Raw genomic sequence first — 1,100,267 nt, forward strand, 5'->3', positions numbered from 1 at the left:
GGCTATAACTGCGGGGCACTTGCTCTGCTCAGTTGTAATTGCTCAAGAAATAAACACACCTTATAAATGAGTGGACACATCATTTTGGGCATGGAGCGTATGTCACTTTCCATACCAAATTAAGTGTCAAAATCTTAGTCCCACTAATGTCAATGGGTCCAGCTCTGCATGTGCGAAGAAATGCTGTTGTATTTCAATGCATATATGAGCACTTCCATTTTATAACACACTTATTTGTGTAATTTGGCACAGGTTTTTTTGTTTATTGAAATAAGCACACACACAAATTCTGCGCTCAGTTACACCTGGACAACCCTGGGCATATGTAGTCAGTGGAGTTATCTGGGAGAAAATAGGGGCAGAATTTAACCTATATTCCAATATGCCTCTAATCACTGGTTTAGAAACTCAATCACATTCTATATATAATACCTCCTTTATTAGCTATGGTCCTCTTAATGTCCCATTAATGTCTATGGTGAAGTTCCCATTGACTTCAGTGGTGCAGGTTTGGATGTTGATTCTGCAGTGAACTCCATGCAAGGGGACCTTTGCACAGAGCCCTGCCTACATAAAGCTCTTTCCAGGATCAGGGCTGAAAGCTCCTTCAGACTCAGGATGTCTTACTTTGTGGGCCTGATGCTTCCTGGACACATACAGGACACGTACAACATCAAGCCCTTTGTTTGTAATACATCAAGCAAACTGATGGCACTAAGCAAAGGATTAATACATTACAGAAAACTCTACACATGCGCATGGAACAATTACTGTGGATTTCATAAACTGGAGATTCCTAACATGTGTGCATATGAAATCCCAGCTATTCTGTTGTACTACTCTTGCGTAAACTCTGTTCATCAAACACAGAGCGGGTAGTGGCTGGGAAGCATAATAATTTCTCAGTTGAAAACAAGTTGCATAATCTTGTGTGTGTACACAATGGTGTTAGGGAGCTACAGACAGATTATAAATGGAAAACAGTATGTTAAAAGCTAGCAAATACTGGATGCAAACAAAGCGATAGGCTGGCAAATAGTAAACACAGAGAACATGTTAATACCTGACATCTGACTTGGTAAGTAGACTGCATTGTCCTTCTGGCCCCAAACTTTCACATATTTCACTTGTATGGATTTAAGCTTATGTACATCATTTTTCATCACCTGGGTGTGCACAATGTCAGCTACATAGTACAGTCCCTGTTACCTGTAATATTTAGGCTCAGTGATCATGAAAGTTACTGTCTTGAATGCTATGACCATATGTTTAGCAGTGTTACAGCTGTAGATTCTAAGATATTACAAAGAAGTCTCCCATTTATCTAACATGTTTGCAGTATTGCTATAGCCATGTAGGATATGAGAGAGACAAGAGCATTGAGGTAGTGTCCTTTATTGGACCAAGTTCTGTTGGTGAAAGAGATAAGCTTTTGGGCTCCACAGAGCTCTTTTTCAGGTCGGAGTTTCTAGCTCTGAAGAAGAGCTCTGTGGAGCTTGAAGGTATCTCTAGCAACCCTTTGTACTAGCTTAACATAGTTAGTCACAATAAGCCAAATTCATCCTTTATGTAGCTCCAATGAAGCCAATGCAGTTACATCAAGGATGAATTTGGCCTATTGTAGTATTTATTTGCTGTCTAATCACAGTGCTTACAAACATTTTACTTATGGGTCAAAGACTTAGTTAGGATTAACAATTCCACCACACATCAGTATTGTATGCTAAAATATATAGTCATTTCTTTGTAGCATATATGGACCTGCTTCAAGATCTACTACTGTACTTTTGAGAATTAATGCATAAAGGGGAATGAAAATCTGCCACAATTTTACATCTGAACCTGCAGAATTTCTGCCTGGGTGAAAATAGCTTTTTATTTGCCTCTATTTTTATATTTTAGATATCATTCTAAGACACAAAATGGATCATTCAGAAATATTTATTACCTTATTACTGGGAGACCCAAAAATTCTACAAGCCGCACCCTGGCAATCCCACACTTTTTAGCAAGTGCCAACATAAATGCTATTCTTTCCTTGATTTTAAAAGGACAGTAGAAAGTATCTTACTTCTCCATGTAAAACTAAATAGAATGCCAGAATTTGCATACTGGAATAGCTTTTCAAATGAATGGAATGACAGGATGTGAGAAGCACATCCAGCCATCCTGGATATGTGCAGTCACTGGATGTTTCAGGTACAGCAACTAATGTAGCAACGTTGGCTGTAATTAGGTTTCAAAGTGAACATTCCGTTAACATGAATGGGAGGTGGTCAGAGTTCTCTAATTTCAGGTTTCAAAGTGAAGACTGAAAAAGACATCAAGGTACTGGCTTGCATTGCCATGGCTGTCCTTGGCATTGGAAGGACAAGACATTTTGGGTCTAATTCTGAAATCACTTACCCACACAAACATAAATAAAGAGGTAGTGGAGGTATACGAGTGTAAGATCAGACCAGGGCTTTTCTTAAATCAAAACCAGACCTGAAAACCCTTGACTTCGGGGGAGTTTGAATCTGAGCTGAATGTGGACAGCTCAGCTGGTACCCTATGATCTATAATAATGGGCCACATTAAAAACCGAGATCCAAGTGGGAGAGGACTGTGTGGAAGGCTGGAGTGATCACTTTAGATACTGGAGAGCACAGCAAAGGTTATGGAAAACCCGGTATTTTTTAATAATTCATTCTGTTCTAAGCAGTGTTCCCACTATTTTTTTCCATCCATGTGCACCAACCAAAAACCTAATATAAAATATATTTTTAAAAAGTTACCATAGGATAATTTCTCCAACTAGGACAGGTTAGGCATTTTAGAACTCACTACTCAAAGAATTAAATCTAAGCATGAGAGAAATAAAAATCATGAAATGCATAGACCAGTCAAAAAACTAAAATAACACACTTTGAAAGAAGTATCAAGAACAATAAAAAAGTATGTGTGAAAGACAGAGTGTGTGTGTGTGTGTGTGAGAGAGAGAGAGGGAGCGAGAGACGTGCATTGCCTCTTTAAGTAGATTGGGCACGTTCAGACACAGCAGCAGCTGGCCGCAAGCTCCGCCCTGTGGAGATGGGGTACAAGGATGGGGGGAAGGGGTCATTTGGACATCAGCACTTCCTGATCCCCCTCCCCTCTCAAGCAGGAGGCTCCCGGGAGCAGCATGGGAGTGCCTGAAGTGTACAGCACTTGATTGATAGCCTGCTGGGGGGCTGCCCAGCTGTGCAGCTTAGAGAGAATTTAGACTGTAAGCAAGGATTACGTGGAGGAAATGTACGTGAAAACTGATACTGGTCCTGTCCTTTCCTAAAGCAATATTGTACAGTTATAATGGGCCTGAGTCACCTCACATCTACTGAGCTATAACAGAAGAGCAACTTCATTAAAGTCACTAGAGTTACAGCTGTGTAAAAACTGGTTAAGGAAAAGGAGAATAAGTCTCCTTGTAGCTTCTTCAAGTGCCCGCTGACTTACTGCATGGCCAGTCATAGAAATGGAGAGGAGTCGTCTTTTCTTTCCTCTCCTCATGTGACACAGCTTGATCCTCCAAGGACTCTATGGCCTAGAACAGAGGTGGGCAAACTATGGCCCATAGGACCATCCCGCCCAGGGAGGCTAGCCCCGGGCTGTCCCCCCTCCAGCACTGTGGGCTGCGCAGCTGCCAGGCCTGGTACTCTGAGCGGCATGGTAAGGGGGCGGAGGGGTTGGATAAGGGGTAGGAGGTCCTGGGTGGCAGTCAGGGGCTAGGGAGCAATTGGATGGGGGCGGAGGGGACAGGAAGGGGTTGGATAGAAGTGGGAGTCCCAGGGGGCCTGTCAGGGGGCGGGTGTGGATAGGGGTTGGGGCAATCAAGGGACAAGGAGCAGAGGGGGCTTGATAGGGGGTAGGGTTCTGGGAGGGGGTGGTCAGGGAACAAGAAGCAGGGGGGTTGGATGGGTGGAGAGTTCTGAGAGGGGCTGGGAGGGGGCAGGAGCCAGGCTGTTCGCGGAGACGCAGCCTTCCCTACCCAGCCCTCCATACAGTTTCGGAACCCCGATGTGGCCCTCAGGCCAAAAAGTTTGCCCACCCCTTGCCTAGAACAACTCTGTGAGTCTTGCCTGTAACCTCTGAACCCTCTGTACATCATTCCTCTAACTTCCAACTAGAAAAATGCTAGAGGATTAAGAAGTGCAACTGTGATATCATTTTCCTATGAATGAGAGATGCATAAAAGGCTCATAAGGGTCTTTTCTTCCAACTGTCTGCATGGGAATTAGTGGTGTATCCAGTGTCTTTCTTTAATATTTATTCCATAACATGGTTCATTCAAAAATAGCAACTATAACCCTAAACCTGCAGTCTGAACTCTGTGACAGTTGAAAGCCATGGACCACTTGTTACAAATGTTTCTGATTCTGCTTTTTTTGTGGGTTAAAAGCAACAGTGGAATAAAGATATGTGTATTCACACAAGCAGACTCATACAGAGACATGATATGATGGAGCAAGGCAGTATAAAGGTTTTATCGCCTGGTTGTTCACAAATGGCAAAGACATAAGTTATGCAGTTCACCATAAGGAATATGCCACATTTTATAGAAAACTTAGATATGAAACATTTTAATTGGACCTATTTTTTCCACCTATAAAGCCAGGCTGCCTTAATTCCCATGTAGAGGCCCCTGAGTGAAGGAAATTTTAAAACCTACAAAACTGATCCAAAAGAGCTTTTCTATATGTCAGGGTGTCATGGATTTAAGGTCGGATATCTTACAACCACCAGTGTTAAAAGCACTAGTGTACATAGCAATTTCAAGCCTGAAATCTTTGCTCACCAATAAGATAAAGCTTGTCTGTCTAGCCCTGATGATTTGTAAAATAGTAACCTTAAGCCTCTGACTTGAAGCAGATTGAATATAGTAAACATGAATCTTTTAAATCAGTGGTTTAGCACAGTGGCTCTCAACCTTTCCAGACTACTGTACCCCTTTCACACATCTGATTTGTCTTACATACCCCCCAAGTTACACCTCACTTAAAAACTCCTTGCTTACACAATCAGACATAAAACTACAAGTGTGTCACAGCACACTATTACTGAAAAATTGCTTACTTTTTCCATATACTTATAAAATAAATCAATTGGAATATAAATATTGTACTTGCATTTCAGTGCATAGTATACAGAACTGTATAAACAAGTCACTGTTTGTATGAAATTTTAGTTTGTTCTCACTTCATTAGTGCTTTTTATGTAGCCTATAGGTAAATATCTATGAGTTGATGTACCCCCAGAGGTACTCATACCGCTGGTTGAGAACCACTGATACAGCAGATCTGTGTTTGGGGGACAGGGTGGTTTTTGAGCTGCTAAGAAGTTTGGGATGATGGAAGTAAGTCTCATTGTGATGGATTGGTGGGCATATGATTTCATACATGAGCTGATGGATGACTTTCCTTGTTTCTTATCTACCGCAATCTATTTCTGTGCCCTTAAATAAAGGCACAAATTTAGGGCAAAAAAATCCTGCTCCTACTGAAATCAATGGGGTTTTTTTGCCATGGACATCAATACAAGCAGTACCTTAACTAATGTTTGTTTTTTATAGTAAAAGGGCCTACGTAGTAGCACTCAACCAGAGCTGGCTGATGCCCTGTATTTAGGGTTTGACACAAGTTTCAAACTAGCTACAAGGCTGTGAATAATTTGTCAACTCATGCTTAATAATCCGTGTCTGTTCCATTTATACTGCACTCACCATAGGGTTATCTGAGAACCTGAATAGCCACATGCACCCTAGAAAATAATAAACCATTTTATTTTATTGACACTACCTGGTCTTCTTTCTCCCATCTCCAGAAAACAAATCAGTTTCACTTTTTTTTTTTTAAAAAGCATCATAGCAAAGCAACCTTTTCTGATCTAGCTCCCACTGAAGTCACTAGATCTTCCACTGAGAGCAGCTCAGGCCTATTGATGATGTAGACTTCAGGCTGATCATTTAATGTGGTAGGTAATTTTGACGGAGCAGGAGAATTTGGGGTGATTCTGTTTTATCTAGGAAAGGCAGTATTAAAAGCAAAACATTAGATATGGGCGATCGTCTTTGAAACTAACTTCAAAACACTCCCAGAACAAACATTCTTTGAGTGGTCCTACTCAGATATTGAGCATACTTTATAATAATGGTAATAAAATGGTGCTTGCGGCAGTTTCAGCTATACCTATATTACATATACGCTATATATGGATGTATTCACCCTATAGAGCCCGTGTGTGTGGGGGGGGGTATTTACATATAACACACACACATATTATGTATACATTAATATTAACTTTTCTAAATTTTAATTCCTTCCCTTCCGGTAGCTGAACTGCTGGTAACTAACAAAAATCTACGTCATATTCTGTGTATGAAGGATATAATTTATTTGTAAACTCAGGATGTTCTTGTTTTATAGAGTTGCTTGTATTTTATAATTTATTTACACATCATGGTTGGAAATGCTTATCTAAGTGCTATGCATTGAAGTGTATATTTGCTGAATCCATTTCATTCTGTCTGTGGCTATGTTCTTTCTCATAGTGACAGTGTTATAAACCTGGGTTGTAAGTGGACAAGCCGATAGAAACTGAAACTATACTGGGGCCTAAGAACAGAAATATCCATAATAAGATGGACCAGTAGCAGATATATATTTTATCAGCTAAATTTTATTAGAATGGAAAGATGAAACAGACAGCATGAGGATAAGTTAAGAATCCAGAAAGTCACAGCCATTTGCAAGCTGATCATATATGAATACATTGAGCCATTTGCCATTAAAAATGTAAAGTTTACTGTTTTGCTGGCTAAAAATCTCTTGCCTTTTGTGGTATATGAGGTGTGAAACATATTGTCAAAGTATAGTGGCATTAAATGTTTACTTTTATCTTATTGGTACTTGTACTTCCCAGACCAGGAAATCTTGCTTGGAATGAAAGGCTTCATTATGGAGTGGGGGGGAATGTTTGTTTTTTAACTCACAAGATGCTGTGATGTTGTGGTTAGAGAGAGAGTGAAAACACGTTTCTCAACTCGTTCTACCAACTAGATGCTCTCTAAGAAACCCATCCTTCAAGGCTGGTGTTGGAGGAACTGAAAGAACAGAAAAATAACTACCTAGTACAGCACCATGAATAGCAGCAGAAGGAAAGTACAAACATGGGGCCTAACCCCACGACCATTGCTCACATTAGTCCCCTCCAAGTCAGTTGGATCACGCACAGAGGTAAGACTCCTCACGAAATTAGGGGGCTATGGAATCAGGATCCACAAGGAGCAAAGGAGAACCTACATGAAAAAAACAGCTTCATGGCTATGCTCCTCCTCCTCTTTCTGTGTTGGTCATGTCAGTTTCCCTTAGGCCAAAGAGCAGATGCCTACTGTACTGTATAAATGCAAGTGTGGGTTTAGCGGTCAAGAGCCCTACTCCTCTGAGCGATGGAGGTGCCAGGCGCAGCTGAATGTGCAGTGCTGACAATTAAACACTCTAAAATTGCCTTTGATAACTCAATACCTTTCCCTCAATGTCCTTCAGGGAATGTCTCACACACCCAGCAGGAATGTGCTTTAGTTTTCTGGAGCAGGTTTTGAAGCAGAGTCACTGGGTATTGTCTAATGAATGCACCCCATGTTGTGTGGTCCTGCACTTAGAAAATGGGAAGGGAAAGAGCCTGAGACCTCTTGGAGACATGTATACACTGCTGCTGTGAACTGTTTAAATAGTCTATACTTAAGGCAGAACATTTTTTCATTTATACTTTAAATTATTTTGCTAACGTTTTCCTCTTTAAAATCCTCCTCTTTCCTAAGGGCCTGATCAGTTTTATGTGCTATACAGTAACTCCTCACTTAAAGTCGTCCCAGTTAACGTTGTTACGTTGCTGATCAATTAGGGAACATGCTCGTTTAAAGTTGTGCAGTGCTCCCTTATAACGTTGTTTGGCAGCCGCCTGCTTTGTCCACGGCTTGCAGGAAGAGCAGCCCATTGGAGCGAGCTGCTGGGGGCTTGGAACCAAGGTGTGCCGGCAGCCCCCCTATCAGCTCCCTGCTCCCCTAAGTTCCCTGTGCGGCAGCCGCCAAACAGGCTACCAATTGCCAGCAGTTCAGCTGTCCCTCCCCCCACTGCCTTGGAGCTGCTTCCAGGAGACTCCCACTTGCTGTGCAGGGGAGGGGGAAGAAGAGGACTAATGTCAGGGTATCCCCCTCCCACCTACTTACCCCTTCTCCATATAGGGCAGGGTGGGGACACGACAGGGCTCAGGACTGAGAGAGCTTGCTGGCTGCAGCTGCTGTCTTAACTTCCTGATCTTTTTAAAGGCAATGTACTTAGAATGTGGTGTCAACATACTTAAAGGGGCAATGCGCATCTCTCTCTCTCCCACACACATAGGGTGTGTGTCTGCCATGCTGTCTCCCCTCCCTCCATTCGTGCTGCCTTGGAGAGTGTGAGGCTACATTAACAACAATGCGTTAACCCATGAAGGCTCAGCCAAATGCTAGTTCATCATTTAGCAGTAAGGCATTTCCTGGGAAATATCCCACCCTTTTCTACGCTCTAACTTCACCACTTCAACCAAGCTTCACAATCATCATTGCTGTGTACAATATTAAATTGTTTATACTGTGTGTGTGTGTGTGTGTGTGTGTGTATATGGCTATGCTCCTCCTCCTCTTTCTGTGTTGGTCATGTCAGTTTCCCTTAGGCCAAAGATACACACATACACACGTTTTTTGTCTGGTGAAAAAAATGTTCCTGGAACCTAACCCCTGCCATTTACATTAATTCTTATGGGGAAATTGGATTCACTTAACATCATTTCGCTTTATCGTGGCATTTTTCAGGAACATAACTATGATGTTAAGCGAGGAGTTAATGTACCATTGCATACAGGTTGGAGAGGCGGTGGGGGCTAGTTTACAGAATAACATTCAATTGTGAGGGACTGCAGTCACGTACCAGGACCACATATTCAAAGTGACAAGCCAGGGGTGGCCATGTAGAGGTTAGATTTCAAAGATGCATGAGATGGTTTGGCAGTTAGAGAGGAGAAAATGTTTCTACTCCCACTTGTACTTTTCAGCGGACACAACCCACAGCTCTGACTCTCCAACACTACCACTGCCCTGGGCCAGTGGATTTGAATGTTGATGCTTCTCCACTGTTATTGCAAATTATGATGAAGAGCCATTTATTTGTTCTTTTGGCTGTTCAAAATAGTTCTGATTTTCTCTAAAAGGCTTTACTGCATTTTTTAAAAGGAACATGAGGTAATTTATCTTCATTATTGCTACCACACATCAGCATTGGTAGCAAAAGGCCTGAGGTGCCTAAAACAGAGGCAGAGGTGTTATCACACGTATCTTCGGCTGAGCTCTGGGAACAGAGTTGCTTGCCTAGCTAGACATTTTGGCTAAAAACAGGCCCCACATTTAGGAGAATTAGTTAACCATTTTCCCGTTCTAAGTCACCATAAGGCTAGGCTAACGCTTAAGGGCTGGATCAAGGCTGTGTGACAGTGGGTGGGAGAAGGGAGGGTACCTGTTCCCAGAGGCAGAGCCAGGCTGGGTGAATGCACTCACCTCTGAGCTATAAGGCAGAAGGGGTCGCACCACAACCTCTTTCTTTTTTTTGGTGTGAAAGAGGGCTGATGTGGTTTAGGTGCCTAACTCTAGGGGAAGGTTCATGGCTGTGAATCCCAAGTGGAGAGAGGCACCCTCTGTTAGGCCCCAACTCCGTTTGAGAAGTAGGGTTTAAGTGGCATGTCCCATTGGCTAGCTCAGGTGATGATCATATTGATGGAGGGGCTGCCAGATAGAATTTCAGTGACTGGTGTTGCGACACCATTCAAATTTGGCCCAACCACCTCTCTGTCCAGATGGAGAGGTGGCTGGGCACCATGGTACACGGGGTGTCAGTTCCTGTAAGGCAGAGAACAGGAGTCCACCGATAACTCGACTGTTGGCAGCACCAGAGAAAAGGGAGACCTGGGGTCCGGAGAGGAATGAGCAACCAGAATGGGGTCCCTACCGGCAGGGGTCAGGAACCAGAATTTGCCCTGCCAAGAAAAATCTCACTTGATGCCACTGCCTCACTCATCTATGGAGAGAGGGAGCATGGCGCTCCCCGCCTACAGGAATAGGGGCAGGGTCTTCTCGCAGATAGTTCTTGAGGTAAAGAAGAACTGGGGAGGTGGGAGTGCATTGGAGGTGAGGAAGGAGCTGGAGTCTACATAGAGCGGATGAGAAACAGAAGTTGTTACCTCAGCTCTCATGGCACACCATAGAACCCGAGAGCTGAGCACATACCACTGTAGAGTTCTAAAATGTTAAAGTCCTCCCAAACAGCTGGCAGCATCAGAAAGCTTGGAGTCACAGAAGGAGGAGACAATCCACTCTACATGAAAATTAATTTCTTTACAAAAAGATAGGACAGTGTTTTGGTGCTGTTATTTCACAGTGTGAAATGATTTCATTTACCAGGAGCCATTTCATGTTAGTGCCCATGAGAAGGGTAAGTCTGACAGCCCTGGAGGATGACATCTACCATCTAGCCACGGAGCACTATAGCTTTGGTTGAAGCAGGGCACATTTCTGTCCCGCTGAAGGGCGTCTTTCATGACCTCTAAGAGAAAGGGGAGAGTTCCTGTCCATTCAGTCCTCAGCTATTCCAGCAATGAGCCCTTACCTGGGAACTACCCACAGGACAGCAAACCCGATTCATAGAAAAATGGGTTGGCAAGGAGGCTTCACAGTATTTCTCTCTCTCCCTCACTGGAAGGTAATTTTATGGGTTTAGAAACCTCATATCCAGTCATATGGCAGATTTCATGCCAGCCAACTGGCAAAAGAACACAGAACAACTGGCAAATTGATCTCTACTGTTTCTGTTTAGAAGCTGAAAACAATGGCGACAACTGGCAGCAGCAAATCCTATTTTGCTGGCATTCAGAAATAGTTACAATTAATATTGAAAGTGGCACAAACTGATTTACAGGGAAGGTTGTCACAGAAGCAAACTATACTTAAAATAAAAACCTAGCCCAGCAAGAAGGCACCCTGCTCAGGGTCCAGTTATAGTTAAAAAATTGGAACTATAAAAATATTTATTTCCACAGTAAAAAAAAAAAAAAAAAATGTCCCAGGGACCTTTTACTCCTCTCCGTGAAATTTCCTAGAGCTCCTTAACCTCTGAGGACAGGACAAGAAGCAATGGGCTTAAATTGAAGCAAGGGAGGTTTAGGTTGGACATTAGGAAAAACTTCCTGTCAGGTAGTTAAGTACTAGAATAAATTTCCCAGGGGAGGCCATGGAATCTCCAACACTGGAGATTTTTAAGAGCAGGTTAAACAAACACCTGTCAGGGATGGTCTAGATGGGGGTAGGCAAACTACGGACCGCAGGCCGCAGCCGTTTTAATCCGGCCCTCAAGCTCCCACTGGGGAGCAGGGTCAGAGCTGCTCCCCACAGCTCCCAGAAGTAGTGGCATGGCCCCCCTCTGGCTCCTACGCGTAAGGGCAGGCAGAGAGCTCTGCTCTGCACACTGCCCCTGCCCCAAGTGCTAGCCCCACAGCTCCCATTGCTCAGGAAACACAGCTAATGGGAGGTGCAGGGGCGATGCCTGCGGACAGGGCAGTGTGCAGAGCTGCCTGGCCACGCCTCTGCGTAGGAGCCAGAGAAGGGACATGCTGCTGCTTCCGGGAGCCACTTGAGGTAAGTGCTGCCCAGAGCCTGCACCCGAGCCTCTCCCTGCACCCTAACCCCCTGCCCCAGCCCTGATCACCCTCCTGAACCCTAAATGCCTCGTTTCTGGCTCCACCCTGGCACCCACACCCCCAACCAGAACCCTCACCTCCCTCCTCCTGCATCCCAACCTCAATTTTGTGAGCATTCATGGCCTGACATACAATTTCTATTCCCAGATGTGGCCATTGGGCCAAAAAGTTTGCCCACCCCAGTCTAGATAATATTTAGTCCTGCCATGAGTCCAGAGGACTGGACTAGATGACCTCTTGAGGTCCCTTCCAGTCCTACGATTCTATGATAGGTGAATCTCCTGTGGGCTGTAATACTTTTGTTGGGTTTAGTGTCCAGGTGCTGGTGGCCTCTGATATACAGGAGATCAGATTAGCTGAGTGGGTGGTCCTTCTGGCCTTAAACTCTATGACCCCTGGAGATGGTTTGACTCCTTATTCTTTTCTAAAATCATAAGGCAGGGGACCCTGCACATGTCCTGGATCGATTATGCCAATTGGCCACAGCAGCAACAACAATCAGAGAGTCATGAAAATAAGAGCTAGAAAATACCTGTTAGTGGATCTGAAAGCCCCATGAGCTCGTAGCTCATTCATAGTAGCTGCATCAACTGGAGTCTGAAGGATTCAGGCACAAAGGCCGGCAGTGGCTCAGCTCCTCCTGGTTTGCCTGGAACGAGAATCTGGTTTTATGGAACCAGAATTGCTCTGCCCTCTCCAGACACCCTTAGTTACACCACCCCCCAGGCTTTGAGACAGGACGCTTGAGGTGCCTTCTCAATGTGTTTTGGGGACATTAGTAGCCCTGCCCTCATTTTCCTTTGGGTGGCACCAGAGAGGGGTTTGGGTGCAATCACAGGGTTTTCAGAGGAGTCAGGAAATGGCCTGTCCCCCCACAGGCAGCAGGAGAGAGAGGAAGTGCTCCACCTTTACTGCCATCAGCTATTCAACTTCCAGCATGCACCGCACTGCAAAGTGCGCGCAGCAGCCAGCGGAAAGGCACGGTCTCCTCCCCTCTTCTTCTGTCTGAGCAGGTTGCAGCAATTAAACCATTTTCTCTCTCACACATCCCAAAAGAAACAGGGGATTGTGGGCCAACAACTCTACCCGTTAGGCCCTTCAAGAAGAAAGATGGTAAAAGGAGCCACCTGGTGAGTCTCAAAGACCCCAGGAAGGGGGCACCAGATGCTACTAAGGAGAGGGACATGGAGGGGCATTCGACAAACACAAGAAGAAATCAATGGTAAGTGGGATGGGTGGAAGCTCTGCTGGTTGTAGCTGGGGTAAGAAGGCATCCACTTAGTTCCACTCAATATCCAAGTATGTGGGATGACATTTTTAGGTTTGGCTGGAATTTAAACCTACTCAGATTTCACGTGATTGCACAGTCTTGGCTAAATGTTTTAAACAAGCCACCTGTTTGGCCATCTATCGCATCCCATACTGATGCACAACACTTGCACTGTCATGACAGGGAGGCACGTCTCATTAGTCTTTCTCATTTTTTTTTCCATGGCGAAGCAGCAGGAAACCAACTGTGAAATAAAACGTCCCCAGTCCAACAGCAAAGGTCAAAACTAGAGGGAAATATTTTCTTTTCCAACAGGAAAGTTTGTGTAAAATTGACCCTTGGTCAAAGCAGTTTAGATTTCTTGGTAAGGTACCCCCATAAATCCTGGCGGCCGTTATGCTGCTTTATCTTGCTAGGCTTGTAAACCTTTGATCTTTAAATTACCACGATGACCCTAGAAATTCTTGCTCTTGAAGGATTGAGTAAACATCTTTAGGGCCTAGGGATTTTTAAGCCATGTACTGATTTGGATTATCACTGACCACTAAGGAATCAAAAGAGTTTCAGACGGTAAAGCTATAAAACACAGCACTTATCAAATCACACAACAGGCCAAATCCTAAAGACTTTCCTCATTTTTACTCAGTCCTTTCTCAGGCAAAAGTCCTGCTTGAAGTCAATAAGGAGCTGCACCATTCATTTTTTGTTGGTCCACTGCATTGAGCATATTCAGTTACAGATACAAGAAAATCTATACCAGTGGTTTTCAACCAGGAGTATGTGTACCTCTGGGGGTATGCACAGGTTTTCCAGGGGGTATATCAACTCATCTAGATATTTCCCTAGTTTTACAACAGGCTACATAAAAAGCACTAGTGAAGTCAGTATAAACTAAAATTGCATACAGACAATAAGTTGTTTATACTGCTCTATATACTATACACTGAAATGTAAGGACAGTATTTATACTCCAATTGATTTATTTTATAAGTATATGGTAAAAATGAGAAAGTAAGCAATTTTTCAGTAATAGTGTACTGTGACACTTTTGTAATCTCATGTCTGATTTTGTAAGCAAGTAGTTTTTAAGTGAGGTGAAACTTGGGTGTACGCAAGACAAATCAGACTCCTGAAAAAGGTACAGTTGTCTGGAAAGGTTGAGAGCCACTGAAAGACAGTGACAATGTACAATAGTAGTAAGAGAGTCAAGCAATAAAGTATCTGTTGGCCTACCTGGGGCTGGGATAGCACCAGAGGTAGACATACCGGAAGGAACAGATGTCAGTTCCTTTCCAAAGAAAGACTACACTACTAAGCCCAGAATGTTGAGCTAGGGAAAAGGGTCGTCTTGATCCAAAGTCGATTTATGAGTTTAAGATTTTATTCTACCTAATTGCAGGTTAAAATTTCATTCTCTGACACTTGCCAAGAAGGGAGCAGCAAACTAAACAATTTTATGCCTCCACAGAAGCGATTATTTTCAGCACATATTTTAAGAGCTGAATTTTGTTTTTATAGCCATCATTCTGTCCTTCGCCTCCCCTCACACACACACAAATGAACATCTCATATTTTTATAAGGGCAGAAGCACCGACAGTTTCCAGTGTGAAGGCCCTTGATTGGAGTTTGTTTAACTTTCGGAAACAACATCTTCTGGCAAAGCTGAAGAGTGCATTAAGCAAAGCTGTCATTCTTAGGTGTGGAACACTACAAATGGGAAGGAACCTGCCATTCATAGAACATTCAATACAGGATGAAATTCAATGCTTTGGGCAGCTTTTTTGTTTACTATGAAAGGTACAATATACTACAGTGTTGGATTCAGCATATTGTTTTCCCCACAGGTCAATGGGAGGTGTTAACTGAATCCGTCACGTTAAGTAGACTGAACAAAATTTCCCATTCCTTTGGCTGTCTCTGCACTGGCTTGTCAGCTAGCTAACTGAGTTTAAACAGTCCAGGTAAACTGCTTTCTAGCAGGGTTTGGCCACTCATTGTGGGTGAAACCAGACCAGGTTAGAGCTATGTTAAAAAGTCATGCCTGAGGCTCTGGGCCACATTCAAAAATGAGTCTGTCTAGAGCACAACTTCCAAACAGATGTCTTTTCTGCTCCCCAGCCCTGCAAACAAAGCCCAGGATCTGAAAGTCAAACGGAGTTCTTTCTGGCTCACACAACAGACAAAGCTCCTCCATTTATTAAGCATTTTCTATTGACTGATCAGCATATCCCGCAGAGAGGGTATGTTGGCCTTTTGATGAGGTTTCTCACCAGAGAACAAAAAACTTGGAGGTATCAACTGTGGCAAAGCATGAGGCTCAAACCCCAAAGAAAACAGCCTACATGACCTGAATGCTTCACCATGACACTACATAGATTGCATGGAAATTGTCAAGACTGTGATGAGATTAACTTGGACAATGTCCATCCAACGTTAGGCATTTTTATTAACCAACCTTATTGCCACCCATAAAGCAAAGCTCTATCCCTCACTGATTATTAACAGCCCAGCCTAACTCAGTCAGATCCTAAAACCAGGCAGCGTTTCCCACAATCTTCCACTGGGGACTTTAAGGAATGTTTTCTGACCCTCTTAATCTCCATGTTGAGCTGCCACTCTACACAGTGGGTCAAAAAAATTTACAAATTCAGATCATGCCTATGTTTTTCCAAAAATTCAATGAGAATCCCCACAGAAACACTTGGTAAGAGGCAAAAATAATGCTTTGCATCTTCTCTTTACATTGATTTTTATTATTATTAATTATTATTATTTATTGCTGCCTTTGGCCACTGATTATTCAGAAATGAACAATCCTGATTTGCAACACAGAGAACAAAGAATTACTTGCAGTCTAGTATATGTTCCGTTAGCGTTCAAGGGAAGATTACTACCTAGTAATGGCATTTCGATCATAGTTATAGGATTTAGACTGGTGAGAAGACTCCAATGCCACATGGGGATTTGCTTCCAATGGCAGGAAGCCAAAGATAAAAACAGTGCCTCTCCCAGTAGCTCAGAATCTCTCCTTTTCCAAGAGCCTGAAGCAATTTTGAGTAGGAAATTGAATGGGAGTAGGAGGTCAGATGGGCAAAGGGGAGAAACTAGATTAATAGAGAGGCATATAAAGAAAAGCATGACCAGTAAATGATTGCTCCTTTTAATATACAGACCCTCTGCATCAGTGCAATTTCTGATCCCAAAGCGCCATCCTCTTCTAAGTTTTGTGCCATTACTAGGAATATCAGGGCTGATTCTCCACTGCATAGCACCTCATGCAGTCATTTAGGGCTAGATTCACAAGGGGAATTCAAAGGAAGTTAGGAGCCTAAATCATTTTGAGAAACTGGGAGTCAGAGTTTCTCCATCAGCTTCAAAGAGCTTTGGATCTGGCTCATATTCTTGTACAAAATGGCTGTAAAACCCTGCCAGTGGAGTGAGGGACGGGACGGGGTGGGAGGGATTCTGATTTAGCAGCATTATATATGCACTTTGCTCAAATGGCTGCAAGGCAAAGAAGAATCTGGCCCATTGTCTCCTCTTGCTTCTATTCACCCCAGGAAGTGCAGCCTGTCTGCCATCCAACACAACACCAAAAAGGCCTATGAAAGCAGCAGTGCTGGGAAGGCTTTAAAGTGTTCATTAAATATAAACCAGCAAGGAGGTATGGCAGTAGAAGACAAAGGGCAGGGAAAAGAAAGTGGGGAAGGAGAGCCCTTGCTAATTTCCTCCTCCCATTCCCTCTCCATTACCATCTCCCAGCTCAGACTGCCACACTCTGAAAGTCAAGTGGAATTGTGAAGAGGAACCACCTGCAATTTAAAGTGCAGCTTTCCCTTGAGAGGTATGTGAAAATGCCACCGTTATACTCGCTGTCTATGGGAATTGGGAGTCAGAGCCACTGGAAAAAAGCAGATTCTGCTACATTTTTACCACATTGAAGACCCAACAGTGCTTAAAAGAGATTGAAACAGGAAAGCAAGCGCTCATTGCACTAGCCAAGGAGGAGGGGGAGAGCACGGCCTACCCAAGCCAAGGAGAGGCGGGGAAGCAGCCCCTCTTCTTTTAGCAGAGGAAGTGAACTATGCTTCCCCCTTTGCCAGCCCTTTCTTTAACCTCTGGAAGAAACACAGCATTGGGAGAGTGAACCGGGTTCTTTTCTGAATCACGCCTCATCGGAGCTCAACAGCACTTCAGGCAGGTTGTTGGAGCCCTTTTGTTCTTCCCCATCAGAATCTGATTAACAGGGACAGGGAGTTTCTGTGACTTCTGAGAAAGTGTTTGTGTATGTGTATGTTTATACAGATATACTTAAAAGAAGGTTAATTGGTCTCCTGGGAGCTATAAAGAACTTGTTAGGTTCCTCTATGTGAGCAGTGACTGTATGGGGCAAAATTACTAAGCCTAAATTATTCTCTCTCTTTGGGAGCGGAATCTCTAAGGTCCTTATTAAAAACTACAAACATTCTGAAGAATGCCAGCATTAAAATTTGACCATGTTGCTCAGAAACCGGGCTAAGTTGTTGTACTCAGCCCCTGAAACACCAACGGGCATCACCTAGGCTTGACTTAATTGCATAACACAAGCTGTTACAAGGATAAATAGGAATCATTGTGTTGGATACCTACAGCTGGAAATATGATACACCAGATTCTTATCTTAAACATTGGTGTAGCTTTTATACTGAAGGAGAGAAAAATTTGCAGTGTAGTGGAAGTGGCCATTTCACAAAAGGCCCAGTTCAAATACACTATTCAAGACGATTAACTCTGTAAAATCATACAAGAAAAAAACAAGATGCTTCCTTCTTGGGCACTGTGGTGTATTGAAAACTGTAAAAATTACAAGCTCTCACAGTATGGGGTTTCCCAGACCTGTTTGCAGGCTGTAGGGAGGGCTCTGTAGGGAAGCATGTGATCTTCTTTCTCAGTCAGTCTGCAAAGGGCCAACCTAGAACAGGATGGGGTGTGCTGCACCTCTCTGCCATAGGCAGCAGTCTGCTTTGTCTCTCTGCTTTTGGCTCTTGTGTGCTAAGGTTCTGGATTGTAAGAAATAAAGTGGGGTTGTTATGTTACAACCTTTCTGAAAGAGTATTTTGTTTATCTAATGTCTCTGCTTGAATGCGGCGAACGTAATAGGCAGGACTATCTATTTGGAAGGACAAAGAAACCTGAGCCATAACAAATGGATTTCAAACTTGATTAACCTGGGTTTGGCCTGAAATGATGTGGTGCCCAAGTGCAAGTTCGAGACTTGATACTAACAAAAGGCCTTTCTGCTAGGAAAGGAGTTCCTCTGGCTTAACCCACAACCCGTCAGTGGGGCATGGGGCCTGCCGAGTGGTGCTTTTTGCGGTGACAAGCTTAGTACCATTTTGTTTGACCAATATTCTTTTCTTAACTTCCTGTGTATTTGCTCTCACAAGACAGTCTGAACTGCAGGTATAGCCTATTAAACCAAGGTATTCCTTATTCAGGCACCTTAGCGAAGGAACCTGAATGTCAGAGGAGGATGAGTCAAGCGTGAGGCTTCAGCATCCCATCAAAGGCAAAGGAGTTGCAATTCTGCCTCCCCAATGAGACACAAAAGCAGAATGGCTTGGTCTAGTGTGGGCTCAGAGTGAGCCAAACGACCCGAGCACCACTGGGCTTGGTTACAACCTGAGTGTTGGGCGTTTAGTTGTTATCTGTGGGGTTTGTTGAAATGACATCCATAGAGAATGAAGCCCTCTCTCCACAGCACAGGCACGGCATGGGCCAGGGCAGCTCAGCAATCTTTACAGTGCGCCATTAGTGTGTCTCAACTCTGATCCACAGGAACCAGAATTTAGTGGTGCAGACAATTATAAAAAAAATAATCACATAATGCTTCTAATTAGAGCTGCAAAAAAAAACTATGAGGTGATCTCACTCATCCCACAGCCAGTGAATGTGTGTTGACTAGGATATAGCTTAGGCCCCTTATATAATTACAGCTTTCAATTCATTTTGTAATCAGATTCTGTACATGGTTTACATCCATATGCAACATTTGGTACTTGGTAAATTACCATGGCAGCCAGCCACGGTTTTGCCCTTCCCAGAAGCCTTGTGCCTTCCTATGACCAGTTTCTAATAGTTATTTTGGTCAGTGACAGATCTTCCTAATCATGCTTGTGTAACTAATTCAGATGGTCTTATATTCCCAGAGTGCATTGGCCAGCATGTTGCTGATGCCAGTCCAGATGCTCTGGGCCTTTTTGTGGTCCAATGAACAAGGCACTGGACTGGTAGTTCAGAGAGCTGGGTTCGAATCACAGTATGATACTGCGTGATCAGTTAAGTCAGTTCATCTCTTTGTGCCTCATTTTCATGATCTCTCAAGTCAGTAATGATACTCTCCTTTGTAAAGCACTCTGAGGTCTAAGATCTCTACCTTACTGTCGTGAAAATTCCTGAACTCTTGATGGTGGATTTTGTGGAGTAGTAATGGGGAGTGAATTTCACATTTCTAATTGAAGGTTTTCACTAGAAATCTGCTGTCTAAGCATTACGCTCACCCAGCCACAAAACACAAACATTCCATCTTTTATGTGTGTCCAGTCAAAGCACCCTGAATATCAAATTGTGACTACTGAGTTTTCAAGGCGATACACATTGCAGTCTGTGTCCTGCCCATAGGATGCCAAATGTTAGCACAAAACATGCAAATGCAAACAATTAAAATATTTGTGGAAATTGTCATCTCTTCAGAGATGTTTTTCGTTGGAAAAACTGGCTACATTCAATAGGTACATTAATTTCTTGCAAATAGTTCTCTGAGCTCTCATGATCAATACGTTTTTAGATTACATATAGGTTCTAAACATATCTATAACCACATCTTGTTCCTTTATTTTTTCCTTCTTTGGCAATGAAGGGAAGAATTCCCAAGAATCAGCAATGACTAGAACTACTTCTGGGCCCAGTTGTGCATGCATTTGGGGCCATTCACAATCTAACCCGAAGTGATTTGCCCAAGGTCATATAAAATCTGTGGCTGAGATGGGAACAGAACCCAGAACTCCACATTCTATGCCTTAACCAGAAGGCCACCTCTTCCTTCCCATGTACAGAGGGAGAATTATTTCTGAATCCAGCATAAATCCTCTTATTGCGCACAACTTCCATAAAAACTGGACTGTGCTCATTAAGAACGTTCCACTGATGAGAAACTCATCCAAATAAATTGTAGAGGGAAATACCCTTTGTATTTTGTGAATGGCTTTAAAACTAAGCAATGTATAAAAGCATTAACATGTTTAAATGAAGTTGGCTTTTTTAAAAACATCCATCATAGAATAGAAAAGCTGCCTGAAGTAAACCTGGGCAGAACACTGGGAAAGGTTTTGCTAGCAAAAAACAATTCACAATCATTAAATACTATACAAATGCCCAAGTTGCAGACAACGCCAGGCATCACTTTTAAATTCCAGTAATATCCAGAGTTATGGTGCTCCATTTGGGTCTCTCAAGCTATGTATAGAACCTAAGGTCCTATTTTTTAAAATAAGAATAACACTGCTCCATGAGCAGAGCTGACTCAACTGAGGACCTGGATCAAATGCACTGCACTGGACTTTAAAAAGCAACACATTTTAAAGCATAAATCTTCTGACCGTTAGAAATTTCCCTCAATTGCAGTCGATCACTTTGGCAAAGCAGTAACACACCCATATTTTCTTCTTATGTGCTGGTGCTATGTAACCTTCCAAAAAGTCACTTCCAGTGACTTTGTACTCCCTTAACTGCTCTCTAATATCACTGCTCAAGCCAAGTCAAAATTTAACCCTACGTTTAATTTTAAACCTTAAAGTGACTAGAAATATTTTCATGGTTTTTGAAAAGATTTTGAAGTACATTAGGTATTAAAGTAAGGAAGAAGGCTCTCCACACTTCCAATCTGCTTCCTTCATGAAGCCCTCTATCCCCCAATAGCTTTGGCTTGGAAAATTTACCTAGCTGGAAAATTGCCACATTTACTCTGAAGTCAAAGAAAGTGGTTTCTACAGAGATGTGTGATTATTACAGCTGCTCAGGCTGGAGTACACCAAAGGCCTAAGGTACCAGCTGTACCGCGACTCAGAGGCAAGCACTGTTGGTGCTTCAGCAGCTAGGCCCCATAGGCACTAGCCCTGCTGGGTCCCAGTAACCAGACACATGGCTGTGGAAAAGGGTCTTTTACTAGGCCTGGCAGGAAAGTAATGGGTTGCAAACAGCCTAGATTCTGTGGCTTCAACGGTTAGAGTTCAAAGTGTGCAGTAGTGGTTCTTGTTTGGGCCCCTGAGGCTGTTCAACTGAGTAAGGGCTCTTCAAGCCTAATCCCTGGAGCGCCTTCTGCAGTCCAGTCTCTAGTCAGTCAAGGAGTTTCCAGGCCACGCTTAGCTAGTGTCTCTCATTGGGATCCCTCTGCGCTGGCTCCCTGCCCCAGAAGCCCCAACACAAACCTGCACCTAGGTGGGACATCTGACAGTCACAGCCTGTGCCATGCATGACTCTGCGGATACCTCTCTGATTCCAGCTTCCTGCAGTTCCTGGGGAGCCATGCAGCTGCTCCTTCCCAAGACTGCCCAGTCACTTCCTGGGTCAGGGATGGTCCTTCCTCCTACCTAGCCTGGGGAAAGGGAAATACAGTGGGGAGGGGGCTGATGGGCGTTGTAGTCCCCTGCTTAGCAGGGTCACTGCAGATTGAAGGAAATGCAAACTGTTTTTCTGTTACAGATGATTTTAAAAGTTATCTTGATTTGAAATTTCAGTTGTTGGCCAGCAACTTTTTGTCTCCTTTTAGCTCACTTAAGTTACTGCACCTTCTAATTTTCCAAGCTCTCTGAAAACTCATATGCCAGAAAATATGAGTGAAGAAAATAGGTTGGCATTGAAACTGCGAAAGAAAAACAGCAATAACATGCCTTGTCTTGCTTTGTTGGTAACTCTAGCGCTGTGCATGTGAGCTTCAAAGTGAAATTGCTCAGCAACTGACTATAAAACATATAAAACTGGGCTATTTTCATTGTCCAACCTGAGAGACATGTAAGCATTATACAAACAACAAGGAATGAAAAGCACTGACTACATTCCTGCACTAAGGAAGTGTGGCTGGAACAATGCACGGAGCATAGACTCTATATGAATACTGATGCAGCAGTCATCCTGATCCTAGGGCCTGATTCAAAACCTATTAAAGTCAATGGGCATCTTCCCATTGCTTTCAGTGGGCTCTAGTTTAGGCTCACATGTGCTGGAGCATATACCTTCATGCCTGCTCCACAGTAAGCATAATACTTTTTTAGCCTATTCCTTAACCATTTTACTGGGAAAGATTCAGCCTAATGCGGTCTCTCCCCAGTCCATGCCACTCCACAATATCAAACGTGCCCACATGCCTGGCTGTGGTCCCAGGGTGCATCGGAGTGACTTGGAACACAGATGGGGAGTGTTGGTGCATATGCAGAATGCACGAGTGTGAATGCATCACAGCTGGAATGCACTCACCCAGCACATACTATACAAGACATAGCAGGCTCACCCCTAAGATTGTCACAAGCCTTTCAGTTTTACACGTATAAAGTGTTCACAACACAGATAAGGCTCATTTTTATATAACACCATGTGCTTTTTAACATGGCAGTGTCCCTTTACAACCATGAAATAGGTCTTGAACTCTGGGTACATCTGGACTTTTCTGATTGGCTGTCAGTGATGCCATTGCTCTCTCACTAATCCCCGTAAATGCCTGGGTCTGACCTTTTCCCCATATAATTTCCTGTTCATCATAGTAATAAAACCCCACGAAGCTATGAATTTCTGTGGGGATTATTGCACTTCTTGGGAGGCTGAAGCAACTTGGCCTGTGGCCTCGTGTCCTGCTATGCACTCCAGAAATGCTCTACATTTTGAATATTACTGCTGGGCAAGTGGATGCTTCATACTCTGGAACAAATTCAAACGTCTTGACAGGAGAACTTTCCCAATGTTGGCAGTCATGTGCCATGCCTATAAATTATGCCCAGAGTGTTCATGTTCACTTTAAATGTGCTCTCAGCTCATAGTAATTAATGGTGCCAGGTTACTGGTGTGAAAAAACTGACTTTACAATGACTATAGATTAATTAAATGACAGTCACATCTACAGTAGCCACAATAAATTATTAGTGAGGAATGACACACCTTAAGTGATGTTTTCAAAGCCTTGACATTATTTTGGTTTAAATGCTTCTCGTAAATATTTGGCTTTGTTAACATTTGTTTCTGTGTTAAAAATTAAAATCAGCAGCACTGGCAATAACAGTTGACTTGCTGACGAGCTTGGGGAAAATGGAATGCGTGCTCTCCAAGAAATGCTCTTCTCCCCCCAGGTGAGCACTATGTGAAATGATCTTTTAATTCAGCACCATCCTTATGTCCTAAATGACTCTCTGCACACTGACGTGCAACCATACCAGCAGATAATTTTGGGTGGGTGGAGGGAAGGAGTGTAGTTGCTGCTTAAAGAAATGTGAAATAAGTGTATTGAAGTATGCTTACAATTAATGATTCATCAGTAAAGCAAAATGTACAGGGCCAGACGCTCTGGTCCCTTTGTCCTGCCTGAGTTTTGCAAAGGCGACAGAATCTTGTTGCACCTGCCAGGCTGCGAATTCTCAGCTGGTATAAAGCTGGTAGAGTTGCCAACCCCCAGCCTAGGAGGTGTTGCAGGGAAGGAAATGAAATGATGTATCAAGGCAGGGCATAATACATCTCCACTCTGCCAGTTTACAGCTGGCATATGCTCCTTTAGGGACCTTAGCCAGCTCTCGTAAGTTAGAGTAGCCCCCGTCTGTTCTAATTTACATCTGAGCAAGGACAGCTTGAGAATCAGCCTGAGAAACTGTTTTGCATGCTGAGCAGATCTTTGAACAGGACAGATTTGACCCATAACGTTAGATAGAACAGACTTACAGAAAAGACCTAAGGTAACATTTTCTAAAGTACCTTAATGACTTGGGCTCCTAAGTTCCATTTTCAAAAGTGGCATGGGCATTTAGAAGCCTAAATGTCACTGAAAAACAATGGAATGTGGACTAAGTGCCTAAATCACTTGAAAATGGGACTTAGGTGCTTTTGAAAATGTTTACCCTTGCTCTGAAAGAAAAAAGAAGAGAGCTACTATGTACAAATTGGATGTATTTAATTACCTTGATGTTAAATTTCTCAGTTTATTCTAGAAGTTAAAAACATTATTAACAGTTAATGCAAGAGGTCCTCAAGTAGCTAATATATCTAACAGAAACACGAGCTGAAACCTATTAGCCTCTGCATCAAAAAGTTCAAATTCAGGCTTAGTGTAAGCAGGTGCCACTCCACTGAAAGCCAGGAAGCTGTATCTGTTCTTAACCCCAGCCATGGACAAGAACATACAATTAGTGGAAGAAAAACGGAGATAGTGAGTGAAGTTTCTCCATAATGGAACCGCATTGACCTCACACAAGGTCTGAATTGGATGTTATGGTCTAAGGCAGTACAGCCCAACCTTTAAAAAAGTCATCATAGAATGACTCTGTAAAGAGCCACCTGTGATAAAGTTCCTCCTCTGCCTTGGTGGGTCCTGCGTTTATTGGCGGATTTGCTCACCTCAGAGGTTCACAGCAGCCCTCAGTTTGGCCACTTTCATGACTCAAATCTGCCGATCACTCAGTTAGCCTCATCACTGGCCAGCATGGGGAAAGGAAGAAGAACAATCCCTGCAGTCTTTGCTGATCCACCTAGTTGACCAGGGAACAAGCCAGAGACCTTCCCCTCCGGTAGAACCCGCAGTCCAGGTCGGTCAACTCCTCCAGTATCAGGTAGGGAGTGGGAGGGATGGGGGAAAACCTGGGCCCACCCTCTACTCCAGGTTCCAGCCCAGGGCCCTGTGGATTGCAGCTGTTTACAGTGGCTCCTGTAACAGCTGCGTGACAACTGCAACTCCCAGGAATACTTCCCCATGGCCTCCTCCCAACACCTTCTTTATTCTCACCACAGGACCTTCCTCCTGATGTCCGATAATGCTTGTACTTCTCAGTCTTCCAGTCATACACCTTCTCGCTCTCAGCTTCTTGCGCCTCTTGCTCCCAGCTCCTCACATGCACACCACAAACTGAAGTGAGCTCCTTTTTAAACCCAGGTGCCCTGATTAGCTTCCCTGTCTTAATTGATTCTAGCAGCTTCTTGATTGGCTGCAGGTGTTCTAATCAGCCTGTCTGCCTTACTTGTTTCCAGAAAGTTCCTGATTGTTCTGGAACCTTCCCTGTTATCTTACCCAGGGAAAAGGGACCTACTTAATCTGGGGCTAATATATCTGCCTTCTATCACTCTCCTATAGCCATCTGGCCTGACCCTGTCACACACCATACCAAAACATTGTGATGACCCGACAAAGTGTCTGATATTCAGAATCTGGGACCCTGTGTGAGATTGCAGGGCTCGTCTGTTGGATCAATCTGATGTCTGGTGCTGGAACCCTGCATAGAGAGTCAGAGAGATTTTTGCAAAGTCACTCTCAGCTCAGATCAGGTGTGTCCAATTAATTCCAATCTAGGAATGAGGGGTTGCAGTTACTTTATAAGGCACAGAGAAGAGCATCTCCTCAGCTCTTTTCCACCTCCCTCTCTTTTACATGGAAAGATTTTCCTTTGCTTGGTTCTCTACTTGCAGGGAGTGGTCTCTTCTGTTTTCCTGACTCCCCTGATCCCAGCCACTACTGGCTGTTGAAAGGGGAAGGGCCTTTCTCCCCCTCACCTGCCTCCCTACTGGCTGCTGCTCAGAGTGGGATTACATTGGTCCTTTCCTTCTTTCCCTTCCCACATTGAAAATGCATGGCTCCTGCACTATCAGTGAGTTTGATCGGTGCTCCTCATTTTCCCTGGCCATATATAAATCGGCCTGGCAGCAAATTGATAATCCACAGTCTTCTTGCTCTGCCTTCATTTGTAACTGACCATGTATCACAGCCACAGATCTTGAAGGAGTTTCATGCACAGCCCTTAAAAGCTGTGTATGTGGACCTAGAGCAGAAGGCAAAAGGATCACTGATCTGGAGAGGTCTCTGAGGTCATTTTTAAAGCAGTTGGAACTGAAGAACCCCACAATCATAATGATGTCCCTTAAAGAAAAAAGAGATGGGGGCAAAATTCAGACCAGAATTTCAAACATTTTTAAATGTAGCCATGTTCTGATCCAATGCTTCGGTTTAGTCCATTATAAAGACAGGAGACATTTGTAAAATATAGATATTGTTATATTATCGGGAAGTGCTATACATGTGCTGGGCCCCGTTCAAGACACAAACTAAAGAGAGGTACTGCCTTGAAGAGCTTACAATCTAGAGGGTAAACTCACTTAGCTCATCAGGAGTCTTTCCATTGACTTCCATGGGCTTTGAATCAGGCCTTCAGAGACAGGATATGCTGGGAAATCAGAGAAGGGATTTAATTTATGTTTTTTATAATCTATTGATTATGTATCTGGGGCCAGATCCTCAGCTGGTGTAAACTTGCATAGTCAATTAGCCATTGACTTAAATGGTGCTACATGGATTTACAACAGATGAGGATCTGTAACTACATATTTACTCTTTTATTATGCATTCACAAATCGTGGGCATGGCAGAAAAAAAACAGGCTTAAGGAGGGATTTGAATAAGCCGGAGGACGGTGGTGATTTGTCAAGCTCGGATTCAGAGGTCATTCTACACATAAAGAGCAGCCTGGAAAGAAGAACTCAGTTTAGAGTGTGAGAAGGAAACCAATAGAATGGTGAGACAAGTACTGGCTGGGTCTGACTTTAGATTTCAAACTCTTCCTATGTCCAGAGACATTTGAACCTGGGCTTTTGGTTCAAGTCCATTTATTAAAACATAAACACAGAGAGGGACCATTTAAACACCTCATAAACAGCCAAAGAAGATGCTGATTTGTGCACAGCAGCATTCTGTATACAGGTATGTTTTTTATTACCAACGTGTAACTTGAACATCAATTGCTAAGACTTATTTGCTTCCCAGAGAGTAGACTCTCTCTCAAAATGGCCTGTATTCCTCCACATTTGAATTCAGTGAGGAAAATTACACCGTAGAACAGCAAAGCTAATAAGCATTGAACATTTTAGCAAAGGAAATAGAGCCTGATTCAAAGCCTACCAAACTCAATGGGAGTCATTCCAATGAATTCAGAGGGCTTTGGCTCAGGTCATAGAATGTCAATACAAAAAAGATTTGCTTTCCTTCTCCCCTGAATGTTAGTTTTCCAGCCTGAGATCATCCTCACTGTGCTCACATGCCAGCTTCACACTGTTCCTTAAGTCTCATCAGGTCTTGTACCAGGCTGTGATCTGCTCCATGTGTTACTTTCATAATGTTATAAGCCTTGAGAAGAGAGAGGAAAAGGGATAGGTTAGTTCACCATTTCTTACCTTCAAGTTCACATATGCAGCTTTACTTTAGGGCAGTAATTCTCAACCTGAGACATGCAGAGGTCTTCCAGGGGGTACATCAACTCATCTAGATATTGGCCTAGTTTTATGACAAGCTAGATAAAAAGCACTAGTGAAGTCAGTGCAAACTGAACTTTTATACAGACAATGACTTGTTTATACCACTCTATAAACTATACACTGAAATGCAAGTACAATATTTATATTCCAATTGATTTATTTATAATTATATTGTAAAAATGAGAAAGTACGCAATTTTTCAGTAATAGCAAGCTGTGACACTTTTTTATTTTTATGTCTGATTTTGTAAGCAAATAGTTTTCAAGTGAGGTGAAACTTGGGGGCACGCAAGACAAATCAGACTCCTGAAAGTGGTACAGTCGTCTGGAAAGGTTGGGAGTCACTGTTCTAGGGAACACAATCTACATGTGGACTTGCCTAAGCCACCTACTCTGCTGCTCCCTTTCTATTGTGCTGGTGATTCCCTGCCTTAGAAATTCCTGAAATGCCCCCATCTTAAGTCACACCAAGGCCATTACATCTCATAAGACATTTCCCGATTCATTCATACTGCTTCTGATAGATTCCTGCTTTGGTTCTCAAGTCTGAGAGACCACATTTCAATCATTCTGCTGTCGGGGAAGAATCTGTTCTTAAACAGTGTTCTGAAACCCACAGTATTCTTGCCAACAAGTTATAAAAGTATGGGCTGGATGAATGGATTATAAGGTGGCTAGAAAGCTGGCTAGATTGTCGGGATCAACGGGTAGTGATCAGTGGCTCCATGCCTAGTTGGCAGCCGGTATCAAGTGGAGTGCCCCAAGGGTCAGTCCTGGGGCCAGTTTTGTTCAATATCTTCATTAATGATCTGGAGGATGGCGTGGATTGCACCCTCAGCAAGTTTGCAGATGACACTAAACTGGGAGGAGAGGTAGATACGCTGGGATAGGATACAGAGGGACCTAGACAAATTAGAGGATAGGGACAAAAGAAATCTGATAAGGTTCAACAAGGACAAGTGCAGAGTCCTGCACTTAGGATGGAAGAATCCCATGCACCGCTACAGACTAGGGACCACATGGCTGGGCAGCAGTTCAGCAGAAAAGGACCTAGGGGGTTACAGTGGACAAGAAGCTGGATATAAGTCAACAGTGTGCTCTTGTTGCCAAGAAGGCCAATGGCATTTTGGGATGTATAAGTAGGGGCTTTGCCAGCAGATCGAGGGATGTGATCATTCCCCTCTATTTGACATTGATGAAGCTTCATCTGAAGTATTGTGTCCATTTTTGGGCCCCACACTACAAGAAGGATGTGGAAAAATTGGAAAACGTCCAGCGGAGGCAACAAAAATGATTAGGGGACTGGAACATGTGACTTATGAGGAGAGACTGAGGGAACTGGGATTATTTAGTCTGCGGAAAAGAAGAATGAGGGGGGATTTGATAGCTGCTTTCAACTACCTGAAAGGGGGTTCCAAAGAGGATGGATCTAGACTGTTCTCAGTGGTAGCAGATAACAGAACAAGGAGTAATGGTCTCAAGTTGCAGTGGGGGAGGTTTAGGTTGGATATTAGGAAAAACTTTTTCACTAGGAGGGTGGTGAAGCACTGGAATGTGTTACCTAGAGAGGTGGTAGAATCTCTTTCCTTAGAGATTTTTAAGGTCAGGCTTGACAAAGCCCTGGCTGGTATGATTTAGTTGGGGATTGGTCCTGCTTTGAGCGGGGGTTGGACTAGATGACCTCCTGAGGTCCCTTCCAACCCTGATATTCTATGATTCTATTAACCTTATTTGGAATTGAAATAATATACATAATCTGGTGGGATGAAACAGCTCCTCTTTGTATAACATACCGGAGCAGTCATTGGGAACAAGCACAATGGTCTCTAGAGTGGGGTGGTTAGGGTACCCACCTGGAAAGAGCGAAACCTAGGTTCCAATCCCTGCTCCAGCGTGGAGATTCAAACCTATATCTCCCATTCCCCTGGTGAGTTCCTAACCATGGGACTAAACCATGGCCATTTTATGAATTTAGCCCTTTAAAAATGCCCAGAAACAAAACATTTTGGGTCAAACGACCTGTTTCATTTAATCCAAAATGGACGTTTTCAATTTGCAATTTTTTGTTCGGCGTTTTGGTTCAACCCAAACCACCTTTCTTCCCCCTTGATTTGAAACTGCCAGCGAACTAACAAAATCAGTGATTTGCCCAGCTCTAGTCACCACTAATGAACATAACACTTCTCTTCCCTCCCAGACACCTCACCGTTATGATGGCAAATATTGCATCTGGTCTCTCTCATTTTCTCTTTCCAAGGTGAACATCACCTTATTGCAGAGAGCCCCAATTAAACCCTGCATTAAGGGACCTATCCTGGTTCCATTAAAATCAATGGCAAATTTATCAATGACATCTTAAACCCTAATCCTGGAGCCACTGGAGGGCTTAAATGGTGCTGAGGGCCTTATGCAGGCCTGCTATCCTGGGGTGATTTTCATGCAGTGTAAAACACTTTCTATCAAGCTGAAGCTCAGAAAGGCAAATGCAGTTCCTGCTTTCAGAACACTAGCCTGTTTTCTTAAGCTTTCCAGACTTCCCACAGTAAGTAACAGAAGTGAGGCTGGATCTTGTGGTCTCCCTCTTGGTTTAAGGAATAAATCTAATTATGAAGAACTACAGTAATCATACCGCTGCAACACAGGGCATGGTGTCATCAGCCACAGTTTCTCCCTCAAGAATATAAAAACCCATTAGATGATTGGTATGAATGTGCCTCTGTGAATGCAAATGAAAGCACAGCACATTCATTTGTGTCTGATTTTCACTGGGATTGGACGAGTCGCTGAACATCGAAGATGCATGTATCCGTATGCAAATGTATTGACACATCACTCCATCATGATGAAAGAGGAAAGCAAACTGCATTGCACTGATGTGGTACAATGTGAAGGCCAGTGTACTGGATAAATTATTTTTGTTTCGCCTGTGTCTCTTGATTAAAACAAATGCTTGTTACACAGGATAAAGGAAGAACAAATGCCTTTAGATTCAGCCTCATTTTACAATAATCACAGCTACTGTTACTAACACAGAATGAAAGCAGGGTCTAAAACAAAAATCTATTTATATAAAGGGGGATTTCTCAGGTGTTGCATGGCAACTGGGGTGAGCGGGTTTACCCCGCTTTCTCTTCCACTTACCAAAGGGTAATAATGGTGCTGGGTTATGCTAGGAAAGGACACAGCTCAGCATCTGGATAATGTATCACCATAGTGTGTATAAAAATTTTCTTATTTGCATGTTTATAAACATCATGCCACTACCTCAGCTACTGGGGCTATAGTGAAGAAATTGATCCCGCTCATTTATAGTGATGGACACACTACAGTGGAGGGTTAGTGCTGTAAGAGGGGACTCATGAGCAAAACATCCAGGCAGCGGGGACTCTGCATTGAATAGAATGACATGGATAGGATGCTGGGGGCAGGACCAGATACACATTGAGGGTCTGCTCACAGAGCTGCACTTCCTCAGGAAGAGATCCATCGTTCACAGGGAAGCAAACCACGTAGTGCCATCTGTTAGTGGGATGCCATGTGCTCTGTCCTCCAGGGTAAGTGAGCTGGGTGAGACCCTAGCCCTTCTTCTAGGCCTTTTAAGGGGTGATAACTGCCCCAACAGGTCCCAGAATCAAGTAGTTCCTGTGCTCGGGTAAATGCAGAGACTGAACTTTACCCAGCCATTCACTGCCCCAACCTGCCTTGTGCAGCCAGTTAAAGGCATCTGGGCCTCATCTGGCCTCAAGTGTCACAAAACCATGGAATGATGGGGCAGTGGCCATTATCCAAGCCCCAAGGATAGAGTAAAAGCCAAGAAGGAATGGTGCTGCAGCCTTATGGAACAGCCATGGGATGGAAGGTGAATTCCAGTCCCCTGCTCCACTTGTTCCCCAAACAAGTCCAGCTGTGTACAGGCTTTGAATGGTGAGGAATTACCTTCCTGAACTGTGATAGGTGATTATTATTTAAATCAGTTTTTAATGCTTTGGTCAACGAGTGCCCTAGAAGTCAATCATACTTCTCTCCTTGACAGAGGTTTCCCATGTGCTCTACGCACACACTTCTGCCGTTGCCCTAATATCACAGTGCTGCTCCTTCAGGTTTCTTTTCTCCTGATAGCTCACTACTGCACTTCCATTATTGCCAGTTTATTAGAACCATTCCTGGCTCCTCAAGGTCAATCTGCAGCTCAGCTACAGCTATTTGCTGGCAAAGGTTTCACTGAACTATAATCTTACTCTCCCTTGTTCATTTTTTTCAAACTTTTTAGTAAGGCAGAGTTATAATAAAACATTAATATACTACATCATACATCACCCATTCAGGATCAGGTTAATATTCAAAGAACCTGGCTAAAGATTCTGGCTTGCCAGCTGGGCAGCCCTCCTCTTCTGAGTATGCTAAACAGTGTGACCAGATTTCTAAATACTTATCCTCCTTTTGGCAGTTCTCTTGTGCACATACTTTGTGTGAAAGCTTTTCCACCACAAGGACAGTCTATATTTTACTATACCAAAGTTCCATAGCGAGGTCACATTTTTTCAAATCACAAGCAATACAGAGTCTAACTATTAACAATAAAAAAAGAAATTAATTTGCCTTTGTTAAAATGAGCCAGTTTCAGATTGTATTCCAGAAGTACAGTATTGCCTCTCTGTAATGTGGCCATTTCCTACTGGAGGATCTAATGTATTCTTACAACCAGAAATTCGCTATGGTGGAGAGGGCCATTACAAGGTCCTTTGCATTGTTTAACCCCCAATTTGAGCTGCGGAGACAAGAGATGAATGGTGCAGGCAGGGGTAGGTAGTGGCCTGACATAGGCTGACATGGAATGCAGATAGGGGCAGCCAAGGGGAAGGGGCATGAAATTTGTGTATTCGGGGGTCTTAATACACTGCACACATAATGCAGAGGGGGTTGTCGACCCACAAGCTGAAGTAGTGGCCGTGGAAATCAGATTACATGGGATTTACATGAGTGATGTGAATCTCACTCAGATCCCAATTCCTTCTACCTATCCCAAATCCTTCTCCTTAACACTAACACTGAAATCAGTCTGGCTAATGTTCTAGGAAGGATGATATTCAGTGTTGGAATGCATTAAACAGAGGACTAGAGTATAACAGTTCCTGAACACAGGGAGGGACTCTAACATATCTAATTGCAAAGGGCCAAAGCCCCAGGATAATTCTATGACTTTATGTGAGTTACACCAAGGATGGATTTAGCATAAGAAGCCACATTCTACTCTGATTTACAAGGGAGCACAAGGCAGACCGTTAGTACCCTTCACAGGCTACCTGCGTTACCAGTCTCCCCACCTTCACACAGGTGTATGAGGGGAGGGCGGGCCAAATGAGGAATGGGTGGACCCTCAGCTTTGGCTTCCTCAATACATCAACCAGTGCAGCTGAGCTGGCACAGACAGGGAAGTAATTAGCTAAGGTGAAGATCAGTAGCAGATTGATGAAAGAAAGAGGGGAGCAAGGCTGGAGATTGTGATTCTGTGATTCCCTGTTCCCTCCCTGGTCAGTTCCTGGAGAAACACTGCTATGTGCCACCTCTTACTGAAGGTTTCAGAGTAGCAGCCATGTTAGTCTGTATTCGCAAAAAGAACAGGAGTACTTGTGGCACCTTAGAGACTAACAAATTTATTTGAGCATAAGCTTTCGTGGGCTACACGAATTTGTTAGTCTCTAAAGTGCCACAAGTACTCCTGTTCCCCTTACTGAAGGCAGATCTTAAAGTGGCAAGCTGATCCCAAACTGGCAATGTAGTTTAAAACAACCAAACACCCTTTTAGTCATCTGAATCATACATTCAGCCAGTTCTATGGGGATTCTCCTGATGACCATTTCTATCTAGTTTCTTACTATAACATAAGAGAATCAGAAAAACTAATACCGGGCAAGATGCATGTACACCCACTAGAATGTTATAGTAACATCTATGAAAGCTGAACTCCGACTGAGGACTCATTCCATCTCCTGAGCAGTGAACTGCGCATGCTCGCAAGCTATAAATGTCAGAGGGGAAATGGCAACACATATTAGCTGGCACCAGACAGCCATATGGCTCACTGCTGAATAATGAAAAGGATCCAGAATTGATTACTTTCTCATCAGCTTTTTTAATAACCACAATTGGACACAATTTAAATTAAACCTATCAAGTGAGGATTTAACTTACTAAGACTTGCTAGGAGAGACATCACATTAAATACTAATTTATTATTAAAAAATGGAAGTTCTCAACTATTCAACATACATTCATAATCAGTTGTTAAACCTCAATCAATCTGTAAACAATTTTGTAAGGAATATAAAATAGTAAGTTACACATGTAGTATATGGATGTTAAGTAATGGGAATACAAATACACAGACAATGTCTGCATTGAAGGAGACAGCTCTTAAGTTCCTCAATTGTATCATTGCTAAACAAACATAAAAGATAAATGGAAAAGAAATAAAATAATATCAATCTATACTTTGGGTCAGAGCATGCTCTCAGTTATTCTCATGGAACTGAGAATAAAATCAAGCCCATTTACAAGGACCATCCCAGGAAAGGGAGGAGAAAGAGGCAAAATGATCTTAGTGCATCTGCATCTTGAAATTCAGGGTGTACGGAATCCAACCACATCAGGTTAACAAGAATGGGACAAACTCTGCTCTCCATTACATCAGTGCAGCTCCATTGTCCACAGGGGCCATCAGCAGGTGATCATTAATACACTAAGCCTGATGTTGCTTGTATTGCTGTCAGTGTCTGCAATCTTCACCTGTACCTTCACCTGTTGTTTAGTGCTTGTCTCTCACTCTATGTCTTACAAGTGGGGAACTGAGGCGTGGAGGCAAAGTGACTTGCCCAAGACCACATAGGAAGTCTGTGGCAGAGCAAGAAACAGACCCCCTCGGAAAAGAAGAAGGGTTCAGTGGGTAGGGCACTGGCCTGGGACTTTGGAGACCTGGTTTCAATTCTTTGTTCTACCACAGCCTTCAAGTGTGATGTTGGGCAACTGACTTCACCTATGTGTGCCTCATTTCCCTTCCTGAAAAAATGGATAAAAATGCTTCCCTATCTCACTGGGGTGTTGTGAAGATAAACATATTAAAGGTTGTGAGGTGCTCAGATACTAGGATGATGGGGCCATAGAAGTACCATAGATTCAAAGAAGCCATATCTCTTGAGTCAGAGGGTAACCACAAGGCCATCCTCGCTCCCCAGCCCACCTCATTCTGTGTAGCTTGTTTTCCTTTGTTTCAGTAACAATCATCTGACACTATGACATTTTCTATTGCTCCTTTCTATTGAGCTAAGAAGCTTTTAGGAATCATTTATCATTTAAGAGTACAACGAGTACTGGAGGGAAAGGAGTCTGACCTCAATGTAAATGATTATACAGCACAGAAGGTGATGATTTGGGGGTAGACAGGTATGAGGATCACTTCTTTTAATTTGCTAACTTACACACTTGAGGAAAATATAATGCCCAGATACCTGCATGGGACTCCCATTCACTTCAATGGGAGCTCTGCATATGCATCCAAAAGCCATGACTCTGGCTGTGTATGCTAGGGATGTGGAAATGGTGAATAGGCTTTGTTTCTTTGTGAGAATGAATGTCCTTGCCCCTGGTCTGATGGAGCCATAACCTTATTGATATATGGCTTAAGCTGATGAAAAGACTTGACATTTCCAAGAATTCCACAGAGCCGTGGGGTGCAAATGTTCTCTAGGCTCAAGTCTCCTCCCACTTACACAATGTATCTCCACTGACTTCAGCAGAGTTATTCCAGATTTACACTAATGTAAGTGAGAGAAGACTCAGGCCCCCTGTGTACAGCATCAGCTATTTCTGTTTGCTCGGCTACACGGTAGCAGCTTCTGGGTAGCGCCAAGTCTCACATGAACGCGAGTCCCACAAAGAACATGATGGGAGTGAGTGTAAAATGAAACTTCTGCTTCAGCCTGCCTTGTGGCAAAGCATACCAATTAGGTGCTGTGTAGCGCTTGTGTTTTGTGATACAATGTGAACAGAAAGCCTTGTCTGGTGTCAGTGCTGAGCCCCGTTCTAGCCTAGCAGCAAAAAGACAAGAGGATGGAGCAGATGGCTTTCTGAGGCAATGAGCAGAATTAAAAAGGAGAGGGTGTCAGACATCGGAGATGGGGAGAGAGACTGGGATAGGACCTCACTGTGTGTAGCTGCTTCAGGCCTGACTCTGAAATGGGCAACATCAATATTACAAAGTAGTAGCCAGGAGGCATTGGGGCAGCAAGTCTTATTGGGGGCTTGGGATGGGAGATGACTTATAACCTAATGTCCCAAAAGCTGCTGTGGAGCAGAGATACAAACCACCTGTGTGTGTGTTTTCTTCAATATTTTTAAATGGTAATAATGGTGATATAATAGCAGGGCAGAGCAGAGCCTGGGGTGGAAGGAAGTGAATATAAACTCAGTTCAGGCACAACAGGGACAACTTAAACCTGGAATATAACTAGATAGGAAGCATCTGCCAAAACAGATCCTAGTGAGAGAAAGAATTGGAATGATAAAAAATAGCAGGGATTAACAGAAGCTGCTCACTGATTTGAAGCGGGGATTATAAGAAAACACAAGTGTTAAAACAAATTGAGCTCCTCTCTCAACTCACAGAGCCCAGAACCTGTGGAAATGTGGGGAGGGGCTTCTGTTTGGGAGCAGGGAGGGTGGGGAATGCAACACAACCATTGCTGTCCTCCTTCCACAGTTCCCATTGGAATTACACCCACTTTTCCTCCCCCGTAGGAGAAGGAGAGCATCTGGCCATTTAACATTACCAGTTTCTCCTTCTTTTTTACCCTTCACACCCACTCCAACAAGGAACAACTCAGAGCATAGTCAGAAATAAGAAGAAGGGGGAAGAACTGCATAAGGCACTGAAATATTTTTACCCTTCTCCGATTTAATAGCTGTTTTCCATTCAAAGTTAGGGGGTGATTAATGGCACCTTTGTGCTACTGACTAGTAATTAAAAATGACTGATATTAAAGGAAGCCTGCACTTGAAACACTAAGCAACAATGACCCATCACCATGCTCCACAGTTATTGCCTGGGGAGTTGGCACCGAGAGAAAGACTGGGGAATGGTATTCAGAAGAGTAAGGTGCAATCAGAGATGGAAGGGGAGGAATATATGGAGGATTCATGGAGAATATGGCAGGGGAGGAACACAGTAGTCAACACTGACCTGCTTCAAGGTCTCCAGTGCTTGAGGAAACATGTCTTGAGTATGCTGCAATTTGCCCACTCTCATCAACTGGACAGCCCTCAAGGGATGAAAGCTGGAATAATACAGTCTGTGGAGAAGAGGGGGAAAATATAATGTCACTCTGTTAGCTCTCACCTTCACAGTCTCTGCCTCCGTGAAGAGCTATTAGGGTGGGGCTGCAAAATCATTGTGAATTTTAATAACGTACTCAGAGAAAATTAGCTGCACTACTGAGAAGCATGAAATGCTGAGGGGAATTAACAAATTATTATTCTCTGTCTCTCTGGAATGCCTTTTACATTATCCTGTTAGAAAGTGACAGGGGATGGGATTATCTCATACACTACTGTTGGATAGTACAATCACATTTACTGTACGGGGTGTTCAAAAAAAGAGAGAGAGAGAGACTTTCAGTCTCAATAAAACAAAGCAATTTCATTTTCAAAGGGAAGTTTCAACTATGGAGCCCAACCCTGGATTCCTCATTCAGGGCAAGCCCACAGGAGGAGAAATGCATGGGAACCTTATGACAAAAACAGTGTGTGTGCTGATTTTGAGAGCTGCCTGTGGAGTTCCCTCTCATAAAACATTTGGGAGAGAATATGTTCCAGGAAGCTGGGCATTGTCTGGACAAGGCATCAAGAGCAGGTAGGATGTATTTGCTCTCTCACAAATGCTCTCAATGATCTCAGTTTTACACAAGGCCAACTCTCCATTTCACTCTTGACTTACATTAGTTTAGACAGATGAAAGCAGAATCACGATTCATGCCCTCTTGTGTTTAGAACAGGGAATACATGTAATGCTATGGTATCACTAATTACATTAAGTATACTGTGTAAATGTCAGTATTGTATGGCAACCATTCTGCATTTCCAAAATTGCAGAGCATATCTTTATTAATCATGCACATTGAAGATTAAGGACCAAACCATATGATTCAGCAAGGATAAGCATTACATCTGATCAATATAAATAATCCATTTTCTCCATTACACCAATAATGAACTCTTAAAGGTTCTTTCTAAGTATAATCACTGGAAGAATCACTGACTATAAAATCCCTGGAAAGAGACATATCCTCTTTTACAATTCAATAGGAACATTTTCAAAATGGTGGACTAGATTCTCCTTTCACTTACCCTGTCCTTACCTATGGAATTCCACTAACTTCAGCAGATTTATTTCTGATTTACACGATTGTAGGTGAGAGGAGAATTAAGCCCATTTTCTGGGGAAATTAAAAATAAATAACCTGATAAATTAAATGATTTGAACAAGTCGGATGTGCAGGAAATGCACAGAAAATCCATATGAAAGGGGGATAAATTACCTCCCCCTTTCACTCTATGCTGAAAATGCAACCCTGAGTAAATATAGGTATCTATTTCAATAGCAATGAAGTAGAAGGATCCCTCATTACAAATACCAAATGAAGTATGGAAATATAAACATCATGTAAAGTGTTTTCACAAAGGAAGTTTCTGTTGATTCCAAAAAAGCTGCCGTGAAGATATACAAAGATACATAGGTAACGTATTTCTGACACATGCACAATATGGATGAGACCCAGCAACAACAGCCTCTTCACCCAGAAAGCCCCCCCACACAGCAAAAGCCAACTCATCCTTAAAATGGCCAAAAAAATTATCCCATGCCTTCAAAATCTCCATCCTTTGTAACTACAAAGCATTGTGGGGATGTGTTAGATTGCAAGATGATTTGTTTGGCCTTTTCTCTGACCAAAAGGAATTGAGAACCACCAGACCAGAGTGAAGAAAAAAAATAAGTAGCAGTGTCAGTAGCTAGTGAATATGCACTCAAAGTTTTCAAGAATCCATGGCTCCGAACAGACAATTGCTTTGAACACTTGAAAATAACCAGTGAGTTTATTTTTAGTTTTCAGTTTTGGTTGTTACATCTATTGGCACAGGGACATCCATCCCCAGTTACACTGGCGGAAAAATGTAATAGAAGCTGAGTAGGCCAGATTCCAGTGTGATTACAGAGGAGTAATAGTAACTTCAATAACGACGACTTAGGGGTAGACATGGTTAGCTGGCAATCATTTACAATACCTCAGTAAAACCTTCTAATATCCATATAAATGGTACATATCTGATTGTATGCCTCTATCCCCACCACCTGTATGTCAGTATGACTGCTACACTGGAGGACGGGGTAAAATGGGGCCCAGCTGGGGCCACCTCTCCCTGCAGCACCCCATAGATCCAGAATTGTGTAGGGAAGACCACCACCCACAGGATCACTAGGACCTGATGGTGCCTCCCCCTTCCCCACCATGTGGCCTCAGGGGAAAACTGCAGAGAGGAACCAGCCAGAGCTGCTGCAGAAGCAGCCATAGCGGGGACCTCCTGACATTCCGAGAACTTTCTACAGTTTTGACTGCACTTCCTGTGCCCTATGCTGATTGCCTCTTTGCTCCAAACCTCTCCCTCCCCTGCCCTCAGTCTTATCTTAGCTTCACTCCACGCCTGCTCCTTCTATCCTCTTTCCCCCCTGTCCAGTCTCCTTCACCCCCCTTCCTTCCCTTTTCTTTCCATTTATCTGATCCCCTCCTATCTAAACCTACCTAAAACAAATCATGGCACTAACATGACATTTGCTACCATCACATGGTTCACTTTGCTAGTGTATTCTACTCCTCTGCTCATCCTGTATCCATCTGTAAACTCTCCAGGGCAGGGACTGTCTGCTTCTCTGTGTTTGTACAGTGCCCTATTCTTGGTTGGTCTTTAGGCACGACTGTAATAAACATTAATATAATATAATAATAATAATAGGCTTCTGAGGCCCTGATCCTGCCATGTCTAGCATGCATGCAGGCTGCTGAGCTTGTGCAGAGCCCCTCTGCCTTCAGCGGGGCTGTGTGTGGGCATAGCTGTTTGCTCATGCGCTACTGGGGCTCTAGCTTGTAAGCTTCTCAAGGCCAGAGCTGTCTCTTTCTTTGTGTCTGTGGAATGTCATGAACGGTGGGGCCCCAATCTTGAATAATAACAACTGATGTCAGTGGAGCTAGACCAGATTTCCTAAGGTTTATCTGAGATAGAATCTGTCCCTGTATCTAAATGGATATTTGTGTCCAGTTCTTAAGATAACTGGAATCCATGAAGATTTAGGATTATGGTGTATGCGATATTAGACGAAGCAGAAGGCAATTAAATAATATGTCAGGCACACAACCAAGAACACTTCCAGCCATAAACTAACACAAGTGGAAAGTTAAGAGGAGGTGGTAGAGGAAGCAAGCGTGAAACTGAGAGCCCTGAGTACATAAATATTTACAAAACTGTTTTACTATGCTGATTTATGTGCTGATCTTATGCATGTGTTTAGTTACATTTTGCAAGCCTTAGTGCTGATATTTGAAATAGCTATTTAATCATCATTTTCTGGAATAAATCTGTTGAACTATTGGAACATCTTTTGTGTAGGCACATCCATTGGGCAAGCTTACAAGAGGAATCTGTACAACATGCAGCTCTTCTGGGAGAAATGTGAAGAGGCAAAATACTGTTGGCTTCTTCCAGGCATCCTCATGCCTGTGTACTATCAAAAAACTGGCGCATGGAAAGAACTAAGATGATGTCTCAGGTATTTGTGAACCAATATATTATCCCCAGCAGTTGCTCTGATCAAAATAAGTGGTTAAAATTAAGACTCAGGTACGGATTCACCAGCCAGGGAATTTACATCTAAAGATCATCACTAAGAGGCTAAAGACAATTACACAGAAACACATACTTTAAAAAGCACTAAGGCTCAAAGAATCTTAGAGCCTCAATCTAGGAAGGATTTTCATGGATTTACCTGGGCCTAAGGTATAATAAGAGCAGAGAAACTTACTGAGAACTGAAATAAAGGCCCCGAGTTCCATCGAGTCCACCTTTCTGGCCAAAGTCTGACAGTGTAAAGGAAGGTTAACCCCATACTACAACTAACAGGTAAGGCAACACTGTAAATGAAGAGGTTTGGGGCACTGAGAGGATGTAAGGATCCATGGGACTAGAACCCTGGTCAGTGGAGCCTGATGGCTGGCATTGCCACGTTGTCACTGGGAAGGCGGGCAGAGTCATATCCAGGGAACACTGTGGAGATTGGGCACTGCTGGAAGTACTACCTCAGTAGTCCTCAACCTATTTACCATTGTGGGCCGCATATGCAGCTCTCTATGTGTTATGTGGGCCTCATCCACATGTTAGGATATAGATATTCAGGCCTGTCTGTAAAGGCCTATACTCTAAGAATTTAGGTGTATTCTTATCACTTAGCTAATTATAGAGGTATAAAAGAAAGAATCAAAATCCCGGTCTGCCGGTGTAAAGGCTTTCTCTTATTGTGACAGTCTGAGGCCCTGTTCTTAGGCTAAGGGCTTTGGCTAAGCAACAGAGGCAGCCATAAGCTGGGAAGCGACCGGTCACCTCCTCACATTCCAAACTAGTCACATTGAAATCAGGTGCTATTGGGCTGGTAGGAATACAATCCTGTCCTGATAGTGCCTATCGCCTCCAGAGAAAGGGAAGTGCCTAGAAAATGTAAAAGGAAACTTAGTTTGATAGCATCCTGTCTGGCAAGAACTCACTTATCTATAGCTGGGATGTGAAATCCTCATTTCTGTGTTCTATCATTGTAGTCCCCATTGTTTGTCTGTATAATCTCTGTCTGGTTCTGTGATTGTTTCTGTCTGCTGTATAATTAATTTTGCTGTGTGTAAACTAATTAAGGTGGTGGGATATAATTGGTTAAATAATCATGTTACAATATGTTAGGATTGGTTAGTTAAATTTCAGTAAAATGATTGGTTAAGGTATAGCTAAGCAGATCTCAAGTTTTACTATATAGTCTGCAGTCAGTCAGGAAGTAGGCAGGGAATGGGAACAGGGAATGGGGGTGGGGAAATTGAAATCATGTTTTGCTATGGGGGGGAATGGGAACAGGGACACAGGTAAGGCTCTGTGGTGTCAGAGCTGGGAAGGGGGACATTAAGGAAGGAAACTGGAATTATGCTTGCTGAAAGTTCACCCCAATAAACATCAAATTGTTTGCACCTTTGGACTTTGGGTCTTGTTGCTCTTTGTTCATGCGAGAAGGACCAGGGAAGTAAGCGGGTGAAGGAATAAGCCCCCTAACACCACACACTATATATACTACCTGTATGGCCCTGAGGATGTCACATGGGCCGCAGCTGTGTGCTGATTGGGCCACAAGTGACCGCTGGTTGAGAACCACTGAGTGATAGTACCCTGCAGCCCTCTGATTGATCAAGTGCACTATTTATCCCTGGATGGTGCCCCAAGAAGTGGTCTGGGCAACTATACAGACTTCTGGCCTGCTGCAACTCCAGATATCACCTTGCTTTCTGATCTTCAATCCTATCCTGACTCTTGCTTTCAGATTCCAGCCCGGTACTACCTCTGATCTCTGGTCTCTAAACCCGGCCTGACTGTGACCCTGACTCTTCCTTATTCCATCTGGCTCGAGCAATTCCTCAACTCCTGCTCATGGATTACCATCTTGTGGCCATCCTTGACATATGGACACCAGCCCAACTGGGAGTTTTAGGCCAAACTGCCTATGTCCCAGTCCCTTACAGAGGAAGACTTTTCAGTTCTGTAGACTATCAAGTTATGGGACTGCATTTACAGCTGGTGAAAGCTTTCAATGGAACTATGCCAATTTACACCTGCTAAATATATGGCCCGTATTCTAAAAAATGAGATTTAATTATCTTTGCTTCAATAGCTACAAACTACTTTGAAATAATCAACTCCTTTTCCAGTTCAGCCATGATTTTTGCCTGGATGATCTCCTGCAACAGTAGCTGACTATATGCTTTGTGGAGAAATATTTCCTTTGCTTTGTTCCAAATATATCTGCTGTTCATTTCTTTGAAGGACTCTTGGTGTCCTCATATTACAGGACACCATAAAATAAAAAAGCAAGGACTGATTTGTTTTAGCTATGCACTTCATTTTTTTTAATACTGTACCACAATCAAATCCACTCAATTCCTACCCTTTCCTGGCTAAATAATCAGAGATTTTGCATTCTCTTGCGAGTTTAGCTAGCACTTGGTATTAAAAAAGAGAGCATCTATACCCACCATCATTTCTGATGCTTTACAATTTAAAACAGATACATAGATTTGCACTATTTCTGTAATTCAGTTTGTGGTATAGCATACCTGCACCTCTGTCTTCAGTCTGATCTGATTTAAAACTCAGAGGATTTATAAACCCTGAAATGAGGGTTTATAATGGAAATGTTAAAAGACCTTTTAATTTGGTGACACTAAGGGGTGGTGCTACGCATGGTTTTAATTTGTTCTCTAACGTCTCTTGGTGTAAGTTAAATAAATACAACAGCATAGAAGACATGAAGTAATTTTAGGATCTCTAGCAACAGAGAGAGAATTAAGAATGAGCTACCAGGCTACAGGAAATATGATGAGCAGAATGCAGAGGTGTCAGCATCAGCCTTCTGAAGGAAATGTATTATCTAAAGCTGGTGGAATTCATTGTAAATAAATTATCCAACAAGTTTGACCTAATTTTCTGTTTTGACTCTATCTTGATTTCTTTGACTATGCTCATTATTCATGATTTCAACAAAATAGTTCACCAAATTTCAACCTGTCAGTTATTTGTAAACTGTTCTCAGCAATTTGCTCTTTGTTATACAATGTGTGACTGGTCACCTACGTCACCTATTTTTTCTGCTCCTTGATTGAATGGCTAAAATTTTTTAAACAAGAGAATTATGGGAAACATATTTTCAGCATAAATTTAAGGAGAAATAATGATCTGTGCTAAAATACATGAAATGTGTGGTATCTATTATCATGTCCACAAATAAATCAGTGGTTGTGTGAATACTCAAACAACAAATTCTATGACCTCAACAATAAAAGTAGTATGAACTATATTCAGTCATAGATTTGAAGGCCAGAAGGGACCATGATCATGCAGTCCTCCTACACAACACAGGCCATAGAATTTCACCTGGTAATTCCTGCATCAAGACCGGTAACTTGAAGTTGAAGTAGAACATACGTGGAAATTCTCTATTCAGAAGAAATAGTCTGACATCACTTTTTTATATAATTCAGCCAACCAGTTCTAGAGCTTTTAACATAATTTAACCAGCCCCATGCGAGAGCATTGCCCAGCAACTAGTGTAAAAATGGCACTGGCATTTAGTGTAGAGACAGTCTCTCCACCAGTCTGTTGACTGGAGAGCTCAGCAAGTGACATATTCAAAGTTGAAAGAAAATATGAAGGGAAACATTTTTGAAACAGGACTAAAGCATTTTGCTTTGTACTTTAAATGGTAAGGGCAGAATATAATCCTCAAGGTTCCCCTATGGAAGCCCTTAAAAGCAGTACCGACTAACATGCTATTGTGTCTGTGTGGGCTCAGGATTATCTCCTTTTTTAAAGTCTTATTCTTTCTAGCTTTTTTTTATTTCATTTTGTTCCTAACAACCTCACATTTATTACTATGGATCAGATAAGATTAAACTCCTTCAGGACGTGACATTACCCTAACCCCGTATGTGGCAGGCCTGTCATTTTGGAATAGCAGACTGAATCCTTCACCTGGGGGAGAGCTGATATACTCCAGCTGCCCTGAAATGTTTATTGTCCGTTTTATTCCCCTATCACAGTGTCTTGCTGAAACAATCAGAACAGCAGTGAACAATTTAATGCAGGCCTCACCCTTTTTTTAATCTTTCCCAAACTTGACCTCTGTAGATTAGGAGTGTGAAATTGGCTCCTTGGCACAAGGAGTCAGGATTTTCTAGTGCTAATTGCTAGTGTAATGCCTGAGAGACATGCCTAACAGCTCCACCAGCACTCAGAAGGAATGAAAGGGAAAATATCGTAAGATTTTTGCCCTTTAAAATCTCTCACATAATGAAGCAGTGAATGGTGACTTGCTGCTATATTACTGTAACACCTAGATTCAGGCCCCCCTATTCTAAGCACTATACAAGTACAGAATGAGAGAGTCCCCTGCCCTGAAGAAATGGGAAACTGAGGCACAAAGAAATTAAGTGATTTGTCTCAGGTCACAATAGGAAATCTCTGGCAGAGCCAAGACTTGAACCTAGATCTCCTGACTGAGCCCTGAGCCAGTGTTTCAACCACAAGACCATCCTTTCTGCATGCTGAAGGCCTGAGTCTCATTTAGCCAAAGGCTGTTGTACACAATTCTGGCAGTGCACAAGGGCCTTAACGGGATTGTAAACGTAATTTATGCCTTTTTTACACTGCTATAGTGATGTAAAGCAGCCTTAGTGGAAATGAAAATCAGGCCCAGAGCATTCAGTTTAAAAACCTCTTGTGCCAAATCCTGAACTTCTTTTTGTTCCTTCAATGGGACTTTTGCCTGAGTTGCCTGAGTAGGAAGTTCAGGATTTGGCACTACCAAATTATGGATCAAAATTCCCTTTCATCATATACAGATCTAGCAATGTCCCATTACACCTTGTTTCAGTAATTTAACTAACACGACCACATAATCAAATGCACATCCAAATCAACTGAAGTCACAAGAAACATTAGATACCTATTGAATAATAATTTCCTCGGTCCTTTGGTCTTTTTGCTGTGTTCCACATGCTGATAATTTGTATCAGGTTAATCAAATGGATAGCATCTCAGGTGTTGGCTCTGCTAAAATGTGAATTATAACTTAACTAAATGGCAAATCAGACACAAGTAACATCTACTGCAATTTTTAATTTCATTCGCCATCCATCTCACTCATCAATTTAAAATCCTAACACTACAGCTGAGCTGCCCTGCCCCCAAGCTGTCAGTCTAAAGTGTCCACTTTGAAAGCTCTGCCTTTTCCTGGCATCAAGCTATTGATTTCAGATATCAAGGAAAGAAGATGCTGATTCAGAGCTGGCAGTGGGGCACAGTTTTCCAGAGATGGTCATGCATGTCCTGCTTGATCCCTGAGGAGTTCCTACAGCACCCCCATATTCAAATTCCTGCCTTGTGGCTACCATCTTTCTGGCTGAGATGGACAGGGTGGGCCAGGTCAGTGTCTCTCACTTATTTTGAACAGTGCCAGGCATTCATTTCTTTCAGTTGATGAGCACATTGCTTCAGTCCCCTAATAGCCAAAAAAAGCAAGAGACTAGGATGGCAAAGAGAATGCATCTCCCACAGGGCAGGGCATTACCACAGGGCCACTAATTCAGCAATGTAGCAACCTATTTCATAATATGTGTACCAAAGAGGGGGGAAAAGGGTCAAAAGGAAAGTGAAGGAAGATTAATGGGAGAAAACGGCAGGGAGGAGGGCAGTAGGTAAAAGGATCAAGAAAAAGAATGGTAACGCTAGAGTAAAAGATAATAAAGGAGAGAAGGGGGAGAGGGAGCTAAATTACAAGAGGACAATGTACACTGGAGACAGTGTAATTTTGTGACAGTGACCTTGGCATTCATTATCTTCTCTGACAGTAGATCAATGAACAGACACCCATCTTCCATTCTAAGTATGTTACATCCCCTTGGAGTGCAATTAAAAGGCTGACCATAGGCACAAGTCATGCAAGCTTGGGGCCCTGCATTTTGTGAGCGGACCATTTTGTCGCTCTGACTTGGCAACTCCCAGTGTGGCTTGATCTTTTCTTCACAGCAACAGTATCAAGAGTGCCTGGAAATAACTGAATGTCGCGGCTTGATCCCTTACACCCTTAGATCCAGGAGTGGAAAGGGAATTTCGTCTACTCAATTTCTTCTGTCCTCTACTGCAGCTTGGAGTCCCATCAATTACAATGCCAGCCCAGCACACGCATAACTGCCACTAGTGTTAACAGAAGCTTCAGGCACATATTGAGGGGAGACCATATCCCTGGCTCTCAGAACAACCTGCAGCCAGGGCTCCACTCCATGGATCACCTGGTAGAACAGTACTCTCATCTTCAGCCCACAACCTTCAATGTCCTCTCTCCATATGCCATCATCTCAGGTCACCTCAAAGTACAGATTTCCTGCAACACAGAAAATTAGTGGGGTGGAAAGTAGAGCACTGATGATCCTGGTTAACTGTAGTGCAGAGAGATTCAGAATTCCTGTACCAGGGCCCACGTGGCAGTGAAGAAAGTATTTTTCCCCTTCATGATTATATCAAGTATAAGTGTCGTGGAAGAGCGACAGCTGCCCTGTCCTTGCTTTCGCTCTTAAGAGACAGGACCAGTTATTTTGTGCTGTGGGGAATTTTCTATTTACGTCACGGACAAGCCAGTTCAGAAATAGGCAGGCTGGGATGTGGTGACTGGTAAGTGTCAAGAAGGAATAAATGCAACATCTTGTCTGGCTGGATTTCATTCAGTTCCCACTGCTGGAGGCTATGGCATTATTATTTAAGATTATTTCAATATATAGAGCATGGATGGTATGCTACCAATAAGCATTTCTCTGAAGACTAAGGCCTGGCCCAAAGAATGTACGGAATGAGGTTAAGATTGTAGCAGTCTTGGTAGAGTTGCTACTCTCCGTTCTAGGTAGGTGAATGGGACTTTGACTACACCTCTTCACTGCACTATCCGCATAGCTGAGCTGGCACAGAGGAGGAAGTAATCCTTGACTGGTATAAGGCTAGGCAAGATTATTTCCTCCTGGAAAGGGTGAGGAACCAAGGAATGAATTATGACTCTGAATCATAGTTCAGTCCTTGATCTACTCCTGGGGCAACACAGCTACATGCTGTCCCTTTCTCAGGGTACATTGGAGTCTTACAATCTAGCCCTAGATAAACAATGTACAAACAAAGGATGGGGAATGAGCTCAACGACTACAGTGGCTGATAGTAAATTTGAGCACCAATATTGTTGGCTCCATAATTTTTGTTTTTTATTCTACATATTGTAAATGCTGTTATACTTCCCTTGTAGAAAAATCCTATACAAGCGTAAAAGAAAATAATCTTTCCACAGATTTTTTTCAACCCACACGATCAATTTTCAGGATGATTCAAAAATCCTATAGAACAGATCTCATTTTCTATTACTTTCTATAGGTTTTTAGGGAAACTTGTATAGAAGCCTATTCAAATTCTATGAAATCCTGTTGTTTTCACTGTGACACTGTATGGAATCTGGGGGACACTTGAGGATATTATGAATAGCAATACTGTAAAATTGCAATGAGTTGTGCCAGATATGCCATATAAGGCATCTGCAAAAATGTTATAATTTGCCAGATATGATAATCTGGTCTATATGTTTGTATCACCTTCATATTATGGATTATAGATATGTATGTATTTATTTCAAAATTTGTGCTATGCTTCTGAGTGATACCCTCAGAGAGTTTGGCATCAACACTGCCTAGCCTGCTTGATGGCCCATTAAGTACTCCTGAGGGCATTCTGTGCCAAAAAAATTAAAAATTCTGTGCACAATATTTTAAAATTCTGCAAATTTTATTTGTCAAAAAAAATGTCAAGGCTCCAGCATGGCATTGGGGAGCACAGGCCACTGGCTGCACAGAGGTGGAAGATAACTGTGCAGCTCCCCACTGGGACACAGACTCAGCGGTGAGGCTGTACCCAACCCTGACACAGTGCAAAGACCCGGCCTGCCTCAGAAACAGCTCAGGGTCCTGCCCCTCTGTGAGGGCAGGTAAGCTCAGCAGGCAGGATCCAAGTATGGAGGGGCTTAATGTGGGAGGATCCAGGGCAATCTGGGTGTGGGCAGCTCAGTGGGGGATCCGGGTATGGAGGAGATCTGGATGCACAGGAGTTTGTGGGGGGTTCTGGGTGCAACAGAAATGGGACTCTGCGGGGGGGTCTAGGAGAAGGTGGTTGAGGCTCAGCAGGCAGGGGTCTGGGTGTGGGAGGGAAAGAGCTCGGCAAGGGGGTCTGAGTGTCGCCGGTTCAGTGGGGGATCTAGATGCTGGGGGAGTGGGGTTCAGTGAGGTGGGGATCCAAGTGCAGCTGGTTGGGGCTTGGTGGGGTGGGAATCCAGGTGTGGGTGGCTCATTGGGGTGGTCCAGGTGCAGGGGAAGTAGGGCTCATCGGGGGAAGGGTTGTGAGTGCAGGGGGGGGGTGAGGCTCAGTGGGAGAGTCTGGGTATGAGGGGGTCTGGATGCACGAGGGTTGGGTGGATGGGGGAGCAGCTCCTTGTACAGGAATCCCTCCCCCTGCAGCTGAGGACCGATGGGTGCAGGAAGGTGGGGGGGGGCTGCATGACCATTTGTGTGGCTTCCCTTTGCTTCCCCATCAAAAAGTCATTTTTCTGCGGGGAAGCAAAGAAATCTGTGGGGGAAATAAATTCTGCACATATACAGTGGCACAGAATTCCTGCAGGAGTAGTTAAGGACCATCAGCTATACAAGTGATCCATTGAGAGAAGGCAAAGGATATACCTTATGACTCAGCAAGGCATGCAGGGACATGCCTATGGACAGAACTCTAAGGCTTCCAAGCCATGTGCTGGGCAGCTTGTGTTTGGGACAAAGGAAGCACAAGCCTCATGGCAAAAGACTAAAAAAGGCAGCTGCATCTTTTCCATTTTATCTTCATTCCTGCTTCTTACCTCTGGAGTAACTTCATTTCTACAAACAAAGCTCTGAACAAAGGACTGAGTGACCTATCCAAGTTGTGGATGTGTTCCAGAGGAACTTTCAAGCCAGCAAACTCACAAACTGCTAGGAACCTCATGGACTTTGAATCTTTGTATGTATGTATGTGTATGTATGCTTTGTATGTATGCTTTACATTTAATATCTCTCTTCTTGTTCTTTTTTCTTTATAATAAATCTTTAGTTTTAGATACTAAAGGATTGGCTGGCAGCATGGTATTTTGGGTAAGATCCAAACCTATACTGAACTGGTAATGTGGCTGACCTTTTGGGGTTAGAAGAACATTTTGTATATGTGAGCAGAGTTTTTTAAATAACTTCTCACTGTACTGGACCTAGGTGCTGACTGGGACCCCAAGGGCTGGAATGCAATAAAGGAGGCTGTGTGATTTCTTTTTTTGCTTCTTGATAACCAGAGTGAGGGATCAGAAGCAGTTTGTGACTGGTTGGGAAGTTTAACTTCAGTGTTACCCACCAGTCTTGGGAGTATCTGCTCTCCCTTTTGCAGCCTGCCCTCACCTTGGCATTTCCAGTGACTGTTACCCTAGGCATACCGGGTCACATTCACTGCCATTAAATTCAATAGGACTTTTCCATATAGTTTGTCTTAAAGTTCAGATATTTGGTTATTCAGCAGTGGTCTTGGTTATTCAGCAGTGGTTCTAGAGGCCTTTTCAGAAGAAATGCATTTTACAGGAGAAACAGGAGGTGTGCAGAGTGCACAGAGGTAGCTCTAGACATATGGAGTCATGTGGAAACAGGATGTGGAGACAGGGAGAAGGATGCAATAGAGACAAGGAGTGAGACGTATTGATTGGACAGGGCCCACAGTGGGTTGGAAATTAATTTGGTTTTCAGGATGCTCTGAGGCCATATTCTCGGCTGATATAAATTGGCATTGTACAGCAGCTGGAGCTCTGGCTCCTAATATTGCATAAAATCATATGGAAATGACATTGATGGTATACCTGTATCTTGAGTTTAGAAAGCACATTTTATAAATTATTAAATTAAAAACAACAGCATCAGCACTCACTTTCACTGGTCGCTATTCTCAATACAACTGTGAAAAGAACTGTCTCCTGAATGTGTGCAATAGACCAGCTGGATTAAAGATCTCTAGCGAATGGTCAGCAACAGTGACAAACTTTGAGTTCAACAATTCCCATACAACAGGGGTAATATTTCATGCTAACCTAACACGGCCAATACGTCTAATTTGTGTCATCATGTTAGAAGACCTAGGAAACCCTGACAACTGCAGTCAGGAACAAGGCCAGCTCTAGGATTTTTGCCGCCTCAAGCAAAAAAATTTTTGGCTGCCCCCATTTTTTTTCGTGCTGCCCCCCTGGCCCCCAGCTCCACCCCAACTCAGCCCCTTCCCAACCCCTTCCCCAAATCTCTGGCCCCGCCTCCTCCCCTGGGCGTGCCGCATTCCCCCCCCATTGCTTCCTGCGGCTCCCCCCCGCGCACCCCCCCGTCCTAGCTCACCTCCACTCCGCTTGCTCCCCTGAACATGTCACCGCTCCATGTCTCCCCCCTCCCCTCAGGCGAGGGAGCGGCAGTGTGTTCAGGGGAGCAGGCAGAGTGGAGGTGAGTGCGGGGGAGCGCAGGAGGTAACAGGGGGGGTAGAGGAACCGCTCCCCGCCCCAGCTCACCTCCGCTCCACCACTGCTGCCTCCCCTGAGCGCGCTGCCGCTCAGCTTCTCTTCCCTCCCTTCCAAGCTTGCCGCGGTGATGACACAAATTAGATATATTCGCCGTCTAATTGACATATTGACCAGACTAAAAAGAGGAGAGGAGTGTGGGGGTTGGACAAAGATTGGATGGGGGAATTGGTGGGTGTCTACAGTGGGAGAGCTGAACCCTGTAGAGGAAGGGGGTGCTAGAGAATGAACTGGGGGTTGGATGGGAACAGCAGAGGGAAATGGAACAGGAGGGCAACTTTGTGTAGAAAGGGAACATGGAAAGAGAGAGGGAGAAGAGGGGGTAAGTTCCCAAAATCTGAAACCAGGTTTGTGTTCAGTTTTGGGGAAGGGCGAAGGGGCCCTAACAGAAGCAGCCAGCCCTTTTTATCGGCACATTCTTATTTAGTCCAAATCAGTTTGCCCACCTTGTTTCAAATTGTCTGCTAAGCTCAGAACTGCTGTGTTGAAGCCTTCTGTGCTGTCATTTGATATCAGAGCAGCTAAGCCTGTTTTTTTCTATTTTATTAAACAATCATAGTCCTTGCAATGGGGTTTTTATATCCAAATAGACTATGAAACGAGTTCAGTGTGTAACCTGCATATTAAACACAGCCCTGAATTGGATTATTTTTACTGACAGTCCAGCATTTTTACTGACACCAAAAAATAACTCTTAAGCCCTGTCCAATGATCACACTCCCCACCTCAATAAACGGAAGATGTAACACACCACTCTCCTGAATAAAAACAAACAAACAAACAAAACCACATGGGCCTGAATGCTCAAATGCGCTGAGCTCACTCTCAAGGCAGCTGAGAGAGGTAGGGCAGGCAACTGTAAGCTTCCCTGATCCTGGGACAGGCCAAAGGAATGCTCTAAATCATGCTGACAGCATCAGTCCTATGTGTTGGCTGAGCATCAGCTGGAGGGTTCTGTCCTCCAGCCTCCTTCCCTCTCAAGCCAACCTGTTCTCATTGTGTAGTGGCGAGCAGATAGAGCTGGCTACATTTGCTTTATACTACCCATGGATTCCACCTATGTCATTATTAATAATAATTATTTGTGACAGGTTTCAGAGTAGCAGCCGTGTTAGTCTGTAGCCACAACAAGAAAAGGAGTACTTGTGGCACCTTAGAGACTAAGATGTTCAAATAAATATTTTGGTCTCTCAGGTGCCACAAGTACTCCTTTTCTTTTATTTGTGACATGTTTCCATACACTTCATTGCCTACGTGCATGAACAGGAATGTCAAGGTCTAACTTCAGTCACCCACATTTGGGTATTTTGGTCTTAATCGCTCCATGCCTCAGTTTTCCCATCTTTAAAATGAGGATATTTATCTACCCTACATGGCTGATATGAGACTTAATTAATTAAAGTTTGTACAGAGCTTTGAGTGCTTCTGGTTGAAGATGCTGTAGCAGTTCAAAATAGCAGCAGCAGTAGTAATCAGAAATTATACATTTTTTGTAAATTATGCAATTGTAATGCAATGGCTGAACCAAGACCATCTGTCTTATTTGGAGAACTTTAACTTGCATGCAGTCATTTAGCTGGATAGAAAAATTCCTCCATTGCCCACATGGAATTTCTCTGCTAAACTGTTTGAAAGAGTCTTAGGGAATTAAGAAAGCTGGGGAAAGAAGAGGGGCAGGGGAAATCACACTTCGCACAGGAAGAAAGGGGACCTGTCAAGCACAGTAATAGTCTTCAGTAATCCCTCTTGGGTTCTAAAGTGCTGTCTGAAATACTTATTAATGCAAAGGATAGATTTATCCAGATAACTCCATTGTGTTGCCACATGGCAAATAGGAGCTGTGCAGTAAGTAGTTCAAGAGACTGACGCACTCTTATGCTGTCTGTCTGTAATCAGGAGTCATATGTTCAGCTCCTAACTCCTAAGTATTTTTAGAGCAAGGGGCTGTCAGCTGGTACGCTGTACACCTTGGTTAATGAGTGCTTCCACCTCTTGGGAGGACAAGGTGGTGGGGGGGAGACTCTTAAAAGGACATTTGTTCAGTGGGAATTACATCCATGAAATGAAGATTTCAGTTCTTCCAGGGTAAAGCAGTTTTCAAGATTTCATGCTTGGCATGGTAATTCATATGAATAGCCAGCTACAGTCTGTGAGCTACCGTCCCTAATGGCTGAAACTATCAGATCGCAAAATACCTTGGGCAATATCCTCAGCTGACGTAAGTTGGCATAGCTCCATTGACTTCAATATTCAGTGTATTGACTTAAATGAGGCTATGTCATTTTATAGCTGAGGGTTTGCCTTGTTGCATACAAGTTACACCACAGGCAATGTTAATAGGAAGATCGCATAACAACAGTGTAAATTTCCAATACAATTTAAAAAACATTTTACAATATTTTGGGTTCAAAGATTAATCTTCCACTTTTTTGAATGAGTGCTGCTTTCCTTGCAGCATGCATCTTTCTACAGCAAGTACATTGCTAAACATAATTTCATTTGCATGCTATGCATTCCAGATGGGTTCACAGCTGGCTTTCAAACACCCCAAATTTCAGAATGGGGTCAGATCCCGGTTATGATTCAGGATCACTGTCTAACATCTGAGCTATTTAGAAAGAGAATACTGCTGTTCTAATGTATATCAAAATGTTCTATCAAACATCTGATGATGTCTGGTTGTTAGTGTCCCTGCCCAAGATGTAAATGTAAATGCACAACTTGTTTAAAGAAGTGTGAAACAGGAAGATGAAGAACACAACCCAAGTGTTCCACACAGAATTCCCACTGAAGCCAGCTGAGCTTTGTGTGAGCATCAGTTACAGAACTGGGCCCTTAGAGGGCTGAATCTAACTAATGATATATTTGCATAGGCAAGATAAGGGATAAATAATTCATTTGTATAAGCTACTGTGCTATGAATCTGGGGACCTACTGAATTTGTCTATTTGGTAAGATAGAAATGGAGGATTTGCAGAATAGCCACTCCAAACATCTTTAAAAGTGTGGGGTACAGCATGTGAGGATATAGTTCTTCAGGACTTGGATGGCCTTCCTTCTGTCTAATGGTTGCTATTGTAGCTCTCAGGATAGACATATATTGCAATGACAAGGCGTTTCATTTTAAGGGCCACCCGCTGGTTCACTTTTGGTTGTTGGAACTGTAGGGCCTGGGATGGAGAAGAGAAACTGCAGGTGCTCAGCACCTCTCAGAATCAGACTCATAGCTGAATTCTGGAAGTAGACATGCAATGAGCTATAGTATGACCATATCTAGCATGGGCCACATGCTACTCTGCTCAGGAAAAAACAATGGGAGGCTGTAAACCCCAGAGGAAATCCTATGAAACCACATATTGGACCTGATCCAGCACCCACTGAATTCAATGCAAGTCTTACCAATTACTTCATTGCACATTGGATAGGCCCAACAACTTCCAGCCTGGCTTCTCTGTCCTGGAGTCAGTGGGATGGACAGCTTTGAAAGTCAGAAGCCTGCAAACTCTACTGTTTCCTAAGGTTTGTGGTGAGAGCTGGGAATAGTCATGTGGATCCCAGGCCACACCTGCGGAGGGCTGTGCCTCTTCCTTGACACTGGCAGCCCACTTCTCATAGCAGCCTTACTGCTATTGGTTAATGCCCTCTTACTATACACTCCTTTGAATGAGGCCAAAAGGCATGAAGAGGGAGTTACTGACTAACTGAACTGAATTCATGTTAGAACTCTGCTGTTCCTAAGGGGAGCACAACTACAGAGATCAGCTGCTCCCTAGCTCTGCCCAATCACAGCCTCGGTTTTGGGCTCCCAAAGCCACGCCGCCTTTGCCAGGACTGCTAGAGCTTCCAGGGTGTCTGTGGACAGGACAGACCAATGCAGTGATGCTACTGATTTCTTCTTTCTGCAGCCTTGGGGATTTTTCTGCATCACGCAGAGGTGGTAATGTGAGTTTCCTGTTCCAGTTATAGGAAACACAGCCTGTCCTCACTTAAACATTGTTTTAGTCTGTTAAATTTCCATTTTCCAAAGCTGAAAACAGTTTTATAAATTGAGATTTGAAAAAGGCATGATCAGATTCTGTGCTTCAGAAGCCGAGAGTAAGACACAATGTCTCCTCTAACTTGAAGGCACTCGAATAGAGGAGTTGTCACATTCTCTATAAAAATATACAGCTTGAGGCTACCACATTTTCTCTATTAGAGGGTTGTAGGTAGACAATTCCTGCTCATTCCCACTCTCTCCCCTTGTGAGGCTACCCATTTTATTTTGATCCATGTCTTCCTTCTCTCAGTTCTGCCCAAGGGACCTCTTTGGGTTTATCCTTCTTAGTCTTGCTAGCTGTGCTGCTCCCAAACCACTGGTTCAATCCTCTTTTGAAGTCTAAGGACTGAGTGGAGAGCTGAGCACTGATCAGAAGAGCACTCCCATACATAAGGTAGATCAGGGTGTTCTCTTCCATATTCTGCCTTGCTATTGCACTCAAGAAAGAACAGAAGGTGTGGGAACAAGGTGGATCTCTGCAATGCTAGTGGCAGAAAAATATGGAATGGAAAGCATGGGAAGACTTCTTCATTGGTGGCCCAGTGTACCATAAAAAATTACGATAGATGGTACTCTTCTGCTCTGGCCTTAGTGCACCCTGTATTTAGTTATAGTTCAATAAACTGGTCCATCGTGGGGGTGGTGGTCATATTCTCCAACAGAAAAAAATATAGTTCTGGTTAAGATCCTAACCATTTACCCAGCCCTGTTTTGCAGTTACTGTTATATTAAATGCAATTCTCCTCCTTTTTCATCTCCCCACCAAAAAACCAAAGAATAACAGAATCTAGTCAATTTAACTGTGCTTTCAATTTTTAATTTCCTACTTGTTATTTTTAAAGAAAACAATTAAACGAAAAATAAAAGAAACTAAGAACGATTCAGTTTGTGGAGCTTGCAAGCTGTGTTTGCTTCTCCAATGGAGTTTGGTAGTTCCTTGAACCAACCAATGCATGAGTAAGGTCCACACCTGCAAAGTTTTGAACATCTCCTAGGACATACATTTAACTCTCTCAATGAGAATTGAAGGCATTCAATGTCTTCCAGGAAGCAATCAGCACTTTGTAGGTTACAGCCCATAGCGAGATGCAGATGAATGCCCAAAGAAGCTATCTTTACATTTGTTCCTATAAGTTCTGCACTGACTCACACACATGCATATCCAGGACATTTACATCCCAGTTCAGGCGGACTGCACAGGATGTAATTAAGCTTGGAATCTGGACGAGGGAACTTTTCTATGGTGCATTCATATGGTACAGTTTTCAAAGGAACATACTTTTGGTAAATCAAAACCAATTATTTTCAAATCAAGAGAAGAGCACCTGTTCCTCAGTAAGGACTCTGTTCATGCCAAGTTCCACATACGACTCACTGTTGCTGTTGTTCTGTCTTTAGAAAGTGTTAAAGCTTTTTTTTTAAATGCTGAAGTATAATTTACACTCTTCCATAACTCAAAAATAGATAAAGTGTGTTTGTCCAAACTTAACCCCCCTCTCCCACCCGAAACCTTTAAGGATGAAAAACCATAGAAACTTTCATTCTAAAAGATGAATTCTTTGAAGACTTATAAGGGTTTGAAAACAGGCATTTGAATCTCATCTCATGCACACTAGCGTAAATAAGCAGTAACCCCCTGAAGCAAATGAAGTTACGCAGGTATAAAACTGGTGCATCTGAGAACTGAATCAGGTGCAGGGGCTTAATAACAAAATATGTTTTACAACCTTAATTGTAGTGGCTACCAACAGAGACTGCTATAATAATAGCATTGCATAATGATAGCATTTTTCCTGCTAAAAATTGTTAGCTAATTTTGCTATACATATGTATTGAACTAAATAAGAGGGCTTGATTCTAATCTCACAACAGTGTAAAATTGGTAGTAACTACGGAGATCAGAATAAGGCCCACTTCTCAATGGATACTTAATTAGTTGCAATAAAACAGAAGGGCTGAATAGTTTGTTTATACAAATAATCATTTTTACATGTTGCGATAAAGCATAAATTATGTTAGCTGTGCCAGTAAATTTTGCAAAGTATATTTTTCTTGCAACTGCTCGTTTGAGGCATGATATAGTAGGCTGTTTAAATGTCATGGCATTAATTTCTCGGTGACATTTGTTTATGAATACAGGTGACCCAAAAGGGAAATGTTTCCACCTCTGAACATGGAAGTGCGCTGACAGCATACGCACTATTCTACAGCATAGGTATTCCCACTATGGCACAAACAGTTGGGTGGGCCAAAAAGGAACATAAGCAGACATGCAGACTGCATTAGCATTTACAACTAAGAACCCACGACAGATGAAATATGACAGTACTAGAAAATTTCCCCCATCCTTTCATTTATGATATAATTTATTTTAAATCAGTTCCAAAAGTGGACAAATATTCACATTAGGAAAACCACCACTATCACCACATCTGGCACTAAACTGACACCAATATTGTTACTCTCAATAGAGAGGCCAAAAATTGAAAGGCCTTAAAGGTGAAACTGCTCTCTCACCCCTAGACATGGTCCTTCCCCGTCACTCTGAATATAGCTCACGGCTGAGGCCCACTGGGCCTGTCTACACAGAGGTCATTAGTCTCCAGGGCAAGTCAAGGAAGCACTTTTCATGACTACTAAATTCACAAAATAAAAGTACATAATGTTTATGTCATGTAAATACAGTTACTCTGGTTAAACTAAGCACAAGAACTATCTCCTTTCTACCCTGCAGCTCCAGTCTGCATGTGCAACAATGCATGAAATCACATGATGTGGTGCAACTCGTCACACTGTAGTAATGGGTCATGACAGCAGCAATAACATACAAGCTATACACTTTCTGTTATAAAGAACACTTTAAGGATATCAATTTAGCTATAGTTTGGGACCTTGGCACCTTTCCTATTATGATTGTATTACAGTAGCACCCCGTTGAGATTGAGGCTCCATTGTGCTGGGTGCTATATAATCATTCAAATTTAATTTTCTAAACATTATCCTTTTTCCTTATTACTATTACTCAAATACCTGGGAAGAGAGTTGCTCCTTTAATTTTTTCCCCTACATTAATTAGCCTTAACAAATACCCATTATTTACATTTAATAACCTACCTTGTATTCACTTAACAATGAAAAGCCTGGCAGAGGCATTCCAGCTATTTTCTTTTCTTTTCCAGAAATATGAGTTTGATCAGAATAAAATAAAAATCCTCAGCTATAAGTTATGGTTCTGATACCTATGTGACACCTAGCTTTTGTTTATCTGCATTCTTCAATCAGGCCACTGTTGTGGTCTATTGTCAGCTGACTGCTGGAATACACTGATCGCTTTCTGTCCTGCTGTCAAGTTATTCTCCCCTTATGCTTGTACTTTTCTTTTTGGCATCCTTTTTTCCCCTGCTTCCAACACCACATCCTCTCTAAACTCCCCACCATACAATCTGCTACACTCTCCTGCTCCCTGGTCTCTAATTTCATAACTCCCTTGCCCCCCTCACTACTCAACTTCTACTCCAAGTCTGAGGTTTGGCAAAGAGAAACTACCAAGATTTCCAGTCTCTGAAGTGATCAGAGATCTTGTCTATTTAGTCATGAGTCTCACACATGGAGCACAGCAGCAAAGCAGGGAAAATGTGCTGGTACACTCTGCTGAACCACTTCAACCCCTACTTCCCAAATGTCAACACTTTTGTAGTCTGACAGGTCCTAAACAGTGTCTTTTAGTTAAAAGATTTGAATGGCCATATTACACATGAGCAGATTATGTATATCAGATTGCTGTACAGTATCTGGAAAATATTCAACCATCTGATTCATATGGTGTAAGCTAATCAGGATGTCCTTACCACCAGATAATCAATTCATAACTTTGATATTAATTACCACACTGTATGAATGTTACTATATCACATACCACTTCAGAGTATAAACATTTTTTAGAATTTTAAACTCCATGCCTTCCTGATTTACTGTTCTAAACAGATTTTACTGCTTTGGCTGTAATCCGCCATTTTTGCAGAAGAAGGAGAGGCTATCTAGTTTGCAGATATGCCAGGCTATTCAGACTGAAATACAGCACATGGTCATGGAAAATGGATATTCAAGCCAGAGGGCTTGATTTATAACTTTTCATTGTACAAGTGGCTATTCCACTATGCACTCAGATTTAGCACACAGCTCATCTGCTGCATATTACTAATCTAGACCCAGTCTGAACATATGATCTAAATGTGAAAAAATGTCATTGTTTCAGGTTTTTAACATTTAAAATGTCTGGTCATGCACTGACTTTTAGGAGGAGTTATCATCAGTTATGAAATGTGGATAAACACCTACTATTCTTCTAATGTAATAAATGCCCAAAATTTAGTTTGGATTAGATACTGTGAATAAACAGAATAATCTCTGCAAAATCATTCATCCAAAACATGGATGGTACCCCTTAAAAATAACAAGAGTACTGTATCTTGGAACACAGATCCAAAATGTGTTTGAAATCTAAAATCCCATACTATTTCTGCAGGATGCTGTATACTGCATTTCTGTCATTTCATTATTTTTGACAGAAAAATACATTTTATTATTCAATATTCAACTATGAACTCTTGTATTACATATAAAAATAATGCCCGCTGTCTGGTTGCTTAAACTATGACATTTGAATAGCTGACATTCAGGTGTTTAAGTGTGACCAAGCCCACTATTACAACCAATTTTGTGAAAGGAACCTCTATCCACTAGGAACTAGCTCAAAACCACTAGCCCATTCTTTGAAATCAATGAAAAGCTTTTAGAGAGAATGTGCATTTGATTACTACCAACTTGGGCTAGATTTGAACAGGCGATCTAGAAGTGAAAGGTTCATATCCCATTGCCAATTTCCAGAACCATTCAATTACCAGATTGTGAAGAAAGCCTGCTTAGCCCTTTAGGGCAAAGGAGAGAATGTTATGCATCTCACAACCACCACTACCCAGCTGACTTAGGAGAGCAGAGGGACTTTGAAAAGTTTCCTTTGCATTTTTCCTTAAAGGCAAGGAAGGCTGCTACTTTTAGGGTGCCTTCAGGATGGAAAATGACAAGTTAACATGGAAAACAATTATTGGGTCTCCAGAAAGTTCTACCACAGACATGGGGCTCTCTACCTGAGGGTAAATTGCAATATGCTCAAATTAGATGTAAGAATAAGTTTTGCATGATTAGGTTGGTAAACTGGTGGTTTTCTATTTTTAACCAAAATAAATGCTACACTAAGTATGAATTATTAAGTATTAATTAAAAATGGCAGATTGTGCTTAATGTGCTAGCAAATACAGAGCTACCAGAAAACATATCATCAGTTGCTATAGTAATTTTATGTCTTAGTCAGTGCCTTAAAAATCAAGGACCAAGGTGAATTTAGTCCATTACAGAATTTGTGTTTTCCCATTACCTATCAGGGTTAACGGATTTTCTGTCCAGTCCTCTTGTAGATATTGTATAGATTGCATAATGACTACAGAGCATGGGACAGTTCAAAATATATGATTTGAATTGTTATTGAATATTGACCTTTTCCAACACACATTTCATTTGTTTGGTATCTAATTTACATCACAGTACCAATATTTCCTTTATGCTTATGCATGGCAGACAAATGACAGCATCACCATTAGGAAACTTGAAAGCAGATCCAAGCAATACAAGATATTTAAAGCAAATACAATAGTTAATTATTTCAAGTCAGCAATCTGGATGAAATTCACCCCTGTGCGGAGGGACAGCAAAAGTCCTATATATCAATTGGTCCCACTTAAACCCTATTTTAAGGACTTAGATAGAACTTAAGAGGTGAATAAATCTTGAGCTGCATGTCTTTATGTGGGTGAATTTTATCTCCTGAGAATATACCTATCAATATGGCATTGAATTTTAAGGTATTTATTAGCAAATCAAAGTCCGAGTTCTCAGGCATTAGCACCCAAGATGCACTTGTTGACTCTTTCCCACCCAAGAAAACAGGGAGTTACATGCACAAAGTGAGCAATTACAGTCAAATTCAGCTACATTCTTGGAATCTTAACATTTAACCTGCCCTGAAGGAAGACAGTGTCCTTTTTCAATTTATCTTTTTCCTCTTTCCCTTTTAAGATTTCAGTTTCATTCAGTGGAATTCACCCTCCAGGTCAGGAAATCCACAGCAGGACAAGTGCTGGTTCAAGGCTCTGGGATGTTGTATGTGTGCACAATTACCTGTTTTGCTCACACAAATGCAAGCCTTTAAATGCATGACTGAAGCAGCAGTGACTGAAATTCTAGTCCCTAGTATATAAAAGTGAGCAAGCATTTGAGATTAGTAACCATAGAGATCTCAACCCCTGCATATATCTAATCTAGCTCGTCATTTCCAGGGATGACTGATTCAAGGATCTGGTTTGGATAAAATAAGAACAGAACCAACATCCCTGAACCTTCACCTATTCCTTGAATTGAATGGGAAATAAACTTTTTCTTTGAGAGTCAAAAAAAATGATAAGCTTTTTCCATTTAAAAAAAATCATCCTTTGGGGTTCTTTGTTTTTCCTAGTTTTGGTCAGAAGAGGCAGCAGAAGTGTGAGAAAAGCATATCCATCCTAAACTGTGAAATACAGGAAATTGGACAGAAAACCTTCTCCTCACAATTTCCAGGAGTTTGGATAAGCTTAACCTTCAAAATGAGCATGAGTGTATGCATCACTGGGACTCGACCCTGCAAAGTGCTAACAAGCACTTTCCGTGGAAGTTGAGGGCACCAATCATCTTGAAGAAGGTGGTCAGGGACCACAGGATAAGTCCTACAATGTTTAGCTAAAATACAAACTTGAAATATGGGGCTTGCATTCAAGGCCCTGAACAATTCATAGCATGTCTCCTATTGTGTTCTCCCCAACCAGACTCCTCCTGATCCACCAAGGATACCAGTCTTGATGCCTCATTAATTTATTTCACCCAATCTTATCTCTGTGCAGTCTTCTGTGATGCCTCCCATGACCTCCTTATCCCAGTCTGCCAATTTATGGCTGTTTCCTCATTCAAATCCCTTCCTAAAATCTCACTTCTTCCACAAAGCGAGATTATAATAATTACAACAGGAAAAAACCCTCTACATTACTCCCACTTCTGTATTTCCCAGTAAGACTATCTTCTGTGCCTCTATCCTTCAGGCTGTAAGCTCCTAAGTCACGTGCACTCTTTCTACTGCTGTGTATTGTGTAGTGCCAGGAAAACACTTAAGCACAAATTCTATCCCTGTTCAGGAAAGCACTTAAACAGGTGTTTAATTTCAAGCAAGCGTTTAGGTCCTATCAACTTCAGTGGGACTTAAGTACCCACCTAAGCGCTTTCCCAAGTCTAGACTCATTGTTGGTGCTAAACAAATAATGAATCATACATTCTGCTTTAAGTTACACATGTGCAGCCTCACTGACTTTTACTGGGCTAAACACATGTCAGAAAGCAGAACTTGGCCCAGTATTAATAATTCAAGAACATCTTGTGGACTCAATTTTCAGCTAGGTTGGGTCATAGCCACCTGATGGTGGGTATAATTTACACCATACTTTGATCCTCCAAAATGAAGTGTGGGCACAAATCTGATTAGTAGGGCTTTTAATTAAATTATCTGTGCCACTCTCAAGTAGATACAGGCAGAAGTCATCATAGTCCACAACAGAACTGCCACCCCAATTCTGTGGAGACAAATTGCACCTACAAAAGAGAGGCCACCTAGTTGAAAACATGCCTCTGTATGTGTTAAATTTTCAAACATTTTCAATTATTGCATTTAATAAAAGCTGTAGCAGTAAATGTCTATAGATTAAGAGCACAATTGTCAAAGGCCCATAGCTTCTAAGTTCTTTGAAAAAGAGACACAATCTACACCATGAAAAATTTAATTGCACTTTAATTACCAGTTAGCGGAATAGCATGAGATATGTATGCCTTCAGTTTTTAATAGCTTCTGCCACTTCCAGCAAATTGTAGAGAGAAATAATGATGCTTTGAGTATTCTTTCCTTCTGCTCCTTCCAAAATTAAAAAGACTTTAGAATCAAAATGAAGATTCAAATTCTTCTGGATCATTTGTAATCCAGGAGGACCACTAGCAATAATGAATATGAACACACAAATGCAGCTGCAGTGCTCATGTTAGCAGCCATCTAATGCAAAAACTTGCCTCTTTGGTCGAGTTCTGCAACATTAAACTGATGAAAAGCTCTTGGCTGGACTGTTTATTTTAACACACTCAAGACTACTGCTTTGTTTTCTAATGTCCTGGCTTTAACTCTTAAAAAAATCACTCCGCATATTATAATAGTTTGCATACTGTCTGCATTTGGGACACTTTAACCATTCAGGAAGAGCACAAAGTATTGTAAATACAGGCAAATCCTAAAGTATTTAGATAAAAATATATCCATGTTCCTATGGCTTTTATAAAAAAGTCTTTTAACAATTCAGACATGTAAGTTTGGCGAGAGCGCTGATCCAACGCGGTTTTTACACCACACTCATCACATCATAGTACCTGTGTAGCAGCATACAAAACTGTAATGATCCTCTGAGCAGTCTACAAATAGAACTGAATTTCCTCTCCCTCTTTCCAGAAGAAAGATGAATTTTCAGGAACTTCATTTCACTGGCCTTATCCGTCACTGCTTTTTCTTTAATCCCTCCCATCTGAGAGCACATTAACTCTTTGTTCTTTACATGTATTTCTCATATGGGAACGTTAAGGCAAAGAGGTAGTCCTTGCGTTTTGGCTTGCGGTCTGGTGGAGGGGCGTTTCATAGCTGTGGGCCAGCTGACTGTCTTCATAGTAAGAACATCATTCAACGGATCACTTCACTTCATGCAGTACAAGACAACTGAGGAGAGAGTGAAGTGTGTGTGTGTGTGGGGGGGGATGTTTGCCTACTCTTACCTTTAGGAAGGAAAGAGTAATAAAGAAGAAACATGGAGGAAAAGGATGTTTGAGAGGTTTTGCCTCATTGCCAGAAAAAAAGGGTCTGTTTTTATCATGGAACAACTAATGCTTGTTAGCTATGCCACTTCAGCCTCCTCCCCCCACCTTTTTTTCAGTGAAGATATAGCTTCAGAGTAGGTTTGGCTTTATTAGAAATCAATATACAAAGGTGCAATATCCAACCTATTTTAACAGACACATACATAACAGAGCTTTCCTTGGCCCTAGCCCAAATAAAGAAATATTCTTAGCCCTCACTAATACTCCCACGCAGACTCTAAATAAAGTTCCTGAACAGGCACAAAATAAGAGCCTTTAACTCACAGCATCTTTCAGCCAGTACACTTTCTCTAGGGTCAGTGCCACAGTTCTTCCGTAGTCTCTTGACTGGTTCCTAGGCACTGGATCCTCCTACTCACGTCTTTTCCCAGAAAGGAGGAAGGGAGAGAAGTTGTTTCTCCCTCTGGGAACACACAGCATAGCACTCCTTCCTGTACTCTGTGAGCCACCGGTTTTTGAGACCTTCCTACCTGGCAGGTTAAGCAGGCTCTGGCATGCTGTTAATCCCTTCCTGGACAGACAATGTGGGGTATGTACACTGAGTCACAAAAAGGAAGTGAGAATAAGGCTATGGCTACACTACGAGATTTTTAGTGACACATCTGTGCTGCTGCAGCTGTGTTGCTAAAAGCCGCACAGTGTAGCTGCTGTTTGTCAGCAGGAGAGGGCTCCCTCCTTCCACCCCCCACGAGTTGCATCGGCTTTGTCGGCAGGAGAGCGCTCCTGCCGACAAAGCGCTGTTCACACCGGGGCTTTTCATCGGTAAAACTTTTGTTGTTCGGGGTTATGTGTTTTTTTTAACACTCCTGAACGACAAACATTTTGCCAACAAAGTGCCAGTGTAGACAAACCCTAAAACATACAGGAAGAAGAGAGGAGATAGGAGAGGTACATACCATACAAATGCTGTTAGCAGAGTTCTCTCTTAACTTAGGGAGACTCATCAGAGAGTGAAGTTGTTTTGACTATTTTCTTCTGGACTCAGCTACATGAGCTGTCCCGGCCAGGAGTGCTATTAAAACTCACTACTTCACTGATGAGCTGTATGAGATACAGCATTTGGGTAGGAGGCTGCAGCATCATTTGTGGGTGTCTCTCCTGGAATCTGATCAGATACGATGAGTCTATGTGCGCATATTTATGTAGGGCGGCGAGGGTCAAGATTGCTTCTCAAAACTATTTTTTCACAAAGGCAAAAACCCATCCAACATAGTTGGTTTGAGCTAAGCACAGTCTGGCTAATGTAAATTATTTGGAGACTGAGAGAATGAGACTTGCTTGCTGTGGTAAGCTCTCTTCTCTTCTTTGGTATGACGATATAAATCAGATCGGGAGAGGGTTGGCCCCAGTGCTGTAAAAGCGCCAGAGAGGGACATTAGCTGAAGTAAAATGTTCCATTTTGTTACCATAAATTTAGGAATCAATACTATATTTAGAGAGCATCACTGAGCCAGAATCATACATTTTCATCCGAAATCATTGAGCACACTAGTGATTTTGAAAGACGCACTTTTACTTGTCTCATTGTGTCATGCCACACTACTATGTGCGGCCTCTCCAATGCCCTCTTGAGATGAAAAGTAAGAATGAAAGGCAACTAAAAGAAGGACTAACATTTAAAAAGCACACACTAATTTGTGGATCAGATATCTTCTATCAATGCACTAGTTATCCAACTTGAAAGTTCAGCAGACGTTGGATATTCCCTGGAAGCAAGTAATTTTGAAGATGCATTTCACATACAAATGTGTATAAAGCCCACATATGTATGCTGTAATTATCATCACACAGACAGACTGCAAAATAAAAAATCTGTTATGCTTATACTGTCTGTTTTCCCTGACAGGTTTAAAATGTTGACAATCTTTAGTTTATTAATAGCACAATATTATTATTTTCTTTAAAAATGAAGCACTGAGAAGCCATGACTCTCTAGTGTTTTGAAATCCATCTGATTGGTGGTTACAAGGAGGTTAATACTAGTATTGTCTATTTTATGATTCTACTCCTCAACTTACGTGGCTTTTTTATATACAATATAAATATGCTCCTGGTACTCACTAGCGAATAACAAAATTAGAACATCTATAGACTGAGGAATGCTGTTACAGAGGATGGAAACAATAGCCTATGGAGCTCAAATATTTGAGTATTTACATCAGAGAATAATACAAATATTTTTCCTGATCTAGCATTATTTCCAGCTTTCTGGATGACTAATCAAAGAAGCATTGGTATTAAATCAGTTAGAACAGTTGAAACCTAGCACAATGTGTCAGTTGTAGATGAATTTAACCTTGCAGTATTCAAGGAATGGAAACGATACCCTGGGGCATATAAGAGAAGAAAATGGATAGTAATTATCTAAAAGGAGATAACCAGCATGGATTTAGAAGGGCAAGCGCCTGCCTAACTAATCTACTTGACCTTTATCATAAGGCTAAAGACAAGGTTGATAATGGCTCTGCATATAAAATAGTTTATTTGTATATACAGGAAATAGAAGGAAGGGAGAGAGATCTGAAAGTGGAAACATATCTGGTTTAAAAAAACCTCTGAAAACTCATACTCACAAGGGACACTATGAAAGGCTATGTCATCCGATGTAATATAGATGTGTAGGGAGAACAGGTGCAATAAAATCACTGTATTATAAAAACACTTCAGAGTTGCCTCAGAGTGAGGTGAGTGCAAAGTAATGCAAGCAGCAGTCAGCGGGCGTGGTTTTAGTGAGAACAGAAAGTCTAAGAAAGTTTGCCTAAGGTAGGAAAAGTTTTTATACCCATAGGGGATCCAACATGCTCTAACATACTAATCAGCCATGGAATGGCAAATGCCTGTTATGATAACCAAAGAGATAATGCAAGGCAGCAGATAACATTAATGCATGGATAGTAGGAGTACAAAAAAGGGTGTTGAGGGTAAAATGTCGTGTGCAACTCACCATCAAGGAAAAAAGGATAATGGAATCATTTTAGCTAGAGACAGAAAACCTCCATTACCGATCCATCGTCCTGCCAGAGCCTGATCATTCCTTACAGCATTTATTCTAGTCTTCTTTTTTTGCTATCCCTTTCAGAACCCCCTTTCTGCAGTGGAACTGCAGCTGTTTTCCTAGGTCAGGACAACCTGCAGTCACAGAGGATGGGGGACATCTTGGCCCACAGTGAAGCATTACTCCTCTCACAGAGTCTGACCCATACCCACTGAAGTCAATGGGAGTCTTTCCATTGACTAGAATGTTTTCTTGGCTCAGGCCCCTAGTGAAGTTTCACTTAACCATAATTGAGTTCCACCATATTAGGAGCATTCATCACCAGATGGGGATCATGTTGCATTGCTCTTCCCATTTCTGCTTTGCCTGAGTAGAGGAGGAGGCGGGGGAGGAGATAAGAAGTTACTACCCCCAGGGGAGGTGGGGTAAAGAATATGCTCTGGCCTGGGCTACAGCAAGAGCAATTTCTCAAAGGAGGATTAAGGATGGCAGTAGTAACCTATCCTCAGAAATGAAGAGAGGAGAAGAGTCATTCGGGTCTTCTTTCACTCCTGCCCCAAGGAGGCTGGCTGAAGGGGAAGGGCTCCCATGAAATAAGGCAGCCACTGGTGACAATTAGTTTTTGGGTTAGATTGTCAAGTCATTAGTCAGAGCAATAGCTCATTATAACACCTTGGAAAATTACCCTACCTCAACTCTGCCACCAAATTTAGCTCACCTGGCACCCTGATCACATCCTTACCCAGCTGAATGGGAAGAAAAGTGGAGGAAACAGGTTAGATAGCCATCAAGTGAGCTGAAGCTGGGAGGAACCGGAACCTGGGAGAAGAGGGAAGGGCATGAGCTGTTCCAGAGTTGCTCTGTATCGAGCCACCATGACAGAAAACGGAGACTGCCATGGGAGAAGCTGGCACACACTGCCTGGGAGAAGTGCTGGTATTTCATATGGCATGATTTGAGAGATCTTCTCTGTGGGCTTGTTTGCACATACCTAGTTCTTCCCTGAAGAGTCACTGTCACATAATAATATCTATAGCCAGCAATCATCCACAGATTTGCAGTTCTCCTGCTGCACCCTCAGGGGCAGGTCGGCTACTGAAATATACCAGCATCCAGCTCTTTGATCAGAGCAGACAAAAGGAAGAGATGGTGTGACATGCACACATGCAACCCGTGAACCAAAACCACCACCGCTAGCTCAGTGTTAGATTTAGCAGCCTTGAGAGAGGGTCCCTTTATAGCAGTCATCTTGCTCACAATGGAATTATGAATGGTTGAACTTTGACTCTAATCACCGTTGTTAGCAACGGGTCCAGCACAAACACGTCACATCACAATCCTTCCCATTTTTGTTTCAGAATTAATTGTACATATTGTGTGTTTTAAGGTTGCTAAGGGAAGCCAAGAATCATTCTGAAAGTACTGAAATACAGAGGTATCTACGGTAGGCACTCTGAAAGAGGTAAAGTGAAACTTATATTCATATGCAAATACATGTCTTTTTCAATAACATTCATCCATAAGTGTAAATGCTCTGTATTTATAAAAGAAAAAACAACCTCTTAAAATTGTTATGTGTTTGATCATCCAAACAGGATCAGGAAACACATAAATACTACATATTCCTGGTCAGGAAATACATACATAATAAGTCATTTTTCTCCCTAACTTAGAGGAGTGGCAGAACGTACAACTTTCTGTTCTTTATTTTCAAATAAAGCTGTTTAAACATTTTGTATTTTAAATGAATTCACCTTGACCCTGATTGTTCTCCTTTTGTGTTCTCCCACCATGATAACTCAAGTTTTACTGACAATATGTTTGCAGTAAGCAAATTTCAAGGTCACATGGACTCTATTTTAAGGCCCAGATCCTGCAGTTAAATCCATGAGCGAGAACCTCCACACGCCGCTCACATGCAAGGCTGGGCCTGAGCTGATGCAGCCAATTGCAGAATTAGAGTCAAAAATTTTAAATGCAAGCATTTGCACAGGAAGTGCTCTGGTGTTTATCCAGTGTGGGAGCAGAAACAATATCATGCAACTCACCCGAGCAATAAACTAAGCAACATAGTTTGGACTTCAAACATTCATGATGAATTCGTGGAGCAATACATTGTGAAAGATATAAACTCCATTAATAAATTAAGATGAGCAAACTGCAATCTGTTCATGGATATTCTGAGAGCAAAGAAGAGATAACTTTGGCTAATAAATTATTTGTTATTATTTGCTCAGCTCCAGCAAACTGTAAGAGAACTTCTGCCCCGCTCCTACTAATACTCATGCACATGAGCAACTTAATGCGCCTGAGTCATCCCGTTCAAAGGAGTTTTGCTAGATTAATAGCATTGTTAGCTGCTGTGATCTCATTCCTAGTAGTACTGTTGGAAAACTAGGGAATTTGGAAACTACATTTGGAAACTACAGAATTCAAGATGATGATGATGCCCATTGATGTGCAAGAAAGTTGACGAAGCAAGTGGTATTAGTGGGCCTTAAAAAATGTTTGGCCTGATTTTCTTCTCATGTTGATGTAAATGAGGAATAATTTAGTTCAAGCTTTCCCTCATTCCCCTTTACATTTCTCACATTGCTTCCTCTCTCTTTTTGGAGGATCTCCCAAAAAACATCCATCCACTGTCTCTTGTCTTTTACTTAGATTGTAAGCTCTTGGGGGCACGGATCATCTTTTTGTTCTCTGTTTGTTGGGTACTGGTCCATGATGACTGGGGCTACTACATGCTTCCATAATCCAAATAATAAGTATTAATAATGTCATTGAAGTTATACTGGTGTGAAACCAGCATATGTGAGAGGGGAATCGCATTCCTTGTGTGCAGAAATTCTGCTTATAGGCTGGATTTGTTCAGCTCATCTCTAAAGTTTAGACAGGGAATCTTGGTGATTTTTTACCATTGAGCCAACAAGATAGCTTGTTGAATAAGAAACTACTCTAACCCTCCTGTGCACAGCACCTTACAATGGAGTTACTTATCACAACTACCATGAGGGATTGTTGGGGAGACAAGGTGGGTGAGGTAATATCTTTTATTGGACCAACTTATGTTGTGACAAGTTTTGGAGCCACACAGAGCCCCTTCAGGTCTGGGAAAGATACTCAGAGCATCACAGCTAAACGCAAGGTGGAACAGATTGTTTAGCATAAGTAGTCAGCACATATTGTAAGGGGCCATTCAAGGTAGAGATGGCCCATTAACACTTTTGTAGTCATTGATAAAAAGAGGGGATTAGTGGGTCACAGATTGTTGTAATAAGTCTTAAATTAAATTAACTTCACCATACTAATTTCCCCCTACTGTTACTCACACCTTCTTGTCAACTGTTTGAAATGGGCCATCCGGATTACATTGGCCCCATTACCACTACAAAAGTGATTTTTCCTCCCTTTGTATTCTACTGTTGAGAATAGCCACTTCAACTTTAATTGAATTGTCTCGTTAGCACTGACCCCCCACTTGGTAAGGCAACTCCCATCTTTTCATGTACTGTGTATATATACCTGCCTACTGTATTTTCCCCTCCATGCAAGTGGTGAAGTGGGTTTTAGCCCATGAAAGCTAATGCCCAAATAAATTTGTTCATCTCTAAGGTGCCACAAGTACTCCTCGTTGTTTTTTCTTAAATTCAGTGTCTTTCTTCATTCCATTGTTGTATGTCACCAAGTATTAAGGGGCCATTAAAAAAAAACAGGTTAAGACTGAGCACTGGTATCTTAGGCCCTGAGGTTTTGTAGTTTTGAAAGCCCTAGAGTCTTTAAATGTACAGTACACATATGGTACATATCTGTGGCCAACTTTTGCATATGCTTGTGTGTTTTTGGATGGTGCTTCAGGGAACCCTGTGGCTTACAAAAGGCAACATTTTAAATGTAAAGAAGGAAAACAGATCTCTTGAGAGTTTGTTGCTTCCTGGCTGGCTTTTCAAGTGGGAAAAAGGAAAGACAAAGTTCTGCTGAGTATGTTTCTTTAATAACACTTTTCTGCAATAATGTATTTTTTTATTAGACAAATAATGCCAGATGCAGCCTGCAGGAAGAGGATGCATCTCCAAAAGAAATCTCTTAACCAAAATCACTGCTGACCTATATATATATCAGTATAAGTGACAGGTCAGCTGTAAATTGGTCAGAAGATAGGCATAACTGGTTGCAAATGGCAAAGTAAGGTAACTTTTGCCAACTTGGTGATGTGCAAGTTGATGTGCAAAATTAGAACGATTTGCATGTTAATGGAGGGACAAAGGAGGAAGCAATCAACATCAAGATAAGATAAAGCAGCTCTCCCTCCTTAAAACTATGCTGCACCATCTCCAACATCCCTGAGGCCAAATGCAACTCTGCTGTAAGCAGGCACATATCTGATATTCACCTGTTATGCCAAAGGCTGAACTGCATTCCCACAGAACATCTAAGGGCACATCTTCACTGGCAACATTAAAGCGCTGCCAGGGCAGTAGTTTAGCATGGCTTGTATAGTTGTGGTATAGCGCTCCCAGCGCTCTAAAAAACCCACCCCCATGAGGGAAGTAGCTACCAGTGCTGGTCCACTGTCTACACTGCCATGTTACAGTGCTGAAACTTGCAGCACTCAGGGGGGTGTTTTTTCACACCCCTGAGCGAGAAAGTTGCAGCACTGTAAAATGCAGTGCTGCAAAGCCCTAAAAGGTGTAAGTTACACTCATTCTGCATATCCACAGAAAACTGCTTTCTGACTGACCAACAAGCTAGCAGCCTCTCACCCTCTACCATGAATATCAGGAGTAACTTCTCTGAAGCCAGTGAAAGTCCATCAGTGTAAAACTGCTATGAGAAGAGGATCAGTCACCACGGTGTAAGTTAATTACACCACCATGTTATCACTGAATTCTGCATAAAGTCTTTTGGTGGTTTTTAGCACTACCTGTTAATTTGTGCGTCTGATATAGACAGAGCGCTGAGACAGAGTTTCTCAGAGAAAAAGGTTTGTGATGAGTTTTATGCAAGTTCAGGAATATCAGCTTGCTAAGTGACAGGTTTCAGAGTAGCAGCTGTGTTAGTCTGTATTCGCAAAAAGAAAAGGAGTACTTGTGGCACCTTAGAGACTAACAAATTTATTTGAGCATAAGCTTTCATGAGCTACAGTTTACCGAAGTGAGCTATAGCTTGCTAAGGACTGCTGTTTGGAAAAGGATCATAACTTCTGATAACCTCCTGTAATGCATAGTGTGCCTTTGACGCAGAGAAGAATAATATGTTTGGACAGCTTAAAGATAATTAATTAATTATAAGTTCTCTTTTCATTTCCATGATCTCTCAGCTTAGTATCTTTCTCCTTGCTACGGCTAGCCTAGAGAGATAATGAGGAAAAAAGATTTGATGGTGCTTTTTTTGCATTGTCCAGAATCCCTTTGCTTGTTCCAACTGCAAAGTACATTCTGATGCTGCCTAAGGAAATCTTAACTTTACATTTTGTATCATTGTTTCATATGGGTTACACAATATAAAACTTTGTAATCTTCAGCAGGCTATAAAAACAGATGTCTTCATCCATAATGAGTAAGATTCAATTTTAAAGTGTGGCTATGCTAATATTAAAGAGCAGATCATGCTTCATGGACCACATGGAGAACTGGAAATATCTGTCAATACATTAAAAACAGGCTGCTGTAGAAACCAAAGGTGATGGGCTTGATGCTCATGTCACTCACAGCAATGGAGTTTTACCTGTGTAAAATCAGTGTAAGGGAAGAAAATCAAGCCCTGTATTCTATAAAACTGTCCTTAGCGATAAAGAACAAATGGATAAAGTACACCAGACACTTCAATATGACTTATCAGTAACAAGTGAAATCCTGGCCCTACTGAACTCAATAGAAGTTTGCCTTTAACTACAATAGGGTCAGGATCTCACCTGATGTTTTTCAAAGTTTTCACTTAGATACTAAGTGGAAGAACTTGCTTAAACTGGCAATATAATATGATTTAGTCCAGCCTTGGTATCGCAAAGGGTCTCTGAAGACAGGCATACTATGTACAGCAATATTTTCACACAAAGGGATCAGATAAAGATGAAGCTGCTGCTTTATCTCCAAATTTCCCATGTTTTAAAAATCAGGCCCTCGTGACCACTTTTATTACATGGATTTTAATAAGAAGCAATTGGGTAGGATAAAAACCAGCAAGGAAAGCAAAATATCTCCACAGACACTGTGTAAATTCCATAAATCCAGTGCAATACAAACCAAACCATTACCTATCTTCCATTGAGAAGTGCAATAACTGTGAATAATCATATCAATAAAAGTATAGAAGATGACCTTCGATGGCATTGTTTCTAAGAGGAATATGCACGGTTCTGAGAATAAGTGAGAATTTGGATTTGGGACCTATCATACTCAGAACTGGGATTAACCTTCTCTGGCTGCTTGTGCTTGCTCTCCTTCTCTACTCCCACCTCTTCCCTGTACAGTGGGGAGTGGACGGAAAGGGGGTTTCTTCTCCCCCTACAGAGGCGACAATAAGGTGAGCAGTGGAACTATATAATAAAAACAAATCTTTAACTGAAATGTCAATAATTCATTTGAAGCTATTGCCATAGCAAGCGCATACTATCTCTGTACGCCTTAAACATGTTATTCTGTTTGCCTGATTTAGGTAGTAAGATTATTAGACATGATGCAGAATTCCAGGGCAAGAATTGTTTGAGCCACAGTGTTTTGTATTTAACAGCCCTACAATCTAAACTACACTTACGGCATATGTGTGTAGCCAATTTTCGCATATGCTTGAAGAAGACCAACCTTTATAGTATCTTTTAACAATTACAGTCGTCCCAAGACATTATCCACAAACACACTAAAACATATGCAAAAGTTGGCTCAGTACAACTACATCATGTAGTGTACATAAAATGAATTGACTTAAGGGTTTTCAGAAAAATCAATATATCATGCTTTCCACAATACACACATTTTAAACAAATACAATTATATATGCTGACATGCTATTCCATGCTATGACAATATGCAGTATTTCTTACACAAGCCCCTTGCAAATCTTTTGAAATCAACTATATGCTGTACTAGATGGAACGCAAGACATACTAAAAATCCACATCCTCTCGGTCTCCAAAATGGAACATTTTGACCTTTGTTGTCAGGTTACAAAACCAGTCTTCTCTGAATTTAATTTTTTTCTTCCATTAAATTACTGAACTAATTCAATTCAGTTTTAAAAAAAAGTAGAGATGTAGTTGCACCTTCAGTTAACAGCTTGAGCCGCTAGGACCCTGCAAGTGATGAAGTTGTCATCGGAGCTCTGTTGTCACAGAGGTCTGCCTGAGTGCATCACATTGTTTACTGTGCATCACAAATTTGTAAATGGTGGAACCCAGATCATCTGCATTCAGGATGAAATGCCCAGGTCTCTCCTTTTCAGATACACCCCTTTGGAGAAGCCCTATCGATTCAACACATAATTAGATCCACTTTCTATAGAATTCTATAATATTGTTAGAAAAAAAAACCCTGTAGAATGGTCAGCCTTAAATTTAATTGGTGTGTTGAGTGATTTCTACAGAACTCCACCACATTGCTACGGAACCCTATTTGTTTAGGCTAGGATTTTAAAAGGAGCTTAATGGAGTTAGGTGCCCAATTCCCTTTGAAACTCTACTGAGATCCGGGCACCAAATTCCATTTGGTTGCTTTGAAAAATCACATCCTGCAGTAACATTTTATTATTTAGGACATTTCCATAAAGGTATTGTACTTTTCCCACAACTTTTAATTTCAGGACCAAGATGGATGCCTTTTAAAATACCCTCTCCCAATAAAGTCTTGTATATTATAAATGCTTTTTTCCCAAAAGCAGAGCTTCTGATACTTTACTGAGGATCCCAAAATCTCTGTCCTTGTTTATATAGGTTAAAACAAAGAGGCATCTAATGAAGCTGATACAGGCTATGCACTTTGATGAATCAGTCTATTTTACAGGTTCCATCTGCTCTTAAATGCTTCCCAGCGAACAAACAATGTGTCACTATATTGCATATTTCCATTGCACTATCCCAAACACACTTAAGCTGCTGACAGATTAATGCTTAGTTCACTTGTGGCATACATTCTTGGGTTCTTACACAAGTTCTTATAAGGAAATGGAACTCAATAAGCACTTAATCACAAGTTGGGATAATGTTATTGTACTGAATACAATGCTCTAACTTTGTTTCAGATACAGACTAAGGTATCTCTATATAAGCCATTGCTGTCACCAGTGCCGACAAGGACCCTGGAAATCGAATAGCTTTTGTAAACCTTGGGTAAACAAAGCCAAGTGAAAATTTGCCAAAGGGTAGCTACTGAAGCCAGGAATGTCAAGGTGAGGAAAGTTCAGAAGTCACCACATGAACTGTCTGCTCTGTATACTGAAATGCAGTTTGTTTGGCAGCATCTACTTTGTTCTAAACAACCCAATATAACTGGACCTCAATTGAGTGTGTACTAATGCAATGATTGGGTGAATTATTGGGAGATAGATAAAGCCATTGCCCTGATGGGGATCACTTATTGAGTGGAAAGGCAACAACAACAGAAGCCTGCTGCATGTGGATATTGTGTGCAGCGTGAATACTTGAATTCATGCCCATTGAGACATGCTGTTCCACTGCAAATTTTTCAACTAGATCCTCATCTGATGTAAAACGGCATTGCTCCATTGAAATCAATTTGCACCACCTGAGAAGCTGGCCTTTTGTATTAATTTGAAGTATTTATTTAACTAAAGCACACTAAAGCTTATGAAATATTATTTTAGAAAAAAGTGAACTTGAGCAAGCAATAAATCATTTTCTGTGACATTTTCCTCTTATTTCACATCACTTTTAATGTGATGAAAATCTAGGAAAGTTATTAACCAATTTTTTTTGTCCTTTGGCATATTTTTTTTGCCACCATAATCAGCTGTCTTTCATGTGTGAAATGAACTACATTTATATGCCACTGTTCCTCTATATACTCCGCTTCACTTGCCATACAAATCTCCTTCTAAAAAGTGAAGCAAATTCTAGCCCTAAAGAATCTGAACAGACACATCAGAAACAGTGCACTCTGCTCCAAAACCAGCCCTGATTACATACTGAGCATCAATGGTGAAGTCCTGACCCCACTGAAATCAATGAGAATTTTGTCACTTGTCAATTGTTACAACTCCACTTCAGTGCACCAGGATTTCACCACAAAAAGACACTGACTTCAGTGGAGTTGCAACCATTGATTCTAACAGCGAAGCGGGGATATTACAAACTAACTGGTGTTAGAAAATACCTTTTTCCCACTCAGTTAATACAGACCGTACACTTCATTTTAATACTGCCAAAAATTAGGGCATTCAATCCATCCAGAGATGCATGGAACAAACTGATATTGGGTGGTGATAAATATTAGGGTCAAATTGTGTTTTGGCCTCTTCAAAGGTATGCGAGAGACCAAAGGATGCAATGAGTGGTACCTTCTGCACCAGCTCATAGAGCCAAGTGGGTGCAGTGTGAAGCATACACTGCTCAAGAAGATGCAACAGCTGCCGTCTCCTTTCCTTCTCAAAGTGCCAGGAGACAAAACTTCACCATGAAACTGGAGCTGGCTGTTGGGCTCTGCATTGTGCCCAGTGTGGGGCAGGGATTTCAAGGCACTACTGAGTCCATAATATTTTGAAAATCTCCATTTGTCTAGGAAACAACATACTTCCATTTAGTTCATAGTCTTGTCTATGCCTTACTCCACAGGGAAAGAAAAGCTGGTCTCTCTCTGTCAACACAGAAAGCAGCCTTGCACAACTTGCTAGCTAATGCGCACCTCTTGATAAATTCCAGCATTGGTAGTGCTCACCTGTGCTGCAAACATGCCAACAAGACAATACACAGATCAACATAGTGCAGACAGTCAGCAATAGATAAAGGTAAGGGGAAGTATGTAGGATGTTATCTCACTTCAAGTACATCACGTGCTTTTCATCGGAAAATTCTGACATGCTAAATGAGGAGAAGTAACTTTACTCAACATGGCTTTACATTTTGTAATCCTTTGAAACATGCAAGGCCTACTAAACAACTACTATACAATGGTAAGACAAGTGATCTAAGATAACTTATCTGTAACTATTCCTGAAAGCTAGCAACTACATGTCATACATTCCCGTGGTCACAAGCATCACAACCTTTTATAAAGTCTCCTGGGAAACTGCACCATATTTCATAGGTACAAGGCATATGTTATGGGCCGTCTTGTATGCTTCAATGTACAGTTGTTCCACAGTGATTGAGTAGGATCTGGCGTGATTTAGAGCAAAATCTTACAAAAACATATCGTGCCATTAACTGAAAGGGAATGATCTAAAAAAATTTGTGGTAAATGTTGCAAATTCTCTTGGTAACTATAAAATTAATCTCCTAAATGGTTTTCCTTTTCATGAATGTGTGTGTTGAGCCTTTTCATAGATACTAAGGTCAAAAGGGACCATTCTGATCATCTAGTCCGACCTCCTGCACAGCGCAGGCCACAGAATCTTATCCACCCTCTCCTACGAAAAACCTCACATATGTCTGAGCTATTGAAGTCCTCAAATCATGGTTTAAAGACTTCAAGGAGCAGAGAAGCCTCCCTCAAGTCACCCATGCCCCATGCTACATTTTGTTTCATAGTGGTCTAAGATATAATTCCACTTTTCAAAGTCTGCCAAGCATGCTTCTGCACTAAGAGATTTTCTTTTTTTCTTTTTTAATTTGGTTGAGAACAGATTGAAAGGAAAGAACTGTCTATCATGCTCCTACTTGTTGGCTGTCAATGTCACCAGTTACCTAGAGACTTCTGAAATGCTGACCAGCCCTATACGTATATTAAGTTTTCAGAGTGCATCGTTCTTGATAAAGTACTGTAATTAATATGGAAATGTATTCATGATGGGATTGTAATGAGCGTTCTTTGATCCTACAACTTTATATTCACTTTTGGCAGCTTGTTGACCATATCTTCCAAGAGTGCATTAAACAGCTGGAGAAAGATGATTTTCCTCTTAGGCAAGTGTTGCAGTTGTGACAGTAGTTTGTTTTCTTTCTTTTTTTTTTTTCGCCGCATCAAAGTGGGGAGGGGGGAAGGGAAGATGAAAGAATTTTTCTCTAGACCAGGAGTCTTTTTCTCTCCCCTCCTTTTCTGATATTTCATTTTGCTCGTCGTTCCTGCAGCTCCATGACCCCCCACCTCCTTCCAATTCTGTCTCTCTTCCCGGCAACTTTACCTGCACTCCACTTAGCATCACTGGAGAAATTCTACTCCCCCACCCCACACAAATTTGTTCTTTCCTGCCTCAACTTTGTACTTTCTCTTGCTAAGCTACTACAACTTCCCCCTCTCTTCAACTTCCACTCCTCCACTACCAGAAAGTCTTCATTACTTCTGACTACCTTCTTGGAACTACTGCCAGCTCCCCATTCTTCATCTCCTCTATCCAAGATTTTGTCAACTTCTTCAAAGGAAAACTAGACACTGTCTGACCACAATTGTCCTCCCACTAACTCTCTGCCTACTGCACTTTCTCCCACCTTAATACCTGTCTGTGGTAACTGCTTACTCCATAGTTTGACTTCTCCTTTGTCTCTCTCTCTCTTCAACCCTCCAGAAATGGTGCTGCTAAATTCACCTTATTTTCTATAGCCTTGACAGTGTCCCCTCCACCTCTCCTTCTATCTCTTCAGTGGCTTCTTTCACACAAAGTTCAAAGTTCTCCTCATTTTGAAAGTAATTCACAAGTGCACCATTGCCTTAATCTCCTACATTCCTCCTGCTCCCTGTACACCATTTCATCATCCTGACTGCTCCCTTCCTCCTACCTCTGAATCCTGTCTTTAGATCACCTTGTATCCCAACCCTTGTGCTTAGAAAGAACACTGCCTGCCATGAACTCTCTCATTCTCCTCAGCAAAACTCCTACAAACCCATCTATTCCGCAAAACCATTCCCGCTGTAGGTTCAATAGCCACTCCGTATATGTTCTGCAGTGTATATTACATCTGCTCATGTCTTTCTAGATTGATTTATCAGACCAGAGAATCTGTTGGCTATCTATTGTGCACAATTATAGTACTTTATCATCATTTACATTTTGGGCATTTTGTCTCTTTTTATGGGTGTCTGCATACAAGTAGGTTGATGCAAAGAGCTCCAATCAGTACCATTTGATTAACATTTCCAGTAAAACAGATGACGGCTCTAATTACAATACAGAGACCTCCAACTCATCCTTCTTAACTGTAACAAAAGAAAACACTGCAGCTCTTAAAAGGAAGAAGGTAGATTGGGATTACGATCCCTATTCTGAAGAAGTCCTAAACGGCCTACCTGAAAGAGGTCCTACAATGCAATCAAAGGAAAGCACCTAAAGACATTTCAAAACTCTAAATGACATACAGCCCAAATTCTTCCCATAATTAGAGCCTGAAATCCTATGCAAGCATTACACTGGAGGTGGAGAAAAGTGTACACCTGTGGTTGTGCCACAGAAAGATGAGTCTCTGCAAGCCTCTGTGATCTAGTTAAGAAAAAGTTCCATTCAAAAAATGAGTTATTTAGAACTGGACTACAAATTACTATCCACCAATAACAGAGTCAGGATTCAAATAGCTCTTGATACATGTCTCACCTGAAATTGGGGAAGAATAGGAAGAGTCTAATGTCTAAAGTGCTAGACAGAGACATACAGAAAGTAAACAATAAACCAGAAAACCTGTTTCCTAGGAGGACATGTGGTTATCATTGATCAGGACATAGAGAGTTAGGCCAGTAGTTCCCAAACTTGTTCTGCTGCTTGTGCAGGGAAAGCCCCTGACTGGCTAGGCTGGGCTGGTTTATTTACCTGCCACGTCCACAGGTTTGGCCCATCGCGGCTCCCAGTGGCTGCAGTTCGCTGCTCCAGGCCAATGGGAGCTGCTGGAAGCAGGAGCCAGTACGTCCCTCGGCCCGCACCACTTCCAGCAGCTCCCATTGGCCTGGAGCAGCGAACCATGGCCAGTGGGAGCCGCGATCGGCTGAACCTGCAGACACGGCAGGTAAATAAACCGGCCCGGCCTGCCAGGGGCTTTCCCTACACAAGCGGCGGAACAAGTTTGGGAACCACTGAGTTTGACAGCGACTATCAACTTACTTCATATAAGCCACTAAAGAGGCATCAGACTGGTAACTTTTGGTCACCCGTAACCTGGGGTGAGTTTGTTCTGGTGCCTTACATCCTGAAAGCTCTGCATCATTCTACCAGTTCTCAGCCATTCAGGCCCTCTCTTTTCTTACCTTTCAGCCTCACCTACCCTGCTTTATTGTGTTTATGGCAACTGCTCAAATGCTCTAATCAGGATCAGTACCCAGGGCGCTGCACATTCACGTAGGTAGATGCAGCCCCTGCCTGAAAAAGTTGTCCCTATTCCTTTGATACAGCCATGTAACTTAATTGCTCTTTTATCTTTTATCAATCCAACAAAATCATTCCTGAGTCTCAGTTCAAGTTCCAGTCATGACTTCATTCACAAATACCCTTTATGGAGGGTCTATTTTTTCACATTTATTAACTCCAGCCCCAAAGTGATCAGTTACATCACAAAGGAATTTACCATATGCATGTCTCAATGATTGTGTTTTCTGAATTTTTCAATGGAATGAAAGCATACCCTCCATGCATGCCTTTTCTCACATACTGTTATTATTTTAGGCAGTTTTTCATTCATTTTTGTTATAGTTATCAGTTTCTCTTCTTCCAATGAGCATTTGGCTCTAACTATCAGATATACACATATGCTGCCATGTTGTACATAAATAAGAGAGGAAAGCTGCATATCATTCTCCCTTTCTTTGTCTCTTACAGTCTTTGTTTTTTACTTTCATAATTATTTGTTCTAATCTAGGGTGAACAGAGAGGTATGTTACATATTTACTCCAGAGGTAATAAGATCAAGACAATACCACTGAACTTTGTTCACTGAACTATCAATATGTTCACATATTCTCCAGTCAATCACAACTCTCTTTGGAACCTCCCACATTCACGAGATGCCCATTGGCTTATAGACTTAAACCCTTAAGCACCAGCATCCCCTAGTGGTGCTATGTATCACAACAGTTTGCTTCATTGTAGTATTCTTGGAGGATTGATTTTTAGTAGAAAGTACAGGCAGGGCACCTCTTAATGCCATGTTACACTGGGGAATCTTTGCCTCTCAGCTACAAATGTTGTACAGTACATCAATAGAAACACAGTTTTATTTTAACAGTCTTTATCCACCACATCTATCAAACACTTATTACAAAAGACACACACATCAAAGTGCAGGGCTTATTTGTAAGACACATTAAAAGAAGAGAAAAATCAATCAAATAAAAAAAATGACATTTTTATCATAGAGCCTTCTTGAAGGCTTTAAAAGAAAAAATAAACTGAGTGACTATTTCTAGAACAGTATGTTCCACAGCTACTCACTTCTACTCAGCTTTTTACATCAAGATGGTTTGTGGAGAAGAAACTGTAGTAATCACAAATTTATTCATTGTCTGCTGATTTAGTTGAGATATTTAAAGACCAGGATCTGGCAAACTTGCTAGATAAGAATTCTAAATGAGAAGTATCTGCTCTATATTTCATTAATACTTCATGAAAATTCAACAATCTGTTCAGAAAATATTTGGAGTCCAGCTGTGCTCTGCTCTATGCTCTCTTGTTTATGAGTCTCTTGTTCGTGTGCATAGACTCCGTGCCAGTTTAATGCAATATTCTCCAGTCCAACTTTGAAGTAACAACTCTCTTTAGACAGACTTGAAATCAAATTGAAATCTTCGCTCCTCATTCCCCACAAAGACTGAATCACTGGCCTTGGACAAAAGGTATTTCCTCTCCTCCATCCTGAGACTGTACAGCCTTTAGTCTGCAATAACCCCTAATGCTGCTGCATAGGGGACAATGGATTGTTGACCAAGATAGCAGCAGGTCCATCTGCAGGGAATGGGACCTTGAAGTTAAGCACATGATTAAGTGCTGACTGTTACGAATAGGGATGAACATAAGTATGGGCATAAGTGCTTTGCTGAATCAGGGCCTCTGCAATAGAACCTCACCAATTCCATTGCAGCTGCAGCCCTCTCCAGACTAAGAGGGGGAAACAAGATTTTACTCTGAGTATCTTGCACCTTAAGTTCAATATGTCCGTGTCGTGACCAAATTACCCCATTTAGCTATAGCCAATGTCGTGTAGCAGATTTTTATACCAGGTCCTTATTGGCACTGCTTATATTAGATGCATACTTCCAGTATTTGTCTGGAGTTAACTACTGGATGCTTGAGGTAGACAGAACTGAGCATATGTGATTTGATTGTAGTTATGGGCCAAATCCTGAGGTGCTTTCTCAGATTTAATTTAGTACGAGTTTGCCTGAGTAAGTACCTCAGCTCAGGCCCTTTATGAGTAGGAGTGAAAACTGAGAGTGAATGTGTTAAGTGAGACATGACAAACCTGACTAGCACTTCTTGTTGATATTCTGTTATTTTTGTGGTTAGGGCTCATGAGGATTTTTGTAAGGAAGTTTATTTTAGCAAGCTGTTGAGTGCTGACCGTGATATGGGGTGGTTTTCATTTAAGTAAATATCTGTTAACTTTTGTTAAGGTTCTTGGACAGACAAATTGTTACTCTGGAATTTACAAGAAAAGCTGTGTAAAACTGTTTGATTTAGACTATTCAGTGAAAGTATATGTTGTAGGTTTCAACAAATTATGGACAATTATGGTTTAGAGCAAACGAATCAGTAGCTTTTCATTTTGACAGCTGTCAGCTCTCCTCTCTCTTTTCAAAGATCTAGAAATATTCAGCAGCACCCAGACACTATTTTTTATAAAATATTACAATTCCTTACAACTTGAAGGTAGCTCTTGACTATATAAGTTTGATAAATCGTTTTTTATGCAAGTTAGCCAACTGTCTGTGCCAGTAACATAAACTGGATCATTCTGAAAATTAAGTAACTATTGTAGTGAAAATATATATTAAAAACAGCATCGAGCATGCAGCAGCGAATATTAATCCTGCTGGTTAAATAATGGGGGCCACACAATAAACATATTACTTAAAATTAAAATTGTTTTTGACCAATTCTTTAGAGCCTTTCACCATTGTAGCAATCATTGCCCATATATACGGACTACTTGAGTGTTTCAGTGATCCCTGTGGAGAACGGTATGAATATTTTTTCCAGAGCTGAAAAAGGAAAATAAATAGCTGTAATGGAACTGCAGGAGCAGCCAAGCAGTAGATTGATTCAACAGGAGAAAGTCAATGTATCCCAGAAGATTTCCTAGGATTTTCTCTCCTACTGCATTGGGCGCAATTTGTTGCAACGATAAAATGAGGATTTTTTCTCAGGTGTGTTAAAGCTTGTCATGATGGCTGAAAGTAAAAAGAAATAAAGTAAAACTGAAAATGTCTCTCTTCAGAAAATGCTTTTGGATCTAGAAAGACTAAGGGCAACTTCCTTGAGGTACAAAAGAGATCAAATTTCTTATGCACGTAACATTTCACAAAAGACACTTTAGCTGAATGTACAGGGTGGGAAAAAAACAACCCTACTGTATTAAGTGGTTTGAACATTAGAGCATATCCCAGACATCAAACTAGGGAAGATTTATGAAAAGACCCAATTAAATTGCAGTCTGTCGTACTGTAATCTTTATGCTGTGAAATACATGGAGAAACCCACTTAGTATGGCTGGCCTGACAGTCATTGTTAATAGGTTCAGGGGGAAAAGACAAGGGAGGATTTTTTAAGTGAACATTCAAATGGGCATTGTATTCAGTTGGGGTGAAATTCGCCCCTGCGCAGAGAGCTGATGCAATGTCTATGCCTTACTGAAGTTCCACTTAAGCCCTATTTTGAAAGGTGAAGTGGGACTTGTGTGGTCATGTGGTTTGTGCTGGCCTATTGAACAGGAATGATTTTCACCCTTCAGGAGTTTGGGTGTTTCAAAGCACTCACGCCCTCTCGTTATAACAAGTCATAGCCATTACAGATGTATGGTTTCTGCCACTCTTGCCACCCACAACTTATGCAAACCTTTTGCTTCTTATAATATGGTGGAAGCACTTCTAACAATATGGAGCTGTGATGCACCTCAAGTCCTTGTCTAAGGCTTTGTCTACACTGGAACTTCATCAGCAAAACTTTTGTCATTCAGGGTGTTAGCCCCCCTCTCCCTCAAATGACAAAAGTTTTGCCGACAAAAAGCATGGGTGTGAACAGCGCTTTGTCGGCAGGAGCGCTCTCCTGCCCGCAAAGCTGCTGCCACTCATGGGAGGTGGAAGTTTTTTGTCGGCAGGAGAGTCTCTCTTGCTGACAAACAGCAACTGCACTGTGCGCCTTTGAGCACCACAGCTGCACAGGCACAGCTGTGTAGCTAAACAGCGAATAGTGTAGACAAAGCCTCAGCTATTCAGAGGTAGTATGCTACAGGTTCCCAAGCAAAATGCCGAACACTGTCAGCAGCCTACCAAAATCAAAGATGTGCTGGGTGTGAGATGTTCATGTTCACAGCAGTATGCATTGTTTTGCATTTCCATGCCCCCGACATTTCAGTGAAGTCGCGGAGCCTCATTGTGTGCTGCAATATCACATGAAGAGGCAGGAATAAGAGAAGAAATAGATACTGTAATGAAAAACTGCATTTTCAGTTTACACAGCTGTAACGCATTATGCCACGCACAGGGCCAGCACAGACGGTGTCGTGTCTACACAGGCACTTCACTTACTTGTGAACACTTAACACATTCAGAATCAAAAGACCTGGCATCAGCAGGGAAGCCACAGACCAATGCCAGCCATGCTACCCTCATCTCTCCTCCACCGGATTGCCAAGAGCTGTTTCACAGTGCTGGGACCCAATGAATCCCAAAACCTACCCACAGAAAGCAGGATCATCCATACCACCTTCTGTTGGCTTATGAGTGTATGTCTGCACTACAGCTGGGAGTGAGCCTCCCAGACTGGGTAGACAGACAGTGTAGTGTCTACACTAGTGGGGGTGGAGCTAGTGCACAAAAAACAGCTGGGTGGATATTGCAGCTGCAGCAGAGACTCAGGCCAGCCTCCTGAACTCAGACCCAGAGGGTCGGATGGGCATGACAACCAGAGCTGCTGCCAGAGTCGCAAGGTACCCATAAGCTACAGGGCTAATGCCCTCAGAATCTCCCCCCTGCATTTAGCACAAGAACCAGCACTGGCAACCAGGGAGGCACGTTCCTTCACCACCTCAGCCTCTTGATGTTAATGAAATAAACAACAATAAATAAATGATTAGGGGTTTGGAATGGGTCCCATATGAAAAGAGATTAAAGAGGCTAGGACTTTTCAGCTTGGAAAAGAGGAGACTAAGGAGGGATTTGATAGAGGTACATAAAACCATGAGTAGTGTGGAGAAAGTGAATAAGGAAAAGTTATTTACTTGTTCCCATAATATAAGAACTAGGGACCACCAAATGAAATTAATGGGTAGAAGGTTTAAAACAAATAAAAGGAAGTTCTTCTTCCACTCAGCACACAGTCAACCTGTGGAACTCCTTGCCTGAAGAGGTTGTGAAGGCTAGGACTATAACAGGGTTTAAAAGAGAACTGGATAAATTCATGGAGGTTAAGTCCATTAATGGCTATTAACCAGGATGGGTAAGGAATGGTGTCCCTAGCCTCTGTTGGTCAGAGGGTTGAGATGGATGGCAGGAGAGAAATCACTAGATCATTACCTGTTAGGTTCACTCCCTCTGGGGCACCTGGCATTGGCCACTATCAGTAGACTGGATACTGGGCTGGATGGACCTTTGGTCTGACCCAGTATGGCCATTCTTAGGTTCTTAAACATTGGGCTATTCATTACTATTTTCTTCACACTTCATACTAATTATTTACATTAATTCTATCACAGTCTGTGAACTCTACACACTGTACCTGACTGCCCCACATACACACTCCCACCCTCAATTTCAAACACAGGAGCTCCCACAGTGATAGTCTCTACCAACAAATGATTTTTTTGTGATGGAATGATGGGTGTGATGTGCTTATAAAAAGATCAGATGTTGACAAAGGCTACTGTGGATAATCAGAGCTGCTATTTTGGTTTCCATTAATATTTCACATCCTGCTCTATTGACTATCCAAGCAGAATGGATATTTTATTTCATATGCTAATCCAGAAATCACACTGGAAAATTGCGATTGAAGGTGTGCACCAAAGCACTTTCAGGAATAACAGTGATAAGCCTTAACTGAATGTTCTCCAGGGGGAAAAAATTCTAACTTTAATAAACAGACCATCCCTGTAGGACACTTGAATAAACCACAGTCATCACAGCTCTTACCTGTATGGTTTTAGAGTCCTTTTGCCGTAAAGCAAGGCTTCCCCCCAACGTCTGAGATTAATACAGGCATCCATGGCGCAGTCAAGCATTTTCAGCAGATAGATGTTTGTGTCTGGAAGATGATCTGCATTGTTATTTAGAAGAGCCTGGCACATTGCCAGAACCTGCTCCCACTCTATTATTAACCTTAGTTAAGGATTCATCTTCTTCAAACAAAAAATACAAGTTTCAATGTGGTTAGCAAGGAATAAGAGCCATGGGGCATAAGATAAAAGAGATCCCATTATTCCAGGCTCTGTTTCAACTCTTGAAAACATACTTAAAAAAACATAAGTGGTACCTCAGGTAACTAAATTTTGTTTACAGTTAACAAACCATCTTCTAACGAAGGCTGCATTTTGAGTGGTAAGGAGTAAAGGAAAGGTGACAAGATGAGAGGATATATTATTATTATTATTATTTTAATATATAACTGAAGCAAAACCCAGCTACCATTACTCTTTGGCTATTTGAAACATTATTTTCTTAAACACCTTTCCTAGTTGCAGTGATTTCTTCAGTGTTCTTGTGAAATTAAAACTGAGCCTGCAGATACCTAATTTTCGTTTTATTTGAAACAGTTCTGGAGAGCAAGGTTTTGTCAGTGATCTAATTGGCTGTGTCAGAGAAGCAGCAGTGCAGGTTTCATGGATAACAGAGAAAACATTGCAGTTCCACTGTCTGATTGTTGCTTAGGTTTAAGAATCTTGGTGAGAAAGAATATTTTAATCTCCAATACAAGCAGGTTCTTTTGTATGTTGGGGAGGGAAGAAAAGTGAATTGGGGTTCACATTCAAATGAATGAGGCATTCACTATTGCAAACCACTCTGATCTTCATCATGTATTAAAGTTACTTAATCTATTCTCCTTTCACTTACACTGGTGTAAATCACAAATAGCTCCTTGAGAGTTAATGGACTTACACTAGCATAAAGCCCATGTAAAAGCAAAAAGAGAATCAGACCTAGTTTTCAGCTTTCTCATCTGTAAAATGGATACTATGGCCTTGATCCAGTAAAGCACTTAGGCATATTCTTAGCTTTAGCATGTTAGCAATCCCACTGAGGTCATATATACTAATATATGACCTGGCAAACAAAATAATAATACTGTGCACTTATATAGCACTTTCCATCCAAGAATCTCAAAGTGCTTCACAATTTATTTAACCTCATGTAGCCTTTGATTAATTCAGAGGGCAAATTGCACATGTCACTAATGACAGGTTCTTTACTCAGGTGGAGACATAAAGCTTTTATAATAAGTGAGGTTGATGATTAACATAAATATAGACTTGAAGACTTAATTTAAAACCCAAATAAGCCAAATATTAATGCAGTTCCAGAAAAAGATACATACAACATAAAGAGCTGTAGTGTTATCATATTCACAAACTCCTAGAGACCACTGAAAACAAATACAGAAGAAAGTAGTCAGTGGAGTACATTATGAGGGGAGGTGAAAGTCCAGCTTGCATCTTCTTGTCAACCCACATGTGCTCAACTAGGGTCAAGCAACCACCATTTTTATACACCTTTTCCCTTACACCCATGCATAGCTGGGACAATGTTTGATCAAGACTCAAGCCTTGTCCATGTGTGGGATTCCAGGGAACCATAATTAGGGTTCGAGCTGCTTACACAAAATACTTTAGTCAATACGCTTCCCAGTGATCTTGATACATCAGTGCACCTAGCTCCCTGATTATATATACTTATAATCCCCCAGATCTACTATTTTAAACTTCTTTTTGTTCTTCTGTTGGTTTACTTATTTATCAAAAGCTATATATTTCTAAATCTTATGAATGTCAAGCATTCATGCTAACCTTCAGGCCTACAGGCCTCAAACCTATTGCATAAAGCCTACTTTAAATATTAATATGTATACATTTTATGTTTCCCTACTGTCATAACAGCTTTAATGGCTTCCATTTTTACTATTTAAAGCATTTTAGCATTGCTTAGCATATAATGTATAGTTTAATCTTGCAAAACAAACTCCCCTAAAATCAGGTAACGGGTCATAGGTCCACACTCATGCTAATCCTGAAAAGTAGCACAGCCCCCAATCCAGCAAAGCACTCAAGCACGCCATGAGTACTCCCAGGGTGAGGGCATGAGTTTTACCTGACCATGGGAACACTCATGTACTTAAATTTAACAACATGCCTAAGTGCTTTGCTGAATCAGGATCGATAATACTCACCTATAAAGCACGATTACTCTGATGTTAAATTAATTGTTTGTTATGTGTTTTGAGACCCTTAGATGGAAAGCATTTTATTAGGGAAGAAATTTATCATTATTTTATTTGCCAACAATGATGTGATTTATGAATACTGATTTCTCACACACAATTCAGGAACTATATTGAAATGTTAATTAAAAAGAGTAACTATAAAACAGGTCTAGCAAACAGTACTTTGACAAGAATTCTTACACTATGCCTGTTGAGAAAAGATTAGCATAATATTAATAATGATGTTAATTTAATATAGAATTATAGAATCCTTTATAAAAACTCTTTTTAAAGGCCATATACAGTCATTTCAGAAAAGTACCGTAGGCCTTGTCTATACTGCCACTTTACAGCGCAGCAACTTTCTCGCTCAGGGGGGTGAAAAAACACCCCCCCGAGAGCTGCAAGTTTCAGTGCTATAACGTGGCAGTGTAGACAGTGCACCAGCACTGGGAGCTACTCCCCTCGTGGAGGTGGGTTTTTCACAGCGCTGGGAGAGCTCTCTCCCAGCACTGGTGCCAAGAGTACACAGCCACGTTAAAGTGCTGCTGTGGGACCGCTTTAATGTTGCTAGTGAAGACATACCCTGAATCTTTCTCTCTCGGGCATACATCACTGTATTCTTTATGGCTGATTAAGGATGATGAACAGGAGAAAGCAAGATTATTTTCACTTGATAAAATGTTTGTAGTAAGCAAAAAGCATTGACACTCCAGAGAGTTCAACATCTTAGCTGATGTTCAGCATCACTCAAGATGTTTTCATGTCTCAGGATATTGTTTCATACATTCTGTAGCATCTAATATGAAAAGTGTAATATTCCAAACCTCTTGAGGCCAAATTCTGGCTGGTAAGGTACATAATCACAAGCTAGAGAACCTGCAGTCAGCAGTTCGAGTGCTATGGAGAAATTAGCTGTTCCAGTTGTAACTTAGGCTCGAGTCACAGCCATTGTGCCGTGATCTGGGATAGAGAAGAATTCCTTTTCCCCATTGACACAGTAATCGCCCTGTGCTTAGCTTTCACTGCTCTGTTTGGGTGCTTAATCATGAATAAGGGACATTTGTTGTTTAAGGCTCTCTCTGTGCAGATTTGGAAGGTGCTAACTTTTCCAAACTTTTCCCTAAATTCTAAAACCTCTCTTGTTTGTTTGAAAAGAAAGTGTAACATTTGCAGAAATTGATGGGTAAATGCCCCACTCTGCAGGGAAAGTTTCCTACTAACTACTGGTGAATGGACAAAGGTATCTGTCAAGCCTTGTCTTCCGATATTGCAGAAGACAAAATTTTACACTGCTGCAACGGGGACTTGATGAGAGGAGAGATGAAACATTTCAGGTGGCACATCCCCAAGAGAAAAATCACAAAAATCAACAGCTGTAATTGATTTTCTAAGATGGTCCTTTCAGAGTAGCAGCCGTGTTAGTCTGTATCCGCAAAAAGAAAATGAGTACTTGTGGCACCGTAGAGATTAATAAATTTATTTGAGCATAAACTTTTGTGAGCTACAGCTCACTTCATCAGCTGCATTCCTGACACCTTTTGCTACGGCAATTTCAGTTACATTTTTAAATACCAACATGTCAGCTCAAATGAATACTTTTGGTTAATGATCCCAGCAAAAGGTCAGAACTGATAGCCTAAATTTTCAAAATGGCCCACAATTTTATTTTGCATATACAATTTTGCTCTTACAATTAAATTGAGGCACATTTAATTTCACCTGCAATTGCACCCGTTTAGACATGTATACCCTGGCTGCACTTTTAAAGCATTTATATAGTTTTAATTACACAAGCAACTAGATGTACCAACAATTTAGGATCCACATTAAATTGTATGTCTAAAATTATGCCTGCACTATCAAAGGTCTGATTCAATTCTGGCTAAAAATCAGGGCCAAAGACACATTCACATTATTCTATGCTTGAATTCACTAATGGCATCTGAATAGTGAACTATGGAAAAATCAGAAACAGCTTTTACAATGACTATGCGGTCTTTGATTTCCCTCAAGCCAAAGGAAGACTAAGAACCCACTCTAATTTACACTGAGTCATACCTTATTAGATAAGTAATCTCACTGAAATCAAGGTGATATGTGAGCAAACGTGCCAGAACTGTGCCCAGTGTTAGATCAAAAACTTAGTGGCCGTTCTTTGTGCTAATAAATTGGTTCCTCCGATTAGAAGAAAATCCTATGTTTTGGCAAATGGAGGTCAGCTTCTCTGGAAAATAATGGTACAAAACTGATCTGCTCTTTTCCAGCCTAGGACATCTCTAAACAAACAACTTTTTTTGCAAGGCCAAAATGGAGCTCTCAGAGATTCTGACTTATGTAGCTCTAGAGCTGTACCAAGATGCCAGAAAACAACAAGTCATCCTGCCACAGTTCATGAGCCAAATTCATGGCCGGTGTAACTCCATTGAAATAAATGGAGTAAGTGCAAGAAGGAATACAGACCAATATGTCTATCGTTAACTACAAAAATCTTTGTTTCTCCTACGCAATGTTTCTTGGTCATTTTGATTGTCTTTAAACACTTACAAGGCTGCCATTATGCCTTAGCATGATTTATTAGTACAAGGCAGTCTCATTAAGTTTTGGCTTAACAATTGTTTTGAGTATTATAATTACTCATGGATTATATTAGGGTAGTGCCTAGAGGCTCTGCTTAGGATCAAGGCCATGTAAGTGCTGTACAGAGAGGTAGACAGTCCCTGCCATGACAAGATTATAGGCTAAGAACCCTAAAATGACATAATCATTGGTACAATTAAAATATTATTTGGTTTACAATTCAAATGAATGCAGAGTACATTTAAAAAAATAGAAAAAAGGGAAGATTAAATAAAAAATGTTTTCTATCCCAAACGGGGTGCAAAAACTTACAAGGTGGGCACTATGGATTGTTAGTAAAAGCAAGGAAGAAAACAATTTGCCATTGACTGTCACTGAAAGGATACCTTCTTGTGACCTTGGGTCTCCCACTTTAGTTACAGCATCTTTGATTTCTTTCCAGGCTTTTTCTTCACCTGCCAGCATGTCAACATCCTGTTTTGACAGAAACAAAAGCAAGAAACAAAAGCGCTTGATAAGAAAAACAGAGTTGACTCTGAATATGTAAGAACATGCCATAATGATGAACAAAGGGTTATAAAAGATTACACTGGCACAAAGAGTGTTAGGCCCGTGTATCAAAACATTTTCCCCCAAATAATATCTGGAATGAATAATGGAATTCACTGTTGGACTGTGTTTGTGTCTCCTCTATATTTGGTTTCCATGAATTTTCTAATGAATGAGATTACTCACTGGAATGTTCAAGGATAATGAAAATGTTAAGGAATATTAGAACATATCAAGGAAGGTGAATTTTGAATTCATAAACAGTGAGTTTTCGGACCAGAAAGCTGATTCTAAGAATTATGATCATCTGAGCAGGGAATAGAAGCAATAGCACATTTCGTGTTCCTTATAAAAACAAACCAAACAGTTCAGATATCAGCTACTCACAAAGAACTTCTCACTAAGAATCTACAGACACACAAAACTATGTGTAGAAATGACTCGGCTAATAATTTTGAATGACTTTAATAAAACTATAAGCTGAGCACAGATAGTTTGCAAGCAGAAAGAGCCTAGCTTCACTCAATATTCAAATTATAAGCACAAGTCCAGGGAATTAGTTTGCTGCTCAGAAAAGGTTAGTTTTTTGGGGGTTGGAGGGGGGAGGGAAGTAAATCACAGTTATCCCCGTTCCTGCCAGTAAACCGTATCAACAGTCACATTTTCACATCACTCTTTCATAATGCAGTGTATGGAGGCAGAATGCTTAATGGTGACAGTAAGGGACTGGACATGAGGAGACAACTCTGCCAGTGACTTACTGTGTAACTTTAGGCAAGTCACTTAGAGCCAGATTTTTAAAAGATATTTAGGTGTCTCGAACACAGTTAGTGGCATTTCCAAAAGTGCTTTTAACCCAATTGTGCTTCAATTTCTCCAGCTGTAAAATGGGGAGAATAATACCCACTTTTGCAAAAGGCTTTGGTACCTTCAGATGAAAGCTGTGACAGAAGTATAAATTGTACTTATTTTCAAATAATCTCAAAAACAGCCCTCTGGGGAAAATGATTACATGAAAGAAATTGGGTATAAGGAGCTAGCCAAGTACTTCTGAGCCAATACACACGCCATGGGTACTACAAGAACACTGCTGTTGAGAAGTTTAAAATACATGTCTCTCTTGTACTACACAAATAGAGAGAAATCAGAAAAGAAAATTAATGATTGTGAATTCAAAATAACAGAAAATATTTGCAGGGCACCTGTGCTCACTTTCATGTTTAATTTTGCAGTTATGTCTTTCACTCTGTCCAACAAAACAGTTGGACTCTTGCACTGCCCAAGAGATGGTTAAATCAGAATTGGTCTCAGCTGTCTTACAATTCTGTAACATTCTGCATCAGAAAGGTATGACAAGGGCAGCATTACCTTATTGCAATTTGCAAATGCAAAAACCAGTTCTCTGATTAACAAAAGCTCACCTGGAAATAATTTTGTACATGGCTAAATCTGCCACCAGAAAGGAAAAGGGTCAAAGTTGGGATAGAAGAGCTCAGGTTGCTGTAGCCATGTTAGCACAGCTAATAGTACAGACCTAACCGTGTTAAGTTTTGTCCCAGACTTACACTGAATGACTCAAATTCAACCTTGATATAACGCCACTGATTTTTATGGCATTCCATTGCTTACCACAAGGCTGAACTTGGTCTGACAAACTGTCCTGAATATTGAGCCTGATGGTGCTCACTGAATGCCTTTGAAAATCCAAAGTTGGTCCACTGATTTTCACTGCTATAAATGAAAATAAAATTTGTCCCATAAAATTAAATAATACATGACTGCAAAATTAAGGTGGGGGTTGGGGATTACATGAACAAAAAGGAGGAAATTCCCACAGCCACTGTAACTCAGCCACTTGCCCAAACACAGTAGTCACCTTGCTATATATATATATATATATATATATATATATATATATATATATATATATATATATATATATATATATGCATTGTGTTAAAATCCAGGCTGATACACCTACAACCAAGTGCTCAGAGACCACTGGAATAACAAGCACTGGGCCAGATTTAGAGGTGAGAGTAAAATGGTGTACAGTAAATTACAGGTTTCATAGTAGCAGCTGTGTTAGTCTGTATTCGCAAAAAGAAAAGGAGTACTTGTGGCACCAATAAATTTGTTAGTCTCTAAGGTGCCACAAGTACTCCTTTTCTTTTTAGTAAATTACAGGTCACTCCACAGATATAAGGCAGCGTCAGGGGGGTTAATTTACATGTTGTGGGACTGATGGAGGGTATAAGTTTAAAGCATATGTCAAGGTAGGATTTTAACTTGCACCTTCTTAGACCTATTGGGAGTTGCTTTTCTTGCCGCATGCCTCTCTTCCAGCATCTCTTGACGCAAGCTGCAGGGACATGGAATCAGATTTTCTCTAGCCCTTACACAGCAGCATGGGGCACAAGGATACAAAGAGTCTTCCCACCCTGTATGACCCCAGCAAGACAATCACTGGCACTGTGTTTGGTGGAGCACAAATCTGCACCCTGTGCACACATCACACTAGAGGCGGCTGGAGGCATGGCCTTGACCACCCTCCCCAGGAGCCTGTGGTGTGGAGGGAGCTCTTACCATGATAAAGACTTCAAGATTTACTTCCCTACTTCAGTGGGAGATTTGCCTTTGTTCTCAGGATTAGGCTGTTGGGGGACTTGCTTGTGTAAAAATTTAGCCCATTAAACATCCTTGATTCTTGAAAGAGGGTTCTTCCTATATTTTTGTTGCTAGTTCCAAACTTCAGACAGGACAGATTTTTTTCTGTCCTTTTCTGTAGGACTTTGCCCAGGGGATGCTGGCTATCCCTTCAATAAAGTCAGTCAATCGGAAGCAGCAAAATGACTGAGTGGTCACTTTGAAAATACTTCTGGCTTACAGGCTAATAAGCTTTTCCCAGTAAGTTGTTTCTGTCACTGACTTGGACTCTGCTCTGAAAATCTTGGCCATGTGATATGACTAAGACAGCTAAAAATACAAAGCAACCTTGGAGTAGGAATTATGAAAATAATTGAAATGATTAATAGTTATGCCAAACTGTTTAATTTCATCCAAGAGCATGGCAGTAACAAGATCTAAATGTCCATGAAATAATCCATTCAAAGTGACTCTTCAGAGCATGTTCCCAGCCAAACCTCCAGATGTGCAGTTGCCAGTAGTAAAGAGGAACATGTCTTTTCATCTGTTGAAATGGAGAACCCATCCTGTAGCAAAGTGAGCAGCCTTTGAACAACAATGAAAGTTTAGTGACACCAGTCTAATTATTTCCCCCACTGGCAATACTGGAGTTCAACACAAGGGTTTAGTCTTCAAAATAACAAACTGATTTGATTATTCGGATCCAGTGTTGTTCTGAAAATATAATTAACTGCATCACAGGGATACACAACAAACTTCCAGCGGATGAGGCAGGCACATTGACAGATTCATGTTTCACATGTGGAGGTGTGCTGATGAGGGAAGTGCAAGTGGATACGTTGAGTGGAAAGGTTCCGAGAGAAGGAGCGCACTGAGCAATCGCCCTTGCTGTTGCAGTACGTGCTGTTCCTACAGAATGCTTGTTGCCAGATGCCAGCAGGAGAATAGGGTAACACAGACCTGGCAACACTGCCAGTATGATTGGCCACATTCGCTTGAAATCATGAAGTGCCACGGGGCATGCTACTTGAGCCCCCGATCCAATATTCAAGGGAACCCAAGATCTGTGTTGTAGCTTACCCCGAATAGCTATCTTGAGAAAGCAGATGCAGGCACCTTCCTCACTTCCCCATGCATAGGGGATGCCCTCAAATTTAGCCCTTAGTTTGTCTCCTGGATGGTGACTAAGATCTTATGGTAAAACCTCTGTCCTGCTGAAGGCACAGGAAAGCTCTGCATTTTCCCCCTCCTTCATCCCTCCTTGTGGACAACTTTGGCAGCAGTGTATAGCTTTCTAACTGAAGGGTGCCTGAGGATTCATGGTCTCCACCCAGAATATCTCTGGTACTTTGCATGGACTGCCTGCCCTTTCAATAGCTTTCCAGTTCAAAATATGTTCTTTCCCAGAGCCTAACTTGCTTTTGTAGTAAAACAAGCCCAACCTAAATCCTTCCTAAATTGTCTTGAGCAGTGGTAAACCCTGATACCCCAAAAGAGAGGATACTGTGCAATTTCAGACACTTTTCCCCCAACTCACTTTAGGTAATTAAAACTCAAAGATTCTTGTGCATAACTACAATAGGGCAGGATTTTACCCTTCAAATTAATTTGGGAGTTCACACTGTTTACAGTGAGTAGTGCACAGAGGAATGTGTAATACTATTATAAGCAGAATTTTCTTTTGGTAAAACTCTGGGTTTTTTTCCTTCTGTAGCTGAGGCAGATGTACAGTTCCATAAAGGATTTGAGAACTCAGGACTAGCAAATCCCTTATGCGTTTGCTTGAACATTACGAGTCCTACAGATTGTAAATCAGGACAGCATTGTTCATTGTTTTTCCATTAGAATACCCTGCTTGTAAATCCAGTTATCTTCCCGAGCAACTGTGAAGCTTGAGGTTGTAAGTGTGTAGATATTCATCATCAATTTAAATGTAAGGAACTTGTAAGTGGGTGTGCCCAGCTGTGTTCACTGAAAATGCTCATGAAAATAGTCTGATGCACAACAGGCATTATTAGAAGTCAACATTTGTGTCATAAGCCATCATAGTCTCTCCCCAGTGCAGGGTTTTTTAGCCACAATTGTTGAAGTGGAGTTGTGACCACCGATAACAAGAACAAGGGGACAACACTGAAGAAATAGGGGGGAAACATTTGATGATGATGATTTCTTTGTATTGTGGTCATACCTAGAACCATGGTGTTATGCACTATGCAAACATATAACAAAAAGTTAGTATTAGGTATTGATAGACACCATTCACCATAGGTACAGGACATGCTCCAATTTTTTCCACAGGTTACACGAGTCAACATCTGTTCTGTCATTTCTGCTACTTCTTGGTGCCTTAATAATTCCTGAAAGGGGTTTCTCTCAACTAAAGAGCAGTGTTGTCTCTGGGTACAGGATACATATTGTCTTCTATGCTCTGATTTTCTCTTCCTCCCCTGTTGTCTTTGACCTCCCTCTCTTGTCTTCTTTCTCTCATCTTACTCCCCATCTCCTTCTTTTCACTCTCCTTTGCCGCTCACTTTCTCTTTCTCACCCTTTGTCAAAGTGCTCCCTGGCCCGTTCACTCCAAGCACTATCATTGTTATACGTGATGTGTAATGCTGTTAGCACACCTACTGACTAAATCAAGTACTGTTTCTACTAAAATCACTTAAAATCACTTTCTACTAAAATCATTTAAAATGTTGGGTGTTAAAACACAGCCCATATGGCCTGCTATGAGAAACACCAGTCACCTCTCCCCTGACCAAAGCAGCCTGATGTCAGTCAGTCAGGAACACTCAAACCCCTTGTCACATTCACAAACACACCAGTCTCTCACCACCATTCTGCCTATCCACCCAACACACCTGTCAAAATCTTCTCTCCCCAAGAATGAGCTTGCTGAGGTTTCTCCTTCCCCCTGCTCAGGCTACAGGACAAGAATGGGACTTGGATTTTCTGTCCCACAATGGGTGCCAGAAAGAAGTTCTTTTTTCCCCCTGTCCCCAGATCAATGTGGAGAAGTGGGGCCAGGAATCTTTGCCACTGGAGACAGTCACCAAGATACTGTCCCCTCTCACCTCCCTCACCTGTCCACAAAGGAGGAAAGTGGGTCCAGAATTATCCATCCAACAATTAATTATTTTATTTCCTTTTCCTTTATCCCCTGCCACAAGATCATGGGTGGAGGCAGGGGCTTCTTTGACAGCTGCAGGGTGCCACTGAGAGATTCATCCTACTTCTCCTATGCCTCTCATTTCCAAGCCACAGATTTGGATGGGTGGGGACTCCTGCTTCCACACCCCACTACATGGTGTGTTCCTTTTGCACAATACCCAGCCCTGTACTGACAACAGCTAGTAAAGGTGCTAGTGATTCCCCCACGAGATAGTGTGCCAGACTGCCCCAAGTGGAGCAGAAAACAAGGGTGACCACTGGTCTGAAATGAACCTGAAAGGTATTTTCTATTCAAAATACAAGGAGGAAATATGGAGTCTCAAATACAACTGTTGTCTTTATAATGGGATACGTCTATATGCTGTAGGTCAGACAGAAGTTATGGGCTTAGTGCAGGAATTACTGAGTTTCATTCTTTGGTCAGTATTATGCAGAAAGTCAGATTCGATGATATCAGTCCCTTCTGGACTTGGAATCCAGGAATGTATAATGCTGATGACCATAAGGCAGTTTTGATTAAGTGAGGCCTGTGAGATATCCTCCTTGAAATATGATCATTTATTTTTCTCATGTAACCATTAAAAAAAAACCTCTCTAAAAGGAAAGTTTTTTCAGAGTGCTACATTTTAATTCTTTAAAATCAGGATACTCCTAAATCTGAATGTTACACACAAAGGACCAAGTACTGCTGTGGATGTGCTCAGCGCCTACTGACTTCAACAGCATCTGACCATCTAAAATAAGGATATTTCCCAAAGTGTTCAAATCTCTGGAAGCCTGCTGAGTCAAAATCAAAAGACTTTTTGATTTTCAGTTGAAAAGTTACCTTGGGAGATCAGACCCATTTCAATGAGGATAGGATGTTATTCTAAAACAGGCTTGTTTCATATTGCTCCCTTAAAGCATAAAACCATTCCATTTTCTGAGTACAAGATACCTGGAGGCCTCAGGAAATGAAAATGTATTTCTGATTAACTCATTAGCAGCAACTCATTGTTCTATCTAGAATTCTAAGTAAAATATATGAAGGGAGGATATTGTATCATGTGATGCAGAGCTTTTATCAAGTTGGTGGGAGAATGCAACACGGAAGTTGCTATATTATAAAGAACTAACCTTCATTCATGGAATGAGTGCTTCAGGACAAACAGAATATGGCTATACACCTGATAAATGAGCACTCATAGCATTCTCTGAACATGTAATATAGGTGTATGTGGTCACAGACATGACAAGAGAAAAGGCACATTGAAGTGTTTTACTGCAATAATTTGAAGGCATGGCTTGGTCCTCATGAAGGGTCTTTAGTCTTCTTAGTATCCAGGAGGGCACCACTGGAGTTTTATGGAGCAGCAGTAGCTTCATAGTTAAGGTAGAATCCACAATGGGGGTGGGATGGGGTGGTAGTTAGTGATGGAAGTGTACATGGCAGAGGGCAGGTAACTGAACCCATTAAATGTTTCTGACATTTCTTAATCTTCTATGTAATATTTGGGGTTTTAGAAGGTGTTGAATTTTGTAAAGAAAGTGTAATATTGTATCTGGTTAGCTGGACTCCACATTGCAACCCAGTTTGACCTTATATTTGAATCTTAGCCTAAATAAATCCAAACACTGATCATCCACAGAGCATCTTTCATTACAAAACCACATGGTTCTCACAGAAGCCTTAAGATTTCACTTTTATGAATTTACTTCAACAACAATTAAGTATATACTGAACGTGCACTGGACATAGCCCTGTGCTTATGACAGCCTCATGTTCTACAATTCATTTATGACACCCCTCCCCCAAGATGTCAAAAACCTCTAGTTCCTCAACAGTGCAAAATAACTTGAATCTCCACAACTACCCAACCCTATTGTCCATCCCATGCAGTACAGGTTAGGGGAACTCCACATGTCTTTCCTTGTATGGGACCTGATAAAACCTACAGTTGTAGCCCTCTTAGAAGATGAGACCTTGAGTCTTCTGACACTAAGATTTAAGAGAGTAGATGTGATCTATCATATGATAATTGCAAAGGATTTTTATCTGTAGAAAACAAAATATTTTGCTTCATGTAAAAAAACCACAAGAATGTAAAACTAGAGACAAAAACTCAGAAATTAAGATTGTCTTTTCTCAAGATAAAAGAGATAGGTGGACAGATGCAGAGCAAGCAATATTCCATGTCTCTGACAGTTAATCAGTACATCTGATCACTGTTAGAAAGGCTAAATTAATTTTCCCAATTACAGCTACTAAGACATGGCATTCATACAACACTTCACATTTTCAGAGTGCTGACACTAGTAAGTGTATGGAAGCACAGGTTAATGTTCTATATTGTGGGGCTATAAAAATATTTAACAGTGTCTGATGAAACATTTGGAATTGTATTCTGTTTACTTAGAAGCCTAAAAGGACGCAGTAATAACATTTCTGGGAGAAAAATTATTCAAAATTAGATTTGTATTTACAGAAAATATAGATCAACAAGCAAATTTTCACAGGCCAATTTAATTCAACAGAATGCAATGGGAGCAGGTTAACTGTGCTTCAGTAACACTATAATATTGCAGAGTTCAGAAAACATCATGTTAGCACTGCACACAATTGATGATTATAGTGATTTTATGTTCAAACCTGTTGTTAAATCAATCTCTAGGGCAAAGAGGTATAAATCTTTTTACAGAAAGCAAATACAAATGAGCTCCAAAAATTCTTTTCAATTGGCCCTAAACCGCAAAGTACAGTTGACTTTTGTTAATAGCATAAACACTCAGAGATCAAGTATTAATATTAAAACCTTTCTTCTTTATGTGTGCACCGTGTAATTAAACACTAAAACAATAGTATTGTGGAAAGGCAGCCCCCGCAACCAAACAACAGCATTTAAGGGTATTATGTTACCTGGCGAAGAAAGAAAGATAATAGCTAAAGACATCTGTCAGCATTAAATCAATATATAGTGCTGACACATGTAAACTTCACAATAGCACCCTAAGCAGATCTGGAGACTCTTCAAATGAAAGATTTCAACTTAACACATTCTGCTGTAATTCCACCATGTCCACATGATCACAGAGTTTTTATCCCAGTCATAGCCCTGGACTTGTTTCACAGCATTTCATGCAGTAGTTCAGTCATACAGAACCCATGTCAGTAGGAGTGGATCATGCCCAGTACCTCTCAGGATCAGGCCCCATAGGTCCAGTCCTGTTCCTATTGAAGTCAACATAAAATTTGTTTTAGACTCCACGAGGAGTAATTTTAGGCCTTAAGCCTGTGGCAGTATTTCCATTGTAAACTCCTTATTTCCAGGAGCTTAGATACTGTAAAATTCCAGTCCAAACTGTACATCAATATAATGTTTACAAACTGAAATAAAAATAGCACTGAACCTATCTGAAGTGTAATAAATAGAGGTTAATTACTTATCAACTAATAAAATGAAAAATAAACGTCTCTACATCTTAGCAAAGGAGAAGTGGGGTTTTATGCCAGACCCACCCAAAAAGACTTTGTGGCTTTGGGCGTTCTAGCACAGCTTCCAACATCAGCCCAACAGTCCTATGGCTATTTGGCCAACCTGACATGATGCTGTTCAGACAAGTCACTCTAGCATGGGGGTTGCCTAGCAACTGTGTGCTAGGTATCAAGGGCTGTCTCAGATATTAAATGCCAGTTTTTCCTTATCAACCAAAGTAGGGATTATGGGACAACTATTTCCTTGCATTTAAGGCAGTGTTGTTACTGTGATATTCTAGGCACCTAAAAGTTAGGTGATGCTATGCTTAGCATCGCAACACCTAGTGCCCTTGTGGATCTGAGTTGAGGCCCCAAGTCGTGAAAGTACTTAAGTATTCACTTAACATTAAGCACATGAATAATCCCATCAGTATTCAGCAATGTGGTTACATTTAAGGACATGCGTAAATTTCATTGAAGTCAACAGTATGGAAGTACTTGATTAAGTACTCTGCTGAACAGGGGTGTGTTTATTCATGTGCTTATAATTAAGCATATGCTTAAGTGCTTTGAAGAGTTGGGGACCTAAGTACATTGCTGGGGTGGGTAGTTACTGAAAATATGCTGGCCTCAAGAGCTGAACCCCATCTATTTTAAACAACAATAATATCATAATGTGGTATGTGTGTGTTTCTCTGTCCTAAAAGCAGCATGATACAGTGGTTGCTATGGTATCTGTAGTATTTTTATATGTAGGTGTTAAGTACAAGGTAAACAGAAAAAACATTACACTGGTGCATATTATTTTCTGAATATATTGTGTTCACCAAATACAGCGGCTTTTGGCTTTACAAAGCACATATGACACAGTCCCATAATTTGTTAATCTATTCTGTATTCAAAAATATTTGACAAATCTCACAAGTGAAGAAATGTCTGTTTCTGACGTGTTCACAAAGTCTCCTACGTTGGTATTTGGCATTCATGATTTGAAACTGATCACCCAAGTCACCAGTGCGTTGAATACACATATTCAATGTCAAACATATGTATTTGCCTGAATTATGCAGACTAGTTTCAAAGTTTTGGAAATTCATGAACACAAAAGGGTTTCAATCCAGTTGGATCAAACCAAAGCCCTTGTATGTACAAAGTATATGCAGCTTTTCCCCCCAGTAGTTGATCTGCTTCAGTGAGAACTTTGATACTTCACAGACTGAAAATTGTTTGGATGTAAACAAATAACAGGTCTAAGGTCTATGGTGTCTCAAATAGAGGAAGCACAGTGAATTACAATTAATTACAATGAAGCACTTTTGCTTCGGAGAATCATTACATATTATCCTCAGCAATTAATACCAACTACAGTTGGTAGGTGTTCTAATGTTTAAATGAAGCTGCCAGAAACAGTCTGTAAGCAAATGAGTACTTGAAACATCCTGTTTCCTGTACTTTCCAGTATACTATTATTCTGTCTCAATATTGATGACATTTTAGTCATTATTATGTAAAAGAGGAAAATGGCTGCGTCCTGGAGCATGAAGAAGACATTCTCTAAAAATGTCATAATGCCATGGAAACCACAATAATGACCTTGAATATTTCTCAGCGCCTGTATTTAATGTTTCAATAGCTGCAGTGCCGCTGGCTCCTGTTGACTGTCATTATTACAACATACTGTGTGGCTTAGCAATCAATGGAGATAGGGCAGAGTGATGCAAAGCGGCAGGGGAGACACAGCTCAAATTTTAAAACTTGAGTATTTAAAGTTAGACACCTCAATTCATGTTTAAGCACCTAAGTATGTGGCCTGCTTTTCAGAGAGGCTGAGTACCCATAGCTACAGTAGGACTTCCTTAAGAGGTCCCTCTGAAAATGAAGCCAAATTCAGCCTTAGTGTATGCAGGAGCATATCCAGTGAAGTCACTGGAGTTGCCCCACCAGGGCAGAATTTGGCCCATAGGCTGTTTCTGTTCTAAAGCATGAAAAGCAGTTTGTGCCCGGGGCTGTTAAAACCCTACTGGATTCTAGGGATGGATTTACTTGGAGTTTGGTTTCAGGGGTTGGGAGAAAACCATCCCTCGAAGATTAGGGATTGAAGCTCCTGCTACTGCCCCTCTATGCCCTTCCATCATAAAAAAGTCACAGCACTCACGGGGAATTCCCCTAATGCAGGGGCAGCTCAGAGCTGGTATACAGAGCCCTATGCCTCCCACCCTGCAGCCTCGAGCATAGGGCCATGCTGGGAGTAGTAGGGTGAATAGTTGGAGTGCAGGCAATTCTAGGCTGCAGTATCTTTTCAGTTTTAACTTATACCAGGGGCCACACTGGCTCATAGAGCAGCCCAGAATTTGGGAAGGGAAAAGGTAGCTTAACGCTACCTTCACGCCCCTCTCCCCAGCCTCTAGGCTACACCTTCTATGCTCTTCCTCCTTAGAAAACCTGACCTTAGACTTTGATATGCTTGAACCTGTCAGGTCCTGCAATGGTGCGTGCAGCACACACACCCCTAATGTGGAATGGACATGAGCAAGCACTTGAAGAAGAACAGGCAGTTGTCTGTACAACTGGCTTCATCCTGACACCCACTGCTGGTCCAGTGTTTACCTGTTTCTGCCTTCTGATCCTGACCTTCCAGTATTCTGGCTTGACCTGACTCTTGATAACTGTCTCCTGGCTCCTGCCCTCCACTCCCTCAGTTCGCTCGGCCCCTGTCCCCGAGCCCAAGCAGAGAGCAGGCTGCCACTGCCTCCCAGCCAGGCTCTCAGACAGAAGAGGCTCTGTCCCGCTCCCCGCCAGCTGCCAGGAAGAGCGGCCAAACATGCCAGGGGGAGGTGCAGGAAGAGAATGACACAGGTCCCCAACCCCGCAGGTAATGTGGGGTGGGGAGAAAGCAGCAGCCCCAGGCTTGGCGCAGGACAGGGGGTGTTCACTGAGCAGAGAAAACACATGGGTGATCTTGTTTCCTCCCCTTTAGATCATGCCCCCCCCCAGCATGGGGAGGCATGAGTTATCTATGATCCTTACTTTTGGTCCCTGCCCTCCAGTTCAGCTCTTGATTCTGTTCTCCTGGCATTACAACCCGGCCTGATTGCTGGTAATTGGCACCTGGACCCTTGGCCCATGCCCAACTCTAGCCCCTAAGCCAAGACACCCATACTCTGGCCCTGACACAACCACACACCTGAACCCTCTTTATTTCCCCACTCAACTGCAATTTAAATAAGACCCAGGGCAGGGAGGACAGGGTAAACAAGGGAAGCCAGCTGGAAAGAGAGAAGGTCAATGGCATTCCAAAGGGGTGAACAAACTTTGGACATAATGTTTGCCAAACTTTATGTCCAAAAGGCTGAGGTCTGCGAAGGCATCAAACCTATCATCTAAGGCTCAGTTTGAGAGTGTGTTCATTTTGATGTGAAAGATCTCTATTTGTGACAAGGATGCAAGCACTTTTCAGTGATGACTGTTGGAGGGTCATGTTTTGAGTGTTTTATTCAGATTTAATCAACCAAATTCATATCTGGTACATGAACTAATTACCAATGTTCATAGTCAAGACTACCATCTTGTAGGTAAAACCATGAGGTAAAATACACTTGAATATGAAATGATACATTGTCAGCTAGAATACAACATAGTGTGACAGGATTGGACCAGATGGCTATAGGAGAGTAATAGAAGGCAGATATATTATCCCCGGACTCAGTAGGTCCCTTTTCCCTGGGTAAGGTAACAGGGAAGGTTCCAGAACAATCAGGAACCTTCTGGAGACCACTAAGACAGGCTGATTAGAACACCTGCAGCCAATCAAAGAAGCTGCTAGAATCAATTAAGGCAGGCTAATCAGGCCACCTGGGTTTTAAAAAGGAGCTCACTTCAGTTTGTTGTGTGCATGTGAGGAGCTGGGAGCAAGAGGCACTAGGAGCTGAGAGTGAGAATGCAGACTGTTGGAGGACTGGGGTGTACAAGCATTATTACACACCAGGAGGAAGGTCCTATGGTGAGGATAAATAAGATGTTGGGAGGAGGCCATGGGGAAGTAGCCCAGGGAGTTGCAGCTGTTGCACAGCTGTTCCAGGAGGCACTCTAGACAGCTGCATTCCACAGGGCCATGGGCTGGAACCCGGAGTAAAGGGCGGGCCGGGTTCCCCCCAAATCCTCCCAACTCCTGGTCAGACTCAGGAGGAGTCGACTTGGACTGTGGGTTCAGAAAAACAGCCAAGCTGAGGGCTGCTATGAAGCTCCAAGGAGAGCAAATCCACCAGTAAGCGCAAGACCCACCAAGGTAGAGCAGGAACTTTGTCACAATAGGTACCGTATGGTTCACAATGGCCAATCATGAAATGTTTTCCATTTCTTTCACTTTAGCCTGCTAGTTTATTGCCAAAGTGATTAAGAAATTCTGTTAAAGCAAGAAATGAAGAAAAGAAGAAATGAAGAAAAGAAGCCACTCATAGACATTGGAGCAGAATATTTTGTTGTGATATCATTTAAATTGTGTTTCCAATTAATGACCTAAAACTGAGCAATGCACTAACAATGCATTTCTCTGTATTCTGATGACCTTTAAGTAACTGACAGCTATCTTAAACAGTCTTATGCGTCTATCAAAACATTTACGTCCCTCTGAATACCACCGTAACTCTACCTTTGTTTTGTTTTTTCTTTAGATCAGAGCTTATCATTTCACTTTGCACTCTGTACATGGCTCCCCATCTTAATGAATTAAATACAATATAATGTTCCAGTTCAGCAGCTCAGCCTATTAGTATTTTTTCTCTCTATGCTTTTAGTGATTATGTATTCCAGCTATCACACTATTAGGCAGTAGATGGAATCACATCAACAGTTTGCACAGCTCAGAGGAGTTCCTCACTTGTCCTGGAATGCCATCTCCTTGTGTAATATTTTTCATCAGAAAAACTAGAAGAATGAAAGCTTAGTTCCTTGATATGGACACAGAGGGCTGGGAAACTTGCATACTGCCCCTCACTTCTTAGCTATGGTTAAAACAAAGCACCACTCCTGATGTCTTTCGAAGCAACATGAGGTAGCAACAAATTTTTCTTAATAATTTTGTATCATAAATCTTGGGCAGGGTGTTGTGAGACCCCTGCTATGTTACTATTAACACACCCCAAACTCAAATCAATGCAGACACTGTTCTCAGTGAAAACAATAGCTTCGTAACCCAATCCATTGAGCAATCTTGTGGAAAATAAAAGAGATCCAGCAATGGGTCAGCAAATTGCACATTCCACCCATGTAACTCACATGGCTGGAGTTAATTTAGCCTCTGCGTGCCTGCTGTTCTTTAAAAAACAAAAAATTCCCACTTATGGCTAAAAATAAATCTTGTAAGTGAATAATTTATAGCTATCGCTTTAGTTATTGCTTTGTTTTGATATTAATTAAGTTATTGGCAAGAAACGGATATCCCACAATGCTACCGTAACAATATTAAAGAGTCAGCATTTCATTCCAAAGCTGTCTGCCTGCAGCTTTAAAACCTCTGAAGTTATAGTCTCGCTATTCAAATGACATCACTCTTGCTTAGTAAGAACTTGGAGGATATTAGTTAAGGAATGGAACTGACTTGGACAATAAATCCTTAATTTGTGGAACTTCTGATAAAATCCATGAACTTTCTGTACCCCAGTTTCCAGATGGCAATGGGACTTGCTTCTCCATGGGCACGGGGCATCACAAGTTGGTATACTGTTGCTGCAGCTTTGGGGTCACCTTTACACAGATCTCAAAGAAGTTTGCCTTCCCCATCCTGAAATTCTCTCACCACTGCTGATCATTCCAGGTCTGTAAAACAATCCTCTCCCACCAATCCACTGTTTTCGCAGGCCCATAAATGACACTGAACACTGTTTCAGAGTAGCAGCCGTGTTAGTCTGTATTCGCAAAAAGAAAAGGAGTACCGGTGGCACCTTAGAGACTAACAAATTTATTAGAGCATAAGCTTTCGTGAGCTACAGCTCACTTCATCGGATGCATTTGGTGGAAAAAACCACCATTTCCACCAAATGCATCCGATGAAGTGAGCTGTAGCTCACGAAAGCTTATGCTCTAATAAATTTGTTAGTCTCTAAGGTGCCACCGGTACTCCTTTTCTTTTTACTGAACACTGTGTAACTGATAAAGGAACTTGCTAGAAATCTCCCGTCTCATGAGCACTGTGCACTGAGATGGGAGATTTCTAGCAAGTAGTGTCTGTTGGTCCACACACTGTTGTTCTCCCCAGGCTCCAAACAGAGGGTATAAATGGAAATGTGGACTGATGACTCTCCAATTTCTCTTCTTACCCCAAATCCAGCCATGATCTGTAGCAGAGGGGATAGAGGACAGGTAGCAAAATACAGATAGGGTCCACATAGCTCAAAGAGCTGTAGCTCACGAAAGCTTATGCTCAAATAAATGTATTAGTCTCTAAGGTGCCACAAGTACTCCTTTTCTTTTTGCAGTACAGGTAAGTAACTTCATTTCTTTTTCGAGTGCTGGTCCCTATGTGTATTCCACATGTGGGAGATTGGTAAGCAGTAGTCAATCAAGGGGAGGGTATGAGGATGAGTGTGTAGATGTCTGTAATACTGCCGTTCCCACAGTTGCATCTGCAGAAGAGATCTGGACTAATGCATAATGTTTTGTAGTTACCCTACATATTTTCAGTAGAGATGCCACAGAAGTAGCCTGTGCTCTTATCCCATCTGGGGAGGAAAAAGCACCAGTTGGTAACAAAGAATGATGCAGCCAAAGATCCACAAGAGTTTCTGAGCAGAAAATGCTTGTCCTTTTGACAGCTCTGCTAAAGTGACAACAGTCTAGGTATTTTCCTAATTGGTTTTGTTCTCTGCAAATAGAACACCAAAGCCTGTCCAACACTGAGAGAGTGAAGTTTTCTGTCCTCATCAGAAGTATGAGATTTTGGAAAGAATACCAGTGAGTGAATAGGTTGGTTCATGTGAAACTCAGAAATTATTTTAATGATTAATTTTGGATAAAAGTGAAGGGAGACCCCCTTTCGTTATGAAATGTGGTATATGGTGGATCTGCCAGTTTGCTTACCCTTTTGGCTGATGTGATGGCGACTAAGCAAGCAACTTTCATGAAGAGATAGGTGTGACATTCTATACCTTGGGGGAGCGCCCCGTAACATCCATATTCCTCATCTATATATAATTGTGATTTTGCATATAAAGCATGCCATGTGAGGTATCAGGGAAAAGATTATGATCAGCTGAAAGCCACTGTTCTACCTAAATATGTACATCTTTCGTGCATACGAAGTTATGTGATTGTGTTTTATGGTTGTCATGCTATAAGTTGGGGAATCAGTCAGATATTAGCTCCGCAGAGACAACAGCAAGGAAAGTAACCAATGCCAGGGCAGGGTGTCAAACACCACATAAAGAGCCACTGTCCAGCAAGGGAGTTAAAATTCAGTGACTCACCTGCATTAGGCCACACCAGGGGAACTGCTCAACCTTGCCTGGAGACTCAGCAATGCCCACCAGACATGCCTGGACTTGTGTTCTCCAAGCACATGGGTCTGAGGGTATAAAACAGAACACAGGGGGCCTTTGCTCCTGCCACTACCTATGCTGCAAGCAACAAGGACACTCACAAAGGAATGAAGACTCCAGCAGAGGAGACTGGTCCAGGTTTAAGGGATAAAACCTGTATTTTAAGGACTTCAGTATCCAATGGGGTGGGAAAAACTGCTTAACCTAGATGTTGCCTAGTCTAATAGGTTGAGAGCTTAGACTGCGTGCTATTTTATTTTATTTTGGTAACTAACTGACTTTTTGCCTATCACTTATAATCACTTAAAATCTATTTTTGTAGTCAATAAATTTGTTTTACTGTTTATCTTTACCAGTGAGTTTGTATGAAGTGTGTGGCAAAACTGCTCAGGTTTGCAAAGGCTGGTGTGTATCCACTTTCCATTGATGAAGTGGTGAACCAATTAATAAATTGGCACTGCCCATCTTGAGCAGTGCAAGACGGTATATTCCTGAGGTACAGTGCTGGGAACTGGGGGGATTTGGCTGGTGCCTTTCTCTGTGTGATTCACGAGTGGCTATGGGAGCATTCATGCAATCTAGCTGGGTGTGGGGCTCCACATGCTGTTGGGCTAAGTGGTAACAGGGCCTGGAGGGGTTTACTGCTTGTCACTAGCAAAGCATTGTGAGAGACAGCCCAGGCTGGAGAGTTAAGAGGGACACAACAGTCCCACGGTCCCAGGATACACCCCAGGGACCCCTTCACAGTAGGACATGAAGCTGGCGGTCAGTGATTCAGAGGAAGGTCTGGGAAGTATTGAAAGAACAAGATTACGGTCGCACTGTGGTGCTGGTTTCTCCACTGATAGAAAGTTCTAATGAACCTCTTCAGGAATCTGGTTATTGTTGGGTGAGTAAAAATAGTATAGCCCTCAACTGCAGATGAAAGGCTCTGATTGCAGCAAGAAGCACCTGTAACAAGCTAACGGAAAGGCCCAACGTCTTGAGAGTGAGTAGGTAGTCTAAAGTAATAGGAGTTCCTGCAGATTCTGGGGATAATTGTTTCTGCTGTGTCCAGGTAGAGAAATATTTCCAGATAACCACATAGCATATTCTTGTGGAAATCTTTCTGCTTTGATTGCGAACAGACTGAACAGCCACTGAACATAAATGCACTAGATCTGACATCCATCTAAATACCAAGCCACGAGATGAAGAGGGCCTGGGTTGCGGTGTCTTGTCACATCAGTTTCTTGAGTCTGTAGATGCAGAAAGGAATGGAAGTGAATAGGAGGATGGGCTGATATCCTCAGAAGATCAGAAAACAAAAATTGCCTGGGCCAGCTGGGCATGATGAGAATGATTCAAGCTTTGTTACAGCAATTCTTTTGTGGTATCAGTGGGGCTGGAAGAAAGGCATACCTTAGGTGGTCTTGTCCAAGGTAGAAGAAGGGCATCACCCTTACTGGTGCAGAGTTGCTCTGGAGCAGTATAGGGGAAATTTCTTATCTGTTTGGTAGGTGAGTGGGTCCCAGAATGGCATTCCCCACTGGGTGAAGATCTCGTTCAGAATGGAATTGTGCATCTCCCACTGATGGTCTGTGGAGAAGTGCCTGCTGACACTGTCTGCCAGGGAATTCTGCACACTTGGTAGATATGCTGCCGAGAAAGTTATGTGGCTTCTGATGCACCAATTCCATAAGTTGATTGCTTCTATACAGAAGAGGAAGGGATTTTGCTCCCCTCACCCTGTTTGTTTATGTAGTCATCAGGTTGCCTGACACTATCTGGGCCTGACAGGATCAAAGGAGTGGAAGGAATGCATTGCTTAGATATACCATTCTTAGCTCTGGCGTTCCTCAGATGTTCTTGTTAACTGCTGGAAATGTCTCACCTTGCTTGTCACCATGAAAGGTTCCACCCCCCGCCGGTGATGGCTCAACTGAAGTGATCACACTCCTTACAGTGTGTATGATAAAACCCATTGTTTCATGTTCTCTGTGTGTGTATATAAATCTCCCCACTGTATTTTCCACCGAATGCATCCGATGAAGTGAGCTGTAGCTGACAAAAGCTTATGCTCAAATAAATTTGTTAGTCTCTAAGATGCCACAAGTACTCCTTTTCTTTTAGCTCTGGTAGGTTGATGTGCATCCTGGCCTCTCGAGGACTGGCTAACTAAGCTATACTAACTGTGCTAAATACTAAAAACTATCAACACTAAAAACTATTTACAATACATTTAAAGGTTAAGTTGAAGAAGCACAGAGAGAGCTGACACTTTTTGCCAGATACAGGTAACTAGTGTTATTTGGCTTTGGTATTTAGTATTTAACCCTTAAGGTACCTCAATGCTTTATAAAGTTCAATATCTTTTTAAAAACCAAAGCCGTGTCAGCAGCAGGGCACTCAAACCCAGGAGAATGAGAAGAGATACTGGATTTGTTTTTTGGTAACAAAATAGCAGATAAGAGCTGTAGTAAAAGAATAAGAAATGTAAAAAGAAAATAGTGCCCCTCTGGAGCAACAGCAGGGGTAAGGGGCACAAAATAAAAAAAGCAACATTAGGAACACTGAGCCATAAGGTTTTGAGTAATCAAACTGTCACTTTGATAAGCATACATGAAAACTCTGTGAGCACAAAAGAAACAGTTACACCTTATTTTAAAATTTATATGGCTAATGTTATAGAAGTTAAATTATGAAAAGAATGTGCATTTTCCCCCAGGACATGTGCAGTAAAAGGGGTAAAAAAAAATGCAAACAAAACATGCTACTGTACTTAATTAAAATCCTATTAGGGCTCCTAAAAAGAGCCATCATAGGTTGTGTTTTCTTTTTCAAATTGCTGTGTGTTTTGGAAGCAGTAGTTGAAAGTGGAAAGAAATTAAAACTTTGGTGAAAGTTGATTGTCTCTGAGCTGCTGATGGCTTTGGATCCAAAAGCAAGTAAGAAAGCATCTGTGTTGATGCAAATTACCTAACTAATAGAGGAAGGAGAGAACTACCCATAAATGGCAGCGCAAAGGAGCCAGAGATAAAGAACATACCTAGTCAGCAAACAAACTACCTGAAACCAAAAGACTCAAATTATGACCCTCCAGAGGAAGGTGGAAAAAGAAGTCAAACCTAAAAATAAGAGAGAGACAGGTTAATCCGAAGTAGAAAAAAATATTTTGTGTGTATATGCACAGTGCTAAAATCTATAAACAAATACAAAAGGGGTCTGGTTATATGCATGACACCCCTAACTTTTAATTCACCCAAATCCCAAGAATATAATTAAATTAAAAAGCCTATGCAAAGATTTCAAGAGGATATTGAACACACTGGCCTCAAAAACAAATTGTCTACATAAAAAGCATGGTATAACAAGATATTTTCCGAGAAAGCTACACCCTAAATTCGCCGCAACCATGTGCACACACAATGCAAACTGAAAACAGAACAGGCGTACTGTGGGCACACACAAATGATTTGCATACTGCAAGTTACCTGACATACATAAAAAGGCTGTGGATTAAATCCCGCAGGTAGATACACCCTAAGAAAGGTAAGAGGATAGATGTCCTCTATGCTGTGTTACACTCCCTCTAGACAGGTTTCAGAGTAGCAGCCGTGTTAGTCTGTATTCGCAAAAAGAAAAGGAGTACCCGTGGCACCTTAGAGACTAACAAATTTATTAGAGCATAAGCTTTCGTGAGCTACAGCTCACTTCATCGGATGCATCGGATCCGATGAAGTGAGCTGTAGCTCACGAAAGCTTATGCTCTAATAAATTTGTTAGTCTCTAAGGTGCCACGGGTACTCCCTCTAGAGTACACCACAGTCATGGAATATAATCACAATGTGCACTTTTATAGTAGTTTTCATCCAAAGCAAATTCCAAACAATAATTAATGCTCTCAGCACCCTTGAGTGATAGGCGTTGTTATACCTATTTTACAGAAGAGCAAATTGAATCACAGAGTGTATTTTATTTGTTCACACACAGCAAGGCAGTGACAGTCGGGTAAACAGACCCCAACCATAGGATCCCTTATGCTATTACTTATGGTATGTGCCACTCATTGAATGAGGGATAACATTTTTAGAACTATCATAGCGCCTGATCCATAGCCCAATGGGACTATAGTTCACATAATTCACCTTCCTCCCTCCCTAGCTCTCTAGATAGTTCTCTGTTCCATCTAGATTAAGAACATATTCCATTTCACCATGAAGAGTTGTTGCAATGAAAATGATCTACCTGGACCTAGACTGTATTGTTTTGCCTTGACAAACATAACCAAGAGATTGGATTGTTCATGGACTTAGTAACTGGTTAGAGTCTTGAGCTTTAGGTTGCTGGTTCACATCTGGCCCATTAATAAAAGATGTTACCAGCTGATGGCTTTTACTGTACTTGACCTATGCAAAATGAATCAGTAGTCTTACTTCAGATCCTAGTGAACAGATGTCTGCATTCCAAAAACACTCCTCAAATTTGTAATTATTGGAAAAGAGACTCCATCCAAAGATTCCCAACACATTTACAAACAGTAATTAACCTCACAATACCTGTGGCAAGGACAGTAACTATTAATATCCGAATTAAGGTATTTAGGTGCCTAAATGTCTTGCCCAAGATCACAAAAGAAGTGTGTGGCAGGGATGGGAATAGAACCTATGTCTTCTGGTACCCAGTGCTATAACCATAAGACCACCCTACTGTTTTGTTCATGGCATATACAGAGAGAAGTTATACAAAAACATAAAATATACTTTCTAGAAGGCTGCAATATAACACTACTTTATTTCTTACTATCCAGAACCCTAACATACAAGAACCAAAAACAGAGACAAAGCAGGCAGAGAGGTACAACTCAAAGCCACCTTGCTCAAGGCTGGCCCTTTTACAGGTTGACTACTGAAGACCCAGAATGCATGCTTCCCTGCAGAGCCTCCTAGACTATAAGCAGGACCACGAAACCTCTTATATTTAGTGATAGTGTTTTTTCCCATAACAGATTTGATCAGTGGCTCAAACTTGCATGACCACTACTATGTGCTGTACCCCTTTTATGGAAAACAGACATCTTGAGTCTCAGCACTGCTGCAAATCCAGCACCTTTCACAAGTATTAGAAAGTCATTTCTGATGTTAAGAGAAGAAACAGACATTATGAAATGTGTGTTTTCATATAAATGCTGCAGTGTTTCATAAGAGAAAAACAAACAATAGTACACTGTATGGAAAAGGTGTGAGAAACAACTATTTCCTAATGCAAACGTTGATTTGCAATTTAAAAAAAAATCTGTAAACCTCCAAGTTTTGTTAATAGTAATGTTCTCAATATTAGTACTCAGTATTGTAATTATTACTTATAATTAACCCTAATTGTGCTGTAAAACTCTGCACATTTCTTTACTAGAAGCTATAACTTAGGTAAGGAGGGATTTTTCAATAGTGTCTAAGAGACTTATGAGCACAAGTTGCATTGAATATCAGCAGAATTTGCACTCTTGAATCACACAAGTGTTTTTGAAAAATCCCACTTGTAGAGTATAAAGCAAGTTGACAGGAACTAGGACTGAGGAAAAGTGAATAATAAATTGGCGTGAAAGTGATTTTATATGGTAAATAGAGAGTTTCTTGGAATTTTATGGAGAGCGGAATGAAATGTCATCACTGATGCTTGAATTAATTAGTAGTGAGTTTGTGGCCAGAAAGATCTGATATTTGTAATTAGCTTGATTGCTCTTGCACTGTTACTTCACTAACCTAGTGAGCTTTTTTTTTGTCACAATGAAATATGGAAGAGCCAGGAAGTTAGCCAAGAATATAAGCCTTATATCCATATTTCTTGTTAAAGATTATATTAAATGAAACCCTTCAGATCACATGAGTATACTATATTAAACTGTCCTCTTGTGAACACATATATACACTCTCTAGGTAAAGCTGAATTAAAAAAAAGTTTGCATCACTAGAGGAAAAAAGAAACCATGCTTTGCCAGTTACTTGATTAAAAAAAAAAAGACATTTTGCCTTCATATTTTCATTACTCTCAACAAAAATGGAAAGTGATTTTTTTTCTCAGGTAAAACCTAGGGGACAGATATGGAAAATACTTTTTTTTTAAAAGTGAATTTTCAACCAGACCATATGTGAGATAAGTTGTGTTTTGTGATGGGATTATATTTTGATCATTTTTATCATTGAAAACTGGTCAGTAAGGAAATTTCATATATAACCACATTCTGTTGGTTAATTCCTCTGGAGTTTACAATTTGTTTCCCTGTGAAGCCTAAATACTCCTAATTTAAATACAGTCACTATTTGTAACAATGGCTTCAAGAAGAACTGCCCAAAGAGTCCTGACTGGATCAATGGTTTAAACACAAATGCTAGTTTCTAGTCTTGGACTGGAGCAAAAAAGCACGTTGGCACTACATAAACTTTGCTTTCTCCTCAGACGAGAGGGAGACTCAGAGGGAGACTCTGGAAGGAAGTGTGCAGGACCCGCAACAGCTAGGAGTCTACAAGAAACTCAACTGAAGGTGGTAATATTTCTTGAAGGAAAAAGTCTTGTTGGGACAGCAGCTAAAGTTTTGCAAGTGAAGATGGCAGAAACAATGCAAACTGGTCTTTATAAGTAGAGACTTTACTATCTTCAGAAAGATGCGGGGGGAATAGAGGGAGGTTTTATTGTTTACTACAACTACAGCAAGAAAAGCAAAGAAATTCCACAGTCATAGCTCTTTGTTTGGTTTGACCTACCAGAACCACTCTCAGTATCACTTCAAGAATTGGTCACAATGAAATGCTTCAAAAGCAGGGCTATCAGCTTCTCTCTCCCAGGCAAGAAATGCATCAATTCTGCAGTGTCCCTATCTACAGCCACTCCTTGGAGAAGGAGATCCTGAACCCTAGTGACCAGCTTAGCTCCATGAAGACTAGTTGACAAGCAATGTTTCTCAATGAGATTAAAATGGAATATTAATTAAGATTAATGTCATTGGTTTAGTATCTCTTTTCCTGCCCCTCCTAGGAAAATACAGCGCACCTAAACATCCATTCTACTGCAGACTACCAGAGAATTAAACCCATGTTATTAGCGAAGATTCCCCTCACACGGTTTTTGGCACTTTGTGTACTGTATTTATTAGTAACATATGTATTACTATAGATTGTAAACTGCTGGTTACATGGATAAAAGCAAATATACACTGCAAAACTTCTTCAAATAGTCCTTTTGATGGATCATAGCTACCATATTTTACAGTCAGCTGAAAAATCATACTTTAGAATTTCCTCCTCTTAATGCTCAATCTCACCAGAAGTGAGTATTATTAATTATTTTGTATTATTGTAGCATCTAGGAGCCCTAGTCATGGACCAGCACCCCCTTGTACTACGTGCTGTACAAACACAGAACAAAAAGGCAGTCTCTACCCAAAGCCATGTGCCAGCTTGCTGTGGGCTCAAAAAAAGTACATTTTAATTGATAAGAAATTAATTAAATATGGACTTCTGTGCTCAGTAATGTTCATTGAACCATAGCTGAGTTACAGTTTGGTCAACCATTATTTGACAATTACTATCTGACAATTTATTTACTAAATAAATTCCTCCCCTTTAATTCCTCATGCTTGCCTTGCCTTGATCTGCCAGTTTGGCATCACCCTTCTAAGTCTTCCTAACAAGTATTCTCTGAAGAATATTAAGTACCTTTCCCTCAGCTAGAGACTTACACACCTCTCAAACAATCCAAGACTCGTCTGACCCAGGACCAGATATTCACAAAGTCGGCTTTGAAACTAGGCATCTCAATTGATATGGTACTGCACTATCATTCCGCAAAGATGTGGTCTTAAAGTATTGCTTTTAGAAAAGAACTGCTTCTTTATCATAATTACAGGAGCCTCAAACTAAATTTGTTTCAGAGTAGCAGAGGTGTTAGTCTGTATTCGCAAAAAGAAAAGGAGTACTGGTGGCACCTTAGAGACTAACAAATTTATTTGAGCATAAGCTTTCATGAGCTACAGCTCACTTCATCGGATGCATGCAGTGGAAAATACAGTGGGGAGATTTATATACACAGAGAACATGAAACAATGGGTGTTACTATACACACTGTAATAAGAGTGATCACTTAAGGTGAGCTATTACAAGCAGGAGAGTGGGGGGGGGGGGGACGGGAAGAAGGGAGCCTTCTGTAGTGATAATCAAGGTGGGCCATTTCCAGCAGTTGACATGAATGTCTGAGGAACAGTGGAGGAGGTGGAAATAAACATGGGGAAATAGTTTTACTTTTTGTAATGACCCATCCATTCCCAGTCTCTATTCGAGCCTAAATTAATTGTATCCAGTTTGCAAATTAATTCCAATTCAGCAGTCTCTCGTTGGAGTCTGTTTTTGAAGTTTTTTTGTTGGAGAATTGCAACTTTTAGGTCTGTAATTGAGTGACCAAAGAGATTGAAGTGTTCTCCGACTGGTTTTTGAATGTTATAATTCTTGACGTCGGATTTGTGTCCATTTATTCTTTTACGTAGAGACTGTCCAGTTTGGCCAATGTACATGGCAGAGGGGCATTGCTGGCACATGATGGCATATATCACATTGGTAGATGTGCAGGTGAACGAGCCTCTGATAGTGTGGCTGATGTGATTAGGCCCTATGATGGTGTCCCCTGAATAGATGTGTAGACACAGTTGGCAGCAGGCTTTGTTGCAAGGATAGGTTCCTGGGTTTGTGGTTCTGTTATGTGGTTGCTGGTGAGTATTTGCTTCAGGTTGGGGGGCTGTCTGTAAGCAAGGACTGGCCTGTCTCCCAAGATCTGTGAGGGTGATGGGTCGTCCTTCAAGATAGGTTGTAGATCCTTGATGATGCGTTGGAGAGGTTTTAGTTGGGGGCTGAAGGCGATGGCTAGTGGCGTTCTGTTATTTTCTTTATTGGGCCTGTCCTGTAGTAGGTGACTTCTGGGTACTCTTCTGGCTCTGTCAATCTGTTTCTTCACTTCAGCAGGTGGGTATTGTAGTTGTAAGAATGCATGATAGAGATCTTGTAGGTGTTTGTCTCTGTCTGAGGGGTTGGAGCAAATGCGGTTATATCGTAGAGCTTGGCTGTAGACAATGGATCATGTGGTGTGGTCTGGATGAAAGCTGGAGGCGTGTAGGTAGGAATAGTGGTCAGTAGGTTTCCGATATAGGGTGGTGTTTATGTGACCATCGCTTATTAGCACCATAGTGTCCAGGAAGTGAATCTCTTGTGTGGACTGGTCCAGGCTGAGGTTGATGGTGGGATGGAAATTGTTGAAATCATGGTGGAATTCCTCAAGGGCTTCTTTTCCATGGGTCCAGATGATGAAGATGTCATCAATGTAGCGCAAGTAGAGTAGGGGCATTAGGGGACAAGAGCTGTGGAAGCGTTGTTTTAAGTCAGCCATAAAAATGTTGGCATATTGTGGGGCCATGCGGGTACCCATAGCAGTGCTGCTGATTTGAAAGTATACATAGTCCACAAATGTGAAATAGTTATGGGTGAGGACAAAGTCACAAAGTTCAGCCACCAGGTTTGCCGTGACATTATCGGGGATACTATTCCTGATGGCCTGTAGTCCATCTTTGTGTGGAATATTGGTGTAGAGGGCTTCTACATCCATAGTGGCTAGGATGGTGTTTTCAGGACTGTAGTTTCCTCAGGAAGTCAGTGGTGTGTCGAAGATAGCTCGGAGTGCTGGTAGCATAGGGCCTGAGGAGGGAGTCTACACAGCCAGACAATCCTGCTGTCAGGGTGCCAATGCCTGAGATGATGGGGCGTCCAGGATTTCCAGGTTTATGGATCTTGGGTAGCAGATAGAATACCCCTGGTCGGTGTTCTAGGGGTGTGTCTGTGCGGATTTGTTCTTGTGCTTTTTCAGGGAGTTTCTTGAGCAGATGGTGTAGTTTCTTTTGATAACCCTCAGTGGGAACAGAGGGTAATGGCTTGTAAAAAGTGGTGTTGGAGAGCTGCCTAGCAGCCTCTTGTTCATATTCCGACCTATTCATGATGACGACAGCACCTCCTTTGTCAGCCTTTTTGATTATTATGTCAGAGTTGTTTCTGAGGCTGTGGATGGCATTGTGTTCTGCACGGCTGAGGTTATGGGGCAAGTGATGCTGCTTTTCCACAATTTCAGCCCATGCATGTCGGCGGAAGCACTCTATGTAGAAGTCCAGTCTGTTGTTTTGACCTTCAGGAGGAGTCCCCCCAGAATCCTTCTTTTTGTAGTGTTGGTAGGAAGGTCTCTGTGGCTTAGTATGTTGTTCGGAGGTGTGTTGGAAATATTCCTTGAGTCGGAGACGTTGAAAATAGGATTCTAGGTCACCACAGAACTGTATCATGTTCGTGGGGGTGGAGGGGCAGAAGGAGAGGCCCCGAGATAGGATGGATTCTTCTGCTGGGCTAAGGGTATAGTTGGATAGATTAGCAATATTGCTGCGTGGGTTAAGGGAACCACTGTTGTGGCCCCTTGTGGCATGTAGTAGTTTAGACGGTTTAGTGTCCTTTTTCTTTTGTAGAGAAGCAAAGTGTGTGTTGTAAATGGCTTGTCTAGTTTTTGTAAAGTCCAGCCACTTGAGTTACAAACTAGATTTGCAACTCAAGTGCTCTGAGATTGTACTGGTGCATTCTGTAGATTAGTAAGTGGTTCCAACCTCCAAAGAATTCCCTTATCCACCAAATTCATGACGTCAGTAGATTTAAACAGCTAAAAATATCTTTGTTTTCTCTCAGCTCCACTTTTAGAATATCCTTCTACTTACAGAACTGCAGAATCTTGAGTATGGCAACTAAATTCTGTTTCAACTTGGACTCCATCTCAGCTGTGTTATTTTTATTTATCTTCAATAATTTTCAGTTAGGCTAACTAAAATTCATGCTATCTCAGATTACTCACAAATTTGCTGGCAAGAAATGCTTTCCTATAATCCACACTGTCTCTAAGTCTGTGTTTGTAAACATTATTATTGCTATTATTTATACTGCAGTAGTTCCAAAACCCCAGTCAGAGCTGGGCTTCTAGTGTTTTAGACACTGTACAGACTCAGTGTAAAAGAAAGTCCTGAAGGGCTCACAGTTTAAAAGGAGAGAAGCCAGACAAAGTGTAAAGGGCAAAGGATACAACATGTTAGTAAGTGTTCAAGGTGGCAAGTATCCGGTGCATGTATTGTTGGTGCTGTGGTTTTGAGTTTTAAATATAAATTATCTCTAAGTGTTCATCTGCGTAGCCATTAATTTGTTTCTTAAACCAATAATTTGCATTGTCATTCAGTCACACAATACAGTGTACACACCAACGGTGACTGGAGAGTTGAAGACATTTACTGAAAAGCATATCTGTTACTTATGGCAGGAAAGATGACATTATATGCACGGACATTTAGGCCTATCTGCATTACAATCTGTGTTCTGGCTAACCCAGGCTGGGTGCAGGATGTAAATGTCAACAGACCATCTTTTGACTGTAGTAAAGGCAGGGATTTACTATAGGTGTGCTACATTAATATTCTTGTAAAGAGAGCATAATATATTGTCAACTGAAATCACAAATCGGTGTCACTTTGACTTTATAAATATATAGACTATAGGTTTGATAGTTCAAAAATTATTTAGACAGTAAGTCCCAAAGAAACATAGAACTACTCTAGACTTGAAATAATGTCTCAGAATTGATATATAGCATGACCATGACGACACTGGTTATTTATATCCATCTAGGTAAAATTGTTTTATTTTGTAAATTGCAAGGATAAATTCAATTAACTGAATTTATTCATTTCTAAAAAGTAACTTATTTATACTATATATAGCCTATATCCACTAGTATTACATAAGATCGTAATTCAGAGAAAATTAACTATTCTCTTACGTCACAGTACTATACTCAAACCAGAATAATACTGAGCGTGCAGCAAAACATACACATGAACAAAAGAGAACAAGTAGATCTGAAGTCCATCAGAGGGGAGCAGAATAGAACACCGCTGGTCGTATCAGATGAAGAGGCATTTACAGGGGAAAGGGAATTAATTTTGACTGGTCAACGCTGTCTGACTCTGAGTAGCAGTATCCAAATAAAGTCAGAGAAAGATGAACTTAAGGGAAGCAAAACTGCTTGCAAAGTCCTGACCCTAATGGTGGCATAAGCTTAAGCAAAGTAATTAATTCAGGAATGCTTAAAAAAATTACAAATAGTGGACTAGACTACAGCCTTGCAGATTTCCTCCACTGAAGCATGATCTCGACTCTTTCATCCCATTAAGAAAAAATGTCATGGCTCTCTTAACTTCTAGGGAGCTGAACTTTCTCTCAAGGGATTTAGAGGAATTTGGACATGAATGGGGAGCACACTATTACGGGAAAAACACGTGAGTTGCTCTTGGCAAGAAAAGCTGGGGAACCACCTTAACTTTGTGAAAGAACAGGACTGAAATAAGATACTGCACAATTCTCCAGTTCTCATGGCAGAAATTATAGCTAGAAGAAGCAGAGCTTTAAGGCTTACTGGTGTCAGAGAAATGTGAGAAAGTGGTCCATAAGGGGGTTGGTGTCAGGCATTATAAACCAAATATGAAGTTCAAAGAAGAGGAACATTCCTGATAGGTTGACAGATATTGGAAAAGTTGAGACACAGAGGGATGGCCCCTTTATGGAGCACAGTAATAGGTGGTCCTGAGAATGGATGTTTTGTCCTGGAAAGTGCTCAGTGTAACTCTCTGTGAAAAGCCTTCTTAGAAGCAGCAAGACCATGAGAAAGGGAACAAAATGAAGGCCATATGCCTCTCAACAAACTATGACATTTTTATGGACTTGGTTTATGGATTTTAACAGCATATTAATAACCTTTCCAGAGGTGCCTTCACCGAGCAAGATTAAGTTCTCATGTCAAAGCATCAAATCTAGGAACTGGAGGTTCAGATGGCGTATTTGAGTTTGTGTTAGGCTCAGAATCCAGAAAAGCTTCAATGCTTATTTGGAGGAGATATGTGAATCAAAATATCCTGGAGAACAGTGTCCAGAAGATTGTTTACTAGATCTAGTGTTGTCTTTCAAACAACACCTTCTGGTTTTCTCACTGCACCCTGTTCTCTACATGTTTGTTTTGGACTCTTGGTTCCCAGGGTGGGAGCCTGTCTTTATCTCTGTGTATTGTTCAGTGGAGAATGCATGGTTAATACTATACAAATAATAAATAAAAACAAATATAAATAATAATTAGTGCTGACTGCAGTGTCATGGGAACTGGACATTCAGAAAGGAACCAGGCTGCCAGGTGGGAGCTTACCTCTCACCTCCAAAGCCTGAAACACTGATAGAACCAGGCTCCATTCCCCTGGAAGAAAAGAGTTTCTGCTTAAAGCATCTGTCAGAAGATTTACATTTTTTTTCTAGATGGCTAGCTCTGAAAGTAATGAGATTCTGTTCCTCCCAGATGAGTTAATAGGGTTGGACTCCCAGGAGACAACTACCCTCCAACTCCTATTTTGGCAGTACAGATACCCTATGACTATGAAACTGTCATACCAAATTGAAACTGGTTTGTGTCACTGAATGTGAACAGATTTTGGCAGACTGCTCTGAAGTCCAGTCTATTTATATGAACTGGAGTACATTTTCTGTGCCCTCTGGCAACCGAAGTGAGCCTCCAGGATAGTCCAACAGACCCATGCCCATTGTGACCAAAGCCCATGGAGACAATAGTCTTGAAATAACCAGGAGAGGTAGGCTTTTGTGATGAGAGGGATCAAAATCCATTTGTCAAGGTCTGACACAGTCTGCGGGCCCAGGCTTTGATCAGGAAAAACTGTAAATTCCAAAGATGGATCAAGCCCAAAGAAACTTCACACCAGAGGACTCTGAAAGGCTGAAGAGATTAAGCTTTGGTTGAACCAACATCTGAGACTAGAAATTAGAAATGTTTGCCTTTGCTTTCAGTGTCATTTCTGGCATTAAAAATACTCTGTCCGTGACTGCTTTGAAATGCATCCCAAGAGGATAAGATCCCCTCAAAGGACCAGAGCACTGTTGGATTGGTTGTCAAGTTCCAGGAACAGATTCAGGGTTCATGTCACCACCACATGGCTCTGCAGAAGGGTAACTGTTTATCAGCTAGTCATCTAGATAAGGAACCAGTGATATGTTTCAGTAACTTGTGATTACTTCAGTTAACATCTGGAGGCTAATGTCAGACTGAAGGGGTGGGTGGAATATTGAAATGTTGATCCCAAGGACAAAATTTGGGATATTGTATTTCAAATTCTGGGGTGATCTTTAGCTGATCTCAAGTGGCATCTTGAGATCAGTTAAATAAATGGCTCTCTTTTTCCCCTTGCAAAATTAGTAGTTTCAGCAGACCTCTCTCCTTCCCAGACTTGTAAAAGGAAGAAGAGAAACAAACAGTTATCTGTTATATCTTCTGGAACTGGATAGTTTTGACTAGTCTTGTGTCTTTGACCATATCACTAGCAGCAATGCTCATAGAATCTTGCGAAGAGCCACAGATCTTCCTCCTTTGGGTCCCAGTTTGTTTCATGCTCCTGTCCCCCGCCCCCAACATATTTTGGGATGATTTTGAGATTTCATCTTTAATATTGCGCCTGGAGAACATAGAATCATAGAATCATAGAATATCAGGGTTGGAAGGGACCCCAGAAGGTCATCTAGTCCAACCCCCTGCTCAAAGCAGGACCAAGTCCCAGTTAAATCATCCCAGCCAGGGCTTTGTCAAGCCTGACCTTAAAAACCTCTAAGGAAGGAGATTCTACCACCTCCCTAGGTAACGCATTCCAGTGTTTCACCACCCTCTTAGTGAAAAAGTTTTTCCTAATATCCAATCTAAACCTCCCCCATTGCAACTTGAGACCATTACTCCTCGTTCTGTCATCTGCTACCATTGAGAACAGTCTAGAGCCATCCTCTTTGAAACCCCCTTTCAGGTAGTTGAAAGCAGCTATCAAATCCCCCCTCATTCTTCTCTTCTGCAGACTAAACAATCCCAGCTCCCTCAGCCTCTCCTCATAAGTCATGTGCTCTAGACCCCTAATCATTTTTGTTGCCCTTCGTTGTACTCTTTCCAATTTATCCACATCCTTCCTGTAGTGTGGGGCCCAAAACTGGACACAGTACTCCAGATGAGGCCTCACCAGTGTCGAATAGAGGGGAACGATCACGTCCCTCGATCTGCTCGCTATGCCCCTACTTATACAACCCAAAATGCCATTGGCCTTCTTGGCAACAAGGGCACACTGCTGACTCATATCCAGCTTCTCGTCCACTGTCACCCCTAGGTCCTTTTCCGCAGAACTGCTGCCGAGCCATTCGGTCCCTAGTCTGTAGCGGTGCATTGGATTCTTCCATCCTAAGTGCAGGACCCTGCATTTATCCTTATTGAACCTCATTAGATTTCTTTTGGCCCAATCCTCCAATTTGTCTAGGTCCTTCTGTATCCTATCCCTCCCCTCCAGCGTATCTACCACTCCTCCCAGTTTAGTATCATCCGCAAATTTGCTGAGAGTGCAATCCACACCATCCTCCAGATCATTTATGAAGATATTGAACAAAACGGGCCCCAGGACCGACCCCTGGGGCACTCCACTTGACACCGGCTGCCAACTAGACATGGAGCCATTGATCACTACCCGTTGAGCCCGACAATCTAGCCAGCTTTCTACCCACCTTATAGTGCATTCATCCAGCCCATACTTCCTTAACTTGCTGACAAGAATGCTGTGGGAGACCGTGTCAAAAGCTTTGCTAAAGTCAAGAAACAATACATCCACTGCTTTCCCTTCATCCACAGAACCAGTAATCTCATCATAAAAGGCGATTAGATTAGTCAGGCATGACCTTCCCTTGGTGAATCCATGCTGACTGTTCCTGATCACTTTCCTCTCCTCTAAGTGCTTCAGGATTGATTCTTTGAGGACCTGCTCCATGATTTTTCCAGGGACTGAGGTGAGGCTGACCGGCCTGTAGTTCCCAGGATCCTCCTTCTTCCCTTTTTTAAAGATGGGCACTACATTAGCCTTTTTCCAGTCATCCGGGACTTCCCCCGTTCGCCACGAGTTTTCAAAGATAATGGCCAAGGGCTCTGCAATCACAGCCGCCAATGTTAAGTACAAACATATATAAATGCAAAATAAATAAGTAAACCTGAAAATATCGATCAGGATAGAAAGTCTCCTGGAAAGTCTGGACACTGACTTTTGGAAAGCAGCAGGAACAAAGTTAGCAATTCAAAAAGAAACCTCACAATACTTTATATCAGTGGTGGGTAACCTGTGGCCCGCATGCAGCCTACATCTCCCATTGGCCGGGAACAGCGAACCGTGGCCCCCTGTAGCTGTGGGCGGCTGTACCTGTGGATGGTTGACGTAAACAAACTGTCTCACGGCCTGCCAGTAGATTACCCTGATGGACCGCATGTGGCCTGCAGGCTGCAGGTTGCCCACCACTGCATTATACTGTATCATTTGGGTTTATCTGGAATATATGCTTCTTGAGGGAGGGATGGTATCTTTCCCTATATTTTGTAGAGTACCAGCAATCTAGTGTTGCTACTGCAAAGCCTTTGCATGATAATCCACCAGTGATGAACATTCAACAACAGGTTTCAGAGTAGCAGCTGTGTTAGTCTGCATTCGCAAAAAGAAAAGGAGTACTTGTGGCACCTTAGAGACTAACAAATTTATTTGAGCATAAGCTTTTGTGAGCTATAGCTCACTTCATCGGATGCATTTGGTGGAAAATACAGTGGGGAGAATTATATACACACACAGAGAACATGGGTTTTATCATACACACTATAAGGAGAGCGATCACTTACGATGAGCCATCACCAGCAGCAGAGGGAGGGGAAAGGAGGAAAACCTTACATGGTGACAAGCAAGGTAGGCCATTTCCAGCAGTTAACAAGAACATCTGAGGAACAGTGGGGTGGGTGGAAGAAATAACATGGGGAAATAGTTTTACTTTGTGTAATGACTCATCCATTCCCAGTCTGAACGAATGGACACAAATCAGACGTCAAGAATTATAACATTCAAAAACCAGTCGGAGAACACTTCAGTCTCCCCGGTCACTCGATTACAGACCTGAGAGTGGCTATCCTTCAACAAAAAAACTTCAAAAACAGACTCCAATGAGAGACTGCTGAATTGGAATTAATTTGCAAACTGGATACAATTAACTTAGGCTTGAATAGAGACTGGGAATGGATGAGTCATTACACAAAGTAAAACTGTTTCCCCATGTTATTTCTCCCCACCCCACTGTTCCTCAGATGTTCTTGTTAACTGCTGGAAATGTCCTACCTTGCTTGTCACCATGAAAGGTTTTTCTGTCCCCCCCCCCCCCCCCGCTGCTGGTGATGGCTCATCTTAAGTGATCGCTCTCCTTACAGTGTGTATGATAAAACCCATTGTTTCATGTTCTCTGTGTGTGTATATAAATCTCCACACTGTATTTTCCACCAAATGCATCCGATGAAGTGAGCTGTAGCTCACGAAAGCTTGTGCTCAAATAAATTTGTTAGTCTCTAAGGTGCCACAAGTACTCCTATTCAACAACAGCAATTATATAATAGGTGGAATATGCCTTTGTGGGTTTTAAATAATAGATGAAATCCTGGCTCCACTGAAGTCAATGTCAAAACTCCCATGGGCCCTGATTCCACACAATGTGTCTATAGTAACAGAGAGAAAATGTATGGAAATACAATCCCAGTTAAACATTTGCAAGGGATATTCTAGCTCAGATGCAGATGGATTGGCCACTGTGCAGGAGACCCAATTTTAAGAATACCTTAGTGAAAGAGTACTAAAGGAAAACAATAAAATGAGTAAACAAATAAAACACTTATGCCATTACATTATAATTAGCTCTGGCAACTTTCAAATGTTGGCCAAATGGAAAAATGACTGGGGATTCAAATTCAAGTTCATTGCTTCTGACCTTGACAGCACCTACTACTAAATAAAGAATTTCAAAAAACAAACTAGGCTAAAACATTAAATCTTGGCTCCCAATTAGAAGGACAACTCATAGCAAAGAGATTCAGTAAACACAAATCTCTCTGAAATCCTTGGCTGAAAATGTAGAACATTAACAATACCTTGGATTATGACAGTGGAAAAAAACAGTCCCTCATTTAAAATGTTTGTCATCACTGTAATCCCATCTTTAATTATAACTGATCTTAGGGACTTTTGTGTGCTGGAATGGTAAAACACTGCCAAGACTTTAGCTTCTAGGAAGGAACAGTTTCCAAATCATACTGAAGGTTGATCTTAAAATGTCTGCAACAGATAATAATGTATAAACCTGTCAGAGGTACAATGAATTGAAGACATTACAGTAGTAATAACTTAACTACTGACAGTCAGCAAGCACCCTGTGAGCAAGTTTTCTGAAGGTTTTCTTATTACATTTACTAACCTGCCCTTCAGTGTAGGTCAAAATTGATTATTTTTATTAGTTAGAGTTGTGACTCATGCCATTAAATTTGGTGGTAACCCAATTTTCTAAAGAAGAATCTAAATTTTACTTCTGTTGATCTTACAATGAGACTATGTTAATTTTCCATTTTCAAACATCCAATGACTAGGTAGTGAGCTAGGCTAACAGTCATTACCAAATGTGATAGGACAGTGTTGTGTGGTCTTTACATGTATATGTATTGATAGTTAGACAACTATTAATGCATACTGATGTGCAGCAGCCCCAGCTTGGATCAAGGCAGCATTACAGTTGGTGCTGTATAAATATATATGAAGAGACAGACTCTGACATGAATATCTTACAGTCTAAGACCTAGATAATGGAAGCCCTTTGTAGGGGAACTACAGAGCTCACCAACCATGGTTGGGGGAGTGTTAAGGAGGATTATGCCATTAGAAAACTGGAAGCCTCCTCTTCTATGCTGTATGAAGTTCCCTTATCTAGTCATGAAGAGTCATGAGACATTGGACAATGACACTGGTGGAATATTTCTGTTCTATGCAATTTTGGGGAAAATGCCCCTTTGATGGAAAATAAACAAATATTCTTTGGTTTCCTGATTGATATATATATTAAAACAGCAGCTGTGTGAAGTTGTTCAGAGGCCTGAACCTTAGAAATAGACCTGGCAGAGATGGATAGTTGAGCAAATCAATGGTGCACTTTAATCACATGATTCTGTGGAGTCACAATTAATCATATAGCCCTTCAATTTATCACATGGATACCACTACCTCATACATACGTGTATGTATATTATGGACCAAATGCTGTCCTTACTTGCACCCTTATGACCCAACTGAATTCAGTGGAGTTCCCCAGATACAATGGAGGGGCAGGATCTGGCTCTGTGTGTATATAAATCTAGTAGACACAGTGGTTAGATTCTGAGGTCTATTATACCAGTGTATATCTGGAGTAATTCTGTTGTAGTCTACTGACTACAGGCTGATCCACTTAATTAATTTCAGATGGCTGTCCCTGAGAGAAAATATGTTTGTTTCAATTTTTATTAGAACTCTAAGATACCACACTACAATAGGCACTACATAAAATGCATAATTAAGTCATACAAATAATAAATAATAATAGTTGCAGAGTTTCCAAGGTACTGCTTCAAGATAGACTGGAATGGGGAAGAAGATCCGACCCCATATAGATAGGACAAAGAATAGAAGAACTAATAAATAATAATGCCTTACAATGGAGCGGGTGCCATTAAAAAACCCAACATTTACAACCCAGGGACCTCAGAAACTGCAATCTTCCCAGATGTAGAACAGGAGAAAACACAGTAAGTCAAACATTTTGGAGCAGCATGCATATGCTGAGTTTGTAAGGGAATCATTATCTTATATGTATATAGTTTGTTTTCTCCTGCAGATGTCAAAGTGCTTTATATAAGTGATTAAGAATCACCATCTCCATTTTAGTAGTGAGGAAACTGAGGCAAAACGAGGTTAAGGACAACATTTGCAGAATTCTGGACGCCCAATTAAAGACACCTTGGGTCTGACTTTCAGAAGTACTGAGCACACAAAGCTCCTATCAACTTCAGCTGGAATGATGACTCCTCAGCAATTATGAAAATCGGGCCCAGGGTGTCAAGGAGAAACTGAGTCCACATTTGAACTAAGTAAATTGTACAGGGTCACCTAGCAAGTCAATAGTGGAGTTGCAAACAGAATCCAGGTCACCTGGCTACCAGTACTCTGCCCAATCCACTGGTCTACTAAACCAACTAGAAATACAGCGTCTTTTAACATACAAAAGAAGAAACATGATTTTCACCCATAAAGGACCACCTTTTGCCAAGTGTTGAGTACTCTCAATACACAAACTTCAACTTGAACCTCCCGAAAGGTTCTGAGCACCTCTTAGCATTAGCTTCTCTGAAAGTAAAGTATCATAAAAAGGTATCAGGTAAAATCCTGGCCCCATTGAAAAGAATGGTAAAACTCCCATTGAGTTCAGTGGGGATTTCACCCATGGTTTTACAGCAAGTTATTGAGTGCCTCCTGTGAGTGTATCCTCCACACCCACTGACTCAAATGCAAGCAGCGAGTGCTCAGCACCTAGCAGGAGTGCTCAGCGCCTTGCAAGATTGGATCCTTAAAGTGCTAATGAGCTAAAAATTCTATATAAAGGAGATGCTAAAGCTTTTTCAGGGTGATAATTACAATGGAAGAAACATTTAAGGACTTATCTCGAGACATAATAAAGCATTCCTCAGCTACTTGGGATTTGCATTTTTATTCATAATGAAATTTTACAAGCTAAAATGCAATAATACTATCTTTGACTATGCCACTGTATTTACAGGGAAATCCTTCTGTTCGCCAGCAATATGGTAATTTACTGTTGATATTTGTTGTCAACATACAGTACTGTAAACTGCTTGTCATCCTTGCAGTCCCAGAGGCACAGCTGTAGCATATTTTCTTGCTGGAGATTTGGCCTTGGTGAAGACTTTTGGGAAAACCCCCACAAAAGCTGGTGGATAACAGGGGCATTCTAGAGGTGACACTCTTGAGCTTCACAGGGAGAACGCACACTGCACTACTGATTGCAGCACTTTTCAGCATACATATCCAACCATTCCAGAATTTGAAAATGATTGCCTCTAGAATAAAGAGGCCTGACACTTCCTGTTCCTTGTTGGCAATTGGAGCGTTAGCATATCTCCTGGCTTACCAACAGCAAGTAATACAAGAGTAACATGGAGGACGGAGGCTTCCAAGTTTGCTACACAGACAAATATATTTATAAAATCTTTCTCTCACAAAGCATGTGTTCCTTCATGGTTATATTTAATAATCTTCAGAGATGTTACTAGTACCGTCTGTAATGTATCTTGCAGTTTTGACCTGTTAGTCATCCTGAATCCACAACTCATGATGGTGAGTTATGACTAAAGAATAACTACTGTGTTCAAGAAAACTATTTTCACCAGAAACTTTAGATAATGCTTACATGAGTGACACACCAAAAAGCAATGGAGCAACTGAATAATGCAATCATTCTCTGAATTCATATATAATTAGAAAACAGAGGTGATAGAAAATTGGTTACCACTTGATTTTCTAAGAATCAGAAAATATATGTATCTAACTATAATGTATCCCAAAGGAGGAGAAGATGGCTAAAAGAACACAATAATACTATTGTCATTGTAAGGAAGAGTTTGAATCTAACATGTAGTTCATGGATAAAAATGATGGGGAGCTGAAATCCAGGTTCTATTGAGTGGCAGTAATATAAAAGTGAAATCACAATTACTAAGTCAGCACAATTTACCAACAGTGTTCAAAAGAGATACAGATATTAACCATGGGACTACAGCAGGACACATCGAAAGGTGTTAGACCTGATCCCAATAGGAAGGTGTCTTCCTAATAGACAATGAATGGCATGCCCTCAATTCCCACAGAAGTCAATGGGAATTGAGACCACCCAGAAGTTGGCATCAGGCTCTTAGCATCTCTCAGGGCTGGGCCTTTGGTCTTTACATTGTAATAATACAGAAACATTGGGGGATTTCAGAATGCTGCCAGAACAAGCCTTCCAAAATATTTTGCAATAACATTTCCCCTGGGAAATTTGCCATTACACAAAATTAATTTTCTCCTACAAGTCTCACTCTAAAAAAGATTAAGGGAAAGAGAGAGACTTTATCACTGTCTGAAGGGCATTTAGAGCACTTTATTATTCTCATCAAGGTGTGTACACGCAACTCCTCTTAAGATTTAGTGGGTGTGATACATGGGCACTTGTGGTACAGCATATTCCACAGATCTTACTTCTTAACTCACTCACCATTTTTCAACATGCTGAGCACTCCTCACTATCGCTACTGTGCTACTTCACAGCCTCCTATTTGATTTTTAGGTAGAATTTGGATGCTCAACTTTCTTAAATGTGGCTGTACCCATACTGAGATGAATGTGTTGGATGCAGCGCACCCAAACAATCCTCAGATGCTATGGGACTCAAGAAAACAGTTAAAAAAGCAGGCAGAAATCCAGCTGCTTCCCTTTATTCTCCTGTTTACAATATCAGTCCAACATTACAGCTATACATTGACATCACTTCACATGCCAAACTCCCACTGATGTCAAAGAGTTCTCCCATGAACAGAAAGCAGTTTATGGCCCTTAGTGTGCAAATAATTCTGCTATGATCCCTTTTCTTTGAAATGCTGGCTGCAGTGCCATAGGATTTATTAGACTTTTCAAGGACTTGGCTTGCTTTTAGGGGCATTGTACTCACCACATCCCTACCCTCCCTCACACCGAGTATCCAGAGGCAGTACATAATTGAAATGGAAATTCTGAATTTCTCTCTCTGTTCTTTGGAGTAGAAATTACATCTTGGATCACACATTATATCATCTCGTTCCTTAGAATCATGTTTGCAACACTTTACGTCATGCACCTCTGTGGTCTGTTGGCAAGGCACAGCTACATTAAGAGAGGGATCCAGAGCTGACATTATCAATTTAAAAAAAAAATTCTATATTTAGTTTGAGGAACAAATACACACTGCTACAGAGACAGACTAATTTCGTATATTCCACAGGATTTCACAACATGTTTGAAAAGTAGCTAACCCAGTTTGTGTTCACACTGTACAGCTATTAAACCATGCTTGAACCAAACTACAGGGGCTTGTTTGTGCCCTGCTAGGGAGCAGTCTTGAACACAGTTCTAATGCTGTTATAGCTTAGTGACCCAATGCTCCACAAACAACTTCCGATCTTCTTAATGGAACTTCCATGCAGAGTGCAGAGGAGTGGAGCCAGCTGGGAATAGAGTTTCACAACACTGGAGCAAATTCTGCTTCCAGTGGGTGCAACAGGTGATCAGTAAATCTCAAGATTTTACTGTTGTATATATTTTTCAAAATTGGTTTAGTTTTAGAGCTAGTGTGGATGGACATAGTTTTCCCTAAAATAATACAACTGTTTTCAGTTAAAAGCAATGATTTTCCTTTTGAAATAATGGCTCAAAGTCACATTAACCCTTAAGTTCAGAAGTCCCTGAAACTCATACTGGTCTGACCTACAATATTTAGGACTGAAACCAAATTCTGGTTCAATAGGCATTACACATTTTAGCAAGTAAGGCTGCTCATCAGGTAGATTATTTGGCCTGCTTTTCTTTCATTTACACTTGTCTTTCACAGGAACATCAACAGCACTGAGGGCAAAGGCCATTTGGTTCTGGATTCTGGCAGTACAAGTAACAAAAGATAAGTCCCTACAAATCGAGAAGGCAATTGATCACAGGCCTTGGGAAATTATATTTCAGTGGCCAGAGATTTTACTCAACTTACCTTTTCTTGTGTCTGGCACAGAAGACAGTTGCATTCAAAACAATACTGACGTTTCAGATGTTTCTGACGCTCACTGCTGGGCATCAGTGATTCAATATAGCTGATAGTGAGCTATGTGCAACAAACAGAAAAAACAGAACTCTTATACTTAAACATCAATTCAGTATACAAGTAGAGCTGGTTGAAAAAAATTACCAAAATATCTTCCAGTCACAAAATCTGATTTCATATAAATGGATACATCCCACTGAGAAAATCTAAATACTATTTTCATGTTAACACTGCTATTTCAAAACATTTTTAGAATGTTTAATTTTGAGAAAACTTTTAATTCTTCAACTTTTTGTCCTGATTTTGAGATGAAAGCAAATGTTGAAGTATCCAAATTTCCTATGGGATGGAAATTCCATTTTCTGACTAACTCGGACTCCAGCACCATCCAAGTGTCTAAAAATACTTTGACTTAAGGATACCACTTTTATTTGAGAATATACATTCTATTCTATATGTGTCAACCAGGTCAGTTTTATTTCAATCCTATCTCACTATTTTAAGTATGTCTATAATACCAATCATTGGAATATTTAAGTGCTGTTTTGTTGTGACTGAAAAAACATAAGACCCTCCTATCTAAACTTGCTAAAAATATTCCCAAGTACTTGCAAGAAGATACACAACAACCATGATTGAAACTAAATAATAATACCTGTATTTCTAGCCCTTTAAAAACCCTAATGCCATTCAGGTAAATTACAATGAATAACAGCGAATTCCTTGTTAAAAAAACAACAACAAAAAAACAAAAAAAAACATTCCACACCAGCCAGAAGAAATTTTAAAGGGCCAGAATCATAGCATTTATGTAATGCTTTATATCAGGGGTGGCCAACCTGAGCCTGAGAAGGAGCCAGAATTTACCAATGAACATTGCCAAAGAGCCACAGTAATATGTTAGCAGCCCCCCATCAGCTCCCTCCCCTTCCACCCCTGGCTCCCATGGGCAGCTCCGCTGATCAACGCTTCCCCCTCCCTCCCCGCACCTTCCAATCAGCTGTTTCGTGGAGTGCAGGAGGCTCTGGGGGGAGGGGGAGGAGCAAGGGTATGGCAGGCTCAGGGGAGGGGGTGGCAGTGGGAAGGGGTGGAGTGGGGACAGGGCCTGTGGCAGAGCCAGGGGTTGAGCACACTGGAAAGTTGGCACCTGTAGCTCCATCCCCGGAGTTGGTGCCTATACAAGGAGCCGCATATTAACTTCTGAAGAGCCACAAGTGGCTCCGGAGCCACAGGTTGGCCACCCCGCTTTATATGTTTAGAGCACTGCACAGGCATTAACTATTAAGAAGGAGATTTTGTAGCAAAATAGCAGTGCAGTTCAGATCAGCCCTCAGCTGCTTAGTCACACGTGCTCTGTATTACAGGATACCCAATGACCACTGAAGTACTCCAAAAAGGACAAAACTAGACATCAGGTCACATTGCTACATCTTGAACCTAGACACTTCAGCTAACAGGGAGACGTTTTTGCATGGCTTAGAGTTAAATCATGAGACTGCACTCAAACAGAAATGACAGGGAAACCTTACCAATTTTCACTAATGACTGGGAAACCCAATTGTCAGTTACTGAGTTTTGCAAGTTAGTGGGTAGTATGAGTAAACAAACAATTAACAAGCAAGCATAATGCCTCTTCTTTGTTCATTTGTTATTACAAATATAATTTCATATTTATTACACATATTAACATAGAATAACTATGTTAAAGAACATTGTTAAAGTTGCAAAGTCAAGCACCCTAAATTTCCACAGGTGTGGGGGGCAGGAGTGGGGCGGTGGATATTATGTGGTCATGTAATTAAAGAGTGTATCATAATGCATACACATAAAGGGATCAAATTAAGGATGCCCAAGCAACTTTTATTCTGGCATTTCCAAACTTCTGAGTGCCTGACTGCAATCTTAACAGGGTGGAAATATGATGCACCAGGTGTAGACCTGGCACCAGGTATTAGCCCCTTAGAGCAAAGGGGAAACCAGGAAGCAGATTATGACTCTCAGCTCAGATCAGATCAAGTATACCTCACAAGAATGTTTCTCCATACTGATCTACCCATAAGCCTCAGTCCTACCTGGGAAAAGGTGTGAATGTGTATCACCTCCATTAAATAAAGACCCAGAAGCTCAAATCTGAATCACCTTCCCCTAAATCTTGGTGGGAGTTGGATTTGAATCACTGGATCTGATCCCCTTCCTATGATTTTAGGTTTAGGTTATATCCAAAACCAGAAGAGACCTAATCTGGCTAAAACATGGTCCAAGATAGCAGAAATCTTGTGGGAACAACCATTCATGTGTTTTTCCTCCATCCAGGGCCAAAATATTGAGAGAAAAGGTCATAAGCTTTCAACACTGCTGAATCTAAGCATTAGAGGTGGTTGAGTCTCAAACCTGAATCACAAACCACAGCCTAAATCTAACAGAGAGTGAACCAATCCTCACTTTGCCCATTTCCAGTCTCCAGACCTGTTCAATCCTTGTTTCCTTTCTGTTTGTGCTCCTGACAAGAGTACCAAGTATGATGCAGGAAACTTTATAAGAGGAACTAAACTGAAAGCAATTTCTTCTAGGCTACTACTGCTATCAGCTGATAACAGTCACTAACAACCTGCTCTGAATTTGAACTTATGATCAAGAAGTGAAAGGCAACACATGATTAATAATCCCTACGATGTGGAACTTTACAACCCCTTGATTTTTTGTGCAGTTAAAGGGTCTGACCCAGCTCCCATTGAAATCAATGGGCATGTTTCCATTCATTTCAGTGGGAGCTGCATTGAGCCCTAAGTGAACAGAATATTTTGTTGTTGCCAGATTGAACTGGAAAATGTAAATCTAATGTTCAAAAACATGACCCCCCTCCCAGTGACTAAGTGTATACTAATCATTTAATCAGTTATACATAGAAGCCCTTTATTAAAGTCTGTCTCTTACACTTGTTTTAATTTTGGATCTGTTCATTAGATGCAAGGCTCATTTAACTTGTACATAATTATGAAATTTTTACACTCATCAAATATTCCTTTAATAGTATTTTGTGTGTAGGATGTACAGTATTAATTATACCATTAATTCAGTTGACCAAAGCTTTACTGCATCCAACTGCATCCAATGATCCCTTTGAGGATCTGGGCTCCAGGTCCCATAATTTAATTTTGTTTAAAAACTGCACTGTAACAAATAACTGTTAATGGGTGTTAATACTATAAAGACATGTTTTAAATAACAGATATTCTGGTTGAAAATCTGTCATCATGTACATACCATGGATCAGTTATAAGAATTTCTAAAGTGTACTTAGCATAGACAAGCAACCAACCACCCGAATTGGTTGTGTACCAGAATTGGTCTTTAGCAGTAGGTCAGACAAAATTACAATGGAAACCCTGCAGCTACTTTAAAGTGGTTACTTAAGACAGGGGCACATTGGACGCCATCTTCAGAGAGGTTTCTCTGAGTGTTTGAAAAATGTTCCTGAATATATATGAATTTAATAGTCCAGTTTATCCCTGAAGGAGCCACTTTAATCTCCAAGGAAATGATTTCTATTTTCTAATCTCTTTTCCCCACACCCCATATTTAGCCAGTATTTTCATTCTTTCAAAAATGAAATGAAAAAGGAAGAAAAAAAACTTTACATAATGCTTACGGCCTGTCCTAAGGTAACAAAAACTAGGAAAATCAATGCTAAGACTGACATTATTGGAGCAGGAGGAGGAGGAAGGTCTTATAACTGGGTATGAGTGACTGGAAGCAAATTTGAGAGACTCCTGTATCCTAAGTTATCATTAGAGACACACAGACTGCAATTTCCACAGCTGACTTCCATCATTTCCTTCTTCCTCTTATTAGATTCAATTATGCTCTGAAATCCGGTACAAATTAGGGTCAAGAGAGCAGTAGGAGATCCTCTCTCTCCTGCTTCAGCAGAGGGAGATCTGAAGTTGCTCCCAGCCCTCGTTTGTTTTCTCTTCACCTCTGCTTCTTCCACTCTGCTGCTCTGTTCTGCATATGCCAGATCCTACTCTCAGAGGTGCTCATCTCCAGCATTTCAAACATCAGGATTTCAGTCAGTTTCACTGTGCTGCTAGTTACACCCCAGGTGAAGCTGTGTGCAGCAACAGCTCAGCCCAATACAAAGAAAGGAGATGAGGAAAACAATAGGGGAGAAAGGCCATAAAGGGAGGGTAAAAGAGTTCTACTAGGACCAAGATTCACGAGGGAATGAAATACAAACTCAAAGTTCCAAATCTGGAGGAGGTTCTTCCACATGGCTCCATTTCCTCCAAAGGGATTTTTTCTCTAAACATCTTCAATACATTGGATGGGTACATAAGAGAGTAGAACTCAGGGCACAGGCCAGACACTGTTTTTTAATGTCATATCCAAAAGGACCTCACATATTGTATGCAACCCAATTGATCATCCTCATCAGAAAGGTTGTCAACGATCCCTCGAGGAGGAGGATGATCTCTTTCACGGGTTTTATTTTTCATGGGTCCTTTTGTGACTGAGGATTCTGATCCTTTAGCCACAGGACTGTTGGCAGACATTGCAGGTGGTGTTGGAAGACAGGGTTGGGCCATGATTGCTGTATGACAATTGTCTTTCCTTTCTTTTCTGGCATTTTTCTGCAACCAGGGCAAGACGATTTTCCTCAAAAGTGGACGTTCCCTCTCTGACAAGTTTTCGCCAGTTATCCCTATCCTGGGCCGCTGTCTCCCAGTGTGCGGTGTTGATGCCCCATCTCTTGATCTTTATCTTGAAGGTGCCTTTAAAGTGTTTCTTTTGGCCTCCTCGTTTCCTTTCTCCTTTGATGAGTTGGGCGTACAGCAGTTTTTTTGGTAAGTGTACATCAGGCATGCGCACACAGTGCCTGCTACATCTCAGCTGATGCTGGATAATCAGGGCCTCAACACTGAAGATTTCAGAGTAGCAGCCGTGTTAGTCTGTATTCGCAAAAAGAAAAGGAGTACTTGTGGCACCTTAGAGACTAACATTTATTTGAGCATAAGCTTTCGTGAGCTACAGCTCACTTCATCGGATGCATTTGGTGGAAAATACAGAGGGGAGATTTATATACACACACAGAGAACATGAAACAATGGGTTTTATCATACACACAGTAAGGAGAGTGATCACTTAAGATGACAGGTTTCAGAGTAGCAGCCGTGCATCCGATGAAGTGAGCTGTAGCTCACAAAAGCTTATGTTCTAATAAATTTGTTAGTCTCTAAGGTGCCACAAGTACTCCTTTTCTTTTTTCACTTAAGATGAGCAACTGAAGATGTTGGCCTCTGTGAGGACACTGACATTGAACTGACCCTGCTGGGATTCAAACCTATGTTTCCAAGGAGCCTAGGAATTCCATATCTGCCACTTAAAACTCTAAGGACTTGACTACACAAATATTTAGTTTGCAGCAAGCTGGGGGTGTGAATCTATGGCACAACTGTTCATATACACCCTGCTGAAACACATTAACTGTTTATCAATGCACTTTGATCTAGTCCTCTTTGAATGGGGACCAGAACAAAGTGCATTAATGAACAGTTAATTAATGTCAGCAGGGTGCACATGGACAGTTGGTGCACGGCAGAATAACACAGGGTAGATTCACACTCTAGCTTGCCACCAACTAAATATCTGTGTTGATAAGCCCGAAGTGTGAGGATTCTGGAATAAATGTTCTTGTAGAAATTGCTTTTTCAATTGCAAAATTCTATATTTGGTACTGATTTTTAATGTGTGTGTAAATATTTATCGTTCTATTCGTATTCTCTATATGAAGTGAGCTGTAGCTCACAAAAGCTTATGCTCAAATAAATTTGTTAGTCTCTAAGGTGCCACAAGTACTCCTTTTCTTTTTGCTCTATATTTCTGTTACTAGGGCCAGGTCTACACTACAGCGTTGCTCCTGCTGATGTAAGTCCCCACCCACTATCTGCCCCCTGACTGCCCCCCTCAGAACTCCCCACCCATCCTACCCCGCCTCTCCTTGTCCCCTGACCACCCCCTCCCGGAACCCCCACCCCAACCAACTCCACCCCCTATCTAACTCCCCCCGCTCCCTGTCCCGATTGCCCCCCCCAGAACCTCCGCCCCATCCAATCGTCCCCTGCTCCCTGTTACCTGACTGCCCCCCGGGACTCCCTGCCCCTTATCCAACCCTCCAGCCCCAGCCCACTTACCATGCTGCTCAGAGCAGCATGTCTGGCCACTGCGCTGCCCAGCCAGAGCCAGACACACTGTCGCGCTGCCCCGAATGAGCGTGCAGCCCTGCTGCGGGGGATGGGGGACAGCGGGAGAGGGGCCGGGGGCTAGCCTCCTGGGCCAGGAGCTCAGGGGCCGGGCAGGACGGTCCCGCGGGCCATAGTTTGCCCACCTCTGACTTAGGGCAATGCAGTGTCTGTGTAGACACTGCATTACTTACATCACCTGTCAGCATCACACCGAGCTCTGAGCTCAGTTGCCTGGTGCTGAGCCTGGGCTGTCCCAACAGTTGGAAGTTCCATGCTGAACTGAGAGCCCAGGCTCTCAGCCCCCCCACACTGCTCCCCTTAAGTTGGTGCAAGTGCTCCTGGTGAGGATGTCAACACCAGCAGAAGGAGGGTAGTGTGGACATGAAATATTGCACTAATTACTGCGGCAGCAGTATGTCAGCTTAACATAGATTGTCTTAATTGTGTAGTGCAGACAAGGCCTAGGTGTACCAGTTATGTCAGTATAGAAAGAGGAGCTGCCCCTCTGAGCACTTCATGGAGTATGCACTGGCAGGAACCTGGGAGAGCAGAGGATGTTTGTGCACTGATTCCATGGAATTTCACAAGTGTAAAACTGACATAACTGAGATCAGAGCCCACTGTGGAATGTTTGGTTTCCTAAACAAAACATAACAACCAAATAATTCTCCATGTTGCTAACTCTTGCAATTTTATTATTAGCCTTGTGAAATATAATTTTTCCCTAATGCCCCAGCGCTTAGAAACAGGTGATTATATGAGAATCTCAGCTTCTAATCTAAAAAACAGTAAGATTTTAGCATATGTGGTTGTGGAGAAAAACTTGTAAATGTGAATCCTTAATGGCACAAACCCCAGAAGGCAAAGAAAAAGATCCCCATATTTATTATAATTTTTAAATCTGATGATTTTAAACTAATCTCTTGAGCTGGGGTAGTTCTTGGGGTAATCTATATTAAATTCTTCATAAACAAGACCCATTTATTACCAGGATATTTTGTACGTGATGTTAAGAGTGATTACATTTTCATCAAATTCAAAGTCACCTCAGACTCAGAAGTTTCTCTTTACGGGGATTTGTGTAAACATTTTTTTCTGTTTTAACCTGCCCAGTTTCACAGCTCCTGAGATTCACCTTGGTTTTGAGGTTTGAAAGAACCCCAAAGCTCAAAGCAAAATGAAATCAAAACTAGTGTCACATGATTTCACATCAAAAACATGCAAACCAACAAATTCCCAATGGATGAGAGAATAAAACCATCAAACAGCTCCAGTTTGCTCAAAACTGGCAGGGAAAAAGAAAGCTGCACCATTTTTAGATGGACCATATATGTTTATCACTGACCTGATCAATATCATCCAATTTAAATGATAAGTGCTTTAGAACCTAATCTAGGCCTGATTCTGATCTCAGTTATACCTGCTCCACTAGAGCTCCAGTGGGCCTTCCACTTTATATTATACTGAGATGAGCACAACAGCAGTTTCTAAAACCAGTGACCAGTGACTTAACCTCTGTGGATATGTTTACACAGCTGCAGAGAGTGAGTCTTGCAGCCTGGACTGACTGACTCACCACTAGCAGGGCCCGGGCTAGCATACTGAAAATAGCTGTATACACATTGTTTTGACATTTGGGCTTGGGCTGGCACTTGGGCTCTGAAGCTCACCCCTGTCGATAGGCTGCAGAGTTCTATCTTCAGATTGAGCTGGAAGGTCCACATTCCTATTTTTAGCATCCTAGCGTGAGTCCCACTAGCACAAGTCTGTCAACCCAGGCTGCAAGACTCACTCCCCGCAGGTGTGTTGACATACCCTATGTCTCCATTTCCTCACTGGTAAAATGGGGATCATAAATCACTGATGTCTGTAAATTGCTTTGAGATCCTCAGTTGGAAGGTGCTATAGAAGTGCAACATTATTTTTATTTCTCACTGGTCTAATGAAAATATAAAATTCTAGAGCTTCGTATTGCCCTGGCAAGGTCCGGAATTCCCATCGAGTTTGTTCCTATATGGATAACTACACAAGAGTGCTCTTTTTATAGCCTGGCTTTGAGTCACTACTGTGATTCTTTTTTCCCCAATAAGTGTAATTGATTACTCAGACTTTTATTTGCCATTACCTAAGGTGCCACATTCTGCCTGTAAATGGTTTTCTAATCCTTAAAATTCTTTGAACTTTCTTGTTGCTACATGACTTGAAACAACACCTTATATATGATCCCAAATCCATTTTGGAAGCACTATTTTTATACTGATACAGGGCCAGATTCTGCCCTGACTTGCACGTTGTACTGCCCCATTGGATCAGATTCTGAGCTCACTTGTACCAGAGAGAACGTTGAAAGAGGCAGAGATATAATAGGAAAACCAACTGACATGAGGATATAAAATAATGCAGAGCCCCCTACTTTTTCTTACACCGTCCTAATAGATTATTTTTCTTTTCCTTTTTCCCTCTCCAGGTGTAAATGATATTCATTTGGTATACTCATACCAAATATCACTTTATCATTTATATGCATTTTTCCACTAACATACATGAATGCATAATTAACTGACATGTAACTCAAGCCACTATTTTTGGGTTAAATGAGGGGGCACCTGTTTTACCACAAACACTCAATGTTAGTTGCTTTTTCTCTATCCCACAACATCTGCCCTCTTCAGGCCAGATTTTTAAAAGAACTCAGCTCCCATTTAGGCATCAAAACAACCACAGAACGTAAGAATGCCATCCTGGGTCAGACCGATGGCCCATCTAGCCCAGTATCCTGTCTTCCAATAGTGGCCAATGTCAGATGCGTCAAAGGGAATGAACAAAACAGGATATTTATCGAGTGATCCATCCCCTGTTGTCCAGTCCCAGCATCTGGCGGTAAGAGGCTTAGGGGTGGGGTTGCATATCTGACCATCTTGGCTAATAGCCATTGTTGGATCTATCCTGCATATATGTATCCAATTATTTTTTGAACCAAGTTATAGTTTGGCCTTGACAATATCCCGGGCAACAAGTTCCACAGGTTGACTATGCGTTGTGTGAAGAAATGCTTCCTTTTGTTTCAGACCTCACAACAATTAATTTCATTGGGTGACCCATAGTTCTAGTGTTATGTGACAAGTTCGATAATGCTACCTTATTCCCTTTCTCCTCAACACTCATGATTTCATAGACCTCTGTCATATCCCCCCTTAGTCGTCTCTTTTCCATGCTGAACAGTCCCAATCTTTTTATTCTCTCCTCATATGGCAGCTGTTCCATACCCCTAATCATTTGTGTTACTCTTCTCTGTACCTTTTCCATTTCTAAAGTATCTTTTTTGAGACGGGGTGACCAGAATTGCAGGCAGTATTCAAGCTGTGGGTATACCATGGATTTATATATTGGCATTATGATATTTGGGATTATATTTTCCAATGGGCATTACTTTGCAATTATCAACATGGAATTTCATCTGCCATTTTGTTGCCCAGTCACCCAGTTTTGTGAGATTTCATTGTAACTTTTCGCATTCTGCTTTGAACTTAACTATTTTGAGCAATTTTATATTATCTGAAACTTTGACACCTTACTGTTTACCCATTTTTCCAGATCATTTATGAATATGTTGAACAGCACTGGTCCTAGTAAAGACCCCTGGGGAACACTACTATTTACCTCTCTCCATTCTGAAAAAACCTGTTTCCTATCTTTTAACCAGTTCCTGATCCATGAGAGGACTTTCCCTCTTATTCCATGACTGCTTAGTTTGCTTTAGAGCCTTTAGTGAGGGACCTTGTTAAAGGTTTTCTGAAAGTCCAAGTATACTATATCTACTGGATCAGCCTCTAATTGCCAGGATTGCCTCTGGATCAAGAAACTGAAAATAGCTTAACATATTGAGCTGATTTATTTGAAAATCTGGCCTTTATTTCAACGCCTAAATGGGAGCTGAGAATTTTTGAATATTTGCTCCCACATGTGTAAGTTGCATTCATTTTTAAGCTCCTGCGGCTGCCAAAGTCACTGCAAATTACATCTGTTTTCTGAGCAGCTTACAACCAGCGACTAATAAACACCATACTTAGCTCACCACTGATTTTCAGCCAGAGGCTTCCATGAGTGATGCATTCACTTCCAAATTTAGACTTGGTGTGTCATAGCTTCTTAGGTCAAACTCATAGTAAAGTTAGTGCACTGGTCTTACAAATCAGGAAATCAGGAATTCTATTCATGTTCTTGTATTAGGCCCATCATTGTGCTATACTGAGTAATGTTCATGTTTGGTGAAATTCAACTGGAAAAAAATCCAAGGATGGAGAAAAATGAAGTAGCTTCAGAGTTTAGGATCTGTTCTTACATACTATGGAGACCTCGTTAAAGTTTATTCCACTCTTTTTTGTAATAAATAACTCACTTCAGTAAATTGGTAAGAGGTAAGAAGGGCATGTAGTTAAAAAAAAAAAAAAAGGAAGAAAAATAAGTGTATACATTTCTGGCCTAAATAAGAATTTTAGGCAAAGTGAAGTTTGCAGTTGATAACTGCAGAAAAACACATTGAATCCTGAGAGATTGTTCCTGGCAAAAAAAAGTATGTACTGCAAAGATGTTTTCCTTGATTTTCCTAAAGAATCTTATTATTATGGCTATGAAGGATTTTCACCCTTTACTTATCTCCATTGCATTGTTGTTTGGAGGTAGATGATTTAAAAAAAACAAAAATAATATTAAGACAATAGAACATCAGATATTGCAAAGTTGTAAATGTGGAATCTATATGCCCTTCAGATCCTCCAAAGACTGAGACACATAAGTGCATTGGATTGAAGCTAGGCCCTAGTTCTACAAAGACTTACACTGATGAGTATTGTGATCTTAGAGGGGCTACTCGTGTACGTAAAGTTATGCACATGCATCGGTCTTTGCAGGATAATGGCCCTACTCAGCAAATTCAACACCAAGTCGGTGTGATATTTGTTTACCTGGAAATATTTCAGCCATCACAACTGATTTTAAAAGTTATACAAATGGCAACTAAAAAACAAGTTGAGAATTCCTCACATCAGAACACATAAATCACTTTGAAAGGGATTTCTCCAAGTCATTTTTAATGAAACTGACAAGCAAACAAACCCTGTCTTGCTACTTTCACTGCCAACTAAAGGTTTACTGCTACAATGTGGTGGCAGCCTGACAAACTCTTATTGTTGTGATGACTTAGTGAGCATTGCAATCGTCCCAGAAATATCATGCGTTTCCATCAGGGTAAAGGCGTTCAAATACAAAATTAAGTGCCTAAAGGAGGAATGGAGGAACAAGAATTTATCAAGGCTGCCTGTGATTTATGAGATGTAATGATTATGGGGCCCAGCCAGTGTGAAGAGATGATTCTATTTATCGTCTTCTCCCTGATAGCTATGTGATAGAAACTAGCATCAATATATCATCAAAATATTAAACTGGTGGCCCTGCAGTCTGGCATTTATTTAGGGAGATGTCATTGCTGCAGGTGTCAGTGATGGAAGGGAGGATAAGTTAATTACCTCTTCACCAATCTGGATCTCCCGGACTGACCGAAGTAGAAGCTGGCGTCCCTCAAAAACGATCACACAGTTTGGGTCGCAGCTGTGGTTAAGGAGAGACATGCTGGGGTGGGAGTGGGGAGAGAGAGAAACAGAGAACATTAGAAAGAAGGATCCTCCACTGCCAGTACCTCCTGAATTATTTAACATGAGCTGACTGAGTTATATCTAATGCACCAGGCAATCAGTTTATCAAAGAAGGAAAATCCCTGATAATCAAGTGTGGTTGGTTAGGTGAAGAAAATGAAGGTTTAGAAGATTTATATTCATTAATAATAGGAGCCCCACCTTGATCATTCTCCTTGACCTGCACATTTACTCATTCCTCCTTCTCACTGTTCTGCATGGAAAGAGCGGGGGGAAGAAGGGGGCTGCTGCCTCCCTGTGAGGGCTCTGTGTGAGGGGAAAGGGGTGGGCCAGGGCAGAGTATATAGGCTGGAGACAAGGGAATGTGATTCATTCCCATTGGTCCCCCATCATACAGAATTCAGAGTAGAAATGAAATACGTCCTAGAACTGTATATTTCTGTAGGTGGTACTGAAGGCATCAGGGATCCAACATCTCCCTTCGGATACTCTGGCCTCCAGAGGATCCATAGGATTTGTGGGGCAGCACTGCAGCCTGCTCCATGGTATGTGGGAATGGGAAGTAGTACACACATGCACAAACACATATGCCCTCCCATAGAACAATTTGGGAGGAAACTCTGAGGGGAGCCTCACTGAAATGTTCTCTCCTTAGTCCCCTCTATCAGAGGAGATGGTTTACAGTAATTTGTTTCTCTATATGTTTCGCATTTCCATGTGACGATGTCTTAACACTGAGTATGACCCTACTAGGCAGCCCTCAATTGCATAGCACCCAGGGCAGAAGCTTGCCCTGTCATGGTGATGAACTCTTCATAAAAGAATTCCAGTATCATCAGGGTGGAATCGGATTTTGGCTCACATCTGTTGTCCCCGTATTAACAAGTACATTTAACCCAGCACCTTTGTGTAACAAAATGTGGCTCTCTGTCCCCTTCTTAGTCTGCAGAAGAGAAGAATGAGGGGGGATTTGATAGCTGCTTTCAACTACCTGAAAGGGGGTTTCAAAGAGGATGGCTCTAGACTGTTCTCAATGGTAGCAGATGACAGAACGAGGAGTAATGGTCTCAAGTTGCAATGGGGGAGGTTTAGATTGGATATTAGGAAAAACTTTTTCACTAAGAGGGTGGTGAAACACTGGAATGCGTTACCTAGGGAGGTGGTAGAATCTCCTTCCTTAGAGGTTTTTAAGGTCAGGCTTGACAAAGCCCTGGCTGGGATGATTTAACTGGGACTTGGTCCTGCTTTGAGCAGGGGGTTGGACTAGATGACCTTCTGGGGTCCCTTCCAACCCTGATATTCTATGATTCTATGATTCTATGATTCTAGTAGTTAGACTGTGTACAGAGGTTTATGCTACTGCCTTTGAAGTAATGGGTCTGGTCTGTTTGCTCAAGCAATATATGCTCATGATTTTAGATCCAGGAAGGCTGTAGTTCAATCTCTGTAGAAAATTCTACTAGGATGGTTCTTATACTGAGTACCTCTTGGATAACTTGCTTTTTGATTGCTAACAGGGGATATCTACCACTTAGCCACCAACCACCACTCTGCCAATGTCCACCTTTGACTATTAGTCTTCAGGCAGACATTACCCAGGGTCCACGGAAGCATGGATACTGAGAGAAGGTATGGGACCAGAGGAAATGGGATGTGATCTCTCCTGGAAAAAAGCTGACGCACTGAGTGCCAGATCCTGCATAGTCACTAGTTATTAAAAACACCTCTTTTCCCATTGTCTTAATATTCTGGAGGACAGAGGGAGTGCATAAAATACATTCAGGAGATCTCCAATCCCGCTAACAAAGAAGGAGACACCAGGAGGGAGGAGCAGCTGTGTGATGTGGAACCCTTCAGAGACAGCCCCTCCAAAGCTATATGTGAAAAGGAGCAAGGAGAGATTGGCCACCTTGCAGGGCTCCTTTCTTTATTTATTATACTCAGCTGATTCAGTGTTGGTGGGAGTGACCTTTCTGTCACCCAAAATGGAAGCTGTTCTGGTAGACCAAGTGGAAGGCTTTGCCAAGGGCTGCACTGAACCATTTCTGGCCCCAGTCCTGCACTGAACCATTTAGAAGCCCCTATGAATCTTGAGGAGGTCAAAGAAACCTATCTATGCCCTGGGCAAGGGAGATTTCATCTGACCATCAGCCCCTGTGCACTAAGGAGATAGCTGGCAACAGGAGGACAGAACACCAGCATCTGAGATTTGTACCTTATCCATTTCTAACGTATCTTTTCTGAGATGGGGTGATCAGAACCACATGCAGTATCAAGGTGTTGGCATACCAAAGTGTCATTATAATATTTTTTTTTATTATTCTTAATTTTCATATCTAAAATCCTATATTCTCTTTCAATGTGACAAAAAGGAAAGTGATGGGCTGCAAAAACCCTATTCTTTCAAGGAACTATTTAACCAAGCTTCTTGGTACTTTCTTAAGAAGCCCGAGTCTCATGTTTTAGTGGCAGTATTTATCCTTACCGGGAAGAGATTAGGGTCTCCATGAGAACAAGAATTCAGGTATAAAGAACTGTCCTATCTAAATTATGTTAAAACTCTGCAATTAGAAGTTTAAAAATATTTTTAAACTCAATAATATTTTTCATGTTCTTGTAATTTATTTACATTTCCTAATTTCTTATTTAGCTATGGTACCTGCTACTTCAGTGACCCCTCTAGCTAGCTAGAAATAAAAAACAATAAAATAAAAAATAAAAAGCCACACACAGAGTTTTTGAATGAAAAACAGTGAATGAAACAGTGTCCACAGTACCTGGGATACAGGCCAACACCAACATCCTGCATTTCTCCATTACTGATGGTGAAACAGTTACAGGTCACCTGTAAAAACAAGGGGAAAAATCCAGGATTACCAGTGTCATTTAGAAATGTCATACCTAAGTGAAAGAAACTTTCAAAATAAAATGCAAGGGCATTTTGGTAATTAGATTGCAGATATTCAAGCTCAACACTGATACTCTTTCATTTTAGAGCAATCACATCTGGGACACACTCTCCTGTAAAACTATAGTCAATTAAGAGCAGAAATATTAGTATCCTGCAAAAATGTGAGGTTAAACACATGCAGAGGCCCTATTTTCCTGTCCAGGGGGCTGGGGCGGGTAGGAAATACATGAAGCCTGCAAAGCACAGCATATAGACAATATAGTGGGGAACAGTGGCTGTTGTGGCTATACAGAGTAGCTGTTTCAGACCAGATTTGTGCCAAACTGCCACAGTATAGTTTATGAAAAACAGTGGAGCCTCAAGAATGAACCAGAGCTTTGAGGTAAATAGCTTCACTGACTGGGGAAATACGGCTTGTGCCTGTGTAAACACAAAGAGTGAGTACCTGAAGGGTGATCTCTTGCATGGCATTTATTTTCATGAGTGGGGAAAGGAGGGATAACTCAAATGGGGAAGCTACAAGACTTCTTATATTAATTATTCTCACAGGAAAAGAGCAATATCTTCTTCCATTTTTTATTGCATACCCAACTGTATAGTGTGTTTTTCTCTTATACAGTTTTCAGGGCTGAAATGGATTTAGAACTGAGATAAGAAAAGTAATAATTGCTTGCAACTAGAGAAGGGCCCAAGCTAAAACCCTGGATCTGAATTTTGGTGGTGTTCAAAATCCAAACCTGGATCCAAATTTTGCAAATGGCCACTGTTATTATAATGTATTGACCCAAAAACTAGAATGCAAAAACATGCTGCATTTTGAAGTATTCCAAACCAGGATCTGAATTCTGTGTTAGAGTCCATCTGACTTTATTTGGAATAGAGGAGGAGAAATACTTTTTAATTTTTGATTACATGTGGGGCATGTCATGTCATCAGTTACATACTAATAAATAGGGCCCTACCAAATTCACAGCCATGAAAAACATGTCATGGACCGTGAAATCTGGTCTCCTCCCATGAAATCTGGTCTGTTGCGTGCTTTTACCCTATATTATACATATTTCACAGGGGAGACCAGCGTTTCTCAAGCTGGGGGTCCTGACCCAAAAGGGAGTTGCAAGGTTATGTTAGGGCAGTCACGGTATTGCCACCCTTAGTTCTGCACTGCCTTCAGAGGTAGGCAGCCACAGAGAGGTAGCTGTTGGTCGGGCGCTTCGCTCTGAAGGCAGCGCCCCACCAGCAGCAGTAGAGAAGTAAGGGGTACCCTAATAATACCATACCCTGCCACCTTTACTTCTGTGCTGCTGCTGGAGGTGGTTCTGCCTTCAGAGCTGGGATCCCAGCCAGCAGCTGCCGCTCTCCAGCTGCAGTGCAGAAGTAAGGATAGCAGTACTGCAACCCCGGCCCACACAATTACCTTGAGACCCGCCCCCGCCCCCCCCCCCCAACTCCTTTTGGGGTCAGGACCCCATCAATTACAACACCATGAAATTTTAGATTTAAATAGCTGAAATCATGAAATTTATAATTTTAAAAATCCTGTGACTATGAAATTGACCAAAATGGACCGTGAATTTGGTCAGTTTTCTTTGCAAACATTTCTGTTTAATGGAACATGACTGGTTATAACAGACTATAAGGATATGTCTACACACCAAAGAAAAACTCGCAGCTAGCCCCTGCCAGCAGATCGGTGCTCACAGGGCTCAGGCTGCAGGGCTCTCTCATTGATGTGTAGACTGCTGGGCTTAGACTGATGCCCAGGCTTTAGGACCATGAGGGGGTGGGAGGGTCCCAGAACTTGGGCTGCAGCCCCAGCCCAGAAGTCTCAATAGCTATGAAACACCCCTACAGCCCAAGCTGGGGGTTTTTTTTGTTGCTGTGTAGACATACCCTAACATAAACAAGAAAAATGTCAATCTTTTATTTTTAAGTTTGATTTTCCATTGGCTTCATGAATTCTCTGCAGAGTGGTGAAAAGAGTTAGTGAGGAGATTTGGCAGGCATGAGTTTTGAAAAATCACTGAGTTTTTTCATACAATATAATCACCCTGTAATTCATACCTAGTTTAAAGAAATACACTGAAACATATCATATTATATTTTACCTATGGAACTCACAAATTAATATTTGCCAGTGTGTTAACCATAAAGAGAAAAATAAAATTCTCCTTCAGAATCTTCTAATAAAATCTGATTTAAATGAACAAATATGCAGTAAGGAATACATTTTAATGGTTTGATTAGTCTGTTATTTATGTAACCCATTCAAACATTCCTGATCACTTACAAAAACCATACATCTTAATTTCTTCTCTCCTACTGATATTAGACATAGAATACCAGACAACACTTCTGAATTAAGATTAGTCCTTGTTAAGTAGCAATTATATATCTTACAAAAATATTGTCTTGACTTCGGTATATAGTGAAAAAATAGATTGCCAGGTTTCTTCTCTGTACTGGATTATGCAATAAAATAAATCATTCATAGTAGATCTAAATTCATCCCATCTCTTCAGAAAATCTGCTATGGTATCTCACTCATTATTACCATAAAGTATTTACATTAACTATGTTGTCTCCTGAACAGTACAGATTTTGTGGAGAACTTTTACTGTTTCCCAATAAGTCTAGTCATTTTTGTAGTCTCGGGTGAAAAATGTTTACAGAAAAAATAACAAATTTTACTTTCCCCTCTTTTTGTAAACATGCACAAGTTGTGGATTTTTATTACAAAATGTATTTTACAGAGGTGAAAAGAAGATATGCTCCTAGACTCAACCATTGTGAACTTTGGGAAATTTAAGTCCTGACAAGAAACTTGGTAACTCCAAGACGATTGAAACACACTTTTTTCAGGGCAGTTAGTTATAAGAAGTAGTTACAAGAAGGAAGTTTAGCTATACTGTTCACTGAGAGGAAATACACCATATATACTCATTCATAAGCCAAATATTTTTGGTAAAAAAGTGACGCATCAGAGAGCGGGGGTTGGCTTATAAACAGGTCTACACCAAAATTTGATGATTTTAAACAGTATGAAATAATTGAATTGAATATCTAATACATTGTCTTTTTGTTTACCTGGAGCGCCTGCAGGCATGGAGCCCCTCAGTTCCCTGTGTCCTCAGTTCGCCGTTCCCAGCCAATGGGAGCTGCGGGAAGTGGCGCACCACTTCCTGCAGCTCCCATTGGCTGAGAACGGCGAACCATGGCCACAGGGAGCTGAGGGGCTCCATGCCTGCAGACGCTCCAGGTGAACAAAACGTCCTGACCCGCCAGCGGCTTACCTTGATGGGCCGGAAGCCAAAGTTTGCAACCCCTGAAATATAGGGTCGGCTTATGAAAGGGTCATACAGTTTTTACTATTTCTACCTATCCATCTTGGGGGGTCGGCTTATAAACCAACGGGCTAATGAACGAGTATATATGGTAACTCGTCAGAAGAAAGGAACACCCAGAGGATGACCAAGGTAAATTCTGAGTTCTAGGAGAGCTCTACCCTTTCGACACCTTAAGCGCAACAGTAGGATCCAGTTGCCTTTGAGTCCCTGTCCACCTCTGTTCCATGATGAGATGTCTCTACTCCAGAGATAACTAAACCATTTAAGGCTTAATCAGAACCTAGAACTGCACCTAGCAGCAAAGTGACAGTCTTTGAAGAGCCCAGAGCACAGGTATAATATGCTCTTGTTATATACCCTACCTTAAAAGCATAAGGGCCATATTCTCTTCTGGCTGAAGCTTCTGGGTGCCTGTGGTGAAGTGTACAAGTTCCGCCCTGGCCAACACAGGATTAATGAGCAGGTGGCCCTGCCCTGCCACACCAGTGAGAGAAATCTGATTTGGAGGGAGGAGTTTAAAAGAGAAAAGCACACCACAGTTGGCAGCAGAGCTAAAGGTGCTGTAAGAAATGAAAGGATATAGACAGAAATTTCCTTGAGTGAACAGGAATTCAAAAGCCTAGTACAGAACAATTTTAAAAAGAAATGACAAAAAATTTGGATCAACAAAAAAAGAGGAAGATGGTTTTTTGAATTGTGTCCTAGAGTTGAGGATAATGACATATGTCAGGCTCCAGAAAGGAAAAATGAAGTGTTTTTGTTTCTAGTACTTACAGAGTATGAGCCTGCGCTGTTTCTCACAGCTCCCATTGGCCGGGAATGGTGAGCCGTGGCCACTGGGAGCTGCAGATGGCCATGCAACTGTAAACAAACTGTCTGGCAGCCCGCCAGCGGATTACCCTGATGGGCTGTGTGTGGCCCGTGGGCCGTAGGTTGCCCACCATTGATGTAGACCATCTAGTCAAGTCTGCTTCTCCATTAAACAGAAAAAAAGAAAAGTTGGTGGCAGATGGGAGAGAGGGCTGGCTAAAGGCAAGTGCCCCTCACCTAACTGTTCCCTGATGGCCCCTCCCTCAAGAAAGATAGGACCCCGTCCTCATACATCTTTTGAGACTATTTCTCCATATCAGTCCGTGAGCTTAGTTGTGGCCGCAACTCAACAAAAGCCTCTCTGAAGGCAGAGGGATGAACCAGGTCCCTGGGAAAATTCATTTGTTTTTCTTTTGTATTTGTTAGGAACCCTGGAAAGGGCAAGGTTAGCTAGCTGTTCAGGGCTGAGGCTCTTACGACTGGATTGGTGTGTTGGAACATGCAGTGTTACAGGGTGGCTTGCCTCTTAAGGGCTGGAAGGCTGGAGCTAGTCAGTCCTGATTACAGAATAAGGCACACCTGGGTTGAATCAGGTAATTCCCTGTAAAGGGCAGCAGATGCCTCCAGGGAAGGGGGATGTTCAGGGAAATAAAATATTCCTAGGCATAAGAAGGCTCAAGAAGAGATTCCTGGGACTGAAACTCCAGGCAGGGAGGCGCTGGGAGTGGCCTGCTACAACAGGAAAGGTTCCAGGCAAGAAGTCCTGGGAGAAGGGTGATCAGAGACTGCTAGGAGCAAGCAGGCTCCCGCAGAGAGTCCTGGGACATGGGACTGAGACAATAAGCAGGAAAGGCCTAGGAGTGACCTGACAAGAGGGTAAAAATGGATTTTGATTTGGGACTTTGAGTTTTACTTTTGAGTTTGTTTTATCTGAATCAACTCAGACCCCAAGAAGGGATGTTGTGGATGGACAAAAGGGATGTGCGGAGTTTGTTTAAGCCCTTTGAGGGAGAAATTGTTAGCAGGGCACTGCAGGGACACTTCTTGCCACAAGTGGGTGCATGGGAGGCAGCTGACTCAGCTATGCCCGGACATCACCGACCAGAGGCTCAAGTGAGTGCCCTGAGGAAGGAACCCAGTGACAGTGGCCTTCAAGAGTTGCCCAATGTAGGGTAAGTTATAATTCTATCCTTTCCATCTCAGGTACTGATCTGGTCCCCATTACAATACGAGTGCCTCACCATCTTTGATGTATTTACCCTCACAAACCCCTGTCAGGTAGTGAAATACTATCCAAATGCTAATTATCCCCATTTTACAGATGAGGAATTGAGGTCAGAGAGTAAATTACTTGCCCCAGCTTACATAGGAAATCTGTGATAGAGCGGAGAATTGAACTCAGGTGTGCTGAGTCCTAGGCTAACACCTCGACTATTCGACCATCCTTCCTCTCTCTTTAAAAGGAGGAGCAGAAAGCATAGACAAGTATGGAGAGATGCATGTATGAGGTAGGCTACAGGTACAATTGTGATGATAAAAAGTTAACCTTTGCCAAGACATACCACTGTTATTTCCAGGTCTCAGTTCAGGGGGAAAAAACCTGTGGTAATCTCACATGTGTGGTAACTGTTGGCAAATTCTCATTTAAGGATGATGAAGCATGTATTTTAATCTACAGTCTGCTGCTATTAATAGGTATCAAACAGGCAACCCAAATGACCCTCTTATGGTTGGTTGGTTGTTTTTGTCTTTTAGCCTGGTTACAAAGATTTTAAAAGTCTATGGACATTTACATTAAAAACATTTAATATTAAACAAAACTTTAAGGGGATCCACAATGCAAGTTACCTACCATTCAAATTGGACTACATCCTCTAATATATTGTGTATTAGTTCCTAACCTCAGTGGGTCTGATTCATCCCTGATTTAACTCTATCAACACCAGTGGAGTTAAAGAGGGAATGAAATTGGTCCAATTTTTTTCCCCTAAGAACCGCTTATTGGAACCCTTTACAAAATAATAAATTGGTTATATCCAGGCCAGAGATGGTTAAATCCAGACCACAGTTCTAGAACCTAGTTTCATTCACTCTGATAAAAGAAGGAAAATTGATGAAGGTCTGGCTCTGCCTTCTAGTATTGCTGGATAAACTTAGCCATATCAGGAACTAGCAAGAACACTAATGCAAGAAATATTTGTCAAGTTCCTTTTCCTTATGAGGGTAGAGTAGAGCCGATGCGTGCAAGGTAAGTAGCAAACACGAGGTAAACAACACATTAAAACTAATAGTAATGCTGAGGCCTGCTTTTCAGAGGCATTCAACCCACAATGCTCAATGAAATTAACTGGAGCTTTGCACATCAACTCCTAAATATTTCCAGCCAGCAACTTTGGTATTTTTTCCACAACTCAGTACTTCTTGGGCTATCTCAAACTTTGGGCTGGTCAAGCAACAGTTTAAACAAAAGTCATTGCTGGAATTCCACAACATTGGACATGTTTAGTCTCAAAGCAATACATATCCAGTTAGTTGGTGTGATGTACAGCTACAGCTTTCTTTCCTACTGGTGCTGCCAGTATTTTTATCCTTTCATAATCCAGTTATGTCATTCTTGGACAATCTGATTTGATGATTACATAGCAAGACAATCAATGGAGCCTCTCAGTGCCAAAAACATCACTCCCTTTCACTGAACAAAAATCCAAACAACTTCTTCTCACTCTGATATATTGGAACCAGTTGTGTATTTGAGGGTAGTGCAGAGCCTTCCCCCCATTTATAAATCTGGGAGGAATTTTGCGTAAGGGGGCTTTAGGATGGTGCAGCATGCTCCTTTGGGGTTGCCTGGTTAACTCAACGAGCTGGTGCGAAGGGGTGCCATGGCCCAACCTCTTGAACACTGTTTGGGGTAGTTTGTGCCCCCCAGAAGCACTAGGAGAAAGCAGCCCCTGTGCTCCCCTGATGGTATTGATTACAAATGGCCCTTTTGTGGAATTAAAGGGGATGAAGGCTCCTTGCACCCTTCCCTTCTTACTTCCATGAACTCATGGAAAAACAAAGTACAATCAGCCCCTGGTGACTTACTGTTAAATGTGCCTCCTTCCCTGATGCAGGATGAATTCTAACATCCAATTACACTGTCCCTTATTTGTTTTCATATTTGTGTAGAAACTAGGGATGTAAATATTGTTTAAAAAGTTAACCATTTAAACTATTAAAATTATATCATTTAACGAGTTAGCCAATTAAAGGGAGAGGGGGCTGGGGCAGGGGCTGGGGCCGCTCCGGCCGGCCAGCCTGGGGCTGGGGTCAGCTGGCTGGCGCTGCTCCGGCCGGCCCGGGGATGGGGGTTAACGGTTAGGGTGGGTTAATGGTAAGACTAATGCTTACCCTTTAACCATTTAATATTCTATGCCCCTAATAGAAATGTAATTTTTAATTCTCCATTGCACCAGTATTTTGGTTTATTAATGTTTCAGACCACTAATATGCTAATAATAATATCACTAATATTAGTTCATAATACAATATTATGAAGACTGGACTGTCTCATAGCCATATTCTGTGTTATCAGTTAAGGAAAACCACTAGAAAGATAACTATAAGCTATAATTCCCCATAGGGATAGAGGCCACAGAGTGAAGAAAATGTATTGACTTACTACACAACCAGCCTCACACGCTAAGGCCTTCTACTTGGTATGATGCCAAATCATGGAACAACAATAAAAATACAAAATAGCTTCATGCCGGAGAGCCTCTACAGGCACAAATAGGGCTGTGGAATGTGGAAATGTGGGAAAACTCTGGGAAAATCCAAACTACTTTGTGCAATACACTGTTAACCAAACAAACCCTATTACAGAATATGCACTGTAAGTTATTGCTGCACTGGGCAACGGTTATCCACTATTGGCAGAAATCTGCCTTTAGGGATACGATTATATAATTCCCAACCGCCTGACGTGTATGCCACCCAGACATGCATACATCCAGGCTCATCAGCTGCAGCGGCACAGGAGCCAGCAAACAGAGCTGTAAACGGGAGTTTGAGTGGGCATTCTGTTGGAGGAGAAGGTATTTGTACTTGGTTTTGTATTTGTAGTATTTGTGTGTGTAGGGACTTTGTGCTGGGAGAGAAGCTGAGCCCTGATTGGGGGCGGGGCTTCTCTGACTAGGGGTCCTATAAAGGTAGACAGCCCATCAGGCAGCGTCACAAGAGCCATCAAACAGAGCTGTAAACAGGGGAGTTTGAGTGGAAGTTTGAAAGGGGAGTTCGTATTGTGGTGCTTGTTTGGAGTTTGGTTTTGCTGTGGGGGGTGGTCTTTTGGTGTGGCTTGTGTTTCCCAGATTAACAGGATTTAGATGGGAAGGCTATGACAGATACAGAGGCAGCAGTGGGAGTGACTCATGTAGTGGAAGACACAATGGAGGATGACTGGATGTGGAAGCTGTGGTATGTACATGATCCTGGAGGGGGGACCTGGTAAGAGTTTTTTTCTGCATGAAATGCCGTCTGATAGAGCTGATGGAGGAAAAGATCCGAGGTTTGGAGATGGAGGTGGAAAGTCTGGTTGAGTTTAGGAAGGGGTTTGAGCAGATTATGGAGCAAAGACATGAGGTATCTGAAGGGAAAAGCTCAGTCTTGCTGATGGAAGCAGGGCTGGGGAATTCTGAGGGGAGACTGGGTGAGGAAAGTGGTCAGTGAAAGCATGTGACTAAAAGAACCAGGCAGAGGAAAAGACGGAGTAGTGAAGGAGAAATAGAGCTTAAGAACAGGTTTGCAGAGTTGGAAAACGAAGAAGGGGCTCAGCAGGTAGTCGCTGAAGGTGGAAGGGCAAGGAAGAAGAGAAAAGTGGCTAGTCCTATAGGAAAAGGGGAAGAGTCAATGGAGACTACACCAAATATGAGCCCCAGGAGGATACAGGATGGGTTGAAGAGGATTATAAGGGAGAATAGGAATGGAAAAAACTTGCAGCCAGAGGGAACAGGGGACAGACTGGAGAATAGCACCGTCACCAGAAAAGGCAGGTCTATGTGATCGGGGACTCTTTATTGAGAAGAATAGACAGGCCTGTAACCAGAGCTGATCCAGAGAATAGAAGGGTGTGCTGTCTTCCAGGTGCTAAGATATGGGATGTATATGCGAGGTTGAAAAGGATCTTAAAGGGAGCAGGAAAGAATCCCCTAATTATCCTTCATGTGGGAAGAAATGATACGGCTAGATTCTCGCTGGAAAATATTAAGGGAGACTATGCTAGGCTGGGGAAGACGCTTAAGGAAATCGAGGTCAGGTGATCTTTAGTGGGATTCTGCCTGTTCCTAGAGAAGGGCAACCAAGGTGTGACAAGATTATGACTATCAACAGATGGCTTGGGCAGTGGTGCTATAAGGAGGGCTTTGGGATGTATGCCATGTAGGCCACTGCAAGGCATTCATGGACAGAGGACAGTTCTCTCGGGATGGACTTCATCTGAGTAGGGAAGGAAATAGACTTCTAGGACGGAGGCTGGCACAACTGATAAAGAGAGCTTTAAACTAGGAATTTTGGGGAGATGGTTGGGAGATGTCCAGGTAATCTCCATGCCGGATTTTAGCATTGAGAGGGAAGAAAACGAAGTGGGTAGGAGAATGTATACAAGAAAGAAGGGCAGTGTGGATACCAGTCTAATAGGTTATACTGGCTGTAGAATGACCGTGCCTAATAGGGTACAAAATGTGAGCGAGGCCAAACAGAAAAAATTAAGATGTTTGTACACCAATGTGAGGAACCTAGGTAACAAATGGAGGAACTAGAGCTACTGGTGCAGAAAGTGAAACCAGATATTATAGGGACAACAGAAACATGGTGGAATAGTAGTCATGACTGGACTACAGGTATTGAAGGATATGTGCTGTTTAAGAAAGACAGAAAAAAAGGTAAAGGTGGTGGAGTAGCATTGTATATCAATGATGAGGTAGACTGTAAAGAAATAAGAAGTGATGCAATGGATAAGACAAAAAGAAAAGGAGTACTTGTGGCACCTTAGAGACTAACAAATTTATTAGAGCATAAGCTTTCGTGAGCTACAGCTCACTTCATCGGATGCATTTGGTGGAAAAAACAGAGGAGAGATTTATATACACACACTCACAGAGAATATGAAACAATGGGTTTATCATACACACTGTAAGGAGAGTGATCACTTAAGATAAGCCATCACCAACAGCAGGGGGGGAAAGGAGGAAAACCTTTCATGGTGACAAGCAGGACAGCAGGATTGTCTGGCTATGTAGACTCCCTCCTCAGGCCCTTCGTTACCAGCACTCCCAGCTATCTTCGAGACACCACCGATTTCCTGAGGAAACTACAGTCCATTGGTGATCTTCCTAAAAACACCATCCTAGCCACTATGGATGTAGAAGCCCTCTACACCAACATTCCACACAAAGATGGGCTACAAGCCGTCAGGAACAGTATCCCCGATACTGTCACGGCTAACCTGGTGGCAGAACTTTGTGACTTTGTCCTGACCCATAACTATTTCACATTTGGTGACAACGTATACCTTCAAATCAGCGGCACTGCGATGGGTACCCGCATGGCCCCACAGTATGCCAACATTTTTATGGCTGACTTAGAACAACGCTTCCTCAGCTCTCGTCCCCTAATGCCCCTACTCTACTTGCGCTACATTGATGACATCTTCATCATCTGGACCCATGGAAAAGAAGCTCTTGAGGAATTCCACCATGATTTCAACAATTTCCATCCCACCATCAACCTCAGCCTGGACCAGTCCACACAAGAGATCCACTTCCTGGACACTACGGTGCTAATAAGCGATGGTCACATAAACACCACCCTATATCGGAAACCTACTGACCGCTATTCCTACCTACATGCCTCTAGCTTTCATCCAGATCATACCACTCGATCCATTGTCTACAGCCAAGCGCTACGATATAACCGCATTTGCTCCAACCCCTCAGACAGAGACAAACACCTACAAGATCTCTATCATGCATTCCTACAACTACAATACCCACCTGCTGAAGTGAAGAAACAGATTGACAGAGCCAGAAGAGTACCCAGAAGTCACCTACTACAGGACAGGCCCAACAAAGAAAACAACAGAACGCCACTAGCCATCACCTTCAGCCCCCAACTAAAACCTCTCCAACGCATCATCAAGGATCTACAACCTATCCTGAAGGATGAGCCATCGCTCTCTCAGATCTTGGGAGACAGACCAGTCCTTGCTTACAGACAGCCCCCCAATCTGAAGCAAATACTCACCAGCAACCACACACCACCCAACAGAATCACTAACCCAGGAACCTATCCTTGCAACAAAGCCCGTTGCCAACTCTGTCCACATATCTATTCAGGGGATACCATCATAGGGCCTAATCACATCAGCCACACTATCAGAGGCTCGTTCACCTGCGCATCTACCAATGTGATATATGCCATCATGTGCCAGCAATGCCCCTCTGCCATGTACATTGGCCAAACTGGACAGTCTCTACGTAAAAGAATGAGTGGACACAAATCAGACGTCAAGAATTATAACGTTCAAAAACCAGTTGGAGAACACTTCAATCTCTCTGGTCACTCGATCACAGACCTAAGAGTGGCTATCCTTCAACAAAAAAGCTTCAAAAACAGACTCCAACGAGAGACTGCTGAATTGGAATTAATTTGCAAACTGGATACAATTAACTTAGGCTTGAATAGAGACTGGGAATGGATGAGTCATTACACAAAGTAAAACTATTTCCCCAGGGTATTTCTCCCTCCCACCCCACCCCCCACTGTTCCTCTGATATTCTTGTTAACTGCTGGAATTAGCCTACCTGCTTGTCACCATGAAAGGTTTTCCTCCTTCCCCCCCCTGCTGTTGGTGATGGCTTATCTTAAGTGATCACTCTCCTTACAGTGTGTATGATAAACCCATTGTTTCATGTTCTCTGTGTGTGTGTATATAAATCTCTCCTCTGTTTTTTCCACCAAATGCATCCGATGAAGTGAGCTGTAGCTCACGAAAGCTTATGCTCTAATAAATTTGTTAGTCTTTAAGGTGCCACAAGTACTCCTTTTCTTTTTGCGAATACAGACTAACACGGCTGCTACTCTGAAACAATGGATAAGACAGAGTCTGTCGGGGCAAAAATTACATTGGGGAAGAAAACTAGTAGAGCCTCCCCTAGGATAGTGCTTGGGGTGTGCTATAGACTGCCGGGATCTAATTTGGATATGGATAGAGCCCTTTTTAATGTTTTTAATAAAGTAAATACTAATGGAAACTTCGTGATCATGGGAGACTTTAACTTACCAGATATAGACTGGAGGACCAGTGCCAGTAATAATAATAGGGCTCAGATTTCCTAGATGCGATAGCTGATGGATTTCTTCATCAAGTAGTTGTTGAACCGACTAGAGGGGATGCCATTTTAGATTTGGTTTTGGTGAGTAGTGAGGACCTCATAGAAGAAATGGTTGTAAGGGATAATCTGGTTCAAGTGAACATGAGCTAATTCAGTTCAAACTGAATGGAAGGATTAACAAAAATAAATCTGCAAGTAGGGTTTTTGATTTCAAAAGGGCTGACTTTCAAAAATTAAGGAAATTAATTAGGGAAGTGGATTGGACTGAAGAATTTATGGATCTAAAGGTAGAGGAGGCCTGGGATTACTTTAAATCAAAGCTGCAGAAGCTATCGGAAGCCTGCATTCCCAAGAAAGGGGAAAAAATTCATAGGCAGGCGTTGTAGACCAAGCTGGATGAGCAAGCATCTCAGAGAGGTAATTAAGAAAAAGCAGAAAGCATACAGGGCGTGGAAGGTGGGAGGGATCACCAAGGAAAGCTACCTTATTGAAGTCAGAACATGTAGGGATAAAGTGAGACAGGCTAAAAGTCAAGTAGAGTTGGACCTTGAAAAAGGAATTAAAACCAATAGTAAAAGGTTCTATAGCCATAAAAATAAGAAGAAAACAAAGAAGGAGGAAGTGGGACCGCTAAACACTGAGAATGGAGTGGAGGTTAAGGATAATCTAGGCATGGCCGAATATCTAAACAAATACTTTGCCTCAGTCTTTAATAAGGCTAAAGAGGATCTTAGAGATAATGGTAGCATGACAAATGGGAATGAGGATATGAGGTAGATATTACCATATCGGAGGTAGAAGCGAAACTCAAACAGCTTAATGGGACTAAATCGGGGGGCCCAGATAATCTTCATCCAAGACTATTAAAGGAATTGGCACCCAAAATTGCAAGCCCTTTAGCAAGAATTTTTAATGAATCTGTAAACTCAGGAGTTGTACCGTATGACTGGAGAATTGATAATATAGTTCCTATTTTTAAGAAAGGGGAAAAAAAGTGATCCAGGTAACTACAGGCCTGTTTGACATCTGTAGCGTGCAAGGTCTTGGAAAAATTTTGAAGGTGAAAACAGTTAAGGACATTGAAGTCAATGGTAAATGGGACAAAATATAACCTGGTTTTACAAAACATAGATCGTGCCAAACCAACCCGATCTCCTTCTTTAAGAAAGTAACAGATTTTTTTAGACAAAGGAAATGCACTGGATCTAATTTATCTCGATTTCAGTAAGGCGTTTGATACTGTGCCACATGGGGAATTATTAGTTAAATTGGAAAAGATGGGGATCAATATGAATATTGAAAGGTGGATAAAGAATTGGTGAAAGGGGAGACTACAACGGGTCCTACTGAAAGGTGAACTTTCAGGCTGGAGGGAGGTTACCAGTGGAGTTCCTCAGGGATCAGTTTGGGACCAATCTTATTTAATCTTTTTATTACTGACCTTGGCACAAAAAGTGGGAATGTGCTAATAAAGTTTGCAGATGATACAAAGCTGGGAAGAAATGGCCAATTTAGAGAAGGACCGGGATATCATACAGGAGGGTCTGGATGACCTTGTAAACTGGAGTAATAGTAATAGGATGTAATTTAATAGTGAGAAGTGTAAGGTTATGCATTTAGGGATTAATAATAATAATTTTAGTTATAAGCTGGGGACTCATCAATTAGAAGTAACAGAGGAGGAGAAGGACCTTGGAGTATTGGTTGATCATAGGATGACTATGAGCCGCCAATGTGATATGGCCATGAAAAAAGCTAATGCGGTCCTGGGATGCATCAGGAGAGATATTTCCAGTAGGGATAAGGAGGTTTTAGTACAAGGCACTGGTTATACAAGGCACTGGTGAGACCTCACCTGGAATACTGTGTGCAGTTCTGGTCTCCCATGTTTAAAAAGGATGAATTCAAACTGGAACAGGTACAGAGAAGGGCTACTAGGATGATCTGAGGAATGGAAAACTTGTCTTATGAAAGAAGACTCAAGGAGCTTGGCTTGTTTAGTCTAACTAAAAGAAGGTTGAGGGGAGATATGATTGCTCTCTATACATATATCAGAGAGGTAAATACCAGAGAGGGAGAGGAATTATTTAAGCTCAGTACCAATGTGGACACAAGAACAAATGGATATAAACTGGCCACCAGGAAGTTTAGATTTGAAATTAGATGAAGGTTTCTACCCATCAGAGGAGTAAAGTTTTGGAATAGCCTTCCAAGGGAAGCAGTGGGGACAAAAGATCTATCTGGCTTTAAGATTAAACTCGATAAGTTTATGGAGGAGATGGTATGATGGGATAACGTGCTTTTGGTAATTAATTGATCTTTAAATATTCAGGGTAAATAGGCCTAATGGCCTGTGATGGGATATTAGATGGGTGGGATCTGAGTTACCCAGGAAAGAATTTTCTGTAGTATCTGGCTGGTGAATCTTGCCCATATGCTCAGGGTTTAGCTGATCGCCATGTTTGGGGTCGGGAAGGAATTTTCCTCCAGGGCAGATTGGAAGAGGCCCTGGAGGTTTTTCGCCTTCCTCTGTAGCATGGGGCACGGGTCACTTGCTGGAGGATTCTCTGATCCTTGAAGTCTTTACACCACGATTTGAGGACTTCAATAGCTCAGACATAGGTGAAAGGTTTTTCGGAGGAATGGGTGGGTGAGATTCTGTGGCCTGTGTTGTGCAGGAGGTCAGACTAGATGATCAGAATGGTCCCTTCTGATCTTAGTATCTATGTAAGGCAATGGAATAGTGCTACCCCAATTTACGCTACCTGAGGATCTGGCCCACTATTTTTACATCGCTCTGTATGTGGTGGAGTATAGCTCTTCCCCAACAAGTTTTCTGATTTTGCATCTCTTCAATGCGTGTTTTTTGTTATGCCCATGGCTGATTGTTCCAATAACAACTCTCAGAGAGGTGCTATTATTTAAATTGCACTGCTCATTTTTGCAGTAACATTTTCAGGCTCTTTGCTTTATACATACTGTGACAGGGTGTACTCACCCCCACACTGGACAGGAAGGGGTTAACCCCTCCTTGGTAGCTGAGGAAGCCACGCCCCCATGGCCCTACTGGGCATGTTCCAGGTGCAGTGGCTGTATAAAGGCAGGCTGCCCAGTTCAGTTGGGGCTGACCACTGGAAGCCCAAAGCACTGAGGCCCCAACCAATGCCCAGGCACCCACTGATACCCAGGAGGGGTCAGAGACGCTGGGAATAGCCCCATCCAAGCAATTCAAAGATGCCCCAGCTACTGCTACCAGAATCACAGTAGGAAGTAGCCCGGGAGGACTAGCCATAGTCCCAGACATAGGCAGCATGTTGTGGTTGGATCCCCACTGACCTCAGTGGCGGAACCCTCTGACTCTACTAGGGTCCTGGGCTGGGACCCGATGCAGCAGGGAGGGCCCGGGTCTCCCTACCCTAGGCCGCCACCTTCCCCCAGGGGGTGGCATACTATCCTGTGAATCAGGGATGCCTCATTGACTCTGGCCACTAGGCCTGCAGCTCAGGGACTCCTCATTGACTCTGGCCACCAGGCCTGGGTACGCAGCAAACCAGGGAACCACTGCTGACTGTGGCCACTAGGCCTTGAGACACTGTGAATCAGAGATCCCCTATAGACTCAGGCCACTAGGCCTTGACCCCACGAACCAGAGATTTGCCACTGACTCTGACCAGTAGGCCTTAATGCCCTGTCATGTAGGACAATCTTATCAGTATAAGTTCATCAGGCAACCTACCCTGAAGAAACAGGCGCTAGAGGGACAGGGACCCCCACCCCGTCACACACACATTTATTGAAAAGGGAAATGCATGGACCTTCGTTAAAACGTTACTACACCTAAGCTAGATTGCCACCTCCTGATGAAAAATCGGTGTGAAGGGGTCAGATGGAAGCTAGGTGTGTCTCCTTATGAAGTTAGTGTTCTTAAAGTTTTATTTTATCAAGTGTCTACCTAATCATTCCATTTGGGGGTGGGTGGCAGAGGGTTACCTGCCAGTGTAAGAAGGTGGACCCAGGGGTTAGGAAACCAAACATTCAAGGAGTCCACTAGAGGCCCAGGCTGTCCCCAAGACGGTGCTCAGCTGACAGGGCTTCCTCCACTAGCTGTTGCTCCTGGAATCCCTCCCTAAAAAGGGGTGTTTTTTATAGTGCTGAGGGATCCCCTGGAAAAAACAGCCTGACATTTTTGAGAGGGTTCATTACTGGTATCCAGGGGGTGTTTGCACCTAGCACATCCACTTCCCCACAAACAGAGAACGAGTGCATGTTCAGTGGAGAGAGCTCTCACTTGCCATATGGACAGGAAGGGGAAGCAACACAGAAAAGAAGGCCCTCTATGTGTGTATCCAAGAGGGATAATCCAGCCTCCTGTACTTCCATTTAACAGAGACTGGTCCCCAATGTGGCTCAAATCTTGAAAACCCAGTTTAGACAAAACTCTCAGAAGTTACTGGGAAAATTCACTGAGTAAGGACTTTAGGATCTAGCCATCTAGTTGTTCAGCTGAGAAAGCAAAAGAAGCAGAGTTGAGCAGAATGAAGAGGGTATACCTTTAGCTTTGGCCATATCCATTCACAGTCATGTCCAATGGAAACAGTGAAAAGGACCCTGTCTACAGAATTTTGAAAGAAGAGGAAAGGGAAAAGATGGGCCGATCAGATACAGTACAGGAATTTATTGGAGATAATCAAGAAGTAAAAGTGGAGATGTGCAATAACTTTGAGTTAAACATAATATATTTTTATAGTCAAAAGAAATAACAGAATTCTTACTCATCTGCCTAACCTTTTAGATTAATATCAGCTCATAAAGTTAAAAATGGATATTGCAAATAATAAATAATAATAAAGAACTTCCACCACCCACATAACTACATTATTAGATCTTTCCCCCTCTAGGAAAGAAAGCATACTTCATTTGTGACGGGCTTCTACCGGATGTCTTGGAAACATCACTGAAAGAAGGCAGAGTTAGACAAACACTCGGTTAAGCTCACAATTCAAATGTTTGTGGGTAGCCGACCAAAGTTCAGAGACCTGTACATAATCACTATCTACAGGAAACAGTCTAGTTAAAGAAAGAATTTCTCTCCCCATTTTCCCCACCCTTACCCTTGCAGAAAGAAATGTCCTTAAATGCAACATTTTGGAGTTGAACAGAATTACCCCTGCTTTATAAGAAAAATTAAACTCAATACCTCACCTCCATGAATAGAGACTGCCAACTGTCAGAAATCTGATTTTAGCAACTGGTAAATAAGATCTTTTTAAATAAAAGACATAACCTTAAAAAAATATGATCTATTTTCTTGTTAGTTCTTCCAGTTAAGACTCCATAAGTACTAAGTACCCTTGTCCATTAAGACATCTAGGGCTTGATTTTCCTCTTCCTTACACAGGTATTAATTAGCAGTAACTTCATTGAAGTCACATGAGTTACAATGGCATAACACAGGTGTTAAGTGAGGAGACAGTAAGCTGATCATCAACAAAAGTACGGATAATATTTTTTCAAAATTCTGAAAGTGGAATGCTTCAGCTCCCTGTATTTACCTCTGTGTCTGTTTCAGACACAACAAAACTTTGCTTTTAAGTACCCCCACATTCAGGATGTTGGAAGTCTGGACCTGAATACTGCATCTCAAGTTCATGTCTAAGTGCTAGCAATAAAAAACAAAATAAAACAACAACAAACCAACAATGTAAGTGGTATGAATGTCATTGGCTACAGTTTAGTAACCTGACAATCAACTTGGAATTTGGGCCAAGATTTTAAAAAGCGACACGTGATTCTTATTGTTTCAATTTTTTGGTGCCCAACTTGAGAGACCCTAAAAAGGTCCGATTTGCAGAGGGTGAGTACTCAGCACTTTCTGAAAATTAGACCCTTTTAAGATGTTTGAAGTTGAACACCCACAAACTAAGGCATTCAAAATCCCTAGTCCAATATTGCTAATTTATGGTTTTATCATGAGTCTCATTATTTTAAGGGTTCTCACTATACTCTGATTTTCTGCCTCAAAACTTACAAAGTTCTGCCTCTATCCACAATGGTCCTAATCTCCTTTTACTGTCAGTAGGACTGAATCCACAAGCTGCCATCAACAAGATGGCTGCCATATCCCTTTAACTTCTGCAAAGGAAAGTCAGGGTGTCCCAGAAAAGATGGCCACCATGTCTATTTGTTTCCAACTGGGCTGAAGTCTGACTGCTCTCAGGGAAAATGGTAGCTCCTTAGTCACTACATGAAGGCCAGGCAAGAATGTGGAGGGGCCAAAATGAGACTGTGGGAGACGGAAGGTGTGGGGCTGTGTTAGGAAATAGGATGGGAAACTATGAAAAATATGGGGAAGGTGAGGAGCAGGAGGCAGACTGAGGGGGATAAAAGAGGTTGTGTAATCACACACAAATTGGGGGCTGATGGCTTCCTTCTAAAGGTGAAAAAATCAGACAGGTGAATACCAACATGATTGATTATTTTTAATAACATCTTGTGATGCTTAAACCAATCATATCTTTTTTTGCCGATCTGATTCATGATTTTTGGATAGCAGGGGTTGACAATACTGCTGTTTGCTTTTGAAAAACTTGGCTTTGGCCACAGTTATGTAGAGATCATATTTACTTTAAACAGACGAGATGTCTGTGCCTGCTTTTCAAAATTAAAATGCCTTTTGATTCACTGCATTCCTCTTTCTCCCTGCCCACCAGTTTTCATTGATGTACAGAATACTTCATTTCACTGTCAGCAAATCTTTATCTACCATTCTCAACGCCCTTGACTTAAGGCCTTATTTCATCCTGAATAAATCTGATCTTTGCAAATACCCTAGGCAAGCAATCCAGCTAGACTAATAGCATCAGGGAATAAGAAAACACAAATGCTGCCTTAAGCAGCCTACATTTTTGTCTTTGTCAACAGGTAAGAGTCAATGAGGACAAGAAAGTACATACTACTGTTTGGTCACAACAGTAAAGATGTTGGCTCTAGCTCGAGGGAAGAAGACCATGCTCCTAGCAGGAGGAAGGAGTGTCAGCACCTGGAACAGAGCAGTGCTGCAAGCAGGGACTGGGGTAGCTAGAGAGACCTAGAGGTGAGGTCCTGAGGTAAGGGCAGAAGAGGGTGCTGGAGCCACATGGGAAGCTGCCCCAGGGACAATTGACTGCAATTGCCACTGAGGGAGCGGCAGGACAGAGATTGCAGGTCCCCAGGAACGGGGGGAATACAGAGTGTTGCACAGCTGGAGGGCAGTGTCAATGAAGAGGACTCCGCAGTCCTGGGAATGGGCCGCAAGGCACCATCGAAAGAGGGCACCCTGGTGAGTAGAGCCAAATCCCATCACAGCCAGCACGACACACCAGGGTGGTAAGTCCCCCACCCCATCATAGTGTCCTTAAGCAGCCATGATCTCAAATACAGATCATCTGAACTAAACTATTGGACCTGACTCTGAGCTCTAGAGATTCAGTTATACCACTGAGTAATTGAACCTGAGGTCCCCATTTCACTGCATAGGCTGCAGCTGTACTCTATTTTCTTAAACTTTCCATTTACTTTTTTAACATTATACAGTCACCACGGTAGCAGAGCATCAAGGTGGTTTATGGAGTTATTAGCACTTGTTTTAACATTTGAATCAATTATTTGATTGACATATGATTTTTTTAAAGCAATAATTCTGCCCTCTTTTTAAACAGAAATTAATTGTTCAAGTCTCTCTCCCTGAATTTCATTGTCCATCCTCCAGTAGAAAACTCCCGTTTTTAAACATATGGTTACACAGAAAACTATAAGGTCAAGAGCGGTAGGGCATGAAAACTATAAACTGAGTTAAATGCAGATGAACAAATAAAAATACGAAGAGTAAAACTACAGAGGAGAACTTATTTTAAAAACATATTCAAATAGGCACATTATTTTTTAATGGGCTTTTGATTTACAGGTTGTTTTGGGTAAGGGTTTGGTAGGAGAGGGTTTGGCTAATACAGCAAAACCCATAAACAAGTCAAACATTGTAAAATTTCCACATAATATTTTCCACAAGTGGTGCGATATGTGGATCACCCTAAAACACTCCCGTGAAAAACAAACAGAATTTGTTCTAAAACTAGTTATCAACATAACTTCTTAATATTATAATTGGAGGTAAGGAGCAATTCTCTACAAACTGCAAGTCACTCATAAACTGCTGTTAAAACAGAATGAAAGTCAATGGAAGTTTTGCCTCAGTAAGGACTGCCGAACTGGACCTAATCCTGTGAAGTATTGAGCAAATCACTATTGACTTCAGGGTGTGCTCAGTATCTATCAAAATATGGGTCCTACTAGATAAGGTCTGCTTTATAGAGCATGGGCTGTTGTGAAAAGTAAACCACTGAGGGAAAATAATTAACCTTACAATGAACTCTGCCTGAATGGAGGGATGTATTTACACCAAGCTCACTGCAGGATCAGGGCCTGCCCAAATCAGGAGAACATACTCTTAACTGTAGGACGCAAAGTATCAGTCAGTTGCATGAATGAATTCCTGAATAAATACCAACCCTTTTCTTCTGTTTTATAAAGATTATATTAAAAACGCCACAAGCTTTTTTTTTGTCACACCACCAAGTCGTCCTTCTCTCAGCATCCTATTACCTATAGAAGAATTTACTACCTCTCAGAGTTGGCTATTTCTAAAAGGTAGTATTTTGATGTCATTTACCACAAAAGCTTTTAAGATTCTAAGCAAATGCCAATGTTCCACAGGATCACTCAGTTGTACCAAAACTACTTTTCAGTCTACACAATCCATTAAAACCATATAAAAACCCACCTAAGACATTAATAAAAAGATACCATCCCTGTTCTAACAGAGCTATAATTTTTGTTTTTATATGAGGTGATGCATATTTAATTCCAGTTATTACAGAAAACTCCACCAGGGTGGCCTACAGATCATTCAAAGTTAAAAAGCAACGTCTGTGCTCATCTGAAAAGCAGATTCTGTCTCCAAACTCTCCACAACCTAGGAGGTCCGAAATCTGAGTAACTTGGAAATAAACCTTTCCTCCATGCTCTTGTAACAGTTTGAGACATAAGGCCCTGGTTCTGCAGACACTTACACATCTGTTTATCTTTAAACATGAGTAATCCCATTGATTTGAACGGAGGGCGCAAGGACATGGTCCTGCCTTTTCCCCGTCTACTTTGAGGGACTGTGCACCCCACAAGGGAGTGGGAAAGGAGAAGTTAATGCACTCTACTGAATTCTGACAGGTTTCAGAGTAGCAGCTGTGTTAGTCTGTATTCGCAAAAAGAAAAGGAGTACTTGTGGCACCTTAGAGACTAACTAATTTATTTGAGCATAAGCTTTTGTGAGCTACAGCTCACTTCATCAGATGCATTCTGTGGAAAATACAGTGGGGAGATTTTATATACACAGAGAACATGAAACAATGGGTGTTACCATACACACTGTAAGGAGTGTGATCACTTAAGCTGAGCTATTACCAGCAGGAGAGAAAAAAAACCTTTTGTAGTGATAATCAAGGTGGGCCATTTGCAGCAGTTGACAAGAACGTCTGAGGAACGGGGGAGCGGGGGGAATAAACATGGGGAAATAGTTTTACTTTGTGTAATGACCCATCCACTCCCAGTCTCTATTCAAGCCTAAGTTAATTGTATCCAGTTTGCAAATTAATTCCAATTCAGCAGTCTCTCGTTGGAGTCTGTTTTTGAAGCTTTTTGTTAAAGTATTGCCACTTTTAGGTCTGTAATTGAGTGACCAGAGAAATTGAAGTGTTTGCCGACTGGGTTTTTGAATGTTATAATTCTTGACATCTGATTTGTGTCCATTTATTCTTTTACGTAGAGACGGTCCAGTTTGACCAATGTACATGGCAGAGGGGCATTGCTGGCACATGATGGCATATATCACATTGGTAGATGTGCAGGTGAACGAGCCTCTGATAGTATGGCTGATGTGATTAGGCCCTATGATGGTGTCCCCTGAATAGATATGTGGACAGAGTTGGCAACAGGCTTTGTTGCAAGGATAGGTTCCTAGGTTAGTGGTTCTGTTGTGTGGTTGCTGGTGAGTATTTGCTTCAGGTTGGGGGGCTATCTGTAAGCAAGGACTGGCCTGTCTCCCAAGATCTGTGAGAGTGATGGCTCGTCCTTCAGGATAGGTTGTAGATCCTTGATAATGCGTTGGAGAGATTTTAGTTGGGGGCCAGAAGAGTACCCAGAAGTCACCTACTACAGGACAGGCCCAACAAAGAAAATAACAGAACGCCACTAGCCATCACCTTCAGCCCCCAACTAAAACCTCTCCAATGCATCATCAGGGATCTACAACCTATCCTGAAGGGGGCAAGAAATGTGTCCAAAAAGGCTCTTGTGCCCTCCTCTCCACTACAGAGGGATCATGGGTCATGCAAAAGCTGTCTCTTGCAAGGACTTCTATACTACAGAAGCTCCTGATATCTCTGCATGAGATGGAGCATGGGTGCAGTAGCCACATACGGCTGCCTGGGCATATCCTGCATTCTCAGAAGACAGTCACTGAGAGGCACATGGCAATACACAATAGCTTAAATGCAACAGTCTTTCACCTTTGGCCACTTGTGTTCAATAGAGGAATTGCATGTGGTGGGCATGTCATACCATCTACAGGACGATTTGTTCGTAACACAAGACCTCCATGCAATTTGATAGGACTGAGCAGCTCTGACACAAGAGAATCAAGCAGTGAGGTCTATTGCAAATTAGGAGTGAGATGCATTAGCAGAGTCATGTGGAGAAATTGAAGCAGGCATGACTTTGTTAAAACAGTGAGTTTATGAACTCTCACTATAAAAGCTGATATTAAACAAACCCTATTTATGCAAATCAGGTCAGGAGACATACAAAGAGATATATGCAAACTAAAACTCAAGGGTATTTATGCAGGATGAATTCTGTGAGATGGAATGTGTTTTGTATTGTCCTGTATCTTCATGCATTTTGGCAAAAAAAGAGCAACAAAAACCCATGAAAAACCTTGTTGTTTATCAATATGGCCTTTAGCAGAAATGTTAGTGAAGAAGCCACACATCCTGAAATCCAAGTAGCCATAGTAACTGTCTATATAGTAATTGAACATTACTATTTATCAGTTTCAAAATTATTCACAAATGAAACTAACTGCTGCAGATTTGAATGAATAAACATCTGAGTCTGCTCATTTCCTTGATATGTATGAATAAAAATGTTTATCCTAATTAGAGCTGAGCAAATAATTTGCACCAAAGAATTTACCTTACAAATTCCACTTATTTTTCTGTCTGTGAAATGTCTGCAAACTGATTATAAATTCTTCAAATTTTCTCAACGCCGTTTTTGTGTTATTTTTTACTCTTTGATTATGAACTTGTTGTCTATTCAGATTCAATATTCAGTGTTTGAAATCTGAGTGGTATACGGCCCTTATCCTTCAAACATACTTAGCTTAAGGCATGAAGGTCTGATTTTTATTTATTATTTATTTGTATTGTAGTAATGCCTTGGACCAGCACCCCATTGTGCAAGGCATTATACAAACACAGAACACACACACAAAAAGCTACAGTTATGAATTGAAACCAGTGGAATTATTCATATACTGAAAGATAAGCATGGGGTTTTTTGTACATCTGGGGGCTTCGTTAGTAGTGATTGGCCATGATTGTTATCATATTGGGATTTTGGGGCCAGTTGTTTTTAGTTTTTGTTACTTCTTTGGATGAGCTTAGATCTTGTACTGAATGTATTTAATCAGGAGAAAGGTTTGAAGAAGACATTGGGGCTTTGACTCTGTCAGGAAGAAGTATCAGTTTAAGTAGAGATACTGCAGGAATATAGAATTTTAGGAACTAATAATCCTTTCCCCTTTGGGCCCATGCAGGCATTACTTGAGGGAGAATTCCAGGAAACATGATTTCAACTAAGTTCTGTGGGATTTTTTTTTATTTAGTCTCCCATTATACTCTCAATAAGTCAAATAATCATGTGATTTTAAAAAATAACAAAAATTTGGGTTCTTTTTAATTTGCCATCAGGTTTATGAACTGTTAGCTTTTCTCTGCAACCATGAGGGCTGGAAACCTACTCTTTTTTAAATAAAAGCTGAGACCCTCACATATTACCTGAACTCCTGGAGCTGGAGCTTTATGAAAAACACTAAATACCAAGAGACTTGTGATAAAAATCACAAGAGTTGGGAACACTACCAGTACTCCCACTGTAGTCAATAGGCATATTCATGTGCTTAAAAGTTAGGCATATCCTTAAATTCCTTGATGAATCAGATCATGTGTGTTTTTGTGTTGATGGCAAAGTGTTGCTAAGCAAACATCTATTATAACATTTAAGACATAATCATAACAAAAAATTAAGCTGTGCCAGACTGACAGCATAGATTAAACTGAACCTTTCAAAATCTCTTTCCTCTCTATACATTCACATTAGAAATATTTCAGGGGAATAAATGCTGGAAAGAAGCTTTAATTTAAGATTATTTCGTAAACCGCTGAACTGAAAACAGCTGTCACAAGCAAACCACTTTAAGTACAAATGCTTAAGGTATCTGAACAAAATATATTTGCAGATCTGAAAGGCTAACACGCCCCCCCGCCCCCCGCAGTGATTTTTAAAAAAAAAAACCCATCATCACAAAGTGGTTTTCCAGAATGATACTTTTCTGTTAATATTGAAAGCATATGCAACTTCTGGCTCCAATATAAGTTGCTTATGACTGAATTTAGAAAAAGAAAGGATTCTTTTGTTTGGAAAGCGATCACACAACTACTTATTGCATATGACAAGAATTATCCCTATGCATTTTCACCGGGTAAGTAATATGAGCTGATTTCTATGGACAGATTGATAATACACAAACTCGGATTCTACTCCCAATGAAATCTGTGTTTTGCCACTGACTTCAGTGGTAGCAAGATTGGGCCTATGGTGTGGTTTACTTCTGTAGTTGTTTTTACACCATGCCCCAAGCGTTGGTTCTTATTCAAACCCACATGCATATCATTTTCCCTCACACATTCTCTCATGTTCAAGAGACTTGTGCTGAAGTTCATCAAGAGGTTATGGCCTAATTCTGATTTCATACCTCTTTTCGCTATTTTACTTCACTTCATACCTTGAAAAAATGCCTACAAGTATGAGGATTTAGTTCAAATGATGTGATTAGTTTGTGCAATTCACCTGTTACCACGGTACTGTACATAATATTTTGCTTATAAGGCCAACCCACTCTGGCTCGTTCAGTAAACACACAAGGCCTCGTTCTCTGCTTAGTCATGTTGGGATGAATGCTCAAAAGGACCATTTAAATCAATGGAAAGTGGGCGCCTAAGGAGAAGTTAGGAACCTAACTCCTTTTGGAGATTCAGCCCCCGGTGCTGACATGGTGCTCACTCGGTATGTGGTCCCATTGAAACTAACAGGACTCCTTGCTCAGTAATGTATTTCTCAGTGCAAGTAAGAGATAAAATCAGGCCCACAGAAAATAATAAATTGTTATAGCACCAGGACACTACTTTTCACTGTTGTGGACAGTCTTTAGTGAGTCTTTAGAGACCCCAATAGGAGTACAAACCACCCACGTCAGGGCATACACAATCCTAGGAGCATTGGCTTCAAAGCCTCAGTCTGACCATCCATATTAGCTTTAGAACACAGTTAGCAACAACTTTGTTGGGACCATGAGCTGAAGCAGCTGGAAAGAGTTTTCACTAGCAGGCTGGGAGCTTAACTTTGTAAAAAAAACACACACACACTGTAAGTTAAATTTATAATGCCTTATTTGGACGGTAGGGGATGCATATCCACACATCACACCCTGACGTAACTTGTTTGGATAGTAGTGTCACGTGGAGCTGTTAGGAGACAGAGGCCGTGACATGGCCAAGTCATAGCAGAACATGCTCTGAGGAGAGAAAAAAAAGAACAAAAAAACATCTTACCAGTGCTCAAGGATAGGAGCGTGCCTCACTAAGAAGGAAGTGCACTAGTACTGTGATGCTAATACAGATAGCTAGTATCATGATGATTGTGACTATAGATGCAAGCAAAGCTATATTGTAAATAAATATTAGTCACAATGTTGCTGAAGAGAATGTATATCATTTTATTGGACATATTTTAGAAATGAAAATGATGAGTTGAAGGAGGAGGACAAGAGTTGGTTAGAGTTATTTGTTTTGTTTGAGCTGCTTAAATTCTTTCCCCAGACTTTTTCTATCCTCTCTTTTGCTTCCCATCCCTTCCATTAGGAATGCACTGGAGTGTCTTCTTTACCTCCCTTCATCTAGCTACTTTCCCTTCTCTTCCAGAGCTGCATTTTCCTCTTGGATTCTCTTCTCCCTTCCACAGCTGCTGCAAGCTATACTCCCCGTCAACTCGCCTCATTCAGATATTACCAAGCAGCCCTGAAGTTGTAATTCACTTGTTTAATTTCAACAAAGTTTATTTCATCCGTGACTGACGTTAATTTAACAACACAGGGCCAAATTCTATTCTCAGTGTAAATCCACACTTCAGTGGCGTTTCAGTCTAGATTCACAGCAGTATAACTGAGAGCAGATTCCTGAGATAATGCATGCAAAGTATGCCCCGTTCTACATCTGACAGCAAATGGAGGCTTGTGATGTTGGATCAGTTCCTCAGTTGATGTAAATCAGCATAGTTCTATAGACTTCAAATGGAGCTATGCGAGTTTACACTAGCTGAGGATCTGGCCAGTAGTGCTCAGGGACTAACACAGACATGAAGTTTTTCTTTCTTTCTGTTAAAAGAAAAGGAGTACTTGTGGCACCTTAGAGACTAACAAATTTATTAGAGCATAAGCTTTCGTGAGCTACAGCTCACTTCATCGGATGCATCCGATGAAGTGAGCTGTAGCTCACGAAAGCTTATGCTCTAATAAATTTGTTAGTCTCTAAGGTGCCACAAGTACTCCTTTTCTTTTGCGAATACAGACTAACACGGCTGCTACTCTGAAACCTTTCTTTCTGTTGTTAGATATCTTATTGAGGCCGTTAGCATTTGTGAAATTACTTCTGTCTGAGACTCACTTTAGTCTTCCTCTCCACAGGTAACTCTGTTAAATGAGTATAAATTAAGCTTTAGGAAAAAAAGAAAACAAGGATAAAAAGTAATTGGCAAGGACAGTTAATCCATTATAGCACCTTTTAAAAAAAAAAAAGCACAGTCGTTCATTTGCCAAAATACTGTTATTCATCTGAGAAACAGAGAACATTTAAATAAAAAACCAAAGTGGCTCTAACCCTACATGCCCTTCAGAGTAATACTGCTGAGCTGATCAAAGAGAAAATACAGAAGATATATTTAGTGGCCCATGACCTGATGTCCAAGTGGCTTTTAAAATCAGTTGCTTTTTTCTTGAAATATAAGAACAATTTTTTCTTGCACTCATCTCAGACTTACTCTGCAGATGTATTAATAAATAAAACATCTGACTCTCTCTCACTGGTATGATGTCTCCACTCTCCGATACTTATATATCTCTTGGTTTTAAAGATTCCTCGTAAATACCTGATGAATTATGCCATTTCTACAATCATTTTAAATATTCAAATTAATATTCATTGTTGCTTTCTAAAATTATACTAGACACAGTCTCTATTTAGGTTCTTAAACTGTCTCGTTATCTAGCTAGGCCTTATATTGGCACCATCATTGCAGAATCTGAGTGCCTCCCAAAGCTCCGAGCACAAATGTAGATTTTGCAGGGGCAAATTGTCCAAGAAGGTTTTTGAACAACTAAAGGTCGTATTCTTTAAGTCATGCAGTCTGATCCATGTGGGGCAGACCCCTGTGACCATGTTGTACTTCACTGACTTCAGAGAGAACTCCACTTGGCTATAGGGCTCTACTCCGAGACTTAAATTGCAAAATTAGGTTTTAAATGAGCACTCTGTGTGGTATTATGCCCCTTCTATTTGAAATAGGGGGGGAGGGGGGAAGAGAGCCATTTAAGCCAAAAATGAGTTTATGAGGCAATTCCCGAGCAAGCTCTGAATCACGGTTGCTGAAGGAGTACCACGACCTTGAGTCAGTAGGCAGCTGACAGTTTACAGACAGAGGGATGAAAATGCAACTACTGCTGTTTAGTACAGGTTGGAATATTTCCCTAAAAGCCGTATCTACACTGGGGAGATTGGGAAGCAGCAGCAGTGGATGGAAGCATCATTTGCCTACAACAGACAAAAGAATAATGCCTCAAGGGCCACTGAAAGAAGCACCCTTACCAGTGGCCCTTGCTCCACCTTTAGAAAGCAGTAAACATGCTCCCCTCCAAGCCATTGATTGGGGCTAAAAGGACATGGCCATCAGCATTCCCCCAATCCCACCCTGGCACATTCCATGGGGGGCTTTGAACACTGCTTGATGAAACTAGTGCCCCTCCCCCTCACTTTCAGGGCCTGCTGGAGGGTCTGCCTCTCATGGCGCAGCTGAGGGCAGTAGGTGAGGGAAGCACCCTGTTCCGGCCTAATGCACTAACTCTGGAAACCCATAATTTGGCCTTCTGTTGTTTCCCATACATTATTTTACCTGTACTAAGTACCAAATACTAAAAGATACCAGCATCGGTAAGTTAACATAATTGGAATATAAAATAAACATATGATTGGACACCTGACTCTAGTCAGCCAGAAAAGTTCACAGGCACATACCAAATCACCAGCTAAACTGTGATTTGTCACTGCAGCTGGCAGCATAGAGAGTGCAGAGCACAATGGCCCTATGGCTCCTTGAGAGTTTGGGACAAAGCAACTCTTGCAATACACTTTTACAGGGTGCAGCATGTGCTGCACCTGTGTTGGCTTAGTTACACAGACTAGATGGCCATGGCCTTGCATTTGCCCACCCATCCTCAACCCAGGAGTAGTGCCAACAGCAGTCATTTGAACTCCAGTATGAATCCACATATGAGCTAGCCTCCAAGAATCACAGATTCACGTGTGACCTTCCACTGCAACTCATTTGAGTCATCTGAGTTAACTTGACCCTCTAAATGGTTTGTAAGGCAAGTTCAGACTTCATCATGGAAAAAAGCAATTGGGAATTTCTAAGGAAAGGTCTTAAACCTACACAACATTACTTAAATGAATAGATTATGGAGGTTGGTAATGATCTCCCAGGATATTAGTTATTAGTTAACATTTTAATAATGCAAATCAGAAATGGCTCTGGGCTATATTCAGACTGTCACAGAGGATTAGTCTAATGGAACTGATCACACAATATATACGTGGGATATAGATGGTGTGGTACATCAGTAAGACCACACCACATACCTCCTTCCTAAAATAAGCTTTGTAGCCTAAGAAAATAAAATATTAACAAGTGGCAAATACAAAAGGAGAAGAGAAGTAAAGGCACAGCATGATTTAAATGAGTTGGAGTTAATATGGTTGCCACCTGTATTAGCAATCAATAACGATCATTGTGAGACTAGCTTCCAGCACTAATGATGTTCTCATCAGGATGAAAGAAAGGGACATTTTTGTGGTTAAGAAACAGCAAAGGTATTAGGAGACCCACATTCAAATTCTGACTCTCCCACATACTTCCTATGTGTCTTTGGGTATGTCATTTAACCTCTCTCTTACCCACTGAATTCAATGGGTTTCAGCTCAGGCCCTCTGTTTCCCTACTTGGCAAATGAGGATAATAGCTTTTTTACAGGGGTGTTGTGTGACAGTAAAAAACTCAGACCCTTAGTGCACACTGGAACACAAAAGTCAAATAATAACCATATTGCTAGGCCCTACCAAATTCATGGCCATGAAATCAGACTTTCCCTGTGAAATCTAGCTATTGGAAAAGAAGGGAGGGGCAGGGTTGGGAGTGCCTCAGCCCACGGATCCTACCATGCACCAGGCTCCAGCTGCTAGTCCCATCCAGGTTGAGGAGGTATGGGACTTACTCTTCCCCTGCACAACTGCTCTCAGGGGGAGATCAGACCCATCTCTGGATTCTTACCCAGGCTGCAGGAAGCTCTGGGTTTGGGCAGCAACCCCAGAGCTTCCTGCAGTCTCAGGAGATAGCTGGAGGTTGGCCTGATCTTCACCCCGAGAACATCCAGGAACAGCAAGCCCTGTCCCCTCTCCAACTCAGGCAGTAACAAGCAGCAAGGAGCTCCTGAACTGGGGCACTACCAGCAACACAGGGAGATCAGACCCGCCTCCAGCAACCTCCTGTAGCTGAAGGAAGCTCCAGCGCTGCTGCCTTCACAGCCCAGCTCTGAAGGCAGCGCAGAAGTGAGGGTGGCAATCCTGCAACACCCTTCCCTCCCCCCCCATGACCACCAGTGTTACAACACCATGAAATTTCAGCGGTAAATATCTGGAAAGGTGAAATTGACTAATTTTCAAGTCCTATGGTCATGAAATTGACCAAAATGGACCGTGAATTTGGTAGGACCCTTCGTATTATCATTCACACGTACATTAGGAAATAAAGAGCTAATATCTCATTCACATGAAGAGAAAGTAAAAAATGCTAAATGATTAAGCTATGTTCTTTTAGCAAAGAATGAGCAGCAGTTTAAATGAACCCAGTCTCATGATATTTGTCAGATTTGTAACCTCATCCCACTCATGCCATAGTTATGTACAATGTGGTAATACCTTGTTGGCATACAGAGTTACTTTTAACCTATGAGCTATAAAATTCTGTTTCCTGCAGTAAATAAACCCTGAGTCAGGCTAAAGTGAATCCTTTTTGAATGTGAAAACTGTTCATCAAACAGAAAACAAAGTGAGCTAAACATCAGTCTTTGCAGATGTCTGTGAACTGCTAATCAGCATTCCCTCTCAGGTGGACTTTCACAGGAGGGAGACTCTCGTTATCCTATCTCCTATGTTTGATAAACAGATACCAATTTCTCACACAATATAAAGATTTACTGTTATGTAAAAAAGTGCTGCCACTGTTTCTTAAACAAAATGTGGACATCTTGCACTTCCTCCTCTGCATGACTTTTCCTAACAGCTATACCCTTTGTGATCCTACTTAACCAAATGTCATCTCCAATGAGACAGGAAAAGAGAATAGCAGTGTTTACTGAATGTAAGTTTACAAGGGAGCAGCAGGTTTACATGGTAACACTTTAAATGACAGATAAAATGACTATAGTGGCCCCTGTTTACTCCTATTGTAAACAAAGTATTCATCGGTGAAATATTGTTTTAATTTAATTATAGTTCTATATGGAAAAAACTCTACACATAAACTTCACAGGATTTAAAAGATTCCCAGTTTTAAGATGAATTACTATGGTAAGGTAAAGACTCATAAACTTCTAAATGCAAGGCCTGGTTTTGCTCTCAATTGTATCAGTGTAAATCAGAAGTAACTCCATCAACATCATCGAATTGCACAGGTATAAGAGGGGTGTAAATGAGCTCAGATTCAGGCACACAGGGTTTGAATTTTTTTGAGTGACTACAAGCCAGTAAGAAGTGTTGGACTCTGGATTCTAAATAACTAAACAACATTGGCACATAACGTGGGCTTTCTCAGACTGCCGTGACAATTTGCCACAAACATGACCCAGAAGAGCCAGCTCTATTGTAGAGAGAGTAGCTCGGTTTCCATGGCCCATTCAGTTCTTGGTCTCTCTGATGAAACAGGCACAATGCCTCCGGAGCATTCAGGAGGAGTAGAGCATGCACTACCACAGACAAATGAAATGCTGAGCTTCCTCATGGCTCTGATCGCATCCTACCTTTAGTGCGGGGGCCATAATCCCCCAGACTTAAGGTACCGAGGGTGCAAGGACCAACATTATGCCTAGTCCCCACATGGTCTGAAAGTTGAGCAAGGCTCTGCCCATCTTTGCTCACCAATACAGGACCAGGCACAGTTGAACTACTCTGAGGTTTGGGAAAATGAGATAAAGGCAAATGACACTTTTTTCTTCATTTTTTGTTTCAAATATTGCAAAATAGTGAATATATTTTGGTGCAACAAAGGCCTGATCCAAAGCTCACTGAACTCAATAGAAAAACTCCCACTGATTTCAAAGAGCTTTGGACCAGGCCCCAAATAAGTCTGAGATTTGATGATTGGCAGAGGACTGAGAAAAAAACAAAAGCTGTATATATTTTTATTTATTTGATAACATGGTATCTGCTAGGATTTCCTCCCTGAGAGGCTAATGTTCTTCCCCCAAGGATTTTTCCTGTTATCTTCTATTCTACTTCAATGTACCCCAGTATTTTAATACAAAGGACCCTTGTAAAATATAGGGATGGTGGATGGTCATTTATAAAAATGTTTGTTCCATTTCTAATCAGAATTCCCACCACTCATGCTCTAAGGAACATTTTATTATTTTAAAAAAACACCCACACATAAAATCTGAAGAGAGTCCAACACTTGCTAGGTTAAAATCATTTTTAGCACAATTTTTATGGTAGTTTCAAAATTCAAGTATCTTCTGATTATGTAAAAGTAAATTCAATTACTTGCATACTCATCATCACTGCCATGCTTATTCTAATGGACTGTCCATGCAAATGCATTGAACTTCAGGAAAGAGCAAAACTGAAAAGGACTAGAAGCTGCGGCATGTACATGATCCTGGAGGGGGTACCTGAAAAGCATTTCATCTGCATGAAGTGCCGCCTGATAGAGCTGATGGAAGAAAAGATCAGAGGATTGGAGATGCAGGTGGAAAGGCTAGTCGAGTTTAGAAAAGGATTCGAGCAGATGATGGAGCAAAGACATGAGGAAGCTGAAGAGAAAAATTCAGACTTACGGATGGAAGCAGGATCAAAGAACTCTGAGGGGATACTGCTGGGTGAGAAAAGTGGACTGTGGAAGCAAGTGATTAAGAGAACCAGGCAGAGGAAAAGATGGGCTAATGAAGGAGAAACAGAGCTCAGGAACAGGTTTGGGGAGGTGGAAAATGAAGAAGGGGCACAGCAGGTGGTCACTGAAGGTGAGAGGACAAGGAAGAAGAGGAGCAGCTAGTCCTATAGGAAGAGAGCAAGAGTCAATGGAGATAACAACACCAAATATGAGCCCCAGGAGGATACGGGATGGGTTGTGAGGATTGCAAGGTACAATAGGAATTGAGAGGACTTGCAGTCAGAGGGAAGAGGGAATAGACTGGAGAATCACACCATTGCCAGGAAAAGGCAGGTCTACAGGATTGGGTACTCCTTACTGAGAAGAATAGACAGGCCTGAACAAGAGCTGATCCAGAGAACAGAAGGGTGTGCTGGCTACCGGGTGCTAAGATACAAGATGTGGAACTGAGGCTGAAGAGGATGCTAATGGGAGTGGGAAAGAATCCACTGATTGTCCTTCATGTGGGAACAAATGATATGGCTAGATTCCTGCTGGAATGTATCCAGGGAGACTATGCCAGGCTGGGGAAGACGCTTAAGGAAATCGAGGTCAGGTGAACTTCAGTGGGATTCTGCCTGTTCCTAGAGAAAGGCAACAAAGGTGTGACAAGATAATGATGCTCAACAGATGGCTCAGGCACTGGTGCTATAAGGAGGACTTTGGGATGTATGGCCACTGGGAAACATTCAGGGACAGAGGACTGTTCTCTCGGGATGGACTTCACCTGAGTAAGGAGGGAAATAGTCTTCTAGAATGGACTGATTACGAAAGCTTTAAACTAGGAATCTGGGGGAGATGGTTGGGAGATGTCCAGGTAATTTCCATGCCGGATTTTAACATTGAGAGGGAAGAAAACGAAGTAAGAAAGGATACAGCCCTGGGTAGGAGAATGGACATAAGGAGGAAGGGTAGTGTGGATACCAGTCTAATACTGGTGATACTGGCGGTAGAAAGTCTGTGCCTAATCGGGTAAAGAATTTGAGTGAGGCCAAACAGCAAAAATTAAGATGTTTGTACACTAATGCGAGGAGCCTAGGTAACAAAATGGAGGAACTAGAGCTACTGGTGCAGGAAGTGAAACCAGATATTATAGAGATAACAGAACATGGTAGAATAGTAGTCATGACTGGACTACAGGTATTGAAGGGTATGTGCTGTTTAGGAAAGACCAAAATAAAGGCAAAGGTGGTGGAGCAGCATTGTATATCAGTGATGAGGTAGACTGTAAAGAAATAAGAAGTGATGGATTGAATAAGACAGAGTCTGTCTGGGCAAAAATCACATTGGGGAAGAAATCCACTAGAGCCCCCTCTGGGATAGGTTTCAGAGTAGCAGCCGTGTTAGTCTGTATTCGCAAAAGAAAAGGAGTACTTGTGGCACCTTAGAGACTAACAAATTTATTTGAGCATAAGCTTTCGTGAGCTACAGCTCACTTCATCGGATGCATTTAAATGTTATCTCTTAATAACTGATATACTTGCCTCCTTCAGAGCAAGTATATTAACACAGATTACACAAACACCCAATCCACCTATATTTTAAATTTAAGTATTTCATTTATTCTCATGCCAGAATTTAAAAATCTTTTATGAATAAAAAGTAAAAAAAACAGGTGCAAACCCACACCCACATCAAATCAATACAATTCCCATGCCTGTACCTTGGTGTCTGTCATCCCTAAATGTGGGATTCTACAATGAATCCAACTACAGAGAAAAAGATCTGTCTTGGTGTAAGCAGATATAACTTAATGGATGTCGATGGTGCGGTTCTGTTTACACTATTGAATTTGATGGAGATTTTTAGTGTAACCATGTCAGAAATAACATTTCTGTTCTTCCTGGGAGTTTGATATTTTCTTCACACATGACCATAATAAATATATAGGAGGAAAACTCTACCACTGTTGTGACAAATTCTGTGTTAAGTACCCTGTTACTGTGATTTGAAAATCTGTTGTTCCAATATCAAAATTTTCCCTATAGTCTTGTTCACTTTAAACAGTTTTTTATCTTATAAATGTACAAGAAAGGTTGTTTTCTGTTTGATGGAAACTGTGCAAACCTTTTATATTACTGACTTGTACTATACAGTGTGATATGGATAATTAAATGACTAACACATTCTTTGTATAGTTTGTGATATAACTTTTTAGAACTAACTTGCAAAAGACCTAGTGAGGTACTGGATGCTTAAAAAGAAAAAGCATTTCACATCTTTCTTCCCTTCCATCTAATCACTTATATCAGGCAGAATGGATCAAATTCGTCAATGGAGTTACAATAGGGTTGGGGTTGGTCCAATATATCAAACTGAGGGTTACATCAAGTAAAAAAATGACAATTACTTAATTCTATGTCACCTGCATGTCATTAAATATTATCTATCCTATCCTAAGCTTTCTTATACAGCTTATTAGATACAATTGTTCATTCTCACTGTTGTGACTGCATCACCCCCTCTTTAAAGTCTTTACTGGCTCCACCTCTTTCTGCGGCAAGGTCAAATTCTCCATCTTCACTTTCGAGAACCTATGCAATTCTACTTTGTTTATTTTTCTACTTTTATTTTTCTCCCTTTGGTCCTCCCAAACCTACCTCCTAGCATTTCCCTTTATCTCCCTCTCCCACGCCACTTCCTACCACATAGAACTGCCTCATGCTTCTCTCTCATGGACTGTGTGACCTACATTTCTTTCTTCAAATTCCTCCCTAACATATCCTTCTTTCACAAAACTTTCCAATGGTGATCTTTTATTTAGCATTTTTGCATCCCTTTCCATTTGAACTATATTGTACTACACTGTATGCATCTAAGTTAGGTTGCAAGCTACTAGAACCAGGAACAGTGTCTATAATGTGTCTGTAATATTTTACATATTTATGACACTTTCAAATAAATAATAATAATAAATAATAAGTTGATACAATAAGACAGATAAGTTTTAATTAAATAAAAGAGGGGCCTGGACTCAAAGCTCTGAGGATGGAACCAGAGAGCAGCAATGCTAACAGCATTCCACACAGTGATTTGGGCTTAGCCCTGCAGACACAGCATGTGCTAAATGCAGAAGTTCCAAACATTTTCAGGCAACTAGATCTATGGCCCTACCAAATTTACGGCCATGAAAAATGCGTCATAGAACGTGAAATCTGATCTCCCCCCTGACCTTTGTGTGCTTTTACCCTATACTATACAGATTTCATGGGGGAGACTAGCTTTTCTCAAATTGGGGGTCCTGACCCAAAAGGGAGTTTCAGGGGGGTCACAAGCTTATTTTAGGGTGCGAGGGGTTTCACAATATTGCCACCCTTCTGCACTGCCTGCAGAGCTGATGGCTGGAGAGCAGCGGCTGTTGGCCGGGTGCCCAGCTTTGAAGGTGGCACACGGCCAACAGAAGGGCAGAAGTAAGGGTGGTAATACTATACCATGCCACCCTTACTTTTGCGCTGCTGCCTTCAGAGCTGGGTGGCCAGAGGGTGGCAGCTGCTGACTGAGGGCCCAGCTCTGCAGGAAGCAGCACAGAAGTAAGAGTGGAAATACCATACCACGCCATCCTTACTTCTGCTCTGCTGTTGACAGCGGCTCTGCCTTCAGAGCTGGGCTCCTGGCCAGCAACCACCGCTTTCCAGCTGCCCAGCTCTGAAGGCAGCACCACCGCCAGCAGCAGCACAGAAGTAAAGGTAGCAGTACTGCAAGCCACCCTACAATAACCTTGTGATCCCTTCACAATTCCTTTTTGGGTCAGGACCCCTACAATTACACCACAGTGAATTTTCAGATTTGAACAGTTGAAATCATGACATTTAATTTTTTTAAAATCCCATGACAGTGAAATTGACCAAAATGGACTGTGAATTTGGTAGGGCCCTAACTATATCTATTTAGTAACCAATGCCTCTGCTGTACAAGCCAGCACCCATCACCTCTCATTCAGGTGTCATACTCTTACTTGCAATGAGGCTTGGACTGCTCCAAAGCATTTGCATAGTGAGACTAACAAACATTTGGAGCAACTAAGCCATGAAGGTACAGATTAGAGCCCCAGTTTCACATGTCTAAAGCATAAGTACAGAAACATATTCAAGTGATTGGGGATCACAGTGCTGATCTGTGGCAGAAATCATATAGTCACATCGAGAACAGAAGGTTAAGAGGCAACTTGATCACAGTCTATTACTACCTAAACAAGGAGAAAATATTTGATACTAAAGGGTTCTTCAGTCTAGCAAGCAAAGATGTAACAAGATCCAATGGCTATAAATTCAAGTAATCAAAGTTCAACTTCTAACTATTAACCATTGGAACAGATTACTGAGGGATGTGGCAAATTCTCCATCACTTGGACAAGTTACATTAAGCGTGGATATTTTCTAAAACTACAATAACTTGTGGTTCAACTACAAGTTATTGTGCCCAATGCAGGAATCATTGGGTGAAATTCTGTGGCCTGTGTTATGTAACAGGTCAGCTCAGATTATTACAATGGTCCAGTCTGACTTAAAAATCTATGAATCTGAAAAACAAAATCTCAAACTACTTTTTCCTGCTTTGGCAATTGCCTCTAAAATAAATGTATTAATTGCAGTTAAACTTTCTATCCTTAGCATATAGGTTCCTAACCATTACGTCATAGCAATATCAGTGTGAGAGAACTCTGTGTTTTAAACCGAGAAGCAAATTTTCTGGTTGAGAGGTGTGCTGTCAATTAAACTCACCTTGTGTATTGATTACCAAAACTCCTTTATTTCCTTATTCTCGCTTCATACACTTTGTCTGGAGTGATCACCATTAAAAGTCAACATTTGCCACAAAAACCACACCATTATCTGACAAACAACAGTATTTCCCTGTATTAGTATGATCAATAAATATAGTACCTCACATACCATTGTATGGTAACTGCAGGCAAAAGTTGACATTTAAATGGTGATTGTACATCTTCTCACATTTAATGTGTGGTTTATAGAAAATGGGCCAAATTTTGCCATTAGAATGCATACACAGTTATTACTCAGATGTATCTTAGGATGGAATTTCATCCAATGTATTCAAACACATTCCCATATTTTATGCAAACACAAAATCAATTACCTCTTAGCTGTTACATTCTTTGAAATGTATACATCTTACACATCTGCTTCCCATAGCTACCTTCTCCCTTCCTACAGTCTTAGAGTTGTTTTTCTTTCAAAAAGAATTTTTGGCATTCTGAGGCATGTAACTTATTTTTGTCATCCGCTAACTAGTGGGTATATAAGAACTTTGAGACTTTCTTAGGATCTGTGCTTAGTCTTGATACATTTTTTATTAAATAATAAATGCTTCTATCATTTGTACATCTTTTGTCCCAAGATATTTTAAAGATCACTGTACATCAGATACTCTAATATGTCTTTTGTCCAGTGCTAAAATTTGTTCCATGACAATTTATATAATGTTGAGCAGATTCATTTGTCTCAAAGAATTTAAAAATTCCATCTTTACAGCCCTGAGTTCTAGCCAAGTGGCCACAATAATCTCCGCTGTAAAACATTCACCTCTTCCCTTGTGCACAATCCTTCAATCATACTGCTATTTGCAGACTTTGATTAGATTATATAATACTTCTCCTTTTCCTTCTTTCACATTCTGCCATCTATTCACCAGGCAAGTCTTGACAAGATTACTTTCATTTACGCTGATATGAACTTGAAGTTCTTTTCACCTATTTCTTGCTATCATTTTCTTCCTTAGAAGTACATGTGGATCTGGAGTTCAAGGGCACGATCCAAAGTCCACTGATCTCAAGAGACTTTGAATGAGGGCCCTAAAATTGTATGACTATTAGAGAATGTACTGTAGAGAAAGATAGGCCCAAAGCAACACACTGAATTTTGAACACCCTGAAATTCTGGGTAGTTTTGTATCAGAAACAGGTTTGCTAATTCCCCTGGTCCTAAACTGCAAGTGTTCCTTTTGACAGAAGTTCCTTGGCCTTTCCTGAGAAGAGTGTGAGAATGATGACAAGTTAATCCAATATATCTCATGAGAAATAATATTAATAGTCAATATGGGCAAGGCTTGATTTAAGGTGTGGTCTTGGAAAAGTTGTTAGTGGTTCTGGAACTGATCGAGAGGAAGGATCTAGCAAAAAGCAGGAGTGTTTTTAAAACAAAAACAAATCTTACTCAGCCTTTGGAAAACCCAAACCAGGGATAATTCAGCGTTTGATCCCATTTTGTCCAAACTCCCAACATTCAAACTGAGGGAGAGGGTGGGGGGAAAGATTCAGTAAATGATTCTGGTTTCAGACGATCTCTATCAGGACCTAGGTCAGTGCAGAACTCAAGAGACATTTCTTCAGCAAATGGAGTGAAAGAGCCAAAACAGCTATTCCAACAGTCCACTGTGATGTTTGTATTGTGATGTGACATCCGCATGGCACAAAGGACCAGATTATGACATCAGCTGGTGTAAATCAGGACAGCTCCACTGAAGTCAATGAAGCTACACTGATTTACACCAGAGCTTTGTAATAAAATATTTTACATTTTCCTCCCAATCGTTATTTCTGTTGTGTCACTGGAAAAATAAGGATGCAAGCCCTAATGAGTGCTTCCATGTGTGGCTTAATGAACTCTCAGGGGAGCCAACTTAGTCAAAATTATGTCTTGTTTTGCTTGAACCTCTATACAGCTAATCCTTCTGGAGAGTGGTTGTTTCTATACATATAACAGCTCTGGGTGGCTGAATGGTTCTTTGTGTCACTTGGCTTTTGTTTTTTTTCTTCACATGGGAAATGTTTTAATGAGATACAATCTTCTCTTAGTGCAGATTCCTCAACCTTGACAATTGCCAGTTGCATGTCTTGAGCAATAATGGAATCTTATTCACCCTGGTTTTGTAATGTATCTTTTTTTGTCTGCAATAAATTTCCTACTATAAAGATTACAATCCTCAAAGTTATTGTTATCACTACTGACTTCATAAAAGAACATGACTAACTAGTAACTGTGATAGCCATAACATCTCAGTCTCTTAAAGGTGAACTGCAAAGCTGCTTCTTAAATTAGGGAGGATGATGGGAGGAAGGTGTTTAAGGTGCCAGTTTCAGTAACGTGAAGTATTGTGAGAAATGTGGGGATGTTCTTTAACAATGATTATTACTGGACCTGTCATTAGCAAGATGTTCCCATAAAATATTCTTGATTAAGTACTTCCCAATAGGGGATTGTCTGGAATGCTCTAGCAATAAGGAGGAGCCCTTTATAAAACTTGCTTAACAGCTTCCACTTAGGGGTTTTCAGAGACAATACCAGCAGCAGTAGCCTTAATGGCTCTAGCCTCTCTTAGGCAGCCTCCAAACTGATTTGAAGGAGAAGAGGTTAGGAGACTCCGGTACACTTGGTCAAGAATCCAGGAGTACAAAGGAAGGGGTATGTGATTGATATAAGGATGGGGGGGGGGAGTGTCAGAAAGAACCAGACTGATACCCACAGACACATAGGAAGATCTTTGACTTCTAAAAGAATGAGAGTTGGTTCCGTTCTGTTCCTGTAACTGGCGAGGAAAGCCAATCTAACTTAGCTGTAATGAAATTAGATTAGAGCACAATTTAAATCCCCCCAGGCACTCCATAGGAATTTCTCCAATGGAAGCTGATGTGCTTAATCAATGTATCCTCCAGCTTCTCTGGTTGTTCCACCAATTTTTGGGCTGTGCTGGCCCCTACAGAGCCTCTGGTGGGTGTTTTGTGACACTACAACCTCCACCCATGGACTTTCCACCGCTTACAGCCCTCCACCAAGATTCCTGCTTTGAAAGCCACCATACTGCATCTGAATCTGGCCCTGCATTCATTTTTATTGTGCTTTACAAATATAAATCATGATATCTAGAAAATTACTGAGAAAAAATGAATATGGTTTAAACATATATCCAGAGAAATTACACTGAGTGGTAAGTTAGTTCAACTCCAGCAGAAAAAATGAATTTCACATAAGATCAAGCAAATGATCCAAAACACTCCATCCAGGAACCAAGTAGCATGGATACTTGCATGGCTAATTTGCTGTTCTAACAGTAGGAAAGCATTGAAGTATATGGCCAGCCTTTCACAATGTATCTTCAACATAATCTGGCAGCACTATGGGCTAAATCTTGCAGTTCTAACTCTTTCAAAATTCCTATTTAAATTAACAGGGTAAGCAACTGAGTAAGTACTGAAGGGTTTGGCCTGCTACATATAGTGGGTGAAATCCTGGTTCCATTAGAGTCAATGGGAGCTTTGCCACTAACTTCAATGGAGTCAGGATTTCACCCAGTAGTTCTCTATGAATATGAAGCCCAAAAGTGTTACTTTAATTCTGCAAATGATTCCTGTCATGGAATAGCAGTGGTTCAATGTTTGACACAAGAAGACACCCACATACCAGTGACTTAAACTCTATGAGTAACCACTGACAAATATGGTCAGCATTATTTTTATCATCTTTGTGATTGAAAGAATGCCCATGTGGAGTTTATTGCATAGATTTGTTAACAGTAATTCACCAAACACACACACACACACAATTTGTTGTTTCTCCTATTGCTCATTGCCCGAGTTCTTCTTTTCATACCTAAATTTATTCCAGGGTTGTCAGAATCAAAAATATATCTCCAATCTCTTCTTTTTTTACTCCATCCATCACCAGGAGCCTCCTCTCACTTCTACCCTCCATTCAAAAGCCATTCCCTTTGGAGAATATCATCACCAATCTGTTTGTATCCGCTCAGGGAAAGTGCAAAAGAGCAACCTGAAGTACTCCTTTCCCAGGGAATGAGTGGGTTGCTTCCACAGGACACCCAATGCCTGTAGACCCAAGATCAAGGCACTGGGCCTGAAATCTACAAGTACAAGTACAAACAAAAATGGAGCTGGACTCTTTTTATGGAAACCTTAAACCAAATCACTATTGGAATAGGTACTGTAATACTTTTATTTCTTGTGCTACACAGAAACCTCTGATCGCCTCAGGAAAGTTCATCTTTTTTAGGAGATTTGGACTTAGGGTAGAAAGAGGGGATTTGGATATTCTGGTCCTTGTTGAACTGCATGACCAGCTTTATAGTGAAAATGAGCCCTGTTATCAGAGTCAATTTTGTCAGCAGAAAAGAACCATTGGCTCAGTGATGGCCACAAGAAAATCACCTCGATAGTTCTCCAGTACAAGGAAACTGACTCCAACGCTGCAATTAAAAACATATTTCTTAGGATGTCTTCTGGTTTTCAACTGAATTTCAACAGCCATTTACTCATTGCAAAAGAGGAAACAGATTAGCCCTTACATCATTCCTTCAGGTCTCTACCAACAATGAGCCAGACTGTCTGCTATCCCCAGAAAAAGACGAAACCAAAACACCACCACGTTTAAACATCTGTTTAATATCCAGTATATGTATGTGCTCCATTAGGGGGTAAACACGGCATTTTGCAATCATGGCTGTGGGTCAGTTTCAGACAAACCTAGTAAAAAGAGCAAAGCACAAGTTTCTACATAAACTTTGCTATACACAGTATAGGATCATCTGACTATTATTCTATTCTATTATATAAATAAAGCTAGCTAATGTTACAGATCCAATATCAACCCACAAAAGCTTCCTGGTGAAATACTGGACACCGTTGTGTGGTATCAGTCAAGAGCAATTAGAAAATTGCAATTAGAAATTCACCTCTGTGAAGAGAACGAATACAAAGTTAGCGCACCACTTGAGTCCCACTTAAGCCTTAAGAATAAGCCATAAATAGGACCTTCTGCACAGAGGCAGTTTACAGATATTCACTTGAAGGAGTGAGTGTATGAAGGATAAATATCCTTGTTTCTGTGGGTGCAAGGCATTTAGGGTTACATTCTACTCTCAGATACACACACACAGGGTAAAATTAATCAATTCAAAGGAACAGCACAAGTCCTATACCCCACTTAAGTCCCATTTTAGTCTTAATTCTAAGGGCTTAAATAAGACTTAAATGGTGTATAGACCTTGTGTGGACTCTCTACAGAAGCGAATGTCATCCATGCCGCTGAGCCCCTAACATTATAGAGCAAGTTCCTTCCTGGTCTGAAGCCAATGAAATTATACCAGTGATGAATATGGCCCTATATCTATTCCATGAATACTTTGAGCCAGATCCTCAGCTCATGTACACAGTGTAGTTCCACTGACTTCAGTGGAACTACACCAATTTAGACCAGTTAGGCATCTAACCTATTTTGTTTTTATCAACACAAAGTCTCTCTCACAGAACAGCGAAGGCCTCTTCTTAAGTCAACAGCTGAGACTGATGAATGCAAAAAGCCAGAAGAGGGCTGGTTATTTTTTCTGAGTGCTGCCTCATCCTTCTTGCCCACCTGGTTTTTAGGAAAGAAATCATCCTTAGTGGACTTACCCTTTAGGAAAAGAACAGCTTTCCTGCGCTGAGACCTTTTAATCAGGTTTCACTGCAGATGAAAAATTATTTTCATATACCCCTGAAAATTGAAAATGATGAATGATTCCAAACTACAGAGGCACTAGAAGTAGATATATAACACTCCATGTTTTACAATTTTACCCATTTCATTTACTGTTGGTGGACCCAAAGCAGTTTAGTGACTAACTAATGTCTAATCCATATGCTGAATAGTCAAATATACCATGTTAAGAAATAGTTATCTGTCTGTTGTATTTATAATGCCCCATCAATGTATTCTCTAGGCTGCAGGTCCCCATACAACCACTAATATTAGTACTTAGGTACAGTAACTAATAAGCTTATATAAAATCAATTTCTTGCTAAATAAAATTAGACATTACTCAGTACATCCAGGTGCCTATATTCAGGTGATATTCTGAATGTCAATATTTTTGGCATATTGCCAGTGCTGATTCAAATATCATACCTGGAAGATTCATCATCTTATAAAAGAAAACAGTATTGCTTCCAGGAATGAAACAAAATACCCCATGGTGTCTCAAGCGGGCAGCTGGAGGAAGATAATAAGTTGTTTTATCTCCTCTATATTAAAAAAATCCTACATTATTCTACAGTAATGGTCCAAAACACTTCATCTTAAAATAGTGATTCTGCAGACGTCTCTGCTATGGCACATGAAGAGCTTTGGCTCTTGACATGTGACTTAAAAGAAATGCAGTGTTTGGCATGTCATTACATCTACACTATGACTAAGGCTGCGAGTCTGTCACGGAGGACGTGGATTCCGTGACTTCTGCAGTGGCCGGTGAGGCTGGCCCAGCGGCCACCTAAGCAGCTCGGGCAGCCCCTGGGCCAGCCACACCAGCCGCTGCTGGGACAGTCTCAGGGTGCTGTGCCCCTGCCCCACCAGCACCAGCGGGGATCCCAGGCCATGCATTGCTGCCCACCCCCCAGAGCTTCCTGCCTCAGAGCACCCAAGGTTTAGTCCGGGGTATAGACTATAAGTCACGGACAGGTCACAGGCCATGAATTTTTGTTTACTACCTGTGACCTGTCCATGACTTTTACTAAAAATACCCGTGACTAAAACGTAGCCTTAAGTATGACATATCAGTGCTGACTGCAAGTTGGCAATTCAGTTTAATTTACTGGGATTTTTTTTAAAACTACTTCTCTTATAAATGTGCACATCTCCTTACTTTTCTTTTTTCCTTTGAATAAATATAATGCTTATGAATGATACCAGACTGACAGACGTGGAGAATGAAATCCACTCTTTATCAACAGACCATCTACGGCACACACAATGGATCTGGGGAAGGAACTGTGATCCAACCATTAGTGCAGCAGACTGGGAGTCGTCCAGTCTGGTTTCAACACCTGACTCCCAAGTGAGTTACTGCATTATCTCAAGCAAATCATTTGTGCCTTTGCTGCTCTGAGTAAGGCAGGCACTGCAAATTAATGCCAATAGAATCGTTATACTGCCTTTATGTACTCTCTATCTCCCTCTCCCTCTCATATATTATCTCCTATACACACACAATATTAATTTATAGTTAATGTTGTGGCAGCAATTGCTATAATCCACATGCAAATTACATAAATAGAACATTACAACAGAAAAAAATCTTAAGTACTTAACATTATGGCAAAGACCAGCTAAAGTAACATAAATAATCCATTACTCTTACAATTCATACATTCAGTCAACAATATTGTCACGTTAACATTCACCTTTCACAAATAACCTTCATTTTGACCTATAACACATATTTACAAACACTTTAAACGTACACATCGCAAACAGATGTACACACATCAGTGCTTAGCTGGCTCGGCTCGAAGTTGATTTCCTTCTAGTAACATACAACTTAAGGAGATTAATAGAGTCCAGTACCCTGGGCTACTTGCCCACATGGAGACCACTAGTTTATAGTTAAGTCAGTTAAATACTTATGTCTTAAAATTTAAAAAAAAACCCATAAATCCTTACAAGGTGGCTCTGCTGACAGTGAGCCAGTCAGGAATGATGAACAACACAAATAACTATTATTTCAAAAGCAGTTACCCAGTCTACTTTACTATGCAAATGTGTGTTTGGAGATTTATACCAGGGCAAATGTGTGTGTGTAGCAACTGTGAGGATCAGAGGGCTAAAAAATTGTGAGAGGTATGAGATCAGAATTTGCAGAGGAGTCAATTTTGGAGTTCCTGTCATTTCAAAACCATTAATTCTAGATTTTTGAAACTCTATACAAAATTCTCTCCCCCTTGAAATGACCTCATCAAAATTCAAAGTAGCCAAAGCTTCTTTTGCTATTGAAAATGAGAGGGGCATGGAAAGAGTAAAAATAATAATGGATCCCTCGTTGCAGCATGAACTACAGTCATACCAAGTACCTCCATAATAAATATAAAGGTTTCAGAGTAGCAGCCGTGTTAGTCTGTATTCGCAAAAAGAAAAGGAGTACTTGTGGCACCTTAAAGACTAACAAATTTATTAGAGCATAAGCTTTCGTGAGCTACAGCTCACTTCATCGGATGCATTTGGTGGAAAAAACAGAGAAGAGATTTATATACACACACACAGAGAACATGAAACAATGGGTTTATCATACACACTGTAAGGAGAGTGATCACTTAAGATAAGCCATCACCAGCAGCAGGGAGGGGAAAGGAGGAAAACCTTTCATGGTGACAAGCAAGGTAGGCTAATTCCAGCAGTTAACAAGAATATCAGAGGAACAGTGGGGGGTGGGGTGGGAGGGAGAAATACCATGGGGAAATAGTTATACTTTGTGTAATGACTCATCCATTCCCAGTCTCTATTCAAGCCTAAGTTAATTGTATCCAGTTTGCAAATTAATTCCAATTCAGCAGTCTCTCGTTGGAGTCTGTTTTTGAAGCTTTTTTGTTGAAGTATAGCCACTCTAAGATCTGTGATCGAGTGACCAGAGAGATTGAAGTGTTCTCCAACTGGTTTTTGAATGTTATAATTCTTGACGTCTGATTTGTGTCCATTCATTCTTTTACGTAGAGACTGTCCACTTTGGCCAATGTACATGGCAGAGGGGCATTGCTGGCACATGATGGCATATATCACATTGGTAGATGCACAGGTGAACGAGCCTCTGATAGTGTGGCTGATGTGATTAGGCCCTATGATGGTATCCCCTGAATAGATATGTGGACAGAGTTGGCAACGGGCTTTGTTGCAAGGATAGGTTCCTGGGTTAGTGGTTCTGTTGTGTGATGTGTGGTTGCTGGTGAGTATTTGCTTCAGATTGGGGGGCTGTCTGTAAGCAAGGACTGGTCTGTCTCCCAAGATCTGTGAGAGTGATGGCTCGTCCTTCAGGATAGGTTGTAGATCCTTGATGACGGCTAACCTGGTGGCTGAACTTTGTGACTTTGTCCTCACCCATAACTATTTCACATTTGGGGACAATGTATACCTTCAAATCAGCAGCACTGCGATGGGTACCCGCATGGCCCCACAGTATGCCAACATTTTTATGGCTGACTTAGAACAACGCTTCCTCAGCTCTCGTCCCCTAATGCCCCTACTCTACTTGCGCTACATTGATGACATCTTCATCATCTGGACCCATGGAAAAGAAGCTCTTGAGGAATTCCACCATGATTTCAACAATTTCCATCCCACCATCAACCTCAGCCTGGACCAGTCCACACAAGAGATCCACTTCCTGGACACTACGGTGCTAATAAGCGATGGTCACATAAACACCCTATATCGGAAACCTACTGACCGCTATTCCTACCTACATGCCTCTAGCTTTCATCCAGATCATACCACTCGATCCATTGTCTACAGCCAAGCGCTACGATATAACCGCATTTGCTCCAACCCCTCAGACAGAGACAAACACCTACAAGATCTCTATCATGCATTCCTACAACTACAATACCCACCTGCTGAAGTGAAGAAACAGATTGACAGAGCCAGAAGAGTACCCGGAAGTCACCTACTACAGGACAGGCCCAACAAAGAAAACAACAGAACGCCATTAGCCATCACCTTCAGCCCCCAATTAAAACCTCTCCAACGCATCACCAAGGATCTACAACCTATCCTGAAGGACGAGCCATCACTCTCACAGATCTTGGGAGACAGACCAGTCCTTGCTTACAGACAGCCCCCCAATCTGAAGCAAATACTCACCAGCAACCACACACCACACAACAGAACCACTAACCCAGGAACCTATCCTTGCAACAAAGCCCGTTGCCAACTCTGTCCACATATCTATTCAGGGGATACCATCATAGGGCCTAATCACATCAGCCACACTATCAGAGGCTCGTTCACCTGTGCATCTACCAATGTGATATATGCCATCATGTGCCAGCAATGCCCCACTGCCATGTACATTGGCCAAAGTGGACAGTCTCTACGTAAAAGAATGAATGGACACAAATCAGACGTCAAGAATTGTAACATTCAAAAACCAGTAGGAGAACACTTCAATCTCTCTGGTCACTCGATCACAGACCTAAGAGTGGCTATACTTCAACAAAAAAGCTTCAAAAACAGACTCCAACGAGAGACTGCTGAATTGGAATTAATTTGCAAACTGGATACAATTAACTTAGGCTTGAATAGAGACTGGGAATGGATGAGTCATTACACAAAGTAAAACTATTTCCCCATGGTATTTCTCCCTCCCACCCCACCCCCCACTGTTCCTCTGATATTCTTGTTAACTGCTGGAATTAGCCTACCTTGCTTGTCACCATGAAAGGTTTTCCTCCTTTCCCCCCTCTGCTGCTGGTGATGGCTTATCTTAAGTGATCACTCTCCTTACAGTGTGTATGATAAACCCATTGTTTCATGTTCTCTGTGTGTGTGTATATAAATCTCTCCTCTGTTTTTTCCACCAAATGCATCCGATGAAGTGAGCTGTAGCTCACGAAAGCTTATGCTCTAATAAATTTGTTAGTCTCTAAGGTGCCACAAGTACTCCTTTTCTTTTTAATAAATATAAAGATATTTTTATCAAGCTCATTCCAACTTGGCATATGGTACTCACCTGTATATAGAGAGGATATTCATGCATATCTTCAACAGAATAATGTAACAGTTACAATTTCATAGAGTTATTTTTTATGTCTCAGTAGAGGTTTGGCTGGTAAGATAAATGGAGGGAAAGGCACGAGGGAAAGTGGAGCTAAACTCATGGCACAACAGGTATCCTCATGCTACCACATGGCAGATCACACAAGCTGGGGAATGGCTAGGATTCCTGTTCCATGAGCAGGAAAAGACCAGAATCCTGACCAAGACTGTGACTCCTTCTATCTTCAAGAGATGATATAATATACCCTCTGACAGTGTTCATGCACCTCCATGGACAATAAGAGTGTACTGCAGGTACAGGATGGAGTTATGCACAAATGGGAACCTATTACTGTTTGTCTGCTCCCTCTTGCCATGCCACTCTTAACTATTCATTGTTCGTGGAGGATGTGAATGTAAACCCTGATGCCTCTGACCGAATTTGTCAGAATAAAAGAAGAACAAAGCATTTTTGCTGAGTGGATTAAGAGGCAGCAAATCCCTGTTTGCTGATGATCTTTTACTGGGTTATTCAGGCAGGCTTCTTTGAAAATGTAATAAAACTGGATATTTCAGTAAATAAAATCTCTCTTTTTCTTTTCAACAGGCATTGTTCTTCAGTATGGTTATTTGAATTGACATATGTGGTTTAGATCCAGGCCCCCTTTTATTAGAGCCTCCAAAGCTCTGGAGGAAGGCTGTGGCAATGTGGATAAAGGAGTTTCGGATTGGTCTGTCTCTAATTATTATAGTTCACAATGGTCGACAGGTTTTACAAATGCAAAAATAAAAAATAAAAACTACCTTACGGGCCTAATTGTGCATGACAGACACCCTCTAGCCCTCCATATAAGGACTGATGTGGAGATGGAGCTTGGAAACACACAGGGAAGCATGCCTACTGCCAACAAGTCTTTGAGTCTATGTTTTCCTATGAGTTATATTTATATATTTTTAAACCTTCACTCCTTTGATTTGCCTTATCGTCATGGAAGCTCTGCCTCCCACACTGCAGTAGCAGAATGGCAGCATTTATAGCCTGCAGTGGTGACACATAATATCCAGTTGGGGGCCTCTCCTGAATTCTATCCTGTCTTTTTTATTTATTTATTTATTTATTTTGAGGGGTCAGAATTCCTCCAGTTTCCTGCAAAGGAGCTAAGACTGCAGACCGAAAATCCTGATATGCATTTTAAAAATCTCTAAATGATATTGATTCACACGTGTCCTTGACTGTTGAAAGAAAGCTTCAGTGTTCTCTTCATCTGCAATTATGCAGATCACCTTCTGCTCTACCACAAATATTGATTTATATTCATATTTATATTCATCCTGGAAACTTCATGGCTTGCAGACATGAAAGAAAACCAATTCAGTAATGTTTCTGTTGGTTTTCTGCTATCCAGCACGTTTGTTTGGCAGAATAGGGCACACAATGAAGCCCTTAGGCAAGTCTGTAGGTACACAGATGAGAAATTTAAAAGCAGAAATGCTAGCAGTAATTGGGATATAGATTTTTTTAAAACTCTAATACTGAACTGAATACTGATTTCATTCTTCTGTCTCAGAAGACCATATTTGGCATTCAGAATAAGAGAACAGCTCCAGATATCACATTTCTACTAGGAATCCTCTAGGATTCAAGATTGTTATTCAGATGTTACAGAAGGATAAATTATATATTGTGCTTTTCACATGAAAACTCCCATGCTGAAGATTTCTCATTGGGTACCTATAGCATGTTGTTATTCATATGCACTGTGCAATTTCATTGTATGACAAATGGTACTGCAGGACTTCCTCACTAATGACAGGTTTCAGAGTAGCAGCCGTGTTAGTCTGTATTCGCAAAAAGAAAAGGAGTACTTGTGGCACCTTAGAGACTAACAAATTTATTTGAGCATAAGCTTTCGTGAGCTACAGCTCACTTCATTGGATGCATTGGTAGAAAAAACAGAGGGGAGATTGATATACACAAAAAGAAAACATGAAACAATGGGTTTATCATACACACTGTAAGGAGAGTGATCACTTAAGATAAGCCATCACCAGCAGCAGGGGGGGGGGGAAGGAGGAAAACCTTTCATGGTGACAAGCAAGGTAGGCTATTTCCAGCAGTTAACAAGAATATCTGAGGAACAGTGGGGGGTGGGGTGGGAGGTGGTGGGGGGGGGAGAAATAACATGGGGAAATAGTTTTACTTTGTGTAATGACTCATCCATTCCCAGTCTCTATTCAAGCCTAAATTAATTGTATCCAGTTTGCAAATTAATTCCAATTCAGCAGTCTCTCATTGGAGTCTGTTTTTGAAGCTTTTTTGTTGAAGGATAGCCACTCTTAGGTCTGTAATCGAGTGACCAGAGAGATTGAAGTGTTCTCCAACTGGTTTTTGAATGTTATAATTCTTGACGTCTGATTTGTGTTCATTCATTCTTTTACGTAGAGACTGTCCAGTTTGACCAATGTACATGGCAGAGGGGCATTGCTGGCACATGATGGCATATATCACATTGGTAGATGCGCAGGTGAACGAGCCTCTGATAGTGTGGCTGATGTGATTAGGCCCTATGATGGTGTCCCCTGAATAGATATGTGGACAGAGCTGGCAACGGGCTTTGTTGCAAGGATAGGTTCCTGGGTTGGTGGTTCTGTTGTGTGGTGTGTGGTTGCTGGTGAGTATTTGCTTCAGATTGGGGGGCTGTCTGTAAGCAAGGACTGGCCTGTCTCCCAAGATCTGTGAGAGTGATGGGTCGTCCTTCAGGATAGGTTGTAGATCCTTGATGATGCGTTGGAGAGGTTTTAGTTGGGGGCTGAAGGTGATGGTTAGTGGCGTTCTGTTATTTTCTTTGTTGGGCCGTCCTGTAGTAGGTGACTTCTGGGTACTCTTCTGGCTCTGTCAATCTGTTTCTTCACTTCAGCAGGTGGGTATTGTAGTTGTAGGAATGCATGATAGAGATCTTGTAGGTGTTTGTCTCTGTCTGAGGGGTTGGAGCAAATGTGGTTATATCGTAGAGCTTGGCTGTAGACAATGGATCGTGTGGTATGATCTGGATGAAAGCTAGAGGCATGTAGGTAGGAATAGCGGTCAGTAGGTTTCCAGTATAGGGTGGTGTTTATGTGACTATCGCTTATTAGCACCGTAGTGTCCAGGAAGTGGATCTCTTGTGTGGACTGGTCCAGGCTGAGGTTGATGGTGGGATGGAAATTGTTGAAATCCTGGTGGAATTCCTCAAGGGCTTCTTTTCCATGGGTCCAGATGATGAAGATGTCATCAATGTAGCGCAAGTAGAGATGGGGCATTAGGAGACGAGAGCTGAGGAAGCGTTGTTCTAAGTCAGCCATAAAAATGTTGACATACTGTGGGGCCATGGGGGTATCCTTCGCAGTGCCGCTGATTTGAAGGTATACATTGTCCCCAAATGTGAAATAGTTATGGGTGAGGACAAAGTCACAAAGTTCAGGCACCAGGGTAGCCGTGACGTTATCGGGGATACTGTTCCTGACGGCTTGTAGCCAATCTTTGTGTGGAATGTTGGTGTAGAGGGCTTCTACATCCATAGTGGCTAGGATGGTGTTTTTAGGAAGATCACCAATGGATTGTAGTTTCCTCAGGAAGTCAGTGGTGTCTCGAAGATAGCTGGGAGTGCTGGTAACGTAGGGCCTGAGGAGGGAGTCTACATAGCCAGACAATCCTGCTGTCAGGGTGCCAATGCCTGAGATAATGGGGCGTCCAGGATTTCCAGGTTTATGGATCTTGGGTAGCAGATAGAATACCCCAGGTCGGAGTTCTAGGGATGTGTCTGTGCGGATTTGTTCTTGTGCTTTTTCAGGGAGTTTCTTGAGCAAATGCTGTAGTTTCTTTTGGTAACTCTCAGTGGGATCAGAGGGTAATGGCTTGTAGAAAGTGGTGTTGGAGAGCTGCCTAGTAGCCTCTTGTTCATACTCCGACCTATTCATGATGACGACAGCACCTCCTTTGTCAGCCTTTTTGATTTTTATGTCAGAGTTGTTTCTGAGGCTGTGGATGGCATTGTGTTCTGCACGGCTGAGGTTATGGGGCAAGTGATGCTGCTTTTCTACAATTTCAGCTCGTGCACGTCGGCAGAAGCACTCTATGTAGAAGTCCAGGCTGCTGTTTCGACCTTCAGGAGGAGTCCCCCCAGAATCCTTCTTTTTGTAGTGTTGGTAGGAAGGTCTCTGTGGGTTAATATGTTGGTCAGAGGTGTGTTGGAAATATTCCTTGAGTCGGAGACGTTGAAAATAGGATTCTAGGTCACCACAGAACTGTATCATGTTCGTGGGGGTGGAGGGGCAAAAGGAGAGGCCCCGAGATAGGACACATTCTTCTGCTGGGCTAAGAGTATAGTTGGATAGATTAACAATATTGCTGGGTGGGTTACGGGAACCACTGTTGTGGCCCCTTGTGGCATGTAGTAGTTTAGATAGCTTAGTGTCCTTTTTCTTTTGTAGAGAAGCAAAGTGTGTGTTGTAAATGGCTTGCTAGTTTTTGTAAAGTCCAGCCACGAGGAAGTTTGTGTGGAAGGTTGGTTCTTTATGAGAGTATCCAGTTTTGGGAGCTCATTCTTAATCTTTCCCTGTTTGCTGTAGAGGATGTTGATCAGGTGGTTCCGCAGTTTCTTTGAGAGTGTGTGGCACAAGCTGTCAGCATAGTCTGTGTGGTATGTAGATTGTAATGGATTTTTTACCTTCAGTCCTTTCGGTATGATGTCCATCTGTTTGCATTTGGAGAGGAAGATGATGTCTGTCTGTATCTGTGCGAGTTTTTTCATGAAGTTGACAGATTTCCACTCTATACGGCTAAATTCAGTGCCTTACATAATGACAGGCTTCAGAGTAGCAGCCTTGTTAGTCTGTATTCGCAAAAAGAAAAGGAGTACTTGTGGCACCTTAGAGACTAACAAATTTATTAGAGCATAAGCTTTCGTGAGCTACAGCTCACTTCATCGGATTCATTTGGTGGAAAAAACAGAGGGGAGATTGATATACACACACAGAGAACATGAAACAATGGGTTTATCATACACACTGTAAGAAGAGAGACAGTCTCTACGTAAAAGAATGAATGGACACAAATCAGACGTCAAGAATTATAACATTCAAAAACCAGTTGGAGAACACTTCAATCTCTCTGGTCACTCGATTACAGACCTAAGAGTGGCTATCCTTCAACAAAAAAGCTTCAAAAACAGACTCCAATGAGAGACTGCTGAATTGGAATTAATTTGCAAACTGGATACAATTAACTTAGGCTTGAATAGAGACTGGGAATGGATGAGTCATTACACAAAGTAAAACTATTTCCCCATGGTATTTCTCCCCCCCCACCACCCCCCACGCCACCCCCCACTGTTCCTCAGATATTCTTGTTAACTGCTGGAAATAGCCTACCTTGCTTGTCACCATGAAAGGTTTTCCTCCTTTCCCCCACCTGCTGCTGGTGATGGCTTATCTTAAGTGATCACTCTCCTTACAGTGTGTATGATAAACCCATTGTTTCATGTTCTCTGTGTGTGTATATCAATCTCCCCTCTGTTTTTTCCACCAAATGCATCCGATGAAGTGAGCTGTAGCTCATGAAAGCTTATGCTCAAATAAATTTGTTAGTCTCTAAGGTGCCACAAGTACTCATTTTCTTTTTCCTCACTAATGTAACAATTTGCTTGAAATATTTCACCTCTTCAATTGGAATTTTTTTTTAAAAGTTAGTGTTTTTTAAAAGTTCTGTTTGAACAGAATCTCTGTACTCAATGAAAATTGGCAGTTCAATAGAATAACCTGATACACAACTGTGAAAGAAAAGTCCAGGTGCTTAACATATTGCACATGTGTTGTTGGAAGTGGTACACTAACATCTATTTGCATGAAAGCTGAAGAGCGGATGATGATATCTAATACTGTTTTGCAATTAGATTTGGTTCTCACACCAACTGTGTTGTGATGTGCCACCAACTTTGGCTGATTTGAGGTGCTGTTGGGAGTTCTTTCTGATGTAGTGGACTGTAGTTATAAAGTACCAGTAATAGGCAGGCCCAACCCCCTGCAGTCAATGGGGTTACTCCCACTTATGCTTGCAGTGACAACCTTGGCTCTTGACAACTAAATCAGCGTGCTTCTATATCACAATTACTACAACATTATAACAAAGGGAACCTCTCTATGTCCGCTTATATAAAACATACCATGATGCATGTATGTGCTGTGGCTTCTGAAATCTGCAGAGTTTTTTAGGAAATATGCCTCGTGAATATTAAATTTGGGGGGAGGGGGAGAGCATAGCTCAGTGGTTTGAGCATTGGCCTGGTAAACCCAGGGTTGTGAGTTCAATCCTTGAAGGGGCCATTTAGGAATCTGGGGCAAAAATTGGGGATTGGTCCTGCTTTTGAGCAGGGGGTTGGACTAGATGACCTCCTGAGGTCCCTTCCAACCCTGATATTCTATGATTCTATGATTTGGCTGCTAGTGCCTAAAAATGCATTAACAAATACATTTTAATCAGAGGTAACATAATTCCGCAAACCTTTACCCAAGTCCCTGTCCCCTTTGCAGAGAGGACTGTGTATGGGGGAAAGGGATTATGCAAAATCACTCTATACCATCTTGGAATTTGCCCTACATAGAGGAAGTGGCGAAGTAGAGTGGAGTGGTATACTGGAGTGGTGTAACGCAGGAGGAATGCAGGTCAGAATTGTGGTCTGAGTCTTTGCATAAAAAATAAATCCACCACCACCACAATATAATATGGTTTTATTTGCAATCTTTTTCTTAACCTCAAGAAGAAGTTTGTGCCCCTCTCCTGTTCATTCAATCAAAGACTTTTCACTCACTGCTGTTGGTCTGACAGAATAGTTTATGACTCATCTCCAGCTGTTTAATTGTTAAAACCTAGGAATTTCACTAGCCTCTCCAGCTAAGGAAAATGATGTCTTACCTAGTCTTTACCCCTGATCCATCTAACCATGATTATATCTTGCTGACAGATCTGACACTACCACTTGGACTCTAAAAACGTTAAACTAAGACAGTTGAAAGCAACTAGGCTCAGATATACAATATTTAATCTGCCTTCTTTATTATATACCAAAATAACCAATCACTCCAGCAAACTTTATAAATTAGTAAATTATCTTATACAAAATCCATTAAACCAACAGGTAATGCACTGCTCATGAATGTTGATCACCAAAGCCTCAGCCTTGCATCAAGACCTGCTAACATGGGACCCTGACCCCAGCAATGTCCTATTGACTTCTATGGGACTGCACCCTAGGGCACAGGGGCCTGCACTAACGGATCCCAGTGTAGGACCAGGGCACAAAGTACCAGAGTAGGATCTATTAAACACCACCCACTGTAGCTGCAGACCCACAAAATCTGCAGATATCTTGTGACACACCATTAGGGAGGTTGCTCACTGTTTCCTTTCTTTAGTTGGACATGCCTATCCAACTGCCATAGGAATAGTGGCATAAGTATAATGAGGACTCAAAGGAGTAATGTCTTGAGAAGGAATGAACAGGTCCAGTGAATCCCTCAATTTACTGCAAGGGATAGGCTCTTCCCTGACTGATTGATTTTAAGTGTTGTTAGAGCTACATCAGTCCCAGGATATTGGAGACAAGTTCGGTGAAGTAATTTCTTTTATTGGACCAATCTCTGTCGGTGAGAGAGACAAGTTTTCAAGCTTACACAAGCTCTTCTTCAGATCTGGGAAATGTACTGAGTGTGTCACAGCTAAATACAAGGTGGAACAGGTTGTTTAAATTAAGTATACGTGTTAATGCCTTAAGCTAAAAATCTGTTCCACCTTGTATTTAGCTGTGACACTCTGAGTACATTTCCCAGACCTGTGTAAGCTCAAAAGTTTGTCTATCTCACTGGCAGAAGTTGGTCCAATAAAAGATATTTCCTCACCCACCTTGTCTGACTGATTTTAACTCAGCAAGGAAGGAATTATAAGGAGGCATTGTGGTCTAAGGACATGTCCTTGAATGACATTCCCACTGGGGATACTCTTTCTGAGGGCCTGATTCCAATTCCCATTGACTGAGCATTCAGCTAGGCTGAATAAACCAAACCTTGGATGAATGTAGTGGATTTTTTGTTGGTGAAATGTCCAAAGTAAGTTGTTTTAAAGATACAGGGAAAAAAGATATTTCCATGAAACATGTTAGGGCCAAATTCTGCTTTCAGTTATAACAGGAGAAACCTAAAGGAATTAGTGTAGTTACTCCAAATGTAGACCCTATCTTCCAATCAACAGCATATGGGCAGAGTGCTACAATTGTGTGGAGTTCTACGCAGGGCTAGGAGTCCACCAAGGCACTATCAATTGCAATATCAGGACCCCACAGTGAAGATAACTGACAGCAGAATTTGGCCCTTGCTAACCAGAAATTATGAGAACAGAAAAGTTATAAAAATGATAGTACACATTAATGGTGCTTTAATGACATTTTAAAGTTAGCCTATATGAAGGGCCCTACCAAATTCACAGCCATGAAAAATGTGTCATGGACCGTGAAATCTGGTCTCTCTCCCCGTGATATCTGGTCTTTTCTGTGCTTTTACCCATTATTACACCAATTTCACGGGGGAGACCAGAACTTCTCAAATTGGGAAGAACTTCCAAAAAGGAGTTGCAGGGGGGTCACAAGCTTATTTTGGGAGGGGGTCACGATATTGCCACCCTTACTTCTGTGCTGCCTTCAGAGCTTGGCGGCCGGAGAGCGGCCGCTGTTTGCCAGGCGCCCAGATCTGAAGGCAGCGCCCTTGGCACTGGGTAGCAGTATCACACCCCCCCCCACACAATAACCTGGCGACCCCGCCACAACTCCTTTTTTGGGTCAGGACCCCTACAATTACAACACTGTGAAATTTCAGGTTTAACTAGCTGAAATCATGAAATTTACTATTTTTAAAATCGTATGACTGTGAAATTGACTGTGAATTTGGTAGGGCCCTATCTTTATGTAGCCAAAATCCTTTTACATTAATTTCCAACATCAGTGAACAAAGATGAATTTCAGTCAGGATAATTTACTGTAGGGCTAAATTTAATTTTCATGTTGTCACTTAAAAATAACATTAAAAAAGGAGCAAGAATGTAGAGTCTTTAAACTGTTCAAACTATTTTTTATTTGTGGTATAACCTTCCTTGTTGGAAAGGATTAATTTCTGAGGCGTTTCTGTGCTTGTTACAGTTTTAAGGATATGCAGGGGAAAAGGCAAATACACCTGTCCTGTTTCTCTTTTAGTAATACAGGAATGAACTGTTCTAAAATTTGAACATTTTATCTGTCTAGAAAAAGTGAATATAGGAAACACTGTTAGTATAACAGTAACTTTGATTCTCAAGACAAAGCTGGTACTGAGAAGGGTAAATGGCACACAATTCGTTCATTCTGATGCCAATCCTAGAGTGGTGGAAGTGCAAATTCTGATTTTAAAAAAATTGAACTTGCCACAAGGACGAATAATGCAAAATAAAGCCATTTTTGTAAGCTTTTTAAAATACTGGGCCAAATGCAGACTAAGCATTAGTACATCTCACTGATTTCAATGGATGGCAAGTGTACGTATGTAGAACTCATTTTTATAACAAGTAAGTTATCTGGATTGTTTAGTTTCTCTACAAAAACCTAGGAAGACTTAACTATAGTGCAGTTATTGAAACATCACAGACATTTAAATACAATAGGTTTAAGCTGTAGGTTAGCCTCCTTCCAGAAATACAGTACTGAAGCTATTACACAGATAGATTTCTAACACCAAAGAGTTAATGACAGAACAAGTGTGCAAAACATAGTGATACTGACCTAGCAGGCACAGATTTTAGTAAGAGACCTGTGAACCTGCGCATCACGGGGAAGGGAGAGGAAAACGTATATGTTACGACTGTGTCCACTACACAGAAGCATCATACTAAGAGAAATTACAAATTTTTACATTTTAGATTCCATTGTCTAAATCAAGGAAGGAAATAAGTTAAGGTCTATAAGTATGTGCCACAAGGAAAGTGATTGGTTTGTTTATAGACATTTTTTGCTGAATGAAAAATTCTGAAAATTCACTTTGGAAATATCAATATGTTTTCTTTTGACATTTTCAATTAAAAAAAAAGTTCCAGCATTCCCGAATTGAAGTATTTTGGATTGACACTGAACTGTGTCTGCCGGAGCTTCCATGGAGCCTTCTGAGAGTTGTTTTTCAAGTACTTATCACTCCCATTCTCTGTGAACTAGACTTCCTGACGGGACTACATCTCTCATGATGCACACAGTAGTTCAGCCAAAGGGGAGACTGTAAGGCATCATGAGAGATGTAGTCCAGGTAGGGAGTCTGGCATATAGTGAAGGACAGGGGCATGAGGCATTAGAACTACAGATCCCATGAGTCACTGTGACAGTTCTAGTCAATACATATGTCAAACTTACCTGAAATGAAATTAAATGGATTCAATTCAGTTTGACACACCAAAATGTTTCCATTTGGTTTGATTTGGCCCAAAATAGAATATTTTGTATCTATTTCCTGACAGAAAATAAAAAAAAATCAGTGAAAACAAAATTTTCTCAATGAAATGTCTGATTTTGTGGAAACCACATTATTTACTAAAAAAACATTGATAGAAATTTCCTGAACAGCTCTACTGACCTTTAGTGGGACTTAGGCTCCTGAAACACTAAGACACTTTTGAAAATTTTACCCAGTAGCTACTAGTAAGAACTTTTGGAGTTCAAAAGGTTTCTGCTTTATTTTGTATTTTAAAGTCTATAAGCCTGATCCTTCAAGCTGCTGAGCCTCACCCAAAGGTGGTAAGTATCTAATAACTCAGATTCTTTGCTGATGAAAAATGGTATCATTTTGAAGTCAATGAAGCTGTACAAATTTATACTAGTAAAAAATCTGGCCCCAGTAGAACAGGCCTTTACTTCAGAAGAATGGGAGCTGGCACCACAGTTTTAGTGATCCTTAATCTTGATAAATAGTGAACACATCCATTTATCTTATTTGTTCCTATGACAGAAATGTACTTATGAGAGTTCTACCTGAGATGTAAGAATTTCTTTCCCTGAAGTGCTACATGGCACAGCATAGTAATTTAAGCATTTATTTCTTTTCAACAATTCAGATAATTATATTTAAGAACTTAGAACAAGCTTACATAAAGTAGCTCTACTCCATTTATTATGTGATAGAGACTGTATTATTGGTGAGTAACTGGAGCCTGTCACTTTGGAAAATTTCATGAATAATATGTCATATATTATGCATGCATGTATAGTTCAGCAAAGTCAAATGTAACCAAACAATTAATAAAACAAACCAAGAATGCATAATTGAAATGCTAAATCTAAGGGCTCAAAACTGAGTTCTGACTAGGAGAGAATTATTCATTTCCTAGAAAAATACCCGTTTTAAAGTAATCAAAATGCAGTCACTCAACCAACCTACAGCCTTTTAAAAAATTAAGTATTGCTATTAGAAATTGATTATAGTTTTTAATAGCAATAAATCCCCCTAAAATTAATTATTACTTACCATAGCTACAGCATTAACCTTTAGAGGCAAACAAACAAATGCTAATGACTGATTTCAAAGGACATTATTGCTCAGTTAAATCATACCACATATAGTGTACTCATAACACAGGATCATTTTCATTTTAGCTTCATTTTAAGGTGAGGAGTCTGTGTTGTGATGAATCCCATTAATTCAAAACCAGCATTTAGGCATATTAGGAGAAGCACGTATGCTACTTCCATGTCTTTTTTCTAAATGCCAAAACTAAAGGTGTTTTTCCTTTAAATGCAAAGCAAATAAGCTCTCCAAAATTGCTTTAATTCCTTCCCTGCTTCCATAAAAGCCGGTGTCCTCTAGCAGCACATTAGATTTGCAATGTGCTCACCAGATTGGCTTTTCAATGTGACTCAAACATCAGGCCACCTGACAGACCATGGAAGGTGCCCGTTTGCAGAATGGACCCAGTTTGTCACTCAAGGCTTAAATTAGTCATCGAACATTGAAAAAAAATAAAGAAATAAATCTCCTTTATAATCTATCCACTGTATATATTAACATTATAGCTACCACTATAGTCTCAAAGTACTATTACAATGGAAATTTCAGCACATAATTTCAATATATAAGATATTGATTTCCAAAAGATTACCACTAGTCTTGTTAGTGCTTCAACTGAAAAAAAGTGGGTGGTGGGGGGCTGGATCCCAATTTCCGTGATCTCACCTCTTAATATTTGTAATGGTTTCTTCCTTTTTTAAAAACTAGTAGCACTGAGAAGTAAGAGTATTGCATTATTATCTCCCACCCCCAGCAATCTGTGCACTTAACATTACTCAGTAAGAGCACACTACACAATTTGCAAACAAAGGTGTGAATCTTTTCTTATCAAACCCCAAATCATGAGAAACTAATGTGGTTTCAGTTTCAGACTGGCCTAAGTGGTAAAGACAAGGTTTGGATCTGGATTTGAAACATCCTAAAATCTGGCAATATTTGGAGCTGGTTGGTTTGTTCGTTTGTTTGGGTCTTTTTGTTTGGTTTTCACAGTCATTAATTAAAGATAAGCAGCATGTAAAAAAATAGGATATCAATCTGGAATTCAAACACCTCCTATGTTTGAAGAAGTTTGGATTTGAGGTGTGGCCTGAGGTTTACCTCCAGGATAGTTAAAACCCAAATGTCATCCTAGGTTCATTCAAAGCCTTGCAAACGTTTGGAGTAATCCTGGGCCAACTTTTAACCCAACTCTTGCCATACCATGCAATCTTGGCCAGTCTAGAGCATGTGAGATGTACTGTATGGTTTCATTCAAAGCCATGTGAAAGCCATCTTGGCATGCTATTGACCCCAAATCAGGCAAAGCTGCATGGTGTTGGCTGTCTTCTGCTTTGGAATTTGTCTTGCTTTGAAGTTCAGCACAAACCTTGTACAGGGTGGGGAAGGACAAGTAAATCTACTCAATTAAAACAAACAAACGAATTGTGTAATCTCCTTGTTAATGAAAATCACTGGGAGTTTTGCAGCACTCTATTTGTGAAGTCAGATATCTTCTTTGTTTAATTTTGTCTTTCATTTCTGTGTATTTTTGAGATAAGTGCAAGCCATTCAGAGAACGGAATGGGGAAGTTTAGATCCGCATCTGAATTTTGTGGCTGGACTTATCTGTATAATGTACCAAATCAAAACCCCAGTTACCAAACAGCCCCAAACTTGATATAGATGAGAACTTATATTTTACTGTTACTTTCATGCGCCCTGGAATTGTGACCATCCCCCTCCTCACAGAATCTTGCCTGCAAATATGGATGAAGCCCAGTAGTGCAGAAATCCACCCCCACTCCTTTTTTTTCCTTGCCGCCATTGGTTGACATATGTTGCAGAGGACTGCCAACTAATTCCACAAAGTTGTAATCTGCGCTGTCACTTATAGCTATTAAATTAGGCAATGGAAGCAGAGTTGTATTTTTTTTTTAAAAAAATAATCCCACCTTCCTCTTCAGTTTTGTGTCTTGCTGCTGCTACTGCGGCTCTATAGTATTGTCCACACTAGAGCTGCACCCAAAGGAAAGCATGTAAAACTTATATGGTTAAGCTCCAATCCTATAAGGAGCTTCATGTGGATGGAGCTCTGCAGATGTGAACAAGGCTACTGATTTCTATGGGACTCCATGTGGGTGCAGGGGTCTGATGCCATGAAATTCCTTTCAGGATTGGAGATCTTAGTCTCTGGCAAGGATGCTCTTCTATTACATGCATGTACTTTGGCTATTACAATGGGGCTATGTCTCCTGATTGGGGCCTCAGCCTCAAATAAGTAATAATAAATAATAATAGTAATAATAATAACAACAACAGTAAAGAAAAATTAGTGAATTTTGCCTTCTAATACAGAGGAAATTATGCTGTTGTTCTTTGTGCTTATGCTACAATAGAATAGAAAGGCAGCTAAAAGTAATGGGAAAGTGTCACAGGTGAATATACAAATTCTTTGCACTTACTATGGCCAAAAGCCCGAGATGGCATCAAATGTCTGCTAGCTGAGTTCTACATGATTCAGAAGTAAAAAGTAGCAATTTGGGGAGCAGAAAAGCACCATGAGCTAAACCATATTCGACGAATAAACTCAGACCTTTCATTTTTCTTTCTTAAGCTTGAACTCTGAATGAAACTGAACTGCTAAGTTTTTGGACACACAGTACCTATATTTTTATGATAGAATCCCACACTCAACCCCACAGGAGGGAACTGAAACCAATGCCTAAGAGTGTAGTATTTTATGCCATTAATTCATAAAATGTATATGGAAGACAAGGCATTTCAGAAGGCTTACACTAATAAATTACATCAAATACTGTGCTTCGGTCAAGAGACACTGCAGCCATCATAAATTTTAAATGGTATATGCTTATGCAGATGTGTGGAGACTTGCCCTCTGTGTGTAAATTCCCATGGAAGAGGATAATGATAAACCTCAAAAGGTGCATGCATTTGACAAAGGAGGAAAAGTTTCATTAAAAAAATAAACCTTTCCCTCCCCAAATTATATATTTTTCATATGTTTGCTTGAATATGTATATTGATAGGAAGAGATCCTGCAGTCCTTGCTCAGACAAAATCCCACTGACATCAGTGGGAATTTTGCTTGTATAAAGAGTGAAGGATCAGCCTGATAATTAGATTCCAAGTGCCAAGTTGGCCCTCTGCTGAACAATGACATTTTTCCTTACACACTGCTATAGAATCACATGTGGATGTTTAAAAATTTATAATTCTAAGCACTATTTAAAATTGCCCAGTCAGCACCAACATATTGTTAACACTGAGGCTTGACTAATTCCCAAAGGAGAATGAGTAGGAAACGTTTCTCCTCCAAAACGTGAACACATTTATTCTTGTTACTTGTTCCTTTAAGCTATGGCTGTACTTATGCAATAGCTGTACTACTGTCTTAATTGTTAGACTTAAATCAGATTTAGATTTCCCGGGAAGTGACAAGACGAGACCGAGAGTAAATGATCTGCTTATTGGGATGCAAATACAACCAGATCCTTTTGCACATTTGTGCTTTTCTCATCTTGTTAAGGTTTCTAGAATAAATGTTGTGCCTGAATTAAGCAGTCTTTTAAGGTGTTGGAGTGACAGGATTGGAGAATGAAGTCTTTTGTTTATCCACAGAGCAGGTGCAAGCTTACCTCACACTGCTCCACTAAAGAGTCTCAGCTCTGATCAAGAGGAAATATTCAGGTTATCCTTTTCAGGACCTGCTGAGACTGCCAAAGAGGGGATGCCAATTAATGGCAAATGTGGTTATGGCTTTTGTGATTCACACAAATGTCCACTGGGAATGGACATACCACCTGGTTTGCTTTGGGAGAAGAAGCATGGTCTAGTTGTCAAAAGCATGATACTAGGCCTCTCTGTAGTTTATTCCTTCTCTGACCTTGCACAAGGCACTTATTGTATCTGGATTAAAAAACAGTGTCTCCTTGGTATGCCCTTCTTGTGCCTTTCTGTCTGTTTTTATCTAAGCAACTATAGCCTCTTTTTTTTCCAACTAAATCCAGATCTTGGATGAGTTTGTGTCATAAATGGAGAAATGAGAGTCTTGTTATACTTATTTCCAATTAACCCTTGACTATTTTATTTCTTTTGAGGACTACAGGTCTTCAGACACTGCCCCATGTGTGCTCAGAGCGTCCCACTAAGAAGCCCACGTACATCTTTTTGTCAAGTTTTTATAGTCCGACCTGAGCATTATCCTGACCAAAGGACACAGCTGGAGAAGTGTCTTAAAATCCTTCAATTCCTCTTCATTTGGGAGAGAAGAAAAGATGGAATCAAGTGGAAGAGAGATAGTCAAAATACTATGGACCATTGCACTTGAAAGCAATCTGACACTGGGATGAATCAAGGATGTAGGAAGGCTTGTGTTGGATAATATAGCTTGTGACGGATAATATAGCTTGTGGCATTTGTGCAGGGTTAAGATTCTGCCTTCCTGTATGTCAAACCATGCTTCCAAGTACATCAGTGGGTGGGTGAGATTCTGTGGCCTGTGCTGTGCAGGAGGTCGGACTAGATGATCAGAATGGTCCCTTCTGACCTTAGTATCTATGAATCTATGAATCAGCTTCTTCAATAGTGTCAACAAGCTCTTTTCTCCACTGACGTTCTAATCATGGTTTTCTAGGAATTTGCTATTGTAGTAATATGCTGTTTTTTGCCAGTGGGTATCCTCATTTGTTTCAGAGCTAGTATAGAGTACTCCTGTGATAACTGAGCTTACACATTTACCCCTAATTGTGAGTTCAACTGTAAAAAGTACATGCAAGTTCATGAGTGTCAAAATAACCTATAATAATAAATACTGATGGGAAAAGACACCGCCTGAGAAACTAGGAAGGCAACATTTACAGTCAACTTTAGGATTTGGTAGCCTCCAGTGAAGCTATTCTTGGGAGTCCTCAGTTCTTCAGCCTTTTCTTTCACCACAAAAATTACCTCAATCTTTCTGTGCCCCTCCCTTACAGCTCCTCTCAATCTCTACTCAACATTCTTCCTTCCTCAATAAGCAGTACCAGGTATTAAGTACCGGGCTGTGCCTTCAGAATCAATCTTCTATTATGAATTCCACTTTATTTTAAAATTGATGCTTTTTTGTTAGAAAAATTATGAAAGCGAAAAGCAGGCACGATGAACAGAACTCTCAATTTTTATGTCTTACAAACATTAACTATTCATCCTGGGGTTTTTTACATACCCATTGCCATGGTATGCAAGTATCATTCTTTCAAAGTTAAAAAATATACAAGGTGAATTTCATTACTAGTTTTCTCTCCATAGCACCAAACTAGGGAAGTAAGTTACACAATTATTATTAATTTTATCTTTGTGCCTGGTTTTGTTGGTTTCAAAAGTGTCAACAGGTTATGAGTTGCTGTGTGGGACAGAAGGTCGAAAAAGTGAGATTTGCATAGTACCTGAAGGTGGTTAGGTATGATAATTCTTAGTTCCAGCAGGAGCAAATTCCAAAGTGTGTCAGTCCTAGCATCTAAAAAGCCTGAATATTTTAGCTTGCCTAGGTATACTGTTTGTTGTTCTTGAGCAGTGGCAGGCAGTCAAGGTCCCACAGCGTGAGTCTGTTTCTGAAATATCGTAAATTCAGACCAACGACAGCCTTGCAAACAAAAAGAAAGACTTCACAGTTGATTTGATGTTCAGTTGGGTGCTATGGAGAGAGCAGAATTGAAGGCTGAAATGCATTTTGTGACCCCCCTTTGCTGAATTTTACTTTTCAATGCAGATGCCTTAAAAACAAGTGTATTTCACTGCATTAATCCAATCAGGAGGTAAGGAAGGTACATATGAGAAAGCCAAGCGATTATCGGAGAAGATTAGATGATATGCCCTGCCTAGTCATAGAGAGTGCATTTTTATAGTTAACATATGATTTAACACTTTTTACTGCAGATAAATGCATCCAAAATATTCTCCTGTAAGAAAGTACAATATTTTAATTCTTTAATAACCAAAATACTGACTGGGTACCTCAATAATCCTGAAAAATAAAGAATCTGAAATAAATAAATCTGCATATCCAATGACAAAACAATCCTGTATATATTTTAATGAATACCTTCCAAAGAGACTAAATTATCATTTCCATTAGATTTATGAATTGTGTGTACATCTGTGAGGAAAACATATCACAAATCTAGCTCCACATCTGTGCATCCAGAATGCTAAAAACCCCTCATGTTTGTTTACAGTCCTACTGCTCAACCCAGCCTACTATACATCTATCCAGGGAGCACAATGTATTCAGGAATTTGCACTAAAGATCTCTGGATCACAGCTCACATTTCCCAACTGTGGTAACACAACAGCCCCAAATGTATTTGATACCTGCAAGAAATCATCTCTCTGGGAGCTTGTAACATGCAGTTTCTTAAAGTGACCCAAAAACTGCTTCCTCAAAACAAATGTACTGTCCATTCACCAAAGATACCACAGCTTGCAGAGAAAAGGGATAAAACAACAAGTCCATACGCCTGGGTCTTTCATAAACCACCTCCTTTCCTTGCAAGTTCTGGGTAAGTTCTACTCAGCCCAGGCCTCTTTCTTCTGAGCTGGGAGAAACAGACGGAGCTGCTGCATTCTTTTAGCATCTCTCTGTCAGAGTCTCACCTCTAGCAGCTGCAGCCTGCTCCCCTGCTCCCTTTCTTCTTTAGACAAGGGTCTTTAATGCATTCGTGTCCCTCCAATCCTAGGCTCTGGCATTGGGACAATAAATCTGTTAGGCATTTCCCAATTTACACCACCTCATCTCGTTGTTCTCTTAGGATATGTCTACATTGTAATTAAAAACCTATGGCTGGTAGGCAAGGGGGTAAACTGAGGTACATATATCATATCTGTAAACAATTATACAGGTATTTCCTTTGTTCTTCACAATAAGTTTAGTACGTTCCATATTCATTTTAGAAATGGAAATCTATTCTCACTAGGACTGATAACACAACAGCCCTGTCTAGATCTCCCATTTCCTGTGAAGTTAAACATTTCATCAGCATAAGAATGATGAGAGAATGTTCAAAGCCAGCTAATGGTGACAGGACAAATTTGGCTTTGTGTCACACAGATATAAAGGTTTCAGAGTAGCAGCCGTGTTAGTCTGTATTCGCAAAAAGAAACGGAGAACTTGTGGCACCTTAGAGACTAACAAATTTATTAGAGCATAAGCTTTCGTGAGCTACAGCTCACTTCACGAAAGCTTATGCTCTAATAAATTTGTTAGTCTCTAAGGTGCCACAAGTTCTCCGTTTCTTTTTACAGATATAAAGCTGGAGTTAATTCCACTGATTTCAATGGAGAACTGAGTGTGGCCAACCTGGGGGTAGTCAATTATTTTTTGTCACGGTCCAAATTTCTTGATTAAGATATAGTTAAAGTCCAGACTCCAGAGAAAATAATTTAAAAAATAATAACAATAATGATAATAATAAGCAAACAAAAATATTTCAGGATCCATTCAAAAGCATCTGGTGGTCCGGATTCGGTCCACAGTCCGCCTGTTGATAACCCGTCATAGGCCATGGAATGAGGAGATGAGCAGCTGCGCACACTCCTAAGCACCTCACAATGGTAAAATAATATCTATCTGCATGCTACTGTATAATCACCCGGGACGGTATTTAGAGGATTTTTTATATTTATATAAATAGGAACTTTCATTAGGAAAGAAATTTCAGGAAAACGCAAGCATTTTGCAAAGTTTAATACAATTCAAAGTTTAATAAAATTCATGTTATAACCTGAAAATCATGACTGTTGACAAATTGTAGTGACTGTCTAAGATTTGAGACATAAAAATTAGCATTTCTAGTTCAGAACCTGTCATACCCTGTGACACTCTGTATCTCGGGGGAACACCCTGCACCCCAATGTTCACCCTTATAATATGATTGTGTGGTATCCAATGCACAATTTGTCATGTTGGGTATCTTCAGAAGACTCGTGATGCACTGAGCATTGTTGTTATAGTAATGTTATAGGTTGTAATTTCATGTATATAGTTATGAGGCTGAAAATGTGTCCTCGTAGCTTAAAACAAGCCCAGGCAAATCTTTCCAGGAACAGAGGGGCAGTTCACATCTCCTTAGGGCATGTATGGGACAAACCCAGCCCAGCCTCACAGGAACAAAGAACACTGGCCTAGGCAGCAACAAAGGATCTGCTGGACTCTTGAAAGAGTCACCCCCCTTCCCTTGGTCAGTCAGGAACTACGATGAGGTAATGCTCACCTGACCCTGAAGGAGGGAGCAAAGCTAAGAGGGAAAAAAGAACATGATAAAAGGGAGAAATGTTTGCCATGCTCTCTCTCTCTCTTCCACCTCCATCTACAGACATCACCACCAAGTGAATGAAGGGCTGATCAAAGGGGAGAGCCTGGCTGAAGGGCAACCAGCAGCTGTGGTGAGAAGCAGCTAAGGGCTTGTCTACACTTGTACTTTATAGCACTCTAACTTGCTGGCTCAGGGTGTGAAAAATCACCCCCCTGAGCGCAGCAAGTCTGAGCACTTTAAAGTGCTAGTGTGGACAGGCTCCAAGCACTGGGAGCTGTGCTCCCAGTGCTCGGAGCTAATCCCCTAGTGGAGGTGGATTACCAGGAACGCTGGGAGAGCTCTCTCCCAGCGCTCGCGCATGACCATACTTGCACTTTAAAGCACTGCCATGGGAACGTTCCGGCGGCAGCGCTTTGAAGTTTCCAATGCAGACATACCCTAAGTTTGTAAGGGCACTGAAAGTGTTAAGATCAGCTTAGAATGCGTTTTGCTTTTATTTCATTTGACCAAATCTGACTTGTTCTTTGACTTATAATCACTTAAAATCTATCAGGTTTATTCTACTTAAAGCAGTGCATTTGGTTTGAAGTGTGTCAGAGACTCACCTTGGGATAACAAGCCTGGTGCTTATCAATTTCTTTGTTAAATTGATGAATTCATATAAGCTTGCAGCATCCAGCGGACATAACTAGACATTGCAAGATGGCGTTTCCTAGGGTTGTGTCTGGGACTGGAGATATTGGCTAGTGTCATTCAGTTGCACAATCCAAGCAGTTTACATGCCAGAGGCTGTGCGTGAACAGCCCACGAGTGGGGGTTCTCACAGCAGAGCAGGGTAAGGCTGGGTCCCAGAGTCAAGGATTCGCGTGACCTAGCAGATCACCGGTCCAGATAACACCAGAGGGGAACATCACAATGCTTCTTACAGATAACTATATAAATGCCATGAAATAGGAACTGACATTACTAGGCCAACTAGGCTCAAAAGCCATGCATGGGCATTTGAAGGCATAGTTTGGCATTTTGAATCTCGTGATTCAAACACCAATAATTTTGAATGGCACAGTAATCTATTAGTAAGGTGCATGAATAATCAGATTAGTTTTGTGAGTGTATCCTAGGGCAGAAAATGTTTAAATGTGCACAGAAACACTAAATTGTAGTACAGGAGAGGAAGGGAAGAAACACCAGCCCTACCCATTATAAATTATTGATTCCATTTTTAGCTTGTTTTTTTGTTGTTTAGAAAGAAATTCTATTTGACTTTCATATAATGGACAATGAATAGATTACCATGAAGAGATAGGGTCAGAACTTTTTATTTCCTTTAGCATGCAGTTATTTGCATCAGAAGCTCTGAACTTCACAGTTGACTTCAGAATTCAAACAGAACCTCCATTTCCATAACCACCCACTGAACTCAACTTAAGTGACAGTACATCTTAAACACAGCGTTACATTATTTTACTTTCCCCTGGTTGATCTAAACATCTTTATATGAATCATATGTTTATGTCTGCTTTTTGCCTCTTTTAGTTTACAGATTACACAGAATCCACAAACATTACTGTCCATGTAACTAGTATGTCTTTCCAAAACCCTGATATTGTTTTACTCATTTACAAGACTGCCTTTGATATGGTGTGACCTTTGATTCTTTGAAGTCCTCAGGATGTGCTTTCCAAAGAGCAAATGCATTTTTTCAGCATAAGATTACAAAGTACTATAGGAGTCACAATGTTTAAAAGATGGAACTCCCATGTGCTGATTTTGAAATTTGTAGTTTGCATGGTTTTTTCAATGAAAAATACAATGTGGAAAAAGTCACCTCTGGCAAAAGGCCATTGGCCCATTCATGGGCTTACACTCTTGTTGATTTTGGCCTAATATTCTTCCACTTGGTTTTACCGTAAAGATCTATAATTTTCCCTAGAATACATGTCAGAATGAAGAAAAAAAACAATGGGCCAAAATATAACTCTATAATATCTTTATAATTCAGATGCAATAAAGCAAGGTCTGTCAATCTGTAAATCCAGATGTTTTCAGACATAAATTTGCTCCAGCTGAAATCTGGCAGATAATATTTTTAAAACATTTTTAGGTATATATATGAAAAAATAAAACATTCTCTTTGAACATTTCTTTTCACTTGCATAAATCATATATGACTTTGATTTATGAATTCACATGGGGAAGTAATTAATCTATAATGTAGTCTAATCGATTTTGGTGTTTAAAAAGCCTCACAACAAAAATAACAAGGATATTTACATATTTAAATCTGAAACATTACACAGAAGCTTGCCTGTTTTGAAGGCTCCTGCAGGGACCTTACAGAGAATGAATCCAAAACAATGATGGAAGTTAGGAAGATGCTCGCTGCTATTTTAAATCACTGAATTTTGTTAAATAAACTTTGTTTGCATGCAGCCATTCCTTCTGACAAGGAATAGTATTTTCAAATTCACCTAAATAATTTAGAAACCTACCTCTCATATGCAAAAGTGACTTAGATACTTAGGCACTTAAGTGCCATTGACTTTCAATGACATTTAGATTCTTATGTTCCTAAGAATGGGACTTAGCTGGACTTAGGATAACATTTTGAAAAGTGCCTGAGTGACTCAGAAGCCTATGTTCAACCCTGATCTATACAAATTATGAAGTTCTAAAATCAGTGTTTCCCAAACTTGGGACACCACTTGTTCAGGGAAAGCCTCTGGTGGGCTAGGCTGGGCTGGTTTGTTTACCTGCCATGTCCACAGGTTCGGCTGATTGCGGCTCCTATTGGCCGTGGTTTGCCACTCCAGGCCAGTTGGGGCTGAGGGAAGGGCGGCCAGAACGTCCCTTGGCCTGCTCTGCTTCCCACAGCCCCCATTGGCCTGGAGCGGCAAAACCGCGGCCAGTGGGAGCCGCAATCGGCCGAACCTGCGAATGCGGCAGGTAAACAAAGCAGCCCGGCCTGCCGGGGGCTTTCCCTGAACAGGCGGCTTCCTAAGTTTGAGAAACAATGTGAAAATTATAGCAATCCCTCAGATCCTAACCACTCCCATCCCCAACCTCCCATACCCTGTACCCTTCAGCTCCTATTGAAACCAGCTTGGCCTCTCCCTCTGTTCCTTACCCCCCTTTGAATTTGAATCCAGCTGCCTCCTCCTTCTCATGTATTCTCTCCTGGGTACTAGGTAATTGGCTGGAGAGTTCAGGAGATATTCTCCCAGCTCTCAGTTCTGATTCTTGGCAGCCTGGAGGAGCAATTGCAGAAAAAGTTCTCCCCAGCCCCTGCAGGGGAGCATAGTCACTCTGTGAGGATAGCATATGCAGTCTGGTGGGCATGTAGAAACTGTGGAAGGAAAGATCATGCTCAGTCCAGATGGATTTCAGAGTAGCAGCCATGTTAGTCTGTATTCACAGACTCTGAATCTTCAGAGGATAAAGCTGCCAACCCCAACACACCTCTGCTGAGTAAATAAGAACTGCGATTTTTCTGTGGCTTATAAACTGGCCAAATTTCACGGGGATGGGAAAAGACGCACCCTGACACTAGGGCAACCCTTGTGGCCACATTTCAAGTCCTATTCCAAAGCATGGAGCCACTAGAGTTTCTTGACAAAATGGCCCGAAGAATTTGCTAACACAAGCAAAACAATGCATCTTTTCCCTAATCTCATTCTAAGAAATGGCTGGACTGCTTTAAAAGAGGAGGAAAAAAAAAAAAGTCAGCCTCAGGCAGACACTCGGAATTAAAAATTTCAATGTTGTAAGTAAGGCCCTTCATTTTTGTTATTTACAGATTTTCTCTGAAAAATTTCAGTTTTGAAAAAGCCAATATTCAGGTTATACCAATTTTCACCCAAATTTTGACTTTCTTAGGATGTGGGAATTTTTCACAGGGGAAGTGGACAGGGCTGTGCTTAAGCACAGGGGTCTCCAGGGGTGGGGAGGCTACAGCCCATGAGTACTGCCACCATCCCCAACAGCCCCCCATCACTGAAAAGAAGCCCCTACTGATCCTGGCACCTCAGTGCAGCCTTAGCCGCTTCTGGGGGATGTGCTGAAGGGCTGGAGTCAGCAGGGGGCTCTGTCCAGCAGGGGAAGGGAACGGGGCTCTGTGCAGGGAGTATCGGCTGCCAGGACTAGGCTCCCTGCCTGTCACTCTTCCGCTAAGCAACTGCAGCAGCCACCAACCAGCAGTTACCCTCTTCTGTACAGGTGCACTGAGGAGGCCAGCAGGGACTCTGCAAGTGGAGAGCGGAAGGCTGCAACCCGTGAGGAAACGCCGTCTGGCAAAGGGGGAAGCAGACAGGACTCTTACTTGGAGAGTGAGATGGGCAGGGAGCCAGTTCCCAGCAACCGAGGCCATCCAACTATTGCATCATAAGTAACGCCTCTCGCTGTTGACCCCCACGAGTTACTGAGCATCCTTCCCCCAAATTTTTGAATACTTACCGATAAATTCCTAGGAAATCTTTTAAAAAATAAAAATAAAAAATGATGGGCCTTAATTATAAGCCATTGATAACCAGGTGTGGTTGGGCAACATTTATGATAGGTGACACAATACACATTATAGATTAACTTGGCAGCTACGCCATTTTACCGTGGCCATTGGTAAGATCTCATTGCCATGCCCTTCAACTACTGAAATGGAAGATGTACTAGACGTGTTGGAGCACTGCAGGCTTTGCAAGCTTGCCATTAGTAGGTGTCAAAATGTTAACCTACCAGTACAAATTACAAATACTTGCTCTCTTTCACACACAAACACACACATTACCATATCAATGATGAGACAAGAAAGAAAAAACAAATTATGTCCTCATTTTTCCCATCCTTGGCTAATGCCAAATAGAAACAGCTTAATCTACTATCACTGACAATTTGCCTTTAATAGTGCATTTCAAACTCAACAAAAAAAGGTAACTGTAATAAGAGAACCGCAGCCAATCAGGATGAGAGCTGAAGTTAGCTGCAGTAATTGGCAAAAGCATTGAGCTCCCATGACTGACCTTCAAAACAGCAATTTGCTAAGCATATGTGCTACCATAAAATAACAACAAACAAACATTTAAATGCTGCCACTGCTAAATTAACTCTGGGGCTACTCTATATTGCCTCACAGTACTGGTCAGAGCTTTCCACTACCAACCCAAACACAGGACGATGACCCAGATCTCACTTAATTGGTATAATTTCATCAACTTCAGTAGTGCTCTTGATTTACACCAGTATAACCCAAGTCACAATGTTCACTGAGGGGGAACAAGCCAGCCAGCCAATCCAGAAGCTTCCAGGATGCGGAAGTGATAGAGTTGCTGCCTTGAACATGTTGACATTAAAGGAGTGGGAAGATAGGCTCTTCGCCCAGAAGAACCCTAATGGGTAGAAGAAATCTTGGGGCTCGAGGCTAGGAGGAAGTTGAAACTCAGTGCTTTTATTGTGAATCAGGGAGTTTTCCCGGGGTTTCCATCAAACTAGCTTGGAGTTTTGGAATTCAAACAAACCTGAAACTCTGAGACATTGAAATTACAAGCAAATGGCAGCGAAGCAAGAGTGCCAGGTCTGATTCATTAAGCCATGAAAATTCAAACCATGCATTGATAAAAGTGTAATATTCTATACAGTTGCCTAACCCTTGCTAGTGAAGGAGATTTCTTGTATCTAACTTATGCCTTTTTGATTTGCTCCTAGTGGATACATATGAAACATGAACCAAGCCACTTTGCTTTCATTCTCTGAAATGAATAAGTTCCCAGCCAACTGCTAAGCTGCTAAGCTGCAGGCTGTAGGTGGTTGGTTTCTGTTACTGAGATCTTGTCTATCTCAACTTGCAATATGCCCAGAAACCACAGTGATAGACACCAGATCAATGGCAATAAAAGAAATAAACAGCCACCACCACCACCAGTTTTTTAGTTCCAAATACATGAACTTTCTAAAAACCTGATGACAGTAAGCACAAAAAGTCAAAATCCCAGATGACATGTTATAGAAAGACAAAATTCTGCCAAATGAATTGCAGATTTAAACAGCCTTGTTTTTTTTAAGTCTATCTGACTTTTAGGGCTGCTGAGTTTAAATAATACCTGAAACCAAAACACTTCCATTTAAATATTGTTGAAAAATATAGTACATATTAGTTTACTTCACAGTAAACAAGTTCCTCAAAGTGTAAAATGCTATTTGTTTAATATCTCTGACCAAGTTTAGGTAAGTGAATTTATATACAGTACCTTATTATGCACCTCACATCTGCCATGACTACCAGCTGCCACACTAGTGATTTGCCTCACTCTGGAATTAGGCTCCCCTTTGAGTTTTAGCCTATTTCTGTTAAATGTTTTGCAATGTGAGCAGCAAATTATGGTTGCTCTTGTGCAGAGGAGGTGGGAGTGGGAATGGGCCCCTCTTCTAGCAGTATGCCCATGCAGCAGGCAGAAAATGTAGCTTCTTGTGCTCCTTGAGTACAAAGGGGACCTGGTGGTACTGCATGTCCCAAAGGGTAAGTGGGTGAGGGCATGGCCGGGGCCCTATTCCCCTTGCGCTTCACTAGCCACTACGTGGAAACCAATGTCGTCAAGGGTACATATACTACACCTTTTTTATTGGTGTAGCAACTGCTGCTGCTGAGACCCACTCCCACCCCAGCAGTCTTGAAGGCAAAATATTTGCCTTCCACAGGCTTAAATACCTCCTTCTACCAGTGGTCAGGCATAACAGCTCCTTAGCCACTCTCCAGGGCTCTCTGGCTCAAAAAGAAACATCATTAGCTTTAAATAATCCAAACTGGTTCAGATAATCACATTTCAGTTGCTAGATACCTGCACAGCTGAATGATCAGTTATATCAGAAAGGGATTTCCATATGCAACTGTTTGCAGGATTACAAGAAGTAAAGACAGGTTTCAGAGTAGCAGCTGTGTTAGTCTGTATTCGCAAAAAGAAAAGGAGTACTTATGGCACCTTAGAGACTAACGAATTTATTTGAGCATAAGCTTTCGTGAGCTACAGCTCACTTCATCTGATGAAGTGAGCTGTAGCTCACAAAAGCTTATGCTCAAATAAATTCGTTAGTCTCTAAGGTGCCACAAGTACTCCTTTTCTTTTTAAGAAGTAAAGAAAGACCCTGATGATTTTACAGGAATCTCTCTCACTGGTTCTTTACAAAGAGCCCAACCACAAACACAGTCATCAAATGCTGAATTAGATATCTGTAATTAGGTTATAAACTACCGCACAAAAACGGTTGCATTATAAATATGCCACTGAAAAACTGTCAGTAAAAAATATTTCCCAAATTGTCCATTCGTATTGCTTTTTAAGCAGAGACAGTAGCTGCTGCTTTAAAAGGTGTCCTACAATTACCATACCAGACTCAACTAACAACTAAAACACAAGACTGCCATGTTCTGGGAGGTCTTATGCATAGAACAAAATTATCGTATCAGTTGACTACGCACATCAATGGGATGGCACATGATTAGACAACAGTGGGGAAACCTAATGATCCCCGGTGAGGATTCTGATAGTGCATGTCTCTCATTTTCTGCTCCATGATGTGTAGATGAAAAGTACAGCAGAATAAATGTAAGACTAATTACAATTCATTGCAGTGCAGATCCTAACATCATTTTCCTGATTACGTGGGAACCTAGGAAAGGGCTAGACCACAAATATCAGTTTGAGGAAAAGAAATATTCTTTTTTAAATGGCTCCCTTAAGATCATACTGACTTTTCCAATTTCTTAGCCCAATTTGATCTGGTATTTTTAAAGCAACATACCACAAACTGTCAGAAACATATAATAAAAAAAAAATCTGTTCCTTATTCTGGTCATGCAAATTCTTTTCTTTTTTCTGAATAAGAAGATTTTAAAATCCATTACAAACCACTTAGATGCATCCTACCAATTACAGCACAGGATACAACAACAGATTTCACTGTTACCTTGGGCTGCACCTTCAAGTACAAATTGGAAGAAAAAACTGTAAGGACACACACAGGAAGAAAGTATTTGTGGCATTTCAGTACAGCAGTAATGATACCAATGATGGGAAAGGTGCGATTAAAGTAGCTTTTTTGTTTGGCCTATTCATAGCAATAAATGCACTTTCTGATGACTGTATCTTGTCCTTGTTTGATTTCTTTGGTATATTTTAAGAACTCCATGTCTTTCTCTTTCAGGATTTATAAGGTACTTTTCTTGCTAGTCTGACAGTTCCAAGAACCACTACCTTACCATTTGTGACATTTCATAACATACAAACAGTGCTCTTCAGAACACATCAGTTTTAGAAAGACAGGAAGGGAAGCCCTTAGTATATGCAACTTGAAGCAAATTTAGTAATCATAGGAAAAGCTGGCAAACTTTTTTGAAATCCGTTACCTTTGTGAACACACACTATATGCTGAATATATTACATTTCAGTGAAGAACTACTGCATACACTCAGGTGATCAGGTATCTCCTGACCACTCCAGATATTTCATATCACACTCCAAAAGGAACCAAGGTTGCTTCCCTCTTCTGCTCTGCACAGTTGACTCTGTGAACTACATGCCACACTGTAAATAGGAATTGTCATACTGCATTAAACCAGTGGTCCACCTAGTGGACCAAGTGATTTATATACTGGCATTATAACATTTTCAATATTATTCAATCTCTCTTAATATAACTTTACTTTTTGCTTGCTTTTTGATGACAAATGTGCCTTCAGCAGGACACTTGCAGCATAACGAGAGGTCTCTTTAAAGTTAGCTCAACTTTCTCTCTCTGTATGAAACATTAACATCTCACCCTCCACTTCTCCAAAGCTTCATTATCTATCTAATCACCACCTCACTGGTAAGTTCTCTTTTTTCTTTATTCCTCTAAATAGATATGATTAGTCAATACCTCCTGCTCACTCCTTATTGGTAGCAGGCTATCGAGTTAGCCTGAAACATATTTCAAGCTGTCTAGCTTATGGCCAGATCTGAGGCAGCACTCTGGTAGTGCAAGCATCCCTAAAGCTGACTAAATGGCCTAAAGTACACTGGACTTAAAGGGAAAAGGGGGTGTGACTGGAGCATCCTTATGCCCTGCAAATTGTTGGCTGCTGGAATGGTCCCTTGTGTGCTATGGACAACTGATGTCCAGAAACATGGCTTAAAGCACTTTTCTTCCTTCCCACTCTTGTGATGAGTGCAGCTTAGCTACACAAGAGGATCTGGTCTTATATCTACCTCTGTCCATCTAGTATTAATATCATAATATCATTAATAACAGGATACCTGAACACTTAACGAGAATGAGCACTGTACGGAAAGAAATGCATTTTTCCAACCATCCCTGAAGACACTGATCAGGCGAGGTGGGGTCCATGACTCTTTTCTTTTTATTTTGGGGATGTTTAATCAAACTTTTGAGGTGCACAGAACAGAACGCTGCTTCCCCCCATGTTATTTTTAAGTACATTCAATTAAAAATAATTTCAAATGATTTTTGTTTCTCTTTGCCACTGGCTTGCACTGCCAAAACTATGTTTATAGACAACAGGGATCATTAAACAAAAGCCATTTATGGGGTAATTGAAGGCATTTCCAATACTAATATGTGAGTTAAAAATAGAAGACACTTCAGAGTGCTTAAACTGCAGACAAAAGCCTGTTTAATTTCAGAGGTGGCAGGGTTACTAATGCATCAACTACTTCAAAAACAGCAAAATAAACTGTTTTTTTACAAGACTGGCAGCTCTGTCCAACACTTATCAGAAATACATTAGGCATACCAAATATAAAAGTTCATGAGGACAGTTTGTTTAAAAGTTCCCTTAATTTCCATGAGTGAGGAGAGCAGAAAGGCATAACTTAGCATCAACCCTGGCTCAGCTTTGAAAATTACTGTTCAGTCATGAAACTCAAATGATCAACCCATCAGGCCAATTTTCCCTGTTTTATGCCATATTAATAGCACTGGAAAAATAAAATGTTGTTTAGATAGCTGAAGGGCTTTACTTTAGTAAAAAACCACAACATGAAACTAATTTGCTTAACATCATTGTTTAACGTGTAAACAACCAGAGATAAACAGGTACGAATATGCTCTAAGTGTAGGGCCTCACTTAGGGTGACCAGATGTCCCAATTTTATAGGGACAGTCCCGATTTTTGAGAGTTTTTCTTATATGGGCTCCTATTACCCCCCACCCCATCTTCCAATTTTTTCACATTTGCTGTCTGGTCACCCTAGCCTCACTACAAATATTTTTACAGCAGCATCATAACTAAACAACTGTTGACATGCTGCATCCAAACTAGAGCTGTTTTTTAAAATCTTTCTATATGTATCAGCAATCTCTAGGTACATATAAACTAGGGTTGCCAACTTTCTACTTGCACAAAACGGAACACCCTTGCCCTGCCCTCTGCCCCACCCCTCCCCCAAGGTCCCGCCCCTTCTCTGAGGCACCGCCCCCTGCTCACTCCATCCCCCCTCCCTCTGTCACTTGCTCTGCCCACCCTCACTCACTTGCTCATTTTCACTGGGCTGGGGCAGGCGGTTGGGGTGCGGGAGGGATGAGGGCTCAGGCTGGGGGTTCAGCCTCTGGGGTGGGGCCAGGGATGAGGGGTTTGGGGTGTAGGAGGGGGCTCCAGGTTGGGGGTGGAGCCCCCTCCTACACCCCCAAACACCATGATTATTGATTTTTTTGTGTGGACTCTATTTGAGAGGAGGATGAAAGTATTTTACGAAGCCCTATTAGTATTTAAGAGCAAATAAATGTCCTAAAGCATTCTTTTACCACATCCATGTTGACTGTATAATACCTGGGTCAGTTTCTCCACCTCTTATCAAATAAAAGAGATGGCACTGGAACAGAATGACTTTGTATGAATTAAAATACTCCATCTGAGGATCCTCCCAATTTGTAGGGATACTGAGCTTCCTCCCCTTCCCGTTTTACTTTCATGTTCTCCTATTGATACCCTAATGAACAACAACTTTTCTGAAAAATCCTAACTTCTTTACCCCGTGTGTCAAGATTTATAACGCTGCTTTTTAGGCGCCCAATCCTGAGAAGCACTGTGCTAAGGAGGCACTCAGCAACTCACAGGACCAGGCATGGAGATTTTAAATCGTATTCCAAACTTTCCAGCCAAGCTTCTGAATTCTGTGAAGGATCAGGCAATATTGTTCTGCAGGGCCCTCTAAGCATCTGACCATGGACCATAGCCCAGATATACTAAATAGAGGTGACAACGCTGCTAGTCATGAATGTAGCAGAGTAGATCATTTTCATTAACAAAACAATTATCTAAATTATTTGATTTAAATCAGCCCTTATTATTTTGTCTGAATTCAAAGCACATGTCCACAACAAACTTCTGGTGCAGGGCAAATGGGAAACAACTAAGATTTTAAAAAGTGGTTTACTATATGCATAATGTTTCTGTAAATGGTCAGCTAAGTGTGTCATGTGATAGGAAGGCAAAATGCTACATATTCCGTCACTGGAACAGCTGGTACTTAGCAGAGCTTGGAAACATTCACTAGCAGAAAACAGAAACTGTGATGGGTAAGTGGTATTTCTGAACATCTACTGGTAGGTTTTAGCTGGTTTTGCATGCACTGCCAGTCAATTTTTTATATTATAAATAAATCACATATGTGAAACACTGCATTAGGGCAGTCAAATTTAGTAAGTTTCAGGTGGGCTGATAAATGAAAAACAATCAAATTAATAAGCACTGTTTCTTCCATATGTTTGGTTAAACATAAGTTGGGAAAATTTAAAACTATTTAGTAGTGGCTGTGAAAGAATATATCTCACACAGCTTTTTGGATTGCTCATACAGTTGACATAAGGCCAAATTCTGCCTTCAGACATATTTGCCCAACTGCCATTGAAGTCAAGGGGTCCTACGCGGGCATATCTCTCAGAAGCCCAAACTGCCAAAGTTCAGAACCATATTTGGGTTTGAACTTCCGCAAAGTGTGGTGGTATTCAGATCTGGGGTTTGAGTCTTTTGCTAAGAGAGTGAAGGTTCCTTTCTACTTGGCAGTCTTCTGAAGATTTCTTCCCAGCATGAATCAGGATGGAAACACATTACCAAGGTAAATCCATGACTTTTGGACACTTTGGGTTGATACCACCATGCCTGTTTCTTCCTTCTAGTAGTGGGCTCGCAAGATATTGGTCCTGGAGACAGAAACAACTGAAGCTTGATAGATGGCCAGACAGTAATATGGTGTTCTCTATGTGGTTAGGAAAAACAGTTATACCAAAGCTAGAGTTAAAAATTGCAGAACTCCAGCCAGAATTGACTTCACCCAGAAATCATGCACATGGAGAGCTTGCAGTAGTAATTTGAATCCAAATGTTGTAGCAGACCAGAAAAAGCACACTCCAATGTTGCAAACAGGCAATCATGACATTTGACAGTTTTTGCTATCTGGCCATATGTGTCTGTTTCTAATAACACTGACAGTTAATGCAGGCTGGCAGCTTTCCCCAGTCTTTGACAGCCCTTCATGACATTTCTTTTAATCTAGAGATATGTGGATCTTGACATAGACTCTACAAAGGTGATCATGCAAAGGTGTTGCCATCTGTATTACCAGAAAAGTAATACCTGTAGCAGCGACACAACAATTGACTTTTTTCACATTTCTATCCATCTTTTTAGGCTAATAAGATTTATACATTTTGTTGCATGCTAGGTTTATTTTTAAGCCAGGTCCACTGTTGCTTATGACAAATCCTTCACGCAGATCTAATAGTTTGATATGGTGATATTTACCATGTTGAGTTTTTTCCTCTGTTTTTTTGGTTGCTGTCATCAGGCAGCCCCGGCTGGAGCACCCACCAGTGGCAGGCCATGGCAGAACAGGTGCACTCCCTCAGTTCCCCTCCTTCAGAGTCCGGAGAAACTCCATGCCAGGTTCTCTTGCCTCATTAATACCCCCCCCCTCGGGTTTATTACCAAAAACATACTGCAAAATAATCCACAACAAAAGACCAAAACATAGTCCATTTGTCACCCCACTGCATGTAGTTCTTAAAATCCCACACCATCTAGTCTGTCAACATAGCACGTGCCACATTCTGGCATCTTCTCCACCCCTGGGTTCTTTGTCAATCCTATCCTGTCCTTCTGCCAGGAAAGCCACCCAGCCTTTCCAATGGGAGTGCAGCCCCACTCTTCCCAGAGGGAACCCCCCCAGTCTCTCTGCTGGGCATTCATCCTTACCAGGAGAGCATCCATCTCTCCCTACTGGCCTTCATCCCTCCTCAGCTTCAGCTCTCTGGCTTCAAATCTGCAGGCAACTCCCTCTGCTGCTCTCTGGCCTTCTTCTCTCTCCAGCCCTCTGGCCCTGGCTTTCTGGTTTGGGGAGGTCATCAAGCACACCCTTCTGCTTCTCTCTTGCCTTCAGCTTTCCCCCAGGAACCACCTACAACTTTCTACAGGGATCTCCTGCAGTCTCCTGATCCCTGGCAGCTCTCACCTGCTGATCTCTTACTCCCAGGCAGCTCTCACCTGCCCTTTTCCTGACTGAGCCAGGCAGCTCTCCCCAGGCCTCTCCCCAGTCATATGGCCCAGTGATTTCCTTTAATTTTGATTTCCCAACTGGGGCTCAGCTGATGAGTCATAAATGCACTGGCCTCTCCCCTCTTAAAGGGCCAGTGTCATCCTGTGACAGTTACTTACGCTTATCTTTTTGAATAGAGAAGGGCATATAGTATGTCCAAAATTTGGGATTTTTTTAAAAACGAATTTTTCTCAACTAATAATTCAGATGGCAAGAAACATCAGACTGTGAAACATCTGACCATCAGATGTTTATGATTATGAAAGAAACATTTGACTAAATATAAATACTATGCTTAGACCATAAGATGTATTTGATGTCTTTTTAATTAAAATTACCCATTTTTGAACCTACTGCTAATGTTCTTGATGATATCATTTGTGTCTCCAATAATACAGAAGGCCAATATAAGAATGTAAAAGCAATTTCTAAATGAAGAACTTTACCATCATCACTTTTAGCAAAGTGGATGGCATCCCTGCCAGAACATACAACTACTAACACGTAGGAAATCTGTTTCTGACATGCGAGCCCTCTTTTTGTTGACAATGGTCAACTTACATCAACAATTGATATTGAACAGCTGGAGTTCGGCTGTGCTTCAAGAATGGATGTGTGACCCTAATTTTGTGGTCCTAGCCCATGGATCATAACATTTGTTCCCAGAGGCTCAGACCATCCATTCCTGCAGTAAAATCCATGGGAGGAAAGGAAAAGGAAGTCCCCAGGAAGATCCTGTCAGGGAGCGAGGTTTGCAACCCTGACAGAAAAAACATCAGGGCCTGTCCCTAATCCTAGGAAGATTCCCAGGATCTAGGAGATCTACAGGCAATCAGAATTATTCACATAGAGGCCCCACCAGTTCTGGCCCTTGGCTGATTCCCTGCCTGCCTGACATGACTCAAGTGGAAGTTCTCTGCTCTGCCAAGGACTCCTCTGAGCTGCAGCTGACCTCAATGCATGTGGTTGGGGAGAAAAAGGGAAGGGCTATTCCATAGAAAAAATAATATATAATATATGGGGTTATATTATCTTCTCCTTTGATTCTTGGTTAAGTTGGGAGGAGAGAGAACAATGTGTATCCCTTGTTTCACACATTACTCACTCCTCGCATATCTGATCTATCCGTTTTGCCAATATGGAACCTAACTAGTGTACAGGGTCTGGAAGGGAGTGGGGAATGGTGCTGCAGAGGCAGCTGAGCCCCCACTGTGAGGTTGCATTCCATATGTTTTATGGAAATATGTTTATAAGTGTGAATATGATGTAACTGGAATATGCTTCAAGCAAAAGGTCTCTTGTAAGGTATCATTACAAAGCTTATGATCTACTGAGTGTGTTCATCCTATTTGTTGGAATGTATTATTTCTATGTCTGGAGTTAGGAGAATAAGATATAAACTCATATTACTGATGTAAACATGTTAAGTGGAAGCCATTAACAGTGCTTCAGAATCAATGAACTGTGAATGGGTTTGTTTACCTGCAAGCCTTCCTATGTACGTGTCTTCCAGCTACTAGGTAAGAAAGAAGGTGGTCTTACAGTGACATGTGACCATGTCACCTGAACTGGAATCCATCTTACACCTGGTGCTTTTCCATTTAGAAGGAGGGGTGGGGATCCAGAGACACAAAAGATTCCCACCTTGTGCCAAAGTTCTAAAGGGGGTGGACCAGAACAAAGGGGGCTGCCAGTCATGAGAAATCCCCTAGTTACCATTTGAGCTGGAAATGTCAAGAACTGTACCAGGGGAACGGATTGGGCCCAGACTACGAAGGAGACTAGTCTGCGAAAGAAGCTTATTGAAACATCTCTGAGGGTGAGATTTACCTGTATTCAGTTTCTTAATGTATTACGCTTAGACTTGCATGTTTTGCTTTATTTTTCTTGGTAACTTACTTTGTTTTCTCTGTTATTACTTGAAACCACTTAAATTCTACTTTTTATACTCAATAAAATCACTTTTGTTTATTAATTAACCCAGAGTAAGTAATTAATACCCAGGGGAGCAAACAGCTATGCATATCTCTCTATTAGTGTTATAGAGGGAGGACAATTCATGAGTTTACCCTGTATAAGCTTTATACAAAATAAAACGGATTTATTTGGGGTTTGAATCCCCCTGGGAGCTGGGTGTCTGGGTGCTGAAGATAGGAGTACTTGCTGAGCTGTTTTCAGTTTAGTCTGCAGCTTTGGGGGCATGGTTCAGACCCCGGGGCTGTGTTGCAGCAGGCTAGCGTGTCTGGCTTAACAAGACAGGGTTCTGGAGTCACAAGCCATAAAGAAAACAGGCTCAGAGGTAGTTTCAGCACATCAGATGACAGTCCCAAGGGGGTCTCTGTGACCGAACCCGTCACACCCACCTTCCACACAGAAATGGGGAACACCATGCAGCCTTTGTGCATGGATTTTGGGAGTGATTGGGATGCAATCTCTAGGCCATAATTCTAGTCTCTCCACAAATTGAGTCTGACTTCAGTCTGACCAGAGCCTTTATCGGAGTTGGGAGTGATCTCCGGTAAGCTTATTAGCATGCATTTAGTTTCTTCTATTGATTTTTAATATGTTTTCCCTGTAATATTTTTAGCTTAAGAATAAATGTGCTTGCTTACAGAGGGCTGTGTGGTAACTTATAACAGCTGATAATTATAGCTGTTCATAGCCTTCGGAGAGAAAGTAAAGCTCAGATCCTGGCCTGTGTAGGCAATCTGGGTCATTGGGGATATCACAGTGTAGACAGGGAAATGGGCAATCTGGAAAAGCCCCAGTCAGGAGTGAAAGCGATACAGGTTTCTACCCAAGAGAGGTGATGACTGAGGAGCCTGGAGTGGGTGTCCTCAAGGGACCACAGAGGGGGAATACAGATGCAGTTGTCCCATATTGTGACAATGAGTAAAACTGATTAGCTATGTTTCAACTTATGATGAAAAGCTCCAGAAATGGGCTTGGGTAAATATAGTACTAGGCACTTGAAGACATTCTCATTGTTGATCCCTTAAAAAACAACCCTTTTCTAGCACTGGAGGCCAAGTTTAGGAGCCTTAAAGAAACTTGAGGAAAACTCAAATCCTACTCCTAGTCCACGGGTTGGCAACCTTTGAGAAGTGGCATGCTAAGTCTTCATTAGTTTAAGGTTTCGCGTGCCAGTAATAAATTTTACATTTACAGGGGCTCCCCAATGGAACTCCAGACTAATAGCGGACTGAGCAGTGCTGGCGGCCAGGACCCCAGCTGGCAGGGGCTGGCAGAAAGAACCCCAGACCAGCAGTGTGGGCGGCAGACAGAACCCCAGACTGGCAGCGGGCTGAGTGGCTCAGTGCGCTGCCAGTCTGCGGTTCCGTCCGCCGGCCCCTGCCAGCTACGGTCCTGGCCGCCGGCCCCGCTCAGCCCACTGCCAGCCCGGGGTTCCATCCATCCAGGCCAGCAGTGAGCTGAGCAGGACTGGCAGCTTGGACCCTGGCTGGCAGCAAAGTGCCACTAAAAATCAGCTCGCATGCCACCTTTGGCACGCATGCCGCAGGTTGCCGACCCTGTCCTAGTTTATTGCTGGGGAAATGGCATTGTGTCAAATAAAATAATGCATTCACAGAATAGATATGGAAGGAAAGACAAAGGAGGAATTATCATGGAATTCCATAACTATTTTGTTATGGAGCTGATAAAATACTGTAAGGGAAAGTTCTAAACAACGCTACTTGTCTGATAATAAAAACAGCTGGCTTTTGTTAATTGTTTAAATGACAAGTTTCACTAATCTGTATCTGATCCAGCATTTAAAGAGGTTAATGATTTTCCAATTCTGAGCCTTGATTCTGCCGAGTGTTTTGATGAGAGAGAAGAGGAGCTACTTCAAAGTATTTATTCATTGTCCATTCACTTTTTTGACAAAAGGGAGATTTAAAGGCGTATCTGGCTGCCTGTTTCTGCACAGCAGTACTCAACTACTTGTCAGCTTGGATTAAACAAGCCAAATAGTGCTGAGTCCCTTCTACTTTTCTTTCCTTTACAGGATTAAATTTGGAGAGTAGCCACAGCATCTCTCCACTGCATACATCCATATATGAAGAGCCATAGCATGAGAAAACTCTGTTTTTCATGTAATTTTGTGCTCCTTTCTGAACAGTGATGCTATAGCAGATCTTGAATGGTGCAAGTACAGTAGCTGTCTGAGAGGCAGAGCAAGATCCCGCAAAGCCTTATAGATAGTCTTTATTCATTATTCATTTAGCCATTAACTAAGGGGCGGGGGGAGAAGCAGAGTCACCCAGGAGGTGTAGGTTGTTATTTTGAATGGTAATAATGACTTCTGGGTGTCACAAGCTGACAAAGTGTGGCATGAGCTACAAAGCTGTGTTATAGAATAACTTTACTCACTTTCGTGCAAGTATCTTGAATTTGTAGGGAAAGAAGAAATTTCAAACATTCAAACAACTATCAAATACATATTAAAATAATGTTTTAAATTAGTATTGGCTTCTGTGAGCCTACTGCTGTTTGGCAACCATCTTGTAACATGATTTGTGACATTGACAATATGGGAGTACAATGTATTAGTACTTTATGTCTCCAGCCTGCTTTAATAACAGCTTGAGAATCCACAAAGTTATTGGAATGCTTAAAAATATCTATTTAATTTTTTAATATTTGTGTTGTTTAAAGCAGCATGGAAATAACCAAAGTCACAGAGGACCAAATCCTGAAGTCCTTACTCAGCATTACCAGTGATTCAAATTCTGAACCCCCAATGCTTATTTGCAGACACACTCACTGATAGACAGAAAACTCTCACTGAAGTCAGTAGAAGTTTTGCCCGAGTAAGAATTAGAACTGAATACACAGAGGACAAAATTAGTCATGAATATGCAATCAGATTTTTAGGTGAATTTGCTTTAGCTTTGTTCTCACCTCTCAAATGTTCATTTCCACAAATATTCCAGGAACCACACTCTCAAACAGGAATTTTCACAGAAACATTTTAAATTTTAAATGATTTTAAATGAATGTACCCTGTAGGCAAATGGTGAATTTATAATTCCAAGTATTTGCAAAAGAAACTTGAGTCTATGAGCTACTTGCATCCACAAGTAGAAATATGAACAGAAATATGTTACCTGCATGACCAATCAAATCAGCTTGAACATCAAGTTATAAAAAGAGCTGGACCCAAAAAAATGGAATTTCCATCCCGTGGGATATTCAGAAATTTAACATTTTGGTTTTGTCCTGAACGAGGACAAAAAGTCAAACTCTCAGAATTACCTCAATACAAAATATTCCAAAATATTTCATTTCAACCATATCAAAATGTTTTTTTTAATTTATTGTTTCAACTATCTTATAAAAGTTAAACCACTGAAACTTTTATTTTATAAATTATCATATAACACAAAAGTAAAAATGATTAAGTCAAAACATTTTAATCTTATTACAACAAAATGTTTTGATAATTTCCCACTGAAAATTTCTGTGACATTGAAATGTTCCGATGAAATGTTTTGATTTGGTCCATTTTTCAACATTTTTCATTTTTCTAGCGAACATTTTTTGACCAGCTCTAATTATGCATTTAAAATACTTGAAGCAGCACATGCTTTGCAGCCAATCCATGAGCTGAAGTATGTTCTCACAAAACATTATTCAAATAAGATCAAACCACGAGATTAGTAAAAACTTGGCTGTTGCAGATAACTTGCTAACAGAAAAACAGGGGCTAAGTATATTCAGTAAATTATTTATTACAATTTTATTCATGCAGCTCTGGTAAGGGCTGAGTAAAAACTGAAGATCAGGTCCTGTAAACATTTATGCATGTACTTAACTTTGTCTTTAAGCACGTGAGTAGTCTCATAGACTTCAAGCACTTACGTGTTTGCAGGATTGGAACCTGAGTAAGGTCTTTGGGTTTTGGCCCACTGACCTCAGTGAGAATGTTTTCTATCCAAACATATGAGCAAATCTCAAAAACCTTAAGATCTCTTAAACCAAAAACCTACCATAAAAAAGGTATTCTAAGAAAGAAAAAAAAGAATGAAAAGTGTGGTACAGCTCTACAGGTTTCAGGAAATCTGGGATCTATTCCCAACTTTACTATTGACCTGCTATGTGACCTTAGGCAAGTCTACACTTCTCTGTGCCTGTTTCCCCTCCCACGCTTTGTCTGTCTTGTCTATTCATATTGTGTCTTCACGGCAGGGACCATCTCTAAATATGTGTCTGTACAGTGTGTGACACAATGGGTCCCCATTCTGAGTTAGGGCTCTCCAGGTGTTACTGTAACATACATAATAATGAGAAGAAATGTAGAGAACAAGATCTAAAATGTCTGTTTGATGTCATGATTTCTCTCCTGACATCTCCAGCCCATTACCTCACTATCCAATATGCCATATTGTCTCTAAGATGAAAATAATTTTAATTCTTTAATCAATTTATTTTTTCTATTTCTTCATAATGGCCATTTTACATTAATGTCATTCTTAGAGAAAACGAATGTTAACAACTCTAAATATCTGTTTGATGGATTACCTAATATAATCTCCTGAACTATTCAAAGAAATTAATGATGTTGGTTGAAATATTGTACAATAAATAAAACCAAAGTCATGAGCTCTGCTTTCTTCTGTCTGTTTATTTTAAAATACCTCTATCAACATCAGTGACTTTCTTTGAAGGCTTCCATATGCTTTGGTAAACCTGTTTATATAATTATTCTCCCCCATGACCAATCACTTTTCTTGGGATAATATTTTAAACAAGAATGTGTCTTTTTCTTTTTAAACAAGAAACATTCACCTTGAAGTAAAGGAACTGAGATCCAGCTCTCTTGTCTCCTTTCTTGTTCTCCTGGTTTTTAATCAAAATACATTAAGTCGACATTTTAAAAGGCCATTAAATCACATGAAATACTTAAGAACTGAGAAACTAGAGAGAGTTTAAAGTAGATGGCGAGGCCTTGACATTGACATCCTATTCACTTTACATGAGATGTGCCACTGAAATCAATGGGCCACCTCATGTGAAGAAGGTGAACAGGATTTGGGCCATTAACCCCTAATAGCCATGAAAAAGTCTTGATCCTGCAAGGGTCTGAGTGCTCTGGACCTAATTCAGCAAAGCATCTAAGCACATGTTTAAAGGCATTACTGGATCTGGACCACAGTGCTCAACAACTTGAATGACTGAGTCCTGGCTACTGAATTACCAAAACTTTTATTTTGAAATATGAAAAAAGAAGTTTCCCTCTTTTTATTACAAAGATATAGACATAACAATGTAGCTAACAGGCTGCTGGCCTGGTAACGTAGCCTTGCTGTAAACTTGAGATGAGCAAAATGTGGAATTTCAGTCTTGCAGGAAATTCCAACATTTCAGCATTTTGTTTTCATCCCATATAGAGGCAAAATGTTGAAATGTTGGAACTATTCACAGAATGGCAATTCCAAAGACATTTTATTCAAAAATGTTGAAATGTTTTGTTTAGATATTTTAGATCGACAACGTATTTAGATATCCCAAAATCAAAAAGGTTTGGTTTGCTTCGTTTCAAGTCATTTTCTCATAGTGGTGCATTGCCTTCTGGGAGTTGTAGTTCAAAAGCCTGATCTCTCCATTCTCCCCTATAAGCCAGGTTCACTATTCAGAATACATCTCTCCCAGTGCACCTAGTGTCATCTGACTCCCTTGATGCAACACACATCTTGGTCAGAGGAAAGCCATGTTGCACTATGGAGGATGTAGTCTTCTAGGAAATACAGTTCAAAGTAAATAATGGGGGCCCAAAATACAACTCCGATAAGTGAATGTGCCACAAGGGAAAGGCAGTTTAATGGGGGCGGGGGGAGGAGGGGGAGGCGCCTTAACTGATTTGAAACAAAATACTTGGGTCAGTTTAAACAATAACATATTCCAATTCAGGTTGAACCCACCTGAAATTAAATATTTCATTTCAGTTTTCCTGATGGAAAATGAAAAGTTCCCAACTGCATTTTCTCTCAGAAAGTCGTTCCAACAGAAAATTCCCAACCAGTTCTATTGAAAACAAACTAAGTGGGAAGTCACCTTTCTTCTCCCCTACTTACTTTGATTAAGTCTATTCTATTCAAAGTCTCATTGTGACAATTTAAATACTGCATTGTTAAACACAGGCAATTTTTTTAAAAATAAAGAAATTAAATGCACAGTGCTACCTTAAAGCAATATCTAGATTACAGTTAAAAACCACAGTGTGTGAAATGCTGGTCCCACTGAAGTCAATGAGAAATTCCCATTAACATCAGTGGGGCCACAATTTCAGTCAGAAATTGTAAAGGCTAGCTTCCAACAGCAATAGTAAAGCCCAAACCTGCAAACCCTTATTCATGTGAACATTCCCATTGGAGTCAATGGAATTGTTCACATGAAGAAAGAACAGGTGCATGAGTATAAATTTGCAAAATCCAGTCCTCAACTCAATTTCATTATGTATAACTTGTATTTTCCAGTCATATTTTGCAGGTTACATTTATTTGGATACGTAAAGGATATCCAATTATTCAGTAAGCCTATCCTCTGCTCTGGGCAGCCAGACAACAATTAAAATCACATCAATATCATAGTAGTAAACAATTAACTGTTCACCCTGCTATACAAAAAATCTGACTCTTACAGTGCTCCAGTAACAAATAAATTCCAGAGCAACCCCTTCTTAAATGATGAGAAGAAATACATAACCTCATACCACACTGCAGAAATACATTGTTTACTACATATTACCATTTATATGTTAAATTCTATACCATAGGAAGCATAAGCAATAGGAATGAGTCCACACTGCATTTTGTGGTTTTGTGATTCTAACTGCAACTTTGATGTTGCATTGCCTTAATTTTTTGTGCTTAATTTATGTTTAATATGTATTCAGCACCTTACGCCCTGCTTACTGGCTGCAGTGATTTCTTACAGCTCTGTTGTAATCCACAAAGACTTGCAAGGTCAATATTATCAGACATTGTGCAGCTGCTATCTGAAGCCTTTTGAAGGCGAGGTTTGTGTTAGTTTTCACAACATGAATGTGTCCTTCAATTGTCTGAGCCCTGTGAGAGTCTCTCCCATCATTAACTGCAATATAGATAATTATAAGTGATATGAATATCTCCTTTCAACAAGATAAAAATTCAACTCCCTATATCAGAAATGCAAAGGTCTCAGTGAAGCCTGGAGTTCCTTCCTCCCTCTCTCTTCCATCTTAAAAGCTTTATCTGAACATTTCCCCTTTAATTCTTATGTCTCTTTCACCTGGATTCATTAAATTGTCCTCTTTAATAATAGGGGATGAAGTTCACTGAGAGAGATATAGCCATAGTACAGCATAATTCAGCATTCTCTAGTTTCAGACTCCACTTTTATTTTTCCTTCCTTCCATGGGATAACTACTCCAAGATGCTGCTATTAGAGAAAGGCTCAGGCCACAAAGCCTTGTCTGGATATCAGCTTTCCGAAACTTCAGGTGTGATGAGATCCCAGTTTTTAGACTGATCCCTTACAGGGAGAGGAGTAAGTCATGAAGTTTGAATCTGATCCAGTGAAATTTTTCCAAAATGGAAGGGTGTTTGGATCCAGAATGCAGTGGGATTTGTTTAGTTCAAAGTTTGGCTACTGTTTTGCCAATAAAGATCAAGATAGTTGATGTGTGTGTGCACTAGTTGGATATAAACAAATTAATAAATAACCTTAGACCAAAAACTGAACCTGACCCTTATTTGAAGTTCGCTCAACTTATTTTCTATCTGTTGATTTTGATTTTTGTGCACTTTGCAGCTCCTGCTCTTAGCTCGGACTGGGAAAGGAAAATCTGAAATACCATGAAATTATTCCCCAAGTATTTCCATCCTGAATTCCAGAACAAAGAGATCTTCAAGACATCTTCAGATAAGCATCCAAACTTCTTGCGGTTTGCCAGCTGCATACTTGTGTCTGAAATTCACACAATGAGAGAGCACTTGGATGTACACTCCAAAATCTCATTGCAGTTTAGTGAGCCAGGAGATTTAAAAACAAAACAAACAGTTTAATGGAAAAAAAAAGATTTATAAAGTAAACTAAAAGTGAACAGATACAGAAGTTTCCTGCTCTGCAGGTGACAGAATTGCACCTCACTATATTTATTAAACATTTACAATGGCCCATGTACTACTGGATATTATGAGAAATTAATATAACTGGCTAGTAGAGTCTTGTAATTTTCCAGGTGTCTAGAAAACTAGGCCAGATAATTTAAGTGAGATAACTGATTCTATTGTAGTTGTGCAATAGACTGGGAGAGGCATGTACTGGGTGGCACTGAGCTGTGCCATTTGCTCTTGGGTCTTGGGCCAGGCATATGGGGAAGGGGTTCAGGAGACTGGCAGGGCATAGAGGAGTGGAAGGTGAAGTAGACATAGCAAACTGCGGTGCATGGAAAGGGACAGGAAAAGACAGAGGTTCTCCTGCATGTTAATTTTCAAATACTTAAAATATGCAGATATAACATTACAAGAACGTGAAGTTTTCAATGTGGATAAAAGATCCACTTCTCCCCATCCACTACCCATTAATCCCCATATCTCACCCTGCTACAGCTTCTCCTCCATCCTACCATCTTGGGACCCAGGGACACTTTGGTGCCAACTGGCACAGGGCACTGAGGGTGGATAGGGTTTTACAGGGATCCCCTGCGTGGCGGGCTATATAATAGTTCACCAAAGGATGGCATGTGAGATCTGAGAGTCAATAGCCCACTAGTCATCATAATCCTTGTGAAATTTATATACAGATAATATTTAAGGAGTTGTGTGTCTACAGTAAAATTACATTCTTAAGATCTTGGAGCTAGAAAAGGTCACTAGAAGGTGACATACCTCAGACAACTCTCTTTCAGGCAGGAGATAACTAACACCTTTCGCCCCCTCTCTGGCCATTGGGTATCATGTTTTGTATGCCTCACACTGTATGCCTATTTGCATACTTAGCCAGTTGTGAAATGAGAGCTTGTGAAATCTACAAGAAAGGAAATCTACAGGATGAAACAAACAGCAGTAGGGGGCCTGTTTATGAATAAAGATATGGGATTGTTCCGGTATATCATGGAGTGCAAGAAAATCCTGGAATCCTCACCTAGGTGACAAACAGAGTGTGTTTCTCTCATGAAAGGAAGATTACAGCCAAGCCTGGCTGTAAAGCACTGCAAGGATTTTGGTTGTGCATTACTTTACAAGACAAGAAAGTATCTTGTTATTTAAGCCCAGGCTCTAGAACAGAGGTGGGCAAACTACGGCCAGCGGGACCCTAATACCCGGCCCCTGAGCTCCTGGCCCGGGAGACTAGCCCCTGGCCTCTCACCCACTGTCGCTCTCCCCCACAGCCTTCACTCACTGCGCCTGAGGCTCAATGCTCTGGGCAGCGGGGCTGCGAACTCCTGGGGCAGTGCAGCTGCAGAGCCCAGCCTGACCCAGTTGTCTGTGCTGCGCAGCATGTGGCTGGCTCCAACCAGACCGTGCGGCTGCCTGTCCTGGTGCAGCCATGCTGCCAGCCAACGGTGCTCCAGGCAGCGCGGTAAGGATAGAGGGTACGGGAGTTCGGGGGATGATCAGGGGTTGGGGTGATCAAAGGGCAGGGAACAGGGGGGTTGAATGGGGGCAGGGGTCCCGGGGGAGCAGTCAGGAAGGAGGGAGGGTTGGATGGGGCAGCAGGGGGCAGTCAGGGGCAGGGGTTCTGGGGGCAGTCAGGGGACAGGGAGAAGGGGTGGTTGCAGGGGGCAGGAGTCCCCGGGGGGGGCAGTCAGGAAGGAGAGGGGTTGAATGGGGCAGCGGGGGGCAGTTAGGTGTGGGAGGTCCAGGGGTGGTCAGGGAGAAGAGGTGGTTGGATGGTGTAGGGGCCCCAGGGGGCAGTCAGGAATGAGAGGAGGGGTTGGATGGGATGGTGGGGGTTCCGGTGGCGGTCAAGTGACAGAGAGTGGTGGGGGTGGATGGGGCAGGGGTCCTGGGGGGCCGTCAGGAAACAGGGGGGGTTGGATGGGGCAGGAGTCCTGGGGGGGCTGTCAGGGGGCGAGAAGCAGGGGGAGTTAGATAGGGAGTGGGGGCACAGCCTCCCCTAACCGGCCCGCCGTACAATTTCGGAAACCCGATGCAGCCCTCAGGCCAAAAAGTTTGGCTGCCCCTACTCCAGAATGCATGCTATGATTTTATTTTATAGGTAACCATTTGTTTCCAATACTTCTGCTTGGTACTATTTGAATCCCTATGTCTTGTTAAATCAACTTATACTTGATTTCACTATGAACGTATCTAAGTGCTGTGAGTTAAGCAGAGCAGTGATCTGAGGTGGCACTGGTTCGCTGTGGTGTACTATTTCTTTGGAAGCAGCAAATCTGTGAATACTGCAAATGTCAGTAGACCAGGGGCTGGATACTCAAAGGAGATGCTCGGAGGGCTTGTGGGCTGGGTTTGCCAATCACTAACCTGTCGAGTGACAGTGGGGCCTGTAAGGACCAGAGGGGAGCATTTGTGTTGTCCGTAGCCATTGGAATTGGGGAGCTAACCCAAGCTCAGAAGGTTTCTTCACACTAAAGGCAGGTGGTTGCAAGATGGGGAAGCGTCACACATCCCCACCCAAAGACTTCATAAAGTCTGCAGAAAGGGAGCTGTACTTTGATCTGTCTCATATAATGTCAGAGCAGAGTTTCCCTCTGGCGCATCTACAGCAAGCCAACTTAAAGTCTTGGGACTCATTTTAAGACCTGGGAAATTTGCTGACAAAATGCTTTTTTAGAAAAGAGTTCTGGTTGAAAGTTTGTTTCAGTGGAGGCCAGCAAGACCCAAAACTAATATTATACAAAGTCTATAATGTCCTAAAAACAAAAATGAACATCAGAAATCTTTGGAAATGAACAATGAAGGGATTCATCCTGTTCCCCATTGCCATACAAGTCAATCTCAACCCACCCATCGTACAGTGCCTACACAACCCCCAGAAAATCTATGGAATATATAATGCCAGCACAGCACAGCATTCAACATGTGTAATTTGGAATGGAGTGGAATGAAGACCCTGTATAAGAGCAGAACAGCATCCTTCCCTTGGAACATTTTTAAAAATACCTTCCTGCTCTTTCTAGTCAATTATAGTGGCAAAAATAGGGTTCTTCACAAATACCCACAAGAACCCAGGACTAAGTTATCTCTGGCGGGGATAGGTTAGCAGTACCCGAGGAAGAGAAACAACTCTACTGGAGGCAGGGAAACCAACCCAACCCTCTTAAATTTGGGGATTGAAATTTAAAAAGGGGCTCCTAGTAACCGTATCCACTACTTCGCTGTCACTGTAGCTTTTAAGCTGACAGTTACAGGGGTGGGGTATGGAGCTGCAGTTCCTTCAACAGCAGAGTAAGCACATGCAGGAGCAAATGACTACTACACTCTTTACAGAGATGCCTCCTGCTGTCTGACCCCAGGTGGCCCTCTAGTGTGGAAAAGAGTGGGGCAGTTGTCATGCTCCAATCATGCCCTGCCACTAGCGATATTATGACTATCTTCACCTTGAGCACAGGGAGCACAAGCATCTGTGCAGGGGAGGGATGGTTCTGTTGTCTCCTAGACTCATGCACACCTTCCATAAGCAGCTACAACCAGCCTGAATTGTTTATGGTGTTGTGATTCCTCATGAGACGGTGAGTTGGTCTGAATAGGGTGACCAGATGTCCTGATATTAGGGGTTTTGTCTTCTATAGGACCCTACTACCCCCCCCCCCACACACACACACCCATCCTGATTTTTCACCCTTCTTATCTGGTCACCCTAGGTATGAAATAACCAGCATGAGCAATCATTAGTGAATGTACAACATAATTCATACTGTTACTGGAAAACCTAACAGTCTGTAATGAGAATTAAGGAAAATAATCAAGCATGAAAGTAATGTGCTAGGGTGTCTTTATGAACATAACTAAAGGTTAGCAAGGCAGCAGAAGATCATTATAGCCCCTCTGCATGGACAAAAGAACTAACCATTTTTTAACCATAACATCTGTCTAGTAACCTACGGTATTTCATTACTGTAGTATCTGAGTACATCATGATCTTTTCAATGTATTTATCCTCACAACTTCTCTGTGGACAAGGAAGTCTTACTCTACCCATTTTAGAGATGGAAAACTGAAGTATAAAGGGGAAGAAATGAGAAGAGGGTTACAGCAGAAATTTTCCAGGAAATTTCGATTAATACAATGCAACAAGAAACTCAGTGAACTGACTGACCCAAGTCAAGATCCAGCCTCCAGAGTGTCTCCCATAATTATTTCCTGGAAGAGCATACCAGAGGCTCACCAAATACATGGAAGTAGGCCCAAATCCTCACTCTCAGTTAAATTAATCCCTGCACGAAGATCTAACACAAGGCCTATGCACCACTTTAATCCCACCAAGTGGAATAGAATCCTCCAAAGTCCACATCGCACTAGCAGAGCCCTTCTATGGCTATTAACTATACAGGTAGGCTGTGGTATTTTCACAGCCCCTGCAGGTCTTCCATGATGTGCCACTCCATGTGCATAACTATACCACTTCTATGCCCATTGACATTGTATACATCCACATGTGGCATGGGGAGGCAGCAACGGGACTCTATGTTTCTTGGGAGGAGAGGCCATTTTTGCACATCACCAAAGAATGTAAAAAGAATGAGTGCTTTTTTTTTTTTTTTTTTTAAGGAGTTGAGTATCTTCAGTACAAACATAAATCAACTAAACCAGCTTTCTGAGTGTCACATGAAGAGAGGAACTTCGTGACCTAGAAAATACACAAAATCTAATATCCTTTGTTTGCTCAGTATGGTATGGGCTGTAACAATGCACACAAATAGCTGACAAGAAAACGTACTGCACATAAACAGCTCTTTTCAGAACCCGCAACAGGCCAAAGCAGCAACATTCCTGACTCTGTGCATTTTTGTTTTACGCCATTAAACAGCCTTTCTTCATGCACTGATGTCAACAGTCAGTCCAAGTTTAGTCTTAAGTGGGATCAGAAACAGGCCTAAATTTGCAATGCAATAGTCAGCCTCTGTTCTATTATGTTCTAAATGAAAACATTTGTTTTTCTTGAAAGTTAAAAAAAACCCTGCACCACTCCTGGCAAATGGATGCAATTTGTTACAATAATTACATTGTAGCCAAGACTGACTAACAGTCTGATTTTTCAGTCAAATCTCAAATTCTGCTCTTGGATGTGTGTGGGGCTCCCAATGGAACAGCTCAGTTGGTTCTGAAGGTGGAATTTCGCCTTTAATGCAAGTCAGAGGATATAGCACTGACAAGTGACGGATCAGTTTCAAGTTTTTCTTTTAATTAATTTCTCTCTAAGGATCCGGGTTTTTTTGGGGTCTATAAAAAATGCAGGTTATTTGATGTTTCAGTAAAGGTGGCAAAATAAATCAATTGTATTATTAATTTTGCATCAGACCAATGATTGATCCATGTAGAGTTAGTGTTGAATTATTTATTTAAAACTTTATTGGAAATGGCAAACTGTCACTAATTCCAGTTATTTTTTGTAGCCTGTTTATCTACTCCTTGAGGGATTGGAAGTTACATTTAGGATTTCAAACCTCGAGCTTCACTTAGGTTGGAAAATATTTGAAAGAAAATAGAGAAAAACAACTTGTGGACTACATTTATCTGTGGAATTGGCAGTAAAGAAGTGCTCAGACATTTCGCTAATTCTACAATTCAAATCTATGTCATTCAATTCTTGTGGATAAAAGAATACACTATTTACAGTAACTACATTTTAATTAAAAAGAAAAGGAGTACTTGTGGCACCTTAGAGACTAACAAATTTATTTGAGCATAAGCTTTCGTGAGCTACAGCTCACTTGCTTATGCTCAAATAAATTTGTTAGTTTCTAAGGTGCCACAAGTACTCCTTTTCTTTTTGCGAATACAGACTAACACGGCTGCTACTCTGAAACCTACATTTTAATTGGTTTTCAACAGAGCTGAACACCTATGATCTTGGCCAGATTTTCAAAAGAGCTCAGCATGTTGGGTGATGAGCCCTTTTGAAAAACTGTCCATAAGTGTCACAATGGTAACTGCTGAGGGATGAGCATTTGTGGAAATATGGCCCTTGTTTAGGCACCTAAATGGGAGCTGAGTGCTTTGGAAAATCCAGTCCTATCTGTGGGTGCTGAGAACTTGAAAATTTGGCTCTTAGACAAAGCTTTTAAAAAGAATTCAGGCATCGCTCCACTCACCACTGCAACATCTAACTGATTTAGGTGCTTTAAGTCTTACTTTCAAAAGGGATTTAAGAGCCAAAATCCCATTGTCAGTCAAATCCCATAGACAATCCTAAATCCCTAATCGCCTTTTGAAAACAAGATTTAGAGTTTATCTACAAGATGGGGTTATGCACTCTACAGGGGTGTGATTTCTAAAGCACACTAACATGTTATGCATTAATTGGTCTCTGTAGACCCTGCCAGTGCGCGCTTTAACACAGTGCTAGTGTGCTTTAGCGTAGTGTTGGTTCTACATTAAAGTGCACTAAGGAACCATTAGTGCGCATCAGCAGGGTCTACAGAGACCAATTAACATACAGCACATTAGTGCGCATTAGAAATCACACCCTTGTAGCGCACTGCTGCTCCGCGTAGACAAACTCTTACACTCATGAATCAGTGAGGTGTTGCAATGGTAAAAATGTAGGCCTTCACGCCTAATGCTCACTTCAATGGGAGTGGAAAGCACATACCACCTAACAGGCTTCCTTATTTTGTATATCCCACTATGCTCTGTTGTAGCTCAATAAAACAAATGATCACACTTTGTTAAAACTTTTTATAATACCAAAGTTACAATGAAACACAAGCACACTGTATCACACATTACTTATTCAGAATCAGGTTTGTATTAAAAGGACTGGCTAAAGATTCCGACTTGCTGACAGGGGAATCCCTCCTCCTCTGAGTATGTTAAAAAGGGTGAGCAAATTTCTAAATATCGATTCTCTTTTAGGCGTTTCTCTTGTATACATTGTGACACAGAGACTTCTTGGCAAAGGACCCCTTGTTGTTTATAAATAGCTCTTAACCAAGACTTGATAAACTCACGACACCAAACACATGTATTACAGGATATTTATCCATACAGAATAACAGGTATGGTATCTACAGAAAGCTCACAACTTGTCAAGACTCATAATCATTGTGAGATGTATGGATGGATAATATTTAAGGAATAATGTATTTATATTAAAGGTATGCTTTATGGATCTGGAGTAGAAGTTAGTCACCACGGTATAATGTGTAAAAAGAAAAGGAGTACTTGTGGCACCTTAGAGACTAACAAATTTATTTGAGCATAAGCTTTCGTGAGCTACAGCTCACTTCATCGGATGCATTGGGTGGAAAATACAGAGGGGAGATTTATATACACACACAGAGAACATGAAACAATGGGTTTTATCATACACACTGTAAGGAGAGTGATCACTTAAGATGAGCCATCACCAGCAGCAGGGGGAGAGGGAGGAAAACCTTTCATGGTGACAAGCAAGGTAGGCTATTTCCAGCAGTTAACAAGAACATCTGAGGAACAGTGGGGGGTGGGGTGGGGGAGAGAAATAACATGGGGAAATAGTTTTACTTTGTGTAATGACTCATCCATTCCCAGTCTCTATTCAAGCCTAAGTTAATTGTATCCAGTTTGCAAATTAATTCCAATTCCGCAGTCTCTCGTTGGAGTCTGTTTTTGAAGTTTTTTTGTTGAAGAATAGCCACCCTCAGGTCTGTAATAGAGTGACCAGAGAGATTGAAGTGTTCTCCAATTGGTTTTTGAATGTTATAATTCTTGACGTCTGATTTGTGTCCATTTATTCTTTTACGTAGAGACTGTCCAGTTTGACCAATGTACATGGCAGAGGGGCATTGCTGGCACATGATGGCAGATATCACATTGGTAGATGTGCAGGTGAACGAGCCTCTGATAATGTGGCTGATGTGCTTAGGCCCTATGATGGTGTCCCCTGAATAGATATGTGGGCAGAGTTGGCAACGGGCTTTGTTGCAAGGATAGGTTCCTGGGTTAGTGGTTCTGTTGTGTGGTTGCTGGTGAGTATTTGCTTCAGATTGGGGGGCTGTCTGTAAGCAAGGACTGGCCTGTCTCCCAAGATCTGTGAGAGTGATGGGTCGTCCTTCAGGATGGGTTGTAGATCCTTGATGATGCGTTGGAGAGGTTTTAGTTGGGGGCTGAAGGTGATGGTTGCATTGTTGATGCCAACTTAAGTGTCCTGAATTTGGTCATTGTAAAGAAAGGTGAGGCGGTAGAAAATAAACTCTACAATAAGGCTGGGGTTTGCCCTGCCTATGCAAAGAAACAAACAACTGTTTTCAGTATAACAGAGCATAAGGAAAGGCACTCTGTATTCATTCACTGGGGAAAACCCCAGGTAGAGAGAGTGTGCTTTCATGAATATTAGGATCCTGGGTCTTGTGAAACCATCCAACTCTGCAACGGATGGAACTTTGATGATAAATCTGCATTATTAGATAGGAAAGGGAACTATTGATAAGCAGAGACCCGGGTCGGTATTTTATGAGTTTGTTTTGGCCTGTAAATACTTGTTTCCAACATGCTCTCTCTCGTTTCTAGTTAAAGCCATATCCTTTCCTACATAAACCTCCTTTTGTTTTATCATAAGTGCTCACAAGTTCTGTGTGGTTTAAGGTAAAACTGGTAAGCTAGGATACACTGCAACTTCAGGTGCAGAGAATCTGGAATTTCTGTGAGTAGCCAGTGTTAGGTGCTGGATATCACAGGGGAACGATTCAAAGGAATTGGGGTGCACCTACTGCTAACCTGCAAGGAGAAGGAAGGGCTGGCATAGCCTAGAGGAGAGTATTTTGAGTGGCTGAAGGGCTGGCAGTGTCAGGATGCTGACACCCAGCTACCACATGAAAGAGTTCCTCTCACTAGAGGCAGGGAGTAACAAGGTGACTAACAGTCTCAAGTACCCCAAGAAATCTCACAGAAGTATTTGGTGTGAAAGCTTTTCTGTTATAAGGACAGTTCATATTTTATTATACCACAATTCCATAGGAGGAGGCGTCACATTTTTCCAGTAATGTGCAATGCAAAATCTAGCTGTTAACAATGAAAAACAAATGAATTTGTCATTCTGTTTAAAGTGCAGAGCCTTGATTGGAGAGTTAAGTAAGCAGGTCAGAGGATCTCCAGGAAGCCAGCATTTTCCCTGAATAATTTCTTCCCAAAACTGACTAATTCCTGGTTTGACGGGGCAAGGCCAGATGGCTATAGAAAAGTAGTCTTATTGGGATCCAGGAAGTGGGCGGGCGAAGCCCGTCCACTGCTAAAGGATCCCCACAGCCTAAAAGGGGGATCCACAAGACCTAGACACCCAAAAAATTCCAGGGGACAACTAATGAAATAACAGGGAGAGGAGTGCGGTCAAAGGGTCAAACGAAGGGAACTGGACGGGGACACCGAGCAGAGAAAGGAGTGGAAATAGGGCGTGGCAAGCCAAGCAAGCAGCTGAGTCCAGAGGCAGGAGCTGAGGCAGATGGTATACAGCCAGTCGGGGTGGTGGAGGGGGCAGCGCTGGTGATAGTAGTGGTAGGGGTTGGGGGGGACACACAGATGGATCAGGGGGCAGCTCCACACCACACCCCCTGTGTCCCTGGAAACACAGTCAAGACCCCCACCACAAGAGCACAGTTCAAAAGTTACTCAGTCTTAGGGCCCCCTCCACGGTGGTCTGCAAAGTCTCTAGGTGCTCCCCCACTGGTAGAAGTCCTCTTCTTCTCCTCCTCCTTGGGCTTCAGCAGCTTCAGGCAGCAGACTCCGCAGCAGCAACAGCAGCTCCAGGAACTCCAACCGGTGGTCCAGGCAGGCAGAAAGGACCCCTCTCAGGTGGTGGTGATGGTGGTGGTGTCCACAACAGCAGTGGCTGGGGTCCCTTACTCCTCCTCTCTGGGCAGTGGGCTAGCAGCCCCCCCCCCGGGGCTGCAATTGGAGCAGTAGCAGCACCCGAGAGTGGGGGGTCCAGCAACCAGGTAGCAGAGAACAGGGGCGGGATGGTGTCTGGCCCAGCCAGGGGAGCAGCTGGAGCAGCAGGGAGAGCTTAGGGCCCAGCAGCAGGAGTAGCAGCTTCCCACCTCCCTCCAAGCTAGAAGGCTATGGGAGAGCAGTCTTATTGGGATCCGGGAAGTAGGCGGGCAAAGCCCGTCCACCGCAAAAGGATCCCCCCAGCCTAAAAGGGGGATCCACAGGACCTAGATACCCAAAAGATTCCGGGGGACAACTAATGAAATAACAGGAACAGGAGTGAGGTCAAAGGGTCAAACGAAGGGAACCGGATGGGGACACCGAGCAGAGAACCCCGGATAGCGCCCACTGCTCCTCAAAGGCGTCAAGGGAGTCAGAGGACGCCGCCCAGAGGAACTCTGCCTGGATACGTGAACGGACCAAGGATCGGAAATAGGCCCCACAGTCACAGGAGACTCCATCGGCCAACCTCCTCACTCTGGTTTTATAGATAGCCATTTTAGCTAGGGCCAGAAGGAGGTTGACCAGGAGATCCCGTGACTTTGTGGGGCCATGGATAGGGAGTGCATAAATGAGAAGGTGAGGGGAGAAGTGCAACCAAAAAGGTAATAAAATATTGGTGAGGAGCCGGAATAGGGGCTGCAGCCTGGCACACCAAGTTTACATGTGCCAGAGTATCCCTCACGCCGCAAAAGGGGCAGGTGTCTTGGATTGAAGTGTAAGGTGCCAAGTACACGCCTGTGCTCACGGCTCTGTGAAGGAGCCGCCAACTGACATCCCTGGTGGGCCTTGGAACTAAGGTGGAATATAGGCTGGCCCACCGGGGCTCCTCACCCTCCAAAGGTGGCAGGAGGTCCTGCCATTTTGTATCGGGGCGGGACATGAGGGTGAGGGCGTGAAGGGTATGGAGCACAAGCGTGTATAGATGTTTTCTTGGCGTGGTTTGAAAGCAGACAGGCTGCATCTCGTTCAGCCGGCTTCCAGTGAATGGGTGAAGGGGTCGGTTGGGTCCACGGGGCAGGGGTCCAATTAAAAGGTCCGGCGGGCCTGGGGTAGTGGGTGGGCGGGGCGTGCCCTCGTGCAGGACCCGGTCGAGATGAACCCGAGCAGCGGGCGGCAAAGCGGCCTTCACCTCCTGAAGTATGCGCCAGGGAGTACAAGGTCTGGAAAGCCCCATGCGCTGAGCGAGCGTCAGGGGATCCAGGCAGTCTCCCCGGTCATAGTCCAGGAGGTCTCCGACTCTTGTGACCTCTGCCAGGACCAACCTCTGGCGCACCGAGCGGGACTCCGCCACCTGCACATGGAGTTGGGGGTTGTGTAGCAGGGGCTCCGCGAGGAGATCTGCCCCCGCGGTGGCCGCCACGGACCTGGTCATTGAAAAGAGTTTCCAGGTCCAGAGGAGGTCCTGGTAGAAGACCGGCAGCCCGGAGAGGTCTCGCGGAAGACCTCTCGGATGGAGATAAAGGAGCTGCCGGTCGTATCGGAGCCCTCGGAAGCGGCGCAGGAAGGCATGCGCCAGTATGCTCCACGCCGGACTACCTGCACCATAAAGGAGCCTCTGCAGGCGGAAGACATGGACCTGAGTAAGCAGACATTTTAGGCCCTGTCCTCCCTCCTCAAGAGGGAGATGGAGAACCCCTGCAGGGACCCAGTGCAGTCCTGACCAAAAGAACTCCAGAATCGATGTCCGGAGGTTGGTTAGGAAAGCCGGGGCCGGGACCAGGGTGTTGAGCCGGTACCAGAGCATGGACAGGACTAGTTGATTAAGCACCAGCGCTCTCCCTCGGACGGAGAGGCACCGGAGTAGTCCTGTCCATTTCTGGAGCCGCTCTATCACCCCGCCCTCTAAATTCTGCCAGTTCTCCGGCGGAGAGAGATGTGTGGCAGAAAGGTAAACGCCGAGATAGAGCAGGGGACCCGTACTCCACCAGATGTCCTGAAGCACGGGTGGGAGGGAGCTCACCTGCCGCCAGTCCCCTACCACCAAGCCAGAGCTCTTCACCCAGTTGACCCGTGCGGAGGAGGCTGCCGAATAGATGGCCTGGCAAGCCTCCACCCGCACCAAGTCGCCCGGTTCCTGGACCACGAGGAGCACGTCATTAGCGTACGCCGACAGGACCAGCCGCAGCTCCGGCTCCTGCAGCACCAACCTTGTCAACCTCCTTCGGAGGAGACAGAGGAAGGGCTCGATCGCCAGAGTATAAAGCTGGCCTGAGAGGGGACACCCCTGCCTTACTCCTCGCCTGAAGCTGACCGGTTCGATCAGGGTCCAGTTGAGCCTGACCAAACACTCTGTGGAGGCGTACAGCACCCGGAGAAAACTCACAAACCTGGGTCCAAAGCCAAACGCTTGCAGAATGCTCAGGAGATACCCGTGATCCACCCTGTCGAATGCCTTCTCCTGATCTAAGGACAGGAGGGCGAACGACAGACCATCCCTACACCCAAGTTCCAATAGGTCCCGGACCAGAAATAGGTTGTCGAAGATGCTGCGGCCCGGGACGGTGTAGGTCTGGTCTGGGTGAACCACGTCCACCAGCACGGACCCTAGCCGCAGCGAGATGGCTTTTGCCACGACTTTGTAGTCCGTGCTGAGGAGCGAGACGAGACGCCAATTTCTTAAATCGCGGAGATCCCTCTTCTTTGGCAATAAGGCGAGCACGGCTCGCCTGCACGAAAGAGGGAGGACCCCGCATTGCAAAGAATCGGCCCAGACGGTGACTAGGTCTGGGCCGAGGACGTCCCAGAACACGCGGTAGAACTCCACCGTCAACCCGTCTATGCCCGGAGATTTATTGGTGGGCATGCGACGGAGGGATTCCGAGAACTCGGCCAGAGTAAGAGGCAGCTCTAGCCAGTCTCGGTCGCCCGTGCTGACCATCGGGAGCTCCTCCCAGAGCACTCTGCAAGCGTTAGAATCGGTCGGATCCGGGGAGAAAAGGCTTACGTAGAAGGCTCTTGCCCTCCCACACATCTCCACCGGATCCGTGAGGGGGGTGCCATCTTCTGCCAGTAGGCAGATGACATGTGTTTTAGCCCCCCCTCTTTTTCTCCAGGGCAGGGGAAAGGTAGAAGAAGCGGGAGCCGCAATCCATCTCCCGAAGGAGATGGATGCGGGATCAAACAAAGGCACCCCGGGCCCGATGGTCCTCGAGGGTCCAGAGCTCCTCCCGCTTCTCCCGGCACGCTCCGCAGAGGGGTGGATCCTCGGGGCTGGCGGCCAGACGCCTCTCCAGCTCTAAGACCTCCCGTTCCAACTGCTCTATCGCTGCATCCCTCCGTCGGCTGGCGCCCCGGGTGGAGTCACGGCAGAAGAGCCGGGCGCGCACCTTCCCTACGTCCCACCACCGCCGTGCCGAGGGAAAGGCACGCCGCTGCCCTCGCCAGGCCAGCCAGAACTCCCGGAAGGACGCCACGAAGCCCGCATCCTCCAGCAAGCTGTTGTTAAAATGCCAATAGGCCGGCCCCAGCCTCTCCGCGCAGAGGGAGGCTGTCACGGTGGCTATGTGATGGTCAGAAAATGGGGCTGGCCGGATGCCGGAGGAGTGGGCTCGTGAAAGATGAAAGCGTGATAAATAAATGCGGTCCAACCGGGAGTGGCGCGACCGATGGGCCTCCACCCGGACAAAGGTGAACGTGGAAGCGTCATCCGGGTGGTGGTTGCGCCAGACGTCCACCAGGGAGTGGTGTTCGACTATCTCCTGGAGGACGGCGACGGCGGCTGGGCTCTGCTCGGTCCCCGAGCGGTCCCGTTCCTCAAGGGTGATGTTAAAGTCCCCTCCCAGGACCAGGCACTCCTGAGGATCCAAGGTGCCGAGGAAGGCGGATGCCTGCTGATAGAATTGCAGCCGCTCCGGGCTCGCTGCTGGGGCATAGATGTTGATGAGGTTGACTAAGAGCCCCTCCATGCGGACCCGGAGGTGCAGCAGGCGACCCGGCACAGCCTCAGCGACCCCCAGCACCTCGGGCCGTAGGTCGGGGGAGAACAGGGTCGCTACTCCAGCCGTATGAACTGTGAGGTGGCTAAAGTAGACCCTGTCCCCCCAATCCAGCCACCAGCTGTTCTCGGCGGTAGGATCCGTATGGGTCTCCTGCAGGAAAACCACAGAGTACCTCCCCTCTCGAAGGAAGGAGAGCACCTGGGACCTGCGGAGACCCATCCTACAGCCACGGGTGTTCAATGTTGCGATGGTAAAGGGTGCCATAAGGAGGGCTGGGGGGGATCCTCGCCGGCAGGGATGCTCGTGGCTCCCGGCGGGCCGCGCAGCAGTCCGTGACCCACCCCGTAGGTGAGTAAGGAGTCACGGAAGTGGCGGACCCGCTGGTAGGCTGCGGCGCCCTGCCTCCCGGTCCTTTTCCCCTCCCCCATGAGGGCCCTTGCGGCCCGGAGGATTTGATTAAAGTCCCCCCATCGCTGGAGGGCAAGCTGGACTTTGTTGCGGGAGCCACGGACGTCTTCTAGGAACTCCCGCAACTCCTCTCGCAGCGCATGGGGGGCTGGGGTTATGGTCTGGTTACTCCCCGACGGGGCCCTTGGTACAGCCCCCTGGCCCAGCGAGATGGGCAGACAGGGTGCGGACCCCCGACGGGGCTCTTGATGGGTTGACCTGAATGCTGGGGCGATAGGGGGCGGCGGAGGGAGGATAGCAGCCCCTGGTGGGTCGGGATGGGCAAACACAAAGGCCACTCCCTGGGAGTCATCTGTTGGAAAGGGGAAGGAGACAGTCCCAGGGGTGGCAATAATATCTCGGGAGGTGGGCAGGATAAGGGCAGGGGCAGGGGTAGAGGTGAGAGTCTGGGTCGGGAGAGGGCTCTCACTGATGCCGGGCGCAAGCTCTCTGGTGGATTTGGCAGCCACGACATCAGGAGGTGGACTTTCTTCTGTAGGGTCCTCTCCCGGAAAGGAGGTCGAATGCTCCTCACCAGTGAGGGGTGCCCCTGGTGGCTCAGGTTCCAGCCGCGTGGCACTGGCCGTCACCTCAACTGGCTCGGCGGCTCTCAGTGGGATGCCCTCTGCAGCCGGGTTGATGGAGGAGTCCAGGGGCTCCTCGGAGGTGGGAGCAGAAGCAACGGTTAGGGGGAGGGAACATGGGGAAAGGGGGGCTGGAGTGAAGTCGCCCTGATCGAGGCCTGCTGGCATAGGATCGTCCTCCCCCTGGGTGACCGGGGGTCAGACCCAGGGCCTCGATCTCCTCATATATAGATAGGAAATTGTTTTCCGCTACCCCGGGATTCTCCCCGCCGGCACCTGACGCGACGGTTACTTCGGGGCACACTGGGGTTTCAGATGGTGCCTCGGGGGTCTTGGAGGGGAGGGACTCCCATGGAGGGGAGATACTGCCTCCCAGTGCTGCCACGTCTTCCCCAGCCGGCTCTAGTGGATGGAACACACCCATGGGTAGAGCGGAAGGCTCGGCATCAGTGCCCCCCTTCCTGGTCTTCCGGGGGGCCTCCGCGTCAGATGGGAGGAGCGGAGCTCGAGCCTTCCACTTGCCCCGCTTCCCCTGGACTAGGGCCCAGCCCTCCATGGCATCATCCAGGGGCTGGCTAGTAGGGGTTGTGTCAGGGGGCAGAGGCGATGGCTCAGGCACTCGAGGGGGTAACGGTGGGGCAGCACAAGGGAGGGAAGATTCCCCTTGGGGTGGTCCCTCTCCCATGCTTGGTGGTGTCCCTGCCGCACCCTCCTCCACAGGCCCCGCCAGATTGCAAGCAGCGGGGGCGGGGTTCTCCCGCTCGTTTGGGCATAGTGGGGGAGGTGCCCCTTGGGCCCGAGCGGGAGCAATGGTGGACTGGGAAGGAGGAGGGGCGGTTTCGGGCGCCGGGCAGCCAGGGGCGTTGGCGATGACGGGGCCGGTGTCCTGCCGGGGCTCGGGGATCCTGAATGCCCCTTCTTCCCAGGCCAGGGGGCAGTCCCTCCGGACGTGCCCCATCGCCCGGCAGAGGTAGCACTGGGCCTCCCCCGTGGAATAATGCACCCGGTAACGGGCCCCCTGGTAGGGGACTAGGAAGGACCCCTCCAGCGCCTCTCCGTCACGCGCCGCCGGTGGCAGTTGAAGCTGCACTTGCCGGCGGAACGAGAGGACGTGACGGAGGGCGGGGTCTTTGCAGCCCAACGGGAGAGGGCTGATGACAGAGATGGGCTTTCCCAAGGTAGAAAGGGCGGGTAACAGGGCGACATTGGGCAGAAAGGGAGGGACGGAGGTCAGGACCAGGCGGACGCCCTGGTCCTCTAGCGGCTCTAAGGGGACGAACACGCCCCCCACTGCCAGGCCCTTCTCTACCGCCTCCTGGGCGGTGGCCTCCGATGCTAAGAAGAAGACGACCTTGCCATACATTTTGGAGGCCGCCACAATTGCCGTGGGCCCCACCACCCTCGCCAATGCACGCACATAGGTCTCCACGTGGGGTGAGGCGGGCACCAGGAGGCAACGGACGCCATGCTTCCTGGTCATGGTGGAAAAGGGGCCCCGGCCGCTATAGATGGTAGCGGAGGCGGTGGGCTGGAGAAATGATGTAGCAGCAGGCGGGGGGGCTGCCGCCACCTGGGCGTATGCTCTGGGGGCCGGGGGAGGGACACCTGCAGAGCTGGTGGAAGGAACAGCGGGGAGGGTCGCCCCAGCTGGAGATGGGGCCGGGGCATTGGGGGCAGCCCCTGCCATGGAGGGCCTGGTCTTTTTAGTGGGGCCCTTCCCCTTCTTCTTCCCCTGGCCCTTCCCGCCAGCTGGGGGGACTCCCCCCAAATCTGAGGGGGTGATAGACGTGGCAGCAGTGGAGGTCACCCCGGTGCCCATCGCTGCTGGTGCCCCAGCGGGGCGATGGCAGATGGTTCGGCAGTGGAGGTAGAAGCTTGGGGGGGGTGATAGAGGGGCAGGTGGGGGAGGGGGAGCTCGGGCTACTGGAGAGGTCTCACCCGTCTCATCCCCCGCCATCATGAGCAAGGAGGAAAAGGGGGGACACGAAAAGGAGAAGGGGAGAGGGGAAGCAGGTCGACCACTTCTCCCCGCTAGGCTGCAGGCAGGGGAGGAGGGCGCCAAAAGGGGTGGGCTGGACGGGGGGCAATCAGGGGTTAGGGGTCAGTCACTGACACAAGGTGGAAATTCCGGCTCCTCTTGGTGCACTACGGGAGGGGGGGATACAACAACATTGAGGGTGCAGTGAAGAGGGTTGCAACTAAAATGGGGAATTGCACAAGTGCATGGGAGGGGGCATGGGCACACGGAGCGAGGGGCTAAGCGGTCTGGGGGTAGAACAGGGAAACCAAGGGGCTAGTTTCAGACGCTGGGGCGGGGCAAACAAACAAAGGCTGCAGAAGGAAATGGGCGGGGCAGGCAAACAAACTGAAGCTAGTAAGGGGGGCTGGAGCAAAAGAGGAGGCAAAGCAAGTGGCAAATGGGGCAGGTAGTAAAGGGCAAAGCTGGGAGGTAGGCACTCCGGGGGGGGCACATGTGCCCATGTGCACTTGCACAAGTCTTTTTTAGCTGGCTGCTGTTTCTGGCCCAAAGGGTGGAAATAGGGCATGGCAAGCCAAGCAAGCAGCTGAGTCCAGAGGCAGGAGCTGAGGCAGATGGTATACAGCCAGTGGGGGTGGTGGAGGGGGCAGTGGTGGTGGTAATAGTGGTGGGGCTTGGGGGGACACACAGATGGATTGGGGGGCAGCTCCACGCCACACCCCGTGTCCCTACAAACACAGTCAAAACCCCCACCACAAGAGCACAGTTTGAAAATTACTCAGTCTTAGGGCCCCCTCCACGGTGGTCTGCAAAGTCTCTAGGTGCTGCCCCACTGGCAGATGATCCTCTTCTTCTCCTCCTCGGGCTTCAGCAGCTCCAGCCAGCAGCCTCTGCATCAGCAGCAGCTCCAGGAACTCCAGGTGGTGGTCCAGGCAGGCAGAATGGACTCCTCTCAGGTGGTGGTGGTGGTATCCACAACAGCAGTGGCTGGGGTCCCTCACTCCTCCTCTCTGGGGAGTGGGCTAGCAGCCCCTTCCCCACCCCAGGGCTGCAGTTGGAGCAATAGCAGCACCCAAGAGTGGGGGGTCCAGCAGCCAAGTAGCAGAGAATGGGGGTTGTCTGGCCAGCCAGGGGAGCAGCTGGAGCAGCAGGGCCTAGCAGCAGGAGTAGCAGCTTCCCACCTCCCTCCAAGCTAGAAGGCTATGGGAGAGCAGTGGGAGGGAGAGAGATTCGCTCCAGGCTAAAGAAATCCCTGGTACCAGGATAAGTGAAATAGAAACTGCTCCAGGTCAATTAAGACACCTGGGCCATTTAAGAACTGTCCAGAAGGCAGGGAGAATGCTATGTTAATTGAGACACCTGAAGCCAATTAAGGGCTGGCTGAAACTAGTTAAAAGCCTCCCAGTCAGTCAGGTGGGGGTGGATGTCGGGAGCTGTGGGAAGAAGTTGCGCTGTTGGAGAGGCTGAGTAGTACACACCATATCAGGCACAAGGAAGGAGGCCCTGAGGTAAAGGTGAAGTGGATCTTGAGGAAGTGAGGGCTGCTGCGGGGGAAGTAGCCCAGGGAATTCTACATGTCATGGTTCTAAAAGGTCAGCTACCATAGCTGATACTGTTAGGGTCCCTGGGCTGGAGCCCGGAGTAGAGGGTGGGTCCAGGCCCCTCCCCCCACCTTTGCCCCCTGTTTAATCACTGAAACTGGGAGACAATAGAGACTGTGCAAGGAAGGATAACTTCTCCTCACGTCCCTCTCTGGCTTATGATGAAAATGGCTCAGTAGACTGTAACCCTTGTCTCTAGAGAAAGAAGGGTTATGTGGAGGGTCACAGTGAGCCTCTGAGGCTAGCGAAATCCACCAGGAAACGCGGGCTCCATGGAGGCAACGACAGAGCTTTGTCACAACTGGTGTCAGAAGTGGGATTTCATTCACAGTGCGGCGGAAGAAAGAGGCTTAAAAAAAAGTGCACCGGGTTTTGGATTTTTTTTTGTTTTGGTTTTTGTTTGTTTGCTTTATACCACAATGGAGGAGGTGGTAAGAGCTCTGGTACAAGCCACGGCAGCCCAGACGGAGGCCACCCAGGTTCAGGCAATGGCACAACAGGAGACTATGCAGCTACAGCAGGAAACCAATCAATTATTGATGAGCCAGGCGACCCAAGATCATGCCCTCTTGAGAGAGGTGGTGGACCAGCTGAAGATCCTCACCACCCAGGCCCAGACGCCCCGACGGGACGTGAACCCTGAAGGCCACTGGTTGTCTTCCAAAGATGACGTCAGGAGATGACGTTAAGGCATATCTCCTCTCATTCAGAAGGACTGCTCAGTGTGAGGCGTGGCCCCAGGAGCCCTGGGCCAGCATTCTCGCCCCTTTTTTGTGTGGAGAGGCCCAGAAGGCCTACTTTGACTTGCCTGCCACGGATGCCACTGACTATACCCATCTGAAGGCAGAGATCCTAGCACGATCAGGGGTAACGGCAGCGGTAAGGGCCCAGAGGTTCTATGAGTAGAAATACCAGGAGAACAAACCCCCGAGGTGCCAGCTATTCGAGCTCCTACACCTCGCACGGAAATGGTTACAGCCCGAGATGAGGCCGGAGGAGATTTTGGAGACCCTGGTCATAGACCATTACATGCAGAGACTGCCGCCAGATCTCCGCAAATGGGTAGGCCAGAACGATCCGTCCACGTACGACAAGATGATCACACTGGTAGAAAGACGGATGACAGCCAGGGAACTGACCCGACTACCCAAGGAAGGCCCCTTTCGAAGCAAGCACCCAACCCCAACCCTGGAAGGTTGGGCAGCCAAACCCCCGGGGAGTCCTAGGTGGAAGAAGGGGTGGGGGCCCAAAACCAGCGGGGACCCCAGAAGGAAGGGATTGGCCTGAGTGGGGGGAACCCCGGGACTAAACCTCCTAACCCCTGGGATAGGGGAGTGATTAAAAGCAATTATAGATGTTATGCATGTGGGGAGTGGGACACACAGCAGCACAGTGTCCCAGCACCAAGGAGCCCATGCAATGCAACTTGGGGGATTGGGAGGTCCATGCTCCCTTATCCACCTCACGGAGGTCGCATTAGCCCAACATAATTACACCAGCCCAGTGAGGATAAATGGAGCAGAGACTACAGTGCTAGTGGACTCTGGGAGTGCTATCACCCTCATATTGGGTAAGCTGGTAAAAAATAGTCAGCTGCTACAAGCCAAATGCATAGCAGTGACGTGCGTGCATGGGGCCGTAAGCCATTACCCCACCATCCCAGTAGAGATAGAGGTTCAGGGAAACCCCATTGAGGTGACCGTGGGCGTAGTTCCTAAACTCCCATATCCTGTAGTCATTGGGAGGGACTATCCAGGGTTTGATAATTTACTCCCCCCGGAGAGGCTGCAGGGAGGTGGGGACCCTGAGGACAGCGAGTCATCACCGGGGGAATGTCAACCCCCGATGTTCACTGAGATTTCTCAGGATCTGTTCTCAGCCCCCGAAAAAAAACCGGAAGACAAAAAAAGAGAGGAAGGCCGCGAAGGCCTTGGGAACCTGGATCCTGACCCAGGGCCAGAAGACCTCCCTGGTAAGCAGATGGATGCGAGCAGCCAACAGGAAAACTTCCACCACAGAAGGTGAGCCAGAAGCTGCCCCCAGCCATGATGGCGGCGAGCCATTGGAAGAAGCAGAAGCCGGCCCCTGGGAGCTTGGGCAAGTTAGTCCCGGGAGAGAGACTTTTGGGCGGGACCAGGCGGAGGACCCCAGATATGATAACGCCAGGAAAGAGGTGGCCGAGATCAATGGGATACCCATGGATGGGAAGGTCCGGGGTCCCAGACCTTACTTTATAGTGAAGAAAGATCTCCTGTACCGCGTGGTGCAAATGCAGGAGCAAGAGATACAACAACTTCTGGTGCCACGAAAACATCAGAAAGCCATATTGAGTCTCACCCACAGTCAGCTGTTTGGAGGATACCTAGGGGTAGAGAAAACCCAGGCACAGATCCTGCGGAGGTTCTTCCGGCCAGGAGTACATGAAGATGTCCGGCAATACTACAGCTCTTGTCCGGAGTGTCAGTTACATAGCCCTCGCCCGCACTTGCGGGCTCCTTTGATACCTCTTCCAATAATAGAGGTTCCTTTTGAACGGATAGCCATGGATCTGGTAGGGCCCCTAGAGAAGACAGTTCGGGGCCACCAATATGTGCTTGTTGTACTGGACTATGCAACCCGGTACCCGGAAGCTGTTCCCCTGCGCAACACAGTTTCCAAGACAATAGCTAAGAAGCTAGTACAGATCTTTACCCGGGTTGGGCTACCCAAGGAGATATTGACTGATCAAGGGACACCTTTCATGTCCAAGCTGATGAAACATCTCTGTTCATTGCTCCATGTAAAAGCCCTACGGACCTCTGTATGCCACCTGCAAACAGATGGCCTTGTGGAAAGGTTCAATAGGACCCTCAAGGCCATGATCAGGAAAGTGGTGAGCCAGGATGGGAAAGATTGGGATACCCTATTGCCTTACCTCATGTTCGCCATCTGGAAGGTTCTGCAAGCCTCCACGGGTTTCTCTCCATTTGAACTACTATATGGGCGCCACCCTTGGGGCATGTTGGATATAGCCAGAGAAGCCTGGGAAGAGGAGCCAAATCCCAGAAGGAACATAGTTAAGCATGTACTGCAGATGAGAGATCAGATAGCTCGAGTTAGGCCTATTGTACGGGAACACTTGGAGAGAGCACAGGAGATCCAATGAACCCATTATAATCACCAAGCGAAACTTCGACGGTTCCAACCAGGGGATCGGGTGATGAACTGGTGCCCACAGTAGAAAGTAAACTGTTGGCCCAGTGGCAGGGACCCTATGAAATAATCAAAGCCGTGGGAGAGGTGAACTATAAGGTGCAGCAGCCAGGCCACCGGAAATCAGAGCAAATTTACCACATCAATCTTCTAAAACCTTGGCACAATCGAGAGGCATGCTTAGTCATGCAGGAGACCCTTCCCCAGGAGGATAACTTACACGAGCAAGTGAGGATATCATCCGACTTGACGCCGATACAAAAGATTGAGGCAACCGACATGATAATCGCAACAGAGATGTGTTCTCTACAAAACCAGGGCGGACGACTGAGACCTATCACCATATCCGCACAATCCCCGGAGCCAAGGTAACATTGAGACCCTAACGAATCCCAGCAGCCAAAAGAGAGGAAATCAAGGCCAAAGTAAAGAAAATGTTAGAATTAGGGGTTATTGAAGAATCTTACAGTTAGTGGTCCAGTCCAATTGTTCTAGTGCCTAAACCTGACGGTACAATGAGATTCTCTAATGACTTTCGCCAACTGAATGAAATATCCCAGTTTGATGCATACCCCATACCATGCATAGACGAACTGGTTGACCGACTGGGTAGTGCCCGATTCTTGACTACACTGGATCTGACAAAAGGGTACTGGCAGATTCCTCTGACCAAAGAAGCTAAAGAAAAGACAGCATTCTCCACCCCAGATGGGCTATTCCAGTACACCGTCCTCCCTTTTGGGCTACATAGGGCCTCAGCCCACATTCCAGCACCTCATGGATAAGCTGCTGCGTTCCCGTACTAGTTATGCAGCTGTATACCTAGATGATGTCATCATCCATATGCCAGACTGGGGAACCCACTTGGAAAAAGTTGAGGCAGTACTGCGCACCTTAAGGCGGGCTGGCCTCATTGCTAATCCCGCTAAATGCACCATAGGGCTAGCAGAGGGCTAGGTACCTGGGATATATTGTGGGAAGGGGCATAGTGAAGCCCCAAACGAATAAGCTGGAGGCAATTCAAAACTGGCCCCGGCCGACCCAAAAAAAGCAGGTCCGTGCATTTCTAGGCGTGGTAGGCTACTACCAACAGTTTATTCCCCACTTCACCACTAGGGCAAGTCCCCTAACAGACCTGGTGAAGGCCCGAGGTCCAGACATGGTAAAGTGGACTGACACAGCAGAGGGGGCATTTACAGACCTTCAAACAGCCCTCTGTAATGACCCCATACTCATAGCCCCAGACTTTAACAGGGAATTTATTTTACAAACAGATGCTCTGAGGTGGGGTTGGGAGCAGTTCTGTGGCAAATGGTGGGAGAAAAGGAACACCCAATCCTCTACCTAAGCAGAAAGCTTCTCCCAAGAGAACAGAAATACGCAGTAGTCGAGAGAGAATATCTTGTTGTCAAACGGGCTATGGAGATACTGCGTTATTACCTCTTAGGCCGGCGACTTACTCTTGTGATGGACTATGCACTCCTCCAGTGGATGCAGCGGAATAAGGAAAAGAATGCAAGGGTCACCAGGTGGTTCTTATCCCTCCAACCATTCCAGTTCTGCATACGGCACAGGAGTGGATGCCACCATGGCAACGCTGACGGTCTGTCACGAGCATACTGCCTGGCGTCCCAAGTTGCCCAACTCTATGGTATTGAGCAGAGGAGTTGGATATGTGACGGGGCAAGGCCAGATGGCTATAGAAAAATAGTGGGAGATAGATATATTAGCTCCAGGCTAAACAAATCCCTGATACCAAGTTAAGTGAAATGGAAGCTGCTCCAGGTCAATTAAGACACCTGGGGCCAATTAAGAACTTTCCAGAAGGCAGGGAGAAAGCTATGTTGATTGGGACACCTGAAGTCAATCAGGGGCTGGCCGAAACTAGTTAAAAGCCTCCCAGTCAGTCAGGTGGGTGGGCATATCAGGAGCTGTGGGAAGAAGTTGCGCTGTTGGAGAGGCTGAGTAGTACACACCATATCAGGCACAAGGAAGGAGGCCCTGAGGTAAGGGTGAAGTGGAGCTTGAGGAAGTGAGGGCTGCTGTGGGGGAAGTAGCCCAGGGAATTGTACGTCATGGTTCTAAAAGGTCAGCTACCATAGCTGATACTATTAGGGTCCCTGGGCTGGAGCCCAGAGTAGAGGGTGGGTACGGGCTCCCCCCCCCACCTTTGCCCCTGATTAATCACTGAGACTGGGAGACAACAGAAACTGTGCAAGGAAGGATAACTTCTCTTTACCTCCCTCGCTGACTTATGATGAAAATGGCTCAGTAGACTGTGACCCTTGTCTCTAGAGAAAGAAGGGTTACGTGGAGGGTCACAGTGAGCCTCTGAGGCTAGCGAAATCCACCAGGAAACGTGGGACCCACAGAGGCAAGGACAGAGCTTTGTCACACTGAACACAACTATAACATGTCCAAGTATGTTCCGACCTCCGCTCCCTGCAACCCCTCTAACAGAGCATCTCCTTGCTAGCAAAAATATGATGGCTCTTAACTGGAGTCAAATGTAATCTACATAATAATTGTTAAAACTTTTCTTTCTGAGCTATACAAACTGAAGGTGTCTATCCCCCTTTCCCCACACAGAGACCGACTCACTTCAGATTAATTTCTTTGGCCATTCTCATCTTTTCATCTGGGTTGTTTTCTCATCAACTCTTCTTCAGTCAAAATTGTATACATCTTTGTGCTAGTCCGCCACTGGTTCAACTCCTCAAATGTGATCAAAGGTCTAGACAGAGCGGCCGCGTATCCAGATTTCACAGTAAAATGCTTGACAACAGGATAGACATGGCCATACATTTTTAAAGGACCTGGCATGATAAGGATTTAAACTGGCTGTAGATTCATGGATGTGATTCACCACTGCCTTGTTCTTTGTCTAGCTGTTCACATCTGTGCACAAGGGTGTACAGCAGTGTTACCATTCTGACTTGGAGCATTTCACCCCCATTTTGCATTAAGTTTGTCCAGGTGTAAGGGACTACACAGAGAGCAAAGCAGTGAAAAATCTGGATGGATGGTTCTAGGATACACAAAGTTATTTTTTAATCTTATATAATTGTCCCTGACTCTTGTGTGGGAAGCAGACTCCTTGCTCCATCCCTCTCCCATGGAACAATCTAGCCCAGGGGTGGACAAACTACGGCCTGCAGGCTGGATCCGGCTGGTCAGGGTTTTGGATCCAGCCCGCGGGATTGCCACCCCAGTGGCGCTGCAGGCCCAGTGCTGCTCCCAGAAGCGGCCAGCACCACAGGAGGATGGGGAACTGGGGGCAGGAAGGCAGAGGGCTCCATGTGCTGCCCTCGCCTGTAGGCACTGCCCCATGCAGCTCCCATTGGCTGGGAACAGGGAATCACGGCCCATGGGAGCTTTGGGGGAAGTACACGCAGGCAAGGGCAGCGCACGGCACCCTCTTCCTCTCCCTCCCCCAGGGGCCGCAGGGATGTGGTGCCGGCCACTTCTGGGAGTGGCGTGGGGCCAGGGCACGTTGGGAGCCTGTCTCAGCCCTGCTGCGTGCTGCTGCCACCCCAGAGCTGCTCCAGGTAAGAGGTGCCAGGCCAGAGCCTGCACCCCTCTTCACCTCAAGGCTTGCTCTGATCCCCCAATCCCCTGCCCTGAGCCCACAGCCCTCTTGCACCTCAACCCTCTGCTGCACCCCACACCCCTCCTGCACCCCAACCCCCTGCTCTGAGCCCCCTGCTGCACCCCAAGCCCCTGCCTTGAGCCCCTTGCTATACCCCGTACCCCTCCTGCACCCCAACCCCCTGCCCTGAGCCCACACCCCTCCTGCATCCCCACCCATCCTGTGCCCCACCCCCTGCCCTGAGCCCACACCCCTTCTGCACCCCAACCCCTTGCTCTGAGCCCTCTGCTGCACCCCGCACCCTTCTGCACCCAACCCCTGCCCTTAGCCCGCACCCCTCCTGCACCCCTACTTCCTGCCCTGAGCCCCCTGCCGCACTCCACACCCTCCTGCACCCCAACCCCCTGCCCTTATCCCCCTCCCACACCCCTCCTGCGCCCCAACCCCTTGCCCTTATCCCCCTCCCACACCCCTCCTGCACCCCAACCCCTTGCCCTGAGCCCCCTCTTGCACCCTGCACCCTCTCCCACATCCCGCACTCCCTCCTGTATCCCAACCCCCTGCCCAAGCCTTATATTCATGGCCCTGCATGCAATTTCCCCACCCAGATGTAGCCCTCGAGCCAGAAAGTTTGCCCGCTCCTGATCTAAGCACTATCTCAGCTGACAATGTTTGGTCATTTTTGTTAACCTAGATCATAGAGTTGGTTCTCTTATTAAGAAGCTGATGGGGTACAGATCCTTCACTTGTTTTTTCTCTTTTCCAAATAAATGCAATTATTCAGAAATGTGCATGAGAAACAGGATATTGCTGATATGATCATTCATCGCCAAGACAAGAACATAGTTTTTGTGCAAACCCAAGAAAAAATGGCTTTTTGTTTAGTAAATTGCTTGTGTATTTTTCTGTCCATGCTTTCTACACAAAATAGGTAGTTTCCATAACCTTGTCTATGTATTAAATCCCTGTTTATTCACTCATTTCCCAACTCTATATTTTGCTCTAAATTATTTACAATCATGACACTGTTCTATTTTTATACATTCACCACTTTGAATCCCATGTTTTGGTCAGCATGTTATTTCTTCTGAGAACAGGCACAAATGTGATTTGTGTGGCACAGAAGTAATGAAACTACAGAATCAGCAGCTTTGATCTATCCCTGCCAGTATGCCATATACACTAGGCATAATAAATACAAATGGAGAGCTCCAGTACATCTATAGTTCATGAACTGTTCAGGCAATGTAAGTTTTGAGCATAACCCTTACTGGGGTCTATGCTTAAGAGAAATGAAAAACATGAAGAGCACAAATAGATCTATATGCAAGACACCTAATACTGCCTATGGGATAAACATTCATAACAATCAAGAGTCCACTGGAATCCAAACAAATCAAATACATATTCTGGAACTATAATACATAGAAAATGTTTTGCAAACTAACAGCCCATCTTAATAAGGGCAGAGTATAATATCCTTAAGTTATACAAGCTATCAATACTATAGCATTATCTGCATATTCTCTGACTTCAATAGATGTAAAAAGAAAAGGAGTACTTGTGGCACCTTAGAGACTAACAAATTTGTTAGTCTCTAAGGTGCCACAAGTACTCCTTTTCTTTTTGCAAATACAGACTAACACGGCTGCTACTCTGAAACCTTCAATAGATGTGTTTATCTTGCTTTGCCCTCACCCACACATATTATTCTACATGCATCATGAACAGAACACTACATTACTGGATGTGTATATTGCTTTTTTTCAAGCAGCTCCCACCGATTTTTGTCTGTTGATGATTGATTTTTCACTAATGCACTGAAGCAGGTGGGGAAAAAAGAAAAGCTAGATTCCACCTCCACCAGGGTATATGCTGGTTTCTGCTGATATACTGTCCTCTTGGCAGAAAGTCCATTTTAGCAGCACAAAATGGCCAGAACCCACAAAATGGCTCTAGGAGATTGGCACAGCCCAAGAATTTGGTGAAGTTACCTAGTCAGGAGGGGTGGTGAGAAAGGGAACCCCAAAAGAAGGCAACATAATCACCTGCCATCATCCAAGCTTAATAGCTGTAGGACAGAAGGAGCCTCACTCACTCACAGAGAATTTGAACCCATCATGCCAGCTTTAGCGGACTGATTCTACTCTTGCTTACAGCAGTATAAATCAGGAGTAACCTAGGTTATCTTTACACTACCCACCACTTTTGGCGGCGTGTAGTGTACCTGTAGCTACACACTGCAGTGAAAAGCCTACTGCAACTGCACTGTGGGGTGCAGCTCCATGTGTCCTGCTGCTGAAGCCTTTCACTGAGGTGAGAAAAGGCTCTGGCTTTCCTCACTGCTGCCCACTGACAAAGCCTTTTTCTGCAGCTGGATTTTTTCCCTGTGGCAGGGAAATGCTCCAGCAGTGGAGAAAGATTCTGCCAGCCTTTCCCTGCTGCCTGGAAGCAGCCAGGGGCTGGTAGAACCTTCCCCCTGCTTGTCTTGCACTGTGGCAGTGAAAATTGCTGGAGCCTTTCTCTGCTGCCTCCCTCTGCTGTTAAAGCTTTTCCAGGAAAAGCCTCCAGTAGCAGGACACTGCACTGCTAAAAATAGCTGTGTAGATAGGGAGGCACAGCTTGGGCAAGTAGAGACCTGTATAGGGTGTTGTCATAAATACTCTTCATAACTCCTCAGAACTTCTGTTAAGTTAGTAAGTAATCTAGCTAGAAATGTGTTAGATTTCCTTTTGTTAAATGGCTGGTAAAATAGGTTGTGCTGGATGGAATGTATATTCCTGTTTTTGTGTCTTTTTGTAACTTAAGGTTTTGCCTAGAGGGATTCTCTATGTTTTGAATCTGATTACCCTGTAAGGTATTTACCAACCTGATTTTACACAGGTGATTTTTACTTTTTCTTTAATTAAAATTCTTCTTTTAAGAACCTGATTGCTTTTTCCTTGTTCTTAAGATCCAAGGGTTTGGGTATGTGTTCACCTATGCAAATTGGGGAGGATTTTTATCAAGCCTTCCCCAGGAAAGGGGGTGTAGGGCTTGGGGGGATATTTTGGGGGGGAAGACGTCTCCAAGTGGTCTCTTTCCCTGTTCTTTGTTTAACACGCTTGGTGGTGGCAGCATAGGGTTCAAGGACAAGGCAAAGTTTGTACCTTGGGGAAGTTTTTATCCTAAGCTGTTAAGAATAAGCTTAGGGGGTCTTTCATGCAGGTCCCCACATATGTACCCTAGAATTCAGAGTGGGGAAGAAACCTTGACATGGTGGCAGAGCAGTGGGATTATTCTGAGATCATTTTGAGATTTTTTTTTTTAGATCATTTTGAAGCAGAAGCTTTTAGGATTTTAAAAGGACATTTTTTTTCCTTTGGGCTGCTTGGGAGCAGGTTTTAAGCTGAAAGCAATTAGAGTTTTTCTGTCTCTGTCTGTGGGCCAGAGCAGCAGGCATAACAAAAGGGATCGTTCTTTTTGAGCTGGAGTTTTCTCTACCTAAAGGCAGGGTAGATAACCTCCTGCAGGGAAATTCACCAGTTTTTCACAGACCTGAAGAGGTTTTTTTTTTAGCTAAGAGCAGTTAGAGGATTTTTCTGGAGGCTGAGAATAGCTATCACAGAACATAGGTATCAGGTTACAGCACAACTAAATTTTACAAGCCAGGTTGTTTTTTTTTTAACTCTCGGGTGTAAAGTTAGTTAAAAACAGAGAGGCTAAGATGACAGAACCCAAGGCAGAAAAAGCCAAAGAGGCTGCCCACAGGAAAGAAATGGAGGCAAAGGAAAATGAAATGGAGGCTGCCCGCAGGAGTGCTATGGAGGTAAAGGAAAAAGAATGGAAGCATGCTGAGGAGGAAAAGGAAGTATAACGCATTTCTAGCTAGATTACTTACTAACTTAACAGAAGTTCTGAGGAGTTATGAAGAGCATTCCTGATCTGTTCCCGGCAAAAGCATCCCACAGACAGACAGACCCTTTGTTTTCCTCCCCGCTCCAGCTTTGAAAGTATCTTATCTCCTAATTGGTCATTTTGGTCAGGTGCCAGCGAGGTTATCTTAGCTTCTTAACCCTTTACAGGTGAAAGGGTTTTGCCTCTGGCCAGGAGGGATTTTATAGTTCTTTATACAGAAAGGTGGTTACCCTTCCCTTTATATTTATGACAGGTGTGTACTCAAGTAACACACCCACATCATACAGGCATGTCTTGCTCTCCTAAAATATGCCTCATCACAGTCTACACTGCTATTTATTCCAGTGCTAGGGGAACTACATGGGTATGTACATTAAATGCCACCCATTGAGGCATGCAATATAGACGCACCCTTACGTTGTTTCACAGATATAAGTGAGAGGAGAATTAGACCCAGTGACTATGACGCCAAAAATGCAACTGCAGAGTAACCTTTCTCAGATGCAAAATTCTAACCATTTTTGCACTTGCAATACACACAGTGCTAATTACAGCAGGATAAACACTGTTTACCCAATAACAAAAGCAAATATAAAACTCTTTTTTTGAAACTCTCCTATTTTAAAGTAATAAACTAACTCTCTAATGTCTCTGAGATACCATCTTTCAAGTCCTGTGGCACTTGTTCCTTCACCCATATTTTGTTAGAGTTTTGTTAACTGTTCAATCAGAATTTCACTTCTCACCTTTAGGACCTCTGCTTAAATTCTGTCATCCCTAGGAGCTTTCCCCTGTTTGAGGCCTTTGATGGCTATTTTAATTCCATTGGGTGTTATAGGCCCCTATTCTGTTTCTAACTTAGCATTGCCATTTCTCTCAAACCTGTGCATGACCATCAGCTCTGGACAGTTTAATATGGAATGGCTTGTTCTTCGCACGTTTTCAACATCTGTCCATGAGAGTCCCCAATGGCCATGACATGTGACAGTCTGGTTCTTCCTGAGAGGTCTTTCACTATTCTATAAAGCTGCTTAAAGTCTCCCCTCTGTGCTGCTTCTTCCATCTCAATAGCCTCTTCTGAACCCAGGCATTTCTATTTTGCATGACTGGTAAAATGAGCAGATCCCCAAGAATCTGCTGGGAAGTTTATAGAGAATCATGTGGACATAGCCCTAACCCCATGGAGAGAAATAGTTTTCATGCAAGTCTTTTGGTCCATCCATTCATAGTAGCACAACTCCAGCACCCACACCTGTGCTCTACCCTGATTCTCCAAGAGAGGTTACAGGCATAAAGGGAAATTACCAATGGCTTCAATTAGCAGTAACTATGGTGCAGATTTCCACTGGGAAATCCATCCTCTGCAGAGGAAAGAATGCTATGGCCACTCCCTGGAGCTGGATCTCCTCCCTGGTTCCTTCTCACCCTGCCCCTGGATCATACCCCAGATGTAAAGGGGCTTCTGCAGAGTCTGGAGGTAGAAGCTGGACCAGCTCCTTCACTTCTGCAGATTTGAAGGCTTTCTACATGGCCTAGTAGAAAGGAGTATGTACCTTAAAAAATGTCCCAAAGCACTCGCAGAGGAGTTACCATCAGCCAAACACTGATGCACATACCACCTACTCCACAAGCAATCTCATTAATTTAAACAGGACTTCTCACAAAGTATCTACTTTGATCAATCTATTCAGTTTATGCAAGCTGTTTAGTTTATCCAAAAGAAGATTAAGAGGTGACTCAATCATGGTCTACAGTACCTACATGGGGAAGAGATTTCTGATAGCAGATGGCTCTTTAATCAGGCAGAAAAAAGGCATAACACGATTCAATGGTTGGAAGCTGAAGCTATACAAATTCGGACTAAAAATAAGGTGCAAATTTTTTTTTATACAGTGAGGGTAATTCTCCATCATTAGATGGTTTTAAATCAAGACTGGATAACTTTTTAAAAGATGTGCTACAACTCAAACAGAAGTTATGGGTTTTGGCTCAGAAATTATGGGGTGAGGTTCTTTGCTTGTGTTATGCAGAAGATCAGATTAGAATATTAGATGATGATGATAATGGTCCCTTCAAGCCTTAAAAATAGATTAATTTAAAGTGCTCCTCAGTGTGAGTGTGTCAGCATCTGTACTGAAATGATTAAAACAGTACAATAAACTTGTAATCGCTAGCTTAAACATAAAAACTGAACTGAAGAAAAATCTCAAACTCTCTTCACTTTAAAAGATTGGTTCCAGGGTTTTCTAGCATCATTGCTATATGCATGATGTGGGATTTGTTTGGGGGGAGGGACACGGTGGGGTGGTTTGGTTTTCTTTTTTGGAGGGGGTTTTTGTTTTTTTGATGAGACTGACTCTAAATAATTGACATATGTATTTGTAATTAAATGCTTTCAACAATAAAGTGGCTAGCGTGGTGTGGGTGGGTGTGTACACATACACCATACTTCAGGAAAAATCCTGCCTATTGAAAAACACCAAAAGGTTAGAAGATTATTCAAGATGACAACTGGATAGCTGCAATCTTTCAGAACGATTCAAGCTTCTCGGAATTGAGGCAATGTCGTATCCAGGTTAGAAATACTTAATAATAAATAAATATGCAGAGATGACAATGTTCTTCCAAAAACCTTTCCAATATGAACGAAGGCATATAACTAGAACTGATTTAAATGGTTTACTAAATTAGGCACGTTGTTGTGATGATGAACATCTCAGAAAGGTTTGGAGACTGAAATTAATGGCCAGCTGGCCACATACTATAATGTTTCTTACTTTGCAGTTGTTTTCTTCATAGATGTGGCTCATTGATGGCACCGATGCCCATTCTATGCAAAAAGGCCACTCAGAGTTCGAAAATGTAGCTTTTTTTTTAAATTACAAGAAGATTCCAAAATATTTTTTCAAAAATTAGTTCAATTTTCATTTGCGTAGGTGACTTGCAAATCGTATCTAACTTCCCCCTTTTGATAGCTTTTATTTTTAGGCCTAGATTGTGGCTGACCCATATATGAGCATACAAGTGGGGGGGAATGACAGGAGCCATCAGCCGCCCCGAAGCCTTGCTCCTTTATGCAGGAGCCAGGAACAACTGCAGTTCCTGTTCTCTTGAATTAATATTTCTTTTAAGAAAGTTTGTGGATAGCAAGTCTCTCAAATGCTCCTGTGTTTGTGCAAAAGTTCCGCTAAAAGTGATTTGTGGAAGGCGTTTGTAATTTCAGCCAGGCAGTGAGGGCCTGGAAACAACACCATATACTAAGCTGACCAGTCACACAGCACCATTAGCAAATAACTAGCATAGCAAATAGCTTGAAAGAGTCCAGCTGGGGAGATGTTATTTGCATCTTATATTCATTGTATAGTTTCAAATGGTGAAAAAACTTCTAATACTCTGAAAAGAGTACACATAATAAAATCCAAATTCCTTCTCTGTCTGGATTTGGCTTAATTAACCAGGTAAATAATAACAATATGTAAATTCCAGCTCAACAATTCTCTCCAAGACTGGCTGTTCCTAAGGCTCTTCCTGCAAGACATCTTAGGCCTTATCTGCATGGGGAAGTTAGTGAACAGTAAGCTACGGTTTCATAGTAGCAGCTGTGTTAGTCTGTATTCGCAAAAAGAAAAGGAGTACTTGTGGCACCTTAGAGACTAACAAATTTATTAGAGCATAAGCTTTCGTGAGCTACAGCTCACTTCATCGGTAAGCTAGGGTGTCAATTTAAAGCACAATAGCTATTCCATATTAACTCCCCATGTGGACACTCTTACTGTGCCCGCAGGCAGTTTAACTCAATGAATTTTCAAAGAGCAGTAAGCTGTGCACACGGCACTTTTAGTGCTCAGTACAAATACCCACCCAGGGAGTTAGTATGAAGTGCTAGTGCACACTAACTTAGTCCCTGCATTCTGGTTCCCTCTGCCCAGAGAGCCACTTCAATCTCCCTATATGCAGGGAAGCATTAATGGGCTGCACTTGCCACAGTCAGCCAGTAGGACTCAGCCAGCCACTTCATGCAGGGCTCTAGCACCAGCTAACAAACTGGGTTACCAGAAGACACTGCCTGATGTAATCACAGTCTCTGAACAAACTCATGAAGCGAAGTGGAAAAAGTGGCCAAAATCATGAAGTAAATTAATCATTATCAATACTACACCTGGCTTTAGCGGCAACAGGCATATCTACAGGTGTATATGTAGAAAAGGGGCCCATCCTCATTTCAGTCAAGAAACTGAAACCTGCTCCCACAGGAAGAATCTGCTTTGAATCTTGCTGAGTTTGTTTTCTATGTTGGTGAAAGAAAATATGTTATTGATTTAGCATTGGCATTTGCATCTTGCACTGATAGACCCCCTTGGTTACACATATGCTTTAGTGGCTTAGAGAAAACTACATGCAGATGCTAGTCATGCTAAACATACTTATCAAAAGTATGAGCCCACTGCACTAAGGATCTGATCCAAAGCCCACTGAAGTCCATGTGGGAACTCCCAATGACTTCAACAGTTAATAGATCAAGTCCTCAGAGCTAGAATTAAGGGTCTGATCATTCCACCTGGTTCAATGTACAGAGGAGACTCCTCCCTATGTGGTTCACCCCCTTCCTTTGCAGAATGCAGGACTGCCATCTTCATCTCACTGCCCCACTGTTATCAGACCCTGCACAGGGCTTTAAATAGGGGTGAGATTCCATAGCTGGGGAGGAAACTTGTTGAGGATCTAAGCAATAGGTGCTATACGCATCATACTCGTCACCCTCCACACCAACCAGTGGTGAATCCTCTCAAAAGTTAACATTGACTCAGGCTTAGAGCTGTATTGCCTAATTTTATTTATTCCAATTTATATTGCAATAACATAAGAGCTGCCTCCCAAACTCTGGGTGCCACTGACAAACATTTTAAATGACATACCATAAAATAAACAGACTCCATTCATAACAGCAACCTGGAAGCATCATAGGAAAACAAAAACATTAATGCAACCCCCTAACAAAATCACCAGCTGAGTCTCCCCACTCTCGTCAAGGAAAACAGACGAGATGGACCCCTATGAACAGGGATGTACATAAAGGCTGCCATGTTACACAACCGTCCTATCAAAGGCATAAAAAACGTGTGACCCAAGACAAATCAAACACTGTCATAAAAGAAACTGCATTGAGATGTCTGCCCGATTTAGCCATAGTACACTAATACAGTACCTTAAGCTAACTGTGTGATTTTGTCACCTTTGAGACTGTCAGCTATCAGCTTTCATCCAGACCACACCACATGATCCATTGTCTACAGCCAAGCTATACAATACAACCACATTTGCTCCAATCCCTCAGACAGAGACAAACACCTACAAGATCTCTATCAAACATTCTTACAACTACAATACCCACCTGCTGAAGTTACAGAGCCAGAAGAGTACCCAGAAGTTACCTACTACAGGACAGGCCCAACAAAGAAAGTAACAGAACGCCACTAGCCGTCACCCTTCAGCCCCCAACTAAAACCTCTTCAGCGCATCATCAGGGATCTACAACCTATCCTGAGGGATGATCTCTCACTCTCACAGATCCTGGGAGACAGGCCAGTTCTTGCTTACAGACAGCCCCCCAACCTGAACTCAAATATTCACCAGCAACAACAAAAACACTAACCTAGGAACCTATTCATGCAACAAAGCCTGATGCCAACTCTGTCCACATATCTATTCAGGGGACACCATCATAGGACCTAATCACATCAGCCACACTATCAGAGGCTCGTTCACCTGCACATCTACCAATGTGCCAGCAATGCCTCTCTGCCATGTACATTGGCCAAACTGGACAGTCTCTATGTAAAAGAATAAATGGACACAAATCAGACATCAAGAATTATAACATTCAAAAACCAGTTGGAGAACACTTCAATCTCCCTTGTTACTTGATTACAGACCTAAAAGTCGCAATACTACAACAAAAAAACTTCAAAAACTCCAATGAGAAACTGCTGAACTGGAATTAGTTTTCAAACTGGACACCATTAAATTAGGCTTGAGTAAAGACTGGGAGTGGATGGGTCATTACACAAGTAAAACTATTTCCCCATGCTTATTTTTCCACCTACTGTTCCTCACACCTTCTTGTCAGCTGTTGGAAATGGGCCATCCTGATTATCACTACAAAAGGGTTTTTTTTCTCCTGCTGATAACAGCTCACCTTAACTGATCACTCTTGTTATAGTAGGTATGGCAGCACCCATTTTTTCATGTTTTCTGTGTATATATCTATCTTCCTACTGTATTTTCCACTGCATGCATCCGATGAAGTGGGTTTTAGCCCACGAAAGCTTATGCTGAAATAAATTTGTTAGTCTCTAAGGTGCCACAAGTACTTCTCATTCAGATTGTTAAATTTATGGATTTGATATAGTTCTAGCTGCAATTATTTCCAAAATAAAGCATTAATGAGACATATCCTGCAGTTTGCATTTGCTTAAATAGGATCTTTTGAACGCATTAGGATTTCACAATGGCTTCACCATTTGGTCCAGTATTTCTTGTTTTTAAACACCCCAAAGAAAAACAATGCATGCAATACTTACAAATTACGAGTCATATCCTGCCATCAACTTTTAAGCAGATTCCATCAACTATTTCAATTAGCATTTCTGCTTAAGATGAAACCAATAGCACAATACAGCCTCATTCCTTTGGAAGCCACAAAAATCTTTTTTGTTTTTTAATCTGAGGCTTCTAAGGAAGGACAGGCTGCCTCTCTCATCATCTTATTTATGATAATGAAAGTTGTATAGAACTGTTCATATATACATACAGTTCCCTGAAAGTCCTAAAGACGTGGAATAAACTCATAGAAAGTAATTAACAGTACAAATTAAGTTTTGTTATCACATTGAGAACCAAGTCATTATCAAAAGATGGTATTTAGCCGGCTAAGTGTCTGGCAAGGGCACAAAAAAACTCCAAGTTATAGACTCCAAGTACAAGGTTTTATTTACCACTGTCATCCAATTTTTATATGTTGTGTGCCTCTGGCCTTTCTACTGAAGATATCTAGAGTGGATTAGCTCTTAATGAGAGTGAGAGAGAGAGAGAGAGAACTAGGAATATATGAAGTGAGCTGTAGCTCACGAAAGATTTGCTCAAATAAATTTGTTAGTCTCTAAGGTGCCACAAGTACTCCTTTTCTTTTTATGAATATACTTGTAACTAAACAAATTTGTGAGCTAAATTCAAGCCTAATGTAAGCAGCATAATTCTCATTTCAATGCACATCATAACAACTACATTTTCCCCACCAGCCTTTATCAGCACATTAAGGTGATTACTACTCTATATCAGGCTATCTTTATTTTTGCTCCCTAAATCACACTGTCTACAACGCCTGCATTTTTCTTGAGCTTTCCAACAACGTTTCTATAGAAGTGTAACATAAAAAAATTCAGGCTGCTGGGAATGGTGCTACTGTACTACACAATAAGTATATATGCAATGGGGAGATCTAAAGGAGCCTGGGGAAGGGCAACTTTCCTGCAGGTTGCAGATCTTTGTGGCAACTGTTTTCCCACACAAAATTTGGCTTCCCCCATTTCCACTCCCCAAGATTCCTGCGTGCTTAGGTGCAAAGATTCCTTACATTGCTGCTCTTTGCAGCACACAAAGTGTGCAGAGCCATTAGCTGGGTTATCCACATCCTGCTCCTCGATCACAGTGCAGCAGAATCACTGCACTGGTTCCAAATACACTTCCATGAACTGGCCATATGAATTGGCCTTAAAAGAGTAACTGGGTCAGTGGGAGAGGTCTGGAGCCAATAACAGAAAGTGCTTTTCTTTGAATTTGTCAGTCATTCCCCACTAAAAAGTGTCTGGTCCAGATGTGTCTATCTACAGCTAGCTTTCTAAAGGGTTTATTTGAAAGAATTTGGCAATGGGGTGCAGTTGCTAAGTGGGAAAAGGAGATGGGTTTCCTGGCCTCTTGTCTTCCTAAAATTTCCCACATCCCTAAAATTAATCAGTCTCTCTCAGGATACCACTGCAGCCAACACCACTAAGAGACAGAGGGAGCAGTGCTATCTTCTGGGATTCAGAACCAAAGGAAATGGCTAAATACCCCAAGGGAATAAAATCCTCTGGTGGTACAGGAGGCAAAGAAACATTTTGTGCTTTCTCCTTTCTTTTTTGTGCTTAGAGATTTGTTCAGGACTAAGAGTGACGCAAGCTGTTCAGTTATTCCTTTTAAAAAATTATACAATTCTGTTGCTTTTGTTGGAAATGGAAAGCAACATGAGTTACACAGAATGTGCCAATGTGCTCAGAAATCTCTTTGAAATCAATCCTTTACTTCTCTGAAGAGGTATTTAGAAAACTATCAAATGTTTACCAATTGTTGGAGCAATGCTGATTAGTTATAATGTACACTATGGGGAAGATATTATGCACTTGTGTCTCTGTGTAGCTTTAAAAGATTTTAGAGGGACATCAACAACTTAAAAATCACTCTTCTGTCTGAAAATTTTATACATACCATTACTACACATAACACATAAGGTTATGTCTACACTACCACTTATGCCAATATAACTTATGTCACTCAGGGGTGTGAATAAGCCACTCCCCTGAGCAACATAAGGTACACCAACCTAAATACTGGTGTGGACCATGCTATGTTAGCAGGAGAGCTTCTTCTGCCATTGGGGCTGGATTAATTAAATTGACGGGAGAGTTCTCTACCGTCAGTTTAGAGTGGCTAGACTACAGAGTTTACAGCAATACAGCTGTGTGCTGCTGTAAGCTCTCTAGTGTAGCCATACCCTAGGATTACTGTAAGGGATAGAGATGAAAGAAGTAACAAGTGTTTTCCTCTATTTATATTTAATTTGTTTAATTTCTGCATTTAACAGCACTTCTTGCATAGTCAGTTTCATTGTTCTCCCTGCATAACTGCTCTTATATTTCTGTGAGTCTTTCACCCAGCAACAGGAGAGAGAAAAACTACTGGAAAGAAAGGGGGCAGGAGGGAACCCACAACTGGCAGGGGTATCTTTAATACTTCAAACTACTTTTAATTCTCTTCTATTTTTAAATTGACACCATGTTGTGTTGGTGGTGTCCCTTTAACAATCCTCTTCCTTCACATGTGTTGCATTTTGGGATTAAAATATTTGTGTCTACTCACTTCTTTGTGATAATGGTTTTCATATTATTCCATAAATAATCATCATTTTGCACATGAACTGTGAGTAATATTTTTCTCTGAATCCCAGCATTAGAGTTTAATTGTTCAAATAATTATTCTAGCATTTAACATTAGTATACTGTAAACCAACAGAATTTGTTTTCACTGGACTAGTATTCAGTTTGATATTTATTTTGGCACTAATGGTTATGGTAGGCCTCAGCCGAAATAAACTACTATACACGATCAATAAATGGACAACAAAATTCCTTCACAGCATCCATCCGCTTCTTACTATTGATCTAGTGATTTACATTCCACACATGTAAAGAGCAAAGCATCCTGTTTAAAAATGGAAATAGCAATTATCACACAATATAAATAATACAAGGATGCAATTACTGAGACTAAGCAAATCTTCATTTGTCCTGTAGGCTGGGTAAATCAAAATAGTATAATCGTGTCACTCATACCTAAGTAATATTCTAAGTCCCATTTCCACATCTTGAGAGTAAGAAAACCACATCCACATAGAACATGCATAGCAGTATCTTGAATACAACCACAAGGGTTTAAAATTATTCAGAGAATTATGGCATTATAATAATTTCTTCTTTCAGAAAGCTGATTAGAAAATCTTAATGGGAGGTCAACATTTCAACAACAAAAATTCTCTGCATAAGCTTAATGAGATCTTCAGAATGAAGAATCATCAATTACAGTTTTACGAAGACCAGCTAAAGTCCCTTTAATTGCTCTTTCCTATTCCAATTAACCCCTCGAGTACCATGCCAGTCCTCTTTCAGGCATGTCCATAAATGAGTCTGATCCACTTAACCAGTGTAACTGCATGATGTACAGCACATGCCATTAAGACCATACATGAGGCTCTGTAAAGGACATATTGTAAATAGGAATCTTCAGTGTATGTTTTAGAGTCAGATGAAATATCACACACAGAAGGTGCTCTATAGGTATTATATACATTTCTCTCAACTTTTGGCAAATGCTGTACAAAGTCATGCAATAACCGAAAGGTCCATTTTATTATTTAAATTCTTAGATTTCAAAGCCTTGTTACCAGTAGGAAAAGATCTATCCAGGAACTGGGCTTTTGAAAAAACTGACCTGAAATCCTCTTTGGTTGTTTGAATGCAGCTAAGTTCTGCAGTATCTTGTCACTAATCTGCTTGCTCTAGAGAAGACGTATTTGTTTCAAACTGCCTTTCATTGACCAGCCTTTATATACGATTTCTGAGAAAGCAGGCAACTAATACTATACTTGTGGGTGAAAAACTTGTTTTAAAAACAATCCAGGAGTTTAGCTCTAGTACACAGCTAGAAATGCTCAGATTGAGGAAGAGAAACCCAGCCCATTTACAGGGAAGTGTCGAGTATAAATGTTCTTTGTATTCTTTTCTCTAAGACAGTTGATCAAGCTACTATTCCAGAACAGTGATAGTCATTGTATTTTAACAGAAAACTGTCAAGCATAGGAATGGAATGTCAAGGAGGAGAAGTCAACAAAGGCCCATACTATAAAGATTCTTCCAGAAGGCAGCAGGGAAGAACTAGTTGAGGAAATGTAACCAGACCCAATACCCTTCATGTCAGGGGTTCTTCACACGCTTCTCCTACTTCTTTCCAGTATCCTTTGGTGATGTTTAGGAAGGAGGATCTCCACACACATACTTGCAACCTGTGACCCCTTGCACTTACCCACTTCTTATTCTAATTTCCTTGAGATCAGAATTCATTTTCTCTCTGAGGAAACCTCCCTAACAGTATCTATCATTCAATGCCAGTTACCTTCATTAAAGACAGATTTCATTGCCAAATTGCAGAAATAGAGAAAGCAAAAAGAACAGCTGCAACACACATTGGCTTAATCAAATACTATGAAAAGCTCAGCAGTCCGTAAAACTAAGTTACCAGACATGGTTTAAGGAAAATCTTTGGTATGAGTTGACCGAACAACAGCAACACTGCATGACTCCCAGCCTTGTGCATCACAGGTCCCTAGAAAAAATGTCTCTTTCTTCCTCCCTCTCCCCTCAGCTGTGCAAAGCCATTCTCAGAGTATTGGTGAGGTGGAAGAGAAAGAGTCCTGCAGCTCAGAGTGGCTCCTCCTCCTCTTCTTCCCCCCTCCTCTATTATGAGCAACAGGGACAGCGCCTCTGCTCTCTCCCCTCTCTTTGTGATACCAGGCTTGGGAAGATAGAGGAGATGACCATGCTGCAGCCCCCGACCACTTGAAGGTCTGGGGAGGGAGGTGAGAAACTCCATGGGGAGCGGGGTGAGGCTGGGTGGGAACCAGGGCCGGCTCCAGGCACCAGCTTTCCAAGCAGGTGCTTGGGGCAGCATTCAGAATGGGGCGGCAGTCCGTGTCCTGCAGCAGCAATTTGGCGGCAGCTCCATCGCTGTTCCGGGGGTGGTGGCAATTCGGTGGTGGCTCTGCCGCTGTTCCAGGGGTGGCGGCAATTCGACGGTGGCTGCTTAGGGCGGCAAAATTGGTAGAGTCGCCCCTGGTGGGAGCTATTCTGGTGGGGGGCTGATATGATGGTGGGAGTGGGGGTGGGATAGATATGGGGCTGGTCAGAACTGAGATGAGCTGGGAGGCAGTACTAATGCAGGACAGATTTGGGAGGACAGGACTGATTTGGAAGTTGGGGGAGAATACATCACTGGGCAGGGAATATGCATATGTGGGGGTGAGAGCTCCTGCAGCAGAGGATAAAATCACATAACCTAATAAATTTCGGAGAATGGGCAACACTTATTGTAACTTACATACTGGGGATGGGCATGGGGAGCTCAAAAATCAAAAGACCACAAAACACAATATACTCTTTTTTAATGGTGATTTTGTGGAGCCAATCTCATGATTTTCTATCTCTTCAGAGGATCTGACTCATGATTTTTGATCTCTTGAGGTTGGCAATTGTATCTTTTGTTCAAATAAGCAATTTTTGATCCACACCTCTGCCATTTAGCCTGGAAATGTTTTCTAAGCATAAATCCAAATCTAGCAATCTGTCAAAGCAGCAGTGATGAGAACTGATCAGTGAGAGGCCAGGGCTCCAGAGATCAGTGGCAGTCATTTAGAGCCAAGCATAGTACTGGACTATCCGAGTGTGGGGCTAAGATAAGTACCAACCCACATGTAAGGCCGGGGACAGTGCAGGGAGAAGCCTGGGCTTGTCTGCACTAGCTGGAGTGTAAATTCTAATGTGCACCAGTATGATGCACCTTAACTGGCTTGTGCACACTAAAATTTCCTTAGCATGCTTTAATGTAGTACTGTTTGAAACAAGACAACATTAACACGCACTCGAGAAACTGATTAATCAGGCATCCACGTCTTGGAACAGTTCTGCTTTCCAGGATATCATGGTTACTATGGTGGAGGCAAGAAACAATTTTTCCCTCTTGCACAGCCATTGCACAAGGCTTCAAAAACTCTCTATGTCACAATCAATCAGGCTCAGCCCAACTGCTGGAACTGGTATGTTAGCCATCTTCTCTCTATCTTCACTCAGGATGACAAGATATTTAGAGGGTAAGGTGTAACTGCAGACCTCTTTGATAGTCTGCACTTTTCAGGGGTGGGAGCAGAAGAACAGCAGGCATGGCAGCATGTTTTAAACATCTGAAAAAGTAAATGGAAAAAAGACTAAGAGAATATTTTTTGTTTGGGAAGAGAGGATGCTCTTGTGACTAAATCAGAGGACTGGGATTCAGGAGATCTGGTTTGGAGTCTCATTGTATTCTCAGACTTCTTGTCCTCCCCCCGGCCCCTAACTGCCGAACCATCAGAAGGCTCACTGCATTCCCCCAGAAAGACCAACTTTCTCCCCCACTGCCCCAGGTTGAGAACCTCTGTTCTAGAGTTGGAAGGGGTGACACACTGAAGTTTTGCCTAGGGCACTAGATTGTCTTGAGTGGCCTCTGGGAAGACATGACTCAATTCCTCTAAATGGAGATCCTCAGAGCTCTGTTGAAAGCCCAGGGAACACTACATGCCTGATCCTCCCAACAACAAAAAACAACAAAGCAGAAATGTGGCAGGTACCAGTGCAACAATTCAGTCATCTCCAAGCATGCACTAGCTACAGACTTTTTGGGCAAAGTAGGTATTTTAATAGAGTATCTGCCCGTTGGCATGTTCTCTGCAGCATTGACACCTTAGAAGCACAGCCTTGGCCCAGACTTGGCATTTATGGAAATGACACTAGAGCTAAGTAAATGCTTACTCACTCAAATGGTTCTGATAGTACCGCCTTCCAGAGGGTTTGCTTTGGCACACGGCTTTTCACTGTATCATCCGCTGGTAATGCCAGGAGTAAACAGAAAGCGCACCTGCAGACAACTGTAGATAGTACTAGCAGGCATTTTGTTACCCATAAAATGACTGCAGTAATTCCATGTACTGGATGCACCTTCTTCTTCAACACTACCTTTTATTTTTGCTCCACTGCCAACTCGTTTAAAAAACATCCACTAATCAGCTAATCAAACTTTTTTTGTTTTGTTTTGGCTGCTTCCTTATCAAAACTTTACAAAACTTTAATTTCAGCCTCATGAGCCCTGCAGCTGCAAATTAATTGAATAAAATTTACAAACATTATGCACTGATAAAGCACTTTAAAGGCTTTTCCCTATTCAGTTGACTTAGCTGCTTGGCATGACAGTTTTGCTTGACATGAGTTCAGAGCCTCTGGAAATCTTCCTAATCCCACTCTCCAGGCCTTGTGCCTATTCATGAAACCATGTTAACCTAAATCCAGAAAATTAATAAACCTCAAATGGGCTTAAGCACTTGGAAATATCCCCTGACACTGCTTCCACATTCATTATATGGCAGGCATCTTTTTGCACTGGAAAATTCTAGCTCAGAAAACCTAAATAGAAACAGAGAAAGTCCCCGAAGTTATTAACATTCAATAAAATATCTAATTTAAGATTATTGTGGGTTGAAGCATAAGTGAGAAATATGTTTATTGCAGTCAGCCAGTCTGCTTATGTTTTAGTGCAATATTCCAATGTCGGTTTTCAACTTAAATGTTTTCAGTACAAGTGTGGGATAGAATTTTTACGATTAAAAGAAGAGCAAAAAAGAAAATATTTTCCCTATAACCACAAATAAAATTCCTGATCCTGCACATTTCTGATAACTGTTCTAATTAGGCCAGCAGAGCAGCACTTTTTCCACTTCACTGCAGTACCTTGGCACTGATAGTGAACTAAACATGATCCTTTACCCTTCATGCTGAAACAGGAATGCAGTCCCAGCTATACCATTCGTTAATGATTCAACTGCATAATAAAGGGGATTTTTTATTTCTTTTATCTGTTTAGCTTTTTGAAAGCAATTGTCAAGCCCTTCCTTAGGGACTATTCCTACACTGAAGTGCAAGGGATTTACATGCGTCACTCCTGTTAATGGTACTGGAAGGAACACATTTAAATCTATGGAGTATCAATAGATGATTGGTCTTGCATGGATATGGGGGCACAAATTAATCTCTAATGTAAATCCATTTAAGTCAATTAAGTTATGCTAGGTGCAGTAACGTTGGAACAATTTGTACAGTGTGGTTGCTGAGAGCCATTGAAGAAAACTATAAATCCTGTATATGATGGAAATCACACCCCTGGTAGCCTTAGTTCCAGCACTCTGGCTAGGTGTAAATTTGGCCCAGTAAGTCTATCCCATCATCAACCTTCCTTCACACTGTCCCTGTATTCTGTGAAAAATTAAACTACACACTATACCAAATTAAAGTGACTGAAAACCACAGATAATATAATTCTTTTATATGAACAAAAAGATTTAGAAAAGTGTCAGGTGCTTAATGAAGGTAAGAGCAGCTGTTTGTGATAGTATCATACCACAGGAAAACTGCATAAAATTTTTGGGCAAGTAGTAAAAATGTAATTCAAACAAAGTCCATTACATAAATAAAATACTGGAATTTATTTAGCCAAAAGCAGATGGAGTCAATACAAAACGTTGGTAATGTTTTGGCAGATTAATCATTCTTCAAAACAATATTTGCATCAGCCCACTAAATCTACAGCTAGACCCCCCCACCCCAGAAGAAATTTTAAGTATATTTTTTAAATCATACCAGAAAGATGGAGGGCCAAAAATTAAATAAATGATATTAAAAGGCAGTGCATTCTTTTAGCCCATCACATATATAATTCAGTCATGGACAACATTCATATATTGTAAGCAATCAAAATCAAAACTGAAATAAACTTTCAGCTGTAAGAAGAAGGAATTTCAAAGGCACAAAAGGCAGGTAGGTGCCCTATTCCAATAGAAAGTCAATGGGAATTGGACATGTGACGGCCCTGTGAGCCTTTGAAAATGTCCCACAAAATCTTCTACATGAATCAACTGTACCCAAGGTAGCAACTTTTCAAATACCTAACAATGCATTTCAGGAAAAACGTCTGCATAACCTTTTGGCGTTTAATGCAGTAAGAGACAATCCTGATGGGACTCTGAATGTGGAACATGTATGTGTTGTTGGAACAATGAATAGCAAAGTCAGCACTTCCCTGCAGGGAGTATTATAGTAATTCGACTCAGCCATACCCCTGTTAAAATAAAGAAGGCAGGGCCAAGGAAAGAGAAAGTAACAATTTAAAGATAATTGAATATGGTCAAGGTACAAAATCCAGCATTATTTAATAAAGTCAATTTGCTGCATGAACGCAAATAGGCCCTGGATGATCTCTCCAGTTGCTGGAAGTCATCCCTTGGATTCCTGGCAAAACAATAACTAACAAGCCTAATATGCAATTCTTATGCATTTGATTATCTATTAAGATGGAGTCTATTAAAACTCCACCTTTGTCAACAGTTACCACTCTGGAAGCTGAGATACTACATTTATTTCCCATAGTAAATATAGGAGGAAGCTGTTGGACTCTGTTAAAAAATGCTGACTGTTTAGCGTGAACACTGTAATTGTATTTATATAAATATAGCCTTGATGGATCCTTGGCTTTTATATACAGCATCACTGAAACACAGTCACTTCATTGGTGCAGGGTAGGTTAGCCTCATTTGCAGTAGTTCTCATAAAATCTACCACCCTTTCTGTCTGAGGCACCATGCAGTGTCAAGACATGGAAAATAAAATTAATACTGTTTAAAAACACCTAGTGTAACATTTATAGTTTTGACATTTATACATTTAACATTTATAGTTTAGCTCAACCCCAAACTGTTCTAAAAATGGAATCATGCTGCACCCAAGTGTATCCCCCTGTGTATCTCACTCCTTCATTTGAAATTCTAATCCCCTGTCCACCACTTCAACAGCAACAAAGACCAGAAGAAAAGCTCTGTGTGGCCCGAAAGCTTGTCTCTTCTGCCAACTGACGTTGGCCAAATAAACAGTGTTACTCACACACCTTGGCTCTATAACATTTTCAAGCAGGTACGATTTGCTTCATTATCTCTTTATTATAAGTTATATGCTTCGACATGCTGAGAAAACTTTCAGAGCATAATTGCTGTGTTTCTAAAATATATGGGACTCATCTAGGTTCTCTAAGCAACAGTATTATCACCATGCATCTATAACAATGTACTGTTGCCCTTTTGCCAAGAGGTAGCAGATTTGGAGGATCTGTAATGGGCAAGTTTCCTTTTGGATATTTTCTCCTATTTTATTTTTATTCACAAAATGTACACAAGTCATGTGTACCTTGAAGAGAGATGGTGAAAATGGCAGCAAAGCCACACAGAGACTATTCCATTTGCCGAGACCCCTTAGGTGATCCCACTGTGCCCAGCGTTGTAGCCAGAAAACAGTTCTCTCTCTGGTCCTTGGTCCCTCCCCTCAGCACAGTGTCTGTGCCCCTGTATTTGTACCAAGTCACATGGCCCTCATCATCAATACTAAGCAAAAGCTAGCTCTAGTAAACCTAAGCATTAGCCTTTTGGGGTGGGGCGGGACAGGGCAGGTATTTTGCCTCCCATTCTCAAAAGTTCAGTTCTCTTGTTCAGAGCAAAGTATACACACCCCATTAAAGTATGACACAGGATATTTTCGGAAAACACTGCCTGAGAAAGTATGTTATGGGATAATCTTTCAGATTTACTGCTGTGACATCTCCAAGCTCAAGCATAAACGTGATTTAAGTGTTAGTCTAAATAAGTTAGGATGATAATCACTGAATGTTGCTGCAAGGAGAAACTGGGGGGGGGGGGGAGAGAACCATGTGTCTGGCTGGCAGCCAGGGCCAGGCACCTTGAGTCAAGAGCACATGCATAAATCTAGCTCCCGATACGTGATTAATGCTGGCTATTATATATATGTTAGAAATATGCATGTGAAGGCTCCTTCCACAGTCAAATCCACAAGTGGCAGGAGAAGAATGAGAACCATCCATTCAAAGAGTGAACCACCACACTGCTCATGTGCAGAGAAGGGCAGGAAAGAGGAGATTTGTCTAGTGATCTCTTGGAATGGATGATTTTGCTCTAACTTATCAGAGAAGGGGCCTGATCCAACACTGGAGCCTTTCCATTTATTTCAATGGTGCTAGACTGAGATATTTCCCAAATCAGTCACTACTTTCAGGCACATGCCAGTCCACAAGGGTACTTGGGAAACCTTTCAAGATGGCAGCTTGCACTAGAACTTGAAGGAATCCAACCTCTAAGACTAGCAAAGAAAATGTAAAACTCACATTATTTGGTCAGTCTACTTTCCTATTTGCCTGGAACAAAGACTGGAAAAACAAAAAGATGGGCATATGTATTTAAGACAACGTTTTAAACCCTGAGTGCTTTCAATTAGGCACCTGCTTCCATAGTTAAGCACCTAAATCAGTGGTTGGACTGTTGGACTTTGAGCGCCAACTCCCTGACTTCAGAGCTGTACCTCTGAAATCAAGTTGCTGATTTAGGTGCCTAATATGGATTTGAGTGCCTATCTTTAAGCACCCAAGGATAAAAAACAAAATTGGCCCTTATTCCTTGACGAACAATGCAATGTTCATTCCAGCTTCCACAACTGTTATTAATTACAATTTAGGCACAGATGAGAGTTGAAGAACTAGAATATAACCAAAGAATACTTTGTTCCTCCTTTGGAGGGGTGGGGCAGGAATCACTATTTTATAGTCAACAATTTTAAAGCAGTAGAGGGAATCTTCTGTCTTCTCCCTATCCACTTTGTGATAGTAATACCAGGAATAACTGCTAACACTTGGTTTAAAATAGGCTTAATTAAAAGAGGCAATGCTGTTATACAACTGTAAATGCTGCCTAAGGGAATACAAATTTAAGGATCATGGTCTGGTACTGTTGACAGATCATCACCTATTTAATTACAGAGGACTGAACAAATTATGAAAAGGCACGCAAATTTAATTAGGAAGGGTGTCTTTTTAATCAACTAACAGAAAGAGCCATACTCTTGTAAATTGGACTCTTACTCGTTGCTACCGGAAACACCAGAAGCTTAACTTGTTAAAAAAGTTACACTTTGTTGATATACTTGTTTTTCACAAAGTGGTGAAAAATGCCTGGGTAGGAACCCAAAATGACTTCAGTTACTGTTGCTGCTGATTGTTAAATCTCTCCTTCCCCCACAAAAATGGCAATTGCCGTTCTGCTTCATTACTCCTTAGAACCTGGGCCTAGAGTATAGAAGCCATGTCTCCCCAAGAACAGACAGAGCCAATGCAGTGCTAATCCAGTAAACTCTAGGATCCTTATCAAACGTCAAGGCAAGCTCCATTACCAAGAGTAAAAGCAGAACTGGAGACAAAGTGTGCCAGTAAGGAGCCCAAAACTAAATCTGAAGTAAAGCAGATGGTAAAATGTCATTTCCCACCCAGATCAACCATGAATTGTAACATCCATGATGTTACAGTTCTCTCTCTTGAGCCAGAGCAGTTTGTAACATAACTCAGGCCCTAATCCTCCAAAGGCTTATGCATGTGCTTAACTTTATATACTCATAGAAGTCCCACTGACTTCATTGCACAAGTCTTTGCAGGATCAGGGTGAAGAATGAGAACCCCTACTCTATTTTCTTGTGTGTCCCAAAACAAGACTTTTAACTAAGTCTCCAAAAGTGGAGGATGATTTTACCAATCAAATGTACCACTTACTGGGCCAATTTCATTCCCTGTATAACTCCAGTGAGGCAAAGAAATTACATCAAGGATTAATTTGATACATCAGCTGCAGCTTCAGTAATAAAACAGGAATACATAAAATTACTGGCAAAGCTAATTGCTTTGTGTACACAGTAAGCAAATTTAATGCATTTCTAAAGCTGTTTCAGTATGAAAATCTCTTTTAAAGTTATTCATGAATAGCACTGCTTCTTGATTAATGAGATGTAATTCTGTAAGATCAGCTATTTTTAAAACTACCAGAATAGGAACCTACTTTCTCGGCATTTTTTTGTTTCTCATCTAAATAAAATGATATTTTTTCACTGCTTTATAAATCATGAACTGGTTACCATTGTATTTTGTAAATTAAGTTGCAGGTAGAAGTGTATGAAATATTCAGCATGAAATTAAAGATAATTAATCTGTTTGGTTTTGAGTTCATGGGACTTCCATGAACATGTAGAGTATCAAACAAAATGCGAAGACTTTAGCAGCATCTGTTTCCATGTCAATACATTTCTCTTTGGCCAGACCCTGTGCACTTGAAAGCTACCCCACAATTACTATGAATTTCAAATGTACAGCTGTAATGCAACATTCATATCATCTTCCAGTAATGTCACCTGCATGTCAACACCTGGCAAATAATAACTTAGTCTTGATTTAGATTTGTGTATTTATATTATTTGAGCTTAAATAAGTAAACACACTGTTTTAATTTTATTAAGCTATATTTGAAAATAGTTTCTCTTTTGTCTAAAATAACAACATAAAATTGATCTGGAATTTTGCCATTTAACCCAATCTCCTTGCTTCCCCATCTGTTTAAACATAATATAGATTATTTGCAGACCTCTACATATATAATGATGATGTAAAAACCTGTGCAAATAGAATCATAGAATATCAGGGTTGGAAGGGACCTCAGGAGGTCATCTAGTCCAACCCCCTGCTCAAAGCAGGACCAATCCCCAACTAAATCATCCCAGCCAGGGATTTGTCAAGCCTGACCTTAAAAACCTTTCCAACATAGGTACTTTCCACTGGCATAACTGGTGCCGGATCCTGTGCAAATACTAGTGCATAACAACGGCATCAGGTACCTGTATTCTTACCTATGAACAATAATACCACATCAAAACTCTGCATATCTCCCCCTGTGTATTATAGATATATGCCTATAAAACACAGTTTTTAAAAAAGTTCTTTGCACTAGTCTATTTTCTGTTTGGCAGGCATCCACATCAGACAAAACAATTGCCACAATAGATACTAATCAGCACAATTTCTAGGACATTTACCATAAAGTGAACTATCTAGTCCCTTCCTTTCAGGTTTGAAGCACACTGGCAGGGCAAAGTGGAGAAACTTGCACAGCTGCTACCCTAGCCAATTGTACAATGCCTTACATGGAGAGGAAATACCTTTGTGACCTCTTACATCCCAGGCAATCATCTTACATCCCAAGGCAAGAGGTTAAGTATTCATATTGCTCTTTGTTTGATTAGTGAACATACAATTATCCAACCCTGTTTAAAATCCAGTATTTGAATCTGTGTTAATAAGTGGGCCGACAAATTTACCTTAATAGTGAGCTCAACTGTAAAAAGTATGTAAAAGTTCACAAAATGGGGGGAATCTTTTATCATTTTTACCCATTCTAAGCATACAGCCAAAAAAGTAATAAAAGCCAATTGGTTCTTAAACATCTTACAAACATAGCAGCAGTTTTAAGTTTTGTTTCAGCTACAAATAAAGTTGTATGTACAAATAAATTGTAAGTTTTTGTTATAAAAAAAGTGTAATAGTAATTTTTAAAATATTTAATCAAGTAAAATCTGTAAATTGAAATTTTGGAATAAAATATTTACAAACCTTAAAATATAATCAAGTAATTTTTTCTTTTCCTTTTTCTAAATGCTTAAACTAAAATAAAGTTTTTTGTTAGTAAAGTAGTTTTATAAATAAATGTCCAGTCTTCGGTGGATTTGGTCCATAAAAGAAAGGAATTATGTTATAATTATCTCAACAAATTTACTCTATGTATACGCTCTACTGTAAAATGTAGAAGCTCATAAAATGTCACAGTAACCTATAGTAACAAATGTTAACAAAAAAGTACAGAAAAGCAAAAAAAATTAATTAGTCTAAACAAAAAGCCCCACTAATAGAGTATAACTCAAAAATTGTTAATGCTTATTAGACAAAAAATATAAAGTAAGTATCAGTATACCAAAAATCAGTATACCAAAATTGGTGTATCAAAAACAAATCCGATTCTACCCATCACTCCCTTTTAAAGTGCTTAAAGAAAAAAGACTTGGGGGGGAAAAGACAGAAATGCAGACGAAAGCTCCTGGAGCAAGCTTCATCACCATGGTTGCCACCCACACCATTCCCTGGAAACGCAGGCCTTGGTCACCCTGATCCTAAAAAGCGTCCTGAACAGACCAAGCTAAAAAGAGAGGGATCTAGATAACATAATCACCTCTACCAGCTCCTGCTAAATCCAGACCACCACTTGAAATGAAATGGGAGCAGCAGTAGCAACAACAGCAGCTCTAGTTCATCTCAATGAACTGCTTCTCTTTACACAAAGGGAGCATATTTACTACCATCTAAAAGATTGTCAAACAAGGGGATTTTTTTCCTTCTAAAACTCTCTCCAGCTAAAGGGAGAAAGAACAAATAATGTTGTTAAAATAAAAGTCTATTTAATACTTTACACTTCAAATGCTGTAAGTGTTTTTCTTTCTTTCCTGTATCTTTAATAAAAAGCTAAAAAAAATTAATGGTAGGTTTACCAGAAGACTAAGCAAGTTAAGGTCTCTGTATACTAAACCCCAAACCTTGTTTAACACTGTTTGATGTTGACCAGTAACTAAGTTATATGAACACATTTAGCCCATTTATTTCATCTAAATTAATACAGCCCCTCTTGCAGTGAATTCCACAGGTTGACTAAATGGAAAAGTTTCCAATGGCTTCACTGGGAGCAAGAGCAGGCTCTTGGGCACTAGGAAAATACTCCACCATAACCGGCATGATGACGACTTTAAAAATCAAACAAAAGTTTTCTCTTTTTCTGCCTGGGAAGAGGAAATGAAAAGTCCTGGAAGTCCACTAGGTACCTCAGCATACAGATTTCATTTAACTGGGATCACTTTGCATACACAGAAATAGATGGCACAAGAAATCTTAAAATAGATATGGTATGATAGACACCAAAGTGTTGAAATGCATAAGTTGGAAGTTGTAGAACAAATAGAATCTTCTTTATATCCAGGAAGCTTAATCACTGCTGATGGTTCCATCAAGGATGAGGTCAAAAGGAGATTTGCCTTAGCCACAAGTGCTGTGCAGAAACTGACAGAATTGTGGACTGATAGAACATTATCTGTGGTACTAAAGTGAAAATGTATCAAATCACTGTACTAACAGTATTACTTTATTGTCTGGAAGGAGCTGTATTAAATGGAGAAGGCTGGAGGCAGCAGAGATGAGACTTCTTTAAAAGATGGCAGGTGTAAAGTGGAATGATTTAAGAAAAAATAAGAAGTGAGAAGGAGAGTTGGATGTACAAAAAGCAGCAAAATCATGATGGAAAGACCATCCAGGGGGATTCTGTACCCATAAATTCACAGATTCCAAGGCCAGGAGGGACCATTGTGATATTCTAGTCTGACCTCCTGTCTACACAGGACCTAGAACTTCCCCAAAATAATAATTAACAGCGTTCTATAGTGGCTCGAAGGTAGTCTTTTGGGGCCACGCTGGAAGAATGGCTAGTGTGTGACTAGGTATATCCAGGTTTCAGAGTAGCAGCCGTGTTAGTTTGTATTTGCAAAAAGAAAAGGAGTACTTGTGGCACGTTAAAGACTAACAAATTTATTTGAGCATAAGCTTTCGTGAGCTACAGCTCACTTCATCGGATGCATCTGATGAAGTGAGCTGTAGCTCACGAAAGCTTATACTCAAATAAATTTGTTAGTCTCTAAGGTACCACAAGTACTCCTTTTCTTTTTAGGTATATCCACTGACCAAACCTTTCTGTCCAGGTACAAAGAAGGTTTGCAGCAAGCGCATATGCTATTCCCGTATTCCACAGAATAGCAGCAGTTGAACTGATGCTCTGCATTTCACCTCTGCAGCAGGGCTGAATTGGGAGGGAAAATGTTTCATCTTCTCAACCTATGTGCAAGTCCACTGTGCATAGTTTGTTTACTTAGCTTTGTAATTGGGACTAGGATTTGGACAGAAATCTCCTAACACATGTTTTTGCTACTCTTGACAATATATATTTTTGGAACTGATTTTTTTTAAGGTTTTGATAACATTTATATCTTCCAACATCAATAACATTGAAGGAAAGCTGAGTTTCCTCATTATTACTCACCTCATTAATATTTTGAAAACAAAGAAAGCTGAATACCATGGCTAGCAGGTAATTAAGCTAAATGTATTTATCAATTCAGTATTCCTGCAGTAAGATTAGCACATACTGCTTTGGAATAGAAAATGCTTTTCTGAATGAGATGTAATATATATAACATTTTATTTATATTATGTTGACAATAGAGCCAGTTGAAAATTTTTCAGTGGAACAGTTTACCATCTGGAACTATACTTTCATCTAAATCAAAAAGATTTGTGGGAACATGCCAATTTTGATAAACTTTTCAACAAAAAAAGTTGAAATGAATCATTTCTCATTTTGTTTTAATAATGTTGAAATATTTTGTTTCAATAAAGTAAAAAGGTTTTGTTTTGGCTTTATTGCTTTGATTCATTTTGTTTTGACTTTATAGTATATTAAACATTATTTGTATTATATTATGTGCATATATATGTAATATTCTATATTGTCATATTTTGACATTATCAAAACAATGTGTTTACCTTACCAAAATGTTTTGATGCTTCCAAACCAAAATATTTCATCATTTCCATTCTGTGAAAAATTTTGACTTCTCATTCTGATTCACAATACAAACACATTTTGAAATGTTGGAATTTCCCTGTGACAGGGTCAGGCCAGATGGCTACAAAAGAGTGGTCGAAGGTAGATACATTAGTTCTAGGTTAAGCAGGTCCCTTTTCCCTGGGTAAAATAACAGGGACTATTCCAGAACACTCAGGAACTTTTTAGAACTAATTAAGGCAGGCAGGCTAATTAGGACACCTGTAGCCAATTGGGAAGCTGCTAGAATTAATTAAGGCTAATCAGGATTCCTGGTTTAAAAAGGCTCTCACTCCAGTTAGTGAGGTGCGCTCAAGGAGCTGAGAATCAGAGGGTGTGCTGCTGGAGGACTGAGGAATACAAATGCTATCTGGCATCAGTCCTGTAATGAGGATACAGAAAGTGTTGGGAGGAGCCCAGGTAGTTGTAGCTGTTACATAGGTGTTACACAAAACACTATAGACAGCTGTGATCCACAGGACCCTGGGCTGGAACCTGGAGTAGAGGGTGGGCCTGGCCCGGGTTCCCCCCATCCCCCTATTGAATACAGGAGGAGTTGACTTGGACTGTGGGTCCCACCAGAGGGGAAGGTCCTTGGCCTGTCCCCCGACGCACTAGATGGACCAGCAGAGACTGTGGGGATTGGTCTGCTTCCTTTTCCCCATGCTGGCCAGTGATGAAATTATCTGAGTGAACAGCAGATTTGAGCCACGAAAGTGGTCAAACCGAGGGCTACTGTGAGAATCTCTGAGGCAAGCAAAATCCGCCAATAAGCGCAGGACCCACCAAGGTAGAGGAGGAACTTTGTCACACCCAAAGGAAGGAAACTCCATTTTCCAACCTGCTCTAGTGAACAGTTAGTTGCATTACTGACAACCTGTTCAGGTCTCAGTACCTTCAACAGTAATTAATACCAAGCTCTTCTCACTTGAGGATCAACGCTTACAGTTCTGGCTGCCAACTTCAAAAGTGAACAGGTGCATGAGATAAAAGAAATATATTCTATAATGGATTTGATGGGATTATGATGGATTAATGAACAATTGTTGATTTGGTTGCATGATATTGAGAACTTATCAGAGTTGCCAGTAACCCCATAAGGGATATGAGCATAAACACTCATAATAAAAGTGGATCAACCAAAAGAGCCCTTGTTTCCAACCAAACTTTTTTTTTTTGATGCTGCAAATTTATGAAGTGAAATACCTCTAAAGAGCATTAACACTGTAGGGCTATATGAGAGAGCGTTAGGAGCCTAGAGTCAACCCAGCACTCTGATCATTAAGATACTAGCTAGTCTCCCAGGAGTGGACTTAAAATTGGGAGAGGCATGCTCAATGGCTTAATTAGGCAGAAGGCTGACGAGCTAATAAGAAACCAGTTGCATGGACAACTTCCAGTTCCAGTGCTTGGTTTAAATAGAAGCAGGGAAGCAAACAGGACACCCAGAATTCTGCCAATCAGATCCCAGGACCAGAGTCCTCTGTTGGAGTTGAGTTTCTAATTCTGGCACTTGTTAACAGGTCACTGGATGGCAGGTTGAACTCACTGGCTCCAAACAGCCCTGTGGATTGTGGTTCAAGATCCTGACAGGTATTTCTCTGGAGTTGTTTACCTGTCCCATGGTCTGCAGAATTACACAGTCCCCTCTCCCACCACTGATTTTAGTTCCTGGACAGAGCTCTGTTCCCCTTCCCAACGAACCTACAATCCCTGGCTAACAGAAATACAGATAACATTCAGAGAGTATACAATAGTCTCAAATATGCCTGTGCTCATCATATCTTTCACAATAATAGGCCAGGTCATATTTGTGAGAAAAGCAATTATGGCTGTCATCATCATTAAGATTTTAATATAAAACAAAATAAAATGGTTTTCTTGTTTTAAATTTTGGCTTTTGCAAGAGTCTCAATATATTTTATTTTTCCTCTATATTTTCAAGAGCTTAATATCATACTGCAATAATTGTGTATTAATGATTTAGTTCATAAGCAACTCTGAGTAGCACTGATTTTCCAAGCTACCATTCCTTAAAAATATTTTAGACAAATATTTAGACAAATAAGGACATCTAATATAAAAAATCTAATATTTTTTCAAGTACCCAATATCATTTTTTGCAGATAACTATCAATTATCTCTACAATACACACATTACAGACAGCAGATTAAAAGTATTAAAAATATATATTTTTAAATAGGTTAAAGCCATCAGAACTTGAAACTTGAAGTTGTGAAACTGGGAATCATCTCATTTGCTGGTAACTGATAAATTATTATGGATCAACACATCTGCTATGGATTTCCATGAGTAGTTGCTAACCATTAATCCTGTTCAGTGCTAATGGAAAATCCCTAAGTGCCATGTAATTTTCAACAAATGTATAGAGTCACTATTAACTTATTCTGTACGTCAGTTAAAATTGATGCATTAGCCAAAAATATATGTGACATCTTGGCCACATTGAAATCAAAACTTCCATTGACTTCAACAGGGCCACGGTTTCACCCTATTTTTTTTAATCCTAGCAAGGTTATATTTTGTAAGCAGTTTTTGTAGCAGCCTGAGAATTATATAACCAACTCTAAGATAGTACAATGAGATATTTCATAGGCTAATTCAGCAGAGCCAACCAACAAAACAATTAAACAGAAGGCAGAAAACTACATATTCTTGGAATTTTTACAATTAAAACAACGGCATGCAGTGCAATAACCAGTATCATTAAAGGGGAGGGTAGCAAATAAAATATCTGTGGTATGAAAAGGGGAGGTCTGTGTGGTCGTCATAAAAGAACTTGTTGAGTTGCTTTGCTCCCTAAATCATACTGATATTTGAAAATGTGTAAGGCAGGAGCCAAATAGATGCAATAAAATGAAATAACTGCATCAAATAAAATAAAGAAAAAACTGCAGTGAGTACTTGCTATAGCTCTCCTAAATGTAAAAATATTAAAATTTCTTGGGCAGCTAAGAAGGTATTTGAAACCATAAAATACTAGAGTACTTATAGGAGACTGATGTTGGACTTACAGTAATTAGTATTTGTAAAGCACTAAAAATATTCTCAGTATTATTATTATACTATTCCCAGTATCTGAGACAAATACAGCCAAGCATAGACGGAGAGAAGAGATTCTTAAATTAAGTTGAAAACAATTTAGTGATCTAAACACAGGTCTAATTATAACTCCAGTGTGAGGGGCAGGGTTATAAACAACACCTAAATATGGGTGTCTCAATTCTTTGTGAAAAGCAGCATCAGGACACTTTAAATCTAATTACATTTCTGTATAGGAAAGCACCATGTCTAATTTCTTGTCCATCTGCAATTGTTTTTGGCCATGTACATTGGCCAAACTGGACAATCTCTACGTAAAAGAATAAATGGACACAAATCAGATGTCAAGAATTATAACATTCAAAAACCAGTCAGAGAACACTTCAAACTCTCTGGTCACTCAATTACAGATCTAAAAGTGGCAATATTACAACAAAAAAACTTCAAAAACAGACTCCAATGAGAGACTGCTGAATTGGAATTAATTTGCAAACTGGACACCATTAAATTAGGCTTGAACAAAAACTGGGAGTGGATGTGTCATTACACAAAGTAAAACTATTTCCCCATGTTTATTTTTCCCCCTACTGTTCCTAACACATTCTTGTCAACTGCTGGAAATAGCCCACCTTGATTATCACTACAAAAGGTTTTTTTTCTTTCCTGCTGATAATAGCTCATCTTAAGTGATCACTCTCCTTACAGTATGTATGGTAATACCCATTGTTTCATGTTCCCTGTATATATAAAATCCCCCTACTGTATTTTCCACTCCATGCATCCGATGAAGTGAGCTGTAGCTCATGAAATCTTATGCTCAAATAAATTTGTCAGTCTCTAAGGTGCCACAAGTACTCCTTTTCTTTTTGTGGATACAGACTAACACGGCTGCTACTCTGAAACCTGTTTTTGCAAAGTGTTCTGGAAGTTTTTGTTGGAACAGTTACTGATGGATGACCTGCAGTGAGTGATATTACTATTATTAGTGCTTCTACTACAGACACTTTGGGCCAGATCTTCATGGCACTCAACAAAGATCAAGAGGGGAATGGGAGTTGCTGCGGTGCCAGGCTAATCTACAGGAGTAAGAGAGCAGCTCCAATGATTATACTGACCTGTGTGGTGTCTACTGAACCCAAATTAGATACTATGCAAGGAGGTAAGGTTCAAATGCTAAACTCCCCATATAAAGAAGAACCAGAACAATTCTACTGGAACTGCTGTCTCCACAGGGAAAAAAGAATATATGCCCTGTAATTATTATTGTAACACATAGTGGGTATTTTGCATCGTCTCCTCACATCCACATATTACACAATTCTCTTGAAAATCTATTTTCTGTTTCCCAGACAACAAAAATACAAGATTTAAAACTTCCTGAGATATAGGTAATGCCATCTCAGGAACAATGGAAAGCCAGTTTCCTAGACAGACAAAAGGTGTGCTTAGGGCTATGGAACAAAATAACACCAATAAACATCCTGCAGATTGATTTTTATCATTCACTTTCAGACACAAAGTTGTGACAAAGCTACCCACCATGTAATTTGAGCTTAACAAGATTAATACAAAAAAATCTGAATTTATCTCATCATTATCTTCATTATCTTACACTTACACTTCAATAAAACTTTCTGTACATTAATGCCAATGGCCAGAGACCCACAGGCTCGACAACCCAAACCTCAGCAGGCTGTTGAAAGGTAATCTTTTCTTCAGAGTACCCCATGCTGTACATATTTTGTTTTGCTCTTGAGCAGATAAAGATGGGGGAAATAAATTTGGTCTTTCCTAATTTGAAGCTCTGTATTACTACAATTCTTGTGAAAGGATGGGCAAGAAGAAAATACCTTCAAATCCCTGGGGCTGATAGACCAACTTCTGAAACAACAATAAAGTATCTAAAGCAAGTATCTCTTACGGACATTTAGTCTCAAGGTTAATAAAACCTGTCCTCAATAGCAAACCAAATGATTATCAATGACATTAGAAACAAACTGGCTTCTGCACTCAGCCATATTTTTAAAAGCTTTATTCGGGGGAAGTGAAGAGTGACAAGAAGTCATAACATTTCAGTATACTGTGAGATGCCTTTTTATAGTCTTTATAATCAGCTTTGTGCTGGCATGGGACAAAGCAGGTCATGTTGTACATCCACTTTCAGATATATGAATTCATAAATGTGGTCCTGCAATCCTTTGTCTGCCCCAGGTTCTCAAGGCTTGAACAATGCAATAACTGGATACAGGGTCAGCTCACACAATTGTGTGGTATTAGGAAGAATGTGAGATATCCCTCGTTGTTCCTTAAGCAAGGCTGCCATTGCCCAAAAGAGACGTTCTGAATGGGGAAAGCAGGAAGGAGAAGAGGATCTGGTAGAAGTAAAAAGAAAAGGATAAAGATGTGCTTGTTGTACAATTTCACTGTCTGTGAAGGCAGTGTCGCAGTCTGGAATTAGGTTAGTTTTAGAGGCTGGGGGCCTGATTCTCCTCATACTTACACTGGTGTCATTCAGGAATAATCCAATTGAAGTCAATGGAGTTAAACTGGTAGAAGGAAGAGGGGAGTCAGTTCCTGAATGTGGGAGGTCAGGAACCAATTCTCTTTTATTCGCCAGTTTACGGCTGTATCAAGGCTAGAGTTGGGGGGGTTGGTTCAATAGTATAAAAATATCACAAGCTTTGATGTGGCATTTCATCCCAAAACAACGACAATATCTTTAGAACAGAAGTCAATGTGAGATGTCCACTCTCATGAGCTGCATCAAAACTGGATCCAAAAAACAGGCCCCTTCTGCATTTGGATCTGACTCCCAAATAAAATTGTAGGATGGCAAAGAGGAAGTGGAGAGGCTGGCAGCTGTGGGGATTCCAGTCCAGCCTCTCTCCTTCCCCAAAACATGTAGGTGAAGAGATAGATTGATGGAGGTTGGATCTGAACCTCCCAGTTCTGCCAGCTTCCTTTCCCCACCCTACAGTTTTGTTTCAGGGTCAGATCTGAAATTCACAAGGGGATCTCTCCAATAAGAGAGTGTGTGTTTCTTTTTGGAGCATTCCAACCATTTCCAAATAATGAGTGACTAAGTAGAGGATGAATGACGATTAAATGGGAAGGAGGAATCATAGTTGGCCTCTGGCATTATTCAGCTCCAAATTCCCATTGGGAGCTGATCAATCAGGAGAGATCGAGGCTACATCTACACTACGAGCTAGGGGTGTGATTCCCCTGCCCATGTACACATACTTGCAGTAGCTCAATGAGAACTAGCATGAGCAGAAATAGTAGTCTAGCGGCAGTAGCATGGACAGTAGCAGTGGAACCATGGCTGAGCTGTGCCGAGTACAAACCCATGTGAAAACGTGGGATACATGCTTTACATGAGAGTAAACTCACACTTACTCTCATCGAGTTACCACAAGTAGGTGTTCAGGAGCCAGGGAGTCACACCTCTATGTTGTGTGTAGATATCCCCTGAGATACAGTTACAGGCAGTGGCAGTAGGAGATTTGATCCCAAACTACACAGTGGCAGGTTGTTTTCCAAGAATATTGAGAAAGAATTCTGTTGCCAGGCACAGCCTGGTGAACCAAATGTCTCCTTCTTGAAAGAGAGGAATATAGCAAGGCATACAGATTATCTGATGATTTTAGTGTGTATAAAGAAGGCAATGCATACAGTAGGCAATGTGAGCCTGCTTTACCTCCAGACACACTCAAGGAGTTCAAAATCTAGTTCTTTGGCGGTCCTCCCTTTCACATAATATACAGGGAGGAAAAGATCCTCTCTCCTTTCATGCGCACCTCTGCAGGAGAAACCACAATTAGCCTATACAGTGATGCCATATTTTTTCTAAACAGAATGGAACAAATTCTACTCTAGATGTACTGAAAGTAGAATATGGTCCATTTATTTCAATGAATGTTGGGCAAGCATATCCCAGGGCAGAATATGCTCCTTTGTGTTTAGAAATAATACTGACTGTACAGTACAAGCTAGATTTTGGCTTCAACGGGGTTGGATGAGTGTCAGGGCAGAATCTGGCCACAGGGAAGAAATTATATACATGTAGCTGCAGAAAGAATTTGGGCTGAATTTTAATGATCTCTTGCAATATTTGTTAACTCTTTTTGCTTAACAATTTGTTCCACCTTGTATTTAGCTGTGATACTTTGAGTACTTTTCCCAGACCTGAAGATGATGTCTGTGTAAACTTGAAAGCTTCTCTTTTTCACCAACAGAAGTTGGTCCAATAAAAGATATTATCTCACCCATCTTGTCTCTCTAATACAATTAACATGGTACACATTAAATGGATTAAAATAATCAGCTGAAGATGAGTTCCAAGCGTGACTCTGTGACCAAAAGAACTAATGCGCTCCTAGGATGCATAAACGGGAATCTTGAGTAGGTATAGATTATTTTACTGGTGTGACTGCTATTGGAATACTGGATCCGGTTCTGGTGCCCACAATCAAGAAGGATCTTGATAAATTGGAGAGGGTTCAGAGAAGAGCCAAGAAAATGATGAAAGGATTAGAAAACATGCCTTCTGGTGATAAACTCAAAGAGCTCAATCTATTTAGCTTAAAAAAGAGAAAGTTAAGCAGTGACTTGATGAAGATCTATAAGTATCTATGTGGGGAACAAATATTTACTAATGGTCTCTTTAATCTAGCAAAGAAAGGTATAATGTGATCTAATGACTGGAAGTTGAAGCTAAACAAATTCAGACTGAAAATAAGGTATACATTTTTAACAGTGAGAGTAACTAACCATTAGAACAACTTACTAAGGGTCGTGGTAGTTTCTCCATCACTGACAATTTTTAAATCAAGATTGGATATTTTTCTAAAAGACATGCTCTAGAATTTATTTTGGAGAAGTTCTATGGCCTGTGTTATACAGGACGTCAGACAAGATGATCACAATGGTTCCTTCTGGCCTTGGAATCTGTGAATCTATTTTCAAACTCCTAGCTGCACTCCTACGGATCAGTGTTGCCATTTCTCTGTGCTAGAAACAATAGCTGCAAATTAATGTTCATTGTTTTTCAAAGCATTCTTCAGCCTAAATAATTACATACATAGTATCATACTTTTCTATCAGGTAAATAATAAGGCCTGTTCTCTGGCTACTGATGTGGATCTAAGGTTTCTGATTATTTCAATGAGAGTTATGCTTTGATCCAAGTCATTCTGCACCCACCATTCCGTATTTATAAGATCGATGATTACCTGTTCTGTTCATTCCCTCTGAAGCACATGGCATTGGCCAGTGTTCACAGACAGGATGATGGGCTAAATGGACCACTGGTCTGACCCAATATGGCCATTCTTATAAATATTTCTTATTTGTTGATGGATGGTGTTAAAAAGACAACTGGTAGTCCTCAACGCAAACTACCTTTTTTCCCTTCCTTCTCTGTTAATGATTATTAGTTTCAGCTTTCTGTTAGCACAGTCAGTTACGGGAAATATTTCAAAATAGATTTCTTTATTTCTCTTTTAACAGACTGATACCTTATCAAGGACTATCTTCATCATAGGACTACATATTCTCACTGCAGACTCCTTCCCTACAACCTCACCCCCACAGAGGTCAGCTGGGATTCTGATCCTTGTTGTTACCAATGATACTAGACACAATGGAGGAGGCAGGTGGGGCCCTGACCCTGCGTTCCTTGCTCCACACTGGTTGGTGGAGTGCAGTCAGCATAGCAGTACATATCCATAAAGAAAACACTTCTGAGCATGCTCTTCCCATCACTGGAGAAGCATTTTGCCTGTCTGTGTATACCTCAGGTAGACTGACTTCGGGGACTGGCACTTCCCAACCCACCTCACAAGGCTGTACTAAAGACTGCAGATAGTATGAGCACTGAGATATAGTCTCTATCCATTGTCATGCAAGGGCTGGTCTTTTAGTGTTACTAGGGCTGTCTCTAGACTGTATTTGGTCTTAAGCATCTGATATGCAGGAAGGAGTCACATGTTGCTGGAGTTTGGTTGTCGTTATTTTCCATCATGGACCAAACCAGTAGGACCAGCTGCCAGCCTGCTCCCTGACTAACTTTGCTGCTAAGCAACCATTGAACCCAGCTGCACTACCTTAGAACTCTCAAAAGGCTGCAGCCCTGTTTATAAGCCTCCCCCAGAATAGTTCAGTGGCTGCTCAATGCATACCACGCCCGCAGCTGCACTTGCCCTTGTTCCAGCCCCAGCTCTAGCCTACTTCCAGCCCCGCAACTCTATGCTTGCTCCAGCCTGTTCCAGCCCCTGCTCCCATCTGGCTTCAGAGTGGCTCCAACCACAGCTCAGCCTCTGGCTTATGTTTCTGGTTGACGACTCTCCTTTATTAATCCTGGACTCCGCCCCTGTTTTATGACTGGTTTAACTCCACTCTGGCATTTGGCTTCTGCTCTCCTGGTACTGACCCTCGTCTAGTTTCCTGAGATCCACCCACCCTGAAGCCAGCTTTAACCAGCAGACCAAACTCTAGATTCACTACTAGGCCTGACTGCCAACACTTCTCTATGATTTTGCCTAGCTATAGGAAGTTGGAGATAGGAGAAGAGTTGGGAGAAGTCATCTGCATCAAGTGTTGGCTTTTTGAGTACCAGGCAGATAATTACCCCCTCCCCCTTTTTTTTTTTTTCTAGTGGATGTTCTTTCTTTTTTCTTCTTTTTTCTGGTAGTTGGGTTTTGTTGGCTTTCAGTAGCCAGGAGAGGCAGAGATTTGTTTTTAAGGTGATAGTTTGGGTTTCCACATCTCCACTGTGTGTGATGAAGCCAGACTCTACCAGGGTGATTACTGCTATATGGCCCAGCTTACAGTCTACCACCTCATGAAGTTCTCATAGTGGGCTGATACATTCTGCAAAAAATATTAAAGCTCTTCACAGCAGGCAGCATTTGAGTACAGTGTTTGGATTAGGCAGTTCTAGTTGATTAGCCAGTTCACAATGTGGCACAACTTTACCAAACATGAATTTGCAGTTGTGATGGTGGAAGGGAAGACATTGCTTTGCTTCCTTTAGCACAGTCTTAGAGGAAGTCTTATGCTGTTGCTGAAAATATTGGGAGCAAGCGGGTCTTCTTCCTATCTGCTTCATGTGTCATGATTCATTGCTGAAGCATAGACATCTTGTGCTTGAAGGTTTGAGGAGTGGAGTTGCGGGGGGGTGGGGAGGAGAGGAGAGGAGGTGACCTGGGGCCAAGATGTCCGTGATTGTGGACATCTGGCAATTATTCTGCTCTACCAACTCATCCACTCCTTGACCTTGTGGTTTGGTAGTTTACTTTTCTAAGCCATTCTGAGAGCGACACGGAGTCAAGAGTTTTCAAGGATGAACCAGGTTTTGTTGGCTCATTCTACTGGTGGAGTGGAGGGAAGGCCGTAATCTTCTCCTACAATAGTGTGGCTGTCAAAGGAGGAGAGTGTTACGTCAGAAATATCCAATACTACCTGAAGCTCTGGTAAACGTTTGTCCAGATAAGTTTACGGACTTGTACAAAATCTGTATTTTTCCATGCATGGCAAGAGATCCTTCATATTTTCTGTGTGGATGTTAAAGTCCTGGGGAATTCTAGCACCATGCTGGGCAGCAGATCCATTAGCTCAAAATCCTCATTTGTAAGTCTGTGACCCTCCATTTGTATTTATTTATTCATTTTCTGCACTCCTGATACACAACAATCATTTTTCAGTCACAAGTACCAGTTTGGAGTTTCTGACTTTTAAAAATGACAGTGTTCTTCAGAATAATGGATATAGTACCACAGCATCCATCACCTAGCACACAAGCTGGGTTCTCGATCTGCTTGGTCATTTAGATAATGGGTTGAAGTAATGAGAACTAAACAACAACAAAAAAGCACCATAATAAACACACTAGGTTAAAGCAGCTTTTCCTATTTTATTAGAGTATTTTTTCTAATTTAAATAATTTGCATATAAGAAGGGTTTAATAAATGCATGTCTAGCTTGGGACTACTGTGTAAAATAAACAATGGCAGAGCTCTCTCTCTTACACACACACACTCTAAAAAAAAATTTAAAAAAACCCAAACAAGCCATCCTTTGCCCCAGAACAAAATCTTCTCGCTTATTTGGATTTCACATTGTACTACTAAAATAGGCTCAATGCTGCAATTGTGTTTTACCAAGTAAAAAGTGCTTGAGTATGTAGGGCCCTATGCATTATGCAAGTGTTCTTGTTAGAAAAAACAATTAAGAGATTTCTAATAGTGTTCTTTAAAATAAAAGTGTTGTATAAACTAACTAGAAATTTTGTCTAAATGTAATCATTACATGGGGAAAAAGAATTCTTTGTCAATTTAAGGCTAATCCTGCAAACATCCATATACACAAGTATATCTTACTCATGCAAGGAAGGACTGCTCAGGTGAGCAAGCAGTTTACAAGAACATGCCCTTACTACCCTGCTGTGTGAGCTTCAGAAAGACCTCAACTCCCACTGACTTCAGCCCCTTGCAGTATCAGACTATGAGGTTGTAAGCCACTTGAGGCGGGAACCTTTCTTTCTGATCCACACCTGCGGCATGGTGCTGCAGAAATATATGAATGAAGACTACAAAGATTCGATAATACGTTCTCCTTCTGAAACATAAACCCAGAATACCAGGTTTCAGAGTAGCAGCTGTGTTAGTCTGCAAAAAGAAAAGTAGTATTTGTGGCACCTTAGAGACCAACGTATTTATTTGAGCATAAGCTTTCGTGAGCTACAGCTCACTTCATTGGATGCATGCATGCAGTGGAAAATACAGTGGGGAGATTTTATATACACAGAGAACATGAAACAATGGGTGTTAACATACACACTTTAACGAGAGTGATCAGTAAGGTGAGCTATTACCAGCAGGAGAGAAAAAAAACCTTTTGTAGTGATAATCAAGGTAGGCCATTTCCAGCAGTTGACAAGAACGTATGAGGAACAATGCGGGGGGGAATAAACATGGGGAAATAGTTTTACTTTACGTAATGACACATCCACTCCCAGTCTTTACTGGGAGTGGATGTGTCCAGTTTGCAAATTAATTCCAGTTCAGCAGTTTTGAAGTTTTTTTGTTGTAGTATTGCGACTTTTAGGTCTGTAATCGAGTAACCAGGGAGATTGAAGTGTTCTCCAACTAGTTTTGAATGTTATAATTCTTGACGTCTGATTTGTGTCCATTTATTCTTTTATGTAGAAACTGTCCGGTTTGGCCAATGTACATGGCAGAGGGGCACTGCTGGCACATGATGGCATATATCACATTGGTAGATGTGCAGGTGAACGAGCCTCTGATAGTGTGGCTGATGTGATTAGGCCCTATGATGGTGTCCCCTGAATAGATATGTGGACACAGTTTTTTATTTATTGTTTATTGTTTATTATTTATTATTATTTAGTTGTTTATTCCCCCCACACATTGTTCCTCATACGTTCTTGTCAACTGCTGGAAATGGCCTACCTTGATTATCACTACAAAAGGGTTTTTTTTTTCTCTCCTGCTGGTAATAGCTCACCTTACCTGATCACTCTCGTTAAAGTGTGTATGGTAACACCCATTGTTTCATGTTCTCTGTGTATATAAAATCTCCCCACTGTATTTTCCACGGCATACATGCATCCGATGAAGTGAGCTGTAGCTCACGAAAGCTTATGCTCAAATAAATTTTAGTCTCTAAGGTGCCACAAGTACTCCTTTTCTTTTTTCAGAATGCCAGGTTTATCAAATAAAACAAATGCAGTAAACTAATCATTTCAAGGTTTTATTTATGTAATTTGTGATAATTTTCTAAACAATTGCATGAGAATTGTATCTTTAAGAATCATACCCTGCATTAACAACGCAACAGATAGTACAGTACCAGCCAATTAACAATTGGCTAACAAGGCAAGGGCATACAAAGCCTATTCACACCATAGCAACAGTATAATATTGCATAGCAAATATTCAAAACCCATCATCCCAATGTCCCTTAATATGGCTGAGATTGTGTGATAACAACAGGGGCAATTCTAGATTCACAGGTGGATAAACAAAAAAAAACTGGAGACTAAATCTGGAAATAATTTCAGCATATTTTAAAAAGCATCCAATTTTATGTTTGTGTGTGTGTTATATACTTTTCAGAGATATACAAAGTGGCCAGCAAAATACCATCCAAACACATATAACATTTATTTGCTGCAAACCAAGTATTTATGTTAAAAGGAACCACAAGGAGATATGGCTAATATAAACCTAGAAGCAGCATGGGTCTATATTAGCCAATGAATACATGACAAAGGACATATTTTTAGTAGTGAGTGAAAAAATAGAAAAGTGTTAAAGTTTTAAATTTACCTATATAGATCCATACCATCTCTGCATGAGAAACTGTTAAAGTTCTAAACTTCTGCTTCACTACCATATAGTCCTTTCTTATCTTTAAGAGAGTAGGAGTATAATCTGAATTAAAATATTCTTAGTATCTTGATAGATAATGGAGGTTTTGGTTCTAATAGCCTCATTGAGGATTTTCAAGGATTTTTTAAAACAGAAGTAGCAAAGACAACTTTTATCAGCAGATTTTTATATGATGACCATCACTCAGATATGAAGCTGATTGACTTTGAGAATAATTTAACCTTGTGAAGTTCTATAGTACTATTACTACAGTACTACATTGCCTGTTTCTACACTCTTTATTCACAGTGGTTTCCATCAGTTTGAGTTTGTGAATTTTGGTTTTAATTTCAACTGCATTCTTCACATAAGTAGAACATTTGGGGACATATTTCCAGCTATGATTGCAACTGGGATAGCTGTAAATCTCCACATTTTCAAATGCTTCTTTGGGTATGAATATTGGGTAACTTTGTTCTTAAATACCTGTTTGTCGCAATTGCCTGATTTGCGAGGCACAGTACTGTTGCTGAAATGTTGACCTTGCTGTTCTTGTTTAATTGAGGGTGGCCTCCTAGCCACTGTACAAAGTTCTCCACTTCCTAAAATAACCAGATGAATTAACAAGTACCTTGAGTTGAAGAATCAAACATGCTAAGCACAACTAGGTGAAATAATGGTTTCAAAGAATTTAGACATATAACTCTCATTAGTGTCAATGGAAGTTTCATCCATAAATCTCTAACAAGAAGGGAATACATATTTCAGTAATCAAAAGATAGACAAGTGAGACATTAAACTGCAAAGTACAGTGTAATTTCAATAAGTGAGAACACTTTTCCATCAGTTTGCATATAAATACTACAGTCATTAAACAATTTTATTATAAATGTTCGTCTTTTAGTCACTTAAATATCACCTTGCCACTATTAACTGTTAAAGACTCATCCAACTCACACTGAGTTCACTGGACATAGATCCAGTGATCCACTGATAAAATCAAAATAGATATTTCATTTTGTAAACTAATCATGCCAAAAGTTGTCTTTTTTATGTCAAACACTCTTTCTGATTTGAACATTTCTGGATATTTTCTCAAATTGGATACTGTAAAATAATTTACTAAAAAATTTAAATTATTCAAAGCAAATTATGTAAATAACTAAAAACTAAGACTACCACAGTACTTAAAGTATTTTTAGGATGTACTCTTTGTTCTTGGTGTTTTTAGATACAGAAGGGGAATAACTGTGAGAAATGATCATTCTCTGATACAAAAGTTCCAAGAAGAGTTGTGAGGGTTTTGTGATTTTGTTTTGTGTTAATGGGATATAAAACCATTTATAAAAGTTCAGAGTCAATCCAGTCCCTACGATAATAATTAGAGTTTCTGCAAAGAGCATTCAAGAAATCAACATTGATTCTCTGGGATTAAAAGCTCTGAGAACATTAAAGTCAGGTGACGAAGTGAACAAAGGAAGAATAAAATCGAGGAGAAACAGTTTCATACCTTTTAGTACTGTAAAAGACTCTGCCTTGAAAACATTAATCTTCATTGCAGTGATCCTGTTTGTTAGCTTTGCTTTTAAAATGGCTGATTGACAGTAGTTGACTCTGTGTGAGCATCACAGTAGGTCAAAAGCTGAAGCCCTGGCCAAATTAGGTGTGTGGCATGAATTATACAATTCCAAAATGCTAAGAGAGATGTACATGATATTTTGTAGGACTGAAATGGTTTTCTGTAGCTCTACTGTCATGAGACTAATGAATATTTAGTACTAGTATCAACAGTGACCCAATCAGGGAAAAGGGAACTAAATATTTCAGGGCTAAATGGTCCTAGCTCAACATAGGAGGTGCCATCAGCAGCAGTGGGGTGCAGAAGAAGATCCCCATGGGGACAAAGTGCGTAGCTTAGCAAGACATAAGGGATTGCTCAGTGAAGCACAATTCCTCCATGGTCCAAGTGGGAGTATGGCAGGGACAGAACCAGCAACTGGCCTCCTTGTGCCCTGCACTTGCATGAGCAAATCACAATCTGGCCCTTAAATTGGAAAGGTCAGATTTCTGAAGATGAAGATCCAGAAAAGCATATCAAACTGTGTGGTGGCATGTGGATGTGATAGAAGGGTGGGGGGAAGTCACAAATTAAATAGATGTTTCGTTAGGTCACTATCCTTTCTTTTCACAGCTGAATGTCTAGCTAAAGGATTTTTTAAGACTGTTTCCACAGTAAAGAAAGATTTTCCTAGAGATGGAGCATCTCCATGGTCACATTTTAGATTAATCACTTTAATTTCTTCCTCCAGTCATGTTCTCAAAGACTTTTCTATTTCCCTTCACCTTCAGGCTATATCTATCCCTGGAGGCGGGAGAGTGATTCCCAGCTTGAGTAGATATTATCATGCTAACTCTCCTTGAGCTAGTGTGCTAAATGTAGTAGGGTAGCCATGGTAGCATGGGCAGTGTAGGTGCAGGAGTCACACAGTGTAGAGGATTGAGGCCTGAGAAGAACCAGGTTTCTAAAAGTCTTACATAACAATCATGCTGACTTCAAAATAATGGATACCTGTAAAATGGGATGCAATTTAGGAATGTAGAGGTGACTACACATTACAGTGGCTGCACTTACAATGTTTTCAAGATGAGGTGGGTGAGATAATATCTTTTGTTGGTCCAACTTCTGTTGATGGGAGAGACCAGCTTTTGAGTTTACACAGAGCTCTTCTTCAGGTCTGGGAAACTAACTCAAAGTCCAGTTTGAAAGACTCTACTGATTTGACAACTATTCCCCTTTACTTAAAATGGAGAGCACCGTTGGAAATGGAAATCTTTCTCGAACCAGAACCAACTCTCTCTCTCTCAAACCAGAATAAACGTTATAGGATTGTAGATTATTTCCACTTTTTTGTGTGTGGTAAATTTACTATCTTAAGGATCATTTAGGCCCAGAACAGGGGCGGCGCTAGCCTCTTTCCAGGGGGAGGGAGGAAGAGAGGAGCCTGTGTTGGGCCTTAGCTCCTGCTCACCATGAACCCCCACCCCAAGACCTTGCCCTTCTTCTCCTGTCCCCGCCCAAGGCCCCGTCCCCTGATCAAGTCAGAAGCCAGAGCCAGGCAGTGCACGGCACCAGCTGCTCTCAGGTAATAAGAGTCACCCACATGCGGGGATCAGGCTCCACAGCTGGCAGATCCCTTGCAGCGTTCAGGGAACAGTGACCATAGGGGGTGGGGCCCAGGATCCTGGGCCAGCGCAGGTCAGTCCGGGCCATTGTGGGGAACCCCCAACCCTCCACCTGCCCTGAGCAGCACAACCCGGTGGGTGGGGAAAATGGACTGGGGACTGCTCTCGGACACCCTGGCCTTTCCTGCTGCCTGGGCTTACTCCTGTACTGCTGCTGGAGCTAAGTGCCCAGCCAGCAGCTGCCGCTCTCTTTGCTCAGCCTTCAGAGCTGGGAGGCCAGCGAATGGCAGCTGCTATCGAGGTGGGAGGGGGCTAAGGCAAACTTTGGAGTGGCTATAGACTCTGCAAGCTCCCCCAGCACTGCCCCGGCCCAGATTCTTGCCATTAAACATGCAAACACCTAATGTGTGCACACAAATGTGTGCAGCCCTGTGCATATGCAGATCATTTGCACACCTATATTTTCCACCGAATGCAGCCGATGAAGTGTGCTGTAGCTCACAAAAGCTTATGCTCAAATAAATTTGTTAGTCTCTAAGGTGCCACAAGTACTCCTTTTCTTTTTACACCTATATTATGGAATTGAACACATAAGCTAGCAATGCACAAATGTTTGTCTACAATTACACATACGTATCTTTGAATACTTGTTCCTTAATGTCCCTTTAGTATGCAAATACTTTCAGACAAGACTATAACTGAAGTTAAAATAAAACTTGTCATAACTCCCCAACTGTAATAACCTCAATTTGTTCCTTTTAGCCCTAAAGCTATACAGAAGCTGTTTTTCTGTTGTAGTCATGACTGAAACTGATATGGTGCACAACAATCTCTGGCATCAGCAGTCAGAATTTAAGCTTTATGATTGATTTTTCTTTTGTGCTGGACTCGGTGAAACTGAAGAATAAATCTGAGCCATCCTTGCTAGAATAAGGTTCTATTTTGCTAATTTAAAAATGTAACAATGCTCCAAGCACAATGATGGGGGAGGGAAGGTTGCCTTCATTATTTTTTTTATTCCAAGAGCAGCTGAGAATTTATAACTTTCAATAAAAAAACTGCTGAGGTTTTATATTTGCACATTAATAGCATGTTTCAGTATAAAATAGGATTCTTAATTCTCTTCATAAAGCAGTAAATCATATTTAAGATAAAAAAATAAACCCTAGATCAGCTATCTATAGTTTTTCTCCCTAAAATTCTATTTTTCTTACTTTAATTGTTACAGCCCCATGATGACAACCTATAATAGCAAAGACTAATTACAGAAAATTTACTTAAACTTTAATACAACATTAAAATAATAGGATCAGGCTACACAAGACATGTTCCCCATTCATTCCTTCACTCATTCATTCCAAGCACTGCCAGGATAGTTGAAGGGCCCTATCCTCAGGACAGTGGGACTGCTTGTGTGAGTAAGAATAATTCGTGAGTAAAGGATGCAAGACCGGCTGCAAATTCCTTTCAGCAACCATAAAAAGACCTTTCATTTAATACTTATTTCATCGAAAGTCTCTGCTATCTTTTAATCCCTTTCCTTCCTCTCCAAACCTCAAAGATATTTTAAGCCTCTTCTGGAACCTGGGTATTTTTGTCTTTTAATTAGGGAATAGTCACACTTCAAAAGATTGAGTTTTGAAGCACTGCTAAACTCTGAAAACAAATCAAAATAGAAATGCATTTCTTGGGCTTGAAATTAAGGAAAGGTCAGTAATAGTCTTCTATTAAAACTGTGAACGGATGGGAATAAGAAACTGTAGTGCAGTGCATGCAGTCCTCAAGGCCAGACATTTGGCTAAATTCTGGCTTTATTTACACCTCGGGCAGGATTTTGGGACTCCACATGGAGTAAGTCAGGCCAGAATTTGGCCACTGGATTTATCTCACTGCCTAATGGATCAGTAGATATTAGTAACAAACTCAGTATCTTCATACGATCATCTTGTTGACTCCCCTTCTTTCTCTCTTTTCTGCAGGTAGGATTTGGTTCTAGGTTGATAGAATAGTGCAGACGTTATAGCCCCAACTGAACGTAGCAGGAGCACAGAAAAGATCACCAATTAATGACAACTGGTGTGGTGTTGGCGTTTTTTATTCTAATTAGACTCCTCTTCAATAGCAATTTAACGGAGACCAGCAATCTATTTTGCACAAGCCAGTGAACAACTAAGACAGCAATAACTTTTGGATGCTACCAGCCTGTGCTGTGTTTGAACCAGTGACTTACAGGTGTCTTGGTAAAGCTGTAATCTAAATAACAACACTGACATCTAGCCGCTCATATAGCCAAATAAATGAATACAAACCCTATCACGTTTAATTTCCAGTGTCCCACATTTGTGGTTCCAAAAGCAGGCAGCTCAGTAAACAAAGACTCCTTTGCTATGGAGGAGGAATGTAGCTTTTTTCCTGTTCTGATTTTGCAATTTCTAACCATCCTCCTTTTCTCCTTGCAGACACTTCAGCACAACATGAAACTGCTGGTCAGAAAGGCAACTGTTACAGCTTCCCTGGTGAGCTAACATTAGTGGTGCATCAAGCCTCCACCAGAATACTGCTGAAGGTGCAATTTGTATGCCTCTCCGCCCCTCTTTGAAGATTGAGTATATTACACTGCCACTGCAATCCACTCAGCCTCCTCCCCCTCCAATTCAGAGTCTTGGATCAGCATCTGTTCTCAAAACAAGAAGGTTTCAGAAATGGCAGCAATACTAAGTTACTAGACTAGCAGCATCATTTCAATTCAATTCAGATTATTGATGCAACAAGCCAATGACATTAAGCATTGTGTGTTTAGCTTCTAAACCTCTTTTAGAGACAATGACAGTTTGATTGACCCATTATTATTGAACTAGTTTTTAATGAAATGCTACTACTGTACCGTTATGTCTATAACATATGCAGCTGCAAGTGATTATATCCTGGAAGAACCTAATAACAGACTTACCATAATGTACCTTAACAAGGTAACTATTAATTTATTCCTCCTAATTCTCAAAGTAGAGATGGTGTAATGTACTCTCCATCTCAGAAAGTGTTTCAATAATTTTCTTATTTTTTTTTCTTTCCCTCCTCCCCCTGCCTTTCTCTGGCTCCACTAATGGTAAGAGCACATCATAACTTAGTTAGCTGACACTGATTTGTAATCTACACACTTCTTCTTAATTGGCATTTTTTCACAGCACCAACACTAATCGTCTGTTTTGCATAACTAACAGCTTTTGAAAAAGAGAGACCTTTAGAAAAAGCTGTAGCTTTTTAAGAGAGTCCGGGGGCGGGGGGGCGGAACACACACACTGTGCTCTTGCTTCACTGGCAGCCAAGTTGATAACTGCCCTCAGATCCATAGGGAATGCTTAATATTCTAGGCATTAGAATTAAACAGGAATGCTGGGCTGCCTCACTTTGTGTAAAAAGCAAAATCCCAGGAACTTTCTTTACACTTTTGATGCCATCCATTCATGCTTGGTCAAGTCCTAAGGAGGAGGATGTTGGTGGACTGAGCAATATGAATTCCTAATTCCCAGAAGATCACATCACAGGGGCTTATATTTTTACTACTTTGTCAAAATACCCATTACAAAAATTTTAATTTTTACAACTGTCTCTTTAAGAAATAAGAAGGATGAGCCCGGATAGGGCCAAATTTCCAAAGATAGGAGAGCTGGTCGGGAAATTTTCCACCACCACGTATTTCTGTAGGAATATGCTGATTCATCAAAAGCAACCTGTTTTGCAGAAATTTAGTCATTTAGACAAAAAAATCATTTGGAAAGAAAACTGCTTCGAAATCCTTAGCACAGAGAGCAATTAGGGTGCTTCCTGGGTAAGACCATTGTTGATGGCTTTCTCCAGCGTTCTAACCAAGAAATACTGATCAAAAACAGAATTTCACCAGCTGCTTCTATCTGCTGAGGAAAGCTCATGCATGGTGATGGAAACTTTCAAATCGATCAAACTTAACACAAACCCATTTAACCTTTCACTAATTTTAATACACTTGCATAAGACCTCAAGGCACATTACACATTATTACTACTGAGCAATGAAGATGTACTATAAAATGGAACTGAAAGTATCCATTCACTTAGCTGACATTTCTGAATACTAACCACTTGGTTTATAGCATTGCTCAGTTAAAGTTCCTATCTGAAACCAAAGTGGCTCTTTGCCCAGGCTCTGAAAGCCTAGGAGATGATAGTGGCCGGGGTAGAAGTAGGGAACTATTAGGAGTGCAGTCACTAGGACATTAAAATTATTAATATACATACCAAAGGAAGAGAGGAGCAAAAATGTGGTCCTTGAGAACATAAAATTAATATCTAAATCATAACAATACAGCCTTAATGCATGAACTTCATTATAAACATTTAATCTAAAATTCTAGCTCTAACAAAATAATTAATTGGGACCATCATAACACACTTCATCTCAGGCTTGGGCTCTTCCTGTATTTTCTTCTCATTTGTCAACTTCCAGTTGGCTTGTTATATTCTAGGAGTAGATTTTCAAAGGCACAAATGGCAGTGGGACGCCTGATCCCCTGAAAGTCAATGGGAGTCAGGTGTCTGTCATTTATGCTTTGAAACAAAAATCTCTTCCATAAATCTTAAAAATATATGTATGTATTAACCACATATAATGTCCTATCCATAATTTGGATAGAAAAAAAGAACTGAGACATTGGCACCTGTCTTACATATGTGTCAACCTTGATGTATATATGTAGGGAGCAGCATTCAGACATGGGAAAAGAGACTATTCTAAAGCTCATTCGGTATTTCATCCCTGATGTGTGCAAGAGGGAGGCAATATTTCATCAGCATTTTCTTGACTTGATTGTGTTTCCAATTCAAAGATGAGTTTAAGTTGGTGAAACAGAAACCTTTCACCATTCCCCTCAGCCAATAGATTATACTATTTAGGCTTCTTTAGATTCTGTAGACCAAATTCAAAGGTGATTTACAAAAGACGAGTGTAAGTTGTGCATCAGAAATTGGTTGTGAGTCTAAGTCTATATAACAAACTGCTACATGGTCATAAAAATGATGCAAGCTACACCAATTTAGAGTCACACTAGAATTTGGCCCATGCTCTTTCCAAGTAATTTGGATATTCATCACAGCTGGTCAAAATTATTCCACTGAAATTGTTTTTAATGAAAAATGATTTTCCACTACATAGAAAGTTTCATAAGAAAAAAATCATTATTGTTGAAAATTTTCAGGTTTTCCATTTCCATGGAAACCCCACAATGTGATTTTTTTTTTAAAAAAAGGTTTAAACTAAAACTTCTTTTGCTGAAAACCAAAAATTACTGTACAAAAATTTAAAAAATTCAATAAAACCTTTTAAAGAAATAATTTTAAAAATATCCCAAACAGTCCTATTAGATATCCCTACTTGTTTAGGAATGAGGTCTTTTCATGTGCTCCTCACTGTGTCAGTACTGCCAACCCCACGCATTCAAAAATAATGAATCATGTGTTCCAAAATCCTGAGATTGGCTTAAAAATGATGAGGTTTTAAAAATAAAACATTATGGGGGAGGTTGCCCTCTGGACATTTTTTAATACCACAGGCTCATTCCCATCATACTAGTGACATCTATTTGGGATGCTTTTACCATATATTTTTTTAAAATGGGGAATGTAAACTAATGAGTTGGAAAATAGGTTGCAAAATGCCAGACCTACGTATTCCAATATTACTAGTAAAAAAAAAAATCGCAATTATTTCAGGCAATCTTAAAATTATTTTCAAGTCAAGTTTCAGGTCTACAGAGCTCTGCTTTTAACTGCTGAAGCATAATAATGACAACTGGCTCGGCAGACGGTTGTGTGTCATTTGCAGAATTATATGCACCATGTTGTCTGGTTAATTTGCACATGAAGGTATTGCTGGTTGGCACAGGACAATCTGTTCAGGAACAATTACTTCCTATTTTGCTACTTATGTTGGTGGTAGCTGCACCCAAGGTACTTAAAATATCAGGTATTTGGTTCCATCTAAAGTCATATGTCAGGATGCTCAGGTTAAAACTAGATCTGCACAGAAGATTTCTATTGCAGATACATTTGCCTTTGCAAAGGCCAGAGATGTTTTTGGGGAAAATTAATAGGGTGAAATCAGCCATTTCCTCCCCCCAGAACATAACTCTCAGGTAAAATGCTACATCTTCAGGAACGATGAGTGTAATGATGCTTCATTGTTTGAGAAACCCACATGACCCCAGAGAATTTCTGTCAGAAGCCCACAAGACAGGCTAGTGGAGCAGTCTTTATTTAAGCTCTAATGAAAGAGGTGGAAAAGAGGAGCTGAAAAAACACCAAGACAAAAGATGCATTTATTAGAGGTTGAGATGAATCTGAATCAAAATGTGCTCACAGTTATATTTTCTTTTAGAACTGGGAAAAATGCCAGCAAGAATATCATGATTCCACCTTCCACTGCCAATATAATTCCTATTCTTATCAGACAAAGCTAAAAAAAATTGCCCAGTTATTTCATTAGGAGAAGCAGCTAATTTACAGGCACAGTAATTGTTCCCCCACAAAAGCGTATAATGAGCTTTAAACTCACAAAATTAGGGTCTGTTCTTCTAGTGATTATGCTTAATTTACAAAGGAATTACTGCCCCCCCATTAAATTTACCTTTATAACAGCTACATTGACAAAATAAACTTCATCAACTCTGAAGATGTCCTTACAGTCTGCCAGGTCAATAATACTCATTTTAAAAAGTATATACATATACACGTCTGCATGAATATGTTTTATTAGATAAGATTATAACAGTTCCAGAGTAGGTATTATGGGTTAGCAAATCAATAATGCCAATCTAAAAATTCAATCTCATATGTAATTGCTTATTTAGATACTCTTGTGATATGGTCTATAGAAAAACCTTAAGATAGGCACATTTTTAAATAGTCAGTCACTATCACAAAATGATAAACCATTAAACTGATATTTGCAGATTTGTGTGCCTAAAGACTGGGCATTTACTTAAATGAAAATTGGGCTACTTTTCTCGGAACGTAAGAATTAATGGAAATGGGAATTGCAAGTGCCCACCTCCTCTAAAAATGACGTTGTTTATTTAGGTGTCTAAATACAGAACTAGGTGCCTTTATTGAAGTCATCCTGTGCCTTCAGTTCCACTAAAGTAATGGGAAATGGTGGCCATTTTGAATAGGGGAAAAATTGTAACACTGATGCCAACAATTTATCATGAGAAACTAATAAAACTCACCAAATATTGCAAGACTCATGATAAAAATCTTAAGAGTTGTCAAGTTCGAGGTAATGGATGCTGGGTACATATATTTGAAATTTCTCTTTAGTTCAGGAGTTCTCAGAGTCATGGCAAATTTGCCTATTTTATTCTAGTGTTGGGACTTGGTCCTAGTGATTGTTTCAATATATAAGAGAATGGCAGTAGCTAGATTTTAAGGCCAAAAGGGACTTCTGTGATGATCACCCTAAACCTAGGAGCTGGACATGCTGGCTGCTTCCTGGGAGCCGCATGGCGTGGAGGCTAGCAGGGAGCCTGCCAGGTCCGCTACGCAGAGCTGCCAACCGGACAGTCAACAGCCCGGTCAGCACTGGGATCCCTTATCGACCATGTGTTCCGGTCGAAAACTGGACCCCTTGTCACCCTACTGTGATCATTCAGCCTGACTCCAAACAATTATAGATATAAAACACAGTTAAAAAGTTACATGTGTTAGAAATGCCAAAAAGTAGAGGAAAGTGATGCAGTGAAGTGCACCAAGCCTGGGAGTCTACTGTAGTTATATGTTTCAGAGTAGCAGCCGTGTTAGTCTGTATTCGCAAAAAGAAAAGGAGTACTTGTGTCTCTAAGGTGCCACAAGTACTCCTTTTCTGTAGTTATATGTTTGGAATTGGAGCAGCAGTTCCTCCGGTCAAAAAACAGATTAAGCAGCATTTTTAATACATCATTGCCATCTACTGGACACCGAAGAGAACACAGTTCAAAAACCTGGAGCTTAAAAAATAAGGATAAGCTGAACAGCCATCTGGTGTTCAGACCTACTGGAAAGAGTGGTTGTGCTTCCCCTCCATCCCTTCTAACTGCCGCTGCCACTCTCACATTCTCGGACAGCCCTCTAAAAATCTGAAGAAAGCTCTGTAAAATACACTTTCAGGCGGAGCCCAGCAGAAGTGTGTAAGAGCTGCCTAGAGCCGTTTTCCACGTTATTCCAGAGTCATCAGCTGTCTAAATCTGAACCTGAACAGCCGAGTGGTGAAACAAAGGCTGATGCATGGCTGGGAAACCATGTGAATCTTCAAGCAGCAAGAAGCTGGGTGAACCCTTTGGATTGTATTCCTGACTAAAAGCTATGTGAGATTCCTCGAACTGTTTTATCACCCTTCCTCCATCTTGGAGTCAGGGTGCATTCCAGACACAAAAATAGAACCCCTAGAAGACAGAGGAACTTTGCCAAATGAAGGAAGTTGACAATGACAGTGGTGTGATCTGATGTTAAAAAATCCTACTTAGAAATAACTACCTAATTTCCAACTAGGGTGCCAATATATACTGTTCATTTAGGCCCCAATCCTACAAAATTTACACATGTGAGCAACTTTATGCATAAGATTAGCCCCACTAATTCAAGAGGGCTATCACCAGTGTGAAGAAACTCCACATCTGAGTGTTTGCAGGATCAGGGCCAACATTTATTGAGCAGACATGAATCATTAAAAATAAACTAGCTAGTAAGCAGTGAACACAAAATGGGCTTACTAATACACAAACAATGATATTCAAGAAAATATAGATGCTTCACACGCAGCAGCATTTGGACACTGTAAATTATTTAACTTGTTCAATACACAAGGTTGGCTAATGCGTGAACCTTGCATGACTGCAAGAAACCTTTGCTAGCAATCCCCCTATAGCCACCCCAAGGAAGAAGGGAAAGAGGTGGGGCTGTAGTTCTCCTCCCCCACCATACGAAGCCAGCAGAGCATTGCGTACTGCAACCTCCTAAAGAATGCAACAGCGGGTATGCTACCTCTGCATGCTGAAGAGCTCCAAGAGTCATTGCGACATGACATAGGGGCATGACCCAGTCCTTGCTGCTTCTTACCCTACAGCGTGGACTAGTGGATAGAACACTGGAGTGGCACTGGGTTATGTTCCTGGCTCTGTTACTGGTCTGCTGTGAATAACCTTGGGCAAGTCACTTCACTGCTCTCTGTTTCCCTATCTGTGAAATGGTGATAATGATACTGAGATCTACCGATGAAAAGTGCTATTAAGCTTATGGAAGGGATGATATGATGGGATAGCCTAATTTTGGCAATTAATTGATCTTCAACTATTAGCAATAGATATGCCCAATGGCTTGTGATGGGATGTTAGGTGGGGTGGGATCTGAGTTACTACAGAGAATTCTTTCCTTGGTGGCTGTCTGGTGAGTCTTGCCCACGTGCTCAGGGTTTAGCTGATCACCATATTTGGGGTCGGGAAGGCATTTTCCTCCAGGGCAGATTGGCAAAGGCCCTGGGGGGGGTTTCGCCTTCCTTTGCGACGTGGGGCATGGATCACTTGCTAGAGGATTCTCTGCACCTCAAAGTCTTTGAACCACGATTTGAGGACTTCAATAGCTCACACATAGTTAGAGATTTGTTACAGGAGAGGGTGGGGGAGATTCTGCGCCCTGCGTTGTGCAGGAGGTCAGACTAGACGATCATAATGGTCCCTTCTGACCTTAAAGTCTATGATTCTATGATCCTATGTATTATTGTTATTAAGCTACAGAACCCTCACTACCAATTTGAATGACAATGTCCCAGAACTAGGTGTTTTAAACACATCTTTAATATGTTTCTTTGGGAATACAGTCCTGCTCTGAACTATGAATGCCATTCTTAAGTATGTTCATCTCTGGTAATTTTATTAATGTTTTTCCTGTCAATTTTCTTCTCTCATTTACTAATGGCCTCTTTAGTACTGCCATTCAGAGTTAGCACTAGTAGTCCTAGCCACATCATGACACTCTCCCGCAGAGTTCAATACTGGCTTTTTTCCAGAAATAACATGCCAAATCGATAACACAATGTTACTCAAATATCCTCCATTCTTGTATGGAAAGGTCCTCAAGCGCTGGATAATGTCTGGAGCGGAATGACTAAAATACGCACAGTAGACTTACTTCACGTTCAAAAGTACAGAAAACTCTAAGACACTGAGCTACAATTAAACAACAGCAGTGAGCTACACAGGCTTTCCTGGGGATTCATGCCCATCTGGGAGGAGATGATGGTACAAGGCTTACTCACCATTGGCCCTAACCAGTGCTCTAATCAGGTCATTTTGGCTTTAGGGCTTGAATCCCTGGGTCTACACAAGAGACTCTGAAGAAAGAAATGTATGTACCTCTTGCATTGGAGCATTACTAGGATACTGATTAATGACTGCAGGAACATCATTAACCAATTAGATTGGGGAAAAATCCTATCACAAGTTTATAGACTTCCCAGTAGTGATTGTTCTTGGTTTATAAATCTGGGCATGAACACTCCCACTGTGTAATCCCCAGCAATGACTATCCCCCCGCTGCAGCAAGATGCAAACATGTAACAGCATAGTACTCTCTATCAGTACAGAGTAGTAGTGTACGTATGTGACTCTACAGCTCCAGACACATGGTCAGTCACTGTGTTCTGGATTGTGCCGACAGCCTGTTTTGACTCTGTCAAGCAATAGGTCACCAAAAGCCATACGGTCACAGCAAGGCTCTGCCATATTTTGAGGACATTCAGGCTTAAGAAATGCCAGTTTCTCAGTATGAACCCCATGGCAATATGCCTGGAGGATCACTGCAGGAATGTAATTTGCATTTTGTTGCAGCCACATGAAATACAATTTTAAAAGTAAAAAGTTTAACTTACAATTTAAATAAAATGTTCAGTTTCCTCTGCAATATATAAAGTCAGTTTCAGTTTAAAAATACCTTATGGTATCATTGCTAGAATATGCATACAGGATTAAGGACCTGTCAGCATGATCACTGCAAACTATGTTCTGGAGTACATATATTCAAGGACGTTTACATGAGGGAGTTGAAAGCTTTCAGCATCGATCCTGCAAGCTGGGAAGATGCAGCCAGCAACTGGCTACACTGGAGGGCTGTGCTGCACCAGGGAGTGAAAGAGGGTTGAGAGTGAAAGAAGTGCAGCAGGCCTTAAGAGCTAGTAGTGCCCTGGCTTCATCTTCTGGCCCAGGGCCTTAGGCCTGCACTATTTGTGGCAAGAATTGTCACTCAAGAATTGGACTTTTTAGCCACTTGCGACGCTTCAGCGTGACACACTGAGCTGCTTTGGCACTTACACCACAGTCTTTGAGACAGACAGTTGCCATAACATAGGTCATATATGTTGGTTGCAGGTTGTAACTTTTATGTAACAAGCATTTTCAACTTGGAAGCCATGTTTAAGTGGTTATTTTTCAAAGACTTAGGAAGAATAGATAGCTCAGGGAAAGCATCATGGGAAATAGTAATTCACCCATAGGTTGCTGATTAGAATCCAGCCCAGTTTGGCAGTGATTGATAGGTATCGTTATCATCCAGTTGCTGTTCTATATGCAATATTCTTGGTAGTCTCCACACTGTCCCAAGCAGACAAGTATCCAACATTGCACAAACCACCATCACAGTTGGCACTAATTACTTTTCAGAGTAGCAGCCATGTTAGTCTGTATTTGCAAAAAGAAAAGGAGTACTTGTGGCACCTTAGAGACTAACAAATTTATTAGAGCATAAGCTTTCGTGAGCTACAGCTCACTTCATCGTATGCATTTGGTGGAAAAAACAGAGGAGAGATTTATATACACACACACAGAGAACATGAAACAATGAGTTTATCATACACACTGTAAGGAGAGTGATCACTTAAGATAAGCCATCACCAGCAGCGGGGGGGGGGGGGGGGGGGGAGGGGGGGAGGGGGAAAGGAGGAAAACCTTTCATGGTGACAAGCAAGGTAGGCTAATTCCAGCAGTTAACAAGAATATCAGAGGAACAGTGGGGGGTGGGGTGGGAGGGAGAAATACCATGGGGAAATAGTTTTACTTTGTGTAATGACTCATCCATTCCCAGTCTCTATTCAAGCCTAAGTTAATTGTATCCAGTTTGCAAATTAATTCCAATTCAGCAGTCTCTCCTTGGAGTCTGTTTTTGAACCCCCCACTGTTCCTCTGATATTCTTGTTAACTGCTGGAATTAGCCTACCTTGCTTGTCACCATGAAAGGTTTTCCTCCTTTTCCCCCCCCCTGCTGCTGGTGATGGCTTATCTTAAGTGATCACTCTCCTTACAGTGTGTATGATAAACCCATTGTTTCATGTTCTCTGTGTGTGTGTATATAAATCTCTCCTCTGTTTTTTCCACCAAATGCATCCGATGAAGTGAGCTGTAGCTCACGAAAGCTTATGCTCTAATAAATTTGTTAGTCTCTAAGGTGCCACAAGTACTCCTTTTCTTATTGGAAACTTTGTTGCCAGTGTCTTCAGATAGATCAAGAAATGAAAGTCACAGAGACCAAAACATCCTCTTACTCCTAGCTGTGGCCCTTCCAGGTCAGGGTTCTTGAAGCATATTGTTATAGCAATGGGGGACAGAGCCTGCATTGGCGTTGCCCATGGTGCACCTGCTCTCCGGATAAACGGGGTATTTTTCTATAGGCCTGTCTACGTGCCTTTCACCAGCACCAAGTTCATCCTCTTCCCTCTCTCCCTCAAAAATATGGAGATTTTGTTTGTTGAGTAATATAAAAATGGAGGAAAAATTGCTGTTCTCTATTTGGGATGAGATTTAGTATTCATACAACTCAAACAATTTAAATGTTGGCAGGCCACCAGATCATAAGGAAAAATTCAAAACAATGCTTGACATGATTTCTAAAAGCCAAAAGCTTGTCAAATTTCCACAGCTTTATACTTTCAAAAGGCTTTGATCACTTCCCTGAAGTTCTCACCAAAAAATAAATAAAACAAAATAATCTTCTGGTCTGAGACTTAGGAATTGAAATTTTCAGAACAAAAGTGTTTAGTGCCTGATCAAGAAAGCTGAGTGAAACTGAGAGCTTAAAATGGAAGAATGGTTGGAACCTGAACTGTAGGGTCAAAACTGGCTGCATAATATGACACCTTGGAAACCATCTATATAATACTGTAGCACTGAAAAAATTGATAAGGTATATATGTGTTTCATATACATACAGTATGCCAATAGTGAATTTGGCCCTTAGAGACACTATCCAAATGTCAACTGTCAAGAGAAAATGCTCTTGTGGGGGGGAGGGATTATAATTGAAATCAAGTTAATTTCACAGCTCTACTGTCAGAGTGGCTTTGTACAGATTTGGGGAAAATACTGTATAATTTTCTACTCATGTCTGTGAAATATAATTAATTCATTTAAACTACAGTAGTTGGCAATGGAATTGAGGCCATATTTATTAAAGATGAACTTCATTTTTAAAAAACCCATTAAATGTATTTCTGTAGGCTGAAAGACCTAAACAACAAAGAGAAGAGGGGGCAGTATTCCGTTTTTATTTATTTCAGCTTGCCTGAAGTAGCAAAGGGTAGATTTTGTTCTCCTATGACACTCCGGAATGCAGAATTCTTTGACATCACTGTTACTACCAGAAGGCCTCTGGAGCATGGAGCCCACCCACAGGTGTGGAAATAAGTAGCAGTTCAAAGGAAGGAGCTGAGAACACACTGTCTAAAGACCTTACCTCTTTCAATGCAGCTACAGCCATAAAACAGCAGCACTTGCTCTCCTAGAGCTGGCAACAGGGGGCGCCATCCACCATAAGAATTCTGTTTCAGTTCTCATTCTCCCAGCCCCTCCCTCAAACTACACCCACCTTCAACCCTGCTAGTGGGAACGGGGAAGCCAATTACATGATTATGAAACTCATTGCAAAAAACCATGCTATATAACAGACAAAAAGCAGTGTACCTCAGCACCTACGGGTTGGACTCCACAATCCAGCAGTGCTCAATATTTTCTCTAGCACAGTCATGAGCTATAGCTTTCTAATGAGAGCTTACGATATAAAGTTTCCTACTTAAGATTTTTTATTCACAGCATTATTCAAGGGGAGGGGGCGGGAGGAACAATCCTGTAAATAACAGCAGGTAAAAAAATCCCTTTGACTACTGTTAGGCAATCCAATATCCACAAAACATGACTGCCATTTAAGAATACATAAGAACATACAGTTTGCCTAGGGCAGTGGCTCTCAGCCTTTCCAGATGACTGTACCCCTTTCAGGAGTGTGATTTGTCTTGTGTACCCCAAGTTTCACTTCACTTAAAAACTGCTCACTTACAAAATCAGACATAAAAATACAAGCGTCACAGCACACTATTACTGAAAAATTGTTTACTTTCTGTTTTTTACCATATAATTATAAAACAATTGGAATATAAATATTGTTCTTAGATTTCATTGTATAGTATATAGGGCAGTATAAACAAGTCATTGGCTGTATGAAATTTTAGTTTGTACTGACTTCACAAGGGCTTTTTATGAAGCCTGTTATAAAACTAGGCAAATATCGAGATGAATTGATGTACCCCCTGGAAGACCTCTGTGTACCCCCAGGGGTATGTGTACCCGTGGTTGAAAACCACTGGCTTAGGGTACTTCTAAGAGAAGAGAATCACAGCAATATAACTGAGAAAACTATTTTTAAAAAAATCAGAATTCCTTCTTCAGCACAAGAAACTTCAATTACCTTCAGCAGCAAAAGGGGTTATTAGGTCCGGAATGTGACTGAAACGTATTAAAATAATGAGGGAGACAAAGATGAGCAGCTTTTTTATTATTATTTTAATAAGTTCATAATCTAGCTGCTTTACTGAGATGAGGCCTGAATGGGGATGCACTGATCCAGTGTAATGATTTTTATGGAAGCATCCTGCTTTGGGTTTTGCTTCTATATCAGAGTGAATCCTAGTGAATCCTAGCGAGCAGATAGGAGTTCAAAATTAAGGCCTGAATTTTGATTGCCCATGTAAGGGAGAAAATACACAGCTACTGGAAGGGAAAAAATATATAATTATTTCCACTGAAATTCAATATTTAATGCAACCAATTACGATGAAAACAATATTGACAGTGCACTTGGGAAAATGTAAAGCCATATTCCTGATAATGTTGCTTTTATGCTGTTTTGAGAATGAAGAGTACTGGAGCAGCAGGACCTATTATTTATTATTGTTGTCATTATTTATTATTTGCATTACCATAGTTCCTAGGAGCCTACTCGTGGACCAGGGCCCCACTGTGCTAAGCGCTTCGCAAACATGGAACAAAAAGAAGGTCCCAAATTAAGATCTCATACTGATCAAAGATAAAATAACTAAGGTATATAGAGCATGAAGTTGTACCATTAAAGCAAAGATGTTCACAGCTTTTCATTGATTCCAGTAAAGCCAAGTTACCCTCTGGCAAGATGGTGACATCCCATACTGTCAAGAGATTAGTAAGCACTGTGCGGAGCAGAGGTGGACGAACGCAATTTACCATCTCTGCTAAGGGCATCCTAGTGCCAAAATCCAGAATAATGGGAAACAATGGCCACTTTGAGGAGACCAGCTTAACTCATGAATAAGGCTAAGTTTTTATCATGGATATTTTTTAGTAAAAGTCATGGACCGGTTATGAGCCATAAACAAAAATTCACAGAAGCCCGTGACCTGACCCTGACTTTCACTAAAAATATCCCTGACGAAATGGGGAGGCGGTTCAGCACCCACTGCTGCTGAGGCTCCGGGGTCCCCCACCACTGCGGTAAGTGGGAGTTCTTGGGTCCCCAGTGGCTGAGCAGCTGAGAGAGCCCTGCCATGGACAGCAGCAGGGAGCTCTGGGGGGGTCCCCACCACATGTGGCAAGTGGAAGCTTCACGGTCCCCCGCCCGTGGGGACTCAGCTGCTGTGAGGTCCCCCCCTCCACAGCTGGGAGCTGCAGGGGCATTCCCCACCATGGCTGTACAGCTGAAGAGGGTCCCCCTGCCACCTGTTGCAGCTGGGCAGCTGTGGGGTCCCCCCTACCAGGGTAGGGTCTGGGAGCTGTGGGGGGGGGGGGCTGGCTGGGGAGCTCCAACCCCAAGCAGAAAATGTCACAGAGGACAATGGAAGTCACAGATTCCGTGACTTCCCTGACCTCTGTGACATAATCGTAGCCTTATTTATGAATGTAAAAAAATTGCTTGAGCATCTCTTTCATTACAAATTAAGCATTGGATTGCATTAGCTGCCAAGGATTTACTGTAATTTGAGCTACTGCGTCCCCATTGCATTACTAGTTTGAGCATTAGCATCACTTGAGCAGTCGAGTTTCAACTTGTCACAATATAGCTGCCCTGCCCAGGGGGTCCCCTGGGTAAACACCCGCCTCATATGTTGCTAACACTTTTGTATGTATTGGAAAGAATTTGGGGAAGGGTTAAAGGTATGAATTTGGAACAAAAGGTTTGTTTACAGGCGGCGAAAGGCCGGAGGGGGAGGAAAGGAGAAAAGAACGGGTTAACTTGATGTTCCAGCTAAAAAAGAAGATAAGGAGCTGACTCCAGACCAAGGCCATTGCACACACTCTGCTACCTGCCAAGAAAGAAGGGGGGGAGTCCACCTCCCCCTCGACCAGCTGTGAGAAAGGAGAGTTGCTGAACAAAATTGCAAGGGCCACGAAAAAGAGTCAAACAACAAGGTCAACTAGGGAAAAATAATGACAGGTTTCAGAGTAGCAGCCCTGTTAGTCTGTATTCGCAAAAAGAAAAGGAGTACTTGTGGCACCTTAGAGACTAACAAATTTATTAGAGCATAAGCTTTCGTGAGCTACAGCTCACTTCATCGGATGCATTTGGTGGAAAAAACAGAGGAGAGATTTATATACACACACACAGAGAACATGAAACAATGGGTTTATCATACACACTGTAAGGAGAGTGATCACTTAAGATAAGCCATCACCAGCAGCGGGGGGGGGGGGGAGGAGGAAAACCTTTCATGGTGACAAGCAAGGTAGGCTAATTCCAGCAGTTAACAAGAATATCAGAGGAACAGTGGGGGGTGGGGTGGGAGGGAGAAATACCATGGGGAAATAGTTTTACTTTGTGTAATGACTCATCCATTCCCAGTCTCTATTCAAGCCTAAGTTAATTGTATCCAGTTTGCAAATTAATTCCAATTCAGCAGTCTCTCGTTGGAGTCTGTTTTTGAAGCTTTTTTGTTGAAGTATAGCCACTCTTAGGTCTGTGATCGAGTGACCAGAGAGATTGAAGTGTTCTCCAACTGGTTTTTGAATGTTATAATTCTTGACGTCTGATTTGTGTCCATTCATTCTTTTACGTAGAGACTGTCCAGTTTGGCCAATGTACATGGCAGAGGGGCATTGCTGGCACATGATGGCATATATCACATTGGTAGATGTGCAGGTGAACGAGCCTCTGATAGTGTGGCTGATGTGATTAGGCCCTATGATGGTATCCCCTGAATAGATATGTGGACAGAGTTGGCAACGGGCTTTGTTGCAAGGATAGGTTCCTGGGTTAGTGGTTCTGTTGTGTGGTGTGTGGTTGCTGGTGAGTATTTGCTTCAGATTGGGGGGCTGTCTGTAAGCAAGGACTGGCCTGTCTCCCAAGATCTGTGAGAGTGATGGGTCGTCCTTCAGGATAGGTTGTAGATCCTTGATGATGCGTTGGAGAGGTTTTAGTTGGGGGCTGAAGGTGATGGCTAATGGCGTTCTGTTGTTTTCTTTGTTGGGCCTGTCCTGTAGTAGGTGACTTCTGGGTACTCTTCTGGCTCTGTCAATCTGTTTCTTCACTTCAGCAGGTGGGTATTGTAGTTGTAGGAATGCATGATAGAGATCTTGTAGGTGTTTGTCTCTGTCTGAGGGGTTGGAGCAAATGCGGTTATATCGTAGCGCTTGGCTGTAGACAATGGATCGAGTGGTATGATCTGGATGAAAGCTAGAGGCATGTAGGTAGGAATAGCGGTCTGTAGGTTTCCGATATAGGGTGGTGTTTATGTGACCATCGCACTACGCACTACGCATTAGCACTACGGTGCTAATAAGCGATGGTCACATAAACACCACCCTATATCGGAAACCTACAGACCGCTATTCCTACCTACATGCCTCTAGCTTTCATCCAGATCATACCTCTCGACTCTTGTATTCTTGAATGTGTGGGAAAATAGCTTCAGTGTGAAGTTCCTCTGCCAACTTCTGTGCACTCTTCAGAACGTTTTGAAATCCCTCATCTGACCGGTAAGACTGTAGGTATGACTTTTCTTTCTCCAGTTGTTTCATTGCTCCAGATATATCAAGGTCCACACCTTGGAGTCTCTTCCTTATAACATTTATTTCAAACAGTATGGCATGCCAGAACACTAAGCCACACAGAAATTTGAAGTTATGTATGTTTCTGGTGATTCCATTTCCCTCTGCCACTGCTCTCCCATGAACAGTTCCTGTCATAGCATTATCCTCTATAATGGCAACTATGGCATCATCTATCTTCCCAATTTGGTGTTTGATAGGCTTTATCGCTTCCACTCGACTTTCCCATCGTGAGGCACTCATTGGTTTTAGTGTCAGAGAGGATATTCCCAGATGTTGCTTCAAAATTTGCCATCAATGAGTTGATGCAGAGAAAAATGCTTTGAATTACATTAAAAAATTCAGCAGCCTCACTTGAAGCTGATGCTGTATCACTGACCACCAAGTTCAATGAATGAGAACTGCATGGGACAAAAAAAGCTCAAGGGTTTAACTCTCGGATCCATGTCTGCACTCCTCTGTTCTTTCCTCTCATGTTGGCACCATTATCATAGCTGACATGAGAGGTCAGGCCTATCGCAATTCCTGTATCTTCCAGCTTTTTAAGAAGCACATTTGTCATACTAGTTCCTGTAGTATCATCAATGTCAATAAATCTACAAAATGCTCTCTGACAGTCACCATTACACGGACATTTTCACTAGGTTCTGTTGTTGTTACAAAACGCACCATTGAAGTCATTTGTTCTGTATGGCTGATGTCAAGTTGCAGTCCAGAATAACATAATAATCTTGCTGACTTCAGATCTGCCACAATCTTCTGTTTGACTTTTGTTGCCAGGAACTGTATGATCTCATTTTGAATTGTTTTTCCAAGGTAGTGGTGTATGTACATTACTTGGGTGATGACTCTTCTTAGATGATCCTGGAATACAGCATCAAACTCAGCCATCTGCTCCACAATTTTAAGCACGTTTTCACTGTTTGGCACATACAGCTGATTTAAAGTGCCACACAGTGCTAGATTTTGGGTAGCAAGCATTCTCACAATGGCAATGAGCCTTTTCAGAACATTTTGCCAGTAACGAGACTCTGATGCAATCTTCTCTTGATGCTGATCATCTATGGTGGTCTTTAACCTTAGTCTCATCTCAAGCTCTTTCCACTTATGGAAGGCTCTCTAGTGATTTGCTGCCTTCTCATGGCATGCCAGATTTCTAGCCTGATTTTTCCAGTTCTTTGTTCCTGTGGAACCCAGTGTGCCTGGAACATTAGACTGGAAGAGTTTGCAACAAAAACAGCATTCTAGGTTTTTGAGTACATAAGCCATGGCCTCTCCACTTTGTCACCGTTGGGGATTTCATGCCAGTAATGTGTTAGATGGAAACTTCTATTTTCATTGTCTTTGGGGAACATGAAGTTTTTCCCTCGCTGTGGTCCATGCAATACAAGGAAGTCCCTCAGGCTACTGGTCAAGTGGGTCCACAGTCCTGAATCATCTGGACTTAAGGAACTAAACTCAGCAGCAGCTGTTTCTTGTGCCTCCACCACACCCTTCTCTGATCTACACTTTTCTTCAGGAATGTGCATGGTTACATCCATTTGAGATGGAGATATGGATTCTGCAGTAGCTGCCAGCTCACCTGCACTCTGACTAACTGGAAGATCAGGCATCTCCTCACCACTCACATCCTCACTGGGGCCGGAAGGCTCACCGGGAACATTTGTGTCTATGCATCTCAGGAGAGCGCCTTCCTGCTTAGATGAAAAACTTCCTTTGCTTTCTTTCTTTTGCTGAATGCTGCCTTCTTTCACTCATGACTGCTGTTCTGTGCCTATAGTGGCTCTCAACACTCAGTTGAAGGGGACAAATAAGCAGGCTAGTAGAAGGGCCTGAGAGAGGGAAGAGATCAGCATCTTAAGGGTCTAACTGGTTCCTATTACTTCAGTTGACTGCCTGTTCTCCTCAAGTGGGTTCAGGGAAGCAGCAGGAAACAGGAAGCTCCCTGAGAAGCTGATGTTAATCAGTCCAGGCTCCTGGGGGTGCTAGAGAGGTACATCAGAGGCTCCTCCTCCTCTCTGTCCCTGCAGCTCCTGCTGCTTTCTGTTATTCCCTCTCACCTTTTCTCCTGCCTGCCTGTTATCTCTCTTGTGCCCTCCTTCCTCCAGCACAGCACTCCACCATCTCTGTGCATCTAGAGCAGAGAGAATACATATGCACCAGCAGCAGACACAATTTTCTATACTCTGGGTCCTACTGGCACCCCCTTCTGCTGCCCCCCCCGTCTGGCACCTGAGGCGGCCGCCTAAGTTTACCTCATGGTAAGACCAGCCCTGCCTCTATACAGTAACTTGCTTTGAATGAAGGAAAGCATCAGCTTAGCTGGGGAAGAGCCCAGTCCTTACGGGTGTCTCATCATACCAGCATGAGTTGTACCACATCACCCTCTCCTAACAACACTCCTGAAAAGATCCACAAAAGGCCCTTTAATATGTAGTAAGGCAGTAGCTCTCACCCTGATCTACAGCAAGACTCAATGTTATAACTGAAAAACATTCAGGACACTCTCCCAGCCATCTAGACATAAAAAAAGAAGACTATTCACAATCCCCAAGTTGAGAATGCATGCTAAAAGCAGAGCACAATTTCTCATTTGTTCTCTCTCTTCCTGCTAATCTTTAAGTCCCACTGCAAAACCTAAATCGCTCTGATACACACACACAAATTATGAAAATCTTTGGGAAGAAACCCATAGCTGATCCAAGAGTCAAAACCAGGTGAAAATATGCAGAAGCAGACCACAAAAGATCACAAAGCACAGGCAGTGCTAGAGACGAACACCTCTGGAAGAGATCACATTGCTACCACCTACCCATCAAAACAACAACAACAAAACATCACAAACTACTTAAATTACTGGTCTGGCACATAAATTTGAGAGACTAGAACCAGAAATAGAGGAGATTATAAACTTACAGATGTTGTCCAAGCTACGGAAAAGATGGAAGAAAGGACCACCATGACTTGAGAAGACTGAGTTGTCTAATCAGCTGAGCAGGAAACATAAAAATCCAAAGAAAAATGCTCAAGGAGAAAACAGTGGACCTGAGAAAATAATAAAATAAAATGCAGTGAATTTTTTTAGGCATTCAAACATGCAAAATAGCATCCCTATAAAGCACTGAAAGGGCCCACGATGATGCTGGGACCACAAGAAACAACAGATTATGTGCAGTAATTAGAAAATTCCAAATCTCTGGGGAACAGCAAAAAGTGTTGCATGTCTCTGGAGAGACTAGGGGTTGGGTGGTGGGGAAAAAGCTGATAATGGATGTTTCATTATCAAGATTGCTTGGCCAATATTCAAAAAAGACATGCAGAATCCACACAGGTGAGACAAGCGCTACATATTGGACATCAGTTTTATTTTAGGATAGTCTACTATTATACAGGGTCTTCTATCAAGTCAGAGCACAGCAGGAGCAGAGGAGATTCTGAGAAATTCCCCACAGACTACAAGCAGCAATACTTCTAAATGTTAGAGAGGCACAGGAGTGAAAGTAAGTTAGAGGACTTACCAGTATGCTGGAGTCCTGAGCAGGGGGCGAGGCCTCAACTGGAAGAGGCATAGCTTTAACCGGAAGACGCAGGGCCTTAAATCCCCAGGTAGTGGCAGCTGGGAGCCTGGGGCCGTTTAAATCACCCCCGAGCTACCAGCTGCAGAGGCCCTTGAAATCACTGAGGAGCCCTGGGGGCTCCCGACTGCCACCGCTACCCTGGGGCTCTGGCAGAGCTTTAAAGGGCCCGGGGAGCTGCTGTGGTAGCGGCTGCCAGAGCCCCAAGCTCTTTAAATCCACACCTGAGCCCTGGGGTAGCGGCGGCGGGGATTTAAAAGGCCGGGGTGGTAGTAGGGGCTGGAGTTCCAGAGCCCTTTAAATCCCCGCAAGAGCCCCGTCACCACTACCCCAGGGCTTCGGCAGCAGCGCTCAGGTGGAGATTCAAAGGGCCGAGGCGGTAGCAGTGGCTGGAGCTCTGGGGCCCTTTAAATCCCCGCCGCAGCCCCGCCGCCACTAGCCCAGGGCTTTAAATTGACGTCTGGGAAAGTCGGTCCCGGTACGGCGCACCGGCTCTTACCAGTACACCGTACCAGGGCGTAGTGTCTTACTTTCACCTCTGGAGAGACACCAGGAGATTACACATACCTGTCTGGCATCCTCATGTGCTATAGTTACAAGTAACCTCTAACATTACTATCGGTAAAGGAAACGGGAGGGGGGGGAAATCTCATTTGTTGACTTTGTGAATAGCCAATTTCAGTGTTTCCTATAGCTGGGTGAAAATTTTTTGCTACATAGTTAATTCACCAAAAATGTGTTTTGGGTTAAATTCAGAAAATAGTTTTGGCCTACTCAAAAATGAAAACAACAATTTCACAAACATCAAAATGGTCTGGCTTGACATTTTCAAAATGTAATGTTTTGACTTTTTGTTTCAAAACAATGTTTTGTTTTGAAATGTAGTTAATTTGTTTTTTTTAAAAAAGATTTAAAAAACACCCAAAACCTGACAAAACAAAAACCTAAAACAATAAAACTGTTTCAGGTTAAATTAAACATTTACTTCCATCTGAAACATACATTTTTTTTCTTTTTATGTTTCAGTGAGAAAAATCAAAACATTTCCATTTTGGTTGGAAACAGATTTTTTTTTTTTTTTTGGTTCAGCCACCAAACTGAAAAAAATTGATTTTTCATCAGCTCTACTATTTTATGTCTCCTTGGCTCAATCCTTTTATTTGTGTGGGTCTTTCAGAAAGAACTAGGGGGGAACACTTTGAAAAGTAAGAAATGTGATTTTACAACAATTTAGAGACAGGTGCAACATCTGAAACCACTTTTTTAATGGCTAGATAGATGATGCCCTTTTAAAGACTTAAAATAGCAGATTAATTTAATTTTATGTAATACACAGGATATACTTACCAGCAATGGACTGACAAAAAGGAGGAAAACAGCTACTTACCTACAAAGAAAGCAAAAGGTTAAACGCATGCTGCATTTCATAAAATACAGGAGTGAATGTAGTTTATGGCATTTGATTACACAGATCTATTTTTAAATCACATGCAGCATGAAAAATAACACATAGATTCATAGATACTAAGGTCAGAAGGGACCACTCTGATCATCTAGTCCGACCTCCTGCACAGCGCAGGCCACAGAATGTCACCCACCACTCCTATGAAAAACCTCACCCATGTCTGAGCTATTGAAGTCCTCAAATCATGGTTCAAAACTTCAAGGAGCAGAGAAGCCTCCCTCCAGTCAACCATGCCCCATGCTACAGAGGAAGGCAAAAAAACCTCCAGGGCCTCTCCAATCTGCCCTGGAGGAAAACTCCCTCCCGACCCCAAACATGGCAATCAGCCAAACCCTGAGCACATGGGCAAGATTCACCAGCCAGATACCCAGGAAAGAGTTTTCTATAGTAAATCAGATCCCATCCATCTAATATCCCATCTCAGGGGATTTGGCCTATTTACCCTGAATATTTAAAGATCAATTACTTACCAAAATCCCATTATCCCATCATACCATCTCCTCCATAAACTTATCGAGTAGAATCTTAAAACCAGATAGATCTTTTGCCCCCACTGCTTCCCTTGGAAGGTTATTCCAAAACTTCACTCCTCTGATGGTTAAAAACCTTCGTCTGATTTCAAGTCTAAACTTCCTGGTGGCCAGTTTATACCCATTTGTTCTTGTGTCCACATTGGTGCTGAGCTTAAATAATTCCTCTCCCTCTCCTATATTTATCCCTCTGATATATTTATAGAGAGCAATCATATCTCCCCTCAACCTTCTTTTAGTTAGGCTAAACAAGCCAAGCTCCTTAAGTCTCCTTTCATAAGACAAGTTTTCCATTCCTCGGATCATCCTAGTAGCCCTTCTCTGTACCTGCTCCAGTTTGAATTCATCCTTTTTAAACATGGGAGACCAGAACTGCACACAGTATTCCAGGTGAGGTCTCACCAGTGCCTTGTATAACGGTACTAAAACCTCCTTATCCCTACTGGAAATGCCTCTCCTGATGCATCCCAAAACCGCATTAGCTTTTTTCACAGCCATATCACATTGGCAGCTCATAGTCATCCTATGATCAACCAATACTCCAAGGTCCTTCTCCTCTTCCGTTACTTCTAATTGATGCATCCCCAACTTATAACTAAAATTCTTGTTATTAATCCCTAAATGCATAACCTTACACTTCTCACTATTAAATTTCATCCTATTACTATTACTCCAGTTTACAAGGTCATCCAGATCCTCCTGTATAATATCCCGATCCTTCTACGAATTGGCAATACCTCCCAGCTTTGTATCATCTGCAAACTTTATTAGCACACTCCCACTTTTTGTGCCAAGGTCAGTAACAAAAAGATTAAATAAGATTGGTCCCAAAACCGATCCCTGAGGAACTCCACTGGTAACCTCCCTCCAACCTGACAGTTCGCCTTTCAGTAGGACCCGTTGCAGTCTCCCCTTTAACCAATTCCTTATCCACCTTTTGATGTTCATATTGATCCCCATCTTCTCCAATTTAACTAATAATTCCCCATGTGGCACGGTATCAAATGCCTTACTGAATCTAGGTAAATTAGATCCACTGCATTTCCTTTATCTAAAAAATCTGTTACTTTTTCAAAAAAGGAGATTAGGTTGGTTTGGCACGATCTACCTTTTGTAAAACCATGTTGTATTTTGTCCCATTTACCATTGACTTCAATGTCCTTAACTAATTTCTCCTTCAAAATTTTTTCCAGGACCTTGCATACTACAGATGTCAAACTAACTGGCCTGTAGTTACCTGGATCACTTTTTTTTCCTTTCTTAAACATAGGAACTATATTAGCAATTCTCCAATCATTCGGTACTATTCCTGAGTTTACAGATTCATTAAAAATTCTCGCTAATGGGCTTGCAATTTCAGGTGCCAATTCCTTTAATATTCTTGGATGAAGATTATCTGGGCCCCCCGATTTAGTCCCATTAAGCTGTTTCAGTTTCGCTTCTACCTCTGATATGGTAATATCTACCTCTATATCCTCCTTCCCATTTGTCATGCTACCATTATCCCCAAGATCCTCTTTAGCCTTATTAAAGACTGAGGCAAAGTATTTGTTTAGATATTGGGCCATGCCTAGATTATCTTTAACCTCCGCTCCATCCTCAGTGTTAAGCGGCCCCACTTCTTCCTTCTTAGTTTTCTTCTTATTTATATGGCTATAGAACCTTTTACTATTGGTTTTAATTCCCTTTGCAAGGTCCAACTCTACTCGACTTTTAGCCTCTCTGACTTTATCCCTACATCTTCTGACCTCAATTAGGTAGCTGATCCCTCCCATCTTCCACTTCCTGTATGCTTTCTGCTTCTTCATAATCACCTCTCTAAGATGCTTGCTCATCCAGCTTGGTCTACAACTCCTTCCTATGAATTTTTTCCCCTTTCTTGGGATACAGGCTTCCGATAGCTTCTGCAGTTTTGATTTAAAGTAATCCCAGGCCTCAACTACCTTTAGATCCATAAGTTCTTCAGTCCAATCCACTTCCCTAACTAATTGCCTTAATTTTTGAAAGTCAGCCCTTTTGAAATCAAAAACCCTAGTTGCAGATTTATTTTTGTTAATCCTTCCATTTAGTTTGAACTGAATTAGCTCATGATCACTTGAGCCAAGATTGTCCCCTACAACCATTTCTTCTATGAGGTCCTCGCTACTCACCAAAATTAAATCTAAAATGGCATCCCCTCTAGTCGGTTCAGCAACTACTTGATGAAGGAATCCATCAGCTATCGCATCTAGGAAAATCTGAGCCCTATTATTATTACTAGCACTGGTCCTCCAGTCTATATCTGGGAAGTTAAAGTCTCCCATGATCACGCAGTTTCCATTAGTATTTACTTTATTAAAGACATTAAAAAGGGCTCTATCCATATCCAAATTAGATCCCGGAGGTCTATAGCACACCCCAAGCACTATCGTAGGAGAGGCTTTACTAGTTTTCTTCCCCAACGTAATTTTTGCCCAGACAGACTCTGTCTTATCCATTGCATCGCTTCTTATTTCTTTACATTCTAACTCATCGTTGATATACAATGCTACTCCACCCCCTTTACCTTTGTTTCTGTCTTTCCTAAACAGCACATACCCTTCAATACCTGTAGTCCAGTCATGACTACTATTCCACCATGTTTCTGTTATCCCTATAATATCTGGTTTCACTTCCTGCACCAGTAGCTCTAGTTCCTCCATTTTGTTACCTAGACTCCTCGCATTGGTGTACAAACATCTTAATTTTTGCTGTTTGGCCTCGCTCACATTTTGTACCCTATTAGGCACAGTCATTCTACAGCCAGTATAACTTATTAGACTAGTATCCACACCGCCCTCGCTCCTTATATACATTCTCCTACCCATGGCTGTATCCTTTCTTACTTCATCTTCTTCCCTCTCAATGCTAAAATCTGGCGTGGAGATTTTCTGGACATCTCCCATCCATCTCCCCCCAGTTCCTAGTTTAAAGCTCTCTTTATCAGTTGTGCCAGCCTCGATCCTAGAAGTCTATTTCCTTCCCTACTCAGATGAAGTCCATCCCGAGAGAACTGACCTCTGTCCGTGAATGCCTCCCAGTGGCCATACATCCCAAAGCCCTCCTTATAGCACCACTGCCTAAGCCATCTGTTGACAGTCATAATCTTGTCACACCTTTGTTGCCCTTCTCTAGGAACAGGAAGGATCCCGCTAAAAATCACCTGAGCCTCAATTTCCTTAAGCGTCTTCCCCAGCCTAGCATAGTCTCCCTTGATACTTTCCAGCGAGAATCTGGCTGTATCATTTGTTCCCACATGAAGGATAATTAGGGGATTCTTTCCCGCTCCCTTGAGGATCCTTTTCAACCTCAGGTCTACATCCCGTATCTTAGCACCCGGAAGACAGCACACCCTTCTATTCTCAGGATCAGCTCTAGTTACAGGCCTGTCTATTCTTCTCAATAAAGAGTCCCCGATCACATAGACCTGCCTTTTCCTGGTGACAGTGCTATTCTCCAGTCTCTCCCCTGTTCCCTCTGGCTGCAAGTTCTTTCCATTCCTATTTTCCCTTACAATTCTCTTCAACCCATCCTGTATCCTCCTGGGGCTCATATTTGGTGTAGTCTCCCTTGACTCTTCCCCTTTTTCTATAGGGCTAGCCTCTCTTCTCTTCTTCCTTACCCTTCCACCTTCAGCGACTACCTGCTGAGCCCCTTCTTCATTTTCCAACTCTGCAAACCTGTTCCTAAGCTCTATTTCTCCTTCACTAGCCTGTCTTTTTCTCTGCCTGGTTCTTTGAGTCACATGTTTCCACTGACCACTTTCCTCATCCAGTCTCCCCTCAAAATTCCCCAGCCCTGCTTCCATCCGTGAGTCTGAGCTTTTCCCTTCAGATACCTCATGTCTTTGCTCCATCATCTGCTCAAACCCCTTCCTAAACTCAACCAGACTTTCCACCTGCATCTCCAAACCTCGGATCTTTTCCTCCATCAGCTCTATCAGACGGCATTTCATGCAGACAAAACTCTTACCGGTTCCCCCCTCCAGGATCATGTACATACCACAGCTTCCACATCCTGTCATCCTCAATGTGTCTTTCACTGCAGGAGTCACTCCCACAGCTTCCTCTGTATCTGTCATCTCCTTCCCACCTAAGTCCTGTTAATCTGGGAAACACAAGCCACACCAAAAAGACCACCCCCCCAGCAAAAGCAAACCCCAAACAAGCACCACAATCCAAACTCCCCTGTTTAGAGCTCTGTTTGCTAGCTCCTGTGCCGCTGCAGCTGTCTGTGCCACTGCACGACTGGCTGGCTACCTTTATAGGGCCCCTATTCAGAAGCCCCACCCCCTAGGCAGGGCTCAGCTGCTCTCTCAGCACAAAGCCCCACCCTCTAATCAGGCTCAGCTGCTCTCCCAGCACAAAACCCCTACACACACACACACAAATACAAATACTAAAAATACAAAACCAAGTACAACTACCTTCTCCTCCAACAGAACTCCCACTCAAACTCCCCTGTTTAGAGCTCTGTTTGCTAGCTCCTGTGCCGCTGCAGCTGTCTGTGCTCAGAATGGGATGCAAGGACGGAGCAACCCGGTACTTAACACAAAAAGAACATGATCAATTACAAGGCACTGGGTTGGGTACCATGATGGAATGTATAGAGCCTTCACTGTCCCATGGGAGACCCTGACTGACATGATTTATGTTGTCCCTAAAAGAAGGGCCCTCCAAACCAAACAGCAGGATGCAGAGTTTGGGATTAAACTCAATGATGGGTTCAAGACTGGGTTTCTCAACTCCCATCTAAAACATATCCTTGAGCTGAGGGTAACTGAGCAAACCTTATATTTCTTACCTGCACTCAAGGTAATGAAGCTGAATATTGGCACATGTAGAGCCTTAAAGAGCCTGCCCAGAAAGCCAGGACACCGAGTCCTGGAGACACAAGAAGAGCTACCCTGTTCAGACTGTGTGCTTTGGCATGTAAAGACTAATCAGCTACATGAAGCGGATGGCCAAAGAATTTTATTTTGGCTGTACCAAAAAAACTTGTAAATAAACCTTGAGACCCCAGAGAGGATTTCTTTGCTTAATTTTGCTTTCTTAGCCTGTGGCTCCGGCCGAGTCTGAGTCTAGCTTGGCAGACCCTGGTCCTGCCTCGGACAACTTTATTTTTCCTTGTGTAATAATAGAGGCATGGCTGTGTTCTGACTCTCACAAAATCCCCCACAAAAAGGCACAAAAGCTGGAACTTGGTAGTAGCGCCAAATAATTTAAATGATTTGCTCCTGTTGCTTTCTAATATATATATAAGAACATAAGAATGGCCATAGTGGGTCAGACCAAAGGTCCATCCAGCCCAGTATCCTGTCCAATGGCCAATGCCAGGTTCCCCAGAGGGAGTGAACCTAACAGGTAATGATCTAGTGATCTCTCTCCTACCATCCATCTCCATCCTCTGACAAACAGAGGCTAGGGACATCAATCCTTACCCATCCTGCCTAATAGCCATTAATGGACTTAACCTCCATGAATTTATTCAGTTCTCTTTTAAACCCTGTTATAGTCCTAGCCTTCACAACCTCCTCAGGCAAGGAGTTCCACAGGTTGACTGTGTGCTGAGTGAAGAACTTCCTTTTATTTGTTTTAAACCTGCTATCTATTAATTTCATTTGGTGACCCCCTAGTTCTTATAATATGGGAACAAGTAAATAACTCTTCCTTATTCACTTTCTCCACACCACTCATGATGTTATATACCTCTATCATATCCTCCCTTAGTTTCCTCTTTTCCAAGCTGAAAAGTCCTAGCCTCTTTAATCTCTCCTCATATGGGACCCATTCCAAACCCCTAATCACTTTAGTTGCCCTTTTCTGAACGTTTTCAATGCCAGTATATATTTTTTGAGATGAGGGGACCACAGCTGACACACTATGCAAGATGTGGGCGTATCATGGATTTATATAATTGGGGTTATTTTTTCCAATGTGCATTACTTTACATTTATCCACATTAAATTTCATTTGCCATTTTGTTGCCCAGTCACTTAGTTTTGTGAGATCTTTTTGAAGTTCTTCACAGTCTGCTTTGGTCTTAACTATCTTGAGCAGTTTAGTATCATCTGCAAACTTTGCCACCTTGCTGTTTACCCCTTTCTCCAGATCATTTAGGAATAGGTTGAATAGGATTGGTCCTAGGACTGACCCTTGGGGAACACCACTAGTTACCCTTCTCCATTCTGAAAATTTACCATTTATTCCTACCCTTTGTTCCCTGTCTTTTAACCAGTTCTCAATCCATGAAAGGATCTTCCCTCTTATCCCATGACAACTTAATTTACGTAAGAACCTTTGGTGAGGGACCTTGTCAAAGGCTTTCTGGAAATCTAAGTACACTATGTCCACTGGATCCCTCTTGTCCACATGTTTGCTGACCCCCTCAAAGAACTCTACTAGATTAGTAAGACATGATCTCCCTTTACAGAAACCATGTTGACTTTTGCGCAACAATTTATGTTCTTCTATGTGTCTGACAATTTTATTCTTTACTATTGTTTCAACTAAATTGCCTGGTACTGACGTTAGACTTACCAGTCTGTAATTGCCAGGATCACCTCTAGAGCCCTTCTTAAATATTGACGTTACATTAGCTATCTTCCAGTCCTTGGGTACAATAGCTGATTTAAAGGACAAGTTACAAACCATAGTTAATAGTTCCCCAATTTCACATTCGAGTTCTTTTAGAACTCTTGGGTGAATGCCATATGAAGAGAATTTTGGTAACAAAACTTTAACAAAAAAGAGGAACATTTCCTGACCTTGAGTCTATATTGGAAACTTCATCTTTCAGACAGTTCCCAGGGCCACCTCCACCAAAGCAGAAAACATCCAATGTCAAAGACTAGAGAACAAACTAAAATATGTAGCAACTTCACTGGGCAGATATATGAAAAAGGGAGGATTTTCACACCAAGAGACTTCACTTTTCATTGACAGGCTTCAAGAACAGCTTACTTTTAAGTGTCCAGAAACTGGGTCAAGCAGATTTTATCCTCAAAACACAAGGAGTATTGTAAGGAGGGAGCAGACCTCTGTGTATTTAGTACTAGCCTCTCTAATAAAGAAATTTTAGCTTTAGAGAGGTAGATACTAACTAATTACTTTACAGCACCCAAAAGTGTGCTCAAGGTTTCACAGTACAAACAAGACTTGATCCTTGCCTCAAGAGCTACAGACTGAGTTCAGACATGATGCAATGAAGGAGTACCAAAACAATAAGCAGGGGCCTGGGAGAGGAAGAACAAGAGTGACCAACACAATTATAGGGGACAGCACAGAAAAGCAAAAATATATATTTTCTCACTAAAAATGAATGCCTTTGTTGACTCATTTCTTCCAGGCACTGTAGTAGAAATGGCTCTCAAACAGAAATTTGAAAGAGCAGAGGCCTTAAAAAGCAGAACCCTGATCCTGCAAAGTCATATGCACATGCTTCCTGTTATGCACTGTGAGTGGCAGTCTCTGTCATCATGTAAAGTGAAGCACATGCCTAAGTCCTTGCAGGACTGGGGCCCAGTTCAGATCGTGTAGAAAAATAGCCCAGAGTCAGTTGTGGGAGAAGCAAACAATTCGGGGCATCAACGGTTCTCGGTGTTCTGTCTTTTAAATGCATCCCTATAAATAAAGCACAAGAATATTTTAGTCAAAACAAAGACAGTGTCTTGTCTTCCATATTATGGAAGGTAATTCTGAGAGCAGACAGCTGTGTATTTTTCTCTTTATACAACAAACATAATATGAAGAAACCACACAGACATGGTGGCATTCAATTAACCATGTTTACTGAATATATATGACACACAAGGACTTGCTACCTATACACACTGCAGGTGCAGTTGGATACTGGCAGTTGCTAAAATAGAGAACACACTGAGTGCCGCTAGAGAGGGATCCCAAACTATTTAAAGGGTACTACCCTATTGCTGCACACTATAGGACCATAATCTCTTTTCCCCACTTAGGAAAAAGTAAAAATCAGACGCCTAGAAATGTAGGGCTGGAAGGGACCTTGAGAAGTAATCAATTCCAGCCCCCTGCATTGAGGCAGGACCCAGTACACCAGAGGTGGGCAAACTACAGCCCACGAGACCGTCCTGCCTGGCCTTGGAGCTCCTGGCCAGGGAGGCTAAACCCCAGCCCCTCCACTGCTGTTCCCCCTCCCACGCAGCCTTAGCTCACTGTGCCGCCCATGCTCTGGCCCGCTGCTCCTGCCGGGCAGCGCAGTGGTGTGGCTTCGAGCCCCTGCCACTCTGAGCAGCCTGGTAAGGGGGCGGGGAGCGGGGGTGTTGGATAAAGGGCAGGGGGTCTGGAGGCCAGTCAGGGGACAGGGAGCAGGGGGCGATTGGATGGGGCAGAGGTTGGGGGGGAGAAATGGTCAGGGGATGGGGAACCGGGGGGGGGGGGGGTTGGATAGGGGTGGGAGTTCCGGGGGGCCTGTCAGGGGGCACAGGTGTGGATACAGGTTGGGGGGCAATCAGGGGACAGGGAGCAGAGGGTGTTGGAGAGGGGCTGGGGTCCCCAGGGGGCAGTTTGGGGCATGGGGTCCCAGGAGGGGGCAGTCAGGAGACAAGGAGCAGGAGGGTTTGGATGGCTCGGGGGTTCTCAGGGCGGCAGTCAGGGGGTGGGAAGTGGGAGGGGGATGATAGGGGGCAGGGGCCAGGCTATTTGGGGAGGCACAGCCTTCCCTACCCGGCCCTCCATACAGTTTCACACCCTGATGTGGTCCTCGGGCCAAAAAGTTTGCCCACCCCTGCAGTACACGTAGACCATCTTTGACAGGGGTTTGTCCAACCTGTTCTCCAAACAAAGAAAACATTGACAATCCTAATACAAAAATGTTAAAATTGCTTAGCCTTAAGAAAGCCTTAAGATGCAATAATGTTTCAGAAGCCAAGTTATAGTGATTGTTTTGTGAAAGATAACTAGCATGAGCCTGATAAAAGGGAGAATACTAAGTAGTAGAATATCGAATAGCTGAATAAACAACTGCAAAGATAGAGTACAAAATAATGTAAAAGGTATTTTTAAAAGATACTTGATTGTTTTCAGAAACACTGCAAAGCACCAAAGTTCATACTTCTCCTTTTTGGATAAACTAACCTTAGAACAAACTACACAGGAAAACCAACAATATCTTATTGAATTTAAATTACCTAAACTTCAGTGAAGCTCGAGAGGAAACACTGAATGAAAATATTACCATAAGGAGATTAAAACAGCAATACATTCTTTAAAAGCAGGAAAATCACTCAACCCTGTCGGCTTTACAACTGATTACTGCAAAACTTTCACTGATCAACTCAGCCTGACTCTTATTAGATAACATTTCACTACATCTTAAAATCAGAAATAATCTCCGATGTGTAGCCCAAATAAAACTTGGAAAGGCTCCATATCTGTGTTCTTCATAGAAGTCAATTTTGTTAGTTGTGGTGCAAAAGTAAGAGCTGAAAGTTTGGTCTAGGTTCTCTCTACATTTATGGCTATAAACCAAATTGGCTTTATTACATACACAAACCCTCTAGTGATGTAAGGAGATTATTTCATGTAATATATTATTCACATGATGACATACCATGCTGTAATTATCTCCATGGATGCCAAAAAAGGTTTTTGACTGCTGTTATGGCCTGGGAACTAAGCGGAACAATACTATTAAATCAATGGTGTGGGGATTTCAAAATATATGAGTATGGTTTGCTATCCTCCAACTGAAAGCATCCCTTTGTGGCTGTGGAGGCAGGATCAGGATTTCCCCTTCAGATTCTGGCGGTGCAAATGCACCATCCATGGAACACAGGCACCTCATGTGGGGCAACTACAAAACTGCACCTCAAGTGGTTCACTACAGCAACCTGATACCCCCAAGGAATTATTTAAATGACTCTTTTGACTCTTAAGTTATAAATCTCTTTCCAGCAAACTGAAATACAATACACAGAATGATGTACACAGAGCTGAGGAAAAGCATTTCCCAGTCCCAAGAAATAAGCAAAAGTTACACTTTTACTAGGTTCAGAAAAAACACAGGCTTTTCACCTGGTTTTGAGGAAGGCACTAACTTGCTGCACAGCCAACCATAGGAGCACCTGATGTATTCAGCTGAATGGAGTTGCCAGATGTAGGGCATTTACAGTTGCCAACTTTGTAATATTTAAAAACAGGACACTTCAACAGGAGTGCCAGAACTCCCTGCCCTGCCTCTTCCCCCTGAGGCTCTGTCTCCGCCCCACTCCTGCCTCCCAAAGCCCACCCCATTCATGCCTCTTCCCCTCTCGACCCCAGGTCAGGAGGGACTGGCCTGTGGAGCCGGGGCTGGGAGCTGCAGCTGCCCGACTCAGGTAGGAGGCAGCCCTGGTGAGTAGGGGCTGGTGTGGGTGATGGCCCAGCGCCTCCCTGCCTCCCCCGCACGCAATAACCAAACTTTTGGTGTCTGCTCAATAGATCTGACTGGACACTATCAGGTCCCCTTTTCAACCGGCATTTGCAGTCAGAATGCTAGAGCTCATTTGTCACCCACAAAAATCAGGATGTCTCCTTAAGATTTTAACAGACACTGAAAGCTGACATCTTCAGTTGTTAACCTCACAGAGGTTGGTTTCTGGCTTCCCACACACACGATTTAATGAAGTTAACACCATCACTGCCTAACAATATGAAAAGAAAAGGATGCACTTCGACCTGCACTGCATTGTCTATTTAAAGAGATGCTTTCTCTGTGTGAGCACATGACCCTGAAAATCTCATGCAAAATTCCCATTGACTTCAATGGTTGTACTGACTAAGGATCTGAAGATTTGGGCCTCTACTGAAAATCTCTGATTAAAAACTCCCCTTCTTTAAGCCCACGTGGGGCACTATAATCTGTAGTTTTAATGGAAGAATCTCTTAGGCAATAACTAGGAGCAGTATCTTTAAAAAAAGAAAAAAAAAGTTAAGGCTAAACAGTCCTATGGCCCTGTAGTATAAAGAAGCTCCAAGAAGATGTAGCTGGACAAATGAAGGAAGGGATCCCTGCACCTTGACCTCCATCTTTGAACTATCAGTTGCAATATCAGGACCTTAGATTGTAAACTCTTCCTGGCAGGAACATTGTCTTCATTCTTCCCTGTAAACCACTTAGCATTCTTTAAGCACTATGGCTCCCATTCGGGAAGGTAATCAAGCACAGGCCTAACTTTAAGTATGGTAGTAAACAGTGAATTCAGTGGGAATCCTCATTCAGAGCCTGATCCAAAGCCTACTGACATGAATAATCCACTTTTAATTGGGCATTGGATCAAGCTTCCATTGCCTTAAGGTCAGGTCTGTGATTAAGTATCCTATTTAACTGGGATCTATACAAACAAATAAGTAAGAATAATAAATATTAATGCTAACAGTACAGTAAACACAGTTAAGGTTTGTTTCCCACAACATTTAAAAACTCCTATTAACACTAGAAATATTTTTTTAACTTTCATACCCTAACGTCTGACTTCATCTGCACAGCTCTCTGTTTTCTTGCGATATTTACAGTACAATAGTAATTTTGATACTGTACTTCAATGATTGCCTCATCTGATCTGCTATATGAAATCTGGCATCCCTTCTCCCTATTCACAGGGTTCTCCTTCACAGAAAAACGCCATCAGTGTCAGGATGAAAGCACTTACATGAAAGCAGCAAAATCTCTGATCTCATTGTTTTCACCTGTTCTCAGTCTTCTTGCAACAGCTCCATGTTTGATTTTCCTGATTTCCTGTTCTCCAAACATCTAATAGCTTAATCAACATTAAAAGTTAGCATTGCCAAACAAATAAGAAACTGCTGGGATTACTCCTACAATTAAAGAAGGAAATATGTGTGATAGCTATGTGGCAAATACTCCCCCCTCCCTCCTTTTTCTTTTTTTTACTTCTAGGTCTACTACCCTGTTTTTAGAGTAGCAGCCGTGTTAGTCTGTATTCGCAAAAAGAAAACGAGTACTTGTGGCACCTTAGAGACTAACAAATTTATTTGAGCATAAGCTTTCGTGAGCTACAGCTCACTTCATTGGATGCATTCGGTGGAAAATACAGTGGGGTGATTTATATACACAGAGAACATGAAAAAATGGGTGTTACCATACACACTGTAAGGAGAGTGATCACTTAAGGTGAGCTATTACCAGCAGTAGAGCGGGGGGGAAAAACCTTTTGTAGTGATAATCAAGGTGGGCCGTTTCCAGCCATTGACAAGAACGTCTGAGGAACAGATGGGGGTGGGGGACGGAATAAACAAGGGGAAATAGTTTTACTTTGTGTAATGACTGAGAAACTGGAAGTGGATGGGTCATTACACAAAGTAAAACTATTTCCCCTTGTTTATCCCCCTCCCCCACTGTTCCTCAGCCTTCTTGTCAACTGCTGGAAATGGCCCACCTGATTGTCACTACAAAAGGGTTTTCCCCCCCTGCTCTCCTGCTGGTAATAGCTCACCTTAAGTGATCACTCTCCTTACAGTGTGTATGATAACACCCATTGTTTCATGTTCTCTATGTATATAAATCTCCCCACTGTATTTTCCACTGAATGCAACCGATGAAGTGAGCTATAGCTCACGAAAGCTTATGCTCAAATAAATTTGTTAGTTTCTAAGGTGCCACAAGTATTCCTTACTCCGTTTTTCATCATGTTCTTGGATAATTTAATAGAGTTTCTCCATAAACTTGTTCAGAGTCTGAGCTCTGGCTGCCTCTTCATTTTTCTGCATTTCAATTTTCTAATTATATCAGGTTGCTCAATATTTCGCAAGCTTTGTCTTGCTGATTGATAATGTGGGTTGGAGTAAGTCACTCATCCCAATGAGTAGTTTCAGCAATTCATGATTTAGTCTGGCTGGCAAAGACTCCGAGCGTGCACCTTTTCTAAAAAGTCAGATTTGCCAGTATTGTCTTTGGCACTGTAGCTCAATCAGCAGGCATCCCAACACTCCCAGAGGTGAAAAGTGCAAGAATATCGAGATTCACTGAACAGACAGGGGGGGAAATAGAGGGATAAATTCATCCAGTGTACAACTCCACTAAATTCCTCAGGTATACCAACAATGAATTTGGTCCAGATATTTTAACTGAAAATATCCAGAAGCAGGTCTATGCTACAAATTTACATCATCACAGCTGCACCAATTCAGCTACGCTGCTGTAGCATGACTGGTGAAGATGCTCTAAGCCAAAAGAAGAGAGCTCTCCCATCGGCTAACAACACCACCTTGTGAGAGGCAGAAGCTCTCCCACTGACACAGCACTGTGTACGTGGGGAGGTTAAGATCGGTATAACGACGTCATTCACGGGTGTGAATTTTTCACATCCCTGAGCGACGTACTCATACCGAAGCAAGCATGCTGTGTAGACACACTTTTGATACACTTTAGTCACAGGTTGTGGTTGGCCCCTCCCAATGCAAACTTAAGTCTATTTCTCAAATCTGTCAGACATCCTCTTTTGTGAACATTCAGATTCTGTTTCTCTTTTAGCAGCATATACCTCTTCTGTCAAACCATTATGCATGCCATCTCTTTTTTCCTACCCTCCTCTTTTGTTTTTTATATACTGGAAATGAAAATGTTCTTTTGCAACCTCTTCTTCCATCTATTCATTCTCCATTTTTCCCTTCCCTCTTCAAAAAAATATTTGAAACATCACTCTAATATTTCTTTTCTTCTTTTATGCTTGACGTTTCATATGACATTCACTACCTTTGAATTATTTCTTCTGCTATTTCCATGTTCTTCTACACTGGCATTTTCTTTGTTGCTCCTAGTACATTTATTGCTACCTGGCAAACACAGAATAACCTTTTGGCATACATGAATACGTTTACTCATCTTTTCATTTCACCCCGTCCTCTTCTCCATTGCCATATCCCATTCATTTTCACAAACTATATAACACAGTTTCAAAATTAACTACAGAAAACAGAGATGTCAACAACAACTGAGAGCTTCAAATCATGACTTATGAAATGCAAACACCAGAAGTGACTTTCAGACTAATCTCTCCACTCCTAGGGAAGCCTTATCTTTTGTTCCTGCCATATTTTTAATCACGGTTTTGCACAAAACTCAATTTCATTCAGTTTGCATTACAAGCGTGACTTCTAAACATAAATCTACAGCAGATTTACAAATGCAAACTCTATGTTCATGTTCATGAATACAATTTAAATAATTTTGGAAGGGAGTACAACACAGCACCATAAGACTAACAACCTTACAGTACTCCATTTGATATTCTAAGACAAATGGCTCAGCCTCAGATTGGTTCCTACAGACAATCTATCTGTCAAGGGCTCAATCCTGCAGAGAGAGTGAAACTGGAGACTCACTAGAAGCTACTTAGCTTGGTGTTGTGCTACTTACATTCCAGGAAGGTGAGCAGCGGAGCACTACTGTTCTGACTGTACTTTTGCTTGTAGCAGGTTTACAATTGTCCTGGACAATGGCATCACTACCATACTATGAAGCAGGGTTTAATTCAACTGCAATCCTGGTCCTGAGAGGCATCTACAAATCAGAGCTGCAAATGCTCAGCACCCTTTCCCCCCCCCACCCCACCCCGGATTAGATGGGAGGTGTGCCTCCCCTCTGCAACCTGCAGGATGGAAGCCTAAGACTCTTCTGCACAATTCCCCACATTTTAGCCTAATTGTGTGCCCTGGGAAGTGTGTTTTAGGAAAGACGCTGATTTACCTTGCATGCTCTGAGAAGCTGATAATGCCATATGAGAAAAGAGGGAGCTGTAAGTAAAGCAGTGCAGCCTTGTTATGGACTCAATAAACCCGCACAATGGCACAGGGAATGACCAGTTTTCTGGCTCTACACCAATAGGGGCTATTGTGCTGCAGGAGAAATTCACCACTGAGGGAGAATAGGTTTTATTTGTACAACCACCCTTCACTGGGGGTTCTGTCTGGGGAGGATCGCTTTAAGTAGTAATGGATGTCCATGGGAGGCAGTGGAGGCTGTTGGGAGAATGCACTGAATCAGTCGGTGCATCTCCCCAGGGTCATGCCTTTTCAGGACTGGGCTGGGATCCTGTGGGTATCTTGTACCACCACAATTCTCTCTAGGTAGACTTTCCACAACTGGGAAACCTGCTCTGTAAGTTCTGAGGTTTGATGTAACCCACAGCTGAATTGATCCCTGCATTACTTTACCTGACCTATTTCTAGTCCACTAATTTAAGATTCAATTGCTCCTGGGCCTTGTAACTTTTAGGAATGTATATATTATTTTAAGTTTGAATTTTTGAAACCTACTATTCTAAATCACTATGCCAAAGGAAACATCTGCCCAAGACACCGCAAGCAAAGGGCAAAACATGACACAGCCTTTGCCTTTTATGAATGAAACAATTGCAATATTGACAGTGTTTTAATGCTGTCTAAAACACTAGAGCACACAGGAACTTTAAAAATACATGTGCCCATTCATTTCTGGAACTCCAGGTTCTAGCCATCAATGGTGGAAAGTTCATTTAGAGGAAAGGGATTTGCACTGGCACAACTAAACTCATGCTCCACCAGAGGAGGCCGAGAAGAAGCTGCTGCAACCTAAAAAGTGAGCAGAACCAGCCTAATTGTGACATGGATTCTATAGAGCCCTGGCCAAAGTTAAAGCTGCCCTCTCCTTTGGTGGAAGCTCCAGGGGTGGGTGGTGGAGAACTGAGAGTGAATGACTACTGTTGCAGTCTTCACTGCAAGTGCACAGACTGCAATGGCCTGAGCCCATGGAGGTGAATGAGTCTCCACAATGCCTTATTATACTAAACTATTTTATGGAAATGAAGGCTTATGTTAATTAATTAGTTAATGTGTGTACAGGGCTTTGAACATGTAAAGTGCTAAGTATCAGCATGAGCATCAGTATATTGTATCAGCTTCAATGCATTCAAGAGGATGGTAGCAAAAAGATAATGCACATTAATCAGAAGTGATACTGCCCCCTATAATGTTCAGCATACTGGATCTTTGAATAAACTCTGAGCTCGAAAATCAGTCAGGAATGTACCTGACTCTCCAAAATATCAGCAGATGCCATGACATTTTATAGTTCCCACATGCCAAAACAAAACATGTGCCATTGTCACCACATTGGTGCGTTGAACATGGCAAACTGGCACATTTTGAAATGCTCTTCCTTATGGCATCCCCTGTCGGATACATCTGGTATTGTCTCCTACCATGGGGGACAAACCACCCAAGAAAAGGACTCTCCGGTTTGTAACTGAACAAATAGCCTCCCTATCACAGGCCCTACAGAGCGAGTGCCTTGTCTGAAGTCCCTAAATATTAGAGCTGGTCAAAAAAATTTAGTGCAACAGTTTGTCATTAAAAAATGCCGTTTCATTGAAAAACAAAACATTTTGTGGGAACGTGTCAATTTCAACAGAATTTTTCAACAAGTCAAAATGTCAAAATTTATTAATTTTAATATATTTTAACATATGATGTTTAATTTTAACTAAATATTTCAATACTAGCTAAACAAAACATTTCAATGGTCCTGAATCAATATATTTCAGAATTTTCATTTTGTGGGAAATTTTTGATTTTCAGCTTTTCATTCTGAACTGGAAGTTTTGGGCGGTTTTTAAAAGTCAGAATTTCCGGTACCTAAGCAACTTTCCCAGATATTCAAATCTAGGTATTGTTGAGAACAATGATCTTAACAGGCACACTGGTAGTTTGGTAGAGAATCAGGCTCTCGTCTAGCCAAGACCAAAACCACACAGGGCTCCACAGACCAGAGTCAACACCTTGAATTGCACCCAGAAGCCATATGTTACATATTTCTACAGCAGACAGTAATAGAGAAGCACTGGTCTCACCTTCTTTTTACAACTGTAGTCGCAGTTATCAAACTCCCTACAATATCTTACAAGGACTGATTTATTTTGCAACCTACAATCTAATGGCCTCTCTTTAAGGGTGAAATTTCACCTGTTCAGAGCTCTCTCCTGGAACTTTATTTATTAACTATTTACAAATATACAGACATCAATCACTCTTTCATGGAGCACTTCTCTAATCTTTGTATTGCGCATCCATGCAGGGATGCAATGGGGAGTAAAGTCCCTACACCTATCCTCCTGTGTAGCCATGTAGACTTGTATGAACCTTGGATCTGGAGTGCAGCAAAGAATTTGAAATACAGGTACTCCTTCCAGCAAGCAGAGCCAGAGGAGACCCCAGCTCAATCTGAGCGTGTGTTCGTGCACACACACTGTCTCTCTCTCTCTCTCTCTCCCTCTCCCTCTCTCTCACACACACACACACACACACACACACACACACACACACACACACACACACACACACGCGCGATGAGCTGGGGTGGGCAGTGAGTGGGAACAAGCTGTATCCTTTCAAATTACTTCCTCCCCCATCCTGCAGCAAGAGAAGAGGTGGGAAGGAATTGTAACCCTGATACAAAGTTTCTTCTTGTGGCTCCTCCTAGGGCAGCAGAACTATGTGCCATCCTTTACTCAGGGCTGGGCAAAAAGGCTCAATCTAATCTTAATTAATAGGAGAAACTTTACTCCAGTTTTTCATGATTTCTTTGATAAAACTGCTAAGCTGGAGCACTTTTACTTGTTGTAGGGCAACCATTTCAATTCCAAAGGCTTTACAAATTTCAAGTATAAGAACTACACTGCGAAGTGGAGAACAAAGCCTCCCCTTCTTTAAGGTTCCCCACCAAAAATCGACCTTTTGACAGCCTATTAGAAAAATGAAATCATTGCCAATATTAACATTGCACTTAGACCACAATATGAATTAATGAGCTTGCTTTCCACCTCCATCCCCACCAAATAAATGAGCCATGTTCCTAATAAAGTGTTTGAAAGGAAGGCTGAGAAATGTAATAAATAATAAATAATAAATAATAATAAATAATAATAATAATAAAAGGCTCTCTGAAATTAACTTCCTGGCAGTGCTTTTAAAAAAAGAAAATGTTATTACTTGGCCCTTTGCTTTTCCCCAAAGCAAATTTCAATCTGTTGAGGACAGCACTAATATAAAGCAGATAATTTACAAACCTTTTATTCTGCAATTTGCCTGGTTCAAATAAGCAACTAAAATAGCAATTGCCAGTTGAGTATTTTAAAAATTGCGGTTATAGAAGGCAAACAGCATAATGCAAAAAAGAAAGTCTGTGTTGAAACTATCAAATATTAGCCTTCCAGTAAAGAGCAAAATGCAAAAGATGCTAATTTACATAGACAACAGAAGGGAACATTAAGGATTGAAAACCCTAACGATAATTGCTGGAGTTTTATCAAACAAGTTTTCGAATCTCAGCTCTTTTGCATTTACTGTATTGAAGGAGACAAAGGGGGAAGAATGCCAGTGGGTTGTCTTAAACTACTCATTTTGCCAGCGTCATACATGGGTATAATGTTGGTTAAATGAAGCTAGTGGTTCATCAGTGCTGCTCCTTATCCAGGAGTCATTATCAAAATAGTCTTAACTTCTTTAAAAATGGGGAAAAAATAGAAAGCAAAAATCCTACCAAACTAACAGAAAGCAGCAGCAAGGCTGTTGTAATCTTTCCAGTTTTACCAAAGATGTGATATTTAATTTGGCTGTTTTTACACCTCACAGTCAAAGAATAATGGGTGAAATCCTGGCTCCATTAAAATCAATGGGAAGTTTGCTATTGATTTCAACAGCGTCCTGATTTCACCCTTTGGCCTGGTGTACACTACTTGGTTAGTCTGTGCTGAGCCACTGACTTGCCGCTTTTACGCTTTTTAAGAGCTGCAAGCCATCCTCAGTGGAGACCCCCAGCACTACCCCCAGTAGCGCCGTGGATACTTTTGAGGAGCCCGAGTCACAAGCACCTGCAGTGAACAGTGAGGAGTAGGAGATGGATGAAGAAGAGGAGGCAGCATATGGGAGACTGGTGATCGGGGACCCAGCTGTCAAGGTGGCCTGCTTACGGCTTCATGACCCATGGGAGCAAGGCATAGGCTAGGTCTCCCAGGATTAGTATTGGCATTTCAACATTCCCAATGGTAATTCACCAGTCGGGAAAGAAAGTCCCTGCTTGCAGCTTTCTGAACAGTCCTGTATCCTTAAAGATGCACCTGTCATGTACCCTTCTCTGACCAGCCCACTTTGCTGTTGAAGTGTTCCCGGTGATTCACCAGCGCTTGCATAACCAAAAATAGCCCTTTCTGTTGATGTACTCTGTGGCAAGGTGGGCTGGTGCCAAGCTAGGGATATGCGGGCCATTCTATTTCCCCACTGCAGCTGCTGCAAAGCCATCTACCATTTTTTGCACATTGCCCAGTCACAGTCCTGCGCAGCAGGAGGCAATTAATGGTCCTGAACATCTGTCTGACAATGGCCTCTCACTCCAAATTGATTCCCAACTGACTGGTAGCAATCTGGAATTGCAAATTTCCACAGTGCAATTGCCACTCGCTTCTCAACTGTCAGTGTAGCTCTCCTTTTGGTGTCCCTGTGCTGGAGGGCCGGGGCGAGTTCGGCACACAGATATAGCAATGTGACCTTGTGCATCTGAAAGTTCTGCAGCTACTACTCATCAACCTACACCTGCATTATGTTGTGATCCCATGAGTCAGTGCTTGTTTCTCGGGCCCAGAACTGGTGCTCCACCATATCCAGCTGCTCCGTGAATGCCACCAACAACCTTGAATTGTTTCTTTCTATGTCACAGTAATCTAGCCTCCAAGGAATCGTCATGCTCTTCGCAGCTTCTCTTGTGGCTCTGCAAATACTGCAGGATCAGGTGACCCATGATTGCAACACTCATGACAGCAGTGCAAAGCTGCGCAGGATACATGCTTCTGTCGGAGATGGCGGACAGCGAGGAGGGACATGCAAGTGTGTGTGGGTTTTGAAAAGAAGGTGCAAAATATTATAGGATGCAGATGAAATTATGGGATGGAGAGCACTGCATTACGGGAAGTTGACCCCATGCTCCCAGTCACCCCTGCATGACTTGTTTTGGCCCCATCAGGGATTGCAAAAATTTCCCCAAAAGACCCTGCACTGGATGGTGGGATACCTACCATGTGCACTGCTTTCTGCATTGATAGAAGCCCTCCTTGTGGGGGCATGCATCGCAGACACAAGAAGCCAAGTATGCATGCACACAAGCAATGTACTAACTGCGGCAGTTGTATGCCGACGTAATTTAGGTCGACATAACTTTGTAGTGTAGATATGGCTTAGATCTCTATACATTTTTGTGGAATCATTCAAAGAGTTGTGAGATAGATTGTGATATCTTTACTCACATTTACTCATGATTTATGAGGAGAGGCTGAGAGAATTGGGATTGTTTAGGCTGCAGAAGAGAAGAATGAGGGGGGGATTTGATAGCTGCTTTCAACTACCTAAAAGGGGGTTCCAAAGAGGATGGATCTAGACTGTGCTCAGTGGTAGCAGATGACAGAACGAGGAGTAATGGTCTCAAGTTGCAGTGGGGGAGGTTTAGGTTGGATATTAGGAAAAACTTTTTCACTAGGAGGGTGGTGAAGCACTGGAATGGGTTACCTAGGGAGGTGATGGAATCTCCTTCCTGAGAGGTTTTTAAGGTCAGGCTTGACAAAGCCCTTGCTGGGATGATTTAGTTGGTGATTGGTCCTGCTTTGAGCAGGGGTTTGGACTAGATGGCCTCCCTGAGGTCCCCTCCAAACCTGAGATTCTATGATTCTATGATTCAGCAGTACTTTAGGGCTTGACCCTGCAATGTGCTGAACACTCAGGCCCTAATCCAACAAAGCTCTTAACCATGTGTTTATCTTTAAGAATATGAGTAGTCTCATGGGACTACTCATGTGCTCAAAATTAAGCACAGAGCACTTTGCTGGATCAAGGCCAAAGGACAAGACCCATTGCAGAACCGAGACCTTACTCCCAGACAAGCAGTTCCTCTGACTACTTGGGACTATGTATGGAGTAAGATATAGATCTTTATAACAAAGGGTATCATGATCTATCCCTATATAATTAATATGGCTATGTCAAATGGTCAATTCCATCAGTGTGTTGGTATGTGTGTGTATTTCTATGTTCGATATTTTTTAAGTGTATGTTTTTATAAATCTTATCTACAGAAGATCTATACAGGAAACGAGCTCTTGACTTTGGACTACTTTAGTGATTCACAGATCAGCTTAATCATACTGTAGCCTACTTACTTTCTTAACACAGTATCATTTACAGAAATGTAATTCAGCTGGAGTCAGTGCTTCTACTATTCACCCGCTTAAGTATAATAATTTGCTTTGGTCTAAAATGTGCCACCCAAGTGGTCAGAGAGGAAGCAAATTTAGGAAGTTTAGAAAAGCTAAACACGGAGTCCAAGGTGCAAGGGTTGTTCTGAGCTGGGGATGTGGTTTGGCTTTTTATGTAGGAAAAGGCAAGCAACATAATTTGGATCCAGATAATTCTAGGGCATTTGGATGTGGGGTTTTCATTGAGGCCCACCTCTGAAAAAACACATTTAGTTTGGTTTGTTAAGTAATAAAGTGACATGGATTAAAAGGGCACCTCTTGCACATAGGTGGAGTGATCTTCTAGCTCAGGGCTGAGGCACTCTGATCCATGGAAGTTTGCATTGCACTTGCCCATTCCGCACCATTTCTGTGAACATTAATCTGTAAGACTGTCAGCCCAGCACTTTCCACAAGCAATTCACTATAAAAATAGGGCCTCTGAATGAAAGTGCCAGCTCACCCATCATGATAATGAAAGCAGTTGATGAATAAGCACGTTTGAACAAGATTAAACATAAAAACTGCAAAGCCAGGTGTGGATCATCCAGAATACATTCAGGTAACCAAGTGAGTAAACATCAAACAAAGGATTATCTTTTTTTGTAAGAAATTCATTACAGCAAGATATTGAACTGGGGACCTCTATGTCAAAAGGTAATAGGGGCATCTGTTGAGCAGTAAACCCATCTGCTTTTTCTGTCAGTAGTAGTCCTGCGTGAGACCTTTCACCAACAACAAGATGTAAAAAAGATAAGAAATTACTTTGAACATTGACTGCTATTCTCCTTAGGTCATGTCACAGCTCTGCAGCTACTGCCCATGAATTCACAAAAAGGGTGTTGAGCAGACGTTCAATACCCTTAGAGGGTAGATATTGTAAGTCTGATATATGATACAGAGAGGTTTCCTGACCTACCCGGAAAGCAGTGGCAAGCACTGCCTTGTCAATCAGTGTGACCTACATCCTCCTTGCCTCATTCCTTTCTGATTGATTGTTTCACCCACCAGTTGCATCCTGCCTTCAACTAGACCATAAGCTTTGCAAGGCAGAAACTCTCTCTCTTACTGTGTGTTTGTACAATGCCTAGTACAACTGGGCCCTAAAAATAATGACAGTGATAATCACTCATGGCTATAAAAAAAGAAGAGTCCTTGTGGCACCTTAGAGACTAACAAATTTATTTGGGCATAAGCTTTCATGGGCTAAAACCCACTGCATCAGATGCATGAAGTAAAAGATACAGGAGCAGGTATAAATACATGAAAGGATGTGGGTTGCTTTACCAAGTGTTAGGTCAGTCTTATGAGATAAATCAATAAACAGCAGGATACCAAGGGAGGAGAAATAACTTTTGAAGTGGTAAGAGAGTGGCCCATTACATACAGTTGACAAGAAGGTGTGAACAACAATAGGGAAAATTACTATTGGGGAAATTAAGTTTAGGTTTTGTAATGACCCAACCACTCCCAGTCTTTATTCAGGCCTAATCTGATGGTATCTAGTTTGCAAATTAATTCCAGTTCTGCAGCTTCACGTTGGAGTCTGTTTTTGAAGTTTTTTTGTTGAAGAATTGCCACTTTGAGGTCTGTTAGAGAGTGACCAGAGAGATTGAAGTGTTCTCCAACTGGTTTTTGAATGTTATGATTCAGATTTACGTCCATTTATTCTTTTGCGTAGAGACTGTCCGGTTTGGCCAATATACATGGCAGAGGTGCACTGCTGGCACATGATGGCATATATCACGTTGGTAGATGTGCAGATGAACGAGCTGCGGATGGTGTGGCTGATGTGGTTAGGTCCTATGATGGTGTCCCTTGAATAGATATGTGGACAGAGTTGGCACTGGGGTTTGTAGCAGGGTTTGGTCCTGGTGTTTGGGATGGTGTTTTTGTTGTGTGGTGTGTAGTTGCTGGTGAGTATTTGCTTTATATCACCCAGTTCAACAAGGCACTTAAAACACATGCATGAAATAGATAATATATACGCCTGTGAATATGTGGGGACAAATCTTCGGCTCGAGTAAATTGGTATAACTTTATTGATGTCAAAGGGGATATATCAAACTACTGAGGATCTAGTTCACTATGTATTGCACTAGCCATAAATCAATAAGGAAGGCAATATGCTAAATATGATTTTCTTTTTTTCCAAAATAAAAATGGGCTGAAGGTATTATATGTGGATGGTTCCAGTATAAGTTTAGGCTAGAATTCAAGCAGGAGAGCAGTTCAAGTTTGGCTTTGAAGTGAATAGCATCAAAATCTTGAAATCTCAACTCATGGGACTTTGGTCCCAAATGGGGAGATTTCTCTCTTTTTGAATGGGAGGAATCTTGAAACATCAGCTGCATCCAAACCAGAAAGCAGAACCTGTCCATTTTGGGCTATAATTTGGGTGAGGGTGGAGAGCTGTTTCATATCTGGGATCTGAATGCAGTTGAATAAAAGCAGTTCTGACCCAAGGTTCCTATTTTGACCCATCTCCAGTTCCTCATCCAAGACGGTTTTACAGCAGAACTGTTTTTTCAAATTACACAAGCATTAAATAATAATGAATAATTTCCAAACATTTTTATTTTCAAGATCAGATAACTCAAAAATGGATGAATGGATTTTTTTTCAAATATCACTTTAATTCTTTTTTCTAAATGAAGACCATACATGAGAAGTTTCAATCTACAGATTTTTTTTAAAGCTATACATGGCAGAAAATGGGAAATTTAAACTGAAGTGCCATCTAAACTTTCACCATGAAATCACTTCTATGAAGCTCTAAAGCAAAATAATCTGTCCCTTTTCCTCATATTCTTACTGTGAATATTATAATCACAACTTATACACAAAGCCCAGCAATGAAACGTGTATAACTGATGTTACTGAAACATCCTACATAATCAATTTCCATCCTGGTGTGTTCTCTCACAATCTTTTATGTATGTTTTCCACCACTCTGCATGTATCTGTAGAGCTGCCTCCAACAGAAATACTAAATGAAGAGATCACTGAAATCTATCTGGAGGCTTATGGAAACCTCCCACTCAGGGGAATATCACCAATCTGCAAGATACCATTAAGATTTTTGCATACGAATTTCTGATTCAGCTGAAAGTGGATTGTAACCACATGTTGCCAAACAATTCCCTTTGTCTAACAACTGGCGGAGACTAAATTAGAGCAAAACCCTGCCCTGTGCTGCAAAGATGCACTAAGACAGAAGACAGTATAGGAAACTTCTGCTTCATGCAGGCAGCAGGACAGGATCCTTCCATAATTATGCTAGGGAGTTCTATAAGAAGAAACTGGCTACTGTTGGCACCATCTGATGCACCTCATTTTCAAGGGGGAATTGTCTGCAAGCTAGGAAGCGACCAAGCTCCCAGATTGCTAAATGCAAGGATCAGCCATATGCACAAGCTGGAACAAGTATTTGAGGGTTTTTTTGTTTGGGGGATTTTTCTTTTTTGCTTATTTTTCCCCCCTACCATTACTCACACCTTCTTGTCAACTGTTGGAAATGGGCCATCCTGATTATCACTACAAAAGGTTTTTTTTCTCCTGCTGATAATAGCTCACCTTAACTGATCACTCTTGTCACTCTCATTATAGTGTGCATGGCAACACCCTTTTTTTCATTTTCTGTGTGTGTGTGTGTGTATATATATATATATCTTCCTACTGTATTTTCCACTGCATGCATCCGATGAAGTGGGTTTTAGCCCACGAAAGCTTATGCTCAAATAAATTTGTTAGTCTATAAGGTGCCACAAGGACTCCTCGTTCTTTCTGAAGGGTTGTTGAGGGATTGAAAAGGGGTTCTCACTCTGTAATCCTTTATCCCCAAATAGCTCCCCCAGAACTATCCTGTGCAGCAGTCAAACCACCACATGGGTCTTAAGCCAAGTGCAAGACAGACCCTACTCCTCTCCCTGCTTAATTTAAGTGGTTCCCTCTGATAAGGGGCAGGATTTTGCCTTTAAGCACTTCAATTATTCCATGTAATAGGATTATATTTTTCTCTGGATAGGTATACCTAAAACTCCTTTTATCATGAATGGGAGTTACACCACGTATGTATCAAGAGCAAGAGAGCTCAGTGGAAACTAACAAGGTGTGCATAATCCTGGGATGAATTAAGCAAGCCAACATGCATGGGCAATTGCATGGAAAACGGATTCTCAAGGGAAGAATCTCATCTTGAATGCTCCTACTTTTGCGGGAGGAAATAGATAGATTATCCCCCTACATCTTTTGCATCTGTGATGTAAAATGACACAGCTTTTCCTTGATGTGTACCTGATGAATACTGAGCTAAGCAGATCCATAAACTGTCACTGTAGGAAAAGAAAATCATCTTAACATGTAAAATAGCTCATTTAGCATTTTGATTCGGTCTGGGGGAAAGTTGGTTTTCTGCATCTGAGGAGGTATCATTCACAGCTTCTAGTGCCAGAATGGAATAAAAGAAGTCCATTACATCACCTTGAAACATTGTCCAGGACCTGGCAATTAACAGGAATTCTCAGATTTAGTAATCTTATTGCTTCCCTTTACTGTGTCATAAAAGTAATCCTATGTAGTTTGCTCTTTATTTAGAAAGGAAATAGCACCTATCCTAACTGAAGGGCAAATTCTTTTATTAACATTCTGAGGAAAGCACAAATAAAAGGCCAAATCCTGCTCCTACTGAGGTCAAAGATAAAATTCGATTTCAAGAGAAGGAAGCCCTCATTCTGGTTTGGGACCCAATCCTGCATTTCTGACTCCTTACAGACTTCCTGGGGAGTTGTGCCTGAGTAAGGAGGGCATGATCACAGGCTTTGTTAACAAGGGCTGAATTTTACATGGACATGAAATGCAGCTTCATTTAAATCCTCTGCTTTAATATTCACAGAGTTTGGAGCAAGTTGTAATATCTCAATTGATGTATCTGCAATACTGAAAACCTCTGCGACAGAAGGCAAGCATGTTAGGTCACTGACAGCCTTGGAAGTAACTACCTACATGTAGATTTGGCATTGATTTGTATCTCTTTGTTGGAAAGGAGACCTTAAGGGATATTAGAAAGGTAATGGTGAATTTGGGTGCAAGAAGAGGACAGCTGCTTGTTGTATGACCATACGTTTCAGTATTTCTGATATGTCTGTATCAGGACCATTCTACAGAAAAGCTCTTTGAGTTATCAAAATCATTTCAATATTTTTCTATGCACTTCCTAGTAATATTCTCTTTAATTTGTCCAAGTACAATATGTAAATTAAGATTAAAAAAAAACTAACCAGAAAATTAAATCCGCCATAGGAGAGAAAAAGGGAGAAAACAGCAATTCTTTCAAGGCTCAATTCTGAGCCGATATAAACCGATGCAGCTCCGCTGATTTAAATGGAGTGGCACCAGTTTACATTAGTAGAGAATTGTGCCCTAAAAGTGTTACTGTTTTCTCTATTCTTTATGCATGTGTTTGAATTTCACAGCTAGCAAGTTGTCTGTTTATTCACAGAATATGTACAGTGCTATCCAGAGCAATGAAAGCTTTCCTCACACTGCCATGCCAATCTGCCCCCCCCTTCACCTGGAAGGACTCCTGCCTGGGTGGGATGGAGGAGTTGTTCAGCCTTCACATCCATCCACTCAGTGCTTGGCCTTTTGGCTGAGATTACCCACAAGGGTATGGGAACACAAAACCCCCGTTCCCTAAGAAGTAAACAAATGTCCCTGTTTTTAATGTTGTGCGTGGTTTGGGAATATTGCAAAGTGCTGATAAGCTTTTCACAGGGTTTCATTTACACTGGGGTGGGCAAACTTTCTGGCCTGAGGGCCACATCAGAGTTCCAAAATTGTATGGAGGGCCAGGTAGGGAAGGCTATGCCTCCCCAAACAGCCTGGCCCCCACCTGCTATCTGCCCCCTCCCACTTTCTGCCCCCTAACTGCCCCCCCAACTGCCTCCCTCAGAACCCCCAACCTATCCAACCTCTCCTGCTCCTTGACCCCGACTGCCCCCTTCCAGGACCCCCCGCCTCTAACCACCCCCCCAGGACCCCACCCCTTATCCAACCCCCCACCTCCACTCCCTGTCTTCTAACTGCCCCGACCCCTATCCACACCGCCACCCCCTGACAGGCACCCCGGGACTCCAACGTCTATCCAACCGCCCCCTGCTCCTTGTCCCCTTACTGCCCCACGGAACCCTCTGCCCCTTATCCAGCCCCCACGCTTCCCGCCCCCTTACCATGCCACTCAGAGCACCAGGACTGGCAGCCACACTGCCGCGCTGCCCAGCAGGAGCTCGCAGCCCAGCTGCCCAGAGCGCTGGTGGCACGGCGAGATGAGGCTGCGGGGGGATGGGGGCAACAGCAGGGGAGGGGCCAGGGACTAGGCTCCCCGGCCGGGAGCTCAAGGGCCGGGCAGGAGAGTCCCACGGGCCGGATGTGGCCCGCGGGCTGTAGTTTGCCCACCTCTGATTTACACATTAAAAAATTCCAATTGAAAATAAGAGATGAAGAGGAAAAATCGAACAGCTTTTAGGAACGTTGTTACAACAGCCTAGCAAAAAGGGGAAATCAGCCAATCCCAGTGTGTGTGTCAGCAGCAATTAGCTCATCCATCTGTATGATAAATGCTAGTGTACTTACTTGTATAGTTCATGTGACAGCTTTTGTGCAATTTATATTGGGGGTTTTGTAGCTTTTCTCTGACTCCTAGGAGGCTACCATTACTAGATGATTACATTTTCCTGTTAGTTCAGGTAACGATACTGAGTTTCTGAATAAGCAGCATTATAATCACTGAAGGGCACAGGATGGAGCTACAAACAATGGGTTCCTCTATCACTAAGAAGGGACCGCCAACAGTTGCTGTCAGCAGGTTCTTATACTGTAAGCACTGGCACTCGTGTGGAGGGGGAAAAATGTCTCCTATACAGACTTTAAAGGAGAACTACAATGATTACATATACTTAGAGATGAGGCTCAGCCACAAAATTCCATTTCAACTTTTGACCTGGATTTCATACATCCTCAGATTCCAGGGATGTTTGGGTTTGATCAGTTAGAGACACAAACCATAATCCAAAATCTGGAGTGGGTTCAAGTCCAGAGTTTAAACCCGGCCAAAAATCAGATGTGTTTTGGATTTGGGAATCAATGATAGTCTAGTTACATTATTTTAGATCTAGATAAATAGTCACTGGAAATTATACTCCATTTATTAGGGCTGGTCTACACTGAAAAATTACATCGACATAGCTACGTTTCTCAGGGGTGTGAAAAATGCACACACCCCGAGAGACATAGTTAAGCTGACCTAACTTGCCATGTAGACAGCACTAGGTCAACAGAAGAATTCCTCCATCAACCTAGCTATTGCCACTCGGGGATGTGGGTTACCTAGGGTAATGGAAGAACCCCATCTCATTGCTGCGGTAAGCATCTACACTGAAGCGCTTCAGCAGTGCAGGTGTCTACAGTCTACTGAAATGTAGACGAAGCCCTAGATACATAATAATATGCTGCACTCATAACTTCCATCGCTTGCATACCAATTCATACTCAACAGCTAGGTAATTTAAACCATTGAAACTTAAGGCCAGTGTTCAATTTTGCATCCATGTTGTATACTAACCAATACTCAGAAACTCTGCACTTTGATTATTCCCCTGCAGAACCTGCCTATTCACCCACATCACTTCATGACTACATATACTTGCATATATTGTTGTACTGTAGACTTGATCCGTTGCTCTGTTGCTCTGTAAATAATCTTATGAAATACAAATAGACAGTATCTAAAAGAGAGAAGGAATTGGAGGAAACAAAACCATTCCCACTGTAAAAGATACATCAATAGAACACTAATATGACTTTTCCAAACAGTTTTTAGAACTTACTTTCATTAGGGAATGGTGTTGAAGTGCCCCTCAGCAAATGGAAGAAGACAATTAAGAGTGTGAGCCTCTCACGAATGAAAAGCAAGGAGTGTCTGAGATTTTTAGCAGTATTTATAAGCTCTATTTTTAAATACAGTTTAACTATAAACACCAAATGCTTTAACAACAGGATGTCACTTATAGCAATTTCGGGGGGAAAAAAATCAGATTTCCCATTCATTCCAATGGTGAGAGATATTCTCTGTGTCCTAAGATACGCTGTCACACTGTCAAGATATCAATTTTTTAGTCATTCTTCTTTATTTATATTTAAGACATGTTTTAACATTTTTGTTTTGCTGGTTTGCCTTTCTTCGCAATTAGCTGGAGTAATTAGAATATCTTTTATATTATGTGTGGAAGCTACATTGTAAAAGATTTTGTTCCCCTGCTATATTATTAATATTTATGCAAATAGCAGCCTGTCCTTTGTAAAGATCACTACAAGGATTATGAATATGCCTGCTAAAGAGAAGGGTGAGTTCACTAAAATATATGCCTTTGTAATTCTTGCATAGTTGTCAAGCCAACACTATAGCTCACTCAGGAAAAAAAAGTCCCTTCCTTTCCTCTGATTTAACCCAAGATGACATTCTGTCAGACAGAGACAGCTGGTAGCAAGATTGTCTGTCAATGTTTTGCAGATATTTTGAGTTGACAGCTATTTAGAACTATTCCCAATCTTGTCGTACAGCAACTCAAGTTGTGTACCTGTCTGGCATCCAGCCATCACGGCAAACTGTGAAAGATTCAAAAGGAGCAAGAGATTTTCACAAAGAGGCTGGATTTTGCTGTGAAGTATTTAAAAAATACAGAGTGAAATCCTCTCTGGGAGAAACATCCACTTGTGAATCTCTCCAAATGAGACCGGCTGGTGTGCAATCTTCTGCTGCTTACCCTTTCAATTCAAATGTTACCAATCTGATTGAGGGAGGGCTATGTAGTCCCATACTCTGAGTGATTTTTAATATATTTATTCTTTATCTGAAAATGAGGTGGTCACTAGTTAAGTGGCAAAATTTGAAAATGACACCTTTTTTTAGTATACTCAAAACTAAAGAAAACTGTGAAGAACTCCAGAGGGACCTAACAAAGTTCAGTATATAGGCAACACCATGGCAAATGAAATTGAGGGATGATAAATGCAAAGTAATGCGTGTTGGAGAGAATGATTTAAACTGATCTTACACATTGCTGCTAACTAGCTGACACCCTGTTAACATTCAGGGGAAAGATCCAGGCATTACACTGAACAGCTTGATAAAAACCTCAATGTGAAGTGATTGTGGAAAAAAATGTTAGGGTGTATAAAAAACAAGATAGAAAATGAGTACTCAGTGAGCTGTAGCTCACGAAAGCTTATGCTCTAATAAATTTGTTAGTCTCTAAGGTGCCACAAGTACTCCTTTTCTTTTTGCGAATACAGACTAACACGGCTGCTACTCTGAAAGATAGAAAATAACATTGAAAATATTTGCAGTGGTGTTGTAACTGTGTTGGTCCCAAGATATGAAAGAGACCAGGTGGGTGAGGTAATATCTTTTATTGGATCAACTTCTGTTGATGGAAAGAACAAGCTTCACAGATCTCTTCTTCAAGTCATTGAAAATATTAGGCTTTTATATTGCAGCATGCCCTCACCTGCAATACTGGACTAGATCCTCAATTGGTATAAATCCACAGCCAATTTACACCAGTTGAGGTCCTTGTCCAATATGTTCAGTTCTGGTTACTCCTTTTCAAAAAAGATATAGTAGAAGTCACAGGGGCTTTGTTTGCCTGAAACACCTGACCCCGTAGCAGATGTAGATAGTGATAAGAAAGTATGAAATCAGTTCTGCTGACTCATTGAGGCAAGGAATGCAGCAGTGGCTTTATAGTGAGAGAGGACCTGGGGTGAAATCCTAGCTCCACTGAAGTCAGTAGCAAAATTCCCACTGACTTTATTGACATCACCCATGAGTGTGGGCCAAGCAACCCTGAGGAAGATAAACTTATGAAAGAAACATTTCAGTTTTTACACAGCATATGATTAAATTTGTGGAGTTCATTGAAGAAGATTATTAGAGAGGCTAAGAGCATAAGACAATTTCAGAAGGATTAGGCATGGAAATGGATAAGGAAGACATCCCCATTTACTCTAGAAAGCACTAAAAAGTTTTGATACATAACTCAGCCACTAGCTGACAGACATTAAGAAGAAATTTCCTCCCTGGGCAGGGTTTTTCCTTAGTATTCTTTCCATAAGGTTTGTTGTACCTTCTTCAGAAGCACCTGGTACTAGCCACTGTCAGAGGCAGGATACAGTAGAAGACTAGTTGGACCACGGGTCTGATCTACCAATTCCTGTTTCCTCTGCACTGGTCTGTGCACCTGCAGCAGTGCTCAACTGGACAATGGAGTACACACTGAAAGAGACAGAGTTCTGAGAGAACCAAGAGGAACCCTGTCTCATTCTGGGCCTCACCCACGTCAAGTGAAGTCTATGACAGTCTTTCCACTGACTTCAAAGGACAATGAACTGGGGCCTCCGTGTGTACTGGCTTATGCAGTTGAAAAAGCATGTTTGCACAAAAATAAATTACACACACACACAGAGAAAGACTAAATTATTTTCTGCTGTGAGAGAAAGCATTTATCAGTATGAGAGTTTAGTATGACAGAGCCACAAATAATTTAAGCAGGTCATCCTAAATGAGTGCTTCAAAGCAGAGGCAGGAGTGAAGCAGCAGTGTCCCCCATAAAGCACACACAACCATTCCAGCAGTAACAGGAAGTAAAGAGTAAGAGAACTCTGTGGTTTTCCACCTCTATAATAATGATGAAGTGAAAAATTTAAGAGTGAACAAAACTAAAAATATGGCCCCTAATGCTTATTCACGTGTCAGGCAGCGTCCACTGAAGTTTAATTGGAACTCACAGAAAGTTATTTTTAAACAAGAAACTTGCAAGATGGTACAATTATTCCTGAGAGTTTCCACTACTTGCCAAGGTAATATATCTAAACCAATCACCACTATGGAGGGTTGTGTTCAGGTGCTGTTAATTAACTGTCCATATCTTCATTTACTTATTCTACCCACGCTGGCACCTGTCTGAAATTAAACTAACTTAAGAACTTCAATTTAATATATAAAATGAAATAAAAATATAGCAGTATTGCTGTCCCCAGTAGCCCAAGAACAGGGCAAAGACTCCAAATGCCTCTCTTATTAGAGTCGCTGGAGGGCAGACGTACTTTGAGTTGGGGCAGAGCCCCATATCTGGACCTAGCTGTTTGAACAGCACTATGTTAAAGCATGTTAGGGAACCTTTGGTGTGCACGAGCAGGGTCTACACAAACCAATTAATGTGCAACATGTTAGTTTGTTTTAGAAATCACAGCCCTGTTGGGAACCATGTAGACAAGCCCTATGTATATAAATCTTTGACTTGAGCAATCCTAAAACTGTTTCTGGCTGTATAAAAGTGAAAGGATTCATCCATGCTTCTGTATTACTATATAGTCTAAACTGAAAGAGCCCAGGCTTTAAAGTTTTCTGGCTGATCACAGCCAAGATAGACAATCACTGTTACAGAATGAGATAAAAAGGCACATGAAGAAAAATAGGAGCAGATTCTACAGTCCCAGGCTATTTGACATTCTCAGGCTTGGACTGATTTAAAAAAAAGAACCTTAAAGATAATGAAGCTCACAGAATTGTAAGGCTGGGGCTCAGTGAAGTATAACAATATGTTCATGTCTCCACAGCACTACTAAATAGTCACAGCAGAACAGAATCCCAGCAACCTTTGTGCCCAATTTAGATTTAAACCATTTTATGGTTTTACATTTATTTGTTATATAACCAGCCCATCTTCAGCAAATTCTCAGTTTGAAAATACACAGGAAAATTCGGACATTGAGCTACCACCAAGGTTATCAGGGGCATAGAGGGGACAGGAAACTTATGCTGGAGTCCACTGAAAGGGTGTGCCGCATGTACTCTGCCTGTTCCAGCTCAGCCAGCACTGCTGGTATGTAGGAGGATGGGAAATGCTTTTGGGCAATGACCTCTCCCTCAACCCAGGTCCCTCCATCCTCTTTTGATGCCAGATTATAAATTACTGTAAATCAGTTTAGCTAACTGAAGTCAATGGAGATGCACCAATTTCAGCGTGGCCAAAATGAAGCATTCAAAATTCATGAGTCAGCCCCTCCCACACCAAAAGAGGAGGGGGGGAAATATTGGCTTTAAAAATCATGAGATTTTTATACACACCATGTCTTTGGGGTTCTTTTTGTTTGTCCTCTGGTTTTCAAGCCTTTACGTTCACTTGATTCAAGTTTTCAGGTTTTCCCTGCAATCACAAAGGCTAGAAATTTACTCTAAAAAAAGAAAGCAAGCTGGGATTGCCATGTAATCATGTGACTGCAGGAAGCTGGGATTTAAGAAAAATACCAAGTATCGCAGCACTCCCAGTAAAACTCATCAGAGCTGGCAGCACTGCAATTTACACCATCTGGCCCTTGAAATAGCTAACTGTTGTTAGGACTGGAGCTGAGCAGTGCTCACACTCAAGAAATACGAGGAGGACTGTGTATACGGTTGATGCCTGCCAGGGGGGTATAATACTGCGGTGAGGGTCTCCTTATATTTGACCATTCCCCTTCCACATTTGGCACAACATAGTCTACTGTTTATTATGCAGACACCAAACAAGAGTTAGCAAGATGCAATGGGTCTATGTTGATTTTTTTAGCTGATATTTATATAAAATGCTCTCACTAGAGAATCAGATTAACTTTCTTTGTTCGCTATTTACTATTGTTCCACTTGTCTTAAAATAGAAACTCCAACACTCTGATTGACAATAGATTGCCGTGTGTGTGAGGGAACGAAAGAGACCTTGACCTTTACCAAGTGGTAAAGATATAGGGAAGTCATCACTATTTAAATGAAAACTGCACCTGTTTACTTCAGTCGAACAATGTGACACTTCGTAGGATAAAAAGTGGTTTTCACAAGGCAACAATCACCCCATTGGAGAAAGCTCAGGCAAGGCTCAAAATCCTATTTGAATGCCACTCAGCTTATGTCTACACTGCAATAAAACACCCACACCCAGTTGACTCAGGCTTAAGGGGATCAGGCTGTGGAACTATAAAATTGCAGTGTAGATGTCCAGGCTCAGGCTGGAGCCAGGGCTCCGGGACCCTGCACAGGGGGAGGATCTCAGAGACCAGCTCCAGCCCAAGCCCGAACATCTGCACTGCAATTTTACAGCCCTGAAGCCTGAGTCCTACCCCTCTGAGTGAGCTGACACAGGCCAGCCCTGGGTGTTTTATTGCAGCGTAGACATACCCTCAGGCCCTTAATGCAGGGCTTTAAATGTAGTTACACTCCAAAGAGTGGCTGTGAAAGTGGCACCTACTCAGATCCATTCCCTGTGCATATGCAATCAGATCTGCTGACTTAGGGACAAAACTATGTTTTTAATTCCATCACTACTGCAGAGACAACACAGTGCAGAGCATGAGCTCAACTCTATTGCTTCTCAGGTATGAGGAAAATTGTTAATGTTCTAGTTGCAGGGCCAAATTCTGCCTTCATTTACACCAGGTGCAATCCCTACTGCAACCTCCCCTCAGCTGGGGGATGGGGCAAAACAGAGGACAGGGCTACAAAGGCAGCCCAAAGTGAGTTTGACTGGCTTTAGACTGGTATATGGCCAGGGTGGCTGGGGAATGTGTTGATTCAGCCTCTGCAATACTCACCCCTCTCTCCTACAAGCACTATACCTGCCTGAAATCAAAAGACCTCTAAACGTAGTTACTGCTGGGGTAGGGCACCTCAGCCCAAGCTGTGCCTTAAAGATACAACTGAGCACTCCAAGTGCAGCAGCTCACTTTTAATCTGGATAGGTCACAATTTAAACACTCTGGTTAGGTACCGATATTTTGTACCAGATTTTTGGGTAAAGCATCTAATGACAATTTTAAAGGTTTCATTACATGATCTAGGAAACAAAGTTGAACAGTAGTTTCAAGTGTTTTTAAAGCTTCCCTGAACTTCCAAAAATTGTTACAAAATCTGAGGTGTTTCAAATATTAACTTGGTATAAAACCTAAAATAGAGAGAGCAATTTACTGGCATAAGTAATTGCTTGGAAGTGTAAAGCCTATTTTATGTAAGTCAATCAGATAATTAAAAATTGTTCTTATAAATATAGTGTAAATGAAAATTCATTAATTAGCTACACACTTTAAATAAGTTCTACAGTCTGTGTTAAAAAATAAATCGAGTTCAAACTATAGTCTCCATTAAATCCATTGTAAGAAATCTTCATTCTATAAAGAGTGACAATCTAATTCAACATGAGTTACCATTCATTCCATGATAGCATATTTGCCCCCTAGCAACGCACTCATTTAAGATGATGGCATTATGTCTAATTTGCCAAGACTATCCTTTTACAAATGGGGAGTTGGATGCTCGCAGTCTGCTCCTTGGTCTGCTCCCTGGGCAGCTCAACTGTTCACTGCCCATACATGGGGCAGATGATCATTTTACAATCATACCAATAATTGGTAATTGTTATCATGAGCAGAACAGCCAGGGGATAAAAACAGTGGAGATGAAAGGCATGTCTGCAGTGTAGACTACAGGAGTGCGAATTGCTGAGTGCGCCAAAGCATTGCAATCTAACTGCCATCTGTGGATGCTGCTGGTGCAAAATCCTGTGTGAAAAAGCACTATATTAATGCAAACTAGGTACCTTTTAGTTCGCACCAGCAGCATCCACACATGGCAGTTATATCACACAACACTTTGGTGTGCTCAGCAATTCACACTCCTGTAGTCTGCATTGTGGTGCAGTGCAGATGTAGCCTTAGAGAAACAGAGAAAGAAAATATGATGATCTTTTCTAAATAAATTAAGCTGATTTGGATTTGCAAAGAAAAAATTAAATAAATGTCACCACAAGCATAAAAGATGCAAGAATTAAAAATAAAGTATACTATGTGTTAAAAGTTGAACCCAGAACAAAACCCCAGATCCGATGTCCTCTGAACTCTGAGAAAGTTCAGATCCAGATCTGAATCTGAACTTTGTTGTTCAGATCCATCTCTTTTAGTCTGCCTTTGAAGAAATAGAAATAAGAAGTATCTGTTGGGTTTTTTACCCCCTTATCTACCAGGCACCTGCAAAGACTTAAAAGGGCACTTGTCAAACCATGAACAGCAGGACTCCAGTTTAACCTTCTTCTGAAAGTTGTGTTATCTCATTGAGAATGTGCTTATTATTCCAATCTAGTATTTTTCCTAACAAATCTTTCCAGGACTGATTCTTTTAAAAATGCAGCACTGGGCATATGGCTTGTGCATCCACAAAGCAATGCAAACATGCCATCATTAAGCATATATCAAATTGTTTATATTTAAGTACTATGATAAGTACCATTTTTGTTCTTTGATTATTCAGTTGTGAATCAATTACATAAAATACACTAATAACCACCAAATTCTGCCTTGATTTACATCTCATGTAATCAAGCACACTGAATGGAATGGTGGAAATTATGACCTGTAATTGGCCTCACTTATACAACTATAACATACAGCTTTTATAATTTGACAGTGTGTTTAAAGAAACAGTAGTTAAATAAAATTCATGTGTAATTTTAAAAAATTCTTACTGCACCTGTGTTACTAGGACAATCTAGGACAATCACTGAAACAATTTTAGCAATCCAGTTTACTACTTGTGATTCATGCTCTTTATCTTTTGCCTTTCACTCAATTTGGACAATACAACTAGACTGTTAATTTCATGTTCTGATTCTCATGCTAGTTTCAGTTCTGATCAGCTTTGCTTTTTGATTCCCTTCCACTGGCGCAATTGCTAGTTTTGGGGTTCATGGCACTATGGGACAATGTTTAAATAGAGAACCAAAAAAATCCTTTCATTGAATTTGCCTTTCTTTCATGAAAACATACTTATTCACAGTGGGTGAAACACACCCTTCTGCAAAGAGTCCACACAAGGAGTAAGAGGGATTTAAGTGGTGCATGGGGCTTCTGCAGGACCTCTGTACACCAGTGAATTGCACTTACCCTTACCACAGCCATGTCAAAGGACCATGTCAAAAAGCCAGAGTGGTAGAAAGGGGATCTAAAAGTCCTGGTTCAACCTGGGGGCAGCCTTACAGCTGTCTTCCAAAGACTTCTTCACAAGCTCTGGCATAGGTGTGGCCAGTGCTGCAGCATGTGGCACTGCAGAGATTTTGGGTAGCCCTGCAGCCCACATAGGAGCCTTAGGGTATGTCTACACTTACTGGTGATAGATCCTGTGGCGATCGATCCCCTGCGGGGGTTGATTTAGCAGGTCAGACCCGCTAAATCGACCACAGATTGCTCTCTCATCGACTCCGGTACTCAACCGGAATGAGAAACATAAAGTAAGTTGACAGGAGAGCATAGACACCGCAGTAAATCAAGCTAAGCTACATTAACTCCAGCTACGTTATTTACATAGCTGGAGTTGCGTAACTTAGGTTGACTTAACCCCGTAGTGTTGACATGCCCTTACACAGGTAAATTAGGTCTTGTCTTCACTAAAGGGAAAAGTCAATCTAAGCTACGCAACTTGAGTTATGTGAATAGCATAACTCAAATCAACATAGCTTAGATCTACTTACTGCAGGGTCCACACTATGCGACGTCCCCTACTCTTCTTGATCAGGTGGAGTACAGGAGTTGATGGATGAGTGATCGGTGGCCGATTTAGTGGGTCTTCCTAGACCCGCTAAATCAACCGCCGATGCATCAATCACCACAGTGTCAATCCTCCGGTAAGTGTAGATAAGCCCTTAGACAGGTTACCAGTGCTGTCTAAATTTCACCAGGGGCCTCTCCAGCGTTCAGAGAAGCCCAGGATTACAAGGGCATAAATATAGTTTAAAGCCATAAAGACCCCTCTGATAAAGGGTATAAAAGTAGTTTAAAGCCATTTCCCCCTTTGTTGTGAGTCTTGTGCTGTGCCTCTTTGAGGTGCAGCACAGAATCTCAACAAGGGTGTGTTCAAAACCCTTAAAAAAAATCTACATGTGGAGGTGGAATGGGGAGATTTAGGAGGACGAGTTTCCCTGACTTGCGGTGGGATTTGTCCTTCTAGCTCCCTCCCTAAAGTAACAGCAGCAGCAGTTTTAGCTGAGGTTCATGGGTGCAACTGCACCCACAGAAATCAAACCTGGGTTATCAAATTTGCAGTGGGTGCACCTGCACAGGCCCCCATGATGGAAGGGAGGCCAGAACAAACCTGGGTAGTGCTGCAACGCCGTACACCAAGTCATAACCCCCAAAGCAGACAGCTGGACCCAGCTCCATGCAACAGGAGTCGCTGCTGCAGGGTGAATGCAGTGCAGACTTGCTCTCCACCCCCTCAGAGGGCATCCCCTTTACACTGGGCTGAGATGAGGGTTGTGGTGCTGGGTCAAGGAGTGCTGCTGTGGATGGTCAGTGCCCCCTCAGTGGGTGAGGAGGAGGCAGTGATGTGCACCCACTGAACTGGGACCGTACATTCGCCCCTGGTTATAAGGATCTCTTTAAAGCTCCAAAAGTTAGGCACTCATAAGGCAACTGTCATGAGGGGAAGTTATTGCGACTTCACAGTATATCTTATTATGTATGGTTCCTATAAATACAATACTGCATCTGGATTAGGTCCATCTACTATACTCTCAGCTACAAGTTCATTTACAATTTCACTGCAACCTTAAATTAGCTCCAACTGATTGGAAAGTTTTATACTATTGCAGTATGGGATGGGATGGGAAGATGACCAGGAGGAGTAAAGTGACAGCAACAGAAAACTACAAATGACAAAAGAAAATTCCTGATGAACTTCTCTGACCCACTGCACACACAGGGTGATCTTTTCTTAGGTATCTACATGACCCCTACTATTGAAGTATCTGAGCACTCTCAGCACCACCATGTGACCTAGAGAAGTGCTATTATCCCCATTTTACAGATGGGGAACTGAAATGCGAGATATTCAGTGATGTGCCCAAAGTCACACAGGAAGTCTGGGCCCTGACCCCTGGAGCATCCTCCTCAAAATTATTGACTCCAAACTCTAAGGGGCAGATTTTTCTTCCAGATGTTTTCCTGTATTAATTTGAATCATCTCATTGCATCTATGGTAAAATTATACAAAAGGCAGGTGCACTTGTATAGCTATTACGTGCCTTTACACTAGGGCCCCTTACACTACTCTGGCATGCATATATCACCTATGAAAGACAGAGTGCTCCACACACTCAGAACATCCTTTTAACTGAAATATTTCTTATTTCTCAACTACCTTCTTCCAGATCCACAAACATGTAGACTGTGCTTGTGCCAAGTCTGGAGACACTCAGCGGGGCCTCAGGTCCAATCCCGCTTCCAACCCCTCTCAGAATGACCTACTCCATTTAGCCAGCCCTTATCCTGAAGTTACAAATTCCAACTGCTGACTTTGTCTGCTTTGTTGCTGTTCTGGCATGGCCAAGAGCTCTTTGCTTTGTGTCTTTTGAAGGTCTGTTGAGGAGATGAGCACAACCCAGCAGGAGATTTACACCAGCTATCCTTGATTTTCAGGGGGCAGTGAGAACTCACTGGACATTGTTGGAGCAAAAATACTTTCCAAGGCTCAGATTCCTCTCCTGAGTTGAATCCATTTTAAATCCCAATGGTTTTTGAAATATCCAAGCACAAAAAGAAAAAAAACTGGACTCCCCTGCACCTCTTTTTCAATATGAAAGACAGCATTTTCACACACACTGAGCTCGCTACATTCATCCACATTTAGTGCAGAGGGAGTTGGGGAGAAGACACACTTTTGGGCTGAAAGACAGAAAAATGTCTGCTTAAAAAGAAAAATTTTAGAAAATTATAAGCAATTTAGATGAGGTGTTTTGAATGGAATGACTCTGTCAGCCTTGATAGGGGCATCTCTGCCACACTGCTAGGATTTCAACACTTTCCGTACAATCAACCACGCATCCGAATACTGACCTCAGTGCAATTGTATACCCCAGATAGCTAGGCTGTGCAATGAAGAGATTCATTAGGCTAGAAGAAATCTTTCACCACAGGCTACTGGAACATCAGTGGAACAGTTGCATTGTCTCCCCTCCACAAGGGGGAAAATGACTACCATCCACAAAGGAAGAGGATCCACTGGCTTCTTTCCTAGCCCACCCTATCATAGCATGGCCCATAGTGGTGCAGACCCCTGACGGGCCTTTGGAAGCTTTTCTATTGTGCCCTGCACAGCTGCGTCCACAAAAGAGCAGGAGGCTGGAGGCAGCATTTGCCTCTGTTAGAATAACTGGATTTCCCAAAGAAAGTTCAACTGTCCCCCTGGTGTACAACACAGGGTATTTCTAATTATGAAGAAATATCCACTATTAATCTGATCTTAAGTTCCAGTGAGCTGCCAAGATTGTTTCTTCAGATACAGAAATAACCTTTATTATACTTTCTATAGCATAATAACTGCTTCCTCTTAATGCTGTTTATAGGTATATTGTTGCAGAGCTTCATGGTAACTTGGCCTTTTAGCTTTTTGGGGTGGGATGATGGGGAGTTGAACCTTCCCTCTCACCTCCCATCCTCCTCCCCACCCACCCACTTTCAATTCTCATTCCCTCACTTTCCCACAAGTTCCAGACCAGTCTCAAATGAAGCCCATCAAAACCCACTTCATTTCACCCATTTTCAGCTTGAAACCATAAACAGCCAAGCTCTAACTGAAAATTTCACAAACCTGACCTGTATCTGGGGTTTGTAAAGAAACTTAGACACCAGGTGAAGCCACTTTGGCACAGTTCTAATGCATAAACATAATATTTTCAATAGCCTAGTAGCTTTCTCAAACATTTTAAAAATAAAAAAATAAAAGACTTACTAGCAGAGGTGAAAGTAAGCCGGTACGTCCCGGTATGGCGTACCAGCAAGAGCCAGTGCACCATATAGGGGCAGATCAGCTTCCCTGGGCAGCAATTTAAAGGGCCTGGGACTCCCAGCAGCAGCTGGAGTCCTGGGCCCTTTAAATTGCTGCCAAAGCCCTGCTGCCAGAGCCCTGGGGAAGCAGTGGTGTTAGGGTAGCGATTTAAAGGGCCCAGGGCTCCAGTAGCCTCGACCACCTCGGGTCCTTTAAATCATCCCCGGAGCCTGCCGGAGCCCTGGGGTAGTGGCAGTGGGGCTCTGGAGGCTAATTAAAGGGCCTGGGGTGGTAACGGTGGCCAGAGCCTCGGGCCCTTTAACTAGCCACCAGAGCTCTGCCGCCACTGCCCCAGGGCTCCGACAGGCTCTGGGGACGATTTAAAGCACCCGGGGCGGTAGCAGCAACCAGAGCCCTGGACGCTTTAAATCGCCGCCCGAGCCCTGCTGCTGCAGCCCTGGAGGTCGCAGCAGCAATTTAAAGGGCCCGGGGCTCCTCTGCGGTAGCAGCGGCTGGGAGCCCCTAGCCCTTTAAATTGCTGCCGGAGCCCCCCGGCTGCCACTGCTACCCTGGGGCTCTGGCAGCGGGGCTCGGGTGGCGATTTAAAGGGCCCAGGGCACACACTGCCGCTACCCTCCGAAGCCCTTTAAATCGCCACCAAAGCTCTGCAGCTGGAGCCCTGGGGTAGCGGTAGCGGGGTTCCGGCGGTGATTTAAAAGGCCAGGGGCTCCCAGTTGCCGCTACTGCAGTGGAGCCCCAGGCCCTTTAAAGCTCTGCCAGAGCCCGGGGCAGCAGTGGCAGCCAGGAGCTCCCGGGGCTCAGATGGAAAACTTGTCTTATGAAAGGAGACTTAAGGAGCTTGGCTTGTTTAGCCTATCTAAAAGAAGGTTGAGGGGAGATATGATTGCTCTCTAAAAATATATCAGAGGGATAAATACCAGAAAGGGAGAGGAATTATTTAAGCTCAGCACCAATGTGGACACAAGAACAAATGGGTATAAACTGGCCACCAGGAAGTTTAGACTTGAAATTAGACGAAGGTTTCTAACCATCAGAGGAGTGAAGTTTTGGAATAGCCTTCCAAGGGAAGCAGTGGGGGCAAAAGATCTATATGGCTTTAAGATTCTACTGGATAAGTTTATGGAGGAGAAGGTATGATGGGATAATGTGATTTTGGTAATTAATTGATCTTTAAATATTCAGGGTAAATAGGCCTAATCCCCTGAGATGGGATATTAGATGGATGGGATCTGAGTTACCCAGGAAAGAATTTTCTGTAGTATCTGGCTGGTGAATCTTGCCCATATGCTCAGGGTTTAGCTGATCGCCATATTTGGGGTCGGGAAGGAATTTTCCTCCAGGGCAGATTGGAGAGGCCCGGAGGTTTTTCGCCTTCCTCTGTAGCATAGGGCATGGTTGACTTGAGGGAGGATTCTCTGCTCCTTGAAGTCTTTAAACCACGATTTGAGGACTTCAATAGCTCAGACATAGGTGAGGTTTTTCATAGGAGTGGGTGGGTGAGATTCTGTGGCCTGCGTTGTGCAGGAGGTCGGACTAGATGATCAGAATGGTCCCTTCCGACCTTAGTATCTATGAATCTATGGTTATTTAAAGGGTCTGGGGTTCCGCTGCGGTAGCAGCAGCTGGAGCCCCAGGCCCTTTAAATCAGCCCCGAACCCCGGGGCTCCCAGCCACCTCTGCAGCTGGTAGCTCCAGGGTGATTTAAAGGGCCCGGGGCTCCCAGCTGCTGCTACCACAGTCCCAGCCCTGGGCCCTTTAAATCTTGATTTAAAGGGTCTAGGGATGTAAAGGCCCCGCCTCTTCTGGTAGAAGCCACACCTCTTCCAGTTGAGGCCCCGCCCCTCCTAAGGACTCTGGAGTACCGGTAAGTCCTTTAAGTTACTTTCACCGCTGCTTACTAGCATAATTAATGCAAGAAATAAGGATCCATGTGAGATGTTTCCAACTGAAATATGCAACTGCAACTTCACACATTTTAACGATTGTTGTTTGGTGGGGGGGGGAGGGATCACAACTTAATCTGACTTTGTAAATTTAAATGGCTGGCTCACAGAAAAATAAGGGACATATTCCTACCCACAGCAGGAGCTCTTCAGTGGTAGAGGCTTATCTTTTTGGAGCAGCAAGGCAAAGGTTCCGATTCCTGCTCTGTGGGTGAGACATTTATCTAATATCTGTGTTTGTTGTCTGCAGCAAATTATATTGTTACACACCCCTCCCTAAAAATTTAGATAACATGTAATGGACCAAAGACACCAGTTGAGTAAACTGGCCTCTATCCCGCAATCCTTATGTAAGCACAGCACCCAATGACATCAGTGGGAATTGTACTTGCATAAGGATTGCAGGACTGGGCCTATTATTGACAGGTACTGCAGAATAAAAGCAAGGAAAGAATTTAATTAGGAAGGGCTGAGCTGCTTTGATACCACAGGATGCAGGTTAATGTGGCATTCAATAGCAAATACAATATTTCTGACATGGTAAAGAAGATTAATTGTGAACTGGGATTACTGTACAGGTCTAGTGCATGTAAGGATAAAATAAGAAAGAACAGTTCAGCAAACAATCTGCCAGAATAGATTACAGAGATGTATTGTGCATAGATTATCCTCGTCAAGGGCTCTGACAGCTGTAAGATCTCTTTGTAACAGAATATGCAGGTTAATAAATCCTCCTAAAACAGCTCATCGTTGTTGGCTGTATATCACATTAAAATAGCTCTCCCAAGGTAGGTTTGAAACATATTAGCTTTTATTTTTAAATATCACATTTGTATATTAGCTTTTATTTTTAAATATCACATTGGTATAGTAGCCTCTTTGCAAATGTATGGTTTATTCTCCTCTGAAACAATTGCAATTGTTTCCTAAGACTTGTTGAAGCCAGAAAATTAGCCATGCTTAGCAAACAGAGTGAAGAATATCTAGAAAAGCTCTCCCTTTTTGTTGCTCCTAGGGTTACAATGTGCTCTGAGAAGAGCTGCAACACTATAATAAACTAGCAAAAAGAAAAGGAGTACTTGTGGCACCTTAGAGACTAACAAATTTATTAGAGCATAAGCTTTCGTGAGCTACAGCTCACTTCATCGGATGCATTTGGTGGAAAAAACAGAGGAGAGATTTAGCAAACAGAGTGAAGAGTATCTAGAAAAGCTCTCCCTTTTTGTTGCTCCTAGGGTTACAATGTGCTCTGAGAAGAGCTGCAACACTATAATAAACTAGCAAAAAGAAAAGGAGTACTTGTGGCACCTTAGAGACTAACAAATTTATTAGAGCATAAGCTTTCGTGAGCTACAGCTCACTTCATCGGATGCATTTGGTGGAAAAAACAGAGGAGAGATTTAGAGCATAAGCTTTTGTGAGCTACAGCTCACTTCATCGGATGCATTTGGTGGAAAAAACAGAGGAGAGATTTAGAGCATAAGCTTTCGTGAGCTACAGCTCACTTCATCGGATGCATTTGGTGGAAAAAACAGAGGAGAGAAATCTCTCCTCTGTTTTTTCCACCAAATGCATCCGATGAAGTGAGCTGTAGCTCACGAAAGCTTATGCTCTAATAAATTTGTTAGTCTCTAAGGTGCCACAAGTACTCCTTTTCTTTTTGCGAATACAGACTAACACGGCTGCTACTCTGAAACCTATAATAAACTAGGTAATTTCAAAAATAAAGGAACACTCTCAGAGTGAACTGTACAACACGTATGCTGGCCTACTGTATCGCAACTTGGCCTGCAAAAGCAATCCCACACCTTTAAATTTGTGTATAAACCAAAGTTTGAAGTGGTGCATGCAATGTAACAACAGACATCTTGATCATCACTAGGGAAGAACTGAGTGCCTCAAAATCTAGAGCATGAGCCTCGGAAGTCTGCACTAAAGGAATAAGTCCCCTAGCTGGAAGCTGTAACGGACTATTATCTTCTGGGGATCAGGTACAAAAGGGGACAACACACACTGAACACAGCTTTCAGATATACTTGGTCATGAAAACCTAAAGCTCATTTTATAGTTGATCATCATCATAATTCTCTTAAACACAACTCACATCTTTCTCTAACTTCTCAGCAGAATGTCCAATCTAATGGTTAGTATATGATCCAGACAATGCAGTTCCAATCTGAATCTATGACCAGAACTTTTAAAATATAAAAATGTAGTTTATGATACATCGACACTGAAAATTTCCTGCCTTTTTATGCAGGCAATAGCAGCTGGATTGCCATTGTCCTCAGTTATGACACATTAAGATAATTAACAATCACACAAGTTACTATTTGTATTCAACTTTAGACACTTAGGAGCTCCATTCTTTTTTTAATTAGAAAGGGTGATTAGAATATGTTCTATAGTATACAGCAGTGTTCTTTTAAATATTCCAAAGTTGCATTCTCTAATCAACATTAGATATTTTGCATCTCTCGCCCCCGCCCCCCCCCCCATATACACTTTTTCCTAACACAAATTACACTAGGGTCCCACTGAAAACAAAACATTTTGTGATCTGACCTATTCAAGTTCACAAATCTTAAACAGCAAATTCCACACTTCAGTAAAAATTACCAAAGAAAAACTCTTTGTTGCATTTGATATCCCCTTGAGCACTGGGAATTCTAGTTTTTCTGTTTATGCAGATGTTTTTAGTCTGTTTTTCTATCCAAGAATGGCTGTACAGGGTAGCAATCAGCAGCCAGTTACCTATTTGGGACGTGTTGCCTTAAATGCAGTAACCAATGAATTACACAACTAGATCTGACATAAATAGAGTCTGAGAAGTAAGGAGCCATAAAGGAGATTTCATGGGCTCTAACTGCAGTCGAATACTACAAGAAGAACACATTCTGTTTTAGAATGTACATTGCATGGGTTCTATTTGTTCCCTGGTGATAAAGTGGTGACTTAAGCTGTGAAAATTACTATCATCCATCTCACCCCATGCATTCCCATGCTTGGGAAGAGGACATGAACGTGGGACTACGTGTTTTGCAAACAAAATGCTTCTGCTAAGTTGAAAAGAAAATGCTTTTATACGTTTCTCTAGGAATGATCAAACAGCATACTACTGAGTCCAGCCCATCCGAAATACAGTGATACTGTGGTACATCCAGGACACTGCATCTTTTGGCATAATGGGCCAAATTCAGACCAGCTGTACACAGGTACAATGTCTTTGAAGTCTACAGAGTTAGAACAGACCTGAATTTATTCCTGTAACTCAAAATGGCCTCATGTCTGACTTAGTAGGCACATCACATTCCCTTAGAGCTATTTTTAGTTGTACAGGGGTGTTCACTAGGCTCCCCTTCTCTCCTCCATTGAGTTACCTGTGTAACAGATAACCGGCTGCATGACGCACACTGAGCTATGCATCATATGATCATCACTGTGAGAGATTGGAGAAGCTCTATTGCATATGTTCAACAAAATACATTAAAGTCTTGACTTTAAACTAAGGAACATAGAACTGGTATACTGGATCAGACCAAAGGTCCACCTAAATCTAGCATTCTGCCTCACAATATCCAGTATCAGATGCTTCCTAACAAGGTGCAACAAACCCTGTAGTGGACAATTATGGAATATTCACCCATAAAGGAAATTTCTTCCTACCTCCACTCCCCTCAGTTACTTGCATAATGACAGGTTTCAGAGTAGCAGCTGTGTTAGTCTGTATCCTCAAAAAGACCAGGAGTACTTGTGGTCTTTTTCCCCTCAGGGGTTGGCATACACAATGAAGCATGAGTGTTTACATCTCATATTTTTAATTTTGTTTTTAGTCTTATCAAATATAACCAAGGATGTTCTCACTACTCATATAAATTCCCAATCCTTATTTGAATTTTGCTAAGCTCTTTGCCCTGATATCATGTGGCATTAAGTCCCACAGAACAATTATGTGCTATTTAAAAATGTTTTAAATCAGTGTTAAATTTGTTGCCTTTCAGTTTCATTGAATGCCATTTTGCTTTTGTATTAGGAGTTGCAAATTCTCCTTCTCTATACCTATGAATATTTTCTATTCCTTTATCATGTCCCCACTTATCTGTCTCCTCCCTTAACTAAACAGTGCATATATATTTCAATCTCACTTTCACACAAAAGTGTTTCCATGCCCCTAATCATTTTCACTGTCTCCAGACCTCTAAAGCCCTTCTCTTTCTGATTTGCCACAGAATGCTTATTATATAATCCCAATAGGTCAATTATTTAATGCTGCAGAATCAACTGCATAATTAATGTTACTTTTACAATGGGGAACTAAGACCAAATTTACAGCAGACGTAAGCAGGAACAAATCACTGACTTCTATGGAGCTGTGCCCATTTACGCCATCATCAAATCTTTCCCCTAGACTTTCTGTATTGTATTATTTCGGAAAAGCTTTTCAATTCCCATTTATATATGGAGATGCAACTTTTCAGTTAAAAAGGTTAATTCATAGGAAGAGTTTTATGAATCACATATGTAGAAATGTAGTTAGACCGAAAAATATTCAAAGTTAACCAAGAGGTCAAATGTGAGGTCCAAAATGTTACCTTCTTTAATGTAATTATGTTATAGGAAGGTCCAGTGACTCAAGGTATCATCAAGCTGAAATCAGTGCAGCTCCATCAGCTGGCTAACTAATTTTCCTCCCAGACTCCAAATTAAAATATCAACATGCTCAACCTAGACCCACTGACATGATGTTGGTAAAATGAAATAAAGAAATAAAAGAGCAGACATCAAGTAATGCTTGTTGTCTCACTCTAATGGCTAGTCTGTGTCACGTCTCTCTGGGGACCAAAGAGATGACAGCCTCCTTCCAGACACCCTATAAGGAGAAAAGGAAGCAGTACAACCAATATTGTTAGGTATCCAAAAGACAGATTACCAATTGTCAAAACAATAATAATATTGCTATTTACATTTCTATAGCACCTTTCATGAGAGTATCTCAGTGTGTTTTACAAATACTAATTAAGTTTCACAATACTTGTGCAAGTTAGTTTAGTATTATTATCTGCATTTTGCAAGTGAGGGAACTGAAAAGTTAAGTGATTTGCCCAACATTACACAGTGAATCAATAGAAAACCTGGGCATAGAACCTAGATCTCATCTCAGGCCCCAATTCACCAACATACTAATGCACATGTGTATCCTTAAGAACATTCACTTCAATAGGGTTACTCACATGTTTAAAATTAGGCATGTGCTTAAGTACCTCACTGAATCATGGCCTCAAAGCAATGCTTTAACCAGGGGTGCTGGAACAATTTGTACAGTGGGAGTGCTGAGAGCCACTGAACCACACTGTAAACCCTGTATATGTTGGAAACCACTTCAAGCCAGAGGGTGCGACAGCACCCCCAGCACGCCTACTTCCAGCACCTATGGCCTTAACCATAAGACCACAATTCCAGCACAGCTAGTAAGTCCAGTACTAGCCATTGTGAATTCGATAAAAACATTTTTAGTGGTGAAAAATAAACTCTTTAACAATGAATAAACTGCAAAATGAAGTAGTAAGAATGGAGGACTGGAAGATAAATTCCATTTGCTAGAACTCCCAGAGGAAGAAGAAAATAATGTTACTCTTAATAAGTGGCTGGAAAAAATAGGGACAGTGTACTGGATTTTGAAAGAGTGAGAGCATGTAAGTTTGCAGTCCAAAGCACCATCATGAATTAGGTTGCAGGCAGCTAAATTAACAAATTTTAAAAGTTTCAGAACCAAGACACATTACCACATCTAGAAAGTGAAACAGAATCAAAGTAGTAAAAGGGAAACGACTTAATGCATTTTCCTGATGTAAGCACAGAGACTCAAAGCAAAGGGATCCACATTAAAATGCAGCTGACGGATATATATGTGATCTAAAATCAACCTTTGGTATCCTGCCGAGTTGAAACCCATATACAGTACAACAGGCTATGTACACTAAAGACCTTTGCAAAATTCTTCTTATGGCGGGGAATACCATGATTTTCTCAGAACTTATGCCTGGATCCCAGAAATCCAGCATGAAGAGCAGCAGGAACAAGCTGCCCCACCCAGGTAAGAGAAGGGATGATTCAGTACAGACTATCCATTCAAGCTTTTTACAGCACGTTTATCACCACTGTATCTGACAAGACAGAACAGATACATTTCAATTAAAAAGAAACTGAGCTTTTGACTCAGAGTATGCTGTTTTTAAAAGAGCTCGTTAAAAGTTTTTACAACTGAAAACTGGGGGGTGTGAATGGGATGTTAACCCTTACTGTGCCCATTAGAGCTTTTGTTTATAAAGTATGTACCATACAACCTTGATTATACCAAGATTTTTTGCCTGCCTGCTCTTTGGGGCAGAGATTGCAGCTTCCTTTGTGTTTGGAAAACACTTAGCACATGTTGAGCATCACCATAATCTAAGTCATTAATAGCAAAATTTATCTCAGAGGACACCAGAAGTCTTCAGATATGTTTAAATAACAGAAGGCTCCAACAAGCATTGACGTCTATGCTTAATGTCATCAGACTTGATTCAGATTTCAAAGCCTGCTGGCAGGCTCCCCTGATTATGGTCATACAGAGGATGTTCCAATAGTCTGGGACAGTGCCTGGTGTAAAGGAAAGGGAATTCCAAGAGGAAGACACCAACTGGAAGAGAACATCTCCCAGATGCTTTGCACCTAAACATCACAGGATCAAAGCTCTGCTCCTGCGGTGCTTCTAAGCATCACAAGGGTGAAGCATCAAAGATACTCCTCTAGCCCACTGTGGTTCTCCTCCTTGATCTTATCTGAAGCACATCTCCAGCTAAAGTTGAGGGGCACATGACAAGGGTTATCCCTGTTGAGATAATATGGGATTTCAAAGGAGTGAGATTTGGATAATTGAGACTGCACTGTATAAGACATTTGCAGTCCTAGATTCAAGGCGAAGCTGTGAGAGAGCATGTCCCTATGTAGGGAGGAAAAAAGTGCTTATGTGAATGGAGGAGGAGGAGGGGAAGCCATTCACTGGCTGACAGTATATTTCATACAGAAAGATCTGAAAATATAAAGTTTTCTGAAGTTGGAACATGGACTTTGTTGAGAATTGTTAAGTTAAATAACCACATGAGAGAGAAGAATGGCACAAGGATTGCTACAAGTCACTAGGCATGGCTGATGTGTGCTTTAAATTAATATACTGGAATATTAACAGGTTAAACAAACTTAGGCAAAGACATCAGGAAAAGCAATTAGAGTTGTAACATGATTACACACCTTTGAAATGAAAGGTATTACTGGGAAGATTGACGTTAATATTAAAAAGAAAAGGAGTACTTGTGGCACCTTAGAGACTAACAAATTTATTAGAGCATAAGCTTTCGTGAGCTACAGCTCACTTCATCGGATGCATTTACATGCATCCGATGAAGTGAGCTGTAGCTCACGAAAGCTTATGCTCTAATAAATTTGTTAGTCTCTAAGGTGCCACAAGTACTCCTTTTCTTTTTGCGAATACAGACTAACACGGCTGCTACTCTGAAACCTGTTAATATTAAATTTAGTGAACTGTTAACTTGGTTTAATAAAGAAGAAAAAAGGTATTAGACATGTGGATGGAACCAGAAGGCTCACTAGAAAAGAACAACTAGATAAGAAATAGTTCTACATCAGAGGACTGCATGTGAGTACAAAATAAGATAATGTGCAAGTTTTATTACATCCCAAGCAGATCTCCAGCACTGAGACTAGTGACCAATAAAAAATGCTACACATTGTGAAAATGAAGATTCAATGGAACATAGCACACATCTGATGGATTTGTCCAATATTTCACCCTTTCTAGGCAACAAAGCAATCCGAATTAAAGTTTCTGGGGGACCAGCAGTGAGATTGCAAAACTGCCAAAAGCCACACTGATAAGACCAAAAGATAGAACAAAGTTGGAGGAGGAGGGACATTTCTTCCTCTTCACTCCCAGTGGTCGCACACCTGCTTCTGGACCAAAATCAGAAATACTCTTAAAATATATTATAAGAATCAGGATTTATGTGTAGACAAAGGCCTGAACCAAAAGCCCATGTCCAAAATCCTCAAATTTTAGGCACCTGGAATATAAATCTGGATTCAGATCTGAATTTTGTTAATGGCTCTAATCTTCATAATGGGCTTTGAACAGACTGGCAGTGCCTGAAACACTCCACCCACTCAGCAAGTGTGGTTCCTGCTGGGAAAGTGTTAACTGGGTTCTGCTGAGTCAAGTAAGTGAGTCATTCCTCCCAGATGAATAAAAGGTTATTTGAGTGGCTCTGTTAGGAGAGAGGATCCAGGGATGTGGGCGGAGAAGTCCTAAGGAAGGGACCCCAGGAACAGCCATGCTTTGAGAGTATTTTGGAGCTGATCTTTCTGTTATCTTCTTTTTGCTTTGTTCGTTAATAAAGTCAAACACCAGCAAGGGGATAAGCGTGGACTTTACATACCCTGTGGGCTGAATTAGGAGAGTAGGTTGGGGAAAAAAGGCTGCTTACAGGGCTGAAGCAAAACTCCAGATCCAAACATGGTGTGGAGTATTCAAAATCGGGATTGGCATTTTGCAACTTGGGCACATCTCTTGTTATGTATTTATGTCCCAAAGAAGAAGACATAAGCTCTGATCCTACAAACACTTATGCATATGTTTAACTTTCCTTATGTGAATAGTGTCATTGACTTCAAAGGCACTATTCCTCTGAGAAAAGGTAAATATGAGCGTAAGTATTTGCAAAATTGGGATCATAATCAGGATAAACCTAAGGGTTGGGGAGAAAGGATAACATTTTTCTACTAGGAAAATAACCACATTCAGCTGAAGGTGAAAGAAGGTATTGCTGCTGAACTACTGATGTTTAATAAAACCAGCTCATTTCTAGTTTCTTTTACCACCTGCAGAAGTGAAATTTTGGAAAATTAATGGGGGAGAAAAAAATAATTCGTAAAATATTTAAGCACTCATCTGATACATTGAGAAAGATGCAGAAGGACATACTGCCTCAAGTTTCCTAAACATTTTAATGTATATTTATGAACATTTTCAGATTATATTTTTAAAAGATACAGACTAGAATAAATTTACTATGTAGGTTTTACTTAATATACTTTTCCTGGAAAATGGCATCACCTTCCTATATATAAAAATCACTCTCCATGTGTATACTTTAGCAAACACTGATATTAAAAATGTTAACTTTTTACGATTTTATAAGCTATAAAGATTTTTCTCTCACTAAAAGCTGCAAACGTAAGCACAGTTTACTAAATGCATTCTCTCTCCTGGTAATAAGTATCACTATATTAGACTCACTCAGGAGCTATTTATATCAGGTGCTTTTAAATAAAATAAAATAAAATAAAATATGACCCACTTTTCTCCTGAAACTACATAAACTCCCCAATATTTGCATTGGAAGTGGAATAAATTGAACATAAAACCATAAAATAGCAAAAATGGTGCGTTTGAAACAGCATGCAAGACATGTTCTATATAATAAAGAAATGAACAGAGAAGTATTATATCATTTTAACAGCAACCTAAATGTGTTAAATCTGCACAAGTGTGATATATACAGAATTCTGGAATCCTAAATTAGGCAAAGAATTTTTATCCAAAATAATGAATTTGAAATAATATAGGAACATAAAAAACTGGCAATCAAATAATATGTAGGAATCTGTATCTAGATAGCAAAAAGATATTATTAAATATGACTTTGAGAGGGGGAAACAAGCAGCAATTTCAAAGTTAAGAACCATATTCTGAGCCAAAATTCTATTCTCAATTATACTGATATAAATCTGGAGTAACTCCACTGACCACAATACGTCACTCAATACAGTTATTCCAGTTTTACTACACTGAAAGTACTTTGCTGGATCAGGGTTTTTAAGTACATGCCTAACTTTAAATACATCATAGTCCCATAAAAGTCAATGTGGGAGTAAGGTCTCCATAAGAATGTCAAGCTTTGGATGATAATTTGTGTTTGCCCTGCAGTCCCCAAACCTTGAACTGAAAACCCAGTGGACTATACAATGTTGTTATAGTCATGTCAGTCCCAGGATAGAAGAGGGACAAGGTGGGTGAGGTAATATCTTTTATTGGACCAACATCCGTTGATGAAAGAAAGAGACAAGCTTTCAAGCTAACACAGAACAATCTATTCCACCTTGTATTTAGCTGTGAGTACATTTTCCAGACCTGAAGAAGACCTCTGTGTAAGCTCAAAAGCTTGTCTCTCTCACAAACAGAAGTTGGTCTAATCAAAGATATTTCCTGAACCACCTTGTCTCTACCTGTTGGACTGTCATTCTGGACTACCAGGAACCATACACAATGGAAAGGCCAGTATCAACAGTAAGGGCCTGGGCTTGCTAGGGGCCACACACCTCGGCTCCCACTGAAATCCTAGAATTGAAGGTGCTGTGTACTTTTCAGCAGCAGACCCTCACTTAGACTGCCTGCATTGCATACTGTTATTGAGGTGCCTATTGGCGGAGTTGATACAGATATGCTGATTCATGCCCGCTCAGGATCTGGCCCTAAGATGTTTTGTTAGGAGAACTTCTAACATGGTATTATTCTACTAAATTGCCCTGTAGCCTAGCCCATTAAAAATTAATCGACTGAGTAATATGAGAGCTCATTACAACACTTTGCTTTTACCCTTTTTCTAGAAAGTGCCATTTTTGTAGTGTATGTTAATTAGCAAATAAGTCAGGACGTTTTGTTTTTCAAGTGTATGAGCACATTCTATTTGCCCTTTCACACCCATGAATGGACAAAACCACATCTTCTGTGCAGGCGTTGCCCATTCTTCAGAACTTCTATAGCCACCACTGGACTGCATAAGTGAGAAATTGGATAGGCCTTGGTCACAGTAGGTCAGTGCACTGCATGGCTTGCTTTAGCCATAACCACTGTGTAGAGGAGTCTCTCATACCTGCGCTGCAATAGACACCATTACTCAGCACCATCATATTTTTGTGGCGTGAAAACCCGTTTTACAGTCTTTTGCTCTGTAAAGCTGGGTTTGTCCCATAACGATTAGGCCACAAAACATTCCTTTCAAAAATGTAACACTTATGGCTTGCCCTTTCTTTTTATTTTTTGAATTAAGTTGCATGTTCTTTGAGAGCATGATTTTCTCTCTTTCCTTCTACCCACACTTGTTTTGCTCCTGGACCAATGCTATAGCAATAAGCAAGGTTTAAAACTTGAGAGAAAGAGAAGACAAACAGGCAGAGACAGATTGTCAGAAAGGTCTTGGACTGTTCTTTTTTAATAGCTTGTGGAAATCAGTGTTTGTAATGGAAATGCTGAGACAACTATAGCTACACTGTACAGACTGTGTTGCTATAAATGTAAGGGTAATTGCAGAGTTGCTGTATTTTGTAAGATGCCAAGAGAGAAGAAAAACAGAAAAAAGGAGCAACCGCAGCATATGTCCTTTTCTTTATTTATTAGATGTTGGCATTGTGATGCCCTTTGCTGTTTTAAAAAATAACGTGCACCATCATTCCCTGCTGTTTCTAAAGCATGATGATAGAAAGCAAAGCTCACAATTATGGTAAGCTACAAAACCTGTCAGTCAAGGTGTTGAGTTGATAATGCCAAACAAATCAGCAGGTTTACACCGGGGAAAAGAAACTATAACATAAGAAATAGGTTTTCTTTGCTCTTGTTTATAAAGGGAGTGGGAGACTCACTACAGGAGGTGTTTAGCATATTTACAGGATACCACAGGAGGTATATAGCATATTGACAAGCAACAATGGCAGTTTTATATGCAGAAGTTTAAACATTGTAAAATATATTCTTTCTTTGGCACTTCTGATTTCAAGCATCTGCATCTACACATGTCAAGATGAAATTTTCAGTCAAAAGCATTTCTGCCATGAAAATTCCATGCCTTATTAACACTTCGTGCTTACAGATGCTCTGGCATGAACTTTTTTTTACTAGGAATGTCATGTTAGGGATTTTCTGCACAAAAAAACATGCATTAAGTAATGCTTCAAAATAATGTGTATGGCCAGGGGATAAAATGGTTTTGAATTCTGTATTGTGCCGTCACTTACATGTGCATACGTACCTACAAACTCCAAATTCCCTCTAGGCACCTGTTAAACACTGTTGGAGTAATGGCATCCTGCGTTGCGGGAGCTATTGAAATCTTTGGCCCTTTCCTGGGGAAGACTAAAGAATCCATTTTTTCTGTTTCCCCTCCCTGAGGCCTGGGGAGGTTGGGAGGAACACGCTTGTGGAACAGGAATATTCTGGGCCAGTTGGGCAGCAAAGAGAGAGATGGGTCTGACTCAAAGGAAGGAGACTCTGAGGCATGCACTCATATTCACTCACACTCCCCGTGGGCCCAGAATAGGGAGATCCCAGAGGAACCTGGAGCCTGCAGGATTTAATGAGGTTGTTGTTGTTTATCCCTCTATTTCTCTCGTTCAGCTTCAGAGCCAGCGGTGCTGTAAGCAAGAGTTCTGACATCATCCAGCAATCATGCAGCAACCTTATAGACTAACAGATCTATTGGAGCATAAGCTTTCGTGGGTGAATACCCACTTCGTCAGATGGATGTAGTGGAAATTTCCAGAGGCAGGTATAAATATGCAAGCAAGAATCAGGCTAGGGATAACGAGGTTAGTTCAATCAGGGAGGATGAGGCCCTCTTCTACAGTTGAAGTGTGAACTACATGCATCTGACAAAGTGGATATTCACCCATGTAAACTTATGCTCCAATACATCTGTTAGTCTATAAGGTGCCACAGGACTCTTTGCTGCTTTTACAGATCCAGACTAACACGGCTACCCCTCTGATGCTTGACACTATGCAAGGCACTGCATTTAGCTGTATGGAGTGGAAATCCATCAACCTCATGAAGAAACTTGCACAAGTACAGACAGATATCATCTTCCTTTCCAAATGCAAACGGATGGACATCATACAAAACGGACTGAAGGTGAAAAATCCATTGCTATCTTCATACTGCACAGACCACAGTGAGAGATTATGCCATACACTATCAAAGAAACTGAGGAACCACATGATCAGCATCTTATACAGCAAACAGGAAAACATTAAAAAAAAAAAGCTCTCCAACCTGGAGGCGGTCTTCAATAACCAACCTTCCATACAAACGGGACTTTACTAAAATAAGACACTAGATCTACATACTTCACCTCTCTACAAAGGAAAAAGGACTGTAAGCTGTCTAAAATCCTATCTGCCACATGGGGCCACAACAGTGGTACTCCTAACTCACCCAGCAATATCGTCAATCTATCCAGCTACACACTCAGCCCGGCAGAAGAGTCTGTCCTATCTCGAGGACTCTTTTTTTGCCCCACCACCCCACAAACATGATACAGTTCTGCGGTGATCTGGAAGCCTACTTTCACCGTCTCTGACTCAAAGAATACTTTCAGGATAACACTGAACAGTGCACTGATACACAGATACCCTCCCACCAATAGCACAAGAAGAACTCCACATGGACTCCTCCTGAGGGTCGAAATGACAGTCTGGACCTATACATAGAGTGCTTCCGCCAACGTGAACAGGCAGAAATTGTGGAAAAACAACACTGCTTGCCTCATAACCTAGGTCATGCAGAACGCAATGCCATCCACAGCCTCAGAAACAACCCTGACATTATAATCAAAGAGGCTGATAAAGGAGGTGCTGTTGTCATCATGAACAGGTCTGACTACCAAAAGGAGGCTGCCAGACAACTCTCCAATACCAAATTCTACTGGCCACTTTCCTCACATCCCACTGAGGAATACTCTAAGAAACTGCACCACCTACTCAGGACACTCCCTACACTAACACAGGAACAAATCAACATACCCTTAGAGCCCCAACCGGGGCTATTCTATCTACTACCCAAGATCCACAAACCCGGAAATCCTGGATGTCCCATCATCTCGGGCACTGGCACTCTCACTGAAGGACTGTCCAGATATGTGGACTCTCCACTCAGACCCTACACCACCAGCACTCCCAGCTATCTCTGTGACACCACTGATTTCCTGAGAAAACTACAATGCATTGGTGATCTTCCAGAAAACACCATCCTAGCATGGATATACAGGCTCTCTGCACAAATATCCCACACACAGATGGAATACAAGCCGTCAGGAACAGTATCCCTGTTGCCACAGCACAACTGGTTGCTGAGCTCTGTGACTTTATCCTCATGCACAGTTATTTCAAATTTGGTGATAATATATACCTCCAGACAGTGGCACCGCTATGGGCACCTGCATGGCCCCACAATATGCCAACATTTTTATGGCTGACCTGGAACAACGCTTCCTTAGCTCTTGTCCACTCACACCCCTTCTCTACCTATGCTACATTGATGACATTTTCATCATCTGGAACCATGGGAAGGAAACCCTGGAAGAATTCCACCACAATTTCAACAGCTTCCACCCCACGCTCAACCTCAGCCTGGACCAATATACATGGGAGGTCCACTTCCTAGACACCACGGTGCAAATAAGTGACGGTCACATTAACACCACCCTATACCGAAAACCCTCCAACTGCTATGCCTGCCTTCATGCCTCCAGCTTCCATTCCAGACACACCATACGATCCATTGTCTACAGCTAAGCACTGAGATACAACCGCATTTGCTCCAACTCCTCAGAGACCAACATCTACAAGATCTTCACTTTACAAAACTACGATACCCGCATGAGGAAATAAGGAAACAGATCAACAGAGCCAGATATGTACCCAGAAGCCTCCTGCTGCGAGAGAAGCCCAAGAAAGAAACCAACAGAACTCTACTGGCTATCACATACAGTCCTCAGCTAAAACCTATCCAACGCATCATCAGTGATCTACAACCCATCCTGGACAACAATCCCTCACTTTCACAGGCCTTGGGAGGCAGGCCAATCCTCACCCACAGACAGCCTGCCAACCTGAAGCATATTCTCACCAGCAACGACACACTGCAGCATAGTAACTCTAACTCAGGAACCAATCCATGCAACAAACCTTGAAGCCAACTCTGCCCACATATCTACACCAGGTTTCAGAGTAGCAGCCGTGGTAGTCTGTATTCGCAAAAAGAAAAGGAGTACTTGTGGCACCTTAGAGACTAACAAATTTATTTGAGCAGAAGCTTTCATAAGCTACAGCTCACTTCATTGGATGCATTTGGTGGAAAAACAAATTTATTTGAGCATAAGCTTTCGTGAGCTACAGCTCACTTTATCGGATGCATTTGGTGGAAAAACTTATGCTCAAATAAATTTGTTAATCTCTAAGATGCCACAAGTACTCCATATCTACACCAGCGACATCATCATAGGACCTAACCAGATCAGCCACACCATCACCGGTTCATTCACCTGCATGTCCACTAATGTAATATATGCCATCATGTGCCAGCAATGCCTTTCCGCTATGTACATTGGCCAAACTGGACAGTCTCTATGTAAAAGGATAAATGGACACAAATCAGATATTAGGAATGGCAATATACAAAAACCTGTAGGAGAACACTTCAATGTCCCTGGACACACAATAGCAGCTTTAAAGGTAGCCATCCCGCAGCAAAAAAAGTCAGGACCAGACTTCAAAGAGAAACTGCTGAGCTTCAGTTCATTTGCAAATTTGACACCATCAGCTCAGGATTAAACAAAGACTGTAATAGTAATAGGATGAAATTTAATAGTGAGAAGTGTAAGGTTATGCATTTAGGGATTAATAACAAGAATTTTAGCTATAAGTTGGGGACGCATCAATTAGAAGTAACGGAAGAGGAGAAGGACCTGGGAGTATTGGTTGATCATAGGATGACTATGAGCTGCCAATGTGATATGGCTGTGAAAAAAGCTAATGCGGTTTTGGGATGCATCAGGAGAGGCATTTCCAGTAGGGATAAGGAGGTTTTAGTACCGTTATACAAGGCACTGGTGAGACCTCACCTAGAATAATGTGTGCAGTTCTGGTCTCCCATGTTTAAAAAGGATGAATTCAAGCTGGAGCAGGTACAGAGAAGGGCTACTAGGATTATCCGAGGAATGGAAAACTTGTCTTATGAAAGGAGACTTAAGGAGCTTGGCTTGTTTAGCCTAACCAAAAGAAGGCTGAGGGGAGATATGATTGCTCTCTATAAATATATCAGAGGGATAAATACCAGAGAGGAAGAGGAATTATTTAAGCTCAGTACCAATGTGGACACAAGAACAAATGGGTATAAACTGGCCACCAGGAAGTTTAGACTTGAAATCAGACGAAGGTTTTTAACCATCAGAGGAGTGAAGTTTTGGAATTGCCCCCACTGCTTCTCTTGGAAGGCTAAAGATCTATCTGGCTTTAAGATTCTACTCGATAAGTTTATGGAGGAGATGGTATGATGGGATAATGGGATTTTGGTAAGTAATTGATCTTTAAATATTCAGGGTAAATAGGCCAAATCCCCTGAGATGGGATATTAGATGGATGGGATCTGAGTTACTATAGAAAATTCTTTCCTGGGTATCTGGCTGGTGAATCTTGCCCATATGCTCAGGGTTTAGCTGATTGCCATATTTGGGGTCGGGAAGGAATTTTCCTCCAGGGCAGATTGGAGAGGCCCTGGAGGTTTTTCGCCTTCCTCTGTAGCATGGGGCATGGTTGACTTGAGGGAGGCTTCTCTGCTCCTTGAAGTCTTTGAACCATGATTTAAGGACTTCAATAGCTCAGACATGGGTGAGGTTTTTCATAGGAGTGGGTGGGTGAGATTCTGTGGCCTGCGCTGTGCAGGAGGTCGGACTAGATGATCAGAATGGTCCCTTCTGACCTTAGTATCTATGAATCTATGAATCTATGTGTTAGTCTGTATCCACAAAAAGAAAAGGAGTACTTGTGGCACCTTAGAGACTAACAAATTTGTTTGAGCATAAGCTTTCGTGAGCTAGAGCTCACTTCATCGAATGCATGCAGTAGAAAATACAGTGGGGAGATTTTATATACACAGAGAACATGAAACAATGGGTGTTACCATACACACTGTAATAAGAGTGATCAGGTAAGGTGAGCTATTATCAGCAGGAGAGGAAAAAAAATGCCTTTTGTAGTGATAATCAAGGTGGGCCATTTCCAGCAGTTGACAAGAACGTTTGAGGAACATTGGGGGGGGGGAGGTAAGCATGGGGAAATAGTTTTACTTTATGTAATGACACATCCACTCCCAGTCTTTATTCAAGCCTAATATAATGGTGTCCAGTTTGCAAATTAATTCCAATTCAGCAGTCTCTTGTTGGAGTCTGTTTTTGAAGTTTTTTTTTGTTGAAGAATTGCTATTTTTAGGACTGTAATTGAGTGACCAGAGAGACTGAAGTGTTCTCCGACTGGTTTTTGAGTGTTATACTTCTTGACATCTGATTTGTGTCCATTTATTCTTTTACGTAGAGACTGTCCGGTTTGGCCAATGTACATGGCAGAGGGGCATTCCTGGCACATGATGGCATATATCACATTGGTAGATGCGCAGGTGAACGAGCCTCTGATAGTGTGGCTGATGTGATTAGGCCCTATGATGGTGTCCCCTGAATAGATGTGTGGACACAGTTGGCAATGGGCTTTGTTGCAAGGATAGGTTCCTGGGTTAGTGTTTTTGTTGTGTGGTGTGTGGTTGCTGGTGAGTATTTGCTTCAGGTTGGGGGGCTGTCTGTAAGCAAGGACTGGCCTGTCTTGCAAGATCTGTGAGTGTGTTGGGTCATCCTTCAGGATAGGTTGTAGATCATAGAATCATAGAATCATAGAATATCAGGGTTGGAAGGGACCCCAGAAGGTCATCTAGTCCAACCCCCTGCTCAAAGCAGGACCAAGTCCCAGTTAAATCATCCTAGCCAGGGCTTTGTCAAGCCTGACCTTAAAAACCTCTAAGGAAGGAGATTCTACCACCTCCCTAGGTAACGCATTCCAGTGTTTCACCACCCTCTTAGTGAAAAAGTTTTTCCTAATATCCAATCTAAACCTCCCCCATTGCAACTTGAGACCATTACTCCTCGTTCTGTCATCTGCTACCATTGAGAACAGTCTAGAGCCATCCTCTTTGAAACCCCCTTTCAGGTAGTTGAAAGCAGCTATCAAATCCCCCCTCATTCTTCTCTTCTGCAGACTAAACAATCCCAGCTCCCTCAGCCTCTCCTCGTAAGTCATGTGCTCTAGACCCCTAATCATTTTTGTTGCCCTTCGCTGTACTCTTTCCAATTTATCCACATCCTTCTTGTAGTGTGGGGCCCAAAACTGGACACAGTACTCCAGATGAGGCCTCACCAGTGTCGAATAGAGGGGAACGATCACGTCCCTCGATCTGCTCGCTATGCCCCTACTTATACATCCCAAAATGCCATTGGCCTTCTTGGCAACAAGGGCACACTGCTGACTCATATCCAGCTTCTCGTCCACTGTCACCCCTAGGTCCTTTTCCGCAGAACTGCTGCCGAGCCATTCGGTCCCTAGTCTGTAGCGGTGCATTGGATTCTTCCATCCTAAGTGCAGGACCCTGCACTTATCCTTATTGAACCTCATTAGATTTCTTTTGGCCCAATCTTCCAATTTGTCTAGGTCCTTCTGTATCCTATCCCTCCCCTCCAGCGTATCTACCACTCCTCCCAGTTTAGTATCATCCGCAAATTTGCTGAGAGTGCAATCCACACCATCCTCCAGATCATTTATGAAGATATTGAACAAAACGGGCCCCAGGACCGACCCCTGGGGCACTCCACTTGACACCGGCTGCCAACTAGACATGGAGCCATTGATCACTACCCGTTGAGCCCGACAATCTAGCCAGCTTTGATCCTTGATGATGTGTTGGAGGGGCTTTAGTTGGGGGCTGAAGGTGATGGCAAGTGATGTTCTGTTATTTTCTTTGTTGGGCCTGTCCTGTAGTAGGTAACTTCTGGGTACTCTTCTGGCTCTGTCAATCTATTTCTTCACTTCAGCAGGTGGTTATTGTAGTTGTAAGAACGCTTGATAGAGATCTTGTAGGTGTTTGTCTCTGTCTGAGGGGTTGGAGCAAATGTGGTTGTATTGTAGAGCTTGGCTGTAGACAATGGATCATGTGGTGTGGTCTGGATGAAAGCTGGAGGCATGTAGGTTAGTATAGAGGTCAGTAGGTTTCCAGTATAGGGTGGTGTTTATGTGACCATCGCTTATTAGCACTGTAGTGTCCAGGAAGTGGATCCTGTCACACATTTTTACTCAAACATAGAGCCCCATTGGTTTTAGTGGGACAGGCTGCATAAGTCAGGATTACTTAGACAAACAAAATTTGCCAGACAAGGAAATCCTCTTCTGGGGGCTCTATTATGAAAAGTCCAAGTAGCTCTGATACATGGCTTGAACTAGGAGAAAGAAAGGCTACTTACCAGGAACTCTAGCACTTTGAGATGATTGCCTGTAGAGATCACATTTTTGGGGATGCATATGTATGCTTGCCATTGAGTTACAACCCTCTTAAAAACAGTGTCTGCTGGGGAAGCATATAATCTCCTTTGCAGATCTGAATGTTCAGAGCAAAGGATACATAAAAAAAAACACATCCTCAACCCCACCCTCATTTCAAGTATCACAGCAAAGCTTCTTTGAACACATGCCCTAGTGACTATGAGGGTCAATTAGTGTAATTGCCCCTTACAGGATTTTCAGCTGAGTTCCTTTCATACTTTCAGCATAATGAAGCTGCAAACCACCTCCTAGGAAGAACAGCTATGCTCATATTATATTCTCTATGTATTTCTTAATACTGGCTGCCTGTAAAGAGGCAGACTCACTGTCATTATTTAACTAACAGAATTGCATGCATGCTAGCTATATTTGAGACCTCCTAGTCCCAAAAGGTCTCTGTTCTCCAACAGCTCTTGTATTTTACAGGTTCCACCATCACTCCAAAGATTATATGATTCATAATGTCATAGATTTTATGGCCAGAAGGAGCCATTAGATTATCCAGTCCGACCTGCATAACACAGGTCCTAGAATGTCCTCAATTACTCCTGTATTGAGTACAATGATCATGTTTTAGCTGTGCTGGTCTGAAAGCGTGGCATATACAGTTCGAGGCTAATCTGATCCTCATCTCCCAAAAAAACTAAACACTTTTTTTCCAGATATATTTTCAAATTTTAATTATTTTGGCCCTTTGTATTAAAATGGCCCCTTCCTTCCTTTTTTTAAAAAAGATCATCATTTGGCTTGTACTTATTTTTATATTCATTATTTAGGATATATGTGATTTACTTTAAATTGTTAGTGAAATGTCTTATACAGCATTGTGATGTGGCAGTATTATTCAGCAGTTACAAAGACAACTCAAAGAGTGACTTTCAGAAGCAATTTTATTATCTGTTGGATAATTAGTATCACTAATGTTTTATCCATTGCAAATATAACTACCAACACCTCTGACAAAGCAATGCTGTCTTCTAGAATTAAGTTTAAATACATTTTAAATTAGTTTCAAAATCCTCTAAGAAACTGAACGTTTCATTTCACTAATAGTTTTACTGTGCTATAGGAACATTTCCAGAATCCTCTCCTTTTTACATCAGAAAGTGTGTACAAAGAAGAATATACTGTATAATAGCAGACATTATATGAATATTGAATGGGCTCACATAACACATGGATTATTTGCAGAGAAAAACTGTTCAATCATTATGCTGTGAATGTAGCTTACCTATTCTAGACACTTACACTTTTAGATATATTTCAAATAAGAAATCAAGTAACTACAGCAATAATCTTTTAAGACACTTTAATATCAAGTTCTATTTGATAAAACACACTAAAAATCATGGTAAACTTACAAAAATAGTCCTTAATTAGAAAGCTGTTGAGTCCGATCCTACATTTCCTCACTCATGTGAAAAATCCATTGAAGCCAATGGGACTTCTCACATGACTAAAAAGAAAAGGAGTACTTGTGACAGCTTAGAGACTAACAAATTTATTTGAGCATAAGCTTTCGTGAGCTACAGCTCACTTCACCAGATGTATTCAGTAGAAAATACAGTGGGGAGATTTATATACATAGAGAAAGCTTTCGTGAGCTACAGAGCCAGGAGTAAAGTCAGGGTCATGGTCACACCAAGGTCAAAGCCAGAGTCTGATACTGGGGTCAGGGCAAGGAAGCTGAAACCAAGCAGGGACTTGGTCTCAGAGATCTGTGAAGCAACAGGCCTAGCAACTAGTTGCTCAGACAAGGGATGGGACACAAACAGAAAGCTTTATGCCTAGTGGTGACCAATCAGCAATCTGCATTTAGTCATCTGACCCCACTGAGTCAGGCCCGCAGACCTGGGTTTGAGACCTGTAGTGCCTGACCGCTCTAGCCAACATCCTTCAACATAAAGAAGTTTGATCCAATATTAGTCAAACTATCATATGCCATGTAGTTCTAGTTTCAAAAGAAAATTCTAATTTGCTTACAATAGCACTCTGAAAATCCACATAACATGATAAGACCCTCTTCCAAATATAAGCTACAGGGAGCCAACTCCTACAGATCTTACTCAGAGCCTGATCATCCATGTTACTGCTTCAAACAGACGATAATCAGATTGGATTGATATGGACTGGTATGCCTGGTTATTGCCCCATTTTCTCCCCTCCTCACCTGATCGCAGTGGGGATCAGGGAAAGATTGGCTGCAGCTGGAGAGATGGATGCACTATATGGTAATGTCCTCTTGGAAACCCACATTTTACTCCACGTAACATAATGCTGAGCCTATTCTCCTCTGATAGGTGAAACTTTGTGAGGGACAGTTGGCCAGACAGAAAGTATTGGGTAGCATTGCCCTGGAAGGAGCTAAGCTGCCATGAGGAGAATGGGGAAACAGTGTTGAGGAACCAGCCTCTGGGTGTGTCCTGAGATCTGCAGGGGCAGTGAACAAGTGCAACAAATGGGATTTGCAGTATGCCCTCAGTAAAGGACTCTGAAACACGTTCTCCAGGATGGAGTTCCACAAAAGACCTTCACCAGAGTAAGTGCTGTCCACATCCTAGATGTGACTGAACATAAATAAAAGGCTCAGCGTAGGCAACTGTAAGCACCCACCTTCAGTTGAGGCACTCACTCAATTCTAAGGGCTTAAATTATGAAGGGTTTTATGTACTAAGACCTTGGATATAACAGATATACTAACTTCAGAAGAACTGGACTCTTAAATAGTAAACATTTACTTTAAATAAATAAAAACAACACCAACGAGTATTACAACAGAAGAGAAACAGGCTAACAAATTGTTACATTAGGCTGCCATTCAGCTGAAGTTACAAATACAATTTTTCATCTGCTTGCCAACTCTCTTAAAAATACCATCCACCTGCATCAATGGGTGGTGAAACTTGATGGGGTCAGAGGTGAAACGGGGACAGTCCTAGTGGCAAGGGAGGGAGACACTTGCCAAGGGACAACAGGTAGCTCCTCCCTTTGGAGTCCCTGGTACCCATTGGCTAGCTGGGGGACAGGGGTGCTGATTGGCCAGCATTCCCCAGCTCCCAATATTTAGCCCAGTGCAGTGGCCCTGTGCAGCCCCTTTTGGCTCTGTTCCAGCAGCCCAACCTACTCACCCAAACTAGGAATGGGAAGCCAGCCTGACAGATACTAGGGTGTAGCCAATTACCTGTTTGGGGGTCAGGAAGGAATATTTTTTTCTCCCATGGGCCAACTGGCAGAGGACCAGAGAGTTTTTTGCCTTTCTTACAGCACCTTCAAGCCACAGTGGATTGGGTAGGAAAGGTGCTTAGTACCTAACTGAGGTACTGGCATGGAGTTGTTTATTTGTCACAACTTGTGGTCAAGAGAATAAAATGAATGGTTCCCAGAAGTAAAAGACCAGAAATTTTGGTCTTTAGGCCTTGGGCACATGTGATGGGGAGAGACTTTCATACCTTCATGGGCGAGGTCAGACTTGTGGCCTTTACAGGCCAAGATCCCCACCTTGCTGCATCCTTTATCCCCCTCTTTGGAAGGGGGAGGATGCTAGGACTCAGAGAGAGCTGAGTCCTGGGGGGTAGGCTGAGGAGAGCCTAACCTGTGTTATGGGTTATACAGTAAGGAGCCCTGTAACCCTGGCACTAGTTACAGGTATATGATAAGAAGCTCTGTAACCCCACACTGGAACCAATTAAATTTGGTGCAACAGAGTATGGGTGATAAAAGGGTAGTGCCCCTCTCCTGTGTTAAAATTTAATAAAAGTTGCAGCCTGCCCTTTAATTACCTGCATGCGTCTGTCCTCATTTTGCCGCTGCATCCATATTAAACCATTTTACAGTTTGTTCGGGGGGCGGAGACTATTTCTTACCATAAGAATTTTCAGATTTCTATGCTGAGCAGAATGGGCACAGTTTTCTTTGAAAGAGTCATTCTTATACTGATTGAAAGAAAGTCAGCACACCATGAAAAAATACCACACAGTAAACACAAATGAAATTATTGATTTTTTTGTGATGAATGGCCAAATATCAGTAGCTATGCAGAACGAACTTGTGCTTCATACACCCAGAGACTTTTTCATATGTTTTACATTGGAGTTACATAGGTCTGTGGACTGTAATATGTGAAAAGGGGCCACTTTCATTTAAGTATATACTTGATTGGATAGAAGTCCAATAGGAAAAATAGGGTACTTATATAACAATAGTGTATGTGTTACCTATGTTTTGTTCCCTATGGGAATCTACTCAGGTGAGATACTTTCTCCTCTCCTCTAGGCCCACAATATTAAAAAGATTTACTAATTAGTAAGTGAAATTAATAGCATGCCTTTGGTAATTTTTTTTTCCACACAGAATGGAAATCTTTCATTCCCTAGAAAGGAAAATGTTAAATAGAAAACAAATGTATAAATGCTAGTCCCATCAGTGTAAGAAGTTAAAATAGTTGATATGCAAGGATAGTTGTCCTAACACCTATTATGCATTAGCAAATTAGCAAACATCCAGTTTTTGTCTAAGGATTTCATAACCCAAGCACTGCATTTGAAACTGAGGGTAGAAGAATTTTTTTTAATCAAAATCTATTTTTTGAAAATGTATGTAAAATAAACAGCAATGATTGGAGGAAATTTCCCTGGAGCAGGTTTAAAGAACTAGGGAAAATTCCTAGATCAAACCAGGATGATAAAAAAGATCACCATTAACTGCTACATTTAGCTAACTATAAACTCTATTCTGTTTATTTGGTTCACAGATTAGTAGATATGGAAAAAATACACAATGCACAAGTGGCTGCTTAATACAATAATTTAAACCACTCAACAATACATAGCATTATAGATGGGTGAGCTGGTTTGGATAAAACAAGAATACACAATAATCTTTGCCAAGTACTCCAAAAAGTTTGAAGTTAAAAAAAAATTCTTTTCACATTGTTTTGCACCTCCACATTGCTTGATCAGACAGAACAGAAAGCAGAAATGGCAAAATACAGAGACAGAGAATGTTCTCATGGTATTTCTGACTACACCAGAAATGTCAGAAATTTCATAAGGCAGCCTGTTCTCAGGAGATCAAGTTTTGCAAACTGAAGAGGTCTGCAGAATTCTCAGAAAGTTTGGGTATACATCTGCACTCAAAACAAAACAAACCTTCTGAAGTTTACCCATCAATTGTATACACAAGCATAAAGCTCAACAGTTGGTGCTATAAAAGAGAGAGGGGGTGTGGTGTGTATCATATAAACAAAGTTTATATTATATATATATATATATGTATATATACACACACATATACACACACACATGCACGCGCACAATCATTATTACTTCTGTATGTTTTGTCATCTACTTTTTCTAGAAAATAATATTTTTGTATGTGTCCTTGTTGTGATTTTTCCCTGTTTCTGTTCCTTTGCTCCCCCTCACACCTTTTAGATTTGGCTTTACACTGTTTTTATCAGTGTCTGTTTCTGATAATTAATTTCTCTATAATTATTTATGCTGGTTCAAATTTCCTTTGTTTCCTCCCGTTCTACAAACCCAAAACTTTATGCTTCTCTCCAAGACATTTCTTCCCTCCTCTCTTTCTGTCTCTCCCTTTACTTTCTTATTTTCCCCTTCAGTTTTTTTTCTCTTATTTGGTGGTACTTTGTGTCAATTCCCTCTGGTTTTCCTTTTTTTCCTCCCCTTACTGTCACCCTCTCCCTAATTCTCTGCTGCCTTATCTCAATCTTCTCCATTCCCAGTTATCCTTCTGTTTTATTTCCCTCTCCTCCTTCCTCCACATTCCATTCTCTTCCTTTCTCCTTTTCCCTTAATTCCATTTCCCTCCCTTCATTCCCCCTTTCCCCATGGTTCCCTTAGTTCTATTCCCTTCTACCGTCTCACTCCATTCTATTTTATATTCCACACAGCACATTCCTGCCATCCTTAATGAAGATAAACAAAAATATCCAACTCTTCCCTCTTAAAAACTTGCTTTTGTTAGCATGTACTCTGAAGCCCAGTTTACTGGTCGCAATTAACATTACGATCACAGCGCTGCCCTTTCTCATAAAACTTGTTCTTGGAAAACAGGTTGGATTAAGAATGATACTGCAGAGCATGGTATAGCAGTGATTATTACAGTAGTTACTGGACATAGGTATATTTAACATTGGCTGAGCTATTTCTCATTTTTAAAAGTAGCCTGTTTTCATTAGAAAATTGCAAGCTGTGTTACAAAACTTGAAGATCTAGATTAACTGCCAAATCAGAATTCCTGTTTAGCGTACAGGAAATTTTAAAGGAATAGAATGTACTCCCCATGCTTTCAACTATGGTTCACTGCTAATGAATGTATGCCTTAGTGTACTACCTTCTTCAGACTAGATTTCTCTTGAAAATTCTGCATTATGTAGCTAAATACAGGAGCAAAGTTGGGTATAATGAAGTTTACTGCATTATTATAATGCCCCTTCAACATAAGATGAAGGTTGGACTGCTTCACCTGAAGTCAGTGGGCAAGCATTGACTGCAACCTGCCCACATTGCACTTGGCTTGCAGAGCAACAAAAAGTTCTTTACATGTGCAGTTGTTAGCCCTACTGACCTCTTCTGAATGTGCAGCACAACACAAAGTCAAAAAAAAAATTACAAAGAACATGCTGATACTCCAGAGTTAATCAAACCATACGACTGTGTGTGTGTCCCAGCAAGCACTGACCTCAATAATACTATGACTTTAAGGTTATTCATTGATTTCTGGGAATCAAAAATGCAATGAAAACAAGGCATTGCTAGTCAATTAGATTTTATCACAGACTAGCAGTCTGTGGTAATGGGATGACATGCTGTTCTGCATAGCAATTGAAAACAAGCCTTTTAGAGCCAGGTATCTGTCCTCAAAGGCAAAACATGTCCCCTTTCCCAAGAACAGATGTAGCCTGCAACATGATTAATGCCTTTGCACATGGTACAGGACTGATATTAGCAGCTGTCAGCAATTTCAGATGATATGGGCAGTACCTGTCCACTTATCATACACACATGATGCTAATGTGCTCTCAGTTTTAGTCTATAAGCAGAAGGAGGGCTTGTTTTTTTTGTAGTTTTAAGAAAAACTATCATTGTCGGCTGAATGTAATGAAACTATTTGGAGCTTCTTTAAATAAAACGTCTACAGTTTACAGTATCTTAATTTAATTTTTAAGAGATGGGTTCACCCTTTGCATGATTTACTATTATTTGCCTACCAATGCATCTCATTACAATGAATATTCATACAACACTTCCAGTGGCTCTCACTGAATATCAAACCTACCCTAGTCATTAAAAGGCCCGTCACCATACCCCACCAGTGCTTCTGGCACTTTTAAATTATCAGGCCATAGTCTGTGGCTGTCAGCAAAAATAAATTACTGGTATCAATTATCAAAGGTCATAATTTTCATCAGTAAATTTGAATTTTATGGTATCATGTAGGGCAGTGCACACTTTCCTTTATAAAGTCATTAATAAGCTATTCTTGATCAATCTGAGTAAACTGAAAATCACATTAAAATAGTTTTATTTTTATCTCACTGATTCATGAAATCTCCACTGTCAGAAAATAGATATTCTTAATATACCAAAATGTATATTAGTTTAAAAGAGGGAGGGTGAAAAGGAAGCTAGCATGAACTAGTTTAATTATATTCCCTTTGTGTGAAAATCCCTGTGGCAAAAAGGCCAAGTAATCAAGCTGTGAAGGGGGTACTAAGTGGGGTGGAAATTCCGGTCCTGATCCAAAGGCCATTAAAGTCAATGCGAGCCTTTCCATTGACTTCACACAGGCCTGAGCATCAGACTCAAAGTCTATGCAGACCAGCAGCAGGGCCCACCTCCACTGCCGCTACACTAGCCCACAGATGGTTATAGCAGCTTCTGCCACTCTACACCCACTATACACAGAGTGTTAGGAGCACTGTAATAATAAACCTCATCCTCAGTCCACCGCACACCTCCCTTACCCACTCTCCTGTTAAAGTCCAGCACGGAGCAGGCAAGATTTAAGCAGCGCAAAAGACCTTGTGCCAGCCCTCTACACCACAGACGAATGTCACCCTTTCTGAATAGTGCTTATGAATACAATCCTACAGAAAGAGATTTGGACTGTCTCCGAGTATTTGTAGCATCTCTGTTATGCACACAAATCTATTCTGCACTCTACGGGTTAGGGTGCCAATAAACTGTCTTACTGAAGTATGACATCCTGAAGGACTCTGCTGAGCATGCTATCTATCAGCTTCAAATCTTCAGACAGTCCTGCCCTGTATTATTGTTTTTATTAACACTGTGAACCACATTTTACAACTGTAAATACTTGAATCAGATATGGTGCATATACTTCTCTTAGTGAGAGAAGCTGATCTATAAAAACAGGAGAAAAACAATAACCCTGTATAAAAGAGAATTCCTTTATCATGTTCTCAGCTGGACATTTTAATGCACCTTGTTCACACTGCTTTCTCCTTTTCAGTAACTGTCACAGATCCTCTGGAACGGTCCCTGGGAAGACCCCTTCAGTGGGCCAGACCACCTTAGGGTCTCACTCTCTCTAGGGTAAGCCATTTGACTTCACTGCCTCCTGGGACCGAATCTCTAAGCTTGCAGAACCCCTGATTCACACCCTGAGTTCCCTTCAGCAAGTTCACCTGAGATGGGGACCTGAGGGAGACTTGTATCCCCAAAGGGAGCAATGCACCCTCACCTTTAGCAGCTGCAGCAACTCTGAGCCAGCATCCTAAAAACAGTAGGATTGGAACACAGCGTAGAAAGCCCCTGATGAACACAGAGTAAAGAAAGTTACAGCGTAGTCCATTTTGGTAAGCTCAGAGCCAGAGCCAAGCAGTGACGTCCCCCCACAACTCCTAAATCCAGAAAGAGTATCTCCAGTATTTGTCTAGACAATTTGCCTAGGAAGCACAAGATCATCATCAGGGAATCTAGGTTTGTGTGCCATTGCACTGAAAATGCATTGGACCTTTGACTAATTCCAGATAGAAACCAAGATGTTGATCTCCTTTCCCCCTCCCTGCCCCACTTCCTTTCTTTCCTTTCCCTTCCCTCCATTCTCCCCTTAATTTTACAAAAGAAAAGAACAGAAAAGAACAGAAAAGAACAGAAAAGAAAAGAAAAGAAAAGAAAAGAAAAGAAAAGAAAAGAGCACTTGGAGCATAAAGTTGTTAACTGTGCCAGGTCCCCACCATCTCATGTGGAAAACCATATGTTAAGGAGCACAGGGCTTCTGAAAAGCCTTTACCTTCTTTAGACTGTGCACACTTAACTGTGCAGCAGAGGTGCTGGAACAATTTGCATGGTGGGAATGCCAGGGGGTGTAGCAGCACCCCAAGTACCACTAGTTCCAACATGTGCAGTGTAGGAGGAAAGCATTCCTCCCTCATTCACTGCACAGTAAGACCAGAATTCCCAGAAGTGCTCAGCACCCATCATCGAGAACCAGATTTCATAAGAGCTCAGCTCCCTTCTAGGTACCAAAATAGAGGCCAGATATTCACAAGTTGGTGCATGTTTGGAGCTGAGTTCTGAAAACCTGGCCCTGACTAGTGGGTGAGTGCAAAGACTCCCCATTCCCACAGAGCTCCTGATCTCCACAGTAAAAGACTATGAACCTGCTCTCTTGAAGAGTTCCTGAGCTTGCTTGTATATGAAGCTCCCTTGCACTGAATGAGGTAAGGTGCATTTTCTCTTGACAAGCATGTGTGTGTACTTTACAAGTTCTGGTAAAACATTAAGATATCATTACTGAAAAGCATTTGCATTGCTTAAAATCATCATGCATGCACCAGCTAGGATTTTGAAATCATGATAACTCAGCCAAATCAAACCCAATTTTTACCTGGCCAAAGGAGGGCAGCTTCTCTCTGCAAGATCCATTTCCATATCAACTTTCTACTTCTTAGTCCCCTCCATTTTGGAACAAAAGCTATTCAAGAAAAAGTTGCTAAAAAGAATACAGCATGTGGTTTTACTTCCTGTGTGGTCACTGTTCTCAAAACAGCTCAGGTGTTTAAAAAAAAAAAGAAATTAAAGTTGGTCCAAACTCATCCTCAGGTAAGGATCATGCCTGGAAGAGTTCAGTGTCAAAGCAGAACATTTCCTAAATGCATAAGCAATTGAAAATGGGGATTTAGAATGGAAATACTTAAACAACCTTAAGTACAGGTGTTGCTAATATAGGGGGATATTTAGGACCAGCCCTATAATGGACCTTTAGGTCACCCCTGCTATTGACCTATTTCCACATTGAACATTAACCATTAATCCCAATCAAATTAAACACCGCAGGTTTGCGGAGGTGCTGCAGACTCAAAAGTGGGCACATGATGAGTGCTTTGAATTTTCAGCTGAATATTTTGCACAGCCCTGGCGTGAATCCCTTTGCTTCCTGTTTCAGCCATTGTAACAGTAAACTAAGCAGATGGTATGGGAGCATTATGAGAAACATTACATTAGGCCAGCGACAGGTACGTAGTATCAGCTGTTCTGACCACTGGCCTTCATGGCATCTAGATAACTGTGGAGGAGCGATGCATGTTGTTGTTGTTTTTTTCTCATCTCTACAAAATAGTGGTGTTTGATTCAGGACAATGCCATATGTAACATGCTGTAATTAAACACATACAGACACGAGTGAATATATTCCAGGCTATGTAGGTCACCCAAATGGTGTGTTTAACATTTAAGGGTAACTATGCAATGCACTTTGGGGTGATTTAGCCTATCCCCACCCCATTAATTTTGATGGCAGTCACTTGCCTAAATCTGCACATTCTGCACTGACTATTCTCTCCTAAAAGGGAGCTGGACTAGATGACCTCCTGAGGTCCCTTCCAACCCTGATATTCTATGAAAAGTTCCATAAAAATAGTTATGTTAAAGGTACCTATCTATAAACATTAAGGAGCAGATTGTGGTCCCATCTTGTGTGGCCCCTCTCCATTTGTGGCCTGGTAGGCAAAAACTGCAGCCCCTGTGCTTGGGGGGAACATAGGGCTTTCTTCTGTGTTTCTCCCCCTAACAAGCAACTCACTGGAAAGAAGGCAGAGGAGAGGTAGGCAAAGCATTGGTCTCCCCCTCCCAGGTCAGATTTGCTAGCCAGATGCCCAGGATGAAGCATGCTGTGCCATTTAAAGGGATGTAGCAGATTGTTCTCCCCAACCAACCTGCACAAATGCAGTGTTGCCAACTCGGACAGCGAGTCTTGCAATATTTCGTGTTTTTCTTGAAATCCCAACTCAGCTTTCATCTACCTATGTAATCTATCTAGCTACAGTTTCTAGTCCTCATGGTTGCAGAGAAAAACCTGAAAGTGGGAAATAATTTTAAAGCCAGTTTCATGATTTTTGGGACCCCAGGTCATGATTCTGGAAGTTGGCAATACTACAAATGACGCACTCTCAATTCTGAGCCTGGGGTGGAGCTGCACTATCCCCACTGCAGGGATATAGCTGGATGCCAACTAGTTCTTAGATTTTATTAGCAAACCTTTACAGAGCTTTAATGTAACATATACAATTATTTGCAATGAGCACAAACTGTGTCACAAACCCTAAACTGCAGCAAATAAGTGTACTGTAATGCTCTCAGTAAATGCAGGAAGAAAAATTCTGCATAAGCCCACTCCCCTCGCTAGGCCATCCTTCCAGTAATCTTTAAGAAATCTGTAATCCAACAAAAAACCCTCATTCTAGCATTCTTGTTAATCCAGACATTCTCGTTCTGAGCCATTACGTCTCCATTAAGTTGGGCTTTACTTGAGTTTATTTTAAAAATTATTCAAGCAGCACATGTTCTTGTGTATTAAAACAATAAGAGGCTTATGGCAATGACCCTCTTTAATAATTATAGTGTTTCATATTTTTATTCTGCCTTTCATCTCACAGGATCCCAGAGAGTTTCACTAACTATGATCTCCTGAAAACACTCCTAAGCCCTAGCGCCATTGACCCCCAGGGTTTTGGTGGAACATACAACTCCATTAAAATGGAAACAGTGGGAGAGTAAATTTGGGCCAAGGAAACTGGAGTAAAATTCTGTTAATGAAATTGTTTGGGAACTAAAAATGTTTACACAGAGCACACACTACCTTAGTTTTTAAGTTCTCACTCAAGAGAGCCTTACACAGTAAGCATATCTCTTAACATATTCATCTTGAGGAGGAAGGGTTGCATATAGCCATTTCAAACCTGATGCTTGGATGGATGAGCTAACCCCTTCAACTACTGGGGAAAAGTTTCAGAAGTACCTAATTTATTTAGGGCTCCTCTACACTTAAAAGTTTTATGGCATAGCTATGTCTGTTAGGGGTATAATTTTTTTGCCAGCATAGGCCAAGTCTACACTATAAACGTATATTGGTATAATTACGTCGCTAAGTGGTGTGAAAAATCCTCACCCCAGAGTGATGCAGTTACACTCACCTAACTCCTGGTGTACACAGTGCTATGTGGACAGGAGGGCTTCTTCCATCAACAGCTACCGCCTATCACAGAGGTGGATTAACTACACCAATGGGAGCAGCTCTCCTGTCGGTGTAATAGTGTCTTCATTGAAATGCTACAGCGGCGCAGTTGCAGGGCTTCAGCGAGTTAAGTGTAGACCCACCCATAGTTACTCTACTAAAAGTCCTAATGTAAGTCCACTTTTAAGGAAAGATGCCTTATGCTGATGTAGCTTATTTCAGTTCCTGAAATCTAATCAGAGCACAAGGCAAACAACAAATTCTCCTGCTGATCACACAGCTCCCTCTCCCAAAGCTGCCTCTACACAAAACTAACAACAACAACACAGCATGTCTTCCAAGAAACTAAACTTGCTCCCATGTTTAATAAAATCTTGGAAGACTCTGTAACAGCACCACCTGGTTACGTGCCTCACCAATCTACTAGAATTCTTTGAGGTGGTCAACTAGCATGTGCACAAGGGGGATCCAGTGGACATAGTGTACTTAGATTTTCAGAAAGCCTTTGACAAGATCCCTCACCAAAGGCTCTTAAGCAAAGTAAGCTGTCATGGGATAAAAGGGAAGGTCCTCTCATGGGTGACTGGGTCTAACAAAACTGGATCTCACAAAACTGGGTGATGGGGTCTAAATTAGCTGTTACCACTCAAGAAAGAGTCATGGTGGATAGTTCTCTGAAAACATTCGTGCAGCAGCAGTCAAAAAAGCAAACAGAATGTTGGGAATCATTAAGAAAGGGATAGATAATAATATAGAAAATATCATATTGCCTCTCTATAAATCCATGGTTCTCCCACATCTTGAATACTGGGTGCAGATGTGGTCACCCCATTTCAAAAAAAGATATATTGGAATTGAAAAAGGTACAGAAAAGGGCAACAAAAATGGTTAGGGGTATGGAACGGCTTCCGTACGAGAAGAGATTAATGAGATTGGGAATTTTCATCTTGGAAAAGAGACGACTAAGGGGGGATATGATAGAGGTCTATAAAATCATGACTGGTGTGGATAAAGTAAATAAGAAAGTGTTATTTACTCTTTTTCATAACACAAGAACTAGGAGTCTCCAAATGAAATTAATAGACAGAAGGTTTAAAACAAACAAAAGGAAGTATTTCTTCACACAATGCACAATCAACCTGTGCAACTTTTTGCCAGAGGATGTTGTCAAGGTCAAGACTATAATAGGCTTCAAAAAAGAACTAGATAAATTCATGGAGGATAGGTCCATCAATGATTATTAGCGAAGACAGTCAGGGATAGTGTCCCCAGCCTCTGTTTGCCAGAAACTGGGAATGGGTGACAGGGAATGGATCACTTGATGATTACATTCTCTGTTCATTCCCTCTGGGGCACCTGGCATTGGCCACTGTCAGAAGACAGGATACTGGGCTAGATGGACCTTTGGTCTGACCCAGTATGGCCGTTCTTATGTTCTTCCTTAAGGCACACAAATAATAGTACTTCTCAGCATGTGTCCATTTTCTTTCAGACTTTTTATTACACATAAGGAATCACTGTTTTGTTTTGTGCTAAAGATAAAAGTTCCATCTCCCTCAAAATACCCCAGTCCTTCAGACTCTGCTCCTTTCAGTTGATGCAGAATGACAAAATCAGTCAGGGAAAATTATGGTTTTCTATTATTCTGTTCTATTCCAACTAGGACTAAAAGGGAGCACTCATCAATATAATGCCGGATTAGTCCTTCTACCAGTCATTCTACTGTCTTGCACATTTGAAATAGAAGAAAAGGAAAAATGCCACCATCATTCTTTGTATATTGAGTGAACCTCCCAGCCTTCGTCGACAAACTTGGGCTAGCAAGGTTCGCTCCAGTGCTCTAAAAATAGCTATGTAGACAGTGCTTTGAAATTGGGCTTTGGCCATGACTGCAGAGCGTAGTCTACACAGCTATTTTTAGAGTGCTAGTGCGAACACCACTAGCCCAAGACCATTGACCTGTATTTGGAGGCTCGCTTCCGCGAGCTGTATAGATGTACCCTTAGAAAGAGAAGAGACATCTGCACTGGGAACTTCCTCCTTTCTGGCTTTCCTGACCCCACCTTACTCCCCCTCAGGGTCTACATAAACAGACACTGGTGCATCATTCTCACCATGTGTGACAATGGGATACCGATCTTGACTGGGGCCTATAGGTTCTACCAAAATAAATAAAAAATATAATAAAGTCATAATCAGGATTTGGAACGGAACTTTCCCAAAGGCTGGAGTAATTCAGAACCATGGTTTGAGTTAAAGCCAATCTCTATCTATGATAGAAATAGAAAAATACATTAACCAAGTCATCACTGACACCCTCCCACCTCCCCCCTCAAAAAAGTATTATCTTTCTAGCTACTCCACATTTATTTTGGAAAAGAAACAGTTGTTCCAAAATGGAGATAAGAGAGCCAACAAATATTAAATTGCTGGTGCTTTATTGTGGGGGAATAAACTTTCTATTACCCTCTAGCACTGACAGCATGACATCATGTACCAAAGTCGACACAACAACTCAAGAGTAAGGATCTCTGCAGTAATTCATAGCTCTGAAGAAAACAAACCATGCATGAAAATAAAAATTGAAGATTCAGTCCTTCCACGATCCAAAGGAAGTTCCTCCAAGTAAGGATTGAGTAAAAACCGGGTACAGACTTCAGGATTTGGTCATGGAAGAACAAAGAAATGTAGCAGCTTTAACAGAGGATTAAATGATTTCATGCTCTGAATTAAGTAGATATAATACTCAAAAAAAATGCGCCAAAGTGGCAAAAGTGAGTTCTTTACAACTTGTAAAAAAAATTGAGTATTAAGAGAATAACCTATTTTTGAGGGAAGCAGAAGAGAGATTTTTGAGAGCAATACCAAAAAATTAGGGAAAATCAATACTCAATTCTATTTCTAGATTTTCATCTATTGTACTCCACAAAGGCAATTTAGATACTGACTGCATTGAAATCCCTACCTCAGAATTTTCTTAGACACGTAGATTTGTCATTGTCTCTGACAAACTATTAGTTATGTGGCAAATCAAGATCACTTTATATCTAGTGCATTACCAAAAAATGAAAAAAAAGTGGATATACTGAAGAAATAACTTTACCAGAAAAAATATATTTATGTATTTTAACATTTGAAACTCATGCACAACATGCAAGATGCTTAAAAGACAGTACTAGAAGCTAAAATAGCATAATCAATCATCAAATTATAGCTGGAGAAATGTGCACAAGAGAGTTCAGGTGCTTTCTAGAAACTTAAAGTAAAGGGCTTAGAAACTAGAAAGAAAGGTTGGCAACATGATTCAGAGTCTGAGACAACTTTATGTGCCCTCTGCCTGTTCCATATCACTGCATCCAATATTGCTTCTACAGCAGTGAATCTCGGTAGTTCATGGAATGTTAGTATTTTGGAAAAATTAGATGGTCAATGGGTCAGCTCTCTTATGAGTAGGACATGAGATACTGAGATGAGCTCCAACCACAAAATCTGGATCTAGATTTTGAACACTCCAAAGTGCAAGGGGGCTTGGATGTGGGAATTTGAGATGGCTCATTATAAACATAATGCAAAATTCAAATATGGATTTTGAAAGCAAACATGCATACATCAAAATTTGAGAGGTGTCTGGGGTTGGCACTTCAATTTGGCCCTGTCTCTATTTAGATATGATTCATTCATGTAGTCCAGTGCATGGATATCACTTCTCCTACTACTAAGATGTTCACAATTTACAGAGTCCTTAAATAAAGTCTCAGGCCCAATCCTACAGCCAGCTCCATATTGACACATTCCCACATCCATGTGGGGCCCCAAAGAAGTCAACGGAGTTCAATATGGACCCCAGTGTCATAGAGTTTATTGGAGAGCTGGGGTCATATCGGTGTGAAATGTTCAGCGGTTCCCTAGACAGTCTTTGAGGATTTCATTTTTTCTTAAAATGTTTTTAATCTTTATTTGCTCCCTTGTAGACTTTTCTTTACTTTTTTGGGCAGCACCAAGCAGGCTGTTGGTATTCAGCAAATAATTCATAAATAATCACAGACTGTTCAGCCGTCATTTTTGCCTTTGAGCTTGTTATAATCTTTGTGAATTTTTTTCAATTATTGTGCTGGAGTAATGTGTTTCTTTGCTCCTTTATTCTGCGTGTTTAGCAGGGTACAAATGAGGTCCCCACATCACTGAAGAATATGTTTTTAGATCTAATTAAAATTTCAGCACAGTGGAAGGAAAATGAGTGAAGATTACAGGACTCAGCAAAAACAGAAAAAAAGCCATATCCAACTGCAAGAAAAGAACAATGCAACGATTGGGCTGACATTAGAGAGACATGGTGCGATGAAACACATGGCTACATTGTCAAGAGGGTAGTATATAACCTGTACAAGAGGGATCAGAAGGGGAAGAAAAGAAGGTTTATTGCACTATGTATCAAGTATATCTGCATCTATGGTAAGGTTCAGAAGGATGAGAGCAGGAGTAAAAGCAAAACATCTATGGGGGGGGCGGGGGAGTCATAGTAGAGCTATCCTTTACACATCACTGAGTAGGGGTGAAAGAAGACACAGGAAACAGGGCCAGATTAACTCTCTCCTGTGGGCCAGGGGCTATTAGATTTTTCTGGGGCCCCTAGGGGTTTGGAGCGTGGGAGTGGGCTCAGGGCTGGGGCAGGGCTTGGGGTGCAGCTCCAGCTGGGGGTGTGTGCTCTGGGATAGGGCCAGAGATGGGACAGGGGGTTGGGGTGCAGCAGGAGATTCAGGGTGCAGGCTCTGGGTGGGAGTTTAGGTGCAGGAGGGGCCTCAGGGCTGGGACTGGAGAATGAGGTGCAGTTTGGGGTGTGGGGTCTGGGAGGGAGCTTGGGTGCAAGAGGGGGCTCCGGGCTGGGGTAAGGGATTGGAGTGCAGGAGGGAGTGTGGGGTGCAGGCTCCAGCCAGGAGGCGCTTACCTCAGGCAGCTCCTGGTCGGCGGCGCAGCAGGGCTAAGGCAGGATCCCTGCCTGTCCTGGCTCTGCGCTGCTAGTGCTCCACGAGGTGGCCCCTAGGCAGAGGGGCCAGGCCGCTCTGCACAGTGCACTCTGCCCAGGCCCACAGGTGCCGCCCCTGCAGCTCCCATTGGCCAATGGGAACTGCAAAGCCGGCGCTGGGTCAGCACAGAGATTCCCTGAACACCCTTGCATAGGGGCTGCAGGGGCACATCGGCGAGCCGGCGCTTGCGGCTCCAGCCCCAGGGTGGGAAGGGGGAGGCTCGGGGACCGGTATCTGGCCCACGGCGTAGAGACTTGCTGCAGGACAGATGAAAATAAACTGCAGGCCGCATCTGGCCCGTGGGGCCCCCCCTTTGCCCAAGGCCCCTTGGTCTGCAGCCCCTAAAGCCCCTGCATTAATCCAGCCCTGACAGGAGAGTAGATGCTCAACACAGCAGTGGGGGAAAGTGGAAGTGGCTCTAAAACCATATTTTCATTCTCTTGATCCTGGGACGATTAAAGGCTACAACAACTCCTGTGGTAACTTAAAGCAGCCTAAGAACAGCTCTAAGTTATGTTGAATGGAGCAACATAGGGATGACATCAATGGCTGAGAATTGGCCACAGCTGGGTGCTTCAGCCCTGCCTCCTTACTCTTGTAGAATCCCTCACTTCTACCTCCTCCACAACAAGAGGGAAATCTTCACTTGCCTTTTGAGGTAGTTTTAAGTCTGCTTTGTACCAAATAAGTGCAAAGGGAACTAACGCAGGGCCAAAGATCTGCCTCAGTGATTCTGGAGAATACATATCAAGAGTCCAAAGGACAAATCCCTGGCATAAATAGGTGCCCCTCTTATTTGAAATCCATGGGACTTGCAGCTGTCTATGCCTAGAATAAATGAGTGCCTAAGCAAAACCAAAAAATTACAGAAACTAGTAATAATTGCAATTTTAATTTTAGTTATTAAGATATGTACTGGAAAATGAATAAAGGAAAGCCGAGAGTATGACAGTTTCTTCTCTCAGAGACCAGAGAATTTAACTAGGAGAAAATTGTGATTTGAAATCTCAAAATGAATATAGGTAATTTTAGTGTAAACAATCACAAACTGGTAGGATATTCTGTATTAGGAATGGACCTAATGGATCCTACAGCCTGACATCAAATTATAAGATCCGATGATATCAGACAGTATATAATATTAGAGAGTAGTAAATTACTATAATCAAGGTACACTGGCACAATAGTGATTGTTCTAAGTGGGAAAATTCAGAAAATAATTAGATTACACAAAACTGCTTTGGAAGCCAAAGTTAAAAAAATTCATACAATAAGAAAACAGAAAAGCTGAAGTGCAAGTGTACAGTATGTAGTGCCCACTAAGGATTGTAAGGATAAAACTAGGGATGTACAGTGGAGAAATTAAGTACTATTAGATAATGGATTAAAATTGAATTTTTCCAAGTTCAATAAAGAAATCGGAGGCAAAAGGAATGCATCATAAAAAAAATATAACAACGTATTTTCAGATGTAGTGATCACCTTGCTTCATTGATCCCATGCCTAACAACGTACATTGGCAAGCTTTATTAATTCATAATACATAGCCTGCCATATCTCAATGTTTAAATATGAAAAGTCTTGAAAGCTCTTTACACAAGTGTAGCTTTATTTACACTAATTTGCTTTATTTTTGAAGTGAATTTAGGATCAATGAAAGTTGGTAGATTGACATCTGTAGAAAATGGAGCTCTCTAGTTATGTGTAGAACAGGTACAGCAGCATAGGGAGTGTCAGTGCCATGTTTCTTACCTCACCCCACTGATGTGTTCATACACATCAGAGCTAGGGATAAGAATACATTTACCATAATTCACTCTCCATGCCCATACAAACTTGGACCTCTGCCCTCAGTACCAAGAAAAAGTTGCCAGTTAATTCATCGTAATGCTGTGTGGTGGTGGTGGTGGTGGTTGTTTTTGTTTTCTGTTTGTGATGTAGAGACATCTGTGCACTAGAAACTGGACTGAGACAACCAATACATTTCACATATGCCACTGAACAGCTGTTAAATGGTGATGACTTTTGGGGACTGGGAGAATTGCAACTGTGGGTTTTCTAATATAACAGCTGATTCATAATAGAAATAAGACATTGAAAACAGTCATTTTCTGAGTGACTCTTGCACGTCTCTGGTGTTCAAAGTCATTTGTGCCTTTCAACCCACTTGAGCGTTAAACAATAATCACCTCAAAATTCATTGCTTGTCATGTCTAAATATTTTACCCTTAATCCACATGTGTAACTCTCAGTAATGTTAAGGGAAGTTATATGTTTGCATCAAGAGGAGAACATACATCTTGAGACCAAGTGCTGTACTGGTCCAAATCAATCATATCCTCCTCTCGCAGTAATTAAAACTCTATTGCCATTCATGCCTAACCACTGAAGTGTTATGTACATTTCCATTATATCACCAGGATTACATTAAGAAACACTGTTCTAAGTTGTTTTTTGAGGGCATCATTCATGTTGATTTCATAAGGTTTAAACAGTTGGGGCAGTGGAAACTTAGCACTGAAAGCCCCTTTTAAACACTAATATTACTCATTTTGAGCTTCACTACTGAAGCATGTCTATTTAAATTAAAAGATCATTTATATCCATAAAAATATACCATATTATTTTAATTGTACGGTAATTTCTTTGTCCTATCTTGAAGGAAGTTAATTGAAAAAAATGGAAGTGATTTGTAAAATATAAATGTAATATAAAACATCTCCATTACAGAATACATAAATTAATTACTACAATTGATTAGTACAAACATTTAAAGCCCTATTCTTGATATTGCTAGTGACTTTATGTGCTACCTAATTTCCATTATATTACGTAATATATATCCATTTAATGGACCTCTTATGAGGAATGAAGAACAAGGTCAGGAGTAATATAAGCAATAATAAATTACTGGGATCAATTAACAACATCTTTAGGATTTAAGTATATTAACCATCTGCACAGCCAATTCTATGAGTCTGATGAATGAATAATAATGATCTGTAGAGTGAATTAATAATCTGTTGTGTGTTGGACATTATTTGGATCTTAAGAAAATTACATTACCTGGAAGCAAAGATGTAGCTGTGCTGAAACCTCATTTCTCATTACCATATTTAGTTCCATTTAAAGTACACAGACATTCTACAAACTAACATAAGAGATTGAATCTATTGCCCTCAAGCTGCATGAATTTTAGGGATACTATCAGACTGGTTAGTAAAAGATATCAGGAAAGCCAACAAAATTTTTCTTTCAAAACACTCAGTTCCCAAATTTTAAACTAGAGGTGGTCCCCAATCAAAATACAAGATTACAACATCACAAAATACTGCGGGTATTCCAAATTCCATTCTGATCCAGTCTCAATCTGGTGTATAGCCCCAATCTTTACAATGGGCCAAACCAAAATCCCAGATCCAAACTCTCCATGACTGGAGTGTTGGAAACCTGGATCAAAAGTTTGCAACTTAAGCCTAGAGTTCAGTGTTTGTGGTTTATCTTTTGCTAAATATATTGTAAGAAGCCATTGTGATCAGATACAATAAGTAAAAAAAGGAAAGGAAACTCAAATTTAATACACAAGTTTTATACGATGTAGGAAGTGTGAGTGGGTGAGTACACAGACTTTTATTCCTAAAATTCCTGATGGTTGCCACATCAATGCAGCTCCATTTAGTGTAGAAAAATCACCATCTTGGCTCTAAAAGCAAAGCACTTTTCTTTGACCTTGCCTTCTCTAACAAATGCATAGCAACCTGTGTGTGTGTATATATATATATATATATATAAAGATAGATTTAAAAAATCAAAACAAAAAACACTCCATTGCACACATTTCTTCTTCTCGGGAGAAGATGAGAGAACACACACATGACAGGTGTTAGTCACATTGCTTAATGTGCTACCAGAAGTCATTCAGATACTACGGTGATGAGTGCAGTCTAAGAACGTGGACAGACTGGACTAAATTAGAATAGAAGGGGATATACGAAAGATGGATGGGAGCACAAAGGGTGTCATCCTACACCCTCCCTCCCCCCCCACCAGTTCCACATTATATGCATACATCCATTCACACACCTTAGTTTGACTAGCTATTGACCTGCTTGAGGACAGGGATTATTTTCATACTTCTATTACTTTGCCCCTATCCTTTTCTGAATGCCATGTCCCCTCACATGAGATGAGAAATCTGAGACGGCAGAAATCTGATTAAATTTACAGTGCATCATTCAAGATGGTGGAAACTTTTTGAAATCAGCTAATCTTGCAAGAATTTGTTGCTGTCAGTCTGAAATCTTGGGAGCACAGCTCACCAAATTTCAGCACCATCAAATGTGAACTTTTAACCCTCACCTAACCCTAATCCAGCCCCTAACACTGCTTTCTTGGTCCATCCCATATAAATTCGATTTAGTTTTTAATTTGAAACATTGTCAGAGTGCACAAAAATGTGCTGGGTGCCAAGTACAAGTGATGAAAAGAGGCTGGGGGTTTAAATAAATGCTTAACTTGCAGCTCTTCAAGGGTAAAACTCATCCCCATGCATGGCAATCCCCATGCAAGGTAGACAACATCTACATGGACACTTTAAGTCCTTCTTAAGCTTTGAGCTGGCCCTCTGCACACAAGAGATATTTCACTCTAAAGCAGTGATTCTTAACCTTTACTGCAGCCTGCATCCCTTTGGTTCTCAAAATGTGTTCTCACACCCCTTATCAAAAATCATTGATGTAGGTCAGTTCTTTAAACCTAGATACATTTTTTGTTTGTATAGTACAGTAATTGTTAAAAAATGTATAATGTTAATAAATACATAGGTTTGATGAAACAAAGTAGTTGTACTTACGTGCCTGTGCTTAATTTGTAAAAAGAAAAGCAGTACTTGTGGCACCTTAGAGATTAACAAATTTATTAGAGCATAAGCTTTCGTGAGCTACAGCTCACTTCATCGGATATGCATCCGATGAAGTGACTGTAGCTCACGAAAGCTTATGCTCTAATAAATTTGTTAGTCTCTAAGGTGCCACAAGTACTGCTTTTCTTTTTGCGAATACAGACTAACACGGCTGCTACTCTGAAACCTGCTTAATTTGTGTTTTTGATGATTTACCTTCTAAAAAAATCTGGCCTGTCTCGCACCTCCAGAAAGGGCATCTCGCACCCCTAAAGGGTGCATGCCCCCCAGGTTAAGAACCACTGCTCTAAAGGAACTGCCACAATATTATCTTCAATAATATTAAACAATTCCCAAGTTATAAGTAAAACTGTATGCTTGGGTTCCGTTCCCAGCTCTATCACTGATTTACTGTGCAGGTTTGGTGCAAGTCACCTAACTTCTCAGTAAGTCAGTTTCCTTTGCAGAAAAATGGGGGAAATTGTACTTGTCCTCTTTGCAAAGTGTTTTGAGATCTATGGCTGAAAAGAGGTATGTAACTAACTATGTATTAATGTTATTACTAATTGCTACATTTTCTCATTGGAATCCACTTTATATTATTCATCCTTAGGAAGAAGTAAGGGGAAGGTACTTTAGGATTTTAGTTCTTGAATTGGGTCTCATTGCAACTTCCTTCTGCTGCTGTAGCATATTTTGTTGACAGACTCCAATACTGTTGGCATTAAACAATCAGGAGCCCTATGTACATCTGCTATGAAAAGGTTGCCTAGCAACAGCAACCAAAGTGCATTTTGCCCTCACAATTCTTCTGTAGATTAAGAGAAATCTCTCCACAATATTCTAATACCTTATGTTTCAATAGCTGTATATATTTGAATTTTTAAAATTTTATTTATTTATTTTGTGACCCAAGACTATTTCACATCCAGAGAAGATCATTGTCTGTAGCACAAAAAGGTTCAGAGACTCATTTAATGTAGAAAAATTCTTTGACAGTTCATTGAGTTTATTTGCTATCCCCTGTTCTTCTGCCATTTCAGAATCTATTCCAGCTGCCCCATGGGAGCTGGAAGCCATTAGCCTGAATTATCATTCTGAATGCAAATTTCACAAGGTAACACAAAATTGTAGAGGTTTTCATATCCTGTAGTTATAGTGGTGCATCCTCCTTAGAAAGGTAACAAGTCCCTTATGTGCTTGGTTATTAATAGCAATGATTTTCAATATGCTTCCTCATTGACAATATATTGTAACAACTTGTTAAAAATATGAAAACCAGTATTTCTAGAGACAAAGGTATAGTACATAACATTTAGCACAGAATAGCTGCTGTACTTTAAGCATGTACATACTTAATATATTCACATGAATAGGTCCATATTTAGTCAACAAAATACATACACTTGTGCTTAACTTCAGGCACATGCTTATACCCCTATGACTCCATGGACAAACACATGCTTAAATGCTTTGCTGAGTAGGGACAGACTTAAGCACAAGTTTATGTACTTAAATATATCATGGCTAAGACTGGACCCTTGGTTAGAGAGATCTAAGTGCCCAGACTATAATTATAAATAAGTGAGGCAGCGGGAATGCTGGTCCTGCCTGTCTTTCTAAAACCCTACTCACTTTCCAGTCTCTCTCTCGCTCTCATATAGACTGCTATTTAGCCAAATGTGTACGTGCTCTTATCCCACCTCCCCCACACTAGCACGGTAATGCGGACCTCTCTCTATGTTAATGAACTTTCCTCTATGAAGTCCAATATCAAATATAGCCTTGATTAAAACAATCAATAGAGTTTTCAGCTCCATTGGTCTTTGTTCAATGGATGAGCAAATTAAAATGAGAATACCATTTTATCCCAGGTCAGGAACTTACACAAAAGCAGCAGTGCACTGGATGCAAGATATAATTTTATACACTCGGGTTATCACTACAGAAACATACCACGCAGTACATTCAACTCATCATCCTTGAGCTGTTTCTACACTACCACTTGTGCAGTTCCATTAGTGGTAGCAACAGGGGCATAGTTTGAGAAAATAAAGTGTGGCATTGGCATGGATTCTGGCAGCAAATATACCTTAGCGACAGTTAGCAAATCCAGATCATGTGAACCTGGGATAGTAAGATGCCTGTTTGTAGAAGCAGCATGAATACACTAAACAATTTTGGGGAAATCAACTTTAAAGTCACACCAGGATTCTTTAAGAGAGTTAAATATAATGCACCACTTATATTATATTTTTGATGTGGAAAAATTTCCACAGTAGTTTCCAGCAAAACAATATTTAGAAATATATTTTTGTACTACATCTTCGGTATGGTAAACCCAGGACAAACAGCTACAAAAGGGGGGTAGTAATTAGCCCCAGGGGATTAAAAGGCCCCTCCATATCCACTGAAGAGAGAGAACCATGGGGCAATAAGGTTCAGCTGGAAAAGGCGTTGCTAGGGAACCAATTAGGTTCAGCTGACTCCAACTACTTGGGACCTTTTTAAACCCTCCACTGGGGGGTAGGAGGGGAAGAGTGAGGGAGTGGGAGGAGCAGGGAAGCTGCCAGTAGGCTGTTGCAGCAAGACACCAGACCTTCCCAGTAGGGAGGCTGCACTCACTCCCCAGAAGGGAAGGAAAACAAGCACAAGGGACTGACTGAGGAGAGGAGTAGCAGGACCCTGTCCACCTATAAGGATTTGCCTTGCCTTAAACCTGAGTCTCCATGGCTAAAAAGGACTGAGCCTACTGAGGTGAACAAGGTATTTTGCCACATTGGGTTCAGTGTGGAATAAGGCAATTAGATGTGGTGTACTTAAAAGATGTGTTAAAATCTGTAGGTTGGCACTTTAAATGTCAGGGCTTATGGTAGTGGGCTTTGTAGGAAAATGTGCAAAGTGGCACAAACTGCAATCAGTTTGCAGGTATACAACCTAGAGTTAGGTGGGGCAAATTGCATCTTTCTGTCTTAGGGAGCAGCCTGCTTTGTCTCTCTCGCTCTTTCTCCATTGGTGGGTTCTTGTATGCTATTCTGAATTCTAAGAAATAAAGTAGTTTTATGTTGCAACCTTCCGACAATAGTATGTTAACTAAAATGTTTTTAGTTAACTCCAGAGTTTGTATCCCATGAAAACATAACACACAGATGCAAGGAGCAAAGCACATGCAATCCCTCTGGGACAACTCAGGCTGGGCTGCAGTTATGAGGGAAGAAGGGAATACATGTAAAACAGTTTAGGACAGGCCATTGTAGCCACTAGGACCTTGGGGGGACACTGTGGGAAAGATCTCATTACTTCTGCACTCCAGCAAGGCCTGGGTGAAGAGATCACGTTGATCAAAAGTGGGAGCTGCTAGATCAGAGGTCTTCTCATAGAGCAGAGCTGGGCAAACTATGGACATGGGCCACATCCAGCCAGCGAGACCGTCCTGCCTGGCCCCTGAGCTTCTGGCCCGGGAGGCTAGCCCCTGGCCCCTCCCCTGCTGTCCCACATCTCCCACAGCCACGCCACTGTGCGGGCAGTGTGGCTGTGAGCTCCTGCTGCTCTGAGCGGCATGGTAAGGGGGTGGTGGGGGCAGCAGCAGTGCGCGCGTGGGTGTAACAGGGTTGGGTAGGGGTCTCAGGGGCAGTCAGGGAGCAGTTGGGTGGGGTGGAGGGTCTGGGGCGGTCAGGGAACAGGGGGGTTTGGATAGGGGGTGGGATCCCAGGGGGAGCGTTTTGGGGCCGGGGTTCCCAGGAGGGGACAGTCAGGGGACAAGGAGCGGGGGGGTTGGATGGGTCAGGAGTTCTGAGGGGGACAGTCAGGGGGTGGGAAGTGGGAAGGTGCGAATAGGGGCAGGGGGTGGGAAGTGGGAAGGTGCGAATAGGGGCAGGGGCCAGGCTGTTTGGGGAGGCACAGCCTTCCCTGCCCAGCCCTCCATATAGTTTCGCACCTCGATGTGGCCCTCAGGCCAAAAAGTTTGCCCACCCCTGTCATAGAGGAAGCTACCAAAGCCATCTGAGCAGCTATATCAAAGCTCCCTGCTAAGAATGGGAGCTGACCTGCTGAGCTGCTATCCACTGGGGCTGGACAAGGAGGAGGAGGGAGTAGTAAAGAGGCAGGATGGAATCAAATAGTGGACAGAGCAGAACTGAGACAGAACTGCAGCTCCTTGCTGCTAAAAGCAGAAGACTGGGGTGATGGGATCCAGCATGTTCTTGAAGGGCCACTGTTTGGGTGCCAAAAAAATTTGCCTAAGGCTGCCTCTAGTGTTTGGAGTAGATATGGTTCAACCCAGTAATGCTGAGCATTCATGGAGAATGAGTCATTTGACTGAGAAAAACTGGCAGGAGAACACTGATGAGAAAGTCTTGGCTTAGCACTAGCATGTTGTGATTGACTAAACTATTACCAGAAACATCTTTAATTTTATGCAAACTTACTTCAGCAGAAGTAAAATTATATGTGCTGAAAAAGTATTTTGGGAAGGGTGCTTTACTTTCTGGCTAGTCCCACCAGATTTATGACTTCCCTATTAAGGCTAGATTGTGACTTGGAATATGCACCTGCATAAGGGTATAAAGCGGAATAAGAACAGGAGTAAGCAGGTGCTGTGCACCTGTTGCTTTGCCCCAGGGTCATGAGGGTGGGAAGCGGTGGGGAGTTGGCAGAGCCTTGGCTCCACCCGTCCAAGTAACTAGCCAGCACAGCTGACCTGCAGTGGTGGCATCATAATGGTTACTGGTACCGGCCATCAATAAAATATCCCCCACACACACAGAGCCAGAGGAAGTTGTGCCTCGGAGAGGTGGTGCTGGTGTGCCTGTGGGACAATGCTTCCTGGGGCTATTACTAGGCTGGTGCAGCTTGTGACTAAGGACCGTGCTAAAAGCACAATCTAGCCCTTCATTTTCAATGACAAACGTACCAAGGAATTAGATTCTGCCTAACGATTACTAATTTGTTTATGAAGCTGACAGGATGAATTTCAATCTACATTATGTGAGGTGTCATTTTGTTAGTTCAGGGGAAAGGCAAAGAAGTAGGAGCAATCCTCTATTTTATTTTTTTTTAAAGAAACAAAACCATTATAAGAATGAAATGAATGAAGGTTGTTCCTCATTGGTAATTTTGCTTCCCCATGTGCTTGACAGTATTTACAAACGAAGCATTTTCCTTCAAATATAAAAAACTTGAGCTACCTTGGATTTTAGTTGTTCATTCTCTCCATCCCCACCCCCCTCAAAAATCTGCCAACTAATTTTCCTACTGTAATTAAATATTTACAGATGGTACCGTGCAGTATTTTACTTATACTTTCTCACCTACAGCCCTGGAAGCATTTTTACATCTCCAAACTGTGTGCAATTAAAAAAACTGTCACTAGCAACATCAATAGCCTAAAAGTTTGGTTTTGGTGTGTGAGATGACTGAACGAGCATCTTTTAAAAGGAAGTGAAATAGAGAATGCTTTCTACGATATTTTGACAGCCAAGCACAATGGGGTCCTGGTTCATGACTCGGGCTCATAGGTACTGTAATATAAATAAATAACAGTAATAGAAAATGATAGGCCAAACGTATCACTGGTGTAACTCCATTGACGGCAATGAAGTTATGCCAGACAAATGTGGCCAATTACAGTATTCATGCTTTGAACTTAGACTTTGACTAGTAGGTTTAAGTTTTGCATTCCAAGACGGAAGCAAAATTCAAAGCTGTTTAATAGGTGCATAGTACTTCATTTTGTAAATTAAGTGTTTACATTTTTTAAATTAAGTGTTAAAACAAGATGTAGTTTTTTACCCAGGGCTGATTGAAGACAAACAGAACCTGTAGGGAAGTGAAATTTGAAGTCCAACTAGTCAGAGTCCTGTATTTTAGATATTCAAATTCAAGTCTCTTGTCTCTGTGAATACTAGGCCACCTTCTGAGATGTTGGACAGCCTTGGGACAAAAAGAAAAGCAGTACTTGTGGCACCTTAGAGTGCAAATGCATCCGATGAAGTGAGCTGTAGCTCACGAAAGCTTATGCTCTAATAAATTTGTTAGTCTCTAAGGTGCCACAAGTACTCCTTTTCTTTTTATGGTTCTTTGCTAATTTTAAAATGGAAATAGCAGCAATTTCCATTTCACAGAGGTGTTGCAAGAACAACTTTGAACAGGGAAAGCACTACTGTATATAGTGTTAAGTGATATTATTCAGTGGTTGAGACAATAAACAATGACCAAAGAGTGCATTAGGGGATGAATAGGAATCACCTAAGAGTTGTTACTCTTAATTTGCTTAATCTTTATGAATACATATTTCTAGGGAAAAGAGAGTGAAAGAGCAAGCAATCCTTTTTCCAAGAGCAAGCAATCCTATCACTGCGGAATCCCTCCACCTCAGACATCACTGTCTGTCATTCTCCATAGGCTCACTCCTCTTATTTTCTGTCAGTAAAGAACTTAAGTATGCGAATGGACCATTGCTTTCAGCTAGACTCCTCACTTGCTTAAAGTTACACATGCGCTTAACTGCCTTGCAAGATTGGGGCTAAGCATGGCAAAGGGCATTATGCAGGTGCATTACATTTGCATTAATTTCAATGCCATCAAATTGCATGTATGGATATAAAGTACATCTTTTGGGCCTCATATCTGATCTAGTGTAGCCCATTTTCAGTTAAACAAACAGTGAATTTGAAACAGATCTTCGTTGCAGAGCCCCATACTACCTTTGTTATTCTGTTCTCATAAATAAAGTAACAAATATATTCAACAAAAGAAATAAATTAGCATAAGAACAGCCATACTGGGTCAGACCAAAGGTCCATCTAGCACAGTATCCCATCTACCGACAGTGGCCAGTGCCAGGTGCCCCAGAGGGAATGAACAGAACAGGTAATCATCAAAAAGAAAAGGAGTACTTGTGGCACCTTAGACTAACAAATTTATTTGAGCATAAGCTTTCGTGAGCTACAGCTCACTTCATCAAGTGATCCATCCCCTGTCGCCCATTCCCAGCTTCTGGCAAACAGGGGCTAGAGACAGTATCCCTGCCCCTCCTGGCTCTTAGCCATTGATGGACCTATCCTGCATGAATTTATCTAGTTTTTTAAAATAAATTAGCAACATCAAGAGAATGGGATTCTGCAACAAGTTAATATATTTCTATATCATACTAAACCACTAAAAATTTTTTGCACAATTGAAATTGTACATATTCCCAAATGGTATATTAGATTCTAATTTCACACAATAAGTTTCTTCTTGAAATATGTTTTCTTCTCAAATACTTTGCATAAATTCATATTCACTGTTTCCTCTCCCTTCACACACATATACCACCAACTTTTTATGCACTATTATTTTCTCACTATTACGTGACTAGTTCTATCCAGAAGATACATTACTGATCTATTTCCATGTGATTTGTGTTTTCCTATTGATTCACTGTAGTACTTATATTAATTTCATTATGAACTTATTTATTTGTATCAATAAAATACTTTTCACACATCTCAAATACAAGCAAGTTTTCTTTACCCTTGCTAATTCCAACAAAATTCTGTTCTGGTTTATTTCCACACCACTGTTTCTTTTTTGCTCCTTTCTGAAGAATCATTAGTACCCATAAGATCCTCCTATGTTAATGCCCAGGTGGTCCAAATATTTAGTCTCTCAATATAAGTTTGCATCCCAGGTTGTTCAATAAGGTCACTTACCTGTCCAAACACACCAATGGGGGGGGGGGAGGAAGAGAGAGAAGAGCCTCCTACAGAAGGCCTGTGAAACACTTAAGTCCCAGGTAAGGTCTATTCTAAGAACTGCAGTTGGAATTAAGTGGCACATAGACCTTGTGCAGGCCCCCAGCATAGAGGTAAATTTCACTCAAAGAAAACACCAGAGTTTCATAGTCACTCTTACAGAGCCATGCTACCAGAAGGGAGGGCCACTGGGGGACCCTCAGAGCTGGTTCAGGAGCAGAGGTCCTCCACATGGATGGCCCTAGTCTGTCACTTGATCCACTGGATGTGAAGGAGGGGAATCCCATTCCCTTTGATAGGAGGAATCTCTGAGAAGGAGTTTCTATGAAGATCCTCTCCCAAAAAGTACCAGGCAGTAGCTTTTCAGGTGGAAGGGAATAAGCTGGCACTGAATTTTAAAATACTTACAAAACAGAGATCATTTGGTTCCTGACTTCAGTAACACTCAATTCTAAATATTTATCAGTAAACAATTTTATACCTAAATAAGCAATTTAGAACAGAACACATTATTTGGCTGCATTCCTCGTCAGCGGCATTGTTTAATCTGAGGGTTTATATTATCATCCCTTTGTTCTAAAATTATTGATCTTATTTGTGTAAGTGGAAGGAAAACTTTTGGATACTCTTCCGCAGTGGATATTACAACACTTATCTAATTAGTTCATCATCTCCCAATAGGTCTGAGCATTTCTTGTTTTAGTAAGTCCTGATATTCTTTGAACTTTTAGGTTTCAGAGTAGCAGCCGTGTTAGTCTGTATTCGCAAAAAGAAAAGGAGTACTGGTGGCACGTCTCTAAGGTGCCACCAGTACTCCTTTTCTTTTTTTGAATTTTTAGGGAGTTGAAAAATGCTAATGTTAAATTGAAAGTATGCACAAAGTTTATCTAAATTAAAAATGCAATGACGCAATTGCTAATGTAACATCTGTTAATGTCCGAGGAAAACATATTATAGTAATTTACACAGACAGTGAAAAGTAGGTAGCTTAGACCAACAGAATTTCAGAGAAGCATCAATCTTGTTCCCAATGGAAATGGGTAATGAAGTGAAAATAGCAGTACACTTTCAAAATAATTCTGCTAAGTGCATGGACACAAATGATACTCAGTTAAGGCTTCAAGTGATGTATATGTACTGCCTTTAACTATAAACACAGGAGTTGCTAATTCAAGACATCATTACAAGTTAACAACAAATCAAAATGAACAGATAAGTGTATTTAAAGCCTAAAAATATACATGATTCTGATGCCATAACTTGTCTAACTACTCATATGGTTTAGAACTCACATGGGAAAGAAACAAAACAAAAAAATTCACAGCAGAACAAAAGCAGGCATATTGTCCGTGGCAGTCCCTTGCACGCAATAGATATACAGCGGAGACTAAAGGGTCACCTATGTCTCGTATCACTCAAGAAGTTTTTTGGGGTGCAAGGTCTTAAAAAATAGTAATTGTTTCCTGGTGTCCCTGGAAGATCTGCATGGACAAAGGAAAGAAAAAAGAAGGTAAAACTGTTCAGCTTCTATAGACTTAATCACCATGCATTATTCTTTTAACATACTATATGTAGTCGAGAGCTAAATTGTCAACAAAACATTCTGATTCTTGCCTCCTAGAAACTCTAATGGCTTAAGGAGCTACATTTTTTTCTTTCTTACACTCTTATCAGAGCCCTTGTGACTTGTTTGTGGCATGCATTTTTTCTTCTCTTTCCATTTTCCATTATTTACTATTTTCAGCCTTTTTCTCCGATTACTTAGTACATCTATTTCCCTGCTGGCTTTTTCTGTCAATGGTGATTCTAAGCAGAAATAGCAGTAAGAAGCTGTTTGAAATCTAGGGACTTGGAACCGTTGGTGTGTATCTAGTAATAGCAAACAACGCTCTTTGGCAGCCAATGCTTACTGAAGAGCTGACAGCACCATTTAGTTACAGTTTGCAAATGTGCAAGTCAAATTGTCTACAAACGAAAATCATCCTTAGAAACAATCAAAAATATCGGTCAGAGGCAGAAAATGTGTCTTAGATCTGTTTGTAAAGCACAATGCTGGCATTTTGTAAATGGATTTTGAGAAGAAGAAAATACAGTGAAAACCCCACAAATCTATTTCCCTTTGATGCAATTATTTACATGTATGGATCAGCATGCAGAATTGTATCGTACCCCCTGCATTACACAGACCTAAATCATGCCCAGCTCTAACCTAAAGACAGTTGGGACAGATGCTGAATGTGAAACATTTGCATAGACATTGGCAGAGAACTCTTGTGAGGATCCATTTGACCCTGACAAACATGCATCCTGAGGGTATTTCAGCCAAAACACTTCCCAGATTGTTCTGCAATAGTCTCAGTGGGTAAAATTCACCCCTGGGCAAAAGATCAAAGCCCTATGGAACTACTTAATTCCCACCTAAGGCCTATACTGACTTAAGAGGTGCACAGGGGTGAATTTCAGCCAATATCACCAACGCACCGGAGAGACTGGGAGAATGTATTTAGAAGAGGGGTATGGATGGTATAAGCTAAACCAGGGGTTCTCAAACTGTGGGTTGAGACCCCAAAAGTGGGTCATGACACCATTATAATGGGGTCACCAGGGCTGGCTTAAGACTTGCTGTGGCCCAGTGCCGAAGCCCGAGCCTAGGGTGACCAGGTGTCTGGTTTTCGACTGGAACACCCAGTCGAAAAGGGACCCTGGAGGCTGCAGTCAGCAGTGCTGCGCAGCCAAGGCAGGCTAGTCTCTACCTTTCCTGGGGCATCGTGCTGTGCCCCGGAAGTGGCCAGCAGGTCCAGCTCCTAGGCGGGGGGCGAGGGAGGGTGTCACAGAGCTCTGAGTGCTGCTCCCACCCTGGGCACTGACTCCACACACTGGGAACTGATGGGGGTCGGTGCCTGTGGGAGAGACCAGCACATGCCACAAATCCTCTTCCCACCCCCCTGCCTAGGACCCGGACCTGTTGGCTGCTTCTGGGGCACAGCACGGTGTCCCAGGACAGGCAGGCAGCCTGCCTTAGCGCCCCCGCTGTGCCGCTGATCAGGAGCCGCCCAAAGTAAGCCCATGCCCCAACCCTGAGCCCCAACTCCCTGCCCCAACCCTGAGCCCTCTCCTTCACCCAAACCCCTCATCTCTGGGTAAGACCAAGGTAAGCCCGCACACCCAGCCCAGAGCCAGTACCCTCCGCTGCGCCTCAACCCTGATCACTAAGCCCCCCCCAAACCTGGAGTCTTCTCCTGCACCCCAGAGCCCTCACCCACCCTGCACCTCAACCCTCTGCCCCAAACCAGAGCCCCCTCCCCACACTCTGAATCCCTCATCACCAGCCCCACCCCCAAGCCAGCACCCCCAGCCCAGGGCCCTTATCCCTCCCACACCCCAACTCCCTGCCTCAACCCGCAGCCCCCTACCACATTCCGAATCCCTCGGCCCCACCCCCCAGCCTGGAACCCCCTCCTGTACCCCAAACCCCTCATTCCCAGTGCTTGCACTCCCAGCCGGAGCCCTCATCCCCTCCTGCAGCCAAACTTCCTGCCCCAAACTGAAGCCTCCTCCCACACCCTGTATCCCTCATTTCTGGCCCCACCCCAGATCCTGCGTCCCCATTTAGAGCCCTCACCCTCTCCCATACCCCAACCCCATCCTAGCCCAGTAAAAGTGAGTGAGGGTGAGGGACAGCGAGCCTCAAGGGAAGGGGAATGTAGTGAGCGGGGGGGGGCCTTGGGAAAAAGGCAGGGCTAGGGAGTTTAGTTTTGTGCCAATAGAAAGCTGGCAACCCTACTCAAGCCCCACCGCCCGGGGCCAAAGCCAAAGTCTGAGGGCTTCAGCCGTGGGTGGCAGAGCTCAGGTTACAGGCCCCCTGCCTGGCACGGAAGCCCTTGGACTTTAATTTTGGCCCCTGCCCAGGGTAGTGGGACTCAGGCTTTGGTCCTGGCTCCCGAACCCAGGGCGGCAGGGCTCGGACTTCACTGTCCCCCCACCCGCCACCCCCCGGGTCGTGTAGTAATTTTTGTTGTCAGAAGGGGCTCAGGGTGCAATGAAGTTTGAGAACCTCAGAGCTAAACTAAGTAGGTAGGTAGACAGGCTAGTTAGTACTGAAACAAAACTATTAATACAGTAACTGGGCTTTAGCAGATAAATTAAGATTAAAAAAAAAAGAAAGAAAACTGCATACATTGGGCCGTGACCTCCATCCCATATAAGCGCACCGAATTCAAGTACATGAAGAGCCTGAGGCAGGATGCTGCTTGTCAGACAAAGGACTTATTTATTTATTTATTTATTTATTTGGGCCTCTAGAAAAGTGACTTTAAAAAGCTGCGGGCATGCATGAAGACAGGCAGACAGTGATCATTCAAGTGCCAGACTTAACAAGGGAAGGATTTTTTTATTTTGATTTTTGAATCCACACTGGATGGAGTACAGTGAATGCAATATCAAGAAATGGAATGGCGTGGGAGTCCAAAGTCAGCATGCAAGCAGTAGGCAGCCAGCTATTACTTCAAATGCTTATATGCCAGAGTTTTATTTAATAAGAAAAAGGTTTTTCATTGTAGTATCTTCTTCAGTGAAACTATTAAATCAGTCAGTTATTTCTTGACCAGAAATTCAGCAGGTTTTTTCTGTTCTCTCATGTTCCTGTGGCTGGCCCTGAGTTACAAACTCAAACCCTCCCTCTACCATTCCCACCCCCCAACATTTGTATTTTTCCCCTGGTTCTTGCATTCCTCTTCTGATAGTTATTTTCTCCTCCTAGGCAACGTTGAATTGGATCAGTCTTTAACGCTCTGCCTTTTACTTATTCACAATTTGGATTTTCTTGGGATTTTTTCAGTCTTGAATTAGAAATTTCCAGAATCATCAATTTTAGGATCTGTGTGCATCCCTACTTAGTAGACTATACGTTATGTTCTCTCTCTTTCTTTTATGTTATCTTGCACCTTGTCAAATCGTGCATCATATTACATCACAGCCTGCTAATTTTGAATGGTTTAATGTTTTGGCTGAGATTTAAACAGATGGACAGTTTTTGTTTAGCTTGAGTATTTGCCAACAATTTGAATGGTGTAAAACTGATCCCAAATGAAGCCCACACACAGCCACAGAGAAAACTGAAAGCAGGAGGAAGTATTGTATTTAGATTAGATCCATTCTTGTAGACTTCAAAATTGGAAGGATGTCAAAATACATCCATAAGACATCTACGTCTTCAATCAACATGAGTATACACTACCACACAAAAGAATGCATAAAATCCTCCGTTCTAAATTACAAGGAGACAGGGAAGAAAGCCAGAGTGTAACTTAAAGGATAACTGGGTTTTTTTCTATTTCTTTTTAAATTGAACATAATGCTTGTGAAAGTTACTAGGTTGACAGCCTGCAGAGTGAAGTCCTGTAATTATCCATCAAAATAAATATAGCATTGGTACCCAATCTTGACACAGAGGAACCACCTCAAGGAACCACTCATGTCCATTCAATCCACTGCCACTCCGCTTTGATTGCCAATGAAGGCAATTGTAAGGCTGCCATGCAGTCCTACCTACAAAACATCATCATCTTTTTTAAATTCAGAACTGAGATTAATGGACAAGGAATTTAAAAAGGAATACGCACTGTAACAAGTTTCAGAGTAGCGTCTGAGGAACAGTGGGGGCGTGTTCTTGTCAACTGCTGGAAATGGCCCACCGTGATTATCACTACAAAAAGTCCCCTTCCTCCCACCGCGCTCTCCTGCTGGTAATAGCTCACCTTAAGTGATCACTCTCTTGTTACAGTGTGTATGCTAACACCCATTGTTTCATGTTCTCTATGTATATAAATCTCCCCACTGTATTTTCCACTGAATGCATCCGATGAAGTGAGCTGTAGCTCACGAAAGCTTATGCTCAAATAAATTTGTTAGTCTCTAAGGTGCCACAAGTACTCCTTTTCTTTTTGCGAATACAGACTAACACGGCTACAACTCTGAAACCTGTCATTCTTATGAGAATGAGCTCCATTATTGTCTGGCTTCAGATGAAATAGGGAATAGATTATGCACCTGATTTTAAATAAAATGAAGTTTATTTTTCTCCCAAATGGCAGAGAAGTCAGTCAAAAAAAAAAAAAAAAAAGAACCTCAGGCTCTTCTATTGGCCAGCAGAACTAAGTATTTCTTCTGTTTTTGACCACTGATTACAGAACAAATTAGAAACATTACAGTGTGAAACTATGAACTAGTTTTCTGATAAATTTCCCAAGAAAATGTTAATGCTATGTTTTCAGTGATTTTGCATCTCTCAAGGTTTATCCTTCTACAAGCTTTTGTAAAATGGCAATTTTCCTACTGAAAACATGCAAAATTCCATTTTTGGAAAACGCCTTTCCCCAGGAACATGGTCATTTTCTCTCAAAGATGGGCTGATTTTCATTAGAGAAGGAGCCCATTTTTAAGTGAAAAAAATAGTGAAACATGGCAATTTTTCAGTGAAAAAGCCCTATTTAAATACTTAAATTACTAGTACAGTACTTTCATCTTATGTTGTGAATATTTCCTTCCTTTATATTCAGAGTCTCATTTATGACATGTAATTTTTCTTTTAAGTATATGATTTTCATAAATTATAATAGCTCTTTGTGTTACATTAAGTATAAAATTACAACTCTACTATTCTGTTTTACCATTATCTGTATTTCTGAAACCATGCTCATCACCATAATATCTAAGTGCTTTCCAATAGCGTATTAAGCAACAAGACAAACATCTGTCTTTTGTTTGTTCCTTCGTCCTCTCCCAGGGGACAAATGTGTGCAGTGGAGTATTTGTTTAATAATAATATATAGCAACATGTTGCTATATGTTTATGTTAGAGAATACAAGATCAAAGAAAGGCGCTTTGTACTCTCTCTTCTGTTTCCCCACAACTGTAATTCTATTAAAGAATACTCAACAATCCCCAAAATGTCCAAAATGGGCTACTAAAAACTAATGGCAGAAAATATAATCACACGGAAAAGAATGCTCTGTGTGTGTGTATTTACCTTTAAATGCTTCCTCTGTCATTTGGATTAAATGGATGTGCCTGGAAGAAGAGATGCTGTATTTCACCGTTTATTACTATGCAAGTATAGTGAGGATAGTGGTCAGTTGTTCTCTACATTCACTGAAGGTAGGGCAGGAAGTAACCTACTTAGTCTGTAGTTGGGGGGATTTGGATTGGATGTTGGGAAAGACTTTCTAACTATAAGGATAGTTAAGTTCTGGAATAAGTTACCTGGGGTGGCTGTGGAATTTCTGTCATTGGAGGTTTTTGAGAACAGGTTGGACAGACACCTGTCAGGGATGGTCTAGGTTTCCTTGGTCCTGCCTAGCACAGCAGGCTGGACTTGATGACCTCACTAGATCCCTTCCAGCCTTATACTTCTGTGATTCAAAGTCAGGTGTACAGAATGTCTATTCAGTAATGTCCAGGAAACTACAAGAAATTTACTTCCAGCTCCTGAAGTCTTGCACATGAGGACATATGACCAAAGAGTGGAGATCTGTAAGGATACTTCCTTTCAAAGGAGATTTGTAAAGAACCAATTAAGGTCTATAAGTATAGAAGAAAGCAATGAAAAATTGAACAAATATTTTGGAATGTTTAAATGACCCATTTATGATTACCAAGTTCAGTCACAGCTATGTGCTGGAAGTGCTAATTTTTACTATTTACTTTCAATAAACTAATTAACATTGTAAGCTGCTGTAGCAGAGCTTACTTCAAAAAGTATTTCTGATTTTGGAGCACGGAGAAATTAAAAATACTCTTGGTATAGCTGCGGAGTTCCCTTATTTGGGAGATGAATAGAATTAATAAACCCTTTTAATTCCAAAAATGTTAAAAACTAGAAATGGTCTCCTAGACTGTGGTGATTTAGCTACATGCTGAAAAATATTTCTACAGTGGCTTTATTATTATTATTACTATTATTATTATTATTATTATGTCAGCTCCCAAAAGTGTACTAGGTGCTTCATAGAGCAAATAAAAATGCATCAGACTGATTCTCCTCTCACTCATAGACTATAAACTAGTTTCATATTGATGTAGCTCCATAGACTTTAATGGAGTTATTCCTGATTTACTGTGGAGTAAGCAAGAGGCGAGTCACTTCCCCAAAGAGCTTAAAGAACAAACAGGATAATAAACAATGAGGGTAACAACCGTAGGGATGGAATGGGGTGAAAAAAGGCAAATGTTACACCAATAAGCTACACACACACTTTGGGGGAAATCATACATATGACCACCAGCCACAAAACTTTAACCCCAAGGTTTATTGCTAGTTATTTTCTACTTACAATCTAATCCTGTTCCCATTAAAGCCAATGACAAAACTCCTATTCAGTTAAATGGGATCAGGATCAGATTTGCCTTGTGACTAGATGTCTGGTAATTGCTACCAGAGATTCTTCATGATTTCAGCACTTAAAAGTGAACTAAATTAGCACCCTGGTATAATTAGGATATATCTACGCTACAGCAGTGAGTCTTAGAGCCCACATCATCTGACTTGGGCTAGCAGTATGGGGCTAAAAATATCAGCATAGAGATTCTCGCTCAGGCTGGAGCCCAGATTCTAAAACCCAGGAAGGGGGGGTGGGAGTGTCTCAGACCCCGAGCTCCAGCCAGAGTATATCTATATCTATACTGTCATTTTAACCATGTAGCCTGAGCCTCATGAGCCTGAGTCAGTTTACCCAGGTTCTGAGACTCACTGCCATGTTTTATTTTGTTTTGTGCAGCGTTATACATACTCACAGTTTCCTAAAGCAGGAGAGGGATTTCAGGCATAAGGAGGTCTAAAGGAGAAGAAGGGAAGGGCTTACTCGATTTTGTTGTTCATTTGTTTGTTCTCTCCTCTCTCTGGTGACCTCCTGGATATTTCCTAAGCTATGAGGGATAAATGAGTGTCCATGACATTATGCATATAATTATTCACTAGAGCAGTCTTTCTTATATTATCCTACTGTATCCCTTGGACCACTTCCATTGTGTGAAAGACACTCACTGTACATATTAATGGCCAAAAAGGACTCTATTACGGAGAGATTCTAGTGACTACCTTCAGCTTGTTTGAATCTTGTTACAGGAAAAGTGACTATTCTGAAAGAGAGGAGCGATGTGGGATTCACCATCCCTCTATCCAGTCCTCCGAGCATGATCCGTGATTCACTTAAGGCAGCTCTTCTACTGAGGGTAGGGGACTATCAAGACCCAGGCCTCATCTACACTGAGGATTTGCCCCAATTTCAATCATGAGTGTCCAGCCACTGGCCTTGCCGTACCAGGGCACGCTCTAGTGTAGAGTAGGAAAGCCACTATTTATGCTAGTGGAGCTTTCTCCTGATTGAATCTAGAGTAAGATGCATGGGTTTGAAGAACGGTTTGCCTGTCCATACCGGTGGTTGTACTAAGGCAGCTACACCAAGGCTTGTAGTTGGGGCAAATCCATTATGTAGACAGGAATCTTAAACAGTCAACTCTGGTGGAGCTTTTCTAATCCCCCTAACTGATGTTCGGACAGCTGAAGATTTAGAGGACAAAATGAACACATCTTTATTTTCCTGTTTGATATGCCCATTAGCAGCCTCTATAAGCAACCTAATGGTAGAAATTAAAATACTAGCCTTATTAACTGCATTTTTTGGTAAGTCAGTTACTCTGCTTTTCAGAATGACCATTTCAAACAGCCAACCCAGTCACAGTTTCTATGCTTCTCAGGGTGGAAAAAATCTTTGGTTTGTTTTTTTAATTGTTACAAACCGTTGGCTCTCTTTGGTGAGGCTTAATCATTTACAGAGGTTACACTGTGTTAAATGGTGGTGGTGGTGTCTAATCACTTATAAGTGATTCACTTATAAGTATAAGTGGAGCGGCAGCGAACCAGCGGAGCAGCGGGGACAGCAGAGCAGCTCACAGCAGGAGTTTGCCTGGGACTGGTTAGTATCCGAGTGTGTGGGTTTGCTTGCTGAGGAAGTATCCGAGCGTGTGTTTGCTGGGAGGGAGCCTGAGTGAGTGTCTGATTGGCTACTAGCCTGCAGGGGGCGGGCATTAGGGTGTCTGTGTGTTTGCGTCAGGGAAGCCTGGCTGTTTAAAAATAGCCAGAGCCTCGCGAACCAGCTGAGCGGCAGCGGAGCAGCGGGGACAGCAGAGCAGCTCACAGCAGGAGTTTGCCTGGGACTGGTAAGTATCCGAGTGTGTGGGTTTGCTTGCTGAGGAAGTATCCGAGCGTGTGTTTGCTGGGAGGGAGCCTGAGTGAGTGTCTGATTGGCTACTAGCCTGCAGGGGGCGGGCATTAGGGTGTCTGTGTGTTTGCGTCAGGGAAGCCTGGCTGTTTAAAAATAGCCAGAGCCTCGCGAACCAGCTGAGCGGCAGCGGAGCAGCGGAGCAGCGGGGACAGCAGAGCAGCTCACAGCAGGAGTTTGCCTGGGAGTTCGCCTGGAGGGAGCCCAGTGAGGCTTACATCTTGCCAACGTCTCTGAGAAAGCTCCGTAGTAGGTAGGTGATATGGAAGGGGGGGATTCAGCTGTTGTGACCTGCACTGGATGTGCCATGTTTGTCTTTCTTCCACAGGACAGAAGCGACTTTGTCTGTACAAAGTGCAAGCTGGTCTCCATATTGGAAGAGAAGATTGAAGGTCTGGAGCAACAGGTAACGACCCTGCGTTGTATACGAGAGACTGAGGATTTTCTGGACCAAACTCAGGATAGCCTTCTAGGGGCACAAAGCTCTAAAGATGTAGAGCAGGTTGCACAGAGGAGCCAAGAGGCCAGTGAAGAAGCTTGGCAACATGTGACCTCCAGAAGAGGTAAGCGGAATGTCCGGGTTCCAGTAACACAGACACAGGTAACTAACCGCTTTCATGTTCTCTCCACAGGTACCAATGCGGAGAGTGGACCAGATGATACGTCTGGGGGGAGAAAGCGGAAGGAGACTCCGCTGGTTGGGAGGCATGAGATGCGATGTCCTGAGGTTGGGGGTTCCACGACCACCACTCCCAAGAGGAGAAGGCGGGTGGTGGTGGTCGGGGACTCTCTCCTCCGGGGGACTGAGTCATCTATCTGCCGCCCTGACCGGGAAAACCGAGAAGTCTGCTGCTTGCCAGGGGCTAAGATTCGTGATGTGACGGAGAGACTGCCGAGACTCATCAAGCCCTCGGATCGCTACCCCTTCCTGCTTCTCCACGTGGGCACCAATGATACTGCCAAGAATGACCTTGAGCGGATCACTGCGGACTACGTGGCTCTGGGAAGAAGGATAAAGGAGTTGGAGGCGCAAGTGGTGTTCTCGTCCATCCTCCCCGTGGAAGGAAAAGGCCTGGGTAGGGACCGTCGAATCGTGGAGGTCAACGAATGGCTACGCAGGTGGTGTCGGAGAGAAGGCTTTGGATTCTTTGACCATGGGATGGTGTTCCATGAAGGAGGAGTGCTGGGCAGAGACGGGCTCCATCTTACGAAGAGAGGGAAGAACATCTTTGCCAGCAGGCTGGCTAACCTAGTGAGGAGGGCTTTAAACTAGGTTCACCGGGGGAAGGAGACCAAAGCCCTGAGGTAAGTGGGAAAGCGGGATACCGGGAGGAAGCACAGGCAGGAATGTCTGTGAGGGGAGGGCTCCTGCCTCATACTGGGAATGAGGGGCGATCAACAGGTTATCTCAAGTGCTTATATACAAATGCACAAAGCCTTGGAAACAAGCAGGGAGAACTGGAGGTCCTGGTGATGTCAAGGAATTATGACGTGATTGGAATAACAGAGACTTGGTGGGATAACTCACATGACTGGAGTACAGTCATGGATGGTTATAAACTGTTCAGGAAGGACAGGCAGGGCAGAAAAGGTGGGGGAGTAGCACTGTATGTAAGGGAGCAGTATGACTGCTCAGAGCTCCGGTACGAAACTGTGGAAAAACCTGAGTGTCTCTGGATTAAGTTTAGAAGTGTGTGCAACAAGAGTGATGTCATGGTGGGAGTCTGCTATAGACCACCGGACCAGGGGGATGAGGTGGATGAGGCTTTCTTCCGGCAACTCACGGAAGCTACTAGATCGCATGCCCTGATTCTCATGGGTGACTTTAATTTTCCTGATATCTGCTGGGAGAGCAATACAGCGGTGCATAGACAATCCAGGAAGTTTTTGGAAAGCGTAGGGGACAATTTCCTGGTGCAAGTGCTAGGGGAGCCAACTAGGGGGAGCGCTTTTCTTGACCTGCTGCTCACAAACCGGGTAGAATTAGTGGGGGAAGCAAAAGTGGATGGGAATCTGGGAGGCAGTGACCATGAGTTGGTTGAGTTCATGATCCTGACGCAGGGAAGAAAGGTAAGCAGCAGGATACGGACCCTGGACTTCAGGAAAGCAGACTTTGACTCCCTCAGGGAACAGATGGCCAGGATCCCCTGGGGGACTAACATGAAAGGGAAGGGAGTCCAGGAGAGCTGGCTGTATTTCAAGGAATCCCTGTTGAGGTTACAGGGACAAACCATCCCGATGAGTCGAAAGAATAGTAAATATGGCAGGCGACCAGCTTGGCTTAATGGTGAAATCCTAGCAGATCTTAAACATAAAAAAGAAGCTTACAAGAAGTGGAAGGTTGGACATATGACCAGGGAAGAGTATAAAAATATTGCTCGGGCATGTAGGAAAGATATCAGGAGGGCCAAATCGCACCTGGAGCTGCAGCTAGCAAGAGATGTCAAGAGTAACAAGAAGGGTTTCTTCAGGTATGTTGGCAACAAGAAGAAAGCCAAGGAAAATGTGGGCCCCTTACTGAATGAGGGAGGCAAGCTAGTGACAGAGGATGTGGAAAAAGCTAATGTACTCAATGCTTTTTTTGCCTCTGTTTTCACTAACAAGGTCAGCTCCCAGACTGCTGTGCTGGGCAACACAAAATGGGGAAGAGATGGCCAGCCCTCTGTAGAGATAGAGGTGGTTAGGGACTATTTAGAAAAGCTGGACGTGCACAAGTCCATGGGGCCGGACGAATTGCATCCGAGAGTGCTGAGGGAATTGGCGGCTGTGATTGCAGAGCCCTTGGCCATTATCTTTGAAAACTCGTGGCGAACGGGGGAAGTCCCGGATGACTGGAAAAAGGCTAATGTAGTGCCCATCTTTAAAAAAGGGAAGAAGGAGGATCCTGGGAACTACAGGCCGGTCAGCCTCACCTCAGTCCCTGGAAAAATCATGGAGCAGGTCCTCAAAGAATCAATCCTGAAGCACTTAGAGGAGAGGAAAGTGATCAGGAACAGTCAGCATGGATTCACCAAGGGAAGGTCATGCCTGACTAATCTAATCGCCTTTTATGATGAGATTACTGGTTCTGTGGATGAAGGGAAAGCAGTGGATGTATTGTTTCTTGACTTTAGCAAAGCTTTTGACACGGTCTCCCACAGCATTCTTGTCAGCAAGTTAAGGAAGTATGGGCTGGATGAATGCACTATAAGGTGGGTAGAAAGCTGGCTAGATTGTCGGGCTCAACGGGTAGTGATCAATGGCTCCATGTCTAGTTGGCAGCCGGTGTCAAGTGGAGTGCCCCAGGGGTCGGTCCTGGGGCCCGTTTTGTTCAATATCTTCATAAATGATCTGGAGGATGGTGTGGATTGCACTCTCAGCAAATTTGCGGATGATACTAAACTGGGAGGAGTGGTAGATACGCTGGAGGGGAGGGATAGGATACAGAAGGACCTAGACAAATTGGAAGATTGGGCCAAAAGAAATCTAATGAGGTTCAATAAGGATAAATGCAGGGTCCTGCACTTAGGATGGAAGAATCCAATGCACCGCTACAGACTAGGGACCGAATGGCTCGGCAGCCGTTCTGCGGAAAAGGACCTAGGGGTGACAGTGGACGAGAAGCTGGATATGAGTCAGCAGTGTGCCCTTGTTGCCAAGAAGGCCAATGGCATTTTGGGTTGTATAAGTAGGGGCATAGCGAGCAGATCGAGGGACGTGATCGTTCCCCTCTATTCGACACTGGTGAGGCCTCATCTGGAGTACTGTGTCCAGTTTTGGGCCCCACACTACAGGAAGGATGTGGATAAATTGGAAAGAGTACAACGAAGGGCAACAAAAATGATTAGGGGTCTAGAGCACATGACTTATGAGGAGAGGCTGAGGGAGCTGGGATTGTTTAGTCTGCAGAAGAGAAGAATGAGGGGGGATTTGATAGCTGCTTTCAACTACCTGAAAGGGGGTTTCAAAGAGGATGGCTCTAGACTGTTCTCAATGGTAGCAGATGACAGAACGAGGAGTAATGGTCTCAAGTTGCAATGGGGGAGGTTTAGATTGGATATTAGGAAAAACTTTTTCACTAAGAGGGTGGTGAAACACTGGAATGCGTTACCTAGGGAGGTGGTAGAATCTCCTTCCTTAGAGGTTTTTAAGGTCAGGCTTGACAAAGCCCTGGCTGGGATGATTTAACTGGGACTTGGTCCTGCTTTGAGCAGGGGGTTGGACTAGATGACCTTCTGGGGTCCCTTCCAACCCTGATATTCTATGATTCTATGATTCTATGATAAGCACATGGGACTAGATTGTAACAACACAACCTATCCTTAGGAAGTAGCTGCTCTGCCGCAAGTGCAGACCAGAAACCTGCGACTCCGAGGGCCATGATTCAGTCCTTAGATCCCTCCTTGCTCCACGGGGAAAAACAAACTGTCTCAGCCTTTGCCAGGTGCAGGTTACTCCCCCACACACACACATACACACACTCCACTGTGTCAGCTCAGGGGAGGAGAGAAATTCCAGAACTCCACCCTCTCATGCATGCCCTGTCCATCTATGTGGGAAGAGGAGCAGCAGCCCCACAGAAGCCGCTTTGAGATGTGACCCACAATGCGGGTCACCAAAGCACTTGAAGTTGGAAACAACTTACACCTTCAATAGGGCAAAACTCAGTCAGCATCTCCAAGCTATGCCCTCTCCGTTTTCAACAATCATCAGCAAGCCATTTTTGCTAAGTGTCTAATGTCATGCAGAATGAACACCTAAATCTCTTCTCCAAACCACGGAATATTGGAGAGGTAGCTGGACAGCAGGGATGGTTTGGGGTAAATGGACACTCTCATGGTTTGGAAGCAGTAGTTCATTACCTTTTGTCAGCCTTATTGGTCATTATAGTCTTTACCCTCATAAATAACTTCCAATGTTTCAGAGCACGAAACCATCTGACTGCTAACGCATCCCCAGAGAGAGTTGATACCATGCAATGGGAAAGCAGTGGAAAACAGAAATATTCATGGGGAAAACAAATGAGAATCTCCTCCTCCCCATTTTGCTTAAACTGCCACACTCTGGTGCCCAACATAAAAGGAAAACGTAATCAGAATTCAAACATCTTTCACATTAGAGATTGTCAAAAAAACAGGGAGGAAATTGTAAAAATTTCAAAAACAGTTTTGTTTTTAAGTTTTTGAAAAGCAACAATATGGAAAATGACAGGTTTCAGAGTAGCAGCCGTGTTAGTCTGTATTCGCAAAAAGAAAAGGAGTACTTGTGGCACCTTAGAGACTAACAAATTTAAATTTAACTAAATTTGTTAGTCTCTAAGGTGCCACAAGTACTCCTTTTCAATATGGAAAATGTTCATGATGTTTCCCACCTTTTATTACACAAGGAGGAAAAACAGGAACTCCAAAAATGAAGACTGTTTCAAGTTTTTTCACATTTTTTTTTAAAAAGAACATTTTTCATTAACATTAGTTATTTTAAAAAAGCTATTTTTGACCAAAAAATTTCATTAGAGAAATGTTGGCCACCTTTACTCAGCATACACCTTAAAATCCAGCCCCCCATCACCATCTACACACTTGTCCATCTAGCTAGCTCACTAGCCATGGATGGCAATGCACCATCATAGTTGTATCTATGTGCCAGGTACAGCAGCTGTACTGTGGGTTTAAAAGTTTCTACCGGTTTGAGAGTTACCACCAGTTGGCCAGTATTCCCTGTTGTGTGAATAGGGAATCTCTCCAGAGCAACAAACTTTCAAAGTAGTGGACACATTTTAAATACCTCCACTGCACAAGAAAGAAAAGAGACTCTGAAATAGAGTGAAAAACACCGTGCCAGAAACTACAGAAAAAAATCTCAGGTAACTGCAATGCCACAGAGCCATGGAACCAGGATACCAGGACAAGAAATGCCAGTCAATCAGCATATAGTAGCTTTTACATCCTCTTCCAACCACTCAATATCACTTTTGCCATGTCCTTTAGCCCAGCTTGAGCGACTGCAGAATATATTTTGCTTCCATATGTTTATGTTTAGAAGAATTAGATTTGTATTGGTAAATGCTGACAAATGTCAATTTCACCATACATTCACAAACCAATGAAAAAAATATTTCTATTGATAATAATCTAAATTTGCCAGATAAGAGCAGTAAGAAAAATGCTGCTTGAGAATTGATCAGAGTTTGAGGCCATTTATTTTGCATATTTTGACATATGATGTTGACAATGTGTATTTTAATGGTTATAAAAGCTTTAACTTTTTGAATCTCAAATCTACTGTCACAAAATAATTGACACCCCCCTCTGGCTTGACCCCTGCCCCCCATAATTTAAATCAATAAAAATTGGAAGAAAAATTGTTAAAACCCATAATGTTGTGCAACTGTAAAAATGTAAGTCGATAAACATGTAAAAATGCTTAAAAGTCAACATCAATATTACCTGTCGAAATTATTAAAAAATAAAAACCTAATTCTATCAAGCCTACTTATGTTCTATGAACCAAATCCATGTTCCTTGAAGTCAGTGGCAAAATTCCCAATTATTTATAATAGGATCAGGATCTAACCCTATATTTTGAAAGGGAGATACCTATAGCATTCATTTCCAGTCTCTTTGGCCACAGAGGGTTACAAGTATAATGTTTCCCCATCTGGGTGTTCGTGTTGGGTTTCCTCGTAGGAATTTGGCGAGTCTTTCCTACATACCGTATATAGGATCTTCTGCCACATGAAGATTTAGAACTGATGGCATAACATAACATTTTATAAAGGAAATGAAATCCATCTCACCTTCCTCATTTGGGGCTCAAGAGAATTCTTATGTTTCTGGCACAAAGTTGGTTTTCTAAGTACTCCAGACGGGTTGTCTGGAACAAGCTTTTACATCAGTGCAGAGTGAGCTGTTATGCGGGTATCTCATGTTTTATCTTTATTGCTCAGAGTTTCCACTTGTGTATCTGGTTTTTCTCATCACTCCTCCCAGTTTAGTTAATTTAGAAGAGATGCCCTTGATTTTTGTCTCAAGGGAAAATAAAGGTGGTTGTTGTTTCTTTACAGGTCATGTTCTCCTGCAATGCATGAAACACAGGGTGTTGCTGCAAAACCAAAGGAAACATGCAGCTGGAAGAAACACAACTTCCTATTCTTACTTTTAGACACAGACTGTATTAAAAATCTTCACCTACACACTGTCTAATCAAAGGTATGGCTTTTAGGTTCATTGCATTTTAAATGAGAGCACATTTTCACAATAAAAAGCTAGCCTATAAGCAGCAGCTCTACTTTATAGATATTCCTAGTTGCCTGGCAAAAGTCCATTCCCACCTATAGCTTTTCAGCATCTCTCCCCCCTGCACTCTGAGAACAAGCCCTAGATCTAAATAAAATTATCTTCACGAGTGGCTAGTTAGCCCACTCACCCTACCTCTCCAGTTTAGGCCATTTCTGGAAATGGCCTAAACATGGCTCACTACCTATCTCTGGAGGTAGGAGTTAGTCTGGTTCACCCACCCTTTCTTTAACATACATAGACAGGTGGCAGTACTCCGTAACCTCTGTCTAGCTGTGTCCTGCTGTTCTCATCTAACCAAGGAGCCTCTGGGACCGCCCTACTCTATATCACTCAGAATTACCATTCACTTCAATAAAAATACAGAAGACAGGCTGTATCACTTAAAGTTTCTGTGATGCGGCCACCAGGGAAAGGAGCATTCCCCTCACCCAACAACTTGACACTGAAGCAGAGTGAGCCACCTTACTGTTGACCTGCAAACGATAGAGGTGGTGTGATACTGAGGTGCCGGTGGCAGTGGGTTACCTCACCTTTCCTGAATGTCAAAAGCTCAGGGTCTCTTGAAGGAATGGGCAAAAGGTTGGTTTGGTTCTTACAAGTAAGAAGTCACCCATCAGTAACAAAGATGACATTATCCTTTACTATTAGCCTTATCCTTAAATCATGCAGTTTTCTGTTTTCTTTCCACAAAGCCAAATTCATCACTGGTATAGCACGACTGAAACCTGTAAGGTTTTTTTAGGGAAAAAATAAGACCTGAAGTTTTTCCCCACTGATAGTATAGGAAGAAAAGGCCCACAACAGAATTACAGTATTGTTTCCTACTAGAACAGATTTTTTTTTAAAATGAGTATATTTGATATCTTTAAAATACAATCTACATAATGAAGTTACATCAAACCCTTTGATAAAATGAACTTTTGCACATCATCACCACTCAAACTTGTAAAATTGAAAACATTTCCATGCACTTTGGGTCAGATTCTGATCTGGTTCCAGTCCAGAGTAACAATATTGATGTTAATGGAACTACTCTGACTCTACACCTGCATCACCGAAATCAGAATCTGACATTTTGCCATTGACAAGGTACAAAATCCGATTCAGTTTCCTGAAAAGAAAAAACAAAACAAACAAGTTCAAAAACTTGAGTTTTTCTTTACTGGTAGTGAGGAAAGAACAGACTTCCTGCCTTTTTGGGCTGATGAAACTGGAAAGGTAGCCTCTACATGGCTGAACTGCCACTCTACTAGAACTGAGCACACTAGTATGGTTGCAATGGTAAAAACAATGAGAAATAATGAATGAGCTCATTATAAATACAAAAGGGTTTATTTTACAAGTTATTGCCCACAGGGTGCCATAAAGCAATACTTTATACGCTCTAATCCATTGCTAACAGTCAGTAGTCATCACGATATGTGCTTGTTAATCAATACTATGATGTCATTTTAATTTAGCTGTTAGCCATTCCTTCACCAACTGTCTTGTAATAGCTAATTCACTAGCATAGTCATTTTTGGCAAATGTTATAAAAACTGTAGCTGTTAAGTGACTTGCAAGGCAGCAATATGAGGGGATGGGGTGGTGCTCTGCCACTCCCTAGCATAGCCTAAGTAACTTTACACATTACATTCTAATAATGTATTGAAATGGGAAATCAAGCCTGTTTTAATGATGGAGCATAAAATGACTGGCAAATGTCCGGGTTCCAGTAACACAGACACAGGTAACTAACCGCTTTCATGTTCTCTCCACAGGTACCATTGCGGAGAGTGGACCAGATGATATGTCTGGGGGGAGAAAGCAGAAGGAGACTCCGCTGGTTGGGAGGCATGAGATGCGATGTCCTGAGGTTGGGGGTTCCACGACCACCACTCCCAAGAGGAGAAGGTGGGTGGTGGTGGTCAGGGACTCTCTCCTCCGGGGGACTGAGTCATCTATCTGCCGCCCTGACCGGGAAAACCGAGAAGTCTGCTGCTTGCCAGGGGCTAAGATTCATGACGTGACGGAGAGACTGCCGAGACTCATCAAGCCCTCGGATCGCTACCCCTTCCTGCTTCTCCACGTGGGCACCAATGATACTGCCAAGAATGACCTTGAGCGGATCACTGCGGACTACGTGGCTCTGGGAAGAAGGATAAAGGAGTTGGAGGCGCAAGTGGTGTTCTCGTCCATCCTCCCCGTGGAAGGAAAAGGCCTGGGTAGGGACCGTCTAATCGTGGAGGTCAACGAATGGCTACGCAGGTGGTGTCGGAGAGAAGGCTTTGGATTCTTTGACCATGGGATGGTGTTCCATGAAGGAGGAGTGCTGGGCAGAGACGGGCTCCATCTTACGAAGAGAGGGAAGAACATCTTTGCCAGCAGGCTGGCTAACCTAGTGAGGAGGGCTTTAAACTAGGTTCACCGGGGGAAGGAGACCAAAGCCCTGAGGTAAGTGGGAAAGCGGGATACCGGGAGGAAGCACAGGCAGGAATGTCTGTGAGGGGAGGGCTCCTGCCTCATACTGGGAATGAGGGGCGATCAACAGGTTATCTCAAGTGCTTATATACAAATGCACAAAGCCTTGGAAACAAGCAGGGAGAACTGGAGGTCCTGGTGATGTCAAGGAATTATGACGTGATTGGAATAACAGAGACTTGGTGGGATAACTCACATGACTGGAGTACAGTCATGGATGGTTATAAACTGTTCAGGAAGGACAGGCAGGGCAGAAAAGGTGGGGGAGTAGCACTGTATGTAAGGGAGCAGTATGACTGCTCAGAGCTCCGGTACGAAACTGTGGAAAAACCTGAGTGTCTCTGGATTAAGTTTAGAAGTGTGTGCAACAAGAGTGATGTCATGGTGGGAGTCTGCTATAGACCACCGGACCAGGGGGATGAGGTGGATGAGGCTTTCTTCCGGCAACTCACGGAAGCTACTAGATCGCATGCCCTGATTCTCATGGGTGACTTTAATTTTCCTGATATCTGCTGGGAGAGCAATACAGCGGTGCATAGACAATCCAGGAAGTTTTTGGAAAGCGTAGGGGACAATTTCCTGGTGCAAGTGCTAGGGGAGCCAACTAGGGGGAGCGCTTTTCTTGACCTGCTGCTCACAAACCGGGTAGAATTAGTGGGGGAAGCAAAAGTGGATGGGAATCTGGGAGGCAGTGACCATGAGTTGGTTGAGTTCAGGATCCTGACGCAGGGAAGAAAGGTAAGCAGCAGGATACGGACCCTGGACTTCAGGAAAGCAGACTTTGACTCCCTCAGGGAACAGATGGCCAGGATCCCCTGGGGGACTAACATGAAAGGGAAGGGAGTCCAGGAGAGCTGGCTGTATTTCAAGGAATCCCTGTTGAGGTTACAGGGACAAACCATCCCGATGAGTCGAAAGAATAGTAAATATGGCAGGCGACCAGCTTGGCTTAATGGTGAAATCCTAGCGGATCTTAAACATAAAAAAGAAGCTTACAAGAAGTGGAAGGTTGGACATATGACCAGGGAAGAGTATAAAAATATTGCTCGGGCATGTAGGAAAGATATCAGGAGGGCCAAATCGCACCTGGAGCTGCAGCTAGCAAGAGATGTCAAGAGTAACAAGAAGGGTTTCTTCAGGTATGTTGGCAACAAGAAGAAAGCCAAGGAAAGTGTGGGCCCCTTACTGAATGAGGGAGGCAAGCTAGTGACAGAGGATGTGGAAAAAGCTAATGTACTCAATGCTTTTTTTGCCTCTGTTTTCACTAACAAGGTCAGCTCCCAGACTGCTGTGCTGGGCATCACAAAATGGGGAAGAGATGGCCAGCCCTCTGTAGAGATAGAGGTGGTTAGGGACTATTTAGAAAAGCTGGACGTGCACAAGTCCATGGGGCCGGACGAATTGCATCCGAGAGTGCTGAAGGAATTGGCGGCTGTGATTGCAGAGCCCTTGGCCATTATCTTTGAAAACTCGTGGCGAACGGGGGAAGTCCCGGATGACTGGAAAAAGGCTAATGTAGTGCCCATCTTTAAAAAAGGGAAGAAGGAGGATCCTGGGAACTACAGGCCGGTCAGCCTCACCTCAGTCCCTGGAAAAATCATGGAGCAGGTCCTCAAAGAATCAATCCTGAAGCACTTAGAGGAGAGGAAAGTGATCAGGAACAGTCAGCATGGATTCACCAAGGGAAGGTCATGCCTGACTAATCTAATCGCCTTTTATGATGAGATTACTGGTTCTGTGGATGAAGGGAAAGCAGTGGATGTATTGTTTCTTGACTTTAGCAAAGCTTTTGACACGGTCTCCCACAGCATTCTTGTCAGCAAGTTAAGGAAGTATGGGCCGGATGAATGCACTATAAGGTGGGTAGAAAGCTGGCTAGATTGTCGGGCTCAACGGGTAGTGATCAATGGCTCCATGTCTAGTTGGCAGCCGGTGTCAAGTGGAGTGCCCCAGAGGTCGGTCCTGGGGCCCGTTTTGTTCAATATCTTCATAAATGATCTGGAGGATGGTGTGGATTGCACTCTCAGCAAATTTGCGGATGATACTAAACTGGGAGGAGTGGTAGATACGCTGGAGGGGAGGGATAGGATACAGAAGGACCTAGACAAATTGGAGGATTGGGCCAAAAGAAATCTAATGAGGTTCAATAAGGATAAGTGCAGGGTCCTGCACTTAGGATGGAAGAATCCAATGCACCGCTACAGACTAGGGACCGAATGGCTCGGCAGCAGTTCTGCGGAAAAGGACCTAGGGGTGACAGTGGACGAGAAGCTGGATATGAGTCAGCAGTGTGCCCTTGTTGCCAAGAAGGCCAATGGCATTTTGGGATGTATAAGTAGGGGCATAGCGAGCAGATCGAGGGACGTGATCGTTCCCCTCTATTCGACACTGGTGAGGCCTCATCTGGAGTACTGTGTCCAGTTTTGGGCCCCACACTACAAGAAGGATGTGGATAAATTGGAAAGAGTACAGCGAAGGGCAACAAAAATGATTAGGGGTCTAGAGCACATGACTTATGAGGAGAGGCTGAGGGAGCTGGGATTGTTTAGTCTGCAGAAGAGAAGAATGAGGGGGGATTTGATAGCTGCTTTCAACTACCTGAAAGGGGGTTTCAAAGAGGATGGCTCTAGACTGTTCTCAATGGTAGCAGATGACAGAACGAGGAGTAATGGTCTCAAGTTGCAATGGGGGAGGTTTAGATTGGATATTAGGAAAAACTTTTTCACTAAGAGGGTGGTGAAACACTGGAATGCGTTACCTAGGGAGGTGGTAGAATCTCCTTCCCTAGAGGTTTTTAAGGTCAGGCTTGACAAAGCCCTGGCTAGGATGATTTAACTGGGACTTGGTCCTGCTTTGAGCAGGGGGTTGGACTAGATGACCTTCTGGGGTCCCTTCCAACCCTGATATTCTATGATTCTATGATTCTATGACTGTCTTAGAAAATAAAGGCCCAAATACACTTTGGGCCTACAGTAGCAGTGAATTTGTCCTTTGAGACAAAAAATAGAGGGCATCTCTTCTAAATTATCCAAAACTGGAAGAGTGATGAGAAGAAACAGATATACGTTGGAAAGTTTGGACCATAAGGATAAAACAGATACTTACACACAGATCACTGTGCACTGATGTAAAAGGTCGAGAAAGGCAGCCTACTTGTAAATAACCGTCTGGAGTACTTAGAAAACCAACACTTACATCCTAAATCTCATTTCATCCCATTAGTCCTGGTGCAAATCCTGAAGACCTTATTAAAAGTTAGTGAAAGTGACTTTTGCCTGCCAAAGGCCTCCGTAAGGACTTCAAGATTTGATTTAACATTCATTCCCTGGCTACAAAAACTTTGTGTTGTGACAGGATGTAGAGGTTGTGATAAATGAAGGGTGGGGCGGTGAGAAGCTCCCTTTGATGGACACCCAGCCAGCAGTTAGCTGTAAAATCCCTCTTGGTAGCTGGTCTCTGCTTGTTTTACCTGTAAAGGGTTAACAAGCCCACAGGTAAAAGAAAAGGAGTGGGCACCTAACCAAAAGAGCCAATGGGAAGGTAGAACTTTTTTAAAATTGGGAAAGAAACTTTCCCTTTGTCTGTTGTTCTCTGGGCTGCAGGGACATGGAGCAGCAATGCTATACGCAGGAATGCTGTGTAAGGTTTGAACCAGGTATGAAAATGCATCTTCCATACGTAAAAGAAATTATTTAGATAGGGAATGTTTCTTATTTTGGCTTGTGGATCTCCTCTGTGCTAACCCCAGATGCTTTTGTTTGCTTGCAACCTTTAAGCTGAAGCCCCAAGAAAGCAATTTTGGGTGATTAATTTTTGGAATTGCTCTTTTAAAATCCAGCAAAAGCCTAAATTCCAGATTCTTTTTTCCTTTTTGTTTTTAATAAAATTTACCTTTTTTAAGAACAGGATTGGATTTTTGTGTCCCTAAGAGGTTTGTGCATATGTTGTTTAACTAGCTGGTGGTAGCTTTGTTTTCTTTCTCAGCTCTTCCCTGGGGGGTGGGGTTGAAAGGGTTTGACAGTATCCCATAGGGAGGAATTCCCAAATGCTCCTTCCTGGGTTAAGGGGGTTTTTGCATTTGGGTGGTTTACCAAGCCAAGGTCAGAGAAAAGCTGTGACCTTGGGAGTTTAATACAAGCCTGAAGTGGCAAGTATTAATTTTAGAATCCTTGCAGGCCCCCACCTTCTGCACACGAAGTAACAGAGTGGGGATTCAGCCTTGACAGAGGTCTTGCGCTGTTTGTCAGCAAGAGGGTTAAAACTTTAACAGATGTCTTCGGTAGCACAGCTCTGCCATTAGGAGAATGGGGCAGGGTGAAGTTGATTTCTCCATCAGAAATGAGAAGGGGAAAGATTTACCAGTCATTTGCTGTAAATGAGTTGGAGTGAAATGGGAACAGATTCATTCCAAGAAAAAGTGTATGGAAAAGCTTTGCCTGCAGAAATCTTCCTTGCATGTGCAGACTTAGGCAGCAAGAGACCTTATTCTTTTGTTCTTTATGAACTCTGGCTCCAGAAACAAGACATTTTCTCTGGCCTTGACAAAGGGAATCTCACCCTGCTCATATCCATTCCAAATGCTGCTGCAAAGATCATTCTTCTAACCTGTCAGTCTGACTACATTACCCTTCTCTTTGAATCCCTCCACTGGTTCCCCTTCTCTGACAGACAACACAGAAGGAGCTCGTCTTCACTGTCAAGACCCTTCACGACCTATCCCCACTCTACCTATCATCTTTCATTCATAATAGAAATATTGATTCCTGCCTTTGAATTGGCCCATGACACCAGCCTCCATCACCCATTTGTTAAATTTTCAAACAAGCACCGTCATGCTTTCTCCAATGCTGTCCCTCACACATAGGGTATGTCCACCTAGTAAAAACTGTGCATGGGCTAAGCCCACCCAAACTCACTTGTTACCCACACTAGCTGGATTCAATAGCCGTGAAGATGGTACAGTATGAGCTTCAGCACAGATAATACAAGCCTGGCGTGGACCCTGGGTACATACTTGGCTGGCTTGCTAGCCTGCTCTGAAGCCTGCGCTACTCTGTCTTCACTGCTACTGTTACCCCCGATAGCCTAGGAGGCTAACTCATGCACAGCTTTTACTGTGTAGATGTTATACTCCCAAACCCGTTTTAAAATTGGAGTTTTATTGAACGTAGTATCCAAAAACAAACACACTCAGTTTGCACCCGCCCGTTGCTGCTGAGTCCTTTCAGAGCACACCAAACTCTGCTGCTGCAGCCCAAGACATCCCTTTTGACCCACTCAGCAGACCCTCAATCCTTAATAGGACAGAGTTTAAGTAAAACTAACCCTCTCATTCCCTTATGAGTGTTATGCTGACAGCTCCATGTGAATATCCAAATGGCAACTTCATTCATAGAGTCATAGATACTAAGGTCAGAAGGGACCATTCTGATCATCTAGTCCGACCTCCTGCACAACGCAGGCCACGGAATCTCACCCACCCACTCCTACGAAAAACCTCACCTATGTCTGAGCTATTGAAGTCCTCAAATCATGGTTTAAAGACTTCAAGGAGCAGAGAAGCCTCCCTCAAGTGATCCATGCTACAGAGGAAGGCGAAAAACCTCCAGGGCCTCTCCAATCTGCCCTGGAGGAAAATTCCTTCCGACCCCAAATATGGCGATCAGCTAAACCCTGAGCATATGGGCAAGATTCACCAGCCAGATACTACAGAAAATTCTTTCCTGCGTAACTCAGATCCCATCCATCTAATATCCCATCTCAGGGGATTAGGCCTATTTACCCTGAATATTTAAAGATCAATTAATTACCAAAATCCCATTATCCCATCATACCATCTCCTCCATAAATTTATCCAGTAGAATCTTAAAGCCATATAGATCTTTTGCCCCCACTGCTTCCCTTGGAAGGCTATTCCAAAACTTCACTCCTCTGATGGTTAGAAACCTTCGTCTAATTTCAAGTCTAAACTTCCTGGTGGCCAGTTTATACCCATTTGTTCTTGTGTCTACATTGGTGCTGAGCTTAAATAATTCCTCTCCCTCTCTGGTATTTATCCCTCTGATATATTTATAGAGAGCAATCATATCTCCCCTCAACCTTCTTTTAAATAGGCTAAACAAGCCAAGCTCCTTAAGTCTCCTTTCATAAGACAAGTTTTCCATGCCTCGGATTATCCTAGTAGTCCTTCTCTGTACCTGCTCCAGTTTGAATTCATCCTTTTTAAACATGGGAGACCAGAACTGCACACAGTATTCTAGGTGAGGTCTCACCAGTGCCTTGTATAATGGTACTAAAACCTCCTTATCCCTACTGGAAATGCCTCTCCTGATGCATCCCAAAACCGCATTAGCTTTTTTCACAGCCATATCATATTGGCAGCTCATAGTCATCCTATGATCAACCAATACTCCAAGGTCCTTCTCCTCTTCCGTTACTTCTAATTAATGCATCCCCAACTTATAACTAAAATTCTTGTTGTTAATCCCTAAATGCATAACCTTACACTTCTCACTATTAAATTTCATCCTATTACTATTACTCCAGTTTACAAGGTCATCCAGATCCTCCTGTATAATATCCCGATCCTTCTCCGAATTGGCAATGCCTCCCAGCTTTGTATCATCTGCAAACTTTATTAGCACACTCCCACTTTTTGTGCCAAGGTCAGTAATAAAAAGATTAAATAAGATTGGTCCCAAAACCGATCCCTGAGGAACTCCACTGGTAACCTCCCTCCAGCCTGACAGTTCGCCTTTCAATAGGACCCACTGTAGTCTCCCCTTTAACCAATTCCTTATCCACCTTTTGATGTTCATATTGATCCCCATCTTCTCCAATTTAACTAATAATTCCCCATGTGGCACAGAATCAAATGCTTTACTGAAATCTAGGTAAATTAGATCCACTGCGTTTCCTTTATCTAAAAAATCTGTTACTTTTTCAAAAAAGGAGATTAGGTTGGTTTGGCACGATCTACCTTTTGTAAAACCAGGTTGTATTTTGTCCCATTTACCATTGACTTCAATGTCCTTAACTAATTTCTCCTTCAAAATTTTTTCCAGGACCTTGCATACTACAGATGTCAAACTAACTGGCCTGTAATTACCCGGATCACTTTTTTTTCCTTTCTTGAAAATAGGAACTATATTAGCAATTCTCCAATCATTTGGTACAACTCCTGAGTTTACAGATTCATTAAAAATTCTTGCTAATGGGCTTGCAATTTCAGGTGCCAATTCCTTTAATATTCTTGGATGAAGATTATCTGGGCCCCCCGATTTAGTCCCATTAAGCTGTTTGAGTTTCATTTCTACCTCAGATATGGTAATATCTACCTCCATATCCTCATTCCCATTTGTCATGCTATCATTATCCCTAAGATCCTCTTTAGCCTTATTAAAGGCTGAGGCAAAGTATTTGTTTAGATATTGGGCCATGCCTAGATTATCTTTAACCTCCACTCCATCCTCAGTGTTTAGTGGCCCCACTTCTTTCTTAGTTTTCTTCTTATTTATATGGCTATAGAACCTTTTACTATTGGTTTTAATTCCCTTTGCAAGGTCCAACTCGACTTTTAGCCTGTCTCACTTTATCCCTACATGTTCTGACCTCAATAATCAATAATAATCAATTTCCTTGCTGATCCCACCCATCTTCCACTCCCTGTATGCTTTCTGCTTCTTCTTAATCACTTCTGTAAGATGCTTGCTCATCCAGCTTGGTTTACAACTCCTGCCTATGAATTTTTTCCCCTTCTTGGGATACAGGCTTCCGATAGCTTCTGCAGCTTTGATTTAAAGTAATCCCAGGCCTCCTCTACCTTTAGATCCATAAATTCTTCAGTCCAATCCACTTCCCTAACTAATTTCCTTAATTTTTTGAAAGTCAGACCTTTTGAAATCAAAAACTCTAGTTGCAGATTTATTTTTGTTAATCCTTCCATTCAGTTTGAACTGAATTAGCTCATGATCACTTGAGCCAAGATTATCCCCTACAACTATTTCTTCTATGAGGTCCTCACTACTCACCAAAATTAAATCTAAAATGGCATCCCCTCTAGTCGGTTCAACAACTACTTGATGAAGGAATCCATCAGCTATCGCATCTAGGAAAATCTGAGCCCTATTATTATTACTAGCACTGGTCCTCCAGTGTATATCTGGGAAGTTAATGTCTCCCATGATCATACAGTTTCCATTAGTATTTACTTTATTAAAGACATTACAAAGAGCTCTATCCATATCCAAATTAGATCCCGGAGGTCTATAGCACACCCCAAGCACTATCGTAGGAGAGGCTCTACTAGTTATCTTCCCCAATGTAATTTTTGCCCAGACGGACTCTGTCTTATCCATTGCATCGCTTCTTATTTCTTTACATTCTACCTCATCATTGATATACAATGCTACTCCACCACTTTTACCTTTATTTCTGTCTTTCCTAAACAGCACATACCCTTCAATACCTGTAGTCCAGTCATGACTAGTATTCCACCATGTTTCTGTTGTCCCTATAATATCTGGTTTCACTTCTTGCACCAGTAGCTCTAGTTCCTTCATTTTGTTACCTAGGTTCCTCGCATTGGTGTACAAACATCTTAATTTTTGCTGTTTGGCCTCGCTCACATTTTGTACCCTATTAGGCACAGTCATTCTACAGCCAGTATTACCTATTAGACTAGTATCCACACTGCCCTCACTCCTTATATACATTCTCCTACCCACGGCTGTATCCTTTCTTACTTCATCTTCTTCCCTCTCAATGCTAAAATCTGGCGTGGAGTTTACCTGGACATCTCCCAACCATCTCCCGCAAATTCCTAGTTTAAAGCTCTCTATCACTTGTGCCAGCCTCCATCCTAGAAGTCTATTTCCTTCCCTTCTCAGATGAAATCCATCCCGAGAGAATTGCCCTCTGTCCATGAATGCCTCCCAGTGGCCATACATCCCAAAGCCCTCCTTATAGCACCACTGCCTAAGCCATCTGTTGACAGTCATAATCTTGTCACACCTTTGTTGACCTTCTCTAGGAATAGGCAGGATCCCACTAAAGATCACCTGAGCCTCAATTTCCTTAAGCGTCTTCCCCAGCCTAGCATAGTCTCCCTTAATACTTTCCAGCGAGAATCTAGCAGTATCATTTGTTCCCACATGAAGGATAACTAGGGGATTCTTTCCCGCTCCCTTTAGGATCCTTTTCAACCTCAGGTCTACATCCCGTATCTTAGCACCCAGAAGACAGCACACCCTTCTATTCTCTGGATCTGCTCTGGTTACAGGCCTGTCTATTCTTCTCAATAAAGAGTCCCCGATCACATAGACCTGCCTTTTCCTGGTGACAGTGCTATTCTCCAATCTCTCCCCTGTTCCCTCTGGCTGCAAGTTCTTTCCATTCCTATTTTCCCTTATAATCCTCTTCAACCCATCCTGTATCCCCCTGGGGCTCATATTTGGTGTAGTCTCCCTTGACTCTTCCCCTTTTCCAATAGGACTAGTCTCTCTTCTCTTCTTCCTTGCCCTTCCACCTTCAGCAGCTACCTGCTGAGCCCCTTCTTCGTTTTCCAACTCCGCAAACCTATTCCTAAGCTCTATTTCTCCTTCACTAGCCCGTCTTTTCCTCTGCCTGGTTCTTTTAGTCACATGCTTCCACTGACCACTTTCCTCACCCAGTCTCCCCTCAAAATTCCCCAGCCCTGCTTCCATCTGTAAGTCTGAGCTTTTCCCTTCAGATACCTCATGTCTTTGCTCCATCATCTGCTCATTTATCTTCCTTCAAATCCCTCCTTAAAACTCTGCTGGGTACCTTCAAAACATTCAACATATTTAAGCTGCTGGTGCACAGTTCACCACTTAGAACACCGACCAATACTGCCTTATTGTTTCCTTATACTCCCACCTTTTGTCTCGTGTCTTACATTATAAGCTCTTTGGGCCAGGGACTGTCTTTTTGTTCTGTGTGTGCACAGCACCTAGCACAATGGGGTCCTCGTCCATGACTAGATCTCCTAGGTGCTATGGCAACACAAACAACAAAAAGTAATAGAGGACTGATTTTGTATGTTACAGCTCATCAAAAAAGAAAGTCAATCGAAGATTTTCACTAGGAGGGCGGTGAAGCACTGGAATGCGTTACCTAGGGAGGTGGTGGAATCTCCATCCTTTGAGGTTTTTAAGATCAGGCTTGACAAAGCCCTGGCTGGGATGATTTAGTTGGGGATTGGTCCTGCTTTGAGCAGGGGATTGGACTAGATGACCTCCTGAGGTTTCCTCCAACTCTAATATTCTATGATTCTATACCTCTCCGATGTCCCAGATTTTGCGGTATGTTCTGCATTTTGGGTGAATCAGCTGAGTCAAGGCAGGCAATGTTCTGCAGACATAAAGGGACAGATTCTCCTGAAGAATCCCCTTTCGCTTAGGTGCCCTGGACTGTGAACCAAGCAGCCAGGGATTCTAAACTCACCTCTTCCATGCTGACTGCTGTTGATATTTCTGTGCACCTCTCAATCTTGCCTTGAGCATGGCCTCATATGCTTATACTAAGACGCAGGCAAGTATCATCCCCATTTTATAAATAAATGGACTGAAAGGTTATATAAGGTCACTTCTTGCAGAATTGGCCACAGAACCCAAATCTCATTCAGCCAAACTGACTCTCAGGCAAAATGTGCCAAATCTAGGTACCTATAACCAAGTTATCACATACCAGCCTTTTCCAGGGCAGGATTAGAACCCAAGAATCCTAATTCAACAGTTATATAACCCATTGACAAAGCAAATGCTCCATTCTCCACTAATGGCTGGTCCATCTGAAGGATAACACTTGCTTCTTCAGGTCAAATGGTAGAGGTCTGTGCTGGGGCACTGAAGTTCCAGAGCTCAATCATTGCTGCTCAGACTTTTTCTGTTTTCTCGGTTGTTGCTTTCTTAATAACAGGTTTATTGCTAGGGTTGGTTCTGCTTTCAGAAGGGGGTTGAACTACATGACCTCCTGAGGTCTCTTCCAACCCTAATCTTCTATGACTCTATGATTAACTCACACAATTAAAACAACATTCTTAAAAGCAGCTTTATAGTTATTAACCTTTACAGTCTGTCAACCATGGTGTGAGGTGCCACAAAACACAGGTGCTCCACATTTTGATTTGTCACATATTTTGGTTGCTTTCATCACACAGTGGCAGATCTGACAATTGAGAGAGATGCAGTCACATCCCACTGCCAAATGACAACGTGCTGGCCTTACCCTTAGGAAAATAAAGGTTCAGTACAACTGAAAATTACATATACTGTACTCTAATTAATAAATGAATTCTTATTTTATAAGGATTGTGTGCTATAGCTGCATATTATTCTTGAACATCAAAATAAAGCAAACACAGCCATCCAATCATGACTTTAAAGTAGTGGTGACATTCTGAGTTAAAGGCGTTGTCTACCCTAGAAATGATCTGGCAGTACTGGCAAGCCCTCTTAGTGTAGGCCCTGCTTATATTAGCAAAAGAATTTTTTTGATAGCATAGCTCATACAAGTTCCCTGACAAAATAAGGACATTTTGGCTGGTATAACTATATGTGCATCTACACTAGGAGTTTTGCTAGCCTAGTTATGTCAGTTAAGGATATGATCTTTATCATGCCTAACATACATAGCAATGGTGACAAAACTTTTTAAGTGTAGACCAGGCCAAAGTCTTAAGCGTCTGGAAAGCCAACTTTCAAATTCAATTCCTGTCACAATTTAAATCAGTTCACTGGTCAATTCTTTTAGAGAAGCCTTAAAACTTTTTATATAAAACACCTATTGTAAAAACATTGTTTTAAAGGCATTAGGTACATCTTTATCCTACTTTCTCCTTTTCTAGAATAAAAGCATGGAATGAATTTTAAAGGTGATTTGCAAAGGGGGGGGGTTATGTTTTTGCCCAATTTTACTTCTTCGCGGTGTATAAAAAAGGCCTGACCCTTTAAAAAAATAAATAAATAAAGACCTCAAGGGGGACATGTTTCTTCTAGTAGAAACACTGGACTTGATTGCTTGGGCACACTGGAGAGGGGGTTATGGGAAATGAAAGAGGATGATCTTGTGGCTAAGACACTGGAAGGAGACTCAGGAGTTCCCTGCTCTACTCCATAATTCCTATGAGACTCGGGCAAATCACTTAATCTCGCCACTCATTGCCTCTGTTTCCCATCTGTAAAATGGGGATAACAATACTTTCTTTTACTGCCCTTTGTAGACTGTAAGATCTTCAGGGCATGGCCTGTCTCTTACTATGTGTTTGTACAACACCTAGCATAAAGTTGGGTCTCTGGGCCCTACAGAAATACAAATAATAGAAGAAGATAATTGGACACAACTTTTCCTTGACTTCTGGTACCACAGAGACAGATTCAACAGCAAGTTGAATCACAGATATGAAGGCCAGAGAGGGCCATTATGATTATCTAGTCTGACTTCCTGCATAACATGAGCCATTGAATTTCACCCAGTAATTTCTGCATCAGGCCCATAACTTCTGGTTTTAGAACTTCTTTTTTGGCAGAAACAGGCAGGGCAAAGCCCTCTTGGGAGCAGATATTAATTACACCTTTGTGGGGCCAATGGGACTGCCTGGAGCTGTAGGAAGGTGTACTGCACAGAAACTGACCATACAGCCTGCAGTGTTGAAGGTGGCATATGATCACTTGCAGAGCTATGGAGAGTTGGCGCCAGAGGTGTGATACATGAGTGGCACAACATACATCTCTTGAACAATCCCCAACCCTCATGCTGACCCCAGAGAATTTGCAGACCACCCACAGCTTGCCTATGCTTATTCATAGACCTGGAACTTCTGCCTCTGTTGTGGGAGAATAGGAACAAATGTATATTCCCACAATTGGTTTATTCAGCCCGTAGTTTAGGAATGCTCTTGGGTTACTCACTGATATTAAGCTCTCCTTGCTCAGTAGCATCTGTGAGTAGTGCTTTCTGCCATCTCTGGTTGGCTAGGAGATTCCATTCCTGCCTGGCAGATGATAATCTAGTCTCAGTTACTCATGCCTGACTCACCTCTTGTCTGGAACCTGGGCATGAATCCATCAGTGCTAAAGAAACTCCTACAGAACACTGTTGTATATCCAATATGGGACACCACAAGCACTTAAAACCTGCCCTTCAATCTCTACACTGACTTGACATAGAAAATGCTCACCTGGAACCTTACATTCATAACTTTGCTAGACACTAAAAATCATGGTCTGAATAGGGACACTGGATTTATGGCTTATTACAACAGTCTATAACCCACTAATAACTCTCCCTCCCATTACGTTCAACCCCTTCCTCTTCCCTCTATGACTGGAGGAGTGTTAACAGGTCACTCCACTTGAATAGACCCTTGAAATGTGTGTTGAACTGTTACACCTTGTATTTAGCTGTGACACTCTGAACACATTTCCCAGACCTGAGTAAGAGCTCTGTGTAAGCTTGAAAGCTTGTCTCTCTCACCAAAAGAAGTTGGTCCAATAAAAGATATTACCCATCTTGTCTTTATAGAATATGGAGTCATATTCAAGGTCTCAGTCCTTATCTTAAGGGTGCTTCATGGCCTGGACCTAGGATATCTAAAAGATCCCCTAAAGCTCCAACATGAGGACCGTGGTCAACTACTCTGTTCCTCTGGCACAATGGTACTCTTTACGGTAAGGGTAAAGCTCATCTGTGTAGGAGACTGATCTTTCATGGGAACCACTCAGACTGTAGAATGAACTCCAACAGAAACTAAAAACCATCACAGACCTCACCACCTTCACTCCAAGTGTAAGGCAAACTTCTTCAACCTGCCTTTTCTAACACAAACAAAGAGCAGCAAGGATATACAAACTAAACCAGAAGTCCTACCAAAGCAAAACACTCACAACATGTACAATTCTCCCCAGGGGGAGAGGATGAGAGCACAAACCACACAACAGATGTTAGTTGTGTCATGTAATGCAGTACTGGAATTCATTCAGATCCTGTATTGATGAGAACAGTGTAAAAACCTACATAAAATAAAATATAGGAAGGGGCAATGTAATGAGGTTACCCTCCCCTATTACAGTGTTAGAAGGTGAGTATGTTTTGAGAGAGAGGTCTGGGGAAATGATAATGAAACTGAGGGCTTGTGAGGGCTACACTGTAACTCCACCACTTGGCTGGAACTACATTAATGAGAACTAGGAACCTTTTTGTTCACACCCACAATGTCCACATGGCGGAGTTACAGTGCAGCACCTTGGTGCACACCGCTATTCATACCCCATAGTTTCAACTGTGGGGCAGTGTAGACATAGCAAAAGTGTTCTTTTGGTGCTATCTGTTACCAGCTCTCAGGGAAGCAGGCACTGCTTTGTGTGGGCTCTGGTGGCATTAAAGTTTGTTTAAAACAAACAAAAAACTCCTAACAATGTGGCAACACTTCATTAATTCAAATACCCCTGGTGCTACAATATGTTTTTAACAGAACCATTAAGAAGTGCAAATACCAAAACTGAGTAACTGCATGGTTTTATTACTATATCCCTGGTATTTCACTTACCACATCCTTCCTATTGTTTGTTAGTCTCACTCATGGTCATGTCTAAAATTAGATTGTAAAGTCTTAGGGGCAGAGACTATAGCATGTGATTTTATTCACTCTCTCCAGCACCCTAATACACATATTTTGTATAATAATGTTATCCTTTAGCTGCATTTTAATATGCTAATGACTGATAATTTATTTCTGTAAAACAGGCAGGCAAATATCCCTATTTGAATTTTGAAGGAATTTATTTACATCTAAGGATACCAATCATAATATTCTAGTGATAACATTCTTTGCATTTTAAAACTGCATCAGTTAACTGGAGATGTGACTGTCTATCACACACTTGACAACTGAAGGTGTTTCATGAATGACTTTTTTTTAGTAGAACATATGAATTATTTCTGAGACAGATTATACTCCAAAAATATTCCACCGACTTTCCACTGGTTTTAATTATATTTAAAAAATCACTAAGTCTCCCTAAATTTTATTTTATGTCAAGGAGCGAAATGTGATGGGAATCATTTTAAAATAATTTATCCCGCTGGTTTATTTTTTCTCAGTGGTGTTGAGTGGATTTCATTCAGTTTAATATAATTCTACTATGGCAACAGTTGCATCACTTCAGATCACACTCTAGGATGAAAGACAGCATCCTTCCCCTATCCCAGCACTTTGATCTTCTTAGAGTTGCACTTAAAAGCCCCAGTTTTCAAGATTTTCATGCCTGTGAGATGACGCATATAAAAGATTTCTAGTTGATTGCAAAGATTTTTCCCATTTATAATTAATCTAGTGAAATCCTTTCCCTTTGAAAGCTCATTTGTGTTACACAGTGTACTCAGTGGGTAAGGGGTTAATGCATGAAATGGATCACTGGGCTGAAAATAAAAATCATGTTAAAAAAATGCTACGCCAGGAGAATTAGGCACAACATAATATTGTAACCTGTGAGAATTCTCAACAGTAAAATAAAGCCTTGTACTCCCAGCATTTTCATTAGTTTTCCAGTAGTTCTGGATGTGGTGTGAATTACAATGAGCTGGAAAGCAGTGGCTGCTCCCTTTAAAGAACATGTACTGTATAGAGAGAAGTCATGTCTTCAAATCACACTGTTCAGGTTACTGGTTTGTATATGCTGGTATGTATTTTAGCACCCAAAATTACATTTTCCCCACTACTGAATGTTGCATGTAAAACAATAAATGTTTAGCAGATTAAAAAATGAACCACCCTGTAATGTAAATTCTTGTTTAAAAAGCTAGAGAGTGGTTTAAATCTGCTAAAGCAGAATTATGTCATAAATCTTTGACTGAGAGAGTGCTCTTAAGTCCAGGCAGTAGGTACTGTGTACTCATTAGAACAGCTGAATAAAAGAAGATGACTAAAAGCCAGAACAGGAAGAAAATGCAGGTTGGTATAAGGTCGTAAAGTATTAGTGGTGTCCTGGACAGAAGTAGTTATTGATCAGCAGAAAAAATAAATAACAGGGTTACAAAAGATACCACAGTACAACATATGTCACAGTAAGGTAACATAGGACACCACATACAGGAGACCAACAAACGTACATGGACAGAACCACTATTCCCTCTGAATCCAGTATTTCTAAAGCTATTTTAGAGCTACGCATTCCATCCGCATTTCATAGAAGGGCTTGAGTCACTGAGTTCAGATACAGGTCTCAGCCCCAGCTTCCCCAAAGACTCATTTGGGGACTCTGGTTAAAGCCCATTATAGAAATAGACTGAACAAGCAAAGCTGAAATTCAGGTCTGTATCCAAATTTCACAGTTCAGGTCAGATCTGGTGTTTGGGTTAAGGACCTACTTTCTAATAAAAATATGAAATGTAAACAACAGTGGCAAGGAACCATACAATTCTTTGTGGGGTTCTGATCTCATAAAACATTTTCCCTTGCTGCTCGGTATTCACTGACATTCATTCCTACTTGACTGACAGATGATAACTGGCTGGAATAAGGACAGAAAGCAGCCCAAATGGGAAAACCTGAGCATACTGAGTCAAGTCCTTGGACCTCGTTTCCAAGAAGCTCAACTGGACTAGGCAGAGTCAGATACTCTGCTCTTAGGAGGAAATCAGCATGCATTCCCATAATTCTGCAGCTACGATTGCAGAGCAAAGTTATTACTATCTCAGAGCCATGATTTCATTCTATGACTTTGGATCCCAGAAAGTCCTTAGACCCACAGAGATTCTGTGGACTAACTGCCTGATTTCTTAAGGATCAATTAGGTTGTATCATGGACACCCTCCATTTTCTTTCAATTTAATGGCTTCTAATTTTATTAAATTCCATACAGACTACAGAAATCCCCTGTTCCTGAAAAGGTGAATGAGGTCTTGGCAACTGTTTATATTAGCATGGTTTTGACAGCAGATGACAACTTGTGTGGATAAAGAAAAACATTTTTAAAAGGTTGTTAAAAAATCCTGAAACACAGTAGGTTGGGGCAATCTGCATACCTGCGAGATAAACAGCAGCAGTAATTTTTTGGGTTTTTTTCCCCTTTTTGCTTGGTACACTAATGTGCAGAAATGATCCACAGCTTCCACATTCAGATCTGGACCTGAATTTCCCCAAAATGCAGGGGTATTTGGATATGGGGTTTTAGTGCACGCCCATTGATGATCATGCATTTGTAAATCTATGAACTAATTTTTATAAACATGGGTATTCTGTAATGTACTCCAACAATCAGATGTGTCTACATCAATCCTTAACTCCCATAAATGAATTTGACAAATCATATTAAAACCATTTTTCAATACATGGTGTCATGTGTTCCTATTATTATAACAGTTCTGTGAAGTCCTCAGAGTTCTGTGGACATAGAACTTCTCTCTCCTGTACACTATTCACAAACACTACATAAACTTAACAAAATTAAAAAAGAGGGGGAAAAATGTGCCCTGCACTACACAGAAACAAGGCTTACCCATGTAAATCACAGTGAGTGCCTTCCCACACATCTCTGAGCACAGCACTGAGTCAGATCGGAAAAAAGGAGGAAACTTTCCCTATGTGTTGACTCAGAACTGCCTACTGCAGGGTTCTTGCATCTTCCTCTGAAACAAATGATGCTGACCGCCACAGGCACAGCCTTTGTGATTTCCCAGGGGGTGCTTGACCCCCCTTTTGCCCCGCTCCCGCTACGTCCCCTTCCTACCCTCGCCCCATCCTGCCCCATCTCTTCCCACCCATTCCACTTCCTTCCCTCAATGCGCCCCGCCCCTGCTCCTCCCCCTCCTTCCCAGCACCTCCTGTACACCACTGTACAGCTGATCACCGGTGGGCAGGAGGCGCTGGGGGGAGGGGGAAGGAGCTAATCGGGGCGCGCTGGCAGGTGGAAGGCAGAGCTGCTGGTGGGTGCTGATCACCTACTTTTTTTTTTTCCAGGAGCTGAAGACAGTACCTTATTGTGATTCGAGAGCTCTCCTGAATTGACCCTACCAGACTCAAGAAAGTTAGGAATGTTTAAGGGAAGGTAGGCCCTGGCTGTAAACAAGTCCAAAGACGTTCCTATAAACAGTATCTTCTATACATGGGATAATTCGGATTTTTTTACATTCAGCTGGAGACCCAACTCCTAGAAAAGAGCAAGTGCCATATGGGTGGAAGATAGCATTACTTCATAGAAACACCCTTGAGTAGTCAGTTGTCAAGGTATGGAAAGACTAGGATTGTTCTTAGTCAGAGGTAAGCAGCCACTACTGCCGGGACCTTCTCATCCGGAGAAAAGGATGAAATAGGTGTTTGAGAGGTGGCTTTTTTATTTTCCCTGGCCTCCTGCTCCTCAGACATCTTCTCCTTTGGGGGGTGTCATAAATATAAAGGGAAAGGTAAACATCCTTAAATCCCTCCTGGCCAGAGGAAAAACCCTTTCACCTGCAAAGGATTAAGAAGCTAGGATAACTTCGCTGACACCTGACCAAAATGACCAATGAGGAGACAAGATACTTTCAAAGGGAGGGAGGGAGAGAGAAACAAAGGTTCTCTCTGTCTGTGTGATGCTTTTGCCGGGAACAGAAAAGGAATGGAGTCTTAGAACTTAGTAAGTGATCTAGCTAGATATGCATTAGATTCTGTTTTGTTTAAATGACTGATAGAATAAGCTGTGCTGAATGGAATGTAGATTCCTGTTTTTGTGTCTTTTTGTAACACGGTTTTGCGTAGAGGGATTCTCTATGTTTTGAATCTGATTACCCTGTAAGGTATTTACAGAGGTGATTCTTTTACTTTTTCTTCAATTAAAATTCTTCTTTTAAGAACCTGATTGCTTTTTCATTGTTCTTAAGATCCATGTGTTCACGGATGCAAATTGGTGAGGATTTTTATCAAGCCTTCCCCAGGAAAGGGGGTATAGGGTTTGGGAGGATTTTGGGGGGGGAAGACATTTCCAAGAGGGCTCTTTCCCTGTTATATATTTGTTAGACGCTTGGTGGTGGCAGCAATAAAGTCCAAGGGCAAAAGGTAAAATAGTTTGTACCTTGGGGAAGTTTTAACATAAGCTGGTAAAAATAAGGTTAGGGGGGTTTTCATGCAGGTCCCCACATCTGTACCCTAGAGTTCAGAGTGGGGAAAGAACCTTGACAGGGGGACTAGTTGGGAGGAGAGGACTTTGACTCTAGCCTTCTTATGGTACCAGTGATCTGGAAAATGGCTGCCGATAAGCAGTCCAGGGGTCCCAGTATGGTCACTGGTATGGAGGCCATATGGGAGCAGAGGTGGCATGCAGGGTTGGTTCCACCACCCTTGTTAATGAGCATGATCTTTCCTGTGACTGTTGAAGAATGGGTTCCATAAACAATACGTTGGAGAAATATGAACAGAAATAGAAGAGATTGACTGAAAGTCTCCTTCATCCTTCGCAATATCATCCAATGGAGGAGCTCCCACAGAAAAAGGTGGAGAATCCTGTGGTACCAGAGGACAGTGGTGGTCTGGATATCGGGGTCTCTGTACCGAGAGATGCTCAGTATCCATGAGGAGTGGGGACTCTGGTTCATCCGTTGCAGACAGGTCTTTTCTGTATCTGAATTCTTGAGGTAGAGAGTAGAGGATTAGTACCAACCTCACAATTGAAGACATGTTAGCCGAAGCTGACAGTACCATCGATGGGGCACATACCAATTCAGGTGCCAGTGATGTCTGGCATCATTGCTTGCTCAGTACAGAGGGTGCCAAATTGGTAGGTCCTGATGGTAGGGCTGAGCCTGATGGGACCAGTCCGGAATGCTTGCCCTCCTTGTCCCGCATAGAGGGTATCAAGGCCCTGTCAGAGCTGTCTCCTTCTTTTGAGCTCTGGGACTTTCTGACCCCACTGATCCCAAAGGAAGAGTCCTTTGATTCAATGGTACAGAGTGAAGAGGTCAAGGCTTCAGAGACTGTAGATATCATAGGCCAGGGGATCTGGGGTTTTTCAGAGCTGGCTCCTTAACATGAGAGTCCTGCTTCTCTTTTTTGGCAATCTTCCCTGAAGCCTCTAAAGTAAGGGACCTTGCGAAGAGGCTGAAGGGGCGCGGGAACTATCTGGACCAGATGTTCGGGGAGGAGGGGGTTTCACCTGACCTGACTCAGAAGCTGGTTGAAGGGAATGTTCCATCATTAACAGTGTAAGTTTAATCTTCCTGTTCTTCCTTATCCTGGACCGAGGGCCAGGCAGAAGTTGCATTTCTGGGAGATGTAGGACTCCCTCAAGCAACAGACACACTTAGAGTAGCTGTCACTAACAGATAAATCCTCTTGGCAGGAGAGGTAGCATTTAACCTGGCAAGTCAGGCCTGCCCTATCAGGAGAATAGGGCTCCATGAGGGGAGGGAGAAGAACCAAACAGTCCTCGCACTACTTATTTCTAATTAACTATAACTATCACTAACAACTGACTATACTAACTAATCCTAAACAAACTACTAAAGAAACACTGCTCAAAGAAGAACTTGAAGTTTTTCCATCTATTAGTACCAAGCAGAGCATTTCAGGACATGTTTTTCACAGACTCCTGACCTGCAACATGAAACTGTGAATCAGGGAACTTTAACACTTTCCTTCATTCTTCAATACTCTTTTTTTAAGAGCAGTGTAAATTAGTGGTGCTACAGTTTTTGCATATTATTTTCAAATTTTAACATTACCTCCACTCTCTTTCAGTTCTCCATTATCCTGTTCTCAGTAGAAGCATTTAGTAAGGAAAGGAGTGTAATACACATTTTTCTTCTGAGGCTTAAAGATGGACACTTGCTATTTAACAGTATGTGCTAATACTGGAAGACTCTGAAGCACACAGTTAACATGCATTAAGGCTTTTTTCACTAACAATGATTTGATATTTCTCTTGTGGATTTTTTTTTAAACACAAACAACAAGCTATTTGCAAAGTAATTAAAATGGAGTATTTACTGCAAAGAAAGGAATACTAAAACTAGACTAGTGTTATACTGTTACTTGCCTTTTTTTGTTTTATTTTGTTTTCTGTTTTTCCTGTTTGTTTAGTATTTTTTTTTAATGTTAGGACTTGATCCTATAAAGCTTTACATATAAGAATAGTCCTGCTCTAGTGAATATTTCTACCAGCTTCAGTGGGACGACTTGTGGGCTTGATTATGACCTGCTTAGCACAGTGATGCAGGGGCATAAAGGGGTACAAGAAGATGCCCCCATCTGACCTCATGTCAGCCACCTGCACTACAGGTCACAGCACAAAAGTAGAGCAGCTACTTCCCCACACTCTAGAGCAGATGGACAAGAGGGGATGGAACGTGGCTGGGGATGGAACGTGGCAGAGCAACACATGCTGTGTCAAGTATCTTTACCTCCAACTCAGAGTAGCAAAGGCATAGGTGCTGGAACTAGGGGTGCTGCCACACCCATTGGCTTAAAGTGGTTTCCATCATATACAGGGTTCACATTATGGTTAAATGGCCCCTCTATGCAAATTGTTCCAGCAGAACAGCAGAATTGTTCTGAGCAGAACAACTGTCACAATCTGCCTCCTGGTCTGCTCCAGGAGTAGTGGCTTACTCAGGACAGATCATTATGTCAGGATTTAGCCCTGTGTGAGTAAGGTCACTATTTACATAAGGGCTTAGCAGGACTGAACATTTGTGGTGCTCATGAACTGGTCCATAAGGCCATTACTCTCTCCTCCTTCAAAATCCTATAGGTATGTCAACCCTGCAATGTAAGCCCACAGTTCAAACTCGGGCTCAAGCCTAACCCCTCTTCCGTCTACACACAAATGGTGCTAACTCAGTGCTCGGATCAAGGGTCCCAGAACCCCATGGGGGTGGAGGTTCTGAACCTGAATCAAGCTGGGATCCAGAGTTCAAGACCTATTGTTTTGCCATGTAGATGCAGCACCACTGGATTCGTGCTCTGGGAGTCTACCGAAAGTATCCCATAATCTTACTGGTCAACTTTCTTTATCCTCTGGACAATCAAGTTTGGTGGACAGTCAAGTTTTCCCACACTGTACCATGAATAAAGGACTAGAGCAGCCACATTTTGGGAAGGTGCTAGGAAGTCTGGGATATAGGTGGTTGGACTCAAATCTGCATAATGGAGTATAGACGCTGGAGCCCCAGTGTTTAACAATTCCTAATCTCAGGTTACAAATAAGAGTAGATGCTCAAGCCTTGGGTTAACAAACCCGGAGTCTGCCGACTCGAGTTATACGAAGCTTGGGCTTACATTGCAGTGTAGACATACCCTTAGGAACACAGGGTCTCATAGCCTGGGCTCCAGCCCAAGCCCGAATGTCTACACTTCAATTTTATAGCTCCACACTGTGAGCCCAAGTCAGCTGACCCAGGCCCGCCGTGGTGGCTTTCCTGCGGTAAAGACATACTCTAAATGACATAGATAAATGTTCACTAGCCTGAGACCATCCTAATACCTCCCATCATTCATACAGCACCTTTCATCCCAAAGAATGATGTGTTCCACCCAGCACATTTTACATAGCTAATAATAAGATCTCTTCAGCCACCCTGGAGGGTAACATGGCAGCTGTTTAGCAGTGCACAGTAATACTAAACAACCATTTAGGACAGGAAGTAGAGCATTGCATATACACATCTGAAACCACAGGGGAAATTTACACAGACAGAATGTAATTATCAGATCTGGAGTTTGGCCAGCACTCCAATGATAGCATACGTCTCACTTTTAAAGCAATAGCACAGGATCTTTAGTGACTACCAATAGCAGGAGATGGACCTTGGTTTACATCTCATCTGAAAGATCAATCAGTTCAAAACCAAATTTGAGCCCAGAAATTATGACATGAAAACTAGGGATGGGTTCTTCTCTGACACTGTTGTTACTCCCAATTTAAGTGAAAGGAGAAGTAGACCTCTCATACATATACATATTGTGTCACAGCCTTTCAAAAGCTCACTCCTATCAGTTACAAAAAATAGAAAATGTATTAACTGCATAATATGTAAAATACTTTATTTTACATTATATTTCAATAAAACCCATTGCCTAGAACTTCACCTATTTTTACAAATGTTAGGAATTAAAAAATTACACATTACGGTAAGCTGTTAAGAGCACTTATTATGTTTTGCCAGGTGTTTGGTGTGATTGGAGTGCTACACATTTGCATAACTTTTGGATTACCTAGACATTGAGAAAGAAGCAAGCACAAAGAGAAGCCTGTGATTTATCAAGTGGTTTTTCAGGAAGGAAGAGTAATTTTCTTACACAAGCCATCTGTACAGTTTACCATGTAAATAATTCTTCTGTTCAAGAGTACAGATTCATATTTTATTTGTGGGTTTAACATATACAGCACATTCCCACTTCAATTCTGTTCCACCACCAGAGGCCTCATTAAGAAAGAGCCATCAATTAACACAACAGCTACACTAACAGGCAGACAAATGAAAACACATTTATACCTAGCACATGATCTTTTTTCCTCCTTTAATGTTTAACTAACATTAGTCAAAAAAAATAACAACCATAACAGATTTAAGGTCTTGCTACAATGGAAATCTAGTCACAACCAAACTCCTTAAAAAAATTATGAAAACTAAGTAAAAATGGTGACTTCTTAATAAACCTCTCAAGGATTTATTTATTTATTTGTACGGCCTCCATTACCACAATATCTAGGAACACAAAGAAAATGAATTTGCTCCCCATAGATATTCAAAGTCTTATCCTCTGACTTTACCAAAGAAATAAAATATGATTGTACTGCTTTTCTTAGCCCTGCTAACCCTACAGAGCCAAAAGAGCTAAGAGACAGAGAACTGGATTCTATTCCTTCTGGTGCATAATCAACAGAATTATTTACTAAGTTCCAAACACAGAACTGGGTGATGATCGAGCTGGAAAGAATCCAGCTGGACTTTCAGATCTCTGGCTGGGTTTGTATAAGACTGGCAGTCAGGGAAACCATCTTCTTATTGAACTTGACATGAAATAATGGACAACTGACAGTGAATTCTATGATGCCACTTTCACAGAGTCACTTCTTAGAGTAAAACCGTAACTTAAAACACTGTACTGTGAGTTTATAATAGATACACCTCTCTTCTGCAAAGTCAGCATCTGATTCAGTGCCATAAAATTCCATTTTGTCTTTCCCCTCTAATTAGGTTCTTGTAAGCATTAAATTTCCTTTTCATGACTTGTATTGCCATAGCTTGGTAACCTAGAGCAATACAGTTTAATACCGTCAGACATGAGTTCCTCAGATATGCAGAAGATGTAAAGCAATCCGAGAGATGATGAAGCCATGGAAGAAGACAGGAGAAGAGAAATCTTTCCAAGGAATTCTAATGCCTAGTTTATTAATTAATACACAAATAAAATGGTGAGGTCATAGACCTATCTCTAACATTTCTCTATGACAAGGAAATTCAGTGATATGCCATCCCACTTACTGTACATTGCCTGTTACTGACATTTATTTTTCATAAAAGATACTCATTAAAAACCACAGCTATTTCAGCAAGCAAGTAATGAATTGCTAAATAATTAGGTAGTTCAGGTTATACTTTAATAACTTAGGTGCTGACATGGTCTCGAGGAATGTGAAGGCCCTAAATCGCCTATGTCATATAAGAATTACATAGTAGCTTAGGTTTCAGAGTAGCAGCCGTGTTAGTCTGTATTTGCAAAAAGAAAAGGAGTATTTGTGGCACCTTAGAGACTAACAAATTTATTTGAGCATAAGCTTTCGTGAGCTACAGCTCATGCTCAAATAAATTTGTTAGTCTCTAAGGTGCCACAAGTACTCCTTTTCTTTTTATAGTAGCTTAGTGTTCTCATTTGTGTTTAAAGATCAATATCAATGACAGTCTGCCTTGAAGAAGCCTAACATACACAGATTTAATTCCTGAATACAAATTTACAAATAGAATGCACCTTTAGTAATTTTTACTAATTTTTAGGATTTTCAGGATCTTGCTCCTGTCAGTGATCAGGAACGACGAAGCTTGGCTAAAGGCAGTAAAAGACACTTTGCAAGTAGAAATCAGTCACATGTAGCAGCTAAATTCATACTAAATTCAACCCTTTTTAGCATAGGGGGAAAAATCCTCCTTGCCAGACTCATGTGAGCTGTACTTATAGAAGCAGCCCCATTTTACTAACACAGTTGTGGAAGCATCCCAGTTGGTGTGGCTCCTCCCCCTAGCCTCTTCTTTCAAATGGCCAATATGCCATACAGGCTGCTTACAGATGTAGAAACTGGTGGTCATATAGAGAAGATTAGCCTCCTGCAAGAATGCATTTCCTCTCTACCTGGCCCCATTGTGACTACTTTCATGGAAAACTCAGGACCCTACAGCTTGGTCTACACTAGGAATTTATGTCGGTATAAATACGCCACTCAGAAGTGTGGAAAATCAACACCCCGGAGTAACGCAGTTATACTGACCTAACCCTCGATGTAGACAGAGCTATGTTGACAGGAGGGCTTCTCCCGTCGAGATAGCTACCACCTCTTTGCAGGATGGAGTACCTGTCCTGGTGGGAGCAGCTCTCCCATCAGCATAGGGCACACGTAGCATCTTTATTAAGCATTACACCAGTGCATCTGCACCACTAAAAGCCTTACAGAAGTTTCTTTTTATACTATTTTGGTACTGCTGGGGATTTGCTATTAGCTTAACAGGAAAACACAAATATAAATACATTTTTGCTACCTAGGGAAAGGATATGGAATCCAACCTTAAAAATGGTTTCCCCTGACTGGCACCCAGGAAGCTGTTGATGTTACAACATAACATTCAGGAGACCTAACATTCTACCATCCTCAGAGGAATGTCTTTTTTGACAGAAACGCAGTATAATTGAATGGAATTTGCCTCTGCAGGCAGAAAATTCCCTGCAGGATAGACAGGATCTTAATGGGGCAGGAAATGCTATGTAAAATAGTCTTCCAACTGATGAATCTGATTGCTCAATTGGATGAAACACAGCACATGGTGAGAACTTTTGAAATACCATCTCTTCCATAGCAGTATTGTGGGAGGATGTTAATTAACAGGGCTAATAAACAGCAATTCTTCAATTATTTGATTACAATGGACATATTACTTGTAGTACATTAGTAAAGAATGGAAATTAGTTTAATCTGTAGCAGAAATAATATTGCTCCAGTGAAAATACTGAACTACTACAGTGAATAGATGCTTACTACTGCTGCACAAGAATGTCCCGATGGCCTGCAGAACTGAGTGATAAAGTCTTATTATTTGGAAATAATTATGAATTTTACTTGTCAAAATGAGTTACATATTACACTGCATCATTCCTTGATCATGCTGATCTCATGAGAACAAGCTCTGAATTCTAGGGACTTCCTGCTTCAAATTGGGCGAGAAATAATGTGAGAACATCCTTTCAGCACTTCACTTCTGGTCTTATATGGAACTAAAAGAAGGAGGGGTTTGAAAATGTGAAATAATGGGAGAGAGGGAGCATATACATTTTATTAACTCCCCAAACATTTGATGCAAGTTCAGTTCAAGTTTGGTGATGATGTAGGTTATTCTTAGTTTACATGAAATTGTCCACCCAAGCCTATCTAGGTATCTAGATACTTATATGGCCCTTTCCATCACAGTATTATCTGAGCACCTCAGAAATTAATAGATTTATCCTTTTAACACCCCTGAAGCAGGGAACTGAGGCTCAAAAAGATTAAGAGACTTGTACACGGACCAATCTGGGCATCTGTGGCAGAGAAGAATAGAAAAAAACCCAGGCACAGGTCAGAACTTGAACCCCTTAAAAGCCCCGCTCACTTTGTGACCATGTATGTCCTCCTTTCCATAGGCCACAGATGGAAAAGCATGTTGAGATCAATCTGGACCCTGGGAAGAAGCCAGGAAAGAGGTTCAGCAATCATCAGTTGAAGAGGTCCAAGAAAAAGCAAGGAAAATAAGGATTCAGGTGTGAGTGTTTGAGGGGAGAGTGAGGGGGGAGGAGTACAAACAGTGGGAAGGGTTGAGGAACAATCTGTGTCTGAAGGTTTAGGGGAGAACAAAACAGAGTTGTAGAGCGGATCTGGACTAGGGAACTAGGAAGCCAGCAGGAGAGGTTCTGGTATCAAGTCTGGAGGTTCAAGAGAGCAGCAGCAAATGAGATTAGGTCTCTCAATCCAATTCCACTCTTCCAGGAGCTGAACAGGAATTATATATTTCAGGAGCTGCCAAGACACTGAAAATTCCACATACCTCCTCCAATTCTGTGGTTGTATGAGTGTACTTTGAAAGTGGATGGTCATTGTAACTGATAAGTAGGACCTCAAAGTTAATATGCCATTAAGAAGAATGGAGAAAGTTCACAGATTTCTTGATGTTGTTATCATTACTATATTCAATCAAAGTGCAGAGCCAGCAAGTCTACACTACATAGGCATACATTGTCACCGCTATCTTTGAAACCAGAAGGGCATGAGATGTTGGTTTTTATAAATGAAAGATGAGATTCTGGACAACAAAGCAAAATTCATGCAAAAAGCTTAATTCTGAAGCTCTGTTTGTGTTTCTGAGAACACAGAGCTCCACTATTCCTATTTCAAGTTGTTCCCTAACTGGGATTCTCTTCAGTGTCAGCATGTCGCCTGATGCTGCCAAGCCACAAGGCTGCCTTGTTTCAGCTCTTTTTTATGCTCTGTAATATGCAACAGCAGCAGCAAAGAATTCCAGTAATTTGCCAAACCTGGCTTCGAAAACACCTCTCCTCCTATCTCGTTCAGAGCATTGGTCGTTTCACTGCCGAATGTGATTAAGACAGCCGGACTGAGGTAAAAAGCTAGCTAATCATATACAGTAGACTGTTTATGGGCTACACTCAATTTTCCCTCAATGCATATGCTCACATAATATGTAGAGAGTAGAAAGCACTGAATAAATTAGAAGACAAAGTAATTCTGTAAACAGCAACGTTACTGGCCCAAAGGTTACAGGAGATGGAAATTGATAAGGTACCTGATCTGAATACAAGTCGCTGCACTACTATTGTAGCAGTACTGGATTGCTTTGCACTATGCCCCAGTGGAACTGCAATGAAAAATGGGCTGTTCCACATAACAAATTGCCTTGTGCTCAGCTACAGCAGGTAATGGCACTTCAAGGTGCATTTGCAGCCTGGAGGGGGGAAAAAAATAAAAAGATGCCCAATCTATACGCCTCACAATTTTTTTTTCCATGTACTTCCTCCAAATTCCAAGTTAAAGTTTTAAAATAATTCAGACTAGTTTTCTCTTCAGCTTTCATTTTTGTTTAATTATTTATCACTTTGAAGAGTAACAAAATAGGTGAGAGAACAAACAGATGAAAGGCATTTCCACTGTTTAATATTCTGTTTCCTTCTACATTTTGCAGCAAATCTGTTTGACTGAGGCTCACCTTATCATCCTATGATCCATTTTATCGTCACAAAACACAAAACCTGTTAGCCAAACAGAACAGCTAAAGCAGACTTTCCTTCCAAAACATGAGCTAGATAATGCTATTTGTATGCTGCCCAGAGTAAGGGGTTTTGCATAGGCAAGCTGCACCCAGGGCAATACTGGGAAACTATGTGCATTGGAGAGATACAATACCTCATGGGCTCCCCTGTTAGGTTTGTGAGGTAAGGGGAAATAGTCTGCAAGATCCATTTATGGAGTAGCATGCTCCCCATCCATCAATGGCTGGGCTACTCTATTGGCCAGCTCAATGGGCTGGGTCAAAGCTCTGACTACTCCTCAGCCACTTGATCCCAGGGGAAGATGGGGTACATTTGGCCAGCAGCCCCAGTGCTTTCCCCAAATGCTCACAGACATGATCCAGACAGCCTTGACCTGGACAGTGTAAGTGACAGAGAGGAATCCTTACTCTCCCCTGTCTGCCCACAGAATGAGTAGGCACAATCTAGCCCAAAATTCTTAAACAAGCCACAATTAAGAAACTTCCTTCAACATGGGCAGCAACCCTCCCTGGTACGACCCACATTGGATAAATTCCACTACCTATGTCAAACTTGACCGGAACTATGTTAATATCAGCATAAATATTGTATCCTGGCCTGCAATCCACAATTAACTCTAACTATGGGCCAGATATTGTAACCCCTCCTGATATGCGTGGTCCCGTTGGAGTCATCGGGATTACCCAAATGGCTGGGTGATACTCATCATGAACATGGGTTCAGATTCAGGCCCTTGATCAGTGTCGTTCATTGTAAATAGCTTATTTCCTTCAGTAGTGTTTTTACCATGTAGGGGCCAAACTGTGGCCAGCCCCTGCAGGAGTGTGCAAGATGGGAAGGGGTGCAAGGAAAGAACCTTTCCTCCCCTTGCATCCCACCCCCCATCTCATCATGCAGAGGCTGGCCACAACTGTAGTTTTTCTGCCCCACCCACCCTCTCCCCAAAGGACGAGGGGGCGGCAAGGCCACGGCCCTTTACCTCCTTCCTCACCCACATATACACAGGTCAAAGGAACTGACCAGCTGCAAAGAGGTGTGCATGCTGAGGTCTCCCAAGAGTATGCACAGCAGCTATGCTTCTCAGGTGCTGCAGGAGACCCTATGCCTTCCTGCACTACACATTGCTACCCCGAGCTCTCCCTGGGTCAGTGTGGTGTACATCACCCCATCACCCTGGGATGTGCCTTAGAGGCACAATCTGCCTCTGTGTGATTAAACAACATTACTATAGCATCCCTTAGCTGCTTTTGCAAGCTAAATAAATGCAATCCCCTTAATGTTTGCTTTATAACCAAGTATTAATAATAAAAACAAAACAAATAACAAATATTATTTGTTGTGTCATTTGTATTATATCCTCTGTTAACTGCACTCTTTTATCAGCTCCGCTTTGAGCCTTTTTATCTCGATATCTCTTCAAAGAGTGGAGGATCAAACTAGAGCACGTTATTCCAGATGTGCTCTTACCAGTGCGTTGAAGAGAAGCAACATTACTCCCTTTGTCTTGGAAGAAAAACTACTGCACAGTCCTCTCAGAACTGAATGGTCTTTCCCCCCGCCCCCCCCAGCTGCATTGTGCTGAACATTCATGTTCAGTTTGTTATCCTCCATTACCACAATCCTTTTCCTTCAAAAATGTTTCCTAGATAAGATTTATCACTAACCAGTAAGTAATCATCCTTAGTTATATTAATTTTGCACTTCTTTACATTAAGTCTCATTGCATTAGCTGTGCTCATAACCAGTCTTTTTCTTATGGCTTCTGACAGTTTAAATTTCAATATTTATACTGAAATGTTTCACAGTACAAAGAAGCTTGTGAACTTATTGGCCTTTGGGCCAGCCATGTGACAGCATCTAAATTGCCATAGCATATAAAGTCATATGCTATACAACATATATTTGGTGAAAACATATTTGTGTGTTTTCCTTCCAAAAACAACATTTCCAGCCAATTTATTCAATAGAACAAAGATACCGGTCACTTGCACAAATGACAATTACAATCACAATCTACCCGAAAACTGTTGTAGCCCCTGTTTTAAAAGAAATAAAGAGATAAAACTAAGTAAAAATAGGTAGAGGTTTTTATGCAAGCCTATCTTAAATGTTATTGTTTTTTCTATTTATTATCAATCTATACAAAATTACATCATAAAGACTAATAAATCCTGAATTCTCCTCTTGTTACGTCTGATTACAGTTCATAATTAACGTCATAAAAAGTCTAGTTTTTTTATATACTTATTTATTTTTGCTGACTCCACTTAAATCTTATAACTAATACAAGTTTTTACAATATACAAAAAACTTTTTTACATCATGCCATATGGTTCCTTTCTGTGTGGAAACTCATGCTGAAAAAAAAGCTCCCAGTGTTACCATATGTTTGCATTCCATTTCTTTCATTAGCAAAATTTACAAGCGGAAAGCATTTGACCAGGTCAATAAGACAATTACAGAACAAAAGGAATACTTTTTACACAAAAAAATAGCCATGATAGTACCAGTCCTGAGTGACTAAACTGCAAGATGGCCCTCCTCTGATGTGCGGCATGCTCACACTTACTGCCAAATCACTAATTATGACTAAGAGACATGTATAGTTGAGCACACTGGTCTCTCACACACTTGCCAAATACAGTAAGGCACATTTGCTGATGACATTCCAATGCCCAAGACACTGCGCACTGCTTACTCCCAAAACCACAGCTACTTTCTACCTCCTCTACACAGCACCAGTATATCGATCAGAACAGAGTTGGCAGTCTGGGAACACAATGAGGAAACACTCAGGCTGCTGGGGGAAAACTGAATGGTCAGGTTAATCAGAATGATCAGGATTGCGTAACAAGGTTTAGGACCAGGCTCAAGCAGAGCCATGTATAGTACAAGGTACAGGGAGGAACAGAATCACATAAGAGGAAATAATGACAGGATCCGGGAGACACGAAAGCAATAGAAGAGCAGGAAGGAGCAGAACCACAGAAGGGAAAATTAAAGAGCCTTCAAGGGCTAGTATTGCATTTACATGTGAAGGGGAAAGTGGGAGGACATAGACAAGAGAATGGTTGTTGCTGGGGTGAAAAGTCAAGTCACAGAGATGCAGAGGGGAATGGGGGGGGGGGGGAAGGAAGAGGTCATTTCTTCATCCTCCTCCCCATACAGGACTGTGTGGCTAACATCTTTTGGTTACCACTGTGGCTAAGATGCCATGCCAATTAAAGATTTTACATCCCTAGTGAAAAATATGATAAGCTCCAATCACAGAAATGGTCAAGACCTTGGGTTTACAGTGTGTCTCATCCAAAACAGAACACCCCAACAGTGCAGCTTCCCTTACATTAGCTCATTAGGGACACAGAGGTAAGACTGCCAGATCAAGAAATCTGTTATAAACTCACATTACAGGGTTTCTCCTCATTAGGGAAGGGGCAGGGGATTAGAAAGCACAAGTTTGGATAAGTCTCAACAAATGTACAGTGAAGATAATACATCAAGACACCAACACACAAGAGGTGGTTGAGCTTCACTGTGAAGGGCCAAAATCCATTTGCTGTAAATGTAAGATCTTAACTACAGTTTCTGCTACGAATTTTTCATATAGGCCCGAATGAGGACTAGCTAACAGAGAACTATACATGGCTAAGAGAAAGCTGGGGTAAACAGATAACCTTGTGTATTTCAAGTCAGTGAGCAGAGTCAGCATAACTCTGAATGTAAATGGGCTTCCTTATCGCGAGTTATAGACACATGAAGCACTGAGAAAGGCCTCATGGTTACTCCCTAATGCAGGAAGGAGATAGTGGTACAATACCCCTCAGATCCCAGACAAAGTTCGGGGGGAAGCCTAATATGATTGACATGAGTTATGACACCCTCCCCTCACAGATGTATGCCAATCCTAGCCCACAGAAATGCAAGGGTAAATTTATAAATCATTGTTATTGTTAAGTACTAATTACTTTTTTGCTTTAGATCTCCAGGAATGTACCTGTTGGTCAACAGGGAGAGCTGCTACCTCATTCCCTTGGACCCCAAAATTAGGATTTAACCTATACACTTTAATAGACATAGTTTGGGGGTAATTACCTGTGTGTCAGCAATATGTTAATTTGAGCCATTATGTAATCTTTTAGACCACTGGCTTATTGTGCTTATCTTGTCTTGCTGCTAGAACCTATCCAGGGGCTTGGGAAAACCTGTCCCTGTCACTTCTCTCTGCCCAGCGAGTACCCTATATAATCTACTGTAATCAATTGTTTGGCAGGGTCTCTGAGCCTAATAAGCAAAGTGACACTCCACCAGCGCTATGCGTAATAAATTCCTGTGCTTGACTCTACATGGTGTGGATTACTGTTCCTTCGACCGTTTAACTGCCTTTGCATGGAAAAGGACATCACAGACTTTGGAGAACAGAGAAGTTGTCAGAGCCAAAGAATAGCTATGAACTGAAACAAAGCAGAACGTAAGAATTCCATTCCCTTAATCTTAGAAATATAGTTTCCTGACCCATAGCAGAGCATCCTCTCATAGCTATACTACAGTATGTGGAAATAGAAAAAATACATCTCTATTTTTTATCTGTTCTCTCCTCTTTTTCTTATACAACAGTACTTGATTTCAACACAACTATAAACTAATTTGTCTCTTGATTTAGGGGTTCCAGCAGCTGCCAGTCCCTTGGAATGAAGGATCATCTAGATTTGGGAAAAGAAAAGGGACTAGGTGGGATTAGCCAATTCTGATCAGTTAGAACGAACCCAAAAGGAGCTGCAATCTACTCTCATATTTTGCAGCTGTCAGACAGAGATCTGCAGTAATGTAAGACAAACTTTTTTTTAGTGGTGCCTATAATGGGCCTATATTCAGACCACAATATGAATGAAACCAAGATGGCAGAAATTTCATGAGGACAGCTTACCATCTTGCATGATTTCAGCCATTAGACAAACATTTCAAGAAATACAAAATTTGATGCCATCTGAACCCAGACTTTAGCTTGAATTCCACTTTGAATCTGAACTCATCTAAACCGAACCATGATTCAAACACAACTTCCTTGACCCCCGTCCAATTTTTATTTTACATTTTCTAGAATTAACCTCTAGTTTTTAAATGCCATAATTCTGCAAATTCCACACTTTCCATTTTCTCCCCATCTCCAAAGTTATTTAATTTATTCAAACACACCAAGAAATCCTGACCCTTCTGAAATCTCATTTTCATAGCTCAGTACTCCTCACTTCAACTGTTGCTTGACAAATCTCTGCTGTTACTGTAAATCTACTTAAGAAAAAACAATAGAACATGAAAGGTTGTTTGCAATTACTGTAAATTTGTAAAACACAATGCAAACAATCATTCATGCAAGATAAATAAGTGCACATAATGTATACACTTCATAAGATATATAATTCATGTTTATATATATTTCATTAGAGAAAATAATCTATTGAAATGTGCTAGCAGAATTAATGCCAACATACAAAAAATTCTCTAAATTATGTTCCATAGATTTTGAAGCCAATGAGGTTAAAAGTGCATACCTTTGAACTGCAACATAAAATACTTTAAGATGACAATGCATTCTTTGGGGAAGGGATTCTATGTGAAAGTAATGAAGGGAGGGGGGTTTTAAAAACTGGCATAAAAATTAGCTGTAGGACACCCTGCTACAATATTACTTTTAACATCTAACTATTGCTTACTACACCAAATGTGACCATTTCAGCATTACCTTGTTCTTTCCCATATATGGTCTCTTGCCATGTGTCTAGATTCTAAGCGCTGTGGGGCATGGACTATCTTTTTATTAGTGCAAGATACGGGCCTTGAACCCTGGTGGGAGCTTTTACGTACTACCTTCAATACAAACAACAATAAAGATTCCCTCTTCATTCTCTACTTACTCACTTTAAGCATATTTAAAAGAGAACAAATGTTCTGATTGTAACTATAACCTTTCTTCTGTTGAATACAAAAGGTCAGTAAAAAACTAAAAAGCATCTTGAAATTAGGATTTTCACAGTAACAACACATTTTGCTAAAAACAACCGAGTTTTCCAAACTCAGGTTTGACAATAAACATTGATTCAATTGTGGACATGCTGATCACGACTCTTTAATTAAGATTAACTTTCATTTTGCATTTAGAGCATGGATTCATGCTTTTTATTTTATATGAAAAATTCAATGTATAATCCCCAAATTTACATCACTTACTCTGAGTACAGAATGAATTTTCTGAGAATTCATAAGTAAATCCATTGATTCATTTAGAAGTTAAAATAAAATAAAAACAGGATCCTTTAAGAAATCCAGTATCTGTGTCTTCTTTGTCCTGAATGATCTTAAGAAAAGACTAACAGACACTTTGAACTTTCTGTATAGTTAAAATTAACTGAAAGCTTACACATAAATTATATTTGAATATATTAAATTGCAAATAAGCTAAGGTATTAACAATTGTTGTATTGAATTATTATTATATATACTACAGACAGGCAAAGGTCTACAGCTCCCGTAAATCTTAATGTCATTGAGATTACTGAGTTAACTCAGTCACCATCCTTTACAGCATGAGAGTTAGCAGTTTTTACTTGGTTCAAACATCATTGCTATTTAAAGATTCTGTGACAGCACCTGAAATGCTCCCATGGCCCCGCTGCCTCAATTCCACAGCCCATTGACATAGCACTGCAGGAGCACACGGGCAGCTTTTAAAGCATGGAGATATTTGGACCCAAGAATCAAGCTCTCCCTGCCTTCCCTTGACATAGCATCAGTCTCATTAGCACAGCCTTCTATACCACAAAGTCAATTTCAAATTAATGGCCAGATTCACCAATATATTGTGGCTGCTTTGCACTGTTCTGGCAAAGCAAGACAGCTGTCAACCCAACTTAACTGGCTGATCAGCTGTGACTGCTTTATGCTGCTTTGCTGCAATGGCGAATCTGCTGCCCTTAAAAATAAAACGTTTTAAAAACAGTTTAAGAGGATACTACATATCTTCAAATAATTCAAAATTTTGCATGGTAGTAATCTCCTTGGGTTTCTTGTATGAAATTTTAAATAATTTTTTTAAACTGGGGAAATTTCCAGACCAATCGCCATGTTAAGATGGAATTAGGTTGCGAGTAATTTAAAAATAAAAATAAATTATAGGGTTGTTGTAATTATCACAAAATCAAGCATTAAAAATACAGGCAACTGAGAGTTGCTCTTAAAAGAAACCCAAAGCATGTTAAGGTTAAGCAGATAAGGAACACAAATAAAATCTGACCTGTAGTAATGCAATGACAGGACAAATAATATGAAAAAAAAAATCTACTGTGTCTTTAAAAGCCACTTTATTCTAATCTGGGATCACAAACTCTGAAATGTGTGAATAATAATCTTCCATTACTGTATGCAGTGATGTAGCCATGTTAGTCCTAGCATATTAGAGAGACAAGCTGGTGAAAAAGAGCTCTGTGTAAGCTCAAAAGCTTGTCTCTCTCACCAATAAAAGATATTACCTCACCCACTTTGTCTCTTTAATCATAATCATATGTTTTTTGCATGGTATCTTTGCAGGGCTGAGTTAAGGTTGTTTGGCTTTCTCACCTTAACAGCTTTCGATTTCTTTAAAGTGTAACCTTAATTCTGAATTTCCTGGGTTTGTAATGCTTAGTTTTGGGATAATTATATTTTTTTTAATTCTTAAAATGCTGATACATACCTAAACCTGAAAGTAATTTCTTTTCTGGGATATACAGTGCATTTTCTTCATCCTGATCTCCCCCCACCACACATATACACACACAAAAACATTAAGATCATTTTGTTAAATGTAAAAAACATCTTCTAAGAAACAGGGAGAAGTTTTCACATTTCTTAGACTTGAACAAACATATCTGTAAAGTCTAGTTGAATGTGTTACATGGGTAATGTAGACATATTATTTACCACTGACATTTATCACAAACCATCAATTAACATTAATCTTGCTCAGCTGCTGTACCAGCAGATCAATCCTTAAATTTCAGTTCAACATTACTTCGCAACATATGGGCTCACAGCAGAAGTACCTAGGATAACATCTCTTTGTTATCAATATACTAAGAAACACAAAATTCTCACAAAAGGTGATAAATGTCCTTTGGCCATCTTTGAGAACAATCAGTTTTGCTCACTTCTGACTTGTACTGCCCATCCATAACCAAGAATGTCTGTTAACAGATATATCAAGGCTTTGTTAAAACATATGGCAGCTCATGAATGCACAATAACAGCAGCAGCATGACAACTAAACTTAGACAGCCATCCACCTGATAAAGATTTTAGAAAAGAGAGGACAAAACATATTTACAAAGGCAGCCTCACTTGAGTTTTACAGATTTTTTTATACCATCTATCTAGGATGTAAGAAATGCATTTCAGCTTGATGCTTTTAATAATAGCACACGTTCAATTAACTTTGATATTGGTCTTCCAGAGACAACAGTCTCAAAAACAACCTTGAAAGAATGCTCTGTTTTTCTAAAAATGGCGGACATGTCGCTACTTGCGAATGCAGCAATGACGTTTTCCATTAGAACCATAAAATACTCATCCAACCAAACCTCCAAGTAGTCAATTGAAAGATTTTACAGTGGAAACTTGTCACCCTCAATTTTTGTCCTAAACTCCTAACTCATGTTGGTGCATTTACAAAAACAGTCCCAATGAGAGTAAGCACTCAGCAACATGACTAACCTCTAGCCCGCAATGCAGCATTTAGTAAAGTTGCAGAAGCAAGGATTGGTTGGAGTGCACTGGGTTGGATGACTCACTGTGCTCTTCGCCTGATTTTCCTACAGGGAAGTGTTAGTGACATTCTTTTAAGTCACCTCCTCATTGCTTTTTAAAATCAGCCAGGAGGACCCCTATAATGTGAGGCAGCCCTCCATCTAGCAGTTAAGTACCCTGTCTTCACAGTCCTGTAAGCAAGAGACAGGAATCTAGTTGGATTTCTCGTATCGCACAGCAGAGAGCAACCACTAAATTATCACACTGGTGCATAACCAGAGGTTTGATTTTTTTCAAAGGCAGCCCTAGCATAGAAAAGGTGTCAGCAGCCACCAATGTTTCAACCACCTTACCAGGGTGGATGACAGGGTATTTAAAATGCCAGGGTATTTAAAATGCCATTTAAAGAGCCCCGGGCCTCTCACACACACTAGCACTCCCATCGTAGCCACTAGCAATGGAGATGACAAGCAATGGTGGAGATTTTTCTAGCATAAAAGCCTAGAATAGTAAAAGAAACCGAGGAGTAATAGTGGCACCTTAGAGAGTAACAAATTAAGTACTCCTCGGTTTTTTTGCTGATACAGACTAACACAGCTACCACTCTGAAATCTGTCACCATAGAATAGTCAAGGCTCTCATAGCACACCCTCTGTGGTTGTCCAGTTGGAGTACTCTGCTGTGCAATCTAAGAAACCTGTGCTTGATTCTCTCTCATATTTTCTGGGGCTTGCTCTGATGCAGCCAAAAGTCTCATGAGAACAGCTTATTTCACGTTTTGAGCCAAAATCTCACAAACTAAATCAAAGCCTTTATTCAGTTTCAAACCCAAACCTTAACCTGACTGAAATCTAAACCCAAATACCACCTGCTCAACCCATCTTCTATTCTTAATGAAGAGCAGAAATATAAAGTATTCATGCACAAGGAAATCTAGAAATAAATTTAACCCTGATATTTGTCTAGGAATAATTTTGTGTTCATTTATACACAAGTTCTACAAACACTGTACACAGCCAATATTCACTTTTCAGCTGTCAGAACAAGCCACATGCTCTTATAAATCATTTTGTTTACCACAAAGCTTCCAAGTTTTTATAGTGTGTTCATATTGTTAATAATAGGAAACTGTTTCCCCTCCTTTTTTTTTTATTTGTTTCTGTAACTGCTCATGTGTAAGATTAATCAATTACTACCACAGGGGAGAAAACAGCATCCAAGGAATGTTTACTTTTTTACCATCAACCATATTTGGTGGTTCTTTTAAGACCAGTTTGCATTTTATAGCATACTATGTACTGCACAGGGGTCTATTATGTAGTCTGAAGTCAAGTCACTGTACAGTATCTTAACAACGAGCTTTACAGCAACTAGCTTTGCACAAATAATACACTGTAGTTATGGGAAATCTATCACCACCTAGGGAATCTAAAAGTAAGTAATATTGATCATTACCCAAATCAGTGGTCAACTCTTGAAAGAACAACATCAATCAGGGAGGTTTATATCGACACTAAGGCAGACAGCTTCCACACCCAGGACAAACCTTAGAACCTGGAGGTCTTGCAGCACCGTGATTTTCTGTGAAATACTAAATTGGAGCTCCGCAGGACATTTTATGATATTCTTGAAATCACAGCTCCTCATAACGTTTATAACTGTGATTCTGAATATTTAGTGTATTTGTAGAGAGACTGCTAATAAATGGTAAAATCAAAAGTAACTTTTGAGAATAGATTTTGAGTGGTCATAAAAAGTACATGCCAGTTTCTTTATTATTATGCTCTACCACAAGCCATCTCCCTTTTAAACCAAGGGATTCTTCTGACTGCAGCGGGGGCAGCATCACACAGGTAGAAAGGTAATCTTTTCAGGGAAGTGGGTACCAGACCATTCAGGACTTAATTGGTCAACACAAACACTTTAAATCTCACTAAGAAATAACAGCCAACAAAGGCAGACTACAGACCATTTGTGCAATGTGCTCTTGGTGTGATGCACCACTTCAGAAGCAGGCAGACACATTCTGTTCTAGTTAAAGTTACTAAAGAGTCTTAAAAATAGAGCTGGTTGTAAATTTGGTGATCGAAGTTTTCTGTCAGAAAATACTGATTGTAGAAATTGAAAGCTTTTACAAGAACGTATTGATTTCTCCAATTCTCATTGAAAAGTGCTTTGTTTTGACTATATTGGTTCAATTTTTATATTTTATTATGCAAGTCAAAACAATGAATCTGGAACAAAGCATTTTGACTTTACCAAAACAATGTTTCAATAAGATTGTTTCAATATTTCCAAATTTTGTTTCATGGAAATTTCCAAGTTCTGACTTTTCACTCTAGTTCAAAACAAAAGGAAATTTTAAAATGTCAGAATTTCCCATGGAACGGAAATTTCAAGTTTTGACTGACTCTAAAGTGTAATCCCATGAAGAGTGTATTACAATAATCTAATCCTGAAGTGGCAAACACACAGATAACAAAAGCAAGGTCCACGTCTAAAAGAAAATGCTGTACACCTTTATTGCCATTATTTATAGGGGTTAAAAAACAATCAGCCTGACTACAGCTGCTACTTATTTGTCTAAAAGCAGCCCACGATTTTACTAAACTCCAAAGTTGCAAACCTAAGGGACAAAAGGCAGGTGTATCAACCAAAGCGCCAGATGTAAACTCTGCTATTTCTTAAAACTTTTACCTTCAACCTACCAACTTTATGGATAGGATGGGGGTATTGAGCACTAGCCAGCTGATCCTCATCCCTGCATTAGTCTCAACTAGACACCAGGAAAGAAGGCTCAGCTGCACCAGCTGGGAAAGATGTCATGACTATATAAAGCTGGGCATCATTAACACACTGAAAATACCATAGTCAATGTTGCCTCACTAACCCTAATAGCTTCAAGAGAGACAAAGAGAAACCTTGCAGAACATTGGAAGAGAGAGTTCTAAAGGGAAAAAAAGTAATTACCCTGTTTCATTTTTCACTAAACAATCAGTTTCTCTAAACAATCACTAAACAATGGGTTGCAACAGAACCACCACCACCAGCAGCATTAATAGGCACCCTTGTTGACACTCAGAGGGGCCACGGAATATATGACTGTGGAGAGTAAACTCTTTCACCACTAGGGCAGTGTTCAGAAGATCTTACTCCTACCTCTCCACATGCCAAAGTGCAAATTTGAGCTGCAATGTATGACAAATATCCACAATGAGACAGAGATAAAAATTATGAACGTAGGGAGCTTTAAAAGCATGAGGATTGACTCTTAGTGGAAATAACTCTTCCTGAAATTTCAATTTCATAATTCTGCATTTTTGAACTAAATAATTTAAGTGTGTTGTTGCAGCCATGTTGGTCCCAGGATATGAGAGGTAATTTTTTTTGATCACTTCTCTTGGTGAACGAGACAAGCTTTTGCACTACACAGAGCTCTGTGTAGCGCAAAAGCTTGTCTCGTTCACCAACAGAAGTTGGTCCAATAAAAGATATTAACTCGCCTACCTTGTAAGTAATTTAATACAATCATCATAAGGTGACACCAAATTGTTTGGAAGGCAGGCAGACTGGGACTAAAATGAGAAACACCCCTTAAATTGACGAACATTTGAGTAATATCCTGGCTGTTGTCTATGACGCATCTGTCATGTAAATAAACCAAAGACGTTACTTTCAAGTGCCAAAACAGCACCTTTCACAAGCATTACAAAACATGCCATGAGTGCAGGGGACTGCATTAGATGACCTTCTGAGCTTCCTTCTAGTCCTACGATTCTATGAGTCGAAAAGGAATGCTTAAAAACAAAGACGTACCCGTCTCAAACTTGCATGTATTATACAGAATTTAATATTATTATGCTCTTCGGGGGAATAGTATTTCAGGGCTTCAGAATCAAAGTACAAGTTACTATAGGATGAATTGAAATGGGAAAAATATTAGAATTGGTATAACAGGAACTTTTCTGGAGACAAGACACATACTGCAGAATTTTATATACCTGTGTGGTAACCTCCACTAACTGAATTTTAATGACAAACACTCAAGGATCATTCAAAATTCAATTAACCATGTAACAAGGAAACTGTATTAAAGCTCTACTGGATACCTGCCACTCTCCATCCAGTTCCACATCTCAGGCTCTCTTTCTGACCATTTGCAGTGGATGTCCAGATGACAAATCTAGCTCAATATGGACCAAACTGAGCTTCCCTCTCAATCCCTGTCAATAACACCATCATTCTCCTAGTTACTCAGCCCTGTAATCGGGGCATAATCTTCTTTGCCATCATTCTTGACCCACACATCCGGACTGCGCCCAAGTCTTGCCTCCACTTATGTGACATTTCAAAGATTTGGGCTTTTTTCCCATCCAGACTGCCAACACACTAGTTCCAAGATTCTCAACCTGATTCTCAGCACACAGCTGCAGCCCATGTGACATCCGCAGGGTCATACAGGTAGTATATATATTGTGTGGATGCATCCCACATAACAGAGAGAGCTGCATACGTACCCCACAATGATAAATAGGTTGAGAACCACTACTCTAGTTCAAGCCCTCATTACTTTTCCCCTTGACAACTGTAATTTCCTCCTCTCTAGCCATGATTTTAGCCACATTACCCTCCTCAAATCCATACAAAAAGCTGCTGCGAAGTCATCTTCTTGACTCATCTGCATAGCCACATTATCTGCCTCTTTGCAGCTTTTCCTCCTCCACTACATTAAACAAACTACCTGTCTTTGCCTTTAAGGCTCTTTATCATTTAGCCCACTCCTACATATCACATCTAGTTATCTAGTTGTTACTTGTTACTGACCCATGATGGCAGCTTTGATCACCACCTGCCCACTTTTCTACAAGTCCCTCTGTGCCTTCTGCCTACTGAGCAGCATGCATGGGGAATACTACCCATCCCCATCTATAAAGCTGCTACTTTAACCTCCTTTAAATCCTCATTAAAAGTTACCTTTGCTGTATTGCTTACAAGCCACACTGATCTGGCTTAGGTTAGGCAAGTATTCAGCTAAACTCTGTTTTATTTTTACCTCATCCTTCCAATCCACCAAGACACATCAGAGTGTTTTGTCTGTTGCATCCTGTCTGACACCTAGACTGTAATTTCCCTAGGCCCCTCTCTCTTGTTCCTGGTCTTTCCAGTGCCTACCACAACATGGCCCCTATCCTTGTGTGAGATTTCTAGGTGTTACCATAGCACAACAATTTTAACAACAACGAAGTGCACAAAAGGGATGGGGAGTTGAACCCTTATGTGCTTCGGTAAGATTTCATTTTTTTAAAGAATTACGTAGTTGAAAGCATTATTTTAAAAGGATACCTGCTAACGGAATTAATAATGGTCTAGTACCCTTAACATTATATGCTTGGTTTCCCCCACAACTAGGCTAAGAGGAATATCGCACAGAGCGTGTTCATCCCCCAACATAAGCAGCCTTCATAGGCTACAGTAAGTGCAATTTTTGCAAGAATTTTGTCATTCAAATCTTTATTCTTTTATTATTTCACACCCTTCAAAATACATACAAATTGTAAATGAAAATTTGTAAAAGCCAAATCTAATAGTAAAAAAATGGCACTTATTTGACTCCACCCTCAAAGATTGGCTTAATGCTCCCACATGATTCTTTGTGGTAGATAGGATGTCACCAGAATGGTGTATGATAGGAATCACGGAAAAGTGAGACAGACAGTTGCAGGCATTAAATGAACTGTATGTTTATAGCTGGTAATGAGCCAAATCCCTCTCTCTTAGCCTGATTAGTGGGGACAGCCAACAAATTCTGCTGAAGATGAAATAATTTTGTCAGCTATGTTTTCAGTGTGACCTGGAAATGAAGTTCATAGGTGATTTACAAATTCAGTTTAAAACAGCCACTCACGGAGAAGAGCCTGCCAATATGTGATAACTACCTTGAACTATCTAAAACACAGTTACAGATTAGAAATGAGACACGTTTATCACTTATAGCATTTCAAAACACTGGAACATTGCAATAGCAGCAGTATAAAAACAATTATATTTTAAATATTTAATACCATGGTGATTTTGGAAGCAAATTGATAATATTTTCATCTGCTATGTATTTTGGCATTACAGCTTTAATTTAAAAGTGATTCTAAAATCATTTTAAAATATATGGACTAGAGCAGAAGCTCTAATACAATACATTTTTGAAAATCATATTTCGCCAAGAATTCATCACTTGATGCTGATAAGGCCAATAAGGCTACTTATTGAAACAGTTTTTCTGTTTTCTCCCATCCAAGATATAATAATCTTCAAAGAAAAACATTTATTAAATCATACAAGGTCATCAATCTGCAAGTTTAACAAACCTGTACAAAATGATCTAGGAAGAGATGAAACAGATCAAGAAAAATGGAAAATGCTGGAGATAGCAAAAAATGCATTAGCAAGGCAGGACTTGACCTTAGGAAATGCAAACACAGGTCTCTCCATTCCATATAGTACACACTTTATTTTCCTGTAAACTGCAACAGAAGTTAAACCATGAAGCACCCTACTGAATGGTACCAAGAGCAGTATTATACTCCCACTGCCGTTACTTAAAATGAACAGTTCATGCAGTTCATCATTATCTGCACTCTACATAAAAAGTTAAAGGGACATTATGTAAAGACTTGTCGACAAATGTGTGACCAAGCAGGTGTGCTCTGGATCACAGATGTACACATACTCACAAAACTTTCTTCATAGTCTCTTCCTGTGTTGTTCTTGTATGTGGCAGAGATATGAAATTTACAGTAATCCTGTTCTGAGTGTGCTGCATATACCGGAAGAAAGAGAAGCAGGTAAAGAAGGCATAAAATCAGGTTTCAGAGTAGCAGCCGTGTTAGTCTGTATTCGCAAAAAGAAAAGGAGTACTTGTGGCACCTTAGAGACTAACAAATTTATTTGAGCATAAGCTTTCATGAGCTACATGCATCCGATGAAGTGAGCTGTAGCTCACGAAAGCTTATGCTCAAATAAATTTGTTAGTCTCTAAGGTGCCACAAGTACTCCTTTTCTTAAGGCATAAAATGTTTCCTCATACATCCCAGAAAACACTGAAAAACATCTCACTTACAATTTTCTGTATTTCTCTAACTTTATGTAAGTGTTTGTTTTGCTACATTTCCATGAAAACAGAATCTTAATTGTTGCTTTGCAGCACTTCTGTCCCAGAGACTCATTCTTCACCTAAAGTTGCAATCCTAGTTTGGGATATCACAATGAAGTGCTGCAGAGATTACGGAGATGTTATAAATAGAGGATTTTGACTTGAGGTGGCAAATTAGCATCAGGAACAGATGAACTCCTAAGCAACAAAGATCCTGTTTTCTAGCTAAATTGTCTTGGCCCAAAACACCCTGAGCCTGTTAGCCAATATTGTTTGATGAAAACCTCATCTCTTTTCCTGGTTCTTTAGGATTGAAGCGGTACAATAAAGGCTGTTACTTGGGAAGCGTTTGGGAACAAATTAAATACCCTGAACTAAATTAAAATAAAAAGCATCTCAGAAATGTGACATGTAAAATTACTGACTTTTTTTTAAAATGAGTTACAAACACAATGCCAAACTTTTAGTAGAAAGTCCCCTGAAAAACCCAACATTTTTGTCTTCTTGAAAAGTCACAACAGCTTCCCCGTTCCAAAAAAAAAAAAAAATTAGTTATGAGGATACATATATACTGGAAATATGATACTGAAATAAAAGAAGAATTGCTAAATGGTAAAAATAAAGGTGTTTTTTTACTTTAACAGATTATAATTATGTATAGTGAATGAGTTTGGATGAAGTAACTCTTGAGCCAAGGCCTTGGCCTAACTTTGCCTGGCAACTTTGCCTGCCTTGGCCTAATTTTGCCTGAGTGCTGTTTTGCCAATTTTTATAAGCTTTATGTAAGCTTGCATGAGAAATGCTCACTGCTGACAGGGCAATGATGATGTTTTGTTCATGGAATGTGTTGCTTTAGAAGATTTTGCAAAAAAAAAAGAAAAGTTAATTACTATAATAAATACACATATGTAATGCTAAAAGTCCCTTTACTGGGAAAACTATAAGCGACACTAATACTGTCTGAAAGTGAATAAATAAAGGCAAAAACTGATTAAAACAAATGACTTTGCAATTCATCAGGACTAATAATGCTAAAACATTATTTTCTCTAATTAAGCAGAGAATTCCATCATTTCTAGCAACCTACCAGGGTCAGTCCCAATCTACAAAGGTAATTCTGCCAGAGAATTGCAAATTATTATTATATATATACTTATTTGTTATCCTATATCCTCACCAATGTGGTGCTACTTTCCCTCTCTCCCAAGCATTACACATTTATTGTGTGGTGGCATCACTGGCTAGACAAGCATGTAGCTTTTTTTCCCTATTAAATTATTCCATTAATGGAAATAATGGATTGGTATAATGTATGTAACAAAATTTCTTTAAGTCAGATATGTTTTTGCTTTGTTTAATTTGATATTACATGTATATTGATAAAATATTGGAAAGCACAAGGTTATCCTAAGTACTGCCAGTAACTAACTACTGTCCTATTGATTTTCTTCTGAATATTTCCCATAACACAATTTATAATATTCCTCCATCTAACAGAAATTTGGTCTTTTTAAAAACATACTTGTGCCCAAAGAAACACCCTTTTTAAGCAGCGTCTGTAAATAATCAAAAATAGATTTGAAAAATATATTCTAGAAATAAACATTGCACTAATATTTAACAGTGTTCCTGGTAAAAGAAGAAATTAAAGCCTAGTAAAATGTATTTGATTTACAGAATTCACATTAGAGCTTTACTGTGCAATCCATCTCCTTATCATTTAGAGAAGCTCTCTCTTTACCTTCAAAGGGCAAGTCATAACTCAAAGATTTCCATAAAGGCTTTTACAAGTGTGTTGAGCAGAACAGGTACAGCATTTGTCAGCATTTCAGTTGAAGACCCTTTACTGAATGGATCTGAATTCGACCACTTATAATTCACTAGCTAAATCTCATGCTAAAGGACATAGGTCTGGGTAGTAGTAATTCTCTTATTAAATGAACATTTAATTTAAATCAGTTTGCCTATTTCCTTGAAAAGGGATGAAAAACAGAATGTTGACCATGTTCCTTTAAAACACACTTTCCTAATGACAACAATGACAGGTCTGAAGCCATGAGGATCCTGGGGGACTGGACTCCCTCTACCCATCCATGAGTTTCTCAGCATCACACAAGTTAGAGTCCTTACTACTTAATGTGATTTGATGTCTTAGCAGTGGAGGGGGCGAAAGGGGGGAGATTTTAGAGCAAGAAAGCTATTGAGAATTAGCTACTATGATCTATACTTACTTTATTTAAACTTTATTTAACCCTTTGCCATCAATCACTTCCAGTTAAAAACGTCTGTTGTTCCATAGTGCTTTGAAAAATGTGTGTTCTCAAGAGGCTCTCTTTTTGTATTAAAGCTGATCATGAGAAAAATCTGTCACAGTATTAATGAAAGAGAAGAAGCAAAACTAACATTTAAACTTCGGCCTCTGATAAGAGGCATGCTGACTATCTTTTCAGATAGAGAAAGCCAGCAAAAGAAACTTATACTCCTTAAGAGTGGATTCTGATCCTGCCTTTATGAAAACCTACGTTTTAGCAACTAAACCATTAACATTGTTTAAAAGTTAGTCAGAAATCCTGAAAAAAGGCCATATCATACAGTCAACTTTTAATCAGAACTCCCCATTGAAATAAATGGGGAGTTCTGGTTACAAACTAAGCCCTGGTGTACACTAGGCATTGAGGTTGAATTTAGCAGCATTCAATCGATGTAACCATGCACCCATCCACATGACAAAGCCCTTTTTTTCTACTTAAAGGGCTCTTAAAATCGATTTCCTTACTCCACCCCCGACAAGGGGATTAGTGCTGCAATCGGTTTTACTCGGTCAAATTTGGGATACTGTGGATGCAATTCGAAGGTATTGGCCTCCAGGAAGTATCCCAGAGTGCTCCATTGTGACCACTCTGGACAGCACTCTCAACTTAGATGAACTGACCAGGAACACAGGAAAAGGCCCGCCAACTTTTGAATTTCAATTTCCTGTTTGGCCAGTGTGGCAAGCTGCAGGTGACAATGCAGAGCTCATCAGCAGAGGTGACCATGATGGAGACCCAGAATCACAAAAGAGCTCCAGCACGGACCAAATGGGAGGTACAGGATCTGATCGCTGTATGAGGAGAGGAATCCGTGCTATCAGAACTACATTCCAGTTTTCGAAACGCCAGAACATTTGTCAAAATCTCCCAGGGCAAGAAGGACAGAGGCCATAACAGGGACCCAAAGCCTGAAACTTAAGGAGCTGAGGCAAGCCTACCAGAAAACCAGAGAGGCAAACGGCCGCTCCGGGTCAGAACCCCAAACATGCCGCTTCTATGATGATCTGCATGACATTTTAGGGGGTTCAGCCACCACTACCCCAGCCGTGTTGTTTGACTCCTTCAATGGAGATGGAGGCAACACGGAAGCAGGTTTTGGGGACGAGGAAGACGATGATGAGGAGGCTGTAGATAGCTCACAGCAAACAAGCGGAGAAACTGGTTTTCCTGACAACCAGGAACTGTTTCTCACCCTGGACCTAGAGCCAGTACCCCCCGAACCCACCCAAGGCTGCCTCCCGGACCCGCCAGGCGGAGAAGGGACCTCTGGTGAGCGTACCTTTTAAAATACTATACAAGGTTTAAAAGCCAGCATGTTTAATGATTAATTTGCCCTGGCATTCATGGCTCTCCTGGATGTACTCCCAAAGCCTTTGCAAAAGTTTTCTGGGGAGGGCAGCCTCATTCCATCCACCATGGTAGGACACTTTACCACTCCAGGACAGTAGCACGTATTCGGGAATCATTGTAGAACAAAGCATTGCAGTGTATGTTTGCTGGCGTTCAAACAACATCCATTCTTTATCTCTGTGTTATCCTCAGGAGAGTGATATCATTCATGGTCACCTGGTTGAAATAGGGTGCTTTTCTTAAGGGGACTTTCAGAAGTGCCTGTTCCTACTGGGCTGTTTGCCTATGGCTGAACAGAAATGTTCCCCGCTGTTAGCCACACGGTGGGGGGAGACAAAATGCGACCTTGTAACGAAAGCACATGTGCTATGTATGTAATGTTAACAGCAAATTTTACCGTGAAAGAGAGCGTACCCATTGTTCTATAAAAATGTGTCTTTTTAAATACCACTATCCCTTTTTTTTTTCTCCACCAGCTGCATGTGTTTCAAGGATCACAGGATCTCCTCCTTCCCAGAGGCTAGCGAAGATTAGAAGATGAAAAAAACACACTCGCGATGAAATGTTCTCTGAGCTCATGCTGTCCTCCCACACTGACAAAGCACAGACGAATGCGTGGAGGCAAACAATGTCAGAGTGCAGGAAAGCACAAAATGACCGGGAGGAGAGGTGGCGGGCTGAAGAGAGGGCTGAAGATGAAAGGTGGCAGCAGCGTGATGAGAGGAGGCAGGATGCAATGCTGAGGCTGCTGGAGGATCAAACTAATATGCTCTAGCGTATGGTTGAGCTGCAGGAAAGGCAGCAGGAGCACAGACCGCCACTACAGCCCCTGCGTAACCAACCGCCCTCCTCCCCAAGTTCCATAGCCTCCTCACCCAGACGCCCAAGAACGCTATGGGGGGGCCTCCGGCCACTCCACCCCAGGGGATTGTCCAAGTAACAGAAGGCTGGCATTCAATACGTTTTAAACTTTTAAAGTGCTGTGTGGCCTTGTCCTTCCCTCCTCCACCACTCCTCCTGGGTTACCTTGGTAATTATCCCCCTATTTGTGTGATGAATTAATAAAGAATGCATGAATGTGAAGCAACAATGACTTTATTGCCTCTGCAAGCGGTGATCGAAGGGAGGTGGGGAGGGTGGTTAGCTTACAGGGAAGTAGAGTGAACCAAGGGGGCACGTTTTCATCAAGGAGAAAAAGAGAACTTTCACACCGTAGCCTGGCCAGTCATGAAACTGGTTTTCAAAGCTTCTCTGATGCGCACCGCTCACTCCTGTGCTCTTCTAACTGCCTTGGTGTCTGGCTGTGCGTAACCAGCAGCCAGGCGATTTGTCTCAACCTCCCACCCCTCCATAAATGTCTCCCCGTTACTCTCACAGATATTGTGGAACGCACAGCAAGCAGTAATAACAATGGGAATATTGGTTTCGCTGAGGTCTAACCGCATCAGTAAACTGTGCCAGCGTGCTTTTAAACGTCCAAATGCACATTCTCCCACCATTCTGCACTTGTTCAGCCTGTAGTTGAACAGCTTCTGACTACTCTCCAGGCTGCCTATGTATGGCTTCATGAGCCATGGCATTAAGGGGTAGGCTGGGTCCCCAAGGATAACTATAGGCATTTCAACATCCCCAACGGTTATTTTCTGATCTGAGAAGAAAGTCCCTTCCTGCAGCTTTTGAAACAGACCAGAGTTCCTGAAGATGCGAGCGTCATGTACCTTTCCCGGCCATCCCACGTTGATGTTGGGGAAACGTCCCTTGTGATCCACCAGTGCTTGCAGTACTATTGAAAAGTACCCCTTGCGGTTTATGTACTCGCTGGCTTGGTGCTCCGGTGCCAAGATAGGGATATGGGTTCCATCTATGGCCCCACCACAGTTAGGGAATCCCATTGCAGCAAAGCTATCCACTATGACCTGCACATAGGGTCACTACCCTTGATATCAGCAGATCTTTGATTGCGTTGGCTACTTGCATCACAGCAGCACCCACAGTAGATTTGCCCACTCCAAATTGATTCCTGACTGACTAGAAGCTGTCTGGCATTGCAAGCTTCCACAGGGTTATTGCCACTCGCTTCTCAACTGTGAGGGCTGCTCTCATCTTGGTATTCTTGCACCTCAGGGCAGGGGAAAGCAAGTCACAAAGTTCCATGAAAGTGCCCTTATGCATGCGAAAGTTTCGCAGCCACTGGGAATCGTCCCAGACCTGCAACACTATGCGGTCCCACCAGTCTGTGCTTGTTTTCCGAGCCCAGAATCGGCGTTCCACCGCATGAACCTGCCCCATTATCATAGAATCATAGAATCATAGAATATCAGGGTTGGAAGGGACCCCAGAAGGTCATCTAGTCCAATCCCCTGCTCAAAGCAGGACCAAGTCCCAGTTAAATCATCCCAGCCAGGGCTTTGTCAAGCCTGACCTTAAAAACCTCTAAGGAAGGAGATTCTACCACCTCCCTAGGTAACGCATTCCAGTGTTTCACCACCCTCTTAGTGAAAAAGTTTTTCCTAATATCCAATCTAAACCTCCCCCATTGCAACTTGAGACCATTACTCCTCGTTCTGTCATCTGCTACCATTGAGAACAGTCTAGAGCCATCCTCTTTGAAACCCCCTTTCAGGTAGTTGAAAGCAGCTATCAAATCCCCCCTCATTCTTCTCTTCTGCAGACTAAACAATCCCAGCTCCCTCAGCCTCTCCTCATAAGTCATGTGCTCTAGACCCCTAATCATTTTTGTTGCCCTTCGCTGTACTCTTTCCAATTTATCCACATCCTTCTTGTAGTGTGGGGCCCAAAACTGGACACAGTACTCCAGATGAGGCCTCACCAGTGTCGAATAGAGGGGAACGATCACGTCCCTCGATCTGCTCGCTATGCCCCTACTTATACATCCCAAAAGCCATTGGCCTTCTTGGCAACAAGGGCACACTGCTGACTCATATCCAGCTTCTCGTCCACTGTCACCCCTAGGTCCTTTTCCGCAGAACTGCTGCCGAGCCATTCGGTCCCTAGTCTGTAGCGGTGCATTGGATTCTTCCATCCTAAGTGCAGGACCCTGCACTTATCCTTATTGAACCTCATTAGATTTCTTTTGGCCCAATCCTCCAATTTGTCTAGGTCCTTCTGTATCCTATCCCTCCCCTCCAGCGTATCTACCACTCCTCCCAGTTTAGTATCATCCGCAAATTTGCTGAGAGTGCAATCCACACCATCCTCCAGATCATTTATGAAGATATTGAACAAAACGGGCCCCAGGACCGACCCCTGGGGCACTCCACTTGACACCGGCTGCCAACTAGACATGGAGCCATTGATCACTACCCGTTGAGCCCGACAATCTAGCCAGCTTTCTACCCACCTTATAGTGCATTCATCCGGCCCATACTTCCTTAACTTGCTGACAAGAATGCTGTGGGAGACCGTGTCAAAAGCTTTGCTAAAGTCAAGAAACAATACATCCACTGCTTTCCCTTCATCCACAGAACCAGTAATCTCATCATAAAAGGCGATTAGATTAGTCAGGCATGACCTTCCCTTGGTGAATCCATGCTGACTGTTCCTGATCACTTTCCTCTCCTCTAAGTGCTTCAGGATTGATTCTTTGAGGACCTGCTCCATGATTTTTCCAGGGACTGAGGTGAGGCTGACCGGCCTGTAGTTCCCAGGATCCTCCTTCTTCCCTTTTTTAAAGATGGGCACTACATTAGCCTTTTTCCAGTCATCCGGGACTTGCCCCGTTCGCCACGAGTTTTCAAAGATAATGGCCAAGGGCTCTGCAATCACAGCCGCCAATTCCTTCAGCACTCTCGGATGCAATTCGTCCGGCCCCATGGACTTGTGCACGTCCAGCTTTTCTAAATAGTCCCTAACCACCTCTATCTCTACAGAGGGCTGGCCATCTCTTCCCCATTTTGTGTTGCCCAGCACAGCAGTCTGGGAGCTGACCTTGTTAGTGAAAACAGAGGCAAAAAAAGCATTGAGTACATTAGCTTTTTCCACATCCTCTGTCACTAGCTTGCCTCCCTCATTCAGTAAGGGGCCCACACTTTCCTTGGCTTTCTTCTTGTTGCCAACATACCTGAAGAAACCCTTCTTGTTACTCTTGACATCTCTTGCTAGCTGCAGCTCCAGGTGCGATTTGGCCCTCCTGATATCTTTCCTACATGCCCGAGCAATATTTTTATACTCTTCCCTGGTCATATGTCCAACCTTCCACTTCTTGTAAGCTTCTTTTTATGTTTAAGATCCGCTAGGATTTCACCATTAAGCCAAGCTGGTCGCCTGCCATATTTACTATTCTTTCGACTCATCGGGATGGTTTGTCCCTGTAACCTCAACAGGGATTCCTTGAAATACAGCCAGCTCTCCTGGACTCCCTTCCCTTTCATGTTAGTCCCCCAGGGGATCCTGGCCATCTGTTCCCTGAGGGAGTCAAAGTCTGCTTTCCTGAAGTCCAGGGTCCGTATCCTGCTGCTTACCTTTCTTCCCTGCGTCAGGATCCTGAACTCAACCAACTCATGGTCACTGCCTCCCAGATTCCCATCCACTTTTGCTTCCCCCACTAATTCTACCCGGTTTGTGAGCAGCAGGTCAAGAAAAGCGCTCCCCCTAGTTGGCTCCCCTAGCACTTGCACCAGGAAATTGTCCCCTACGCTTTCCAAAAACTTCCTGGATTGTCTATGCACCGCTGTATTGCTCTCCCAGCAGATATCAGGAAAATTAAAGTCACCCATGAGAATCAGGGCATGCGATCTAGTAGCTTCCGTGAGTTGCCGGAAGAAAGCCTCATCCACCTCATCCCCCTGGTCCGGTGGTCTATAGCAGACTCCCACCATGACATCACTCTTGTTGCACACACTTCTAAACTTAATCCAGAGACACTCAGGTTTTTCCACAGTTTCATACCGGAGCTCTGAGCAGTCATACTGCTCCCTTACATACAGTGCTACTCCCCCACCTTTTCTGCCCTGCCTGTCCTTCCTGAACAGTTTATAACCATCCATGACTGTACTCCAGTCATGTGAGTTATCCCACCAAGTCTCTGTTATTCCAATCACGTCATAATTCCTTGACATCACCAGGACCTCCAGTTCTCCCTGCTTGTTTCCAAGGCTTTGTGCATTTGTATATAAGCACTTGAGATAACCTGTTGATCGCCCCTCATTCCCAGTATGAGGCAGGAGCCCTCCCCTCACAGACATTCCTGCCTGTGCTTCCTCCTGGTATCCCGCTTTCCCACTTACCTCAGGGCTTTGGTCTCCTTCCCCCGGTGAACCTAGTTTAAAGCCCTCCTCACTAGGTTAGCCAGCCTGCTGGCAAAGATGTTCATGTTATCACCATGATGCCCACATTGGCAGGGCCCCTGCTTTGAGAGAAGTCTGTGTCCATGTACTCATCACTCTCGTCGCCGTGCTGATGTCGCCTACTCGCCCGGTTTTGCTTTGCCAGGTTCTGGTGCTGCATATACTGCTGAATAATGCGTGTGGTGTTTAATGTGCTCCTAATTGCTAAAGTGATCTGAGCAGGCTCCATGCTTTCCGTGGTATGGTGTCTGCACAGAAAAAAGGCACGGAACGATTGTCTGCTGTTGCCCTGACGGAGGGAGGGGCGACTGACGACGTGACTTACAGGGTTGGCTTACAGGGAATTAAAATCAACAAAGGGGGTGGCTTTGCGAGAAACTGAATGGCTGCCTCAAGGATAGAACTCAAACCTCAAGGAAAGAACTCAAAACTGGGTTTAGCAGGCCGTCGATTTCACAGAGGGAGGGAGGAGAAAATGAATACAAAACAAATCTGGTCTATTTCTTGTTTTGAGCCACTTCATCTATCTTTATACATCATGCTGGCAACAGACTGTGCAGTACGACCGCTAGCCATCACCACCTCCTGGGTGCTCGGCAGAAGACGGTGCAGTATGACTACTGGTCATAGTCTTCTGCTGGCTGCAAATTAAAAGACAGTGCACTGCTGGTAGGACTCAATCGCCATGAGACGAAACAAGGGAAATGACCTGCCTGAGTCACTCTCATGTTTGCCCAGGCGCCCAATTAAAAGAGCACCCAGGACTACATCGACGACGGTTACCAGTCATACTGCACTGTCTGCTGCCAAAAGGCAATAAACTGCTGCTGTGTAGCAATGCCGTACCATATCCATCAGTACCCAGGAGACATACAGTGACGGTTAGCTGAGCAGACTCCATGCTTGCCGTCGTATGGCGTCTGCACAGGTAACTCAAGAAAAAAGGTGCAAAATGATTGTCTGCCCTGGCTTTTATGGAGGGAGGGAGGGAGGGAACGGGGGCCTGATGATATGTACCCAGAACCACCCGCAACAATGTTTTAGCCCCATCAGGCACTGGGATTTCTACCCAGAATTCAAATGGGCGGTGGAGACTGTGAGAACTGTGGGATACCTACCCACAGTGCAAAGCTCCAGAAGTCGACTGTTGCCTCAGTACTGTGAACACCGACTACACGCACTTAGAGCATTTGTGTGAGGATACACACACACTCGACTGTATAAAAACACTTTCTACAAAACCAACTTCTATAAATTCGACCTAATTTCGTAGTGTAGACATACCCTAAGAGCTCAATGTGGCTCAAAAGGAAGCATAATACTTTGACTAAATGCAGTTAAGTGAAGACCCCTGTCCTCATTACAGCAGCCACAATTCATTTTTTTTAATTTGGGTATGTTAAACTTATGTGTGTCTGGGTCCTCAAGGAGACTGGCTCCATTGGTAGGGTTTCATAGGACATTAGTAGCATTCTTGCTAAGAATGGAATTGCTACTTTACTAAACTCAAGTCTTATACCTAAAATTGGCCGCACTACTTTGGGAAGTGTTTTGTCAATCAATACAGAAAACACACAGTTATGCCACCAACACCTTCCCCTCCTAATTTATTTATTTATTTCTACTGACTCCAAGCTCCTCATATGGCTTCATTTTTTAGACCATCAAGTTCACTAGAAAGCAATTTATTCTCAATGTATTAAGCATTTGTGCTGTGTCCTGAAGGTTTCCTACCAGGAAATAGTGAACTTTGCTAGAAATCTGCTTAACCTTCTATTCATTATCAGTTAAACTACTTTTATAGAATGCAGTGTCTAGACTCTGATTAAGAATATCTAGATTTCTAGTCAGCACATCTTTCATTTCTATGAATGCAGAATATGATATTAACACACTGCATGGGAACAAAGACTGTGAAAGTCATTATGAATAAATGTTCGTGATGTTATAATATTGCTTGACTTTTCCAGTTTGGACACAAATAAAGGATTTTCAGGAACAAATTAAGGGCCTGATCCAACAAACATACATAAGCAATTTTATTCACATGAACAGTCCTATTAATGTCAATGTGCTCACCTGACTAAAGTTGCTGATACGTATAAGTGCTTATAAGAATAAGTCCTAACATTTTCCTACTGAAAATGTTAATTTTATCTAACCGTTGCTGACCCTATTTTCCTGCTCCCCACTACAGAGAATGTCTACCCCACTAATGGCAAAACCTGATTAATCATTAGGCTACAGATTACTGATGAACTTTGGAGACTGTGCTTTTAATGAGCCTAGAGTACCAAATTATTTTATTGGAGACCTGAGATACCACTGGTTCTCTGACCAGTAGGAATGGTCCAGTTTCCACCATCAACTTCAGTGGGAGTTGGAATAGGCCTTTGGGCTGTGAAGCTGTATGAAGGGTATTGTGTGTGTCTGTGTAGGTAAGTAGAGTTATCTTTCCATTGCTTTTGTACAACATATTTTTCCTCAGAGAAGTGCAGGTTTTTGCACATTTCAGCTCTTCTGTAGACTCTGTTGTATAGAAAGACAAACATTTGGCTCCTGAGAATCCTCTGGCCTTCAAAGTCTCCAGCAAACCATTACTCAGACCACCTACCTTGTGACAATGTATTTCAGAACAAATAGTTCCCTACTATTGGCCTCTCATTCTGTGGGCCATTTTATACACTGGGGACATATTTTAAAACAACATTTCCATCCCCACTTACAGACACAGTGGTTCCTGCTCCATCACTACATGTTATTAGCCTTAAAATGTGTAATTATAATGTGATTGCTAGAGAATAGTCACTGATTATAGTAAATTACTTCCACTCTTTTTTAGTTTTACCACTTTTGTGATGTATTTTTCATATTAACCATCCTCCCCCATCTTACAGTTCAATGTCCCCACACCAGGTGTTTGGCAACCAGTGCCAAGTGCCATAGTGCCCATGTGCAGTAAGGAAAGAGGAACTGGAATAAACCATGGCTTGGAACACACTGAGCTATGCAACACCTGTGCAAGATGTTACGGTATAGACACAACAGACATATGTCTAGGGCCCTGGCTCCCAGAATTGTTTGATCAGGTCAAAATCAAAGCTTTAATTTTAAAACAAATTAGGTCTCTAACTCTCACAGTTATGAAGAAACCCCAGAAATGTGAACAGAGTGTGATGCAGTGACATTTGCCTGAGTCTGCAGACTGTCAAAAACTCTACAAGGTGTGAACTGCCCCATTCATCTTAACAGGCTGTTAAGAAACCATTTCTTGGGGTGAGCATCTTGCAGCCATCGCCCCATCCTGGGCACAAAAACACATAGGGCTCTCTTTTAGAGTAGGCTGGGGCAGAGAGCCCTGTCCTCAAGGGTGGACCCCTACCACCTGAAGTCAAAGTGGTAGGCCAGGTTCAGGAGAGGCCTCAGCCTGTGTAAAAGAGCAATATGTTGTCACAGAGCCAGCAGTTGCCTCTCAGGGAGCACCACTGTTGCTAAAACTCACACAAGGGCACAGGTGGGAGAAATGTTTTGGACAGATAGTTTCAGGTTGACCCAAACTGCATTTTTGGGGAATAAACTATCTGTGAATTTCACACTAATTTGCCAAATAGTATCAGCCCAACAAACAAAAGGTTCAGGCTAGATTTACAAGGGGTCACTGAGCTGCCATTCTGGTTGATGTGAAGCAGAGATTTGAAGTTGGGTCTCCCACCTCCGGACAGAGTGCCCAAACAACTAGACCATGGGATATTCTGGGGCAGGTTTCTCTCAGTTTCTCCTATTGAAGCTGTTCCAGTTTGTATAAATAATTAAGTATTCATTGGAGCAGGGACTTCAATTTGGGTCTCCCACTCCTAGGTAAATGCCTGAACCATTCAGCTGCAGAACCATTCTCACTCTTCCTCTCACCCAATGACTAGTCAAGTATTTTGTACCAAGCAGAACAGCTTCAACAAGAGAGACCGAGAGGCCTATCCCTGCATGCCCCATAGGGTATCCTCCTGGAAGAGGGGAGACACAAGCTCAAATCCCTGCTCCACATCAGGCAGAGGAGGAGAGTTGAACCCAGGTCTCTCACATCCTGGATAAGTGCCCTATCCTCTGGGCTAAAAGTTATAAATGCAGCACTGACACCACCACCACCTTCACTTCCTCCTCCACCTGTTTTGTCACTCTATCCCTTTAAAAATGCCCAGAAACAAAAAGCACTAGAAACAAATACTGGGAAGAACTGACAAGATACTATTGGCAGGAAAGAAATCATCTGTAAACTCCGTTCAGGGATTGGACTGGATAGAATTATCAATGAATTATAACTTCTTTCTGGACCTGTAGATCCATCACAGGAGAATTAGTCTTTACTCTGTGTATGTAGTAATATTCACTACACTATGACTAGCCACACTTCACACACATACTGCACTTCACTTTCCACTGTATAGACAGTTAGGAACTCTGAAATCTAGAATCTTAAAAAATATATATATAATATACTTTGCCATGAAATAAAAACATTTAATTTACATTCAGTTGTAAAGAAACTCACATGCAATTGTATCAAAGAATACTGTGCTCTAATCTGGAAATAGTTCCCTTTCGAATACTTGTTCCCAATATTTTATATGCCCTAAAATTGTCTCTCAGTTCATGGTCAACTTTGTAGAAAATTGGATAGGTCCTCAGCTATTTGCTGTATTCGTTAGTGTTTATACAATGGTAGATATGCAATGACTTGAGATACGAGTATAAATAAAAATGGAAAATATTTTGCCTGTTTGAAAATAAACGTTAGTCAAGACACATTTATGGAAAGAAATAAAAATAGGAAATTATGTGTAAATATGGTTTAGTATTATGTAATATAATTTAACTATATGCTTTTCTAATGCATCAAGTCAGATCAGCTTTAGTTACCTCATCTTAAAAATATAACGTAACAGAAATAGAAGAGGTCTAGAGAACGGCAGTGAATTTGATTTAGCAGCCTGTAAGGATGGGAGTGTCTTCCACAAGAAGAGAGATTAAAATGTACAGATGGGTCCAAGCTGCACTATTTGAACTTGGAGCCAGACAGGAATCTGAACCCTCCCAAAGCTTAGGGCTGTTTGGATCTGGGGTTTTGGTTTGGCCCGCTATAGAGATAATTGCCAGGCAACAAATTTGGAAACGGGTCCACCTCTGAACATTCCCAGCATTCTGGATGTCCAGATTCAGGTTTTGATTTGAGACCAAAACATCTTTATTAAAAAAAGAGACCTGATTCTGATCTCACTAATACCAATGTAAATCAGAATAAACACTATTAAAGCCAATAGTGGTCCTTCAGTATGCTAGCTTGGCTTTAGCTATACTAAAGAAGATCCAAAAGTGAGACAACTAAATTGAAGGGGGGGGGGAGAAAGAAAGAACAATAAGTAATATTTTTCACAGCATTAAATTTCCTTAAATACCTTCTTTCTATAGCTTGATAATTAAGATCAGTCATTAGCACCAACAAACATAAAGCAATTCAAGTTCAACAGCCTTTTCGAGCTCCCACTTTTTATTTTCTCTAATGCTCAATACCACTCAAGTGTTTGTCATTAGTGTAGGAATAGCCTCCTACATCCTCCTCTGACTGGTTAATTTTAAAGGCGAGTCTAGAGTTACTTGCAGATCTCACCACTGACCAAATAAAAGTGGTTAAACTTTTGAGACTATATGTTCAACAAGGGGGTAAATGGCACTGTGTAAATTGGTCTAAAAATGAAGGTGTGTAAACATAGGGTGACCAGATGTCCCGTTTTTAAAGAGGCAATCCCGTTTTTGGGGACTTTTTCTTATATAGGCGCCTATTACCCTCCACCCCCGTCTTGTTTTTTCAGAGTTGCTAGCTGGTCACACTATGTAAACATAATTGTTCAAGTAATGTAATTTGAACCAAACTGGTAATCAAGTGTACAAAAACTAAAAGGAGTACTTGTGGCACCTTAGAGACTAACAAATTTATTTGAGCATAAGCTTTCGTGAGCTACAGCTCACTTCATCGAATGCATCCGATGAAGTGAGCTGTAGCTCACGAAAGCTTATGCTCTAATAAATTTGTTAGTCTCTAAGGTGCCACAAGTACTCCTTTTCTTTTTGCGAATACAGACTAACACGGCTTTACTCTGAAACCTGTACAAAAACTGTAATGCTTACGATGAGACGAGGCACAGGGGTAAAGAAAAAGCAACTAAAAGGAAGATATGAGATAGGGTAGTAGGAACATGCTTTGTCTTATACCCTCTTATTAGTTTTCCTCCTTCATTCTCCTTCTGCCACCTCAGTGTGTACGTTACACTGATTTTGCATACCCACTCATTGTCAAAGGCCATATTCTGATCTCAGGCAAACCAGTGTCAATCAGAGAAACTCCAGTGAATCTAATGGAGTTACTTCACATTTACAAGTGAAACAGCATCTGATCTGAAATTGGTGCAAGCTACAACACTTATACCAGACTTTGTCACCCCAGAACTTGACCTAGAGACTTCCATCCACCTGTATCAGCTCCAGATTTTCTGATGGATGTCAAGTGACAGTTATCACAGAAATTATGCCTTGTTCTTATCTTGTATTTAGTATCGCTATTTAGCCAACAACAAACTATGACCGTTTTAATTCACAGTCATTTCATTTACAAAATCTGTACATCTCTTTTTACTATTTCACTGAAAGATAATATGTGTTAGCCACTATCTAGGACATTACAGTATGCCCTATAAAGGGAGGACCTGCACTCAAAAAACCTTGATGGAAATTGCAGTAGTAATTTTACCAGCTGTCTACCAAATTTTATTATATACATAGTTCATTTCTAGTCTCTAAAATACAAGCTTCACATTCATTCTAACTACTCAAGCGTATAAATACTACAACTGCAACTTCCACTGGTATTAAACTGACCCCTGCTGGCATGATTTCTAGTTTATGAAAATATCTGAATTTTTAAAAAGCTCTGAGAGGATGGTAACATTTTAATTAGCTATTATTGTAATGGCACCCAAAAGCGTGCTAAGTAGCTCCCAATACAACAATCCCTGCCCAAAGGAACTCTCAGCTAGTTTCAGATATGACTCAGAGGGGAGTAACCAAAGAGTATGGAAGAAAGACAAGGAAAATATCCACAAGATGATATGGCTACCCAGCAAGGCTACTGCCAGGAGTGATAGAACACATTGTTCAACTGTATGAGCTCTTCGGACCAAATCCAAACTTTATTTTTAAAAGAAGCCGGGCATGCATAGTCACAGGTTACATGAAGGGCTTGGCTACACTTGCGAGTTACAGCGCATTAAAGGAGCCCCGGGCGCACTAGCTCACTTCCTATCCACAATGGCAAGGCACATAGAGCGCTCTGACTCTGCGGCTGGTCTGCTCCGGGTACTCCACCTTGGCAAGTGGAATAACGTTTTGTGCACCCCCGCTGGAGCACCGCGGCACCAGTGTGGAAGCCCTGGTCTGTTAGTGCACTCTGATTGGCCTCCAGAAGTGTCCCACAAGGCCTGTTCTAGCCACTCTGGTCATCACTTTGAACTCTACTGCCCTGCCCTCAGGTGATCAACCATCAGACCTGCCCTTTAAATTCTCTGGGAATTTTGAAAATCTCCTTCCTGTTTGCTCAGCCAGGCGTGGAGTGCTCTCCTTCCAGGTGATCACGCCTCCACGCACCAGGCGATCCCCAGTATGAAGCAATGGTGAGGTGCTGGACCTCATCAGTGTTTGGGGGGAGGAAGCTTTCCAGTCCCAATTGCACTCCAGCCGTAGGAATTACGATACCTTCAGGCAGATACCAAAGGACATGATGGAAAGGGGCCATGACCGGGACGCACTGCAGGGCAGGATTAAAGTGAAGGAGCTGCAGAATGCCTACTACAAAGCTGACAAGGCAAACAGCCGTTCCGGTGCTGCCCCTGCAATCTGCCATTTCTACAAAGAGCTGGATGCTCTACCTGGGGCTGACCCCACCTCCACGCCGAGTACCACCATGGACACTTCAGAGCCCAGTTCGACAAGGCGGGAGGAGGAGGAGGAACAGCAAAGCGAGAGCGAGGGTGCTGAGGTGGAGGAAGACACCCCGGAATCCCGAGATGCATGCAGCCAGGAACTGTTCTCAAGACAGGAGGAAGGTAGCCAGTCGCGGTGGCCGGTGCTTGGGGAAGGACAAATACCAGAGGAGGTTCCCGGTAAGCGGCTTTTATTTTGGGAAGGAAGTTATTCGGTGTGGGCTCATGGGGTGAGGAGGGCTAGGGCTGCATGCATGCATAGATACAGAATAGGGCATTGATGTGCTCTCTCACGTCATGATAATCGGCCTCAGTGATCTCTTCAAAGGTCTCATCCAGAACTCGGCAATGCACTTGAGCAGGTTTCTTGGGAGAGCCACTGTGTTCCTTGTCCCAGTAAGGCTAACTTGTCCATGCCACTGTGCCTTGAGGGGTGGGGGGGACCATTGCTGCACAAAGACAAGCTGCATATGGGCATGGGCGGAATCCGCATTGCAGTAGAAGACCCTGCCTTGCTTCCCAGGTCATCCTCAGCAGCGAGATATCTTCCAGGATGAACTCCTGTGGAAAATGTGGGGACAGTGTTCAGTATAGGGGCTCCCTGCCACTCTTGGCTCTCCCCAAAGCACAGTACAGCTGTGAAACAGTCAGTCACGCTTGACCCTGTGCTTACTCACCATTTTGGGGCTCCCGTGGGTTATGTGTGCTTGCTTTGAGACGGGCAAATTATGTTATTGTGTAGGCTGTGCTTGCCCTTAAGTACAGGGGAATCATTGCTCTGTTGGGTGTGAATAATGCTGCTTCTTGTAAGTGTTGCATTTTGCCTTAACAGATGCAACCTTGAGATCTCAGCAGTCTGTGTTATCACTGGCCGAAAGACTCCAATGAATCAGAAAGAGGCCACATAGAAGCAATGAAGACATTGCATGAAGTAATGCAGCATTCAAGTAATGAACATTGAAAATGCAGGAATGGTGGGACAGTGAAAGAAGGATCTGCCAGCAGAATGAGGAGCGCTGGCACAAAAGCGCGGTGCTGCGGCAGTACAGCACGGATCGCCTGGTAAGCATAATGGAGTGCCAAGCGGACTCGATCCAGGCACTTGTAGCCATGCAGGTGGAACACTACCATGCCGACCCCCCCCCTGCAGCCCTTGTCCCAAAACTCTTTACTTTGTGACCCCATGTCACCTCCAACCCACTTTCCCCAACATCCGGGTTCTTACTGCCATCAGCTGCCTCCAACACCTGTAGTTTCACCACCCAGCCCTGAAAACTATGACCCTCACCCACTCCACTCAACCCCCATCACCATGTAGTATAGCCATCCTGAAGTGCCGCACTCATTGCACAGCATCCAGACAGGAAGGCTGAGTATGATAACAGGACGTACGCAAATCTGTGATTGTACCGTTCCCCACCCTGCCCCCTTTCCCTTTCTGTTTCCCAAGCAGTTGGGTTTCTTTTCAATAAATGAATTTTCTTTTCAATACATAGATTTTTTGGCTTTGAAAACATTCTTTATTATTGCATAAAGTAAAAGATACCCTAGCCCAAGAAAGAAACAGGCACTGCAAGTCAGCGTAGCAAACACAGATTCCTACTAACATTGGAACCACTGCGCTTCACTCCCATGCAGGGCACCAGACATTACTGTTGGCTTTCAGCCTCAAATTGCTTCCTCAAGGCATCCCTAATCCTTGCAGCCCCGGACTGGGCCCCTCTAACCTGTGCTCTCTGGCTGTTCAAATTCAGCCTCCAGGTGTTTAACCTCCGAGTTCCATGCCTGAGTGAATCGTTCAGCCTTCCCTTCACAAATGTTATATAGGGTACAGCATGCGGATATAACTATGGGGATGCTGTCATCGGCCAGGTCCAGCTTCTGATATAGAGAGCGCCAACGGCCCTTTAAAAGGCCAAAAGCACACTCCACAGGTCATTCTGCATTGGCTCAGCCTGTTGTAGAACTGCTCCTTAGTGCTGCCAAGGCTCCCTGTTCAGGGTTTCATGAGCCACAGCATTAAAGGGTAAGCGGGGTCTCCAAGGATCACAATGAGCATTTTGACTTCCCCTATGGTGATCTTCTGGTCTGGGAAAAAAGTCCCGGCTTGCAGCTTCCTGAACAGGCCAGTGTTCCGAAAGATGCGTGCGTCATTCACCTTTCTGAGCCAGCCTGCAATTAATGTCAATTAAACGCCCACGGTGATCCACAAGCACCTGGAGAACCATAGAGAAATACCCCTTCCGATTAACATACTCAGAGGCTAGGTGCGCTGGCGCCAGAATTGGAAATATGTGCCATCTATCGCCCCTCCACCGTTAGGGAAACCCATTTGTGCAAAGCCATCCACAATGACATGCACGTTACCCAGAGTCACGGTCTTTCTGAGCAGGATGTGATTAATGGCCCTGCAAACTTGCATCAACACGATTCCAATGGTTGACTTCCCTACTCCAAACTAGTTTGCAACCGATAGGTAGCTGTCTGGAGTTGCCAGCTTCCAGATTACAATAGCCACCCACTTCTCCACCATCAGGGCAGCCCTCAATCTCATGTCCTTGCATCACAGGGTGGGGCGAGCTCCTTACACAGTCCCATGAAAGTGGCTTTTCTCATCTGAAAGTTCTGCAGTCACTGCTTGTCATCCCAGACTTGTATGACGATGTGATTCCACCACTCAGTGCTTGTTTCCTGAGCCCAAAAGCAGCATTCCACGGTGGTGAGCATGTCCATGAATGTCACAAGCAAACTCGTGTCATATGCATTACTCGAGTCGATATCGTCGTCGGAGCCCTCACTGTCACTTTGGATCACAAGGAATAACTTGACTGCCAACCGTGACGTGATGGCAAGACTCGTCAGCATACTCCTCGGTAGTTCGGGATCCATTCCCGCAGACCAAAAGGGAAGACAGAGCGTGCAGTACAAAAAATGTTGAAAGATGGCACCAAATGTGAACGGAAGCACAGGGATTGCTGGGATGCGAACCGATGCATCACGGGGCTATTAGGATGACTCTGGCTTTGTGGGTCCTTATTTTCCATATTACTCTGTGTAGTTGTGGTATTTGTGGGAACACATAGAGAAGGGCTGTGTTCCAACTGGTCAGGAACGCATCCCCCATCAATCACGTCCCAAGTCCTGCTCTTGAGCAGAATTTCAGACACTTGGTGTTGTGGGAAGTCACGAATAGATCTATTTGTGGGTGGCCCCACTTTCAGAATATGTATTCCAGTATTGCATCGTTTAATTCCCATTAATGCTCATGGGGAAAGCGTCTGCTGAGTTTATCTGTTGTGATGTTCTGGCATCCAGGTAGGTAGGAAGCTGAGATATGGATATTGTGTTGGATGCACCATTTCCAGAGTCTCATAGCCTCGGTACATAGTGAATGTGATCGTAAAACATACAAGCAATGCATTGGTCATTACTCTTATGTTTTGGTTTCTTATGAACAGTAGGAAGTGGAGGTAGGCATTGCAGATGGCACAAAGTTCTAGGAGATTTATGTGTAGTCTATTTCGATTGTGGACCATAATCCCTGAACTGTGCAATGTTACATGTGTGCTCCCCACCTAAAGAGGGACGCATCCATTGTGATCATCTGTGATGGACAATCTTGTGTGAATGGGGTCCACCAGGTTAGTGAGTCCTTGATCTTGAGAGGCATTGTTAATCATATGTTTAACCTGTGTTTGTTTGGTCTGTAAACAGTTGCTAGCCATCATTGTAGGCAGTGCATGTGTGTGTTTAACCACAAATATTCATGCTGCCATGTGGCCTAACAGTTGTAGACATTCGTGGATTGTGACCTGTGGATTGTTCCGTACTGTGGATACGAGTGTCTATCATGTCAAACCTGTTTGGTTACAGATTTATAGCACCCAAAGACAATCTACAAAGAAAAACTAAAGGCAACAATACAATTCAGTTGAGAAGCCTTAAATGGACTCTGTCTAGTCAGACCTTATACTTTTATTTTGGCATATTGTCTGCAATGACTATCCTGCTTATGTTCAGCTCTTCTTGAATAGTCTCTGCTTTCATTTAATGCTTAGGCATGGGCAACATTATCTTTGCATTTCCTGGTTTTCAAAAAAACAGAGTTTTGATCAACTCAGTATTCCACAAAGGGACGACCTACCATCAAGCAACCTTAATTCTACATCAACTTAGCTTTTTTCCTTTGACTAATATTATTCACATGCAACCTTTATTTATCTGTTTTGATGAATATCTTAATACCACAAAATAAGCTTGTGTACCAGTAGGAATGCAAGAAATAAGAACCACCAATACTTGCTAGGCAAAAGAGTTGGCCTTTAAGGCTATATCTATACAGCATTTTGGAGCGAGCCTCTCAGCCTGGTCAACAGACTTAGACTAGTAGGGCCCATCCCCATCCCTAGGCTTCAGAGCCAAAGTTGCAAATTTAAAGCACTATCTATATAGACATTTCCAGAGCATTAGCATGAGCCCAAGTCTGTCGCTCACTCCCACGCACTCCAAAATGCAGTGCAGATATACCCTACGAATGGAGAGACCTTCATTCTAGGTTATAGATAGGGCCCTACCAAATTCGTGGCCATGAAAAACATGTAATGGACCATGAAATCTGGTCTTTTGTGTGCTTTTACCCTATACTATATAGATTTAATAGGGAAGACCAGCGTTTCTCAAATTAGGGGTTGTGACCTAAAAGGGAGTTGCCAGGGAGTTGCAAAATTATTTTAGGGGGGTTGCAGTATTGCCACGGTAGCCCTTACTTCTGCATTGCCTTCAGAGCTGGGCAGCCAGAGAGCGGTGGCTGTTGGCTGGGCACCCAGCTTTGGAGGCTATGCCCCACCAGCAGCAGCGCAGAAGGAAGGGTGGCAATACCATACCATGCACATACTTCTGCACTGCTGCTGGCAGCGGCTCTGCCTTCAGAACTGGCCTTGCTCTCCGGCTGCCCAACTATGAAGGCAGCACCGCTGAAAGCAGCAGTGCAGAACTAAGGGTGGCAGAACCGCAACATACACACCCACAATAACCTTGTGACACTCCACCCAACTCCTTTTTGGGTCAGGACCCCTATAATTACAGCATTGTGAAATTTCAGATTTAAATACCTGAAATAATGAAATTTACCTTTTTAAAAATCCTATGACCTTGAAACTGACCAAAATGGACTCTGAATTTGGTAGGGCCCTAGTTATAGAGCTGGTTGGACCCCACACTGGCATTGTCTCTATTTGTTTTCTGCTTACATAAAAGCATTTACACACACACACACACACACACACACACACACACACACACACACACACACACACACAGTAATAAATACAATAAAACTAGGGCTGTCGATTAATCGCAGTGAACTCACGCGATTAACTCAAAATTAATTGCAATTAATTGCGCTGTTAAACAATAGAATACCAATTGAAATTTATTAAATATTTTGGAAGTTTTTCTACATTTTCAAATATACTGATTTCTATTACAACACAAAGTACAGTGTACAGGGCTCACTTTAGATTATTGTTGATTACAAATATTTGCACTGTAAAAATGATAAAATAGTATTTTTCAATTCACCTTATACAAGCACTGTAATACAATCTCTTTATCATGAAAGTGTAACTTACAAACAGATTTTTTTTTACATAACTGCACTCAAAAACAAAACAATGTAAAACTTTAAAGCCTACAAGTCCACTCAGTCCTACTTCTCGTTCAGCCAATCGCTAAGAGAAACAAATCTGTTTACATTTAAGGGAGATACTGTTGCCTGCTTCTTATTTACAATATCACCTGAAATCAAGTTCGCATAGCACTTTTGTAGCCAGCGTTGCAAGGTATTTTCATGCCAGATATGTTAAACATTCATATGCCCCTTCATGCTTTGGCCACCATTGCAGAGGACATGCATCCATGCTGATGATGCTCGTTAAAAAAATAATGTGTTAATTAAATTCGTGACTAAACTCCTTGGGGAGAACTGTATGTCTCCTGTTCTGTTTTACCCACATTCTGCCATATATCTCATGCTATAGCAGTCTCAGATGATGACCCAGCACATATTCATTTTAAGATCACTTTCACAGCAGATTTGACAAAATGCAAAGAAGGTACCAGTGTGAGATGTCTAAAGATAGCTACAGCACTTGACCCAGGGTTTAAGAATCTGAAGAGGGATAAAGTGTGGAGCATGCTTTCAGAAGTCTTAAAAGAGCAACAATCCACTGCTGAAACTACAGAAGCCGAACCACCAAAAAAGAAAATCAACCTTCTGCTGGTGGCATCTGACTCAGATGACGAAAATGAACATGGATCAATCCACTCTCCTTTGGATCATTATCTAGCAGAACCCATCATCAGCATGGACGCATGTTATATGGAATAGATGGTTGAAGCATGAAGGAACATATGAATCTTTAGCGCATCTGGCACATAAATATCTTGCGATGCTGGCTACAACAGTGCCATGAGAACGCCTGTTCTCACTTTCAGGTGACATTCTAAACAAGAAGCAGGCAGCATTATCTCCTGCAAATTGTAACCAAACTTGTTTGTCTGAGCAATTGGCTGAAGTAGGACTGAGTAGATTTGTAGGTTCTAAAGTTTTACATTGTTTTATTTTTGAATGCAGTTATTTTTTGTACATAATTCTACATTTGTAAGTTCAACTTTCATGATAAAGAGATTGCACTCCATTACTTGTATGAGGTGAATTGAAAAATACCATTTCTTTTGTTTTTTACAGTGCAAATATTTGTAATCAAAAATATAAAGTGAGCACTTACACTTTGTATTCTGTGTTGTAATTTAAATCAATATATTTGAAAGCGTAGAAAACATCAAAAAATATTAAACAATAATAGAATACCATTTATTTAAACAGCCCAATTTTTTAATTGCTTGACAGCCCCAAATAAAACCTCAACCACAGAATTTTGAGGAGAAAAACTTGCTGACTGAAAGAGTGTCCTTTTGTTACTGAACAAGCTGTTCCACTCTGCCATCTTGCAATTTTTTTATGGTGTATCTATTCTTTTAATAAGCGCAAATATTTCTCAGGCCTGTTGGCTTTAAAAGTTGCAGGACGTTGCTCCAGCCATATATGCTTCCATATCAAAGGAAACAGCCTATTAAATTGTTGTGTCGTATATATTTACTTTGGAATGCACAATCTTTGACAATCATTTGTGTTAAGATACAGAGCCTGGTTTGCCTCTCAGTTACACTAGTGCAAATCAGGAATAACTCCATTGAGGACAATTCAGTTACATCTTGTGTAAGCTGGTATAAATTGGTGAAAAAAAAAAATCAAGCCCATAATCTGAAGATATGATGCTGACAGACTGTCTGAACAATGGAAATTTATATCTGATTTTAATGGCAAAACATATTTATACCCAGCAGTCCAATAATTGTTAACAGATTTTAAAATAACATGTGATGAGACTATTAACCACTCAGCAATAAAATTAAATACATTTAATCATTCATAAGAACTCAACATCACTGCATGAAAGCTTACTCTCCAGCACATGGGTACGTCCTTCAAAGCAAACTCCTCATGAAGTCATACAGTATACCTTTCCCAGAGCACGAACACACTTGAACCTGTCCAGGTAAAACAGCAATATCTAGTCTTCTCTGAGAATCATGTCAGTAGATGGGGGGACTTCACAACAAGTCATTCAAAGAATCGGTCAGTTATCCACAGGAAAAATAAGTATTAAACCACGTTCATCACTATATGCACAAATTAGTGCTACTTGCAGATTGAACACACTAATAAATATAGTTACCTGACAAATAAGGGAAATAATCCCCTTTGGCTCTTTTTTTGACCACTTGCAAAACAACGTTGCCACACAGATTCACAAGTCAAATTTGATGTCTTGTAAGTACGTTTAACAGATCATGTCCAGAGCAGTGAGATGCCATGCTAGAAGTTGCATTGAAAGCCTAATTTGTTGCTGGAATTTAGCCAGAAGCACTAGACCGCATGTTTGGAGACCATTAGGAGGCTAAGAGGCCCACTGCGTCTGGTTCTCTTTATGATATAGTTCTCACTGCTCATGTATATATGAACTTCGGCTCAATTTCAGATAAGGTAATTTCCTAAATGAAAATGAATAAATAATGATCCTTTAAAAATGTAGCAATTTTCTTTACACATGGTGAGAAAAGCAGAGGAATGCTGAGAAACTTGGAATGCTACCACAGTAAAAATATGTAACCATTTTGCTGACGGAGTTGATAAGAGCTGTACTAGCTTAGTCAACACAAATGTCCATATGTCTAGACCACTCAGTACAACCATAATTTGCTCAAACAGAAGAGTAATTTATCTTACTTCCAAACTGAACAGACATGGAAAACATTTTTGTTCAAATCCAGTTCACTTTTTTCACACAAGCAGCCCCACTAGGGTCAATGAGGCTACCCAAGTGAGTAAGGCAAGAACGATTTGGTCTTTTAAGGTTGTCAATGGACTCTATTATAAGAACAATTTTTAGCTTTCTTAGAACTCTAGCTTATAAAACTGACTTGGTGTGAAAATTGCCAGATATACTCTAAAGACTAAGGAGAAATTTTTCTAAAAACTTTGAAAAAATATTATATTAAAAAAAATCAAACTGAAGAAGTTACTCTGATTTGAAATTCTGCCTTATTTTTCCTGTCTCCCTCTAGTTCTACCCCTCAAGTCATTAAACCCAGTTAAATAGCCACAAATAGTCACAGTTAAATAGCCACTTTTTAGTCAGTATTTGATATTAGCAATTAAATCCACTTAGATTGGATACATCAGTCAAATGGTATATCCCTGATCCTTGATTGGAGGAGTATAATTCTTATGTTTTTCCTAGAATTACTAATACAAATTCAAAATTTGCTTTCTGAAAAGATTCTGCAACATCTGCTTAAAATGCCCTGGTTTTTTAGAGAAAAGAGAGAGAAAAGTTGTTCTCTTTTGCCACAGACGGCAGAACAAGAGGCAATGGGTTCAAACTACAACCTAGCATATTTAGATTAAATCTCAGGAAAAACTTCCGAACTGTAAAAACAGTAGCATTATGGAACAGACTGCCTACGGAGGTTATAGAAGCTTCTTCATTGGAGGTTTTCAAAAGGAGGCTGGACAACCATCTGTCTTAGATGGTTTAGACACAATAAATCCTGCATTTTGGCAGGGGGTTAGACTAGATGACCCTTGTGGTACCTTCTAACCCTATGATTCTATGAAATCTGTGCTTTGTATTGTAGGACAATGCAAGATAGGGAATACAAATCAGGATCACCTTTTCCAAAATATCAGGTTCTACCACTAGCCTACAGGATAATTATCATCTTCAAAACAGCCACTACCAAGAAATATGACAAGCTCTTGTGCACATCTGAGGACAATGGAGATACAAGCCCTGGCCAATACAGTACATTACAATAAATTTGAACTCCTCCTCACCTATCAGATCAAAATCATAGATTAAGGAAACTCTCACCTTTCCAAGACAGGCTATTAGGTTGAATGTAATTGGATGCTTTAAGTTTTCACCTGTTACTTAGGGTTATTTGAACCCAAAGCTATGGTAATTAATTTCTGTTTTCCATGTAGTGTTAGACAATAAATCAGTGGGGGACACAACATCTTATATGTACTTACATTTCAGTGTATAGTATATAGAGCAGTATAAACAAATCATTGTCTGTATGCAATTTTAGTTCGTACTGACTTTGCTAGTGCTTTTTATGTACCTGTTGTAAAACTAGGCAAGTATCTAGATGAACTGATGTACCTCCTGGAAGACCACTGCGTACCCCTGGTTGAGAACCACTGGTTTAGACAACCTGGGTTATGAGGAAAGGTTAAAAAACTGGACACGTGTAGTCTTGAGAAAAGAAGAATATAGGGGGACCTAGTAACAGTCTTTACTGTCCTCTTTGTAGCAGCCCTTAATGTATTTGATCAATTGTTCTCCATGCCCACCATAGGTTGGACAAGAAGTAATCAGCTTAATCTGCAGTAAGGGGGATGTAAGTTAGATATTAGAAAAACTTTCTATAAGGATAGTTAAATATTGGAACAGGTTACCAAAGGAGGTAGTGGAATCCCCATAACTGAAGGTCTTTAAGAACAGGTTAGACAAACATCTGCCAGGAGCGGTCTAGGTATATTTGGTCCTGCCTCAGCACAGGAGGATAGACAAAATGACCTCTTGAGGTCACTTCCAGCCCTACATTTCTATGATTCTATGATTAAAAATGTGTCAAACAAAGTGACGGCTATATTTCACATTCTTATACAACATGTTAAAAGCTCCATTCACTATTCAAAAATAGCCAAATAGGGTGAACCCCCCTCCATCTACATAAAGCCCAAGTATTCAGGCTCTACGCAGAAAATGGAGAGTTGAGAAGGTAAAATCCAGGGCCATAGCTAAAATCCATAACAGACCCCTACGTAAGCAAATAAATTCTTACAGAGGTATGAAGGGAAAGATCATCACTATGATTATCACAAGGAACTCTCCTATAATGGAGTTACACCAAAACTAACTTTTCATACATTGGTTAAAAATTGTAAGGCAGCACAAGAACTTGTGGAAAATGAATCATCAACTTTCAGGAGCAAATTACCTGTGTTCCAATATCTTTCTAGGTGATTAAATTGCCTCTTGCCTCTTGCTAAGAAGTATATAGTTTTGTCTGTAGACATACTATTCAATTTAAAGCTTGTAATAAGAACCATGTTTAACTCTTCATACTCAATGGAAAGTCTTTAAAGTCATAATCATTTTGTTTTAACAAGAAAAGTCTAATATAAAATCTGTCAGGTTGCCTCAGTAACAATCGATTTGAAAACGTGATGTTTATAGCCTTCTAATGTTATATTTCTGTCAAGGAAACCGACAAAATATAGCCAACTAATTCAATAAAGAAACTGACAGACATAAATGTAAGACACTGTCATTCTGAGAAAACTAACAGGTTTTAAATATACAGCAGCAGATGCTAGGATCATGGTACCAACTCTACTTATAAAATTAAAAGATTTTGACCTTGACACCAACAGTGGATGAAGCCACAAGACCTAGATAGTTAAATTCTCTGAGCAGCAAAGATAAATCATTAAACTATTGAGATTGAGGGAGGGACAGAGGGAAGTCTGAATTCACAAAGACAGAACAAAGACAGTGCTCAAAGGAAGCGCAGAGGTTTTAAACACGACTCCTACATAAAATTCAAAGCATAAAATTTATTTCTGCCATCCAGTATGTGCTTTCAGCTTTAAATCTTCCCCAGCTTTCAGGTACATTTTTAAAGATTCAGAAGGGCATTTCTAAATGCACTGAGGTATTTAAACTGCAAGTAAAGAGAGGGCAACTGAATTACATTTACAAAATATGCCATTCAAAAGCAAATTGAGCGAGTGAACAAACACAACTCTATGTATTTTCAAAAGGTCTACAAAGAAATCTGCTGGGTATTCTCACAGCTTCCACATGAATACAGCAAGGAGCTGCTCTCCAATTTATCCACACTGCAGCTGCTAAACTAAATCGTATTCCTCTCTGACCACTTCATCTTCCCTCTCTGCCACAGTGACTTTCTGCCCCTTTATAGATCATCTTCAAAGGTTTACATAAAGCTCTTCCTCTATATAGAATATCAGGGTTGGAAGGGACATCGGGAGATCATCTAGTCCAACCCCCTGCTCAAAGCAGGACCAATCCCCAATTTTTGCCCCAGATCCCTAAATGGCCCCCTCAAGGATTGAACTCACAACCCTGGATTTAGCAGGCCAATGCTCAAACTACTGAGCTATCCCTCCCCCCGCATATCTCAGCTCTCTCCTTTTTACTTCCCACTTCTTGCACCTTGTGCTCTGCATCTGTTTTTCCTTTCGCTCCATCGCCAATTTTGTGCTTTTTTCCCCCTACATCATCAGCTAAGATCTCAAACAGTCCCCACATTCTTTTGCACCAAGCAACTTCTCTTCCTTCAAAACACCTCCTCAATCCCACTCCATTTGGCTAGCACTCCATTACTTTTCTCCACTCCACTGCAATCTGCTCTTACTGTGCTGCCTGACCTTAAACAAAATGTTGGTAACTAGGATGAAATGAACTACAAATAGCACACCTCATGCAACCTGCTCATCCAGGATTGAATCGGGTTGCAACAGCTCAGCAAACAACTATATCCCCCTTCCGGCTGCATCTTTGTGCCCCAAGATTTAAGCTTTCATTTAAAAATAAAGGGGCCTTTCTTCATTGCTTTCCAGTCCCTTTATACCATTCTTGCACATAAAGACACACAGCCTCTGGGGAATGTCTTTAGTTGTTCGGGTTCCATGCTCAATCCCCTTGCAACCCCAGCACAGGGGTGTGCACGAAGCAGGAAAGGAGAAGAGAAAAAGAGTTAGAAAGGGTGTGGCTGGAGCACATTGTGCTCCAGCTGTTCTGGCATGATGGACACCCCACTGAGAAACGCTGCCACCAATACCAAATTCAACCTTGAGGCATGAGCTCCAATTCATGTTAAGGGATGGGCAGGCTCGCAGGCTGCCTTAAAATACGGAGAAAGCCACATTGGCTAAAAGCCATCTTTGCCTCTTGCTACGCTGTAGAAGGGCTGTACTAACTTACTCAACTGGTGATGGCTCCCAAGTGGAAGCCCACGAACAGGGTGTAGACAGAGTGCACAGAGTGTCAGTCATACTGTCCCCCATATCTGATGCACACCATATGAAAGAGGCTCTGGGGGGAGGGCAGAACTTCTGCACTTTTAAATCACTAGTGTTGTGATATGTAGAGGTGGTTGTTTTTCCCAAAAACTTTTATTTAGTCTTCCTAATAGTGATTCCTGCTTCCTGTTCATGAATTTTCCACTATGTGAATTGACTGCCATTTCCACTTATTCTCAACGGGGTTGAAGCCAAGAAAGACAAGTATCAAATCCCATTTTTTTTTCAAATGGTATGGAAACAAGGCTTCCCACAGTAAAAAATGGCTGCTGCTCTATGCATAAGGAGCTTGAGAGAACTTTGAGGAGACAAGAGGATGTGACAATCAGAAGGAAGCTAAAGAGGCACAGGGGGTTAGGAGGAGCAGGAGAAGAATTGGGGTGAAGGGCAGAAAGAAAGAGGGGATCAGGGTAGAAAGAGGGCTTGGAATGTGATGTGCAGGAGGGAACCTGAGGGGGTTTGTAGGAATGTGTGGAGTAAGAGTGGACACTAAGGGGAAAGGAGGAATAGGATGAGCAGAAGCGAGACTGAAGAGGTGCAGAGGACAGTGAAATAAAGACAACGACAGAGGGATAGAATGGCAGGTCCCTCAGACCAGAGATTAGGCAATGGTAAGTGAAGTCCCCCTCTGGGCAGCTACGGTCAAGGCCTGTATTTTTTCCATGTGTATTTAACATTGCTTTTTGAATGTGAAACAATCACACACACTTTGTGGGTAGGCAGAGTTTCTCTAAAAGCTCAAAAGCAAGAAAGCAAATTAAACCCCAAATACTGCGTGCAGATGTGGTCACCCTATCTCAAAAAAAGATATATTGGAATTGGAAAAGGTTCAAAAAAGGGCAACAAAAATGATAAGGGGTATGAAAGGCTGCCGTAGGAGGAGAGATTAATAAGACTAGGACTTTTCAGCTTGGAAAAGAGACGACTAAGGGGGGATATGATAAAGGTCTATAAAATCATGATTGATGTACAGAAAGTAAATACGCAGGTGTTATTTACTCCTCATAACACAAGAATTAAGGGGTCACCAAATGAAATTAATAGGCAGCAGGTTTAAAACAAACAAACGGAAGTATATCTTCACACAACGCACAGTCAACCTGTGGAACTCCTTGCCAGAGGATGTTGGGAAGGCCAAGACTATAACAGGATTCAAAAAAGAATTAGATAGGTTCATGGAGGATACTGGTTCATCAATAGCTATTATGCAGGATGGGCAGGGATGGTATCCCTAGCCTCTGTTTGCCAGAAGCTGGGATTGGGCAACAAGGAATGGATCATTTGATGATTACCTGTTCTGTTCATTCCCTCTAGGGCACCAGCCATTTGCTACTGTCGGAAAACAGGATAATGGACCTTTGGTCTGAACCAGTATGGCTGTTAAAAAAAACAAAAAAAACAAAAAACACAAAAAAAGGAATGGAGAGTACGCAGTCGGTGCTCGGGGCGGGGGCAGCGTACAGAGCCTCATGGCCCACCCACCTAGGAGCCAGATCTGCTGGCCACTTCCAGGGCGCAGCTTGGTGCCAGGACAGGTAGGGACTAGCCTGCCTTAGCCCTGCAGCACTGCCGACCGGACTTTTAATGGCCCGATTGGTGGTGCTGACAGGAGCCACCAGGGTCTCTTCTAGACCAGGCATTCCGGTCGAAAACTGGACACCTGGCAACCCTACTCTTCACCAGCTGGCTTAAGGAGGTCTCACCAAGTGGGAGAATATGAACAGGAGTAGTAGGAGTCACTGTGTTGTCTGAATATATGAGGCCACAATCTTTTTTCCAGTAGAGGGAGCAGCAGCACCACCAACTGTAGGGATTATAGAAGTGCCGACACTGATTAGGTGCATCTTTAGGCATCTTTTAAAACAGGGGTGGCAAATCAAGACCCGGGGGCTGCATCCGGCCCTTCAGACTTTTTAAGAGAGTCCTCAAGCTCTCGCCATGGAGTGGGGTCCAGGGCTTGCCCCGCTCCAGCAGGGGATTGGGATCGGGGGCTTGCCCCACTCCACATGTGCCATGGCTCTGTGCAGCTCCTGGAAACAGCAGCAGGGCCGGGAACCAAGGCCAATGGGAGTTGCAGGGGAAGGGCAGCACGCAGAGCCATCTGGCCGTGCCTCCAGATAGGAGCTGGAGGGGGGACATGCCGCTGTTTCTGATCCCCCTCCCACCCTCCGAATCCCTCAGTCCCAGCCTGGAGCACCCTCCTGTACCCCCAATCCCTCATCCCCAGCCCCACTCCACAGCCTACACCCCCAGCCAGAGCCCTTAGCCCATCCTGAACCCCGATCCCCAATTTTGTGAGCATTCATGGCCCGCCATACAATTTCCATACCCAGATGTGGCCCTTGGGCCAAAACATTTACCCACCCTGTTTTGAAATCTGGCCTTTTGTTCAAAAAAATATGACCAACCCTAGTTGGGAGCTCACAAACATCCCCCTACACAGCTGCCTGCACTGTCTGTATGTGAATGTGACTGGGGTCTATTAAGCCTTTTCTGTCCCCTGACACTCCACAGTTCAAAGAAAACCCACTCAGACTGGGCTACCAATAAGATCTAATCCTCCAGAGACCTAGAAGGGCCAGCAGGAGATACTGACCAACGCGGAGCCACCAGATGAGTTAAAAAGGCTTTCCTGCATCTTCTCAGGGACAGTGCAGGGTGAGACTGGGACAGAGGAGGAGCTCCTCAGTGCTAGCCCAGAACCCCTAGCCAGGCCAGGGCCTTGCCTTCAAGCACTAATGCTTGCTTTTGAGTTTTTATTGATTGTTTAAAGGTGCCAACAGCCAAATTCTGAGTTTCATTATCATTTGTTAACTATTCAGAGACTGATACCAAGTTAATGACACAGGTTTCTTGGCTCCAAGCAAGCAGCACAAGTTATGGATTAAGACAGGGAGTGCCTGCAGCACCATGCTTGGCCTCGCTGGGGGCACTACAGAGCAGCCCCAGTTGTGACAGTGCACACATACAACTTTTCTTAGCCCTGGTCTACACTAGGAGTTGAGGTCGAATTCAGCAGCATTAAATCGATTTAACCCTGCACCCATCCACACGACGAAGCCCTTTTTTCGACTTAAAGGGCTCTTAAAATCGATTTCTGTACTCGACCCCCGACAACAGGATTAGCACTGAAATTGGCCTTGCCGGGTCGAATTTGGGATAGTGTGGACGCAATTCGATGGTATTGTCCTACAGGAACTATCCCAGAGAGCTCCATTGTGACCACTCTGGACAGCACTCTCAACTCAGATGCACTGGCCAGATAGACAAGAAAAGGCTCGCGAACTTCTGAATCTCATTTCCTGTTTGGCCAGCATGGCAAGCTGCAGGTGAGTGCAGAGCTCATCAGCAGAGGTGACCATCATGAAGTCCCAGAATCGCAAAAGAGTTCCAGCATGGACCGAACAGGAGGTCCGGGATCTGATTGCTGTATGGGGAGAGGAATCCGTGCTATCAGAATTACGTTCCAGTTTTCGAAATGCCAAAACATTTGTCGAAATCTCCCAAGGCATGAAGGACAGAGGCCATAACAGGGACCCGAAGCAGTGCCGCATGAAACTTAAGGAGCTGAGGCAAACCAACCAGAAAACCAGAGAGGCGAACAGCCGCTCCGGGTCAGAGCCCCAAACATGCCACTTCTATGATGAGCTGCATGCCATTTTAGAGGGTTCAGCCACCACTACCCCAACCATGTGCTTTGACTCCATCAATGGAGAGGGTGGCAACACAAAAGCAGGTTTTGGGGATGAGGAAAATGAGGAGGAGGAGGTTGTAGATACCTCACAGCAAGCAAGTCGAGAAACCGGTTTTCCCGACAGCCAGGAACTGTTTCTCACCCTGGACCTGGAGCCAGTACCCCCTGAACCCACCCAAGACTGCCTCCCGGACCCACCAGGTGGAGAAGGGACCTCTGGTGAGTGTACCTTTTTAAATAGTATACGTAGTTTAAAAGCAAACATGTTTAATGATTAATTTGCCCTGGCATTCGCGGCCAGTACAGCTACTGGAAAAATCTGTTAACGTGTCTGGGGATGGAGCGGAAATCCTCCAGGGACATCTCAATAAAGCTCTCCTGGATGTACTCCCAAAGCCTTTGCAAAAGGTTTCTGGGGAGGGCAGCCTCATTTCATCCACCATGGTAGGACACTTTACCACTCCAGAACAGTAGCACATATTCGGAAATCATTGTAGAACAAAGCATTGCAGTGTATGTTTGCTGGCATTCAAACAACATCCGTTCTTTATCTCTCTGTGTTATCCTCAGGAGAGCGATATCATTCATGGTCACCTGGTTGAAATAGGGTGCTTTTCTTAAGGGGACATTCAAAGGTGCCCATTCCTGCTGGGCTTTTTGCCTGTGGCTGAACAGAAATGTTCCCTGCCGTTAGCCACAGGGAGGGGGAAGGAGCTAGCCAAGCGCTGGGGGGGAGGCAAAATGCGACCTTGTAACGAAAGCACATGTGCTATGTATGTAATGTTAACAGCAAGGTTTACCATGAAAGAGTGTACCCATTGTTCTATAAAATGTGTCTTTTTAAATACCACTGTCCCTTTTTTTTCCTCCACCAGCTGCATGTGTTTCAAGGATCACAGGATCTTCTCCTTCCCAGAGGCTAGCAAAGATCAGAAGGTGAAAAAAATGAACTCACAGTGAAATATTCTCTGAACTCATTCTGTCCTCCCACACTGACAGAGCACAGACAAATGCGTGGAGGCAGACAATGTGCAGCACAAAATGACCGGGAGGAGAGGTGGCGGGCTGAAGAGAGGGCTGAAGATGAAAGGTGGCAGCAGCGTGATGAGAGGAAGCAGGATTCAATGCTGAGGCTGCTGGAGGATCAAACCAATATGCTCCAGCGTATGGTTGAGCTGCAGAAAAGAAAGCAGGAGCACAGACCACCACTACAGCCCCTGTGTAACCAACCGCCCTCCTCCCCAACTTCCATAGCCTCCTCACCCAGACGCCAAGAACGCAGTGTGGGGGCCTCCGGCCACCCAGCCATTCCACCCCACATGATTTCCCAAGTAACAGAAGGCTGGCATTCAATAATTTTTAAAGTGCTGTGTGGCTTGTCCTTCCCTCCTCCACCACTCCACCCGGGTTACCTTGGCAGTTATCCCCCTATTTGTGTGACGAATTAATAAAGAATGCATGAACGTGAAGCAACAATGACTTTATTGCCTCTGCAAGCAGTGATCGAAGGGGAGAGGTCAGTTGTCTTACAGTGGAGTAGAGTGAATCAAGGGGGCGGGTTTTCATCAAGGAGAAACAAACAGAACGGTCACACCGTAGCCTGGCCAGTCATGAAACTGGTTTTCAAAGCTTCTCTGATGCACACCGCACACTCCTGTGCTCTTCTAACCACCCTGGTGTCTGGCTGCGCATAACCAGCGGCCAGGAGATTTGCCTCAACCTCCCACCCCGCCATAAATGTCTCCCCCTTACTCTAACAGATATTGTGGAGCACACAGCAAGCAGTAATAACAATGGGAATATTGGTTTCGCTGAGGTCTAAGCGAGTCAGTAAGTTGCGCCAGCGCACTTTTAAACGTCTAAATGCACATTCTACCACTATTCTGCACTTGCTCAGCCTGTAGTTGAACAGCTCCTGACTACTCTCCAGGCTGCCTGTGTATGGCTTCATGAGCCATGGCATTAAGGGGTAGGCTGGGTCCCCAAGGATAACTAGGCATTTCAACATCCCCAATGGTTATTTTCTGGTCTGGGAAGAAAGTCCCTTCCTGCAGCTTTTGAAACAGACCAGAGTTCCTGAAGATGCAAGCGTCATGTACCTTTCCCGGCCATCCCACGTTGATGGTGAAATATCCATTGTGATCCACCAGTGCTTGCAGCACTCTTGAAAAATACCCCTTGAGGTTTATGTACTCGCTGGCTTGGTGCTCCGGTGCCAAGATAAGGATTTGGTTTCCCTATGGCCCCACCACAGTTAGGGAATCCTACTGCAGCAAAGCCATCCACTATGACCTGCACGTTTTCCAGACTCACTACCCTTGATATCAGCAGATCTTTGATTGCGTTGGCTACTTGCATCACAGCAGCACCCACAGTAGATTTGCCCACTCCAAATTGATTCCTGACTGACCAGTAGCTGTCTGACGTTGCAAGCTTCCACAGGGCTATTGCCACTCGCTTCTCAACTGTGAGGGCTGCTCTCATCTTGGTATTCATGCGCTTCAGGGCAGGGGAAAGCAAGTCACAAAGTTCTATGAAAGGGCCCTTACGCATGCGAAAGTTGCACAGCCACTGGGAATCATCCCAGACCTGCAACACTATGCGGTCCCACCAGTCTGCGCTTGTTTCCCAGGCCCAGAATCGGCGTTCCATGGCATGAACCTGCCCCATTAGCACCATGATGCCCACATTGCCAGGGCCCGTGCTTTGAGAGAAGTCTGTGTCCATGTCCTCATCATCGCGCTGACGTCGCCTAGTCGCCCGGTTTCGCTTTGGCAGGTTCTGGTGCTGCATATACTGCTGCATAATGGTCCACCTAGCCCAGTATCCAGTCTTCTGACAGTGGTAGAGGTGCTGAACCAATGACATCAAAAAAGCCTGTGTCCTGACATCATCTCAGCAAGAAAGAGGTGCCGAACCAGTGTAAAGTAAGGAGTGCAGTTCCTCCTCTGACAAAGCCCTGTCCCTCTCCCTTTCCTGAGTTGGGAGCTGGTGAAATGAGGATTCGTCAATCAAGAAAATCTTCAATGTAAGACACTTTATTTAATATTCTCTGTTAAAGCCCTGTGGCAGTTACCTTATTTTATTAATTAGGATTAATATTTGTCCAGGACTTCGAAAATGTAGAGCAATATTAAGTGCTAAGCATTATCTCACTACTATTCTAGTTCTATTTTAGCTAGTGTTTGTGGATTTGCTTTTTAAAATGCCCAATGAAAGCACTGGCTGTGATGGAATATTATGTAACTAATTGACATAGTGATATAGTGTCATCATTTATGGTTTTCTCTTGACATTATAATATACAACATTTTTTACTATGGGAAATCCAAAAAGTCTATCAGAATCCAAGCCTGCCTGGGAAAAGTTTTATATTACTAACTTTTCATTATTAAAGGCAAGGTTTTGAAATGCCTATTTTGTTCTTGCCAACAGAGTGACATTTAATCTCTTTCTAATTCTTCCTCCATCAGATAAATTTATTGGCAAAAAAGATTTTTTTCATCTTTTAAATGTTAAAATTTCATTTACTTTTTGGCTTGTAAATAGTGCAGGTCCATTATAGCTAACTGTAACAGGTTACGAAATCTCTCTAGGATTAATTACACTTTTAATTAAATTAAAAGATTTCTCCTGATGTGACCTCCATCTCAGTCTCAAATGCATGTTATCTCCACTCAGACTTGTCTCATAGGACAGCAGTCTCCATATTACAGAACTAGACAGCTTTGCTTTGCTTTTGCCTGCCAAGAGACTCTTTGGAATTTAATTGCTAGTGTTATTTATGAATTATAACTGCAGAAACAGTTTGTGTGATTAATATTACACGATCTTTAATCTTTATTAGGGTGGTTATTATGGAAAAAATGGTAAAGAAATACTGTATGATTTTTAAATGAACAAATAAGGTTGGCTTTGTTCTTTCTTTTTTACCTAATAATATTGCATGTCCAGAGATGGCTCTTGTGTTTGAAGGCCAAAAAATGTAACAGAACTTTCCAAGAGGCTAAATGTTCATGGTAGCTAAGAACAAATTTATCTAGATAAAAATAACTGGCAGTTACGCCAGTGGTCATGAAAACAAGAAACAAACGACAGCAGCATTGTAATATTCAGCACTGCAAACAGAGCAAGTGGGGAAAAAAATTGTGCATTTATCTTCTACTCTGGTGGAGGCTGAATACAAAAAAATAAAGCTCCAAAACTAAATCTGACATGGTCTGATTAAAATGCAAAGCACACGGTAGAAAATGAAAACTGTGAACAACATAATGGGGTCCTTCCATGAAAGCATTTTTGCTATATAATTCTAGATAATGTCACTTTTTCCTCTTTCTTAGCAGTCATAGCAGCAGCATTGGTTTTTCTTATGAATCTGTCATGAAATACTAGGGAACAGAAATCGAAGAGTTGCATATTGATTAAATGAAAGATAGATTCCTGCCAAGAAGCTTGTTTTCAGACCCCAGCACTGCTTTTCAAGGGCTGGGGGAGAGGGATGAGTCAACTCCTTCATTTTCCTGAGCTTGGTCCACGTTCCTCTACTTCAGTTTTAGGCTAGTATACTCTGCCCGATTTATTTTAGGAGAATGAATAACAGATAAGTATATGAAGGTGAGCAATGGCATCTGAAATGCAGGCATCCACCTTCCACTAATGACAGAACACATTCCAGTATCGCTCCAAAGAAGTTACAGAACAGGCTCAATGATATAAATAATAATACTAGGACACTATTACTTTTCCATGGGGAAGTCCTGCTGGGAACATGGGGGGGGGGGGGATGATGCCTGTTCCCCTGCTCTAATCACTGTGTGCTCCTTCCCCCATGCAGACAATCCAGTTCATAGACTGCCTTCCACGGGGTCCAGCACCATGGAGGCAGCTAATGCCACTTTCCATACAAAAGAAGCAAAACCTGGATACTTAGGTCCTTTCCATATGCAGGTTAAGGTGTCATATGATATGGTCCCAAATTAAACCATCAGATAATTTGGAAGTATGACAAGTATGGGAGCTGAGGGATTATAAATTCATATATACTGATGCCTCTTGTGATAGAAATGTTTTCACTGAGGTGGCATGGATGTCTAGACAGTTTAGATTCATTTATTATAAATAAAGTCTCTTGGTAGATTTACTGGTCTGAATATCTCTTTAAAGTGAAAATGCCCTTGATGGGATTATTAGTGGAATGTCCATCTAGGAGAACAACTAATGTAAGAGAATCCCCGCTATTCTGAGAACTGCACGATGCAACAGCCTGAACAAAATGAGAGCACTTCAGATGAATGAGGAAGCATGTCCTGAGAAGATAGTGACTAGATTGAAAATTAGTTTAAAGGAGTGTCAATGGAATTGAAATTATCACAGAATAATAGTCTCTCACTGAAAATCAAAAAACAAGGCATTTGTGGAAAATTGATGAGATGAAGATGATCCATTTAATTCTTAAAAGCAAGAGACAATTAGAAACCTTCCAAATCTCACTCTTTTGGGGGGCCATTCCCTCATTTTGACAATTAATTTCAAGGTAGTTTTTAACGCGTCTCTCACTGGTGAGGAAAGATTTTGCAATGTGTTCAGTGAACCTAATTTTAAATCTTACTCATAACTTTTTACAGTTTTCCTCATTCAAACTGTCAAAGCTTGACAGCCCTGCACTGATCCTGTGACAGTGTTCCATTACACTAACTTTATTTCTGTTATACCAAATGATTGATGTTTTAATTTAATCTGATGAATACTCGTGCAATGGAGTGACAGTTGCTCTTTATACCACTAATTACTGACTCATTTATGACTGAATTAGGGCCATATCCCATCTATGTGTTTCTACTACTACTTTTACCATTGTAGCAAGTAGGCACCAGCTATACAAATGAGAATCACACTGATGCTGCCTCAAGACGCCAAAATTCTCCTTCTTTCCCTTAATTTCCCTGCTCTATTGTATGAGATCATTCCTTGCTGGTCATTTTCCGGGAGGAAGTTGCCCGTCATTCTGAAGTTCAGTTGCTGGGGAAAGGCCTGCACTTAGAGGTGACTCTTGCATTGTGCCCTAAAGGTATCAGGATTCCGGGTCATCCTGATCTTTCATAGTAGTGAGTTCTAAATCCTAGGGCACTTTGCTAAAAATACTCACCTCCCAAGGTGTTTGTGTTGAGGATCATCAGTCACTATGTGTATATTTACCCACCTGATTCAATGGGGCACAGAGACAAAAAGACAATCACAGGGAAGGGTGATTCCAGCTGTCTACAGGTTTTGAAGTTAAGGACCAGAGGATACCTAAGTGGATAGGGAACCAATGCAAAGTAGCAGTGTGGTGATGGGCTTACCGCCCAAAGCCACTGTATTCCTTGGTGGCCCCTACCAGTTTCCTGGCATCAACTACACCTAGTCTGGCTGTTAAAGTCTTTCAAAATCAAAATTATTTTAAACTCAAACCTTGGTAACAGAAGTTCTTCCTCTCACTCTCCCCTCTGGGTGAAGTGGCTTCCTACTCCTCTTCCAAGTTCTCCTTTATGGGCCATAGATCACCCCTTTCCCTTCCAAGGAGCTGAAGTTTTTCTGACAGAACAGTCTCTCCCTTTGGTCACACATGAGAACAGGAAGCCTTGTGTCCTGCTCTTCCCCAGGGATTTATTTTAATTGGTTGGGGGATTGATTGATTGATTGATTGATTGGAAAAGGGGGTAGGAGGTTCTTAACTGTAAGGTTCCTGACCCAGTTGTCTCTTCTCACTGACACTCAGCATTATCCCAGAACCACTTCCTCTCCCCCAATGTCTGTCCCTGCTGCCCCCAAGGCTTTTTCTACAGTTGGGGCTACTTGAAACATGGTAGCTTGGACCGGTTTCCTGCTCTCCCCACCACATTCCTCTTTCCTTAAGGGCCAGTATACCCTGTTACAACATCTCTGTTTTGTCCCACTCTAGTGGTAAGCCACAGCATGATGGACACGTGTCCGCTTCCATACAGTCCCTGGGGGTCAATCTTGGATTACAGTAGCATAGCCTGGAAGTGCCAATCATGAATCACTACAGCCAGGTCTTCAGCAAAGAGGGTGGGAGTGTGACTTTTTGGCTAGCAGAAGATGGAAGCCACCATTTTTAACCACAGGGGCTATCTGGGTGCCCAGGAATAGCAATGAAACCAGCAGTATACCAAGACTGCTCACTGTCTTGACAGAGGGCAGATGCCTTCAGGGGAAGGAGAAGATGCAACGCCTAACAGTTACTCAAAACACCTTGCCGTCCCAATTATCACCCCCTCAATCGTTTAAGGATTTAGTTTGACCTAATTGCTTATATACAGGCTTCCCACAGATGTTAGTATAGCGGGGAGAGCTATACAAACACACATTAAGGAAATTTAGGGCTGACTGTCATCAGCATATTGATGGCGCAAGTAAACTATGGAGGTCACACAGTTTCCCTCAGTTATTTTAAATTGATGTCTTATATATTCTCCCTCCACAGAAGAAAAAACAAACATGGGAGGAGAAAAACTGTATGAGGAACTCTACAGATGTTAAGTCACAGGGGCCAGCCAGATTCTCCTGAATGAAGGGCTTGAGAGGGGTGAGCACATCCTCTAAAGTCCACAGAACCTGAGAATCTGCAAGGAGATCCCGCGGACCCTGGGAGCCTCCTCATGGTTTCCTGGCCAATCCATGACTGTACAACCTCTCTCTCAGACTTGGCAGCACAGCTCTTGCATGACCATTTGGTCTAATACAGATTCAGTTTAGTATAACAATACAGACACATCACCGGTTTCAGAGTAGCAGCCGTGTTAGTCTGTATTCGCAAAAAGAAAAGGAGTACTTGTGGCACCTTAGAGACTAACAAATTTATTAGAGCATAAGCTTTCGTGAGCTACAGCTCACTTCATCGGATGCATTTGGTGGAAAAAACAGAGGAGAGATTTATATACACACACACAGAGAACATGAAACAATGGGTTTATCATACACACTGTAAGGAGAGTGATCACTTAAGATAAGCCATCACCAACAGCAGGGGGGGGAAGGAGGAAAACCTTTCATGGTGACAAGCAGGTAGGCTAATTCCAGCAGTTAACAAGAATATCAGAGGAACAGTGGGGGGTGGGGTGGGAGGGAGAAATACCATGGGGAAATAGTTTTACTTTGTGTAATGACTCATCCATTCCCAGTCTCTATTCAAGCCTAAGTTAATTGTATCCAGTTTGCAAATTAATTCCAATTCAGCAGTCTCTCGTTGGAGTCTGTTTTTGAAGCTTTTTTGTTGAAGTATAGCCACTCTTAGGTCTGTGATCGAGTGACCAGAGAGATTGAAGTGTTCTCCAACTGGTTTTTGAATGTTATAATTCTTGACGTCTGATTTGTGTCCATTCATTCTTTTACGTAGAGACTGTCCAGTTTGGCCAATGTACATGGCAGAGGGGCATTGCTGGCACATGATGGCATATATCACATTGGTAGATGCGCAGGTGAACGAGCCTCTGATAGTGTGGCTGATGTGATTAGGCCCTATGATGGTATCCCCTGAATAGATATGTGGACAGAGTTGGCAACGGGCTTTGTTGCAAGGATAGGTTCCTGGGTTAGTGGTTCTGTTGTGTGGTGTGTGGTTGCTGGTGAGTATTTGCTTCAGATTGGGGGGCTGTCTGTAAGCAAGGACTGGTCTGTCTCCCAAGATCTGAGAGAGCGATGGCTCGTCCTTCAGGATAGGTTGTAGATCCTTGATGATGCGTTGGAGGGGTTTTAGTTGGGGGCTGAAGGTGATGGCTAGTGGCGTTCTGTTGTTTTCTTTGTTGGGCCTGTCCTGTAGTAGGTGACTTCTGGGTACTCTTCTGGCTCTGTCAATCTGTTTCTTCACTTCAGCAGGTGGGTACTGTAGTTGTAGGAATGCATGATAGAGATCTTGTAGGTGTTTGTCTCTGTCTGAGGGGTTGGAGCAAATGCGGTTATATCGTAGCGCTTGGCTGTAGACAATGGATCGAGTGGTATGACACATCACCGTTATTCTAAGCTTACCATGATGCATTGTTAAAATATGAGAAAACTTAAGAACACATTTTTAAAATAAAAAGCATAAAACCCAATTGTCAAGAAGGAATTTCAGCACAAAATAGAACTGTTGTTTTATCGGCAATAAAAGAGGAAGCACCTTTTTCACTTTGTTGTAGTAGAGGCCATAGTAATTTAAATGTGATGCCATTATAAACAAAGGAGATCAAGCTATTGTCTAGATGAGCTACTTTTTAAAATAAACGAAGGAGTAACGAACAAACAAAAGAGAAGGCCAGAAGAGATAGAGAAATGGAAAAAAAATTAAAACATCTGTATTCTACTTAAAATGCATTGATATACCATAGCCTGCAACATAAACTTCAAGGATCTGATTTTTCTACACACTCTACTGGAAAATCTCTGAAAACTAAAAGTTTTTTAAAAGAATTGATAAAGAATTGTTAAAGCAATACATACATACTAATAACTACAGAGCTAAGTGGAACAAATGTCTACAGAGCAGTTCACGTACTTGTTCTCACATATGTGTAGAAATACAGTATGCCTGTTTCCAAAGCAAGCAAGTCCTATTTTTAGGGCTACTATTACTATAAAACAAAAAAAATTACGCAGTTCTGTCTCCTAACATATAAGAGGTTGAAAAAGCCAATTCTCAGTTTTAATGTACTCATAAAATTTCACCCAGAAGCAGCATTCAACCATAACAAAGCCAAATTACTGAAGCTCTCATTAAACTCAAGCTGGTGCAAAGTCACAATTGATATACGAGTCAGTCACTCTCAACATTGATTTGCAGAGGCCTCTGAATGTCTCTCAGCAGTACTGTACCTTAAAAAGCATTTTTCCCTTCACTGCCATTCATCACAACTCAAATTGTCAAGTTTTATTTACATCTCTTTGTTAGGTTAAAAATATTCAACGATACAATTCATTAAATTTTAGTTATCTATCCTATTTCCCCCCCCATATTAAACAGAAAGTAAATGAAGAGCAGAAAAATAGCTGATGTAGTTTCACTAATCCCTCACCACCATCATAACAAGACCTTAAAAAAAAATTGCAGATATTTTTCTGAGTCATGCCAGTTCATATCTACTCAAAGAGCCTGTTCTGATCTCAATATTGCAATACACAAGGGATTTCCACAGTTATGCAGCATATATTTTTAGCAGCACGATAGCAACACACACCCAAACTACAATGGCTTACATCATTTTTCAGGCAATAACCATTAGGTGGGCAATTCATGAGAATAAAAAAATGGCAAGCAGAAAAAAATCTACATCAATCAACTTTTAAATACTCAGTTTAGAGCACAGCTAATAAGGAAAACAAGCCATGTACACTAATCTGGTATAGGACTTCACTGGGGACTTTGAAGGGAATTGAATATTTAGGGACAATAAGAGGGAATACAAAACATAAGTGTAATGTTGCTACAGAGCTAGTCACCACGCTGGAAGATCATCCCCCCACCATCTTCCATAGGGAACTGGGTGGGTGGCAGGGTGATGCAAATGGCAGGAAGAAAGGATTGCTAGAGACCGGATGACTGGCAGGGCAGGCTAGGGAAGAATTGGATGCAAAATGGCAGGCAGCAGACAGGGATCTAGTGTGGCTGGCTGCTCCACAGAACAAGTGCAGGTGAGAGGGGTATGCAGGAGTCAACATCATTCCTCCAAAGACCTCAAAGAAAATAAGAACTCTGATGACAGACCCCAAAATTGATAAACTCTCCCAATTCTGAACTACTACACAGAAGATGCATTCCTTGTGACCCAATATGGACAGGATGGAGGATGAGATCAGTGCATATTTGACTAAATAGATCCAACAGACTTCCCCCCACCATCACCACATACACAGACACAGACGCTGCAGCAGCCACAAGTAACCCGTATGAAAGCTATATAATCCCACAGCTTCTATCCCCCCATAACAACTTATAGTATTCCAAATGTTCTCTTTTTCCTTCCAATATTAATATTTTTACGGGGGCAAAGGGGTGGAAGTATTCAATGCAAAGACCAACAGAGAAGACAACATACTTCTAATATCTATGAAATACTGTAATATGACAGATACTAGCAATAAAATATATACTCTATTTTCAAAAAAACATGAATTTGAGCATGAGAACACTTAAGAAAACTTTACATAGTAACATACAGCATCTTCTAGAAATGGTTGCCCTCTTGCGTAAACATGCAAGCACAACTATGTTACCAATAAAATCATTTATTTCAAAACTACAGCAAGTAAATTCAGACATACAATGAATCAGTTGGTAAAAACTCCTTATTGACAGAAATCACATCACTTGTATTCTGTCTAAAGTCAGTTGTAAAGAGGCATGGTCCTCATGGAAAGTAATGGAAATGCCTATTCAGCATGTTTACCAAACCTGTGTGTGCCCGCACTGGGTTTTTAATGGGTAATCAGGTTTAATGGGCCATGTCAAAAGGCCTGACGTGCAGCGGAGCAATTGTTGGAAGACAACTAAGGAAGGAAAAGATGGTGTTATTCTTTTCATTGGCACATACAGCATCTTGATAAGAGAAAAGAATCAACTTATGTCAATATGTGTTCTTGCCAAACTTCATAATCAAAGTTTATCGGAGGGGTCCTAAAACAACAAAAATCCTAGACAACTAGGTAAAACATATTGTCACGTCTCCAGTGTATTATTGTTTATAATCCTCCTCACAATGAACTTTGGAGACAAAGATTTTTTTTTTTCCTTTAGAGTCAGATATCCTTAAACTTTGGCATAATTATGTGACACTTCATGGGTAAAAGAGGATAGGGAGGGAAGACAGATTTCTACCTGCAGCCAATGCTGTACACCTATTGTGCAACAAAAAAACAAAACAAAGCTAAGACAGAAACTTGAAAGACTTTATCTGTATAACTATTGCTTCCTTACATTTTAGTTTGAACTAATCTTAATTTCATCACCAAACATAAATCTCTCTCTCTATTTGTAAAATATCTATGATTCAAAGTCTCTCCCACACAAGTGTTACATAGGACTGACCTTTTTCTCTCACAAACAAAAAGCTCAGTCATATCAGTCCCATCTTACACAGCCCCACTGGTCCCTCATTCATTCAGAGCCCAGTTCAAAATTCCACTCCTTATTTTTAAACCTTCCTTGGACTTTTTCCCCACACAAACACACAGATTCTCTGACTCCACTCCCCTTCCCATTGCACTGTTGAGTAAGTGTCAGTCGCCGCGCTCTTTTCACAAATGCAGCTTAAAATCTGGTTTGTATTAAAGCTGATATACATTTCGAAGACCTGATCCTCAACTCCTTAGTCATGCAGAATTCCACGTGCAATCATGGGAGTATTGCCTGAGAAAGGAGTTTCAAATCATGCCCTGAAGTTGCATTGTATTCCATGATGCTGTATTTTTGCTGAACAATTTCATTAACACATACCATGTCCATTTGTTAGGCTAAAGGGAACATTAATAATTTCAGTATCTTTAAACTTATTCAAATCCTTCCTAAAAATTAAACTTCCCACAAAACAAACATACAATCCAGACTCAAAATGTGCACATACCTAACATGATTTATCTTATACTAGAGTCATTATTCTATCTCATTTCTGACACATGCCTTTTTTTTTTTTAACCTCCATTTGCTTCAACGCAGGCCCTGAGTCTCCACTGACTTGCATCTTATATAGCCACCTGTGCAGAGTGGGTGTGAAACACTGCCATTTTGATTTAGTAACATTCTACTTCTGCTTTGCACAGGTGTTACTGACACTACAATATGTACGGCAGTGAAGAATGAGGCCCTCAGATTGTAAATTCTTTGGTGCATTGACCTGATTATTAGATTAAGGTCCTAACACACTTTGGGGAACTGTAAAAACAGTAATGAAAGCTAAAACACCAAAAATGTGAACAAAAGCCTCTTTCCACACAAGTGTTTTAATCTCTTTTAATTTCCTTTAAGTATTAATAAAAGGTTCATTAGGCAGTCTGACAGAGTCCCTTTTTTCATTTAATTAAATCTTGAGCCTCTGTATTTGTAGTAAAAAATAGTCATTGGATGAGGAGGATTCTTCGAGTAAAAAGTTTTGAGATTCAAAAAATCCTTTAGAGCTTTGTCTAACCCTTCTCTAAGTAAGTAACTCCCTGAACAGAAAGGCCAGAAGTTCTGTCTGGGTGGCTAAACAGTTTGAATGAGACCACAGGATTCTCCAAGCTATAGGGTGGAATCTAAGTTTTTTGAGAGAAGTAAAAGAGATAGTGTTTAATTTTATTAGCGGAGTATTTGTTTTAAGATATTTGAGAGGGAGTAGTTGGGTTGTGTTTGTTTTTGAGAAAACAGCATTTCTTAAAGCTTTTATGACAACATTGTGATAACAAAAGACAGAGGTGCTCCTAAGCCAAGGGTGGAGATTTCAAATTCTGTCCTATTGTTTTATATTTGTAGCATTTCTTTTAAAAGTATTAGAATTTCACAAGGGTTGGAAAGTTAGACATTCAACTGCCATTAAGTTTAATAAAGGTGAAATGAATCTGAACTGAAAACTAAAGTCAACAGCTTCCATCTCCCTTTTAAATTTTTCCACTGGAAAAGGGGAAAAGGTGAGAAAATGGCATAAGCATAAAGTCTAAGGGCAAAATTTTCAAAAATGACTAAATGACTTAAGATTCTAAATTTTATTTTCAAAAGTGACATTGGCATTTAGGGGCCTAAGTCTCATTGAAAGTCAATGGGACTTAGGCTCATAAATCTCTTTTTAAAAATTTACCCTATTGCTAAAATCTACCACTGTGCAAAGCAGATAGAGCATTGCCGAATGGGAACAAGAGCCATTCTCTCTCAGTGTTTTACTTTCCCCTCCCTTCTTCCAGTGAAAAAAGTTGAGACACAGTAAGGGGTGTGAGCGCACCAAAAACCAAGAACCTTAAAAAAAAATTCCAAAATGAAAATTGTTTAGAAATTATTGGGTCAAAACACTGAAAAATTTCTACTAAAATGATTTTCCCCCCACAAAAAGTTTTGTTCTGGTCAAAAAGTCATTTTTTGTTGGAAAAACTACCCAAAAAATGTTGACCAGCTTTTCTTGTAAGTACTGTTATAGTGGCCTCACCTCCTGGGAACAATGCAACCATCCCAAATTTAACACAGATAAAATCTGTATACCATACCACATATCTATATCTCTCATTGATAGACAGACAGACAGAGGTATATGATGCGTAAACACACACACACACACACACACACACACACACACACACACACACACACACACACACACCCCTGCCTGCCATTGTTTCTGCAATAGAGCACACGAGCAAAAAGATATCACCTAAGGTATCAAGACTTCTAAAGCTAGTCCTGCTTTTGACCGACACACGCTCATCATTTCCACATTTGATTTACCATGCCTCCCAACACTTTGGTGACCATTTCTTTTCTCTTTCAGAAAAAAATATGACTGTCATACTATGACTCAAAAGTTCACAATATAACAGAATCTCAGACTTAACACACCACACTGCCAGTAAACTACCACAGTGCTACCTCAAGCATCACACCAGATGCCTAATTTGTGTAGCATGAATGCAGCAACATGAAACAAATTTATCTGCTAGGATGCTTAACAGTCAGAATGCCCCAGATACAAAATTTATTAATAGAGAAATGTTATTAGCTCTATATGTATTCTGAATTTTTATTTTAAATCTACTGAATACAAAGTATATGCTAGCAGCATGCAGATTAAATGTTGGTGAGACATGTAATCAATCTTTCAGTGCTTTGGGATTTTACAGTCATCAGAGGAAATAAAGTGACCTCAAATAGGAAGTCACAACTGTGATGCCATTGCTAGACTTCAACAAACACTCACATGGAGGAAGCATACACTGTTTAATTAATCCCCGGTGATCAAAGTTGTTCTATCCCTATAACAAGTTAATTGAACACTGTCAATTCAGTTCTGATATAATTAAACATTAGATCTTTACCCAAAAATAATAAGCATTTGATAGTTGATTGGCATTTTTTGTAATATCTGCCTCCATTAAAACCTCTCGGGATTTCTCCATTATATTGGATGCATTAGAAGTCTAATAGGAAATTGTATTTTTCAACAGGCTTGCACTTCGTTTGTGATTTAGAAAGAAATCAGGTTTCAAGTGGAGAACATACTTTGATGTGTCTACTATATTCAAAGTCATTGATCATGTTTACTTGGAACACGATATCCGTACAGCATGTCCATAATTTACAACAGGCAAGAAATTTCTAAGAATAGTTATTTATGAACCACAGGAAATAAAGCCAATATAGACAGCTCAAAGTGGCACAGTTTGTTGATTTAGTTTGTTTGTTTGTGCACAGACAGTATACTAACAAAAACAAAAAGATTTGTCATTTATCTCCCAAGACCTGATTTCAATCACCTGTTTTTTCCCTATAAATCTATCTGCTCTGGTGTTATATATTCCAGAGTGCATTGCATACCCCCGGGTACCCAAAGTGTGGATTAATAACAACAATGACCCATCTAATACACACCCAAAAGTGTTAGCCACCAAAACATCTTCAGTAAAAGGTGTGAGGATGGTGGAAGTCACAGGGAATGGGTTGTCGGTAGGGATCACAGGGTGGTCAGGAAGATCCCAATGGACAGTCAAATGGAAATAGCAGCAGCAAGTGCAACTGAAGGGAGGACCGAAGGAACAGCCAGAGGGAAGAGGGATCTTCTCCGTCTCTTTCTATCTCTTTAGGGAGTAGAAGAGAGATGTGGAAGGACAGAGGGCAAGTGAAAGCAGAGAAAGGAATTTTTATAACCAATATTTTCAAACCTTTCAGTTAGGTACGAGTTTGGTTTGAGGGCTGGATGTGCAATGCTTTTAGCTGGTTCTTATTTCATCCAAAGTGGTTCCCTCATTCTGGGCACAAATTCTGTTCTGAATATAATAGCTTAGGATATTACTGTTATTTACTGAACACCAACAAATACAGATTTTTTAAAATGTCAATTTTGAATGGTCCTCAATAGAAGTTGGCTCACCAAGCCCTCGTCTACACTACGAGTTTAGGTTGAATTTAGCAGCATTAGATCGATTTAATCCTGCACTCATCCACACAACGAAGCCATTTTTGTTGACTTAAAGGGCTCTTAAAATCGATTTCTGTACTCCTCCCCGATGAGGGGATTAGCACTGAAATTGACACTGCCGGGTCGAATTTGGGGTAGTGTGGACGCAATTCGATGGTATTGGCCTCCGAGAGCTATCCCAGAGTGCTCCATCGTGACCGCTCTGGACAGCACTTTAAACTCAGATGGACAGGAAAAGCACCGGGAACTTTGAATTTCACTTCCTGTTTGGCCAGCATGGCGATCTCATCAGCAGAGGTGATCATGCACAGCTCATCAGTACAGGTGACCATGCAGTCCCAGAATCGCAAAAGAGCTCCAGCATGGTCCGAATGGGAGAAACTGGATCTGATCGCTGTATGGGGAGACGAATCCGTGCTATAAGAACTCCGTTCCAAAAGACAAAATGCCAAACTATTTGAAAAAGAATCTCTAAGGGCATGATGAACAGAGGCTATAACAGGGACCTGCAGCAGTGCTGCATGAAAATTAAGGAGCTCAGGCAAGCCTACCAAAAAACGGAAGAGGCAAACGGCCATTCCGGGTCAGACCCCCAGACATGCTGCTTCTATGATGAGCTGCATGCAATTCTAGGGGTGCCCCTACCACTACCCCACCCCTGGACGTGGACTTCTGCAAGGGGGGGGGTTGATGCAACAGGGATGATTTTTGGGGACAAGGAAGTTGAGGAGGTGGCGGAGGATGAAACTACTCTCCCCGACAGCCAGAAACTGTTTATCACCCTGAAGCCAATACCTTCCCAACCTAGGCTCCCAGACCTTGAAGCCAGAGAAGATACCTCTGGTGAATGTACCTTTGTAGATATAATACATGGTTTAAAAGCAAGTGTGTTTAATGATTAATTTGCCCTGAAGACTTGGGATTCATTCGCGGCCAGTTCAGCTACTGGAAAAGTCTGTTAACGTGTCTGGGGATGGAGCGGAAATCCTCCAAGACATCTCCATAAAGCTCTCCTGGAGGTACTCCCAAAGCCTTTGCAAAAGATATCTGGGGAGGGCAACCTTATTCCATCCTCCATGGTAGGACGCTTTACCACGCCAGGCCAGTAGCACGTAGTCTGAAATCATTGCTTAACAAAGCATGACAGCGTATGGTCCCGGTGTTTGCTGGCATTCAAGCAACATCCGTTCTTTATCTCTCTGTGTTATCCTCAGGAGAGTGATATCATTCATGGTCACCTGGTTGAAATCGGGGAATTTTATTAAGGGGACATTCAGAGGTGGCTGTTCCTGCTGGGCTGTTTGCCTGTGCCTGAAAAGAAATCATCCCTGCTGTTAGCCACGTGGTGGGAGAGGGATGAAGCGATCATCCCAGAGAATTGGGGGGGGGGGGTTAGTGCTGCACGTTAACCCGAAAACCGCAGCCCCTCCTTTTAAATGGCCAACCCAGCGGGTGCTTGGTATGGGAAATGAGGGCGCTGCTGTTTGAAACCATTCCCACATGTTATGAAGGTTGAAGAAGCCAAAAAACTGTGCCTTACCATGACTGCCTGCAAGCCCGAATTTTTTGCCCGGCCCTGCGTGTGTGATCTCTCATACCAAACTGGCAGGCCCTCAATATAAGAGGCAAAATACGACCTTGCACCGAAAGCACATGTGCTCTGTAATGTTAACAGCTTGGTTCACCGTGAAAGAGTCTACCGATTGTTCTCTAAAATGTGTCTTTTTAAATACTACTCTCCCTTTTTTTCCTCACACAGCTCACACGTTTCAATGCTACCTCTGTCATCTCCATCCCAAAGGCTAGAGCAGATAAGGCAGCGAAAAAAATGCACTCACAATTAAATGTTCTCTGAGCTCATGCAGTCCTCCCGCACTTAAAGAGCCCGGCAGAATGCGTGGAAGCAAACAATGGCAAAGTCCAGGAAAGCAGAAAATAAATGCGAGGACAGGAGGGATGAGCAAGAGGAGAGGTGGCGGCAGCATGATGAGAGGAGGCAGGATGCAATGCTGAGGCTACTGGAGGATCAAAGTGATATACTCCAGCATATGGTCAAGCTGCAGGAAAGGCAGCAGGAGCACAGACTGCCGCTGCAGCCCATGTAACCGCCCGCCCTCCTCCCCAAGTTCCATAGCCTCCTCACCCAGATGTCCAAGAACATGGGGGAGGGGAGGGTGCGCTCCGGGCACCCAACCACTCCACCCCAGGGGACTGCCCAAGCAAAAAAGGCTGGCATTCAGTAAGTTTTGAAGTGCAGTGTGGCCTTGTCCTTCCCTCCTCCTCTACCCCATCCAGTGCTTCCCTCCTCCCCCACCCCTCCTGGGTTACTTTGGCAGTTATTCCCCTATTTGTGTGATGAATTAATAAAGAATGTATGATTTTGAAACAACGACTTTATTGCCTCTGCAAGCGGTGATCGAAGAGGGGAGGTCGGTTGGCTTACATGAGAGTAGAGTGAAATAAGGAGGCAGGTTTTCACCAAGGAGAAACAAACAGAACTTTCACACCGTAGCTTGGCCAGTCATGAAACTGGTTTTCAAAGCTTCTCTGATGCGCACCGCACACTCCTGTGCTCTTCTAACCGCCTTGGTGTCTGGCTGCGTGTAATCAGCGGCCAGGTGATTTGCCTCAACCTCCCACCCTGCCATAATCGTCTCCCCCTTACTCTCACAGATATTGTGGAGCACACAGTAAGCAGTAATAACAATGGGAATATTGGTTTCGCTGAGTTCTAACCGAGTGAGTAAACTGCGCCAGCGCGTTTTTAAACGTCCAAATGCACATTCTACCACCATTCTGCACTTGCTCAGACTGTAGTTGAACTGCTCCTTACTACTGTCCAGGGTGCCTATGTATGGCTTCATGAGCCATGGCATTAAGGGGTTGGCTGGGTCCCCAAGGATAACTAGGCATTTCAACATCCCCAACGGTTATTTTCTGATCTGGGAAGAAAGTCCCTTCCTGCAGCTTTTGAAACAGACCAGAGTTCCTGAAGATGCGAGTGTCATGTACCTCTCCCGGCCATCCCATGTTGATGTCAGTGAAATATCCATTGTGATCCACCAGTGCTTGTAGCACCATTGAAAAGTACCCCTTTCAGTTTATGTACCAGCTGCCAAGGCAGTCTGGTCCCAAGATAGGGATATGCGTTCCATCACCCCACCACAGTTTGGGAATCCCATCGCAGCAAAGCCATCCACTATGACCTGCACATTTCCCAGAGTCACTACCCTTCCCAGCAGCTCAGTGATTGTGTTGGCTACTTGGATCACAGAAGCCCCCACAGTAGATTTGCCCATTCCAAATTGATTCCCGACTGACCAGTAGCTGTCTGGCATTGCAAGCTTCCACAGGGCTATTGCCACTCGTGAACTGTGAGGGATGCTCTCATCTTGGTATTCTTGCACTTCAGGGCAGGGAAAAGCAAGTCACAAAGTTCCAGGAAAGTGCCCTTACGCATGCGAAAGTTTCGCAGCCACTGGGAATCATCCCAGACCTGCAACACTATGCGGTCCCACCAGTCTGCACTTGTTTCCCGGCCCAGAATTGGTGTTCTACAGCATGAGCCTGCCCCATTGCCACCAGGATGTCCAAATTCCCAGAGCCCGTGCTGAGAGAAGTCTGTGTCCATGTCCTTATCACTGCACTGCCGTCGCCTCCTCGCCTGCTTTTGTAGGTTCTGGTTCTGCACATACTACAGGACAATGCGCGAGGTGTTTACAATGCTCCTAACTGCCGCGGTGATCTGAGTGGGCTCCACACTTGCCATGGTATGGCATCTGCAGGAGAGCAGAGTTGCAGCGGAAGCGGTGGATGACGATGGTTAGCAGGCCTACTTCACCATCTGCAGCCAGCAGCACCAGGACACAACAGCAGTGGTGTTGGTGAGCTGAGCTGAGCGGGCTGCATGCTTGTCATGGTATGGCATCTGTAGGAGAGCAGAGTTGCAGTGGAAGCAGTGGATGACCATGGTTTGCAGTCCTACTGCACCGTCTGCTGAAAGCAGTCTGGAGTCCACATGGAAAAAAGGTGTGAAATGATTGTCTGCTGTTGCTTTCACGGAGGGAAGTGCGACCGACAACATGTACCCAAAACCACCCGCGACAATGTTTTTGCCCCATCAGGCATTGGGAGCTTAACCCAGAATTCCAGTGGGTGGCAGAGACTGCAGGATAGCTATCCACAGTGCAATGCTCCGAAAGTCGACGCTAGCCTCGGTCCTGTGGACGCACTCCACCGACTTAATGCGCTTAGTGGGAAAACACACAATCAACTGTATAAAATTGCTTCTATAAAAATCGACTTCTATAAAGTTGATCTAATTTCGTAGTGTAGACATACCCCAAGAGCCCTCACTTCACCCCTTGTGAATCTTGTAAAGTGTGCAGTGAATGAGGCAAAAACTCTCTTAGGAGACATGCCTCATTCCTTGCACATCTTCTAAGTGTACAGGGACTGATGCAAGGGCTTTCCAAGGCTCTGCTCTTCCCCCTATCTGTGTATCTTGAAGAACAGAAGTGTTTGGCAGCTAAAGTGCTCTGGTAAGCGGTTTCTTCCTAAACAACTGGTAAAGCATATGGGACAGAGCATCCCACTGGTGTGTAGCTTATTTTCTTTCATTTTTAAAACTAAAAAATTCCACCCAAAGAACTAAGTTAGAGAAACATTAAGGATGCACGGTTAAGCACTCAAACATCAGGAAATACCAAGTTAAGATTGTTATGCAACTTTAATTCTGCCCGCTTGCACATATGCATTGCAACAGTCTTTAATTACATGACCACATACTGTTTCTCAGATATAATACATTATACCATTTTTCCTATATACATCCTTGTAAAATGCCCTTATAATCAATCACTATGCATCTTGTACATAAAATGACTTTCATGAATTCTGTTTGCCTGGTACTATATGTACTAGAGGTACAGGATGCTGCACTTACTCATGTAATGTTATTAAAAAGTATATTCAGCCAATAGTATGTCATATCTGAAACTGCTAAATATTATTGAATACTGCTAGTATTCATGCACAGGGTGGAGAGGGCAGAATTTTTGCTGCAAATGCTTAACTATGCTATACTTAGTGGAAGAGCTAGGGACAGTCTTTGAAAAGACTTTTGTTAGTATTGACTGGTATGATCTACAATCATCTGGAATCCCCCTCTACTACACTTACCCCTAGCGGTTTCAAAACAGGAATTGGGCTATTTTCCTTGTTTAGGAGAATGATGGAATATCTGAAGTATTGAAGGTATTAGAAACCTTTAAAAAAAGATTTAAAGAATTCACTTCTAAAGCAATCCCCGCTCTGGAAATTTACCATGTAGAAGATCTCTTACAGAATTTTGAACTTCATCTACTGCTTCAAGCTACATTTTTTGTTCTTCAGTAATTTGGAAGATTTTCAAATTCTCAATAAATACTATTTGTATTATAGAGTTCCTGAAGGTAAATATATTCTTTACAGAATTTAAAATGTGTCAGTTATTCCTTGGGTTTTTTAAACCAGTTATTGCATTCTGTTGTTATAATTGTGGGTTCTACATTTGGGGCATTAGTGGAATGGCATATTTTTAAAAACATACAGGTTTCATGTTCACATACCACTTTTTTCACAGGAACTCTGCTTAATTTAACATACAGCATGAATACACAAGGGGGCAAAATTAAGGATGTGAGGACAACCATAAATCTGGCATTTCCCAGCTATACGATGCTTGACTTTGCAATCTATATAGCATTCTTTCAACTTAGTTTTTTTGTATATAATTATATTTAGATTTGTAGAACAAATATTAACATGGGGGTGGATTCCTCTTATAAAGAAACAGTACCTACAAAATGTCATAGCGATTCCTAAAGCTAGCACACAAGCAACAAGGAATCCGACGTGAGGGGGAAAAGAATGCCTCAGTTCACTGACATTACCCAAAATAAATGTAAAGGGATTAAAGAACTCGCAGGAATTAAGAAAACGTCTGCAAGTAACAGCATGGAGACAGGCAGCCCTGTATGTTGCTAAACTGCAATTTTGGTACAAGTAAAAGCAACAGTCGAAGGTATATATCTTTTAGGAGGAAGGAAATACTTTTTGGACAAAATGTAACCTGAAACACATGGAGCTGAGACAGAGAGTGATGAAAAAGATTAATTTTCTCTTGTGGCTGGGTTCACAGTTGAGGAAATGTGGCTTTTAAGGAGAGAGATAAATCTACAGATGTGTTAAGACTTTACGTGTCCAAGAAGTAAAGTGACATGATCTATATTTAATTTAGATTGCTTAATGACATATCCCATTGTTGTTTCACAGAAAAAGGTTCATGCTGTGATGTTTCCAAATAAGCAGCAATAGCTGACCCTCCGGCTTTCTTCCCACTCACCACAAATTTAGTGGATGAAAAGGTAACAAAAGTAGAATGTACCTGGAATCAATCTTTTAAAAAAAGTTGTCTTGAACATCTTGTATACCCCTCTGTGAGGGGCCTGCAGAACATAAGACAAAAGATTAATGTTTTACTCAAGAACTTGAGTAAAAGAACAAATGGAGCCAATTCAGATCCATATAGAGGAAATATCTTAAAGGAAATGTTAAGTCAAGTATGTAATTGAGAATGCATTATTTTTGACATGTCTACAGTCCCTAGAAGAGGGTGAATAGATTTGCTCTTGAGGGACCCTGCTCCTTTCTTTGTGAGAAGTCCCGGAGGGTAACTGTGGGTAATTGTTCATCTTCCCTGAAGGACTCTTTCAGATAGCATACTGCCTGGTTGTGACACTCCTTCTGTTCAACAAGCATGGGAGACTAGTAGGAGGGTTTGAAAGGAGACACAGGCAGCTGTGTTTTCAGTATGTTGATGTCACCCAGCTCTTCACTTCCAACCCATCAGACTGCTATGCAGGAGGGCAGATGAGATGATAATTACAGTCCCTTCCGGCATTAAAATCTATGAATCAGACCTGGTTGGTTCATTAAAATTGGCGACTCAATATATGAATGTTATTGGAAGTTGGACAAGATCCATCTGGCTGCGGACTGATTCAGACATAACAGGCAATGCTAGTAAATTGAGGGAAGCAACCAGAACAGTTGGCGATGATTATATCAGCAGTGCTGGTTACCAGTAAATCCATGATTCGTTACACAACGTACCAGGCCATTACAAGTGTTGGCATCTCTCTCTGAAGCAGAGAAATCTAGATGCAAGGACAGACAGGCCCTGTGGGGAAAAATCCTCACAAAAGCCAACCTCAGGAGAAAGCTGAGGCTGAGGGTTTCAGTAGTCCTTGATATTTAGCCATTGGAACAGATTACCATGGGCTGTGGTAAATTCTCCATCACTTGGAGTGTTTAAATCAAGACTAATTGTTTGGTAAAAGTTTTATTACAGCTGAGGTGCTCTTACATGTTCAGCAAGCAACTATGGCCAAAGGTACCTTTTTCTGATCAGCACCTGGCGAGAAGAGTAAAACCTGTTTTATTATGGATATGATCCTCAGAAAAATGATCCATGCCTTTGTCACATCAGGACTAGACAACTGTAACATATTCCAATCACAGCTAAAATTACAGACCAGGTGGAATTTGAAGTTAAGCAGGCAGCAGTATCCTGAGCTATTAAGCATTGCTGCACACTGACAGCACAATAAACCTATCATCTGTATGACATTTCTAGCTGTGTACTACTTTCCAGATGGTGTTTAAAGTGTTCATTTTAACTTTTAAAACCTTAAATGGCTGAAGAGCTAGCTACCTAAGAGATGGCATCGCAGCTAGAAGTCTTCTGGTTTAAAGCTAGGGCACCACTGGAAGGGTGTTTTCCATCAGGAGTCCTTGATTCTGGAACACACTCCTTCCCTTGACCCAACAGAGGTCAGACACACTAACCTTCAGGCAAACTGTAAAATTAGGCCTTGATCCTGTCAACAACTGTGCCCACGCAGGGGTCTGCATGCAGAGTCAGCTGCAATTGTCTTTTGGCAATTGGGGCCTTAATCTTTTGTCTAGACTGGTCCAGATGGACCATTGGTCTCACCCAGTATGGCCGTTCTTATATTCTTATGTCTCAAGTTTTTGGATCTGGGGTGGGATGAAGGACAAAGTGGTCATATTGGGATTATTATGGTTTATTATTATTACGGGGAAATTATTAATTAATTACTACGGTAATGTGAAAGCCCTTCATTGTGTATTTTGTGGATTCTTTTTAGGGTATTTTTTTTAAAAGCACTTAGAGCTTTCCCTTGCTGGATCCTTAAAAGAATATTCTTAAAACATGTATATTACTAGTTGGGGATCCCTTTCTGGAAACCCAAGAAATGACTGTTTTAATTATCTGCATATTACATTTTCTGTTCCACCAAAATGACTCCACAAACATAGATTTATGATCATAGAGGAAACGCCCAGAAAATTTGACTATCAGAAAAAATATCAAAATATGATTTGCGTTATCTTGCATATACGACCAAAGCATAAATGTAGTCTCTCAGTCATCATCAAGAGATAGCGTTAAAGGGGTGGGAGATTAAAAGCAAAGGGGGGAGAATATGACACAGGCCAGAAAAAGTCTGAGATTATTAAGAAGCTGTGAGATAATATACTTATCCATGTTATCTTTCCTGTGCAGCCAAGATTTCCAAGTGCATTCCAAACAGGTATCAAATTAGTTTTGTATCACAATTATGGTACTAACCTTTCTTATGTCTGTGTTTTCCTGGCATAGTTTTTATCCTTACACAGCTTTTGATTAAAAAAAAAAAAACTATTTCAGTAGAACTGGGGAAAATAAGAACAGCCAAAGGTCCATCTAGCCCAGTTATCCTGTCTTCCGACAGAGGCCAATACCAGGTGCTTCACAGGGAATGAACATAACAGAAAGTGACTGAAACATTTTGGCAAATCCTCTGTTTGCTGGAGATGCATTTTGTTGGACCTTACTGCAAAGCTGTAAAGGATGTAAAAAATTTTTTTTTGTATAAATGTTATAAAATTGTTTTTTTTTGTTATGAATAGCAAATAACAGACAGCAGTATTCAATGACTAACAAACACAAATTATTCGGGGACGAGGCGGAGTAACCACATTGTGGAATGTCATTGTAGAAGCAGTGTCATGACAAAATGATCATTCATAATATATATGTTATTACAACTACAACTTATCCACATCGGAATCTATTTAAAACATACGCACCAAGAATAATCTGAATGATATTTCAAATGCACAAAAATGTGCAATTACTACATGATTCAAATTCTTGTAAAGTTTAAATACACCAAACCTGCTGTGAGACGCTATACATATGCTTAATTTATCATACGGTATATGTAACTAAAACCAAAAGAGGCCCCATCTTCCTGTAGGAGTTGCATCTAGGTGATTTGTTTCACCTTACCCCCAACACCATCATGGAAGCACCTTCACAGAGCTCCCCAGGGTTGAGACTCAGAGGACATGGAGAGAAGGCGTGGCTCCTCTTCATTCTCTCTCCACTCGACTGTTGCAGCTGTTCTACTTTATATAAATAAATGTTCATTGGAAGAGGAAGAGAGAGAGAGAGAGAGAGAGAGACTGACTCTACAGCCCAATGGCCAGGGCACTCACCTGGGATGCAGGAAACCAAAGTCCAAATCCCTGCTCCAAATCAGGCAGATAAGGTACTTGAATCTCAACTATTGGCTATCCTGAAGTTGGGGAGTGTATCTCTCTCTCTCTCTCTCTGAACATTTTCACTACAGGTACATCTACACTGTAAAAAAAGAACCTGCAGCAGCAAGTCGCAGAGCCCAGGTCAACTGACTCAGACTCACACTAAGGGGCTAAAAATATCAGTGTAGGCATTCCCACTGGGGCTGGAACCTGGACTCTGAGATCCAGAGACCCCCGCAAGCCTGAGTCAATTGACTCAGGCTCTGAAACTCACCGTAGCAGGTTGGCTGGGTTTTGTTGGCAGTGTAGACATACTTACTTTCTCCCTAAGTGGGAAAGTGTTGTGAAATCTTGGAAGTTTTCACAGGACTGGAAAACCATTTTGACTGACTTTGGGTATTCATTCTATTCTTGCCATGATACTCTGAGCTCTGATTCTTTGCCACAAACTCTTTAGTTATCCAAAACTAGCACCATACGTGCCCTCCTCTGCAGTCTGTAAGAGCCCTCAAAAGCAGTGTCATGCTCTGGATTATCCTCCCTTTCCTAGTGAGTGAGTCAGTAATCTGAGTTTACTATGGGTGCTGATAAAAGATCCATGGTATGTATCAGTCCATACTTTTATGCAGTCTATTCACAACCGGGAAGCTCATTTCTTTGCTTCAGAGGCAAAGTAAAAGGAAGCTGGCATGGTTTAATGGCATTTGGAATGTCTGATGAATGCCAGAATCCTAAAATAGTTATGCTGATAAGCAAGTGACTGTTATAGTCTGGTCTGTCTTGGAATCAGCAATCAGCCTAAGAAAACTCTTATGTGTTTCTCTAATAATGCATGTTCTGCTCAGAATTTAATAGCTCTTCCATGTGAGTTACTAGGCATTCATATATGGGCAGAAGAAGGGTCATATTTGCGGGCATAATAGGAATCTGAGAATATAGTCAAAGTTAGGGGATGGAAAGCAAGATGGGAGGTTTTCATCCCCTTGAATCTAGATTAGGCTGCTGAACTACACCAACAGAAACTGAATTTCTACTGAAATGGGGCTAAAGAACCTTGGGGGGGGGGAACAGTAATGCTCTGCATTCTTTGTAAAGAAGCCATTAAAGGAAACTTCAACTTTAAAAGTCACTAATATAGAGCTTCTGACCTTCATGTCCTTTTTATAAAGGAAAGTAACAATAGTGTTGTCAGACTGGTATAAAACCAGCTACATTGTAGCATGGAAGATATTCCAAGGCTACAAAAAGCAAGAACAGTCATAAGCCAAGTCATAACCTTTAAAACAGTCTTTTAAAGGTGTTGTTTTGGTGGGGAGGGAAATGTCCTCCTTCCTATTAGCTTTCAACAATGGAAAAACTGATGTATTATCATATTGCTATCTTATTTAAATACTAATTCATTCTTTTAATAAACCCGTTGGCTACCTATAAGTTTTCCATTAATGAAAAACAAGAACAAAGTGAACATGCCTAAGCTTTGAGAGATGAAAAGAGAAGCTGCAGAAGAATGATAGGGCTGTTCAGAAATATTAAGGACACACTTAGGAACAAGGCTGCACCCACGCAGGCTTCACTCCTCAGCTCCATCTCATCAGAGGAATGGAGCAATGAAAATTTAGGCCTTGATTTGGCAAGTATTTATGTTCACTCTTAACTTTGCACCCATGAGTTGTCCCATAGAAATGAGAGGACTACCTTCATGTGTAAATTTGGACGTGTGTGTTTGCAGAATCAGTACCTTAAATATTTGGGTCTCCATCCTACACTTGGATGTACATGAGTATAAGGGTTCTCCCTCATGGATCTGATTGCAGGACTAGGGCCTAGGTGTGTGTGTTCCTCTGTCTCAGACCAGCTAACAGGAGTATAGATTTAAAAATGTATTAAAAGCAACTTTTTTCCTTAAGAAAACCATAAAAATACAGCATTTTGTAGATTTAGTGCTCGTCTACAGTGGTCATACGTAAAAAATTACAAATTGCTTTAGACAACTAATTTACTGCAGCATCTGAAGTGTTTCCAGCTATAAGTATAGGCTAGTGTGAGGGAATATTATGGGTACCGAGGTGTACTTATCTATTTATCCAACAATATATTTACATTTACTAGAAACTGCTATAAAAAAAGAAAATCTCTTTAAAATAAAGCAAATACCAAGAGGGAACCACATTTTCAAGATTGCATTTGCAAAAATGTGCACTTTGATTTGTGCATGCTAGTTCCTTGATTACACAAACAGTAAGTGCTGATAATATTTTAACATGGGCTTATACATTTCTTGCTCTCAGCCAGCGTGCCAGGTGTGTACATGCTTACCTACAGGAACAGCAAATTGAGGAATGTATTAATTCATTTTCCCATTTAAATGGAACCAAAAATCTTTCTCCTCCATAACTAAAGAGTGAGCCATCATCACTTGGAAATAAAATCCAAACTTATATTAAGGAGCTGCAGTGTTGCTGGAAGTGTTTATACTTTGTTCCTAACAAATATAACGGGATAGAACCTCAGCTGAGTATATTAGCATAGCTCCACTCTAGTCAATGAAGATATGATCATATATACCAGCTGGAGTATATATAGTACATTATATTCCAACCAAAGTCCAGCTGGTGCAATATGACAAGAAAGCTGGGTGAAGATTCTGTAGAGCAGTGGTTCTCAACCAGAGGTACACATACCCCTAGGGGTACGCATACCCCTAGGGGTACGCATACCCCTAGGTGTACGCATACCCCTAGGGGTACGCAGAAGTCTTCCGGGGGTACATCAATTCATCTAGATATCTGACAAGTTTTACAACAGGCTACATAAAAAGCACTAGCAAAGTAAGTACAAACTAAAATTTCATACAGACAATGACACTTTTATACTGCTCTATATACTATACACCTAGATATAAGGACAATATTTATATTCCAATCTATTTATTTTATAATTATTAGGTAAAAATGAGAAACTAAGCAATTTTTCAGTTATAGTGTGCTGTGACACACTTGTATTTTATGTCTGATTTTGTAAGCAACTATTTTTTAAGTGAGGTGAAACTTTGGGGTATGCAAGACAAATCAGTCTCTGGAAAGAGGTACGGTCGTCTGGAAAGGTTGAGAACTACTGCTGTAGAGGGCTCCAATTTCCACACTCAGAATGTTTTTAAAATAGCCATCATTGTGTATAATACGACCCATTTCAAAGGATACAAATTTACTTTTCAGACCATTTATGAGGCACAGAAAGATGAAGTTCTCTAGTGCAGGGAAGATTTATCAGTAACCAGACAAATGGTGAATCCAAGAGAGGCAGAGAAAATGATCCCAAACTTCCCTTCCGTTTGGTGGAAAAAAATATACCATGTTGCTTCCAAGAACCCAGTTCCAGCACATGAACAAAATGCAGGTACAGTTGTTATATGCACAAGTGACCAGCTAGGCACCAAGATCCCAACAGAACAAGGAGAACTGCTGACCATTTTATTTGGGTGCCTAACTGGGATACAAGTGCTTTTGATAATCTGTTGTAATAGCCTGATTTTCATAGGTGCTGAACCCCCATAACTCCCTCTGGAACACAGATAACTGTAGAATTTAGAAACCTAGTTCACTTGCCTTTTATTCTCCTCTTACGAACACATACTATGTGACTATCAAGGCAGAGAAAAGCATTTGAGCCCAAGTATGTCGGAATTTATTTTTGCCACGTCTAAGATGAACAAACAAAACATTTTCTTACACAATAACCGTGGGGAAAAAGAAAAGAAATAGTTACATTTGTATAAACTATTAATACAATTACATATCACAATACTGATCCAGCTCAACTTAGTTTATATCATTTTAACAGACAGTTTCTGGAGTATTTAAATACTGGTTATATTATTTAGAACAACCCAAATTGAGCTGTCAGAAGTAGACACTGTCCTCTATAATAAAGGCAAATGAGCTTGAAAACTAATCTTTGGAATGGATTGTTTTCATTAAAAAAAGTCAGCTTGGTTATCATCATCCCTTTGAAGAAAGCCAAAAAGTCTGCCAACTTTTAACATTCACACATGGTAATCTGCTACATCCGGATATTCAAATTTAATCACATCCCTGTAATTATCCAATAGTCAGAACTAGCTTTGCTGACAACGCTCAATGTGCACTAAAATACCAATTACAATTATTTTGTATTGAGACTCTTATTCACTCTGTTTCTAGTGGTATCATGGGGAAATCTTAGGGGAATAATATCAGTGACAACCACCTCACGAACAGTTCAGGCCTAGCTGATTTTTGCATGATCTCCATTTCCCATTTTGCAACGTCTCAGATATGGAGCTCAGATCCACAAAGGGATTTAGGCATCTAAATCTGGTGGGTTATTCTGATGTGGAGCTCTCACAATCTCTTTTGCCGAAGTCATTCCACCTTGTATTAAATAATTAAATATCAACTGGACCATACAATGAGTGACATTGATTCTACCCAGTGGTTAGAACCCAGTGATAAGCACTCACCTGTGTGTTGGGAAACCCCTTTTCATATCCTTTCTCTTCAAGGGGTGAATTAAGCTCATATCTCCCCCATCCCAAGGGAGTGCTATAAGTACTGGGCTAAAGATGATAAAGGAGGCTTCCTCCTCCCCCACATCCTTGTGGATTCAGGTCATAGCACAGGAGTCTCAAACATACGGCCCGCGGGGTTATTTTCTGCACCCTGCCAGCTCCCCACGGCCCCCCAGCATTTACCTAGAGTGGCTCTGGCCTGGCGCATATCAGAGACAGGGCAGTCTCCTTCCCTGCCTGCATGCAATGCCCCTGCACTGCTCCGGGAAGCGGCCGAGACCTGGGGGGAGGAGGGGGTAGAGGGGTCTGTGTGTTGCCCTGGCCGCTCCTCCAGGTACCTCCCCCAAAGCTCCCATTGGCTGCGGCTTCCCATTCCTAGTCAATGGGTACCTGGAGGAGCAGCCAGGGCAACACACAGACCCCTGTGCCACCCCCTCTGCCAGGTTCTGGCTGCTTCCCGGAGCAGCGCGGGGGCACGGCAGGCAGGGAGCCTGCCCTGCCCCCAGTGCATGCTGGGCCGGACCCCTCCTGCAGCCGAACCCCCTGCCCTGAGCCCCCTGCTGCACCCCTCCTGCACCTCAACCCCTGCCCTGAGCCTCCGCTATATCCCATACCCCTCCTGCACCCTGACCCCCTGCCCTGAGCCGCTTGCTGCACCCTGACCCCCTGATGCACTCCTCCTGCACCCCAACCCCCTGCACACCTCCTGCACCCCTTGGGGGCAGGGAGGGGGCAGAGTTGGGGTGGGAATTTCAGGGAAGGGGCTGGATTAGATGGGGCGGGGCGAGGCCTCACGGAAGGGGTGGAGTGGGGGCGGTCAGTGGTGCGGTCCTTGCGCCAATGTATTAGTCCTCATGTGGCCCTCATGGTGATTTGAGTTTGAGACCCTTGCTATAGGGCATAATCCAGCTTCCACTGAAGTCAATAGAAAGATAATAGCACTGATATTAAAAAAGGAGAAGGAAGAGACCCATAAATTTTGTCCTTCCAGGTCCAAAGTTAAAAGGTCATTTACCCATTCATTAGGACATCATCGCCTTTTATCCTTGTTGACCTTCAGCTAAGTACTCAAGTTGTGCTGAGGGCTTGGCTAGTTAGTAGGAGGTAGTTTAAGACAGAAAAAATTGTACCTGCGGATACCCTTTTCATCATGTTTTCAGCTTGGAGTACCCAACTCATCTAGATATCTGCCAAGTTTTACAAGTTAAGCTACCACTAAAGATAAGTGTAATATTTCACTGGGGTTATTGCAGGCAAAAAAACAAGCATGGCTGGTATTATTTTAAATTAACATCAGAGACCAAAAAATATTAATAGGTCTTCCTGCTGTTGGGTCCTCTTTACATCACAGACCAGTTTACAGAGGACATGAAGGACTATAACATGACTGCAAAATCCATGAAGGCCTCTGCTGACAATTTAACCTCAAAAATTGTTCTTTCATAATTTATTCACTCCAAATCCTTTTCACAAGGCAATGGGTAAGCATTCCTGAATAAATCTTGTAGTAGAGAATGACTGAATGAAGAGAGATGAAAGTTGGGACTTCATAACTGAATATTTACTGTATATGTTTCAACCTGGCATAAATGCTTCTCGGCTTTTGTTTCGCTGCTTTCACAAACCTACCAGAAACAGTAATAGGAAAATATCTGAATTCACTTTTCCATGGAAAAGTTCAACAACTGTGCAAAGAACTGTAAAACTAAATCCTATTTACAAGGTGTCTTCCAGTTCACCTGACCATTGTACATGGATGCATGATTGATCCAAAAACAGTGAATTCGCTGAACTTCATGTTTCCTTGTAAGAGTCTTAGGACTTACTCTAAATATTCAGAAGTCAGAACTGCAAACCACTCTGAATACTAAATGCATCAGTGTCAATTTCAGAACAAATCTGGGCAATGTTCCAACATTAGAATGAAGCTGTAGATTAGTAACATCTCTTACTTTGCTATTCCTCTCTCAAAAAGCGCCCATCAGGGAAAGCATACCTGGTAAGAGGACACACAGCTGCAGAGATTTTAATGGTTAATCAAGGACAGATTTTACAAAAGTGCTAGAACTGCCTTTTAAATCTCACTGGAATTCCAAGCATGTCTTACCCTCCTACAAATAAAAATATCCAAACAACTAGAAAATCTGACATATGACAGAAACTGAAATACAATTTGTTATACAGTGAATCTTTTTGTACCCTACTTATAGATTCCCCAGGATTATAAGAAAGCACACGGTGATTGTCAAAAACCACAGGGAAACATCAAGAAAGCAACAAAGGTTTAAATTTTATTTAAATATAACTCTCACCCTAATTTCCAAAATATAGGACCAACCCAGCAAGGTGCTGAAAGCTCAACTCCTATGGAGAACTTTGCATACTCTCAGAATGAATTAAGGGCATCTAAAACTTCATAATAACATTAGGTCGAAGATCTTTAAGAATTCAGAGTTCAGAGATGAGAAGATGGGAGGGATTAGCAAGGAAAGCTACCTTATTGAGGTCAGAGCATGTAGGGATAAAGTGAGAAAGGCCAAAAGCCATGTAGAGTTGGACCTTGCAAAGGGAATTAAATCCAGTAGTAAAAGGTTCTATAGCGATATAAATAAGAAGAAAACAAAGAAAGAAGAAGTGGGACCGCTAAACACTGAGGATGGAGTGGAGGTTAAGGATAATCTAGGCATGGCCCAATATCTAAACAAATATTTTGCCTCAGTCTTTAATGAGGCTCATGAGGAGTTTAGGAATAATGGTAGGATGACAAATGGGAATGAGGATATGGAGGTAGATATTACCACATCCGAGGTAGAAGCTAAACTCGAACAACTTAATGGGACTAAATCGGGGGGCCCAGATAACCTTCATCCAAGAATATTAAAGGAACTGGAACATGAAACTGCAAGCCCATTAGCAAGAATTTTTAATGAATCTGTATGACTGGAGAATTGCTAACATACTTCCTATTTTTAAGAAAGGAAAAAAAAATGATCCTGTCAACTACAGGCCAGTTAGTTTGAGATCTGTAGTATGCAAGGTTTTGGAAACAATTTTGAAGGAGAAAGTAGTTAAGGACATTGAGGTCAATGGTAATTGGGACAAAATACAACATGGTTTTACAAAAGGTAGGTCGTGCCAAATCAACCTGATCTCCTTCTTTGAGAAGGTAACAGATTTTTTAGACAAAGGAAATGAAGTGGATCTAATTTACCTCGTTTTCAGAAAGGCATTTGATATGCTTCCACATTGGAAATTATTAGCTAACTTGGAAAACATGGGGATCAATATGAAAACTGAAAGGTGGATAAGGAACTGGTTAAAGGGGAGATTACAATGGGTCACACTGAAAGGTGAACTGTCAGACTGGAAGGAGGTTACTAGTGGAGTTCCTCAGGGATCGGTTTTGGGACCAATCTTTTTATTACTGGCCCTGGCACAAAAAAAGTGGGAATGTGCTAGTAAAGTTTGTGGATGACACTAAGCTGGGCGGTATTGCCAATACAGAGAAAGACTGGGCTATCATACAGGAAGATCTGGATGACCTTGTAAACTGGAGTAATAGTAATAGGATGAAATTTAACAGTGAAAAGTCCAAAGTCATGCATTTAGGGATTAATAACAAGAATTTCTGTTATAAACTGGGGACACAACTCTTGGAAGTAACAGGGGGAGGAGAAGCACCTCGGAGTATTGGTTGATCACAGGAGGACTATGAGCCGCCAATGTGATATGGCCGTGAAAAAAGCTAATGCGGTCCTGGGATGCATCAGGTGAGGTATTTCCAGTAGAGATAAGGAGATGTTAGTACCATTATGCAAGGCATGGGTGAGACCTCATCTGGAATATTGTGTGCAGTGCTGGTCTCCCATGTTTAAGAAGGATGAATTCAAACTGGAACAGGTACAGAGAAGGGCTACTAGGACGATCCAAGGAATGGAAAACCTGTCTTATGAAAGAAGACTGAGAATTGGCTTGTTTAGCCTAACCAAAAGAAGGCTGAGAGGAGATATGATTGCTCTCTATAAATATATCAGAGGGATAAATACCATGGAGGGAGAAGAATTATTTAAGCTCAGTACCAATGTGGACACAAGAACAAATGGATATAAACTGGCCATCAGGAAGTTTAGACTTGAAATTAGATGACGGTTTTTAACCATCAGAGGAGTGAAGTTCTAGAGTTCTGAAGCCTTCCAAGGGAAGCAGTGGGGGGAAAAAAGACACATCTGGCTTCAAGACTAAGCTTGATAAATTTATGGAAGGGATGGTATGATGGGATAGCCTAATTTTGGCAATTAACTGATCTTTAACTATTAGCAGTAGATATACCTATTGGCCTAGGATGGGATGTTAGATGGGGTGGGATCCAAGTTACTACAGAGAATTCTTCCCTCGGTGGCTGGCTGGTGAGTCTTGCTCACATGCTCAGGGTTTAGCTGATCGCCATCTTTGGGTCAGGAAGGAATTTTCCCCAGGGCAGATTGGCAGAGGCCCTGGGGGTTTTTCGCCTTCCTCTGCAACGTGGGGCACAGGTTCCTTGCTGGAGGATTCATTCTCTGCACCTTGAAGTCTTTAAACCACAATTTGAGGACTTCAATAGCTCAGACATGGGTTAGGAGTTTGTTACAAGAGTGGGTGGGTGAGATTCTGTGGCCTGCGTTGTGCAGGAGGTCAGACTAGATGATCATAATGGTCCCTTCTGACCTTAAAGTCTATGATTCTGTGATTTTTGTGTGCTGTTCTAAATACTCCAGAATTGGAAGCACAGCTACATATATCATGTGGAGTTTATAAAGATCCAGTTTAATTGAGTTACTAAATGTATCCTACACGATTCCCAGGACAGAGCTACAACCCCAAGCAATTCTGACTTAATTTACCTCTCTTTTGCACAAAGATACATTCCAGGATCCATTTGTTACGCAAAACAATAACTGAGAGATTATTATAATGTAAAATTATTGCAAAAAATTAATTAGTTACACCATAATAGTAATGCTAACTTTTTCATCCTAAACCTAGCCTATAGCAATACCAGATGAATAATGATATTTGTGTTAAATATGGTGTATGTTTCCTATTCCAGGTATTCTCTTGTGATGTTTGTACTAGTTAAAATATGATCTTTTCCAGAATGCACAGACCAGTCAAAAGTAAACACACTTTGTCTTTGTATCAATAACACTTGCAAACCTGTAAAACAGGTGGGAGCAGGCTGCCAGTCTATTAGCAATGTAAATCAGAATGGGGTTCAAGTGTTGGTTCCTCACTTGTCCTAACCTCAGAAACAGTGCACTTAGGTCTTGTCTCCTGCATTAAGTCAATGGCAAAACTTCAATAGCGCAGGAACCTGATCTTCACAAGTGTGGAGCACCTGCAAATGCCACTGCAGTCAATGGGAGCTAAGGGTGATCAATATTTCTTAAGATCCAGCTATTAGCCTCTGGGTAGGAGAAAGTACTTTAGCTGCATTTTAGGGGGACAGAACATTCAGCCAATCAGATCTCCAGCTGTATAAAGAAACCTTTGAAGATGTGGGTGAAAAAGGGAAATCACAGAGTTCACTCTGACCTCCCAAAACTCAGGGGAGCAAATTCTGACCTGACTTACATTCTGTGCAGTTGCACAGAGCGCAAGTCAGTGCAGGATCTGGCCCAGAATGTAGGGTAAACATAGCTATCTGGTTAATTTTATAACCAGCTACCTTTGATTTCTACAAACTTAAAGCATTTTGGATGTAAAAATAAATTTATTTTCTTTGTTTCCATTCAAGTTAAATGAGAGTAAAGGGACTGATGGCTGAAGAGGCAATTTTGTAATTTATGTGGTGGTTAGGGGTGGGGTAGAGGAGCAATAAAAGCTATTAAAGTAAGACTAATCACACTTTAAACGGGCAAAATGAACGTTTTAACCCTGAGGGACCCCATGCTGAAATCTTTTACTAGACTTTTTCAAACTCAGCTTTCTTTGAAACAATAAACCAAAAGCCACTGTGTACCCCAGTATTGTAAAGCCCACTATTTATCATTGCATGGATTTAATAAGCACCATTTGTTTACATGAGTTAGAACAGCCATCTGTCCTCTCTCAAAACTCTTCTGATAGCTCTGTGCAATTTTAATCCAAAAGAGCAGAGAGGAGACTATTCATTGAAACATACACACTGCTTCTGACTTGTTGACTGATGAAATTATATACAGAAGTACTGTAACTAGCCTAGCTGGGAAAATTTTATAGGTCAATAGTAGCACTGGGTGCAAATTCACTGGCTTCAATCAAGGGTCTGGAAAAAAGCAGCTCAAGCTGTCACAGTGCATTAATGTTTTACAAACAAAGCAAAAAGGGCAGACAAGTTAGGACCATGAGAAGATCCTCTGGCCAAATGTGTCACATCCTTTCAATCAAAAAAAATGAGCTACTTTAAATTTTGGACTTATCTGAAAACTAAGCCAATTGGTAAAACACGGTTTTCAGTACACCATGAAATGAAAGATTCAATGAAATACTGCCATTGCTGGTCACCTGCTAGAACTATTCTCTCTGCTGCTGCTGCTGGCTGCCACTATTCTCTCTCCTGCCACTCAGCTCTGCAGCTGCTACCATTGCTGCTGCTTGCCACTCATTGCCATGTCTGCAATGCCATGTTCTGAGGTTCCACCAGTTAGCCCAACCTCTTAATGATTTTGCTGGATAGTGGGGAACCCCTCAGCTGCTGCCTTTTCATTTCAACACTGTCCCCACACCAGGTCTAAGGATTAGCCACTAGACCTGCTCATCAGCTCTCGTAGTCATTGAACAGAACGACTTTAAAGACATTTTATTTAAATGTCTGTCTGGTGATGTTCTCTTCCTAATACAGCATGGCAAGAAAATCCTCCAAATATTAATGATTAACCTTTTGACCTCCCAACGACTTCAGAAATATCTGTTTCAATTACCTTTGGTAAATGAAATAACCAAACAGTCATTCATTTTCTGATATAGCTGTAAAACTAATCTGAAAATTTTTAAAATAAATCACTTTAAAATTGTATAGTCTGTACCTTTTAAAAATGAAACCTACATCTATCTCTGAGTTGTGAAGAATATATATTAAGGTGATAAAAACCAACAAGAATGCACTTTTATGTAGAAATCCAAGATTAAATAGAATCTTTCTGATTAGTGATTTAAATCAAATCCATCCTGATAAAAAGCATTCATCTTCATGTGAGCATCAATAAAAAACACAAAATAGGTGAAATAGGAAAAGTCATTTTTAAGCTAACCTGCTAGCCCTCTTGCTTTCCCAAAAACAAACACACACTGCTATTAACTCCATTTTACTGCCACGCAGATTCTGAAACCCCAAGCTCCAACAGAAAGCTATTCTGTTCACAGAAGCCTACCTACCTTATGATTTTTTATTGCTTCATTTTTTAATTGAAGTCAGCAGTGCAAGTAGGGTGCAACAGTCTGGTCCACTGTACCAGCAAGGTATTTATAGCAGGTACGGCGCACTGGAAAGAGGAGCAGCAGAATGTGGGGCCGCTGGGTGGCCCCACGGCAGCAGGTCCTCCATCCCCAGCCCTTCCACACAGGGTCTCCTCTGGCTCCCAGAAGCAGCCCTGCCCGAGGACAGGGCTGCGGGAGGGGGGCGCGGGGCTGGTGGCGGTACAACTGCCAGAGGAGCTACCAGCGTTCTGCTCCTTTCCCCGCTGCCCCTCCCAGCAGGGAAAGGAGCAGAACCTGCACCCTGCCCTTCCACAGAGCTGCGTCTCCTCTGGCTCCAAGCAGCAGTCCCGCCAGAGTACAGGGCTGGGGGCGGTACAGCCACTGCCAGAGAAGCTGTCAGCATTCTGCTCCTCTCCCTGCTGTGATTCCCAGGAGAGCCCTGAGCTGCAAGGCTCTCCCGGGAACCACAGTGGAGAAAGGAGAAGAATGCAGGGCCACTGGCTGGCCCCACGCCGGCAGTCCCTCTGGTGTGGCTGCTGTACCGCCCCCAGCTCTGCCCCCCTGTCCTCCGACGTGGCTGGCTGCTGTACAGACAGAAGAGACCCTGCGTGGAAGGGCTGGAGTGGAAAAGCCATGCTGGAGGAGCTGCAGGCATGGGTCCGACCAGCGGCCCCACATTCTGCTTCTTTCGCCGCTGCGGTTCCAAAGGCGCAGCGGGAGGAGGACAGAGCCCCCCATCCCCAGGTACAGGGGGTGGTCATGGGGAGGGGACAGAGGGAAAGTGGGGTCCTGGGCTGGGGGCAGGGCGGGGAGGAGTCACTCCCCAGTCTTCATCCCCCATAATGGTAAGAAATGGATTCCACTTGCACCACTGATTAAAGTTGAGGAAACAAGTTCCTCCACTGGATTACTAGCAGCAAATACTTTTTCACGTAGGAAGCCATGGCTGACTGATTCTGAAGCAGACAGTGCCTTGGCATGCCACCGATATTACCCATCAACAGTACGCTGCTGTCATGATGTTCTATTGTAGCATTTTACCAATTGCCTAGCATGAGAATAACTGCTAATCCTCCATGAAATCAACTGCTTTCCAAAGCCACCATGCCAAGATGCCACTCGACTTGCTGGTTTTCCTTCTACTGTGAGGTCTACATTTCTGGGGGGTTGCATTCTCCATACTCTGTGCAATAGCCTTCTGTATGCTGTCTATACAAGTGTCTGCTCAATTTGAAACACAGGATTCTTCTAGGCTTGTCTTTGCCACATCAGGCTTTAATTGTGAGACTCCAGAGCAAACATGGATACAATTAAAATCACATTTTATTTTGAGAGAGCGGTTAAGATTTGCTTCTATTATTTCCTGGTACAACATGCCATGGTTCCTAAGAATAGCTATTGTGGCTAAAAGGTTAAGAGTAATGGTATGGAAAATTCTGTCTCCCCTGCTGTAAATCATTGGGATAATATGTGGAAATAAATAATATGAAAAAGTCACATACAAGATTAAACAAACTATAGTTATATGAAAAGATATGGCTTCCATTCGGTAAAGTGCATGCAGCATACTCCTAAGGGAGTACTTACTATGGTTTTAGATTATTGATACCATATTTCTTCCAGGCCTAGTTAGCATTTTTTACTATTTTATCAACATCTATTTACATCTTTGTTTCTATGGCTGATGCATGGTGGCTTTGCCTCCCTTGGGGATCTCGATTTAAATAAAAAACTCAGCACATAATATAAGTAAATATTCCATGAATCACAGCAGCACTATGGAGCAATTCTTGAAAAATTAAGAAATTACATACTGTAATAGCTAATATGTAGGCTGTTACTCAAGCTACTCCTATACCAATTGTTTCTATGCCTGCTTAAGGCCACATTATCCATGGTAAAAGGGGTAGCATTGCCTTGTGATTAGAGCGCAGAGCTGGGAGTCAGGAGAATCGTGTTCCATTCCTGGCTCTGTCACTAACCTGCTGGGTGACGTCACCTCACATCTCTCTCTGAGACTTAAGTTTGCCTATCTGTCAAATGAGAGTAACAATATTTCTCTCCCCCCCGCCCTGGGGTTTTATTCATTAATCTATAAGGTGCGCCAAAATCCTCAAATGGAATGCACCACACAAGTATAAAACATTACCTTATCTTCAAAACCCGTATGTAAAAACAAAAGGCCCAGGAAATGCTTCAATTTCAATCTCAGACTTTTTACTTAATGCCTCTTGCCCAAGGGTGGTAGAGCTGGGGAGGGAGGATGCCAAGGGGGCAGGTGTATGGCTCTTCAGAGCCAGAGAAATGAATTCCTGCACACAATGTAGTCCAGCTTCCCCAGTCTCCTTTGCAGCATGACTCCCCTTAAAGCTGCCATTGGCTCTTCTTTCTGCACCTACTCAGTAACACCTCTCCCCAGTAAGGCATAAAATGCAAAATGGGATATATGCCAAAACAGCATCTGGACCATTGACTTATGTTTACTGTCATCCTGGGCTTTTTTCAAACCAATGGCTCAGGGTTGAATAGTCCACATTGTTATCCATCCAGCCCCTAGCTATTGCATCTAACAAATCTGACTGAACGTATTTGGCAACTATTCCGTGCAGAAGTGATTAAAAATGTTCAGAGTTTCTGTAAGTGTCTACAAAAAATAAGGTTCAAGTATTGAAGTCAGAAAATCTTTAGGCAATAGTATCTGATAGAATATTCAAGTACATCATGGATATTATACAGCAGAAATAACTATCTGTATTTCATTTCCTCTTGCTGCAGTTACCATCACTCATTTGTTTTTAGTTTTATTTATAGCTAATAGATTTGGCCTGCAATCCTCAGTGTCAAGACAGCACGTCTCAGAAGCAAAGGTAAATGTTAAAGAATTGATAATTCATAAAAACTCATCTCGTCTGTAAACAAACCTGAAGGTCAATGCTGGAAGTCAAATTCCAATTAGATTACAGACAAAGTCAATTAGGTAGCAACTGGGCAAGATATTTCAGAGGATCAAAAAGAAAGCTAATGAGTTTCGCGTTGGGTCTGGTCCTGACACTGCTGTCAGTATGGAACTCTCATTGACTTCACAAGCGCGCACACACACACACAAGGCATTATGTTCGCATTCTGACCAACCAAAATCAGATTTTTCCAGACAAGCCAACAGTGCATCTGTAGATGAAAGCTAACTACAAATCATTAAAAAATCTCACACACTGGACAGGAAGATGACACAAACTGGCTTTTTATTATTTGGGGTTTTTTCCTGCAAAATTGAGTGAAATGAATGGGTAGATATATGACATTGCTTTAAATTCCTAAAATCCTTCTGATGCTAGAAATGTAGGGATGGTAGAAGAGGTGTAGAAAGATGTACCTAAATGAGTTAATTTGGATGTAATTTTCTGTTGAATTTTTAGCCCAACTTAATGTTTTGTCAACTGTAATGATCTTTTCTAGTTGCATGCTATTATACTTGCATAGCATTATAAGAGCCAACTGTGAATGAGGCATTATTTTTAAAATACCTTAATATACAAATAAAAACGAATTAGCTGGCATCAGCCTAGTCCCTAACAGCCATTTTTCAACACCATAAATCCAATACATAATTCTGTACGAGTCTCAGTAGAGTGGCAGATTAGGCCTGAGTTACACTGACAGAGCTGTTTCATAAACATACAGCTGCTTATACCACTATCGTACCAGAACTATTCAGAGTTCTGTGACCACTTGAAATATGGGGAGGCTGAAGAGAGGTCTGTAGAGTTAGTGCTGGAAACTTCATAACAGCAGACAACATCCCACACGGCCACTTCCCTTTTAAAAACAAAACAAAAATAAAATTGTAACCTTACATTATTTCCCCATATCTCATATCCTATTAGTCCTCCTGACTTGGTTGGTGAAAATGGGTGTTCCTTCTCCACTGATATGATTACCGAATCTGGGAGCTTTTTCCTCAACAAAATGAAGAGAGTTGTATCTATGTTGGTGTTAAAAGGAACATCTTGAAGTGAAGATTTGTTTGCAATGACCCTTCGTCAGAACCAATGTCCACAATCTGGGGCAGGGAGGACTGAGAGGTAGCATGAAGATCAAACCCATTTTTTCCCACTCACTCTGCCCTTAAATAGACTATCACAATTTAAGACTCCCCATTCCTGTTCACTTCCCCTGCCATTAACAACCCCCTGTGAGGGTCAAGCGAAGCCACTGCCATCTCCCCTGGGTAGGCAAAAGTAGTACCAAAATTCCTTCAGATAAACAGGATCTGACCAGTGATTTTTTGGAAGTTGTTTGTCTTAATGAAAACAGACCTGTACAAATTTAAAAATCTTAAAATTAGCAATGACTCAATTTATATTGCAAAGAATTCCTTTCAAGAAGCCAAACAAAAAGAAGTCAAAGACTGAAGGTACTACTGAAGTGTATTTAAACTTTCAGACTTAAAGAAGGACAAAAAGGATCCTAAGGACAGCACATCAGGAGGGAGCAGTCCTTTACAATTCACAATATATTTTTTGCCTCCTTAATGTATAGGTTGAAGGATACACTTTAAGCAAGCATTGCTAAAGAAGACTACCTAGGCAGCCATTTTAGTTCTTTCCAAGATAAGAATCAACTACTCAGACTCTACCCAAGGAGTCAGAACATCTTTCAGTTAAAAGTGAATGCCCTTTGCATGAGGAACTCCATATAACAAAAACCTACATATTTTACTCTATTTCACCTCATGGTCCAGAAAAACCTCGAAAATTTAAAGTGGACAAAAACTTAGCTTGATACACTTCAAAGATGTCTATGAAGTTCTAATTTATATGGACTTTTCTCCTCTTTGCTGTTACTTTTTTTTTCCCCTTACATGGTTGCAAAAAGAACTTATAATGTCCCAGGTTTATTCTTATTATAAGTCTAGACTGAAATATAGGGGAAAATGTAAGGCAACGTTTGATAGGAGACTGGTTGTTAGTAAACTATTACCAGATAAAGAGGAATGCATAGCCCCAATGCTCCTGGATGTGTTTGTCTCCTAGTGAAATCAACAGAAGCAGAGCATCTGCTTCCAAGGGCAGAATTTGCCTATCAGTAAGAATTACAGGATTTAGCCCATTATGAGAATAGTTCTCTCTCCTCTCCACACAATCCCACATTTAGAATGAAAGCACCAAAAATAATGGGCCAAATTCTGCACTCATTTCAATTGATATAAATCCAGGGATTTCTGGAGTATAACAAAGAGCAGAATCTGGCCCCACATTTTGTAAATGTAAGGATTTGAGAATAGGGAGGGAACCATTAAAAAGGTCACAGTTTTGTTCAGTTTACTCCAATATTAGTTATTTCTATTTCCTCACCACCTAAAAACACTTTGAAATAAACTCTGGTACTTTAGATGAAAAGCGCACAATCTCAGAATACTTTGCAAACATTCAGAGCCAAATTCAGACCTGGTGTGAGTAGGTAACTTCCTGAAGCCCCAGGTCTGAATTTGCTCTAATATGGACTCTTCTGAGGGCCAGTTTTATTTGTGGTGTAATTCTTCAGTGGAGTTACACCAGGTTTGAATCTGGCCCATGTTTTACATATTTCGATAAATGATGTATGCAGTTGCTTTCACTACTACCAATACCTCAAAACTGTATACAATAAAGGCCTGACCCTCCAGCCCCACTCACTTCACAGAAATCCAACTGATTACTAAGTGGGATTATCCATGTTAGCCAGGAAGGGTTGAAGACTTAGATCCTAGGCTAGTTTCAGCTCAAGGTTATGGAGATACTGGTAAACCATAAAACTCGGTTTCAAGATTTATCTTGACATTCAAATTTCTCAATGGAATTAGAGCCGCATCATGTAATTAATTGTACACAAGTCTGTGGTTAATATTGAGCATTAGAAATTAAACAAAATCACTATCCAAGTGTATATCAGACAAGCTCTATTTTAAGTATCCTGGAGTTCGCACAGGGTGATCTAATAACCAAACTGCAAAACTGTGACACCTGCTCTGAGGATAGTGCCCATGAGAAGGGTTTGGCAGCTTCAGGAAGAAAGAAAACTGCATATACATGATAACAGCAAGTTTTTAAACATATCATTAAGCACATCTGCTATTTTCCAAAGCTAGCAGCTCAACTTTAGAACTGATCCCACAGAAACAGAGAGTAAAATTCTTCTTCCACTGAAGTCAGTGGCTTAACTTCCATTGACTTCAATGGGGCCAGGATTTCACACTTAGTGTAGGTGCTGTTTTTAAGTTGTCACGAGTATTTAACTGAGGATATGTCTACACAGCAATTAAACACTCCCGGCTGGCCTATGTCAACTGGAATTCATGTCAGCTGACTCAAGCTTGCAGGGCTGTAAAATTGTAGGGTCCCAGAGCTGGGGCCCCAACCTGAGCCCAAACATCTACACCACAATTTAACAGCCCCGCAAGCCCGAGTCAGCTTACTTGGACAAGCCAAGGGTGTTTAATTTAGTCAGACCTTGAGTTAGCAACAAATTTTTGCGCACGGCAAAGATCAGAAAAGGAGGAGGACTGTTTAAAGCTAGCTTCTCGAGAGTTTTTTTGACCTGCAGAAGCTGTCTGGAATTCAGTCATCTCACTGCAGGACTGTTTTTCTCTTTTCTTTTGCTGTCAGCTTATTTTCCTTCTTGAAGTTCTGGCATCAATCAGAATGAAAGCGACCTTTGACTGTATTCTTTTGTTGCATGCTGTTAAAGGATTGATTCCCCCCCAAAAAAAGAGTTTAAAAAAAAAAAAAAAAAAGAAGGGGAGTTCAATGTAAGAAGGAGCACTTAGTGAACTTTAAAGAAATGTTCAACCAGGTTGGGAAAACAATTTTAGGACCTGAGACTACATAGATGCAGTATTTCTTTATTCTGTGACCATGCATATAAGCCATGACAGCCAGTCTCTTTCAAGTCACTCTTGTAGAAAAGAGCCACATAATCTTCTCATCACAGGATCTACAGTGCTAAAGCCTTAAAATTTCACCTGAAAGAAAGGAGTATCCTCTCGTTAGATTCTAAGAAGAATTCAATGTTTTTCCACTGGCATTCAGCCTGTATGGCAGGAAATCTCCTGTAGCACAGGTAGAGTTTTGAGAACATTGGCTGCTTTCTCATATATAAGACAAAGATGGGTATATTAAATATTAAACATTTAAATTGAACTTGAAATGACAATATGTGCAGGTATATCACACGCTGTTAAAAACTGGGTACACTGTAAATTTATGTAAGGGAAATTAATTACAGTTAATTACACTACCTTCCAAAAAGATTGGTATATACAGTATTATAACTACACTTGAGATGTGATATTGTTTTTAATGCAATGTGTATGGTTGGTTTTAGCTAGTGAGTCCCCAGTCAGTACAATTAGTAATTCAGATTCTTTCTTTCTGTAATTGCAGTTTTTATAATAAATAATAGAAAGTAACAATAGCTGTGGTAGGTCTGTGCCATGCTTCTAGAACCATCACGTGTTCAATAATGAGTCAACATAAGCAGCACTACAGCTGATGGCATGGTCAGCCCATGCTCCTTATATTCCTCTTTCCCCTCACAATAAGACCCCATGAGTGGGGAAAGTTTCGACCTAGCACTGTCGTGCCAGCGACTAGATTATTCCAGAATGGTCTCTGGATTCAGTTCCTATTGGGGAGTTCTCTTTTTTTTCTTCTTCTTCCTCTTTTTTTTAAACTATACATATATTTTTTTCCATACTCCTTTACAGAACCCAGCTGGGGAACGGAACCTTAAAATAAAATTGGAGGAACAGCAGCAAAGGAACAAGGTAGCAGAAACAAATTCAAATGGACTGAGAGCCTCCTGATGTGCAGAGGAAAGACTGGAGAGGCAAGAGGTCCACAGCTCCAGCCACCAGCTGCCACTAGTGGCAGACATTGGGCAATTTGACAGTAAAAGCATGTTCATTGTCCCTACTGCAGTAATAACTACAACTTAAATAACAGAAGTAGCTTGGATACATTCAGCACAATGGTAACGAAATCATTCTTAAGACAGGGACATATTGCATTAAAAATATCTACATTTCTCATAGCATATCAAACTTGCTATGGTACACTTCAAGAACGATTGACTATTTCACGTCCTCTAATGAATATTGAGCTGGCAACCCCTGCCTTCGCTCTACCACTGATGCGAATCTCCATCACCCAACTGGGAAATTTTCAAACAAGCACTTTTGTGCTTTCTCCCACACTGCCTCAACTCTTGGAAGGAGATCCCTGTTAGCTTCCACACAGCCACCACATTGTCCACCTTCAAATTCCTCCTTAAAACTCTCCTCTGCTACTTTACCTATAAAAAAACTCAACAGTGATTAGGCAGCTGATGTGCTATGACTGTTGCTTGCCAAGTAATCATAAGCATCTCATTGTTACCTTGCAATTCCTCCTACCTACTGTTTGTTGTACCCTTGTGTTGTATCCATCTGTCTAACGGAATGTAAAGCTCTTCAGGGCAGGGACCACTTTTCTGTCATGGGTTTGTACAGCACCTGCTTCAATGGGGCCTCACTCACAATTGGGGCCTTTGGGTGCTACTGAAACAAATAATTTGCTCCTTCTCTAGGCATTGCCACAAATACAAATACAATAAATATATTAATAAATAATACATGTTTATCAAGCCACATAGTTGCAAGCCTTTAGTACCAGTTTTATAAATGTTAGTAAAGCTTTTTTCCAATCTATTTGTTTTCATATGACCTATAAGACACTGATATACAAGAACTAGAAGCAAACTCAAACAGCCTTCATTTTCAAAACCAGAATTTTAAAAATCCCAGAAAATATATTGCAAATTCACTCCAATTCTATGAAGTCTCAGTCCAGGCTGGAAGCAAGAAAAGAAATATTGTAGAAATTCTCATTTGGAACACAAGAACGTAAGAATGTAGGAACTGTCGTACTAGATCAGACCATTAATCCAATTAGGCCAGTATCCAACAGCGGCCAGCAACTGGCAGTTGAGAAGAAGATATAATAAAACCTATGGGGGAAAATTGATGAATAATCTGCCTACAGATAAAATCTCTTAGTTTATTCAGTTAAACCATGAAGCATGAGGGTTTATATTCTCTTCTGGAAAAAAAAACCCTGCTTCCTATTTAATGTACATCTGAACTTTTCCATCTTCCAGCTAATCCTTCTTTGAATCAGATTAGGCACTTTAAGTTTAAAAATATACATATACAGCTCTAAGTCACCCAGGAGTTTCTGCTAAGAAATCCATGCTCTGCACAGGGGTGCATGACAGCTGCAGTGGCTACTCCCCTCTATACACCCATACAAGGAATTCCATAGTGTTAGAAGGTAGGGAAGGACAGGCGGTGGAGAAGCAGTTCTGTCCTTAGATAGGAGCAGGGTCATTTCTGCCTTACTTGTATGATATATATACTTCTATATGCTCACCATTATATCTGCATTTTGCTTCTTTCTGTACCACACAGCAAAGAGGAAGAGGTGGCATAATATTTGCCAATTACTAGAAAATATATAGAAATTACAATTTTCTCCATAGTGGTTTGCTCATTCTCCAAACTATGAACATCAAGTGTCTACACAGTTTTGCCAAGCATGGAATAAATACATATATTAAAAAAGTCCTAAATAAACAGTTAAGAATCCTCCTAATATCTTACAAAGACTTAATTTATTTCAGCCACCTTATATTTTATAAAGAATTTGGTGGTCACTGTGATGGGGTGTATAGATCGCAACATGGCAGTAGACACTAAAGAGTTAATAATGAGAGCAATCTCTTCTCCAGCTGCAACTAAATGGCTGATTAGCAACAGCTGGAATAACAAGCTGCAACCCAGATGGAGCAGGGCAGCTACAGGAGAAGCTAGGAGCCATCACTGAAGAGCTCCACAGCATCAGACAGGGCTGCCTAGAGAGACCAATTTCCTGGCAGAAGCATCCAGGGGAAGATTACCATGCAGAAGATGCCTGCAAGAGATAGCAAGCAGCCCAGGGAGGCAGCAGGAAACGTAAGCAAACAGTCCTTGACTGCCCAACTCAGACATCCCGGGCTGGGACTCAGAGGAGAGGGCAGACTTGCATCCCCCTACCACTCTTCCCAGGGAAGGGAATAGAGATTGCTGAAGCTTCAGGGTGGTGGTCATAACAAGACTATTTAACTTGATTTTTGTTCCTGCTTCAATTTCCTTTGTCCTTCCCCTGACAAGGGAGGGAAAGGGACATATCGGGCCTGAGACTACCAACTGGAGGCCCATTACAGGACTCTTCAGCATTCATCTCTTACTACCCCAAAAGTGGAGGGAGGGATGGAGCCACAGAGAGAGGCTGAGCACCACAGGCCACATTTCAAAACTGACATAGATGGAAACCGAGGCAAATGCCCAGCCACGAGAGGATGCATTGAAGGGGAGAAGCCAGATGACAGTCCGAGAGCATTACCCAAGGGACAAAAAGTGGGAACTATGAAAGGTATGTGCGTCTTTTAAAGGCTGTATTTTCCAGCTACTTCATAGGAATCTCTCTCTCTTTTGTATTCTATCACTACTTATGTAAACCTAAAATTTTTTTTCAAAGAGTTACAATAATTATTTTTCATTTCTAGGCAATAGGTCCAATACTGCTCTGAAGGAAGTCCATGGGAAAAATAGAGACAGGCCCAGTATCATTACAAACCTCTATTTCATGGATTACTATTATGTACAAGGCCACAGCATGGCAACCTATGACTTAATTGATTCCACTACCCAAGGTTCATCTTCTAAGCCTCAGATTTATTTGCCGTGATACCAATTCTCTTCACAGGATTAATACATATGTATATTTCAAGTAACATTCACCTGGTAAAATTCATACCAGAATTGAGGGCTTGCACAAAACAACAAAAGCCTCTTAGAGGAACTTAAACACACTACATAGAGGTTTTGAGTGACTCATTGGGCTTTCTGTGAGCTTTCTTCACTGCCATAAATTGCACCCTTTGTAATAATCGTGGTTTGCCAGAGAAAGTTGCAATTGACATTAGTCACTAAATTCAGCAATCTGTAAAAATTCAATCTAGACAACATATTTGATAATGAGGCTCATATTCCCTTTCAATTTTTCTTCCATTTCAAAAACATCAACCCATCATGCAAACAGCCAAAAAGACCTATATACTGCAACTATTAAGAGACTCTCCCTTTTACAGGACTAAAAAAGTCTAAGGGTTATTTGGGTAACATAATAATATAAAAACAGTTAAACACAACATGTGTGTGTGAAGGTAACAAAGAGAGATCAGTCATGCTGGAGTATATGTGAATGTGCTAGAAACCAATCAGAAAAAAACCCCACCATCTAAAATTCTTAAGTAGAAATGTAAGTATTCTCCATATACAATACCTCTAAAGGAATTGTTTAGTGAAACTTCCTAGAACAAAGGCAACAAAATATGTACTGGAAAAGTCAATGGTATATAGCACATAATGTACTGAACATTTAGTAGATGTGGAAATGAAACTCTCAGTACTTCTACCAGATCATCTATGTCTACCGTCTCATTACAGATGGCCTCTGACACCTAAAATCACTATTTGAGGAATGTAATAGTGTTATGGAACACGTTAACACTTGTTATTAAAAGGACAAAACAGAAACATGAATGTATCTCCAACTATAGGATGTTATGTTTTGCAGAAATATTCTGAAGCATAAAGCAGAGTATGGTGTACTCTTTAACATCTTTTTCAAAAGACAAGACAGTTGGAAAATAAATGACTTATTAATCATCCCAAGTCATTTTTCAATCTTTGTCCCTTATTAAATTATACCAAAAATGTCGTGTTCATTTTAAAATTCCCTTTTCATGCAATTCCTTATTTTAATTTAAGTAGCAACCATATCAAAAGAAAAACTGCTGTTCAAGGGATGGGAATTTGCTTAAATAAATTACTGAAGTGGAATACACTTTTCTGGTCATTCTGACATTATGTCATATATCAATGCATTTTCTGATAGCTTTCGAGATGGATGTGTTGTACACCCAAAAAATAAATCAAGAAGAGAAGTAGATAATTTATAGCTGTCAGGAATCAGTTTAAACACTTACTTTTGCGAAGATCTGAAAAATGTCTATTGCAGGTAGCAGCTGAAAAGCATCGTGGATCTCCACTCTCAAATAAAGCTGCAATGTCTGTGCCAGGTGTCTGAGACCCTCTCTCATTTCTTCACTTAACTCTTCAATATCTTAGGGAGAAAATACAGCAAAGCATGAATAAAATCTTCTGCCAACATCTTTAAGAAGCCCAATGGCAGCAGTTCAATCTAGACACCTCCAATCCCAAATTTAATTTTGACAGAAGGTAATTATATACACCACTATTTTTGACAGCTACATATCACCACTAAGCAGAGTTTATCAAGTTGCTACTTTCAAATCACAAACATTATGGTGAATGAACGATCAAAAGCCAAAAGATAAAACAGATGTGTAAGCAGATACAATATGTTAAATACTAAATTAGTCAATTAAGTTTGTTACAATTAAAATGTGTTGCATATTATCCTACAATTTCATCCCCCTTACAACCGGATGCATTTTTATATCACATTCTTCATATGAAGTGTCAAAAATTGCTTTATGCTGACAAATGGAATAAACAGAGTACAAGGACTATGGTACACATAGAAAGGGAAAATACCACAAAGACTGAGTTAAAGAAAGCTGAAATTTAAAATCAGTACTAATGCAAGTAAATATTATTCTGATATTAAATAATAAAATCACAATTCCAAATGAGGACAATGGGAGCTGCACGTGCTCTGCATATCAGGCTAGGTGAATAGCCAAACAAACAAACAAAGAGCAAATCAATGTCAGAGCTGGGAAAAGAACCCAAAATCTCCTCTCAGTTCACTGGGCCACACTTCCCCCTGTCTCCTCCTTCCTTTGAGTCTAGTTACAATGAAGGGAACAAGGATTAATGAAAGAAAGGTAATGTGGATGAGTTTAAATGTCAATCATAGGGTAAAACTAAGAGGAAAGTTTCAAAGTGAGTTTATTATTATATGTTGCCGATTAAATTCATCACTGGCAGAACAAGCGAAACTTCACTGAAGTTGCACCCACCTGCACCAAGGGTCAACTTGGTTCTATTATTTTTAATGTTGAGCTGCACTAGGGAATAGAAATGACTTTCATAAGACGTGGTTGAATCAAAAACCACTGAAATCACAACCATAATTTGGCAGGCATTTACTGGAGAAAATTAGCAATATTAGACACCTGTAGAATAGATAGGGAGTTAGAGTAAAATAAATTAGTAGAGATTCCATCACCAAAAACATTAAATTAACCATCCAAAAAAGGTAGTGCTTTGGCATTCTACTCACTCAATTATACCTCCAAAAACAGACTCTTCCACTTCATATGATCATAGACATACAGTAGGTCCAACAAATTGCCGCTATCAGAGCACTGTCTCAACACATACACTTGTGCTAAATCCTTCTAAATGTGACCAGCTTTATCCATATGCTGTTGCCGCAATAGACCATTAGATTGTTTTTTCCTTCAAGGTTTATAAAAGATCATAATACTTTGCATTTATAAAAAACCATCAGTTCCAAATAGTCCAAACGCACATTATAGAATATTATTATTTATTATGAAGACGGACAGACTGGAATCACATCACCTCCCACCACTGAAAGGAAACCGACTCTGTGACAGAACACAGCAGTAATTTAACAGCCCAGTGCAGAGGGACACTACAGTTAGGACAGATGTGAACAAGAATATTGCATCAACTGAAACTTCAGGGAGTATTTAGAGAGGCTGAAGCAGAATGTAATTACTCAAATTGGAATTTATCCATGACACCAGCAATTCTTGCAAAAAAATTCCCATGAGATATTTAATGGCAAATTATCAGGATCTTGTTTTTCCCCAACTCATCATGAGACCAAAAGCAAAAATCAAAGTGAAATAGAACTTCTAAATACTTTAATTCTGTGTGCTTAGAAATATGCTCAATTGTGTCAGACCCTAGTCTTGGAAAGACAATGCTACATAAGGTTTGTGACAACTTTACTACTTTATGCACAGGGATTTAGATATGCAGGAGGCAGATACTACTGATACTAGCAGGAGGCAGACAGCAAAGTATTTGCAAACATGTTGTAAATATACTCCTTTCTGCATGCATTACAACGTTTAAAGAATAATATAGGATTTGAGTCTTGATAAATTTAAGCACAGTAGAGATATAGCCTGTAGAACCGTCACCAATTTTAGACCTTTAATTACTAATGCATAAAGAGTAATGCAGAAGTAGCAAATGCAGCAGAAGATCAAGGTGACATTCCAGACCATTAATCTCAGATTTAGCGTGTGCAACAGATTCTGGGTGATTATGAAATTGGCAGAGTAGATCTTGAAAAGAGGAGGGGGAGGAATATATTGCTCCTCCCAAAGGAGAATACATATATACAGAGAGAGAAGCAAATGGGTGAAGTGACATTGGGGGTATATAAACCACACTCATAGTAAATCAAAGAAAATAATTCTCATTCCAAAGAAGTAGTGCACAATAGTATTGAAAAGTAATGATCTGATGGACAGCAAATTAAGGTAACGGTACTACCTGTCCATTATACAGATCCCTTGCAACTCCTAGTGGCAAACAAAAATATTAACTTCTGTAAAAGTATTCACTTGCACTTGTGATGTAGATGTCTAGACTAGATGTCTCTGTGATGTACTGAAGATTCCTGAAAATGGAGTGGTCTTCGGTAACAAAGATGGAAGCCAGTTTGTGTTGTCAATGCCTGGATTTTCTTAAAAATGAGAATTTTATTGAAGTTTTCTGGCAGTGGTTCGCAGACTCTGTATCATTTTATTCACACTCAGCTTGATCCTTCAGCTACTTCAGCTCCTAATACTCCTGATTCCCACTGACTTTGATGAAGGCAAGGTAAGTTCAGGACTCTCAGCATCTCAAGAGATTTGTTCTCTATACCTTACCAGACTGTGCCGTCAGTTAATCTTCAAGAAATTAAGACCATAAAGTAAGTACCATAGCAGCAGCAGATACCCAATGCTTCAAAGGAAAGTCACTGCCCATTGTGCACCTGGCCAGATGTATAATACTATATTACAAAGGGAAATTTCTTACTGATTTCAGCAATGTCCTGAAGCATGGGGATTAATAGTTTTTAACTCTGTAATCTAACTAGAGTAATTGTAAATGTTGTTTTTATTCACCTAAGTGTCTAATCCCTTTTTGAATATTCCTAAGCCATTTCATTTAAGAATATCCAGCAGTGCATTCTACTAGCTGATAAAAGGAATCCATTTTATTTTTGAGTTATCACTTTTAAATTGGTTGCCTTACTAATGTTCCTTTGCCCTTGTATTATGCAAAAAGGTGAATACAATAGCAGGCACTACAACAGAAAAAGAAAAATAGCATAATAAGTAGTTGTGGCTTCAGGTTTTTTAATATTTCAGTGAAGCTACATATATGAAGTTACTTAAAACCCAGACCATGGTTCCTTGCCAAATTAGAACAGTTTTAGTTTTAAAAGGCAAGCAAAATGTTTACATTAATCTACACAATGTCCCTTTTACTATTAATTTTCTCTTGTGCTGCAATAAATTGAATTAAATATACTTTTTGCCATTTAAGTCAGACTGACAGAGACTCTGAGCTATCAAAGACTTGAAAGGATCAGTACTGTCTATTTTAGAAGCAGCCTAACTTTGAAAGACTAGAAGGCAGAACCATTCCACAAGTACCTGAAACTTATGGAAACACAATCTGATCTTTTTGTTCACAATGAATTTTCAGAAAAACATTCATTTAATAAGAGCCTCAAACAGTCGCATTTTTCTCTTATTAGAAGTTCCGTTGAATCTTTATGCACAAAGGCAATATTAACAAACTAAAATAGATAAAAAGGGTTTATGACCAAAAAGTGTTTCAGAGTAGCAGCCGCGTTAGTCTGTATTCGCAAAAAGAAAAGGAGTACTTGTGGCACCTTAGAGACTAACAAATTTATTAGAGCATAAGCTTTTGTGAGCTACAGCTCACTTCATCGGATGCATTTGGTGGAAAAAACAGAGGAGAGATTTATACACACACACACACACACACACACACACAACATGAAACAATGGGTTTTATCATACACAGTGTAAGAAGAGTGATCACTTAAGATGAGCTATTACCAGCAGGAAGGGGAGGGGGGGAAGGAGGAAAACCTTTTATGGTGATAATCAAGGTGGGCCATTTCCAGCAGTTAACAAGAACATCTGAGGAACAGTGTGGGGGTGGGGTGGGGATGAGAAATAACATGGGGAAATAGTTTTACTTTGTGTAATGACCCATCCACTCCCAGTCTCTATTCAAGCCTAAGTTCATTGTATCCAGTTTGCAAATTAATTCCAATTCAGCAGTCTTTCGTTGGAGTCTGTTTTTGAAGTTTTTTTGTTGACGGATAGCCACTCTCAGGTCTGTAATCGAGTGACCAGAGAGATTGAAGTGTTCTCTGACTGGTTTTTGAATGTTATAATTCTTGACATCTGATTTGTGTCCATTTATTCTTTTACATTGAGACTGTCCAGTTTGACCAATGTACATGGCAGAAAGGCATTGCTGGCACATGATGGCATATATCACATTGGTAGATGCGCAGGTGAACGAGCCTCTGATAGTGTGGCTGATGTGATTAGGCCCTATGATGGTGTCCCCGGAATAAATATGTGGACAGAGTTGGCAATGGGCTTTGTTGCAAGGTTAGGTTCCTGGGTTAGTGGTTCTGTTGTGTGGTGTGTGGTTGCTGGTGAGTATTTGCTTCAGGTTGGGGGGCTGTCTGTAAGCAAGGACTGGCCTGTCTCCCAAGATCTGTGAGAGTGATGGGTCGTCCTTCAGGATAGGCTGTAGATCCTTGATGATGCGTTGGAGAGGTTTTAGTTGGGAGCTGAAGGTGACGGCTAGTGGCGCCCTGTTATTTTCTTTGTTGGGCCTGTCCTGTAGTAGATGACTTCTGGGTACTCTTCTGGCTCTGTCAATCTGTTTCTTCACTTCAGCAGGTGGGTATTGTAGTTGTAAGAATGCATGATACAGATCTTGTAGGTGTTTGTCTCTGTCTGAGGGGTTGGAGCAAATGTGGTTATATCGTAGAGCTTGGCTGTAGACAATGGATCGTGTGGTGTGATCTGGATGAAAGCCAGGGGCAAGTAGGTAGGAATAGCAGTCAGTAGGTTTCCGATATAGGGAGGTGTTTATGTGACCATCGCTTATTAGCACCGTAGTGTCCAGGAAGTGGATCTCTTGTGTGGACTGGTCCAGGCTGAGGTTGATGGTGGGATGGAAATTGTTGAAATCATGGTGGAATTCCTCAAGGGCTTCTTTTCCATGGGTCCAAATGATGAATTCTACCATGATTTCAACAATTTCCATCCCAGCATCAACCTCAGCCTGGACCAGTCCACACAAGAGATCCACTTCCTGGACACTACGGTGCTAATAAGCGATGGTCACATAGATTCTCTCAGAAATTTCTACCTAATCTACCAGATATGATGTCATCTTAAAGAAACAAACCTAACAAAGAAGGTGCATACTCTAAATCAGGCAAAAGTCCAACTGAAGTCAATGAAATTTTGGTTGCGCAAAACGTGAAGAATTGGCCCCACACTAGCAGTAGAAAACTGTAATTTCCCACTGAAATTTCAGCAGTTCAAAGTGGGTCTTTCATTCCATTCTGCACTTTGATTTTTTTCATTTACAATTTATTCCACAGAACAGAATTTCAGAAGGGTGAGCCAGAAGGAAACAAACCAATCATACTAAACATTTACACCATGTGGATGGTGATTACTTACTTGACTGAAGATCAGAAAAAGAGTAGAGTTTCTCAGAAGAACATGCTGCTGATTGTCCAAGCTGAAGAGAAAAAACAAAAATAATGAATGCATGATAATGAGCATATATAGAGCACATTTTATCGCCAAAGCACTTTACAAACCTGAATTACTCATTACCATGAAGTAACAGTAACAGTAACAGCAGTGATATAAATCTCTTGTGTTGTTCATATCACATATTCTATAAACTACCATAAAAATACTAAATTTTTTTTGTAATGACACTTCCCCACTAATTTATTTTCTTGGCTTTGACAATTTATCTTTAGTAATTTACTTCAGCCCAGTGTCCCTTAATGGGGAACAATTTATAAGACTAAAAGGCTTCTTTCACTTCATGTGTCTGTAATTAATATGAAGGGAATGGTATGTGTTTATATATATATTCTCTTTAAAAGCACTGTCAAACATATATCCATAACAGTGTACAAAAGAATATAACAAATTATCTTTTAAGTCCTCTAACTATTCCAAATACATATATTTTGGTCTGGGAATAAAGGCATTAGGACTAGGGCCAGCAAAAAAGAAAAAATTCTTTGCTGATTTACAACCTCTTAGTCATAGGTAGTTGAAGTAAGCATAGCATTTAGTCCATGAAGATTAATATGAGAACCACCATTGTGGAAAGATTGCAAGCCCAGAACTTTCAGGTGAGTTCAAAAAAATCTAACAGAGCCTAAGCTAATAAGTCTGCAGAGCACAGTATCGTACACCCCAAAAGAAAATATCCATTAGCATTCAATCCTTATGCAAAACCTTTTATATTCACCTCTACTCAAAAGGGGCTTGATCCCGCTCCCATGAAAGTCCATTCTAAAACCCGCATCAACTTCAATGGTGTAGGATCAAGCCCAAAGGGATATTCTTCCCTTTCCATTTCTGAGGGAATGAATTTTGGGACTCAATTACATAGTCACTGCATAAGAGAAACTTCCACTGACTTCAACAGACGTTGCTCTTCTGCAACAGTTTCATGAGCAGGCCCCTGGAGCTTAATTACGTCCATTTTCATATTTCCTGATGTTTCCAGTGTTGCTGTGAATTAATCAACGATTTTGTAATGCAAAATGCATGTTCCATTTTGTTCATCCACCCAGCCATCTCTGCTTTTTTGTCTTTAATTACATTAAAAATTTAGAGTGCAAGACTGTTTCTGTGTAACTGTAGAATGGGATATGTTTAACAGAATGTCACTTACTAGTTTAAAAACAATCCTGCCAACAAGTCTCACTGAGTCAGGAGGAAAGTTAGGCTCAGTACTCTTAAGACACTTGCATTCTTGCTTGTGCTCCTGCCAGGCTTCTTTCTGTTACATTAAAAAAAACAAGATGATACACTTTATTTCAGACCAACACATACACTAATGATATAGATTACAGAGGGAGCTGGGGTGCATGGATCAGCGTTCATGTCATGCTCATCAGTACCTGGCCTGGGCCCGGGAAGCTAATGATCCAACCAGTGGACCAAATTCAGTGATGAATCCTGGTCATGTGCCACCTGAGACACGTTGCACACACACTATGACGACGATAGAGGGAACTGGTAGAGACCAGTATACTTTGGCTACTCAACACTTTCTAAGACTTTAAAACCATTTCTTCATTGTTTGCAGCAGGCTTTGATATTCAGCAGGAGGAGGGGGGGAGAAGAGAAGCCCTCAACATTGCTGTCAAGTTTTGCTATGCTCCATGTGAGACATTTTATGCTACTCAATTAAATAATTTGTGTGTAACCATAAACTTATGCATACAGTGAACACACCCTAGCAAAAAGGGGATATGAAGTTTACTTAAAGTGGCAGCCGTGGCAGGGGCAGATATTTGAGGGTACCCCAGAGGAAGGGCAGGGAGTCTGAATGGGAAGCAGGGGAGGGGCGGGGGAAACTGAGTGGGTGGTTACTGGAACTGTTGATACTGCTGGGAGTTATGGTATTGCTGGAAGGCAGGTAGATGCTGGGGTTACAGAGGGGCTGGTAATTCCTGGGAGATAGATAGGGTGCTGGGGCAAGTGGGTGTAAGTTTTGCTGGGGGTCAGGGAGCTCCTGGGAGAGCAGGTGCATGTTGGGGAGAGCTTGGTCGTGGTGGTGGTGGTAGTGGTGGTGGTGAGGTAACCTGGGGCTGATATGAGGTTCCAACACCTTGTGTTGTTGCCTCTTAGCTGCTTGTTCTTGCCCTCATCCAGCGCTGGCAGTAACAAGAGAAGCCGTGCCACAGTGACCTCCAGCAGCCAAAAGGCCCAACTGCTTGTAATCATTCCACAGTTCGGCCAGATGCATAACATCTCAGCTGAGACGCAAGAATGTGCGACAGGTGTGGCAAATGCATAGAGTCACATAAGATATGTTATACTTAGTAGCTCTGCCTTGGGCTAGACAACTGCCTTTTCTTTGTCTCATGACATTCAGTTCAGGTTTTGCTGAAATATAAACTGTGGGATGACATGTCGCCATTTCCTTTGCATCTCTTCTGTAGTCAGTCTTCCAAAATAACTGAACAGCAAATTTCTAAAGAGCTGGGCCCATGCCATTGCCAAAGTAGCAGTGCACACAGTATTATGGAACACCTGGGATTACAGCTATAGCATGGGACTTGGGAAGAGAGTCAGGCCAGACTCTCCATCCAAAAATGCCCCCAACAACCTATCTTCTCCTCAAGGAAAACAGCCTTCTTCTACTGCAAGTTGATGTAGTTAGTGGTGTAGCTCAAGTTATAAAGTGTGCTCCAGTACTGAAGGTTCAACCCCAAACGATGGGGGCAGACAGCTAAGATTAAAAAATCCTAGGACATTACAAGAAACGTTATTATGATTGCAAAGTCAAGCACTTGAAAGTTATGAAATGCCAGATTTAAAGTTGTCTGTGTAACTTTAATTCTGCCCCTTTGTCTGTATGCATTATGATACAGTCTTGAATTACGTGATCACATAGTATTTTTTTCCACAGAACTCCTGCCTCGTTCCGTGCACAGGATGGACACACAAGGGAGCAGAATTAAAATTGCACAGGAACCTTATATCCAACATTTCAAACTTTTGAGTGCATGACACTGCAGTGTAAATGACCTTCTTTTAACTTTGATTTTTTGTTAAACAATGTAACATATTATAAATGCAATCATTGTTACTTGAGCTTTAAGTGACTGGGAAAAGTGAAGTTATTTCATATTTTCTTTATATGATAAATAAATGGAGCCTGATTTTGGGATTTTTTCCCCCCAGTACAATTTCATTGAGTCAGTGGAGTTACTCCTGATTTATAGCAATGTGAAAGAAGAATCAGGCCCAGGACATTCAGTAATGTTAATGACCTATATATGCACATCAGTATTCACCAGTTATGTTAGGGCATTAAATAACTCTGCTTCAATTTAACTACTTAATTCTTCTCTTCAGTTATTATCTGGCTGATGAAATCTTTGCAAGGTGTCATTAGGACTCAGTTATAAATCTTTTTAAGATCACAATTTAAAAATCGGGGTTTCTCATTTGTTAATATGTGTTAATTTGCGAAAATTAAAAGCAGAAGGAATGATAAATCAGAAAATCAAGAACCTGAATGATTTATATTTGACCCTTTATAGGAACAAATCAATAAATTAGAAGCACTGGGATAGGAAATAATCAAAAGAAACCGAAAGTAAAGTTCCATTTCAGATCTTGAGATTACAAACATTTATATATGGAGTTACTTTACACATGCGCAGTCCTATTGAAATCAATGGGGCTACTCATGAGAGTAAAGTTGCTTGTAAGTATATGTAAGACTGGGTCCTTAATGAACAACTGATAAAAATAAGTCTAGTAGAAAGCTATTTACCGAATGGACAGATTTAACAGGATAGAGGAATACGGGTGGGGGAGGTGAGAGATATAGGGAGGGTGTACACGCACGCAGAACTGTGGCACTTCTTCCTTAAAATCACTGGGGAGCAGGAGCAGCAATACGTCTTTAAGCGTATCTCTCGTTATGCTGGAAGATTGGGCTATTTTTGTATTCCTTCAGTTTGCTTTTGTTACTTTAGTCAATCCAGATTTTTTTTAATGTTTCATATAAAGTCTGTGTGATGGAATTGGAGATTTTTAAGCCTGTATACATCTAATTTTGGCATTCAGAGCAAGGTCTGAAGCTACTGGGCTGCTTTACAGATGTCCATGTAAAAGTGAAAAGGAGAAAAAGAAACAGTTAACAAAAAGATACGATAACAGTTAAAACAAACATAAGACTCCACAAGGCGATTTAGTTTCTGACAGAAAGGCAGTAGGAGAAACAAAACAACCAACTGTGTAAAACAATTTCTGTCACCTATCAGCTATCAGTATCGGACTGCATGATGTCTGACATAGAAATAGCTCTTCTACAATCAGCAGTAAAATAGAAAATGATGGGTAGAAGAAGTAGGGATGCTATAATACTTGAACAGGGGCAGGTGCACACTGTCCTCTGGTGAGGTGATTTAATAGTTTTAAAATTCTAAAGCTGGAAGAATCCTCCTCCCTCAGATGATAGGAACAAAGACCCCGGCAGTGGGAATTTATCATAAAAGACTAGGAAACTCTTACAAGAGACCACCATCCCAGACAACTTCTGGCTGTAAGAGACATCCCAGAACACAAACACAATGGTCCTAAGTCTCAGCTGGTGTAAGGTGACTCACATCTGGCCTACTGAGTTCAGTACTACTCTACCTATATTAGACCTATATTAAGCAAACAATTTTGGTCAGTCCCTTAAGACAGATGTCACTGTATTTTTTGTTTGCAGAATTCCCATTGCTTGGCTACATGAATGGCCCCAGAAGGAAGGATAGAGTGTATCAAGAACTGGAAGTGGCAGTTCATGGGAATCTGTGAGCTGATGGGTTGAAAATAAATATCTGATTTTGCGTTCTGTGTGAGTAATCAGATGATTATAAACCAGTGGTTCCCAAACTTGTTCTGCAGCTTGTGCAGGGAAAGCCTCTGGCGGGCCAGGCCAGTTTGTTTACCTGCCGCGTCCGCAGGTTCGGCTGATCGTTCCCATTGCTTCTAGCAGATCCCATTGGCCTGGAGCAGCAAACCGCAGCCAGTGGGAGCCACGATCGGCCGAACCTGCGGACGCGGCAGCTAAACAAACTGACTCAGCCTGCCAGGGGCTTTGCCTGCACAAGCGGCGGAACAAGTTTGGGAACCACTGTTATAAACAATATAACACTATGAATAGCATCGGATGGATGATTTTTACTTTAAATAACAAGGTGTCAGTATCAGGTAGCAGTTATTTTACTGTGGAGTATCTTTCTTATGCCTACAAGTAATAAATTAGTCAATATTTTTTTCTTCCACATGGGAACCTTGTTCTTATATTTCTTTATTTGTAACTCTACAAGTGAACAAAATGACCCCAACTAGACATTATAATATAGTTAGTGTCACTAAGTATCTGACAAATACAAGTTAAGTATCTACTACTAAGTAGAATTACTTTTGTCCCGAAGAAACAAGGGTATGCTTGCAAGTGTCCAGACATCATTCTGTGTAATATAATTATATTGGCATTTTTATCTTGCTTCAGCTAAAATTGCTCTTTGCAGTCAGCCTTTATCTGTCAAAAAATTTACTAACATAAATCCTGCATAGGATTTTAGATATGCTAACGGTGACGTCAAAATGATTGATAGCTTACCCGACCAATAAAGCACTAATGAGATGAAATATGAAGCATCACATAGCATCATATGTCACAGTCTTCTAAACTTAGAGATATGTTTTCACACTAGAATGATGTTAAGATTGCATCTTTTCCTTATCATTGCAGTCAAACCAAAATTGATCACAGAGTGGTTGCATTTATTTATTTATTTTGCTGAGGGAATGCTGGAATGAGGACAACCATTCAGACTTCAGAGATTGGCAAGAAAAAGTTGCAACTGCATTAATATAACATGATCAAACAACATTAATAGCACCCTGCCACAAAAAGGAAAGAATGGCGGGGACTGCTGTCTCAACCATTCACTACCCCCACCAATGATGCAAGTTATATAACCAAGCAAAACCACCAAGATTTATATCATGAAACAGGACCTACTCATAGATCAATGTCCAGCACAGGGATTCTCAAACTTCATTGAATCGTGACCCCCTTCTGACAACAAAAATTATTACATGACCCTGGGGGGGCAAAGCCTGCTCAAGCCCCACTGCCCTAGGTGGGGGGGGGGTGCAAAGCCCCACTGCCCTGGGCAAGGTCGGGGGGTGCAAAGCCCAAGTCCAAGGTCTTCAGCCCCAGGCAAGGGGCCTGTAACTTGTGCCCTGCCACCCAGGGCTGAAGTCCTTGGGCTTGGGCTTTGTCCCTGGCCCCAGCAAGTTTAAGCTAGCCCTGGAAATTCCATTAAAATGGGGTCCCGACCCACTATGGGGTCCCAACCCACAATTTGAGACCCGCTGGTCTAGCAGTCCCCAGTGGCTGGGTTTGTATACTGCCTCAGGGAAGGAGGAAAAATCTCTGCCTCCTAATTTGGTGGTTGTGTGTAGGAAGAGTCACCTTAACTCTACATTTCCTGGCTTTCAGTCAGAGCACTTACATTCTCACATCCAAGATGGGGTACAAATAGCACAAAGCAAGGTTATGTGGCCAAAGTCTCAAATGTATCTTAACAGAGACTTTTTCCCCTGGTAAATTGCCTTAGATTTTTCAGTAGTAACATGGTATTGAAGAGCAAAGAAAGCCAAGGGGAGAGCACCCTATTCTCCTCATGACTCTTTTGCTCCAGCCAGCCCTCCACCGCCTCAGAAAGAAACATGCTGCCTCCCATATTCTCTAGCCCTGCTCAGTCCAAGCTCCTGCACTGGACTTCTCCCCCCTTTCACTCCTCTGCCTCACTATCAGCAGCTTGGGCTTTAGTCACAGGAGGGCCTTCTCCTAGTCCCAGCACACACAGCCCATATCCTCTGGCAACTATTAGACCCAGTCACCACCTGATGTCACCCAGCTGCGTCTGATCATTCCCAACATCCGCCTGCCAGGGCCCTCCACTGAACAGTGTTGGCTGCTCCCTTCTGGCCCTTAGAGAAGCAGGGTGCCCTGTAACACCTGGGCTATCACCTAGGCCACTTCTAAGCTTCTGCCTTCCTAAGCTCAGTGCTCCCATCCTCTAAACTGTTCCTACCGCCAAAGCTCTGTCCCCCCCGGCCCCCCAACCTCCTCAGAATCATAGGAGAGATCATATCATTCTCCCTCCAGACAGACATACATAGGAGCCTTGTGTCCCCCTCCCCCACAGTGACAAGCCTCCATGCGATAAGGTTACATTTTGATCTCTACCTCTGTAAAAGGGCTAGGGAATTCCATTAAAATAAAATAAAATAAAATAAAATAAAAGGTTAGGGCTAAGCTGGTCACAAGTTTTGCAACTGAAAAATTTTCAATCGGAAAATGCCGTTTTGTCGGAACTGAATCTTCCACTGGAAAAATGTCAATTTTGATGAAATTTCTTTAGATATTGTAGAAATGTTTTGTTTTGACATTTTGATTTTTTTTGTTTTGAAATGCATTTTGTATTATAAAAAAAAATTAAAAATTGAAATGGAAACAAAACGCTTTGAATGATCCAAAACAATTTTTTTAAATAATTTTTTTTTGTTTTGTAGCAAATTTTGAAATTTGACATTTCATTTCCATTCAGAATGAAAAAAAATCTAAATATTGTGGAATTTACCACAAACCACAAATTCTGGCTCTTGCACTGCTGCTCTTCTACAGGCTCCCAGTTGAGCCTTGCCAAATTAGCTCCCCAGAGCCTAACAATTCATAGTGTAGTTCCTAAATAAATAAATAAATCTAGAAATATTTCCTTTTCCACACTTAAATTTGGATTGCAATACTTGATAGCAGTTATGGGCATCCACTAAATTAAATATGTTGCTTCTGCTTTATTTTCTTTTGTCTTGAAGAGTCAACATTTTTTAGACATTTCCAACTTGAGAACAGCTCATTTTAGGTGATTGTATCTCAGGAACCCTTTATTGAAATGACTTCCAATTTTCCCCACAACAAAAAACTCAATTGGCCAATCAATTTTCGAGCTGATCTGATAATTTTTGTCAATTTTAGAGAGAGTGCATGAAACTCAGTTTTAAATTGAAACAGCTCTCACCTTATTTACTGCATTAGAACAGTCTGGAAACTGAGACTTCCTAAAGCACGCTGTTAAGTGCTAACTAATGTGGGATTAATTTTCTATCCATCTGTGGCAGGGCAGGGGTATAAACCCCTTGGATGCCCTGCTAAAGGGGTGGCTCCTCCCTTCCTTTCCGGCAGGGCAGCCGGGTGCAAGGACACAGACACTCAGCAAGGAGCTCGGATCCAGACCCTAACAAAGGCAGGCTCAGGGGAATCAGCTGATCCAACTGGAGCCAGCTGGGCTGGCCACTGGGAAGAGTTATAAGCCCAGGGAAAGGCTCACCATGGGAGAACACAGGGAGACTGCAGCTCTCTATCGGCTGCAGGAAGCCTCATGGGCCAGAAGAACGAGGGAAGGGTCAGTGTGGGGATCGGTGTTGGGGGAATTAGGGTTGCACTGAGCACTGTTAATTATGAGACACTGGTGAAACACCTGGAAGAGGCGTTGGAACCCTTTCTTTGACCAGCCTAAGCACAGAGATGAGAGGGTAGGAACGTGTGCGCACCCTGTGACACCATCAAAAATTAATCAAATCATGCTGCAACTAAGCATAAAATGTAAACCCAAACACGAGTCACATTTCTAAAGAGGTCTGTAATTCTCAACATAAAATAAAGTCCTTCTCTGCTATATAGGGGGATTTTTTTAAGTGTACAAACTGCAGTTGCTTCAGTGCCCAGTTGTTTATTTTGCTCAGCAATTAGTTCAATTAGAAGTGCACATTATTAATGAATCGTGAAATCCAGCAGAGGTAAAGTAAAACCTGCTGCCTTTGGTTTGGCTGATAGAAGCATTGCTTAAACAACTGTACTACTCTCTATTTTGTAGCCATTTTAAGTAGGATTATCACAGAACACAGTGCACTTCAGAACAGCCACAAAAAGGCTAACAAGACATTCCTGCCTGGTCTAATTGTGGGTCTGTTTATCTAGACCACCCACACCAAGCGGAATGAAGATCCATGACTGCATAAGTGTCTTAATAAACTGGCATTTGTGGGGACAGTTTTCCACTCTAGGTTGGCTAAAGGTAAAGTCTTCTTCCAGATTCCCATGATTGTCAAATAATGTTAAGTACTATATTAAATATTATACCTCAAGCCAAAATAAACTGAGCAATTTAAATGCACGTTACTCAATATGGATATGATCCGTCCTCACTGAAGTCAATGTTTATTTCGCCATGGACTTTAATGGCAGTACGGTCAAGTGAAATTCTTGTTTTTATATACTAGCTTCACAAGAAAAAAGTTCCAGTCTTTTACATTCTACCAATGATAGTTTTCATTTTTTCAGATATTTTCCCATTATCTTCCACAGTAAATATAACTGTGGTATTATTATTGATGCTAGAGTAAACACTTAGTATATGTTGCCCACGGATTTGCTGTATAATGAATCAAAGTGACATACCTACCACATATTCTAATCCCATCATAGAACTTTTTTATGAGTTGCAAAGGAAAGTGGTCAAGTTATAAAAATAGCTTATTCATAAAAACATATTAAATATTTGACCAAGAAAAGATGTTTTGAAGGTCACTGATGCCAGTTAAAAAAAGGAAGCTTTCAGACTTGTGAAATAACTATCTGCTAGGCAAATTTAAACAGAGTCCCTAAAAAACCTTTTTTCGGTAGGTTATATCTAACAATTCATACTTTTTTCTATTTTTTTTTTTAAAAAATCAACAAAAAGTTAAACACAATTTAAGTGTGATGTTCAAGAGTTCATAATTTGACTCATTTGGTGGTCCTTGTGATCTTTGGCACCCCCTCACTGGCTAGCTGCTTATTGATTTCTTACTATGCCCTTTGGCCACATCTCTGGTTGTACTTTCCCCAGTTGGGGTGTTAAAGAGTCCGATACTTCCAGAGGCCAGTGGCCCTAGATGAGGGGCACACAGTCCTTGGCCCCTTCAAGTATGGCTCACTTGTTCAAGGCCTTAATAAACGCTCCTTGCTGAGCTTGGTGGGAACCCAGACCCACCCACTATCCTGGGTTCTAGGCCAGGGACACTGTACAAAATGGTTGGTAACAAGCTCTCACAAACCGCTTATTTATTTCCTGGCCTACCTCCTATAGTGCCTGTCCTGCAAGCTGTTCCTCAGGGTTAACCTGTGGTCCTGTCCCCAATCGCCTGGGCAGCTTCTCACCAGCCCATTGCTGAAGTCTCCTGATCTCAGTGGCTTTTCAGTTTCTCTAGCAGCCACCCACCCTTTTGCTCTGCAATCCTTTTATCTCTGCAGCTTTTGTGAGCCCTAATCAGGCCCAGCTGAGCAGGCAGGCAGTCTCCCTATTAACCCTTTAGCAGCTGAGACAGCACAGGGTCTGTACACCCCAGACAGACCCATAATTCCAAAATAGCATGGGCTTTTTCTCTACCACCTTGCATCTTGTATAGTCTTTTACACTTGTGCAAACATTACCATTCTGATTTCAGGGAATTTTGTGCTGACTTTCAACACGAAAGTGTAAATGACAATACAAGGTGAAAGGCCATGGAGAATCAGGCCTTGGAAGTCTGTCACCTATCAAAAGAATGTAAGATCCTGAACACTTTAAACCATTCTCAAAGATCTAGGAAACACGCAATACCAATATATATTAGGCAATGTCCTTGAAACCCACTTTTTTCTTGGAGTTTATCTTGGAATTGGTATAACAAACAAAAAAAACCACCCTAACCTGTAAAAACACAGGAACAGCATGGTGTATTGAAAACCATGTTAAAACTGTAATCTATCACTTCCAATTCTCTGTGTTTTTCCTCGTCCTGCTTGCAGGCAGGGTGTTCTGTAGGGAAGTGGGTAGTCAGAGTCAATTGTTCTGCAAACAGCCTGCCAAAAGTAAGTTGGGCTGAGTTGCGCCTCTGTTTTAGGGAACAGCCTGCTTTCTCTCTCTGTTTTGGGGTTATTGCGTGTTATCCTTCTGTATTCTAACAAATAAAGTAGTGCTACTTTACAACCGGTAAGAGTATTTTATGTTATCTAATTTCTCTGTATGTTTGCCAGGAAACACAACAAGCACGTTTTTCTGAGCAGGTAAATCCTAACCATCAATTTCAAATTCATATTGTTTGTTAGTTTATTTTATTGACTGTAAAAGGAGGTGGGGGGTAAAACAAGGTAAGAAAGTTAGCCTTAGATCTAGATCTATAATTTAAAAAAAAAAAACAAAAAAAAACATAACACCCACACAACCCAACATGAAAGAAAGGGGCATTCAAATTCAGGAGCCTTAAAGTCAATGAGAGTTGTAAGTATTCAAAAGTCAGACCTCTTATTTAAATAACTAGCTTTGGGCATCCAGTTTTGAAAGTGTTAGCCTAAGTAAATGAGAGGAAGAGGCAAGGTGTGAGAAAGTTATATATCAACATCGTCTGTATTAGTTATATTAGTTAGGTAAATTAATAAGCATTAAGCAAAAGCTGCAATGAGAGGGTGATTTTTTTACTCATTGTTAATGACTTGTTGACTTACTGGATTCCATAGATATCCATTAATGGGTAATGGCAATACAACATAATGAAAACCCCACAGCTAAAGGGTTATTTTTTTTCTTTAGTAACTTGTCATTATTTTTAAAAATGATCATTACCTGACAACGTGTATCACAGTATCTGGCAATTTTGCACTGAGAGCATCTAAGCAGCCGTTCATTCCTGTAAGAAACATCCTGTATTAGTTATGTAGGAAAAATAAAAATATTTCCAAATATCTGAAGGGAAAAAGGAGCCACAAAAAGGACAAATTGTATTTATTTATTTTTACATACGAAGTCAAGGCAAGAACCTAAGGGCTAGAGATTCTGATTTCCTTACTCATATTAAACAGTATCTTACCCTGTGAATAGTTTATTTATTTACTAGAGTCAATGGGGCTGCTTGTGTGTTAACAGTAAGATTATCGGAGTCTAGACTAAAGAGGAGTCTCCCTACTCTCCTGTGAGATAATAAAACAGGAATCATTTGTTTTTCCTGCTTTGCTACCATATTGTCAAGGAATTAGATTTTGTGGTTAATGCAATAGAATCTCAGACTATGGTGCAGCACAGCTGGATGTTGTCATCTTTGGAGCCCAGCAACATGATAATATGTTGCAAGGCAGAATTCAGGACCCTATTACCTGTTCATTACCTGTCTTAAGCAAGATTCTTGCTGTTAATCTGCAGTTGTGACACTGAGTTATTTGCAATGTGAAGTTGACCTGGTAGTGGAAATGTATGCCTTAAAAAAAAAGATTGCTCATGATTGGTAAACAATGTGGCTAAAGCAAAAACTCCATCTGAAAAAGACTATTGGCGGCGCACAGGGAGAGATGAGAAGTTCGAACCAGAGATACATATGAACATTTTAATTATGATTCTACAAAGCACCTCCTGGATTGAGTGAGATTCCCTACTGCTGGTTTAATTTAAGTCATATAACAAGCTAAAAACTTGATTTGGGGAGAAAATATAATTTACTAACAAAAGTTTTGTAAATTCTTAGATGGTGAGGAAATATTTAGCATGAAATTATGCAGAAAATTAATCCAATTTTCATGTCATAAATCAAATTCTGCTCTCAGCTGCGCTGGCATTAGGATGTGCATGCAGTATCATTCTTGCCAATTTCTTAGCTGTCACAGCACCAGCAAAAAGCCCAGAGGTTTTAACTTTATATTTAAAAACAAAGTTAACCATATGCTTTCCCAGCATATATTGACACTGAGAATATGGTGTTTGCTCTTATAAACAGAAGACTCAAGAGAGAAGAGACTAAATTAAGGACATACTAGCTAGCCAGACTGTAGGATTGTCCTTCCTACATTGTGGAAATACTCCTACTAATAGACAGCTGGACACATTTCTTACACTAATAAACTACAGACTTATGCATAAAGACACATAGCCAATCTGACAGACGTTTAAGTTTGACAACCACTATACACAACATTAATTATTATATTAATACATTTTTGCATTCCTATAGCGCATTCCATTTGAAGAGCTGAAAATGGATTACAAACATCAGGAGTATGTCTACACTGCAAGTTAAGGGATGATCATAGCATTGGTGGGTATACCATACTAGCTTTAATCTGCCTGGCACAGGTAACAATGGCAGTGTAGAGGTGGTGGCACGGGCTTCAGCACAGGCTAGCATTCAGCGTACTCCAGACTCCCTTTAGGGCTTGTACTCTGGAAAGCTAACCTGTGCTGCAACCGGCACTGCCACACCTATAGTGCTATTGTTACCCAGCCTAGCTATATTAAAGCTAGCATTAGTATACCTACCCGTGCTGCAATCACCCCTTTGCTCGCAGTGCAGTCATACCCTAAATAACCTTTACAAGACACGTGAGGCAAATAACTGTCCCAATTTTACAGATGACAAAAAGAAGGCAGAGGGAAAGAGTAAAGTGATTTGCTCATGTTTATACCTTAAGAACCTGAGCCTGTAAGATTCCTATTGTCTTTACAGGGATTCCATGGGGGTATAAGGGTCTGCCATGTGGATCACTTTGCTGGCTCAGACTTTAAATCAATAGCATAGCTGTCAATAAAACTAGATGTGATATGCTGGACCCTCTGAACTCAAAGAATTTAGTCATTGACCTCAATCAGGTCAGAATTTTACAGTAGGTCTTCGGATATCCAATCTGGTACTTCTGATTTCCAGTCTGGTACTTTGACCACAGAACCATTCTTCTTTCCTTTATTTAAATCAATATACACTCAGTTACCTCCAACTTTTGCTCCCTGTGCTCACTCTAAATTCACAGCAAATGCCTTGAAGAGTCATATGTCCAAATAAAGTGAGATGGCACCACCCTGGTCACAAACCTTAACCAATAACTTCTTCTGAGCAATGAATTTGGTCCATTGATTCCATTAATTTAATTTATGACTAAGAATCTGTAGCTATCCAAAACAACATAATAAATACAGAATGCCAAATAAAATAGATCCCTCTTGAGCACAGACTAAGTCCTTTGTTCCACATGTGGATTTCTCACTGGTGTAAATTCTGCACAAAGTTATTGTATCAATGTGCACTAAAATGCACCAGTATTGGCATATTAAACTCATTGCTGATTTAACTTTGCCTTTTTTAGGATTCTTATAAGTGATGGGGGAGAAAATAGGGAATGTCAAACATACACTAAATATAAGAGGAATTAAAATATAGCCATGTACCGATGTGGAAATAAAGAAATACAAGATAAGTTATGTAATATACAGAAATATTTAGGGAGAATTCATTATGGTGAACTGTGGTATAAAAGTATGAATTTGGGTTTCCATTATTATTTAAATGTAGTGAAGCCAATGATTTCAATATACAGTATATAAAAGTACATATGATGATGTGAAGCTGCTTAAAAATTTTATCTACATCAGGTTAAATAACTGCATTGGTCACAAGTTGTGAGGCCATGAATGAATCAGATCGATCATTCCAAATGAGTGCAAATGTCTGGGGACAATCCAAAGCTAGAATCAAGTGCTGGAAATCTCGCCTTTTCAATTGTATAAAGTTCTCATTTCTAGGGTCCAGAAATATCAGAACTCTAACAAAGCTACTGGTGAAGAACTGAATATTTCTCATTCTGGATTTGGACCTCAAATTGCTATAATGTAGGAGGAAAGAATTAAACATTTTTCTGGTAGGTTTATTTAGTATGAAAATTAAAGGACAAAATTATTGCTCTTTGGAGCTGCTCAGATATCTGAATGTCTGAAATAGTCTAGGTGGAGACCATTAACGGACGTGCATATGCATGCCCAAAATTATCTCCATCTGGACTACTTCTGAGATATACATTTTGTAATACTGATCAACATGTTCTGTCAAGGATACAGGATAATCTTCAGGAAATCTACCCTTCTTTCTAAAAATGGGGCAAATCCTCCATATTTATTTTAATTATGTACATTAATGAGATCTTTTCTCCAGATCTTTCAAATCACAGGTAGCACACGCTACAAAAAGTTCTATTTCCTGGGTCATCAACATGTTATCGTGGAAGTTAGCCATACACAACAGATTCATCATGCTCAATGCTACCTCCTGAAAATGTGTATGGTAACATGGAATGATATAGAAAAGTTGAGATTTATGAACATTGTTTTCTATATCATCATATAAAATTCTTGAGATTGTCACTTTCTGGAGTATCCCCAAGTTGTTCTGCATAGCTGCATCATTACACAGTTTTGCAGGAACAGAAGCAGATCACAGGGCCTTTAGGTCTTCCTTATTTTGGATTATGGAAATGAAGAACTCTGTATACAACATGTTCTACATCAATGGGTAAGAGCATCTGTTGAACTTCTCTCTTTAGTCATTCAAATAATATGGTTTGACAGTGTGAGATCAGGCAATCATTTTGTAAACACTCAGGTTTAATTCTATCCACGCAAATTCTACCAGGAGCTACTTAACTAAAATCTCTGTGCATCATTTGAAAGTTAACCCCTAATTCAGCCAGGTGCAGAAGGACTGAGCAAAGGAAGTTTTTGTGCAGACCTTCTGTGCTAGGGTAAATTTCACTCGAACGGAATGATGATGAACTAGTATTTACATTCGGCAACATATCCATAGTTACAATAACTGAAGTGAAACAAGATCTTAAAGTACCAAAAAGTAATACTCAAATCCATTATCCACCGCAAATATGACCCTTCAAAGAGCCATGATTTATATGAATGCATCCCTTAGCAATTTAAGAACTTTCTAATACAGATCCATATTTTAGGTCTTGCATCTGTACGATTTAACTCACAGCACTGTATTGTGTGACCTTGACATACCGTTGCAATATCTTCTCTCAGTATTTTATTTTCTTCCTAAAAGATGCAAAGACTTGCTGAAATAACTGAAGTTAAGTACAGCAAATATTTTGTTCTACCATCTGAAAAACGCACATAACTTGGTCGTGACTGCAAGGTGCTAAGCTCCTTCAACTCCTACTGAAACCAATGGGAGATGACAGTGTTCAGCACCTGGCAGGATTGGGTCCTTTTTTACCAACATTTAACCATGAAGTGGTAACAAAGATACAGAACATTATTTCAAGTTTATTTCCAACATCTGACACTAGCAGCCAAAGTATTTGAAGAATTTGACTCCCTGCTGGCACTGTATAATAAATGAAGTATCCATTCATCATCTTCCTCCCCACTCTCATCCCCCAAATGATGAGCAGATTTAGGATGTTTGGTGCAGCTGCATGTACTGACAAAACTGCTGCATTTTGCTTCTCTCTCAACTCCCTCCCAAACCTCCATCTGTAGGATTTATGGCATCAAAGAATATTCTGACATGGAATTTTACAAAAGTAAACACTATGATTTAAAGTACTTAATCTGAAATTGAAGAATTCAGGAATAAGACTTCTTACAGGATTTATGTATTTTGAGGTATTTAAAAACACAAAGTGGTGACAATTTGCATAGCTTCTACCCATCAGTATCAACTCTATATTAACTTAATAGAAGCCATTAAATATTATAAAATTGTTATCAAATAAACTTTTATTAGTTTTGATATGAGCAGAAACAGCTACACTCACTGGGTCAAATACTGCTTCCCTTACACATATGACTAGTCTCACTGGTGTCAACTCATTTGTAATGTGTGTAGGATTTGGCTCAGTGTATTCAGAAATAATATTTTCTATCGTCACTCAAAGAGTTTCCTACTTTCTCAATCCAAAGAACAGAGAAAGGAAATGTAGTAATTTCACAAATATTACTGGAAGGGTTTGTATTTAAACAAACAAAATACATAGCCCCAGGTTTCTGGAAGTATTTGTTTTGATTTACTTTAAAAAAAATCCTCAAAGCACTGAAATGAAATATTCTAGACACATCCAAAAGATGGAAAAGAGAATTGCATTAGAATGTCCTTTCTCCAAGAGAATGGACTATTAATAAAAGTATTCAGTACAGTCAGGTCTTGATTGTGCTGTACAAATGCAGGAGAGTAGGGGGCAGTGCGGCCTACCGGAAGCACCTAGATGCAGTGTTTCCCAGTAAAGCAGCTCTTCAGAATATGCTGGAGCTGGCAGCACCTCCCCTTAGGGGCGGTAAAGCATGTGCTTATCTTCATGGCTAGTCAGCAAAAGTGGGGAATAGGCCCATTTCCGTGCTTGTTACAGATTTGGGGTGGGGGGGAGGGAGAAGAGATATTTGTGTCCTAGGAGCTGCAAGCAGGAAGGAGTCGTCGTGCTGAGAAGAACAAGAGGACTGCAACCGTTGCTGGTCTCTGCAAATTTTTCAGTACCTCTGATGAGCCTTTCCATCTCTAGTCCCCTTATCAGAATGATGAAGCCTAAATCAGGATTTTAAAATAGCCCGTACTTACAAAAATGAACAGTACACTAAGAGGGAACTGCCAGTCAGCACTGAAGTGTATACAGCTTGTGCAAAGAAACTTACCCCATGTTTGCCTGCACTGTCTGACTCCTGCCAGTGTCCCTCCCTCACTATCACAAGGTACAAAAATCACGCTAAAAAAAAAAAATCAAACAAACAATTTATTGAACAGCTGTGATTATAACATGGGCACGATGAAAAAAACAGTTACTAACCTTTCGTAACTGTTGTTCTTCGAGATGTGTTGCTCATGTCCACTGCATACTAAGTGTGTGCGCACCATGCACACTGTTGCCGGAGATCTTTGCCTTAGTGGTATCCATTGGGCTGGCTCTGGCGCCCTTTGGAACTGGGCACATATGTGCCAGTAAAAGGCATGTACACACCTAGCATAGAATGGACATGAGCAGGCACTAGAAGAAGGAGGATGACTTTCTTTAATAAATGCTCTGACAGTATGACTATCCAGTACACATGAAAGGGTCAGGACACAATTTTAAAACATTAAATAAAAGCAACTATACCATTCCATTTATAATGGATAATGCACCTGCACTTCTCAGTGACTGCACGAACTTGACTTTCAGTCTTGTACCTAACAAGATAGCTGAGACACCCAGGTGTGATGGTCGTAAGTCAAGTGCCAGCTCTGACCAAATCTGAGAACTGACAACCAGGCCCACTGTGTATTAGTATAAATCAAAGTGATTGTTAAACATATAAGAATGTTTAGACTTGAAATTAGACAAGGTTTCTAACCATCAGAGGAGTGAAGTTTTGGAATAGCCTTCCAAGGGAACCAGTGGGGGCAAAAGATCTATCTGGCTTTAGGATTAAACTCGATAAGTTTATGGAGGAGATGGTACGATGGGATAACACAATTTTGGTAATTAAATATTCATGGTAAATAGGCCTAATGGCCTGTAATGGGATGTTAGATGGGGTGGGATTGAGTTACCCAGGAAAGAATTTTCTGTAGTATCTGGCAGGGGAATCTTGCCCATGTGCTCAGGGTTTAGCTGATCACCATATTTGGGGTCGGGAAGGAATTTTCCTCCAGGGCAGATTGGAAGAGGCCCTGGAGGTTTTTTGCCTTCCTCTGTAGCATGGGTCACTTGCTGGAGGATTCTCTGCTCCTTGAAGTCTTTAAACCATGATTTGAAGACTTCAATAGCTCAGACATAGGTGAGAGGTTTTTCGCAGGAGTGGGTGGGTGAAATTCTGTGACCTGCGTTGTGCAGGAGGTCAGACTAGATGATCATAATGGTCCCTTCTGACCTTAGTATCTATGAATCTATGAATGTATTTCGTGTCTAAACTTCATGAAAACCAATGGAATGCTACATGAATTGTTTTCACTTATTTGAATTATGTTAGAATATAATAATGAACATTTACATTGTATATAACTCTGTAACTAAGTAACGCATCAAAAGAGAAAGAAGGCTTGTGTAATGCAAATGAAGAAATAAAGGAAGAAAGTACCAACTCTTGCACATTTGAAGGCAAGTGGTCATTGCGTTGATGTTCAAAGATTCTATATGCATTCCTCTCAATAGAATTGGCTACCAGTGTTGTCTGGTGTAAGATCTAGGATGCAAATTGACCTGGGTGAGTGACTAGTCTCTTGGGACTCAATGTAACCTGATGTTTTGTGATTTTTGGTGTAAGCGACCATTTGTCACATAGTCCAACTTGCCCGGGTGGCAAGACAGACTGGAGTGTCTAAGGGGACTGTTCGTTGCTCCATGATATGCTCCTGCGGGAATTCTGCATCACTGTGCGTGCACAGAATTTATGTCCCCCACAAATATCTTTCCTTCCCCACCAAAAAATGACTTCCCGATGGAGAAGCAAAGGGAAGCCACAAGCGCAGTCATGCAACCCTCCCCAGCAGTATGTGTTGGGTGCCCAGGGCAGCCGGCAGAGAGGTACCTCATGGTGGGGCAGGAGGTGGGACTGGGGAAGACCCAGTTGGTAGCTCCTACCCAATGGAGCTGGGCTGGGGAGGAGAGGACTTCCTCTTCCCCTGCATGGGATCCAGGGTTAGGTCAGACCCACTCCAGATTTCTCCCCCAGCTGCAGGAAGCTCTGCAAGCTCCCCGCCCCACCTGCACCCATTGCTCCTCATTTGAAGGGGAAGGGATCCCTGTACAGGGAGGTACTCCCCCATCTGCCCACCTCCCATGTATCCAGACCCCTCATACCTAGACCCCTCTGCCAAGCCTCACCCCGCCCTGATGAGCTCCACTCCCCTTGCACCTGGATCACCCCAACGAGCCACCCGCACGCGGATCCCCACCCCACCGAGCCCGAACCAGCTGCATCTGGATCCCAACCCACTGAGTCCCACTCCCCCAGCATCTGGACCAAGCACTGAGCCACCCAGACCCCCTCTGCCAAGCACCATTGCCCCCTACACCCAGACTTGCCCCATTGAGCCCCAACCACCTTCCCCTGGACGCCCCCACACAGTCCCATTACCATTGCACTCAGAACCCCCCCAACAAGCCCCTGTGCATCCAGATCCCCCCGCACCCAGATCCCCCACTAAGCCGCCCACACCCAGATTGCCCCACACAGTACCCACTCAACCCACACCTGGATCCCCCCACATTAATCCCCTCCACATTTGGATCCTGACTTGCTGAGCCTGCCTGCCCACACAGAGAGGCAGGGCCCTGGGGTGTTTCTGGGGCAAGTTGGGTCCTTGCGCTGTGTCAGGGCTGGGTGCAGCCTCACTGCTGAGTTCATGTCCTGGGGGAAAGAGGGAGAGGGGAGAGCTGCACAGTGATCTCCCACCTCTGCAGCCAGTGGCCTGTGCTCCACAATACCATACTGGAACCTCCACATTTATCTGACATATAAAATCTGCAAAATTTTGCACAATTGTAAAATATTGTGTGCAGAATTTTTAATTTTTTGGCGCAGAATGCCCTCAGGAGTAATTAGACTGTTGTACTTTGGGAGTTCATATTTGGTACTGGGTTGATGAAATCTAATTATAGAATATACTACCAATTTGGGGTGTATGCCCTGCTTTTGAAAGTCTACCCTCAGGTAGACACTCACAGTAGTGAGCCACTCCAGGCAGCATGACACCAGGTGTCAGATAAACACTACCCACAACACTGCGTGCAGTTATATCGAAAAATATTGGTGCTTTTCCTGTGATTCAACCTATTCACACTTTTCCCTTCCTATAAACCAAAGCTGCCCCATTTTTTTTTAAGTGTGATCTCATTTTAAAACCATGCAGGATCTTTTTACTTGCTGTTTTTCATTTCAGAATCTAGGCTTGCTCTTTCAACTGCATGACACATTGCACCAATTTTCCCAGCATTGTTTTAGTCGTTGCTGTAAATTGGTACTTCAGTCTGATACATGAACTGTGCAAAACCTACTTGGGTTTTGTTTTGTTTTTAATTTAAAGTCCTGATGCAATTGAGAACAAGCAACAATTGGTAAACTTCAGTCTTTCATAGTGTTACCAACCCATTTCTGTCCTTAAATAATAAAAAAACTTACAATAATAAATTATTAGCCAGACAAGGTGGGTGGGGTGATGTGTTTTATTGGACAAATTTCTGTTGGAAAGAGAAACAAGTATTCAAGCCACACAAAGCTTGTCTCTTATTGGACCAACTTCTGTTGGTGAGAAAGATGTTGCCTCACCCACCGTCTCTCTAATATCCTGGGACCGACACGCCTACAACTACACAGCATACTATAATAAATCATTAACATTTATGGTCCAGTATGTCCAAAGGCAGCCGAATACTTAGTTAAAATGCATTTTTTAAAATTCATCACACCACCAGAGCCAGTCCGAAGACAATACACATCCCCAAATATACAGTAAGGGGTAGATTATGACTTGATTCTGTACAGCAACATGGTAGCGAGTGGAAAGGATGCAGGAAATTTTCCACTTCCTCTGGAGCTCATGCACAGTGACAATTCCCAGTCTTTGCATTACCAGATGGGCTAATCCCCACAAGTAGGGTTCAGAGGGGAGGGGAAATGGTCGGACACTGGCCAAAGCAGGGAAAGAGGAGCACATGCTTCATTCTTTCAACAGATATAACAGGGTCCTTTCTTGTCTGCAGACATGAAAACACTCTGCCCACATTCCTCACTCTAGCTCACTTAGTATCTAACGCCCACCCAGATCAAATTCCTTTTCAGTACTGATGCATTCATGCTGAACCATCTCACCTCAAGATATTTTTAAGTCCTGAATAGTTCTTCTACCACCTATGACTCTGTTCTTTTTCCAACGTGCTTGAGTAAGCCAAAGGACCATGAAAAGGAGGTTCGACACAAATCAAGAAGAAAAACAGCTCCTTATAATTACCTTCCAAGACCAATCTGCCCTCTCCTAGGCTCAACATAACAGACAAAGACATACTGATGTTCTTGTGATAACAGATATCAGAGAAGTGAGACAGCTAATGGAACACTTACAAAAATGTTGCCTAACACATATTCAAGTTTACAAATTGTACACTGAAGCCCTAACTAAGAAAAATCAGCACTTATCATAGAACATCAGGGTTTGACGGGACCTCAGGAGGTCATCTAGTCCAACCCTCTGCTCAAAGCAGGACCAATCCCCAATTTTTGCCCCAGATCCCTAAATGGCCCCCTCGATGATTGAACTCACAACCCTGGGTTTAGCAGGCCAATGCTCAAAGCACTGAGCTATCCCTCCCCCCAATCCCTGATAAACCTCCCAAAATCTAGAGTAGCCACTCTGAATTAAAATTCTCTTTATTTACTATCACAGAGATGCTATGCCTTGTATCCCTCTACAGTCTCTTGTGACACGTTTCATAGTAGCAGCCGTGTTAGTCTGTATTCACAAAAAGAAAAGGAGTACTTGTGGCACCTTAGAGACTAACAAATTTATTAGAGCATAAGTTTTCGTGAGCTACAGCTCACTTCATCGGATGCATCCGATGAAGTGAGCTGTAGCTCACGAAAGCTTATGCTCTAATAAATTTCTCAGTCTCTTGTGAGTGCACCTTTCCTAGGGATAGGCCCTGAGTCTCCAGTTCATTTAAGAGGCAGTACAGTGAATTTACCACTCTTGGACTGAGTCTGCAGGCTTCAGTACCCGTTATTCACAGTGGTGCCTTTAGCAGAGCCAATTTGGCTTGGTTCCCTGCAAGCATCTTCTCTCTTGGGAACTTTGTAACCAGAAAATGTAGACAAATACACAGTTCAGCCTTTTCAAAACAAAAAAAAATATTTATTAGCGAACAGGAATACAACTGTTTGAGAAATGGGATTAAACTAACAGAAGAGTCATATACACATAAACCCTACCTAACCATTTAGGTTCTCCTTGCTTAGTTAAATAGCCCTGACCACACCAAGCTGGGTGGGAAGAGAGCCCACACACCCGCAAGCCCTACCTCTAATTTCCAATCAGCATCTCCCAGAGTAGTCCTTCTCCATGTGGGACTGGGGCTGACCTTTAATCGAATTGAAAGGCCTTTGTTCCAGAATTCCAAAGCCTTCCAGTACAAGTCTCTTTGTCTGTCCTTGGTCTGGCCAGAATTGGGTTATGCTTCTCTCTAGGGATCTTCCTCCTTCCCTGGGTGTTGCCAGTTAGACTGTGGTTACAGAAGAGGCTTCAAAGGAATTCACACATATATTATCTTTGGAAGATAGCCACTGGGCTTATCTAAAGTGATTGTCTGCATCTCCTGAATACTACTAAACAACAGATAGGATTTAACCTTTAGAGTCCAATTAGGCAGCAGTACAAAACTGAGTAAGCAAACTTGATTGTCTCAATTACTTCATATCAAATATGCTCATTTTACAAATAAAACAATATTTCCCACTCTTCTTCGTGTCTGCAAATTGCAAACTCAGCCTGGGCTCAGAAAGTCAATCAGCATTCTTTCCTTTTTACACATCAAGAATAATGAAAGTTCTACAGTCCAAATTAAGCCCTCATTTTCACCTGTGCATCCCTATGGTCTTCGGATTATACCCTGAATTATACCTATGCCCACCCCTTTGCCTTCAGTCGACTTGCACAAATGTAATTTATTGGGATTTGGTAAACAATTCTGCTGCTGATGCACAAGAAATAGAATTCAGTTCAATCATCTCTCTGCACATCTAACAGAGTTGGGAAGCCACTATGGATGTAGAAGCCCTCTACACCAACATTCCACACAAAGATGGACTACAAGCCATCAGGAACAGTATCCCCAATAATGTCACGGCTAACCTGGTGCCTGAACTTTGTGACTTTGTCCTCACCATAACTATTTCACATTTGGGGACAACGTATACCTTCAAATCAGCGGCACTGTGATGGGTACCCGCATGGCCCCACAGTATGCCAACATTTTTATGGCTGACTTAGAACAACACTTCCTCAGCTCTCGTCCCCTAATGCCCCTACTCTACTTGCGCTACATTGATGACATCTTCATCATCTGGACTCATGGAAAAGAAGCCCTTGAGGAATTCCACCAGGATTTCAACAATTTCCATCCCACCATCAACCTCAGCCTGGACCAGTCCACACAAGAGATCCACTTCCTGGACACTACGGTGCTAATAAGCGATGGTCACATAAACACCACCCTATATCGGAAACCTACTGACCGCAATTCCTACCCACATGCCTCTAGCTTTCATCCAGATCACACCATATGATCCATTGTCTACAGCCAGGCTCTACGATATAACCGCATTTACTCCAACCCCTCAGACAGAGACAAACACCTACAAGATCTCTATCAAGCGTTCTTACAACTACAATACCCACCTGCTGAAGTGAAGAAACAGACTGACAGAGCCAGAAGAGTACCCAGAAGTTACCTATTACAGGACAGGCCCAACAAAGAAAATAAAAGAACGCCATTAGCCATCACTTTCAGCCCCCAACTAAAACCTCTCCAACGCATCATCAAGGATCTACAACCTATCCTGAAGGACGACCCATCACTCTCACAGATCTTGGGAGACAGGCCAGTCCTTATTTACAGACAGCCCCCCAATCTGAAGCAAATACACACTAGCAACCACACACCACACAACAGAACCACTAACCCAGGAACCTATCCTTGCAACAAAGCCCGTTGCCAACTCTGTCCACATATCTATTCAGGGGACACCATCATAGGGTCTAAGCACATCAGCCACCCTATCAGAGGCTTGTTCACCTGCACATCTACCAATGTGATATATGCCATCATGTGCCAGCAATGCCCCTCTGCCATGTACACTGGCCAAACTGGACAGACTCTACGTAAAAGAATAAATGGACACAAATCAGATGTCAAGAATTATAACATTCAAAAACCAGTCGGAGAACACTTCAATCTCTTTGGTCACTCGATTACAGACCTAAAAGTGGCAATTCTTCAACAAAAAAACTTCAAAAACAGACTCCAACGAAAGACTGCTGAATTAGAATTAATTTGCAAACTGGATACAATTAACTTAGGCTTAAATAAAGACTGGGAGTTGATGGGTCATAACACAAAGTAAAACTATTTCCCCATGTTTATTCCTCCCCCCGCCCCTCAGACGTTCTTATCAACTGCTGGAAATGGCCCACCTTGATTATCACTACAAAAGGTTCTCCCAACCCCTCGCTCTCTTGCTGATAATAGCTCACCTTACCTGATCACTCTCGTTACAGTGTGTATGGTAACACCCATTGTTTCATGTTCTCTGTGTATATAAATCTCCCCACTGTATTTTCCAATGAATGCATCCAATGAAGTGAGCTGTAGCTCACGAAAGCTTATGCTCAAATAAATTTGTTAGTCTCTAAGATGCCACAAGTCCTCCTTTTCTTTTTGCAGATACAGACTAACATGGCTGCTACTCTGAAACCTGTCTTTATTTTTATGACTCATATCAGCATAAACATAAAATAAATCTATTGAATACACTCAGATTGTCTCGAGATTGATTAAATTCCCTTTATATATTATTTTTTTAATTTAGAGCTAGGTTGCCGGACTTTCGTTGGTTTGTGGGCTTCATTTGTTTGGTTTTTTGACATTATGGAAAAGCGACCTACTATTCTTACAGGGGAGTTTTCAACAAATTCTTTGCATGTTTTGAATGGTACAAGATTGTCAAATGCTTTCCTTATTCCCAAGGAACTCACTGAGAAATCACTTGGGCAGTAAAGGCACAAAGCCTTGCTTGCTCAGCCATGACCTCTCACATGCTAGGTATCACCTTTTGTGTCGAGGCAGTTAGTTAACTAGAGCTCTATAAAGGTTTATAGAGCAATGGAGAGGGCATACTGGATCCTGAATGCCAAAATGGGATGACTGACACACCATCAGCATTTGCTTTTAGAAAAGTCGTGGAAAATCTGGACAAGAATGGAATCCCTATCTGGACTGTCTAAGGCTGAGTACCAATTACTCTAGTTAGGGCTGTGTTTATACTTTCTATTGAGTGATTTAGGATGAGTAAATTGATGGTGGGTAACAGGGGAAAGTAGTTGCCAGGAATGCTTTACCTCACAGACCTGGAGCTAGACCCAAACCATTTGGAGCTCCATCAACAGTTCTCCAACATAAACTTAAAGAGAATCATATATAGTTGAAACAGAAGCCTCAGCATATTGTAACTGTGAAGTGACACCACATTTAGGACAAACACACACAAAGACAGTGATAAGAATGAAAACAGAAATAACATAATGTAGGCCATGTAAACAACCACATAACCTTGTTTTGTGTATTCTTCCTGCCCACTTCCCTAATGTCATGTGAGTCTCTCATTAATACACAGAAGAATGAGATCTAGAGCTCCACCAACAGAAATCATCATTGTAAATATCCCACACACCAAGAGACCAAGCTCCATAAATACAATGTGAAGCAATACAAGTAGTAAGCCCTTAAACAGACACCATGCTGAAGCTCTCACTATTTGCCTTCTCCCAGCCATGCCCACTAATGTGTCTGCATACTAAAGACAGACAATAGTGGACCAATTTAGAAGTAAAATCAAAATCAATTTAGAAGTACAGATCAGTCTGACAGATGAAATTGATTTGTCAGTGAAATAGCTACCTGGGAAAATTTCTTATGTATAAATAATGTAGCATCTTTCCCTTTCGGGGTGAGGTGTTTTATGATTAAATATTTCATCACAGTTGTTACACTAAGCCTGGCCAACTCATCTACTTATTAGAGTGATGGGGTTTTTTTTTTTGGTTTTTTTTTTTTTTTTTTTTTTTTTTTTTTGCAAAACACACATCAAAGGTGCTTTTTTTTTTTTTAAATTTCAGTTTAGATTTAGGGATGCCTGGGACAAATTGTGTTCTGACTAACACCAGCACCAATCTGGAACAACACTATTGCCTTCACTGGAGTTACTCTGCATTTACACTGACATGACTGAGAGCAGAATTTGGACCCTCTGTTCATAACATTTTGGGAAAGATAAGTAAATAATTAATAAAAATGCCCAATAAATTAAATAATGTGTTTAAATTACTATTATAAAAGGTTTATAAGATATAAAGGTCTGATTCTCTTTTACACTAAGGCTGCTTTACACTGGTCTGTAAAGAGACCCTAGAGTGGGTGTAAATGTAACTGGTAGTGTATAGGGACCTCAAAGTAGGCATAAATATTAAACCTGCTTTTAGGCCCATATACACTGCCAGATACCTTTAAAGGAGCCTTATTGTAAATTAATCTGGCCCTTAAACTTTCCATTTCCAGGGCTATAACATAGTATGTATAAAGACACTTGTTTGCAACTTCCTCCTGCCTTGGAAGGTCTCCAGATACAGAGGGAAGAGACCATGTCAATCTTGTGGTAAGTATCCCATTGCAGACAAGCTACTCATTGCATTCTATGGTGACATTTCCTTCCCTATTGCTCCTTCTCAATTCAGTAGCAACACCTCCCAGAGCATAAGGCAAGCAACCTTACAAGCATAACCTGTTCAATGCTCTCTTATTCCATTGGCTTCTATCAGAGTTGAGAGGGTTCAGCACCAATTGTAGAATTGTTCAACCCCCTAGTCAATGGCTAGGTGTTTCATACACAGGTGACCACTGGCGAGAAAGCGTACAGCATAAAAAGAGGAAATCATGCATAAGGATAATGGAGATAGCATGATTTAACTAAGACTAACCTATGCCCTTTCTTAGAGAAAGGCATGGAATCGGATAGTGAACTCCCAAGTTTTACCACCTATTCTATGGTACTTATTAGATACATATGAACATTTTTAAAATGTGGAAGGAGGCATTTATTTGTAGGCCATTAAATAGCTTCCATCACTAGAATATGTCCATATTGTTTATTGAAATGTTTATCTTATTTCTGTATTGTGTATATTGAAGTCGATGGGACTACTCACGTTAGTACAGGTTTGCAAGATCAGATTCTAAGATCCCAAACTAAACAGCAACAGACAAATCATAAATGACTTTCACATTTCTGAACTCTGACTCTGTTCTCTGGTGACATCCTATGGATAAAAATGTAACTTCATAGGTTTTCTTCAGTTTCACACAGATATTCTTCTTAGGTTCTCTTTGCCAAAGTTCCATTTAACAAAAAATGTAATAAACCAAATCCAAAATAAAAAACATCTGTAACTACCATTACTTTTGTAATTTTTTAACTACAACTTTCACATCTGATAACACAAGGGATTACTTGTTTTCACATGCCTTTCACCACCATGACCACCAAATAGTCAAGCCTATCTGTCAAGTAAGCTTTAACTACATCCTCTGTTGTTTCCATCTCACTAGTTTCCAATTCTACTTAGGTCTTTAAAAACAAATATGCCAAATTCTAAGGAGTGACTCTTAGTACTAAATCAGCAACATCTTAATAGTGTTTTCTTCCTTTAGGAAATAAAAGCCTGATTCAGTAAGGCTTGCAATGCGACTACTCCTTAGGCACATGCTTAGGTATCTTAGTGAATCAGGGCCCTATGTTATAAACTAGTTTATAATCATTACTGTTGCTATGGCTTCAAGTTTACCAGCTATCCATGTACAGAATTTGTTTTAACACATATTCCTAAGAAGGAAATTGTAACCATAGTAACATTCATATTATAAGATTATTTTATCCTTAATTTCTCCCATGCCCTACCTCTTGCTTTGGATTTTGTGTATAATGGAAGCTAACTGTAATAAGCTTTTGACTAATTTTGTTTAAAAATAAGTAGACTTGGCAGAATTCAATTTCTTTTAAATAATTTCTACAGATAATACTGATATTTTTAAGCTTTTTTTTAGATTTTTATGAATTAAATGTTTACAGTTATGGGAAATTATGAAGGACAGTCAGACAATTATTAAATAAGATTCAAAAAAGTAAAGCAAAACACAAACTATCAACATCACATGCCAAAATATGCAAAGTAAACATCCTTAAATCAACAAATCATTCCTGTTTTCTATTGTTCATTCACTATTCCATTTGTAACAAGCCTAATTCACGTCTAAATCGCTGGATTTTGACTCAGTTCTCTAGCAGCATTTTTTTTTTAACTTGGCCTAACTGTAAATGATAATCGATATGAAAGATTTTTTCATCAGTTTGTGGGCGTATGGGGAAGTCGACGTTTACTGACATTTGTCAATAAAATTCTAATCCTTCCAAGCTTAAATATAAGGTAAACGCTGTCTAAACCACCCAATAGTTCAGAACCTCATGTTCAACCCAATATAAAAAAATATATTTTTACATTTGAGGGAAATTATTCTCATTTGTCTTTTATTTATTTATTTGCTCTCTCTTACACAGTTTACTAAAATAATGTATTGCTTTCATATGGGAATCAGAAATAATGAAATTTGGAAATCTGACTTTTTATTTAATGGAGTAAAATTATCCTATGAAAAAAGTCACTGAATTCCAATACAGCATTTTTTCCTGTTTCCAACCATGATTTTCAGTCTCTCTTACAACAGTGTCAACACATAGTAGTTGAGTCTCTGAAAATAGATGGTTAAAAAGAAGAGGAGCTGCACAGTCACAATATCTGTCATAAGACAAAGGACTGTCATTTACTTTCCTGCTCGGTTTGTCCAATCGCATCACATGAGTGAACACATTTCCATTTCAAAAATTGTAACTGGTATTGAAGAGGCTTCAAAAGAGGCATAGATAGTGCAATGAGGTCTGAAGTAATATGAAAAATGACAAATTGATATGGATAGTTGGTGTTTTTTTAATGGATTTTGCATGATTATTCAGTTAAAATTGTATTTTATGTTCCAGAAAATACTACATTTACATCACTATAATTCTTCAGTTAAATCTCATTTTGTCTAAGGCCAAGATATGCAAGCCTTTAATCATCCTACTGTAGCTTCTGCAATGGGTCATGAGTGAAATAGGATTATTTGTTTCAGTTCAACAACCATGGAATGAGGCTTTCTAGAGCACAGCACAGGAAAATGAAAAATATGTTGTTATTCTCTATTAGCAAAGGATGAGGCTGAAGGTTTAGTGATGGGCAAGTATCGGGAGTGAGCTGGAGTTTTAGCTCACCTGTGTCAATGTTGATATGGTTGACAAATATCAGCAGACCTAGAAGTGAAATAAAAATGTTATACTCGACAACCATGCCATCCTTCACGGAATATATGAAATACCAACACTTCCTGGTTTGATGGAAATGGGTTCCTTTTAATTTCTAGAGTCAACCATGCCCAGTGCTGATGAGCCAAACTGGGGATGGAAGGAGAGGCTCACTGCCATTGAAAAAGCGTCACATTTATTACAACTTTGAAATAAGACCAATAAATTATCTATATAAAATGAACATACTTCTGTTTCTCTTTTTTCTCTGAATTGTTCATCCTATCTCAGAGATGACAAAAAAATGTCTTGCTATTTACAGCCACATTCTGCATATGTCACATGAAAATAGTTACATTCTAATTCTCCACCTTTTAAAAAAATCTTTTTTTCCCAAAAGTAGCACATGGCTGGAAGTCTGGAACTCCAAATGGTTCCTATCCCAGCTCTTCCATCTGCTCGCTCATAAGAGATCCTCGTGTGTACATTTGTATAGTGTTCGGAATCCATGGTGATGTACAGAACATAAGAAATTAGATAAATACTAGCTGTGTGGCCTTGGTCAAGCCAATTCACCTATTTACCTCTCCTCTCCTCTGCAAAAGGGAAATCATACTTGTTGGCCCTTTTTCAGTAGGGTACTAGGAGGATGAGAGCACATCACACCATCAAGAAGGAGGATCCTGGGAACTACAGGCCAGTCAGCCTCACCTCAGTCCCTGGAAAAATCATGGAGCAGGTCCTCAAGGAATCAATTCTGAAGCACTTAGAGGAGAGGAAAGTGATCAGGAACAGTCAGCATGGATTCAACAAGGGCAAGTCATGCCTGACTAATCTAATTGCCTTCTATGACGAGATAACTGGCTCTGTGGATGAGAGGAAAGCAGTGGACGTGTTGTTCCTTGACTTTAGCAAAGCTTTTGACACAGTCTCCCACAGTATTCTTGCCAGCAAGTTAAAAGTAGTATGGGCTGGATGAATGTCTATAAGGTGGATAGAAAGCTGGCTAGATTGTCGGGCTCAACGGGTAGGGACCAATAGCTCCATGTCTAGCTGGCAGCCGGTATCAAGTGGAGTGCCCCAAGGGTTGATCCTCGGGCCAGTTTGTTCAATATCTTCATTAATGATCTGGAGGATGGCGTGGATTGCACCGTCAGCAAGTTTGCAGATGACACTAAACTGGGAGGAGAGATAGATACGCTGGAGGGTAGGGATAAGATACAGAGGGACCTAGACAAATTAGAGGATTGGGCCAAAAGAAATCTGATGAGGTTCAACAAGGACAAGTGCAGAGTCCTGCACTTAGGACAGAAGAATCCCATGCACTGCTACAGACTAGGGACCGAATGGCTCGGCAGCAGTTCTGCAGAAAAGGACCTAGGGGTTACAGTGGACGAGAAGCTGGATATGAGTCAACTGTGTGCTCTTGTTGCTAAGAAGGCCAATGGCATTTTGTGGTGTATAAGTAGGGGCATTGCCAGCAGATCGAGGGATGTGATCGTTCCCCTCTATTCGACATTGGTGAGACCTGGAGTACTGTGTCCACTTTTGGGCCCCACACTACAAGAAGGATGTGAAAAAATTGGAAAACGTCCAGCAGAGGGCAACAAAAATGATTAAGGGCCTGGAACACATGACATCTGAGGAGAGGCTGAGGGACTGTTTAGTCTGCGGAAGAGAAGAATGAGGGGGGATTTGATAGCTGCTTTCAACTACCTGAAAGGGGGTTCCAAAGAGGATGGATCTAGACTGTTCTCAGTGGTAGCAGATGAAAGAAGGAGGAGTAATGGTCTCAAGTTGCAGTGGGGAAGGTTTAGGTTGGATATTAGGAAAAACTTTTTCACTAGGAGGATAGTGAAGCACTGGGATGCGTTACCTAGGGAGGTGGTGGAATTTCCTTCCTTAGAAGTTTTTAAGGTCAGGATTGACAAAGCCCTGGCTGGGATGATTTAGTTGGGGATTGGTCCTGCTTTGAGCAGGGGGTTGGACTAGATGACCTCCTGAGGTCCCTTCCAACCCTGATATTCTATGATTATTTTATACTCTGTATTGGTTGTCAATCCAATTCCATGACAGCTTCAAGGTTGTTATCCTTACCTGTAAATCTTTAAATGGCCTAGGATATGGCTACCTCTGAGACCACCCAACACCTCAATGGCAGCTTTCACTCAAGGCAGATGCTTTGGTTGGGATTCCCAGCTAGTGTGGCAGACTCAGATGTTGAGAACTTTTCATGAAAGACTATAGTACAACTTCTTGGATTTATATATAAATATCTAATTATAGAGTGAAGGTATAAGAGCCCCACTTTAGAAAGGAAGGATGGTCCAGTGGTTAGAGTCATAGACTAGAACTTAGAAGATCCAGGTTCATTTCCCTGCTCTGCTACAGACTTCCTGTGTCATTGGGCAAGTCACTTCATCTCTCTGATTCTCAGTTTCCATCTGTAAAATAGGGATAATAGCACTTCTCTATTTCACAGAGATGTTGTGAGGATACAATATATAAAAGATTGTGAGAAACTCAGCTACTTCAGTAATAGAAGCCAAATAAGTACTTAGAATAAAATAGAATTTTAGTCAAGAAGGGGATATTTATTAAGTGTTTGGCAGAACTGTGACATTAAAACTATGAGTAATATATACACATGTACCTCTCTTTATGAAAGGAGCTGGATTGATAGAGGGCTTCAATCTGCAGCATTGTTCATCAATAGAAGAGGTATCATAAACATAGCAGCTGTGCAAGCCTCCTCACACTAGTCTCCAATGTACCTGAAGCAAGACTTGGGGGTAAGGTGAAGACATCAGCTGTATAGTTGACAGGATAGTGAAACTGCAGTACCCATTCAGGTTTTCACTGTTTTGCAGACACCTTAATGCTAATTATATTGCTTGTTTTGTGATGGGGGTGGCTGTCCATTAATAATTGTACTGAAGCCATTGACTAATTTCATACAGGCCACTAAAGAGCCTGAAGGATCCATTTCAGGCACTATCAGCATGGGCAGGATGCAACAATCAATAACTCAATTGTGAAAGATTCCCTTCCTGTAGCTTGAGCCATCTGCGCTTCTAAATCAGGAAATTCTAGAGTGAATGTAGGAGAATCCGATTGTTTAAGTGTTCACAGCCCAGCTATCCAGAGAAGGAGGAGTTCTCCTTTTAAAAATATTCACTTGTAAAGAAAAAAACTGATTCAGCAAAGTTGAAAGTGCTGTGTTGTGGAAATCTTTCATGTTTTGCGGAGGATAAACCGTGTGAAACGCTTAAAAAAAAAAAAGTGAAGCCCAACTGCAAGGCTAAAAAGTGAAAGACAACTTTGCTCCTCTACAATAAACGTAAAGCTCATCTGTGCAGGAGATGGAGCCTTCTCAGGGGCCAGTCCGAGACTGTGGAATGTACTCCCCCCACCCCAGGAACTAAGGACCATCACAAAACCTCACCACCTCCACTACAAATACAAGGAGCATTTCTTTGACATTGCTGTCTCTACCATAAAAAAAACAGCCCCCCCTCCCTGTGTGTGTGTGCACGTGCGTGTATATACACACACACACACACACACACACACACAAGCAAAACAAGACACTCCAATGCACACACTTCTCCCCCAAAGGAGAGAATGAGAGAACAGACACGCAACAGATATTAGTCATCGCACTTACTGCACTCCTGGAAGGTGTTTACGTATTACAGTAAAGAGACTAAAATTAGTTACTAACTAAAATTTGTTAGTCTCTAAGGTGCCACAAGTACTCCTTTTCTTTTTGCGAATACAGACTAACACGGCTGCTACTCTGAAACCAGTAAAGAGAGTGGCACACAAACCTACACAGAATAGAATTCTGAATCAGAAAGTGACCTTCCAGAGGATCCCTATAGCTTTCAGTTATTTTAGTGTTACATTAAAGGGAAATTATACTCAAAAAATGATATTGAAAAATGATATCCTGAGGTTCACCATTTGTCTTGATGGCTTCCACTTTAAACTGAACATATCTAAAAGGTAAAAAAATGAGATTTTGCCTAACAGCCGGCCCTCTACACTCATCCTGTCAAGCTGTGTTCCTTCAGGCTCATGTATCATCACCATTAAAAAGGATTCAGCAGACCAAATTCTGCCCTTCATTACACCTGGGTGTGCTCATTCAGAAACAAATGAGGGGGCTGAATCAATGGGAGAGGAAGCCAGAAGGTTTTGAAAAGTATACACTCAATGCCCAAGGCCTGGAGTATAGAATTAGAATTCCAGCCCGTCTACACTCAAGCTGGGATGGCCCCTTCAAACTGGCATTCTCGTCACTGTGCTCTGGGGGCAGGATACTTCAACATCTGGCTCTTTGAAGAGAGGTGAAGTTCATCGCTAGAATATAACGTAGAATCAAACACGGATTTACTGCATCACAGTAAAACAGGATTTTGGTGGGAAAACTTCACACTTGAATTGAAAGGCCTGCAGCCATGCTGTTTTGTGTGGTGATCCCCTCAGAGTTCATAAACTAAGCAGAAGTTTGGGATGGGTCAGTGTTAGATGAGACACTGCCACGGAGTAACTTGGTGATCAAAGAACTGGTGTGGGCAATTCAGTAGATGCCACCCTTCTCTCAAACTTAACACCAAGACCGAATCTACAGCATGGTGTTAAGTGGCATTGTGTTGGGGGAGATAGTCTTTCACAGGAGATAGAAAACAGAGGCCTTGACCACTTATGGTCACCGAAAATTCACAATACTTACTGTAAAATTTCTAAGAGTCACTGCAAGTGTTACTGGACTAATTCCAGCTAGAACTTTCCTGCTCTTATTGGATACTACATTTTCCTTCACTTCCTGTCCTAAAGTACTGCATGGTATGGCTGTGCATTGTTAAAACAGCATCTGTGTTCCACCCCAGGGGTGGCTGCAGAGATTACTTAACCCACCTGACTGGGATGTTGCAAGGTTTATATTTGTAAAGGACTTTAAGATGAAAGTCAGAATTATCAAGTGCTAGGTATTAACCATTCTCGCAAAACTAATTAACTTTGAAAAATATATGTGAACATTTAAACTGAATTATAAACTAAGATGTAAGACAATAATTTATGTTGGCAATGCTCACGACAGAAAGGGAATTACAAACACATGTTCTGAGACTGCCTGAAAAACAAAAGGATTCTGAGATAAAAATCTTATGAACAATTAATAATACTGCCAAGGAAAATAAATGTGCCTTCATCTGATAAACTATATATACTAACAGATGACCCAAAACTCAAACGTATATTCTATGAAAATATCAAATGGATTCACTTAAGCTTGTTAGTGGCAAAGATTATTATTTTAGGAAATTGGAAGGAAATGTCAGGACAATTAATTTAGAACAAATGGATGACAATCTTAACTGATATTGTCACATATAAAAAAGTAACATATGGAAGAGAAAACAAGAACAGTTTGGAATCTATTTGTGAAATACATCCAAGGAGTCAAAACTTCCAAGATCTGAATCAGTGTTAAGGATAAATATAGATGTAACTAACTGATGTATAGTCACATTTAGCTGGCCAGAGGATATAGAGTCACTCAGGGCACTGACTTCTTCGTTTCCTAAAATCAAAAAGGGAGTATGACTATATTATGACGTTGACATAAAAAATTCTAACAGATCATATAGAATACTGCATTATTCAATTTGCAAAAATATTACCATATAAACACAAATAAATCTAATAGCAAACAGGCACAGTGGCCAGAATAAAGTATCCTAAGGTTATATAATGTTAAATGATCTTCATTTAAAGGACATAAGCTAAGAAGAGGCTGAACTACATGTCTATGCCTTGTTTGGTTGGATTCTGTTCATAAAGTACATGGTCTCTTTCACATTATTCATTCCATGTACATGAACTGTAAAACAGGTCACTTTTAAGTAAACCTTTTACAAGTGGACCAATTTTTACAATTTTACAATGTTTACAGTTACTACCTATGAATAACAAGAAATGTTTTCAGTCAGTTTCATCATAATTTATTGATCGTACACAAATACACTGTAAAAAATAAAATAAATAAAGGTTTGACTGGCCCAGGAAAATCAAAAAGGGATCATTAATTTAAATTACATACATTTAAAAACAATTAGCAGATTTTCTTGAAAATTCCCTGGAAATTACTTCAATGCTCAAAGAGTACATGATGTTAATTGGGGGGGGGAATTCACTAAATTATTCAACATAAGTACGTTTTAAAGTGCAAATGTCAATGCAACCTTATTGGTCAGCAAAATACACCAGTCTCATTAACTGGATGTTTCTGTAAAATGGGCCCAGATTATAAATTCTTTACTCACACTGTTGAGCAGTGACCGATACGAGTAGCCCCACTGACTAGTTCAATGGCTCAGGGTCAACAGTGAAAAAGTAATCAGTTTCAATATTAAAATTGCCATCTTTAGGTTTCAGGATCAACAACTCATTGAGAAGAATGGGGCAGATCATGCTTGTCAGAGCCATGGAGCCAGATTCTCACTTGGTGTAAATCAGCATAGCTGCACTGCTCTCAATGGAGCCAAAGCCAAACTACATCAGCTGAGTTCTGGTCCATTGTTTCAAGTGGTCTGGAGACCCAAGAATGCAATGGTGTATCAATTTATTTGCTGTTGATGTTTTCAGAGTTCTTTTCTACACAACCATGAAGGCTAGAATTTTTTTTAAATGAAAACTGAGCTCCTAGAGTATCCATTCAATAACAAATATATTCAACAATGATAACATTTGTCAGTGAAAACAGTCATTGATAACCAATGCATTATAGATAGAAAAGGGTATAACAAATAGCGTTAATATTGGATGTATTAATAAAATGATAAAAAAGCAATACAGATATCTTAAATATCGCAAAAATCTAGAAGGAAGTCAATTTTCAAATCTTAGAAATCAGGAATGTATTGGCTAAAAGAATAGAAAGAGGTTCAGACTTGCCAAAAAAATTTCCTAAAGTCCTCATTAAAACAGATTTACTTGAAAATTAATTCTGTACTTCAGTGTTGTAAGTTTGGAAAGGATACACTAAAGCGTTCATAACAAAGAAGTTTAATACCTGCTTTGGATGCAAAACTGAATACATCCTTAACAATGGAGCCACTATAGCACCTCTAAGGAAAAAAAACTAAAGTCAGTCTTCAATGGCTAGAGTGATTTAGCAACTCCATCTGAAAGAGGATCAAACATCTATGCATATGATACCCTTGTGAGTTCATGAGACAGATCACTCTATCCATCATACCAAAAGGAAAGGAAAGGTTATAGAGGTTAATAGAGACAGAGTATCTGTAATTGATTTCTGTAATTCATTCCACACTCAATATACTCCAATGATCATTGAGCTATTTGTAATGTTCTTATGAATCAATGCGTCCTTCATGTTCAAAATACAGTATAAAACTATGAAGCCATAAAGTCTACCTACACAAATCCTCATTAAGGTATATAAATAAGACCTGTATCGGTTTATATTAATAACTGAAATGCAGACACAAACTTAATTACAGCAGTTTGAATGGCCGTGATGAAATAGTTCAGATATAAGATGCAATCTCAATATCTACTTTTTAAGCCACCTGGAAAATAAAGACATTTTTCTCGGGTGATATCTGCAATCATGCAGAACAGGCAGGCTGCCCACTTCAAGTAAAAGACTTGCTCACACATTCAAATCTTTGATAAGTCAGTGCTGCCCTGCACCAAGCAAAGGAATCACTAAAACAAATAAGGTGCATGGAATCCTTCCTTGTTTTCCTTTGAATTCTGTATTATTTGGTAAACCTAGAAATCAGTATATATAAATAAAAGTAAGAGGAACTGAATTTTTCCAGTATTTCTGGTTATTGCTAAATTCAGTATGAAGTCCTAATTCCAGGAGGTTAGCAATTTAACCAGAAAATGATTAGTGACTAAGATTAAGTATATATGACAAGTACTTTGGTAAATTCTGTTAACACTTCAGAGTGTGTAGTTACACTGCAATACATGGATGTCTTAGTTCTTTTTATCCATTATATCTGTAAAAGTAATGTGATGACCAGTTCCTGGCCTTCATACTGAATTTAGCAATAACCAGAAATACTGGAAAAATTCAACTCCTCTTACTTTTATTTATATAGACAGATTTCTAGGTTTACCAAATAATACAGAATTCTGTGTGCTAAAGATAACATTTTAGTTGGCCAATATACACCAGGAAACCTGTAGGAAAAATTTCCACTCCATCCTAATCACCACACACAGAAACAAACTCTATGGAGAATCACCTCCATGACCGAAACCAGGGAAGAGTGCTCTAACAACCAGAAAACGTGGTCCAGCGATTGTTTTTGTATGCTCCCTGAGCGAAGAGTAGCAAATTCATACTCAACCCCCACCACCGTTCCCTGTGCAAGTTATTCCTGCTCCAACCTCAAAACCTATCATTCCACCTGATACATATACAGCCCTATTTAAACTGGTCCAAATCGTTCCACATATTTGCTGCTGGATCCTTTCCAAGCAAAGGGCCAAATTCTGGAACTGAACCTTTCGAACAAAAAAATGTAGGCGGAAGAGGGGACCCCCCACATTAACAATTCAAAGGCAGGGCATGTTCATGCCCATAACAGCCCCACACACAGCCCCTCCTTGTACTAGGGTGACCAGATGTCCCGGTTTTATAGGGACAGTCCCGATTTTTGGGTCTTTTTCTTTTGGCTCCTATTACCCCACATCTCCGTCCCAATTTTTCACATTTGCTGGTCGCCCTACCTTTACATTCCAATCCAGAGTAGGTACATATGTACTACTACCAATTGAGAAGACCTCAATTCACAAATATACAGTACTGAACTGGCCTCTTCAATTTACCTTGACAGAGTGAATAAGAATAGCATCAGCACATGTACAATTTTGGTAAATTTCCTTGCAAGAATTTCCAGTTTTCAAAATTAAGCAAGTCTTGTTAAGCCTTTCCAAAATTATGTTCTAAACATGCAGGGAAGAGAAACTATAATGTGGACTCATATTCCTTTACTGGAAGCAGCCATCAGTAAAATGTTGCAATATGTACTGCCCCCTCACATGTGTAGGCAGATATCTCAGGCTTTCAGAATTGGTCCACCTAGGTGGATGGACCAACTGCATAATTTTTCCAGTAAAACCCCTAGCATTAATCGTTATATCAAGAATACACACACTGTAAATCTATTAAAAAAAAAAGGAATCTCTCTAATGAAGTCTCCATACCAAATTTAATCTTCATTTATTGCAAAAAGTTTAAACATAAGTGTTGCCACTCTCTATTGTGAAGCTATTGTACATGTTGTTCAACAGCTGCTGTTCAGGTCAGCAGTTCAGCTCTTTATGTCAAGCGGGAAGTTTCACGATCTGAACCATGCTGCTATTCGATGGAAGGGAATAAATCTGAAAGCAGAAACATATGCCACAATAATTAGAGGTTTTTCAAGCAAGTTCACCAGCAATAGAGAAGCCTGTAACTGATTAACTTTGCTCTCATAAATGGCCTTCAAAGTTAGAGAAACCACAAGAGTTAAAGTATGGTTTTAATCTGAGAAATTATTATGTAAAAATGGCATCTTCCTACTCAACAAATCGGCTGGCTCTGAGCATTCAGTCATATCTGCCGTCAGTATCAAAAATAAGTTTTCATTGCTATTTTCTCTTGTTAGTCCTGCAAAGACAATACAATTGAGAGAGAAAGTTATATTGTATTCCTTTTTTTACATCATCATAAGAACTTATTACTGAATTCTGATCAGTTATAGGCCAGGTCTACACTACAAACTTAGATCAATATAGCTTTGTTGCTCAGGGGTGTGAAAAATCCACTGAGCGATGCAGTTATACCAACTTAACCCCCGATGCAGACAGCACCGTGTCAATGGGATGGCATAGCTACCACCTCTCGAGGAGGTGGATTAACTACACCGACGGGAAAAGGTCTCCCATCACCATAGCAGCGTCTTCACTAAAGTTGTACAGTGGTGTAACTGCACCACTTCAGCGTTTGAAGTGTAGACTTGCCCATAGGTGAATAAAAAATTTCTGTGAATAACTCCACAGAAAGCTGCCCAGGTGTCACTGAGTTTGGTCTTCAAAACTCTGTTAATGTGGTGATACACAAGATGGAAAGAACCCAGCAGGATTTCCAGTCTGTATTTACAGAGTGGGTGGGGGGATGGGGGTAGAAGTAGGGTGGGGGAAGAGGGGAATCATACTCATAAACTGAGCACATTTGATACAGAAATCTTTGAGTCATTTACATTAAACCCCACAAAACATCTTTATAGGGTCACAATGCAAAGGAGAACCGCACTTTAAATATTTATATAGCATCAAAACATTGTAAATTGCTTTAGTGAGATTTTAAAATGTACATAAAACAGATATTAACCCTGCCGCAAAGAGTTTGTAATCCCATTGAGACAAACATAGAAAATGAAGATAATAGACAAGGGAAGGAGTTGAGAAAGGAGAGACAAAGTTTAAAATAAAAAGATAAAGTGACTCCTTATATACTGAGCAAGCCTGCCAAGTATGAATAAATTTGCAATAAAGTCTAAGGCAGGGAAAGAGAAGGAGGAGATAACAGGACAAAAGGCCAACAGGAAAATGCAAGGTGAAAGCAGCAGGTTTTGAGGAGGGATTTGAAGGGGGAGTGAGGAGGTTTGGCGCACAGGAAGAGGGATTTTATAGGAAGTGGTAGGAGCAATGTGGAAAGAGGACACTGAATCAGTGTTACCAACTCTCACGCTTTTATTTTGATTTTTCTTAAAGCTCCTGGACTCATGAATATGGAAGAACCTCAACTTTCCTTTTTTAAAGTAGGACTGGGGGGTGGGGAAGGGTTATTAATGATTTTTGATGGCTTCAGACTGGAACTACTGTAGAAATGAGAGCAGGAGCAGACAAAAATGGACCAAGGTGAGAAGAGCAGACAGAGCGCAAGAGAACTACCTCAGCAGGGGTCAGCCAGAACTTTGCTGCAAGCCACCGCAGAATGAATTTGGCCTGAGGCCCTTCACCTGTCCTGTACCAACTGTCAGATTGGGCAGAGGTTAGAAGCAGTATATGCTGTACCAAGAGAGCAGCAGTAGTTCCACATTTGCACGTGGCCCACAGGGTCCTGGGAGGCATTCATTCTGTCTTCAACTTCTGTAGGCAAAAGGCCTTCAGCCATGGCTGTTTGTGCACCTCCACAAGCCCTCCCCAATACTAACTCAGTAAAGCTATCATCTGGCTCTAAGTGCACATGTGTACCCTTTAATTTTTTTTCTACACATACGCACCAGGCTTGAAAAGCCCAAACACCCACTTGCCACCTGAACTGCAATGTCCACTTGAAAGGATGGCGGAGCTGCTGCTGCTGCAATCCCTGCTCCCTGGGGAACTTCAGAGGGGGTTCCAGCTGAGTCAGCCAAAACACTTTTCATGGAGTTTCTGCTGGAGCACAATCCATGGCTGAAAAGCTAGTGTCTGCCCAAAACATGCCCACCCTACTGAGAGCATGGACATTGCTCCCTATCTGACTCTGAGATTCAGACATATTAAAAAATGAATTTATTGAACAGAAGGCAGCTAACATACCTATTTATCGCAAGACTTGGAAATCATTTTAAAATGAAGATAAACCTATGTTAATTATTTACTAACATAGCCATCAGGATTTGAAATTTAATAGGGGGCTAGTCCAAAAATTATATACAAACTCAGATTAGTCAATAGAAAAATAACCGTGTAAATGGGCTTTCTGAGCATTTTGTTTGAACTCATTTGTGCATTAGACTGAAATATACTCAAATAAAATTTGACATAGCAAACACTCAAGTTATGTTCATGTACGCACAGGAATCATGCTGGGATCAATACCTTCACTAACGTATATAAAATGACTGCCAGCCTGCCTGAATGTTGCACAGATGCTCCACTGTACATCTGCACTGATGATGTGGTCATTCTGAATAGCTCTCTTTCCCAATCTATTACAGAATACCTGCTTCTAGTTTCTGGACTTGGGAAATAAGCTACAAAACCAAGTGGCTTGATGTTAATTGCCTCGTGCAGTCTGTGATGAACAACATATCTGATACCATCTTGTCTTAAGAAAAACAGTCACGCATAAGCCATTTGGAGAATTGACTGTAGTATTTATGTAGATGATATACATGGCAGATTAATACATTTTGGAGCTTGCACTCAAGATGCAACAGTCCTGTGGCTTTTAACAGCAAATATGTTTTTGCTTCCAACATGGCTCAACTACACTGCCTCAGAGCACTAATAAGAACAATCAAATATTAGCTAATAGTCCTTTTTTATATTTATTATAATAAATGAATAGCAAAAGACTGCCTCAAACAGAAAACATCACATTCATATCACAGATTCTGATGTCTGCGTACATACAGGATCGTGGATAGTAACAAATTCATTTGTGGTGCAACTCCACTGCCCTTTCGAGAGCTACACTGGCAATGAATTGGCCCCCTAGCATCTGAGCATGCAAACATAGATAGTTACGGATGACCTGAATCCACTGGACAGGAAGTAAGACAATTTTGGTGTGACCAAAGACTCAATGCTGGTTGTAGATAAACACTATTTTCACATCTATTCCATTTACGGTCATGCATGCCATAGTAGACGCTACCAGCCAACATTGGTAAACACAGAATACCCACATCCTTGGGGGCCGAGCAAGAGGTTTTAGATATTCATATGCAGACAAACGTTGTAAGTTTCTGTAACACCTTTTTGTTTGGTCTTATATCATTACATTTATTAAGAATATATCATATGCTGCACCTTTATCTGGTTGTACCCTGGGAAGAGGGAAAGTTCCATATAAAAATCAATGAATAATATTTTAAAATATTTGAGGAAACTAAAAAGATATTTATAGCAATTTTCAGTACTGGCAAAGTAAATGGCTGTAATACAGTAAGATCTTTATTACATTCCAAGCTACGTTGCACGTATTTTGTTATTTGTAGTCTTACCACTAATTTCTCTATTATGCTTTTTTCCATTGTTCTGTCAAAATAGTTCTTCCAAAAAAAAATTACCTGACAATAAATACAGTATATTCTAGCATTCACGTTGCATGAGACTAGGGCATTCAATTATAACACCCCATATTCTTATGTTCTTGAGTTTCTGAAAAAAATTCCATCCAGCCTTTCAGTCCCATACAGTGAACTTTAGTGGGAAAGGTTTTTGCCATTTTTCAATTACTGGAGAGTGGAATGAAAAAAAATAAACTTTTTAACATTTTAAGACTGGCTTGCTCACTCGTACCTCAAAAGATGACTTGCAAAATGTGGGGTTTGTCCATGTAAGTCATTCTTTTTGAGAGAAAGAAAAGGAAATCATCAAAAGACATCCCATGGGATGGAAAAGTCACTTTAGGAGCATGGTCAGCTAGCACCTACTCAGCTTTTAGAAAATCCTAATACTGATAAGGCCTCTGAGTGCTACTTCAAATTATGCAAATCGAGGCCCATATCCTACTCTCAGTATCCCTGTTGAAGTAAATGAAAATATTTGTGTAATCTACACTAACACAGGTTTCAGAGTAGCAGCCGTGTTAGTCTGTATTCGCAAAAAGAAAAGGAGTACTTGTGGCACCTTAGAGACTAACAAATTTATTAGAGCATAAGCTTTCGTGAGCTACAGCTCACTTCATCGGATGCATTTGGTGGAAAAAACAGAGGAGAGATTTATATACACACACAGAGAACATGAAACTATGGGTTTATCATACACACTGTAAGGAGAGTGATCACTTAAGATAAGCCATCACCAGCAGCGGGGGGGGAAAAGGAGGAAAACATTTCATGGTGACAAGCAAGTTCTCCAACTGGTTTATGAATGTTATAATTCTTGACGTCTGATTTGTGTCCATTCATTCTTTTACGTAGAGACTGTCCAGTTTGGCCAATGTACATGGCAGAGGGGCATTGCTGGCACATGATGGCATATATCACATTGGTAGATGTGCAGGTGAACGAGCCTCTGATAGTGTGGCTGATGCGATTAGGCCCTATGATGGTATCCCCTGAATAGATATGTGGACAGAGTTGGCAACGGGCTTTGTTGCAAGGATAGGTTCCTGGGTTAGTGGTTCTGTTGTGTGGTGTGTGGTTGCTGGTGAGTATTTGCTTCAGATTGGGGGGCTGCCATCCACAGCCTCAGAAACAACTCTGACATCATGATCAAAAAGGCTGACAAAGGAGGTGCTGTCGTCATCATGAATAGATCGGAGTATGAACAAGAGGCTAGTAGGCAGCTCTCCAACACCACTTTCTACAAGCCATTACCCTCTGATCCCACTGAGAGTTACCAAAAGAAACTACAGCATTTGCTCAAGAAACTCCCTGAAAAAGCACAAGAACAAATCCGCACAGACACACCCCTAGAACCTCAACCTGGGGTATTCTATCTGCTACCCAAGATCCATAAACCTGGAAATCCTGGACGCCCCATCATCTCAGGCATTGGCACCCTGACAGCAGGATTGTCTGACTATGTAGACTCCCTCCTCAGGCCCTTCGTTACCAGCACTCCCAGCTATCTTCGAGACACCACTGACTTCCTGAGGAAACTACAGTCCATTGGTGATCTTCCTAAAAACACCATCCTAGCCACTATGGATGTAGAAGCCCTCTACACCAACATTCCACACAAAGATGGACTACAAGCCGTCAGGAACAGTATCTCCGATACTGTCACAGCTAACCTGGTGGCTGAACTTTGTGACTTTGTCCTCACCCATAACTATTTCACATTTGGTGACAATGTATACCTTCAAATCAGCGGCACTGCGATGGGTACCCGCATGGCCCCACAGTATGCCAACATTTTTATGGCTGACTTAGAACGCTTCCTCAGCTCTCGTCCCCTAATGCCCCTACTCTACTTGCGCTACATTGATGACATCTTCATCATCTGGACCCATGGAAAAGAAGCTCTTGAGGAATTCCACCAGGATTTCAACAATTTCCATCCCACCATCAATCTCAGCCTAGACCAGTCCACACAAGAGATCCACTTCCTGGACACTACGGTGCTAATAAGCGATGGTCACATAAACACCACCCTATATCGGAAACCTACTGACCGCTATTCCTACCTACATGCCTCTAGCTTTCATCCAGATCATACCACTCGATCCATTGTCTACAGCCAAGCTCTACGATATAACCGCATTTGCTCCAACCCCTCAGACAGAGACAAACACCTACAAGATCTCTATCATGCATTCCTACAAATACAATACCCACCTGCTGAAGTGAAGAAACAGATTGACAGAGCTAGAAGAGTACCCAGAAGTCACCTACTACAGGACAGGCCCAACAAAGAAAATAACAAAACGCCACTAGCCATCACCTTCAGCCCCCAACTAAAACCTCTCCAACGCATCATCAAGGATCTACAACCTATCCTGAAGGACGACCCATCACTCTCACAGATCTTGGGAGACAGGCCAGTCCTTGCTTACAGACAGCCCCCCATTCTGAAGCAAATACTCACCAGCAACCACACACCACACAACAGAACCACTAACCCAGGAACCTATCCTTGCAACAAAGCCCGTTGCCAACTCTGTCCACATATCTATTCAGGGGATACCATCATAGGGCCTAATCACATCAGCCACACTATCAGAGGCTCGTTCACCTGCGCATCTACCAATGTGATATATGCCATCATGTGCCAGCAATGCCCCTCTGCCATGTACATTGGCCAAACTGGACAGTCTCTACGTAAAAGAATGAATGGACACAAATCAGACGTCAAGAATTATAACATTCAAAAACCAGTTGGAGAACGCTTCAATCTCTCTGGTCACTCGATTACAGACCTAAGAGTGGCTATCCTTCAACAAAAAAGCTTCAAAAACAGACTCCAACGAGAGACTGCTGAATTGGAATTAATTTGCAAACTGGATACAATTAACTTAGGCTTGAATAGAGACTGGGAATGGATGAGTCATTAAACAAAGTAAAACTATTTCCCCATGGTATTTCTCCCCCCCACCTCACCCCCCACTGTTCCTCTGATATTCTTGTTAACTGCTGGAATTAGCCTACCTTGCTTGTCACCATGAAAGGTTTTCCTCCTTTCCCCCCCCCCCCGCTGCTGGTGATGGCTTATCTTAAGTGATCACTCTCCTTACAGTAAAAAGAAAAGGAGTACTTGTGGCACCTTAGAGACTAACAAATTTATTAGAGCATAAGCTTTCGTGAGCTACAGCTCACTTCATCAGATGCATTGAAGTGAGCTGTAGCTCACGAAAGCTTATGCTCTAATAAATTTGTTAGTCTCTAAGGTGCCACAAGTACTCCCTTTCTTTTTGCGAATACAGACTAACACGGCTGCTACTCTGAAACCTCTCCTTACAGTGTGTATGATAAACCCATTGTTTCATGTTCTCTGTGTGTGTATATAAATCTCTCCTCTGTTTTTTCCACCAAATGCATCCGATGAAGTGAGCTGTAGCTCACGAAAGCTTATGCTCTAATACATTTGTTAGTCTCTAAGGTGCCACAAGTACTCCTTTTCTTTCTACACTAACACAGTGTGACTTTGCCTCGCCTCCCCGCCATCCCCCCCATCACACAAAGGTTCACAAATCTGGGCAGACTGAGCTAACAGGAGTGGGGCACTCCATCTTCAGGATCAGCAGGATCTAAATGCATAAGCCTCTGAGGTCCCAGGTTCAATATGTACTGCTAATGACCATCCTTTGCTACCACCCCTGGATGGGTCATTTGAATCTCTAGATCTAAAAGCATAAGCTTCTTCTGCCTCTTATCTAAAAGACCTTGTTAGCATGATGGAAGTAGCAGATTCCTAAACCTCAGTAGGGTCCAGCCACTAGAGGGGAACTGAAAGCAACACTGTAAAAATCTAGGTTACACATACATGAGAGAAGCAAGAAGAATTACACCTTGCAATTAATTCTATCTTTTTGTTGCTGCTAAAGCCTTAGATAAACCAAAGAACAGGGAAACCCAACTCCCATTGTGTAATTTTGAAAAGGAGTTTGAAGCTCAACAGTCTGAGGACCCTCTTTAGGGCACAGAGTTCAGAATAGTTAATCTATTGATTAATCTGCTCCTATTTATGGCAAGTGTAAGTGGGAGAATTCAGCTGGCTGATCGCTGAAACTGGACATTTTTATTCTGCAGAAGTCAGGTTTCAGAATGTGCCTCTTTAGTGGCTTTATAATGGAGAAAGAATCCTACTGAGACAAGCCAGAGCAATATCAAATTGTAGCACAAGTGTACGCAAAAATACATCTAGTGTTTCATGGTTAAATGCAGTCATTTCACGGACATTCAACAACTGGTTCCTTTACATTTCTGCAGAGGTTTGAGCTTCATAAAGGTTGCTGATAAAAGTCACTATCTGCAGGTGATAAAGCACATTCCCCTGTCAGAAGCAGCTTTTGGGGGGAAAAGATGGCTGTCAAGATGATTATCTTTTACAGCAAGGGAGTGATCACAAGTAAATAAGTTTTATATTTTTAAAGAACCCCAGGTGCTATGTGAAAACCTTTCCTACTATTAAAAGAATGGGCAGTACAGTTCCAAAAAGTTACATTGTTTCCCAAATACAAAATCATGTGGATCTGGAAATATCTACAACCCCTTTTTAGTATTGCGTTGTTTTCTGAATATTTATGTATCTATTCCCGTTAGCATAGGGGTGGGCAAACTTTTTGGCCCGAGGACTACATCTGGATATGGAAATTGTATGGCAGGCCATGAATGCTCACAAAATTGGGGGTTGGGGTGCCGGAGGGGGTCTAAGGCTACAGCTGAGGGTGGGGGATCTGGGGTGGTGCTGGGAAATGAGGGGTAGGGGGTGCAGGAGGGTGCTCTAGGCTGGGACCGAGGGGTTCAGAGGGCAGGAGGGGGATCAGGGCTGGCGCGCGGAAGGGAGTCAGGGGTGCAGGCCAAGAGCACCTTACATATATAGCAGGGGCAAATTATAAAAGAGGGATAAAAGTGCAATAAAAAAGCCAATAAAAGATGGTTAGGTTTCTTTAAATATTTCAAAGTATGATCCAAAACACTGCTGAACCATGTTTTTCCCATCTCCTGTACTTGTCTAAACATGGTGAAATCAAGATGAACAGTATTCAAAACTCAAAACATTCAACAAGATAATACACATTATCATCATACCTATATATTTAGAGGAAATAGATTACACGTGAGTTAGATTATAGTTTTAAGCACACTATGTATTATATTCCTTTAATGCTAAAAGGATTGTTTATTATATTTCTGTTCCAGTTATAAATGTATTAGTCATCCATCTAAACAGTATCTCCACAAGTAGTTAATTGAGAACAGTTCCCCAAAAAATAAGCTAATAAACAACTTCATACTTTAAAATATTTCACAAGTGACATCAGTCAAAGTAGTGGATGTTGATTGTTCATGTGAATTATTTTGTTCCCTGTTTATTGAAAGTGTGTCAGTTAATAAGGAAATTTGTTATCAAAACTGACATGTATATATATTTGTTATTTATTGACAGAGATGTTATTTTCTCCTGCCCGTGGTAGTGAGCTCGGCAGAACTCCAGCAAACCAATTAGATTGAAAGATTTGAAATGCCTTTTCAGGAAATAAATACCTTCCCCTACATCGAAATAATTGATGATAGCATTAAGAATAAATTTAGTCACTGTTCACAAATATCTTACGCACCAAAGGAAAGAAGCATAGCTATTTTCATGATCAATACTGCAGTAGTTATGAATAATTATTTGTGAACTTAAAATCACCTTGGATATTACAGATGACTTGTAAGATTGTTTGCACCATCATATTTATCTACCAGGGCAAAGTGCATGGTGACTACTGTCAAATTAATCATCCAGTGAAAAAATCAATAAGCCAAAGGTGTTAGTTCTGTTATGCTCTGTTGGACATAGTCATATCTTTTATAACCGCCCCTTGGAGTTTATGGATCCTACATGACCTCTGTCCAAACTCAATCAACTTTGTCTCTGCAAATTTTATTAGAACTGGTCCCTGCATCACTGCCTACAGTCAGGAACAGAGAACTTGATTTGTATGTTAGTTTTATGTTTCAATCCAACTCAGAAAGAACCAGATTTTATTTTTAACCTTTTTGAAATTTTGTAAGCAATTGCATCCCATTCTTCTCTACACCCCGAACTATAAAAGTAAGAGTAAAACACAAAAGAGCTTCAGGGAACAAATGTAGCATTTTGTTTAAATATTAACAATTCAATAAAAATATTAACAATTCAATTTTCATTATTGATAGAAAGATCAGAAATCACTACAGTGTACTCCATTCATTAGAATCATTGATATAAAAATGAACCACACATAGTGATCCAAACCACTGGGACAAAACATTCCTACACTAACTAAAATACTCAGCTTGTAAGAATCTATCACTTATAAGAATCAAATCATCCAGGACGGATGTGATTCTTATAAAAGAAGTGCACTGTATTTCAACTGCAATTTTACTCTTTCAAACATGTTTTGCAGTTTATGCAAGACATATTTCTTTTATGAATTCCAAAATTGTCAGGATAAGCAAACTGTCAACTTTTCCTTTAAAAAAAGTCCTCTCTATTTATCAGTAACTTGAGAGCTCCTTTGGAGTCAATTCCTCCCCAGATCCTAAGAGTGCTAAGAGGCTGCCTTGAGATTTTATAATGGTGGTTGTATTTTCAAGTAAGTAAATGCATGTGCTGCTACATGCTCATAGTTTTGATGCCCTCTTCATTGTTACCAGCACAGCTCACCATTCTAAGTCTACTTGAAGCTACCTGAGAACATATGAAATTCCTCGGCAGAAGGGTGGTAATAGAGGACATCACTCAACAAGAGAGAATCAGATACAGGTAAGAAGTTATTTTAAAAAAACTGAGGCTCAAAGTTTATCTACCAGATGTAAATTTCTCTAACTTTGGATCTCTTCCAGAGGGCCTTACTCTTTAGAGCAGGGGTCGGCAACCTGCGGCACACATGCCAAAGACGGCATGCAAGCTGATTTTTAGTGGCACTCTGCTGCCAGCTGGGGTCCCGGCCGCCGGCCCCACTCATCCCGCTGCCAGCCTGGATGGACGGAACCCCGGGCCAGCACCAGGCTGAGAGGGGCCGGGGGCCCAACTCAGCCTGCTGCCAGTCTGGGTTCCATCAGGGGGTCCCTGTAAATGTAAAATTTATTACTGGCACGCGAAACCTTAAATCAATGAAGACTTGGCACGCCACTTCTCAAAGATTGAGGACCCCTGCTGTACAGAGATCATGGATGAGTGCTATCTATACAGGTAGAGAATGGCAAGACTGGTCGAGAACTGTGCGTGTAATGATGAACATTTTACAAAATTGTTCAGCCAAAACAACATTAACATTAACAGAGCACGAGCAGGAATGCTTTAAAAAAAAAATAAACAGATGAAGCTATGTAGCCAAATGTCATTCTTCGGTAACTGTGACATAAAGGATAAAAGCTGCAGGAACCACCTTGGCCCTCATAGAGTTGGACCACAAAAAAACCTGTCATCTTTTCCAGAAAGGTAAAGACCCAACAACAAAACCCCCTCTCATCTACACAGGCTAGATGTGGACATGAATGCACCCTTCACTTTAGTTCAGAATTCCGTAGACCACTACAATGACCAACATAAAAAGCACTTACACAATAAACTGACTGTGCTTTTGAGGTCAAGTGGTGTAATATGGGCTCTCCCTGAGATATATGTATAGTAACAATATTAGAACATATACAGCATTTTGTATGTTCAAAGTTTGATAACCTTAAAACTTAAGAAATATGTACTAGAAGTTCAAAGGACTATGACGAAATTGAGAGGCCACATTAGGAAAGGGAAAAAAACGAGGAATACTTGTGGCACCTTCGAGACTAAAAAGAAAAGGAGTACTTTTCACAAGTACTCCTTTTCTTTTTGCGAATACAGACTAACACGGCTGCCACTCTGAAACTTAGAGACTAACAAATTTATTTGGGCATAAGCTTTCGTGGGTTAAAACCCACTTCATTGGATGCATGCAGTGGAAAATACAGTAGGAAGATATATACATACACAGAGAACATGAAAAAAATGGGTGTTGCCATACCAACTGTAAAGAGGCCAATTAATTAAGATGGGCTATCATCAGCAGGAGGGGAAAAAACCTTTTGTACTGATAATCAGGATGGCCCATTTCAAAAAAACAGTTGACAAGAAGGTGTGAGTAACAGTATGGGAAAAAAATTAGCATGGGGAAATAGTTTTTACTTTGTGTAATGACCCATCCACTTCCTTTCTCTATTCAAGCCTAATTTAATGGTGTTCAGTTTGCAAATTAATTCCAATTCTGCAGTTTCTCACTGGAGTCTGTTTTTGAAGTTTTTTTGTTGGAGAATTGCAACTTTTAGATCTGTAATTAAGTGACCAGAGAGACTGAAGTGTTCTCCGACTGCTTTTTGAATGTTATAATTCTTGATGTCTGATTTGTGTCCATTTATTCTTTGGCATAGAAATTGTCCAGTTTGGCCAATGTACATAGCAAAGGGGCATTGTTGGCACATGATGGCCACATGATATCACATTGGTAGATGTGCAGGTGAACAAGCCCCTGATGGCGTGGCTAATGCGATTAGGTTCTATGATGGTGTCACTTGAATAAATATGTGGACAGAGTTGGCATCGGGCTTTGTTGCAAGGATAGGTTTTTGTTGTGGTGTGTGGTTGCTGGAGAGTATTTGCTTCAGGTTGGGGGGCTGACTGTCAGCGAGGACTGGCCTGTCACCCAAGATCTGTGAGAGTGAGGGTTCATCCTTCAGGATAGATCCTTGATGATGCGTTGGAGAGGTTTAAGTTGGGGGCTGAAGGTGACGGCTAGTGGCAGTCTGTTACTTTCTTTGTTGGGCCTGTCCTGTAGTAGGTGACTTCTGGGTATTCTTCTGGCTCTGTCAATCTGTTTTTTCACTTCAGCAGGTGGGTATTGTAGTTGTAAGAACGCTTGATAGAGATCTTGTAGGTGTTTATCTCTGTCTGAGGGACTGGAGCAAATGCAGTTGTATCTTAGAGCTTGGCTGTAGACAATGGATCATATGATGTGATCTGGATGAAAGCTGGAGACATGCAGATAAGTACAGCAATCAGTAAGTTTCCAGTATAGGGTAGTGTTTATGTAGCCATTGCTTATTAGCACTGTAGTGTCTAGGAAGTGGGTCTCTTGTGTGGACTGGTCCAGGCTGAGGTTGATGGTGGGATGGAAATTGTTGAAATCATGGTGGAATTCCTCAAGAGCTTCTTTTCCATGGGTCCAGATGATGAAGATGTCATCAATGTAGCATAAGTAGGGTAGGGGCATTAGGGGACGAGAGCTGAGGAAGCGTTGTTCTATGTCAGCCATAAAAATGTTGGCATACTGTGGGGCCAGGCAGATACCCGTAGTAGTGCCACTGACTTGAAGGTATACATTGTCCCCAAATGTGAAATAGTTGTGGGTGAGGACAAAGTCATACAGTTCAGCCACCAGGTTCGCCCTGATATTATCGGGGATACTGTTCCTGATGGCTTGTAGTCCATCTGTGTGGAATGTTGGTGTAGAGGGCTTCTACATCCATAGAGGCCAGGATGGTGTTTTCTGGAAGATCTCCAATGGATTGTAGTTTCCTCAGGAAGTCATAATATCTCGAAGATAGATAGGAGTGCTGGTAGCATAGGGCCTGAGGAAAGGAGTATAGGTTCATCCTATTGAATACTTAAAATAGAGTAAGAATAAGAAGTTGGAGGACAGGGCCTGCAGCTCTCAAAGAACACAACCCAGTAGGGTTAAATGTTAAATTTTAAATATATACTAGAAGCCACAGAATCAGAATCAGGTTTCACAGCTCAAGATACTTTAAGAAGACACATGAAAGAGACACTGGAGAAGAGAGAAAACTAGTGCAGGATTAAGAGGGGATTTTTCAAAAGCCCTGACATCAGGAATGATATAGTAGCAAAGTAAGTCTTAAGGGAGCAGACTTGCAAACATGGATCTAATATTAGGGAGCAAATTCTGATCACATTGACTTCAGCTTGATGCAGATTTACCCCTCGCAGAGGAAATAATTTTGTTCTGGAGCCCTAGAATAATCCTTGAATAACCTGAAATCCAAAAATTATCAGGTTGCGGGGGGGGAAATATTCATCTGTGTTGCCTTTAAGTGAGGTGGCCAATTGCAACTGGGAAAGATTTGTAGAAAACCACTGAGAGATTTAGATAGCCAGTGAACAGAAGAACGAGTTCTTACTATTTTATTGCTAATCCCACAATTTGAAGCACTTGTTTTTTATTTTTTGGCTGCAATCACTTAAGCAACTGTAAAAACAACGAGGAGTCCTTGTGGCACCTTAGAGACTAACAAATGTATTTGGGCACATGCTTTCGTGGGATACAACTTGATGAAGTGGGTTATATCCCTCGAAAGCTTATGCCCAAATAAAATTGTTAGTCTCTAAGGTGCCACAAAGACTCCTTGTTGTTTTTACTGACACAGACTAACACGACTACCCCTCTGAAACCATTAAGCAACTGTAACTATCTGAGAGACAGAGAAAGAGAGATTCCACTCCTATCAGATGGAGAAATGGGGAGGATCCCCAAGTAGGTATATTTTTGGTTTAAATTTTCAATCTGAAATGATCACACAACATTATTTTGGGGGAGAAAGGGATATAGCCCTACAAGTTTCAAATACCAGAAACCAGACAAAAAACCACTATGATTCATAGAATTTAAGGCCAAAAGTTTCCCTTAAAGCAGTGGCTCTCAACCTTCTCAGACTACTGTACCCCTTTCAGAAGTCTGATTTGTCTTGTGTACCCAAGTTTGACCTCACTTAAAAACTGCTTGCTTACAAAATCAGACATAAAAATACAAAAAAGTCTCACAGCACACTGAAAAATTGCTTACTTTCTCACTTTTATCATGTAGTTATAAAATAAACCAATTGGAATATAAATATTGTATTTACATTTCAGCATATAGTATAAAGAGTAGTATAAACAAGTTATTGTCTGATGAAATTTTAGTTTGTACTGACTTTGCTAATGCTTTTTATGTAGCCTGTTGTAAAACTAAGCAAATATCTAGATGAGTTAATGTACCCCAAGGGGTACGCATACCTCTGGTTGAGAGCCACTATCTTAGATCATCTAGTCTGACCTCCTATATATCAAAGACCATTAAAGTTCATCCAGTCATCCCTGAATTGAGCCCAATAACTTTGACTAAAACAAACTTTCAGAAAGGCATCCAGTCTTGATTTGAAAATGTCAAGAGAAGGAGAATCCATCACTGCACTTGGTAATTTGTTACCATGGTTAATCACTCTCACTGTTAAACATTTGTGCCTTATTTCTAATTTGACTTTTCCTGTCCTCAGCTTCCAGCTTTCTTGTTCTGCCTTCCTCTGCTAGATTAAAGAGTCATTCAGTACCTGGTATTTTATCCCTGTGAATGTATTTATACACTGCAATCAAGATACCTGTCAATCTCTTTTTGATAAACCAAACAGACTGAACTCTTTAAGTCTCTCACTTTAAGGCACTGTCTCCAGCTCCCCAATCATTTTTGTAGCTCTTTCCTGATATCAGGCTAAGCGGCCTAGAGAGTTACCAAGATCATCCAGCTTGCCCTTTTTTAATATTAGCACAACATTAGCACTTGCTGTGTAGACAAAACCAGAGAGTTAGTGTGTGGAAAGCCAGAGTGTGAATCTACAGCACATCAATTTGCTGCACACTAACTTACTGCATTGTAACAATGGCCACGTGGTAAAAGTCCTCAGGTGCAGCCTATCATATTGCAGGGTGTTAAAAACTTGGCATACCACATACTAACAAATCATGTAGACAAGACCTTCCAATCTTCTGGAATTTCCCTGACATTCCAAGATTTATTAAAAATTAACAACAGCAGGTCAGAGATCTCCTCAGCCAACTCTTGTAGGACTCTTGGGTGCAAGTTGTCTGGTACTGCAGATTTTTAAATGTTTATCCTTAGTAGATGTTATTTAACTTCCTCCTCCATAACTACTGTTTATTTACTTCACTGTTTGTTTTTAAAGCTCATTAATAATTTATCATTTATTATTATGATGATTATTATTATGGGTTGCCTCATGATTTTTGAACTCCTGGAGTGGGTTAAGTAGCGATAAATGCCTGGGAAAAGCTAAGTCTTTCTGAAGTAAACAGAACATTTACCAGATTAAGTTTACAACTTAAACCTCTCTTAGAACTAGAGGGAATGAGAGGAAGAGGTAAAAGAGACTCCTGAAACCATCTTCTGATGTTCCTGAATCTGTTTGACAAATTTGCTTTGGTTAGAGTCATCATGAGGCATCCAAATCCTGCACTCCCCTACGAAGGTGCATTAGCCAGGTCATATTCTGACCCAGAGAGATTAAACAACTTTCCCAAAGTCACAGAGTAAGTCAATGGCAGAGCTGGGAATTGAACACAGATCTCCTGAGAGTCCATTCAGTACCTAAGACTTCCTTCAAGAACCCTGATCTCAGAGGAAGGTCAAAAGATATTAACTGAACCAGGTTTGACTCAGAGTCTTATTAATTAAGATCTTGTGCTAAGTACAGAGATACTCTAACTATACTCAGCAAAGCTGTGGCGATGAAACTCTCTTGATTTATTCAAAGGTCAGATTAAGAGATGCAGAAAATGAATAAGACACAAACACATTGTGGCTGGAGACACTGTTCCAGTGATAAAACATCCCTTGCAACCTCCTTGCCTGGGACAGAAAAGCCATCAGAAATCTGTCACCACCTGGAAAGTAACTACTGGAATTTGTGTAGACAGAAAAAGCTAGCAAATGGATTAAAAGCTGGAGTAAATTTTATCCAGGGAACAGAAGCAGGACTAGGCCTTTTAAAGGCATTGAAAAAGTCAAATTACTTGTGTGTGCTTAATGTTAAAAGAGGGACTGTCAAGGTTGAGAAGCTGAAATTCTGACCTTCTCCCTCTCTAAACAAATTCTAAAAAGCACCCTAAAAAGGTATCCCTCTGAAACAAGGGCTTAAATAGGTCTTTAAACAGTAAGGTCTGATTTTCAGGCATGCTGAGCACCCACAGCTCCCACTGACTTCAGCTAAATTGTGGATGCTACGTGTTTCAACAAAATCAGATCTTTAATCATTTGGGATTAGCAAGCCAAACAAAACCTACTAGGACTGTTTCTGTGCTTGTATATGAATGATGCAAGTTCACCCCTCTCTCCATTCCTCCTCCCAACCCACTTTTCCTATCCACTGTCTACTCCACTAAAGCAGTATTTCTAGTTACCTTAGTTGTGTAATCCTAATACATTAATTAAGAGGCATTTATGTTCCAAATACAAGCCATTATAGAACATCACAGTGCCATTTTTAAAGCCTAAATTATTTTAAAGTCTAAATTAAATTGTGTGTTGAGGGTTTAAGTGGTACTGAGGGCATTATTCTGGCCCCTACACTGGGGGGTGAATTCCACTACATTCATGGTATTCCCATTGACTCAGAGTCCCAGTAACTGTAGCATTAGGCCCTAAACACAGAACACTTTACAACTGAACATCTCTACCTTGCTTTAAACATGTCTTATTCCTAAACAACAATATCCTTGATTGACACTGAGTATATGTAGTTAACTTTGGATGAGAGTACATTTTTAGAATCCTTGCTTTTGCCATTTACTAGAACTGGTTTCCCATACAAGAAAATATTATTCTTGAAATTCCAAATTTCCAACTGTGTCCTAAGGAAAAAAAGTGGTGTTATGAATTTTCTTTGTAAAATGCACTGTTACCAAGTCTCATGGCACATGTATAATATTTAATAAAATGCATATTTGATTACGTTTTTAACCAAAATAAAAATAGAACACATTCACTAAAAATAAAATAAACTCCAACCCAAGACCAAAAGGATGGGGCAGAAACAAGGCTACTCAAGTGTATGCTTGTTACCTTCAATATAATTTGTTAAAAGGATTCAAAAATAATCCAGAATACCTGTCAAGCCTGGAATTAGATCCATTCATTTTGAACATCTCATACAATGGTGGAAGCAGTTATGAGATGCCCAATGAAGAGCCCATTATAATTTTTAATTTATAATCATTCATTTAAAATACCCCAAAAAGTGATTATATGTTTAACTCTGATTATTTTAAAATGGCACTTTAATGAAAGAATTTTAGATAGTTGTCTCACATGGATTAGAAAGTTAATCATTCTGTTTGTTCTCTCAAAAAGAGTTTGTTTTATTTAAGGAAATTAAAATGGATATTGCATACAATTGAATTTATTACCCAGGAAATTACTGGTCTTTTCAAAACCTGAAATATGTGATCTGTAGCTTTTTTTTTTCCCTTAATGAATTCTACAAATGTACACTTGAAAGAAAATTTTAATTTGTGTTGACAGCTGGCTTTTCATTAGCAACTATGCAAAAAACTAGCCCTAAACATGAAAAAAATAGCTTTTTGATGTAGAATAATATTTTAAATGACAGCTCCAAGATAAATCAAATCAATCTATAGCTAGCAAAACTTAGAATTTTCTCTTGCAAGTTGCAAACTCTACTCATACTCAGAAAAAAAGCATAGTTAAAGGAATTCAGATCATCTCCAGACATCATTAATTCATGTAGTGGATGCAGTTTCTCAGCCCACCATGATTGGCATAGTAGACAGACAAAGCCATTATTTTTCAATGTCCATCCATAAGGAGCAGCAGCATTTTCACTCTCTCAGTAATGAAGCATAACTACTCAGATTGCAGAATCCTGTGTTTCAGCAAAGATCAGTCATGCATTTAGTAGCAAATGCCAGCAAAAAATTTAAATTTAACTCTCAGCTTTAAATTCAGAACATCTTTGCACTTCTTTGGCAGTTCTACCTCTATTTCAGCTTCACAATGAACACTATTTTTAATGCACAATCAATGTCATACAGCTCAGAATGGCCAGCGGAGCGGTTTATCATCACAGCTATTCCATCAACATTTCTGAACCATTTCAGGATCTTGCCTTTTCCCCCAGACCAATCGAATCAAACCTCTCAGCACTCCCATGTATGCTACTCTGATATTCAATCAGTCCTCTCATACCACCCTCTAATCCTTTTCTCTCCCACACATGCCCTAAGATCCTCTCACAGCATCCCTCTGTTACTCCACTACTTCCCAAATTCTATACATGCCTCTCAGAAGCCCTATCTCTGACAATTAGTTTTATTCCCACCTATTACTGTTCACTCTCAGCTCCCCATGTCTTTGCTCTTACAGAAAGTTCGGAATAGTCTGTGTACCATTAAGATATCAGTACAAATTTCAATAACTTAAAACAGTTACTGCACATGCTCAGTAACATGCTCAATAGAAAACTTCCAACATGACTATCCAGCCAATATTTGTAAGCTAACAGATTTTAAATTTTATTTTATAATCTGACAACTATTATATCATTTATGTGAAAAGACACCTGGGACACTTAGAACTTGTCTATACTACAGAGTTTTGTCGACAAAAGGCAGCTACTGTCGACAAAACAGTGAATGCTCTCACACTGCGATGAGACTTTTGGCAGCAAAACTACCTTGCTTTGGCAACAAAATAAAACCATCCCAAGAAGAGACATAAGGCTTTTGCGCAAAATTTTTGTCAACAAAGTGTCAGTGTAGACACCACACTTGATTTTATCGCTTTAATTGGCCTCCTGGAAGGTGTCCCACAATGCCCATCCTGACCACCCTGGTCGGCAGTTTGAACTCCACTGCCCTTCATCCAGGTAAACAACCAACCGCCCCTCCCCATTAAAAGCCCTGGAAAATTTTGAAATTCCATTTCCTGTTTGCAGCTGTTTATCACAGCAAACACTCTCCCACTCGAACCATTGCAGAACTGTTAGATCTGCTCAGTACATGGGAAGAGGAGGCTGTGCCATCCCAGCTGCACTTCAGCCATAGGAATTTTGATACCTCTGGGCAGATTTTTCAAGGCTTGTGCGAAAAGAAGTATGACTGGGACACAGTGCAGTGCAGAGCAAAGATAAAGGAGCTGAGGCAGGTGTACCACAAGGCGAGGGAGGCAAACTATCACTCCAGCACTGCACCCAAGACCGGTCGGTTCTATAAGGGGCTGGACGCTATCCTCAGCGGCGACCCCACCTCCACCGCCAAAAGCACCGTGGATACGTCAGCAGGCCTGGAGGTGGCAGAAAGAGGACCTAATCCGGAGGCCGAAGTAATTGATGAACAGGTGGAAATAGACAACAATGTGGAGCCCCCAGTGGGGTCACCAGTGGGGCAGGCAGCCAGGAACTGTTCATGCTGGGGGCATCTAGCCAGTCTCAGCAGTTGCTCTCCAGCAAGCAAGAAGCAGGAGACGAGATGCCTGGTAAGTGGCTGTGGTTTGTGTAGTGCAGAAGTGGGTTCAGGGTATAGAAATGTATGAGGTTCGCTGTGTTTCAGTGTGCTAGACATTCCCCTGTGCAGCTAATCAGTATTTCGAGTGTTGATGCACGCCAAATCTCATGGGAATCCTCTAGATAGACCTCTAGAAAACTTTCCTGGAGGTTACTTGGCAATCCTCTGCTGAAGGTTCCTTAGCAGAGCTGCTTTGTTCTTTCCCCCATTGTAGGAAACTTTCCCAAGCCATTCGGCCATCACTTGTGCAGGGACAAAAGCAGCACACCGGGAGCAGCATAGGTACCAGGGCAGAAGCCACAAGTGTGTAGCAGATGTACCCTTGCTTCCCTACTTACCCTCAGGAGTGAGATATCTGCTACAATGACCCCCGCCTGTGAAAAAGTGTGGGAGAATTTCAATTTTTTTCCCTAGTCGGCTGCACTGCAACCCTTGCAGAATGCTCTTTTCCCCATGTAGAGCGCCTCCCTTCCCCCAGCCAACACTCACCATGCTTTGGTTGTTCGCAGAGATGTGGGCTTGCTAAGGGTCAGTGAGAAAGTGATTGTTATGTCACCAGAGGCGTATTTCACCGAAATGTTTCAATGCTGCGCGTGAACTTAACAATCATGCTTCTGGACAAGATGTGTCCTTTAGGGACAGCCCACACACACCGGCAGAGCGTCTCCGCCATATAAGAAAACACCCAAGACGGAGCAAAGAAGACATGTTCCAGGAGGTATTGCACTTCTCCAGTGCAGAGAAAAGGGAATGCAAGGAGTGGAGGGAAGGCAAAAGGCAGGACAGAAAAGAAAATCAGGAGTTTGTTAAGGATGCTACTGTGTGGATGATTAAAGTCATGGAGGAGCAAACGCAGATGCTGAAGTCCTTAATAATGCTGCAGACTGAGCAGATGTGTACCAGCCCTCCACTGCAGCACATTCAGAACTCTTTTCCGTGCCCTCCCCCCAAAAAAAACTCCACCCACACATTCCTTTCTGCTTTTCGGTACTTCTCAGTTTCCCCTTCACTCCCCGGCCCTCAGACAACTTTCAAAATGAAAGTCGGACCTACACACAACTCTGAAAGTCTGCCCTTCCCTGGTACCTCCTTTCCCAGTAACCATCTTTGTGTGCGTGTGCGTGCGCGCACGCGCGGTTTCTTGTGCAATAAATGCCAAATTTTTGAACAATACCTCATCTTTATTTGTGTCCTAAAAAATTGAGATAGCAGGCTCTACCCAAGATATACACAGGCAGTTTAATCATTTGCTTACTGGAATGTAAGGCACCAAATTTCACGATTGCTTCCTTGGAAAACTACATATAATGTAACATTGCAGCACCAATCACAGAGATATAAATTACTGGGTCTCATTTTCAAAGTGTTGCCCCAAAGTCTCCCTGATTCAAATTGCCCCCCTCTGATAGCCCTGGTATCTGGCTGCTCAAAATCAGCAGCCAGGCAGTCTGCCTCAACACTCCACCCCTGAGCAAACCCCTAGCTTCACAAAGATTATGCAACGTACAACACGTGGCTATGACCATGGGAATATTATCCTCATTGAGGTCTAACCTGCCATAAAGGCATCACCAGCGTGCCTTTAATCTGCCAAAGGCACCTTCCAGGGTCATCCAGCACTTACGGAGCCTGTTGTTGAATCACTCTTTACTGCTGTCCAGGTTTTCTGCGTAAGGTTTCATGAGTCATGGCTGTAGGTGATGCTGACCCACCTGCAAGATCTGATAATGGAGGTCATTGATAAGGCAAGAAAAATATCGAGATTTAGTGTAATCAGCTATGACCATATCTTCAGCATGTTAGGAATCAGCAGCTATCGTCTGCCATGAGAGTGAGAACCAGAACTTAGAAACCAACACTTTACTACAGTGATCTGTTTCAGAGGATGATGTTGAGCAGTTGCTCACTTACTGTAAGGGTCACACAAGGTTGCTTTTTGTTGCTCTTCCTGTTTAAGGAGTATGAGAGTCTGACAGGGAAAATAAATCATTTAGAGCTTAAATGTCATCAGCATGCTGATGAAGCTCTGCTTTATATCATTTTATCAGACACTGGCCTGTAGAGTTTCTTTGCTTTCCTAACACCTGCTAAGGCAGGAACCTGGATCAGAACATGCTTGCTGATCTTCAGTCCAGATAACAGGAAAGTGATGCTTGTTGGCAGTGGAAAGCAAGTAGCAAAAAAGATGAAGATTCTGACAGTTTCATCAATTGGTGGAGTATGCACACCACTTGCCAAAGGTCTGTAATCTCTGCATGCTTTTAGACTACAGACTGCTGCTGAACTGTAAAGTAGCAACAATGGCTCATATCAGTTTTTCACCTGCATTTTGTACAGAATTATCAGCAAAGCAAGGCTGCACAAACTCGCTATAGTCATTTCATTCTTTCTTACCCCTTTGTTAGATTACTCCAAAGGTAGGCAAACTATGGCCTGCGGGACCATTCTGACCGGCCCCTGAGCTCCTGGCCCGGGAGGCTAGCCTCCGGTCCCTCCCCCGCTGTCCTCCCTCCCCCACAGCCTCAGCTCACTGCGCCATGGGCGTAATGCTCTGGGCATCAGGGCTGCGAGCTCCTTGGGCAGCAGAGCTGCAGAGCCTGGCCTGACGCAGTGCTCTGTGCTGAGCAGTGCATGGCTGGCTTCAGCCAGGTGGCACGGCTACCTGTCCTGGTGCAGCCACGCCGCCAGCCACCGGTGCTCCAGGCAACACAGTAAGGGGGCAGGGAAGGGGGGTTGGATAGAGGGCAGTTTGGGGGGTGGTCAGGGGCCAGGAGTATGGATAAGGGTCAGGGCGGTCAGAGGGCAGGGAACAGGGGGGACTGAATGGGGGCAGGAGTTCCGGGGGCTATCAGGGAGAAGGGGTGGTTGGATGGGGCACGGGTCCTGGGGGAGGCAGTCAGGAAGGAGAGGAAGGGTTGGATGGGGCGGTGGGGGGCAGTCAGGGAGCAGGGGGGGGTGGATGGGGCAAGGGTCTGGGATGGCCAGTCAGAAAGGGGGGGTTGGATGGGGCGGTGGGGGGCAGTGGTGGGAGGCAGTTATGGGTGAGGGGACTGGGGGTGGTCAGAGAGTAAAGGTAGTTGGATGGGGCAGGGGTCCCCGGAGGGGGACAGTCAAGAAGGAGGGGGGATTGAATGGAGCAGTGGAGGCAGTTAGGGGTGGGAGGGTTCGGGGTGGTCAGGGAACAGAGAGTGGGGGTGGTGGATGGGGCAGCGGACCCAGGAGTCCGTCAGGGGGGGGTCGGATAGGGGGCAGGGGCCGGGCCACACCTGGCTCTTTGAGGAGGCACAGCCTCCCCTAACCAGCCCTCCATACAATTTCTGAAAGCTGATGAGGCCCTCAGGCCAAAAAGTTTGCTCGCCCCTGGACTACGCCGATATATTTGTGTGTGTGTGTTACTCTTCAAGGCCAGCTGGAAGTTTTATCTACTGAAGAATACAGCAGCTTGACCACTTAGTGGAGCAAGTCAGTGTGGACACCTGCATTTCCCTCACCACACTGGTTTCCCATATGCTTCTGGATGCAATTTCAGATTAGGGGAAACTGGTTCAATGAGCAAAACAGGTGCAATGTGCTCATGCTGCTCCATTGAGCAGTCAGACCACCATATTAGTCTCTCTCTGTCACTCCCAGCCTCCCTTAACAATGCACCATGATAGATCATGCAAGTAATAATGCATGCCACAACTTGTTCTACTAGCAATGGGATTTGTGCTACAGCATGAGCCCTAGGAGCTACTCTGATTTGCTCAGTCAGATTTCAACCTGGGGTTGCACAGGACAGACAGCATGTGGCAGTGGGAGCTCTGACAGCTCCAAAAGGGTGAGATGTGAGCTCCCTACGAAAACCAGTCAGCTGTGTTGGCTGATGAAGGAGGAAGAGGACAGAAATCCCTCCTCCCCCCTTTAAAGGATACAAAAGTGGACATTAAAAGCAAAAAACGAGGAGTCCTAGTGGCACCTTAGAGACTAACAAATTTACTCGGGCATAAGCTTTTGTGGGCTAAAACCCACTTCATTTTAGCCCATGAAAGCTTAACCCAAATAAATTTGTTAGTCTCTAAGGTGCCACGAGTACTCCTCATTGTTTTTGTTCATACAGACTAACACGGCTTCCACTCTAAAGTGGACATTGGCACTAGTCTCACATAGTGTTATAGCTCTCCAGCCCTTTGAGTAAGGAGAGATGGAGAAACGTTTTTTAAGCCCTTGTGGATAAACCCCACATTGGAGAAGTAAGGGGGCAGGAAGAACTCTGGACCTGGGAAGCCCTGCCCCACCATGCCTGGCTGGGCATGCTACAGTTGGAGAAGGGACTTAAAAGGAAGTCTCTTCAGCACAGCAGGAGGGTTGGCAGAGAGAGGCCGATCTGTCCACACTGCTGCAGAGGAACTGTGCTGGAAAGCGTTCCCAGGAAGAGGTCTACTGAGCAGAGCCGGAACTCCCTACCCTGTTGAGACCCGTAGACCACATTGCCAGGGATAACTGCCAGCCATGATGTGCCCCGAGAGGGGTGCAGGAGAGAATGACAAGAAGAGACCCTGGGGAGGGCACTAGCCGGATTGTACATAGCAGACTCCTGCCTTACACTGTTCAAGAGGGCCCCTGGGTTAGAATCCAGTAGAGCAGGAGGGTCCGGGTTTCCCTACCCCCATACTGGGGGAGTTGCTGCCACAGACCAGGGCCGGCCTTTGGGGTGGATGGCCTGGGTGGTTGCCCAGGGCAGCCTGCCGAACAGGCTGGCATGTGCTGGCCTGGCCTGGCGCTCCACGTACGCACTGCGGCCAAGCGGCAGTGGCGTTAGTTCCTCTGCACCCGGCCCAGCCCCTTCCCCACCACCACGCTCCTCTCAGCCAGCAGGCCCACTGCTGCCTTCTCCCTGCCCCCCTCCCTCTTCCTCCTCCTCTCAGCCAATCAGGCACCAGCTGAGGGCTCCTGCAGTGACGGGGGCGGAGAGGCGCCCTCAGCCACTGCGGCTCCACTCCAGCCCCACCTCCACCCCCCAGAGGCTCGTACCACTTGGTGGAGCAAGAGGGGTGGGGAAGGGGGAAGCTTGGTGTGATGGTTCCCTTTTAGTAGGAGCAGCACATGCTGATGTTTTGGCCAGCTTTGGCTTTTGTTAGCTGTTTCTACCCACACACTCTCTCACACAACACACATACCAGGGCTCCCTGCATCCAGGCAACTTTCTCCACCTGGGCTGTGCTGTGAGGCATCAGCAGCTGCTGCTCTCGTGCCCTCCCATTACGCAGCCCAGGCAGGGAAAGTGACCTGGATGCAGGGAGCCCAGGTGTTGCTCCTCACTCTCCCTCTCACAGCCCCCTACAGGTGTGTGGGGCAGAGGAGCAGCAGTCCCAGGGAGAGCAAGCAGCAATGCCAGCTGCTTCATACATCCAGGTTAGTTTCCTCACATGGGTTCAGGAGGGGGATGCAGGGGTTAGGAGTGAAGGGGGTGCAGGGATAAGGGGCACAGGAGAGGGAGCAAGCCTTTGGGGCAAAGGGAGGATGGAGCCTGGGGAGCTCATGGGGGCCAGGAGCAATGGGAGGCACAACACCCGAGGGAGCCAGGGGCACCAAAATGCAAAAACAACTCTGGTGGCACCTTAAAGACTAACAGATTTATTTGGGCAGAAGCTTTTGTTGGTAAAAAAAACCCACTTCTTCAGATGCATGGAGTCATGCATGGAGTTTAAGGTGCCACCGGACTCCTCATTTTTTTGTGGATACAGACTAACACAGCTACCCCTCTGATACTTGGTAACAAAATGCAAGTATGCCCAGGGTGCCATTTTCCCTAAGGCTGGCCCTGCCACAGACTCTAACCACTGGGCAGGCATGCCCATCCCATTCACAGCCATCTCCACTAGCCTCCCTTAGTCTACCCACATAACTTCACCTGAAAGTCATCATACATATTGTATTTTAAAAACACAGGGTTGACTTTGCACATGCTCAACACCTAAAATTGCATTTGCATTATTTCACCCAAGTTTCAACCAGATTCTCTCACACACAATACTACCACCGCCTGTAAAATGTTCTCTCTTCTAATAATCCACCATTTAAAACAAATAAAAAAAGACCACTTGAACTTATTAGTTTCTTAATAGGATTAGTTTCTTGTTTGACAGAATGGCTAGAGAATATTTGATGTTCACAATGCCCTCTTATTTTGGTAGGCAAAATAGTTGAAGGAAAATAATACTACAGAATTAAAGACAGTCTTGAGATCCAAAATTAAAGTAAAAAAAACTCTGTCATTCTCTATAGTATAATAGTGATTTTTCCCATCTGGTATGCAAAAAGGATATGACCATCAACCATGAAGACAGAACATCTTTTAACTGGAAATGACAGTGAACTGACTTTGGCAGAAGTTAAGAGAGAATTCTTTTATAACAAGTTCAATTCCCTTAAAGTACATACACATACAAAAGATATCTGTCAACAGAAAGAAAAACAGCTGGCAAAGTCCTTTTTACTAAATAAATCTTTCTTCCTGCAAATATGTCACATTATCAGATTACTGTTATAGCATAGTGTGTGTGCTTTAAATTAATTCTGAACCATCAGAACCATTTCACAAAGCATTCTGTGATCTCACAAACAAGTGATCAGCTACAGATGTATGATGTAAAATGTATTCAGTTATTCACAGAAACTGCAATGGTATACACAGACATTTGCGCAGAACCTCCTAAAATGCAATACAGAAGACAAAAAATGGTGATACTGCCTAATGTTTGGGGTTTGGTTTTGCATTTTTATAATCCACCATTGTTACAATCTCTCCAGACACAGTCACATTTGTTTTTGCACAAAATTATCTATTACATACTTTAATGTTACCACACAGATTTTTGACATTTCATCAAAAGACCTGTCTACTTCCAAACAGGGCCTGCGCAGTCTGAGGTTGGTACAAAGGCAGTTCATGGATGCTCTTTCCAGTGCATGACTATCTCTGTGTTTTCTTCTCTTCATAGCCATTTGGTTCTTCATAAGCAATCTCTCCTCTGTCACTACAAAAATTAATTTTCCCCTGCTGATACTCACACCTTCTTGTCAGTTGTTTGAAATGGGCCACCTTGTTTGCATTGGCCTCATTAGCACTACAAAAGTAATTTCCACTCCTTCTTGTCAACTGTTGAGAATAGCCCACTTCCACCTTAATTCAATTGGCTGGTTAGCACTGACCCCCCCCACCCCACTTGGTAAACCAACTCTCATCTTTTCATATGCTGTGTACACATCTCCCTAGTGTATGTTCCACTCCATGCATCTGATGAAGTGGTTTTTGCCCACAAAAGTTTATGTCCAAATAAATTTGTTAGTCTCTAAGGTGCCACAAGGACTCCTCATTTTTTTTGCTGATACAGACTAACATGGCTACCACTCTGAAACTTGTCAGAATATAGCAAGTTTCTATGGGGCTAGGACTTTCAACACTTCCATTCACACTGCCATTGCACAATCTATCTGTGGAATCTAAAATAGACCATCCCCCCTTAACATAGATGTATTGTACAGCTAATTTTCCAGGATAAGATGAAAAAGAATTTAGCTGAAAAATATAATTTGACGACACCTTTGCCTTTCACTATAAATTATGTTTCCTGTTATACCAGAGAGATTGCCAAAATATTTATTGGTATTTGGTGGGAATGTGAAGATCAGGTCCAGCGAGTCTGAATGTGACCAAAAATGGTTTGTGTGAGCCCCATGATTTGCCTCCCTTTCAAACTTGCTTTTTGGTCTTTTCTGGGATTCTTCTCACTTTGTGTTATACTGGGCAGCTGGTGGGAACTAGCTGGGCTATAACAGAGTTGGAGATGGCTTGAAACAAGGTCTCAATCATGGAGGAAGCATCTGCTGTGTTGTCTGAAATCAGATCATACAAGATACTGTTTTGTTCGTGACTCATCTTGCAGTCACCAACATTGTCTTGAGGCAGCTGTCATCTCCTCCCATGGTGGTTGATGTTATGTGAGAGGGTGCCAATTAAGGGACTGACTTTAAATGCCTGGTTTTAGGACTATTTCTGTGATGTGGATGAATTCCAATGATACCTGGGATTTGGATAAGGATAAGGGATATTTAGGAACCTGGAAAGGGCTGGGATTCCATTTCTCCAACTTCCTTGGTCTGGCAATGTCATGTCCTTTCATCCATGGAATTTGTATGGTGGCCCTTGTGAGGGTAAAGCTGGCATAAACACATGCTAGAATGCTGGAATGGGCACATGTTTGGGCATGTGCTTAGTCACTCAACTGGGAAGATGAAGGGATGATAGCAGGATGGCTTGATTGTTTTCTAGCTCTTGCTTTTAGTTACCAGTGCTGTTCTCCAATGGTGTCATGGAGCACTGTGAAGAAGTTGGTGGTGTGAGCAGATGGACTTTGCACCAGGATTAGCTTCTGGATGATCTCAATATGTAACTGAATGCATTACAATAGCCTAATCTTGATGGCACAAAGCCGTAGCAAAGTCCAAGCCAGGAAAGGATCAGCTTCTCCTCATCAGCTACAGCTGGGGGGAGGAGAAGCAGTCTTGGTCAAAGCTGCTATCTGCAAATCCAGGAACTGTTACATGGAGCAAATCAGAATCTAAATTGTGAACCTGAACAACAAATTTCAGGTACACTCCTTCTAACCAAAAGAGGGGATACAACCTCTACCATCTCTTCTGGTTAGTTCCCCCAACTTGCTGTCCAGACTAAGCCTTAACCAGATAGTGTTCATTTAAGCATAAATCTCAGCCAGATTCAAACCAGGCCAAATCAGCTGCTCCAACCATCATCAGAAGAGACAGAGACACAGCTGTCTCATCAGCATATGGAAAGCAATGCAACCCACATCTCCGCATTAACCTTGTGATGAGGTGTTCACTCCATGCTAGCCTGGAAAGGGTTAATATGGCCCGGGAGGGGTTAAGTATCCAATAGGCCACACCTGAGGGAGAGTTAGACTTGGTGTATGTCTGTCTACACAGCAACTAGAGACCTGCAGCTGGCCCGTGGCTCAGGCTGCAGGGCTGTTTCATTGCAGTGTAGACTTCCAAGCTCAGGCGGAAGTCCAAACTCTAGGACTATGCAAGGTGAGAGGGCCCCAGACCTCTGGCTCCAGTCCAAGCTCAGAAGTCTGAAATGAAACAGGAAGTGAGAGCAGAAGGAAGCTGCAGTGTGGAAGCCTGTAATCACTCTTTGTGCTTTGACAGGGAAAGGAGGGAACCTAGGAGAAGAGTAGAAGCCCTAGGAACTTGGCCCTGAAGGAAGTGTTTAACCAGAAGAACGGTGGAGTAGAAGCCTGATAGCAGTGGAGCAGGAAAAGGCTCAGGGAAAAGGCAGCAAAATTTGGGTCGGTATAGATCTTGGCTGCTGATTCAATGGTTCCCGAGCTGGAACCCAGAGTAGTGGGCAGGCCCAGGTTCCCCCGCCAGGCACTGAGTAAATGGCACAGTCTGGGAAGAAGACCAGAAGACTGTCTGAGACAGATCATCCAGTGAGACTTTGTTTCCCCAGAAGGGAAAATCCACATAGAGAGCCAAGCCATGAAAAGGGAGCACCCTGAGAAAGGTCGCACACAAACGAGGGCTGGAAAGGGGCAGCAGGCTGGGCGGAGCTGTTCCCCAGATGCAGCCACAAGGAGGTGCCCCAGCGGTGAATATAGAACCCTGTGACAAACCCCCTAAGCATCTCAGATCTAAAAAAAGTTACTACACCAAGATAGAATCACTGCAAGGGAACAGATAAGCAGTCACCCAATGCTGTGCTCTGGGATCTCTCAGAAAGAAAGACACTCAAAAGGAACTTCCTGCTAGGAACCACCACGTTACCAAAACCTCAGACTCAATAGTAACAAAGGCAGGTGGCAGATCTAAAAGAGTCAGTAAGTAAGAACCTCATCTTTCATTAGGAGATCCCTGACCACAGGTGGGCTCAAGATCCCTCCACTGTTGCTACATCACTACTTTCTCAATTAAATTCCCCCAAAACACGAGTGATACAGATCAGAGGCTGACAAGATTTCAACATTCACAGATAGTTTATTGAGCAGAAGCCAGGTACTCCTTAAGACAGCCTGGGAATCTGCCTTCCCAAAGGGAGGTGTCAATTTTCTCCAGCAACGTACCTACTGATTCCCCATTTGCTTTAACAAACCAGGAAAGACACGGTTCCAAGTCAAAGTTTGCAGACTTAAGCTCCCTTATTAGCTCCAAAACACCTCAGGGAGCAAGACCAGCCAAAATTCAAGCAGATTCAAGCCATCTAGATCCAAGCAATTTTATCCACAAGTGGCATAAAAATTCCTCACAGTGAGAAGATTCTGTAGCCAAATGGACAGCACCTTAGATTTACTAGCCTATCCATCACCCAGAACTGTTCTGCTGTTTGAGGTCTTGCAGATGCTGTGGTGGAAATGAAGACACCTTTCTTCACCTCCTGCACAACCACTGAATAAGATTTAAAATGCTCTGTCACAATGTCCTCTATACATGCTTCCAGAGCTTTGAGAACACCCATGTTCTCTATGCCCTACTGGGATTAAAACATCTCCACCATGCCCTGTATTGTGAAGATCTATTGTTGGCCATGGGCAGCTTCATAGGACACTTTCAGAGCTCACCACCAGTGGGATGACATTGACCAAAGGAGTCTCTACAAAGAGATGCAAATCACACACCCCTGCAGAAGCTAAGCACCTTTTCTCAGCCACAGGCCCAGGAACAGATTCAAATCTCAGGAGATACACCTTTATAAAATGAGCGTCAGGATTAGAATCATGCCTCAAGTCTCTGCTGGCCGTCAAAGTGAGAGACTGAATGTGAGACCCGAGTCAGAGTGGGTGGGAGTGTGCAGGATTAACTATAGGGCCATGTGAGTACCTGGAATGCAATGATTTTTCATAATCAGAATTAGCAAATTGTTTGCAAGTGTTTTAATGTCAGACCAAATATTGATTTTTAAAATAATCTTCTAATCATTCCTGCTGCTTCTTGTGACCTAAGTGTGAAATGTGACTAGCAGAAATTCACCAAAAGCTTTTGGTATTTATAAGTATGAAAGCCTGATTCATATCTGAAAGACTGTCAAAAAGCTGCACATCAATCATTATTCATCACACTAAATGTTCAGAGGGACACTAATGACTTACAGTAAGTGTGCCTTTTTCAGCCATACCAGAAGTCTCATTGGCACCAGATGTCATCCATATGTCTGAGACACAGACATGCCACCAGAGCAGACCACAATAAGTGGACAAAAAATATTCCAGACCCTCCTTCCAGTGCCTTTTTATTGCATAGAAATAAATGATTTTTTAAAATGAAACTCATAATTTTACTAAGCATAAAAGGACAAAGATGGAGTCAGCCTTTCTAACAAAAGAAAATGGACTAACTTTGGCAAAATAATTGCCTAATAACTTTGTGATGCCAGAAAAACACTATAGACTCATATTGTCCCTTTTTTACTGAAAATAATGAAGCTATGCTAAATGACAGAGGCAGGATGCGCGAGGAAAGAGGAGAGGGCAAGGAAAAGCGAGGGACAGCCTGTTTAAGGAGTTAAACCAAACTAAACATTTGCAATGGCACAAAATAAAAAGCTTTAAAGTAATATATTCTACTTGTGCTGAATACATGTAATTCACAATAACCTTAACCAATACCTTAATGAGTGCGCTATAGTCTCATAACCACACACGCTAGAGGGCATTATTCCACTTAAAATGTGATTTTTATTTTTATTTTTTTAAATAGAAGTGAAGCAGTGAGTTGACGGCAAGCATTTGTTTTTGGGCACTTGGATTCAAATCCTGCTTAGGTCACAGATGAAACAACAACCTAACTCTACAAGGTACCGCACATCTCCTACATGACATTGATCAAGCCCAACTCCCATTTATTTCACTGGGAGTTGAAATGGCTCAGTACCTTACCAGCTCAGCCCCTACATCTGGTGGTCATCATCCTAGCACCAAATAAAAATGTGTTTTCAAAACACACAAAAATATGGTACAACTGGAAACTGCAGCTCAGTTGAGGTGCAGAGGAGATGCCAGTCAAGATAGAGCTTGTAGCGCACCAGCCAGCATTGTCTTGGAAAGTGTTTGTGCTTTGGTCACTGATATTCTGATCACATTAATTTTTAGTAGAGAAGATCTCACCCAGGCCAGTGATGAATTTATTTCTGATTCACTTTCAGGGGTGGTTGGATCTCATTCACTTATTTGCTTGACTTTTTATCTCTTCAAAATGTTTATGTCCTTTAAGTTATTATTTGAAATATATACATATATTTCTATAAATAGAAACAGAGTGCTGTCAAAGTCAGGGCTATTATGGGAGTTGACCAGAATTAAGCTGCAAAAAGCAAATTATTTAAATAAGGTATTTTACTTCCTATTTGAGAAACTGTACCCAAGACAATGGGTTAAAAATTAGCCCAAATCACAACTCCTCCACCTCAGGGCCTCAATCTTGCATCATGGGCTGTGCTACCATAATTGAGACAGCTTCTGCCTAAGCCACACCAGTGTCTAAAGATCTGCCTGATAACTGAAAGGCCAGTTTACTGTATATACACTAGCACACAAATAGTCATTTAACATATAATTTTAGCGTTTGCCTATATTTTCATGGGATTTCTGATGAGTAAGCCCAGTTAAAAAGGTACTGTGCAGTTCAAACCTACCACTGATCAATCCACATTGCCATATAATTTTATAAGTACTGATATTTCTAAAATTCTGTTTTATTAGTTCTACCAATAATATGTACTAAACTGACCCTCTTAACAATCCAATTAAGAAAAGCAAGCCAGTCAAACTAGTCCTCTGCGTCTCATCCACTTAAAGCCAAAATATCTGTTCTACCTTCCTCTCTCTCTTTCTGACCTACCTCCTTCCAATATATACCCCATTAGTACAGTGGTTCTCAGCCAGAGGTACACTACCCCTGCGGATATGCCGTCTTCCAGGGATATACCAACTCATCTAGATATTTGCCTAGTTTTACAACCGATTACATAAAAAGCACTAGCAAAGCCAGGACAAACTAAAATTTCATATAGACAGTGACTTGTTTATACTGCTCAACACGCTATACACTGAAATGTAAGTACAATATTTATATTTCAATTGATTTATTTTATAATTATATGGTAAAAATGAGAAAGTAAGCAATTTTTCAGAAATAGTGCGTTGTGGCACTTTTGTGTTTTTATGTCTGCTTTTGTAAGCAAGTAGTTTTTAAGTGAGATGAAACCTGGGGTACATAAGACAAATCAAACTCCCGAAAGAGGTACAGTAGTCTGGAAAGGTTGAGAACCACTTCATTAGTGAATACAATTGCTGATAAATTAGCTGCAATGCATCCTACTTCTAGAAACTCAAAAAAAGAAACAAGTTTCCAACTTCTATTTGATTAAATTCTACTGACTGGAAGCTTCATATCATTTTTTCCCAGATGGAAGTAAGTAATACCACAAATTATTGAAATTAAATTTAGTCACTTCATGCTGGATCATTAGAATAATATGAACTCTATATGAAAAATCTTCTTGTTAAACTGATTTGCCATTCATAGCTTTGAGAGCTAGTAGTTCCTAGCTTATTATATTGTGGGGGAGGGGTGGAGTAGAGAGAGAAATTTATGTTCACAATATGCCATTAATGTCCCGTCTGTTTGAAATCAGATATTGTTTTTGTCTGGCGTTGGCACAGCATCTTTCCAGTGAAATTTGGCATGCAATTAAATAACTTATTAAGAGTGTATCATTATGCTTTTTCCATCCCATTAACTTTCTTACTGTTAAGTATCAAAACACAGCCTGGGGGAAAAACTTGTAAAATAAAACTAGCTACAAACTACTGACAGAGAGGGAAAAAAATCCAGTATATTTCTGTTTCTATCAAATGTAAAAGATTTTGATTTTGGCTGGATAATCAGTGTGGCACTTTCACTCTGGAAACAGAAATAAGTTTTAATTACCTCTTTTAAAGAGACAACATCATCTTAAAAATTATACTAAAAGCATATTTCCTTGTCTATCGTAGAAATAATACCTTTGATTATTAAGGCATCATTTTTATCATTTCCGTTTAATTTTCCATTATGAAGTTAGTTTACTTTCTACATTTCCTTCAGCTTGGTCTACACCAACAAAAAACTCCATGAAAGTATTTCCAGATTAAAAATTAACATTTTGAAATGTTGGGAAATAGTCATACAACAAACAAAATTACACTTTTTAAAAAAATAAATGTGTATTACTATCACAAAGACAGCTTGTCACTCAACAGTGACACCAGTATATTTCATGGTGTGCAAGATTATTTTCCCAGTAATTTAGGATTCCAAATGAGTTTATCATGAAACACTGAACAAGTGTCATTAACATTCACTCCAAGCAAACAACTTTTTAATCTGGCATTTCTTTTCACTCCAAGCACTGTTCATCAAGCTGAATAGTCATTTCACTGGACTGATTGTTCCTAATAAACACAGCAATTTCTACTTAGTACAATAGGTCTTGAACAAATATTTTATAGTTATAAAAAATATATTTGGGTGACCCAAAAGAAGTTCTTAGGATGCTAGGCATCATACAAAAAACTGGAACAGTCCCAGTAGAACCAGGAAGTTTAGTCACTAGTTGACTTCATTTTTGTTTTTAGTCAGTTTCACTTTCAAGCTCTCATTGGGTTAAGCCCAATGCTGCAATGGCAATGTGCAGCTCTCAAACACTGCAAGGGAATAAAAAATTATTAAAATGTTTATGGCAGGGATACTCAGACTGAGGCTCCTGAACTGCAAGTGGCTCTTTAATGTGTCTTCTGTGGCTCTTTGCAAGCACATGATATTAAAACACTGAGTAACTTAATTATTAACCAAGCTAAGTTATCAATCAATCAAGATGATTTTACTTAACCAATTGTAGTTGATAAAATAATACTTAGTCATTTTGCAGTGAGAATTATATATATATATATAAATATATATATATATATATATATATAAATATATATAAATAAATAAATAAATAAATTTATTTTGTAACTGGGCTTCTTCTCCGCCTCGGTGGGTCCCGCACTTTCTTCTAGCGGTGGGTCAGGATAGTGTCTCGTCTCTCAGAATTTCCCCCCTCTGTTTATAATGGGTGGGGAAATTCTGTCTCCAAGAAGCCTTCCCGTTTCTGAGGCTGCTAGGCCCTCACTGCTTCACTGGGGCTTCTGGCCTCCTCGGTAGACATCCAGTGAGAGGAAAAGGGGATGGTGGGCCCGGTCTCGCCCTCTACTCTGGGCCCCAACCCAGGGACCCTGCAAGTAGCAGCCTCACGCTGCCAGTTCCCAGGAAAGCTGCTAGCTTCCCTAGGTTATTTCCCCAAACCCGTTGGCTTATTGTCCCCACTTTGCTTGGGCGGGGTTCCTCCCGACCATCCTGCTGGGGGTGGGAGAGCCCCTAGTCTCTGGTAGCTCTTCTGGGAGTGGCAGCACCACACCAAACACATGGCTCAGTCTCTCCTCTCTGGCAGGGTCCTTTTCTTCAGGTCTTTGGACCTGGAAGGGTCCTAAGCTCCTGTTTAAGGTAGGGTTTTGTTGCTGCTAGCAGGCTGGCTTACAGGACAACTGACACAGTTGCTGGTAAAAAGCACTTTATTTCCCTTCCCACAGCCATATATATACAGCACTTGTTTATTCCTTTTCTGTTGTTTATCACCCAATGTTCTCATCATTCTTATCTTTGGGTTCCATTATCTTGTGGTGGTAAAGACTCTCAGGTGCTGCTTATCTCATTAGTCCTTAGTTCAGCCAAAGTTTAGTCCTCAGTCCAGCCAAAAATCTTCTGGCCTTGTCCTTCAACTTGCCACCCGCAGCCCTGCCTCTTGTACTGTTATTTTCCATTACTTGGCACACATTTCTAAAACATCTGATACTCAGCATTTCCCACATCTCCCCCTTTTTGTTAAAAAGCAGCTTGAATCATCCGTGACATTCCCCAACGCATACATTGAACTATATATGGACCACACAAACAAATTATACCAATACAGATACCAATTAATAAAAGAGTGTGCTATAATGATGTTATTCATATTTTGTTCTAATTTTGCAAGTAACTCATGAACAGAGTGAGAATGATCTGACAAATTAACACAACGCATACCCTCAAAATCTTCACATCCGTGTCCATGTGCTAATAACAAAAATTCACAAAATTTTCAAAAAAACAAATGCTATCTACATCGATTAATAACTCAGTTAATATTTCAAAAATTAGATTAAACTGTTTAATACTCCAACACACTAATTTCTCTAAATTAAAAGCATTTTCCATAATAGCAACACCAGGGATGCTTAAGCAATAGAAAATCAATCGCAGCTCGATTATCTAAAATGGCATCTCTTAATTCCTGTTGTTCCATACTTAAAAGAGCAATTGCCTGTGATGTAGCATTAACCGCTTTAACAGCAAAACAAGCTAATGCATTCAAAGTTTGCACCGTATAATAAGTTGCAAAGCCAGGAATGCCTGCAACAGCATTCAGCAAAGCCAAATATTCTGAGTGACTATATAAGGTAACATCGGCGGAACACGTATTTTGCAGGGCCGTGCTTCGCCGATTTCGCTGCTGATTCTTTCCGGGCAACAAAAGGGTCATTCGGCTAAGACAGCACAAGGTATTATGACTTAGATTGGCAGGAATATAACTAAAGGTTCGTTCGCCGCAGGTAAAAAATCAACCAGACGGCAAAATAATATGTCCATAATTAAAAGAAACATTAACCGCATTAGTACAATTCAAAAGGGGGGCACTTACGGTTTGGCAGCCCATGGGTACTTTTGCGCGTGTGCAATTAACCACTCGCGCACACGTTACATTATCTGCCCCGGCTGGGTACGGGGTATGTAAAGATAGGGCCCCAAGGGGCAAGGAGTAATTGGCGGGGCCCCAATTTGCCATAGTCGAATACTGTGAAGATAAATTGGCATAAGCTGCAAGCATGGTGTGACTGCCAATTTCTTCGGGATGATGACATATGGGCACAAGACAAGTGCCCAGTAGTTCCCCGGCTGCCACAGAATCAGACAAACAAAAGTGTGTGACATTGGCTATCAATGCTAGACGTTCCCATAGGTTATATGTCATTCGCACGCGTAGGGGTACAAGGAGTCCCCCCCGTAACCCAAGCAATAACACTATAACAATATCGATAACCCACATCCTCATTCTGGAAATAAACAGGATATGGCCACAAGCACAACCTCCTCTGATGCTTCCCCTCCAAGCGCGGGACCTTGTTCTCCAGGCGCCGGGTTCAAGGGCGAGCGAGGTTGCTGTAGCCACGGCCGCACCCACTTAGCAGGTATCCACCGAGGACCCTCATCAAGGGAGACACAAGCATAACCCCGTCCCCAGGTTAGCAATTGTGCTGGCCCCTTCCATTGTTGAGAGGCATAATCAAACCATTTCACCTTAGGTTTCTTCTGCTCATGTTCTATCCCAATACTTCCTAGATGTCTTTGCATTGGAACATGATTGTTATCAGCACTACTAGGTTGCAACCAATTAAGGACATATACCGCTTTAGCTAATCGCCCAGCTGGTGTCTGAACTACTGCATCCTGTCCAGTTTGTGCCTGCTTATCCAACATTCCTTTCCAAGTACCATGAGATCGTTCAATAATGGCCTGGCCTGTCGAATTGCCTGGCACCCCTGTTTTGTGTGTTATCCCCCACATTTGTAAAAAGGTTGCGGTGCGCCTGGCCACATACCCAGCTCCACTGTCTGTTTTTATCAATCGGGGCACCCCTAATGCAGCAAAACATGCCTGCCAATGTTTTATCACATCCTTACTGCCCGTGGACACGTGGGGTGTAGCCCAGATAACTCCAGAGAAGGTGTCTACTGACACATGGATGTATTTCTGCTTTCCGAATTGGTTATATTGGGTGACATCTGACTGCCATAATGTTAAAGCCTCTAGACCTCGGGGATTAACCCCGGCGGGAAAGGTGGGTGTCAACCTATTACATTCTGAGCAAGAGGCTACAATACTTCGGGTCTGGGATATAGGTAGAGAGAATTGTCGCGCTAGGGCTTTCGCTGATTGATGGAAAAATCCATGAGACAGGCGAGCTTGCTCAAACCGATTGGGTACTACTACGGATCCCACCAGTGCATCCGCCTGATCGTTGCCCGTGCTTAAGTATCCAGGCAGGCCAGTATGGCTCCTTATATGGCCTACAAAGTATGGATACTTTCTTTCATTAAGTCGATGCAAGAGGCGCAAGAGTACCTGTTGCAATGCTGGATTATGAACCTTTCCCAGCATAGCTCTCTCCAACCTGTTTACTAACCCCACGGCATATTTAGAATCGCTCATCACGTTGAGCGATTCTTGGTTCCAGTGATCAAATGCCAAAAGTATAGCCAGGAGTTCTAATATCTGTACCGACCTCTCGCTAATAACCTTCTTATGGGCCCAAGTATGTCCATCCCACCAGACTACCCCTGCTCTCCCTGTTCGCCCCGCCGCATCGGTAAATACTGTTATTCCTGTCACTGGATTCTCCTGTCTCATAAGGTGTTTTTCCAACTGCAACGGGGAAGAAAACAGGCAGTGGGGAGGGTAATGACAACTCAATTGTCCCTGATAATTTGCTAGGGCAACAGCAAACACAGTGTCATACATCAACAGATGTGTAATCATCGTTTTTGAAAATGGCAACAAAATCTGATGCGGATCAATTCCTGTCATTACAGTTACTCTTTTCCGCGCTTGCACTATTAGCATGGCTATTGCTTCAATTCTGGAAGTTACCGTACGCACATTTTTACACGGTGGAAATATCCATTCCAAACCGACTAGGGGGTTTTTATCCCTTGTATCCCACTGAAATAATAGCGCTTCCAATACTGCATCTAGGCTAAAGACCGCTACCACAAAGGGTAAGCTTTCCCGATATCTCCCGGAATAACCCTCTCCCACCTTCTGTCCTATTCGTTGTAATGCTTGCTTCTGTAGTACCGACAGTTGTCGTTTATCTCCAGGGGCTCTCCCCCCTTCTAATAAAGGAAGAAGAGGAGTTATATCCTGATTTGTGATGCCACAAAGGGGGCGAAGCCATTGCAGTTCACCTAGCAGTTTCTGTGCATCATACAGTGTGCGCACATGAGGAGAGATTTTCAACTGCTGGGGGCATACGGTGCAATCAGTGATCCGAAGTCCCAAATACAAAAAAGTGGCTTTAGTCTGAACCTTTTCTGGGGCCACAAACAGACCAGCTTCTGCTAACGTGGAGGTGATCTGTGTTATAATCATGGGTTCAAAGGCTACGGGTGCCGCAAATAAAAGATCATCCATGTAATGATATATTTTCCATTGGGGATATTTCACTCGGATTGGGCGTATTGCCCATGCAACGAAGAGCTGGCAGATGGTAGGGGAATTTTTCATTCCTTGGGGCAAAACCTTCCACTGATACCGTACGGAAGGTGCTTCACGATTTACCATCGGAATAGAGAAAGCAAAGCGCTCTCTGTCTCTCGGGTGTAATGGAATAGTAAAATAACAATCCTTCAGGTCAATGATTAGTAATGGCCACCCCGATGGGAGCATGGACGGGGCAGGTAAACCAGGCTGTAAAGCACCCATGTCGCCCATAATAACATTAATGGCACGCAGATCTTGGAGCAAACGCCATTTTCCTGATTTCTTTAGGATAGTGAATACAGGTGTATTCCATGGACTAACTGAGGGTTCTAGATGGTCAAGATGTACTTGCTCCTCTACTAGTTTTGTTAATGAGGCAAGTTTTTCTGTTGGCAGCGGCCACTGAGCAACCCAAATCGGCTCATCGAATTTCCATTCCAATGCCAGGGTTGGCCGCTCCTCAGTGGCCGCTACTAGAAAGGGGGGGAGCTGATCACCACCCCCCATTGACTCAAGCAATCTCTCCCCAACAACCAAATAGTTGTATCGACAAGGTAAGAGCGGACTGACCCCCTTAACGTATTATCGATTACATCAGTAATGTCAATAAAAAATTCACTCAGCATGGGCTCACGCTGTCCGCCAATGCCCCGAAGAGGTGTGGTTACCGGTCTAAGTGGCCATGTCACCGGCCAACCCTGCAGGGGCAACACCGACACATCTGCCCCAGTATCGATAAGGACCTGATGCTCGAAAGAATCACCATCTGGGCCCTTAAATTGAATTAATCTAGTGGGACGATCTTGTCCCACTGACAAAACAAATGCTGTTGTTAGTGGTGTGGGGTCTACCTGACTGGACGACCCGAAGCCCCCAGTTCCTCTTATCTGGGGTGACTTCACAGGAACATTCGCACGAAAGGGTATTAATTGTGCAATTTTGGTTCCGGCCATTATTGTAATAGGCGGGCATATAGCTCGTACCATAATCCCAATGTTTCCTCTATAATCAGCATCAATTAGCCCTGGAAGCACAAAAAGCCCCTGTAAGGAGGCGGATGATCTACCTATTAACAATGCGCTTAATCCATGCCCCAACAGTCCAGATGCCACCAATGAAACGAGCGTTACCCTAACATTCTCTAGGGAGACGGCGGCGGCGGCCAAATCAACTCCGGCACTGCCGGAAGTTGCCCCGTGGAGGCCGTCCAAGCAGCCGGCGTATTGTTTGTCCTCACGCCCTGCCGGCTGGCGCTCCGCGAGGCGTTTCCCGACCCCGACAAAGGGGTCCCATCTTTTTTAAACCGGGAGTGACACTCAGTAGCTTTATGACCGAATTTTTCACATTGATTACATGTCCCGGGAAATGGGGAGGGAAGTGCATTGTTTTGTGGCTGACCTCTTTTCTTGGGGCAATCCCATTTTAAATGACCCATCTTTCCACACTGATAACACGCCCCCTCCCTTCCTCTACGCCAATTCGACTTGGAGGTATTCAAGGCTACCGCCAAGGCGCGTGCATGAATCTTTGCCTTATCCTCCTCCTCCACCAAAGGAGCACGAGTGCAGGCTTCAATTATATCGACTTGGGAGGCCGATTTTGGTAAAGTCACCAAAATCTTCTTACACGTGGGGTTAGCATTTTGAAGGGCTAAATCTACCCCCAATGCTGATCTGGCGTCTGGTGTCAAATTAGGGGCCCTATCCAATGCTGTCCTTAGGCGGTCCAAAAAGAGGGCAAAAGATTCGCCCACTCCCTGCGTGACTTTCAAATAGGGAGGTGACGGGGCGCCCAAATCAGGGAGCTCTTTGAATGCCTCCAATGCTAGAAGCTGAGACTGTTGTAATATTTGGGGTACCAATCGCGCCTGTAGCTGAGGCTCTTCAAATCGCCCCTGTCCCAACAACATGTCTATACTTGCTACATGGAGAGGGTCGTCCTGGGGTCTATCTAAATTAAGCACTGCCGCATGCTCAGCCTTCTTTCTCCATGAATCCTTCCATAATAATCTCTGTGTGGGTGTTAACAACATATCTGCAAATTGATGGGCGTCGAAGGGACACATCGCTTGCCCCGAGAATATTTGTTCTAATAACGCTTGTACATACGGATTTTTCAAGCCATACGCCACAATAGCTTTCTGAGCCTCCCTCATCAATTTCCAGTCTAACGGCACCCAAGATTTAACCCCCTCCCTTGATACCGATACCGGGAAAGTAGCCGGCATGGCATCCAAAAATTCCCCTTCAATTATAGCATCCTTTATCAATCCATGCCAGCGGCTTAATTGGGTCAGGAGATTCCGCTCCTCCCCCCCATCCCTCCAAATCACCCCCGTCCCCCGTTCTTCTTGCCCTCGTCCAATTGAAGAACACGTAGGTGGCGGAGGTTTCACTTTTGGTCGAACCGGTTGCGTAGCGGGGGCATCAATTTTGCGATATTCTTCCTCTGCTGTCGGTCGCAACTCTCCCTCGGGAGTGAGGTGCTCCGTACAACCATAATACCCACACAACCTACAAATATGGGGCAAACGTGAGGGGTCAGGTATGCCGTGCTCTTGAAGCTGTTGCAGCAAATGCGATCGTGACGATCCTTGCGGTCTGTTTTCCTTTCTATCCAGCTCATCCATCATCTGTTGAGCTGCAATACCTTCCTTATATAACCACCGAATTGTCTGGTCCTGCGTCAAGTTATCAAACTCTCCAGTTTTAGGCAGGTCAATAATCCGAACGTGTCGGGGAGGGGCTGATGGCACAACCGCGGGCGGCAATCCTGACCCCCCTTGTAACGGGTTCTCTGGATTGCCCGATGACAATTCCCCCAACACAGGCTGATCCACGGCCATCGGTTCGCCCCGATCTGACTCGTCATCCTTCAAGGGCAACGGTACCTCACTGGGGACCAACGGCGCCAAAGGAATCATAGGCGTTGTTTTACCAAAAAAGTCTTTCGCTCCTACCGTGAAGGTCCCTTTCGCTGATGATTCTAATGCCTCGCGTAAGGCAATACGCGCCCCTGCCTGAGCCGCTGCGGTGGTAACGGCTCGATGAATAGTCCGCCAGATAGGGCTCAAGGCAGCAGCTTCTTTATTTCCGACCCCCACAAAGTCCCACAGGTCTTCCCCCACTGTTTTCCACACCGAGGAGTCAAACACATTCTTTGCATTAACCAGGACACCCCGTCGCTTTCCCCACCGAAGCAATTTTTGAAGAGCTTCTGGGGAAAATTTTTCTCCCTGGTTATTAAGCAGATTGCTTAAGACCTTAAGCACGGCCTGCTCATCTGCTGATGCTGCCGCTCCCATTATGAGAGATATTCCCCGCCGCTCACCTTTCAGTGGGAGCTCCCCCCGCCTCAGTTGGGCGTCCCGGTTCCTCACCCGAACGGAGGACACCGGCAGCGGCGGTCCCTGCTATTTCTTCCTCTGTCCGTGGTATCAAATTCACAGAATTCTATCACGTCGGGGTCACCATTTGTTGCTGCTAACAGGCTGGCTTACAGGACAACTGACACAGTTGCTGGTAAAAAGCACTTTATTTCCCTTCCCACAGCCATATATATACAGCACTTGTTTATTCCTTTTCTGTTGTTTATCACCCAATGTTCTCATCATTCTTATCTTTGGGTTCCATTATCTTGTGGTGGTAAAGACTCTCAGGTGCTGCTTATCTCATTAGTCCTTAGTTCAGCCAAAGTTTAGTCCTCAGTCCAGCCAAAAATCTTCTGGCCTTGTCCTTCAACTTGCCACCTGCAGCCCCGCCTCTTGTACTGTTATTTTCCATTACTTGGCACACATTTCTAAAACATCTGATACTCAGCATTTCCCACAGGGTTTCTCCCCAATCTCTATACCTGAGGGGTTCTCCCCTGGTCCTTGTCAGCTTCCGCAACACTCAGCTCTCCAATAGCTCACCTCCACTCTCACAATGCCTATCACCCCCACTGACTGGCTGGGGAGAAGGCTTTTAACCCATTCTGGCAAGTTCTTAATTGGCTCCAGATGTCCTAATTAACCTGGATTAACCCCTGCTCAGTCACCAGGGGAAGAGGGACCTGCTTATCCTGAGGCTAACGTTCCTTCCTTCCTGCACTCTCCTGTAGCCATCTGGCCTGACCCTGTCAATATATATAATAAAAAAAACCAGACACACACAAATTATACACACACACACAAATTTCCCATCATATTATTTAAATATGCATATACAGCACTATAGTAAATGAAACAATGAATTCACACTACTGTGGCTCTTTTCAGTAATGTTGATTGCTAATTTGGCTCCTAAACCACTGATGTCTGGAGTGGCTTAGGGCTAGACTGTGCTAATAGCACAAAGCCCAGAGCTGCATCTTCCCAAGGACTGCTCCAGACCATACACTGCCATAGAGAATGATTTCATTCATTCATTCAACAGACCAGCTGTAAACCCCCCAATTTCCTCTTCAGTTACACTGTGGCAAGATTAAGATGTGTACATTCTTCCTCCTGAAGTTTGGGTTTTTGTTGGTATTGTTTTTTAAATAAATGAAAAAACACTGTTGAAGCAGGCAATGGAATTTGACTGCACAATTCTGAATCCTCACCCCTCTCAAAAAAATAGTTTAGAAACGTTGAGCACATTTACTACAGAATAGATACTAAACCACACATCATTTACAGTTACTGTGAATGTAAAGGAAGAGTACATATCCTTCTGTAGATTTGAGCCTTTGTCAGCCACATAAATTATGCAAAACACAGTAACATCCTTATGTAAAGTAGAAGGAAAAAATCTGAACACAAGTTATTGGAACAACATTACTGTATGTTATATTTTATATGAAGGTTTCTCCCATGAGCCTGAGATTAAAAGTGATTACTGTACCAAGATCACTGGCAAAACTCATCAAGCTGCAAATTGATTTGAGGGTCTGTTTCCAACATTAGATATTATTTCTCTCGTAGCACATAGTATTATTAGTTTCCATTCTGCTACAATAGAACTCACTTCACCAGTGGCACATTACTTTTGTTAAAAAAGCCCAGAGTAACTGTACAACAAATAGAGCCTTCAGTTATGCATTTTGGGGCATCTATCTATAAATAGGTTATAATACAAAAATATATGCATTTTGAAAAATATAGCACTAATTGTATCAGACTTAGGAATTAAAGGAGGCCAAAAAAACCTAGCTCTTAAAATTGACTTCAATAGGAGTTTTGTCTAAGTGGGGACTGTAGGATTGTATCTGCAACAGTTTAGCTTCCCCTCAGTAGGAGATCACAACTCCATCAACATTAACAATACACACGAATGTATCAAGGACACACTAGACCACTCAGGGCTCCAGCCTGTCAGGAGCCATGTGCCCTCGGTGCTCATTGACTTCAATGAGAGTTGAGGTGTTTATTACCTCACAGGATAAGGCCAAAATACATTCTGTGCTAAAAAAGTGCTATGATAAAAGCTGAAAGCACTTCTATAACAGTATCCACCTTGACTGCTACTAGGAAGAGGCAGAAAAATAAAGCGAACACTGTATTTTATTTGCAAAAAGAAAAGGAGTACTTGTGGCACCTTAGAGACTAACAAATTTATTAGAGCATAAGCTTTCGTGAGCTACAGCTCACTTCATCGGAGCTCACGAAAGCTTATGCTCTAATAAATTTGTTAGTCTCTAAGGTGCCACAAGTACTCCTTTTCTTTTTGCGAATACAGACTAACACGGCTGCTACTCTGAAACCTGTATTTTATTTGTTTTTCTTTGAGGTGGTGTGAGGGGGGAAATCACAAGTTCTATTACAGTGTATTACTAAATCTGCCACAGTTGGCAAGACATTTTCTCAAGGCAAAAATTCTAGGGAGCAATATGATGCATTCATTACAATTTGTAGCTAGGTTATTACCCATGATAAATTGATAACCATTCATTAACTTCTGAGTGCAACAGACAACTGGCAGGCTATTTCATGCCTCAGAGAATTTATAGCAAAAGGGAGAGAGGGAGATACAAAGTCACCTGTGCTGTGTATCTGAAAAATAAGATGGATTTTTAAAAATTCTGTCACCTTCAGGACATAAAATGGATCAGTGTTTAAATGGCCTTCCATATGAAGATTTAAGAATTCATGCCGAATCATTGTCGGTTGTGATTCAAGGGGGAAAAAACAGCACTTAGTCTTCAGTTAAAAACAAACATTTCTTACCCTTTGTTATGAAAGAATTTGAAATGAATTTTATAATTAACACCTAAATGAATATAGACAAGAGTGATCATTAAATTAATCGCCAGCAGCTACAAGAGTCATAAAATAACATATATAGATAGGTACAATTTGTCAGTCTCTAGAGAGGAGGGCATGATAGTTTCTTAGGTTGCCCAGGACTGAGTCACCTTGATAGCCTCCTCCCTCAGCAAGAGAGAGACATGCTTGTGCTTAACTGGATGTCCGTTCCCACTATTTTAGCTACATAAACGATCTCCTCACAGCTCTGCCAACCCTTACTGCATGTAACAATAGTATACCCCGGCCACCAAGCCCCACTGAAAGCGTACCCCGTAGTATCCAGCCCCTGTCATCAGACACTCAGAAATTACCAGGTGAGCTGTCCCCAAGGGAACAGTATACACACAGTTTGATTGGTAGAACTCAGGATCAGGTCCTTTATGACATCAATGCCCTGAGATATAGTGAAAATAATCATAAGTTTATTATCAAAGAAAGATTTAAGAAATACTGAGTAAGGATAATAGAAACAGAAATGGGTACATATAAAATAAGAAGTATAATATGCTTCTTAAAGTTAAATTTAGACTCTAGCTGGCTAAAATTCCTGTCTATAGTTTCTGATCTAAAGCACATCTCCCCACGTTACCAATCAACATGGCTGGGATCTACTGTTCCTGAATTAAAAAAGAACAGTCTTCTTTGCTCTCTCAATAATGGAAAACAAGACTGAGCTGACTAATAGAATCAGAAAAGCAGCTCAGAATTTCAGGCTATTACATGGAATAACAGCAAACTATTGACTATGGTGAAGATGCAAATCTGAGAGACTTGTGTGCTGTCATCCCCGCTTTATGGCTCAGAAACATAGGAGACTGAACAGCTTTCACATGAGATGCCAACATAAGATCCTGAAAATAAAGTGGTGCTGGAGCGTGCAGGACTGGCACACTTAGAAACTACTATCCAGAGGAGAAGGTTGCTATGGCTCGGTCACGACAGGAGAATGGGAGGACACCATATCCCCAAGAATATTTTGTACAGCGAGATTCAGGACAGCTCAAGAAGGTGGGGTCATCTTTTATGACAGTACAATGATGTGTGCAAAAGTTATATGAAGTCGCTCAACATCATTGTAGAAAGCTGGGTGGAGCGTGCAGAATCCCATCCAATTTGGAGGGAATATCTGGCACTGGATGCAGCTCACACAAGAAGCGGCTTTGATCCATAGGATAGAAGCAAAGCGAGAAAGAAGAAAGTAATGTGCTCGAATCTTGGACTTTAATTCAGACACCACATGGATCAGTGAAGTTTGTAACAAGCTGTGTCACTCTCAAATTGGGTTTGTCAGCTATAAGCGAATTCATCAGGCATCTGATTAGACCTCTTAAGTGTATATCATGATCCAGTTTGGATTGACGGTTGCCAATTATATGTTCCAAACCTCATTGTTTTGTCTCCAGAGTCAGGGGACTTCACATAGTTGTGGTGACTCCATATACAACATTGGCTTCCATTATGTTGGCTTCATCTACATATTAACCTAGGCTGACAGGTAAATATATATCCCTTTGTCTTGCAAAACCTGCTTGTCAACCCTGCCTGGGACACGGACTCTGAAATATATTTTCTGTACCTATACACAACTCCTTAAATATCATCCACATATACATCTCACAATGATTACAAGGATCAATATGACAGAAGCATTTAATAGACACCTCACACAACCCTTTTTGGATAAATACTATGAAAGCAGTGTGATAGGAATTGCTGTTACAGTGAACCCTTTTCCAGTTGGTACTGAGGGGTTCTTAGGGTCACAGAGGGTTAAAAAGAATAGGTGAAAATGAATAACTAATAATCCTACAGTACTGCTTTCTGAAAGGGCAACCTCCAAATTCCTCCTTATTCAATCATAACTCCCATGGGTAATCACTGAATGAACTGAATAAGGACACAGGACAGTCACACACAGTTTATTTTCTAAAGAACTGCAAAATTGGTAAATTTTGTCAATGTATTTTGACTGGTCCAAGACAGAATCATAGTCAGCATTCCTGGATAGAAGAAAATGACTTGTACTCACTAAAAGTCTTAGAGCAGCCTCTTTATAAAAACAAAACCAAATTCCACCATGCATTATGAACATGAAACCTTGATATTACTGTGAGTTGTATGTTCACAGCCAAGGACAGAATTTGGCCTTTAATTATTCAGTTCTTCCAGTTCCTCGGGAATGAGATAATAAACCTATTTCAAGGCTGAAGTCTGTAGTGTGCCACAGGGGACTGGCTCCTGTGAATGAAGTAGATCTGGAGCCCCTGGGCCAGGACAGTTGCTCCCATTTGGCCGATTGAGAGGGTGGGGCAGCACCCAGGGCTATAAAAGGTCAGGGAAAGAGACAAAGATCTGGTGAATCAGAGCTGCCTGAGTGGGAGTCAGGGACAGGTGGAAGGTCTCAGAAGGAAGCAGAAGGTGTTTCCCAGGGAAAGGTTGAAGGCCAGAAGAGCAGCAAGAGAGTTGGGCTGGCTGACTTCCTCTAGCCAGAGAGCCAGGGCCAGAGGGCTTGAGAGTGCTGAAGGCAAGAGGAGCAGCAGATGGAGCGCTGGTTGGCTCCAAACCAGATAAGAGCCAAGGGACAGAGAGGACAGGAGAGCAGCATAGGGACTTATCTGCTGGCGTCTTCAAACTGGAGAGCTGGACTTAGAGAAACCTTGAGAGGGCTGGGGGGGTGAGGAATGCTCCCCAGTGAAGATGACCTCCCAGTAGAGAGGCTATGGGGGTTTCTTCTGGGAAGAGCAAGGTTGCACTCCAGTGGGAAAAGACCGATAGAGAGGCTGGGGCTGTGCTAGAGAGCCAGGGGAATGATGAGAGATGCTGGGTCTATATTTGATGGTATTTGTCTGGACTATGGTTGTTGGACTTTGTATTGGACCTTGTTTTCTTACGGTTTTTGCATAGGGGACTTTTGTAATAACCTAACCCCAGAAGGGCTATCAGCACTAAGACAGACTGTTTGGACTATTTGGGGGCACTATGATAGGGGAAACTGAAGCAGATGCACTTGTCATGGTGCAGTCTGCTGACAGAGGTGGGGCTGTCCTGTGACAAGGTTATTCAGGGTCTCCGTTTTTCACTCCTCTCTATCTTAAGATTTTATGTAGCATTTATCTTCACAATATCTATGCAGTCTTCCATCAACTGCCAACACAGCCACCACCAAGATTCATAGATATTAATGTCAGCAGGAACCATTATGATCATCTAGTCTGAACTCCTGCACAACACAGGCCACAGAATCTCACCCACCCACTCCTGCAAAAAACCTCTCACCTATGTCTGAGCTATTGAAGTCCTCAAATTGTGGTTTAAAGACTTCAAGAAGCAGAGAATCCTCCAGCAAGTGACCCGTGCCCCATGCTACAGAGGAAGGCGAAAAACCTCCAGGGCCTCTCCAATCTGCCCTGGAGGAAAATTCCTTCCCAACCCCAAACATGGCGATCAGCTAAACCCTGAGCATATGGGCAAGATTCACCAGCCAGATACCCAGGAAAGAATTCTCTGTAGAAACTAAGATCCCACCCCATCTAACATCCCATCACAGGGCATTGGGCCTATTTACCATGAATATTTAAAGATCAATTAATTGCCAAAATCATGTTATCCCATCATACCATCTCCTCCATAAACTTATCGAGTTAAAGCCATATAGATCTTTTGCCCCCACTGCTTCCCTTGGGAGGCCATTCCAAAACTTCACTCCTCTGATGGTTAGAAACCTTCGTCTAATTTCAAGTCTAAGCTTCCCAATGACCACCTCTAGACACCTGAGCTCCCAGGGCCACACCACCTTTTGTCAGTGTGATTTCTATTTTGGATATATTTTTCAGAGCAATTTTAATAACCTCTGTCACGATTCCTTCCCCACTCTGAACTCTAGGGTACAGATGTGGGGACCTGCATGAAAACCCCCTAAGTTTATTTTTACCAGCTTAGGTTAAAACTTCCCCAAGGTACAAACTATTTTACCTTTTGCCCTTGGACTTTATTGCTGCCACCACCAAGCGTCTAACAAATATATAACTGGGAAAGAGCCCTCTTGGAAATGTCTTTCCCCCCCAAAATCCTCCCAAACCCTATACCCCCTTTCCTGGGGAAGGCTTGATAAAAATCTTCACCAATTTGCATAGGTGATCATAGACCCAAACCCTTGGATCTTAAGAACAATGAAAAAGCAATGAGGTTCTTAAAAGAAGAATTTTAATTGAAGAAAAAAAGTAAAAGAATCACCTATGTAAAATCAGGATGGTAAATACCTTACAGGGTAATCAGATTCAAAACATAGAGAATCCTTCTAGGCAAAACCTTAAGTTACAAAAAGACAAAAACAGGAATATACATTCCATTCAGCACAGCTTATTTTATCAGCCATTTAAACAAAAACAGAATCTAACACATATATAGCTAGACTACTTACTAAGTTCTAAGACTCCATTCCTTTTCTGTTCCTGACAAAAGCATCACACAGAGAGAACCTTTGTTTCTCCCCCCTAGCCCCCCTCTAGCTTTGAAAGTATCTTGTCTCCTCATTGGTCATTTTGGTCAGGTGCCAGAGAGATTATCCTAGCTTCTTAAACCTTTACAGGTGAAAGGGTTTTTCCTCTGGCCAGGAGGGATTTAAAGGTGTTTCCCCTTCCCTTTATATTTATGACAGCCTCTCTGCTTTGAACAATTGTCTAGATCACTTATCCATTCTGCTGGGCCTATTTGTGCACTAGGTTTTCCAGACTGATGTACTTTAGGATGTTATACAATAGCCTCCACCTTCTGCTCTGTATTCCTTTATGGCATCAGCTCAGGGTTTTTTCCTCCATATTTGTCCTAATTTTTTCTTAGCTAATGTTTCATTGGTTTTAAATAGGGTTACAAACTTTCTAAGCACAAAACCGAACATCCCTGCCCCACCCCTTCCCTGAGGCCCTGCCCCGCCCCTTCTCTGAGGCCCCGCCCCTGCTCGTTCCATCCCCCCTCCCTCCATCACTCACTCTCCCCCACCGTCACTCACTTTCACCAGGCTGGGGTAGGGGGCTGGGGTGCGGGAGGGAAGGGAGAGCTCCAGTTGGGGGTGCAGACTCTGAGGTGGGGCAGGGAAAGGGGATTTAGGGTGCAGAAGAGGGCTCCGTGCTTGGGCAGGGATGCAGAGGGGGTATGGGCTCTGGACTGAGGGTGAGGGCTCTGGGGGGGCCAGATATGAGGGGTTCAAGGTGCGGTACAGGGCTCTGGGCTGGGGCAGGGGGTTGGGGAAGTGAGGGCTCGGAGATGTGGGCTCCGGGAGGGAGTTTGGGTGTGGGAGGGGACTTTGGGCTGGGGCTCGGGGTGTGGGAAGAGGTTCGGGGTGCAGGGTCCCAGCAGCGCTTACCATGGCTCACACAAGTGGCCACCTAATCTCTGCAGCCTCTAGGCACATGGGCAGCAAGGAGGCTATGCATGCTGCCCTCGCACCTGCAGGCACCACCCCCGCAGCTCCCATTGGTCGTGGTTCCCGGCCAATGGGAACTGAGAAGTCAGCACTAGGGCTGGGGAAAGGATGTGGAGCCTCCCTGGCCCCCCATGTGCCTAGGGACCACAAGGACCTGGCGGCCACTTCCGGGACCTGTGCAGAGCTAGGGCAGACAGGGAGCCTGTCTTAGCCCTGGGCCCGTGCTGCGCTGCCGACTGGACTTTTAATGGCTCAGTCAGCAGAGCCACAGGGCCCCTTTTCGATTGGGCATTCCAGTTGAAAACTGGACACCTGGCAACCCTAGTTTTAAAGCCAGAACTTCTAAAGATCTCTCGGTGTTAAAAACAAATAATGAATTAATCTCACAACATGCTGGAGGATGCACTGCAAGCACTGCAACAGTCTTACTTAAACTCATACAAGAAGCCTTTGGCAGACTTAGGAGCTACACTACCACGGTAAGTTGACCTAAATTACACTACTTCAGTTAAATGAATAATGTAACTGAAGTCGACATAGCTTAGGTTGACTTATGCAGTGTCTACACTGTGCTGTGTCGATGGGACATGCTCTCCCACCGACTTCCCTTATTCTTCTCAGGGAGCTGGAGTAATGAATCGATTTGATGGCAGAGCGCTCTCCACTTAGTGGGTCCTGACCAGACCCACTAAATAGACACCACTGTATCGATCACAGCAGTGCCCATCAACTGGTAAGCATAGATATGGCCTTAGAAACTGAACTCCCAATCCTGTGCCCTAACCACATGTTTCTGGCAAGCTCATTAAAGCATATCCCATAAAGTGTGTCTTCAGTTATACGTATCAGCAAGTCACATCTGTTTAAGTATGAAAGACGAAAGCATCTCCACTCTCACCTGGACAGTTCTCCTATCTTAAGTTCTAGTATGCAAGACTAGCCCCAAAAACCTTGCGACTCTGCATTCAAAAGGGAGCTCCCTCATTCTGAGGAGAAAGTAGGAGGAATTTTCATGATGTCTGGAAGAGGGTCAGGATGTTTGCAGGGGGGTCTCAGTCTCAAGCCTGCCATGTGGCATTTACAGTTTCCTTTGGAGCATACTCTTTATAGAGAAATACAGGGGAAGTGAAAGATGAATGCTTGTTTAGATGCATCTTGAGTCAAATACCATAAAATGAAACTTTTGAGCTCTTAGTAGTCCTGTAGCTTTCTAATAAATGAACAATTACTGGTGGATCGACTTGGATATAAAAATGTTTCATAATTGGTTATTTAAAAAAAAAAGTTTCATTGTTCCAAGTCCCTACTTTGGGGTTTTCATTGCTGGAAATGAAATCAGCATATGCTGTATTTTAGTATTGTATAGTTAAACTTTTATTTGAAAATCTAAGAATGAAAAAACAGTTCCACCTGAACCCTTCATAAGGTCTTCAAAGCAAGAGGTTTTATATACATTATTCAACATATCAGCACTCTTTTGAATGTTTCATTAAAAATCTAATTGGGTTTGTTAGTTTCAGGTATTAGGATATGAAATAAGGAATTTTCCATAGAACATACTTAGCTTAATTCAACAAAAATAACTGCCAAAGTAGTAAAGACTTTTAAGGGAGATCACAAGCCACTATTATATGAGCAATATACAAACTGTTATGAGACTAATAAACAAAATGCTAAAATATATATTAGCCAGAAAGTGTCAAAATTAATTCTTTGCAATAAGAGGGGCTGTCAGCTAAGAGCCCCTATAACTGAGTTGCCATTACTGAAAGAGCATTTGTGCCAGGCATAGTATTGCTCCTCTTAGAGCTAATCAGTGTAATTCAGCCAAGGAAAGTAACATTCTTAGAGTAACAGATACTGTACTGTACTTACTTTTTGGCAATCAGACGTAAGTAATAGTTTTAGCAGAAAACCCACAACACATTAGTTGTTCTATGCTGGATAAACCTGAGCAATAAAATATACTTTATTGGTGTATTTGTTTTATGGCTGATGTCATGTATATTTTAACCAGTGCGCGTCTCATTCTCTCTTCCTGGCCAGGAAATTCAAATTAATTTATCATCTTGTGTTGAGTTTCATTCCATATTACAAGAAAAATAATTCCCATTGCTTTTCCATCTGTTGCACATCAATCTCAACCAACAAGACAGCTTTAGGATAAAGAGAAGGTAAAAATTTTCTAAAGTGACTGAGGAGCCTAAGTCCCATCTTCCAAAATGAAAGGCACTTAGGGCCCCAAGTCACATTCAAGTCAAGGGGATTTAGGCTTCTTAGTCACTTTTGAAAATTTTAGCCCATTCTCTCTCTCTAGACATCCTCACAGTTTCAGGTTTGGGGTCAACCCATCATGGAGATTGTGGCAAGCTGCACAGTGCAGATCCAAACTTAGGACTTGTCTACATGAACATTTAGTTTGCAGCAAGCTGGGATGTAAATCTACCCTGTACTAGCCTGCTGCACCCTTGTGATCTGTATGGTTGGAAACCCATTCCCAAAGACTAGTCATCAGTGGCTCACAGTCAAGCTGGAAAGGTATATCAAGTGGGGTCCTGCAGGGATCAATTCTGGGTCCGGTTTTATTCAATATCTTCATTAATGATTTAGATAATGGCATAAAGAACACACTTATAAAGTTTGCGGACAATACCAAACTGGGACAGGTTACAAGTGCTTTGGAGGACAGGATTAAAATTCAAAATGATCTGGACAAACTGGACAAATGGTCTGAAGTAAATAGGATGAAATTCAATAAGGAAAAATGCAAAGTATTCCACTTAGGAAGGAACAAATCAGCTGCACATATACAAAATAGGAAATAAGAAGGAATACTGCAGAAAGATCTGGGGGTCACAGTGGATATCACAAGCTAAACATGAATCAACAGTGTAACACCGCTGCGCAAAAAAAAAAAAAAAAGCAAAATATCATTCTGGGATGTATTAGCAGGAACTGATTAGGCTTCAAATGGAGTACTGTGTCCAGTTCCGGGCGCCACATTTCAGGAAAGATGTAGATGAATTGGAGAAAGTTCAGAGAAGAGCAACAAACATTATTCCAAGTCTAGAAAACATGGCCTATGGGGGAAGACTGAAAAGATTGGGTTTGTTTAGCCTGGAGAAGAGAAAACTAATGGGGGACAGAATAACTTTCAAGTACATAAAAGATTGTTACAAGGAGGAGGGACAAAAATTGTCCTCCTGAACTTCTTAGGATAGGCCAAGAAGCAATAGGCTTAAATTGCAGCAAGGGCGGTTTACACTGGACATTAGGGAAAACTTCCTAACCATCAGCGTAGTTATGCACTGGAATCAATTGCCTAGGGAGGCTGTGGAATCTCCATCATTGACAATTTAAGAGCAGGTTAGACAAACACCTGTCAGGGATGGTCTAGATCAGTGGTTCTCAAAGCTGGTCTGCCGGTTCTTCAGGGAAAGACCCTGGCGGGCCGGACCGGTTTGTTTACCTGCCGCGTCCGCAGGTTCGGCCGATCACAGCTCCCACTGGCCAATGAGGGCTGCGGGAAGGGAGACCAGCATGTCCCTTGGCCCACGCTGCTTCCCACAGCCCCCAGTGGCCTGGAGCGGTGAACCGCAGCCAGTGGGAGCCACAATTGGCCAAACCTGCAGACGCAGCAGGTAAACAAACTGGTCCGCCGCACCAGGGGCTTTCCCTGAACAAGCAGCGGACCAGCTTTGAGAACCACTGGTCTACATAATACTTAGCTCTGCCATGAGTGCAGGGGACTTGTCTAGATGACCTCCTGAGATCCCTTACAGTCCTATGATTCTATGGATGCTGCTGGTGCACACTAACAGCTAGCGTAGTCTGATCTACCTCATTTTGAAACGGGAGATCAAAGTGCACTAGGGAACTGTTAGTGTGCAGGAGGGAGTGGAGAGAAGCGAGCGGGAAGGGCCTCGGGGGAGGAGAGGAGTGAGCAGTGGGCAGACAGAAGGGCCTTGCGAGAGGGGACAAAGGGCAGCAAATGGGCAGGGGGGCCTCATGGGTGGGCGGCAGGACCTTGGGGTAAGAGGCCGTGTGGGAGTGGGGCTTTGGGGAGGAGCAGGGTAGAGCGCAGGCAGGGCCTATGGGGAGGAAGCTGAGCAGGAGTGAATCGGGAGGTGGGACTACAGTCTGGGCACCAGTGCCTCCCCACCACTTCCAGGGAGCTTCAGGTGCTCATGCCCAGCCTCCCTAAATGCAAGAGTCACGTGCCTATAGTTGCCACTCCATATTTACAGCTTTGTCTTCCCAGAGCATTCATAAGCGACAATTCAGACCACACAAAAAATCATGAGATTTAAGAATAATAATTTTTTTGCTCGTTTTTCCATTTTCCTTGCGGTTTCCGAGCCCTTAGGGTTCACTTGGATCACATTTTCAAGCTTTTGTCCACAGCCACAAGAACTAGAATCTTACTTTTATTTATCAATGAAAGCTAAGTTTCTCATTAAAATCACCTGACTCCAGGATCCAGGGCTTAAGAAAAAGCCATCACAACCATCACAAAGTTTTCAGTGAAATTGCAAGAGTTGGCAACATTGTATTTAGCTGTAGCTGAGAGCCTAAAAAAATTCAAGTAAGGGGAATTCTAATTCTGGGGAGCAGCCACAGTAACTTCGGTGTCTGGGGAAATATTTGTCAGCTAAGCTAAGAAATACTAAACAGTGTATGCGTTTCTAAAATGTCAGTGCATACAGAAAAACCAAAACATGACTGAAATTTTGAGGCCATGCTACATATACAGTATATAATTTATAAAGATGGAAAAAAACACATAACTCCATTCATTTTCTATTACTGGTTGGGTTAAAGATATGCCAACCTTACATGGAAGACTTTGGAAAACATAAAAAGAAAAGGAGTACTTGTGGCACCTTAGAGACTAACAAATTTATTTGAGCATAAGCTTTCGTGAACTGCAGCTCACTTCATTCCATTCAGTAGAAAATACAGTGGGGAGATTTATATACAAAGAGAACACGAAACAATGGATGTTACCATACACACTGTAATGAGAGTGATCACTTAAGATGAGCTATTACCAGCAGGAGAGTGGGGGGTGGAGGGGAGGGAGGATGAAGAAAACCTTTTGTAGTGATAATCAAGGTGGGCCATTTCCAACAGTTGAGAAGAACATCTGAGGAACATTGAGGGTTGGGGGCGGAATATCATGGGGAAATAGTTTTACTTTGTGTAATGACCCATCCACTCCCAGTCTCTATTCAAGCCTAAGTTCATTGTATCCAGTTTGCAAATTAATTCCAATTCAGCAGTCTCTCGTTGGAGTCTGTTTTTGACATTTTTGGTGGAAGAATAGCCACTCTTAGGTCTGTAATCGAGCGACCAGAGAGATTGAAGTGTTCTCCGACTGGTTTATGAATGTTATAATTCTTGACGTCTGATTTGTGTCCATTTATTCTTTTACGTAGAGACTGTCTACTTTGACCAATGTACGTGGCAGAGGGGCATTGCTGGCACATGATGGCATATATCACATTGGTAGATGCGCAGGTGAACGAGCCTCCGATAGTGTGGCTGATGTGATTAGGCCCTACGATGGCGTCTCCTGAATAGATATGTGGACACAGTTGGCAACGGGCTTTGTTGCAAGGATAGGTTCCTGGGTTAGTGGTTCTGTTGTGTGGTGTGTGGTTGCTGGTGAGTATTTGCTTCAGGTTGGGGGGCTGTCTGTAAGCAAGGACTGGCCTGTCTCCCAAGATCTGTGAGAGCGATGGGTCGTCCTTAAGGATAGGTTGTAGATCCTTGATGCGTTGGAGAGGTTTTAGTTGGGGGCTGAAGGTGATGGCTAGTGGCATTCTGTTATTTTCTTTGTTGGGCCTGTCCTGTAGTAGGTGACTTCTGGGTACTCTTCTGGCTCTGTCAATCTGTTTCTTCACTTCAGCAGGTGGGTATTGTAGTTGTAGGAATGCATGATAGAGATCTTGTAGGTGTTTGTCTCTGTCTGAGGAGTTGGAGCAAATGCGGTTGTATCATAGCGCTTGGCTGTAGACAATGGATCATGTGGTGTGATCCGGGGGAAAGCTGGAGGCATGTAGGTAGGAATAGCGGTCTGTAGGTTTCCGGTATAGGGTGGTGTTTATGTGACCATCGCTTATTAGCACCGTAGTGTCCAGGAAGTGGATCTCTTATGCGGACTGGTCCAAGCTGAGGTTGATGGTGGGATGGAAGTTGAAATCATGGTGGAATTCCTCAAGGGCTTCTTTTCCATGGGTCCAGATGATGAAGATGTCATCAATGTAGCGCAAGTAGAGTTGGGGCATTAGGGGACGAGAGCTGAGGAAGCGTTGTTCTAAGTCAGCCATAAAAATGTTGGCATACTGTGGGGCCAGGCAGGTACCCATCGCAGTGCCGCTGATTTGAAGGTATACATTGTCCCCAAATGTGAAATAGTTATGGGTGAGGACAAAGTCACCAAGTTCAGGCACCAGGTTAGCCGTGACATTATCGGGGATACTGTTCCTGACGGTTTGAGGTCCATCTGTGTGGAATGTTGGTGTAGAGGGCTTCTACATCCATAGTGGCCAGGATGGTGTTTTCAGGAAGATCACCGATGGATTGTACTTTCCTCAGGAAGTCAGTGGTGTCTCGAAGAAAGCTGGATGTGCTGGTAGCGTAGGGCCTGAGGAGGGAGTCTACATAGCCAGACAATCCTGCTGTCAAGGATCTACAACCTCTCCTAAAGGACCCATCACTCTCACAGATCTTGGGAGACAGGCCAGTCCTTGCTTACAGACAGCCCCCCAACCTGAAGCAAATACTCACCAGCAACCACACACCACACAACAGAACCACTAACCCAGGAACCTATCCTTGCAACAAAGCCCGTTGCCAACTGTGTCCACATATCTATTCAGGAGACGCCATCATAGGGCCTAATCACATCAGCCACACTATCAGAGGCTCGTTCACCTGCACATCTACCAATGTGATATATGCCATCATGTGCCAGCAATGCTCCTCTGCCATATACATTGGTCAAAGTGGACAGTCTCTATGTAAAAGAATAAATGGACACAAATCAGACATCAAGAATTATAACATTCAAAAACCAGTCGGAGAACACTTCAATCTCTCTGGTCGCTCGATTACAGACCTAAGAGTGGCTATTCTTCAACAAAAAAAAGTCAAAAACAGACTCCAACGAGAGACTGCTGAATTGGAATTAATTTGCAAACTGGATACAATGAACTTAGGCTTGAATAGAGACTGGGAGTGGATGGGTCATTACACAAAGTAAAACTATTTCCCCATGATATTCCGCCCCCAACCCCCATTGTTCCTCAGATGTTCTTGTCAACTGTTGGAAATGACCCACCTTGATCATCACTACAAAAGGTTTTCTTCATCCTCCCTCCCCTCCAGCCCCCACTCTCCTGCTGGTAATAGCTCATCTTAAGTGATCACTCTCGTTACAATGGTAACACCCATTGTTTCATGTTCTCTGTGTATATAAATCTCCCCACTGTATTTTCCACTGAATGTGATGAAGTGAGCTGTAGTTCACGAAAGCTTATGCTCAAATAAATTTGTTCATCTCTAAGATGCCACAAGTACTCCTTTTTGCGAATACAGACTAACACAGCTGCTACTCTGAAACCTTTGGAAAACATGTTATTTAAACTAATTTTTCTACCTGTCGTCCGCATATTCTTTCCTTATTTTTTATGCTACTAGAAAAATTTCAGGAATAAAAGACCGGGGTTCTGTGAAAAGCTCATGTGGAAGGAAAAAATCCAGTTACACGGTGTGAAAGAAATTTCGGTGTCACAGACATGAAATTATAACTTAGGGTGGGGAATAAGCAAGAAGAACAAACGCTTCAAAACAAAGACCCTGTATCATGAATATGTGTCATTTTAGTAAAAACATTTTAGAAAGTAAAAACAATGAGAAAAGAAAAAGTAATAGATAGGTATAAGATATAAGCGCCATTGTTCCCAAATGGAAATTTTAAAGTTCTTCATGCAGTTGTTCCTGACCATACAGAATATTGTTAAGTCTCTGTACTACAGAATAATAATCAAGAACTTACTATGTAAATTATAAAAAGTATCAAAGAAATTTATCTGATATAACGTATTAGATGACACTGGTTGGAGAAATATAGAGAGTTTTCTTATTTATGTTTCCAACAGTGATCATCTTGAAAATGTTGTCTTCTTGCTTAATATAAACAAAAGAATTTACAACACAGTTCAAATCCTATACCAAATGAGAAGCTATATATTAGTGGAACTGAATTTTTACTGTGCTTAAAAAAAAAAAAAAACTCCACAGATATTTACTTTATAGCTCTTTTAAAAAATACATGCAGTAAATGGGTCCTTCTAAAACAAAAAATTCTTTCACCCCTTGGCCTTCAGTCTTCGCACTACTTTATTACTTAGGGTGTGCGGGTTTTTTTCTTTTGGGGAGGTGAGAGTCCTGTTTTGATTTAAAACAGAATAGGACACCTACTTCTGGAAGTGGTTCAGCTTCTGGAGATCATTCCGACACTGATACCTTGCCTGTCCAATATGAATTTTATCTGCCATCTAAAATCTTGGGACTCAATCCTGCAATCTTAACCTTTCTCCAGGCTCTGAAGTGGCGTACCATTTATCAAGAATATCAGACTAGCAGTGTGAATTTTGGAGAGATTCGAAAATTCAGCTTCAAATAGAAATGCTGTTGAATTCTTAACTATGATGGTGATTAACCATCATCCCATAACAAACCATAGGCCACAGTGCCATTTGCCTAGCTGTGTTGATTGAGCCACACAGTTTTTCCATGCCTGGCTCTAGGCTTCCAGTTGTTCACACTCCATATTTACACAGTAAACTTAAGTTCTATGTGTATAATGTGTAACTTATGTATAGACACAAAAAGTATATACATAACACATGACCTCATAAATGAGGGGAAATTAATAATAAAAGTGAAACATGTTACATTTCCCATATCAGAAAGAATTTCTTGTCTCAGGCATAAAAATTACATGGTCAGTTCATCTCAACTGGTGCAGATCAAATGAGCCTCGAGCTGACCAAACCAGATTTCACCAGGACTTCTGTGTTCAAAACCCAGTGCTGTGGTACCAAACAATCACCATAGCTGTTGCAAATGGAAACAGTCAAGATTTTTAATGTGCTACTGAGAATAGGTGTACGCTTTGTACCTGGAGAGCAACATCGTGAGGATAACAGCATTATGAACTTTGCTTTTTGTCTGTAGACTAACTCCTTCTTGCTCTAGATTTGGTGATAGAGATGACTGTGTGTGGAGCTGGCTCTCTCTCTTTCATGATCATTTGTCACTTCATTGTTCAACACGCTGCTGAGATAAGTAAACTGTTTGACAGCTTGGAGTGTGGTACCTTCCAAGTTTATTGATAGGTCATGGTAAGGTTGTTGAGGAGCTGGCTGATATGCAAGCTCAGTTTTCTTTCGGCTGATGGTTAGGCCAAACTGACAAGCCACCACAGCAAAGCTGTTTGTAAGATTTTTTAGTGCTGCTTGAGAGTGCGCCATCAAGCACAATCATCAGCATAGAGCAGTTCCCGGATCAACATCTCTATCACCTTGGTGTTTGCACGCAGACGGGAAAGATTGAAGAGCTTACCAGTGTGGAAGGGTATAAAGATTTCATTTGAAAACCCACAAAAGGGTTTCCTCCAGCATTGCAGCAAAGAATAGACCAAAAAGGCTAAGAGAGAGCACACATCCTTGCTTCACCCCGTTCATGATTGGAAATGCGTCTCCTAGAGTGCCATCAATGCTCACTATTCCAGCCATTTGTTCATGGAATTGCTGAATGATGTTAATAAATTTGTCTGGACAGTCAAATACAGTGAGTAGATCTATATGTAAATATATACTCCATCATCCATCCAACCTTCTCTAACCCAAAAAATAAATAAATAATCCACCACATTTTCAAAAACTAATATGAAGAATGATTTATAGTCCACATAAATTATAACTCTATATAAAGCAAGACGGACACCAGATCCGAGATGTAGACAGAAGCTGAGAAATTCAGAGTTTTAAAAGGAAGGACAAGAAGTTGCTAAGATCATTTGGGTATATCTCATTTAATCAATTCCCTCTCATTGCCAAGACTTTGGGCATTCAGAGAATATCAGGGTTGGAAGGGACCTCAGAAGGTCATCTAGTCCAAACCCCAGCTAAAAGCAGGACCAATCCCCAATTTTTACCCCAGATCCCAAGAGGCCCCCTCAAGGATTGAACTCACAACCCTGGGTTTAGCAGGCCAATGCTCAAACCACTGAGCTATCCCCCACCTCAGTCCCTCCTGTTCTCTACCTCTGACAAACAACAATTTAGCTTTTTGAGGGTTACAATACTTTGATTTAATTCTGGTTGCTGGAGTCTGTGTAGAGATGGCTGGGTGGTTGTTAGTGGCCCGGGACATACAAGAGGCCAGACTGGATGATCTGGTGGTCCCTTCTGGTGTTGAACTCTCTGACATTAAAACTTGATGCACAGCACAATGAAGAGCAAGTAAAGTGATTCCAAGAAGTAGAGAGAGAAGGCCAAAATTATTTGTGAGAAAGATTATCAGAGCAGCAGTTCTTTTGGATGGACTAGAGAGGGTGAGCTTGGCGCCATAAAGACCTGGGTGCAAGGGTATTCCAGTAGTTGAAGCAGCAGGGGATTAAAGTGTGGACAACTGATCTGGGACAAAAGGAAAGGGGTATATTTCATAGTTACGGTATGGAGGAAAAATTTGGTCACAGCCTGGATGTGTGTGGAAAAGAAGGAGGAATTTAAGATTTAGATTTCATGGAGGAGGATGGTGCTATCTATCATAATAGAGATATGAAGTAGGGTTTGGGAAGAAACATTTTAGACTCATTTTTGGCAACGCTGAGCTTGAAAATGACAAAGTAGTTTGAGATGCTGGACAGACAGTAAGGGATATGAGAATGGAGGACAGGAGCTAGGTCCAGAGCAGAGAAAAAGGTTCGAAAATAGTCTGTATAACTCCCTGTGTCAAGCCCCAGAGGTAATTTTTTTCTGCAAGAGCTAGGTAGGCTCAAGAGCAAACCTGTAGAAAAACAAACAAGTTTTTGGTAGGATTTTTAAGGAGGGGGAAAAAGTTGTGCTACAGAAAACTGAGTCCTGATGGTTGCTCCATTTGGAAGACGAGAAGCTCAACCAGGGGCAGGGGGGAGGAAGAGAGAGAGAGGACACCCTAGTCCAGCCCAGGGTCAAAAGTCTGACATATTTCTAAATTATCGGGGAGAACACAAATCCTCTCTACTAAATGCTGGACATGCAGGGGCCTAGAAAATCCCTGCTCTTTTACATTCACAGAACTAATATCCTGCCCATCCATCTGGAATAGTCATTCTGTGCCAAATTAATTATGATTCTTCAAAGTCCATCTCAAGATCCTTCTCTTCCTTCTGACTTATTCCTCCTAACCCTCCATCTAAAACAACAAATCAAACCCTAGTCCCTAAGCCTACCAATTTCCACTACTATATCATTCTCCCTGAAACTTTCTTTCACTCTTCATTTCTCCCTAAGGCCTACGCTATCTACAGCCACTACCTGTGTAATATTGTAGCACAAATATTAGGTACATGTAACTAAGCTAATATGAAGGACTTTTTGGTTACAACTGATGGGAAATTCATATTTCATTTTCTGTATATCCTCAGCACCACTGCACAGAATATGCATCTTTCTCTCTCTCAAGGACCATACTTTACCAAAAAAACAACAAGGAGTCTGGTGGCACCTTAAAAACTAACAGATTTATTTGGGCTTAAGCTTTCGTGGGTAAAACACCCCACTTCTTCAGATCCATGCATCTGAAGAAGTGGTGTTTCAACCATGAAAGCTTATGACCAAATAAATCTGTTAGTCTTTAAGGTGCCACCAGACTCCTTGTTGTTTTTGTGGATACAGACTAACATGGCTACCCCCGATGCTTGACATACTTTACCAAGACCTTCTCAAAGTGGCCCCCTCCCACATTCACAAGAGTTGCCTCTTCAGCAAAGAGCTTTCTCACTTTGTCACACAGAGGATCTTTTCAGAGCACATGTGCACATTCATATTAGTATTTGAGCTAGACATTATTCCCCTGAACTTAAAAAGGGGTTGCAGTTAGAGGGAAATATGGTGCCTTTCCAACCATCTTCCCACCCAGTATCATTGTTTAGTTCTTTTTCTTCTTCAGGTCTTACACCGCTAGATCATGTCTTGTCCTGGTTAAATGCCGTTCCTATTTTCATCTTCTCTAACTTTATCCTTGAATGCTGGTAACAAGACTATGCATTTGGTTAGCTTACAAAGGTCCCAAATCCTGCATGTTCCTTCCTGTAGCCCCATGCTCAATAATAGCATTTCCTCAGTACAGACTACAGGATCGGATGTTCTGAAATATAAAGGCCACATTGATTACTTACTTTAAAAAATTATCTATCCTTTAGTTTCATCCAAACACCAACTATCAAACTAATAACAGAATAAACTCCGAGTTTGATGAGGGTACTAATTAAGATGATAAATATGAGAGCTAAATATTCTATGAATGGAGGATTATAGTTTTAGTCATTATAGGAATTATGCACTGGTAAACCGATTGTTCCATTTGGCTTTCATGCTACATTCATCAGGAAACCCCCGAGTTTAAAAAAAATTTTATCTCAAGTCTCTAAATAGAATGGTCTGTTAGCTGCAGAGAAGCACAATGCAAAGTATGATTACAGGCATTAAGCACAGCCTGTGAAATCAGATCAATTAGTAACAAAATTTGGTTTGTCTATATTTCCTAAAACTTCTTGAACAGAAAAAACTAAGTTAGAACAACACTCAGAGTCTAACTTAAAATCATCATAAGTAAGGAACATTCAGAGCACATCTTCTGGACCAAGAAATTATGTGAATATGAAACATTTCTTTTTATCTTATTGTAGAATATAAGAAAGTTTCTGTACAGTGTTCCACCTGGCATGAAGCTAGTGGTACTAAATCCATTGGGGATAGAAGACAACCTAAAATAGATAGAAACTGGACTGGAGTCATGTAGGGCTAAATCCTGTCTCCCTGCATGAAGCTTGGATAGCCAGGAATGACACAGGCTGGAGAAGAGAAGGAATTCTACTGCAAGCCTCGTATCAAGAGCAGAGCAGCTCTGCACCTTTGGCTGCAGCCTTGCTGCTACAGCAGTCCTACCTCTCTTGCAATCTCCACTCCAAAGGGGCAACAGCCTGGCTGAATCCATCTGCCTACCTAATCTTCTCTAAATTAATGTTTTTTACCTCCTATTACGTCTCCTTGTACTCTTCTTTTTTCAAAGCTACATAATCCTGGACTGTTTAATCTCGTATTTTGTCTTGCACAGCTTCTGTGTCTTCTTTGAGCCATCAAAAACAAGTGAGAAGTCAGTCCAGACCTTGATGCTCTTGCACTATTTCAAGTAAAAGAATCTCTTATCAAAAGATGGATCCCAACAAACGAGTCTTTCTGCTCAACATGGATTAATTTAGGTAGAAAGCTAGAAGCCATTCACTGAACATTGATATCCATAAAAAGAGATCTAACTGTCCTGGCAGATATTATTGTCACAATGAATATTGCTGAAACAGTACTTAAAACTTTGAAATCTTGCATTTGTAAATTAAAGTTGCTGCTTCAACTGGCTTTGAAACAACTCTTCTGAGTGAAAATACCAGGTAATTTCACAATTAAAACTCTCCTACCTTGACTGCTGCAACTTCTTCCTCTTGGGATACCCATATCCTCCTCCTCCAGTCCATGTAAAGTGTTTATCTTCCTCCCCTGTCATCCTCACCATGTCACCCACTCCTTGAATCCCTCCGTTATCTCCCACTTTTTCTCTTCATTCAATTCAGTTTTCTAGCCCTGCCCTTTAAGGCCCTTCACAATTCTGTCCCTTCCAATGACCTGCTCTTCTGTCTTACTGAGTCATCCTTCTGCTTTGCAGTGACGCCACAATCAACCTACTATTTGTGTGGTTTCTCCCATAAATGTCTCCACATTTTCTTTCAGGTTTCCCTGACACATGAAGTGCACTCTGTGAACTGGTTTGTAAAACCACTACTCTCTCCTCTCCTTTGAATCCCTCCTCAAGACTTACTCCAAAACAGTACATGGCTGGTAGAGCGCTAGGGGAGATTTAAGAGGTTTTTTTATTAGATAAATATCAACAATGATTAAGAACAATTGTAACATCCTGCTTTAAACTTGACTACAAACATTTCAGGTCAGGAATTACCTGTTCAATCGTACAGCACATAACGCAAAGGGGCCCAAGATTGATTAAAGCCTTTGGGTGTAATTGCAATACAAATAATAAATAATGACAAATTAGAATAATTTCCCATGTCAAAAGAGCAAACATCATTATCGCCCCATTTTAAAATGATTTATGAATTTTCTAATACAGTATAAAACTTCCAGTGACTGGTATAAAATAAATTTCTCCTGCTTTCTCAGGAGAAAACTAAAGCTAATTTTGTCCTTGCATATTACGTTGATTAAAATTTGGACAAATGCTAAGTACTTGCTTATCCCTCATAGCACTGATTTTAATTTTGCGTTTGCAAAATAATTTACTCATCAAGAAAAATGAAGACTGAAAATCATAGATTCCCAATCTTATTTTGGAGGTGGTATTTTTACTACATGCAGAGAATTATCTTTTGGTGCTGTGATCAGGTGGGAATTTACTGTAATATTTTTATGAATCCTATGTGTGCCTTAGTTTCCCCTCTATCTTGCATGACTAACCAGTGGAGAAAAAGAACTAAGTTGCCCTCAGGGCAGGCTAAGAGACTGGGGGCGGGGGGTGGGTGTGTCTCTCACCTAATTATTTGAGTCTGACTGGGTCATTAAAAAAAGGACTGGCCCCAGGATCTGGGAGCCACAAGTAGCTCCCTTGCAACTCCCCTTCTCAGGTGCACATAGCTTCCGACCTACCATATTTTGCTATCTGGTCACAATTTAATTATTTATTTGATGATAAACGATGCTATTAACCCAACCAGCCTGTACTCAATTCACGTTGTTGGATTTTTTTAGAATCCACAATGCAGTGTTCCTTTGACTAATTGTCTACAAATTCATAATAGCCACAAACTTACTTGTTATTTTTGTCCCTTTTATTTGATTTCCGAATACTGAATGTTCTCAAACATACATTTTAAACAATTTAAATTCAGTACATGTTTTAATTATTTTATAAATATAGTATATGCACATTGTTTATACAGCCATTATAATATATTCTAAAACTTTCATGATCCTTAAGTATCCTTCCCCTTTTGGGAGATAGATGGTATATAATTTGGAAACAAGTTAAGTTACCTTTTTTGTTACTATCATGTCTTAGGCCTAGATTCAGGGATGAAGATGCTTAAGTCCTATTGAAGTCATGTGCTTAAGGCTTTCTTAAATTGTGTCATTATTGAACAGTAAATCATGTCATAATATACTGTGTCAACAGAAAGATACTGTATAAATGGCATAGCTGTGTTCCATCTCTCTCTGTTGCTCCATCACAGATTTGCTCAGTTCACAAGTTAAAAGATGTATTTCCTCTCCCCTCCCTGCCCTCACTGCCAGCTCTGCAAGCTCGACTTAAGATCTGAAAATCAAATTGTGCTCCTGTATGCTCATGCACCAAGAGTAAGATGTCTGCAAGACATATTCAGCCCGATCTTATACCCATGCAACCCCACAGTATAAAGGAATGCAGTATCTGGCCCTGAATTTGGAACTTCACTTACCACCTTCATCGGGGAGGACTTTGACCAGTGCCTCCCCCAGCCTTGTGATCCATGTCACCTCACCACATTTACACAGAGTAGGGGCAGAGGTTTCACAACTGTGCTGAATCCCTGGGGAAGCCAGGGTCTCAATCCCAAATTATTGCTGTATTAGTGTGATTAGAGCCCTGTAACCCACACTGAAACCTGTTAAATCCTTGTTATGCAAGAGTGGGAGGTGGGTACTCATAGAAAATCAAGGTTGGAAGGGACCTCAGGAGGTCATCTACTCCAACCCCCTGCTCAAAGCAGGACCAATCCCCAATTTTTGCCCCAGATCCCTAAATGGCCCCCTCAAGGATTGAACTCACAACCTTGGGTTTAGCAGGCCAATGCTCAAACCACTGAGATATCCCTCCCCCAGGAGTCCATCACGTCCCTCCCTAGTGTATAATTAATAAAGTTGAAGCCTGCAATTTAAGCCCATCCCATGTTGTCCATCATTCATTCTCCTGCATGTTCTGATCAATTCAGTTGATATTGTTCAAGGCAAAATTAAAACCAGTCCTTCTCTCCTAGCTATGTTGCCCCTGCAGTGCCACCAGAGTAAAAAGCATGCTGATGTGACTCTGAATACACACTGGAAAAAAATCTGAGAACGAAGACAACAGTTTTACACACACTTTTTGCAGTAGAAACACACTTTTAGAAGTCCATGAAGTTTTAATCATTTGATGACTAAATAACACTAAAACCAGGGAGATTAATCCATGTGTGCAATGAAGTTTTGTGTATGCGTTATGCTATTTCCCCCATATATCTTGAGTCTGTACTCAGAATATATGAGGAATGGTGCTCATTCAAAAAAAATTACTGGATATATCTAGACTTGTCTACAGGATACTTTTGTCCATTCAACTTTATAACTACAAATTCCAATCAACGACAAAAGTAAATAAAAGGAAAGTTTAAAAAATGTTTACAACAGATAAAGGAAAACAACAATTAATAGGACAGAAAATGGTCAATTTATTTTCCTGTATACTTAAGAGGTCAGGGCATGCCAATGTTTTCTGATGTACGATCCTACCATTTAAGAAAACATTCCATAATTTCATATAACTCTGTCCAGAAGAATTAACTAAAGTAAATAACTGCCATATCAATCCAATGGTAAAGGTTACTTTGCTATGCTAATGAAATCATAAATACTCAAATCACAAAGTATGCTGAACCGAAATTGGCAAATTTTTTCATTGAAATAAAGAAAGGCAAACTAATGCATTGTGAGATTTTCTGGAGGCAGTGTGGTCTAGTGATCAGAGAAGGGGTCTAAAATTTTATATCGATTTTCTCTGTGGACTTGGGCAACTCACATATTGACATGCACATACAATCTAGAAATTTAAAAAAAAAAATCAAGCAAAGCAGAAGAGTCTGTACATTCTCTGCTCTTTTACAATGTCTCTATTCCCAATGGCAATACTGTGAATAAGATCTACTAGCACTTACTTATCTTTCCCCTTTCCTTGTCTCTTCATGTGCCCCATTCCCTCTTCAGCAGAAGAGGAGTGCCACCTTGAATGATCACTCTTGTGCACTGCTGTAATTTCTGCCATGCCAGCAATATCGAGGAATTTCATACACAAGAATTCATACACTTAAAAGACAAATCTGAATTATCTTCCCTCTTAAGCAAGAACAAAAACATGGAGTGGCATTAAGAAAGTGAGATTCCCACCATATCGGACCAAATTTAAATCCAGATCTAAAATGCTTAACCTTTACAAACTGGGATAACTGTCAAGATAACTGTCAACTGGTCTCACAGCTTGAACTGTGCATCTTTAAATTCAATGCTTTTCTATTGTAGCTGCATACTCATGACTTGTTAATAAATATGACATGCACATCCAGGTTTCCCTTTTTGTTTTCTCATTTCTCTCCCCAACCTTGAGGAACCATTTCCTTTCAGACGGTATCTATTTTGGTGTTTGAGACACAATCTACTCCATGCTGGGAGTTTCCATATCCAAGACTGCGACTAAGATTTTGAAAAATTCAGGTGCCCCCATTTTTGGATGTACTCTGAGACATTTTAAAAAGACCTGATTTTCAGAGGGTGGGTGCTCAGCACTTTCTGAAAATCAGGTAATGTATCTCAACCCAGGCACCCTAATTTCAAGCACCCATAATCAGTCACTCATGAAAATCTTGGCCTACATAATTAGACTCCTTCATAAACTATGGATCCTATTAAGTGTCCATTGAAGTTAATAGGAGTTTTGCCACAAGTGTGAATGGGAGCAGGACATACCCCTAAAAATGGTGGGTCAGATCCTCTCCCCTCAGTACTGCAGGTAAAGCAAGGGTTTGGTCACCCAATCCTGCAGATCACTTCTGCAACCCACACATATCTTGGTGGGATCAATGGAAGCACAAGGCCGCCGACATGAAGAGCTTGTTCCTTCACATCAGCTCATTCCTCAACTATCGGTCCCTGACACTGTAGCTCTATTGGAGCTATACACTGCCCTGGACACCACTCTCAAAGTGATAGTTGTTGTTTCCATAGCATGGAGAAGGTTGTACAGAAAAGTGAATATATATGTACATACAAAATTTAAAGGTTTCTGTTGATCCCTACTGGAGTAAGTTGGAGGATGATGCTTGTCATCCCAGCCTTACCCAGTCCCATCCCTGGACCACAGAAGGCCCTATGCAAGCTCAGAGACATGTACAATTGATCTTCTCCAACCCCAGCTTCCAAGCAGAAAGGGCAAGATCATGCATGTCAGTATAATTTCTTCCATCAGGACACCTCTTCCAGTAAAACGTGAACTGTCAGCCACAGCATTATTCTGCTTGATCAGAAATTTATATTTTAAGAAGACTTCACTGTACTCAATTCAGAATAGTACAGCTCATCAACAACAAAATGTGTTTCTTATGAGAAATATCAGTTACTTCACCTGCTAAGCCACCATACTAAATCAATTAAAGCACACAATATTGCCCAGGCTGACAGGAAAACCAGTTCACAATTACCAGTCAGAAGAAAGTCAGGAATAGCTCAAAAGTGATACTTCACTACAGAGAGAGAGAGGAAGTCAGTTTACCAGCATTTGTGGCCTGATCTGCATACCTTCAGTAAGCTCTTCAGGCTGGGATCATCTAGTACTCTGTGTTTGTACAGTGCCCAGCATAATGAGGTTATCTTGGTTGGACCCGTCCGACTGTAATAAACATGACTGAATGATAATACCACCCTGCCATTATACCTCAAGCCTGTCCTGGAAGGACTTGTCCAAGGTCACACAACAAGTCAGCAACAAAGCCAAGATTAGAATTTAACAGTTTGTGACTCCGACCCCTATGCTCATTCCTGTACACCATACTGCCTCTCAATATGGGATCTAGAAGTGAAAGGTTCTTTATTCCACAACCAACCCTCTGAACCCGCCAGTGCCTTCCACACAAATCAAAGGCCCAGTTCTACTAGATTTACACAAGTAGTAATATGGAAGTCAGCAGAACCATTTGCAGGACTAAGGGTTGCAGGATTAGGCCTCAAATTCTGATTTTTACATCTAACAATCCTGGATTTCTAATCAGTTTCTCAAAATGCTTCAACAATTTCAAAAGCAATGCCAAGTATTTTTTATTTATGTTCCTGTACTGCCACCTAATGTATCAAAGTTGCAAGAAGGCAAAGTAAGCTACTGAATTTGTCTATTTATAACCCTAGAGAAAAGCAATAGTTTATTTTATAAATGCAAAATGCCTTGCCTTACGCAAACACTATACTGGATATTTTGTTCTTGTTTATAAATATAACCCCAAATCCACAAAACACATTTCTATTCTATAGCCTACCTCAGTAGTTATGTCTGTTTTTAAACTATGTATACAATCTTTATTTCTACAACCTTGAAACAAAGAACTAAAACATTGTACTTATATATATATATATATATATACACACACACACACACACACACATATACATAATATATTATAACACTGTGAGTATGTAAGTATCGAAGTTACCCTAAAACTAAGTTAATAATATTTAGCAAGTCAAAAAAGGTCTGGAAGACAATTTTAATGAATAATCTCACTCGGAGTGGGGGAAGAAAATAGAATTACTAGGCAGGGCCTAATTTCTGCAAAATTTCTGAATTTTAGGGAAAAAAAGAACATTTGGTTTCATTATGGGGTCAGAGCAGTAATAACTCAATCATATAACAGCATTATGTCTCCACTACGCCTTCAATTGCTTTAACTGGATGAAAACTATAAGAAAACAAGAACATTTTTTAAAATAAACTAGTTGGCAAAATGAAAGGGTCTTTATTTATAAACTATATCTAATCCTACTTCATTCTTAAATTCATTCTCAAACCAAAAGATTTCCCAATTAAAGCAAGAACTAAATACTACCAATCCTGAATGTTCCAAAGCTTAGAGGTGCAGTAACCCATGATTGCCAACCCAAAGTGTTCAAAAATTTTGAGCAAGGTTTCAAAGATGATGAGATTAGCTAAAAATCATGAGATTTGCTAAATGAAATAAATAAAATAATAATACTAATGAACCCGGTCACATTTTCAATCTTTCCTCTGCAACCATGAAGGCTAGAAAATATTTTTTAAATGAAACCTGAGATTCTCAGGTAACCACATCAATATAAGAACTGGCACTATAAGAAAAACACCAAATATCGGAAGATTTGTGATAAAAGATCCTAACAGTGGACAACACTGAGTTATAAGGAAGGCAGTAGAGCTTAGCAGGTAGAGAACTGGTCTAGGGCTCCAGAGACATTCATTCTATTCCTGGCTCTGCCACTGGCCCCCTTGGTAACCTTGGCCAAGTCACTCCCCAGGCTCCATGTCTCAGTTTCTCCATCTGTAAAACCGAGGTAACAATACTTTCTTCTTTCTGACTACTAGAAGCTGGGACTGCACAACCAGATCACACAATAAATTGCCCTGTTCTGTTCATTCCCTCTGAAGCACATGGCACAAACTACAGCGAGAAGACAGGATACTGAGCTAGATGGACCATTGGTCACATGTTCTTATCACAATTCTTAAAGCCAAGACATCACACATGCTTTTTGTTTCCTAACCACAACCATTTCAGGAATTAAAATTGACAAAAAGATAATGATTGGTCTGGAAATAACAGATCAGATAGTTCCCCAGTTTATATGGCTAAGGCTGGAAAAATCATACAGCAATGGCCTTTTCTAGAAACATACAGGTTGCTTTTGGGTTTGCTAGTTTTTGTTGGAGGCGGGGGGAGGAAGAGAGAGAATAAAAGGGGCTATTTGTGTCAGACCTCAGCAAATAAAACTGGGGGTTCATCCTTGACTCAGGATAAATACATACAGGAGGCAGAAAATTCCACCAATTCACACTCATGAAATTTACACTGCACATTTCATCAAGCAGAAGGGGTGCCACCCTGTCAGGGCAATTGCCCTTTAAATCCACAAATCACACCCTAAGATGTGTGTGTGACATTGCACTCTATATGATTTTATGAAAATATGCTAATGAGTTTGAATATAATGTAACTGAAATATGCTTCATGCAAAAGGTCTCTTGTAAGGTATCATTACAAAGCTTATAGTCTACTGAGTGTGGTCATCCTATTTGTATAAATGTATCACTCTTGTATCTGAAACTAGAAATATGACATACAACTCTGAGGGCCTACTGTAATTATGCAAAGTGTGGGGCATTAATGGTGGTTTGGAATCTTGATGGCTCCCATTACCCAGGACAATTGACTGTAGATGGCTCTGTTTTACTTGCAAGTCTTCCTGTATACCTGTGTGCTGGCAAGTGAGTAATGAAGTCTTACAGTGACATGTGATCATGTCACCTGAACAGGAATCCATCTTTAACCTGGTGCTTTTCCACTGAGAAGGAGGAGTAGGAACCCAGAGGGACAAAGGATTCCCATCTTATGCAAAAGATATACAAGAGAGTGGAACAGAACAAAGAGAGGCAGCCATCATGAGGAATCCCCTAGCTACCACCTGAGCTGGAACAAGGGCTGTACCAGGGGAAAGGATTGTGCCCAGACTAGAAAGGTGTCCGGTCTATGAAAGAAACTTATTGAAACATCTCTAAGGGTGAGATTTTATCTGTATTCAGTTTTTATTACTGTACTAGACTTAGACTCACGTGTTTTGTTTTATTTTGCTTGGTAATTCACTTTGTTCTGTCTGTTACTACTTAGAATCACTTAAATCCTACTTTCTGTATTTAATAAAATCACTTTACTTATTAATTAACCCAGAGTATGTATTAACAGCTGTGCATCACTCTCTATCAGTGTTATAGAGGGCGAACAATTCATGAGTTTACCCTGTATAAGCTTTATACAGGGTAAGAAGGATTTATTTAGGGTTTGGACCCCACTGGGAGTTGGGCATCTGAGTGTTAAAGACAGGAACATTTTTGTAAGCTGCTTTCAGTAAAGCCCACAGCTGTTAGGGACGTGGTTCAGACCTGGGTCTGGGTTTGCAGCAGGCTAGCAGGTCTGGCTCAAACCAGGCAGGGCACTGAACTCCTAAGCTGACAGGGCAGGAAAGCAGGAGCAGAAGTAGTCTTGGCACATCAGGTGGCAGCTCCCGGGGTTTCTGTGATCCAACCCGTCACAGTGTGTACCTCAGATCTGCGGAGGCCAGTACCAACTGTGCAGAGGCCCTATGACTCAGCACTACTTCATGACCTCAACCATGGATTCCATAGTGGCACAGCCCCTTTGGGAGAAATGCTGCTGCTAGTGCCTACCCAGCTGACACCACCCTTACACCACCTCAGGAGAGAGTTCACTGTGCAGAAGGGCATAGAGCTTGTGTTCTTCCACTTCTCCTGTGCACATCCAGATCCCATCTACTAAATCTGGGCCTCCTCTCCTCACAGAATCAAAGGGGGCGATTTTTCCCATAGGATTTTCCAGCTTCTGCCCCATCGGATTTACAAGCTTCTGTGTAGTACGCTTCTCTCCACTGAATGTGACCTCCAATGCTATTACATTTGTTTATGGCCCACACAAAAAATGAGATATTGTTTCTGCTTGAGGTCTTTTATATGTATAAGATCTTTTACGGTTGTTGATCTAGGGTTTTTTCCCCTTCTGCCTTTATTCCACCAGATCAGGGATCAGAGTTATATGCCTTTGCAGAAGGCACATTTTCAGAAGTGAGCATTATTGTACTACAATCCATCCTCTTCACTCGTACCAATAACTGACATGTTTACCTTCATACATAAACATGTCTGCCTACATTGGGAAATTATGCCGTGTTAGTTAGAACATAAACATAAGAACAGCCATATTCTATCAGACCAATGGTCCATCTAGACCAGTATCCTGTCTTCAGACAGTGGCCAGTGCCAGATGCTTCAGTGGGAATGAACAGAACTGGGCAATTTAATCAAGCAATCCATCCCCTTTTGTCCAGTCTCACCGTCTGGCAGTCAGAGGTTTAGGGACACCCAGGGCATAGGGTTGCATCCCTGACCATTTTGGCTATAGCTATTGATGGACCCATCTTTCACTAACTTTTTTTTTTTTTAACCCAGTTATACTGTTGGCCTTCGCAACATCCCCGGCAACAAGTTTCACAGGTCAACTGTGTGTTGTGTGAAGAAGTACTTGCTTATGCTTGTTTTAAACATGCTTGTTTTAAACATTTATTCATTTCATTGGGTGACCCCTTGCAAAGACTGTTGCAACAAATTCATTTAGCTTCTTCTTCAACAGCCGTGTCTTCTCTGAGAGCTCCTTTAGCACCTTGATCATCTAATGACCCCACGGATTTGTTTGGCAGACTTCCTGCTTCTGATGTACGTAAAAAATATTTTGCTCTCATTTTTTGTGTCTTTAGCTAGTTGCTCTACAAATTCTTTTTTGGCCTGACTAACTATACTTTTACACTTGACTTGCCAGAGTTTATGTTGCTTTCTATTTTCCTCAGTAGGATTTGACTTCCAGTTTTTAAAAGGATGCCTTTTTGTCTCTGCCTCTAGTTTGAGCCTCTATTATGGTATTTTTAAAAAGTTTCCATGAAGCTTTCAGGCATTTCACTTGTGACCATTCCTTTTAATTAGCCTACTAATTTTTGTGTAGTTCCCCCTTTTTTAATTAAATACTACTGTGATGGGTTTCTTCAGTATTTTTTCCTCTGCAAGTATGTTAAACATAATTATATAATGATCACTATTACCAAGAGGTTCAGCTACATTCACCCCTTGGACCAGATTGAGTGTGCCACTTAGGACTAAATCAAGAATTGCCCCTCCCCTTTTGGGTTTCAGGACTAGCTCCTCCAAGCAGCAGTCATTAACGGTGTTTTATACTTTGAAATCTCAAGCAGTTTCTTGGCATCCGTAATTACAGGCTGTTGTGTGACATGTGCTTAAGGAAATCCAGTGAGAGACAAACAAACCACATTATCGTTTCTTGTTCTGCTTTGCAGAACAGTGTAAACAGGCACAGTCAGTGTAAAAAAGGCAGGTGGCAGAAAGATGGTATTGCTGTCACAAAGGACTTCCTATCAAGGTCAGTTCAAGCAAATCTCGGGCCGAACAACTGGGAGAACGTCTCTTGTCTATAAAGTCCAAGATTCACTGTGTGTGCGCAACCTCCTCCTCCCATCCCCAAACTCCTTGGGAACTTTTCTATTAAGAAGAATGTTGACCTGATCTTGGAGGGTTTATATTTTGAGTAACATAATTTCTCCTCTAAGTTTAACAACAAGCAGAACAAACAACTGGGTTATAATGCTTATTATAATTATGGGCCTGTTGTATAGTATGAGGCCTTGTGGGAATAGTTATGCTAAAGGCTGGGATTTAGCTGAAATCTTGTAGGTGTACTGAGATAACCCTAAGTCATAAATGGGCAGACCTGTGCACCCAAAGCAGAGCTCATCCCTGGACTGGGCCTGGATTTACAATCTTTTGATAGATTAATGGAAATTAAGGAAACATCCAGTCTATCCCAAAGTAGACTGATAACTGTTTCTCAAGCCATCAACTCCAGCTAGAAAATCCTCCACTTTGGAGCAGTTTATGAACCAGGCTTCTCACTTGCCATTGAATCCAGCAACACTAATCTTGTCCATTAGTCTCCCAGACTTAAACTGACAAGGAACAGATGGAAACATGAGAATAGCATTAAATTAATTCATAAAAATGAGGGGAAGGCTTACTCTTAAAATAATCAGTATAAATAAATTACCAGGTTGTTTGTTTGCTTTCCTAACTGATTACTATAATCAAATTGCAGAAAGTTGGAGGGAGTTTAAAGCATTATGAGTGTACCCGAGTGCATATGATCGACAAAAACCTCATTATTAAAAGAAAAAAGGAACTGACATGATGTGTATGTTAGAAACATATCATAACTGATTACTACTGTCATCATTCTTCTCAGTTCTCAACCTGTCAAGGTCCAAATTTGGGGCAGAAATTATGGCATATACTCAAAACAACAGGCGCCAACTTTTCCCGGCACCAGTGGATGCTCGACCCCCGCACCGCCCCGACTCCACCCTTGCCCCCGCCCCCTCCTGCTCTGCCCCCATTCCAACCCCTTCCCCAGAGTCCCTGCCCCAACTCCGCCCCCTCCCTGCTCCTATTGGACCCCTTCCCCAAATTCCCGCCCCGGCCCAGCCTCTTCCTCGAGCGCACAGCATTCCCCCTTCCCCCCCCTCCCTCCCAGTGCTTGCCACCATGAAACAGCTGTTTTGCAGTGGGAAGCACTGGGAGCTAGGGGGAGAAGAGGGGAAGGTGCACTCTGGGGAGGAGACAGAGCGGAGGCAAGATGGGGTGGGGAGCTGCCAGTGGGTGCAGAGCACCCACCAATTTTTCCCCATGGGTGCTCCAGCCCCGGAACACCCACGGAGTCGGCGCCTATGCTCAAAATCAGACACACAAAATATTGCATTAATGTATACAACTCTTTCTATAATCTCATTTTCATGACTCTACTTTTGATGTAAATAATTTCACAATAAAAGTGAGGGGACAAGTAATCTGTATGGATCGTAGATACTTTGAGGTTGAAATGAGGGACATTTGAAAGATATGGTTATAAATTGGCTTGGCAGTATTAAATTTTTGTTAGTAAATGTCAATAAACATTGATTTCAACATTAAAAAAAATAAATGTTGTTGTTAAGTACTGAACATCAGAAGCAGGAAGCCTGCTGAACAACCAGTGGGCCACTGGACAATGGAGTTGCTAAAGGAGCACTCAAGGATGATAAGGCCACTGCAGAGAAACTAAATGAATTCTTTGCATCGGTCTTCACTGCTGAGGATGTGAGGGAGATTCCCAAAGCTGAGCCATTCTTTTTAGGTGACAGATCTGAGGAACTGTCCCAGATTGAGGTATCATTAGAGGTGGTTTGGGAACAAATTGTTAAATTAAACAGCAATAAGTCACCAGGACCAGATGGTATTCACCCAAGAGTTCTGAAGGAACTCAAATGTGAAATTGCAGAACTACTAACTGTAGTCTGTAACCTATCATTTAAATCAGCTTCTGTACCAGATGACTGGAGGATAGCTAATGTGATGCCAATATTTAAAAAGGGCTCCAGAGGTGATCCTGGCAATTACAAGTCTGTAAGCTTGACTTTAGTACCAAGCAAAATGGTTGAAACTATAATAAAGAACAGTATTGTCGAACATATAGATGAACATAATTTGTTGAGGAAGATTCAACATGGTCTTAGTAAAGGGAAATCATGCCTCACCAATCTATTAGAATTCTTTGAGAGGGTCAACATGCATGTGGACCAAGAAGATCCAGTGGATTTAGGGTTCTTAAATTTTCAGAAAGCCTTTGACAAGGTCCCTCACCAAAGGCTCTTATGCAAAGTAAGCTGCCGTGGGATAAAAGGGAAGGTGTTCTCATGGATTGGTAACTGGTTAACAAAGGAAACAAAGGGTTGGTATAAATGGTCAGTTTTCAGAATGGAGAGGTAAATAGTGGTGTCCCCCAGCAGTCTGTTCTGGGACCAGTCCTATTCAAAATATCCATAAGTTATCTGGAAAAAGGAGTAAACAGTGAGGTGGCAAAATTAGCAGATGAAACAAAATTACTAAAGATAGTTAGAAACCGGGCAGACTGCGAAGAGCTACAAAAGGATCTCTCAAAACTGGGCAACTGGACAACAAAATGGCAGATGAAATGTAATGTCGATACATGCAAAGTAATGCACATTGGAAAGCATAATCCCAACGATACATATTAAGTAATTATTGTCAGACACTCCCTACTGTTCGCCCCCTCCCTAATTTCCCATATCTATGAACATTTAAATTGGTAAAAATCAGGGAGAACTGCTTAATTTTTTTTTTAAATCAGAGAGCGAGGTTTATTTTTATCTAAAAAAAAAAAAAAATCCAATTCTGCCAACCCTAGACATAAATCTCATCCTGCCTTTACCACAGCTCTTCCTCTCACCCTCTGTCACTGCCGCCCCGTCGTTGTGACTGGCCAATAGCACAACTCAGCACGGCAGTGCCCTTCCCTGCCCGCCCCGCCTGCTCTGCCGAGCCCGCCCGGCGCTAGATACAAACTCCTAATGGCCAAAAACCCGGGCTGCAGGCGCGCACCAGGCTCTGGGCTGCAGCCCGCCCTGCAGCCAGGGCGGCGCGGAGCGGGGTGCGAAGAGGCCGGGCGGGCGGGGCTCCCGTCCCGTCCCGTCCCACACACGAGGCCCGCGGCCGCCAGGGCTGCGCAGGGCGGGAGCCGGGCGTGGGGTCTGGGTCTGTAACGCGAGGGTCGCCCCGGGCTGGCCCTGCGCAGGGCAGGCTCCGCCGCACGCGGCTCCAGCAGGGGCAGGAGCGGGTGGGTGTGTTTGCGGGCAGCGGCAGCGGGCGGGGACGCGGGAAAGGCGGCTGGGGGCTGCCGGAGGACCGGGCCCGGCTCGGTACCTGCGCAGGCAGCGCTCGCACACGCCGCCCAGTCGGTGCTTGGTGACGGTGCAGGCGAAGGGTTCGGCCCGGTACAGCAGCTCGCCGGGCCGCGCCCGCTTCAGCGCGCGGAGGCCGCTGCCCCGGCCCGGGCTCGGGAACTTCTCCAGCCGCCCTGGCTCCATGTCCCGCGCCGCAACCGCCTTCGGCCGCCACGTGATCCGGCCCCAGTAGCTGCCGGAGCCATCTTTGGTAAGGGCAGAGACCCGCTTCCCCCCCCCCCCCCCCCCCCCGCCCGTGCCCTCACCTGCCTGGGGCCTAGCAAGGAGAAAAGCCCCGCCCTGCGGCAGGCTGCCGGTGGGGGCGCAGGGCGAGGAGAGCCCCAGCCCCAGCCCGCCACAGGGTCCGGGGACTTGCTGTGGTGCCTCGAACTGACGGGGAGGGCTGGACTCTTCCCTTCCCCAAGGATGCTGGGGAGGGTCTGGTCTCCGCGCCCTGCAGGCAGCTACCAGCGGCCTGGTATCCCTGCCCACCTCCCCCACTGCCCTGAGCGGAGATGTATTTGGGGATAGTCTCGCTATAGATTTATATTAAAAATAATATTAATTATCAGGACGTGGCCAACGACCATGTGATCACTTTGCTCATATGTTGTACTCCTTCCCCCTAGCCGGACTGTTGGCTTTTTAGAGTGTAAGATCAGGGCCAGGAGGTACCATTTGTGTTTGCACACTGGAAGTTGCTAACAGAAATGAACAAAAATAAACAATAATAAAATGGAACATTTACCTCTTGAGTGAATAAATGTAAGGGAGGAATGGGGCTTTGCAGTGCCGTTATCAAGAACCATGATACAGAAAAAAGTGAATAGAAACAACAGAAAATGCACGCACTGAATAAATAATATAACTGCAGAGTACCGGATATAATTTTTCCATGATTTTCCATGAAAAACATAAGTCATAGGAATAAAGCTTTGTTGTTTCATACTTCCCAGAATTCACAAGAAGAAGCACAGCTTTAAGGAACTAATCTCCACTTAAATTATGTAAAATTGTCAAGTGTGACAATATTCAGATTTTTTTTTTTTTTTTGTAGCTCATGATATTGTATTTGCATTCAATAATCAAACACTCCTATTTGGTATTTGATCACATACTTTTTTGGGTATTAATTATGGCTGTACTAAATAAATCATGAAATTGGTCAGGATGATAGGACTTTCATTAGCACTTTCTCTCAGGCTGAGAATGAGATGGAAACAAAATTACCTGTGAGGTCACCTAGCCCTTCTCTCTTGGCAGATGCAGGATTATGCTCTACAGTGTATATATTTAATAGTCTTTGTCTTTAAATGACTGAAGCAATGTGACTTAGCCATAGTTATAAATACTATTTCAAATATATATTTAGATAATTCAGACAAGATATTGTGTAGGACTCAATGAGAAATGGACTAAAGCAGGGGTCTCAAACTCAATTTACCTTAGGACCAGTGCCAGTCTTCAAATTCTCCCAAGCAGGCAAATAATGTCACTCATGCTGCCCAAAACTACATACACATACCTCCGCCTAAGGCTCTGGGAGGGAGTTTAGGTGCTGGGTGCAGGCTCTGGGAAGGAGTTTTGGGACAGGAGTGAGTGTGTGGGAACAGGAAGGGGGTGCAGGCTCTGGGCTGGGGATGGGAGGATGCAGCGCTTACCTGCAGCTCCAAGGTGGGGCAGGCCAAGTGGCCTCCACGCACTGCTATCCCAAGCACCACCCCCGCAGCATCCCATTGGCCATAGGGGTGCTTGGAGTGGGGGCAACACACAGAGGCACAGCCCCGCGCTGCCCCTGGGCTGTGGGGGCGGCCAGCAGCCACTGGAGCGAGCAGGCAGATGCTGCTCAGCTCCACTGCGCTGCCGGGGCCCCTGTGGGGGAACACCCGGGGGTGGCAAGTGGGGCTAAGGGAGAGACCTGGCCCCAAAACTGCTAGAGCCCCATGGGCCACAATGGGGAGGCTTGCAGGCTGCAGATGGTCTACAGGCTGGGAGTTTGAGACCCCTGGACTAAAGAATCATCCATTAGTCCACATCCAGCCATTGGTAGTTTTGAACAAAATAATTATCATCATTAAAACATAAAAGACTGGCTGTATTGGGTCAGACCAATAGTCCGTCCAGCCAACTATCCAGTCTTCTGATAGTGGCCAGTGCCAGATGCGTTGGAAGGAATGAACAGAATAGGGCAATTTGGAGTGATCTGTCCTAGTCATACCTTCTGGAAATCAGAGGTTTAGGGACACCCAGAGCATGGGATTGTGTCCCTAACCATCTTGGTTCATAGCCATAGATGCACATATTCTCCCTGATATTATCTAATTCTTTTTTGAAAACAGTTATACTTTTGGCCTTCACAACATCCGCAGGCAATGAGTTCAATAGGTTGACTGTGCATTGTGTGAAGTACTTCCTTTTGTTAATTTTAAACTTGATGCCTATTACGTTCATAAGGTGGCCCTAGTTCTTATGTTATTTGAAGAGATACATAAGACTTTCCTATTCCCTTTCTCCACACCATTCATGATTTTATAGACCTCTATCATATTCCCCCCATTTTAGAGAAGAGATGACTAAGGAACAATCTCAATCTTTTTTATTTCTCCTTGTATGGAAGCTATTCCATACCCCTTACCATTTTTGTTTTCCTATTCTGTACCATTTGCTTATTGTATCATTTTTGATATGGGGCAACCAGAACTGTATGCAGTATTCAAGGTGAGGGAGTACCGTGGGTTTACATAGTGTCATTATATTTTCTGTCTTACCTATCCCTTTCCTAAGATTGTTAACTTTTTTGACTGCTGCTACACACTGAGCAGATATTTTCAGATATCTGTCCACAAAAACACTCCAAAATCTCATTCTCGAGTGGTAACAGCTAATGTATAGTTAGGATTCTTCCCCCCACCCCCCTCGCAAGCTGTATTACTTTGCACTTAGCAACATTGAATTTCATCTGATATTTTGTTACCCAGTTTTAGGAGATCCTTTTGTAACTCTTCACAAGTCAGCTTTGGGCTTAACTATGTTGAGTAATTTTGTATTGTCTGCAAACTTTGCTACCTAACTATTCACCCCCTTTTCCAGGTCATTTATAAATATGTTGACCAGCACAGGTTGCAGGGGACCCTGCTATTTACCTCTTTTTCCATTCTGAAAACTTAATATTTATTCCTATCCTTTGTTTCCTATTGTTTAACTAGTTACTGATCCTTGAGAGGACCTTCTACCTTATCCCATGAATGCTTACTTTGCTTAAGGGTCTTTGGTGAGGGACCTTGTCAAAGGCTTTCTGAAAGTCCAAGTACAATATATGAACTGGATCACCTTTGTCACCGCCAAAAACAAGACTCAAGGCACCTCCACAATGGCCTGCCTAGATCATTAACTCAATCCTCAATTTGTCTGGTTGGTAAAAGGGGGAGAGGGGACAGCCTTAGAGGAATTGCTAGGGTTTTTCCTTGGGCCTTTGGAAAAACTCCCCAGAACAAACTAACTCTATTAGCCCTTGGGAGGAAATAGCTACAGCTTTCTGCTCAAAGGAATCACAGTCAGGTAGCAGTCTTTGAAAAACAGAAAGAAAAGGAGTACTTGTGGCACCTTAGAGATTAAAATTTCTTTGAGCATAAGCTTTCGTGAGCTACAGCTCACTCCATCGGATGCATTCAGTGGAAAATACAGTGGGGAGATGATTTATATACACAGAGAACATGAAACAATGGGTGTTATCATACACAATGTAAGGAGAGTGATCATTTAAGATGAGCTATTACCAGCAGGAGGGGGGCGGGAGGAAGAAAATCTTTTGTAGTGATAATCAAGGTAGGCCATTTCCAGCAGTTGACAAGAATGTCTGAGGAATAGTGGGGGGGGGGGGAATAACATGGGGAAATAGTTTTACTTTGTGTAATGACCCATCCACTCCCAGTCTCTATTCAAGCCTAAGTTCATTGTATCCAGTTTGCAAATTAATTCCAATTCAGCAGTCTCTCGCTGGAGTCTGTTTTTGAAGTTTTTTTGTTGAAGAATAGCCACTCTTAGGTCTGTAATCGAGAGACCAGAGAGATTGAAGTGTTCTCCAACTGGTTTTTGAATGTTATAATTCTTGACGTCTGATTTGTGTCCATTCATTCTTTTACGTAGAGACTGTCCAGTTTGACCAATGTACATGGCAGAGGGGCATTGCTGGCACATGATGGCATATATCACATTGGTAGATGTGCAGGTGAACGAGCCTCTGATAGTGTGGCTGATGTGATTAGGCCCTATGATGGTGGGCCGAATAGATATGTGGACAGAGTTGGCAACGGGCTTTGTTGCAAGGATAGGTTCCTGGGTTAGTGGTTCTGTTGTGTGGTGTGTGGTTGCTGGTGAGTATTTGCTTCAGGTTGGGGGGCTGTCTGTAAGCAAGGACTGGCCTGTCTCCCAAGATCTGTGAGAGTGATGGGTCATCCTTCAGGATAGGTTGTAGATCCTTGATGATGCAATGGAGAGATTTTAGTTGGAGGCTGAAGGTGATGGCTAGTAGCGTTCTGTTATTTTCTTTGTTGGGCCTGTCCTGTAGTAGGTGACTTCTGGGTACTCTTCTGGCTCTGTCAATCTGTTTCTTCACTTCAGCAGGTGGGTACTGTAGTTGTAAGAATGCATGATAGAGATCTTGCAGGTGTTTGTCTGAGGGGTTGGAGCAAATGCTGTTGTATCGTAGAGTTTGGCTGTAGACAATGGATCGTGTGGTATGATCTGGGTGAAAGCTGGAGGCATGTAGGCAGGAATAGCGGTCAGTAGGTTTCCGGTATAGGGTGGTGTTTATGTGACCATCGCTTATTAGCACCGTAGCGTCCAGGAAGTGGATCTCTTGTGTGGACTGGTCCAAACTGAAGTTAATGGTGGGATGGAAATTGTTGAAATCGTGGTGGAATTCCTCAAGGGCTTCTTTTCCATGGGTCCAGATAATGAAGTTGTCATCAATGTAGCACAAGTAGAGTAGGGGCATTAGAGGATGAGAGATGAGGAACCGTTGTTTTAATTCAGCCATGAAAATGTTGGCATACTGTGAGGCCAGGCGGGTTCCCATCGAAGTGCCGCTGATTTGAAGGTATACATTGTCTCCAAAGTTGAAATAGTTATGGGTGAGGACAAAGTCACAAAGTTCAGGCACCAGGTTAGCCGTGACATTATTGGGGATACTGTTCCTGACGGCTTGTAGTCCATCTTTATGTGGAATGTTGGTGTAGAGGGCTTCTACATCCATAGTGGCCAGGATGGTGTTTTCAGGAAGATCACCGATGGATTGTAGTGTAGGGCCTGAGGAGGGAGTCTACATAGCCAGACAATCCTGCTGTCAGGGTGCCAATGCCTGAGATGATGGGGCGTCCAGGATTTCCAGGTTTATGGATCTTGTGTAGCAGATAGAATACCCCAGGTCGGGGTTCTAGGGGTGTGTCTGTGCGGATTTGTTCTTGTGCTTTTTCAGGGAGTTTCTTGAGCAAATGCTGTAGTTTCTTTTGGTAACTCTCAGTGGGATCAGAGGGTAATGGCTTGTAGAAAGTGGTGTTGGAGAGCTGCCTAGTAGCCTCTTGTTCATACTCCGACCTATTCATGATGACGACAGCATCTCCTTTGTCAGCCTTTTTGATTATTATGTCAGAGTTGTTTCTGAGGCTGTGGATGGCATTCTGTTCTGCACGACTGAGGTTATGGGGCAAATGATGCTGCTTTTCCACAATTTCAGCCCATGCACATCGGCAGAAGCACTCTATGTAGAATTCCAGTCTGTTGTTTCGACCTTCAGGAGGAGTCCACCCAGAATCCTTCTTTTTGTAGTGTTGGTAGGAAGGTCTCTGTGGGTTAGTATGTTGTTGACGACCCATCACTCTCACAGATCTTGGGAGACAGACCAGTCCTTGCTTACAGACAGCCCCCCAATCTGAAGCAAATACTCACCAGCAACCACACACCACACAACAGAACCACTAACCCAGGAACCTATCCTTGCAACAAAGCCCGTTGCCAACTCTGTCCACATATCTATTCAGGGGATACCATCATAGGGCCTAATCACATCAGCCACACTATCAGAGGCTCGTTCACCTGCACATCTACCAATGTGATATATGCCATCATGTGCCAGCAATGCCCCTCTGCCATGTACATTGGTCAAACTGGACAGTCTCTACGTAAAAGAATGAATGGACACAAATCAGACGTCAAGAATTATAACATTCAAAAACCAGTTGGAGAACACTTCAATCTCTCTGGTCACTCGATCACAGACCTAAGAGTGGCTATACTTCAACAAAAAAGCTTCAAAAACAGACTCCAACGAGAGACTGCTGAATTGGAATTAATTTGCAAACTGGATACAATTAACTTAGGCTTGAATAGAGACTGGGAATGGATGAGTCATTACACAAAGTAAAACTATTTCCCCATGGTATTTCTCCCTCCCACCCCACCCCCCACTGTTCCTCTGATATTCTTGTTAACTGCTGGAATTAGCCTACCTTGCTTGTCACCATGAAAGGTTTTCCTCGTTTCCCCCCCCTGCTGCTGGTGATGGCTTATCTTAAGTGATCACTCTCCTTACAGTGTGTATGATAAACCCATTGTTTCATGTTCTCTGTGTGTGTGTATATAAATCTCTCCTCTGTTTTTTCCACCAAATGCATCCGATGAAATGAGCTGTAGCTCACGAAAGCTTATACTCTAATAAATTTGTTAGTCTCTAGGGTGCCACAAGTACTCCTTTTCTTTTTAGGTCACAACAAAACTCTATCATGTTCGTGGGGGTGGAGAGGCAGAAGGAAAGGCCCCGAGATAGGACAGATTCTTCTGCTGGGTTAAGAGTATAGTTGGATAGATTAACAATATTGATGGTTGGGTTAAGGGAACCACTGTTATAACCCCTTGTGGCATGTAGTAGTTTAGGTAGTTTAGTGTCCTTTTTCTTTTGTAGAGAAGCAAAGTGTGTGTTGTAAATGGCTTGTCTAGTTTTTGTAAAGTCAAGCCAGGAGGAAGTTTGTGTGGAAGGTTGGTTTTTTATGAGAGTATCCAGTTTTGAGAGCTCATTCTTAATCTTTCCCTGTTTGCTGTAGAGGATGTTGATCAGTTGGTTCCGCAGTTTCTTTGAGAGTGTGTGGCACATCAGCCACACTATCAGAGGCTCGTTCACCTGCGCATCTACCAATGTGATATATGCCATCATGTGCCAGCCATGCCCCTCTGCCATGTACACTGGTCAAACTGGACAGTCTCTACGTAAAAGAATAAATGGACACAAATCAGACGTCAAGAATTATAACATTCAAAAACCAGTCGGAGAACACTTCAATCTCTCTGGTCACTCGATTACAGACCTAAGATCGGCTGCTCTTCAACAAAAAAAACTTCAAAAACAGACTCCAACAAGAGACTGCTGAATTGGAATTAATTTGCAAACTGGATACAATGAACTTAGGCTTGAATAGAGACTGGGAGTGGATGGGTCATTACACAAAGTAAAACTATTTCCCCATGTTATCCCCCCTCCCCCGCCCACTGTTCCTCAGATGTTCTTGTCAACTGCTGGAAATGGCCCACCTTGATTATCACTACAAAAGGTTTTCTTCCTCCCCTCCGCCCCCTCCTGCTGGTAATAGCTCATCTTAAGTGATCAATCTCCTTACAGTGTATATGATAACACCCATTGTTTCATGTGTATATAAATCATCTCCCCACTGTATTTTCCACTGAATGCATCCGATGAAGTAAGCTGTAGCTCACGAAAGCTTAGGCTCAAATGAATTTGTTAGTCTCTAAGGTGCCACAAGTACTCCTTTTCTTTTTGCGAATACAGACTAACACGGCTGCTACTCTGAAACCTGAAAAACAAAAGTAACTTTTATTTGACACAATAGGTCTTAATACAATACATCTAAATCATCATATAGTCTTTCAAAAGGCATACATTAAAAAGGCAAAATAAGTTTCCTTAGCACATATGCATATTAAAGTACCCCAACATTGCAATATTATACAATAGGAAATAGCTTTAAGTAGTTACATTCCACATGTGATGGTCAGTCACGTGCAGGATGCTGATAGCAAGTTCTTATTTAAACTATATATAAAAACCAAATGTTCATACACGAACATCCAACTTTATTATCCCAGGCATATGCATTCATACATTCTAATTATTCCTTATGTGGGAGTCATCTTGCTGACTTCTCTACAGTCTTCTGTTCCTCTGGTCAACAGTTCCTTCTGCTCTGTCTGTCACTGCTCCAACTACTTTGTCTTTCTTTCTTCAGTGATTTCAGCTCTTGATGATTCTCCCAATGTTGATTTGTTTGTTCCTTCATACTATCATCATGACAGCAATAACTGTTTCCCGTAGTATGTCAGCTCCTGCCTGATATACAGATTTTTAGCCTATTCTGATTGGTTCTTTCTTCCATCTTTATCATTAACATACCCATCCACCAATCATCTTTAAGCTTCCCTGATTGGTCTGTTCTTATGGACCAATCACAGATTCTAAACTCATCTGTCAATCAAAGAAAAACCTGTTTGGAAACCTGAGCCATACTCAACTGACCTCTCCCTTCAGATTTTGGAGTGACCTTTATCTCACCTCAGCGTGCCTATTTGGTATTGGCCAAATTGCTCCAAGACTACCATTTTAGTTTCTCTGGCTGTAATTCCCTGCATCCACCATCTTGTTATCCCTGGCTGAAATTGCTCAAGACTATCTTTATTAATTAGCAAAAAGAAAAGGAGTACCCGTGGCACCTTAGAGACTAACAAATTTGTTAGAGCATAAGCTTTCGTGAGCTACAGCTCACTTCATCGGATGCATCCGATGAAGTGAGCTGTAGCTCACGAAAGCTTATGCTCTAATAAATTTGTTAGTCTCTAAGGTGCCACGGGTACTCCTTTTCTTTTTGCGAATACAGACTAACACGGCTGCTACTCTGAAACCTTTATTAATTAGTAAACCCTTATAACGATAAGCAATTACATACTTATATGCATCTTAACATTATGATTAACTGTCACCACTCCATTTTTACTCATTTAAAGAAGTTAAATTTCAATCTTTTGTTTGCTTCAGCTAGTGGTGACAGGGCAATGTTTTTAATGCGGTATTCCTGACACAGAATAGAGAAGCTGGAAAATCACTTGTATCATGTTGACACTTTCAAAGAATTCAAAGTATGATTTTCCTTTACAAAAGCCATGTTGACTCTTCCCCAACATCCTTGTTAACCTTTGTGTCTGATAATTGTTCTCTATAGGGTTGCCAACCCTCCAGGTTTGTCCTGGAGTCTCCAAGAATTAAAGATTAATCTTTACTTAATGATTATGTCATGTGATGAAACCTCCAGGAATATATCCAACTGAAATTGGCAACCCTAGTTCTCTACCATAGTTTCAATCAGTTTGCCTAATACTGAGGTTAGGCTTACCAATCTGTAATTGCCAGGATTGCCTCTGGAATCGTTTTTAAAAAGCAGAATTACATTAGCTATCCTCCAGACATCTTCTAGAGAGAATAATTTAAGCAATAGGCTACAAAACACAGTTAATATTTCTGCAATTTCATATCTGAGTTCCTTCAGAACTCTTGGCTGAATACCACCTACACCTGGTGACTTACTACTGTTTAATTTATCAATTTTTTCCAAAACTTCTTCTAATGACACCTCAATCTGGGACAGTTCTTCAGATTTATCACCTAAAAACAATGGTTCTGATGCGGGAATCTCCCTCACAACCTCAGCCGTGAAGACCGATGCAAAAAATTCGTTTAGCTTTTCTGCAACAGCCTTGTCTTCCTTGCGTGCTTTCTTTAGCACCTCAATCATTCCGTGGCCCCACTGATTGTTTCACAGGCTTCCTGCTTCTGTTGTACTTTAAAAAAAATTGCTCTTAAATTTTTGCGTCAGCTGTTCTGTAGCCTATGTGAAATGAGTTGACAGTCTCAGTCAAATTCCTGATAAACAAATATACATGACAAAACCTAATACACCTACAGACAGTTTTAATTCATTAGCAAGGCAAAGGAAGAGTAAACTTCCATTTCGCTCCTAGAGATATCCCTCCAGAAAAAGGCTGAAGCACAGTACAGGGAAACTTGCATTGCTACTGGCTGTGCTGTACCCAGAGCAGACCTTAGCATTCTTGGCATTGCAAAAATAATTTCTTCCCTTTTCCAGAATGTAACATATCCTGTCCACTATAATCACATCACTGTTTACAGGGCAGAGGTCAGACTAGGGAAGAAAAGTGGCATTACCATTTCAAGCTTTGTCCTTGTGAAAAAGGAAGTTAGTGGTGGCCTGTGCTAGCAGGAATTTGGGAGACACTTTCCCCACAGCCACAAATTGGTCTTGGGTTTCCTCAGAAACAGAGAGACTCATGGCTGTAGGTCTCAATGCCACCAACTCTAGGGGGTCCATGAATAACCTTTGTTATTTAGGAGTATGACAAACATTTTGCCCTCGCAATTGGTTTAATTTCTCAAGAAAGGAGTAGCAACTCTTCCTACCCTGATGCCCCCTCCCCCAAATGAGACTATCCTGGACATTTCTAGGTCTTCAAAATCTGGGAAGAAAGCCTCTAAAGTTGGCTTTGGCTCTGTCTGTCCTGTGGCTCGGGGACTTCTGTGTCTAGAGCTATCCAATCCAGCCAGCATGTTAAACAAGCATTAAGGTGTTAGATTTTCAAAGGAGCCTAAGGGCGTTAAGCACTTACCTTCCTTAGACTCCTTTGAAAATCTCAGCCTGAATTCACTTTTTAAAATAGCAGCCCGTACATATACCAATATGGCTGCATATTTTTATATTTATTCATTTTAGCATTTGTCTTTTTATAGTATGGTTGATTAGTCTCTGTAGCTATTTTGATGTGATTGAGTCATCAGCTTGCCTGACCATAAAAGACAGCTGCATGTTGATTGCATTATTTACTTGGCAGTTTGTTAGACAATTTGTTCTTTATGATATAAACCTTGTAAACTATGGCATTGTAATGCACAGGAGGAACATTCCTTATTACCATTGGGCTGAATTTGGGATCTTTAAGGGTGCACTATTAAATCAGTCATACCTATCTGATGTATGTGCCTTCCTCAACAGAGTACATTATTCTAGATCAGTGGTTCTCAACCTAGTTACCATTGTGGTCCGGATCCAATACTATCTGTATGGCCCTGAGGATGTCACATGGGCTGCAGTTGTGTGCTGACTGGGCCACAAGCGGCCCATGGGCCGCAGGTTGAGAATCATTGTTCCATATGAATGCCAAAAGTGAAGTATTCCAGAGCAACAGCAGACAAAGCCTTCACAGCTTACAAAAAAGATAATGTGCCAAATTCTGCTGTCAGCTAGACATGTGCAACTCCCATTGTAGCCAGTAGGATTTACATGTGCATAACCTAAGGGCAGAATTTGGGCAAATACATTGTGGATTAGTACATACATTTATTGCTGAAGACTTGGGGCAGGTCACAAATAAATTAGTTTGGTAGTTTCATGCTAGTCCTCCATTGCCAACCTCACAAAACAATAGCATAATTTGGAGTGATTCTGCAATACTAGCAGCCTGTTCAGGCGAGATGGAGATTGCAATAGGCCAGTAATTCCAATCCAACATGAAAAACATTTGGAGACATGCAGCTAGCATTTCCCAGCTCCTGCCTGCACTGTCAGACTCACTCAATGCTTGTTAATCTTCCACTGTTTTGCAATGTACAAAAAGATGGTTATAGTTAATAAAACTGAGCCAATTCAATATCACTCACTTCAGAAACCCCCCCAGAAACAATGAAAAATACCCAAAATACTATTTTTCTATCAGTCCATATGCCTCAGGATTCCTACTTCTCCCTATAGCACACACAAAGCTTTTCTAAACAACTGATATCTTCCTTTAAAGGTCACAAATACACCTGTTCCTTGTGATCCTTAAAATACTTTTTTTAAATATTAGAAAAAAATTTGCTTTTTTAAGAAGTATTTTTACTGCAGTCATTCCCATTTTCTAAAAGCAATAAAATGTTCCAAGACACGTGGTACATCTTGGTCTTTTCAAAGCAAAATAGACTTAGAAGATGGATTGAACTTTCTGTTGTGGTGCTGAACCCAGTATTGTCCCATTCCTACTAGTGAGTAAATCATTTTCAATATCAATACACTAAGATCAGTTGCTGACAACCACTTTCTGCAATAAAGTTAGGCTCTGCTCCTACAAATACTTATGGATATTACTGTGCTTTATTTTAAACATGCAAGCAATTCCATTCACTTCAATTAAATATACATGCATAAATGTTTGCAAAATCAGGGACTTAACTTCCAAGCATAGATGGAGTTTTTGTGAATGGATGCACTGTCATCAATTATTGTATACCTGTCTTTCTACAGTTGATGTTGGTCCACTAGTTTGAAGGCAATGATTCCTATGTGGATAACTTTGTATTGTATATTTGAAAAAAGCAGCCAGAGGACTTTGAAGCTAGCACTGATTTATAATAATCTCTCATACAGATTACTTTAGGCAGACATTACATGCTGACCTTTTACATGATTAGTTTTATAATTGACTTTTGTTCTTCTGTCCCATTCCTCGGGTCTCAGAACCATGTGGTATAACTTTCTTTGGAAGGCAGTAATAAACAGTCAATATTAATATAATTTCTTAGCTAGCAGCCAAGAGCTGTAACTACTTTATTGCTGACTCATTTCCTAGAGATAATTACCAGGTGAAAATCATATCTCATCATTGCAGGCATGAGTCAAGTATGTTACAGGGCATTATTATTTTTTATTTCTTCCAGACAATATTCCTGAAAGGAAGTTTGAGTTTTAGTAACACTGATTGTGTGGGTGTACACCTTTTTTAAAAGTCTGATTTTCCTATTTTGGGGAGCAATGTTAAATATTTAGAAAAATACCCACAAGTAAAGTGTTAAGATGCTGGGTTTCTCCATTGATCCACTCTAGAGATCAGGTGCTAGAACTCCACTCCATAAAATGATCAGTAATTACTGCTGACTCATGCTAGCTACTGGCCCCTATTAGCTCCAAGCAGAATGTCTCCATGGCAGATTTCAGAGTAGCAGCTGTGTTAGTCCGTATCCGCAAAAAGAAAAGGAGTACTTGTGGCACCTTAGAGACTAACAAATTTATTTAAGCATAAGCTTTCGTAAGCTACAGCTCACTTCAACGGATGCATGCTTATGCTCAAATAAATTTGTTAGTCTCTAAAGTGCCACAAGTACTCCTTTTCTTTTTCCATGGCAGAGGAAAAAAGCAAGAGTTCTCAAGTTTTTTCATAGGGTTAGACCTTTCATTACAATGGAAAAAAAATTCAGGACTCCCATTCAGCCATAAAGAAAGGGAGGATGGTCACACTCCCCTTGGACCTGTTTGCAACCATGCTGAAGGTTGTGACTCATGAACAAGAGACTGAGACAATGGCAATTCTAGGGACACCCTTAGGAATAGCCAATTTAGGCTTAGATTTTTATTGTTGTAATGTATCAAGAATAAAGCCAAACTGTACACATGTGTAGACTCTATCCAACAAGAAGTGGAAACTTTACTTGTTTGTACCACATTTTTACATTTATGGGAGGTCACGAAATTCACCTGTAGCTCTAACATCTAGCCAGACCATTACAGGGTCTAGCAGAAGGAACTGGCATGGGTGATTCAAAAGGGGGTACTGCTAGTCAGTAATGAACTTGACACTCTAGCTTGATTACTGACTTTCAGAAAGCTTGTAAAATACAGGTGCTGACCACTTCTAGTAAAACATACCTCCCATGGTATATTCTACAATAGTATGGGCATCTGTCCTGTTTCAAATTCTGTTCTTACCTAAGCTATCTCTAGTTTCAGTTGGACATGGTATTCCAGTTGTACTGTCAAACAACTGTTTTTTCACCAGGTGAGTGGAAAGCATAGAATAGCATGTCTACCTTGAGCAATTATGGGTAGGCAACACAGGCATGTGGGTTGCTGAATAAGCACAAGATGCCAGCTGATCACTTCTGAGACTTAATTCCAGATCTGCCACTGACTTGCACTCCATCCTCGAGGAAGCCATTTAGGCCCAGATCCTCAAAGGGATTAAAATCAATGAGAGTTAGGTGCCTAAACACCTTTAAGGATCTAGGTCTTAGCAATTGTTTTTATTGTCCCCATTTTCAGACACGGGAAAACTACTCTGCCCATACTGATATTACGTTAATTAAGCTTTGTAAAGCCCTTTCGATTTAGAGGAAGCACAGCTAAAACTCATCTATTATGTGTAAACATTTCATAATAAAAAAATACAGGATCTCAAGTCATATACATATATATACCAGAAGATGAAAAATTACAAAATGCATAGATTAAAAATAGATTAATCCTATAATTAATGGCTACAAAAAAGTGAAATACTTCTTCATACATTTTATAGCCTGTAGGAATTCACAGGAAAGGCAGGTATGCCCTTAACTATTGTGGCTAGGTAATTTTATGACCAATAACATCGGTAGTTACATATACCAGGATGTAAGTATTCCAGACTCATAACTGAAGATGTGAACAGATCACCATAGCGATTCAAGATGTTTTCCCTGAGAAGTAGGTTATTATAAAAGAGGTTAGGGGCATTAGAGAGATTTTCCCCACCATGAACCATAGGCAAGATACAAACCATGATGGATTGCTGCTCTGATTTGGTATAGCAAGTCTGTCTGCCTAAACAGTGCTCCTAATAAACAATATATGAAACAAAGCAGTGATTATTTAACTAATAAGGCTGAACCTGCATGAAACTATACACATTATAACGTATCAGTGGATTCAAAATAGACATTCTTCAAAAGATTTATTTACATTCATTCATGTTATTCTGTGGAATTTAAACTGCCACATCAATCTTTTATTATTTGTATCACAGAGTAGCACCCCAAAGTCCAGATGCTGTTCCAACATACAAGAGATAGACTCTGCTCCAAGAAGCTTACAACTTAATTAGTATCCCAGGTAATTTTAAAATCGTGCAGTTTTATACAACAATACCATATAAATTAAGTACTGCAAGAAGAAAATATGTAAAATGCAAAGGAGACATACTACAATTTTAAATATTTTAGTATGATAATCTGTGGATCTGGTGTGAATTTGAGATTTATTCAGTGCAATTGGCAGAAATAGGGGAATGCATTATGCTGCTCTTAGAGGACTGCTGCTGCAAGCCTTGGAACACAGAATTGCAACTGAAGTCAATGGAAATGTCCTGGCCAAAGGAATGTTTTGAGTATACTATGCTATCTGATTTTCTATAGGCTCTGCTGAATTACTTATCTTTCTCTGTAGTATTTTGGTGACTTATAGTTCTCTTGATATGAAATGACACCAATCTATGTACAGTAGTTCTGTTTTCCTTTATGTAATTTTTCGCTTTGCTTTTATAAAATCTGAAAAATGAAAGTGATTGTAGGCTTGATTATACATGTATGCATGATGGGGCATGGGGATTAAAGTTTTAAGAAGTCAGACACTTTTCAGAAAACAAAAAACTTCCAACATCCTATTTTTAGGCCTCTTTTATACATAATAAGGAAGTAAATAAAGGCTTGACCCCTTTTTTCTTTCTCCTTTTCAGGTTACCTTAAGGTGCATCTTACAGCTAGAATTGCTAAAAGCATTAAAACTACTGACAGTGTAGTAGTATGTAGCTGTAATCCAGAGAGAATCATCTTTAGAGATGGGAACATGTTTCAGTGAAAATTTAAGGCACTATATGAATGCATAATCATATAAGTAAAGCCAACACGTGTGTACCAAAATTGATTATTTTAAGTTTACATGCTTATAAGATTTAAGAATGAAAATATATTTTGCAGTCACAAAATTAAGTGTTCTTTTTTTATTGTGAGGTAAAAAGATGGTCCATCTAACTTTGTCAATTTATACTTTTGAATTACATAATTTGATGCTCCTTTCCCTTGCAACATCTATACTTTCCTCTAAGGAAAAATTACAAGAAGAAACTGAATTGAAGTATATATTGCACTACACTTCCAAGAAGAAGCTATTTTTAATTCTCTAAAATTCCCAACTATGTCCTCCAGGAATTAAAAGTTATACTATCTATCTAATCGATAGCACAAAAAGTTATTGAATATATACTGAATATGAATCTGTATGCAGTCCTGAACCAGCATCACAATAGCCTTTCTGTTCTAAGCAATTAGCAAAAGGCTTATCGTCATATTTCCAAAGCTACCAGGGCTAGCATTTGTTTCTAGCCCAGGTACATGCCCTTCCAATTACTATATTGCTCCCCTGTTCTATTTCAGACATACTGTAGTAGATATTATCACAAATAGTGCAACTGGAATCCAAGGCTTTACCATCTAAAAAAACCTCAGATTCCAGATTTCAAATAGCATTAAACTAGCTGTTGTTGTTTGAGATACTGATTGCTAAAAATCACATCACGATTTTGGGAGTGAGGAAGCAACATATTAAAGCAGGGGAATCTGCTAGAATCATTTTTACAATAACTTTAAGCCTCTCAATAGTTCAAAAAATGTTTCAATCCAAAGCATTTACCATGGATCAACAAAATTAAGAGGAAAAATATCTGAACAACAAAGTATTGATATTTTTCTTCAAATTTATTTCACATTGGGATATAGTTCCTTTCTCTGGGTTCAACATGAGCTGCTGTTTATGACTATGCCTCAAATGACTTCTCGCATTTTATTGGAAGAGAGAACAGCAGCAGTGGGATTACCTTTCTTTAAGATGTTTTAACAGTTAACAGTTAAAACAAGTTAATGCCATAACTATAATGAATTATGTTACTTTAAGGTCAAGGAACACTTTGGCAGAACAAGCAGAAATGTTCTAAGCACTGGTCGTGGACCAGTGCTCAAAAAGATATTTAAGCCTATGGCATCAATGTATACAGACCTTCATTAGGAATCTCCTCCACAAATCAAAGTGCCATTTCAAACTTTTCCCTGCCTTTATGTGGCTTCTTGACACATCAGTGTATAGATAGATACATCTTATCTTTACTTTATCCTGCCATGATCCTTTGTGATGTGTATGGCTATTGTGGCACTAAAGTACAAGATCATTTTGCTAAGATAATAGGTTCTACTCTTTCACATAACATGACTCTCTGCTATTAGAGCAAAGCCCTGAACCATATAAAGAATAAAACAGCTTGACACCAAATCTTCTCAAACAATTTCGGCATGTGAAATTCTGAGAATTATGGTTAGGAATTATTTGAAACAAACTAGAAAAAACAATTGATATAATATACAGGTACATTTCATATTTTCCGAAATTCCGATTTTTTTTTCAGAATAAACCCTACAGCGATATACAAGAGATGAAAAGCGTTCTCTTTCACAATTCCTCTTCCCACCCCGGCCCACTGCTCAGAGCAGTTCTGTGGGTCCCCTGAAATAACCCCCATTTTCATCTACTTCACTTCTCCCACAGCACAACAACTATCTAAGTACATGGGTCTTCTTTCGAAGCCCATCGATATTGCTCCTTAGTCACCTGCAGAGGTCACTATTGAAAATCCAGATACATTTTCTCCCCAATAACTGAGCATGCTGAATTCAGTCTGGTCAGGAACAAAGACAGACTTCCACAGGAAGCTGGTTCTCCTCTATAGCAAAGAATCAGAACTAGGTACCTGGATCAGCATTCAACTTTCATCCCAAAAGAAGACTTGTTTTACAAGACAGACAATGTTATAGTTCAAGCCCTTTGAGTAGAAATGTTGTTTAACTTGACAACAGAATGCCTATCAATCATCTCATTACATCTTAAAGGGCATACACAAGAGATGACCAATCATTTTTAGTTGCTGTTTGGATTAAGTAACTTTTGCAAACTGAAGATTTGAGATATGACTGTCCCATGACTACAGCCCTCTCTCTTCTTTGCCACACAATTACAATCAGCTTTGTGTTGGATGCATCTCCTGTTTCTGTCCTTGTTAACTCAATTACATCATCACCAACTGTATCCTCTAGTATCATGTTGTGGAACAGCTGCTAAGTAAGGCCCACATATGCCAGAATATATACAAAAGCACCAACTACTGTGCTGCCTTTCAGAGTGCTGGAAGGACACTACACCGGTATGGAACAAGGGCTTCTTTATAAATATACAATCCCTCCACATGGACTCTGGGTAAAAAAAAAAAAAAAAAAAAATTAGAAAAGAACACTTACTTGTTGCATTTACTCTAATATTAATGTTAAACAGACCAATATAATCATTATACCATTGCTCTATGGCAGTCATCAATAGATGTCTCACGAACAATGTTGTTGGAAGGCTGTATGTGAGTTGCAGGCCTGGTCTTGAGGGGAGGCCTGGGGGTGAAGGTGGTGGAAAGTGAGCCCGCCTTGCTTTCACCCTGCAGCGGCAGCTTCTGTTCCTCAGGGCTGGGCCTGGCTTCCCACTGTGGGCGCTGTGACCTGGCATACGAGGTCACAGCACCATGCAGGTTTGAGAAGTGGCCAGGCAAAAACTGAGTGGCACTGTGACCTCATGTGAGTTGCAAACAGATCATTGCAACAGTGGGCTACTGCATGAGATTAAAGAAGTGAAGCTATAGACACTTTAGTTTTGATGTCCAAATTGACTAATATAAAGCCAGTATTTTACACTCATTGCACTTTTTGAGATCTCTATTTACAAAGGCAGGCATCATTCTCCCCATTTTACGAAAGGGGACAAAGATGTGCCCAAGGTCACAGTCAGTGGCAGAGCCAGGAACAGAACTCAAATCTCCTAATTCCCAATCCCCTGCTCCAACCACTATACCACGTACTGACTCCTGGAGTGTGTGCATTGCCTTATTGTTTTGTAAACAAATAGCACTAAGAGTGACAGTAAATTATTTTTTCCAATTCAATGCTCACATATTCTAGTATGTAACTAGAATTATTATTATCAGTAACGCAGGTAAGTCAGTTACTTTATAATGACAATCTCCCTTTTATTCTGTAGCATCTTGAGTTAGTGCAGGTATCTTGCTGCAACAAGAACCAGGCATTTGATGCCTGAGAAAAAACGCACAGGAGGAGTTACAATATTATCTCTTGCTGGCTGCATCAGCAAGAACATTCAGTTATCACCTATTACTGCTACAGCAGAAATTAAATTGCTCCTGTTATATACTAACTTGGCAATGGTGATCACCCTGTAAATATAGATTCTTATCATATCTAAGAGTCAGGAAAGGTGTGAATGGGACGATAATCTCAATATGCAAGAATTACTCCGGGACATAGTTAATGCTGTAGGGTGGAACGGAGATTACATGAAACAGTCCTTCTGGCAGTTTCAGCACTTAAGTATTGCAAAAGATTGTCCACAGACTGTCTCCAGTAGAAGTGACTACAGTAGTAGGGCAGGGATAATGGCCTAGCCAGTGCTTCCCACCATCCCTCCTGGAAAATCAAGACACACTTCTCTATTAGCAGAGACTGAAGCAGCACAACTTCCCAGTATCTGAGCTATCCAAGCCTATACTTAACAGATAAGCTGTTGTCTTGTACCTGGACACCCCTACAGGAACATTCCTTGACACTTCCTAGCCCCAACACCAAATGTACAGGGGAAATAGGAAAAAGTTGATTAATAAAGGAGTATAGTGGCGGAGGAGAGGTTGTGTAAACAAGTACTCTGGCTAGGAATACAATTTTAGTGGGTTGTATTTATATACATATAATGTACACACATTTTAACAAATATATAAAGGGCATAGGTTGTGTGGAGGAGACAATTTTCATGGTTTATACAATGTTCAAAGGTCTGGTGGAAAAATTTTAGATTAAACAAGATAGCAAAGACTATACGCATGTGGATGGGTGGCAGGGTATATAGAAGAGACTGATCAACATCTTCTGAATTTTGAAATTTCAATTTTTAAAAATTACTATAAATATTCCTCTCCCCAGCACACCAGCTCTAGTAGATAGATATAATGCAAAGCATACATTAAAACAAAACACACATAAAACTAACCTGAGTAGCCATATTATTCTACTGTTTTCCGCTCTCCCATTTTTCCTCACCCCTTTGTTCGTAACTATTATTGTATCATGTCAACTTTAGACTATGCTCCTTAGGCCAGGGAGAAGGAAAATAGGTCTTATATTTATAAAGGGTCTAAACATTTTGGGGCACTGTGAAAAAGTTAATCATAATTATTAAGTATTAAGTCCAAATTGCACAAGTATCTGGTTTATACTCTTTAAAATATAACAAATATACAGCAGAGTAACAAAAAAGGCAGTTCCTTTTATGCCATATTTCCAAGAGCAACAACAGTTGCCATTATGCTGCTGGAGAAGATGCAAAGTTTGACTTCAATCCCACGCACACAGAACAACCAGTTAACTGCCATGCCTATACGTGGTTTAAACAGTTTTTTTCCCCTGTGTAGACAGGCTTTTGCATCTCAAGTGACTTTATCTTCTGATTTGTGCAGGAGACAACACAATCTTTACTGATGGAATTCTAAGATTTTGAGCCCATTTCTTATTATTTGCATCACAATACAATCACTGAAACAAATAATTTGTTTCAAAACCAGCAGGTTTAGATTTAGAAATTTATGTTCCTGGTATTTTCGAAGACTTCATCATAGAGCCAGCTTTGACTAAATTCTTTAGAGTGTTCCATCGCTTCAAAAAGGCGTCTGTACTCTTCTGGGTACAAATTGCCTGTTATAATGTTTTCTGGTATTTCTAGCTCCCTTAACAGTTTACTCCCACTGTTTGGACTCCATGAGCTGAAACACAAGACATTACAAAAAAAAAAAAAAAAAAAAATCATGTTTTAGCATTTCTTTCAGTTACAAAGAAAACAGTAAGATGCAACACTGGGCCCAATTAATTCTCTCTCAATTTCAGGCTGTCAAGAATTCCCTCAGGTGACACCAATTATTCTCTGTGAATGCTGACAATAGGGGCCTCTGTCCATTAGATTCATGAGTTTAATCACAAACTTTTCAGATGGTGAATTTTCCCCTCCATTCATTGTACAACTGAAATAACAGAAAACCTAGGGCATGAATGGGTTTAGATTCCAATGCCTGGGGACAATGAAAGCCATGTTTGTTATGAGGGTGAGACAGTTTGAAGGGTTTAATTACACCTCCCTTTCCCCCCATTATATGAAGTGGTCTGTTTTACTGTACCCCTGTCTCTCCCACTCATATTATGTCACTGCTATCAAATTTAGGAACTGTACAGTTCCTACAGATATCTTGACTGCATTTATTTTCAAGGCAAGGAAAAAGTATGTTTATTAATACTCAGCAGCTGCAAATTAAGAGATACAGGGTCAGCTACAGATTCTGGCATAAGCAGCTAGTGGAAAGTAAGCACCCTGTCAATTTGACAGTCTACAAGAAAGGAACCTGTGATACCCCTTTATACCACTCTTGCTGAATGAGTTATAAAACGTCATTAGCATATTGCCAGGGGGATTATCCACCCACCGGAAGATTGACTACAAACCACTGGCAACACATGAAAGAAAAAACCGTTTATTTATTGGAATAGTTAACCAGAGGCTGGTTCTTCTCAGGGAGCATTCATTTCCCATGAATGGAAAGAGAACACTAATAACCATACCACAGGGAGTAAATGGGGGAACAGTGGATAAGGAAGCCTGAATGTCTTGGAGTGAGGGCTAAAAAAAATATTGGTAGGCAAAACTGACAGAAATAATTTAAAAGCTTAATTTATAAATTAGTTAGTAGAAAACCATTTTAGGCCATCCAGTCTGACCCACTACACTGTGCAATCTATTTTCAACAGTCTTTTATTTAATCTACTTTTGATTTTGGTATTTTGTACATATTAAACTCAATTTCTACTCAGCTTTATGCTGCACATATACACAAATCAAATGAAATAGCAAGAGCAGCTATTCAAAGGAAGTTTCCTCTCAGCTAAACCACACATGCATGTGACATGCCAATGTAATGCTGGCAGATCTTAAAAACAGTGTACAGTTGTGAATTACTTTTTTAAAAATCATAACTTCTCAGATCAAAATCAATTTTCACCTAAACATTGAAAGGCATATCTATGACCTAGAGACTATGTTCCTACCAAACTTCAAGTTTCCATCACCTCCTACTAGGGCTTAGAGTTGTTACAACAACAACAAAAACTACCAAATTTTGTTTAGAAAAAACTTATTCTATTCTGCCTATGCTTTAAAATCAGCCATTTTTGGTGAAACACTTTCACAAAAAGTTTATTCCCTGAGTGAGAACATACGAACCAGAGTTAAAAGGTTGAGCGACTCTAATACAGTTGTTGCTGTGTGATCTGCTTAAAACTGGTGGTTATTTTGCTTGTCACAGCTCAACAGTCTAACTTCTCTAGGTTGCACTGGGAGTTTGATTGTTCTGGGTTTTTTAGCTTTCTGTGCTTCAGTTTACACGAGGTTCCCACTAATTAACAGAAACGCTATTAGAGTTGGCATCCCTACTGCACTCTGCATAACGTAACTTGACATATTTTCCCATTAGGACACTATACCATTAATGATTACTAGGGCTGTTGATTAATTGTGATTAATTGCAGTTTTAATTGCACTGTTAAACAATAGAATACCAATTTAAATTTATTAAGTATTTTGGATGTTTTTCTACATTTTCATATATATTGTATTCTGTGTTGTAATTGAAATCAAAGTGTATATTATTTTTATCATAAATATTTGCACTGTAAAAATGATAAAAGCAATAGTATTTTTCAATTAACTTCAAACGAGTACTGTAATGCAATCTCTTTGTTGTGAAAGTGGACCTTACAAATATAGATTTTTGTTACGTAACTGCCCTCAAAAACAAAAAGTAGAACTTCAGAGCCTACAAGTCCACTCAGTCCTACTTCTTGTTCAGTCAATCGCTAAGACAAACAAGTTTGTTTACATTTACAGGAGATAATTCTGCCCTCTTCTTATTTACAACGTCACCAGAAAGTGAGAAAAGGTATTTGCATGGCATTGCAAGGTATTTACATGCCAGATATGCTAAACATTTATATGCCCCTTTATGCTTTGGCCACCGTTCCAGAGGACACACTTCCATACTGATGATGCTCGTTAAAAAAATAATGCATTAATTAAATTTGTGATTGACCTCCTTGGGGGAGAATTGTATGTCTCCTGCTCTGTGTTTTACCCACAATCTGCCATATATTTCATGTTATAGTAGTCTCGGATGATAACTCAGCAAATGTGCATTTTAAGAACACTTTTGCTGCAGATTTGACAAAACACAAAGAAGATACCAATGTGAGATTTCTAAAGATAGCTACAGCACTCAACCTAAGGTTTAAGAATCTGAAGTCCCTTCCAAAATCAGAGGGATAAGGCGTGGAGCATGCTTTCAGAAGTCTTAAAAGAGCAACGCTCTGATGCAGAAACTACAGAACCCAACCACCAAAAGAGAAAATCAACCTTCTGCTGGTGGCATCTGACTCAGATAATGAAAATGAACATGCGTCGTTCCGCACTGCTTTGGATTGTTATCGAGCAGAACCCGTCATGAGCCTAGATGCATGTCCCCTGGAATGGTGGTTGAAGCAAGAAGGGACATATGAATCTTTAGCGCATCTGGCACGTAAATATCTTGCGACGCTGGCTACAACAGTGCCATGCGAACGCCTGTTCTCACTTTCAGGGGACACTGTAAATAAGATGCGGGCAGCATTATCTCCTGCAAATGTAAACAAATTTGTCTGTCTGAGCGACTGGCAGAACAAGAAGTAGGACTGAGTGGACTTGCAGGCTCTAAAATTTTACATTGTTTTGTTTTTGAATGCACTTTTTTTGCACATAATTCTATATTTCTAAGTTCAAATTTCATGATAAAGAGATTGCACTACAGTACTTGTATTATGTGAATTGAAAAATACTATTTCTTTTGTTTTTTTACAGTGCAAATATTTATAATAAAAATAAATATAAAGTGAGCTCTGTACACTTTGTATTCTGTATTGTAATTGAAATCAATATAATTGAAAATGTAATAAACATTCCAAAATATTTAAATAAATGGTATTCTCTTATTGTTTAACAGTGCGATTAATTAGTTTAATTGCTTGACAGCCCTAATGATTATTCTCTTTAACCATTATCAGCAATACAGTTTTTAATCTATATGTAAAGGTGGGGCTGCCCCTGTATGCCCCCTTGCAGCCCACTGTTGCACTGTGGGAGTGCCCAGATTAATTCACCTGACAGCAACAAATTCACTTTAACAGCCAGGGGCACAGAGAAGCCAGCACACATTACAGAAGAGCATATCCTCTTTTAATAAGGCTCAGGACAGGAGCAATTCAAACAAACAGTTCATAAGGCCTTCACCTCTGAATCCTGCGTCTGTTGCCACACAGACTCTAATTAGACAAGTCTCCTAGAGCCTGAAAGGAAAGAGCCCACCACCCATCACAGTCTGCATGGCTTCCACTCCCATCTCTCTGAGCTCTCTCTTCCTGTTTATATAGCCCAGACATAGGGCAGGACAGAGACTCCTCAATTTTACCCCAGCTGTTGGCTCCAGCCAGTCATTCAGGGAGTAGTGCATGTCTGCACACCACAGTACAATATTTTTTGCTAATTACTTTTCTAAAATATTTTAATGCAGCATTATGTAGAATGTCTTGTTGAAATTCAGATTTATATACAAACCCAAAAATATAATGGGAAACCCTAATATTTTAAATTAGCATTTACAGAAACAAACCCATGTAAATAAACTTGTTAATAAATTGATAGAGAAGAAAATCTTTTAACATGCAAGAAGCTAGGACAATTTATAAAATTTAAAAATTTTCAGACTACGTTATCTATCAATCTATTTTAGAATGAACGCACGAACCCTTCTTCTCAACTAGTTCCATTATATAGTTTCATTTGTTGAAAAATATCCAGACACAGAGTTGTGAGTTGGCAATGCTGATTTTGATATGCAACTTAATATTCTTATGCATGTTTGCAAATTGCATTTGAGAATACATTTATTCAAGAAATACTGGAAAGTATGTCTGCATTTAAAAAATAAATAATTTACAGTATGCAATTTCTCAGCCCCACAGAGTAATGGCAGAGTAATTTTTAATTTGTTGCTAAAATCTTCATTTCCAATCACATAGTATTTTGAGCAACTGTAAGTTTATTCTGCATGTAGTTGTATAGAATTAAAGGAATACTAAACTGTATCTGGACTAAAACAATGAGGAGTCCTTGTGGCACTTTTGAGACTAAAATTTATTTGGGCAAAAGCTTTCGTGGGCTAGACTGGGAATGGTTGGGTCATGACAAAACCTAAACTTAATTTCCCCAATACTAATTTCTCCCTACTGTTACTCACACATTCTTGTAAACTGTCTGTAATGGGCCACTCTTTTACCACTTCAAAAGTTATTTTTCCTCCCTTGGTATCCTGATGTTAATTGATTTATCTCGTTAGACTGACCTCACACTTGGTAAAGCAACCCCCATCCTTTCATGTATGTATACCTGCTCCTATATTTTCATTCCATACCTCTGATTAAATGGGTTCTAGCCCACGAAAGCTTATTCCCAAATAAATTTGTTAGTCTCAAAGGTGCCACAAGGACTCCTCGTTGTTTTTGCTGATACAGACTAACACGGCTACCACTCTGAAACCCGTATCTGGACTGTAAAGAATAATCCTTTAAGAACAAAACACTACTAAATTGTCTTGAACCTTTCAGTCATTTATCTGGTGAAAAATTGTAATATAACTTTTCCATATACTTACTTAAGTCTATCAATTAGTTTAGACTTGCGTTTAGCAAGACACTGTTTTATCATAAGAATAAAGGTAGATGAATTTGTGGTTGTCATGCCACCTGTAAATAAATTCCTCCGTGGTGTCATTCGTACTAAACATAAGTGGTCGTTTGGCAGCAGCTGCAACAAGAACAAAAAGTTAACGAAAATAGGTCATAGTTAAGACTACACTATTTGTATCAAGGAAACGCATTTCTTTAAGTCACAGGGAAAGACTTCTCAAAGTAAACTATTCTTTTAGTTAGCAGAAAAAGAAATGAGATCCAATGGTTGGCAGCTAAAGCTAGATAAATACAGACTAAACATAATGTGCAATTCTTTTTTTAAACAGTGAAGATAATTAACCATTTTTAAAACAGTGAATGTAATTAATCACTGATGGGGGATTTTACATCACTTTGAGTCTCTAAATCAAGACAGGATATCTTTCTAAAAGATATGCTATAGCTCAAACAGAAGTTACAGGCTTGATGAAGAAATTTTCAGATGAGGTTATTTTGGCCTGTGTTATGCAAGAGGTTACATGAAATAATCATAATGGTCTGGCCTTAAAAAATCTGAAACTAACTCATTTTAATTGTCTGTCTTTTGGACAAATATGGAATACTATGGTGTAACATTTGTTAAGACTGTCCTCCTACCTGCGAAGTGTCTGAATAACTTATTTTTATCCTTAAAGATAAAGGTAGTTTTGTACTGGCAGAAACAGATACATGACCCAATAGATCTTGTCCATCTCTAATTCCCGACTCTATGAAGTGATCTTAACATATCTTATACAATCCATTTGATGTGTAGCCATCAGCTAAAGTGTCACCTCATATGACCTATGCTGTAATTATGGGGACATTGGATGAGTCTATAAAGCTGTCAAATATGATATAATCAAAACATGCAAAGTAAGATTCAGTATAACAAAAAAAAAAAAAAAAAAAGTCCTTTATGGGTTTTATTCCTAAAATCTTAGCTTAAAAAGAGCCACCATTGGGTAATATAATATACTGATGAGTTTTAATACCAAAGTTCTATAAAAAATGATAAAAATGTTTTCTTTTCTTTTCTTTTTTTTTTTAAACTTCAGGATTTTGTTTCAATTTAAACATTGTCCCTGGCAATTTAAACTATTCTATCTATAGCCCAATAATTTTTGCATCATTGTGCTAGCATGAGAACATGAATTTGCAACTGAGCAGTGAAGTACAAGTATTACACAAAACATTAGAAGCAAAAGTGGATTTTGATTTTTTTTTCAATTCTGTTTTACTAATCTAAAGCGTTATCAGTAGCAGCCTACACAATATATTTTTTAAAGAGATGATCCTTAACCCAAGTGTCCCTTCAAAAAGTCTTATTTTCTTCTTTTCCCATTTATTCTGTCTGCTGCATGTGTCACCTTGGTTAATAAAAAGATACTAGTTGGGTTCAGTTTCACTTTTGTTTATAAATCACAAATCCACTCCCTACTTTTTATGCACAGAGCACATTGTGTCTGAATTTCCTACAATGAAAGGGAGTATTTCAATAAAAAACATCTCAATTAAATAAAGGGAATTCATGAATTTTCTTATAAAAATTTGTAATGCAATTAACCCCCCCTCCCCCCCCAAATCTAAATTTTGAGCCTAAATTGTTGGACAGCATCTCTAAAGAAAGAGACCATACGTGTGGGTCTTACCATGCTCTTTGGTATTGCAAGTCCCCTGGTTTTTGAATTAGTCAAAAATGAAGACCAAGGTTCCTGGGAGGAAAAAAAAAGTTAAAGTTTAGAGTATTTTGTCATGGCTTCGTAATTTTTTTTTTCTAAGTCTTTTGCCAAATATTACACAAATATCGTTTCTAAAACTTGATCTAAAATTGGCTGAATATATTGAAAATAAAAACATGAATTGAAGTCTTTTAAAAGAGTGCAATGGCCCAGATTCAGGAAGTTACTTAAGCATGTACCTAACCTTAAGCATGTGAGTAGCCTTCGGGGGAACTACTTGGGTGCTTAAAGTTAAGCACCTATTTAGGTAACCTTCCTGAATTGGGCCAAAAGCTGCAAAACTGTGGACAAAGGAATTATTTCTCGAGAAAATACCTCCAGATTTCCAAGTTCTTCCCATCTTTTTTATATTATATATGAACGTTTGTATTGGATTAATTTCTAAAAGAAACTCCAGCACAAATCCCTTTTATGTTCAGCAACTGCCAATTCATATATGCTATAGTTCTGTCTACAGCTACCTACTGCTTGTTCATCCTGGATTGGTTCCTTCCTGCCCACTCATCTTACTCTCTCTTGTGCACAGTGCCTGATGAACCTCTCTGCCCATGGGTTCTGTCTAAGTACTTATCTGGCCCCTATCACTGTTGTATCTGAGCATCTCCCATACATTTATGACTGTATAGTCACAGGCCCTGTGTGGTAGGTCAGAAATAATTCCATTTTCCAGATGGGAAGTGAAGCACAAAGTTTTGAGTGACCTGGAACAAATTCACAATCTGTAGGTGAGGCAGAAACTGAACCCAGATCTCCTTGGTCCCAATGCAAAGCTCCAACCACAAGATCATCTCCCCTCCCTGGTGCCTGAATCTGCTTTCCTACCCCTCCATACTTCAAAGCGCAAGCTAGAGTCAAATGAATTATAATACCGTGCCTTGGCTACAAGTGGGAAACAGACTTCGTGCTATCAAAGGCAAATGGGTTAGCTGGTGCCAGCCTTTTAGGGTTGAGGAGAGTGGAACAGGACAGGAAGAATCAGTATGGGTCAGGGGTTTGAGTCAGCAGGAGCTGGAACACACTTCAATCAGCCCACAAAGTAGGAGCGTTATTTCTATTCACTTGATGCCAACCCAAACCTTTCAATAAATACTTAAAAAAAAAGCATGGAGCCAACCTCTAAAAGCCTGAAACACAAAAGTGTTTCTGCCAAGAAAACCGAAGTGCCCTGGGGACTTTAAAAAGTGTTACTAGGCTTATTTATTTAAATATCCCATTTTAAAGCTACACTTGTTGGAGTTATTTTTGTTTTTTTTAAAGAAACCTGTCCGTAGTTTAAGACTGCTGAGCTTCTTGTTTTTAATTTAGAAAAGAGACGTTCCAAATTTAAAAACCCTAGTTTTAGAGCTAAACTAAAAATAATTGTTAACATTTCAATCAGATTTGAGTTTTAAAAAAAAGGTAAATATCTGGGGTAACAGAGTGAATAATACATTTTATGTCACAAATTCTGAAGACAGGAAGTTCTAAAGAAAATGTTCACAGATCATTAACTATAATGGTACCCTTATAAAAGCATTTTCAACTCAGAAAACTAAAAATATGTAGCGTTTTAGACAATTTCATTGTTTACTATAAAAAGCATTTAGCTCAGTAGACATCATCATAGACAGTACAAAATACTCACCATGTGCAGAAGCTGAATTTCACAGGCTGTTTGCCATAGCACACTTAACGCTTGATAACTCCTTAGTTCACCAGGTTTTGCAGTCAACACCTGACAGAAAGACAAAGTTGGAAAAAAAATTATTTCTGTATCTATTCACTCCAAAATCCTTATAGATGTCACTTAACTTTGAATTTGCTGTCTCTTGAGAACTTAAGTCTAAAATTTCAAGCTCCACTCACTTTATGTCCACTCCAAGCTCAACTTTAGAACTCACACAACATGCACCACACACTATTTTAGGCCTCCCTGTCAGATGAACTCATTAGAAACACAGATTCCACTATAAAACCACTTTACTTCATATAGTATTTTAATATTTAAAATTACCTTCTTAAACTGCATAAGAACATCTATATTAACCTCTTTACTAGGAGAGTGAAAGAAATATTACGAAAGAACAAGAAAATACTCACCCATTCACTCTACCTCTACAAGAGCCAAAGGATTACCCAAGTTTGGGATATGTTACTGTTATTGCATAGATTTCATTTTACATTAAAGCTAGTACTATTTCTAAGAAAGAGGATCATGCAGCCAATTTGTTAAAACAGCTCCAGATGATGGACTGTATGAATGTCAAAAAGGTTTTCTAAGGCACCTTCATAAGAAGCCTGGCAATTCAATTCAATATTATATGTCAAACAACTTCCAGGAAGGAAAAAACCCAACATTTCAGTTACTCCTGAACTGAGCAAAGACAGAAGTGCATGCATCTATTGTGCAGTGATTTCATTTTTAAATATATATATAAAATGACTTGACACAATGATCAACTGAAAAATGGAGCCAGATGTGCCCTTACCTAGGGAAGTGGATTCCAACAGTATTTATCCAAGACAGGCATTCAGCTCATATCAGGGTAAGGGGGGCGCTTTTGGGGGAGGGGTTACAGAAATTGCATGAAGAGAGTGGTAAAATTAGTGTAAAGAAGTAACACCATAGTGGTGACACTAAAAGAAATGGGCTGCCCTTTTTGCCAATTATTTTATCATTAAAGAAAATCACTGCTGAACTGCAAATTTAGTGGTATTTAAACCCTTTATTTTATAAGAGAATACAAATTAAGTATTTAGAAACATATGGGATAAACTGGATTACATAGGTACATCTAGAAATCCTAATATTTACAAAAATACCTGATATTTATATCAAGATTTAGTAGGATTTGTTTGTAAAAAAATAAATAAATAAATAAATAAAAAGATATGAAAATCACAGGTGCAGGTCTCCCAGTGGAACGTGGTCACCACTGAAAGAATATATATTACTTTCAGCCAGATCCTCCCTGGAAGAGCACAAGCAGTGGCGCCAATTCAGATATTTCTTGGAGGGAAGGCAAATTCTGGTGTTCCCCACCCTGCCAGGGAGGTGTTCCAACCCATGCTTGTGTCACTCCCGCGTCAAGGATGCTGAGTCTCTCTCAGCCAAGACTCCTCTCTCGCACTCACAAAGCGCATGAACTAGTGCCACCAGTAGCTGAATTCTTGGTGGACTTCCCTGTTGTACAGGAACAGACTCCCTGTGTGCCAGAGGCCGCAACACCATTTGGCTGGGCCACACCTGTTTGTACAGAGGGGCAACCGGTCAAATTTCAGTGGCAATGTGACCATGCAGCCAGAGCAATGTTCCAGTCCACTCTGGCAGAAGCCATACTGATTTAGTACAGAATCACTGCTTAAAAGGTGTTGGGCCATGCTCCCCAGTTCCCGCCCGGTGACCTATAGAACTTTGGGCAATTGCTAAGACTTTGGCGGGAGAGGGCTTCACTGGATCCCTCTCTTCCAGCATGCAGGGTGGCAGGCCAAATGAAATTATGCCAGGCTGGATATTACCCCTGGGCCACCAGTTGCCCATCCCTTTCTTTTGGTCTGGTGGTAAACCCCCATGCTAGTTTTCAAAGTAGACTATTAAGATGGAGTGTTCATTTGTGAAAAGCTAATCTGAATACCAAGCACCAGAGGAAGGAGCTGCATCAACAAAGGTGATCCCAAAGGGAGTCACAGCATGAAAAAATCTGGGAACTACTGTTACTGCATTAAAAAATATACAAACAGAAGTGTTGGTTTTCCATCAAGCACCAGCATGTCTTCAATATATCTGGCTTCTTCTGACAGTCCCTCACATGAAGAGCATTCTAATTTGTGACACTCATTTCCTTTAAAACAAACTGTGTTTTTACAAACAAACATTCCTTCAGGAGGAGCAAGCAGCAGAGAGATAGTCTCTCCCCCTTTTGTAAGAAAAATATCCTTAAGTAAATAAAAAGGAAGAACATTTTTTAAGTAACATGGATAAAATGCCTCTACACAGAATGTTTTAGAGTTTTCAATGAAGCATCAGCTTCTCTTTATTAATCAGTGAAATCTCTTGTACTTAAACATACCTTGTACTCTTTTTCACTAACAAACATGTTCAGTTCTATTCTTCCATATCTGTATATGGAACTGCGTTCATACATGACAAAGATAAGCTTCCAAAGATTGTTTCTTTCCTTTTTTTGGGGAAGGAATCCAATAATTTTTACAGGAACATCTGTTTTGAAAATGAGCAAAGGTATCTTTGAATTTTCAAATATGTACTGCACAACCTCAACAACACTAAAGTGTAAGTTACAAACACGAGAGCAAGCATTATTTTAACCTGAATGTATTTACAGATTTTGTTATTGCTCAGGTATGGCTTAGAGTATGGCCCACCACTGAATGCAGTTTGTGTCTGTCTGAATCTCCATTAAAGAGGTGCAAACAATTGACACTACATATTCCACCATACACTACATATTCCACCATACATACCACAGAAAATGCCAGACTACTTAAGTAAAATTGAGGATTACCTACTGGGCATGTAGTATCTATGAGTCATATCTCTGTATTAAAGAAGATGATAGATGTACTCCACTCCATTTTATACAAAATTGAGCAAGGCCCTCAAGCACCTGCCAAACTGCCTCTGAGGCCTCCATTATGTACCCACAACGTTAGGTTGATTTTCAATTTACCTGCTGTCCAAGGAACCGCCATGATGCCCAAATTTTCAAAAAGTTTCTCAGAGTACATAGCAGGTGGTTTCATAGATCCACAGCCCAAAGGGTCCAATCTGAAGAAGTCACAATAAACAACTTCTAATTGTCCATGTAGGCTGTTCTCCAGAGACTGAAAGCAATGGTGAAGTTAAAATTTAAGTTTTCAATATCAATAATTTGGACACATCCTATGTATTTTTCCATCTGAAAACAAAAACTCAACGAATTATCTTTAAAATAAAAAGATTCTGTAAGTACTAATTAAAAATACCAAACATTGCTCACAGACCTAGCTATTGAAAATGCATCCGATGAAGTGAGCTGTAGCTCACAAAAGCTTATGCTCTAATAAATTTGTTAGTCTCTAAGGTGCCACAAGTACTCCTTTTCTTTTTGCGAATACAGACTAACACGGCTGCTACTCTGAAACCAGCTATTGAAATGTTACATATAGGCCAGCTACTTTTATGATGGAAGGCAGATGTATTTTTTACATATTTAGCATTTGCTCAACTGGAACTTTAGAATGCACTATTAAACTTGTGTAACTTTTGGTAATTTTTAACATACATTTGATTGGCATAACAACTAAAAATGAATATACACAAAGAAGTTGAGTGAGTTGCTCATGCTTATGCCAAGTTAACAGCAGAGCTGGAAACAAGCAGGAATCTTGGCTCCCAAATCTCAGTCTCTCCGAAACAGCAAAAAAAGCTCCAAATGTGCAGACCTCCAGGCTCATGCAAAGCCCCACTAAAATCATGGCCCCAACAGTCTACATGCCTGGAGTCAATTGCAGGATCCAGGACAAAAGTTTAATCAGGTAAAATAATCATTGAAAATAGCTAAGAATATTTGTAGAAGCTTCTGAAGACCACATGAAAACATCTTACTTAAAAACACAGTCAGGATCATTTAGGTGACTATTAGCCACAAATCTATGTATGTCCCTGTTTAAAGAGACCTCAACTGGAAATCCTGCACAAACAGGAGAAACTAACTGGCTATAAATGAGAAACAGTGAAAGGCAAAGTGCTGTCAAGTGTGCAAAGTAAACAAATTAAAAAAAGAAAAATATTTTTTCCTGCCATCTTTAACTTGTGTTTATCTTAAATGTTACTTGTAACAGGTAAAAAAAAGTTCGAACAAATGTGTGATTTTAAATTAATTTTTCATTTTCCTATCTCACTATAAATTTCAGATACCCTTACAAAGAAACATACCTGTAAATTTGGAAGGAAAGCTTTGTCGCTCTCCAGAGCTACCACTCGGGCACCTGCATTGAGTAGTGTCCGGGTCAAGACTCCAGGACCTGGAAAAATCATCACTGTTTAGCTCTATCCTTTAACATTGACTCCCAAAGGACATAACTGGTGCACACGCCTTTCAAGAAGGAGAAAAATAAGTTTACCTAAATATTGGAGGGGGAGCAGGGTGGGGGGGAGGGAGATTAGATAAAGAATTATGCCCTAAATCTGCAACGTGAGTAAAAGTAAGCATGAGTGCAAATTTTTGCGGCATAAGAGCTTTAGACAGTAGTCAGACACACTCTCCCAAATTTCTGGAGATCTCTACAGTTGTTCTACAATTTTCTCTTCAAGCTCTGACAGTCTAAATGGACCTTCAGTCTTGATCTGCATTGCTACTGTTTCGCAGCTGAGCGTCTCCTGAGCAGCAACTGAGAAATGTGTGGTTGTAATGTAAAGAAAAAGGCAGTGTGGATACACTGAGACCACATTTACTGGACTTGTGATAAGCAGTTTTTGAAAAAAAAGGTGTGTATGTAGTTCAGTCAAAAATGTTTCTATGCTGAAATATAGGCTTACAGGTATTAATATACAATACCATAATAATAATTTAATTAAAATTAATTGTATTTGACTGTTTATGCATATTCAGAATTACTTTTTCCTTTATTAAATGGACTGGTGAGGGAAAATAACTAATGAGGCAACAGCAATCCCTAGCTTTTCAATGTTTCTCCCCATGTGGTAATGCCTTACACTTTAGATACTCTGTTCTGAGTTCTGTTTGAAATATTTAGAAAATGTGCAGAACAGGAAAAGGAAATGCCAGGAAAGCCAATGCTAAAGCTCCCTTTCACATCAGTGGGGCAGCAGCAGACACTTTTCCATAAGAGCTCCAGACACAGAGAGCAGGCAGAACCTAATTTTAATATCACATGCAAAGAACAACCAGTAGGACACAGCACCCCACTATTGCACTGCAGTGTCAGTACTTAATATGAACCCATATCAGGGTGTAGAGCTTGAAGCTGTGATCATAACATTCCAGCAAAGATGCAAGATATTGTCGTGTTACTGAAACAGAACTTTCTAGCATTAAAACTACTCCTAATGAAGTCTGATAATTTCTTTATAATCTCCATCCCTCTTCAAATACTAGAGCCTAAAGTCAGTTTTGCAGAGACCTACAATCAGATTTAAGTTCAATGCACTGATTTTTCAGGCTGTGCGGATTGCCAACCTAGCCCCAGAATATTAGACCAATGCTGAAGACACTGGACAAGAGCCACCACTTCACTCTTTATTCCCAGCATTATGTTTTACACCGTTTTGCTTAGGTACTTCCAAAAATTTTAAAGTTAATATTTCCGTGTGTACATTTACAAGGTTTCCCTTCATCCCATCCCCAATGACCATAAGCCACCAAGCCCCACTGTCCCACTAACACAGCGGCTCCTGCCCGGCACCAGATGCGGCGAGGACCCCAACGGTAAAAGAGCTGGGGCGCAGTTGCCCCGTTCCCAGAATAACCCCTTGGCTTTCCCCGCCAGCCTGGGGCCCTGTCTCGAGGTGGCTCCCCCAGAGCTGACGAGGCCTAGGAGACACATTTGAAAGTTTAAACTCAGAGGCTGACAAGTTTTTAAGCAGCACTTAGTCTCCCAGCTCCCTCCTCCGTGACCCCAGCCCTGGCGCATGATGGCTGCCTGAGGTCTGCCGCGGCCCAGCGGGTCCGTGCTCGGCGCTGCAGGAAGCGACACGGGCAGGGCCGCGGGGCGCTTACCCGGCTCGCACTCCAGGACGACGGGCTCGGGGCCACACTCCAGGCTCGCGCTCACGGCGCGGGCCAGGTCGGGGCAGGCGATGAACCTGCGCAGCGGGGGGGAGGGCCGCGCCCTCTCCAGGACCAGCCGCGCCGCCTCGGACGCCTCCGGGAGCCGCAGCTGGAGCCGGGAGTCCGGGCGCTGCCGCGACTCCTGCCCCAGGCCGCGCCACGGAGCCCGGCAGCCGGGGAGGCCGCACAGCAAGGGCCTGAGCGCGGCGGCCGCGGTCCCCAGAGCCGCCAGCACCGAGCGCCGCCCGCTGGGCCCCGGGGACGGCAACGCGGCCAGCATCTCCGCGCGCCGAGTCCGAGCCGCACCCCCACGTGGGTGATCTTCCCGGCCAGTAAACACAGGACAGGGCGCAAGCGCCCCGGTCTACGTCACTTCCGCTTCCGCTTCCGCCAGCAGGCGGCGGCGCACGGTCCCAGGCTCTCTAGCTTCTCCGCTCTATGATTTTGGGCCGTCAAGTCTCCTCTCCTCTAAGGTGCCAGCCCTGCGTCGCCGGAAGTCCGCAGCAGAGCCCGCGGGCGCCGCCGCGAAGGTCAGGTCGTGCCCGCCAGAGCCCCCTCACCCAGCGCCGGCCATGGCCGCCCGGAGCCCTGCCGGGGCAGCCGGGCACCTAGGTAGGAGATGGAGGCTCCTCTGCCTACCCCCTTCCCCTGTCCGCGCGGAGCCGGGTCCGGGACCCCGGGCGGGGGTAACCCGGGAACGAGCAGAGGCGAAGGAAGGGGGGTGGCGGTTGCGGGGCTCGGAGCGCGGGTGGCCCCCCGCTCTGTGGCGGGGAGAGCGCGGTGCCGGGTCATGGGGCACGGGGAAGGGGGGGGGGAAGTGTCGATGCGGAGGCGACGTGGAGCGCGGCGGAAGCTCTCGCGTCAGCCCGCGGGAGGGCGAGGAGCCCGGGGCCGAGATGCCGCCTCTCCCGGCGCGCAGCCCGCTGCCAGTGCCGCCCTCTGGGGAGGGGGGAGAGGTAAACCCCCCGCAGGGCGCCGGGCCGGGGGCTGGGTCTTGCTCTGAGGGAGGACCCCGGCGGGTGGCTGTTCGGGTGGGAGCGAGCGAGGTGGCTGCGCTGCTCTGGGCAGGAGCCCCCGGCGCACGCGGGAGTCCAAAGGCTGGTTAACTGTCGACGCTAGAAATTCATCTCGTGTCTGATTTTCATGTATTTATTTATTTGGTGTTTGAATGGGTCTGAAGCCATGTAACTTCTAGAGCAATGGAAGAGACAGTCATAGATATTATTAAAAAGAAAAGGAGGACTTGTGGCACCTTAGAGACTAACGAATTTATTTGAGCATAAGCTTTCCTGAACTCTGTAGCTCACGGAAGCTTATGCTCAAATAAATTCGTTAGTCTCTAAAGTGCCACAAGTCTGTATTCGCAAAAAGAAAAGCAGTACCAACACGGCTGCTACTCTGAAACCTATACATATTAATATGGTCTTACCGTAGCACAATGTAATTAATGAAAACAACACCAATGGTTGCTCAACCTTATAAACCAAGATATTAATTACATATTGCTTTCCTTATAATTTAGGAGTTCTGCAGGAGGTCAGCGGATGAAGCTGAAGATTAAATAGGAAGGCTTATTTTAGAAGGTATTTGATTAATTTGAAGTGACCCACTCTACCTCCAAGCCTCTGGAGTCCTAGGTGAATGGGCTTCTGGTACTTGTGAATAGGTTCAGTGCCTGCCTCTGCTTCTGTGCCTAACAGAGTGCACTTTACATGATACTTGTCACTTACACTACTGCCCTGTCCACCAGGTTTTGACTAGCAGCTGTGAAATTTCATATAATGGTCATTTTCGCTGTTGCTATGGCAAAGCTCTAAGGTGCAATATAGGCAGTGGAGAGGGCTATCTGCATGCTCAGGACTGAATTGGTTTACATGTCCTTTATAGTTGTGAAGATACCTTCCAATTATGAAGTCTAGCAACTATTTTTTTAAATGAGCTTACATTCTGGAGAAACTGATAGCATAAACTTTTCCCCATCACCCCATTGCCAGGGAAAGTATCTTATTGGTCACTGGGGTGTAAATTTTTCAAGCCCCAGAAACAAAATACTACATTTTGGGGTTTGTGCCAGTGCTTTTGACTCTTGGAATTCCTTGACCCTTTGGTATCTCCAATCAAATAGTTGATTTAGGCCCTGATTCTGCAACTGCATTTGAGTAACATGTTAATCTTCACTGAATCTTAGGGGGAAAAAATCTGTTCAGCTGAGCATTGTGTAAGTTCTCAGTCTGTTTTTGAATGAGGTTTTTGTTTTTAATTGAGAAATTAGTAACAGAGAGCCCAACAATTTACTGATCATAAAGAGTTCTGTTTTCTTAGAGAAACTGTTCTCTGCTGTCCCCAAATATAGTTTTACTGTGCAATTTTGTATCCTTTGTTTTTAAATGATACTGAGGTGTTCTGCAAACACTTCTTGCCAAATGTATTACTTAATACAGAAATAGTAGTCCAACTGATGTCAATAGGGTTACTCAGAGTAATTGGGACTTATTCCAGGGATTATTTGTATGATTAAGCCCTAAGCTTATTTTGCTGTCCTTCACAGAGAAGACACTACTTTCTTCACATCAGGATTTATTTGAGTACAGGCCTTTCCTTCACTAAGGATTGTGGTTGACTTTAAGGTAAATTGTGCTTCCTTTTAACAGGGAATTCTGTTGTTGTTCTGTTCTCTTTTTATGGTGTAGAAATAAGAACTCTTTTACATCAAGAATTGTATAGCCTTCTGTGTTCTGACATTATAATATAATAGCATTGGTTTTATGTTAAGTTTTCTCATACTTCTCATCTTTCCATTCTTTTGTGTATTTTGGGAACTTGGAATGGACTCCTATATACCACAGCTACAGTCGAACAGATTTTTCCTCTATTAACTCCTGTTGTTACTGGGAATATATACATTTTTGCATGAAATAGATAGAAGAAACAGTATTTGTTTATGGTTAGAACTTACTGTCATTAAGTACCCAAATGTATCTTGTTTTAAATGCTTTATATTTACTGAATTTTGTTGCAGAATGAGAGCCTACCAGATAACTGCATATTGACTCTTTCAGGGCTAAAGGAACCTTGCTGTCCTTACAATAGCTTTGAGAAACTATTGAAGTTTTAGGAAAATGGTAAGTGCTGTAATTTTCTTTTTTAGAAAATGACTCCAAAAGGTATATAGTATAGAAAAATAACATGACTGATTGTACAATATACACTTTCTAATTTGTGAAGACTTACATCTCCACCAGGTAAAGAGATTCAAATATCTGTGTAGAGTGGTAGCCAGTGGTAGCCTGTTTTAACAAACTAAGCAGCCTAATGTACTCAGCAGGGGTGCTTCTTGTTAGCCACTCTGAAATTCTTGGTTTCCTTTTATGACTGAGGATTATAAAAACTCGGGGAAGCAAGAGTCCAAGGCTGATTGTCATATGGCACAGACAGGTTTCCAGTGTAAAAAGCTTCCAGGCTAGCATCTTAACCCCTTCTTTATCAGGTTTTCCCCCTTTAAATAGGTTGAGTCAATCTTGCATATTAGTGGGGAGCACTTCCGTGTAGTCTGTGGCTAGAAATGTCAAGTTAGTTGCATTTTGAGGCCTTTTCTGAGTACTAGATTCATGCTGAATGCACCTCATTAATGCAAGTTGATGTGAAGTAAAGTAATATCAGGACTGCTCCACCTATAATATATTTTGTTTTATGGTGTTTGACGTTCTGGGTTTACAAACCCTGCATTGGACTTGACAAAGGAATTAGCTAGCAAAAAAATACATAAAAATTAGTAAAATAAACTGGTGGTCTCTGTTCAGTCCCTAACGAACAGATCTGTGTGCGGTGATGCTAGTGATAGTGTCCATATCACCATACCATTGGCACGAAGTGGCCAGCCTTTTTGACAGTCTCAGTAGAGAGGACAAGGATTGTGTTGGCATGGAGATTGTCACTTCAGATATGGTTTGAGGCGATTTGACAGTGGAACAACCTTTTCCATTCCACGTGTTGTATCTGTTTTGCGAATAGAGGGGACTCCAGTCTTCAGAGCTATTAGAGTTGGGACCTTTCTCCAGCACTAAATTAACAGTAAATATTCCTTTTGGCGGGGTGGAGGGTGAAGAAATCATATTTTTGTAAGATGCTCCTTTTGACTTGCTGCAGGTTAGAAGCATTCTGAATATGGGTATGCAAATGAGTGCACTTTCCATTCCGCCCCATTGTGTCTTAGAATTCCTGTTCAGAATTACTACTGAGATGCTTCAACTCTCCCTGGTCATCCCCAAAACCTGTTTGCAAACCATCTTGGTAGCTTAACTCTTTGCAGTCCCTTCTGTGCTCATCCCACGCATCTTCTTTGCTCTGATGCTGTTCTCTATTTTATCTTCAAGCTAAACCCCTAAAATCTCACCTGACCATGTGTGCACTAGATCCGCCTTTGTCATCCTATTTGATAGAATTTTCTTGTTTAATTTTCTTTGGCAAGTTGTCTTTTTTTTAACTGTAATTTCATGATGAACTCCATTGAAAATCTATTCAGCTTTCATAGAAGACATAAACAGGATACATTTTATTAGAAAATCCCTTTATGTGCACTTTATACAGTAATTCTCTAGTTTTTTTACTTCTAATCATCTTGTACTTCTGTAAACCCCACCAACCAGAATATTTGCTGCCTCTTAATAAAATGGGCAGCCAGTTGATTTCATTGTAGAACCTGGAATATCACTGTTATTGAATTTTGTTAGTTAATGTTTTGCAACTTGGAGTATACATCGTAAAGAATTCTTTCCTAATGGTTAAATCTTTGACTTGTGTGTACCTTTTACCTTGCAGTTAGAAAGCAATGTTGTGATACTTCAGACCAGAGGTTCTCAAACTTCATTCCACTGCAACCCCCTTCTGACAAAAATTATTACACCAGGAGAGGGGGACCGAAACCTGAGGCTGCCCAAGCCCTGCTGTCCCAGGTGCAGGGGCAAAGCCTGAGCTCCAACATCCCAGGCGGGGGGCCAAATCTGAAGCCCAAAGACTTCAGCCCCAGGTAGGGGGCCTGTAACCTGAGCCCTGCTGCCCAAGGCTGAAGACCTTGGGCTTTGGCTTCAGCCCTGGGGCCTAGCAAGTCTAATCCAGCCCTGGCATCCCCATTAAAATGGGGTTGTGAACTACTTTGGGGTCCCAACTCATAGTTTAAGAACTGCTACTTTAGACCAGTCTCTCATTGCTAAATGCATGGAACACAAGTGTATCTGTTCTGTAGCTTTTGAATTACATTTGCATATTGTGGTCAATCCATAAACTGAATAGCCTCTGTCTAGAAAGCTGTAGAGAAGGCTTGTAAATTATTCAGTAATACAGTGGCAACTTCAGTTATACATGTCCTTCTGCCCTTGCAGAGGTGTTTGAAGTTCACAGCATGGAGTTTTCACTTTTGGCCATAGGAATATTTTAGATCCTTGACTAGTTAAATGCATTTACCCTAATTTCTTTAGAGGCTGCTTAATTTATCATCTAATTTTATAACTTTCCATGGGACATTATTCAAATCTCCTACTTTGGTTCATAGAAGCAGCACTGTCTAGTGGTTAGAGCAGCATGGGACTGGGAATCCAGTTGTGTGTAATTTTATCCTCGCTCTGCTGCTGTCTCATTATCCCCTAATCTCACTGTGCTTCGTGTTTCCATCTGTAAAATGGAAGTGATTCTTGTTAAACCTCCCTTGCAGTGGTGGTGTGAAACTTTTTATTAATGTTTGTGAAGTGCTTTGAGATCCTCGTATGGAAGGCTTGGCATATTATTAGTTCCACAGAAAGCCTTTTCTGTTGAAGTAATTTTTCATGCAAATAACATCACACCCATTTTAGTTGATCTTTGGCTATCTGAACATAGGGGTATTTATTTTTAATTTATAACTTCTGTTAAACAAAGGAGACCTTTACTAAACAAGCCATCTACTTGACTTTTAATAGAATAAAAATTAAATCTTAAAGACTTGTCCATGAAACCTTTCCAAAAACTCCTTGCCAAAATTATTAGAAAGACAGTGGCCAGCAACAACTTAGACAATTAGGACCAAAATCATATGGTTTAGTAACTTCTCACAGGAAGAGAGATAATCTAGACATCAATCAATTTGGGCCAAATTCAAAATTGGCATAAGTGGCCACAACTCTATTAATGTCAACCTTTTATGCCAATAATGGAATTTGATTTGTTTTTAATATGTAGTTGGCTCACGTGCTTGCTTCTCTCAGGTTAAACATGATTGAGATGTCCTTTCTGAGTGTGCTCAGTGTGAATATGGTATAGTCAAGTTTTTCAAACTCTGGTACCTAAAACAAGGGCAACTAAATCATTATCTGTCTATCATACTTACGTGGACTTCATTACCATAGTATCTGAGTACCTCAGAAATTTTAATGTATTTATCCTTACAACACCCCTGTGAGGTAGGGCAGTAATATTATCCTCATTTTACAGGTGAGGAACTGAGGCATGGAGAGGCTAAGTGATTTGCTCAAGGTCACACAAGAAGTTTGCATTAGAACAGCGCTCCCTAGTCCTAGACTAGTGCTCTAATTACTGGATTATCCTTCCTTTCTAAATAAAATAAATGACAATTTTTCAGAGATGTTGAATATCCACTACTCCCATTGAAATCAGTTAGTGGTGCTCCATGACATTAAGTAGTAATTTTGAAAATTCCTCAGGTTGGGCCTGCAGATTTAGTAAGAGAGAGACTGTACCTGTGGCCCTGGTAAACTCTGTAGATAATGCCTGCAGACCATAACTGTTTCATAAGGTGTTACATTCAGATTTCCTCTGTCCCTGTCATGTTTGCAGCCTGTGATATGGTATAGAGACTAGAAGTTGTGTTGTCCATGCTGATTGTTTGTTTGAATTAGTCAGAAGCTTTTAATACCATTGATCATGAGGTTTTGTTCCTTAACTATGAAACCAGGCATGAGTGAATCGAAATAGTCTTGAAAGATTCTGTTCTTATTTCAGGTTTCAGAATGGCAGCCGTGTTAGTCTGTATTCGCAAAAAGAAAAGGAGTACTTGTGGCACCTTAGAGACTAACAAATTTATTTGAGCATGAAGTGAGCTGTAGCTTACGAAAGCTTACGCTCAAATAAATTTGTTAGTCTCTAAGGTGCCACAAGTACTCCTTTTCTTTTTGTTCTTATTTCAGACAGGTATTTCTAGGTAACTTCTCATCTTCCCTTCGAGGTCTCTTTTGAAAGATTGTATTCTGTTACTTCTAACTTTCAACATATATTTGATATTGGTGGCAGGGATAGTGAGGCATTTTAGACCATGGAATCAACAGTTTGTCAAAGGCATTCAACTCCTACTTTCCTCCTAATCTAACCCAGATGGTACAGTATATCCGCTTTCTCAGTGCCTGGCTGAGCTAAGGATTTAGCTGACAGTGAGCTAGCTAATGCTCAATTCAGATAAGACAGGTGGTACTTGTTAATTGGAGTTTACTGAGGGTGGTTTTCTTGCCTTTGTCAAGGAAGGTTCCTCAATCTAGGAAGATCTTTAGATCTTGATTTGCAGGTGTCCAAAATAGCATTTTTTTCTCAAGGATTAAAATAATTGATCTCAATGTGGAGTTTTCTACAGATATCCATGCTTGTCTCCTTCAGATGATATTATATTGATCTATCCTTAAAGATATTTTCAATACATAAATTATTTTTCACACATGGATGAGGTATTTATGTACTTAGGTTTGTTGGATAAAAAGATCTTAAATTTTATATTCTATGAAAACTGCTGCTGTCATACGCATGTAATTTGTAAAGTGTAAAAAAAAGCTGAAAAGGGCTGAGAACTTGAACATTGGATGATAACCGACTGCAAATCACAGTGTTGATTGAACTTGGTGTTAGTCTGAATATATGAGTTCTCAATTATGCTTGTAGCTATTTCCAGCGTTTCACACTAACTCAGACATTCTAGCTTCAGAGTGACACACAAAAAAATGAGTGACAATCCTGGAATCTCAATTTTTTTACGTTACATTTTGTATTGTACATGTATTCAGAGATGTAACAATGGACACATTTTTAAAAATTGAAAATATAATGCAAACTCGGTTTAAGGAAAAACTTCTTGTGGGCTTGCCCAATAGGTGTTAAATTGTTGGTTCCTTCAGTGTAAGTCTTGGGATCTAAGAACACAAACAAAATGTGGAAAATCAGCTATGGGTCTAACTGCCAGTCTTTAGCAATTGCACTTCAAAATAGTGTTTTACTATGGACAATAACAAGGAATAAAACCATTAGTACACATTTAAAAAACAAAAACCAAGGGTCAAATTCTGTTCTGCTATATCAGTTTAATTCACAATGTAGCTGAATGCAGAATTTGTCCCAATGAAACTTGAAAAGGGAAAATATCAAGTATTTTTATAAAACACAAAAGTAAAAACTAGCTATACATAAGTGTCTGAAAATACTTTGTACATTTGAAAAGATTAAAACAATAATGTACTCTGTTCATTTTTAAAAACAGTTGGTAGGTATTATCTTTTCTCACTGAGGGCTGGTCTACACAGTTTAAGCACTAACTTAACTTGGGAAGTTGCACTGATTTCCTTAACACAGGTTTTGAACTGTTTTAGTTAAATCTGTGCTCTAACTATGTAATCAGCCCTAATACAGTTTGACAAAATGGCAGGCATCAAGAACGTTATTGTGTCATTTCACACTTGCTTTTCCTTCTTCTTCTATTATTTAAAACATTACTGATATTTGAGTGTAGGTTATTTTTAAAGAGGTGTGGTTTGTGTCCATATGATGATGTAGCCTTACAATATTTTACAGTAAAAACATCACCATGGTAAGGATAGGAGAGTAGACTTTGTCTGGTGTATTTTCAGGACTTCTTCTCAGAGCTGTGTAATTAGGAGGGGTGCGGCAGGAGGTTGGGCTGCCGGAGGGGTGCGGGGTGCGGAAGGGGGCTCAGGGCAGGGGGTCGGGCTGCAGGAGGGGTGTGGGGTGCGGCAGGGGGTTGGGCTGCAGGAGGGGTTCGGGGGGTGGGCTCCGGCCCGACGCGCTCCCTGCACCTGTGCCACTCCAGGAAGTGGCTGGAACGAGGGGGAGGGGGCAACAGGGGTCTGTGTATGGCCCTGACCGCACCTCCAGGCACCCTTCCCCCCACGCAACTTCCATTGGCTGGGAACAGGGAACATTAGTTATGGAAAAACTACACCTAAACCAAATGGTTGAGCATACTTTTTTTTTAAAAGCAGATCTTTCCCTTTCTAAGGGTATATGAAGTTTCCTTGCCAATTAGCTCTTGTAACAGTATGTTAGTTAAGAGTTTTCATTTTTAAATGAACGCAGAAAACTAGAGATGGTGTATTTCATGTAGTTTGACTTTTTCATATTGTGCCATGAAGCCACACTTTAGGTGATGCTTTATAGGCTTATACCTGTGCTCACTAGATTTTCCCATTCACTTGTACTCTATAACCATGTTAACTCTGGCTAATATTCTTTGTGTGGGTAAAATGAATATTCATGTTATATAATAGGCTCAACTGTGTCTAACCATATAGTACCATCTTCTCTGATGCAGACAAGAGTTGCACTGAGTTTTTATTTTGAACTAATGAAAACCATTTGAAATAGACTGTTCTCCTGCAAGACTTACTATGATAGGAGTGAGGGGACCCACTGAAAACTTAGGTCCTTGAAGGGTTTGGTTATCAATAATTGGCTTCATACCAACACTGAACTTTCGTATGAGAGAAACAAATTGATTTTAAAAAAAAAATCCAAGTTCACAGCCAAGCTTACTTGGCCATTATATCACTAACCTCTAAATAAAAGGTCTCTTAAAAACACTAATGTAACCCTCCCCCACAGACGCTCAAAAAAACCCACCAGAGTTTCATTTTTGCTGACTCAACCCAGCCATAATTTTCGCCCACTTTTTATTAAATGGTCAGAGACTATTACTACTTGACTTAATGTGCTCTGGTTTAAGACTAACTGGTGCTGCTGTTGAAAACATTTTGGTAAACTTTACACTGTTTGACTTGATAATGTTCACTTGAATGTTGAGTCTTAATTCTACTAGTGCAGTCACTAGATTTACAACAGTGAAAAAGGATAACTCAAATAGCTAAACTTCCTTGAATCGTAGGCTTAAATCTTGGTAGGGTCAGCTGAGTCTTTCATTCTTCTGAGGTAGACAATTCCCAGCAACAACAACAAAAATTTGTTAATAAAAAGTTAACAGTATTGCAATTCAAAAAATTAAATACAAATTGTGACAGAAGCAATCAATATGATTGCTGAAAGTTTTGAGATTTAAAAAAGTTAATGGAAATAAAAGCAGAGGTAAGTAAACAAAAAATAGTCAGTTAAGGTTTGCAGAGAAAAGATATGGGCAGTCAATGCAGAATGAGCTGATGAAAGCCAAACAAGCGGAATAAGAAAGCTGACATAATATAAGGTGGGCGTTGGGAGTGGTAAAAAGGAGAAAATGAATAAATGAGATGAGGAACTAAATTAGTGATTTTTAAAATGGCTAAGATATTAAACTCCTTTTTTAAAACAGCCTTTAAAAAGAAAAAAAGGAGAAGAGAGAGCCTATAAAAAATAACTATAGGGAAAGAAAAGGTAAGGGAATATTCTTAGGCTCTCCAGGCCAGTTCCTGCAACATAAAAGTCAATGGGAGGCTTGCATTGACTTCAATAAGTGCAGGAGCAAAGTCCTCAGATGGTATGGTGATGGCTGCATTAAAAAACTTGGATACCTGGAAGATTTGAACATATGCATGTCTGGATGATATGCATTCTTAAGGGAATTAATGAACAGATTTAGTCTACCATGGAGTATTTTTCTTGAAACACAGACAACTGGGGAGGTACCAAAGAAAACCCGCGACCATGCCAATGTTCCAAAACATTGATCTGTAAATAGAGCTTCTGTTTTCAGTAAAATAATGAAATAAATATGTTTTTAAAAAGTAAATGTCAGATATCAGAACTGTGTGTAAGAAGTAGCATAAGTTGATAAAGAATCAATCTTGCCAAAAAACTTACGCTATTTTTGATAGTTAAATAAAAATGGATGATAACAGTAGATAGAAACATTTGAGTTTTAGTTAGGTTTTCACAGCAGTATGAAATGTTTATTTAACAAGTCAATGCAAACTGCCTTGGGTGCAGTCGCTTGTGAACTGAAAACTCAGACATGTAATCAAAGGGTAATGTTAAACAGCAACATCTGGGGAAAGTGTGGATGGTTGACTAGCCAATCATACGGATCAGTATTAGATCCAGTCTTATTCAACATCTTTGTTAATGATAACTTAGAGTAAATAAATAGCGTTTTAACGATATTTGCAGATGATGCTTATGATAGATACTCTTGCTGGAAGGTTGCAACATAACATTATTGTATTTCCTAGAATTCAGAATAACACACACAAACCCAAAACACAGAGAGAAAATGGCATGCCTCCTAAAGCGGAAAGGCACAACTCACCTCCACCTTGCTTTAAGATGGCTTTTTCTATACTGACTCTGATCACGCACTTTGTGACAGAGTCCCTAGCCTGCAAGCATGACCAGGACAACACTCTACCACACACTCTTAGGGCAGAGGTTCTCAACATTTTTCTTCCTGAGTCTTCCTCCACCCGGAACATGCTATCAAAACTTAACAGCCTCCCTGTGCCACAACAATTGCCTTTTTTGGCATATCCAATAGATTAAAAGGCAGGGCCGGTGTTCAGGGATAGCAAGCAGGGCAATTGTCCCGTGAAGCTAAGTTGCTCAGGCTTCGGCTTCAGCCCTGGGCCCCAGTGACTCTAACACCGGCCCTGCCGGTGTCTTAATTGTGTCTTTATTGCTTTGGAAATTAAGCAATATTGTGTCTTATTGCTTTGGAAATTAAGTTTAAAATTTTGTTTAGGACATGCTACTTCCAACAAGCTGCATAAAATAGCTCACAGGTGAAACTAATTGTTTGTGCTGCTGGATAATTTGTAACTAAAAAGGAACTGTCTCTCATACTGTGGGTGTCTCTAGTTAGTGTGTTTGGAACTTAAATTGTAGGCATCTCTTAATGGATAGTCATGAAAATCCTATGTTTAACTACATTCCATTGTAGTATTATCGAGCAACAACAATCACATTTTATAATCAACTGATCTTACAGATGTCATATGGTGATCATGAATTGAAAAAATTATCTGTGCAATTGAATGACTGGATTAGTTATATTTTATATGCCTTAACTTCTTTCTGAAGGCAGGGCTAATCGAATTTTGGGTTGAATGGTCAGTAATAGCTAAGAGAGGATTTCCCTCCTAGTTTCATTGCTGCTAGTGCCTTGGATAAGGCAGAGGAGGATAAACCTAGTACTGAAACCTCATTCATATATTTAATTATTAGATTATTAGCTTGCTGTGTATCTTGTACTTCATTATTATTTTATGTGGCACAGAAAGCATGAGACATACAATTGAGTTATGAATTACAGTGCAATTTTCAGTTCACTGTCAAATATATGTTTTATATGTGTGGCTCATTTAGAAATACCCCAAAACTGTGATTCCTTTAATTTACACTGTATTCGGCAAAGCAGGTTAGTTATTTGAATGGGAAAGCTTCCTGGATCTTAGAAATAATAATTTTCTGTACATGCATGCACACGCAATACTCCACTCTCCTCCTCACTATTACTCTTTTCTTTAGGTAACTTCAGTCAGTGTCTAACCTTGGATTTCTTAATTTGGAGTGAAGCCCAGAGAAGTAATAAAATTTGCACTTCTGGGGATAGGGAAAGAGGAACTGAAGCTTTCTGGAGAAAACTTAAGTGTGAAGATTTAAGAGGAGGGAAAAAATATTCAGAACATAACAAAACTTCAGAAATGCAGATCAAATGCGGGTTCTTGGAAACATCTGATTTTATTCTTTAGTTTAAAATTCAGTTATTTCCAATAAATATATAGTGACTAATACAATATTAATGGTGTTGAGCAGATCAGAAGACAAGCATGTGAAGTCTGTAAATAAATTTTGTAGTATAAGATGAGTAAACTGCTAAATGTTTAAGGGTTTGATCATCAACCAGATGTTCCATGTGTGACAGGGCTAACTGCACTGTTGACCCCTCTTGGTTTTTCTGAGTGTACCTCCTCAGGTGTTCAACCTCATGCCAATACCTCTCTCACGGCAGAATCACATGATTCTGCCCTGAATCTCAAACTGGGTACTGACTTGCAGTTCCCTTTACATCAACCATGATCACTGCAGCAGGTCTTGCTTCGGCTCAGACCCTGCAGTTCTGTTCCCTTCAGGGGCATGATAGTGGTATCTAGTAACCAAACAGCTTTCTTAAAGCAAAGTATAATTTATTTAGAACAAAAGCATTAAGGGAAAAAAATGCAATGCTTGCTTTTCTCTTAACACCATGCCCTGCGTATGAGAGAGCCGAATTCCTTTAGACTCCTCTCTAGTGCTTGCCTCTTTCTGTGTCGGCCTGTCCCCTGACCTGCTTCTGACAACTGCCTCCCTCCCATCCCCACCACACCCTGGAATCAAAACACTAACTGTTTATAGCCCTTGGATCTGGTTAGTTCCAGCATTGTGAAACAAGGTTTACAATAAGAAAAGGAGTACTTGTGGCACCTTAGAGACTAACAAATTTATTAGAGCATAAGCTTTCGTGAGCTACAGCTCACTTCATCGGATGCATTTGGTGGAAAAAACAGAGGAGAGATTTATATACACACACACAGAGAACATGAAACAATGGGTTTATCATACACACTGTAAGGAGAGTGATCACTTAAGATAAGCCATCACCAACAGCAGGGGGGGGAAGGAGGAAAACCTTTCATGGTGACAAGCAGGTAGGCTAATTCCAGCAGTTAACAAGAATATCAGAGGAACAGTGGGGGGGGGGGTGGGAGGGAGAAATACCATGGGGAAATAGTTTTACTTTGTGTAATGACTCATCCATTCCCAGTCTCTATTCAAGCCTAAGTTAATTGTATCCAGTTTGCAAATTAATTCCAATTCAGCAGTCTCTCGTTGGAGTCTGTTTTTGAAGCTTTTTTGTTGAAGTATAGCCACTCTTAGGTCTGTGATCGAGTGACCAGAGAGATTGAAGTGTTCTCCAACTGGTTTTTGAATGTTATAATTCTTGACGTCTGATTTGTGTCCATTCATTCTTTTACGTAGAGACTGTCCAGTTTGGCCAATGTACATGGCAGAGGGGCATTGCTGGCACATGATGGCATATATCACATTGGTAGATGCGCAGGTGAACGAGCCTCTGATAGTGTGGCTGATGTGATTAGGCCCTATGATGGTATCCCCTGAATAGATATGTGGACAGAGTTGGCAACGGGCTTTGTTGCAAGGATAGGTTCCTGGGTTAGTGGTTCTGTTGTGTGGTGTGTGGTTGCTGGTGAGTATTTGCTTCAGATTGGGGGGCTGTCTGTAAGCAAGGACTGGTCTGTCTCCCAAGATCTGAGAGAGCGATGGCTCGTCCTTCAGGATAGGTTGTAGATCCTTGATGATGCGTTGGAGGGGTTTTAGTTGGGGGCTGAAGGTGATGGCTAGTGGCGTTCTGTTGTTTTCTTTGTTGGGCCTGTCCTGTAGTAGGTGACTTCTGGGTACTCTTCTGGCTCTGTCAATCTGTTTCTTCACTTCAGCAGGTGGGTACTGTAGTTGTAGGAATGCATGATAGAGATCTTGTAGGTGTTTGTCTCTGTCTGAGGGGTTGGAGCAAATGCGGTTATATCGTAGCGCTTGGCTGTAGACAATGGATCGAGTGGTATGATCTGGATGAAAGCTAGAGGCATGTAGGTAGGAATAGCGGTCAGTAGGTTTCCGATATAGGGTGGTGTTTATGTGACCATCGCTTATTAGCACCGTAGTGTCCAGGAAGTGGATCTCTTGTGTGGACTGGTCCAGGCTGAGGTTGATGGTGGGATGGAAATTGTTGAAATCATGGTGGAATTCCTCAAGAGCTTCTTTTCCATGGGTCCAGATGATGAAGATGTCATCAATGTAGCGCAAGTAGAGTAGGGGCATTAGGGAACGAGAGCTGAGGAAACGTTGTTCTAAGTCAGCCATAAAAATGTTGGCATACTGTGGGGCCATGCGGGTACCCATCGCAGTGCCGCTGATTTGAAGGTATACATTATCACCAAATGTGAAATAGTTATGGGTCAGGAATTTAGCCGTATAGAGTGGAAATCTGTCAACTTCATGAAAAAACTCGCACAGATACAGACAGACATCATCTTCCTCTCCAAATGCAAACAGATGGACATCATACCGAAAGGACTGAAGGTAAAAAATCCATTACAATCTACATACCACACAGACTATGCTGACAGCTTGTGCCACACACTCTCAAGGAAACTGCGGAACCACCTGATCAACATCCTCTACAGCAAACAGGGAAAGATTAAGAATGAGCTCTCAAAACTGGATACTCTCATAAAGAACCAACCTTCCACACAAACTTCCTCGTGGCTGGACTTTACAAAAACTAGACAAGCCATTTACAAAACACACTTTGATTCTCTACAAAAGAAAAAGGACACTAAGCTATCTAAACTACTATATGCCACAAGGGGCCACAACAATGGTTCCCATAACCCACCCAGCAATATTGTTAATCTATCCAACTATACTCTTAGCCCAGCGGAAGAATCTGTCCTATCTCGGGGCCTCTCCTTTTGCCCCTCCACCCCCACGAACATGATACAGTTCTGTGGTGACCTAGAATCCTATTTTCGACGTCTCAGACTCAAGGAATATTTCCAACACACCTCTGACCCACAGAGACCTTCCTGCCAACACTACAAAAAGAAGGATTCTAGGTGGACTCCTCCTGAAGGTCGAAACAGCAGCCTGGATTTCTACATAGACTGCTTCCGCCGACGTGCACGAGCTGAAATTGTGGAAAAGCAGCATCGCTTACCCCATAACCTCAGCCATGCAGAACACAGTGCCATCCACAGCCTCAGAAACAACTCTGACATCATAATCAAAAAGGCTGACAAAGGAGGTGCTGTCGTCATCATGAATAGGTCAGAGTATGAACAAGAGGCTACTAAGCAGCTCTCCAACACCACTTTCTACAAGCCATTACCCTCTGATCCCACTGAGAGTTACCAAAAGAAACTACAGCATTTGCTCAAGAAACTCCCTGAAAAAGCACAAGAACAAATCCGCACAGACACACCCCTGGAGCCAGGACCTGGGGTATTCTATCTGCTACCCAAGATCCATAAACCTGGAAATCCTGGACGCCCCATCATCTCAGGCATTGGCACCCTGACAGCAGGATTGTCTGGCTATGTAGACTCCCTCCTCAGGCCCTTCGTTACCAGCACTCCCAGCTATCTTCGAGACACCACTGACTTCCTGAGGAAACTACAGTCCATTGGTGATCTTCCTAAAAACACCATCCTAGCCACTATGGATGTAGAAGCCCTCTACACCAACATTCCACACAAAGATGGACTACAAGCCGTCAGGAACAGTATCCCCGATACTGTCACGGCTAACCTGGTGGCAGAACTTTGTGACTTTGTCCTGACCCATAACTATTTCACATTTGGTGATAATGTATACCTTCAAATCAGCGGCACTGCGATGGGTACCCGCATGGCCCCACAGTATGCCAACATTTTTATGGCTGACTTAGAACAACGTTTCCTCAGCTCTCGTTCCCTAATGCCCCTACTCTACTTGCGCTACATTGATGACATCTTCATCATCTGGACCCATGGAAAAGAAGCTCTTGAGGAATTCCACCATGATTTCAACAATTTCCATCCCACCATCAACCTCAGCCTGGACCAGTCCACACAAGAGATCCACTTCCTGGACACTACGGTGCTAATAAGCGATGGTCACATAAACACCACCCTATATCGGAAACCTACTGACCGCTATTCCTACCTACATGCCTCTAGCTTTCATCCAGATCATACCACTCGATCCATTGTCTACAGCCAAGCGCTACGATATAACCGCATTTGCTCCAACCCCTCAGACAGAGACAAACACCTACAAGATCTCTATCATGCATTCCTACAACTACAGTACCCACCTGCTGAAGTGAAGAAACAGATTGACAGAGCCAGAAGAGTACCCAGAAGTCACCTACTACAGGACAGGCCCAACAAAGAAAACAACAGAACGCCACTAGCCATCACCTTCAGCCCCCAACTAAAACCCCTCCAACGCATCATCAAGGATCTACAACCTATCCTGAAGGACGAGCCATCGCTCTCTCAGATCTTGGGAGACAGACCAGTCCTTGCTTACAGACAGCCCCCCAATCTGAAGCAAATACTCACCAGCAACCACACACCACACAACAGAACCACTAACCCAGGAACCTATCCTTGCAACAAAGCCCGTTGCCAACTCTGTCCACATATCTATTCAGGGGATACCATCATAGGGCCTAATCACATCAGCCACACTATCAGAGGCTCGTTCACCTGCGCATCTACCAATGTGATATATGCCATCATGTGCCAGCAATGCCCCTCTGCCATGTACATTGGCCAAACTGGACAGTCTCTACGTAAAAGAATGAATGGACACAAATCAGACGTCAAGAATTATAACATTCAAAAACCAGTTGGAGAACACTTCAATCTCTCTGGTCACTCGATCACAGACCTAAGAGTGGCTATACTTCAACAAAAAAGCTTCAAAAACAGACTCCAACGAGAGACTGCTGAATTGGAATTAATTTGCAAACTGGATACAATTAACTTAGGCTTGAATAGAGACTGGGAATGGATGAGTCATTACACAAAGTAAAACTATTTCCCCATGGTATTTCTCCCTCCCACCCCACCCCCCACTGTTCCTCTGATATTCTTGTTAACTGCTGGAATTAGCCTACCTGCTTGTCACCATGAAAGGTTTTCCTCCTTCCCCCCCCTGCTGTTGGTGATGGCTTATCTTAAGTGATCACTCTCCTTACAGTGTGTATGATAAACCCATTGTTTCATGTTCTCTGTGTGTGTGTATATAAATCTCTCCTCTGTTTTTTCCACCAAATGCATCCGATGAAGTGAGCTGTAGCTCACGAAAGCTTATGCTCTAATAAATTTGTTAGTCTCTAAGGTGCCACAAGTACTCCTTTTCTTTTTGCGAATACAGACTAACACGGCTGCTACTCTGAAACCAAGGTTTACAATGTTACTGAAGGAAGATAATTTCCCAAATCGCTGTAGCTCACGAAAGCTTATGCTCAAATAAATTTTAGTCTCTAAGGTGCCACAAGTACTCCCTTTTCTTTTTTGCGAATACAGACTAACACGGCTGCTACTCTGAAACCTGTTCCCAAATCCTGTATCTACAGCTGGGCCCCTTTGTCTTTCTGGTGGACGCTTATCTGGGAATCCATTCTGATTTTTCCTTGTTTGTTCTTCTCAGAGCCCCAATATAAGTTAGAACAATGGATTCGCACTGGAAAGTCTTATAACCAAATATAGAATAACTTCATCTCACTGACCTGGTCACATAGTGTTCATACCATTATTGCATATCAATATACATAGAACAATATACAGCGATTCCTGCACTATTCATAACATTATTGCATGTCATATGCATTTCGATCATACTACGTACTTATTTCTCTCAGGTGCTGGATGAAAAACAGCTGGCTCATGTTCACCCTTAGTAAAATAGTGATACTAGTTGGGAGAGGACAATACTTCAAGGAAATGCCTGAAACTGTTATCCTCTACTGTGGGCATTCTCTCTGATTATCCACGTAATGTGGAGTTTGTCTTATTGGACTCTGCTGCTCTTAGACGCTCAAATAGTGATAGGGACCAAAAATGCCCTTTTCTATCTTCAGGTAGCTTAAAAAATGCCATCATTCTTCTCTGAAGAGACTATCAAAATGATCTGTTCTTCAGGTTATATTACTGCAATACACTATCTGTTGCACAGAAGGCCCCACACAAGCTTCAGGATGCAGCACGGTCCAGTGGATAGGGCATCAGACTGGGAATAAAAAAACATGGGTTCTGTTACCTGACCTTCCGGAGATCGGTTTTGTCCTTTGGCAAGTCACTTAACCTTGTCTAAGTTTCACCCTCTGTAATATGGGGGTAGTAATGCTTAACCACATTGCATGAAACTCTCCAGGCATAACGGAGGATGTTCTTGGTGGTAGATATTTGGCTATAGAAGTGCCATGTAAAGATCAGGAATATTCCTTGAGCCTTTCCTATTTAAAGAGTCGTATGCAAGAACCATCTTATAGGTACAGTAACTCCTCACTTAATGTCATCCCGGTTAATGTTGTTTTGTTGATGATCAGTTAGAGAACATGCTCGTTTAAAGTTGCACAATACTCCCATATAATGTTGTTTGGCAGCTGCCTGTTTTGTCCACTGCTTGCAGAAAGAGCAGCCTGTTGGAGCTAGCTGGTGGGGGCTTGGAACCAGGGTGTGCCGGCAGCCCCCCATCAGCTCCCCGCTCCCCTAAGTTCCCTGTGCGGCAGCTGCCCAGCAGGCTATCAATTGCTGGGCAGTTGAGGTGTCACTCCCCCCACTGCCCTGTGCTGTTCCTGCCCTCTGTCTCAGAGCTGCTCCCGGGAGCCTCCTGCTTGCTGTGCGGGGCTGGTGGGGGGGGGGGGGAAAGAAGGGTGCTCATGTCCGGGTGTCCCCATCTCCACAGAACGGGGGGGACTGACATGACAGGGCTCGGGATGGAGGGAGCTTGCTGGCTGCAGCTGTTGTCTCAACTTGCTGATCAGTTTAAAAAGGCAGCGTACTTAGTGAGGTCAGCGTACTTAAAGGGGCAATGCTGTCTCCCCTTCCTCCATTCGTGCTGCCTTGTAGAGTGTGAGGCTAAGTTAACAACAATGTGTTAACCCTTGAGGGCTCCACCGAGTGCCAGTTCATCATTTAGCAGTATGGCATTCCCTGGAAAATATGCCACCCTCTTCCACCCTGACTTCACCACGTCAACCAAGCTTCACACTTATCATTGCTATGTACAGTATTAAATTATTTGTTTAAAACTTGTACTGTATGTATGTGTGTGTGTATAAGTCTTTTTTTTCTGGCGAAAAAAATTTCCCTGGAACCTAACCCCCCTCTTCCCATTTACGTTAATTCTTATGGGGTAATTGGATTCCCCAATTACATTGTTTCACTTAAAGTAGCGTTTTTCAGGAACAACTACAATGTTAAGAGAGGAGCTGCTGTAATCATTATTCAGTAAGAATTAAAAAAAGAAAAGCACAGTAATATGACACAAAAAGAAGCAATTTTAAAAAATCCGTTGAAGTAAAGTATCATAAAAAAAAAAAGGGACAGTCAAGAGCATGGTCCTTTGTGAACTGAAATGAATCAATTTTAAATATAGTGCCAATATATCCCAGTCAAGAGTGATTTAAAAATGCATAACCATTGTTTGCTGCTTTGGTTTTTTAACTTGAAAACATCTAATTTCCTCCTTTCTAATTTTGTCCTTTTGTCATTACTCCTTGGATTGGACTGGAACTGTAATTACCATGTCTGGTTTTTATTTTTAACAAAGGCATCAGTCTGTGTGACAACTTGAATCAAAGCACTTTTGTTATCCACTCCACTTGATGTCAGCACAGTTCTGTTCAGTGCTGACTTTTTCTCAATTCAATAAAGCCAGCAAACTTTGTGCAGGAAGAAGGTCTACAATATTTTGTCTATTTATTGTTTATATGCTATTATCGTTTTCAGTGACAAACTGTGAAATACTTATTCTCTGGTAACAATTAATTACTGTTTTTCATTGCACCCATAAATTAATTTCATTTTTGTTCATTGGGGAAATATTTCTGCAACATGAATTCAAACGGGATAATTAAATGTTTTAGACAGATCTAGCCTCCATTCCAGTTCAGAGAACCTAAGTGCACTGCTGCACCTGCACCAAGCCTTATTAAAGTCAGTGGAGCTCCACATGGGTACAGAGAATAGCAGGATTGGAGCCATAGCTGGGTTGGTAGCTTAAAAGAAATAATAAAAAAAAATCAGTAAGTTTCTGTTTGAAAATTAAGATCCCAACACTGCGCTAAAGGAAATTGTTGCTGCAGGAATTCTTTCCTGGATTTTTGTTCACTCATTCTGTGAGCAGCATGAAGGCCTGTGGGAAAGGAATATGCTTTTAAAGACCAGTTTTACTGTGACAAGTAACAAATTTAAAATCATGAAGCAACAGAACAGTTTGTCCATGTTGGATGCAGACATTCATCAGTACCTCTTTATAAAGAAAGTATAGTTTTCCTGTTGTAGTTAGACATTAAAATAATAGAAGGTGATTTAATTTTTCCTCCTGAAAACTTGCTCCTTGCATGTGGAATATCTTTTTTGAAAGAAAGAGGTGTAGTCTAGTGGTATAAACAAAGGAGTGGAGCCCAGGTACCTCCTAAATTTTAATCATAGCTTTTACAATGATTCCTTTTTGATGTTGGACAAGTCACTTGCAGTGTCCTCGTGTGAAAAGGGGGTAATAGTACTTACCTACTTTATATGCTGTTGTGAGAATTATTTAATATTTGTAAAGCCCTTTGAAATGGAAGAAGCAAAGTATTAAAACATTCATGGAATAATTCTGTGACTTTTCTTTGTTCTTAATGATTACAGTGTGCACTGTCTTTCTTTGGTTAATTTTTTTAAAAACAGTTTTTCAGTTAATAGGAAGGATAGAACTAATTGAGATAATCTCTGATTTTAATTGTGTGCTTGATATTTCTAAATAGAACTGGATGATGGCTAAGATTGTAATTAATCAGCATTGAGTGGGTAATTTTATGTCCAGGTGTTACATAAATAATAAAATACTATACCTTCATTTAATCAAATTACCACCTGCCCAAGAAAACTGTGAACATAAAATGCATAATTATAAACAATTTACAGACCTGTAAATCCTAGCGTCAAGACAGAGGTTGAGTTTGAAGAGATCTTTTATTATTTTGAATAGGGACATGATTATCATTTACAAATCAACATAACTTTAGTTTTGTATCCCTAAAGATTATTGTAATGAAGGACACTCACCTCTCTGTGAATGCCTCTTGTCGTCTGCGTGTGGTGCTGTTGCAATTTTTTTTTCTCCTGGCACCCCCTGTAGGTTGTCAACCTCATTAGGCGGGTCTTCAATGGCTGAGCTCTCCGGTCAAGTCACGCAGTCAATATGAATCCTTTCTGGAGTATTCAAATTCAAAACAAATACAAACAAAAGTCTTCCAATCCCTGGCTCAAGCTGGGCTCAGCCCCTCCTTCCTGAGAGTGTCTTTTCTCTTCAGTCCCTCTTGGGCTCCTTTAAATCTAGCCCTCTGCTTGGGCTTCTAAAGGAAACATTGCCCTATCTTAATACTTAGTAGGGTGACCAGACAGCAAATGTAGAAAATTGGGACGGGGATGGGGGGATAATAGGAGCCTATATAAGAAAAAGACCCCAAAATTGGGACTGTCCCTATAAAATCAGGACATCAGGTCACCCTAGTACTTAGTAAAGAGTTCCACCAGAATTGCCAGTTTACTCTCACTAGGGCCTTCAGGCCTGTTTCGGGGGCCCTTTTTTGGGGCTTTTAAACTAGCTCTCTTTTCTGGGGCTTAGGCCACTCCCAGCACTGGCTGGTGGGGGAACCCGGGCCTGCCCACTCCTCTGGGTCCCAACCTAGAGATCCTATAAATAGTGGCCACATGCTGCTTCCTTTATGTGGTTGTTGCTGGGCCTCTTCCCACCTAGCTTTTTCACCTCTGTCCATTACCTTAGGGCTAGAGCTCTCAGCTCCTTTCGCTCCCAGATTTAGCAAATGCAGCACATTGAGCTCCTTTTGTCCAGAGCAAAGCATCCTTCTTTGCCCCTCTGACCCCAGCTACGAACTGACCTGCTCAGACCTGCAGCTCCTTTTATCTGAGACTGCTGGGCTCTGATTGACTGCATTTGTGCAGCCTTTCTAGGCAGGCCTGGGGGACCCACCTTCACTGCTCCTTTCTTGGGGAGGGATGTAGTAAGACCTTAGAGCTTCTAGCAGGGCACCTGGAAGGGCCAGGTACACCCAGTCACAATTATACTCTAGTATTTTTTAGTAACTTTTCCTATTCTTTTTGGTCTGATTTATTTCTTGTTCTCCCCTTTTAACTCCTCATTTCAGCATTATTTCTCTTTAAGGTTTAAATTTAGTTGAACAAGGTTCTTCCCACTAGATGTACAGAATCATTTTCTTGACAGTCACTCTCTGAGCTGCCTCCTTCACCCTCAGATCTTTCCTTTCCTTTTGAAATGCAAAAATGACATTTTTATAAGTTTAGATGGCAAAAAAAAGTACATAGATCTGCTTTCCACCCAAGTGGGCCTGACTGGCAACTCATTAACCTTCCAGCATTGACAGATATACAACACTTTTCAAAGATGACCAATTTTTGATGAAGACTAACAAAAGCAAAATTCTTCCTTTTCAAACCAAAGGAATAACTTGCACTGACCAAACTGATGGTGTGTCTCCAGCCCTATGTGCACCTTCTCAATAAAACTTCTAGAATGTGTATCTTATGAGTTTCCTTGGCAACTGGCCACCATAACATTCCTGGCATGTGCCCAGCTTCACAATCTCTATAAATGCAGTTGGAGGTTTTTTATATGGGTAAGTCTGTGCTGCCCAAGCGTTGAAAGCTATTGAAAAACTTGTAGGAAAGCAATTAATGAAGTGGCCCAGGAATACCTAAGAAGTGTGGGGGAAATAACCACTCTATAAGGAGACCTAGCCTACAAGAAGTGAACCTAGCACACTGCATGGCAATTTTCAGAGTAGCAGCCGTGTTAGTCTGTATTCGCAAAAAGAAAAGGAGTACTTGTGGCACCTTAGAGACTAACAAATTTATTAGAGCATAAGCTATCGTGAGCTACAGCTGACTTCATCGGATGCATTTGGTGGGAAAAAAAAATTTTTTTCCACCAAATGCATCCGATGAAGTGAGCTGTAGCTCACAAAAGTTTATGCTCTAATAAATTTGTTAGTCTCTAAGGTGCCACAAGTACTCCTTTTCTTTTTGCATGGCAATTGTTCAACAAAACTTGTGTTGCAAAAAAAGGGCGAGGTGTTTAAAATAAGTTAATCAAGATGGCTAGTCAGAAGTGCAAGCAAGCTTTTTTTAAAAGAAAAAGTAGGGAAAATGCGTGGGTTTTTTTTTTATTATTATGAAGGTAGAGAATAAACTATTGAAAAGTCTCATTCTCTGGTAGTCACAAATACAGTCTCCAAATTGTTAGCTCTTTTGAGAATCAAGCCACTTCCAAGAACAGGTTCTTTTAAGTTTTCTTAATCTTATGTTTATTTTGCTCTGTAACAAATCTTTCTAACAGCATGAACAAATCTCCTAACTTTCATTTATTTATGTGCAATATGGTTGACTGTATATTCTATTTTCATTTCAAATTTCCTATGCTGTATGGTTTTGGCTTTGTAAATAATGTTTAATAGAGCTAGACGCATCCAGTAGCGTTTGTTTTTTTTTTGTTTTGTTTTTGTTTTGACAACAATGTATTCAAGGATGTTCCCTGTCAGAAGATTTCTGGAGGCCTTGTCTCCAAAAGAAAACCAGATGGCTATAGACAGTTATTTTGATGTGCTGGACAGAATGGAAAATGCTTGAACCAAAAGTGAGCAGTATTGCCTAGAACAGAGGTTCTCAAACTGGTCCATGGACTATTGGTGGTCCGCAAGCTCCATTCAGGTGATCAATGGATAGTTCCCTCTAAGGTGTACATCTGGGCGGCCGCACACGAGAGAATGAAGGGCCACCCACTGAATTAGTGGTTTTTTTAGGTGCCGGGATCCTGGAGAAGACGCACATGTAAGATGAGGTGGTGGACTTGTGGGCAATAGGTGGGAGGGGACAGTGGGGTGAGAAGAGGGGGTGGGGGGAATTTGGGATATGCAGGACTGCGACGGCCAGAGAAAGAGGTGACTTTCCCCAGCTCCAGGGTTGTGGCTGCCAGGGAGAGATGGCCCTCCTTCCTAGCCACAGCTCGGGGCTGCTGTGGCAGGGAGAGACGCCCCCTCCTTCCCAGCCCCAGCTTGGGGTCTGCCATGGCGGGGGGAGAGAGTACATCCATCACATTAGAAAGGTAAAATTATTGATGTGAAAATATGAATTATGTGCTTTTATTTATAGAACAAAAAAGTTTATTATTATTAAGGGGTTTTTTTGTACAGTGCTTTTATCCAAAGTGCTTTACAATAGTTAGTTAATGGTACAATCAGCATATGGAAAGATCATTAAGTGGTCTGCCAAGACCCTCAGCAATTTTCAAGTGGTCTGTGGGGAAAAAAAAAGTTTGAGAACCACTGGCCTAGAAGGCCAGGTGTAATTAGGGTAGCCTCAATGCTTAATTTATGTCAGAGCTTGCCAGGGCTGAGCTCCTGCACCTCTAGACTTGGCAGTTCATAGTGCTGGCACCTCTAGGCTTGCTGCATCAGTTACGATTGTAAAAAAAAATTGCTTGAGCCCCAACACCTCTTTCATTACAAATTAAGAATTGGTAGCCTGATGTATATGGTGCTTCAACATAATCCCGTTGGTAGCCTCTACTGCCTGTGGTGATCCGTTTTTTTCCCTTGCTCCTCTTCCCCCCTCCCCCTGCCCCTCCCCCCCAAAAATTGAGAGTTCCTAAAGGGTAGGTGACGGTGAGAAAACTACCTCCTTTCCCTGAGGTTCAGTACTCACTGGTGTGCATGAGATCTTGGTGGCACACGATGGCAGTATTGACAATTCCTTGTGTCAGGTTAGTGAATTTGACCCTCCAATGTTCTCTTTAAATCTAGGGTTCCTTAGGCGCCACTCAATCTTTTGTTCCACTGAAAAATACTTAAAAGTAAAGCAAAACAAAATCACAGGCACACTTTATTAAGTCTGTATTTCATCTGAAATGTTGATTTCTTAAGGGCCATTACGTAAATCTGGATAAAGTATTCTGCTTATGGCTTGTTCTGTAAAATGTCTTCTTTTTTGTGTGTGTGTGTGTCCTTAAAATGTTTGGAATTTTTTCTAAACTTTGCTTTAATACAACTGTGCAGTGCATTTTTAGGTTTATTATTTAAACACTTCGGATTATTTTTATCGAGTGTATGTATTGGAGTGATGGATCATTATGATGCCTTGATAACTTAGGTCATCAGCACTGCGATGTTTGTAAAAGCCAAAGAAGTAAGCAGTCAGTACAAATATAGAATTACCTCAGTAAGAACAGTACAACTTTCTCTTGTTGGGGTCTACTTTATCCTTTTGTACATATCAATTTAATTTCAGCATTCATTGGAACTATGTATGCACAAAAAGGCAAAATTGACCTCAGTTATATGGGAGGGGTTTGTTTCTTAAAGCTCTATCTGCTGCTTTGTGTGGTTAAAATATGTTTAATGTTTTCTTGAAAACAGTGTGATAATTTAATTCAGTAAACAATTTTCCTGTATATTTAACTGTTGTAACAGTGCTATTTTGCATATCTGAAATGATATTGTTTCTGGCAGAAATAGGAGTTCTCTTGTTTGTCTCCCACCTCTTTATTCTTCACTGGCCTTTTTTTACCTCAGCCGAATCACATCTCTTTATGCAATAAAAATGGTTTCATTTTATTTGTTTAAAAATGTAGATAAGGAGTTTATTTCCTGGTTACTGATAATATTGTGAATACTACTGTGGAGAACACATACGTACATATGTACATACAAATATATAATTGATTCCAGTAAAAAGGCCCACAATGTAGCCTCCTGTCTTCCAGAGCAGTATTGACAATGTACATAAAATATGGTTTTAACATGTAGAGATACCTTGTTATATGTGTTGTGATGTGGCAGTAGTGCTGCTATATTAAGGGCCTCTTAACATTTTTGAGGAATACTTGCCTTGGCTAGCTTAATTCCATATTGGCTAAAATTAGACATAAAGACCCTCTCTTCCATATTGGTTAATATTTTCTGATGTTATATTTTAGACCTAAGAACTGTTTTGACAGCGTTTAAGCTGTTCAACAAGAGACGCTCTAATGGATGACGGAGAATTTCCTACAAATGATCTACTGATAGATTCAAAGGACAGACTTGATGCTGGTGACAGTGTGGGAAATGTGGAAACTCGTTTGGCTTCTTCATCTGATGAAAATGAAAATCAACTTGATGGTGACAGGAGTGAGGTCCTGACCAGCAGTGACAGTGCAATGGGAATGCATGAAAAGGTTGAGCAGGACAATATCAATAACAATGAAAATCTGGACAGTGGAGACTGTACACCAAGTTGCAAAGAAGATGAGACTGAGAAGAACTCTGAAAATTTCCATATGGACATTCATAGAGAGGAAAAGCCTGTTATAGAAAAATGGACGGATGGAAAAAGACCAACTTGCAAAAAAGACTCCTTTAGAAAATCTACAGGTACTTTCAAAAATTATATGTTCTTGTTTGTTTTGTTTTAAATAATGAAGCTCTAGTTCTATTCATGAGTCAGTCGCATTTAGAACTAATGTATACACTTGTTTTTAACTGCAACAACTTTCAGTAAAATGGTATTACACCTCTACCCCAATACAATGCGGTCCAATATAACGGTGATTTCAGATATAACGTGGTAAAGCAGCGCTCTGGGGAGCGGGGCTGCTTTATCTCGTTATATCCGAATTCGTGTTACCGCAAATGCTTCCTCTGCATGCCCCCCCCTTGCTTGCTGCAGCCCCCCACCCCAGCTCACCTCTGCCTCCTCCCACGAGCACACCGCCGCTCTGCTTCTCCCTCCTCCCTAGGCTTGCCACGCCCAGCAGCTGATTCACGGCATGCCTTGGAGGGAGAGAAGGAGGTGAGAGAAGTGGAGCGTTGGCGTGAGGCGGAGTGGGGGTGAGCTGGGGCGGCGCGGCACGGGGAGGGCCGCAGCAAGTAACCGGGGGGGGGGAGGGCGCAGAGGAACCGCTCCCCGCCCCAGCTCACCTCCGCCTCCTCCCCTGAACGCGCCACCACTGCTGCGCTCTTCCCCCCCCTCCCCCCGCTTCCTTCTAGGCTTCCCGTGCCAAACAGCTGATTGGCACAGAGAGCCTGGAAGAGAGGGGGGGAGAAGCAGAGAGGTGGTGGCGTACTCAGGGGAGGAGGCGGAGGCAGAGCGGAGGTGAGCTGGGGCGGGGAGGGTTTCTCTCCCTATCCCGATATAATGCGGTCTCACCTATGATATGGTAAGATTTTTTTGGGGTTCCCAAGGACCATGTTATATCAGGGTAGAGGTGTGTTTGTTGACATGCTGACAATAGTAAACCAGATATAAAGTACAGACTGTCCCTACCTTCAGAGCTCAAAATCTAAACCAGTGAGAGACAGTAAACAGTACACTGGTGAAATAAATGAATGGATAAATTACGAAGTGAATTTCTGCCTGAAGTCCAAATACAGAGAACATGTTTCTTGATTATTTGAATATTCAAGAGCAAGATTTTGGTGTCCTATTAAGGCATCAGCATTTGAAAACTTGGCTTCAGTCACAAAATATCTTGATCTTGGACTGCTATTACCAGAATTTACTTAGGTTTCCCAAGCTTAATAAATACTTCTACTATGTACATCTTGAGTAACACACTGTCCATAAAATATGTGTAAAGCTGCTGCCAAGTTTTTAGATTGTATAATTCAGTCTTCCAAATCTAACTTTAGATCTTTAAACTAAGTGGCTAAGGATAATTTTTAAAATAATTTTCTATTACATATTCTGCTTTTTTGAAATGTTCCTTCCCTTTGCAAAATTGTTTGTGTTGATATTGATTTTACCATGTCAGGTTTTATACTTTTTGTAGTGTTGCAAAATATACTGATGAATACAGTGCATTTTGTTTTAACCTGATTGGTATCTTGGAGGATTGTTTAAAGGGCGTTAGATATGATTCAGCAGTGCCCAGGCTGGTGTTTTTCTACAATTTTTTTTTCTCTTGTTGAAATTTTTGGGCACTCGGCTGAGAATTAACAGCTAAACTGACTAGCCATGTACAGGACCAGGCATTTTTAAAGTCACTTTTTTCATCTTGCCCCACCAAAGCTACCCACTAAATAATCATTTTGTTTTTCCCTAGAAATACATGTTTTCAAACCAAGGTTTTACAAACACATTCTGGTGGGTGGTTTTATAACACTTTATTCACTGTGTCCAAGAATTCTTTCCAGTGTTTTGTAACATTTTCCTTGAACGATTTTTTAAAGAAACCCAGATACGGTGGAGGAGAAGGGAAGCTGTGGTCTGCCAGTGAGATTGGGTGTGCATTTTGTTGAATTTTGAGTTGTTTTCTTATTAGTATCCTAATTCAAGGCCTAAGGAGATTTATGATTTGGATAAATATCTAGAAGTTTGGATATTTATCTGAACTTATGAAAACTGCCCCCTATGAAAGTCTGTGTTCCTCTCTCACTCCCATCCTCCCTCACTATCCAAAGAAACACTCCAACAATAGCCTCTCACTACTTATAGTTATTTCTTTGGAAAAAAGTTTGCCTCCATAGTGTTTGTGCCAGTTCATCTTCAGGAGGCTTCTCCAAGCGTTTCTTTGTGGCAGTGGGGCGTCTCCCTTTCTTTTCTCTTGGGAGAGACGTACCAAAGCTTGGATTTGAAATATTTTGGTTCAGTAATAGATCTGAAGACAAATGAGCACTAAATGCAAGCAGAAAAGAATATAGTTTAAAGCATGCATGCATTCAAAAGACTTGTGTCAGAGATAAGATCTTAAATCCATACAAGTGTAAACAAACCAGAAGCTGATGATTTTAGAATTAAGGTAACTTGAGTGTAGAGCAGGGATCGGCAACCTTTGGCGCGGGCCAAGGGATGCACTGGCCTCTCCTTCCCACAGCCCACATTGGCCTGGAACGGCAAACTGCAGCCAGTGGGAGCTGCGATCGGCCGAACCTGTGGACGCGGCAGGTTAAAAAAAAAAAAAAAAAATGGCCTGGCCTGCCAGGCGCTTTCTCTGATGGGCTGCATGCCAGAGGTTACCGATCCCTGATATAGAGTGTGTTTTGACAGATGGATTCTAGTGTTAGCATTTTGATTTCATCCATATTTGTTTAGAGATGTGGGCATTAATGATGCTGCCATGTATGATCCTGAGCAGATCAGTAGTGACTATAGGTCTCTGGGAGTGAGGGTGAAGGAGTCAGAGTCACAGGTGGTGGCCTTTTGCACCCTGCCAGCTGAGGGAAAGGGCCCAGGCAGGGACAGATGCATCGTGGAGATGAATGCATGGCTACACAGATGATGCCAACAAGAGTCCTTTGGCTTTCTTGATCATGGGATGCTGTTCCCTGAAGGAGGACTTCTGGGAAGAGATGGGGCCCATCTAATGAAGGGGAAGAGCATTTTGGGACACCAACTCACCAATCTAGTGCAGTGGGCTTTAAACTAGGTTCAAAGGGGGCAGGTGACAAAAGCACACAGGTAAGTATTTAAAAAAGTTGACCTTCACAGGGGGCTGAAAGTTGGGGATGAAATGGAAGACTACAGTAGGGTGAATAGGAGCAACAAGAGGGAAAACATTGGGGGAATCCGCTCAACATTTTAGATGTTAGTACACAAATGTAAGGAGTATGAGGCGTAGGTGGAAGAACTGGAATTCTAAGTTCACAAGCCAAATTATGACTTAATTGGCATCACAGAGATTTGGTGCGATAAATCTCATGGCTGGAATATTGGCATAGAGGGGGATAGGTTGTTCAGGAAGGACTGGCAGGGGGGAAAAAGGAGCAGTTATTACATTATACATCAACATATACACTTGTTCTGAGGTCCAAGAGGAGGTGTGATGCAGCCCAGTTGAAAGTCTCTGGATGAAGACAGAAGAGGGAAAAAACAAGGGTGATGTCATGGTTGGGGTCTATTGTAGACCACCAAATCAGGAAGAGGAGGTGATGAGGCATTTCTAGAACAAATAACAGAAATATCCAAAACACAAGACGTGGTGGTAATGGGGAATTTCAAATACCCAGATATCTGTTGGAAAAGGAATATGGGAAAACACAGTAAGGGTATGTCTACACTATGAAATTAGGTTGAATTTATAGAAGTTGGTTTCTTAGAAATCGTTTTTATATAGTCTATTGTGTGTGTCCCCACACAAAAGGCTCTAAGTGCATTAACTCGGCGGAGTGCTTCCACAGTACCGAGGCTAGCGTCGACTTCTGGAGTGTTGCACTGTGGGTAGCTATCCCACAGTTCCTGCAGTCTCCACTGCCCATTGGAATTCTGAGTTGAGATCCAATGACTGATGGGGCAAAAAACATAGTTGCAGGTGGTTCTGGATACATGTCATCAGGCCCTCCCTCCCTCCCTCTGTGAAAGCAATGGCAGACAATCATTTTGTCCCTTTTTTCCTGAGTTACCTGTGCAGATGCCATATCACGGCAAGCATAGAGCCCGCTCAGCTCACTGTCACCGTATGTCTCCTGAGTGCTGGCAGACGTGGTACTGCATTGCTACACAGCAGCAGCAACCCATTGCCTTGTGGCAGCAGACGGTACAATAGGCCTGAAAACCATCCTCATCATGTCTGAGGTGCTCCAGGCTGCCTTGGTAAGGTCAGTCAGAAGCCCCTGGGCAGATATGAGTGCAGGGACTAAATTAGGAGTGACTCAATCAAGTCATTCTCTTTAGTCCTGCAGGCAGTCCTATTGTACCATCTTCTGGTGAGCAGGCAGGAGATATGGATGGCTTGCAGTCCTTCTGCACCGTGTGCAGCCAGTCAAAGATGTAAAAGACAGATGGAGTAGATCAAAACAAGAAATAGACCAGATTTGTTTTGTATTCATTTGCTCCCCGCTCCCTCCCTCCCTCCGTGAAGTCCTGCCTGAAATACCAAAGGGAGGGATAGCTTAGTGGGTTGAGCATTGGCCTGCTAAACCCAGGGTTTTGAGTTCAATCCTTGAGGGGCCATTCTGTGTGACAGTTGTTTTTGTTTCTCCTTGATGTAAAGCCACCCCCTTGGTTGAATTTAATTCCTTGTAAGCCATGTTGTCAGTCGCCCCTCCCTCCGTCAGAGCAACGGCAGACAATCGTTCTGCACCTTTTTTCTGTGCAGACGCCATACCACGGCAAGCATGGAGCCTGCTCAGATCACTTTGGCAAATAGGAGCACATTAAACACCACGCACATTATCCAGCAGTATATGCAGCACCAGAACCTGGCAAAGCGATACCGGGTGAGTAGGCAACATCAGCGCAGTGACGAGAGTGATGAGGGCATGGACACAGACTTCTGTCATTGGGCCCTGCCAATGCGGGCATCATGGTGCTAATGGGGCAGGTTCATGCCGTGGAACTCCAATTCTGGGCCTGGGAAACTAGCACAATCTGGTGGGACCGCATAATGTTGCAGGTCTGGGATGATTCCCAGTGACTGTGAAACTTGCACATGCATAATGGCACTTTCATGGAACTTTGTGACTTGCTTTCCCCTGCCCTGAAGCACATGAATACCAAGATGAGAGCAGCCCCCACAGTTGAGAAGTGAGTGATAATAGCCCTGTGGAAGCTTGCAACGCCAGACAGCTACCGGTCAGTTGGGAATCAATTTGGAATGGGCAAATCTCCTGTGGGGGCTGCTGTGATGCAAGTAGCCAACGCAATCAAAGATCTGCTGATATCAAGGGTAGTTGACCCTGGGAAATGTGCAGGTCATAGTGGATGGCTTTGCTGCAATGGGATTTCCTAACTGTGGTGGGGCCATAGACGGAACCCATATCCCTATCTTGGCACCGGAGCACCAAGCCAGCGAGTACATAAACCGCAAGGGGTACTTTTCAATAGTGCTGCAAGCACTGGTGGATCACAAAGGATGTTTCCCCAACATCAAGGTGGGATGGCCGGGAAAAGTATATGACGCTCGCATCTTCAGGAACTCTGGTCTGTTTCAAAAGCTGCAGGAAGGGGCTTTCTTCCCAGACCAGAAAATAACCATTGGGGATGTTGAAATGCCTATAGTTATCCTTGGGGACCCAGCCTACGCCTTAATGCCATGGCTCATGAAGCCATACATAGGCAACCTGGACAGTAGTCAGGAGCTGTTCAACTACAGGCTGAGCAAGTGCAGAATGGTGGTAGAATGTGCATTTGGACGTTTAAAAGTGTGCTGGTGCAGTTTACTGACTCGGTTAGACATCAGCGAAAACAATATTCCCATTGTTATTACTGCTTGCTGTGCGCTCCACAATATCTGTGAGAGTAAGGGGGAGACGTTTATGGCGGGGTGGGAGGTTGAGGCAAATCGCCTGGCTGCTGGTTACGCGCAGCCAGACACCAGGGCGGTTAGAAGAGCGTAGGAGGGTGCAGTGCGCATCAGAGAAGCTTTGAAAACCAGTTTCATGACTGGCCAGGCTATGGTGTGAAAGTTCTGTTTGTTTCTCCTTGATGAAACCCCCGCCCCTTGGTTCACTCTACTTCCCTGTAAGCTAACCCACCCTCCCCTCCTCCCTTCGATCACCGCTTGCAGAGGCAATAAAGTCATTGTTGCTTCACATTCATGCATTCTTTATTAATTCATCACACAAATAGGGGGATAACTGTCAAGGTAGCCCAGGACGGGTGGTGGTGGAGAGAAGCACTGGGAGGGGTGGTGGAGGAGGGAAGGACAAGGCTACACAGCACTTTTAAACTTATTGAATGCCAGCCTTCTGATGCTTGGGCAATCCTGTGGGGTGGAGTGGCTGGGTGGCTATGGAACTTGGGGAGGAGGGCGGTTGGTTACACAGGGGCTGTAGCAGCGGTCTGTGCTCCAGCTGCCTTTCCTGCAGCTCAGCCATACACTAGAGTGTATTAGTTTGATCCTCCAGCAGCCTCAGCATTGAATCCAGCCTCCTCTCATCACGCTGCTGCCACCTTTCAGCTTCAGCCCTCTCTTCAGCCCGCCACTTACTCTCCTCAGCCCACCATCTCTCCTCCCGGTCATTTTGTGCTTTCCTGCACTCTGACATTATCTGCCTCCATGCATTCGTCTGTGCTCTGTCAGTGTGGGAGGACAGCATGAGCTCAGAGAACATTTCATCGCGAGTGTGTTTTTTTCGCTTTCTAATCTTCACTAGCCTCTGGGAAGGAGAAGATCGTGTGATCCTTGAAACACATGCAGCTGGTGGAGGGGAAAAAAAGGGACAGTGGTATTTAAAAAGACATTTTATAGAACAATGGGTTCATTTTCACCGTAAACCTTGCTGTTAACATTATATACATAGCACATGTGCTTTCGTTCCAAGGTCATATTTTGTCTCCCCGCACTGCTTGGCTAGCCCCTTCCCCCCTTCCCATGACTAACGGTGGGGAACATTTCTGTTCAGCCAGAGGCAAACAGCCCAGCAGGAATGGGCACCTCTGAATGTCCCCTTAAGAAAAGCACCCTATTTCAACCAGGTGACCATGAATGATATCACTCTCCTGAGGATAACACAGAGAGATAAAGAACAGCTGTTGTTTAAATGCCAGCAAACATACACTGCAATGCTTTGTTCTACAGTGATTCCCGAGTACGTGGTACTGGCCTGCTGTGGTAAAGTGTCCTATCATGGTGGATGGAATAAGGCTGCCCTCCCCAGAAACCTTTTGCAAAGGCTTTGGGAGTACATCCAGGAGAGCCGCAAATGCCACGGCAAATTAATCATTAAACATGCTTGCTTTTAAACCATGTATACTATTTTAAAAGGTACACTCACCAGAGGTCCCTTCTCCGCCTGGCGGGTCCGGGAGGCAGCCTTGGGTGGGTTTGGAGGGTACTGGCTCCAGGTCCAGGGTGAGAAACAGTTCCTGGCTGTCGGGAAAACCGATTTCTCCACTTGCTTGCTGTGAGCTATCTACAACCTCATCATCATGATCATCATCTTCCTCGTCCCCAAAACCTGATTCCATGTTGCCTCCATCTCCATTGAAGGAGTCAAACAACACGGCTGGGGTAGTGGTGACTGAACCCCCTAAAATGGCATGCAGCTCATCATAGAAGCGGCATGTATGGGGCTCTGACCCGGAGCGGCCGTTGGCCTCTCTGGTTTTCTGGTAGGCTTGCCTCAGCTCCTTAAGTTTCACGCGGCACTGCTTCGGGTCCTCTGTCCTTCATGCCCTGGGAGATTTTGACAAATGTTTTGGCATTTTGAAAACTGGAACAAAGTTCTGATAACATGGATTCCTCTCCTCATACAGCGATCAGATCCCGTACCTCCCGTTCGGTCCATGCTGGAGCTCTTTTGCGATTCTGGGACTCCATCATGGTCACTTCTGCTGATGAGCTCTGCACTCATCTGCAGCTTGCCACACTGATGAAACAGGAAATTGAAATTCAAAAGTTTGCAGGCCTTTTCCTGTCTACCTGGCCAGTGCATCTGAGTTGAGAGCACTGTCCAGAGCAGTCACAATGGAGCACTCTGGGATAGCTCCCGGAGGCCAATACCATCTAATTGCATCCACAGTACCCCAAATTCGACCCAGCAAGGCCGATTTCAGCGCTAATCCCCTTGTCAGGGGTGGAGTAAGAAAATCGATTTTAAGAGTCCTTTAAGTCCAAAAAAAAAAAGGGGGGGGGCTTCGTCGTGTGGACGGGTGCAGGGTTAAATCGATTTAACGCTGCTAAATTCGACCTCAACTCCTAGTTGAGACCGGGGCTAAGTTCTTGGAATGTGTTGGGAACAACTTCTTGTTTCAGAAGGTGTGGGAAGTAAATGGGCAGGCAGCTATTTAAGACTTGATTCTGGCCAACAAGGAGGAGTTGGTTACAAATCTAAAGATGGACAGCAGCTTTGGTGAAAGAGATTGTGAAATGAGAGATTACATGATCTAAGAAAAGGAAGGAGTAAGAACAGCAGAATACAGACAGTGGACTTAAAAAAGCAGAGTTCAACAAACTGAGAACTAGTAGATGCCATGGGAAGAAAACCTAAGAGGGGAAAAGGAATTCAGGACAGTTGGCAGTTGTTAAAAACCAATATTTAGGGTGCAACAGCAGACTATCCTGATGTGAAGAAACCAGTATGAGCCCAGTTGGCTGTAAAGAGCCCTTTAACTATTTAGCAAATTTTAACAAGTTTACAAATGTTGGCTATCTAAATATCAGAGACAATACAACAATCATTACAACAGTGAGCTTTTCTATAGAGAAACATTATACAGTAATATAATCATTAGACCTCTCTTTCAGAGTAGTTAAAGAGTGGTTAATAGTTCAGAGCCGTGTTAGTCTGTATCCGCAAAAAGAAAAGGAGTACTTCTGGCACCGTAGAGACTAACAAATTGATTAGAGCATAAGCTTTCATGAGCTATAGCTCACTTCATCGGATGCATGCAGTGGAAAATACAGTGGGGAGGTTTTATATACACAGAGAACATGAAACAATGGGTGTTACCATACACACTATAACAAGAGTGATCAGGTAAGGTGAGCTATTAGCATCACGGGGGGGGGAGAATCTTTTGTAGTGATAATCATGGTGGGCCATTTCCAGCAATTGACAAGAACATGTGAGGAACAGTGGGGGTGGGGTGGGGGGAGTGGGGGGGAGAAATAAACATGGGGAAATAGTTTTACTTTGTGTAATGACACATCCACTCCCAGTCTTTATTCAAGCCTAAGTTAATTGTATCCAGTTTGCAAATTAATTCCAATTCCGCAGTCTCTCGTTGGAGTCTGTTTTTGAAGTTTTTTTGTTGAAGAATTGCCACTTTTAGGTCTGTAATCGAGTGACCAAAGAGATTGAACTGCTCTCCGACTGGTTTTTGAATGTGATAATTCTTGACGTCTGATTTGTGTCCATTTGTTCTTTTACGTAGAGACTGTCCAGTTTGACCAATGTACATGGCAGAGGGGCATTGTTGGCACATGATGACATATATCACATTGGTGGATGTGCAGGTGAACGAGCCTCTGATAGTGTGGCTGATGTGCTTAGGCCCTATGATGGTGCTTAGGCCCTATGGTGGCCCCCTCAATAGATATGTGGACACAGTTGGCAACGGGCTTTGTTGCAAGGATAGGTTCCTGGGTTAGTGGTTTTGTTGTGTGGTGTTTGGTTGCTGGTGAGTATTTGCTTCAGACTGGGGGGCTGTCTGTAAGCAAGAACTGTCCTGTCTCCCAAAATCCGTGAGAGTGATGGGTCGTCCTTCAGGATAGGTTATAGATCCTTGATGATGCACTGATGAGGTTTTAGTTGGGGCCTGAAGGTGATGGCTAGTGGCGTTCTGTTGTTTTCTTTGTTGGGCCTGTCCTGTAGTAGCTAACTTCTGGGTACTCTTCTGGCTCTGTCAATCTGTTTCTTCACTTCAGCATTTTTATGGCTGTCTTAGAACAACGCTTCCTCAGCTCTTGTCCCCTAACGCCCCTACTCTACTTGCGCTACATTGATGACATCAACATCATCTGGACCCATGGAAAAGAAGCCCTTGAGAAATTCCACCATGATTTCAACAATTTTCATCTCACCATCAACCTCAGCTTGGACCAGTCCACACAAGAAATCCACTTCCTGGACACTACGGTGCTAATAAGCGATGGTCACATAACCACCACCCTATATCAGAAACCTACTGACCACTCTGCTTACCTGCATGCCTCCAGCTTTGATCCAGAGCACACCACACGATCCATTGTCTACAACCAAGCTCTACAATACAACTGCATTTGGTCGAACCCTTCAGACAGAGACCAACACCTACAATGTCTCTATTAAGCGTTCTTATAACTACAGTACCCACCTGCTGAAGTGAAGAAACAGACTGACAGAGCAAAAGGCTTATTACTACAAAAGGTTCCCCTCCATTCTCCTGATGGTAATAGCTCACCTTATCTGATCACTCTTGTTACAGTGTGTATTCTTGGTCTTTTCTTATTCTAGGTTAGTCTACGTTATTCTTCCTTGCCAATAACACACATTGCAAATAATCCAGATCATATTCCAAGTCACGAACCAGATAGCTTTAAAGATTGAGAGAGCCATGGAATACAAATGGTTGATCAACTATTCTGTAAAGAAACTTTTTGAACCTCTTTAGAGATCAAAACTAATTTACTGGCTCACTCTCCGATAGTACTTAAACTTTCAAGTTGGACATGTTTCTCAACTGTCTAGAAAAGCTGTTTTACAAAGAAAGCTAATGCATGGAAGTGATGGTGTCTGGAAACAAAAAATAACTCATTTACATCAATCTTTGCAGACAACTTTTGTAATGGAAAAAAAAGTCCATAGATGAAACACTGGGAAAAGAATCTGGATAGACAAATTACCACACAGGAATGGGGTTTGATCTGGAAAAGGGGACCAGCAACCAGAGTCTGTAGCACAATAAAAGAAAATGTCTTTCAGTTACTGTTTCAATGGTACCTTACGCCAATTAGGTTTAAAACAGATAGAGAATGAATTGGATAAATGTTGGAAAAATTGTGGTGAAACAGCAGATTTTATACATATATGTTGGATGTGTCCTGTCATTAGAGTGTATTGGGATGCAATTTGTAACTAAATATCACAAATTTTTGGACATTTATTACCAAATGATCCTTTGGTAATCCTCTTGGGGCTTCCTTGGGGAAACAGTCACACAGAAGGAAATGAAAAATTAATCTCACATCTGCTAGGAGTTGCTAGGCTACTGATAGCCTCCTATTGGAAAAAGAAAAATAATCCAACTCTAAAGGAATGGTTCAAAAAAAAATGGGAGGTGGTTGTTATGGAAAAGTTAACACCACAATGATGTACCTAGCAAAACAGTCAGAGCACAAATAGATGTTGAGATATCTGATTACCTTCTATTCAATATTCAGAAAAGTACATTCATCTGCAAAAAAAAATCCAAGCAAAACCATCTAATGTTCTAATGTTTTTTCAATATTAACATTTGATAGCCATGCCTGACCTGTTAAATGTATACAATCAGAGACTTTCCTCAATTTAATAGAATCGCTATAAACAACATGTCAGCATAATGTAAAGATGCTCACTCTGCATCTTTCAGAGTAGCAGCCGTGTTAGTCTGTATTCGCAAAAAGAAAAGGAGTACTTGTGGCACCTTAGAGACTAACAAATTTATTAGAGCATAAGCTTTCGTGAGCTACAGCTCACTTCATCGGATGCATTTGGTGGAAAAAACAGAGGAGAGATTTATATACACACACACAGAGAACATGAAACAATGGGTTTATCATACACACTGTAAGGAGAGTGATCACTTAAGATAAGCCATCACCAACAGCAGGGGGGGGGAAAGGAGGAAAACCTTTCATGGTGACAAGCAGGTAGGCTAATTCCAGCAGTTAACAAGAATATCAGAGGAACAGTGGGGGGTGGGGTGGGAGGGAGAAATACCATGGGGAAATAGTTTTACTTAGTGTAATGACTCATCCATTCCCAGTCTCTATTCAAGCCTAAGTTAATTGTATCCAGTTTGCAAATTAATTCCAATTCAGCAGTCTCTCGTTGGAGTCTGTTTTTGAAGCTTTTTTGTTGAAGTATAGCCACTCTTAGGTCTGTGATCGAGTGACCAGAGAGATTGAAGTGTTCTCCAACTGGTTTTTGAATGTTATAATTCTTGACGTCTGATTTGTGTCCATTCATTCTTTTACGTAGAGACTGTCCAGTTTGGCCAATGTACATGGCAGAGGGGCATTGCTGGCACATGATGGCATATATCACATTGGTAGATGCGCAGGTGAACGAGCCTCTGATAGTGTGGCTGATGTGATTAGGCCCTATGATGGTATCCCCCGAATAGATATGTGGACAGAGTTGGCAACGGGCTTTGTTGCAAGGATAGGTTCCTGGGTTAGTGGTTCTGTTGTGTGGTGTGTGCTTGCTGGTGAGTATTTGCTTCAGATTGGGGGGCTGTCTGTAAGCAAGGACTGGTCTGTCTCCCAAGATCTGAGAGAGCGATGGCTCGTCCTTCAGGATAGGTTGTAGATCCTTGATGATGCGTTGGAGAGGTTTTAGTTGGGGGCTGAAGGTGATGGCTAGTGGCGTTCTGTTGTTTTCTTTGTTGGGCCTGTCCTGTAGTAGGTGACTTCTGGGTACTCTTCTGGCTCTGTCAATCTGTTTCTTCACTTCAGCAGGTGGGTATTGTAGTTGTAGGAATGCATGATAGAGATCTTGTAGGTGTTTGTCTCTGTCTGAGGGGTTGGAGCAAATGCGGTTATATCGTAGCGCTTGGCTGTAGACAATGGATCGAGTGGTATGATCTGGATGAAAGCTAGAGGCATGTAGGTAGGAATAGCGGTCAGTAGGTTTCCGATATAGGGTGGTGTTTATGTGACCATCGCTTATTAGCACCGTAGTGTCCAGGAAGTGGATCTCTTGTGTGGACTGGTCCAGACTGAGGTTGATGGTGGGATGGAAACTGTTGAAATCATGGTGGAATTCCTCAAGAGCTTCTTTTCCATGGGTCCAGATGATGAAGATGTCATCAATGTAGCGCAAGTAGAGTAGGGGCATTAGGGGACGAGAGCTGAGGAAGCGTTGTTCTAAGTCAGCCATAAAAATGTTGGCATACTGTGGGGCCATGCGGGTACCCATCGCAGTGCCGCTGATTTGAAGGTATACATTGTCACCAAATGTGAAATAGTTATGGGTCAGGACAAAGTCACAAAGTTCTGCCACCAGGTTAGCCGTGACAGTATCGGGGATACTGTTCCTGACGGCTTGTAGTCCATCTTTGTGTGGAATGTTGGTGTAGAGGGCTTCTACATCCATAGTGGCTAGGATGGTGTTTTTAGGAAGATCACCAATGGACTGTAGTTTCCTCAGGAAATCGGTGGTGTCTCGAAGATAGCTGGGAGTGCTGGTAACGAAGGGCCTGAGGAGGGAGTCTACATAGCCAGACAATCCTGCTGTCAGGGTGCCAATGCCTGAGATGATGGGGCGTCCAGGATTTCCAGGTTTATGGATCTTGGGTAGCAGATAGAATATCCCAGGTCGGGGTTCTAGGGGTGTGTCTGTGCGGATTTGTTCTTGTGCTTTTTCAGGGAGTTTCTTGAGCAAATGCTGTAGTTTCTTTTGGTAACTCTCAGTGGGATCAGAGGGTAATGGCTTGTAGAAAGTGGTGTTGGAGAGCTGCCTAGTAGCCTCTTGTTCATACTCCGACCTATTCATGATGACGACAGCACCTCCTTTGTCAGCCTTTTTGATTATGATGTCAGAGTTGTTTCTGAGGCTGTGGATGGCACTGTGTTCTGCATGGCTGAGGTTATGGGGTAAGCGATGCTGCTTTTCCACAATTTCAGCTCGTGCACGTCGGCGGAAGCAGTCTATGTAGAAATCCAGGCTGCTGTTTCGACCTTCAGGAGGAGTCCACCCAGAATCCTTCTTTTTGTAGTGTTGGCAGGAAGGTCTCTGTGGGTTAATATGTTGGTCAGAGGTGTGTTGGAAATATTCCTTGAGTCGGAGACGTCGAAAATAGGATTCTAGGTCACCACAGAACTGTATCATGTTCGTGGGGGTGGAGGGGCAAAAGGAGAGGCCCCGAGATAGGACAGATTCTTCCGCTGGGCTAAGAGTATAGTTGGATAGATTACAACAATGGTTCCTGTAACCCACCCAGCAATATTGTTAATCTATTCAACTATACTCTTAGCCCAGCGGAAGAATCTGTCCTATCTCGGGGCCTCTCCTTTTGCCCCTCCACCCCCACGAACATTATACAGTTCTGTGGTGACCTAGAATCCTATTTTCGACGTCTCCGACTCAAGGAATATTTCCAACACACCTCTGACCAACATATTAACCCACAGAGACCTTCCTGCCAACACTACAAAAAGAAGGATTCTGGGTGGACTCCTCCTGAAGGTCGAAAGAGCAGCCTGGATTTCTACATAGACTGCTTCCGCCGACGTGCACGAGCTGAAATTGTGGAAAAGCAGCATCGCTTACCCCATAACCTCAGCCATGCAGAACACAGTGCCATCCACAGCCTCAGAAACAACTCTGACATCATAATCAAAAAGGCTGACAAAGGAGGTGCTGTCGTCATCATGAATAGGTCGGAGTATGAACAAGAGGCTACTAGGCAGCTCTCCAACACCACTTTCTACAAGCCATTACCCTCTGATCCCACTGAGAGTTACCAAAAGAAACTACAGCATTTGCTCAAGAAACTCCCTGAAAAAGCACAAGAACAAATCCGCACAGACACACCCCTAGAACCCCGACCTGGGATATTCTATCTGCTACCCAAGATCCATAAACCTGGAAATCCTGGACGCCCCATCATCTCAGGCATTGGCACCCTGACAGCAGGATTGTCTGGCTATGTAGACTCCCTCCTCAGGCCCTTCGTTACCAGCACTCCCAGCTATCTTCGAGACACCACCGATTTCCTGAGGAAACTACAGTCCATTGGTGATCTTCCTAAAAACACCATCCTAGCCACTATGGATGTAGAAGCCCTCTACACCAACATTCCACACAAAGATGGACTACAAGCCGTCAGGAACAGTATCCCCGATACTGTCACGGCTAACCTGGTGGCAGAACTTTGTGACTTTGTCCTGACCCATAACTATTTCACATTTGGTGACAATGTATACCTTCAAATCAGCGGCACTGCGATGGGTACCCGCATGGCCCCACAGTATGCCAACATTTTTATGGCTGACTTAGAACAACGCTTCCTCAGCTCTCGTCCCCTAATGCCCCTACTCTACTTGCGCTACATTGATGACATCTTCATCATCTGGACCCATGGAAAAGAAGCTCTTGAGGAATTCCACCATGATTTCAACAGTTTCCATCCCACCATCAACCTCAGCCTGGACCAGTCCACACAAGAGATCCACTTCCTGGACACTACGGTGCTAATAAGCGATGGTCACATAAACACCACCCTATATCGGAAACCTACTGACCGCTATTCCTACCTACATGCCTCTAGCTTTCATCCAGATCATACCACTCGATCCATTGTCTACAGCCAAGCGCTACGATATAACCGCATTTGCTCCAACCCCTCAGACAGAGACAAACACCTACAAGATCTCTATCATGCATTCCTACAACTACAATACCCACCTGCTGAAGTGAAGAAACAGATTGACAGAGCCAGAAGAGTACCCAGAAGTCACCTACTACAGGACAGGCCCAACAAAGAAAACAACAGAACGCCACTAGCCATCACCTTCAGCCCCCAACTAAAACCTCTCCAACGCATCATCAAGGATCTACAACCTATCCTGAAGGACGAGCCATCGCTCTCTCAGATCTTGGGAGACAGACCAGTCCTTGCTTACAGACAGCCCCCCAATCTGAAGCAAATACTCACCAGCAAGCACACACCACACAACAGAACCACTAACCCAGGAACCTATCCTTGCAACAAAGCCCGTTGCCAACTCTGTCCACATATCTATTCAGGGGATACCATCATAGGGCCTAATCACATCAGCCACACTATCAGAGGCTCGTTCACCTGCGCATCTACCAATGTGATATATGCCATCATGTGCCAGCAATGCCCCTCTGCCATGTACATTGGCCAAACTGGACAGTCTCTACGTAAAAGAATGAATGGACACAAATCAGACGTCAAGAATTATAACATTCAAAAATCAGTTGGAGAACACTTCAATCTCTCTGGTCACTCGATCACAGACCTAAGAGTGGCTATACTTCAACAAAAAAGCTTCAAAAACAGACTCCAACGAGAGACTGCTGAATTGGAATTAATTTGCAAACTGGATACAATTAACTTAGGCTTGAATAGAGACTGGGAATGGATGAGTCATTACACAAAGTAAAACTATTTCCCCATGGTATTTCTCCCTCCCACCCCACCCCCCACTGTTCCTCTGATATTCTTGTTAACTGCTGGAATTAGCCTACCTGCTTGTCACCATGAAAGGTTTTCCTCCTTTCCCCCCCCCTGCTGTTGGTGATGGCTTATCTTAAGTGATCACTCTCCTTACAGTGTGTATGATAAACCCATTGTTTCATGTTCTCTGTGTGTGTGTATATAAATCTCTCCTCTGTTTTTTCCACCAAATGCATCCGATGAAGTGAGCTGTAGCTCACGAAAGCTTATGCTCTAATAAATTTGTTAGTCTCTAAGGTGCCACAAGTACTCCTTTTCTTTTCACTCTGCATCTTGGTAACTTCCTGGGAGTGGATGTGTCATTACACAAAGTAAAACTATTTCCCCATGTTTATTCCCCCCCACCCCGCCCTGATTCCTCACACGTTCTTGTCAACTGCTGGAAATGGCCAACCTTGATTATCACTAAAAAAGGTCACCCCTCCCCCCCCGCCCCAGTAATAGGTCACTTTACCTAATCACTCTTGTTACAGTGTGTATGGTAACACCCATTGTTTCATGTTCTCTGTGTATATAAAATCTCCCCACTGTATTTTCCACTGCATGCATCTGATGAAGTGAGCTGTAACTCACAAAAGCTTATCCTCTAATAAATTTGTTAGTCTCTAAGGTGCCACAAGTACTCCTTTTCTTTCTGTTTAAATGTCTGTTCAAAGTATCTGCATTTACTCTTGGTCTTTTCTTATTCTGTATAGTTTTCCACATCAGGAACATTTTTATGACCTGAAAATCCAACAGAAATCCTACAAAAAGTGCAAACATGGAAAAATTGCTAAGAATGAGTACCAAAGAATAGCACAAGCATGTAGAGATAAAATCACAAAGTCTAAGGCATAACATGAGTTACCGCTAGCCATGGATATAAAAGACAATAAGAAGAAGTTTTATAAATACCTTAAGAGTAAGACTCAGATGAAGGAAAGTGTAGGTCGCTACTTATCAGGGAAGGAGAGCTAATAATGCAGATGTTTAATACCTAATAAAAGAGCTGAGATGTTTAATGCCTCTTTTTGTCTGTCTTCACTAAAAAATTAATTGTGATGTAGTGCTTAACACTCGGGTGGGCAAATTATGGCCTGCAGGCCTCTTCCAGCCCTTTTAATCCGGCCCTCGAGCTCCCACCATGGAGTGGGTTTGGGGGCTTGCCTTGCTTCGGCGTTCCAGCCAGGGGGCTTTCTGCGCGGCTCCTGGAAGCAGCGGCATGTCTCCATTTCGGCTCCTATGTATAGGGGCAGCCCGCCCAGGGGGCTCCACACGCACACTGCCCACACCCCAAGTGCCGCCCCCGTAGCTCCCATTAGCCTGTGCCTGCTGGAGGGGGGAATGTTGCTGCTTCCGGGAGCTGCTTGAGGTAAGCGCCACCCAGAGCCTGCACCCCGACCCTCCCCCGCCACCACATATACCTCAACCCCCTGCCCCAGCCCTGATTCCCCTCCTGCCCTCTGAACCCCTCGATTCCAGCCCAGAGCACACTCCTGCACCCCAAACCCCTCATCCCCAGCTTCACCCCAGAGCCCACATCCCCAGCCGGAGCCCTCACCCCCCCACACCTCAACTCCCTGCCACAGCCCGGAGCCCCCTCCCATACCCTGAACTCATTTCTCACCCCATCCCAGATCCCACACCCCCAGTTGGAGCCTGCACCCCAACCCCCAATTTTGTGAGCGAGCATCACCAGCCATACAATTTCCATACTCTGATGTGGCCCTCAGGCCAAAAAGTTTGCCCACCTCTGGCTTAACGCAATTAATCTTAACAGCAAGGGAAAGAACAGGTTAAATAATATTTATAAAGTTAGATGTATTTTAGTCAGCAGGGCCTGACCCAATGTATCCTAAGAGTACTTAAAAGAACAAGCAATCTCAGAAACATTAGTGATTGTCTCCGATACCTCATGGAGGACAGGTGAAATCCTAGAGAACTGAAGAAGAGCAAATATAGTATCTGTATTTAAAAGGAGATCAAAAAGGACCCAGGGAATTATAGACCAGTGAGCCTAACTTCGATACCTGGAAAGATACTAAAACAAATTATAAAACAATCCATCTCTATACACCTAAAGGATAATAGAGTGATAAGTAATAGCCATCATGGATTTGTCAAGAAGAAACCATAGAATCATAGAAATGTAAGGCTGGAAGGGACCTAGAAAAGTCATCAAGTTCAACTCCTTGCACTGAGGAAGGACCAAGTAAATCTAGACTACCTCCGCCACATATTTGTCTAACCTGTTCTTAAAAACTTCAGATGATGGGGATTCCATAACCTCCCTTGGAAGCCTTATTTCAGTGCTTTAATTAGCCTCACATTTAAAAGTTTTTCCTTTTAACCTAAATTTCCCCTACTGCAGATTAAGCCCATTAGTTCTTGTCCTACTGCCAGTAGACATGGAGAACAATTGTTCACCATCCTCTTATAACAGCGCTTGACATAGTTGAAGACTGTTAACAAGTCCCCCTCCTCAGTTGTCTTTTCTCAAGACTAAACATGCCCAGTTTTTTAAACCTTTCCTCATAGGTCAGGTTTTCTAAACCATTTATCATCTTTGTAGCTCTACTCTGGACTCTCTCCAGTTTTATATCTTTCCTTAAGTGTGGTGCCCAGAACTGGACACAGTACTCCAGCTGAGGCCTGACCTGTGCTAAGTAGTAGGACGATTCTCTCTCGTGACTTGCATATGACATTCCTGTTAATACACTACAGAATGATATTTAGCATGGGAGCATAGTGCAGTAAAATCTTATTCCATGAGCAAATTAGTGATGGAAAGGTAAGGGAGCTGTCATTTGATTTGTAAACAACTACAGAATCATAATTTCAATGGTATCAATCTCTGCACTGTGGCAGTGAGAACTGGTTATTTCCTGGCTCCCAGCTCCAGTTCCTCTGGTTGCTGGAAATTTTGATATGTCGTCGGAAATGGGTCAAGTTGAGTATCATTTGAAAGCCCTTTCTCCCATGAATATAATGGTACCAAATATGATAAACCTAGAACAGTTATATAGATATATATTTGAAAACATGTTTACAAATTAATGTTTTTTAAATGATACTTTAACACAGGGATGCATTGCTTTGGTAATCCTAGGGAAGTTAGCCTTGACATCTCTGAGTGAAAACGTGTTTATCTAAGTCATCAGCAGTGTCATCTCTGTCTAGGGCACTGCTGCTAGACATGTCACACTGATCCTCATCCATACTGCACTCGCACATCCTCGTACAAGACAGACTGCTGGCCAAACATTTGCAGGATGGTGAGCATCTGGTCTTTGCATATAAGCATTTGATTAACTAAAGGATGGATTCAGGAGTGCATGTTATTTCAGATGTAAGTAGTGTGCTCTGTTCATCCTCCAAGACCCTTTGTGCCCAATACGGGAGGGTAGTTTTGGATATGCTCGTTCTTCCGGGAGCCATTTCGTTGCTGGATAATAGCAGGTATAAATGCACCCCTTGTCGGTGGCAGTTTGTCTCCATTTTCTACTTGGAAAACATCCACCAGTGTAGCTCTGAAAGTGTTATAATGTTGGTCTTCAAATGGTAAACTCAGAGTGTGAATGCCTCCAGTGAATTTATGACCTCATCAGTGACTGTCTCAGCCATTCTGAGCACCTACAGAGTGAGGAAAAAGTCTTCGGAGACGGAACCAAATGAGTTCCAGTCAGATAGTTTGGTCTTTCCAGCCAAACTTTCAGTAGTGTCACATCCTGAAAGGACATGGAAACCTAGCAGTGCGGCAGATTTTAATGGACCAAGTGATCGGTACAAATCTCTATCCCCTGTGGAAAACCACTAGATACCCCCATCCAGTTTGATAGTGAACCATTGATAATTACTCTTTGGGTATGACTAGGGCACCCACAGTGCATTTTGGTGAATTTCACAGTCCTAGGATTTTAAAAATCATAAATTTCATTATTTCAGATATTTAAATCTGAAAATTCATGGTGTTTTAACTCTAAGGGTCCTGACCCAAAAGGAGCTGGGTCACAAGGTTATTGTAGGGGTTTGCAGTTTTGCCACTCTTACTTCAGCGCTGCTGATGGTGGTTTTGCTGCCTTCAGAGCTGGGCAGCTGGAGACCAGCAGCTGCTGGCTGGGAGCCCAGCTCGGAAGACAGCACCACTGTTAACAGAAGTGCAGAAGTAAAGATGGCATGGTATGGTATTGCCACCCTTACTTATATGCTGCTGCCTTCAGAGCAGTGCCTTTGGCCAGCATCCGCCACTCTCCAGCCACCCAGCTCTGAAGGCACTGCAGAAGTAAGGGTGGCAATACTGTTAATCCTCCTAAAATAACCTTGAGACCCCCCTACAACTCCCTTTTGGGTCAGGGCCCCCAATTTGAGAAATGCTGGTCTCCTCTGAAATCTGTATAGTTTAGGATAAAAGTACACAAAAGACCAGATTTCACGGTGGAGACCAGATTTCATGGTCCGTGACACGTTTTCATGGCGTGAATTTGGTAGGGCCCCAAGTATGATCTTTCAAGCAGTTGTGCATCCACCACATAGTCATTTAATCTAGACCATATTTCCCTAGTTTGCTTATGAGGACATCTTATGGGACTGTGTCATGGGGTTTCTACCCACTGCAGCTGTTCTGGGAATTAGCTTATGGGACTTGGGAATTTCTCAGAAAAGCAAATAAATGAATGCTTAGGAAACTGGCTCTGTGACCATCAAGATTTGGAAGATTGGATATTGGGTGATAACTGCAAAGAAAATATGATTTCTTTTAGTTCTCTTCAGTTTGCTCAGTGCAGAGTTCCAGAGATTTCACATGAGAAGTGTATCTGTACGTGGAAACTCTACGCTATATTTGAACTAGGGCTGTTGATTAATCGCAGTTAACTCGCATGATTAACTCAAAAAAATTAATCACAATTAATCGCAGTTATAATCACACGATTAAACAATAGAATACCAATTGAAATTTATTAAATATTTTGGATGTTTTTCTGCATTTTCATATATACTGGATTCTGTGTTGTAATTGAAATCAAAGTGGATATTATTTTTGGTTATAAATATTTGCACTGTAAAAATGATAAATGAAATATTTTTCAATTTATCTTATACAAGCACTGTAGTGCAATGTTTGTCATGAAAGTTCAACTTACAAATGTAGATTTTTTTTTTGTTACATAACTTCACTCAAAAACAAAACAATATAAAACTTCAGAGCCTACTAGTCCACTCAGTCCTACTTCTTGTTCAGCCAATCGCTAAGACAAACAAATTTGTTTACATTTACGGGAGATAATGCTGCCTGCTTCTTATTTACAATGTCACCTGAAAGTGAGAACAGGTGTTTGCATGGCACTTTTGTAACTGATGTTGCAAGGTATTTACAAGCCAGCAGTGGTGAAAGTGAGCCAGTACAGGCTGGTACGGCGTACCGGTAAGGAGGCAGTACCAGCCCTTATGCAGCCCATGTTAAAGTGCTGCTGCGGAAGCACTTTAACATCCCTTCCTCTTTTGCCTTCCCCATCAGCGGCCCGGGGCAAAAGGGCAGCTGCCATGGGGGCAGTGATTTAAAAAGGCCTGGGGTTCCCAGCTGCTGCCACTGCTACTGCAGCAGTGGCCAGAGTCCCAGGCCCTTTTAAATTGCTGCTGGATCCCCCAAGCAGCAGGAAGGTTGACCCCGCCTCTGCCTCTTCCGTCCAAGGCACCAGCCCCTGTACCGGTAAGAATCTATTATTACTTTCACCACTGCATGCCAAATATGCTAAACATTCATATGCCCCTTCAAGCTTCAGCCACCATTCCATGCTGTTGATGCTCATTAAAAAAATGTGTTAATTAAATTTGTGATTGAGTTCCTTGTGAGAGAATTGTATGTCTCCTGTTCTGTTTTACCTGCATTCTGCCATGTATTTCATGTTATAGCAATCTCGGATGATGACCCAGCACATGTTCATTTTAAGAACACTTTCACAGCAGATTTGACAAAACGCAAAGAAGGCACCAATGTGCAATTTCTAAAAATAGCAACAGCACTCAACCCAAGGTTTAAGAATCTGAAATGCCATTCAAAATCTGAGGGACGAGGTGTGGAACATGCTTTCAGAAGTCTTAAAAGAGCAACACTCAGATACGGAAACTACAGAACCCGAACCACCAAAAAAGAAAATGAACTTTCTGCTGGTGGCATCTGATTCAGATGATGAAAATGAACATGCGTCGGTCCACTCTGGTTTCGATCGCTTTCGAGCAGAACCCATCTTTAGCATGGACTCATGTCCTCTGGAATGGTGGTTGAAGAATGAAGGGACATATGAATCTTGAGCGCATCTGGCACATAAATATCTTGCGATGCTGGCTACAACAGTGCCATGCGAACGCCTGTTCTCACTTTCAGGTGACATTGTAGACAAGAAGTTAACAGCATTATCTCCTGAAAATTGCAACCAAACTCGTTTGTCTGAGCAATTGGCTGAAGTAGGACTGAGTAAACTTTTAGGCTTTAAAGTTTTACATTGTTTTATTTTGAAATACAGTTAATTTTGTACATAATTATACATTTATAAGTTCAACTTTCATGATAAAGAGAGTGCACTACAGTACTTGTATTAGGTGAATTGAAAAATACTGTTTTGTTTTTTACAGTCCAAATATTTGTAATAAAAAATATAAAGTGAGCACTGTACACTGTATTCTGTTGTATTTGAAAATGTAGAAAACATCCAAAAATATTTAACTAAATGGTATTCTGTTATTGTTTAACAGCACGATCAATTGCGATTAATTTTTTTAATCGCTTGACAGCCCTAAAACAAATACAAGCCCTGAATGACTGAAAGTGTTCAGATGGTCAATTAAGATCACCCAGACAACTAATTCTGTTCCCTGACACCATTCTGAGAACAACCAGAAAATCTGAGGTAGCTTTATCCTTCTATCACACAAATTAATGAAAAGTAAAAGGGAAGTATTTACACTTTTTGTGGTCGCTAATGAACTTAATTTGTGTGTGGATGGGTAAAATAGTTCGTGTTTCGGGTGGTTGTTCGATTACATGGTTGTGTGTGTGCGTGCAAAATGGATCCTTTATACCTGGAAATTCCATGATTTTAAAATGTTTGTGTTTAAGAAAATGGTAATGTTCATTTAAGGCAGGGGTTCTCAACCTTTTTCTTTGAGTCCCTCCCCCCCCCCCCATGCTATGACAACTCCGTGGCCCACCTGTGCCAAAAAAAAATGTTTCTGCATATAAAAGCCGGGGCTGGCATTAGGGGGTAGCAAGCAGGGCAATTGCCTGGGGCCTCATGCCACAAGGGGATGTGCAAAGCTAAGTTGCTCAGGCTTTGGTGTCAGCCCCATGTGGTGGGGCTTGGGGCCCCAGGCTTCAATCCCATGAGGTGGGGCTTCATCTTTCTTTCCTGGGCCCCAGCATGTTGAATGCTGGCCCTGCTTGGCAGACCCCCTGAACCAGCTCACAGTCATCCTAGTGGGCCCCAGACCCCTAGTTGAGAACCACTGATTTAAGGGACCTTTGGCTGAAATAACTGATAGATTCTTTCAGCCTTCATTCTTAATTAACAAAGTTTACTTTGTCCGGGAATTTCTCTACGTTTATAAAAATATTTAAGAAATTTGTAGCAACAGAACTCCTTGCAGATATTAACAGGTTTCAGAGTAGCAGCTGTGTTAGTCTGTATTCGCAAAAAAGAAAAGGAGTACTTGTGGCACCTTAGAGACTAACATTTATTTGAGCATAAGCTTTCGTGAGCTACAGCTCACTTCATCGGATGCTACAGCTCACTTCATCGGATACATCCGATGAAGTGAGCTGTAGCTCACGAAAGCTTATGCTCAAATAAATTTGTTAGTCTCTAAGGTGCCACAGTACTCCTTTTCTTCTTGCAGATACTGCGAGTTGTTCAGGTACTTGAAACATTGTCAGCTGCAGAGACGGATGCTGTTCCTTCCCAAACAGCCTTCTGACTTCATATGTAGAGAGAGAATATTTAGGCAATTCTCTCATATTTTTTTAAAATAAATTCATTTACCCCATGTTCCTTTCTTTTAAATCTGTTGACAGGGTAAACGCATTGAGCAGTAATCTAGGATATGTTACCAAAAGATTTATTATTTACTATTATTAATCATTTGTTTATGCTGTGATGTACTTCATGCATTCCGACATTCCAGAAAGAATGTTTGGGGACGGGTGGGGGAGGTTTGGTCCCAGGGAGTATGCAGTCCAAGGATAAACAGAGCTTACCTTACCATTTCAGACAGAGGTTAAATTTTGGTAGCTTACCTCTAAAGTTGAATCAGATGAAATTCTCAGTGGAAAAAAATGTGGAATACTAATATTAGAATCCTCAAGGTTGTTTCTGTTTGTCTTCCTCTTTCCCTGGGGTTGTCCACCTAAGCTTCTCTCTATTTTTCTTCCCATCATCCTGTGGTTCATTTCCTCACCTTTCTGTATTTTTCTCTCTCTTTTTCTGGCTTTGTTTTTTCCGGTTTCTGGGTTTTTCTGACTTTTCTTTTTCAGGCCAATGGCAGATAATAAAGGTGTACTCAAGCACAGCAGTGATTTACATTTGGATCCAGACCAGGTTTGGAAAAATCTTATTGCCCAAAAGTTGGAACAAGTAGAAGTGCTATCTGGGCAAGTAAGTGTCTGTATGAAAGCAACAGGGGAGGTTGGTGTGGGCTGAGTGACATGGGAGGCAGCAATGAGCTGCCAATCAAATAAGAGGTTGGGAGGGCCTTGGTAAAAGTGAAATAAGGTTAGCTGAACTGTGTCAGGCTAAGGGGATGAGTAGGAGTTGAGCAGAGCAACAGAATTGAATTACTGTGAGAGGAGAGGACAGGGGAATGGGAGGAGGAGGAGGACAGGCTTAACACAGCAGTAGAACTAATTTGCCTGTCGGGGTAAGCAATGGACTGATGTCAGTAACACAAATAGTGCCTTGTGAGAAGCTAGTGGGACCAGGGAGAAATGCTTTGCATATCATGCTTAAGGTTAAACCATACTTTGAATGTGGTATCTCTTTATGCTTTAATCAGAGGTATGTGATGGCTGGGGACTGAGCTTTTTGACTACCTCAGGTACTTCAGAAGCAATTATTTTTTGTGTCAGAAAGCGAAGAAACAGCTTAATTTTCCAGCCAAGCTAGAGTAGGCTGTGTAGTTAAACTAAAATGTGATGTGCAGCTGCTGCAAAGCAGTTTGATTTGATTTTAGGATGGAAATGGCTTCTCTTTAATACTTTGTCTACAGCCTTTTGCAGCTGCAAATTTAGCTGCTACTTCAGGGGGCAAGCAGTTGTATTTGCAATTCGTTCCATGACACAAACTATTTTAGATCCTTTTGTATAAAATCTACATACTCACAAACTTGACTGATGTAAAATAAATATTTGAACAATGTATGGAATACATGTAAGCATCCTATTGGAGGTTGTGGGGTGGGTAAAAAAATATCCAGCAGCCTGAATCAGCAGAGGTAATACTGCCTCTGTGCCAAGTAAGCATAACACATAAGGCACAGAACAAAATAATTAAAAAGTGGAATAATTTTTGATCCTTACAGCATGAGAGCTCAGTATAAGCCAGCCATACTACAGAAACAATCTAGGGTGACCAGATAGCAAGGGTGAAAAATCGGAATGGGGGTGGGGGGTAATTGGCACCTATGTAAGACAAAGCCCCAAATATCGGGACTATGCCTATAAAATCGGGACATCTGATCACCCTAAAACAATCCTAAGAAAACATATTCTTAAGTATTTAAATAAAATGCTTTAAAATAATGTTTAAACAGTCGTGGCAAAGACAAATATTGAGTCAGGATGGAAACTAGTTTAAAATCTCAGACATTGGGCTATGGAATCCCATAGAAATGGCAGTGTGTCTACAGCAGATAACTTAGAACACATAATCTTAATTAAAACTTCCATTTCAAACAGTTTTCTTGTGAAAAGTGGCTCTTACTTGATTAATACTCTGGATCTAGCACCAAGCTAAAGGGTGCAGGTTTTGAGGTTTTTTTTCACTGAATGATAACAATAGTAAATTTGAGCGAGAGTGAAAATATTAAAAGGGTTATATTAACTAAAGGCAAAATGATGCCTTGTGTTGTATGAGGAATAAGGTGAGAGGTACAGAAGGAGTGGTGAAGGAGCATAGCATCCATAACATCTCTGTGCAGTCACACTTACTGTTTGTGAGCGCTTGGAAAAGGGGCCTAGCTAACATGACTGCCACTGCTCCACCAAAGTAGCAACATCTCTAAAAGGTCCCAAGGCCCAGTTCATTTATTCCAATGTGTAAAGCACATGCTAGCTAGGGATGCATATTGTTCCCAGAAAGTAAGGGGAAATTAAATAATAATAAAAAAAGAGAGAACTGCAGAGCGTCAAGACAAACTTGTGGTATACAGAATACTGCAGGACCTGAAAAATCTTTTCTCATCTTTTTTCTCGTCACCTTTTCTCTTCAGAGGTGCAGATTCCCGTGACTCCTCCTAAAGTTTTATAATGCTTAGTATTTATAGTTAGTGTTCAAAGTATCATCACTGTGGTGTAAATATAAAAGAGCAAGCCTGTAGAACAAGGGTGGCCAACCTGTGGCTCCGGAGCCACATGCGGCTCCTTGTATAGGCACCAACTCCAGGGCCGGAGCTACAGGCGCCAACTTTCCAATGTGCCGGGGGATGCTCTCTGGTTCTGCCATAGGCCTTGCCCCTTTTCCATCCCCTCCCCTGAGCCTGCCGTGCCCTCACTCCTTCCCCCTCCCCTACAGAGCCTCCTGTATGCCACAAAACAGCTAATCAAAACAGCTGATTGGGAGGTGCAGGCAGGGAGAGGGAAGGCGCTGATCGGTGGGGCTACTGGTGGGTGAGAGGTCCTGGGCGGGGGGACGGGGGAGCTGATGGCAGGCTGCCGATGTATTACTGTGATTCTTTGGCAATGTACATTGGTAAATTCTGGCTCCTTCTCAGGCTCAGGTTGTAGACCCCTGCTGTAGTGTATGGTTGATTTCACAGGTTCTGGTGCACAAGGTGTGCAAGTCTGCTACGTTTTAAAAATGCAGTTCTACTCTGAAAAGTAGTAAAGTAAGTATTCAGAGTCATAACTGCTTATTTTATTTAATATATTTTTAAAACTTGCTATTTCTGCTAGCTCTGAAGAACCAGCACAGTTACAGTTGCAGTTAGTGTGAGCTGGATTCTGTTGCTTCCTGTATATCAACAGAATTGTTTACTAAGGGCTCTACAAACTCAGTGAGAACTACAGGTTTCTCATGTGTCACTGAGGTTAGAATTTGGCTTGCAGAACCTATATTGCTGATAACAATTCATACAGGGTTGGCAGTTAGAAAAAGAAGCATCGTTTTTTCATTTAATTCAAGCACATTTGATCTGAAAATCATTGAGGCATAAACATGGAACTCCTTGATGTCACTTGTGCGGTCCCTTTTTGGTAAAGAACAACTCATTGAAAATGACAATGAAATAAAAGGAATTCTTTAAATTTAAGGATTTTACAGTAATTCATCTACCTGTATTAGTGTTTAGTATTGTGGTTATAGTAATAAATATGCTCTGGCATATCAGTTCAAGGGTTGACACTTTGTTTTCAACCACTAGTTCATGACTATATCAAGTCCTGGACCTTAGACTGGTGTAACTTTCATTGCCTGTATTGAAATTAATCCTCTTATATGTGAAGATATTTATTGTATATTAAAGTATTAAATTTTCACTGTAATTTTTCAGATTCTCATTTAATATTCATGGCATCACGTTGTAAAGTGAAAAATCAAGTTTATGGATAGTGAAATTGAGATCTATGCAATTTTTAATCAATTTCCATTTCTGTTTCTTCTCAAACATGAAAAGGAAACTGCCCTGAGGCTGATTCTAGAGTGTTATTAACAGTGATGAAATTGGGAGGACAATGATGTCTGACATTGAAGTGTGTTGCGGCAAATTTATCATTGTCTGGATCTAAAGTGGCATCAGATATACAGAATATATATTCTGGACCTCATAATCGGTCAGAGGGATGAACAATGTTCATTTTGTTTATCAGGAAAAGCTTTAACTCAATTATTTTGTCGCATGATTCTACAAGTACTGTATGTTCTCGCCTCATACCAGGGACCCCCAAGCTTTTCTGGGAGTCTCCTCTCATCTCTCCCATTCATCCCAACCACTGTGTTCCAAAATGTCATGATTTGTTTCTCTTGCTTGAAGAGCTAGATAGCTGAGCTTATGTCTACACTGCAGTTAGACACCCACGGCTGGTCCATGCCCGCTGACTCAGGCTGGTGGGGCTCAGGCTAAGGGGCTGTTTAATTGCGGTGTGGACATTCAGGCTCAGGCTGCAGCCCACGATCTGGGACCCTCCTATCTCTGTGACCTCCATAACAAAATTGTATCCTTGGTCATGGCAAATCTCATCACTTTTCACTTACAAGAAAATGGTGATATCCTGAGCATCAGGTTGCTGCTTTCCTCAATCTGATAGTGGAAAAACACTTTTCTGGATGGTGGTGGGGAAGAAGAAATGAAAACCCTACAATATATGTAACTAACAAATCTGTTCCCATTCTTCCACACATTCACTTGTTTGGGTGGGGTATCCATGTTTCCCTACCCTTTATATGTTTGTGACTTTAGAGTATAAACTCTTCAGCAATTTTCTTTTCTGTGTTTGTATGGCACCCATTACAATCGGGCCCCAATCCTTTAGGTGCCTGCATAATATAAATACTTGCCTCTACTAATACTAAATTCATACATCAGTGTTTGATAATCACTAAGAACTGTAGTGTTGATAAGCAGCTTTCATGTTTTACAACAGTTAGAATGAGAAACAGCCCCGTAATGAATACAATACTGAAAAATTAAAAGTATTATGAGGTAGCTGTCATTACACAGAATCATGACAATGGATTATATCTGCTCACTTTCCAGAAGCTTCTTGATTCTGTCAAACCAAATCTTCCCTAATAGTTCACAGCTCCATGTACTATGCCCCTCGTGTTAATATCCAGTGAGATTCGGTTCCACCCTAATATTAGAATATTAATGTAAATACTTCAAAGCGACAGTTTTTTAAAAATGAACAAAAAATTCACAAGAAATACAAAACAAACAAAATCCTGTTTGTTTTTTTCCACAACCCTCCTTAGGATGGGGAGAGAGGATTTTAAGGAGAAAAAGTCAAAGGTGCAGAAGAAGTGGTGAGGGAAAGAGCAAGACTTAATCAAATAAGTGAAGTGGAGTTGTTTAGCGAGGAAGACTGCAGGGCATGAGAAGAAATGTGTAGTGAGAAATTTGATGTGGTCCCTGGACTTCCTTTAGATGCATTCAGTGATAGAGTGGGAATAACAGAAGTGAATGCAAGGAGTGAGCCAGGGCTGGGAGGTTGAGAGTAGAGGCCCTGAAATTGATTAAGGTGAAGTTTGCAAGTGCAGATGTAGGAGTTCGGGACATGAGAGAGGTTTGAGAGGCTGATGGCTTAGAGGTCATAAAAAGATCGTGAGAGGGTGGAGGACAACTGAGGGAAATGCATTGCTGAAGGAAATGAGATGGTTTTCTGAAAGTGAATTAGGCAAGCAAGAGCACAAATCTGGGTCAAGATCAGACCAAGACTGACTATAAGGGTGGATGGGGGAGTCAAATCACAGCTGTGGGTGATGAGATGGTAATGATTCCTAGTGTTTTCTAACTAGGACCAGCTTTAAACTGATCCTTAAAGACTCAAGTAATGACATGCAATCTTCTAGGCAATCCACTTGTAAAGCAAAATATTCCTCTTAAACTAAATCCTCTAGATGAGTTTCATCTCAGTTTTTAATGTCATAAAAATAAGATCTGGCTGTAGCAACAGCCGTAATTATTGTTTCACAAGATAGGAGTTCTTCACTGTATTATGTTAGCTATTTATTTACATTGGAAATTTATACTGATAAAGGCAGCTGTAAAATATTTTATCAACTATAGTGTGAACAACTAATTCTAACAAGTAGATACTGTATTCAGACAACAGTTGTAATAATCTGTTTGAAAATAATACACATTTTTTATTGATATTAAATCACTAAGTAAATCAGTAAGTTCCAGAGTTAACTTTAGGTAGTCCTCATTTTTGAAAGGAGCTGTAAGGATAGAGGAACCTATTGAATATGTAACATGGCAGCAGCAGTACACACCAAAAACTGACAGGTTTCAGAGTAGCAGCCGTGTTAGTCTGTATTCGCAAAAAGAAAAGGAGTACTTGTGGCACCTTAGAGTCTCTAAGGTGCCACAAGTACTCCTTTTCTTTTTACCAAAAACTGAGTGTAAGAGATGATGTATTTGTGGAGGGCAGATGTGTCAAGTGAAACTTAGTGTTTATAAAATAGTAGAAAGATATATTGAAACTAAATAATTTGGAAGAGTCATGTGACCATTTGAATCCTCTGCCTCAGACCTCTAGAGAAATCTCAGTCAATTTAATTAGTAAGTCATTATTCCACTTGAAGTCGTACAAGATAGAAAATAGTACTAGAGCTCTGCTGTTTGGTTTGTCTGAATGTGCAGGATCCTGAAGAGTTTTTTATGAGAGTTCTAAGCCATGTCATAGATATATCCTGGAGTGTTTTTGAGAGCCCATAACACGAAGTCCTACAATTGGTACAAGTTCACCACATTCGTTTCAATAATCAGCAATATACATATGATTGTAATAATAGGTCTGTTGTGCTGGGGTGTTTCATGAGATCTTTCTAGGGAAATGCCAGATATGAGTATGTTTCTTTGGCATGATTGCATTGGATCAGGGAGACTGTTGCTAAACCGAGGAGCACTTGCTTCTTTATCTAAATGTCTCTAGCTCTGCATATAACAACTACTTTTTATAATACATTAATCTTACTAATTCTTTTCACTCTTGGTCAGATAAAGTGAAATACATGTGGGTTTCATTTTCCTGTGAGGTTATTTGGCTCTGCACTTACTCTGATTCCAGGGAGCAGAATGAGTGCAATTCATTTAATTTCAGTCAGCAGCCTAGATTTGAACTGGAAGAACAGATATTAATTTTATCCCAGTTGCCTGTTAGTCCCCTTGCTTTGAGATTGTTGTATAAACATACCTCACACAGCTCTAGTGGTTGGTCAAGAAATAAAACATCAGAACATAGGTTAAAAGGCAGGACAACGTTTGAACAATGTAAATAAATAAGTAATGGGTTGAATTAGGGGAAACAGTTATAAGTGAGCCTCTTGTACTGGAGAAAAAGGAAAATGGTATTTACTTATGGCCTGATCTGGCACCCCTTGAATTCTGCCTGTTTAGTCTTTCTAGCCCAGTATTTTTATGCTGTGGCCTCCTATTATACCAGAAAAAAATTCCCTTCCCTCTATTGTTCAGGGCCGCCCCTTGCATTTTGCCATAAAGGAAGGCCTCCAGGTAAAAAAAAAAATGTATGATCTAGGTTTTTCTCCCAGACTCATTGCTGTAATACTGAGTGCCTTACAAAATTGTATTATTCCAACAGGTAAACTAAATATAGTCTCACTCTTCAGTGTTCTCCTCCTTTCTCAACACTGAAAGAGGGTTTTATTTTTATATTTCTCTATTGATAATATTTATTGTAGTAAAATCATTATGAGAAAACAGTGGTGAAGCTTATCGCTTTTTCCTTTTGTCCAGAAGGCAGTTAAGGTTTACAGCCATTCTCAATTCTTATTAAGAATAGTGTGTAGGCATGGGCCAGTCCCCAAGAAGACTGTCTTCTGCTTTGACAAGTCTCACACTTGCTCTTGATAGACCCACAGAGTGCAGAACATCCACTGAATACAATGGAGCAAAATTGGCCCTTTCATTCATATTTTCTTTAAAGGCTGTATGCAGTCAGCTATCACAAAATGAGTCCAAAACGCAGGATATGAGTAATAAAAAGCAGTAAAACAGGATATTCATAGTTATCAGGCAAAAACAGAGAATGCTTTGTAGAGAAAGCTTAAATGTACTATATTCTCTGAAAGAACTATAGAGGCATAGAATGCCTCTATAAGGACAAATGACCTGTCTAGCTGCAAAAGTGGCAAAACTCCACAAAGGATTAGAAACATTGTCAGGTTTAAAAATGAGGCTTGAAAACAAAATCCTTATATTTTACTGATAACACCTGAGATTATGAAAAATAAAAATCCCAAATTGAAATTTTAATTTACTTTTCACCCCAGTTATGCCCCTTGTTTTAGTCAGTTTCGTGCTCTGGTTCTCATGCCCTGACACAATGTAGCAGTATTTCTGTTGCAAAAAAATAGAGGGAAATGCTTGAATAAAATGGAATTCCTTCGTCTTTTTTAGCACACTGAAAACAATCCAATTAGCTTTTTGTATTTTTGTCGTCGTTGTTCCTACTACGTAGGTGTTCCTCTACATATAAAAGCAGTGGAAACAGAATAGGAAACCAAGCTACCAAGTGGAAACGGCATGGAGAGAGGAAGAGAAGGCTTTATAAAAATCGAAAGGGGCGTTGTCAAGGGGAAAAGACATAGGAAGCATGTTTATAATTTTTTTTTCCCTCCTGTTAAGAAATCATGGGCAAGTTTGTCTTGATTCATACGTATGGAATAGATTTTTCAAGCCTGGGGGGAGGGAGGGGAAGCTTTTAAAGAAGTAACCTCTTCTGAAGCACTGATGTTCAGGTCTGAGTCAATCTCCTTTTCCTATTTCCCTAAAAACAAAGGTGACAAGTCAAATGGGTATGTTGGTTTTTAAACATTGCTATTATGTTGTCGTAGAAAACTGAAATTTGACTTCCACCACTACAGTATCCATCTATCTTCTTGGTCTGGTGCTTAGTGCAATGCAGTGGGAGTTAGGAGCCTGTGTTTTCATTGGGGCTCTACCACTGATGTGCTGCATGACTTTAGGGAAGTTCATCTTCTGTTGTGTGACTGAGTTTTCCCAGTTGTAAAATGGAGGTAATATCTGCCTTTTGTATAGTGCTTTAAGAGTCTGTGAACGTTGCCTCTAGAAGTACAAAATATTATAAAAATTTGATTGTAATGTTTCTGTATATGTTCACAGTAAACTATCCCTAGAATGAGGCTCTTAGAATGGCAAACAAGTGACCACTAGGATTGCTACATTAGAGACTTTTGTGTGAATTATCCAATGCAGATTTTCAAACTCAGACATCTGCTTTGCATCCAGAATCTCTTGTAGGTTCTTTTCCTATTCTATTGGCAGAGTATTGCCACTCAGCAATACTAAGATTAATATTAACTGTAATATTAATATATTCAAAATTGTTTGAGCAGGATATACTGATTAAGGAGATGATGCAGCTTATTAGTGAGGGAACTGAAATCCTGATGGGTATTAATAGTCAGATTGCATTTGATGAGCCTCCATAATTTCAGTGCAATAGCCATGATGATTCATGAGTGTCAGCTGCTTTAAATTTACAAAGGAAGAACTCTAGAATTATCCCTGTTCCTTATGGAGTTATTTTGTAGCATTTCCAAAAGATCAGTCCTGGCACAATTGTAATCAAATGCTGTAAAATGCCATTGTATGATACACTTGAGATAATACACAGCTTGGTGCAGTTCATATGAGCTTTCCTATTCATGGCAGCATTTGATAAATTATACACTAAATGCATCCTCTTGTTCATATTTTTTCCAAACTAAATTCTACACATACACTGTAAAAATTGATCAAGCTATTTCTCCTTCAGGCTGGGAAGAAAAAAAAAAATCAAATGTATTTGGCCTGAATTTAGATGGTGCAGCAGTGAATAGGAGCTATTCATATAGACTCATAGACATTAAGGTCAGAAGGGACCATTATGATCATCTAGTCTGACCTCCTGCACAACTCAGGCCACAGAATTTCACCCACCCACTCCTGCAATAAATCTCTTACCTATGTCTGAGCTATTGAAGACCTCAAATCATGGTTTAAAGACTTCAAGGTGCAGAGAATCCTCCAGCAAGTGATCTGTGCCCCATGCTGCACAGGAAGGCGAAAAACCCCCAGGGCCTCTTCCAATCTGCCCTGGGGAAAATTCTTTCCCGACCCCAAATATGGCAATCGGCTAAACTCTGAGCATGTGGGCAAGATTCACCAGCCAGATACCGAGGAAAGAATTCTCTGTAGTAACTCAGATCCCACCCCATCTAACATCCCATCACAGGCCATTGGGAATAACTACCGCTAATAGTTGAAGATCAGTTAATTGTCAAATTCACGTTATCCCATCATACCATCTCCTCCATAAACTTATCAAGCTTAATCTTGAAGCCAGATAGGTCTTTTGCCCCCATTGCTTCCCTTGCAAGGCTGTTCCAGAACTTCACGCCTCTGATGGTTAGAAACCTTCATCTAATTTCAAGTCTAAACTTCCTGATGGCCAGTTTATACCCATTTGTTCTTGTGTCCACATTGGTACTGAGCTTAAATAATTCCTCTTCCTCTCTGGTATTTATCCCTCTGATATATTTATAGAGAGCAATCATATCTCCCCTCAGCCTTCTTTTGGTTAGGCTAAACAAGCCAAGCTCCTTGAATCTCCTTTCATAAGACAGGTTTTCCATTCCTTGGATCATTCTAGTAGCCCTTCTCTGTACTTGTTCCAGTTTGAATTCATCCTTCTTAAAGATGGGAGACCAGATTATTATATTATTATATTGCACACAATATTCCAGATGAGCTCTCACCAGTGCCTTGTATAACTGTACTAACACCTCCTTATCTCTACTGGAAATACCTCTCCTGATGCATCCCAAGACTGCATTAGCTTTTTTCATGGCGATATCACATTGGCAGCTCATAGTCATCCTGTGGTCAACCAGTACTCCAAGGTCCTTCTCCTCCTCCGTTGCTTCCAATTGATGCGTCCCCAGTTTATAACAGAAATTCTTGTTATTAATCCCTAAATGTATGACCTTAAATTTCTCACTATTAAATTTCATCCTATTACTATTACTACAGTTAACAAGGTCATCCAGATCTTCCTGTATGATATCCCGGTCCTTCTCTGAATTGGCAATATCTCCCAGCTTCGTATCATCCGCAAACTTTATTAGCATACTCCCACTTTTTGTGCCGAGGTCAGTAATAAAAAGATTAAATAAGATTGGTCCCAAAACCAATCCCTGAGGAACTCCACTGGTAACCTCCCTCCAGCCTGACAGGTCACCTTTCAGTATGACCCACTGTAGTCTCCCCTTTAACAAGTTCCTTATCCACCTTTCAATTTTCGTATTGGTCCCCATCTTTTCCTATTTAATAATTCCCCATGTGGCACCAGATCAAATACCTTACTGAAATCGAGGTAAATTAGATCCACTGCATTTCCTTTGACTAAAAAATCCTTCTCAAAGAAGGAGATCAGGTTGGTTTGGCACGATCTACCTTTTGTAAAACCATGTTGTATTTTGTCCCATTTACCATTGACCTCAATGTCCTTAACTACTTCCTCCTTCAAAATTTTTTCCAAGATCTTGCATACTACAGATGTCAAACTAACAGGCCTGTAGTTACCCAGATCACTTTTTTTTCCTTTCTTAAAAATAGGAACTACATTAGCGATTCTCCAGTCATACAGTACAACCCCTGAGTTTACAAATTCCTTAAACATTCTTGCTAATGGGCTTGCAATTTCATGTGCCAATTCCTTTAATATTCTTAGAATCATAGAATATAAGGGTTGGAAGGGACCTCAGGAGGTCATTTAGTCCAACCCCCTGCTCAAAGCAGGACCAATCGCCAACTAAATCATCCCAGCCAGGGCTTTGTCAAGCCTGACCTTAAAAACTTCTAAGGATGGAGATTCCACCACCTCCCTAGGAAACGCGTTCCAGTGTTTCACCACCCTCCTAGTGAAAGTTTTTCCTAATATCCAACCTAAACCTCCCCCAATGCAACTTGAGACCACTACTCCTTGTTCTGTCATCTGCTATCACTGAGAACAGTCTAGATCCATCCTCTTCGGAATCCCCTTTTCAGGTAGTTGAAAGCAGCTATCAAATCCCCCCTCATTCTTCTCTTTCGCAGACTAAACAATCCCAGTTCCCTTAGCCTCTCCTCATAAGTCATGTGTTCCAGTCCCGTAATCATTTTTGTTGCCCTCCGCTGGACTCTTTGCAATTTTTCCACATCCTTCTTGTAGTGTGGGGCCCAAAACTGGACACAGTACTCCAGATGAGGCCTCACCAATGTCGAATAGAGGGGAACGATCACATCCCTTGATCTGCTGGCAATGCTCGTACTTATATATCCCAAAATGCCATTGGCCGCCTTAGCAACAAGGGCACACTGTTGACTCAGATCCAGCTTCTTGTCCACTGTAACCCCTAGGTCCTTTTCTGCAGAACTGCTGCCGAGCCATTCGGTCCCTAGTCTGTAGCGGGGCATGGATTTCTTCCGTCCTAAGTGCATGACTCTGCACTTGTCCTTGTTGAACCTCATCAGATTTCTTTTGGCCCAATCCTCTAATTTGTCCTATCCCTTCTTGGATGAAGATTATCTGGGCCCCCCGATTTAGTCCCATTAAGCTGTTTGAGTTTCGCTTCTACCTTGGATGTGGTAATATCTACCTCTGTATCTTCATTCCCATTTGTCCTGCGACCATTATCCCTAAGCTCCTCATTAGCCTTATTAAAGACTGAGACAAAGTATTTGTTTAGATATTGGACCATGCCTAGATTATCCTTAAACTACACTCCATCCTCAGTGTTTAGTGGTCCCACTTCTTCTTTCTTTGTTTTCTTCTTATTTATATGGCTATAGAACCTTTTACTATTGGTTTTAATTCCCTTTGCAAGGTCCAACTCTACTTGACTTTTAGCCTGTCTCACTTTTTCCCTACATGTTCTGACCTCAATAAGGTAACTTTCCTTGCTGATCCCTATCATCTTCCACTCCCTGTATGCTTTCTTTTGACAGGTTTCAGAGTAGCAGCCGTGTTAGTCTGTATTCGCAAAAAAGAAAAGGAGTACTTGTGGCACCTTAGAGACTAACAAATTTATTTGAGCATAAGCTTTCGTGAGCCACAGCTCACTTCATTGATGAAGTGAGCTGTGGCTCACGAAAGCTTATGCTCAAATAAATTTGTTAGTCTCTAAGGTGCCACAAGTACTCCTTTTCTTTGTATGCTTTCTGCTTTTTCTTAATCATCTCTCTGAGATACTTGCTCATCCAGCTTGGTCTACAACTCCTGCTTATGAATTTTTCCCCCTTTCTTGGGATGCAGGCTTCCAATAGCTTCTGCAACTTTGACATGAAGTAATCCCAGGCCATCTCTGCCTTTAGATCCATAAGTTCTTCAGTCCAATCCACTTCCCTAACTAATTTCCTTAATTTTTTAAAGTCAGCCCTTTTGAAATCAAAAAATCTAGTTGCAGATTTATTTTTCTTTATCCTTCCATTCAGTTTGAACTGAATTAGCTCATGATCACTTGAACCAAGGTTTTCCCCTACAACCATTTCTTCTATGAGGTCCTCACTACTCCCCCAAACCAAATCTAAAATGGCATCCCCTCTTGTTGGTTCAGCAACTACTTGATGAAGAAATCCATCAGCTATTGCATCTAGGAAAATCTGAGCCCTGTTATTATTACTAGCACTTGTCCTCCAGTCTGTATCTGGGAAGTTAGTCTCCCATGATCACGCAGTTTCCATTAGTATTTACTTCATTAAAAACATTAGAGGTCTCTATTCATATCCAGATTGGATCCCGGTGGTCTATAGCACACCCCAAGCACTATCACAGGGGAGGCTTTAGTAGTTTTTCTTCCACAATGTGATTTTTTGCCCGGACGGACTCTCTCTTATCTGTTCTATTGCTTCTTATTTCTTTACATTCTACCTCATCATTGATATACAGTGCTACTCCACCACCTTTACCTTTTATTTCTGTCTTTCCTTTTATTTCTGTAAACAGCACATACCCTTCAATACCTGTAGTCCAGTCATGACTACTATTCTACCATGTTCTGTTATCTCTATAATATCTGGTTTCACTTCCTGCACCAGTAGCTCTAGTTCCTCCATTTTGTTACCTAGGCTTCTCGCACTGGTGTACAAACATCTTAATTTTTGCTGTTTGGCCTTGGTCACATTCTTTACCCGATTAGGCATGGACCTTCTACCGCCAGTGTGACCTATTGGACTGGTATCCACACTACCCTTCCTCCTTATGTCCATTCTCCTACCCACAGCTGTATCCTCTCTTACTTTGTTTTCTTCCCTCTCAGTGTTAAAATCCGGCGTGGTGCGCAGGCCAAGTTAGGCAAGACACTTTTCCTGCTAGTGTGGTGTGCTGCGCCAACTACAACTTTGAACTTGCCATCATGGACCTCAGAAAATATCCATATCTTTAACAAGTTTGAGTTTATTTTGAAATACATTTTCAAAATTTACCAGTGAAGTCCCAAAAGATGACAGCAACTGCAAGTTGTTTCCTGTAACTGAACTATTTGGGAGGTATCCATTGTGAATGCTGATTTCTAATCAAACCAGAGCACTGAAGGCACTGGTCATCATTTGAATATAACCTAGTTGAAATATATGGCAGAAACTGAGTCAGGGACTGATGCAGCTGAAGTTAAAGGCATTTTTGGGGAGATGAAGATGAGCGTATTTTGTGTCTTGATGAACTTGATCACCACTGCAGTGAAAGATAAACTTGGTCCTTATGTGTGAAAACTTATCTTTTGTGTTGGCAAATTGATGGAGTAAAGACTTCTGGGTCTCTAAAAGTAAAGCTGCAGAGAAATCAGATCTATCTAGATATGTTTGAAGATGCTGTTGAAAATATGGATGCCAGAATCACGAGGCTAAAACCACCACTATTCATATGGTTTGGATACTTTTGATTTAAAAAAAAGCATCAGCCCATTATAGCAATAAACAAATTGACAATTTTCTAGACCATTTTACCCAGGTATTACACGAGGACCAGGAAACTAAACATGGACAGAGTTGCAGTATGCTCTTAACACCAGCAACTGGAAGCACTAGTGGAGGAGTAGCCTAGTGCTGTTCAATATAATCAAATTTATATTAAAACAGATGGACATTATCCATAATATTATTTAGGTAGCCAAAATAAAATATTTCATAGTAGCAGTTCTGACTCGCATTCTCAGACAGGTGGTGGTAGGGGCGTTTTATGTTATATACTAAAGCAAGGACAAAACAAAACTTATTACCAAATGGGTGTCAGGCACACTGAAAAGAAGAGAATACAAATAAGACGGAGGCACAATATCCTAAAGGGAGAAAGCAGAATTTAGAGAAATGCTTCCAGACAATCGCAGCAGCAACAATATTTTATTTAAATTTAGTTAAGAGCGTGAAACCACAGCCTCAGGATTGGGACAGCCATATTTTTGTCTTGGACTACCACATTTGAAGTTTTAGCTGGTTAGGGACCAGTGATCAGAATGTATATTCTTATTGGGTCTGAGATCCATTAATTTCATCAGGCTTATTCAATATAAATTCGTTGTAGAATCAGCACCTTATTGTCTGTCCATTCGACGATTGGATTGCTGTTAATTTTTACATTTAATTTAAAAATGTAACAAATTTTTTTGAAAGTACATTTCACTTAGTTATAATGAATTTGGTTTTGCGCTGAAAGGCCTATAATGTGGGCCATTGCTACCATCCACTAGTGATGTGTTGCAGTTTTGCAAATGGAAATACAATTTAGAATTAAGCTCTATTCCTTGCACTAGAAGTAACAATAGTTTAGAACTCTGGAAAGTGCAGCCTCAGAGAATAAGGATAACTTGTGAATGAACTCTTTGGATATTAGGAAGTTACATTTGGTTTTCCTAGGTTGAGGGCAGGAGAGCAAGGGGAACGCTTCTAAAGTGGGGAGAGAAAAATGAAAAGGGGAACCCAAGTAGCCTCTCTACACCACATACACAAATGACTGAAATGCTACAGCCACAGATAAAGGCTCTGGCTTATACTGCTAAAAAAGGCACTGATTCTGCCTTCAGTTACACAGGTGTAAATCAGAAGTAACTCCACTGACTTTAATTTAATTACTTCAGAATTACAGTAGAGCAACTTGAAGGGTAGAATTTGGTCAAAAGTGGATCACAGTATGGCTGCTTGCGGATCTGAAACATACTTTCTAAATGAATTTAATAACAAAGATGCCACAATGGTTTCATTAAAATGTCATTTTTCCATGACAGCAATTGCAGAGTATGGTTTACTCAGAGCTCATGTTGTGCTTTGTAATCGCCTTTAACTAGAGAATATGTAGTTAAGAAGTGCAGTCTGAAGTATTACATTTCTTTGGGAGTAAAAGTTTGCTGAAATTGAAAGCAATATTCAGAAACAGGAGAAAACATAGTTAATGATCACGTGACAAAGTTCTGAACAGAAAACTATTCTTTTGAAACAGTGTTGGTTCAATCTCTAATATATCCCTCCGTAAAAATGTTTGGACCAAATCTGGCTAAAAACAGGCATGAATTAATAGTTGAAAAGCACAGGCACAAATTTATACTGGAGAAGCAGTGTTAAGTTACACTCATATTTTGGAGGGCAGTAAGCCCCATGTATGTATCCACCTATAGAGATTATTAGTATTCCTGTCCTGAGTAACTTAGACAGGGAAGAAGGTTTAGCAACTGTACGTGGAAAAGAGGGATCCTTGTGGGAACACATAGACAGCATTTCTTGAGCTCTACACTCTATCCCTGAACCACCATTATGTGGTTCCACATGCAAAGAACACAAGGAGGGCTTGCAAAATTCCAGCTTCCAGAGTTTAGAAGGAACCAGGGTCAAAGCACAACAATTACAGAACTGGTGACAGCTTGGAGCACAGCCACCAAATGTGCTGGTGCTCAGTCTTGCAGTTTTAAAATAGAGAAGGCCATAAACTCGCACAAACTGGCTTTCAAACCGTTTTAGGGGTTTCTAAAAGTTAAACAACCATGACCAAAGTTTACGAAGCACATTCCAGCCATGAATCAATATATTAAAGTTTATATCGTAGATGAGGTATACTTCTTGAGTTGTTGCCTAAAAATTTTTGAAAATACCTCATGGATCTTTTGGGGGTTTTTTTAAATGCCAGTACTAAAAATAGTCTATATGTCATTACTGTATACCTCATTTATTCAGGACTCTAATTACTCATCTCTTGTGCTTTTAAATTACATCAGTTATGTTGTGTACATGGCTGAGACTTTATTTAATTCCAATATCAAAGCGCCTTTCTGCTTGTTTTATTATAAGCATGTATTTTAAGAAAGTTGTGGTAGTCAATATGTAGAGTATAACTTTTAGTCATTGTAAAGCAACAGACATATTTCTCAAATTATTTCAAGTGTGACTTTTTAAACATTAATGAAAAACGTGTATGATTGGCAGCAATGGAAGCCAAAGCCTTCCGTGTGCTCATGAATTTGAGAGGTGAATGGTAGCTTAGTCTCCAAGCCCATTCAGCCCTTTACCTCTTTGCTAGGATTTAAAAACAAACAAACATGCAAATCATAATTTTCTCTCTTTATATTTGGACATTTGTCCACTTGGAAGTGTGCTTCAAAGGTTTAATTTATGGCATCCCATAGAGGGGTGATTCAAAAAACAAAGTGGATCTCCTTTCTGAGAAAAATTGTGTAAATGTCCATTTCTGCTGCCATCCTTCCCCAAAGGCAGGATATGCAAGCAAAGAGTGTCCTCCTTATTGGATAAGCCATTGTTCTGTATTTGCCAAAAGAAAAAATAGGCATAGTACAGTACCTGAATTTTATTCTCTTTTAGGCTGAGTCTTGGTCTCATGGTTGTTTTGTTAATTTGGAAAGTTTGAGGAAAATCTCTTTAGCTGTTTTAGTTATTGATGAAGGAAAAAACTAATCTTTCCATTTATAGAGAGAGACTTAATCGCTCAAAAATTGAAGACTTCAAACTTGGAATGTGGCTAGGATAGCTGAGGAATTGGTTGCCTTGCTAAGGCTTAATCTACTCTCAAATTTGCACCTGGTTTATTTATTTATGTAATTTATTTCAGTGAGTGGGCCATAAAACAAAGTTTTTAGCTATTATAAATGTACAATTGAGTTTTCTAAATACCAAATTCCTAAAGATTTTTGTGCAACTTAAAGGTGCCCAGCTCCAGTGAATGATGAGGTGAGATATTACATAGGGAACCAGGAGATCTCTGCTCGGTTTCCTTCCTAGTTTAGCAGGGAATTGATCATAAGTGAGATGCAGTGCTGATGGACTTTGTGTGAGGGAACTGTCTCTCTTTCTCTTACAAGTCCTGCCATCTGCATCTGCAGAGTTCATAAATGCTGTTTATGCACTGTGAATAACTTCTTAATGCTTAAATAGTCATAGCTATTTATCAAACTGAATTTACAAGCTCTGCAATGATACATTGCTCTTAACTTCCCCAAAACCTCTCAGGGAAGTTCCATCTGCAGAGTCCTTCATGTAGCTCCCAGAGTGTCAGAAGGGTCCCTTTAATAGTGGGAGGAGGGGAGAAATGCCATCAGCAATAGTAAAAGTAGTCCGGTTGTTTATGAAGGCTAATGTTCAAAACAACTTCGAAATTTTAAAACTAAGCCATTTTTTAGTTATGAGCCCACCAAAAAGTTTGAAGTCTTGTAAGTGCCATGTCTCCAAAATTAATCAATCTCAAACTTCCAGCAACAAAAATGCCTCTTTGGACCAAGTCCACACCTGATACTTTTCAAAAGGAAGTTTTAGAAAATGTTCAAAGGGGTTAAAATCAGGATTACTATAGAAAGTGTCATAGCCTTCATTATATGAAGTCACCCAGGCCACTGATCTTTTTCTGAATTATGTAGAACATTTTTAACTGGTTCAGTATTTTTCCAAATTGGACCACAGCACCCCTTTAGTTATAACTATGAAAAAATGGATGAAGTATGTTAGTGTTTCTCAAATAGAGTCCTGCATCAGTGTCAGTCCATCTGTTTCACCTGACTTTAACAAGACCGGCAGCTTTGTTTTCAGTTTCCTGTTAATACTTGCATCCTAATTTAGGTATTTGTTTCCATTTAAAGGAGTTCCTTCAGTGGACACCTCAGCACTCAAAGAGAATGCTCGCCTTAAAGCTACAGGCTCAATTCATGATGACGATGCTGATGAGACAAATGTGAACTATCAGCAAAAGCAACAAAAACAGACTTTGCAGTCCCTTTTTTCCATGCTTCGAGAAGAGTTTGAGCGGATGGACTTGAGGATACTCCCTCTGTGTCTCCATCAGGTATCCCGTGTATCAGAATGTTGTTACATGTGATTATATTTTTATACTATTTTTTTGTCCTAGAACTTGTCCTCGCTGGAAAAAAAAATACTTTAACATGTTTTAGGTAACACATGTTAAAGTCCTACTGTAGACAAGTCAATTTGTAGTTTTAAGATGTCTTATGTGGTTAAAGAAAACCCTAAGGGGGAGATTTTCTTTGACTATCTAGTACATGTTAAAATTGCAAATTACCTTGTGTTAAAATCTTAGTATAGACATGTCAAACCACATCTCTTTTTTTATGGATATGGTCCCAGAGTAGGGTTGCCAGACATTCAGTTTTCGACCAGATCACTGTTGAAAAGGGACCCTGGTGGCTCTGGTCAGCACTGCTGACCGGGCCACTAAAAGTCCAGTTAACAGCACAGCGGGGAAAAGCAGGCTCCCTGCCTGTCCTGGCTCTGCACAGCTCCTGGAAGTGGCTGGCATGGCCGGCTCCTAGGTGCAGGGGCGGCCACAGGGGTTCTGCATGCTGCCCCCATCCTGAGCGCCGGCTCTGCAGCTGCCGTTGGCTGGGAGTTGCGGGATGGCACCTGTGGGCACGGGTAGTACATGGAGCCCACTGGCCCCTCTGCCTAGGAGCTGGACATTCCAGCTGCTTCCGGGAGTCACAAGGAGCCAGGGCAGGCAAGGAGCCTGTCTTAGCCCCACTGTGCCTCTGACCAGCGGTGCCTGGCTAGAGCCCGTACCCGGATCCCCTGCTCCAGGTCAGACTCCACACCCCCTCCTGCATCCCAACCCTTTGTCCCAGGTTGGAACCCTCTCCCGTACCCTATTTCCCTTCCAGAGCCTGCACCCTTCACCCCCGCCCTCACCCCCCCCCAGCACCCTGCCTCAACCCTGAGTCCCCTCCTGGAGCCTGCACCTCACAACTCCTCCTGCACCCCAACCCCTTGCCCCAGTCCTGAGCTCCCTCCCCCACCCAAACTCCCTTCCTCATCCCCAGCCCCACCCCAGAGCCCACACCCCCAGCCGGAGACCACCCCTCTGCTCCAGCCCTGAGCCTGTTCCTGAATCCCTCATTTCTGGCCCCACCCTGGAGCCCGCACTCCCAGCTGCACCCCAATCCGCTGTCCCAGCCTGGTGAAAGTGAGTGAGGATGGGGCAGAGAGAAGGGGGCATAGAGAGAATGGGGCCTTGGAGAAGGGGTGGGAGCAAGAGCAAAGCAAGGGTTTTGGTTTTGTGCAATTAGAAAGTTGGCAGCCCTATCCCAGAGTTGGTTACACACAATTTATGGGGGACACATCCCTTTAAAATCACGTGAGGAATGTAGACATTGGTATAAGTAATAATAGATTGGTTTTCTAAATAGCATTTTAATCTGGAAATACTCTTATTGCAGACCTAGCTTAATGTATGGATCGTAAGGATCACACTTACTCAGTTGAAGGTAGTTTTTATTCCATTAATATGTGCTGATGATTCTTCTTCCATGTAACCTGACATAGTGCAGTCACTATCTTAGCTCTACATCAAGCCATGAGAATAGGCAGTGTTGTAAAATGTATAGTTGTGGATTTGAAAAATAAGTGAGAATTAATATATAGCTGTTTATTTCTACCAGTAGACTAGTGGCTTTGCTCCCCTGCAAAGGGTGACTGGGAGTGTGACTATAATGTAGCATAGATATGTGGCTAGAATCTTTTGAACTATAATACACAGTTCAACAGTAATGTTTTGCTGAACGTTGGCTCCACATCAGGAATCGGCAACCTTCGGCACGCGGCCCCCCCCCCCCCCCACGGTAAGCACATCCGTTGGCCTGCACCACTTCCCACAGCCCCCATTGGCCTGGAATGGCGAACTGCGTCCAGTGGGAGCCGCGATCGGCCGAATCTGCGGACGCAGCAGGTAAACAAACCGGTCCAGCCTGCCAGGGGGCTTACCCTGGTGGGCCATATGCTGAAGGCTGCCGATCCCTTGCTCTACATATTGACCAGAAGGATGTATTTTGAGGGGATCACTTTAGCTTCCTTTTTCTTATAGTGTCTGACAGTGCTACTTGATGGACTTATTCTTTTGCCACCATTGTCGAAAACAGTGTTCTCATTTGAAACTGCTCTTCAGCAGTTTTCTGCAGAACAGTGGTTCCTTTGCTGCTGCATTGCCTCTTGTTGTCAGTCATATAAATGATCAAAATGAGTAATAAATAAAATAGGCGTCAGGCTCCATAAATATATTTTACATTAAAAAAATAAATATTTTACTGGCAGTTTACATTAGCAGTGGAATTTCAATATTCAATTTTTAAAAAATGGTGCTTTTAGTGAAAAGTTTCTATTTCCATGCCTTAATTATGTATGTGAAACTTTGTTAGCACTAATTTAGTCTCTTGCCTGAAACAGCCAATAAATTTTGTGCTGGCTCGTGAATATCAACACCATATAAAGAAGACAGTGTAAATAGTGCAGAGATCTCAAAGTGCTTTACATATATTAATGAATTTATCCTCATAACACCTCTGTGAGTATGGAAGCAGGTAAATTCTAGTTGTTGTTTTACACATGAGGCAATTGAGGTACAAAGAGGCAGATTCTTTCAAAGTCATGCAGGAAGCCTCTGGCAGAACTGAGAATAGAATCTGTTTCCTGACTCCCAGCCATGTGTCCTAACCACAAGACCAACCGTCCTTCCTGAGACAAGTGAAACAAGCCCTAATAAAGTAGTTGAAAGAAAGTCAATAAGTACTTCCCATGTTGGCCATATTTTTATTAAGCTGGAAAAAATCAAATGGTTGGAGAACAAAGCTTATTCTTTTCTTGTGAAATGAGCAGTAATTAGAGCATCATCTTCTTTGGAATGGATTAATCTGTCATGAAGGGCCTGATTTAGATTTACTAATACAGCCTGCCAATAACTTGTATATGTGATGTGTTTCTGTCATTTTCTAATATGATGAGCCTTGACATCTCACAACTGTTCACCCAGGATAGAATTAATTTTAATCACCTTTTTATTTCATATGAACAAGTGCAATTTAAAACCAATTGCTGTATTACAGAATCACTAAAGTATTAAAATTCAGAATGGCATAATAAAAAGCTTACAATAATTTTTTTCCAGGCATCAGTATACTAGAGTGTGTAATAAGGATTAAGCTTAATTAAGTAGAAAATTATCCTTTGATAACCAGATAACCCCAGAACATGCTTTTCAGATTTCTAGGAGTGTGCACATAATTTCTTTCTGCCATTAGAAGACAAAAAATATAAATGCTCCTTGAGTTGTTCCTCGAATTTCTGGGACTACCATTCCAGGCAGCAGCCAGGATATACAAAAATATGAGTCTTAGAATTCATCTGTCAATTCCCCTTTGGAGATGTTGGCTCAGAATAGTCTAGTAGAACTGCGTGCCAGGAACACCCAATTTGTAACCTAAGTTCTGCCACTGACTTGCTTTGTACCTTGGGCAAGCAAAAATACTTGCTATGTTCTACACCTGTCCTACTATGGCATTCAGACTATTTGTTTGGGAGTTTGGCTGCTGCTAAATACTTGCAGTTCTGGCTTTCCAGTACCAATTGAAAGTCCATTGCTACATAATCAGTAACATACCCATTCTAGTAAACTCTGCATTTAAAAAATTAGTTTTGTGAAGACTACATTGATACTATATCTTGGTTTTATTTCCATGTCCATGTTTTGATATGGAAAGTTTCTCATGGTAACTCATTGGTGAATATTATTGGTCCCGTTCTGTACCAAACTACAGAAGATAGGAGTTATTTGTGCCCCAAGGTGGGAAGTCTTAGCTCTTTAGCTGCAGCTGTAGCACCTCATGCTTTTAGCTCTGGAGATCTCCACTTTAGTCCTCAGTGTATTGGCCAAGATGATGGCCATCACTCTGGTATTTAGCTTCAGGTTATAGGGTGGTTGAGTTTCAAGGATTAGAGGTTAATCTAACGTCTTCTTTTTCTTCTTTCTTGCATTAATCCCATCAAATGGGGTCTGCTCTATGAGTCCTCTCCCTCCAAAGTACTCTGTTCAATGCCATATCCTCTGATACTACATACTGACCTGTCTTCCTTTATGACATCCTTCTTGGGTTGACTTGTCTGTCTTTTTTTTTTCTTGGTGGAGTTTCTCAGTACTGTGCTTCACATGACCAAACCATCTCAGCCTGCACTTCCTCATTTTTTGTTTATGGGTGTTAATTTGAGTATATCTCTAACATACATATTCCTTGTGTGGTCTTTCTTACTTATATCATTCATCTACCTCAACAGTTGCATTTCTATGGAACAGATTATTTGCTCATGTTTCTTCTTTGTTGTCTAACACTTAGCACCAGACATTAAAACCAAACGGACCATGGTTTTATAGACTTTCCCTTTTAATCTTCCTGTCACATGCTAAATCAATTATCTCTCCCCATTTGAGCCACGCTTTTATTATTGTAGCTCTCATTTCATCGTCCATTTCCACATTTTCCTGGATTCTGGAAACCAGATACTTGAACCTTTGCATTTTCAGTATTGTCTGTCCCTCTAGTTTCAAGAATAGTTCTTCATTGTTCACATTATTGAAATTACATACTATATACTCTGGTTTTCCTCTGCTTATTTTGAGCCCATGTCTCTCCAACAGATTAATGTAACCTCTCTTAAACATTTTTACATGATCTTCTAAAATATTACTTCAAATAATCAGTCTTCCTTCCTTACATAATTTTTACCTGTACCTGTCCTTGGTAATGTTTTGATTTCCAAATTAAACCTGAAATGGTACTGTGGATTCTATATGGAACACGCAAAGTTCACTAGCCTCCTGTATCGATCTGCCAGATAGCTTTTTGTTTGTTCTGACATGCATGGGTTAGGTCAGCCTAAATCTGGTAGAACAGTCTTTAAATGCTGTGTCTCTGTGTTTCTCATTGTTTTCCTTTGGCAGAACTGTCACTTAAAGGTCATGATTAATCCCTTCTGTTACAGCAATGTCATTAAAAGGGGAAAAGACTTAAGTTGGTTCTACCTCATAAAATCTATAATGCAGGTCATAGAGCTGCCATGTCGCTTCATTTTGCTGTCATGTTGAAGTTTTTTTGGATCTCAAGACCCCGTGCTTAGTGAATTGAGGAAAGATGGCTAGGTTCTCTTCCACATGGGTCCTGCAGTTGTGCAGAAAACAATTTTGTCACAAGTCTGGCAATAATTGATACTTTTCTTAAAGCCCCAGGTCCTGAAATCCTGAGATTTTCATGAGAATTTCAGCTTTCATTTTATTTTAAAAAAAAAAAAAAAAAAAAAGTTTCTGGCCTGTGTAGTTTCAGAAAAAAGCTTGACTGTAATCTATAAACTCAAAAAGTAGATGACAAATAAAAAGGACCTGTTGTTTTTTTTGTTTTGTTTTTTAATTTTTAATCTTGCAATTTTTTTTGAGGTCCAACTCCTGATTTTCAAATGTTTGGAGTTCGCAGTGCTGTGAAAGGGACCTAAAGAGGAGAGTAGTTATATCTGTGGTTTGTGACAAGCTGCATTCCCCCCCCCCCCGCCCCACCACCACACCTTTAAAGTTCTCTATCCAAAGATTGCTCTTGCATGATAAGTCAGGGCACTGGCCCTTCAGAAAGAGTGTTCCCCATTTCACCTTTTAGCAGATTGTGCTGTAGCATTACTCAAGAATTCCCTCTCTGCAATGATCTTACTTCCTGCAGTCCTGAGAGAGTAATATCTGATAAGAGAATTCATACTCTCATCCCTTGCATGTAAGTGAAAATGTGCACCATCTAGACTGCCTTAATATAAAGCTCTTTGTAGTATAATCACTTAAGCATAAAAACCTATCAGTTTAAAAGATCTAGAACCCAACTAACATATGGGCTTATCGGTTTCCGTGAATATAAGAAAAAGGAGTTATATTTGCTACTTGTATGATCTTGTCAGTATTTATTGTTTCCTACTCACTTGGTTAATCTCAAAGACCAAGTATTCATCTGCAAAGTATAACTTTTTTGAAATATATCTGTTTGTCTTAAAATGAATATAGTGGATGGGGTTTTTGTGTTTTTTGTTTTTAAAATTAATTGATTTTTCTTCTAAAAAACCTTTCCTGGAATAAGAACTTTTATGTCTAGTTTTAACATGGAGCAAATGTATACAAATAAAATATGAACTCTTAAAAATTAAGATATTATACATGCATGACTATAATAAAGAATCAAAGAATCGTGATGTTAAACATTATTTTCTTTTTCTTTTTCCTTTACAGATAGCTGAGGCCTATTTTCAGGAGGAGGAATGTATCCTTTCATTGATCAAAATTAACAGTGCTCCATTTTGTAAAAAAGTAAAGTGGCATCATAAAAATTTGAAAGAAAAACAGACTTTGATGGTTCACAGGCTGTGGATCAGGGTTAGGAAAAGGTGAACATGCCACGTTTTATACATGAGTAAGCCTACAATATGTGCTTTCTGCTGTGCTTTCTTAGCCAGCTAGCTGGAGTACAAGTAAAGAAAGCTGTACTGATATAATTGGTAATGCCTGCCAGAAACAAAGACATAAGCAAAACAGTTATATGCTTCAAAGAAATCAACTGTTTTACATGAGAAATCCTCTTCTGAGTATTAGACATTAAGAATATGCCTTATCCAAATAGGATATATATCCTAATTTATAAAAATACTACTGTAGTGATGGTGGGCCTGTGTGTGTGTTCTACTGTCCTCTGCATCAGGATAATGATAACTAGTGCACAGTGTTGAAGGAGAACTTGGCAGTAACAAAAGCAAAACAATAACATATGATTTTTACCATCCAAACACTTATTGGTCAAATGTTACATAGGGATACAGTTTAGTTTAATAGTTTCTCAAACCACAAACAGTTGCTTCTTGGAACAGCTAGTTCTGGGGCACACATGGGGAGAGGTTACTCTTGACCTATTCCTAAACAATACACAGGACTTGATTCCAGGAGTTGAGCCAGTCATAGTGACTATAACATAATCTAACTTAATTTCCTCCTAGGAGGGACTGATCATACTAAAACCTAATGCTGTGATGTTATGCTTTAGGAAGTATGGTTTTTCAAAAAACTTGGAAACTCTTTAGAACCTAAAAATGAAAGCTAAGAAATATATATCCTTAGTATGGGTATGGAGGCTACTTAAGTATATATCACATTACTCATGGAATTTATGCATATCCTTAAACAAAAAAGAAAGCAGAAAGGCAATTTAAAAATCGTTATGATTAAATAGCAAAATACAAGGTTTTACAAGTCCCAGAAAATATTCTTCCAAACATGGAAATCTAGCCCAAGTGATATTAAACCGTATTTAGAAAGGGATAGAGAATAATTCTGAAAATACTGTAAAGCTAGTATTTAAAATAGAATGTATGTCACCACTTTGAGCATTACTTTTGGTTATCCCATCTGAAAAAGGGATAAGAAAGAGAGAAAATAAATGAAAATGTAGAGGCATGGAAAATATTTGTCAGTAAGTGAGATTAAAAGATTAGGACTATTTAGTTTAGAGCAAACATGACAGAAGTACAGTATAGAGAAAACCACATGGGTGCTCACATTTCATACTAGAAGAGCGTTGCTTTAATTGAAAAGCAATACCTTGAAAGCTAGTCAAAGGGAATATGTTTTTAACACTATGCTTAGAGAAGCTGTCTAACTCAATGCCATGAGACAATGGGGCAAAGAATTTAGCATGGATTAGACATTTATGTCAATAATACGGGTAGCTAAAATTATGCTAACTATAATAAATATTTGTGAGGGATAACAGCTCTTGCAACCATTAACTCTGTGGAATTAGGAAAGAATTTACCCCAGCTGTACTCCTGCATAATTATTCATGATAGGGATTTTAAACCTTCCTCTGAAGAATCTGATATTAACAATCAGTGGAGACAGGATACTGGATTAAATGTGCCATTGGTCTGATCCAATAAGGCAATTGCTATGTTCTGAGTTTTATTTTCTACTAAGTTTATAAAAGGCAAGGAATATGAACTCCTTTAGTGCTGTTTGTTTGTCATGCTATACATTTGTATCCCATAGTTAGTAAAAAGAGCAAGTACTTCTTGTGTCTTTGTGGTGGTTACTATATTATTTTATTTGGTATAAATAATGCAAATGTGTCTATATACTCAGAACCTGATTCACTCTGTTTTCATCTCCAATATATTGCCAAATGGAATTTGAAATAGCTGAACGTGTAAACACCTGGCAAGAGGTAGTTTAAAATGGAATGATTGTTAGCTAACTTCATACTGCTTGGCAGGAGTAGAATTAGTAGGAAAGTATACTTTTAGAACACATTTGCAGACACAATGAAGGCCCTGCAGAGGGGGGGGGAAGAGATGGTTGGTAAAGGAGGAATGCAGGGCCGGCGCTAGGATTTTTGTCGCCCCAAGCAAAAACATTTTTGGCCGCCCCTGATTTTTTTGTGTGTGCCCCTCCTGCCCCTGGCTCTGCCCCAACTCCGCCCCTTCCCCAAATCCCCAGCTCCACCTCCTCCCCCGGGCATGCCACATTCCCTCCCTCCCCCCACTTCCTGCGGCTCCCCCCCACCCTCGCTCACCTCCGCTCCGCCTGCTCCCCTGAACACGCCACCGCTCCGCTTCTCCCCCTCTCTCCCCAAACAGCTGTTTTGCGCGCTGCAAGCCTGGGAGGGAGGGAGGAGAAGCCAAGTGGCAGCATGCTTGGAGGAGGCAGCAGTGGTGGAGCAGAGGTGAGCTGGGGGAGAAGTGGAGCGGCGGCGGTGGGGCAGTCAGGGGAGCAGGTGGAGGCAAAGTGGAGGCAAGCTAGGGTGGCGGGGGCACATTCCTAGGGGCGGCATGGCTGGCACCGGAATGCCGTCCCTAGAAATGTGCCATCCCATGCACCTGCTTGTTTTGCTGGTGCCTAGAGCCAGTCCTGGAGGAATGGCAAGCATAATCTCAAAATATATCACAAAAAATGAGACCCCTTCATACTTCAAAAATAGATTGTCTGAAGAATAACTTTTTTGCTGGTGGCTATTCACACCTTACTGCAGCTGTGCAAACAAAGTACTGTATTAAAAGTCCTTGCCCTAAGAAGGGGAAATCAAAATGCTTGCAGTCCTTTAAAGTTATACCCTGTGTTTTGTCTAACAGGTTTTTGGTGAAGATGTGTTCTTTGGGAAGAGATAAATTGCCTCCAAGTGCTACTTTATTATTATTGGTTAAGCTTCTACAGCAGGGGTCAGCAATCTTTGAGAAGTGGCATGCCAAGTCTTCATTCATTTAAGGTTTTGCTTGCCAGTAATAAATTTTACATTTACGGGGCCCCCTGATGGAACCCCAGACTGGCAGTGGGATGAGCAGGGCCGGTGGCCAGACCCCAGCTGACAGAGTCCAGCGGATGGAACCCCAGACCGGCAGCAGGCTGAGGAGCTCAGTAAGCTGCTGGTCTGGGGTTCCATCTGCCGCCCATACTGTCGGTCTAGCGTCCCGGCCGCCGGCCCTGCTCATCCTGCTGCCAGCCTGGATGGATGGAACCCGGGCGGCCATGGGCTGAGTGGGGCCGGCAGCCGGGACCCTGGCTGGCAGGGGCCAGTGGACAGAACCCCAGACCGGCAGCACGGGTGGCAGATGGAACCCAAGACCGAAAGCGCGCTGAGCCACTCAGCCCGCTGCCGGTCTGGGATTCTGTCCACTGGCCCCTTCCAGCCAGGGTCCCGGCCTCCAGCCCCGCTCAGCCCACTGCCGGCCTAGATGGACAGAACCCCGGGCCGGCGGTGGGCTGAGCGGGGCTGGCGGACAGAACCCCTGGCCGGCGGCGGGCTGAGCGGGGCTGGCGGACAGAACCCCTGGCCGGCGGCAGGCTGAGCTGCTCAACCCACTGCCAGCCCGGGGTTCCGTCCATCCAGGCCAGCAGTGGGCTGAGCAGGGCCGGCGGCTGGGACCCTGGCAGGCAGCAGAGTGCCACTAAAAATCAGTTTGCTTGCTTCTGGTTACTGACCCCTGTTCTACAGTATGCTTAGTTCTGTTTAAAACACAGAGAAAGATGGTCTCTGTCCCAAGAAGCTTACAGTTTAGACAGACACAAAATGCACTTGATGTCTTTGGATGTGGGTGGCTCTGTCTTTGAGTGTAGTAATGCTTGTCTTTGCTTTTGGGGTGATTTTTTTTTTTTCAATAAGTAAGTTAACACAAAAATGTGTAATGTACCTGCGCTTAAAAACTCATAGTTGATCAAATATACTTTCTCGGGGTCAAACTTTGTGGAAAGAGATGATAATGTAATAAAAGAATCTTCCATGCTGCTTTTAGGAAGGTATATTTTCAACTCTTTTTCAGTTTTTGTTTAGTTTAATTTATTCAAGTCTGTTAGAGTGCTGACCATATAACCACTCACACAAGTACCAAAATGGATGTATCAGGTTTCAGTCATAGAACTAGACTATGTCCTTTTGAACGTGGTATCAAATACAGGTATATCCCAATATGTCTGTCTGTATCTGTATTTCTCTTTAACCTTCCATTCAGATGAGAAGGCAATGAAGTTCATTCAGCTAGAACGACTATATCATGAGCAGCTACTTGCAAATCTTTCTTCCATTCAGGAGCAGTGGGGTAAGTTCAGTCTGTTCTAATGTGGTGGAGAGGAGAATTATCTTTTAGATACAGCTTATGGAACTTGTTCTTTCTAAATAATAGAACAAATATTTTTCCAGTCAATACTGTGTTGCAAAAACAAAAGTAGCTTTTTCACCAGAACCTTTAAGAGCCCGTCATGAGAAAATTATTCTTTTCTTGGATTTTTCTCCTGTCGTCTTTGTGAAGAAAAGGCATGCTTAAGGGATCATTCTTTATCTTGGTCAGTTTCTGTACTTTGAATTCTCTACCATCGTTGATTCTTATATTTTCTGGTGAAACTAGCATGACAATTGTTTCATTTCTTGAAAACACAACTTATTGTGTCATGATGATATCCTTTTTATCTAGAGTCTTCTTCGTAATTGTACAGCATACACAGAACAGATTTGTTTTATTGATAAAAAACAAAATTGGACTTGAACATATTTTGCCATAAACTAGTCTCTTTGGCTTCCACATTTTTATGGCTAAATACATGCTAATTTTTTAGCAGTGTTGCTAAAACTATTTGTGGTTTAATTTAGAAACGAAGTGGAAAACAGCAGTGCCCAGTACAGTTATGACTCTGAGTAATTCAGCTAAAGGACTTAACAATGAAGAGTTAGAAAATCTTGCTAAACTTTGTACATCACATCAAGAGTAAGTATAGCAAACTTTATTACTTTAGCAAGTGGAAGTGTACTTCCTTGTTATTTGTATGGCAGATGTTTGAAATGGATTCAACAACTTCCCCCAAAATAAAAATTGTAGCAGTTGATTTAAAATGGATCAAAATCAATTCACAACTACAAGACAGATGCTGTTCTTGATAGGAAATGTTTGGTTTTAATCTGTAGTAAGAATACTTTGTTCTACAGTAACTTCTCAAACAGGATTAATATTGTTAAAAAAGTTTCTACAGAATCCAGGTATTACTTTGATAGTCTGGGGAGTTGAAGAGTTTATACTTGGATCACATTGCTGTATTCTTTTGCTGAACTGGTGAGGATTCAATTGGACAAAATTGTCCTTTAGTCCCCAAATATACAGTTATGATCAGTCATATTGGGGTGGCAGTCCTCAAGTAAAGTGTGATATGATTAGTGTGTGCTAAGAAAGTTACTATTCAAGATGAAACAAAACAGCAGATGAAAACTGTGTACTATAGAGATACTGGATTCTACAGTCTGATGTAGTTATCTGATCATGTTCTGGCAAGACACAAACACAAATAATTCAAACATAAAAATCATCAATGAGGAGCTTTTAAAAGTTTAAAATTCAAAGTCTGTGCCTGCAGTACTAGAAGGCTGATGAAACATGCTCGTGACTTGCACTTTAACCATAGCATAATTCTTGCCACCGCTTGCATTTAGCAAGTCATTCAGAAAAGATTACAGTAATATCAATCAGTGGCTAACAGTTGGGTCCCTTTAAAGCCAAGGTGTTTAGGCATGAGAGTTAAGTAGTTTCTTTCTATACAGCAGAGGAGCTGCTCTCATATTTTTGAATTTCTCTAGTGCCATTGGGAAGGAATGCACTACAGGGACTCTCTTCACCTAAAGCAATTATATTAATAATAAATAATAGTGCTTAGCTCCTTTTATTTATTTTGTTTGTTTGTTTATTTATTTATCGTAGTATCATAGAAATGTAGGGCTCAAAGGGATATTGAGAAGCCATCAAGTACAGCCCTCTGACTATACCTGACAAGTGTTTTGTCCAACCTGTTTATAAAAACCTCCAGTGAGGATTCCACAACCTCCCTTGGAAGCCTTATTCCATTTTTTCACCACTCTTACAGTTAGAAAGTTTTTCCTAGTATCCAACCTAAATCTCCCTTGCTGCAGATTAAGGCTGTTACTTCTTGTCCTACATTTAATGGACGTGGAGAACAATTGATCACAGTCCTCGTTGTAGTTTGATTACGGTTTTGAGTATGATCTTTCAACCAGTTATGCACCCACATTATAGTAATTTCACATGGACTACATTTCCCTAGTTTGCTTGTGTGAGAATGTCATGCGGGACTGTGTCAGAAGCCTTACTAATATATTTATATAACATTATAAGATAAAAAGAGGCACCATGGCCTGAAGGTCAACAGACTTGGGACTGTTCTGGACTGGAGGGAGCCCTTTCTGAAGGAAAGAGGCTCTCAGAGTATACCTGGACAAAAAGTCCCCTTTCTATTATGTTGAGGCTATTTCTATACTACCGCGGGATCGATTGTGCCTGCGATCAATGCACTGGGGGTCGATTTAGTTGGTCTAGTGAAGATCCGCTAAATCAATGGCAGATCGCTCTCCAGTGGACTCTGGTACTCCACTGGGAACAAGAGAAGTAAGGTAAGTCAATGGGAGAGCGTCTCCTGTCGACCCAGCGTGGTGTAGACACCGCAATAACTCAGTCTAAGCTATGTCTACTCCAACTACATTATTTATGTAGCTCAGATCGACTTAGAATATCCAGGTTGGAAGGGACCTCAGGAGGTCATCTAGTCCAACCCCCTGCTCAAAGCAGGACCAATCCCCAATTTTTGTCCCAGATCCCTAAGTGGCCCCCTCAAGGATTGAACTCACAACCCTGGGTTTAGCAGGCCAATGCTAAAGCCACTGAGCTATCCCTCCCCCATGCTACACTGCAGTAGGGTAGACATAGCCTGAGAGTGCTACAACACAGGCAGCTGCATAGATCTCAACTGTGATCGTGTGGCACAGAGAGAGAGAAATAAACTCTCAAGCAGGTCCAAGGCCATTAAAGTGTTGGTATTAACCAACAAACCCTGAAACTCCACCCAGAAACCCACAGGCAACCAGTGCAAATCCGGAAGGTGGCTGTTATATGACTGAAGCAGGATCCTCCGCTTAACAAGCGGCATTCTGCACTTGTCAGATGGACTTAAGGTAGAGCCCCAAATGGAGCATATTGCAGTAGTTTCGCCTTGAGGTGACTGTCCTCAATCACTGCATTGAGATTTGCTTTGGTAAGAAAAGACTACAGTGTCCTGGGCAGTTGCAAAAGAAGAGAGCCATCTTTGCTATCACTGAATGGTGATCATCCAGTAGTAACTGAAAATCTAACCAGATTCCAAGGTTGTAAAAATGACTGCACATGGCAGAGAGATGTGCTTCATCAGAGGGACAGATACAGTTTTTGTTTTTTCCAGCCTTCTACCATCCTTTCCATTCTTGCCTGGCAATAACTTCAGCCAGCTTGCTGTCATCCATGTGTCACTGAGGGAATAATTTGGCTTGCAGAACCTTTATCACAGGTGGTGATGCATAAGAAGAAAACAGCTTGACTGTCAAAGCCTAGATTAGGTTGCCTGGCTGGCAGTCAGAAAAAAATCATTTCTTTACTTATAGTCTGAGCACATTTGATATGGAGCCATTGGAAAGCAGAAACCTGAAACTCTGTTGAGGCAACTTTAGCCCTGTGGCTGCAGTAGCAGCTTGCTACTGGTCTCTGACTGATAATGAAGGATTCCTTTGCCCAAGTGCCTCTCAGGTTCCCTAATATACAGCCTCATTACATGTAGTCTTGGGATAGGAAATTTGGACCATATAGTTTGGATTTCGGCCAAACTATAGGCTTGGAATAGGAGATTTGGTCCATATAGTTTACATATTTAAACATATACACAGCATCTAGCAGCATCTCTGTAGGCACAGAATAGTAGTCTTATTGTAAATAACTTTTTTCTCTTTTCAGAGTAGCAGCCATGTTAGTCTGTATCTGCAAAAAGAAAAGGAGTACTTGTGGTACCTTAGAGACTAACAAATTTATTTGAGCATAAGCGAAAGCAGCACAAGTACTGTTTTCTCCTTGACATTTATTCCATGTGTCCTCACTTAATTGACTAAAATTCAGATACATTACATCTGTGTTCCCTTCCTCCACTAATTATGTAATTTGATCAAAATTAGTGGCTATGTTTATTTGGCATAACTTGTTCTTTAAATATCCATGTTATCATTCCTGTTATCAGTATTCTCTAGATGTTTATAGATTCTTTTAATAGTTGTTCCATGTTTTTTCTAGGGATTGAAGTTAGATTTACCTGGTGACCAAAATCAAAATCACTTTTCTGTTTTGTTTTTTTTTTGTTGTTTTAAGATGGAGCTTTTTGAATATTTGAGCTATATGTTTTTCTAATTGAGAGCATAGATGTGTGATTTTTTCCCAGTAATTTATTTTATAATTCAAATGCTCATATTGGACACTTTTTTTGAGAGAGAGAGAGAGAGAGAGAGACTATTTTGGGCTGTTTCTGCTTTGCCTTTGCGCAAAAAAAAAAAAAAAAAGCTTGTAGACATTAAGGAATATTGTCAAGTTACAATCTAAACACTTTTTAAAAAATGTGTTAAACATTGTTTCTGTTTGCCCTGAAACCTCTTGCCAAGTGTTGTGGTTTTATAATAATTTTTAAAACAAACTCTCTCTCTCTCCCTTATTGCTGTGAGACAGGACTGACTGTACAGGATAAACCATGGAGCTAATTGTGTATCTAAAGCTGTAGAATACATAGCCTGATTTTCAACGGTGTTGATCCAGCTGTGGGTCCCACTGATTTCAGAGGGAGTGATGGGTGCACAATTCTTCCAAAAATCTGAACCAGAATAAACTGGGGGAGAGGGGGGGTAATATTTTTTCCAAATCTTTCGGTTACAGCAGATGTTACTTTTAATGCTAGTTGGAAAAAATTTACAGACAGAAGTATGATTTTTGAAGTTGTGTCCCTTTCAAAACACATTTACAAGAAGTTTAGAACATTTCTGATGTGTTGTTTTATTCTTTTAACTGCCTTCTCAATTACGTGCAGCAATGTCCATGATAATTGGCTTTCTAATGATGTTAACATATGGTACAGCTCTGTACTTTAAACTATGCTAGTGCACTGATAGTGTTTCAGTGTTGGAACTGTTCTGTGCTAATATTAGAGCACGGAAGGGACTACTATGATTTGTGCAGTAGTTATTGTGACATTTGTTGTGAAGAAAATTGTTACTGAAAGTGGTAATTTATTCTTTTCTTTATTGCTGCAGGCCACTTGTATCCAAACACAAGGTAAGAATTTATGTTTTCCTTGATGCTGCTTTACCAATTGAAAATATAAGTAAGGGTATTCTTTAGTGTGCTTTTGACATACTTTTTATAGAGTTGGTTTGGAAATTTTGTACAGAGTAGACTTCTCAAATAATTGCAGTGTTTGAGTTTAAAATCAACAGTTACAGTAAGTGCTGTCCTGTTTTACAGCTAGTAACTACTGAAAAGTCCTTGGGAGGCAATCAGTTTGGACAATTAATGGGATCAGAAGATTTAAAAGAAAGAGAGGCTGCTGCTTGTGATTCAGGTACAACTTGTATAGATGTACATATTTTCAAATGTACTCCTGTTGATATTGTGCAGCTGTTGCATTTGGAGTTGCAGCACATAACAGGAGCAGAAAAGAGAGTGCACATCATTTTTGCAAACTTTAATTTTTCACAGAATAGTATAAAGTATTTGCACAGCATAAATAATGAATAGTTCTAAGTAGGGAATGGTCTTCATAATAATAATTATTTTAAAATAGCATTTTAAAATATTTTAATTTTTTTGTGTTATATCCGTTCATATAACATACAAAAGGCTATGCTTAATAGGTACAAATGTCATACTAGTGCCAACCCAATGATCCTCCAATATATAAAATGCCTGGCTAGCAAGAGATCTTGTTATAAATATTCTAAGTTGTGGCCATTAAATATAGTTAATTATTTAAAATATCCATATTTTGGTCTGACATGTAATGTACCAATCCTGTATAAAGCTTCATTTTCCATACCAGCAAAGAAAAAATTAAGAAATGCATGTTTGGGGGTCTGAAAGAAAGAAAATGCATCATTAATATTTGTTCAGGATGATAACTGGAAGTGTCTCTCATCTTTACTTCCCTTTTCTGCAGTGACACAGTAGTGCTCTGTTTGAGGATAGCCCATACAGTATAATTGCATGGGAATGGAGAAGGAAGATAGTTTCTAAGCTATTTAACCCTAATACATCTTTCCTCGCTATGAGCAAAGATTTTTGCATGTTCCTGAGGTAGATGGTGAGAGTTAAAGTGGTCTAAAATTCAGTGCTTTTCTCTCTCCAGTGGCAACGGCCATCATCCAGGAGATTGGGGGGGGGGGGTCAGAAGCTAGGAGGTGATGGTGGCAGGGGACCACTGCTTCTCTACACACTACAGGTCTCTTCTCCTTCCATTCCACACCTCTATCATTACCACCATCACCACCCACACATACAGTTATCTTTCTGTCTGGGTTCTTATAGCACATCCACCACTGTGGCATCTAAGCTCATTCATGAGGCTGAAAAAAGTGCTGTCAGCTATCGTAATTTTATTATGAGTCTTGTAATGGTTGGTATATTTCTTACAATCCCAGTTCCTGGAATCAGGAGATTGCATGAGAATGTCCGATTGCCTTCTGTTTTTTAAGTAAGTTTGTGACTCTTATGGTTGCAAAGAAAAGCTTAAAAATATGAAGCGACTGCAGCCTGAAGGTTCAGAAACCCAAAAGAAACCAAAATTTATTACTTTTATTGCTGGTTGGAAAACAGAATTTCTGTTTCTAAATTTACTTTTTTTTCAGAATCAGAATGTAAGGCAAAATTTCCTGCAGAACAGAAATTCTGAAAAATTTCAATTCAGACCCATCAAAATGTTTTCTTTTGATAATGTCAAAACTTCATAATGTACAATATAAAATATTTGTATATAAAAATCATAATATTATAAAAATCAAAACAAATGACATAATTGTCAAAACAATGTATTTAGACTTTCTTACCTCTGAAATTTTGTGAAAATTGACATGTTCCCTGAGGATATTTACAATTTGACAAAACTGTGTTTCCACTGGAAAACTGTACCATCAAAAAAATTCCAGACAAGCTCTGATAGTTCAAAAATCTCATGATTTTGGAGGGCCTGTCTAATGATCTTTGAATGTTGAGTTGGCAATACTCTGAAGAGTGTTTATGTAACTTCCTCCCCACCTCCCAGGCTGGCATATGTCTTTGGGAAGCAGTGGATATGTGTCCTTGGCTCTCACACTGGCAGATCTCTTTAGGAGGAGAGTGGCTTTTAATACAAGTCTATCTTAATCAGCTATTATTGCCTCCCACAATCCAGGCATGTCAGCAGCAGGGGGCAGCATGTTCTTCTGCAGCCACAAAGAAGAGAATTATGGGTGGGTGAGGGAGGAAAGATAGAATTAATATAAATACATTTTCCAGATTAAAGACTATCACATTTTTTAAATAGCATGGGAGAGACCTGGGAAACTAAAAAGCCAGTTTTATCTTATCTGTTAGTTGGCTGTTTCCGGTCACTTGGTTTTAGAAGCAAGAATGTGATTATAGTAGTAAGAAAGGAGAGGGAAACTTCCAAGGGATTTGAAGAGGGCCTTAGTGAGAGTATAAATAGCCAAATTAAGAGGTTGTCTACAAGGGGAAATGGCCCAGAATAGCTACTGTAGAATAATGCCCCATGAGGACATTCGAGATTAAGTGGATTAAGCTACATTGTATGGAATTAGCATGTCCACATGGGAATCTATTGTGGAATAGCAATTCTATAATAGCTATTCTAAGACATTTTCCCAAGTAGACAAGCCATTAATTTGGTCATTTATAAACTCATTAAGGCTCTTTTCCAAAGTGGATTCAGCTAAACAGCCTAAGAGTGCCTTTATACTATTTGTACACTTACAGTAGCATGTAGAGTACATATTCTGCAACACCCCCCCTCGCAGCATGGGTGTAAATAGCACTGTAGAGAGCAATTAGGCAAGTAGAGTAGACACACCAGAACCTTAGGGGTGTGTACCCTACAGTTTTCTATATGCCCAAGCAGTGCCTCCCCCATCGACACTGCTATTGTTAGAAGTGTATTGTCCGATTGCTGCAGCCTTTTCCCACATGGGAAAAGCTCTGGCACGGGAGAGGCAGCAGGGAAAGGCTCCAGCATTCTAGTGACCAAGAAATTCTCAGAGAAATTAGAGAGGCTATTAAAATAAAAAACTCAGTAATAATGGGGGATTTCAGCTATCCCCATATTGACTGGGTACATGTCACCTCAGGAAAGGATGCAGAGATAAAGTTTCTTGACACCTTAAATGACTGCTTCTTGGAGCAGCTAGTCCTGGAACCCACAAGAGGAGAGGCAATTCTTGATTTAATACTAAGTGAAGCACAAGATCAGGTCCACGAGGTGAATATAGCTGGACCGCTTGGTAATAGTGACCATAATATAATTAAATTTAGTATCTCTGTGGTGAGGAAAACACCACAGTGGCCCAACACTGTAGCATTTAATTTCAGAAAGGGGAACTACACAAAAATGAGGAGGTTAGGTTAGTTAAACAGAAATTAACAGGTACAGCACCAAAAGTAAAATCCCTGCAAGCTGCATGGAAACTTTTTAAAGACATCATAATAGAGGCTCTTGTAGACCCCCAACTAAAAAACCTAGCAAGAGAACCAAAAGAGAGCCACTGTCACAAAACAACAAAGTAAAAGAAGTGAGAGGCAAAAAGGCATCCTTTTAAAAAGTGGAAGTTAAATCCTACTGAGGAAAATAGAAAGAAGCATAAACTCTCGCAAATGAACTGTAAAAATATAATTAGGAAGGCCAAAAAAGAATTTGAAGAACAGCTAGCAAAAGACTCAAAGTGATAGCAAAAAAAAATTAAGTACATCAGAAGCAGGAAGCCTGCTAAACAACCAGTAGGGCCACTGGATGATCGGGATGATAAAGGAGCATTCAAGGACAATAAGGCCCTTGCGGAGAAACTTGATGAATTTTTTGTATCAATCTTCACGGTTGAGGATGAGAGGGAGATTCTTTTTAGGTGACAAATCTGAGGAACTGTCCCGCATCCGGCTCTCCAGACATTTTAATCCAGCCCTCGAGCTCCCTCCAGGGAGTGGGGTCAGGGGCTTGTCACTGCTTCCAGAAGCTGCCTGGAGCAGGGCATGTCCCTCCCCTCCAGCTCCTATGCACAGGGGCAGCCAGAGGGCTCCACACACTGCCCCCGCCCCAAGTGCCCCCGCAGCTCCAGTTGGCTGGGAACTGCAGGCAATAGGAGCTGCAGGGGCGGCGCCTGCAGAAAGGGCAGCATGCAGAACTGCCTGGCTGTGCCTCTGCGTAGGAGCCAGAAGGGGGACATGCCGCTGCTTCTGGGAGCTGCTTGAGGTAATCGCCGCACAGAGCCTTCACTCCATCCCAACCCCCTGCCCCAACCCTGATTTCCGCCCCCCTGCCCTCTGAACCCCTCGGTCCCAGCCCGGAGCACCCTCCTGCACCCTAAACTCCTCATCCCCAGCCCTACCCCAGAGCCCACACTCCACGACTCACCCCCTCCCACGCCCCAACCCCCAATTTCATGAGCATTCATGGCCCGCCGTACAATTTCCATACTCGGATGTGGCCTTCAGGCCAACAAGTTTGCCCACCCCGATATAGGGGCTTGTCTGCATGGCCCCACAGTTTGGGCTATAGGGGTGTAAACGGAAGCATGCACTAGCTGAAACAGGACACGTTAATGTAAACAAGGTACCTTTTAGTTTGCACTTGCAGAGCCTACATGGAGAGTTACAGAGCAACACGCTAGTATGTGCTGTAATTTACACACCTATAATCTGAACTGCAGGGCCGGGTCGACATGCTCTGGGTTTCATCAAGGTTTTACAAGGATCAGTGTGATGGGGTATATAGGCCCCACAGGGCTGCGGTCACTAAAGAGTTAATGAAGAGAGCAATGCCTCACTGCAGCTAAATGGCTTGTTTCTGACAGCTGGGATAAAAAACTGCATCCCAGACAGAGCAGAGTGGGCACTGGAGAGGCTGAGAGCCACTGTGGAAGAGCTCCACAGCACCGGATAGGAAGAAGCCAGCCAGCAAGACCAGTTTCCTGGTAGATAGATTCAGGGAGGGTTGCAAGACAGCAGATATCTGCAGCTGTAGGTAGGAAGCAGCCCTGGGGGCCAGCAGGAGACCTAAGCACACACTCCTTGATTGTCTATCAAGCCCTAGAGCTGGGACTCAGAGGAGAGGGAGGGCCTCCATCCCTGACACTGAAGGAGGGCAAAGACTGCCGAAGCCCCAGATTGCGGCTGTCTGTCCTAACTCAGGCTATAGAACTTTATTCACAGCTCTGTTTTGACTTCCTTTTGTCCCTTCTCTGATGAAGAAGGGAGAGAGAGAATTCAGACCCTGGGAGCAGCGAATGGAGGCCCCTCACAGGGCCACTAGGACCTTGGGTGAGACCTCTTACTGCCTCAAACACCGTAAAGAGAGGCCAAGCTCTATAGGCCACATGATTCCAAATAAAGGGAAACTGGGGCAAGACTATCGCTATCAAACACTCAACCACAAGGGGGTGCATTGAAGGGTCAGAGGCCCGACTACAATCACCCATCATTGTGGTATCCAAGTACTCTGCTCTCTGGAAAACAAATTAAGGGCCAGGTTCTCAGCTGGTAAAAATCGGTGTCGCTCAGTTGAAGTCAATGAAGCGATGACGATTTACAGCATCGAAGAGTCTGACCGTGACAGTGTCCACAGTAATAATGGATGGATGAGATGCAAACTCAATGTTTCTTATCTGATTTCAAGCACATCACATTGTGTGGCCCTCCTTGAGTACCATTCGGCAGGGGGAGAGGGTTCTCCTTCTTTTCTCCCCCCCAACCCCAGGTGGAGCAGTTTTTGCTGCTGCTCCTTCAGCCTCCACCAAACACCAAATTGCCCTGTTCTGTTCATTCCCTCTGAAGCACCTGGCATTGGCCACTGTTGGAAGACAGGATACTGGGCTAGGTGGACCATTGGTCTGACCCAGTATGGCGGTTCTTATGTCTAGTTTGTACCCTCGACCCTTCCTCAAAATGCAGAAGAAACTACTCAACTCCCAGGTTCTTGTAGGCCTTATTAGGTTCAATCCCAAATGGAAAAAATCTGTGCAAGCCACCAGATGGCAGGTGGTCACAGGATATCACTCTAGCAGACTGTCTTGGACAAACAAAAGGAACAGGTTAAGACTGTGGCTTCCCAGGACCCACAAGAGAGTTTAATTTTCTCAGTGTGACTCACATCTGGAAAGGCACTTTTAAGTTACATAATGTGCTTTTGGTAGTGGAAAATTTTCAGGTGACATTTTTTGCACCTCTCTAGCAACAACATTTTAAATTATTGCTCTTCTCATTAAATTACTGAAAAGCAGCCTTAATGGATTTTTATGCATATTTTGAGTTGCCTTTTGTTCACTGGTTTCAGAGTAGCAGCCATGTTAGTCTGTATTCGTAAAAAGAAAAGGAGTACTTGTGGCACCTTAGAGACTAACAAATTTATTTGAGCATAAGCTTTCGTGAGCTACAGCTCATTTCATCGGATGCATTCATTATGTTTAGTGTTGGTGTGAGCTGCATCAGCTAAAAGGTATGTGAGTTGCCCAAACAAACATTTTTAAATATTCCCAGGGAAGCTACAAAAAACTCCCCAAAATTTTACATGAACATTGAAGGCGATCATAAAATCTCACTTTCCTGAATCTCTGTTTATGGCTCATAATGCTAGAAGCATTTATTACTTTCTTATGAACAGAATACTGTTTTTCTAGACTGAATTTTTGCTTCCATACTTGAATTTAGTTCTAATTTTTGTTTATTTTGGATGCCTCTGGTTTTGGGCATCCGACATGACACCTTAAAGGGGCCTGATTTTTAGAGAGCAGGTTCTCATCACTTCTGAAAATCAGCTGCCTTTAGGGTAACTTGAATTGGACGCTCTCGCTCTCTCCAAAAAATGAGCCACTCAAAATCACTCAAATAAATTTGTTAGTCTAAGGTGCCACAAGTACTTCTTTTCTTTTTTTGAAATCACGAGTCACTCTTGAAAATATAGGCCTTAATATTCATAAAAAGACTGACAGCACTGGACATTGAAGTCCTCCATCTCTAGTACAGTTACAGCATAGACATTCAGTGTAAGCTTTCCGACACAGACCTGTCTGTCTGTTTCAACCCAGACCTCAAGGGGCCATCTCGCATGGTAAAGAGATTGATTTAATTTCCATGTCCATTTAATCTTTGGTGTTCCTGCTTGCCAACAAAGGTGCCTGTTGTAACATGGTCATATCAACTGGGAAAAATTGACAGATGGTAACGAAATCCTGCTGCTGACAATCTGGGCTGTATTTGAACTTGTGACCTATACATGTATCCCATTACAAATCCCTCAGCTGTCTTGTCCTTTGTGCCTAATTTTCAAAACTAACTCTCTCTCTCATATATCCATTTCTTCTTTCATTATCCTATATAAGTTAGCTTCTCTGCATCCCTTCCATCTATTAACGTTCGGATTTTCATTCATCCTCAAGTAGGCTGCGTGGTCTTTCATATAATTTCTAACCTTACTTTTCATGTTCAGCTACTATTTCATTAAGTTTTAAAATATGAGGATTATCAGCAAACATAGTCTTTCCTTTAAGACACGGAAATTCAACCTCAGACACTCCCTTTTTCTCTCCCCAAAACTGATGTGGTGGGGGGAGGAAGATTGGATTTGAGGTTCCAGTTAAGGCCCATATCTAATAAGTTTAGTCACAACTCAGATTAGCTTTTTGTCTTCTGCTACATGAACGTATTGTGTTGATGCTGAATGTACTATTTCTTAAATTCCTACCCTGTTAGAAATAAATAATTATTGAATTATAAGTTCTTTAACCTACCAATAAATAATTTACCAACATTTCCTAACCAAAAATGAGTGTAACTCTAAACTTTTTTGAATTCACACTATTGTGTATTATTATTCTCACTTCTCTCTAAAATAAAGTTCCATAACAGCTCAGTAAACAGAGATCACTCTCCCCTGGTAATTTATATTGAAAGTATCTGAAACCAAACATAAGCTAAAGCCAAATTGTATTTGTGTTTTTTTTATATATAACCCATACTGACTACCCACACAGAAGTCCATAAAAGAAATTTTAGCTGTGTAATTTATTATCTATGAATACTGTAATCAAATATTTTATTTTACTTTGCATTAATTTAAGGAAATAGTTAAATATTAAAGACAAAGGACCACATGGAAAATGCATTCAATTCTTGTGATGTTAAGCTTTTTTAAAAATGCACCTACATACCTCAATGAAGTGTGTGAATTATATAGATAACAGTAATACTAATGTATCTGCACTACCCATTGCAGTGGAACCAGGAAAAAAATTTCTTTTGTAGTTATGACATCATATTCCTCTTACCTTCCCACCCTTCCTTCGAGAAATCTTGGAATAATCTACATGTAGTTCCTTGCATGAAATATGTTTGAGGGGGAAATTAGGCCCTTATTCCTTGAAACACTTAAGAACATTCTTTACTTTAAGCATGTGAGTAATCCCATCCCTTTTCAGCAAATCACTTAAGCATGTTCTTAACTTTAAACATTTACTTAAGTGCTTTGCTGAATTGGGGTCTTATTTATGATTTATTCTGGGTATTTTGTGTTTTCTACTAACTGGAGCAGCATTTCTGCACTAGAGGGGAATTTATTCTGAAACATTTGTGTGCAGTGTTATCAAGTCATAGTATGCTCTTTCTACACACTACTGATGTTTTGAATCATTTTAAAATGCTGGAACTGTCTTCCTGTTGCATTTAGATACTGAAACTTGGCCTGACATTGGACCAAGAAAAAAAAAACAGCGCAGAGAGAGACAGATGAGTGAGAGCTCCCTGTGTAAAACTGATAGGCTTATAGAAGCAGCAAGTCTTCAAGTAGCTGCAGGGAAGGACCACATGGAGGAGCAGTACTGCAATGCTGAATCAACACTGGAGCCACACGCCCAGTCTATAGGGACAGTGGGCAGGCCTTGTTCTGACTGTTTATCATCTGGGGATGCTGGTAAAGATAACAGTTTGCAGCCGAGAGAGAAGCAGTTCTCTAAGGATGTGGCAAAAATAGAAGACGTGGCTAAGGAGCCTGGAGTGGAACTATCTGGTGAGCCAATGGTAGACACCTTAGTTTTAACAGACGCTGATTATATCCCTCCTGATTTGATTTCTAAAGATGAAAATGTACAAGCTGAAAGAAATGTTCTCAGGTCAAAACACAGTGCAGGCTCTACTGAGACTGCCAGAAGCCAGCTAGAAAATAGTGCATTAGACCAGCAGCAGCAGAAGTCTGGTTTAGGATATGAGGATGGAAAATCCCCACAGGACAGAACTGCATCAAACATTTGTGAAAACATGTGTTATGGAAGTAACAAAGCACCTGAACATATCAGTCCTGCACATCCAAAAGTATACAAGGGACTGCAGGAGATGGCAAGGCAGCAGGAGGAGGAGGTAAATAATGAAGAACCGGAAGATTTTTTTGGCAGATTCTTAAATGGTAGCATAAAAGACACTGAAGAATCCCTTGCAAATTTAGAAAACCAAGAGGACTCTGAAACTCTTCCAGATATTCCACTGGAGCAAGCATCATACAGTTCAACAGAAGCTTTATTATTAGATGACAGCTTTTCTTCGCTCGATGAACTTGCAAAAAGGATAGAGATTGCAGAGGTAAACACTGGGAAAACTATAAAAACTTTAAAAAAAAAATTGAATTTATTATAATCTTAGAAATTGATGCCTTCTTTAAAATGTGTGTTAAATATATATTCCTACACATCACTTCCTTATTTTTAATATGAAAAGAAAACAAAATTATTTGTTTTTATTCTTCCTCTGAATTGATTTACAGCCTGATTGTTTTTTCCAGAGATACTGAGCATCCACAGCTCCCACAGAAGTCCACGGGAGTTGTTGGGGGCTCAGCACCTCTGAATATCAGACTTTCACTCTGTCTCAACATGAAATATTCTTACCATTATTATTTTATACACAGAGACTGCTATTAGGAGTGCTGAGAAATCATAATAATTTCTTCCCTTGTAATTTTATACAAAGAAGTTGCACAGTAAATGGCAGATGATGTAAATTATCTTCTTTAATTGAGTGTTAATCATTCTTATTCATTGATAGAGTAAAACTTGTTTTTCCACTGCCTATTCCCATAGGTGAGTAACAGAAGAGAGGGGAATTACCTATATAATATACTGTGTAACACTTTTTTTGTACATCTTTTTATAAGTTTTTAAATAAGAACAGGAAAACCTAGACAGGAAGAAACCTTCCCTGACACATTTTATTTATGTACTTACAATATTCCTAACCTCTGTCAATTCTGTTGTTAAAACAAAAGTAATTAGGAGCCTCAGGGCTTGGTCAATGGAACCATTAGTGCTGTACTAGTATGGCCCATAATGAGGATCAACAATTAATTCTAAAGATCAAAAGCTCTTCTAAAATATTTAAAAATAGAAGGCAAAATTCTGCCCTTATTCCTTTGAACCCCATTACAGGAATGTAGGATGTTGGGGATTAAGCAGCGGTTTCCTCAGCCACTATGCTTATGCATGTGGCAGGTGAAAGGCCTGGGATAGCGTATAGTATTGGCATCCCTAAGCGTTCAAAAGTCACGAGTCAGGCCTCCAAAATCATGAGATGTTTAAAAATAATACTTAGGATTCTTTTTTTTTTTTTTTGTCTTCTGTTTTTTCAGCCTTTAGGGTATACTTAGTTCATGTTTTCAGGCTTTTGCCTACAACCACGAAGGCTAGAAAATTTTTTTTTTTGAATGAAAGCTGATATTCTCACATAATCATGCGATTCCAGCAACTGGGGTTTCAAGAAAGGCCTGCATTACTGTAGTATCTGAAAGAAAAGGAGTACTTGTGGCACCTTAGAGACTAACAAATTTATTAGAGCATAAGCTTTCGTGAGTTACAGCTCACTTCAAGCTTATGCTCTAATAAATTTGTTAGTCTCTAAGGTGCCACAAGTACTCCTTTTCTTTTTGCGAATACAGACTAACACGGCTGCTACTCTGAAACCTGTAGTATCTGAGTGTCTCACAATCTTTAAAGTGTAGGAAAGTGCAATAAACTCCATTTTACAGATGGGGAACTTAGACTAAGAGACCAAGGCCACACAGGAAGCTTGTGAATTGAATTGAATGCTAGACTCCCAAGTCCAGGCTAGTGCCCTAACCACTGGATCATCCATCCTCTCTGTTGTGAGATGCATGATAAAATCACAAGAGTTGTCAATACAGAGTTTGCCCCAAAGGTCTCCTTACTGCTGCTCCAAGATTGAGCACACTGCACTCCTCCAGTGCCTCTTGCATGAGATCAGGAACCTCATTGGGTACCACGTTCATATAGTTGGCTGACCTCAGCTCTTTGGATTCAGTAGCTTAGTTATGCATGTGGGTCAAATGTCTGCCGAATCAGGGCCTGAATTTGCAAGTGGGAACACCATAATTTGCATGCATCATTGAATTAATTAGTCTGCTGATTTGCATGTGCAAAACTCTGTGCATAAACTGAGACTGCTTTGGAAAATTTGTAAATTATACCTTCCAGTCCAACCCCCATGGATATATAGAAGAAGAGCCCCTTAAATATCATCCTTCCGTGTTGGGTACCTTCTGGAAATTCAATATATTGAGCTACACAGCTAAAGCATTTATTTTAATATAGAAAGGAATCCTAAATAAATTCTATAAAAGTTAGCAGTTTAAACATACCTGGTCTAACAATTTAATTTTTTTACCCAGTTTCTTCAGCAAAGTTAGACCAGTGCTGGTTCAGTGAACTGATGATATTGCTTTCTTATGGGAAATCTTGTTTGATTCCTGGTTTCATTCTGCTCCCAGGGCTTTAAGTGCTGTGGCAGCACTATTCAGTCTCTGGAGAGGGAAGAGAGTACCTTGCATAACTCGATAACAAATTCTCTCTTGCCAAATAAGGAGCAATGTTGGTTCGTTCCAAAGAGTGTCTTTTTCTGGTCAACCTTAGCAGGAGATCTGAGTTTGTGAGGTATAAATCAGGGGGAAAAGGAGGAGGGGAGTTAATCTCAAAAAAGTTATAATGTGTAGTATGCAGGATCTTACACTGTACTGAGATGCCTGCAATTGTTAGACTAAGCAGGGTGAGTTAAAGACAGTATAGCCCATCTGTATTCTGTTTCCTTGTGTGGTTTTTTTTTCCAGTTAATCTTGCCACTTAATATTATTTTAGGACTTAATTTTCAGAAATGCTAAGAGCCCACAATTTCAGTGGAAGAGAACAGAATCTCCAAGTGCTCAGCACTTCTGAGAAATGAGCCCCTTAATTTGTTTCTATTGTTAATTTCCTTTAATACAAATAATAAATAATAATATTTTGATTTTTTTTTGTTAGCAGTACTGTTAAAATAATTTAAATTAAGATATTGACATTTTGACAAGTCAAATGATCTTTGCACTCAATATATAATTTCTCCCACTGTTGTCATGAAACCTTTGAATTTGGTTTTGGCAAAAAGTATGAATAGTATGTATTGACACAATACTCTGTGAAGGAAATACTTGGAAAATGGATTATCATTTCAATGTGTAATATTTAGAAAGCAGAAATCCTTGCATAAATTTGGAAAAACAAAACCATTTAATTAATCCTATAATTAAGGCCCTACCAAATTCACGGCCATGAAAAACATATCACGGGCCGTGAAATCTGGCCTTTCCCCATGAAATCTGGCCTTTTGTGTGCCTTTATCCTATACTATACTAATTTCACAGGGGAGACCATTTCTCAAATTGGGGGTCTTGGCCCAAAAGAGTTGCAGGGGGGTCACAAGGTTATTTTAGGGGAGATTGTGGTATTGCCACCCTTACTTCTGTGCTGCCTTCAGAGCTGAGCTCACAGCTAGTAGGCACCACTCGCCAGCTGCCCAGCTCTGAAGGCAGTGCCACCAGCAGCAGCACAGAAGTAAGGGTAGCAGTACTGCAACCTACCCTACAATAACCTTGCGACTCCTCCCACCCCAACTCCTTTTTGGATCAGAGCCCCTACAATTACAACACCATGAAATTTCAGTTTTAAATAGCTGAAATGATGAAATTTACAAAAATCCTCTGACCGTGAAATTGACCAAAATGGATATTGAATTTGGTAGGGCCCTACGTATAGTGGACTACAAAGTACTGGATGGGTCAATCTGATCAGAGTAAAATTTATCATGGAGCAAGTCTCAGCAGGAGCAAAACAGAACATAGATGACTTGGAAAGGAAATGGGAAATAATTATTATTTCAAAATAAGTTGCATAGACTTACCCTATCATATGGTTTGTATCTATTTGGTATTATTGTCTGGGTCTAATGACACTGTTACTTAGATTTCAATAAGTTATTGAACATAAAAAAATCATTATATATACATAAAAAGCATACATGCATATTCTTGTAATATTTATCTAAAGAGGGGTTTTTTATTAGCCTTATATTTGGATCAGAAAATTATTTCACACAGTATCCCCATTACATTCTAAGTCTGAATTCAAATACTAATTATACAAATAAAATGGAGAGTTCCTACTTTTATTTCAAGCATTTATACATGGTGGCCTTTTTCTCAGGACTTGGGAACTTCACAATAAATGTGAAATATTGCTAAATGTTGGTATTTCCAAGCAAAAACCCAATAAATCATAAAAACCCTACCAGGCAGACAAAAGTTGGAACAAACATATAGCCTAACAAAGGGCCTTGAAGTTGACTGAATTTGGGCTCTGGAAGACTATCAGCTGGAAGAGATTTCAGATGTAGAAGCCGTCTTCTCAGGTCAGCTTGCTACTATTTCTGAAAGGATCAAGAATTGACAGCAAGACCAGTTGAACAGATTGTAAGCACAATGGAACAGAATTAAAGGTACCACTCAGTCATCATTTCACCTATCATTAAAGGGTCAGACTCTCACAGATGTAACAGATGCAACTTGACCTATAAGGTCTATGTTTACATCGAACACTTCCTGTTCGAGTGGCCAGATTCTTTGGATGATATTAGGGCTGTTACACAGAAATCAAGTGTGTCCCTATCTCTACCAACAAGGTCCAGAGACGACACCATGTTGAGATTCCTTATTATTGTATATAGCCCTTATCCTGTAGATTGGAGTTCAATGGAACTATTCCTGTACATAAAATTGTTCACATGTGTAAACATTTGTAGGATCAGGACCTCTACTGCTATGTACTGAAGCTCAGGTAACCGTCTGATGAGTTTCTTAGAAAAGAATGGTTAGATGGCATCTAAATATAATATGAACAGCAGCTAGTTAACCTACCCAATAGCCCCTTTTTGAAGTTTAATCATTCATACGTATTATGTATTTTTTGCTAATATAGCAAAAGAGATTTGGTCCACTTCAGAACGAAACTGCTAATAGCTTAACTATGTAGTCTTGTTAGGTCAGAGGGTTAACACATCCCAGTGACCATAACTGCAAAGGTAAAGATATTGGCAGTTGTACTCCTGCAAGATTGAAAGGCCTCACTCACTTTCCTTAATGGGGAAGATGGTCTATAGGGTGTTGAAAGTCTAAGATGCCTGGGATTCAATCTGTTGTAGTCCTTTATATATTAGAACTAAAACCTGAAACTCAGTCTGTGTAACAATAGGCAGGCAGAGCTATGAGTGAAACTCAGAGTAGCAAGACTTCCTTCACACTGGTGCAACCTGAACCAGTTAACAACACACTGCTAGTGACAACTAGCCTGCTCCTTATGTAGTTCAACAGGAGCCATCGATCCTCTTTATCACAAGCAATATAATTATAGCAACACGTTCAGGCAGTCAAACATTCTAGTTTCCTAAAGCATTTCCTCTTCCCCTCCCCCCCAACAGATAAGTAAACTATCATTCTCTGCTCACCCTTCATTTTATCATGGTAAGGAAGTGTGAGTAGTGTTTTTGCCTGGGCTGGTAAATTTTTATTAGCATTTTGCAAGGCTAATTTAACATCACTACCAATGACCGATTTACCCAAGTGTCTTTTCCTATTATGATGAGCTGATTGTAGACAAAAAGAAAAGGAGTACTTGTGGCACCTTAGAGACTAACAAATTTATTTGAGCGTAAGCTTTTGTGAGCTACAGCTCACTTGCATCCGATGAACTGAGCTGTAGCTCACGAAAGCTTACACTCAAATAAATTTGTTAGTCTCTAAGGTGCCACAAGTACTCCTTTTTTGCGAATACAGACTAACACGGCTGCTACTCTGAAACCTGATTGTAGACAATTACTTCAAGTTCAGCTGGGTCAAATAACATTCATCTAGTATATAGCCAATTTAGACACTTTTTTTTTTTGCTGTGTTTACTGGGTTTTAATGTGCTTTTTTGATTGTTACTGTTTCATTAACAATAATAGCTTAAGCCCCTAAGTGGCAATCAGGGTATGGGGTTTACTTTGAGTATCAAAAGGAAATGTGCATCAGAGTTTAACTTTATCCTTTCAACTATATTTGAATGTGGTTTTAAAACTGCATGCTTCTGAAGTGTGTACAAATGCACCTTTTTTGTACTTGCAGTTTGTCTCAATGCAACAATTGTTTGATTAGCTAATGGTTATAAAATATTGCCAGTAGCTGAGAGAGCCAAGCTTAATCATTATCTTTTACTAGTTAAGTCACTGAAAATACAAAATGACATTATTGATGCAGTGCCTACTGGATTATGCCATCAACCTCTGCTTTTAAACACAGCTCTGTGGATTGTCTTGACCTTTCTCTGTCTCTGATCTGTCTGATTAGAATATGTATTTATGCAGTATGTAGCTCGTCATTGTGAGGTTATTTAGGAAGCAGAAATTGTGAAACAGACCACTTGTTTTCTGTGTTTGTGCTATTCTTGTCATTTCTGTAGAATGCCAGCATGTTGTCATATCCTCTGCTAATTTGATTAGATTACAATGGGTATTACAGCAGGCCAAAAACATAAAAGTAGCCTGGAATATTGAGTTTTGAATCCACATATTCTGTGAAATTGAGACTGACAATTATAAATATGTTGGGTCTTGTCCCTCATTAGTAGATAAAAGGTATATTTGGTTCAGTGGCAAATCATACATATCTAATGCACCCTCCTCATCTGTAACATAAATGTATGCAGCCAACTCCTGGTAATTTTCAGAGTAACAAATCTGTTTTTACTAACTCCTTCTAATACAGAGTAGGTATAAAAGTACTAGTAGAATTTCACTCAAACTTAATGGGGGGATAGATGTTTTTCTTCTTAAGTAAAGATGATGTCAGGACAGAAATAGGCATGTCTAAATACATTTTCTGTTTTTAAGTCCTGTTAATTTCCAGCATGGACATACCTGTCAACGAATGAAGGCTATAAATAGGACCATCTGGGGAGGAAAAATTGAGGCACACCTTCTAACTCAATTGAAATTCAATGGCCAAAGGGCAGCATGGAAAACTATTTTTCTAAAATATAGTAACTAACCCTTCTGCAACAGGGGACACTTGTTGTGCACACTTCTGTTTTATGTATAATGTATACTTACAACTTCAGTTTCATTTATAGATTTTTTTGTACTGCTCCTCATTGTAGTATCTGCACCAATTTTAAATAGTTGGTGTTCTTGCCAAAAAGGATTATGTAGTAATTGGAAAATACAATAGGTGTTTTTAAAGAAGGGCTTTGTGAACAGACACTAGCACTTAAATCTTATTTTAGTTTGATTCAATGTGAATATTCTCACACAATCGTGTTGTCTATTGCTTCTGTGTTTTAATTTGTGAGAGATGTTATGTTCTTTGTATCCTAGAAGTTTGCTAAAGCATAGTCTGTCAGTAAACTAGTAGCTCTCACATTTGCCATATGATCCTGAAAACTCAATTGCAGTGTTTAAACAGTTGACTGTTCCTATCAACACCTGGATCACAGGGAATGTGTGCTACTGCCCTTACCATTTTGGTGTTGGATTTATAGAGATGTCTCAAATGTGCAAGTCTTACATCCAGCAAATGTGAACACTTATAGTTGCATCCTCTTACAATGTTATAAACTAACTTTTTTTAAAAGCTCTTGTCTAAAACTCAGTTGAATACCATTTTTTGGAAAACCTTTTCTTTTTGTGCAATTGTGACCATGTTTATCGGATAGTGATGACACTAACACACTAAGCAAATTTTCATATATGCATTTACATTACTACTCAGACAACAGTTCCCTGCACCATCTAGCTACTCTCTTATTTTGAAACATTTCCTTTTTTCTTTTCCTAGTTCATGCAAGAACCCAAAAACAGAGAGAGAGAATATAGGATGCTCCCTAAGACAGCAACGCACAGGTCACTCCACCTTGCTTTAAGCTGTCTTTTTAGGACTGTCTCCCATGCTTTGCTACAGAACACCTTAGTCTGCAAGCAGGACCAGGAAACAGCCGCCCTCCCACTCTTAAAAGTGATAACTTGCAATTCCAACACAGTCCTCAATACACCACACTGTACTCTTACTAAAGAACATCTCTAGTTGTAGTAATACTAAAATTAAGAAGCCAGTTAAAGCCATCATTCTTTGGTGCTTCTGTTTGAAAAATAGTAATTTGGAAGAAGGAGGTAGGTTTCTGCCTCTAACTGCCCAGAGTAGGTACCCTTTTACCCTTTTAATATGTTACTGTTTAACCAGTAGTAGTCAGAGTTGTTACTGCAATTATATATATATAAAATTATTGTTACTACTCTTCTTCAATGGGACTGTATCATGCTTACATTATGAAAATCATTGCCACTTGAACATTCAGAGCCTGATGCTCTGAGGTGTTCAGTATCTTGCATGCAGGATCTGGCTCTCTGCCATAAATATATCAGGTACTGTGGTCAGTCTCTGTCCATTTACTTACCTTGAATATGCCTTCTATGGAAAAACTCATGACATTACCTAATCTTGCCAAACAAAAATTGCTTGGTCACTGCATCAACCAGTGAATGCATATTTGATATCTTTATTCTGCAAAATTATTGTTTTGAGCTGAGAAGCCCAACTTTTTCCTACTTTTGTTCTGTTGGGATCTCTCTGCCTAGTCTCTTCTGCTCCTAAGTATGCACAAATAATTTTGTTTGTTTGGTATATTAAAAAAAATTGCTTGCTTTTCGTATTTTGAAGGAACAGTATTTTCAATTGTTTTCTATTAAGCTGTCTTAGATTCTTTCTCAGACAGTTTGATACAATGTCTGTTTAACACTCACCAGGTGCTACAGCCCGAACATCCCAATGCTGAATGACAGTGGTACCATCTATCTGGTTTCTATAAGAATAAGACAGTAGTTTTTCTGTGCTCCAGGGTGTGCTTTTGAAATGTTCTTCTATGTGCCCATCTACTGAGATCAGCATCAACTTTTGGGAAAATGTGAGGTCCTACATCTCGGAACAAAGACAGTGATCATACCGGATGGCAGATTCTATCCTGGGAAGCGGTGACTCTGAAAGAAGGCTTAGGGTTATGGTGGAGAGTCAGCTGAACATGAACTCACAATGTTCCGCTGTAGCTAAAAGAGCTAATGTGATCCTTGGATGTATAAACGGGAATCTCCAGTAGGAGTAGAGCAGTTACATAATGTGTGTTTGGCTCTGGTGCCACCATTACTGGGATATTGTGTCCAGTTCTTGTGTCCACAGGTAAAGAAAGACATTGATAAATTGGAGAGGGGTCAGAGAAGAGCCCCAAGAGTGATTAAAGGATTGGGAAAAATGTTTTTAATGATAAACTCAAGGCGCTCCATCTATTCAGTTTAACAAAAAGAAGGTAAAGGGGTGACTTGATCACAGTCTATAAGTACATATATAGTGGTAATAAAAAAAAACGATAATGGGCTCCTCAGTCTGGTATAATAAGGTCCAATGACTGGAAGTTGAAACTAGACAAATTCAGATTAGAAATAAGGTGCTAATTTTTAACAGTGAGCATAATTAACTATCGGAACAATTCACTAAGGGTTATGGTGGTTTCACCATCACTGACACTTTTAAAATTAAGATTGGATGTTTTTCTGAAAGATATGCTCTCGTTCAACCACAGCTATTGGATTTACAGCAAGAATTAATTCAGGGAAGTTCTATGGATGTGTTATGCAGGAGGTCAGACTAGATGACCATAGAGATCCCTGTCCCTTCTGGCCTTATAATCTGTGACTAAATAATACATTCCCTGTTGTATTATTTAATTGGGAGGACATATCCTAAAATATGTTGCAGTCAAACAGAAATCTGATTACAGCATTTACTAACTTATTTACAAGGGCAATCATACAGCATAGAAAACAACATAAAAATGGAATTTCCATGGAACCCCACTGTTAAAAACTAGATACCAGATCTATTCTTGCTATTGGGAAGCTTTTGTTGAGATGTCTGAAAGTTAAAACTTTGAAAAGTGTACAAACACCCCTGTTTAGAGATTCTAGCCAGTCTCCTTTTACCTCAGTAGAACTCCGATGACACACCAGTGATTAATATAATTGTGAAATGTATATACTAACACTAGATTAGGAGTTATGGATACTCATTGATATTAGGCTGTACAGTTTGCCCAGACAGGAGGGGATGTCATAGCTAACTACCTGTCTCTGAAAATTAAGCCTGATGGAATCAGAAACTATGGAAGCCTAATTTACATAGAAATTATACAAGGGGATGGGAAGGCCACAGGAAGGGAAGGAAAGCATCCTGCTCTTGAAAGAAGTTTATTGAATTTTGGGAGCCATCTTTACATCCATCACTAGAGAGACACAAGGGAACAGAGCTCTTGAAAGCTGAGGAAAAATGGGTCCTTCAACCAAGGGCCGGGGAGGGGGGGCTAAAGTCTCTGGAACTAAATATAGGTGATAAGACATAGGTTCCCAACCTTTTTGGATAGAGACCTTCCATGCCCACCATTCCATGTCAGTTGCTGGGGGGGTCCAGTGCCTCTCTGTGTCTCATCATGCCATCTCCTAATTCATTTGCCACTCTCTCCCCTTTTAGCTTTGTTTTCTCTATGTAATCATCTTTATACTGTTTTTAACTCTCCAAGTATATTTTAATTTTCAGTCTTCCCCCTCCCCCATTCTCTTGGTTTTTGCTTCTCCTTCCCTACCTGCTTGCCCTCTCCGTTTTTGCTCTCACCAAAAAGTTACATGCTGGTTGGGGTAGGGGCGGCATCCTTTGTTGGCTGTGTGGGGATAGACAACGTGTTCTTGCAGTTGACCTGATTGCTGCAGGAAAAGAATGGAAAAACTGGATAGTGACCTGCTGCCCAGAGCACTGTTTATGTGAATGTTCCCATGGCCAGCTGCATTATGGGGATGCCAATAGAGCAGGGACCTTTGAATTGCTGCCTGCTGTTTTACCCAGAGAGCTTATTACAGTGAGAAACTAGAAGAGGCTGTCAGGCAGCTTTCCCTCCCCCTGTCGTTCCTCTGTTGTACATTGTGTCCCTAGACTAGTCTGTTGCCTCCCAGAGGAGCCAGGTGTGCTGCCTTAGAGTCACAATGATGGGCAATGAATCAAGCAATGTAATTTCCAAGAGTGGTTTGTGAGAGTCTGTGCAGGGTTACTGACCTTTAGAAAAAGAAAGTAAATTTATTGTCCTTTTATTGTTCGCTGAAGGTATTGAAGACCCATATTCATCACTACCTCCAACCTCATGAATATAAGGCCTTAAGCTACATAGAAACTAATAGAGACTACAACATAATACATGATCCAAGAGAATAGATCTCTGGATACTTAGAGAACAATTAAAGAGAAGTTTTCCCCTCTTACACAGCAGGAAAAGGAATGATACTGCAATTTGGCACTGCAGTTGTCCTATCTATTTGGAGATGTACTCATAAAGAAATAATTTCTCAAGTGCAGCAGCATTACAAGAAAATAAACGAGGGGAAACTGTTTCTCTGCTGGTTCTCATTCCCTTCTCCCCTTACAGCCATTACTGAGTGGCTTTCGTGTGTGGATTTCTAACACAGTTTGTTTGTCACTCTGTGCCAAATGATTCTTATAATCTTTCATAGGTTGCCCCAGCAGAGGGACTGGTGTCCATTCTAAAGAAGAGAGATGACAGTGAAAGAAAGACACTTGCTCAAATCCAGCAGAGAAATCCAAAGAGGAGAGTGAGATTCCAAGAAATGGAAGACACCTTGGATCAAGGTAGCTTGCCTATGTTAATTTATGGGTTTTCATAGTATACAATTACAAACCATATCTGTGCTTTCATTTGTTAAATAGGGAAAAAAAGCAGGAAATAGTCTGATTTAAACCAATTATTGCTATTGTCTGCCCTGTATTGGCTTGCTAGCTATTCTCCAGGCAGTGATAGTAGCAATGGATTGTACTAAAAGTTATTCTAGAAAAGGATAAGGATGTGCAAAGGTTTTTGTGCAACAAGTTAGTTAACCAGAACAAAGGGACTGAAGGAGGGATGCTCCTCTCTCTCATATGCCTGACAGCTTTCTCCTATCTGGATTTCCCTTCATTTAATTTCTAATCCTTATAAGTGGAAGAAGTAGGTTTTTGTTCATTAATCTTACCCACATGTCAAAAAAGCAGTGCAAAAAACCTGCATGTTTGTTTTCCCTTACATAACTCGTCCTCCAGGATGACCAGGCCTGCTGAGAAACCATATTTGTAGAACTATGGGATTGGAAGGCTTGGCTTTAATCTTGTTTTATAATTACTAACACAGGTGTCAATATGTTTGCAGTTGAAATATGGTTTAAATTATGTTTAATGCATCCCTGTCTACTGATGGGTTAACTAACTGCAGGTGAAATCCTTACTTCGCTGTCATTACTGGAATGAGTTTTACTACAGTCCATCACTATCATCACAGCACCTTTTCACAATTGTGGTAGCAATAAGAGTCACTCCACACTTTAGCAGGCCATTGCTCCTCCTTGTCTTATTGTCATCTGAGACTAGGCATAATTCATACGTGCCAAAATCATCTAACCAAAAAACAGTAGAATTTATATTTGTATTTAAAGTATTTACTGATGGGGCAGGAACTCATGGTTTTTCTCCTTCTGGGCTGAAGGACAGAGTGTGTTGTGGTAGTTCCTAGAGAGAACTAATCCTGGCTCCTCTCCCTCTGAGAGGGGCAGGGCACGAGATTTTGTGGATTCAGGGAATTTGTGTCTGCTCTTTTTCCTGTGCGGGGTGGAGGTTTCAGATGTCCTGGCTTCTCCTCCCAAGTATTGCAGGTGTCCTGGCTCCTCCCCACAAGTGAGAGTGATTGTCCTTTGTGGTCTGGAAGGAGGGAGTTTGCAGCCCCTTTCTGAGTTAGTGAGGGTGAGGTTTGGTCTTGAGAGGTCCCATTTCTCAGCCTCTTTGAGGCTCCCGATTCAGTGTACGTGATGGTTGGGGCTGTTTCTCTTCTTTGCAGAGGCTTCTTCATGGCCCTGTGGTCAGGTTGAAGGATAAGGGGATGCAGGGGTTGGATCCAGTATTGGAAGGATCCACCTCCCAGTCCTTCAGGACTGTTTGGCAAGACAGTCAGGAATGAGTGCAGGGAGTGGCTCCCCTTCCCTTAGGAGCTTTCAATGCTTGAGACTTCGAGGAAGTCAGATGCTGGCCACTACATGTGTGAAAAGATGTCTTTCTACACACACAAAAGCTTTGATTGTATGTAGGCATGTGAGAAGGAGCTGAGAATAACTCAGATTTACTTGTCAATTTATTTGATTTTCACCATAAACCATAGGAGGGACCAAAAAAACAATAGACTATGGAAGGCCAGGACCTATAGAATAGCAGGCATACTAATTACCTTTGTTTGTTCCTGTTGTTCCCCTGAAGATGCATCATCTCTTAATTCTTCTCTTAACTAGACTATTTGAATTCTGCTCCCCTTAGTATCTCCTCTTGTGTAGATTGGGAGTGGGGAGAGTGGGAAAACCCACTCCATTGGGAGTAGAGGTATGACACTAGGTTTTAAATTGGTATACGTGATTATGAGAATATCTGGGATATTCTCTTGGTGGAATTGCCACATAGTGTTTGAATATTTTATTAGCAAAAGAAATTAGCCAGGTAGTGACTTCAACTGATTTTGGAACAAGGCAGTGTTTTGTAACCTACCAGACAAATAATTAGAAATATTTAAAAAGGGTCACTTTCAGCATATTAGATCTTGTGGTTCCCACTGTTGCACGAACATTAAAATTTTCCATCTACCAAGAAAGTGCCGGGATAAAGTTTCTCCCACAATGTATTTTTAACTTGTCGTGGGAATTTCAGAACATTATTCTGTTACAATTTTGGCATCCAGGAATTTTTAAACACATAGGTAAAGTGAGTTGAAGCATGGATTAAAATGTAACATTCATTGGGCCAAATCATCTCTGCTGTAAATCCATTGCAAACAATAGAATAACCATTGGAGCAATTTACTTAGGGATGTGGTGAATTCTCTGTCACCTGACGTTTTTAAATCAAAATTAGACATCTCTCTTAAAAATGTGCTCTTGCTCAACCAGAAGTTATGGGCTTGATGCAGGAACTGCTTTGTGCAATTCTATAGCCAGTGTTACACAGGAGTTTACATGAGGTGATCATAACAGTCCCATATGGCCTTCAAATCTATGATCACTGACAATGACTGTGGCCCCTTTTTCTCCAGGTGGTACCTATGTTGTGTTTTAGTTGTACTGCATGTAAAGTTGTAACTTCTGGTTTGCTGACAAACTCTAAATCTTCCAAAAACAGAGTTTTCCTTTCTCCTTGTAAAGTCACCTTTTATTAGAACTGGTTTGGAATTTTGTGATGAAACATTTTTTCATCAGAAAATGCCAGTTCATTGAATCTGAAGCTTTTCATGGGAATATACCAGTTTCAACAAAAGATGAATCGGAAATGGCTTTTCAGGTACAGGATGGAATTTCTGGTTCAAACGAGAGATTCCCACCCCAAAACAGCCAATAACCCACTGGTTTATGGCACTCACAGGGGGTGTGGAATGCCCAGGCTCAAGTCTCTGATCCATCTGATTCAAAGCAGGGAATTGAGCCTGGGTCCCCACATCCCAGGTGAGTGCTCTAACTGCTGGGCTACTCTCTCTTTCTGAGCCAATAACTATTTATGTACACAAACTGGAGCAGCTGTAACAGGATAGATTGAGAGAGACCCATCCCAGAATAGCCAGTAGCCAGGTGGGTAGGGCACTCATCTGGGATGTGAAAGATGCAGCTCGCTCACGCGCTCTCTCTCTCTCTCTCTCTCTCTCTCTCTCTCATATCAAACAACTTTGATGGATTTTGATTTTGTCCTGATGTGAAATGGGAAAATTTTCAAAATCTCAAATGCTTACAGGATGGGAAAACCCATTTCCTGCCCAGCTCTACCTTTATTGCTGGGAGTTATGTTCCCAGTGCCCAGTGGAATCCCTTAGTCAGTAAATATTATCTTATAGTTGTGATCCATTTTTATGGTGATATACTGAAAACACTGTAATATTTTTTTAAAAGCTAATGCTATTCACTAAATCAGCAGTCTCATGATCTTACATTGCATCTTTTCTTTTCTCTTCCCTCTAATCTTCACCTTCTCACTGTGTTCTAAGATAGACTGTAAACTCTGGGGGACAGAGACTGTCTTAAATATCAGAAAAGTGCCATGTATCCTTACGGCGCTGTATAAATAATTAATAATCATTTTCAAGGTATCCTTTGCATACTCCCACTTGTAGGGATGTTTGTCCCCCACAGCTGCAGAAACTTCTGGAAAGCAGATCTCTTTGAGGCCTCACAAATGCCCTCTTGCAACACCAAAAGTTCAGAGCTTAGGTTATAAACAGGTCCATGTAGCTCCAGCTACCTCGATTCCTTCCTTCCAGGGCTAGGGTAGGAACTTTTTCTGTGCCCAAAGTTGTTGGGGGTTTTTTTTGTTTTTTTTTTTTTTTTGTTTTTGTCAGACTTGTAGTTTTCACTAAATAATTCATATTGTAAATATTTTTGAATAGTTGTTAATTTTAGATAGTTTGTATGTATCTTTTAGGTAATTCTGTACTATTGTACAGTTACATTTCTGAATCAGTACTACCTGAGTTCTAGAGATCAAATTCTGCTCTGTGATTCTGGGGCAACTCCGACATCGATACGGAACATTGGAGTTACTAAGTAGAATTTGTCTTTATATTAGAGACTGTTTAGAGTGTATTTATAGTAAATGATAAGCTTTGTCTTCCGATATTGCATAAAATAGCTGTAGCTAAGTCATTTCACTCTTGTTGCTTTGGTTAGCCAAAATAGAGTACAAGTAGCATCCATAAGAATAATATTGTAAATGAGATCTTACACGGCAGTGGAACTATTCTAGGTTTGTAAAATATATATTTTAAGATACAAGCATCATCCTTCCTCTCCAAGCGTCAAATTTTCCTGGCCCAATATCCACAGTTGACATGAGATCCACTGAAACATTTTGCTTCAAGTAATGTGCCTTTAATCTAGAGAAATCACTGAGCAAATTTCTGTAACTCCTTCTCAGTAGCATGTTTATATTGTACCCTAGATCTCAAACCTTAAAAACTGTCTGGTAGGTTACAATATAAATCCGATAAAACAGCAAGGGGAAATATGTCTATAGCTCCATTTATTCTTATGTGATTGTTTTTCCCTTCTCTCTATAGCCATAACAATCTAAGTATCTAATAGTGAGAGAGAGGTATTGAGCCTCTGCAACTCCACTTAAGTCAGTGGGAGTTGCATGGCTATGCCATTTCATAATATTTTAAAATGCTTCCTAGCCATGTTTCAGCCTTCACATTTATAATATAATTGGTTTCTAATGCTGTTAGATAAAAACCAACTATCAAAATTTAGATCTTAGCTAGAAAACAGTTAGAGAGAGAGAGAGAGAGAGAGAGAGAGAGAGAGGAGGAAATGTCTAACATTTATTCTAGATCTGTTTCTGTCTGTCCAAGGGAGTTTTTATTACAGTAGCACCTAGGCCAGGATTAGTGCACCATTTTACTAGGCACTGTGGAAACTTATAGTAAGACATAGTCGCTGCCCAGAAGAGTTTACAATCCAAATAACAAAAGGGCTAGTTTATATTGCCAAATGGAGTAAAGGGGTTAAAAATGGAAACAGACTTTGGTTATTTTCATTATTTTTATGCAGGAGGGGGCAGTGAGAGGCTTTTTAAAAAGTGAAGCATTTTTGTAAATAAGTAATAATTTACAATTGAACAAGCAATTCAAATGTCAGAAATTCTTGATTTACAATTTACAGCTTAAATATCCAAAAATAGAGGTTTTTCTCTGAGAGTCTAGCAAAGTATTATTTTATAGCTATTAGTTGCAGAGCTTATAGCATTCCTGGGGTACAGGGTAATTGAAGGGGAAAAGGAAAGACTGCAGATAAAGGTTCTTGATTTATATTTCTGTTGTCATCACTAAGAGCATCTTTACACAGGATAATTAATCCTGTCTAAAATAATGTGTGATTTTAAACCAATATAGTTATACTATTGTAACACTGGTGTGGAGACACTTATTCCAATATAAGATGGCCCTTTTTGGTTTCACTTATGTCCCTTGGGAAGGGATTTAAGCTAAACCAAAAAAAAAAAAAGTCATCAGTTTAACTACACCAATATAAACTGGTAAAACTTTCCTGTGTAGACAAGCCCCAAGTGGCAAACTTTTCAGACTAGAGTTAAAAGATCTCTACTACTTGAACTGAAGGGGAATTCTTATACCTACCAATACTGGGATATCCTTTATTCTCTGAATGTGCCAGCTGCTCGAGAGCAGTGTTGTTGTTAAGCCTGAAAAGGTTCAGGTTTGTTGCATACAAATGAAAAGACACATTCTCTCCCCCAAAGAGCTTATTATCTAGAGCTGGCCCTTTTTCTCCCTGTGAAAATTTTGGAACAGAAACTTTTTTTTTTAATTTTTAATTTGAAATAAGTCAGATTTTTTTTTATAGGAAAAAGGCAGTAAAATTATGTGGTAGTAGAACTAACCAGGTGTGTGAATGTTTGCAGGGTCATGGTCTAAATCTCAAAGGACTCAAGAAGAGGACAGGAAAAGGAGAACAGGGGTTACAGAATTAAGGTCATATGACTAATAATGGTTGTCATATTGATACATAAACACATACACACACTTTTTGTTTGTTTGTTTGTTTTTTGAATGTCCTATAATTTGTAGTAATTTTTTGTCACTTTGACATGCACAACCCCAGTACATGCCATACTCCCCAATCCTCCAGTTAGACAAATCTCAAATTTCTCTTTAGATTTCATATGGCTAATCTCAGTAAGTACAAAGCTTTTGTGTAGTCTTTTATTTTATCCACTATATATCATGTGTTTTATATTTACAGATGAAGGTGGCGGCTCCTGTATTTTGCTGATTCTGTTGTGCATAGCAACTGTTTTCCTTAGTGTTGGAGGAACTGCACTGTACTGCACCTTTGGTGACATGGAATCGCCTGTATGTACTGACTTTGCAGCCAACATGGACTTTTACTATACCCAGATGTTGCAGGGTGTGGAGGAACTTAAGCACTGGATAACCTTCACATAGTTGAAATGAGCAGGGACAACACACTGACAGCTTACCAATGATTACCAGAGAGGTTAAAAAAAAATTGTGATAAGTTTTCTGTAATATGTGCCACCTTCAAGTGAGGTATTGCTGATGACATAAACCTAACCCTTTAAATACCAGTTGAGAAGAACTGTCTAATCTAGTAATCAGGTGGGGAGAAATCAAGTGTGGAACGGAAGAATAATAAGCAAAATGTTATTACCTTCACATTCTGAAACCAAGCAAGCAGCCATTCAACATCTTTGGGAAGTGAAGAAGATAGAAAAGTGATTAGCCTCTACACAGTCTCCCATTGACACACATTGTAAGCAATCTTAATGAAAGGACAATTTTGATTTACAGCTGTTTGCACAAAAGTGTTGCCTCCAGCTATCCTGCAATAAGTCTGTATTTTATGAAAATGTTTCCTTATTTTTCTTTTAAGTCTTAATGTATTTTTTCATTTTAAATGTCCTGGTGAGTTGTTTAATTATGGGTGGAGTGAGGAAAATGCATTGGCATTTTCAGTGCCCTCATACTATGTTAGTTAAATGGATTGGCCTTATGTCTTTAAGTGTGTTGCAGTTATCGTGAATGGGTTAAATCTGAAGGCAGCTTTGCCAAATTCTCTGGAATTTTATTCCCCAAACTGGGTGGACAGTGTTGGAAAATTGTGGGATTTTTTAAAACAAAATTCATTCCCAGCACACAATACTAAGTGTAGGAAATAATTCTTACTAATAATAGTAAAGCAGCTTGGGCCAATGAAAGGGGCATGGGACTAGGAGTCAGGATACATGGGTTCTCTTTCCAGCTTTATTACTCACTTGCAGTGACTTCTCTGCCTCAGTTTCCCCCTCTGTAAAATGGAGATAGTGATTTTTGTCCTCCTCTGTAAAATGCTTTAGATCTACAGATGGAGCATGGTATAGAACTGTCTGGTGCAAAATGTCCAGAGGTTTTTGTATAACCTGGCATATAGCCAAGACCAGCTGCAAAGTTCAGAGCCAAATTTCTCCAGATTTCCACCTCTGAGTTTTACTGAGTCATTTTGAATAAAATTGACTCTATTACACCAAGTCTTGTTCTCTTGGGAAAATCCTCTCCATCTCTCTGACATTTTATTTCACCTTGAGATCTTTCAACTCCCTCATATATTCCTATCACTCTTTTTTCATGGAGATCTACTCACCCTAGATCTTTCTCTTCTTTTCCTGTCCAGATCCCATGTTGAGGGGAAAAAACAAATAACCAAAAAATATTTTGAGAATATATAAATATTTTCATTTTTAAAACTTGCAATATTATTTATATGGGAGATCCCTTCATATTTATTCATCACCCAAACCACAATATATTAATATGTGAGCTGAAAGTTTCCACTAAAACCATCACCAGAGAAAGTTTAAAATTATGATATTTTAGTCCATTAGGGTTCATTCTGAACACATGACAGAGATGAACAGAGCAGTTCATACATCTCCATATTCATTTTTAGTCTCCTTCTGTCTGCTGACTTGGGAAGGCAGAATTGTGATAATTTATATTCAAAAAGGTAACTCTGCAATGAGAGCTTGCAACATAATTTAAAAAAACAATAAAATCTTAAATTCCCATGTTTTAGATGTTTCCAATGTGTTCTATGGAAGAGCCCCTAGTGTTGCACTGTATCCCATGTACCAGTCAGGAGAAAATATCTGAACTCAGGATCAAATCCTTAGGTGCTTTACACCACCTTCAGAAGGGACAAAAGGAGATACTGTTTAGAGATACAAGAGTCTTGGAGAACCCATTCAGTAGGATTCCACATGTAACCTTGTCAAAAATACCTAAATTCCATTTTCAAATATGATTTAGGCACTTGGGATTTGATCCTGTGCTCATCAAAGTCAATGACAAATTTCCCATTGACTTCAATGGAGATGAGCAGGCCTTTGGAGCCTAGGTCTCACTGAAAGTCAATGGGACTTAGGTTCCAAGTGCCTAAGTCACTTTTGAAAATGGGACTTGGGCATCTCAGACACTTGATGCGGTTAGAAAATTTTTCTCTAAATGCCATTATGCAATACAGGGATCACCACAACAGGGATGGCTGAAATCCTGGCTCCACTTAAGTCAATGACAGGATTTCACCCTCGTACTAACTCCCCATGGGATGGGGGATATGTAGGGGGCCTGGTCTGAGGACCTGTGTTGTTATAACATGGGTAAGTGGAGAGCAGCCATCTGTAGCTATGCTATCTTTATTTGACAGTAACTGGAAGTGACCCAGCTGTGCAAGTGCCCCAGGTCACATGGTTTGCAGTCACAGATAAGGAATTCCCTCATAGTTCCTTTAGGCAAAGCACTTTTTTACTCTGGCTTTGTTCCCAGGACTGAGGTGTGAGTCACTAAGTACGCCCTGTTGTTTTTCAATATGTGCAGAAACAAATTTACTTTTAAATTGTAATAATTAATTATTTTAAATGAACTGCTGTTTTTAGCTGGTGCACGGTCCTTCGTATATGTAGGGGAGAGAACCACTGACAAGATAGCAAACGGTAAAGTTGGACTGTAGAGCCCTTTGCCCTAGCCATGGCCAGAATATGGCAGCTGCTTCTGCTAATGGCATAATGGACTAGCCAGTGGAGGAATCCTGAGGTGAGTGTTAGTATGAAATGATACATCTCCGTCTCAGGATACAATATGCTTTGGGGCTCCAATTCACTCCACCCAATATTGTAAATACTTACTAGGGTTGTATGATGGAGTATGTCCAGGTTTAGGCATTTACTGTATAAAATAACATGAAGTGAAATCATCAAAATATCACTCAGAATGAGAACATGATCATGCTTTCTTACATTTGCAGGTGGATTGTTCCTCTAGTATGTTTGACTATTCCTAATGCACTCTCATGCTTAAGTGTTTGTTTTTAAGTGAAAGTTGAAATCACTATTTTCCAGAAAAAATTGCATGTGTGGTTTTTGTTTTTAAGTACCCCATCTCTGAGGTTCAGTTGAGTTACACCTTAAGAAGCCTCATTTGCAGCTTTATATTATAACTAGCCGTTTAAAATGTCTAGATTAATGCAAAACTTTTGCTTTCTAAATGAAACAACATTTCTTTTTTTCCCCAAGAAGGGCCTTGTGTTTTATGGTATTGTAATGCTGGGTTAATCTAAAAAGAGAAAAGAAAAGTCACTTTTATATCCTGAAGTGTTACTGGCTGGATCAGTACATCACTTTATGTCTGGGTTTATTTATTTAATTCCAATTGATTTTAAAGAAATTCTCTTATTTTCCTAGATTTTGTTTTTGTTTTTTTGTAAAATGCTGATGGAGTGTTGATAAGCATGCATTCAGTTGTTACAGTGCTGCATTTATAATTACTGTGCAGTTAGTGTGTTTTTGAGTTAGTGTAACTTTGCATTCAGTGTTTCAGCATATTAAGTTTGTTTAAAGCACCAACTGTTAATTTCAACTCTTAAAAAACCAAAAACCTGGTTTAAATATCTGTGCACCCCGTCACCAAAAACTTCAAGAGTTATAGCTAATAGTATTTATTTATTTAAAAGTATATCAGATACAGAGATCAAAGATTCTTATACTTTAGGTTCATATGATTACAAAACTATTTTAAAGCTGTTCTACTGTAAATTTTAAAGAGATAAAAGACAAGGTAATTTTAAAAAGCAGCTCACTTTGCACTTGCTGGTCCAGACTCTGCACTGTGGCCTGGATGCTTTGTGCTGCACTGCCAGTGCAAAGCCACTCCAGAGTTGGCATAACTGGCCACAAGAGGATCACCAAGGGTAGGGCGATCCTTCAGTGACATAGAGCCAGTGTAACTGCCTCGACGCTGCCTCTCTCTCTGCCCTGTTGCTTGTGCAAAGAGTGTAGCTGGAAATTATGAGCAGACAGTCTCTAGCTGGTGTAATTTAGAACAGCTTTCCAGCTGCTTCAATTTATGCTAAGGTACCAGACTGGCACAGCAGCAGCCTGGGTTTGGAGGGAGTCCAAAGGCCATCTTTGCACACACTGCCCTCCTCCTGTGTTATGTAGCATGCCCCTCAGCTGTAGCCCAGCATCTGAGCCTGGACTGAACCTTATTCAGATTTCTTTGTAAAAGGCTAATGGTACTAATTCTTGTTTTACAGGACAATTCTATTAGCAGAAATAGCTCACAAGGTCTGTAGTGCATTATCAAATGTTTGGTTAAGAACATAGCAAAAGTACTTATACTTGGAGGTCAAAACAGTTTGTGGGTAAGGCCAGCTGGGTGGCCTTCCTGCACATTATATTCTATTTAGATTGTTACGCACCATCACTCTCCATCTGAGTGGTTAGGGCCCTGCAGTCTGGTAAATCCAAACTAAAGGGAAACCGTCAATTCAGGAAATTACTCTTCTGTCTAAAAATTATGTAGCTAGTAACAAGTAATGACTGAGATTACTGTAACAGACAGAAGTGAAAGGGGGGGAGTATTTGTTTACTTTGTGCATATGATAGCCAATTTCAGTTAGTCCTCCTCCCTCCCTGTTGTTTGTAGGCATGTTCTACATAGCAACAGGAGAGAGACAAAATAGGATTGTGCAATGGCAATCCATAACAACTGGTGGGGGATTCAGGGACTGGTGTGGTATTCAAAACTACTTGAAACTCTTTTCTTAAAATATGACTAGATTTCAACTTGACAGTGTCCCTATAAGGAAAAATTGTGAGATCATTCCTCTGAAGGCATATTGCCAGCAGCCTCTCTGTTCCACCTTTCTCACTAAGCATGTTTGAAGTCTTGTAAATACCTTCACTCTTTTGCTTTGGTGCCTGAAAGTAGTATGTGTAATCTTGACAGCCAACAGTGGGAAAGAGAAGGCCACTACAAAATAGTGGAAACTTGTTAGTGACGCTCTGTGAGTGAAGGACAAGTTTGAAATCTCAACAAGTCCAAATTAGGTTGAAATTTGGATTTCTTGCAAAACTGGGGAACATTTCATTCAATGACTAAAAGGGCTGCTACCTTCATATGAAAACATTGGTGCCTAATTCTGTTAACCAAGACCATTTGAAGGCACTAGCTACAATCTATAACAAATCTAAAACGAGCCTCCTTTGTCAAAGGAAGGCAATAAGTGTATTTGAGACCATCAGCCAAGCTTGTAAATTAAATACTGTAGCAAAAAAAATAAAAAAGTGTCCCAGAGAAAACATCTGAACCTTTTGGGTGCTGTGATTTGTAAAGATATAAAAAGAGGGATCGGCTATGAAATAGAAAATAGTTCCTGAAACACTCAGTGGAAATATTCTAAACCAAGCCTGTGAATCGAGAGTTGTTTGTTGTTTTTTTGAGAGTTTTTTATTAATCCAAGAACACTTATTTTGTAAATACCTTTACTGCATTTGTGTCACTCACATTGAGTTTTTCCTCTTTTCTGGCAGTTTTACTAAATCCCAGGACTCTGTTTGCTAAATGAAAAGCCATGCTTCTAGACTAAACTAGATTGGTTTTCAGCACCATAATTTAATTTTAATCCATCATTCTAAAATCAAATTGGCAGATTGTAACTTTCCAATATTCTAATAACGGACCAGGGCCCCAGCCTGCTCTTATTGAATTGAATATAAAAGAAAAACAAAAACCTTTAACGACTTCAATAGGAGCTGTGGCAAATTGCCGGTACGATTATGATGGGTCCCACGCTTCCTCTTCTTGGGGGGGGGTTCAGGGCACAGTTTCCTGCCCCTGAACTAGGATATTTACTGTCCCACTAGTAACCCAGAGAAGGGTAGTGGAGAGGGAGGGACCCGGGCCCACCCTTTACTCCGGGTCCCAGCTCAGGGGCCCTAGGGATAGTGTTAAACCACTTAAATTAGTGCTTTCTTCCCCTGGGCTACTTCCCTCTCCTGCTCTTCATCTTATGGGGCTTCCTGCCCCCCCCCCTCTGCACAAACTGGGTGTCTCTTTACATAGGGTCTTGGTCTTCTAGCCAGCCACAGCACTTCTTCAAAGTCTCCTCTGCTCCAATTCCTTCAAACTGCTCTCTGCTCCAACTCCTTTTTCTGGCTGATTGAAGCAGGGGGGTTTTATCAGGTGACTAGCTTCAGGTGCTCTAATTGGCTTCAAGTGCTTTTAATTAATCTATAGAAACCTCTCTTCCCTCTACAGGGAATAAGGCTTCTCCTCATCCTGGGGACTTGCATATCTCCCCTAGATCACTCTCCTCCTGCCTTCTGGCCATGCTGTATCACAGAGCAGTATGCAGTATTTCCAACCCCAGGTTTTCAAAAAATCATGAGTCAGACTTGAAAAGTTTGTGAGATTGGTTCAAAAAATAATGAGATTTTAAAAAATTTAAAAGGTTGGGGTTCATTTTATCTGCCTGTGGTTGTTGAGACTTTAGGGTTCATGTTTTCAAGCTTTTCTTCGCAACTTTGAAGGCTGAAAACTAAGTGGAGATTCTTATGTAATCACATGAGTCCTGGATCTGGGTCTTTAAGAAAACACCAAATATCACCAGATTGACACCAGTTAAGTCATGAGAGTTGGCAACAGTCCCACCTATGTTTTGTTCATTTGTAAGCATTGTTTGCTATTTTAAATTATTTTCAAACAGATAATGACTAGATGGTTCCAAGATAGGGAATAGTGACCTTTCACCGTTGGATCAGTGGTCTGAATCTGACCAAAGAGCGTTGATAATTTTGGGGAACTGGTGGGCTTGCAGATCTGGTAAGTGATCTTTTGTCCAAAGGTGAATACTGGATCTACATCCTAGGCCCAGTCTGTTCATACACAAGTTGCACTTGTTTAACTGGGGGGGGGTGTCACACTTTGTTCCTTGCCCATTGCACACACCAGGGTCTCTTTGAATCCCTCCATTACTCCCTACAGGCTACCTTTAGACCATTCTCCCATCCCCATTGGCAGTGGGTATAAGAGGCTAGGAGAGGCTAAGCCTCCCCAAACAAGGAGGGGGCAAAGAGGCACGAGTGGCGGGTGGGGTGGTTTACATGCCACATTCCTAGGGGAAAAAAATTGTTTGAATTTCCACATACCAATTTCTCCTTTTTGTGCACATTTAGTTTACACCTTAATAGACTTAACATAAGAATATTTGGACACTATATATTAAAATAAATGTCAAAGGAAGCCTAAAATGTTCAATTTTAACATCCTTTTTAAACATCTCAAGTTTTTAGACATTGCATCAAAAAGAACTAAAATGAAGAAGCCATTATTATAATGGCTAACCCTAACTAGGGTGACCAGACAGCAAGTGTGAAAAATCAGGTCGGGGTGGGGGGTAATTGGCACCTATATAAGACAGAGCCCCAAATATCAGGACTGTCCCTATAAAATTGGGACATCTGGTCACCCTAACCCTAATTCATTTTACTAAATTTGAAGATCCTGCTCATCCTTACCTGGATTATTGTTGAATATGAGCCAGTGTTCACTTTGCTTTCCTTGTTGCAACACTTAAAAAAAGAAAAAACCGTATGTTTTTCGTTTAGTAGCCATGGAGAAAATGAAAAACATGCCATAGATCAGAAGGGTGTGATTGCTACAGAACATAGTTGCTTTATGTCAGAGGAGATATTGGTCAGCTTCAACTGAAGGGCTAGTTCTACATTGAGGTTCTTCCTGGATTTGGTTTTTAATGGTGAACAGGGCAGAAAAAACAGCTTCACAAAGGTACATCATGCTGAGGGCATCCAGAATGGCAAGAGCTCTGTCTGATATCACATTTCCTCTTCTTTTCAACTAAAAGTCACTGAATTCAAGCTTGAGTCCACCATCAAATGACAGGTCAGTCAGCTTTTCCTTGTCCTTTTCCAAGAAGCAATCTGGCAGGGTGTTGTCTATTGAAAAGAAGTCCCTGATTCATTTGGTCTCATTTGTTACACTGTCTGGAAAGTACTCATTAAACTTGGTGACCAAAATCAGGCACTGTTCTTTCATGTCAGCAATGAGGTCAGGATGAATTTTCAATATGGAAAATTTTCCAAGGTTGGGAGTGATTGGCAATTTCTCTTTTCTTTTTCTTGTACTATAAACTGCAGTTTCTTTATCAGTGCCTTTATGTTGTCGTGAACGTTAAAAGGCATAGTTTTCAGCCCCAGTAACCGGCATTCATTTCATGGAGATGTGTGAACAAGTCAGCTAGATAAGCTAGTCTTGACAGGTTTAATTCATCCACAAAGCAATCAGCACACTCAAAATAATTAAGGAAAAAATGTACTTCAGAATGGAGTTCAGAGAACAGACATCTTCCCACATGATAGCACTTTTGTATGGAGAAGGTGTTGGTATTCACTTCCTGTTTCAATGCACAAAACTGAAAACAAGTGTGAGTTCAGTGCTTGTGCTTTAATAAAATTAAACATCTTTACAGCCTGATTCAGGACGACTTTCAGATCAACAGGCATTCATAGGTGCTGGAACTAGACGTGCTGGGGTTGCTCCAGCACCCCCTGGCTTGAAGTGGTTTCCATTATATTCAGGGTTTACAGTTTGATACAGTGGCTCTCAGCACCACCACTATAAAAATTATTCCTGCACCCCTGCAGGCATTTGTTGGCAACTAGTGCCTCATGATTATGCACTGAGTGAACGTAGCATGAAGAGCAACTATTTTAATTTTTGCCAAAACACTACCGAATTTCCTGGTCATTGCTTGTGCTCGCATGCCTGAGTCATGTAGCTATGATAACCTAAATTTTAAGTGTAGACCAGCTTTTCCTTTATTTGAGAAGCCATGTCTCAAATTCTTCTTGGCACACTCTTAGATAAAGAAATGATATCCAGCCATTTTGCAGCTTTGTCCCCAAGAATCGATGACAGATCCTTTTTTGCCTGCAGGTATCACAAGAGTCTCACCAGTTTGAGGTTTCCCAGTTGAAGCAATCCTCAAAATTACATGGTCTGATACTTCTAGGGCCTTCCCATTAATGGTTCAGTGAGGCACTGGTTGACTTTCTTCACCACTCAAAGTAAATCCAAATAAAGAGTTGAGATCATACCTTCTAACAATCTTGCACTGTTTATTACTTGTAGCAGGAAGTCTACCAACAGTGCCTGGACTGATACAATCTGCATGCATAGAGAAATAGGAAGTCTGAGAATGTGAGAAAAACAGAGAAAGGTTTGGAACTAATCCGCATGAGCCACCTACATTCAGTGCAATAGACAGTGAATTCATAGAAGAAACATTCTGAAAAATTAAGGAATCTACATAGAGAAGACCAGAGGAAGAAAGTAACAAAATCTGTCCATGTAGAAAATAGAAGCATTGTTCTGAAGAACCCCATAAATACATACTAACTATAGCTGGCCTGAAAAAGAAGAATGCAAGCAGAAAATGGCCACTGTGGCTTCCTAATGACTGTCTCAAAGATCTGAGGTTTTAAAAATAAAATAATAAATGAAAAGAGAGACAGCTATACAAGAATGCACATGGAAAAAGTAAGGACTGAGTTAATGCTAGCCAAGAGGGCAGAAGGGAATAATAATGAACTTTCATTAAAGCTTGTCTGAAAATAGTAGACTGGAAAAAAAAAAAAAAAACTTTTGTCCATTTGTTTTTATTTTCTGACCAGCCCTCTATAGCCAACTGGCAAATTGCCACTGAAAAATATTTGATGAACACTCGGATGCTTTTCAACAGTAAGTGTCATTTTAAAAAAAAAGAAATCACATTTTCCAACTAGATCTAGCTTTCATAGAAATATAACAAGGAGAAAGAAAAACTAGAGAAAGTAGTTCAGTAAATAAGGAAATAAGGTGTGCGTGGAGGGGGAACGACATGATATTTAAATTACTTGCCGAAGTCACACAGCAAACCCGAGGCAGAGCCTGGAATAAAACCCATGAATCCCATCTCCTGTTCCACACTTCTAAATCAGACCTTTTCCAGGGCCGGTCATGAGTCCACCAATAAGGGAAGGTAAAAGGACAACTTGTAGTTGCTGCATCATCCTTAGACTCAATTGTATTTGGTACACATTCTGTATTTTTAAAGTTAACCTCTGTGTGACTTTGAAAGAAATTTAATATGGTAAGGGAATTTCTTTTCTAGCCTATGGCACTAAATCTAAATGCCATTCTTATTTAATAAATAATGTAGTGAGCATACCCATAGCAACTGATGCTGTTTACATATATTAAAACAAATTGCATTTGTAAGCCACATAGGGATCCTGCCATCAGGGAGTTGTGGAGCTAGTTTTTATATTCATTTTATAATTCACTATCTGGCCCTTACTATTTCTGTCCTATCAGTTGGGGGAAAGTACAAATAATAAATAGAGAAGGCCCTGTGAGAAGTTCTGCTTAAAAATCAAAAGAATTTTTGACCCACAGTCTTCATCTCACAGCTCTGTCAATCTGGGTGGAATCCTCCGCATGTTCGAAGAGGAGGAATTCATTAGTGCAAAAATGAAACAATGCAGAAACAATTAATGTTGTTCCATCTTTCACTAGACTCCATTTCCCAGCAAAAGTTAAGTTCTCCTGAAGCACTGAAACATTTTGACCATAAAATATGTCATTATCACTGTCTGGCTACATGAACTGCAAAACTATTTCAAATGTATTCTCAGTCCCTCAAATGTGCTTTTAATGCCCTAATTTCAATTTTTTTTATTGTTGAAAGCTCTATGTAAATTGGAAGCCAGGAGAAAATTAAAGCAGCAGTAAACTATTATTTTATAAGTTTGAAACACACTGCACTTCCCCATCTCTGAGCCAATTTGCTGGTGAATAATGGCCCTGTGACATACCGTCAATGTCAAAATAAGACAGCCATTAGCAATAAATGACTCATCCATGATAGAGCAACACCATTACGAAGAGCCACCCATATCAACTAATGTAGTAAAATGAGCAAACTTATTGTTTACAGTGAACTGGCTGATCAGTTTTGCTCAGAGGAGGCCACCTGCAGCCCACCAACTCTATTGGCTCAGTCTGGCACATTGCTCATCTCTGCACAGGAACATTTCACAGCTATTCTTCCACAGTACAGAGCGGCCAAAGAGGCAAGAATTCTTTTCTGCTTGCTCCTTTTTCGCTATATGTAGCGATGAGCAGAAGGTGATGAGCCCATCACAAACTGGATAAAATGTGTAAAGGCCTTTATGGTTTGGTCAGGAGAATCTTATTTAGCCTCTCTTTTCATGCATTACCCTTATTCTAAAGAGAGGCTGGGATGTTCCAGCTGAGAGTCCTTAGATTTGTACATCTGGAGAAGAGACTTCTCCATGCAGGGCCTTTTGCTCCACTTTACAAATGTAGCCATTGTGTATCACAAGCAAGATATTCTCCTAGCAGGAGGACAAACAGCCTCCTCCAGGACCAACCCCAATACTACCGTGTTGATTGGCCAACACAGGACAAATGTGCCTTAAGCAGCCATTCCCCTCCTTGTTTCCAAAATCCTAATGTGACACTTCTGTGATGGGCTGTTCTTAGGTGTGAATTGTGAATGCTAAATTGTATTCTACTGTTCAGTCATGAGGTGTGTCTCTGTAAAATAATACCTTATTTAAACTAAACTCACTAATACCTGGCAGAACATTAAAGAATTTAATGATGAACACATCTGCTGTGTATAAACAAGCTCTGTAGCCAGTCCATATCTGGTACAGAAGCACATGACATAGTGTTAGGAGTAAACCAAGAACAGAAACAGAAGAAAAACAGCAACACAGGTTACAGACAGAAGGAACAAAGCAACAAAGGTGGCAGGATCTCATCAATATGTCACTCGTCAAAGCTCGAGAACTTCAGCTTTGACAAACTTTCACAATGGGCAGTCTGGAAGCAGTATTTGGCAAGATTTTGAATTACAAACAAACTCCACAAAGAAATTGGAGATACACAGGTATTCTTTAATTTATGTTGTGGGGAAGCAAGCAGAGCATATCTTTAAATCCTTTGACTTTACTGAAGACAGTCAAAAAGATGACTATGAAAGGGTTCTGGTTATGTCTGCTGCATACCTTCTACCTTAGAGAAATGTGATTTTATGAAAGAGTATGTTTTCAGTAGAGAATTCAAGAAACAGGGAAATGCTTAATGTTTTATAAGAGCTCTGCATACATTGGCTGAAAACTGATTTTGGGAATGCACAATGTGAAAATATCAGAGACAGGCTGGTTAACAGATTAAACATTCTTCAGAGCAGCTACAACTGAAGAGAGATTTAACCCTAGCTACAGCTATACAGAAAGCAAAGCAGTCTGAGCTGGTGAGACAGCAAAACAAAGAGCAACTTGAAAAACAAGCTGTCTTAGAAGTTAACAAATGCAGCATGAGTGCTAAAAGACCCCTGAAGCAAGGAGAGAGAACTTCCAGGCTAAGAGGGACAAATTCCAGCCTACATGCACAAGGTGCAGGGAAAAGTCATATCTCAAGACATGATGCATGTCCAGCCAGAGGCACATGGGGTAACAAATGCATGAACTGTGGGCATTTTGCAGCTGTTCGCTACACCAAAGCAGTCAGGGAGTTGATTTATATTACAGACAATCAAGAGCTGCTGTTTCTGGGATCTACGACTTGTGATGACAGAGCCTTCCTGGGGAGTAAAACTGAATATTCATGGCAAGACTACTGACTTTAAAATTAACTCAGGAGCTGATGTCACCATCATCTCAGGAGGGACTTACAATCACCTTCAACCCCTTCCAGAGCTGAAGTCACCTGGCAGCTCTGACTAGCCCTGGGAGGTATTCTGAACTGCATGAGCCAGTTCACTACAGAAACAACTTACAAAGATGCACGCTTCAGAGGGCATGTGATCAAAGACCAGCAACCTTCTCAGTTGCAGTGTGGCAGCCATGAATGGCCTACTACAGGGCCAGCCTTAGGGAAAATGGTACTTGTATTTTGATGGGCCTGGCGCTCCCCTACCCACCATTGCCCCTGGCCCCTGTGGGCTCCTAAGGCTCCCCACCCTCCCTTCACCCCAACCCCCTGCACTGTGTCCCCTGCACCCCTAACCCCTGCACCCCCTCCTGCGGCTACATGGAGAAACTGATCTGGATGCAGGAGCAGCTGGCATTGCTGCTCCCCCTCCAAATGCTGCTCCTCCGTGTACCCCTAGGAAGCTGTGTCGGGGCGGGGGGAGTGAGAAGCAACATCGGGACTCCCTACTTCCGGGTCACTTTCCCCATCTGGGCTCCCCAGGTGGAGAAAGTGACCTGGATGCAGGGAGCCCTGGTGTTGTATCTGTTGCGGAGACTGTGTTGGGGAGTGTGTGTCAGACTGTGTGCGTTGGGGAGTGTGTCAGACTGTGTGCGTTGGGGAGTGTGTGTTCTGTGCATGTGTGAGAGAGACGGCACGTGTGAGAGAATGTGTGAGAGAAAGAGGGAGTGTGTGTGTGCTTGGTTGAGTGTGTCACCTTGCTGTCTCTTTAAGAAGGCACTCAGGATCAGGAGCTTGAATGCTTGTTCAGACACAAGCAGCTGCTGGCAGCTCCCATTCCTGACCCAGAGAGGCAGCAACACAGACAGGTTCCCCCCTGTCCTGCCACCTCAGCTCAAGGAGACTGGGTACATAGGTGTGGGGAGGAGAACACCCTACTTTCATGGCCCCCACCTGCTCTGCACAGAAGACAGGATGCTCATGGTCCAGGACGCTCATGGTCCTTGGCCAGAGGTGGGGGGGAGGGAGAAGCAGTGGTGGCTGCAGATAGCAGTGGAGCAAGTAGGAGGGGCACCCCTGCTCTGGAGGAGGGTTGTCCAACTGCCCTCCTAGCTGATTGTCCAACTGCCCCTTGCAGCTCTGGTCCCTCCGCCCTCTCCAGATGCTGTTGCTTGCCTGCCTGGCTCCCTCTGTCAGCCCAGCTGGATCTCGGCAGGTTAGGTGGGACTTAGATACCAAACCCTGTGCATGGCGCCCTCTTTGGCAGGATGTATTGGGCTGCCACCCAGGCCCCTGCCTGGGCCACCCACCCCCATGGCCAGCCCTGGCCTACTGAGAAAGGTGGAAGAACTCGATAGAAGATTTGATGATATTTGACTTTTGAAAGGAGATCCAGTACAAATCAACTTGAGATGATGATGCTGAACCATACAGTGTACAAACATTTCTACTAGAGAGACTTGGGAAGAGACTAGCTTCCGACTTATGCAGGTTTATTGTTACGTAGTCATAGTGGACTGTTTTTCCAGGTATTTAGATGTACTTGAAAGGCATAATATGTTGCAGTGTTATTGAGAAACAGAAGGGCACTTTTGCTCACTACAGTATTCCAGAACAACTAGTGACAGACAGTGGACCACAATTCACTTCAAGAGAATTTGTCATTCCAAACAAGATATGATTTTGAGCCTATTATGAGCAGCCCACATTACACACAAGGGAATGGAGAGGGTAAGAGATCTGTATAGACAGCCAAGAAAACCTTATAGTATGAAGATCCATTTCATGCTCTTTAGAGTTACAGATAAACACCGATAATAGCTACTGGATATAATCCAGCACAACTCCTGGTGGAAAGATAATTCAGAATTACTGTTCTGAATTTGGACCGTCAGTGATGCCTTGCTTGTGCAGAAGTCAGAGAATTTCATCCTTGCCCTCTAAAGTATCCAAGATGCCACCTGCCCTATGGGGTTGAATGTCTCTGCGCCGCCAGAACCTCTGGAGCAGACAGAGTTGAGTACAGTGGAGAGCACAGACAAGTTCATCTACCTAGGCTGCAAGACAAGTTCCAACTGTCACAGCAAACCAGATAGCCTTTGGTGAATAGACCTTGCCACATCTTGCATAAAGTCCATGTCTCACATATAGATACAAAAATGTCTTGCACTGAGATCTATCAAACCTGTGTATTATCTGTATTGCTTTTGGGATCAGAAACCTGGACCCTCTTACAGGCAGACTTGGTGTGGCTAGAGGCATTCCATATGTGCTCTCAATTTCAAATCCAGAGCATAATGTGGATTGACTTTGTGCAAAATGTCATCATATCACAGAGATCTGGGCTTCCTTCAGTCACTCATTATATTCCAAAGAGGCATTGCACACTCTTCAGCCATGTCACCAGGATGGACAAAAACATCCCGGCACACTGTGCTCTCAAACACTCCATCAACATGTAAAGGGGTGGACACCATGACCCTACCTGGCACTGTCCATGGCGCTGCCCTAGAGATTCATGGATTTGCAGAACTGAGTCAGATCTGGAAACTTCGCTACATCAATGTTTGGTGTGACCCCATCCACTGTGATCACTCTGAATGGTGTGATGGTCACCCACAGGCTATGCAGGTTTGATGATGCTGATATTGGTGAATTAAAGGCACTCTGCTCATTGCGGGATTGGGCTCTCTGCGATGATGATGATGATGATGATGATGATACAGAAAGGTTGAAGGAGTTTCAAAGTCTTTCTCGTGTCAAAGCTCAGAGAATGGGGTTTCTTTCTTAATCAGACACAGAAGATGATCTCTCTGAGGAGGTAGAGAGGTGCTGTGATGAGTAATCAAATACAATAGCAGATTTCACAGAGGGCAGCTTTAATATTTTAAACCTTTCTCCTGTGCTTCCCCCTCTAGTAGATGAGCTCCACACAGTCAATGTGCATCTCTGGTTTCACTATTGTCCAGTACCCTAGAACAACATATTTTTAACAACCGTTCTGAACAGATCTGCTTCCCCAAAGGTCCAAGTGTTCTGAGCAAGCCACCTATGACTGCTCATTATCGTACAGCTGCTGTTGTGTTATCATTATTATTATTTCTATTGTAGTAGAACCTAAGGGCCATAAACAGGGATTAAGGGCCCATTGTACAAAGCACTGTACAAATAATACAGACAGCCCTTAACCCAGCAAGTTTGCAAGCAAATGATGGCCCCTGCCCTATAGAGGTTAACTTCTAAATGTCAGAGAAGAGACAGCAGCAGGTGGTGGTAACAACCTGGGGGAGAACGAGCTAACAATGAAATGATTATGATCAGCATCATTTATAATGTCATAAAGTCAAATGCTGCTGTTCTTATTCTCTCACTAGTCTCAATGGGACCTTTGCCTGAATAAAGGCAAGGGGTTTGATTTTTCGCTCTCTACTCAGTCCATTCATTAAGGGCTGCCTGGTTTGGCCCATTGCATTTCAATTAATTAGCACTACAGAGCCAGCAGAGGGAGAACATGGGTCTAAGACGTTGGTTTTACCTCTGTCCTATATATACAATATCAGTTTGTCCTTTTGTTTTCATTTCATGCTGAAGCAATGAGTTTTTTAAAAGAGTTTAGATCATAAAAATATGGATGATCCTCCCTCCCTTAGATTTTAACAGCTTTAATTTAAGTCACATTTTTGGGTTAAGCCACATAGACAGATGATATGAAACTAAGTGATGAGGTTAAGACGTAGACTCAGCTGTTTTACAGTACTAATGGGCTCAGAAGTGGAACATGATATTTAATGAGCGTCAGTATAAGGTGATGCTCTTGTGTCGAAATAATGCCCAAGATAAGTATAATTTTAAATGGTACTGAATTAGTTGCTACAGTGAGGGAAAAGATCTGGGTGTACCAACGGTTCCAACATCTGAGTTCTCACGCTAGTATGCAGCAACAGCGAAGTTAGTTGATAAGCTACTGGTTTGTGTTAAGAAAGGTATATCATTTATATCTAAGGATATTGTGCTACCACTTTATAAAGCACTGGTTAGACCCCATTAAAAGTAGTGTCCAGTTCCAGTTGCCTTATTGGGAAAGAGTTGTAGTTAAATGGGAGACACTACAGAATAAGGACAGTTGCAATGATACTACATCTAATTCATTTTTTGAAACTGAATAGGTTTCAGGTTAGTAATGTTCCTTTGAACTAAACTGTATTTGGGTTTTGGTACTTCCCTCTGTGAATGAGACAGAGGAGAAGTTGGTGCTTACTGGACTACAGTAAGTCAGGAGATAACAGCAGGACCCAGTCCACTTTACTACATCTATAACAACTGCTTTTAATTGGCTTTATGTTATTGTCTATCAGTTAAAGAATTGTTGGCCACTTTTGGCCAGGCTGGAGTTGAAGTGTGTATACTAAAAACTCCTACAGAATGGTGATTTTACAAGTTTCATTATTTGTTATACTAGTATATATGCATCATTCTTGTGTAACTGAGCATAGAGACAGTAAACAGGGGTTATTGATTTAGACACATTAATTTGACTGAATAATTAACACACAAAAGCTCCTGAGTTCTGGCTTGGATAGATACATATCCTTAAGGCTTACAGTTGTTGTAGAGAAGCTGACAAAAAGTAAAAAGCAGGTACGGCCAAACTATGGCCAAACGTAATCCATGGACTTCAACAACACAGTCACCCTCCACCATCATCTGTCTTGCGTTGGCATGCTCTGTGGAAACTGCACATCCCAGCATGCAATGTTCTGTCTTGATCTAGGTCATGGGATATCCCATTGTATGCTACATACAGTGGTCTCTATAGGCTGCACTTCTGAAGGCAGCTTTAGTCTGATGTATTTTAGGCAAAATGGCAATACAACCTCCTCCTTTGCCGAAAGTTTTCGGCATCCTTGGCATAAGGTACAAATTCAGTGATTTACTTTTGCTAAGTGACCTTTACATTCTTCTTTTGCAGAAAGTCAGTGGCTCTCTCTGTTGCTAGTTTCTTTTCAAACATTTACAAAAGTTGCAACAGCTAAGTCTGATGGAGTTAGTCACTCAGTGAAGTAGGTCAAAACTATCCCCACATTAGACAGCAAGTAGCTAAAATACTGTTGCATGTTCATTCTTTTGGATCTATGTGTCCTGTGTTTTTCAGTGGATGTTGCTGGTACTAATTAGAGATCAAAAGTTAAACACACGCCACTTCCATTGCACATGGGAAAAAGGAAATAATCCTAGCAGGTGCATTACGCAGTCTACCCACCTATCCCTTACAATTCAATGTCAAGTCTTCACAACCTGAATTAAGTACCCAAATATGACAGGTTGGGATGGAGTTAAATGTTGTTTATCAGCACTTGACACCACTGCAATAAGATGATGATGTGTGTATGTTTAGGCAGGGGGAATAGACTGCAAGACAAGGACCTTTTAATTATAAAAAAAAAAAGCACCTATTAGATGAAAAAAATATGATCTAGATTTCTCCATGATAGACCCTCTTCCCTCCCAACTTATGCAAAATCACATTTTTTTAAAAAATGACAATACAATTGTAAGTGCACAAAGTTAAAAATCAGAGCCAAGAAGGCACTGTCGTGCAGCAGATAGGGGATTGGAATGGGCATCAGAGCTGGATATTCTCCTCTGAATTGCCACCGACTCTCTGTGCCACATTGGGAAATAAATCCATTAACCACAGTTTGCCTTCTTTTCCCCATCTGTAATAATAGTGTTCATCCACATTTGTAAAGTGCTTTGATATCTGAATGGAAAGCACTATTCATGTGCAAAGTATTCTTACTATTTAAGCTAGTACTACTTAATATTTACTAAAACTGGAATGAAATTAGGGGATATTACTGAACAACACAACTACAGACCTCCGTAGCATGTTGTAAACACTGGCTAAAGATAGATTTTACTATCCTCTTAGGGCACTAACTTTCCTATCAAAACATCAATGATCTACCACAACTCCACTTCCCAGACTAGTAAATGTGTTAAACGTAGTGCTGACTTTCTCTTCTATTAAGATTAATGAGGGTTCTGATTTGTTTACAGTAGTTTCTCGTGCAGACCATCTATCACAAGATTCAGGAGACCTACGTTCTATTGCCAACTCTAGCAGGGCATATTATAATAGCCATATCACTTAACTTCCTTGAGGCTTGTGTTCTCCTGTGATACAGGAGGGCCAGGGAGCAGTGGGAGAGTGCTAGAGGGGAAATATATAAGCTCAAGGCTAATTAAGGCATGGTTCCCTGTAGACTAGGGAAGGTGGCTGCAGGTTAATTGGTGCACCTGCAGTCAATTAAGGCCCTGTTAGGAATCTAATAAACCCCCCTGCATCAGGCAAATAGAGGAGGAGGAGGAAGGAGAAAGTACTGGAGCTTGGAGGTGTGTTGAGGGATTTGGAAGACCTGAGAATTGAAGTAAGGGAGACCCTGCCCAGCAGGACAGGGAGACTCCCTTTCCCTCAGCATCTAAGAACCGAGGGTAACCCCACCGAAGGGGGATGATGGTAAGAAACCCACAGGGATTGAGAGAGAGGCTGGGATTCAGAGCAAGGAGCAAACCCAGACCCTTCCCCCGCTTCCCTCCTCTACCACCTTCCCGGGCTAGCAGCAGGACCCTCGGCACCCAAGAGCAGGGGCAAAGGGTGGCATCTTAGCTCCCCACCAAGAAAAGGGTGGGACTCACCAGACTAAAATTGGCCATCTTGCCACACCCATCTCTAAAATGTGGATAATGAGGTTTACCGACCTTTGTAAAGTACATTGATATCTATGGATTAAGAGTGCTGTGTAGGTCCTATAGTTATATTATTGCAAAGAATATGCTCATGTTTGGAACTCTTAATACATTTGTTACTAGTCAGTGGGAAACGGCATATAGTATTTTTCCTGAGTCCCCCACAGATTAATCCCAAAAGAAAGTCAGCAATTTTCATTTATCCCTTGAAAAATCTACACAGGCCTTTCAAAGCAAGCTACCAAGGAATAAATGGGAAACCACACAGTGATAAATGAACCCTTCTGGGCAGGCATGACAACTGCCTCTGCCCTCGGGCCCTCTCTTATAATTGTTTCCCTGGCTCATTGAAAATTTGCATCCAGGCTGGCCTCAATTCTGTTTCCAGTTACTGCAAAATAAAAGTCAAATAAGAAGCCACAAACCCTTTTGTCCACAGGAAAAAAGCATTAATGGGATCTCCACTCCTTTTAACATTCTGAGAAAGTGTTTGTAAAGTAAACTGCTGATGGACCCAAGTTTAGTGTTCAAAAATCACCACTATATAATGTGTATTGGTACAATTTCCATACCCAGATGTGGCCCTCGGGCCACAAAGTTTGCCCACCCCTGATTTAAGCATATAGCAAACCTCCCATGTGACCACATTTGAAGGTCAAAACCTCACTTACATTCCATGGGCCATTGCTAGATGTATCTGAATTCACACCCACAAATTGGGTCAATTTGTTCTGGAGGCCAGTTTTCTACCACGCTAGGATTCAGCTCCATCATAAGAGGTCACTCAGTTCTATGTACCCTTAACCCTATCCCTCCCCCCCAGTATCCTGCAGTAAGATTACTGTAAACTTCAGTCTTTTATTGCTATAGAATACAAGTATTGTGGCTGTAATTCTGTTTAAGGACTGGGCAGGATATGCCAGGACAAGGAGGCTCCTTACTCCTCCTCCCACCACCACTGTGCAGTCATATAAGAGACTCCTAGAACCTAATCCTCAGTGATCTTCAGCACTTAACTATCTATCCCTCTGTTTACCATCTGTAAACTGAGGATGAAAACCACTGTGCCTTCCAGAAGTGTTGTGAGGCTTATCTAACATTTGTAAATAGTTTTGAGATTGTCTGGTGAAAGACATGTATGATATACAAGTGTAAAATATCTTCATTCTAAGATTTGACACTAATACAAATTTCCAGCAAACGTGATATTTTACCAATAGCAGAATGACCCTTGAAAGCCCTGTAACCTGCTGTGATAAAGTTCCTGTTGTTTCTAAGCCTTGTTATTCCTGAGTACATTTACTCATTTTGAATTCTTAATATTATATTTCAGTGATTGGAATGCTGTAGAACTCCTCATTTCTCATCATCACACAGTCAGCTTTGCATTGCTGCTTTTTGAGGTGAGTTAGAAAATAAGAGATTCTGTTTTAATATCAGTTTTTTATTTTATTGCAACTAATCTTTTTTGCACTGAGGGTAATTGAATTTGTCGGTGACCTAGTTCCAGTTATAGAAAAATAGGTTACTCGCTATCCCTGGCTTTTTGTTTCTTGACCTTAAAATTGTTTCAGTAATTAGACTTTTGAAAATAATTTTTATAGATATTAACAACAATTGCTCCTTAGTTTCATTGCGTTTCTTATTAAAAAAAAATATTTCCATGTAGCTTTGGTAATTCCTTTTTTAGAATCCATAATTCAGAGATAGGGGAATTATTATAACCAGTTGAAAACAGGGTTATAGTCTAGAGTTTAATGGTTGTTGTTTCGCTTTCTGTCAGGATCCCAACAAAGGTAGTGAGGGCAAAGGGTCAGAGCAGAGGCAAACCTGAGCTGGGAGTACCAGAGGAATTCATATTTTAATTTGTTCTTCTCTATTACCCTACGTCAGCATTGTAGCCTTCTCCCTCTCGTCCAATATCTGGGTTTGGATTATTTTACCTTCCTACATTTTTAATCTTTCTAGAGCCCTTTGTATTTATTATTTCTGTGTTCTTGATGGCATTTGCACCTCCTCTCACATTGCGTGCTTTTCTATAAAATAGTTTCCCCCCCGACACCCTGAATATCTGCAAACAGGGCATGGAGTATCATGGGGAACATTGTCAATTTTTGATCATTTAAAATGTCCATCACAGATTTGTATCTTGTTTTCAATACCTATAATGCAGTTGAGGAACCTGGCTGCTGACATGACTTATTCATGAGTTAATTTTATTGTTGTATAATTATTAATTATTGTATTTTGATTGTGGCACCTTAGAGACTAACAAATTCATTTGAGCATAAGCTTTCGTGAGCTACAGCTCACTTCATCGGATGCATTCAGTGGAACCAGAGTGATCACTTAAGGTGAGCTATTACTAGCAGGAGAGCGGGGTGAGGGGGCGGAGGGAGACCTTTTGTAGGGATAATCAAGGTGGGCCATTTCCAGCAGTTGACAAGAACGTCTGAGCAACAGTCGGGGGTGGGGGGATAAACATGGGGAAATAGTTTTACTTTGTGTAATGACCCATCCACTCCCAGTCTCTATTCAAGCCTAAGTTAATTGTATCCAGTTTACAAATTAATTCCAATTCAGCAGTCTCTTGTTGGAGTCTGTTTTTGAAGTATTGCCACTTTTAGGTCTGTAACTGAGTGACCAGAGAGATTGAAGTGTTATAATTCTTGACATCTGATTTGTGTCAATTTATTCTTTTATGTAGAGACTGTCCAGTGTGACCAATGTACATGGCAGAGGGGCATTGCTGGCACATTTGTTAATCTCTAAGGTGCCACACGTATTCCTTTTCTTTTTGTGAATACAGATTAACACGGCTGCTACTCTGAAACCTGTATTTTGATTCATTTTATATAGTTTTGTTGAGTCCCTTTGAATGATGATGGATACCAACTTTGAAAGCCAGCACCCATTTCCAGAAAGATCAATTAAAATAACATTGTGCCCTTAGCACAGATCATAAAATGGAGCAGGTATTTAGTTTTTCCCCTCCCCATACAAAAAGGTTGACCTCTGCACAGTAAGTTGTTTCAAGACTACTTCAAAAATAGATCTTTTCACTGAATTTTTCCTTTTCTGGACTTCTCCTACCCTCTCCCCAGTTACAGCTGGGGGGGGAAAAAAAGTCAACAACTCTTTGCAATCTGGAACCTAAAGACAGAAAATCATCCTAACTAGGTCACAAAACATATTCACAGTCTACAGGCCAGTGTCAGCAATACAAAATAGTAAGCTATCAAAATACAAAGGCCAAACAACTCCACAATGCCATCTAGTGGCTTCTCTGTGGCAAAGAGAAGTTGTTTTTCTTTCTCAGAGGATATGGACAATGTTTGCAGAAATTATCAGCTATATTAAAATCTCAAGGAAGATTAAATGTCCTGGATGTAACTACAGACAGTAGTAATGAACATTGGGCTACAACTGAAATAGAATTTGGGTGGGAAAAAGAGTAGTAAGTGCAATATTTTTCTTTGATTTCTAAATTTGTTTTACAGTACATAGAGAGACAGGCTAGAACGCAAGTAGCCATGAGCTAGAAGGATATATGTGCCCATCAAGAGGTTCTCATAACTTCATGGAAGTATAGGTTCCAATCCTCCAAGGTGAGCAGTATTGAGCAAGCTCATCTCTAACTGACTCAGCTGACCTCCTTGGCTAGTGTGGTAAAAGCTCCCCCCCTTCCTGTTTGTCTATTTTAATCCTCCTCTCTCTCTTTCACACAGTCTGAGAATCCCAGAGGAGCAGTTAGTGAATTCAGCATAAACTGTAGCCAGAATCACACACAACCACAGATAGGCCATTGGCAGCAACTCTGTGATTTGGATGTGTGTGGTGCAGAGACTGGAAAAATGGGTGGTTTGAAAGGGTGATGTAATCAGAGCCGTCCTTAGGATTTATGGGGCCCTACACAGTATTATTAAACTGATGCCCCTATGCCCAATGGCAGCTTGGGCGCTCATGTGTATTTTAGATGGGGGGGGGGTCTTTTAAAAGATTTATTTAGAAAACCATATGTCTGAAGATCCAAGCATTTAAGGCTAAAGATGAATACTCAGATTGTGCATCTAAAAATCGATGCAAGGATTTTTTTAGCGATGTGATTTTTATAATCTTCAGCAACACACTAATTAAATATTTTTAAAGTAAATTTTAACTTAAGGTCCTGTAGACTAACATGTTTATGAGTAAATATTACAGTCATGCACAACTGTTTTCGTCAGTAAATTCAGAAACTGACAGTCTATACCTGGGGGTTGGCAAATTCCCTGTTAAATGGCTTCATCACCACTTGAATGGCTCTTTAACAGTTTCAGTGTTGTGCTAAAAGAAAAGGAGTACTTGTGGCACCTTAGAGACTAACAAATTTATTTGAACATAAGCTTTCGTGAGCTACAGCTCACTTCATCGGAGTGTTGTGCTAATAGGTCTGGCAAGCTGGAAGGCTTTTTCACTTTTAAGTACTAGATCCCCTTCAGAGGAAGACTCACCAGGCTGCAGCAGCCAGCTGTGGTATAAGCCTGCGGGAAGTGTCAGAACAGGGATAGGAAGAGGCGGGAGGGTAGACACTAAGACCCAGGGGTGCCCCAAATTTTCGGGTACCTTATGCAGCCGCATATGCTGTGTATGCCTAAGGACGGCCCTGGGTGTAGTTTACTGTCATGGTTGGAGGACACATCACAATTTGGTCCAATGAAAAATGCCAAGAGGTCAGAGAAGGGCAATGTAGGGAAATACTCATGGTTATTTCCACTGTTTGTTCATTATTATTATTTATACTGTGGTAGTGTCTTGGGGCAGCAACCAAGCATATGGTTCCATTGTCCTAGGCACTGTACGAACACACAGTGGGAGACAGAGGTGAAGTAGTCACGCAGCAAGTCAATGACAGAGCTCGGAAGAGAACCTGAGTCCCTTAACTCCTAGTGCAGTGTGCTGTCCGTTAGATTTTCAATTTTTATTTTGTTTAACACTTTCCATTTTTTCTCTGAAAAACTTAAGAGGGTCACACATTTGGTAGCTTCTCTAGGCTGAGTGTATTACACACATCAGGAGCTACTTGCATTCTTTCATGCATTTCTCCCACAAGCCCCTGTGTGCCACCCTCCCATCCCCCTCTATTTCAGAGACACATAAAAAGTGTGTTAGGGCATGTCTTCACTAGCAATGTTAAAGCGCTACTGCAAGTCTAAGCCTAATACAGTAGGAACCTAAATGCAGGTAAATCTCACCCTCAGAGATGTTCCAATATGCTTCTTTTCACAGCCTAGAATCCTTCCTAGTCTGGGTCCAGCAATCAGTCACACCGCCGTAGTTACTGTCCTTTGTTCCAGTTTCTTTCAGGCATCTCTTTGGGGTGGAGAGGTTATCTTTTCAGCCAACTGAAGACAAAATGGAGGGTTTCCAGGGCCTCTTATATTCTCCCTCTTGTGGGTGGAAACCCCTTTGTTCTCCTGCGCAAAATCACAACAAGAAGATGGAGTCTGTAGCCACTTGGGTAAGCCACATGTCTATGGATGATTTAGCTTTTTGCAGGCCAATGCCATTGTTTACATGTTAGTTTAAACATTCGCAGGAAAGCTCAGATGTGGATCGGCATCTCCCAAAGTCCATTGTCAGTTAAGGGTTTCTTGATTGGGCACTCACTGAGAATAGTCCTTTCTCAAGAAGCTGACCAAATGCTTCACTGAGGCTACTTAGAATCAAAGAAGTACATATCCAATACTGATAACTTCAAATACAAAAATGATACAGACAGCACAATCATAACCAGCAAACTACAACCTTTCCACAGACACCCCACTTGGCCTCCTCTGTACAATACCTGGTGCAACCATAAGACCCTGGTTGCAACAATGATCTATACAGTGACAGTTCCTGTCAATAACATCACAGGCAGTTTGCCTCGCATGCCTTGTGGTAGGAGTTCTGCAGCTCCTTCACTTTTACCCTACATTGCCATGTGTCCGGTCATGGCCTCTTTTTGTCATGCATCGTGAAATCTGTCCGTAGGTATCGTAATTCCTACAATTGGAGCGAAGCTGGGAGTGCACAGCTTCCTCTCCCCAAATGCCAACAAGGTCCAGCATCTCGGCATTGCTCCAAGCGGGGGATCGCCCCTGGTGTGTGGAGCAGGCATGGTCATCTGGAAAGATGTGCTGAGACCACTGCATGCATCACCAATCAAACAGGAAGGGGACTTTCACATTTCCAAAGGAATGTATGGGGTGGGAATGACAGTTGGTACATGAGGGCAGGGCAGTAGAGTTCAAACCAATGACCAGAGAGGCGAGAACAGGCACTGTGGGACACCTTCCGGAGGCCAATCATGGCGCTGTAATCGCCACGGTCTCTACACTGGCACCACAGCACTATAGCCCAGGCACAGAAAGCTGGTAATGTTAAAGCGCTGCTGTAAGTCTAAGCCTAATACACCTCCTGTTGGGGTGTGTTTTTTTTTTTTAAGAGCGCTACAACTGCGCAGTTTCTGCATACAAAGTGGCTTGGCAGTGTGTACACCTCAGGAGTTACAACGCAGAAAGCTGCTTTACTGCGCAGAAACTTATCAGTGTAGACAGGGCTGCAGTTCCCATTTTGAACATTATTTTTGCCACTACAATGACTAACGACTTTATTTTTTTTATTGAAAGTTTAAATGATACAGCACAAGATGGTAGTCTCCATGAAATGGTGCAAGCTGCTCTAATTCAATCCCTTTGTATATAACTGTTAGAATTTGGTTTCTTCTGTACTGTACCTTTACCTTTCCAGAAGTCTGCTTGTCTTCAAAAGCAGCCTACATTTGAGAAAGCGTTGATGCAACATGTTACAGAGCAGACATATAGCATGAGCTCTTAAGAAGACTTGATTTTTGCTTTGTTGCTTCCCTTAACCTGAACTAAAAGTCATAGGGTTTTGTGTACAGAAAAACATAATACAGTCCACTAGAAGGAGCTCAAAGACGAAGGAGACATAACCCTTCATCCAGTCTTCTTTTTTTTTTTTTTTTTTTTTTTTTTACGGGTTTAAACAAGTCTTTCTCTTTGAGTCACTCACCACCTTTACTGACTGTGCAGACTTTAGTCATTTGTTTCGTGCAATCAGCTATTTGTGACAAGCAATTAATTAGTTCAACTTTACATTATTTTTGTGCAAGTCAAGCAGACTTTGATAGGTGAAAAGTAAGATGACACTGCTTACTGAAGTAAAATCTTAATATACTGAGATTGAGTCCCTTCACGCTGCTCTAAAAGAGCCTTCCTTAAAATGAATGGAAACTGCTCCTATATAGCGGAGTCTCCCTGACATACGGCTGGTGGTGTAGAACTCTACAAAGGCCTGGTTGTGTGCGTGTGTGCGTGTTGGGGGTGGAGGGAAGGGTCAGGGATGTGACCAAAATGCACTGCATTACAACTATTTCCTGCTTCACAGGACCTCAGATCTCTTCCTATTTCTGGTAATTGAGACACTGGTCCTGCATGGTGCTGAGCAACACTGGCCTATAAAATGTGAAATCAGATAGAAATGTGGAAGACAGACCAGCTCTACATAACATGTGTGTTTTATTTGGGTTCTCCATGGGAAAATGTATGTGCACTAATGACCAAATCCTGAGCTCAGTCTTGTACATCCTCATCTGCTATATCGATGAGAGTTTTTCCTGTGTAAGGCACGAGTCTGAAGGCTAGATCACTTCCTCAGAATTACACAAGAAAAAATTCTCAGAGTCCCTGGAACCTCTCTGTCTCAGGGCTTGTTGACACTTGCAGATGTAGAGTGCTTTGGGTTAAACCAGTCTTTGGAGAGCGCAGTAGGGAAAGTGCTGCAGTCTGTCCACACTGACAGCTGCAAGCGCACTGGCATGGGCACATTTGCGGCATTTGCAGCTGTATTGGGAGAGGTGCATTATGGGCCACTATCCCAGTGTTCAAGTGGCTGCAACATGCTTTTCAAATGCGGGGGGGTGGAGTGAAGTGTGACGGGGTGTGTTGTGTGTATGTGGGGGGAGAGAGAGTGGGTTTTGGGGGTGCTGAGAGTGTCAGCACGCTGTCTTGTAAATTCAGACCTCCCTGCCCCCTCACCTCTCTCACTCACTCACTCAAAGCAAACAATAAATACTTGCGATTTCTCAGACCAGATAAGCAGCTGTTGTCCGAAACGGAGCTTTGAAAGGGCACTTCTGCATTCCTGCAGCTGATTTCACAACAATGACAAGAGAGGCCACTTGGCTTAACGGGATTATGGGACGTTTCCAGAGGTCAATCGGAGCGCAGTAATGTAACTTCTCGTTCGCACTGACACTGAGGCATCTCAGCCAATACGCAACAGACATTATTCCTCTCGCCGAGGTGGAGTACCAGGAATGCTCTAGCCAGGTAGTCAGAGCGGTCTATGTGCCTTGCCAGTGTGGACGGGGAGTAAGGTAGAGCGCTCTGGGTGGCTTTATTGAGGTATAACGTGCAAGTGTAGCCAAGCCCTGAGAGGAGGGGGTTGGGACTTGTGGATTTTGGAGACCACACCCCATTCCAACTCCACAGATCCTGACTATCCTTTAGAATCCTTTTTGTGAAGAGATAGGAGCCATCTTGCAGGGTTGCTGCTGCCCCCCTGACTCCCTCTCTACTGGCAGAGCACAGCTCATAGGTTTGTCTTGTAGCTGCGTGGTAGTAGCGATGTAGGAGATCTAGAAGAAGATAATTACTCCTGAGGGAATTCTGTGCCATTACGCGCACACAAAATTAATGTCCAGTGCAGAATTTTTTTTCCCCACAGAAAATATATTCTGCCCTAGAAGTGCTGCAGTTCCACCTTTCACCCACCAGAGACAGCTATGGCACCAGAACAGGCAGCAGCTGGCTGCATTTGTCACAGCATCTTGTCCATGGAGCCAGGTTAGGACAGACAAGTGTGGGGTATGCAGGGCTACTGGGGGGTCACAGATTGGGGTTCAAAGATGGGCTAGTGGGGGGACAGACTGCAGGGGACATGAGCTCAGGAACTAGTGGGGTGACATCATTGAGCCAGGGGCTGAATGGGAGGGATGCTGCAGGGCACATGGGGATGCGGGAGGAGGACTGCAGGGCCACATGGGGATGGGAGGGACAGGGACAGGAGCAGATGTGTCTGATTGATTGGGAGAGGCTTGGGGTCAGCCAGGGTTTGCATGGGGGAGGCTCTCCAACTCCCCAACAATCCCTCCTCTCCCGATCCCGAAAAAACTTGTTCAGTGCTTCTCCCACCACACCCAACAACCTTCGAGGTTCACTCCCAAGCACTTTCCCTCTTCCGCAGCTCCTCCATTACCCCTGACTCCCCCAAGCCTTTGCACTGATTCTGAGAGGTGAAGGAAATACATTTCTGTATTGTAGTTTAAATGAATTACTCAATGTTCTGTATTAATATGCCTAGTAAGGAATCTATTTGTCAAAAAAAATTACTTGAATCTTTTTTTTTTGTCTGTATTGTTAGACATATTTGCTGACAGGTATTTTGAAATAAATTACCAAAATAATTGAAACTGGCATGATTATATTATTTTGACAAATAAAATATGCAGAATCGTGCAGAATTTTAAAATATTGTGCGCAGACTTTTTAATTTTTTGATGTAGAATTCCTCCTGGAGTAGACAATGCAGCTTCAGGGTATATTACCAATCACCCAGATTTCTGTATTGTAATCCCTAGAGTCTGCAGGAGATGGTGCCACAGAGAGCAGTACCTCTCCAGTCTCTCCCACCACACATACTCTCACACACGGCCTCTGCAGAGGTCTGTCCAAGTAGATCTCCTGTGCAAGGGCATCTGTATGAAGCAAATGAATGTTTTCTCCTGTCTTTCTACACTGGCAGAGGGAGGACCATGTGAATATGGGTGAAGTGCTCCTTCTATAGCACCATATATTCTTCCACAGTCCCATGCAATTGCACCTCCATAGGAATTCCCCTCAGAAAGAGCTACTACAATTTATGGGGAGGGGCTGGATCAAGTGAAGTTGTTTATAGTAGGGGAAAAGGTCTGGATAATTTTATGACCAAAAATCATAATAAAGATTAAAGATGGAAAATAACAGTCCAGTCCACCCCCTGCTATTGCAGCACTGTTCCCTAGCATACATTTTCTCCAGTCTAGTTTTAAATGTCCACCCCATCACTCAGGAGACTATTCAACAGCTGAATTCATCTTGTTATCAAACTTACCAATTAAGTTTTTCCTATTTTGCTCCATTTCTCTCAGGAATACCCCTTTGTGACAACCTAAATAATTCCACCACCAAATACTTGTAATGTTGTCCTAGTTGCCTGCAGTTATGTCTTAGCCAAGTTATACATATATAGTGCTTTTGATCTTTCCTCATGAAACAATCTCTCCGGCTCCCTAATAACTCTTGCTGCTCTTCTCTAAACTTCCTTCAGTTTGTTAATATATTTATCAGAATGAGGTATCCAGAAAAGAATGCAGTATTCTACGTGCGACTGACCTTAGAACTTTTGAGAGTGACACTTTTACCTCCTTCTCTGTAACTTGATGCCACTATACAAAGATGGAAATACCTTTTACATGTCAGGCTGCAATATTAATCCATGTCTGATTTGCTGTACACTATCACCTCAATTTCTTTCAGCATTACTGCTCCCCAGACTTCATCCTCCCACTGGATGTATGTATTTCAAATTCCTTTTCCACAGATGTATTTGCTTGCATTTTAAAAAATGTTAATCTCATTTGGTCATTTCTCTAGGTCTCTTTGAATTACTCCTCTCACCTGATACATGTTTGCAATTCTCAATTTACTGCAATTTATGAATGTCATGAATGAGGTATTTATTCTCTCACTGAAAATGTTAAATAGGATCAGACTTAACAGTGATTTCTGTGGTACCCAATGAGAACTATATATAGTACTTTACAATGGGGTCACTGTAGTGACTGGCTCTCCCTCGTAAGCCTGGTTTTGACTCTTCCTTCCAACTTCATGGGCTGTGGTCCTGCGAAGCGCGAAGTATGAGCAGAAACCCACAGCGACATTTGTTTTGCTTTCGCGGGTGCTGTGTGCTGTTTATAGGCACCCTGCATGGGGTCCATGTCTGCTGTGGGTGTGGTGGGCAGGCTCGATGCCAACGTTCTTGTTGGCACCAGAGTGGAACGCGCTGTTGGTACCAGGTCTATCTTCAGTGCTGATGGGACTGATGGTGAGGAGAGCTTCTCATTGTGGGAAGTCGGGTCTCTGCTTTTGTGCCCCGCATGAGCTGCGGCTGATGTGCTGGGGCGATTGGAGGTGCCCGCTTTTAGTGCTGCCAGCACCCAGGGTAAAAGATCTCACAGGAGACCTTTTACCCTTTTGAAAGTCTCTGTGTGGAGACATTGGGGCTTCCTGCCTCATCGCTTGAGAGGGTGAAGCCGCGCTTCCAAACCGTTTTGACCTATCAGGGGAGTGTGAGGGAGAGGGTTTACTTGTGCCCTTCTCCATAGGCAGCTGCACAGATTTCTCCAACAGGAGCGTTTTTAGCTGCAAGTCCCTGTCACGATGAGCCCTGGTTTTCAGGCTGGTACAATGAAGAAACTTGGCAGGCACTTGCCGAGGCACTTCACACATCGTGAGTCTCCGTCAGACCATGGCATGGGCTCCTTACAAGAGTCTCATTTCTTAAAGCCCCACAATACTACGACAGCTCTTCTCCCACTGGGGCACCCCATTGATAGATCTGTTTGCCACAACTTAGAACTGCAAATGCCATCTATTTTGCTCCAGAGCGGGTCTCAGGACCGCATCCCTAGGGGATGTGTTCCTCATTCTGTGGAACAAATCCCTCATGTATGCTTTTCTGCCGATCCCACTAATATACAGTGTTCTACGCAAGTTCAGAGAGGACAAGGCCAGGGTCATACTTATTGCCCCAGCTTGGCCCAGACAGACATGGTATCCTTATTTGCTGCGCATGTCCATCCATCCTCCAAGGACTCTCCACAACAGGCCAGTTCTGTTCTCCCAGGACAACAGTCAGCTTCTCCACCTGCAGCTCCAGAAACTCCATTTGATGGTGTAGTTCCTTCATGGTTTCAAACCCAGGAATTAGCCTGTTCGGAGCAGGTCCAGTACGACGTCCTGCACAGTAGAAGAGACTCCACTCATAAGACTTACCTACAAAAGTGGAAATGGTTCTCCACAGATACTTGACACCCCAGGCCGTGACCCTCCCTGACATCTTAGACTACCTTTTAAAACTAAAACAGGATGGGCTCTCACTCAGTTCTATCAGAGTACACCTCGCAGTTCTCACCACCTTCCATGATCCACTGGATGGATATTCACTTTTTGCCCACACCACCATAAAATGCTTCCTCATTGGCCTGCAAAATCTCTACCCTGAGATTCATCCACCAGCAGCCCCCTGGAATCTCAACCTAGTTCTCCGAGGTCTTATGAAACCTCCCTGCGAGCCCCTGGCTACCTCATCCATGCTCCACATGTCTATGAAAGTAGCTTTTTTGGTTGCCATAACGTCAGTGAGGAGGGTCAGTGAAATAAGCACCCTGATGACCTACCCTTCCTGCAAGATTTTCTCTAAAGACAAGGTTACAATGCAACCCCACCCCAAATTCCTCCCCAAGGTGTTGTCTACCTTCCAGCTTAACCAGCCAATACACTTACCTGTATTCTATTCCAAACCTCATAAAACCCCACAGGAAATGGCATTACATATCCTCAACATCAGATGGGCAATTGCATTTTATCTAGACAGAACTAAGCCATTTTGTAAATCCCCATGGCTATTTGTCTCCACTGCTGAGAGATCAAAGGGTGCTGCTATCTCTAAGCAACGACTCGCCAAGTGGATCTCTGACTGCATCAGATCCTGCTACCAGACTCAGAATGCTCAACCACCCGAGGGCATCAGAACTCACTCTACTTGGGCGATGTCAACATCCATTGCATTCCTCCACAACATACCTATTACCAACATATGCAAGGCGGCCACGTGGACATCTGACCACACATTCGCCAAACATAATATCACACAGGATACCACAGCAGACACCACAGTAGGCCACAAAGCATTGTCTACCGTTATCACTACCGCAACTTCAAAATTCCACCAACCACAGTGGGTACTGCTTCACATTCACCTGGAGTGGAGCACCCACAGGGACAGCACTTGAAGAAGAAGAGAAGGTTACTCACCTGTGCAGTAACTGAGGTTCTTTGAGATGTGTGTCCCTGTGGGTGCTGGACTACTCACCCTCCTCCCCTCTACTTTAGAGTCCTAATCAGACAACTCTACAGTAGAGAAGGAACTGAGGGGGGTGCAGGACGCTCATGCTCTGGCAGATCCTAATGACGCCGTGAGACAGCAGCTGAGTGCGTGCGTCTTGGCCAGACACTGGTACTGAAGACAAGGGCGCCGGGACGCACTGTCACCTCGAGTGGAGCATCCACAGGGACATGCATCTCTAAGAACTTCAGTTACTGCAAGGTGAGTAACCTTCTCTTTTGTAAAGGAGACTTCAAAAAATTAGTGAGATTTTAGATATTTTATTATATATTAGTATTATTATTTACTGCAAAATCTGTTTTTTAAATGGAAAAGACAAACTATTTCATGAGAGAAAAGACAAAAGAAACAGAAGTGGGAAATCTAGTAATGTTGTTTTATTGTAAAACATTTACAGATATGCAGCCTCTCTTCTTTCTTATATACTGAACATCCATCAAATCTATTTGTTCAATCCCTGCACCTGGTTCACCTCTTACTCCTCACAAGGCTGCACTATAATTTGAAATGCAACGCTGATTTTTGTACTTATAGAAGATATAAGTCTTCTTCAAAATATAAATACAAGGTTATAAAAGAAACATCAAAATCCTTCATCTCCAGAAAGTGAGGCTTTAAAAACTAATTTAAGATGAAGCCAAACCGAGGAAGCCTCCCTTGCAGGCACGGACTTGGCACTGGATCTGTACTTATGTCTCAGCTCACCTCTTAATGAACAACTCTACAACTGACTGCTTTCCCATAGAATAATTTATTATAGTTGTGTTAGGCAACACTTAAGTAATGGAGAGTAAGTAACCTCTGCCCCAGTTAAGGCTGGAGCAAACCTTCTATTATAAGCATGGATTCTAGTTTCCTGTGATTAAACCCCTCTCTCTCCCCAAATTTTCCAATTAGAAACTCCCACAAAAATCAATGTTTCCCACAATTAAAATGAAATCTGACAGAGGGAGCCCCGCTGGCTGGGGCTGTTAGCTCAAATCCTTCCAGACTTTCTGTAAAAGTACAAATTCTGTGTTTTTTCTGTGGCAAATGGATTTCTAGGATCCTGATTATAAGATGGATTTTGACACCCCCCTTACATTTGCTAGGCAGAAACCTTTCTGCTTGAAATTTCACAGGCATGAATTTAATCCAGCATAAAGATTTTCTGGAGCACTTGAATGAAATTTCACAACGCTTTTTGAAACAGTGGGTTGTAAGAGGGTTCCAGACAGGTAAGTTTGCAGTATTATCAACTTCAAATGTTCTAAAAGCATGAATTAGCCTGCCAAAAATCATGAGATTTTACAAAACAATAAAATTTAAGTTTTTTATTTTTCTTTTTTTTTCACTTTTATGGGTTATGTTTTGTAGCTTTGCTTTGCAACCATGAAGGCAAGAAACTTTTTAAAATGCAAGCTGAGATTCTCATATAATCATTTAGTACTGGGAACTGGAGTTTGACATATATCAGATGTCGACTGAATTATGAAGCAAAATCATGGAAGGCAACAACATCAGTTGGTTCCAATTTAACAGGACAGCTTGGAGCCATAAGTGTGTAGAGGGTGCTTTAAAAAGTGAGGCAATTTCTCTCTCACTTTTTAGACATTTTTTTTAATTTATTTTTTTAAACTGCTTACCTCAACACACAGTTTGGCACAGAAACTTCACATTTGGTTTGATTGTCTTTGAGTACTGATGCCATTAATTAAATGTGTAGGTATTAGGGAGGAGAAATAATTAAATTATTAAAGGTAGTTTCAGAGTAGTTAGGGTACTGCAGTGTTTTGCACACCCCAATCAAGTTTGTGCACACTTTAGGTAACATATACCTGACTAATGTATACTTCCCAAAGAACATATTCACTGCATACATTGCCTGCCTGCCTACATGCTTCATGAGTTGCCAGCTACAATGCACACTTCATAATGTACCATATGGCTCATTGTGGATGTTATGAAATCTGTATATCGCTGATGCCCAATGTAGACTTTTATAAACTATGTATTGTCCTGTGGTGAACTTTCTAAACTCTGCCTGGGCGTGGCGGGCAGGGAATTAAAGTAGGGAAGAGGTAATATGGAAGTGAGAGAGTGAGGGAGCCAATGGGCTGGTTTGGTGTCCAGTGGGAGGAAGTGACCTTGGAGAGATGGGGAAGAGCAGGGTCTTGCGAACTGTGCTAGAACCCCTATGCATCTTGCAAATTCCATGCAGTCTTCTGTCACTAAACAGTTCTAAAACATTTATTCAAAATGTAAAGAAGCATGAGGCAAAAAAAAATTTTCCTATGGTTCAGGTTGGGAAAAAAAATCTAAGGAAAGACCATTTTAAGTCTCTCCAAAACAAAAAAACTGTTCAAAGTTTGGAAATTAAACTAAAATTCCAGTAAATAAATAAATGGGATGAGTACAGTTATGTTTATCTGAAGTCAGTCAACCAATAAATGTATCTTAGTGATGTGTTTCCAGAGGCTTTTTACTCTTTTTTTTTTTTTCTTCCCTAAGGGGAACTTTAATTTCAAATTTCTGAACTTACCATATTTTTTGTTTCTAGATAAAACTCCAACTGTTTCTTAATATTTTTTTCTGAAAAGAGCGAGGATTTCTTTCTTTCTTTTAACCTTAATTCCAGGAAGCCAAAGTTTTCCCCTTGGAATAATAACAATATTTTGCACATCTATAGTGCCTTCCATCCAAGGGTCCTAAAGTGCTTTACATGAATAATTCTTAGCATTCTTTAGCCTTTAGATGGTGAAAGCACTTAACAAATATAAATTAATACACACAACTCTCCCAAGAGGTGGGTATTATAATCCCCATTTTATAGATAAGGAAACGGAGCAGAAAGGTTGTCTTTTAGGATTGCCAACAATCCCTTGTAACAAGGTGTCCCTTATTTTTTCATTTTTGTACAACTAGATCAGGAGCTGCTGAGTGCTGAAAAAGCAGCAAGAAATACCTCTGGTGAATGTCAGTGAGCAGGCCCTCTCAGAGGTCCAGAGAGACCCGGGCCACTTCCAGCTTTTGAAGCCCCTAGCCATAATAAAAATAAAAACTGATGACACATGAAAACAAAATAAGGCACCAAAAAAAAGTGTGAGGCATAATTTGAATATTTTTTTATTTAACAAATGCTTTTCTAGCCTTTTTCTGCGCAAATGCAGTAATTATTGAGGAAAAATCTAGCTTTCGTGCAATGTCACAGTTGATATTGGGATATCAATATGGGATATATACCCATTCAAAGGCTCTTGTCCCATAGTTGAACAGTGATAGTTGCATCCGATGAAGTGAGCTGTAGCTCACAAAAGCTTATGCTCTAATAAATTTGTTAGTCTCTAAGGTGCCACAAGTACTCCTTTTCTTTTTGCGAACACGTTGAAGGTGCATTCACCTGAAGCCACTGATACAGGCAAACTGACAAAAATATGCAATGCAATTGTGATATTAGGAAACACCCCACAGAGTCCAAGTTTGAGTATTTCTTGAAGCAATTCCTTTGAGGTCCCTTTTGAGCTTGAGGCCCAGGCTAAATGGCTCTCCTGGGCCCCCCCTCTGATTGGCCCTATCGGTGAGTGCTGTGTATTATTAATATTATTAATTATGATGATTGGGTGGGGTGGTAAGAAAACAATTCCTTATTTCTGAACTATAATGTTGGCAACCCTATGTCTTACTCAAGAATCAGTGTTAGAGCTAGGATCATCATTTAACATTTGTATTGCCTAAAAGCCTAAAGCAGGCCTAAACATTGTTCTGGGCACTGTACAAACATAAATAACTGATCCTGCCCTAAACTGTTTACAGTTTAAAAGACAAGACGTAACAGTTGGATGAGACAAGTAAGTGGGGTAAGTTGAGGAAGATGCAATAAGAAATAATCATATGATGTGTGCAAATTGTAGCCAGACATAACAGAAGTCATTCAGGACTTCCCAACTTCCAAGCCCTTGTTCGCTCCAGTCCTCTAGCAACCCTGTGGCAGAGCAGGAAGTATACACCTCTGAAACCTATGTTAGAGAGCTTATTCCTTCACTCTCCCACTTCCCTGGTCCTTCTCGCATGAACAGAGAGCAACAATACCCGAAGTCCAATGGTGCAAACAATTTGATGTTTATTGGGGTGAAGTTCCAGCAAGCTTAAATCCAAGTTCCTTTTTCCTTATTTTTCGAATCCTAACTTACTTCCTGTTTGCTTCTAATTTTATATAGTAATATTCTTAGCTATACCTTAACCAATCATTCTACTGAAATTTACCTAACCAATCCGAACATATTGTAACATGATTAGCTAACCAATTATATCCCACCACCTTAATTAGCTATACCCAGCAAAATTAATTATACAGCAGACAGAAACAATCACAGAGACTATGCAAATAAACAATAGCAAAGTGGGAACTAGAATGATAAAACAATACAGAACTGAGGGTTTCACAACTACATTTATAAAGACATAAGGGTTTTCCAGCTGTGTCTATTGATAAGTGAGTTCTTACCAGACGGAAAACTATCAACCTAAATTTCCTTTTACATCTTCTAGGCTCTTCCCTTTCTCTGGAGGTGATAGATCGGATCACCTTCCTAACAGACCCATATTGACTAGTTTGGAATGTGAGGATGTGACTGTTCGCTTCCCAGCTTATGGCTCCCTCTGCTGCTTAGCCAAAGGCATTGGCCTAAGAAGAGGGCCTCAGACTGTCACGGTGAGAGAAGGCCCTTACACAGATTCTTTCTTGTATACCTCTCTTACTAATTAAATGAAAACATATACCTACATTCTTAGAGTATAGGCCTTTACAGACAGGCCTGAATATCTATATACTAACAACCTAATCTCCTCAGTCTCTGCTCTAGCTAGGACTCAAATTGTTCTCAATGATGCACGATCAGGCACTCAAACACAACATCATCCTTCCTCTTAACAATAAAGCTACTGAAATTGAAATTATTTTGCCTACAGTTTGAGCAGTCACTTTGCTTGAATAGAAAAGGTGTACTTGTGGCACCTTAGAGACTAACCAATGTATTTGAGCATAAGCTTTCGTAAGCTACAGCTCATGTCATGGGAAAATTTTCCACTGAATGCATCCGATGAAGTGAGCTGTAGCTCACGAAAGCTTATGCTCAAATACATTTGTTAGTCTCTAAGGTGCCCCAGGTACTCCTCTTCTTTTGTGAATACAGACTAACACGGATGCTACTCTGAAACTTCGCTTGAATATTTTCTTTTGCATGCTTTTACAATGCTTCCAAGAGGGTGAGTTGCTCCATGTATAAAACTTCTATTGAGGTCTCTAGGGACCTGGCCTAGAGGAGATGCAGGAATGGACCCTATTTTAAATTTATAATGATTGAATTTGTTTTCATGGGGATAATTTGTCTTTTGTTAAAAGAGACACTTTTGAGTAATTTTGCCTGAAATTTATGCAGTTATTAAACCTGCAATGCGCTCCCTATAGCCACGGGACCTTATGCTCACTTTAACAGGCTCTGTGGTATAAAGCCATTTTGGGCATTATTCTGCCTGCGATTATTGCATTCCTTTGCGGCAAAGTTCCTGTTTGCAAATGTTGTGGGCCCCAGTTTTCACATAATTTTGTTTTCCTGTTATGCAGCCTGCAATCTTTGCAAGGCAGTCTTTGGCAGGCACATCTCAGCAATCATTTCTCTCTCAAATTCATTTGCAAACTACGGCACAACGGGTAAGGGAGCCCTGCCCAATCCCTAATCAACTCCGCTGAGTAGCTGTTCTGCAACAAGTCAGTTTGCTTTGGGGGGGGCAGGTAGACGTTCCGCGCCCCCCCCCCGCCGCCTGCCCCAGGCTGGGGTGTTCCCAGCGGTCTGCGCGGGCGGGCGCACGTCGGCGTCGTTCGGAACTTCGGACGGGAGCATCCCCCGGAAGGGGGGCGGGGCTGCAGTGGGCGGGCGCGGGGCACGTGATTCCTTTCCTGTGGCTCGCTCGGGGCTGGCGTTGGGTCGCGCGCCTCCCCCCCCCCCCCCGTGAATAGTCCCGGAGCAGCTCGCGCCAGGTTCAGCTGCTCGCGCGCCCTCCGTCTCTATGGCGACCCGCGGCGGGGCGGCGGCCGGGAGGCCTTACGAGCTGGTGGTGTTCGGGGCCTCGGGCTTCACGGGCCACTTCGTGGCGGAGGAGGTGGCGCGGGTGGCGGCCGGGGATGAACTGCGGGGCTCGCTGCGCTGGGCCGTGGCCGGCAGGAGCCGGGACAAGCTGGAGGGGGTGTTGGACAAGGCGGCTGAGAGGCTGGGTAAGGGAAGGAAAGAGGAGGGCGGAGGCCTGACGGGGGCTAAACAAACGGGGGGACCCCGGCTCCTCACTTCTCCCCCGTAATGCTGCCCCCCCCCATAGCCCTGCCCGGCCCCTCCTTCCCCCTGTGGTGATAGCAACACCCCCCCTCCCTCATGCCCTGCCCGGCCCCCCCCTTCCCCCTGTGGTGATAACAGTATCTGCTCCCCCCATAGCCCTGCCCAGGCCCCTCCCCCATAACCCTGCCTGGTCCTCCCCCGCCCATTGCCCTGCCCGCCCCCCTCTTCCTTGTGGTGATAGCGGCACCCGTCCCCTTGGCCCTGCCTAGTTCTCTCCCCTCCGCTCAATGGTCCTACCTGGGCGCCCCCCCCCCCCTTCCCCCACCACCTTGGCCAGTCACCCTGACTCCTGTGGTGATAGCAGCACCCCGGCCTGGCCCTGCCTGGCCTCTCCCTACATGGCCCTGCCCGCCCCCCCTTCCCCCTGTGGTGATATCAGGGTTGCGCCTCTCCCCCTCATGGCCCTGCTGGGTCACTCCTTCCCCCTGTGGTTGTAGCAAAATCCTCCATGACCCTGCTTGGGTTCCCCCTTTCTCCTGTGATGATATCGGCGTCCCCCCTTATGGCCCTGCCCAGTCACCCCTTCCCCCTGTGGTGATATCTGCACACGCAGCCCCCATGGCCCTGCCTGGTTCCCCTTCCCCCTGTGGTGGTAGCAATGCCCCCCCCCATGGCCTGGCCCCTACCCAAGCCCCCCCAACCCCCACACTTCCCCTTGTGGGCATAGCAGTAATTCCCTTCAGGGATGGCAGTGCCACTTCCCCAGTGGCTCCTCATTTCCCTCTTCCCCCCCCCCCCCATGCAGATGCCAATGTCCCATGCTCCTCTCCACTGGTGGCTGGGGCCTTAAGAGCTCTTTTTCCTGTTTCAATCTCCTTTAACTCCTAACACTCTGGATGGAAGGGGCAACTGGTCACAAATGTTGGGGGAGCCCTCCTTCAAGCTCCTGTGGATGGAATGGGGATCTGAGAGATTGGTCGCCACAGGCTGCTGAGCAGTCAGTAAGATTTGGGCAGCCCTGCTGGAATGGGGTGACCTTGTCATCTGTGTTTGGGGCCTTGGGGAGCAACTGTGATAGCAATTATTGTTTGTAATAATAGTCATAGTCTACTGGCCCCATTAATCAGGCCAAGATACCTTGCAACGGTTGTGAGGTTACACAGGGTGTTGCTGGTGTTTACCTCTGACACCACTGGGGTTTAATCCTCCTTTGCCCCACAAAATGGAGGGAGAAGTCCTAGTTTGTTAAAGTGCTGGAAAAGCGTCCCCTTTTTCTTCCTATCCTTGTTTCTATTCATACCATAAATAAGACCATAAAAATGGTAGTTAAAAGAAAGAGTTAGTAAATTTGATGAGGATAGTAACCTGAGTACCAGGCTCCAATTGTAACACTTCTTTCGATTTTCAGGAAAACCAGAGCTAAAGTCAGAAGTTGGCATAATACTCTGTGATGTCAGTGACCCATCCTCCCTTGCTGATCTGGCTAAACAGGCAGCTGTTGTTCTCAACTGTGTAGGCCCAGTAAGTATCAGTCTTCTAAGTATCAGAAACAAAATGGACAAACAAGCAATTCACATGCTGTTACTGACAAAAGGCGTTGGTATACTGTAAACAAGTAATAACTGAGTATGCTGTCTTTTAAAATCAAAACATGAGCTGTGAAACTCTAAAAATTAAATATAGTTTCTGGAATAAATAAATATTAATGAGATTGTGCTGCTGTTTCGGACAGTGAATTTGGAATGGCTGCTTATTGCACATGAAGTATTGCACCATAGTTGCATATGTTTTGTTTAGAAAATAAAACCAGTAAAGACCATTTTATTTTACTTTAGTATTAATGCAAAACAATAATAAAACAAATTTAGATTTATCATGTACTCTAGTCCCCTATTCTATACGTCTTGGCAACACTATCTTCCAGCTCTTGCCCTTTGATCTACTGTGGATGAGTTGGCAGGGGGAATTCTGCAACTGAAAATTTAAAGGGATACTAGCAACTATCAGACAACTATAATAGGTAGACATTTTTCAGACAATAGTAACCACGCCGATGTCTACAGCTGAAAGATTAAAGAAAAGTTTGTTTTCTGTTTTGACAGGACTTCAGGTGTGTATTGACTTTGAATGTTTCCCCAGTGTAATTAATTTTCCTTCTTGTTTGTGTGAGTCTCACACAGCAATAGAAGAGAGAACATTTTAATTGAAAAATGTAATGTAAATCCACAAAAATTGGCTGAAGAATCTGAAATAGATGTAGTGCCTGAAAGTACTTTGAAGTGTTTGTCTTTTAGATAACCAGTTACATTTCAAGTTGATGGTATCCCTTTAAATTCCCCCAAAGAATGAGTTCAAGAATTTTAGGTCAGCATAGGGCAAACTCTGTTACATTTTGTTGACATATCCTAACAAATGATAATTCCCAACCTACTGTGATAATTTAGCAAAACTGTCTGTAAAATATTTGTTTTATTGCACATTTGCCGAGTAAGATAAATAGCTTCCTTTTCTGTTTATAGTACAGGTTTTTTGGAGAGCCAGTAGTGAAAGCTTGTGTTGAGAATGGTACAAGTTGCGTTGACATCAGTGGAGAACCTCAGGTACGTGGCATGAACAAGTGAATGAATTACCGCTTGAAAATATCAGATGGGAATAATTTACTAAAGACCGTTTTATTGAATATATTTGGGTCACATCTTTAGTTCTCACTGATATTCCTGAACAGGAAAAATATTTTCCAGTCTCTAAGCTGTGATTTTAAATATGTTCTTAGTTTCCCTTTTTTACTCTTAGTTAAGAGTCATTAGAAACATTGTGGGACTGAAAATCAGGAACTCATGAATTTTAATTTTGACTGTGATGTCATCTGGGGGTTTCAACTCTTGCATTATTTTCCAAACCATAAAATAGGAATATTAAATACTTGTTTTCCTGCTTCACAGGAGTGTTGTAAGCATTAGTTCATGTGTATAAAATGCTTTGAGTATATATAGAAGTGCTGATTAATAGTACTGGGTACAATTTTCAAAAGTGCTCAAGTGACTTAGGAGGCTAAATTCTACTTTAGAAATGATTTTCGCTAAATCATTTGGGAAATCTTGAAAATTCAAAATTAGTAAAATGTCATACCTTCTGGTAGATTCCCTAGATATAGATTGTAACTTTTCTATAGGATGGGTTAATGGGCTATGCTACACGTGAAATACCTCATCTTGCTGGAGATTACAGTTAAAATCTTGGTAGAGCTGACTCATGGAATTGTTTTAGAAGAGATCTTTAAAATGGAATTCCTTTTCTGCTGTGTGTATGTGCACATTAAACATTCCACGTACACTATTTTTAAGAGTAGGGATTTGCTCTGATGATCTTGATTACAATGCTCCCTCCCTCCCCAGTTGAGCAATGTATTATGTACCTAAAAGATGCCAGCTTCTGCATTTCAGTGACTCGGTATATGTATATAGTCCTCCAGAACTTGGAGATGATAAAGATGCTATATAAATGTGAAATACGGCTGATCAGATGTGCTTTCACAGAGGATAGATAAGTAAATAGTAAAGGTGATTCTTTTCTGTCTTGTTCTGCTCCCTTAAAATAAATTATAGTTTGTACAGTTCTGTCTTACCAGAGTAATGATGCTTTAAAAAATAAAATCAAGTGAGATTTTAGGCTGCAGGTTGGACAAACACCTGTCAGGTTTGGTCTGATAATACTTAATCCTGCCTTGAGTTCAGGAGACTTTTCAAGGCCTCTTCCAGTCTGATGGTTCTATAATTCAAAATTATAAAATGTTCTGTTGGTTAGTGATATTAGCTCTTAATGGCTCATAATTTTCTTTATGGTATTTGTGTAAAGAAAAATGAGGAAAGCATAATTATGCAGAATTAGTCACTGGCCTTATGGGGTGGCCAGAATGTAACACTGTATCTTCCACAGGAAAGAGAACAAACATAACTTTCACTGAAACCCCAGTTTTAAAATATTTCTTTACTGTGAAGTTAAGTGTTTCTGTGTGAGTGGCTTTTCAGTTGAGCTGTTCATTTTCAATGTCCAAGATACATATCTTGACTGTCTTATACTTTACACAAAGACACTGTGAATATGTTATGACTAAAGAACATTGGAACGCTGTAAATAGATATGTGTGGACTACTGCTGAACTGTTACCACCAGATGGGACTTGTGTTATAAGACAATATGTGTATGATGTGGAGTTTTATAAATAAATAGGTTTGTAAGTGAGGCCTCTACCACACTTTATTTTATTTAGAATATAAACCGTACTACTTTGAGTGATGGTTTCTATATGTATTCCGAATGTGGATGCGCATGTGTGCCATGTGCTGGAGCTGGAGGTTTTTCAGCAGCACTGTCTGTTGACCTGCACATGGTGACGTAAGGCTCCCTTCTAAATGAACCCGAAAAGGAGAAGGTTCCCTCTGTGTTACGGTTAAAGTTAGAATTAGTTAATTTAGCATGTTTCCTTGAAGTTCAGATTATACTACAGTTCAGGATTATTTGTCTTAAAATGTTTGTATTTAATATTTTTCAGTTTCTGGAAGGAATGCATCTGAAATATAATGATAAAGCTGCAGAAAAGGGGGTATATGTCATTGGAAGCAGTGGCTTTGACTCTATTCCAGCAGATATGGGAGTCTTGTACACCAGAGACAATTTGAAAGGTAATGTCAAAGCTGAGAGCTGTGGGGTTGCCTGCTGACCGTTCCAGCCCCAGGGCAGAAAATGTCACGGTGGTCTCTGAAAGTCACAAATTCCATGAAATAATCGTAACCTTTTTTATTGCTTATGAGAGAGACGACAGTAGATGTTGGAGCCATAAAATACTCTTTCTGTCAGTGTTCTAGTGTCGCTATTTTATCTTTAAGAAGGACGAATGTGTAGAAGCTATGCTGAAATGACTAAACTCATTTCAGCTGTAAGTTGACCTCACTCTCAGTTATGGATTCTATGTCCAGCAGAATTGCATTTAGTATACTGAATACCTTTCATTGTGACCTTCCTTTAAAGTGTCAACACAATTACCCACTTAAGTGACCCCACACTAATTATCTTGAAAATATATGCGCACGTATCTACTGTCATAATTGCTATTAGCTAAAAGGATTTTTCTTAACATCTTGGTATACTGATTTTCACTTTAATAAAAATGAATCTGTATTTAGCAGTTTGATTAGCGAGAAAATGAGTGTACTAATGTGTGGGGGGTTTTCTTGACATTTGTTCTTCCTCTTTTCTCTTTCTGATGTTGTTTAATGGTCTTGTGGTCTGTTTGGGCAATACCAAGGACCTTGGGGATGCGGGAGGAATATATTTCTGACAGGGTACTGATATTGTCCATACAGCTCAAAATACTTTATAATATTAGTAAGAGTCAATCAGGTGGGGATACTTTTTTATAAAATTTTAAAAGGTGGTATCTTGGGTTTAAGATATAGCAGACAGTAAACTAAAGTTTGGGAGAGAAAATGTGTTTTGCTGTTCATTACAGAAAATTGAACTACTTAGCAAAATGTAAAATTATACATAATAAGTTAAATGCAGTGGAACAAGTTGATTTATAGTATAGCACTCAAGGGCTACCAAATTTTGTGACTTCATTTCTAAGTTTCAATTGCCTACATAATGCTTAATGTCAAAGCAAAGGCGAAAAATGCTTTGGGCCTTGATGTTGTCTTTTCCCTTTTTTTAATTACTGAGCTGTCCTTTCTTTATATAAAACAAGGATGGGAGTTAGTGAGTGAGGATAATACCATATGCTCTCATAAAAGCACTTTGCCTATGGTACTCAATGTGAGTAAAATAACCTTGGCTCACAAATCTTAGTTTATTTTCCTTGGAGATAAAGTACTTCAATACTAGAGTCTTACTTTACTCTTCCTTCTCTGTTAGTGATATCAGTCCTCTGACAATCTGTCTGGATGTGTCCCTCGGTGGGTGAACTACTGTCTAGTTCACTGCTGTATGACTGCATATGCTATGAGCTACTTTTATTTTTTATACTTTTTCCCCCATTAAAGGTACCCTAACTGCAGTTGAAAGTTTCCTGACTGTGAAATCTGGACCTGCGGTTAGTTTGTTTATATTGTCTTCTGAAATTACAATCTTATTAGCCACAAGCATACATAATATGAAAATTACAAAGCTTGAGACAGCAGCTAACCAAATAAATATTTTTTACCCATAATCAAAATACCATATCCTTTGTAGCAGCTTTTCAAAACTGCCATGAAGCTATATCGGACCATGGGACAAGCTAGATGCCAGCCCTTTGATGGTGATGAAAAATAATTTTATAAGTCTTGATGTGACTGATAACTAGTCTTTTGATAAAAACATTTATCATAGCAAGGCTTGTTTGTAAAGAGTTGGCGGGGATAACATGCGCAAAATACATTAGAACATAACCTGAGCTGCTGTCAGTAGTGCCAGTGCCGATATATTTTTTTAATGCAGTTGGTCGTGCATGTAGACATAGTATGAGAAATGTTAAAAGTGGTAACAAGGAAAGAGTTTCCCCAGGCTGGATTAAACATTAGGTCAGATTTTAGATACTGGAGTAGTTAGTTTCATGGTATTTCACTAGGGTTACAGTATCCATGATGGAACGTGGAAGTCAGCAATTCATGGCCTTGCAGATCAAGACAATTTGAGGAAGCTTCGAAAACAGATAGGATACAGACCTCTCCCAATCATTGGTGCAAAACAAAAAAGAAGGTAAGAGAAACTTATAAGACCAGAATTTTGTTTTGTTTTAATCTTTCCCCATGAGCTTTATAATTATATTATATTTTAATATAAATTTCTAAAAGAAGGAATGTTTCCTGTCTGGTAAAATTGGAGGAATAACTTGCTTAAATAAAGGTTTAATGTATCTGATATTTCAAGATAAGGTACAATGAGGGAAAAATGCATCAAAATTGATTCTTTTTTGGTAACATCATCTGTACCGAAAGCTTTATTAGAGAAACTGTTAGGAGCACCTTTTGATCCTAGATTTACCTAGATCCTAGATTTAAATAATTGCATTTCAAAAGCTCTTGCTGCTATGGAAGGAGAAAATGTTGCACAGGCAGTAAGTCAAATTCATCCCTTGGTAATGCAATTGACTTTGGTTTGTGGTAGGGATACATTTGGCTCAGGTTTTTGGATTATTTATTACTTAAACCCAAAGGAAAGAGAGAGTATGGGGTAAGAATGCTTAAGGAAAATGGTCTATTTTTGTCCAAGTTGTTACAATTGTAAGTCAGTTTTACAACTTGCTAAGTTTTGAAAAGAATAGCTATACAAATGACATTACAGTAAGTGATGGAAAATATTAATGAATGTTTCTTTTGCCTTCAGAGGACTAGTGTTTTACAGTCAGGAATTCAAAGAGTACTCCATTCCTTTCATGGGAGCAGACGTCTCTGTTGTAAAACGAACTCAACGGTATTTGCACACACATTTGCAAGAAACACCTGTAAGTTTGCTTTTATGTTTATTTAATCAGTGTTCTGTTGTGTTCTTCGTAGCGCTTTCAGTGGCATGAAGCATCTCTTCAAATCAACTATCATCAGACTAGACTGGCTACAGATTTAGGGTTGCTAGAGAAGGGACAAACGCATTGTCTTTCCCCTTACTAAGCTTCAGTAGAAGTTAATAGTTGGGGGTTCTTGTGGGAGCCTCATTTGCTCCTGGAATCTCAGCTGGCTGTGGTGTCCTAGTTTTTTTTGTTTTTTACCCTTCCCCACCCTGCACTCTGTGCTTTGCTAGCAGGGTACCATCTTTCAGGTGTGGACCTAATACCATTTCTTCATGAATCTTGTCAACTGTAGGCTAAACTACTTAACATGCTCTATGCAGCTTGTCATCTTAGTGTTGTGAGCCGTGTTGTACAGTACATAAAAGAATTCCGTATGCTGCAATGGCCTCCTTTTTGCTTTTGAGCGCAGTTTAAGTTACAGTTAACCTATAAATCCCTATAGGGTCTGTACCGTGGCTATCTAAGAATGCTTCTCTTTATATACCTTCCATACAGATGAGATAGAGATGAACAAGTTCTTAAACTCAAACTTTGTGGGAAGGGTTTTCTCATTAGAAGTTCTTGACCCTGGAACTCGCCTCTCTTGTCAGTTCATTAGAGTAGGTGTTTGCTCACCTTGGAAAATAGGGTAAAATTAATCTTCTACTTTAGGTTTTTGCTGGAGGAAGGCTGAGGAATGTTTCACTTGTAAAACTGAGTGAAGTAGTTGGGTTAGAATATTGTTTATGCTCTTTAGAGAAGTATTGGAGCAACATTAAGTTTTTCTGTTGTTTTTTGGACAGAGTCAAGTGTTGGACTTGTATATAATTAATAATTTTCATTCTAATTATGAAGTAATTTATGCCCAGAGGTTTAGGTGGTTGGCCCATATTACAAACATAAAATATAACAGATTTTGACTCTAGCTCTTTCCATGTGATTCTGCACCATTTTAAACATCTGTTAAGATTAGATACTGATCCATATTATGCATAGGTCTTTATTATTTTAACATTACTTACAGCATCAAACACTCCTAAAAATAGCCTCTTTTCTAGTTTAACATCTTCTAATGGTTTCCTCTGTGCATTAAGGAATACTGTCATTTAATTCCCTACTCCCTGCCCCCAAAACTGTCAGGTCTGTGTAGAGTAGTAAGTAGATTGTGATCAAGGGCTAATGCCACTCTTGATCGCACCTGGTGTTTTTATTGATGTCTGTGGGATTTGGGTGTGCAGATTGAGGGCAGCATCAAGGTGAGTAATGCTCTATGTTCACAGTGTGCGGGTGCTGAGCTTTTACACATGTTCTCAACAGGAGATGAGTACCAGCAGTCTCTTGAATCATGTAAAACCAAGTTAGTTTTGCTTGTGTTGAGGCAAAAAAAGATGGGAAATGTAGTTTTAAAGGAAGAAGAAAAGTAATGTGTATCTGATTTAAGATCTGTTCTGCACTGTTCTCTTGTTTATCATGTCCCCTCTCTACAGCTTGTACCACAAAATTATAGTTCTCCCCTTATTTTTTCTACTCACTGTGAATACTGAAAATGCAGCATTAGTCAGAGATGGTTGGAACTGAGTGTATGCGTATATCAGAAATGTTACAGCAGCACAACTGCAGCATTTCTAGTGTAGATACTTTGTACAGCGATGGAATGGGTCCTTCTGTTGCTGTACTAAATCCACATCTCTGAGAAGCAGTAGTTAGATCAATGGAAACATTTTTTTTCTGTTGACCTAGCAGTGTTTATACCAAGGCTTAGGGAAGCTTCACTTTGTTGCATAACGTGAAATTTTTCACAGCCTTGGGTGATGTACAGTGCTTAAGTGACCTAACTTTGTAGTGTAGACCAATCCTAACAGCTGTTTGAAGAAATCTTTCTGCTGTGGAATATCTTTTGACATCAGCACAGTGGAATAGGTTTTTTGTCTTAGATAAGAGCTGAGAGGCAAGTAATTGTTATGTAAATCTTTTACTGAAAAATTATCGTTTTGTGTTCCGTTAGGTGCAGTATGCAGCTTATGCAACAGTGGGTGGTATTGCATCTGTTATTAAGCTGATGTTTGCTGGCCTTTTATTTTTTCTTCTTGTGAAGTTTAGCTTTGGAAGAAATCTCCTGACAAAAGTAAGTATTGTTTTTCATTTTTTAACATTTCAGACATGCTGGCCAGTTGCTTTTTCTAATTTAGTTTTGGGGTTTCTTCTGCAGTACCCAGAATTTTTCTCTAGTGGACATTTTACAAGGAAAGGACCAACACAAAAGCAGGTAATTTAATTTTCATCCCCAGTTATACAGCATTTTGGTGTTTGCTGTTATTATGCAAATTACAAAGCAAGAGTCTAGAGTCTGCCACTTCGGGTGTGTCCACACTGCAATAAAAAACCCATGGTAGAGACTTTCAGGACATGACTACACTTGCAGATGTAGAGCGCTGTGGATTAAACCAGCCCTCGGAGAGTGCAGTAGGGAAAGTGCTGCAGTGTGTTCACGCTGTCAGATTCAAGCACACTGGCATGGCCACGTTAGCAGCTCTTGCAGTGCCACAGAGAGCAGTGCATTGTGGTAGCTATACTAGGATGCAAGTGGCTGCAATGTGCTTTTCAAATGGGGCGGGGGGGAGTGTGTTGTATGTATGTGGGGTGGGGAGAGTGGGTTTTTGGGGGGCTGAGAGTATGTCAGCATGCTGTCTTGTAAGTTCAGACAGCAGCAGATCCCCCCCCCCCCCCCTGCGCACGTGCGCCTCTTTCTCTCTCTCTCACACACTCCCAGCAAGCAATATTCCACATTAATGGTTGCTTTGTCCCAGAGCAGATAAGCATGCCGGCTGTCGGAAACAGAGCTTTGAAAGGGCATATCCACATTCCTGCAGCCAATTCCAAAACAATGACAAGAGTGGCCACTTGACTTAAGGGGATTATGGGATGTTTTCAGAGGCCGATCGCAGTGCAGTAATGCAACAGTTCATTCACGCTGACGCTGGGGTGTTTCAGCCAAGGCGCAGCAAGCGTTGCGCTTCTCGTGGAGGTGGATTACCAGGAGCGCTCCAGCTGCAGAGTCCAGACGCTCTAAGTGCCTTGCCATGTGGACGGGTCATGAGTTAGGGTGCCTGAGGCTGCTTTAATGCACTCTAACTTGCAAGTGTAGCCAAGCCCTCAGTGCCTGAGTTAACTGACTTGAGCTCTTGGGGCTAAAAATTGCGGTGTAGACATTCGGGCTGGAGCCTAGGCTCTTAAATCCTGCAAGGAAGGTTTTAGAGCCCAAATATCTACACTGCTGTTTTTTAACCCCACAGCCCAAGTTAGTTAATCTGGGCTGAGAGACTAGAAAAGTTCTTGGTGTAATATATATTGTTATGAAAAGGTATAAAAAATGAAATATGCTTTCTAGACACAAATTGTTGTATTACATAAAGAAATGGCTACTCTGTAAATGAAAGCACTTCTTGTCTTCTGCATTGCAGATAGATGGATCATCCTTTACAATGACATTTTTTGGTGAGGGATACTGCGAGGGCCAAGATCCACAACAGGGCAAACCAAATGTAAAAATCTGCACCCAAGTGAAAGGACCAGGTAAAGAAGCCAGAATGCTTTATTATGGCCATCTTAAAAATTCAAGGTCAGCTGTTTGTCATGTACCCCTCTTCTACTGACCATTATTTTTAGCATTGTAAAGAGTATTTGAATAAGCTGGAAGCCATTTTATAGTTGCCAGCTGTTTTATAAAGAGGCAGTGATATTGGAAGGAAATCTGCCTGCGGGTGTTATGTAAGCAAGAAGTTAAACTGGAGAATTGAAACCACCAGATGTAAATAACACTACTACAATTAAAAAAAATTAGCTTACTACCTTAACTTATGTAGGACTTCCATTTCATATAGCAACCTGGAATTTCAACAGTAATTGCATCTCACTCTGTGGTTATTCCAAGGCTTAACACAGCCATTGCTACTAACAAGCTACTTTTCCATGATTTTTTTGGGAAGAGTGCCTGTGTACTGTTGTTAATTTTGATGGAATATAATGGTCACAAAGAGTTAAAGGTGTTTTATGACCCTGTCACTGTCTAATGTTAACGAGGGTTTGGTATAGAGAGACCTTAACCTGCTTAGCATTATAGCAAACACATCATTAGAAATATTTTTAATCCTTTAATAAAGGTATAGATAAGAAGGAAAAAAAAACATTAAGGCTTTTATTTTAGGAACATGCCTGCTCCTATTCCCTCTAGCTCAAAATTTTTTAAAGAAGGACTCCCCATCCCCCTTTGACAGTGTTTAGGTAGTAATAACTGTCTTTGGGGTGGGGGAAGTTAGTTGGGATGTTGCTGTTCTTAAATCCAATCCATTTCCTAAAAACAAAATAAGACACACACACACACACAGAGGAAACAAAAGAACAGGAAAAATAGAAAATACAGATTCTCTCTGGTGTTGACTGACTTCCATCCTCACTACTGGAAAAACACTATTGCACGTGGTCTTATCGGCCACTCTAGGACCTGGCAAACCTGTACAGGTTTTAACTGCCTCTTGGTTACAATCTTACAGCAGTGCTGTAAAATATAGTCTATACCAGACTCTTATTAAGACAGAAGGAAAAAGGAGACAGGCAGACAGACAAGAGAAGACATACAAAGGGAAAGGAAAAAGATACACATGGTGTTTGTAAAAGAAAGTCTTTTATCCCAGGTGGTGGATGGATTGAGGAAGCAGGTAGAGGTGGTGGTATCTGGGTCCCTCTCTGGAGCGGGAAGATGAAGACCTATTGTTGTGTTATGGCAGATCCTGGTGTCCCATGAGACAGTGGGGGAGGAAGCCATGATGGCAAGTCTCTCTGCAGTTGTTGTTGTCAGACAGCTGCTTCTTGATTTCTTCTTCCCCCTCCAAAAAAGGCGTGATGGGTGGAATAACCCATCCTCATATGTTGTCCACTAGTTAGACCTACTTCCAAAACAATACATTTTGATTTTTGGTCCCACCCTTCTGATGTTCACCAGGCATGATATTAACACTATCCTTGAGTTATATCAGTAGGCCTTTTTGTTTGTATGTATTCAGTCTGTATGCTTTTTGCATCTTTTCCCATCAATATATGTTGTTGATAGCTTATTGTGACATTTTATGCACTTTTACTCATATGTCACAGTTGAGCTCACCATTAAGGTATATTTGTAGACCTAATTACACCTCTACTCTGATATAATGCAGTCCTTGGGAGGCAAAAAATCTGACCGCATTATGTTAAACTTGCTTCCTCCCCCTCTCCCCCCAATCCCTGACCGCCCCCTCCAGAGACCCCTGTCCCTAATCAGCCCCAGGACCCCAGCCCCCCTTCTCCCTGTCTCCTGACTGCTCTGACCCCATCCACAGCCCTTGCCCCCTGACAGGCACTCATCGGCAGCAGCAGGAAGCGGAGCAACGCGGCCCCAGCCCACTCCACTCTGCCACCTCCCAGCTGCAGCACTCCACTTACCACTGCTGGTGAGTGCGGGGAGTTTAGGGAAAGGACATCCCCTGTACTCACCTGTGGCGGGAAGTGGAGTGATGCAGCCCCAGCCCTCTCCACTTTCCTTGCCCTGGCCCCATCTGTGTTGCTGCAGGGAGTGAGGGGGTTGGGGAAAGATCCAGCACTCACCTGGGGCGGGAAGCAGAGCGCTGTGGCTGGGACTGGGCTGCTCCGCTTCTGTGGCTGCTGGTGAGTGCGGGGGGGAATCCCTTCCCTCAAGCCCCCTTCCCCGAGCGACACAGCTGGGGGCAGAGCAAGGGAAGCGGAGTGGGCTACTTCTGGCCTGCCCGCTAATCCCCTGGGCCACTCTGGGACTGCAGGGCCCCCAAAAGTGCCCCCCCACAGCTGTCTCTCAGACCTGGGGGGGAACCCCTGACTGCCCCCCCAAGACCCTGTGCTCCTTATCCAACCCCTCGGTCCTGGCTTGGCACCCTAAACACGCTGCTCAGAGCAGCGTGTCGGAGCTTTACAGTGTTTTATGCGAACCCGCGTTATATCGAGGTAGAGGTGTATTACAACAGTATTACTGTAAATTGATTCAGTTTCTGATATTCCACCTAGGAAGTGAGAGACTAAAAGTGATGTGAAGAGAGAGTACTTCTGTGATTGTTACAAATTGGCCTCACTGTATAGTCACCAGTCTTTTGAAATTGGACCCAACTCCTGGGTCCCATGTACTTCAAAGTTGACTGCAGTTGACAGTAAGGGACTCTAGTGCTCATTCCTAGGTACAGACATGTCTGATGCCCTTACTTGGGATGTGGGATCTAGCTGCCCTAGACTCTGTAACCAGTGCCTCAGAACTCCCAGCTGGCCTATGGTCACTCTGGGCTTCTAGTTTAACTTATTTGGGGACAAGTTGGGAGGAAAACAAGGAACACAGGTAATTTCTTTGTAGCTGAGAGTTACAAATCTTTGAAAAGAACAAAGTCCTGAGATATACCTTCCCTGAGTCTCATCCCACCTTTTCTCTGTGTGTGTGTGTGTGTGTATATCTATCTCTTTCCTGCGAGTCCTTATTGCATGTTATAAATATAAAGGAAAAGGTAACCACCTTTCTGTATACAGTGCTATAAACCCTTTCACCTGTAAAGGGTTAAGAAGCAAAGGTAGCCTAGCTGGCACCTGACCCAAATGACTAATGAGAGGACAAGATACTTTGGAGGGTGGGGGATGGACAAATGACAAAGGGTTTGTCTGGCTGTGTGATGCTTTTGTTGGGAACAGATCAGGAAGGCAGCCTCAGAACTTCTGTTAAGTTAGTAAGTAAGTAATCTAGCTAAATATGCGTTAGATTCTGTTTTGTTTTAATGGCTGGTAAAATAAGCTGTGCTGGATGGAATGTATATTCCTGTTTTTGTGTCTTTTTGTAACTTAAGAATTTGCCTAGAAGGATTCTCTATGTTTTGAATCTGATTACCCTGTAAGGTGTTTACCATCCTGATTTTACAGAGGTGATTCTTTTACCTTTTCTTTAATTAAAATTCTTCTTTTAAGAACCTGATTGATTTTTCATTGTTCTTAAGATCCAAGGGTCTGTGTTCACCTGTACCAATTGTTAAGGATTCTTATCAAGCCTTCCCCAGGAAAGGGGGTTTAGGGCTTGGGGGCATACTTTGGGGGAAGACATCTAAGTCAGCTCTTTCCCTGTTCTTTGTTTAAAACGCTTGGTGGTGGCAGCATAGGGTTCAAGGACAAGGCAAAGTTTGTACCTTGGGAAAGCTTAGGGGGTTTTTCATGCAGGTCCTGACATCTGTACCTTAGAGTTCAGAGTGGGAAAGGAACCTTGACATTGCACATGGCAGTGGTGAGGCCCTTCCTCTTGAATATGGTCTGTGTGCTCATCCTAAGAAGCTCCAGATCTACCAGTCATGCTGCTTCTGTACACAGGGGCCTACAAGAAGGAGACTATTGGTCCATAGGGGTGGGCCCATAGTCAAGACAGTCAAAATCAGTCACCTAGATTTCAGCCTTAATGATAGGGTAAAGCTGTAGGCCCAATTATTACAAGACTAATTGTGAGCTCAACTGTAAAATGTACATGAAAGCCCATAAGGGTCAAAATAATTTACAGTAATAAATGTTGATAGGAAAAGTTGCAAAAGGGAGACGCATGGAATTAGTACAAACAAAAAGGTCTAGTGGTATAACTCAAGGTCTGTGTTAAGATCAGGAAGTATGGAACCAGAAATCAGTGAATCAAAATTAGTATCAGAAACTAGGCCTAATTGGTGGACAAAATAATGAGGATGGGCTGTTCTACTCACCATTCCCTTTATGGGTCTTTAAAGACAGACAGATTGGCTAAGAGAAAACCTCACCACATGGCTGCCACCTCCCACAGTCTCCTGGGATGTACTGGCCAGAGAGAGGGACCCAGATGACACCAACACCTCTACAGCTCCAGCTGAATCCCAAACACTGACTGAAATAGGACCCCACTTCAACAGCAGCATCAGTCTCTAAACTAACTTTTTCTCCCGCAAAAAGTCAGTTGTTACCATCTGTCTGCCAAACAAGGGTTTTTCCTTGAGAGAATATTTAAACTGGAAAAGGAACAAGGAATGTTGTTAAAATGAAAGCCTTACTTTACAATTCAAATGCTTTAACTGTTTCCTTCATCTTTAATAAAAGGTTTAAAATTATGTTTTATGCTGTTTTTCCCCTCATGGTACTAAACAAGCTGAGCTCTCTTGCTACTAAACTCTGATCCATGTTTAACGCTGAACAGTGACTGGGTTGTGTTAGAACCTTGGGCTCTATATTCCATCTAATTATATACATCAGTCTTCAGCAAGCCGTCACACACCTTATTGGTGCTCAACAGATCGATATCTACTCCATTATCACATTTTTTGCAGATGCTGGCTATGTTGCTACAGCAGTAGCAATGGTTCAGGCAGGTATAGCGCTGCTAAAGGATGCAAGTTCTCTTCCTAAACAGTGAGTCTTTATTTTCCTATGTACTGTATGTGTGCATTCAGACAGGGCTCTTTTTAACCCCCTCATCCTCTGTGCATTTAAAATGGTGCTGGAAAATGAACATCCAGAAACACACAGCATGCTCCTTGTGTATCAAGTTATCCAATTTTTTTCAATAGAGATTTATGTGAGTTGTCTTCACAAAATCAACCACATTATTAAGTTCTGGAAAAACCCCAAACCAAGCAAAGTTTTCTATAACTCAGTGCATAATTATTTGTAATAACCAATTCTCACAATTTTAAATTAATCACTTTAATTCTGATAACTGCATAAAATATCAGTCTTGTCTTCTGTAATTAGAAATGTAAACAATTAGCTTTTTAATTTTTAATTAGTCTTCCCCCTCCTACCTTGGGGCTGCTTTTCTGGCTGGCACAAAGGAGGTGTAGTAGAAGAAAAGCTACTGCTGCATCCAGGGCAGAAGCATAATTACAATTAATTTTTGGTTATTTGGGCCATTGAGATTTTAAATATTGGAATTACTGATATTTATTTATGTAGCTATCAAAATCACTTTTATACAAAAAAGTTACCTTTTGAAATGCTTCAGGGCTGGCCATGCTGGTAGAGCTGTGTGTGAGAGCCTGCAGAGAGAACTTGTCAGTGATCCCTGCCTTCATGGATGGATTAGCATCAAGGGTCCTGGGGCAGCAAGAAACAGAGGGAATTGCTGAAGAACTACTCCTGGGTCCAGCAACATTTCTCTGCCTCCTACTGCTTTGAGACCCCTCTCTGCTATAGAGACAGTCCATCCATGAAGGCAGGGGTCGGCAACCTTTCAGAAGTGGTGTGCTGAGTCTTCATTTATTCACTCTAATTTAAGGTTTTGTGTGCCAGTAATACATTTTAAATGGTTTTAGAAGGGCTCTTCCTAAAAATCTAATATATAACTAAACTATTGTATAGAAAGTAAATAAGGTTTTTAAAATGTTTAAGAATCAGCTCATGGGCTGCCTTTGGCACGCATGCCATAGGTTGCCTAGACTGTAAAATCCCCAAAATGAGCTTGCATCATCACAAGAGCTCTTGTTGCAGGCACCAAAATCCTGGGATGCTCAATTAAGTCACAAGCATAAGGAATACTGTAGTTAAGACAAACTGTTGTACCTTTGGTAGTAATTTACAATTCAGTACTCAGATTAAATATATTTGACCTGTTTTTATAATTTGTTTAACAGAGGTGGCGTATATACTCCAGGAGCTGCTTTCTCTAAAACAAAACTGATTGATCGGCTGAACAAACATGGCATTGAGTTCTCTGTTGTTAGCAAGTCAGAAGCCTGAAGTTTCAAAATTAATTCCAAGGAAAACTATAGTTGCATGAACTAACATAGCAAGAGTTTATTCAGATTTAAAACCAAATAAAATCATTTACAAATAATTGTATTGTTAACAATGGTGAAAAAGGATTGTAGCATTTTGTGTAGTGAACCAGCTAATGCAAAGAGATTAATACCCCTAAACTATGAGGTGTTAGAGAAATTACTGCTTCAGTGTCTATTTAGATGTCAAAAATTATAATCCTGTATAAATTTGAGAGAGGTTAATGGGATGCATGTGTGTTTTAGGTCTGATCATCTATAGAATTTTAATAGGTATTGGTAAATTGGGGGCAGTAGTGGGAGAGCTTTCAGCTAGCATAACAGTAGATTCAAGTCATCCTTTGTCAGTCAAGGGATTTAAGAAATAACTCCATTTACTACTGAAGGGACTGGATAACAAGTGCCTTAGCTAATCAAGCCATTACTTATGACTGTTTAAGGGAAGGGATCACTTATTTGTGCTGTGGTCATTTTGTATGATTTGGTACTTATAAAAACAAGACTGGCTTCAATTTCTTGTAATTCTCCATAACTTGCTGTAATGGGCTTTACACTAGGAAAGTCCAGCTCCTTATTTCTAGGAGTTACACTGAAAAACAAGAACACATTAGGAGTAGATGGAGTATTTAAGAAAGACAGTTATAACATGCAAGTTAATTTGTTAGCCTTGTTTGACCTGCATTAACATGAGTGCAGAAGCTATGAGGATAGGTGCTTCATGGTATAAATCTTATTCATGTGATTCTAGAGATGTAGAGGGAAATACTTTTGTAACTTGAAGATTTAGTATGACAAGCAAGCAGCTTTAGTCCATCTTTGTGTATAGCACAATAAGTGACCTACAGCAGTGAAAATTACCACCTTCTAATTGAAGTCTTTGTACAAATTATGTGTAATTAAACAAGAAAGCTGAGTTGCTTAGTCTTACACCAAGTATGGATTAAGCTAAGCCTAACTATTTATTTATGCTTTAAGGTTGTGGTTTGGCTATCCACTACAAATGGCAGACTGCAAAGTTAAATAATTAAGTCACTGTTGCTCAAGAACTGCTTATGCCATGCTTGCTTTCTCTCTTCTTTTTAACTATAAGAGCAACATCATTTTTCAATCTGCATATGCTAGATTCAAGCTGCTCCCCGAAATCCTTCAACATGTGTGATTGTCTCTCTGTAAAAAGACGTAGCATCTGAAGGTTATCTTCTTCCTGCAAAAGACCAATAAAATTAATGAGTATATATTGGACTCAGTGTGCATGTTATTTTATATATCTTTTCCTCATGGATGTCTTAGAGTGGCATGGGGGTGATTAAGGCAGTAACTAAAAAATAGCAGGTAATAGTTAAAACACCACTAAATTATCTCTGAAGCAGAAAGGATGGGACAAATCACAGTTAAATTGAAACTAGAGATGGTTTCATAGCAGTGGTGTTGCCTGTTGAACAAAATAGCACACATGTAACTGAGTTGGGAAAGGCAAGTAGGAGAGCAGAACAGGTCCTCAAGCTAGAATCAGCAGCAGTGAGTGGTGAGATATGCAGTACTTTTCATCTCTCCAGGGATCTCCAGACTGCACTACTTTCACACCACCTCCCCCAAATAAAGATCAGTTTACACACACAAATTAATAGCAGTGATGTAGGGCAAGTGCATTTCTACTAGTTCTTTATGGCCAAAATAGGCTCCTGACAAATACATTTAATATCAGAGCACTGTACCAACCTGTTTCTACAAGACTACATCTGTGTTTTGCCCCCTTTAGAGTTTGGTTTGCTTCTGAATGTATAACAAAGGTCTAAAAGATTTCTTACATTAGAAATTCAGATCTTGTCTACCCTGTTAGACTCTGGGTGATGGAAGTTACAACATTTAATATTAAAGACTTACAACCAGAAGACGACAAAGATTTTTCCTCAGTTCAGATTTGAAAAAAAAAAACTTAGTCTAATGCTTCTTTCCATCATCAACAACTAAAGTCCATAACAGTGTTTTTTAATGTAAATATTCACACACAAAAAATTAAAATAGTAAAAAAGGCCCCACGCCCCCTCTTACCCATTTCAGGTCACCCCTGTTTTATTCCTAATGTAGTGCTGAAGTACACCAGAACAGTACACGTAAAATGAATAATTACTGAGTCACAATGAAGTGACATGAGTTTGCTTATGCTCAAATAAATTTGTTAGTTTCTAAGGTGCCACAAGTCCTCCTCTTCTTTTTTCAACCTTGTGATAACACATATTGATTTCCCCTCCCCTATTTACCCACAGAGACTCTTATAGTTGCTATAGAAGTTGTAGGCAAGTGGTGATGTACACACAACTAATTATGAAGGACTGAGAAGGAGCAACCACACAAGGTTAACTGAGCAGCCCGAGGGAATGTACTCTGCATCCAAGCCTTACTGTAGGCAGAGTAAGACAGCTACAAGCGTGTGGTTGGCAAGGAGTTGTGGGTCCTTGAGTGGAGCTTAGGCAAGTGAGCAGTAACAGCAATTGTTGTGGCCTTGATAAGGGAGAGGAGGTGGTCAGGGAAGCCTAGAAGCATCAGGCAATCGTTGGTAGCAGCTGCCCTTGACAGAAACGGGATGCAAAAAAGGGGTGATCCTGAAAATTGCCAGTTTTCAAGGGCCCTCCAGGCTATCAGCTATAATCTAACAGCAGTGTTATGCTGCACAATCAAAGAGACTGACTTTTAATGGGGACTGCCATTTTGGAGTTTTTCACATAGAAATATTTTTCTTATAGAATCAGGTTATTCGAGCAATGAGGCTTTAGTGAAACAAGCCAGGAAGACATCCCCATGGAGATTTTTCTGCAGAGGCATCTTTCTAGGGGCTGGAACTAGAAACTGGTGCACGTCCTTTTTTATGATCATCATCATAGAAATGTAGGTTTGGAAGGGACCTTGAGAGGTCATCAAGTCCAGCCTCTAGTGCTGAGGCAGGACCAAGTAAACCTAGACCATCCCTGACAGGTGTTTGTCAAGCCTGTTCTTAAAAACCTCCAATGATGGGGATTCCAGTGGAAGCCTATTCCTGAGCTTAATTACCCCCAGGAGTTAAAAGTTTTTCCTAATATTAACCTAAATCTCCCTTGCTGCAGATTAAGCCCATTGCTTTTTGTCCTACCTTAGTGGACATGGAGAACAATTGATCACAGTTCTCCTTATAACAGCCCTTAACATATTTGAAGACTTATCAGGTCCCCCCAGTCTTCTTTTCTCGAGAATAAGACTTGTGAGCCTAAGGTATTGATATCCTTCTGCACTGCCGGCTGGGATAAAACACTCATTTTCCATTTGACAAGTAAGCACTTCGCTCCTTGCATTTGAAGCATCAGCAGTGCGTGTCTTTCCACTGTTAGAATACCTAGCATGTTACAAGATATCGACACTTTGTGGACCTTGATATTGATAATACAGCCACACTAAACACATGGAGGAGAGGAGGTTGGTTCCAGTACAAATACAGGAAGGAAAGTAGCAGCCACAGCAAAGGACAAGATGAGTTGTATCTTCATTCTTAGGTAATCAAAGCTTCGTATACACAATGACTCAAGTCATAAAAGTAAACTGCATAAAAATCATACATACGGGGGGCTTGCTGTGCTTGAGCTTCAGGAACTGCCCTCTCACTATGTTCATGTTTTGGTAGAAGACCTTAAGAGCTTTAGCAAATTCAGCATCATAGCTGGTCCGATGGTTGCACATTTGGTCAGCTTCCTTTGATGAGAGAGGCTGTTTGGTCGTCTTAATTGCCCTTTTATTAGGAGACTTTAATTTCTTACCTAGAATGCAAAACAGGAGGGATTTTATTAGTTACTAATAAAACCTAGACTGACAGACACAATATATCGTTTTGCGTTTTTATATTGGCATTAGATGAAAGTGATGCAATTTCATCCATATTCTCTTGTTAGAGAAAAAAAATTCAGTGGCACAAACTCTAACACCAACTGTTCCAGGAGGCTCTAACCACAGTGCACCTTAACCATAACAGAAAAATGCGATTTTTTGGCATGGTTTCTATTTTGCACTAACTTTCATGGTGTCCTGTCTCCCATTTCTTCAGTTTATCCTTGAGAGATGCATTTTCTTCCCTTAAACCTCTGTTAATATCTCTGAGAAGATCAGTCTCCTCTTCCAACTTCAGCAGCTTCAGGTAAAGTTCAGATATCTGGTTAGCTGTGCCCTATTAAAGAAAACATTCAAGTATCAATACCAGTAAGGATTTTTAGCTCTCAAGTCCTTCTACAGATGGATGTAAGGTTTTATTGGAATCATGACCTACCCTGCATGGAAGCAGTTATGTACACACACTGTTCACACTATTGCACAAACTAAGTTTGAGGAGCAATTTATACTTCAATCCACCTATCAAAGAATCAATATTAATATGCTGTAGCATTTCTGATATGCCACCACTATATCATCTAGGGCCCGTGTACACATTTTACAGTTGTACCACATCTGCCCATACAAAATCCTAATCTCCACCACTGTTTGATTCAGCTGTTCACTGTTTTAATGTAAGATTTTTAAAAATAATCAGTGTCATTTGACCAAGAGAAATTATACCAGATCTTACAACACAAAGACTGTGCAAGTGTGTACAGAAAGACTGGCTATCTAAGCGTGACTGCAGTATGAAAGGTAGAAAGAGAAGCATTTAAGTAGGAACTTCAATGGTTTGTTTTTTAACTAATTAGGGACTATGTGACATCAATTTACCTTTTTTAGAAAATCAAGTGCTGCAGGTCCTGCATTAAATGATCAAGAGGAAGCAAGAGAAATAAGATAGTTTTCCAATAAGATCATTTGCTATGGGCCATCCTAAATAAATTCAAATTGAAAGCAGAAAATAAAGAACACAGGTCTGTGTACAGCAAAGCACCTGTATGATTTACAGTTCTGTTACTTGATCTACAGGGACGCTCACTTGCCTTTCATTTATTAACACACTATGGATAATGATGCTGACCTCTTTCTAAAGTGCTTTGAAAGCTGATGAGAAGTGCTCTGTAAGAGCTAGGTATTTATTATTCAAGTGGTCATTCATTTTCTTTAAACTGTAACAAACTGTTAATTTCTCCAGCTGAAATGATCATAAATGACTAGCTAAACTAACTTGATTTTGCAACCAGTTCATTTCAATGAGATTTTTATTAGCGTAACAGGCTACACAAGTGTTGCCAGAGTGTAAAGAAGAGAGAGACCAGATTCTCAACTGCTCCAATGTTGCTGAGGTTGCTAATAGTAGTGGCCAGAGGGGGTGCTATGCTGCCTATAGGAATTCTGAGGTCCTGCTTGTTTCCTTCTGGAATGTACAGGTCATGGGACTGCAGAGTAGCCCTGGAGACCTTTCATGAATGGAGTGCCTCAACAGTCTTTGAATCAAAAAGTTAATTGCCTTCAAAGGGAAGGTTCTCAAGGGTGATGTGGACCTCCCTGGACGTTCTCGATACCTGGAACCAGGACGATCTCGTCACTGCTACAGATGTAGCCATGGTGCGTGCCACCGTATCTGACATGTCAAGTGCTGTTGGTAGGGAAGTATGAGTTATCAGCTGCCCCTCATTCAATATAGATTTTAACTGATTCCTATGTTCAGGAGTAAGCCTGTCCATAATTTGAGACAGCAGGTCTCAGTGTAAATACGTTTTGTGAGAAAGGTTTGGTAATTAGCTACTTGCATCTGGAGGCTGGCTGACAAACTTTATGTTGATGTACATCCAACTTTTTGGGGTCTTTCTCCCTATGTGTTGATTTTGGGAGGCCCTTGTGGTTTGGATTTCTCCTGGCAGCTGCTACAAGAGATTCTGGTACTGGGTGAGAATAAAATGTATTCCAAGCCCTTGGCCTGTCTGCATTTTGGATATAGCTGCAGTCTATGCTGGAGTCTGCCCCAGGTCTTTTGCAGGCTCCAACAGTCCTTGATTTACAGGCATGGCAAGGTGCAAAATGGCCAGCAGTTTGTGATTTATCTTGTATCACTTCCAATGATATGTTGAAAGACCCAGCAATGTATTTAATAAGATCCAGGAACACCTTAAAAAGTGCAAACTGGAGAAGAGGAAAAGGGGCTCACTGCCACACTGGGAAAGATGAGGAAATTGCAGCTGGGACTTGTTCTTTGAAGGGTTGCAGACGTGTAATCCACTCAGCACATCGAAGACGACGTGCACAAGCCCAGCACACTGAATCACCTGCAGCTGGAATTGGAGCCTTGTGTGGTATTTACGGCATGCTTTTCTAGCTCAGATTTTGTTGTACATAGCTGAAAGTTACTTAGCTCAGTACTACATTAGGTTTAGTTCTAGTAATTAGTTAGGATAGATGGTTATCCTGGTGCAATACCCTCTCCAAAGTTTTAACATTGTCCATTCCCAATATGACTCTCCACATGGTGCCTGTGGTGCTTGGGAGAAGTGCACATTAAAGAAAGGTGCTCCACCTGCACATCAATCAAGAAAAGAACACAGGTGGTAAGGGACTTGCACTTCAAGCAGCACCTTATGGAGCAGGCCATGAGACCCCTACAATGCTGGGGACTTCCAGGACTGTCTGGCCCCTCAGGCAACTTCAGAACCACAGTGAGTGGATGTTCCTTGGCCAGACTCTGATATCTTCCCCAGGAGGGAGAGAGATCATTCTCCTTCCTCTGATCCTCCAAGGAAAAGGCCTCACAAAATGGACTGCAACCATTCCAGAGCTCAGGAAGATTCTGCCTCCTCTTCCAGGAGTGCAGACTGATACTGTGATTCTTCTGGTACACAGGATGAAGCCGGAGCGTTTACCTACTCTCAGGTACTGAGGTGGCATCAATTGGAAGCTATACCATAAACTCCGGTACTGTCCATGGGATGCCCATTGAGTCCAGTACTGATGACATCAGCCCCAGCACTTCCCATTCCATTGCCATAGTAGGCAGTATCAGACTTGCCTTGCCCCTCTGTTCCTGACTCCCCAGTTATTCTGTATCTGCCTTGGTACTGATGCAGCTGACGTATTGCACATTGGACAAGGCTGGATGTTTGCTTGCTTCTCCTGCAGTGGCTCCCCCATTGCCTTTGGATGACTTGAGTGCTGGTCAGGATTGAGCTCGGGGACATTCTTCCCCTCTACCTTGGCTTTGAGACACCAGTATTGTAGATTGTCAAGATGAAGTGAGCTGTAGCTCACGAAAGCTTATGCTCTAATAAATTTGTTAGTCTCTAAGGTGCCACAAGTACTCCTTTTCTTTTTGCGAATACAGACTAACACGGCTGCTACTCTAAGACCTCCTATGGATCACAATCAGTACTGAGAGTGGCACTGCTTCTGCCATATTCATATCAATGCCATAGTCCTATCACCAATGTTCTTGGAACCTGGAGGACATTCCTTGATCTGAAAATTCCCAATCCTCAACACACTCCATGGCAAGGTCATCCAATCAGCCTGTGGTATTCCCTCCTCAGCCACTTTCATCGTTGTAGACTCAGATGGAGGCTGACTCCTGAGAGCAGGTTCAGCCTGAGCCACATGTACAGGGATCTTGACAGAGAGGTTCCAATGGCTCCGCTTCTTTCATCTCCGAGACACCGAATGAGACCATGGTACTGGACTCTTCCTTTCCAGGGGCTGAGGATTTTAAATTGCATCAAGATCTCCTGAAGTGAATGGCTTCAACATGAGTTTGTACAGGAACATACCCACAAGCTGGAGGACATTCTGCGTCCTCCTTATAAATGAAGCACTGTTAAGACCCACAAAGAGTGCTTCTAATCTCATCTGGCCCCTAACTGTCTTGTATAACAGCAGCTAATGAGAGACAATGGCAAGGAAGTCCATGCCTAAGGACAAGGATTCTACTCAGGGTGTTTCCTGATTTGAAAATACAAGAGAGGAGTGGGATGTATTCTTAATCTCCGGGGTCTCAACAGGTACAGGTACATGAGATACCGAATGGTGACCCTAGCTACTATCCTACCAGCTTTGAATCATGACTGGTTTGTTGCTTTTGATCTTCAGGATGCTTATTTTCATGTGGCAATTTTCCTGAGCCACAGAAGTTTCTGAAATTTGTAGTCTCAGGGCAGCATTATTGTTACACAATGCTCCCCTTTGGTCTCTCCTTAGCTCCTTGGGTTTTTACCAAATGCATGGCTGTAGTAGCGACACTTCTCGGGAAGAGAGGAATACATGTCTTTCTCTACCTGGAAAACTGGGTCAAATCCAGAGATCAATTCCTTAATCATGTCTGGTTCACACTACATCTCTTCAGTCACTTGGGTCTGATCCTAAACAAAATCAACTTTAGTACCTATGCAAAAAATTGGGAGTTCATTGGGCCCAACTACATTCTACAAGTTGGCGGGTATTTCTACCAAGTGAGCAATTTCACACAATTCATCATCTTGGTCTGTCCCTCCAGTCTCACCCTTCCTCTAGGTATCGTGTATGCCTGAAGTTGCTAGGTCATATTGTGGCAAGTACATATGTAGTCCAGCATGCGAGGTTGCATCTGTCTTCTCCAGGCCTGGCTCAAGTTGGCATATTGCCCAAACTGTCAGTCATTGGGATGAGTTCCAGCTGAAGTCAAGCTATGTCCTTCCTTTCAGCGTCCAACGAGGCTTACAGAGAGCACTCCATTTAGGTGTGCCTTTCTAGCTTTTTGAGTCCACTTGGAGAAGGAGTGACATGTGGAACATCACTCAGAAATATGTCCCTCTCCTAATCAAAATAGGCAACTAGAATGCCCATCATTAGGTGGTGTTGAAGCATCACTAGAGGGTGGTATCCTTCATGGAGGGGCCAAACAGTCAGCTGGATTATTTTACGAATGGAGGATCACAGCCAGACTTGCTGTTAAAGGCTAGGAGAAGAACTGAGTGAGATAAGACATTTTATTGTCTAATGAAGTTTATAAGTTAAGTTTAGGCTCTAGAACGCATGTTATGATTTTATTTTATATCTAATCGTTTCCAATATTTGTGCTTGCTCTCGTTCGGATCTCTGTTCTTTGTTAAATAAAATTCTCTCCCCCCCCCCCACTATAAACAAATCTGAGATCTTGTCTTCACTACAAAATTAAGTTGATTTTAGTTAGGTCCATGTACAGGCCCTGCAACAATTGCTGCCGAGGTTCATGTCTACACTACGCCCCCTCTGTCGACGGCGCACATCCTCACCAGGTGCGCTTCCACCGACTTAGCTGTGAGGGGCATTGTGGGACACTCGCTGCTGGAGCCTCCCACCCTGACAGTGACAGCTCAAGCTCTCAGCCCCATGGCCATTGTCATTAAATGGGTCTACAACTAATTTTTAAAATCTGGGATATATTAGAACCAAAACTACGTAACAGTGGTGCTTTCCAAAGCATTGTCTGAAGCACGTCAGCAGCTAGAAGGCTGTGTACTGTAGCTGTTTGATTAAACTCATGAGTGGACAAGATGTGTTATCTATGACAGTGATTCTGTGCGGTACATATGGATCACTGCCTCATGAAATGCTGCATACTTCCTGGGCCCAATCCTGCAATCTTTAATCACTAGAGTAGTCCCATTAAGGTCAAAGGACTACCTGCGTAAATAGCTACTCAGACCTGGTCTACACTAAAAAAAAAATAAAAAATAAAAATAAGGTCAGCTTAACTACATTGATCAAGGATGTGGATTTTTCCAACTACCTGTCAGTGCAGGTAGTGTCTATGCTGAAGTGGTACAGCAGTGCCGCTCTCGCAGTACAAATGTAGACAAGCCCTCAGGGAAGTAAAAGCTTGTAGATTCGTCAGATCCACTGATTTTATCAAAGAATGTTACTAATAATTTAAGTGGACTCACCAGACCAATATCCTTTGCAATAAGAGTTTTTGGATTATCAACTATAATGGTACCCTTGCTTGTGACCATGTCTTGTAGGGAATAGTCCAATTCAGCGCACCCTTCTGCATTGTGGGAAAGAGAGCCCAGTTAAGACTGTTGTCACATGCCTTCACTACTGTATCTGCATTGTACATCAGTTGAAATATTTAGGGAGAAATAAAAATAACTTCACTCCAAGCTCTGACAAGTCTCTTGAACTTACACCAGTAATCTCCATTTTCTCAAACTTGCCTCCAACATATATCATTTGGAATAACAACTCCCACATCACATGTTTGATTCTTTTAAACACACACATCAACAATTAAACATTGAAAATTTCAGACACCAATTTCACAATTAGTTACATTAGAGTTCTAAACACATGGGATACCGGGCTGTAAACCTACAGATTTTTAGGCCCTGTCTATACGTACAGTGCTGCAACAGCACAATTATACTGATACGGCTGCGACACTGCAGCACATCTGGGGAAGATGCTCTCCCCCGTTGGCATAATAAAACCACCTCTGCAAGCAGCGGAAGCTTGTCAATGGGAGAAGTTCTCCCGCTGACAGAGCGCTTATGTCAGGGATAACTTATGTCCCTGAGGGGGGTGGTTTTTTCACAAGGAAGATGTATTTGGGGAGACTTGGGACTGGAAAGGCTGCTGGGGTTACTGCAAAGAGTAACTAGGTTGGTAAAAGGCTTGTGGGATGGCTATTGGTGCCAGGGAACTGCACTACAGCTGCACAAAATATAGGCCCCCAAGTTACCGGTCAGAATAGTCCCCAAAATGTCACAAAAACAGTAAAAAAAATTTTGGGAAAAATGTTATGAACTTTCATTCCTATCTCCTATTACCCATCCTCTTCTCTCTGCCCTTTTGTCATCCCTTTCACCACTGAAAAATAGAAATTGCAGGGGGGAGAGGGGAGAGCATGAAAAGATGGAATCAGATTCTGCCACGTTAGTCTGGAGCCACAGACGACTGTGAAGGGGCATGAATGAAAAATTCACGGAAGCCCGTGACCTGCCCGACTTTTACTAAAAATATCTGTGATAAAATGAGGAGCCCTGGGCAGCTGCGAGTGGAGCTCCCAGGGCCCCCTGCTGCCCGTGGTGGATCCATTTTCCGCTCCCAGCCTCTGCAGGAGACCCTGCAGCTCCCATCCGGTGCTGGCTGAAGTCATGGAGGTCTTTGGCTAAATCACAGCCTTAGTCATAAGTCATGCCACAGCACCTCCAGGATGTCCTGACCTGATCCATTATACCGGAGATAGCAGTGCAATCTAAGCACTCAAACTTCTGAGATTTAGGGCCCAATCACACTTCAAAAAGGGCTACATATAAGCACTGCTCACTTCTGTGGCTTATTGGCATCCACGTTCAATCATCTTCTATTTTTAGGATAGACTGAACAACTTACTGGCCATGCTAGGGAACTATACCCATGCTAGGGAACAGTAACTGTCTTAGATTATAACACTAAGCTTAGATCAAAACCTAGCTTATAATATGTTCCCTAACAGTCATGGAACTGTTGCCCTGTCCACATGAATGCTAAACAATAAATTGAGAACATGGATGCTCTTAACAATGGTACCAGAGCACGTTTCTACTTTTGCTTCTATCCATAAAACCAGTCTGACGGGTTGACGCCCAGGTCCTGGCAAGTGTTTGCTGGAAAAAATCACTCTCTTTCATGAAAGTGAATTTTGGTATTTACAAGCTGTCATATTCATGCAGTCACACTTCAGACTCTGTTCCTTCCACCCTGAAGAGTAGGGGACTGAGAGTAAGGACTAATGTCTAATCCAGGACTACACAATGTGTTTCCCATCTCTGACAATAAGTTGGTGTATGGCCTTGGGCAAGTTACTTAGCCTCTCCGTATTTCAGTGCCCTCACTTGTAAAATGAGGGTAATAATGCTTATCTACCTCACAGGGGTGTTGTGAAACTTATTTCATTAATGTTTCTAAAGCAATGAGATTCTTAAATTTGAGATGCCACAGAGCTATTTAATAGAGGCTGCTTTAAGCATCAAATGAGGTAAATGATTGGATCCTTCTAGGCTAGGTTGATACGCTCATTCTAAGGTGGTTATGCCAAGCAAATTCTAATCAGTCTTTAAATACTGGACTAATATTGAATTAAAGCAGTGCAATAATATAAGTAAGCATGCTCTGTCTTGCCATCAGGCAGTTTTATATTTGAAAACTATGTTAGAATATGGTTTGATTCTATTTACAACCTGCAGCCATGAAGAACTATGCAAATTAAAAAGAAATATTATAAAGAAATACCTTGAAGCCCCCACAAGTCAACAATTAAAGCATTTTTTTGTAAATAATTTAAAAATTCATGGGATGCACTTAGGGCTGAGAAGTGGACTGTCTCTTCAATCTTAGCATTCATGTTTTTCCAGACAGGCTTTGTGTATAGAGATTGTGGAAGATCATAAACTCTGTACCTAGGCGAATGAAACATTAACATAAAATGTAAATAACTGCCCAGTTCAGTATTTGGAAAGGTCAGCTATTTGAACAAAGAATATCTGAACAAAAGAATTATGGCAACGTTTTGAGGTCAGCTGTTCTCTCTTGTTGAATAGAATGCTTTGTGCAGGCACTCACCAACCACGATATGTGAAAATATTACTTCACTTGATTCATTTTCAGGGTTTATTTTGTTGACTGTAGCAGTTTGTCACTGAACATTCTGTCACTCTCTAAAAATGCATTTGCTTTAATGATACAAGATTTTATTTTGTATTATGGAGCTTAAAGTTTTCTGTCCTCCCAACCCCCAGGGGTGTTTTGCTCCCATTCACTGAGGAAATTCACCTTTGTTTGAAGCAAATGAGTTCAAATATTCCTGTTCAAGGCAGGGCTTGCTCCTATTAACATGTCCTTTAAGAGGACAGCTGTGATTTTGAGCCTGTGACATTAAGTAGATCCTACAGCTTAAAGATCTAACAGATAGTAGTTCATGCAATTTGGAAACTTCTGTTGGGATAACTATGAAACTGCTCTTGCTTTCACCAATGATTCCAACTGAACATACTGTGAAGGAAGCAGTGAACTAATGCAACCCCTCACCCTATCTGAATGCCCCTTTCGGTGACTTCTCTAAGCCATTTGACTCCAAGGCACTGTAAGATGTGAATCTGGAAATCAATTCTTCTTCCCAGCAATTCCAAAGGGTCAACGATCATATCATCCTCTCCGAAGGCTCTAAAAATGTAGGAATAGGGGTATAACATGTCAAATCTGGCTCAGCTTTCACAGCAAATATATGACAGTGACATTAGTGAATGAATCAGGTCAGTGAGGAGGAGGCTGAGAACAGAGGAGGGGACAGCTGTTTACGCACAAATATTCCGGTAACCACCTATGATAAGAAAGGAAACCACGTGGAAGGGACTATATATTACAAATCTAGCTCATTTCCTTTGCTACTGGCTCTCCAAGATGGCAAGAATAGGAGATAGGCCTGGTATCCTTTGAAGGAGTGAGAGAGACAGGGATTAGGAGAAAATAAAGAGGTGGGGGAGAGGGAAGTGCAATAAAATCCTTGAAAGACAGACACAGAATAGACCAAAAAAGCATGAAGTATAGAGGTAGGGAGGAGAAAGGGGCACACAAACACCTTCCAGAAATATTTTTCCACACTGTCTTTACAAAGAAACCAGTTCCCTAATTCAGTGGATTACAACTAAACAAAGATATTTGTTTAACCAACCTTATCAAGCTATATAGCTTTCGGGTGGTACAAAGCGAGGCTGAACCATGAAAGCAGACACAAGTTATCTTAGGTTTCAGAGTAGCAGCCGTGTTAGTCTGTATTCGCAAAAAGAAAAGCAGTACTTGTGGCACCTTAGAGACTAACGTATTTATTTGAGCATAAGCTTTCGTGAGCTACAGCATCTGATGAAGTGAGCTGTTACTCACGAAAGCTTATGCTCAAATAAATTTGTTAGTCTCTAAGGTGCCACAAGTACTCCTTTTCTTTTTACAAGTTATCTTAGTACACTTTGACATGTAGTAAAGCAAAGCACACAAAGACACTTTGTGAGAGAGCCCACATGGGGAGTTAGTTTAGAGTAATTAGTGATCTGTAAATTCACACCTTAGCTTGCTGTGCACTAGCTTCCAAAGTAGACAAGCCCTGGAAGGAAGATTCTGCATTAATACTGACTTTTCCTCTTACTGGCCCTGGAATATAATCATCACTTAATATCTAGCGTAGACAGGGTTTAATACCTTTACAAATGTGTTAGCTGGTCAAGGCTTACATTCGGGGCTAAGTGGTGTTTAAAATAGTGTTAATTAAAACATGTTACCAACACTTTTTTTTTTTTTAAACACTTCTTCTTCCCCAGTCTAGAGAGGACCATCACATGCCACTCCCACTACTCTAAGCATTCCAGGTCAATTTGTGGTTTGGTCTGGCCTTCCGTGCGTTTGTTAATCTTCAATTATGGTGATGGAAAATTTGCTTACAAATAACCTTCAAACATCAGACAAAGCTGCCGTTCATGGGGCGGGGCTCTAAATTTAGTTGGTCACATGATTTTTTGGAAACCCTTACTGTCCTTGACCTACAACTATCCAGAAGTGCCACTGCTTGAAAACTGACTAAAACTTCACCTTTATAGTAAAACCAGCTCTGCTTCCTACAGAGCCGAGCTACACAAACCACAGCTTGAAAATCACTGGTGCAAAATGTGTGTGTTTATTGTCTCTGTATCCCCTCAAGCCTGTTTTATCTGGAGTATCACCACTGCCTTCTCCCACACACTACTACTGCCTCCAAAGCTTCCCCACCTAAACATTTCTGAGACAGCTGAGCTCAGCAGCATACTACCTCATGTACGTAGGGTGCTTTGTAATCGTTTTTCAGTAGCAGGTAAAGTATGACAGAAGATAATGGGTAGTTATTCATTATACACTTTCTTTGTTCCTCTTTCCCAGAAGGTCCAACAAGACTTCACTTATTTACAATTTTAAAATCTCCCACTAAGGCCCTTCCTTGCACAACCCATCTCCATCTGGCAAAGAAGTCTGGTAGCAGCTCCCTCTAGAGTTCATCAGTGTGGTTCTTTCACTTAGCTAGGGTAGGACCCTGGTAACAACTCAAGAGGCTTCACCATCCCAGGGGCTGAGCAGCTGTCATCATAGTGCCCGATCCCAGGGAGATCAGGACAGACCTGGACATCAACAGTACTGTCACATGGCATATTTTCCCCATGTGCTAATGTCTTTGGGTCAAATCCTGCTCCCGTTTATACCTGTGTAAACCTGTTCGAATTTCACATGGTCTTTATATTTTCCTCCATGTTTTTAGCCTCCATCTCCTACCAGACGTATCACCCTGTGAAATTCCTGAATTGGATTTTTTTTTTTTTTTTAAGAAGTGATCTTAGATAAGAGCTAGTTCAAATAAGGAAAAGGCAAAGATTTACCTTCCATCACTGGAACACGGAACTATATTTATAAGTAGAATAGCTTCTTCCATTCCTTCAGAGTTCAGAACTTCTGTTTGTTCTTCCAGCTTCATGCAGTAAGCAAGTGACTGAAGCCAAATGTGAGCAGATCCTAAATGAATGACCTCAATAGGATCCCAAAATGGGTCGCAGTCTTGGCTCACATACACATCCTCTCCATCTAACAAATGCTGATAAATCTCCTCCATTAAGAATTTCCTGTTGATGAACTTGGCCTTAGACCATACCCACACCTAGAGATACACAGGAAAGATGATAAAATAATTGGTCATGGATAGGGCCCTACCAAATTCATGGTCCATTATGGTCAATTTCATGGCCATGGGATTTGAAAATTGGTACATTTCACATTTTCAGCTGTTTAAATCTGAAATGTCATGGTGTTGTAACTGTGGGGGTCTTGACCCAAAAGGGGATGGGGGGTGCAAAGCTATTGGGGTCGGGGGTCATGGGATTGCCATCCTCACTTCTATGCTGCCTTCAGAGCTGGACTCTGAAGGCAGCAACCATAGAGCTTCCTGCAGCCGCAGCAGGTTCCCAGAGGTGGACATGGGTCTGATCTCCCCCGTGCTGCTGGGAGCGGCCCCAAGCAGGGGCTCTTAGCTGCTAGTCCTGGCTTGTTTGGGAGGGACAAGACTTTCTCTTCCTCTGCACAGCTGCTCTTGGGTACCTCTGCAGAAAGCTCCGCACCCTACCCCGCAACTCACTTCTTGCTCCAATCATCCACAGCTGCAGGGGGAGAGGTACAGAGTGCCCTCCACCCCACTGATGCAATTATTTGCTTGTTTCAATAAGATAAAGAAAGGTCATGTGAACCTGACAGGATGTATTGATTGATGCTTTACAGCAGCAAATACCACCAAGTCTCAACTCCCTGATTGATCGATATGGGCATCTGAGAGTTTTGTAGGGAAGTGATCTCAATTGGTAGCCTCAAACTTGTGAGCCATTGCCTTAAGTTAAAAAAAAAAGTTCTGGTTTCAAATGTCATTAATTGAATGTCAGCCTTCCAGCAACTTCATTCCCTGTCTCTGTGCTGAACACACCTGTCCGTGTTTAGACACTACTCTCTTTACATCTACGGAGTTGGTTGGAATTGTCAGACAGCGCTTAGCTAGCCTTGCAAGATGGAGGATTCTGCCTTCCGCCAAGTTTCAGAACTGTAGCACAGGTAAAACTACAGTCTGCTTCTTTCGCAATATTTTGGTGAGGCGGCATCTCCAGCCTACAATTCTTATCAAAGCCAGGAGCTGCATTAAGCGAGCTGAAATCCACCATCAACAGGTGCATTTGTGCAACGTCAAAAATATGCACTGCTTTTAGGAACCTTGCTGCAGGTTGTTGAAACTTTTGTGCTGTTTTTGCTACATCACTGGACTCTTCCCCATAGCAGTAGTATTGTCTGAGCTTCTTTGCCAGGTAAGAACACACCTGCTGAGCACTGGCATTTAGAGTGGATTTTGATTGACTGTGCTCCAGCCCAGAACAGTATGTCCATTACTTCGTGGTACGCTTGGTGGGTTCTGACACGTCGAGATTCAAACCAAGTGATTAAATCCATGAGTCCTGTGGCATTTTTGGCAACAAACAGAACTTCCTCATTCAGCTGAGCATCATTTAGAAGCGTTGACAGTTCTGTTAAAACCTGCGTTATTGGTGTCAGTGTCCACTCTTCTGAGACGAACTCAGCGTAGTACTTCAGGTGAGCTGCACGGTATTGTACAGGCCAAAACCGGGAATTCCAATGAGTAATTCTGGCTCTGGGGGAAGTGCAATTTTTCTTCCCCAATTTCAGTTGTGTTTGCAATGTGCTGCCTGTATTGAAGTTTGCGGCTAGGGCAGTGTTAAAAGATCTTTTAATGTAGCTGACCAGTTATCAACTTTACCAAACTAACATCCCCACAGCTCACTGACAAGAGAAATTATATGTGCATTACATGTAATATGGACAGCATTTGGCATTAGACCTTGCAGAACCGATTTTAAAAATTTCATCATGTAAGTCGCATTGTCACTTGTGAAAGCAGATACTTTGTCAAAGTTCACACTTTAATTTGGTTTTAATTAGCACTTGAGAAACTGTAGTGTAGTTAACAGCATCCAAATAAATGCAGTCAGCGAGCACTGTTAGCTTTTCTGTCTGTACATCTTCAGCCTTGTCAGAAATAAAATCAAAGAGACCAGGCAGTACATAGTTGTCTTGCTCACCGGTGGACTCATCCAAAATAATTGCAAAATACTCACATGAGTTAATTTGACACCTTATCTCCTCAAAATGTGTAGCAAAAACCTTTGGAAGGTAGTTCTGTCGTAGCTTATTCGCACTTGGTAAGCAACTGGTATTTTGTACATTCTGTTGAATGATCTCACGCAGCTTTGGGTGATCAAATTTTTCCAATGGACTATTAGCACTTGCAAATGCAGCCACAAGTTCCATTCTAGCTAAATGACGGGTCTTAGAGCTCTCTGTCATCTTCTTAGAAAGAGAAGAAATTGTGGCTGTTTTTTTTTAATTTTTTGTTTACCAGCAATGTGCCATCCCCAGCCCTCTTTCTGCTTTGATGGGTTTCTGAGTCTAAGTGGCACTGATCCATTGCCCGATGTTTGTGATCCAGTGAAACACTGCAGCTTGTACAAAATAGTTGGTCATCACTGGCATGTAGAATCTGGCTTCCAAATTCTTTCACACGATCTGCTGCATTTGAGGTTTCTGATTTACTTTGCACACTCATTTTACAGTAATTGCACACGTCTTCTGGTAGGCAGTCAATTGAGATCACTACGCTACAAAACTTCTCCAATGTCCATATCTACCAAGCTCAAGTGAGTTGAGCCCTGAGTGTGATTTGCTGCTTTAAAGTGTCAATCAAAAAATTCTGTCAAGTGCCTCACCTTTCTTTCTATTTTTATTGAAATAAGATGATAATTGCATGTGGAAGGGGGGGGCAGTTCCTTGTACAATGTCCCCTCCCCAGGCAGCGGCAAAGGGAGGAGGGACAGGAAGTGAGTGGAGAGAAGGGGGTCCGGAGCTATCTGTAGCCAGGAGAGATACCCAAGAGCTGTCCTGGGAAAGAGCAAGTCCTGTCCTGCCCCAGCCCTGCCCAGACTAACAGCTAGGAGCTCCCTGCTTCCCAGCAGCACAGGGAAGATTGGACACAACTCCACAAGTCTCCTCCAGCTGCAGGAACCTCTGGGGTTGCTGCTTAGTCCCAGGGAGCGTCCTGCAGCAGGGGAGGCACCTGGAAGTGGGTCAGGTCTGGTCTCCCCCTCCCAAGAAACTGTGCAGCAGGAGCTAGGATCCCCCTTTGCTGGGGAGCTCCTAGGAACAAGGGGACATCAGATTTCACTGGGAAGAGTTTATTTCATGTCCCGTGATGCGTTTTTCATGGCTGTGAAATTGGTAGGGCCTAGTCATGGGGTTCTCACTTTGGTGCATTCAGATTTGCCAGATTCTTCAGATAGCTTTACTAGCGACTCTATGTGCAACCCATAGGATGAACACCAGTAAGAGAAAGAGGACCTACAGTTCAGTGCACCAAATTCAGCCCTTTGGTATCTACAGCGACACACACTCTGGTTATCTTTCTCGTATTTAAATATAACACTCCTGTGAGACATCATTCCACGTGTAAAGAAACAAGATGCTTTTAAAGGCAAGTAGAAAGCAATACAACCTTTGATCGCTTTATATTATTTGTGTCAGATTTAAGCAAACAGAAAAGCTAAGAACCCTTTAAGAAGAAAAATTGCACTACATTCTACAACTGCAATATTTTGAAAGGGGAGATTGGTTTTTCACTCTGTCATAGAAGACATACCAGATCAAAATAAGGATCACATTATTGTGACACTATACCTCAGCGGGGCACCCAGTAACCCCCATATTCCTCATTTATATACAATTGTGAACTTGCATATAAAGCATGCCCTGTGCAGTATCAGGAGAAAGAACAATGACTTTCAACAGATCATAACCTATCTAAATATGGATATTGGTGCATATGAAATTATGAGATTGTGTTGTATGGTTGTCAGTAAAACATGCTGTAAGTTGGGGACTCGGCCAGATATTAGCTCCCCAGAGACAACAGCAAGGAAAGTAACCAATGCCTGGGCGGGTGTCAAACAACCCTTCAACAGCCACTGTCCAGCAAGGGAGCTACAATTCAATGACTCACCTGCATAAGGCCACACCAGGGGAATTGCTCAACCTTGCCTGGGGACTCAGCAATGCCCACCAGACATGCCTGGACTTGTGTTCTCCAAGCGCATGGACTAAGGGTATAAAACAGAACACGGAGGGCCAATGGTTGGCCTTTTTCCTGTCCCCACCTACACTGCAAGCAACAAGAACACTCAGAAGACTGAAAGAAACGGAGTACTTGTGGCACCTTAGAGACTAACAAATTTATTTGAGCACAAGCTTTCATGAGCTATAGCTGTAGCTCACGAAAGCTTATGCTCAAATAAATTTGTTAGTCTCTAAGGTGCCACAAGTATTCCTTTTCTTTTTGCGAATACGGACTAACACGGCTGCTACTCTGAAACCTGTCATTATGCAAGGCTCAGAAGACTGAAGACTCCAACAGAGGGGACTGGCCCAGGGTTCAAGGATAAAACCTGTGTACTATGAACTGCAATATCCGGTGGGATGAGAAAAACTGCTTAAACTATATGTTGCCCAGTCTAATATGGTTGAGAGTTTAGACTGCGTGCTTATATTTTCTTTTCTTTTGATAACTACTTAGATTTTAAGTAATAGGCAAAAAGTCAATCTTTTGTAGTCAATTAATTTATTTAACTGTTTATCTTTACCAGTGAGTTTGTCTGAAGTGTTTGGTAAATCTGCCCAGGTTTACAAAGGCTGGAGTATATCCACTTTACCAACCAATTACTGAACTTGCACTGCTCATCTTGACGGTATACTGCTGAGGTACAAGACTGGGAGCTGGAGGGATTTGGCTGGTGCCTTTCTCTGCATGATTCACAAGTGGCTCTGGGAGCATCATGCACGCTAGCTGGGGGTGGGGTTCCACGTGCAGTTGTGCTGAGTGATCACAGCACCTGTAGGGGTTTGCTGCTCATCACTAGCAAAGCATTGAGAGACACAGCCCTGGCTGGAGAGTTCAGGGGGCACAGCGTTCCCACAGTCCCAGGCGGCACCCCGGGGATCCCGTCACAATTATAACATGCTCCTGTAATAAACAAATCAGTTACAAATAGGGATGGACTCAAACCAGAATTCCTCAGTGCCTAAACTCTGGGATTAAAAATGTAAGAGATGTTCGAATCCTTCCCTCAACAATGACTATCCCAATGATAAAGGGTAAATGGAGACATACAAGTAGTTGAAATTTCAGTTTTGTAAAGAGAAAAATTAACAAGTGTCCCCTTTATTATATTAACCCTGCAGCTTTGTTCCATTCATCATCAAGCAGCCTGTGAACAGTTACAATTAAATTATTTAATTATCCACTCTCCATCAGAGTGGATCTAGATGATACATTGGTAAAAACCCCAATGGTCAGTGTATACTAGCATTCCTACTATCGCTAGTGCTGATGAAAAGAACAAGTGCTACAGCAACGATGGTTGATCATCAGAAAACCCTCAGCAGCATAGACACGGCTGTGATATGAGATTCTTTGGCCACTTCTCTCTGCATTTAAACCCTTTAAGAAGATTTTGGTATCAAGTACTCCTCTCTTAAATAGTTCAACAACATTAATTTCATCACCAGCTTCTCTATTGCCGAATGCTGAAACAGAAACTAGAGCAAAAGTCTTAATGTATCTAATTGAGAGTTCATTTTGATTTAAGTTGAAGGAAGGCTCAAAGTAGGTGATGAAATTAGGGTGGGGTCTTGAGAAAGGAGCACCTCTTGGCAGATCCAGGAGTTTGTACTAGGAAAGAACATAAGAAAAGCCAGACTGGGTCAGACCAAAGGTCCATCTAGCCCAGTATCCTGTCTTCCGACAGTGGCCAATGCCAGGGGCACCAGAGGGAATGAACAGAACAGGTAATCATCAAGTGATCCATCCCCCATCGCCCATTCCCAGCTTTTTACAACAGCTTCAATATGAATAAGGAGTGTATGGTGGGGGGGATGGGGAAGGTGGGTGGGAATGTGGGGTTGAAATGAACTGGAGGGTATAACCAAACTCCAGTGTTTAGAACCCAGCAGTCAGTGGTGACCCGTTTCCAGGCCTGGAGGAAGTGGGAAAGACTACTGGAAAAACAGGGGTAACAGAAACTAGATCATGAGGAATTGGTCCTTGACAAACCCATCAAAATGGGTGATTCAAGGTGCCCACGTGACGCTGGGCTGATTGAGAAGGCCCCATAGAGGAGAAGGAAGACAGGAATGACTTTCACCCAGAACCCTTGTTCCTGTGCCTCCTATGACCACAACAATTCTGGCGTACGTAAAAACAGCCATATGGCCGCAGCCTATATTGCCTCCTAGGCTGTGACTGGGACTGCAAGCCCAGGGACTTCAATGTTGCCTTGGTGTCTTTAGCCCTATGGAGCCTGGTGTCTGTCGGCTCCGAAAAAAGGGAAGGTCCCGCAAATGGCAGATTTGGTATTGCCTGCTGGACTTCTTGGGGGAACCCTGCCACCTGTAACCACGAGCTCCTACGCATAGTAAGAGCTGTGGCCAGAGACCTAGCCACTGAGTCTGCAGTGTCAAGGGCTGCCTGCAAGGAGGCTCTGGCCACTATTCTGCCCTCAGACACCAGGTGGAGTACTCCTGCTGACTATCGTGGGGAAGTTTGTCTCTAAATTTGTTCATTGCCTCCCACATATTATAGTCATAGTGACTCAGCAGCGCTTGCTGGTTTGCTATCCTCAACTAGAGCCCCCGTGTCGAATGGGATTTTCTCCCCAGAAGATCTATCTTCTGGGTTCTTTTGGCTTGGGGGTAGACCCCATCTGACCTTGGAGGTCCTTTTCGTTGGCAGCTTTCACCCCAAGGGACACGAGAGGAGGATGAGAGAACAGAAACTCACAGCCCTTGGCATGCACAGAGTTCTTCCTTTCTGTTCTCTTTGCTTGGTCGGTACAGAGGCAGGAGTCTGCCAAAATTCTGACCTTAGTATCTATGAAAATGGCCTTAATCGGTCCCAAAATGGCAGTGTGGAGGGGCAGGGCCATCTTAGCAGGGGCTGTGGCTGACAGAATATCCAGGAACCCATCTGAAGGTTCCTTGATGACCTCCACCTGCAATCCAAGGTCAGAGGCCACTCTCTTTAACAGGTCTTGGTGGGCCCGTAAGTCCTCCTGTGACGGGGAAGACCCTTTGGGTATGAGCTCATCCTCTGGAGACTATGAAGAAGAGGCGTGCGCTGCCATAGCGTCCCCTGCTGCCTCTTCCCTAGGTCCACCAACGTGGGTAATGGTATTGGTTCCGGTACCAGTCTTGGTACCAGGGAGCGTCCCTGCTTCAGGGCTGGCCACAGTGCTGGGATCTGCTCTGGCACTGGCCCTGGGGGTTGGCTCTGTGTGCTGCTGGTGCCACTACCGTCTCTGACCGCACTGAGTAGGAGTGATGTGAGCCAGTCCCTGGGCCTGGGGGAAGCCCCCAACAGGTTCCAAGAAGGCCATTTCAGGGGTGCCGGACCTCATGGGCCCATAGGCCAAGTCTTTTGGGTCATTCCTGCTCCCAGAGCTCCCAATGGTAGAATTGCCTGTGGGGACTGGTGTGGAGCTTCCCTTTGGTGCCAACGTCTCAAATAATCAGATCCCGAAGGAGATGATTCAGAGGAGGATCACAAAGGTGACCACAGTGGGGCTGATCCTCCCAGTACCATGGAGGCACTTCTGGTGAGGCAATGAAGGGGGGTTTTCCCCTAGAGGCTGGTCTTGAAATTGGCTTAAAGGCGGGTCAATGCCTCAGTGCCACTGGGTGGTGCTGCCTCCTGGTCAGACTTGGCACCGACAGAGACATTAGATCCTTAGCGGCAGCATAGGCTTCCGGGGTTGAAGGCACAGCAAACTGGTCCACTCAGTGCTGACCCATCAGTTGGTCAAGCGCGACTGGAGTCTGTGGTGCTGGCACTGGTGTCTCTGCCAGCTGTTGTCACGGTGCCAGAAAGGGAGAGCGGCCTGGCATGGGTCTCACTCTTCCTGCTGTGCTCGCTTGTCTGCCTTCGGTGCTGGCGAGCGAGTCGTCTCCTGGTGGCCCCAGTGCTGCTTCTTTTGCACTGGTGAGGAGGGCCGTTGCCGAGAGCCCCCAGCCACTGACAGTGCACTTACACTGATGCCAAAGTACCTCAGTGCAGTCTGATCTTGGCTCCGAGGCAGGTCTCAACGCTGCCTCCATAAGTAGGACTTTCAGCCTTGCTGCGCACGGGGCTTAAATTCCCAGCAGATGTTGCAGCGCTCTTATCTATGACCCTCTCCCAAACACTTGAGACAACTCAAATGAGGGACACTAGTAGGCATAGGCTTGCCACATGAAAAGCACTGTTCAAACCCCGGTGCCAGAGGCATGCCACACGGGGGAGGGACAGACCGCCTCTAACCTAGAACTAACTGAACTACTACCCTATGAAACTATTTACAATGAAGGAACAGTGGAAACCACTAAAAGCACTTTGCTCAAGGCAAAGAGGGAAGTTCCAACAGCTGCACAAGCGGTAAGAAGAAACTGAGGAGCGCAGGCTCGGTGGGAGCCCATTACACCAGCGCTATGAGCGTGCAACACAGGGGGGCCCCGGCACCGAGCCTATGGATACTACTAGGGGAAAAACCTCGACATCTGCTCTCGGGGCGCTTGCACACCTAAATCAGAATGGATATGTGCAATCATTTGAAGAAGAACCAGGGACACCATGTAAAGGTGGAAGAAGTTATGTAAGTGTACAAATAAGAGAAAAAGCAGTAGGGGGACTGAGAAAGCTCCCTGTTTGTGACAGAGGGAGAGCAGAGCTTATTGCAGATTACATTACAGTAAATGTCATGTGTAGCTTGCATCTTATTGATTCTCTCCAGTGAACTCTGCTACTAGGACAAGACTATGATTAACGGCTCAGCTTCTTTACCTGGTTAGTTATTTTGTTAGTCACTTTTACTATTACTTCCTTTTGCAGATCATAACCTCTGGAGTCAGATGATGCTAGATTTTTTACTTTCAGTTCCAACTTGAGCTCCTGCAAAGGAAAAAAGAATGTTTCCCAAGATAATATAATATAGCACATTAGTATCCAAATGTGGATTTAGCTAACCTTCATGAGACTATGTCACAATATGGTGCAACATAAAGGGCTAATGTATTAAAGGATTACTATTAGAAGTTTTATTGAGTAGCAAATCTCAAATACATTTACAGGAAACAGAAGTTAGAGAAATTCTAACAATGGATTAACTCAACATCTGGAAGTTTAGTTCCCCTTCCCAGGAGAACTGCGGCATCTCCAACTTTGGAAATTTATCCAGATGTTGAAGACACCTCCTCAGCCTCACTTACTGCCACTCTGCTGTGTACTGCAGGCACCCATTTTAAATCCACCTTTTATAGTGTAGCACGAGTCATTGTCACCACTAGAGAGAAATCTGGTACTAACGCAGGAGTGGGTTTTGACCTTCCCATGAGTCATCCAACTAGCTCAAATTCCTTCCATTTGATGACCCTCTCCCCACAACTGCACCATCACAGGCTCTTAATCTTGGGTACAAACATTTGTCCCCTCTCAGATGCTAGTATTCAAATGGAAAGCCTAGTAAAATAGCTTTCCCTCTCTCCTCTAACCACCAGAGGGAGGCTCCAGAGTCTCTAGGTCCCTTACTTGTTGGAAGAAGAAAAAAACTGAATAGGCTACTCCAATGCTGAATGCAAAGCTTGCCTGCTTTGGCACTTAATCCCCCAGTGATAGGGAGATTTTACTCAGTGAAAATCATGGCCAAGCTGCCATCAGTGCTGGTTACCCTAATGAGATCTACAGACAAACAGTGAATTGCTATAGATAAGGAAGGACTACTGGAGAGTTTCAGAGAGAGTGGAGAGAGAGCATGGTACTTCACTAAACTTGAGGAATGAACTAAGGTTCAGGCTGGTTACTTTATTCAAGCATGCTGTGATGAAGCTTCCCGAGTAGCGATGGATCAGCAGAGGGCAGTGTGGAATTCTTTATATCCAGTCTAAATTTTTCCTTGCTAAATTTCATGTCATTACTCTAACCTTTACCTCCTTATACAACCCAAACAATTCTTCTCCCGTTTTGGTATTTACACTCCTCAAATACTTGCAGTTTGTTATCTAATCCCCTCCTTAGTAATTGCTTAGCCAGGTTATACAGCACGAAACTTTATTTTCTCTAATATCCTGCATGCAAACTGAATTAGAAAAGGCTGTACTGAGTGTACTTAATACAGTTAGAAGAAAACAACTGCACAGAGAGATTGACAGGAAAAAAAATGTAGCTTAACTCTCACCCCTGCCTGTCAGAGAGCTAGGAAGATGGAATGAAAGTGCTAAAAAACTCACACTATTTGTCTGCAGTGTTCCAGAGGCTAATCTATTAGTTTAAAAGAAAACTACAGTAGTAGCCAGGGAGGAAAAGTGTATACTGCTACTTACCTTTTTCAACTCCTCGCTCATCTGATTTGCTTCTGCAACCAAAGGCATTAGTTTGATATAATCGTGAAATACTGCAAGAACACTAGGATCTGGTTTGCCATCCTTATTATTGACAACACCTTTAAGAAATGCAAAATTCGATGTTAAACAGAGGAAGACATTCCATTTTCAGGAAGAGTTTAAACTAGGGTTACTTATGGATGGCAAATACTATCCGCTATATATATGTGCGCGTGCGTGTGTGTGTGTATATATAGGTATATGTATATATGTACGCATGCAATATTCCCCAGAAACCTTTATGTATTTTAATATATACTCAAAATTTGATATGGTGTCAATGGCATGGCCATTCACCAGTCAGTTGGTCCTCATGTTCTTGCTAGAGATTAGTCACAGCTAAAAAGTCTGGATCCGGGATTTAGATTTTAAAACACAAGAAGTCTGGATGGATGTTTAGATCTGGAGTTTTGGTTCAACCCATTATGAAGATTTGCAAAATTTGGCTATGGAGTTGGGTACAGTTTTCCAGCTTCCCTAAATTTTATAGGTGTACTGTTCAGAAATATTTTTGGTTTATTATCTTTTGGAGAGAGGCAGTAATAGTAGTAATTAATATACTGTATTATACAGTTCCTTATCTCCCAAATAATTTTACAACTATATGGAATCACTGCACTTTTCTCTGGAATGGAACCACCTGAGATGTGAAACATAGCAGCTGTTCAATAACATACAGCAACCTGACAACAGTTTAGCACATGGAGTCACATACACCAGTTATTTGACTGAAACTGCAGGGAGCCATTTCTTTAAGAATGGTAAATTCCTACATTTACAAGTGCTTCTCAGGATTTCTCTGTTCTAATATCCACAAACCAAAATTTTGCCTCTGAGACTTGTAAGAGGGTGGGACTCACTCCTGCTGGTCATTGAGAATTAGCTCTTTGTCCCTTTCTCTGGGATTCTTCCCCCCACACTCTGCCTCTGGGTCTCCCCTTCCTGGGGAACCCCCAACCCACTATCCGCACCTTGCCTCAGTCTGGGCTACTGCCAGTCATCACCAAGCCCCCGCTCCCTGGAGCAGACTGTAGTGTAAAGGCCACTCATCATAGGCAAGGGGGTTCAGACCTGCTGCCTTCCTCTGCCTGCCAGTACCTCTATGGGCCTTGGACCAGGCTCTACAGCTTGGGGAGTTGCCAGCCTGGAGCGCCCCCGCTCAGCCTGCTCCTTCCCCAGCCCTGCACCACCCTCAGTATCCTGTCAGGCAGGTAGCCACTCCTTGGGCCTCTGGCTCACAGCCTTTTTATACAGGCCAGCTGGGGCCTGATTGGGGCATGGCCTAGCTGCGGCTGCTTCCCCAGTCAGCCATCCCCAGCCACAGCCCTCTCCAGGGCTGCTTTTAACCCTTTCTATTTTAGGAGTGGGGTAGCTACCCTGCTACAGGACTGAACAAATGTTACGTTTAAGAAAAAAAAAAAAAGTACAAACATTTCATTTTAAGGAAAAACCTTTTGCAGTGTGATCTCCTAGATGTACTGCAAGACAAATGTAATTATATAAGAAAGTGGGAGCAAGAAGAGGAAGAGCAAATTTTAGGTGAGCAGTGGGAGCTATTCCGAGAAGAGCAAGGAATAATTCCATTTCAGTAACAATATAAGAAAGTTTGTACCAGAGGTACCCAACTCAGTAAGAATTGAAACAGTTTATCAAAACTAAGTACAGCTGATTGCAGGAGGAGTAGTGGAGCAAGGGGAAAGGTACTGCACTTCTGGTGCTCCTGCCCTCACAAAGCCTTCTGGAAGATAGCTATAGAAGAACACACATCATGGATTGCTCACTTGACAATCTTGACCTCTCAGGGAGCAATCTTGTGTGGACTTCTAGTCTGGGGTGTTTATGTTATTAAAAATAAATGGATCTAATTTCTTATGCCATGTTGGCACTGCAGCTGTGCTGATGTAGTGTAGTTGATTCCAATCTCGAAGGAAGGGGTTTTTCCATGTAGGTACTCCATCTCTCCAAGAAGTGGTAGCTAGGTCAACAGAACTCTAGTCTACAGTGAGTGCAAGCTCAACCTAACTATAACCCATAGGGTGTGAAATTTTTCACAGCCCTGAGTGACAGCTAGGTCAACCTATATTTTAGGTGTAGACCAGGCCTTAGAAGTTGGTGATTGCTGCTTACTGGGAAAGTTTTATTTATGTATTTATTTATTTATTTAAATAAATACTTCAAAGATAACATGGGAAATCCTGGTGAGTAATAAATTGACGTATGCTTGAAATGAGAGAATTCTGGGAGACATGACAGGCAATCAATTAACTTATTCTGAGAGACTATGCAAAAACTCAGAACATCTTTTGTTTATTCACAACAGTACAGTATAACCCCTCAAACATATATTAATGCTACAGGTGTTAGGTTTTAAAAACATGTACGTGGACACTGGAGACAAAACATGCATAATAAATATTGTTTTAATGAATGAATTATCTTTCTCTGTGTATTAGAATAACTTTTAAAAATCTACAATGTAAAACATTTACAAAATAGAAGAATTTGGATAGGTAAAATGCGATTGATAGGGTCTCATCTTTCCCATGAGGCACTGTGCACCATCAGGCCCACATTAAGTCTAGCTGCAAAAAGGAAAGGTAGATTTAGAAGTACTCTCATCACACCCCCGGTCACCTCACAGAACTATGTTAGCTCAGTACACAAGCGGTAATGCTTACCAAGTTTATCTACACTGAAGCCTTCTGCTGCGGCCAACTCTGACTGAAAGAAATCATAATCATATCTGATCAAGTCCTCATTGGTGCGTTCCGCAGGAAATCCAACATAAAGGTAAGCACTGTTTGATCCCAAAATAACACGATCCTGAAGATTAAAGTACATGGTGCTGGTTAAACTCAAGGATGTGACGTTTCTCACTTCAAGTGCTCTCCTTTTAGCACTTGTGTGTTTGCTATCTGAAAACTGATATGCAGAAAGCAGCTATCCCATAAGAAAGGTGAAGGGACTGAAGAAATGTGCTATCTGAAAGGAGATAAGAGTGAATATCCAGTATTCTAAGGGCTAGGAAAGGAAGTAACCAAGGACAGCTAAGAATGACAACAGGGTAATGACTGAACAAAGCACTCTAGAAATCATAACAGCAATAAACATGACAATAGAAGTTGGGAGAAACTGGTTAACTTTTCAGCCTTACAGCATTTCTATAAATAGAAAAAAGCTCCTGCTAAGTACTTTACTACTCAGTCTACTACTGATTGCATATCAGAGTAAAAATGAAACTAGATAACTACTTGATGCTTCCATGAGTAAGACATTACTTCTGGGGAAATTCTGTCTCATTGTGCAATGCAGAATTTTGCAGAAATTAATGTGCATTTAGAATTTTCTTTCTCCCACAGAAATGGACTGCAGTGCTGCTGGTCGCCACTAGGGGCTGCGGACCTGGCAGAGCTCAGCTCGCACATAGAAGACACTGCTGGGGGGGAAAGGGAAGGAGCTAGAGGGTTTGTGTGTGTCTGTATTGTTACAGACATACTTGCTGACAAATATTTTGAAATAAGTTACTAAAATAATTGAAACTGGTGTAATTATGTAGTGTTAATTTGACAGACAAAATTTGCAGAATTTAGAACTTGAAAATATTGTGTGCTGAATTTTTAATTTTTTGGTGCAGAATTTTTACTTTTTTAGCACAGAATGCCCCCAGGAGTCAGACATGCATCTTAAACCATTAAACAACAGTGGTTAACATTCAGGTCTGTACTAAACATACTAAGGTTAAGGAAATTCTTTTGACTTAAGCTTCAATAGTAAATTAAGGTTACTTACACCTATAACTGGAGTTCTTCAAGATGGGCTTTGCATAGTTACACTTATGGGTACTGTGCCCCCTTGCGGCGGAACCCTCTTTTAGCAGTATCAGCTAAAGCACTTTCATGCCCCAGCTCCTCCCCTCAGTGTCCTAATGCACTGAGGGTGAGACTATACAGGCTCTCCACCTCAGTTCCTTCCACCACAAAGCCAGACACACAATCACGGGGACTCTGACAGAGGGGAAGGAGGGTGAGAAGTGAATATCCAGAGCCATTTTGAAGAACTCTGGTTACAGGTAAGTAAGTTTCATTTCTTTCTGAGTGGTTATGCATATTTCTAGGCAGTCATTTCCCATTTTGTATTCGTGCAAGTGATTATTCCATCCTAAGGGTAGTACTTCGCATTTGTCCTTACTGAAGTTCATCCCATTTAATTCAGACCATTTCTCCAGTTTGTCATGGTCATTTTGAATTTGAATCCTGTCCTCCAAAGCACTTGCAACCCTCTCCCATCTTAGTATCATTCACAAACATTATAAGTATACTCTCTATGCCATTATCCAAATCATTTATGAAGATATTGAATAGAACTGGACCCAGGACAGATACCTGCGGGACCCTACTCAATATGCCCTTCCAGCCTGACTGAACCACTTATAACTACTCTAAGTATGGTTTTCCAACCAGTTGTATACCAACCTTACAGTAAGTTCATTTAAGGCAATGGTTCTCAACCTATCAATCATTGTGGGCCGCATGCCACAGGTTGAGAACCACAGCGCGCTCCCCACAGATTCCCCCCCACAAACCCCTATGCCCAGCGCCTCCCACCCAGAGACCCCTCCACAAAGTGAGACCAGCAGTGGAGCCCTGAGCGGGTTGGGCTGGCAGCAAGGACCCTGGACCCCGCTGTGTGGGGCCCAGCAGCAGCCCTGACACTTCACCCGGCAGCTCCGGACCCCGCCAAACCCCACCACACGGGGCTGGCAGCCCCAGACCCTGCTAAACCCTATCACGCCGGGCCGGCTCGTGATCCCGACCCCACCGTGCCGTGCCCTGCCGGGACGGACAGCCCAGACTCTGCGATGCTGAGCGGTCAGGCAGCCAGTAACCTGGATCTGCGTGGCCTGCGGCCTTTAGCACACAGCTGTGGCCCAGCTAATTGGGCTGCACTCGGCCCGTGAGTTGAGAACTGTTGATTTAGGCTATATTTCTCTAGTTTGTTTATGAAAAGGTCAGGAGAGAGAATATCAAAACTCTTACTACAGTCAAGATATATATTTCTTTTACTGCTTCCCCCCATCCACAATGCTTGTTGCCTTGTCAAAGAAGGATATCAGGTTGGTTTGACACATCGATGTTGACTGAACACGACTGCTCAAGTGCAGACAGAGTTACAGTCAGATCATCCATACTGTCAAGTGAAGGATCTGCAAACCCTGGTGAAAGATGCTTCCCCCTTCCTGGGACAGAAGATCTGGAGAGAGAAAGAGGTGTGTGAAGACTCCACTAGACAGCTGAAGGAGATTTGTGAACCACTGTTAACAAGGCCAAGCTCGGGCAACAGGCATCATCCTTGCTCTGTCCTTAGGTATCTTCCTTATCCCCTTTTGTATCAAAGGAAAAGGCATACATTAAAACTTGCCCTCACTGTAGTAGGAAAGTCTTTAAACCACAATTTGAGGACTTCAATAGCTCAGACATAAGTTAGGGGTTTGTTACAGGAGTGGGTGGGTGAGATTCCGTGGCCTGCATTGTGCAGGTCAGACTAGACGATCATAATGGTCCCTTCTGACCTTAAAGTCTATGATTCTATTTCACAGAGACAGACTGTGCCTGCTTGCTCTGCAACAGAAATAGCACATTTTCCATTGAACCTTGTCACAAACAAGTCCATCATTGGTTGATCTCATCTAGAAAGAATAGTCTGAACCAGCTGATCCTTCAGGGATCATTCATGCATCTGGGAGCTGCTTCTGCTGAGACAATCTGCAACTACATTATTCCAGTACATTGATAAGCAACATTCTTTCACAAGTATCCCTCCCAATCAACCATTGATTGACACTTCCAAAGTCACTGTCCAGGATGGACACTGAACTGCACACCCAGGAGCCTGTCACCCTACATGACCACCCATCTAGAGAGGCTATGATGTTCTGAGGCCTGGTACTCAACAGCTGAAGACTGTCCCAACTTGGACTGTAGACCTGGGATGTCTAGTGGGGCATAGGTCTCATTCTCAGATGGGCAAACGGAGTCACATATGTTCTGGCTGCCATAAACCCCATGAGACCCAGGAAGAACCTTACTCTCTGTCTGGGGCAACTTTGAATCTTTAATAGGCATTGCTTCATTCCAAGAAACCGGTCTTCTCGCAGCCCAAGCTGCCATAATGACAGAACTCTCTGGAACCAAGGAGGTAGCTGGGACCGGAACAGAAGCTGGATCAGGAAACAACAACTGGTCTGAAGATTCAATCATCATCAGATCTGAAGATACACATGGACTCATCTCCTTCATTACTGAAACTATAGGTATTACTGGAACTATAGGTCTCCTGTTAGGATCCATAGCGGCCCTAGCCAAATTAGACAGGTGCAAGAGTTCTGATGCATGGGAACTGGCATTGTTAACATTGGCCGTCTTGCTCCTATGCTTCTTTTTCGTCAATACTGCAGCATCTGAGGTTGAAGGCGCTAGCAGCCCTTGTTCAGAGGCACTGCTTATATCCATCTTCTGGGATCCAGAAGAGGCATTTGGAACCAACCCTGGTCCTGCATCTGCAGAGGTACAGAACAGGCAATGATGGCTGAACTGATCCCTGACATGTCTTCTGGAACAGGAAGAATCTGACCATGCTGCCCTTGGCTTGGACGTAGTTCACCTTGTGGGCGACTGAGGGAGCGGCAGAAACAGAGTCTGGCCCTCATAGGGGCTGCAGCTTCATGGAACCCTGCAGTAAGCTAGACCCTGGAGGCCACTGGAACTGAGGCTGCTTTTTCGACCTTGGAACAGATGACTGAATGGGTCCAGAAGGTCTAGCCCCAAGGGCTTCCTTCAGCAGGAGCTGCAGATGAGTCTCCCTGTCCTTGTGGGTTCTGGAGGTGAAGGTCTCGCAGATGACCCAGACACTTCAGATAGTGCACATGATCGTATGATATTGAGAAAACAGCTGTGCAGGAAACACGTCTCTTAAATCCTGGCTTTTTTTTTGTTTCTTCAGTTCCTCCATATCCTGGAACTGAGGAAATAACCTAACTACTTGCTGACTAACCTCAGTAGAACCTCAGAGTTATGAACATCCGAATTACAAACCAACCGGTCAACCACACACCTCTCATTTGGAACTGGAAGCACATCATCAGGCAGCAGCAGAGACAAAAGGAAAAGCAAATACTGTTCAGTACTGTGTTAAACTAAACTGCTAAAAAAAATAAAGAGAAAGTGTTAAAAAAGATTTGACAAGGTAAGGAAAGATTTTGTGCTTGTTTTGTTTAAATTAAGATGGTTAAAAGCAGCATTTCTCTTCTACTTAGTAAAGTTTCAAAGCTGTATTAAGTCAATGTTCACTTGTAAACTTTTGAAAGAACCATAATGTCTTGCTCAGAGTTATGAACAACCTCTATTCCCAAAGTGTTTGTAACTCTGAGTTTCTAGTATATGTAAACTAACAAACACTAACTCACTAACTAGAAGAAAACAAGACCCCAGTGTTAAAGAGACAGGAAGGGTTCACATCTGTTTTGGCATGCAGTTGGGAAGGAACCGAGGTGGAGAGGGTGGTCCACCCCACATAGCCTCACCCTCAGTGTGTTGGGACACTGAGGGGAGGGGGTGGAGTGTGAGAGCACTCTAGCTCAGGGGTTCTCAACTTTTTCTTTCCGAGGCCCCCCGCTACGTGCTATAAGAACTCCACTGCACACCTGTGCCACAGTAACTGGTTTTCTGCATATAAAAGCCAGGGCTGGCGTTAGGGCAGGGCAATTGCCTGTGATGGTCCCATGCCACAGGGGCCCCCACAAAGCAACGTTGGTCAGGCTTGGGCTTCAGCCCCAGGTGGCAGTGCTCAGGGCCCCAGACTTCAGCCCCATGCAGGGGTGCTTTGCTTTCTGCCCTGGGCCCCAGCTGGTCTAACACTGGCCATGCTTGGAGAACCCCCTGAAACCTCCTCACGGCCCCCCCAGGGAGCCCTGGACCCCGGGTTGAGAACCACTGCTCTAACGGACGCGGCTCGAAGAGGGTTCTACTGCAAAATACCACAAGGTGGCGCAATACCCTTGAGCAGGAATATGCAGAGCCACTCAAATAGGAGCTATGTATTTTTAAAAGGGCTGGTACTGATTTAAAATGTACTGTCTCTAGAATACCTCAAGTCCCAATCCTACAACTTTTACTCCCACAAGTAATCTTTACTCAACATGAAAGTCACTAGTGCTATATTCCGGACAGAGATTACTCAGGCAAGTAAGGATTATAAGAATTCGCTCTTTTCTTCTTCAAAATACCTTCTTTTTAAATGGGTACCTGTCTTTTTAAAAACACATTGTTACTCCTGTTTATTAAGTTAACCTATTTATTAAAAAAGTTACAGTAATTATCTATAATGTTCTCCCTACTTAGAGAAATGATTTCCGGTTAGAATTTTTAAGAATCTTTGTGATCTGCAATCCTCATTCCTGATTCTTTCATTCTCCAGGAAAACTTACCAAATGCTGCAGTTTAGTTTTCATAGTGATGGGTACACCATTGACAACAATTTTGCACTTTTCCCGTGGCGTTACGGTAACTTTGCCCTCAGTATTTGTGAATGTAGCATGCTTGTCCAAAATGCTGAAAGAAAATACTTTTTTGCAATTCATGGATCTCTTAAGAATCAAGCTAAAAGTAAAATCTCAAAATCCTGGAAAAAATATTTATTCTAATTTTGAAGATACTAAACTTTTACTTGTATTCCAGTAGCTCCTACAATGTGGTAAGTAGGCACTGTCCACATCACCCAACCTGAGAGAAACTGCCTCTCCTCCCCAGACATATACCATGCTTGAGATCAGCAAAGGCACCAAAACTGAAGCTCCCTTGGAATAGAACAGAAGATGCTGCTGGCAGGGCGTTCTGTGAGGGCCCCATGACTTTGGGATTCAACTCCCTTAACCTGGTCCAAAATAGCCCAAATTTGTAGACCTTCAATGTATGCTGCAAAGCCCATTACTGTTAGGCAGGCATTTGGCAAGGGCTGAAGTGGTGGGGTTTCTTTCGGGAATTTGGGTGAGGAGATACTGATTCGGTTTGTGATGTGATGCTGCTGGGTGGCTATCTGTACAGGGGAGAACATGCTGCACTTGTAGATCTGTAATGATGTTTGTTGTATGTTTTTATTGGATGGCAAGGACACCTAGAATCCGGGATAGGCCTTACTGTGTATCTATTTAAATCCAAATAAATAAAAACCGTGAAGAACTCATGAGCTAAGGTCCTGTGTAACATGTCACACAGTTGCTAAAATCAGTTCAACTCTATTGGTGTTAGCAATGGTGGAAGTATAATGTAGATGTGCTGCTGGCATTTTACATGCCGCCTCATCAAAGCCTGTTCAGATCAGGTCTAATGGACTTTTTTTTTTTTTTTTTTTTTTTTTAAAACACAGTTTGTCTCACTCTCATGTTTTGTCCTGTGTTTTGTGAGCTGCACTGTCTCAAAAGCATGCAGCTACCTTGGTGGGTTATGATACAGCCACTGAGGTAGCTGGTTTTGGAGCGGCTGATGGCCTTGAAAACATGAGCTTTATGTGGCTCAAAAGTTTGTCTCACTCACCAACAGAAGTCGGTCCAATAAAAGACATTACCTCGTGCACCTTGTCTCTCTAGCTCATCAGGACTAAAGTCCCCAAATTAAGAATAAATCAGTATTTTTAAAGTTGTATAAGTTTTTAGCTTTATAACAATTTAACAGCTGAACTTTGAATTAAATATTGAAATTTAACTTAACACTTGTTACAGGTTTGAAAAGGGCATTTTTCAGAAGCAATACATAATACACTCAGTGCGTTTCCCCCCCCACCAGCCTATTTTCTCTCCATTTTTCATAAAAAGGGTTCATGGTACAACAGCCAAGTTCTCACAGCTCATATATACGCAATATAACATACATTCCCCTGGTTAAAAAAAAGACACAGACTATTGCGTCTTGTCTCTTACTAATGTATGTATACTTACCCTAAACCTTTAAGGGTTATTGCATTTGAGGCTGACTGACCAACATCACATGAACCTGAAAGAATTAAAGTTTTTGGCATAAGTGATGTGTTTGGGTAACAACAGTTACACTCACCGCTTAAAATAATTGCTTTTCAACTTTTTTCTTGTATGTGAATCTGATGAGTTGTGCTTGACTGAGAGACCTGTCACGTTACTGCTATTATCTGAATATTAAATATATTTTTAATGCTTTTAATGTATGCTGGGTCCTGATTTATATAAAAGGTTCCACACTTGGCTGCTGATTTTGCACCCACAAATAATTATGGAGGCATTTTATAGCATTTAGAAATGGAGCTATTTCTGACACGGAGGATATTTAGTCCTGTGGACTAAATGCCATGTGCACAACACCTAATTGATCTGTGAGCTGCCTGATCCTCATTAGTTGAGCCAGCCCTCCAAACTGCAGCTCTTTGCAGTCATGAAAAGAAAATGTTGCTAGCGGAAGAACCAGCATTTTGTAGGCAAAGGAAAAGAACCAGATGGAGTCAGGTGACAAATGGTAGAAGCTGGATCAAACATCAATAAATTAACTTGCAAAGTGACAGGCATATTTCCAGCTATTAGTGACTGATACCCAGCAAGTCTGAGATGATTACTTTCACAGGTTAGGTTTATATTGTATTTTAATACCCAAAAACATTCCTCTAATTTGAATCCTTTTAAGTGAGCTTTGCCACATTAACAAACAAAAGGAGCACATTTGACAGTGGAAAAAAACAGCTTAACAAGGTTAGACCCTGAAAAAATACGACACTCATTACATATATGTGTGGCTGAGCAACACTATACTTAAGAGCATATATTAGCACGACAGCATTTCTCTTATGATGAATTATAAGGTACAGCAAGAAGCATTCCTACGAGCTATGTAAATTCATGCATCAAGTGTTAATACTAGAATATGAAGCAAATACAATAGAGTACCGTCCTGAATGAAGTGCTTGAGAACCCCCGAGAGCTGAGGGTCTTCATTGATATTCAAGAGATATGGGAATGTCTCCATCATCCGTCTCTCCTGATAAAGAGTTCAGATGCACATTATTTAGGGTGACATGTTGGAAAGTGTCAAATGACAGCTGATAATATACATGGAGGATTACTTTTTTCCTCTTTTGTTAAGGAGATCATAAACACTGGCTGTTCAAGGACATCCTGAAAAATATCTAAATACCAAACATTCACAAGACTAAACAATAGATAATAAATTGTCACACAAACATTTCCCAAAACACAATCAAATTGTTTTTCAAAAAAATGCCCAGATGCTACAAAGGTGGAACTATAAAAGTGGGTAGAAAAATGGTTAGTTTGATTAATGATTCAATTACAATTCATGTTGTTTAGGTTATTACTAGCCTCACTTCAGCTTTAATAAGTTTTAGAAAGATGCAGACAGTTGTTTTTACATATTATACTCATGGATTATGTTAACTCACACTCTCTTATTGGTAATGCTGTTTTATATTATAAAATAAAATATAGGCTCAAAATGAGGGCACTATTTTGGAACTTCCCTCTGGCCTACTATCTGTTAAGTGGCATAGTCATAATATTTATTATTATTCATTGTTTGTATTGCAGTAGCATCCAGAAGGCTCAGTCAGGATCAGAATCCCACAGGGAGAGGCACTGTACAAACATCCTGTCAAAGATCGTCCCTGCTCCTAAGAGCTTATAGTCTAATTTAAGACAAGACACAAAAAGTGAGTGTAACAGTGAATAAGAAAGAACAGGGGAGGATGCATGAAACAGTAATAAGATACACTGATGTAGGCTAATTATGCATACAGCTAGATAATTGCGAGCAAACTTTTAAAAATACACTATAAAATATAAATAAATATGTATCCAAACTGACCATCCATGTAGCCATTATCAGTTGGCAGTTACCACGTGTGTCATAATAGAAAGGGGTCTTGAGGTGGAATTCAAAGGAGGAAATAGTAGTGGCTTTGCTGACTAATTCAGAGAGACAATTCAAAACAAAGGATGTCTTGGAAGAAAACACAAAGGCGATTTGGGAAGAAGTAGGCACATGATTGATGGAGGTGAACTTCATCAGCAGATTGCAGATGACAGGAATGAAGACACAAGAGACAATAAATTGGAAGGGGCTAACTTGTAACTCGCCATAACATGTATCTTCCTATCCCCTCTCCTTCCCTTAAATCAAAGGAAAGATGGTGTTTTTAAATACATGCCAAAGCTTTTTTCATTTGGGAAAAAAAGTCTCGAAAAAAATTTGTATTAAGAACGGCTACTTTTAACACTCCAATTAAAAAAAGTTACATTATTTGAAAGAATAAGTCAGAAAACATTGTAAATGTTTGTTAAAGTTAGTTAACTCATATTTCATTTAAAGGGGAAATCTTTAGTTCTATCCCTCAGTGCTTGGAAGTGATACAGGCCTGGGTCTTGTAAGTTTTGTACATAGCTTGATTTTCTTTATATACAAATGCTGTGTTTCCAAAAGTAACCACTCCTCCTCATAATCAGATTAAATGGAACAATAATGGCTATAAACAAAAGATGTTATAACTGATTATTATACAACACAGTTTAAGTTGCATGCTTTTGCAATTTATCCAAACTTAAAGGCACAAGAAGAGGCAATTATATTTAGAAGGAAAAAAATTCAAAAGTACTGTATCTTTTAAAACAAACCAAGTGTGGACCGACATAGTAGCCAAAGGAAGACTGGAAAGGAACTATAGTAAGTCTATAATTAGCACTGCCCTTTAAAGAAAAAGCTTACCTGAGTAATTGCAGCATACTGCTGTTCCCATTCCTTCTGAGCTTCTTCCAGCCGATATTCCCATGTTAGCTGAATAGTCCGAATCCGCAGTTCATTTTCAGCCAGCAAACATTGCAGCTCTTCTGGAAGGGGAGAGAGGGAGGAAATTTCAGCTAGGATGCGTGTACGTACAAAGGCACAAAACCCCTGTGAATTTAATCTTCATTTATTAATTTTTAACTTCCAAAAGAAGTACCTGTTTTGATAATGTCTGAATAACCATTATAAAGTGATTAAATCATAATATAGCATCTCCAAATTTAAAGATAGAAATACAGGAGCTCCGTTAGCTCCCTCTGTTAATGCAGCAACTTTCAGATGCAAAGTTTAGAAAGCACGCTGGACTCTCGGCAGTCCTCTGCTAAAGGAAAAGAAAAAGATCCAAATTCAGAAGTGTCCTTGGAATGGTCTTTCTACTCTTCTTGGATGTGTTAGATAACCTCTCTGTGACTGACTGTCCCATCTGTAAAATAGAGATAGTACCTGCCTGCGTCACAAGCATGTTGTAAAGATTACTGCTGCCAACCCTCATGAGTTTATGCCAGTCTTGTTACATTTGGGGGAGGTGTGTGTATGATTTTTTTTTTAAACCCCAACTACTGGAATCATGTGATTACATGAAAATCTCAGCTTTTATTTTTTTGAACAGTTTTTAGCCCTTATGATTGTGGAGAAAAATCTGAAAACAAGAACTGGGTGTACCCTGAAGGTGCAGAAACTGGAAGCAAATAAAAAGTGTATACACTTTACTATTTTAATAAAAAGTCTCATGATTTTTAAGCCAATCTTATGATTTTTATAGGGCTTGAGTCATGGTTTTTGAACGCTTGAGGTTGGCAATAATGGGTTTAATGTTTTGTAAAGTGCTTTGAGAGCAGCTGATGAGACATGCTATACCAGTGTTAAATATTATTAGTAATATTACATGACCATCTATAAAACTTCATATGCACGATAGCTCTACCTTGTTCCTTAGAGGGTCTCCAACTTTCTCTTTTGTCAGTTCAGAAGACAGAACACCTCATGAACCTATCCCTCCTTTCAACTCTACCAGTCCCCCTTTGCTGTTAATGCCATGGGCCACTAGAAAGGGCTCCAGATGCCATTTTGAGAAAAACTGATGCATCTGGTAGTTGTAGTTCCTTTAGCACGGTTAACTTTGTAATACGTACTGGTTTCATATGCTACTGTTTTCCCAGAGTTTCCAAGCCCAGTCAGTCTGGACAACAGTTTGTTATTTTCTGCTTTCAGCTCCATTATATGCTTCTCCATTGGACTTGCATTTATCACTGCTTTGTTCTTGATCTTTTTTGTTCTTTCACATATGCAAATATGAAAAAAGAAGAAGTAGAAGAAAAGAGACCACTCAGTTATTACATCATGATGCAGTCAACCTCAGCACAGATCCTTGATGGGCGGAGAAGAGCTTTCCTAGGCAAAAATGCTTTTTTCCCCTATTTTTTTTCAGAAATATTACATGGAGTTTTGGAACTTTACAAATAAAAACACCGTCACTTTCTCAGGTGCTGCAGGCATACGAGGTCTTCCCCTGCATTGGAAACAGGAATCCCAGCCCTTTTTTCCTCTTTACCAGCACAGTAACCATCCCCTTCTTTCCCAGCTGGGCTCTTTTAGTAGGGTCTTGTTGCAGTGGTACAACCACATAAACAAGATGTCAAATCAGACCAGGAAGTAAGAATGCACTAAGTCTGAAGTCACACAGAAGACCTGAACAGGATAGTAAGAAGTTGGGTTTGCAGGGACATGTTCTCACCATCCTCTCAAGCAGTTGCACATGTGCCCCACTGCTGACTCCTAGTCCAATTCTCAGCCCAGGAAACATCAGGGGGAGGCAACATGTGCATGCTGCAGCAGAGACTGAGAAATGGGGACTTCCTGGTACAGAGCCCACAGCAGACCTATGCTGAAAGACTGGATACTGAGGAAAGGTAGAAAGTGAGTGAGGATAGCTTTGGGAGAGAAAGGAAACCTCTTCAAAGAGTCATAATTGGGGTTAGAAGATGATTAGGAGAGTGAGGAAGATAGAGAAGTAAGCTGGAGTGGAGTAAGAGACATATGTTGGTGGTCCAAGGTTCCCAGGACAATATATAACCACCACCCTCCACACAATTTAGTGATCAGAAACCTCACTCTTAATGTCTAAGGATGAGTTCTTAATTTACTACTTCAATCTACTGCTTTTGTTTATTCATGTTTCATACACTTTAAAAACAGTTTAAAAACACTGCAGTCTCTTGTTATTTTGCCTAGGTGTCTGGCTGCATCTTGGACCCACAGCAGAAAAGTAAACAATTTTACAGTACCTGAAAAAACACAAAACTATACCTCTCAGCATATCGTAATGTTGACAAAGTCTCTTCATAGCAGATGTCTGCTGGACTTATAGCTGCAATCTGTGAATACATACAAAAAGTGTTAGTACAATTTAAATTCCCTATTTGAGTTCTGTGTATTGGTTTTACAATCACCAAAGATATTACAGATCAGAGAAGGTTTACAATGGATATATCCATTGGTTAGCCCCTTAAACATAGAGAGTCCTTAGTGTCACTAAGACAGCAAGTCACTTTTTGTAATACAGAAATTATGATGATGATGAAGAACCACCACCATTTTTAGAGGTAGTGCAAGGAAAATGGAGAGATATTTTAAACAGATTAACCTAGTTTGTACAAAATTAGTCATGTGGGCCTAGATCCTGAATACCCTTATTTACACTGGTAGCCCTTACTCAAGCAAATAGTTCCAAGGCTTCAATGGGACTACTCGTAGGATCAAGATGTGGAGAATATGGCCTTTGGTTTGTTTCACACTCCACTGAGGAATGGAAGACTCAAGTTTAAAGAAAATTGGCTCAATAATTTAAAAGTTATGAAAATTTAGACGTCAGCATTTTCATGCATGCACGCCAGCCCGTTCTGATTCATTTTCTGGCTACCCTCACTTAACAGCACTGTAGAAATGGATAGTCAGTTGGAGGCAATGACAGAAGCAAGAGGAGTTCTGCTTTATTTAGGATGGCAAAATCTGGCCCACGGCATGGATGATCAATGGTGGGCTCCAAGGAAAATAGTAGAGACCAGTTTTCAAAAGGCCATATATAAAAATGTGCATGCACTTTTGTGCACTCACGCAAATTCCACTGTGCTAGCAAACCTTGATTTGTGCACAAACCCTTTGTGTGCGCGCAAAGGCAGGTATGTGCAGGATGCAGGTACATTTTTAAATCTGATTTTCAAATGACTCAAATACTGACTAAGAAAAGAGCGCCTATTAAAAAGCCTTTAACTTATCTTGAAGTATAGATAATAAGCTTGATTGTTTACTTTATTTTTACGTTCTAAAAGCAAAGACTTAAAAAGGAATGGTTATAGATATTACTGTACAGGCACACTTCTTGAGGGAAGCAGAGTCAAAAGAACATGGCCTTGAATCTGACAGTGCACATAAGGGAGGGTGTTATCAGAAGTGTTATCACACTTGGTCATTGGGACAGAAAATGAGCAAGCAAGCAAGCATGAGGATGACACTGCAGCCTGGTGGTTAAAGCCCTCACCTGGAAGGGGGAGGACCCAAGGATCCAGGCCCCCTCATCCAATGGCTTTTAAAAATAGAGCACTCACCTAAGAGGTAACAGATCCCTGTTCAAATTCCTTCTCTCCTTCAGGTGGAGGGGGTACTTGAACTGGGGTCTCCCACATGCCAGGTGAGTACCATAACCATTGGGCTAAAAGATATGAGCAAGTGCTTCCTCCTTCCCTGTCCTCCATGCCCAGACTTCTTGCTAAAAAAGCATAAGCACCTAATGCCAAGAGAGGGTTTGCAGCTGAGAATCTGAAGCAGAGAGAGGTGGCTCCCTCCAGCCTGGGCTTAGTCACCTATCTCCAAGAGAGGGGTGGGGCTTAGGACAGACCCCTCGCCTTGGCATCTCCAATTGGCTAGCTTAGATGAGGCACCATTTTAGCTTTTGGGAATCCAACTCGAGGCGCTTCTGTCACAATATAGTTGCCCCCCTCCCCCAGAGAGGGGTGGGGGGTCGGGTAGACGCTAGCCTCATATGCTGCTAATGCTTTTGTAGGTAGTGGAAAGAATGTAGGAAAGGGTTAAAGGTATGAATGCGGACTGAAAGGTTCTTTTCCAGGTTGTAAAAGGCCAGGAACGGAGAGGAAAGAAGAAAAGAACAGGTTAACTTGATGTTCCAGCTAAACCTTAAGCTAAGAAACCGACTCCAGTCCAAGGCCACCCCCTCCCCCCGATCACCCATAAGAAAGGAGAGTTGTTGAGTGAAATGCAGGGCCCTCGAAAAGGAGCGAGATGGTAAAGGCCATCAGGGAACAAATAGAACTGTCTCACGGCCCTGACACCTGTGTGTTTTGGGGAAGCTGAAGAAGCCACGGAAGGCTGGTTTGGACTGGACAAAGAGCACCAGGAACAGAGGTCGCGGACTGGAACACCCCCAAAGGAGCCCAGGACTTAAAACCCTCTTGAGAGCTGGAGCAATTCGGAGATTGGCAGCGGACCCTGGACGACCTGTGCGCACAGGACAGAACTCCCATCCTCCTCTCCCCCTCTTCTTCTTACATTACACCCAGGTCTGGCCCAGCCTTGGGTAGTGCGGGTGTGAGTATGAAAGTGGGTTAGGGCTTGGGGCACTAACGCTTTCTTCCTTCCTCTGAGTGACATGGGGAGTACCCATCACTCTCCGTTATTTTATTATTTTATCAATAAAACTTTAAAACAGACACTTGATGTGTTGCGTCATCTCCTCCCTTAACGATCCTGTGGCCTCACTCTGATCACCTGACACCTCAGGCAGATTGGTAACAGAAATCTGTCACACTTCTCTCCCCTTGTTCATCCTATAGGGAGCTGAGGTGCCTAACCCAGGCTTTTGTGAATCCCAGTGATTTTCTAAGTGCCTAGAAGTTAGGCATGATGATGCTGAGCATTGTCAGATCTAAGTTCCTTTGGGAATCTAGCCCACTGTGCTCCTATTTTAATAAAAAATACCAGAACCCAATTTCTGAGCAAGTCAGTCAACTTTACCATGATAGTCCTGCTGTTCCCCCCAAGAGCCGACTGCAGGAGTTTTGTTAGAACAGAGTCTCTGTATGGGATGTGTAACACTTTCTTCCCCATAGCCACCTCAGCCAGAGCACTAAGGGAAAAATGATTGAGTGAGTAAAGGGTTAAACAATACTCTTGACTATAAATCTAGCTAAAGAACAAGGAGAAATACTTTCACTAGCTGTACCTGTGTAGATGCTTCACTATATTAGCTCACTATATTATACATCATACATTAGCTGATCTATAAAAATGGTCAAGATTTTCAAAACTAGTAACTTTGGATGCCTCCATTTGAATTAAAAAGAACCTAATTTATTTAAAAGTTGCTAAGCAACCACCCTCAGAAAATCAGGGCACTTTAAAGGTGTCTCAAGTTATGTGCCTGAAAATTGAGACACGCAAAACTACTAGTTGCTTTAAAAAATTCTGACTAACAACCAAGTGAGGCAGCACATCATGATTTCTCTTCCCAGATCTGACCCGAACGCTGAGCTCATAGGCAAGTCAATGTATATTCTATGCTTCAGTTTCTCCACTTTTAAAATGGAGATAAAATTACTTACCCCTCAGAGATGTTGTGAAGCTTAATTTATTAATGTTTATAAAGGGTTTCCAGATTGCTCCATGGTATGCACCGTGGAAGTGCAAAGAATTACGTTAAACTTACTAGGTAGAAGATGCAAACTGAAGGAAGGCTGCTATTCCTACCTTTTGAACAAACGCACACTGTTTATGTGACACTTGCAGAAAGGTCCCTGTTGTACCTGATGACATTTCCCAAGGTGGTTAAACTCAGATTTACACGTGTCCCTTCTCTCAGTCTGTCCCCTTCAGAGCCTGAAGACTTTTGCCTTTCACTTCCTGCCAAGTCCACCAGATTTATAACGGACTGCTTGGTGATATCTTCATCTAGAAAAATCTGAAAGAAATTCCATCAGTGAAAGGAAAATAAGGTATTAAGCCATATCCTTAAAATCACAGCAAGGTACTGCAACCTAAAATCTCTGTGGATAGTCTGAGTAAATATATTGTGATTATGTACTGACATTAAGAAGCAGAGAATTATTGAAAATATGGAAAGTAACGTTATGGCTCAAGGAGAATGAACTTTTGTGTAAAAATTAAGCAAGACTCTTAAGAAGGGGTGGGGGTAGGAAGATAAATTCAGCTGTGATACAAAGAGTTACATCCGTATCAATGGACTAGCGTCAGCAGGGGAACAAACCATAGTGTACAGAGAAAGCGAGTATATAGAAGTTCAAGAAGCCTTTGAAATAATACTTGCTAAAAGACAGGTCAAAGCAAGACTTGCCCAGCAACACAAATACCATACTCAGACACACTGGAACAATGGACACCTAAAGGAGGTTGCAATAATCTTGGCCTTGTCTGCACTGGGAATTTGTTGCAATTCCAGCAAATGATGGCCAGACACAGATGTAGTTTCATCAGTGCATGTGTGGACAAAGAATGCCATGGCTGGCGCAAGTGGAGCTTATCCTTGCAATAAGTCATTTGTGACAGCAGCATCACTTTTGCAATCCGATGCCTGCACTCCCATAGCTCCATCTGCATCCGAATCCATGTAAGGAAGAACTCCCTGCAACCAGCTTGATAGTGGCAGGCCTGTTGTTACATACAGCTCTGTGTAAGGATGATCACAGCAGTGAGAACTACAGCAATTACAAATTATTTCCAAATCACAGAATGATAGTACTGGAAGGGACCTTGAGAGGTCATCTAGTCCAGTCCCCTGCACCCATGGCAGGACTAAGTATTATCTAGACCATTCCTGACAAGTGTTTGTCTAACCTGCTCTTAAAAATCGCCAATGATGGAGATTCCACAACCTCACAAGGCAATTAATTCCTGTGCTTAATCACCTGAACAGTTAGGAAGTTTTTCCTACTGTCCAACCTAAACCTCCCTTGCTTCAATTTAAGCCCATTGCTTCTTGTCCTACCTCAGAGGTTAAGAACAACAATTTTTCTCCCTCCTCCTGGTAACCACCTTTTATGTACTTGAAAACTTGTATCTTCCCTCAGTCTCCTGTTTTCCAGACTAAACAAATGCAATTTTTTCAATCTTTCTTCATAGGTCACGTTTTCTAGACATTTAATCATTTTTGTTGCTCTTCTCTGGACTTTCTCCAATTTGTCCACATCCTTCCTGAAATGTGGCTCCCAGAACTGGACACAATACTCCAGTTGAAGCCTAACCAGCGCCGAGTAGAGCAGAATAATTACTTCTTGTGTCTTGCAACACTCCTGCTAATACATCCCAGAATGATATTTGCTTTTTTTGCAACAGCGTTACACTGCTGACTCATTTTTATCTTGTGATCCCACTATGACCCCCAGATCCCTTTTTGCAGTACTCCTTCCTAGGCAGTCATTTCCAATTTTGTATGTGTGCAACTGATTGTTCCTTCCTAAGTGGAGTACTTTGCATTTGTCCTTATTGAATTTCATCCTATTTACTTCAGACCATTTCTCCAGTTTGTCCAGATCATTTTGAATTTTAATCCTATCCTATCCTCCAAAGCACTTGCTATCCTTTTCAGCTTGGTATCGTCCACAAACTTTCTAAGTGTACTCTCTGTGCTATTATCTAATGTAAATGAACCCCTAAATAGTTTAAGACAGTGGTTTTCAACCATGGGTACATATATCCCTGGGGGTACACAGAAGCCTTTCAGGGTGTACATCAACTTACCTAGATATTTGCCCAGTTTTACATCAGGCTACATAAAAAGCACTAGCGAAGTCAGTACAAATTAAAATTTCATACGACTTGTATAGTACCTAGAACAATATAAACACTGAAATGTAAGTACAATATCTATATTCCAATAGATTTATTTTATAATTATATGGTAAAATGAGAAAGTATGCCATTTTTCAGAAACTGTGTGCTATGACACTTTTGTATTTTTATGTCTGATTCTGTAAGCAAGTAGTTTTTAAGTGAGGTGAAAGTTGGAGGTACGCAAGGCAAATCAGACTCCTGAAAGGGGTACAGTCATCTGGAAAGGTTGAGAGCCACTGCTTTAAGATCCTATTAAAAGATCACCTACTGTAACATACTAGGAAATGTGGTCAACGCATATAAGAAAAATGAAGGCGCTTTGAATTTGTGTCTGCAATGAACTTAGGATAATTTACTTTGTGAATTTAACCTTTCCTGCAGAATTAGTTAAATAAGAATTTTAATCTTGTGAAACAAATATTCTGAATATGGAAATAGGGCTTCCTCATACTGAACCTGTTTGAATTGGATGGTAATGACCATGTGAGATCGACTGCTGGTAGCATTCATGCTGGTTGAAGCTGTAGTTCTTATTTTAGTTCCTTGTTCCATTAACCTCTCAATTTGTGCGTAGCTGTCACAAGGCACCAGTTTTAAACCATCCACATAAAAGCCTTGTTGCTGGTCTTCTCTAACCTTGAGTCCACCAGGTTTCTTGGTTTCAGATAGTAAATCTATTACCTATGGAGAGGCATTTACAGTCAAAATGTGTTACTGGATACAGCTATGTAGTGATTGAAAAGAACATGAAAACAAAGAAGGGAAAATATCTTTCAAAGTCAAGAAATGATAGCATGATTTTGTAAGTAGCAAGCAGTAAAGCAATTAACTATACAAATACTGTTTGTTGCCATCTGGTACATTATAAAACCACATCTAGTTGGTAGAAATGCTTGTTACTTTGAATATATAACACAACTGTCATTTTAATATGTATGGAATTGTTACTCTCTAATATGAAATGGCAATCCTTTAAGCATTCTGAATATGCTATCTTTCTCTCCAAGAGGAGTTTCATGCACAGAGTACTAGCAGAATCAAGCCCATGGGTTTTTTCTAAATAGCATCAATAGAAATAACCCATTTGCAAAATTCAGGATAAAACACACAACACAAAGTCACAATGCATGAATGAAACAGGACATTTGACAATACCACAACCAAATAAAGGAAATAAGGAACCTCATCCCCTCTTACCGTTAGATTTCTATATTAGTGACCTATCATATTCTGGAGGCACTAATCCTTGTCACATGCAGTAGGAAATTAAGAATATTTTAGTCTGGAATTAGGCATCAATCACCACAATCTAACAATCTGGTGCTTAAAATATCAATTAGAAAGATCAAAACCTTTTCTCCATTACCCAGGTCTCTTAACATCTCTCTGCATCCCTGATGTTTCCACAAGCATCCTGGCAATAAAGTCCTCATGCCCCTGGAAGCTACGCAGATAAATCCTGTCCTCCTGCAACTCTCTGAGCCCTGGTCTACACGACGGGGTTAGGTTGAATTTAGCCGCGTTAGGTCAATTTTAAAATGAATGGGTCTACACAACCAATACTGTTCTGTCGACCTAAAGGGCTCTTAAAATCAACTTCATGGTGAAGAGAGGCTACAACAGGGACACACAGCAGTGCCGCATGAAAGTTAAGGAGCTCAGGCAAGCCTACCAAAAGACAAAGGAGGCAAACGGTCGCTCCGGGTCAGAGCCCCATACATGCCACTTCTATGATCAGCTGCATGGCATTCTAGGAGGGGACCCTACCACTACTGCACCACTATCCGTGGACACCTTCAAAGGGGGAGTCTCATGCAACAGAGAGGAGGATTTTGTGGATGAGGAAGAGGAGGATGAGAATGCGCAGCAGGCAAGCGGTGAATCCATTCTCCCCGGCAGCCAGGACCTTTTCATCACCCTGGAGCCAATACCCTCCCAAGGCGGGATCCCCGACCCTAAAGCCAGAGCAGGCAGGTCTGGTGAGTGCACATTTGTAACTACAGTACAGGGTTTAAAAGCAACAGTGTTTAATGTTTGATTTTCCCTGAAGACTTGGGATGCATTTGCGGCCAGTACTGGAAAAGTCTGTTAACTTGTCTGGGGATGGAGTGGGAATCCTCCAGGGACATCTCCATGAAGCTCTCCTGGAGGTACTCTGAAAGCCTTTGCAGAAGGTTTCTGGGGATGGCTGCCTTATTTCATCCTCCACGGTAGGACACTTTACCACGTCAAGCCAGTGACAAGTAGTCTGGAATCATTGCAGCACAAAGCATGGCAGTGAATGGTCCTGGGTTTTGGTCGCATTCAAGCAACATTCGGACTTTATCTTTCTGTATTAGCCTCAGGAGAGTGATATCATTCATGGTCACCTGGTTGAAATAGGAGAATTTTTGCAAACGAACAGTAAAAGGACCCCGTTCATGCGAGGTTGTTTGGGCTTAGCTAAAAGGGATCATCCCGGAGAATAGCCATGCAGTGGGGGTGGGGAGAGGTGTGTGCTGCACATCTACCTGAAAACCACAGCCTCTCCTTTTAAATGTGAAACCCAACAGACTTTGCTTGCTACAGGAAAGGATGGCACTGCAGTTTGAAACCATTCCCACATGTCATGAAGGTGGAAGAAGACAACCCCGGGTACCAAAAGGCTTACCATGGCTGCCTGGAAACCAAATTCTGTTGCCCAGCCATGTGCGATGTGTCACCATACTGGCAGGCTCTCAATATAAAAGGCAAAATGTGACCTTGTACTGAAAGCACATGTGCTGTGAATTGCTTGATTCACTGTGAAAGTCTCCCTTTTGTTCTCAGAAATGTATCATCTTAAATTTTACTCTCCCTTTTTATCTCCCCCCCAAGGTGCAAGTGTTTCTATGCTCCCCTATCATCTCTGTCCCTGAGGTTATCGCAGATTAGAGGACGAAAAAAATGCACTCGAGAGGACATGTTTTCTGAGCTCATGCAGTCCTCCCCCACCGATAGGGCACAGCTTAATGCATGGAGGCATTCAGTGGCAGAGGCCAGGAAAGCATTAAGTGAGTACAAAGAGCAGAGGCAGGAGGCTAATGGGGGAGCAAACGGACATGATGAAGCATCTGTTGGAGCTCCAGGAAAGTCAACAAGAGCACAGACCCCCGCTGCATCCATTGTATAACCGCTTGCCCTCCTCCCCAAATTCTATATCCTCCTCACCCAGACGCCCAAGAACGAGGCGGGGAGGCTCCGGGCACCCAGCCACTCCACTCCAGAGGATGGCCCAAGCCACAGAAGGCTGTCATTCATACAGTTTTGATTTGTAGTGTGGCTACAATAAGCAATATGGCCTTGCCCTTCCCTCCTCCCGCACCCCACCTGGGCTACCTTGTCAATTATCTGACTTTTTTTTTTAATTAATAAAGACAGAAGGCATGGTTTCAAAACAATAGTTACTTTATTTCCTTTGCCAGCTATGATCAAAGGGGGCAGGGTGTTTAGCTTACAGGGAATTAAAATCAATAAAGGGGGCAGGTTTGCAGCAAGGAGAAATACACAGAGCTGTCACACTGTAACCTGGCCAGTCACGAAACTGGTTTTCAAAGCCTCTCTGATGCGCAGCGCGCCTAGCTTTGTCTTCTAATCGCCCTGCTGTCTGGCTGCTCAAAATCAGCCGCCAGGCGATTTGCCTCAACCTCCCATCCCGCCATAAACATCTCCCCCTTACTCTCACAGATATTGTGGAGCACACAGCAAGCAGCAATAACAATGGGAATGTTGGTTGCGCTGAGGTCTAACCTAGTCAGCAAACAGCTCCAGTGAGCTTTTAAACCTCCAAAGGCACATGCTACCACCATTCTGTACTTGCTCAGCCTATAGTTGAACTGCTCCTTACTACTGTCCAGGGTGCCTGTGTAAGGCTTCATGAGCCATGGGAGCAAGGGGTAGGCTGGGTCCCCAAGGATAACTATTGGCATTTCAACATCCCCAACGGTAATTTTCTGGTCTGGGAAGTAAGTCCCTTCTTGCAACTGCTCGAACAGCCCTGAATTCCTAAAGATGCGAGTGTCATGCACCTTTCCCGGCCATCCCATGCTGATGTCAGTGAAACATCCCTTGTGATCCACCAGTGCTTGCAGCACCATTGAGAAGTGCCCCTTGCGGTTTATATACTGGTTGGCAAGTATAGGGATACGTGTTCTGTCTATCGTCCCACCACAGTTCAGGAACCCCATTGCAGCAAAGCCATCCAGTATGACCTGCACATTTTCCAGAGTCACTACCCTTGATAGCAGAACGTCAGTGATTGCACTGGCAACTTGGATCACAGCAGTCCCCACAGTAGACTTGCCCACTTCAAATTGATTCCTGACTGACTGGTAGCAGTCAGGTGTTGCAAGCTTCCACAGGGCTATCGCCACTCGCTTCTCAACTGTCAGGGCAGCTCTCATCTTGATATTCCTGCGCTTCAGGGCAAGAAAAAGTAACTCAAAGTTCAAGGAAAGTGGCCTTATGCATGCGAAAGTGTTGTGACCACTGTGAGTCATCCCATACCTGCCACACTAAGCAGTCCCACCAGTCGGTGCTTGTTTGCTGGGCCCAGAATTGGCGTTCCACTGTATCAACCAGCCCCACTGCCATCATGATGTCCCAACTGCCACAGCCCGTGCTTTCAGGAACGTCTGTGTCCATGTCCTCATCGCAATCGTCCTCATGCTGGCGTCTCTTAGCCCGGTTCTGCACATACTCCGGGATAATGCGCGAGGTGTTTACAATGCTCACAACAGCAGCGGTGAGCTGAGCGGGCTCCATGCTTGCCGTGGTATGGCATCTGCACGGGTAACCCAGGCAAAAAGGTGTGAAACGATTGTCTGCTGTTGCTTTCACACAGGGAGGGAGGGGCGACTGACGACATGTACCCAAAACCACCCGCGACAATGTTTTTGCCCCATCAGACATTGGGAGCTTAATCCAGAATTCCAATGGGCAGCAGAGACTGTGGGAGAGCTACCCACAGTGCACTGCTCCGTAAGTCAATGCTAGCCACGTTATTGAGGACACACTCCGCAGACTTAATGCATTTAGTGGGGACGTACACAATCGACTGTATAAAATTGATTTCCAAAAATCGATTACTATAAAATTGACCTAATTTTGTAGTGTAACATAGAAGAGTAAGACTGGAAGGGACCTTGAGAGATCATCTAGTCCAGTCCCCTGTACTCCAGACAGGGCTATGTAATAACTAGACCATCCCTGACGTATGTTTGTCTAACCTGTTTTTAAAAAAACCTCCAGTGACAGAGATGCCACAATTTGTTCCAGTGCTTAACTACCCTGACAATTAGGAAATTTTTCCTAATGTCCAACCTAAACCACCCTTGCTGCAATTTAAGCCCATTGCTTCTTGTCCTAGCCTCAGAGGTTAAGGAAAACAATTTTTCTCCCTCCTCCTTGTAACAATCTTTTATATACTTGAAAACGGTTGCCATGTCCCCTCTCAGTCTCCTCTTCTCCACAACAAACCAACCCAATTTTTTCAAGCTTCTGTCATAGGTCAGGTCTTCTATAGCTTTAATCGTTTTTGTTGCTCTTCTCTGGACTTTCTTCAATTTGTCCACATCGTTCCTGAAATGTGGCACCCAGAACTCCAGTTGAGACCTTATCAGCACAGAGTAGAGCGGAAGAATTACTTCTCATGACTTGCTTACAAGACTTCTGATAACACAACCCAGAATTAGGTTTGCTTTTTTTGCAACAGCGTTACTCTGTTCATTCATATTTAGCTTGTGATCCACTATGACCCGCAGTCCCTTTCCACAGAACTCCTTCCTAGGCAGTCATTTCCCATTGTGTAGATGTACAACTGATTGTTCCTTTGCAAGTGGAGTACTTTGTATTTGTCCTTATTGAATTTCATCCTATTTACTTCAGACCATTTCTCCAGTTTGTCCAGATCATTTTAAATATTAATCCTATCCTCCAAAGCACTTGCAACCCCTCCCAGCTTGGTATCGTCCGCAAACTTTATAAGTTTTAAAAAAGGCTCCAGAGGCAATCCTGGAAATTACAGGCTGGTAAACCTAACTTCATTAGGTTGAAACTATAGTAAAGAACAGAATTATCAAACATACAGATGAACATGACTTGTTGGGAGGGGGTGAACATGGTTTTTGTAAAGGAAAATCATGCCTCACAAATCTATTACAATTCTTTGAGGGGGTCAACAAGCATGTGGACAAGGGACATCCAGTGTATATAATGTACTTAGATTTTCAGAATGGTGAGGGACTTTGTCACAGGCTAAGGCTGTTAAGCATAGTAAGCAGTCATGGGATAAGAGGGAAGATCCTCTCATGGATCAGTAAGAGGTTAAAAGACAGGAAACAAACGGTAGGAATAAATAGTCAGTTTTCAGAACGGATCTCTCAGGGATCTATACTGCGGCCAGTGCTGTTCAACATATTCATAAATGATCTGGAAAACGGGGTAAATAGTGAGGTGGCAAAATTTGCAAATAATACAATACTACTCAAGATAGTTAAACCCAAAGCAAACTATGAAGAGCTACAAAGGGATCTCACAAAACTTGATTAGTGGGCAACAAAATGGCAGATGAAATTCAATGTAGATAAATGAAAAGTAATGCACACCGGAAAACATAATTCTAACTATATCTATAAAATGATGGGGTCATAATTAGCTGTTACCACTTGAGAGAGATCTTGGAGTCATTGTAGATAGTTCTCTGAAAACATCCACTCAATGTGCAGCAGCAGGCAAAAAAGCTAACAGAATGTTGGGAATCATTAGCAAAGGGATAGATAATAAGACAGAAAAATATAATGTTGCCTCTATATAAATCCATGGTACACCCACATCTTGAATACAGCACCTGGTGAATGAGAGCAGTGCTGGGGTGAACGCTTTTGAGACCCAGGAGACTGCCGGCCCCTGGGTAGGCATGCCAAGTCCTTTTTCGGTACCATGGACGGCACCACCAGAGGAGCACTCTGCACCAAGGTGCTCGGGGCCGGGTCCTGCTGCAGACAGAGGGCTGATTCCACAGGAGTTATTTTAAATCGAATGTCCCTCTCTTTCCTAGCGCGAGGCTTGAAGGCCTTGCAGATCTTGCACTTGTCTGACTGATGGGTTTCTCCCAGACGCTGGAGGCAGGAGTTGTGGGGGTCGCCCCGGGCATAGACTTGAAGCAGCAGCTACAGGGTTTGAAGCCCTGGGACGGCATGCCCTGGAGCCCTGCGGGGCACGCGTTGGAGGGGACATACCCTTACATGCATTATGAGGGACCACCAACAGACACCTCTCACACCAGATAGTTCCCCCTGCCTGCTTCATTGGCAGGGACATGCAGGCTGCATTCCCAACAAGTCAAGACCAGAGCCTGGGTGGAAGCCTCCAGTCAGGATGCCTGTCTGGTGTGGGCTCCCTCTAGTGAAGGAAGAGGAAGAGCTAGCAGCGGTATTGGTGACATCATGTTCCTCCCACTGAGGGATCTTTATTGTAGAGTAACTGCTAGGCTATGTCTACACTTATGGTGGCATGTAAAATACAGGTGCTACACATGTAGCTACGCAACACGGTGAAAGGCATGCTGTGTCCAGACTTGTCACCACAGTGTATAGCTACATGTGGCAGTGAAAGGCTCCAGCAGTGGAGAGCTGCCGGAGCCTTCCCCACTGCCTCGCCACTGTGAGAGCTTTTCACTGCAGTGGGGAAAGGTTCTGGCAGCAGAATACTAGACTGCTAAAGATAGAGTATATATGGCAGGGCTTCAGGACTGTAGGGCACTCTACTCGCCCTACTGTCACCAACATTAGCACTACATCTCTCATGGAGGTGGAGTTATATCAGTGTAGCAGGGTACTTACATAGGTGGGACAAGGTAGTGTGTATGCTGACATAATTGGACCGACATAAGTTGTCTTACATCAACCTAACTGTGTAGTGTAGACCAGGCCTGAGAACTTAAAAGAAGTAAGTTAGTAAATAAACATAAATGGAAAAAGATTAAGATTCAGTATTGGCATGATATACCAACACTATTACCTGCTCGTTATAAATTTCCAGCATACTGAAAGTAACCTGCAAAGACAAGAAGCAGCTGAGAGATAAAAAGTTCTCTTGAAAAAAAAAAAAAAGCAAACTTTTGATATACAGTTAACTCTAAGTAAAAGGAACACAGATTGTCTGGACAAAAAAAACCATTTGCCTCAAACTAAACTGACAGTTGATATATCTTGTGTCGATGCATAAGCCATGCATACAGTTGGTTTGTGTGACTGTTTTCCAGATCCACACTGCTCTCTCCTAACTCCCATTTCTATGAATCCCCAACCTCCCTTCTCCATCTGTAGCCTTTGTCTCCTCAGCTTGTCTCAGGAAAACTCCATGTTAGTTTTTTCTTTTTAAGATGAAAATGTTGGACTTTAATAAATCATTTTTCATCAAACTACACTAGATATTAATAGTTACAAAATTTCATTCTTGCAACATTATGGTTATAAGAAAAATTTAGCAAGTGCAAACATTAAAGATTCAGACATTAATCTGGCAACGTGGCAAACTTGTATGATTTATGGTATACATTTTATTAAATAAACAGCAATATATTCCAGCCACATTCATTCAGAAACCAGAAATGGACAAACACTGTTTATGCATAGCCTGAACAAGCAAGCATTGCTGTTGGAACCTTAACTATTGCCCTTCCTGAATTCTAAGATTTTAACTGCAGCCTTAATCGTGCATAAACATAGTTTTTCACACTTAACTTTTATGGAGTTACTTTTGTTTGTTCAAGAATGAGGAAAAGGTTTTTATAATGTTAATGTAGTCCCAAATAGCCTTTGCATTTCCACTTCATTATGGTGAATGTAGTGGTAATAGATGAGTTTCCAAGTTTACTGTTGCCATCAGGTCAGAGAGTGGAAAACCCACATGTGGCACCTAACAAAGTGGGGAAATTCAAGAAGATTCCCCCTGGTAATGTCTATGTAAGGGGCAGTGACAACTGCAGTTCCTGTGCTCGCATGCAGAGCCAGATCTCTACTAGTACCAACTTAGATGCAAACCACTCCAAAATAGATGGGGAGAGGTTGAGCTATTGAGGCACTGAGAGGAACAGCAGCTGGTGTAAGTGTTCTGCACCTTAGATTCAAATGTAGCTAGAAGGAGCTATCAGGTTCCTATTAATTATTCATGGTAACTAGTGAAAGCTAATGCTCATGGTTACACTGGAGTCTATGAAGCTCTTCTACTCTGTTATATGTAGAAATTAGCAGGAACACCAGAGCAGAAGGAAAAAAGATAGAAACTATTTTTGTTTGGACACAGATGACGTGGGAGAATTTAATAATCGCAAAATCTGTGCTGCAATGCTAGGACCATTATTTCTATTGAATATAAAAAGTTTGACAAAACATAAATGACAATTTAAATGACTAAAAGAAAAGTTATTCCTTTCCTTCAGTAACGAGGGTTGGAAAGTCTGTTGCCTGTTAGACTTTTCCCTTGTATCATGTTGAGGAGAGGCATAGTTAAGATAAAGGAGTACGTAAGTAGAGGTTCAAAATGTGGGTAACTGTTCAAATGTGTAGTCTTCTGTGTGGAAAAGATAGGTTGTGACTAGACTAGGGATGGGCAAACTATGGCCTGGGGAGGGGGGCACATCCGGCCTTCCAGACATTTTAATCTGTCCCTTGAGCTCCTGCTGGGGAGCAGGGTCTGGGGCTTGCCCCGCTCTGGCACTCCAGCCAGAGAGCAGGGTCAGAGGCTTGCCCCACTCCGCGTGGCTCCCAGAAGCAGCAGCATGTCCCCTATCCAGCTCCTATGTGTAGGGGCAGCCAGGGGGCTCCGCACACTGCCCTTCCCCAAGTGCTGCCCCCGCTGCAGGACGATGCCTGCAGACAGGGCAGCGTGCAGAGCTGCCTGGTCGCGACTCCCCATAGGAGCCGGAGGGGGGACATGCCGCTGCTTCTGGAAGCTGCTTGAGGTAAGCACTGCTCGGACCCTGCACCCGATTCCCTCCTGCACCCCAGCCCTGATCTCCCTCTCACCCTCCAAACCCCAGTCCCAGTCTGGAGCCCCCTCCCACACCCTGAACTCATTTCTGGCCCTACCCTAGAGCCTGCACCCCCAGCCAGAGCCCTCACCCTCTCCCGCACTCCAACTCCCAATTTCATGAGCATTCATGGCTCGCCATACAATGTCCATACCCAGATGTAGTCCTTGGGCCAAAAAGTTGCCCACCCCTAGATTAGACAGTAGGTAAAGTTTTCAGAAATGCCTCAGTTACCTCGGTACTTTAAAAAGTCATACCCAGTGAAAACAAAAAAGTGTTCATGCTGGGATTAAGTTAGCTATTACTGGGACAGGTTCATGTTCTCCTGTATTAGATCAGCCCCTCAATTCAACACTGCTCACTTGTTATTTTGCATTATGTTTGATTATTGCTGGAAGTTAGTTTTAAAATGACAATGGTATTTTTCCAAATTTGAACTTGAGAGCATAAATGGAGGGGTCTTGAAAACAAAAAACAGTGTAGACCATACCTGATATTGCTTGTTCTTCTGGTTCTGAATTGGTTTGAAGAGCTCTTCACACACAACTGGAATTATGCCTCTGTTTGCACCATATCCAATCATAGAATAGCTCTTCCCTGAGCCAGTTTGGCCATATGCTAGGAGAGTAGCATTATAACCTTGCCAGGCATTGTCCAGAACTCCTTGACCAAGGTCATGAAAGACCTCTCTCTAAAAGGAGACATTTTTACTAATAGAGAATGTAAACACATGCACCAGAATGGGATACAAAAAAACCCAAACCCAACACCAACACCCCCCAGCCCTCCACATTTTTTTAAAATACAGGTTTAATTAAAAAAATAAACCTAATTAAAATTAAATTTGAAGTGACGACTATCCAAAAAGCCTAAATTTACTATAATCTTTTAAAACAATTTAAATAAAATAATAATAAGCACTATATGTCTGCAGCCAAGTTTTAAAGAAAATCAAACAATTGAACTAGTTGAGGTCATTGGCCAAGCACCTAGAATCAGAATTTGTTGAAGTGCTAAACCAGCTTTTCACAGCAGTAGCCTCTTCTACAGGTGCAGAGAGAATATTTTCTTAATTTCAGTTTATTCAACTAGCTCAGTCCAATGTTTAGTTCATTAAAATGAAGAAACCAATGAGACAACAAAAGCAGAAAAATCTTGGTTTTCCCTCTTCCAATCTATGAATAAAAACTACGTCTGAGGATGAACTCTACTAGTTCTAAAATCTTGAAGGACATGGTGACCAGAAACAATCAATTCAATTCACTAACCTACAGATAATACCTCCTCTGTTTAATAAATCAGTTATTATGCAAGTCATATTTTGATAAATTTTCTCAAGTTTTTTTTCCTTATGTATCCAGCACATCTAAGTTATTTTAGTTTATTAGTTAAGAACTGCTGTATTTGAAATATACCCATCCAAAGACCCTGGCACAAATCACAAGTAAAGAAGTTAATTGTAAATTAAGCTAAATAATTACTTAAATAAATGTTTATATAGTACATACTCCTGGTTAGCAAAAAGAAGCACCAGATTTTGTGAAAGGGCTATATTTAATTGCAAATCAACGTGTTTTAATGACTAAGAACCAATGGTTTCCTTTCTTTACGAAAATAACTTAAGAGCTCAAATGCATAACAAAATGATTAAAACCATGATTTAAAATCAAGGCTTCTTGCTTATTGATTCACTTCAATTTAAATCAATCCACCCTGACATGCACACATATAAAAGCACTACTATTTAGTTAGTACAGAGGTTAGTAATTACTATTTTAATTTGAAAGTCTGGTTTAATTATGACAAATATATACTTCATATTAAGGTACTTCAAATATTAAGAGTTCCAGAAACTGGAAGCATAAATAAAAATGGAAAATAGCTTTAGATGTTAGCTTGAAACATGCATTAAATAGATACAGATAATTCATCTCAGTTCCACTCTTGGGAATTGTAACAATTGCCATCACCAACAAAGTGGAGTTGTTTAACATTTTATACCGGCAGGAAGTGCTTTTAAATAGCCCTCTGAATACATTTTACCTGGCCTGCATATCTGCTGTTGGATCCAGATGAAACGAGCATGCCATCTTTATCCTTTAGAAATCCACTGTGGGACCAGTAAGCCAGGTCAAAGGTAAAGGTTTTCATGTGCCCTGGATTCTTAGGATCATATATGCTTGTGCTGCTGGAATTCATAGAAATCACACACCTGCTGCATGCATCCTTCTCCCTCTGTATCAAAATTATAATCACATCATCAAACCAGTAGCAGTTCTAGTCTCTTACTCAAAATTTATATTTTGGACCAAATCCTGCAAGCCCTTTGTATGTAGAACTCCCAGTAAAGTCAACAGGAGTTTTGTAGTTATTTGGGTATGGAGAGCGTGTACGACTGGGACACATAACAATCATAAAAGGTCCAATACATTAACTTCACAAAATGTCTCTTGAACCAAACAAGGTAAATGTAGTTTAACTACAATCAGGGAATAAATGCCATAGAAACAGATTTGAACGGAAAAGATAGTATCTGTAACCATGTCCTAATTTGCTTTTTTCCTGATTTTGTAAACATGTCAGCCATTAGTGTTGATAAGCTATTGTTGGAAAATCCTTCACTATTGTAGGTATGGCCATAACAGAACAAAGAATGGTATGCTATCTATGCTTCTCCTGGGGGAATTATGCGCCAAAAAATTAAAAATCTTGCAACAAAAAGTTAAAAAAATCCTCACACAGTATTTTAAAATTCTGAAAAAAATCTGTATATTTTGTCAAAACAACACAAAATAATCACACCAGTTTCAATTATTTTTGGTTATTTATTTCAAAATAACTGTCAACAAGTATGTCTGTAACAATGCAGACAAAAAAGCTTCAGGAAATGTTTTATGATAGATTTCATTCCCAAATAGATTCCTTAATAGGCATATTAATACAGAACTCTGAGTAATAATTCATTTAAATTACAATACAAAACTATTTCCAGCACACCTCAGAAGCAGTGGAAAGGATTTGGGGAGTCAGGGATAACGGAGGAGCTGAGGGAGAGGGAAGTAAATTGCTGGAAAGGAGCTTGGGTGTGAACTTGGAGGGTTGTTGGGTATGGGTAGGTAAAGTATGGAACAGGTTTTTGGTGGGGTGGGGAGGGATTGTTAGGGAGCTTCCCCCATGCAGACCCTGGCTGACCCCTAGCCTCTCCCATTAAGTCAGGCATATCTGCCCATCCCCATGTGTTCCAGCACTCCCATGTGTCCCTCCAACCTCACTCAGACACCCACTCCTCCCATCCCATATGGCCCTGCATCCCCTCCCCCATCCCCATGTGTCTCTATGCCCCCACCCAGCCACCCCATCCGTGTGTCCCTGTACCCACTCCCCTTATCCCCATGTGGCCCAGCACCTCCCTCCCCCATGGCCCTGTGCCTCCACTCCCATTCAGCCGCTGCCCCAGTCTGTCCTCCCCCACTAGCCCTTATGAGCCCCCGTCTGATTCCCACCCCCCATCTGATTCCCCCCCAAAACCCCGGTCTCCTGACCTGGCCCACAGCAAAGGCAGCAGGCTCTCTCTCTCTCCCCCCCCCCCCATTGCTGGCAGGGAGCTGCTGCTTTGTTCTAGCACTACAGTGCCCTCTGATGGGCAAAAGGCGGAACTACAGCAACATTTCAGCAGAAGCTTTTTTCTGCGCAAAAAATTAAAAATATATGGGGCTCAACTATGCACATGCACAGTAAAGCGGAATTCCCCCAGGAGTAATATGCTCTTTCTCAAAAGTACATCAAATTATAGAGCACAACCCTGTTGATTTACTTCAGTGGGAGCAAGATTACGTCCACTAGTATTCTTACAACTAAAGTTCTGCTCAGTGAACAGAAGGTTCACAAAAATGAGAGACAGTAAAGGATAGCTTATTCCTTTGCATTTTGATTATTGCATATGATTTCATATGATCCTAAACTGATCAACATTTCTTATTAACCTTAACTGACAAAGGTCAAAGATGCTTTTGTCTGTAGGTGGATTTTTGCAAGTGGAAACATCCAGACTATCAACAGCATTGACACAGTAATTCATAATCAGTCAAATGAAGATTGAAACTGTTATACATATCATTATTGTCCTTATAAACTTAATAGAATTCTTTAATCAGTCAGGAGTCTGAGAATTTTGATAGAGGATTTGCTGTGAACGATCATCTGCTGTCCATGGGCTTGTCCATACAGGGAAGCTCAGGAAAGTTAAGATGAATTAATGAAGATGTGAAATTAATGTGCATCAATTAAAGTACGTTAAACCACTGTGTGAACACACTCATTCAGAAGTAAAAGTGCTCTTAGTTCGCTTTAGCTTAATTCTTTGAGTTTTAAGGATCCTGCTGAATTCAGGGCTTGTTTTTACCATTCCTCCTCAATGACCTCTTTGAAAGATATTTCCCATCCATAACAAGAAAGTATCAGCCCTTGGCTTTAGTTTGTTCATCTTCTCTCCATGGTTGGAGCTCAGAAGAAGCCACCTCCTTCCTTCTCCTACTTTAAAACGTGTATCTGGGAAAGAATGCGGTCTCCTTCTGTGATTTAGGCTTATCCAAAGAACAGAGTCCCCTTCTTTGGAGAAGGAGCTAGAGCTTGTGGAAAGTAGGGATGCTTTTTTGTCTTTTTCCTGTGCTAATTGTCTCTGCCTTATGGAAGGGTAAATGGGTAAATCCCTCCCTCAGATGGTGAATGTCTCTTCTTAGCTAATGTTCCCTTTTGGGTTACAGTCTGCAAGGACATGGGTGTTTGTTTCTCAAGTCTCAGCATTCCTCATCAACTGATGTTGAATTGGAAAGGATGTATTAGGGAGTGTCCTCGAGAGCTCAAGTTCTTCCTTTCAGGAAGAAGGAGAATCTAAAAGAATGCCAGATCCCTTGCCAAGTGACTCAATTTTCTGCTTAGGAACAGATGTTGGGAGCCAAGCATTCTTCCATTTAGTGGTGAATTAGATTGAGTGATTCAGAGGAATTTTCATGTTTACACCTGAAAGGTCTCCTGAAATCTATATCTCAAGAGTGGGAATTATGTCCCTGATGCTATCCCATAATGAAAACATAATCCCTCGTACTTCCCAAGGCCTCCCTTCCCCTCTTCCTTTCCTAGAACTGTAGACACAATCATCATCATCCTCCGCAATACACTTGCAAGCAACCTCAGTGTTGAATCAGACCTGGTCTACACTTAAAATCTTAATCAGCATCACCGTCACTTCCTCTGAGCAACATAGCTATACCAATTTAAGCCTTGGTGTAAACACAGCTAGGTTGATGGAAAAATGTTTTTGTTGACCTAGTTACCACCACTCAAAGAGATGGATTTCCTATAATGGCAGAAGAATCCCTTATAATCAACTTTAATTTTCAAAAAAACCCTTCAGGATACCACACAATCCACCAATGCCTAGATCTCTGCTCTAATTTCCTTCTATATCTCCCCTCCCAACATTCCCATCTGAAATCCTGTTTTACCATTTGTCCGTGTACTCTATGCCTGGTACTCCCTTCTCTTAATTCAAATGCCTCCTTAAAATTTGTCTTTCTTTGTGATAGTACAGTCCTGATCAATGCCATCTAAGTTCAAAGAATGTGTTTTAAAGTTTCAATAGTCCAAAACAAATGGATTTTAATATATGATATTTATCTTGTCAAAATCTCTTAAGAAAATTTATTGTATCTTAAAGCTTCTATGAAATTACAAAATTAATGCCAGGTCCAAATATGGTCAATACTGTTACTCCAATCACCACCAAATAGAGTAAACACTAAGTGTTGCCAAACTATACACTTTACTAGAACCAGTTTGAAAATAAAATAGTTTACAAATTCTTTAACACTCAGTCAAATCAGTAAACATTTTATGTAGCAGTTTGATGTACCATCATTTGCTGTGCTTATTTAGAGTGAATTTTTTTTCTTATGGGGAGGAGGGGAGAGACAAATAACTGGAATATGATAAAACCCTGTTAAGCTAACACCATGCTTACTACAATTTGATTCATTCTATTCTAACAGGGATTTCAGCGCTTGATTTTTACAAAAGATTTTGGTTTGGTACATGGAACATATGTTGATTTAAAAAAAAGAATTAGCTTTCACTTGCTTTTTAAGTAGTTTGCTCCTTTACCTAGTATTCATTTTTTAAGTATTTCACTGTATTTCTGTACACTTAATTTAGGTACAAAGCATTACACTCTTAACATGTTAAGAGGTTCCTCTTTTTTCCTTAAGAGCCTATTAAAATTTAAATCTAAGTACAATAAAATTTAAAGTAACTACTAACCTGACTGAAAGGTCTCACGCGTACTGCCACTTTCACACTGTCAATGCTTGGCATCCTATTATTACTTGCACTCTTCCCAGGATATTCCAAAGCCAAAAAACATTTTAAATAAATACAACAACTTCTCTAGAGAAATCCTGTTTTGAGAAATCAAAAGCACAGCCAGGAAAGCTGTTTCTTTTTTTTAATAAGGTCAGTCTATTAATTATTAATATTTTCTCATTGTGTACACGATACTAGTTACCTGATAAATTATTTCTTAAAGTAATTGCAGTAGCTTTCACTAACTGAAAAAGTTTAATTTCAGGTTTCACTGTTCTGAAGTCTTCAAAATTGCACCTGGATCTGAATCGACATATATGAAATATCACCTAAATTGTTCAAATAATATAGCAGTCTTAATTCAAAGTCTGCGTGAAAAAGGAATAGCTTTTTCCTATTCTTCATACTATTTTAGTCTTTAAAGGGACAATTTCACAGCCACCTGAGATAATCAGTGAAATAATTGTACAAAAATCTCGTTTGTAACTATGATCTTTGCATACTTTTTGCATTGCTCTCAGCTTAGACAATTAAAATAATTGAAGTCAGTTTCACTTACAGATTTTCAATGCTAAAATGTGTTGATTTTGAACACTGTAAAACACTAGGTTCACAGACAATTGTTCATTATTTTAAATTGTGGTAACATTTCTATTACTCTAAAGTTTGCTAACAACGTATTTTTTTCAAATTTGGTCCAAATTTATATAGGCAATGTCCCTTTAAATGTATATCCTATAGTACATAATTGAAAATACCAAAGCACCTATATAGCTAAGTTTATGCTGACACAGCAAATTGAAAAAAATAGGGAAACATCTGAGGTGTGATCTAGTTTTATAAACTCAAGAGCAGCTTTCCCAAAGTTTAAGACAAATACAAAAAAAAAAAAATATTGCACAGGTTCAATACAATTGTTTACATTCTGACTTCAATACAGTACATTTTAACCATGAATGTAAGGAATTAGCAGCTTGTGTTCTACAATCCCAATTATTGGTGCCAAAGGGTTAAACATTTTCTAAAAAATTTAACACAACTATCAGGTTTTAAATTTTTAATCATTATAGTAAGAATAAACCAATTTTTTAAAAGAGTTTTGGCCTAATATTGGAGGGTTAGTAATTACGACGAGACAACATTAAGATGTTCTCAAGCAATTTGGTCCACTCAAACCATTATTCCCTCTGAAAAAGCTAGCAGACAATAAGCACATTGTGAAGTATACATTTTTATTTAACATTCCTAAAATAAGCTGTATTTACATATATAAATGTATGAAGTCTTAATATAAAATAGAAAAAACTGCATTGACTGAAGAAATCACACTCCATATGGAGTTACTTATTGAAGACTGTTTATGAAATTTTACAATAATTTATATAAATTATTCTCTTCCAAATTAGATGATTTTTTTTTTAATAATCCACACAATTTTGATGACTTTACAAACAGTGGTGTACATTACAAATTTAAAAACAGTTATAGCATCTTCCGGCGTACAACTGGCTTTGGGAAATTAGACAGTCTCTTTTTGTTCTTTCGAAGAGTCTTTTCTGCTGTTTCTGCAGTTTCTTTCTGTTTGCTTTTTGTCCCATCCACAGGACTTCCAAACGGAGAAATGAACTTAATCTCCACTGGTGGAGGTGACCAAGAACATTCTTTCCCTGTGGTTCTGCAAGAAATGGCAAGAAAATTTATATCAATATTTCAAATTGGCAGTTAGCAATATTGCTTCCCACCCAAATTTATTGTGAATGAATACTCTCAAATACTGGCGCTTTTAAACCAGTTTTTCAGGAGAATGCTTACAGAGCCATCAAAACTGTAAAACGAGGAATTCAAATGTCCTCAAGATGCAGTTCTTCGGCTTCCTGCTGGAAAACATCTCTCTATTCACTCCTCTCCTCTGTATGGAGTGTACTACAGACTTTGCAAGTTTACCTCCTACACCTAGAATGAAGAATTTTTGCACTTTCATGCAATTTTTGTAAAGATGATAAAGTATTAAGCATTTCATACTTGCTTGCTTTCTGTGTTTTTGATTTTGTAGCTCTTCTTCGCTTTACTTTCTGCTTTCCCACAAACTCTGTTTTGTTATCCTCTTCTTTAATTGGTAACTCCTGTGTTAACGCAACAGAAAACATATACATGACTTATACTGTAAACGCCCTCCCATTCCTAAGGAGTGCTGACTAATTTATAAACATGCTTAGTCCCAAACAGTTTTAAAATCTGATTTATATGAGAATGGTTATTCAATAGAGCATTACAAATTATTTTGGGCAAATAGTAAATTAGCCAAAAATGCATCTTTCAGTGCACCAAAACTATCCATGAATTCATGTTGAATTCAGCTAACAGTTTTGGCCAGAAAATCCCCCCCCGGAAAAGTCAAGCTGTTTCAAAAAGAAATGTCAATTCAAATAGACATTCAAGAGATTTTGTTTGACTCAAATGAATTTTTTTTTTTGCTTTTTCATTCAGCCAGGGGGGATAAAAAAAAAACAAAAAAGATTTCAATTTATGTTCAAGATGAACTAATTTGGTTTGTTTTGTGGCCAAACTGAAAAAAATCAATTATTTCCTCAGTTCTATTACTACCGAAGGAGAATGCTGATAAAAATACGAAGTCCACATTTCTTAAGACATTAGCAGTTATTTTCCCTTACATCAGAAGTATTGTACCAACATCTAAAAATTCAAGTTTGAATATTAGGAGTTCATTCACCATAATATAGCTAAAAGATTTATTTATTCTTAGTTTGAATATATTCAAACAGATTTATTTTTGCAAGTATTAATTATAATTAACTCAAGAAGAAAGCCAAATAATTTTAACTTAATTGATTTATTTTAAATTTTTCTTGTAAAAACATTATGATTTTACAGAACAGGGTTCTGCAACAGTCATAATTAAAGAATATAGTTTGTAAAAGAGTTACAGAGAAAAGCTTGAAACTGATAGGAAGTAGTTACAAATATTACTTACCAATTCTTTCACAATCCGTGAAATACTGGATACATGTTTCCTCCTCGACCTCAAAAGAGGGGGTGAGAACACAAACTGAGAAGACAACTCTGGGTCTAAATCTTTGAGCTGTACAGGATGTTCTGCCTTTTCAGCTACAATGACAAAATGTACAGTTAATGTAAATACAAAGGATGGGGAAAGATTAAAATACAACTAATATTTAAGCACAGAATAGCAAAACCAAGATTACACCCCAGTAAAAATCTGTTTGTTTTTAAATCTAAAATAAGGGTCAAATTGGGCTGTCTCATGGAAGCTCAAAGTTCTGGTGCTTTCCCGTAATGGATGCATCTTGGTCTCCCAAGTCTTACTGCAAAATGTGAGTCAGATAAAAACTAATCCAATGATGCCTGTCTGGGTATCCAGATAACCTGAAACACTGGCTTTGATAGGTGTGAACTGTTAATCATTTCAGTGACATTTTAACTCTTTAGTTCTGGGATAACAAAGCTAACACATAACTACTTCCCAACCAATCAAAGCACACAAGATGCATGAAGGACAGTCACTTACTGAAGAGCTGCACAACCTACTGAGAGATGCATCTCATTTTGGTGCTACAAGTAGGGGAACTCAAACTGTACATAGAATTTGGGAGAGTAACATACTATTTCTTCCACACACGAAAAACAAAAGGCAGGCGTATGTAATGAAATTAATGATCTAAAATACTTAAACTAGATAGAAATTAAAAACAAAGACAAAAGATCAGACTAAGTTTCATTCCACTGGACTTGTGATATTTCAACTCCCTCACTATTAAGAGGCTTCTATAACCACCGAGTCCTGTAACCCTTAGACATGAGTAAAAAAAAAAGAATTGTATCCTTCAATATGAATCTTAACTTTTGTATGGTTACTGGTTACGTTCCTTACATAAAACTGTGCTCAAAATATGTTTCATGTAGCTGACAGGCGAGAATGAAATAGTAAGCATCCCTATTTTGTGTCAGAAAATAATTCAGATACCTTTTGATTTCTTTGTAAGCTTTGTGAGAGGGGGAGAGAAAAAGAAGGACTCATTTTCCTCTAGGGAGAGCTTCTGATGCACGCCAATTTTGCTGGATCTGGTCCTTGTAATACGAGTACCATGAACTGCTAAAGTTCTCTCCATTTCATCAAGTCTTGATTCAGTTAGGTCTGCAACTAGCAAAGAAGGATTGCAATCAGTTCCTTGAGGCAAGCCTTCTTCCTCTGTGCTTTCCTCTGATACTGACTGTAGTTGCCTCTTTCTGTTTCTATGTCCAGCTCTGGCTGAAGTCCTGGTTGCAGCCAATGCCTCAACTGGCTGAACAGGTGTTTTCTCTAGAGTGGGTTTTCCAGTACCTGTTTTTTCTACTTTAGCAGGTGTAACTCTTGTTGCTCTTCTCTTGGGGGTATCAGGCATTTTCTCTCTCTCCTCTGAATGTATGTCTTCCAGAGTGGGTATAGAATCTGTACCTGCAGGCAGATTTAGTGTCCTTCTTCTAACATTTCTTCTAGTAGTTACAGAAGATTTAAGTTCCATTTGATGATGAGATGGCTTAGATGTATCAAGCTCACAATTTTCTGAAATTTCTGATGATGTACTTGTCTTTTTCCTCCTGCCTCTTCTAGTTGGCACAGGCAGCTGCTGCTCACAGGGCTCTGTCTCCTGATCAGTAATGATGTTTTCAGTAAGCTGTAAACTAACACTTTTTAGTTTTCTTCCACTTTTACTGGGACTGACTGCCATTTTTACCTTGCGATCAGTGAAAAGTTGGCTATTTTCTTGACCCCCTACTGAACTTTTTGCACCTCTACCAGTCCTTTTAGAAGTAGCAGGTAGCTTAATTGCTTCTTCTGCAAGAGGAATTTCCTCATTAGCCTGTTCAGAAAGTACTGATGCAGGTTCCCTGGTTCTCCTTAACCCTCTCCTTGGAGTACCAACCATCTGTAATGACTGTCCAATAGAATGAACGCTGTCTGATGTTTCTAAATGATTCCCCCTAGTTTTCCTGAAGCCTCTCCTAGGAGTATCAGGGATCTGAGATATTTGCTGATCTTGAGAATTTCCATCAGAATCAAGATGAGAATCTTCATGAATCGCAGAAGTTTCTTTTGTTCGCCTAGCACTTCTCCTCAGGGTACACAGTCCCAACAGATCTGGTCTGCCTGTATTTGACAGCTGTTGAGCATCTGTTGAGGGGATATTTAGATTTTTTCTCTTTCGTCCCCTTGGACGTTTAGGTGTCACCACATAGTCTACTTGACAAACACCGGCATTATCTGCATTTGCTTCCTGCCCAGTTGTTAGAGTCTTTATTGACTTCTGGGAACTAGTTATCATTCTGCTCATTAAAGGCATACTTTCATGAACAGACTGTTCCACTACTTCAGAAGTGAATTCTTTACTTCTTGTGTCTTTGATTACATCTAATAAATTTTCAGCAATAGCTACCTTAACAGGTTCAGGCACATATGGGAACGCCTCTGCAATATTCTGAGACTCGTGATCACTAGTTACAGTGGGCACTGAATTCGTAATATTCTCTTGGTTATCAATATTGCCTACATGATTCATATGCTTGTCCTCTGTTTTTGTGCTAACTGGTTTAGTAGGCATATCTAACGTTGTAGGGTCTCCTGTCTCAGTTTCACCTTCTTCTCCTTCTAATATTAAAGTAAAATTGCTTTCAGACATGAAAAGCTCTCCATCCCCTTCAGCTGCATCACATTCATCGGTGTCTTTAGTATCAGGCAAGTCACAAGTGAACTGCTGTTTGATAGCATCGAAGTTATATTGAAGTTTAAGGGTGCCTGATGGATATTGCTCATTAAATGGAGGTGCCTCAGCTGTTTCTCCTGAAGCTTGGACATCAGATGTGCCATCTTCAATAATCTAAAATAAAAGTAAACAGGTTTGTTAGTAATATATTAATGTATGTTAATATATTAGTTTCTGCATATACTAACTTTCAGCAGGTCTTGACATGATTGAGGTCAATCCCCCTTCTTTTGAATTATTGAGCACAATAGTTAGAAGTAAATAAATCATTCTCTATTACACACAAAATGCATGCAATTTAAGGGACTGAAAATAAGCATTTATTACATGGAAGCAGATAGTTAAGCAGTTTTAGATTTTCTGTTTACAATTACAAAGATTTTCTACCAGCAAGGAATCAACTGCATTGTTTTACAAGTCTGAGGTAGATCAGGAACTGCCTCCAGTCAATTTTAAGAGGAATATAAGTAAAGCAAAAGGGTTGAACCAAAAACCCATATTCAGACATTCTTAAGAACTCCTCAAAAGTGAGCATTCATTTCTCATTTTCCTGCCTCCTGTCCTCTTAACAATTGCTAAGAAATCTTATTAAGAAAGCCTGCCACTCAAGTGTGACTAGGAGACTGACTAAACCCAAGGGACACTGACACTGTACAACCTTCAACACTGATGCAAAGATTGTCAACAGAAAAGCAGACATCCCACTCTAAGCTCAAGGCTTTAACATAGGGGAAGAGAAGCCAATGAGGGAAACCTGCAGGTATGCTAGTGGGAGAAGGAAGTGGGAGTTAGGCAAGGGTAGAAAAGCCCTTCCTGTGCTCCAGGTGGTTCTCTACCAGCAGCTATGTCACCAACCTCAGCAGCTTTGTCTCCCTCATGCCAGCTGCTCCTTTCTTTTCCCCACAGACTGTTCTTAACCCACTATTCCTAGAACCAAGAGTACTCTGACCTTCTATACCCTGGCCTCCAGTCTCCAAAGCTGGAAAAGGCAGAATGTCTATATACCTTCAGAGTCTCAGCCAAGAAACGGAGACTGCCTCCCTGTGCTTAGCTGTGCGCTCAGAGTGTGTGTGTTGTACTCTCCTACCCAGCCCTTTGATCCTGACAAGATGACAACAGTGCAATATCTCTTCTCACCACAGGCATAATACTGCACAGTGATTCTGAGTCTGCCCTGTATGCTACTCACGTGTCTAAATAACTCTCACAGCTCTTTCTTCAGCCATATGCAGCAAGAGGGGTTGTAAAAATCACATCAGAGATGAAATTCAGTAAGACAACTGGAGATTTTAACAATTCCATTTTTTAGTTTAAGAAAACTGCAGTGAACCACCCTTTAAAATCATAACTAAGAATGCGAGTCTGTCACGGAAGTCACAGATTCCATGACTTTCTGGGACCTCATGACTTCTGCAGCAGCTAGTGCAGCTGGTCCAGAGGCCGCCCGAGTAGTTTAGGCAGGCCCTGGGCCAGCTGCATTGTCCATTGCTGGGGCTGTCTCGAGCCACCGTGCCCCCCCTCCCCCCAACACCCAAGCATCAGGAGTTTGGATGTAGGAGGCGGCTCAGGGCTAGGGCAGAGAGTTGGGGCACGGGAGGGGGTGAGAGCTCTGGGCGGTGCTTACCTTGGGGGGGGGGGCTCCCCAGAAGTGGCAGCACGTCCCTTGGTTTCTAGGCGGAGGTGTGACCAGGGACTGTCTGTGCGCTGCCCCCACCCTGAGTGCGGGCTCCGCAGCTCCCAATGGCCGGGAACCGCAGCTAATGGTAGCTGCAGGGGCGACGCCTGCAGGCAGAGGCAGCACGCAGAGCCCCCCAGCCGCTCCTCTGGCTAGGGACATGTCGCTGCTTCCAGGGAGCCACACAGAGCCAAGCAGGGAGCCTGCCAGCTTCACCAACACCCCTCCGCCCCCTTACCCCTCAATCAGTGAAAGGGGCCCTGGCACCCCCTGGCCACCCCAGAGCAGCCAAGATTTAGTCAGGGGTATATAGTACAAGTCATGAACAGGTCACAGGACATGAATTTTTGTTTACTGCCCATGACCCATGGATGCCTTTTACTAAAAATACCCATGACTAAAACATAGCCTTAATCGTAACTAATGTCAGAGGTTCTATAAATTGGGATTTGAACCCTAAATAAAATTTCTATTTAGTTGGAAACAACCTGGCAGTTCAATTATTCCATTACTGAGAAACTGTTTATACTTATTATGAACAGTGGATAAAATTTTCCAACTATTTAAGTTCCTATGTCACTTTTGAAAACAGGACTTAGGACCCTCAGTGTCTGAAAAATTACTGGAGTGTGGGCACCCAAATCACTTAGGCACTTCTGAAAAGTTTACCCAGTGAGCCTCAGTTCTGTTAAAATGAAATTGCACTGTCCCCTCTACTTGCTTTTAGTCTTAAAACAGATATTTGATTTTGGATCACTTCACATAAGGCCTTACATAAATGTTTATATTTAAGCAAATCAGGTTAATATGTAACTTGTCCAATCTGATTTTAGGAAAAGAAGGATGTTGACTATGTGTTCTTAGTTTTTTGTATTGCTGTAGCAATACCCATCTTGATTGGGGCCCCATTGTCCGAGGTGCTGTGGAAACACAAAGATCTCTAGCTAAGCACTGAAGTTAATAGTCATGCTAAGTCAACTGAAGAGACTTACAGGTCACATGAAAATATTTAGATACCAACTGCCAAGCTTCTCAGGTTTCCTAAGAGTTTTTCTGTCTTGTACTAACTTAGTAAAATGGACAAATAATTCACTTACATTAACTTCTTTAGTTTCAGGAGGACTTTTAGAAGTAGATGTTTTTTCTTGAAGGAACAAAACATTTTCTTCTATTGCAGCTTCCTCTGACTTCTGATCTTCATGTAGGTCCTCAACCCTTTCCTCTTGAAGCTCGTTTTCTGCATGAGTACTGGGAATATCCTCACTGTGAAGGATACCGATCACAGCTGAAAGAGATTTTTTTCCCCAGTAAATTTCTGACTTCAAGTTGTCTGACATAAAAAGCTGCACAAGTTGGACTCATTTTAACTGCTGCATAAATACTGAGGATTGTATTAGTTAATACTCTATAGGTATGCTTCTTTAAAACATTGGTCTAGATCCTTGATTATGTTTGAGCACTCCTCCCCAACCCTGCAGTGGTCACATGCATAATTGATTCTTTGGTACAAATTAGAGCAGTCTGAAGGCTGTTCTAAATTATGTGAGCTCCAAACTGCCTAAAGCAATCTAGCCAGTAATCGGGTGTTGGTGGGGCAGAGAGAAACAATACTACTTTTATACAGAAGAATGACTGAGAATGGGATAGTGGATATTTCCACACAATACTAATATTCGTGCATGTTTATACACAGGTCAGACGAAACTGATTCAGCAGAATTCAGTTCAATTCACAATTCATTCATCCCTGCCTCATACAGTTAAGACCAACTGATTTCACAAGTGTCCTCTGAGTCATTTTTTTTTTTAAATAAAGGATTTTCCTGTATTGAAAAAATAAAAGTTTGTCTTGCTAATGAGCAGCCATAACAGAGAAATTACCATTTTATAATGGACCGAAGTATGGCATAATCCCAAATGCCAATTGAGACTCAACACTTAAATCAGGGATAATCAGATCTCAGGGGTTCAGGAGCCAAATTAGCCAAAAGAGCCACAGTAGTGCGAGTTCATTGTTTCATATAAAAATTATATAATTCTCACAGCAAAATGACTGAGTATTATTTTTTTCAACCACAATTGGTTAGTAACATAGTAAAAGCATCCTGATTGCTTAATAACTTTTCTTGGTTGATATTAAAACACTGATTTAATTATGTGCTGCATAGAGTTGCAGGAGACACATTAAAGAGCAACTTGTGGCTTGCAAGTCTCAATCTAAGTATCACCGACAAACTGTCCAGGCCTTCGGGCTATACTCTACAGGTCCTCTTTTTGTAATAGAGTAGACCAGGGGAACACATTTCTGGACATGAGATCTGAACAAGACTGTTCCAGAGCTGTAAGAAAGAGCTTTTCTGAGTTAAAATTTTTCAAGTATTGTAAATACTATATTATCTTACATTTAGTGGCAAACTAGCAACAATATTTGATAAGATATCGAAGAGCTACAAAAGGATCTCAAAACCGGGTGACTGGGCAAAAAAATGGCAGATGAAATTCAATGTGGATAAATGCAAAGTAATGCACATTGGAAAGCATAATCCCAACTATACATATAAAATGATGTGGTCTAAATTAGCTGTTACACTCAAGAAAGAGATCTTGGAGTCATTGTGGATAGTTCTCTGAAAACATCCACTCAGTGTGCAGTGGCAGTCAAAAAAAGCGAACAGAATGCTGGGAATAATTAAGAAAAGGATAGATAATAGGACAGAAAATATCATGTTGCCTCTCTATAAATCCATGGTATGCCCACATCTTGAATACTGTGTGCAGATGTGGTTGCCCCATCTCAAAAAAGATATACTGGAATTGGAAAAGGTTCAGAAAAGGACAACAAAAATGACTGTGGTATGGAACGGCTTCCATATGAGGAGAGATTAATAAGACTGGGACTTTTCAGCTTGGAAAAGAGATGGCTACGGGTAGATATGATTGAGATCTAAAAAATCATGCCTGGTGCAGAGAAAGTAGATAAGGAAGTGTTGTTTACTACTTCTCATAACACAAGAACGAGAGGTCACCAAATGAAATTAATAGGCAACAGGTATAAAACAAATGAAGTATTTCTTCACACAACGCACAGTTAACCTGTGGAACTCCTTGCCAGAGTTCAAAAAAGAACTAGATACATTCATGGAGGATAGGTCCATCAATGGCCATTAGACAGGATGGGCGGAATGGTGTCCCAAGCCTCTGTTTGGCAGAAGCTGGGAATAAGCGGACAGGGGATAGATCACTTGTTATTTACCCTTTCTGTTCATTCCCTCTGGGGCATCTGGCATTGGCCACTGTCGGAAGAGAGGATACTGGGCTAGATGAACCTTTCACTGACCCAATAGGGTCATTCTTATGTTCTTAAGTAAAACAATTATTCTTTTTCTGTAAATTCGGTAATAAAATATTCTCTTAAAACAGCATGAACTGGGTCTCAGAACTGTTAATAAAAGCAGTCAGAAACCGGCACACACAGCCAGGAGATGATGATAAATTGAGTACAAGACCTATATGGCTCTCCCCCCCACACAGTGCCAAACAAAAGCTAGCAAAGGACATTACAAGCTTGGGGACAACCAATCTACCTCAAATATCACTTTGGAGGTCTACTTTCTAAGGACCAAACAGCCAAACTAGTTCACTTTTACATCCAATACATTATGCCTGCCACATTTCTGCAGCTGTGGAACAGGGTATCAGCAGCATTTTCTGCTGGCATGAAGCTACAAAAAAAAAAACAATTCCTCTGCCCTGCTATCACATGGGCTGCCAATGCAATACCACTGAACTCATCTTGTTCTGCCTCCATGTAGGATGAGAGAGTAGGTGCTCCATGTTCCAAAACCTAGTAGCCAAGCCCACCTCACTTGGCAAGACTGAATTATGTAGAGATAAAGGAGTCACACCAAAGAGTCACAAGGAAGGAGTTAAGAGCCCTCAACACTTGAGACAGGAAAAGTGGTTGTACAGACACCTTCCCTTCTTGCTACTTCTTTCCCACAGCTTGAGTACCAAGCCCCCTGCCATCAGTTAGAAGGGTGTTTAAAGCATGTGTCCATTGCACACTTGATCTCAATTCTGCAGCAAAGATGTACAATTTGCAGTAGTGTGCTATGCACATAGAAACAATGAATTGTAATATCAATTTTCCTAAATCTCTAATTCAATAAAAATGTATGCGTCAACTCTGCCTCCTCTAAACAGAGGTTCTTTGATAAGTATATTCTAGCTCTAAGTTGACAAAAATTTGCATTGCCAAGCTTCACTTCAATCTGTTAAGTATGGAGTGACAGGTTAAGTTGCACATTTAACCCTGGCAGCTCAAATACTTTTTATGCACCTAACTACAGCTACCTTAACTCAATAGTTAAAACTTCTACTTGTTGCTAAATACACCAAGCATACATACATTCAGAAATTGCTCCTCGTGCCTCCAAAGCCTGCGATCTTGTGAGAGGCAGCTCTTTTTCTTCCGATAAAGATGGCATCTTGGACTCTTCATTGGCCGTTTCACTTTGTAAACAGAAAAGAAACAAGAGGCTGAACCTCTATGCGTTTTAAAAACGTTTTGTTCTAGTTTAAAATACTCATGTCCATACTCATAACAGAACACATTCAGAACAAAAATTGGAATTCCCTATCCCAAAATATTAGCATTCAGCTCAGGTCTCATTGTAACTAACTACACACATACATTAAGTAATAAGAAAAGGAGTACTTGTGGCACCTTAGAGACTAACAAATTTATTAGAGCATAAGCTTTCGTGAGCTACAGCTCACTTCATCGGATGCATTTGGTGGAAAAAACAGAGGAGAGATTTATATACACACACACAGAACATGAAACAATGGGTTTATCATACACACTGTAAGGAGAGTGATCACTTAAGATAAGCCATCACCAACAGCAGGGGGGGGAAAGGAGGAAAACCTTTCATGGTGACAAGCAGGTAGGCTAATTCCAGCAGTTAACAAGAATATCAGAGGAACAGTGGGGGGTGGGGTGGGAGGGAGAAATACCATGGGGAAATAGTTTTACTTTGTGTAATGACTCATCCATTCCCAGTCTCTATTCAAGCCTAAGTTAATTGTATCCAGTTTGCAAATTAATTCCAATTCAGCAGTCTCTCGTTGGAGTCTGTTTTTGAAGCTTTTTTGTTGAAGTATAGCCACTCTTAGGTCTGTGATCGAGTGACCAGAGAGATTGAAGTGTTCTCCAACTGGTTTTTGAATGTTATAATTCTTGACGTCTGATTTGTGTCCATTCATTCTTTTACGTAGAGACTGTCCAGTTTGGCCAATGTACATGGCAGAGGGGCATTGCTGGCACATGATGGCATATATCACATTGGTAGATGCGCAGGTGAACGAGCCTCTGATAGTGTGGCTGATGTGATTAGGCCCTATGATGGTATTCCCTGAATAGATATGTGGACAGAGTTGGCAACGGGCTTTGTTGCAAGGATAGGTTCCTGGGTTAGTGGTTCTGTTGTGTGGTGTGTGCTTGCTGGTGAGTATTTGCTTCAGATTGGGGGGCTGTCTGTAAGCAAGGACTGGTCTGTCTCCCAAGATCTGAGAGAGCGATGGCTCATCTTTCAGGATAGGTTGTAGATCCTTGATGATGCGTTGGAGAGGTTTTAGTTGGGGGCTGAAGGTGATGGCTAGTGGCGTTCTGTTGTTTTCTTTGTTGGGCCTGTCCTGTAGTAGGTGACTTCTGGGTACTCTTCTGGCTCTGTCAATCTGTTTCTTCACTTCAGCAGGTGGGTATTGTAGTTGTAGGAATGCATGATAGAGATCTTGTAGGTGTTTGTCTCTGTCTGAGGGGTTGGAGCAAATGCGGTTATATCGTAGCGCTTGGCTGTAGACAACGGATCGAGTGGTATGATCTGGATGAAAGCTAGAGGCATGTAGGTAGGAATAGCAGTCAGTAGGTTTCCGATATAGGGTGGTGTTTATGTGACCATCGCTTATTAGCACCGTAGTGTCCAGGAAGTGGATCTCTTGTGTGGACTGGTCCAGGCTGAGGTTGATGGTGGGATGGAAACTGTTGAAATCATGGTGGAATTCCTCAAGAGCTTCTTTTCCATGGGTCCAGATGATGAAGATGTCATCAATGTAGCGCAAGTAGAGTAGGGGCATTAGGGGACGAGAGCTGAGGAAGCGTTGTTCTAAGTCAGCCATAAAAATGTTGGCATACTGTGGGGCCATGCGGGTACCCATCACAGTGCCGCTGATTTGAAGGTATACGTTGTCCCCAAATGTGGAATAGTTATGGGTCAGGACAAAGTCACAAAGTTCTGCCACCAGGTTAGCCGTGACAGTATCGGGGATACTGTTCCTGACGGCTTGTAGACCTACTACAGGACAGGCCCAACAAAGAAAACAACAGAACGCCACTAGCCATCACCTTCAGCCCCCAACTAAAACCTCTCCAACGCATCATCAAGGATCTACAACCTATCCTGAAGGATGAGCCATCGCTCTCTCAGATCTTGGGAGACAGACCAGTCCTTGCTTACAGACAGCCCCCCAATCTGAAGCAAATACTCACCAGCAAGCACACACCACACAACAGAACCACTGACCCAGGAACCTATCCTTGCAACAAAGCCCGTTGCCAACTCTGTCCACATATCTATTCAGGGGATACCATCATAGGGCCTAATCACATCAGCCACACTATCAGAGGCTCGTTCACCTGCGCATCTACCAATGTGATATATGCCATCATGTGCCAGCAATGCCCCTCTGCCATGTACATTGGTCAAACTGGACAGTCTCTACGTAAAAGAATGAATGGACACAAATCAGACGTCAAGAATTATAACATTCAAAAACCAGTTGGAGAAAACACTTCAATCTCTCTGGTCACTCGATCACAGACCTAAGAGTGGCTATACTTCAACAAAAAAGCTTCAAAAACAGACTCCAACGAGAGACTGCTGAATTGGAATTAATTTGCAAACTGGATACAATTAACTTAGGCTTGAATAGAGACTGGGAATGGATGAGTCATTACACAAAGTAAAACTATTTCCCCATGGTATTTCTCCCTCCCACCCCACCCCCCACTGTTCCTCTGATATTCTTGTTAACTGCTGGAATTAGCCTACCTGCTTGTCACCATGAAAGGTTTTCCTCCTTTCCCCCCCCTGCTGTTGGTGATGGCTTATCTTAAGTGATCACTCTCCTTACAGTGTGTATGATAAACCCATTGTTTCATGTTCTCTGTGTGTGTGTATATAAATCTCTCCTCTGTTTTTTCCACCAAATGCATCCGATGAAGTGAGCTGTAGCTCACGAAAGCTTATGCTCTAATAAATTTGTTAGTCTCTAAGGTGCCACAAGTACTCCTTTTCTTTTTGCGAATACAGACTAACACGGCTGCTACTCTGAAACATTAAGTAATGGCATGATTCAAGTATTAAATGTCCATTCACTCTTAAGTGTGTTCATTGCTTAAAAAAATGACAGTAATAAAAATACTGTTTTCTGCAGAACGATTATTTATGTGACTACTATAACAAAAGTTTAGAACAAGTTGTACAAAAAGTAACATCTGTATCAATAAAAAGTTACCATAAATTATTCAATTTTCCTACATGTGCTTAGGTACTTGCAGGACTTTTCAATACAATGAAATATTTAATTCAGAGAGAGTGAGAGATATATATTTTAAGGAAACTGATTTTGTACAAAATGTCAAAATACACAAAAGTAAACCAACTGAAGGAATCCCCCAGAAATTTTTTTCAGTCATAGGAACCTTAAAGGTATTACTTTTAATTTCCTGAGGTACACAATTTTCAGACAGAAGTGAGACTTTCAAGTACAGAGTGTTAGTTTAACAGACTCAAATTGGGAAAGCTTTAAATAACCTCGTGATTGAATTAACCAGTTTGTAACCACAGTACTTTGTGAAGACTATGTCTTTGAGAGTTAATGTTTGATTATCAACCACTGAGGTTATGTTTATGCAGGAAGATGCAAGGAACCCTGATAGGATGTAGGTATGAAAGTAAAATAGCAGAGAACCAATCTGAACTTAAGACAATAGAGCTTTTAAAGTATAAGAAAGCCAAATGGCACTCATTTGTATACCCAAATTATTTATTTTTACATATTTACCTTTCACCGGCTGACAAACAAGTGGAGACTCCAGCAACTTGAAAGGTGCTTAAGTGATTCAACACCAACATACCCTCCTCAGGAAGGGTAGGACACACTATTTCTGTCCTTTCCAGAAATCCTAGGAACAACATTGTTAACAGCTGAACAATAGGTAACTACTTGCATTAAACACAACACAAGGTCTTTGAAAAAGTTTACCTGATTTTAAATTACAAACTTCATTATGCGCTTCATTATTTTGCTTATTTAAAATGCAAAAAGGGATCTACTAATACATTGCTGTGGTTGAGATTTAAATGCACAAAAAGTCTGAGTTATTACTCCCACTACAAAAGAAACTAATCTCTCTCTCTCTCTCACAATCATAGAAATGTAGGGCTGGAAGGTACTTCAAGTGGTTGAGAGCCTTCTGCTGAGAAGTATTTTGCCATTACCCTATAATTTGATTTCATATTTTATTACCTTTGCCCTCGTATTATTTTTCTTTCAAGGGCAACAAATGAACGAATGGCAAAATTTTAGGGGTAGGAAAAGATTTATATAGTGGCTGACTATTAAAAGTCAAAGAAAAATTGGATTAGCTACTGAAAACTTCAAACAATATCTTTTGCTCTTAAAATTAGAAGCTTAAGTCCACCTCTTCCCCTTTCTTTGGATTTTGGATATTTATCTCCATATCTTTTATTTTTGTTTCTTCTCCATCCTCTTACCAGAGATCTTTCCAATATGCCCTTTTGTGTTTCCATAATGTTGATCACCCTGGTTGAGATGGGCTTGACTTTGGTCTCCCCAGAGGCAGGTAATGCTAGTAACATCCTTTTGCTCCCCTGCATCCCCAAAAGGTAGGAGGGGAGAAGCACAATCAAATGCTTTTGGCACTTGTGTGAGGGATAAAGCTTGATCTTAAACTAATGTAATGCCGTGCTAAACCATTGAACACCACTAATCATTTCTGTCGTCATACTTCATTTTGTGCATTTCTTTAGCCTCTTTCTGGTCTGGGTGCCTGCTTTCTCCCTCTTCATATTATTCTCAGTGACCTGAATTAGGATCACACTGCTGGACCAAACAAAATGGTTTAAGTAGAAGCAGCACAGACTACCTTCTGCTGCTGCCAGTGATAAATTATCACATTTATACTGCAATTGTACCGGACCCTTTCCATCACAGCCCAACATAACAAGAAGGTTTCTTGTAAAGATTACCTAGTGATTATTATCTTGGAAAAGCATCTTGTATTTCTTGTCCAACTACAAATGATCGTTAAGGTCACTGAGCTATTTTATTACAGATATTTGGACCTGGATCATTCCCCTCTGCTTGTGTAAATAAGTGGAGACTGTAGTTGAGAACTTCTGCTGCTCACATAGACATGAGAATGAGGCACCTCACTGACAACAAACCAGCCCCCCAGACCCTGCAGAACCTTTCAATTCAAATATACTATGTGCATTAATACTTGACTGCATAACCCACTGGTGTGAACACAGCAATTTTAAGATTCCATGCCACAAACAGACACTTGCATGTATCTACCAGAAACACGGTATCTTGGATACAATTCAATAGACAGAAAAGATTACTATACAGTCCCAGTATGATGTTTTCAAATATGTCTAACTTATCAACATTTTCAAACAGATCAAAGGCCTTTTCAATGAGGACTAAGCCTATGACAAATCTGAAGCAACTATTTAATCCTAAGCATCAAAGAATGGGTAAAAATGCAGCTGATGAAAAGTCTTCATACTCAAAACACCAAAAACAAAACAAAGCAAAAAAAACCCACATGTAAACCCAAACTAGAAATATCAGCTTTCAAAAATAAGTAATTGTTGCCTCTTGGCTGAGACTAAGCACAAGGAATGTCAGCCCAAAGCGCAACATATGAGAAAGTTAAGGATGCCTCAAAATAGAGGATTACAGTGCAAGGATCTTTTCAAATATGGAGGTCTAGCATACTATATCAATATTAGCTACTGTCCATTATAATTATCATTTAACCTTTTAAAGGGCACCCAAATGGTCATTAGATTACTTAAGTGACCACATGACAACACATACCAGTTTGTTTCTCCAGCTCTGAAGAAGTCTGTTGTTCACACTGCAAAGGCTCACTTTTGACCACCTCACTGCCTTCTTCCTCCATCATCTCTTCCTGTATGATAGCAACACCTTCGTCGGAAGAATTAGCTGGTTTAGAAGTTATGAAGATAACATCATCCTCAAAGTCGCCTGGTGATCTTGCATCATGATATTCCAAGGTAGTTTGGTCTGACCTGGCAGAAAAATTACTAGTTTCTTTGCTGACTTCCATTTTCTCCAGAACATCTCCTGCTATACCTTTTGAGGATTCATTCATTTCTGCAGGATCCTCCTCAGGACAGCTCAAAGTAAAGGGAGAAACTTTATCTCTGTCCTTAGACCAAGTGTCCTCCATTTGAATTCCAAGGTTATGTTCAGATGAAGCTACAAGGTGTTTTGTTTTATCATCTCCCAGCATCTTTATTTAAAACAAACAAACAAACAAACAAACAAACAAAAAAAAAAACAAATTAGAGTCATTAATGAAACCCAAATTTTTCCAGGGAATAAAGACATATTAAACTTATTTCTGATATTTGGACAGAGTCAAGATACTGACAATTAAAGCTATTTCTTAACCGTGTTACTAATACCATCTTAGCTTTTAAAACTAGAATTTAAAAATTGAATGGACTTTTCACTACAGTATTTACTCACTGATTTCAGTCAGCTTGGAGGGTTAAAGTGAACTGTGGTCAGTTTATTTTCTGTTTATAGTCTCACTTTCTGATTCTCATATTCCAACCCACTACTGTTTTCAAGTTTTCAGAAAGAGGGAAATTCCCTTACACATTAAGGTCGGCCCTAGTCTACTTGACGTCACTTTAATTTATATCCATTTTATACAGATTATAAAAAGGTTTCAGTGTTCATTAGTCTTACAGTCTGGAACAATTAGATTAAAGTGACCATTCTCCACTATTGAGATTTAAAAATAAATTAACATACATGAACTCTCAATACAAGTATTAATAAATCTTATTCATGACTTGTATTTGTTATCTTTAAAAGATCATTTGTGCTTGGTCAACCTGTTATCTGTGTATTCTGTTCAAATTCCAAAAATGGTAGCCATATATTATAAAAATCTACTGGATACTGATATAAGACTGTCTTTTTTCCACTGAAATGATTTCCCATACTTCAATTCTCCATGCCACTATTGCACATTTGGCTGCTAGCAGGAATTGTATCATCAGTGGATTCTTCCTCAAATCAATAACCTCCTTTGCATAGTAACCTAATAGAGCCAGTATGGGTTCCTGGGGTTGGTAGCATAACTTCAGTTATCCTGAAAGATCTATTTATTATTTTTCTCCAAAATATCATTTCAGGATATTCCACCACATATGCAGAAAGGTCCCTATTTCTTCACATCCCCTCCAGAATTTATAACTCTTTTGTTTATATTTTCTTTAGCTTAAATGGAATGAGATACCATTGACAAAGCGTTCTGCAATAATTTTCCTTAATGGTTACACAAATAAATGAAGTTTTGGCCTTTCTCCAGACACTTGTTTCAAAGTGAGATCTGCTTTTAGATCCTTTCCCCATTTTTCTAGTCTTCTCTTCTAGATCCATCAGTAACAATGTTACACCATGCACAGATCAGGCCCTTAGAGGTGGCCTTTCTTGTAATTAGTATTTCTATCCTTGTTTTAATGGTCTTCTGAAACTTGGGCTTCCTACAGGGGATATGATATTAGGCTTTAGTTGCAAATAAGCCAAAATTGGCATATTATTTTCTAAGAACTCATGGTGAATATTGTTTGATATCTGTATCTCTGTTGTACTGGTTTCAGAGTAGCAGCCGTGTTAGTCTGTATTCACATAAAGAAAAGTAGTACTTGTGGCACCTTAGAGCCTAACAAATTTATTTGAGCAAATATTTATGCTCAAATAAATTTGTTAGTCTCTAAGGTGCCACAAGTACTCCTTTTCTGTTGTACTACGAGTGAAGATTTTAGCACTAACAATGAGAAGTCCTTGTGGCATCTTAGAAACTAAAAAATTTATTTGGGCATAAGCTTTTGTGGGCTATAACCCACTTCATCAGATAAATGGAGTGAAAAATACAGTAGGCAGGTATAAATATATAGAGTGGGAGGGATAGCTCAGTGGTTTGAGCATTGACCTGCTAAACCCAGGGTTGTGTGTTCAATCCTTGAAGGGACCATTTAGGGATCTGGGGTAAAAATTGGGGATTGGTCCTGCTTTGAGCAGGGGGTTGGACTAGATGATCTCTTGAGGTCCCTTCCAGCCCTGATATTCTATGAACACATGAAAAGATGGGAGTTGCCTTACCAAGGGGATGGGGTCAGTGCTAATGAGGCCAATTCAATCAGGGTGGATGTGGCCCATTCCCAACAGTTGACAAGAAGGTGTGACTACCCAAATCTGAACTTTCATGAGGTAAGCCTATTGCACTGCATTCCAGGCAGATTCCCTGCCCAGGAAACATACTTGACACCTTTTTGAAGGATTATCATTGAAAAACCATCAAGACTGCAACCTGAGGCCATCTATTTTGCTTGTCTTAACTGTTAGCTCACCCGTCCTCAGAACAATGGTTTATCTACAGGGGCGAGTAGCATGGGCGAGGGAGAGGAAATTCTCAGCAGGGTACATGGCAGAAAGATAAAAGAGACCTTACTTAAGAGCAAAGTTCTGCTCTATGCAGGTGGTGTGACCACTGCCAAATGTAAGAACTAGCAGGAGAGAGCAGCCAAGAGGGAGTCTGCCAGCCTGAAATGTTCACAACTTAAGACTATCAGAAGGCGCGAGATCAGACGTGAGTAGGGTTTTTCCCAGGACTTCTGTTGCATTCAAAAATCTGTAACTTTCGGGTGCTTTAATAGTAAAGTTTCTGTGGTTAAGAAATCCCTTTGCTAAGCCTGTGTTCCTTCTTTCCCACCATATTGTCTCTGAAGGGGTTAAACTAGAAGCTAAGTGATCACAGCATGGTGGAGCATGTATAAGTGACTGGGGGGGATCAGCAGGTTTCATGTGGGGTCTAGGACAGCTAGATGGTGGCATCCCACATTCTGAGGAAAGGAGTCAGATGTGAGGTTTGAGCCCAAGGGTATGCCAAATGGTCCCAGAGCCAGAAACAATGATTAGACACTACCCCAGACCCAGGTGGCTTAGAAGAATGTGAGACCCAGCTACCATGTCCACTTGTGTACTAGGCCAGGTTGTAACAGTACTAATTTCCATAATTCTACCATTAAAGAACAGCTGGCCAATGATTGTATAACCTTTTTCTTCCTATACAATTGAAATATTTTCAGTGGTACATAGATTGCAATTTCCTGAAAGAATTTACCTGGAAGAGCTGCTTGTATTTCTTGTCCAAAACTTGCGATAGGACTGTTAAGGTCATTGCACTATTTCATTATACTTGGATCTCCATTTGCATAAATTCTATTACCATTACAATAGTTTTTGATCTGAGAGTTAATTTTTGCTTAATCTTTGACTTGCCATTATACACACAACATACACTGAACAATCTACAATGACATACTGCAAGCTTTAAAAACATACACCAAGTTGTAATCTACAAAGCTTTAAAACTCTCCACCATCACTTCCCTTTCACCAACTGTAGCCCAGCTTACCCCAGCTGTCCATTTGGAAGTTGCATTCTCTTCCCTGAATGAAATTCTGGGTTCTTTTGCCCGTAGAGGAGGAGTAATTGATCTTCCTGAAGATGCTGAAGGAGTTGCTATGGGTGTGGTGCGAAGACTGGATCTCAAAATAGATTGCAGAGTAAACCCAGGGAAACCAGAAGCAGCAGATGATGTGGCCAAAGCTTTAGCTCTCTATGTAAACGAATAAACATCTTAATTTGATCTCTGAACTGAAGACTACATGCAAAGTGTCAATTTCATGGAACATCACTGCTGCACAAGCTGCGTGAACTGGTCATTGAAAGATGGGTCGTGAAAATTATTAAACATATGGAAAGTAATCTGTATGAAGAGATTTTTAAGATTGAGGATGTAATTCAGAACAAAGACAAATAAGCATGGTCATGACAAAGTACAAAAAGAATGGCACCAAATAGATAAATCAAAAGTTCCTTCATACTTTCATTATTCAACAGAGATTCAAATATGGCAGCAAACTGTAAACACAAAAAAAAGTATGTATGAATAATGAAACAATGGCACTTACGGTCATAAGATACCGTTGAGGCCATGAGGTTAATGAAGTTCACAAACAGACTGATATTTATAGGCATAAAAACGTCTACAGTTACAGTAGATGGGAGAAGAAAATATAAGGAATATAAACCATCACGCTTAGGAGTTTAAGTCAAACTAACTACTAGGGGCTAAAATAAACTTTCTTTAGGGGCTAGTTATTCCATAACTGGCATAATAAGTATTTGGACATGTTGACATTCCCCATTTCAGCACTCTTGCCTGCACTTCAATAAAAATAAATTTGTTTTATAAAGCTATTTGGTAAAGTATAAACTGTTAATAGATAATATAATTTTATCATTTTGTAATACTCCTCTCCTTAAGTCGGTTTTCCACATATTGCTTCTAATGGAATTAGGCACATACAAATAAAATGTATATATGGAAGATCCAACAATTCAATACCTACATGCTTGGCATTATGTATTGTGGGGTGTTTCCCCCCCCATAAAAGAAATTTAAAAATACTTCAAAGTTTAGCAATTCTACATACCTTAACCACAAGAGGAGTCTCCAACAAATTCAACTCTGATGCTCTTGAAATGTTCGTGCGCAATATGGGGCTCCGTGAGTTTGACTGTAATGGACTGGATATAGTACATGAAGTAGAAGCTCTACATGGTGTCTGCCAATTACTCTCAAATGAGGGAGAACACAGAGGAACAGGACGAACCACCAAATCCAGCAATCTGCCGAGATTTAAATGAGGATATTGATATAATAGCCATCACAGAAACTTGGTGGAATGAGGATGATCAATGGGACACAGTAATACCAGGGTACAAAATATATCAGAAGGACAGAACAGGTCGTGCTAGTTGGAGAGTGGCTCTATATGTGAAAGAAAATGTAGAATCAAATGAAGTAAAAATCTTAAGAACCAAACTGTACCATCTACCAATGTGATATATGCCATCATGTGCCAGCAATGCCCCTCTGCCATGTACATTGGTCAAACTGGACAGTCTCTACGTAAAAGAATGAATGGACACAAATCAGGCGTCACGAATTATAACATTCAAAAACCAGTTGGAGAACACTTCAATCTCTCTGGTCACTCGATTACAGACCTAAGAGTGGCTATCCTTCAACAAAAAAGCTTCAAAAACAGACTCCAACGAGAGACTGCTGAATTGGAATTAATTTGCAAACTGGATACAATTAACTTAGGCTTGAATAGAGACTGGGAATGGATGAGTCATTACACAAAGTAAAACTATTTCCCCATTTTATTTCTCCCCCCACCCCACCCGCAACTGTTCCTCAGATGTTCTTGTTAACTGCTGGAAATAGCCTACCTTGCTTGTCACCATGAAAGGTTCCCCCCCCCCCTTGCTAGTGATGGCTTATCTTAAGTGATCACTCTCCTTACAGTGTGTATGATAAAACCCATTGTTTCATGTTCTCTGTGTGTGTGTATATAAATCTCTCCTCTGTTTTTTCCACCAAATGCATCCGATGAAGTGAGCTGTAGCTCACGAAAGCTTATGCTCTAATAAATTTGTTAGTCTCTAAGGTGCCACAAGTACTCCTTTTCTTTTTGCGAATACAGACTAACACGGCTGCTACTCTGAAAACTACCACAGAATCTCTAAGTATAGCAATTTCATGCTCAAATAATAAGAATATAGCAGTAGGGATATATTATCAACCAGCTAACCAGGATGGTGATTGTGACTGAAATGCTCAGGGAGATTAGAGATGCTATAAAATTAAAAAAACCTCAATAATAATGGGAGATTTCAACTATCCCCATATTGACTGGGTACATGTCACCTCAGGATGGGGTGCAGAGATAAAGTTTCTTGACACGTTAACTGACTGCTTCTTGGAGCAGCTAATCCGGGAACCCGCAAGAGGAGAGGCAATTCTTGATTTAGTCCTAAGTGGAGCACAGGATCTGGTCCAAAAGGTGATATAGCTGGACGACTTGGTAATAGTGACCATAATATAATTAAATTTAACATACCTGTGGCGGGGAAAACACCACAGCAGTCCAACACTGTAGCTTTTAATTTCAGAAAAGGGGACTACAACAATGAGGAAGTTAGTTAAACAGAAATTAAAAAGGTACACGGCCAAAAATAAAATCCCTGCAATCTGCACGGAAACTTTTTAGACACCATAATAGAGGCTTAACTTAAATTGTATACCCCACATTTAAAAACATAGTAAGAGAACCAAAAAAGTGACACTATGGCTAAACAAAGTAAAAGAAGCAGTGTGAGACAAAAAGGCATCCTTTAAAAAGTGGAAGTTAAATCCTAGTGAGGAAATAGAAAGCAGCATAAACTCTGGCAAGTGAAGTGTAAAAATACAATTAAGAAGGCCAAAAAAGAATATGAAGAACGGCTAGCCAAAAACTCAAAAAATAATACCAAAATTATTTTTAAGTACATCAGAAGCAGGTAGCCTGCTAAACTACCAGTTTGGCCCCCGGAGCATCATGATGCTAAAGGAGCACTTAAGGACGATAATGCCATTGTGGAGAAACTAAATGAATTCTTTGCATCTGTCTTCACGGCTGAGGATGTGAGGGAGATTACTAAACCTGAGCCCTTCTTTTTAGGTGACAGATCGGAGGAATTGTCCCAGATTGAGGTGTCATTAGAGGAGGGTTTGGAACAAATTGATAAACTAAACCGTAATAAGTCACCAGGACCAGATGGTATTCACACAAGAGTTCTGAAGGAACTCAAATGTTAAAGTGCAGAACTGTGGTTTGTAACTTATTTAAATCAGTTTCTGAACCAAATGACTGGAGGATAGCTAATGTGATGCCAATTTTTAAGAAGGGCTCCAGAGGTGATCCTGGCAATTACAGGCCAGTAAGCCTGACTTCAATACCGGGCAAACTGGTTGACACTGTAGTAAAGAACAAAATTGTCAGACACAGATGAACGTAATTTGTTGAAAAGTCAACATGGTTTTTGTAAAGGGAAATCATGCCTCACCAGTCTACTAGAATTCTTTGGGGGGAAGAGGGGGGTTTCAAACAAGCAGGGGACAAGGGGGATTCCAGTGAATATAGAGTACTTAGATGTTTAGAAAGCCTTTAAAAAGGTGCCTCACCAAAGGCTCTTAAGCAAAGTAAGTTGACATGGGATAAGAGGAAAGGTTCTCTCATGGATTGGTAACTGGTGAAAAGATACAAAACAAAGGGTAGGAATAAACGGTCATTTTTCAGACTGGAGAGAGGTAAAGAGTGGTGTCAGCAGGGGTCTGTACTGGGACCAATCCTATTCATAAATGATATGGAAACATTCATATATGTTTATATGAATATATAATATATCATAACATATTCATAAATGATCTGGAAAAAGAAATTAATAGTGAGGTGGAAAAATTTGCAGATGATACAAAACTACTCAAGATAGTTAAGTCCAAAGCAGACTGCGAAGAACTACAAAAGGATCTCACGATACTTGGTGATTGGGCAACAAAATGGCAGATGAAATTCTATGTGGATAAATGCAAAGTAATGCACATTGGAAAACATAACCCCAACCAGACACATAAAATGATGGGGTCTAACTTAGCTGTTACCACTCAAGAAAGAGACCTTGGAGTCACTGGATATTTCTCTGAAAACATCCATTCAATGTGCAGCGGCAATCAAGATAGCAAACAGAATGTTGGGAATCATTAAAAAAGGAATAGATAATAAGACACAAAATATCATATTGCCGCGATATAAATCCATGGTATGCCCACATCTTGAATACTGTGTGCAGATGTGGGTTGCCCCATCTTAAAAAAAGATATATTGGAATTGAAAAAGGTTCAGAAGAGGGCAACAAAAATTATTAGGGATATAGAACAGCTTCCATATGAGGATAATAAGACAGACTTTTCATCTTGGAAAAGAGACAACTAAGGAGGGATTTGATAGAGGTCTATAAAATCATTACTGGTGTAGAGAAAGTAAATACAGAAGTGTTGTTTACTCCTTCCCATAACACAAGAACTAGGGAACACCAAATGAAATTAACAGGCAGCAGGTTCAAAACAAACAAAAGGAAGTTTTTGTTTTTTTTCCCCATACAACACACAGTCAACCTGTGGAACTCCTTGCCAGAGGATGTTGTGAAGGCCAAGACTATAACAGGATTCAAAAAAGAACTAGATAAATTAATGGAGGATAGGGTCCATCAATGGCAATTAGCCAGGGTGGGCAGGAGAGTCCCTAGCCTGTTTGTCAGAAGCTGGGACAGGAGATGGATCGCTTGATGATTACCTGTTCTGTTCATTCCCTCTGGGCACCTAGCTTTGGAAACTGTTGAAAGACAGGATACTGGGATAGATGGACTTTTGGTCTGACCCACTATGCCTGTTATATGTTCTTATTTTAAATTTAAAATGTGAAAACAAAAAATTAAGTTGCTTTCATATAAGCTGATCTGATAGCTTACAAGATGTGACCCGATTAGAATATTTTGAACTCTACATTTTGAATTATTACTGCTGCCTTAATAGTGCGCAGCATGCAACTGCGCAGCATGCAATTACACACCAGTGAGGCCTAACTAGATATTGCTTCCATTGCCATTTTGTTTCTTTATCAATTACAAAACAAAATCTCACAACTTTGGCAAGCAGCTGTGTGGGAATGCATGAAATGATCCCTCCTGAGAAAAATGTTTGTAGGAGGAAATTCCACTTCTCCAAAGGCAACAATGTAGTATTAAATATCCACTCACGTGAATTACAAGTCCCAGAACATTCGTTAAACAGGCTGATTAAAAAACACATTTTTTAAAAAAGGTAACAGGTAAGGTTCCCTTCAACTAGCTATAGGAGTTGTACTGCCCAACTTTTAGCTGGGCACATTACCCAACATCTTATTACCACCTGTCTAAAACATTCTCAAAGTTTCTCCTAGATTACTGTTAATTGTTTGCATTACATTAGCAACTAAAAGACTACACTGAGATTGACTCTCCATTGTGCAAAGGCAGTCAGTCTCTGTACCAAAGAGATTACAATCTAAAATGAAGATAGGAGAAATTTTACAAATGGGTACTGAAGCAGAGAGAGAGAGAGAGAGAGAGAGAGAGAGAGAGAATGAGAATGTAACCCAGCTCTCCTGACTGCCCGTCTAGCCTTAACCACAAGACAATCCTTTCTCTGAACTGAGCCTCTCCTTTTTGCTCCCCCTCCCTTCTAACCTTCCGTTCTCTATCTCCTTTCATCCTCTTATTCCTCTTCGTACTCTCAGAAGCCCAGTTCCTTCATCTGCATCCTCTTGATATCCAGGACAAACTCCATTCTGGCCCCACCCTTTATTTTGACCCATTCCTCTTCATTCTACCAGCCCACCTTTCCCCGCTCTCTATCCTCTTCTTCCCATATGTGGTAACCTGAAGAATACTTCGAGAGGCACCTCAAATTTAAAGCATTGAAAAGATGACTGACAAATATGCCTCTAAGCAAATTAAAGAGAGATCTTATTCTGATCTGAGCAGGAGGAAAAAAAAGGTATGAACTGAACAATCAGAGAAAAGGATTCTCCTTGGCAGTCAGATGATTAAAAGAAGAGGTTGTATCAACAGTATTGACACTGACCTACTGAGTTTACAACACAGTACTACATGAAAAATATTTATTCTCGTTAATTGAGAATTCAAAAATAAATGGTCTTTTCTACATCTTTTTTTAAGAAAGTGTCATTTTATTGTTCCTTTTCATTTTATAATCATTTTTAAAATCATGACCATTGTGGAAAGACTGATAAAGTTTGTGAATCATATTAACAATTTAATGTTTATCTATAAAGACTACCCCAGCCATAAGTGGATCCACAGTATTTTGTAAATAAAGAGGGCAAATTCTCTTCCCATTAACACTGGCATAAATACAGCACAAAGCTACTGACTTTGAGAATCACTCCAAATTTATACCACTGTGTCAGAGCAGATTTTAACCCACAGGTTTAAAAACATTTAAAGATTCCCCCCCCCAGAGATTACAGAACTAAATAATAAAAAAAAGAAATGTTATGAATAGAAAAGGCTAAAAAAACAGGGAATAGAATAGTTATGAAGACAACTTAAACTAAGGGCTTGTCTACATGGGACATTACTGCGTGGCAAGCCTTCCATTAACCACTTCCTTTCAAGAGAGCAGCTAGGTAAAACTGAAGCTACTTGCACTAAGAATGGAAACTGCTCAACAATTCAGCATACTCCCACACCCACTCTAAATACTTAATCTGAAGATATACTATACCTGGAACTTTTACGTGAAGACCTTGTAACTGGAGTGCCAACAAATGGATCAGGTAGTTCTGTATCAGGGAAAGGCAGTGCCATAGGTGGTGGTTCTTCAATTCTAGGACTGCAAATGAAAGAATATAACTGATTACTACTTGTAGGTTCTGTGAGTGGGTATTTGGATTAAAAATTATTATAGCTGGAGTTGGTTTCCTCTAGCTGAAGTTGCCCAACACTTCTAATTATAAGACCCCACTTTCCAATTGCTTATAATATTCTCAAACTAACTATTTGGGCTGAAATGAGGCAGATGTCCTTTGAAAAAATTGTATTTGATCATGTAATTAAAGAACAACAATGCAGATGCACAAGGGAGCTGAATTAAGGTTCACAGGGAACCTTAAAACTGGCATTTCCTAACTTTTGAGTGCTTGACTCTGCAAACTTAAGTTTCTTTTAACATAACAAATAAAAAATTACAACGACATTTTCAGATGAGGATTTAGAAAGAGAAAGCCAGTAGTCAGATATGCAGAATTAACAGACTACACTTTCCACAACCTTTAACTCCCAAAACTGTCATTTTCACCTTTGTCTACCAGAAGTGAGGGTCAAAAGCAGTTATCAATACAAGAATTTGCCAGTGCACGTATCACAAGTTCCATAACTTTAATCTGTCTTGTAACAAAGTAGTCATTTCTCACACTACACTGTCCCTTTTCTTTTTTGTCCTAGTAGTTTGAACAGCAATTTCATGCGGTAACATAGGAGTTCTTACCAATCATATTGTGAGAAATCACTTTTCTGTTCATTTCCCACCCAGACCTCTCCAATTTTAGACAGCACATTATTAATGAAAGTTGCTCTTGTAAGCACATTCCCTGCAGTAGTTTGTTTTGCCACAGTTGACAATGGCTTGGGTCTTGAAACTAAAAATGAAAGGGGAAGAAAAAAAAAAAAAAAAAAAATCAAATCTCTGAACACTAACCAAGAGAAATTAACCATTCATGGATTCTTAAGCAAAACACTCACCTTCTCGCAGAATTGAAGATGATAAGTGGTAAGGTTTGGCCCTCTCTACAGCCAGCTTCCTTTGCACTCTAGGAAGGATCTTTCCATACTGGTCTAATATAGAATTTCTGGCAACTGACCTCTCTCTCAAACGAGGATCATGATCATTCTAATGAACATTAAAAGCACATCAGCTAATTATGAACTAATGTTTGTTAAATACAAACAACTGACATATTTGCAGCATCTTAAGAAATTCTTAGGGTGTTTAAGTTTGTGTATGGTTTTTATACATATTAGACACACAGAGGATCAAGTTCCACCCTTCAATCCAGACTATATGTTTTCATTTTATTTTTTTTCCTTCAAAGTCTGTGACAATTACTCACACTGCGTGGAAAGTGGTGTAACTTTCAGTGAAGCAAAAGGCATATTACATACACGTTACCTTGCATGTTTGTGTTTATTTTAATGTACATACACAAAAACTGGCATTTCTTAGTCATACATGTTGGCTAAGCAGTTTGAGAACTACAGTTTAAGCTAATGCATGTTTTATTTTTTTAAACCGAATATAAATCCGTGTTACATTGCAAGTGCATGTTGCTTTCCGCAGGAGGCCGTTTGTTCTATACTGGCCAATCAGAAAAGGGAACACTAGCCATCAATCTCCTCAATAAGCCTCCCGTACTGGGTACAGGTGTTAAAATATATAACAAGTTTGGCAGAAGCAGGGATCAGATAACTTTCCCCACAGCAAAAACTCCAAGGTACAGTGTGCAGAAGCCTAATGGCAGAACTATGTAGTTTGGACACCTTGGTAGCATTGAGATCTACTGAAATTCTTCATTTGCACACATATATTAAAAAAAACAGTAGAATGTATCCCTTAGAATTCAATTTAACAGATTACCCAAAATATAGAATGTGATTGTTTTGTAACATTTAATTTTATCTAAAACTACTTTCTGAATTTGTTTGTGTCTGAAAAGTACTTTAAGTGTTAAATTTTGCTGTAATTTCATGTTGGGCAATTTATTCTAAATATTTAAAAGAATGGCATAAAACATTTTAAAACATACAATATATATTAAAAGTGTAGGCACTAAGTATTTTTACAGCATGATAACAATTAACATTCAGTGAAATGATACATAATGCATCTACCCCACCCTAACAGAATTTGAAGCTTACCATGAGATTAACTTTCAATGACTGATTCAACTGTAATGCAGGGATGTAATTGGCACGCTGTAGATGGTGGACTAAAAGGAACTCGTGATTCTGGATACCAGCACTGGTTTGCAAAAACTTCTCTAAACATTCCTAAGAGAAACAAAATTGTTTAGAGTTCTGCTTCCTTTTTCCAAACAAATGATTAAGACTTCATTCTTGCCCATGCTTACTTGTTCAGTATCTGTGAATGGTAGTTTCAACAAATCTTCCATTAGTCCTATCTCTTGACAGACTTCATACATGTGTTTTAACAACTCTTCTACATTTAACCTGGTGGAGTGCTGTCGCAGAAGACTCCAAGCCTCCACCATACACCTGAAATTAATTTTTGAAATGCAGAGCAGGATTAACACTTGGATCAAAAATTTTTATGAAGCAAGAGATGCATGACTTGTGTTAAAGAACTAAACACTAAAAGATTTTTTTTTTATAGTTTTTAGACTAACATATTAATCAGGATATATTTTCTATTTCTTTACCTATTAAACAATAAAACAGTGAGGTGAAGTGCAACTTCACTGCTACTTGACATTGATGGCTTCATCATCTGTATGTATCTGAGGGCTCGTCTGTGCTCTCCTTGGCACATCAAGGCTTGAATAATTTTCATATGTTGCCATGACATTGTTTTGATTGTAGCTGGATGAAATAAAAGGGCCAATGAATTCTGCAGAAGTTAGAAATGAAAGTTACTAAAACTACCAACACACTTACCCCTTCCAACAAAAAGTCTAAAACTTCCCAAGTGAAAATAAACATCTTTCAGATGCATTTACAACATTAGAAATAATAGTATGTTTATACTTGAAACATATATTTGCCCTTCAATCTAATTTAATAAAATAATTGGAAAGACGACAGTTTCAGTTAACCACATAATATGACAGGTTTCAGAGTAGCAGCCGTGTTAGTCTGTGTTCGCAAAAAGAAAAGGAGTACTTGTGGCACCTTAGAGACTAACAAATTTATTAGAGCATAAGCTTTCGTGAGCTACAGCTCACATCATCCGATGAAGTGAGCTGTAGCTCACGAAAGCTTATGCTCTAATAAATTTGTTAATCTCTAAGGTGCCACATGTACTCCTTTTCTTCCCACATAATATGATTTCAGTTTCAAATGAGCAATTCTTAAGTTCTGGGTTAAGAAAAACCCTGTATGTCATCTAAACTGCTAGTGACACCACCCATAATTTTATGCACATATGATTGCAACCAAATGAAATTATCAAAATTTCACTGATGGTACTAAGCACTTTATTCACTAGTCATTTCAGTACTTCTGTTTGGCTTTCAGTTGATTGTTCTTGGGTTGCACTTCGTTTAATTCTTGACAATTTGGTCTCACAGTATCTGGAGGCAGCCGTGAGAATGTCCTTTTAATACTACTCATTGAGGATAGATTTGGAAATTTGCTCTTTTAATTTCTTAGCAGTTGCTGTGTAAATTATTCTACCAAACTTGAAAAGCATACTATATTAGCTATAATATCACAGGTAAGGAATTAACCAAAGTATTAAAAACATACACAATTTAAATCTGTGTTGGGTTTAAAAGTCACTTTTACAGAGTTTTGCCTCATTTCTTGGTGCAGAGTCCTCAGCTATATTTTAAACATTTAAACCTGCATAAAACCATCTTTGGAAATTTGCTCAAATGCTTTGATCAATCAGGTAGCTAGAAAAATTCAAATATGTGTAAATAAGGTTGACTACAACTGGGTTCTATTCCATTTAAAACTAAATTATAATCAGACTTCAGAGTATAATTTATTGTTGCTTTCTGTTTCCACTAAATTTATGCATTAACAATATTTAAACAGTAAAGGTTCTAGCCCTTTATCTCCCTTGACTAGTGATTAGATGCCCTAAGTTCATCTTGAGACCATAATGTTGCATCTTTATATAGGTCTTAAAGTAAACTATTTACCTCATAGTCATTGTGATCCAAAAGCCAAAAACCTTGAACAAGTCTAACCAGACCCCAAGGGATAGCAAAGGCAGTTGGGAAGGAGTCAAATGAAGTCTCTGTTTTGTTTGGAAAGGAATGCATGATATCTAGCAGCAAATAAATTGTCTGACAGTAAGTACTTGATTAAGGCTAATAACTTTGCAAGAAGGGAAGTTTCTTACATAAATTTAGGGAAGGTAACAACAAAAATAAGTATTACAAGCAGAAAATAGTTGTCTTGCAATTTTCAGCCCACTGTAACCCACCAACCCAGGTTTTAATCCCAAAGCTGCATTTTGAACTAACATAAAAACCTACTTTTGATTTATAAGTGTTGAAAGAAGCTGGAATATTTTCCCATTTTAGAAAAAGAACACTACTGCACAAGTCTGCAATGGTAGTGTTATTGTGATGGAGCAGGAATTTGCACTCCTAGTTGTACTAAATGTAGGACTCCTGTTTTGTGATAAAACTAATGAACAAAGCTGCTCTTACTTAACTTCACATAAGGAAAGAATCCTGTACTTCTATTAAGAGAAACTGCTATGGAATTCTGGATAGCTTCACTGTTACTTGAACAATAGTCAAGGTAAAGGAGCCAGTCACACAAATATGTTGTATATAGGACTTAACCATATCTCTCGATGATTGAGCTAATACCTCAGACACCAATGCTTTAGAACAGGAACACAGTTACAAGTTTCAATCATACTGTGACCAAGTTCTTAGACTTGAAAATACAGTAGAACCTCAGATTTACGAACACAGTTATACACTGACCAGCCAAACACACACACCTCATTTGGATCCGGAAGTACACAATCAGTAGCAAAAATCAAAAAATAAAAAAGCAAATACAGTACAGTATTGTGTTAAATGTAAATTACTAAAAAAAAATAAAGGGAAAACAGCATTTTTCTTCTGCATAGTAAAGTTTCAAAGCTATATTAAGTCCATATTCCATTGTAAACTTTTGAAAGAACAACCATAACATTTTGTTCAGAGTTATGAATATTTCAGAGTTACGAACAACCTCCATTTCTAAGGTTCTACTGTAACAATAAATTCAGCTGTGTAGAGAATAAAAATTAAATATGAATGAGAAAGCCTTCCCACCATGCCCTAAATAAAAATAATGTCACTGGGTTTGTAAAGAACCTGTGTATCCTGTGTTTTGCTAGTTTCTACCTCCTCCCTCTGATCAGCGCATAATTATTTAGTTAACAGGTTAAAACAACTGTGGTGTGAAGTTGCTGTGTCTAAAATCCAAACTGTCCCCTCCTACCTAGGTTAAGTAACACACAAAGTTTGGCAAAGGCAAATGTTTTATACATTTTAGCAGCTTGAAAATTAAGCATTTTCTCCATCACATTCTCCTTTCTCTGGGTAATATTCCATGTGCCTGCGTTTTCAATAGAAGAGAGGCAAACATTGTTTCCTGTGCTAGAGAATTGCTGATTTCAGCAAGAATGTGTACTGCCGTAAATAGTATTAGATAACTGTTGCTGCTTCAGAGAACAGAATTCTCATAATTTTGGTACAGGCATCACATCCTAAGAATAACTTCCTTTATTTGCTACAGAATCACATCATTTTAATGAAGCCATTAAAATGAAAAATCTAAAGTATAAGAAATAAAACAATTATTCCAGTACATTAATCCTAAATTTATGCTCATTCTATCCAAAATACAATTCTCCTGTTTATGCAACTGTGTTTATCATTAATTTCTTAAACTTTTGTCTCACACACACATTCAAGAAACATCCTTTTAAATGCAAATATATTGCGTGGTTATATTTCAATCTCTCTCAACATTATCAAAAGGATACAATTGCATGTTTGTAAGTTTCTTCAATATTTTGTAACAAATAGAGATCAAGTAGCGCCTGTGATGAAAAAAGAAAAATTAACCAAATATTTTATAAAATCATTTTTTGCCTTTTTAAGAAGTCCTACTTACATGTAAGCTAGCAGGGGGATATTTCCCAGTTCCTCCTTCATCTCTTCGCCACAATTTCTCAACTTGATCTCCTAACTGGGAAAGTAGTCCATCAATCATCAAGCAATTGGCATTCCATTTCCCTCTGCAATCAAAGAGAACATGGATTTGATAGTGTAAAAACAGTGCGATAATTCCAACCAGTCATGAAAACCCATTTACCAATTAAAGAAAACCCAACCAAATTTTATCTGGTAAGACGCAGGAAAAACATTATACGACAAAAAATATGAAAACTGAATTTGGAACATTTACACAAGTGAACTAAAAAGGGAACATAGCATCTCGGTTGGTCATGTTTAAAAATAATCCAAAAAGTTATATTTTAATAGATATTCTAAATTCATAATTTATTAAGGCAAGATTAAGGATGACCTGGTTTTCAGATATTTTTGCTATAGAAGGGCTAATGGTGATTTAATACATCAGGAAATGTAAAGTTGGAACGTTCCTGTAAACTGAAGCATCAAATTAAGTTAGTTGCTGTAGTCTACTATCTGTAAGAGAGTTTGGCAATACAATCACTGGAAGAAATTATTCACCTTGTAGAGTAACATTGGTTTTTAGTGATGTGTCCCCCTATAGGCACTCCACTGTAGATGCGTCCCTGTGCTGCTGATAGAACTTTGGAAGCTGCGTTTATTGGGCCCGCACATGCGCTGTCACAACTTGTGCTGCACCTCAAGGCTAACCAGCGCACACGGGCTAACCGTCCTCAATTCCTCCTCTACCCTAGTCATAAATGGGAAATGAAGTAGAGGAGGAGGAAGGCAGGTTGTGGAGCACCCATAGAAACACACATATCGAAGAACCTTCATTACTGCACAGAGTGAGTGACTTCTTCCAGTAGTGGCCATATGGGTGCTCCGCTGTACGCGACGTCCAAGCAATACCTCTCTTGGAGGGCTGGGACTTTGGGGTCAGGTTGGCACTGGAGGTGGAATCCCAGTGCCAATGATCGTAGAGTGTTCTGCGAAAGCGTGGACTGATACCCATGTCGCTGCTCTGCAGATCTCTGAGATAGGGACGTCCTTGAAGGTGGGAACGGATGAGGAGATCAACTTTGTGGACTGATAGAGTCTGATGGGATCAAGTTATGAATTTGGTAGCACTGTCTGATGCAATTCAAGGCCCATTTAAGGAGTCTTTGGGCTGATATTGCTCAGCTCTTGGATCTTTCCACCATAGAGATGAAAAGTCTAGGGGACTTCCTGAAGGCCTTTGTCCTATCAAGATAGATGTTAGAAGAGCCCTGGTCTTCTAAGGTATGTAGCAGAGCCTCCCTATTGGTGAGGCTTGGGGTAGAAGATTGAAAGACGAATTCAATGATTCATGTGAATCACAGAGGTTACCATAGGGATGAACTATGGATGTGGCCTTGTCTGAAAAGAATATTGTGAGGGGGATGTGATATCAGAGCTGCTCTCTCTCCTGTTCTTCTGGATGACTTAATCGCTATCAAGGCGGCCATTTTCATTGATAGCTACGTTAATGAACAGGTGGCCATCACCATGCCTCCATGGGTCAAAACTGAGAATACCAAATTCAGGACAAACTGCTAAGAAATAGGGCAGATACACTCCAAAAGTGGTGGTTATTCTCTCTCAAGATATTCCAAACTAGCAACAAAAGTAAACTTCTGTTTTACGACACTGGCTAACGAAGTCAGAACAGCAGTTTCCTTAGGCATTCCAGTCCTTTTATCACCACCAAAAACACTATAGACTTTAAGATGAGTGGTTCTTTACAACCAATTTCATTACATGAAAGGTTCTTCTGATCCCAAAGGATCAGCCACACACCCAGATCAAAATATAATTCAGATCTTATCCAATAATCACATTGTTGCCAATCCTTTAGTACAGGGGTGGCCAACCTGTGGCTCCGAAGCCACATATGGCTCTTCAGAAATTAATATGTGGCTCCTTGTATAGGCATCTACTCCAGGGCTGGAGCTACAGGTGCCAACTTTCCAATGTGCTGGAGGCGCTCACTGCTCAACCCCTGGCTCTACCACAGGTCCTGCCCCCACTCTACCCCTTCCCGTCCCCTCCCCTGAGCCTGCCATGCCCTTGCTCCTCCCCAGAGCCTCCTGCACACCACAAAACAACTGATCAGGAGGGAAGGGGAGGGGAGGCACTGATTGGCGGGTCTGTGAGTCGCTGGGAGCTGATGGGGGGCTGCTGATGTATCACTGTGACTCTTTGGCAATGTACATTGGTAAATTCTGGCTCCTTCTCAGGCTCAGGTTGGCCACCCCTGCTTTAGTATCTAAAAATCTAAAGGTTTATTTATAAAAAGAAAAAAGTTGAAAGTTAAAATTGGTTAAAGGAATCAAATATATACAATAATTGCAAAGTTCTTGGTTCAGGCTTGTAGCAGTGATGGAATAAACTGCTGGCTTAAGTCAAGTCTCTGGTTGCTTCCAAATCATTGGAAGGCCCTCAGTCCCTTGGTTAGAATACTCCCGTAAGTATAAGTCCATAGTCCAGAGGCTTGAGCAGGAAAATGAAAAACGGAGATGTTTCCAATCCAAGGCCTTTTATAGCTTCTGCCATGTGGCGGGAAATCCATTGTTTCAAACAAAGCCGTCAGCAAAACTAGTGGAAAATTACAGGTAAAAGATGGAGTTTGGAGTCACATGAGCAAGTCACATGTTCATGCATGACTGCTTAGTTGTGGCAGGAAATTCCATTAAGAGTAGACAGGAGCCTTCCATTGTGAGTTAAGTGTCCCAGGACAGAAGAGCATCATCCATAGAGAACTGTCCCATCCCTGCCCTGGAACAGAAGCAGGGACACGTCTTGTTCTGGTAAGTTATGAATACAGGTCTGTGTACAGTGTTCCCCTTCGTGTGAACAGGTTGTGGAGTACTGACAGGTGCATCTCCCACTCATGATTTTGTGGGAATCTGTGACTGAGGTTGTCCGCTATAGAGTTCTGCAGGTAAGCCATGGACAAAGTGATATTGTGAGAGATGCACCAGTTACACAGTCTCATTGCCTCCGTGCAAAGGGAGGGTGACCTGGCTCCTATAATGGTTGATGTAGTACATGCAGACTCTGTTGTGTTAGGATCTTTGTATGTGATCCTGCGATCAATGGGAGGAAACGTGCACAGGCATTCCTGACCACTCAATTTGAGGAGACTGATGTGTAGAGACATCTCTGTAGGTGACTATTAGCCTTGCGTTGTGAGGCAGTTTAAATGTGCGCCCTACCCTATGAGTGATGGTGGTAAAGAGCAATGACAGTGACGTGTACGAGAAGGAAATCCCTTTCACAAATTGGTTGGATTTTTCCAACAGTTTAAGGAATTTTCGAAGCTGGTGGGTAGTTACAGGGGTTTGTCCAATCGGTCCCTCTTGGTCTGTACACTGAACTGACCCATAGTTGGAGGGATCGCATGTGGCGCCTGGAGTGTGGTATCACTGCTGTGCCTGCTGCCATGTGTCCCAAGAGTTGGAGACAGACTCTGGCTGGCATCTGTGGACTGTATTGAACAGTGCCTATGAGTGAAACGAGGGATAGGAACCTGTGTTGAGGTAGGAGGGTGTTGCCCTGTAGGACAGCCCCTATGAATTCCAGGCATTGCACTGGGGGTGAGAGTTGACTTCTGGGTGTTGAGCTGTAAACCCAGTTCTGTAAACAAGCGTATCGTAGTGTTGACAGCTTTGTGGGCCTCCTGGAGAGATCAGGCTTTGAAGACACTCATCCAGGTATGGGTAAATCATTATCTCTTCTGAGCATAAGTGAGCGGCCTCCACAGAGAACTTTGGGAAATACTCTCGGGGCCGATGACAGCCCAAAGGGAAGGACTCTGCATTGATAATGATCCTGTCCCAGAATGAACCTGAGAAATTGTCTGTGTGAGCCAGTAGCATCTAGATGTGAAGGGTCGAAAACCAGTCTCCCTATTCCAATGTCAGAATGATCGTTGATAAGGTGACCATCTTGAACCACTGAGCCCTGACAAACTTGTTGAGAACTCTGGGAATACTGTGAGACCACCTCCTTTGGCACACTGTCTGAACCCTCACTAGATAGTGGAAGGGCATGGCATGGTTGAGGGGATATTCCCTGTGCCTGGTAAAGGCTTGCTGCCACGATATCCGTATTGAGGCGGGGATTCAGGTGCATCCCGCACACTGAGGTCTTTGGTGTGATGGAATTCCACTGGTACCAAATAATAATCACCGGTGGCGGGGGAGACAGCAACCTTGTGTGTACCAGTCTCTCTGGTACTGGGCGAGCCACCGCTGGTGATACCGAAGTAGACTCACATACCAGGAGCGCCTTCTTGTCTCTCGGTACCAAAGAGTCGGTGCCTGTGCCCATATGGTCCATGGGCCTGTCAATGGTACCAGTAGCTGACAGTTGCTGTGCATTGGTGCCGGACTGTGGTCTCGGTGCAGGCGGTGCTGAGGATACCGAGTGAGATGGAGATCACTTGCAGCTATCCCAGGCTCACTTGGGGGACTTCCTGTCCTCTTCTTGGAGGACTTACAAGAGGAGTCCCCAGCCTTTTTCTTCGACCCACTTCCCTTAGAAGTTGAAGGTTGTGGGGACAACTCACATCTGCCAGGAAATTGAGGTTAGCAAGCTGCCTCCACAAAGATAATCTTCTGGTGGAGCTCTCTGTCCTTGCGGGATCTCAGCCGGAGCTGCTGGCAGAGGGTGCACTCGGTGGACTTCACCGAGGCAACAGATGCGCTGAAAGTGCTTATCCACAACCGGGATCACCTCATTCGAACTTGTATATGGCCACGAGGTTAAGGGGCCATTACAATTGGTGAAGCAACAATGGCAGGGGTTTACACCTTTTCCAGGAACTAACATTCTGGACTTCGTAACCAACCTACAAAACACCCTCCGAACTTCTTTAGCCCTTGCTAAAGAAAACCTACAGGATGCTCAAAAAGAGCAAAAAGCTTGGTATGATAAACATGCCATAGAGCGTTCCTTCAAAGTAGGGGACCAGGTCATGGTCTTAAAGGCGCTCCAGGCCCATAAAATGGAAGCGTCATGGGAAGGCCATTCACGGTCCAGGAGTGCCTGGGAGCTGTTAATTATCTCATAGCATTCCCCACCTCCAACTGAAAGCCTAAGGTGTACCATATTAATTCTCTAAAGCCCTTTTATTTCAGAGAATTTAAGGACTGTCAGATTACAGCCCAGGGAGGAGATGATGCTGAGTGGCCTGAAGAGGTCTACTACGAAGGGAAAAGTGCTGGTGGCATGGAAGAGGTGAACCTCTCCATGACCCTTGGGCGTATGCAGTGACAGCAGATCAAGGAGCTGTGCACTAGCTACATGCAGACGTTCTCAGCCACCCCAAGACTGACTGAATGGGCGTACCACTCCATTTGACACACGTAATGCTCACCCAATTAAAGTCCAACCTTACCGGTTGTCTCCTCAAGCTAAAACTGCTATAGAACAGGAGATCCAGGATATGCTACAGATGGGGGTAATCCACCCCTCTGGCAGTTCATGGGCATCTCCAGTGGTTCTAGTTCCCAAACCAGATGGAGAGATACGTTTCTGTGTGTACTACCGTAAGCTAAACGCTGTAACTCGCCCAGACAACTATCCAATGCCACGCACAGATGAACTATTAGAGAAACTGGGATGGGCCCAGTTCATCTCTACCTTGGACTTAACCAAGGGGTACTGGCAGGAAAGATCAGCCTTCACCCCACACGTCAGGCTATATGAATTTAATGTACTCCCTTTTGGGCTACGGAATGCATCCACCACCTTCCAAAGACTTATAGATGGTCTCCTAGCGGGATTTGGAGAATATGCTGTCGCCTACCTTGATGATGTGGCCATATTTTTGGATTCCTGGGCAGAACACCTGGAACATCTACAGAAAGTCTTTGTGCGCATAAGGGAGGCAGGACTAACTGTTAAGGCTAAGAAGCGTCAAACAGGCCTAAACAGAGTGACTTACCTTGGACACCAGGTGGGTCAAGGAACTATCAACCCCCTACAGGGCAAAGTGGATGCTATCCAAAAGTGGCCTGTCCCAAAGTCAAAAACAGGTCCAATCCTTCTTAGGCTTGGCTGGATATTACAGGCGATTTGTACTGCAATACAGCCAAATCGCTGCCTAACTGACAGACCTAACCAAAAAGAAACAGCCAAATGTCGTTCAGTAGGCTGAAGAGTGACAGAAGGCCTTTAACCAGCTTAAAGTGACACTCATGTCTGACCCTGTGCTAAGGGCCCCAGACTTTGACAAACCGTTCCTAGTAACCACAGATGTGTCCGAGCGAGGTGTGGGAGCAGTTTTAACGCAGGAAGGACCGGATCAAGAATTCCACCCTGTAGTGTTTCTCAGCAAGAAGCTGTCTGAGAGGGAAAGCAACTGGTCAGTCAGTAAAAAAGAATGTTATACCATTGTCTACACTCTGGAAAAGCTACGCCCATACTTTGGGGATGGCATTTCCACCTGCAAACCGACCACGCTGCGCTACAGTGGCTTCATACCGCCACGGGAAATAAAACTTCTTGGAGAACTAAACTCCACCGAATATTTTGATTTCGACATACAACACATCTCAGGAGCTTCTAACAAAATGGCTGATGCACTCTCCTGTGAAAATTTCCCAGAATCAACTGGTTAAAATTGTCCTTGAGATGTGGAAAATATTGTTAGTCTTTATATACTTGGTAGTATATTTAGAGGTACGTGTCTTATTAACTCTATTCTCCTAGAGCTCCAGGAAGAAATCACAGCCATCGTTTCACCCTATCTGTGATTTGGGGGGAGTGTTATAAATATAAAGGGAAGGGTAAACACCTTTAAATCTCTCCTGGCCAAAGGAAAAACCCTTGCACCTGTAAAGGGTTAAGAAGCTAAGACAGCATCACTGGCACCTGACCAAAATGACCAATGAGGAGACTAGATACTTTCAAAGCTGGAGGGGGGGAACAAAGGGTTCTCTCTGTTGTTTTTGCCAGGACCAGAGCAGGAATACAGGTCAGAACTCCTCTAAAAAGGTCAGTAAGCAATCTAGTTAGATATGCGTTAGAATAAGCTGTGCTGAATGGAATGTATATTCCTGGTTTTGTGTCTTTTTGTAACTTAAGGTTTAGCCTAGAGGGATTCTCTATGTTTTGAATCTGATTACCCTGTAAGGTATTTACCATCCTGATTTTACAGAGGTGATTTTTTTACTTTTTCTTTAATTAAAATTCTTCTTTTAAGAACCTGATTGCTTTTTCCTTGTTCTTAAGATCCAAGGATTTGGGTCTGTGTTCACCTATGCAAAATGGCGAGGATTTTTATCAAGCCTTCCCCAGTAAAGGGGGTGTAGGGCTTGGGGGGATTTTGGGGTGAAAGATGTTTCCAAGTGGGCTCTTTCCCTGTTATATTTGTTAGAGGCTTGGTGGTGGCAGCAATAAAGTCCCGGGACAAAAAAGGTAAAATAGTTTGTACCTTGGAGAAGTTTTAACCTAAACTGACAAAAATAAGCTTAAGGGGTTTTTCATGCAGGTCCCCACATCTGTATCCTAGAGTTCAGAGTGGGGAAGGAACCTTGACAAAGTGCTTATCCACAACCGGGATCACCTCATTACAAGTGTGGCACTTCTTGAAGCCTGGCATACCCCACTAAGGGGAAGGGTCTCCCCAGCGGAAAAAGGCAGGAAGAAAAGAAAGTTGGGGGGGGGGGGTTGGTTTTTTTTTTATTTATTTATTAAGAGTAGGAAAAACAGAACTACAACCAGAACTGGGGAAAACTAACTGCGAACAGAAGAACAATAGCCTTAAACAGGCTGCTAATGGCTCTCTCTCTCACCAGGGGCAGATGAGAAGGAACTGAGGACAGTTAGCCCATGCACACTGGCTAGCCTCATGGCACAGCATGAGGAGAAACAGTGCATGTGCAGGCCCAACGGACACGGCTACCGAAGTTCTTCAATCAGCAGTGCGGGACGCAGACATACCTATGGTGGAGCACCCATAGGGACACTACTGGAAGAACAACTATTCTTTTTGTATAGATCTATCACCACAGAGTATTTTCTAAGTGTGCCAACACAGAAATACTCAGCCAAAACTAAGGAAAATTCATGTTTTGCTTTCTAATCTCACTTTTTCCATTGAAAAAATTCCAATTTCATGCAGCTGTGCTGTACATAGATGTTGATATGAACAAGGGGGAAACACTGGTTTGAAGTCTAGTGACACACGCCCCCCCCCACCTTTAATAGTCATTTTAATTCCATTCATCAAACACCACTGGAGACTCCTAGTGGCAAAAGTACCACTTGCAAATTCCCAATGATGTTAAAAACAACGAGGAGTCTGGTGGCACCTTAAAGACTAAGACTGATTTGGGCATCAATCTGTTAGTCTTTAAGGTGCAATGGGACTCCTTGTTTTTGTGGATACAGACTAAACACGGCAACCCTCTGATAAATTATGTTAAACAGAGTTAGTAGGCTACGGCCTGGTCTACACTGCAGTTAGGTCGACGTAAGGCAGTTTACATCGACCTTACTCTACGTGTCTACACTGCAACGTTGCTCCCGCTAATGTAAGTCGCCCATCGACTTAACTCCACCTCTACAAGAGATGTAGCACTTAAATTGATGTAGTTAGAACGAGGCAACGTCTGTGTAGACACTGCATTACTTACATCGTCTCTTGGCTGTGAGCCCCAGGACAACAGAGGTCCAAGAGCTGCCAGTACCCCACAATGCCCCACTTCAGTCAGTGGAAGTGCTTCTGGTGAGGACATACACGATCAACAGAAGGAGCATAGTGTGCATGTGAACCACCACTTTAATTACTGCAGTGGCTGTACATCAACTTCAGTTGACCTAATTTTGTAGTGTAGACAAGGCCTGAGTGCCTGCTGTATTTTTCCACCTTCTCTCTACTATCTTTCTTAGCTCCAATCCTGCTGGAAAATTTTTATAATTATTTCTATTTGGTTTGTATCAGTGTGATTTTAGATTAAAAATCTGTATTAATCCTAGTCAAGACATTTCACATGAAAAATACACAAGTCTGTAAAAAGTTCAGATAAAGATGTAATTTCTAACTGGGTACCGAGTTAAAAGAGGGCTAGTTCTTTAAACATTCCAACTGAACACAACGGTGAGGGCCACCTTCTTGCAGTATAAAAATGTACACAAGTGAACTCCAAAAAAGGGATTTAGTCCTAAAACAGACATTATGTCTTATCAAATAGTCATTTAAAGAGCTAACCCTTTTTGAATAGTTCATCTTTGCATGCCTAAACAAAAATTTTGGAAACTTGGTGCTGCCTTTCTGTTTTGAATCAGAGACCATTAAATGCAACGTTACCAAATAAACCATCTTTTTGAACTGCAGAAGTCACACAGTTTAGCCTTTAGATTAAATTATTTACAGTATTACCCAATATATTTCTAAAATCAGGTCAAGGACTGTTTCACTTTACTTCAAACAGACAAACAGTGGCCCTGGGCCCAAGAACACCCCTCCCCCACCTTTACATATGAAAGCAGTTCCTCTGAATTCAGTGGTGGATGTGGGTGCGTTTATGAATGAACCTTACCTTGACAAGCGCTCTAGTTTCTGTCTATGACCAGTACAGTAGCTTTGTATCAGTGGGTAATTGTAGAAAGGCCTAGACAACTGCATATCATCATCTACATGCAACAGAGAAAAAGTACGTAGTTCAAGAAGCCTAATAAAAATCTGAAGTAATTTTAAAAGAATTGAAACAGACAAAATTGCTGAGTTTCATTTTTAATTTTAAGAACAAGCAATTTGACAACTTTGGAAGAAAGTGATTCTAATTTTGCTCTTTTAAATTTTTTTTTTTTTTTTTTTTTTTTTAAAGTAAGACAGCAGTAAGCCACAAGGTTCACTTCATTCCTTAATTTAGTAAGTGACCCATATTTGAAAATTATCCCATAAATAAAGATTACTGGGTAATTCAGACCATATGAAGTAAAAGTTTCTGTGTTATCTTTCCCCAGCAGAATAAAATATATTTTTAGGTGATCTCAGATGGAGACTGCTTTTTTAAATTTGTAAAGGGAGCATTTATAGGCAGATCGTTTTCTACATCTATGTAAGCCAATACATGCGTTTTTACGGCATAAGAAACCCCTATCAAAATACTGGCTATATAAGGACATTTAGCTAGGAAACTGAATACGCCAAGTTCTAAACCTAGTAAGAGACTTCTTATGGAAGGAGGAGTTTACCACCACAAGTAAATATTTACCAAAATGTGTGGAATACTGAAAAGTAAAGCCAGTGTTGGAACTGGATTAACACAATTACATGTAAACTTAAGATACATTACAGCTGTACCAACACAATTTGTAGATAAAAGTAATTTACCAAAATATGGTTTAAGAATTTTTCTGTAGGAAGCAAATATTGCACAAAGTGATAAGCGCTTGTCACATCTGAAGCATGTTATTGTTCAAAACTTACCTAAACCCTCTGGAAGGAGACTGGATCGGCAGAACCAAATGACCACATGGGAATATTGAGAAATGAGGCTGGTTACAACCTGCTTATTTGTCAAATCTGTAAAACCTGTAGAGTTTATAAAATTATGTTGTCATTCAGCTCCTTTAGTTACAAAAATATTAACCATGATGACATTGATAAACTGTTTTTTTATTGTATTGAAAGCATTCAAGAAATTTTACATTTCCTATTTCTAATCAACCCTTGGAAACAACCGTTGCTTTACAGTTTTTCCTCTGCATTTCTTATGGAGACACCTGGATTTGCTATTCTAGAGCTCCTTAAGCCCTGGATTACCCTTTATTTTTGAGAGACAGCTCTCACCCTGTTCAAGACTTCAGGCTTCATGAAGTGGCAAGAAAATTCTTGGGTATTACTAACACACCCCTCACCCTAGGGGCTGCAGCCTCTAACCCAGAGACAGGAAACTTACGGCTCGCGGGCCAGATCTGGCCTGCTGCTTCATTATTTCTGGCCCGCAGCAAGTCTCCATGACAGCTCACCCTGCTGCGGGGAGAAGCAAGGATTGCCAGGCTCTTAAAAGTCCGGTTGACTCTGTGCAGCTCCCAGAAATGGCCGGCATGTCCTAGGAGCCGGGGCGATCAGGTAAGCTCTGCGCGCTGCCCCCTCCCCCAGGGCCAGCTACGCAGCTCCCATTGGCTGGGAACCACAGCTGCGGGAGACAGCATGCACTGCACAGAGGGGCCAGACATGGTGGCTGCTTCTGGGAGCAGCGTGGAGCCCTGGCAGGCAGGGAGTCTACCTTAGCCCTGCTGCGCTGCCGACCAGGAGCACCCTGAGGTAAGCACTGCCTGGCCGGAGCCTGCACTCCAAACCCCCTGCCCCAAGTTGGAACCCCTTCCCGCGCCTTGACTCCCTCCCAGGCCCCGTGCCCTCACCCACATCCCAACCCTCTGTCCCAGCCCTGAGCCCACGCCTGCACTCCAAACCCCTTTGCCCCAGCCCGGAGCCCCTCTTGCAACCCAAACCCCTCATCCCCAGTCCCACCCCAGAACCCATACTTCCAGCCGGAGCCTTCATTCCCAACCTCCTGCCCCAGCCAAGAGCCCCCTCCTGCACCCTGAACCCCTCATTTCTGGCCCCACCCCAGGATCTAGGGGAAGCCTCAAGCCTCTGAGCCCCCCACGGGGCTGCATGTCACCCGTGACTGATTTTTTCTGTTGGTCAGTAGCCCTGATAGAAAAAAAGATTCCCCACCCCTGTTCCAGCCAGTGGCCTCTTACACAACTTCTTGAGCTGACTTCCCTATTCCACCCACATGCACACTCAGTAGGCAACCTCCCATAGCCTCCTCCCTGGGGGTTAATTGACAACTGCAATGTTCCCCACCCTATTTTTCTCCCAGCTGCTGAACCTGATTGCCAATTCCAAACAAGCAGCTTGAGCCTCCTTTGCAAGCTGGAGAAAATTAAGAAAAAAAAGTAAAACTGAAAAAGGGAAAATAGGGAAAGCTCACGCTTTCCATGACTCAGGCCTATTCCTCTACCTTAGGCAACACATTTCATAATAAAACATACTTCAAGTTGATAATACTGTTACAAACCTCTCTCAGTGAGCTCTTGTGCTTCTGTCAGAAAGCAGTTCAAGACTGTGCTAAGGTTGCTAAGAAGCAATTGGCAGTGCTGAAGAGACTGTATAGTCTGTGGATCAATGAAGTTACATGAGCCATCAAACAGTGGAACACCTTAAAAAGGACAAACAAACATTGTATGTTAGTCTGTACACAACTTCAGGAGAAGAATTAAAAGCATTTCTGCATACATACAAACTATCACGTGAAGTACTAATACACCCGCATTACTGCATGTATTCAAATTAGGAAATACAACACTTAATTCCTGGAAAATTACTATACTCTAGTACTTACACATTCGGTCAAACTCATCTTTTGTGTAAATCACTTTATTCCATGTCCACTCAAGAACAAAGCGCAGGTTAGCAGCTGAGTTTGGTTGTTCTATTTAAAAAAAAAAAAAAATCATGAGAACAAATTCTTGTCTAGGACAAAGAATAAAGTTAATAAAAAGCAGAATATTACCTTCAGCTGTCCACTGTTTGATGCAGCCAGTAAGAAGTCCTAAAGAACTTGTTTGAACAGCAGCAGATAATATAGCTTCTAACTGCTCCTCCTAAAAATGTAACAGAGATAAAATAGATAGTAAAAAAGATTCAAATGATTTCAAGCCAGCAATAGTAAATAAGATTTCTAATTGTATGCAATGTATCTGGATGCCAAAAACAAATCAGTTATTACGTTTGAACAAAATCAGCACAAAATTAGCGAAGTATGATTAGAAATGTTTTATCCCCAGATGATTCTTTCCAGACATCTTAGCTGTAGATAAAACGTTCCAAAAGCAGAGTTTCAAAGTGTTTAACAGAGTTTGTCTCTTATCCTTTTCATCCCTTCAAATACTGAATTCTAAAAAGTTATTTACTCTGTGATTAGGGGTAGGACACATCAAAGAATAGGAAGAAATACCTATATGCTATAAGTGCGCTGGGGGGGAAAAGCATCTGTGCGCTTGCTGTTTGTTGACCTTACTGTCCAGAGATTTGAAAACTAGCAACGGTTTTATGAAAAGAAAGGAGCAACACCATGAAAATAGTTCTTTGATGAAGGTTTCTTGCACTTTACTGTTTTATTACAATATAAGGACTTCAGTATTCCTGCCTTCAAAATACATATTTTGGCTGGAGAAGTAAGTAGTACAACTAAAAATCACATCTTTCCAATAATCTTGGGAAAGTCTGTTAACAAGGAAAGTAAGTGAAAAAAAATCAGGTATTTCTCATGAGAACAAGAAGGTGGCTTCTTTCTGCTGGAAGTGCATCAAGTAGTTTTTAATACAACCTAAAAGAGCAGAAGAAGGTAAAACCAATTTTGTTTTGTTTCACAGTTACATCTTTAATGCCATCATCGGAGTTCTCAATGATCCTAACTCTGGTGGTGGGAAACAGTTTTCAAAGTCGATACACTTTACAATAAGATGTTTTTCAGGTTAAGCTCATTTTTAGTAGTTTCCCCTCTATCTCAACCCCACTATGCAAAATTTCAACATTTGCAAGTTCAACAGACAGAATGATGTTTTTCCTGTCAGAAAATGTAGGCAACAGCTAAGCATTGTCATGCAATGTTAAAATGAACAGTTGATTTTAAGCAAGTGTATTTTACTGTTATTTTAGGTAAGCCAATCCTTCTGATCATTATGCTGTGGTTTACCCTTAGGACTACTTGACATTCTGATCTTGAACACTGTAAAACATTCATTCCTTTCCAGTAAAAATAACTTATTCACAGTAATTTACACAGAAGTTATGATGCTCAGATTTCTAGAATTTAAAATGCTATTTCAACTTTCTCTTTCAAAAGCTTTGCTATAGCTCTTTCTATAAGTAAAAAGAACACTATATCAAAGGAAAATCCTAAGCAAGTTCCACATCACCACAGTGCACAAGTTTATTACTAGAGTAGAAGGTCAAGTCTACTAGAGTAGAAGGTTATTACTAGGTAAGTCCATGTCAATATATTCATAGTTCAGTAATGGATACAAAAAATTTTGACACCAAATTAAGTCATTCTCCAGCTCAAGTTGATCTACATGACTTACTTAGACAGTTTCATACAAATTAATTTGCATTCATTTAGAAAATCTATTATTTCAGCCAACTGTATTATATATGTGTGTGTTTTACCCCACAGGTAAATCGTATGAAGATATTACATTTTCTTGTAGTTTTACAATAATTTCATTTAAACAAAATGCCAATATATACTCACCTGACTTAAACTAGAAGGCTGTACATCAATAAGTCTCGGAGAGAGCAAGCCAGCGATAAGACATCTATTGAAGTTATCAGGAATGGCTTCATTTAAAGAAGAACCAGATTTCTTTAAAAAATGTAAGGTCTGAAACATTAATGACAAAATTTCAAATTAAGACAGCTATAATTATTCAACTCTGACGTTTATTTGATTGACAAACGAGTAGTTATTTACAACAGAAATGTTATAAACACCCCTAAAATGCTTCTCTTCTCAAAATAGAAGCAGAAAAGAAATCTTACATTGCAAGTATACTTTACCAAGTTGGCATGTAAATTTAACAACTGTGTATCTTTAAGATGGCATACTAAAGCAACAAAGCACATACTTGAACAATGACAATTCACAAAATAAGTCTCGGATTACTCAAATAAGACATCAGCCATTAGGCTATCTTGTCTAAATATTTGTCTAGCTTCTCTAACATACACACCATGCTGCTACTTAAATGTTGCCTCTAGCATCCCAAAAGAAATGAATGCTAAAATTACACACACACACACACACACACACACACACACACACACACACCCAAAAACTAAGTGAGATTCTCTCTGTTTTCATCCGTGGGAAAAATAGAGATTTGAAAAAACAGCCAAAAGATGTGCAATTTTGGGGAGTTTTTGCTCCTTAGTTGAGCTACATGATTGTAATTTACCAGATTTGTCTTAAATTACAAGAATAACTTTTGAGAAGTGTAAAGGAATGCCCACAAGGGCCAAGAATGCACACTCTTGTGGCTTTTTTTTTTTTTTTTTTTTTTTTTTTTAAAAAAACACCTACAGGTGCTTCTCACACAGGGACAGCAACAAAGTTGGAAGTGCATCAGCCATAGCTCTTTGCCTGAGTGGCTGAACCAGCACCCCAGAGTTTACAGTAACTCCTCACTTAAAGTCATCCCAGTTAACGTCGTTTTGTTGCTGATCAATTAGAGAACATACTCATTTAAACGTTTCCAATGCCCCCTCATAAAACGCTGTTTGGCAGCCACCTGCTTTGTCGACTGCTTGCAGAAAGAGCAGCCCACTGGAGCTAGCTGGTGGGGGCTTGAAACCAGGGTGGACCGGCAGCCCCCCATTAGCTCCCCGCTCACCTAAGTTCTGTGTACGACAGCTGCCCAGCAGGCTATCAATTGCCGGGCAGTTCAGCTGTCCCCCCCCCCACACACACACACACAGCCGTGTGCTGCTCCTGCCCTCCGCCTTGGAGCTGCTCCCGGGAGCCTCCTGCGAGCTCTGCAGAGGTGGGGGGAAGAGGGATGCTAATGTCAGGGTGCCCTCTTCCCCCAGCTCCTGCCGCCCCCATGCTTCTCTACTTTATCTCCACAGAGCTGGGGAGACACGACAGGGCTCAGGACAGAGGGAGCTTGCTGGCAGCAGCGGCTGTCTCCATTTGCTAATCTAGTTAAAAAGGCAATGTACTTAGAGTAGGGCCAGCATACTTAAAGGGGAAATGCACGTCTCCCTCTCACACACAGTGTCTGATGCATCCAACGAAGTGAGCTGTAGCTCACGAAAGCTTATGCTCAAATAAATTTGTTAGTCTCTAAGGTGCCACAAGTACTCCTTTTCTTTTTGCAAATACAGACTAACACGGTGTCTGTCTCTCTCTGCCATGCTGTCAACCCTCCTTCCATTCGTGTTGCCTTGTAGAGTGTGAGGCTACATTAACAACACGTTAACCCTTGACGGCTCAGCCGACTGCTAGACCATCACGTAGCAGTAAGGCATGCCCATCCTCTGACTTCACCACCTTAACCAAGCTTCACAGTCATCATTGCTGTGTACAATATTAAATTGTTTGTTTAAAACTTAGAGAGAGTGCGTATATATATAAATTAAATAAAATGTAGTTTGTCTGGTGAAAAAAGTTTCCCTGGAACCTAGCCCTCCCTATTTACATTAATTCTTATGGGGAAATTGGATCCGCTTAACATCATTTCGCTTAAAGTAGCATTTTTCAGGAACATAACTACAACATCAAGTGAGGAGTTATTGTATTTCTGCTGAAGTGCCAGCTAATGAGGGAGCAAGGACTAGACAGTATCCAGCTCATGAATATTTTGAAGTAATGTAAACATGTGCTGAAGACTCTTACACTCAATTTCTACTGCATATGGAAACACCCACTACATGTACAATTTCAGTTTATAACTCCTTAAGTACCAAAAATTTAGTGAGGTGAAATGTAATTGGTGCTCCCTTTTCCAACTCAGAAAAGAATTTCCCTCCTAAAAATGTAAGGTCCCAGGTCCAGACTCTCTCGCAGTAGCTCTAAACCATGAAGTACTTGAAAGCTGTGCTTGGACCTGTATGCATGAAATACACAAACAAAATCCTCTCCATCCTAAATTATCCACCAAATTTTCAAATCTTTTACCTGTCCTAAATTGTGTAATAATGAAAATCCAGGCTTAAAAGGAACAGTTGCAACCTTATGTATGGAGAGACAAGGATGTTACCTCTCCATAATCTAGAATTTGAACCAAGTCATATACGGTTTTATCGTTACCTCCTGAGAAATCTACATCAGACTCATCTACACATATTTAGGACCTGTTTCAATTGAAGCCAATAGGAATTTTACCACTGACTTTAATGGGGCAAGATATAGCCCTTTTGGTACAAAATGCTCTCCTCCCTCCATTGGTAAATATAAATCAGTTCAATACAAATGACAGAGGATGAACATTTCTAGATAGCAGAAAAAGCTAGAAAGAAAAAAACAAAAAGTAGTACCTCCTTCTGAAACCCAGTGCAAGTCATGTGAACAACTCCAGAGTTCAACAAACAAGTAGCATCTAAGAAAACAAAGAGCAGTTGGCTAAAAAGCTACATTTTGAGGGTATGGCACAGCAATACAAAGTAAACAGCTTCTATTAAAAATGGGGTTAATATTGGGAGTGGATTAAAAAACTAAATAAATAGTTATTTGGCTCATTAGTTCACTTACAAATTTATTTTGCAACATTCACACATCTGTGTGGAAATTTTACCTAGACTATATACTATATAGAACAGCTCTAGCACAGTACACAAATTAAAACTATTTAATTTCTGTAACAATCATTTCTTCACAGGCCATATTACAAATGCATTAGATATCAAAATCTGGCAATCTGTCTAAAATACTTTCCAATATTAAAGAAATATTTTGAAAGTAAAATATGTTTCCAATTGTTAAAAGTCACACACAGGAAACAAACAAAAAAAAAATAAATCAATAAATGACAAGTTAACCTAAATTCTCTTACTAAGCTTGCTCTCCTAAAGTCAGCTAAGCTCAAATACATACCAAAAGTGTAGGTGCTTGGATTAAAAAACTGCTCAGGAGGCGGATATGAAGGAGGAACTCCACGACTTAAGCTTCGCTCATGTACCAGAATATCCAAGATGTGGTGTGGAGAAGTCATACTCACTACAGCATCCAATGACCATAATGCAAAATAGGGGCAATTATGAAGAAATTCCCCTGGTCTTAGACAAAGTAAATACATACAAGTAAGATGTCAATTAATCATTTATAACCATTTTGAAAGCTACGTAAAATACACCCAATGAAGTCTCACCTTAAAGAATCTGGCATCTGAGCATGGTACCAGCGATTTATGTCAAATATGCCCAAATAAGTAGATGGTTTGCCCTGGCCATATGTATTCACTTGCCAACTGAAGACTGACACACTGGTATCAGGAGATATTACTGTAAGAAAGATGGCATTTCTTTAAAATAAATCAGCAGATACTGCTACACAGTAACGAGTTTTAGTTCAACTTCTCATACTAAACACTTTTTTAGAAAAACAAAAAGAAAAAGGAGTGCTTGTGGCACCTTAGAGACTAACATATTTAAATAGAAAAACAAAACTCAATATTTTGGCAGAATGCCTTACTGTCTTAAAGATAATGAAATGTTAAATCCTTTGGTAGCTATAAGCCAGTTTCATTTTGTTCATGTATCAGATTTAATAAAATATCTATTGTTGGGACCAGGCTAATCTGAATTTCCCATATTTCCACAGTTAATTTATCAAAATATGTAGCTATGTGTTAAAAAAAAATAGAAGTTATCACCTTTAAGAAGTATCATCAATATGAAATTCGGATGAATGTCAGATTAGTGGTTTGCATTATTCATTTACTGATCATTGTGTAATTGCCTCATTTACATGCTTCTAGAATAGCCACTTTTCAACCGGATTCAAAGTACAAGGGTCACAAGAATATCACGTAACATAACTGATATACCTTAATTTAAAAACACAACATATGTTGCCTAATACTTCAGTTGTTTCCAGTAAGGGTTGTTTTTTGATGGGGCAGAAAGGGAGTTTCCTCTAAATGTGAGCAAAGCACAGGCATTAATATTCTCCTATTGGTGCAGGGAATATGGGAAAAAAAAGTAACTATACAAATCTAATATAGGAATTTTTTTACCATTATTAGGTTCTTCTAGGTACATCATTTCCAGTCTGGGGTCCCCATCCCATTTCCTACAAATGTTCTTCTGTGAGCCTCTGTTCTATCTTCTGTTTTGTTAATTGCTCAAATTATCTTTGAAGTCATTGATTCTTTAAGTTTAAAAAACAACTGCATCAGTTTACCACAACACAGCTTTTGCTCTTTCAGCATGTGCTCTCTGACCAGCAGTAGCAGAAAGTCTTCACAGAAAATCTTAACAAAGAAGCTGTCTTCCTCTTCCTTCATCTCACAGGAAGCCTACTATTCTATTTTAGATCAATGGTTCAAATAACTACAGGCTTGTTTACACTTAGTGTCTATACTGAAGTGCTGCAGCTTTCTATCTATGCCGACAGGAAGGATTCTCCCATCATCATAGGTAATCCACCTCCCCAAGAGGCAGTAGCTAGGTTGACAGAAGAATTCTTCCATCGACCTAACACAGTCTATATGGGGATGCAGATGAGCTAAACTACACTGTTCAGGGGTGTGGATTTTTCACACTCCTGAGTGACTTATGCCAACCTAATTTTCTAGTGTAGATTAATCCTGAAAGCAGGTCTACACTACAGCCAGGATAGACGCTCTGAGATCGATCCACTGGTGGTCAATTTAGCAGGTCAAGTGAAGACCTGCCAAATCAACAGCAGACTGCTCTCCAGTTGACCCCTGTATTCTACCCCCGACGAGAAGAGTAAGGTAAGTCGATGGGAGAGCTTCTCCTGTCAACTCCCTGCAGTACAGACCCCGCGGTAACTCGACCTAAGGTATGTCAACTCCAGCTATGTTATTCACGTAGCTGGAGCTGTGTAGCATAGGTCGACTTATGGCAGTGGTGTAGACATAGCTTAAGATAGTGAACTCCTTATTATAGTCTATCTACCTGAAAGGGAGAAGAGAATTGCAAACTATAACTTGGATTGATATCATGTGGGAACATTTTCAGAACGCAGTTTGTGCCTATCTGTCATATGAGTGAGCCTCAGACTACTGCTTCAAAGTGAAATAAGTACAAGGGGGATTGGGAAAGAGGCAGTTTAAAGGAACACTTAATATCAAAAGTTTTATAAAAAATTATAGGTGGAACTGGCAGGGCTTCATTAGTTAAAACTGCTTAACATTTTTCATTGCAAGACCCTGTTTTCAGCTACTTATAACTGCCAAAGTTAAATCATACAACCATCTGCCCTAGGCTGATTTTTTGTTTTAAGGATTTCAACAACAAAAAATGGTTCTGCCAGTTCTGAAAACAAGGTAAGGGAACAAAGATGTTTTGCCAATGTTAAATTTGTACAGATGTTCCACTGAGAAAGTCTAGCGGCTCCATGCTTTAGAACAGAGAAGCACAGACTAGCCCCAGGTTAACAATGTGCAGCGGGGGGGTCCAGGGAGGTTTGATTTTGTCTTTACAAATCCTGGACCCCATCTTTCCATAAAGAAAAATTATGTTAATTTTCAAAATAAAATTATGTTACATTTATCCCTCAAAAAGTTATAGACACTTAGATTTCCCTGAGGGGGGTGGAGGTGGAAAGCATTCAAAGCCAAATACTTTTCCCTATGAGTATAGATGTTTAAAGTTCATCTTACTTCCTAGAAATAAAATATCACCCAACTAAAGTGCTTTTTTTCCCCCACTCAAAGAGAGCTATTTTCATTGTGTTTGTTCAAGCTACAGAGGTTAAATGGGGGAGGGGGGAGAGGAGAAGAGAAGAGAAGAGAAAAGAGAAGAGGACTCCTTTCTCCTCATATATGGAAATTTTCCTTCACAGATTGAAGCCCTTTTGGCTCATCAGCACCGCAAGCAGCTGACCACTTTCCGGTTTCAGTATGTAGTTAAAACAGATAATCTGGAGTTTAACAGCTCAATCTAATTTGGCTATTTAAATACAAACAAACTTGAAAGCAGCCCAGTTGTCTGCACAGAAGGAATGTGCGCAACAGCCTACAGGAGAAATTGGCGAGCAGTATGAACTCCATGTTTTGGGCAGCCTTTGTAGCTTATGCCTGCTGTATTTACTAATTATAGAAATAGTTGTATCATCTTTTCCTGCAACTACTGCATGTAAGCAAAAATTTCACATTCCTTTTTAAGTCCTCCACACAACAAGAACAGGAGAGCATTAAAAAGGCCTAGCCAGAATACAGCTTTGGACAATCTGTTTCCAAAGCATTATTATACTTTTAACTTACCTTTAAGTTAAAAAGGCAGCTGACCACCAAAAAGCCTACACCTCAGAGAGAGAGAGAGAGATAATTTTTCCAATTTAATCATGTACTTTATGTATTAGGTTTCCCTGTTCCACTGTCACTTTCCATATTAATTGCAACTCAAACATCTTACTTTTAGTCTTTAAACATGTTTATTCTACACAGCTATTCAAGTAAACTGTTAGGGCTGTGGGTACAGCACTAACATATTTTTAGAATTCAACTCCACTGTTTTCTTCAAAAGCATTATGTTACAGTTCAACTGGAAAATTTTTTGGACCTAGCAACAAACCTTCATTCATGCCATCCTCTCTGTCAACATGGCTGCGAAATTTTTCTATAGTCTGACAACTGAGTAGTTTGGTATTGCTAGTCTGCCCTCTTAATGAAAAGACTCCACCTGTGAGGTCTAGACTGTACCTTTCTTCACAGTACTCCAAACCCTGAAAGACAAATAAAAGTTATTTGAAATGAATATATATGATATTACACTTAAATATGGAAGAGACTGCATCTCTTATGAGTCAACCAAAGGAATCCAAAATTACGTATTTTAAGAATATATTCTGGCATGTTACAGAAATTAAGTGCAATGAAGTATTCAATAACCCTAGATCTGAGGAACTAATTTTGGTAAGGTGATACAAAACCAAGTAGACACAAAATGCTAATCATGTCCATCATTTTCACTATTCAGGAGAATTTTCCTACTATTATCCAGTTTTACAAGGACTTAGCAGTAGCTATTGACTACTAGTTAAATAGTTAAGTTTTCCTTTTTTATTTCTTTAAACCCCCTATAATAACAACAACCTTAAAAAGCTAGGTTTCATAGTAGCAGCCGTGTTAGTCTGTATTCGCAAAAAGAAAAGGAGTACTTGTGGCACCTTAGAGACTAACAAATTTATTAGAGCATAAGCTTTCGTGAGCTATAGCTCACTTCATCGGATGCATCCGATGAAGTGAGCTGTAGCTCACAAAAGCTTATGCTCTAATAAATTTGTTAGTCTCTAAGGTGCCACAAGTACTCCTTTTCTTTTTTCTTAAAAAGCTAAATATACATTTCTACAGTCATCCTAATCTACCCACATTTTCAAGATTTTTTTTTTTTTTAAAAAGACGAAACAAGTCCACACATTCCTCCATATCACACTCTCTCATCCAAACAAGCTTTATTTAATGTGAAAAGAAAAATGAACATTTCACATACACACACTTAGCAACTCTGGGAATTCATGTATAGTTATGCCAGTCAGACTTTATCAAAAGATGCATCTGAAATCAAGCAGTGCTGGGATACACAAAGTTTGTGTGTCAACACATTGGTACAGGGCAAATAAGGGTAATGGAAGCCATGAGGTGGGAACTCTTATGAGGTGTAAAAATTTGTGTGTGTTTGCTTGGCGGGCAGGGTGGGAGTGGGAGGAGACCACACACAGGGAAGAACAGAGAAAAAGATTTTTTTAGCCAGAGCCCTAGTACAACAGCATAAAGTGAAGCACAAACATGGAAAATTGAAGCTGAAGGGAGAAAAAATAATTTTGAGAAGCTTCCCAATATCCTCCTGCCAAAGCACTCATGGCAATATAAAACGAAAAGCATGACTAAATTACAATGCAAAGCCCTTTTAAAAAAAATCAAAACCAAAGGTAAAGCAGAGCACATTCTGTTAATCCAGAGCAGTGTATGAACTTCGCTTTCACTATGACTGTGCATGTGAACTAAGATAAAGCAATGGCATCCATATTTAAAAAAAAAGTTTAATCACTTTATAATATTTATACCTTGTCCTCATACTATCAATTTTTATTTTGCAAAATTGAAAGACATCTTCTTTCAGTACCTAAACATTTATATAGTCAACACTCACATGAACTATGATGGGAAAGGAGCTTTTCTTGTGTAAGGGATGCACATGACAGGAGGAAACTGAAAACACGGGGAGATTTAAGCCTATGAAAGTAGTTATTTTTCAAGCCAACAACATAGTAAAGTACTACAAAAATATCCTAATTTCATACTTCAAAAAGTTAATGTAAATTATATGCATCCACACTGCTTCCAAAATATTTGGAAAGAATAGTATCAAAACAGAAAGTGTGGATAAAGAGGGAGGAATTGTTACGTCAGATTACTGTCATTTGCGTCAAACTTTCCAGAAGTAGTTTTTTCAAACCTTGATAGTGCACAGAATAAAGTGATTTTTGTTAAGATTAATGTGGTATAAGTATGACAGATTCGCAGCTGTCTAATAATTTATGAATACTGTATCTTGATCAGGTCATTGTGTTGTTTATTGTATACATATATTGTGTTAATTCACTAGCAGAGTTGTCAAGAAATAGAGGTGATTTTCTCATCTCCTGGCAAACACTTCAACAGAGTAGAGACATTGAAGATGCATTCACTCAGACAGGTGCTGAGCAGCCCAACCCATTTAATTAGGTCCAAGACTCAGAGGACAGAACGAAGACCTTTGTCTAGATTTAAAAAGGGAGTCCCTGAAGGTCAGGGAGACTGAGGTACTGGCGGCCACCCATACCCCAGAGGCAAGAGGGTATGGGATTATATTGATCTTCCTAAGCCTTTAGGGAAGAAACAAACCATCTATAAATATGGGTTGTTTAAAAAAAAAAAAACAAACCTAAAAAACCCCTCTTCTCTTATGCTTTGATTTAAGAAAGCTGTCTTGGTTACAGTATATATACCACTGGTCCCAGCTCCTAAAGGGAAGTAAACCAGGTATCAAGTCCAGTGGAAGGTAAACACAGTTGATACACGTGGTACCGCAGTCTAGTACTCCCATCTAAAAGTGGGAGAACCCAACCCATGAAGGTAAGGCATGAGATCCAAGGCCTGAAATTAGTGCATTCAGAAAGACATGAGAATGGTATCCCTAGCCCCAACCATGACAGCAAATATTACTGTTTCCATTTTTAGATTAATACACAGCGTTAGTTGTATTTCACAGACACACATACTTTACCTCATACATGATTTGTCCTGATGCCAAGCGTTTTCTGTCACCAAAGGCTAACTGCAGCAGATGCAAACTCACAACATCTCCTTCACTAGAAAGAAATTATGAGTTTGAGTATAATTTCAGCACCTTTGTAATCCACCTGAAATATCTGATAAGTAGCTATTGCCAAAGCAAAGGAGAATCATATTGTATTGCACATTTAAAAAGATGATGTTTCTGTTATAAACTGGAAAACAACCTACTTTCCATACAATTACAATTTGTTATATTTGGACAATTGTAGGAGAAGAGATAAATTTGAAGATTTTTTCATTTGGCACTCGGTATTTAATTGACTGAATTCCGGAACTCTGCTTTTTTGCTTAACTCCGTGAACTTCAGATTAATGTTAACCACACAATTTTCCAGAGCGTTAACATTCATCTATAAAAAACACTACCAGCATCAGTTCTTTACAATGAAATGTTAATGCAGGAACCTTTACCCAAAGAGCCTTAAATTTAAACTTACAATCTACACAGCATGCTCTGATTGTATTATTTTGTCATGATATGAAACTAAAGAACCACCAAAGTTTTGAGTTTGAGAAAGAATGATTAAAAGGATAGTTATACTTCTGTTTTGCCTACTTTCTGAAAACCTGAACAAATTAAAGTTTTTATATTAAAGCATCCCCCAGGCTCTTGGGAAACAACCAAAATGCAACAAAAACAACTCTAAAACAGCTATTTGAATAAATGCAATAAAAAACTGCTCTGAAAGCCACAACTCAAACGGAGAGAGTATTACACAGGAAGAAAAAAAAAAAGTGTATAAAACATATATATACACACACATATACTGGTGCTCAGATATAAGATGCTGGGTACCTTATAAATGTCAAAGACAGAAATAAGGGGTCATGAAATACCTTTGATAACGAATAGTCTTCCAAGACAAGTGATAGTAGCTTATCACTTGGGACATTTAAAACCAGACAAAACAAAACTAGAAAATTGCTCTAGGAAAAAGGCATTTCTAGGTGTTCATCACAGTAGTACTCAGTAGATCCTGTCCCTCTGTACTTGCAGGAGATCTATGAAAGCTACCTAAAAGTCAAGTATAAAGCTTTTTGTAAAATACAAAAAGTAAAGTCATTTGCATGGCTGCAACTTTCACTGGCATTTCACCAGTGCTATAATGGTTTAAATTCTATTTACGAGAGCAATTAAGATTCACAATCCCATTTTGTAGCAAGAAGGCAACAGACTGAAGTTACACTTAAAAGCCTCACTACTTCTCAGCTATTATAGAGGTGGCACTTGAGGTTCCATTCTCAAGGTTAAACTGAGTACACTTACAATTTCTAAGTGATCAAAAACATTTTTTTTTAAAAACGCCAGAGTAGATTCAAAAAGATTAAGATTACAAGATTGAAATGATTCATAGCTACAACACTACATATTGGTCCTTCAATTGTAAACAAAAATGTAATATTAAGGGATCAATTCTCCAATTAGTAGCCCAGGGAAAGATTTACATTTATAACATGTTCAGAGTTGCGTATGTATGCCCTCTCAAAGTCAGTTGGACAACAGATCATTTAGTTTTCTAAATCAGTCTTCACTCACCTTTCTTGTGTAGACTGAACTGCCCATAAGTAACAGCAATTGCGGGGATCATTTTCAGGTTCTTGAAAAGTAACAGCATAGACAGGTATCCTCCCTCCTTCTAGCTGAAAGTGGTATCTAGAACAAAGTGGTGGGAGGAATTAAATCGGGTGATTAGATGTCTGACATTTATCCTTCCAAGTGTTCCAAGCAGCACTTAAAAGCCACAGCATTTTCTCAAGCCAGAAATACTTATTATTTAAAAGTTTATTTTAATTTTAGAGTGCATTTTTAACAATTTCAGAAGGATTTACTAAAGCTAGGCAATCGAGCAACATGACCACAAATAAACTTCAATGTAAATAAGTACAATATTATGAACATTTGGACTACTCACACCTATTGATGTGTTCTATGTTTTTTCCTGGGCGATTGTAGTTAAATGAACAGTCAGTATGAATAGCTGGATGGAAAAAATCTGCTCGAAACACAATGATGACCAAAAGAGCAAACAAGTAGTTGGGTTACTTTTAGGACTTTTACCTGTTTCCTTTTGACCAGACCAGAAGTTTTCAAAAATGCTATGTAATTTGTTTAATCCAGCTATGTAAAATAAACTTAATCTTTCCTCAGACTCATTTGAATTAGAAAGATCTTCCAAAGAGTCTTCTAATCCAGTGGTTCTCAACCTTTCCAGACTACTGTACCCCTTTCAAGAGTCTGATTTCAGTCCCAAGTGGCAGGGCTTCAAGCCAAGCCCCACCACCTGGGGCTGAAGCATGTAACTTAGCTTTGTGGGGCCCCGTGTGGTGTGGGGCTCCAGGCAATTTCCCTGCTTGCCATCCCCTAATGCCAGCCCTGCACTTGCAACACCCCTAAACCTATCCGCGATCCCAGGTTGAGAAACACTGATATAGCATACAGAGCAATATAAAGAAGTCATTATCTATATGAAATTTTAATTTGTACTGACTTCACTAGTGCTTTTTATGTAGCCTGTTGTAAAACTAGACAAATATCTAGATGAGTTGACGTATCCCTGGAAGATCTCTGCATACCCCCTGGTTGAGAACCACTATTCTAATCTATCCCTTGCATTACTGTAGGATCAATGCATTCTCTCTCCTTTGACACTTCTAGGAGAAAAGTCCAGCTTTGAACATCTCTAACAATGGAGCAGATTGTTCTATTTAACTGAAGTTTTACCATGAATCTGAAGGAGTGGGTTTTTTACCCACAAAAGCTTATGCCCAAACAAATCTGTTACTCTTTAAGGTGCCACCGGACTCCTTGTTGTTTTTGTGAATACAGATTAATACAGCTACTCCTCTGATACTTGGTACCCAAAACCATTTCTTTCTTCCTTCTTTCCTTGATGATTAACATAAGTGGTTTGGGATAAATTATAACATCTCCTTTGCACACCTGACAAGGTAGAACTCAAACTAATTATCTGAGCATTTTATTATAGGCCTGATTTTCAAAATTTTATCATTTTTGCCAATCTCCTCTGCATTGTCTTTTTTTCAAAATGTGGTACCGAAAACTTAGCACATTTGATTTCAGCTGAAATCAAATCAGTGCCAAGTAGAATTAATTACCTGTTTCTAGACTAAGGGGTTTAAATACATTTGTCTTTGTGACCTACTCACTCTATTTACCCGAAGCCCTAGAACCTTCTTTCTAGTACAACCACTTACCAATATTGCATCCTTATACATGTATACATTCAACAATTTCTGGTGAGCCATTACACGTTTACTTAAATGAATCCCATTTTGATTTAAGTTAATTTTCTAATCTAATAATGTATTTTAATCCTAGCCTCTAGAATATTTCCCCATGTTTCTTTTGCCCACAAGTTTGATTGGCACACTCCTTGTTCTATTCTCCAAGATCTTAGCAAACATGTGGAATCCATTTTTATCAAGACAGTATTATTCTTTTAAGAAAAAAGAATTACTTACCCATCTAATTAACACTGGAAAGCATAAATGCTATGCATTATTTAAGCATTTTATAAGCCAACAGTGAAGATATAAAACTTTTCTATAGAAAGAGAACTTTTCTATATAATGTAGAACCACATCTACACACCCAGAGTCTGTGGCCCACTATATAAGCATCCAGTTTTCACTGATGCATCCCTTTAACCATGTCAGTAATAGATGAGAGACTGGAGCAGTGATAGAACAAGAGAGACCAGTCCCAAGGTGGAACAGTCTCCAATCTCAGTCATGACTGGAATGTGGGAAAGGCTATTTTTCAGGCACAAATGATCTGTTAGATGTTTTAATTAGGGCTGTCAATTAATCACAGTTAACTCACAGAATTAACTCAAAAAAAATTTATCACTATTAATCGTAGTTTTAATCACACTGTTAAACAGTAGAATACCAACTAAAATGTTTTAAATATTTTCAAATATAATTATTTCAATTACAAACACAGAATACAAAGTTTACAGTGCTCACTTTATATTGTTTTCCATTACAAATATTTGTACTGTAAAAATGATAAATAGTATTTTTCAACTCACCTCATACAATTGCTGGAGTGCAATCTCTTTTGTGAATGTACAGTTTACAAATGTAGAGTTTGTTACATAACTGCACTCAAAAAAACCCCCAACAATATAAAACTTTAGAGCCTACAAGTCTACTCAGTCCTACTTCTTGTTCAGCGAATCACTAAGACAAACAAGTTTGTTTACATTTATGTGAGATAATGCTGCCCACTTCCTATTTACGTCACCTGAAAGTAAGATATTTACGTGCCAGATATGCCAAACATTCGTATGCCCCTTCATGCTTTGGCCACCATTCCAGAGGACATGCTTCCATGCTGATGACGCTCGTTAAAAAAATGGCATTAGTTACATTTGTGAGTGAACTCCTTGGGGGGGGGAAGGGGGAGATTTCATGTAATAGTCTCAGATGATGACCCAGCATACGTTGTTTGTTTTAAGAACACTAACTGCAGATTGGACAAAACACAAAAGGTACCAATATGACATTTCTAAAGATAGCTACAGTACTCAACCCAAGGTTTAAGAATCTGAAGTGGCTTCCAAAATCTGAGATGGATGAGGTGTACAGCATGCTTTCAAAAGTCTTGAAAAAGCCACACTCTGATGCGGAAACAGAACCAGAACCACCAAAAAAAAAAAAAAAAAAAAGTCAAGCTTCTGCTGGTGGCATCTGACTCAGAAGATGAAAATGAACATGCATCCCTCCACACTGCTTTGGATGGTTATTGAGCAGAACCTATCATCAGCATGGACACATGTCCTCTGGAATGGTATCTGAAGCACGAACGGGCACACTTTGGGTGACATTGTAAACAAGAAGCGGGCAGCATTATCTCCTGCAAATGTAAACAAACTTGTTTGTCTGAGCGATTGGCTGAACAAGTAGCAACCAATCGCTACTAAGGTTTTACATTGTTTTGTTTTTGAGTGCAATTATTTTTTGTACATAATTCTACATTTGTTCGTTCAAATTTAATGATAAAGAGATTGCACTATAATACTTGTATTAGTGAATTGAAAAATACTATTTTTGTTTTTTACAGTACAAATATTTGTAATCAAAAATATAAATTGAGCACTGTACACTTTGTATTCTGTGTTGTAACTGAAATCAATATATTTGAAAACGTAGAAAACATCCAAAAATATTTAAATAAACGGTATTCTATTATTGTTTAACACAGCGATTAATTGCAATTAATTATTTTAAAATCACTTGACAGCCCTAATTTCAATCTGTCCCACTGGTCTCATCTAAGATTTTAAGTAGTCACAGAGATATTTCTAACAGTTATGTAAATAATATACTTTAACTTTGTAAAGAAGTACACCTAGCTGTGACAGGGTCTTGGAAAAAATCGTTACAGTAAAATCAATGTCTCTTCTAAATTTCCCTTATTCATTATACACTACTGAAAGATTGAACTACTTTGCCTTAATTTTACACAAAGCAGTTCTCTCATATTCTAGTCATTATAACCAAGATTCTTTATTTTGTAGATGAAGCAGTTAAAGGAATCAGTTAAGAGAAAGAAAAAAAAAATCAGGCAAAACCACTAAAAAAGATTAATCTAGGATTGGCTTCTAAAGGTTTCAACACTGTATTCAAGAATTTCAACACTCAGCATTTGATCAAAGTTACTTTTCTATTTAACCTAAATCAGGTAAGTGAAATAACTGAGTTCTCCGCCTCCAGATATTGACACACATATAAAGGCATACTTACTCCTTCTTCAAGGTTTTCATATTCCACAGTGAAAGATAGCCATCTGAGAATCCCACAACCAGCTGATTGCTCCTGCTTATGTAGCATAAGGTTGTTACAGCTGCTCCAGATGGACTTAGTAACTGGAAACAGAGATGTCGCCCCTCTCTGGTCACAGCTTCTCTTATTTGTGGGATTTCAGCAGGGATCCCAGTTATCACTTCTAGGTCTACACACACAATATCATGCAACATAAGAGGTTACATTCTTCAGCTTTTTCAGGATAAATGTTAAAAGCTTAGCATTATGCTATATATTATCGAATACCCTACTCCCTGTCAAATGTGCAGTTTATGCAGTCTTTTCAATTAGTATTTACACTTCAAGCTCATTTTAAGAGCACAGGAATTATCAAATTGGATTAGACCAGTAGTCCATCTAGACCAGTCTTTTGTCCCAGATACTTTAACGTACAAAAATCCACATAATAGACAATTATGAAATAGACTGGTTCACAGGGTAAGTTTCTTTCTAGACCCTGTCAGTCAGTGGTTTACTTATGCCCTCAAGCATGAAGTTTATTTATATCCTTTAAGCCCATATTCAAAAGCGACCCCCACTATGAAGCCACTAAGATATCTCCATAATATTGAAATGTTGGATGCAATTGAGAAATTCTATACATCCAAATGCAGGTTTGCTTGTTTTTTAAATTAGGGGTTTTTTTTGTTTTTCTGTTTTTTTTTAAAGTGTCCCTCTCCTTTCCTCTACATGCCCATGCAGAGGAATTTTCATTTAAACCAAGTGTTTTAAAAAAACGGTTACCTAAAATTACGTTCTAGATCATATTTAGGCATTTAACACACTTTCTTCCATTGACGTCAAAGGCAAACTTCCACCAAATTCAGTGGTGTAGGGTCAGGCTATGTATAAGGATGTAAGAACCTAAATATAGGCTTTTTTGAAAAAAAAGTTTTGGCCTTAAGAACCAGGAGATTAGAACATCTTTCAAAGAAAGAATTAGCACATCAGCTAAGAATTCATGGTGTCAAGTAGTCTATTATAAGCAGTCTTAAGCCAAGCAGATCTTAAAGACACAGGATGCTTATGTTTTATCAAACAGGAAAAATGGAGTGCACATTCCTCATTTAGGAAACTTTAGTTTTCTTACTTCTCAGCCAGAAAATCTGTTTAAATATAAAAATGCTAATTTACCTGATGCCTCTATTTCATTCTGACTACATGAGAAATCATCCAAACAAAGGTCAATCAGCAGGATATGGCCAACATCCGTAACCACAGCTGCCACACCGAAAAGCCATCGCAGACTCTGGTGCAAATGTTGAGTGCTGACACGGGCTCCACCATGATTAATTATGGGTTCAATAGCAGTTACCTAGAAGAAAACTGCATGTTAATTTTTAAGCAATTTGACAAACTATAAATAAAGTTTTGCAATGTAGTACAGGACAGAAGTTGGCATATTAGAAATACGATTCTGTAATTACGTTCTAATTCATAAGATTCAAAAGAAAAGTATTTTCTCAGATTATTAAAAAAGGTTTACAGCCCTGAGCACGAGAAAGAAGAGAGTCCATTATGTCCTCTAATTTTTTTTAGAGAAATGTCCTAAGATATTGAACTACAATTCTTTCAATTAAATAAAATACTCTTTAAATGGTGCTCTCTAATATTGCAGCTCACCAGTTTCAGTGCCTGTTTGAAAACAATATTTTAAGGCAGCTTTATATTAAAAACTCAAAGTGCAAGCTGATTCTTCCTCCGCTCATATGATGAAAAACAACATTACCAATGTGAAGGACAGTGCCTTTCCTGTGAAATATAAATTGTACTTGCTATGTAATCTCATGAAGTTTTAGGTGTTCTGTAAATTATGCTATGTAGTGACTAACCTGCCTAGAAAGAGGGTCCATTTTCACGGTAATTAAACATTCTCACTAACAATTGAAGGCAATCATCAGGATAAGACTATGCAAACCACATTTATATGTAGGTTGCATTTGATTAGACTAACCCAAAAAAAAAAAAATCAGAGTAAGTCAGAAATAAGGTCTTTTTAAACGCACATCCCAATGTACTTTTGGGAATATTGACGGAGGAAATCAAGCAGAAAACAAAATTGTGAGAGACCACCATCTGTCTTATATGCAAAGCTAGCATTGGCTGAACAGGAAGAAATGAAATGAATTACTGGGTCATGAAAGCATTTTCTCTAGTTAACTTAAGATTAAAAATGTGATTCTGGATGTGCTGAAGTGCACCCCAGGAAAATACTCAACACTACAGTAGAAGTTTTAATGTGTGCAGCCTTCTGCACTAAAACTGTACCACAGCACAGCAACATATGCTATCCCTTGATTCTCTTATGAATTAGAAGCTGAGCATAACACACAACAGAAATAATGGAATGTTTTGTGTCATAGGGGAATGGTTTATATATAGGCCCCTACCAAATTCACAGGGCGGGGGTTCTACCATGCACCAGACTAGTCCTGGCCCGGGCTGAAGAGGGACAGGACTTCCTTTTCTCCTGCAAGGTCTGCTCCTGGAGCAATGTCAGACCCATCTCCGGGAAACTACCCCAGCTGCAGGAAGCTCCACTGCTACTACCTGGGAGCCCAGCTCTGAAGGAGCACAGAAGTGAGGGTGGCTGTAAGTCCCCCGACCTGGGCAGGGGCCTGTGGCCCCAGCTGTCAGCCCCCCAATCTGAGTTGGGGGCTGCCAGTAAAACCATGATATATGGTAAACTCCCCCCCAAACCCTGCAACCCTCACTTCTGAGCTTCTGCTGGCATGGATTTAGAGCTGGGCACCTGGCCAGCAGCTGCTGCGCTCTGTGGCTGCCCAGCTCTGAAGGTAGCACCCCTGCTAGCAGCAGGGCAGAAGTAAGGGTGGCAATCCCATGAACCCCCTAAAATAGTCTTGTGACACTCCCCTGACCCCATGACCCACTTTTGGGTCAGGACCCCCATAGTTACAATACCTTGAAATTTCACATATAAACATCTGAAACCATGAAATTGACTATTTTTAAAATCCTATGACTGTGAAATTAACCAAAATGGACCATGAATTTGGTAGAGCCCTAGTTATGTAAAAACAAGCCAAAGAGTCTATTGCCTCACGTGTTAGCTGGGGGGAGGAGGGAGAGGAAAGGGGGGACAGATCTGGAAGCTACAGGGTACATATGCACTGGAGCTGGAGAAGTAATTTCCAGCTCAGGTAGACATACATGCACTAGCTTTGAAAATGCACTAAAATCAGCAGCATGTATGGCAGTATAGGCTAGCCACCCTCAGCACTTACATAGGGTCACAGATGGGATCGTACTTGAGAGAGCTAGGCTGTCCCATCACCGCAGCAACTCCGCTATTTTTAGCATGTTAGCTCAATCAAAACTACAGTACAGAATTACACCTCCAGCTCCACTGCGGACATACCCTCCATCAGGGTTTACTGAGATTACACAGCCATAGAGTCCAGCATTCATGTCAGTCACAGCAATTCTTATCTTAGCAGTATCTATAGCAATTTCAATTGCCATCTTTGGCTCCAGATCTCTATAAATCAAGCTTCCTGTTTCCCACACGAGTCAAAGGATTATCAACAAATTTTAAAAATGGATTAAAAACCTTGCTGAATTACTCCTGGTGGTAGCAGTAAGAAGAAAAAAGTACTGAAGGATGCTTGCTGAACTCCCTTTCTACAAATGCTGCTTCTGGTTTCTTTTTCTTTATGTAGCTTTTTTCTTTAGCATCTGGCTGCAAATAAGAGTCTTTTTTTGCTTTAATATATAATCTTCCTAGCATTTTCCTGATTTCGAATTTACTTTTCTATGTGGGAGCCTCTGAAAGAGTATTTTTCCCCCCCACTGTGGTACAGCCTGGGTTTTTGTGTTTCCCTATGCCACTGCCAACTCATTCCAGAAATGAGCAGATAAAGGGAACTTTCCCCAGCTCACTGACTCTGAACGTTATTCTTCTGCTACCATGCAAATCGGAAAAGTTCATGAAAATGTCTGTTGATACTTTCTCAAAGCAACCATTTAAAAGTACTAAACCTGTGTATCATTGATGTGGTCCATTTTTAGGTTCCATTAAAAACACTTCTGAAGCATAATATTTTTAGTCACTTTTTTTGTTTATTTTGCTAATCTGTTTTTAATTCACTCCTTGGGAATGATTACTTCTTTTAATATGAAAACACTTATGTTAAAGCTGATTTAGGTGTTAATAGTCTGACACCTTGGCCCAAATCAGATCCCAAATCAGTGTAACTGGCATAATTTAACTGGACTTCTAAAAAGGTAAGAATTTTTATCCGCTGAGAATCTAGCCCATAATTTCAAGGGTTCATTAATGCTTTTAAAAAAAAAAAAAGAAGAAGAAACGAATTACAGAAAATGAAAGCTAAAATTTGTTCTAAATCATGTTAAATGTGTTGAATACAAAAAACTTACCCACACAGGGCTACAAAGCCAAGAGAAAAGCTTAAATATTTTAATAATGAAGTTCACAGCAAATTAGTGAAAGACTGAACACATTAAATAATTAGTTCTTTGTCTACATTGAATTTTATTTGCTTCTCTACATTCCTAGAGACAGCTCAGGACATTCCAATCCAATTCAGTGACTGCTTCTAATTCCTGATTAAACTAATTTGAGTCTAATGGCAAGATTGGTAGAAAGCAAAATGAAAGCCACAGGTCAAACATGTTTGTAAAAATGTATACTGTTTATTCAACTCTTCCTTGGGCATATATGAAATATATCCCACATAATGTAAGTCTATATAGAACACAAGGCTATCAATAGTAAAAAAAAAAATTCAGATAACCCTTGCCTTCTCTCTAAAGTTTCCAAGCCTTTACCACCCAACAGCCAGCCTCTCCTATAAATACTTTCATGTTTTCTCCACACAATTTTTAATGCCTGGGAAAAACTAACAAAACAAATCTACTTGCTGATCATGGGTAGGAAAAGTGATGACTTGTGACCATCCCTCTTACCTTGCCTTCCTTTCCCTACTTCCTTTGTCTTATTAACTTCCTATTGCTTTCCCAACCTGAATCTCAATTAATCTTTTTTGAAAAGCCCAATAAAACATGTAACAAAACTATGCCAATTCTTCACCACATTAATTTGCTTATATGTTATGTACCATCCTCTACCCTTGATTGTCTGTCTTGTAAACTAAGCCCTTCAGGGCAGAGAAGAAAGTCTCATGTTAGTCCAGCACCCTTTGGATGCTACTATAATATAAATGCTTACTACTACAGATGACACTCAAGAGTTTAAAAACCCCTACAAAAAGGAAGACTCAAACTACTCGGAAAAGGGAGGCAGTGAAAGAAGTCACTGTGAAGGCAACTCCAATTGCTGCAAATACTAAGATGATTGAAGTGCAAAGAATCCTTCAAGCTCCTAGCAACCTGATTTGGACATTGTCTACATTCAGAAAATTTGCATATTTGTTAACTAAATTGATTTACTAACAATTGGTAGCTATACCAGTGAAAGCTTTCTGAATGTAGACAAAACCATAGTGAGAGGGGTACCCATGAATCAAACTTGCCAATGCAAGGAGAAGGAACTGTCACTTAAATGCCTAGAAAGAGCTCTATCCTTCCCACAACAACAAAACAGGTTTATATAACTAAGTTAATTAATGGATTCTTTGTCTGCACTACTAAAGTTTTTCTCTCCACTTCTCACACAACATTGTTGTGGCAATTACAGGAATTACAGAGAAAAGCAGTATTAGGCCAGTATAATATTTTTAGCTGGCAAAACCTTGTAGCAGGTAGAACCAAGGAGAGGTGACCAGACAACGCTGCAGACCACTAAATGTTCTCTGAACCACAGCTTGAGAACTTCTCGTTTAACAAGGGGCAATAACCCTACTTTCTATTCTTCATTCTGTGGGAGAGGTAGCATTGGGGCTGAGGCCAGTAATGAGTCAAAAGAGGGAAGGATAGGTTTTGTGGAAAAGGTGGACATCTGATTCTCCTTCAGTCCCTCTAATCCAAGTTGGAATGTGCCATCATAGAAAGTTACAATATTTCCAACTGGGATCATTGTTCTATCTCAGTAAGCAATAGCTACAACTTTCTATTGGCTAATTTCCTTAAGAGAAGGATGACTGAAGGTCAAACCCAGTAGAGCAACTCCAGACAGTTAAATCAGTTAAGAAAGTAGAGTCCCAAGTCCAAGGTGCTTCTTTTAGATTGATACTATCATATATGCAGGAAACAGACTTGCAAGGAAGTTGCGCTTCCCACTAGATGCAAGCTCACCTGTGGATATGAAGGTAACTGGTTTGCTAATGCCCCCTGCCTTACTCCAAAACACAAGAGAAAGTTCACAAGTCTAAGCGCACAGTCTCCAGTTAGCTTGTTTGAGATTCTAAGGGAGTGGTTGTAATTTATTTACAACACAATCAATTTCTAGGATTTGCAATTTTATTAAAGATATTGTCATTTTACTAAAAGATATTAAGAATGTGTGTGGGAAGGAGGCCTAAAGTATACAGGATTTGATTGTTTTTAGGTTTATATGAGCAACTGGCTCTTCACATCTTTCATCCCCTTCTACTCACAAAAATCATAGAAATGTAGGATTGGAAGGGACCTTGAGAGGTCATCTACTCCAGCCCCCTGTTTTGAGAGACCTAGCAGACCAAGCAGACCTAGACCATCCTTAACAGATAGATGTTTGGCTAACTTGCTCTTAAAAATCTTCATTGACAGGGATTCCACAGTCTTCCTGGGAAGCCTATTCCAGATTTTAATTATTCTTATAGTTAAAACAATTTTCCTAATATCTAACCTAAATCTCCGTTGCTGCAGATTGAGTCCATTACTTCTTGTCCTACTTTTGGTGGACACGGAGGACAGTAATCAATTGTTCTCTTTATAACAGTCCTCAACATATTTGAAGATTTAGTTCCCTCCTAGTCTTCTTTATTCCTGACTAAATATGCCCAGTGTTTTTAACCTTTCCTCGTAGCTCTGGTTTCCTAAACCTTTTATCATTTTTGCGGCTCTCCTACGGATGCTCCAGTTAATCCATGTCTTTCCTAAACTGTGGCACCCAAAACTGCATACAACACTCCAGTTGAGGCCTCACCAGTGCCGAGCAGAGAAATACAATTAGATACAACACTCCTGTTTTCACACCCCAGAATGATATTAGCCTTTTTCACAACTGAGTCACATGGCTGGCTCATACTCAATTTATGATTCACTATAACCCCCAGATACTTTTCTGCAGTACTACTCCCCAGACCGTTACTCCCCATTTTGCATTTGATTTTTCTTTCCTGGGTGTAGTACTTTGCACTTGTCTTTTCATCTGAATTTCATCTGGTTGATTTCAGACCAATTATCCAATTTATCAAGATCATTTTTAACTCTATTCCTGTCCTTCAAAGTGCTAGCAACCCCTACCAGCTTGGAGTCACTTTGAATAATCCAACAGCTAAGAAACCTGTAGTATCTTGTTCTGTAGTACAAGCGAAATTTTTTTTTACTTTCAGCATTAGTTAAGAGACAGTTGGTACCTTCCAACCCAAGTTCTGATATCAAGAATAAGTCCACTATGTATTGTAAGTTGGTATTTTTGCAATCATCCATATAAAACCTTCCTCGAAACAGAATTCTATGGCATACAATAGAACAGAAGCTTTGCTTTTAGATTAAAAAGTACGTACCCTTCCTGGAAGAACAACTGCTTTTACCACTCTTGATATTCCAAGGTCATACAGACAGAGAACACTCCCTTCTGCTTCTTCCAATCCAACTAGAAGTCCAGTTCTTTTCTGCCAGGAAAATTCCTTCACCACAAGGACAGTGGGTGGGTGTTCATTTACTCCATTGAAACGATATGCAGACAGCCGTTCTCCCGTGACAGAGTTTACTACCTCAAGCTGAGGACCACAGGCCAAGTAAGCCAGCCCATTTCTCCCTAAAGCGAAATAAGGGGAAAAGTTTATGTAAGAATGATGAACACAGAAGGATTCATTTGAAATTATAAAATATTAGATTATGATTTGGGGATGAGTCCACCCAAAATAGTTTAGTTAGAAATGTACATAGTTTTAATGTATTACTATGTCTAAGTTTGAGACTGTGCACGCATACACACACAAAACAGAATTAACATACACTTTTACTACAACATGAAATTTAAGAACAATGGGATCTACATAGAGATAGGACCAAGTGAGTTACTGAATTACAGGCAACATCTTAAAAACAGCAGCATTGTGGGAAAACTGCCTCCTGGCTTCATAAAGCTATTGGTAAACTCACCTGATATATCTTAATGGAGCCAACACATTTCACAAGTAAAATGTATCACTACTGTGTGTATTTAGATAATCCACACTCACAAGTAATTATTAATTCCAATATTAATAACAAGTTTCAGAGGAAGATGATTACCTCCAGCAAACTGCCCACGAAGTACAGATTCTAGTGTTATCTCATCTTCTCCAAGTGCTTGAACAGTCACTTCTGGAAACTGCAGCAGACTGCTTGTTACCTGAGCGGTTAGGTCTCGCATACTTCACTGTAAATCAAGAACTACATTAAATAAGTGTATTTAGTCAGCACCTAACAAATCTGACACTTTATAAAGAGTTTGTCAAACAATACAACACTCTGAATTATCTATAGTTCTTTCCATCATATCCAATAGTATCAAAATATTTCTCCCTACAACTTCCTCCTAAATACCTACCTACGGGTATGTTTTAACAACTGTAATGGCCCATTTTGTAAACTTTGGCAACTAATTTAAACCACCACCTTTGGGTAAGGACAGGAGAGACAGATTGTTTCAAACCATTTTTCTTTTCCCCAAGAGTTGGAATATTCATCTCATGATGAAAAAAGATCATCAGAAAGAACTGTCCAAAGTTTTTTATATTAAAAAAAAAAAGTGATTTCTTCCTCTGTCCCCTCACTCACTGCTGAGTGCTTTTTATCTTGAGGCTTATAAACAAGCAAAAACTTTAGTGCCATAAAACCATTTGTCTGCATCAGCTGCTCAGTGCATGTCCCATTTTCTCAGCCACTCACTCTTGTACATTCAGGCAGGAATAATAAGGCCAACTGGTGACCCCACAGAGCAGTGTGCTCAATTTCTTGCTCTTCAGATGCCTGTAAGGTCATCAGTAAGCTGAAGGGCAACAGTACTAATGCCAGGTCATGGCAGGTAAATAAATGAGGAAGAACTTAAGTCTACCCACTTACTTGTTAGTACAATAATAATTGCTAGTTAAAACAATCTTTTTTAAAAGACATTGCAATTTACCATTAAGCATTTGGTTTTTTGGTTCCCTCCTGCTTAATTTTTATAGTTTATTTTGGCAATTATTCCTCCTCACCTTCGAACACAACAAATAAGGGCCGCTAACAGTCTTTTGAGTTCATGGACTTTGACAGTTAGCTCATCAAGTCTTTCTAAAATTCCATTGCCTCTGGTGTAGATTTCAAGAGTTTTTCAGAAAACAGATCACACATACAGACCCAACAATAGATCATCAACCAGGTCAACAGGTAAGATATTGTGCAGAGTTTTGGTTGTTTTTTTTTTTTAAATGACAAATGTGTGGTTCTATTATAAATCTATTCTTGGAGATACCTCCTTATCACTAAACTCATTTGAGGAAATAATATAAATTTCAGAATGGTTCTAGTAGAAAAGAAACAGTCGGATACAACTGTTAGGATAACAAAAATCTACAAAATACTCCTTCTCTAGGATCTTTCTAGTAAAGGGCTTGATGTTTTAGGATCACAACTTTGCAGGATCTCTTCCTTGTGACTCCTTTCACAGTATTCTGACGCTCCAGACAGAATATTTTTAATGTGGTTCTTTGGGACTCAAATAATACTTCAGATTCCCAGGAAGACTCATCTTATCAAATTTCAGAGGATGGCTTTATCTTACTGCATAGGAAATTCATCAGTTTCAAGAAGAGCATACAATCACATGTGTAGAGATAAGTGTCTCTCTTTCCGCAAGAAACTATTTCTGAAGGAAAAACCTTTAATGTTTTGATACAAGAAGTCAGAGTTTGACTCCGCAAGAAGAAAAGCTCTGTTATCATGGGGACTTCAATCTGAGTGACATATGCTGGATGTCTCATGCTGCAGAACTAAAACATCCTCAGAATTGCCAAAAATTATACATGACAGTTTCTTAACTGAAGTAGTATTGGATCCAACACAGGGGAATTCTGTATTAGACCTCATCTGACAGATAAAGAGGAATTGATATAGAATTAAAAACTATTGATAGCGTACAAGTGATTATGGCTTGATTATATTTATGTGCAAACAGAATAAAATTCAAACCAGTAGTAAATACACACACACACGCACTTTAAAAGGGCCAATTTCACAAAGCTGGAAACCATTTTGAATCAAATCGGTTAGGAGAAAAAATGTAAAAGAAAAATGTGAATGTCAATGAGGAACTATTTAAGAATAGTTTACTAGATGCCCCAAACCCCACAATCAAAAAGATGCCCATCCTGGTTAAAAAGCCAACATGGCTTAGAGGGAAAGTGAAAGCGAAAGCAGATATACAAAATAAAAATAATGCAAATGGAAGTTGATAGCAATTAATATAAATCAGAGGCTAGGAAATGAAGAAAACTGATAAGGGAAGCCAAAGGACAAAAATAGAAATCTACAACCAGCAGAGTTAAGGACAATAAGAAGGAATTTTTAATTTGTTCCAGGAACAAGAGGAATCCTAATAGTAGTACTGGTCCATTATTAGATGAAAACAGTAGAGTTGTCAACAATAATGCAAGAGAGGCAAAAGTCTTCAATAAATATTTCTGTTATGTATTTTGGAAGAAGTCAAACGTAGTCATATCATATAATGATAATATACCATCCCAACAGTAACTAAGCAGGATGTTTAGCAACAGCTGCTAAAAGTGTCTAGCTTTAAATCAGCTGGTCCAGATAACTTGCACGCAAGAGTTTTTAAAAGACCTAGCTTAGGTGCTCTCTGGACAATTAGTGTTGATTTTGAACAAGTCTTGGAACATCAGAGAAGTTCCAGAGGACTGGAAGAAATCTAATATTGGGCTAATATTTAAAGAAGATAATTACAGGCCTGTCAGCCTGACATTGAACCTAGACAAAATGCTGATATGGGACTCAATTAAAAAAAATTAAATCAGGGTAATATAATTAATGCCAATCAAGGTAGGTTTATGGAAAATAGATCCTGGCAAACTTGACTTTTTGTGAGATTATGAGTTTGGTTGAGAATGGTAATATTCTGGATGTAATATACTTAATACTTCTGATACTGCATTACATTTTGATTAGAATAATACAAAATCAACACAGCACACATGAAATGGAATAAAAACTAGCTAACTGATAGGTCTGAAAATGCAACTGTAAACAGGGAATCATCATCAAGTGTGTCCTAGTAGGGTCCCCCAGGTATCGGTTCTCGTCCTATAGCATTGAACATTTTTATCAATGACCTGAAAGGAAACATTATAGATTAAGCTTACAAATGACACAAAGACTGGGGGAGTGGTAAAAAAAGAATAGGACAGGTCACTGATAAACAGTGATCTAGATCACTTGGTAAGCTGGATGTAAATAAACAATGTGTGTTTTAATATGGCCAAATGTAGTCATACTTCCAGAAATAAATAATGCAGGATATACTTACAGGTTGGGGGTTCTATCCTGAGAAGCAGTGACTCTGAAAAAGGCCTGAGAGTCATGAGCTCTCAGTGTGATACTGTGGCCAAAAGGGCTGTGATCCTTGGAAGTACACCTCTACCCCGATATGACGCAGTCCTCGGGAGACAAAAAATCTCACCACGTTATAGGCGAGACTGCGTTATAATGAACTTGCTTTGGCCCCCCCCCCGTTCCTTGTTCCCTGACCGCCCCCTCCAGAGACCCCCCGTCCCTAATCACCCCCAGGACCCCAACCCCTCTGCTCCCTGTTCTCTGACTGCTCCGACCCCTATCCACGCTTCGACCCCTATCTACACTCCCCGCCCCCGACAGGCGCTTACCGGCCGTGCCGGGAAGCGGAACAACGTGGCCGCAGCCTGCTCCACTCTGCCACCTCCCAGCCATGCGGCGCTCCACTTCCTGCCACCGGTGAGTGCAGGGAAGTTAGGGAAAGCACACCCTTCGCACTCACCAGCGGCGGGAAATGGAGCGACACGGCCCCAGCCTGCTCCGCTTTCCTTGCCCCGGCCCCAGCTCTTTCGCTGGGAGTGTTGGGGAAAAGGTCCCACACTCGCCTGCAGCGGGAAGCAGAGCGCTGCGGCTGGGAGCTGGTGGATTGGAGCAGGCTGGGGCCGGGCTGCTCTGCTTCCGCCGCTGCTGTTGAGTGTGGGGGGACCCCTTCCCCCAAACCCCTCCCCCGAGCGACATGGCTGGGGCCGGGCCAAGAGAAGCAGAGCGGGCTGCTCCTGGCCCCCCGCTAATCCTCCAGGCCACTCTGGGACTGTGGGGCCCACAAAAGTGCACCCCCACAGCTCCTACTTCCCAGAGCCCCTAACCGCTCCCCAAGACCATCCGTCCCTTATCCAACTCCTCAGCCCCGGCCCGGCACCCTTAACACACTGCTCAGATCAGTGTGTCGGAGCTTTACCGCATTGTATGTGAACCCGCGTTATATCGGGTCGCTTTATGTTGAGGTAGAGGTGTATAATCAGAGCAATAGAGAGTTAGAAGTAGGGAGATTATATTACCTTTGTATTTGGCACTGGAGCAACCACTACTGAAACACTATGTCCAGTTCTGGTATCCACAATACAAGAATGATGTTGATAAACTGGAGAGGGTTCAGAAAAGAACCATGGAATTGATGAAAGGATTGAAAACATGCCTTATAGTGAAAGACTCCAAAGTTCAATCTATTTACCTTTACTAAGAGAAGGTTAAGGGGTTACTCGATCACAGTCTTTAAGTACCTACATGAAGAACAGAAATTTGGTAATAGAGGGCTCTTCAATTTAGCAGACAAGGTACAACGAGATCCAATGGTTGGAAATTGAACTAGACAAATTCAGACTAGAAGGAATGTGATTTTTTTTTAAAACAGTGATGGAAATTAATCATCTGAACAATTTAAGTACTGCGATGGATTCTCTATCATTGGAAAATTTTAAATCAAGAATGGGCATTCTAAAATATTTATGTTCTAATTCAAACAAGGATTAATTCAGGAAAGTCCTATGGCACATATTAGAATATAGGAAGTCAGACTAGATTTTCACAATATACTCTTCTAGCTGTATAATCTATGACTTGGAAGGAGGACATCAAGGCAGGTGCACTCCCTGAATTTTCAGATTTACGAGTTTAACAAGAGTAAATTTAGAGTGTCATTCTTGAAATAAAGCATACACAAGTCTCCACAGAAACTTTTAAAACTGAATGAAAGTACTCCTGTTGTTCTTGGGCCAGTTATGACCCGTGTCCTTTTAAACATCCTTGTATATTAAGAAGTAGTTACAACTGGTCACTAAGGTAATCTGAAATAAATTGATTTGAACCACCAAAATGAACAAACTACTGAGTAATTAGATTACTGTATTGGTGTAACCTTCATCCTTCTGCTCCCTACCGCTTGTCAACTTCACTCCTCATATCACATCTAAGTTTAGATTGCAAACTTCTTCAGGCAGGGACCTTGTATGTGGACCTTTTTTAATGTCTTCTCAGATGAGTTTAGCATGCTCAGGCACTATAAAATAAATACTGGACAAAGTTTGTGGGAGAATTTAAAGGCATTAATATCCAGGATGCACAAGTGACATAACTATATACAGCCAGGTAGAAAAGAGTAAGTGACATTCCAGGCGTATATAAAAGAATAAAGCTGCTGATTTATGAAAACCAGGTGTGCTAATTAAATTTTTTTTCCCCTCAGAGGTGGGTTAAAAACGTTCTCGTCAGTATAATGAAAATGAATTTTTTAAAAGGTTCTTACAAGATATTCTTAGTGAGGTCTTGTGAGGAGATATTAATACGGACAGACCACATATATTTCAATATCGTACACTTGCTCAAAGGCTTGCCTTCGCATATAGCGCTACAACTGAGCCTCTGTAACGCTTTAGTAAAGACGCTCCTACGCTGATGAGAGCTTTTTCCGTCAATGTAGTCAATCCATCTCCTCAAGAAGTAGCTATGTCGACAGAAGCTCTTGTTGACATAGTGCAGTCTACACCGGTGGATTAAATCAGTATAACTACATCATTCAGGGGTTTGGATTTTTCATACAACTGAGCAACAGATTTATATCAGTATAACTAGTTTATTTAATTTTATATATGTTTATTCTCTGCAGAGATCTAGGTGTAACTGATGCCTGGCTGTCTCGGCCAGGTGGCCATGTCCATGGAGAGTCCCAGAAGACAACTGCCCGGATTTTGGCACCTACCAACTAATGACCATGAAGGGCTCACACTCTGCAGGAAACCAACCAGGTTTGACCAGCTGGAGAACAAAGGGCTATGGAGGAGGGCCAGGTAACAATGTTTGCCCTGAAACAAGAACAAAGGACTGAGGAAGGGTCAGGGGGGTTGTTAAGTGTGGGCTGTTGGAGGGGAGAAGCAGCTTCTGGACTGGGACTCAGAAGAGATCAGAGGAGAACTCTGGGCTCTGAACTGACTCAGATGGACTATGCTGTAAACTTCCGTTTTCTGTGATAACCAAGGACTTTCCACCCTGTGTTCCAGACATCTAATAAACCCTTCTGCTTTTACAACACTGGCTGAGAGTCACTCCAGATTAAGGAAACTGGGAGTGCATTGCTCCCTTTGGGTGCGTAAATCTCCCTCTGGGGTCCAGTCCAGGTAGGAGATTCTGCAGGGAGTTCATGGTGAGAAGCAGAGGAGCCAAAGGCTCCGAGACTCAGTCCCAGGAGGCAGTGAAGCCAAGGGACTTATATCCCAGTGAAAGCGAGATACCCTAAGGGGACTGACACACAGAAGGAGGTCATCACAGGGATTGTTCCAGAACTTTTTGAGAGCACTGCACCTGTGGATCCGTGACAACAGGTCCTGCTGAAACTGGTGCAGATAACCATTTAAGTGTTAGGGCTGGTCTCCACTATGGGGAGATTAACGCTGCTGCAATGCAGTAGGGATAGATTTAACAGGTCTAGTGGAGACCTGCTAAATCAATGGCGGAGCGCTCTCTGGTCAACCCCAGTACTCCAGCTCTCCAAGAAGAGCAAGGGAAGTCGACCGGAGAGCATCTCCTACTGACTCAGCACCGTGAAGACACTGGGGTAAATCAACCTAAGCTACATTGAATCCAGCTATGTTATTCACATAGGTGGAGTAGTTTAACTTAGGTCGACTTATCCCCATAGTGAAGACAAGCCCTAAGTTTGGATGGAACAGCCTTTTGCAGACTCATACATCCTGGCAACTAAGTTGTTTTCAACATCAAGTCAGCAGCACCTACTGTTCAAGATTTGTCATTAACCGGTCGGTTCATTAGTGTAAATGGGCTATGGTGATCTAGATTTAACCAAAAAAATGTACGACTGTTACATAGGCATTTTTGTTAGTCTCCTGCTATTCACTTTAGTAGGTTGTGCAAACACACAGCATCTCTGATATACAGATTTAGAAGCCTAATTTTAAGCCCCCCAGTTTGAAAACTTTGGCCACTGTACTTAGCATTTGCTCTGAACAAGTACAATCACAACGGTGGTGAGAGCACCTGTGCATCATTTAGAACCTTATATGTGGACACTGGCACGTTAAGACATTCCAGGGGCTTATAACTAAGGCTACGATTATGTCACAGAAACCCCAGAAGCTGTGGGTGCTGGACCCTCCTTCTTCCTCATTTTGTCAGGGGTATTTTTAGTAAAAATCATAGGCAGATCATGGATGTCTGTTAATTTTTGCTTATTGTCCGTGATTTTTACTAAAAATATCCCTGACAAAATCTAAGCCTTACTTATAACACTGGTTGCAACCTAAATGTTGTAGTGCAAATAAAGCTCTTAGATTATCAGTGCATGCTGGGAGAGAGATTATAGACCAGAGGTGGGCAAACTACAGCCCGTGGGCCACATCCGGCCTGGCCCCTGAGTTCTTGGCCAGGGAGGCTAGCCCCCGGCCCCTTCCCTGCTGTTCCCCCTCCCCCGCAGCCTTGGCTTGCCACGCCGCCAGCACTCCGGCCCACTGCTCCTGCTAGGCAGCACAGCGGTGTGGCTGGCTCCGGCCAGGCAGCGGGGCTGCAAGCTCCTGCTGCTCTGAGCGGCATGGTAAGGGGAAAGGGAGCAAGGGGTTGAAGAAGGGGAAGGGGGTCCCGGGGGGGCAGTCACGGGACAGGGAATGGTTGGATGGGGCAGAGGTTTTTGGGGGGAGGGTATCGGGGGGGGAACAGGGGGGATTGGATTAAGGCATGGGAGTCCCAGGGGGCTTGTCAGGGCATGGGGGCGTGGATGGGGTCAGGGCAGTCAGGGGACAGGGAGGGGTGGTGGATGGGGGTGGGGTCCCAGGAAGGGGCAATCAAGGGACAAGGAATAGGGGGGTTGAATAGGTCGGGGGTTCTGGAGGTGGTGATGGTCAGGGGACGGAGAATGGGGGGGTTGGATAGGCGTGGGAGTCCCAGGGGGCCTGTTGGAGGGCAGGGGGTGCCTAAGAGCCGGAGCAGTCAGAGAACAGGGGGGGTTGGATAGGGGATGGGGTCCCGGGGGATGGTTGGGGTGGGGGGTTCCCGGAGGGGGCAGTCAAGGGACAAGCAGCGGGGGGGGTTGAATGGACCAGGGGTTCTGGGGACAGTGGCCAGGGGACGGGGAATGGGGGGGGAGAGGGTTGGATAAGCATGGGAGTCCCAGGGGGCCTGCTGGGGGGCAGAGGGTGACTAGGGGTCGGGGCAGTCAGGGGACGGGGAGGGGTTGGATAGAGGGTGGGATCCCAGGGGTCGGTTAGGGGTGAGGGTCGGGGCAGTCAGGGGACAAGGAGTAGGCAGGGTTGGATGGGTCGGAGGTTCTAAGGGGGACAGTCAGGGACCGGAAAGTGGGAGGGGGCGGAGGCCAGGCTGTTTCAGGAGGCACAGCCTTCCCTACCCAGCCCTCCAGTTTCACAATCCCGACGTGGCCCTCAGGCCAAAAAGTTTGCCCACCCCGTTATAGATCATTGAGATGCCATTTATAATAACTACCTTGGAAGATACACACAGTGTGGAAACATCCATACCATCAGAAGGAACACAACTGCTGTAGCTGCGCTCCCCTGCTAGAACCTCCAAACAAGCTCAAGGTCTGTTTACAATTAAGTTATGTACAAGCAGTAAAGTAGCTTTAGAGGGCAGGGGGAAGGGATGCTGTGGGATGGACTGGGGGACCTGACTTATTCCACATCACACAGAGACCCTATTTGAAAGATGTTTAAAGAGATTTGTGTGTCTATTGCCAGCATCAAAAAAAGCAGCATATACCAATGGCAAAAAGTATAACAGACGCAGAACCTGGTACCAAGAACAAGGCAACATTTTGAAAAGAATGCTGCTGATGGCAAGGATGCTGCTGCAGTCAGCCAGACTGAAAATTCTGGATCTATTGTTTCCTGTGCCAGCATAAAAGACAGAATCACAGAGACTGCTAGAGTTTCTAATGGGATAAGATTGTACTGGCAGTGACCTTTTGTTTGTTTGTTTTAAATAATTTTTAAGTGAAAATGGGCTGAATATTTTTATTTGCTATAAAAACCCCATAAGGAAAAAGGCTTTCTAAAGCTTTGCTTAGTTTAATTCTAACAATAAACCGAATATGCTTTGAAGAATAAATTAATGTCTAGTAAGTCAGAAATACAACAGAGACCTTTATTATAGAAAAAAAGAAGACTAAAGAACAGCAATTTGCAAAAACAAGTCATTGTTTGAACAAGACACCAAATGGAAATATTAGTTTGGTAATAAGTTGACTATACTTTTAAAACATTAAATAAATAGAAGATTTTTGTCTCTTCTACCAGGTGAAGAGGCAAAATTTCTCTTTAAGATACTTAAAGATAAAAAAAATTAAATTGTTGATTTAAATCAGTCCCTTTTTCAACTAATTAAAGGACTAAAATAAATTGTAAAGGCTTGTCTTAAAACAATGGTTCACAAGCTAGGGTCTGTGGAAAGCTGGTAAGTCACATGGTGCTAATCCACCACCCAAATCCCAGTCTAGGTTTTTCATTGCAAAAGAGACTGGAGGCCTGTAAATGCACTTGGAAACAAGGAACCAGCCCACAGACCACTGCTACATTAGAAGGAAAAAAAGAGAAATAGCTCCCTTGGAAGACACACACTGTGCCCAAAGATACTGAAGCTATTAGTGGGAGAAGAATATGCAGAGGAGGTACAAGCCAGCCAGGGAGTACATCCCAGGGAGTAAAGCAGGGGTCTCCAAAAGTGAATGCTTTTAATGGCATTCCAAATATGGCTCCATTTCTTTCCAAATATAGCATTCAGCATTTCCAAATGGGTAATGGCAAAAAGAAGAGCAGGTTCACAAGGAAATCCCTCAACTTTGCAGAGCCAGATTGAAAATCAAAACTAAAAAGGCTGCGTTTTTTTGGGAGGTGCTATGTGTAGAGCAAAAACCCTGGGTTCTTCTCTAGGAGTTTACTCTGTGACACTATGGCTTTGTCTATAGCAGAGACATTTAAAATGAATTACTGCTGATTCCAACACCAGTTCAGCTGAACTGATGAGAACCGTGAAGATAGGGCTCCAGTGGCTGGCCCCACTTTTAACACAGTTTTCATTAAGCCCTCTTTTCAGCAGGTTTAATTAAAATGATGGTAGATATAATTGTCAGAAGCTGCCAGCGCATTGTCTACACTAGGGCTTCCTCCAACAAAGCAGGAGAATTTTGTAAGTTTTGTAAGGAACATGGATCTGCTCTGTAATTATTTATGAATTCTGTATATTGACCTGGTTATTGGGACATTAGTGCATGAGTATACTGAGTAAATCAACAAGGCTGCTGGGAAACAAGAGGGAAAGCAAAAGAATGGCTCAGGTTAAGGCACCTTCAGCAAAGTACAAAGGGAAAGTCACTGCCTCCCCGACTCCACCACCTGCTGAATTTACCAAACTGGTATGGACACGCAGGCCAAACAACTAGGAACAGATCAGATCAAAACCCTGGCTGGATTAAAAACAACTCTCTCTATGGGGAAGCAGTTGTTGGGGAGCTGTTCAGATTGACAAAGGCACACTCTGAAATATGTGAAGAAGCCAGAACTGCCTGGCCCACCATTACAAGACTGTAAGTAAGTTATGTGCATGTAGCCTGGTTTAAAAATCCTTTTTCTTATGATTTGTTCCTACCATTAAGATTCAGCAATACTTTGGTTTAAGAAGACTGTCTGGTCACTTCACTCACCCTGGTTTCAGACTCCCAAAAGGAAGAATCAAAAGCGCTCAAACCCAGTCGGACCTGCTGGGTACACATGGTCTAGACACAGTGTACTGTAGCCCCAGGCCAAGTGGGAAAACTGCAGAATTCCAACCCAGAAGAAGTAAATACATGAGATCAGATACTTCAGAGAGTAGACAGAGGTACAGCTAGCCCTGTAAGCATAACAGTAGTATGTTCCTGGCTACTAAAAAACAGGCAGCCAGCAGGGGAGTTTGCTACATGAATAAGCCAAACCTTTAACTCCCAGCTCTCTTCTATTCAGCTCAGGGAATATCATGGGCTATTTTAGAGAAAGTCAACATGCCATGGACCTATCAAAGCCAGAGTTCTGGGACAAAAGATGCCATCAGTTTCAACTGAAAGGAATACCCGCAAGACTGGTTCACAGAAAAGTAGTCTTGTTTGCCTAATGCAGAGCAAGTCAGAGAAGGGCTCAGTGGCATACAGATGACTTTGTAAGAGGAATCCTCAACATGCTCTTTTGCAAGGAGGACTGAGTAGAGGCAGGATAGAAAAGACATCATCCAAGATACTATCCTTCATTTACCGAAAGTCCCAACATTACAGCAATTATCACACTGGATGAGTTTCTGAATGTTACTTTTTCTGGAGTCAGCCAACATTTCGATCAGCCACACAAGAAATCTGTTAAAACAATTTGAGGCATTGCAGCTCCCAGCTGACACTGATCCAGGGACCAATACTTTATACTTAAGGAGGCAACAGTTATTACACAACAAGTACCAGGGAGGGGTTAAGATGATCTGGTTTACTGACTAGCAGTAAAAAGTGTGCGTAAAACTCTAGTGCATTAGGGGAAAAATGGGAAGAGTCTGTAGAAAGGGAAATGAGAGAAGATAGCGAGTTCACTTTGGAAAACACCATCCTCCACAGTTTATATTAGGTAAAGAAACCTGATACAAAACTATTTTTCTTTGGTATCTAGTTCTATGGCTTTTCTTTTTTAAACCCGGAAGTATTTGATAAATCCTGGAGGAATGTTAGGAAGAGAGGGAACTTTAAGCAGTGGTGCTCATGTTCAATGAGCCAGCAATTCTGTCATATCTTCCCATAAAAGAAATAAATAAGTTTGTGATTTATTTGTGGTAGCAGATTTGGTTTATTTGGTAAGCTCATCCCTACCTGTATTCAGAAACAAGCCCCCCTGCGCAGGACCCATGAAGTTTTGAATGAGAACTTTGATATTTAATCTAGAAACTAACCATCACTGTAATAAAGCCACTGGCAAGAGAGAGCTTGTCTATGGCAGAATACAAAAAGAATCAGGACTATTTCACTATTGCCATTACTCATTGCTTTCTGAAAGGAGGCAGGAGTGATGAGCCACAATTTTTGTAGTTTCACTCTGCTGCCTCAGGAATTCTCTGTGCAGCAGCAGGAGAGAAAATGGGAAAAAGGACTCTCTCTTCTTCATCCCTTCTCTGAGCCCACTGAGCTTCTGCATTAGCTGCAGCCAATGAACTCAATCTCCCACCTAAGCATTAAAGTTATTAGTCTTGGCATACATTAAAGTTTGATGCAAGGTTTAAATAATTTTCAAACATATGTTCAGAAACAGCACTGCACCAAAAAAGCATATGGCAATAACCATGCTATAGTATAGGCTTATTTTTTGGGGTGAGGGGGAGCCTGTCATAAATATAAAAGGAAGGGTAACCACCTTTCTGTAAGAGCCTGTATACAGTGCTATAAAATCCCTCCTAGCCAGAAGCAACATCCTTTTACCTGTAAAGGGTTAAGAAGCTCAGCTAACCTGGCTGGCACCTGACCCAAAGGACCAATAAGGGGACAAGATACTTTCAAATCTTAGAGGGGGGACTTTTGTTTGGGCTCTTTGTTTACGTGGTTATTCTCTCTTGGGACTGAGAGAGGCCAGACAGAAATCCATCTTCTCCAACTCATCCTAATCCAAGTCTCCAATATTGCAACCAGTATAGGTAAACCAGACAAGGCGAATTAGTTTATCTTTTGTTTTATGTGAATTTAACAAAAGGTTTATTCCTGTTTTCTGTAACTTTAAGGTTTTACCCAGAGAGGGATCCTCTGTGTTTTTAATCTGAATACCCTGTAAAGTATTTTCCATCCTGATTTTACAGAGATGATTTGTACTTTTTTTTTTTAAATAAAATCCTTTTAAGAACCTGATTGATTTTTCCATTGTTCCAAGATCCAGGGGTTTGGGTCTTTGATGATTTTGTAACCAATTGGTTAGGATATTATTCTCAAGCCTCCCCAGGAAAGGGGGTGTGTAGAGCTTGGAGGGATATTTTTGGGGGGGGGGGGGGGAAGAAGATGTCTCCAACTGGTCTCTTTCCCTGTTCTTTGTTTAAAACGCTTGGTGCTGGCAGCATACTGTTTAAGGACAAGGCAAAGTTTGTACCTTGGGGAAGTTTTTAACCTAAGCTAGTAAGAATAAGCTTAGGGGGGCTTTCATGCTGGTCCCCACATCTGTACCCTAGAATTCAGAGTGGGGAAGGAACCCTGACAGAGCCACAAAGAAGTTTACATCAGGTTTTTGTCTACACCACACAACGAATCTTAAACTATTACAGTAAATAGCTATCACTGCTTTCAACAGAACCATACTTGACAGTCATTTTTAACAAGACCATACCTATTACAGTTCTACACCCAGCATATTGATTGACTGAATAAGATTCTGGTCAGTTTCAATCCTGATACTCAGTATGGCAGTGATTAACCTAAACTTCACTGTATGGCGGTACAGAAATGAGTCCAGGACAAAAAAAAACAAACAGAAATAATGGAGGAAAAGAGTGGGGATGTATCCCCAGACACCCCAGGAGGCAGGAAGCTTGTAATGCTGCCCACATGCATTAACAACTACTAGTCAAGACTGATAGACTGGACAACACTAGATCCCAAGAGGCATTCCCCTTAAACCATCCCAATCCCGCCCTATCAGGCAACCACCCTTAATTGAATTCTGATTCTAGCCCCTGCTGCAGAGCCCCATTTTTACACCACCTCCTGGCTGTCGATGTTAGGAAAATTAGCAGACAACAAAAGGTTAGGTTTCAGAGTAGCAGCCGTGTTAGTCTGTATTCGCAAAAAGAAAAGGAGTACGTGTGGCACCTTAGAGACTAACAAATTTATTAGAGCATAAGCTTTCGTGAGCTACAGCTCACTTCATGTGAGCTGTAGCTCACGAAAGCTTATGCTCTAATAAATTTGTTAGTCTCTAAGGTGCCACAAGTACTCCTTTTCTTTTAACAAAAGGTTAAAAATATTTTTCCCACTGATGGAAGTTCTGAGCTTATTGTGATATATCTAAGATTTATGAAAACCAGAAATGAAATTCGGAACTGTTTACCATCATTATAATCCGCAACTTTGTGCCCTAGCCCTTGATACATACACACACTACTTTAAAAAAACATGCACCCAGCAGCAGGCAATAGAAAGTTGCCCCGACTCTGTAGCCACATAGCTACAAAAGTCAAAAATGCACGGGAACCTCACAAAAACGCACTACATTTCGACAAACTATCAAACACGCACCCGCTTTACGTGCGAACCTTCCCATCCCTCCTCCCTAAAACCTAAGGTGTCTCCTGCCCACATGTCCCCCTAGGAACTGTCTGACGGGGGAGGGGGACGGGCTAGGGACGAGGCAGTATCATTGCCAAGGAGCAGCACAGCTCGTTTGGCCGGCTGGGCTGCTGCGATCCCCACGCACCCACCAGCGCCTCCATGTGCTCTGCCCGGGCCCAAGCGCTGGCGGGGCGGCACCGAGCGACCCTCCCGCCTCACCCGCGGTCGGGCTGCACCGGGAACAGGCTGCAGCCCCTCGCTCGGGCACCAGACACCGCCATGTGCGGCGGCGGCGCGGCCCGGGGTCACTTACATAAGGGGCCGGCTCCCCCGCCCCCTCGCCTGCCGGGCCCGCAGCGGCTGCGCCGGGCCGCTCCCTGTGTCCCTCCTGGGCCCGGCGCCCCGCCGGGGAGCCGGAGCCGGCCTAGCCGGGCGGGCTGCAGCGGAACCTCCCGCCGGTACCTGCTGGGGCGGGTGTCACCGCCGTCTGCCTCCTGCCCGGCGCGGCTCCTCTGCCCCGTGCCGGTCAGGGCGGCGGCATCTCCCCACAGCGGTTAAGGCGGGCGCCTGCCTCTCCCGGGCCTGCCCGGTTCCGCCGCACTCGGTGTCTGCGCAGCAACCCGCTCCCCCCCCCCCCCTCACGCACACCCGCTCACCATCGGGAAGGAAAGGGAAGGGGGGGCAGATCTCGCGAGAGCAGCCGCCGTCATCGCGGGAATTTTCAAATTCGCAACCTTTCACTAGGCTCCAGCGGTCCGGGGGGGAGGAGCAGGGGCCCGGGTCCGAACGCAACGGGCGAGGAACTACAAGTACCAGCATGCACCGCTCCATCCGCTGCAGTGCGCTTTCCAGTAGTCCACGGACCATTGCAAGCCGGGAACTGTAGTCTCTTTAGGACTACAAAAAGAAAAGGAGTACTTGTGGCACCTTAGAGACTAACAAATTTATTAGAGCATAAGCTTTCGTGAGCTACAGCTCACTTCATCAGATGCATTTGGTGGAAAAAATGAAGTGATGAAGTCACATCTGATGAAGTGAGCAGTAGCTCACGAAAGCTTATGCTCTAATAAATTTGTTAGTCTCTAAGGTGCCACAAGTACTCCTTTTCTTTTTGCGAATACAGACTAACACGGCTGCTACTCTGAAACCTAGGACTACAAAGTTGCTCACCGTTCAGGCCGGAAGGGCTGTTCTTTGTCCACCCTGAAGAGCATTTGAGGATTTCTTCTTTCCTGTTTTTTTTCTCCTCTTCCTCTTGTCTTTCTTTTTCTTTTCCTTTCTTTTAAGTTCTAGAGTCTCACTCACTAGCACAAGGATTCAGTGTCTGGGCTAGGAACACGTCAGGGATGGCTTATTTGTTTAGAAAAGCCTTTTCCAGAAACCTCTGGTAGACAGCAATTGTTGGACTCAGTTTTTCTTTTCCATGCTTCGATGTTAACTTCCTGAACGCAGCTTGACCATATCTGAATTAGATTGAGGGCACACACCTCACCAATGTCTGCAGAATTTAAACTTTAATTTAAATCAAATAAATGCATAGCTTTTATCGTGGTCATATCATTTAAATAGTGAAAGGCACTTTCATGTTGTTGCTGCTTAGGATGACCTGAGCAACAGCAGAGGCAGGCACAGAAGAGCCTCCTAAGAAAAGAAAAGGAAGGATTGTATAGCAAACATCCTCCTTCCACTGCAGCCTTCAGATTAGCAATGAGGCTAGAAAGAAGAATGTCACCCTCTTGAAACTCCTTTCTTCAAGTATCTGAATAGGTAGGGTGCTTCAACTGTACTTGGAACCCACTAGCCAGAGGGTGACAAAAGGATGGAGTACCCTAGCAGGATCCAGACAGAGCAACCCAGAAAGAATCTTAGCACCTTCTCTCTTCTCAACAGCTGGGAATACAGACAGGGCATATGTGCCTCACTTCAAGCTTTTGTTCTGAAACTCAAGCTTTTAGGTAATTTCCTATCCCTATATCAGAAAGGAGATACTGTGGCTGGCATGAAAGAGAAAAAGAGAGAGTAGGGTCCTATTCCACCAGCCCGAAAGCTGACAGTGCTTACTATCATGCAGAATCCTTTTTTAAAAAAAAGGATATATTATTTTCCTGATTAAAAAATAAATTATTGCAGCATGTTAATTCTTTTTCAAATGGCAAAGTGGTGCAATTGGTGATATCACTCAAGAGCAAAGCCTCTTTAATTTCCTGCTGTAGAAAGGTATAGTCATAGACATAGATTTTATGGAAAGAAGGGATCATTATGATCTTCTGGTCTGACACGTGTAACAAGCTAAGAAATTTCACTCAGTAATTCCTGCATTAAGTCCATAACTTCTCATTGAACTACAGCAAATCCTTTAGAAAGACTCACTTCTGATTTAAATACTTCAAGAGATGGAGAATCCAATCTATCCCATTTTGGATTAAATTTGCTGGTCTTTCCTCCCCAGCAAAGCACCATTATTTTTATAGCTGTTTAAGTCCTAGATAGTTAAACAGAGATTTATAATTGAAAAAAAATGTTTAAACACAAAATAGTCCCCCAAAGCTAAATATTAAGAATCCCCCCCTCTGGGTGCGTACACCACGTCCAGGTTCTTTTTAGATCTGATGTGTCAGAAGAGGCAAACACCTCCCTGTCAGCACTGTAATACAGGCAAGATTTACCATTCAAGGGGATTCCATCATCATCTGTGGAGCTTGCCCCCAATCATTTTTCTTGTCATCTTCTAGCTAGCAGAAGTCTGGTACATTTTGCAAGTGCTGATTTAATGTTTTAATAACTTACATTAATCAAACTATGTATTTAAGGTAAGGGCAGGAGGTTAGAACTTTAGATTTTTGCACTTTAATGTTATCAAAAATAGTTTTACAGACCTAACTACAAGTTTCCTAATAACAACCAAAAATAGTTGAATAAAATTTGTCAGTTATAGCTAGCTTTCAAACCTAGGCTCTACAGAATATTTAGATCTCTGGTGGTTTTGGTCAATGTCATCCAACAATGAGTTTCTTTTGGAGTCATAACAGACTGTTGTTTTCGAGACCTGTTTTCTTGGAGTGAGAAGAGCTCCTTGAATGTGCTAGGTTGTGGTTGTTCTATTTTTAATATGGTAGAAAAATTCCTATTATACTCTCCCCAACTGCCCTTTCCTCTTTTTATGTCATTGGAGCTCCATCTAAATGGAGAACTTTTTGCAATTCTCCCAACATACACTGCACCTATACTAGGGCAAAAGTGGAAGAATTGCCAAAAATTCTCAATGTAGGCAAGACTTCATTGTGGACATGTCCATATTTGGAGAGTCAAATTTACTGCTGTTCAAATCCTTCTCATCAGGCAGAGGAGGGAAATGAAGTGGGGTTTTCCACATCCTAAGTGAGGTGAGCCTAACCCCTGGGCTAAAGATTATAAGAGAGGCCACCGTCTTCTCCTCCTTTCCCGCAGTCATTTTGTGTGAAGTTCGGCATTTTCTGAACACATCTACAAGAGTGGGTTCTGCAGGCAGCACAGGCAAGGGATCTTCACCTGCTTTGAGGATCACCCTAGGTAGGGCTTAGGTGTTAGATAGGCATCTGGACATCTGCCTGAGGCATTGCGTCCATGCTCAGAGGCTGAAACTTTAGGTGCCTAGGGATTTTTAGGAACTGCCACAATTAGAGACAGATGGCAGTTAAGCAGAGGTTTCCTGCCGATGTAACTACACTGCTATGCTGACTTAATTCCACCTCCACATGCAGTGTAGAGTCAAGGTCAATGTAGTTAGTTTGATGTTATGTCAGCGCAGACACTGTGTTGCTTATGTTGACTGTTAAGGGCTTTCAGGAGCCATCCCACAATGTCACACACTGATAGTACAGGTTTCAGAGTAGCAGCCTGTTAGTCAGTATTCGCAAAAAGAAAAGCAGTACTTGTGGCACCTTAGAGACTAACAAATTTATTTGAGCATAAGCTTTCGTGAGCTACAGCTCACTTCATTGGATGCATTCAGTGGACACGAAAGCTTATGCTCAAATAAATTTTCTTTTTACTGATAGTACAGTTGATACAAGTGCTCCTGGTGAGGATGAGGATGAGTACCACTGACACAAGAAAAAAAATCTAGATACAAACAAGCAATGTAATTACTGCAGCGACTGTATACCAACATAAGTTAGGTCAACTTAATTTTGTATTGTAGACATGGCCTGATTCAAGTTACACAGCCTTTTGTTTTTTGCCACCTAAACAAAGAACACTTTTACAGCATTGTGAAAAAGAGCTGTCATTGCATTCTGTATTTAAGGTATGTTTGAAAGACAGCCATCTCCCTGCTTTCCTTTGTTCTAATATTTTTTCATTTATATTGTTTCAAGTAGGGATGATAAGCTGCACATTATGTAAATGAGCACCAGGTAACTATGCCCATTATTATCTCTGGAATAGCTTTTGTCAGTTTAAATTGAATACATTTGAATTCTCTATTATCAACTCTTGCAAGAAGAATATGGAATTCTTTGTTGCTCCCTCTCATTTTAACAGAATTTGGCTTTCTTGCTTCCTTTTTTCCCCCATACAGTGTGCTTCATGAAGAAATGTTTTCAAATAATTTTCCAAGTATTTGTATCTGTGATTTATCCAAGCAGTCTGGATGAAAAGTGGTGCAGTTTGAACCCTCATTTGAATATTAAATACTTAGCATTTATAGAGCCTTTTTTATGTATAGATATCACACAGCTATACACAGCTGGTATCAGAATGGAGGTCTTCTGATTTTCAGCCCTGTGCTCTATCCATGGACCACTTCCACATTGCATTTAATTTATGTTTATTTCAGATGAGAAAACATGACAAAAGTGGAATTGACACATAAGAATCTATATTGATATGCAATCTAGTTATTGAGAGAGACTGTATAACTAAGACCTTGTCTACACTGCTACTTTACAGTGCTGCAACTTGCAGCGCTCAGGGGGCTGCTTTTCACACCCGAGTGAGAAAGTTGCAGTGCTGTAAAGTGGCAGTGTAGACAAGGCCTTATTCTGGGGTTATAAGACTTTCCTATGTGCATGTATTGATCTATCTTAACAAAGGGATGGGGGAAGAGCATATCATGGCTTTCCAGATAAGGACACTCGTGTGCACATTATAAAGACAATAGGCCATGGTGATAGCTTCTAAGATACTTGTTCCTGTAGTCAGCCTTGTTTTGCAATGCTGGGACCTACCAGATCCAGAGAATGGTAAGCATGGGGAAAAACAAAGCTGGTTTACTAGTTTTAAGCTCTGTTTTCTTTTAAATGCTTTTGGTATAGCTAAATACTTTGCCTTAAAGGAAGCTGTTTGGTCACGAATTACCACAGTTACTACCTATGTAGGGAGTTTCACTGCAGGGTCTGACCATAAATCAGATCTGCTAAGGTGATCACAGTTGATATACAGGGAACTTCTACCCAGCCTGAGAGGTGATGGAAACTCCCAAAGAAAGAGAGAAGTGCCTATGACCAAGAGGTGGTGCAATTGAAGAGACCAGGAGGGGTGAGGTGTACAGTTATCCCAGAAGTAGTTTGAGTTTATTAATGAAACCGCATAGAACAGTAATACTAAATAAAAAGGAGTTATCAAACGGCCTCTCCACCCCTCCCCCAATAGTCCTTCCTAAAGTTCCAGTATAATGCTGCAGAGCAAAGACATTTCTACTTTTTTTTCTAAAAAGCAGGTGGAAATAAATAACTAAGGTGGCACAACAGTAAGGTTGCATTATTAAGCATTTAAAAAAAATAATTAGAAAATACCAAAGATAAGGCTGAAAGTGCAACTTTAACCCTACCTTCTTGAGCACATGCTGATGTTACATTCTTTAATTACAATATCACACACTACTTCAACTATTAACAAATGCATACGTAGGTACTGGAACTAGGGATGGTTGCACCCCCTGGCTTGAAGTGGTTTTCATTATATACAGGATTTACAGTTTGGTTCAATGGCTTTCAGCACCCTAACTATACAAATTGGTCCAGCACCCCTGAATACATATTTCTAAATAATAACTATTCAACCCTATGGGAGCATTCGTTGTGACTCCATAACTAAGTGTGTTTCATTTGGCACTAAATGCAGGGGGTCGATCTCTTTATTTTGTATGAAAAATACAATGCATCCTCCCCAAACTTACGGTACTTTTTGTATAAAGAATGAATTTTCTTGGAACCAGAAAGCACATTTGTCTATCAATTAAAAATAGTTAAAAACTGGGTCCTTTAAGAAATGTAGCATATCTGTCAGTATTGGCTTCAGCCCAACTGATTTTAAAGAAATAATGCAGATATTTCAAACTTTTCATGTAGCTCAAGTTAAACGAAATCTTGTGTAAGGCTGTATTTGAAAAAATTAGGTTGTGAATATGCTAAGTTGTTGATTGTTGCATCAAATTCATTATGTAAGTTACAGACAGGCTCAGGCCAGCCACAGATGCAACTGTTAAACAGAGCCTGTCAAAAAAGTGATTCAGTCAATTAATATGCTTCCTAGACAGCTAATTTGCATGCAACAATTCAATTGATTGTAATGAGTCAGTGGTATGAGAGAGACAGTTCCCACTGATAGATTAAAGAGTTGTGACAGACTGTAAAGCTGCATGCTAACTTGTGCATGTGTGCATGAAAGGCTTCCCATAGTACTTTACTGGGGCAACTGAGGTAGGGTTACAGGGAAAGGACATAGAGCAGGCTCATGGACTGGACTCTCCCTGCCTCCATTCACTCTTTACATAGGGCTGGTCTCCCAAGCTGAGCCTTTTAAATCAATAAAGTCAATTTCAGTTAAGGATAAAATTCACGAGTGCTCTTCTGCGACTTTGAGCTGCTCTTGCACCGCAATAAACCAAGCTTAACTGGTCAATGCACTCTGGCTGCTTTGGTATTCCAATGAATCTACTTTTAAGAGTTAAAACTAAAAAATTTAAGGTTGATAATATTTCTAATGATTTTGAAGCTATATCTCATGGTAGAAATATCACAGCTTTGGGTTTCTTGTTCAGTGTTCATATGGAATTTAATATCTTTTAAAGGAAATTCCCAGACAAAAAACTGTTAACTTTGTGTTAAGGTTGAGAGTATGTATGAGTAACTTAAGGTAAAACTCAGAGAGTTGTAATTATCCCAAACCAAGCATTATAAACCCAGGAAATTCAGAGTTAAGATTATACTTGAAATTTAATTCAAACATGTAAATGTAGGAAATGCACTGTTACGAGACCCAAACAACCTTAACTCAGCCCAGGCTGGACACCATAAAGAGAACATATGGAAAAAATTGAGCCTGACTTTAAAAGCCAGTTTAATAATCTGGGGCTACAACCACTAAAATGCCTTAATCATAGTCTCACGATTATTGTATGGAGTCACTACAGGGCAGAGTTAAGGTTGTTTGGGTGTCTGAGCTGTGCATTTCTTACACTTAAGAAAAATCCAAACATGTTAAAGTAACTTTAATTTCAGGGTTTAAAATCTTGATGTTGGGATAAGTACAATATTTCGGATCCTTAAATGACCGACACATACTCTAAACCTTCACGTTAATACAGTTTATCTGGGAGGTTTTATTAAACTATATTATTGTAGGAGCCTGATTTTATGAACATCAGTCTTATGAGCAATTGGTTGTATGAACCATTTTTTTTTTGCCACTGAAGTATTCTTTTTAGGGCTGTCGCTTAATCGCAGTTAACTCACATGATTAACTCAAAAAAATTACACAAGAATACCAACTGAAATTTATTAAATATTTTTGGATTTTTTTCTACATTTTAAAATATATTGATTTCAGTTACAACACAGAATACAAAGTATTAGACAATACAGAATACAAAGTGTGCAGTGCTCACTTAATATTTTTGATTACAAATATTTTCACTGTAAAAATGATAAAATAGTATTTTTCAATTCACCTCATACAAGTACTGTAGTGCGATCTCTTTATCATGAAAGAGCAAATTATAAAAGTAGATTTTTTTGTTATATAACTGCACTCAAAAACAAAACAACGTAAAACTTCAGAGCCTACAAGTCCACTCAGTCCTACTTTTTGTTCAGCCAATTGCTAAGAGAAACAAGTGTGTTTACATTTTCAGGAGATAATGTTTCCCTCTTCTTATTTACAATGTCATCTGAAAATGAGAACAGGCATTTGCATGGCACTTTTGTATCCGGCATTGAAAGGCCAGATATGCTAAACATTTGTATGCCCCTTCACATTTCGGCCACCATTCCAGAGGACATGCTTCCATGTTGATAATGCATGTTAAAAAAATAATGCAATAATTACTTAGTGACTGAACTCCTTAAAGGAGAATTGTATGTCTCCTGCTCTGTTTTACTTGCATTCTGCCATATATTTCATGATAGCAATCTCAGATGATGATCCAGCACATGTCGTTCGTTTTAAGAACACTTTCACAGCAGATTTGACAAAAAACGCAAAGAAGGTACCAATGTGAGATTTCTAAAGATAGCTACAGAACTCGAACCAAGGTTTAAGAATCTGAAGTGCCTTCCAAAATCTGAGAGGGACAAGGTGTGGAACATGCTTTCAGAACTCTTAAAAGAGCAACAATCTAAGGTGGAAGCTACAGAACCCAAACCACCAAAAAAAAAATCAACCTTCTGCAGCTGGCATCTGACTCAGTTGATGAAAATGAACATGGATCGTTATCAAGCAGAACCCGTCATCAATATGGTTGCCCATCATCTGGAATGGTGGTTGAAGCATGAAGGGACATATGAATCTATTTTTTACAGTGCGAATACCTGTCATAAAAAATAATTGTGAGCACTGTATTCTGTGTTGTAATTGAAATCAATATATTTGAAAATGTACAAAACATCGAAAAATATTTAAATAAACGGTATTCTATTATTGTTTAACAGTGCGATTAATTTTTTAATCACTTGATAGCCCTAATTTTTTTTGCTGTCAAATGTGACTTCAGTCCTTCAGCCAACATTCAAGCAACTGTTTAAGTGTGAAAAGATTATGATTTGGTGTCAAAGAAGAGATGCAGTTCTCTCAAATTAAAATCAGGCACTCTGTATATGTTACCATTATATACACTATCAGTGAACAAATAAATTAACTTATGCACCATACATACTGTAATTTTGAGACATTACATTTTATGAACACCTCAATCTCCAATTACTTCATAAATAGGGATTCTACTGTAATTGTATTACTCATATCGTACATTTAAAAATATGCATCGATTACAGACTTCAAAAACAAAGCAATTACCGGCTTAATGAACCAGAAACAGTATAATAGGATCTCTACTGTTCTCCTCTCAAGTAGGAGTAATTTAATATAAAAGGGCACCACAGAACTTCCTGGAGAAAGAGACAATTAAATGATGATAGAAGCTGCATAAAGAAGAGGAGACAGAAGTGTCCACATGTCAACGCAAGCTGAATAATGGATGTTTATGAGACCTGAAACTGCTTTTTAAACCAGCACAGAATATATTGTTCAAGTTTCAACCTGGTCTAGTTAAATACCGTAGCCTGATTTTAGAGGTGCTGAGCCCTTGCAGCTGCCATTTGCTTAATTGGGAATGGTGGGTTATCAGCCCATTTCAGCATCAGGCCGTTTTATCTTCTAGGAACGTCTTCCAGAGTCTAACCTATTTTTTATTCAACAATGTGTTTTAAATAGCTTCAGGTGACCTATAGCATAATAGCCATTTTTAAAAGTGCAGCTGCTTAATCCAGGCCTATTTACTGGAATATTTTAAAACAGAACTTTGCCATATGTGTTTTTTAGAAGGAGAGGCCACTCAGGCTCCCAATGATGACAAATGAGAAAAGACGACCTGACAGAAGAGAAAGGAATAGTAACTGTCTCCTCATCTAATTAAATGAATTAAATGTGGGGAGAGAAAGGAGAAACCAGAAGAAGTGATATGCAGGGAAAACATTGAATTGGGTGGAAGTTTTGAATCCAAAATGGAGGTGGGAAAGGGTGTTGTCTGAGGCCTAGATTCTCTTGAGCAGTCATTTGGTGCAGGACTGGGGATGGGAGGGCAAAGTTATTTATACCATCGTTCATTTGCTTGGGCTGGCCAGGAGCCAGCGTGGGACCTAGTAAGAGTAGCTCTAAGATCAGTTCTGGCAGCCAAGAATCTCTGGTGCATAATGTTGCCCTAATTATCTCCTTTCCGCCTGGAATGGCCCCTATGCTGTGTGCTGATAGAGGGGTGAGATAGAGTTGAAGGCAAAAGAGGAGGTTTCTGCAAAGTTTGAAGAAAATCCATCAGATAGTTTTGGAGTCATAGGTCTTTAAAAAGTTCTGAAATTTGAACTTGTCTAATATTTCTTTGGACTTTGGGCCCCTTTTAGCTCAAAAATACCTTGCTACAGTTGTTTAACCTCTTTGAACTCATGGGGTGACTGTAGTTGAAAAAAAAAACCAAGGGATGTAAAACAAAGATGTTAATTATTTTTATTTTGGGTACTTTGGAGCCGAGTCCTTTTACTCCAACTAATTTCAATAGCCATTTTTTTTTGCACCATTAACTTCAGTTGGAGCAGGATTGGGTGTTATGGATTCTCCATTTCTGTGCTCAGTGGTTAGGAGGTACTGTGGCAAAGCAGATTAGGTGTAGGCTGTAATACTGAAAACCCTGGATTCTAGTGTTCGGTCTCTCACTTACTTTGCTATGACTTTTTCCATCAACATTCAAGAATGAAGGCAGGCTGTGCATGAATACATGACTAACTTAGCCGAGTGAATGTGTATCTCCTGTGGTTTGAATGAAGTAGGGATCAGCCAGAGCTATCATCTTGACCAGAACCATGCACAGCTTTAATTTAATAATCTGGTGACACAGTTTTACAAGTTTTAAATCAAGGAGATGGGATGTCTTTATTTAGCTATACATAATTAGAAAAAACTTTCAAAAACTAAATTGAAGCTGCTGAATGACAGCAACTTTTCCTCTTGATCATTTGTAAAACCGAGTCATTTAAAAGCAAGGAAATGAATACTTAAGGACATCAAAATCCTACACTCATGATATAAAAAGTTATTCTTATCTAGTATAAAGAAGTGTATATTTCTTCACAACACAACAGCCTTAACTCTGACCCAAAATTAGTACTAATTCTTTCATCAGTAATCTCAAAATATAAACACAAAACCATTTTGTATTTAGGTTATATCAATATGTTCTAATTAATAATCACAGTATGCATCAAGCTCAGGATAGCTATTGTTACAGTCTGATGAGTGCATAACAGTCACATATCCTTCCTAAAGTGGGAGTCTCCCACATTCTCATGTCCTGCACTCATCTCATGAATGTTCCAAAATCTCTCAACCAGCTACATTTATCATAAGGCGGGGGGTGGAAAGAGCAGCTGATTATATGTCAAAGTGTTACAGCGAAGATTACGACGCAACACATTTATGTAGCCTTTGCCTAACCTTTCTTTGGTTTTTTATGTTCTTGTAAGGAAAGGTAGGTGGATGATTAAATATTTCTAAAGTGATTAAAATATATATATTTTAAAAATGAATAACTCACCACTACCATATTTACTTCCTTTGCAGCTTGTTGTCAGTTTGCAGCATGGGAAACTCTAATGTTCTAAGCCTTGTATCATTACTACTTTGTCCAACCCTACTGGTAACTGATGGATTCACTGAAATTCTAAATATTAAATGTAAAGAGATTTTTATGCAACATTAAGATTACACAATGAAAATATCAGCCAGTCAAGAAATGGAAAACTAACGTTCTAGCAACATTAACTTGACTGCAGTGTTCATTTTGAGCTGCAGAGTATACATTTTCCAACATAAATATTAATATGGTACACATTTAAAAAGAGAATAAAAACACTAAATATCATATGTGCAACATGGCCAAGATAGTATTGCTGTTAGCTCTGAAATTTTTTATGGCCTCATTTTCTTGGTAATTTTCACGGTTAAAACTTTAATGTTCATTAATCCAGATTTCAACTTTTCCAAAATTTGGGAAGAGGGGAGTGTCTTCTGAGCTGGGATTTCAGTTCTGGCCCACCTGCAGTTTCAATCAGTTAGTATTATTTGTAGTAGGGAGTACAATAGAAGGCTAAGTAATTATCAGTCTCTCTCTCAAATATATCAAACATAACATTTTAAAACTTTTAAAGAAAAGTATTGAAATAACTACCCATTATGAACATGTGTATCTTACAACTGAGTCCCCATCAGCGTTAGGCCCTTGCATCAGGATCCACTAGCATTGACCTCTGTGCCCAAGTGGGGTTCTGTTGACTTTAGTGGAAACTCTTATGGAGCACAAGTTTGACCTACCAAGTCTCAGTTTAGAACTGGGGCCTCGCTCCACTAAGGGAATTAAGCGTTGCAACGCTGAGCATCATAGTGCCTAACTTTTAGGTGCTTAGAACAAACAAACAAAAAGGAATAACACTGTGGAATTAGCAAAAACAATGAGGACGCCTTGTGGCACCTTAGAGATTAACAAATTTATTTGGGCATAAACGTTCGTGGGCTAAAACCCACTTCATCAGATGCATCAGCCTCTTAGTATGCCTACTGGGTCAGGCCTCACAATCAATTTAGGCAAAGGAGCACCTAAACTTCCTTTGGTTTGTGAATTGCTCTGGGTCTTAGGTGGGAGATAGGCACCTGGATATGTAGAATGAGGCAAGCTTAGTGCCCTAAACATATGCACCTAGCAAACTTTTACCCTGAAAACATAGGTTTCAGAGTAGCAGCCGTTTTAGTCTGTATTCGCAAAAAGAAAAGGAGTACTTGTGGCACCTTAGAGACTAACAAATTTATTTGAGCATAAGCTCACTTCATCTGATGCTTATGCTCAAATAAATTTGTTAGTCTCTAAGGTGCCACAAGTACTCCTTTTGTTTTTCCTGAAAACATAGGCACTGAGTGAGTTCAGATACTTACAGAATTAGGTGGCAGCGAAGTAGGGTTTTGTGGATCACAGTGTTATCTAACAACAGGACTTACGTTCACAAGTGCCAACTTTTCCCAGCGCCAGTGGGTGCTCGAGGCCACCCCCGGCCTCCGGCCCCACCCTGACTCTGCCCCTGCCCCACCCCCATTCCAACCCCTTCACCAAAGTCACCGCCCCAACTCCGCCTCCTCCATGCCCCTATTGGACCCTTCCCCAAATCCCCGCCCTGGCCCCACCTCCTCCCCTGAGCATGCCGCGTTCTCCCTCCTCCCCCTTCCCAGCACTTGCCGCCATGAAACAGCAATTTTGCAGTGCAAGCACTGGGAGCCAGGGGGAGAAGCAGGATGTGGCAGAGCCCTCAGGGGAGGAGGCAGAGCGGAGGCGAGATGGGGGGGCGGGGCAGAGAGCTGCCAGTGGGTACAGAGCACCCACCAATTTTTCCCCATGAGTGCTCCAGCCACCATGAGCACCATGAGTTATAAATCAAACATCAGATGATTCACTCACTTTTTCATACTGCATGTGGATGCATTTTTTCTCTCTGACTTTCACTAGCAGTCTGGTCCCCAGGCATGCTGGTTTCTCACAAGAGCCTGAGCTTTACAGGGCTGCTGCTGTCACAGTTTCTGAAGGAATTCAAGGAAATGCTCATTTGACTCCTGTTAGTTTCTGTGGGATCATGTTATAGGACTGAGGTCTGGAGAGAAAAAGAAATCTCTCTTCTTTCTTGTTGCAAATTTGCAATCAGCATTCTTTCAGATTCAGACTGATTTCAGAGATAGTGCAGTAATTTTGATATCTGCCTTGTTTGTCACAGATTCTTTTCTGACTGGGTTCTTGTAACTGCTCAAATAACTGAGATCATACTGAATATCAAGAAGAAATAAGTAGTTCAAAAAAGGTGATGAAATCAAAATCTTCCTTTGCTGGGGATGGTTTGGGCTTGCAGATCATTTTCCACCGGCTCGTTTTTTTCTCCAAATAGATTGCTATTGTGACAGCCACTCTGAAACCAATGTCTTTGCTTATTATTTTCACTTGTTTGGATGTAATGCTCTCTTATCGGGTCTGACAGCAGCTATTCACAGGAGGCATGGGAGCACAGCTGGGGCAGAGGCCTCGGACCTTCCTGCAGATGTCTGTCTCCAGCAGATCCTCAGCACCTACAATACAGTCATAAAGCAGGATCTTACTAAGCTACATTTTAAAACCCAACTTTCAAAATACCAAGTGTACCGGGGACTCACATCAACACACTTAAAGTCAATTTCCCAATGATTTTGGTGGTTGCCATTGTTACAGAAGCGATATTTTTAAACCCAATTTATGCAGCACAATAGAAATAGGCAGTGCAGTGTTGCTAGGTGATGCAGAGGCATTACAGACCAACCTGCAGATTTTTTTTATTTTAAAGACAAAAAACTTCCAACAACTAGGGGCTTGTCTACACACTAACTGGCACCAAAAATCACTACAACACTCTGCTTTGATGCACACCTTTTGTTTTGGTGCACGTCTACATGTTGTGACAAAGCTCTGTCCTTGCCTCCGTGGGTCCCATGTTTCCTGACGGATTTCGCTAGCCTCAGAGGCTCACTGTGATCCTCCACGTAACCCTTCTTTCTCTAGAGACAAGGGTCACAGTCTACTGAGCTATTTTCATCATAAGCCAGCGAGGGAGGTGAGGAGAAGTTATCCTTCCTTGCACAGTCTCTGTTGTCTCCCAGTCTCAGTGATTAAACAGGGGGCAAAGGTGTGGGGGGGAGCGCGGGCCCACCCTCTACTCCGGGCTCCAGCCCAGGGACCCTAATAGTATCAGCTATGGTAGCTGACTTTTTAGAAACATGACATGTACAATTCCCTGGGCTACTTCCCCACAGCAGCCCTCACTTTCTCAAGCTCCACTTCACCCTTACCTCAGGGCCTCCTTCCTTGTGCCTGATATGGTGTGTACTACTCAGCCTCTCCAGCAGCGCAACTTCTTCCCACAGCTCCTGATGTGCCCTCCCACCTGACTAACTGGGAGGCTTTTAACTAGTTTCAGCCAGCCCCTGATTGGCTTCAGGTGTCCCAATCAACAGAGCATTCTCCCTGCCTTCTGGAAAGTTCTTAATTGGTCCCAGGTGTCTTAATTGACCTGGAGCAGCTTCCATTTCACTTAACCTGCTACCAGGGATTTGTTTAGCCTGGAGCGAATCTCTCTCTCCCTCCCACTACTCTTTCAAAGCCTTCTAGCTTGAAGGGAGGTGGGAAGCTGCTACTCCTCCTGCTGCTGCTAGGACCTAAGCTCTCCCTGCTACTCCAGCTGCTCCCCTGGCTGGGCCAGACACCCGCCCCCCCATTCTCTGCTACTTGGCTGCTAGACACCCCACTCTCGGGTGCTGCTACTGCTCCAACTGCAGCCCCGGGGGGGGGCTGCTAGCCCACCTCCCAGAGAGGAGGAGTGAGGGATCCCAGCCACTGCTGTTGTGGATACCACCACCACCTGAGAGGGGTCCATTCTGCCTGCCTGGATCACCACCTGGAGTTCCTGGAGCTGCTGCTGCTGTGGAGTCTGCTGCCTGGAGCTGCTGAAGCCCGAGGAGGAGAAGAAGAGGACCATCTACCAGTGAGGGAGCACCTAGAGACTTTGCAGACCACCGTGGAAGGGGCCTAAGACTGAGTAATTTTCAAACTGTGCTCTTGTGGTGGGGGTTTTGACTGTGTTTCTAGGGACACAGGGGGTGTGGCGTGGTGCTGCCCCCCGATCCATCTGTGTGTCTCCCCAACCCCCACCACTACTACCACCACCGCTGCCCCCTCCACCACGCCCACTGGCTGTATACCATCTGCCACAGCTCCTGCCTCTGGACTCAGCTGCTTGCTTGGCTTGCCACGTCCTATTTCCACCCTTTAAGCAGCCAGCTTAAAAAAAGACTTGTGCAAGTGCACATGGGCACATGTGCCCCCCCCGGACTGCCTACCCCCCAGCTTTGCCCTTTACTACCTGCCCCATTTGCCACTTGTAGCGTTGCCCTCCCTTTTGTCCCAGATGCCCTTACTAGCTTCAGTTTGTTTGCCTGCCCCGCCCATTTCCTTCTGCAGCCTTAGTTTGTTTGCCCCGCCCCAGCCTCTGAAGCTAGCCCCTTGATTTCCCTGCCCTAACTCCAGACCACTTAGCCCCTCGCTCTGTGTGCCCATACCCCCTCCCATGCACTTGTGCAATTCCCCATTTCAGTTACAACCCTCTTCACTGCACCCCCAATGTTTTTGTATCCCCCCCTCCCCTCGTGCACCAAGAGGAGCCGGAATTCCACCTTGTGTTGGTGACTGACCCCTAACCCCTGATTGCCCCCCGTCCAGCCCACCCCTTTTGGCGCCCTCCTCCCCTGCCTGCAGCCCTAGCGGGGAGGAGTGGTCGACCTGCTTCCCCTCTCCCCTCCTCCTTTTGGTGTCCCCCCTTTCCACCTTGCTCATGATGGCGGGGGATGAGACGGGTGGGACCCCTCCAGCAACCCGAGCTCCCCCTCCCCCGCCTACCCCTCTGTCACCCCCCCAAGCTTCTACCTCCGCTGCCGAACCATCTGCCACCGCCCCCGCTGGGGCACCAGCAGCGACGGGCACCGGGGTGACCTCCACTGCTGCCACGTCTCTCACCCCCTCAGATTCGGGGGGAGTCCCCCCAGCCGGCGGGAAGGGCCAGGGGAAAAAGAAGGGGAAGGGCCCCGCTAAAAAAATCAGGCCCTCCATGGCAGTGGTTGCCCCCAATGCCCCGGCCCCATCTCCACCTGGGGCACCCCTCCCACTGTTCCCTCCACGAGCTCTGCAGGTGTCCCTCCCCCGGCCCCACAGCATACGCCCAGGTGGCGGCAGCCCCCCCGCCTGCCGCTACATCATTTCTCCAGCCCACCGCCTCCGCTACCATCTATAGCGGCCGGGGCTCCTTTCCCACCATGACCAGGAAGCATGGCGTTCGTTGTATCCTGGTGCCCACCTCGCCCCACGTGGAGACCTATGTGTGGGCGTTGGCGAGGGTGGTGGGGCCCACGGCCATTGTGGTGGCCTCCAAAATGTATGGCAAGGTCATCTTCTTCTTAACATCGGAGGCCGCCGCCCAGGAGGCGGTGGAGAAGGGCCTAGCGGTAGGGGGCGTTTTTGTCCCCCTAGAGCCGCTAGAGGACCTGGGCGTCCGCCTGGTCCTGACCTCCGTCCCTCCCTTTCTCCCCAATGCCGCCCTGTTACCCACCCTTTCTACCTTGGGGAAGCCCATCTCTGTCATCAGCCCTCTCCCATTGGGCTGCAAAGACCCCGCCCTCCGTCACGTCCTCTCGTTCCGCCGGCAAGTGAAGCTTCAACTGCCGCCGGTGGCGCGTGATGGAGAGGCACTAGAGGGGTCCTTCCTAGTCCCCTACCAGGGGGCCCATTACCGGGTGCATTATTCCACGGGGGAGGCCCAGTGCTACCTATGCCGGGCGATGGGGCACGTCCGGAGGGACTGGCCTTTGGCCCGGCAAGGAGGGGCATCCGGGACCCCCGAGCCCCGGCAGGGCACCGGCCCCGTCATCGCCGACACCCCTGGCTGCCCAGCGCCCGAAACCACCCCTCCTCCTTCCCAGTCCACCATTGCTCCCGCTCAGGCCCAAGGGGCACCTCCCCAACTATGCCCAGACGAGCGGGAGAACCCCGCCCCCGCTGTTTGCAATCTGACGGGGCCTGTGGAGGAGGGTGCGGCAGGGACACCGCCAAGCATGGGAGAGGGCCCGCCCCAAGGGGAATCTTCCCTCCCTTGTGCTGCCCCACCGTTACCCCCTCGAGTCCCTGAGCCATTGCCTCTGCCCCCTGACACAACCCCTGCTAGCCAGCCCCCGGATGATGCCATGGAGGGCTGGGCCCTAGTCCAGGGGAAGCGGGGCAAGCGGAAGGCTCGAGCTCCGCTCCTCCCATCTGATGCGGAGGCCCCCCGGAAGACCAGGAAAGGGGGCACCGATGCCGAGCCTTCCGCTCTACCCACGGGTATGTTCCATCCACCAGAGCCGGCTGGGGAAGACGTGGCAGCACTGGAAGGCGGTATCTCCCCTCCACGGGAGTCCCTCCCCTCCAAGACCCCCGAGGCACCATCTGAAACCCACTGTGCCCCGAAGTAACCGTCGCGTCAGGTGCCGGCGGGGAGAATCCCGGGGTAGCGGAAAACAATTTCCCATCTATATATGAGGAGATCGAGGCCCTGGGTCTGACCCCGGTCACCCAGGGGGAGGACGATCCTATGCCAGCGGGCCTCGATCTGGGCGACTTCACTCCAGCCCCCCTTTCCCCATGTTCCCTCCCCCTAACCGTTGCTTCTGCTCCCACCTCCGAGGAGCCCCGGGACTCCTCCATCAACCCGGCTGCAGAGGGCACCCTGCTGAGAGCCGCCGAGCCAGTTGAGGCGACGGCCAGTGCCACGCGGCTGGAACCTGAGCCACTGGGGCATCCCTCGCTGGTGCGGAGCATTCGACCTCCTTCCCGGGATTGGACCCTACAGAAGAAAGTCCACCTCCTGATGCCGTGGCTGCCAAATCCACCAGAGAGCTTGCGCCCGGCATCAGTGAGAGCCCTCTCCCGACCCAGACTCTCACCTCTACCCCTGCCCCTGCCCTTCTCCCGCCCACCTCCCGAGATATTATTGCCACCCGTGGGACTGTCTCCTTCCCCTTTCCAACAGATGACTCCCAGGGAGTGGCCTTTGTGTTTACACGTCCCGACCCACCAGGGGCTGCTATCCTCCCTCCGCCGCCCCCTATTGCCCCAGCATTCAAGTCGACCCATCAGGAGCCCCGTCGGGGGTCCGCACCCTGTCTGCCCGTCTCGCTGGGCCACAGGGCTGTACCAAGGGCCCCGTCGGGGAGTAACCAGACTGTAACCCCAGCCCCCCATGCGCTGCGAGAGGAGTTGCGGGAGTTCCTAGAAGACGTCTGTGGCTCCCGCAACGAAGTCCAGATTGCCCTCCAGCGATGGGGGGACTTTAATCAAATCCTCCAGGCCGCAAGGGCCCTCATGGGGGAGGGGAAAAGGACCGGGAGGCAGGGCGCCGCGGCCTACCAGTGGGTCCGCCACTTCTGTGACTCCTTACTCACCTACGGGGTGGGTCACGGACTGCTGCGCGGCCCACCGGGAACCACGAGCATCCCTACCGGCGAGGATCCCCCCCCAGCCCTCCTCATAGCACCCTTTACCATCGCAACATTGAACACCCGTGGCTGTAGGATGGGTCTCCGCAGGTCGAAGGTGCTCTCCTTCCTTCGAGAGGGGAGGTACTCTGTGGTTTTCCTGCAGGAGACCCATACGGATCCGACCGCCGAAGACAGCTGGCGGCTGGATTGGTGGGACAGGGTCTACTTTAGCCACCTCACAGTTCATACGGCTGGAGTGGCGAACCTGTTCTCCCCCGACCTACGGCCCGAGGTGCTGGGGGTCGCCGAGGCTGTGCCGGGCCGCCTGCTGCACCTCCAGGTCCACATGGAGGGGCTGGTAGTCAACCTCGTCAACATCTATGCCCCAGCAGCGAGCCCGAAGCGGCTGCAATTCTATCAGCAGGCATCCGCCTTCCTCGGCACCTTGGATCCTCAGGAGTGCCTGGTCCTGGGAGGGGACTTTAACATCACCCTTGAGGAGCGGGACCGCTCGGGGACCGAGCAGAGCCCGGCCGCTGTCGCCGTCCTCCAGGAGATAGTCGAACACCACTCCCTGGTGGACGTCTGGCGCGACCACCACCCGGATGACACTTCCACGTTCACTTTTGTCCAGGTGGAGGCCCATCGGTCGCGCCACTCCCTGTTGGACCACATTTATTTATCACACTTTCACATTTCAGGAGCCCACTCCTCCAGCATCCGGCCGGCCCCATTTTCTGACCATCATATAGCCACCGTGACAGCCTCCCTCTGCGCGGAGAGGCCGGGGCATTTGGCATTTTAACAACAGCTTGCTGGAGGATGCGGACTTCGTGGCGTCCTTCCGGGAGTTCTAGCTGGCCTGGCGAGGGCAGCGGCATGCCTTTCTCTCGGCACGGCGGTGGTGGGACTTAGGGAAGGTGCGCGCCCGGCTCTTCTGCCGTGACTACACCCGGGGCGCCAGCCGACGGAGGGATGCAGCGATAGAGCAGTTGGATGTGTAGAGATGTGCGAGAGGGCGAGAGCCTTCTACGCAAGCGTATTCTCCCCGGATCCAACCGATCCTAATGCTTGCAGAGTGCTTTGAGAGGAGCTCCCGACGGTCAGCGTAGGCGACCGAGACCGGCTAGAGCTGCCTGTCACTCTGGCCGAGTTCTCGGAAGCCCTCCGTCGCATGCCCACCAATAAATCTCCGGGCATGGACGGGCTGACCGTGGAGTTCTACCGCATGTTCTGGGACATCCTGGGCCCAGACCTAGTCACCGTCTGGGCCGAGTCTTTGCAGAGCGGAGTCCTCCCTCTTTCGTGCAGGCGAGCCGTGCTGGCCTTATTGCCGAAGAAGGGGGACCTCCGCGACTTACGAAATTGGCGTCCTGTCTCGCTTCTCAGCACGGACTACAAAATCGTGGCAAAAGCCATCTCCCTGAGGCTAGGGTCCGTGCTGGTGGACGTGGTCCACCCAGACCAGACCTACACCATCCCGGGCCGCAGCATCTTCGACAACCTATATCTGGTCTGGGACCTATTGGAACTTGGGTGTAGGGATGGTCTGTCATTCGCCCTCCTGTCCTTAGATCAGGAGAAGGCGTTCGACAGGGTGGATCACGGGTATCTCCTGAGCACTCTGCAGGCATTTGGATTCGGACCCAGGATTGTGAATTTTCTCCAGGTGCTGTACGCTTCCGCAGAATGTCTGGTAAGGCTCAACTGGACCCTGACCGAACCGGTCAGCTTCGGGCGAGGAGTACGGCAGGGGTGCCCCCTCTCAGGCCAGCTGTACGCTTTGGCGATCGAGCCCTTCCTCTGTCTCCTCTGAAGAAGGTTGACAGGGTTGGTGCTGAGGGAGCCGGAGCTGCGGCTGGTCCTGTCGGCGTACGCTGATGACGTGCTCCTCGTAGTCCAGGACCTGGGCGACTTGGTGCGGGTGGAGGCTTGCCAGGCCATCTATTCAGCAGCCTCCTCCGCGCGGGTCAACTGGGTCAAGAGCTCTGGCTTGGTGGTAGGGGACTGGCGGCAGGCGAGCCCCCGCCCACCCGCGCTTCAAGCCATCCGGTGGAGCACGGGTCCGCTGCTCTATCTGGGCGTTTACCTTTCTGCCACGCATCCCTCTCCGTCGGAGAACTGGCAGAATTTAGAGGGCGGGGTGATAGAGCGGCTCCGGAAATGGACAGGACTACTCCGGTGCCTTTCCCTTCGAGGGAGAGCGTTAGTGCTTAATCAACTAGTCCTGTCCATGCTCTGGTACCGGCTCAACACCCTGGTCCCGGCCCCGGCTTTCCTGACCAACCTCCGGACATCGATTCTGGAGTTCTTTTGTTCAGGACTGCACTGGGTCCCTGCAGGGGTTCTCCATCTACCTGTGGAGGAGGGAGGGCAGGGCCTCAAATGTCTGCTTACTCAGGTCCATGTCTTCCACCTCCAGACGCTGCAGAGGCACCTTTATGGTGCAGGTAGTCCGGCGTGGAGCATACTGGCGCACGCCTTCCTGCGCCGCTTCCGAGGGCTCCGATACGACCGGCAGCTCCTTTATGTCCATCCGAGAGGTCTTCCATGAGACCTCTCCGGGCTGCCGGTCTTCTACCAGGACCTCTTCCGGACCTGGAAACTCTTTACAACGACCAGGTCCGTGGCGGCCACCGAGGGGGCAGATCTCCTCGCGGAGCCCCTGCTACACAACCCCCAGCTCCGTTTGCAGGTGGCGGAGTCCCGCTCGGTGCGCCAAAGTTTGGTCCTGGCAGAGGTCACAAGAGTCGGAGACCTCCTGGACTATGACCGGGGAGACTGGCTGGATCCCCTAACCTTCGCTCAGCGCATGGGGCTTTCCAGACCTTGTACTCCCCGGCGCATACTTCAGGAGGTGAAGGCCACTTTGCCGCCCGCTGCTCGGGTTTATCTCAACCGGGTCCTGCACGAGGGCACGCCCCGCCCACCCACTACCCCAGGCCCGCCGGACCTTTTAATTGGACCCCTGCCCCGTGGACCCAACAGATGCCTTCACCTCTTCACTAGAAGCCGGCTGCACGAGATGCAGCCGGTCTGCTTTCAAACCGCGCCAAGAAAACATCTCTACACGTTCGTGCTCCACACCCTTCACGCCCGCACACTCGTGTCCCGCCCCGATACAAAATGGCGGGACCTCCTGCCACCTTCGGAGGGTGAGGAGCCCTGGTGGGCCAGCCTATATTACACCTTAGTCCCAAGGCCTGCCGGGGATGTCAGTTGGCGGCTCCTTCACGGAGCCGTGAGCACGGGCGTGTACTTGGCGCGGTTCACCACAATTCCAGACACCTGCCCCTTTTGCGGCGTGAGGGATACCCTGGCGCATGTCTACCTGGAGTGTGCCAGGCTGCAGCCCCTATTCCGGCTCCTCACCAATATTTTATTACGTTTTTGGTTGAACTTCTCCCCTCACCTTCTCATTTATGCACTCCCTATCCATGGCCCCACAAAGTCGCGGGATCTCCTGGTCAACCTCCTCCTGGCCCTAACTAAAATGGCCATCTACAAAACCAGAGTGAGGAGGTTGGGCGATGGAGTCTCCTGTGACTGTGGGGCCTATTTCCGATCCTCGGTCCGTTCACGTATCCGGACAGAGTTCCTCTGGGCGGCGTCCTCTGCCATCTAGGCTCAGGGACTCGAGGGGGTAACGGTGGGGCAGCACAAGGGAGGGAAGATTCCCCTTGGGGCGGGCCCTCTCCCATGCTTGGCGGTGTCCCTGCCGCACCCTCCTCCACAGGCTCCGCCAGATTGCAAACAGCGGGGGCGGGGTTCTCCCACTCACCTGGGCATAGTGGGGGAGGTGCCCCTTGGGCCTGAGTGGGAGCAATGGTGGTCTGGGAAGGAGGAGGGGCGGTTTCGGTCGCCGGGCAGCCAGGGGCATCGGCGATGAAGGGGCTGGTGCCTTGCCGGGGCTCGGGGGTCCTGGATGCCCCTCCTTTCCGGGCCAGGGGGCAGTCCCTCCGGACGTGCCCCATCGCCCGGCAGAGGTAGCACCGGGCCTCCCCCGTGGAATAATGCACCCTGTAATGGGTCCCCTGGTAGGGGACTAGGAAGGACCCCTCCAGTGCCTCTCCGTCGCGCGCCGCCGGCGGCAGTTGAAGCTGCACTTGCCGGCGGAAGGAGAGGACATGACGGAGGGCGGGGTCTTTGCAGCCCAACGGGAGAGGGCTGATGACAGAGATGGGCTTTCCCAAGGTAGAAAGGGCGGGTAACAGGGCGGCATTGGGGAGAAAGGGAGGGACGGAGATCAGGACCAGGCGGATGCCCAGGTCCTCTAGCGGCTCTAAGGGGACGAACACGCCCCCCACCGCCAGGCCCTTCTGCACCGCCTCCTGGGCGGCGGCCTCCGATGCTAAGAAGAAGATGACCTTGCCATACATTTTGGAGGCCGCCACAATGTCCGCGGGCCCCACCACCCTCGCCAATGCCCGCACATAGATCTCCACGTGGGGTGAGGCGGGCACCAGGAGGCAACGGACGCCGTGCTTCCTGGTCATGGTGGGAAAGGGGCCCCGGCCGCTATAGATGGTAGCGGAGGCGGGGGGCTGGAGAAATGATGTAGCGGCAGGCGGGGGGGCTGCCGCCACCTGGGCGTATGCTCTGGGGGCCGGGGGAGGGACACCTACAGAGCTGGTGGAGGGAACAGCGGGGAGGGGCGCCCCAGCTGGAGATGGGGCCGGGGCATTGGGGGTAGCCCCTGCCATGGAGGGCCTGGTCTTTTTAGCGGGGCCCTTCCCCTTCTTCTTCCCCTGGCCCTTCCCGCCGGCTGGGGGGACTCCCCCCAAATCTGAGGGGGTGATACACGTGGCAGCAGTGGAGGTCACCCCGGTGCCCGTCGCTGCTGGTGCCCCAGCGGGGGCAGTGGCAGATGGTTCGGCAGCGGAGGTAGAAGCTTGGGGGGTGACAGAGGGGCAGGCGGGGGAGGGGGAGCTCGGGCTACTGGAGGGGTCCCACCCGTCTCATCCCCCGCCATCATGAGCAAGGAGGAAAGGGGGGACACCAAAAGGAGGAGGGGAGAGGGGAAGCAGGTCGACCACTCCTCCCCGCTAGGCTGCAGGCAGGGGAGGAGGGCTCCAAAAGGGGTGGGCTGGACGGGGGGCAATCAGGGGTTAGGGGTCAGTCACCAACACAAGGTGGAATTCCGGCTTCTCTCGGTGCACTAGGGGAGGGGGGGATACAACAACATTGGGGGTGCAGTGAAGAGAGTTGTAACTGAAATGGGGAATTGCACAAGCGCATGGGAGCGGGCATGGGCACAGAGCGAGGGGCTAAGTGGTCTGGAGTTAGGGCAGGGAAATCAAGGGGCTAGCTTCAGAGGCTGGGGCGGGGCAAACAAACAAAGGCTGCAGAAGGAAATGGGCGGGGCAGGCAAACAAACTGAAGCTAGTAAGGGCGTCTGGGACAAAAGGGAGGGCAACGCTACAAGTGGCAAATGGGGCAGGTAGTAAAGGGCAAAGCTGGGGGGTAGGTAGTCCGGGGGGGGCACATGTGCCCATGTGCACTTGCACAAGTCTTTTTTTAAGCTGGTTGCTGCTTCTGGCCCAAAGGGTGGAAATAGTGCGTGGCAGCCAAGCAAGCAGCTGAGTCCAGAGGCAGGAGCTGAGGCAGATGGTATTCAGCCAGTGGGCGTGTTGGAGGGGGCAGCGGTGGTGGTAGTAGTGGTAGGGGTTGGGGGGGACACACAGATGGATCGGGGGGCAGCGCCACGCCACACCCCCTGTGTCCCTGTAAACACAGTCAAAACCCCCACCACAAGAGCACAGTTTGAAAATTACTCAGTCTTAGGGCCCCCTCCACGGTGGTCTGCAAAGTCTCTAGGTGCTCCCTCACTGGTAGATGGTCCTCTTCTTCTCCTCCTCGGGCTTCAGCAGCTCCAGGCAGCGGCTTCTGCAGCAGCAGCAGCTCCAGGAACTCCAGGTGGTGGTCCAGGCAGGCAGAATGGACCCCTCTCAGGTGGTGGTGGTGGTGGTGGTGGTATCCACAACAGCAATGGCTGGGGTCCCTCACTCCTCCTCTCTGGGGAGTGGGCTAGCAGCCGCCCCCCCCCGGGACTGCAGTTGCAGCAGTAGCAGCACCCAAGAGTGGGGGGTCCAGCAGCCAAGTAGCAGAAAATGGGGGATGTCTGGCCCAGCCAGGGGAGCAGCTGGAGCAGCAGGGAGAGCTTAGGGCCTAGCAGCAGTAGGAGTAGCAGCTTCCCACCTCCCTCCAAGCTAGAAGGCTATGGGAGAGCAGTCTTATTGGGATCCGGAACTGCGGCCCGGGACGGTGTAGGTCTGGTCTGGGTGGACCACGTCCGCCAGCACGGACCCTAGCCTCAGGGAGATGGCTTTTGCCACGATTTTGTAGTCCGTGCTGAGGAGCGAGACGGGACGCCAATTTCGTAAATCGCGGAGGTCCCCCTTCTTCGGCAATAAGGCCAGCACGGCTCGCCTGCACGAAAGAGGGAGGACCCCGCTCTGCAAAGACTCGGCCTAGACAGTGACTAGGTCTGGGACCAGGATGTCCCAGAACACGCAGTAGAACTCTACGGTCAGCCCGTCCATGCCCGGAGATTTATTGGTGGGCATGCGACGGAGGGCTTCCGAGAACTCGGCCAGAGTGAGAGGCAGCTCTAGCCGGTCTCGGTCGCCTACGTTGACCATCGGGAGCTCCTCCCAAAGCACTCTGAAAGTGTTAGGATCGGTTGGATCCGGGGAGAATAGGCTTGCGTAGAAGGCTCTCACCCTCTCGCACATCTCCACTGGATCCGTGAGGGGGGTGCCATCTTCTGCCAGTAGGCAGATGATATGTTTCTTAGCCCCCCTCTTTTTTTCCAGGGCGTAGAAGAAGCGGGAGCCGCAATCCATCTCCCGAAGGAGACGGATGCGGGATAGAGCAAAGGCACCCCGTGCCCGATGGGCCTCGAGGGTCCGGAGCTCCTCCCGCTTCTCCCAGCACGCTCCGCAGTGGGGTAGATCCTCGGGGCTGGCGGCCAGACGCCTCTCTAGCTCTAAGACCTCCCGTTCCAACTGCTCTATCGCCGCATCCCTCCGTCGGCTGGTGCCCCGGGTGTAGTCACGGCAGAAGAGCCGGGCGCGCACCTTCCCTAGGTCCCACCACCGCCGTGCCGAGGGAAAGGTACGCCGCTGCCCTCGCCAGGCCAGCCAGAACTCCCGGAAGGACGCCACGAAGCCCACACCCTCCAGCAAGCTGTTGTTAAAATGCCAATAGGCCGGCCCCGGCCTCTCCGCGCAAAGGGAGGCTGTCACGGTGGCTATATGATGGTCAGAAAATGGGGCCGGCCGGATGCTGAAGGAGTGGGCTCGTGAAAGATGAAAGCGTGATAAATAAATGCGGTCCAACCGGGAGTGGCGCGACCGATGGGCCTCCACCCGGACAAAAGTGAACGTGGAAGTGTCATCCGGGTGGTGGTCGCGCCAGACGTCCACCAGGGAGTGGTGTTCGACTATCTCCTGGAGGACGGCGACGGCGGACGTGCTCTGCTCAGTCCCCGAGTGGTCCCGTTCCTCAAGGGTGATGTTAAAGTCCCCTCCCAGGACCAGGCACTCCTGAGGATCCAAGGTGCCGAGGAAGGCGGATGCCTGCTGATAGAATTGCAGCCGCTCCGGGCTCGCTGCTAGGGCATAGATGTTGACGAGGTTGACTACGAGCCCCTCCATGCGGACCCAGAGGTGCAGCAGGCGACCCGGCACAGCCTCGGCGAGTTCTTGGAAGCCCTCCGTCGCATGCCCACCAATAAATCTCCGGGCATGGACGGGCTGACCGTGGAGTTCTACAGCGTGTTCTGGGACGTCCTGGGCCCAGACCTAGTCACTGTCTGCGCCGAGTCTTTGCAGAGCGGGGTCCTCCCTCTTTCGTGCAGGCGAGCCGTGCTGGCCTTATTGCTGAAGAAGGGGGACCTCTGCGAATTACGAAATTGGCGTCCCGTCTCACTCCTCAGCACGGAGTACAAAGTCGTGGCAAAAGCCATCTCGCTGCGGCTAGGGTCCGTGCTGGCGGACGTGGTCCACCCAGACCAGACCTACACCGTCCCGGGCCGCAGCATCTTCGACAACCTATATCTGGTCCGGGATCTATTGGAACTTGGGTGTAGGGATGATCTGTCGTTCGCCCTCCTGTCCTTAGATCAGGAGAAGGCGTTCGACAGGGTGGATCACGGGTATCTCCTGAGCACTCTGCAAGCGTTTGGCTTCGGACCCAGGTTTGTGAATTTTCTCCGGGTGCTGTACGCCTCCGCAGAGTGTTTGGTCAGGCTCAACTGGACCCTGACCGAACTTGTCAGCTTCGGGCGAGGAGTACGGCAGGGGTGCCCCCTCTCGGGCCAGCTGTACGCTCTGGCGATCGAGCCCTTCCTCTGTCTCCTCCGAAGGAGGTTGACAGGGTTGGTGCTGCGGGAACCGGAGCTGTGGCTGGTCCTGTCGGTGTACGCTGATGACGTGCTCCTCGTGGTCCAGGACCCGGGCGACTTGGCGCGGGTGGAGGCTTGCCAGGCCATCTATTCGGCAGCCTCCTCCGCGCGGGTCAACTGGGTCAAGAGCTCTGGCTTGGTGGTAGGGGACTGGCAGCAGGCGAGCTTCCTCCCACCCGCACTTCAGGCCATCCGGTGGAGCACGGGTCCGTTGTTCTATCTGGGCGTTTACGTTTCTGCCACGCATCCCTCTCCGCCGGAGAAATGGCAGTATTTAGAGGGCGGGGTGATAGAGCGGCTCCGGAAATGGACAGGACTACTCCGGTGCCTCTCCCTGAGGGAGAACGCTAGTGCTTAATCAACTAGTCCTGTCCATGCTCTGGTACCGGCTCAACACCCTGGTCCCGGCCCCGGCTTTCCTGGCCAACCTCCGGACATCGATTCTGGAGTTCTTTTGGTCAGGACTGCATTGGGTCCCTGCAGGGGTTCTCCATCTACCTGTGGAGGAGGGAGGGCAGAGCCTAAAATGTCTGCTCACTCAGGTCCATGTCTTCCGCCTCCAGACCCTACCTTTATGGTGCAGGTAGTCCGGCGTGGAGCATACTGGCGCACGCCTTCCTGCGCCGCTTCCGAGGGCTCCGATACGACCGGCAGCTCCTTTATGTCCATCCGAGAGGTCTTCCGCGAGACCTCTCCGGGCTGCCGGTCTTCTACCAGGACCTCCTCCAGATCTGGAAACTCTTTTCAACGACTAGGTCCGTGGCGGCCAACGATTGGGCAGATCTCCTCGCGGAGCCCCTGCTACACAACCCCCAGCTCCGTGTGCAGGTGGCGGAGTCCCGCTCGGTGCGCCAGAGGTTGGTCCTGGCAGAGGTCACAAGAGTCGGAGACCTCCTGGACTATGACCGGGGAGACTGGCTGGATCCCCTGACACTTGCTCAGCGCATGAGGCTTTCCAGACCTTGTACTCCCCGGCGCATACTTCAGGAGGTGAAGGCCGCTTTGCCTCCCGCTACTCAGGTTCATCTCGACCGGGTCCTGCACGAGGGCACGCCCCGCCCACCCGTTACCCCAGGCCCGCCAGACATTTTAATTGGACCCCTGCCCCGTGGACCCAACCGATCCCTTCACCCCTTCACTAGAAGCCGGGTGCACGAGATGCAGCCGGTCTGCTTTCAAACCGCGCCAAGAAAACATCTCTACATGCTCGTGCTCCACACCCTTCATGCCCGCACCCTCGTGTCCCGCCCCGATACAAAATGGCGGGATCTCCTGCCACCTTTGGAGGGTGAGGAGCCCTGGTGGGCCAGCCTATATTCCACCTTAGTCCCGAGGCCCGCCGAGGATGTCAGTTGGCGGCTCCTTCACGGAGCCGTGAGCACGGGCGTGTACTTGGCACGGTTCACCTCAATCCCAGACACCTGCCCCTTTTGCGGCGTGAGGGATACCTTGGCACATATATACTTGGAGTGTGCCAGGCTGCAGCCCCTATTCCGGCTCCTCACCAATATTTTGTTACGTTTTTGGTTACACTTCTCCCCTCACCTTCTCATTTATGCACTCCCTATCCGTGGCCCCACAAAGTCACGGGATCTCCTGGTCAACCTCCTCCTGGCCCTAGCTAAAATGGCCATCTATAAAACCAGAGTGAGGAGGTTGGCCGATGGAGTCTCCTGTGACTGTGGGGCCTATTTCCTATCCTCGATCCGTTCACATATCCGGGCAGAGTTCCTCTGGGCGGCGTCCTCTGACTCCCTTGACGCCTTTGAGGAGCAGTGGGCACTGTCCGGGGTTCTCTGCTCGGTGTCCCCGTCCGGTTCCCTTCGTTTGACCCTTTGACCGCACTCCTGTCCCTGTTATTTCATTAGTTGTCCCCTGGAATTTTTTGGGCATCTAGGTCCTGTGGATCCCCCTTTTAGGCTGAGGGGGATCCTTTAGCGGTGGACGGGCTTCGCTCGCCCCCTTCCCGGAGCCCAATAAGACTACTTTTCTATAGCCATCTGGCCTTGCCCCGTCACAATGTAGACACCTATATTTTGGATTAATACTGTCTTTTTTTGACTGTTTAATTCGATAAGGAATCTGCTTAAGAAAACTGCAGTGAGACATTTTTTATCTAAGTGGTAGCTGGTATCAGATGGAGAAGACGTATTAGCTCTATCTGCATAAAGACAGTAGTTTCAGAGTATGGCCAGTTTCAAGAACTGATTTTGAAAGGGCATAAAGCCGCCCCACAAGTTAGATTCTGCAGCTCCTTAGTTTGCAGAGAGTCATTCTGGTTCCTTGAGGCAGTGTGCCCTAAAGGACAGGATATCTTAAAACCTTGTGCAAGACTAGTTCTTGAAAATGGTTTGAGAAAAAGAGCAGTTTCCATGTGCAGCCAGAGGTCTAATGTCAGTGGCCCAAGCCATGTGGCAAGCATTGCTGAAGATGAATGACTAACATTTCTGCCAGCTCAGCAACCATAATACCTCTCCTTTATTGCTTTGTAGACAGTCTGGACACCTCAGGCATTAAGGACCCAATTCTGCAAGGTGCTGATCATCTCCTGCGATGTGCTGAGCACCCTCAATAACCAATGTGCTGTACAACACAAATGTTATCCTGGTACCCATAGTTCAGTTACTGAACTTCAGTACCACAATAGATAATGACCTTGAAAGAACCATTATGACTTAATGTGTGAACCATTCAAAAAAGGGGGCATTGAAACCATTCATTATTTTTGGGGACAGAGATTTACTGGTAATAATCTGATTCTATTCCTCAAGGCCATCAGGCAAAGTGACTGTTGGAGGAGTCAGGGGACACACACATCATATTTGTTACAACTTTGAAATACATTTTGACTGACTCAGCTCATGCTTTCATTAGTCTTTTCATTCCAAGCTGAACAATTTGCATAATGTGAGTTAGCTATATGGACGCAAAGAAAGAAAGCATGCCTTAGCTAATGCAGATGTACAGCATGGATTTGTTATGAAGCAACATTGGATTATATTTCAGTTAAAGCAAAATTGAATTGGAGCCAGCAAGGTCCAGTGAATAGGCCACTGGACTGGGAGTCAGGAAACTTGTGTCTCAGCCCTGGCTTTTCCACTGACATGCTGTGTGACTGTAGGCACTTCAGTCTATGTAGATCTCTGAAAAGGAGCAGTTTATATCCCTGCATAGGTGCAAATGACAACATATGAAACAATCGAAAGGGCATAAACAACTGTACAAGATGACAGGTTTCAGAGTAGCAGTCATGTTAGTTTGTATTCGCAAAAAGAAAAGGAGTACTTGTGGCACCTTAGAGACTAAGAAATTTATTTGAGCATAAGCTTTCGTGAGCTACAGCTCACTTCATCGGATGCATCAAGAGTGATCACTTAAGGTGAGCTATTACCAGCAGAAGAACTGGGGGGGGGGGAGATTTTTGGAGTGATAATCAAGGTGGGCCATTTCCAGCAGTTGACAAGACGTCTGAGGAACAGTGGGGCGGGGTGGGGGAATAAACATGGGGAAATAGTTTTACTTTGTGTAATGACCCATCCACTCCCAGTCTCACTTCAAGCCTAAGTTCATTGTAACCAGTTTGCAAATTAATTCCAATTCAGCAGTCTCTCGTTGGAGTCTGTTTTTTGAAGTTTTTTTGTTAAAGAATTGCAACTTTTAGGTCTGTAATCGAGTGACCAGAGAAATTGAAGTGTTCTCCAACTGGTTTTTGAATGTTATAATTCTTGATGTCTGATTTGTGTCCATTTATTTTTTACGTAGAGACTGTCCAGTTTGACCAATGTACATGGCAGAGGGGCATTGCTGGCACATGATGGCATATATCACATTGGTAGATGTGCAGGTGAACGAGCCTCTGATAGTGTGGCTGATGTGATTAGGCCCTATGATGATGTCCCCTGAATAGATATGTGGACAGAGTTGGCATTGTTGCAAGGATAGGTTCCTGAGTTAGCTTTCTGTTGTGTGGTGTGTGGTTGCTGGTGAGTATTTGCTTCAGATTGGGGGGCTGTCTGTAAGCAAGGACTGGCCTGTCTCCCAAGATCTGTGAGAGTGATGGGTCATCCTTCAGGATGGGTTGTAGATCCTTGATGATGCGTTGGAGAGGTTTTAGTTGGGCGCTGAAGGTGATGGCTAGTGGCATTCTGTTATTTTCTTTGTTGGGCCTGTCCTGTAGTAGGTGACTTCTGGGTACTCTTCTGGCTCTGTCAATCTGTTTCTTCACTTCAACAGGTGGTATAGTAGTTGTAAGAATGCATGATAGAGATCTTGTAGGTGTTTGTCTCTGTCTGAGGGGTTGGAGCAAATGCGGTTGTATCTTAGAGCTTGGCAGTAGACAATGGATCGTATCAACAGAGGAAAAATTAGTTTTTGTAGTGACCCAGCCACTCAGTCTTTATTCAGGCCTAATTTGATGGTGTCAAGTTTGCAAATTAATTCCAGTTCTGCGGTTTCTTGCTGAAGTCTGTTTTGAAGGTTTTTTTGGTTGAAGAATGGTGACTTTTAAGTCTGGTATGGAGTGTCTAGGGAGATTGAAGTGTTCTCCTACTGGTTTTTGAATGTTACAATTCTTGACGTCTCATTTGTGTCCATTTATTCTTTTACGTAGAGACTGTCCAGTTTGACCAATGTACATGGCAGAGGGGCATTGCTAGCACATGATGGCATATATCACATTGTTAGATGTGCAGGTGAATGAGCCCCTGATGGTGTGGCTGATGTGGCTAGGTCCTATGATGGTGTCCCTTGAATAGATATGTGGACAGAGTTGGCAATGGGGTTCGTTGCAGGGGTTGGTTCCTGGGTTAGTGTTTCTGTTGTGTGGTGTGTGGTTGCTGGTGAGTATTTGTTTCAGGTTGGGGGGCTGTCTGTAAATGAGGACTGGCCTGTTTCCCAAAGTCTGTGAAAGTGAGGGATCGTCCTCCAGGATAGGTTGTAGAACCTTGATGATGCGCTGGAAAGATTTTAGTTGGGGGCTGTAGGTGATGGCTAGTGGCGTTCTGTTACTTTCTTTGTCGGGCCTGTCCTGTAGTAGGTGAATTCTGGGTACCCTTCTGGCTCTGTAAATCTATTTCTTCACTTCTCAGGTGGGTACTGTAGTTTAAGAATGCTTGATAGAGATCCTGTAGGTGTTTGTCTCTGCCTGAGGATTGGAGCAAATATGGTTGTATCTTAGAGCTTGGTGTAGACAATGAATTGTGTGATGTGGTCTGTATGAAAGCTGGAGACATGTAGGTAAGTATAGCGGTCAGTAGGTTTCCAGTATAGGGTGATGTTTATGTGACCATCGCTTATTGGTACTCTAGTGTCGAGGAAATGGATCTCTTGTGTGGACTGGTCCTGGCTGAGGTAGATGGTGGGGTGGAAATTGATGAAATCCTGGTGGAATTCCTCAAGGGCCTCCTTCCCATGGGTCCAGATGATGAAAATGTCATCAGTGTAACGCAAGTAGAGTAGGTGTGCTAGCGGACGAGAGCTGAGGAAGCATTGTTCTAAGTCAGCCATAAAAATGTTGGCATACTGAAACAGATTGACACCCCTTCTTGTCAACTGTTGGAAATGGGCCACATTCACCCTAACTGAATTGGCCTCATTAGCACTGACCCTCCCACTTGGTAAGGCAACTCCCATCTTTTCATGTGCTGTTTATTTATACCTGCTTACTGTATTTTCCACTCTGTTCATGAAGTGGGTTATAGCCCACGAAAGCTTATGCCCAAATAAATTTGTTAGTCTCTAAGGTGCCACAAGGACTCCTTGTTGTTTTTACTGATACAGACTAACATGGCTACCCCTCTGAAATTTGTTACTTAACTCATTGGTAAGTAACAGGATGTCATGGATACCAGGAATTTAGCAAGACTCAAAGGAGGACTGGATATTTATGTAAACAAGACTATCCAAAGTTATAATAGTTACTACTGAAGAGTTAGAAGGGATATACAACCTGAGGCTTGAGGATTTAAACCAGTCTCTGACCATTAGAAATCAGGATGAGACCTGCCTGAGTAATCCCATCTACGCCTACTGAAAAGTTTCTTGCACCTCCCTCTGAAGTACCTGATGCTGGCCACTTACATAGATGGCTGCAGTCTGATCCAGTCTGGCAATTCCTATCTTCTGGGTGTTTTCCCCATTTACAATCATCCATCAGCAAATTACTAGCACATCCATGCAATGTTACAGTTATATTAGGGGCTGCTCTTGGGATCTCCACCCCGGGCAGATGGAGGGTCAATGGCTCCTCACAGTTGCCTGGGCTCTCCAGGCCAGGCTCAGCTTCCAGCCTGGCTGGGGGGTGAGGTCTCAGGGAAAAGAGGAGGGGCAAGGGGCTGAGCCCATGGCAAAAAGTGGATGGGCCATGGTGCCTTGCCCTCCGTTCCAGTACTGCTGTCAGGGATCCCTCATTTCTACACTGAGTGATGTAGGTTGTCACAGTAGAGGAGCACAATCATCTGTCTATTCTTGCCATAGGGATTTTTAGCATTCTAGTAGCATACATGACAGTATGATGAAGGAAGGGTCCCAGAGAAAATCCTGAGTACAAGGGTGAAGGAGTAGTAACAGAGTAGGGAGTGGTTTGTGTTTAGTAGGTGAAGTGGTTCATTGTTGCTGAGGTGCTCACTAAGCCTGACTTAAACATGACATTTGCTTTAATGAAAAAAGGAGTACTGTAGCAGAAACAGTTACACATTGTTCTCTGAACCTGGGAAGTTAAGATACAGGGGCTGCTTCTCTCCCCCCAACAATCAATAGTGTTTCTCCAGAACTCCAAATCCCCTGCACATCAGCTCCAATTGCCTTCCCCTCCTACCTCACATCTGATGACCCTGTAGTCCTCTCAGTGCTCTAGTCAGCTTGGTCCTCTCCCCCAAAACCTCATACCCCTCCCAATTTAGCTCAGCACCCCCACCCCTCCCTCCAGCCTGAGATCCACTCCCTCCACCTCTCACAAATCCGCTCCACCCCCAGATCCAGGCTCCTACATCACCTTACCCCTCTCAGCTCAGCTCCTTCTCCACATCCTCCCATTCCCACTTAAAAAACACCCCAATATTCTCCAATTGCTCTGAATGCCTCCTGCAATCATTTTCCCCCCATCCCATCTCCTCATCCCCCTCTAACCCTCCGCACACATTCACTTCCCCTTGGTGGCTGTAAAACAGATTGGGGATGTGAAGAGAGGGCCTTTCTTGATACCCCAACATCTACCTGGGATTAGGGGGAGCAGTGGCCTCCCCAAAGAGAGAAACTGGGGTGGCCCAGTCTGGCACCCTAAGGAGCCCATGGGAGCAGAGAGGGGATCACCCACAGAGCCTCCCCAGATGACTCCAAGATGGAGTCCTGTGGAGGGTGCCTGGGAGAATGGAGACAAGAAGCTGGAACAGAGATGGGCAAGGGGAGGGGTTTTTGAGCTGGGTGGGGGGGAATAAATGGTCACAGCTGGGTTGAAGTCGGGGGGCAGAACTGAAGTTGAGGATTTTGAGCGGGGGTTTGAGGCACAAGGGGAAGCTTGAGCTGAAGAAGGCCTGGGGGGGGGACAAGTGACTTTACAGTTGGAGCAATGAGGTTTTGAACTGGCATGGAGGAGGACAAGAGGAGACAGAGTTGGAGGGACAACAGTGTGAAGGGGAGGGAGAACTGTAACAGCAGCTCCTGCAGCTGCCCTTATGCCCCTCTCCCTGACCTTGAGATGGTTGGAGGGGGGCAGGGATAAGAGGCAACTTGTGGAGCATGCACAGGAACCCTTCCACTGCAACCACTCCTGGCTGTGTTGACATTTTTGTGGGCTGCAGGAGCCTCCTACAACCCATGGGGGTGGAGGGTCAAGACCCAGAAGTGCCTCCAGCTTGAGAGATCATTCCTGTGCTCCACTAGCTGCCCTGGCATCCCTCTGGCCATCCCAGGGAGAGGTGATGGGCAACTAGGCCAGCCGAAAGGAAGGGGAGACCCAGATAACAGGAGGAATCCAGGGAAGGAAGAAAGAACCCAGAGCTAGAGGATGGGGAGGAGGCTGCAGCAGCAAAGCTAGAGCACTCCTACTCATTTCACTGCTCAGATTCCGCCTCCAGATTCCCTCTGTGGCTCTTGAGTTTTGATGCTTGACCTTGGCGACAGGCTTTAGCTTATCTCAGGGTGACTCCACTGATGTCAGTTTCACATGGCTACTTCCCCTAGCATATTCCACAGACCTATGCAAAAATTATTAGAACATTTTTACAAACAAGGCATTTTGGGGAGTGCAATATCCTGTGGAAAACTTTGACCTAATGACCCCAAATTTGCATGACTAAACCTAACCCAGAATCCTATGAGGCACAGCAATTTTCAAGACAATCTACATATGCATATGGATTTTAGAGCATTTAGAAAAACAATCTGTTAAGTAGTAAAGCTAGTCTCAACCTTAACTATAGATTGCTACCATCCTGCTATAATTACGGGTCTGGCCTAAGAGTGAGCAGTTTCCCCTCCAGCCCTGGAAACCCTGGCTAGTAAGCCCACTTAGTGGGTAAGTCGCACACACAGTGTCTTTATTAATTGTTATTATTATTATTATTATTTCTTGCCTTCTGTTTTATGAACACTGCAACATAAAAGGAATCTCCTTCCTAGTCCTTGGCTCGGCCTTTTACACAGCTTGCTTTTTTCTCTGCTATCTAGCTGGTAAGCTAATTACCTCATTAGTGCATCAGAATCCCTACAGGTGCAAGTGATCCCCACTGAACTTCCAAATCCAATAAGACTACCTAATTGCTTCCTACTCTAACTACACCCAAATTATTGTTGTCTCCATTCTGCCTTTGATTCATACCAGATAGTGTAGGAGTTGTACTGAACTCATACATGTTACACATACCAGATATCGTATCTTGTTTTTTCATACGACAGTGGTGTCTAGATTCCCCCATTGAAATCAGGGCCCTCTTGAACTAGACACCATACAAACACATAGTTAGAGACAGTCCCTGTCCCAAAGAACTTGCAGCTTCAATAGAGGGAGGAGAAATAGCTGACTCTCAGAACCGTACCCTATCCACTGGATCCTACTGCGGCCTGAATAAGGTGTGGTATATGCACTGACCCCGACTCTTAGACTATTTAGATTAGCTAAGGATGGAATAGTCATCGCAAACCTGAATATTTATGTCCTCATCAGTTTAAGTCAAACTTTTAACAAAATTTTCACATTCGGTGTGTGTTGGCCAGATTCTGCCATGCTGAATAGCACCTTACTTTACAAATAGTCCCATTGAGTTAATGGATGCTCATGGAGTAAGACATTACTCAACATGAATAAAGGTGGCAGAATCTAGCCATCCATCATTTGTTCAAATATTCAGGATCAGTGGGACATGGGTGGATCTGTGAATTCACTCATAAGAATGGTTGACAGTTTTACTGCCATCTCCAGAGAAATAGGCTGAAAAGACTGTATCATTAAATAAATAGCACAGTAGGGGAATTGTTAGCTTCCTCCTGTCTAGCACTTCACTCAAGGAACAACTCAAACAACTGCTGCTCTTTCGGGACAGTCAATATTATCCTCCTCTAATTTTGCAGAGATAATAGCATACAAGAACTTAGAACTGAGGGCCATATGCTACCACTGACTTTTAAGCAGACTTCCCCATTGATTTCAACAGGGACTTAAAGTGAAAAGGCATAATGATATGACCCTGACTTTCCATAATGTAGTTTCATGGATATTGAAGCATTAATAGACCATTATAGAAACATAGGGTTTCTGGAGAGGTCATCTAGTTCTGCCTCTTGCACTGACCCAGGACTAAGTATACCTAGACCATCTCTAACAGGATGGTCTCACCTGTGTCACAGGTCCACAGAATCAGTGCTAAGTCCCAGCTTTTAAACAGTCTCTTGGAAGAACCCCTTCAGTATGTCCAAAAGGTCTCATTGTTCCTTCATGGTTTGCCATGCAGCCTGACCACCTCTAAGACTGAGTTTCTGGGCTCCAGCTGTGATCTCTGCCCTGCGAGTTCACACTGAGATAGACTCATGGTCAGAGACTCATTTGCTCTTCAGGGACTAATGCACCACACCAGGTATCTGCAGTAACAGTCAGCAGCATTTTCAATACAGAGCAGGGTTTATTAGACAACTGGAACACAACATTGGAAGTCCTTAGGCTAGCACAGAGACATGAAGGTTGTTTAGTCCACCTGGCCAAGCCAGAACAGTCTGCCAGTCAAGCTGTAGTGGATCCTATCTTTGGCTCTGTCTCTCTCTGACTCCTTAGTCAGTCCCAGGTGGGCATGGAGAACAATTATTCATAGCTTTCTTAGAAACAGCCTTTAAAGTATTTTAAGATTGTTCTCAGGTCCATCCCCACCCCCTCAGTGTTCTTCTCTCAACACTAAACATGCCCAGATTTTTCAACCTTGCCTCGTAGATCAGGTTGTCTAAACCTTTTATCATTTTTGTTGCTCTCCTCTGGGGGCTGTCCACACCTTAACACAATTTATGGTCCCCAAACGAAACTTCAGCTGAAGTCTCACCAGTGCCAAGTAGAGCAAGAAAATTACCTCCCATGTCTCACATAGGATACTCCTGTTAATACATCTCAGAATGACATTTGCCTTTTTTGCAACAGCATCACATTGTTGGCTCATATTCAATGTGTGATTCACTGTAACCACAAGATCCTTTCCTACAGTACTACTACCTGTGCAATTATTCTCCATTTTGTAGTTGCGCATTTGATTTTTCCTTCCTGAGTTTAGTACTTTGCACTTGTCTTTATTGAATTTAATTTTGTTGATTTCAGACCAATTCTCAAATTTGTCAAAGTGGTTTGGAATTCTAATCCTGTCCTCCCAAGTGCTAGCCTCCCCTCCCGGCTTGGTGTCGATCTGCAAATTTTGTAAGCATACTCTCCACTCTATTATCCAAGTCATTTATGAAAATCAGACCCAGGACTGACACCTGTGGGACCTCACTAGCTATGCCCTCCCAGTTTGAGAGTGAACCATTGAAAACTGTTCTCAGTTGTGCATCCACCTGTCCAAACCACATTTTCCTAGTTTGCTTGTGAGAATATCATGTCGGACTGTGTCAAAAGTTTTACTAAAAATCAAGATATATCACATCTGCTGCTTCCCCCTGCTTCCATCCACTAAGCCAGTGACCCCGTCAAAGAAAAAAATGAGGATAGTTTGGCATGATTTGTTCTTGACAAATCTTGGCTATTTCTTATTAGCTGTTATTGTTTAGGGCCTTACAAATTTATTGTTTAATAACTTGCTCCAGTATCTTTCCAGGTATCGAAGTTAGGCTGACTCGTTTATAATTCCCTAGGTCCTCTTTGTCCCCTTTTTAAAGCTGCAGGACCTGATGATGTCTTTCCAGAATTTGTTAAAAAGCTTGGAGTCAAGGGACAGAAATGGCTGGCAGTGCCGTTCTCCAATATCCATGCCTTTGGGCTTGTCCCAAGGATCTGGTGTGAGGCTATGGTTATCACCATTACCAAGCTTGAGAAGCCAGACAATAATCCTCATTGTACCAGCCTGAATCATGCCTCTGCAGATCTGTACAGGCCTATGGAGAGACTATGACTGGCAAGGATTATGCTTCTCTTTACCAAATGAACAAGTGGGTTTCCAGCCAGGCTGCTGCTTCACTGACCAAGTATTAGCTTTGGCAACACACACTGAGGTGGGATTTCAGCAAAATCTCAAACTGGGGCATCTTTTGTAACCTTATCTGCTGCCTACAACACCATGCGGAGGAACAGCCTCTTTCTGAAAGCCAGAAAAATTATCTCATGTAATGCAACAATAAAATTCTTCTGAGAAGTTCTGACTAGCGGTAGGTTTTGTGTTTTCCTTGGTGACCAGGTCAGCAGACCACGCACTCTCGTAACGATGTCCTACCACAGGGATTGGTCCTAGTATCATTTCTGTTTAATATCTAAGCCAGCAATCTTCCCTGAACATCATCACAGAAATGTGTTTAAGCTTATGACATTGTTCTGAGACTACACAGGCATGGGATTTACCTATCATAGGACAAATTGTAACTAACAACCTTAAAATCATGGAAGAATATTTCAGTAGGTGGCTAAAACTAAACCCCATTAAAACTGTCTTGTCAACATTTCACCTAAAAAAATCAAAAGGTTAGGGCAGAGCTGCATGTGCATTTCTGTGGCCACCAGATAATACACAATCCAACCCAGAAATATCTTGATGTGACATTAGAGTGAAGCCTCAGATAGGACCACTACCTGAAAAATATTCACAACAAAATAAAGTTGCATGTAAAATCACATCCAGGAATGACCCGCATTGCTGATACAGAAACTCTACAGACCTCCTCACTGGCTCTTGTCTACTCTATAGCAGACTACTGCTCACCCATCTGGACACCATATCTCCCACACATCACTTGACAAGTGTCATTTTAATACCGGCATGTGGGTTATTATGTGTACAGTAAAATCAATGTCACAACCATGGCTTCCCATACTGGCACATATCCAGTCACCTCAAATTCATCACGACATGAAAATTCTTTGGGAGTTCCATCAGATTAGAAGAAACATATATTGGAAGATCCTTGAAGACCTAAATAATATACTGAGATTCCAACTCAAATCAAGAAAACCATTTTGGCTTGCAGCACAAAAGCTCAAAGACTCAGGGTTACCCCCTGACGCCCGAAGATCAATGGTGATCAAGGTGGAAGGATGACAGCGTCCCAAATAAACAGCCAAGTCCCATCAAGGACTCAACTAAAGAATCCAGTGGCTTTTCACTCTCACATAAAATACAGTCCACTTTGAATTGCATCCAAATCTCACATGGCCTTCTTTCTCCATAAACAGGGCCTATTTGTGACTGTGGATACTGACTTCAAACTATGGAACATTTCACCATTCAAAGTCCCAATTGATCGTATCTCTGCTATCCACTCTGCATCACCTGAAGTAATCAAACCACTTCAAGTCTGGGGGTGCTGCAGCACAGCCCCGCCCCCACCCACTCCACACCTCTAGTTCCAGTACCTATGGTCTGGGATCATGTGGAGCCATGGGCTACAAACCCCAACCTAGGGCATGATCAGAGATTGCGGTTCCTATTCCAACCCAGAATATGGAGTATTAGCTGCTGCATAACTACTCCATGTTCTACACTTGTGTTAGAGGATAGGTTCTGTCCCCCAGCTGCCATGTATTTGACCCACATAAAGCCCCTTTACTCTAGCACTGTGTCTACGGGGAAGTGGAAGTACTGAATTCCACCTTTAATCTTTCTTAAAGTCACAAGATGTCTTAAATCCTTGCCTGCATGATATCTAATGCTATTATTATCACTAAATCCCTGTTGGTCTGCAGCTTCAACTTTATTAAACCTAGCTGTCTCCTTTAGTTGGAGGATTAGGTCCAGAATTTGCTTTTGGCTGTTATTTGTTAAAAACACCTGTGGCAGAAAACAATCCATTACTGTTGCTCTAGAAACATAGCCCTGGAGATCTAGACAATACAAGGACTAGTGTATCTAATTTTCTTTTATTGTGCTAAAAGCTCTGTTAGAATATAATAAGTTAAGTCTGAGTTCACAGTTCAAACAGGATTATTTGATATAACCTCTGTGTGTGGAGCAATATCAGATATTAACAAAAACATCATACAGTATAAACTTTATCCTGAATATGGAGGGATGTACAACCAAGATACAGTTTCAGAAAATGTCTGCCTTCCACTGCAGCTGGGAGGGCAGAGTGTGTCATAGGATACAGGGATGGTAAATCCATTTGTCAGCAATGCAATGCTGTTGCATAAAAAGCAAATGCAATTTTAGGTTGTATTAAAAGTGGCATAGCATGCAAGTCACAGGAGCAGAGGCACATTAAGATTTATTGGGGGCCTGGCCACAAAGAACATTGCCCCACCTCCTGCTCCTCCCTTTCCCCCCATGGCCCTGCCTCCTGGCCTGGCTAATCATTAGTTAGCAAGAACAAATAGGACAAATGCCCAGTTTTGCCAAATAGGACCTCGGGGGGATGGGCGGGCGGGAGACAGGGCTTAAAAAGGAAGGTCTGTTTACAAATACAAAGCGCAAAGAAGAAGTGTGTATATATATTTAAAAGAGAGGGGAAATTTTGGTTGTCTAAAAGGCCCATTCAAATAGGGAAGGAATGAATCTGAATGAGGGTTAGAGGAAGCAGAGAAAAACCTAGATAGTTTATATGTAATGTACTGGGCTGGCTGGAAAAGTCTTTTTAAAAAAACAGCTATGGGGGGAAAACAGCTATTTACTGAAGACAACAAAGGAACCGTGTCCAGTTGCTGCACTTTATTTTATTGCCTTTATTGTTTTAAATGAGTTAGAACTGCTTATCTTATTGCAATGGGTTTAACAAAGAAAAACATGTAAGGATTTAAAATACTTCAATTATTCCTGTTTAACTTAGATACAATATGTGCATTTTCCTTTTCAAGTGGTTTGAGAAGCTGATGTAGTCAGGCATCTGAGCACAGACTGCGGAGCCAGAAAAATGAGTTCTTTTCCTCGCTAGGTGATCTTTGCTTATTGCGTAACTTTGCATTGTCTGAGTTTCCACATAATAAAATGATTTTTACTTACTTACCTCCCAGAAGGGAGTGAGGATTAATCAAGCTTTTATAAAGCAGCTTGAAGTTTAAAAAGTATAAATATAAGCTACATATTCATTGGAAAATCCTGGATTGTAAACTGCTTAGGGCGGGAGCCTTGTCTCTTTACATGTCAAAGAATCAAACACTAATATGAAATAGGCAGCACAGAAATAAATATGGATGAAAATGAACGGTTCAATCCACTAAAAATGTGGCTATCTTAAAGTTGTCATCTTGTCAATACATTGTTTGGTTTTGAATGAATAACCCTGCTGATACTTATGAGAGTAGTTTTGGAGCCTGTAGTTTCAGGTGAGTGAGTGTGGACAGCTGCAGCTGTCTGTACACATAATACAGCATTAAGAACATAAGAACAGCCATACTGCATCAGACCAAAGGTCCATCTAGCCCAGTATCCTGTCTTCCGACAGTGGCCAATGCCAGGTACCTCAGAAGGAATGACCAGAACAGGCAATCATCAAGTGCTCCTCCGTCATCCACTCCCAGCTTCTGGCAAATAGAGGCTAGGGACACCGTCCCTGTCCATCCTGGCTAATAGCCATTGATGGACCTATCCTCCATGAATTTATCTAGTTCTTTTTTGAACCCTGTTATAGTCTTGACCTTCCCAACATCTTCTGGCAAGGAATACCATAGGTTGACTGTGCATTGTGTGAAGAAATACTTCCTTTTGTTTGTTTTAAATCTGCTGCCTATTTATTAAATTTGGTGACCCCTAGTTCTTGTGTTATGAGAAGGAGTGAATAACACTTCCTTATTTACTTTCTCCACACCAGTCATGATTTTGTAGACTTCTATCATATCCCCCCTTAGTTATCTCTTTTCCAAGATGAAAAGTCCCAGTCTTATTAATCTCTCCTCATACGGCAGCCGTTCCATACTCCAACCATTTTTGTTGCCCTTTTCTGAACCTGTTCCAATTCCAATATATGCCAGAGAACTCTGCCTAAGTGCCAAATATTGTAATAGTTGAGACATGAGGGTTTTCATTAAAACAGCATTGTCTATTGATAAGTTTTGGAGACTGGCAGTCAGGACTCTTAAGTTCTCTAACCAGCAGTGATACTTGATTCACTTTGTGCTTGACTGTAGGCGATTCACTTAACCTCTGTGTGTTTCACTATACCCATGTGTAAAATGGGGGCCAGAGGGAGTGTGGAGGGGGAGCAGCTCTGTGAGAGAGGAGAGAAGGAGAGGGACTCGTGGCGGGGGGCACTCAGCATGGACAGGAGCGGTAAGGAGAAGGGCTTGGGGGCAGTTCTGCATCAGAGAAAGAGGGAAGGAGAGGGGCTCTGGGGAGGGGGCAGCTCTGCGTGGGAGGGAGATGGAAGAATAGGGGCTGGGGGGGCAGTTCCACACAGAGGAAAGGAGGAAGGAGAGGGGCTCAGGGGGAGAAGCTCTGTAAGAGAGGTGGGAATATGCTTACCCTACAGCTCCTGCCCTGCCCCTCCATCCTCTTCCCCCTGAAGCCCTGCCCTCTGGCCAGGCCAGATGCATGGCCCCGGGGGGGAGGGTGAGAAGGAGCAGGGAGCAGAGCCAGAGTTCCAGTGATCCTGCGGGGCCCCCCAATTGGCCAGGGCCCCTGGGCACAGGCCCCATGGGCCCATACGGTAATCCGTCCCTGCATAGGAGGTGATGGTACCTATCAGTGTTTTCCCCAGGAATTGAAAGTGGGGGGGTGTTGGAATATTCGGGGGGGAGGCGGGTGTGAAGGCCGATGAGTGTTGAGACTGTGAGGGCAAAGGTTGGCTGTATGGCACCATAGTAAAAACTGAAAAATATTTCACAACCATTTTATTAGATTTAACTCATGTTTTAAAATCATCACAGAAATTAAAGTTGGCTACTCAAGCCTAAGATGAAGCACAACACCTACAACCTTCTTGGTTTCTTATTGTAATTTTGCACTCTTTGGTGTCTTCTTGTGTGTCCATTACTTCCAGTCCTTCATGATATGCTCATGCTCATGTTCAGGCAGAAGGCGACTTCATTCAGAACACAAAATTCTATTCAATGAGGAAAAAGAACGCTCAACTGTAACTGTTGTGACTGAGAGTAGCAAGAGATGAATTCCTACTTCTTTTGTCCCAGGAAACGTAGCACAAAGGTTGGGTCGAACCACTAGTGATGATAAAGAAGTTGAAGTTAAATCTTCATTCGTTCGTCGTATGATATTCCACTCTATGTTCAAACTTCTGTATTCTGTCCTGATCACATAGAGGCCCTATTGCTGGTAGTGCCTCACTCCACTCAACTGTAGTTGTTTTATAAGACAGGCATCTGTAAAAGCTACGTGGAGGCTGAGTAGAATCCAGAAATCGCTATTGTAGATTTGTAAGAATCAAGTCTGTGTACTTTTTCAGCTGGCTTAACAAACACTCCTTGTCCTCTTCACTAAAGGAGTCAATATAAATACCTTCATTAGTCAACATATGGACTGAAGTCTTTTCTTCTTCCAGCACATTTTCAATGGATAGCTCTCTGATTGATCCAAGGGGAGCTTCTATGGCTGGATAAAGATCTATTACTGTTGAGGCAGATGCCTGGATGACATTGTTTAATGACCCAAGTTGTTTCAACAATAGACTTACAAAAGAGAGAATGGTGATAGTCTTCTCTGAACTTAGTAACAAAAGTAGTCCATCAGCCTCACTACTTAGATCTGTCCTATCTTGGTGGATCTTTCCAAAGCCAGTAATAACGGCTGCAATAATTTTAAGACAAAAGCTAAGAATCGCTCATGAGAAAGTCAGCAGGTTTTCCCAGGTTGGACTAATTTGAACCTCAATCCCAGTGTATCTTCTATTTGTTTCCAAGACGTTCAATCCTTTTGGACTCTTGCTGAAAAAAAAGAGTATAAAAAGCCATTAAATGT

At 41.8% G+C, this 1,100,267-nt stretch overlaps 6 protein-coding genes and 2 long non-coding RNA genes across 23 annotated transcripts; 2 read left to right on the forward strand and 6 right to left on the reverse strand.

Annotated features, from left to right (window-relative positions):
• Window positions 1-24,240: 24,240 nt before the first annotated feature.
• SMYD3 (SET and MYND domain containing 3) lies at window positions 24,241-699,598 on the reverse strand. Of its 5 annotated transcripts, XM_038393975.2 has the most exons (12): window positions 699,067-699,598; window positions 592,343-592,406; window positions 581,782-581,889; window positions 580,539-580,599; window positions 574,758-574,894; window positions 147,412-147,479; window positions 144,509-144,611; window positions 132,691-132,801; window positions 91,891-91,978; window positions 86,644-86,818; window positions 36,828-36,936; window positions 24,241-27,465 (listed from the first exon to the last, which is right to left on the reverse strand). In XM_038393975.2, exons 1-12 carry the CDS (start codon window positions 699,228-699,230, stop codon window positions 27,373-27,375), a joined length of 1,281 nt encoding a protein of 426 aa, XP_038249903.1. In that variant the 5' UTR covers window positions 699,231-699,598; the 3' UTR covers window positions 24,241-27,372. The 5 variants fall into 5 exon arrangements, with proteins under 5 accessions (XP_038249903.1, XP_038249907.1, XP_043368210.1 ...); XM_043512274.1 differs by lacking the exons at window positions 24,241-27,465; window positions 36,828-36,936 and adding an exon at window positions 80,343-83,496 and having other exon boundaries at window positions 699,067-699,295; XM_038393977.2 differs by lacking the exons at window positions 24,241-27,465; window positions 36,828-36,936 and adding an exon at window positions 83,523-83,685 and having other exon boundaries at window positions 699,067-699,295.
• LOC122459645 lies at window positions 675,671-679,053 on the reverse strand. The gene is made up of 2 exons (XR_006280465.1): window positions 678,941-679,053; window positions 675,671-676,157 (listed from the first exon to the last, which is right to left on the reverse strand). It is a non-coding gene; the product is annotated as an uncharacterized LOC122459645 (long non-coding RNA).
• Window positions 699,599-718,812: 19,214 nt separating the features above from the next.
• On the reverse strand, window positions 718,813-734,861 carry TFB2M (transcription factor B2, mitochondrial). The gene is made up of 8 exons (XM_038393980.2): window positions 734,447-734,861; window positions 732,643-732,731; window positions 731,396-731,549; window positions 730,778-730,926; window positions 728,353-728,442; window positions 726,639-726,701; window positions 724,932-725,083; window positions 718,813-719,912 (listed from the first exon to the last, which is right to left on the reverse strand). The coding sequence occupies exons 1-8, from the start codon at window positions 734,775-734,777 to the stop codon at window positions 719,726-719,728; spliced, it is 1,215 nt and encodes a 404-aa protein (XP_038249908.1). The 5' UTR covers window positions 734,778-734,861; the 3' UTR covers window positions 718,813-719,725.
• A 39-nt stretch (window positions 734,862-734,900) lies between these two features.
• On the forward strand, window positions 734,901-856,603 carry CNST (consortin, connexin sorting protein). 11 transcript variants are annotated; one of them, XM_038393969.2, is made up of 15 exons: window positions 734,901-735,109; window positions 736,020-736,080; window positions 737,046-737,124; window positions 737,557-737,619; window positions 759,060-759,243; window positions 761,507-761,942; window positions 805,377-805,579; window positions 811,829-811,859; window positions 816,088-816,174; window positions 816,723-816,837; window positions 821,226-821,247; window positions 821,437-821,533; window positions 829,889-830,793; window positions 842,161-842,296; window positions 848,476-856,603. In XM_038393969.2, exons 6-15 carry the CDS (start codon window positions 761,558-761,560, stop codon window positions 848,676-848,678), a joined length of 2,184 nt encoding a protein of 727 aa, XP_038249897.1. In that variant the 5' UTR covers window positions 734,901-735,109; window positions 736,020-736,080; window positions 737,046-737,124; window positions 737,557-737,619; window positions 759,060-759,243; window positions 761,507-761,557; the 3' UTR covers window positions 848,679-856,603. The 11 variants fall into 11 exon arrangements, with proteins under 11 accessions (XP_038249897.1, XP_038249898.1, XP_038249895.1 ...); XM_038393970.2 differs by lacking the exon at window positions 759,060-759,243 and having other exon boundaries at window positions 737,517-737,619; XM_038393967.2 differs by lacking the exon at window positions 759,060-759,243.
• On the reverse strand, window positions 753,129-757,376 carry LOC122459644. The gene is made up of 3 exons (XR_006280464.1): window positions 757,278-757,376; window positions 756,562-756,708; window positions 753,129-753,514 (listed from the first exon to the last, which is right to left on the reverse strand). It is a non-coding gene; the product is annotated as an uncharacterized LOC122459644 (long non-coding RNA).
• Window positions 856,604-887,158: 30,555 nt separating the features above from the next.
• SCCPDH (saccharopine dehydrogenase (putative)) lies at window positions 887,159-906,220 on the forward strand. The gene is made up of 12 exons (XM_038393974.1): window positions 887,159-887,583; window positions 889,050-889,162; window positions 890,161-890,241; window positions 892,194-892,323; window positions 893,680-893,729; window positions 894,246-894,376; window positions 895,004-895,121; window positions 897,169-897,288; window positions 897,373-897,429; window positions 898,625-898,736; window positions 903,533-903,614; window positions 904,835-906,220. Exons 1-12 carry the CDS (start codon window positions 887,379-887,381, stop codon window positions 904,938-904,940), a joined length of 1,305 nt encoding a protein of 434 aa, XP_038249902.1. The 5' UTR covers window positions 887,159-887,378; the 3' UTR covers window positions 904,941-906,220.
• Window positions 905,754-968,782, reverse strand: LOC119852590 (kinesin-like protein KIF28P). The gene is made up of 24 exons (XM_038393966.2): window positions 968,066-968,782; window positions 963,794-963,985; window positions 962,241-962,441; window positions 959,737-959,772; window positions 952,156-952,380; window positions 949,656-949,810; window positions 948,868-948,979; window positions 946,147-946,214; window positions 944,989-945,115; window position 944,503; window positions 943,762-943,883; window positions 941,931-942,021; window positions 940,959-941,013; window positions 939,453-939,576; window positions 933,649-933,793; window positions 930,911-931,029; window positions 929,376-929,483; window positions 920,290-920,564; window positions 917,924-918,058; window positions 917,129-917,295; window positions 914,800-914,903; window positions 909,017-909,167; window positions 908,570-908,763; window positions 905,754-906,182 (listed from the first exon to the last, which is right to left on the reverse strand). The coding sequence occupies exons 1-24, from the start codon at window positions 968,117-968,119 to the stop codon at window positions 906,018-906,020; spliced, it is 3,126 nt and encodes a 1,041-aa protein (XP_038249894.1). The 5' UTR covers window positions 968,120-968,782; the 3' UTR covers window positions 905,754-906,017.
• Window positions 968,783-968,927: 145 nt separating this feature from the next.
• AHCTF1 (AT-hook containing transcription factor 1) lies at window positions 968,928-1,055,969 on the reverse strand. 2 transcript variants are annotated; one of them, XM_038393964.2, is made up of 36 exons: window positions 1,055,718-1,055,969; window positions 1,040,672-1,040,798; window positions 1,039,939-1,040,192; window positions 1,033,424-1,033,604; window positions 1,032,230-1,032,437; window positions 1,027,995-1,028,111; window positions 1,026,388-1,026,472; window positions 1,023,694-1,023,844; window positions 1,020,300-1,020,432; window positions 1,020,026-1,020,207; window positions 1,019,470-1,019,531; window positions 1,016,687-1,016,815; window positions 1,014,944-1,015,034; window positions 1,014,773-1,014,862; window positions 1,014,449-1,014,589; window positions 1,012,846-1,012,950; window positions 1,011,953-1,012,046; window positions 1,002,358-1,002,481; window positions 1,002,227-1,002,283; window positions 1,000,374-1,000,520; window positions 998,928-999,115; window positions 998,619-998,763; window positions 998,407-998,538; window positions 997,234-997,381; window positions 996,980-997,130; window positions 996,218-996,325; window positions 990,480-990,675; window positions 989,396-989,599; window positions 985,756-986,194; window positions 983,689-983,809; window positions 979,970-980,073; window positions 976,660-976,847; window positions 972,111-974,001; window positions 971,100-971,233; window positions 970,130-970,230; window positions 968,928-969,782 (listed from the first exon to the last, which is right to left on the reverse strand). In XM_038393964.2, exons 2-36 carry the CDS (start codon window positions 1,040,790-1,040,792, stop codon window positions 969,590-969,592), a joined length of 6,915 nt encoding a protein of 2,304 aa, XP_038249892.1. In that variant the 5' UTR covers window positions 1,040,793-1,040,798; window positions 1,055,718-1,055,969; the 3' UTR covers window positions 968,928-969,589. The 2 variants fall into 2 exon arrangements, with proteins under 2 accessions (XP_038249892.1, XP_043368211.1); XM_043512276.1 differs by having other exon boundaries at window positions 1,040,672-1,040,812; window positions 1,055,718-1,055,939.
• Window positions 1,055,970-1,100,267: the final 44,298 nt, after the last annotated feature.

Source organism: Dermochelys coriacea, chromosome 3 (genome assembly GCF_009764565.3).
Source record: "Dermochelys coriacea isolate rDerCor1 chromosome 3, rDerCor1.pri.v4, whole genome shotgun sequence".
NCBI classification, from domain to species: domain Eukaryota; kingdom Metazoa; phylum Chordata; order Testudines; family Dermochelyidae; genus Dermochelys; species Dermochelys coriacea.

Bases quoted from the DNA above. Each gene is read 5' to 3' on its own strand.
- SMYD3 (XM_038393975.2), bottom strand. From the start codon at position 699,230: ATGGAGCCAGGGCGGCTGGAGAAGTTCCCGAGCCCGGGCCGGGGCAGC. The intron at 144,612-147,411 runs GTACTGTGGACA...CTCCCACCCCAG, and splicing joins GGTGTTGGCCTGTATCCCAG to CATGTCTCTCCTTAACCACA. The intron at 27,466-36,827 runs GTCAGTGTTGAC...TCTCTTCTCAAG, and splicing joins CACTGGAGACCTTGAAGCAG to GCTTATAACATTATGAAAGT.
- TFB2M (XM_038393980.2), bottom strand. From the start codon at position 734,777: ATGCTGGCCGCGTTGCCGTCCCCGGGGCCCAGCGGGCGGCGCTCGGTG. The intron at 730,927-731,395 runs GTAAATTGAAAA...TTTTCAAAACAG, and splicing joins GGCGGTTCCTTGGACAGCAG to ATGTTCCTGTAAAAATTATT. The intron at 719,913-724,931 runs GTAAGTATATGG...CTTGTGTTTCAG, and splicing joins AAACTAATTGATAGACTTAA to CTCATGGAGTCCAAACAGTG.
- CNST (XM_043512270.1), top strand. From the start codon at position 761,558: ATGGATGACGGAGAATTTCCTACAAATGATCTACTGATAGATTCAAAG. The intron at 805,580-811,828 runs GTATCCCGTGTA...TTTCCTTTACAG, and splicing joins TCCCTCTGTGTCTCCATCAG to ATAGCTGAGGCCTATTTTCA. The intron at 821,534-829,888 runs GTACAACTTGTA...TGTTGCATTTAG, and splicing joins GGCTGCTGCTTGTGATTCAG to ATACTGAAACTTGGCCTGAC.
- SCCPDH (XM_038393974.1), top strand. From the start codon at position 887,379: ATGGCGACCCGCGGCGGGGCGGCGGCCGGGAGGCCTTACGAGCTGGTG. The intron at 887,584-889,049 runs GTAAGGGAAGGA...TTCGATTTTCAG, and splicing joins CAAGGCGGCTGAGAGGCTGG to GAAAACCAGAGCTAAAGTCA. The intron at 897,430-898,624 runs GTAATTTAATTT...TCTGCATTGCAG, and splicing joins AAGGACCAACACAAAAGCAG to ATAGATGGATCATCCTTTAC.
- LOC119852590 (XM_038393966.2), bottom strand. From the start codon at position 968,119: ATGCCAAGCATTGACAGTGTGAAAGTGGCAGTACGCGTGAGACCTTTC. The intron at 920,565-929,375 runs GTAAAGAAGCTG...GTGTATCTCTAG, and splicing joins CTAACAAAATAACTAACCAG to GTGTGGGTATGGTCTAAGGC. The intron at 906,183-908,569 runs GTATGTATGATT...GGTCTTTTGCAG, and splicing joins TCAAGCACAGCAAGCCCCCC to GAAGAAGATAACCTTCAGAT.
- AHCTF1 (XM_038393964.2), bottom strand. From the start codon at position 1,040,792: ATGCGAGACCTAACCGCTCAGGTAACAAGCAGTCTGCTGCAGTTTCCA. The intron at 1,015,035-1,016,686 runs GTGAGTATATAT...TTACATTTTTAG, and splicing joins AGCCTTCTAGTTTAAGTCAG to GAGGAGCAGTTAGAAGCTAT. The intron at 998,764-998,927 runs GTAAAGAAATAG...AATTAATTTCAG, and splicing joins ACTGTTTTATTGTTTAATAG to GTGTATGGTGGAGGCTTGGA.